Source organism: Sorex fumeus, unplaced genomic scaffold (genome assembly GCF_029834395.1).
Source record: "Sorex fumeus unplaced genomic scaffold, SorFum_2.1 ptg000072l, whole genome shotgun sequence".
NCBI lineage: Eukaryota > Metazoa > Chordata > Mammalia > Eulipotyphla > Soricidae > Sorex > Sorex fumeus.
Window position 1 is genome coordinate 32,207,820 of NW_026606129.1, and position 1,153,433 is coordinate 33,361,252.

Consider the following 1,153,433-nt stretch of genomic DNA (forward strand, 5'->3'; position numbering starts at 1 on the left):
GATCTTGGCCCCTAATATATCCCAAGAATTGCATTGAGTTTCTTTTGTAGTTCTTAAAGTGCCCAATTCATAACTTAAAACAATGACTTTGGAAGATATACCATTTTTTTTCTTGAAGATTTTCAAATAGAATGCTCCTTACAAATGTTTTGTAGTTTACAGAGGCACCCTGACTGATTGTGATGATATGTATGAGACTTTCTCATGTGTCGGGGGGTGGGGGGGGATAATTGAACAATTATGTAAATGCCTGGTTGTATGTGGCTGTTTATTTGCAGTTTTGAAAAACTGGCGATTCAAATTGTTTTCTACATAAGAGAAGGTTGTTTTAGATAAGTGCTCTGTCTAAAGCACTTTTTAAAAATGATGCTATTTCTGTGTTTGAAAATAGTTAAAGTGGGATTCGTGAAAAGCAATGACTATTTCGAGGGACTAAATTCTAAAGAAGGAGCCAGAACACAAAATATCATGCAAAATAAATTCAGCCTTCCAATACCATTCTCTAGAGATTAGATTTGGAGGAGTGAATGGAGAGAGAGTGCGTGGAACATTTCCTCCAATTTGTAATATTGGATCAGACCCATTTTAAACTGTGCTAATTTATTCTTCATTGAACCATGGAGATTAATTAATCCTTTGTTTTGCTGGATTAATGTGTAATCAATATGCCAAAGGGGGGAAGAAAGAGAATGTTTTCCTCTCAAGGGAAAAAAAGAATTCAGGTAGCCATTTTATCTTTTATGTTTATTTTATCTTTCGTGTTTACAAAGCACACCACAAGCTAGATAAAATGTATGGAATTCTTGGAGATTTGAACATTTTAAAATCAAAAACAAACAAACAATGGTCCCTAAGACATCCTGGGATTTGAGTATCAGATGAGATAGGTTAAGAGGACACAGAGCCAACATAATGATTGTTTCTGCAGGTATATTTTTGTGTGGTTTCTGCTCTTTCCATAAAATCCAACCCATTTTCGCTAGTCTTTTGACACTAATCTTAGGATAAGAAGTTTAATTCTCTTAGCAAAACAGATACAAGATAGTACAGTGGGTAGAGCTCTTGCCTTGCACACAGCAGACCAGGCATCAATCCCTAGCACCACATATGGTTCCCCACACCCTGCTAGGAGTGATCCCTGAGCAGAGAGCCAGGAATAAGGCCTGAGCACTGTTCAAAAATAAAATTAAATAAAAAAAACTCAGAAAAGGTTTGTAATGATAGCACAGCGCATAGGGTGTTTGCCTTGTACGCAGTCAACCTGGGTTCGGTTTCCAGCATGTTACATGGTTCCCTGAGCACCGACAGGAGCAATTCCTGAATGCAAAGCCAGGAGTAACCCTGGTGCATTGCCAGGTGTGACCTAAAAAGCAAAGAACTTAAAACTCAGATTACCAGCCCTCAGCATTGCTCAAAAATTGATATAAAAAAAACCCAGAAGTCTCCTTATCACCAAACTGAGAGATACTTCCTAATTTCCATAGCTAAATTGGCCTTCCTTTTTATTATCAAACCAGTCCCGTGCATTCAACTCATTTTATAGCATTTTTTATTATCTGAAATCATCTAATCTATCTTTCTACCTATATATTTTTATTCATTTCTTTTAATCTCACCCTTTTCAAATGTAAGGGAGATTTTCTTTACTATAATGTTCACTGAGTCTAGACCAGAAACTTTTATGCATCTACCAAACAACATCAGTTTAGTGACTGAAAAAAATTGTGATGGAGTAAACTTAATCTGAAGCAATCTTTCTGAGACCACATGATTTGATGAATTTGGTGGGAAATTCTGAAGCAGATATTGTCTTGACATAAGTGGGTCACACTGAGAAAGGTGAAGGTCTTAGGAATTCAGTCTATTCTTGATCTCCAGAATATTGCTGACCTTCTACATTTTCCCATACCATAGAAGTTTTGGTCTCTTCTCTTCTTGCTTACAATAAACATATATGAATTTATTTCAGTGAGATAATGTGTGGTTACTAAAAATGAATATATGGTAGTCATGTCTAGAAGGGTTGCTTCTGTTATCTGAGATAACCAGAGTAGTACAACTCTGGGTCCATTACCACCATGCAATTGCCATTGTGCACTATTAGTTTTTGTAAGATTTCATTTGTAGTCAGAAACTCTTGATTAGCCTTCTATCGTAACAGTCATATTGTACTTTTTATATTTCTAACAGGAAAGACAGTGATTAGTGGGGAAAGCTTATGTTTTACAGCACATAAATGGAATATGTAATTTGCCAAAGGAAATATATCAACATTTTTGATGTGTGTAATATATTTATAGTATTGAATCTTTATATAGAGCTATACAGTTGGTAGACATCAGAACTGGTGAGCAAGCCTATTTTCCAAGTGTACAAATAACGAATAGTCATGAAACATATTTTCAAATAAAAATAAAACATTTCACTTTAGAATGTGAAGTCAAATATCCATCTTTTAAGATTTTAAAAAAAAATGAAGGTAATACACCAGGTAGCATGCTTGCCTTGCATGTGGCTGACTTGAATTTGATCACTGACACCACATATAGTCCCCAGAACACTACCATATGTAATGCTTTAGCACAGAACAAGCTGTAAGGTCTGGACACTATAAGATATGGTTCTAAAACACCATAAACAAATAAGATTTTTTGAATGAGTGGAAATTATTTGAGAATAGTAATCATGATCATGGTGCAAAGACAGATTTTTTTTTTAATCTGGATTTTTAATTTAAGAGTTATCACATACAGAGTCCTTTGGTGACAAGCATTAGAGATTATGTCTGGTTAACTAATAACTGCAATGTATTGAAATGATAGGTAGGTTGGAAAGCCAATGTTCTATTATAGAGAAGCTTAATTTTGGCAGATTAAATATCAGAAGTTAATGAGGTTTATATTCAGGGCTTTCATGAGGTAAGGAAAAAATACTAACTATCTTCCATTCTGGAACCACAAGGAACATAATTGGGGGAAATAAATCTGACTAGCTGAATTGAGTCAGACGCTAAATAATCATTTGAGTAGGAGACCATTTGAAATAAAATTCAGACATACAGAAATAGTGACCCAGGAAATACTTTATTACCAAACAAAAAGAAAATGTTGCTGGACAGGCATAAACACAAATATCTACTACAAATAACTAAGCTAAGACTGTCAGGTTTTTCACATTTTTTTTAAAAAGTGTGGGAAATAGTCACTCAGACTAATCACATCACCTTGAACAATGATTAAAGAATAAATTTAGATTAAAACAGTGTTGATTATGATACAAAATAGCTAAATGTTCAAAAGAAGTATTAATTGATGGTGACAAGGTAAGAGAGTGGAAGGAAATTAATATTTGGAGAGAGCCAAGTACTATGCTAATTGCTTTGCAGGATCCTCTCATTTAATATTCATCATGATTATAGGAGGAAGACAGTCTTACATTGATTTATCTTTTAGGGAAACTGAGGATCAAAGAGATTAAGCAACTTATTTCTTTCAAGGTCACATACCTAACTATGTATAAATGTGGTATAGTATAGGTATACCTCCTTCAAGAATTTGCAAAGGAAAACCAACATGTAATTGTTATCTGCTTTGCTGATGCGACAGTGCTCTCGTTATGGATAATTGCTACACAGCTCCTGTTTTGGACCATCATATTGTCTTGGGACCTAATAAAATATAAGCATTCCTTTTGCTTCTAATGTCATTAATTATAAATTTTATCACTGACTAGTGCTCTCTTTCCTGGAAAAACAAGTTCTTGTCAGTTTTCATATGAAACTGGCAATGCTGCATTTAACCATTTTGGTTCTACTCAGGTTCCCAATGTCAGGGAGATGATTTCCTTATTTACTGTAGAAATGTTTTTCAAAAAACACACCAGTAGAAAAAGTTAAAAGGACATGAGGGGAACAGACTAGGGGGAGAGTGAAGCAAGAGTGCATTCTGTAGAAACAGTGAGCCCTATCCTGTTCTTCAGAAGACTCTGGTGCTAAAATAAAATAATTCTCCTTAAAAAGTGGGGTTCAAGCTAAGTATTATTTTGGGTAGTTATCCAGATATTGCAGGTAGAAAAACTGAGAATTCTGCACTTGATATGCACAGAAGTTGGCCCGTGAGTTTAACCAACATGAGGTTAAAAAGAATCTGATCCTCTCATCAGTATTGTGCCTTCATTTGACAATTAGAGGTTGAATCATTAATAGGGACATTTCAGTGTCAAAGAAAAATAGGATTTGGCTCCCCACGCCCCACCACTTTGCAAAAATGTTATCATGCCTTAGCAAAGTTCCTTTCTAACTGGAAGCTATAACTTATAGATGAGACTGCTGAGTCTGCTGACTTTTGGCAGGGGGGCAGATGGGTGAATACTAAAAACAGTGCTTAGTGATTGGCTGAGTTTGGATTTGCTTTCACAGCTCTGATGTTATAGTGGCTTTGCCTAGAGAAAAGTAGAGTACCATAAATGACATGCAGCTATGATTCATTGCTTTCGTTAGCATACTGGTATTAAGTGATGAAATCTTTTAAGGGAAAAACAGTACTTATTTTTCCTTTTTTTTTGCAGATCTTGACTCCCCATTCATCTCTTACTTTTATAGTGTAGGTAGATGGCGTTTGTTTATGTCTCTATTTCCCTTTTCCTTTTCTGCCCCCTTTGAATTGACTTTTGTGAACTTATACATGTTTGTGATTTACCAAATACCAGGCTATTTAATATTATTTTAGTATGCTACCATGAAGGTATTTTCTAAGTATGAGATTTTATTCAGATAGCATAAGTAGGCATTTAAAAATTTTTGACTTTGATCTTATTTACAAAGACTAGGCAGTTTTTATTTTGCCAAAACAAACCTCTGAGTATACCCTAACTCTTTGACTCTATATTCTCCCCTAGATAAATAAATGTCTTAATACAGATGTCTTAATACAAATGTCTTATCCCTATTTCTCTGGATATTGTGCTAGGTTCCTGGATGCTTGTAAAAAGCAGAACAGTGATTTACAGGAAAGCCAAGAACAGCCAGCCCCTTTAATATAATAATGATTAAAAAAATCAACGCATTGCCACATGAAAATGACATTAAAGAGTTGGAGATTCAGAAACATTCATCCCAATGGAAAGACAAATGTCTCTTGTCTTCACAGAGGGACCCTGATGTTGATAACAGGGCCCGACACACCAGAGAGCCCATTTCTTCCTAGAGCATTTATCCTTGTCTTTTTCACATGAATTTTTGTACCCTCTGACCCCTGCTGAATGTATGAGAAGGTCTGCTACTTTGCCTTCTTACCATGAAGTGTAAGAAACAAAACTGCCTTAGCACAGAGGTCAATGTTTAGTATAGATCAGTTCATTGAGATTCTGGTTCTTTCTAATTCTTCTAGTGTTTCTCAGTGTCATCTTTTCCATACTTCTCAAGGGGTCAGTGCATGGATTACTGCACTGATTTGATAATGGAGGTATTTGGTAATGGAGTATTTGGTAATGGAGGAATCAGTGCATGGATTACTGCACTGATTCCTCCATTACCAAATACTCTCAATACAGTCCCTATATTCTCTTTAATAAACCTAATTTTAACATTTTTCTGTATCTTTCTAAGTTTTTCTGCTCTTATATAAAATTAAATGTATATTTATATATAGTTTAATAGTATAAATTATTTAAAATTTGAATAATGTCATTTTCACTGTTCTTTATGTAAACAAAAGTGAATTATAGATATTCTATCTCTAGAAATACACATAAAGAAACAAATATATACATGCACATACAAGATTATTAAACACATATAATACACATACTTATCTCGTGCCAGTCTGTGGTTTATAACATGCACAATGAAATTATTGCAGATTTGCTAACACATGATATTTTCTTTTTCATTCATTCCCTTTCCCCCTATCTGAGAAAGTCAACCATTTTCATTTCTTTATACTTGCACTCAAATCTCACCTCATCTATAGAGATTCCAGTGGATTTCCTTGCAGTGTTTTTCACTCTTTCTTTTGTAGATCTATGGCACTTGTTATAATATTTGTGCATATTACTAACCTATGATTGTCTGTTTACTATCAGTTACTTGTCAAAGACAATGAGTGCAGGTATATAAATATAAAGGTATGGTTCCCTGAGGTTGAACTGGTTGTTTTCACAATACGTTTGATCTTACAGAAAGCAAAGAAATACTTCCCCTAGCAGAAACCTATAAGGTAGGAGTATTTACAATAAACCAAAGATTCTAGAATGTGTGATTAGTTAAGGGAAGATCTGCTGAGAAATGTTTAATAGAATGAAGGAAGAAGAGTAAAACAAGGTCAAGAAGGGGACAGGCTTTGTTTGAAAGCCTAGCTTCAGCCAGACAACTTTGTATGAGGTAACACATATTGACTAAAAGCAGGCGTTCATGAAACATGTGGCACGCAAACACAAACTTTGTAAAGAAGATCTGGCAGGGGAAGAAACAGCATCTGCTACACAAACTCAAAAATTTGATAGTTATTAGAGGGCAATAGATCTCATTCATTGATAGCTCACTTTTTGCCAAATGTGCTGTACTGTCTTATGAATGTGAACTTGGATCCTTCCAATGTCTGTCTTAGAGTCTATTTAGCTAACTTTCAGCCAGACAACAGATCAAACTGGTGAACCTGGAAAACAAGATCTATTTATTTCATTGAATTCAAGAGACTCTAAATGAAATATTCTACTGTTGTACTAGGAAGGAAAACAAAATGCTTCCAATTAAACTTTAATGTGTTTGTTTCATATTGCTCATTAGTGACACAGTCTACTCTGAAAGATATAAACCAAATTAACTATCCAGGGAGATAGCTCAAATCAGTGGTATGCATGAGGTTGTGAGTAAGATCTCCATTAATTCATAACTTCCCTGAGCACCTCTCTGTATGACTCTTATGTCCTCAGCACTAGTAGTCTGAAAAGTACTAAATTGCTGGTGCCTAGCACTGAATCATCAGATTCAAATTGCTGGGCAGAGTATCCTGGGAATAGCATTGGGACCCTGAAAATTCCCCAGGGAATTTTCTGGGGAGTTTCTAGCACTCAATAAGGACAAGACTTTAGAAATTCATAAGTATCGATAGCTGAGTAGTATGGAGAAGTGAACTTATATTTATAATTATACAGTATTTGATCATGAATTTTGTCTTATTACAAACATGATCATTTCATACATTATCTTAATGTGTTATAGATGAGCTTATTTATTATAGTTAATTATCATTAATTACTCAGTGAATACTATGACTTACTAAATTATACTTATATCATTGATCATAGCATTTTGGGCTTAGTATTTTTCTTGTGCACATAATTTTTCATCTTTGACATGAAATCAGTGGGATCACTGAGAATTTCAAAGTACTTCTGAGTGGGGCCAAATAGCTATCACAGATTCTTCAATACTTTACTAGCGATTCCTGGCTTTGTCACATTTTAAGAGTTAATAAGTGAGGACAACATGAATAACTTGATAAACAGAAAGCTTTTGGTTGCTATCATAAAGCAATCCATTATAGACTGATGAGATTGATGTTTTTCTAACTTTATAATATTATTTTAAATGTAATAATTAATTATTTAGAGTGAAAGTTAGAAATATTAATAGAACATTTTAAAAATGAACATTCTTTGAGCAACAGTAAAATGAAATGAAAGTCATACTCATAAAGATTTGATTCAGTTAGTTAATTGAAATATGTGAGATTTCTTTATTTAGTCCACATTACAAAGAGCTTATTGCCTTAGCCAGCTAGTTGCTATTACCAAAATTAAAAACTATATAAATTATAGAAAGTTATCCACAGAGGATAGCATAAAAATTATTGCCCCTGCTGAGGACAAAATAATGTCTTTGGTTGAATTGCCAGATACAAAATAACAGCGAGAGATAAATTATTTTCTGGACCATTATTAAAGGATTAAAGGTGGGTCCCAAATCTCTCATGACCAGACTAATTTTCAACTCAATGGTTGGTATGTCTTTGCTCTGTTTTGAGTTATTTATTACAAAGGAAATTGCTGCAATATTAAATAAAGCTAAGAGTAGCAAGGATGAGTCTCATTTATTATTTTTGTTGTTATTATTCATGGTTTAGTTTTATTTTCTAATGTCAGTTAGTTTAGAACTATGTTATTTGTCACCAACATTTTTATTTTATTAATGCATATATATACTGATTATAAAAATACTTAAAGGTAATTTTAAATTCACCTGAAATCTTCAATAATGTTGGACTGAAACTTCAAGTTTTCAAACTTGTTTCCTTCTTTTGTGAGGGTAGGAAGTTTGATAACGGGGAAAGAAGCTTTCATTACATAGTTTTGTCTTTAGGTATAAGCTTCAATTTTTTTCCCCAAGAAACAATATCTCAAAAGAAAAGCTAAACAATAATCTTTTAAGAGAATTTGAGAGCCTCTCTCTGCTGGACCATTCAACTTGGCCCATGATGGAATTGTATCATAGAAAAATTGAATAGTTTCAGATGTTATGAAATTGGGTCATTTCCCACCATCATGATTGAACAGAAACTACACTAAAATCAGTGGGAGTGGGGAAAACCCATGGAAGTAACTGCAGAGTGAGGTATGTTTTATTGGAGTTTGATTCAATAATTATTTGAACAGATTTTCACCTTTAGTTGCTCTTTATTTTGAATGCAGAATAAATTTATTTTCTAGCCTAAGATAAAAGTTATTGCATGCTTAGTATTATGTGGTTTTTCCTTTCATAACTTTTTAATAATAAAAATAGTAGAGAATTGTGGATCATTTATAGATGAAAATTAACTTCTCTTTTATTAGGGCCAGAGAAATAGTACAAGGGTTTAAGTGATTCTCTTGCTTGTTGCTGATTGGGGTTCAATTCCTTGTACCTATACAGATCCACAACCATACCAGAACCATCCTAGCAGTGATCCCTGAGACAGGAATAAGCTCTGAGCACCACTAGATGTGGCCCCCAAACAAATAAACAAAACAAAGATTTTTATTTATATTATCATTCATCCTTTAGTTTTTAGTGTTTTGTTCATCCATTAGCTTTTTATATATCAAGTATTCGTCTAAGGAACTGAGATTGTAATAGTAGTACAATAAATATCCCTGCCATCATGTGGCTGACAATTTCAGAAAGAAAGAGAGGTAATACAAAATTAAGGTAAATGAAACTGTGCATTAGAAGTAGATAAATGTAGAAAAGCAAGATGAGATCATTTCAATTTGTCATTCAACAATTGCATTTTGTTTCGAAAGGCCACATTTTTGGGGAACTATAAAATCGGGCCTTCGGAAAGAGTTGGGACCTCTTGATGAGAGAAGAGAGGAAGGGTGTTTTAGAAAGATGGCTGGATTTCTCAAGAAGATGACATTCAAGATTTTAAATGGCGCTGTCTAAAGGAAAAGAATTCTATGCAGTGGGAACAACAGGAATGAAGGGAAGAAAAAGTTTGGTCAGTCTGAGGTGGCCATATATATGGTTGGAGAAGAGTCAGTACAAAGACAGTAGCAATCGATGAAGTTTGAAAACAAATAGAAGAGCATATAAAATGAGTATGATCTTCAGCTACTGGGGGGTTTTGAGCAGTAAGAATCTGGCTTACATTTTTTAAAGGTAACTCTAGCTGCTGCCTAGAAAATAGATGAAGGACTACAGGGTGGGCAGTAATGGAAACCAGGAGAACTAATAGGAGGCTAATGCAATTTTCTAGATGTGAAAAAAATGATTGTTCAGAAATGGTGATATCAGTGCTAGCTAGTGTTTGAATTCTGGACATATTTGGAATAAGGTGTAAATTAAAATTTGCCTCATATAAGTGGAAGAAACTACTCTCTTCTATTTCATACACTTGTCATAATGCAATATACCTTCCGTATTTAGTAGCACTTTTTATGGATTTTTGTGTGGTATTTAAATATTTAGGTTGTAATTTTATATCACCTATTAACATATGATAACATATATATGACACAAGAAAATTTGACATCCTTTCATGCTAGTGAAAATATATTTTAAAATAGATATAGGAGTTGACATAAAGCATTTATTTCCAATATGCAGAATCGAGAATTGGAATGAGTTCAATCAGAATGGTGGTCTGCAGAAGACATTCAGGCCTGCTAGCTCTCCTCTTGTCACTTTAAAGCTTGGGAGATTTGCCAAGGAAATTCTAACCTGACTTTGTGAGACAGCCAAAAATCAGCTGTTCAGGACTCGGTTCCATGCCAGACAAGAGTGCCTCCATGCAGAGTTAGATGTGACCTTGACCCCTCTCTTACCATGTCTAGACTATACTCACCTAACATTGGCCTAGTCAGGCCATTCATTATGGTTTCCAGTGTTTCATGGTCTTTGCAGAGAGACTGACTGGATCTGGATCTGTACCCTTCAGTGCAGTCCTCACGCTGAGAGTGGGTATTGCTAGCATTCCATTTGCATTTATCTAAAATAATATGAGTTATTTGTCCCTCTCCTGTCAGTGTGCATTGGTTGTCTTTTCTTCAACATTGTCTATTTATATGTCAATAGATGAAAATTATTACTGCTCCCTGGTACATATGCATGAGTCCTTGTGTGCCCTTTCCTGATCTCTAATAGAGTCCTTCTCATCTTGGGGGTTATACTAACTTGTTCATATCATCATTTTTCCTAGAAGGGTCTGAAAGTGTCTGTGCATGTGGTGTGTGTGTGTGTGTGTCTCAAATATGACATCATATGGAAACTCCAAATCACACAATAATCTATTTCTTAAGTTACTATAAAAATTGCATTACCTTATTTCCTCATAGCCTTCATATATATATAGTGATTAATGCCATGAAATGCAAATTTTAAGCTGATTAGATTAATTTTAGCAATTAATAAGCTAATAAATTATTTAATTAATTCATATTGTACATTTTATAATGTGTCTCACATATGGTTTTATTACATTTTGTTTGGGAATAAAAATAGTGTTCAGGTTTCAACTTATGCTGCTTATACTGGAAACTGAGGCTTTGCATTAAGAAAATAAATAAATAAAAAGAAAATATTTTATTGACTTACTTGAACTTATTGCTAATTCCAGTGGTTATCATAGAAAAAGATGCCTTTACAGGATTAAATGCTTGACCCTCCTACTGTGATGGTCGTTTAGTGAGAGAAAGACAGCCATCTAAGTTTTCATCATAAAATATCCATACATCTATAAATTAATTCAATACATATGTATGAAATTGTTAGTAAGAAGATAACAAAACTGGTCTAGTATTGAATGCCATTGTAGTTGTCTACCTAAATTAATTCCATTTTAACCTATTTTCTGAAGGGTACAATGTTGGTTTAAGTATGTGTCCTACTTCTTGGTTATGTGACATCGTTTGCTGTAACACAATGATCATTCTAGGCTTAGAAAAATGGCATTAAGTTAGTTTCAGCCAATCATGAGCATTCTATTTCATGAATGATTTAGAAGATAGAATGTGACCAAGTCAGTTCAATGAAAGAAGAAGAGAGAATTTCTGAAGGATAAAACTTCTAGTAAAAGTTTCTTTACAGAAGAAAATAATAGCTCTGCCCAGATGTGAATGGGTGAAAGTCACATGGTTGGAACTGCTACTATAGCCTTGTGATCATGGGGAGAGATCAACACACTGAGGGCGTCTTGCAATGGTTAAATTATCTGACAGCATCACCTACTGATTAAACTTTGCCTTTAACTGCAGAAAGGATTTCCAGAATCCTCACATATGAAGGATGAGTGCTGCCATTCATACAATCATATGTCATCCCACATGCATAAGAGTCAATCTGCAACTGTATAAAAATCATTATAAAGTATTATCATTAAATATTTTATTTTTCCATTAAATTGAATTCCAAAGAAAATGCTCACAGTATGTTGTCAGGAAAAATAAGTGAAAAACAAAGTTTATATAGATCTCACACAAGTGGACAGAGAGCAGAGATATATACAGAGACAGAAAGACATAGAGATACAAAATATTTATAGACCCGTGTGGGAAAGCCAGAAGCAAATAGAATAAACATTAAGGGCAATTACTGCTAGATGATATGATCAGATGGTATCAGATAAGTGAATTTTTAATAAAACTTTTTCATTTAAACATTTTACTGTGAAAAGCATTTTTTAAAAACTTTGGGCAATGTACCCATCAGTGCTTCTGACTTATTTCTGACTGTGTGCTAGGTGGATTCAGGGGGCCATCATGCAAGGCAAGCACTCTACCTGCTATACTGTTGCTCTGGCCCTTGAAAAACTAGAACTTTTATTGTCAAAAATACATTAATTTTTTAACAAAGAAAAAACACCACTGATCTAATATCTCCAGTGTCTTTTCAGATGGTAACCTTAAAACATTAGGGTCCTTTTCAGAGAAAAGTCAGTTTATATTTGCTTCGATCTGGTTGCTGCAGGAGATTTCTGATCTTAGATACATATGGAAGTTTAAAATCTAAGCACCAGTGATTTAAAGAATGTGTGAAAAATTCCTGAAGTCCGCTGGTTAGATACTGTATTTTTCTGTGCATTTCTCTTCAGTAAATCTAAGGCGACAACTTAAGGGTAGCCTGATCCTCTTCTATGGCCTCGAACCCTTGACTTCAAGAAAGGCATAAGCATAGAATGGAGAATGACTTTTGCCAAACTCTGCTCTTTGATCAGGGCACTGCCTATTGATGCCTTATACTGAGGATGGAAGGGACAGATTCTAACGCATAAACAATTTTCTACCCCATGGGTCAAGGCAGTATGAGACTTACACATGCAGATGGCATCACCAAGATTGCTGCATAATCAAATTAGAATTCAAGTCAGCTTGAGTCATACATAGGCTTGGGGCTTCTGAACTAATTTATGGTGACCTGCAGAGACTAAAATGAGACTTTTCCTCTGGTTATAAGAATCTGGAAATGATTCCTGACTCATTGATAAGATAGGCTATTTAGAGAAAATATATTTGGTATATCTGACTACATATCAAGGAATATTGTCAGTCCTCCTTCATATTTCCTGACTTAACATAGCATGCAATCTATACACTTACATACATATGTTTAGTGTACTCTTAGTACATTGCTCTCATAAACAATTTCAGGAAAAGAAAATAAATGCTGGACAACAGGTATATTGTAATTTTATACATGAATACTCTACTGGTATGACTATCAATCAGTATGGTGATGTCACAAGTTGTCAGAATTGGGGATGACCCAAATTCAGAGTTAGAACCACCTGAAAACCTGGGTGCAGAAATTTGGGGGTTGGGGAATAGTTTCTTCTTCAAAGGAAGAATAGGGAGACCAGAAGAAGAAATAATGGTGTGTTATGAAGGTCACTGCTAAAACATTTGCAGAAACATAAAATTTTGAGTGCCAGAGAGAGAATAGAGAGAGAGAGAGAATAGAAAAGTCAAAGCACTTTTCCTGCATATGGCCTATCCTGGTTCAATTTGTGGCACTGCATGTAGTCCCTTGAGTACCGCCAAGAGAGATCTCTTAGCATGAACCAGGAGTAAGCCCTGAGCACAGCCAGGTGTGGCCCAAAAATACCAAAATAATAGCAGTAAGAATAGTAGTAATAATAACTTGAGCATGATCAGTGAAGTTGTTTCATTTCTATGTTCAGAGACAATACAGGGTTTCAACAATTCTCTGTCTGAGGGCTATAGGACAGGATAAGTTCTAATTAGCTCCTGAAATAGGGGTCCAACAACCCTATAAACCATCTCTGTCTAGTGAATGGTTCCAGAACATGTCCTGTGGGTGCACTGCAAGTTGAAACTGCTTACACACAACTGTTATCTAAGGTTGAAGTGGACAAGAGTATATGACAGGGGCCACCAAAATTCCTTGGGTTTGTTCAGATGTGAGTACCTAAAAACATCTTAATATGCAGACCTTATAATTACATCTGGCTAATTAATTTGGTCTGTGTAGAATATAGTTTAATTCATGAATTGAGCAACTAGTATGGTCTGTGTGCTTGGGAAACAGAAATAGGTTAACTTTTAAGTTTCTAGTTTGTCACTGGAGAAAAGTTTGTTACATTTAAATGTGTCGCTTATTCAGATGATATCTCATAATGAGTCCACCTTATTGTTTTTATGCTGACTGAAGAAGACTTTCCTGATGGAATAAAAGTTCAGATAAACTTGCATATGCTTGTATGTATATATTTATATGTGTGCGTGCACTCCTGTGCATTTTTTTCTTTCAGAGTAGAACTGTTTTTTGATTTATATAAGTTATTTATTGTCATTGTAAGCATTCATGTCTAAAAACATTTTGAGATTCATGGAGTGTAAAATGATCCTGCAAAAAATTAGTCTTTGTGAAAGTGTCTTTCTTCAATTTATATTTATGCTTGCATGTTTTTGATTTCCTGGTTGTTACGTTTATCCAAAATTATTGAAAGTGTGAATGAATAATATTCCTCGGTCAGAATTTGTATCTGACCAAAGAAAACCTTTGTACCTGGTGCTAAAATGCATCCACTTTGGGTGAAATGCACCAGCTGTTCCCCAGTATAATGGTGTGACAGGCAGTTGAGTGCTGTGAATGAGGCCTCAGATTCCAGGTAGAAAAAAATTGGTGGGGAAATTTCAAGTTGACAGAATGTAATTACCCAAATTGAAATTAGGCCAGGGGCATATCAGGAGGCCCTTCCCATCTGTTGGGGAAAAGGATCACCAGATATTTAACCAGGGCAAGTGGTCAGAATCTTAGTCTCGGAGGCATTTAAAAGGTAATACTTAAACACAAAAGAAACACTGTGTCTGCTATAAAAATCTCACACCTTCACTGGAGAATAAAGACCACTTAATCTTTGAAGACATTACCTTTCCAGCTCAAGAAGAAAGAAATGATTATGGATGAGGAGTTTAAATATTTCGACATTAGTTCCTCTGAACAAGGACAATGTATAATGAACACCTGGTTATGCCAGAACCGACAAAAAAGGGATTTCCCAAACCAAATATATCAAAGCTGATATATTTATACATGGTTATAATGGATAGAGTCTTCCGTTATAAGCTTATAGAACAACTTGGTATTTTTCTGGTGGCTTTGACATATGTATTGTTTCTTTACTAAGAAAGCAAACTAACTTTTAGTTTGCTGCAAAAATAGTTGCAGTAGGATTGAACAGCAGTACATGCCAGCATGTGGCCATCACATGCTGGTGGCGATTACATGTCAGAGCCTTTGAACCCACAGGCCCATTTTAGCACAGTAATCCCTGCTTGTTTCCCTACTCCTAGCAACACACGTGTCTTTCTCCTAGAAGACAATAGAGCAGTATCTCTTAGCCTCCATATATCCTTGCTATGTACACAAACATTGTCATCATTATCCAATGCCCAGTCAGAGAGAGAAAGATTAAGGTAGCTCCTAAAAGATTTGAGTTAATGGGAGGCCATCCTACTAAGGAACTGGTTTTCATATGTGTCTTTACAATAAATTGCTCTCTGGTAAGACCAAGAACTCTAGGGTTTTCAGCTGAAGAGAAGACTATTAGAGAGGCAGTACAGAGTGCGATGTCACTTTTCCAACTTTTCCTTCTCAAGAGGTGCAATCCCTATCATGGTTCCTAAGGATTTCCTCCTTCACCCTCTCTGCATGGCACCATTTAGGGACAGTCTACTCATCTCCAAAAGTTCTCACATCTCTTTTACAAAAGATTACAGAGCGTAATGAATTAAAATAAGCTGGGGAAAGGGTCTTATTTGCTATTTTAAAATATAAAACTAAACACCAACCTTTGGCTAGGGTGGCTCACTTTCATTTCTCATTGCTTGGATTGCGGCACTGTGATAAGAATCCTGAGAGAATGGTCACTGCTGGAAAAGAGGAAGAAGTTTCTATGTCATATCAAAGCAGCTGTCCACTACGAGAAGGAAAACCCACTGGCAGCCCACCTACACACTGAGATATTTGCATAACATACCATGCCAATGTTGACACATGTTATGTCAACATCTTTGTCATAGTGCAATGAAGATAGCAGTGTAAAGGAATCTGAAAATCCTTCAATCCTCACAACTGGATTTTTCCATCCCTTCAAGGTGGTTCTTCTCAGAAAATTCCCTGTGTTAGAGTTCAGTCTAGGCCATAAATGTTCTTAACTTAGAAGGAGTATAAACATATGATATCACTTGCAAATTCTGATCTGAGTTGTACTACATTTCCATCTAATTGGCCAGAAAAAAATTGTCCTTTCCTCTCTTAGTAAATTGTAATCAAGTTTATCTTTCACAAAATTAAACAGCGAACTTACAGTTAACATTGATGGGAAGTTCAGAGAATGTAAAACCTTGGCATTATTATTTAAAGGTTTAGCTTGTTCTAATTACATCTTGGTTTTAGTGGTACTCTAGAACAAGCTACCTGCTGCAAATGTTAAATGAATACTGGTAGGGAGGATGAATGGGAGTATTGGAGCAAGGAACACACTAGATGCTAAGTTTTATTTCCTCCTAAATAATTTTCAAGATACGTGAATTTTTTAGTAGCTAAATTGACAAAAATGAAGGTTCCAAACTAAGAACAAACCTCCAAGTGACAATTATTTGTCTGTGTTCTTAGCATTTATGAGTCGCAGTAAAGAGTCAGTACATTTATGTTCTCCCCATAACCTTCGGTCATAAACTTCTTTAAAGAAAAATGAATAATTATCTTTCCTGACTGCATAATGGCCATAAACATTCAGAATGCAGAACGTCCTTGTGTGGCACCAGGGGGTTATCTTGTTGTGCATGGATGGAAGTGTTTCAAGGCACTAGCAATCATCAGTCTAACAGGATGGCTGAGACTAATATCCACAGAGGTGTAATCTTTATGAAGCAAATCCTGGTCTGGGGCGTCCAGTCTCACAGATGTTAGAACTGGCCGGCAGTTGCCAAAACCCTTTGACTTAAATGTATCAACTTTGTGCTGTGAGTCTGGGCAGCGAGTCTGCACGAGGGGCCAGCTAATCCTTTATAAAAATATGTTCCTATTTTAGTTTGACAAGTATATCCTGCCATCATCCAATACTGCTATTAGAAAGACTTCTTGAGGCGCAAGAGTTAGAACAGTGGGTAAGGGTCTGCCTCTCATGAGGCTGGTGTTCAATCCCTGGCACTCTATTTGGTCCTTAAGGGACTTAAGGTCCTGTCAGAAGTGATACCAGAACACAAAACCTGGAATAAACTCTAAACACTGACATGTGTAATCCCAAAACAAACAAGAAAGTAAAGGGAAGGTAAAGGGAGGGATGGGCAGGATGGGAGGACAGGGGAGAAAGGGGGATGGAGAAGGATGAGAATAAAGAGGGAAACGAAGTTAAAGAAAGGAGAAGAGAAAAGGGAAGGAGGAGAAGGAAAGGGAAAGAGAAGGGGGGAGGAGGAGGTAAAGAAAGAAAAAGCTCCAAATGACCTAGTCATGAGATTACACAAGCTCCAAACTGGGAATCCATCTCTGCAGGGTAGGACACTCATAGCCAAGAAGCTTACCCATAAAAGCTTTGGTTTGGTAGTCTTAATTTCCTTTCCTGGAGTCAAGAAGGTGGCAGGGTTTAGAGTAAAAAAAAGTGTGAGTTAGGAAAATCTGTTCTTTTGTAGATCACATGGGTTTCATTATTTTTGTGTGTGTGTGTTACAATTAGAAAATGCATCAGTGTACCTGGAAGTATGCAGAGGGAAATACAACCACTGTGCATTTTACAGATCAGCATTTTACAAACTGTACTGGAAGACTTTTTTTTCCCTAACATGCTGCATTGATAATTTTGTAAATGACAGCAGCAATTACTAGAAAAACAAAAAGCAGAAAGAGGACTCCTGAAAGACAAACTTCAATTTTTATCGCTCACTTACAGCCAAATAAATTCTTATGAGAAATTGCTATAAATTTGGTTCCTGTCTATGAGTATCTAGTTATTGAAAGAGAGTTTGCAGATCAGAGTTTGTCTGCAGCCCACATGTTGGGGTAGCACTGCTCTTGATTGCTTATATTTTATGATTTGCCTGGTTCTCTAAATTGGACCTTTCTGATATTGGACATGGATAGCTAGGCATCTGTCACTTTTGTGAAGTTGTTAATTGTATTGAGTAACAATTGATAAGTTTTAAAAAAAAATTCCTCTTATTAAGTATCAGCAGTTTATAACTATAATGAAGACAGCTCCTGCAACCCTATTTGGACTCATATTGGAGACACTGCAGTCTATGTCTTTTATTTTATTTTATTTTTATTTTTTATTTATTTATTTATTTATTTATTGAATCACTGTGGGAAAGATTACAAAGCTTTCAGGTTTAGGTCTCAGTCATGCAAATATCAAACACATTTCCCTTTACCAATACTTATTTTTTAACATGAAGAACCCCAATAAAACCCCACCCCCACCCCTCCCCGTCCCTGTGAGGCAGATGAATTCTAGTTAGCACTCTATCTGCTTTGTTTAGATTCATTGTTTCAATAAAAGATTCACCACTATTATTTAGAGTTTACCCCCCCACCCCCAAATCAGACATGCTGAAAAAGCATTGTGAAGTGATTTGCTTTCTACAGCTGGGTTCAAGAATTAAATGTTGGTTTTGGATTTCTGCTATTTTACCTATTGACCCTGGAAGTATTTCTACTGAAAGTCAGATAGTTAAGAAATTGGTTTCTGTGTTCTGGAGTCATGGCCGTGCTGGAGAGCCGCTCGTGGGGGGCAACTGGTGACCTCGGTAGGGCGTGAAGGATGGACCGGGACGCCCCCCCCTTCCCATGAGGTTCTAGTCACCTCCACACCCCCAGCCCATTCCTGCTGTCCACAAGGCTCCCATGCGGCCACCATCTTTCTTTCCAGAGAGGAGAGGGCAAATGGGGCAACACCCTTTCCCCTCTGGCAGACTTGATGACCTGGATTAACGCATAGTCCTTTCACTTTTCTGCTCCAAGCTGCTGGGTTCTGCATTAAGTCCTTGTGCTTCTGGGGCTGTGGCCATGCTGGAGAGCCGCTCGTGGGGGGCAACTGGTGACCTCGGTAGGGTGTGAAGGATGGACCGGAACGCCCCCCTTCCCATGAGGTTTTAGTCGCCCCCACACCCCCGGCTCATACCTATTGTCCACAAGGCTCCCATGCGGCCGCCATCCTTCTTTCCAGAGAAGAGAGGGCGAATGGGGCAACACCCTTTCCCCTCCAGCAGACTTGATGGCCTGGATTAACGCATAGTCCGTTCACTTTTCTGCTCCAAGCTGCTGGGTTCTGCATTAAGTCCTTGTGTTTCTGGGGCTGTGGCCGTGCTCCAAACTTAACTCTGATTTTCAGGGAGAAAGATTGGGTGGTTTACTTCTCATTGGTCACTTTGTATATAGAGAGATGTCGCGCGGCCGCATAAGAGCAGCTTGGCCGCATAAGCGGCCGTGCGGTTTTGAGAAAAAGTCCTAGTTCCCGCATACTCGAGCTGTGTTTGTAGAATCTTCTGGTCACCGGGGTTCCATCTGGGGGAGGCGGGAGGCGGCACCTACCCCATCTGGAACTTGCCGGTGATCTCGACTCTTTTTGGAACCTGTTTTTTTTTTTTTCCTCCGGGATCTGTGGTTCCCGCACCCTCCATGTGGTCCTTCTCTTAGGCTGAATGCTTCAAAGATGGCGCTGGGGGGCGGGCTGTGGGCGTGACTTCCGGAATCAGAGGTTACCTGGGAGCTGTAGTCCGGCAGATTTGAGAAAAAGTCCTAGTTCCCGCATACTCGAGCTGTGTTTGTAGAATCTTCTGGTCACCGGGGTTCCATCTGGGGGAGGCGGGATGCGGCACCTACCCCATCTGGAACTTGCCGGTGATCTCGGCTCTTTTTGGAACCTGTTTTTTTTTTTTTTTTTCCTCCGGGATCTGTAGTTCCCGCACCCTCCATGTGGTCCTTCTCTTAGGCTGAATGCTTCAAAGATGGCCAGTCTATGTCTTTTAAAGGAAGATTAATTGTGAAAACTTTTTGGTTTATCTAGTTTGACTGTAAAGAGGATTGGACTGCTGTCAACTGCTGTCAATTGCTAATATTTAGTTCTTTCTAGAATAAAATTATTGAGTGACAAGGACAAAGATTTTCAGGCTATATGTTTTGTTATACTCTATTAAAAAGTATGAGAGATATTAGGGATATTTATTGGATCTGTGACAAAGTGCTCATTTCACTTAATTTTCTTCCTGTATTTTTTTATTTTATATAAATTTAACCTGTTATATTTATCAGTGCTTTCCAGAAAAACACAACTTTTGCCACCAGTAAGAGGTGGGTTCACCTATAAACACATGTACATGGATGCAAACTTTATGTGTGCATTTATCTTTCTATGTACACTTATCTATAGGAAATGGAGCAAGGGAGGGAGAAGGGAGGAAGACAGAGAGCAAGCGAGAGAGACACAGAGAGAGAGAGAGAGAGAGAGAGAGAGAGAGAGAGAGAGAATGAGACTTAAGGAATAGGCAGGTTGTCAGGTTGAAGATCCAATATAAGAAAAGCTTATATTTAATTATGAGTCCAAAGGAATCTAGAAACAGAATTCCTTCTGTCTTGAAAAATTTCTCTTTATTAATGAATTAAATGAATTGTGTAAGACTTATCAATGCTATAGAGAGGAATTTGATTTACTAAAAGTCTACTAATTTATATCGTTTTATTTTGGTTTGAGGACCCTACCTGGAAGTGCTTACATATATTTTTACTTTAGCATTATAAAATTATTTATGTATTACAAAAATATGGTCAATTTAAGAATCACTTGATCACTTGACTTCCTGTTAATCGTCAATTTGCTTGAGCGGGTGCCAGTAACGTCTCCATTTGTCCCTGTTGCGTGCTAGTGTAGCCCAATGGCGACTGTTCGCTCTAGGAACAGAAAGAGCCTCAAACCGATCATTCATGATCTTGATGAAGAAGTCTGACTATCTGGTAGGTGGGCAGCCACGCTGTCTTTTGACATCCTGTGGAATCCAGTCGGTAACAACTCTAGTCCAGCGGTCGTCTTTAAATCTCATTACGTGGCCAGCCCATCTGATTTTTGACACCTTGGCAAACGAGACAGCATCCCTGATTCCTGATTGTCGATGGAGGTCAGAACTCCGGATTCTTTCTCTCATTTGAGTGAAACGTGATATTCCAAGCATAGCTCTTTCAATTCCTCTTTGGGAGACCTGAATAGCGTTCTCATTCTGTTTGCGTAGGGTCCAGGTCTCTGAGGCATACATTAATGCAGGAAGAACAGTGGAATCAAAGAGATGTGCCCGGAGCCGGAGGTTCTTCGTCCTCTTAGCTATTTCTTCCACGCTCTTGAAGACATTCCAAGCTGCTCTTTTCCTCCTGTGCAACTCAGGTGCCAGGTCATTTGTCATGTTGACTTCTCGACCTAGGTACACGTAGCTGTTGCATTCAGAGATGGTCGTTCCTTTGACAGCGAATGGGGTGTCAGGAATGAGGCTGTTTCTCATAAACATTGTCTTCGTAAGATTCAGCTGTAGTCCGACCTTTCCTCACTCACGGTCGAAGCATTTGTGCCACTTGGCTAATGTTTGGTGTTATTGAAACAATGTCATCAGCAAAGCAGAGGTGGTGTAGTTGCCGACCATTTATCTTCACTCCCATTTCTTCCCATTCCAGTCATTGCATGATGTTCTCGAGGGTGGCACTGAAGAGTTTCAGTGAAATGGTATCACCCTGCTGAACCCCTCTCTTGACATCAATGATTACTCTTTGTAGAATGGTGAGATCCTGTTAGTGAATCCGTAATACAGCTCATGGAGGATCTTGATGTATTGAGCTTGAATGCCCTAATTGGCTAGGGCTTCAATGACCGCTTCCGTCTCAACAGAATCAAAGGCCTTCTTTATTATTTAATATTTTTTACAAACTGTTATATAAGAACAATAGTAAGACCATTTAATGATGGTTATATTTTTATAGATAAGTATTTTATGAGAAAATAATTATATTTATATTGATATCTCAATTAATTACTGATCATATTATACATATTCAGTAGAAACTTAAAGGAGTTAATAATTCTCATTCTATTAAATTATTCTTGCTTTTCTACATGATTAACTATCTTCAACTATAATCGATTATAATTTTTTTCTGAGGTTTGGAATTTTCTGCTAAAAAGCTAATTTTTATTGCCTTTATATAAGTATCTTTACATTCAATTGTAACTTAAATTTGGACCACACATGCTAGATTGAACCTCCAATATTATTTCTTATTTGTCTCAAAATTTGCAGAAACTATTAATTAAATATTAAAAAAATACCCACTAAACCAACAACAACAAACCTGTAATACTATGTTGACTTATATCTTAATTTAGTTTTTTTTAGTCCACAACCCATGGTGCTCAGGATTACTGAAATTTTGCTCAGGAATCACACCTGGCATAGTCAGGGGGTTCATATGCAGTACTGGGGATTCAACTCAAGTTACTACGTGCAAAGCAAATGCCCTACCCACTGTACTATCAGCCACAGCCCCACTTTAATATTTTTTTAATTTTAAAATTCGTAATAAACCATCTTACCTTTTTTTAATGTAGGAGTACTTGTATTTACTCAACCACTGATTAGGCTGATTGAATTGGGCATACACTCCACTGTACTTTTTATTTTTTCATTTTTTATAATTTTATTTTTTGAATCACCATGAGAACAGTTACAAAGCTTTTGGGTTTAAGTCTCGGTCATACAATGAAACACCCATACCTTCACCAGTGCCCATTCTCCATCACCAAAAACTCCAATACGCCCCCACCCCACACCCTTCCACTACCTGTGAGGCAGATGATTTCCCCATTACTCTCTCTACTTTGATTACATTCAATATTTTGACACCAGACCAACCATTATTATTTGGGATTTTACTCCAAAACTCATAAGTCATACCGAAAAGGCAACAGTAGACAATTTGTTTTCTATTGCTTATGAATTATAGATATTCAGTAGAAACTTAAAGGAGTTAATAATTCTCATTTTATTAAATTATTCTTGCTTTTATACATGATTAACCTATGAATGACCTATGATGAATGACCTATGATGTTGTGCGGCTGCAATAGTGGCTGTGCAAATTTGAAATTCCGAAATTTTAACCATTAAATCTGGAGGGATTTCTGCCAAAACCTGCCGGGTTTCGAGATTTGTTCCTGAGTATCTGGGATCATGGTTGTTAAGCAGCTTGATCAGGAGCCAAAGAGTTCGTCTGTGGGTGGCGACTTGGGGTCTCCTTGAGACAGGGAGGAAAGGGCCGGCTCCACCGTGAGGTCCTGCATGTCTCATTACTGTGGACCCATACCTGACTGTCCAGTGGCCTCTGGAGGATGGCAGCCACTGAGCCGCCTAGGGGGAACAGTCAGAGGGACAGCATGCTTTCCCCTCTGGGGTGGCCCGATGACAGTAACCTACTGCAGGGTCAGGACACATTTTTTGCCAAAAACTGCTGGGTTTCAAGATTTGTTTCTGAGTCTCTGGGATCATGACCATTAAGCAGCTTGATCAGGAGCCAGAGAAGCCGTTTCTGGTGGTGACTCAGGGTCTCTTTGGGGCAGGGAAGAAAGGGTCGGCTCCACCCCCATCCAGTGAGGCTCTGCATGTCTCATCACTGCGGGCCAAACCTGACTCTCCAGTGACCTCTAAAGGATGGCAGCCACCGGGCCGCGAGGGGGAACAGGCCAAGGCATGAAATCTATTCCCACCTGGGGTGGCCTGGCGCCAGTAACCTACTACAGGGACAAAACGCATTTCTGCCAAAAGCATTGGGTTTTGAGATTTGTTTCTGAGTCTCTGGGATCATGGCCATTAAGCAGTTCAATCAGGAACCAGAGAGGCCATGCCTCCAATTATATAGCTGAGCCGGAGGTGGTTTATGGGTGTGTCTCCCACATACCTAACTTTTGGCCGTTTACTCTCTTGGTAAACATTGCCCCAAGTTTTTGGGTCTGGTCAAAGGCACAGCAGACATTTTGGGATATCTGGAAGTCTGAAGGTGCCATCAAGCTGCTGAAGCACTCGTGGCAAACATACACCCACCCTGTCGTATTTTTTTGAAAATCCGTATTTTTATGCATAATGTTCTTTTTGTAACTACTGGAAAGTAAAGTTGAAAGTAAAGTCACAAATTTTAATAAAAGTAATGAGATGTCAAAATTAAGTATGCGTATGTTATGACCATATCATAGATATAGTTCATGAAGGTAGAATAATATATTTGCTTTTGATGATTATGCAATATGATTTACCCCCTACAATTCTACTGTTATTTTGCTTTTGATCAAGGTTTTGTAACTTAATAAATTTCCTAGAGAGGACCCATATATTATTTGAGTGGTTGAGTGAAAAGGAAAGTAGATGAGAGCCTTGATTTCTATCCAGTTGATCTCATTTTAGGACCATCACTTCTTCACCTCCAGATGGTGAGTTTGAGGCATGATTTGAGACCTGTTCATCAACAACTTGTCTTAAATAAGTATCTTTCCAGTAAGCACTGTGAGTCATATAAATCTCTAAGAGATTATGCTCTTTGATGCTGTTTGTTACTTTTTGATACTTAAGAAATGTGTTGCCTAGTTGGCAAATAGACACAGTTGGCTTCTGAGTTACCTCCTACCCTAACTTGATCATTTAAACAGAGAGCACTACTGTTACAACAGAGAAGAAAGAACAATTTAAAAAATACTATTTCTGACAATTAATATCTTGCTTTCTTAATTGCCATGGCTACTGATATCTCTGAGGGGAAAAAAATAGAACACAGGTTTTACAATTCTCACTAGTGGTAAATTCTCTTTGCATTATTTAAGAAAAGCTTTAAATGTTCAATGAATGTTCTTAGGCTAATGACAATTGATGCCCAGAACATAACAATAATCTACTGAAATAGAATAGCATTTTGGAAAGTGGCAATTTGTGAAGAAATTGCTGATAGCATCAGCACATGCTGGGAACTTGACATATAAGTAGGCTAAAGTTTGGCTGTGGAGTTATTTATCTGGCCTTTCATTTGTAAATAAGAAAGTATTTCCTTCCCTTCAAGAAGGATCTAGGGCAGTTATTAATAAAAGGCTACTGATGCCTTTGCCCACATAGAGGCAAAACTGGCATAAGTAATTTAGGACCCTGATCTTATAGATCCAAGAATGTGGAAGAAACTCAACTGGTTATTTAGTAGGACAGTGTTATAAAGTTTGAGATAACCAGACTTTGAGTCAAAGTATTTGGACAGAATCCAGGGTGCACTAGTAGCTGTCACTTTTTTAACTTTCTACTCCAAGTTCTCACCAAAGGTAATATGATTTGACTCCAGGACACTTCTTGAGCCTCAATTTAGAGTTTCTCCTCTGTCCTTGCCTCATCCCAATCTCCCATTTCTTTCAGTCTCAGTGACACCTTCTTGCTGCTCTGCTTTCCGGATTTTCTGTTATGTTTAGGAAGCTTTTTCCCAGATGCAGGCTGATAGTTTTTGAGCAGGTCTCGTGTTCCATGGTATTTTAAAACTTCACATGCTCATAGTACTGAATTACTGCAGAAAATATGTAGAGGGGATTTACATTGGATGTGGGAGGGACCAGAAGCAGCATGATGGTACAGAGCAAGGGTTGGGACCAGGGCACTTTGGGTGGGAGCCACAATTTCACACTGTGGACTTCCACAGACCACAGACCCAGGTATTTGTGAACCATCTTCCTGATTATACTTTTTAATGTAGTGTCCCGATGGAATGTTTCTTTTGGTCAGTTTGGTTTGGTTTCGTTTCTTTTTTTTTTCTTTTTGGGTCACACCCGGTGATGCACGAGGATTACTCCTGGCTTTGCAGTCAGTAATTACTCCTGATGGTGCTCCAAGGACTGTATGAGGTGCTGGGAATTGAACCTGGGTCAGCTGCGTGCAATGCAAATGCCCTACCCACTGTACTATCACTCCAAACCCAATTTAGTATTTCTTAATATCACTAAACACCACCTTATCTTGTACTGCCTTTTCACATGCTTCTTCCTTGGCTTGTCTTCTCCACCAGAACACACACACACACACACACACACACACACACACACACACACACATACACACACACACACACGCACGCACACTCGCGCGCCTTGTGGAGGAAGAACATGACAGGCCTGGGAGGCTGGAGGAAGGCCAGGTTGCTCCTGTGAGGAGTCAGGGTCACGGTCTTTCCATTGTTCATCGATTTGCTCGAGTGGGCCCAGTAATGTCTCCATCGTGAGACTTGTTACTATGTTTGGCATATTGAATATGTCACGGGTAGCTTGCCAGGCTCTCTGAGAGGGGCGGAGGAATCGAACCCAGCTCAGCTGGGCTGGCTGTGTGCAAAGCAAACGCCCTACTGCCATGCTATAGCTCCAGATTATATATATATATATATATATATATATATATATATATACCTTTATGAGGGAAAAACTTTATTCTGATTTGTGGATCACTATCCTCTGCAACCAGAAATGTTCTGGGTGAAGAACATGTGTGGGTTTAGACTTGTACATCATGTTTAAGAGTCTTATTCTTCAAATATTTATGAAGCACTATTTGGTACAGGACTTTATGACAGCTATTAGAAATAAAAGGTGAGCAAGAGTGATAGAGCCTCCTGTTCTTCCAGAGTCAGAGCATCATTGAAGAAAGAAGCCACACAAAGGCAGCTGTAGTAAGACAAGCATTCTGTTTGAGCTAACAAAGGTGCAAGGGGGGAATCAAGGTTTGGAGAAGCCCTCGGAGGAGGCACTCTCAGTACTAACTGCAGAAGCCTGGCGTAAAGAATCTGAAGTGTGGAAATGGGGCTGAGAACACAATTTTGGCAACAATGGTGGGAAAGCTAGAATATGAGAGCTCATTCCAGTCTTGAAAGCAGTTCAAGATGTGAGAGGAACGTAGGAGGGACAGAATGGATGTAGTTGTCTGTAACCGGAAGTTGGGTTTCTACAAGCCAGGATTTTACTGTTTGAGCTGTAAAAGGCCCCAGAGGAATTCTTAAATCCATGTGATTTTTGTTTGGCCTGATTCTGTTCATTACCATTACTACCGAACTTAGCAGTTTCCATTTTCTAGATGGAACAGCTGAGGCTTAGATAAACACGTCTACTCTGCGGGCTTGTTTATTTTTCTAGATACACTGCTGTCAGGGTCTCTAACAAGTCACCTCTCATTTTCTTTCCTTCCTCCTGGTAACTGCTCTTGTCCAACGTCAAACACAAAACTATGTTACTAAGACAATTTACTGATTTTTCATAAGGCGATGCACATGCAGTCATTTGCTGAGCATCCAGTGCCTTGCATCAGTTTCTTCAAGGGGGACTGGGGAACTAGTGTGTTAGAGACAGGACAGACGTGGGACCTGATTTCTCTGTTTGTCTAGACTTAGGGGACTGGATTTGAACCCGAAAGTATTTATTTGACAAGGCAACTCTGAACTGCCTTGACACAGTAGGGAGAGCTTGAGATTGCTCTGCCCACACTTTGGGCATGCATGAGCACTCCCTGCAAAACACAGCTGGCATGGCTAATTTTAGCATTGCCCGCTTAGAAAAAAAAGGGCCCTTTAAGAAAATATTTTTCTCTCAAATAATTTGTATTATAATGTAGCAGCTGATAGACATGTCAGAATATTACTTATTATCAGTAGGGTAAAACTCTGCCAAGTAATTATGATTTTAGTTCTTTGTGTCTTCTTTGTGTGTGTTGTGTGTGTGTGTGTGAGAGAGAGAGAGAGAGAGAGGAAGAGAGAGAGGAAGAGCAAAAGGGAGAGAGAGATCCATTAAGTGATGGAAGCATTCTGAATCAAAATAATCATAAAGAGATTGACAATGACAGAAACAGTGGCTTTTATGTATAAAGAAGCACTACCTAAGGGGATACATCTTTGATTTTTACAAAATGGATGTAATATAAGAATGATTATTGTGCTGTGATAAGTTTGTCATCGGGATCTAATAGTGAATGTTTTGTAAATAATCTGGGAAAAAGACTCTGATGATATGTTTTCAATACTTAGACATACTCCCTTTCTTTCAAGAAGTAAAAGGTTGGTTTCTAAAGTCTCAGGTTCATCTGACTTTAGCGTGTTAACAGGTTTTGAAAGCATTTGGGACACACTTTTTCCATTTTAACCAGCAAGGTTAGTTGTTCTGCCTTTATTTCTTTTTCCTTTCTCTTTCTTCCCCCCTTCATCCTTTCTTCCCTCCCACGGTCTTTCATGTTTTGTTTAGCCATTTGGCTTACCTTGAAACTTGACAATAAAAGAAGGCAGCTCTCATGCCGGGTAGATGGAGGGAAGGATAAATAATCCACCGGCTGCATTCGAGTTCCCTGGGTTCAGTTCTAGAGGCAGCAGCTTTGCTGCAAAAATCGCTTTGCTATTCAAGATAGCCAGCAGAGGGAATCGGAACTTTGCTTGCAGCAGGGGTTGAAGCAGCTTTTTTTTTTCTTCTTCTTGGAGGAAATACTGCAGCCTTCTGGACTGCGTACGCTGCTCCCTGGAGAGGCTCTCTCGGTTCCACCCACCGGCTGGAAGGAGGGGAAGTGAATGAAAGGACAGGACAAGCCCCGAACACCATGTCACTCTGGGAGGGAGACAGCAGCAACTAAGCTGTGCAAGGTTTTTTTTTTTTCCCCTTTTTCTTTTTCCCCTTTCTTTTTCTTTCTTTTACCTTTTTTTCTTCTTTCTTTTCTTCTTTCTTTCTTTTTTCCCCCTCCTTTTCTTTAAGGTGGGGAAAGAGACAAACAGGAGACAGGAAGCTGATCTACCAGGATTCCGAGTTGTGTTTAAAAGGACTTTGATTTTATTTTTTTTTCTTTTACAAACGCTGGCAGTTGACATCACTACAGACAGCCTGGTTAGAGGAAAACTGCCTCATCCCAAGTGGACCCCGGCAGCTGTGGGAAGGCAGGCAAGATCTGGAGAGGCTGTGTGGGATTTTTTTTTTCTCCTACGGATCCCCCTCCTTCTTTTTTATTTTTCCTTCTGGTGTGTTTCTTTTTGAAATTCTTGCTGTGTTGGAACTAGCGAGTGGTTGTGGAAGACGAGGAATCGCTGAAGTCTCATCAGTCATCCGGACTGTCAGGAATAGTGGTTTAAGAGGAAGCTCGGCCTGGGGCACTATACCCTGTCATCCAGTTCCCTGCCTCGGAGATAAAGATTCAGCTACATGGGCAAACGCTTGGATCAGCCACAAATGTACCCCCAGTACACTTACTACTATCCTCATTATCTCCAAACCAAGGTATGGCTTGACCCACTGTCTGGCAATCAGCGTGGTATCCTTCTGCACTTGGGATGGGAAACAGACAGGCATGTGAATTATTACTAAACGCACCCCCCCACCTCCCCCAACCCCCAGCCCTAACTCTTCCTGCTTTTTTGAAATTAGTAACATACCAATGGAGTTAATGAGGCAGAGGAGACTAAGAAGCCAGCCAGCCTGGAATCATGGCTTTCTCTTTAAGGAGAGATAATAGTTTCACTGGAGTTCCTTTGTTGTTATTTGGCAGCATAAATGTTCCTGAAATCCGTAAAGTCCTTTGCAGATGGACAGGGTTGTTAGAAAGGAGGTCACAACAGTGATTATCAGGCATCCTAATACAATTTCAGGGGCTTTTCGAGTGAGCCGTTCTTTGTTTGTGGCTCTGAAAAGGATTTTTTTCAACTGGAGAGGGCACGCTAGTGTGGGGGTGACTCAAACTTTTAATCGCTGAGTATAGAATGAAAGACGGGTGTGAGAATGGAGAGGACAGCTAAGGAAAGTCTGCAAGTTTGTGTTTTCCTTTCTTTCTGCTTCTTCTATTTTTAAAATGTGCCATACACATCTTATTTCATATTTAGCAGTATCATGATTGCGAGAAACTGACTTTCAGAGCCTCACAGTTGATGTTCCTTACTTTTCAAAGCCCGATTTTCTGTTATTGGTTATCTGTTATTCTGTTATTGGAGGCCCGGGTTTTGGAAGAGATGAAATGTAACTGTTATTAGTTGGAATGGAATTGGTTAAATACTTTAGGCTTTATGTGTGTGTTCGGATGATGTGAGGGGGCTGTTGGCAAGCCCATGTAGCTCGGCATTGGGCAGTGCCAATAGTGAACTTTATCCTGCAGTTCAGAAGGAAAAGACTCTCGGGTGTGAAATCACTCTTCCAATTTGTCAGTTAAATTGAACTGGATTTGAGGGTGGGGGCTGGATGTTGCTATGTTGGCAGAGTTACCACTCTGAATCTATAGGTTATATTCTTTAGGAATGAGATTATTTTACATTGCATTAGCCAGACTCTATGATCTTAATAAATATGCTGAGAGTGAACAAGGCGTGCCTAAGTGATCGGTCCTGTCACAAGGACTGGCTGATGTGATTAGGGTTTGATAATTCATGCTGTGGTTATCTTTCATTTATTCCGTCTCATCAAACAATGCCTACTTGTAAACCAGACAAGACAGCCGACTTTTGGTATTATAGTAAAGATTGTTGCTTTTTTTCCTCCTCTTTCTTTTTCAATTGCTCTGTGATTTGCCCTGCCCCTCCAAGGTCGATTCACATTGCCTTTTGCCTTTGTGAGCATTTAGTTTGTGCTGCTGCTGCTGCTTAAATAGACCAGCCCTCCTGCTCCTGTGCCTTGAGTCTTAACTCTTTGGGGGATTGGGTTGAGAGCACTGCCTGTCTTCCTCAAGGAAATGGCAAGGAAAGGACAACTTAAAAAAAAAAACATAACAGAGGAGCACATATAAAGTCATCCTCAAAGGGGAAAAAAAAAACCCAAAACTCAAGGGTTACATGAAAAATATCAGACATTCCATCCCTTTTAGTCATTTGGCAAAATTTTCCCAAATGTTTCAAAAATTAATGCTTTCTTTTATAGATCTTGTTTTTTACCATGAAGTATATTCAGTTAAACTTTAAGTCAAAATGAATGGAGCTATGCTTTTCTGCTTGAGATTTATTTTAACCTATTTCTCAGAGGAAACAATGTCTTGTACATTGTGTGAAAGACACAGGATGCTGGATGAGCTACATAGTTGAAAAGTCTGCGTGTGTGTGCGTGTGTGTGTGTGTGTGTGTGTGTGTGTGTGTGTGTAGGGGGAGAGTGGAAAGAGGAGGAGAGAGGGAGAGACAGACAGACACAGAAAATGCATTAGGATAGAGAATGAAGATGGACCAGCCAGAAAAAAGGAAGAAGAGGACAGCCTGGGAAATATAGAGGAAGTTTTCTTTTATAAAAAAAAATCTGTTTGGGGATCCTATGTAGTTTAGTGTTGTGTAGACAGGCAGCATCTGGATCTAGTTACTTTCAAGCTAGTCAAAGCCATCAAGTTCTGGAACATTTTTAAAGAAGTTAGATCCATTAGGCGATCTAAGCTGATATTTCTGTAATCAGATCAGGGTGGTAGGGAATAAAAGATCAGCCACTTCACCTATCATGGTAGTTTATATTGGTGATTATGTTGTAAGATTTCAACAGTGCTGTGAAGTCATAGAAATTCTTATATCACATCTGAAATGACAGATGTTAATAACTTTGCTGTAAGTTGACTTGAAAATGTACCATGTTTAGAACAGGGGTACACAGAGAAAGGGAGGAAGGTCAATGACCAAACATATTAGAAATGTGCACACTTTGTATAACATTAATTGTATCTGGTGTAGTATTCCCTCAGTAGATACCTCAGTATAACCTGAAAATAACTGCATTAATTCAGTATTACAGTTGACACCATATACTAATAACCTATGATGATTTTAAAGAAAATGCGTGCTACTTACCTGGTAAGCTTAGATGGAATTTATAAAATCCACTGTGCTTTGGAGTTATAACACAATTTAAAAGAATAATTATGATTGGTAAAATTAGAATTCTATGGTTGATAGTACAAATCATATTCTGATTCCACCATTGCTTCCAAACGAAAAGCAGTGTTCTCTTTTAAAATTGCTTCTTGTCATAAATATATCATACCTTGAACTGATCTCTAACTTCAAGTATTTTTAATCAATCTCCAAAATCATTTGCTGATACTAGCTTTGTGTGCAAAATTTTTATGGAATTTTAAGGAACTTGAAAGTGTGTTATTATATTTATTTAGAAATTGCAAAGATGACGTGATTGTACTACTTAAATGCAAGTGTTAGTTATAACTGATATTTTCTCATGAAACAAGAAAAATAATGTAAATGGTTTCCTGCTGCAAGGCATATTAAAGTTTGAGAAAAATGCGGGACCTCTTCCTGCCTTCTTTGCTCCTTCTCTTTCCTATAGGAGAGCCAATGTCTTATTTTTGCTCCTTAGAAAAGGCAAAATATTAAAAATAAGATAGTTTATTCTTTTAAATAATTTTCTAAATGCTTAAATGAATAGATGAGGAAAAATGTCCACAATACATGAAAATCCAGTAGCCAATCTTTAGCTACATTTATAGAAACATAGCTAAAGTTATCTAGATCTCCTAGATATCACAAATAGGAATATTGCTTTTAATTAAAGAGAGTGAAGAAATCTTAGTAATGTGTCTTATTTAAATAAGAGACATAATGCATTTTGTGTTCTATCAGTACAACTTTGCTATTTGGAGGGCCCACGAATCCACTCAACAAGTTTTAGACAAAGGAGACCAAAAAAATAGTTCATCAGCTTGATGATGATATAGATTTTGGTGTTTGATGTAGTCATAATCTAAGATTTCTTAAGAATTTTGTTACAATCTATTCAAAGCAACCGACCTGTTGATATTGTAGAGATTGCATTACTAGAGCCAGGGTGAACTTCAGCCTGGGTCTGAATCAAAGAATCTGAGATACTTTGAAGGATTTTCCTAGAAAAATTAATTAGTTGAATCTACGGTAGCTAAAAAGAATGAAACAATGGTCACAACTTGGTGAATTAATATTTTTCTATTGAGGGATAGCTTTATGTCTCAAATATGATACTTGTAAAACTTTAGTCCTCTTCCTGAAACTTGAAACGTAGCCTAAGAACACATAACAAGTTCATTCCTTCTTCCTTTTCTACCCCCTTACCATTTTGCTGTGTTTCTATCAGTTAATCCTGTGCACTTTCTACTCACATTGATGTTACATCAGTTTATTGCAGAAAGTGTTTCTGACTCTAGGAACCCACAGGTTTTCTCTGGCTGGTGGTACTTAGATTGTACAGAGTCTGGTTTAAAGTTGAGATCAGGTGTACGGAGTAATTTATCAACTACACACTGGCTCCATGCAGTATTTCTAACCATCTGCAGCTTGGATGACCGTCCATCTCTAAAGGTTCTAGCTAGAGCCCAGTTAATTGTGACATAGGGAGAAGGACTACTTAGAAACTTAAGGACTGAAGAGCAGGCAAAGAAATAGAGAGGATCTTTTGGGGTAAAGGGTGCTCTTAAAGCATGAACGTACAGATCTTTCTAAAGCAAAACAAAGCGGCCTCCTTAGTGCACTTCTGTACATGAGAATGTAGAAAATCTTGCAGAGGGAGGGAATGAGTTTAGAATTTCCTTAGTACTTCCTGCCTCAGATTTGCATTGATAGCCAGAGTTGGGAACTTGCCAGTTTTAAAAAGCCTTGAAAACTCCCAAGTTCTGTTTTCCTTTGAATGGCTTAGACATACAAAACTGGTTTTCTAAAAATCTTCCAGCCATAGAATTTTTAGGTATAACTCCAGATATCTCTCTTGCTTCAGGGGGTAATGTGATATCATGAAACTATGATAAATCTTGCTTGTCTCATTTTAGAATTGATATGATTTTAATTGGTTTTAAATAAGAGTAGAAACAAGAAGGACCCCCTGCTCTTTCTTTTTATTCCCTCACCATATCGTTATTATTACTGAAAATGCTTTTCTATAGCATAGTCATTGTTTTTGCAACACTGTGTTTAAGTGAAATAGACAAGTAAAACTTCATGTTTTTCTGACAGAACAATTCCAAACTTAAAGGATATAGTTTGTCTTTTACTTCTAACAGCACCTTTCTAAAACATTTTTCTTTCACTTTCTCTCAATTTGGCTGAATAATAACAGAATTATAATTCAAAATTATTTCCATGAAATAATAAAGTCTACTTGGAGGCAGCTGTAGAGATAATTTACAAGGAGGGAGACAGGAAAAGAAAAGTGTGTGTGTGTGTGTGTGTGTGTGTGTGTGTGTGTAGTGGTGGTTGTGGTGGGGGGGCTGCAAGTTCATTCTAGGTCTTTCTGGCTCCAGGAATTCTGGAAAGCTTTGGTTCTTTGCACTAATATGATTTTTACACAATCCTCTTTGACATTATCAGATTTTTGGCAGAAAGAGGATTCAGTCACAATTATGCCCATGCCAAATTCTAAGAAAACCAGTTTTTTCCTTGAAAAAAAAAAATCTTTTTAGCGTTGGACTTCTTATTCAGAGTAAATGGTTGATGTTTATCCAGAATTGGCTGCAAGTCCTACATTAAAATTGTGTTTTGTAACAGTCTCATAAGGCACAGCTGTATGTGATTAAATAGTGTAATATCAAAAGCATGTGAGAATAGACATTTTTATGCTATAGCTATTGCACAGCAAGAGTGTGCAGGGAGCTGAAAGGAGACCAAGAGCAAAAATGTGTTCATGTGTTGTAATATGTGAGTGGAGTGGAGGATATATGATGCTATTTTTTGCAGAAATGGGAAAACTGCTGTGATATTTGGTATATGATTTAAAAAATAAGCTTTCTGAAATGGAAAATAGATACAATACTATTGTTTTAAAAAGGACAAAGTTCCATTTAATTTGGAAACTTCTTGGTACTGAATGGGCCTGAGACTAATGTGAACAGAACCTATATTCAAACTTTCAAAGAACAAAAATGAATTTTTCACTTCCATCTTGAAATGATAAAAGTTCCCCCCACCTCGGTTTTAGCTTCTTTAATCTTTGACATTATTACTAAAAAGAAAACATGCAAGTCTCTTTATTTCCTAGACAAGGTATGATAGAAAACACAGAGCCACAAGAGAAAAGGAAGAGGGAGAAAGCAACAAATTGGTGGGAGTGTGACTATTTATTAAAGCACATTTGATAGTATGATATTTGACTTTACATTAATATTGCTATTTTATTGACTTAAAAATTATGTACTTATACAAAGAGACACAAGCATGCTTCTATTTCTTTTTTAAGAGATGTAATATTAGAAACCTCTGGTTCTTATCAGATGCTTTAACTACAATAGTTTTAAAAATACTTGTTCATGAAAACTATAATCTCCAGTTTTCTGCACATTAAATATTCATCAGATTACTAATATGAATTGAAAAATAGTACTTATCTCCAGGACAGTGAAAAAGTTTCTAGTGCTAGCTATTAGATTTTATTTTTTAATTTTTATTAATTAATTAATTTTTTTGCGTCACACCCGGCGATGCACAGGGCTCACTCCTGACTCTGCACTCAGGAATTACTCTCTGCGGTGCTCTGGGGACCATATGTGATGCTGGGAATCGAGCCTGGGTCGGCCGCATGCAAGGCAAACACCCTACCTGCTGTGCTCCAGCCCCTAGCTATTAGATTTTAGAGTTTAAACATTCAGAATATCACACTTCAAAAAAGCAAAGCATGAATAGAGATAGTTAAATTAAATTCTGTATATTTTGCTTCTTTCTTTCAAATTAATATTGTCAGGTAAGTTGTTCATATCTTAAACATTTTCATCTTCATGAAAATTTATTGAGCATGGACTAGATAAAATATGGTATCATATAACGATAAATTTTTATACTTCAGAACATAAATCTAATGATATCAAATTTCAAATGTATAAACAATAATAAGAAACAGGCTTCTGTTTTTCTTTGGAGAAATTCTTAAAGTTATATAGCAATGAATTGGTATAGTCCTCTAAAATCTCTTTCAAACGTATCATCTGTAACATTTTTTTAAACATATGCACATTTTTCCTTCCTCATCTATTAGTAAGAGCAGGATATGACTACTGTTTTTTTTTTCTGTGGAGAAGGAGCGGGGTCCCAAATCTATTTAATAGATCAAATCAGATGCTGCTCTACCTGCCAATTTTCTGGTGATTTGACGTGTTTAACTATGAATCTATATAGCCACATCTAAATCCAGTGCACCCAAAGAAACACATTCATTATTTGGGAGTGGGTGGAGAGCAATCCCCAGGGTGGGAAAGGATGACAGGCATCATTTAATCATTATCATTTCCTGCTTTGTTGTTATAGTTCAAATTCTTTGCCTTGAGCAAAGTTAAGACTTAAACCAAACTTTAAAAGTGACATTGCAATACCTTTACTTTTTTCATCATCTGTGCAGGTTGTATTGAGTTGAAAAGTTTTGTATACCAATGGAAGAAAGTAGGGTTGTCTCACATAGATGCTGACAGCACATTTTTAAATGATTCTAATAGCCAGTATAAATATGGAAATAGCAATCAACAAATGATTACTACTATCTTGACTAGAGTTTGCAAAGTAGAAAGCTTCACAGAACAGGCAAAAAGTAAATAGCTATCTATAATTAGCTAATAGTAAATAGCTATCTATAATTTAAAAAGAGGATATTCTCAGGATTTTAAACAAGAACATGTTTTTTTCCTACATTTTTCTAGCTACACTTGTTTCTCCCATTTATTAGAAGCCCCATTAGCCAAATTCCTAAGTAAATAGAATCCTAAATTTTATTTTTATGAAAAATAAACAAAAAATAAACTAGACTTTATACACCGTTAAATTTATAATGGTATTTTTTTCTTCTATTACAGAAAGTAAAGTATTAGAGAATAAAAATAAAATGCCTGATACTCTAAACTTTAGTGGTAATTATTTTAAAAAATTTATATCAATTTGCTTTTTAGAATTACTTTTCCTATCCTATCATTACATCACAGGAATAAGTAGCTGACATATATGTACACATATAGGAGGCATAGATATTTTAATTATATTTCTTATTACCATCAATATTTTTGATGCTGAATATGAATATTGAGAGAATTTAATGAGTAATTTTGAGGATTTTTATTTTTTTCTAGCTTACTACTGCCCTTCTGTTTATTTTAGTTTTGCTGCTGATTGATGAAAATTATGTGTGAAGGAAAATGGAAAACAGAAAGCTGTCTATCTGGTTCTCTGGAATTGGTTAAGATACCTTAAAAGCTTTTCTTATGTACATATTTAAAACTATGATCAATGTTAGGGTTGGAGTGATGGTAGAGAGAGCAGAATGCCTTTCTTGCACACATCCTGAACACAAAGTCTGGGGTAAGTACTGGGCATACTGGATGTGGCGCAAACTTACCCACCTTCCCTAGAAAATAATCTGTTCATTCATTACCAAGTGAATAATAGTACTCTAAATATAAGTTAGAGGCTGATCTGAGTCTGTACAGTGGATAGGGCACATGCCTTGTACACAGTCAATGCAGGTTTGATCCCTGGCACCATATATGGTCAGTTTCTATAGCTCTGACAGGAGTCTAAGGGTATCCCAGAACACAGAGCCAGGCATAAGTCCTGGATACCACTGCACCTGGGTGGCAACCCACCCCATATAATATACATTATATATAATGTGTGGGTCTATCTGTATCTCTCTCTCTCTCTCTCTCTCTCTCTCTCTCTCTATCTCTCTCTCTCTCTCTCATCTATTTATATGTGTGTGCATGTGCATGCACAGACACATGCACACATTTAACATTAAGGTTAAAGTAACAGAAAACTCATCAAATGTACTTTTTAATGCTTCCCAAAATAGTTTTGGGTAGAGCAAGTATTTGAAGAACTATGTAGAAAACTTGGAATCTTTGTGGTGACGGTGGTAATGGTAATATGCCTCTTTATATTTATTTAAAATGTAAGGATTTCCCAGAATGCTATACAAAAAATTATAGATATGTATAATATTATGTTTAACTCTTACTTGACAAATAAGTAAAACACTTTTTGTTTTAAATCTAGTGCTTTTTTCTGGAAATGGTAACCGTTTCTGAATTAGTCTTGGTCTGCATTTCAATCTTTACAGACATCAATTCAGACATTATCTATAGAACTAAGAGTGTTGTGTTTTATTTTAATTTGGTCAAGATATTCCAAAAAGAAAAAAATCAGTTTCTTTCTCGATTTATTCTAAAAATGTCAACTTTTAACTTCTTTAAACATATTTACCTGCCAAGACAACTTGACTTCACGTTAATAGTGAGAAGAATTTCCTTTCTAAACAGTTCTTGTTCTTGTGTTTAACTTTGGTGCTTGATAAGGTAGAAAAATAAGCCAGAGGGAATAGGTCATTGGAAATGGAAGAATTTTTCACTAAGATTAGTGACTTCCTTTTATAATGGGAGAAGTACAGAGTTCCTCTCTTCTGAACTATCAGAGGATCCCATTCCACACCCTAACAAATATGTTATAATGTGTTGAATTCCCATGTCCATTTTGAGTTTTGTAATAAAATGTTTGAAATAATCTCATAATTTTGTTGTTAATCTCTGAATGCGAATAATCTTGTGTATGTTTTCCTTCCATCTTGTGCTATCATCTTAGCTATATAGTTGTTCTTAAAATCTAAGTGACAAGTTTTCTTTTTCCTTTATTGGGTAGGGGTCCCTCAACTGGTGCTCTAGTAAGTCAAAGAGCAAAATCAAAGTCAAAGCCATCCTTCCTGGTGATTTGTGGTTACCAAGGCCAGCAGTTCAGTGCTCAGGCCTGAGGATGTCCTGCTGCTCAGGTTTGAGTATGAGGGACCAGCAGAGCCATCCTGGCCATGCTTGTGTGCCTCCAGGCTGCACCTGGCATGCTTAAGGGCTATTTAATGCCAGAAATTTAACCCTGGGGGACCACATGAGGCATATGCCTTTTCCCTCTACTAACTGTCCAGCCCCGTCCCCAAAAAACTTTGTAAAGCACAAAAGAATTATCAAAAGGCAAAACAGTAAATATATTTGATGGTTTGCCATGTTTTATAGATATGTCAGCCTGCTGTTTTAGTTTGATTTTAATTTTATTTTGGCTTAGATACAATTCATTTTTCTCATCTTTGTAGTGTGATTGTGGGTTTCTAGGAGAGCCAGAGAACCTTAAAATCTGACCAAATCTCTTTCTATTGTGGTATTTTGGCATTTAAGATATCTCAGAGTTGTAGTAATCCAAAATTTCTGGGGTGGGGAACTTGGTAGAATAGCATAACTTGTTGGAAAATGTCATTAACATTCTTTGGCGAAAATATGTTGAAAGCAGACACGCTGGATTGACCTTTGGCAATGAGAGCAACTAAGAGTTCCAGGTCTGGGTGCCAGGTTCACAAACATTTTTTAAAGTCTTCAGTTTGGTAGAGTTATTTACCAATTGGAAAGAAAAAAGAGCTTGAATATGACAGGTGTTTCCCTAGGCTTCCAGCTTGGGCAGGAGTCAAATCAATGGAATAATATTTTATGGCATAATCTTTGTATTTCCTTCTACCTCCACGTGAGGTTCTGGGTTTGTTTAATTGCAACTGCCTTCTCAGGTCAGAGAGAGTACAAGAATTTAGGTGCTTGTCTTGGTCAAAGCCACCACCTAGATTATATCCTAAACACCAAATGTATTTCTCTAAACCTCACCAAGAGTGATGTCTGATAACTGAACCATGATTAAGCTCTGAGCACTGTGCTGTGTAGCCAGAAATACAAAGAAACAAACAAATAAACAAATAAACTACCCTCTCCTCTGATCCTCAGCATCCATGATTACTGAATCTAGGACTGTTCTCTTGTGTTTCAGAAGTTTTTTACAGCTGCTTTAAGAATGTTCATCTCCATAGATGTACAATTTGAGAAGAACCAACATTATTCTAATAGTTAGTTTCTGGAAAATACAGTTTTTCCAGTCATCACCATCCTCCCGTTGTTCATTGATTTGCTCGAGCGGGCCCAGTAATGTCTCCATTTTTGAGACTTTTTGTTACTGTATTTGGCATATTGAATTCGTCACGGGTAGCTTGTCAGGCTCTGCCGTGCGGGCGAGATACTCTCGGTAGCTTGCTGGGCTCTCCGAGTGGGGCAGAGGAATTGAACCCGGCTCTGCCAGGCTGGATGCGTGCAAGGCAAACACCCTACCACTGTGCAATAGCTCCAGCCCATTTTTCCAGTCATAAAATAATCATAATAACTTTTTTTATTTTCGGTTATCTTTATAATACAATAAAATCAGGATACCAAACCCAGACAGCAGTCTTCTCTTACCTGAACAAAGAAGTTGTATTTGTTTTTACTCTGATGTATATTTTCACATCTTAACATTTATTCTCTTCATCAGTCTTGGGGGGAAAATATTTATGATTACCCAGTGTTTTACTTCTCTACTTAGTTTTTCTTTCTAGCCCTCTAATTTGATTTCAATTAATTTCATGGCTTGATCTCTCTCTTATCTCTCTCTCCTGCCCCTTCTGTCTGTCTTTCTCTCTGTCTCTTCCCCCGTGTTTCTCTTTCTTTATTTCAGTCTCTCTGCCTGTCTCGGTCTCGCTGTCTGTCTGTCTGTCTGTCTGTCTGTCTCTCTTTTATAAACACACATATGTACATATACTATGAAACTTTTTGTGTGTGTGTGTGACTCCTGGCAGTGCTTGGGGGATTGGTAGGGTGTCAGAGATCAAATCCTAGGCAGGTGTATGCAAGGAAAGCTCCTTACCTGCTGTGCTAACTCTCTGGCCCCCTTCTGTGGAACTTTAATGCTTATTTCATTGTTTCTGATTTTCTCAGACTAATTAATCACATTTTCCTCTAAATGTTCAGGGGCAAAATAGTCTTAAAACATTTAACAGACAAAAGCATGTTCTTCCATTTTTTTTATAATATGTTTGGCTGCTAGTTGATGGCAAAGACAGAACTGGTTTTCACCTGAATGAGTGTTAATGATTTTCAATTTCTTTTAAAAGAAAATTATCTTCCCATGACAATATATTGATACAGTAGACTAGGTTTGTATTCTACTCTCCTCTGTTTTCCCTGCTATTCTTAATAGCATTAAAAAAATCTCACTGATTGATTCTAATTTATCTCAAATAATTTTATAATAGTTATTTCTACTGTGGAGATTTTAATGACACTCAAAGCTGTTAGTGATGAGACTGTCAACTGCATGGTAGAAAACAAAAATAAAGAGTGACAGTTCACAAATTTAATTTGAGAAGTGACTTATGAAAAGTAACCAAAAGATTTAATCAAAGAGAGGAAAGATAAGGCATGTAGAAAGGCAAGGGTATTAGAAATTAATAGACATTTAGAAACTTATTAAATTTCAAGACTTAATTTTCTTTATAAATGTAAAGGCATGAGTTTGATAAGTAATGGAAGTGTAAAAATTAAAGAACTGAGGGCTGAAGAGATAGTACAGCAGGTAGGGCACTTGCCTGGCATACAGCTGACTTGATTTGATCCCCAACATCCCATATGGTCTTCTGCACCCATCAGGAGTCAAGAGAAACCCTAAGCATTACCAGGTGTTTGTCCCTCTCTACCACCCTCCCAAAAAAGACCCACATTTGTGGGAAAAATTATTGTTTGTAATGAGTTGAATAGTCGATATTTTTATAGTCTCATTAAAAGCAAAAAATTCACAATTCTTATGAGATCAATTTTTTTATAAAATGGTGTATTTTGTCACATGTAAATGCACATAAAACCTTCAGCTCTCAGTAATTTCCAACACTTGCTCTTATAGTTTTCACTTTCTTCATCACTAACTCTTGTTCTTATAGTTTTCACTTCCTCAATCACTAATTCCTAAAATGGATGCAGATAAGAGACTTATAATTGATAGCTTTGATTGGAAACAAGAAAGTTGCTCAGAAGGTCTTTGAAATGGAATTTTAACACATATTTTTCAATTTTATATGATCTGTGTTTATATAAAATCTGTATATATTTAAAAATATAATCACGAGTGATGCTAAGTTGAGAACAAAGGATCTGGCTTTCAGAGGAGAAAAACGACAGCCTGAGTTATAAACCACCAAAACTGCATTGGCATGAAAATCGCATAATGCAGAGTGCTTACCAGACAACAGTAATGTCTGAGGGCCACTGATGTATCTGGGGACCACCAGAATGGTTGAATTAAGGATACACGGGCTATTATGCTTGTGTACGCTAAGATTACAGCACATTCCTCTATCCTAGTTAGAAAAAACTTTTAAAGGAGAATCTAGATTTCTATGTGGTTATTGAGTTTATGTTCATAGAGGTTCATAAAAGGTTATCTAATTTTTGTTGTTTATAATCCACATTTCCTGCCATTTATTTTACTCACATCTCCTTTATTTTACTTAGAAAGACTGTGTGACGGCACCTTATTTTTACGTTGCAACTTCTACATATCCATACCTTTTCCAGATTGTACTTCCTTGGGGACTATGTCTTTCTATGTCATGGTTTTTGCACTCCTACCTTCCTTATTTGCTTTTCTCAGTCTTTAAGCTTGTTGTTGTGGATTTTCCTTATTGTGTCTTTTATTTTAGTAAAAAATAAAAATGATTCCTAAGTTTCCTTTTCTGACCTTTAGTCCCCTGTGGTCTTAATTTTTGTCATCCCTTTAAAAAATTTCTTTCCAAGATAGGGTAGGAATGGGCTACTGCTGCTTCCTCCTCCTCCTCCTCCCCTTCCTTTTCCTCTCCCTCCCCCTCCTTCCCTCCCTTCCCTATCCCTCCCTCCCCTCCCCTCCCTTCCTCCCTCCCTCCCTCCCTCCCTCCCTCCCTCCCTCCCTCCCTCCCTTCCTTCCTTCCTTCCTTCCTTCCTTCCTTCCTTCCTTCCTTCCTTCCTTCCTTCCTTTATTCCTTCTCCCTTCCTCGAAAATTTCTCTTTCTGCACAAGGTCTCAGTCTTGTTCTTGAAGGAGGTAGGATGGGTGGTTAGGTGTGGATGGAGTTGGGTTACTCACTAACTCTAAATACTCAGACAGCAGAGATGAACTTTCAGAAAGCACAACTGAAAATTTTCTCTAAAAAATGGGAAGGCAAAGAGGAAAAAAACTAATAAAAGGGGGAAATGCTACATGATATTGATGATATATTCCAAGAATGCTAGCAAGAGTGTCAAAACCTATGCTATTTGAGAAGTAGTTGTGAATTTCAAAGTCTATTTGAGTAGTCAGCCTTTGGAACGTGATGGGAAGAGTAAGCAAGTATATGAGTCTATATGGTGACAATGATGGTTTGGTGAAATTGGATAGGCAATCACCAAAAGATCAACTTGTTTATTGTGTTTTCCTTTCTTGATACATCAGAAACTGAAATTAGTATAATGAGCTGGGAGATAGACCTAGTGTTAGGGCCAGCATTTTGTCTTTTGAACTTTTTCAAGATATAAGATAATAGTAATCATGCACCAATGCTGTTATACTAAATTAAAAAAATCACTCTGATTTTTAACTAAAAACATTTAAAGGAGAACTCAAAAAAGAATGTAGAAGGAAAATAAATCCCATTTGGAAAAATAACTCATATAGTTTCTCTAGTTATATAGTCATGTTTAAAGTAATGAAAGATGATGTAAGATGTGATATTGATGTAAATCTTAAAAATATACTCAACTAAGAATGTATGGAACATAATCAATCTACTTGTGGCTAAGAGAACAAACTGGATTTTAGGTTTGGATACCTTTTAATTTTTCATGATGGGCTGATTCTTTCAGTTTGTTTCTCTTTTGTATCAAGATTCATATTATCATTTATAGAAAACAGTTTCTATATGATTTCTCAATATTTAATAAATATTATTATTGCCAAATAACCCATACTCATTGTTTCTAGTGAAACAAAACAGGATATATAATGAAAGCCATTAATAATGTTCCTCAACATTCTATACTGTTGTCAAGAATCCTCATAAATAATGAATATTAATAACAAAATCACGTGACCTTCTTCTGCTTCCTTTATCTTTGTATAAATATACCAGAAACTTTTGATGCAAAAGATAATATTGAGGAGTTTATTCTTACTACTTTTTCAGCAAAAAGCATACTGAGTATCTTCAAACCATGTCCTTAAGCACTTCCATTTTTATTCTTTCATCATCATATAAATTGTTCCAAGTATATTTTCACCATATTTTATGCAAACTTTGTCTATCATAGAGCGAGAGTTTTTCCCTAATGTATTTCCATGATTCATACTACATGTTCAATTTTCTCATTTAAATTTTGAAAATTGAATCAGTGTTGTTCTCAGCAGATTAGCTTACTTTTATATGTTTTTTAAAATTTGACGACTTTTTTATTGCCTAAGTTGATGTCTCTGCTTTGATTTCTAACCTCAAGATCCTTTGGCCTGCCAAAGTGATCTGCTCATTTTTGTTTTTATTCTAAGACTTAAAATTTGCTCCTTTCTGATTAGATAACAAAATAACTGATTGAGAGTTAGAACCCCATACATTGGGCTGCAGCAGAAATATTTTGTTCTCTTTGTGAAATGTCTTGTTTTCTTGTCTTCGTTGTTGTCCCCTATCACAGCATCAGGTGATAGGAAACAACAGTGCTATCATTTTCTTGCTTTTTCATGACTTTCATGTGTACTTCACTTGTATTCCAGATAGTTTTTATCTGTTTTCTTATATTTCAGGATAGGACAACAAAGGTAAAGACATTATGCACTATAAATATACCCAACGAACTAGAGTTACTCTGAAGAATTTTGTTTTATAGCAAATATATTGTTCCAAGGACTGGCACCAGGATTTTTAAAAGCATATTATTATTTTTTAAGTTAATGAAAAATTGCATTTTGTGATAACCCTTATCTGCTGGACTTGTTTAACTATCTGACCAATAGTGGAAACATCATTGCATTGCAGTCGTAACTGAAAACGTGACTCTTGAATATCTAAGTGAAATCTGGTTTTATGCCCCACCCCATATTTGCCCTGTTTATCACTTCCATTATCTTAATTAAGAACATGATAATGAGAAGATAAAAGCTTACTAGAAGAAAATGCTCTATTAAGCTGATAGAGAATTATTCACTAGGTTCTTGTGTAGAAAATGATAGATTATGAAACCTCAATACTCATCTCCTCTGTCCAGGATGCATATTTCTAATGATACAATTGTTATTCACTTATTTGCATTCCATAAAATTTACCAGGTACTTTCAGAGTGTTATGACCAATTCCATTCTTTGGAAATTCAGGGACTTTTCTTATGCTGGGACATGCAAAGAAAGATGAAATTTATTTTTTTCTTCTGATGTGTAAGATGGGCTAGGGTACTATTTTGATAAAGTGATACCATATAGCATATTTCTTTTCTCGATAATACTGACCCTTTTTACCCATGTTTTTAAATCACTGGCATATAATTTTTATATACATTTAGTGCAAGTGGAAGTCTGAAAAGTAATTTAATAATCTGAGATGAAAACAGTAGTTGGGGTCAGTGAAAGGTCTCAGAGTATGTTAAGAATGTTTCTGGGAGGTCTTGGGTTTTAAATTCTAGAATATGTTTTAATGTAGTTTCCCTGGGACTTCCTTTCCTTTGTTTTTTATACTTATGTTTCCTGAAATTTCTTCTCATCACAAGAATATTCAGTTATTTGATAAGATGCCTTGACTAGTAGTAATGTGCTTCACTGTTTTACGAAGAATGCATGCCACTATATTAACATGTAATAAAGATGATAAAATATAAATAATAACCATTAACTCCAAGAGATTGTTATTACTGATAATGGAAAAGAGATGATGACTGAAAGCCCTAAAACTGACTTGTACATGGATGTAATAGAGCACAAATCCTTCTGATAGCTTAGATCAATGCTATTCATTGAAACATTTCTTTGCACTTCCATTATATTTCTCCAGCACATATCTCTGCAGTCAGCCAGACTGAAATCATGTGGAGAGATTTTCTTTTCAATATTTATCATACTTTTTACATGAATTTTTTTATTGTTGTTTTGTGTTGGAAAGCAACGTGAATCTGTCTCGACACTCCATGGAAAATTTACCCTCCTGTCTGAAATAGATCTGTTGGGAAATTGTCTGCTTTTTACACTGCGGTATTTCACAATACTTATATTTTCTTCATTTAAGTTCTTCGGGTGCTTTTTCCTCCTAAAGTGACTAAATTAGAGGGAAGAAGGAGAATCATTTTCTTACAGTCACTTTTAGAGTGTTAACTTCTGCTTTCCTAGAACTAACCATTGCATTTTAAAATGTGTTTTGTAAGATCAGCCCTGGCTCTAGGTGTGATGTTGGATTTAAACTAGATAGTTGACCAGGCTATTAGTTGTGGAATGCTGGCACTGAATTTTGTTTCATTTTTTCCCACTTAACTTTGGGCTTTTATTTATCTTTCAGACTTTCATGCCATTTAGCATTACAGAATTTTAATTTGACCTGTGTTCTATCTTGTTTCAACCAAAATAACTACCCTCATCAAACTTTTCATGTTTTCAACCCAGTGGTTATTTAAAAGGTCTTCTAGCTATATTCCCCCCAAACTGTATTCTGGCAGGCAGCCGGTATTAAGGCAGTATCAGCTGACAGAACAAGTGACCTTTTTACATGGAAGTTGCCGTTCTATATCTTGACTAAAAAACTAGTAAATATGATTGGATGATACACTTTAGGCACTGAACTGAGTGTGTGTGTGTGTGTGTGTGTGTGTATGTGTGTGTGTGCGCGTGCGCGGACACACACGTGCACATGTGTGCTTGGGTCACAGCTGACTGTGGTTAGGGCTTCTATGAGTTTCTTCTGCACCCAGAGGTCATTATTGAAAAGCTCTGGGTGATAATATAGGGTAGAATTTTGGTTGACTGCTTGCAAGGCAACCACCATCCCAATTTTACCATCTCTCTAACTCAAGTGAAGTTTATTTTTTTCCCTTTTGGTTTATCTTGTAATACTTAGAAAAAAGACTCCTTACGAGCTTCTTCGTAATGCTCTTGTTATATAATGAATACTCACTTAGTGCTAGTCACTATCTGGATCTCTGGATCTAAGAACTCATGATTTGATTTAATTTTAAATCTCCAGAAAAATTAGAATAAAATAAGACTCCATACAAGGCCTAAAGAGATAAATATGGTGGGTGGGGTATTTGCGTTTCATGTAGCTGACCTAGGTTTGATACTTGACATCTTACATATTCCTCATAAACCAAAAGGTGTAATTCCTGAATGCAGAGTCAGGAGTAACCACAGATTATCACTGTATGTAAACCCAACAAACAATTAAAAAAAATAGACTCCATTCATAGCTGTGCATTGCTTAGACTTTTTTTTATTCATTTTGAATTCCAAAATAATATTTTACGTTCAGATTTGAAGATAATCATGTAAAACAAGGAAAAAGCGCAAAGGTGAAATTCTCATCAAGATGTTTGACTGTTTTTTTTCCTGTGAAGTATTTGCTTTCTTCTTGCTTATTCAACAAGTTTACTCTCAAGTCAATATTGACTTAACAAAGAAATAGGCCTGAAAATATCTGCCTTCTCCTGCACCTTTGTATATGTTTAGTCTGAAGACATTTCAAAAAGGGGGGAAGAAATTCTTCCCTCTTTTCAGTGTTTGTACAATACTGAATTATAATAATTTAGGCTGGTAGAGTGCCCATTTATTTTCTTTTCTATGGTATATTTTGTTGCTTTATTGTTACATTCATTTTCATGCTATGCTATGTTATGTTTCAATGTTATTCTGTTGTATCATGCTATTTTAGGGGTGAGAGTGGCGTTATGGAACTTGATCCATAAGCATTGCTCAAGGGATTCTGAAGCAGTGCTCAGAGGATCTCCAGATGAAACTTGTCCTGGTTGTGCTCACTGGGTGGTTCAGTGCATGAGTAGAGCAGAGTGGAAAGTCACCAGAGCCAGTTTAGTGATACTCATGGTATCCAGAATTTTACCTGGTAGGGCTGTGTGGTGTAAAAGGTCAGATGTTGTACACCCTTACACCATTACACCTTATGCTGCTCCATGAGCTGCTCATTTATTTTATATCCTGTAGTTATTAAAATGTGATCAAAACATTTCAATTTCAAAATATGAAAATGACAATATCTTAATGAAGGTTTGTGGAGGTAAAGGTAAAGGTAAAGGCCCTCCCGTTGATCGTCGATTGCTCGAGCGGGCCCAGTAACGTCTCCATTGGAGACTTTGTTGTTACTGTGTCTGGCATATCGAATACTCTCGGTAGCTTGCCGGGCTCTCCGAGAGGGGCGGAGGAATCGAACTCGGGTCGGCCATGTTGGCCGCTTAGTAAGGCTAACGCCCTACCTGCTGTGCTATCGCTCCAGCCTTCAGATATATGGTTTGAATTTGGACAAGACAATAGGAGTTAAGTCTTGAACTTAAGGGAAAAGACAAGGCTAATTTGAATGGAATAAACATGAAGGAATAAGTAAGGTTGTGTGAGTCCTGATGTGGGCACACAATTGAGATTTGGTCATAGTGGATGGAAGGGTGTTCCTTCAGGAATACAAATGGAAACATAGCATAGACAGAAAGTTATAACTGGGGGCAAAGTTAAGAGAAGAGAAAAACTGGAATAGATAATAATTCAGAGAGACAATAGTTTGGAAAGAAGACAGAAAGCATATAAGGATTTTAATTTGCCAAAGAAAAAAAGTAAGTGATGGTTTAATTTCTGTGCAAAGAGTAGGTTTATAATTTTAATACTAAATTTTCAATTATAAGTGAAAAGGACAATTGATTTGAAGTTCTACACTTTTTATGAAATTCTCATATTTTTACTGGAGGTATATTTATAAATCTTCATCTAACAAATTCCTATCATAATATAAAGAAAAATCAACAAGCACTTTATATTAGACTTTATAACACAGAATCACAAAAGCTTAACATTCTAGCTGCTAAATATGAATCTTCTACTCAGTAAGCAGTAAAGAAAAATAAAGGAATATAAAAATAGAGGGCTGGAGCTATAGCACAGTGGGTAGGGCATTTGCCTTGCATGCAGTTGGCCTGGGTTGGATTCTTCCACCCTCTCGAAGAGCCCGGCAAGCTATGGAGAGTATGGCCTCCAAGGCTAAGCATGTCAAGCTCCCTGTGACGTATTCGATATGCCAGAAACAGTAACAACAAGTCTCACAATTTGTTGTGAGACAATACTGGTGCCCACCTGAGCAAACTGATGAACAACGGGAGGGCAGTGCTACAGTGCTACAAAAATAGGAAGGAAATCATAAATGAGGAACAGATTCTTAAAAAGTACAAAAATTATTTTTAAAAAATGGTGCTACAATATTTGTGATACGCAATTTTTACCTGATAATTAAAAAAATTCTTAACAAGAGTATATTGACATATAGGGAGACAACAATCCACAATTTATACTCATATGATTATAATACATAGGTAAATTTGCAATCACAGTTTGTAATAAGGTATGAAAAACTTAAAGACTGTATATATCTCTCAGTTCAACAAGTCCAATGCTTGGAATATCTGCTAAGGGGTTAAAGTATTCATGCACAATGGTGATTTTTGAACCAATGCTTTTAATGGAGAAAATTATAAGCTACCCAAGTGTCCATCAATAAAGAGTAGATTAAATAATGGATGTTATATCTTTACAAAGAACTACTATGTAGTCATGAAATCAATGAATATGGATATATTGACTATGGGAGTGACATATTGTTAGCTTTTTTAAAAAGCTACTTAACAGTGTTATGACTTTAAACCTACATTTAAAATCTGTGCATGAAGGAAATATCTGAGAACTTTCTTTTTGAAGTTACAGAATGTTTAGACATGTTTAATGTAGTTATGAGGTGATGATCCTTGAGAATATTTAACACTGGAAATAAAGTTTTTCTTTCCCCAAATAAAAGCAGTAATGCAAGGAGGATCCTAGCAAACTTGTAGCCACCTTGTTGCACTTAGTGAAAGGAAACCATTTATATAGAATCTAATTGAGAAAGAAGCAGTGTACAAGAGCAATAAATGCCTTAAATTACTAGTGTTTTCCAATATGAAATGAAGAAAGGTCATGTTTAGAAAGTCAAAATAAAGTTGTCACCATAGACTTGACATCACAAAGCATAAGAGTCATAGAAAAGTTGAATATGATGGCTGTTAAGTCAGAGAGAGATACCTAGTATAACAGGAAAATTAAAAGATGATGACCCAGTTTTAAACATATTGACTTTGACATCACAGTGGACACTTAGATGAATATTTGCTGTAGATAATGAGAAGGAGAACTGAAGCAAGATACTCGCCAAGGCCCAGAGGGACAGGGTTAGCATCTACATGGAGGTGACATTTGAAGTGGCAAGTGTGAAAGAAATTAGTTACTCAAGTTGAGGACAAAGCAACAATTGCAAAAGATGGTAACAAAGAGAATTTTATTCTACTTCCAATCTACCAACAATATGGGTGTCTTATGCTTTAGAAGCATCCCAGGCATGACAATTCTCTTCAAATTAGAAATTAGCAAGAGTAGCTGAGTAAGATAACTCTGATAGTTTAGGAAACATTGGATAGCCGAAGCCTAACCATCTTTGAGTCTGAACATTAAGTCCTACTATTAATTTCAACCTTTCATGAAATTGTACCTTGACATTTGTTTCCTCTTTTGTTCTAGTAATCCTTTGAAATAGCTAAATTACTTAAAAAATTATTTAGAGTGAGACAATTTACTATGTTTGTTAGTCTGCTTACTTAAATGCTGATTTTTATTTTCCTGAATAATTATTTTATGTAATATTTCTTAAGTTGTATTTGTGGGTCAGTTTCTCAAACATTAGCATATAGAAGAATCCTTTGGAAGACTTAAGATACAGGCTTATGTTTGTTTTTGAAATTCTGACCATATATGTGCCATAGAATCCACAAAATGTTCTCATATTGTCTCCTATGTGATGCTGAAACCATTGGGCTTCAGATCACAATTCAAATTACTTTGTTCACTTAAAAAAATAATTTCAAGTTCATATTTTTTAAAAAAATTTATTGAATCGCCATGAGATAGTTACAAGCTTCATGTTTGATTTACGATCACACAATGATCAAACACACATCCCTCCACCAGTGCACATTCCCCACCACCAATGTCCTCGATATATCCCCTCCTTTCCCACCCTCCCCCTGCCTCCATGGCTGACAATATTCCCCATACTCTCTCTCTGCGTTTGGGCATTATGGTTTGCAATACAGACACTGAGAGGTTATCCTGTTTGGGATATGTGTGCTGAAAGTAGATAAAGGATCAAGTTCACATTTTTTAAACAATAGTTTAACCTCTTTTTACAATTACTGGTCTAACCATATTACTACTCTATTGACATGTATTGATGATGTACTTTAAGATTATAGTTATGAACTATCTAGCAATTTATCCAGATTTTGATTCACATTTAAACTGTGAGTGTGTGTGTGTGTGTGTGTGTGTGTGTGTGTGTGTGTGTGTGTGTGATTTACACTCCTGGTCCCGATTCTTCAGACATTCAGAATCTGTTTGAAAGGGATTTCAAGGGGAGCACAATGCAGTTATAGCCATGTTCTTGACAAGAAGAAAAATTTTTTGTCCTCAATTTCAATTATCTCAAAGATACTAAAGTATTCCAATTCAAATATCCAGAGAATAGGGAATAAAAAAGAAACCCCAGAAATCTACCAAAACAGACAAATGATGGGTCAGTGGGATAAGCCAACAGCCATGACTAACTGGAACTCATTTGCTTTGCTGAGTACCTTATCTGTTGTTCATTTGTTCGTTAACTAGGAAACAGAACTAGAGAATTTTATGAAACTGGCAAAACTTTGAAGTTGTCAGGGTCAGTTCATACATTGTGAAGTTGAAACTGTAACATTCTACTCTAATTTGATTGTATCTTTGACCTAGCTCTAACATCATACATAGGTGAGGTTTACTAGTGAGAAATATTATATAACCCAGTAGAGTGTTTCTACTACGTGATTTCTAAGTTTGATGTGTGGCGCTTGGCATTTGGTTCTGGCAACAACTTTAGAATAAGAATCCATCTCAACATCTAGATCTCTTCCTTAGTTTGTTACAAAGTTCAATTTATGTTATAAAGCATGTTTTGCTTTCCTTTAAAAATGCATATCCATTTTATTTAATTGTCCCTTTTAACCTTTATAGCACAGGTTAGTGCCTTGTTTTGTTGATTTCTCATTGGTTTGTAATTTTATGGTGTTTTACGTATTTATCTTATATATCTGTGAGTAAAATAATCACTTTCTGGGACCTGAGAGGTATTAAGGTATTAAAGTAATTGCCTTGCACATGGTTGACCCTTTTTCCATCCCAGGTATCACATATGGTTACCTATGCAGCACCAGGAGATATCCCTAGAACAGAGCCAGGATTTCATGAATACTGCTGGGTGTTGTTCAAAAATCAAAATCAAAATAATAATAATAATCACTCCCCAATTACTTATTTCCAGAGCCAGTCACTGCCAAAGAGTCCTCTCTCTCCACTCATTCCTTCCATCCTCAACTACTTTCTGCCAGTAACAACATGGATTTTGGTTGTTTTATTCCACTTCATTTTGCTTATTCATATCCTGCATATGAGTGAAATTACCTAATACTTTTCTTTCACTTTCTTATTTCATTGAGAAAAATACCCTCAAGATCATCCATATTTTAGAAAAAAGATAATTTTGCATCTTTTAATAAAAGCAATGTTTTACCAAGTATATATGCATATGCATGTATATATGTATATGTATTATATATACCACACTGCTTTATCTTATCTGTTCATGATCATTTCAGTTGATTTCACATTTTGATTATTGTCAATTATGATTTTATGAACCGAAAGGTATAAATATCACTTAGAATTTGTGTTTCTATTCATGACGATGCATAGCCTGGCAAGCTACCCATGGCGTATGCGTTATGTCAAAAACAGTAACAATAACAGGTCTCATTCCCCTGATCCTGAAAGAGCCTCCAATTGTTGGGAAAGAAGATTAAGGAGAGGCTGCTAAAATCTCAGGACTGGGACAAATGGAGACATTACTGGCACCCTCTTGAGTAAATTGATGAACAACAGGATGATAGTGATACAATGATACAGTGACACATGGAAATATGTTGCTTTAGGGGGCAGGGGCAGATTCAGTAGTGTTCAGGTGCTGCTTCTGGCTCTGTGCTCAGAAGAAGCCTCTGTCAGTAGTGGAGGAAACATTTGCAAATCTAGGAATCAAGCCAGTGTTGACAGCATTCTAGCAAGAATCTTACCTTCTCTGCTATCTCTCTAGCTTCAAGATTAGATATCTTGACAAAGACTACGTCATGTTAACGGGAATACATCCTTAGGAACATACAAGTGCAATATGTATTCTTAAGAATGTTCTTAAGAACATAAGCAAACGTGGAAATATACATAAGAATACCACAAAAGCATAATAAATTACATACCTATTACACATATATCACAAGTCATAAATTTAAATATTAATTAAGAGAGAAAAAGAGAAATACTATTTATATTCTTAAGAACTCATGTTTTGGAAAGAAAAGACTATGTCATAAAATTTGATTCTAGGTTCAGGGAAATAGCTCAGCAAGCAGAGTGTGTGCATTTCATGTGAGATGACTGGGTTTGATCCCTGACATTGCATGCTCCCTTAAATGCTTCTGGGGTGACTTCTAACCATGGCCAGGTATGGCCCGAAGTCAGAAATGAACCAAACCAACCAAACCAAACCAAACCAAACCAAACCAAACCAAACCAAACCAAACCAAACCAAACCAAAGAAGTCTTGATTCTTTTAATTTAGTTTCTCCAGCTTTACATTTTGGATTTTCTTCTTTAAAAACATTGATTGTATGGATGAAGTAAATCATACATAACTTATAAAGTATAGGATACTTGAGGGCTGGAGTGAAAGCACAGTGGGTAGGACATTTGCCTTGCATGCGGCCGACATGGCCGACCCGAGTTCAATTCCTTCACCCCTCCCAGAAAGCCCAGCAAACTACTGATAGTTTCTCGCCCACACGGCAAAACCTGGCAAGCTACCTGTGACATATCTGATATGCCAAACACAGTAACAAATCTCACAATGTTACTGGGCCCACTCGAGCAAGATTGCTAACAATGGGAGGACAGTGACAGTGACAGGATACTTGGATACATACTTAATAAGTGGTAGCTATACATGAGAAGTCTCCTTCAACCAATATTTAGAAGAGGTGATAAAATTCTAAATCAAAATGAATTCTGAAGCCTGGTAAAATGAATCTTCACTCCCCACTTTTCAGATCTGCCTCAGTCTTTTTCATCTTTCTAAAATTTGATATCCTGAGATCACAATCCTAAGGGCATCAGATTTTCCAATTTTGATGAAAATAAAGAGGCAATTTCTTCTTTTAATTCATCAGTTGTAAAATTCCCATAATAAACGTCATAATTCATAATGGGAAGTGATCATCTGATCATAAGTAATAGTGATTCCCAGGTATTCCCTTCCAGGATTAGTATAGGTAGCATATTGGTCTTGTATCTTTGTTCAATTGGTTCAATTGCCCTTGTCTCTTAACTCTTAAGCTTAATAGTTATTATTCCTGACATTATTCTTCTTCTTGAACCTTCTTATATTTTATGATGGGACCCTGGATCTCAAGAGATGCACTTGTACAATCCCCTTGTAATTGAAACATATCATTTTGCTATATCCTAGTGACCTGAGTTCTCCCCCTACCCCATGACCCATATTCTCAAGTGTAGATTTTCAGTGATTTTGTTGATTTCTGCTCTCTTTTATTATATATCTTCAGTGATTGCTTCTTGGAACATTAGTTTTTCCCTTTAGGAACTGTCTTTACTACTAACCAACCACCTGGCCTGAGCCCAACTCTATGACTTCATCCACTACTACTCTCACATTATCTCATACTTCCGTCACAATGGCCTTCTTTCTGTTGCTCCAATATGCCAAGAACTTGGCAAAAAGCTATTCTCTCTGCCTTGATTCCTCTCTCCCCCTGTCTAATATTGAACATAAATGGTTTCTTTTTGTATGTTTCTTTTTGTATGTTTCTTTTTCTTTTTGTAACTTTTTAAATTCAAAGTTAAGTGCTTTTGCTTACCACTCTATATAAAAGCATTACCTAATGAAGCCACATTTCTGCACTATATTTTAATTCTCTACAACACATACGGCCCTTATCATAAACTGATTTTTCTATTTTTTATAATTTTTTTTGTTATCTACCTCCCATTAAAATGTAGCTTTTATAAGAACAGACATTTGGGGTTATCTATATATAGTTTTCTGCTGGATTTAACAATACAGAGCATTTAACAATAGTTGGCATATAGTAGACACTCAATAAATACTTTTTAAATGAGTAACCAGCTACTCTCAGGTATCTTTTTTATCTTTATCTGACTTTCCCTAGCTCTTCTGTACAAGTATATTCCAGAATTCTGATTCATTTATCTCTGGTAATAGTAATGAAGGTAATTACTTCGGATATTTTGGCCAACTTTACCTACTTGCTTGCTTTGCCAGGAAGACATTAATAATTGAGAAGCTATGTCATTTGCAGCCCAGAGACACTCCTAGTATTCCAGAAAGTAATATCATGAAATCAAAATGTGTGTCTATTTCAAATCCTTCAAGTTATTTCTGAATGTCTATTCAACTAGCGTTGGGTTGATAGTACCTGAAGGGAATGTCCTACATTCTCTTTAAGTAAAATGACTTTTTATAGGAAATTGTTTAGAGAATGTGTGTTCTTTCACCTGAAGGAAATTGATTATGCTAATCTATGAAGATCCAGATTACCACTACTACTGTGGTGGTACAGTTGTGAACTGTAGGTGGGATCAGATGAAATATTGACCTCTGCAAACTGGGGGACATTCATCAGTTCTATAGACACATGAAGAAACAATGACATATATGCTAGTGTGCACACAGCCATGTTCATTTGTTAATTGGCATTTTCCCCTTTTCCTGACATGGACTATTTTTTTTTGTTATGGGATCGACACCAAGCTGTGCAAAGGGCTTACTCCTGACTCTGAATTTGGGAAATCACTGTAAGTAACTTGGAGAAACCATATTTATTGCCGGGAATTGAACGTACATGTCAAACATGTACAAAGCAAACATTTTACCAGCTGTACTATCTTTCTGGCACTTCACTTATATCTTTAGTAAAAATCTAAAGTTTTCAAGAATGGGGGCTGGAGTGATAGTACAATGGGTAAAGTCTTGTGTACACCCTTGTATGCTGCTGACACTTTTTTTTGAAACCTGTCACTGTGTAAAATCCCTGAAGCCCCATGAGGGGTTACTCCTTACTTAGAGTAAGCAATAATCCCTGTGCCCTGCTGGCGGTGGGCCCCAAATCAACTAATAAACAAAAATAAATTTTCAAGACTTGAGCATTTGAATATGCTATGATTTGCTAGTTTATCCATTCTTTCTTATTTTAAAGGCTTTTCGCTTTTTGCTCAGGGATCACTCCTGTGCTGATCAGGGGGGCATACACAATCTGGGAATCAAATTGGTGTTGACCACATACAAGGCAGGCATGCTAACCACTGTGCTCTACCTCCACGCTAACCACTATGCTCTACCTCCAAGCCTTTTTCAGTTTTCTTATTGTTTTGGGTATGTTTTTCTTAAAAGTGAAGTTCAGGACACAAGGCAGAACTTTAACTCTTTAAGAAAGGTGCAGAGATAAGTAGGTGGCTCAAAGGGACGGGAGTTTATCCTCTTTGTGCTGGCCTCTTGGGTCCAATCCCTGACTTCATACTCTTAAGCAGTGCTAGGAGTGACCTCCAGCACTGAGTAGGAAGTAAGTAACTCCCAAGCACTGCTGGTTGTGCTCTCGACTTCCAAAGCAGTTATACTATTTTTCCCAAGATACGTCTTTTGGGATTTTATTTTTTGGGAGAGGGGTTCTGATTTTGAATTGCTTTTCTGGCTATATCTGATAGTGTGCAGGGATTATTCCTACTCTGTTCAAAGATTATTCTTGGCAGTGCTCAGTGGAGCATATTCAGTGTTAGGTATCAAACTGAACTCAGATAAGCTGTGCACAAAACAGGCATCTAACTCCCTGTACTCTCTCTAGACACATTTTCATTTTTCTCTGTTAACATTAATGTCTAACATTTGCCTATCAACTTTCTCAGATTAGATATGAGAGATTCTCTAATTCCTAAATTCTTAGACATTTAAATTTTTGTATTTGTCTTTTTTTAGTGAGATTTTGGGCTCATTTTAACTTGTTTTGTTTTGGTAAAAAGAACCAAGTACTCCTACTTGATTTAATAAACCACTGTCACCACTGTCCTCCCGTTGTTCATCAATTTGCTCGAGTGGGCCCAGTAATGTGTCCATTGGAGACTTTGTTGTTACTGTGTTTGGCATATCGAATACGTTCACGGGGAGCTTGCCAGGCTCACCGAGAGGGGCGGAGGAATTGAACTCACGTCGGCCATGTTGGCTGCATGCAAGGCAAACGCCCTACCACTGTGCTATCGCTCTAGCCCCAAACAAGAGTAAATCATACTGATTTACCAGGTATTTAATCAATGTGGAATAATAAGATAAAAATTATATCTAGTACTTTTGGGGAAATGCAACAGAGTATTTTTTTTTCTTTTGGCATTTCTGCCACAGAGCTAGCTAACTGGTATGTCAGATATGGTATGAAATAGTAATAACTACTAAAAATATGGAATTTTCCTTAGCAGTGGCATCCCTTCTCTTCATTAAGCTGTGACTCTAGATCCTCAATTTGCTCCTATCACTCTCTCTGTCTGGAATCTCAATCTTCCATGTCTACTTTGCATCCTGCCATATATTCAGAGGTTAAAATATATCTCTTTTAACCCTGTTCTTTTTTTGTTTGTTTGTTTTCTTGTCCTTTGCGAATCTTTATCATTTTATTGGCCATACCATTTATAATAACAGAAGCAGTTCTGTGTCTTGGTTCTAATTTGGGGAGTAATTTATTTACAGCTGATGCTGCATTGGGTTAGAAGTGTGATTTTCTATTTATAAAGTAGCTCCATGTACTTTCTAGAATAACCTGACTTGAAGTGGGTTTATACTCAAAAAGAGGTTCTCTGGAAGTCATAATTGTGCTCAGACAACACAGGAAACCCGGAAGGATTGAGGTGATTCATCAAAGTGCACGGCTTATGTCTCCCAAGATTTTTGTTTTTCAATTTAAAGTTAAAGTCAGATAAAGAACACTATGTAGAGTCATGGATAGATAGTTTTATGGGGAACAAAAAGAGAACTACGTTACCTGTGCTGTCGAAGAATATTATGGGTAATCTTAAAGTAATATTGCTATATAATTTTAAGAATTATGACTGAAAACTAACTTTATAACAACATTCAAGGGTATACAAAATACAAATTTGTACTGATTACTTATTGTTGAGTAATTGATATTAATATCCATTATTCACTATTACATTTTAAACATTTTGCTAAATAGAATTTGTTGAATAAATTAATAAATACAAAATAGTTCCAAATGAACCATTAACATTGCTTTTTTAATTAAAAATTATAACCAACGTTATACTGTTGAGTTAAATTTACTAAAAGTAACAACTACTTTAAAATATATAACTATATATAGGATATCTAAGGTTTGGTTGTAATAATAGCCTTATAAATGCGTAAAGTTCAAGGGCTAGGAAGATTGCTCCATAGTTGGAAGCCCACCTCATGAGCTGGGGAGAAGGCAGCTGAAACAGAGAAGGGATCACTAAGAAAATGATGGTTGGAGGGATCAGTTGGGAAGGGAGATGTGTGCCGAAAGTAGATAAAGGAGCAAACATGATGGCCTCTCAGTATCTGTATTGCAAACTATAAGGCCCCCAAAGTGGAGAGAGAATATGGGGGAAATTGCCTGCCAGGGAGGCAGGGGGAAGATGGGAAAGGGGGGATATACTGGAGAGATTGGTGGTGGGGAATGTGCACTGGTGGAGGGATGAGTGTTTGAAAATTGTATGATTGTAAGTCAAACATGAAAGCTTATAACTATCTCATGGTGATTCAATTACATAAATAAATAAATGTGTAAAGTAGAGCAACTATTAAAAAAATAGGATAATATAATCTGGCGATTGCAATGACTATTTTTGATTGACAATGTTTAGTTAGTTCCTGATAGACCTACTAGTTTCTCACAGAGATTTGGATGAATGATTTTCACCTTACCTTTATTTACTTTTTGAGTGTAGGAACAATATTATCCTACATATGTATATATATATATATACGTATATATATACATATATATTTAACATGTACCAGACACTCAGTTAAATTGAAAGGGTTGGCTCATTGGAGGAGATAGAGTTGTTTAATATTGTATTACCAGAGTCTTTCATAGTGTCTGGTACATAAGCACCATTCAGTCAACACTGAATAAATAACATGAATAAATTATTAAATAAGTCATCAGAGTATAATTTATGAAGGCACTTAAGACATGAAAAGACATGGCTAGTGTGTGATGTAAAATCTGTTCAACCCTATAGCAAGCATTAAATCCTGCCATGAGCAGAATTTAGTGATTATGTTATTCTGAAAGCACTGATAAAAACTTCAGGGGAAATATGTTGTTTGAGATGTAGCTTATGGAAAGTAAAGAATTTTCTGGTAATACCTAAGGAAATGAGTTCGAAGAAGGTCTAAGAAACTGTTATGGATTTAGAAAGTATGTTCAGAAGAAGAATAGAGTGGAAAAGAGTGGTGAGAAATAGGGAGAAACTAAATTGATTGCAAACTGGGTAACCCATGAGTGCTATGGAAGAGAGCTAATACATTTTCATGGAAATTAATGGCTATAATCTTTGGTACAATGGATTTGAATAGATAGTTTTTACTAAACATGTTGAGAATGATCTTGGAGACTGACAATCTAGCTAGAAGTTATGAAATATAACCCAAGTAAGAGAATGTGAAATTGTGACTGTGGAAACGTCTCTTGAAAGTGAATATGCGTTTTAGAAGGAACTTTGGATAGTGACTAGCATTTTAGTCTCAAGGAATATAAAAATTAACCAAGGTGAGCCAAGTTTTTTATGCTGCAATGATTCATTAAATGGGTCTTTTTTACCTGAGAGAGAAAGCAAGGAAAAAGATCAAGTTATGGGTCCGTGATGGTGACTTACGTTTAAACAGAAATTTCAAGGTGTTTATTGGATTGATGAATAGTTGTGTGTGCCCAGAAGCCTATTAGAAGTTTGTTTTGTACTTTATAATAAAGAGTTTGAATAAATATTCCTATTTAATGAAATTAAGAATATACATGGCAGCACTAAGTAGAACTTATTGAGCATTTTTTAAATTGCACTGAGTTCTTAAATTCCTGCAACAACCTATGAGTAGTCACTACAATTCTGATTCTTTTATTAATGTTTTGGGCTGAAATGATAGCACAGTGGTAGGGCATTTGCCTTACATGCAGCTGGCTGGCCGACTCGGGTTCAATTCCTCCGCCCCTCTCGGAGAGCCTGGCAAGCTACTGAGAGTATCTCGCCCGCATGGCAAAGCCTGGCAAGCTACCCGCGATGTATTCAATATGCCAAACACACTAACAACAAGTCTCACAATGGACATGTTACTGGGCCCGCTCGAGCAAATTGATGAACAACGGGAGGCCAGTGCTTTGGAGTAACATCCGATATGTAATAACAAATGAGAGTAAAATGGAAATTTTAGGAAAACCATTAAAATAAAATTAAGCATAAGCTTCTAAGAAATATTAAAAAATCAGCAAATAAAAAATTGGTTATAGAGATGGAAGGAAAAGTATAAATTAGTGAAGGGGATATGAAAAATCATAATCAGAACTATCTAGTGATCTCATATATTGGAAAGAGTTTAAGAAACTGGGGAGTGAATTATAATAAGGTGTATTAAGTAATTAGTTGAGCCTCAGGGAAGGTTTCAGATAGTAGGTAGCTCAAAGTACTTAAAAACTTTAAAAGGAAGTAAGCACATTAGTGTAACCTCCTTTTATTAGAAGTTAGAAGTTAAAGATTTGGAGACGCACCTCTTGCATTATCTATAACAAAAAGTTCAGAAACTACCAGTGCTGATGGGGATGTAGTGAAAAAGAAACCTGTATTCACTGTTTATGCGATGTTATCTAGTTCTGCCTTTATGGGTAAAAAATAAGGCAATTAAAAAAAATAGAACTAATGAATGACCCAGAAATTCCATTCCTTGAAATATATCCCAAGAACACAAAAACACTAATTCTAAAAGATTAATGTACATCCATGGTCATCACAGCACAGTTTAAAATAGCCAAGAATGTACATGGACATTTATTTGTACTGGAAACTGTCCAAAACATGCTCAACTCAAAAAGAATAGATACATATAATTTTTATATGTTTATATAATTATATATATTAAAATATATAATGTATATTCACAATGCCCTACTACTCAGATTTAAGAAAATATAAATTCTTGCTTCTTGTTACAACATGGATCAAAATGGAGTTTATCATACTAAGAAAAATAAATCAGGAAGTTAAAAACAAGTACAGGATTATACCACTTGTGTAGTTTATAAATTAAAACAATCAAGGAAATAGATTATGTCCAGTAAAAACAAACTCCTAGACTCTGATGACAGAACTAAAGCTTCTAAGATGGGGGTAAAAATGTTGAACATAATGGAACCTAGAAAGAAATATTGATACTCTGGTGGTGAGTGTGGCACAATAAGGTTTCATGTCTAAAACATAATCATTAGCACTATTGTAAACCAATTAATAATTGTTTTAGAAAAACAAAAAAGATGTGTAGATACTAATATAATATCATTAATGGAAGGTGTTTCTAAAATATGGTGGCTTGAGCATATTTTAGGGCTCTGTTGAAGCAAAAGTAGGTGTCACTAAAGGACTGGTCCTATAATAAGGAAGGTAGATGAACATTAAATTTATTGAACCAGGGAATAGATATTGATCATATCAGAGGCAGAGGATGGACAGTGGCATTGCCTAATTCACAATAAAGTACTCCAAAAGTGTAAGGAGAGGATAGAAGAGAGAGGATAAAGTAAAGGTTTTGCTGGTATAAAGTGGAAATGGGTCATGTCTGAAAATGTTAATCTTAATAAAGTAGGTCATCTTCTGTGTGTGAGCCAGGAAGGCTGGGGAGAGGTCATATCTAGAGAGGCAAAGGCACGTTTTTCTTTCTAGTAAAATTTTATGCTCTAAAATTCTAAAATCAAGGAACTTTGGAACAGAGGAAGCTACTATTTATTTAAATGCAGAGTAAGTACTTGTATGGAATTGGATCATTTCCAATTTGAAATTCTTAAATGCTACAGAATTCAAATTTATAAGCTGCTATAGTTATTATTAAATTTTTATGAAAAAGAACCTAAAATTACAATTAAAAATAGAAGTCTTATAAATGTAGTTTTATGTGAGCATTGTGATATTTATGAGAAGATTTTCTGTGGAACATGAAACAAAGGAAAATAATGGGAATTATCTCCAGCAGCCTCATCCTCATTCATGATTATTAGGTTAATACTACAGGGGAAGAAGTCACTCAAAATGGACTCCTTGGTGTAAATTGACATGATGAAAAATTACTGTGGCACTTTGGGGAGCAGCATCTGACATATTTATTCATGTTAGTGACTCTGATGCTCATGTGTTATTTTATTTTTCTTACATAGATTAGCTACTGTTTTATCCCCATTGATAATTTTCATTATTAAGAAGAAAATATAAAAGTTTTTAATTTGCATAGCATAACTTCCAGGGACTGCAAATTTATATATTATTCTATAGATCGTTTTGTCACTCCTGAGTGCTATGCCTTTACTATGGGCATTTAATATCAAAACATATCCTTGATACAGGAGATTATGGGAATGCTGACTATGGTCCTGATAAAGAGTTAATAGGCAAAGCTAGATGATCTTTTATTGTATATGCAAGTTTTGGGTATATTGTTAACGTTCTGTTAGTATCTTTAGAGAGCACTGACAGGAGAATATAAATTCCCCAGTCCTCTAAAAGCACTCTTCTCTTAAATGAAATGGTAGCATTTGATCTGTCTGGGTTTGTAGAGTTAAATAATGGTTCCTATAGACTTCTTCAGATCATTACCCAGCTTCAAGGTAGAAAGGACACATCTAGGACAGAAAAATTGGGCTTAAGTATGAGTATTATGAGCACTGACTTCTAGATTGATTGAGGAACAAGGACTTGCTATTCTGAATATATGTCCCTTGTCACAAAAAAACAAAACACCAAAGGAAACTGGTATCATGCCAAGAGGTAAGTGAAGCCAGAAAGTGTTGTTTAATATAGTGTATGTCCTAGGGTATCCTTTGATTCACGTGTTTGGAGAACTTTGAGATTTACTGTGTTAGGCCGGTAGAAGCCACTACATAGAAATAAATATGGGAATACTGCAGTAAAATTTATAGTTTGAAAGATTTGCTTTAGTAGTGCACATATTCTTTGCTAGCAAATGGCAAGGATGGTGGAAATGAATTAGTTTAGAAATTTCTCATATTTTCCTGCAATGTTCTTGTGCAGGAAGGGGCATTTTTTTTTTAAATGAGAGTACTCCTAATTAAGTCAGTCTAGTGGGCTGAATAGAACTTCTGCATTGTTCTGCATTTTGGAGAAGTCAGTACTCACTGATACAGGAAAGTTTCTATCTGTGAAAGTCTGAAGTTAAGAAACCTCTTTGTATTTGATGGAGACAAATAATTTCCTAAACTTTGTGATCACAGACATGTGTAAACTATCTAATTCTTATTAGGTATTCTTACTCTGGGTTCACATTCTAAATTATAAGACAATTAATAAGAATGAAAATTCAAATGCTTCATTATATATTACCCCTGGCATTCTATCTATTTGGTTGGGCATAAGGTAAAGTAATTAACTTGCATTTAGGGTCCATGACTTTTGAGAACATATGTTCTATTTTTAAAAACTTGAGTAGCTTTCAACTTGTCAAGAGATTCTTTTGCATAAAGAACCAAGTATGACCAGGAGAAGGAAATTTTATATTTTACTGTAAAAACTTACCGTCCATTATATATTCATTAATAATATGGTGGCAGACATTGCAAGAGATTAAAAGTGTAAATCACTCTTCTTCTGTGTCCTTAGCTCTTTATAATTATATGGATATTTTTTCTGTCTCTTTCTACATATCTGCATTTGTATCTACTTCTGTTGAAATGGTAATTCTTTATTTCCTCCTATTTTTTCCTTCCTCTGTCCCTGTTTGCAATATCTTCATGCCAGTCCATCTATGCCCATAAAATTGATTTGCTATAAATTAGAAGTTCATGAGTTCTATACCATGACCATTCCAGATGATCCCAAGATCTTTTTCCTTTGATCAATTTGCTATCCTTCCCTTGTTCTTGTGGACTTAGCTGTGCTTTCCCCTGAACTTCACTACCCCTGCACTGCTAGTGTCATCTGCACCATCAATTCAGGACATAAGCAGGTGAGAAATGAGTCCACCCTTACCCTAACCCCTTCTCAAATTGTCTCTGCATTTTTCAGTGCCAATATGGAAGGATTTTCTTACTGCCTGTGGATCATATAATTAATTACTTTTTTGATAGAAAGTTCACCTTTTTTTTAATCTTGCTTGTTATGCACATCATTTTTCAAACTTCGAAATGATGAGTTGGCATTTCAAGTAAGGGTGGTCCTACAAATCAATTGCAGTGTGACTTTGGTTTCATTTCTTTGTTGAGACATCTGGTCTTATTTAGTGCATGACAAAAAAAAAAGATGCAGTAAACGCATAAAGCCTTCACTGCCTTTGGCCCTGATGTCTGTCTCTTTTAGCCATTAGAGTATAAAATGTATTGCCTTCAGTAGAAAAATGAAGTCAATTCCGTAACAGCTAGATTTGCCAAGGCTCATTTTCATATCTGTGGGCATGAAATTCCTGTGTGGCCACTTTTCTAAATTCCAGTCTGGGATTCCTGCCTTGAACATGTAAAGGTTGAGGCATAGGTCACCGATGTCTATTCTGACATAATTTATTTGCCAAAGTGTTGCGTTCAATGCCATTGCAATGAAAAGGGTGATGTGAACCGCTACCTTCTCTAAAATTTGCTAGCCATAAAGCAATGATTTCCCTGTTCAGACATCTTGTATCTGTGGACCAGAGAGAGAATGCAGTGGGTAGGATGCTTTTTTTGTATGTGGTCAATCCAGATTTGATTGCTGGTACCACATATGGTATCCTGAGGCCCACCAGGTGTGATTGTTTAACACAGAACTAGGAGTAATCCCCGAGCATTGCCTGATGTGGCATACACACATATACACAAAAAGAAAAACCAAATCTATCTTCTTCAAATTTTGTAGCATATGGTTAGCCATCCTTTGTTAAAAGCTCAAAAATATTTTGGTAAAGTGGCTTGCTATCCAATGGAAAAATAGGGAAAAGTAAATGGAATGTAACAAGTAAGAGATCGGATTATTCCTGAATAGAGTGCTTACTATAAGCCCAATTCTTTTTAATAGACTCTTTATTGAATGCCATTGTTATAGTCCTATCACCTCCTAGAGTATATTTGTTGTTATTTTCGGGCAAAAACGGTAAAAGTTCATGAAGAGTCGAGAGTAGCCAGTATCACTATCTATAAAATAATATTTTTAAACATGTATATGGAAATAGCCTTACTCTTCTTATCCTCTAGCTTCTAATTTATTGATAAATTTTCTTTCTTTGTTTTTGTCAATTTTTAAGGAGGTAAAGAAATGACTGTGTGGGGTTATGGTAATTATAGAAGCAGTCATAGTGAAAAGAGTTTGCATTATGTACATGACTCACTTCGTGCCCATCATGCCCTGATCTAGATATAATTAATTCACTCCTCATAACAAACTTATGGTGATATCCATGACTCTGTATCCTAAAAATTTTGATAGAATATAATTGACATTTAATTTTAGGACCCTTGGAACTCTAAGCTAACCCATTAACTCTGATCATTTAAATAAGTATCATACAAATATGCATTCTCTTATTTTATAAGACATAGATACACCCTTACAATTAACATATCTTACATTTTACTGTTAGTGTATCCATTTTTATAAATGAGGAGATTGAGTTTCAGAATGTTTAAGAAGTTACTTTAGGATCAGTACACAGGAAGCTTCTGAAGTCAGCATTGCAGCAGAACACATGTTTTTCAAGAACTTTATAGGCTAAAGATAGAAAGTCTATCTAGGGTAGATAGTCAGCAGAAGACCACGGTTCCACCCATAGACTGGTCATGAATACTCTGCTTATTAGCTTTGAATTTTTCACTCAGCTTTATGATAGTAGAAGGAACCAAACCTGGCATGCAAAAATCCTATTGGGCAATCGATTTGTCAAGAGTCCCAACTTTAAACTCAGTTTTTAAGTTTTATCTCCAAACAAGTTTTTTGAAATGGAGGAATTATTTTAATTATTTTACATCTAAACTCAACTATTTAATATGAGTGTTGTGCTCATGTACTTAGTACTCTTCTGCTGAGATTTGTCCTTTTCTAAAGTGCTACAAATAGGTATGCAGCTTTGCATAGTAAAGTGGCACCAAGAGCTGGCATATCAGCTCAAAAAGAAATATGCCAAAAGAACATAAGATTTTACATCTGGATTTGATTTTGGGAAATCCAGGTTTAAAAGAAATTTCAATTTTTTATTAAGTCAGAATTGTGAAGCTTGAATGTTTATGATCTGAAGCTTTTAGATCTAGGAACACGGTGATCAATAAAATCTTAATTCTTTTTAAAATTCGATGATGTTTAGCTTAGAAAAGAACAATAAATAAGATTCTAAAGACATTATTAAAAAAGCAATGTGACAATGTTTCTCAATCTTAAAATGCCTTTAAACTGTTATCTAAGTATACTATACTAGAGTACTAAAAGATACTTTTATGATGTCTTACTAAGGATATCCTGGTTGAGAGGCTAGAGAGTGAGTACAGGGATTAAGGCACTTGCTATACACGTGGCAGCTCTAGTTTTGATTCCCAGCACTGCCCCTGATCTTCTATAGTGCACCTCATAGTGATCCCTGAGCTCAGACACAGGAAAAATTCCAAGCACTTCAACATGTGGCCCACTGTTTCTCATTTTTTAAAAACTCATGTTGAGGGGCCAGAGAGATAGTACAGTGGGTAGAACTTGCAATACAAGATAGTACAGTGAGTAGGGCTTGTACTACATTTGCTCAACCCAGGTTTGACCCCAGGCATTTAATAGGGTTTCCTGAGTCCTAGGCCCTGCCATGAGTGATTCCTAAATGCAGAGCCAGGAGTAATCACTGAGCACTGAGGGTGTGGTCCTCAAAGAAGAGAAAAACAAAAAAAAATTCTTGTTGGAAGGACATCAAGCAGAAAAAAAAAGAATAACATGTCAAAATGTTCCTTTTCATATATCCAAAGTTCAGCAACTCTCTCACCTCCACACTTAGTCATATATTAGAAATATTTAAATATGTGTATCTATAGTGAAATGGTTTTAATAATGCAGTCAATTTATCTACTACCTCTCATAATTATCATTTTTGTGTGTTTGGTTATAATTTTTAGATTGACTGCCAGCAAATTTCAATTAGACATCATCTTCTATTCTGAACTATATACTTTTTGTTTTTTTTCTTTTTTTTAGTTTTTTTCATTTTTATTTTTTATTTATTTATTTTTATTTTTTATTTATTTAATCATTTTTTTATTAGTGAAACACCATGAGGTACATTTATAGACTTATAAATTTTTGTGCTTGGGTTTCAGTTATACAATGATCAAGTACCCATCCCTCCACCAGTGCCCATCCTCCCCCACCACGGGTCCTAGCATCCCTCCCACCCCCCATTCCCCCCCCGCCCCCGGTCCCACCCTGCCGCTGTGGCAGAGCATTCCCCCTTGTTCTCTCTCTCTTCTTTTGGGTACTGTGTTTTGCCAGAGAGGCATTGAGTGGCAATCATGTTTGGTCTATAGACTACTTTTAGCATGTCTCTCCTACCCTGGGAGGGTCTTCACAACACCCTTTATTTGGTGCTCTCTTCTCTATCTGAGCTTCCTTTTCACCTAGCACATGTGGCTGGCCTTCAAGTCATGGAGCAAAATTCCTGGTACTAATCTCAGCCATTCCTGGGTGTTAGCCTCCCGTTTTGTTGCTTTATGTTCCCCAGATGAATGCAATCTTTCTGTGTCTATCCCGCTCTTTCTGACTCATTTCGCTTAACATGAACTATATACTTTTTGGAAGTGAAATTTGTAAAAGTGACTGTGGTTTCCAGTTTATTTTTTTAATTTTTATTTATTTATATATATTTTTTCTTTTTGGGCCACACCCAGCGATTCACAGGGGTTACTCCTGGCTTTGCACTCCTGGCGGTGCTCAGGAGACCATAAGGGATGCTGGGAATTGAACCTGGGTCAGCCGTGTGCAAGGCAAATGCTCTACCACTGTACCATTGCTCCAGATCCCAGTTTCCACTTTAAATTTTAGAAACTCAAGAAATCTTTTAGTAAGAAAATTGCCAATATTGTTTTTATTTACCTATAGAAATTTTAGCAATTCCACTATAAACTATTGTTTTAGATTATTGATATACCAAGATAAAATTTTTGTTCAACCCTTTTATGGTTTGTTTGGGGGACAGACCCAAACAAGGCTTACTTCGGCCTCTGTGATCAGAGGTCACTCATAGTGGTATGGGACCATATTCTAGGTATCATACATGGGTAGGCTATATGCAAGGTAAGTGTCTTTCCTGCTGTACTATCACTCCAGCCCTAGCTACAACTCTAATTCAATTTCCAAAATTATGCTTTTATGCTCTCTTGATATATTAGAATAGCTCTTTCATCTTCTTTCTTTCATAATTATTTTAGAATCCTTAGAAGACTTAGTTCAACATTTGAAAAAAAATCTAAATCAACAAATTATAGGTCTAAAAGAAAACCTATTACTTTGATCTCTGTGACACTTTTTCCTAGAAAGATTTATATGGGTTGATAATTTATTTTTGGCTTAACTAATCTAAGTATGATAAATCTGAGAAACTATACATTGAGAAAGAAAACACAATATGGTGAATGAAAATCTTTAACAATTTTCATCCTTCTATTAATCATATTATATTATATTAAATATACCATGCCCTGGGTTAGAGCAATAGCACAGCAGGTAGGGCGGTTGCCTTGCACGCAGCAACATAGCCGACCCAAGTTCAATTCCTCTGCCCCTCTTGGAGAGCCTGGCAAGCTACTGAGAGGATCTTGTCCACACTGCAAAGCCTGGCAAGCTACCCGTGACGTATTTGCTATGCTAAACACAGTAACAACAAGTCTCGCAATGTTACTGGGCCTGCTCGAGAAAATTGATGAACAATGGGAGGACAGTGATACCATGTCCTGAATGGTATATTTAGAAAAACTATATAGTAGTACACTGAGTCTTGCTTAATCAGTTTCTCTAGTTTTAGGATTTATTAAATCTAGAAACTGTGAATCAATTAGGTAAAAATCTTACCTATTTTTTCTTTAGTGTGAAAAGTCAAGAAACATCTACTGAATCTGCATGTATCTGCAAACTATATTATGTTATTATTAATTTTATAGAGCAATATAAATCATTAAATGTCTAATGTATATAGGATGAAGTACATTAAAACCAACTAAATTAAATATCAATTATTAAGGAACTTAAGAAATCATAAAATGGGAGAAAAAGTATTTATGTACTAAGGATTTAAGAAGACATACTCTTTCCTACTTACTATAAAAGGTCAAAGAATTTAGTGATGTCATATTATTTAAACTACATTGTTCATCTTTCAGAGGTAGCAAGAGGCAGTGTGTTTTACTCACCTTTAGTTTTTGTCTCACAAGACTACACTTGTTCCATCCACTCATGGAAAGAACAGCTTGTCTTATTACCCTCCAGTGAAAATGAGTTATGAGCCTTTTATCTGAAGTTTACAGGGCAGCTTTAACCTCTTTATAGTTGAGTTTCAGCAATGAATGCAGTATCCTATTTCATCTTAGTTATTTTTTTTCAAGAATTCCTTTTCCTGTTCTGATTTGTAGGTACACACAATATAATAATAGGAAAGATCAAATTACCCCATTTTGGATTTTGCTAAATACTTTTTATTGTTCTGTAAGTCTTCAGTGTTAATTTCCTGTATTTTATTCTGTTCACATCAATTTAACTAGAAAAACCGTGCATTTGTGACATTCATAATAATTTGGTGTCTTTACAATATTTCACAAAAATGATTGTGTTTTTATTCAGCACTATCTTAAAACAATCCCTCGTTGTTAATTTGGCTAGCATTTTTCTAGATTTATGAAATATGTTGCGAGGAATATTGCAATCCATGACTTTAAGAATGGAAGGCACTTGGGCATCACTTTTAAGTAGAAATGATACAGAAGAATCTGATCTGGATACTGGAATCAATAGCAAAGAGGAGAAACATAGCTTCATAAGAAAAATATTTTCCTTACATATAAGTATATTTCAAGTAGCTTATATAATTTTCTAAAATTCAAAAAAATACAAAATGTTAATTGTTTTAACTTAAAGTACTTGAGCTTCTTCCCATGAAATACGTTATCCCTGGAGTTAATTAACAATTAGTTCTAACTGATTACTTTTGTTTTATCATATATTTTGTGATTTTTTCCAAAGTGAGAAGCAATAAAGATAATAGAATAGCTCCTTTCTTGTGACATTCTATCAGTTCATTCACATATTCATCATTTACCAAGTGCCAATGTTTGGGCCAGGTATTTTACTATGTAGCAGCAATACAAACGAGTGAGACAAAGTCCCAGACCTTCAGAGGCTTACAGTAAGTAATAAATATGCAAATCTATGATTACATTGTATTTTGTTGGTACTCTAATAGAAGTATAAATAAAATCCTGTGAGAGCATAGGGCTACAGCATCAGACTCTGAGAAAATTCTCTGGAGGAATTTATGTTTAGACTGCATTTTGAAGAGCAAGTGGGATTATTAGTTAAGGAAGAAATGAGACAATATTGTAACCTGTAAAACATCATAGAAGGATGATATAGTACAGGCACTTGAGTAATAGCAAATACTCTAAGGCATATCTTAGGCAATGTGGAAGCTAAGGATAAAATCAGATCCAGAAAGCTTAGAAAATGAAACCAGTAGACACAGTGCCATAGTTTGGAACCAAGCAGTGTAAGTAAGGGCAATAACTTTCTCCGCTCTCTCTGTGGGCTGGAGCGATAGCACAGCGAGTAGGTCAGTTGCCTTGCACACAGCTGATCTGGGTTTGATTCCTCCATCCCTCTCGAGAGCTGGGCAAGCTACCGAGAGTATCCCGCCCACATGGCAAGCTCCCTATGCTATATTCGATATGCCAAAAACAATAATAACAAGTCTCACAATGGAGACATTACTGGTTCTCGCTTGAGCAAATTGATGAACAATGGGAGAACAGTACTACAGTGTTACAGTGCTCTGTCCATAGTATGCCCACTTCATTCATGTTGACTCTTTGTCACTCAGTCATGCAACTTTCTCTTACCTCAATTAATTTCTATGAAGTCTGTGAGATGAGCTTCAAGTAAAGACAGATTTCCTTTCTCTAATTGAAATATAAACACTACTAAAAGAATGTTTTTGTTAGAAAAAAAAAGTGTCATGCCCAGCAGTTCTGGGGTGTCTGGGGTCACTCCCTGAACTATAGCCCCAGTTATGTAGGTTTAATAGTGCAATGCACTTGTCTGATGCTCTCTGGGTTGTGGTGCTCAGGACTACTAGGTTTAAACGGCATTGTGCTTTGAGTCATACAATCTAGGCTTTGAATTTAAGAAACTCATACATGCAAGGCATGAGACTAGCACAGAGTGTCTCCATGGCCTCAAGAACATTTTCTTCTTTATCTTCTTTTGATTTGTATTTCTCTTTTGGAGTCTGCTCATTCTGCTTAATTCTTGTGAATAATTTCCCCTTTATGCAGAGAAAATAAAGCTTTGACTAGTCTGACTGTACATAAGGGACAGAGGTACCTTCAGTAGATATGTAGGAAGTACTGACTCATTCAGTTAGCATCTTTTCCCCATAAGCCCCTGCCTACACTATAACCTACACTAATAGTCTAACAGTCATACAGCACAGAAAATTTACTTTGGGATTCTGGAGACTCTGATTTTAATCTGGCACTTACAACAATTGCTTAAGGTGGTTGAAACTGGGTAAATTCCATGGTTTTCAGATCCTAATTTATAAACTCAACTGACTTAAAGTTGTTTCAAACACAATCCATGTATTTTCTTTTTCGGGGCAAGATATCCATAATCTATCTGCATCAGCTTTGTGCAACAGCTTGTTTACTTTTTGATTACAAATATTTCATCCCATTCTCAGATAGACCATTGTTCACTGTGGAGGGGAAGGGACAGAGGTACAAAATAAGAAAATTTCATTAATCTAGCTATCTGAAAGATTGAGACAACTATCTTTTATTTTAACTCTTAAATATCTAACTCCTTGCAAATGTTTTCAGGCAATTTCATGAAACATGTTCTCTCCAAAATGAATGAAGCTATTCATTATTTAGTAGACTGGATAATCTTTTTATTTTTATTTTTTGGAAAACATTCTAAGGCATATAAATGGTGATATTTAAACCATCAATGAGAAAAAAAACCCTGTAACTATGTAGTCTTTACTTCAGAGATGCTTAATCCCTGGAAGTGGTAAATATTATTAATTTACAGATGGATATTTTTAAAGGACACATTTTTGAACTTGTTGGTTTTTCTGTTTGTGTTACCTACATATCAGCAATGTCCTGGCTTTACTAATCAGATAACTTTGAATCATTGAATGCATTACAGGAACGATTTTCTTTAAAGATTGAATTAAGATTTTGAATAAATAAATGTGGTGTTATTAAGTGGTAAATTACTGAGACGTACTGAAATGCCAGATATACATACTCTTTCTCTGAAGATGAGATAAGTATGGTTAAAATATTGAAAAGAAAAGACTTCAAACTCAGAGAATTCATGATGTAAGCCATGGCTTCAATATTCTTTGTTTCTGAGATCTTTAAAGTCTTTGAGCTGACCTTTATTATGCAATACTGGTATGTTTTGAGAAATAGCTTAAATTTAGATACAAAATACTTAACCAATGACAGTACTGAATGCTTCTTAGATCTCAGATTCATATCATGTGGAAGAAGCTGAAGATAGAATTCCCTAGAGCTTTTCCTTCATTTACAACTTGAATAGCTTGCCAATAGTCATTTGCATTCAGCATTTTATTATACCAGACAATTGTTTCTGAAACTATTTTGTACTAGTGTTTTTAATTGAACTATATTATTGTTGGAACTTACTTGGGAATTAAAAATAAATTTTGGTATTATTTCTATCAAATAAAAAGAAAGTTTTCAAAATTACTTCATGAACAAATGTTGGGTGTTTTTCATTTCCCTAAAAGTTAAATTCTAAAGAATGTTTCTAAAATATAACATAATTTAAAAAGTTATTTAAAGTTTGACAATGAAGATTTAAGTATAAAATGTCTTGTGAAATTTTGTCATTTTATAAATTGTTTCTTAATGGTTAGATAAGGTAATAAGCATTCTCAATTTTTAGTTGTATATATTTTATTATTATTTTCTGTATTTGACTCATACCCAGATTCGATTCCCAGCTTCCCATATGGTCTCCCCAAACACTGCCAGGAGTAACTCCTGAGTGCACGAGCCAGGAGAAACCCCTGTGCATCACTGATCGCAAAAAGAAAGCAAAATGAAAAAAGAAAAAAAAAGAAGAAGAAAAAAAGATTAGGAAAACAACAATGATTTTGTCAGGGACTATGGAGAGTGTTTGTAGACACTGATATAGAATATGCCTTTGTATAAATTTCTCCTCTTTTCCTTCTCCTTTCCTTCCTTCCATTCTGTCTTTCCTAAGGTCTTTCTTCTTTGATTCAGTCATATTCTATGGTAGGTACTGCTACTAAGATTTAGATATTATGCCATGCTCTAAAAATTTGAGAAGTTATATATATTCCCCCCCCCCCCCCCCGGTGTCTTATGGATTTATTTATTTATTTACTGAATCACTGTGGGAAAAGTTACAAATCTTTCAGGTTTAAGTCTCGGTTATGCAATTATCAAACTCATTTCCCTTTACCAATACTTATTTTTCACCACGAAGAACCCCAATAAATCCCCTCCAACCCTCCCAATGCCTGTGAGGCAGATGAATTCTAGTTAACACTCTATCTACTTTGATTAGATTCATTGTTTCGACAAAAAATGCACCATTATTATTTAGAGTTTACACCCCCAAATCAGACATGCTGAAAAGCCATTGTGAAAAAATTTATTTTCTATGGCTGGTCACAAGAATCAAATGATGTTGTGCGGCTGCAATAGCGGCCACACGATTTTGGATTTCTGGTATTTTACTTATTAAGTCTGGAAGTATTTCTGCTGAAAGTCAGATAATTATGAGATTGGTTTCTGTGCTCTGGAGTCATGGCCATGCTGGAGAGCTGCTCGTGGGGGGCAACTCCTAACCTCAGTAGGGCATGAAAGAAGAGCCAGGAATGCCCCTCCCCCCTTCCCATGAGGTTTCAGTTGCCCCATCACGACGGGCTCATACCTGGCTTTCCATAAAGCTCTGAAGCGGCTGCCATCTTTCTTTCAAGAGGGAAAAAGGCGAAGGGAGCAACACCCTTTCCCCTCCAGGCAGGCATGGTGGCACGGATTAATGCATGAGAAGTTATATTTTTTAATCTAGACATTTTTTTTCTGTTTCTTTCTCTTAATTTGCTCAGAAGTTATTTATATATAAATATATGGATTCTAGTCAAGCAGTATTCATGCTACATAGTTTAAAATGCAAAATTATTCTGGAAATTTTTATCACCTAATTTGTCTCCACGTGCCATGGACATGACTAAAAGTTCATTTTTAAAATTTGAATAATTTGATGAATATATTGAGCACATTTTATGAATAGATCTCAGTGTTGCTATTCTTGACTGCAATTCTCTTGTACTACTTAGACCATATCAAGTCAGTTGCCATGCTAATAATTTTCATTTTTCACAAGTGGACAAAAAAAGCCACATTCTAACCACTGGTCTATTTCAGGAAATAGACCTCATATTTCATATGAGGAAAACCCTAGTATGTGCAAAGGATTAGGTAGTTCCTTGGAGTTAATTTTCATGAGCATTAGAAGGTACTTAAACCCCAAGATATGGAGAGGGTTTAGAAATGATTGCTATAAGCTCTTTAGCTACTTAAGTTAAATTGAGTAGCACCCCTTTGCCACTGAATGAATAATATAGTAAAATTTGTGGGGTTCCCTAGAACTCTGGAGAAGCATATTGTTTGAAGATTATGCCTTTGACATTTTTGCTACAAGCTTCTCATTCACATAATAAGTGTTATTTAAGTGCATACAGTGTGCCAAGAACTAGACTTGGCATCTCCACGGAGATCACCAAATTCTAGTCTTATCCTTCAGAACCAATCACAAGCTTCTGCTATTCATGTCAAGAGCAAGTCAAGAAATCCCAAAGCTCAGGCATAATGTCACTTGTAAAATCTCCTTTTTGTGAAGATACTCCCCAGATTGGGTGGAGCGATAGCATAGTGGGTGGGGAGTTTGCCTTGCACGCAGCCAACAGTGGCTGACCTGAGTTCGATTCCTCCACCCCTCTCGGTGAGCCCAGCAAGCTACCAAGAGTATATCGCCCACGCAGCAAAGTCTGGCAAGCTACCCGTGACGTATTCGATATGCCAAACACAGTAACAACAAGTCTCGCAATGGAGACATTATTGGGCCTGCTCGAGAAAATCCATGAACAATGGGAGGACAGTGACAGTGACAATGCTGAAGCTGTGGGTCTGAGCTATTTCTTATACAGTGGTGCCTATGGGATGTGGATGTGCTGCTAGGGTTTTCAGCAGTTTGGGATAGGGGTGGGGGAAGCTTCCCACCTCCACTTGGAGAAGACCCCAAACTTCTCAGCCCATTTGGAGAAAATCCCAGAATTCTCAGCCAAAAACTGGTGTACTGGTATACTCCCCTGATAATCAATATTTTGTGTGTATCAGTGATTTTCAAGATAATGGATATGCGCCTTATATACAAAGTCTAATCTAAATCACTTAATCACTTAATCACTTAATCCCCGTTATTCATCGATTTATTCGAGTGGGTGCCAGTAACGTCTCCATTCATCACGGTTGCGTGCTAGCGTAGCCCAATGGTATCTGTTCGTTTTAGGAACATGTAGAGCCTCAAACCGATCATTTAGGGTCTTGACGAAGAAGTCTGACCATCTTATAGGTGGGCGTCCACGTGATCTTTTGATGTCTCGTGGAATCCAATCAGTAATGGCTCTAGTCCAGCGGTTGTCTGTAAACCTCATTACATGTCCAGCCCATCTGATTTTTGATGTCTTGGCAAATGAGACAGCGTCTCTGATTCTTGAGCGTTGACGAAGATCAGAACTCCGGATTCTATCTCTCATTTGAGTGAATCGTGATATTCCAAGCATAGTTCTTTCGATTCCTCTTTGAGAGACCCGAATAGTGTTCTCATCCTGTTTTCGTAGGGTCCAGGTCTCTGAGGCATATGTTAATGCAGGAAGAATAGTGGAATCAAAGAGATGTGCTCGTAGTTGGAGGTTCTTTGTCCTTTTAGTTATTTCTTCAATGCTCTTGAAGGCATTCCAAGCCGCTCTCTTCCTCCTGCGTAACTCAGGTGCCAGGTCATTCATCATGTTGATTTCTCGACCTAAGTATATATAACTGTTGCATTCGGAGATGGTGGTTCCGTTGAGAGCGAATGGAGCGTCAGGAACAAGGCTGTTTCTCATAAACATTGTCTTCGTAAGATTCAGCTGTAGTCCAACCTTTCTAAATAAAAACAAAAATATTTCACTTTAGTTTTAGCACAGTTTATATAATAGGCATTCATGACACAGATTTATAATAAGTGCAAAATTATCTACAATTACCACAATAAAAAAAACTGTACACTAGCTCATAATATTTGGTTGAACTTTTTAATTTTTGGAAACAGCACTATTTAAAAGTTGGCAAACTTACAACTTGGCAATTAAAGATTAGAAAATGCTAGAATCATTTATAATAGACCAGTGTTTAAGATATCACATATTATTTACATCGTTCTGATCATTTCAAGACCTAAGACGCATACTTACTGGTTGTGAGGGCGAGGGCGTGGGTGCAGTAGTGTTTAGGTTCACATCTGATAGAACCCTGGAGGGATCACTGCTTACTAGGTTCAGCAGACCATGTGTGATTCCTGGGATCGAAACAAGGTCAGCCACATCACATGGCAACTGCCTTACCCACTGTACTATATTTTTTTTGCTCCTAAAACTCATGTCTAATTCTAGCATAAAAAATAAAATTAATGACAAAGAAATAAAAGGGAAGAGGCCAGGAGTAACATATCTATTATGCTTGTTTCTTTTCTTCTTCCTTCTTTTTTACCCTTACTTAGTTTGAAATCTAGAGGAAATTTTCAACTATTTAGGATCACTGAATATCATTCACACCCTTTCTTATCATTTCCCCCATGACTTCCATTTAAGCATAGCAGCAATTTCAGGCATGAAATAAGCTTTTTAAGGCATTATGCTGTTGTAGGCATTTTGGGGAAACACTAATGAAGCCAATAAAATAGCATACCCAGTCAGATAGCACCCTTGTTCAAACATGCTTCTTAAGTGGTGCCTGTTTTCTTAGATTTGCCCACTCGGCATGGAAGTCAATTCCCTGAAAGATAAATCACTATCTTTAACAATACCTACAGATTTTTTAAAATTTTGTTTTTATTTTTAACTCTGGGCTTATATTAAGAGGACAAAGAAACTCAATGGTGTGGGAATAATGTAGATTTTATCGTGCAATGAACTTAAATGCACTTCTGTAAAGCAAGTCAAGAACACTGACTTTAACCTTTCATTTTGCTCAGGAGAGACCTGGCTGGAACTGTCAGTCACTGAGGCTGAACTAAAAGGCAGCGTATTCTGACTTGATCTGGATTCTTTCTTTTTTCCCTCCCTTCCTGTTCTTTGCTATCTGCACTGCTCTTCTGAGCTTCTTGGAGTAAGAGCCTCCTAATCTATTTTTAGATTATGCACAGCTTTGATTAATATGATTAAAATTGGCCTCCAGAGTCTGGTCTTTATATGTAGACTGTTCTTAAACACACACACACACACACACATACACACACACACACACAAGAAAAAAAAAGAAAAAGAAAAAAAAAACATGTGGCTTCCGTCTGGAGGGCTTACTTGCTAGATAACCCAGAAAAACCATGCTTGGGCGCTGTTCGGAGATGTCTGCCTCTATGTGCTGTATTTTTTAACATTGAAGCTCATTTCTCCTGTGTTTCTGGATTAGGTATGATTGTTTACACAGGAAGAGTCACTTCCTTGTTATGTTCTGACTGCATGTAGAGATCCCTGATGATTCTCATGTGTTCTTCCACTAATGTCCCTAACTCCCTGCACTAGAGTTTAATTACTTCCTTTATAAATTTGCAAAAGTCAAAAGTGTTTACTCCGTCTTACAGTTAGTTTCTTCTCTCTTTTATTTCCTTTCCGTTACTTCCCTTCCTTAATCTTTTGTAGCCTCCCTCTCTCCTCCTTCCTCATTTCCTTCTTTCCCTTTCTTGTCACATTTCTTTTCTTTCTCCTACAGTTGTCATTGTTTATTTATTTTCAAATTTTTCTATGAAAGCTAGGTCCCAATTTAGGAATATTTATCTCACAAAACTTTTCACACTGATGAAAGGCTTGCATTGGTGATAATTAATCCCAGCCTATCTGTAATCAGAAAAAATTGCAAGCAATTCCAATGTCTAGCAACTGGGGATGTGCTAAATAAAATACGGTATGTCCATATAATGAATACTATATAATTATAGAAAAGAATCAGAAAGTACCAGTGCCTTAATTTAAAAATATTACCAAGACATTCTTGTTAAATGAAAACTGTGAAGTGCAGGAAAATTTTATTTTGTATTAGAGTGGTGGGAAATAAGATTCTGGTTAGAGTTTGCTCTCAACTAGTTAGTGCACAAAGAAATTTATGTAAGAAGCAAGAGAAACTACTCATGTTGTCAGAAGGTGGGTTGGCTAATGAATAGAGGGAAGAATGAATGATTTTAGTTTTACACATTTTGTATTTATTATATATTTAAAATATATTAATATATCATCTGTGAGTTCAAGTGTGTGACACATTTGGTGTCTGAGTCACCTCAAACCTCTACAGCAGAGAAACAAAGAGATGGGGGATTAACAGATAGATGTAAAATTAGGTCTGTTTCCATGAAGAGCTATTAGCACACTTATAGAACATCTGAGGGGGTTCTAGGTTTAGAACTTCACATAAATGTGATTGATCATTTACAAAGGTAAAGCATTTTGATGGAGACAATTCTTTTGCGGTGGTGGGGGGGGGGGTTTAACATAAGGAGACACTTTGTCTCCCAGGGACTATGCAGAGAGATTCACCCAGGAGCAACAAGCTTTATAGTGATACTCTCTTTTTGTTGCCACTTAATACTTGCAGTTATTTATTTGGATATAGATTCCATATTCGATATAGATTCTAACACTTAGTTCTCTGGGCTCTGAGGGCAAGGAAAGCTTACACTGTAAATCCCAGACTAAGTCCACAGGCCCATTTAGCTTTTTCTTCCCCATGCGGGTCTTGTCTCTTACATCATAACGACTTGCATCAAGTTCATGCTTCTATGCTTTCTAGACCGTTGTGTTTTGATGTTGGGGTGGCTTCACTAGTCACCCCGGGTCCATTCAAGTCCCACGTTGAGAACCCCGCACTTTGGGGGTAGAAACTATGGCAACCAAAACCTGAGTCAAGTAATTATGATGGATGACCAGAAGTAGATACATTTCAAAATTAATCAACTCCCAAATATTCAGAACATAGCATGACTTTCTGTGTTTAAGCGAAGAACATTACTCTATAGTAAATATGAAAAGGGAACTAGGAATGTAAGAGTTCACTACAAATACTAAGTGCAGGGTCACTAGAAGGTTTAATTTATAAAAAAACAAACCTGACTTGGGGAATTGTAACAATTAGAGGTAAAGCACAAAGGAAAGGTCAAAGATAAATTCCGGGGATTAGGGGTGTGCTGTAAGCTAAGAGCACTGTAAGCTTCTCTGGAGGAAGAAAATTCATAGATGAAACCTAAAACACTTAGGGTTAATATTCAGCAATTATCTATTCAAAAATAATGTAAACCTTAGGAATTATAGTAAAAATCAATTGAATTTTACTGTAAAAATGTTGCACATTTAGGACTAAAACAACATGGAAGAAATGAATGTGAAGTATTGACTTGTCTGGTACATTTGTCAAATCTGTTACTCTCCTAACATCTTCTCTTATAGATTGTGCATTGCAAAATCACTATACATGTATGCCAAAAACCGTTATAACTTCATGCATTTAAGTAGAATTTTTTTATCTTGGTTAAGGCATCAAAAATCTCTCACTAGATTTAATGAACTCTTAGACCTTAGGGTTTTTTTTAAATTTCATCTTTCCTCTGTACTGTAGAAAACCTTAGAGTTTTATTTAATTCATTTGCTTGGTTCACCTGAGTAGTGCTGTTGAGGTGTGACTATTCTACCCCTGAATTGCCTTCCCATCCATCTTTATTAACTTTTCACACAGCTTTAGATTAAGTCCTCATAGTCTGCTACAGGGACTATAGTGTCTTTTGAAAAGTTACTGAATTCTGGGCTTTTCTTGTGTATTTAATATGCTCTAACCTACCAAGTGCATTTTTTTAACAATGTAGTTCTAATGATGTTTCCTCTGTGTAAATTAATCATGTATTACTCAAGCTCTCCAGAGATAGAGTACCGAAAAATGTGACAAACACAGACACACACCTCTCTCTCTCTCTCTCTCTCTCTCTCTTTCTCTCCAGACATATTATATATTATATATATGGTATTTATTATATAAATTAAATCTTGTAGTTAAGGATATAAATCTCACAGTAATTTGTCTTTACTTGAGAACTAAGAAAGATAATGATAAAAGTTAGATTCAGATGTCTGAAAATTTGTGGACATAGCCAATGGTATTACTCTATGTCTTAAGAACTAGGCCTGGGGTAATAGAGGTCCCTTATAATGCAAGTAAAGAAGGAAGGAAGGTAGGAGGGCAGGGGGAAGGGATAGTGGGAAAGAAGGGGGAGGGAGGGAGGGAAGGATGAAAATAACATTTTTTTATATTTTTTGTTTTTTAGACTTTAATGGGCTGAATGATATCCAACCATATATGTGAGGATAACTTCCTTCTTTCTTACTTACTTTCTTACTTTCTCAAATGCTTGTCTCTTGCTGAAACAACATAAGAAATACTTCTAGAAATAATATTTCACAAAATCTCTGTTTCCCATACTACAGTAATCAACCATTCCATTTATTTACTGCTTGAAGGATGAATATTGATGAAGTTCTTAGTAAGGGATATAATTCAGTCCCTTTTTCACCCTAGACACTGATACCTTTTTCACACACGTACTGTAGCTTAGGAGTCACTAGGGCCATATTTGGAGGAGCATTGGATACCATGTGGTGTAAAGAGAAAAAAAGTCATAGCATCTCTGTGATCAATTCGTTACCTTCAAATTTTTGTGTATACTCCTGTGCGGCTTAGGGGAGCATATACTGTGTCCGGACCAAACCCAGGAAGGCCTGTACCAAGCAAGCATCCTATTCACAGTACTATCACAACAGCCTAGAATTGTAAAGTTAAGGCCACACCATCGAGAGTATGACCTTACTATAAAGAGCTGAGTCCCCCCCACCAAAAAAATACTTGAAAGTGTTGAATGGACGGAAAATGAGAAGTTTGCCTTTCTTATTTCTCACCCTTCTTTCTATTATTTTTAAATGAATGTTTTTATTCTTAATATTTTTCACTAATTCAGGAAATTAATGGCCTACTAAGTAATCTTTATGAGATGAACTTTTGACTTTGTTGGCTGGAGCAATAGCACAGTGGTAGGGCGTTCGCCTTACAAGCAGCCAACACGGCCAACCCGAGTTCGATTCCTCCGCCCCTCTCAAGAGCCCGGCAAGCTACCGAGAGTATTCGATATGCCAAACACAGTAACAACAAAGTCTCCAATGGAGACGTTACTGGGCCCACTCAAGCAAATCGACGATCAACGGGAGGGCCTTTACCTTTACCTTTAAAAAATATTTAATCATCACCTTGGAGTTACGGCTCATCACAAACTGTGAAATCTTTGTTGATATGTGGATCCTGCTGATGGCATAGTTTCATTATGACATAGTGTTCAGTGTAGAAGAGTTTTACTACAAGGGTGCATCTTAGTTATTTTATTTTTATCTTATCCAAGAATTAGACTTCTTGATTTTTAACTTTACATAGCACTGTAGCACTGTCCTACCATTGTTCATGGATTTGCTTGAGCGGGTACCAGTAACGTCTCCATTGTGAGACTTGTTACTGTTTTTTTGGCATATCAAATAGGCCACAGGGAGCTTGCCCGCCTCTGCCGTGTGGGCGGGATACTCTCAGTAGCTTGCTGAGCTCTCCAAGAGGGACAGAGGAATCAAACCCGTATCAGCTATGTGCAAGGCAAACACCCTAGCCGCTGTGCTATCGCTCTAGCCTGAATTTAACATAAGTTTTTTTTTTTACTTATTTGTGATTCTTTATGGCCTTTATAGTTTCAAAACTACCACCAAATAATTATTATTTTATCACTCTGGAGTACTCGCAGGTGAGAGAGCAATACCAATCCCAGAGTCTTAATTGTTGGAACTTTCCTGTTTTGTTTTTGTTTTAAGCCATAAGTGATTATTGTGACTGAAGAAAGAAAAGAAGATGGCATCACAGGGCAGTATGTTCACTTGTTAAATGTCTTTTCTAGTCTATTACAACATCAGTATGTCTTGTTAATAAAGGGCCACGTGGTGAAACTGCCCTTCCAGTGTTGTCATAGTATTCCTTCATTTAAACAGTAGGACACATTCTCATGGTTTGGCAATACAATAGCATCTTTGGCTTATTGTGTGTCAGATTACAAAAGTGATTATGTTTTCTCTTAAGTAGTACAGAAAAGTGAACATGCCCTTAACTCTTGAAGTGAGAAATTGGAAAACATTGAGATGTTTGTTTGAAATGAGGCATCTATATTCTGTCCTCATTAACAAGCTAAAATGAAAATTTGACATTTTCAAGGTTAAATAGGATATTTAATGCTCTTAACTCATTTAAATTCTACCTATCCCACCATCTGATTTCTAGGCCAGAACTGGGTTGTTATGTAACTGACTATAGGTTCCATGAACAATACAATGATTGAGAATTCAAACAAATATTTGGCTTCCTTTCCCCAATCCTCTAGATAAATTAATTGGGAACTAATTCCTCTAGTGTTTCCTCTTCTAGAGTCTTCTAGAAAGGTTAATATACAATTCTCTTCCTAGTCTCAATTCAGGTCTCCCTTTAAGTCTCTCCCATCCTCCTTGAGGTCATTCCATTCAGTTGCTAAGAATTTTGTCACTTATCTTATTCTATTACAAAAATTCAACTTTACCTTTGCTTTTCATGATAAATTGATTAATCTTCATTGCCTATTAATCCAGAAGCAACCAAACCTGAAAACAGTTCTCATTTTTATCAGCTCTTCGGATAGTGTTTCACAAATAGAATCTAAGCAGTTTTGAAAATTGAAAGACTGTCCAAATATAAAATACTTTAATTTTAAGTGTAGTATAACTTTTGTGATGTCCCTTTAATATTGTGTAATAGTTTTATTTTGGAATTATGTTTGATCAATTTTTCTGAATTTCAGTCATCATATTTCATACTGAAAAGTAAGTCAGTGATGGGACTGGAGAGATATAGTACAGTAGGTATGATATAGGCCTTGGAAAACTGCCAACCTGGGCTTAATCATCAGTAATTCATATGGTCCCCTGAGTCAGCTAGGGGTGATCCTGAGTATAGAGCCAGGAGTTAGCTTTGAACATTTCTTAGTATATCCTAAAACAAACATGTAAAGTAAGTCACTTTTGTGTTTAGTGTTGGTATATATAGGTGACATAGGTAGATGCCCTCCCATTGATCGTCGATTTGCTCGAGCGGGCCCAGTAACGTCTCCATTGGAGACTTTTGTTGTTACTGTGTCTGGCATATGGAATACTCTCGGTAGCTTGCCGGTCTCTCCGAAAGGGGCGGAGGAATCGAACTCGGGTCGGCCATGTTGGCCGCGTGTAAGGCGAACGCCCTACCCGCTGTGCTATGTAGATGACTTCAGTTTTTAAATTCACAACTTATATTTTCCCCTTGCCATTTCCTTAAAATTGTATGTGGGGTGTTACCTCAGATATAACCAAGGTTGGTCTCATGCTGGGTTGTTTATATTTTATTAATTTTAATCCTTTCCTCTTAGAACATTGCAATATCTACATTTATTCATGTTTTAGTTTCAACTGTATGTAGTGTGTGGGTGAGAAAGAGAGAGAGGGAGGGACGGAAGGAGAGAGAGAGGGAGAAGAGAGAGAGAGAGAGAGAGAGAGAGAGAGAGAGAGAGAGAGAGAGAGAGAGAGAGAGAACACCACCAAAAGTGACCCCTAAGCACAGATTTGGTAGTAAAATGAGCATAACTGGATATACTACTAACCTCTACCATTAAAATGAAACAAAAATATATTTGGATATTAGCAGTACGAAACTGGAGAATGTTTAGAGGACTTTCCTATTTTCTGCCTCTCCTTTGTCCAGAGGCCATCACTTTGTTCATATTTTACTGTACCTAAATTCATATTATTAGCATAGTAATAACATGAATTATGTCTGTCACCCAAATAGGTTAGATACCAAACTAATCACAGACCTAGACTGTGAGTCTTAAACTCTTCCCCAACTATCTAATAAGGTTTAAAATATTTCTTGCCGGCCAAATAAATCATGATCGGGTTTGAAAAGTTAGAACCCTTTGTCACATCAGGATACCATAAAAATGTACATAGATTTCCAACTTCTCAAACAATTTGTCTTATATGTCTGTGACAATATTTGTGAAATTAACTCTCTGATCCCCCTAGGTACTATTCCAGAAGAGACCATTGATATTCTGACCTCTGTGTCTCTTTGCCACAGCCGCAAGCAGTACTTAACAAAACATAAATGCAGTATTTGTGATTCTGGCTTATTTGTGCCTCAGATACCTTGAGTTCAGATATATTATTAGGTCTTATTATGGTCTCTATTTCCTTACACAGTGAAAGTCCATCATCCCGGATTCTCCTTGCTCTGTTTGCATAGTGGGTGTTTGTTTATAGGTGTTATCTATGGTTTATAATTCAGTTATGTTTGTCACTCTGAAGTTTCTATATTCAAGCACACTTAAATTGAATGCACTTTGGAATAAGTGATACTTAACAAGTAATATTTTAAATAAAAACTGCTTTACCTAATTTATGAAATCATTTCAGCTGGAAAATACCTACAATGAAGCACATAGCTCATCCACTTTTCTCAAAATGGTGGGATAGATTTTTATTGTCTATAAAATCCATTTGGGGTGGGTATCTATTCTCAGACTTCATTATCCAGTGATAGCAATTCCACAGCCTCCCTTGGCAGTCTTCCCTACTGCTGAACTAGCCTTGCTTATTAGTCCTATAATAATACCTTATGTTCTCTAAATATTGAAGCAGTGCTTAAGTTTCCCTTGCTAACTCATTCCTCCCTGCCCACCCTGCGAAATACTTCTAAAGGGGGAATCATTATGTAAGCACAACACCAAGTTGATGTACTGTGTAGCCTTGTCCTACAGAATTCCACAAGGGGCTTGTTAGGATGGACATTGTCAGTTCATAGAAAATTAAGCTATTAAATCTCTAGCACCAGGGTGCTGATTGAATTGCTTTGTAACTGGGATGAAATTGCTTTGCAGACATATGAATTTCATAGTCAGTAGTGTTCTTCCCTCCTCCTGTATTCTAATTGTAGCATTAGAGTAATGGAATGATTTAGGGCTTTCCTGGTATATTCATGCATGTCAGAGGGAAAGGTCATTATCAGGAAGAATCCTTGAAGGGTATGTTGTTCAGAACTTGCACCAAAAAGGAATTGGTTATGGTGATTGGATAAGAAGCATCCTGGACTATTTTTCATTTTTCAGTGTACTTCCAGTTTGACACTCTACTTACATCTCCTTGAATACCTTTCATCATTTCTGTGCTCTTAGCATGTGGCCTCTAAATGTTTTGCTTGTGCTGGTTAGCATTTGGGAAAAATCTTCAAAGGATGCCCTACGAAATCCCGTGGAGAGTTGAGATGCCTAAGAAGTTTCATATCATCCCTGCTGTGTACGAAATTCCAGGTCTTTGCTGTAAGCTTGGGAAGATTCAAATATGCAACTCATAGTTATACTGTCCCAGTAAAACTATAGTCAAAAACCTCAATTGTTTTAGTAGTTATTCTTGGTTGACCATTGTCTCTTCCTTCTAGCATGCCTTACCATTTTATCCTAATAACATAGTCTCAGTAATAAATTTCCCAGTCCTTCTTTTGTATATTAATATAAAGGATTTGGACTCAAGATGCTGGTCCTTGTTCTAGGTTCTACCTAGAATGTAGCTGTGAGTTATAGCCACAGGAAATAAATAAATTTGTTTCCATGGATTTTTTTTTGTTTTTGCATGAAAACCAATTTGACCACCAGAATCACATAGTTTGGTCCAAAATTGAAAGGAGCTTGCCCAAGACATTGCTTTGAGTTTTCTGAAATTACAGTTTTATTGGTATTTGCTGTCAGAATGCTTGCCCATTTTGTTTTTCTTTTATTTTATTCTAAAAATTTTCTCAGGTACTGAATCTTTCTGTGCTGCTTTGATATTAGCTAGTCATCTAAGTATATATGTAACTGGAGACACTACAAAGTGTCTCCAGTTACATATTTTATCTGTTGCTCAAAGTGAATTGTGTGTTTTTGGACTGTGGGATCTCCTTATCGTTTGCATGATGCTTCTATACCATAGTTGTTCAATCGTTGCTTGCTGCCTTCTACTCATAATAGGATAAACTGATCTTTGTGTTCATTGGAGGCATCCTATAATCTTGCTTCACTTTAATTCACTTGGTTTATTCTTGCATCCATTTTGTACATCTCAGTTTCTGAAATATGGCCAGATTTCTTTCTTTTAATTACATTAAAATTTTATATTCCCAAACCAGTAAACATAAGATTAATCAAGGACCAATCATGGATTGGAAAAAAAGGGATGCATTCAGAGATAAAACAAGAAGAACCAGAAGAATTGGCCATGATCATTCTCTCTCAACTCCTTTGCTATTGCTTTTTCTTATGGGTTACTATCCACACATGAAACTTCTTTTTCCAGTCTATTCTGTCTCCCTCCCTTCACCTGTCCTCATGTTTTTTTTGTCATATACTTTAAGAATATTAAAAGAGGAGCATACTTTCTCCTAGAAATGATTATCTTTCCAAAAATGAAAGCTGACCTGAATATAATGTCAAGTTACCCTAGGGGCACCAAGGACAACTTGCTGGGTTATAAATGTTCCAGAAGCTATTACTAAAATTTAGAGCAGGACATTCATTTTAGTGTAAATGTCTCCTTCAATTCTAAATTCTTAAAACTGAGCACATGAATAATCCAGTTATATGATTTCTAAGCACATCTTACACAGTTTGTACTCCATAAATATTTTTCAACTTAATGTTGTAAGAAGATCAGAATATCATGATTCACTTGTTTCTTAGGAGCACAAAAGCTATTTTCCAAATATATAATTAATGAAACTAAAAAATAAATAAGGACATACTTATGTTGCATTTTCCTGCAATTATTAGACTGGTTTTGAGATGAGAGTTAAAGGTATGATTAAGTAATATCATTGTTCTAGGATGAGTTAGTGTCCTTTTTATAGACCAGCATATAATCTTGCTTGTAATTATTTTTTAACTTCTCTCAAATATGTACAATTTTTAACAAAGGAAAATAATTTCTATATAAATTTATTAATAAGAAAGTCAAATACTTTTCTCAGTGCCCACCTATATTTTTTATTACATTTGTTTGATATGCTCTTAAATAATATGTATGTGTGTGAGTCTATAGTTTAGTGATTCTTATATATGCTGATTTTGTATTAGAGAGATGGAGGACAATTTAATTTTGGCAAATTCTAAAATTGCAACTTGGGGGCTAGAGTGATAGCACAGCGTCTAGGGCATTTGCCTTGCACGCAACCGACCCGGATTCAATTCCCAGCATCCCATATGGTCCCCTGAGCACTACCAGAAGTAATTCCTGAGTACAGAGCCTGGAGTAATCCATGTGCATCGCTGGATGAGACCCAAAAAGATAATAAATAAATAAATAAAATAAAAATAGCAGCTTGGTTTATTGTCAAGTCAGTTATCTTTCTCATTCATGGCTTGGTGCTGGTAGGTTATGTCCCTTATTTATTTTTACCAAGGATGATACAGTTGTGACATTGACATTCAGGACTCTTTCAAGGTTTTCTTCTCAGCAAGCAGTTCTGATAATAGTGTCAGTACATGAATCTTCAGTGCTGGCAAAATGGTTTTAAAAAGCTATGGTTCTATATAAAAATGTATGTTTGGAAAAAATCTGCTACCAGTTACTAGATTTTTAATTATAGAACACAGTGATGGGAAGAGAACCGAGTAAAAGCATCTTCTTTCAGGCGATTTGAAAATTAAGTCCTTAAATGTATAATGAAACTACACTTAAGACAATTTACCAAAAATTTAGTTCCTACCTTTGTTGGCAGTTTATCCTGTAATTGGAATGGGTGGGTCTTAAATATTCAACAGAGTCATGCAAGTTACTAAGTTGTATCTACAGTGCATTGTGTCCAAATTAGACAGAGATATAGAATTGTCTTTGTTATTTTAGTATGTCTAGGCTATGATACTTGGTTCCCTTAACAGTTCTTCATAAGATAGTCTGAGAATTCTAGTGAAGAAAACCCACTGTACATTCCTTATCCTGTCTACCTTCCAGTGAAACAAGGAAGAATAGTAAAATAAGAGTTAAGTGCTCAGTGTCACTGTAGTCAAAAAATCCATATTTGCACTAAGCCCATTGATGCTAACCAAGTTTTAGGGTTTTCCAATTTGTTTAATGGATCAATAAAAGAGGGTTAATATGAGAATAAAAACAAAACCAAGTAGATCTAAAGTACTTAGTACTATGGAACCCAACATCAAGTAGTTACCCTAACAGTGGCATTAATTAATTATACTAATGGCAGAGTTCTAGTTGTTGCAGGTTTTCAAAGACTTTATCTATAATGTAAATTTTTAATTTTTAATTTATAATACTATTAATGGGCTGGAGCGATAGCACAGTGGGTAAGGCATTTGCCTTGCATGCAGCCAACATGGCCAACCCGAGTAGGATTCCTCAGCCCCTCTCGGAGAGCCTGGCAAGCTACCGAGAGTATTTTGCCCGCACAGCAGAGCCTGGCAAGCCACCTGTGACGTACTTGATATGCCAAACACAGTAACAACGAGTCTCACAATGGAGACGTTACTGGGCTGGCTCGAACAAATCAATGAACAATGGGAGGACAGTGACGGTGACAATGCTATTAATAATGGTTTCTTATGGATATAGTTCCATTTTCACCAATGTGAAAATCATCTCCCTGCCCCCAAAGACCCCATTTCCTTTTCCTCTAACCACTCCCCCACAACTCAATTGTGTGAATTGGTTTCCCCATTATGTTGCCTTTAGATTTTTTGTTGTAAACTCACTGTGTCCTTAAGTCCTACATATGAAAGATGTCATTCTGTATCTGTTCCTTTCATTTTGACTGACTTCATTCAGAATGATTGCCTCTAGTTCCATACAGTTACAAACAAATTTCATACTTTGTTCTTTCTTAGTGCTGCATAGTATTTCACTTTATATAATATACAATTATTATTAAAGCTTTATGCAATTCCTATCTGCAATTATTAGAGTGATTATAGTACATATCAGTACTAGAAATAAAAATAGCTTCATGAAGATGTGGATATTAGAAAGCTAGACTGAAGGATACTTTCTAGTCCTAATTTTGATTAGACATTTTTTGAACTATTTGACTTTTTCTATCATTCAAAGAATAATTGTAAAAGCTTCTGTGTCTTTTATTTTTAATAAAATTTAATGTAAAAGTTTTTGTCAGAATAGGTGGATAGAAACTTATAAAACTAGCTTTAAATCTAGTTTGATAGGTTTCTTTCTCTTTTTTTGCAGCTGTGAGACAATAGATGATAAATCAAAAACTAATATTTCCAACAATCTCAAAAATAAGTCTGTTCCAGTCTAAATATGGGCTAAATGAGCCTTATGGATGATTTGTTCTAATTAGATCTAAGGTAAATGTTCCCTCAATTGCAACTTTTATTAAAGTCAGAGCATGTCGTTGTTCAGTCTTTCTTACATTGCCCTCTGAAAAAGGCATCTGAAAATATTTTGGCTCTGCTGTCGCTGAGACAATATGGCTTGGCAGTGTATTGGTAACTTAATAAGCTCACCACATTTGTCATGCAGAAACTGTTCTTTATATGCAAAGCTGTCAGACAGATTGAGTATATAATTCTTTGCATGAAATAATATGATAAAACTCCAGTTATCAAATTGAATGCTGTACTAGCTTGGAATCTTTCATGCATAGGTTGGAATTGTTTTACAACTGAAGCATTGTTTGATGACAAATATTCTTTTTGTAACGTTTATCAGTTACATTTTAATAGCAGGCATTATCCTCCTGACTATAGGCCCACCTCTTTTGCTGTTAACATGCTAGAAAATAAAGCCTGCATCTCAGTTATGTTTGCATTTTTTTCAAATGGTTAACTGCTACAATTAGGTTACACGATCAGTGTCATAGGTATTTTCATTCTTTTTATAAAAGCCTGCAGCTGATTTTGGCAGTTTTGTGATAGAACAAACAATATTTATCTCCCTCCTGGTTTTGATTTAATCTCCTGTGATATTACTTACTAATAGAATAGTTTTAGTCTTAGCTTACCACCTAGGAAGGATCTAAGTGGCATATGCACATATTAAAATGTATGCTGGTGTGACAAGAGGGAGAATCAGCAAAAAATGTGGACAGAGCCTAGATAGCAAATTCTCGAAGGTCTGTCACTTGCATTTTGTTCCTGATGGATATCTTCAAGAATGGACCCACCCTGCCCATGTCAGTTTCAAGAGTCTAAAAGAGAGAGGGAGGAGGGCAGTGGGGAGGAAAAGCTACAAAGACATACCAGGCAAATGTGCTTAGAGCTCTTTGCCAAGCAAGTTCCTGTTACTGAGTGGACCTGTGCCAAAGCTCTTCCAAGCACTCCACTGCTACTTAATGTATTTGGTATGTGGGAGAAACTCGTAACTCTGAGATTGCCTGATGTACAATGTCTGTCACGTCTGAAGTGTGAGCATTCCAAAGCCAAAGCTATGTTGCCATCCCATTCAGAGCCTCAAAGAGGGATGCATTTTTAACAGGGATATTTGAACAAAATAGAAAAAAAAAAGACCAAAAAGTACGTTTGTGAAATCTGTGAGGTTTCTTTTTCTCCTTTACTCCTTCCCTCCCTCCCTCCATGCCTTCTTCCTTTTCTGCCTACCAACTCTCCAACACACACACACACACACACACACACACACACACACACACACACACACACACACCCCACAGTCCCTCCCTCTCTTCCTTTCCCCTCACCCTCTCCGGACCCTTCCACTCTTGTCTCCTCTCTTCCTTTCTTTGATTTTTAAATTTTTCTTACTGTTTTATTTTCAAAGAGGACTCTATTCTATTAAAAAGGCATTAAAAGGGTATAAAATATTCATGGAGATCCATAGGTCTGGGTCTGGCTGACTTTTATTTTTCAGCTGATCAGCCTTTCTGATTTTTCTTAACAAAGGAAAACCAGATCTTTTGCATCCCATAACTTCATAGTGGAGCCTCCATCTGGAATGAATTCGGCATCTTTAACAAATATGTGTTCTCTATTAAAAAACCATCTAAAAATAGTACTCCAACAAGCAAGAAAAAAATATTTTGACATTTTCTTCATGTTTTGTGTAGTAAGCACAGTTTGAAACAGATTTTCTGTTAATTTTCACAGGCTTCAGTCGATGCACTTTTTTTGTGCATATATAGCATATCTTGTTCAGAGAAGCTTTCTGCTCCCAATTATATAATATAGCAATTGTGTTTGCAAGCAAGCCACCTTACTTATCACAAGTCAACCCTTACATCAAATCCTAATGCAAGAATGCAAAATGAAATGATCAAGGTGTTTGGAGACATGCCAGTACTGATGTTTTCTTACATAAGTTTTTATGTGAATCTGTGTTCCTAGCCTGAACTGCAAACAATCCTGGATGACTGTGACTTTATTAGCAAATCAATGGACTGCCTTCTAGGAAAGTTGGTCCTTTCTAGGAACAATAAACCACCCTTATAGTTTATTAAGAACCTACTATGAAAAGTAGGCATCAGAGAGGGACTTCTTAGACATTTCACTTAACCCTATAAATAAAGGTATTTAATAGCATAAACTGAGAAAGCTGAAGCTCATACAATTTTAGCATATTTATAGCAAAGACACAAACTCCATGCCTGATTCTCAATCTGTGTCTTTTTATTCATCTTGGAGGAACATTTAACAAAATCATGATCTTAAATACAAATACGCATTTAACTAAGAAAAAAAACCTTTTCTATGTGCTTTTTCCTTCTTCCTCACTTTGACTATTTGATTTTTAAGTTATAAAATTTTAGAAAACCTGAAACTTTAAGAATATGTATCATCACTTTAACTACAGTCTCACTTAAAATTCTAAAGTCAGCACTGAATTATATATAATTTATAAATATTATTTTATCATTCTTTTCTCCCCAAATCTTACCCTGTTTTATATTGTGGAGAGAATTAGGGAAAATTGCTCAACTTAAGGTTAGTGGATAAGCATTCAATGTTTTTAAATTAATTAAAGCATTGCTGTCACAGGTTTAATTTCAGGTAATTGGGATACTCTAATAATATCTTATTTAAAATGTTGGCAAATCCTTCCAATTAATCAAAATGACTTCTTCTATTAGAGAAATAGCTACTGTGTGGCCCATGTAATCCACAGTAAATAATGTGCTAGGGAAAAGTAACTTTCAAGTTTCCCTGGGGGTTCCAGTGTCCAAGTAGTTTTGTAGAACCAAAGGATTAATGTGATGGTAAAGTCTTTAAAAACTGAAAACACTAATACAAAACAATCTCATACTACATCTTGCTTCTCCGAGCTCTTATTGTTTTCAGGTGCATAGTTGAAGACATGCTGAGCAATTTGATCATTTGGTTTGGGGAAAGAGAAAATTACTTGAAAAAAAAAACAACTCCACAAACTACCTGATAATCATACATGGAAGAACCTTTGGTCACCTATTCCTCCCTACCCATTTTTAAGATAAGAAAATTGAGGAGTAGGAATGTTGAATGACAGGCAAAAGTGTTAAGGTCAGTTAAAAATGGAGAGAGCTGGGACATAACTTGCATGTTCCTGTTGGTGTTTTATCCTCTGTATCAGATTGAGTCTCTCTCTCTTTTTATTATTTAAACAAATTTCACATCTCTTTTGTTTTAGATTTGCACTCATTTGACAGCCATAAAATATCAATTCTAGCATCTTATGTTTCGTAAGTAAAGCTTTGAATGAATTTTATGCTTCATCTGTGAGTATATAGAAAACAAATATAACATTCTATACTTTCTACCTTTTTTTTTCTAGTTTTGGGTCACACCTGGAGTTGCACAGGGGTTACTTCTGGCTCATGTACTCAGGAAATACTCCTGGCGGTATTCGGGAGACCATATGGGATGCTGGAAATCAAACCCGGGTCAGCCACGTGCAAGGCAAACGCCCTACCCGCTGTGCTACTGCTCCAGCCTACCTTATATCTTGATATCAGCTGAGACCTATGACTTGGCCATTAGGTTTTTTTAATAAAAAAAACTGTGATAGAATCTCTCCTGTGAGGATTTGAACAGTGTATCTCAAAGTGTCGTAACTGAACCAGTAACTTTAGCATTATTTGGAAACTTAGCAGACAAGCAAAATCAGGTAAATCTGATTCACACTAATATTTCAGAACTCCTGATCTTGGCCAAGGAGATAGTACAGGGATGAAAGTGCTTGCTTTGAGTGCAATCTACCCAGGTTCTATTCCCAGTACCACAAATGGGCTTCAAGCATTGCAAGGAGTAGCTGCTAAGCACTACCTGTGTGGTTCAAAAATTTCCAAAAAGAACCAGAATCAAAACAAATCTACTTAAAATTCTACTTATTTAACCCACAAAACCTGTTCTACTTAAGATTACACAAATCTAGTGTCCTTCCTTTCTACTTTTCTTCCTACTTTTTCCTCAGTATTATTATAAAGATACTGTAGGCATTTTCTTTCACATAAATGATCTCATACGTATGTTACTATTTCTCTGAAATTCTATAATGCTTTGAACTCAAGTAAGGGAAATATATAGAAGATTTTAAACAATTACAGTCTCTTACACACATACACATACACATATACACATACATACACGTACATACCGTTGCTATGCAACTCTGCTATCAGCCATTATTCTGGACCTTCAATATAATTAAAGCCAATTTTGTCACCACTTTGTGGATGAGTAAACCAGAATCATCAATTCTGATATGATTCTTGGCATGTGTTTTCCTTGCTAATTTCAAATGATTGCCTCTCCTGTTTGTCTCTGCCACTCTTGCTACTAATTGGCATCTTTGTTGGCAGGTCCCACTGAGAGTTCAGCAATTGCAGGCCAGAACCTCCCTGATCCCCTCACTCTTGTTGCACTCTCGCCCTGCCTCCATGTTCCCTCCTGGGCAGGAGGGTGGGGCAGGATGAGTTCCTTGTGAAAGCCTGCTTTCTCTAGGGCTCATGACATAATTCTTCTGAAGATAAGTAAGAAAACCTCATCCCTCAAGCTCTAGTCTTAAATTTCCTTCTCACCAACATTAAATTCATTTCATTATCTTTGTCTGGCTTAAGAAAGACCAAGACAAATTGCATTTGTAGATGAAAAAATTCTTGGGGGCAAAGGCTTACTAGTGTGCTTAATAAGAGATCAGTTGTTCTCCCCATCAGCATTTCCTGTGCTGGTGGGAATGCCTGGAAGTGGCTGAAGGTCCTCACAGATGCTGAATTTCTAATCTGAATTTCTCATCTTTCCTTGTTCAAAAATGACTTGAGAGTGCGATATTGCAGAGCCATTAATCATGATTATTAAGCAACGGGAGAGGAGGCTTGTTCACTCCTAATAGCACTTTGAAGTAGATTGTCCTCAAGTAAACCTTATCTTTTTTTTTTTTTTTTTTGAGAATACAACAGAATGATGCTGCCAGGAAGGGTATAACTCTCTGGCAAGAGGACAGTGTATTAAATAAGTAGTTAACTCATGACTGCATTTTCAAGACATCTAATGAGAATCCCTGTTAAAAATAATGTTCCTGGCAAACCACAGATGCCAGAAATCTCCATTTACAGTCATCATTTTAAGTTAATAAGAAGATCTGAAATGAAAATTTCTTGCAAAGAGATATGATGTCTTGACTCCAGATAACAAAATTGTGGAGTCCTGATTTTATGTAACAGGTAAGGATTAGGGACATTTTCTGTTGGCTGTAAGTAGGAGGAATATTTTAATACCTAAGGAAGTGACCATCAAGGGAAACTGGTATGAAAAAAATGAAATAAAGCATGCAGAAGAGACAAATATTGTGTGATATCATAAATACCATCTGGTATTATTAAGCAACCCAAATCATAGAAGCTGAAATTGGTGATTACCAGAGGTTGAGTGGTTGGAGAATTAGGGAGATATTAAAGGTACAAATTTTAACTAGCACATAGATTCTGGAAAAGTAATGTGCAGTTTCAGACTGTAATCATAGAGACTATATTAACTAATACTGTATTTTCACTGAAAAATCACAGAGACTAGATTTCATTTATTCATGACAATATACATTAAGGTAATTGTATTGCATTATATGAATAGAGCAAATAAACACATTTTATCTTAAGATTTGACAAAAATATATAAAAATTATATCTCAGTAGATGGGATGTACATGGATCTGCCTATTGTCTGTCATCTACAAGTTGTTCACTCGAGTCATCCTAAATAGGATTGGCAGAACACTAGATGAAGGACAACCATGCGAGCAAGCCGGGTTCCGCAAAGGATTCAGCACCATCGACCATATCCACACAATAACCAAGCTCATTGAGGTTTCTCGGGAGTTCAAGATGCTGCTCTGTTTAACATTCATTGATTTAAAGAAGGCCTTTGATTCTGTTGAGATGGAAGCGGTCATTGAAGCCCTAGCCAATCAGGGCATTCAAGCCCAATACATCAGGATCCTCCGTGAGCTGTATTGTGGATTCACTACCAGGATCTCACCATTCTACAAAGAAGTGATCGTTGACGTCAAGAGAGAGGTGCGGCAGGGTGATACCATTTCACCAAAACTCTTCAGTGCCACCCTCGAGAACATCATGCGATGACTGGAATGGGAAGGAATGGGAGTGAAGATAGATGGTCGGCAACTACACCACCTCCGCTTTGCTGATGACATTGTTTTAATAACACCAAACATCAGCCAAGCGGCACAAATGCTGGCCGACTTTGACCGTGAGTGTGGAAAGGTAGGACTACAGCTGAATCTTACAAAGACAATGTTTATGAGAAACAGCCTCGTTCCTGATGCCCCATTCGCTCTCAACGGAACGACCATCTCCGAATGCAACAGCTAAGTGTACCTAGGTCGAGAGGTCAACATGACAAATGACCTGGCACCCGAGCTGCGCAGGAGGAAGAGAGCGGCTTGGAACACCTTCAAGAACGTCGAAGAAATAGCTAAGAGGACGAAGAACCTCCGGCTCCGGGCACATCTCTTTGATTCCACTGTTCTTCCTGCATTAACATATGCCTCAGAGACCTGAGCCCTACGCAAACAAGATGAGAATGCTATTCAGGTCTCCCAAAGAAGAATAGAAAGAGCTCTGCTTGGAATATCACGTTTCACTCAAATGAGAGAAAGAATCCGGAGTTCTGACATCCATCGACGATCAAGAATCAGGGACGCTGTCTCATTTGCCAAGGTGTTGAAAATCAGATGGGCTGGTCACGTAATGAGATTTAAAGACGACCGCTGGACTAGAGCTGTTACTGATTGGATTCTATGGGATGCCAAAAGACCGCGAGGCCGCCCACCTACCAGATGGTCAGACTTCTTAGTCAAGATCATGAATGATCGATTTGAGGCTCTTCATGTTCCCGGAGCAAACAGATGCCATTGGGCTACACTAGCACGTGACAGGGACAAATGGAGATGTTACTGGCACCCGCTCGAGCAAATCGACGACTAACGGGAAGTTAAGTGATTAAGTGATTTAGTTGAGGATTGGTCTATTCTTAAAGATCTTTTCTGTTAAATGGTACCGCCAAGTGATGGGACCAATATTTGATCAAAGAAACCTCAACACTTCTAGGGAGATACTTTTATGGTGTTTATTTCCTTCCTTGGTTGTATAATTTTCAGGGTGTCAGATGTGAAGTCCCTGGTTAAAACATTATTAAGAATTTTGAATATCAGAATGATTGAACCTTGAAAAATGCAATTGGCAATAGTTTCTTGTGAAAGTCTCATGTCCATAAAGATAATAAGATTGTATTTCCCTGACGGGCTGGAGTGATAGCACAGCGGATAGGGCATTTGCCTTGCAAAAAGTCAACGCGGCCCAACTGAGTTCGATTCCTCCGCACTTCTCGGAGAGCCAAGCAAGCTACTGAGAGTATCTTGCCTGCAAGGCAAAGCCTGGCAAGCTCCCGTGAGGTATTCAATATGCCAAACACAGTAACAAGTCTCACATTGGAGATGTTACTGGGCCTGCTCGAGCAAATCGATGAACAACGGGAGGACCATGACCGTGATTTCCCTGACAAGTATTATTCAAAATATTTTTTCTCAAATAGTTTTTACCTTTACTCTTAGCTGGAAGAATTAACTATGCTGTTAGTCTGAGATTATTTATTATAGACAGAATAAAAATTTTATGCCCCTCACAAATACTTGTAACCAGTGTACATGAATGGAGTGATTTCTTATGATGTAATGTGTTTTGTAAAATCTTTATTTAATATTTTATATTAAAATCAATTTTATATGAATATTGGTAGGAGATTTCCTTGAATCCATAGAGGATTTTGAATGGACAAATGCTTTATACAATGGCAAACTGAATTTCAAGTTAAATATGTTTTAAAACATATTTAAGAGTAAAATATATTTAGTCTGTCATCATATTTTTTTTCAAATTTGCCCCCACCACAGGATGAATTAGTATGAGTTAAATCTTTTCCTTTCATGGTAGTTACAAAAATGAAATGTATTCAGTAAAAAAAATCTACCTTTAATTTTATCTAGGACATTAAATATATTTCCTGTAAAATATCCAATGTGTTAGGTGAAATATTTTAGTATATATGAAGGCTTTCATTAGAAAATTTTATCCAGTTGTGACCTGGCTTTAGTTTTCTTCAGACTTAAGGCAGGCTAAGCTATGCTGTTAGATAAGTTAGCTATATTAAATGTGTTTTCAACGTGATATTATCAATTTATGATGGTTTTGTTGAGATGCAAGCCATCATGAATGAATGAAGAGCTATAGTGGAATTTGGCAAAGTGCCAATGCTTTTCTGATGTTAATAACTCAAGAGGAATGCTTTCTGTCTAAATCCATCATATCAAAGGTAAAGCTAGTCTGATCACTTATCTTCTAAAAAGCAATTGTACTGTCTAGGGGATATTAAATATTTTAGTTTTGTCTCTGCACTTTTTTTTTCTTTTTATATTTTACACAAGATGATCACATCAGAGTTTTCTTGATATAGCAAAAATTTTAGTTTAGTGCTTCCATTCTTTTTGGTCATCACTTTCTAGCATGAATTTTATATACATACATATATATACATATATATATGTATTTTGTTTGTTTGCTTGTTTGTTTGGGGAGCCACACCCAACAGTGCTCAAGGATTACTTCTGGTTCTGTGATCTGGTATCACTTCTTGCAGGGTCCAGTTGACCATCTGGCTTTCTGGGGATCCAACTTGGGTGGGCTGAGTGTAAGACAATCACCTTACCCACTGTACTATTTCACTGGCCTCCCACCATAAAAATTTAAAAAAATATATATGTAATAGGATTAATATTACATAAACAAATCAGAAATGGCCATATTTAATGCTTTCTAAACCATATTTATGTTTTATTATAGTACATCCTGTGAAATTTCATTATCAAGATTCATCTTACTTTTTCTTCAGTGAATAGAAGAAAATATTTAAGCTATTTGGTCAGTTTGAAAAAAAAATAAATACCAACTTAGCTAGTTATAGAATGTTTTGAATATGTGCATATATGAAATGTATAAGCAGTGGCATATTCCATCTATAATGTACATGTTAAACTTATGAATGATAATTGCATGAAAACAAAAACCACCAAATCTTTTAGTGTTCTCTTTTTGATAACTCAAGTGGCTTTTATTTCTCTTTGTCAAATAAATAAAGAGATTCAGGAAAGTCCAATTATGTTGCCTAATTTCACAAACTCTTGGTTTTGAACCTGTCTGTATTAATCCAAAAGTCTGTACTCTTACATACTAGCCTGAAGTCTAAATTAAACCATTTTTAATTTTCATATTTTATTCTACTTTTTATATTAGGTAAGTCATTCAATAAATAATTTGAGTAACAAATTTGTTAAAACTTAAGGAGGAATGTTACTTGTTTCAGATTGCTTTGTTTTTGTCAGACACTAGAACATTGAATCTATGACCTCCAGCTCAGTGGTTCTACTATAGTTTCCTTTGGGCCACACCCTTTGGCACTCAGGGGGCTATTCTTGGCTCTGTGTTCAAAAGCAATCCTAACGTGCTCATGGGACCAAATGTGGTGCAAGGGATTCAAACTGGGGTCAGACACCTGAAAAGCAAATGCCTTATCTTGTGTTGTTTTATTTCTTCAATTTAATGTTTTTTGCTCACACCTAATGGCCCTCAGGAGCAATTCCTAGCTCTGTGATTCTGATGCTGATAGTGCTCAGTAGTACTAGAGGGAACCATATATGGTCCTTGGATTCAAACCATTGTCAGAGACATAGGGATATGAAAGTCAAGTGCTTTACCCTCTGTACTATTTCTCCTACCTGTTTGTTCTTATTCCTACATAATGAATTCTCTACTTAGCTTCTCATGTCCTACGATTTATTAAATATAAAATCCCTTCTTCCAAACAATTTATATCCCTTTATAACTTTGCCTATGACCATGTATAGTATTTTTATATTCCATCATTTTTAAATAATAATTGCCCTCAAATAAGAAGAAAAATTATAGTTTTTTTCATTCTGAGAATTGCAAATCTCAGCTCATCATAATTTTAGGGACCATTCCAAACAACCACTAATTGGATTTCATTTAATTGGATTAAAACCAAGAACATACTTTTTTTCTTTCGTCTGTATAACAACACCGCTATTGCTTAATTTTCATAGAATAACATATTCTAGGCAAGATTATATACCCAGGGGAGAATTGGGGTACTTAATGACTCTAGAAAAGTTCAGAAGTAAAAGTAATTCAGGGTATGAGAGTAATAGGTATATTGATAATAATGACCAATAAAATTAAAAAGAAATTTTTTGGATTCCAACTTATTTTCAAGAATGGAGACTTCAAATTTTGGACACAAAGTAGAAAGCAGCTGTTTTTTTTTTCCATAGCTGATAATCTAAGTGAATTTGAGATCTAGTTCTCTATATCTCACACTTTCTCTGAAAATCTGAACAACTATAACTTTGAAAGCAAGTAATATAAAATTGTCTGCCTTTTACTGGCTTAAGCATACTTTTGCCTAGTTGTTGTAATGTGAAAAACTCAATTTAATTATGTGCACCTATTGGTGTTTGCTCTACTGTCTCACTTGTTTGCTGAAGACAATATATGTTTAGAGGCTGGAGAATTGGTATAGGGCTAAGGTAAATGCAGCTGCCAAGACTTTAACACCAACTGTCATCAGATTTATCCCCAAAACTAAGAATAAAATCTTGAGAAAAAAGGATAGAACAGTAGATCATAGAGACTTGATTAATTAACTGTATGTTTAGAATATTATCAAGTGAGTAGCAAAATTACTTTTATAGTTTCAAAATGTACTAGACTTAAACACAAAATGTACTAGACTTAAACACTAAACACTATTTTGACCTAATAAGTATAGGTTAAAAATCTACAAGTTATGGTTTCATTCTTCATACATTATTGAAATAGTTCGTGAATTTGAAGACGAGTCACATAGAGAAACTTAAGTCCTTTCTTACTATAAAAGTATAGAGTGATAATTTCAAGTTTGTAATATAAAAGCATTGAGGAATTGCTAACAACTTTTGACATTTATGTTAGGAAAAATTTGGGTTACTTGCTTGTGTTAAAGTGGAATTAATTAAAACAGGTAATGCATAACATTAATCTGATGATATTTTCAGTTTTCACTTGATTGTTATGTAGCATATATAAAATATAGCTATTTTATTTTAAAATTGGACTGCTTGGAAAGTATTCAGTAGGAGAACAAATTCTGAAATTATCTTAAGTTTCTGAATAGACAAATATGTTTGCACCTGTTCCTGACTAATAAAATAAAATATGTAAAAATAATTCAGTAAAGAGTCCAGTATGAGTTATAGTTTCTGGTATTGTTATTAGGAATATAAACTTTTACAATGGTCTGTAACAAATAGTTTAGTGTGTCAAAGGTGCTATGTTGAGAATTATTTTTCTCTTAGATGTTCTCAGTTACCTGACAAAATCATGTGTTCTACTTAAGTCACATCATACCAATTAATACATTTCCAATTAAAAGAATTGACAATGAAGATCAATGCCATACAAAACTCAAGTATGTTAGTCTGAGTACGTTAGTATAGGAACACTTAAAGTCATTAGTTGGAAAATTATTTTGTATCTCTGTCAAACTATTTCAAAATTTCCCTTAAAAAGAAGTATGTTATTTTCTATAAGTAAGAAAACTAGTTTTTAAAAATGTGATCTAATAGCAGAAAAAGTACCATAGCCTCAAAGAAAAATTGTTTTCCTCACTAAAATACTACCTAGATAATGCTATGGATGTTGGAGAATTCAAAGTACTAGAGAATGCTGATTGTAACTTACTGCCCTTCAAAAATACCTTTTTTTTTAATTGTTCCTTCCCCAAATAAAGAATCAGTGATAGTGATATGAATTTTATTTTTCTGTTGTGTTACAGAATAATTGTATAGCTAACAAACAGCAGAGCCCAGATTGGGCCTGTCCCCAACCTAGTTTTCTAAACTTCTGGATGAAATGGGCTAAACTCAGGTCCGTTATCTCCATTGCTCTTCTTACATACCACAATGATGAGAACTTTAGAACTGTATGGTAAGCAGGAAAGGCCTGGTTCCCATTCTTCTCTTAGAAAATGGAGACTATTTAGTTAAGCTTCTTGCCTCTGTTGAAAACTGAGGGGTGGAGTTTGAGCCCAGATTTCTTTCCAAAATTTATTATTGCTTCTCCTGATTTCAGGAAAAAGAATCACATTTTTCCTCTTCCTCCCTCTATGCTTCTCTCTTTTCCCTATTTATTTCCTTTCCTTCCTTCCATTAAACAAAAGAAATGATAACCTTTCACATTTGTAAAGTTTTTTTTGTAATTTCTATTAATTAACATTATTAATTATTAATAAATTAATGTTCCTATAATTTTAACTTTTTACACATTAATTTTGAAGAGAAGCTGTTATATATATAAGCTATTATGCACATGATATTGCATTAATTATTGCTTGGTTCCTGGAAAGTATCACTGACACTCTCCCAAACAAGGAAAAAACTGTGCTGACTGGTCCTTGGTCCTGCTAGTTGTGGATCTTCTTTGGGGAATTGGTAGTAGAGAGCAAGTTGCTAATCAGAGCTACTGTTTTTAGTTTCATAAAAATGCAGTCCATTAAATGCAGTTTAAAATCAATGAACTATTATGTGTAACTAGGTTAATGATTAGAAAGGTAACTTTTCTTTTTGTTTATACTATAAGTTTTGACATACAAACCACAGGAATAGGGATTGAGGTAGTTACTATACTTTTTGAGAAGAAATTTAGGCAAATAATTTTCATGTGTGACACTTTCTTCTCCAAAAATATCATTTCAATTCTCTAAAACTTAAAGAATTAATTAATAGAATAGAATTAATAGAATAGACAAAATAGATAGAATTAATAAATAATTTTGCAATCTCTCTGCAGACTTTTCTCAAAAAAGAAGATAACTATCCTCGGTTTTGGTTAGAGTTTTCTCTAGCTACTAGTCCAGTACCTGCAGAATTATTTGCAGTAACTATAAATCCAACAAAAGTCTTCCCTCAAATAACTGAACTGTGCAGTTTTTAATTATCAAATGTCATATTTCAACTATCCTTGAAAGCACTACATAGCCATTTGTGGTGGCAGCACTATTGGTCTCATTAAAATCCCTGAAATTAAATTTCTGTTGCAGTCTTCTCCTCCAAGGCTAACTTCTTAGTTATGGTTAAAGTGAGCTATATATGGGGTCTTCCATGCAGATTTCCCTTGTTATTAATGATCTCAAACTAAGAGACTGTATTTTATATTCTTTGCTCAGTGAATTCTACTTAGCATCCCTGGGTAGTATACTTTTCCTAGTGAGAGGGACTGAAAGTCTGAAAAGGACTAAATTTGTCCTTGAAAAGTCATGATTTTATCTATATCTGCTACATAAATAATAAAAATTTCTTTCATTTCTTTTTTGATCTGGAAATTGTCTAATGCCAGCAAGACCCACATTCATTTATTTTAAGGAAGTGGAAAGGTTGTTTTTTTCCTTCTACTAGTTTGTCTTTCACTCCTTTTTTTCGTCTCAGCCTTGCTTTCCCTAAAACCTTGAGTTTTTTTGATTGCTTTTATGGGGATTCCTCTGATAGGCATAAAATGGCTCTCTCCATGGGAAACCCATTGATAGGAGACAGTTCTTTCCATTTGTGCATTTTCGTTGACTTGCATGTGGTTTTTCTCATCCAAATGTGAAGCTTATTACTTTATAATGCAACTATCTAGGCTGTCCCTGAAAATGGATGTTATCAGGTTTATGTATGGGTCTGATATTTTAAGGGAAAGTCAGGCAAGCCATGACTAGAAGAAATCACTAAGGAAATAAGTTTGATTGAAATCCTGACACAAATTTTGAAAGCATAATTAAAATGATTAATTGGGAGTGAGATATAGGTATTTCAGACTTATTAGAAAAATGGTTTTGTCATACACTCAGAATGTTGATGTATGTGGTCAGGAGAAGTTAACTTTTTTATGTAGGCAAAGAGAAAGTGAAGACATTTGTGTAAATGTTGCACTTATCTTTTATCAAGAAGCTTCTACAAAGCTGAAAAAGGTCTATTTTTATTTTGGTGTTTTTGTTTTTTCTTCTTCAAGTCTCTTATCTAAAGCCATGGAGCAAATTTGCTGGTAGGGATTAATGGATATGATTGTGTTCAAGAAACAATACTTTTTTTTTTTGCTTTTTTTTTTTTTTTGCTTTTAGGGTCATACCCAGCAATGCTAAGGGATTATTCCTGGCTCTGCTCTTAGGAATTACTTCTGGCAGTGCTTGAGGGACTATATGAGATGCCAGGGATTGAACTCAGGTTGGCTACATGCAAGGCAAATGCCCTACCCGCTGTACTATTGCTCCGGCCCCAAGAAACAGAATACTTGACCACACTTAGGCTGCCCTGTGTTAATAATAATTAATTTTTAACCTAAAAACCAGATATTTACTTGTTTGCTACTACTTCAGGGAAAATACAAACAGCCCAGTAGAAGATATAGCAGAGCAGGTGCTCTCTGTATTTGTACTGTGACAGTGAGAGCAATAATTTTGATTTAGCAAAATGCCATGCACTTTGGTTCTACTTCATACTTTGGTTTTGCTGGCCAAATTTGCTGCCCTATGAATCCTAATGAAGGCAATTACATCTCATAGATTTAAAATGCCCAGATTATGGATTTGTGAGTGGATTGTTAAGGAGCATTAGCAGAGTCTGATTTTCAGCCTCTTTGCATATACAGCAGCTTATTTTTTTTAACTATTAGAAAAGCTCCTATTTTATACTATGGCGTTGGAGCTCTTAATGCAAAAGGAATATAAAGGATATAAGTTTCTGTGGCTTGCAAACATAACACATCAATAACTGCTGATGTGACTTTCTAACTAAAAAGTACATGTGAAATAAGTTCTTGCCAGATTTTAGTATTTTCTTCTCTTTGTGTTCTTGAAAGTATGGTGGCAGATTTTCAGTTAATGCCTTCAGCTACATAAAAAAAAGGAGTTTTACCAAGAATGTCGGGAATTCCTTTGGTGCTCTAAAAGAAATATGAGGACTTTGGAGACTGATGAGAGAGATGGAAATAGGAGAGTCGTAAATTTTATGCTAATACGTATACTTTATTTTAATATGAGATCTGATATTGAGAACTTTTGTAAAGCATTAACTGTCTAGGCACTTTCAAATTCAATTCATGTTAGTGTAGTTCAAGGGACAGATAATACATAAAAATGCACTCATTCTAGACCGTAATTTTAAAATATATTTAGTAAACAGGTTCCATTTGTTTCATATAAGCATACTGACTGGAATTTATAGGAAAAGGGAGGGTTAGTAATCAGTTTAAGTTAATTTAATAAAGTGAAACACTTTAATAATTTTGTTCAAATTTAGTCTATTTTATAGATTTGTGATAAATAAAGACATTTGCCATTATATGTGTGGTGTGTGAGTGTGTGTGTGTGTGTGTGTGTGTGTGTGTGTGTGTGTGTGTGTTTATGATGAGGAAAATGGACTCTTTGGGAAAATGGCACTTTGACGAATCACAGGAAATAGTAAATTATGTGAATTCCACATATTTCCCAAGGCTAGGACAAAGATTTTACCTCCAATATTCATGAACTAAAATTTCAAGGGAGTTTAGATGGAATTACAATTTAAATGGTTTACTTAGGGAGGAATATAGGGTGGGAACGAATGAAAAACTCAGTGTATTTCTCTAGACAAAACCTGACCTTATAGTTATGCTTAAGTAGAAGAGATACAAACTTTTAAAATAAAATTTCACAACAGGGTGAAACAGAATCATTAGTGATATTAGTAACCTCTTAAATTTTAGGTTGTTACCCACCTTAATAGTTCAAAACATTTTGAGAAAAAAACTTACGTGAACCAAATCAGGTTGGCTATCTACATGAAATGGAAATAAAGTAAACACTCCCAGATACCTGTGTACTCACAATTCAGTGTGTTCCAAGTCTAGAAATAAACTGGAATGTTTTTCCCTCAATATTCTTGCTTTCCTCTCATTTCGTGTCTCTTAGTTGCCTTGTTAATTAAACTAATTTATGCTGAAAATGATTCCCCAAAGGGGATATTGAACTAAAACATTTTAGGCAAAATCATTTCCAAGACCCTTAATCTAATCAGGAAATATTAATAATATGCAAGCACAATTATGCATAAAAAGAATGCTGTAAATGCTACACTGTTCCTGGTGCATACAGTCAGACAAAGCCCTGCATTTATTGTCTACAGAAAATAAAAGTTAATTTATGTAGTCGATCTACAAACTTTATTATAACACTGCATATTTGTGGTAGACCTAACATTTTGGGGACTTTTCACTTTCAACTCTAACCAGGAAAAAGTCAAATTAAAGCAGTCCTCTATTTTAAAATGATGGGCGTTTGCCTTGCACGCAGCCAACATGGCCGACCCGAATTCGATTCCTCCGCCCCTCTCGGAGAGCCCGGCAAGCTACCGAGAGTATCTCGCCCGCATGGCAGAGCCTGGCAAGCTCCCCGTGACGTATTCGATATGCCAAACACAGTAACAACAAAGTCTCCAATGGAGACGTTACTGGGCCCGCTCGAGCAAATTGATGATCAATGGGAGGGCCTTTACTTTAATATAATCAAGGAAATATAGACAATAAAGTCTTCCAAAAGTATTTGGCTAAAAATGAAAAACTTAAATTCTCTGAACTACAATTTCCTCCTAATTAAGTGAGGTCACACACAAGGATTCAGGGTATACTCAAAGTAGCAAATTGACACTGGGTATAGTATCCACAGAACAAGATAAGCAGAACTCTCTGAGACCTTGGACTCCAGGCTCGGCAGACCCAGGGACAGAGCTTCTCTGCTTGCTCCCAACAACCACAGGAGACCCACACTACCCAGATAAATACCCCACTGGCAGACTTCCACTATCGACACTACTCCCACTACCCAGCCGTCGCCACACTCCAGGACGCTTTCCGGGCACATCATAAGACACTAAATACCCATCTTCCGGAATTGTCGTACCGTATTTGATAGGGTTCAAATATGGTAACACCTACAAGGGTGATTAGAGGTCGCCCCAAAAGCCTCTATCCCTCTCGGAAAGACTGGCAAGCTACCGAGAGTATTCCGTCCGCACGGAATCGCCTAGCAAGCTGTCCGTTGTGTATTCGATATGCCAAAACCAGTAACTACAACTGGTCTCATTCACCTGACCCTGAAGGCTTCACCGACATGGCAGCACTGAGAAGGATGAGAAAGGAGAGGCCGACAAAATCTCAAGGCCGACCTAGGCTGCCACAACGAAGGAAGACAAAAATGATCGTCTGTACTTTCAATGCACGTACGCTAGCATCAGATGCATCCATCGAGGACCTGATGGTACAAGTGTGAATGATCAAGTACGACATCATTGGTCTGACCGAGACAAGAAGGCACGAATCTCACCATGCCGTTTTCGACACTGGAGAAGAATTGTTCGTCGGAACATGTGATAAAAGAGGTGTTGGAGGCGTCGGTGTCCTTGTCAACACAAACTTGGCCAAGAGCATTGATTCATTCCAATGCCTAACAACCCGAATCGGACATTTACATTTGAATAGATGTGGCTCACTGCCTGCAGTTTCTATCTTCGTTGTCTATGCACCAACATCTCATAATGATGAAAGAGAAATCGAGAAGTTCTACATGGAGCTAGAGAAGTTCTATAAAGAAGACCACACCTTCTACAAGATCATTGTGGGTGATTTTAATGCCAAGATAGGACCGAGAAGATCAGCTGAAGAACTTCAGATCGGGACCCATGGCCTAGAATGGAACGAACAGGGTGAGAGACTATCTGAGTTCATCATGTCAACCAAGACCATTCATGGTAACTCACAGTTACAGAAGGCAGAATCTAAACGATGAACATGGGAGTCTCCCGGTGGACGATTCCACAACGAAATAGACCACATCATGTTCAATCGACGGTTTTGCCTGACCGATGTGGCTGTTGTCCCAAAATTTCGAACGGGATCGGACCACTGTCTCCTTCGTGCAAAATTCTACTTCACAGAGCGAGGAGAAAGGGCTGCAAAGTTCAAAAAGAGAACTCCCAGAACGACCACCAACTGGGAACTCTTTGGTACTATTGCGGCAACATGGGAAGATGCCATTGTTGGCAACATTGACGAGGAATATGATCAACTGGTTCAGCACCTCCATGAATGTGCGAGGAACGCCAAGAGAGAGATAGCCACAAAAAATCGCCTATCTTCGAAAACTCTTGAGCTAATTCTGCAGCGTGGTTTGGCGCATGCCTCAGGCAACCACAAGCTAACGTCCGAGCTCGCAAAGCAGTGCAGAGATGCGATCAAGGAAGACCTCAAAGAGAGAAGAGCAGAAGTACTGGTAGATGTGGCAGAAGCCGGGAAAAGTATTCATAAAGCCCGCCTGTCCTTCGCCAACTACAAGACCAAGATGACTGCCCTCCGACGTCCTGATGGATCCAACACATCCTCCAGAATGGCAATGGAGAAGATTATCCATGACTTCTACTCAAATCTCTTCGATAGCCATGTCCACTTGCCGACATACCAAATTCCACAGGATGGATATGTCGTTCCCAATGTTCTCCCTTCTGAAATCCAACACGCCATTTCGTCGGTAAAGAAACAAAAGCACCCGGCCCAGACAAGGTCAGACCTGAACACCTGAAGAACCTACCGTCAGTACTCATCAATACACTGGCTCGGCTCTTCACTCGCTACCTGTCTGAATGCAAGGTTCCGTCCCAATGGAAAACCAGCAGGACCGTACTACTGTTCAAGAACGGAGACATCCATGACATTGTCAACTATCGCCTGATCTGCCTGTTGTCTGTCATCTACAAGTTGTTCACTCGAGTCATCCTAAATAGGATTGGCAGAACACTAGATGAAGGACAACCATGCGAGCAAGCCGGGTTATGCAAAGGATTCAGCACCATTGACCATATCCACACGATAACCAAGCTCATTGAGGTTTCTCAGGAGTTCAAGATGCTGCTCTGTTTAAAGTTCATTGATTTAAAGAAGGCCTTTGATTCTGTTGAGATGGAAGCGGTCATTGAAGCCCTAGCCAATCAGGGCATTCAAGCCCAATACATCAGGATCCTCCGTGAGCTGTATTGCGGATTCACTACCAGGATTTCACCATTTTACAAATAAGTGATCGTTGATGTTAAGAGAGGGGGTGCAGCAGGGTGATACCACTCTTCAGTGCCACCCTCGAGAACATCATGTGACGACTGGAATGGGAAGGAATGGGAGTGAAGATAGATGGTCGGCAACTACACCACCTCCGCTTTGCTGATGACATTGTTTTAATAACAACAAACATCAGCCAAGTGGCACAAATGCTGGCCGACTTTGACTGTGAGTGTGGAAAGGTAGGACTACAGCTGAATCTTACAAAGACAATGTTTATGAGAAACAGCCTCGTTCCTGACGCCCCATTCGCTCTCAACGGAACGACCATCTCCGAATGCAACAGCTATGTGTACCTAGGTCGAGAGTTCAACATGACAAATGACCTGGCACCCGAGCTGCGCAGGAGGAAGAGAGCGGCTTGGAACGCCTTCAAGAACGTCGAAGAAATAGCTAAGAGGACGAAGAACCTCCTGCTCCGGGCACATCTCTTTGATTCCACTGTTCTTCCTGCATTAACATACGCCTCAGAGACCTGGGCCCTACGCAAACAAGATGAGAACACTATTCAGGTCTCCCAAAGAAGAATAGAAAGAGCTCTGCTTGGAATATCACGTTTCACTCAAATGAGAGAAAGAATCCGGAGTTCTGACATCCATCGACGATCAAGAATCAGGGACGCTGTCTCATTTGCCAAGGTGTCGAAAATCAGATGGGCTGGTCACGTAATGAGATTTAAAGACTACCGCTGGACTAGAGCTGTTACCGACTGGATTCCACGTGATGTCAAAAGACCGCGTGGCCACCCACCTACCAGATGGTCAGACTTCTTAGTCAAGATCATGAATGATCGGTTTGAGGCCCTTCATGTTCCCGGAGCGAACAGATGCCATTGGGCTACACTAGCACTCAACAGGGACAAATGGAGACGTTACTGGCGCCCGCTTGAGCAAATCGATGACTAACGGGAAGTTAAGTGATTAAGTGATAGTATCCAGGAAGGGAATTCCCTATCTAGTAATCAGTTTTTAATAAAAATATAGATTAAGATTGTGTTCTTTCTTCCAGTTTAAATTGCACACTGGGATTTGGGGTGACTTGAAGGGGTGGGAGAGAAACTGAGAACACTGGTGTTGCGAAATTACATTCATTGAGGGATGGGTGTTGTGACATTGTATGACTGAAACACAATCATGAACAATTGTGTAATGCTCTATATTGTGGTTGTTCAATTTAAAAAAAAAATAACAGCAGAAGGAACTATTTGGGAAAGACAGAAACACTGTGCTTCTTTCCACCATTTCTTTTCTACAGTTCAACTCCCTCCTCAGTTAATTGACTCTTTTCTGCCCCTGTCCAAGTGAGAGGAAGGGAAAAGAAGAGGCACGTGGAGCAGAGCAGTTTTTGCTTGAACTCTAACTTTGAGATGACTTTGCTTTCTCTCTTGTTCCTTCCTGTGGAAACCTGTCCTTGTCCTTCCTGAGAAACTTGGTGAGAATCATCAGTGCCTTCTTCTTGAATGAATGGTGACTGGAAGATATTCTGTGACAAAGATAACACAGTGTTCTCCAGTTGTGCTGTCCTTCCTTACCCCATTCAGTTTAACCTGTTCTTAGCCTCCCAGTGGTTCTCTTTGGCAGGAGACACAGAAGTCACAGGATGATTCTCCTGAGATGGCCAACATCATGTCCTGGGAAGACAACCTTTCTCAGTTCATTCATATTTAACTACAACAGATTCTAAGTGCAGGGGCCAATCTCAATTCAACCACATACTTCACAGTTGCTAGCTTGGTCTCTGTCCTTTTTTTTCCCCTTTTTCTGTTTATCTTTTACTGAATCACAGTGAGATACACAATTACAAAGCTGTTCAAGTTCAGGTTTCAGTCATATAATGTTCCAACATCCATCCCTCCACCACCAATGACCCCAGTCCATCCCCACACCCCAATCCCCATTCTCCCTCTCCCTACCCTTCCTCCCTCCCCCTCTGCTCTCTCTTTCTCTTCCTCTCCCTCTTCCTCCCTCCATTCTTTTGGGCATAATGGTTTACCATACAAATACTGAGAGGTTATTATGTTTGTTTCTTTACCTACTTTCATCTTCAGTTCTTATCTAGCGCTCTAGTGATCATTTCTTACCCTCATTGGCATAGGAGTTCCTTCTCTACCCTAACTCTAGCTCTGTTCTTTAAGTTTTCATTACCAGTAACTTTCCTTTCCCCTATTAACTCAGGAAGATACTGTCAGCTCTGGAGAGATACTTCTGAAAATTATCTCATTTAAATTGAGAAATAAGCACCAAGCAATGTGCTTCTATCAGACCTTTTCTACAACTAAGACACTTAAAAAATATATGCCATGATATAATTTTGGTTAAGAAATACAAGCTTGCTTTTCTTGTTCTCTTATGGTGTTGATTTGTTTTATTTTTTATAGTTTAACAATTAAAAAATCAAAAAGCCAAAACCAAAGCAAAAGAAATCCCAAAAGGTTATGGTTGTCGTAAGACAAAATGATTATTTATGGTGAGTATTAATCAAAAGGACCTATATAAAGTAACTTAGTGTTTCTTAGCTGGTAATTGATCATTTGGAGAAAAAATTTGAAGCATAATTTTAAGTCCACATTTAAGTGTGTTTATAAGTTTTCTATTTAATATTAAGGAATGTGAAAGGGCACACATGGTTTACAATCAACTGAGAATGTTTTCTGAATGAAAATAAATTAGTAAGATAAAATTAAAATATATACACTGTCTGTCAAACACGGTCCTCCTCTTGTTCATCAATTTGCTCAAGCAGGCCCAGTAACATCTCCATTTTGAGACTTGTTGTTACTGTGTTTGGCATATCGATACGTCACAGGTAGCTTGCCAGGTTTTGCTGTGTGGGCAAGATACTCTCAGTAGCTTGCCGGGCTCTCCAAGAGGGGTGGAGGAATTGAACCCAGCTCGCCCAGTCTGGCTGCATACAAGGTAAATGCCCTACTGCTGTGCTATTGCTCCAGCCCAAAATATTATGTACATATCAATAAATTAATTAGATGGAAAATGATGAAATCAAAATCAAAATCTTTCATGTGATCTCTTTCCTCCGTTTTGAGACTATTTACTATGAACAGTTCTTACCTGTACTCTTGGAAAATGTAAAAAAAAAAAATATATATATATATGCATGGTTATCATTACGGATATGCATATTCTATATTTATTTAAATTTGCCCTCTTCTTTATTTCTTTTAATATTCTATTCTTTAATTCTTTTTTGGGTGGTGGGTGGTAGCTGGGTCAAATTAGCTGTGCTCAGGAGTCACTCTTGCAGGCCTTGCTGGAAACTTTTGGGTGCTGTAGATAGAATCCCAATCAGCTGAATACAAGGCTAGCAACCTACTCACTGTTTTCTCTCCAGCTCCAATTATTGTGATTCTTTTGATTTTTCTTTTTTTATTAGTGCTTGAACTCAAGGTCTTGTGCAAGAAATGTGATAAACCACTTGCACTATTTGTATGGCCCCACCTACCTCATTCATTTTAATAATGGTAGTAATTCCCTTATTATTGAGATGTAGTTATCAAATCCATTTGCTTTTATGCTTTCATTACAAAATATAAACGGCTTATTGTCTTTATCATTATCATACACTATGCATCTATAGTTTTTTCTACATATCTATATCTCTATATGTATACATATATACACATATATGTGTGTAAGTGTATATATACATATACTACATTGATGTGTATATATATTTATATATATAGTTTTTTTTGTTTGGGGCCACACTTGGTTATGATCAGGGTCTACTCCACTGCAGTGCGTAGGGAATCATGACTTTATGGGTATTAAAATTGAATTTTTATAAGTCAACTTTGAATGACTTGACCGCTTAGTTATATACTATTTAGTTTTCTTTTCATACTTAATCGTATATCTTAGTATATAGAGAGAAATATATGATTTCTTCCAAGTTTTGAACCATATTTATGCAAAATAATCATATAAGTTAAGATCAATCTTAAATTTTTCTCCTGATACTGTTTTTTTCCATTTTTGTAATATGTTCCTCTAATATGATTATAACATCTAATTCCTTGCAAAAAATAAAATTTTAGAATATTTCAGTCATTTGTTATTATAATATACAGCAGTTTTATTTCAGTGTTAGTCATAATGGTGGCATTTGAGTGTGTGTCTGAGAGTGTGCACATGTGTATATTGATATAAGGAAAGTAGATATTTCTATTATTATGGACTTTATATCAATATTGAACTTGACCTTTTTATATTGTATTTATTAAGTAATTAATATAGATTTATGGAAACACTTATTAAGTACTCACCAGCTTCTTTTTTCATTGTAGCAAGGAGTCTTGTTCTTCTTTTAATTACAGTATTTAAGTTTTTTGGAAGGAAGATTTTGAAATCATTTTATTCTGCCTTCTGAAAAGAGAAGTCCTGGTGGAACTATTTTAATTATTCATCATGGATTCTCTACACAGCAAATCAAATAGAGTTATATGGTTTCACTTGATGATTTTGCTAATAGTATAGTAATATTCACAATTTGAGAAACCCAAATCAGCCAATAATGCTCTAAGCCAATGCAAGTACTGCTTAGAAATTTCTACCAAATTGTATTTGTTTTCAATGAGATATAATTTCAGACCAGAAAAGAGATTAAGACATCTATTGATAGATATGCATATTTTATTATTCACAAATTCTCATTGATAAAGTATGCTGGTTGACTTTAGATGTGAGACAGAATTCTTTTTAGAAGAATTTAAGGTCTTTATCTGAACTCTGCAGCATTTGAAATGATGTTTCCTGACATCAGATCCATAGTTTTGCCAGAATGTCTATTTTCTTTTATAAACATGAGAGATGTGAGAAGGTTTTTTATTTGTTTTGTTTCATTTTTACTTTTATATATAGGTTCATATTCTTATAAAACATTTATAAATATTGTTGTTAGAGCAAGAAATATATAACAGGGAATTAAGGACCTTGCCCTATATGTGACCTACCCTGGTTCAATTCCTGGCACCACATGTATCCTGAATATTGACAGGAGTCACCGCTGAGCACAGAGCCAGGAGTAGCCCCTAATTACTACCAAAAGTAGGACCAAAACCCAAACAATTGTTGTTTTTTCAATTTATTGATTAATCATTAATTTTTTAATTTTAATAGTTATTCTAGCAGAGTTAATAAATATTGTGTTCTCAGTTTAAAGAATTGTGTATGAATTATGAATATATAACATTATCTATGTTTATATGTGAATTTCCACAGGCATTTATACCTACAAATATCCATGTCATAAAATTTTGATCATGTGGTCTGAAGTCTATTTAGAAGATTGTATTCTTGCTTCTGATAGCCCATCATCTCTTTCAGTTTCTGAATTTTGTTCCTTCTAAGTGTGTGTGCATGTATGTTTGTGTGTGTGTGTGTGTGTATGTGTGTGAACTACATAGCACATCAAGTTTTCAGGTACTTTCATGGAGTTAAAATGAAATGAATGAATAACGGTACTATTGAACAGTGTCAGACTCTGCAATCATGATCCATTCATTGCCAGCAGCAGGATACCGGGCAGAATGAATACTGACCAAGAGGAAGTACTTATCCATGACTAGTACTTGTTTAGACAGTATCAGTGTTGACTGATTACTGTACTATCCCTTGTGGCCGCATGTTTCCCTGTTACTAATAATAGCACTCACTCCTTATGAAACTATTCTTAAAACATTTAACATACTCAATCTTTGCAGAACCTTATGAAATAGATGGTATTTTTCCCCCCTAACATTCTGTTTTCTAGTAGGAGATTAAGCCACGCGGCTTTTAAATGTTATACAGGTATAAAGAGAAAAAACAAGATTTGAATCAGTATCATTCTATAAGCTATACTTTCATTCTTCAGCTGTACTATAATTATTCTTTAAATGATGTGGACTCCTCCTAGGCGCCTGGTATCTGAAAAAGGAGACTTGTAGACTTCTCAATAATGGCTACCTCTTACTCCCAGTGTTATATCTGGCATGAATTAGGAGATACAGGACTGCTTTCCTTTTCTAATTTAATTAAAATAAAAGCTTGTTGCTGTAATACCATTTTTTCTTAGATAATTCAAATAAACAAATTTTATCATTAATTTCAAAGAAGACTGATCAAGGAAAGGAAACTATGTTGTTGCTAATGATGCATGCCTCGAAAATATGCCTTATCTAGCCTACTTAATTCACATTTGTCATCAGTGGTCAATGTACATTAGAATTTGTATGACAAATGGTTGCTCTTAACAATATGGAGCTTCTTCCCAATGTCCTACACCCTCTTTGTTTATTTTATTTCATTGTACTTTAGTATTTTATTTTGGGATCCTCCCAATCAGTTCTCAAGGGGACCAGAGTCCCAGACATTCTCAGCCAATGTACCCCAAAGTTCAGTGAAGATGGCCTGAGGCTGTAGTGCTGCTCAGTCTCTGCAGTGCCAGGGAATATCTGGGCCACCCTGGTGTTGCTTCGGGGATTTAGGGAACCTTGAAATACTGGGCATCAAACCACAATAGGTCAGAGCACGTCATTTGCATTAAACCCTATATGATCTCTACAATCTTTATGCATTAGCCCAACATGTTCTCTCTTACTAAAATACATATGTATATGTATATTTATGTCTATAAGTCATGAAAAAAATGAAGCTTGGTCATGTTTTGTTGACATTGTTTAGTCAGTAAACAATTGCAAATTTTTATATCCTCTAAAAAAACCTACTTGTTATAACATTTAATCTGCTACATTATTGACTCTACAGTGTGCTCCTTTGCTAATGCAATCAAAGGCAAAGCTTTGGAAAGATAGCACTTCCTTCCTTCTTAAAGAAAACATCACAATGAAAATTATATGTAATGATTTCAGCTAAAAATACCTTAAGCATATAATTTGATGCTTTTTAATAAAACTGTATATATACCCATAACTTCCACTTCAACCAAGATATAGGATGTTCTTTTTTTCCAGAAATTTTCCATATTTATACTTTAACCAATTTTCTTATTCCCACCCTTCAAAATAGCCAATATGATTTCCACCACAATAGCTTAACTTTTTCTGTTCTAGAATTTAATGTCAGTCTTCTCAAAACTGAAAAGAACTTCAATTTTTATTGTTCATGGTAAGTATTTCATCCAGTATGATGAATGTAATTCAAAACCTGTTGAACCTAAACATGTAAGAGTATTTTCATATAATTTTTTAGAAATAAGTCTCATACTAACATTATTTCTTGCATCTTTTGCCTTGTTTCTTTCTTGGGAAAGAAACTGGTGCTGTGTTTTCATAGGCCTATCAATAAACAGTTATGGAAAAGTACTTTTTACTTTATCTTTTGTTGTCTTAGTGGTAGATTTAATGACACCCAGTTGATTAGATCATAACAAGCCCTCAAGAAAATATTTTCTTAAAGCCAAAGTATCTTTTGAAAAAATACCTTGTTTTCAGGGAACTTGGTTAGCTTCCTTCCTCATAGGTCAATATGTTCATGAATTTTTGACCAGTTATTGCTGAATATGCATATGTAAATATTTTTTCTCAGCGTAATTGAGTCCACTGTCTTTAAGAATAGTATCTCTGTTAAAATGTTGGTAATTTGGGAAGTTAAAGAGAAAGTACAGGCATTATACCCGCTCCCTACCCACATGCTCCATCACCACAAACTCCAGAGCAACCTTGGGTGTATCTCTGGAGGTCTCCAAGTACTGCAGTTCCGCAGATGCTCTGTATCCTCAGTCTCCAGCACTGAGCCACCAGTCAGTTGGCTTAACACAAGGTATGGCCCCCAATGTCCCCCCAAGTAACACTCTTCAAAAATTTTGGCAATGTATACACAATAAGCCTGTGATAAATCTTCAGTTTACACTGTATTTATTGGAAAAATATAGATTTTTAACAAGTATATACATTTGCTCAGACATATAGTACCTTCACTAGGTTAAGATATATCATCCTTCCTTAACTAATAATAGCACTTGTATCAAGTTGCTGAGAAAACCAGAAGAGAAAATACAAGCAAGGCATGTTGACAAATCTTTTAATTTGAAAATTTGTTTTGAAAAGAGAAAAATATAGTTAATTCCAAAATGTTACAATTTGGTTTTTACATTGAAACCTGAAGGGTGTGATGCACAGATGGGTGAAATTATTTTAAAATACAATTTTTACAGTTTTGAGCTTTCATACTATCTTTACAACGTATACTAGAAGGCAACATTATTGTATTCTATTAATTTTGCCTTCGAGTAGGGTCCTATTGGAATGTCATTACAGTATTATTTTTTATTTTTTGAGATCCTATTGTGTGCAAAGGAAAACCAAGTCATTCTCATACTTTTATAGTCTGGTCTACATATAAACTTTTAAATCTTCCCTTAAAGGTAGCCTAGTGTTGATTCATATGTATTTCAAACATATATGGCTTCAGGGTTTAATTCTAAACAATCTTACTTGACAAAGATTTTTTTTTATTAAATTTGGACTTTTTAATTTTCTGGCTTAAATCTAGTATGTCTCTTTCTGATCCTTGAGATAGTATGATATAATTCAGAAAACAGGGGAACAATACATTTAATTTATAAGATACTTGTGCAGAAATAAGTTTTGATAGAATTAAGAATAGATTGCTGCTTTAAAGAGCTTTAATTTTTAAGACAACTACAAGTATCTGAAACAGTGAATTATTGTTAAAATACTTAGCTTTCATAAAACCAGTTATTATCAAGGCACTTAAAAATTTTGTGTAGATAAACGTAAGTAAAATAAGGCATCTTATCTTTCCCGCACGGCAGAGCCTGGCAAGCTACCCGTGATGTATTCTATATGCCAAACACAGTGACAACAAGTCTCACTATGGAGACATTACTGGGCCCGCTCATCTTAATATACTGTAGGAAAACACATATTAAACCCACTAACTTCTAAAAGTGGCCAAATACACTGTTATATATTACATTCTAAAATGACATTTTGCATCCTGGACTTTAATATATAAAGTAATTATATACACAAAACTTTGTGCATTTTCAGGACAAAAATCATTTTCTCAACTTTACTTCATAAAAATGCATTGATAAATCTAGAAAATTATATCATAGTTAACCATAAAACCATGAAATGTATGTGACCTGAGATACATATAACATCTGAGATATCATTCTGCTCCCTGTACTGAAAATTGTGTATACCTAAGAGATTCTTGGTTTAAGATTGATATGAGGAAGTTTTTCATATATATGTAAGAAATGACATCTTATAACTCAGAGCCTCTTTAATATCCAGGTAAAAGTACTATTATGAAATAAATACACAATATCTTGGAGTAGTTATTGTTTTTAGATGAAATTAAGGCTATACTGCATTCAAGACTTGGTAGTTTCTCTGAAGTTTGGCTTTCCATTTTATATACAATAGAAATGAACACTTATATGGTGCATTTCCCTATATTGGAATGCAGGAATGATGTGCTTTTGTCACAAGATAAAATCATACATTTCATTGCTATTTCTTGGTTCCACATTGATAATTTCTTAAGATTGTAAATTATATGATACTCATTATCATGCCTATTCACTGTTACAAAAGCTGCCAAAACACAAGGGAAAATTATTTTCACTCAAAAATTGACATTTGAATGTCACACTCAATGACACAATGCAACAATGCTTAGAGATATATTCTGGTTTACAAGTAAAAGTGGGACAGTAAACTACTGTGTTGAAGACAAAGAACCACAAATAAAATCCCCTGGCTTTGTGTGTCACGTCCATTTCTTTCGTGGCTTGGGAAAGTTCCCAAAGTCTTGGAGCAGACATGGGCAAGTTAGGGTAGTGTTATGTGCTCAGGTCAAATGGCCTGGTAGTGGCCAGAGATTTAGCAACTGTGAATTACTGGCAGTTGCTTAGGTATCACGGACTCAAAAAACTTGATGGTGGCTGAGACACCAGACCTGGGAAATTTAGAAGAAAGCTGTGGTCTCAGCACCAACTGGAATGGAGCACACACTCAAGAGCTATCAGGGAAGCATGTCCAATGAACTGTGGGTTGGCTAGGAAGCACAGAGTGTGATGGAACTCCTTCGTTCACTGCCAATGCTTTGGCCTTATGAGGGATGCTTGCTGGCTCTAGGATATGAATTGCTGGCTAAGAGATGCTTGGGGACTAGTAAATGCAGTCTTGTTTTTCTGCCATGTGAATGCTTTCCTGATAGTTATTTCTCAGAGCTTAGTTTGTTGAGATGTCTGCTGAGGGTGGGTATAGGTCTCCAACAGGATATAGCTTCAGAGTTTAGAGTTAGGAGAATGTCTTCCAATGGGGTTCTACCATGTGATATCAGCAAAATTGTAAGAGGTGGTTAAAATGGTGAAGCCAGGGAAACAGTAAGGGGAAGGTACTTGCCTTGAACATGGCCCTACCCAGTTTGATCTCTGGCAGCATATATGGTCTCTGAAGTTTCATCAGGACTGATCCCTGAGCACAGAACCAGGAGTAAGTCCTGAGCCAAGAGTAGTTGTCACTCAAAAACTAAATAAAGAAAATAGAAGAAGAGGAAGAAAGGGAGGAAAGAAAGGAGGGAGGGAGGGAGGGAGGGAGGGAGGGAGGAAGGAAGGAAATACATTCAAATACCTCATCTCTGTTTTAACCTAGATTTATTTGCTCTCTAGTCTACAAAGAAAAAGAAAAAGAATGAAATAGAAAGAGAAAGAAAGAAACTAAGAAAGACAAAACTTTTAGTAATTCTACCCTGTTTTGACCCTAAATTTACCTGCCCTCTATTCTAGTACTTTGCTGATACCTGGCTGGAGACTGTTCAGATGGCCTTAAATTTCAGGAAAAATTAATCATGAACTTGTTGGAGATTTTCCTAGCTTGTTCTGAACTCACAACTTTTGGAAACAGTAATGGGGTATCTGATGGCTTTTTTCCACTGTGTTGTATCATAGAATCGAAGTGCCATCGTTTTTTTAACGGTTCTGCTCCTAATAAGTTTGGGGTGTTGGACTATATCTATTGGTACTCAGGTACTCTTACTGGCTTTGTACTTAAAAGTGACCTTTGGTGGTTTTTGTGGGATGGTATACATAGTGCTCAGGATGAAACATGAGCCACAGCTCAATGCAAAGAATTATATCTCTGGTCCCTCAAGATAAAGTTTTCTACCTTGAACTAACTCTTTTTGATTGCAGCTTGTTGTTATTGACTTTCAGTGTGATTTATTTCTTTGCAAGAAATTATATACTAAATGCAAAATATCCACATGTTAGGAAACCACTAAATGCACAAAGTAAAGCGTAATTGTTTAAATAAATTGTTTAAGTAAATGAGATGGGTGTATGCATTTGTATGTGAAATATTTACAGTTTTAGATGCAGTGTAGTCCAAAAATCCTCATAAAATGCATATAGAATGATCAAATTATGACTTAAAATAGATTTGTGGTTGTTTCTTTATATACATTTACCATTTCATAGAAACCTTGTCAGTAATCTGGAAAGCAAGTGAGATTCAGGAAAGGAGAATCAAATCACAAAGGTCGAACTTTGAAATTTTAATATATTGCAGACCCCAGTTCTCTATTGTGACTAATCAGTAAAATATCTAGGATTGTAAACCTTATCTAGGTTTCCTTATATGTTGATGAAATATATAAATGATTAATAAGTCCAAATATTTTAATTGGAGATTGCTGGACAATGTTGGCTTTATTTCTGTGGAATATGTGTGCTAGCTGTAAAATAGCATTGGTAGTATCAGGCATGAGTATTTTTCACATATTTGGTATTTTTCCATTAATAAAGGATGCTTTAGAAACAGCAATGAGAGTCCTTTAGGAATAGCCCAGTCTCTGCAGCCTTATTAGATGCACAGACGTGTATTTCTGGTGAGAGTCTCATGCTGTGAAAGTCATTAGAATAATAAATTAAACTTGACTGTATGCTGGCTTTCTAAGCTTCAGGTGCATATTCCTTTTATGCTTTTTCCATTTTTCCATAGCTTCAAGTATTGGAATTGTCAGAGTTTCCCTTCCTCCAATGTTTTGCCCCTATAATGAGTTCATGAAGTCACTGATGCCTAAAATAATTTGTAAGGTTTGGATTGCAGTAACCGTGCACAGTCCTCCTTAGTCTCGATTTCTAAGAACTCAGTAAAAAGATAAGACCTAATTAATGAAAATAGATTCACAGGGACTGAAATTGAAGATAACACAAAATACTTTTTGATCTCTTGTACTACAGTCTGACCCTAGCTCCCATTAATAGTAATATCAAGATCACCCAATAACACTGGCTTATATGTGTGAATACTGCACCTTGAATTAAAATTTCTTTTCAATAATTTATTGACATAACAGTGATCTTTAACACTACATTAGTTTCAGGTATGACTTCTTATAATTTGACATGTGTTTGTGCTACAATATGATCTTTAGCCCAAATCCGCATGCTTAGCCACCACCTTACATTTTGAGCCCCTTATCTAATATTTCTATCCTATATTTCTTTGTCCCCTCTCGTAACCACTTTTTACTTTAATACTCTCAGAGCTATTGGGTTATTTTTTGTTTTGGTATGTAACTATATTTTAATATCTATATATTTATACACACAATATGATCACTATTGAAAGTCTGATTTCCATATACTACCAAGGAATTGCTGAAGCTATAGCACAGCGGGTAAGGCTTTTTCCTTGCATGTGACTGACCTGGGCTCAATTCCTCGACCTCTCGCAGAGAGCCCGGCAAGCTACCAAGAGTATCCCACCACACGGTAAAACCTGGCAATCTACCTGTGAGGTATTCAATATGCCAAAATCAGTAACAAGTCTCACAATGGAGACATTACTAGTGCCTGCATGGAAATTGAAGAGGTAAATTATTCCTTGTAAATTATAATTTGTTAGGCTCTTATTTTCTATTAAATTCATAGAAAATTGGGTTATTTGGGTGATTATTTCATATCAGTACTTTGTAGCTAGGGCTGGAGCGATAGCACAGCGGGTAGGGCATCTGCTTTGCACGCAGCCAACATGGCCGACCCGAGTTCGATTCCTCCGCCCCTCTCGGAGAGCCTGGCAAGCTACCGAGAGTATTCGATATGCCAGACACAGTAACAACAAAGTCTCCAATGGAGACGTTACTGGGCCCGCTCGAGCAAATCGATGATCAACGGGAGGGCCTTTACTTTACTTTGTAGCTATATCTTAACTACACAGATCTATATTAGTATATTTGAGAAATGATTTTTTAAAAGTCAACAAATGCTAAAAGGAATATAAAGAATAAGGAATCCATTGAATGTAAATTTGTTTCCATGGAAAACTGTGTGGAGAATTTTCCAAAAAACTAGAATTAGAATTAACGTATGATTCATTGGTTCTGCACCTAGGTATCTCTCTAAAGAACACAGGACACTAGTGAAAAATTTCATATTCTTATGATCATTGCAGTACTATTAACAATAGATAGGATTTTGAAACAATCCTTGTACCTAGTAACAGATGAGTGGACAAAGATATTTTGATATATATGAAGATATATATTTTAATATGCATTACATATATAATATATGCATATATTATATATAAATTTATATACAATATATAAGTTCTTTTAATATACATTAAAAGAACTCTGGCTTTTACTTACAACTAGATGCTTTTGGGAGTTGTCATTCTGAATGACTTGAATCAAGAAGAAGAAAATGAATACAGTGTTATCTCACTCTGTGTAGCATATCTAGCAACAAAGCAAGAGGACAGACAATTTCTAGTGAAAACAAGTCATTAGGTTTTGATAACAGAATTAAGACTATCCAAGTTTTTGGTAGATAATAAAGTCCTGTAGAATGTAATAGAAGCATATTGGATTTCTGTGGGAACTTTGGGGGCATGAAAGTATACAGGGATTAAATCATTTGCCTTGCTTATGGTTGACCCTGATTCACTCCCCTTGAACCATGTAAGGTCCCTTGAACACACCAAGGAAAAATCCCTGAGCACAGAGCCAGGAATAAACCCTGATCACAAACAGCTGTGGCCCTAAAGCAAAGCAAACTAAAACAACAGCAACAACAAATTAACATTTGCACTTGATAAACCAATGTTATATTTAAAGTATCTAAAATTTGCTTCACGCCCTACCGAAGCCACGAGTTGTCCCCCATGAGCGGCTCTCCGGCATGGCCATGGCCCCAGAGGCACACAAACCAATTTCATAATTATCTGGCTTTTGGCAGAAATCCCTCCAGACTTTACTAGTAAAATATCAGAAATCCAAAGTCATGCACCTGCAATAGCGGTCGTGAGACTTCATAAGGTTTTCATAACCAACAATAGAAAACAAATTATTTCATATTGCCTTTTCAGCAGTTCTGATTGTTGGGGGGAAATTCCAAATAATAATGGTGCATCGTTTGTCAAAATAATGAATGTAATCAAAGTAGAGAGTTAAGTAGAAATCATCTGCCTCACAGGCATCGGGAGGGGTGAGAAGGAGCGTATATTGGGGTTCTTGGTGGTGAGAAATATGGATTGGTGAAGGGATGGGTGTTTGATCATTGTATGACCGAGATTTAAAGCTAAAAGCTTTGTAACTTCTCATAATGATTCATTAAATAAATTAAAAATAAATAAATAAAAATAAGCACTGTAGCACTGTCCTCCCGTCGTTCATTGATTTGCTCGAGTGGGCCCAGTAACGTCTCCATTTTGAGACTTGTTGTTACTGTGTGTGGCATATATATATATGTACCGATAGCACAGCGGTAGGGCGTTTGCCTTGCACGCAGCCAACACGGCTGACCCGAGTTCGATTCCTCCGCCCCTCTAGGAGAGCCCGGCAGGCTACCGAGAGTATCTCACCCACATGGCAAAGCCTGGCAAGCTCTCCGTGACATATTCGATATGCCAAACACAGTAGCAACAAAGTCTTCAATGGAGACATTACTGGGCCTGCTTGAGCACATCGATGAACAACGGGAGGACAGTGACAGTGTGTGTCATATAAATACGTCACGGGTAGCTTGCCAGGCTTTGCCGTGTGGGCGAGATACTCTCGGTAGCTTGCTGGGCTCTCCAAGAGGGGCGGAGGAATCAAACCTGGCTTGGCCAAGCTGGCTGCTTGCAAGGCAAATGCCCTACCACTGTGTTATTGCTTCAGCCTGTGCTCTCTGTGGCAGCACAGATACTAAAAAATAAAAATAAAATATCTAAAATTTCAAATTTAAATTAAAAGTATCTTTCAAGTCTCTAAATTTTAATGAAAGGTATTTCCAAGTATATATTTACAATCCCAACTAGAAAGATGCTGATGTTTGTGAGGACAAAAATTTTCTGAAGCAGGACCAGAGAGATAGTCCAGCAAGTAAGGTGCTTGCCCTGCATGCAATTAACTTCAGTTCAATCCCTGGTATATTGTCCCCTAAACCCTGCCAGGAGTAATCCCTGAGTGCAGAACCTGGAGTAAACCTGAACACCACTGGGTGTACACTCCCAAAAAGACTTTTCTAAACAACCCCAAAGGTAGTTCATCTAGTATAATACAAAAATCAGATTCGTCTCCCTGTATTCTTTTCTCTCTTTTGGGAGGGAGGCACATGCAGTAGTGCTCAGGACTTATGCATGGCTTTGTGCTTAGGAAATATTCCTAGTAGTACTCAGGGGACACATAGGGGGCGCCAAGGATCAAACCCAGGTAAACTGCTTGTGAGTCAAATGTCTGACCCACTGTACTGTTTCTCTCTGGCCCTCTTTTATATAGCTGGTCTGTGTCACCTTCTTTAGAATTCCTTTACCATTATTCCTTTAGTTACAGTTTTGAAAATCAAGAATTGAAAAGCAAAATATTTCACTGAAAAAGCATTTAACTTCTAATCGAATAATTATGCCAGGGTTAAAGATTAATTGGCAATTCAGATTACAGATATCTAAAAATTGAGGATAAATGAATACACACATGTATATAAATATTTAGCAAAATTATATTTGGAGACTTGTAAAAAAGCCAAAAAATAAGTGATTCATGAGTTGACCATATAATATTGTGATTTATAAATTTGCTACAAATTCAATATTATATTTAATTTATGAATAAACATCATGTAAATTCAAAGAAAATTTATTTTTATCAATAATAATTTTAATAGAAAATAATTTCAACTAATTTTAATAATGTATAAACATCCCATTTGTTTTATCTTTCTGATACTTATCTCCACAAAACTTATTTTGAGGAGGGCCATTTAATATTCTGAGAAACAAATATAAAATTTATGTTTTATTAAAATTGATATTATAATATTCAGTGTTTATGTGTGTAAGAGAAAGTTAAGGGAGATGAAATAAGACATAACCACTTAAGTTGATTCAGAAAGGCAGCGTTCCAAAACACTAATACTGTCAGAATCATGTTATTTATTTTTCATAAGACTTCCTCTATTGTTAATTTTGTTTCTAAGCTTTATTGCCTTTGTAATCAGAGAAATACAATAAATATTATTTAATTTACCAACAAAGTATAGAAAAGTTTAAAGGATGTATAATTTTAATGTGGCTTTATTTATTTGACAGGGATATAATTGATTTTTGTTTCTTACTTCCTGTCTTTTTCCAGAAGTAACTTATATTACAGAAGTATATATATTATTATACACGGCAGAGTCTGGCAAACTCCCCGTGGTGTACCCAATATGCCAAATACCAGTAACAATGATGGGTCTCATTCTCCTAAAGAGCCTTGAATATAATCTCAGGGCTAGGATGATGGAGATGCTACTGGGGCCTGCTCGAGGCAATCAACGATTAACAGGATGATTTGTGATTTTGTGATATATTATTATAATTAATATATTATATCATATCATATAAGAAAAGATAAGGCTAATTTTTCCTAAAAGAGGTAAACAATATTTCCCCCCATTATTAGTCAAATATTTCAGTAAACTCAGAATAGTAAAAGACAGTAATGCATTTTCTAAACTAGATTATTATTAATCAGGATGGACAACAGTGTGCTTTAATATGTTTTCTTCCTCTGCTAAACCAAGAAATAAAAGGGAATATTGAGAATGATATGTTCAAACATCCATGCACTTGTGATCAAGATGCCAACTTAGAGGGAAATGAAATTTACTGCTATGTTTTAAAGGAAACAAATTGTGCAAATAATTCATTGGGACCCTAACTAGCTCTTCAAACCCTGCATTACTCAGAGTGAAGAAAGTTTTTTATAGATTTAAAATGCTTATGTTGTTATAAATTTTGTTAACCTTTTTATTAAAGTAGAGAAATTTCAATCAAAACTAGCCTGATAAGAAAAGTTAGAAAGAAGTTTTGCTTTTCTTTGTTGAATAGACCATCAAGGTCCATATGCTAATCTTTACAAGTAAAACTGATTCAGCTCTATGGACTTGAAAACACCATTAGTATTTGGCTTGGTCCACCCAGAGGAGATGTAAATGTCATCAATGAAATGGGATAGCAAAAAGCAGAGCAAGTTGGTCTATTTTGTTGATGTTCTAGCTGCTAAAATATTTCTCAAATACTTTAATTCCAATGTCTACTACACCGTCTGGTAGTTAGTAAGTGCTCAATAAATGCATGAGAATAAATTTATGAGTTTTAAGTTCTAGATATCTTTCATGTCACTTCTAAATTGGAATTCAGAAAAAAAGATGTTGAAAAAGGCAACCATTTTTGTTTCAGTTAAGATAGCAAAAAAAATAAATAAATAAAACTATTTTGAATGTCATCAAATTGACATTCTTAGTTTTTATTAGTTATGTTTTCAGTCTTACAAATGTGTATAGTAGTTCAAAAGAAATTTCTAAAGCTACTATCACACACACAGGCACACACAGACACAGACACAGACACACACACACACACACACACACATACACTGGTTGATGGTTGGGGTGGTGAACAGAATCAGTGAAGAACATTAAGTTAGATTGAATAAGGGACTGTTGAAATTACCTTTTGCTTTATCTTAGCAATTGTATGAGAAGCATCATGGACAGAGGGAATACGATGATGAGCAGTGAAAACTTGCTCCAGGATCAAGAGCTAAGTGATAAGAAAGAGAAATATGGAAAACTGTTCTGATACAGATTCTTAGACCTGGCATTGATTGTAGCTATATTTCTCCCTTTGTCTAGTGAAAGGTCCCAAAATGGTGACAGTGAGAATTGTAAAGGCAATAATTCCTATCACACTTTCCAATTCCAACACTGATTTATAGATATAACTTTGCTCATTGAAAAAAATGCTCTGTGTGAAAATTCAATTCCAAACCTCCAAGGCTCTGTCTTAATTAATCCGAAGATGCAATGCAGGTGCTAGTTTTTCTCCAAATGTCATTTTCTTGAAGATTAAAATTATGTCTCTCTAACAAATAGCCCAGAGAAATTGTTTTGAGCTGTTTTCTTTATTAAGGGATGATGATAGACAGGCTTATGACATAGGCATCTGGGAAGCCTTTTTAATTGACTTGTCTAAAGATGTTAAGAACTTGAAGATCCAAGTTTTCTGCTCAATCCTCTATGGTCTTCTATGGGATTTTTCTCAAGAGAGGACCAATAGACCATGATGTCACTTGTTGATTTAAACTCAAATCTTTTGACCCTGAATCTCATGTCTTAAATTACAATTTAATTACAAGTGTTGTTTGGGTAGAGTATCCATGTTCACATCAGGTAACCTATTTTAGGACCCCTGCTCCTGTTAGATATATTGGTTTTTTTTACTCTCTTAGACTTTTAATATCATGATTTTAGTTTTCTTTGGATCAGCTCGGCCTACTTTTTAAATTTTAGTACTTGACTCCTAATGCCTATTCAGACCAGAACTATTCTCTGAAGTAGTGGTGATAAAAAGCCAGCTCTTTTACGTCACGTGACTCCTAGATTCAGACTGTCTAATAAATCACCAGGGGAGGAATAATTAAAAGCTTTTTTCAGTTCTGTTATTAAATCACCAAGGATGCTTTGACTCTGCGTCAAGATGTTCTGTAATTTATACTATTAGTGTGGATTGTTTGGGTTTTCTAAAAATAATAAATGACCCAGTGAACAGCATTTGGCCAGAGGCATGCAAGAAACAATCCATAGTATATAGATTTGTTCAATGGCATTTAAAAGACCTTGATTAGAATTCAGTTTGGACTGGAGTGGTGAAAATGCTGCTTGCGGATGGCTGTTCGAGGTTGTCTTATGTGGCAGACATGGAAGGGATTCACAAATAGAAACATGTCTTACCTCCAGTCGCTGGACCCAGCTGTCAAAGAGGAGAGGACATTTTAAAAGAGAGCCATCCAAATGTCTAAGTGACATGATTGCTGACAATATTTTTGTGTTTGGTTTTTATCCTACCTTGGATGTTGTGAACTCCATCATGAACCTGGACAGGTTTCCCAGGATGCTGTGTCCTTACAATTTCATGAGAAAAAAACTGGTGTTTTGGCATACATTTCGAGGCACCTTAAATAAAAGTTCACCTATCCCCCAGTTCTTATCAACAAATCTAACAATATTTCAACATACTTAATGCTTTAGAATTCTGATTTACCTGGATGAGGCAGTGAGCAATGGAATCATTTTGGATAGTTTTTCTTTAATACGAGAACACATATTTGACTGGTTTTATCTCTGGGTAGAAGAGCAATCCTAGTACTGAGAGAGCTAAGGTGTGGACATCGGTGTCAGGAATTCATTCACCAGAATTTTATTTTAGTATCTATTTGTGAATTACTTTGAAAACACAGATGTGCTTTATTGAATGAATTAACAGTGGTTGCTGCATTCAGAGAGCTGAGAAATATAAGCACAAATGGCACTTTGAAACACGGGAGTGATGATCAGAATGATAGTACATCAGATAGTCTCTTTTGAGACTCACCTGAGTTTTGTCCTCTGTACCCAATATGGTCTTCTGAAGTCACCAGGAGTGATCATTGAACTCAGAGCCAAGAGTAAACCCTGAGTCTCACTACATGAGACCCCAAGATAAACAAAATAAACAAGCAAAGCAAAACACGGTGGTGAGACAATCTGTTTGTGTGAGTATGTGAATGTTTGTGAGTACGTAGAGAATATGTACTTGTGTGAGTTTTGTGCAAAATAGAGGCATGGATGGCGTAATTAACTTCAAGGGGGGGGGTTAAGAAAAGCTTTATGGTTGGTCTGGGGTTTTCTAGAAGGTGCCAGTGTGAAGTGGAGATAATTTCTGGAGGAGAGAAAAGTCAGGTCAGCAAACTTAACTAATTCAGAATTTGGAGAACCAGGCAGTCATTCGATCAATTTCAAGTACACACGGATGAAAAAGATCTTCTTGATTATTTTCTCATACCTCATCTCCTTTAAAATATTCCTCTGGGTTCAGGAAGATAGGATAGGGGTTAATATGCTTACATTGAACATGCCTGACCTGGTTCAAAATAGCTATACCAGAACAAGCACTGACTTACCCTCATAGAAAGAAATACATGAATATAAACTTATGAGCTCACCTATAGTAATATTATTTTCTTTTAACTATTACTAAACCCAAATGCTAATTTTAAATTCTAGCCGGAAAAAATTCAAAGTTAAGGACAACCGATCTAACAGTTATTCAACATTCTCTGGTTTCTCTTCAGATGGTATAAATCTTTCGCATTTTACTAAAGATTTCAACGTACTTAATGCTTTAAAATTTAAAACACACTTTCTCTTTTTTTAATTTAAAAGAGAAAACTACTTAGAATTACTTTCTCAAGTGATATATAAGATTCCTACTCTTAGCGTTTTCTTTGGAGGCTGCATGTTTGTGGTGTGAATACTGCAAACCACATGTATGTTACTTTGAATTCAGTTTATGTATAAGTACATCGAATCCAATGAGTCCTCAGCACTATCAGGCAGCAAAAGCAGTTTCTGAAATTTGGCAAAAAGGGGTAGGGCAAGTGTAATATTGGGTCATGACAAGGATAATCCTCTCCCTAAAGGAAGTTCTGACTTCCCAGTAATACCAGCTGGATGTTCTCCCTAACCTCTTGGCTGCACATATGTGGTGAATAATTGTGATTTAGCAAAAGAAAGTGAATGGAAATGGAACAAATTGAAGCAATTAACTGAAAGATGTAAAAGGGAAACAAGAACCAATCTTGGCCCTTAAACCTTGTGGGAAGGAAACCCTTGGTGTTGGTAAAAGAAATGGTAATGATCATTTTCCCTGTTTGCAGACTGTTATCAGTGGTTAAGGTCCTTCTAATCTGTGTTAGACACTGGGAAGGAATGCTAACATATGAAACCAAGCAAAGAACTGGCAAGTAATTGACCCTTGAGGGATCCTTTTGGAAAGCATCTCCTCATTTAGAGACTGCACTTTTGATATTCATCTAGTTGGTTTCTGAGTGCCCATTTGCAGGAAATGAAATTCAAAACTTTACTCTTTGAAAAGGATAGGATAGAGGTGTGTGGTGTTCTCAGAAATAATCAAAACCATTTTTAGCATTTAAAACGACTGTGGAATGTTTGGAATTAGAGGCACAATAATGCAAATCAAATACTCTATTTGTATTCTGCCTATTGAATATGGAGGTATTAACATACTGTATATGGGTGAGTGCTTTGTATCAGAGCATTAGATACATTGAGACAAAGCAAAAAAAAAAGCCAAAATACATTGCACATTTGCTGGAAAAGAGGGTTTATATTTAATGTGGGGTGTGGCACAGTACTAGTACAGGGACAGGAGAATGCATATCCATAACCACTTATCAATAACCACTTATCATAACCACTTATCCATAATAATTTTCCCTCTCTCAATCCAATCCAATATGGTGGAGGTGAGCAGGGAAGATATACCCACACTATCAAGGTGAGTAATTTCCAAGAGAAATAAATAACCCTTCACCAAATGTGTGTTGCTTTATAACGTGACTGTATCCACTCAGTTTTATAAGATGGTGTCACACAGATGGTTCTTACCAGGCATTTGTTATCTTTTGCCAAAGTTTGCACTATGGCTTTTAAACAGCCATTATTAAAAATTGCCTTTTAGAAAACTGTCACTAAATTATGCAAAAAAGACAATACTTAAAATTTACCACTTCATAATGATTTTATTTCGTAATGGTTTCGCTACCATCTGTGCTTTTGAAGTTATTTACAAGTTGTAAATAACTTGTTATGGTTTGAGGTTATATTTATATGCTGAAAAAAATGCTGTATACTGGGGTGTTTCTGAGCATTTCACCTCCACTCTACATTCTATGATGTGAGATTGGTAACTTGAAATTAATTTACCATTCACCACTGAGTTGCCCTTATTTTTGCCCTCATTTAAAGCAGCAGTAGAATGATAATTCTGAAGGATTCATAGAAGCTGTTCAAAAACATACAATGTATTAAATACAATGCTGTTTGCTAACATCCACCTGTTTATCAGTCCTGATATTTTAAATGTGTCCGTTGCTTACCAGTTACTGAGCAATTCCTGCTATAATAGCAGCTGGCCACCTACCAGAAACAGAGAACACCAGGGTATTATGAAATGATCATATATGTTAAATAAGAACATACATGTGAGTGCAAATAGGACCAAAAAGTATGGTTCATGAATGTGGTGAGCCCTGAACATTGAAAATCTAAGACTCTACTGTGATGCTATAGGGAGACAAGTTTGAAAACTACTATTCTCAATAAAATAAAGGATATATATGTATGTATATATATACACACACATACACACATATATTATATATTATATATTATATATTATATTATACACATACACACATATATAATATATTATATATACATGTATTATATATAATATCATGTATAATATTATATGTGATATTATATATAATATATGTATATATAATATATTATATATTATACATTATATATACATATATATTATATATACATATATCATTGGGGCTGGAGCGATAGCACAGCGGGTAGGGCGTTCGCCTTACAAGCGGCCAACATGGCCGACCCGAGTTCGATTCCTCCGCCCCTCTCGGAGAGCCCGGCAAGCTACCGAGAGTATTCGATATGCCAAACACAGTAACAACAAAGTCTCCAATGGAGACATTACTGGGCCCGCTCGAGCAAATCGACGATCAACGGGAGGGCCTTTACCTTTACCTTTACATATATCACGATCACAATCATCCTGTTGTTCGTCGATTGCCTCGAGCATGCACCAGTAATGTCTCCTCGTCCTAGCCCTGAGATTCTAAAAAGTGTCACATTCAAGGCTCTTTCAGGGTTAGGAGAATGAGACCTATCATTGTTACTGGTATTTGGCATATTGGGTATGCCACGGGGAGTTTGCCAGTGGGCAAGTTACATTCGGTAGCCTGCCAGGTTGTCCAAAGCAAGAATGAGATAATAAGATGTCGCGTGGCCATGAATGCTGCTGCGTGCTTCCAGGAACTGGGTTTTATAGTCTCTGGGTCTTGGCCGCTGTTGGGATTACACAGCAACAGGGGTCAGTTGGTGGGTGTGACCCATGCCTACTGGAAGATGGAGGATCTGGGTGAAGATACTCAGCCTCATTCCGAGCAGGCTTGAAGTTTGGAGATATATATATATATATACATATATATATACATATATATATATATATATATATATAACTGTCATTGTCCTCCCGTTGTTCATTGATTTGCTTGAGCGGGCATAGTAACGTCTTCATTGTGACCATTGTTTGGCGTATCGAATACGTCACGGGGTAGCTTGCCAGGCTTTGCTGTGCAGGTGAGATACTCTTGGTAGCTTGCCAGGCTCTCTGAGAGGGGCGGAGGAATTGAACTCGGGTCGGCCATGTTGGCCGCTTGCAAGACAAATGCCCTACCCGTTGTGTTATTGCTCCAGCCCATATACATATGTGTGTGCGTGTATATATATATATATATATATATATATATATATATATATATATATAATTTTTCTTTCCACCTTCCTATAGAAAAAAAACAAATCACCTAATCACCTTATATTAACTCCAATGTCCATATAACTGCCCTGTTTCCTCTCTTGGTGATTCTTCCCTCATATTTTGCTGATGGCTTAGTTTCATGATTGATTAATCTTCTGAGCTACTTATCACAGAACCAAAGAGATTCTCTTTCCCACTAATTTCATTTTAGAGCCAAAGAGAGGGACTGGGAAGTTAGCCAAGAACTGGAGTGCTTGCATTGCTTGATGGAGCCTCAGGTTTGGTCCCTTCAGGAGTAACCCTCCCCTGCCACCTCTATTGTATACGCATAGCATAAGATCCCAAAACAAAATTAAATAAAAGCCCAAAGTAGGAATTTAAATGGCCCATCTTTATGCATGGGCATCATCTTCATATCCAATCAGCAAAGAATGTTGCTTTTGCATTGATACCCAACATCATCCAGAAGACAGAGCGGTACATTGGGTTATATGCTAGTTGTTGGAATCAGATATGATCACGTGTCATTGCTCACCATCAGGAAAATCACTGATGGTAGTTTGAAAATTAATACCGGGAAATGGAGAAATAATACAGCAGGTAAGACACCTACATTGGTTTCTTGAACCATGTATGGTGACCCAAGCACAAGTGATCCAAGAATTTTGGCTGGAGTACAATGGGTAGGGCACTTTATTGCATACAGTCAACTCAGATTTGAGCCAAGGCACCCCATATGGTCCCGTGATCTGCAGGAGTCATCCCTGAGCACAGAGCCAGGGTGTAAACTCTGAGCATCACCAAGTGTAGGGTCTCCCCAAGCACCTCTCCTCTAAAAAGAGCAATGCAATAATGACCCCTGAGCACAGCCAGATATGCTCCCCAAACCACATAAATAAATGAACAAATAAGTAAATAAATGAATAACAATAAAACACTAACTGTTTCAAATTTTTTCTTTCAAAAAATACTTTAAATATAAGTGATTCTTACTCCAGGTGTTTCTCTGTCTCTAGAAAAGCATGTATAAGATTAATCTACATTTATATTTTGAATACTATATTATTGGTGTACAGAATTCTTGATGCTTTTTCTTGGCTATGGATTTCTGTACAATGTAAAAAACTAGAGAATCTTGTGATCTTTCATAACTAATATACCTCTATCTAGCTTTGCAAACCCAGCACAAGTCCCTAAACATTTCTCTACCAGTCAGCTGACTTGTCTGTGAAACAGAGATTAAAAGTACTTGTCTTTTTATCTCACAGGGATACTGGAAGGATTAAATGAGATAATGCTGACAAGATAATTTTGAATAGTATATTAACCTACACTTGTGAAATATAAAGGTAATATTATTCATACTTTACTGGCTAGGCAAATGACATTAATGTTATGAACACACACATGCGTATGTTTAGATTATTTTAACAAAAATAAACATTCCATCCTAGTTATATCACTTAGTTATACGTCTTATTTGGTGTTAGATTTTGTATTTTTTAATACAGAATTTTACTTAAATTTTTAAAATACCTTTTATACTTAACATTTAGTTGTTAAGTAGACATCCATTTAATTGTTAAATTGACATCAAAATTAAAACCAAAAATACTATAGGAAAAAGATCTTGCCATTTATAGCATGTGTATGAAATTTGAGGACCTTACAATGAAGTGAAAATAATCAGAGAGAAATAAAATAACTGCATAATATCACTTATATATGTAGTATTAAAAGAAAAAAGGAAAAAATAACTGAATAATCACCTAATGAATACAGAGAACATATTGATAACAACCAGCTGAGGAATGGGTAAAAACTAGAAGGGGTTTGAAAATTACAAACTCCAAACTGTGAAACAAATAAGGACTGGGCATACAATATATAACTTGGTGATAGCAGTAAATAATTATATATTTTTTTATTTTATTTATTTATTTATTTATTTCAAATACCCATCCCTCCACCAGTGCCCATTTCCCACCACCACGGATCCCAGTATCCCTCCCACACCCCATCCTCCCATCCCACCCTGCCTCTGTGGCAGGGCATTCCCCTTTGTTCTCTTTCCTTTTGGGTGTTATGGTTTGCAAAAGAGTCAAGTCTGATTTTCAGGGAGAAACGTTGGATGATTTACTTTCCATTGATCACTTTGTATATAAGGAGATATCTGGAACAAATGTCCTGGTACCCACTTTCAGGCTCATGGTCACCAGGGTTCCATCTGGAGAAGGTGGGATGCAGCACCTACCCCATCTGGGACCTCCTTGTGATATCGGTTCTGTTTGGGACCTGGAGCATTCTCCGGGACCTGTGGGGCTCTCCAGCCGGTTTTCTTCTTTGTTGCTGTGTGCTGTAAGATGGCACTCTTAAATAATTATATTTTATATTTGAAACATGCTAAAATGTTTTTTAGCGTTGTTTTTGGATTTACAGCCTGTAGTACATTGAGCTTACTCTTTTCTGCACTTACGGATCACTCCTTGGTAGACTTAGAAGGCGATATGAGGTAGGAAAAATTGAGCTCAGGTCGCCTGCATGCAAGGCAAATACCCTACCCACTGTACTGTCACTCCAGCCCCACTTAAATTTTGTGCAACAATAAAAATAATTACAAGAATGTGTGATGATAGATTTTAATTTGACTTATTATGGTGACCATTCGCAATATATAAAAATATTAAATCATTATTTCTTTCACCGATGACTAATACAGTGTTCCTTGTTAATTATATCTAAGAAATTTTTAAAGCAAAACAAAAAATGTATAAAAATAATTACAATTTATTTTAAAATAAGCTTAATTATATTTGGAGTAGTCTTTCATTTGATTTTATAGTTCCCTTGAAACAGACTTGCGGTTCAACTTTCTTTTTGCCTTTAGTGTATGATCTCTATGATGTACGCCTAAAGACTTTCCTTCAGGGTCATCTCAAATTTATATCTTTCATTTAGTCTATTGCTCTAAAAATCTCTTATACCGTACTCTGTTTTTGTATGCATTTCCTAAACATCACACATACACATACACCACATTGGTATTGGGCTTCAAATATAGCACTTGCCATATTTTGTATTTGTTCATCTTTTTGGAATTTTAAAATCAGTGATGTTGTCTATCAATTTATTCCCATTTCCCCTAACAGTACTACTCTGTACTTGTAGTTGACTAAGTGTTGAATGAATGAATGAATGAAGTTGGTGAGAAAATGAGTAAAAGGAAGCAAATAGAAAACAATTTTTGAATTTATTTCAGATTAATAGACTAATGCATATGATTAATGCAATGAGTATTTTTTATTTGTAGTTTTTCAGGTGCAAATCTCTGTGAGATTTAGTAGTAAAGTCCACATGTATTAAGTTGATCTACACTGAAGTAGGCAAGCACATTAAATCATAGTTTGAAAATGGACCCTTAACTTTGTGTTGTCAAGGAAGCTTCTTTGAAGAGATAGCCTTTCATTTGAGACCTGAATAGAAGAAATTAGTTTTGCAGAGATCCAGAAGAGGGCACTTGAGCTGAGAGACGAGCAAAACAATATAAAGTATCTTCCCTCAAAGAACCAAAATTTGGGAATATTTGAGTGAGATGAACTTATCTTCTATCAGGTTCTCTCTTGTCAAGAAAAGAAGAAATTGATAGGATTATGAGTAGAGGGGTAGTGTATGTGTGTGTGTGTGTGTGTGTGTGTATGTGTGTACAGAATTGACCTTTTAACAATATCTTATACTTTTCAGAAAAGATCAGCTCCTCATTATCAACATGATTTATTCTGATAATTGGCAAGGGATGCTATTATTTTCTAAACTTTGTTTTAGATTAGGTAAAGGTAAAGGTAAAGGCCCTCCCGTTGATCATCGATTTGCTCGAGCGGGCCCAGTAACGTCTCCATTGGAGACTTTGTTGTTACTGTGTTTGGCATATCGAATACTCTCGGTAGCTTGCCGGGCTCTCCGAGAGGGGCGGAGGAATCGAACTCGGGTCGGCCATGTTGGCCGCTTGTAAGGCCAACGCCCTACCGCTGTGCTATCGCTCCAGCCCAATTACTATGTACATTTTGGGATATAAAATGTATAAAGCCAGATTACTATGGTTTAAATAGGCATTACAGCAATAAAATCTAAAATATCATGGTTCCTATTGGCTAGGTACTATTTTCATCATTTTCATCACTTAATATAGGACTCATTTTAATAACCACAAAAATAACTTGTTTTTGTTACCACACAATGGTAGCACTGCACTGTCCTCCCATTGTTCATCGATTTACTCCAGCAGGCCCAGTAACATGTCCATTGTGAGACTTGTTGTTACTGTGTTTGGCATATTGAATATGTCACGGGTAGCTTGCCAGGCTCTGCCATGGTAGTTTTCCGGGCTCTCCAACAGGGGTGGAAGAATTGAACCCGGGTCGCCGGGTCGGCCACGTGCAAGGCAAATGCCCTACCCTGCTGTGCTATTGCTCCAGCAATTACCTGGACACCAGGGAACAGAGGACTGTTCCCAAGGCAGGCACAATGGATGCCCAAGATGTTTATATATGCAACATGGCAGACATAGCCACCCACACAGAACCTGTAGTCATATGACCCAGTTTAATAGGAAAGCAACAGTTAAATAGAGGCTGAAGAAATGTATTTTCATGCTTTAATGAGTAGGTATTGAGAGGAAGTAGGGTTTTTTTATGACTAGTAAGATGGTACTGGAGCACTGTTCTTAATACTCTAAGGCAAAGGCTAGGTTGAAACACTGCTGACACCAAAAAATGTCTGTTTCCCATGTTCCAAGCTATGGACCCCTGGCATTCAAAATCATTAATCTATATTATTCTTAGAAATGTCAGATTTCCCTAGAAATTGTCCAGTTCCCAAAGAAGTTGAGACCTTGGCATTTTCTACAGGCCTAGCTGCCTCTTGTGGTCAAGGGGTTGGTTTGGGGAGAAATTCAACAATAGTTCATGATGGATTGGGAGGGAACTGGTCTTTCATTTCAGACTGATCCAAAAGCAATGGTTGGAGCCATAATCTTGAGATTGATCTCCTCTCTGGTGTCTTTTGATATCTCTGATACATCATGTGCAAAATGTGTTATTTTTAATTTGCCTCGTGGGATCTCATTTTATTTATTAGCTCTTGCGCTTGTAAAAAAGAAAGTTTGAATTGTGTTCTAGAAGGAGAAAAGATCCTATGACATAGTGTTCTCCATGGATACTGTCAAGTAGCAATTAGTCTTCCATAGTATTATTGTCACCTTCCTGCTACTATTTTTAATTTCCATCATCTCCAAAGATTGTGAACCTATGAGAGCTGGTGATATAAATGCAAAATATTTGTCAGCATTTTCTATGTTCAAGTGGTCTAGGAGTATAAATATGATGCTAGTTGATAACAAATGGTTTATATGCCATTTCTTTATAAAGGCAATGGCAGAACCTTGTGGTACCAACCTGCTAGCATGGGTAAATGGAATTGATCTTAATGACTAGGTGAATTTGCTCAAGCGGGCCCAGTAACGTCTCCATTGGAGACTTTGTTGTTACTGTGTCTGGCATATCGAATACTCTCGGTAGTTTGCCGGGCTCTCTGAGAGGGGTGGAGGAATCGAACTCGGGTCGGCCATGTTGGCTGCGTGCAAGGCAGACGCCCTACCCGCTGTGCTATTGCTCCAGCTAGGTGAATTCCTATAAGGCTATCTCTCTGAAATGGGGTGGAGGATGCTAGACTTTGAAAATAGTGTTAAATAATCTTGTTGTAAATATTATGCCAACAAACAAGTGCCAACAATGTTTACATTGTCTAGAAATATTTATCTTGTAGGTCACTGTTACATACCATGAATTGTTTCTTTTTCACACGATTTAACTGTAGATGTTCTTTTAGTTAGTCCCCAAGTTGATGAATCTCAGGATAACGATACCAGATATGTGATACCTTGGATGAGACTGATTTATTTGCTTATTTTTTGTTGGTGTTGGTAAGTATGCAAGTGTTAAGTTTTATATGCAGGATCATCTTACTTACTCAAAACAAGCAACAAACACTGTCCTCCAATTGTTCATCAATTTGCTCCTGCAGACCCAGTAACGCCTTCATTTGGAGACTTGTTGTTACTGTGTTTGGCATATGAGCGAGATACTCTCGGTAGCTTGCCGGGCTCACTGAGAGGGGCAGAGGAATCAAACCGGACTCAGCCGGGCGGCTGCACACAAGGCAAACGCCCTACTGCTGTGCTATCTCTCCAGCCCATCTTACCTACTCATTCCTGAAATATACAAAATAGTGGCCACAGTCTAATAGAAGATTTATTTATGGTTTTATTCTATCCTCGGTGACTTCCTTCCTTCCTTTGAAGAGTTTGAAAAAAAAAACTGCAGTCAAATAGTAATGAATATCACCTCTAAATGCACATTTTCTTGAAGGTTTGAACAAGCACAAAGCTCTGATAAGGCCATATTGAAAGGTTTACGATTCCCATGAAGATTTTATGCTTCCCTTGACAAGTCATACAGAGAGAGCAATGTGAAATTGGAATAGACATTTAGTTCTCATGTGTTGTCAAAAAATAATGAAAACTTTATTTCAGATAAATCAATAAATGCAGTAGAAGACAAACATTTGCCTTGTGTGAAGCAATAACATTTTTCTTTATGGACTGTAAAAGGAAATAGAAAAATTATTACTCTATGGAAAGCCAATGACATGCATTGGTCTCACACATATAATAATGTATATGTAAAACCATGAAATTGTACTTTATAGGTTTCTTAATATGTCTTCCTGAATTTCAAGGTTGCAAGTATTGCTTTATTATCTAAATTACTCCACCAAAGAAATTTCCCTCAATGTGTGAGAAAGCGTGGAAGATGTATGAAAAACTAATTCTGTAAACTTTTTTTAAAAGTTCTCCTAATTACATTTTGATGTCCTCAAACTCAAACAACTTTTATTGGATAATTGCTGCATTCATTGTGATCCTAAGAAATGAAAAGAGAGTTTTGATCTGAGGAAGCATACCTAAATTTCAGTGTGTTATAATAAAATATCTTCCCAATTTTGATATACACTTTAGATATGTGGTAATCTAGCACTTTTTTTTTCTTTTTGGGTCAGACCTGGCAATGTGCAGGGGTTACTCCTTGCTTTGCACTCAGGAATTACTCCTGCCAGTGCTCAGGTGACCAGATGGGATGCTGGGAATCCAACCCGGGTCAGCCATGTGCAAGGCAAACTCCCTACCCACTGTGCTATTGCTCCAGCCCCTCTAGCACTTTTTGAATAATAGCACCACAATTTGAACAAACACAAAATTATCTTTTCAATGTCAACATAACAATCACTGTCACTGTCACTGTCCTCCCGTAGTTCATAGATTTGTTCGAGACTGCTGAGTATGTGAGACTTGTTACTGTGTTTGGCATATCGAATACTTCACGGCGAGCTTTCCAGACTTTGCCAAGCGGGCAAGATACTCTCGGTAGCTTGCTGGACTCTCCGAGAGGGGCAGAGGAATTGAACTCGGGTCAGCTGTGTTGGCTGAGAATTATATCACTTCCTGTTTTAAAAAAAATCCTATTTAATATAATATGGGGTGGACTAATGCAGGGAAAACTATCACATCTACATTCTTAATCCCATAAATTAGTAATTTTTTCTTTTTATTGTATTTTATTTATTTTTTAAATTTTTATTAGTGAAATACCATGAGGTACAGGTGTAGACTTACACACTTTTGTGTTTGGGTTTCAGTTGTACAATGATCGAGTACCCATCCCTCCACCATTGCCCATTCTCCACCACCAATGATCCCAGTGTCCCTCCCACCCCCCACCGTCCCCATCTCACCCCACCGTTGTGGCAGGGCATTCCCTTTTGTTCTCTCTCTCTCCTCTTGGGTGCTGTGGTTTGCAAAAGAGGCATTGAGTGGCAATCATGTTCGGTCTATAGTCTACTTTCAGCATGCATCTCCCATCCTGGGAGGATCCTCCCAACACTCTTTACTTGGTACTCCATTCTCTATCTGAGCTGCCTTTTCCCCTAGATGTGTGACTGGCCTCCAAGCCATGGAGTGAACCTCCTGGTACTTATCTCAACTATTCTTGGGTGTTAGTCTACTATTTTGTTACTTTATATTCCCCAGATGAATGAAATATTTCTATGTCTGTCCCGCTGTTTCTGATTCATTACACTTAGCATGATACTTTCCATGTAGTACCACTTGTATGTAAATTTCATGACTTCATCTTTTCTAACAGCTGCATAATACTCCATTGTGTAGATGCACCAAAGTTTTTTTAACCAGTCATCTGTTCTTGGGCACTTGGGTTTTTTTCCAGGTTTTGGCTACTGTGAACAGTGCAGAAATGAACATAGAAGTGCAGATGTCATTTCGACTGTACTTTTTTTGCCTCTCCGGGATATATTCCCAGGAGTGGTAGTGCTGGGTCAAATGGGAGCTCAATTTCTAATTTTTTAGAATCATCCACACTGTTTTCCAAAAGGGCTGAACCAAGTGGCATTCCCACCAAGCAGTGAAGAAGAGTCCCTTTCTCGCCACATCCATGCCAACATCTGTTGCTTTTGTTCTTTGGATGTGGTCCAGTCTCTGTGGTGTGAGATGATATCTCATTGATTTTTTGATCTACATCTCCCTGATGATTAGTGATGTGAGCATTTTCTCATGTGCCTTTTACACATTCGGATTTCTTCTTTGAGAAATTGTCTGTTCATTTCATCACCCCATTTTTTTGATGGGGTTGAATGTTTTCATCTTGTGGAGTTCAACCAGTGATTTGTATAAGAATATACAAAAGATATCACCCCTTTATTGGGTGGGTAGTGGGAGAATATCCTTTCCCATTCTGTAGATTGTCTCTGTATTCTGTTCACTGTATCTTTTGAAGTGCAGAAGCTTCTTAATTTAAGATTGTCCCGTTTGTTTATCTGTTTCCACTTGGTTGGTCAGTGGAGTGTCATCTTTGATGGTACTGTTAACGTCAATATCATGGAGGGTTTTGCTGACCTTGTCTTCAATGTACCTTATGGATTTTGGCCTGATGTTGAGATCTTTAATACATTTTGATCTGACTTTTTTGTACGGTGTTTGGTCGAGGTCTAAGCCCATTTTTTTGCATGTGGTTGTCCAGTTATTCCAGCACCATTTGTTGAAGAGGCGTTCCTTCTTCCGCTTCACGTTTCTTGCTCCCTTATCAAAGATTACATGTTCATACATTTGGGGTTGTATGTATAGATATTCCACCCTGTTTCAATGGTCTGCAGCCCTGCCTTTTTTTTCAGTACCATGCTGTTTTAATTAATACATCTTTGTAGTAGAGTTTGAGGTTGGGGAGGGTAATGCCTCCCCACATCTTTTTCCCAAGAATTTGTGGGCCTCTGCTGTTCCATATGAATTTCAGGAGTGCTTGATCCATTTTTTTGAAGAATTTCATGGGTATCCTTATAGGGATCTCATTGAATCTGTATAATTCTTTGGCGATTATTACCATTTTGACAATGTTAATTCTTCCTATCCATGAGCAGGGGACATGTTTCCATTTCCTCATGTCCTCTTTTATTCGTGTAGTAGTTTTGTAGTTTTCATTGTACAGGTTCTTTACCTCTTTAGTTAAGCTGATTCCTAGGTATTTGATTTTCTGGGGCACAATTGTGATCAGGATTGTTTTTTTCATGTCACTCACTTTCCTCTGTCTCATTATTTGTGTAGGAATGCCATGGATTTTTTGGCAGTAATTTTATAGCCTGCAACTTTACTGTACAAGTCTATTGTTTCTAGGAGCTTCTTCGTAGATGATTTAGGATTCTCGAGATGTAGTATCATATCCTCTGCGAATAGTGAGAGCTTTGTTTCTTCCTTTCCAATCTGGATGCATTTAATGTCTTTTTCTTGCCTAATTGCTATCGCAAGTACTTCCAGTACTATATTGAACAGAAGTGGTGATAGTGGGCATCCTTGTCGTGTTCCTGATCTCAGAAGGAAGACCCTTAGTTTTTCCCCATTGAGAATAATGCTTGCCGTGGGTTTGTCGTAGATGGCTTTGACTACCTTGAGGAAAGTTTCTTCAAACCCATTTTGGTGAGAGTTTTTATCATAAACCGGTGCTGGATCTTGTCTAAAGCTTTTTCTGCATCTATTGATATGATAATATGATTTTTATCTTTACTTTGTTGATATGATGGATTATTTTGATTGATTTCTGAATGTTAAACCATCCTTGCATCCCTGGGATGAATCCCACTTGGTCGTGGTATGTGATCTTTTTGATGAGTTGTTGGATTTTATTTGCTAATATTTTGTTGAGGATCTTTGCATCCATGTTCATCAGAGATATGGCCTATAGTTAGTAATTTTTTGATGATAAATAAAAGATGTACTAACTTTCCTTTTTATTTAAGGAACAAAATATGGCTGTTATAGGAAATGGAAATGACTTTCACCTGTACTCAATTCTTGTAGGTTCCATGATCTTCCCTCAGCACTGCAATATCATGATATATATGTCTATATATCTATCAAGTGCAGCCTCTCCAGTCCCCAATACTTTTTTAGGCTGCTGACTATAATAGGGTGCTGATCTTGACCGTGGCCACAGTTATCACCAAAGTCCATAAATAGGCTGGAGAGATAGCACAGAGTAGGACAGTTGTCTTTCACGTGGCTGAACCAAGTGCAGTTCCTCAATACACCATATTGTCCTCCAAGCCCAGCAAGGGTGGTCATTAAGCTAGAGCCAGAAGTAAGCCCTGAGCACTGCCAAATGTGGTACCAAAATGAAAGACAAAACAAAACACAAAATTTTATTGAAAAAGTAAAAACATATTTTAATTAAATTTTAGGATGTTTCGGTAAGAATCGAAAGTTAACTGGAAAAGTTCACTTTTTGGGAGTCACTAAGTCTTCTCTCCCACCTCTGTTTAAACTGTCCTGTTCTATTTTGCCTGCAATGCTGTGGCATATCCTTTGACTTTCAATGTTTACTGATGCTATTTATGTAAGATGCAAAAAGGCTTGCAAGAGGTTATTTCTTTGAGGCTAATCTTTCTTCTACACTATTTGTAAATTGATTTGTAAATAGAAGGAATCCTGTCAGCCATAGAGAATATTTTTGTAAGTCAACACAGGTGGCTAGTTATGCTTATTGTGATCAGACTCAAACCATTTTTTGTGGATATACACTTAAGAATTAAGTGATAGGATGAAATTGTCAGCATAAAATTTTAATTCCATGTTGACTGTGACTAATTTTATATCAGTCTTCTTGATCAACTTTGCTATTCCAGAGATCATGAGTTGATAATGTTTCGTTATCTTTAACTATTAAATGTGACCAATAGTATTACTTCCATCCTAGAATTGTTATAAATATAATAAGATATGCATGAAGAACTTAGCTTAGAGTGAACGACTTATAATTACTGTCTATAAAAGTGGCAGCCTACTGACCAGATTTTAGGGTAAACTATAGCCTCGAGCTAGATGGTAATTATAAATTTATGATAGGAAAGAATCCCTACATGAAAATGAAATCCCGGAACCGCATTCGCGGCAGCGCGACATCTTATTATGACATCTTATTATCTCATTCCTACTTTGGACAAACTGGCAGGCTACCGAGTCTGACAAACTCCCTGTGGTGTACCCAATATGCCAAATACCAGTAACAATGATGGGTCTCATTCTCCTAAAGAGCCTTGAATATGATCTCAGGGCTAGGATGAAGGAGACGTTACTGGGGCCTGCTCGAGGCAATCGACGATTAACAGGATGATTTGTGATTGTGATTTGAAAAGTCAAATCACATGTTCCCAAACAGAGAAGTCAGAAAGACTCCATACATATTAAATAACATCTCACATGATTGGAAGAAGTTGAGAAAAGAAAAAAAAATAAACCACAGCTGTTTATTTCTGGTCTGAACATTTTATTGAACAACCTATATCATAAGACAGGGAAAGAAACTTGCTACTAATGATGACGTCTGATACCTTACCCCTAATGATAAAGCAAGTGTGAGTTGGCAGCCCTCTCTGGAGTCTCAATGAGAAAGGCAAAGAGGAAACTCGGGTATTTCAATAATTTAGAACTGACAAACCAATAGCCCATTACCGACCTTCCTGGGCAACTCTGCAGAAACCATCCTTGCTTTTGAGGGCCTCTCATATTCCCTAGTTTTGTGAACAGAGTGGAGAGAAATGCTTTGTAGTTGGATCCAATTTCCTTATTCGAATTCGAATTAATATAAAAGTATTAGCAAACGATCTTGTTCATTACAACTCCAGGTGTCTAAATCAGTACTGTCGATGCAGAGATATATAACCTTATAACACATAAGGTAAAGGAAAAAGTGTGTTGCAGAACAAAACTCCTTCTCTGTCACAGAACAAAACTCCTTCTGTCCTCCTGGGGACAAGTGAAAGGTAAAGAGTGATGGAGTGATGGGGAATGAACTCCAGTCAGCTGCATGAAAGGCAAGTATCCTACCTTCTGTACTATCATCTAGACTCCACTATCATTATTTTTTGTTTATACCCATTCTCCTCATGTCTCTACATCTTTCCACACTTTCAATGATGCCAGTCCCATCAGCATGCAGACGTTGTAGTTTCTCATCTTAAAAGAGAGCGGAGGGAAAGGAAAAAATCTCAGAATTCATTTCCTTTCAGTTAGTGCCTATTCTCTCTGCTACACTGTCAAATAAAAATTCCCACAGGGTAATTCTTACACGTTCTTCCTACTTGTTCTCTTCTACTTGACTCTCTTAAATCTGCTCCCATCATTTTTGCCACTTGTCAGCATTTCCATGGATCTAATGTTTCCTATGAACCATTTCCATTTATCATTTTCCTTTTATTTTTGACACCATTTGACACTATAGATCAATTCTTCTATTTCACAACTGTGATTGTACCCCATTAGCTCACTACCTGCTGCTTTTTCCATTTTCCAGGCTGATTTTCCCAATTTCAACATTGCAGGACTCCAGTACTTGAATCCCTGAATGATTTATCCACATTTGGTGTCCTTAGTGAGTTCAACCAAATTTTTAGTTTTAAATATTATCTGTATCTAAAAAATTCTCATATTTATATTGTTAAACTTTTCAGGTAAATGACAGACTTCAGAGATAAATAAAAAATCAATTTTTGACATTAAATAAGAATTTCAAGTTAATATGTTTAAAAGAAGTCATTCTACCACCCCATCCTTAAAATTGCTTCAATAATTACAAATTCAGTAAAAGATATATTTGTACTATTTTTGGTGACTCCATTCCTTAAAAATCTAAGGTAAAATTTCCAGTATTTTTTGTCCCCTCCAGTGTCATTTGAAGCTCAAAATTTATGAATTAATATAAATATTCTGCCAAAATATTTGTCACTATTTTCATCTAATTATTTTATGAGTCTCCTGCCACGCGCCTGGCTGTCCTCACCGGAGCCCCTTAGAGGGATGGTGGGTTGAGTTTCCCTCCCAGCCCCAAGCAGAGCCCTGGCAGCTGAAGACCTCTGAAGCCTCATGCATGAAGGAACCTGCAGAGGAACCCAGGTGTGCGGAACCCGGGGCTGAGATCTCCAAGGCTGCTTGGATCAGGACTGGGCCTCCTCCACCCAGATGCCCCATCTTCCAGTAGCTACACAGTTGTGCCCAACAACTGCCATATAATCCCACAAACAACCAAGATCCAGAAACTATAAAACCAAGCTCATGAAAGACCTTTTATTGTCTAGTTTTCACGCTCAGAGAACCTGGCGGGCTACCAAAAGTATCCTTCCCGCATATGTGCCCCCAAAGCCTCCATCCCTCTCAGAGAACTCAGCAAGCTACTGAGAGTATCCTGCCCACATGGCACAGACTAGCAAGCTACCTGTGATGTACCCGATATGCCTAAAATAGTAACAATGATGGTCCTCATTCGCCTGACCCTGAAAGAGCCCCCAGTATGCCATCCGGCTACACTAGCATGTGTCATGGACGAATAGAGACATTATTGACACCCGCTCGAGCAAATCGATGAACAAATGGGAGGACAGTGATACAGTGATCATTTTTATCTCTAAAATACAGACTAACATAACCCCTTGACTTATACTTTATATAATGTAATATTTATATTAAAATTTAAATATTATATACATTGCAAACTCACTTTAATGGAGGGTCATGTATCTCTGCCAGTTATAGTGTATTCTCCATCCTGTAGCCAGAGTAAACCTTCTAAAACATATTTAGGCTTATTAGAAACCAATAAAGTACTTACTGCCATTTTTACGTTCTAAGCCTTCTAAAAGTTTCTAAATCAGAGCAAAAGCATATGTTCAAATCAACATTTATGAGGCCCTTATACTTTCCTCCTTATCTTCCTCTATGCTGGTTAATGCTTCCTTGCCACACATTTTTGTTCCAAATTTTGTGATAAATGGACCTCACTCCCACCCTCTTAAACTTCATCTTTGTTTATCTATTTATTCCTTAATATTTATGATGAAATATTAAACTCATAAGGGAATATGTCCTAATCCAGAATTGTATATATATATATATATATATATATATATATATATATATATATATATTGTCTTTGGGAGGACATGCACTTTTGTGTTTTGTTCATGGCTGGATTTCTTGTACTCAGAAGAGTACAAGATAGACACATTAGCAAAGCAGGTGCACCACATTATTTGTAGAATGAATGATAAATCTCTAAAGTCTAAACTTATATTTGACTATTTTTTCTGGAATGCTGTATTTAAATTTAGTTGTTTTCCAGGAAAGTAAATTCAATGGGCCTTATAATTAGATACATTGGCATTGTGTAAATACTATTCTGTATCTCCTACCTCCTCCTTGGTTTTTGAATCTGCAACATTTTTTCTGCTACAATGAGATGCTGATTTTCCCTTAAGAATGAGATCACAAACAAGTTATCTCTGTCCTCTTAATACAGACACATCATTAGGTAGTTTCCTACAGTTCTGGTCTGAGTATTTGAGAAGAATTGGGTAGGGAAGATTTCACTTAACTAAAAATTCAGTACACTCTTGGCTTTCTTAAAATATAAAGTGTCATTTAATTGAATTTCTTTGGAGAATTATCCTACCATAGGTAACCGATGTAGTAACAGCACAGTTCATTTATCTGTTTTGACAGGAAAAAAAATCCTGAATTTGTTCAGGATTCAGCTCTCACTGTCTTTACTTCCTCTCAGGTTTCCCAGGTATAGTCCTAGTCTATGGGTTCCAATTCCATCTATGCCACTAGCAGTACTTTTATCATTATTTTTAATGTATCAAAACGGTCAACTCTTAACATTGCCCCATCATTATTTCCTATTTCTCATAAAATAACTTTACCAATTCAGCGAGGAAAAAATATATAGGAAAAGGCTATTCCCAGATTTCATTTTTTTTGTTTAATTTTTTAAAAAAATATATTTTATTTTATAAGGTGGTACACAATATTTGATTACAGTTAATATTCAAACACCAATCCCACCACCATTACACCTTCCCACCACCAAATCTGGGATGTTTCCATCCCAAGCCCCAATCTCTGTCCCAAAGCACAACCGAAATAATATATTTTGTATTGTTTGTTATGGAAAATCGCTGAAAATGCTACAAAAAAGTATCCATAGAGTAGACAGTATGAAGATTGCTCTATTTTGACAAGGGCCATTAAGACATTCTTTAGAATATCGCTATCATGTTATTAAAGGTTGAGTGATGTGAACTTTCGTATGTATATCTGAAACTATGTATATATACATGTATATATAGATATATATTTCCCTCTATGATTTGTTGTCTACTATTTGAGCTCCATCAAGTGTGGTGTGGTACTTATGGAGAATGGGTAGGGATTGTCTTATGTTGTGTCGCATGGTCACAAAGGCAGCTGCATGGTCCAGGAATGCATCCTCTCATACGAGAGGCTTGGCCTGAGTGTGTGGGGAGCGGCCTTAAGTGTGGTGGCAATTGGGTTCTGGAGGTTTTGGGCTGCCGGTTCTGGGTCCATTGGAGTGGGGAGGGCTTTCACCTTCCCCCCTCTGGGGCACCTGGAGTGAAACAGCCTGGTGCAGAGTCTGGTGGCATGGCTATGTTGGGCATCATGTTGGCAGCCTTCTTGTCTCTACTGAACTCTCTTTCTTTCAGGCTGGGCTTAGTTGATTACATAGAGTGGGCTGAATTCCCAGATTTCATTTAATCTAAGATGCTCTTTATAAAAATCGAAAACATTGGATTCACTGAAAAATTTTTTGCCAATTAAAGCCATAATATCATTAGTGTCTTCAGGTCAAAGATGATGATTTTGTAAGGAAAAAAATAAAGGTCTAACTCATAATATTGAGTCGGCATCCTCCGCCCCTCTCGGAGAGCCCGGCAAGCTACCGAGAGTATTCGATATGCCAGACACAGTAACAACAAAGTCTCCAATGGAGACGTTACTGGGCCCGCTCGAGCAAATCGACGATCAACGGGAGGGCCTTTACCTTTACCTTACCTTTATCTCGAGTCTAAATTCCACACACTGAGAAGTGATATGTTTAGTGTGTCTTTCTTCATTCTAAAGTTTTTTATGGTGACAGAAACTCTTGGACAAGAACAGTGGATTTTAAACAAAACAAGGACAATAATCTTCTTGATTTGTTGTATGTTTTGGGGGTGGGTGGTGGGGAGGGAGCAGGAGGGTTGGGTTGTAGTCTCTAGTATTGCTCACCAAATAGAGGCCATAGTTTAATTTTATTTTCTAATTTTGGGCATCGCATTGGAGAGACTGAGTATGTTAACTGTTACAGAATGACATATGGTAAAAGTAGAAGTTAGTGGTTACTACTTGGTGGGAGAAGACTCAGGAGACTACGACTGGAAAGGTCCTCTTTACTTACTTGAGATGTCTGGTTAATTTTGATGACACTTAGAAATGCTGATGGAGATTAGAAATTTGAAGGTGCTTCTATGAAAAGATCTTTTGGTATCCTCCAAAAATTTTTTCTATTATCTTTGCATGATACTATATAAAATTTGGCTCTGAATTTATAAGAAAGTGGGAGATATTTTAACAATTCTTTGGGAAATAAAAAGTTGTAATAATCCCTCTCCATTTATGCTTCCTTATACTTGGGGATTTCCAAATTCAGGATGAAATGTCACTGTTAAAAAATAATCAGATTCAGGAAATTTGGTTTTTACACAATATTCCACAAAATACATTCTATTGCCACATATTTATAGATATTTTGTAATCAAAATGTTATTGTTAATTATAGTTGGTATATACTACCTGTTAATAAATTTTATTAAATCTATGATGATTATCATAGAAAAGTAAATTTTCTTTTTAGTTTACAGAGAAAAATTATGCTTATTAAACAGTAATTTTATTTTAGATACATCTTCATAGCCACAAAATAAGTTTTAGGAATAAACGAACATGTATTCAAGTTAATAAATTGCACTAGATAAACAATCTTTTGGGAGAGCAGAATATATATTAAATAGTTTAGCTTCAAATAGGTACTTCAGTGAAACCGTCTACAGATTCAAAATTTCTATTTTAAAGCAGAATTTCCTGGGACATTTGATTAGGTAACTGAGTTCCTGTGACATTCATGTCTTAATAATATCTGTTAAAAATTCTTTTGCAATAATTCATAGGCATTATCCAATATAAGCAAGACCAATATAGATAATATATTGAACTATTTGAAAAAATAGAGAAGAAATGAAATATGTACTTGAAAGAAAACTAATACAATAAATTGGTTAGAACAACTGTTAGGAATACCAAATAATTTTTGAAAACTACTATGAATAAACTGTTGTCTTTGAGTTTTCTAAGTGAACTTTAATAGAAAAAGAAACAGAAAGGAGATAATCCATGGTTGTGATCCGTGAGAATTTTTCAGAGAGACACAATTATAAAAGCTATTTTTGCAATTGACTTGATTTTGGCTTTGTCCACACAAATTTTCTTGGAATGCTATTTAAGTCTGACACACATTATTGACCCAAATTATGTTCATGAAATTTAGGTGGGAAAGGTTGGGGGAGGAAGAGACATAGTTCATATACTTGAAAAAAAGATGTTCTCAAGATCACAGTTATTGCTTCCTCTTCTGTTAAATGAGATAAACAAAATAGAGTAATTAAGTTCTCTTAGAGTGCAAGTATTCAGTAATTTATAAATTTCAGACTGTCATATTTTGTCATGTTGGAATCATAAAGCAGAGACCTCATGAAGTTATTGCTTCAGTGAAATGATAAAAAAGATTTTAAAATTAAAATAAATATTATAGTATACATATACTTTTTAAAAAAAGATTATTGAATCATTGTGAGATATAGTTAGAAGCTTTCATGTTTGAGTTATAATCACACAATGATCAAACACCCATCCCTCCACCAGTGCACATTCCCCACCACCAATCTCCCCAGGATACCCACCCTCACACTGCCTCCATGGGAGACAGTTTCTCTCATAGTCTGTCTCTACTTTTGGGCATTATGGTTTGCAATATACATACTGAGAGGTTAACATGTTTGGTCCTTTGTCTACTTTCAGCACACATTTCCCAATCTGACGGATTCCTCCAACTTTCATTTTCTTAGTGATCCCTTCTCTATTCCAGCTGCCTTCGCTTGCCCCACCCCCACATGAGTCAGGCTACCAACTATGGAGCAATCTTCATGACCCTTGTGTCTACTGTCTTTGGGTATCAGTCTCATGTTATGTTATTTTATATTCCACAGATGAGTGCAGTCCTTCTATACCTGTCCCTCTTTCTGACTCATTTCACTTTGCATGATACTCTCCATGCTTATTCACTTATAAGCAAATTTCATGACTTCATCTCTCCTAATCAATGCATAGTATTCCATTGTGTAGATGTGCCAAAGTTTCTTTAACCAGTCGTCTGTTCTTGGGCACTCAGGTTGTTTCCAGATTTCGGCTATGGTGAACAGTACTGCAATGAACATATAGGTACAGATGTCATTTCTACTGTGCATTTTTGCACCCTCAGGACATATTCCCAGAAGTGGTATTGCAGGGTCATATGGAAAATCAGTTTCTAGTTTTTGAAGGAGTGTCCGTATTGTTTTCAGAAAGGCTGGACCAGTCGGCATTCCCTCCAACAGTGAAAGAGCGTCCCTTCCTCCCCACATCCATGCCAGCACTGGCTGCTTTTGTTCTTTTGAATGTGTGCCAGTCTCTGTGGTGTGAGATGATATCTTATTGTTGTTTTGATTTGCATCTCCCTGATGATTAGTGATGTGGAGCATTTTCTCATGTGCCTTTAGGCCATTTGTATTTTTCTTTTGAAAGTTTTTTGTAGCACTGTAGCACTGTAGCACTGTCCTCTCTTGCTCAAGTGGACCCAGTAATGGCTCCATTGTGAGACTTATTGTTACTGTGTTTGGCATATTGGATACATCACAGGTAGCTTGCCAGGTTTTGCCTGTGAGTGAGATAGTCTTGGAAGCTTGCCAGGCTCTCCAAGAGGGGCAGAGGAATCGAACCCAGGTCGGCCCAGTTGGCCGTGTGCAAGGCAAACGCAGTGCTTCTGTGCTTTCACACCAGCTGAGCTGTTTTATTGTAGTTTTTTGTAGAAAGTAAAATAATAATGTTATACAATTTATAGTAACTAAATAATTCAACTAATGTGAAGTTAAATTTTATAATTTTATGGCACCCATGACTATAGATGTAGATTAATATAAAAAAGAGAAAACCTAGGAAAATATTAAAGTATATCATACATAATCAGATGAAGTATGAATTACCATATATCAGTTTGTTTGAATTTAACAGATTTGATTATTCCTGCTTTATCTGATTGAAGAATATCAATTAGAATAGATTTTGTGTTTTTTCATTTTAGCATCTCAACTTTTAGGTTAACTTTGACCTATAGGTGTCAATTGATACATGCAAAATATTTTTAAAATGAACTGTGATTTTAGTATATATATTTGTGGATAGGCTATAATTTGATCGTATATACACCCTAAAACATTTAAATCTTTACTTAGTAGCTAATATTCTCTGAATGACTTGTTAAAATTACAGGTAAAAATATTTTGAACAACAAATCATGACACTTCTAAATTTAGGTTATGATGCCTATCCATAAATAAGGTGTATAGTAAGGAAAATTAAGGGTCCATCTGAAATTACTAGGGATGAACAAAGAGGAAGTTGAAGAATAAAATGATTCAAGTAAAGATGGTTTAAGTGTTATATAACCCAAATTATATATATTATATAACCCAAATTATATATATACACACACACACACACACACACACACACACATACACACACAGACACACACTCACTGCATATACCGCATTGGGAGAAATGTTGCATTCGCATGTTAATTGCTTGATCTAATTATTATTACATGTATATGTAATGGCAAGGGAGGCAAGTCTGCCTCAACCTTGACTCTAGTGGAAAGGGGCAATATCACCAAGTATTGCTTTACAGTTCTTTCCCATTGCAGCTTTGAAAATTGGCATATTGTCTGTAGAGTAACCGTAAAGGAAAGTTCTCTTTTCCATATTGCAAGTCTCTTCCAAATATTAGGGTCAAATTTTCCCTGATCTCTTTTAGTTTTAAAAGAACGTCAGCTTCCACATTTCTTTAATGATGAGTAAAACTGCTTCTTTGTATGTAAAAATTAAACCACAGGCCAAATGGGATCTTTGAAACTCAATACTTAGATGAAGATAGCATGATGTCTCTGCATTTCTAGGATTGAACCCTCTCCTCACTTTTCCCCCTAAAATTTAGAACTGAAAGCTTCTGATACAATGATGTGAGAATATGTACAAGGGAATGCATGAATTTCTCTGTCACTTGGCATTTTAATGTTACTTCAAAACAGGTGACCCTTTTAAAATATTTTGTTATTAGAGTCTTTATTCATTGATATAAAAGTTGATTTAAAATGTATAAATTTTTGTCATCACAAAATTCACATAATTTTAATAAAATTTTAAATTTTATCTTATAGGATTTAAAAATTTATTGATTTTTTGACTCAGTAAAAGAGACATTTTATATGATTTGTAATGTAATATCTTGTGTGAAGATATTTACATGTTCTATCTTTTAAGATATAGTAAGGAAAAGAAAGGGAATTTAAAACTATTATGAATGAAGAAAGAATTTAGAGAAATATACCTCAAGTTATTTACACACAAAACCTGCAAAGACCTTTGAAAATTATTATTTTTTATCATAGAATGGAAGCTATCAGGATAAGCATAAATCTGAAGGATTGGTGGGTAGTGAGCCCCCATAATACTAAGTTAATATTGTCATATTTAGCAAAGCTAAGTCAGCTATATATAAGAAAACCATCAATGTTACTATGCTAATTTGAGATTTTGCATCAAATCAGGTAACTTCTGTAGTCTACTCCTTTAAATGATTTCTTTGAAACCCTCCATAATATTATCAGCTCTGCTTCACTTTTCTCCAGTCAAAATAGCTTCTGTGCTTGCTCTCACACCTGGTGCTTAGTTATTTTCCACTGTCTATTCCTTCTCTCTTAAATGTTCTTCCCTAGTTGAGTCAAAACTCATTTAAGACTATCTTCGAAGATGTTGCCTATACAGCTACTGTACAATTTAAATTTACCTGTTTCATTTCTGTCCCTTCCACCAATCCTACTTTGCAGCCTCCAAAAGTTAATCTATACAGTTGTATGATGGGCTCAGGGTAAATTCATAAAATAGTACATATTTGAAAATGATCATAACATTTTCTACTTAAAATGTGGAATTCACCAGGAAGCAGGTATTATGTGATCCCACTCCTCTCCACTGAATTGATACCTTGCCATCACTTGTTCCTAGTATCTATTAGAACTATTCCATGGCAAACTTTCTGAATCAAATATTAGTATTTCATTGACAGTGAATCCACAAATATATATCTGAATATGTGTGTGATATTTATTTAGATAAATATATATGGAATTTTGGAAAGACACTGTCAATAATGACAAGAAATAGCTCAAATTGCATCTACAAAATAGAAATTTATTTATTTTTTTACTCAATTCATGGAGTTCTCTCATTAGACAAAAGAAATACAATACACCGTTTTTTAAAAAATTTCAATTGAATTCACATATTTCACTTAGGCATACTACTACGTTAATGTATTTCAAAGTGCTCTTAACACTGAAGAGGAATATGGCATTGCCTATTATTGTCATAATAGCTATGAACATTTAAGTGCTTGCTTATATTTAATTATACTTCAAATTGTTAGAAAATACTTTCAAAAGTACATTAATACTATTATTTTCATTTTCAAAAATATTAACAATGGATTTATGGTAAAACAAATTCAGAGTTCAGTGATTTCTGTGTGCTCAAAATCTAACCAAGATAGTACTCTTTATCAATATTGAGTATATTCTCTGCTCACTTTTTCTGCATAAATAATGAGTCATAATGAATGGGGTGAATTTTTAGAGAATTTTCAATGGAAAGTGATCATACTGAGATCCAAGTAAAGAATCAATAGATGCTAAATCTACGAAGAAAATTTTGATGAACACAGATACTTTCTTAGTATTACAATACTCTTTATGGATTGAAACCAAGGAAAAAAATCAACTCCACATGGAAAAATCAGCCAGTTCTTTGGATGATTTTGATAAATATTACTGAAGAGGAAGATGGACATCATGTACCATGTAAATGCGATTCCCTGAGAAGGACATACTATCACCTATATATGTTCCAGTCACAAATAATGCACAACCAAAATTGAACCACATGGAAATATCAAATGTACCCCAAAATAAATATATTTCTTAATATGAAACAATATAAGTAACATTCAAAATAGGCAATGTCACAAAATGAATAAACAGGAAGTTTAAAGGAATATTTTAAATGAAAGGAGATTAAAGAGACATGACAACTAAATGTACTGTGACTGACCAGTTCCTGTACTGTAAAAGTAAAATTCTATTAATGCTGTGCAGTTAAATAGTAAAATTGAAGCACAGATTATAGATTCAAATATTGACCAAAGCACTGAAGTTTATGAGATTTTTTTAATTTTTAATAAAATTACACTCAATTTATTAGTAATGACAGGCCATGGTTTGTAATTTATTCTTAGATGGTTCAAAATTAGATGTTTGAGATGAATAAGTCAAAGAGTAGGTAAAGAGAGCTAAATTTGGGAGAAAATTGAAGCAAACGGTACAATAGCAACATGGGATAGGTGAATCTCAGGAAAGGAGAGAAATAATCTTGGAAATCTTTGTACTGGTCTTGTAAATTTTTTCTGCATTTGAAGTGATTTACAAATGAAAGATTAAAAAATAATGGATAACTAGGTTACCATTTACTGCAGTGACTGAGACTTCTTAACTCATCTGAAATAGTTTATTTTCTTTACTAAATACCTAGCATAAATTTGGCTAGGGCTTAATCTCTTGGGAAGTTAATATGTTTTGTGCATAAAAATAGCAATACTGAGGTGTTTGATATGTTAATATTTTACTGCATTTTCATTTTTTATTATTTATTATTAATGAAATGCAGTTGTCTTTGAAGCCTGCTGAGTGTTTAATAATGAAATTGTGCAATGTTCATTTTCAAATGTCTGTGTCCCATATGTGTTAGGAAGACAAATTCAATATGCGCTTCAAATCACTTTAGAAAGAGTGAACCTCAGAGTTAACCCACTAGTGCTCTTTAAATGCTTTACTAAATATACAGTAAGTAGACTGACATGGCATGAGTTCATATATAATATGCAAAGTGCCCATTTTCTGAGATTTTGGTTATATGGTCTTAGACTTCTACTTAAGCACTCAAAATAGTAGAGCACATTTTAGTAACATGCTTGTCATGTGCCATAGTTGAATTTACTCACTTTCAAACACTGATCACATTCTGTCTTGATTTCCCAGGGTTCTTTTTATAATTAGTTCCCACTTTGTGGTGATGCTACCACAGGATGGCCTTAGTCTTTCTGGTTATTTATTAAATAGTTCTCCCCAATTCTTACCATTTATAATCTGCATGTATTGGCACAGTGCAATATTTGACCTAGGTTTTCATGAAACAAAAGAGTAAGACGAGATTTAGTTCTGTAGACAAGAAATCATGCACAAGCCATGCCCAGACCCTTTCTATCAGTTGCATCCTTTCTCCACTAATTCTACAGTTCATTATCCACCTCTTCACTCACCACTTCTTTTTCAAGCTTTCCTCCATTTAAACCACAGTTGAACTACAAGCTGGTTATCATATATCCACAGGGTCTTTCTCTGGGATTGGTGACAACATAAATAAAAGACAAGCTTCCATGATGACCAAATTCTTAAACTGTGGTAAGGAAGGAATTATGTGGAGAGACTGATTTTAATCTCCTCATGACTTTTGGGGAATTATATTGAGAACTGTTCTTAGTATTGCTAATAAGAGTGGAAATTCTTTAAACTGAAATGGACCCGAGTTTAAAACCATTCTTCACCACTTATTTGCTTTGTGAGTGCCATAAATTAGCCTTCTAAGCCACAAACTCATCATCTACAAAACGGAAGTAGTGGCCATAATAATTTGGAGGGTTCATAGAGGGATGAAATGAGATAAAAAAAAAAACACACTCCCTCCAATGGTTAGTATCTACTGTTTGGTGTGCCATTTATGTTTTCATTTTAGTCAGCAATTTATTTCTTTAGTTTCAGTCTTGGTATGTTCTCTCTTCAATTGCCAGATAGTCTTTTTAGAGTTTTTTGTAAAGATAGGATTATTTTAGTAAGCAGGATGATGCGATTTGTGTGAGGACACTCAGTCAAAATAGAAAAATCATCTTCCCTTCTTTCTGTTACTAGAGAAGCAGCCTGGTGAGATCTTCATGACTAATGCTTCATTAGTGTGCTTCCTACTACTTTATGCCAGCTATTGGAATGAATAATTTTTTTAACTGATAATAAATAAATGAATAAATTTTTTAAACAGATTTTAGCTTGGTAGAAGCTGGAACTACTTTTATTGTTTGAAAAATACTTCTGAATTAGGGTTTCTCAGATCTTCTCTTTTGGCCTAACGTCAAGCAAGAATGTATGGTACCTACCCGTCATGAAAGTCTGTGACTAGAGCTTTAGGAAATGTCAAGATGAGTAAGCAGTAAAATAGTATTCTTAGGGTTTGAAATATCCCTGTCTTCCAAGAATGTTGTATGCTGCAAATTCAAACCAAGAAATGTTTTTCAAAGCATTACTAAAACCAATAACTGTGAATGTCCTGCAGCCAACTCTTTATAATGTGTCAGCACACAAGAGGACATGAAGGAGAGAATGTGATTTGGGCTTTTGGAACTTAAAAATGAAGATTAAGGTTTTGCTATTTTTTAGAATTTTCTGTTATTCATCTGGAACATGTTGCTTGAGTTTGTAAATCACTTTGTAGATCCACTCAGAAAGTTATCTCCATTGCCTGTGTTCCTGTGTTGCCATGCTAGACTATTTCTGGCTAAGTGCCAGATTCAGAAAATCACTTTTTCTAGATCAAGCCTTCTCTTTTTTCTATCTCACTCCCTTTTCTTGATTCTTGAAAATTTAACTCCATTTCATAAAGTGTAGAACAATCACTTTGCATTATATAGTAAAGTACAATCTTAAACAATGTCAGCACTCTACTCATATGTGTGAATATACAGGGCTGGAGCAATAGCGCAGCGGGTAGGGCGTTCGCCTTACAAGCGGCCAACATGGCCGACCCGAGTTCGATTCCTCCGCCCCTCTCGGAGAGCCCGGCAAGCTACCGAGAGTATTCGATATGCCAGACACAGTAACAACAAAGTCTCCAGTGGAGACGTTACTGGGCCCGCTCGAGCAAATCGACGATCAACGGGAGGGCCTTTACCTTACCTTTACCTATACAAACATGTGTACACATGATGTGTGATATGTATATATAGCACTATAGCACTGTCCTTCCATAGTTCATCGATTTGGGCACCAGTAACATCTCATAACAAATTGTAAGACTTGTTGTTGTTGTTTTTGGCATATCAAATACATCACGGGTAGCTTGCCAGGCTTTGGTGTAAGTATTGCCTTCTTAGCGCAGTAGGCAGCGCGTCAGTCTCATAATCTGAATATACTACACATTTATATAAATTTTTATATAAAAACTTTAAATCAGTAATCACTTTGTCACAAAGAACATGAATTTGAAAATGGTTATAATAATCAATTTCTTGCTTTGTGAATTTACATATAATTTAACTTAGTTTCTTGGCAGCTGGAGAGATAGCACAGTCAGAGGGTGTTTGACTTAAACATGACCAGCAAAGATTCAGTCCCCGGCATACCTCAGAGTTCCCCACAGGCCCACCAGACCTATTCCTGAGTGTGCAGCCAGAAGTGACTCCTGAGCACTGTCAGGTATAGCTCCCCTAAAGTTTTTAAAAATTGTCTTCTTCACTAACAGAAAAGCCATCATCAGAACTTAATTCAAGTTCATTCCGGTCTTGTAAAAAAAAGAAACATAAAAGCAATCTATGAATGAGCATCTGTTCAAAATTTTCAGACACCTACTGCAAGTTATGTTAGTTTTCTGGTGTCAAAATAGCTGCAGAACTTCCAGGCATCATGCCTTCATTGTATCAGTATGTTGTTTACTACAGATGTTTGTGACTCACCAAGCCTCAGAAAAAGAATAAAAGTCAAAGAGGAGCTGCCTGTGGAGTTGGGTGGTTAACATAAAGAGGACAAGTGTCTGTGCAAGGTCAAAGTCTATGGCATACACCAAGTTGTATATTCAGGTTTCAGAGACATGAAGCAAAACAATAGTAAATGTTCTGTGAAACTAGAAGCAGAAAATTTGTTTATCACAAAAATCATTTAGCTAAAGTGATATTTGGATATTTTGTCCCAGCCTGAGAAACAGAAAACTTGTAGATGTATGTATGCAATTATTTTTATATTCTGAAACATTGTTGAAATCATTTTGAGGAAATTTTAAGGAGCCACTTACTAAATTCAAATACTTTGATGCATAGAATTTTTGATAGACCACTGGATGGATAAGCCTTGAAGATGTCATACTTAGTGAAGTAAGTCATACATTATTTAACTTGCTTTCTTTTAGGTACCTGAAGGTTTGGCATATAGTATTAACTAGAAAACCATTCTGAATCTCCAGAACTTATTCATGTTCTAGTACAAATAAGTGTTCTTTAACAAATATTTTCCCTTCCTCACAGCCCATGGTAACATTCATTCAACTAAATTTTTAGGATTTTCACTTATTTTTTGTATTTCTTTTTAAAGATTCTATATGTAAATGTGATAGTTTGATTTAATATTTGTTTTTCTTAGACTTAATTCACTTGGCACAATACTCTAAAATCTATCAAATACCACACACACAGGCACAACCAAACAGAACTTCTATTAGTTTCATAGATTCACAGTATTCCATAGTGTATCTATCTTGGTCATGCTTTTGCTCTTAGTTCACTTAATTTTTCTTATGTCTTCTTATTGTGAGTAATACTTCAATGAATATGAGAATGCAAGTAACTTTGTCATTGATTTCCCCTCAAAATTTACCTGAAGTAAATTTCTGAATAGATAGTTTTCTTTAAAATATTTTCTTGAGGGGGACTCTTTTGGCTCTGTGCTCAAGGACCATGCATGTAATATTGGGCATAGACCTTCATGCATGTGACTTCATGCATGTGATAGGTTTCGTGCATGTGACTCATGAGGTATTTCTTACTCCATAGGTTTGATTTTCATTTATAAATAATAATAAGCATAATGTAATATAATTTATAAAATACATAACTTGCCTAGGAGATAGGTAAAGGCTCTCCCGTTGATCGTCAATTTGCTCGAGCGGGCCCAGTAACGTCTCCATTGGAGACTTTGTTATTACTGTGTCTGGAATATCGAATACTCTCGGTAGCTTGCCGAGTTCTCCGAGAGGGGCGGAGGAATCAAACTCGGGTCGGCCATGTTGGCCGCGTGTAAGGCGAACGCCCTACCCGCTGTGCTATCGCCTAGGAGATGGGCCAAGAGCTGACATTCCTGCCTTATTTGCAAGAGCTCTAAGTTTGATCCACGGCACCATAAGGTTCCCTCAGCACCAATAAGAGTGATCCCAGAGTAATGAGTAAGTCAGCCACTTTCCTAAGAGAATCATGAAGTGTGGTCCTTAATTTTTAAAAACATAATAATAAAAACTGATCATCACTTTATTTTCATATACGGTGGAAATTTCCAAATGAAAATTAGAGATCTGCTTTGCTATTGAATGTTTCTTGTAAGTAGATTGAATGCAATTTCTTTAAACATTGTTTTTTAAAAGAGGATCTACCTCTACAGAAACATGCTTTAGTATGGAAGTGTTTATCCTTCTCAGTGGTCACACAGCTGCAATAGTTATTTTCTATCTCATGGTCGTGGTATGACAGTTAATATTTTTTAATATGCAGGGAGGGATATTGCCTTAAATTAAAGAACCACAGTTTTGAATAAGTTGCCTAAGAGTAAAGCATTTTAAATGTCAAGGACTTTAGCAGTGCTGCCTATATGGTAATTTAGATAACAGCAATGATACTGAGCTGGGGTGTTGTGAAGAAATGTGAAGAAATGTGTTTCTCACTTTCACTGCTTTTTATTTTATGCCAGAATTGACTTCTTTTATTTTGAGAATTACCAAAAGCAAAAACCAACACCAAAACAGAAAACACTAGTATATTGAAGGATACACTTTTGGGTATATTCTTCCCCAAAATAGTAAATATTGGCCCTCCAACCATAAGACTGATGTATAAGAAAATTATCTGATGGCAGAAGGTGCTTATCTATTGTCTTTTGAAACAAGAATTGAAGGTGCAACTAAAGATCCCAGCAGAACTGTATAGATTAGGTGAAATAAAGTGAAATACACAGAAAGTTTAATCACCCAAATTAAAAATTGGTCAAAATAATTTAAAAGATTGTCTTACCTCTATAGTTTCTTCAGAGAGTTTCTGTTCAATTAATGATTAAGCTCTGATGTGAGTGTTCATTATTTTTTATATTTTTCATTTTATTTAAGTTACATGATTTGCAAAGTTATTCATAATACAATTATCTTCGGCGTTCAATGTTCCCCAACACCAGTCTTACCATCAGTGTGACCTTCCTTCCACCGCTAAACTTGCCCCCTGAGTCAACATGTAGTTACTTCATATTACTTGGTACAACAAAAAGGCAAATGGAATTATCAAAAAATAGGTCAATAAAAGTCAATTTGTGATAAGCATATATCAAAATAGCATTACTAAAGTCATTGTGTAAGGATTTACTGAGTTTGATGCTAGCTGAATCTTCTGTGTTATTATTTCTGCTCACTGAACTTGATGGGCTTCTACACCATTTTCCATAAAATTTGCCATTCTTCTATGTGTTTCTCAGTACTGTGAAAATTCGAGGCACTATGGAACTGAGCCATTTATATACCAGAGGATGTCGGGTGTGGGTAGGTGAGGACTGGTGGACCTATCTAACAGGGAAGGGCAGTTGCTTGCCCCCATTTCGAGAAAGCCAAAATTTTCTGCCAGGAGATTGATCAGGTACCTTGCTAAGCCCTGATATAAGTTTTTAAACCACCGGAAGCCCCAGAATATATAGGAATTTTTAGATGAGCTTTAGATATCTTTTTGTTGTTATTTTCTAACAAAGGTAGCAATTAGTTCTTTCCAGGCAAAGTTTGAAAGTATTTTACCATTTGAATTCAAAATACTTTTGAATAGAACTACATATTGTCAAATCTCAGAAGATTTGTGGCCCCTCCTATATACTCTATATTTATCTCAAAATTTTTAATTTTTGATAATTTGGAAATGGGATGAGTTTTCAATGGGAGTGACACATAGTGTCTTACACATACAGTTTACAGAACTTTACATGAGATTATTCAAGCTTGGTCAATAACAATTCACATGATTGACTATGATGTACTTAGATTTATTGGCACAAAGCAACACAGCAATTTTAAAAAGAGGAGCATAAAACACGGTATGTTCTCATGAAATAGCTATCCACTATAAATACTTATTTAATGAGTATTTAATTTTATAGGCCCTGAGACAGTGAGTAAATATATAGGAAGAGCATTTACTGTTTAGAAAAGGAGAACAAAATGTTAATCCACATAAAATATAACACATTTAGGCAATCAAAAAATCAAATCAAGAAACAATATATATATACATATATATGCACATATACACATATATATGCATATATATGTATAATTAGCCAAACTTATCACGGTCCTCCCATTGTTCATCGATTTGCTCGAGCGGGCCCAGTAACGTCTCCATCATGAGACTTGTTGTTACTGTGTTTGGCATATTGAATACATCACGGGTAGCTTGCCAGGCTCTGCCATGCAGGCGAGATACTCTCGGTAGCTTGCCGGGATCTCCAAGAGGGGCGGAGGAATCAAACTCGGGTTGGCCATGTTGGCCGCTTGTAAGGCAAATACCTTACCCGCTGTGCTATCGCTCCAGCCCATATAAACTTTTGTATAATATTTCAAGAGTTGCTGCTATGTGTATTTTTTTTTAATTGTGGCAGGCAGTGCTGCTAATGCCTAAACTGAAGTTTAAGAGGAATAGAATAAGTTCACCAGACAGATGGTTTTCTTTGCCAAAGAACTACTTGTTGTGTCTATTTGAGATGCTTGTTTGCATAGAATCTTTGCATCTGTTGCACCTTATTTGGAGATGTAGTCAAAAAGAAAAAATATTGTGTACTACAACTATCTCAGTGTAGAGCAATGGGAAACACTTGTGTGGAAAATTTTACTATGTTTTCATAACCCTGATTACTTAAATTGAGAGAAAATTAATGAGGGTTGTAGTAATGGCACCTCCCAGCAAATTGTGGTGCTCCTAGGGAGCATCAGACTTGAAGAAGTAATAGGATTTCTAGGAAGACATTCCAGAACTATTGGAAACTTTGTTACACTATTGGACACTGCCAATTTTCTGAAATGCCAATTGTTGAAATGGATAAGAAGTAAGCTGCAATTGAAGTTAGGAGAAAAATAATTTGTAGGTTTATTCTTTTATATTATTTTTAAAATGCCATTTTGAATATGAGATCAAAGCTTAAATGAAATAAAACATATTTTTAACCCTGCTTCCAATTTTGGAAAATGGTAAACAAGTAAATGAAATTGTTAAAGTTGTTTCTGCTTTTCCCCCAACAAATATAAGATCTCTCTCTTAAGCTACTCAGTGATTTTTTTTGTATTCTACACAAAATTCCTTGGTAATAGAAAGTTTTGCTAGCAATGTGCTTATTTCTATTGATTAAGCCTGTCTTTGAGATAAATTTTCCTATCTGCTAGATTATGCAATATCTATATTAGATCAGAGTAAAGAACATGCAGGTATAGTGGACAGATCAGCATCTTGATATTTAAAAAGGATGCCTTCTATCAGTAACATAATCTTCCTAAGATGAAGATGAATTTTTGTTTGTATCCAAGCCATGTCAGACTGATTCTTTTGTACATTATAAACACTTGACTGTAATGATAGTGTCAGACTGGCCTATTTTTTTTAAGTTTTTACTCATAATTTCTATAATTGATCTTTTTGCAAATTAGTTGCAGATTTTAGCCAATCTACATACCCACTTTGGATAACTGATTTAGTAGTGATCTGTTGTTTGAATACAATGATTCTTTTACATTTTAGAAATTTTGCCCCCATTTACAAGATAAAACAGGACCATATGGATACATCAAGTGATTGCTAAAGTCCTGTAATTCCATCATTATCAGTGGTATTTTCTTTTTACTTGTTTGGAGTTATTTGGCATATGTAGGCTACTTTCTCAATGGCCTTTGGGAGTGACTGGTTATAGGAATAAGCATAAATCTATAGATTATATTTTTGGAGTTGTGAATTAATTGTGAACCATTGTCAAGGTGGCAGCTTTTGTCTTATCAGTGACTTTGAGGAATAACAGCAGTGTCTGAATATTTTTGGACTGTCTAGTGACATCTTCCCCTCTCGTGTTCCCCTGCTGTCCCCTGAGTGTTTCAGAAAATATAAGAAGGATGAGTGGGCAGGTCATCCCAGAGTGATAAATCTTCATTTTGTTTCACTAACAGAGGTGTGAATATTGAGTCATAAGTAGGTCAGTTATAAAGATGGAGAAGTATCTGCAAAAATGTGCTCATTATATTTTTATTCTTTTCCCAAACTTGTAATAAAAAAGTATATATCCAAATGATGGCCACAAAAATGTAATGAAAAATTATTCAATATAATATTACCTTAGAGAGGTGTTTTAAACTGAAGTCCTTATAATACGAGTTTGTCCCCTTAGCTTCCTGAACTTTAATGAACAAAAGAATTTAAAAATTGAAGAAACTATTCAAATTAAATTCACAGTGACCAATTTGGTCATTGACTGGCTCAATCATACTGTATCACGGATTTTGTGGAATATATTTTAAATTAAACAATCCAAATTCAATATTTAGTGAATTTTTAAATATTCTTCTTGGAGCCAGGAAGATAGTGCAGATTGTAGGGCACTAACCTCCAGGGATGAGCCAGATTCAATCACTGGTCCCGCCCGCCCTACACATACCACCCTAGAGTGATTCCTGAAAACAGAATTAGGTGTGTGGCCTGAGTACTGCCAATTGTGGTCTCAAAACAAAGCAGTGCACTGTAGCACTGTCCTCCTGTTCATCAATTTGCTCAAAGGGGCACCAATATCATCTCCATTGTGAGACTTTTGAAACTGTTTTTGGCATATCGAATACCCAGGTTCTGCCGTGCGGGTAGGATACTCTTGGGAGCTTGCCAGGCTCTCTGAGAGACCTCAAAGCAAAACAAAATGAAATTAAAGATTCTCTTTAAAGAATTATTACTCATGACTACATTATTAGGAAGTCTCCATGATGTTTCTGAGAATTCACGATTTTAAAATTCTTTGTTTAAGTAAATGGGCATTACAGATAGTTAAAGCTTTGAAATGTTTCCTTCCAAACACTAAGTGTGAGACTGTTTCCATATGAAAAATAGAAAGTTACTTTTTGCATTATGCTTTTACTGTGGCATTGTACTCCTGTTGTTCATCTGTTTGCTTGAGCCAGCACCAGTAATGTCTCCATTGTGAGACTTGTTGTTACTGTTTTTACCATATGGGATACGCCATAGGGAGCTTGCCAGGCTCTGCCCTGTGGGTGGAATACTCTCGGTAGCTTGCTGGGCTCTCCAAGAGGGACAGAGGAATTGAAGCCGGGTTGGCTGCATGCAAGGCAAATGCCCTACCTGCTGTGCTATGACTGGGGTGTAGCTCAGTGGTACAGAGCATGCTTTGAATGTCACTTATATAAGTGGAGAAAATTCAGTTCTTTCAGCTCTGTGATCATCAAGGCATACCTGGTAACATAGTGACTGATGTGGGCAATGTACTTTTTGCCTTGCTTTCCTATTAGAAACTATTCAGAAAAGTGAAACACAGAACTTTTGAATTTATTTCCCTTCTTTAAAGAGGTGACTTAGATTAGATATATTAAAATGGTACTTCAATATCCCCACAAAAATTCTATCTGAAACACAAACATGAATTTTTCCTGGTTTGCGTATAAGTTGTTCAGAGGGAAAGAAAATATATAATTTCTCGATTATCTTCCAAAGACAAGCAAATAAATACCCAGACAATGTTTAACAATCCTTCAAGTTAGATTGTCAGTCACTGTGATGCTTGCCTAGAGGCAAATTAGAGTAAATATCTTTGATGAATTTCTGAAGGAGGCATTCAGCATTATGATCTGTTTCTGATATATTAAACAGTTGTGGTCCACAGTTATGCCATCCTCAAATTCATTCTGCTGAGCCTGACCTTAAGATAATGTAAAAAAGCAATTAGTTTTAAACAGTGGGAGTGCCATCAGTGTGAAAGAAACAAATTACACGGTGGGGTGATATTTTTAGTGATTTTTAAGGAGATTATTAAAAATGAAATCTGCGCTAAAAGCTGTGATTGTAATCTTTAAAACCGACACAGAGCAATGCATTCTTTTCAAAGAGCTAAATGACAATTCAAGTCCTTCTCTGTGAAGCCCTTTTCTAATGAAGGTGGTCTGGCTCATTCCAATTCCTCCTTAATAATCAAACCAAAAATACCCCTTACATGTGATTTGTTGGATTTAATCCCTTTGTTTGCCATTCTATACCTGACATATTTTTATAGTGTATTACATGGGTAAATATTGGGCTTGATATTAGATATTCTTGTTTATAATCCTGAACTGGCCTTTAATTTTATTTTTTGAAAAGTCATATCTATGTACACATAATATACTTTTGTAGTTTAGACTCTTATTTTATTAAGATAATCTTACTTTTGATGACTCTCTTTGATGGCTGTCTACTTTCAATTTGGAAGAGCAAAATGTTACTCTATCAAGATTCTTGAATTTTGTGTAAATTATGTTGCTGTGGTTGAAATCAGAAGGAATTTTTTAATTTAAAGGTCATATTAATTTTATCAAAGAAAAGTCACAAAGCGAAGAATAGTTACCTATACCTAGGTTCTGCTGTTTAAGAAGACATTATATTGATATTTTTAGTACAATTAGTATTTAAAAATTATATTTCTAGACTTGATGCATACTCATAAAATAGAGATGTGAAGCTGTATCTCTTGTATGCAAAAGTTTTCTAGTAAATCCTGTCAAACCAATGTAAAATTGAAAGGATTTCAAAAGTAAATGTATAAACAAGAACAATACAAACTGAAAAATGACAATTTTTTTATTGTGCATTTCTCAGTGCCAGAAACAGCAGTGATTTATATCCCTTCAATACATTCTAATTGCCTTTGGAAGATGATTCTATTGTTATGCATAATTTTCAAAGGATGAAGGCTGAGGCTTATGGAAGTTTAGTAACTTTCCTAAGACCACACATATGTGAAATTTAGCAATTTTAGCGGTCATCATTATTTATTAAGGATGTTCTGTCGCTGAATGCTATGCATAATTTTTCTCATCCATATGCTAATCGTAATTTGATAGAAATACTCATAGTCAAAGAATCCTAGCATAGGGAGACAATAGATAATTATATTTTATTTATGTGAATTTAAAGTCTTTTCAGTTGAGATTGGACTCATTTATAGCTTTGATTTTTAAGTATTTCATGAACTTAAGTAACATATAAGTTCAAGATGTTCAGGACTACCGTCAGTATACTTATATATTAAAAGCACCACTATACATTCTATTTTTTCCTTATGCAATCGACCCCTTTTCACCTTCTTTATACCACCTATATAAATTAACTGACATATTAATATTTCTTCTTTTGGCTAATTTCACTAAGCATAAGTTTTACTTGTCCATACACAGTATTATAAATGGCATTATTTTCTTAAGAAATCACTGAGCAGATTTCCAATTTTATCTAGAAACTAGAAACTTTACCTTGTTTTTACTTTGATGCTTAATTAAAAATTTAAAAGCTGACAGATCTAATATACTTATCTGAGTATAAGAAGTGATATAAACCTAAACAGTTTCATTATGCAAAGATTATTTCAAGGTTTAATCATTTAGTCAAGTGCATAAACATGTAAAACATTTCCTTCTTGGCCTGAGATTTAATTGAGATAGAGGAGTTTCATGCTTAGGAGTCTTACTGAAGTATTTGTCTCTGTTCTGACTTTCAGCACAATTTTCCTTACAATGAGTACAAATCAGTGTGTTGAAACTGATCTGGATGAATCACTATCAGGAAATGATGTTGCTGGCATTTTTGTATATAAATATTCAAATGGGTGATAATGGGATAATTCACACTACTGATAGAAATTAACTTAGCAAAGACAAATTTAAAATCCTTGGCTTGCTCTTAAAGCCCTTAAACACATATCTCACTTGCTTGTCTCTTTCTCTTTGCTTGCTTTTTCCATTCTGGAGAAACTCATGTTCTCTCTTGAGCACATACTTCTCCTCTTTCTCTCCCCTTACATCTTTCCAAGCATTGATCAGTAAAAACTATCTGGCTTCACTGAAAAAACAAACAAAAATCTTTAAGAGATTTTCAAAATGTAATAGGATTGGTATTTAGTTATTGGCCCATGGACTGGTGCAGGTCTGCAGGTATAGAAAAGTTATAAACCATTAGCATACTGTCTCAGTTGTAACTGTCAGTGTGCAGACTAGTATGCAGGACAAAGCTGGTTTACACATATAAAGAGGTTGAAAAATGCTGACTTAGAAGAAAGTTGTCCAAGGAGGTGAATTTCTGGAACTAATTCAATAAAATGTTCCCTTTCCACTTTTGCATTAAAATGACAAAATTTGGGCCCCAAAGATAGTACAGGCATCAATTGTTTGCCTTGCATGCAGCTGATCTCTTCAATCCCTCAGCAAAGTCAGGGGTGAGTCTTGAGCACAGAATGAGGAGTAATCCTTAGATATAGCTGAGCATACCCTCAAATTAAAATAATATTAAAAATTGTCAACTTTAGTTGGTCTTTGATTATTCTCTTAAAAGCTTCATATTTCTTTGAAAACAGAGATATAATACGTTGGGTTAGATGCCTTCCTTTCAAGTGACCAATCTGTGTTAATCCCCAGCACTCATATGATCATCCAAGCCCCAACAGGAGTGATCTTGAGCACAGAGCCAGGATGATGCCCTGAATACCACTCAAGCAAAACATAACAAACAAGTTGTTCCCTATTTTTGACACAATTCTGTAAATATAGAAGAGTTTACAAGGTACACAGGAGTAGGTTCATGGGGGTAAGTGCTGGTATTTCTAAAATTAAGTGATTCTTGATTTCTGTTGAGATTGATCAGACCTGTACAAGGCTGAGCAGAAAAGGATACATTGGAGGGTAGGGTAGGGGTGGTCATCACAATGCTTGCCCAAACAGCTCTTGGCAGCCGCTTGATCCCATAATCCAAAATCACCAATAGCCTCACTGGCTGGAAATTTGGGTATGTGGGTTTTGGGACAAATCTCTGGTCTTTCTCTGTGCCAGGTTGGACTACCTCCCACCACGTCCCTGTATTTCGGGAAGTCCCGGCAGTCATGTCCACACTCCAAAGCCACCACCCAATTAAAAATAGCTACTCCAGGGCTGGAGGGATAGTACATCGGTAAGGCGTTTGCCTTGCATGTGGCCAATCCGGGTTTGATTCCTCTTCCCTTCTCAGAGAGCCTGGCAAGCTACCAAGGGTATCTTGCCCCCACAATAGAGCCTGACAAGCTACCCATGATATATTTGATATGCCAAACACAGTAACAACAAGTCTCACAATGGAGCCATTACTGGGCCCACTTGAGCAAATCGATGAACAGCAGGGAGACAGTGCAGTAATACAATAACTCCAGGTATACCTTCCCAATAAAAATACTGAATGGCCTGAACAAATATGATGGCTTCTTAATACCTGTATTGCAAACCATAATGCACAAAAGGAGGTTGGGGGGGAGAGAGAGAGAGAGAAAAAGAGAGAGAGAGAGGATGAGAGAGAGAGAGAGAGAGAGAGAGAGAGAGAGAGAGAGAGAGAGAGAGAGAGAGAGAGAAGAAAGTGTGGTAGTGTGTGTGGCTGGATGGTGGACTTTAATGGTAGGGAATGTGGTGGGGAATGTACACTGGTGGAGGGATGGGTGTTGGAATATTTCATGACTGAAACCAGCTTTGTGTAGGACAACATTGGTTTGTGGTTGCCACAGGGAGCTTAAGCTTACTGGGTTGCACCCATTCACAGTGCTCCTGAGGCAGTCCCATTCCTCTCTGTTTATCTGTAAACTCACTTTTTTGGTGCTCTGCTTCCCCAGTCAGTCAATCACCTTAACTCCTAATCAGATTCTCTTAATTTGTAAATATTGCTTTCTCTTCTTACATCCTTTGCATAGTTAACTCAGAGCAGTGCCCTTTTTGTATAGACAGGAAGTCAGTTAATGCTATGCTGTTTTTACTTGGGAGTTAATTGACTCTGAATAATATTCACTAATGAGCATCTATTTTCGTGATAGAAATTTTCTCAGTTGCCCTTACGTCCTAGCACCCCAAAGGCAGGATCCCAATGAGGAACTGGATGGACCCAGGGCCAGCTGCGAGCTACAAAATGGGCCCAGCCAAAGCACCAAAATACTTAACTAAAAGTTAAGAGCATAGTCATGAACAAATTCTGTCATGATCCAATAAGTAACAACTAGATTAGGACCCTGCTAGAGTTAGGAAAGATTAATCTGGCCTGAGTGCTATAGTCTGAGATCTGTAGTGAAATGTCCCCAGGAGAGCCACCCTACAAGCTTAATGTATCTCTTATTGTGTCCATACAAAATAACTAATATTAATAAGTAGAATTAAAATGAGGGCTGGAGCGATAGCACAGTGGTCCGGTCTTTGCGCAGCTGACCTGACCGAGCCAGGTTCGATTTCTCAGTCCCTCTTGGAGAGCCTGGAAAGCTACTGAGAGTATCTTGCCCGCGTGCAGCAAAGCCCGGCAAGCTACCCTTGACATATTCAATATGCCAAACACAGTAGCAAGTCTCTCAATGGAGATGTTACTGGGCCCGCTCAAGCAAATTGATGAACAACGGGAGGACAGTGCTACAGTGCTACAGAATTGAAATGAAAGTTTAAATGGTTATTGGATTAAGAAAAGGAGAAAAACCCCTAGGTGGCATTTCACCCTTGAACTGGATCTCCTGCCTGCAGGCAATCAGGAAGGGCTTTTATATGTTGATTGTGCTACCTGACCTAGGTGTGGTTGCTACCCCCAAAGCTGAGAGGTTGGGAGAGCCTAGGTAGGGAGAGACCAATGCCTCGAGTGGGAGTGTAGAGAGATGAGTGAAGGAGACAGGAGGATACTGGCATGAGGAGCTTATTGATATTGGAATCAGTGCATGGGGAATAATGGAATAAACAACTAGGCACTGATTATCAACCAGCCTGGTCCTTGTTGCCTTCTTTGCCATGGCATCGGCCATCCCTAGGGGGGAAGCAACACCGAACGCAGGTGGCGAGTGAGAGCCTCGGGATTCCAGTTTTTTGTTGATTACACAGCTTTGCAAAGGTGTATCTCACAGTGATTCAGTTAAAAAGGAAATCTTATAGGTTAGAAAATAAAAAAAAATATTCATATCTTGGTTTGCTTCTCCATGTGGTTAAATGAAAGATTTTTCTGAAGAAGATTACAAGATCTGGAAAGAGCCCATATAGAGGAGAAGATCAGCTCTGCCACATACCAAATGTGCACTTAACGTCTCTCTGCCTCAGTTCAATGTTTGTGAAATGATTGAAATATTTGTCCAACCATAAGTGCCATAAAACTCTTAGAAAGAAAATGACTCACTTTCAAGAACAATCAGAACATTTTTTCTTAGAACTTAATTGGTGCAGAATAAACAACAGTATTTAAATTACCCTGTAAGCTTAGGAGATGTAAAAATTGTTACAGGTATTTATCTCTCAAATGTCTTTATAACACATGACATTTCTTTCTCTTTCTAAATTGTGGATTAACTCATATTTTTTCTAAATTGTGTCATAACCCAGTTTCTCTTAAATATATTTATTCTGTGTGATGACTATGCTGGGCTGGAGCTATAGATAGCACAGCAGGTAGGGCGTTTGCCTTGCATGCGGCCAACCCGGGTTTGATTCCTCCATCTCTCTTGGAGAGCCTGGCAAGCTACCGAGTGTATCCTGCCCATATGGCAGAGCCTGGCAAGCTCCCCGTGGCAAATTTAATATGCAAAAAACAGTAATAGCAAGTCTCACAATGGAGACGTTACTGGTGCCCGCTCAAGCAAATCAATGAACAAAGGTAGGACAGTGCTACAGTGCAGTGCAGTGATGACTATGCTAATTTTTTCCTTAAAAATATACTCAATACAGAATATAAGAATTATTCATCAAAATACTCAGTTGTGAAACCAGGATTAAAGCTCAACTTATAGATTGCATTTCTAGTATGTGTTAAGACTTGAGTTTCATCACAAATACTGTATGACTCTCACTCCGCATCACTGCTGGGACTGATCCAATTTAAAATAACTCTCAGCTGACTTGTAATATTTTTTATAAAGAATGCTTGCAATCTGGTCTATTTATATTAGACTATGGCCTGCAACTTAACACACACACACACACACACACACACACACGTACACCTTTTAAGATTGAAAGCATGTATAATCAGTTTGCTTTTACAGTAGATTAGTACCAACCTTTATTCTAATTTAATACTAAGTAAATGGAAGAGAACTTGAGGTCATCTAGATGAACTTGCTCATACTGTAGAAGAGAGAACAGCCTCTTATAAAATGTCATACCAAGTTATTTTTCTATTGCATATCAAAGGATAAAAGATGGATTTTACATGTATTTTATAAACATGTTCTTTAAGTGACTATTTCAGCTATGTTTCTTTCATAGTAAGAACCGATAGACAATGATGAGGTCAAAAAATAAATCATCTGTTGAATTGTTCAATTATAGAATAGGATAATATTTTATATTCACTTAGCAAGCCTTCCATTCTATGGATTAGAAGATGTGGTCATTAAATAGCGCCACTCGTCTCAGTGTGGTCAGTGGGAGCACATAAGTTTTCTCTCTCTCTCTTTCTTTTTTTTTTTTTTTGGTTTTTTGGGTCACACACAGCAATGCACAGTGGTTACTCCTGGCTCGTGCACTCAGGGATTGCTCCTGGCAGTTCTCGGGGAACCATATGGGATGCTGGGAATCAAACCTGGGTCGGCGGCATGCAAGCCAAATGCCCTACCCGCTGTGCTATTGCTCCAGCCCCCACAAGTTCATTTTTACCTGGTTTCTTTCACATCCTCCAGGTTGTCTCCATGTAGCTGAGGAGTATTTTGTGACCAAAATGGCATATAACTCTTAATGTAGTCTTCCTTATGTTGAGAACAAATTATTTTACCTAAAGTATACCAGGACAAATCAGCTTTGGGAAGACTATGTCATTGAATTGTTTGCTTATTTATTACGTATAGTATAAGTTCCAAGAAAACGCCTTTTAACAGAAAAATTCTCAATGTGGTAGGCCTATGGACCCTTTGCTTATGTAACACTTGTTAAATATTTCTTGTTCAAAATAAGTCTGATATCCAAAGTAAATACAGGGGAAAAAATTATTTGATTAAGAATTATGGAACAAATTATTTATTTACTTGGGGAGTTCAGTGAGTCTGGATACCAGAATTTATATTCTCATGGTCAAAAGAACAACATATAAGATATATAATGTATATGACACATAGCATGATGCTAATTAGTTAAATTACCATGCTTTGCTTTTTGATACACAGTTGTGAGTGGATAATAGAATTAAAGGACAAGTTAAATTTTTGAGAAAATGATGGCAGTGTTCACACTGGCTCTAACAGCCAGTGTTTTTTTATTGCAGGCTATGATATTTTTGTATAGCCAGAAATCTCTCAACATTTCAGTGTTTAATTATTTAGGCACAAGAAAAGAGTTAATATTTCTAATGTATAGGTTAGAATAAGATAAGGGCAGGTAAATGATATTTGAGAAGTGATTTTCCAGTATAAGAGCAAAACTTCAGGACTGATTGTTTTTTGGGGGTTGGAATTATTCTGACTTGTGCTTAGAGTGAGTTCTGGTAGAGTGTAACTTCAAAGGAATAAACAATTCTACCATTAAGCATCTTCTAACATACGTTACCTCTAAGCATGCACAAATACATGCAAAGAAGAATTATTCATGAAACTGTATTCTCTGTAAGACTTTTTTTTGGACTCACTCAAGTCCTTGATTCACACCTGCATTGCTGACAGCTGAAAATTGCCTCAAAGCTTCAGCAGACTGGCCTAGGTAAGGAAAGCCCATCTGTCAGTGATATCCAACTTGGATCCTCATGTGGGAATATGTCCTTGAGACACTCAGCTGGATGGATTTGTGCCAGTATCTAATAGCACCAACTTGGCTGATTTTATTGACTTTAATAGTTGATCTCTCTCTTTTTTTTTTACTTCACTAGCAAATAACATAGATTAAGACTAAAAATAGGATTTTTTTAAATATTAAAAGCTACATATTTCTTTAAACATAGAAGATGTTATGCGATGACTCCTTTGGGAAATTTACTGCATGCTTTTTAGTACTGTTTGTGTGGTCTGGAGAGATGCATGATTTTAAAGTAGCTGGTGCCTGTCAGCTATTGCTGATAGCCGTTGGAAGGTTTTGCGAAAGCCAAGGAGATGAAGATACTTTAGCAGGCTTTTCTATTAAGGGTGTTTATTGGAAATACCTTCAAGTTTGCTTTTCCTTCTTTTTTTTCCCAATAAACACAAGAAGTTTGTGAAAGAGCTGAAGGGATAGTACAGTGGTTATGCTATTTGACGTGCATTAGCCAACCCCAGCTCATCCCAAGCAGCACAAGTATTCTCCAGAGCACCAGCAGGAGTGATCCCTGAACAGAGAGTCAGAGGTAAGACCTTTGCACAGCCCAAAACACCACACTCCTTTTTCTTTAAATGAAAGCCATTAGATAAAGAAGACTACTTTCCTTTTCGTTGTCAGGGTTATGAGTAGACAAATCTCTTGCCCTAGTCATGTTGAATATTTAAAGAAAAGTTAGTTAAAAATAGCACTGGCAGACTTTTTACATTCATGTGATCTATCAGAACCACTCAATCATTCCTAAACAAATGTAAGGTAAAGGTAAAGGTAAAGGCCCTCCTGTTGATCGTCGATTTGCTCGAGCGGGCCCAGTAATGTCTCCATTGGAGACTTTGTTGTTACTGTGTTTGGCATATCGAATACTCTCGGTAGCTTGCCGGGCGGAGGAATCGAACTCGGGTCGGCCATGTTGGCCGCTTGTAAGGCGAATGCCCTACTGCTGTGCTAAAACAAATGTAGTGAATCATAAATATAATAATGTTCTCACCCCATGGGAAAGAAAATATTAAGAATCAATAACAGTTTAGCAAAATATATAACTTTTTAAAAACTCAAAATGTAAAGATAAATACTTCCTTTTATAAAAAAATGGTTCAAGTTTCTGGCAAACAATTTCTTTAGGTATGTGAAAAATGTAAGCAGGACAGCTTCTGATCATTCTGGCAACTTAATGCCTTATAATCTCATCAGATTAGGACTTATTTTTCATTTTTCAGGAAATCCTCCAAAAGACATACTGTTGTCATTGACAAGCCTTCCAAACTAGTTATTATTTGCTAATAATGTTGTGTTAAAAGTCTGAGCATAGTGCCTTGCCAGAAAGAGAGTAAAACTTTCATGCCCAACGGTGTTTGGATGAGCAAGATAATTATACCCTTGTCCACAGCAGATGCTCTGTTCTTCGCTTTGGCAGTTTCCCTGTTCAGTGTGCAAATAATTTTCTCTACTAAAGTTGGTGGCTATTTGCTACAATTATATTTCTTTTCTAGCAAAGAATGGATCTTTTCCATCACCACTTGCAAATAGCAACTGAATTCATTGGAGTTTTTATTGTTTCAAACACACAGATTAGGATCTGATGTGAATCCAAAAGAAAAGCAGATGCAATCTGCATGTCCATCATAGAATATTATACTGAGAAGATGTTACCAGACAGGAAGCTTTATTGTTAACTGTTTTTTTTTCAGTATCTTTAATTAAAAGTAATATTTTAAAAGTTATGTCTCAAAATTTATCAGCAAATTATATTTTAATTTAAATATACTTCAAGTATAATAGAAATATATTTGCATGATTTGCAAATTTTGCACGAGCACTTTTTCACTAGATTTCTCTAAAATAACATATGTGTATACTGAGAGAGAAATATATATATATACATAGATGTGTAGGACTGTACCAAGCTTGAAAAAAAAGATTGCATTCTATTTTCTCAATGATAAACACTTCACTCACTTTTGGGGGCAGGGGTAATAGATCAACTGCTATATTTGTTTCTGTAAGCAATAGTCTAGCAGATTTTTGGCAGAGAATTTCAGGAGATAAAAAGAAATAACACATATACATATATATGCATATATACATATATATATCCATTCCTCCCTTTTTCTGCTTTTACTATAACCTCTTCTTTCTATCACGAAGGCAAGTATACTTTCCCTTCAGGTAGCCATGCTTTCACAGCCACATAATGCAACATTTAAATAATAAAACTAAGGATATAATTGGGGTTTAGGTTTCTGGATTATCTATGGATCTTCCAAGAATAATCATTGTTGACAAGATTTTTATAGTCAAATTAAGCATCCAACAGATGATTAAGTACCAACTAAAGGATTAATTTTAAGCATGTAAGTTAGTGCAGAGGATCAGAGATGTGTCTCTCTGCGTGCCTATACTCAACTAACTCTCCATCATGCCAGGCTGGAAATAGCTATAAAAGGTGAAACCTGCACAAAATATTTATTACCATCAGAAGCATGAGGAAAATATCCTTTTGAGTCTTAAGCAAAGAGGAGAAAAATTAGCCTGTGATAAAAGTGTCTCAAAAGAGGTGAAATCTGAATCAATAGGTTGTACTACTGGAGAACAAATCTAGTAGAGCAGACTGGATCAGGAGGCAGGAGATTCCTTTTTTGTCAAATACTTTTTATCACGGCATTTGCAAATACACTATTATTAGCCTAGATGATACCCACAAAAGGGGTAGTTGGCCCAGTTTAAACACTAAAATGAGTTTTCTCCTTCTGTTGAAGGATGAGCTAGAGCTAAAAAGAATCAGAGTTACAGTAGAATCTTTACCAAAACAGACTATAATGTGTGTTCATGTCCTAGAAAATATTTAATCAACTGAATGTTTTAAGACATTTTGTGTAATAGTTGTATTGGCATCACTTAAGATATGATTAAAATCATAAAAGATTTGATTAGTCTGGATGCCTTCGTAACAGAATTTTAAGTAAATACAGGATAAAATAGTCACGGTCATGGTCCTCCCATTGTTCATTGATTTGCTTGAGTGGGCCCAGTAACGTCTCCAGCGTGAGACTTGTTGTTACTGTGTTTGGCATATCGAATATGTCACAGGTAGCTTGCCAGGCTCTGCCGCACAGGCGAGATACTCTCGGTAGCTTGCCGGGCTCTCCGAGAGGGCCAGAGGACTAGAACTCAGGTCGGCCATGTTGGCCGCTTGCGAGGCAAACGTCCTGCCGCTGTGCTATCGCTCCAGCCTGAATAAAATAGTATATAGTGAAATTTTTGTGTATATGATACTTAGCAAGATTTTCAAGTCAGTTATCCTTAGGCTGTTCAATGTTGGACATTCATGGAAACAAATGAAAAGAACTGTAGATTCAGACAACATTCCTAGAAATCTATCACTATTCAAGTATTGAATATAAAATTATCAATAATTTGAGGAGTTTCTGTGAAGAATTTATGGCTCCCTTTCCAGTAGAATAAATAATCTCTGCCTTTAGGATCTGGTCCTTTCTCCTTTCACTTATTTGCTACCTTGCTAAGTACCATATACATAAAAATTTCACTATATATTATTTTATATTGCTATTCTATTCTCTCTTCTTCAGTAACATACATCTAGGTATGTGATGCTTTTATACAGTTTTCTGTTTGGAAGTATATATATATTTAAATGGAGTAAATGTGCATGCTATAAATGACCAACTTCAGGTATTATTTTCTCTTTGAGAGAATTCCTTTAAGATTTCAAGATGGTGTATCTCTGTCCTGTGTCCATTTCTTATCATTGTTGAACTATCCCTGAAGTTTCTGGGTTTATTTCTGTTCCTGGCCAAAACAAATAATAAAATTTTGTGAAAGTTAAAAAATAAGTTGTAGTGAAGAGGAATTATGTGGTCAAACAAGTTTTACAATGTATTGCTGAAAAATGTATTCTTCCCATAGGAGACTGCATTTCAGGGAGTACTCACTTTTCTATTAAAGTGAATAATTGAATCTCCATCTCAATGCACTTTTATTTCAATATTTTAACCACCAAGGTCTTTTCAAGGCATGAGGTAGCACCAAAAACAAAGGAACATCATTCTTCCACATATAATTTAATTACTCAAAAATGCTTTTTGGCAAAACATACTTTCTAGCATCTTCCATTTTCCTGCTTTTTATCCATACTCTGAATTACCTCATTCATTAGTTCTGACAAGGGACCGTATTTGTATCATTGCCTGACAGATGCGTTACATGTTCCAGTCTTAATATATTCACTCTGAGCTCAGTGCTGCATACTTGGGAGGCAATGTTAAATCAGCCTCAGCAACGCACTGCTGTCATCATGCCAAATAACTCAGTAGAAAAATGATAAGGGTATAAAGAGATCAATAAGGCAAGAGAACCCGTGCTTTCTAAAGTAAGGCAAAATATGAGAAACACTATCTGTCAAGCATTGGGGTGTAAATAAATCCAGAGTGTGCTGTGTTTGGGACACTCTTACACTTCAGTAAGCCATTATCCTGTGAGTAGTAAATTTCTCTTATGTTTGCCTACCTCCGTTAATACAGGTCATTCTAAAATATAGCCATAAGATTCACTGGCACATTGATCAATCTGGCTTTGCTCTTCCTTCCCTCTTAATAGAAAAAAATGAGGATATGACTGATGAATGCTTATAAACGACAATTTCCAGACCACAAAAAAGTAAGTGGTCATCTTGAGCATTTTCCCTGCTAATTAAGATTTGTCTAATGTACATCTATGTAAATATGAATTATGCGAATGAATTTCTACTCTTTGAGGTAATAGTGCTCAGTAGGGCCCTTATAAGTTACTAGTTGTGGTGTGTATATGTGTGTTTATCTGTGTGTGTGTGTGTGTGTAAAATCTGCATTTTGAAAATGAAGTCTATTATTGAGTAATAGTCACGTGTGTGTGAAAATAGTCATTTCTCTTTATCAGCAAAAAACATTACATTATTTTAAATTTGCAAAAATAAATGCAAATAAATTTCATATCTGACAGTAAAATATATAAACATTTAGAAATAGGGATTTATTTTGTGAACTATTTATTGGTCAAGAGAACTGTGTAAAAGGTCCAGAGTCAGTGTGAATATCAGTCCAATCTTTAGACTGTGAAAAGCCTCCTGGGATTATTTTTAAATATAGGAATTAAATGTAAAATCTAATTTCTCTTTTTCAGAAGATAATCCTTAGCTCTGAGAGCAGACTAGATTGGAGTATTTGGGCCTTGGGAGTGGTAAAAACAGTTTGGAAGATAGTTACATTAATCCATATGTGTGGTGAAGTGCTCCCCAGACAAAAATTGGGTAGAAAAGACAGATGTGAGAGGCACTGAAAGAAAGCATAAGCAGGGTTTGGTGCCTAAATGAGACATGGCCATAGACAAATAGATTTATCCAGCTCTTAGTCACCAATACATAATTGATTTGTGACAAATTACTACATTCCAGTTGAAATGTCAAAACATAAGTGGTCAGACCAGGGGTTAGTACAACAGTTAATGTGCATAACCAATAGACACCCAACCCAGATTGATTCCTGGCACATGGAGGCTATTCCTGGGCCCTTGACATTGAGCCTTCAGCTTGGTAGGCTTATAATCACTGGTGATACTCCATAGTACTGAGCACTACTTGGGAACATGCCACATCCCACCCCCCACCCCCATAGACGTATTCAAGGTGCAATAGAGCAAGAAAATTTTGTTCCATGATCTATTTTAACACTTGAAGGAGGCCTTAGGCCCATTAAGCCATTAATAAAAATGCCCGAATAAGGACTCCAAGAGAAACTAGCTAAAAGCACATCATAAGCAAAACAAAAACAGAAGAAACTAGCAAGGTAAAACATAGAGGTGAAAATAATCACATTTTGTGATTTTAGACTTACCTATAAAAATGGAAATCCCATATTGGTGTGGAAGAAAAGTAGTTAGGTGTCTGGAAAACTAATTGAAATCGATGATAAACAAGGTGCTTAATAAATTAAAACCCAAAGCTCCTCTTATTTTTCAATTGTTTTAAAAATCCTACATCTAATCCTATATTTTCGTTTTGAGTTTTTTCTCCTAACTGATAGTAATCATTCCAATTGTGTTAACATCAGTCCTTCCCAGAAGCTACAGTCTTCCTTTGCTTAACAATGTGTTCTCATGATCATTTATATTTAGAAAAATTGCATAAGATATTTTAATCATGACTAATTAAAATACTTGTCCTTTTACACTTCAGCTTTTTTCCCATTTTGCTTTACTTTTTTCTAAACTCTGGTGGTGGTTGATTGGAATTTAGTTAAGGGGATCTAGGTAGGAGATGCATACTGATATGTGAGTATTTGGACATATGTCTCTATTTAATGAGATATGTGCATATTATCATTAGTTGAATTGAGATTTCCAAAAATATTCAGACTGACTGCTGGAAATGTATCCAGACATTGCAACACAAAGATGCTACTATAAGTTTTGTGGCAATATGGGTGTGGCCCCTGGCACCTAACAATGGAAATGTATGGAATGTAGAAGAAACTACTTCACAAGGTCTAAAGTCAAAGTTATTTATTCCTTAAAAAAAAAAGTCTTCCCATTCCTGATCTTAATTTGCTATTATGATAATATATAAACTATTAATACCGAGTTTAAAACAGACTACACTAAGTTACTAGTAATTATCGTTTTCAGTAAAAAATTGCAATTCTAGAAACTACTCAAGATAGAATTTTCATTTAGTCTGCAAAAAATATAAAATTTCATTGGCGTATGCAGACAAAAAGAAAAAGAAGAAAAATACCTTAGGACTGTATCAGGGAGTTAGTATATTTTACTTTCTGCGGTGTTTCATGTTTGTGTTATATTTTTGCTGATGAATTATAACTTTATAATTATCAATAAATATTCAAAGTATAACTAATTTCATGCCTAAATTGTATCCTTTGATTAACAAATCACCCTAATTACATGTTTTAGGCATAAAATCTGGATCTCCGTCTATGTTGAATGGCCATCTTAATTTTCATAATCAGTGCAGAGTATTCAATTCTGCCTTTACCTGAAGACCATTTTATTTTATTTTTACTTTTTTAAGTTTGTCAGCTTTTATTCATGATGGTGTCATTAAATTATGCTCATTTGAAAATAGTTGTTGTCTTTGATGTAGGAATTTCAAAAATAATTCAGAGTTATAAAAACAACAAAATCACACAGAGATACTGAGTACTTTGCTATGTGCCTGGCACTACTGAAGCATCACATATTAACTTGCTACAGTCTTCTGGAGTCTTTGGGGGTATGTTTACGCTCCTCCATTGTTTCTAAGGTGGACAAAGATTTGGTTATTTGGCCAAGTTACCAAGTGAAAAATTAATTAATGTGGGAATTCTAGAGTCTAATCCTACTCTTGAGATACTCCCTCTATTAAGTTCACTGACTTTCTCTTTTCTCTGAATATTTTATTGTTATTCTCACTATTGTCAGAGATAAATACTGTAGAGAAGTGAAGCTGCTTACTCAGAGTGTCTTTAGAGTTGGTCTGTGCCCACCAAGATGACCCTGGCAGTTAGTGATATGGGTAAGACTTGGATCATTGTGGACAGATGAGAGCTGTGCTCCCCGCCTTTAAACAATCTGAGCATTGAGCAGTGACTGGTTTAACTAGGGTTAAGTTAGCCACCTGTATGATTAACTTGTGTAATCAGCTTTTGATTAAAAAAAAAACTTGAGCAAACAACTCACAAGGAAGTATATATTTTTAAAAATTATGAGGAGAGTGAAGAGGTACTTAAGCAGGGAGAGCACTTGCCTTTCATGTCACTTACCCTTGTCTAATCCCCAGCATGTCATTGGGTGCACTCCGAGCACTTCCAGAAGTGATCCCTGAGCACAGAGCCAGGAGTGAGCGCTGAGCAATACTAATGTGGCCCAAAACAAACCAAAACAAAAGAAAGTGAAGGTAGCGAGAAACCAGAATTCTAATCTTTAGAGCATTGTGTTGGCATTAGTAATTTTATGCCAAGTTTCATGGCTCACTGTTATTTGGCTCTGTTTCCGTTGTTGGGTTATTTTTTTTTAGTTTTATTTCCTCCTTACACTTTATATAAACACTATTTAGAAAGTTTTTATGCAATTTGTCACAGGCATTCTCTTTGCCAACACAAATCCCACTAACATTGCACCTTCCCTCCATTATTATCTTTAATTTTCCCAACCTATAGGCTGCCCCTATAAAAGGCCCTCAATCTTTTTTAAAATTCTGCTTGTTATAATCTGTTAAAAAGTGATAAAATGTTTCTGAATAAAAACTATTTCTATATCCCAAAAAGGTCTTTGATATGTGTCTACTAATAGAACATAACTCATTTGATTAAGAGTCAACATGTCACAGGATAAATAATGTGATTCAATGGCAGAGTACATTCTTCACATGCATGAGCCTTGGTTTCAATCATGGCATTAAAAACCAAACAAATTAACAAAAACTTTTAGATAGTTCTATGTGGTTGAGTCTTGCTATAATTTATCTCTATCATTAAAATTATTTTCTCTAATTTCTCTGATCCAACAGAATAAAAGGTCACACTAATTCCATTTACTCTTTTGAAGAACTATGGTTGTAAAATTTGACCATTCCACAACTCTATTTATTATGATGCATAAAATGTCTACACAGAATACTGGAATCTGTTGTACTTAAAATACCTTGAAGAGTAAAACAAACAATAGAAGAAATATCTATTAGCACAAAAATTACCATCATACAGACACACTCATCGAAGAGAAACTATAAGCCACATTTTGGCACATATCAAGCCTCTCTTTCAGTTGTTTACTCTCTTTGTATTATATATGTACTGAGAACTCCATACTAGATCTGACTGCTTCTTTCTCTATTGTTACATACTTAGAATTTAAAGAAATGATCATTGGTTAAATTTTAAATTTTAAAATATTTTCTCTTAATGACAATTTTCACTATTATTATTGTTGTCACTATCACCCCTTTGTTCACTGATTTGCTCGAGCATGTGCCAGTAACGTCTCCATCCATCCTTGTCATGTGCTAGTATAGCCTGATAGCATATTGGGGCTTTTCAGGGTCAGAAGAATGAGGACCATCATTGTTACTATTTTTGGCATATCGAGTACACCACGGGTAGCTTGCCATGCTCTGCCATGTGGGCAGGATACTCTCGGTAGCTTGCCGGGTTCTCCAAGAGGTATGGAGGCTTTGGGGGCAGCCTCTAATCACCTTTACAGGTGTTTCCAGTCAGGTATATATGTGGGCAAGATGTTCTAGGTAGACTGCTGGGTTCTCTGAGAGCGAGAACTAGACAATAAGAGTTCCTGCTGTGCAAATGCTTCTGGGAACTTGGTTTTATAGTCTCCGGATTTTGGCCATTGATGGGGTTACATGGTAGTTGGTGGGTGTAACTGTCTTGCTACTGGAAGTTGGGGGATCCAGGTGGAGGAGGCCCAGTCCCGAACCAAGCAGGCTTAGAGATGTCAGCCCTGGTTCCCACACACCTGGGTTCCTCTGCCGGCTCCTTCATGCATGAGGCTCGTCCCAGCGTGTGGAGAGTGGGTCTCAGCATGGCTGTGACTGGGCCCCAGAGGTCTTCAGCTGCTGGGGCTCTGATCAGGGCAGAGAGGGAAACTCAACCCGCCACCTTCCAAGGGGCCCTGGTGAGGACAGCCAGGCACGGGAGCAGGAGACCCTGCGTTTGATTTTATAGTCTCTGGATCTTGGCTGTTGAAGGGGTTACATGGTGGCAGTTAGTGGGTGTAACTGTGTATCTACTGGAAGAAGGGTGATCTGGGTTTTTTGGTCATAAAAATGACAGTTATATATTGCTAAATTTATAAAATTAAATATATATATATATATTTTGTTTTCACATATTTGTAGTAAGGATAAAATGTTGTTAGTTACCACAGAGCTATAAGATTGATCTTGGTATAAATTTATTCTAAAGTTCTTTATCAAGATTAGATGGTAGAGAGACAGAGATTCTTTTTGTTTGGTTATTTGTTTTGGGCCCACACCCTATGTTTTAGCCCTGGCTCTGGCCCTCAGGGATCACTCCTGGCAGAGCTAAGAGGGGAACCATATGTAGTACTAGGGATGGAACCCTGGTTAGGCATGGGGAAGGCAAACACCTTACCCACTGCACTCTGTCTTCAATCTGGACAGATGTTCTTAAAACATTTTCAGCAAACTATCTATAGAAAATATGTTTACTTTATGTATAAAACAGTAGTAATTACAAATACGGCCTGAATTTCTTTTTTTTTCTTTTTTCTTTTTATTTATTGAATCACTGTGGGAAAGGTTACAAAGCTTTCAGGTTTTAGGTCTCAGTCATGCAAATATCAAACACATTTCCCTTTACCAATACTTATTTTTTACCATGAAGAACCCCAATAAAACCCCACCCCTCCCCGTCCCTGTGAGGCAGATGAATTCTAGTTAACACTCTATCTGCTTTGATTAGATTCATTGTTTCAATAAAAGATTCACCACTATTATTTAGAGTTTACCCCCCCCCCCCCCCAAATCAGACATGCTGAAAAAGCATTGTGAAGTGATTTGCTTTCTACAGCTGGGTTCAAGAATTAAATGTTGGTTTTGGATTTCTGCTATTTTACCTATTGACCCTGGAAGTATTTCTACTGAAAGTCAGATAGTTAAGAAATTGGTTTCTGTGTTCTGGAGTCGTGGCCGTGCTGGAGAGCCGCTCGTGGGGGCAACTGGTGGCCTCGGTAGGGTGTGAAGGGCGGACCGAAACGCCCCCCTTCCCATGAGGTTTTAGTCGCCCCCACACTCCCGGCTCATACCTGCTGTCCACAAGGCTCCCATGTGGCCGCCATCTTTCTTTCCAGAGAGGAGAGGACGAATGGGGCAACACCCTTTCCCCTCCGGCAGACTTGATGGCCTGGATCAACGCATAGTCCGTTCACTTTTCTGCTCCAAGCTGCCGGGTTCTGCATTAAGTCCTTGTGCTTCTGGGGCCGTGGCTGTGCTGGAGAGCCACTCGCGGGGGGCGACTGGTGACCTCGGTATGGCATGAAGGACGGACCGGAACGCCCCCGACCCATGAGGTTTTAGTCGCCCCCACACCCCCGGCTCATACCTGCTGTCCACAAGGCTCCCATGTGGCCGCCATCTTTCTTTCCAGAGGGAGGAGGGCGGAAGGGAGCAACAACCTTTCCCCTCTGGGCAGAAATGATTGCCTGGATTAACGCATAGTCCTTTCACTTTTCTGCTCCAAGCTGCTGGGTTCTGCATTAAGTCTGTGTGCTTCTGGGGCTGTGGCCGTGCTGGAGAGCCGCTCGTGGGGGGCAACTGGTGACCTCGGTAGGGCGTGAAGGACGGACCAGAACGCCCCCCTTCCCATGAGGTTCTAGTCACCTCCACACCCCCAGCCCATACCTGCTGTCCACAAGGCTCCCATGCGGCCGCCATCTTTCTTTCCAGAGAGGAGAGGGCAAATGGGGCAACACCCTTTCCCCTCCGGCAGACTTGATGGCCTGGATTAACGCATAGTCCTTTCACTTTTCTGCTACAAGCTGCTGGGTTCTGCATTAAGTCCTTGTGCTTCTGGGGCTGTGGCCATGCTGGAGAGCCGCTCGTGGGGGGCAACTGGTGACCTCGGTAGGGCGTGAAGGACGGACCGGAACGCCCCCCTTCCCATGAGGTTTTAGTTGCCCCCACACCCCCGGCTCATACCTGCTGTCCACAAGGCTCCCATGCGGCTGCCATCCTTCTTTCCAGAGAAGAGAGGGCGAATGGGGCAACACCCTTTCCCCTCCAGCAGACTTGATGGCCTGGATTAACGCATAGTCCGTTCACTTTTCTGCTCCAAGCTGCTGGGTTCTGCATTAAATCCTTGTGCTTCTGGGGCTGTGGCCGTGCTGGAGAGCCGCTCGTGGGGGGCAACTGGTGGCCTCGGTAGGGCGTGAAGGACGGACCTGAACACCCCCCTTCCCATGAGGTTTTAGTCGCCCCCACTCCCCCGGCTCATACTTGCTGTCCACAAGGCTCCCATGCAGCCGCCATCTTTCTTTCCAGAGAGGAGAGGGCGAATGGGGCAACACCCTTTCCCCTCCGGACAGACATGATGACGGCCTGAATTTCTATACTTTGCATGCCTTCAAAAATATATTAAAGTGTTTTCAAGCCTAGAAAATGTTTTAAAGGGCTTGGGCTAGTCCCTTACTCATTATCTCCTAAAAATATGGATTAGTACGTTTTTTGTTATAAACATCTTTAGTGATGTAATATAAATGTCTTTATAATTGCATATGTAAGTTAATATGTAACTAGAATTTTTAAAAATATTTAACTCTTCATTTATTCATTGGGCACATTTCCTGAACTAAGGCTATTTGTATATACTAATACTATAATTTCAAGAAGGTAGCTTGAATCCTTACTCTAATAGTAAATCATATACTCTCACACAGTCATGCATTGTGTCTTTGTTTAAGTGTTTGAATTAGCTTGTCTCTTTAGATTTTATTTAACATGTGATCAGATTCAAGTGGTTAATTGTCTGCTTTCAAAGATTTTAAGGTAGACCCTGATTATCACATGAAAATATGACAACAAAATGATATTCTTTGGTATCTATTGGAGAGGGATTTTTTTCAATGACATCTTTCTTCAAGACATTATGTTCCTATTATATTTATATTATATTTACCTATACTCTTCTCAATAATGGACACTAGATCAATCCCCACAGAATGCCCACATAAATCTTTTATTCACTGACCATACTTTCTGTGACTTTCTGTGCTGGAGACAATGAGTCATTTTTATATTCTCTCTTCCAAGGCTGTTTCTTCACTCCTTTTTTTCTTTATACAGTCTATAATGTTGTATCATTGAATAGATATCACCTGTGGTCATATCACATTTTTTATTGGGGTAGAAGGTGTTGAGATCATGTTGTTGGAGCTCACTAACACCCCTTTTGTGAAATGATTGTCAAATTTCCAAAAACTATGTGAGTTGGTTGTTGAAGAGTTTGAAATCTTAAAGAGGCTACTTAGAAATATTTACAGACCAAAATAAAAAAATAATAATAATCAGGACAGCTATGCACTAAGAGTTTTGCTTTGTTTGTTTGTTTCTTTTCCAGTGATCTGGAAACCGTGACTACTAATTCTGTTTTTGTTTTCTGTTTTGATTCCACACACTAACCACTATGTCTTCCTCTGAAAATCAGAATAAGTTACAGGTTTTTGAGGGAAGGCAAATGAATGGCAACAGCTAAACACTTACTGATTATATTTTTTAAAAGACTTTCATCTCCAATAGCGTAAAATTATACAAACTGACAGAAATAAATGAAACAATATCATTTTCTTAAATATTATACATGTATATTAAGTACTTTGGAACGTATAACTGTGTACTATCTCATTTTCATACTATAAATTACTTGCTGCAGTTACTCTAGGGCACATATTATAAACCTTGTTAGAAATTAAAGAGACAATTAAACTGAAACAAACAGCTTAAGAAGTTGTTTACTGACAAAATATTCTTACAATGCAACAACTTTTAAAAACCTAATTATTTTTAGTGTGAAAAGCTATGAAATTATTATAGTTTATTTTTGTAGTAAATGTCCTTTTATCTATGTGCATGGACATTTAGTAGCTACTATGTAATTTTATTAATACACTTTTTCTACTGGCAATAAAATGTCTTATTTTAATAAAGTCTTTCAAATTTTATGTTATTTTCTCAGAGTTTGTATACTCAAAAGTGACTTTCCTCATAAGAGTTTATACTTATCTTTAAAAAATCCTCAAGGATTATTTTGTCTGATGGTTGGTACTAGTAGCTAGAATAGTGCTAGCTTTGTCTGATTTCTCTTTTAAAATGATATTTCGTGATTAATACATTAGAAAATTCAGATTAACAAGAATCAGTATCAGGTTTTTTTGTTTTGTTTTGTTTTATTTTATTTTTGGGTCACACCTAGTGATGCACAGAGGATACTTCTGGCTCATGCACTCAGGAATTACTCCTGGTGGTGCTGGGGGGAATAGTATGGGATGCTAGGAATTGAACCCGGGTCGGCCACGTGCAAGGCAAATGCCCTACACTCTGTGCTATAGCTCCAGCCCCGGATCCAGATTAGTTTTACCTTTGATTTCTAAGATTTGTTAAACCAGGCAAACTGGTGTCTAATATGACATTCAACAGACTAAACAACATAACTATAATTCAAAAGAACAATGTTTATAACAACATTGTAAAAATTATCTCATGTGTATGTGATGATATAATAGAAGCTAGTTACTTTCATATTTTGGTCCTCATGCTTTACATATAGTCATACATTTGAAATATTTAGTAAGTTATTATCAGTCTTTCTAGATGAGATGTTTCTAGATCTGTCTTTTTAGGTGAGTCATTTCTAGATCTATCTTTCTAGACTGTGGTGGTATATCCAGATTACATGGAACTAACTAACAAAGCAGGATTTGTATCTAGATTCTGTGGCTTACTATTTGCCTGGAAATATGCTCTTAGTCATTATTCAATAACATTAACACTTCTTTGGACTTTGGAATGCCAGTCAAAGTTAAATAGCCTTCATATGAAAGTTTCTGGCGACTCCATCACTTATTATAGAAGGATAAGATTCATTTCAAGAAGAAAGCAAAACCAGTTTATTATTATAGTTTAGTCTCTTGATTATGGAGAGCATCACTGGCAAAAAGTGCCACCAGAAGTAACAACATAGAAGGTTCACCAGGGTTTGGCTATGTCAATATTATCTACAATTCAGAGAAATTGACTTAAAGTATACTGGAAATGTATCAGTATGATCACTGTCACTGTCACTATCCTCCCACTGTTCATCAATTTGCTCGAGCGGGCCCAGTAACATTGTGAGATGTGTTACTGTGTTTGGTATATCGAATATGTCACAGGTAGCTTGCCAGGCTTTGCCATGGAGGCGAGATACTCTTGGTAGCTTGCTGGGCTCTCCAAGAGGGACGGAGGAATCAAGCTCTGGTCGGCCATGTCAGCTGCATGCAAGGCAAATACCCTACCTGCTGTGCTGTCGCTCCAGTCCCATCAGAATGATATGAAAATATAATTATGAAGATATAAATTTCAAGCATAATTTCTCATAACTTTCTGATTTAAAATGATAAAAAATTATAATATGAGATGGCTAGTATTATCAAATCTTTTTGAAAAACATTAGTTTATCTCATAGTTAACATCATGGCCCAAAACACAATAAATGTTAAAAATACATTCACAGAAAATTATCTGTGCAAGACCTTCTTCCAATTTTCATAATGAAGCAATTACTTTGCACATATTAATTGGTGTCACAATTTTGATCCATGCAATAACATTGTATTCTTGAGGAAATTACTATGTTTTATGCTCCAAATTTCTTAGATTTAGGACTATAAAAACATAGATTCCGTTCACTTTTAATTTTACTGCATCAATAAAATATGAATGAATTAGTTAATAAAGTAACCCAAGCATTTTATGCCATGGAATGTAGGTTATTGTTTACAAATTATCTGAATAACTATAAGAGTTTTTCAAGAAAGCACTTTTCTTTTCTGACTTGTTCCAGTGTACAAAGAAAACAGATGTTTGAAGGGAGACTTTGTGGGGAGTAGGGGTATTCTTTTGAGATGAGTTGTAAGGAATATGTGTGGAAATGTACGGTGATCTGCAGTCCAAGCTCTAGGTTTGACTGTCAAAAAGAGATATTTATTATAAACCAGTTTATTTCACTTTCAGTGTTTTTTTTAAATTTTTATTTAATGAATCACCGTGGGGTACAGTTACAGACTTACAAACTTCTATGCTTATATTTCAGTCATACAATAATCGAGTACCCATCCCTTCACCAGTGCCCATTCTCCATCATCAATGATCCCAGTATCTCTCCCATCACCACCATTCCAACCCCCCTTGCTCCCCCCACCCCTGGGCAGGGCATTCTCTTTTGCTCTCTCTCTCTTTACTTATGGGTGTTGTGGTTTGCATTAGTGTTTCTATGATGTTTAGCATTTATTATACAGATTACTTTGGTCATAAATTAAAAACAAAGTACAGGGGTTGTAGACATAGTACAGCAAGCAGGGCACTTGCCTTACATGCAGACAAACTGGGTTTGATCTCCAGCACCTTGTATGTTCTCCTGAGCCCCACCAGAAGTTATTCTCGAGCAATGAGTCAGGAGTAATTTTGGGGGAGTGTTGTTTTGGGCACGGTTGAAGTCCATAAAAAAAAATAAAAACATAAGGTGTTTTTTCCACAAAGTTTAAATTTCTTCCTTAAAATCTCCTTTAATAATGTCCACTTTGGAGCACAAGAGAGATGAGTGATGAGGGCAGATGGCTTGTACTTGGCCAACCCAGCATTGTTTCTCAGTAACCCATATGACCCCCCAAGACTGCCAGGGGTGATCCCTGAGCACTGTGGTATGGCCCCCCAAAACAAACAAAAATCATATCCACTTTTGGTCAGAGTAGGGTTTTCTTTTTCTTTCTTTCTTTTTTTTTTTTTTTTTTTTTTTTTGCTTTTTCAGTCACACCCAGAAATGCATAGGGTAAGTTACTTCTGGCTCTGTACTCAGGAATTACTCCTGGTGGTGCTCAGGGGACCATATGGGATGCTGATAATCGAATCCAGGTCAGTTGCATGCAAGGTAAACGCCCTACCCACCGTGCTATTGCTCCAGCCCAGAGTAGGTATTATTGGAAAGAAAGATTTACAAGGATAAATTATATACCTATCTAAAAAGAGACTACAACTTAAGTAGGTCTCTGCTGAAAGAAAAATAATTGTGTTTTGAAAAATATCTATGGAGGTGGATAAATAGTATGGGGTTAGATAGGGTTAGTTAAGGCATTTGCCTTTCAAGTGTCTGTCCCTGGTTTGATCCTTGGAACTGCCAATGCTCCCCCAGACATTGACAGAATAGACCCTGAGTACCAACAACTATCATGCCAAAACAATAGTATACATCTAGATGAAGTGCAGAGATGGAGAATACTTGAGTTATGGTGAAGGGAAGTTAATACTGGTGGTGGGTTTGGAGTAAGAACCCTGAATGCCTTAAACTCTGTCATCCACAGTTTTATCAGTCATAGAGAATTTTAAAAAATAATAACAAAAATTTATATAAGGCAGATAAGATCGTGACTTTTATTGTGCTCAGTACATTTAGGCAATTTAGACGAGTATAATTGAGAAGACAATGCATTTTAATATTAGTATTGTGCTGTATAACTCCTCATGATAATAGATATTTTCTTCTGTTTAATATACAACTATAAAACAAAAATAATTTAATAGCTTGAGTTTAAGCTTTGAATGTTGACGTCTGAGATCAAATTCCTTGCACTAAACAATCCCCTGATCACTGCCGAAAGTGACCCCCAAGCCGATCTTGGAGTAGTCCCAAGTACAGCTGTGGTTTTTAACTGTAAATGTAAATTGTGGGTTAGTGCAACCAAATGACTGAATTTTTTTACTTTATTTAATTTTAATCAATTTTATTTTAAAGTTAGTAGCTACATGTAACCAGTGGCTACTATATTGTACTTTACCTGACTAGAGTTGAATTAGAAGTTAATTAGAACTAACTGCCAAGAGGAAGGCCTTGGAAAATGTTGTAGAAAAATAAAATAAGAAAAAAAAATTTGGAAAGTCACTTAAAGTCCCTAAACTTGGTATTCTGATGTTCAGTATGCAAATAATAGCATTATCTACCTCTATAAGCGCTGAGATATTGAAATAAAACGACATTAAACTCTCCTGGAAGCATGTCTGTCTTACAGCACAAGAAATAACAGTCAATGCTATTATTATGAATTGTTTAATAAGGTTTTCTATTAATATTTTAAGAGTGAGAAGAGATGTAAATGAAAAACTTCTTCTAATTCCTATAGAGCAATCAAGGAGGAAAATGTCTCATTGGGGTCAAACTTAGATATGGTCCTAAATGAATGCAAGATTTAGATAAATAGAAAGTAATTATAGAGACTACATTGAGTAATTTACTTCAGACAGACTTGATTTATACTTTTGTGTCCTGATTTATTAATGTCTTAATTTGCTCTCATACATGGCCCAGTTTAAAAGATTAATTTTAAAGCCATCATAGAATAAAGTATACAAGTGCAATCAAGGTATTTCAAGTTCAAGGAAGAAGAAAAATTAGGTATTGATGGGGATATGACAATGACGGGGCTCAAAAGGTGAATGAGCACAGGAAATAGACATCAACTGAGTTCTCCATAGGCTAGAGAAAGTATTAAGACCCTCTTAGACTCAGATAATGGTATTAGATATGATTGCCCATGTTATGGTGGCTTTATTGTATTGGTTCTGAGTCATCATAGATTTACTTCCAGTAAAAAACAAAATTCTAATTTAATTGAAGAAAATCATTTGGTGTGTCAAATAAACCCTATGCCACTTGGTGCTCTGATTGACTCTTCATTATTGATAGTGATTTTTGCTATACATGACTTAGAACATAATGTTTTATTTCTATCACCCATTAGCTACAAGTAACCAAATCAGGAGCAAGATTTTTTAAATATGAAAATAGTCAATTGAGTGGAAAAATGACTCATTATATTTGTTTTCATTACTGTAAATGAAACAATGCAAGTATTCATTTAGATGCAGCAAAGTGCTAGATCAACATATAGAAAATTTCTGAAGTATTCATTTACTTGCCACAAAGTACTATTTCAACATATAAATGACATATATTGTTCCCCATTCTATTTTGTACAACATATGTAATGGAGCTAGGGAAATTTATTTTCAATATTACCAGCTATCATTTGACCTGCAATGTATATGTTGAAAAATATATAACAAAAGTTGAAAATAGATTATAAGATAAGTACTAAGCTAGAATTTAAGTAAAACATCTTCTAAAGCACATTTACATGAATCAAGTGCAATTGTCTTACTATTTATAATACCCATCTTTGACTCCGGAGCCAGCCACGGCCATGCTGGTACCACTCTCCAAGGGTCCAGACGGGCCTCGTGCATGAAAGAACTGGCAGAGGAACCCATAAATGAGGGTCTCGGGGCTAAGGTCTTCAAGCCTACTCAGATTGGGACTGGGCCTTCTCCAGCTACACCCTCCATCTTCCAGTAGGTAGGCGTCACACCCACCAGCTGCCGCCAGCGCCAGATTGGTCCCATCAATGGCCAAGATGCAGAGACTATAAAACCCAGCTCCCGGAAGTGCGTGGCCACAGTTGCGGCTGCACAACATCTTATTATCTTATTTTCCCTTCGGAGAACTTGGCAGGCTACCAAAAGTATCCTGCCCACATGGCAGAGTCTGGTAGACTTCCCGTGTCGTATTCAATATGCCAAATACCAGTAACAATGATGGGTCTCATTCTCCTAATCCTGAAAGAGCATTGAAATGACTCTTTTAAAATCTCAGGGCTAGGAAGAAGGAGATGTTACTCATGCCTGTTCGAGGAAATTGATGAACAACAGGATGATCGTGATCGTGATCGTGATCTTTGACTCAGATTACATTTTGAATTGACATGATAGCCTTTAGCATCCAAAGATGTCAATGAGGAGTTGATGGTGACCTGTTGTGGATTTTTACTCTTTTCTCTTTAATTCTAGCTTATCTTAAAAAAAAGCAAACGTTTCAGTTGATCTCTGAAGTATTTCCCAGACTAACAGAACTGAAGCCCCAACTGGGGAAGATAGCCACCTTTTATATTTCTGGTGAATTCTAACAGTTACCTTGTAGTGTAACAAATAATACAATATCCATTTGGGGAATAGTCATGTCATTTTTTGCACCAGTAATTAATTATCAATATTGAATTCATAAACTGCATTATTTTCAAGCAGCAGCCTGATTCAAATAAATATCTAAATTTTTAAGTATGCCTTAACTTTGTATTTTTCTTTAAAGAGATAAGGTTAGAGAAAATATTAGAATCTTTGGCATCAGGAAGATTGAGCAATCTTTATGAGAGGCTGCTGTTATCATTTAATGAAGTTTCTTTCTCTTTGTAAAAAACTTATTGAAATTGGTTTCCAGGTGCTTGAAATTAACATTAATTATTCTACTTGTGTTTCCAAGCACCACAAATTTTAAAATATGATTTGATATCTTAATTTTTGAATGAAACTCAGTGAATTTGGATTAACCTGTTTGTAAATAACACTGAGAAATGTTGATTATGTTAAAATTTTTAACAACTAATATTTAGAGTAAAATTGAATCTCATAGAGTTTTCATAAAACTTCAGTAGTGATTTATGAATACCTTGAATTTAAATAACCATTTCATCCACAGAAAAACATTAAAAGTAAAACTTCACAGTAAATGCATTTATCAGTAGTTTTGAATTCTTGATGAAATCGGCAAACCATAGCTCTAATGGCAGTTTATCTCAAGAATAGTGACTCCCATAATTTTAAAAGATTAATGTCCTGACTTGTTTTGTATAGCCTTCTTGACAAATTACTCCACTTTATGAAGTTGAACAAGAAGCGTCCAATTTTAGAGTCATCTTCATGAGGATGTTAATGTAAATGATGAGATAACACACTTGAGTTTTGGCTCCATGTTAGTCTTGGTGCTAAATATTCTATATGTAATTTGCATATTAAAACACATAATAGTTCTATGAGTAGATGATGCTCTTATCTTTATGATTGGGCTTATAAGAGACTTTATGGCAGCAGATCAGAATTCTCAGCAGGCAATCTGGAGCTCTTAAACATCTTATTACTTCTGTTAACAATAGCTATACCTATATCCCTTAACAGGGAATGTGCAAATGATTATCTTTTGTGAGGAGTATTGTTGTTCATTTCTATATCAGAACTGCATGTAAGAAAAGAGAAGTAGGACAGATTTTCACCAAACACCATGACAAAAGATATAATCAAAACAATTGTTTCTTGTAGTCATATTCTAGATAATGGAGAGGCAATTGCCTTACATTAGATTGCAAAGGCATGGTATATATGGTTCACAAATCCATGACTAAAATTGCATGTCTTGCCTCAAATATAAATGTAGCTACCTTTGTTATTGCTTTCATGGACAATATTCATGTTCACCATCTTTTGAGACTATTCTCGGCATTCCAGTGACTGCCACAGTTTTTGCCATGTCTACTCCTTCATGTTGTATTCTCATACCAGATGAGATATCCACAGAAGCAAAGTTATGTGCAAGTTACCCTGTCTGGGCAAGGACTCTAATAGCGTACGGCAGTGTTATCCACCAAGCAATGGATTGTGTGTGTGTATGCAGGCTAAATAATGTATGGTTTAATACAAGAATGTGGTTTGTATTCATTTCGTGATAGTATAAGAGTTGGCATGTCCCTCCCATGGGAGATTTTATCCAGAGCTTTACCCTTGAGTGGATAAAATAGTACAAATTCTACTGCACTGGAGATGAATAAAAACAAATTGGGAAGACCATCAGCAGAACAGACTGCTGCATGATGGAATCCAAGGCTACTCCAAAACCACCAGACCAACTGCTTCAGGATCCTGCCAGCAACCAGATGCTAGGAATAGAATTGACTGCAGTTTGGCATCAAGGGCCTGCGATTCTCAGCCAACAGGAATCGCATGCAAAAAAATATTTAAAATTCTCTTTGTCAAAGAGTTATGTTTTTAGTCAGAGAGAAAAGTATGCTTCAGGCCCATTTCTGCTGAAAATGAAATGTAGTATGTAAGCATCTTAGCTACATAGGATGGAGGTATGAGGAGGTGAAAAGCACCATATGTATGTGGAGATAAAACTCTGCTGAAGTGGCGGGCCTATCAATGAAGTGGTTTCCGGCCTGTTAGATAATAACATTATGCCATGAGGAGTATTATATTGACCTTCAAGAAAAGCAACAAAGGCCTGCATTTGTTTAGTCGTGATTCTCAAGCTGGAGCAATTTCACTCTCTCCAAGGACACTTGGCAATATCTGGACGCATTTTCACTTGCCACAATTATGGGAAGGGAGAGGGATGACTGAATTGTATCTAGTTTTGAGGGATAGGGGTGCCATTAATTATTCTACGATTCAAAAGGTACTATCCAACAAAAATTATCCTCTGTAAAATGTCAGTAGTTCCAAAGTTAAGATTCTTGGCTAAAAATTATCTGGCTTGTTTTTGCCTCTTTCAATCCTGCCTTATACAAGTCTCCATTGAATGTAGGTTGACATTGTTTTTTAATGATGTTTTTTAAAAGATGTTTTTTAATGATTAACTTTACCCTTCACTGATATGTTAACAAGATTTATTGGATCTTACAATCACTTTCTGTTAAAACAAAACCTAAACCAAAAAAAAAAAAAAAAGAAATAACATTTCTCTGCAATGTATTTAAAAAATACAGAAGGGTTAAAAAAAAAACACAATGACACTCCCTCCAAAACCTGCACACACAAACCACACATAGTACAAGAATTTGGGAGGACCCAGTTGATTCACTTTTCAAATTTGAAAAATGAGGCATATTAACAAAGCACATGAAATGAATCAAATGTTTAGGATGATCTATAAGCCAGTTCATTTTCCTGTTATTAAATAACAAACCTTGAATCTTGACAAATGAACTCACTTGTTTGACATTATTTGAAAAACTCATAACAAGCTTGATTCTAATGGCTACTTCACTTTCAGTATTAAATTTTAAGATGCACTTCATTTGAATTCTTATACAAAGAAAGAGCTTGTTAACCTTCTTTTTGATTGTGACCTGTTTATCAATATCATTCTTTTTCTCCTTTTTATATTTGGATACCCTAGAGCTTCTATAAGAATGCAAGCTACCAAGATTCACTACCAGGGGATCCTTTGTGATTGTTTTTTTGTGTGTGCCTATTATTACAAGTGGGAAGTCCATTAACACGAGTTCAATTAGAGTCCAGATATATGAACTTGCTAAGGTCATTTGCCTTTTTTGTGGTTTGTTTTTATCATTTAAAAATAAGAAGACTTGTATGGCTCATTGGAGTATTATTAAGATGATGTATAATATTCTTAGCAAGTATATAGCATTGTCACCTGTAATTATTAGGGTGGTTATTTTACAAATTAAATCTTTTAAAGACCTTCCAAAATGAATCCCAAATCAATTTATTTCCTTCCCTAAAGAGAACATTATTTAGTTGCCCCAACATGTGCATAGGGTTCTTAAACGTCTATTCAGTGATCCCCCTCAAGCCCTACCATAAATATGCAGTGAATAAAACATGAATAAACTATAGTACTGTAGCACTGTCCTCCCATTGTTCATTGTTTTGTTCGAGTGGGCACCAGTAACGACTCCATTGTGAGACTCGTTGCTACTGCTTTTGGCATATCAAATATGCCACGGGTATCATGTTGAGAAAAATCTCTGTACTTGCGAAGCATATGCAGCTTCAACAGTAATCCTCTGTCTCTCTCCTTCAATCAGAGTGCCATCTGAGCTCTCTTCTGAAAATCTGCTTGTTTCTTCTGGTTCAAATCATGCTAACACAGCAATAAATAGCAACTCTTTACCCAGTTAAAGGATCACATTATAGGGCACAGTAACCCCAAACTAAGTCCTCACCATTCCTAAAATGGACTTATAGTGTGACTTTGAGCAATGTAGCAAAGTCAGTTTTATCTGATGGAAAATAAGTTTTCAGTCACAAAAATTACCAAAGGCATGAAGCTACTCTTCATAAGAAAGCAGCTTATGTGACCAATTACCCCTACGTGATTAGAACTCCATTTTATTTTTTCTTCTTTTGTTTAAGATGCTCTACTTAGTCATATGTTTGGCAGCCAGAGCATACAAAATCACATTTGCTATTCAAAAATTAATTTATTTGGGTCTGTGTGTTTATCAGATATTCCAGGAATCTTGTGTTGATTAAAGGATGTATATTTTGAAAATGGATGGATACGGGCTGGAGCAATATCACAGTGGCTAGGGCGTTTGCCTTGTATGCGACCAACCTGGGTTGAATTCCCAGCATCCCATATGGTTCCCTGAGCACTGCCAGGGGTAATTCCTGAGTGCAGAGCCAGAAGTAACCCCAGTGGATTGCCGGATGTGATCCAAAAATCAAAAAAAAAAATAGGTGGATAGGAAGGAATTGATCATCCTTAAAACAAAAGAATGATTTTTTAAAAAATTTTTCCTTTTTTTATTAGTGAAACACCATGAGGTACAGTTGTAGATTTACAATTTTTTGTGCTTGGGTTTGGTTATACAATGATCAGATACCCATCCCTCCACCAGTGCCCATTTTCCACCACCATGGATAATATCCCCCCAACCCCCATCCCCCTATCCCCCCCTGCCTCTGTGGCAGGGCAATCCCCTGTGTTCTCTCTCTCCTTTTGGGTGTTGTGGTCTGCAAAAGAGGCATTGAGTGGCAAACATGTTCAGTCCATAGTCTACTTTTGACATGCATCTCCCCTCCTGGGAGGATCCTCCAAACACCCTTTATTTGGTGTTCCCTTCTCTATCTGAGCTGCCCTTTCCTCTAGAATGCCTGACTGGCCACGAAGCTATGGAGTAATCCTCCTGGTGCTGATCTCAGATATTCTTGAGTATTAATCTCATATTTTGTTACTTTATATCCCCCAGATGAATGCAATCTTTCTATGTCTATCCCTCTCTTTCTGACTCATTTCGCTTAACATGGTACTTTCCATGTTGTACCACTTGTATGTAAATTTCATGACTTCATCTTTTCTAACAGCTACATAGTACTCCATTGTGTAGATGTACCAAAGTTTCTTTAACCAGTCATCTGTTCTTGGGCATTCAGGTTTCTTCCAGTTTCTGGCTATTGTAAAGAGTGCTGCAATGAACAAACAAGTGCAGATGTCACTTCGACTATACATTTTTGCCTCTCTGGGATATATTCCCAGGAGTGGTATTGCTGGGTCAAATGGGAGCTCAATTTCTAATTTTTTGAGAATCGTCCATACTGTTTTCCAGAAGGGCTGAACCAGTGGACATTCCCACCAACAGTGAAGGAGTGTCCCTTTCTCGCCATATCCGCACCAGCATCGGTTGCTTTTGTTCTTTTGAATGTGGGCCAGTCTCTGAGGTGTGAGATGGTATCTCATTGTGGTTTTGATCTGCATCTCCCTGATGATTAATGATGTAGAGCATTTTCTCATGTGCTTTGATGCCATTCAGATTTCTTCTTTGAGAAAGTTTCTGTTCATTTCATTGCCCCATTTTTGGATGGGGTTGGATGTTTTCTTCTTGTGGAGTTTAACCAGTATTTTGTATATCCTGGATATCAACCCCTTGTCAGATGTGTATTTGGCGAATATCTTTTCCCATTCTGTAGACTGTCTTTGTATTTTGGTCACTGTTTCTTTGGAGGTGCAGAAGCTTCTTATTTTAAGATAGTCCCATTTATCTATCTCTGTTTTCACTTGCTCAGTCAGTGGCGTTGCATCTTTGAAGATACCATTAGCTTCAATGTCATGGAGGGTTTTATCAACTTTGTCTTCAATGTACCTTATGGTTTCTGGTTTGATGTTGAGGTCTTTAATCCATTTTGATCTTACTTTTGTACATGGTGTTAGGCAGAGTTCTGAGCCCATTTTTTTGCATGTAGCCAAAAACAAAAGAATGATATACAGTGTGGATGACTACATGGATTATTCTGTGTAACATGAACAGATTAATGAAACATGGAGATTTAGCAAGAGTTTCGGCCCTAGGTCTTAAAATTGGAGGATTGATTAGACCAATTGTACTGAGCAGAGTTTTTAGAATTCACAAAGAAGGCTATACCATAGAAAACCACATTTGTGTATTATTTCAATAAGCTGTGCTCAGGGCTTTCTCCTGACCGTGCACTCAGGGATCACTCATGGCTAGACTTGAGGGTGTCTATGTGTAAGTAGACTTGAGGGTGTCTAGGGTTGAACCTGAGTACAGGGTATTCAGGATTGAACCTCAATTGTCTTTCTTCAGGTAAGCACTTTCCACTGTATTATTGCTTCAGCCCCAGAAAACAGAATCTTAGTACAGAAATCAGTGAAAGAAAAGGAAGAGAAGGAAGGATGTAAAGGAAAGGAAGAAAGGAAAGAAAAGGAAGGATTTTTTTATTTTAACTAGAAACTTTTCACAGTTTTATGTGGTATCAATTTCCCAAAGACAGAAAATGTATTTTTATTTAAATATAATGAGCTGAAAGTTGTCTCCTGTGTAATTCATTTTAAAATCATACATTTAACATCTCTGTCACTGTCACTGTCCTCCCGTTGTTCATCTATTTGCTCGAGCGGGCCCAGTAACGTCTCCATTGGAGACTTTGTTGTTACTGTGTTTGGCATATTGAATACATCACGGGGAGCTTGCCAGGCCCTGCTGTGCGGGCGAGATACTCTTGGTAGCTTGCCGGGCTCTCCGAGAGGGGCGGAGGAATTGAACTCGGGTTGGCCATGTTGGCTGTGTGCAAGGCAAATGCCCTACAACTGTGCTATCGCTCCAGCCCTGGTTAGTACATTTAACATGTTGATAATAAATCAATGCTAGTAAAATGTTTGAGAGAAGTTATTTTAAAGAAGGCAGTTGAAGTCTGTTTTTCTCTCCAGTCATGTAAGCGATCTCATTTCCTTGTAAGGTAAACTAGCCTGAGTGCTCTTGATCAGTTTGTGTTGCATTTGATCATTTGGTTTTATTCTATTTTCTTTCTGTACATCTACCTCTCCCAAATAATAAAATGTTTGAGTAAAAAAAAAACAGAAAAGAAGCTTTAAGGCATTTTTATATGAAGCAGTTTAGACCCTGCCTAGGGAAATAATGGGAATTCAAAAGAGGAGAGGACTCTGGATTCCTCTTATGTTTGACTTTATTTTGAGATTTAAAATTTGGTAAAAGATGGAGCAAGTTAAGTTTTTACCATGTATGCTGGAAAATGCCAGTGACACATGTTAATTAAATAACATGATGAGTTGCCAACAAACTGAGAAATAAGGTAGTAGATACAATGCACTGAATTTAATGTACTGATGCTAAGGCACTTAGAAATATGAACTAGGGGAAAATCTGAAACCCAAGAACCTGTAAAACAGATAATAAGAGAAGGAAACAAAAACTGAATGTTGCTAAAATTTTACCTGGTTTATGTGGGCTAAGTCTTTATTATTTTGTTGTTGTTATTGTTGTATTCAATGTACTCAAATGTTTAATAGGCACTCACTTGCTATAAGTACATACCCCTTGTCCTTTGTAAAAGAGCTATAGTATTCAGGTTAGAAGAAAAATGTTTCCCTACTGGAGCCTTTATGAATGTGTTCATTGTTCCATAGGTAACATTCTGGATCATGGTTGAGAAATCTGCAATCATAATATAGAATAATACCACTGACAAAATTTGTGAACATATATACCCGGCAGATATTACCTTTTGTAGTTTTTACTTTTTTAAACTTTAGCTGCCTGTAATTACTGATTTTTAAGAACAATTTTTATTGTAAATACCCTGTGACATAGTAGAGTATTGTTTCTCATTGTCCTTATATTCATGAGAAAGTTGAGGTTCAAAAAGATTAAAGTAGAATTAAAGTTCACAAGACAATGTAGGACATAGCAGCAACTGAAAACTAGACAGTGTAATTTCAAAATTTTGAAGATATGCCTGTATAATAAAGAAATAATGCAGTGAACAAAAACATCTACTAATTATGCCACACATAATTTGGGAACAAGTAGATTTGGGAACAAGAGAAAGAAGACATATTGGATAGGAGACATAGTGTGGCAGGCAGGGTGTTTATCCAAATTCCAGCCTGGCACAACATATAGATCCCCAAATGTTACCTATACTCACAAAGCCAATGATAAGCCTTGAACACTACCAAGTGTGGTCCAACAGTCCCTAATCCAAAAGAAAAATAAAAAATAAAGAATTAAAAGATATATTCAACCATTTCTATATTCTCATTGATTCACTGAGTCATTTATGAGATTAGAAAAAATGTATTGGAGATTAATGGTAAATGTAAAACGTATATAGAAAGGGTTCTTTGAAGAAAAGGTGATGGCAAAGGAATAGCTACAAATCAAAGATGTCTGGCTATTAAAGGTATGTTGGGGCATACTTTTGGTGCCAAGATTTAACTGAAAAATAGAGATGCCTTGTTGGTCTAAGGAAAATCTTAGTGTGGTCAACAATATACTTAGAAGCCATGTTCTACTTATAACATTTTTCTCTCTTATTTAGCAAATAATGTTCATGGAGTAGTAATGCAAATACTGCTAAATATTATGTGCTTTGTTAGAAAGGCCAATAAGTGTGAATCACTTTCAAGTTGCCTACTGGCTTATGAATTGGTGCTGTTTTTTTTTTCTAATAACAGCCTTTTCTATTTCCAGCAGTCCTATGCACCAGCTCCCCACCCCATGGCTCCTCCCAGCCCCAGCACAAACAGCAGCAGCAACAACAGCAGCAACAACAGCAGCGGGGAACAGTTGAGTAAAACCAACCTATACATTCGAGGCCTTCCACCAGGCACCACTGACCAGGACCTAATCAAGCTATGCCAACCGTAAGTGCCCATTTACTCTCTACATCATTGTTTGTCCCAAATGTTTTCTCATATGGGCTCAGTCTGCATAGCACTCTGGTTTTTAATCAATGTACCCACTGATCAGTGCATCTATTTAGTGGAAAACTCTGCCACATAAAATGAGCTTAAATGTTTGATATTAGTAACTTATTTTTTGCCACAAAATGGTTGTTTTAGAAAATTCAAGGAAATCTTGAGTACACATGCATGGAGGTATTGGCCACATGCATGTATTGACTAAGAAGTTGATGAGTAAACATTGAGTTGGGATCTGAAATCTTTTGCCTGGTAGAATTGATGATGAGTCGCATGATATATAATGCTTTTGTGAGAAGAGCATTCATGAAAGCAATCTCAAGAAACTGAGAAGTAGTCAGTTTCAGGTTGGTTATCCCTGATTTGCAAAGCTTTATAGTTCAATTGTTGGTAAACATTCTGATGGGATCAGATAAGTGTGTAATTATAAGGTTTATTCTCTATTTTCCTTGGAAAGAACTACTTCAAAGTTCTATGAAGTTCTTTACCCCTAGGTCAATAATTGAACTCCCAGGTAATTTTCTTAATTTCCTAGCAAATATATTAGTGTTTAAATGTCCTTCCAAACTGTTTTCATTTAATCTATTATCTACTAGCACTTACACTATTAACTCTCTTTTTTCCTGTGCAAAAGATTAACTGTTTTTAAGTTTTCCCTCCAAAGAATGTAACTAATGAATTGAAATAATTTTCTAATCTGTATTTTTAGATTGTTGTCTGAATAGTTTCAAAGTAATAGTTGCACAGTTATTTGTCATTTGATTGAAACTTAACTGGGTATTTTTGCATTTTGTGAAACTATTACTCAACTGTTCCTTTTTCCCCTCTCTTTTGCAATGCTTTTATAAGATGGTTGAAAAGCTGTTTATCTTGTAAATTTTCCAACCTCTAAAATATTTGAATAGGAAAACAAAGCAAACAGTATTTGTTTGCCTTTGTTCTGGATTTTAAGGTTGGGAGTAAATATCAAAACAACAGGAAGTGACAGATAAACCAAAACACAAATACATAACTATATAGTCAGTTGACAAGTCAATATGTAGATTAGGCAAGAGTTTCTTATGCTGTTCACTGACTGTCTTTATTTATATAGGAGATAAGACAGAACTTCAAACTGTGTTTATTGAAAACTTGTTTACATAACAGAAATGTGCTAGGACTAAGTCATGACCCATAAAATGTTGAGGTTAAATATTGGAAAGTAAATAATTCCACTTTTTCTTACTGTTAGAAAAATACAAACTATAGCACAGCGGGTAGGGCGTTTGCTTTGCACGCAGCCAACATGGCCGACCCGAGTTCGATTCCTCCGCCCCTCTCGGAAAGCCCGGCAAGCTACCGAGAGTATTCGATATGCCAGACACAGTAACAATAAAGTCTCCAATGGAGACGTTACTGGGCCCGCTCGAGCAAATCGATGATCAACGGGAGGGCCTTTACTTTACTTTTTACTTTGAAAAGTAAGGTCTTTGAAAAGATAATGAATTGCTTGTTTTCTGTTAGATGCTTCAGAAGAATCTCCTGTAATGGAAGTAGATTTGGAAAAGCACAGTAGCTATTATCCTGGATTTAGCATATGAATTTCACTCATTAAAAAATGCTGGTGTTATTGCACAAGTACTTTTTTGTTTTATATGGCTCAGAGAACTTGTTTTAACAAAGACTAAATGTAACCTAAGAGTATGTACTACTGTCCCGATTTGTGCTGGTGGGTAATTCTCTTCTCTGCAACAATATAAACACTACCAAGACTTCTAATGCATGGAGTTTATATGAAAGCATTTGATGTTGAATTTTATGGATTAGTACATTTTCAGTGGCTCTGTGATCTTCATGCAAATCACTTTCTTTTGAATTTCATATAAAAATGGGTTAAGGTTGATTATTTCTATTTTTCCCTGAAATATCTATGATGTGCTAGAGCCACCTTGATTAATGGATTAAAACCCATTCTTACCTATTCAGAAATTCTGTAAATTATTTTTTATAAACTTGGATGAGCCTTGGAGGAATATTTCTAATATCACTACACTGTAGCACTGTCCTCCTGTTGTTCATCCATTTGCTTGAGCAGGCGCCAGTAACATCTCATGTCTCCAATGTGAGACTTGTTACTGTTTTTGGCATATCAAATATGCCATGGGAAGCTTTCCAGACTCTGCCATGCAGGCGGGATACTCTCAGTAGCTTGCCAGACTCTCTGAGAGGGACAGAGGAATCTAAAACCCGGGTCAAATGCTCTACCCGCTGTGCTATCACTCCAGCCCAATTTATTTATAGTACAATAATCAATAAGTCCTACAAACCTGAGCACATTATTTTTTTTCTTTTTGGAAAGCTGGTTTATGAATATGTCATTTATGTGACATCATACTATGAATTCTGAGTCATTATCCATTTCTGGGTATGATCTTACCAGAAATCTGTAAAAAGAAAATGTGACCTTATAGCTTATGTTGACATTTTTAACTCAGGAAAGAGATGTGCTCATATAGATACTTAGTTACTGAATAATTGTTTTGTTATTGTTTCCTACATGTATATGACAAGTTTGAAGTATATAGAATGAACTTAGGTTGAGAGATACTTGTTACTATTCTTCTAGCTAGTAAAGCCCAGCCCATGCTACAGGCATTATTAACTTATTGGTGAATTCTCTGGTTCCTATAGTGATCTAAATTTATTACTTAAATTCTTATTTTCTAGACAATCTTACACAATAGTGGAATTAAGTAAACTAAAGGATCTAAATTTCAATCTTGACTGCATTGTTTGAGGCCATAGACACATGACTTACCGACCCCTTCATGATTTCCCCTTTGTATGGAATATTATTTTTGAGCTCCTATTGTTTTAAAACTTATTTTGCTCTAAAACACTTACAGTTCATTGAGGCCCTCATTCTTTGGCACTAAAATCTGTGCTGGATCTCTCTTACAGTTTGAATTGATCCAGTGTGGTTGGAGATATCTTTATTAGCATATCATATAAGTTGATTATAAGATTTTGTTTCCTCTTTTATAAAGTGGGTATTATTGGGGTAAAGAGGAAATTTTCTCCTATTTGTGTTCTCAGACAATCAAATTAATATCAAATAAATTAGATGATTGAAATATATGTGAGAATCTACATATTTGCAATTTCTAAAATCGGTGGGACAAAGTGAGAATATGAACTCTTAGCTAATGCATAGAATGAGGACATGAAGTTTCTAAAGAGAGGATGGGGTACTCATATGATGAAGAGAGCACGATTCATGTGAGGAAGACCATATGCTCTGTAATTAGATGTTTGACTTACCATATGGATAAGTTTCTCCTATAGAAAGGTTATTTCTGGTAAAAGTTTTACTTTTGGGTGATATACTTATTTTCCTTCTTAAAGGTAGTCAAGGAATGAAAAAATATTTTTGTGAGCTATGTGGCCTTGGTTGAACTCATTTGGGGAAAAAAATCCATATACCAAAGCAGTACGTCTTGTGAAGGGCTCCCTGAACATCTTAGCGAGGCCTAGTCTTCAGCTCTTAAGTGCTTATTTTTATTTTATACTAACAGTCTTCAATGTGTTTCAGTGATTTTGTTTTATTATTATATGTACATCACTTTGGGCTGGAGAGATAGCACAGCAGGTAGGGCATTTGCCTTGCATGCAGCTGACCGGGATTCGATTCCTCTGACCTGGATTCAATTCCTCCATCCCTCTCAGAGAGCCTAACAAGCTACCAGGAGTATCCCACCCACACAGCAGAGCCTGGCAAGTTCCCCAAGGCACCTGTGATATGCCAAAATCAATAACAACAAGTCTCACAATGGAAGCATTACTGGTGCCCTCTCGAGCAAATTAATAAACAACGGGAGAACAGTGCTACAGTGCTACATCATTTTAAAATAGTTTCACCAACAAAATTTAACATTTTTCAGTTTGTATGAATTTGCAATCAGGATCCATTTTTATTTCTTGCAAATTTCTAAGTTCTGTTAGAACTACTATTTCCTTTAAGGAAATACAATATTTGCTACTATTCATAGTAATAAAATAAAAAAAAACAGGCCTGCAAAAATGCATAGATATATCAAATTATCTGATATTATAAAACAATATCCAGTTAATTCTATTAAACAGTAAGAAAATGATATTAAAGTCAAGAAATTGCATTGTTTCTCAGTGATAATCTGCAAGCTAATTGTTATTAAGAGATTTCATTCACATTCATCACTGAAGATCATAGGTTTAAACTGCAAGTAGAATCAAACAAAAGAGGACTGACGAACAATAGGAATGAGGAATGATTTTACTCTATAGAAAGGTATGCCTATGTTTGAGATAAATCTACATTGTTTACCTGGTAATAAGTTCTTTAATAAAGACCTTGCAATATAATTTATCTTGAAAAATATCAAGAAATTTGATTTGCGCTCCATTGAAGCTTATTTACAGAACTGCTACAGAATGGCAGATAGTTTGCTAAAGATTGAAGGGTGAGTAAATTTAAACAAAAACTTGCTTATTAGAGCTGTTAACTTGTTGGAATAAATATTAATCAGTTAAATTCTATAAATTTGGTATAAAATAGAAACTATAGGAATAACAATAAAAGAAGATTAGGTATATATAAAAAGTGATAATACCAGGTAGGGTAGAGAATAAAGACATATCTGAGGAACTGACACATTTAATATTAGAGGAGATATAGATTTAACAAAATGAGGAAGAGAGAAGAAAATTCTAGGCAGATTAAGGACAAGAGCCTCAATAAAGTTCAGTGGGTTGATGGCAAAGAGAAAGTTGAAATATGGGGCAAAATGAGCTGCAAGCACCAAGAAAGATAAATTTATATATATATTGGATAATGGGAATGTTTCTTGGGAAGTAGAGGAGATCCTCCACCCCTCCACCTCCAGTTGGGGAGAACATAGCATAGGACGGCTCATTATATAGGTTTTTAATAGAAAAACCAGGTATTTGTGTCACTTGTCAAGAATCTTACAGAGAATGTAATAATTATATAGGGTGGTCTTGCTAGTTCAGGGCCTTTTGCTTTATCTATTTCACCTTGGGTGTTTTGCGTTATCTATTAATGGTCTCAGTCTTGAGAGCCTAAGGTCTGGGGAAGAATCTATGATCTTGGGAAATTGTTAACTTCCCATTTTCAAAAAAAGTTCAGGAATTAAAAGGACTATTTAAAATGTGCAATGGAAGCATCTAAAATGAATGAATAGGTAGGGTGAGATGGGGGGTTGGGGGTGGGAGGGATACTGGGATCCGTGGTGGTGGAGAATGGGCACTGGAAACCCAAGCACAAAAATTTGTAAGTCTACAATTGTACCTCATGGTGTTTCACTAATAAAATTTTTAAAAAACAAAAAATAAAATGAATAAATAGGACTCAGTTTCTCTTTGACAGTTGCTGGAAGCAGCTTCATTTTAATGTAACCCTTTTGCAACTCAGGTTAGGAACTATGTTTTATCCTCTGAGCAACAGAAAGATACAACAATTATGTAGTTGTTGTAATTGTCAGAAACAAAGATAACAGTAGTTTTTTTTTTCAGAATGTAACTCCAGCCGCAGAGTGGATAGAAGGACTCCCTTGTAACAAAGAAATAGAACAGAACTGTTGAAATAAAATCTTAAATATAATTATTTAGAATAGAAAAGTGATGTGAAAATTAATAAATACAATGGTATAACAGGTATTGTGGCTAATAATTTCTTATCCCACATACATCAATTTTTCTAATAAAAAATAAGAACCTGAGAAATGGTCAACTAAAATTATAATGACAGAAATTGGTAAAGTTTTTAGTTAATCTATTATTTTTTCGCCCTTTCTTGAGTGGGTTACCAATATACTACTAAGTATTTAGTACCTGATGTATTAAAAGCACTAAATAAAATCATGATAAAAGTTAGATTTCTGTTTTCTATGTAGTTATACCCATGACAAGTTATCAGTTGGAAAATGGGTGAAATTAATTTTCACTAGGTGAAGCTTCTATATCCTCATCTTGAGATAAACTCAAAGGTACACTTTGAGTTTATCTCAAGATGAGGATATAGAAATGGAAGGAAATTGATTTTTGCTCAATATAAAGTAGAAGCAAGCATTTAAAAATTTTGGACCAAACAAAATACTAGTTGTATAATGATTTTTGATATGTAAAGCTCACTATTTGAGATCATTTATGAAATATCATGTACACACAAACACATGTTAACAATTAAATGCATAATACCTTATAATTATCATTATTATTTATTATTTACCACAGAAATAACTACATCTAGGTTTATAATAGCTACCTAAAAATAAAATTGCTTCTATATTTCAGTTCACAGAAATAACTATGATTTAGATTATGCTGACTCAACAAAGTCAAATATTCCTTTGGGTGGTTATAGATATTCTCTCATTTAAATTATACAAGGGAGAGTTCAAAGAGCTTCAAATTCACTTCCTTTTCTTGCCTGTCACCCTATACATTTATGACCCCTCAAAGCAGCTGCATAATTTTAATCCTACTTGCAGAAAAAAGCTTCTAATAAATTGTCTCCAGTCTTACTAGAAAGAACTTTTAAATCTTCAGTGACATGCTAAGAAAAAACTCAGAAAATTTCCAGTCACATTTTTCTTATTTACTCAGTTACTCTGGAGTGCATGATGACTTGTTTTCTTTTAGTTGTGTCTGAACAGTTTGACAGATTACTGTGACAAGGTTACTTTAAATTGATAAAAGGTTTGATTGTGTCGGTGCATTTGTCAAAACTGTCTGACACCATGTATAATGGACTCAGAGCAGGGATGGTGCTTGATTTTGCTTTCACTATTCAACTTTATGCATATAGCATCACTAGGCATCCACAGCGTTGGTGGAGTAAGTCAAGAGATTTGCTTGGACAGACCCTTAGCACACTCCTACTAGGGTACCCAGGCTTTTCACTGTGATGTTTCCTTCTCTTGTTAAGTGTTAAAGTGACAATCACAGCTTTATTTTAAAGTGAGTGATGCTAGGGTGTCATAGCTTGAGCAAGGAGAACAGTATATAGTGATAAATGAAGGGCAGAATAAGTGACTTCCAGGTGTTCTAATGATGACTGGAAATATGGGGGCACCCACCAAGACTTTCTTCCTTTTCCTTCATTCTGCTTCAACTAGGCTTTGCACAAGCATGTTCTTTTTATAACAGGAAAATTCACTCTGTTATTGCATAAGGTTGTAATTAACTCTAGATTAATTCTGCACATGGAAGCAGGAACAATCTGTAGTGAGGGCTTTCTGAAGGCATTGCATTAATTAAAGTTTATGTCATGATAAAGGGTATTGTAGATGGGAAAATATAAATACACTGATTTTTTCCACATTAAATTCTGTACCCAATGTTAAATTTGTGATTTAATTTTTTTTCATTTTTAAAGTGTCCAATTTTTAAATGCTAGAGTGTTTCTAATATTATTTGATTTAAAACCGAAAGTAACCCTATGAAGTAGGAACACTCATCAGTGGAGTTAAGTAAACTAAGACTCAAACAGTCAAGAGGGGCTTGTCCAAGTTTACAACACCACCAGGATCTAAAACCTGGCTCCAAGTTCAAAGCCCTTATTCATAACCACTAAAATATTCATTTAATCAGAACAGGAGTGACACAAGTTGTGAGTTCCCAAATCCATAGCTGTCCAAGAGAATTCCTTTGAGAAGTTTTAAAAAATATTAATGCTTAGATCTCATCACTCAAGGATTCTTTAACTAGTTTGGAGCCAGTTAGATAATGAAATTTTAAGTGTAAAGTTTAAGAGCCACTGGAGTAAATGATACTAAACAAATTGGGATGTCTTTTTAATCCTGTTTCTTAAACAGGATAGCTTTTAGTTAAAAAACTATTTTTAATATTTTATCTTAATTTTTTAAAATTTTAACTTCTTTTAATAGTTTTTAATTAAAAACTATTTTTAATTGAAGTATCATTGTTTACAATATTATTGACGTTTAAGTTCTCTGTTATAAATTTTCTATAAATTTTGAAATTTCCTCGAAATTTCCAAACTCAACTAGTGGAAGACTTAAAAATTAATTTATTTAGATTAATTTTCGATGCGATAGCACAGCGAGTAGAGTGTTTACCTTGCACGCGGCTGACATGGCCAAGCCGAGTTCAATTCCTCCACACCTCTTGGAGAGCCCGGCAAGCTACTGAGAGTATCTTACCCACATGGCAAAGCCTGGTAAGCTCCCCATGAGGTATTTGATATGCCAAACACAGTAACAAGTATCACAATGTTACTAGGCCTGCTGAGCAAATCGATGAACAATGGGAGGACAGTGAGAGTGACAGACTTTCATAATCAAAAAATGGAATTTTTAAAATGTAGATTCTTGAAAATTCAAGTCCTGTAATGTGTTTCTAATAGTACCTTAATGAATGTGCTTGAGAGTATTTTGCTTTTCTTACTTACTTTATTATCATAAATTTTTTTTAACTAAACCCAGGCGTGCTCAAGGATTATTCTTAGCTTGGTACGTGGGGGTTTCTCCCATAGGTGCTTGGGAGCATGGGAAAGGAAGGAATTAAACCTAGGTTTCCAGTATGCAAAACCTGTAATACAGCCTTTGAACTCTGTCTGCATGTTATTTATATTAGTCAAATGTTTCTTCAACAGAATTTTAAAAATCATCATCATCTTCCTGCATTTTGAGGGGAATCTAAAAATATTCCACTGGTTCATTGATAATTCATTTATTACTGATTTCATTAATTTGGATGAAGATTCTGCTGAGTATCCAAGATTTTCCTGAAAGATATTTATCAAATGACTTGTAGCTTCTAATTCTAAGTTTTGTCTTTATTCTGAAGAAGAATAGAAATATCTAAATATGATGCCATTTGAGAATACACTTAACTTTACTATTTGTGTTAACACAAAGCTGGGGCTGTAAAGAGTAGAATTGGTGTTCTGCGTATGTCAATCCTGGAGCTCTGAGAGATATAAAATTCCTGGCAGATACCTTTCTGAATGCATAGAATTTTAAAATAAGCATGGAGTTTAAAGAGAAAACTCTAGCATTTTGGTTTAAAGTTTGCCCAGACAGCTTTAAGTTGCCAAATTTGGAAACTTCATTTTAGTTCTTATTTTTATTTAATCCCTCTGTATTACCTGATTAGTTGACATTTTTTTTTCAATTTCAAAATTGTCTTCATTCTGGGCTGTTTTACTTTTATTCCCTAGGTACTTTGGATATTTTTCTTTTTAGTTTTTCTTACTCTGGTATGTTTTGGAATTTTCTAGAATTTGAATTGTAGAAATTTTTTACAATTAACTTTTATTTTTTATTAAATAACTTCAGATATTCTGATATTTGCCCATAGCATATAACACATATACATATATTAATATATGGCATTTATATTAATATATCATATATAAGGTCTTTATCTCCAGCCCATATTTATTTATTCCTTGACTGATACCTCACCATTCCCTAGAAAATTTCAAATTTTATAACCTATCAAACTCATAGTTCAAAAGCATTATGCTTAGATTTCTTCCTATTTAGTATCACTATGTTTCTCTGAATGAAACTCATTTCTATCTAGAAAGAAAAAATAAAAAATCTTAGGATTAGGATTTTAGGGATAGCCGATATAGCAGGTATAGCACTTGTCTTACACACCTTACACACAGTTTACCGTTTACCTGCATTTGATCCCCTGACACTTTGTATATTCCCCCCAAGGAACCCCTAAGCAACACCTAACCACAGAGTCAGGAGTAAGTTCTGTACACAGCTGGCTATGGTTCCCAAAACAAACTAAAATATTTTGAGTAAATTCTCTCCTCAGCCTAAAAAGACTTCCAAATTACATACATTTCTAATTTATTGGCATTTAAAATAGACACCTTGTTTGTTATTTCTCTATTGCTATAGTTAATCATTCAGTTCAAACTATCCACTGAACGTCATCTGTACTACACACTGTTGATACATTAAGAACTAATAAATGTCTGCATCGAACTTATATTCAAATGCAAAAAGAGAAAATATTAATGAATAATTAAATAAAAAACATAAGATATATTGTGGGAAGAAAGTTTAAATGCAAGGAGAGGTAATTATATGTAATGGCTGATAAAATAATACTCAGTGACTCTTTGATGTGAACTCAGTTTAAGAAGGAGCAAGCTGAATACTATTCAGGAGAAAACATGTTGCAAATAAACACAAACTTTTCCAAAATTCAAAGATCACAATGAATGCACCAAGTTTCTTGATAGCAAAATTACAGTCATTAAGGTATGAAAATTTTAAGGTAAGAGGGGTAAAAATATACCTGGGTCAAACCAGTAATATAACTCACAAATATGAAGATTATATTTTATTCAGTTTTATTTTTATTAAAAACATATTCTGGATCCTCTATAAGATTAGACCTTACAGTCAAATTAAAGGGAACCAGGAAATCATAATGGATGACCAGTAAGGAGATGTTGATAGATGTGAAAGAGATTGGAGGGCTGAGATAGGGATACATTTTATAGATAATTTTGAAAGACATTATTAAGAAATTAGACATGAATATTAAGGAAAAGAACCATAGAGATAATTCATAACTTTCAGCTCTGGCATCTAGAGAGTATAGAATCATTTAATAAAATGAGATATATTGTAAAGGAGCAATATAGGGTAATGAGGAAAATAGTTTTCCCCCATATTTTTTAGTTTTTAGGTTCTATTAGATACCTGAAACGTGATGCATGATAACAGTTTTGTATGTGACTAGTTTTCAAATTAGAATTTAGAGGAAAAATTTAAAATAGGAGTTATAAGGATCATAAATGACATTTATCCCTACAGTATAGTTGTCCTAACAACATAGTGCCTAATATAATTTAGATATCATACAAAGTATTTTATATTTTATGACTGTATATTGCATATGTTGACTCAGTTCTGTCATAACTACCCTCATCTTTATAAAAGTTCATTGACACAAAGTGATTTCTCCAGGCTACACAGCTGGTATTAGGCAAATTCAGGCTTAAATGTTGAAGAATAGTTTAGGAGTTATTCATTAATGAATAACTTAAGCACAGGGAGTATAGACATCAGCAAAAAAAAGTGGTTAGATATCTACATTCCTAGACTTTGAGAGGAGGGAAAGCCAATAATGGAACTTAGAGGAATCACTGAGATAGAAATATCAGAAAGGCAAGGGGAGTGTGGTATATTAGAAGCTGAGAAGAAAGTATCTCAAGAAGGCAGAATTATTAAGTATGCAAAATGATCTCAGTAAGTTCATGTAATGACACAGGAATAATATTTAGATTTGATGACAGTGAAGTCAGTGTAAAACTTGACTAGGGCAGTCTGTATTATTCAAGATTCACACTGTAGCACTGTAGCACTATCCTCATGTTGTTCATTGATTTGCTCAAGCGGGCACCACTAACATCTCACAACAAATTGTGAGACTTGTTACTGTTTTTGGCATATAAAATATGTCATGGGTAGCTTGCCAAGCTTTGCTGTGTGGGTGAGATACTCTGGGTAGCTTGCCGGGCTCTCTGAGAGGGGTGGAGAAATCGAACTCGGGTTGACTGCATAGCAGGCAAATGCCGTACCTGCCGTGCTGTCACTCCAGCCCACAAGATTTATAAAGGGGTAAAATCTGATAAACATTTAATGACCATTTCTTTAAGGTAATCACTCAATAATGCTTCCAGGAGGAAATGGTCATCTCTCCTCTTTATTTCCTCACACATTCTCTCTATTTCTCTTGTGCCTCTCTATTTTTCTACTGCTTCCTTCCTTTTTCCCTCTTCCATCCTTTTCCATTCTTTCCATTATTACATTTTTTTCTCAAATGTAAGCCCATAAGTAGATTTGCTTTATCTTTTGTACCAACAGTGCCTAGCACAGATCTAGGTATTTGTGTGGTAACTGATAAATATTTAATGGCAGAATAATGTATGAATTGGTAATATAAAAATGATTCTATTGTACTTACACTGTAAAGTTTGTTAGAGTAGAATTTGAGTTTACAGAAGGGTATATAGGAAATTGAGTTTCATTTCATGTTACTTTCAAAGTTGAGCCACTGGAGTAAAGAAGGAAATATGAAGCTCTTTTATTGTGTGGATCCCAAGGAGAGTTTTGGAGAGAAGCCTCAGGATAACTTGAGTCACATGTAGTTAAGGAACCAAATAACGATCAATACTTTGCTTACTCACTCAATATTGCTGCCGAGACAGGAAATAACCATTTATTCTTCCCTGAGCCATTAAGATTCAGCTGTCAAATAAATCATAGTGTGCCGCTGACTGTTAATTCTATATGCAGTGCAAAGTAATTTGGGTTTGTTAAATGGTGTTGCTGATTTTTTTTTTGGTTCTGAATTTTTTTTATAGACTTTTCTTTGCAATCAATGATTTCAGGGAGTAAAATAAAAGTTTATACTGATGAATTTGAAAAACATAAAGTATTTTTATTATATCATTGCAAATAAATTATAGGTAACAGTACTTAAACCTTTTAATTTTGTATTATATTGATTAAATTTACTGCATCTCTAAAATGGTATTTCTTGACAAAAGATTATTCTGTAAAACAAAATTCATTAAACTATTGCTATGCTTGCCATTTTCATTTTAAATCAGCATTATTGAAGGTGAAATTAAATATGCTCATTTTAAGTGTACATTTTTATGAGTTTTGTGAAATACATATATTTACTTGTGATAACCACGACAAGATAGAAAACTTTTTTATTTTATTTTATTTTATTTTTTAATAGTGAGACATCATGAGGTACAGTTGCAGACTTACACATTTTTGTGCTTGGGTTTCAATTATACAATGATCAAACACCCATCTCTCCACCAGTGCGCATTTCCCACCACCACGGATCCCAGTATCCCTCCCACCCCCCAGCCTCCATCCCACCCTGCCTCTGTGGCAGGGCATTTCCCTCTCTCTCCTTTTGGGTGCTGTGGTTTGCAAAAGAGGCATTGAGTGGCAATCATGTTTGGTAGATAGTCTACTTTCAGCATGCTTCTCCCATCCTGGGAGGATCCTCCCAACACCCTTTATTTGGTGTTCCCTTCTGTTTCTGAGCTCCCTTTTCCCCTAACATGTGTGGTTGGCCTCCAGGTCATAGAGTAAAATTCCTGGTACTAATCTCTGCCGTTCTTGGGTGTTAGTTTCCTATTTTGTTACTTTATGTTCCCCAGAATGGTGAAATCCTGGTAGTGAATCCACAATACAGCTCACGGAGGATCTTGATGTATTGGGCTTGAATGCCCTGATTGGCTAGGGCTTCAATGACCGCTTCTATCTCAACAGAATCAAAGGCCTTCTTTAAATCAATGAACGTTAAACAGAGTGGCATCTTGAACTCCTGAGAAACCTCAATGAGTTTGGATATTGTGTGGATATGGTCAATGGTGCTAAATCCTTTGCGGAACCCAGCTTGCTCACATGGTTGTCCTTCATCTAGTGTTCTGCCAATCCTATTTAGGATGACTCGAGTGAACAACTTGTAGATGACAGACAATAGGCAGATGGGGCGATAGTTGCCAATGTCATGGATGTCTCCCTTCTTGAACAGTAGTACGGTCCTGCTGGTTTTCCATTGGGACGGAACCTTGCATTCAGACAGGTAGCGAGTGAAGTGCTGAGCCAGTGTATTGATGAGTACTGACGACAGGTTCTTCAGGTGTTCAGGTCTGACTATGTCTGCGCCGGGCGCTGTTTGTTTCTTTACCGACGAAATGGCGTGTCGGATTTCTGAAGGGAAAACCTTGGGAACGACATATCCATCCTGTGGAATTTGGTATGTCGGAAAGTGGACATGGCTATTGAAGAGATTTGAGTAGAAGTCATGGATAATCTTCTCCATTGCCGTTCTGGAGGATGTGATGGATCCATCAGGACGTCGGAGGGCAGTCATCTTGGTCTTGTAGTTGGCGAAGGACAGGCGGGAGTAACGAATACTTTTCCCAGCTTCTGCCGCATCTACCAGTAGTTCTGCTCTTCTCTCTTTGAGGCCTTCCTTGATCGCATCTCTGCACTGCTTTGCGAGCTCGGATGTTAGCTTGCGGTTGCCTGAGGCATGCGCCAAACCACGCTGGCGAATTAGCTCAAGAGTTTTCGAAGACAGGCGTTTTTTTTGTGGCTATCTCTCTCTTGGCATTCCTCGCACATTCATGGAGGTACTGAACCAGTCGATCGTATTCCTCGTCAATGTTGTCAACAATGGCATCTTCCCATGTTGCCGCAATAGTGCCAAAGAGTTCCCAGTTGGTGGTCGTTCTGGGAGTTCTCTTTTTGAACTTTGCAGCCCTTTCTCCCTGCTCTGTGAAGTAGAATTTTGCACGAAGGAGACAGTGGTCCGATCCCGTTCGAAATTTTGGGACAACAGCGACATCAGTCAGGCAAAACCGTCGATTGAATATGATGTGGTCTATTGTTGTGGAATCATCCACCGGGAGACTCCCATGTCCAACGTTTAGATTCTGACTTCTGGAACTGTGAGTTACCATGGATGGTCTTGGTTGACATGATGAAATCAGACAGTCTCTCACCCTGTTCGTTCCATTCTAGGCCATGGGTCCCGATGTGAAGTTCTTCAGCTGATTTTCTCGGTCCTATCTTGGCATTAAAATCACCCACAATGATCTTGTAGAAGGTGTGGTCTTCTTTATAGAACTTCTCCAGCTCCATGTAGAACTTCTCGATTTCTCTTTCATCATAATGAGATGTTGATGCGTAGACAACGAAGATAGAAACTGCAGGCAGTGAGCCACATCTATTCAAATATAAACGTCCGATTCAGGTTGTTAGGCATTCGAATGAATCAATGCTCTTGGCCAAGTTTGTGTTGACAAGGACACCGACGCCTCCGACACCTCTTTTATCGCATGTTCCGAGGAACAATTTTTCTCCAGTGTCGAAAACGGCATGGTGAGATTCGTGCCTTCTTGTCTTGGTCAGACCAATGATGTCGTACTTGATCATTCGCGCCTTGTACCATCAGGTCCTTGATGGATGCATCTGATGCTAGCGTACGTGCATTGAAAGTACAGACGATCATTTTTGTCTTCCTTTGTTGTGGCAGCCTAGTTCAGCCTTGAGATTTTGTCGGCCTCTCCTTTCTCATCCTTCTCAGTGCTGCCATGTCGTTGAAGCCTTCAGGGTCAGGTGAATGAGACCAGTTGTAGTTACTGGTTTTGGCATATCGAATACACAACGGATAGCTTGCCAGGCTCTTCCATGCAGGCGAAATACTCTCGGTAGCTTGCCAGTCTTTACGAGAGGAATAGAGGCTTTTGGGGCAACCTCTAATCATCGTTGATGTCAGGAGAGGGGTTCGGCAGGGTGATACCATTTCACCGAAACTCTTCAGTGCCACCTTCGAGAACATCATGCGATGACTGGAATGGGAAGGAATGGGAGTGAAGATAGATGGTCGGCAATTACACCACCTCCACTTTGCTGATGACATTGTTTTAATAACACCAAACATCAGCCAAGCGGCACAAATGCTGGCTGACTTTGACCATGAGTGTGGAAAGGTAGGACTACAGCTGAATCTTACGAAGACAATGTTTATGAGAAACAGCCTCATTCCTGACGCCCCATTCGCTCTCAACGGAATGACCATCTCCGAATGCAACAGCTATGTGTACCTAGGTCGAGAGGTCAACATGACAAATGACCTGGCACCCGAGCTGCGCAGGAGGAAGAGATCAGCTTGGAACACCTTCAAGAACGTCAAAGAAATAGCTAAGAGGACGAAGAACCTCGGGCTCCAGGCACATCTCTTTGATTCCACTGTTCTTCCTGCATTAACATATGCCTCAGAGACCTGGGCCCTACACAAACAGGATGAGAATGCTATTCAGTCTCCCAAAGAAGAATAGAAAGAGCTATGCTTGGAATATCACGTTTCACTCAAATGAGAGAAAAAATTCGGAGTTCCCACATCCTTCGACGATCAAGATTCAAGGACGCTGTCTCATTTGCCAAGGTGTCAAAAATCAGATGGGCTGGTCACGTAGTGAGATTTAAAGACGACCGCTGGACTAGAGCTGTTACTGACTGGATTCCAATGGGATGTCAAAAGACCGCGTGGCCGCCCACCTACCAGATGTACAGACCTCTTCGTGAAGACCATGAACGATCGGTTTGAGGCTCTTCATGATCCCAGAGAGAACAGATGCCATTGGGCTACAGTAGCACGCGACAGGTACAAATAGAGACGTTACTGGCACCCGCTCGAGCAAATTGACAACTAATAGGAAGTTAAGTGATTAAGTGATGTTCCCCAGATGAATGCAATCTTTCTATGTCTATCCCTTTCATTCTGAGTCATTTCGCTTCACATGATACTTTCCATGTAGTACCACTTGTATGTAAATTTCATGACTTTGTCTTTTCTAACAGCTACATAGTACTCCATTGTGTAAATGTACCAAAGATGGAAAACTTTTACTTTTTCCAAGAATACTTGAAAAATACAATATGATGTTAAAAAGTTCTGAAATGAAGTTCACTTTACTTGAGGAAGAAAGAGGTTGTCAAGAAGTAGCCTTCAGTAGCACTGGAGAAAGAAAAGAGGAAGGAAGGAAGGAAGGAAGGAAGGAAGGAAGGAAGGAAGGAAGGAAGGAAGGAAGGGAGGGAGGGAGGGAGGAAGAGAGGGAGGGAGGGAGGGAGGGAGGGAGGAAGGGAGGAAGGGAGGGATGAAATAGCAGAATTTTTAAAAAATCACTTTCGGGTTCTCATTAATTACTTTTAGTTGTAAAATCTTGGACATGTTATTAAGACCTGCTGGGTCTATTGGTATTTGACAGGTATTAAAATTCAGTAAATATTAGACATGGTTATTCTATGGTAACCATGTAATATGAAATTTATTATTGTGAAAATTTTTATTACAGTTTGCAATTACATATAGTAGAATTAAATGGAGCGTGCCTGTAATATTAAGAATTTTAAGAATTAAATATTAAAAATGCACATATTTTAATTTTAATATTGTTCCTGTCTTATTTGTCTCCAAGTCACAGTGAATTCTATTATTTTCCTGTTATATTCTTTGTTGCCGTTGTTTTCTGTTGTCTTGTTGCACAAATATATCCACCATTCCAAAAAGTGCATAAAATTTAGGCTTTATAAGACAAATTAAAATATAGATCAAAATGAAAAAATTAGTGTGGGACATACAAGGCAGTGCTCAGGACCTATTTCCATCTCAGTGCTCCGAAGTGACAATTGATGGTGCTCAGGTAACCATTAGTACTGCTAGGATATGAACCATGGCAGGGTCATTGATGCTACAATTTCATGGAAGACAAATAGCTTATTTCCTGTACTATCTGTCTGGTCTGATAAAACAAAATTAAAAGTACATTTCTTTTCATTGAGAAAATATACTATACTATTTTGCTTTAAAATAAAATATCTTTGTTTATGAGATATTTATGTTTATTTCAACAATAACATTCAATTTGGAATCATGAAAACATGTTTAATATGAATTATTAAAATGCTTATTTATAATTATCAAATTTAGTACTTGTTAAACTTGGCTTCATTTGGTTTATTTCTCAGAAAGCAGCAAGTTTGTGATTCCTGTTTGGCTTTATTTTTTGCATCACTATGAGGATCACTCTGAGTTCAATATTTAGTTCTTTCATGTAGTAGCTACATTTCCTTAGATAAGCTATTACTACCTCTCTTTGTATAAAATGAATATTGTAAGTTGGAAAGTTACTAAAATGAGTAGGAAGCTTCCCTTGCATGCATCTAGATTCAGGCTTGATCCCCAGTTCCCTGTATGTTCCCCTGAGCACCACCAGAAGTGATCCCTGAGCTCAGACGTTGGAATAAGCCTTGAACACTACCAAGTGTGGCCCAGAAACAAGAAGCAGGAAAGAAAAACAATTCATAATTGGTATTGAAAAATAAATTATTTCGGTTCTGCTTTGGTTCTGGGTTGGGGTTTGGGATAGAAATATCCAAAATATGGTGGTGGGAAGGTGTAATGGTGGTGAGATTGGTGTTCAAATATTAAATGTAATCAAATATTGTGAACTACTTTATAAAAATAATTTTTTAAAAATAGGTATTGTAGTGGTACTTCCTTTTGAGGATTGTTGAAAGAATTAAATGAGTTTATACCCACGAAGCACTGAAGTAGGGACTGACATGAAATAAGCATCCAGCGACCAGTGTGCTTATAAGACCTTCTCTCTGGAAACTGAAATTAATTTGACTCCCAGTTTCTGCATTCTGTGCAAAATTAATGTCCATTTTATTCCAGTGATTTCTATTCTGCTGCTGTAATTCTGTATCAGAACATGCTATCCCAAGTACTTTCTGGCTCTGGTGTTCTGTGATTCTTTACTTCTAGACTTCATGTCAACACAGTTGCCTTCATTATCCAAGACACAGACCTTTGGTAATTCCTGCACTCCACAAAAGCATTTTTATGGACATTGAGCTGAACATTGAGTTGTTACCTGCAAAATGAAGCCATGTGTATTCTTGTACAAAAATCTTGGGAAAGCAACCAAGTTGAAGATAAGACTGATCTGGTTTCACTGGTTATAGCCCAAGCCAGAGACATAATCTGTAGATCTGCATGTCTCAAGATAGGCTGATGGCACAGCCACTCATGAACTCAATGACCACTGTAGTTCCCTTCACGCTTTCTTGGATAAAGTGACCTTGGGATACTTTCATGACCACAAAGTAGAAAACAGCCATAAGCTGTTCGGGTAAGAACTAGAACTTAGGTGATCAGAGAACTAAATGTAGAAGTTTCCTCCAATTTCAAAGTTTAAAAGAGGAGTCATTTTACACTAATAATGAATGGCACTTCTGCGAGCAGGAAGGGAGACAAATTTCCAGGGAATGCTTTTATGTCTGGATCATTTTTTCTGGGCAGCAAATGATTTGCGGTGGGCCTTTATGTAAACAGTTCTTGGTTCCTTGCCTCTATTTGAGACTGCATTCTCTAATTCTATAGCAAAAGAGTAATATTTTAAAAAGCTCAGTCTAGTAGTGTAGTATGTAGGATGCTGACCTTGCATGTGACCAACCTGGAATGCTGACCAAGGTTTGATCCCCAGCACCTCATCTGACCCTCCCCGAGGCAACCTAGAGTGATCCCTTGGGTAGAGTTAGGACAAAAGCCCTGAGCACCACCAGTGTGGCCCAAAAAACAAAAATCAATCAATCAATAATAAAATTCAAAAGGTTCATGCTAATTCTGTGGGAGATAATGCATTCATCTTAATTACCTGCTTGAATTGCAGTGAAAAGTATAGCAGTTAAAATGAGAGCTGATATTTTTGTGAGTGCTTTGTACTTGGTATTACAAATGCTTTAATTTAGTGTAACTAACACTGTATAAGTTTCCCAAGATTTTCCTAGTTTTCACATGAAAATTTTATATCTCAGGAAACCCACAAATTGGGTAAACTATCATTCTCCTTGGAAGTATTTTTTCATTTAATTATCATCATCTTCCATGCATATTGAGATTCTATTTAACTTCTAGGCAGTCAAAGATTTAATGCACAGAGGGTAAAGTAATTTTCTGAACATTATTTTTCTGCTGACATATCCTAAAACTTGCAAAATGTGAACAGAGACTGGTAGTGAAACCTACACTCTCTTTATCGACCTGCATTTAGCTTTTGCAGTAAAGATGGAAGTTGGATCTTTTCACCAAAATCTGGCACTTTAATCCCATGGATAGGTCCAGAGACAAAGTAAAGGGATTAAGGTGCTTGTCTTGCACACAGTAGATCCTGTTCTATCCCCAATACCACATATGGTCCTCTAAGTACCACAAAGAGTGATTCATGACCCCAGAGCCAGGAGAAAGATCTGAGTATTACCAACGCGATTCCATATATATGGGTCCTATGGATCAATGTGTAGGATTATTCATACGATTTACTGGTGACACCAAACCTTAGTATAAATTGTGTCTCAGAAGTGGTTGTCAATGGACACAAAATAAATGACTTTTCAAGTCACAACAAGAAAATTAACTACTTGTAAAATTCTGTCAAAACAACATACCATTAATGTGCAGGTCATGTAGCACTTTACATAGTAACTACTAAAGAACTAGTGTTAAAGGTCTAGTTTGGGGAATAAACATGTAATTAAAGTGTGTTTGGTTGGTGTCAGTATTCTCTCTTCCCTTTAAGAGTATTGAAAATTCTTTATATTTACTATAATAATAAATGGAATATGAAATATTGTTTCAAATGGAAGTTATTGCTTTCTGATTTATTGATATATAAATTCCCTTTGACACAGTTTTATTTCTTTTATCACTAATGTTCTTAAATTGCCAAATATTCTGAGTACAGGAGAATAATCAAAATTCCCAGACTTTCATATTTATAAATGCAGTAAAATAATATGAGTGTTGCCAACATAGACTTACCAATTTATAATTTTATTAAGCAATGATCCAAAACCAAACACTATTTTTACTACCATGTAGACATGGTAACATAAATTTTCTGTCACTAGCACCATTTAAGAAAAAAAATGCTCACTTTAATGCCAAAAAGCCATCACTTTTGTGTAAGATCAGAAAGTTACCTTTTTTCAAAAGTAGACATTATATCACAAATATATTTTACTATGTAATGGGGATTGTACACTTTTTTTAATATACTGTGTCAGTTTTTGACGCCATGTTCAATGTAACACTCTGCAACTTGGCTCTCAAACTTACCTCTTGATGTCCGTTTTTTCCACAATCATTACAGAATTCCTAGTTCCATATAGATATGATGACTAAGACTGAAACATTATATTTTATGTGATTTCACTCAATCAAAAATACTCTGGAAAATAGAGAAGCTAAGGGACTCTGGTGGCACCAAAGAGCAATGAAGTTGCAGTAGGTTTTGTGTCTACATGGCTTGGTCAGGTGAGGAAGATTCTCAGGTCCGGAGTGCTTATCACTTTAACCTGGAGGGCCCAACTCACCAGTGAGCAGTAGGAAATGTCTTTGAAAGACATAACTGGATACCAGGAAAATGCTACCAAGGGTTATGGCAAGTCCATGGCTGGAAATTTGGAGAACTGAAATTTCTTCTCAACCTTTCACAATGAAGTTCTCCCTGACTGGGGTTAGTCTCCCTTGATATTAAAGAACCTCAGTTGTTGGTGCTGGGAAATGTACGCTGGTGGAGGGATAAGTTTTGGACTATTGTATGACTGAAATCCAATCATAAATGACTTTGCAATGCTCTAATATTTTTAAATATTATTTTATTTTCGACTGTCCTCTGTCCCAGTTCAGACCTAAGAATTTTTTTTTTTTTGCTGCTTATGGGTGTATTTTTCTTCTGAGAATTTAGTAACATAACTATCTTGATTGGCTAGTTCTTTCAGCACTCAATGACCTATTGCGGTTACACAATACTCTGTCATAATAAATTACCCAGTAGCAAGTCAAATTAGAGTGATCATATGCTCTCAGCCCTGAGTTAGTAGCAGATATTAAACACCTAGAAGCAATGTCCAGTTTGGAACTTCCCTGCCATATTTTTTCATAATTTTATTTATTTATTTATTTATTTATTTATTTATTGTCTTATATTTATTTATTGAATCACTGTGGGAAAAGTTACTAATCTTTCAGGTTTAAGTCTCAGTCATACAATGATCAAACACCTTTCCCTTCATCAGTACTCATTTTTCACCACCAAGAACCCCAATATACCCTCCTCCCACCCCTCCCAATGCCTGTGAGGCAGATGATTTCTACTTAACTCTTCTCTACATTGATTACATTCATTATTTTGACAAAAGATGCACCATTATTGTTTAGAATTCCCCCCCCCACCATCAGAATTGCTGAAAAGGCATTGTGAAATACTTTGTTTTCTATAGCTGGTTATGAGAATCATATAATGCCATGTAGCCACAATAGCAACTGTGCGATTTTGGATTTCTGCAAAGAGCCAGATAATTACAGATTGGTTTCTGTGCGTCTGGTGTTATGGCCGTGCCAGAGAGCCTCTCGTGGGGAGCAACTCGTGACTTCGGTAGGGCGTGAAGGATGAGCCGGTACCGCCCCCCTTCCCATGAGACTGTAGTTGCCCTGTCACTGCCGGCTCTTACCTTTCTTTCCTCTAAGCTCTGAGGCTGTGGCCACCTTGCTGCCAGGGGGGAAAAGGCAGAAGGGAGCAACACCCTTTCCCTCCTGGGGAGGCATGGCACTGTAGATTAACGCATGGTCCATTTGCTTTTCTGCCACGAGCTGCCGGGCTCTGGATTAAGTCCTTTTGCTTCTGGAGCCATGGCTGTGCCAGAGAGCTGCTTTTAGGGGGCAACTCGTGACCTCAGTAGGGCGTGAAAGGCGAAATTTTTAAAATTTAAAAGTAAAATAAAATAAAGTACCTCAGCTGCCCCTGTGATTTATGAATTTTCAGACTCCTTTAAATAACATACAGATGTTTTTTGCTAATTATTTTAGAACCTTACTTTCAGCTAGTGAGTAATAAATATTAAAGTGTTAGTTCATCTGCTTTTGTAGATTTCTAATTTTAAAAATAATATTTTATTGTCAGTTTCTAGTGATGGTGGAGCAACCTATATTCAAAGTCTTATGTGACCTAGAAATGACTGTATTGATACTAATTATTTTAATAATTGTGGCAAACATGCTAGTAATCTTTTATTTCTGAGTATATTTTCATAGAGCTCACTTTGGCTGTTGTGTTTGTGTGTGTGCGTGTATTTATTTGTTGTTGTTGTTGTTTTTATTTTGTTTGTATTGCACTAGTGATTTTCAGAGATTACTACTAACTCTACACTTGGGGATTACTCCTAGCTGGGATCAGGGTACTGTGAAGATGTCGGAGATTGAACCCTGAAAAGTCACATGGAAGGCAAGAGCTTTACCTGCTTTTCTGTGTCTCCAGCTCTAATAGTGGTCACTTTGGGACCTAAAGCCTAAACCATGGTGATAAATGAAAACAAAATATCAAAATCATGAATAAAGAAAATATGTGCATAATGTACATAAAAATGAAAAATGTGGGTCATGTACATAATGAATGAAAATAGTGGGTCAAATGGGTAACTTGGCATTTTTTAATGACTTCCTAATGCAAGTATTATGACCAATACTCGTTAGTACTTACTATCCCCACACCCAACACAATGCACAATGAGTCGAATATTACTTATAGTTTTTAATTTGGCAATTACAGTGTCTCTGAGAACAGGGCTAATGTCTTGTCATACTGTACTCCCAAAATATAGTTTATTATTTGCCAACGTGTCAAGTTCCCTTGAGAGCTTGTTTGGAGGTTCTAGCAGGAGAGAGCAGCTACCCGTATACCCTCCACCAAAGACCGGTCCGTCTCTATTCGGGGAAGGCCGTCCTCTTCCACTGAGTGCGCAGCTTCGGGAGGGACGCACATGAAGTGGTGAGGAAGAAAGGGGACACCCGCCTAGCCAGCCAGATCAGCCGAATCAACCCTGGCGATCAATGGGGTGACAGATGTCGCAGCCAGATCGCCCTCACCCTGTGCTGGAGAGATAGCACAGCGGGTAGGGTGTTTGCCTTGCATGCAGTCACCATGGACGACCCAAGTTCGATTCCTCCACCCCTCTCGGAGAGCCTGGCAAGCTACCAAGAGTATTTCGCCCGCACGGCAGAGCCTGGCAAGCTACCTGTGATGTATTCGATATGCCAAACACAGTAACAGTAAGTCTCACGAGGTAGACGTTACTGGGCCCACTCGAGCAAATAGATGAACAGTGGGAGGACCGTGACCGTCAAGTTCCCAATAACAATTTGCGTCATGAAATTTTAACTGTTGAACTGAATTTGTGAACCCTCTAAATATTACTCACTTCTTGGGTTTTTTCCCCTTATAAATGTAAAGAAATAGTCTTCTCTAGAATATTTTTCTGTTAATGGCACTTTGTATATTAAAATTAGTAACAATCTTTCCATAACTACAGAATACTGGGCAAGATTGTTAGAATGATATAGGTGAAGGTATAGAAGGTGAAAAAAGAAAGAAATTCTTGCATAATATTATCTTAAACAATTTAAAGAATAAACTCAGTGCCAGAATGATAGTATAATGGGCAGGGCCTTTGCCTTGCACAGTGCCAACCCAGTTTTTATGCCCCATATCCCATATGGTCCACTGAGCCTGCCAGGAATGATCTCTGAGCCCAGAGACAGGAGTAATCCCTGAACATTGCTCTGTGTCTTCCCCAAAAACACACACACAAAACAAACAAACAAACAAACAAAATAAAAACAAAAAAGAAAGAAAAAATAAGCCCAGTTCTCTTCTCTAGATTTTTAAAAATGAAAATACATTGAAGACAACATTTCAGGACATCAAAAAGAGGGTAGACAGAATTCAAATAAAAAGCAAGAATATTTAAGAAACACTTTCTATATTCTATATAAACATATATTTACTTCTATATTCCACAATATAGAATTAAACAATATTATTTAATCTTGTCCATAGTGTTCCCAGTCTTCTGTTTCTGGAGTGTTTTGTTTTGGTTATTCATTTATTTAAATATTCAAGTGTATTAGGAATCCTCATATTTTTGAGAGGATAGCTTTGTGTGAGGAAATTCCTTTATGTGAGGAAAAAGCTTGTTACCCCCTCCTACTACTCCTATTCCTCCTCCTCTTTCTCCTCCTTCTCCTCTTCCTTCTCCTCCTTATTCTCCTTGTCATCCTTCTTCTCCTCTGTCTTCATCTTTTTTTCTCCAACTATCTCTTTGTTGTTTTGTCAGTTCATTCAAGCCTGCATTGTCTTACTGGAGATGGACAAATAAGTTGGTACCTGAACAACAGCCCATAGTACTATGTGGGTTAGTACTAAATAAACCACAGATATGCATTTCTGCAGTCTGCACTAATGCAAACAAAAGATGAGACCAGGAGCTGATATATTTCCCTTTTGTTTTTTATGGCCCCTATGTGGTTTTAATCATGAACATCCTTATGTAGCTTGCTCTGTGATCTAGAATCAATACTTTCTATAAAATCAATGCTGAAGATAAGATTTATTGAATTGCTAGAAAAAGAAAGCTCTCTAATTCCAAAATGTCAACATGATAAACAATTAAGTCATTTTGACATTTAGTATGCCCATAAGCTAGTATTAGTAACACAGTGGATGAGTAAACTTCAAATGGTATTTGGAATATATTGTGCAACAAATTTAAACCAGTTCGTGAGAATTGGAGAGAAGAAACAAACTAAGGCAATGGAATTAGTTATCATTTATAGTCTAACCAATTCTCTGATTATTTTTTTTGCTTTATTGTATATAGGAGACCTAACCAATGGCTTCCAAAAAATAAGCAGTACACATGCAATAAATTGAAAGCCATATGCATTGACTCTATCCTTCCTGAGTAGATAAAACAAAATATTTTATTTAGAATAAAGAGGTTCGGATGTAAGTCTAGGGTTCTGTATTAGAGTATCGAGGAGTACAAAATTTTGCAAAATTTTGAAAGAATGCTTCAATATACATTTTGGGAGGTAAAATTTTACATTTATATAGCCTTAAAACATATTGATTTCCACACAGTTGATGGAAATTCAAGGTACAGAATTTTGCAAATGGTATGAAGAGTCCCATTGTAGATAGGATATGCATATTTAAAAAATAAAAATAAATTTATTTGCTCAATTAATACAATTCATAGGCAATTATCCAAAGGCTATTAAAATATTAAATGGAAAGATATTTGCACCCCTTTATTACAACATTATCCACATTATCCAAATCAGCCAATGCACATAGCCTAAATGTCCTAAAGGAATACAGAAGTTATAGTATTCAGTGGAACATTTCTATGTCATTATTAACTGTGGAATTTTGTCCTTTGGGGGAAAATGGATGGATTTTGAGATGACTATGTCAAGTAAAAAAACGGCATTTAGCAGATGGTTTTACTCAGATGTGGAATACGGAAGCAAATGAAGTAGCAAAAACAATAAGAACAAATAAACACTATGTCCCTGTCAAAATTATGGTGGTTTCTGAAAGGAAATGGGAGGGTATGAGAGAAATAAGTAGAAGGGTCATTTTGGTAGTGGAATAGCACTAGAACTTTGGTGGGAGTAATGAGCTTTATACATATATGAAGATTTGAAGCTAAATCCAGAAATTTTATGCTATTGTAAACCCAGTCCTAAATCAATTTTTAAAATATAAAACAAAAACAAAAAGATTATGTTCTTTTTAATGGATACTTGATTATTTATTTTGTGACCTGACACACCTATCTTACTACTGATATGTTCATAAATGGGCAAAAGCTACATATTCATGCAATTCTGTGAGTCCCTCCTCTCCCGTTTTATGCTAAGACAGAAGCCTGAGGGGCAATGGCAGCTGCTTCAGTGACACTGAATTTTACTAATCTCAAATGTTTTACTTTAACCATTTGGGAGAGATTTTTTTATTATGTGGTATTCTCTCTCTCTCTCTCTCTCTCTCTCTCTCTCTCTCTCTCTCTCTCTCTCTCTCTCTCTCTCTCTCTCTCTCTTTCTCCCTCTCATTTCCCCTGGAACGATTTTATTCCAATTAGGCAAAGGAACTTAGATTTAAATCTTCCACAGGAAGTAGATCCCCGGTACTGGATTTTAGACAGGAAAGTAAGTGCACTCTTATCTCTGGATTGGCACAACCTGGTGAAAATTGTTGAACTGTAGCATTTTAGACATGGTGCCAACCCAGTGGCTGGATGCCAAGATTGCTATTTGGCGATAAGGAGCCAGACAAGCAGCTGGTTATTGCAGCGAATCCAAGCATACTGTTTAAAACTGTGACTCGAGTGCCAGATCCTCCAACCCAGTTAGCAACTGAACCCTTGAGGGGTTTTTTTGGCTCTAATTTCTTCTCTCTTTCAGATGGGGCTGGGTTCTGGCCAGGGTGGTCTCCACTAGGTTGTCCTAGCAGGTGCTGAACTTAGAATCTGATTCTTATACACCACCTGAAGCTGAGGGAACACTTAGCAACCACGACAGCCCCACTAGGAAGACTAGTCATGGCATGCTTTCACTGGACTTTAGCTGGAAACGGGCAGAATCAATATGAGCTGCTGGCATTCCCTGAGAGCCAGAGGTGGAGAAGTGACAGCCTGCTGGCATCTGCGTTTGGCCCTGCTCACATCTATCTTTGCTGGTCTTGTGGAAAGTGCTAAGACTGAAGGACCTGGTGAGCAAGCTCTTCAAGAGTAAATGAACAGGAGGCGGTGAGGGAAAAGATACTGGCTCAGGAGAGAGAGAAATAATCAATGTGTCTAATGACATTAGAAGCAGGGGGGGCAGGGTCTTATTACATTTCCTCTGTATTTCCAAACTGGAAAACTACTTTAGTCATTGTCACTCCAGTATTCTTCCAGAACTTCTGAACTTTGAGGAGAGTTTGAAGTTAGACTTTTGGAAGAGAGCTTTTTAAGAAAGCTTTTCAAGAAATCCCTCATTCCTTCTAGGTGTTTTTTCCCCTAGGATCTGGCACAGTCTGTGAGTTTGTCACGCTGCTGATGAATTTAAACTGAATTAGCAGGAGTTGGGGCAATATATGGAATGCACTTATCCCTCTTCTAATACTGGGTGGGTTTGGGAAGAAGGTACTTTGGCAAGATTGTTTCTCCACTGTTCTCTAACAGACACCATAATACAGTTTGAACAGAGTGTCCTCTGTGTTTATTTCCTGGAACTCAGAGAGCTATTCAGATCAGTTCAAATTGAAGTCTGACAATTTGAACATAGCCACCGGGTAATTCTCAGCATCTTTCAAAGGATGCCTATAATTTCTCCTGGGGAAGGTTGAAGTCTACTACAATGGTGGATCTATTAGAAATATTGGCACAGAGGAACAAGAACTCCATTGTGCTTAATTGCCAGCATTCCCGCCTCACCACAAGTACTAACAGGATACTTTCTATGAAACTTGTCTTTCAGCCCTGCTGTTTGATCACCTTCTGGAACAAGGTATATGACTTACTTGTGTATCACTTGATGTAGATGAAGTGAATGGAAATGGATTATAGTTTCAACATTTTATACAACTGTGGCTTTCTTTTTTCTTTTTATTTATTTATTGACCAGGTTCGGAGAGCCTGGCAAGCTACCGAGAGTATTCGATATGCCAGACACAGTAACAACAAAGTCTCCAATGGAGACGTTACTGGGCCCGCTCGAGCAAATCGATGATCAATGGGAGGGCCTTTACCTTACTTTACTTTACTATTGACCAGGTATATTTGTCATCTATCATTCAATGACCCTTGGGCTTGTGAGGGTCAAACAAACAAAGAAGATATATATGATAGTATGAGGAATAAATCCATTATTAGTTTACCTAATAAATACCTTACTGAAAAACTTCATAGTACTAGCTAGTAGTGTTTATCATATTTAAATACTATGCCAATTACCAGAGTTCTATGTGGCATTTTTGTATTTGTGTTCATGAAGTTATGACTAGGTAACTTGTCCTTGAGCCTTCATTTACCTCACTTCTTTCTTAATTTGTTGAACTTCCATTCGCACATAAGAAATCAGTGCAATGCATCTTATATCTTGCATTTGATATTCTTCAATTTCCACACTCAGTTGCTAGAATATTCATCTATGTTCCCATTCTACCATATGTATATGCTGATGATCACAGTGCCACCTAATACCGTAGTTCATTGTTGTTTATTCACTAGTCTACCTAGGCTTAGCTCTCTGGTGGAAGAACTGCTTCTAATTCAAATTTTGTTTGCATTTTTATTTCAGTTAAATTACAATATTAAGTAAAATGATCACCATTTACAGAAAGAAGTTTTCTCACCCTCCAAATGCAGCATGGTAGATTTTATTTGTTTCTATTAAAAGTTAATTTAAAAATGCATCTTTCAAATTCATTAATATGATCAAAAACACTATCATTTATGCTTGAACAAAGTTTCTCTAACATACTCATTCTCTCTATTAGACTTTATAAATAAAAAGAAAAAAGATTAGATCTATTAAGTACATTAAATCCATTAAATTAATTTAAATATATTTAAATACAGATTATTATTTATAAAAGAACAGTTCTTGATTTAGATACTTTCAAATTTAAAACTGATATGAAGCCTGGCATTATATGATAACTTCTAAAGTGAATATCAGGAAGTTGTTTAACCTTTACAACGAGTGGTTATTAGAAGAACAAAAGAGATTCCTAAAAGTGGGGATTGGATAAAAGTTATTATCTTATACTATTTTTAGAAAGTTGGTTTATACTATTTTAGGAAGTTTTTTAATGTCTCTAAGAGGAATTATTGAGCGATAACCTAGGTTAAGTTTCACTTACAGTCATGAAACAAACTAGATTTTATTTTACTTGTGAGACAAATGGGTTTGTCAGCTTGGAGAGGAGGGGTTGCAAGAATGGCTTTCATCTGAATTCATTCTATTGCTGCCTTTATATGCTTAGAGAAGCCAGAGTACACCTGAGTAATATGCTGGGTCACTTTAAATGACAAAGTCACCTTAGAAAAATGTAGCACTAAGAGGGTACTTGTCACAAAAAGGATTCTTGTCTACTGTTGGAGAGTTAAAACAAGAAGGTAGGAGCTTTCTTTGTTAAACTTTAGGTAAATATGTGACTCAGGTGACTCAAAAGTTTTAGCTCATTGCACATGTCCTTGAATGACCAGGGAAAGCACTCTATTAGTTTTTTATTTACGAATAAACCTTAGTGGCAAATAAATTCACAAGTACAGAATCTATGAATAGTGAAGGACAGCTATATTATGTACTACTAATATTTAATAAGATGGTTGCCATTTTATTTAAACCAAATTGCAGGTTTGGTGAATGCAGAATCATAAATCTCAGGTTCTGTCGGGTATTTATAAGTAATGATTAGGAAAATTTTGTGTGAAACAGGTTTCATTTTAAAATTATGTGATCTCCAAAGTATTCATTTATTTTGAGTGCTTGATTCAGAAAAGTGAGACACGTAAACACATGTATTTTCCCAAAGTAACTCCACACTTCTTATAATTTACTCTAATCTGGAAATTAATGAAATATTAAGCAAAAGTAAAATATTGAATGCATAAAGGCACATTCTGAGCACAAATATCTGCACAATGGATTTTCAGTAGCAGCAATGAGCTTGACTCAGAATAGAATATAATATGCATGTATTATTTACGATAATTCACTCTGGGGAACTTCCCTCTGCAATTTATCCAATGTACTATGTTCCACTGGATATAATATACACATATTTTTATTCATCCTATGTGGGATTTTGAACAATACCAGAGGATGCATTTATTAGGACTCAAAGAAAAATAATGACCCTTTCACAGTAACAGATATTTTTCTATTAAAAAGAAATGGGTATTGTACTTCCAAGACATTATTCAAGATGTGTTCTTGAGTAATTGTTTGAGGAAACTAAAATATATATATATATATATATATATATATATAAGCAAAATGTTCTGTTTAGAAATCCATTGTGTACAAAGGTGACAGAAGCAAAGCATGACAAGGTAAAAGGAATGATAAAGTTCTGACAATGTAAAAGAAGACATAGAAAAAAATCTCAAAATAAATATATAACTTTCTGACAAATTTTCTGTAGACATTAAATTTATAAGACACAAAACGCTGTGGTAAAGATTTACATTCCAGAAAACAACACAGATAATATGTTTTGAGATGTATTATAAAGAAACAGAGAGAAAACCAGGAACAGCATTCTGAATGGAACAATCAAAAAACAAAAAACAAACACTGTTGTCCTCTTGTTCATCAACTTGCTCGAGTGGGCCCAGTAACATCTCCATTTTAAGACTTGTTGTTATTGTGTTTGGCATATGGGCAAGATACTCTCGGTAGCTTGCCGGGCTCTCGAAAAGGGGCAGAGGAATCAAACCCGTCTTGGCCGGGCTGACTGCACACAAGGCAAACACACTACTGTTGTGCTATCACTCCAGCCCTGAGGGCAATCTGGCTGCAACATCTGTCACCCCATTGGTCGCCAGGGTTGACTCAGCTGATCTGGCTGGCTAGTCGGGTGTCCCCTTCTTTCCTCACCGCTCCATATGCGTCCCTCCCAAAGCAGCACGCTGGGTCAAAGACGACGGCCTTCCCCTAATAGAGACAGACTGGTCTTCCGAGGGTATACGAGTAGCTGCGCTCCCCTGCTAGAACAAACAAGCTGAATGTAACAGCATGACAAATACCCAGATTCACATTTCTTATTTATTTATTTATTTATTTATTTATTTGGAGGCCACTTTCTGGACCATGTGATGCATCATAAGACACTTAATACCCATCTTCCAAGATTGCTGCACAATATTTGATACGGTTTAAATATGGTTTGAACCATGGGAACACCTGCAAGGGCGATTAGAGACCACCCTATCCTTCTCAGAGAGCCTGCCAATCTACCGAGAGTATCCTGCTCATATGGCAAAGCCTGGCAAGCTATCCGTGGCATATTCAATATGCCAAAACCAATAAATACAATGGGTCTCATTCCCCTGACCCTGAAAGAGCCACCAATATGGCAGCATTAAGGATGAGGAAGGAGAGACTGATAAAATCTCAAGGCTGAAGTAGGCTGCCAAAACGAAGGACAAAAGTGACTGTCTGTATTTTTTCAATGCATGTACGCTGGAATTGGATGCATCCATCGAGCACCTGATGGTGCAAACACGAAAGACCAACCACGACACCATTGTTATGCCCAAGATGAGAAGGCGTAAACCACATCACTCCATTTTCAACACTGGAGAAGAACTGTTCCTCAGAATATGCAACAAAAGAGGTCAGTGGTGTCGGTGTCCTTTTCAACACGAACTTGGCCATGAGCATTGATTTATTCGAATGCCTAACAATGCAAATCAGACAATTACACTTGAATAGATGTGGCTCACTGCCAGCAGTTTCTATCTTCATTGTCTACTCAACAACATTCAATTATGATGAAGAAGAAATAGAGAAGTTCTATATGGAGTTGGAGAAGTTCTATAAAGATCACAACTTCTACAAGATGATTGCCTGTGATTTTAATGCCAAGATAGGACCGAGAAGATCAGCTGGAGAACTCCACATCGGGACCCATGGTCGAAATGGAACGAACAGGGTGAGAGACTATCTGAGTTCATCATGTCGACCAAGATTATCCATGGTAACTCACAGTTTCAGAAGGCTGAATCTAAATGTTGGACATGGGAGTCTCCTGGTGGACGGTTCCACAATGAAATTGAGCACATCATATTCAATCGAAGGTTTTGCTTGACTGCTGTCGCTGTTGTCCCAAAATTCTAAACAGAATCGAACCACCATCTCGTTCATACAAAACTACTTCACAGAACACGGAGAAAGGGCTGCGAAGTTTAAGAGGAGAACTCTCAGAACAACCATCAACTGGGAGCTCTTTGGCACTATTGCGTCAACATAGGAAGATGCCGTCATTCACAACATTCACGAGGAATACGGATGACTGGTTCAGCACCTCCATGATTGTGCAAAGAACACTGAGAGAGAGAGAGAGAGAGAGAGAGAGCCACAAAAAGATGCCTGTCTTCAAAAACTCTCGAGCTCATTTGCCAATGTGACTTTGTGCAAGCCTCAGGCAACCACAAGTGAACGTCTCAGCTCGCAAAGCAGTGCAGAGAAGCAGTAAAGGAAGACCTCAAAGAGAGGAGAGCAGCACTGCTAGCAGATGCGGCAGAAGCTGGGAAAACCATTCGTAATGCCGACCTGTCCTTCACCAACTACAAGACCAAGATGACTGCCCTCCGACATCCGGATGGATCTATCATGTCTTCCAAAGGGCAATGGAGAAGATTATCCATGACTTCTACTCGAATTTCTTCGATAACTACTGCACTTGCCCACATACCAAATTCCGAAGGATGGATATGTCGTTCCCAATGTTCTCCCTTCCAAAATCTGACATGCCGTTTCGTCAGTAAAGAAGTGAACAACACCTGACCAAGACAAGGTCAGACCCAAACACCTGAAGAATCTGCCATCAGTACTCATCAATACACTGGCTAGGCTTTTCATACACTACCTGTCTGAATGCAAGGTTCCTTCCCAATGGAAAACCAGCAGGACTGTACTACTGTACAATAAGGGAGACACCCACAACATCCACAATTGACCATATCCACAAGATAACCAAGCTCATTGAGATTCCTCAGGAGTTCAAAATGCCACTCTGTCTAACATCCATTGATTTAAAAAAGGCCTTTGATTCTGTTGAGATTAAAGTGGTCATCAATGCCCTAGCCAAACAAGGCATTCAAACTTGAAACATCAGGATCCTCCATTATCTGTATTATGGATTCACTACCAGGAACTCACCATTCTACTAGGAAATCATCAGCCATGTCAAGAGAGGGGTTTGGCAGGGTGCTACCATTTCACCAAAACTCTTGAGTGCCACCCTCGAGAATGTCATGCAATGACAGGAATGGGAAGGAATGGGAGTGAAGATAGATGGTCCACAACTATACCACCTCCTCTTCGCTGATGACATAGTTCTAATAACACCAAATATTAGCCAAGTGGCAAAATGCTGGCCGACTTCGACCATGAGTGTGGAAAAGGCAAACTGCAGCTGAATCTCATGTTTATGAGACAATGTTTATGAGAAACGGTCTTGTTCCTGACATTCCATTCTCTCTCAATGAAACAAATATCTCCGAATGTAAGTTATGTGTACCTAGGTCAAGAAGTCAGCATGATGAATAACCTGGCACCTGAGATGCATAGGAGGAAGAGAGCAGCTTGGAACACCTTTAAGAAATAGCTAAGAAGACTAAGAACCTCTGGCTCTGGACACATCTCTTCGATTTCACGGTTCTTCCTGTATTAACATACGCCTCAGAGACCTGGGCCCTACGAAAACAGGATGAGTACACTATTTGGGTCTCCCAAAGAGGAATCAAAAGAGCTTTGCTTGTAGTGTCACACTTCACTCAAGTGAGAGAAAGAAACCAGAGTTCCATCCTCCATTGACGATCAAAAATCAGAGACGCTGTCTGGTTTGCCAAAGTGTCGAAAATCAGATGGGTTGTACACGTAATGAGATTTGGAGACGACCACTGGATGATAGCCATTACCGACTGGATTCCACGGGATGTCAAAAGATGGCGTGGCCGCCCACCTACGAGATGGTCAGACTTCTTCATAAAGACCCTGAACAATCGGTTTGAGTCTCTTTGTGTTCCTGAAACAAGCAGATGCCACTGGGCTACACTAGCATGCGACAAAGACAAATGAAGGCATTACTGGCACCCGCTTGAGCAAATCAAGGAGCAACGCAAGATCAAGTGATTAAGTGATTTATTAATTTATTTTTATTAGTGAAGCACCATGAGGTACAGTTGTAGACTTACAAACTTTCATGCGTGGGTTTCAGTTATACAATGATCGAGTACCCATCCCTCCACCCATGCCCATTCTCTACACCAATGAACCCAGTATCCCTCCCACCCCCCACCCCATGCTTCTCACCCCACCCCACCACTGAGGCAGGGCATTTCCTTTTGCTCTCTCCTCCTTTTGGGTGTTGTGCTTTGCAGTAGAGGCATTTAGTGGCCATTGTGTTTGGGCTATAATCTACTTTCAGCATGCAACTCACATCGCAAGCAAATCCTCCAAACACCCTTTACTTTGTGATCCCTTCTCTATCTGAGCTGCCTTTTCCCCCAACATGTGCTGCCAGCTTCCAAGCCATAGAACAGACCTCCCAGTACTTATCTCAACTATTATTGTGTGTTTGTCTCCCATTGTTACTTTATATTCCCCAGATGAGTTCAGTATTTCTATGTCTGTCCCTCTATTTCTGACTCATTTCACTTAGCATGATACTTTTCATGTAGAACCACTTGTTTGCAAATTTCATGATTTCATCATTTCTAATAGCTGCATAGTATTTCATTGTATAGATATACCAAAGTTTCTTTAACCGGTCATCTGTTCTCGGGCACTCGGGTTTTTTCCAGGTTTTGGCTATTGTGAACAGTGCAGCAACGAACTTTTAATTGCAGATGTCATTTCAACTATACTTTTTTGCCTTTCCAGGATATATTCCCAGGAGTGGTATTGCTTGGTCAAATGGGAGCTCAATTTCTAATTTTTTGAAAATCATCCATACTATTTTCCAAAAGGGCTGAACCAGTTGGCATTCCCACCAGCAGTGAAGGAGCGTCCCTTTCTCCCCACATCTGCACCAACACTGATTGCTTTTGTTTTTTTGGATGTGGGCCAGTCTCATTGTTTTGATCTGCATTTCTCTCATGATTAGTGATGTCGAAAATATTCTCATGTGCCTTTCAGACATTCAAATTTCTTCTTTGAGAAAGTTTCTGTTCATTTCATCATCCCATTCTTTGATGGGGTTGGATGTTTTCTTCTTGTTGAGTTCAACCAGTGCTTTGTATATTCTTGATATAAACCCCTTATTGGGTGGATATTGTGTGAATATCCTTTCCCATTCTGTAGATTGTCTTTGTATTTTCATCACTGTATATTTTGTGGTGCAGATTTTTCTTACTTTAATATAGTCCCATTTGTTTATCTTTGTTTCCACTTGGTTGATCAGTGCCATGCCATCTTTGAAGATACCATTAGCTTCAATATCGTGGAGGGTTTTTCCAATCTTGTCTTCAGTGTACCTTACGGATTCCAGTCTGATGTTGAGGACTTTAATCCATTTTGATCTGACTTTTGTGCATGGTGTTAAGTCAAGGTCTAAGACCATTATTTTGCATGTGGTTGTCCAGTTATGCCAGCACCATTTGTTAAAGAGGTTTTTCTTGCTCCACTTCACGTTTCTTGCTCACTTATCAAATATTAGATGTTCATACATTTGGGGTTGTGTATAGGGTTATTCCACCCTGTTCCATTGGTCTGCGACTCTGCCTTCATTCCAGTATCATGATGTTTTAATTGTTACCACTTTGTAGTAGAGTTTGATGTTGGGGAAGGTGATGCCTCCCATCATCTTTTCCCCAAGAATTGTGTTAGCTATTCTTGGCTGGTTTTTGTTCCAAATGAATTTCAGGAGTGCTTGTTCCATTTCTTTGAAGAATTTCATGGGTATCCTTATAGAGATCGCATTGAATCTGCATAGTGCCTTGGGGAGTATTGCCATTTTGACAATGTTGTTTCTTCCTATCCATGAGCAGGGAATATGTTTCCACTTCTTCATGTCCTCTTTTATTTTGTGGAGTAACGTTTTGTAGTTTTCTTTGTAGAAGTCTTTTACTTCCTTAGTTAGGCTGATTCCGAGGTACTTGATTTTCTGGGGCACGATTATGAACAGGATTGATTTTTTCATGTCTCTTTCTTCTGTCTCATTATTTGCATATAGGGAGACCATGGAATTTTGCATATTTAATTTATAGTCTGCGATTTTACTGTACAAGTCTTTTGTTTCTAGGAGTTTCTTGGTAGAGGCTTTTAGGATCCTCTAGATATAGTATCATATCATCTGCGAATAGTGAGAGCTTGGTTTCCCAGATTCACATTTCAGAATGACTAATGTGCATAGAGCACGCAGCTCTCTTTGTCATGAGGTTAGATTGGACTCTCTTACAAGTAATTTGGGAAAGATCCTTAACTTTTTATCTCTCCCTCTAACCATTTTCCAAGTTCTATCATGTTTATCTCTTGAGTTTCTCATCCTTTGCTCTTCATCCTTCATACAACTTTTAGTCTCTTTCCTGCTATCTCTTCCTGACTTTCCACTTCACATCTAGCATAGAACCTTAATCTGTACTCCATATCACAATGCTTACAACTTCACAGTATATGACCTTGATAATAACAATATATATTCTTCAAGTGCTTGCATACCCTAAAGACCATTCAGGATCAGATAGATTCTCCATTTCCTTCTTCGATATCAGGCCTTTTCACATCAAATTATCCCTTCTGTTTCAATATGAATAAGCCCATTTCAAGTCTTTATATTTGGCAGGCAGCTTCTAAACTTTGATGTTGCTACTCTCCCTTCCCTGTTAACTTCTGAGGTAGATGTTTAGGTGTTAATCTACATACATTTGCCCTAGGAATCACTTCCCTATTCCTCTTGATTCAGATGAAGTAAGGGACCCTCTGAATTGCTCATCTAGTGTTCTATACTTAGTCCACAAATTCTTTATACTTAGTCACAATTTCTTTATAATCACATCTTTAAATTTTTGGCCACTTCTCTAGCCTATAAACTCCTTACAGAAAAGAACTGCATATCATTACACTAATTCCCAGTGTAAATCAAATAAGAATAATGCCAAGTTAAATAGGCTAGTGACTTTTGATTGAGTAGAGTGCGAAAAATACATATCCAAAAGCTAGAAAGATAGTAAAGTTGGTGAGGCTCTAGCCTTTAACAATCTGTTGATCCCTAGGCACTATTCCTAAGCCCTGCCAGAAGGGATTCCTGAGCTCACAGCCATAAGTAAGCCCTACACTACTGGATATGGACTCTAAACAAAAGTAGATTAATTAAATAAAAATATGTATTTAAAGTGAATAGTATATCTATAATGAGTAGATAAGTGCACATGATATGCTGCTCATTGTTCTTAATTCTTAAATTATAAGTATAAAGAATATAATAAAAAATCTTGATAAGGCCACCAGAAAATCAAATGCATTAATTTCACCCCAAAAGTATACAAATTGATTATTTCCAGTTACCTATGTCTTTGTGAAGACAGTTTTTTATGTAGTATAAAAACTGAAGAATTTTTAATGTAATAAATTAATTACATACTGACTGCCACCTTATAGATGCTAGGAATAAAATAAAATGCATAAAGGGTGATTAGAAAGAATATACTCTAAGAAATTTGACATCTAATATACCTTTTAGTAAATTTAGAGCTATATATTCATTAATTTCACCTTGTATTGCTTGAGCGGGCCCAGTAACGTCTCCATTGGAGACTTTGTTGTTACTGTGTCTGGCATATCAAGTTATGTAATAAATTAATTTATCTTTTACACCATGATATGAGAAAATCAGGCCACTGAAATTAACTATGTGGCAGGAATCAGGGGAACTTATTCTGACTCTGTTTCACTGAATAAAATAAATTGGACTCTGCTGAAAGAACATCTGGAATGAGATCATCAGGACCTAGTCATTAGTGCCAGTTAATAACATCCTATTATGTGCAAGACACTTTCCACAGTCCACTGATAAATACAAGTAATCTTTTCTTAAATATATTTAGAGAGAGAATTGTCAAGGTTAGTTTACTTGACTTCAGATTTCACCACAAAGCACACCACCATACCCTCCAGTTTTTACTGTCCAGCAGCACAGGTTGGTTAGTAATATTAGTAAAGAGATTATACTTCTCATCAGAACTGTCTACAAGTTATTTTTATTCCCTTGCTACCTGGTGAACAATTACATATAGCAGTCTAAAAATATTTAGTACCATTATTTTTTTATCTGCCTACTGAGGATGCCACAAGTTAGCTATATTCTCATAATAAACATTTCTTTGGATTCTGGGGACAGGTGCTTAAGCTCATGAGAAGTATTCATTCATTTAAGTCCTTCAGCAACTTCTTACTGATTGCCAACTTGGTAGGCCTCCATTGTTAGATGCTGAGAATAAAATGTTTCTAGAGTAAAGTGTCAGCTCAGAAGGACTTTGAAAATCTCTTGTGTGTTGATTGATCTGTGCATGATGTTTAATTTAAAACATGCCTGCCTTAACTCCTTCTCTTTTTGTTGTTTTATTTTTTGGGGATGGGGGCACACCTGAGTGTGTTCAGGGCTTCCTCCTGGCTCTTCACACAGGGATCACTCCTAATGGGTTCAGGGGACCATATGGGTGTCAAGGATTGAACTCTGTTATACTGAATGCAAGGAAAGCACCTTACCTGTTGCATTATCTCAACGTCCACAGAGGACTTTTGAGTAAGTATCATAGGATATTTAGAACAAAAATGTTTATGTGCATACAGAATTGAGAGAACCCAAGAATACAGAATTGAGAAAACCCAAGAATCAGGAGTTGGTTTCAAAATATAAAATCAATCCAGGTTCATTGTTAAAGTTTGAGTATCACTTAAAACCCATATTAGTTAACTCTCTCATGAGAACTTTTTTTATTGAGCAATTCTCCCAGATATCTTTTGATATATTTCATGTCTCTGATGATCAACTCTCATTGTTCATGAAATACTTTCTTGTAGTGAATTAAATACATCTTTCTATATGAGCAACGCTAATTCTTTTTCAGGATAGCAATGCTCCAAGTATGACAAGATAATTGGCAGTGGCCTTGGGTCTTTTCTCCAGGTTAAATAAAATCAATATATTATTGGTAGTTGTCTTTTCATTATCTAAAACTCTTTTCTAAAGGTACACAATAGAATAGTATTTTTGAATATTCCAGTTACAATCAGTAGATTATAAGATCATTCGGCTGAATAATAATTGGAATAGAAAGGAATAAAAAGTGTGATTTTACATAAGCATTGTTTTATAGAGTGTTTGTTTCAAGCATGAATATACATAAACAGAAATGAACTCTTTCTCCATACTTTTGTTCTGTGTATACTGAATCCTAGAGTAGCACTGTTGTTCATCCTCCTGTTGTTCATAGATTTGCTCAAGTGGGCACCAGTAATGTCTCACAACAAATTGTGAGACTTATTGTTACTGTTTTTGGCATATGAAATACGTCACAGGTAGCTTACCAGGCTTTTTCCGAGCGAGCGAGATACTCTTGGTAGCTTGCCAGGCTCTCCGAGAGGGACGGACAAATCGAACTCCGGTCGGCTGTGTTGGCCGCATGCAAGACAAATGCTCTACCTGCTGTGCTATTGCTCCAGCCCAATCCTAGAGTAAAAGTTATTAATAGGAGTCACAATAAATAATATGACATAGAATAAAACAGCAACATGTGCTCGGAGGTGATGCCACAGATATTATGAGCTTCTTGAAATTAGAGTGCACAATAATAGTCCGATGAATTAATTTCAAACAGGTTGTGGGCTGGATTGTTATTGCAGCAGGAAGGACACCTTGCATGTGTTGATCCAGGTTTGATACATGCAACCACTTATGATCCCCAGAGCCCATACCCCATTCTCCACCCCCATGCCCACAAAAACAGATCATCATGTTCCTTTCCTCTCCTTTCAGTTCTCTGAATTAGTGTATGGGACTCTGATGTTATGGATCCAGGAAGCCGACTCAATACCACTGGTTTAATTGACATTTGTCTTAGTGAATACCTGAATATAGACAGGGATGCCAATCTGTAAAGAAACTGTTTAAGATTGTGTTTGTTATGCACAATATGATCCAGACATTTATGCCAAACTAAATAGAAATGAAGAAATTTAATCATTTCTCCTCATAACCCCACATTGGAGATAGATGAAGAATTAGGAATAGTACCTATAGAGAATAGGCTTAGCCATAACGCACGGAGAACTTTTAGTGATTATTTTTTTTAAATGTTCATTTGTAGTTTCTAATCAGAATGGCTCTGGACCATATCAATTTGACTATGAATATTTCTTGACCTGTCATTAATTTGTTCAAAGAGGGTGTTATACTCAGATGTCTTAGCTTTTTTCCCCTTTCTTATTAAGGACACATGCTGCAGGACTGAAGAATGATTATCAGGGATCACTGGGGCCACATCTGGTAGTGTTTGAGGTGCCATTTGATATTTGGGAACAAACACAGGACCTTGAATATACTAATCATGTGCTCTACCACTAGAGCTGTTTCTTTGGTTCTCAATTTAGTTTTATGATCTTATCATTAACTTCCTCTCACTGCTCTTTTGGTCCAAAGTTGATTTTCCTTAACTGATAACCCCAACATGATATTAAAAAGAAATTATACTTTTTTTTGTTCATTTATAGCTGGGTATTCGATATGCCAAACACAGTAACAACAAAGTCTCCAATGGAGACGTTACTGGGCCCGCTCGAGCAAATCGATGATCAACGGGAGGGCCTTTACCTTTACCTTTTACCTTATAGCTGGGCACTTGAATTCTCAAACAGATTTCCTGTCTTGATTTTGTGGTGGTTAGATTTACTGTACTGAGTTTTCTTTACTTCTTTTCCTGCGCTCTGTTATATTTTAAGATTATCCAAAGACTCTGAGGGAAATTTCATTGTATACTATGCTAGTAGTTTGAGGGGGGATTTCCCCACTTACCAAAGCTTTCTTTGTCTCCTAGAGACTTATGTCTTGGCACCATGCTTAATCTTCTCAAGTTATTGACTTCTCAACTCCCTTCTGGAAATCTAAAACCTCATTTGTCTTTTCCTTACTAAGTCTTCACCAGTTATCCTCTCTCCAGGACCCTTCCTTTTTTGTAGATAATAACAGCCTCAAAATATCCCCTATTTCAACAAAACCAACTATTGCGAAAAGAATCTGTGGTATATAGATTGGAAAAATTAAAATCTGTGATACAGCAACATTGTACCAATTAAACTCTTCAATTGTCTATTGAAACAGGAAAGAGTGTCTTACTTCATAATATATTTGTGAATATTTTAAATTTGGGGCTATGGTCACAGGAAGCCTACATTTAGGAAAGTTTAAATAGTTGAATTAAAATCTGCCACTTAATGGATATGTAGTTTTTGGCAAGCAACTTAATTTGTCTCTTTCTTTTCAACAATGATTAAAGAGAATGTTTAGGGCAATATTTAAGCACTGTTGGTGGAAATGTAAAATGACATGGCCCCTGAGGAAAGACAGTATGAATAGTTCTCAAAGAAATAAAATAAAATAAAAATTTAAACAAAGGGACTGAAAAGACAGTACAAGGGGTGAGATTCTTGTCTTTCAATGAAGTCAACCCAGTTTGGATCTGCAATTGGTTCCCCATATATGTTCCCCAAGCCCTGCTAAGAGTGATCTCTGAGCCAAGAGCCAGGAGTAAACCCCGAGCACCCACTAGGCTGGCTGTGGCTCCAAAACAAACTAACACCAACAACTAAAAGCCCTCTTATACTCTGCAGTTATTCCACTTTGGATATTTATCCAAAGAATCTGAAAAACACATTTGGAAATATATATATATATATTTGTGTGTATGTATATATATGCTATATATATATATATATATATATATATATATATATGCTTCCCTACTTAGTTCACTGGAATGTAATTACCACAGCCAAAAATGAAAACAAGTCTATTGGGAGATTACTAAATAAAGATATATTAAATGGAATATTACTTACCTATAAAAATATAAAACCTTATCAGCTGTGATTGCATGAATGGAACTTGAGCAAGTAATGTAAATGAATTAAGTCAGATAAAGAAATATAATCTGATTTAAATGATATATAGAAGATTTAAAAAAACTAAGCAAAGGAAACTAACTAGGCTTCAGACCTTAATAACCAAACATTAGTTACCAACAAGCAAAAAGATGAGTAAAATCAACACAGAATGTAAGTTGTTTGTTGGTTCATTGAAACTAGATTTTCATTGGTAATATAGCATATACAGATGTCAAAATATAGTTTATGAACACAAACTTAGTTTATGAAAACAAAATAGTAATTTCCAGAGGGGAAAGGGGATGAGGATGAACACGTAGGCAAATAGAGTCAAGTTTATGCTGGTAAGTAGAAACTAGATACTTGGTGGGCTCATGATGTATACCGCTTTTTGACTGAGAGTAACTCCTGAGCACTGCTAGTTTGGGCCCCCAGATAAACAAAAGCATAATGGGATGGTTAAAATTCATGAGACTGAGTGATTTAAGCATATGTCTGAAACTATAATTATCTTCACTCTTTAAAGACTCTTTTCTAATTTGACTATTAATCTGATTCTTGAATTATAGCTTCATCTGCGAGGTTAGAACCCATTTCTATTCAGTTCCTCTCTTAGTGATGTTAATTTCCATTTCTGTGCATCCTTAAAGGAGAGACTGTCTTCAGTTTAGGTTTTTTATTTATTCCATCTTGATAGTTCCAAATATTTAGTGTAAATCAGCTTGTACACTATTATATATGACCCATCCTCGTTGGATAGAATAGCATATCAAATAGAATATCATGATAGCATGCTACAGCCTGTGAACTATAGCATTCTCAAGATGCAAATCCATGTGTAGTAGGGGACAAGGTGGGCATGAATCAGCTGGAGGTGGAGATCACCAAGTTTGAGGAGCAAGTGTAGAGTGTTGGCATTACTGCCATCAACAAGATATGTGCAGTCCCTGTAGATAAGATAGTCTATAGCTAGATATAGGTAGATATTTCTGTTATGCACGTAATATTTAGCTTTCTGAGTAGTTCTAAGCCAAATTCTTGGCAGTTATTTGGTTTCAGGCTTGGAGTTGCCTGCATTTCACTTTGCCTGGTTGCTTCTAAAATGACAGTTCTAGAATAATGTCACTTTTCTGTCTTTCCTATTGCTGTTCAAGCTTTAGACTGAGTATAGATATTTCTTTACCTCTCCTGCTCTGGTTAGAGGTAAAATAAAATGATATGGCTGTATCTGTATGACTTTTTGATTGCTTTCACAAAATATATGTTCATAAAGTGATGCCATACCTAGGCTGTTAAGAATGATGAATCCAAAAGCTAGGAGGATAGATTTTTCTGCTGTGGGCTAATGTTACTATTTTTTTCTTTAGAAATACAAATTACTTAAGAAAACTAAGGTTAGAATTGGAAAATTAAACTTACTCTTTCAACTAGTAACAAGTTTTTAGACAATAAGTTACTCATATGACACATTTCCCAGAAAGGTTTATGTGACTGATGCTACATTAGATGTTGAAAGATGATAGATAGGGCCACAATATAGATATGAGGAAATTCTTAGGTATTTTACATCTAATACAGAAAGTTGACTATTAAATTACTACAATCAACAGAAGAAATAATGGATCACTATGTGAGTGTATCTTAATGAGATATCATTTAAAGTGGATAGGAAGGGATACTCAGGGAATGAGTACAAAGTATCACTGCTATGAAAAAGTGATATTTAGGCAATTTGTGACTGCAAGCTCCTATGTACTACTATCAGATGTGTGTCAATAATTAGCTGCCTTTTAGTCAATTTGGGGGTTGTTTTTCAGATATCTAAATTCTTATCAATATGTATGTTGTTTATAGATGTATATATATTTATGTATGCATACATGTTCACTTATGTAGATATAATGCATAACTCTAGAACTCATTACAAGGAAAAATTTTGACTGTGCAAGTTCCCTACAAATTTATTCACTGGGAATAATAATTAAATGTTCAAAATAAATAATTTTTATATATTTAAGTATGTTTGGAATCTTTTAAAAATTATTTTTATTAAAACACCATGGTTTACAAACTTGTTCATAATATAGTTGTTTTAGGTATATAGTGTTCCAATGGCACCAGTGTGACCTCACCTCCTCCAATATCCCCAAATTTCTTCTCAACCCTAGCCTGCCTCCTTAGGCAATAACAAATTTGTTTTAAATTGCTTGCTCCAAAAAAACTTGGTATGACAAATAAAATTATCAGGAAATAAATCAGTAAAAAAATTGTGATCCCTATGTGATTTTAACCAATGTAAATAAGGAAATTAAACCATTTAATACAATATAATAAAATGCCTATTCCCATTTATGTAAGTTTTCAACTCTGGAATCTAAAATGTACTTCATTACATTTTATTTTGCACTTGGATCTTATTATGATAAAAATAATACTTACCTATCATTAATAAAACTTTAAAAATTCTGTGCTAATATATTTTGGTGTTTTCATAAAATAGGCAAGGCGTACACATGTGCTTCTCTGCCTTTTGGCTAAGATCAGGTGTACTATATGTTCTTAACTATTTGGAATCTTTTGAAAAGGTTGTGATTAACGTGTTGGAATCATAGACAATAGACTTATATTCATAGACAATTACTATTTCATCCCAGGTCTAAGAATAACACTCACAATCACTCTTTTGCCAATAATACCTCATCCTAATATTATGGTTCTCTTGGCTTTCTTTCTTTCTTTCTTTCTTTCTTTCTTTCTTTCTTTCTTTCTTTCTTTCTTTCTTTCTTTCTTTCTTTGTCACACCCGGCGATGCTCAGAGGTTACTCCTTGTTCTGCACTCAAGAATTACTCCTGGCGGTGATCAGGGGACCATATGGGATACCGGGGAATTGAAACCCTGTTGGCCGCGTGCAAGGCAAATGCCCTACCCACTGTACTATCAATCTGTTCCCTCTCGTGAGTTTCTTGCTCACAAAATATCATAATCCCACTCATAAAAATATAAAATGCATAGATTTATCTATTCTTTTTAAAAAGTGAAAAAGTAGAAATGTTCTTCATTCAAGGAGGCTCCAGGATACTACCCCATGCTGTGGTAAAAAGGGTATGCAGATTTCCCAGGGCTTAATCCCCAGTACCACATAAATGCTCCACTGAGGTTTCCAGGAATGATCCCTGAGGATAGAGCCTGGAATAGCCCTAGAAATTCTGTGTGTTACCCCTAAAACAAAACAAAACAAAACAAAACAAATGTATTGTAGAGCAATGTGTATGACGTAGACACCTGAAAAAAAATTATCTAAAGTTCGCATTAGACTCTATTGTACAACCTTATTTACTGCCTGACCAATCTCAAAAATTTTACAGTGTTCATTCAACCATTTTGTAGGACTTTGAGAAACAAAATACAAAATTTAGTATGTCCCATTGTCTTATATACTTTTTTAGGACTGGATGCTAACCTCTTCATACATCCAACTAAATGTATACGTTGTTTGTTACCGAGAGCCCACCAGTCTGAGTGGACCTCTTATTTATCAGTGAAATATCTTTTCACATAAAGATCTTTATCGCTTTCAAGGTCTCCTATAACATTTTTTCTTCTTACACATTTGTAGTATTCACATAACTGTGTTCAAAGGGACCACTTTGAGTGGTAAGTTAGCCATGCCCATAACCTTTGATTTTAAAAATTACAGGAAACAAAAGAATAGAAGAAATATAGGAAGATATCTAGGTTAGTCTCTGGTGCAAGTCAGAATGGGAGACAGAAGAGGAAGCCTGAGGGGATTGCTAAACAATAGATGGTTTCTAGGCCTCCTTCAAAGGTGGATGATTGACCAGCTGCAGGGTGTTTGTTTGAATTAAAGACTGTTAAAGCAGGGGCTAGAGAGATAGTATAGACAGTGGTTCTTTCTTTTTTTTATTTCAATAATTTTCTTTTTTACTGAATCACCATGAGATACAGTTATAAAGCTTTCATGTTTGGATTTCAGTCATACAATGATCAAACACCCATCCCTCTACCAATGTACATTTTCCACCTCCAATGTCCCCATTATCCCTCTTCCATCCCCCCTCCCCACCCAACCCCCTCCCTCTCTCTTATGGCACACTATTTCCCTCTTTCTCTCTACTTTTGGGCATTATGGTTTGCAATACAGATACTGAGAGGTCATCATGTTTGATCCTTTATCTACTTTCAGCACACATCTTCCATCCCAAGTGATTCCTCTAACCATCATTGCTTTAGTGATTCCTCTATACCAGCTGCCTTCTCTCCCAGCTCATGAGGCAGGCTTCCAATCATGGAGCAATCTTTCTGGCTTGCCTCTACTATCCTTGGGTTTTAGTCTCATATTATGATATTTTATATTCCACAAATGAGTGCAGTCATTCTATGTCTATCCCTCTCTTTCTAACTCATTTCACTTAACATGATACTCTCCATGTCCCATCCACTTATAAGCATATTTTATGACTTCCTCTTTCCTAACAGCTACATAGTATTCCATTGTGTAGATGTACCAAAGTTTCTTTAATCAGTCTTCTATTCCAGGTATACCTATGATCCCTGCCCATGGCCAGGAGTGATCGCTAAGCATAGAACCAAGAGTCAACCCTGATCTCTGCTCGATGTAGCCCTAAAGAAAGCTGAACAAACAAACAAAAGAGATTGTCAAAGTAGCCACTTTCTACTTTGATACAAGACACTAGAGTGAAGGTCACTGGTCTTTGCTGCTCTGCACCAAGAGTCTCTTCTTTAAAACACCAAATTTAAATCCAAAGAGGATGAGGTTATCAACCTGACTAGGCTTTCAGATAATTTGTTCAAACCCTGATCTAGTTGATCGAGGAACTTTTCATTGCTGGAAGCAATGAAAAGATAAGACTTCATCTTCAACTACCCCCACACCCATATTTTTTTAAAAAATGTATTACTGGCTATACTACTGGACTAAGCTCTCTTAGTGCCTGCCAGATCCATTCAATCAGAGTTTTCTAAACGTTTCCACTCACTGCTTTTTTTTTTAACCAGACCATAGGCAACTCCTTTCAGAGATATCTCAGATTCAGTATGTAGTTGATTATGAATTGATTTTTGAACATTGTGCTTTCAGAAACATTTTTAACTGTTGTCAAAATTTTTGTGGCCTTCCCCATCTTCATTTAATTATGTGAAGTCATAAGGACCAATTTAAGAAGCTAGGCACTAGATGAACATCACAGTTTGAATAGCATATCAGAAAACAAAAACAAACAAAAAAAACCACTATCCTTCCATTGTTCATCGATTTGCTCGAGCAGGCCCAGTAACGTCTCCATTTTGAGGCTTGTTGTTACTGTGTTTGGCATATTGAATATGTCACAGGTAGCTTGCCAGTCTTTGTCGTGGGGGCGAGACACTCTCGGTAGCTTGCTGGGCTCTCTAAGAGGGGCGAAGGAATCAAACCTGGCTCGGCCAGGCTGGCTACATGCAAGGCAAATACCCTACCACTGTGCTACAGCCTCCAGCCCTCAGAAAAGAAAACAACTAAAAAACAAAAGAAAACTTTAGGTGTGGATACATATTTACTTGTTTAAGATTTGAGTTCCTCTGCTCATCTGCCTACCTATCCCAACCTCCCCATATACAAATGTTGACAGCCATCTCTTGCTCTCTTTTAATGCCCCCTTCCTCTGGATTATAATTATAGTCACTCTGTACAACTAAAAACATTATAGGTTGATCTGTTTACCTATCTATGACCCTACATTACTTGGTTAGCACATTGGGGAAAGAACTTTTATTTGATTCATCTTTTTTATTTTCAGAACAATGATTGTAACATAAAAGAATCAGAGTTATATTTATAAAATCTATTAATGAGCAGATAGTTCATTAATATATTTATAAATATATATTAATAAATATTTATTAAATAATAAATATTTATAAATGAGCTGGAGTCATATCACAGCAGTAGGGCATTTGCCTTGCATGCAGCCGGCCTGGCCGACCTAAGTTCGATTCCTCCACCCCTCGCAGAGAGCACAGCAAGGTACCAAGAGTATCGTGCCCACATGGCAAAGGCTGACAAGCTACCTGTGACGTATTGTATATGCCAAACACAGTAACAAGTCTCACAATGGACACGTTACTGGGCCCGCTCGAGCAAATTGATGGACAATGGGAGGACAGTGTTACAGTGCATCTAATGAGCAGTAAATAATAAGCAAGATAATGATAAACAGCTTTATTTAACTCTCCAGCTCAATTTCATTTCTCTAGAACCTGCAGGACTTAGAAAAAGAAATGATAAAAAGTAACACAAAAGGGGATTAAAGGCAGGAAGTAGAAAATGTAAATTTGCTTGCAGCTTTTCTAAAAGCCCAAGAAAAAGTCACGTGGATAAAAGACATAAATGTCAAGAAATAGATTTATTGGTGTTAACAGTGCCAGCTTCTTGTTGTAATGCTTGAGCATTAGTAGTTAGGCAATACATTTTACTGCCTTTTTCTAACATACAAGTGTATATTTAGAGCTGGGAACACTATAGCACTTAGATAATTAATAATAAATAATTAATATGTTCCTCCAGAGAAATGGTTTCTATTATCTCTGTTCTATTGGGTGGTCTCATTCATCTTTTTAAAAAGCTTTATGATTTGGGACTAAAATAGAGAAGAATGTTCATTTCCTTTGAAACAATTTTCTTCCTGCATATCTAGTAGGCCCCCTGAGCCTGGGAGCCTTTTAGAAATACACTTTGTATATATAAGTTCAGGTATTGATATAGTGAAAGTCTCTTTAATTGCAATATTATACTTAAGTTCCTGAGAACATGAATTTTTATAGAACAGAAATCACTGCTTTTCAGAAGATATATTTCCCCATACAAACTAGTTCATACTATTATTATTATTATTTTTAAGGTTAGCTTTTCCTGCAGATTCAGAAATCACTGGAGAGGTACTTTACATATATGCTTTGTTATTCTAATCCTTAAAATTCCATCCTAATTTGGGTCTGGGGCATATTATAGTGGAATTGACTTGCAGAGGAAGATTTGGTCATTCTGGTTTGCTCAGGGCCATCTAAACAGCTGTGTAAGCAGCAGGTCCTGGAAACAGTGGGCTCACGACTTTTGGATATAATTCAAGAATCAGCATGAGTCCACCACAGGACTTTACTCATGGCCTGTAACTGTTCCTTTGTGGTCATTCTGGAAGTCAAAACTCAATATGAATGCCTCTTGAGAAATGCTTTTAATGAACTACAAAAATCAGTAGTCTGAAGAGAAGGCCATTTCTGATTCAGTGATTGCACTCATTTCTGCACACCAATGCCAATTAAGGACTATAGATATATATTAAGGAAACACAACACTATTGCAACCACAGCTGAATTATGGCAACTGACAAAACCCATTGTTGGAAGTGGTAATTTTTCTGTCAAAAGCAAAGTTCATTCAGTCTGTTGCACCTCACACTCCCCTTTCAAGTGCCCTCTCCATGAACTCTTCAAATGCTTTGATTTCAAATAGTTATTTGGAATCCACTGACCTACTGTTTATTTATCTTTTTCCTTTTGGAGGGTCTTTTAGAATGTTAAATATTGAAGACTTTTCTTAGATCATACATTCATACTTTTGTGCAGCTTTTAAATTCTTTTGAAATAAAATTGTTCTTAATGAAACATCTGAAAACATGAACCAACAATGAACAGGCAGAGTTTTCCAGAATAATGATGCTATTGTTAAGTGATTGAATACTGGGAGATTAATATCATGGTGCACTGGCATGTTGGTTAATTCTAGCCATAATTTAACAGTAAAACCTACTAAAGAAAGCTGGAGGCTGAACGGCTTGTCAGACATAAGGCACACATGCATAACACTCCAACATAACAAATTAAGCACTGTTTATATACAGATGTTTGACCTTATTTTTCTTAATCTGTGATTTAGGTAGTAATAATTGCAGTGTAATTTTAACTCTGTGCAGTTTGAATGTGTGCTTAATTGTTTTATTACCATTGTACTTGCTGATACTAATAAAGGGTGCCAGTGAAATTTGGCTCTTTATCTCTAAATTCTTTATTTACATAAGAACAGCATTGATTTGGACTTGATAACACATATCCCATTTCCACTAGATTACTCTAAAATTGTTTGACCAAAGGCTATGGGGACATCTTAGGCCAAGTGAAAACATATAATTAAATTTCTGAAGAGTTCTCACATTCACTAGGCCAGGATTTTCATTTCCTTGAATATTTTAGAGAATTCCCCTGATGAGACCAGAGTGCCTTTGCTCAAATTTGGAAGCCCATGAAACATCTGCATGCATTAACTGTAGGCTATGAAAACTTGTCAACTGAAAGCTGTACAATATCTTACAAAGGAGGAGAAAAGAAAAATTTCCCATAAATTTCACATTTACCTTTCCCTCAGCTTTGGCAAATGAAGCATTTCACTAACTTAAAAAGTTTTTCCAAAGTTTTTAGAACAAAGTCAATTTCATCTAGAGTTGATGTGAAACAAAAATGCAAGGAATTTGATGGCATGTGTGTGTGTTTGTATATGTGTGATAAAAGAGTGTGTTTCTGACAGAGATGTGTGATATCCTCAGAGATCTTGTTAAAATGCAGATTCTAATTCAGTAGATCTGGGTGGTCAGCAGGTTCTGCATTTTTACAAAGTTCAAGATAGTGTCTGTGATATTGCTTTAAATACCGTACTTTAAAAGGCAAGATATGAAAGAATAAAAATCAAACAGCTAGCAACTTTTGCAGCTGAAAAAAATAGGCTTCAAATAATATGTACAGTTATAATATTGCATTACTTACCTGAAGTTTTATTAAAACTTTTATCTCAGGAATCAGTAATGCTTAATTCTGCTTTTTAAAACTTAACCTATCAGGGATGCTATTAGTACCATTAGCTATTTTGTTTATAGACATTAATATGGTTTCATATGTGTAATATAAAAATATGTACAGCAATTAGAGGGACTTCAGAATCAGAAAGATCCCATGAATTTGATGTTTTGTTGCTTTTGTTGAGAAGGAAGATTTTAAAAATTCCAGGAGTCTATCTGCTACATTGTTAATAAGGTAAAAGGTAAAGGCCCTCCCCTTGATCGTTGATTTGCTCGAGCAGGCCCAGTAACGTCTCCATTGGAGACTTTGTTGTTACTGTGTCTGGCATATCGAATACTCAGCTTGCCCAGTTTGCCGGGCTCTCCGAGAGGGGCGGAGGAATTGAACTTGGGTCGGCCATGTAGGCCGCTTGTAAGGCGAACACCCTACCCGCTGTGCTATCGCTCCAGTTGTTAATAATATTCTTAAAAAATTTAAAACTTCAAAAAAGAGTGAACCAAATTATCTGTATGTTCTCTAGGTTTGTGGTGACATCTCCTCTGGAAGGTTTATGGTTTGATAAAAATTAGTCTTGTTTAGATAACTGAACACAGTGCCTCAGTGTAACCTTGAAAAGATCACATTTTTACATAGCCATTGCACTGGAAAATTATCTTGCTGTGTTAACCTAAGTGAAGTATGTGGTTACCCCCGAGTTTTGGGTGGAATATAGTAACTATGTAGGACCTGCATTGGGGTCTTCCAGGTATAGAAAGCTCTATAATAGCTTACATAATGTTGGTGAAATGAATTGAATTATTGGAAATGTTTACTTTAATTCTTAATTTGGTCTCTGTGGAAGCATTAGAAAATAATTTCATGTAAACTGCAAACTACTTGTTATTTGAATTAATTCTCCCTTAACTTGTTTATTTCATCTGAAATTAATTTTCTAAAATAATAGTGTTCTCTCCAGAACTACCATAAACTGCCTCAAATTTGCCAAAATTTTAAAAGGAACAAGTGCTTGGAAACAGTGTTCTCCAGGTCATGTTGTTTTTATTTGTTATTTGTGCCTATATCTTATTTGAAAACTTACACATGCATTCATACACTCACAAAATGGTTGTTATTCCTCATTAAAGCATGATGAATTATAGAGATAGGGTGTCTCTTAGTGTTACAAGCATTTGCCTTTCTAACATTCAGACCAGAGGGCAAAAGAATAAGGGGTAAGACTAACTCTTGTTCCATCTCTGGGACTACATATGGTCACCCCGAGTAATGGCCAGGAGTGATATGAAGCACAGAGAGAGGAGTAATCCATGAGAAACCACCAAACCACCCCCATAAATTTACATAATATACTGAAACTAGTTCATAGTTTAAAAAGTTACTGTATAGCTATTCTCACAAATAGACAGGAGGAAGCCTAATAATGTTGCCTAATTTAGGTTGTCCAAGAAATTTTATTAATGCATTGTTAGCTAACTGGGAAAACTAAGAAAACTAACTATTTCTTACAAAAATGATATTTTGAACTCAGTATTCTTAGAAATTTCAAAGAAGTTGGTAATGTTAAACATTGTCAAGGTCATAATTAAATAATTCAAATAACAAGGTCAAAAACTAGTATTTTGCTGACCATGTACCACTTTAGGAAGCAACATGTATTCTGCATAGCTCAGCAGTTCCCCATGAACATACAATGCAGCCTAGTAAGACTCTCATATCTGCACCAGAAAATATATGTCAAAATAATAAAAATAGATATGATCCTATTGGCAAAAATAAAGAATTATATAATAAACCTAGATGAAAATAGACAAGAATTCTAATTTTAAAAACATGCCTTGTTTTTTAAGGAAACACTACAAGAAAATAAAACCCAAAGGACCACAGTCTTTTGTACTAATATGATTGAATTTTTTATTTAAAATATTTATAAATAACAATAAAGTTCATCAAATATGTAAATATTTGAAATAAAATATGTAAATTATGATTCATATAGATACAGTTTTAACAAAAGTAAGAAACATATCCATATGTATGATTTAGAAGTAGAAAAAAACAAAGAATAGCTTATTACAGGTTGCAGGGTAGCAGTTACTTGTTAGGGCAAGTACAGAAGGTGATTCGAGAAAGATAAAAATCCATAATGGACAGGTACAGAATAATTTCTTTCATATGTGGGATATGAATAAACAGAGTAAAAGGATAACAAATGGCCAAAAGAAATGAACCTTATAAGTGACTGACAGAATTGAGCTTATGCAGGAGCAGGGGGTCGGGAGGGGTAGATGGAGGGGGACTCTGAGATAATGGTGGAGGTAACTGGACACTCCGTTGGAGGTTGTTGTGTTGGAATGTTGCATGCAGGAAACCCTATCATGAACAGTATTGACAATGATGGTGCCTCAAGGGAAAAAAGATAGAAAATGAGAGAGTGAGAGAGAGAGAGGGAAGAAATGAATAGGAAAATATTTACAATTACAACCAAACTGCGATGTGATTTTTTTTTTTTTTTTTTTTTTTTGCTTTTTGGGTCACATCCAGCAATGTTCACGGGTTAGTCCTGGCTCTGCACTCAGGAATTACTCCTAGAGGTACTTGGGGGGAACATATGGGATGCCAGGAATTGAACCCAGATGAACCCAGATGAGCAAAGCAAATGCCCTACCCGCTGTACTATTGCTCCGGCCCTGTGATGTGAATGTAAAAAAAAATTATATGTAATAAGTATATACTTGAAAAAAATAAAATCATGAATTGAATAAGTGAAAATGAATCGAATAAGGTTTCTTCTTTTACAATCCTGAAAGCATACAATATTTAATAATACTGACCAAAATTAATAAATGGTATAAATGTACTAAAATAGTAAAGTAAGTAAAGTAAAGGCCCTCCCGTTGATCGTCGATTTGCTCGAGCGGGCCCAGTAACGTCTCCATTGGAGACTTTGTTGTTACTGTGTCTGGCATATCGAATACTCTCGGTAGCTTGCCGGGCTCTCCGAGAGGGGCGGAGGAATCGAACTCGGGTCGGCCATGTTGGCTGCGTGCAAGGCAGACGCCCTACCGCTGTGCTATCTCTCCAGCCCATACTAAAATAATAATTAGTAAATTGTACTAGTAGTCAGTTGTTGGAGTAACTATTCTTGTTTTTCTGTGTAAACTAAAAGCCACAGAGGAACGATCACTCCTTATCTCATTTTTGCAGTTTTTCTATTTGGTTTATTCTGTTAACACTTCTCTAATAGTACTGACAGACTTTATGGTATATGCTAATTACTGACTTTGGCATGGTTTATACTTAATGTCATATAGAATTCCTTAAAAGTGTTTGTGCTGGCTATAAAATTTTGTGCACAATAGCATCATGTCAGGGGCATAAGAACAGGCATATGTAGAAGTATAAGTGATAACAGATGTTTGGTTAGATTATTATTAGTATCACTTCTAATTTTTTTCTACATTTTCCAAATATGACCCTTTGTGATATATTCCCTCTATAATGAGAAAAAAGTAATCAAATTTTTAGCATGTCTACTCAGGTGATGGAAGGGCTCCAGATTGTTAATAGAATTTAAATTTTATGGCATGAGATGTGGCTTTTCTTTCATATAATTAATGATAAGGAAAGTGGAACCCATTAAGTTCCCATGGCATAGAAAAGTTCATGTCATCTAAATATATCGACTTTTACTTTGGGTTACCAGCAATTAACATTAAGACAATTGAACAAGAGGCCACCTTCTGAGAAGAATATATTACATTTGTTGGTGGGTGAATTTCTATTGTGCAATATACATATTTTACCTAGCAAAATGAAAGAAATGCTAATCCAATTGGGAGAAATCATGTCACTTCAAAAGGAATATACTTGGCAGTGAAATAGGCCTATTTATAAGAAATAAATGTATTCATGGGGATAAATGACTTGTGCTATTTTCTTCTCAAAACCACTGTTTGGTTATAATTAATTTTAAATCAGTGGGGTCTCTATTACTTTTTCTAAAGTACTCTCCTTTGAGATTGGCAAAAGTCTGTTTTTACAATGGAAGACAATATGTTTCTCATAATTTGTTAGCATCTCTAATTTGTGTATTTGTTTGTAAATTTCTTCTTTAGCCTATGACAAATGGTTTTAAGTTAAGGATTTAACAGTGTTTGGGAGGAGAATCAATGACTGAGATTCCTTTGTGCTGTTTGTGTTTGTCCTCTATACTCAAAAATATCATAAAATCCTGTGACCAATGATTTTAGTATTTGGAGGTCTAATCGAAAAAATACTATTTTATATGAAGAAACATTCACTATTCATTAGTGCTCAGCTTCTATCTGATCTTTACAAACTATGCATATTCAGGTAACCAGCAATCAAGCCAGGAAATAGAACATAACCATCAATGCAAGCTACACCTCATAGTCTTCTGCTGCTTCCAAAGATGATCACAGATCTCACACCAATAGCTTATTTATAAAATAAAACAGCATGATATATGGTTTCCATACAGTAGAGTTCACCATTGGAGCTTTCACTTAATCTACACTTTTTTCTAATATAAGTATAGTTTGTTATTTTCATCATGTAGGTTCTATTATTTTAGTAAACTCAAATACATTTACCCACTATATAATGGTTGCATATTGGATAGCTTCCGGTTTTAGGTGAATAAAGTTTTTTTTTGGGGGGGGAGGGACAGCTGTGCTCTGGGTTTACGCCTGACTCTCTACTCAGGGATCACACATGGTTGAGTTTGGGGGTGCCAGAGATTAACCCTAGGTTTGCTACAAACAAGGCAAATTATCTTTTCCACTGTACTATTGTCCTGGCTCTCAAGGATGATGACTATTTTTATGATATATTTTTAATACAAAAAAACAGTTTCTCTTATAATTTTATAAATTATATATCCAAAACTGGGCTGGAGCGATAGCACAGCAGGTAAGGTATTTGCCTTGCACACGGCCAACATGGCCAACCTGGGTTCTATTCCTCCACCCCTCTCGGAGAGCCCGGCAAGCTACCAAGAGTATCTCGCCTGCACGGCAAAAGCCTGGCAAGCTACCTGTGATGTATTCAATATGCCAAACACAGTAACAACAAGTCTCAAAATGGAGATGTTACTGGGCCCGCTTGAGCAAATCAATGAACGACGGGAGGAAGTGTGACATCCTTCAAGTGTGACATATCCAAAACTAAATGAGTTTCAAGGTTTTCAAAACTTATTGTTATCCTGTTCTTGGCGTTGTCTCATTTCATTTTCCTTTTGGGCACACCTGGCTATGCCAGGGTTTACTTCTATCTCTGCATTCAGAGATCATTCCTGGCAGTTTTCAGGGGACTATATGGGGTGCTAGGTGTTACTGTTCTGCTGTAGTTGATCTCTGGCCTGCCCTCGGTGACCAGAGGGTTCGCTGGTACACTCGGGACTGATCACTGTCCCCCTGGCTGGCCAATGGTGACAAACAAAAGAAGGAACAGTAATCAATGGCTGTTTCTTCAAGTCACATAGCATTAATTATAGAGAAATCATGAAGGTTTGGTGATAAAAATTACTCATATGTGTGGTTGAACATTATTCACTGTATCACTGTCATCCTGTTGTTCATTTATTTCCTCAAGAAGGCACCAGTAACTTCTCCTTTGTCCTAGCCCTGAGATTTTAGAAAGGGCCACATTCGAGGCTCTTTCAGGATCAGGAGAATGAGACCCATCGTTGTTACTGGTTTTTGGCATATTGAATATGCCACAGGAAGTTTGCCAGACCCTGCCGTGTGGGCAGGATACTTTTGGTAGCCTGTCAGGTACTCCAGAGTAAGAACTAGATAATAAGATGTTGCGCAGCTGTAAATGCTGCTGCACGCTTCCCGGGAGCGGGGTTTTATAGTCTCTGGATCTTGGCCATTGATGGGATTACATGGCGCCAGGGGCAGTTGGTGGGTGTAATGCCTACATACTGGAAGATGGGGGATCTGGGTGGAGGAGGCCCAGTTCCAATCCAAGCAGGCTTGGAGATCTATGCCCCGGGTCCCGCACACCTGGGTTCCTCTGCCGGTTTCTTCATGTGTGAGGCTTGTCCGAACATGTGGAGAATGGTCTTAAGCATGGCTGTGGTTAGAACAGGAGGTCTTCACCTGCAGGGGATCTGCTCTCGGTGGGAAGGGAAACTCAACCCACCCTCCTCCAAGGGGCCCCGGTGAAGACAGCTAGGTGCCACTTCTTGGGCATATCTTACAGTATATCCCAGACTATCATCTTTGAGCCAGGTTTGTCTTTCCTAATCCCAGCAGGGTCCTTATTTAGTTACCTCTTTTGGGTCATGACAGAGTTTGCTCCAGTACTGTGCTCTGTATTTACACTTCTTTTGGCACTTAGCCCGTCCCTTTTTCAATGTCATGGTAGCTTACAGTTTGCCCTGGGTACATCCATGTCTCTCCCTAGGAACCCCCTTTTAGGGTTGGTTCAGAACTAAGGGCAATTGCGGCTTAAGTCAATTAAACATAATGGAAGCCCAGGCATAGATATTAATCGTAGTCATTTAACTCCAAAAAGTTAACATCCATTTAACTTACAAAAGCATAACATGAACTGTCTTTCTGTGTCTATACAAAAAAGACATCGCACTAAAGTAAACTATGCAAAGGACAGAAAAGAAAGAGAAAAAGCAGTATTTCACTTACATATACAAAGTCCAGAGTCCTCAGAAGAATTTGATTTTCCAAGTTTTGGGGTCTGATTTGAGGATATAAGTGATTAACAGATAAGGGAAGAAGAGCACAAAGGAAAGGTTAATGATAAACACAGAGGATTGGGAGTGTTTGCTAGAATTGGGTGTACCCCAGAGCACTGTTATGGGAGTAACTCAATAAACCTAAATTTTCCATGGTAGCAGAAAGGGCAAACCAATGTTATTCTTAAAATGCTTAGAACTGTAATTCAACACCAGGATTCAAAACTGGGTCAGCTGTATTTAAGGCAAGCACCCTACCCACTTTTCTATTTCTCTAGCTCCTGGATTCAGCAATATTTTAATTGAATATTTATTATCTATTGTCTTCTGTGCAATGATTGAGTGATATGGGAATGCAGTTTCTACATCACTCTCATAAATAAATCTGTATATGTTGTACAGGGAAGCAAGGCTATGGCAGATGTAGCAGTGAGTACCCTGAAAAGAGGAGCTGCTAATTCAGTTGAAATGCAGAGAATGTGGAAGTCTTCCTGGAAAATACAATCAAATTTGTATTAGACACAGGAAGTTGTGAGCAGAAAAATGTAAAGAAAATTTTTGGCCACTATGATTGCATAATAACAAGGGAAAACTACACTTCTAATAATTCTGTTGAAACTTAGAGACTTCCACTGGGAAATTATCAGAATTCAGACCAGAAAAAAAAAACTTTGGACTTCTTTATGAACTAAAGTAAAATACTAAAACATTAAAACATGTAGCATTGTAGCACTGTCCTCCTGTTGCTCGATGACTTGCTCGAGTGTGCACAAAAAATCATTTAAAGCTCACAAATATTCTTGGATTTATTTTATCATATCGGCATTTTAACTGTTGAATAATGTTATACATACAATATGTTAATGATATTTTATTTTTATTTTGCACTAATAGTCTTCAAATATATGTAAATACATAAAATAATCAAGTACACTGCATTTGATAGTGATGAGCATTAATAATTGTCTCCGTAATTGGTGGAGATCCACCTGCAATATTATAGTATATATCTATGCCTAAACATAACACTTAAAGTAACAGATATTTTAGTAAAGTCTAAAACCAAGGCTTTGACTTGGGATGGTAAAGATATTATATTACATGAAGAAAATTGTAAGATTTCTTTTTATGAAAGTAGAAAATATAATACCTTAAACTCAGCTATCAATAACCTTGTGGTGAAAGTTAACCACAGCTCTTGAATAAAAAATAAAATTATATATCCAGAAAAAAATAAAATAAAATAGAAAAAAGAGATAGAAAATATATATTAATCAGTATGAAAAATGAGTTAAAAAACAAGAAACTATAAGAAAAAATTATTATTTCCTAAGACAAATGAGGAAATACTTTAGCTTTACTTGAACTTCCCCTTTAGCCTTTACTTTCCCCATTGGCACAGAAAAAAAAAGTATCTAAGGTAATATCATTGTAATAACAAAATTTTTCCCAAGTGGAATGTAAAGAATGCACTTAGGGGTGTGTATTTGTGTTACCTGCAGTAAGAGTGGGCAGGGTTAAGGCAAATGAACCAGAAATCACTGATATGTGAGATAGCATTGCATGGATTTCGCAATTACAGTCTTAATTGTGTTTTTAAGAATCTGTTTACAACATTATGCTGAATTTTCTGATCATTAGGTAATTGAAAGATTAGACATCTAGAAACTACTGCTTTAGGGTGTCTATTATAAAAAAAAAAACTCTTATTAAGATAGCATGCTTAGTAGGCAACCGCAAGCTAACGTCCGAGCTCGCAAAGCAGTGCAGAGATGCGATTAAGGAAGACCTCAAAGAGAGAAGAGCAGAAGTACTGGTAGATGTGGAAGATGTAACGCCCACCTGTCCTTCACCAACTACAAGACCAAGATGACTGCCCTCCGACGTCCTGATGGATCCATCACATCCTCCAGAACGGCAATGGAGAAGATTATCCATGACTTCTACTCAAATCTCTTCGATAGCCATGTCCACTTGCCAACATACCAAATTCCACAGGATGAATATGTTGTTCCCAATGTTCTCCCTTCCAAAATCCGACACACCATTTCGTCGGTAAACAAACGAACAGCACCTGGCACAGACAAGGTCAGACCTGAACACCTGAAGAACCTGCCGTCAGTACTCATCAATACACTGGCTCGGCTCTTCACTCGCTACCTGTCTGAATGCAAGGTTCCGTCCCAATGAAAAACCAGCAGGACTGTACTACTGTTCAAGAAGGGAGACATCCATGACATTGGCAACTATCGCCGGATCTGCCTATTTTCTGTCATCTACAAGTTGTTCACTCAAGTCATCCTAAATAGGATTGGCAGAACACTAGATGAAGGACAACCATGCGAGCAAGCTGAATTCCACAAAGGATTCAGCACCATTGACCATATCCACATGATAACCAAGCTCATTGAGGTTTCTCAGGGGTTCAAGATGCTGCTCTGTTTAACGTTCATTGATTTAAAGAAGGCCTTTGATTCTGTTGAGATGGAAGCGGTCATTGAAGCCCTAGCCAATCAGGGCATTCAAGCCCAACACATCAGGATCCTCCGTGAGCTGTATTGCGGATTCACTACCAGGATCTCACCATTCTACAAAGAAGTGATCATTGATGTCAAGAGAGGGGTGCGGCAGGGTGATAGATACCATTTCACCGAAACTCTTCAGTGCCACCCTCGAGAACATCATGCGACGACTGGAATAGGAAGGAATGGGAGTGAAGATAGATGGTCGGCAACTACACCACCTCCGCTTTACTGATGACATTGTTTTAATAACACCAAACATCAGCCAAGCGGCACAAATGCTGGCCGACTTTCACCGTGAGTGTGGAAAGGTAGGACTACAGCTGAATCTTACGAAGACAATGTTTATGAGAAACAGCCTCGTTCCTGACGCCCCATTCGCTCTCAATGGAACGGCCATCTCTCAATGCAACAGCTATGTGTACCTAGGTCGAGAGGTCAACATGACAAATGACCTGGCACCTGAGCTGCGCAGGAGGAAGAGAGCGGCTTGGAACGCCTTCAAGAACGTCGAAGAAATAGCTAAGAGGACGAAAAACCTCCGGCTCCGGGCACATCTCTTTGATTCCACTGTTCTTCCTGCATTAACATATGCCTCAGAGACCTGGGCCTTATGCAAACAAGATGAGAACGCTATTCAGGTCTCCCAAAGAAGAATAGAAAGAGCTATGCTTGGAATATCACGTTTCACTCAAATGAGAGAAAAAATTCGGAGTTCCCACATCCTTCGACGATCAAGAATCAGGGATGCTGTCTCATTTGCCACGGTGTCGAAAATCAGATGGGTTGGTCACGTAATGAGATTTAAAGATGACCGCTGGACTAGAGCTGTTACCGACTGGATTCCACGGGATATCAAAAGACCGCGTGGCCGCCCACCTACCAGATGGTCAGACTTCTTCATCAAGATCATGAACGATCGGTTTGAGGCCCTTCATGCTCCCAGAGCGAACAGATGCCATTGGGCTACACTAGCACGCGACAGGGACAACGGTTTGAGGCCCTTCATGCTCCCGGAGCGAACAGATGCCATTGGGCTACACTAGCACACGACAGGGACAAATGGAGACGTTACTGGCACCCGCTCGAGCAAATCGACGACTAACGGGAAGTTAAGTGATTTTAAGTGATACTTAGTAAGCATTTTAAACATTATATCTTATCATTTGCTTACTGTGCAGTATGTGTATTTACACATAATTTTAAGATGTATAGTTATTTTTCTTTATCTTTAAGTATGTATAACACAAAATCTATAAAGGAAGTTGAACTACATCATTGATTTTTCAGTTATTCAGATATACACTGGAGTGGACTACTGGCTACAGTTCAACAGGGCTAAGTCTTTGGGGGTAACACAGAGTACCCTTATACAATAAATGTCTCAAAACATATTGTGAAAGGTCAGAGTGATAGTGCCACTGCTCTCAGCTAAACCCAGTTATATCCCTGTCACCTTACATGGTTCCTCAATTCCCTCCAGGGATGATCCCTGAACAAACCCTGGATAAACCCTGAAACAAACAAACTGAAAATAACCTTATTGGAAGGAGATTGATTTGTTGATTAAAATGCCTGTATGTTGTTGTCAACCTGGCCACTTTTATATATTTTTAATGGAAGCTAGAACGATTATTTAAATTTAAGTTGAATTTGATTTTTTCTTTTCTGATATATTATGAAACTTGTTCTCTACATTACATGGTTTTGTTTCTTTTCTCCATTTTGAATTCTGTTTCTCTTAAATAAAGTGGTGGCATTCTTTTATTACTTAATCATTAAACTGTGTTTTTAAATGTTATGAAGTGCAAAATAATTCCAGACAACTCAAGACTATAATTATTTACTGACAAATCTCCCTGGGAAAAATGTCATTTAGTTCTTAAAATTAGGTTCTTATTCTTACCAATAGTGAAAAGCATATATTCACTTAAAAAGCTTAAAGCAACTGTTGTACTTTATGAAATTCCTACTTTAGTATTTTACATTAATTTTTCCTCAAACGCCTTTGTAGGTTTAAATAATATAATGTAAAAAAAAGCTCTTCACAATAAAGACTTTAAAACTCTTTCCTAGTTTGGCCCATAAATGATATTATACTCATTCTATTTTAAGTAGTAAATGCACTCAACACAGTAGTATAAGTGTTATATTTATTTTCCCTATTTTAAAGTGGAAGACATATATGTGCATACATATATTTGGCTCACATCACCATCCCAGCTGTCTGACAGCCGAATGTCATATTGTGGTATTTTTTTTAATCCAACAAACATGTATTGAGCAAGTTCTGTGTGTAAGTCTTGAAATATAAAATAAAGAAGACCAAAGATATAAAATAAAGAAGTCCAAAACATTGCAGATATGTTCTTGTATTCCTGAAGAACTCATCTGCAGTGTTAGGTTAGTAAAAGATGCAATTTAGTGTGGTGACATAAGTATTGATGAAATATTTTGCCTTATCACTGATGCACTCTTCCACAGAAGAACACTTAATGGCCCATCGAATCATAACTGGAAGAGAGAATGGCTGTGTGGAGAGTGCAAAAATCTGTCAGTTGAGTTTGGAAGAAGACAGGGTAATGAAACTAAGGAACCCATAAAGGGGTTAAGAACTGTGACACAAAGCTTTCTAAGAGTCTGATTATGATATTGGAGGATTTAATACTGGAGGATATTGTGAAAAGTTATGAATGTGCTTTATAAAACTATATTCTGCTATTTCTGAAATATGGTCCTCAAAGTGGTTACACATGCTGCACTTTTAATAGAATTTATTTTTAAATTTATTGGAGCAATAATTTTTTCAGAATCGGAGATTATCTTCTACAAGCAGTTTATGTAACTTCTGCTGAGAATCTGTTTTTTAAAATGTGTTCTGTAGATAGGGCCAGAGTGACAGTACAGCTGATAGGGTGTTTCACTTATACTTGGCTGACCTGGGTTTGATCCCCAGCAGCCTGTACGCTGATAATTGGTAATTGGTAATTACTAAGTGTAATGCCCTGAGCATTGCCAGGTGTGTCCCCAAAACAAAACAAAAAATATGTGTTCAGTTGATGGTAAAATCACAGTTGTGCTAAAATGTACTACATATTGTGGAATCTTGAATTTTTTAAGTATAAGTCTTCATAACTGAATTTTAGCAATTAGCGATTAATAATGCAGCTATTGTATTTTCAATAAATGTTGGTCTTCTGCCTTTTAAGACACAGATATGATTCTTGGCCCCATAACTGGAAAGATGATTAACATTAATCAGACCCATTCACTTTACATTAATGATAGTGCAATATCCAGTAAAATAGGTGTTTTGTAACCAAATGATTTGGAGTTTAAATATTAGCAATATGAAGATATCTGTGTGATCATCTGCAATTTAAACATATAATTAAAACTAACATGTGAATTTTTATTGTTTTATGTGTGTGGTGTTAGGAATCAAACCTAGGACCACACATGTCCAATGCTAGTGCACTATCTATATCCTCAGTCTAGTTTTTTCATCTTTTAAAAATGAGAGTATTTAATACCAACATATTAGTTGGGTGTGAGAACTTGAAATAAAAGATCAGATGCACACTAGTGACTGACTGGTACATAGCATTTGCTCACTTCAAGATATTTAGTATTTGTAAATGTATTTTTCATTAGTAGGTATTTTTGATCTGCAAAACATTCATAGATACATAATATTTACTTTAAGTCAACATATTTTATAGAGATATATGCATATTATTCTATAGTATATGCTTTACAGGTAATTATAGCAGCATAATATTTTATCTAGACTTAAACATCAAGTTCTGTTTGAAGAGACAATCAAAACAAACAGTAAAATACCATAAATATTAAAATAATCATTATTGTAAAGTTCTAAGTCATTTTATGCAGGTGTTGCGGACTATATTCAGATTTGAAATTGCTGACACATCAGGAAGCAAGACATGCAATTTTCCTTTGAAAGACATGAATTATTTAATAAGTGAAGGAGATACTGGAGACTTTAGCCACAGCCTGGTAGTCCTTCATTCTGTCTGCATTATGTAGACTGCATTATACAGCTATATATTTACCTTTATATTGTTGTATATAATGTCTAAAATGACTGCAAAATTTGGGAATTTCCCCCCAAATACAGAATTTTTAAAATGATTTTGGTCACCATGATTTTTTTTTTGTAATATTGTCCATGATAGGGTTGTATTGCTACAGCATTCCATCATACCCCAGCCCCCCAAATCCATTGTACAGTATCTGTTGCCCTTCAGGGTCACCCCTCACTTCATTGCTTTACCTTATCTCCCCTCATCTCACTGCCATGGTAAACCCAGTTCTATACACAAGTACTTACAGTCTGTCACTTTTGGCAATCTGCTATTCCTGTGTTTCACATGAGATTGTTGCGTGAACGTTCATTCAGTAGGAGGCGCTGAGACAAAGACCGCGAAAGAAATTTATATCATGGAGGGCCCAGGTTCTCTCAGACCTGTGACAAAGGTAGAGATCCCCGAAATCTCCTTTTGTTGATCATGGTACCTCTAAAGGGAATAATGCAGTGGTCATCAAAAGAAAGGAGTTACAGAAAGACTGTTGGGCACCAAAATTTACATTGTATCCTTGCCAGTAATTTTGACCTCCTGAAAGAAGATACAAAACCAAAACTGAAACCTTTCTTGGGCTATAAGCATTTGGATTTGCATCCCAAAGACTAGTTTGGTTTGAGCCTGGAATCTACATCCTAAAGATCAGGCCTGGCTAGCACCTGAGATCTGCGTGTCACAGACCAGCCAGATTTCTGTGAGAAAAGGAAAACTTCCCCTTATAATATACTGAAATTATTTACTGAAGGCAGTTTTTTCATTTTTTTCATCATCCTGTTATTCGTCGATTGCCTCGAGCAGGCCCCAGTAATGTCTCTTTCATCCTAGCCCTGAGATTATATTCAAGGCTATTTAGGAGAATGAGACCCATCATTGTTACTGGTATTTGGCATATTTGGTACGCCACGGGGAGTTTGCCAGACTCTGCCCTGTGGGCAGGCTACATTCGATAGCCTGCAAGTTTGTCCAAAATAGGAATGAGACAATAAGATGTCATAAAAAAAAGTTCTGATAAGATGTCGCGCGGCCGCGAATGCGAGTAGGCTTGGAGGTCTCGGCCCCGGAACCTGCGTGGCTTTGTCCCTCTGCCAGTACCTTCATGTGTGCGGAGAGTAGTCTCAGCATGGTGGTGGCTGGTCCTGGAGGTCTTCGGCTGCTGGAACCCTGGTCGGGGCGGGGAGGAAAGCTCAACCCGCTCCCCTCCAAGGGGCTCCGGGAAGGAACACCCAGGCGCGGGGGCAGAAGACTGCACTGTTCTCGTCCGGGATCTGGATTTTATAGTCTCTGAGTCTTGGCCGCTGATGGGATTACACGGTGCCAGGGGGCCAGGTGGTGGGTGTGACCCCCGCCTACTGGAATTTGGAGGATCTGGGTGGAAGATGCTCGACTCCAATTCGAGTAGGCTTGGAGGTCTCGGCCCCGGAACCCGCGTGGCTTTGTCCCTCTGCCAGTACCTTCATGTGTGCGGAGAGTAGTCTCAGCATGGTGGTGGCTGGTCCTGGAGGTCTTCGGCTGCCGGAGCCCTGTTTGGTTTGAGCCAAACCAAACGGAGACTAGTTTGGTTTGAGCCTGGAATCTACATCCCAAAGATCAGGCCTGGCTAGCACCTGAGATCTGCGTGTCACAGACAAGCCAGATTTCTGTGAGAAAAGGAAAACTGCCCCTTATAATATACTGAAATTATTTACTGAAGGCAGTTTAAAGGGGAAAAATGTTCAGCATCATCTAAACTAGTCAGGACACATGAGAAACCTCGCCCATTTTCATGGGTCCTTATGTTCCTGTCCATTGTGTGGTGCAGTCTACATGGGCTCACCCTGACAGATCAGTCCAGCTTCAACATGAGATAAATAATTTTATACAGTTCTCTTTTTTTTTAGCTGATTTTACTTAGCATGGTAATTTCCATTTACATCCTTATAGCAGCAAGTTTTATGATATCATCTTATAGCTGAGTAGTATTCCATTGTGTATATGTACCATAATTTCTTCATCCACTCCTCTATTCTTGGACACTTAGATTGTTCAGATTTTGGATACTGATGAATACTGTTGCAATGAACATAGGGGCACAAATGGCTTTTCTGAATGGAGTTTTAGGGTCAATGGGGTTGATGTCTGAAAGTGAAATTGTTGGGACAAATGGAAACTCAATTCTTAGTTCCTTTGAGGAGTGCCCCATATTATTTTCCAAAAAGATTGAATTATCCTACATCCCCACCACCAATGTTCCCCACAAACACCATCAACACTGGCTGTTGTACATTTTGATCTGTGCCAGTTTCACTCCAAATATCTTTGATGTTAACACTTTCTCATAAAAAATAATGGTAAAATAGTCTCTCCCTGTCTAGTGTGTGTTCTTATTTTTATTTTGGTAATTTTTTTTCTTTTTAAGAAAATTCTTAAATTGATGTAGTTTCATTGGTTTAATGTTGCTTTCATTTCAGAAGCATTGAATCACTGAAGATGCTACTAGAACCTATGGAAGGCACATAACATTTTTATTTTTTACTTTTGAGGCTGAAGCGATAGCACAGTGGAGAAGACGTTTTATCTTGTACGTGGCCGACATGGTCAACCCAGGTTCGATTCCTCTGCCTCTCTCACAGAGCCCAGCAAGCTACGGAGAGTATCTCGCCCACATGGCAAAGCCTGGCAAGCTCCCCATGATGTATTTAATATACCGAAAACAGTAACAACAAGTCTCACCATTTGTTGTGAGATGTTACTGGTGCCTGCTTGAGCAAATCGATGAACTATGGGAGGACAGTGCTACAGTGCCGCAGTTTTGGGGTGACACCTTGTGATTCTCAAGGGCTACTCCTGGCTCTGCAATCAGTAATTAGTACTGGCAGTGCCTGGGAGACCATATGGGATGTCAGGAATCAAACCTGGGTCTGATTCACATGCAGAGCAAGCACCTTTTCCATTGTACTATCTCTCCAGCTCCAAGACAGTTATTTTTAATAGAAACTTCATAGAGCTCTGCACTGTACTAATTAATTTATGTGCTTTTATGTTTTACCTTTTAAATTCTTCAGAGGAATGAATCTATTGTTACTTAATTTTTTAAAAAATAAATCATTGTCCTCCCATTGTTCATCGATTTGCTTGAGCGGGCCCAGTAACGTCTCCATTGTGAGACTTCTTGTTACTGTGTTTGGCATATTGAGTACTCTCGGTAGCTTGCCAGGCTCTCCGAGAGGGGCAGAGGAATCAAAGCCAGCTCATCCGGGCTGCTGCGTGCAAGGCAAATGCCCTACCACTGTGCTATACTGCGCCACTTAATTTTTTTAAGTTTAAAAAATTCTGTGTCAGGATTGTTTAGCAATTTGTCTAAAGTTGGAATAAATGTTCTGTGACCTTTCTTCTGTTTTGTATTTGAAGCCCACACTCTAGTCTGGTGGTCAGTTTTTGCTCCCAGCAATGCAGGTTTTATCTTGCAGTACCGCTGTGAAGAATCACAATAGCACGGTAGGTGGGGCAATTGTCTTGCACCTTGACAATCTGGGAGCATCCCTTATGGTTTCCCCAGCACCACCAGGACTGATCTCTGAACAGAGATAGGAGTAAGCGTGGAGCATCACCAGGTGTGGTCCCCCCAAAGCAAACCTAATAAGACTCTTGTTCCTGACCTCAGATTACAGAAATATAAAACCCACAACTTGGGATCCCAGAGTTACAAAAAGCCATTAAGATGATTCTGTTGCATCCTGTGTTTGAGAAATGCCAGCAATTTTCTTTTTCTTGCTGGTTTTTGAATGACACCTGGTAGTATTCAAGGCTTTCTTCTTGATTTGTGATCACAGATGACTCCTAGATGCATAGGAGCCACCATAGTCTAATTACTAGTTTAATGGGTAAAGATTACATTTGAGAAACATTCACTTTTAAGAATTTGCAGGAGAAAGGGGTAGTATGTAATAAAGATAAAGGAAAATGTGTGTAAGGATTGAGACAGGAACCAGGTCAGTGTAAGCACAAGATTACAAGAAAGAATTTTTCAATGATAATTCTACTTATAGACTTACTTAAGACTAATTTGCCTCTTAAGAAGTAACATTGTCAAGGTTCTGTTCTAATAGACAGAGACCTGTATTTTAAATTTAAGTACAAATTGGAAAATGCTGCTAACAAAGTAGCATGAATAGATCATTCAAGAAATCTGACAGTGAAGAAAAAGAGAGAAATCCAGAGATATTTGGGAAATGATCTCTATGTAAATTTAAGGGTAAGTAAAGGAGAAGTTTCCTTAGAACTGGGGGGAAGGAAAAATAAGTGTGACATAGGAAAACAAGAGCAGATGTGACTGGGATGAGAGGACTTGGAGGGAAGGAAAGAAAAAAAAAGTACTTTCACCTGCTTCCCTACTAGAGATCAGACAGTGAGACTCTCACATTCATGGCATTTAATTTGCTCTCAAGCTTACCTTGGAGAATTTAAAGCCACTGGGTCATCATCTTTGTCCCTGACTTTCTTATTTTAAGGAAAGAAGTGTGAGAGCTGAAAGGCAGCTGATTGAAATGTTACCAGAGAATGTTCTCTCAAGGTAGGGTGTTGGGACTTGATCCTGCTTTTGTTGCTCTCTAGGCTTATGAAACAGCAAAGTTACTTAGATTATCTCTTAGCTATCTCATCTGTAAAATGCAGTTGGTGTTAGTATCTATCCATTGGGGGTGCTGTGGTGAATAATCTCAGATATTATTGAGATCTTACATACGATTGACCCATAGAAATGTTATAAAAGTTTCTACAAAGCAAAATAAATTTAGGGTACCAGAGAGATTTTATTATTGTTTTATTTAGGGGATACACCCAATGCTGCTCAAGTCTTCTCCTGTCTCTGTACTGCTATGCTTGGGGGGCATATGGTGATGTGAATCAAAGCTGGATAGTAAAATGCAAGGCAAGTACTATACTTTATATACTATTGATCCAGCTCCTATTGGAAAAGTTTTAAAAGGAAGATGCAGGACTTTTTGGCAGGATAACTTTGCATTGATAAAAGAAATATTAAGGGGCTAGAGATGGAGTGTAGGGAGTAAGGTGACTGACCCACATTGAATCCTCACCACCCCACATGGTCCTCCAAGATTTCCAGGGGTGCTCCTTCAGCACAAAGCCAAGAATTAGCCATAGGCAACAACAAAAAATAAAGACATACTGCCACAGAGGCAGGGGGTGGGGAGGGGTGGGGGTAGTGCGAGGGACACTGAGAACACTGGTGGTGGAGAATGGGCACTGGTGGAGGGATAGATACTCAAACAACTTTTGATTTAAATGTAATCATGAAAATTGGCAAGTCTATAACTGTGTCTCATGATGATTCATTAAAATGAAAAAAAATAGAGACATATAAAAAAATCTCCAAAATCTCAAGGCCAGTTAAAGAAGAATTTTAGACAGCACAGGATTTGCCTCTTTAAGATAAATGATTCTTGGGATGGAGTTTGGTTAACAATCAACCAGGCATGAATAAACCATGAGTTGACATCAGTAAGAATCAAGAATTCTGAGGTCAAGATACTGTTGATCAAGTACAACTTAACTGATGGCCAGGAAAGAGGAAAATAGAGAATGGGTGGGCCTGAGGCATTGAACTGGAGCAGGCATAACTGTTGGAAGTTAGAGGCAGAAACATGAGAAATGAAGGAAGCACTGAAGTAGTTGATCTGGAGAATGAGCTGAGCAAATAATTAAGCCTTGCTAGGAAACCGAGTTAAAGAACTTTTGATCTGGCTTATATTACAAATGAGAAACTATATGATTGCAAAGTTATATGCTTCTTAGGGAGGTTTCATTGATTACAGCATTACACTGATTACACTATTATAGTGATCAAGAAACTTAGGCTTCAAGGGTTAAGTAGTTCCAAGTCATATGGGTAGCAGAGTTTATATTCAAGTCTTTGTAAATCAATTCTGCAGTCCACTATCTTTCTACATTAACAGAGCAGATGTAAAAGGATGCTACATATATTGAAATATACGTAGTCTACTACAAAAAAAGCCCCAAAGTATGTGATTTTAAACTGTGTTTTTGTGAACTCCCCCTTATAAAAACAAGTTTTTGCTAAGATGGCAGACTTTAATATGTAACGTACATATATAGAATATAAATAAGAGTTTCTAACTCTAAGAACCAGTGATATATTAGTTCTAACACTGTTTGAAGATTTGCATTTATTTTTATTTAAAGAATCAGGAGAGACACTAACCCATTACTAATTATAACCTACCTGACACTGTTCTCACTATACTAACACTATACTCTAATTCATTCAAACAATTAATTAACTACTAGTATCATTTCCTTCCAAGTGGGAAATGCTGGCTCATAGTTCTCACCAGAAATATGTATGTTCTGACCTTGAACTCCCTTTGATGAGGCAAACTGCTTGGTTAAGAGTAAGTTTAGACAGAAATGAAGTAGGAAGTTAGACAGGCCCACAGACAGCTCTTTCAAATCTCCTGTTACAACTGTGAATTTTAAAACAAAAGAATATGAGGCAGAATCTTTTTGCTTTTATGATTCTCTTTGACCAGTTCTTCTTGATTTGTTTGTTTGTTTTGTTTTTTAAATATTTGTTTATTTATTTTTATTTTTCAGTCACACCTTGCAATGCTCAGGGGACCATATGGGATGCCGGGGATCGAACTTCCGTCGGCCACTTGCAAGGCAAACACCCTCCCCGCTGTGCTATTGCTCTGGCCCCTGTCTCTTGGTTTTTGACCTGCTGTGGTCAAATTGGGCTGTAGCGATAGCACAGCAGGGAGGCCGTTTGCCTTGCACGCAGCCGACCTGGGTTCGATTCCTCCATCCCTGTCGGAGAGCCTGGGAAGCTACCAAGAGTATCCTGCTCGCATGGCAGAGCCTGGCAAGCTCCTCATGGTGTATTCGATATGCCAAAAACAGTGACAACAAGTCTCACAATGGAGGCGTTACTGGTGCCTGCTTGAGCAAATCAATGAACAACTGGAGGACAGTGCTACAGTGCTACTAGTATTAAATGAAGGAGGACAGATACATAGAGATACCTGATGTGATGTGGTTTTTTTTTTGGATTCTTTCTGAAACCTGATAAAACAAAACAACTTTATATTGTAAGTTGTCATTAAACTGACTAAATGAAAGGTATTTTTAGGAAAAAATTCTAAAATAAATTGTAGGTCTCCTTTTTTAACATGGGATATCTTTGAAAGCAAATGTTTGAAATCCTAAAAGAAACTCTCCATGTCTATGTATCTTATTCTGAAAACTTGCAAATAGCAAATCATAAGTGTTTTTTTTTTTATTTTTTTATTTGGATACTACACTTGATCTTAGCCAAAAGGCCGAGAAGTGATTTGGATATTGCTTTTAAATTACCGTGAATTACTTGGGATCTTGTTAGCAATACAAATTTTCCATGCCCACATCTGACTGAGTCAGTTTTTCTGGGGATGTAGCTAATCTATTTGTGTTTTAACAAGCCCATCAAGAGATTATACTGTACTTTAAGGTTTAAGAACCATTGCCTTAAGTTGGTCATATTGTATTGGAAGCCCTAATAATAAAATAGGTGTACCTAATTTTGTCATAAAAGCTGCAATAAACAGCACTAAGATACTTACTTAAAATTGAAACATTTTTAGAGTTGTTTTTCTAAATCCTTAAAAAGCATAACAATTAGATTTGATTGTCAAAATACTGCCTTTTATAAAGACACTCTTTCTCAATATTTTCTTTAATTCTACCTTGAGACTCTTACTTTTTTCTTTGTAGTGTGCTTTCTTCTTGTAATGTGCTATGTACAAATTTTACAGTAAATAGACAGCATTTGGATTTATGCCATAAACTTGTGAAAATTACGTGGCATGACACTAGAATGTAAAAATTTGATTCTTTGGGGGAACATAAAGAATGGCCAAGCTATCAGAATCATATTCTAGATTATTAGCTGCCCTCTCTGAAAGATCCTATAATATTTTCTTGGACTAACAGAAAATGGGTGACACAAGAATTACATAAAGGCATGGAGGACTGGTTGCAAAGTTATTTTGAATGAAGATTATATTGAAGAGATAATTATTTTCTATTTATCTTCATAAAATATAAGATACCATTAGTTTAAAGTAGACATGTATGTCGAATAAACAAGTGTGAACAAATATATTTCAGTGAAGATGTCATTTACAAGTATATGATATATGAGATAAAGAATTGACTATTTCTTTATAAAATCATACGCAAATTTTGTAAATTCTCACTTCTGAACCTTTTCCCAAGGCCCATCAAGACTTGGATAAGAAGTCTTAGGGGGCTGCCTATATAGCTTAAAGACTTGAAGACCATGCTTACAGTCCACAACAATACTAGATCTTCAATCCCCAGCATTACATGATACTCCGAGCATGGTTAGGTGTGAACCTGGAGGGCCTGCAGCACCTGGTACGGGCGGGTAAACCTGGTCCAGCACTGCCTGATTTGAGAAGCAGTGTGTCACTTGACCTGAGCAGTTTTAGAATATTAATGGACTGGAGACATCTCTTGTAGAGTAAATCTGACCACTGCTCATCCATCAAAGGAATAGCCCCAGCACATTCCATTGGTTCTTTAAAATAATAGACCTATTAGTATCTTCAAATGCCAAAATAATACATAAGATATATTAAAGTAAGCAAATGACCACATTTGCTAAAAGGATAATGTTTCATCTATTAAATAAATGTGATAACTTTTTCTACTTTGCTCTCAATGTAGAGGCATTTGAAAAATGAGTTAGCTAGGATTTAATTGACTGTGACGACTCTATTTTGAGGCTATGTCTATATTTTTTGAATTACTATATACAGTGGGTGATTCAGCAAAATGATTTAAAAATAAATTCTTTATAGAAAAATTCTATCAATTTGATGTCTTAATAATTCATGAAAAGTAGATCCAAAATAGCTCTATTTTCCCTTTAGTTTTGCAAAATATAAGATACCATTAGTTTAAATTAGACTTACATGTGGAATAATCAAGTGTGTCAACAAATATATTTCAGTGCAGATGCTTTTTATGAGTAAGAATATAGGCCATAAAGAATTTACAATTTTTTCTATAAAATTAGATGTAAAATGGAGTCTATATGCTAGGATTAAAGTATTTTAAAGATTATAGATGACACAAATTTATAAAACCCAATTATGAAAATTCAAAATATAGTATGTATATGATTATAGAATAGCTACTGGACTACTGAGTACTATTAAGAACAAAACAAAAATATCATTTGGAACATAGTTGTCCTTGCAATACAGTATTTGCAGTTTTGCTCATTGTCTAGCAAAGGTACCAAAGACCCACCTGGAGAGAATTATGGCATAAAAGGTATCCACTTAATTTATTTTTCCCTCCACGAAGTTACACCCTCAAGAGAAGCTGACTAAGTACTGTTTTGTCTTTTTTACCTGTAGGAAATAAATACAAAGAGAAGTGAAATGTATCTGACTGAAAAATTTTGAAGTGGGGACACATATGAGACCTGTGCTTAGGTCTTTATTTCCACATACTCTTCAATAGTTGGGTCCCCTATTTGTCTCTAAATCATATTTTTATTCTTCTCATGAATGGTTCTAATATAAATTTTATAAACATTTAAGATCATGATCCTAATCTTAAGAAATAGTGTGAGAATTTATTTTAGGAATGTATTTTGCCTCAAATATTTTTCTTTCAGTACAAAATCCATTCTCAGTACATTAAACAAAACAGAAAGAGATATTTAATATTATTCTTGGTTAGCATGAAACATCGGTAATTCTGGTGTTCCTGATCATTTAAAAACTTGAAAAAGAATTGTCAACTTTACCTACATTGATTGTTGGCTTTGCAGAGCATGGAGAATATAGCACCAACCATGCAGAAAGTAGCTGTTTGTTATCATGAGGGTTCGAACATGAACTTGAACCACTGGCCCATTCAGTACATTCTCTGATTATTTAAAATACTGTAGCTTTGTGAAATTATTGTTAATGCATACTATTGTAACTGAGTGCTATGCAATTCCTTTAATTTAGTATGATTAGAGGGTGAACCAAGTACTCAGTTTTGTCCATTGATTTGTGATTATTAGAAAATCTCAACCAGATTGTAAATAGGAATGGAGAAATCACAAAATTTTTTATTCTGGCTGGAGCAATAGTACAGTAGGGCACTTACCTTGCATGCAGCTGACCTGGGTTCAATTCTCATAATACTTTTTGGAAGATATAGAATATTTTCAAAATATCTTTCTAAAAGAGTCATCAAAGGGTTTTACAAGAAAGTTTTTTACTTTCGGGAAACTATGAAAGTCATAGCCATTTTTTACACCAATTTTATGTAGAGAAGAGTTCCCTATACTACTGAGACAGCAAGACACTACATGTGCATTATGTTAAACTCCCATTGTGAGACATAATTGATTACGAGATAGTCATTTTTAATTTCCTCTTTTTTCCTAATTTCCTCTTTTTCCCCCTAATTTCCTTTTCCCCTAATTCATTTTTAATTTCCTCTTTAAATGACAGGTTAAATTTTAATTTTTAAAGAGCTAAATAAAATTTTCAGGAGTACCTTCAGAAACCCATTAGAAAGAATTTTTTATCTTAAGGGTTTATATGCCTCATGCGAGATGGTTGTAAGTGTGTTAAACAATTTTCTTTCTTTGATTTAATGACTTGCATACTATTTAATGATGCTTTGTATGCAACAAGTGTCAGCTAAGGTTCCCAGATTCCACAAGGACCACTTGGGTGGTGCGTGGGGTCTCACATTGTTGGGACTATAACTCAGGGCCTCATACATGCAAGATATGTGTTCTGCTTGAGCCATATTCCTAGCCTGTAGTATAACATTGGTTTGTTCTTTCTGCCTTGTCACAGGGAGCTTACAGTTATTGGGTTACTCCTATCACAGTGCTCCCATTCCTCTGTGTTTATTTGTAACCTCTTTCTTTGTGTTCTGTTGACTTGTAAATATTGTTTTTCTCATCTTAAGTCCTTTGCATGGTTAATTCAGAGCAATGTCCTTCGAATGGACACAAGAAGACAGTTGATTCTATGCTTTCATAACTTGGAGTTAATTGACTCTGAATGATATTTACCTCCTGGATATCTGTTATTTTGACGTAAGCCTCAGTTGCCCTTACTTTCTAGCACCCCAAAAGCAGGGTCGAGGGACTGGATGGACCCAGGGCAAGCTGTGAGCTATGTGCTTCCCTGACATCGAAATGGGCCTGGCCAAAGTGCCACGATACTTTAAGTTAGAGCATGGTCATGAACAAATTCTGTCATGACCCAAAAAGTAATGACTAGATTCAGACCCTGCTAGGGTTAGGAAAGATTGTTCTGGTCTGAGCACTGTAGTCTGATTCTGTGGCGAGATGTTCCCAGGAGCACCACCCTACAAACTCAATCTATCTCTTACTGTGTCCATTCAAAATAACTCATATTAAGAAGTAGAATTAAGATGTTAATTAAGAGGTTAATTAAGTTATTGGACTGAGGAAAGGAGAAAAACACCTTAAGTGGTATTTTGCCTGTGAGCAAAGGAAGGGATTTCTTATGTTAATTTTGCTACCACTGGACTGGGTATGGTGTCTGTCCCCAGTGCTGGGGAGTTGGAGAGAAATGAGAGAATTGGAGAGAGATGAGAGAGAGAGCAGGGAAGCAAGATGGAGTGCGGAGAGACTAGCAAGGGGGACAGAGGGAGAAGAACGTAAAAGAAGAATACAGGAACAGGCACGTGGAAAGAGAGAGCCCAGGCTACGAGATGGAGCATGGAGAGATGAGCGGGAAAGATAGAAATAGATGGGAATGAGGGGCAGTGTGAGACTAGAATGGGCAGCTTAGTGAGGTTGAAACAGGCATATGGGGAGAATGGAATCAATCTACCAGCATGGACCTTGTTTCCTTCTCCATCTGCCCATAACATTGATCTTCTGGAGCAGGGAAGCGGCCCAAGACCACCCAACCTGGGCTGCAAGGAAAAAAGTCGCTGGGGCCTTCCTTAGCCACCCGGAGTTTATACACAACTCTGGCCCTTTTTGCTTTCTGGTCTAAGATAATTTGGTAATTATTGCTTTGTATAGGTAGTCCAAATCTAGCTCAGTTAAATTTAAGTAGTTTTTCACCATAGTCAACAAAGGTGCCATTCAGACATGAGAATACATTATTGGCAATTTAACTCTAGGAGTAAAAAAGAACTTAGAAAGAGTCTGTAGGTGCATATTTGGAACAGAACATGTGGTGATAGTGGCCTAAGTGATAGTGGAGTGGGTAAGGTTTTTGCCTTGTATGGGGCAGACCCAGGTTCGATCCACAGCATCTCATTTGGTTCTCCCATCACTGCCAGGAGTAATTCCTGAGTTCCTGAGTGAAGTCAGAAGTATCTCCTGCCTCCCCTGCCAAAAAAAAAAAAAAAAAAAAAGAAACATGTGATGAGGAATTTTGAAAGAGGAACTTGTATAGTATCATACATGAGGTAATAAACATTTTGTTAGTAATATAGAACAACAAAAATCATTGAACTAATGGATATTTGTGTGACTAAACACAGTGAGAAGAGAGTTCATGCAATAACAATGTAAACCTTAAATATAAATCATCCTTTGAGGAAAATAACTTACCCTGCCAAATTAGTGGAACATTTTGGCAGTCTAACTAGTAATGTTTTAATCTGTCATTTGGAACAGAATCTTTAGCTCCATTCATCTAGTTCAGTGTATAGCAAGGACTAAAGACATTTTTATATAACATGATTGTAATTGGAAAAGATCTAACATTTAATGAACACTTACTCTATACAAAACTTACCTTAGTACTTTAGGCAAACCTTATTTAAGCCTTGCTTCCACCCTGTAGCACTGTAGCACTGTAGCACTATCCTCCCATTGTTCATCAATTTGCTCAAGCGGGCACCAGTAATGTCGCCATTGTGAGACTTGTTGTTACTGTTTTTGGCATACTGAATATATCATAGGGAGCTTGCCAGGCTTTGCCTTGTGGGCTAGAAACTCTCTGTAGCTTGCTGGGCTCTCCAAGAGGTGCGGAGGAATAAAACTCCAGTCAGCTTGGTTGGCCGCATGCAAGGCAAACACCTTACCCACTGTGCTATCGCTCCAGCCGTGTTCATAATTCACTAATAATATGTTTTATTTTATATTCTCGGAGAGCCCGGCAAGCTACCGAGAGTATCTCGCCCGCATGGCAGAGCCTGGCAAGCCCCCCGTGATGGATTCGATATGCCAGACACAGTAACAACAAAGTCTCCAATGGAGACAGTACTGGGGTGGCTTGAGCATTGTATATATAGATACATATAATTATAAATAAAATAAAATTTAAATGAGCATATGTATGTATTAGTATATGTGATAAATCATGCAAAGAATACATAAGACTTACTTAATCTTCAGACAACTTTATCAACCCTGACTGAACTGAGATATCAAGCATGACAGTTTGCTGCCATGCTATAGTCATCTGACATTTATATTATGTACCCTGGAACCTGCCATTGTATCTGAAAGATAAGGAAATGGATTAAATTAGATATGATAGATTGTGCTTCTCTGTTTTTTTTCTTTATGTAGGAATACTGCTATTTATTCACCCACAGATTAGCTGATTGAATTGCGCATGCACTTCACCTTACTTTTTTTTCATAGTTTTATTTATTTTTTTCTTTCTTATATTTATTTATTGAATCACTGTGGGAAAAGTTACAAAGCTTTCAGGTTTAAGTCTTGGTCATACAATGATCAAATATCTTTCCCTTCACCAGTACTCATTTTTCATCACCAAGAACCCCAATATACCTCCCTCGGACCCCTCCCAATGCCTGTGAGGCAGATGATTTCTACTTAACTCTTCTCTACATTAATTACATTCATTATTTCGATAAAAAATGTGCCATTATTGTTTAGAATTCCCCCCCCCCCCCCCGCCAACAATCAGAAATGCTGAAAAGGCATTGTGAAATACTTTGTTTTCTATAGCTGGTTATGAGAATCATATAATGTCGTGCAAAGGGACAGATAATTATGAGATTGGTTTCTGTGTGTCTGGTGTTATGACTGTGACAGAGAGCCGTTCGTGGGGGTCACAGGTGACCTCGGTAGGGCGTGAATGAGGGGCCAGTACTGCCCCCCTTTCCCATGAGACTGCAGTTACCCCATCACCACCAGCTCATACCTGGTTTTCCAATAAGCTCTGAGGCGGTGGCCACCTTGTTGCTGGGGGAGGGAAGGGGGAGAAGGTGGAAGGGAGCAACAGCCTTTCCCTCCTGGGGAGTCATGGTGCTGTAGTTTAATGCATGGTCCGTTCACTTTTCTGCCGCAAGCTGTTGGGTTCTGGACTAGGTCCTTTTGCCTCTGGAGCCATGGCCGTGCCGGAGAGCTGCTCGTGGGGGTCAACTCGCGACCTCAGTAGGGCGTGAAGGACGAGCCAGTACTGCCCCCCTTCCCATGAGTACTTCTGTGTTTTGAAGACAGTGTGAGCGGCCAACATGGCCGACCCGAGTTCGATTCCTCCGCCCCTCTCGGAGAGCCCGGCAAGCTACCGAGAGTATTCAATATGTCAAACACAGTAACAACAAAGTCTCCAATGGAGACATTACTGGGCCCGCTCGAGCAAATCGACGATCAATGGGAGGGCCTTTACCTTTACCTTTTCCTTACAAACATAAAAATACCTTATTCAAGGCCAGAGACTTAATACAGCAGGCAAGGTGTTTGTCTTGCATGTTGTCATCCCAATTTGGATCTCAAGCACCATATATGGCTCTCTGAACATGACCAGGAGTGAAATCTAAGCACATAGATCCAGGAGTAATACCTGAGCATCACCGGCATTGGTAGAAAAAAAACCAAAATTTATATTCAAACCCCTTCTTGGTCAAGTTTCTGGTCTTTCATATCAGACTTCCTGTATCTGAGTAACAGTAACAGGCACTTTCAGCCGTAGCTCGTTTTAATTTAGTTAAGTTTGGGATATAGTTATAAGGGTTCAGGAACAAACATGGTACCAAATATGCAAATACCTGACATTTCAGTGTGATATTGACAAAACCTGCTCAGTTCTGTACAGATCAGCCCCATCTCTGACATTAACAAGGGAGGAACTTTTAGGTGCCTGATGGGAATTATCATAGACAGCATCATGTTATTATATGTAAAATGTTACTCATCCTATTGTGATCTATCAATAACACAGCTCCATTAAGAATTATTTTCAGGGCTATAGGTGGAATCACTTTCAAAATGACATTAATTTCATCTATTTCTAGAGGTCAGTCCATTTAGGCTCTAATAGCTAAAAAATAAAAAGAAGCAGAGATATTTACTGTAATATGCCATTATAAACACCAGAATTTTACTTGAAGACTATGGCAAGTCTCCAAAGAATAATTGATAATGTGAAAGATGATTGCACATATATACACATGCACAATTGATGGCAAGGAAACTATAAAGATATGGAATCTCTAATATCAACATAAGTATTTACATATTTTCGAGGACTGACATTTTAGGGAACCCCAGTGCTATTTTGAGCTCAGACAATATGGCCAGTGATTCAATGCAAGGATCTGAAGATTTGGTACTGTTTTCTCTGTGCGGTGCTTGGGACACCAGGGCTGAACTACTTGAACACAGAGGGTTCCAAAGTCATACCCTGAAATTCTTTGGGATCTCTAGGGCTGTATTTAGGAATACTTTGGAGACCATGAGGTGCTGAAGTTGATATAACTATTCTCTTATCTCCCAATTCAATACCATATATTTTTATTTGCTTAGGAACACCACTGGAAAAAATATATTGTTTTCAAAATCACTAAATATTTTGTGACTTTGACTCAAATATGAATAGATGTTTTCATAAGCTTGGTTCTTTAATTTGCATGACAAATTCTACTAGTTATTATATTGGTTTGGGAACATCCTCAGAGTCCTAAAGAAAGCCTGGATCTTTGAGTGACCTTCCAATTCATCATTTTATATGTCCAGAAAATGTGGTTCAAAAAGGTTAAGTTCCACTACTCATATTCCCCATCTTTTCAAAAACAAAACCAGACTAAGTCTTCTATAAGATATAATACAATAATTTGTATTTTATAATATGTATAGATATTTATAGTATACAACTTTTTATAGATGAAATACCACTGGGTAGTCTGTATGGTTCATTGATTCACAGTGAGCATTTATCGAACTCTTATTAACTATGATGCCCACTTTTGAAAATACAAATCTCAGCCTTTATCCTGAATTATCATACAGTAATACAGTTTTAATAGCAGCATTTTTTCCTATTTATGTTTAGACGACTGTTAGATACTATCAGCATTTAGTTTAACTCTCTCCCACATTCTAAAAGGTATTATAGTTCTTATTTTTATAGATGAAAAAATGTTGGCTTGGAAATAGTTATGTTAAACTTCTCAGGGTTTCAACACTAAGTGCCAGAGCTGGATACAAGCCCTGTTCAATCTCGCGCCAATGTCTGCGTTGGTTTTCTCTTTTTTTCCCCATGAATCCACAGAGTGCAATTTACTTTGATCACAATCACATGCAATCCCCTTTCAGCCACCTATGACAGCCTGACAGGTTTATATTTGAAGCCTCAACCCAGTGATTACATAGGGAAGCGCATTCTGGAGTTTATAAAGAAGAACCAGTGAAAAGGGATCATCCAGGTGTGAAATGGGAGTTCAGAGCTTGTTTTCTTGGATTGTTGCTGCTCAATTGTGTGTGTACCAATGTTCATTAAGATGTTTTAAGTATCTTCATTGGGCTATAGTAACATTGATCTTTTTTTCTCTTTCTCTCTCAGGTATGGAAAAATTGTATCTACAAAGGCAATTCTTGACAAAAACACAAATCAATGCAAAGGTATGTGTAAGTGCTTCTATATCCTGAGTTCTTTTCTGTGTTGTTACATCGAAGGCTCCTTGATGGCAGAGGTCCAGGCACCAGCTGCACAATGATCACTGTGTACAGTATATGGCAAACCTCTTTAATAATGCCTAGGCTTTGATGAGTTGTATTTCTAGTAACATTGCTCATTAATTTTTTTCATTAGCAAACAAAATGAAAATCACAAATCAGAACAAGTATCAAATTGCTTCAGCATAAAACTAAATTACCTCCTAACAACTTTGGGTTGTCTGATTTGAATGATATCATCAGTGATGCAAATTGATTTCCTATATAAAAATAAGGAACTCTGGGGAAAACTTTCCCATGCAAAACACATTTTAATCTCTCTGTTCTTTAAAGCTTTAGCAACACTGGTTGACTAGAAATGATTTTACTAATGTTCCCATTGTGTAGAAACTTCTGCTATAAGCATCTCACAGAATCTCAAGTTGCTATCATATGAAAGTTTCTTCCTTTCACCCGCCTCCCCACCCCTAAAATATTTCTGAAGTCATTTGACTGTACTTGTAGTTCATGTTTCTTCGTGTCTGGAAATCTTGTAGTCTTTTAAGCATTGCATAAAATTACTTGTGAAATCTATATGGTCTCTCTTGCATGACTAGTTCTTACTGGAAAATTGGAATGTTTCTTATAACATATGTTATTTGTTGTTCTTCTAATCCAGTTTCTGTTACAATACTGAAACCAAGAATTATAGTAAAGTCAAGACTATTCTAAATACTGCCCCTATTTCATAAGCAATTAAATGAGTACAATTTTTAGGTGTGACACTCATATAATCCAAACATATCCTGATCTATTTGGGTAATAGTCATCATTTTTATTTCAGCAATTTAAAGAAGAAAAACACTCATGTCTCCTATAAACTCACACATGTTCTAAAAACTTAAATATTTTAAGACAAAGAATAACAAAATTTTCCTTGGCATGTAATTGTTCAAATAAAATTTTAAAAGGAAACTGTAAAGGACAAGAAAGACTGAGTGTTCCCCCCGCCAAATATCCAGGAAACTAATTTTTATGACTTATTAGTATCCATGTATCAAAATAATGTATTCAAGTGTAATCAGATAATTATAACAACAGTATCCACAAAATATTATAAAAAAATGTCGAGATGCCCCTTTCAACAGAAAGTAAAGTTTTAAAGCAAGGCAGGATGGATGAACTCTAGACAGGTTAGTATTTAGGGGAAAGAATTTCAAAATGTAATATAACAGGCTCACCAAAAAAGGGATAGAAGAATATAGAGGTAAGATCATTTGGTAGAAGGAAGAATAAGCTTTGGAAGATGTAATAAAGTTATTCTGGATATCTTGAACTGTATTTTTCATGGAGATATTAGGGTTTTTGTTTTTTTAATGATCCTATTTCAAAAAACTTAGTTTGAAACAAGTGAATGAAATCAAATTTAAAAAGGGTAGAAAATACAGGTATAAAGAAAACAATGTGTATTTGAAATCAATAGTTTAAGAGGCAAAGATAAAACAACAAATAATTGAGAGCAAAGTGGAATGGGAGACACCATGCAGATTTTCAGAGATATAACTGAATATTAGCCCTTAAGGTGAAAGAAAGCAGTATACACACATTCTCTGTCTCTGTCTGTCTCTGTATCTCTCTCTCTCTCTCTCTCTCAATCTCTCCCTCTCTCACACAAACACACACACTCATACACACACACACATACAAACATAGACAAAATTAACCTGTTGTGATTTTATCACTGAGAAAGGTATCTGAACTACTTACTAAGGTGAGATGTACAGAAGTGTTAAGGATTGGTTTTTAAGGGAGAATGATTAATTGTGTATTGGGCATGCCAAGTTAGAAGTTCTGTTGACAAGAAGCTGTAAGAGAGCTCAGCACTATGAATGGTGAATGAAAATTCAGAGGGTAGGGGCACCAAAATATATCTTGTAGAAAAGGAACGGGGCTTGTATGTTAGGGCAGGCAGCTGCAAGCTGGAAGAAGTCTTGGAGACAAAGGGATAGTCTTCACTCAGCCATTGTAATCAGATAGCACAATAAAAGCATAGAATATTAGAATACTGACTATTGCGTCCAGACATACACTACCTATTTTTTAAATATTTTAATTATATTTATAATATATTTAGTATAACACAGCGGGTAGGGTGTTTGCCTTGCATTCGGCTGACGCGTCCGACCTGGGTTTGATTCCTTCGCCCCTCTCGGAGAGCCCGGCAAGCTACCAAGAGTATCTCTCCTGCACAGCAAAGTCTGGCAAGCTACTCATGATATATTTGATATGCCAAACACAGTAACGACAAGTCTCAAAATGGAGACGTTACTGGGCCCGCTTGAGCAAAATCGATGAACAGGATGACAGTGCTACTACTATAATACATAATATATGTATATAATATGTATATTTATGTGTATGTATATGTATGTGTGAGAAACAAGAGAAAAAGGAGACACTCAGAGTGTGATATGATAGCATCAATTTAGAACGTGAGCACACATGTGCATGCATTATGAGGGTGGGAAGGGACTTCAAAGAAATACTCAAGGGGCTGGCCCATCCCTGAACATACTTAGATATCCTGGTTGGATGGTTCAGTGTTACAACCCAGAGGATATGGGGTTCCTTGGTCCCCCTGTACTACCAGGAACCACATGATCATATCCAGCAGTGTTTGGGACCTCCAGGGCTCTACCTGGTGGTATTTGAGGGCCTTCCATTCACTATTAGAGATTAAACCAGGTTTATCAAGTTTGTATCTAGTTTGCAAAGCCTGTGCCTGACTCCTCTACTATTTGCCTAGTCCCTTCCTCTCTCTCTCTCTGTTTCTCTCTCTCTTAATATATCTATATACATATATATATACATCTATATACATACTTATATACATTTATATATTTATATACACATATATACATATACATATGTATACATGACTAGAGATATATATGTATATATGATATAGATATTTATACATATATATAGACACATGGCTTATAGATATAAAAATGTGCTTAACCAATTTGACAGATGCGTAAGTTTAAGATAACTTTTTTAACTATTGGGTTTCCTGATCAAATACATTTTTGTTAAAATTAATATGGATTTTATAAGAATTTTATAGGTGGTGTTCGAAAGTTATCTATTTAAATCATAATAAACACAGTAAAATAGAGCAGATAGAAAGAAGAGAAGAAAAGAGGGAACAAAAGGTGAGGGCCAAAAACTGCAAGGGAGACTCGTCAAGGGGGTGGAATGAATTTGAGAACCACCCAAGAAAATCATTTAAGAGAAGATGAGCTTGATATGATTTTATTTATTGAAGGAAATTAGATCTATGACTTGTGAAGATGGCAGAATGAGTATGTGGTCATCATATCAAAAAGATCTCCCGTTGCCTTTCCTGGTTTCAACATTTGAAGGCTCTCCATAGCACTCTTGAATTTGAACCTTGCCTTCATCAGGCACATGGAAGGGGTGCCCGGCATAAATACATACACATGGATGGCAAGGTTCCGCTGTCACTTTCGTGTTTGGCATAAATACTACTTTAATAATATTCTGAGTACTATTTGGAACATTGTCTTTCAGGAAAATGGGCCTCATAATGGTTTCAGGTAGTAATGACATGCAATTGGAAAGAGGGAACATGCGTATTTGTATAAAATGGCTACAGGTGTTTATTAACAGTTGCATGTCATCTCAACCCTAAATTAGAAAGAGGGTAGAGAGGTAGAGTTAGGAGTAATAAGAACTCCCCACTAACAGATCCAATTGAAGAAAAGATGATACTGAATAAAAGAGAAGACAAAAAAACACCACTTAAAAAGGCTTCAAGAGAAGTGTCCCCAGGGCGAGTTAAATGATGATGGGAAACATGCATCATAAAGCAATTTGCAGTGGTAGTTTATATCTGCACAAGTGGTAAACATTATAACAGGCAGATTTCCCTGTGTTGGTTAGTGTGAGGCTGGTTTGTCCATTTATCACTAACATGCTACATTAATGTAGCAGTCTTTTAAATTAGTCAATATGAGAAGAGCAATAAAAACATTTTCCAAAATATTTTACTCAAACATTTAAAGATGTATATCCTCATATCGTATATATCCTTTTGTCCTCTATTCAAGAATAAATATAGGAGATGTTATTTAATTTTTAGAACATATACAACTATTACAGGTCCATGGAAATGTTAATTCTGAGAATCAGATTGCTGAATGCTGGAGAATATCTATTGGATGAGATAAATTTATCTTGAATAATATGAAAGTATACTATATATATTTTTGAGAGCCAGTATTGCTTACAGTTTTTACTGTCATGTGGCCAAACTACTCAGTTTGAATACTGTCTCTCTGTTGAGTAGCTATATAACCCACTTTAAAATGTCTCCACATTTTTGAGAACTTGTTTTCACATCTGTAAATTGGTAATAATAGTAGGGAGAGGCCAGAGAGATAGTAAGGGATAAGGAACTTGTCTTGCAGACTACTGACCCTGGTTCAGTCCCTGGCTCTACATATGATCTCCTGAGAACCACCAAGGTGACCCCAGAGCAAAGAGCCAGGAGTGAGCCCTGTCAGATCTGGGTATTGCTTAAGCCACTCTCCCACAATTAGCTGTAAGGAAGATTTGGAATCAAATGAATTAATACATGGATATAGATCCATGGTATCTCTTGTTGATTTTCATATAAACTACAGGTGTTATTGGTAGAAAATGTAGCACTTTAGTACTGTCCTCCTGTTGTTCATCGATTTGCTCCAGCAAGCACCACTAATGTCTCACAACAAATTGTGAGGCTTGTTGTTACTGTTTTTGGCATATCGAATACGTCACGGGTAGCTTGCCAGGCTTTGCCGTGTGGGCGAGATACTCTCGGTAGCTTGCCAGGATGAGAGGGGTGGAGGAATTGAACCCAGGTTGGCTGCGTACAAGGCAAATGCCCTACCCTCTGTGCTATTATTGCTCCAGCTAGCCAGAAAATGGAAGTGTATTTTATTATTATGTTTATATTTCTCCAATTCTGTTTGGTTGTATTTCTAGACAACTCTTGGGGAAAAAATGAACTGGCTTCATTTATAGCTTGATTGAATTTTCTATAAACTGAAGTGGCACATAATTGTCTGTTTTTATACAAAACTGTACAATGACTTATGTAATTATTTTTAATGATAAAACTGGATATTTCTTGTCCATTGCATTATAAAATAAAGACATGGAAATAATTCGGAAATTGAGTTTTCCAAACAAAATCACTCAAATACTAGTATCTGTTGTTATAGAATGAGAATTGTATCTGTTCTTCCTAGAAACACTTGCTTCTGAATCATTTGCAACTTTGCCTCCAGACTAAGACAATTAAGATGAAATTAAGATCAACTATTATAGAGATAAGATTTATTTGCTTCTTAAGTTAGGATAATAATTTAGGTTTTCATGAAATGTTGGAAATCAAGTAATTCTATACATGTTACATTTGAGAAGAATACAGTATTCTTCTCAGAGTAAAATAGGCATCAAAATTAAGCTTGATATATTGATCTACAGATACCTCTCCCCCATGCCATTGTAGCATCCAAAAGAAAAAGGTAAAACATCTAAAAGTTTTTTTCTTTTGTTCCTACATCCCAGCTGTACCCAGAGGCAAGCCAGGTAAACTACATTCTCCTTGTTCTGGAAGGGGTCATAGAGAACTCTTTCAATATAACCTCTCCTTTCAAGACTGTTGTTTCTTGGGTGGTGGATCAACTGGCAGTTTTCATTCTATGTAATATGGCAACTTAAAACAAAACAGTCACCGTTGGGCCAGAATGACCAGAAAATGCTGAACAAAGTGGGCAACAGCTCCAGATGGAGAATAATGAGAAACAGACCACAGTTCATTCAGACACTCAAACACAAGGACAAAATAAAGCTATTATCCAAGTCACAGGGTTTGTACTGCCTTTTTTTTTTTTGGTATTTTTGTTTTTCCATGTGTTTTTTCCTCCTGGTTTCTGTGTATTGGCTAATTTAAAATGGAATGAATGCAGCTATTATAAACGAGGTGTAAATCTTTCTTGCATTGACTTCCTCTTTTTCAGTTTGACTTCCTTTACTGCAGCAAGCTCCCACCCCCACCCCACCATTTCTTCTGACAGGGTGTGTATTTGGAGCACAGGGAATGAGTAATGGATATTCCATACAAAGTTTCCATGCCTAATAGTCATAGGATATGAGAGTAGTTAGCGTGTGCCAAGCATACCAACTTCTAAGAGTTTGAAATATTCCTTTCCGCCTTTGTTGTCACAGGCTGGTTGAATTATATTTATGGAATCTTATGTTGCCTTAAACATTTCATTAGACTCATAAAATCAAAGTTGAATACAAGTCTCCAGAAGTTCTGAAATCATTTGTAGGCTATCATTCCTTCTTTTTTATGTCAAAAAAAAAAAAACATTCAAATTTGGATTTCTTTGATTAAAATAAACAAATATGCATATTATCCTTGTTTCATAAGAGGAAGAGAACCCACCTAGCTTGTTTTACATAGTTCTACCAGTTCTAGATTTATACATGATCTTTTTTTTTTAAGAGTGAGGAGGGGCCTCTCAAGCAGTGCTAAGGGACCGAGGGCCACTCTTGACAATGCTCTTGTCATTCAGACCAGAATGTTCAATCTCAGTGCCTAGTAATATAGTACTGCTAAGACCCTCATTGCATACCAGGGTTACTCTGGTGATGTTTAGGGACCCATACAGCTGTATCTGGCAGTGAGCACAGCCTTGTAGCACTGAGGATTAAACTTTATAGTCTTTTGCTTGCAAGGCATCTGCCTCTTATTCCTGAGATATCTTTCATTTCCTTCCATGGTCTTTTAAGAAAGTATTTCAAGATTACTATGGAGTCAGGCAATTGGAAAACTTTAGAATGAATCAATTGTAATTCTTTTTAAATTTGCTTCTGGGCTCTATCAGCACATTATATAGCGAATCTATTATCCTGCCTATCAGCACATTAAATATTTTAGAGGGTCCTTTATTTTTTATGATTATGTTGGTGATTATTACATCTACTACTATTACTAGTAGGCTGGGTTTACTCTGAAAAGTCCTAGAGATAAATGTAAGACAAAATGTTAAACAATACCAAGGATATTTGTTTAGCAAATGAGAAAAAGTATGAACTTCTGTATTAAATGTTACAAATTTGAAGTAAGAATGAATATTATACTTCATCATGCTTTTAGGTAGTGCCCTTATGTGGTATGGATATCACCCCTGCTCTGTGGATCACTACCAGTAAATCGCAATGACAGCTTCTGGGTGGAATATAGATGTGTGAATGGAATTGTTTGGTTTCAGAAAATAGCAGAGCAATCCTGCATTGCTTGACACAGAAACAAATCATACAAAGGAAGGAGCCTAACATGGAAAGCCCATTTTCTAGTATCTTTATTTCTCAAAATGTATACAAACTTAAAATAAATGTACTATGAAATTTATGAGTCTGAAGAATTACATTCTGAGAGCAATAGATACCTCCCTCAGGTGGGCTCACAGTCTATTGAACAGGAATAAGCTCATGAAGCAAAATGACCTGAAAAGTACATTTATTCAATTTTCAAAATAATAGGATTAGATGGAGAGACCGAGACAGAGAGAAAGGGGAAAGAGACAGAGAGGTGAGAGGGACAGAAAGAAAAACTGGAAAAAAAAAGTTACATATAAACAATTATGTTTGCTCTTTGAAATATAAAGTATGTGATACCTCTCTGGGATTTGGGGGTGAATTTTACACTACTCTTGTCCATTATTCATTTCACCACTATCCTCCAGTGACCACTATCTAAGTCTATCTTGCTTGTTTGCTTCATTTGACATTAGCAGTGACTTTTATTCTTATTTTAGAAAAGAAAATCTTTTGCAGAGTAACTATAGTAGCATTAGTCAGTAGAAAAATTACCCTAGAATTGTCCTGTACATATCTTTTACATGAAATTCTCATCAGGGACTGCTTTTGAGAAAATGTCCACTTTTACAGTCTTAGAGCCAGAATTAAGAAAGAATAACTACTTTAAAGGTTACTGGTTTCCATTTGTTGTCTCCAACTTAGCTAGACAGCTCCAAGCAGACATTTTCCCTGTGAACAATAATAATTCCAAATCTATTATTTCCCATATAAAAACATTAAATATTTTGGAGAGCTCTTTGCTTTTTATGTTGATTATGATTAATATAACTACTAATATTACTTTTTGCTGTTTACTTTGAAATGCTTTAGAGATAAATGTAAAAACTATATTTTTGTCTTGAAAGTCATAAAATTGCAATTTTTCTCTGAAAGTGTTTTATAGCTATATTCATATGGCATTCTTGTGAATCATTGTTAATATACAGATACAAGTAAAATTATCTGTACACATTAAATGTAATAAGAATCATTGCTGTTTTAAGAGTAAATTTATATTTTAAAAAATTAAATTCTATTAAAAATCTTCATGATATTCTTGAACAAATTATCTATTGGAAAAGTTGATTTAGGGATATAAAAATGTCTTAAAAATACAAGCAGCAAGCACAGCTGTAAGGCATTTGCCTTGCACGCAGCCAACAATGGCCGACTCGAGTTCCATTCCTCTGCCCCTCTCGGAGAGCCCGGCAAGCTACCGAGAGTATCTCGCCCGCGTGGCAGAGCCTGGCAAGCTACCCGTGATGTATTCAATATGCCAAACACAGTAACAACAAGTCTCATGATGGAGACATTACTGGGCCCGCTTGAGCAAATCGATGAACAACGGGAGGACCGTGACCGTGACATTCTCCTTTTATCCAGTACTCTTACTACTTGGTGTCTTGTAACTTATACTTCTGTTGGGATATTCTGTTAGCTCTCTTGTCCTCCAATTCCCTGTTTTAAAATTTGACTTATATAAGCACATTAAAAATCTTCTTGCCTTTACTACTCTTTGGTAGCCTTTTTTTAGTAGTCATCTTCTCAAGAAGTCCTCAATATTTTTCATATTGTCCAAACATTTATAACACTACTTCCTTTGAGTACTGTAAAGGTAAAGATCCCATGGTACAGTCTCTCTTAAGCTCTTAGAATTTACATCATTTTCCTAGATTGTAAATTCCTCATAATTCTGGTGATAGTATTTTCTATTACAAAGATATAGATATGTTAGTACAGTAGTTAAAGAGTTTCCAGAAGCTTCCTATATCCCTCTTGATGCAACACTTGTGAAAAGAGTAAAATAGCAAAGTCTAAAGACAGAGATAGACATATATCCTCGATTAGTTCTTCGGATGTAAACTTTTTTTTTTTGTTTTTTTGTGTCACACCCAGCAATGTTCAGAGCTTATTCCTGGCTCTGTACTCAGGAATTATTGCTGGCAGTGCTTGGGGGACCATAAGGGATGTTGGGGATAGAACCAGTTGGGTCGTGTGCAATGCAAACTCCCTACCCACTATAATATCATTCTGGCCCCATGCATATAAAAAATTAAACCAAATTATAAGTTTATAACTTACAAGTTTAGAATTACATATTTTACTGCCTTGAAGTTATTTTCACTATTGATGATTAAACAAATTTTCACAGAATTCTAAATAAAATATTTTTATATAATATGTAGCACTGTAGCACTGTCCTCCCATTGTTCATTGATTTGCTCAAGCAGAATCAGTAACATTGTGAGACTTGTTACTGTGTTTGGCATATCAAATACCTCACAGGTAGCTTGCCAGGCTTTGCCGTGCAGACGAGATACTCTCGGAAGCTTGATGGGCTCTCCGAGAAGGGTGGAGGAATCGAATCTGGGCCAACCGGGTTGGCCATGTGCAAGGCAAATGCCTTACCCGCTGTGCTATACGTATGCATGTTAATTAAAACTTGTGTAACTACAATAACACATAGATCAATGTCCTTTCACATATAGAGTTTCAACAAATATTCATTTTTAAAAAGTGACTTAGTCCTTTTAGGATTTTATAATTGAAGCCTATAACAAGAAACTCTCTTAAGTGATAATCTTAGTTTGGGATGTTACATAACATTCTTTTGTTTTCTTTTTGGGTCACACCCGGCGATGCACAGGAGTTACTCCTGGTTCATGCCATGCACTCAGGAATTAATCCTGGTGGATCCCAGGGGACCATATGGGATGCTGGGAATCAAACCTAGGTTGGCTGTGTGCAAGGCAAACGCCCTACCCACTGTGCTATTGCTCCAGTCCCTACATAACATCCTTAAGCATCGGTTTCTGTAACTGTTAATGAGGTTGTCATGCCTAGGATGAAAAGACTCAGAATTATCTAGAATTATGTGTGTAATATATCTGGCACACATATTAGGTAAAATTCTCTATAGTCTTAAACTTGGATTTCTTCTTAAGAGAGTCATATTTCTAGAACTCCTGCATATCTGATATAATACAATATATTCTGAGTAAATTTAAGTGTTCACAGAATGTGTTTTATGAACTGATGCATATTTATTGGAACTGGCTTTTTAATAGCAAGAAATTTCAGTGTTTGCAGAATATTTATTCCCTACATTTTGGTGTTGGCTATATGATAGTCCTGTGGGATTTAAGGCTGACAAACTCAATGTGTTTGAGGCAAAGTACATTTTGTATCAGTGGCAGGTGGTGGAATTCATTCTATTTGAGTTGGATAGGTTCTAGGGGAAATGATGCTTCTTTGTTCACTCTTTGTTATACTCTATACTCAATAGGTTGTTTTGCATATTTAATGACTTAAATGGTGGTGTGGGTAACAGTGGAGAGAAGGGAAATCAAGATTCTTGCTTCACTTGTTTTTGAAACTATAGTAAACCATATTTTTAAAAAAGACATGGTTGATTGTAACTTGAATTGATACTTGCCATTTTTATCAGATTATTACAGATTCATCATGTTAGTAAAATAGTCATTTTTCTTTTCTTTTCTAAAGAAATGAGTAGTTATGATTATGCCTCAAGAAAACTAGGCATAAGGCTAAAAAAAAAGTACTCTGAAAACTTAAATTGAAATGGAAAGACCAATACATCATTGTTGTGGTCTTGGACATGGCTATAATGGGCTGAAATGTCTCCTTATCCAAATTATTTAAAATGTAATGTATTTTATATGATTACTTAACATATAGAATGGATTTCTCCATATGTTGCAATATAAGAGAGTACCTATCTTTGGTTTTAATTTGTATTACTTATTACGTCTCTTTTTTAAAAATTTTTATTAGTGAAACACCATGAGGTACAGTTGTAGACTAACAAATTTTTATGCTTGGGTTTCAGTTATACAGTGATTGAGTACCTATTCCTCCACCAGTGCCCATTCTCCGTCACCAATGATCCCAGTATCCATCCCACCACCCATCCCCCCATCTCACCCTGCCTCTGTGTCAGTGCATTTCCTTTTGTTCTCTCTCTCCTTTTGGGTGCTGTGGTTTGACTTATTACATCTCTTTTAAAACAAATAGTTCATTTTAATTACTGGCCATTCATATAGACCTATTGACCATTCAGCTTAAATTGCCCAGAATTGAAAGAACCCTATATATTTCGTGTTTTGAAAGAATCCTATTTTAACGAAACATCTTTGAAGTATCTGTTTCTGCTAGTTTTACGAACTCAGTTTATTCCAATAAGAAATAACTTAAAAGCTGGAGTGATAACACAGCAAGAAGGGTACTGCCTTCCATGCAGCTGACCCAGATACTGTCGTTGGCATTCCACCTCGTCCCCAGAGCATTGCCAGCAGTGATGCTTGAGTGCAGAGACAGAAGTAACACCTAAGCATCAATACTGTAGCCCCCAAACCCAGGGGGGCCTGGGGGTAGGAAGAATAAAAAAGATGGAGAAGAAAAAAAGAAACTATTTGCTATTTTTTGGGATTTTTGTTGTTAATATTTGTTTTTTAACTAAATTACCATGAGATGGCTGGAGCGATAGCACAGCGGGTAGGGCATTCGTCTTACAAGCGGCCAACATGGCCGACCCGAGTTCGATTCCTCCGCCCCTCTCGGAGAGCCCGGCAAGCTACCGAGAGTATTCGATATGCCAAACACAGTAACAACAAAGTCTCCAATGGAGACGTTACTGGGCCCGCTCGAGCAAATCGACGATCAACGGGAGGGCCTTTACCTTTTACCTTTACCTTTATCATGAGATACACAGTTAAACAATTTTCATGATTGGATTTCAATCATACAATGTTCCAGCACCCACCCTTTCACCACTGTACATTTCCCATCACCAGTGTCCCCAGTTCCCCTCTAGCCACCCCCCCACACCATAAACTCCCTCTATGGCAGATACCTCCCACCTCTTCTTTTGGGTACTATGGCTTGTACTATAGATATTGAAAGATTATGCACATCTGTTTACTCTATTTACATACTATCAGCATTCAGTTCTTATCCAGAGTGATCATTTCCAACTATTATTGTCATAGTGATCCCTTCTCTATCCTAACTGACCCCCACCCACAGCATACTTGTTATATGCTTTTGACATTTGACCCGTCCTCCTCACCCCTGTTTATTCTGTCCTTGGATATTAGTCTCATACTATGTTTTTATATACCATAATCATTCTGTCATGATTCCAGATTTATCTGGAAATAAATTATTTAAAGCTTAAACTGTAGATATCACCGTTATTCACATTATCAGGATTTGAAAGTACAAGAGCCGAAATAAAAGATGTTAAAAAAAATAACTGTTAGCGTGCTAGGCTTTCTGTTTTAGGTTGACGAGAAAAATGACCATGTTTGAGTTTCAACTGAATAAAACCAAGTGATAAAACTCACTGAGAAATATATATTTTAAGAATCTTTTGAATTCATCTCTTTGGGAGGTATTTATTATAATACAGTAAAAATTTGTAGCTTTATTTGTTAAAATGATGAAAGAAAATTTTTGGAAAACAGGTTTATGTGAGGTAGATTTTGAGGTCATCTTTTTGTCAAAAATATTATTAAAATGTGATAGTTAAAAAAGATTCTCTGGAAAGATAGACAGTACAGGAGTTAAGGTACTTGCCTTATGTTCAGCAGACCCTGGTTCAATAGGAAAAAGTAAGTCCTGAGCACTGAAAAATATGGTCCAAGAACAAACAGATTAAGATAAAATAAAGATCCTCCATGGTTTTCATGATAGTTTGGGAAAAAATAAGAATACTTATAATTTTATATGTAATCTATTGTGTAAATAATGGCTATCACTATACTTAGTAAGGAGAAGCACATGACTGCTTTAGAAATTATTTTATTATGGAAAGCCTTTAAATTTTTTTCAGGGGGCCTGGCATACCAGCCTTTTCTGTGGTCTGTGTTTGTTCCCGACTGCAATCAGCAGTGATCTTGCTGATGCTCAGGTGATCATATGTGGTATTGGGATTTAAACCAGGTTACAATACCCAGAGCTTCATTCATGAAAAGTGCTTTATATCCTGTACTATCTCAATGGTATGAACATATTATTTTAGAATAAATATTTAAGATCCCAAGCACTAGTATGGAATATTGGGTGCTTGTCACATACAGCTGACTTGGGTTGGATTCTTGGTAGCAGATATGATACTCTAAACACTGCTGAATGATCCCTGAACATAGAGCCAAGAGTTGTTTTTGGCTCCCAAACAAAACAAAACAGTAAGTACAATAAAGGTGTATTTATTTAGGGTATTTGTCATTTGTCTTTGTTGTGTTTTACTGGATCATTACTGCTGTCACACTAATTAGCATGTTATCTTCTTCATGGTTCTACTATTGTGTATGTGTGTGATGCGAGGATAAATTAAATTAATTCTCTTAAAGAATTTCCAGTATTCAAAGATGTATTAAGAACTCTAATCATCATCTAGTCATCATACATTAAGTCTCTAGACATTCATTCTGTACCTTTGCCATTTTCTCATTTCCCCCATATTTTACCACTGTGTAAACCTCACAAATCTGTTAATATATATTTCATATATATATATATTCATATATGTGTGTATCTATGTATATGTGTATATATAAATATATATGGCATTTTAGGTTTTGAAAGATATGTGAAATTATAGTAATTTTCTTTCAGAATCTGACTTTTATTTAGCATAATATTCTCCAAATACATCAGTGTTGTTCAAATTGGCAGACTCTCCTTTTGTTAATGATGATTAATATTTTCGTAAATTTATATCACACTTTATTTATCTATTTATTCATCAGTGGATACTTAATATTGTTTACATGGCTTGGCTCTGTGAATAATGCTTCACTGAATGTTTGGTATAGTGATATTTTCTAGGTATTTATTTCATTTTCCTTAGAATAACCAGAAGTGGTATGGTTCTATCATGCCATTGTTTCCCTTTTTGCTTTTGAAGATGTCTATAAAGACCGTATGAAGTTGTATTTTCACCATTTTTCCAAAATTTATTCACATCCTTGTGAGTATTTGTATTTTGTTTGATAAAAACACTGTAATCGGTGTGAGGTGATATCTCACTGGGTTTTGCATCTCCTTGAATGATAGTGAGACTGACTTGTCTTTCTTATACCTTTTAGACATATGCATATTGTCTTTGGAAAATTGTCCACTTAAGACTTTTGTCTATTTCTAATATGGTATACAAAGTGAAAAGAAAAAGTTATATGATAGTCTAAGCAGATGCTGAAGTATCCATTCATAACAAAAATTCTCAATAATATAAGAATCAGAAATTTGTACTTCAAAATATTAACAACCATATACAACAAACTCAACCAAAAATATACTCAATGGTGAAATACAGAAATATTTCCCTCTGGAACTGGACACAAGACAAGAATGTCCACTTTCTCCACTACATTTAATGTTTTGGAAATATTCACCATAACAACCAGGCAAGTAATAGAAATTAAAGACCTTCAGATTGGAAAAGATTATTCTCAGGTTATTCTCAAAAAAAAAAAACATGACAATATGCACAAGAATCCACTATAGAAACTTTAGGGACAATAAAGCAAATATCACATGCTGTAAAATAGCTTCACAAGGTATATTTATTGAAGTGCTGAGTACAATAACCAAGATATGGAAATAACCCAAATGTCTGATGACGAAAATGAATGCAGAAGTTGTGACATACACACAAAATATTTTTTGTAGTTAAAAAAAACGTGATTTACAAAATTATTTATAGATGAGTGTTAGGTATAGAATTTTTTGAAAACCAATCCTATCACCAATGTAAACTTCCTTGCACCAGTACTCCCATATTGCCTCCCCACCCCATCCTCACCCTATTCCTGCCTGTCAACTTGACAGGTACATTACAAAGTTTCAGTGGTTGCAGCTTAGATCTCATGTCTTCAATTTTGTTTAGTATGTGTTTGGGATATATGGTTATACTACTCATCCACATTACCATTATCACTGAACCCCTTGATGTCTGTCCACCCATTACTTCGAGTTATCTTCTTGCTCTCCCTTCCTGCCAATATCTTTCCTTCTCTGTTGTTCTCCTCTCTAAACACTGGGTTCAAGGGTGATCTAGCCATCCACTTTTCACATTTCCTCATCCAGTATTCTAAGAACCACAGATACATGAGGTCATCCTGTAAGTTTGTCTTTCTTCTGGCTTACTTCACTCAATATGATATTTTCCAGTTCCAATCACACTCAGCAAATTGAGTGATATATTATTCCTTAAAGCTGCATAGTATTCCACTATGTATATATACCACGTTTTCATTATTTTTCTGTTGTTGGATCCTTAGGTTGATTTTATATCTTAGTTATTGTACTGAGCGTAGCAATGAATAATGGTGTACGCATGTCCTGGATATCAAACCTTTATCCGATGTGTTGAAGGCAAGTATTTTTCCCCATTCAATTGACTGACTTTTAGTTTCAGCCCATGATTCTTTTTCTATGAAGATGCTCTTTAATTTTATGTAGTCCCATATGTTTATTTTTTATTGTGTTGCCTTTGCCAGTGGTATCAGATCATTGAAGATATCTCCGTGGTACAAATCTTTAAGTGTTCTGTCTATATTTTCCTCAGTGTATTTTTTAATTTCTGGTCACATCTCTAGGTTTTTGATCTACTTTGAATTGACTTTTATGTTAGGTGTAAAATATAGATCCAACTTTAATTTCTTGCATGTAGTTATCCAGTTTTCCCAGCACCATTTGTTGAAGAGACTCTCTTAAATCCATTTCATGTTGTCAGCTCCCTTATTGAAAATTAACTGGAGATATATATATATGTATATATATAATAGTTTTTTCATAAGGTATTTGGTTCTGACTCATTGATCAGAGGGTCTATTTTTATTCCAGTACCATGCAATTTTGATCACTTTAGCTTTATAATGCAGTTCCATATTAGGTACTGAAATTTATTGAATTTCTTATTTTTCAGTATGACTTTGACTATTCATGGTTCTTTTTGATTCCATAAAAACTTTTTCATTGACTTTTCTAGATTCTGAAAGAATGTTGTCTGAATTTTGATGGGGATTGAATCTATATAATAGCTTAGGTAGGGTAGTCATTTTAATAATATTGATTCTTTCAATCCATGAGTATGAGGTATTTTTCCATTTCCTGAGTTCTTTCACTTTTTTTTAAGTGATTTTAACTTATCATGGTATATATCTCCTAGTCTTTTGTTAAACTGATTCCTAGAGACTTGATATTTTTGAATGCTACTTTAAGTGTCATAGACTCCTTGATCATTTCCTCCTCTGATATATTCTTCGCATATAAGAATGCGACTGATTTTTTGTATTAATTTTATAGCCAGTCATTTTGCTGTATTGGTTTCTTACTTCTAGAAGCGTTTTTGTGAACTGTTTAAGGTTTTTTAAGTCTATTACCATGTAATCTGCAATAGTGTTATTTTTAGTTATTCTTTTCTGATTTGGTTTACTTTAATTAGTTTTTCTTGCCTGATTACTGTGTTGAATAGAAGTGGAGAGGGTTTGTCTTGTTCCTGATCTCAGAGGGAATTTTTCAGATTTTCACCATTAAAGATGGCACTGACTGTGTACTTGTTATAGATGGCCAGTATTATCTTGATGATGGCTCTGTCTATCCAGTTTATTTTTTCGAAGAACCAGCTCTTATTTTCATTGATTCTTTGCATTGCTTTCTTGATTTCTGTTGTTGATTTTTGCTTAGTTTTTATGATTTCCTTCCTTCTTGTAGTTTTTAGGTTTGTTGATTTTTCTTTACATTTTTGAGATGTGTGTTTAGGTTATTAATTTGGGCTTTTTCATCTTTTTTAATGAGGCCCTCATTGATATGAATTCCTTCCTTAATACAGATTTTGTTATATCCCACATATCATGTTAACTTGTGTCTTCATAAGGAATTAGTTTTATGGAATCTTTTTATTAGTTTGAAAAGGCAGTTTGTACAGTTTCTATATTTGTAAATCTATATATGGTTGGGTTTTTCCCTAAAATGTAATCTTTCCTGGAAAATTACTATGTGAACTAGAAAAGAATGTGCATTCCTATTTGGATGTGTGTGGGTGGGGGTGAATTGGGGAGAAAGTAGAGCCCTGTATGTATCCAATCCAAAAACCCCAGTTCTTTCAGCTCCTCATTTAGGGCTCTTGTCTCTTTACTAATATTCTGCCTAGTTGATCTGTGTAGTGGGGAAGGTAGTGTGTTGAAGTTTCCCATGATTGTGTTTCCATCAGTGTGTTTCTTTAGGTCTGTGAGCAGAAGCTTTATGAAATTTGCTAAGCCTTTGTTTGGTGCATAAATGTTGATGACAGTATCTCTAGACCTATTGTTCCCTTGACCAATAGGTAGTGTCATCATTGTCTCATTATTTTCTTAACATACAACGAAATTTTGTCTGATATAAGTATGGCTGTCCCAACTAATTTCTTTGATCTTCCATTGGTTTGTATGATTGTTTTACATCCGTTCATTCTAAGTTTGTATTTATTCTGTTTTTAGGTGTGTTTCCTGTAGGCAGCAATTTGGTGGATTTTCTTTTCTGATTTACCTGCTCTATGCCTTTCTATAGAGTAGTAGTTAACAGAAAGGGCTCTGTTGCTGTATGTGTGTGTGTGTGTGTGTGTGTGTGTGTGTGTGTGTCTGTGTGTGTGTGTCTGTGTGATCCAGTTATTTTTACAAGAGTATTGTTTTTATGGGCTGGAGCAATAGCAAAGTGGGTAGGGCATTTGCCTTGCATGCTGCTGACCCATGTTTGATTCCTCCACCCCTCTCAGAGAGCCTGGCAAGCTACTGAGAATATCCCACCCGCACAGCAAAGCCTGGCAAGCTACCAGTGACATATTCAATATGCCAAAAACAGTAACAACAAGTTTCACGATGGAAACTTTACTGGTGCCCACTCGAGCAAATAGATGAACAATGGGAGGACAGTGCTACAGTGCTATTCTTTTTATAATCAGTCTTTCAATAATTCTTGCAGGATAGTTTTAGTTGTTGCAAATGTTGTCAACTCTTGTTTGTTTAAAAAGATTCTTATCCCTTTCTCAAATTTAATCATAGCTTTGCAGGGTAGTGGACTCATACTGGAAGGTTTTGTTTTGTTTTGGTGTCAGTACATCGAATAAGTCCCTTGACTCTTTCCTGGATTATAAGATTGTATGTGGAAGATCTGTTGCGATTCTTTTTTTTTAACGTAGGAGTACTGCTATTTATTCAGCCACTAATTAGACTGATTGAATTGGGCATTAACGCCACCTTACTTTTTTTTTCATTGTTTATAATTTTATTTATTGAATCACCGTGAGAGCAGTTACAAAGCTTTTGGGTTTAAGTTTTGGTCATACATTGATACACCCATACCTTCACCAGTGCCCATTCTCCACCACCAATAACCCCAGTATACCCTCATCCCACACCCTCCCCCTACCTGTGGGGCAGATGATTTCCACATTACTCTCATTCTTTACTTTGATTACATTCAATATTTCGACACCAAAGCCACCATTATTATTTGAGATTTCACCTCAACACTCAGATCTGCCAAAAAGCAACAATAGACAATTTGTTTTCTATCGCTGGTTATGAATAACATGTCATGTCAGTGACTGTAATAGTGGCCGCGTGATTTTGAAATTCTGAAATTTTAACAATTAAATCTGGAGAGATTTCTGTCAAACCTGCTGGGTTCCGAGATTTGTTCCTGAGTCTCTAGGATCATAGCTGTTAAGCAGCTTGATCAGGAGCCAGAGAGGTCATTTGTGGGCGGCAACTTGGGGTCTTGTTGGGACAAGGAGGAAAGGGCTGGCTCCACCCTCATCCCTCCACCCTCATCCCCGCGTGTCTTGTCTCTAAGGGCCCAAATGTGACTGTCCAAGGGCCTCTGGAGGATGGCAGCCACCAAGGCACCAAGGGGGATCAGGCAGAGGGACAGCACCCTATCCCCCCTGGGGTGGCCCGGCAACACAAACCGACTGCAGGGTTTAGACGAATTTCTGCCAAAAGCTGTTGGGTTTCGAGATTTGTTTCTGAGTCTCTGGGATCATGGCCGTTAAGCAGCTTGATCAGGAGCCAGAGAGGCTGTTCATGAGCGGTAACTCGGGTCTTGTTGGGATAGGGAGGAAAGGGTCAATTGCACCCCCATCCCAGGAGGCCCCATGTGTCTTGTCACTGTGGGCCCAAATCAGACTGTCCAGTGGCCTCTGGAGTATAGCGACCACCGGGCCACCAGGGGGAACAGGCTAAGGCATGAAACCTACTCCCAACTGGGGTTGCCTGGCGCCAGTAACCTACTGCAGTGACTTGACCCATTTCTGCCAAAAGCCATTGGGTTTCGAGATTCATTTCTGAGTCTCTGGGATCATGGCCATTAAGCAGTCTGTTCAGGAACCAGAGAGGCCCTGCCTCCAATTATATAGCCTAGCCGCAAGTGGTTTGTGGTTGTGTTTCCCACATACCTAACTTCTGGCTGTTTGCTTTCTTGGTAAACTTTGCCCCAAATTTTTGAGGTTTGACCAAAGGCACAGCAGCAATTTTGGGGTATCTGGAAGTCTGAAGGTGCCATCAGACTGCTGATGCACTCGCCTCATAGGTACAGATTGACCTGCTGGCGGCACCATACCCCCTCTGTTGCTATTCTTATGTTGTTTCCTTTCCATCTGAGGATTTCCTTCTCTCTTGCTGCTTTAAGTGGTCAGTTATTGTCTTTTGATATACCATTTTGATTACTGTATGTCTTGGTTTTCTTTTGTTGGAGTCTATTTTGTTTGTTATGCTTGGGGTTTATTAACTCTCTGCAGAGCCTCCTCAAGACATAAGGAACTTTCTCGGTTATTATTTCTTTGACCTGCAGTTCTTCCTCTTTACCTGTTTCTTCTCCTTGTATTTCCATTATTCAAAGATTATTTCTCTAGCTATTATCTATCAAGTATCTTATGTTCTCTTCCATTCATTTACTTTTCTTTTTAAAATTCATTATTTGTGATGGCTAGTAGTTTGTCTTCAATATCACCAATACATTGATCCTCTGCATGTTGAATTCTGTTGCTGTGATTTGCTATTATATTTTATTAATTCCTTCAATCCAGCTTGTATGGACTCTTTGATACTCTAGATCAGTTCATCTTTAAATTGGTTGAATTTTCCTTCCAGTGATTGCCTTAGTTTCATGGCCATTGTTTGGAACATTGGTTTAAGTTCCTCATCAGTGAATCTTGAGGGTTTATTTGATCTCTGTGATTTTCCAGGACTTGTGTCCCTGACTGCAAGAGCAGGTGAAATCTTCTGTTTTCTATTATTCCTAAAGATTTGTGGATACTATAATTTGAGTTTAAGATGCCAGATATATTAAGTCTATTCTTATTTGTTATTTCTCAGCAACGAGTACTATTTATAATCTATTAGTCTAATAATGTCTGTGTACTTAGTGTGTTACTTTACTGGTGCTATAGTTTGATGTCTAATATATCTCTTTGAATACAAGGGTTAAAAAGGACAGTTAAGGAAATATAAAAGAATCAAGAATCCTTGAAGGAATGGTATTGCCAGTTTTAGATTCAGGAGGTATTTGGGAGGGACTTCTTCTGTCCAAGAAACCATGAAGGCATTGCATAAAATATTGTGCCTCTAAAAGTTGAAATCTTCAATTTGTTGCAACTTGTTTGGAACTAGAGTGAATCATGTAGTGTGAAGTAAGTTAGAGGCAGGAGGAAGAAATTCTAAATTATATCATTATGAAATATACAATATTTAATGATGATAGACTCTTCCCTTTTGATTGCAGAACAGCGAAAACTAAGCAGTGATAAAGATGGGGGGAAGAATATGTGGACAAAGACTGACATAAGAGCAGAGGTGGAGAATATTGGGCATTTTGGTGTTGAAGGTGCAGTAACTATATATTTCAATCCATAAATGTTGACACTATTGCAATCAAGTTTTCTAAACTACAGTTTTTTAGTGTGAAAATCCCCCTATTCTATTTTAATCTCTATGGTTTTTAATCAAATGAGGGGACAGTATCATGCTGAATGAAATGAGTCAGAAAGAAAGGGACAGATATAGAATGACTGCACTCATTTATGGACTATAAAATAATAAAAGATGAGACTTACATCCAAAGACAGTAAAGACTTGAAGCCTGCCTCAGGAGCTGGGAGAGGGGGCAGTTGCAATTGATAAGGGGCTACTAAGTCAATGATGGTTGGAGAGATCACTTGAGATGGGAGATGTGTGTTGAAAGTATAAAAAGGACCGAACATGATGGCCTATCAGTGTCTGTATTGTAAATCATAATGCCCCAAAGTAGAGAGAGAGTAAGAAGAAAACTGCCTGCCATAGAGGCAGGAGGTGGAGTGGATTGTGGGTGGCAGGAGGGATACTGAGGACATTGTTGGTGGGAAAGCTACACTGGTGAGTGATGGGTGTCCAATCGTTGTATGACCAAAACTGAATCATGAAAGCTTTGTAACTCTTATGGTGATTTAATTAAAAAATTGAAAAAAGAAATATAGCTACATATTTATATTTTATAATATATCATTGTTGATGGGCTGGAGCGATAGCACAGTGGTAGGGCGTTCGCCTTACAAGCGGCCAACATGGCCGACCCGAGTTCGATTCCTCCGCCCCTCTCGGAGAGCCCGGCAAGCTACCGAGAGTATTCGATATGCTAAACACAGTAACAACAAAGTCTCCAATGGAGACGTTACTGGGCCTGCTCGAGCAAATCAACAATCAACAGGAGGGCCTTTACCTTTTTACCTTTATCATTGTTGATATATGTATGTCAATAAAAGCATTTCCATATCTATGCATTATTGTTGAATGTATGTTAGTATGAATTTTTAATGTGCATGTTTAATGATTCATAGTCACCCCATTATTCTTGATTTGTTCGAGCGGGCCCAGCAACGTCTCCATCAAGAGACTTGTTACTATATTAGGCATATTGAATATGTCATGGGTAGTTTTCCAGACTTTGTCGTGCAGACAAGATACTCTTGGTAGCTTGCTGGGCTCTCCAAGAGGGGTGGAGAAATCAAACCAATTGCTTGCAAGGCAAATGCCCTACCATTGTGCTATCGCTCCAGCCCGTTTAATGAGTGTAACAATGAAAATATTTGCAATCCTTATAATCTGGGGCTGAAGCGATAGCAGAGAGGGTAGGGCATTTGCCTTGCATGCAGCTGACTCAGGTTTGATTCGTCCATCCCTTTTGGAGAACCCGCAAGCTACCGAAACTATCCCGCCTGCATGGCAGAGCCTGGTAAGCTCCCCATGGCATATTCAATATGCCAAAAACAGTAACAAGTCTCACAATGGAGATATTACTGGTGCCCACTCAAGCATATAGATGAGCAATGGGAGGACAGTGCTACTGTGTTTGTAGTGAGAGGTTTTTAAGTTATTGCATAAAGGTTTATCTAAAAGCTTGCATTATATTTAAATAAATTGCAATTTCTTAAAAGAAGTTTGAAATTGATCCCAACCATCATATATTATCCACCAGGGACCACCCTGAGGACCACTAAGAGTGACCCTTGAACATACAGCCATGACTTGCATTTAAATAATTCTGCATATGGCTCAATTGCCACCCACCCCCCAAAAAATGTTTGAGAAGCTAGGTAGATTACTCAAATGATAAACTGTGCACAGTATGAGTGGGGCCCTTAGTTTGATATCTAATGTCCCATAGCTCTTTGAGGAATGCTAGATATAATTCCAGTAGATCTTCATAACTGTCAGCTATGTTAAGGATCGCAAAAATTCCGGGGAAGTTATTTTGCCTAAGAGAGTTGTCATGTGGTTTTTGGTTTTCCTCTATTGTGAAGGTATAGTATAAAGCAGTTAATGGTGAGTGTTGCACAGGCAACAGTCAAAAGAAATCTTATTCAAGCATTAATGTCTGTATATGTCAAGGGATCTCAGTTCTATCAACTATCTGAATTCATAGAGTATCAGAAGAAAATCCTTCAACTTCGTTTTCAATAATCTACTCACCAACTGATCCTTAAGGACCGAGATAAAAGAAGAAGGAGAAAGAGAAAGAACAAAATTCATGACTGGGGTCATGAGGGTCGGGATTGTATCTTTATTTTATTTTCTCAGAAGAGAAGATATCCATAACATTCTTTGAGGGATAAGTTGGTAATGAGCTGTGAAGTTCTGATAAGTATGATAGGCAGTAGTTATGGTGGAAGGACATATCTGAAATAATGTCCTATATCATGTAAACTCTGTTAAGTACTTGTTTAGCACGCTGTACTTTAGAAGTCTATTAGAAAACTCCTGTCACTTATCTGAAGATCAAATTTGTCTAGCAAAGATTTGTTCTTTGACTACAACATTGCTTAAAGGTATTAAAATGGGAAAGCTTCTTCATGGATCCTAAACTACTCTTATTCCTTGAAATTTGCCCCCATCTCTTATTTGTGTACCTGCTTGAAATCTGCAATCATGCATATCTCCAATATTAAATGTCCATTTACTTGGAATTTTTGTTATCCCCATGTTACTGATGAGGAAACAAACCTAGAGCTGTAAATCACTTGTCAATACGTAGCCAGCCTCCCAACAGAAACATACATGCCACAGCCTACCCCTGACTGTTGGTTCTGTTTCCTTAGAAATAATCCCCATAAGTAAATGATTCCAGATGCTATTCATTACATGTAGACACTATGAGTTTTTTTGTTTTGTTTTTCACTTTGAGTCAAGTATGTCAGGTTGGAGAAAACAGATTAGATCTTACATCCTTACCACTATAAACATTGATTAAGCGTTTTATGTTCTGTTTTGCCACTTAATTCATATTTTTTTAAAAAATACAGATTCAGTCTTAAAATCGAGTGCATTTTATTTTTTTAAAAAATGTCTTTTCTTAGAGTCAATTTTATTTTTTTATATCTTAAGAATGGCTTTCTGCTATCTCCAATTTTGCACATAAGTTATATTGACAAACGTTGAGCCTTCTGACTGTGTTAACTTTAAAGTGACCTGCGGTTTAATCAATTGTAAGTAGAAAAATATCACAGAGTCGTGGACGGTAGTAGGAAGATGAAATGTAATTCTGAATCTTTTTTTCTGGCTTCAGTGAGGCATGTGCTTCCTTACAGAGCCTTTATGGTGGAGTTTCACAGGAAACACCTTCTTTTATCTTATTTAAGTTCTGTTTGGCTTATCTCTCTTATATACTCATGGGGATAAGGTTAAGACCTCTGAAGAGGCCACTCTATTGCAATTACTTAGCCAGGCTCACTTCTTCACTTAAATAGTGTACACTTAGTTGTTGAGAGTTTTGGGGGGGTCATTATCTCCTTGATGGATGAACCCAGGAATAAACAACTCTTTTCTATTTGGATTCTAAAGGTAGGAGAAAGTATAATCAGGGATTCTTCATGTTTTTATTTGCCCATGGATCAGATCTTATAGCAACACACTCAAATGATTGTTAAGATCAGTTTTTCCTTTTTCAATCTGGCTTTTCTCAAAAGTTGCTTCCCTGTCTGCATAATTTCTTGGGTTTTCAAGTTACTTCAAGTCTCTCAATGCAATCCAAAGACTGTCTCATATCTCATTTCTGTCTGTGTTTTAAAGTAACCTTGAGCATCTGTGTTCTGTTCTGTTTTGCTTTATACCAAAAGCTCTATTTAGGCACATGACCTTAATCTAAAATCCCCTGTAAAAGCTTGAATCTGAATTTTTGTCTTATCATGTTTTATTAATTTTACTTAGCCACGGTCAGTGGTTCTTAGGGCTTACTCCAGTGCTGTATTCAGGGGCCACTTTTGAAAGTGCTCAAGGGACTATAATATCAGGGATTAAACCACTGAATATTAATTTTTATACTTTGTAATAACCCCACTTCTTTCTTTTCTAGTCCCTAGGATTTATTGTCCTTAGGCCTAAAAATCTACTATATACCAATTTTATAACTAGATTCTATTTATTAATATTATTGGATGATTTTACTTCTACGCCAGCAATTATAGATTGTTTATTGATAGTCTGTCTATCGGAAATAGAATCATATCAAAATAGTCATTTAATAATTGTAACAGGATCCTATTTTTATTCAGGGTTGAGGGTTCAGGTGGTAGAGCACATGCTTTGCATATGTGAGATCCTGTATTGATCCCTAGAAACACATGTCCCTCTCCCCAGAAACACTTGGATTTCTCCTGCCATCCCCACTCCCCCCCCACACAAAAGTAATTATTAATGCGACATGAATATAGTCTGTCAGATTTTTGATCAAGTTGAAGGTTGTTATGGCAAGTACTATGATATTCCTTTGTATTGGGAACTGTGTGGTATAAAAATCATATTTCCATGGTACATAGAGATCTTTGGGATTGCTAAAGTTCCTTGAATGGTTTTGATTTCTTTCTTTTTTAAGAATAGGCTGGGAAGGGGCTGGGAAGGCTTCAGCTTTAGGATTTTACTCTGAATTAAAGCATTACCTGAAGTTCTGTGTTGCCATTGGTTTCATTTGAGGTTTGCTCTCTGAAAAAATTGTAGAGGGCTATATTCAGAAATTACAACTTTTACTAGCTGACTGCACACTCGTGGAAGCACAGAGCATATGACCTTCAGATCTATTACAAAATACAAACTTGGTCTTTAAACTTTTGAAAGGAAATAGTTCCCTCTCTCTAGTCAGGAATGGAATTGATGTTTTATCCAGGTCACACACACATTTTGGCTGTCCCAGTCAGTAGTGGAAAACTTGACTTCCCGAGTAATCTTGGCATCATTAAATACAACCTTGTCTTTGTTCAGGAACCTGAAGCTCACTTCAAATAAAAAGATCCTTAAGTAGTTTTTTTAAGCTAGAAACATGGACCAAAACAAAGTGGAAATTTTGGGGAACTAGTAAAATTATTGATCATTTGTCAGTGATAAAACAATGAGGGGGGAAAAAGCAAATAATTTAGAAGGTAAGGGATAATGCTATTTTCCTATCAGCTTTATTTAATGCTTACTCTTCAAGTTTTACTAAACTTTTCAATTTTTTGAGTAATTAAGCATAATAATTGCTCCCAAAGTAAACAACAGTTTAGGTATGATTAGCTAAACATGATCCATTTGTTTACTATGTTAACAGTAACTGTTACTGTTACTGTTACTCTGGATACTCTTATTAAAAATTTATAAGTAAATGTACAATAGAGGGAAACAATGAAGCCCTGCTTAAAACAATAATATTTTATTTAATATTGGTTTGGCAGGCACATTCAGAGGTACTCAGGGCCTACTCCTGGCTCTGCCACTGGTGGTACTCAGGGGACCATTTGAACCTACACAAGGCAGATCTGCCTGCAATGTATCTTAACTATAATTCAATAATATGCACAATTTTTCATATTTCATTTAGAATGAGGTTTCCAAAATGTTACTGCTCCAATTTCTTGTAGAATGCAGCCTTTCATGATCTGGCCTGGTCTCTGCCATCTACCACTAGGGCCATTGAAATGGCACTTATTGTACAATGTGAGTCTTGTGAAATTCTATAATGTGCATTATAGTCACATTGTAAACTATTACGTTAGCAGCACTGAGTCATACAATAAACAACTGGGGTGGTTGTACTAACAACCTCAATGAATTCTCATCTCTTACCCATCATTAACCATGCCATCTATCTACATTATGTAAAATTACTTGGTGCCTATTTCTTTTGCTTAAAACATTACAACCCACCCCTGCCCCCATTTATAAATAAAGCATTTACTAAGCTCTTACTTTGTACATAAGTTATGCAAAGTATGTACATCATGACAATGGTTTCCAAATCATTATAAAATTATCTTTTCTATTTTTTTATGTGAGACTCCAAAACAGTAAAATAGGCAAAGTGGGATATAAATTCAGGTCTTTATTCTATAGCTTAAGTACGTAATTGTGTATCAGTTCTCTCTTATGATGCCTTCACGCTCTTCTTTAATTGGCAAGACCACGCTATTCCCTTTCCCATCTTCCTAACCCAAGGTGACTTAGATATCATGCTTCTATAGCACTGTCCTCCCGCTGTTCATCGATTTGCTCGAGCGGCACCAGTAATGTCTCCATTGTGAGACTTGTTGTTACTGTTTTTGGCATACCAAATACACCACGGGGAGCTTGCCAGGCTTTCTGAGAGGGATGGAGGAATTGAACCCAGGTCAGCCACACACAAGGCAAATGCCCGACCTGCTGTGCTGTCCCTAATAAAAGTACTTACTTCCCAAAAGTCTCACCAGCACTTAGCAACTATATATTAAAAAATGATTCTTATTTTTCATATTTCTCTTTAATCACTAGCTTATCAAGAACAAGAATTATGTACTTTAGGAGGAAAAAAAGTCTTATTTTTGTTCAGTTCTCCTCTGCACATGCTTCATACATGAAGTGTATATACAGTATATTTCTGGAAAAATAGAATAATGAATGGATTAACCACATGATGGGACTCATACATAGTTGTAGCACCAAGAATTGTGTATGCATAGGATTTGTATTATGATTACAAACTGGGATAAAATTGAGGCCATTTATCACACAGCCAAAATAAACACAAGTTTTTCTTACAAACAGCTGGATTTGGGGTATGTTTGTCGATTCACTGTCTTCTTTAAGAGCATTTTAATCACGTTCCTTGCATGCTGTGGATATATCTATGAATTATTATTTTATTCCTTATCAAGTCTAAGTCCTTCAGTATGGCTATGAAGGACTTCCATTTATGTGGTTCAACTCATATTGCTTTTTATTCTGTTTCAATGTCACTCCCTTTAATGCTCAGCAGACTGGTCAGTCACTTGACTCTCCCAACATATCATGGTTATACTACCCTTTAGTCTTTTCTCAACCCATACTTTTTCCAAGAATATTCCTTTGGTAGGTTTTCCTTTTTCATTCTGAATCAGTCATATTACTGGAAAAAAAACCTTTTTTTTTCTTATTAGATGAAGACTTATGTAACTACTTTAGCTCTTGGTAAAGTTTCTTTTCTATAAATCATTATAGGCTCTGTCAGGTAACTAGCCAATTCGTGATATTTTTAAATATTTTCAGCAAGGTTTTAGTTGTTCTACATTGCTTTTCCTGCAAAATTATTAACAGATCACATACATTCTTCTTGTTTAAAACCACAAGGTAAGGGTTGGGTGTATAGTTCCATGATACCTTTCTGTGTGTGGCCTTGAGTTCAATTTATATAAAAACTACATTATACTGTACTCCTACTGGGTGTTGCATATTCTGTATATTCTTCAATTATTTTGTTAAGAGAATATTGGAGTATATTTTTTGATTAATGGAAAAGTCAAAAATTTCGCAATGAAGTCTAAAGTTGGTTTTTGAAAATTCTCAACGTTTTCATACTAACAATGTATTGTCTAATGTGAAAACATGACAACATAGAACTGGTCTGTTTGGGGTGATTTTGTGACTTTAATATGTAAACTATAACATGTGAGAACAGATTTTATTCTCTCTTGATGATGCCTTTCTGAGCCTCTATATTTGAGCTCCTGACAACCCAGGCTAAAAGACCTCAGCCCTATATTTAGCCTAACTGACTGCCAATGCCTGCATCGGTCATAAAGCGAAACCTGGAAAAATAGTTTGAATATGTAGGCATTCATATAAAAAATGTGATGGGTTCGATTCAAAGGACCACATATATAAAGATTAGTACCTCTTTTGCCTTTTATTTGGAGAACATTTCTTAATCATTCCACCATTTATAAGAATAATAACAAAATGGGATTTTCCTATTATGACTTTAAAGTTGAGGGGTCCTACTGTGTCTTAGGAAAGAATGAAAACACATGTGTCACAGACTAACTGAAAACAGAAATTTCCTATCTGTTCATGTTCAGAGTCCCTTTGCTGACACTCTGCTCCTGGGCTTGGAATTCCTTGGAGAGCAGAAGTTGGAAAGTAACCCGCAAGCAATTCCAGTAACATTTGGTTTAAATTTACATGTAGTTAAATTTCTTATATTATGGTACTAATATTTTTCTTTTTTAGTTTTAGAAACATTAGACCTTTATGACATACTTAGTAAAAGCCTCTCTTTTCTTATGGTTTTTAACTGTTCATTTAGATTTATTTAAAATGTGAAGCAAGTGAAAGGGAAAATAAATGAACATCGACCCTATGGAAATATTGTTTTCTTTGTGTCTTGTCAGAGAGTAGTTAGGATTGTTTAGCACAAGGGCGATTACTGTGTCATTTATATATTACACTGATTAGTAAATGAATGCATCACCCATTTTAAGGTTTTGCATCTGAAGTTCATTTAAAAGGACTTCAGACAAGGCAGTTTATTCTTTAATTGCAACATATGATGAATACAAATTATGATTTACCTGATATTCTAGTGTTATTAAATCATTATCTACAGAATGTTATGAATTATCTATAAAAAGTCATTATCTATAGAATGCATGAATCCTTCTTAAATTTAGTAATTGAAAATCTGTGAAACTGTCGAGAAACTGTCCATTATTCCAATGTGTTCCAGGAATTAGTAATTTGACAATTTCAAAATTAAAAGGCACAATTGCAATATAAATAAAATTCAATTTATTTAAATTTCCAGCTCTATATCAGATCCAGCCTGCTTTATGGCACTGTTAAGAGACTTAACCAATGACTGAGGGTTAACACTAAGATTCTTGGCAGAAAAAATTAAAAAAAAAAATCAACAAAACACAAAGCCAGAGTGAGAAAAAATATATTTCCTGCTCCAGGTAGATCCATCTTGGACAAAGACTGTCTAATATTTCAAATTCTGTGGCATGTGAACAATGCTACATGCACGAGGCTTCCAACTTTGGCATTTAGGATGCATTTATATGAGCAGAGAAGCATTCTGACAGTCTATCTTTTCTTTATAATCTCTGTAGCAGTTCCAAAAGTCCTTAGCTGGAGGATATATTTGGAAAGTGCCGCTTTTCCACTCTTAACACATTCAGGTAGCCATTCCAAAGCTGCTAAGGTTCCACTTGAGAGGTAACTTGCTATTACCATTTGTGCTGTGTGTCATAAATGGGCCCTATTATTTTCAGCGAGACCCTTTAGCAGCAGTTCCAAAGGAGCAACTCGAGATTTGATTATACGGGTCTCTCTCCTGAACACATCCTTTCACATTTGACATTTACACTGGTTGCGGATTTTTATGTAACTCGTTAGAAAGCAGTCTGAACCTTAAAAAGGTGTTAGTCTTCCTAGAACCCTCTGGCAAAGGAAAGTCTTTTATTGGACTTAAATGTTTTGAGTTGAAACCTGTACTTGTCTGATTGGAAAATGTTTCAGGGAACAGAGTTAGTTATTTTTCTAAGCTCGGCTGCAGGAATTGAGCTGGAGATATCACTGACCAAAATGAATTTTTTTTTCCCTTCAAAGAGCGGAGAACTAAAGGAAATGACTCCAGTGTTTAAAATCCTTTTATTTCCTCTGTGGACAATATCTGTGCAGTTGAGACGAACCATTCCAGTTGGCCCCCACCCAGACTTTATGGGAAGTGAGATTAGGAAGTTCTATAGTCAAAATAGTTATTGTACAAATTTCTTCTAGTTTAAAAACCTCAAAATTCTTGACCAAGCCATAATTTCTTGCCATGTTTTATTCTTTTTCCCCACACATGGTGGCTGTACTGTCGTTCATTAATTTCTCTGCCAAGGATTTCTTCAGCTTTTTTAGTAACTTCTATATTTTGTTTGCTGCTTCTTTCTGCAAAAGAAGATACTTTACAAGAAGAATATGAAGGATGCCTGTAAAATTTTACTTGTGAGACATGCAAGTTTTTTACATTTCCACTGCTTCCCTTCTGAAATGAAATATTGCTGTTATATACATGTTAAAGAATAAATAAGGTTAGAATGATACTATATAGTTATGTTGGGATATATAGAGTTGACAAGATGGGACTTATTATACTCTAAAACTCAGTGATTGTTCTGAATCAAAAACCATATTAAGGCATTGGCAAGAGGCACAATTCTCTTTTATTCAGAAACTATTTAGCTTGTCCCTATATCTTATCCAGTTCCTGGGAAGGTATGCAATAAAAAAGTTAGTTTTTCTTGGCCGGCCATAGTATCACCAACAAAAAGCTCCTGTGGACTTCAATAGATTTAATTGATTCTCAATTATTTGTGGTTTTCTTTCACAAAATCTTTTCATTTTATGGGGGTTGGTCGTATTATCTCATTTAACATATTCATTCTGCTATTAAAATTAGTAGTAGGCTGACATTTGGCAATGAATGGAATTTACATGTACTAGTTGCTATATAGTTTGAGATTATACAATATTTTTCAAATATATATATATACACATATGTATACATATATATATGCATATATATATATATACATAGATGGTTTTCTCAAGTGCTTTTAGACACCCAGGATAAGAAAAATTATAGAGGGACCTGGAGCCCTCTGATCCTACTAGAAATAATTTCTTAGTACAGCATCAGGGGTAACCCTGAGCATGACCAGGTGTAGCAAAAGAAAGGAAAGAAGGGAGGAAGGGAAAAAGAAAGGAAAAAAGAAGGAAAGACAAAGAAAGAGAGCAAGAGAGAGAGAGAGAGAGACAGACAGACAGACAGACAGACAGGAAAATGACAGACCCAGAAGGGTGATCAGTAGTAGAAAACTGGCCTACAGACACAAGACCACATATTCAATCTCTGGTACCACCCCACATATCAAAATAATTGTAATAGCTCTGTTGTGAACCCCACAACCACAACAAAGTATATGATCATCAACAAACCACAACTGTGTGCAAACATCACAACTGTGATAGTACCACAACTAAATGTGTGGCCTAAGACATTGCAACAGCAAAAACAAAGGGATAAGTGGGAGAAAGAAATAGGAAATATTTACTGTCTATATGGAAATGCTGTGAAGATAGGGGAGGCAGAGAAAATTAGAAAGGTAGCTAGAAATATAGATGTATAAATATGTAATTGAAGAGTAATATAAACTTTATTGCTAATAATATGTAATGAACAATGAGCATTTTATACATCATACCATCTAAAGACTCCACATGTCTTTTGTAATTTAATCATCCCAATGACTTAATGAGGTTGTTGTTAAGGTCATTTGTATTTCACAGGTGAAGGGACCTAGGTACTATTCTTAAGATCACCCACATACTAATTTGCATATCCCAAGTCCAGTCAGTTAGAAAACATGTGCTCTAAATTGCTATGCAATTGTGCTACATGTAAAGTGTTCTTTGGCAAAAATGAGAACATGATTCAATTCCCTAAGGTTTAAGGAGGAGAGCTTCAGGGCAGAGATGGCATTTGAGCTTGACTCTAAGCATAAATGTAAATGAATCTAGCAGAGGTGGCAGAGAAAGATGTACCCAGGAAAGAAAAGCACATATCACAACTGCAGAAATTCAAGGAAGTGCATGGCATATTCTGGTGGATTAAAAGTATAGCATATACATGTATGAAAGCAGTACCATGATCCAACCTAAAATGTAATGTCTATTGTTGCTGTGACATATATTGTATAAAAATAATAACTTATTATAAAGACAATAGCAATTAATAAGAGATTTATAGGAAGAGGAAATTATGTTAGAGCTGTATTTTGGGAAGTTAATTTTAATACAAAAAAGGGGCGATGAGAGAGAAAAAGAAAAGCAAGATACAAGGAGATAGATAGGAGGAAGATGAATCTTTTCAGTTTCATTCATTTACTGATAACAGAAAAAAAATATCACAAATGGTTCCTTAAGCAAGTTTTTTCAAAAGTATAAGAAAACTCCTGAAGGCATCCTGGCAATCCAGAAACAATATGGGATGTCATCGTTAGTGTCTTAGAATTCACGCATCCTTGATATGCTTCTGTTTATTCGTGCCCTTAGTCTGTGGTTTTAAATGACTTCTCCATTTAACATTATGTTTGCAATGCAGGAAGAGCAAGAAGGCTTAATGGCAATTGATACATGCAAGCTAAGAGTATTTTCATTCCTCTTATTGGCCCCAAACTTTAATGACTATCATGAGTTCATGATACTAGGGCAAGACTGAAAATTGTAGATGCTATAGCTAAACATATTAACAACAATTAGAAAAATAGGGTACTTGCAGGAAGAAAATTTTTGCAAATGAGGATATTACAATTTTCTGTGTGAAAATTGAAGAATGCCTGGACAGAGGATTTGGGAATTAGAAAAGTAAGTAAACGTAGAAACAACTATTAAAGGTATAAGCAAAAGCTAGAGATGAGATTCATTGAGTTCTGGATACAAGTTAGATGAGGCAGTCTCAGAAAGGAGAGAAATAAAGGAAGGTAGAATAGTTTCTGACTTTAGCAACTTGATCACTGGTACTATTTTTTTTTTTAGCAGTGAAATAAACAGATTTTATTTGTAGGATTTTTAAGATGTGGAGGGGGAGAGAGTGAGAGAGAGTAATGTACTCAAGAGAGAACCCAGGCTTCTCCAAAGGCAGAGAGAGCTTCTACACACATACCAGCATTAGACACGAAAACATGAAAGTACACATCTGAAAAGGAGAGATGCGGGCAACACATGTGCTCAGCCGCCACATGTGCTTGGCCACATGGGCGCAAGCAGCCCATGACCTCGGGCAGCATAAGCGCTCATTGGTACTATTTTTAACTGACTTGGGGAGAATAAAGGAAATTTAGTTTTATGAACACTTTAATGCAATTGATTTAGCATATGTTGAGTTTCATACACTACTAAGGTATTCTTTGAAAAATAAGATTATTATAAACAGATCTTTTAGGTCAGAAGATGATGACATGAGTGTCAGAATCATCTAAACCTTAGTTTCTTACAGGATGGGTTAGGATTACATTTGGATAATTTTTAAAAATAATTTTAAAATAATTTAATGAAATACATAAATTGAGTTGATTTATTAGTAATAATTGTTTGGCTTATTTACTTATTTTATATATCTACATATCTTTGATTCAATAAACTTTTCTCAGGTGTAAAGGGATTACAAGTAGACATAGTACAAGAATCTTGTCTCTGGGGGGTGAGCCACAGCTGGTGGTGCTCTAGGTTGTAGGACATCAAACCAAGGTCAGCATCATGGAGGCAATCCCTGTATTATCATGCAAGATAAACCCTGTATTATCTCTCCAGTCCTGAGAAGCCCTAATATAAACTAAGTAGCTGTTAAGAAATCACTGTAGAAGAGTGTCAACATTGACATAAAGTAGATGATCAAATGAAGACTAATTTTCTATTTGTTAAGAACAATCAGACATCAGAGAAACAGACAGTGAGAAATGTCATAAAAATCTAGGATTCAGGCTGGCAATATTTTAGCAAACTATTGCACATCGTTTGCATGTAGGAGATTCAGGTTTGCTTCCCTGGCACTTCATAATCCCTTGCACATGACCAGGTCTAACCCCTGAGCTCTAAGCTGGGAGTAGTTCTGAGCACTTCTGGGTATATGTGTGTGGCCTCAACTCAGTCTTTGCTTCCCTTTCCTAAAGAAAGTTGGAAGTAACATTTCTCTGAAGAAGTCAACAGAGAACTCTTCAAGAGAAGACCTTGGAACACCAATTAGATCATTATTAGTGTTCAACAAATGCTGAAAACATGCAAGTTTTAACATATAAACATCTAACTTTGTGTGTTCATGAATTTCATATTTTTTCAAGGACTTATAGTAATAAAAGATCTTATAGTAGATTAGGCAATTTTAAATTTAATGAGAGAAAAATGGTAGTTGAGAGGTGTCAAACATCAAGAAAATATTGGCATATTCCATGAGTAATGTTCTAAGGGAAACTATTAAATCTTATAATTTGGTTGAAGATAGCTTTTTCGTTCTACCTATTTTAGTTTATAAAAAATTATAAAACTGTTTTGTGTACATAAGAATAACTTCAATGCCTATTTTTATCATTCTTGACTCATCTCTTCTCTATTTTGACCATAAGATTTTTATTCATGCAGCCACAAATATATATTAAATGAGTAAAAGGAATATGACACTGCTAGAGATAGACCCGTGGGTGAAGTGAGCACCAACTAACAACAAGTACTTAGTCACATTTATTTCGGTTTACTTTTGAGAAGTATTAAAAAAATCCTCAGGTTTCCTATGTGAACCCACAGTCTCTTTGAATGAATAGCGTTTTGAATTTTAAAAATTAAATAGCTATTTTTCATTCATCTAGGTATTGAGTTCAATGTCATAGATCTCCAGGTACCAAACTTCTGTAGCCAACACTTGTTCTAGTATATTAAGTTGCCAATTGCATGCATGAACACACATATAAACAATGAAAATATCTCAGAAAAATATAAAAAGACTTCCTGTTAAATAAATGTGAATTAATATCACAGTTTGACTCCTTTCTTATTAAAAAAAAGCTATCATTAAAGACGCATTTTAAACAGAAACATATATGAAAGTATTTGTATATTTTAGCGACATTTAGCTACTCTTTTTCCCTTGTCAGGAAATATCTAAAGTTTAAGTGACTGTTTTCATATTGTCAACACATTTCATTCTACTTTCTTTGTTCATCTTTAAAGACTGGTTAAACGTACTATGCTTATTCACAGTGTATAATTTGCTAAAAAAAAAAGGCAGGAGTCCACTTATCCACTGTGTTATAAGATGGTATTTTAATTTTGTGTCTCAAATTTTAAGTAACTCTCTCATAAGAAATCTAGTATGGTGTTCATAAGTAAATACCACACTGATGTTGATAGAAGTATCTTTGGAGTATCTTTGAAGAATCTTTGGACTGGACACTAGATATAAATGTGGAAAGGGAGCAATTGCCCACACATAGTTTTCTGTTGTCCCAAAATGGAACAGTCTGCATTAACTATGTTACACTGAAGTTAAATATCTTCTATTGGTAGTTGCATTGTAAATTAGTACAAATCTTTTAGAAAGCAAATTGTTCATAAATTTCAAGGCCCTTAGATATACACTATCTCAGCAGTTACACCACTGGAAACTATTCTTGGGACAGAAAATAATCCCAGAGAAAAGATAGTGATCAGGAATTACAAATGAAAACACATGAATGTCAAGTAAGCAAGGACCATGTGAATGAAGATTTATAATATCCAATAAGTGGTAGAAGATCAGTTTCATCAAGTCAGGTGATGGAAAATTTGGTGGATAATAAGATGAAGAAGAGAGGGCAAGAAAATTTATGGACAGCAAAATTTGGAAGGAACCACAGTGTATTATCTGCTATGGTCAATGTTCTTGTCAAAACTCATGTTAACTTTTACATTTGCCTAAAATATGCTTTCCAAAGAGAGAGGCATTAAGGTTACTCCTTACTTCATTCAGGACTCTGTCAAGTGTCGTTTCTTCAAGAGCCTCTTCCCTGTTGGTATTATCTAAAATAGTTAATAGATAAAACCCTGTCACACTTTCACCCTTACCCATTTCATTTTTCTCATAGCACATTCTATTTTAGTTTATTATCTCCTTTACTATAGTAAATATTTTAGATTAAATAGATGATACATTATTTGCCCCTGATTCCTCCAATAGCAGAAAGTTTCATCTTGGTAAAATTATTTATTGCCATTTCCTTGGAATGGTGGCTAGTTCAGATAAAGATATTGATGCTATGATTTTCTGTTATTCAAAAATATTTAAATTGTTCTTTACCCCTATTGAAGTCACTAAAATATGGTTCCTGAATCTCTGTGCATTCCCTTCTTCATATTTCATTACCACACCATAATAGACAGTGTTGCTGAGAATATGGCATTGACCCATGTTTTCAGAGTACCTGTCCTTGTACACTGCCTTCCTATGAGTAATTCAGTGCCTCATAGTTTAAGCTTTTTTTTTAAGTGGAACTCAAAAAAGTTGAATTGAAATATGTGCTTACACATTTATGTGCTACGTTAAAAAAGAATCAACAAATTATGGAGGGATTGCTTACTGTTGAGTCATGTTTTAGCACTTTATGAAGAATAGCTGATTTATCATCACTTGCAATGTCAGTGCAATTAATATCACTATATTAATTTTTAGATGAAGAAACTGAGGCAAGGAAAAAGTCATAGTCAGTAAATGGACAAATCTGGAATTCAACTCAGAATAGGCTGGCTAGCTCTGGAGCGCTTAGTAATACAGACAGATAAAGCTGATGCAACCAACCTTGCCTATTTACCAGAATAGAACTCCCATTGACCTATTCATTAAAAGTTTAAGAAGGTGAATTATTTATTCTGGTTTGGGCATGCTCTCAGTCTGGAATGTCCTTTATCTCACTCTTAGCATGACCCAGTCTTACCCATTTTACAAGACTTAGCATGCTGTAAAATCAGGGTCTAATCAGGAAAACGGAAATACCTCCAGGCAGTTCATAGAGAGGAATTGTTTGTATAGAGATGGAAGAACTAAGAAGTTAAACACAGGTTAAATGAGCAACCCAAAGGTTTGGTAGCAAGACTCTGTTTGTATGTCTAAGTATAGAAGGATAGATGAAGGAGGTGAGGGTTACAGGAAGCTTCTGGTAAGAATAAGGGGCACTGAGGAGCCTGAGAGATAGTACAGCAAGTATAGTACTTACCAGGTTCTATCCCTGACACCTTATATGTTCCCCCAAGAGTGCCAGGAATGATCCCTGAGTGCAGAGATTACTCCCTGAAGAACTGCCAACTGTGCCCCATTCCAGAGAGAGAGAGAGAGAGAGAGAGAGAGAGAGAGAGAGACAGAAAGATAGACAGAGAGAGAAACAGAGAAAGAGAGAGGGAAGAGAGAAAAAGAGAGAGAGAGAGAGAGAGAGAGAGAGAGAGAGAGAGAGACAATAAGGGGTAATGAGATTAGATGAGGTTATTGTGATCCAGGAATTAGTACTGTCCAATGCAAGTTAAAACTTAGCATTATTGTCTGGTAGGAATTATAACAAGGTGGACACATTGTACTGGAAATAAATTATCTTCTTTTTATTACTGTCCCATTCAGTTACTTTTTTGTGCCTACATTGGTCAATAATAGTAGCATAAAATTTGGAAAAGAAACCTGGAAAAGGCAGTTTCTAAATAAACAGAAAGATGATTCTGTATCCAAACAGATAATTGAGTGATGCAATTTCTAAATAAACAGAAGAATGATTCTGTATACAAACTGCAAATTCAGTGATATGTATGAGATATCCTCGAAATCAAAACCATTACCCTTCTTAGTCTTTTTTTTTTTGCATCATTTGAGAAACTAATAATTAGCACTGTCACAGCAGTCACAGTAGAACATCAGTGTTCTGGTGCTGTTTTTTTTTTTTCTTTCTGAGCCATACCCAGCAGTGCACACAATTAACTCCTGGATCTGTGGTCAACGATCACTCCTGGCAGGTTGAGGGGAAGAAAATGGGATTCTGGGAATTGAATTTGAGTTGTCCTCATGCAAGATAAACACTCTACCCACTGTACTATTGCTCCAACCCTGAATGCTATTCATTTAGTAACATATTTATCCTTACAGTACCCCATTCAAGTAGATATAAATATTATACCCATTTTCTAGGTGAAGGAATTGAAGCACTGCCACTTCCATATAGTGAGTAGTCACAGAACCTGTATTCAAATGCAAGTAATCAAGTGTTGAATAACATTGGTTTGTCCTTGCTCTTTCTGCAAGGAGTTTAGGCTTATTGAATTGCTCCCACAACAGTGCCCCTGAGGCATACCCAATTCCATCAGGCACTAATAATTCTATATTGCTTTTCTCTTTCTTTTATGTCCTTTGCATGATTTATTTAGCAATGTTCTTTTTGTATAAACACAGGAAGACTGTTGATGCTATGCTTTGGGACATGGGAATTAATTGACTCCAGATAGTATTTACTCCTGAGCATCCATCATATTTATTTGACTTAAGCCTCAGTTGCCCTTACTTCCTAACACATCTAAAATGAGGACCCCGATGAAGGGACTAGAGATATAAGGACTAGATGAAGACTAAGAGGATGAGGGAACTATGGTGATTGGGACTACGAACAAAACTATGACTACGGTTGTGCTGTAATGGTAGAGATCAGACTATACTAGAAGTAGAGAGAAACTGACTACCAATAGACCCAGTCCCTGTTTCTCCCATCCCCGGTCATTCATCTGGCTCTCAGCCAACGAACACTCGAGTTGTGCATACCTCCCCACAATTTTCCTTTTGAAACTCACAATCCAGTCAATTCTTCTCATTTTTGAACCATTTTCAATTGAAGATCATTGTTTTTCTAACTCCCTGATCATCAAAAACTTTCTTTTACGTTCTATCAGTGTCTTATATGAGCACTGTATGTTGCAAGTGACCATTAAATGTTCATTTGATGACATGGATATAACTTTAATATTATGTGTAGAATTTAGAGTCTTAAACTTTTATGACCTCATTGGTTTGTTTATAAAATAATTCCCTTGATTTTTCATATTTTTTTAATCTCATCACCAAATGGTTTATTTTCATCTCCATAACTGAATGTGTTTTTGAAATCTTACATGCATAAGGTCAAATATCCAGAGATATAATTTTAAGCCATTTTCAATGTGACCTAGGCAAGTGATATTATAATAAAACCGTGCTGCATTCTTAGGAACTGAAATAACTTGGTTCTTAGAACAGTATTCTTCAACCTTTTTTTACATCTGCAGAGCAGCACTTATCCTACATACTGGTTCATGGACCAACATTTATAACCAATCAACGCAGTAGACCAGTATTTTTCAATCTTTTTACACATGTGGATTTGGACCTATCTGAACTGGTGGTTGAGAAAATGTGTAATAGAAAGTTCATTTTTAAGAACTTCGAGGAAGCCCATGATTTTTTCCAAAAAGTCTGGCCCAGCGGGCATTCTGACCACCCACAACTGAGAGTTTCTTTCTTGCCTCATTCATGCCAGCACTGGTTTTTTTTTTTTTGCTCATTTTGATGTGTGCCATTCTCTGTGATCTGAGATGATATCTCATTGTTGTATTGATTTGCATCTTCCAGATGATGAGTAATGTGAACATTTTCATGTGCCTTTTGGCCATTTGTATTTCTTTGTTAACAAAGTTTCCATTCATTTCTTCTATTTTTTGATAGGATTGGATCTTTTTTCTTGTAATGTTCTACCAGTGCCTTATATATTTTTTCAAATTAATAAGCCCTTGTCACATGCATATTGGGTAAACAATTTTTCCCATTCTTTGGGCTGTCTTTGTATCTTGGATACTGTCTCCTTTGAGTTATAGAAGCTTCTTAATTTAATGAGGTCACATTTGTTTATTGTTACTTCTCCTTGGTGTTTGTCTTTAATCTTTAAAGATGACTTTAGATTCTGTGTCATGGAGGATTCCACCTAGGTTTTCCTCTCTGCACCCTAATACCACACCTAGGAGCCCTCAAACACACTGAAAAAAAAGCCATCTTCACTTTTATGTTCATTGCAGCACTATTCACAATAGCCGGAATCTAGAAATAACCCAACTACCTGAGAACAGATGACTGGCTAAAGAAACATGGTACATCTACATAATGGAAAACTACACAGTCACCAGGAAAAATGAAATAAATTTTCTTATACATAGATGGACAGAGAGAGTATCTTGCTGAGTGAAATGAGTCAGAGGAGAAGGACAGACATAGAACAATTGCACTCCTTTGTAGGATATGAAAAAACAGTATGAAACTAATACGCAAGTATGGTAGAAATGAGGACCAGGAGGAATGGCTCATGATTGGAAGCTTATTACATGTGGGGAGGCAGTGCAGTTAGGACAAAGAAAGGACCACTGTGACAATGATAGTTTTTAATTATCACTCTGAACAAGAACTGAAAGGAAATAAAGGAATATACATGATAACTTTTCAGTCTGTATTGCAAACCATGATGTCCAAAGTAGAGAGAGCCAGAGAGAGCGGGGAGACAGAGAGAAACAGAGAGACAAAGTGACACAGAGACAGAGAGAGACAGAGGGTAAAAGTGTCTGCTGTAGCGATAGAGTTAGTGTTGAGGCGGAAGAGAAACTGGGGACATTGGTGGTATGAAATGTATATTGGTGAAGGAAGGTGTATTGGGACATTGTATGATTGAAACCCAGTCGTGAACAGCTTTGTCATTTTGTGCTTCACAGTGATTCAATTAAAAAATTAGAAGGGAAAAAGAAAATAGTCTTATACCAGTTATGTTCCTATTACTTTACCATTACTAGGAAAGCCATATTAGAAACATTTTTCATGTGATTTCCTATAATTTTCTAAAATAAAATTTTCCAATACACTTATTTGCCTCTTTTATATAAACTATTATTTTTCAAAAAATATCATGCCCAATTTTAAGATGAGAAAATTCAGGCTTCTGTACAACTAAGTGGCAGAAAATATATTTAAACATGTATCTAGCTAAAAAACAAAAATAAAAACATAGCTTTAGTGAAACCCAGTACCAGGCAACAAGAAAGCAAGCAAAGCTGGAGGAAAAGCTTCTATTCCTTATGATGCAAAAGGAGTGATAATGAGCTTTTAGAAATGGACAGAGGATTTCACGAAACATTATGAACATACCAGGGGTCTTTAAAATTCTTAAGGATTTCTTTTGACCATAAGAAAAATATGTAAATGATCGTTGTATGACTGAAACGTACACGGAAGTTTGTAAGTCTGTAACTGCACCTCACAGTGATTCACTAATAAAAAAATTAAAAAAGAAAGAAAACTATGTAAATTACCAATTTCCTTAACTGAATATAATGTCAATAAAATATGTTATAATGTACAAGTAAATTATTTTATAATTTTATGCATTTCTTTATCTACTGTTGAGCTTCTGTATTTTGGTATATGCATGTGCCGTGAGTCTTGTGACCCTAAATATATTTTAAAAAGTATGACTACATAGATAGCAATAAGTAAACAGATCGTTAGTATCATATTTATTCTGACTAGTTACAAGGAATGAGTTTGATTAGATTCTGTATCAAAATAAAATTCTGGAGGCATTCTGAATCTTGGGCCTTTTGTCCATGCTTACTTCCTGTTGACCGAGTGAGAGCCCTTCAGTTGGCCTGCTCTCAAGTTCTTTGCACAGAAAAGGGTATAGTGTTCTCCAGGGCAGCAAAATCTTGCAGCTGATCTAAAGTAGCATGAGATGTAACCAAAAGGCCAATTCTTTTTCTTATTTGGGTTTGAGTCCAAAGGTCAAAAGGAAGACAGAGCTGTTCAGTGTATTGGTTTGGAATTCCACTCCTATAATTCTACTTCATAATTCTGATCTTTGTTACATCAAGGAATTCTCCAACCCTTGACATTGGCCTGTGTGAGCATGCTATTAACTAGTAGAGTCCAATTTCAATATTAGCTTTTGCATTTGATTTCAAACTCCTCACATTTGTCTGTGCTGGGTATGAATCTGAAACTCCTGCCTATTTTCTCTGAGGGTATTTTAGTATCATTATCCTAGTGCTTATGCTATTACCTCACAAGTGTTGTTTTCCAGCTATTTTTCTGCCTCTAAAAAGACAGTGTGGTTTAGCTATTTATCAGAAGCTTTGTATGTGTGGTGTGACTAACAACTTATGATTTTCATTATTTCATTTGTTTTATTCCATGACCAAGTAAATAGTAAACATTTAAAGTAAAAATAGACCCTAAAGAACTTGTCTCTTCTAGATATGCAAAGCTAGTACTACAAAGGAACAATTACGTTTTCACTAGGAGTTTCTTAGGAATACTCAATCTAAGGCTCCTCACCGGATCTGCTGGTCAGGAACTATGTTTTTTTTTTATTTAAAATTGTATTGAGACACTGTGATTTACAAATTTATTCGTAATAGAATTGTTTCAGGCATAGAGTGTTCTAACATGAATCCCTCCACCTGTGTCCCTTCCCAACCATCCCCAGCCTGCCTCCTGGGGCATCATATAACAAATTTACTACAAGGAAACTTAAAGAAATAGAAAATGAAATCATCAAAATATAAACCAATAAAAGTCAATTTGTGATGATTGATTGCTAAGTGATTTTATTTATCCATATAAATAAAATGTTGATTAATAATTAAAAATATATAAAATCCCATAGCAAACATACCTTTCTTAATCTAATAGAGGGCAATCGTATGCACTGTGAGTGAGTCCCACACTCAATGTCTCATGTTGTGGGGAAAAAAGCTACATTTTAATGAACCATTTCATGTTAAAAAGTTTGAAAAGCAATTTGGGTCAATTCATAGTTATAAATGCATTTTCACAAGCATTTCTGAGAGACTCTGCCAACCTCTTTTTGACTTTTTCCAATGCAATGACACCATTTCTGTAAATCTCCTGGTGTCCCTTTCACTTCCAACCCTGATTCTTGTCTCTTGTCTTCAGATAAAATGAGTCTGATATGAGCCTTCTGGTATTTAAAAGCTTCGTATTTGTTTCACTCATCCAATTCTTCCTCCCTCTCTTTCCCTTTCTTTTTATCTCTCATGTTAATTGCAGAGCCAGGAGCAAATCCAGAGCATAGTTGGGCATAGTCCCCAAACTACAATATATGTGTTAGCTTATTTTATATACTACTATATATTTTTATAAACTATAATATCCTGTGCTGGAGCGATAGCACAGCGGGTAGGGCGTTCGCCTTACAAGCGGCCAACATGGCCGACCCGAGTTCGATTCCTCCGCCCCTCTCGGGGAGCCCGGCAAGCTACCGAGAGTATTGGATATGCCAGACACAGTAACAACAAAGCCTCCAATGGAGACGTTACTGGGCCCGCTCGAGCAAATCGATGATCAACGGGAGGGCCTTTACCTTTACCTTTATAATATCCTGTAAACTACCATATTATATACTATATACATATATTGTTATGTTAGTAAATATATCTTATTATACTGTCACTGTCACTGTCCTCCCGTTGTTCATCGATTTGTTCGAGTGGGCCAAGTAACGTCTCCATTGGAGACTTTGTTGTTAAGTGTTTGGCATATCGAATACATCACGGGTAGCTTGCCAAGCTCTGCCGTGCAGGCGAGATACTCTCTATAGCTTGCCGGGCTCTCTGAGAGGGGCAGAGGAATCAAACTCGGGTCAGCCATGTTGGCTGCGTGCAAGGCAAATGCCCTACCGCTGTGCTATTGCTCCATCCTCTTATTATACACCTTTGTAGTTTTTAAATGTAGAACCAATAGCTCTGCTGCTAACTGTGTATTTGAAAACAACCTGCAGTAGGTTATCTGGCCACTGCATCTAGTTGGATTCAGTGAACGACATCTTTTTTTCATGTGGTCATCACATAGAATTAAAAATTAAAAGATGGGAAGTAGCTGCTTAGATGAGGAGTGTGCTTAGTAGTACTCATGTTGCTGTACTAAAAATACATTTTATTTTTTTTATTTCTAGTATCCATACTCCTAAATAAAGTAAAGAATTAATTCTATAATAATTTTTAAATGCTTATAAAATTAGGGGTTGGTGAAATAGTACAGTGGGTAAGACATTTTCTTGGCAAGTGACCAGTGCTGGTTTCATTCTTAACACTACTTATTGTTCCCTCAAGTGCCATCAGGAGTAACCATTGAACAAAGCCAGGAGTAAGTCACAGTACAAATGGGTGTGGCCTCAAACTTCCCAAAATACTTGTGAAAATTAAAAATGTGAAGTGATTATAATAATGAATTTGATATGCTTCTGTGGTCAGGAGTAGTTTAAAACTTACAAATCAGGGCTGGAGTGATCACACAGTGGATAGGGCATTTGCCTTGTATGTTACTGACCCAGGATTGATCCCTAAAATCCCATATGGTCCACCTGTGCACCACCAGGAGTTAATTCCTGAGTGCAGAGCCAGTAGTGACCCCTGAGCATGGCCGGGTATGGCTCCTCACCACCCCCCCCCAAAATAATAAAATACAACAAATGTTTAAAATAAATAAATAAATCTGACAAATCATGGAACTTTGTTACTATAGATCTAACACAAAAAAGTCTAAATTTAGGTCATTCTCTTCAGATCTTATGCATTGCACTGGCATGAATAAATTAAGCAGCACAATCAGGAAAATGTATGAACAGATATTCACAATGGTAAAGGTAAGGTGAAGGTAAAGGCCCTCCCGTTGATCGTCGATTTGCTCGAGTGGGCCCAGTAACATCTCCATTGGAGACTTTGTTGTTACTGTGTCTGGCATATCCAATACTCTCGGTAGCTTGCCAGGCTCTCCGAGAGGGGCGGAGGAATCGAACTCGGGTCGGCCATGTTGGCCGCTTGTAAGGCGAACGCCCTACCCGCTGTGCTATCGCTCCAGCCCATTCACAATGAATCTGTCTAAAATTTTTATCAGTTAATTCAAGAGTAGGTAATTGTGATTTTAGTGTTTGTGAAGAATTTCATAATTTCTAGCTAAAAATCTGGCCTGCAGGCTGTTGCGTATTTTGCACAAATCACCCATCAAGGTGTCCTAGGATGTTATCACCTTTCTTTTTTTTTTAAATTTTTTTATTTATTTATTGAATCACTGTGGGAAAGGTTACAAAGCTTTCAGGTTTAGGTCTCAGACATGCAAATATCAAACACATTTCCCTTTACCAATACTTATTTTTTACCATGAAGAACCCCAATAAACCCCACCTCCACCCCTCCCAGTCCCTGTGAGGCAGATGAATTCTAGTTAACACTCTATCTGCTTTGATTAGATTCATTGTTTCAATAAAAGATTCACCACTATTATTTAGAGTTTACCCCCACCCAAATAAGACATGCTGAAAAAGCATTGTGAAGTGATTTGCTTTCTACAGCTGGGTTCAAGAATTAAATGTTGGTTCTGGATTTCTGCTATTTTACTTATTAACTCTGGAAGTATTTCTACTGAAAGTCAGATAGTTAAGAAATTGGTTTCTGTGCTCTGGAGTCGTGGCCGTGCTGGAGAGCCGCTCGTGGGGGGCAACTGGTGACCTTGGTAGGGCGTGAAGGCGGGCCGAAACGCCCCCCTTCCCATGAGGTTTTAGTCGGCCCCACACCCCCGGCTCATACCTGCTATCCACAAGGCTCCCATGCGGGCAACATCTTTCTTTCCAGAGAGGAGAGGGCGAATGGGGCAACACCCTTTCCCCTCCGGACAGACATGATGGCCTGGATTAACGCATAGTCCTTTCACTTTTCTGCTCCAAGCTGCTGGGTTCTGCATTAAGTCCTTGTGCTTCTGGGGCTGTGGCCGTGCTGGAGAGTCGCTCGTGGGGGGCAACTGGTGACCTCGGTAGGGCATGAAGGACGTACTGGAACGCTCCCCTTCCCATGAGGTTTTAGTCACCCCCGGCTCATACCTGCTGTCCACAAGGCTCCCATGCGGCCGCCATCCTTCTTTCCAGAGAAGAGAGGGCGAATGTGGCAACACCCTTTCCCCTCCGGGCAGACATGATGGCCTGGATTAACTCATAGTCCGTTCACTTTTCTGCTCCAAGCTGCTGGGTTCTGCATTAAGTCCTTGTGTTTCTGGGGCTGTGGCCGTGCTCCAAACTTAACTCTGATTTTCAGGGAGAAACGTTGGGTGGTTTACTTCCCATTGACCACTTTGTATATAGAGAGATGTCAAGCGGCCGCATAAGCGGCCGTGCGGTTTTGAGGAAAAGTCCTAGTTCCCGCATACTCGAGCTGTGCTTGTAGAGGCTTCTGGTCACCGGGGTTCCATCTGGGGGAGGCGGGATGTGGTACCTACCCCATCTGGGACTTCCCAATGATCTCAGCTCTTTTTGGAGCCTGTTTTTTTTTTTTTATAATTTATTTATTTATTGAATCACTGTGGGAAAAGTTACAGAGCTTTCGGGTTTAGGTCTCAGTCATGTAAATATCAAACACATTTCCCTTTACCAATACTTATTTTTAACCCCGAACCCCAATAGACCCCCACCTCCCACCCCTCCCAATTCTTCTGAGGCAGATGAGTTCTAGTTAATACTCTATCTACTTTGACTAGATAGATTGTTTCGATAGAAGATGCACAATTATTGTTTAGAGTTTACGACCCACCCCCCACAATCAGATATGCTGAAACAGCGTTGTGAAATGATTTGCTTTCTACAACTTGGTTTAAGAATAAAATGATGTCGCGTGGCCGCTATCGCGGGCGCGCAGTTTTGGATTTCTGCTATTTTACATATTAACCCTGGAAGAATTTCTATTAAAAGTTAGATAGTTAAGAGATTGGTTTCTGTGCCCTGGAGTCGTGGCCGCGCCGGAGAGCCGCTCGTGGGGGGCAGCTGGCGACCTCGGTGGGGCGTGGGGGACGGCCCACAAAGCCCCCCTTCCCATGAGGTCCCCGCTGCTCCCGCCGAGCCCGGCTCAAACCTGCTGTCCACAAGGCTCCCGTGCGGCCGCCATCTTTCTTTCCAGAGAGGAGCGGGCGGGCCGGTCAACACCCTTTCCCCTCCGGGCAGGCTTGGTGTTGCGGTTTAACACATAGTCCATTTGCTTTTCTACTCCAAGCAGCTGGTTCTCTGTGCTCAGTCCTTGTGCCTCCGGGGCCGTGGCCGTGCCGGAGAGCTGCTCGTGGGGGGCAGCTGGCGACCTCGGTGGGGCGTGGGGGACGGCCCACAAAGCCCCCCTTCCCATGAGGTCCCCGCCGCTCCCGCCGAGCCCAGCTCAAACCTGCTGTCCACAAGGCTCCCGTGCGGCCGCCATCTTTCTTTCCAGAGAGGAGCGGGCGGGCCGGTCAACACCCTTTCCCCTCCGGGCAGGCTTGGTGGTGCGGTTTAACACATAGTCCATTTGCTTTTCTGCTCCAAGCGGCTGGTTCTCTGTGCTCAGTCCTTGTGCCTCTGGGGCCGTGGCCGTGCCGGAGAGCCGCTCGTGGGGGGCAGCTGGCGACCTCGGTGAGGCGTGGGGGACGGCCCACAAAGCCCCCCTTCCCATGAGGTCCCTGCCGCTCCCGCCAAGCCCGGCTCAAACCTGCTGTCCACAAGGTGGAGCCTGTTTTTTTTTTTCCTCCGGGAGCTGTGGATCCCGCCCTCCATGTGGCCCTTCTCTTCAGCTGTATGCTGTAAAGATGGCGCTGGGGGGCGGGCTGTGGGTGTGACTTCCGGAATCAGAGGTTACCTGGGAGCTGTAGTCCCGCATTTTTGAGGAAAAGTCCTAGTTCCCGCATACTCGAGCTGTGCTTGTAGAGGCTTCTGGTCACTGGGGTTCCATCTGGGGGAGGCGGAATGCGGTACCTACTCCATCTGGGACTTCCCGGTGATCTTGGCTCTTTTTGGAACCTGTGTTTTTTTTTTTTCCTCCGGGAGCAGTGGATCCCGCCCTCCATGTGGCCCTTCTCTTCGGCAGTATGCTCTTATCACCTTTCTTAATTGCCATTTATTATCTGACTTTATGTCATCAAAAAATGAAAATTGATGACTTTTTTGAATTAATGTAGAGGCGTTGCCTAACTTATAAATAGAACTTCTATCTAGAAATATTGAGCAGGATCTTTATGTTATATTTCAAAGTCTTTTTGATCTTCTTCTGAAGTATTCTAGTAATGGCAACTGGCTTTTCAATGTTTATTATAAGCTATAATAAGTAGATCTGAACAAGTAATTGCTAATTACTTAACATAGTTACATTTCCATGTAAATAGTTTTAACAAATGTCTTTTTTAAAATATGCACGTTATACTGTATGCTAATATTTCCCCAAACACAGTGACACATATTACTCAAATGTCTGTCCTATGTAAGAGCTTTAGTGAGATATAAAGATTGCATTTTATAAAAGAATGTAAGTTCACAGATTTCTTATTGGTGGACTGGATGCACAATTTATAAAACATGCCGTTTTGAGTTTATGAGATTTTTTATGTAATAGGAATCTATTTCAATGTTGGTAAAATTCAATTAATGCTTCTTAGATGGAGAAGGGTAATTACTAGAAATGAAAAGAAGCAATCTGAAAATAATTGGCATATTAATGGATAGGTGAAGAAACTATTTCATTTGCCAACAACAATGTAATTAGAAAGGATGTTATGTAACACTAAATAGGATTTTCTTTTTAAATTTCATATATTTTATTGTTCTCACATTTTCTTTAACTTTGCTTCTTTTCTTCTATACATACCTTTGGAACCTATTTTTAAAAATCTTTCTTCCTTTAAGCTCATACAAATTAAATCCCAAAGTTGTAATTCATATAGTGCCTATCCCTTTTAGGCAATTTGTTCTGGAGAACAAATGGAAGTGCTTTATTGATTATATAATTAAGAATAAATATACTGTAATTATAAAAAATAATTAAATTGTAATAATAACTTAAAAAACATAATAAAAATTTCCAGAAGAATCATATAGTATGAAGTAAATTCAAATGGAAAAATAAATTCACTTCAAACGTTCAGATGTATCGAGATAATAACCACAAAACAAAACATAGAATGATAAAATTTTTTAAATAAAAATATAATTTAAATACCAATTGAAATCAACTTTCCTAGAAAATAGTGTCAATGAAATGAAAATATTGTGATGTTGTGTTTAGAAAACTCATTAGGGACAAGGGTCATACCACTGAACATGCCAGATCTTGTTTGATCTTGGAAGCTAAGCAGGGCCGGGCCTAGTTAGTAATTGGATGTCAGAAAATTGATTAGCAAAACAAATGGTTAAAAACTGAAAATTTTTTCTTTAAAATCAGGAACAATAATTAAATACGTCTATTCATTCTAAGCATTTCTGTAGCATTTAGTATTAGAGATCATAGCCAAGCAATTGAACAACAAGAAATAAATAAAATACAGATGGAAAAAGAAGTGGAACTATCATTATTTGCAAATGATCGAATGATATATGGAACATCTTAGAAACTTCATTAGGAAGCTATTAGAAACAAATGAGCAAGTACTTATAAGTGGCTGGTTATAAGATCAATCAATCTTCAAATCAATCAATCAAAAATCTCTAACTTAACAGAAAACTGAAAATATATAGAACAGCTTTATTGAATTAAAAGGCATTTTATGCACATGGTTGTCCCTTTTTTTCAAAAGGAATATATATGTTAATGCCCTCCTAACAAAATTATTATCATATTTTTTTAGAAAATAGAACGTGTTTATGTGGAATCAAAATGACTTCAGATAACTAGAGTAATCTTAAGTCAATAAAAAAAATGGTTGCATTATGTTGCCTGATTTCAGCTATACTTTAGAGAGCAGTTAATATACATGGTATCAGAATAAAAACAAGGATGATGCACATTGAAGGGACAGAACTGAAAACCTAGATATAGACCCGAATACTTCCTGATCTTTAATTTATGAAAAGGGAACAATGGAATGGTAGAAGGAAGTGTCCTCAACAAATGGTACAGGGAAACTGATAGCCACATACAAAAGAATGAAACTAGAATACTCCCTAAACCCATACACAAAAACTATTTCAAACTGGATTGATCACTTTAACATAAGAATCTTAATGTAGAGTATATATAAGGTTATGTAGACGTTACCTTCCATAACATCCATGTCCGAATTTTTGGAAAGTAGACCTCAATGGTATGGTGAATGAACGTAAATAATTGAAGCTCCATTGAATTGAAATTATTTTATGAAACAAAAGAAAACATTTTCATATACTAGAGAAATAATTCAGGGACTAAGACACATGCCTTGTGTGTGGTAAAGTCTTGTTTGATTTTTGCCTCCACATAACCTTCCAAGCATCTTCTGACCTAAGAGCCATTGAGCACTGCTCAGGTGCTCTGGTTCATCTCCAGCACCACACTCTAGGACCCTCACAATGAACCCCTAATCTACTTGACCAAGACTACCAAGAGGGGATCGATAGGCCTTCTGAGTAGTGCTTGGGAGCCTCCTTTCCAGGAAAGAAAATATTATCGTATTAAAACAGCATCTTCTGAATGAAGGAAGATAAATTCATAGTCATACATATGCTGAAGAGTTAATATCCCAGCAAACAGAGAACTGAGACATCCTAACAACAAACGAACAACTTGTTCCAAAACTGGAGCAGGAAGTTCGATCAGACAGTTCTTGTGAGTGGACATGTCGTGGCTAATAGGCATATGAAAATATGCTGACCATCACTGGTTATCAGGACAGTATAAATTAAAACCACCCAAGATGTTGGGTGGTTTTATGAAAACCTTTCATTGCACACCTCTGAGAATGAATTAGACAGGAACAACTAGTGATAAAGTGTAAGAGAGAATATGGAGAGAAAGAGACCCTGTTGGTGGGAATATAAATCAATAAAAAAAATCTATTTTGTAAAAGTCTATGGCGGTTCCTCAAGTAGCTAAAGACAGAACCACCGTATGATACATAATCCCACAACTGAATATTTAAACAAAGAAAATAATGACGCTCACATGATAGTTTCTACCCATCCAATGTTTAAATACTTAAATTATGAAACAACCAAAGTTCCTGTTAGCTGACAGAAAATAAGTGGAAATGTGTATATTTCATATACATTTAAATATTTATATATATTATATTGCATAATTATATGTATATCTGTAACATGTTATATATAACACACATATTACATGCATTTTATGTATTAAGATATCCGTATGTATTAGGATAATATTCAGCTATTTAAAAAAGGTAATATTGTTACATATACAGCAAAATAAAAGCTCAAGGGAATAAAGTAAAGCCAAAAAATGTCAGAAGGAAACAGTGTTGGTTTAACCCATGTCAGCAATGCAAGGATATAAAGTTGTTTATAAAAACAGTTATGTGCATTTTGACCAGAGAATTAAGGTTACTCGAAGTAAAATAATTATGGTTGGAACACAAACTAAGGAGAAGGAGAAAGGTTATTTTTTTAAATGGTGGTAATTGTGTTTGTAAAAATTAAATTTGGAGAAAGCACAGTTTGGTAACTAATGCTGACTATCACAGGTTTCAGCTATGAATTTATTTGAGTTTTTATGTCAGTTTACTTAAACTATAGAGTGTCTGGTAATAAGCATACCTTTATGTTTGTACAAAGTGATGCCTCTTGTTCTTCATTTGTTTTATTTTTCCACTTCATTTACAAAGAGACATAAACAATGTAATTTGAGAAGAAAACCTTTTTTAGAGTTGAATGTTGTAGCTAGGATATTTCTAGAATAAGATATGCTGATGTTCCACATATCCTCTTTTGAGGCTTCTGATGTTTTTGTTGTTAATAAGCTCCTGTCCCTTGGTGTTTGTGCATCTGAAGTGTTCTTGCTGAGGAAGCAAGGAAAATGCAATTCTGTGTTCGTGCAGGATGCTGTCCTGGTAATGAATATGATGCAAAGTCTCTATCCCTCTCAGCATTTATCAAATTTGGACACAACTTTCAGAACAGAAATAGCTCTTGGACATGAGCACCATTCTGAGCTACACTCGGCTGGCTGATTTTGTGATCATCGTAAACTTCTATAGTCAGATAGCAAGAACCTAGTAGTCTTCTACTTTTTTTTTTCCTATTACACTCCCCTAGAAATTTGGCCAACTATTTTGATACCTAGTTTAATTCTGCAACAAGAGAAAGAATGCCATTTTGTTCATAAAAAGAAACAGAATTGTTATAATGATTATAAATTTTGTGTTCAATAACTATCGCTTGTTTCACTCTCTTATTATTTATAATTTAATGTATGACTTTAAAGTACCATGTAAGATTTTCATCTTTCATTTATCTCATTTACAAAATAATAATTGGACTGAATTATCATATAATTCCAGTCCCATGGAACTCAGGTTGGTGGGGTGCAAGGCAAACACCCTACCCCAGCCTGGAGAGATAGAACAGCGGGTGGGGCATTTGCCTTGCACGTCGCCGGCCTACGTTCGATTCCTCTGTCCCTCTCGTCCTGAGAAGGTACTGAGAGTATGCCGCCCGCACGGCAGAGCCTGGCAAGCTCCCTGAGACATATTCGATATGCCAAAAACAGTAACAACAAGTCTCACAATGAAGACATTACTGGTGCCCGCTCGAGAAACTTGATGAACAATGGGAGGACAGTGCTACAATGCTACAGTTCCATGGAACTGAAACTTGTTATGCTTTTGAGATTAGTTAAGTTCTAAAGCAAGAGTCTCTTAGATTACCGATATTTTATAGAAATGCCTAATATTATTCAGGGATAATTGAAGGAATAGAATCCCAAAGTCCCTGTCTTTTAACACTGGATCCCTTATACCTCGTATGCTATATGTCTCCTAAAATTTGGATTAAAATTTCCAAAACTAGGAGAGTTGGGTACTCGATCATTGTGTAATTGAAACCAAAGCATGAAAGTTTGTAAGTCTACAACTACCTCATGGCGTTTCACTAATAAAAAAATAAATAAATGCATAAAATTTCCAAAATAAGCATGGAACTGATACTTTGAGAACTAAAAATATTTGATAGTGCAGAGTACATAAAAATCACTCTGGTGAAAGAAAAGAACATACTTAAGTGTATAACCGTCATATTGTGACAAAAATCTGAGAGGCCTAGCTCACAAAAGATACTTTGCATGGACTAAGTCACTGAATACCTGTAAAAATTTCATATCTACTATTTATTTAAAAATATCTCCAATTATTGATGTGATTACTTTTTTCTCAGGAACATTTATTTTGAACTTTTAAATGGTTATAATTTATGCCAATTAATCATAATGATTTTATGAATTCATAATTGATTGGCATGAATTATACAGGCAAGAGCATTAGAACCCATATGTCTAAATTATATAGCCTCATATTAGTTTTATTTTTTAATTCAGTTATTTTTAACCACTATTAACTATGAAATAACTCTTTTGGTTTTATACTTCTGTCCAGTTCTTGCTATGGAGATTAAGAAAATCTACTTCTAATCAATTTGTTTTTCAAAGATTTAAATGCCGAACAAGTATTTACTGTTTCTTGATCAACATTGTAGGTTGCTCTCTAAGTAACTTCTAAATCTGTTGTACTTTAGTATTAATTTCATTGATAAAAATGTAAATCAAAAAGTAATTAGACACCAGGTTCAATTTTAGAGACCAAGCTGATGTCCCTGGAACTGCATGAGTTTAGTTTCCTATTTTTCCTACTATATTACATATTAATCTCACAAAATATTGCCTGTAGATGCAGTGATGTTTCCAAAAATCACAGTTTTTATTTCTCAGTAGTTTGGTGATACAAAATTGTTTCTACCAATATCCTTGGCAAACCTTCATTTACATCTAAGTTTGTTCTACCTTGTATCCCAGTAATAATTAATAGGAAATAGAACATTTGTACAGAGGACAGGACGAAGAAATTCTCCTCAGTTGGGGGTTGGATACTTTGTACAGCATGTAGGGTGCTTATATTGCAGGTGTGTGACTGGGGTTCAATGCCCCTCATTTCATGTAGCCCCCTGACATCGGTATCCCGTTGTTTGACAATTTGCTCCAGCGAGCCCAGTAACGTCTCCATCATGAGACTTCTTGTTACTGTGTTTGGCATATTGAATACTCTCAGTAGCTTGCCAGGCTCTCTGAGAGGGGCAGAGGAATCGAACCCGGCTGGACTGGGTCGGCTGCACGCAAGGCAAACGCCCTACCCACTGTGCTATCGCTCCAGCCCCCTGACATAACCAGGAAAATTCCTGAGTGCAGAGCCAGGAGTAACCTCTGAGCATCTCCTGGTGTGGCCCCAAAACAAAACAAAAAAAGAAGAAATTCTCCTCACTCTTTGAAAGTTGGCAACTAAGACGTGGCTTTTTCCTCATATTTGTCCTGTTTTGGTAAAGCAATTTGGAGGTTTCCCTCATTTAAAAAAACTCATTTCATAATTATATATAAATTCATACTCTTTAATAAGGAAAATTGTCTTTTGCATATTCATGTTATACAGAGAAAATAATCTGTACCTAATAAGAAAATTTTTCTTAAGATTGCTTGCAACTTGAGTTCATCATTAAAAGATTTAATATGACCATATCCATAGATCTTGTTAGAATTATTTTAACCTTTTGGATCAGAAAGACATTTAGCAGTAGGAATTTAGGAGAATTTATTTCAAATCATTTAGATGGTGACAAATTAATTATAGTTAAAACAAGGCTTGATTATACATCAACTTTCAAGGAGGTGCCAAAGATTTCAGCAACATAACTTACATATTATCCAATCATATTAGACATTTCATTTGGAAAGTTGGAGAATTATAACTCTATCACTTATTAATTAGTTAAAAATGTTTGATACATGAGATTATTAATCATATAGATGTATTTAAATAAAATACTGCACAAATTAAAAACATGAAAAAATCCAGTCAAATTTGTAATATCTATTGACAATGGTTTTATGGAAACTGCCAACTAAATACCAAAGGTATATTTTATTCACATGAATAAAATAATCAAGCAATTTAGTGTATAATATAATATAAAAGACAATTTACCTAGTGGCTCTCCATTAAGGTTATTCTATTATCCTACTAAGGTGTTCCTATGCTTTTGCTTAGTTTCCTTAGGGGTTTTCAGTTGCAATCCTAAATTGAAGTAATAAAATGCATTTCCTTTATATATCAAAAATATCTATGTTAGAGATGATGATGATGACTGCATCATAATAAAGATTTTATAATGTACTTAATTATTATTTTTAGTCTTCACAATTTGAGTGATATTGTAAATTCATCATTCTATATCATTTGTTGGATTTTAAGATCATATTCTTTTAAAGGTTTTTCATTATATACCAACATTAAAGTTTTATACCATGGTAAAAGGAGTTAATTGCCATCTCCACTAAGTAATTTTTTGCCTCTAGGGTATTCATTTCTCCTAATTAAAAATTCGACTGTCTGAATGTCTCTGAAGATTTAAGATAATAAATTTGCCTCAATTACAATATCTCAGAGCTGTTGTTTGACAAACTGCTTCTGTATCACAGTTCTTTTCACAAATATCCCTTTGAAAATAAGTCATAAATATATGATAAAGAAGGAGTACTGTGGGTAAGCACTTGTCTTGCAAGTCCCGGGTTTGATTTCTGGCATCACTGGTGTCAGGCTCTGGTCCCTTGAGCCTGGCTAAAAGTGATCCCTGAGCAAAGACCAAGGAGAATTCCCTGAGCACAAGCAGGCAGGCCACAGTCCCCCAGCAATCCCCCGCATACCCCCAAAAGAATTTGTGAGACACATAAAATGAATAACTAATTAGACATAGGAAGAATCTAAAATATGATATAGAAATGATCCTGACAGTCCCCATTTCTTGGGCTCTCCAATAAGAAACAACATCAATAACAACAAAAGTAAACTGCATTTTAGTGTGAGATCAATAGTTGATATCATTACTCTTTAAAATTTCAAATAAATAATTGAATTGCAACTCACCAAGATATACTGTTTGTATTCCATGATTCATTAATACGAGTTCACTTAAATTTCCAACAGTTTAATTATTCTCTTATTAGGAAAGTAATCTACTTCTGTTCTACATAGTTTATTGATTTTATGTAGAAACTGCATTTAATTATATACATTTAAGATTAAGTAACACAGTTGCTTTATTTTTTATTTTTTATCATTTTTAATTTTTATTAATGAAACACCATGAGGTACAGTTGTAGACTTACAAATTTTTGTGCTTGGATTTCAGTTACACAATGATCAAGTACCCATCCCTCCACCAGTGCCGTTCTCCACCACCGATGATCCCAGTAGCCCTCCCACCACCCCATCCCCACCATACTACCCCACCTCTGTGGCAGTGCTTTCCCTTTTGTCCTCTCTCTCCTTTTGGGTGCTGTGGTTTGCAAAAGAGGCATTGAGAGGCAATCATGTTTGGTCTATAGTCTACTTTCAGCATGCATCTCCCATCCTGGGAGAATCCTCCCAACACCCTTTATTTAGTGCTCCCTTCCCTATCCGAGCTGCCTTTTCCCCTAGCATGTGCGACTGGCCTCCAAAACATGGAGTGAACCTTCTGGTACTTATCTTGGCTATTCTTGGGTGTTAGTCTCCTATTTTGTTACTTTATATTCCCCAGATAAATGCAATGTATTTCTGTCCCTCTCTTTCTGATTCATTCCACTTAGTATGATACTTTTCATGTAGTACCACTTGTATGTAAATTTCATGACATCATCTTTTCTAATAGCTGCTTAGTACTCCATTGTGTAGATGTACCAAAGTTTCTTTAACCAGTCATCTGTTCTTGGCACTCGGTTTTTTTCCAGATTTAGGCTATTGTGAACAGTGTAGCTGAATCCTTTGCGGAACCCTGCTTGCTCGCATGGTTGTCCTTCATCTAATGTTCTGCCAATCCTATTCAGGATGACTCGAGTGAACAACTTGTAGATGACAGACAATAGGCAGATCGGGCGATAGTTGCCAATGTCATGGATGTCTCCCTTCTTGAACAGTAGTACGGTCCTGCTGGTTTTCCATTGGGACGGAACCTTGCATTCAGACAGGTAGCGAGTGAAGAGCCGAGCCAGTGTATTGATGAGTACTGACGGCAGGTTCTTCAGGTGTTCAGGTCTGACCTTGTCTGGGCCGGGTGCTGTTTGTTTCTTTACCAACGAAATGGCGTGTCGGATTTCGGAGGGGAGAACGTTGGGAACAACATACCCATCCTGTGGAATTTGGTATGTTGGCAAGTGGACATGGCTTATCCACACGATATCCACACGATATCCACACGATATCCACACGACCATATCCACACGATAACCAAGCTCATTGAGGTTTCTCGGGAGTTCAAGATGCCGCTCTGCTTAACGTTCATTGATTTAAAGAAGGCCTTTTATTCTGTTGAGACGGAAGCGGTCATTGAAGGCCTAGCCAATCAGGGCATTCAAGCCCAATACATCAGGATCCTCCGTGAGCTCTATTGCGGATTCACTACCAGGATCTCACCATTCTACAAAGAAGTGATCGTTGATGTCAAGAGAGGGGTGCGGCAGGGTGATACCATTTCACCGAAACTCTTCAGTGCCACCCTCGAGAACATCATGCGACGACTGGAATGGGAAGGAATGGGAGTGAAGATAGATGGTCGGCAATTACACCACCTCCGCTTTGCTGATGACATTGTTTTAATAACACCAAACATCAGCCAAGCGGCACAAATGCTGGCCGACTTTGACCGTGAGTGTGGAAAGGTAGGACTACAGCTGAATCTTACGAAGACAGTGTTTATGAGAAACAGCCTTGTTCCTGATGCCCCATTCGCTCTCAATGGAACGACCATCTCCGAATGCAACAGCTATGTGTACCTAGGTCGAGAGGTCAACATGACAAATGACCTGGCACCCGAGCTGCGCAGGAGGAAGAGAGCGGCTTGGAACGCCTTCAAGAACGTCGAAGAAATAGCTAAGAGGACGAAGAACCTCCGGCTCCGGGCACATCTCTTTGATTCCACTGTTCTTCCTGCATTAACATATGCCTCAGAGACCTGGGTCCTACGCAAACAAGATGAGAACGCTATTCAGGTCTCCCAAAGAAGAATAGAAAGAGCTATGCTTGGAATATCACGTTTCACTCAAATGAGAGAGAGAATCCGGAGTTCTGACATCCTTTGAGGATCAAGAATCAGGGACGCTGTCTCATTTGCCAAGGTGTCGAAAATCAGATGGGCTGGTCACGTAATGAGATTTAAAGACGACCGTTGGACTAGAGCTGTTACTGATTGGATTCCACGGGATGTCAAAAGACCGCGTGGCCGCCCACCTACCAGATGGTCAGACTTCTTCGTCAAGATCATGAATGATCGGTTTGAGGCCCTTCATGTTCCCGGAGCGAACAGATGCCATTGGGCTACACTAGCACACGACAGGGACAAATGGAGACGTTACTGGCGCCTGCTCGAGCAAATTGACGACTAACGGGAAGTTAAGTGATTAAGTAAGTGAACAGTGTAGCAATGATTATAGAAGTGCAGATGTCATTTCAACTGTACTTTTTTTTTTGCCTCTCCGGGATATATACCCAGGAGTGATATTGCTGGGTCAAATGGGAACTAAATTTCTAAATTTTTTGAGAATCATCCATACTGTTTTCTAAAAGGGCTGAACCAGTCGGCATTCCCAGCAGCAGTGAAGGAGTGTCCCTTTCTCACCAATCCACACCAACATTGGTTGCTTCTGTTCTTTTGGATGTGGGCCATTCTCTGTGATGTGAGATGACATCTCATTGTTGTTTTGATATGCATCTCCCTGATGATTAATGACATAGAGCATTTTCTCATGTGCCTTTTGCCATTTGGATTTCTTCTTTGATAAAGTTTCTGTTCATTTTGTTGTCCCATTTTTTGATGGGGTAGGATGTTTTCTTCTTGTGGAGTTCAACCAGTACTTTGTATATCCTTGATATCAACCCTTTGTCAGATGGGTATTGGGCGAATATTCTTTCCCATTCTGTGGACTGTCTTTGTATTTTGGTCACTGTTTCTTTTGAGGTACTGAAGCTTCTTAGTTTAAGATAGTCTCATTTGTCTATCTCTGTTTTCACTTGCTTGGTCAGTGGTGTGTCATCTTTGAAGATACTGTTTGCTCAGTGTCTTGGAGGGCTTTGCCAATGTACTTTATGGATTCTGGTCTGATGTTGAGGTCTTAAATCCATTTTTATCTTACTTTTGTCCATGGGCAACACATCTTTGCATTAATTAGTCTCCAAAGTATACTAATATTATTGCTGTTTAATCTCACTTGAAGCTTTGAGTCTTTACAGAATTTGTTAGACATACACCATCCTACCAATGAACTAAATCTTCTTAACAGAGTACGATAAAATCATCTAGAAAGTTAGCATGATGAATAGTATCAATGTCTTTCTCATTGGCATTATTTTCCCCAAGATAGAATATCTAGAAAATTTAATATTTAAAATCACTTGATAGTTTTGTATATAATTTATGTGTATAGTTTCATACATACATTCAATTGCAATAATCTCAATAACTAGAGCATGCCAGTTAGGAAAAACAGGTGTGTGAGTGTGTGTGTGTGTGTGTGTGTATAAAACTACTAGTGTTCCTAATGTGCTAAATTCCATTATTTTTATATTTAAACTGGCCAAAGACAAAAAATAAGAAAAGAGTGCTTCCTGGATTAATAAATTATTATTTATATTGCTTTTCCTTATCTTTCTTATCATTTGTGTCATGTCTTGCCTTGGTTTCCTTGTTCTGTGTTTAAGTGTTCTCTTCTGATACAAACTTACTAAATTAGCACATATGCTATGGTAGCTATGCCATGATCTCTGTCATATTTCACCATAATAATATTGCAAGGGCTTAGAAAGACTTGGAAATATGTCAGAAAAATTTCCCTACATCATTTATTAGATGTGCTTCAAAAATGAGCTGCAGATTCCAAGTATTGTGTTGAGTATATTATTTATTTGTCCTCTAGGCAGATCAATTAATTATTTCACTGTGACACCATCCAAAATTATGAGTAGAAAGAGAAAAATTATTTTTATATTCAGTGCCTATCTCATCAATTAGAATGGCAAAAGTATTTCCCCAGCTGAATGCAGGGGAAAACCAAATATTTGAGCATTGGACTGAAATTAAAGTTCCAGTTTGCATTTCCTTAAAGATACTGAAGTAAACGTTTCTTAAGATATAAATTCTGAGAAGTATTGGTCTTTGTCCTTTTGGGTTGCTAAAACAAAAATACCATTAATATGGTATTTAATTTTCTCAAATTTTTAGATACTTAAATTTTAACATCAGGAACAAGCAAATTTGCTGATTGTGATGATCCTCTTCTGGTCTTGCCGATAGCTATCATCAAGCTATATATTTATAAAGATGAAGGAGTTAATTTCAGTCTCTTTCTCTTATAAAGATACCAAATTCTATTACAGAGTGCCACCCTTATGACTTCATCTAGATTTAATTATCTCCCAAAGGTACTAACTCCTAATGCCATCCCAGTGGTAATTAGGGCATTAGCATATAAATTTTAGAGGATGCGCACATAATATGATTATAGAGCAAGAAAAGAAGAAATAAATTCTTATTTCATTCTTATTACATTGTATATTTCCTGCCTTAGAAACATTTTTTAAATCTGCAAATTTATTTTTCCAAATACATTTAGATCGGTTACTATATTAAAAATCTAATAGAAGTTGTTTCTCAATCTTTATCTCACACATAATGGGAGAAGAAAGAAGAAACTGGCACATGGAGTAAAGTGACTGGCTTAAAGGTTTGGTTTTTTCCTGGTAAAAAATTTGAAGATGAGATGGCTATCTTAGTCACCCCTGAATTGCTATCTCTTTAACCTTTGCAAATCATGTTTTACCCCCAATTTAGAAATATATTTATGTTGGCAGATTGTACAACTGCCATGTTCTCATTAGTTCAAGAGGAATTTGAAATGGTTGTCAGACCTTCATTGTGGCCCCAAAAGCCCTTTACTGGGTGAAAGATCTTTTATTTTACTTTTGAATAACAAAATATTTTAATAGAAGAGTCTCGCTTTCAAACCTGACCATTGGCAGCAGCAGTTTCGATTTGCATTAGTGCATACCACAAAATCCTAAGAAGTTACCAAAACACCTTCGTGTAAATTACTTGAATAAAAGTTACTTCAAGAAACACTTTTGCCACCTTTAAAGAAACCTTAGAACTTTTCCTAAGGGAAAAAAAAAGAAATTTTGCCTCTAATATTTTGAGATTGAATTTTCTATTTTATCTTTATGAGTCATAACTGTCCACTATGCATTGCACTAGCAGGTGTTTCAGCCTACTGTTTCCATTTTATATATCAAGTTTTAGAAAAATTGGAAATTTAGGGTTTTTAATTCTATGATAGTGAGAAAATTAGCATCATGTTTTTTGTATGTGTCCCTTTAAATGTAATATATTATTTGCATTCTTGGGAAATTTATCACAAATCACAGAAAAGTCCAATAGATTTACATTGGGCATTACTTGAGAAATAGAGTAAAAAATGTGAATACAGAGATAACAAAATATGGAGCATTTATATTACAATCATGTACATAAACACACTTAGACTTGTTTTGGTTTTCATACAATTTATGGACACTGGTATTCCCCAGAAAGTCTTGAGGTAATTTACAAAAACATATGTTTTATAATGTTTGTATTAAACTTAAACTAGAAATAGAAAACCAAGAGAGCATTGACAGGAAATCAACAAAAATATATGCTGTCATTAAAAGCTAAGCTTCCTGGTAACCCAAACAAGAAGGGTCACAAATAACGAGCATTGTTACGCTTCTTATAAATGAGGAAATTTCTCAAAAGATGCCAGAGGATTTTACTGGCAGAAAAGTTTGAAAGAAATGTTAGGTTGTTTAAGATTTGCTTAGATGCCGGTGGATTTGGACTTACTTATCCTGTGCTTTAAAAAGTACTCTGTGTAGGGGCTGGCATGATAGCACAGCTGGTAGGGCATTTGCGTTGCACGCAGCCAACATGACCAACACAGGTTCGATTCCCAGTGCCCCATATGGTCCCCTGAGCACCGCCAGGAGCAATTCCTGAGTGCATGAACCAGGAGTAACCCCTGAGCATTGCCGGGTGTGACCCAAAAAGCAAAAAAAAAAAAAAAAAATACTCTGTAGATTTATTTCCAAATTGTAGGCTTTGAATTTCTTCAGCATTACTTCTATAAATGTAATTATATAGAAGATAATAACCAGCTAGTGGCTTATTTTCATAGACATATGGTCAATAAAGTATATAACATTCAGGAGATAACATAGTTTGAGTGAAGGCCAAGATTTATAATATATGGTTGTATGTCCTTGGCTAAGGTCAGAGTTCTTTGATCTATAAAATAATACTGTTAAGTTGCATGATTATTAACATTGCATGATAAAATAAAAAAATTACTATCACAGTATTAGCTCAAAACTGAAGATAAGGATGAAAACAATTTCCTTCCCTCCTTGCATGTCAGAGGTCGTGCCCAAAGCTTCACACATATATAGCATGTGCTCTATGCTTGAACTACATCCCCCACCCCATTTTTTAAACACTTAAACTTTCCTCTGAGTCACTAATTTTAGCTTGCATAAAAAAGGAGGAAAATACCCACACAATAATCACACAATTTTTTTCTGTGGTTGGGGTTTTTGACCTAGGACCATTTGACTGTTTGACAACCAGTACTATGGGTGTGGGGGACTTGGAAGAAATGAGTTATGACTACTTGGACTTCCAAAGCTGAGGAATCACACTTTTGGAAAGAGCATATATTGTTTCAAAATATGAAAGATAATTTCATAATGAAAATCCCTAACTGAATTACACCTTACCTGCATTTTAAAAGTAGATGTAATAAATTAAAGTGCTGTAGGCTTTTTATTGTTGTTTTAAGCCAGTTAGGGTGTTCAAGCTATTCTACTCTGATTCAGAGCTAATTCTAGGGTATTTTATGATCATTTGAATGTTTGCCCTGGGCTAGTTGGCCCCAGACTCCTGTGTCCTATTGCTCTTTTAGCTTTTTCTATTTTATTACTGCTCTTGTGAAAGGGTCTTGAAAATCATATAAACAAGCTAATTTTGTTTGTTTGTTTGGTGGCCATATGGGGCCATATGACTATACCCAGTGGTTCTGAGAGCTTACTCCTAGCATGCTCAGAGGACCAGATATGGTGCTAAGGATCAAACTGGAGTCAACTATATTTAAGAAAAGTACCTAAACTGTCCCAAAATTTTGTTTCCTGTGCCAGCCCTGCAGGAAGTTTAATTCAAGGGCTTGAGGCTTTTTAGGGACTCCCTGGGGCTATGCCCTATGATGTTTTATACCTTTAGGGCTACACTAGAAAATCTAAGTGGTGGACTTATGGTGCTAGGGATCAAACCCAGGCTATATTCTTCCTCCCTAGGCCCAAAGCAAGCTAATTTTAAGCATTAAAACTGTGAGTAAAATAAGATTAAATAGAATGTGCTCTTCTAGGTAACAAGTTCCAGGACTTCACTCTGTTTTCTTTTAGTTTAGTGTTCACACCAGACTGTACTTTATGATTACTCCTAGCTCTGTGCTCAGGGACTATTTCTGGTGGGCTCAGGGGATCATTCAGCTGTTTGCAAGTCAAATGCCTTCTTACTGTACTCTCTCTAATCCCAGTTTCCAGATTTTTTTCTGTGAAATCTGTACCATGTTTTTAGTTCTTTACAGAAACTTGTAATTTAATTGCTGATTTTAACTATATTCTGAAAAGGTGAAATGTTATTCTGTGTTCTCCAGGAATGAATAAAAACTGACCTGACATTGGGAGAGCCCCATGTGCACAAAGCTAAAATCACTAAAATTCTGGAATAATTAAATAATCAGTTTTGTTTACTATACAGTCACAATTCTTTGTTGGTATACTTTGAAATTATTCGTAAGCAGTATTTGTTTGTTCCATAAACAGTTAGAAGGAAGCAAAGAAACATTCATCTTCAAAAGGTATGGCCAAAAATGTAGAAACACATAATTCCACCCTTCCATTTGTCTTACCCTGATATCTTTTGTTAACAGTCTATCTTTGTATTTTGGAATTCATTCACTATAAAAATGAAAGACATTCTAAAATAGCCCTAAAAGTGTTTTAAACTAACTATAAAATATCTTTGTTTTATTTATTTTGCTCAATTAGGTTGCCCTTCAGCCATTATTTGTCTAGAGATCATAATACCTCCTAGAACATTGTAAAAGAGAAATTTTTATGTGCCATTTATTTCCTAAAGATTAAGTGACTTTTAACAAGAATGAATGCTTTCTACTGACAAATTGAAAGGAGAAGATAACTTTTCTACATACTCCACTATATATGACTGCAGAATTCGCTCTCTTTAATTTGCTTAAATGTTATTTTTATTGAAGTTTCCCTGAGGCATTTCATTTCTTTTCATTTGACTCTACTTTGTAAGCCCATATTCTGCACAACATTTGCAAGTTATCTTCGATAGCTGCACCAAATCTCTCTGTGGTGTTTGAAACATATTTTGTACTATTTGGAGAGCTTCCAACCAGTCCTGCCTCTAGCAAACACTTATTACCAGTCTACTTTGTTCTGTATTCTGAGGCTATATGTAGGGGGTACGTAGTGGAGCCACCTGGTTGTAGGAAAGGAATCAGCGAAAGTGTATGCAAGTGCCCTATTCTCCTCACGTTTCTGCAACCCTAGAGGAGAGTGTTTACAAACATGGTCTTATCATTGCTCCACAAAACTCTCCAACATAGGGTCTGGAGCGATAATACAGAGGGTAGAGCATTTACCTTGCATATGGACAACCAGGGTTGATTCCTAGCATCCCATACCATCCCCAGAGCACCCCCAGGAGTAATTCCTGAGTGCAGTTCCAGGAATAACCCCATGTGCATCGTCAGGTGTGACCCAAAAAGCAAAAGCAAAAAAAAAAAAGACTCTTCAACATAGGTAAAATTAAAATCCCCACTTTATAGGTGAAGGAAATTTAGTGACCTTAGGAGAGTTAAACAGTTAATGCACTCCTAAACTAGGATTGTACCTACACAAATTCATTTTACCTATTTCTATCATTACCTGTTTTATGCTCCTGACAAAGGGCCATGGGTCTTGGAGCAGAAAATTTCTATTTCCATCCAGAAGAGGCAGAGATGCAGCTGTAAGCTTATCTGCATTTGACACAGAGATCAGTGTCTTCTTCACAATCCTTGATGGATCCCAGAAATGTTGTCTTACTCTGCCAAATTGCCATTATTCTCATGCAAATGCCAGTATCTCATCTCCATTCATTTGCCTTTCCTTGCACTGGCTTTCAGGAAAATGAGCTGAGAAGCAGAGAGAAAGCTTCACAGCCCTCCTGAAACTTGCAGTAATATGAGAATGGCTTGATCAAGTTTAACCTTGGTGTCACTTGTAACTGATTTATATGGGTGGACCTGAACATCGCACACTTAAGCCTTAAATGAACATAAAATATGGCATAATGTAAAATACATTTGTGGAAAAAGTCCCTCAAATGTGTTTCAACCTCCACTCAGTACTCTGTATTTCAGCTTCTCTTAACCCAGCTGCCTGTCATTTATTCTAATGAGGAGGTGGAATTCCTGGTCTAAAATCAAGAATTAACATCCCCAATTTTTTAAGTGGCAAAAGAGGTGACAGTTTTCTCCCCACTAACTACCTCTACCTTTAATAAGGGATGAGCCCTTTCTAGATTCGCTGACAGTTGTAAAGTTTGAATAATTCCCCCAGCCTCCTCTTTTACCTTCCCTGGAGGACATTTGCAACAGACTAGCTTCTATTCTTTCCTTTTGTACAGAGATCATAGAATCTCTTAAATAACCTGTAAGATACTGCACACAAGCCTTTCTTGGTAAAGGTAAAATTTCATCATCCATAAGAGTTTTCGGAAGCAATAAAAATATTTTTTTCTTGACTTAACTTGAAGAGAAAAGATAAAGGACGTTCTCTGTGTGGAATAATCCTCTGGACTGTGTCCCCTCTCAGATTTCCCTGAGTGTAAGTAAAGGACAGAACCTGCCACATTGGGGGAGGCAGATAAACAACTTGAAAATCATGTTTCTCTTTGATCCCTGGAAGATCTGTCAAGTTCTGCATTAGAGGTCAGTGTTACTATCACAAGATAAACCCAAATCCTGCAGCACATATTGGGTAAAGGTTTATATTTCCTGAACTCCATATGAAGTACAACCAGAAAAGAAACACATGAATCCAGAAAATAAAGATGACAAAACCCTCAAGCTTTTGACAGTGTAGACAGTCTTTTATAAAAGCATTTTGTGGAAAATATAAATAAATACACATATAATGTCACAATTCATAGTTACCAAATAAATCAAAGGACTCCTAAATTGTTTCATTCTCTGAATTGACACAGAAAAATCTACAATGTGTTGAAGATGTTTTCTATAGGTAAAGAGCTAACATTTAACTCACAGACGACTTACAGGGTTTGATCCCCAGCACCACAGATATGACACTCTGAGACCAATCAGAAGTGATCCCTGTCAGGAGTGGCCCTAAAGCCCGAAGGAAAAAAAATATGTTCTATAATCTGACTTTCTAAAAAAAAACTCATGTGATAGTGTTATATTTTTGATAGCTATTTCAAGAAATACATAATAAGCTTCAAAATAAAAAATAAATGTAATCACCGGTATCATTGAGATATGTTAAAATTATTATAAAGTGATTGAAATTGTATTGATACTAAATAGTTGTTCTTAATGCTATTGATATTTAATTATTTTATTGTTATTATGGAATAAATACTTTTTGTAGTGTAATAACATTTTTTTAATGCTAAAGGAATAATCGACCAAGTTGCCATGCTAAAGTGACTCAATGCAGCAGGAAGAAAAAGAATATCAGTTATTTAAATGCCTTATGCTCTATTATGAATATTCCAATCACATTTTAAAGTACAGAAAGTTAAAAAGATTGATAATTCAGATTTGGGGGTATTTTCTTCTGGAGCATAACATGACACAAGATGATTGGAATAGTGGGAAGAAAGGAAACTAGAGAAAAGTGAGGGAACAATGTAATGTTGGAGAATGTTTGCTTTCCCTTCAATTTTTAGAGTATTTTTCTATTAATGATAAAATTGAGTTGGTTTTTGCTTTCTTGAGAAATTGTAAGACTTCGCATATGTTGTATTATTTTAGTCAAGCAAAACACTCCCTTTACTTCAAAATATCTGTGCTGAGAAACAAACAGATATACCAGAAAATTCACTAAGCTGTAAGTCCAACTATCTGAGTTTGATGTCCGTGGACCCTACGGGTGGCTCACGTGAGTCAGGAGGAGAGAAAGATGGTCACTCTCTCTCACTCCGCCTCTGCCACCCAAGAGCCCCTGGGTAGGCTAGGACCAGTAAAGTCTGCAGTGAGCACCTGCTCGGCACGGGCCTAAACCCAGCCAGCCCCACAAGGTGGCCATCAAGCCACACCTGAAGTCTGCTTGATCTCGGCACGGGAGTTAATCCCCGCCACCCGATTGCTCCTTGCTCCGGGAGCCACGGACTCGAATTGGGGCGAGAATTTGCTCTTTGCAGGAAAGGAGAGACCAGTTCCAAGCCTTACCCTAGGGTTCTTGTCTTGCTCGCAGAAAAGAATTTCAGGAGTAGACGAGCAGTAAAGTAACAGGTTTTATTTGGAGGCTTTTGGAGAGGGGGAGAGAGAGAGAGAGAGAGAGGTTAGACACAAAAGCATTAAAGTACACATCTCAAGAGGGGAGATGCAGGCGACACATATGCTTGGGCACATGTGCTCTGCCATGTGGGCACAAGCAGCACATGGGCTCAGGCAGCATATGCACGCGCTTCCTTTGTTCAAGGTGGCCTTTATAGGGTTTCTCCAACCTGCCCCCACGTGGGGCTTCTTCCCAAGTAAAAGTCCGTTGCTAAGGAGATTACCATGGTGGTCCAAAAAGAGGAATTTCATGGGGAGGCCTATATCCTCAGGGTCTGCAGATGGTCTTATCAGGCCTTTCTTTTCTGTATCCACAAGGTGGGTCATTCCTAGAATTCCTCTTCCATGAAACTTTGTTTCATTGCAAAGGACCTTTCCCTATCTATCTGCCTACATCAAGTTGATTGCAGCAGTAATTTTAATTATTTGTCTCTCATACTTACCAAATACTAATGCCTGTCTGTAAAATGAAGTGATTAGGCCAACGTTTTAGGTTTTCACTTAAGGTGCAGAGTGCTCTTTAATTACCAGAAAATCTTCAGAAAAGTGTAATCTTAAATGAGGAAGGAGTTAATAACTGGGAGGAACAGAAGATGCATGTCAAGTATTTGACGATGGTCTATCACAAGAAGGGAAGATCTATATATCTGTTAGTGATGAACACTTTTATAAAGGGCCAGATGGTAAATATTTCAATTTTGTGTTGACTGTATGATACTATTTTATTTACAAAGATAGGCAGTATATGGGATTTTTCTCATGCTTGCACATTGATGATCCTTGATTAATACAGACTGATGAAATTATGTTTTTAACTTTCTTAACCTTTTGGGTCCCCAAATTTGTCGTCATATCAAAGAACTCTATGGAAGTTCCTGGTATTTGCCACTTAAAAATATAATTCCTAAGAGATATTTGGATAAATCTGTATAATTTTTATTACAATGATATTTATTTATGACAATAACTATAGGTCAGCTATCTTAAAGTCCATCAATAAAAGATAAATTGTGTATACATTTTAGAAATAATTATAATGCAATGACATAATTCTTCTCTACTAAAACATGTAATGTTTGATTTACACTGGCATGATATAATACCCACAATACTTTGTTAATTATAAAAAAACAAGGAGTAAAATATTAAGCACAGTAACAATTCTCAATTTTATTATTATCTCTGGATTATCTGATTAAAAATTATGTTATTTTCTTAAAATTCTTATAGATTTTTTTCATATAGCACATTGTTTTCACAGATAGGACACAAATAATTTCACTGTTCAGTTTAGTATTTGACCTAGATACTTTTTAATAAATCTTATATCATTCATAAAAATAAAATATCAAGTTACCGTAACAACAAAATGACTTGAGACTAGCAGAGGAATTGTGATTTTGAGCACACAAACTCAGGCAACCCCAGAAATAAGAAAGACTTTCATATTGGAAAGAAGGAAGTTAAAATGGTTGTTTTGAACAAAAGTTTGCTGACAAAAGTGAGCGTTCAGAGTGATGAACTGCCTTCTCATTGGTGAAAACTTGCCATTTCTCATTGACTGAGAAACTCTTTCTTCTTGCTGAAATATCAAAAAAAAAAAGAGCTGTTTCTGCGTTTCTGCTAGAAGCTGCCAGGAGAAGTAGCAGGTGAGAGCAGCCATCATTTTTTCCCCACTCCATTCACATGAAGTTTCATAACCATTTTCATAATGTGTTCCTTTAAATAGTCTAATGCCATTAATTTAGCTTTGTAAGGAAGAGTCAGCCTTTCCCAGCCTTTAAGAAATAAAGATTTGGGCTTTGAATTAAACAGATCCATCAGTGTGCAACTCTTCTGAAAAGGAGACTTGCTGTATTATATGATACAGGCTATTCACAATGTACGTTAAGAGTAAACAAAAACAAATTTTTTTCTTGTGCCTTTAAACCATTGTAAACATTGCCAATTGGAATATTCTTTGATCTTTCTCAGAAAATTTTGTATTAATAAGTTTCGTGTAAGTATAGATTGAAGTCTTCTACAGAGCTTGGAGGACTGACAGAGCTTGGAGGACTGACCAGTTTTAAGATCTATGACCTCCCCTAGTTTTTCTATTTAAATTATAAAATTAATCTATTCATATGAATTTTTCTCTCATTAATCCTGATGATGTCTGCCCCATATTTAGTTTTTAAGAAAAATTTTGTCAAATGGTTAGCAACAGTTCTAGAGGATTTAAATTCACTGGTAAATAGTAACTAGTTTAAAAATATTTATTGTTTAATATGTTTCTATACTTTTTGGTGAATAAATAAGTATATAAATAAAATATTATTTCCTATAGAATATAGACTATAATCTCATGACAACCCTAGAAAATGAGTAGTTATTCATTATTTCATTTTTATAGAGAATAAGGCACAGAGAGGTAAAGACAATTGCTGGAGGGCACAATGATAAAATGTGCAGAGCTAAGATTCAAACTAGGTAGATTGTGATCTAATTATTTCACTCGGTGCCTTACTCACTACACTTGTTATGTTGCCTCCATGACTATCTGACAGTAATTTATGAAATTAGTATGCATGAAAAATGGCAACGAGTCAGTATAGAAAAGTTTATCCTGTATCACTTCTCACTTATATTTAGCACATAGAAACAGAAGCCTTAATGTGCTTGTATTAAGATAAATTGAAATTGTATTGTTTTTCAAGAAGAAATTTCTCATTTCAAAGACCTAAATTAAATTTTTTACAAAATGAATGCATGTTTGGCTAGTCACATAGTGATGACACTCCTCAAGTAGATATTTTGCTAATTTCTAATTGTGTCAGAGTAGGCCTCAAATAATGCTTTTCTTATGAGGCAGACAATGAATGCATCTTTCTCTGGGATAGAGTCTTTCCATTATTAAATGGAAGAGTCCTAGGAAACTTTAATGCCTCTACCTTACCTAAGATAGAGATAATTGATGACATATTTTAAGGCATATTTCTGTCCATATATAGAAATCTTAGAAAATATATTCAAAAACAAAAGCACCTCATTATGTTTTAACATGCTATTGCCTTTTTTTTACTGGCTCAACCTTTATATTTTGCATATGTATTTATAATTTTACATATATGTGTTTACATATATATATGTCTGTGTGTATATGTGTGTATGTGTGTGTTTTACCCAGAATGGCATTCAGTTAATGTGAGTGACAATTTTCAGTATATTGTTGACCATCAAAGATAATGTTGGTAATAAATAACTTGTTCTTTATTTTTAGCAAGGTACTCAGCAGTTGGCCTATTATTTATTTTTTATAAATCTCTTAAAGGTAAATTATAAAATGAAACAATATCATCTTTCATTAGAAAGTTTAGTAAGCAAGAAAATCAAGGAAAAATTACAGTAATACCTTTAATAAGCTTTGACCTTTGATAAGCTATGTAGCTAGATATTTATTTAATTATAACAAAACATGGACAGAAATTTATTTAGTTTATTTTTAAATTTAGATATTTTACTAGACATAACTTTAAGATACAAATGATCAAATGTAGAACAAAATTATAGGATATTTTTGAGAGACCACAACATTCAAGTTCATTCAGACAGCATCTATTCTGAGTACTAACAGTAGACAAGTCTCACTTCTGATAGACTGAAATTTGTCTTTAGAAAGAAAACTAGTCATAATTATTTAATGATGTGGAGGTTCATATAATGGTCTTGGAAGCCTTAAAGTATCAAGAAAATGATTTTAAAGGAAATGGCCAAACAGGCCTCTATAAACTCATTCTCCAGTGTCCTCTGTCACCTTCTAAATTGTTCATATAATATTAAAGCTCCATATGTTCCAGAGCAGGGACCTCTCCCTATTCTTCAGTCCTCAACTCTCCAATCTGTAATCATTTTTGGGAAAACTAGAAATCCATACTTTTCCAAACAAATGCTTAATACAGTGTTTTTACCCACAAAAAAACTAGAAGTCATTTTTGTCAAGCTCTTGAATGTCAGGTATAGGTTAAAATTGAAAATCACTGGTCATTTGTGTTCTACTTTTCATAGCAAACCAAACTCTCATATGAAAAGCTGATGGGCAAGAGTGAAAATCATTTCGATTTTGAGCAGGTCTTTTCTACTAAATTAAAATTGCCTATATAAACTTTGGCTTCTGCTTAGTTGCAAAACAAACTAGACAATTTTCTTTTCTCTATCCCAGACCTTTCTTCCACTATTTTTCCCCCATTGTCATCCATTCTGTCTCTCAAATATAATATTTTAATAGCCTATGCATTGTGAGTTTCCAAAGAAAAAGCATGGGCATGCATGAGACTCTGAGCTTTTGGTGGCTGGGAACCATTTCCCTGGCCCACCCATGGCGACAGAGAGAGGAAGGACTGGTAATGGAGGAATAGAGTCCCAGGCTTGTCGGTAGTCAGTTTATTTCTCTCTCCTCACCAGCATAGTTTTATCTCTCCCTTACAGCATAATCATAGTCATGGTTTTGGTCTTAGTCCCTGTCATCATAGTTCCCTCATCCTTGTCCTCATAATCCTCCTGTTTCTAGTACTCCTTTTTCCCCTACAGCATAGTTATATAAAAATTATTTTTTGTGAAGGGTGAGGGTACACATACGTGAGGTTGAACATTGTATTAACAACAAAGAGAGGTAAATCCACTCTTTCAGGGGAAGTTCTAGATTAACTCAAGGAGAAAATCTCATTTGAGGGTTCAGCACTCTAGATTACTAGGAGGTCTGCTCAAGGGCATGATTTCATCTAGGGTGTATTGCTTTCTCCTTTCCTCAGCTAGTAATCTATTTAAAACATCATAGTGAATTTACTACTTATAATATTTATACTGATTTTGTATGAACACAATAAGATAGTTATTAACTTCCTGGGGACATCTCACTATATATTCCAGACCACAGTCCTCAAGCCAGGTTGGTCTTTCCTAACTGCAGCAGGGTCCTTATTCAGTTTCTTCTTTTTGAGTCATGACAGAATTTGTCCATGAGCATGCTCTTAATTTGTTATACTTCTTATGGCACTTAGTTTGTCCCTTTCTGATGCCAAGGTAGCTTACAGTTTGCCGTGAATCCATCCATCCCTTCGTCGGGCCTCTCCTTTTGGGGATTTAGGAAGTAAATGCAACTGAGGCTTAAGTCAAGTAAATATGATTGATGCCCAGGAGTAAATATTATTTGGAGTCAATTAACTCCCATGTTACAATGCATAGCATCAGCTGTCTTCCTGTGTCTATACAAAAGGGACATTGCTAAATAAACCATGCAAATGACAGAAAGGAAAGAGAAAAGCAATATAGAATCATTAATGCTTGATGGAATTGGGTGTACCTCAGGGGCACTGTTGTGGGAGTAACTCAGTAAAACTAAGCACCCTGTGGTAGAAGCAAGGACAACCCAATCTTATTCAACAATCAATAATTCTTGTATTTCTTTCAGTTTTTCTTTTTTTTTCCTCAGGTATTCTATAGTAAATATGAAAGTGCCTTTTTGGTGGCTCTGGGTTCCAGTTGAAATTTGTTTGCTGTAAGATATATTTGGGGATTAAAAATACAGTCTGATTTATAGAAGACAATGAACTAGAGAAAAAGATTGATTTCAGCCCTCTATTTCTTTTCATTTGGGGTTCAGAGAAACATCAAGGATGTATTTGGATTAAACTTTGTAAAGCTTAACCAGGTGAAATATTTCAAGTGAGCAAGAATATATGAAACACTTTGCAGGTCTGGCAGCTATACCAGGACACAGAGCAAAACAAAATCTAATATATGAACTTCAGGTAGGAAAACCTCATTTCTAGCATTAACTGACCTGACAACCAGGTTCTCTGATAGGTGATTTTATTACCTGCTGCCCCGTTGTCATATTACTTGTTCTGTAGTTGTTCTTATGGTTATTCATTGGCCTGTTTGCCTGTGTATGTGTGTGTGCATGTTTATATATGTGTGTGCTTCAGACTAATCAGTCACTGTGACAGTCCTCCAGTTGTTCATCGATTTGCTCGAGCGGGCCCAGTAACATCTCCATCATGAGACTTGTTGTTACTGTATTTGGCATATCGAATACATCATGGGTAGCTTGCCAGGCTCTGCCGTAGGGGCTAGATACTCTCAGTAGCTTGCTGGGCTCTCCGAGAGGGGCGGAGGAATTGAACTCGGGTCGGCCATGTTGGTCGCTTGTAAGGCGAATGCCCTACTGCTGTGCTGTCGCTCAGATTAATATAAAATGAAATTATTTATTTCTGGTGGCATTGGTTCTCAAAGTGTTCAGTGTGTTTTTCCTCAAAATGTTTCCTTCCCTTTGCTTCAAAGTAAAATTAAAACACCTGCCCAGCCAGTTGAATATGGGCAAGACTCATCTCTCCATTCTATCTTTTTGTTTCACGGTTGCAAGAGTCAGGCTATCATAAGTTTTGCAACTGTAATATTTAGGCCCTTTAAATTTATTCAGGGACCACTTATTTCTTATGAACAGCATTTCAGGTGGATTTACATGTTCTCCAATCTTTATTGAGGTTCACTCCATATTGTGATGTTGAAATCTATAAGGTTATTGGATTTAGCAAATAAAATATAAAATTATCAACCAAATTTGAATTTGTTTCTAATGATAAGTATGTTTTATATGATATTTAGCATATAGATTATACTAATAGAATTTTTATCTGTAGAAAATTTTTACATTTGTCTTTTTTAACCAAGTATCCATGGTCAAGGCATGCATTAAAACTAAACAAAACAAAACACAGTTACCTTTAATAAAAATACTCTCTGAATTATAGAATCTCCCCTGCAGCATTTCTCTGAAAACAACCTGGTTCTCTTTTCGTTGGATTTTTTAAATCCCTAAAGTACAGATGAGCTGTTTTGTTTCTCTTTATAATATACTGAGGATTAAGTTAATTGGTAATAGAGTATAACAATTGTCATCTCTGTGGAAGAAGTGAATTGCAGTTGTATGTCTCTGAAGAGTATTTCTTAGAACCTTTCTTCTTCACAATTTTTATTGGTTATTTTCTGAATAAAATTAAAACATAAAAGTCACATTACTCAAAACTAAAGAGGTTCAGGAACATGCTTATTTTTCAGAGGTTAAGACACCAAATGGGAATGCAAAATCAGCGAGCTCTACATGTTCAGTTTCTTAGAGTCCTGTACACCAGGGAGAGATAGCACATGGTAGTTTGATGCAGTTATGTGCCTCTGAGTTCCAAATTTTGTTCTACAAGTCAATGGCTATGTAACCTTAGAAAGGTTAACTTGTTCCTCTAGGGCTCAGTTTTTCATCTGAAAATCTGTGTGATAGGGAATAGTATCAGCCACATAAGGTTGTTGTGAACATTAAATACATTAATATCAGAAAAATGCTTGTCTCTCTATGTGCTTTGTACATAAGTCTTAGAAAATGTATAAGAATATTGCTTTTATTCCCAAATTACCAAGGGTACCTCACACAAAGTATTTTCCCTATCTGATTATTTCCAGCTTTCCAGCTTGTAGTCATATTTAATTATCAATACTGTCTTAGGTCAAGTTACCTGGGAAACAGCCTATAAATTTGAGAGTTACAGGCAGCAGTTTACTTTGGGATACCTTTGGGATCAACAGTAGTAGTGAATGAAGGAAACAAGACATTGAAAGAGTGCGCTGTCACAACAGACCTTGATGTCACAGAAGTTGAGTATTTGCAGTGAGCCTCCAGGTTGATGTCACACCGAGGCAAGAAAAGACCATGTCTTTATGTATCCTTCATAGTGAGGTGGTGATGAATGCAAAGGGCATGACTAGGCAATATCTAGGGTGAGGGTGTTACCTAAATAAGTACTCAGCATCTAGCAATCATAGCATATAAAAAACAGCAGAAGAATGACTTGCTCAGTGTTGCAGGGGCCATTTAGTGAGCTATCATTACATTCATTACATGTATACGGTCACCGTCACTGTCACTGTCCTCCTGTTGTTCATCGATTTGCTCGAGTGGGACCAGTAACGTCTCCATTGTGAGACTTGTTGTTACTGTCTTTGGCATATTAAATACATCATGGGTAGCTTGCCAGACTTTGCTGTGTGGGAAAGATACTGCCGGACTCTCCGAGAAGGACAGAGGAATCAAACCCGGGTCAGCTAGGTTGGCTGAGTGGAAGGCAAATGCCCTACCCACTGGGCTATTGCTCCAGCCCTACATGTATACATGTAATGTTATTTTGGTTTGTCTTGATTCATTTTAATGTAAATCTTATAAGCTCAGATTGAGATCTAAAATAATTATTTTGTAATATCAAAATTAATTGGATAATTCAATAAAAAAATATCTTAGGGTCTTGCTTTATTACATGGCTCCTGCTCCACTCTGTGAATCTGGATGATAAGTCTGTCATTATTTCAACTTATTTATTTTTTTCTAATTGCAATAACATCCTTCCAATATTCAACAATACTTTTCACAGGCTTATTTGTGGCATGCATATGTTTTAATAACTATTTTTATTTTCACTGTATCATAAACATTTTCGTGCATTTATTTTTTACAATTATAATAGAAGCATATGATTCAATTGAGCTTCTATATGATGAATCATCTACCCATTCTTATTGTTGGATTTTTAGTTTGCTTTTAGTTTTTTTTCCTATCAAAGGATACTATCACTTAATCACTTAATCACTTAACTTCCTGTTAGTCCTCGATTTGCTCGAGCGGGCACCAGTAACGTCTCCATTTGTCCCTGTCGTGTGCTAGTGTAGCCCAATGGCATCTGTTCGCTCCGGGAACATAAAGGGCCTCAAACCGATCGTTCATGATCTTGACGAAGAAGTCTGACCATCTGGTAGGTGGGCGGCCACGCGGTCTTTTGACATCCCGTGGAATCCAGTCGGTAACAGCTCTAGTCCAGCGGTCGTCTTTAAATCTCATTACGTGACCAGCCCATCTGATTTTCGACACCTTGGCAAATGAGACAGCGTCCCTGATTCTTGATCCTCAAAGGATGTCAGAACTCCGGATTCTTTCTCTCATTTGAGTGAAACGTGATATTCCAAGCATAGCTCTTTCTATTCTTTTTTGGGAGACCTGAATAGTGTTCTCATCTTGTTTGCATAGGGCCCAGGTCTCTGAGGCATATGTTAATGCAGGAAGAACAGTGGAATCAAAGAGATGTGCCCGGAGCCGGAGGTTCTTCGTCCTCTTAGCTATTTCTTCGACGTTCTTGAAGGCTTTCCAAGCCGCTTTCTTCCTCCTGCGCAGCTCGGGTGCCAGGTCATTTGTCATGTTGACCTCTCGACCTAGGTACACATAGCAGTTGCATTCGGAGATGGTCGTTCCGTTGAGAGTGAATGGGGCATCAGGAACAAGGCTGTTTCTCATAAACACTGTCTTCGTAAGATTCAGATGTAGTCCTACCTTTCCACACTCACGGTCAAAGTCGGCCAGCATTTGTGCGGCTTGGCTGATGTTTGCTGTTATTAAAACAATGTCATCAGCAAAACGAAGGTGGTTTAGTTGCCGATCATCTATCTTCACTCCCATTCCTTCCTATTCCAGTCGTCGCATGATGTTCTCGAGGGTGGCACTGAAGAGTTTCCGTGAAATGGTATCACCCTGCCGCACCCCTCTCTTGACATCAACAATCACTTCTTTGTAGAATGGTGAGATCCTGGTAGTGAATCCGCAATACAGCTCACGGAGGATCCTGATGTATTGAGCTTGAATGCCCTGATTGGCTAGGGCTTCAATGACCGCTTCCATCTCAACAGAATCAAAGGCCTTCTTTAAATCAATGAACGTTAAACATAGCTGCATCTTGAACTCCCGAGAAACCTCAATGAGCTTGGTTATCGTGTGGATATGGTCGATGGTGCTGAATCCTTTGTGGAACCCTGCTTGCTCGCATGGTTGTCCTTCATCTAGTGTTCTGCCAATCCTATTTAAGATGACTCGAGTGAACAACTTGTAGATGACAGACAATAGGCAGATGGGGCGATAGTTGCCAATGTCATGGATGTCTCCCTTCTTGAACAGTAGTACGGTCCTGCTGGTTTTCCATTGGAACGGAACCTTGCATTCAGACAGGTAGCGAGTGAAGAGCCGAGCCAGTGTATTGATGAGTACTGACGGCAGGTTCTTCAGGTGTTCAAGTCTGACCTTGTCTGGGCCGGGTGCTGTTTGTTTCTTTACCGACAAAATGTCGTGTCAGATTTCGGAAGGGAGAATGTTGGGAACGACACATCCATCCTGTGGAATTTGGTATGTCGTCAAGTGGACATGGCTATCGAAGAGATTTGAGTAGAAGTCATGGATAATCTTCTCCATTGCCGTTCTGGAGGATATGATGGATCCATCAGGACATCAGAGGGCAGTCATCTTGGTCTTGTAGTTGGCGAAGGACAGGCAGGCATTACGAATACTTTTCCCAGCTTCTGCCGCATCTACCAGTACTTCTGCTCTTCTCTCTTTGAGGTCTTCCTTGATCGCATCTCTGCACTGCTTTGCGAGCTCAGACATTAGCTTGCGGTTGCCTGAGGCATGCGCTAAACCACACTGGCGAATTAGCTCAAGAGCTTTCGAAGATAGGCGATTTTTTGTGGCTATCTCTCTCTTGGCGTTCCTCGCACATTCATGGAGGTGCTGAACCAGTCGATCGTATTCCTCGTCAATGTTGTCAACAATTGCATCTTCCCATGTTGCTGCAATAGTACCAAAGAGTTCCCAGTTGGTGGTCATTCTGGGAGTTCTCTTTTTGAACTTTGAAGCCCTTTCTCCCGCTCTGTGAAGTAGAATTTTGCACGAAGGAGACGGTGGTCCTATCCCGTTCGAAATTTTGGGACAAAAGCCACATCGGTCAGGCAAAACCGTTGATTGAATATGATGTGGTCTATTTCGTTGTGGAATCGTCCACCGGGAGACTCCCATGTCCATCGTTTAGATTCTGCCTTCTGGAACTGTGAGTTACCATGAATGGTCTTGGTCGACATGATGAACTCAGACAGTCTCTCACCCTGTTCGTTCCATTCTAGGCCATGGGTCCCGATGTGAAGTTCTTCAGCTGATCTTCTCGGTCCTATCTTGGCATTAAAATCACCCACAATGATCTTGTAGAAGGTGTGGTCTTCTTTATAGAACTTCTCTAGCTCCATGTAGAACTTCTCGATTTCTCTTTCATCATAATGAGATGTTGGTGCGTAGACAACGAAGATAGAAACTGCAGGCAGTGAGCCAAATCTATTCAAATGTAAACGTCCGATTCGGGTTGTTAGGCATTCGAATGAATCATTGCTCTTGGCCAAGTTTCTGTTGACAAGGACACCGATGCCTCCAACACTTCTTTTATCGCATGTTCCGAGGAACAATTCTTCTCCAGTGTCGAAAACGGCATGGTGAGATTCGTGCCTTCTTGTCTCGGTCAGACCAATGATGTCGCACTTGATGATTCGTGCTTGTACCATCAGATCCTCGATGGATGCATCTGATGCTAGCGTGCGTGCATTGAAAGTACAGATGATCATTTTTGTTTTCCTTCGTTGTGGCAGCTTAGGTCGGCCTTGAGATTTTGTCGGCCTCTCCTTTCTCATCCTTCTCAGTGCTGCCATGTCAGTGAAGCCTTCAGGGTCAGGTGAATGAGACCAGTTGTAGTTACTGGTTTTGGCATATCGAATACACAACGGATAGCTTGCCAGGCTCTTCCGTGCTCTTCCGGAAGGATACTATAAATTATAAAATTCTAAACAGCAAGTCATTTTAAGTTAATGAACAGTAGTAGTCAATTCAGGCTTATATTAGAATAAAATACAGATCTAACATTCATAATATATGATCTGTGCCTCAAAAGTACTTATCTGAGTGAGGTTTAGTTGTATAAATGAGCAGCCATATAATACAACAGTGATACGATGAAGCATAGACTGGAGTGATTATTTCTAACTGTGTGGGAGGAAAAGACACAGAGAGGTGAAAATTTTGAACTAGATTTTTCAGGATGTAGTCAAGGAAAAAAGATGATTAGGGAATTTTGAGCCAAAAGAAAAGTAACATCAAAGAAAACTTGAATGTAAAAGCAATTTACAGAGACCTAAATAACGTGGTAAGAATCTCTTGTTTATGAGATGAAGAGGTGATGGAAAAGATCATTCTGGATCATATATTCCAGGAATAAGTCCTCCATATTAAAGACTTTGGACTTTCCTGTTAGTAAAATGATAGTTTGTGCAGAAGAGTATGGTGATTGGCTTGTTCCTTCAGAAGAAAGTCATTGGCATTAGCTGAAGCATGTTTGATTGGGGAGATAGACTGGATACTCATGTCCCACTTAGATAAATATTGCATTAGTTCACAAGTGATGTACTAATTCTTTTATTTTTGCTCTTTGTTCATTTATAATGCTTGATATATAATCATCTTGTAGTGTGTTAGGCCTGGGGATATTAGAATATAGATCAAGATCCATTTAAAACTATTTATCAAAAAAATGGGAATTGAGATCCTACTTCATCCAAAAGAGCTGACTTTGTCTCAACTTTTGATCTTGAGTTCTCAATATGGAATTGGATAATTACAAGCCAACACTTCAGAGGCATGGGCAGAACACTAAAGTTCTTTACCTAGTGACATTCCACAAAAAATAGGAGAGACTCAACAAGACTTTTAATGCAAACTTTTTAAGAAACAGCTTTATTTTTTAAATTTTTTTCTTTATTTTTAATCACAGAATTGAGTACAAAACCTGGAGACCCTAATCCAGCTGGGACAATACAAAAGTCAAATCTAGTTATTTCAGAATGATGAGAAATTAAAATACCTTACACATTTTTATATTTAATTATTGACTTTCTGAGGACCCTCTCAGCAATTAAGGAGAGATCAGGGTTTTGAGACATCATTCTTGAGACATTTGAATACTTTCAGTCCTAGTCAAAAGAGAGATGTTTTTCCTTCTGTCTGCCCCTTCTATTTTTGAGATGCCCTCAAGTTTGAGGGCATTCACAGGATGTCAGGATGTTTGTGACTGCATCACTTAGATTTTATACATATGGATGAACCTCTGCTCTACAGAAAAATGCATTGTTTAAGGAGATGAGACATATTTCCCAGTACCTTTTTTTAGAACTAATGTAATAATAGTAATTAATTCTTATACACTACCTATTACAGCTAAATCAAGTGCTTATTAAAATATGAGAAAGATAAAACTGGATTACATTTGAAATCTATCATTTGTGAAAGCATGTTTTAATTTGAAGATGTGTTGAAAGTGATTAGATACATTAGAGAATACAAAATATGCATTTTATTATTCTACTGCAATCAGAGATAGTCTGTCAGCTAACATAAACTTAAATAAACAACAGGTTATGATCATGTAAAGCACATTCTGCTTTCAGAGGACAAAATTTTATCTCTACACCATTGTTTAATTAAGGTTACTGTTACTTGGTGGTTTCAGGCAGAAGTTAACAATGTTTTTGTTGATGTGTTTTGCTCCCATTACCCTGGAGGGACTAGGTGAATGAAGAAGGGAGAGAGAATTGTAAAAGGCAAAGGTTTTAGATAGAGCAGCGTTTATTAGTTTTTACCCAGATTCCCTTGACTCACTTTTTACACTTTTATCTGTTCTCATACCCCTCCTCTGACCATTCCCAATGTCAAGTATGTGTAACTTTTGTAATTCTACTTGGTAGGTGCAGAGAGATGATAGGTGCCTAGAATTTTATTCCACATTCCTCACATTCTTCCACCAAAAATTCTTGCCCCAGGTCTCTACTCTGTCAGAATATGAAGTCTGGTTTCTCTCCTTGGATTCAAAAAATCTGAGGTGTGATTTATACCCACAATTTTGCCCACAAGTTTAAGCCAAATTCTCCTTCATGAAATTTCCTGAAATCATATCATTGCTTGTTTTTTACCTCTGTTTTCCACTATCATTCCAAAGGAGTATTTCCTGAGAATACTTCTTAAATATTTTATATAAATACTTATTATAGAGAATGTGTCTAGGGAAGCAAAAGGTAAGGTACCTAACTACAGAATTTTTTCCTATATTCCTATAATTAATATTTTGAAGATGTATTATTGATCAATAAATTGCTTAAGCTGTATGCATATATATGTATATACATATATATCTTGAAAAAAGAAAAAAACAGAAAATTTTCCCTGTAAAATAAAATCTGATAGTTTAGAGTCACTGGAATAGCAAACTAGGCTAGCTGTAGAAGCTGTTTTATCTTGTTCTGTATAACAATGTTGTTATATCATATTTAAACAATGACAAAAATTCTAAGATATAGAATAAATTACACTGTAGCACTGTCCTCTGTTGTTCATCGATTTGCTCAAGCGGGCACCAGTAACGACTCCATTGTGCGACTTGTTGTTACTGTTTTTGGCACATCAAATATGCCTGGGGGGCTTGCCAGGCTCTGCTGTGTGGGCAGGATAATCTCGGTAGCTTGCTGGGCTCTCCTAGAGGGATGGAGAAATCGAACCCAGGTCGTCTGCGTGCAAGGCAAACACACTACCCGCTGTAGTATAAATAAATTGTAGAATAAATAAATTGTCCCATGCTCTAACTGGAGGTTTAGTTCCTCAAAGTTACGTTCTCTAAATAGGAAATTAGAAAGAGAAATAGGAGCAGGCTTTCTGAGAACTGAGGATTTTAATATTTTTAGTTTCAGAGATCCTGATGAGCAACAGCAGAGGGGTGAACAAGCCACAATTTCCCAGATGTCCATACCAGCAATTCACTGGACACTGACATTGTCCAACTACAGTCCAGCTAGAGATCTGACTAAAATTTTAACCTGTATATATTGAAATAATAATAGAAGGGCAAGGGACATCTTCTAGCTATAAATGCAAATTCTTATTTCTCTCCTTAATGGGGAGTAAGTAGAAAATAATAACCTACATGGGCCGAAAAGCTAGTAGACCAGGTTGGGTGCTTGCCTTCCTTGCACAAGGCTGATGCAATTTGATACCAGTACCAGTACCAGTACCAGTACCAGTACCAGTACCAGTACCAGTACCAGTGCCTCTCCAGGACTGATCCCTGAACACAGAGCCAGCAGTAAACCCTGGGAAGCACTGGGTATGGCCCCCAAACAAACTAAAATAATAAACTACAGTAGCTATATCATGGTAAAAATAAATGAAAAGGAATGGAATCCTGGAGATGAGCGGAAGAACAGACCTCTGAACACTATTTATAGTAGGAAACAGAAAAAATTTAGAAGACTGTTTGTCATTCTTAATCTGATTTAAGAAGACATTGCCTTTGGTAAACAGGAAAAGAAAGCCACAAAATAGAATAAGCTGAGATGAAGGGACAACAGGATGAGATGAAATAGGACAGGATGTGAGGCCAAGGCAACAAGCTGGGATGAAATGGGAGCTCAGTGAGATAAAGGAGGAGCATGAGGAGCCAAGAACAATGATTTCAGAATTAAAATCATGCCACTGTTAATCCCTCTTCACATACACACATTTCCCATAACAGCACATAGGAAAACAGGAGACAATGATATTCACTGACATGAACAATACCCTGGACAAATGAAGGTTATATAAACACTTTGAATTAAAGTGTTCTTAGAGGGAAAGTAGATTAATCTGAGCAGAAGTAATAATTTAAGACACTTTGAAAAACTTTATCTAAATCTAGGGGGAGCTCAGAGATGAGGAACCAGACATACACATTGCAGGAATTTTCTATGATCCAGTCACAACTATTTAAAGGAAAAGTAGAGGAATATCGTGATAGTATTTTTAAACTATAGGGGAAAAAGACTGAAAAGAATCTGGGAAGAAAACTACAGATAATCACTGAAGGGTCTAATATAATTTGGCTCCATAAAATTAATTATACTATAAAATTGCAAAGGATGATTAAATAAGTTTAGATAATATATTATTTAGCTCATATAGTATAGTAATGCAACAGTGTAAATGATTGCAAACTGAAATTATCTGTGTATTGAATTTAAGCCTATTTACAACAACAACAAAAACAAAAGAGTAGTTGACTATAAAAATTACTTGTAAAGACTTAAATAAAGATATAATCACCAAAAGTGTGCATATACTGCATTCTACACTGTTTATACACTGGAATTTTATATTCTGTTTATACACTGGAATGTCATATTCTCTGAGTCTGGGGTAAATCCCAAGAACTTGTACTTCTAAGAAATTCCTAGTAATGCCAATGTTGGTCCAAGAAACACATTTAAAAACCACTGTCATTTGAGAAGGAAAATAACTTAAATATTCAACTGCATTGAAATGGGTACATAATTATAGTTTCAGAAAAGAATGTTTCTGAATAATATTTAATGCAATAGCTAAAACATAGTGTTGCAGAATTGCACACATAAACAGACACAATTAAATAGAGATAGAGCAAACAAAGGCCGTCAGGAACTCGAAAATTAGTTTGTAGTAATAATCTATATGAAATCTTTAATAATTAATTTTGTTTTTATCTTTATAGTCTTCTGTATTTTCTTAATAAACATACATTAATTTTATGTTAAGAAAAAAGAAAAGAATCCCCTCCCCCCAAATAGTTCAAATGTTGTCTCCTTAGGGAAATTCCTCACACTTCCTACACCATTAAACCAAAGGTCATCTATGAAATTTTCTATTATACCATGGAAGGATTCATCACATTTTATATAACTTATTAAAACTGATATGCACATTATTATTTTAAAGGCACTCAAAAATCTTAGTACTAAGACTTGTTTAATCTTACTGTATTATTTTTTCCACTTAATTATCAAAAACAATGGAGCTCTAAAGAACAAGTGTTCTACTCAGTGTCACTCTTTCAGTTTTATTAATAAATTAATGGATGAAAGAATTAAAAGAATTATTGGCTTGTACATGGTGGATGCAAATGTGTTAACACTTTTCCTATTGGTGAACCTAATATAGAGCTTCATTTAAAAGCTCATTGAAAGTACTTGTTTATATGTCCTTAAACTTTCCATTCCCAAATTGTTTGACTCTTTTACAATGTGCCTTCGGGTTGCAAGATGCTCTGTGATGTTCAGGGCATTTCACGTTATACATTAGATTTAAACCCCATATTATTTCACTTTTGCTATCTTTTCCCATCTTTAAATACATTTCAGTCACTTTTCATAAATGTCTGCATATCAGTATAATCATTATTTACATTTAACTGAAGGAGAACTTCATTCAATATCTGCCCCTGCACCTAGCTGTTCCTCGCCAGGGCCCCTTGGAGGGGAGCGGGTTGAGCTTTCCTCCCCGCCCTGACCAGGGCTCCGACAGCCGAAGACCTCCAGGACCAGTCATGACCATGCTGAGACCACTCTCCGCACACATGAAGGTACTGGCAGAGGGACAAAGCCACGCGGGTTCTGGGGCCGAGATCTCCAAGCCTACTCAGATTGGAGTCGAGCATCCTCCACCCAGATCCTCCAAATTCCAGTAGGCGGGGGTCACACCCACCACCTGGCCCCCTGACGCCATGTAATCCCATCAACGGCCAAGACTCAGAGACTATAAAATCCAGCTCCCGGAACCGTGCGGCTGCGCGACATCTTATCAGGACATCTTTTTATGACATCTTATTATCTCATTCCTACTTTGGACAAACTTGCAGGCTATCGAATGTAGCCTGCCCACACGGCAGAGTCTGGCAAACTCCCCGTGGCGTACCAAATATGCCAAATACCAGTAACAATGATGGGTCTCATTCTCCTAAAGAGCCTTGAATATAATCTCAGGGCTAGGACGAAAGAGATGTTACCGGGGCCTGCTCGAGGCAATCGACGAATAACAGGATGATGAAAAAAAAAATGGGTGAAAACAATCAAACAATCAGAGAAACCAGGCATCCTCTTGCATGAAAGTGAAAATACCAGATGGCACTTCCTACCTTTTGAAAGTTGATGACACTGTATTTCCAAACAGATATTGTATGCCAAATATAAGAACCATCTGCAGTTTTATAATTAATTATTTTCTCTGCCAAAGAATCCTTTTCATACTGCAGAGCTACTTCTATCCATTACTCTCTTCGTTCATAGGATTTATTATGACCCTTAATGTTTTGTTAATTGTATGAACCATATAAAGGTACGCAAAGATGTTCAGAAATGGTTGGTAACATAGCAATGAAAGTAGTATGTAATTTTCTCATAGAATGTAAACTTATCAGCATAGATACATAACCAAAAGTAAAAAATAGAAGAAAGAAAGAAACATAAGTCTCTCTAATAGAGTTCATTGATAACAGTTTAAGTTGTCTTTTCTAAATGTGAAGAATGCAAAGTGCTCTCTCTTAATGCTACATTTAGAGTTAGTGTAGGAACTTTCAAGAGAATTTACAGTTATGTTGCTGAAACATAAGAAGGACATATAAGTGTTGAATTAAAGACAGCTTTTTATTGCATTAAGTTTTTCAAATGTCTGAATGAGTACAGACACTATCCCCACAATGAAATGATATAAAACAAATATATAAATACAAGCCACCACTTTAAAAGACTGTAACACTTTAAAAATATTACTATCTTTTGAGGGCTGGAGCGATAGCACAGCGGTAGGGCGTTCGCCTTACAAGCGGCCAACATGGCCGACCCGAGTTCGATTCCTCTGCCCCTCTTGGAGAGCCCGGCAAGCTACCGAGAGTATTCGATATGCCAGACACAGTAACAACAAAGTCTCCAATAGAGACGTTACTGGGCCCGCTCGAGCAAATCGACGATCAACGGGAGGGCCTTTACTTTACTTTACTATCTTTTGAAAAAATAAACATATAGAAAATGAAAACAGGCCACCTTAAATTTAAAATGAAGATAGAGATCATTCAGTTTATTATAAAAGAATAAAATAGAATTTTTTTTGTACATAAAACCTGCATTTGGCAACTTGATGTTTTATAAACCACAAGGTAACTCCTACCATTTTCTAAGTGATAATAAAAAATGTTTTTAATCAAAAATATTTGATTTTCCTTAGTGAAAAAAACATTTATTTGTAAGTATAGTGCTTAGCAATGGGATTGTACCAGTCTCTCATAAATCATAATAGTTTCATGTAATTATTTTATCTACACCATTGTATGAGTATAAATAGGTCCTACCATTAGCTAAATTTTCCAGTTGCCAATTTGACAATTTTATTCTTTTTAAAAAAAAAAATGTTATTGGGGCTGGAGCGATAGTACAGCAGGTAGGGCGTTTCCCTTGCATGAGGCCAACCCGATTTCAATTCCCAGCGTCCCATGTGGTCCCCTGAGCACCACCGGGAGTAATTCCTGAGTGCAAAGCCAAGAATAACCACTGTGTATTGCCGGGTGTGACCCAAAAAGCCAAAAATTAAAATAAATAAATACATAAATCTACAATGTTATTGTAGATTTTGTATAATATTTATAATAGTGTTAACATTTATGATTTTGGTGTGCAAAGAGCTATACCTTTCACCTGTATCTTTGATTATCTTATAATACTTTATTTTCAGAGCTGAGCCATTAGAACATTGTAAATATATAGCACTGTCCTCCCATTGTTCTTTGATTTTCTGGGTCCAGTAACATCTTCATTGTGAGACTTGTTACTGTGTTTAACATACTGAATAGTCACAGGTAACTTGCCAGGCTTTGCTGTGCGGGGGAGATACTCTCAGTAGCTTGCCGGGCTCTCCAAGAGGGGTGGAGGAATGGAACCTGGCTCAGCTGGGCCGGCTGCACACAAGGCAAATGCCCTACTGCTGTGCTATCGCCCCACCCATTAGAACATTAGAAAGTCAATTTTTCAATTATATTTATTTGTTTACAATGACCAGGGTAATTCCAGGAAAGAAGCTGAATTCCAGGAAAGACAGGTTCCATTTTTGTTTTTCTTGAATTTAAATTTTGGCGTCTATATGGGCCATGCTTAGGTATTCTTAGGGATGTTCCTAGCTCTGTGCTCAAGGTTTACTCCTGGCAATGCTCAAGAGACCTTGTGGAGCATTGGTGAATAACCCAGGTGGATCACATGCAAGGCAAAACTTCTTACTCACTGTCTCTACAGTTCTGACAATTCCTGTTTAAATCATCAGGATGGCAGTAGGCCTTCTGATAAGTTACCTGCTTAAGCAGACTGCTCTATAGCATATGTCTTAATATTGACATATGAATTATATATATATATAAATGTATAAAATAAGATAAATTCTAATAGGCACAAAGATGAAATCCACATATATATTCCAACAAAAATACTTACCAAGAACATGGAAAATGAGTAACTTGTAATAAAGAGGAACCTCTGTATATCTTTTTCTTCTTAAATTTAATTTGATTATCTTATAATTCTTCATGTTCAGGGCTGAGCTATTAGAACTTTAGAAAGTCAGTTTTTCAATTATTTATTTTTTATTTCAAATAACCAGGATAATTCCAGGAAAGACGTTGAATTCTGTGACTAAATGGGCACTCTGGCTCACTGATGCCCTCATAAAAAAGAATTCAACAGTCCCTACTCCGGGAAGGTTGGCTATTTCACACAAACCCATCCTTGCTCAATCTTTTGATTGTTAAAGAGAAGCTGAAGATCTGAATCATATATGAGTTTTCTAAAATTTGCAAATGTGTTTCAGTGAAGGAATTGAATTTAAAAACAGTCAATTCAAAGACACCATCTGTGGGCTGGTTCTGCTCTCCCAGACACTGCTATAGCTGCTATAGGAGAAAGCCATGATGTTGACATCCTGTGTAAACTGAAGAGTTGTTCCCTCAGAGAGTTGAAGAAAGCTCAACTGAATCATTTGCTCTTTACAACTGAGGGAGGGGCTATTTATCTTTCAACCCTCCTTAAACTACTTAATGTTTTCTTGTATATGGAATTCCAAATTGCAACACATTTTGGGGATCTACTCTTAAGTATTAATTTTTTGAGAGGAGGATCCACCATTATCTCCATTTCCCTCATTTTATAACACAGTTTCATACTCCTCAATTCTCCTCAATGCCTAGTCATTAGTAGTATAGCCAGCCTTTGAGGAAAACACCAAATCAAAAAATTATTTTTGTTTGTTTTGGGGACACACCTGACAATGCTCAGAGGTTGTCCTGGCTCTTCACTCCTAAGTACTCCTGGCAGTGCTTGGAGGACCATATAAGATGTTAAGGATTGAACATTTGTTGCATGCAAGGCAAGTACCCCACGAGCTATACTATCTCTGGGACCCAACATCAATTTTATGAAAATAAAATTGTATATAAAGAATAGTGTTCCTTCCTGCTGGAGAAATAGTTTAGGGGTTATGACACTGGTCTTGCACAAAGATGACCCCACAATTGGTAGCTGGCATTAAGTATAGTCTCCCAAGCACTCCCCGTAGTGATCTCTGAGCACAAAACCATGAGTTAGTCTGAACATAGGCGAGTCTGACCCAAACCATCTCCACAAAATTGTTCCTTTAGAAGAACCCACACTTTAACTGTCAGCAACCTATCTAGGTAGTTTTGTTTTTGTTTTTGCCTTATCTACAATATGTTTTCAAGAACTGAATAAGAAAGAACAAAGTTCCTCCCTCCTTCCCTCCCTTTTTTCCTCCCTCTCTTCCTCCCTCCCAGTGGAAACCCCAAGTTTTCTGTTGCAGAACTGAAGAAAGCAATAGAAAACAAAAGAAACTATGAAGGGGAGTTTATGCACTCATCACTAGCAGTTTGTGGAAGGTCATTTAAATTATGTTCCAATTTATTTACCTTGTATAATGTATTTGTTAAATGATTTTTTAGAGGAGTTTGTTTACAGTGAATGGAAATCTTTTAGAGATGATAGAAAGCAAGGTTAATGTGGTATTGCTATGTCAGAAAGAACAGTAGTTTCTGTCACTGTTTGTGAGTGTTTCTGTGCTGGTAAAAGGGCTTCCAAGGTCAGGTTTCTAGGAGCAGAACTAAAAACAGTGTTTTTACTACCTTTGCAATTATCCTATTTCACTATGGAGTTCTGGCATTCCCTAAACTGTACTTCTTTGTGAACATCCTTGATCTTGGTATTTTTTGTTCCTTCAAGATGAGCCATCAGCTCACCTTTTTTCTTCTTCTTTTTTTAATCTGTTGAACAATATTGTTCCTGGGCCCTTTTGTTAAGCCACAATAAACTAGGCAGGAAACCAGCAGGCCCTTGACACAAAGTCATTTATTGATCTGAAAACAACTCCGTGTTGACCTCACCTTAAACCTCAGAGAATGAAATTCTGGTTTCTCAAAACAGTGTCAACACCAAAGTAATTGACACCTTACTTTCAGTACACATTTAAAACATATTAAATGTTTAATTAAATACATCTTGAATATGGTAGCTTTTACATCCAACATTTTACAAGTTTCTGGAAGTTAAATATTTCACCTTTTTTGTGCACAAAATAATGTTTAAACATAGATCAGGCCACGACCACACTGGCTAATGCTGCAAACCCCTTTTAAAGACCTTTTGTAGCTCCTTAACTTGTGTAATAATTAAAGGGCATTTTGAAGAAGTAAAATGAGGACATATTTAACAAAAGAGAGTTATCTATGTTATAATGTCTGAAATTATATGTCTGACTGCATAATACCAGAGATTTTAATTTTTGTGGATTTTTATTCATTCACTTATTCTTTTAGTGACTAATAGTAGCTCATAAGTATAACCTATTCTGGTGAATATATCTCCATTGAACAAAGCCATGGTATTGTTCATTATTCAGCCAATGATCATTTGTTGAGGCAAAACACAGTAATTTTATAAATGAGAATACTGTTCTACAGACTATGTTGCATGCACAGAGGACATGAGTGGCATATGGTGACGGAGGCTGATGGAGAGTTAATATTCAGTGGGTATATTGTCTCGGACTGAGGATTGCAGTCCAGGGAAATAGCAGGGACAAGAGTACCAGAGTCTAGAGAGCGTGCAGGGAGGAGTTGGCATAGCTGCATAGGAAGGGCTCACTGGTTCGGTATAACTCAGATTCAAGCTCTTTGTCCCATCTGATTTCATGCCACACATTTCCCACTCTCCTATTGTGTCCACTAGTTGTCCCTGTTAGATTCTTGAACTCTCTCTGGAATTACTTGTCTCTAAATCTTGGTTCAAACTAGTTTACTATTCCCCTCTCATTTCTGCACATTATCAAAATTCTGTGCAAAAATGAGTGAGCAGTGCAAGGAAAAAAAAAGACAAAAGGGGAGAATTTTGTAGTTACATTGATATGATTTTAAAATGGGGAAAACTCACCCAGGATAATAGGATAAAAAGACGGTTGCTTGTGGGAGCCTAGAAGTTGGGGCAACTCTAACGGGGTATCAAGAAACAGTGTGAAGTGAGGTGAGTGTTCATGTCTTGACTGTTACAGAGGTTACACTGAATATATTTGTCAAAAGTCATCAATATCACTACTGAAGTGGGCTTTTATTCAGATAGAAATCACTCATCCATACAGGGCTGGAGCAATAGTATAGCGGGTTGGATGCTTGCCTTGCACATGGCTGACCAGAGTTTGATCCTGGGCACCCCATCTGGTAGCCTGATCAGACCCAAGTGTTACACTGACCACCATCAGGTGTGGCCGAATAGTGAAATAAAATAAAATGTACCCTTTTGTAAAGTTTATTTGGAAGTTATAAAATGCCTGATCATTGTCATGTGTGGTCCTACAGGGCTTCATGACACTGGGGCCTCAGCAACACAAGATGACTGACCAGGGCACTGAAGTGACCAGTAAAATTGACCAAATTTCTTCAGCAGGTCACTCACAGACCCTGTAAATGGGGGGAGCCTTTTCCCAAGGTTACACAATGAGAACTCAGGGAGATAGTTCAAAGCAGTGTAGTGAATGCTGAGTGTATGTGAGGCTGAGATTTCCACCCCTTGACATTATAGGATGAGTCTCTCAGCCTACTGCCCAGCTCTGTTGGGAGAGGTGTATTGTTTTTTTCTCTAAAAGGTGATAATATATGACAAAAGAACATTTTTGAAAGCATAGATGCATCTTTTCTGTTATCAGAAACCAGATTTTCTTCTAATGTTGGAGGTTTTGGCACTTGTGACAAGTACACCAGGCACAGCTTTTCAGAAAAGCTGTGGTGTTAAATCGTTTCTCCATTAGCTTGCATATTCCTTCAGAGATAATATATGTCTCATTTGTCTTTTTCATCCTCCATAGCACCTACCTCAAGCTTATAAAAGGACTTCACTAAGCAATTGTTAGATCAATAACACCATTTTCATATTTATATCCTGTTTTGTTCCATAAAAGGATGAACAGGAAATAAAATTGATTTCCAAGGGATGATAAATGAATAGACTCATCAAGGCCACTGGTGCCACATTCTGGATCCATGTGTGAAATCTGGGCACAATGTAGTATTTTAACCTACCTTTCTCACACCCATGCTTGCTTATTGATTTAACTGAATGCTTATGATGGTTTCCCTGCTCTCCTATAGGTAGGAGCCGTGCAGACCCTCTGCATTATACTCCTTAATGGTCCATTATTTCTCTAGTAGAGTCCACTGGTAAAATCAGCATTGGCAAGCCTCACAGAGCTGGATAGTACAGTGTAATAGGAAGGGAGCTATTATGTCCCATTATTACATCAAGTGAAGGAAAATCGAAGGAGCATAGTGGTCTATTGCATAACTGCCACTCTTGGGTTGTTACTGGGGAAAGCACTGTAAATCAACCCTCCTGTGATTTTCCTTGAGAAGACTTTTCCCTTCTCCGGTCTTTCCTCTTCCTATGCAAATTTCAGTGTGCTCAACTGGCCAATTATCTAAAATATTTGCTTTTCAAAATATGACACAGAAGTTCACCAATTCCTTCCAATTCATAACACTTTAAAATTGCAACTCCAAATTATTCCTGTAAAAATAGCTGATCTTTGTGACTCCTTCGGGAATTCTTATTTTAATCTGAATCCTTTAGAAATGGTTTGGTTTTGTGGAAATGACGGGGGGACTGTCTGTTCTTAACAGCTTTTTTTTCCCTTCAAGGACAAATCAACCTCTGTGCTTTCTAACTCTAATTTTTCAAGGGTTATGAGACTTTAATTTGATTCTTTATCCAGTGTGCATAAAATGTTCACTGGAATTTGCATAATACATTTATTGTATAATCACTCTTCACATTGGTTACCTTCTCCCTCAAATGAACATTACTTTTTTAAGGGGATATATTAATGTCAGGCCAATTTGAACTTTGGTACTAAACAGAATTAGGTATATCTCTGAAGGACAAACATAACCGGAGAGCAAGAGTAAGAGGGCATGTACTTGTTCTGAAAGTGGCTAGTATGTATAAATAGCTCCAATCCTCTATTTTCAAATGTTCATTTTACACATATAAGCAGAGGGAGAATTGCTGTCTTTAAAAATAAAAGATTTGTTATGAGCCGAGGGAGATGCACTTGTCTGCCCTGTCTTTTATAAGATATTTAAGACAAGTAGATTAAATGAGGGTGTCGGATTTTATCACCTTCACAGATGAGGGAAAGAGGGTGTCTTAGGCATTAGTCCAGGTGCTTTAAGGCATTTCAATTTATTCAATGCTTAGAACCATTATATAGTTAAAGTAATATTATTCCCTTTTATTTTTGTTAAGTGTCCAGTGCTTATGCATTCATTATCAAATAGCAAAACTCATATATGAATCAAAACTATGATGCCAATATCTTTGGCCTTCAGCAGCACAAGTTTTCGAATAAATGCACTTGTCTATTGTGAATTTCATTTAGTGACCATGTGTTCCCTTGAATTCTCTCTAAGTGAAGTATGGGACTGTAGCATTTGACAAACAAACTAGAGGGAGATTCACAGGTCACATATAGGTTGGATGAAATGGGTGTTTAAAATCTCAGTTTTCTCTACATTTTTTGAGATTTATAAATAACAACAATAACAGAAAATCCATAAGATACAGCAACTACAGTTCTAAATATTTACCCAAACTGCCCAAAAAACATATTTTGAATAATGTATACAACTCCATGATCACTGCATTAATTTCAGTAGCCAATATTTAGAAACATACTAAGTGTCCAGTGAACTAAAATATGTGTTTTGTATAGTTAGACATCACTTAAAATGTTTTAAATCCAGACTCTACATATCAGACAGTGGTTATCATAATATCATCTTACAACTTTTATTTGTATTAGACCACAGCATCTAAGTTTATGTAATGATAATCTAAGATTTTTGCTTGATTAGCACAGCGGTAGGGCACTTGCCTTGGGCACAGCCAGCCCGGCCAAGCCCGGTTCGATTCCTCTGCCCCTACCAGAGAGCCAGCTAAGCTACTGAGAATATCTCACCTGCATGGCAAAGCCTGGCAAACTACCCGTGACGTATTCAATATGCCAAAAGCAGTAACAACAAGTCTCAAAATGAAGACATTACTGGGCCCGCTCGAGCAAATCAATGAATAATGGGAGGACAGTATTTGTTTGACAGATGAAATCACCTAATGATACATTTCTCAGACTTTTAAGCAATGCAGAAATGTCTGCATGATGAAATGCCACTCCTCTGTATTTTTAAAAGATTAAATATTATTGTAATATGAACAGATCTATATGGCATTATAAGTGAGTAAATTAAGTCAGACTGAAAGAGACAAATACTATTTTATTTCACTCATGAGGAAGACAAAAACAATTTCCTAGAATATGTTAAAAAAAACAGTGATGACCCAAAGAGAAAGGAGGTGGAAGGGTAGACAGGGTAAAATGGATAAATACTTCACGAACACTACTGTAACCATGAGAATCAAACTTAAAAATGTGCCTGTCAAGGAAGTCAGCTAGGCATGGAAGAAAACTTGAGGGTTCTATGGAGGGAAGTGGACAGAGGTGGTAGGATTGTGCTGGGGAATTTTAGGCCTAAAACTAAAAATGAATAACTTCATAAATCATAATAATGCATATACAGATATTTAATTTTCATTAAATATAATTTTATTTTCCTTAGAATTTTGGAAAATATCTTTATGTTTACAATTATTGGCATTATAGTTGTTCAATACATTGTATAGGTTTCAAATATACAAAGTCACATTTTAGCATCTCTATATACTACATTGTTATGATCACTACTAAAGCAATCTAGGTTCCATCCCTCTCAATTTTATGACAATAGTCAACTTAATTCTGATGTAGTGAGTAACTAGGGCATATGGTTCTATAATGGACATGCAAGCACTTGGAGAGCTTCTTATGTAGAGTGTGATTCAGTACACAGAATACGTTTCTGAGATCCTGAATTCTCTCTAGCTCCTATGTGATGCTGTCCTTGGCGGTCCTCCACAGGTCACACATAGAGTAACAAAGAGGAGATCTCTCAGGTGAAGCCCTTGTGGTCTCTGTTTGCACAGTCATTTCCTCAGTTATCCAGGTTCTGACCCTCGTTATGACAATTGCACATTAACATCTGGATTGGAGTTCCCTCCACCACATCTCACAGAGCATGTCCTAGGGTCTTGAAAACCTAATATCTTTAGAGAACTGTAATTTTTAAAGCAAACCTTGCCTGTAAGAGAAGAAACTTCACCTGCTAGTTATGTGTCGTCCTTTAGAAAATGGACAGGATAAGATGATTCTATCAACTAACACTCCAATTTACAAATAAAGAGTAAAATTTCCTCAGGGAAAAGATCTTTGTTGAAAAAATTTTCTATTTTCATTTTAGACATAATGTATAAGCATGAAATTAATAGCACTGTATTTAAACTTATATCCCATATGAATCACAGTTCTGCATTTTTGTCACACAAGAGCCTGTCCTTTGAGATGAATATAATTCAGTTGAAATGAGAAGAAATATGACTTGCTCCCTGTCCCCTGTATTTTCAGAATTTTTGAATTTCATTTAACTGATTTCAGTATCTTTGTTTTTCAATACATAAGTGAATATGATCAAATCAAAATTGAAATAAAAATATAAAGCATACAGAAACAGACTCTAAGGTTTAGTAGGGTTTTAATTTTTCTCTATATAATGCCTATTTTATTAATTTTTAAAATTTTTAAAATCTTTCAAAATGTTGGTATAAAAATTACACTGCAAGCTAACATTTGGCTGAAGCATAAAAATAGAGCACAGAAATCTTACAGCAATCAAACAATTGGAATGCTGCAAGTTATAGATTGACAGGATTATAGAGATTCATATTTATTGACTAAGAGAGGTAGCCACTTGTGATATTAAGAGAAAAGGTAGAATGGTATCATAATCTGATTCCATTTGAGTTAAAAATAAAGACTAATTTATCTACATAGTCACTGAATTTTTATAATTACAGTTATGTAGGGTTGGAGCGATAGCACAGCGGGTAAGGTGTTTGCCTTGCACACAGCCAACATGGCTGACCTGAGTTCTATTCCTCTGCCCCTCTCAGAGATCCCGGCAAGCTACCGAGAGTGTCTTGCCTGCACAGCAAAGCCTAGCAAGCTACCCGTGATGTATTCGATATACCAAACACAGTAACAAGTGTCACAATGGAGACGTTACTAGGCTCGCTCGAGTAAAATCAATGAACAATGGGAGGACAGTGACAGTGACAGTGACAGTTATGTAACTTAAAAGGGAAAGACAAATATTTATATTTGGGGGTAATGCATAACGGAAGATTCACACAAAATTTTAACTAAGAGGATGATTTTATTTTAGAGTTTTTGGTAGCGTAAAATAAATTTTTATTCCTCTGTAAATATTTCTACTACATGTAAAAGAAAGGTTTTCTAAAATCTTAAAAGAATCAAATCTTTTGAAAAATTCCTTCTGAAATAATTTGAGATGGTGGATTAGAAAGTCTAAATAGAAAGAAAGCTTCCATCACATGAATTCTATTTTATTTACTTTATTTACATTTTTATTTTACTTTTTCAGATGCATGTATTACTTTTAGTTGTCCACATAAACACTTAATTTTATTTTTTAAATTTTAATGCAGAAGTGGAATTGTATTTGGAGCGAAGTAATTTGAGATTCAAGAAAATGCAAAACTGCCTCATTTAACTATAGGTACAGTACTTATGATATTTGTTAAATAGCTTCAATAATCCCTACAGACATAATGCTTAACACATGAATCCATTAAAACATGAATATAAATTAAGAAATGCACAATTTTAGTTAAAACATAGTTTCCCAGAATGTCCTGAACTGAGATTTGCCAAAGATTTGGAAGCAGGGAATCACAGAAGACTTTCCTAGGAAAATGATGTTATTCAAAGGGACAAATTTCTTTATATGGAAATGTAGATGATATGACAAGTCAACAGAGTATAACAAAAACTGACTCACAAGTAAGTAAGTAAGTAAAGTAAGTAAAGGCCCTCCCAATGATCATCGATTTGCTTGAGCGGGCCCAGTAACGTCTCCATTGGAGACTTTGTTGTTACTGTGTCTGGCATATCGAATACTCTTGGTAGCTTGCCGGGCTCTCCGAGAGGGGCGGAGGAATCGAACTCGGGTGGGCCATGTCGGCTGCATGCAAGGCAGACGCCCTACCTGCTGTGCTATTGCTCCAGCCCTCACAAGTAATGCATACTTATTTAAAAACAAACAAACAAACAACTTGACCTGAACAATATAGAGTTTACTTTTTCTTCTTTCCTTGTTGCACTATTACCTGTTACCACTCTGTGAATATCTTCCCATTCCTACTACAATGTCCATGTTCTAGAGTTAAGTGAACACTGGAAAGAGATGCTCTGCTTTACAAAGATGTGTAAGCATATAAACATGCTTCACAGGCCGTCAGCTGCAGCTTTTGAGCGAATGTGACTTGAAAACATCTGGGGGTAAATGAAAGTGATGGAAGGAGATTATTCCTTCATTGATCCTCATACACTGAAGTCATAATATCTACTAATCTGGTGGAGGAATAGTTGTCAGTTTTGTCCTCATAAGTTTCAGTGTAAGGAGAGGGAGGAAAGAATTGATAGCCAGGAATGCAATCATAGTTAATTTCTCCTACCCTACTGTGTGCTGTAATTGTAAAGCTATAATTACAGTGTGCAATTATAGCTTGCTTTATACCATAGTGACAAACTCAGTAGAACTGTTTTTTCAATATTTGGTTTCTCCTGTAGTCACCATTGTACAGTTGAAACTCTCACTGTTGTTAATGGTAGAGAACACAGACCAAAATTTCAGACAAGAAATGCATTCTATTTGTATCTTACACCACTGCCTGTTAGCAGAGGAAAGCTTTGCATGATGATTCATAGAGGTTAATCTGTCTATTTACAGCCAAGTCAACTACTCCCCGAATCTCTGCAACATTATAATAAAATATTGGTTTGCCTAGTGGAAGCCTTTGGCAAATCAGTGAATTTCTTTAATCTCAATAGAGCATAGGGATCTCTGTAAGCCTATAAATAATGATCCTGATCCTAATTTTGACTTGATTTAACATAAAGAAGCCGTTTTTCTCATTTAAGAATCAATTGAATGAGGTAAAAAGGGAAGTGAGTTTTGGGATTTTGAATTTGTGTTTGGTTTAATAAGACTTTTTGTGTAGCATAAATGGAATGACAAAGTGTCCCATTTTCATGTGGCATACTACTAAGTACTCTGCTCCCTAAATTCATCTGCCTTTGTAATTGTATTCAGCTGGGAAATGCTATTTGGAAATCAATTTCTTTTCCCAAGTCACTTTTGCACAAAACATAGCAAGTATTAGTCTACCTGGTAGAAATGTTCACCACTGTTTAATGCTTGTGACTTCTTTTCACCTTTTATGTGGTACAAATGTATCTCAAAACATTGTATATTTATTGTTTCATTTCTGTATGCATAACTGACAGAATTACAAAAGCAAATAAATAGGCATAAATTTTGCATGTGGATAATTTTCCATTAGGCATCTCCATCCTTTCCAGTGAAGAGAGAAGTGATTCAAGTATTCAGCACTGATAAACAAACTCTATAAACAAAATAATGCATTCAACACTATGAGAAAGTATGCCAATTTGTGTATGTTCACTAATCCAATGATAAGAAAGGATTTGTGGCAATTACAATAGTTTAGGAACGCAAGAACAATCAGGCTTAGACCCAGAGGCATGGAAGCAGCCTTGAGCCAGTGAACTTCCAAGAAGACTGCAAACTGCGCCTCCCTTCCAGAGGCTACCTTAGTCTCTGCAGCTCAGTGTTCTCTCCTGAACAAAGGCAGCGACTCTAGCATACTGTTTAAACTAAATAGATGAGGGAGGATGTATGGGATTGGGCAATTTTTAAACTGTAGTCAACTGTTAAATTTGAATAGAACTTCAGTTGAACACATAATTCCTAGACAAAGTTTCATATAGTCTGTTCAGAAATTACATTTGACTCACAGCTGGATTGCCTTTGAAAAAAGTTGGGTGTTACATCAAACCATCTGTGTTTCAAGTGGGCTTTTATGAGAGCCATTTTGAAGAGGAAGAGCCATGCAAATGTTGTGAAATTGGGTCTGCAGTTGTACTTTGAAAGCAAATCTCTGTCTGCCTCCATACCACTGCAAATTTGAAGCAGGAGTCCTGATTTTGTTATTCCCGCACCCCAAATAAGGAACGTACCAGATGTTAACAAATAAGTAAACATCAGGTTAGATAGAAAAATTAAGGGATCAGGAAAAAGTCAGATTTATGAAACAGACCACTGAACATGGTCTATTACTTCACAAAGAAGCTGCTGGCAAGTGCAGTAAAGAGACAAAGCTAGAACCCTTGGTAGTTCCATTATTGGTGTTCTGTGTCCATTTATAGGAATATGTAGATTACACACATACACACTCATGCACACATGCACGCGAGTGCACATTTTTTATTTTATAAGGTTACCAGGCATGTAGTGCAATAAAAATAGCAGAACTTGAAGTGAACACACAAAGTTTAAAGCATTTCAGGAAAACATTGATTATATCTGCCAATGGACTCGGCACTTTGGCGAATGACCTAATTAGCCTGGAGTTGGTTCTTTCTCACTGCTCTGCTTCCCGCTAATTGCAGAACTGCTGGCCTGCTACCCCTGACAAGGAAGAAAAACAAGGACAGGGGTGTGTGGAGAAAACAGTGACATTCAGTTTGAATTCATTTGAACCTGCTGCCAAGCTTAATTATGTAATTGAGGGAGGGAGAACTGGAGGGCTTGCTGCCTCTTGGGCTGGGGTTCTGATGGTTCCAGTGCAGCAGTGTTTTATCAAGGATTCTAGCAGTTACCATAAAGTATTATTAGCTGGAGCTGAACTAATCTCCCTGTCCTGCCTCTCACCAGATGTATGTACAGAGGTTTTTGTTCCCAGATTTGATTATTTGTCATTAAGGAAAGCAAATTGAAACCAAATTGAAGTTGCTTTATTTCATAATAAATGCATCATTATTCTTTAGGGGATGTTTGTATTTCATTTTTGTTTTCTTGTGATAGTGATGTAATATTATGCCTCCACATAAAACTTAGAAATGCAAAGTTTACCTGCAGAATCAAGGGTTTTTTTAGTGCTACTGGCAATATTTTTATCCCTAAATTTATATTACTATGGGTAGATGTGTATGTAAAATGCATGATATGGTGAAATACTTAAGATCTAGTGACTTTTTCTTTTTTTGAAGGCGGAGGTCACAACTAGTAATACTCAGGGGTTACTACTGGCTCTGCTGTCAGGAATTACCTCTTGCAGTCCTCAGAGAACCAGATGTGATACTGGAGATTGAACCTGGGTCAGCCTCATGCAAGGCAAATAGTGCCTTACTTGCTGTGCTGCTTCTCCAGCCCCAGAACTGGTGACTTTTTCTTTATGGATGGCTTTTTTTTTTTTCACAAGGTCTTGGGTTCCCTGGAGCATGGAACGTTTATTGGAGGAGATATTTCTTATGGACTCGCACTTACCGCTCTCTCTTCCTGCCTTCATCTAGATCTTTAGAAGTACACTCTTCAGTTTGTACATAGCATGTTGCTTTGGAGAATGCACAGGATGTCAGTCTTTCATGAAAATTATTTAGTTTATATTAGAGTTCCACACTGAAGACCAGAATGATGATTTTATTTCATAGGTTCTCTTAACTGAGAGGGGTAGAAAAATAGGGCGGATGAAGCCATAGAGAAGAAGCCATACTGAACTAGAATCTGAAAGCCATGGAATCAGAGATCACATTACCATGTGGGCAGGGCTACGTTGGAAGCATGGTTGCTTGGCATTTATATTATATTGTTGTTTTTAATAGTAAAAAATGGATTTGTTAATTATTTTGTCCGTTAACTCCCATTGCAATCTTGTGAAATAAGTTAGCCTCCTTGCAACATAAAAAAATGTTTCAGGCGTGCTCTGGATCATCCTTAAACTTCTAGTTTTCCTCAATGTTTTTCTTTTTAAATTTTTGTTCTTGAGTCATTTCTGGTGGTGCTCAGGACTTGCTCATGATCCCATGATCAGGGATGTTTCCTGACAGGTCAGGGGACCCTGTGGGGTACTGGGGATCAAACAACATCAGCTGTGTACAAGGCTGTCACCCTACCCATTTTACTATTGCTCTGGCTCCTTATTTTTCCTATTAATTATTCTTTGCCCTCCTAAATTTTTAATCTTTTTCTTTGAGTTTAATTTTAGTTTTTGAGTCCCAGAGTAGTTGCAAACAAATATTATTTAATAGCTTGAATGGATATTCAGTAATTTCTGATTCACACTGAAATAAAAAGGGAAATAGACAAGCAGACACAACTGGGTGACATTCTGAGATGATGATTTAATTTTCCTAGGGGTAGCACAGCGGTAGGGCGTTTTCCTTGCACGCCGCCTGAGCAGGGTCCGGTTCCTCCACCCCTCTCAGAGAGCCAGGCAAGTTACTGAGAGTATCTTGCCCGCATGGCAAAGGCTGGCAAGCTACCTATGACATATTCAATATGCCAAAAACAGAAACAACAAGTCTCACAATGCAGATGTTACTGGGCCCACTTGAGGAAATCTATGAACAATGGGAAGACAGTGCTACAGTGCTACAGGGGTGAATTGTGGAAGCTCTATCTTTCTCCCTGTTTTTATCTCTCTCTCTCTCTCTCTCTCTCTCTCTCCATCTCCCTCCTCTCTATCTCTCTCTGTCTCTGTCTCCTCCTCTGCCTCTGTCTCTGCCTCTGTCTCTCTGTCTCTGTCTCTCTCTATCTCTCTGTCTCGCTGTCCCTCTGTTTCTCTCTCTGTTTCTCTCTCTGTTTCTCTCTCTCTCTCTCTCTCTGCCCAATCCAAAGGGATTTAACATGGAGCTATAGTTAAATCAACATTATTTTATATATTAAAGCAGGCCCACACAACACCATGGACCTCATATTCCCCTCTAGCTACATTGTCTCTTAATCTTTTATCCCAGCCAAGATGGTGGCAGTGAAGGCTATAAACTCCCGTTTCCTTTCTCTTCTTTCTTTTGCTCTTCATCTACTCAAGCTTCAATCCCAGTCATTTCCTAAAGGCATTTATGCTAATAACATTCATGCACCAAAATACACTGGGTGTTTTCTTTCTCAGTAGAATCCAACACAGTTAATCTTTCTTTATTCTTGAAACATTTTTCTACCTTGTCTTGGAAACACTGTTTCTCTTCCTCTCTGATGCTACTTCAGGCTCTGCTGCAATTTGATTTTCTAGGCTCTTTGTTTCTACTACCAGAGGCAGTTTTGTCTGTTTAACCTCTGTAAATACCATCTTTAGGCTGCTCATCTCATAATTTATATTTCTAATCCTGCCCACTATTCTGAGCACCAGCCTAATATATCCAAGTGCTGCTTGACAGTTTTACTCAGATGCCAACAGGTATTTCTGATTCTGCATGTCTCAAATAGATATTTTCTAATTTTCCCACTCCTCTGATAGATCCAACTTCCTTCCTCCAGGCTTTCATTTTCATAAATCACATCTCCACCCACCTGGTGGGTATTCCCCCACAGCAGTACTAATCCTTGTCTTCTCAGTTTCCTTTACTTACAGCCCAGTCAATCCATCACCAAGTTCTATTAATTCTGTTTCCAAAGTATAGTTTAAATCATCCCTTCCCTCTCATCTATCTTCTTGCCAGTTGCCATTTGTCTGGATTGTTGTAATAGCCCCTAAGTCATATCCTGATTCCAGTTGTACTGTCCACCTCCCCTACCATCAATTCGATCTTCAGCAAATTCTGCTGGAGTGATCTGAGTGATATTTTAAGAAATACAGTTTATCTCATGTAACTTCTTCCTTAAGATGTTTAACGATAGACAATATTTCTAGATTGCATAATCTAGTTTTTAAAGAAAGCAGGCCACTTGGTAATTCTAGATTTATTTTATTGGTTATTTGCTTGGTTTCTACCTCTCAATACAAATGTAAGATGCATGAAGTTAGAAACTGGCACTATTTTTTTTCTATAGCATGTTCCTTGTGTCTAGCTTTGCACTTCATTACTGACTGAAAGAAGTGTGTGAATGAATAGGAAAGACTGAGGTGGAAAGGAGTGTCTTATAAAACCTCATTTAATTCTGCTGGGAACTCAATTATTCCGTTGGGGGGAAAAATGCACTGAGTGTTTAGGAAGAATTGGATCCTTTTATAGAATTCCTTTATTCCATGTCTAAGTTCAAAATCCAAAGTTTTTTTTTTCTTTTTGGGTCATACTCAGCGATTTTCAGAGGTTACTCCTGGATCTGTACTCAGGAATTACGCCTGGCGATGCTATGGGAACCACATGGGATGCCAGGGATTGAACCCAAATCTGCTTCATGCAAGGCAAATACCCTACCCACTGTACTACCACTTGGGGCTCCAGCAAAGAAATTTTAACAATAATAGAAACAATTAGAAATAAAAATTATAAAATAGGTATATAATGCAGTTCATTATATGCATGTCTGGAAAGGGCATATGCAGACCACCCTTCAAAAACCAGATCTAATATTTAAGTAGGGTTTGACCAGGTATCAATAGACGAACCATTCATTACAGTTTCTGACACATGGCAGATAATGTCTAAAATTTAGTTTTATTTTCTGCTCCCCTAACACTTTTTAATTTATTTTGTTCTGTTTTCCATTTTTGTTTCATCTTTATTTCCCTATTTTACTCAGCTTAGTGGGTGGTAATACTCATATTATCCACATAGCTTGAATTTCATGGGAAGGGAAGAATTAGCAATACTTACAAGGCAGGCTTCCTTTTGTATTAGAAAGAGAAACTTCACAGCTTCTTTGCCCAGCTTTTCAAGTGCATTTCATGGTACACTGCTGTGTAACAAGTTCATTTTAGGATAACATGCTGGGAGGGAGAAAAGAAGAAGGGATTTGAGAGGAGAAAATTAAAAAGTTAATTAAAAGAAACAAGTTGGTAATTGAATTCCCTTCCACTATTCTTTGGTTATTGGGATGGAATGGGGTGATGGTATACCAGTAGATGATTAGTAGGTTTGTTTAAGTTGCCCACCTCAAAACTTTAAATGAGACAAGAATGAGCACAGAGAAAACAGCTAAGATACATATGATAGGCGATTTAGGTATAGAAAAGAAAGCCCCTGATTCTTTAGTATTTGTATTTTAAGATACTTCTAATTTACACTATATTTGTCAGACAAATATATGCACTTTCTGTAGACTAATATCAAATAGTTTATTGGCATTGACAATTCTCTTTACACTGGTTAAATTTTACTAGCTACTTTTACAACCTAAAATTTCCACATTGGTACACAAAATCAGAGACCCTGACTCATTATGGAAAGGTGGGGGGGTCGGATTTTCACTAACAGAACACTTGTTTTGCCTATGTAAGCTTCTCTTTTGATCTTTAATCTCTTGCATAAGGAAAACAAAATGTGTGTGTGTGTATGTGTGTGTGTGTGTGTGTGTGTGTGTGAGAGAGAGAGAGAGAGAGAGAGAGAGAGAGAGAGAGAGAACCAGTAAGACAAGTCACTTTTCTACTGCACTTTTGAAATTGTACACCTGTAACTTATGTCATGTGGGTATTTGATTATTCTTAAAATATCTTGGATATTTGTCTATTTGTTCACTTATTATCACAGATCTTTTGAGGCAATAGTTTTAAATATTATTTTGAGCAAAAGAAGATTATATGTTATTTTCATTGACTTAGGAATTAAGTTCTCACTCATTTACAACCTTTATGTATAAAGTTCAGTCAACATGTATTTATTGAATGCTCACTGTGACCCTGTTATTATTGAGATTATTTATAATACGTTTAAATAAACCCTATAGGGTTTTTATTAATACCATGTTATAATTACCATGTAATTGTTTTGAAATATTACTTTAGGGACAGAATTAAAAATATTTTTCAACATTTTGTTCTCTTTTTAGCTTGCAACATTTAACAAATATAAAATTTGTTGAAGAAATATTGCCTTACTCAGTAAATCAGTCTAAATCATGGATAATGGTTGCATATCTGACTTGCAAATGAGTTTTAAAAATAAAAAGAATGATTTTTATTTTTTTAATATTTTGTAATATTTTAAATTCTTTACAGTATTTGAAAAGATTGCAGTAAAATACCTAATATGTTAAGGACTATAGATTGAGAGCCTTTTTTTTGTCTAAGGTAATGAATGCAACCTAACAGCAAATACATATTTCTCTTTACTCTGGAATATGAAAATCTGTGTGAGTACTAACGGATTTTTTTATTTCCACAGGTTATGGTTTTGTAGATTTTGATAGTCCTGCAGCTGCACAGAAAGCAGTAGCATCACTCAAGGCAAATGGGGTGCAGGCACAGATGGCCAAGGTAAGACTGGTATTGGCTTTTATTTTTTTTCCTCTGTAACTATCCTCTATTGCTGTGACTTAATTCTGAATTGCTTTCAACATTTTTATCTTATTTGCTTGTTAAGGAAAATAAATTTCACAATTGATGGTAGATTGGATGAATCTCTCTGTTTTATTTCATTGTTTCTGTTGTATGCTTAATAAAGTACTTTCACTATGGCATTCTTGTTCCTGATTTGAGAGTGCTTAAGAAGTGCTGTCTTTTCACCTAGAAAGTTAGTATGCATGTGGGTGTATGTGTCTATAGCTGTAGAACTTTTACTGGTAAACAGATTTGAATAGTACATTCTTAGGACTCTGTCTTTGATAAATTGTGTGCTAAAAAATAGCTCGCTTTCATAGTAAGAGGTGCTGATCACTGCGTGATGAAGTTGTCAGATCTGTGCAAGGAGATGAGTTTAACTGAAGTGTGAGTTGTATCTATTGTTGGAATTTTCTTTTGGATTGTATAGTTTTCCTGACAAGAATTCCCTAAGTAATGATAGTTTTTAATATTTTGTATGCAGAGTACATTTGTTGTTGGTCTTCTTGGGGACTATCTGGGGTGTGGGGATCATAGCTAGATCATACAAGACAAATTAAGCATACAAGACAAATACCCTACCTGCTGTACTATTGCTCTAGTCCCCTAGTCTGAATCTTTATCTGAAATTATAGTGCATCTTTATATTCAAGAAAATACAATCAGTGAAAGTGCTTTGTATCCTGACCGTATTCATAGTTTTAAGAATCAATGACTGTGGTAAAACTAGGAGCCCCAGGTTTGATCCCTGACTCCACTTGGTCCTCTGAGTACCAGGAATTATCCCAAGGAATAAGGTAGAGAGTAGCCCCTAAACCATGCAGAAAGTGTCGCCTTTAAACTAAAAAACCAACAATAACTAAACTTTAAAGTTAATTTGTAAAATGTGAATACTTCATATATTGACACTGTAGTAACTGTCGTCCCCTTTTTATCAATTTGCTCGAGCGGGCCCTGTAATGCCTCCATTGTGAGACTTGTTATTACTGTGTTTGGCATATCAGATACATCACGGGGAGCTTGCCAGGGTTTACCGTGAAGGCGAGATACTCTCAGTAGCTTGCCGGGCTCTCTGAGAGGGGCAGAGGAATCGAATCCTGGTTGGTGGGCTAGGTTGTTCGCGTGCAAGGTAAACACCCTACCTGTTGTACTATTGCTCCAGCCTTCATATAAATTTGGCTTAAAATAAAAATTAATTTGAAAATATTTCTAATCACTATTATTCAATAAAAGGGTTCTCCAAGGTTAGGAATAAGTACCAACAAATCTGGGCGAGAGTGATAGCAGAATGGGTAGGACACTTGCCTTGTAAGCAAGCAACCCAGCTTCCATCCCTGGCACCCCATATGGACTACTCCCTTTGGGTAGTGATCCTTTTTTAAAAAAATTTTTATCTGTGAAACACCAAGAGGTACAGTTGTAGACTTACAAATTTTTGTGTTTGGGTTTTAATTATACAATGATCAAATACCCATCCCTCCACCAGTGCCCATTTTCCACCACCATGGATCCCAGTATCCCTCCCACCCCCATCACCCCATTCCACCCTGCCTCTGTGGCAGTGCATTCCCTTTTGTTCTCTCTCCTTTTGGGTGCTGTGATTTGCTAAAGAGGCATTGAGTGGCAATCATGTTTGGTCTATAGTCTACTTTCAGCATGCTTCTCCCATCCTGGGAGGATCCTCCCAACACCCTTTAATTGGTGCACTCTAGTCTATCTGTACTGCCTTTTCTCCTAGTATGTGTGGCTGGCCTCCAAGCCATGGAGTAAACCTCCTGGTACTTATCGAGGAGTGATCCTTGAGTGCAAACCCAGGAGTAAGCATTGAGCATGCCCAGTATGACCCCCAAACAAAAACATAACAAAGCAAAACAAAAAACACTTTAAATGCTGATCTAATATATCTCTGCCACGTTTTACATACTTTTTAATTATTAGTGTAAGGTTGAGGGCTATAATCACAGTCATTGAATTTTTGTCTTTTGGATTTTATGATTTCTAACATTTATTGATAATATTTTGCAAGTTTATATACAGATAACTAGGAGATGACTAGATTTGGTTTTCTTCATTGTCAGTTGTCTACTAGCATGCTGATACCACCCGTATTTATTTTTTAACCTTTTGCTGTGGGTCAGTTCCCATATAGATTACTTTGGTATACTCATTGCCCTTTATGCATCATTAATTGTTTTTCAAGGCATTATAAATTAGAATTTGAATTTTTCAACTGTGTAATGTATTCCTCATCAGAATTGTGCCTGGAAGCTTTGAATTTGGTCATGAACTAAGATTGATGAAGTTAATATTTGTAATTAATAAGGAAATTACATACATGTCTTGGTTTAAAGGTTACTTGGCAAACAGTCAATGAGAACTGAAGTAGAAAATTTTTATACCCAGGGAATAAATTTATAATATATAATTAAGAATTTACAAAATAAAATCATGAACTTAGTTAGGATAAGGAAGTATTTATTGTCAAGAAAATTATCATTAAAATGTTTAATCAAAACCTTCATTTGAAATTATCTTTTGGTTTAAATCTGCTAATAAACAACCAAATTTTGGAAAGTGCTAGACTCGAGTAGTTTATTTATTCAGTTATTGGGCCACCCCAGATGATGTTAATGCTTACTTCTGGCTCTGTGCTCAGAAATCAATCCTGTGCTCAGGGTACTCTATGGGGTGCTGGGGATTGAATCTAGGTTAGTCACTTTCCTTTTTTTTTTAATGTAGGATTACTGCTATTTATTCAGTCACTGATTAAGCTGACTGAATAGAGCATGAACTCCACTCAGCCACTTTCAAGGCAAATGCCCTATCTGCTATACTAGGATCAGTTCCCAGTAGTTTAGAAACAGTAAACATAATGTGTATAATATCCACTGCCAGTTTTTCAGGGGATGTGTATAGAACCACTACCAACTTGCACAATAGACAAAGAAAGGAAACACCTATTTTGTAGTTACAAAGGTTTCATTATGAATATTTTGCTCTTGTTTCTAAATTTTGTATGCAAGGATTATTGGTTTCTCTGTCTCTCATATGCCCATACATACACATTTACATACACATACATAAACCACACACATAAAAATCGCCGATATCTTACCAGTTAGGAAATTATCAAATGAAAAGTATTTTCATAGAAGGTGTCTTTTGAACATTGGTGCAGGGAAGTGGGCTCTCTTTGGTAGAACAGTGTATATATGAACCTACTATCTACATTATTATAAATAATTGTATCTCAATAAAATGGTAAAATAGAATAATAAAATATGTATATTATAATCAGAATTTGACCCTTAGACCATGTCCAGTGAACACAGAAAGGAGAGTCCAACCAGAATGTTTAAGGGTAGTTACCTTATTTTTAGAATTTCTGTACCAGTTATGCTGTTGGAAAAGTAAATTCTTACTCCTTTTCTTCTTACAAACTTTAAGTTTAAAGCCCAAAGGTTTTTACATCTACCTACCAGAAAACTTTGAACAGTAAATGACTGTGTAATTTATACCCAGAAGCAAATAAATAGCCTCCCTTTCACAAAGAAATGGAGCAAGTCTGACCACCTGTATTAGCAGATTTCTCACTGCGCTATTGGATTTCATGACATTTTTTCCTTTGTCCTGGTGATAACTATTATTTATTATCATATAAACCTGCAGTCTGCAGGATATGTGAAACTTGCCCTATACTTTTTTGCCATTTAAGTATCTACTGAATCTCCTTCTGCATCCATGTTCTTATCAATATCCAACTATGCAGGTTGCTGGTCCACATTTTAATGACTCTGAGACTTTAAAGTACAAATGCTACAAATAATCTATGCTCCTAATAGTAACCTGGAGTGAACATGATACTCTCTCTATGTGAATCCCTTCATTTAGCTTGTTCTATGAGTGCATATGAAAAATTCAGCTGATTTGTCAACTAAATGGAATTAAGCAATAAATCATCTAGTAAGTGGTAATTGATTAATAATGTATAGCCATTAACACAGACTAACATTTTCTGTACACTTACTAGTCTGCCAAAAACTGTTTTTATGGATCAAAAATATGGTTCTTTTAAGAAAACAGATTTAGCCTATTTTAGTAATACAGATTAGTTAAGAACATAAGATCATAAGTTTGAAGGGAAATGAACTTGGCCTTGGAGCATAGCCTTGGTACCCCTGCTTGTGTGACTTTGGCAAGTTGTATAAATAGATTTAAAATTAACTAATAATGATACTTAGGCTATAAGAGTGTTATGAAATTAATTCAAAATGCATAAAGAATTTATCAAAGTATAATCCAATGTTTGGATTATAATAATAATGACAACAAATTAGCAAGTTAATGAATGTCATTATGCTTTGCATTCAAATTTGTTACTGAATCTTATGTAAATCCTAATGATGTTGAATTTAAGTGTATTGTTATTAACGAATAGTTTCTTGAGAAATGTAATAAACAACATAAATTGACCAATATTTTTGCTTGTCTGCCAAGTGTGAACATTGTGCTAAGCATTGGAGAAATCAAATTGAATTAAACATTTTTCTTATTCTGAATTTTATTTAGTCACCCTGCCAGGTGAATATTGGCTTTTGTAATTCTTATTAACTCTATTTTTTCTTTCTTTTTCTTTTTCTTTTTTTTATTGAATCACCGTGAGATACAGTTACAAAGTTTTCATGTTTGAGTTTTGGTCATAGAATGATCAAACACCTATCCCTTCACCAGTGCACATTTTCTGCCACCAAAATCCCCGTATCCCCACCATCCCAACCCTTCCCCTGCCTGTGTGGTAGACAATTTCCATAATATTCTCTCTCTACTTTGATTACATTCAATATTTTAATACCAGCCCCACCATTATTATTTGGAATCTTTTTTTGATTCACCAATTGCCATTTATTCCATTCTCCCCACGTGTCTGCCCCAGTCTCTCTGGGCCTCCCATTCTAGTCTCACAAATCTCCTCATTCCCGTCTCTTTCTGTCTCTCCTGCTCTTCTCTCCACGCTCCATCTTGCAACCTGGGCTCTCTCCCTCTCCACGTGCCTGCTCCTGTATACCTCTATATTCTTCTCCCTCTGTCCCCCTTGTTAGTCTCTGGGCACTCCATCTTGCTGCCCTGCTCTTTCTCACTCTCTCCAACTCTCTCCCTCTCTCCAGCTCTCCTGTCACTCCAACTCTCCAGCACTCTGGGCCAACACTGCACCCAATTAGGTAGCCAAATCAACATAAGGCCCACCAGGTTCAAAGAAAACACCTAGAAGGCATTCCAAAGCCCCTTCTGACTGCCTCGGGCAAAATACCTCTTGAGTTGTTTTTCTCCTTTCCTCAATCCAAAAACTCAATCAACACCTTAATACTGGTTATTTTTGTATGGACACAGTAAGAGATACATTGAGACTTGTAGGGTAGCTCTCCTGGCAACATCTTGCCAGAGACTCAGACTACAGTACTCAGGCCAAATTAATCATTCCTAACCCTAGCAGGGTCCAAATCTAGTTACTACTTTTTGGATCATGACAGCATTTGTCCATGACCAAGCTCTTAACTTATAGTTAGGCACTATGGCACTTCGGCCAGGCCCATCTCGATTCCAGTGTAGCACATAGATTACCAGTTGCTCTGGTTCCATTGAGTCCTTTTTGGGGACCCTGCCTTGGGGGATGCTAGGACGTTTGCCTTGCACCCGGCCGACCTGGCTGACCTAGGTTTTATTCCTCTGCCCCTCTCAGAGAGCCTGGCAAACTACCAAGAGTATCTCGCCCACACGGCAAATCCTGGCAAGCTACCCGTGACATATTTGATATGCCAAACACATTAACTAGTGTCACGATAGAGACGTTACTGAGTTTGCTCAAGCAAAAATAGATGAACTTCAGGAGGACAGTGACAGTGACAGTGACAGGAAGTAAGGGCAGCTGAGGCTTAGGTCTAGAGAACAGATGCCCAGGAGGAAAATAACTGAAAGTCGCATTACAAAAGCATAGCATACACTGTCTTCTTTTGTCCATACAAAAAGGGCATTGCTCTGAATAAACTATGCAATGGACTTAGGGAGAAGAGAAAAACAATATTTACAAGTCAACAGAACACAACATTTACAAATAAACACAGAGGGATGGGATTACTGTGATGGGAGCAACCCAATAAACCTAAGCTACCTGCTTTGGGTTCAGTGTTGGACTGAAATCTTAGTACAACTAATGAGACTGTTTTGTGTTTGAAATTTTTCCTGTTTCAAATTTTGTGTTTTTGTAAAACTCTGAAATATTTAGAAAGACAGACATTGGTCAATAAACTTGCCTCTTTTTTTTTCTTTTTGGGTCACACCCAGCAATGCTCAGGGGTTACTCCTAACTCTGCACTCAGGAATTACTCCTGGTGCTGCTTGGGAGACCATATGGAATGCCAGGGATCATACCCAGGTTGGCTGCATGCAAGGCAAATGCCTTGCCCCCTGTACTATCACTCTGGCCCCTAACTTGCCTCTTTAAGTATGAAAGGATACATGGTTAAATACATGGTGTGGAATGTATTCCATCATACTGTGGAATACTACTTGGCAGTTATGTTAACAAACTAGTGATGCAACCTGTATGGATCCTTAGGAAATAAACTACCTGGGAAGGAGGAAAAGTCAATCCAAAAGGTTATATACCATATGTTTCCATGTATGCAGGACTCTGAAAATGTCAAAATGATAGAAATGAAGAAATTAGTAATTACCAGGTGCTAAAAGTTGAAAAAAAAAGTGCAGCATAGAAAGAAAATAGACACGGGATATAAAAGGGAGCATGAGAGGTCCTTGGAAAAGTTTTTTATTTTCACTGTTGCAGTCATGGTCACGGTCCTCCCGTTGTTCATCAATTTGCTCCAGCGGGCCCAGTAACATCTCCATCGTGAGACTTGTTGTTACTGTGTTTGGCATATTGAATATGTCACGGGTAGCTTGCCAGGCTTTGCCATGAGGGTGAGATACTCTTGGTAGCTTGCCAGGCTTTCCGAGAGGGGTGGAGGAATCGAACTTGGGTCGGCCTTGTTGGCTGCTTGCAAGGCAAACACCCTACTTCTGTGATGACAGTAATACAAATCTACATAGATGATAAGATCACATAGGAATAAACCGTACACATACACATTCCATAATGAAGTGCATGCTAAAATCTGAATAAAGTTAAAGACGTTTACCATATCAGGATCCTCATTTTCATGTATTGGGATAGACTGGAAGATGTATGTGGAGTTCTGTATATACATCTTACAACTGATGGTAAGTCTCAATGATCATAAAATGAAAATCTTTTAAAATGAAAATCTTTTAAAAGTGGGTGAATTAAAGAAAAGAAATGAGATAAAAGCTAAGAATAAATTTATATTGTTGCTATTACACTCCTTTTTAAAATCTATAGTCAGTGATATGGAAGTACTTTGGTTTACCATCAAAGATCCATGCTTTGAGTGACTTGTAAAATGCTTTGTCTTTTGTATTTAAGTTTATTTTTTTCACTAGTTAATCTTGCTCTTTTTGTTGTCACTATTGGCAGAATCTGTTGTTAACAACGAGGTTCACATGTCCTGGGGTGTGGGGCTCACTAGGGGTTACACATGAGGTAGTGTTGCTCACACACTCAACTGCAATTCTTGTGGAGGTTTGCACTCCTTTATTTGCAGCACACACACAGACACTCACTAGGATCATGTTCTATTGTTGAATACTTCAGCTGTGCATGCTGAAGTTTGCTGTGGTGCTAAAACAGGTGAATTTGGTGCTTCCACATCTTTTCCATTTTGCTGCTTCCCTATCTCTGGCTACAATACAGTGAGAAATCACTAGTAGTGCCAGGTGCTACAGACAATAGAGCTATCAGGATCATATCAGTACATGTGGTGATTGCTAAGATTCTAATTTATATCCATAAACTTTAAGGTAGTCATTCTAAGCCACTACATTCTGCCTCTGCTTGCTTTAAAAGGATTTTCTATCAAGACATTAATATGTTTGGGGCTGGAGCTCTAGTATAGTGGGTAGGTTGTTTGCCTTGCATGAAGCTGACCCAGGTTCGATTCCCATAATGGTTCCCTGAGCACCACCAGGAGTAATTTCTGAGTGCAGGCCCAGGAGTATCCCTGAACACCACAAGGTGTGACCCAAAAAGAAAATAAAAAAGGCAGAGAGAAGGACATTAACATGTTTGTTAATGTCTTTACACTAACTTTACATTAACAACTCCAGCTATTACTCTTTTGAGCTAGGTGAAAGAAATAGCAATAATTTCAAAGGATCAGTATTACTGATTTTGTCCAGGAACAACACCAGGAACTTCCCACAGGCAAACCTGGCAGTGCTTGAAGACCTCTAGGGTCACAACTTGTGGTTCTCAAAGGCCTCCAGGGCTACCCTGTGTTGCTCAGTGGACTGATTTGAGTTGAATATATGTGCATCCCCATCTTCTACTGGTCTTGATTTGTTTTCTTTTGAAAATATTTTGCAACCATAATGCCCAAAAGTAGAGAGAGAGTATAGGGGGGAATTGTCTGTCATGAAGGCAGGGGGCGTGGGAAAGGGGATATATTGAGGAAACTGGTGGTGGGGAGTGCCTACTGGTGGAGGGATGGGTGTTTGATCATTGTATGCATGTAACTCAAGCATGAAAGCTTGTAACTGTACCTCATGGTGATTCAATTAAAAAAAATTAAAAGTAATTTTTTTCAGTCATAATTCAGGAAATTGTGTTTATATCTCAATGGGTAAAACTCAGCTATAGGTGCAAAAGAGTCTGGAATAGTGCATATTAACTGCTTTTCTCTAGTAAAGAGAATTAAAAATAATTTATTTGGCTTGTTGCAATGTATGACACATCATTATTACCATTACCCTGTGGTACCATGCCTTCCTCCAAGAAAGTCTATCTCAAAACTTTCTCCTAAGCTCAGATAGAGAAGAGAGCACCAAATAAAGGGTGTTGTGAAGACCCTCCCAGGGTGGGAGAGACATGCTAAAAGTAGTCTATAGACCAAACATGATTGCCACTCAATGCCTCTCTGGCAAAACACAGTACCCAAAAGAAGAGAGAGAGAACAAGGGGGAATGCCCTGCCACAGCGGCAGGGTGGGACGGGGGGGGGGGGGGAGGGGGATGGGGGGGAGGGATGCTAGGACCCGTGGTGGGGGAGGATGGGCACTGGTGGAGGGATGGGTACTTGATCATTGTATAACTGAAACCCAAGCACAAAAATTTATAAATCTATAAGTGTACTTCATGGTGTTTCACTAATAAAAAAAATGATAAAAAAAATAAACTCCTAAGATTCCACAAAAAAAATAAAATAAAACTATTAGTGAAAGCATTTTTAATAAATCATATTTATTAATTAATAAAAAAAACTTTCTCCTACCATCACATCTAATGATATTGTCATCTCCAAAGAGCTCAGACATAGCTCCAGCTCCAGGCTTTGCGATTCTTTATTTTAAAAGAAATAATCCCTCTAAATTTCTGCAATATAAAGAACACAAGAAACAGCAGGAGAAAGTAGACTATAGACCAAACATGATTGCCACTCAATGTTTCTTTTGCAAACCACAACAACCAAAAGGAGAGAGAGAGAACAGAGGGGAATGCCCTGCTACAGAGACAGGGTGGATGGGGGGGTGGAGGGTGGGAGGGACACTGGGATCCATGGTGGTGGGAAATGGGCACTGGTGGAGGGATGGGTATCTGATCATTGTATAATTGAAACCCAAACACAAAAATGTGTAAGTCTGCAACTGTACCTCATGATGTCTCACTATTAAAAAAATTTTTAATAAAAAAATACTAAAAAAAAAAAAAAGAAACAGCAGGGTACATGAAACAAAAGGAAGAACTACCACTTATGACAAGAGAGAATGGGAGTAAACAGAAACCACTAATCACTACTATAGATAAAATCTTCTGAGCAGGAATAGAGATCTTGCTTGTCAGTGCTTTTATATGGTTAACCTATAATATAGTGCTTATATGCCAACCAGAGGAATCTTCCTTGCACTTTCTTTTCTGTGTTCTCACTGAGTCCTTACTGGAGGGATGCTCAGCTTTAATAAATTTACAATTGCTTGTTGTAAATGTAGGGACTTTTGAACGGCTGTACATATTGAGCAGGCAACCCATAGCACGAGTCAAGATGAATTACCTTGTGCTGAACCGGCTTCTTTGTTTTGTCAATTTCAAACATGAGTAAACACAACACCTGTTTACGTGAAAGGCCTGAAAAAGGAGTCCTCCTCCTCAGGGTACTGAGATATGGCTTTATCAGATCTACTACTAGGACTGCCATTCCAATTACCAAAGGTGAGTTCATCCCACTGTAGGATATGGAGCATAAATCAGAGCTAAGTGATCGCCAAAGAGGCCAAGTGTCCAAATGGATGTCAGGCACATCAGGGATAATTTAAAAATACTGTGCCAACCATGGAGATAACATAAAAATACACTGTCACCTGTAACAGAGAACCAGGTGAGTAGCAGAATAAAGGAATTCTCACCTATAAATCAATTACCAAAATACTAGTTGTCTCTAGGAAAAGAATCAAGAGATGCAGTTCTCTGACCCACTGGAGATGTAAAGAGATAAAACAATCAGTGAGTGTAAAAAAATAAATTAGATATGTTCAAATATGCATGGGCATGCTTCTCATATAAATTATAACTATCATCCTCAGGAGAGCCAAGGCACTTATATATTCCAGGGGGAGAATTTTAATGAATAAGAACTTTTAAATAAAATATTCCATTTTGTTTTAATTCTGATAGCCTCAGAATATGAATTTTTCTGTCTACCAAAGAAACTCTTCTACAGGCAGAGGCATGTGCCAATCTTAATCAATCAGATTCCAGTTTTCTAAGCTAGGAGTAGCAGTCTCTACTTTTGCCTTATTATGGTCAAATAAACAGTCTCTTTGGTGGCCATGAATCACAAGAATGACTGGAGCCCACTGATAATTCAGTCCACTAAGCATGCTTCTCAAAATCTTTTATATAGGAAGGGAATAGGCGCTGTTCAAGGAGAAGTTCAATGGGCTATAGGGGAAATGTTGCTGCGTAAGAGGGATGGGACTGTCAATTAATAAAATGATGGGCAAGTACCACCTGGGGATGCTAATATCTCAGTACCGACCTTGTCTTTTTTATTTGGTAATCAAATTAAAGTCTCTCTCTCTCTCTCTCTCTCTCTCTCTCTCTCCCTCCATCCTTCACACAGACACAGACACAGACACAGACACATACACACACACACACACACACACACACATACACACATTTCACCACAGTATTTTACTCAGGGCTATAAGGCACTGGCCTAGAATTAGGTAGGAATTCTTTTCATTTCTTTAGTTAAATTAATGCATTAATATCTGATGTCTACTATGAACCAATATTATTCTACATGCTAAAGACATAGCATTAAAAAAATAAAGACATAGCATTGAGTCAAAAATTTATAAAAATCACATTCTATTAGTGCTGCCACTAATAAATAAATAGAAAATAAATAGAGAAAATAAATAGATAACAATTTAGCAATATTTGGTTTAAAGACAATTTGAAAAGTTTAGAGAAATGGAATGGGTTATGATTCATGTTTCACATAGTAAAAGCAAAGAAAGATACTCTGGTTATAGAATGTGCCACAGTTAAATGTAATTCTAATGAATGGCAGTCTATTGTTGGATTTCACTCAATTCTACAGTGTCTTGCTTTTAAATAACTAATCCTATGCAATGTTAAACTTGCTCTTTTCTTGTAAGGTGAATGTTTATGTCACAGGCACCCATGGAAAATGTTTTTAACTAAAGACAATCTAACAAATTTCAAGCATTCTTTCCTTATGACATAATTTGGAAATTTTCTCTGAAATAAATACTAGTGGTTCATCTTTTCTATTTGAAAAATATATGTCACTGCCAGTTTTGTTGGCTATATCAACTTGGTTTAGTTCATCCCCTTCTAACTCTAATGTTGAAGACAGTGATTTAAAATCCAATATTTAAATTGTCAGGATTTATCTTAAGCCTATTTGTTAATTATTTGGAGTTTTTGAAGCAGAAACCACTGAATTCAAATATTTATGTTATTTTCTACCATGTGATTTGCATAATCTGCCTGAGGTGTTGCAATATGCTACTGCAAGGATTCCACTCTATCCTCTTAGCACAACACTGAGAATGTGCTCTTTCTGAATTTTCTGTTTTCCTATAGCATGTAATGAAGATTCACTTTTATTGTCACAAGTCATAATTTTCATTGTGATATATTAATACTGTTTAATGTATATACATATATATACATACATATATGTGTATGTATCTCTATTCATTCATCTATAAGTGGACATTTAGATTTTTTTCATGTTGCAATAGATATAGTGAAAATTGTTGCAATAAACATGGTAATATAGATAGTTCTTTGCCAATCTGTTTATTTTTCCTCAAGATATATATTCAGAAATAAATCTGCAGGGTCATAGGGCAGTTGTATTTTACCTATTTATTTTTTAGGAGTCAGCATAGTGTCTGTACCAGTTCACAATTTATAATTATACTAGCAGTGCACAAAACTTTCCATTTTCTACATAAGTACCAGCACCAACCTCTTGGCTTTATGATGGAAGTCATACCAACAAGTTTGAGATAATAGCTAACAGTGATCTTAATTTGTTTTTCCTTCATAATTATAGATGCCAATCATTTCTGTGCATACATTGATCATCAAAGGTGTACTCCAGAAAAAATATTTTATTATTTAATCAAATCATTTTGTTTTTGCAATTGAGTTGCCTATATTTACTTATATTAGCTCCCTTTTAGAGAGATAAATTGCAAATATCAGCTACATAATTAAATGAGTTGTCTTTTTAGTTATTTGATTTATTTGTGTGTGCATGTGGCAAAGAACTTTCCAATTTGATGTAGTTATTTTTACTTTTTCTGCTTGTGCTTTTGGGATCAATTTTAAAAAATGCTTTCAAGAACCATGTCAGGAAGTTTTTTATTTATTTTTTCTTCAAAGAGTTTTATGGTTTGGGGGACTTTAATTTAAGTCTAATACATTTGAATTTAATTTTCATTTGAAGAGTAAAATGTAACTTGAATTCAATTCTATTTATGACTATTTGATACCTTTAATTATAGATTATTATTTTCAAATGTATATTTATTAAATGTTTTATGGTAAATTACTAGATTTGTTTAAGTTCTAGATTTTTATTTCATTGATCTATACATCTATATATTTTGCTTTTTATTATTTTTAAATATTTAATTGTTTATTGCTTTTTATTTTGGGCCCATTACTGGTAGTGCTCAGGGCTTATTCCTGGCTCTGAGTTCAGGGAACCACATGGGGTGCAAGGGATCAAACATCAGTCAGCTGAGTGCTAGGCAAGTGTTGTACTCCCTGTACTATTTTTTGGTGCCCCTACTAGGATTATCTTTTAACAATTTAGCTTATTTAAGATTAAAGTGGTGTTAAAGTATATGGTACTGATATAAGTTATTTTTAAATATTTGAAACTTTATTGAAACTATAATTTGCAAACTTATTCAAATACAGTTGCTTCAGGTATTCAATATTCCAATACCAATACCACTGCCATTATGACCTTCCCTTCACTTTTGTCACCACTTAGCCACATGCCCCAATCTTCCTCATTAGCAGGTACACAATAATTTACTTTGTGTTGCTTCTTACAACATATATTTTATAATATTTTTATTAAAATCATTGCCAGGACTTACTGAACTGTTAGGTGTTGATTGAACATTCTGTGTTATTATTTTCATTTATTGAGTTTAGTAGGCTTCTATGAAACTTTTTCTTCTACTGGGAAAGTTGTACTTTTCTGTGCTCCTACTGGGTTCTCAATACTGTCAGGTTTAGAGATGTTATGCAGCTGGACACAAAAATAAGGCCGTATGCTCCAGGACCTGTGGACCTGGATGAATCAGCAATGTGACATCTCAGTTGGGCCTTTTATATGCCAGTGGAACTCAGGTGTGTGTGGATCACTGAGCCTTTTGGTAAGGTGAAACGTTGTTTTAATGCCAGCACTATATGGCTTTGTTTTATTTGGTCTGGGGTTCCATTCATGATTCTCATTCAACCAGATGAGTGGTTCAAATTAAGATCTGTATAAGCAGTACTCTAATCTTATAGTGTCAAAGACACCTAGCCAACCCCAGCAGTGTTGAGAGCATCCAGGGCATACCTGGTGCTACTCAGGGGACCAGACAATATCAGAAGTCAAACCTGATTGGGCGCATATACTACCTGACAGCTGTACTATATAGAACTGCCTCAGTTCTATACTGTATGGATTATAGCTTTGTTATATAACTTGAGATCAGTAAACATGATCCTGTTAGATTTGTTTTTCTTTCTTAATATTGCTTTAGATTCTGTCCTTCAACATATATTTTTTTATGTTTGTAATACTTCTGTGAGAAAATTTCATTGAAAGTTTGGTAGGCATTGTGTTGACTCTGTAATATCTCTGGTACATTCTAACAATATCACTTCCTTTACACCCTGAACACAAGATTTTACAAGTCTCTTTCATCTAAGTTTCATACTTTTCCATATCTATAGAGCCTTCCTTTCCTTGGATATATTTATAAATAAGTATTTTATGCTATTATAAATAGAATTGTGAATATTCTAAATAAGATTTTTTATTTCTTTGTAAATAATCCATTACTGGCATGTAAAAAAGCAATCATTTTTATGTATGTTGATTTTGTATCCTACTTTTGCCTCATTAAATATATTTAGGCATGTTATATATCCATGTTTATTTCAAGATATTTTATTTCTTGAATTTACGTTAATATTTTATTTTGAATTTTTTCATTCCATTGTTATTCTGGAGAGAGTTGTTTAGTTTTCACGCATTTGTTAACTTCCCAGTTTTTCTCTTCTTAATGATGCCTAGTTTCATAACATTGTGGTGAAAGAAAATATTGGTCTGGTTTAAATCTTTACAAATTTGTATAGACCTATTTTATAGCCTATGTTTTGATCTCTCTTGTAACATGTCATACGTATATTTGAGAATAATGTGGTTTCTTCAGATAGATAATTTGCCTGGTTCAGTAGGTCTAAGATATAGTTTAAACTCACTTTTTAATAGATTTTCTTTGTGAATGATTATGCATTATTGAAAGTAGGTTAATACAATGCTGTACTAGTATATTATATATTTTTCTACCATCAGATATGATACTGTTCAATAAATATATCTGTTTAATAAATATATCCAGTGCTGGGTACATATGTGATTATGACTGAGGCATCTTGATGAATTGACCCCTTTATTGGTATTACCTTTCCTGATTGTTTTGTTTGGGGGCCATACCCAGCAATGCTAAAGCTTACTCCTGGCTGTGCACTCAGGGTTTACTCCTGTCAGGCTCAGGTGACCATATAAAATGCCAGGGATGAAACCAAGATCAGCCACATAAAAGGCAAGAACACTACCCATTGTACTATCACGCAGTTCTACTTTTGACTATTTTTTTTATCATATTTGACTTAAAAGTATATTATGTCTCATAGACATATAGTTGAACCTCTCTTTTATTAATTTTGGGGTGTTCTTTCACAGTCAACATTTTGTGCCCTTAGCAGTTAGGTGAGTCTATGGAGCCAGAATGACAGTACATTGTGTAAGGTACTTTCCTTGCAAGTGGCATCTGCAACCCTTGAGCCCACAGGAGTGATCCCTGAGTGTAGAGCCAGGAGTATACCCTGAGTACAGCCAGGTATGGCCCCAAAACAAAATGAAACAAACAAACAAAAAGTTAGGAGAGTCTCTTGCAGGCAGCATTGTAGATACTCAGCCATTTTCTGTCTTTGTGAAATTTAAACTATTTCCTTTTTAGTAGTATTCGTCTGTTCCATTTGTCCTACCTCACTACCCTCTTTTGTCAACTAATGGTTATTTCTACCAATATGTCTAGACCCATACCCTTTGTCCTTTTTCTATCTATCCTAGGTTTTCCTATTGCCTCAATTTTGTGACTTTCAATATAGATAGAAAACAAGTTTTTTTTTAAGTGAGACAACACTACAGGCTTGTTCCTTACACTAATAAATCATTTTATTTCTTTTTTAAAAAGTTCTGAAAGATTTTAGGTTTTTATGATCCATGTAGGAATTATGTTTATGTCTAAAACAAACTGTCTTTCGTAGTGTTCACACTTTTCATATCTTAAGAGAACTTTTTTATATCCTTAATGCAGAATGCGTTTTTCATAAAGATAGTTTCTAATTCAAAGACAACTTGTTAGTAAAGTGACTGCTATTACTGAAACATCATCTTTTAAAAATACAATTCACATTCTGTGAGAAGAATGGCATTCTTATGTTGCTAGGGGCACCAACACACATGAATATTCCTAGAATTCAATTGTAGAAGCAATCCTTGTCAGATATCATTGTCACTACTTTTTAATAATACAACTGATATCAAAATGAGTTTTTATTATATTGGAGTATGTTGAATATAGTACATGAAAATCTATAAAAGGAAATAGAGCTATTGGTAGTTGGGGTTTTTGTTTTAGCTATTTTATCGCTAAATGAAGCTGTGCTCAGATTTACTCTGAAATCTTGGTGGTACTGTCTTTTCAGCTCCTGCTTTTTTATTTTAATAGTTAATACTGAAAACTGAAATATTCTGACATCAACCGACAGCTTAGTCCTTAGATTGTAGTTAGAAAAAGAAAACAAAAGTAGAACCAGAAAGGTACTACAAGGTCCAAGGATCTTGTTTTAGATGCAGCCATCCCTGGTTCAATTCTAGGCATTGCATATTGTCACCCAAGAACCCCAGAAATGAATCCTGGTTATGGATTTGAAAGTAGCCTCTGAGCATCATCAGTCATAATCCAACCCCCCCTCATAAATGAAACCAAAAACATTATCTTTTAATAAATGCACTATAGGATTGAAAACCAAAAGAAAATAGAGAAGTGATTGCTGATTTGTAAAGGCATGACCAGAAATTTGAATGCTCAGTCACTTAAGTGAAAAAATACAAAAACTATCTAAAATGTAAAAATTTAATCTTACTATATGTAGAGTCTGCCTTATTTGGTGCATATGCTAAAATCTAAATATATGAAAGGATGTAATCTGAGAAATCACAGATGAAAAAATATGCCAGTATTGATCAATAACTATATATCATAATAAATATAATTTGCTAAAAATACAAGCAAAAACAAGGCTATGTTCTACTAGAAAATCCCTCTGATAAAAATAAATAAAAGTCTGATATATTGGCAAAGTTTCTGATGAATTATTGAAATGTGAACAGTTTGAATTTTCTGGGAATTGTTTTGTTGACTTTTAATTATCAACTTATTTTTTGTTTTAAAAAAAGATCATGTGCTGCCAAGATGTATTATCACTCAATTTATAAGTATGAAATTTAAGTAGCACTGTCCTACCGTTGTTCATTGATTTGCTCGAGCGGGCCCAGTAACATTGTGAGGCTTATTACTATGTTTGTTATATCAAATATGACACGGGTAGCTTGCCAGGCTTTGCCATGTGGTAGAGATACTTTTAGTAGCTTTCCGGGCTCTCTGAGAGAGGCGGAGAAATGAAACTAGGGTTGGCTGGGTCGGCCGCATGCAAGGCAAAATATAAGTACCATCATATAATAAAGAGTGACCCTGGTAGACATATTCTATGTAGAGTAGTGTTTTAATAGGCTATGGTAAAGACATAAAACATAAGCACTAAATTGGTGTTTTCTGAAGTATATCAAACTTGAGAAAAATGTTTTTGTAAATATAAATTACCTGGTAAAGAGATGCAAAGTAATTATATCATACCATGTTTACTTTTTAAATCTCTTTTTCATGGAAAAAAAGATTGCATAAAGTAATGATATCCCATTAAATAAAACTTTAAAAAAGGAAAAATGTAAAGATATAAATTTAAATTTTAATGATGGCTATCTTCAGATCCAGTACATTGACAATTTTTAAATGTCTTAAATTAGTGTATGTGTGTTTGTTTCATTTCTCTAGAATAACTATTGCATACATATGACAGCCCTCCCGTTGATCATCGATTTGCTTGAGCGGGCCCAGTAACATCTCCATTGGAGCCTTTGTTGTTACTGTGTTTGGCATATCGAATACGTCACGGGGAGCTTGCCAGGCTCTGCCGTGCGGGCGAGATACTCTCGGGCTGGAGCGATAACACAGCAGTAGGACGTTTGCCTTACAAGCGGCCAACATGGCCTGACCCGAGTTCAATTCCTCCGCCCCTCTCGGGGAGCACGGCAAGCTACTGAGAGTATCTCGCCCACATGGCAGAGCCTGGCAAGCTACCCGTGACGTATTCGATATGCCAAACACAGTAACAACAAGTCTCATGATGGAGATGTTACTGGGCCTGCTCGAGCAAATCGATGAACAACGGGAGGACCATGACCGTTTTAAATAACTCATAGCAGTGCTCAGTGCCTATGCCTGATGGTTCTCAGAGGACCTTGTGCAGTGTCAGGATCAAAAAACGGGTCAGCTATTTGCAAGGCATATGCCTTGACACCTGTATTATCTCTGGTCCCAGAGACACATGTGACAGCATCTAACAAAAATGTTCACAATATTATTTACAATAATTCCCCTGATTATGTCAGTGAACAAATACTAGCTTAATGGATGGACAGAACATTAAGAGTAAGGCAAACTCTCTAGATCAAGTAGTAAATAACAATCTCACTTAATGAAAACCTAATTATGACATCTGAACCTGGTCTAATAGCAGTATATTAACACAAATTATCTATTAATATATTAAGCTATAATAAAAAGTTAACAAATATGTAAACACATAATTATATGAAATCATTTTACACAGCACTTTAGGAGTGCTCCAGGGCTATTCCTGTTCTTTCCTCAGTGTGACACCTGCCAGTCTTTGGGGACCAGAAGTGGTGCCAGAGCTTCAAACCAGGGTTGCCCACATGCAAGGCAAGCACCTTTCCTTCTGGGCTCTCTGCAGCACACATGGTATTTTATACCATTACACAGGGTTGGAGCGATAGCACAGAGGGTAGAGCATTTGCCTTGCGTGTGGCCAACCTGGGTTTAATTCCTCCATCCCTCTCAAAAAGCCCAGCAAGGTACCGAGAGTATCCTGCCCGCACAGCAGAGCATGGCAAGCTACCTGTGGTGTATTCAATATGCCAAAAACAGTAACAAGTCTCACAATGGAGACGTTACTAGTGCCCACTTGAGCAAATCGATGAACAATGGGAGGACAGTGCTACAGTGCAACACAGGGTTAATATATCACTGAGGGGATAAAATTCTAATGTTTATAAATAATTATAAAATTGAGTTGTAAAAGGTAATTCTTTATAGTGTTTTACCATCATAAAATACATACATCATTGATATTATTAAATGAAGCCATCCTATTGTAATATATTCAATAAATTATTAAGTCAAAAGTGTGAAATAAAATTATTTAACTAAGTTTGAAATTCATAAAACAATATATATAGACAGATTTTTTTAGTTTGAAGAAACTATAGTTTCCAGAAATATTCAGAATTATGAAATGATATGCCAAGGTTACATATTAAATCATCTATGCAAAAAAATTGAAGAAGTATTTACTTTAGTAAAATACTGTTGATAATGTTCACAGTATTAAAAGTCAGGTTACCTCCCTATTATGCTGTTCAAATTTTTCATTGTGAAATAATTTGAATTGTAAACAAAGTTATAATACTCTCCTGAATATTAAGTAAATCAGTAATTAGAATACCAAAAGCAGAAGTTAATAAAGCTCTCACTTGTTTAATTTAGAAATTCCATCTTCATTATCTAGAGGTCCACTTAAAAAATCTTAAATAGAGTTAAAAAACATCAAGGTATCCCTTTAATATGTCAGGAATCTTCCTAGGGAAAATAAAAGAAAACATAAATTCAGGGAAAAGATGACAATGGTATTCATTTTGGCACACTCTGAATTCTAAGGAAAAACGTAAATTTTTCCGGGATCTTTTTTTTTATCCCCCTTTTCTCTCTATTGCTCTAGCTGTATCCACTGTGTTCCAAAATTTTAATAGTTTTGCCTCAGTAATTATACTAGTACTAGTACACTGCTAGCTTTTCTTTCCACTATTTCCCTTTGCTTGAACTTACTTGCCTTTACTCATGTATTTGACAAAAGAACTACAGTTCAAGACTGTTATTATATCTTAGATGCAGGAAATGGTCCCTGGATTAATGTCTGAAATGTGTAATCTTGGCAATCAAAGTACACCCCAGAGTTTGCTGGGACACAGGAAACCAGCTAATGGCTGATAATGTCCAGGAAATTAGAAACTTGTGCATATGGTAAATGCTCCATTCCCCGCCAAATGATTTGTTTAACTGATGACTGGAGATCTCATAGGGACATTGGAATAGTAGGGCTTTATTAACCAGACTATGCATTACCTTTGCTGTTTGCTGACTGAAGAATTTAACATATAAATAATATGTCGGAAAATCATATATCCATAAAGTCAAGAGGTTAAAAGCACCAATATTCTATATTGTAAAAGGATCTGTTTATTCTGCATTTATCATAGATTTTATAGCATTATCCTTTTATTAAGTTTAGAATTCTTAGAATTAATTGTGACTATATTTTACTTGTGATAAAAGATACTGAAGATACTGTTAAAAGTCACTTTGCTAATGCCCTTACTCCTATTAATTTATCAGTATCTATATTGATTATAATTTTAATTTTCTAGATGTAGATTTTTTCATGTGTTTTGAACTCGAGAGAAAAGAACTTTACATTTTAATTCCACTTGTTTTTCCAGTTCTCCCAATACCGCTTGTTGAAGAGTCTGTCTTTAGTCGACTTTAGGCTCTCAGCTCCTTTGTCAAAATTAGCTGAGTTAAAAAAAAATTAGCTGAGTACATATAATGGGGATTTTCCCTTGGGTACTATTCTGACCCACTGGTTGGAGAATCTGCATTCATATCTCACATCCTTAACCAAAAGTCAATCAAAGTGGGTAAAAGATCTTAAGAGACTGAAAGCTTTAAAATACACTAAAGAAAATATAGGCAGAACACTCCAAGATTTGCTCCTTAAAGGTATCTTTAATGATATGATGCCACTGGCAAAGTAAACAATAAAGAATAAATGAGACTACAGTTTAACTCCAATTTTACAAAATTTATGCTTACCCTTGTACTTGGTATATGATTGTTTAAATTTACTATTCAGCATACTAAAATATACAAAAATTAACTGAGTAATACATTAGAATCTATTCCTTATAAATTTCAAATTATTTTTCTTGTATTATATTAATTCTACACTACTGGCTTTATGAAAAGTAAACTCTGTGGTACAAAATGTATTTTTTCCTTTGATAAAAGCTCAACCACACACAAAAGCAGAAAAAATAGTGTAATACGTTTATAATAGACAGATCTTCACCATGTACATCTCTTGTTTTCAATATTTGTCTGATTGTCAGTTTTGTTTTATATAAACAGTCAATTTTTCCTCATAGGATTATAACATATCACAGACACCTACTTTTATCATTAAATATTTCACAATTTATATTTAAAAATTATAGATTGTGTGATTCTGTAGAGATTTTGATATTCCTTATGCTAAGATTTACATGTGTAAAAATCTTAGTGCTATGTGGGTGTCCTATGAAGTACCAGAGATGAAACTGGCAAACACCTTAATCTCTGTATTTTCTCTCAGGCCCTAAGATAGTGCAAGTAGTTTTAACTCTTTCAAAAATATTTAACAAATTTTAGCACCACATTAAAGTCAAATTTTAAATTTTGAAATAAATTAATTGAGAAACACCTGGGGGTAAAAAAAACCTCAAAACTAGGAATAATTGTACCAAAGAGAAACTGATATTTAAGGAGAATGCATATTCTTTTTTTGGGGGGGGGGTCACGCCCAGAGATGCTCAAGGGTTATTCCTGGCTCTGCATTCAGGAATTACTTCTAATGGTGCTTGTGAGACTATATGGGAAGCCGGGGATCGGCTGGTTCTTCAGTCCATATGTTGCAGAATTGGTTTTTGTTTTTGTTTTTAGATGTGCTGTGGACAGATAATTTTGTGAAATACAGTGTCATCATAAAAGTCAAAAAGTGCAAGTGTGGGTCAGAGAGATAGTACAGGAAGTAAGACATGTAAAGGTATATATGCAATGCCTGTTCAGTCCCCAGCACTGGCATGGTCTTTGGGCACCACCAAAGTCTCACTTGAGCACAGAGCCAGGAAATGCTTCTGAAACCCACCAAAGATGGCCCCCTTAAAACAAACAAACACATAACTTTAAAAAAGAGGGAGAGAAATAAACTAGAGATACTTTGTATTATTAGTTTTAATAGACATGGATATAGTTATTCAAAATGCTACATTCCTAAAATGATTTCTCTATATTTTTATTATTTCTGGCAGTTCTGTACATATTGTGATGGACTGGATTGATGACTGGAATGCTGGGGTGACATTCAATTGCCAGTCATCTCGGCACTGCCACTGTCCAGTAAACCCAAATCTCAAAAAACTGGAGAGAGAAGGACCTGAATGACCCATATATGTACTTGATTTTAACTGGATTATGAGGCTTTTCTAGGGAACTTAAAGGAGGAGTCAGAGTAAAAAGGGATTCTGGATGACAATTTGGGATAATGAGGTGGTGGCTAGGTCAGAAACTTTGCTGGAAGTAAATAGAATATTTCAATATTAATAATCAGTCACTGTCACTGTCACTGTCCTCCCATTGTTCATCGATTTGCTCAAGCGGGTACCAGTAATGTCTCACAACAAATTGTGAGACTTGTTGTTACTATGTTTGGCATATTGAATACATCACAGGTAGCTTGCCAGGCTCTGCCATGCAGGCGAGATCAGTATATACAAAAAAAAAAAAATACCAGTGGTTGTGGGAAAAATGGCAATGCATTGTAACTCACCTCTGTAGATTCTAGATGACAAAGCGTTTGTTTTCTCTGTATCTAGCACTTAATGGGATTTATTCAGTTAAAGCATAACTGTTTAAGTGAGTTTTTCAGAAGCAACACTATTCTCTTAAAGTTTGTCTTAAGCCACCATAAGTCAGATGTTGAAATAAAATCTGTTTCTGCCAAATCAAATATGTACAGAACTTTCTTTCTCATCACTACGAAGGCCTAAGAGTACTCACACACAAGGAAAAGGAAAGCAAATTACCCATAAACCCATGCACAAATAAAAAAAATTGAGTTTAGGTGTATTTGCTTTAAACTGCACATGCAGCTTTCTCTTTACTTGACCTATTTTTATTTGCATGTTTGCAACTAGGATGGTTTTATCTCTCTACTAAGTCACAATGATTTATTTTTTTAATCAAATATACATGAGATCTATTCTAAAAGAAACCCTTTTTAAAACTTTCTTTTTAATATTTACTAGATGTTTTGGGCTGGAGCAATAGCACAGCGGGTAGGGCATTTGCCTTGCATACAGCTGATCCAAGTTCGATTCCTCTGCCCCTCTCGGAGAGCCTGGCAAGCTACAGTGAGTATCTCGCCTGCACGGCAAAGCCTAGCAAGCTACCCATGACGTATTCGATATGCCAAAAACAGTTAACAACAAGTCTCACAATTTGTTGTGAGATATTACTGGTGCCCACTCGAGCAAATCTATGAACAATGGGAAGAAAGTGCTGCAGTGCTACTAGATGATTTATTTTCTTCCCCTGTAGACAGCACCTGGAGGATCTGAAAAATTAGCTGATAAAAGTGGATATAAGGTGTCCGTGGACTCAGTCACTAATACATGTAGAGTTTAGAATGAATATGACACATTAATTCCTACACATAAGCTGGAGAACAAAGACAAAATAATATAAGGTCAACCGATCACAAGAAATGAATTTTGTACAATGGTCACCATAATATATCATGTTTTTTTTTCTGAGTCCAGGATTATTCAAGATTCTCGCTCATCGTACCATTACCCAGGTTGGTGAAGTAATACAAAACCATTTTTTCAGCTCTTTGTAGAAATGGCACTTCTCTCAAGACACTTTTAGGGTCAGTCCTTTACTATTTTTTTAAATTTTTAAATTTTAAAAATTTTAATTTTTTAGTTATTGATATTTAATAATATATGAGCACTGCTATTTATTCAGCCATTGATTAAGCTGATTGAATTGAGCATGAACTCCACATTACCTTTATTTATTTTTTATTCAGAATGCTAATTAAATTTTATTATTATTATTTTTATCCCCATGAGATAAGTTATAAAGCTTTCCTATTTGAGTTTCAATCATACAATGATTGATCACCCAACCTTCCACCAGTGTACATCTCCCACCAGTAAGGTCCCCAGTATTCCCCCCACATCCCACCCTTCCCCCTGTCTCTATGGCAGACAGTCTCCTCTATACTCTCTTTTGTATTCCTTATTATAAATAGCATAAGATGCCATGGCCGTGCTCTCCTGGAATTCTAAAATTTTAGATGATTAGGGTCTGGAGAAATCTCTGCACTGAGCTGTCCGGTTCAGAGATTCTTTTGTGTCTCTCTGAATCATGGCTGTTTAAGTAGCAACCTGAGGCAGTTTGTAGGTGTGACTATGGGGACGCGGAGATGGGAAGGCCGAGCCCATCCCCTTTCTCTTGAGGACTGGAGTTTGCCATCACTGAGCCCGTGTACCTGCACTTCTCATTGGGTTCTGCTAGTTGGTGGCCACTGGGGTTCTTCTAGAGGGCAGGAAGGCCGAGCCCATCCCCTTTCTCTTGAGGACTGGAGTTTGCCATCACTGAGCCCGTGTACCTGCACTTCTCATTGGGTTCTGCTAGTTGGTGGCCACTGGGGTTCTTAGAGGGCAGGTGGAGGGACAATGCCTTCCCCTGTCTAAGGCACCCGGGTGAAGTTGGCCTGGCTTAAAGTTTGGAGGAATCTCTGTAGCTAGCTGTTCGGTTCAGAAATTCTTTTGTATGTCTCTGGATCATAGCCATTAAGGAGCTTAAATAACACTTGAGGCAGTTTGTCAGTGTGATCTCCAAGGCTCGATGGAGATGGAGGGATGAGGCCCATCCTCTATCCCTTGAGGCCTTGAGTTTGCCACCACTGGACCTGCGTACTTCCCACGTACCTGCACTTCTCATTGGGTTCTGGAAGTTGGTGGTCATCGGAGTTTTTAGGGGCAGGTGGAGGGATGATGGTTGTCCCCAACTGAGGCACCAGTGAAGTCAGCCTGGCTTTAAGTCTGGAGGCATCTCTGGAGTGAGCTGCTCTGTTTGTAGATTTTTTTGTGTATCTCTGGATCCGTTAAGGAGCTTTAGTAGCAGCTGGAGGCAGTTTGTGGGGTATGGAGCCACCAGCAGGACAATCTGTACCTCCCGGGTGAGTGAATCAGCAGCCTGATGGTGCCATCATACTTCCTGATACCCCAAAATTGTTGCTTTGCCTTTGGCCGGATCCCAACGACTTGGGTTCAAGTTTACCAATAAATTAAATGGACAAAAGTTAGGTATGTGGGAGCCACACCCACAAACCACCTCTGGCTCATCTATACAAGCTCATTTATTGGTCTAATTTAGGAGACCCGTAAATGCCAAAAGAGCTCAAAAGCTGTAGTTAAGGCTGGCAGCAAGGTGTGCTGTGGACAAGCAGGCATGTCCTTCAGGGCATAAGCCAATAGTTTATTTCTCTGGAAAAGATGGAAACAAGGGCCATGATCCACAGACACACAAAAGAATCTTCAAACTGAGCAGCTCACTGCGGAGATATCTCCAGACTTTAAGCCAAACTGAGGGTGCCTCAGATGGGGACAGGCATCCTCTCTCCCCCAAGAACCCCAGCGGCTGCCATCTTCCAGAACCCAATGAAAAGTGCAGGTATGTAGGTCCAGTGATGGCAAACTCCAGGTCTCAAGAGATAGGGGATGGGCGGTCCCTCTCATCCCTCTCTCCCCATTATTCCTTTACTGTACTGCCTGCACTGTCCTCCCGTTGTTCATCAGTTTGCTCGAGCGGACCCAGTAATGTCTCCATTGTGAGACTTGTTGTTACTGTGTTTGGCATATCAGATACGTCATGGGTAGCTTGCCAGGCTTTGTCGTGCAGGCGAGATTCTCTCAGTAGCTTGCTGGGCTCTTCGAGAGGGGTGGAGGATCACACCCGGGTCAGCTGGGTCAGCCACGTGCACGTGCACGGCAAACGTCCTTCCGCTATGCTATAGCTCCAAACTAGTCCTTTACTATCATTCAAGTAAATGTTGCTTCCTCCAATCTTTCTACCTTCTAGTAATTATTCTGTCAATTGTGTGACCCCAAAACTAAAAAAAATTAAAATAAATATTTTGACATTTGCTTTTCATTTCTGGTTTCCTCCATACTGTGAATCCTATGTCTGTCATGCAGGAGCACTAGAAATATAATCTAACTGATAAAATAAATATTAAATTATGATTTAACTAATGAACTATATCAGAAAGTATATGACCTTATTTTAATTTCTTAAAGAAACACTTTTAGCTGCCACACTTATCTACACTACTGAGAATAGCTATAGTTATCAAATTTCAGAAGTAGAAAAAAATTCTTTAAAGGATTTAACATTTTGAGATAATATAAGAAGTATTATTTCCATGAACATGTCACCCACTCTATATCCCTTAACTTTATCCCTTTTGTGGGTTAAAAATAAACTTTTCTCCTTTTGCCATTTTTAATGGGATTTGTCAAGTCTTGGTACAGACATGTTTTATTTTCTTAGTAATGAGATACTTCTTTTTGTGGTAGGGCATCCTGTCCTACTCTGAATGAGATATGCCAAACCTGAACTGGAATACTAAATATTATGTCTGTGTGTTTGTCAGTTTGTGATCTATTTCTGAAAACCCCAATGCAGTGCAATGACATATTTTACTATTTGTGAACTTTACCTTCTATTAATATGATTGAAGCAACTGGAAATGGAAATTGTCAGGGCAATTTAACAAAGAAACCCTGTAAAACTTATTATAGTCAAGGTAGTAAAAATCCATTTAGAAGGCATATTCTTCAAATCTGCCTTTTATTTGGTAAAACATGTTGGTGCCTGACCTTTCAACAAATATACCAAAAGGAGTCCTTAAGAGGTCCCTGTCTTAAATTATAAGCAGCATCCAGATCAAATTCAGCTGTAGTTTTCTTACAGCATATGACAGAATGCATAAGAATGTTGAAAAGACGGCTAACTGACTGGATATTTGGATGAGTTTGATGTATATATTTTCACGAAATCTTATCTTCTTAAAGCAGTAAAATATCAATTTGACATGCCTAAAGAATTGAAGTACTGGTTAAATGAAAGATCTTTCTAAATGTGTAATTCAAGTAAATCTTTCAACAATGAGACCTACAGAAGACAGGAGCTCAACTGGCACAGAAAACTTTTAATTTTCTGCATGTGAAATTTCAGGAAAACTGGAAAATATTGTACAATCTGTATTGCACATATTGAACCATAAAGCAATTTTAAGAAATTTATCTTAATATGTTTTAAATATGTAAAAGGAAAGTTTTTAAAAGTATCAAATACAGTGTTTATTTTTCATTGTATCTCAGAGATGATCACGCTAACAGGGCCCATAGAAAAATCCTAACACTTCTGTACCAGTCCTTAGGGCTGAATAATAGTACAGGGGTTGTAAATGCTTGCTGGCCTCGAGTTTTAATTCTGACCCCCACCCGGAAAAGTTTCAGCTTGAACATGTCATCATCCTTTCTGCTCCTATTTTTTTCTCATTATCTCAACATTAATAATAGAAATACCAGTGACTCACGTAACTATAGCAACAATGCGATACTGAAGTCTATCTAATGGAGATCCAGGACCCTTAAGTATAAAATAGTGAAAATTTATTCCCCAGTGTAATTTTGAACCTAATAACCAGGCACATACCTTCTTCCAAAGGAACTACTAAAATACTTAAGTATGTCAACTTTTAAAATTTTTCACTTTTTTGTTTGTTTGTTTGTTTGTTTGGGGGCCACACCCAGTGATACTCATTGCTTACTTCTGTCTCAGAAGTAAAGCATTACTTCTGAAAGGGATCAGGGGGCCATATGGGGTATGAGGGACTAAACTCAGGCCAGCCACATACAAAGAAAGTGCTTTACCTACTATATTATCTCTCTGAACCCAAGATGTCAACTTTTCTTAGAGTTACAAAATCATTGCTGTATGTATCAAAATCCTTAAATAAAAGTACTATTTTTGTTTTTAAAATTAGTTACTGATATTTTTGTACTTAATATCCATTTAGACTAAAGTGAGGATATATGTAAATATTTAGATGCAGACTTTTCCCATTCATACAACATACCTGTAGATACAGGAATTGCAACTTGTTTCATGATGTATATCTTGGGCACATAATGGTCTAAAGTACAAGAAAAGTTTACTCAAAATCATATAAAATTTTATTCTATGAGTATACCATCCCCATTATGATTTTTTAATGAATTTTTTGGATGTTTGTCCAATTTAGTGCTATAAAAATATTGTGATTTTTTATATATAATTGTTATTATTTGTAAAATATACATGAATTCTATATGTGTAAGAGAGACATATAGAGTTGTGCTCAGGATGTATACATTTTGGAGATGAATATTTAGTGACAAATACACTATACAACTTTTGTGAGTTTCTTCAAGTAAAATAAAGAAAATGATATGTACAGAAAATGTTTTGAATACTCACTAGGTTATAATGTTAAATTAGGAAATTAAAACATTGAGCTATCAAGAGAGTGTGACATCCTAAGCATCTTAGGTGTTGCCATGGTGACTCCCAGCACTAATGGTGAGTATCCCCCTGAAAAATAAACTGCACTGAAGCACTGTCCTCCCGTTGTTCATCGATTTGCTCGAGTGGGCACCAGTAACATCCCCATTGTGAGACTTGTTACTGTTTTTTGGCATATTGAATATGCCACAGGGAGCTTGCCAGGCTCTGCCTTGCAAGTGGGATATTCTCGGTAGCTTTCTGGGCTCTCCAAGAGGGACGGAGAAATCGAACCTGGGCCAGCTACATGCAAGGCAAACGCCCTACCTGCTGTGCTAAAATAGATACACCCCAAAATAAACAACAACAACAACAATAAATAGTATCCAAAATATTTCAAGATTTGGAAATATTGTACAGTGGTTAAGGTACTTGTCTTGCACTTGACCAACCCTGGTTCAATCTCAACCATCTATGGTATACTCATCATTTCTAGAAGTGATCCCTGAGCATATACCCAAACATACAACCTGAACTAAATCCAGGTGTGGCCCAAAATTTAAAAACTAAAAAGAAATTTTTGTTTAAAAAAAAAACACCAAATAAGATAAGCCACCTCAGAATTCAGGAATCTGGTATGGTGGGTTGTATTTGACAATTCTATTTCTGTGACCTGTAGACACATATTATAAATAAACCCAAGCCAATGTGAAAATTAATATTCCAAATTTGCAGCTTTATGAATTAAAGAAAAAAATATAGCAAATAACTTTTAAGCTGAATATAGTATTTCAGAAATTATATAGAAAAGTGATCAAGTTTGTTTTAGGATAGGTACTATAACTTAAAGAGGATTGGACTTTTCAATTGCATTTTTTCTCACTTACTCTTGCATTATTCGTGCTAAAGTCAGATTAAGACTATGTGACCTGTATAATCGAATAGAATTGTACCTGAAAGATCACATTTTTACCTGATTGAAACTCTGCTATTCCTATTTTCCAATCCTTAATGACTTTTTTTAAGATTCCTTTGTGTTCATTCTGTACTAGTTGTCACAGATTATATAATCAGTCTTGACTGTCAATAAGTAAATTTCCTTCTAATTAATGCTGCTCAAATCTATTGAAACAAATCAGTATATTTGTTATTATGTGTATTCAATCATCTATTGGGACATACCTCATATTATGCTCATGTCTTATTTCTGAGAAGATGACATAACTTAAATATCAGCAAAAGTGTGAAAAATAATTAAGAGAATTTGACATATTCATCTCAAAATTTGTTTCTATATAATATTTTTGCATTTATAGAGATGAATATTCCAGAAGGATATATAGCTATATAACAAAAATGTTACAGAAAATATTATTTTCCCACCTAAAATGTTAGGCCAAAGGAAAGTTTCTCATTTTATGCTGATGATACAAATTTTAATGCACTAATTGTCAGGTAACACCTGTTTAAAAATAGTACTGATACTCTTAAAACTTTAATGAGTGAACCAATGTTGTAGCACATTATTTAAATTGAGTCAGCTTTGTTACCTTCTTCTTTCCCTTTAGCATGGGCTTTCCTCCACATTTTATAAAATGGTTCTTACTGGAGGCGATTGCCACCATACATTTCATGACATATCTCTTCTAACTTGCATACAATATAAAACAATTAAAGATGGATTTTCCCAAACAGCTGTGAAAGATAAGAGCTTCTCAAATTCTGGAATTAAAACACTTGACTTCAAAGCTTAGAAACCTATGACTCTGATCCTTTAGGGCTTCTCTGAGCTTAATATTCCTGACTTTAAAATAAATATAATAAAAAAAACTGATGTCATAACTTTACTTAAGACTACATGACATTGTCCACTTTAAGGTCCTCATGTTTTATCCAACTAATACTCAAACAAGTACTTAAAACTATTTGAAACAACTACTAAAAATTATTTTTGAAATTTACTTGAAAAAACTCCATAATGCATCACATACTTCACTTATCAGTACATCAAAATATTTTAAATTATATTTTATATTTTAATAATATGACATAAATGTGTGGTTATCAGAATTGAAAATATTTAAAATATTATAAACTTCTAGCCTCATCATTATGTATGCACAGTACTTATATATTTTGATTAACTGTGTTCAAACATGAAAACATGAGTCACTTTAAATTAGTCTGTTGTTTATAGAATGCACATAACATTAACTTCTGTGCACAAACTATTATATAACAAATATGACCTAGAATTGTTAGACAAAGCATCTATAATTTGGAATTGCAGTTTTTGTTTTAGAATGCTTCTTTTGAAATAGAGGAAAAGATACTATAGATCATTTATTCCAGGGTCTTTATTTGTAAGTTGTGGATGAGTCCCAGAGTAGTTGTTCAAGTGTCTGCATTGGAGGATCGCTCATGAAGGTAAGACAATTTTTATTCAAAAATCAAAGCATGGTTGTAAATAAGTATATGAGTTGCATATGACTGATTGTTCTCCTTAACAATGAGCATAAACTTCTCTCAGTTCTATTTCCTATGAAACCCAGATATATTCAATAAAAAATAAATGGCAGATCTCATAAGAACCAATCTCAATTTTTGTTGTCCTTTTTATAAATGAAAGTTAGAAAATTATTTCTATTAATGAAAAGTCCTAGTTCTTTACATTTGGCTTGTTTTCATTTGAAAAGTCTCAGAATGATGAAAGGAAAATATAATTCTCAAATGGGGCAATAGAAACAGTTCCTTGGGGAGTTTATAAGGAAGGACTTCGGGAATTGAAATAGCTTTGTCTGGGTCAGGGAAAAACTGAGCAGTTGAAAGAGGTGTGGATCCTCTCAGGAGACAGTGCAGGAGGAAAAGAGATGAATAAGGAAGGGAATAGAGTGACCAAGCCATTTCTCTTTTATTCCAGGGTTTTCGTTGTTGTTGTTAACTTACAGAAATATGATTTATGTTCAACAAGCTGCCTATTTTGAAAATTTGCAGAGCAATGTACTTGACAGGTGTGTCGAGCTGTGAGAACACCAACGCACACAGGACTTTTCTCTCACTCCCAGATGTGTCTTTGGCTTCTTCTGCAACCATTTTTTTTCTCCTTCATATGCTGCAGCTGCAGATTAGGACTTGACCTTACAGCTTAATAATATCTCTTCTGATATCCCAAAATAAGTTGAGATGTTGTTTCCCTAAAGAAACTTTGCAAATATCATTTAATTGCTTTGTTTTCCAAAGGAAATAAATTGGATCTATTTTGTATTTAATTTGACCAACTTTTTTCAGTAAATACAAACAATTCTATAGAATTGTCATTTACACTTTAAAATTTTCTATGGATGGTAAAACTGAAACACTAGATTTACCATTCAAAAATCCAAATAATAATACAGAAGTAGAGGTGCTTGTGTTACATGTGACCAATCTACGTTTGATCCAAGGCCCAGCATATAGACCTTCAACAACCTTCTGGAGTGATTTCTGAGCACAGAGACAGGGCTAAGACCTGAGCACCACTGGATGTGGCCCACAAACAAAACCAAGTTGAGGTATAAAAGAAATAGACAGGTAATATAGCCCTCCCTCCGCCACCCCCTCCCCCCAGGAAGGGCAATTTTTGTGAGTTTTGTTTTGATTCTTTTTTTTTCATGCCACAGCCAATGGAGCTGAGTGAAAATCTCAGGTCTTATGCTTGGCTCTGCCCTCAGAAATCACTCCTGGAGGTCCTCCGTGAACCATATGGAGTGTTAGGGATTGAACCTGGGTTGACCATGTGCAACAAAAGTGACTTAGTCACTCTTCTGTCTTTCTGGCCACAAGAATAACTTTCAAAATTGTAACTTAAGTATCCTTGCAGATCTTTCAGAAGTGAAAATCATATCATTCTTATGCTAGTAAGTGGTGATGAGAAAGTAATAACAAAATGTACAGAAAATTGGGTAGATAGTTGTATCACTGTATCACTGTCATCCCGTTGGTCTTTGATTTACTCCAGAGGGCGCAAGTAACATCTCTATTCCTCCCAGCCCTGAGATTTTAGCAGTCTCTTCTTACTCTTTTCCAAACGACTATAAGCTCTTTCAGGGTCAGGGGAATGAGATCTATTGTCATTACTGTATTTGGCATATCAAATCCGCTATGGGGAGTTTGCCAAGCTCTGCCCATGTGGGCAGGATACTCTTGGTAGCTTGCCAGGCTCTCTGAGAGGCATAAATGGGTATAAAGTGTCCTATAATGTGTCAGGACACTTGCCTGGAGCATGGCAGTGGTTGGGCAGTGGAGGTCAGCTGCTGGGGCTGGGTCCTTTGGGGTGGGGAGGGCTCTCACCTGCCCCACAGCCTGGCACAGAGTCCGGTGGCATGGTTCTGGGGGTCGTCTTTTATACTTATGTCTTGGAAGAGCATCCGTGAGTTGTGGAGGGCGGCCGGTGAGATTATCTGGTGCTGGCAGGATGTGGCATATGGGTGTGATCCCTGAGTTACTGGAGACTGAGGGAAGCAGGTAGAGGATCTCTGTTCTGGGTCCGGTTGAGTACAGAGTCCAAGGTCACAAAGTTTTGCATTATCTGGGTTCTGTGGGACTTCATTCATACATGAGGCTCGGCCTGAGCATCTGGAAAGCAGCCTGGAGCATGGCAGGACTCCACACCAGGCTGTGGGATGAGTGAGAGCCCTCCCCACCCAAAGGGACCCAGCCTCAGTAGCCAACCTCCACTGCCCAACAGCTGCCATGCTCCAGATATTTGAAAGGAGGAAAAAGATATAAAGGGAGGGGGTGACTATATCAAGGACACTCATTGATAATTCTAAAGTGTGAGGAACAGGAAGAGAAAGAATATACCCTAGAAATGTTAAGATACAGATTGGAAGACCAGCTCTAACATTAATACTGTGACATAGTGTTTCCCTGAACCCTGTTGAATTCCATCTTTATGATTTATAAACTGAGATTAATATTATTGGTGTTGCAGAGTAATTTTGATATTTAAATATGATCACAAATATTAAGACGCTAGTACAAGAGGCCAGCTACAAGACAGACATATACATGCTGAATGGATTTATAGGAAGATCAAAAATGTTGAAACTAAACTGTGGACAAAATTCAGTGTAGTTTTAGTGTATGTATGTACGTGTAACGATGTATATGTTTATATCTATGCTCATTAATCAGTACAAAATGTCTTTTGTGTTTTATGCAAAGCAAATGAACAGACTTTGAGAGAAAGTAGAACTACCTTGTCAGTCTTCAATGCCCAGCATCACCTGTTCCCCGAGTTTCTCCTAGAACAGCTCAGGAAAACCTTATTACTGCCAGGATGCTGTGGGCAATCCCTAGTACTGTAGGATTAGTACTCATTTCTTTAGGCACTTACATTAGAACGCAGACTCAAATCACTGGTGGGGACCCCAGGACCCCTTAAGTGTCAATTGGAAGCCTTAAGCAAGAACATCGTCATGTTTCCATATATGACTGTAACAATTATTCCATAGACATATTTTTGGATAAATACACTTGTTAACTATTAAGATCCAACATAAGAGAGATGAGGGTAGAGGATCTCTCACAAAATACTTCGTAAAACTTCTTAGTTTTCTAAGAATATTAGGGTATGAGCTATTTAGGAAAGCAAATAATTTAATATCAAACCCAAGTTCCTCTACCTGTCATTTCTCCATTGACCTAATCCTTAGTTATTAAGGACTTGGTAATGGCATAATAATAAAGCATTCAAGATATTTTAGTTTGAAAAACAACTGCTGGGCATAAAAAGGGTTTATGTTTCTTGTGTTCCATAATTTTATTAAAAAAAAGTATTTGGGTTTCTAGGGAATTCTCTGAGGAATGTCAGGTATCTCAATGATAATTTTTAAATATCACAACTGTTTTAGCAAATACCAACCATCCCATTCCATAGCAAGCAGGTGAAGACTGCTATAATTTGCTTTCTTTCCCAATCCCAGGAGGAACAATAAAGTTGTCAACAACAGCAAAAGTTTAACTTGGAATAGGATCTGCAAGAAGGGTGGTGATTTTTTTCAAAATCTAAAAATATTGCATAGGGAAATAAATATGAGGAGTAAATATTTTTGTGACGTTATAAATGCTTTGAGAAGTATGTGTGAGAAAAATGCACATATAATTTTTTTCATTTTACATAGAAAGTGCTGGGCAAAGATTTTGAAAACACAGTGCAGTATTGAGGGGAATGAAGTATTTATTAGAACTAAGAATAGTTATTAATTTCTTAGGCTCACAGTCATAGATGTGATTTTGTCACTTGTTAATGGAGAGGACCATGTTGTATATTTTCTTTGCACCTTTTGTTGCATGGATAGATGCATATGACTGGGATTTGAGTCACATACATGACAATAGAGAAAGTGAAAGGGAGAGAAGGTAACTACTGTCCTCTGAGTTTGAACTGTCTTCATTCTTACCATATATTGTGTGCATTCATATCACTTTGCTCCAAGAAAGCTTCTGCTTGTTAAGTAAATCTCCTTTAACTCAGTTCAGTCTTCAAGTATTTTGTGCTGAAGGGTTTGGTAAAAAGGAATCACTGTTCCTGGACTTATTATTAATTAAGCAAGGCTTATCATTTGATGCAACCTGTAACAAACCCTCTTGAACAGGCGGTTAGTAATATCCATGCTGAATGTAGTACTCTATGATGTATTGAAGTTCATTTTGTATAAACAGCTACTTATTCTTATCTATTGGATAGTTCCCAGGAAACTGTGGCATGCTGTTGTATGTACTAATATCTGTGAATCCTTAATCCTGGAAAATGAGAAGAAAGAATAAGAAATTTAACTTATCAATGTGTTGCACTGCACTGTAGCACTGTCCTCCCATTGTTCATTGATTTGCTCGAGTGGGCCCAAATACATCTCCATTGTAAGACTTGTTGTTACTGTGTTTGGCATATCAGATACATCACGGATAGCTTGCCAGGCTTTGCCTTGCAGGCAAGGTACTCTCAGTAGCTTGCCAGGCTCTCCAAGAGGGGTGGAGGAATCAAACCCGGCTCACCTGGGTTGGCCACGTGCAAGGCAAATGCCCTACCCCCTGTGCTATCTACTACTAGTTAAAATACAGGTGAACAATCGTGAGGCAATACTACTTAGTAGATCCAGAAAACATGAGAAGTTTATGGAATTCTAATAATAAGAGTGAATTAAATAAGCTTATTGAAACTCATATACATGCATATATATCTGCATATATAGGGGTATATATACATATATACATATATGTTATATGTGTATATATACATATATACATATATGTGTATATATATGTGTGTGTATATATATATATATATATATATATATATATATATATATATATACTGGGACCACACCCAGAAGTGCTCAGGGCTTACTTCAAGGTTCACTTCTTGTGGGCTTTGGTGAACATACAGGCAGTCATAGATTGAACCCGGGTCGACTGCATGAAAAACAAATGCCTTACTAGCTGTACTATCACTATGGCATCCTTAAGTTGATATTTTGTATATATTCTGGGTTACATAGCCTATATGCAGTCTTTTAATGACTATTTTCTGTGACTTTTGAAAATCCTCACTTTCTTTAGTGATATTACTTCATATGTTCACTTTCTGTTGATGTATTCATTTCCAGTCTTCTTAAATGATATCTGGAAGAATCTCAGAGGCTATAATTAGTATAAAGGTCATGTGACATAGGCTATCATCTTACTGCCTTCTGTATAAGTGGCTTACTAAAGTCAATTAGAAGAAAAATATGTGAGTATATTATTTTATGTGCACTTTTTTAATATCTGCATTTTAAAGCATAGTGTTGCTTAACTGAAATTTTCTTTTAAAAATTTTCTAAATTGACTTGTTTTTATCAATCTGCTTTTACTTAGGGATACAAAAGGTACTTAATTAACTTTCTCTAGAGTGTTTTTTTAACAAAATGTCACAGGAACTGGTCCTAGGCTATTTTGAACTTATTTTAAGTAATCTTATAACTCATTTGCCCTTCTGAAAGGTTATCACTTAGGGAATTAAATTAGGTGGCTTTATTCATTCAAACACTGAAGTTCTGTGATTAATTATTTTTAATTATTTTAGAATTAGGATAAACACATATATCAATTATAATAATATTTATATATTCATTATACCTAAAGATCTAATATCGCTTATTTTTTAATTGTGTTCCCTGCATGCCTGTGAAACATGCTGAGGGGACCCATAGCTATTATAAACTGCTAGAAAATTCTGGTCCATATGAAAATTAATACAATATGAAGTTGCTTAAATGTTGATCCTTATCCTGTTTCTTGTTATGTTCATGTCTCCTTGATCCAAGTGCCTGTTTCATTATGCTTCTACTGGTTGAAAGAGAACATAATAGTTTTACTTATTTAATTGGAACAAATATAATAAATAATATAATAAAACTTCAGACTTTAATCTATTTCTTAAACTTTACAGGGTCTGGAATGGCAACTTTTGAAACATCCTCCATTTAAGGAGAATGGTCAGTGATTAGTGAGATGATATAATGAATTCTGGTCTTGTCATTGCCTTCAACTTGATGCCTCTGTCTTTGTGTGACTTTTTCTATAATAAATAAAAAATGAACATGAAGTTTTCTCTTCAGTATAAAGAATAGAGTTCATCTTCCTTTAATTGGTAAGAACAAATTGCATCTTATCCAAAACTTTCCTGGCAATTTAATATCAAGTTCTGGATTGAAAATAAAATGGCCTCACAGTATTTGGTTTGGCTAAAAGTAAGTTTGCCTTGTCCAATTATTTTACTTTGTTGTGAGAGTAAAAAGTATGGACAGTGCAGTTTTTTAAAAAAGCAAGAAAATCACATAGCAGGAGGAATCCCTGATTTAAATGATAGTGTACAATCAGAGAAAAAATGGAAAACATGTTTAATGGAATTGACTAGAATCTTGACATCAGAATTCTTGATCGAGCCTCAGTTTCATCATAGTAAAATCAAGTATAGTTTTAGATAACTATCATGTATAAGGTACTTTATAATATGCCAAATATTAAAGCTAACACTTTAAACTTTGATTTATTCAGTTATTTATGTAGGTGTTTTATATTATACAATACAGGCATATTATTGATTTATGTAGCTCCTTGGCTCTGAACTGGAATAGTCTGATAAACTTTAAACTCTTTCCAGTTCTAGTATTCATTGGATAAAATTGATGATATGTTCATGTATTTTCTCTACCAATATTTTGATGATGTAGAAACAGCATTGTGGCATTTAGTGAGCTATCATGAACATGTGAAGAAGAAATAAATTTTCTTATTTGAAGAATTGAAGGTGGAGTCAAAAAAATACAAGCAACTAGGTTGACGAGACAGTACAATAATAGGTAATGCACTTGCCTTGAACACAGCTGACCTGAATTTAATCCCTAGAACCCCATGTGTTTCCCGAATCCCTCAGGAATGATTTATTGAGAGTAGAACCTGGAGTAAACCCTGAACACTCTTGCATGTGGCCCTGAAACAAACAGAAGTACAAGTAGTGAAATGTAATTTTATACAATGATAATTCACCGAAGAAATAGGAATAAACAGATGATAGGATAGAGCCTGATAGAGTTGTGTGTCTTAAAAGAATAAGGCTCAGTAAGAGAAATAAGATTGTTGAAAGTATGCAATGTGTTTGAATAAGGTAAATCTAAACACTTCAGAACATAGATGCGTCAAGATATATTGTGAGGTAGCTTTAACCATTGTGGTTCCAAGTATCATCCAGTAGAATAATCTTCAGTTAAACTGATTATAGAATACAGTTAACTTGTTAGCCTCTTGGTCTCTGAATGTGAAAATTTCCAAGGTTTACAAAAGTAATTAAATGGCTAGGAGGGACATCAAAGTAATGCTAATTATGTAGAATTAATGAGTAATTATGTAGAGTCCAAATTGTGGTGCTATAAAACTCAAGTTTACATTTTAGCTCTATCATGATACATGAATATATAGGTAATACTTCCTGACAATGTACCTCAGTGTCCTCATCTATGAAATCATATTAAAAATAGCCCCTATTTAGAAGTAAATGATAGTGTAAGAGAGCAGGGTTTTTTTTTTTGCCTATAGGTGGCCATGCTTTGACATACTGTATTTCAGAAAGCATTTTTCTTTTGTGTTTTACTAAAAGTTTTATTGAAAGAAACGTACTTAGAGAAGTATGAGGGGTGAGAATGAGAGGCCTATGTGTTCAAGAGAGAACATGGGCTTCTCCAGAGGACTGTTTAGGGTGCTTTTAAGATTTACAAGTAGTGATGTTTCTTAAAAGCACTTTAATTAAGGGAAATAATTCATTCAGGAGTTATGGAATAGATATTCACCTTGGCTCCCAAGAGCAACTTAACTCCTGGGCAGAAATATTGAACACTATGATGGGTCATTTAGTAAAGACGGGGCATGAGGAGTCAAGGGATGAGTCTTGGTGCTGAATATATACCTTCATGTGAAAACTTGAGCTACAAAGAGAACTAAAAGAAAGAATATTTTGCTTTAGAGTTGGAAAGAGAATTGTTAGAGTCCAGGAAGCAGTTTTCAACTATTCTGATATTGAATCTCAAACTAATCTTAGTCACTAGTATATCCCTTGGTCAAATACTATAAGAATGTTTTCTCAAATTGGACAAAAAGAAAACAACTAAATTTTATAAAGTAAAAAACTTAGAAAACTTTATATAATCAAAAATCCACTGATCCAAATACATTTACTATTTCCTCTGCATTTCAGTTAGAAATTCTGATTATGTTGACAATGTTTATGATCCTAGAAATAGGGTCTATAAATATCTGTTTAGCCTCTTTACCAGATTTGCTTTCTTTTCCTCTAAATATGTTTTAATATTATTTTGTACTCTTTTTCTGACTACTATAAAGAGGAAGAGAGTAAGAGGAAACAACCATAAAAGGCATTAGTAAACCCAGAGGACTGCAATCTATTTTTGTGCAAAATAGTTGTATAACTCTTATCTTCATAAAAAAAATCTAAAAGATTAAAAGAGCACTTATATACCCATAAAGAAACATCAAAGTCTTGATATCTAAAAAATATTCTGAGAATGATGATAGCTTGGGTTAAAAAAAAAAAGATTCGACCTTGCCACCCAGTTTTTTCCCTTGGCTAAGAATATTACGGTTCTGACTACAAATTATCGAAATTTTTTAGTCTTAAGAACAACTGTGGCACTACTGAAAATAGTTGTGTTTTATATTTCTATAATGTTAGTTTAACACATTCAATGGAACCAAGATAAAACAAGTGTAATCAAAACCTTTGATCCATATGAAAGGCATTTGATGCAAAGTGTCTTTTGTTGGTGAGGCTTTCATGAACTAACCATTTATTAGCTTTGACAGCTTTCTGTGATTTATTGCCAATAATCTTTGCTCAATCTACAAAATACAAACATTTCCAGAACTGCAAATGTGATGCCCAGGTGTTAAGATGGTCAACAAACCAGTTCATGTATTGAGATATAATAACAGTGATCCTGCGAATATATGTCACCACACCCGAAGTCATGGGGGACAAAATCCCTGTAAAAACATAAAAGCACTATGAATTGGGTACCCACAGAGAGGGTTGATTAAATACACAAATATTTGACTATTATAGGAAAGGACAGCTTAAGTGGTTACTTTCTTGGCATGGAAAAAAAAGATGAATGTCTTGATGTGATTCAGTTTAACCAATGTGAAGTGTTATCATTTAATAAGTCCTTGATTTTGGATAATTCTCTTAAATCTATATTTTAGAATTAATTCTAAAATGGGAAGATGGATTTTGTCATCCTCTTTTTTAAAATTTAGTATACAATTCAAAAGAGAAAGGTTTGGGAAGAAAAATCACATAGGACTACATATAAATCAGGAGTTTTCCTTAAAAGTAAAAGCCTAGACATGTTGATCAAAAGTGATCTCTCTATTCTAATCATTATTAGCTATTCTAGTTCATAGGAAATAGAATTTAATAACAAGTATTTAAATAAAAGGACATTGAGTTGCTTACATCTAAAATTTCAGTACAATAATTATCTAAAATTGTGACCAAGCAGAATTATTTTTAGAACTTGCATATCATTGAAATATAATTCTATAATTTATTTAATAATTGTTGCAAATTAGTCAATCATTAACTTCAAATTTAATTATTTAATTAAAATATTTAATTGTTAAAACATTATTTAATTCATAATAGTAGTACTATGCTTAGAGAATTTTCTAAATATCATGTTTAAATTTTTTTTATTAAGTCACCAGGATTTACTAAGTTATTTATAGCTGAGTTCCAGACATACAAAATGATGGTCCAAGTTTCCCTCCCACCCCACAGCTTGCCTCCTTGAAAAGTTTGGAACTGTAGCATGAAGATTTTCTGACCACCAATTTCAGTGATCTTTAAGATGAGAACATATAACATCATGTTAGCTATATCTACTATTTTATTTGAGATATACCAGCGGTAGGGTGTTTGCCTTACAAGCGGCCAACATGGTCAACCCGAGTTCGATTCCTCTGCCCCTCTCGGAGAGCTCAGCAAGCTACCGAGAGTATCTTGCCCGCACGGCAGAGCCTGGCAAGCTCCCCGTGACATACTCGATATGCCAAACACAGTAACAGCAAGTCTCATGACGGAGACGTTACTGGGCCCGCTCGAGCAAATCGATGAACAACGGGAGGACCGTAAACCGTGATCCGTGATAAAATTATATATATTACATTTAATGGGGCTGGAGCGATAGTACAGTGGGTAGGGCGTTTGCCTTGCATACGACTGACCTGGGTTCGATTCCTTGATCCCTCTCGGAGAGCCTGGCAAGCTACCAAGGGCATCCCGCTGACATGATAGAGCCTGGCAAGCTCCCCATGACATATTTGATATGCCAAAAACAGTAAGTCTCACAATGGAGACATTACTGGTGCCCACTCGAGCAAATCGATGAACCGCGGGAGGACAGTGCTACAGTGCTACATTTAATGCCAAAATATTTTATGTAAATATTAAAGTATCAAAAATATCATATAGGGAGTTGTACAAAAGTGTTCTGAAATTCCATGCTTCAACAAAGAAGCCTGGGTACATGAAACCCTAGCTCCATCACTTATTAAATTGACGATGATGCCACATACTTTTCTTTGTTCATGCATCTAAGTAAAAGACACAAATGAGTAAGTTTGTCAAGACATTCAAAGTGCAATAAAACAACTACTAATGCACAAGAGAGTTGACTGTAAATACTGCCATTTTTTTGAGTATTAGGGAAAATGGTAATAAAGATATTTACAACTCTCATTATAGAAAGATTTAATGGAATCATTTGTCCTCTGTTGAATTGTTGTTTTCAAGAACTGTTCTAGTGTCAACAAGTTTTTAAAAACTACTGCAGTACCTTTCATTAAAGTTCTGACTAGAATGTTAACCACCTCTTTCCCCATACATGCCCCACCTGTTTAGCACATGGAATTACACACATATACTCACAATCATGCACCTTTTTCTCTGGCCAACACTAAAGCAGTGTTTTTTGTTTTTGTTTTTTTGTTTTTTTTTTTTTTTTTTTTTTTACTTTTTGGGTCACAACTGGTGATGCTTAGGGTTTACTCCTAGCTCGTGCACTCAGGAATTACTCCTGGCGGTGCTCGGAGGACCATATGCGTTGCTGAGAATTGAACCTGGGTAGACCACCTGAAGGCAAACACCCTACCCCCTGTGCTATCACTCCAATCCCTTAAAGCAGTGTTTCTTAACCTAAGCCATATTACTAACATCTTTGGCTGAATTATTTTCTATTGTGCGAATTTATCGTATACATTGTAATATGTGTAGCATTACCCTTACCTTCTGCCCAATATATGCCAATTGTAAATCGTCCCCTTGATCCTGTCTCAATTATAAAAAAAAGTCTAACTTTTTTTTCAAGCCTGTGTTCTCTCTTGAAAATATATTTCTGTTTCTCTCCACTGCCTCTTACATATGGGGCAGTTTGTGTTTTCTCTTTCTCTCCATTCACACTACTCTAAGCAAATTTCTTTCAATAAGACCTACTTTTGCTTCACAGAAAAAATAAAGAAAAATATCTCCAGACATTGTTGCTTTTCTCATGTGGAATGAAATCACACCCATTGAGAACCACTGCTTTAAAACATTTTAAAAGCTAGTTCCTCTAGGAAAATATATCTGAGAAACCCAAAGACATCCGTTGCCTCTCCAATAGCCCTGAATATACATTTCCAGGAATCGTTTACCTTGTAAGCAAAATAACCTGTTCAACTCCACTGTGCACTTTAAGTTTACTATTGTCAGGTAGTAGCATAACATTATTTCTCACATTGTTGATACTCTGTGCCGACAGGAAGAAAGGAAGGAAGGAAGGAAGGAAGGAAGGAAGGAAGGAAGGAAGGAAGGAAGGAAGGAAGGAAGGAAGGATGGATATTGGAATTGCTTGATATTGTTTGTATTAAAACTATAGATATTCTAATGGACATAATATATCAGGCAGGGCACTTACTTTGCATGCAACCCACCTGGGTTTGATCCCTGGTATCGCATATGGTATCCCAAGAACTACTAGGAGTAATTCCTGAGCATGAAGTAAAGAGTAATCCAAGAACACCACTGGGTGTGACCCCAAAACAAAACAAAATAAATGGATAATATGACCATGGCACAGGCTGTTTCTGTTTTGTCACTAGGAAATGAAACCTAATCCTTTCAAATTGTATAACACCCTGTTATAAATTTTTCAGGGCACTTTGATTTGCCAAAGATCCAGAGGTAACTAGGTTCCCAAGGTGTCAATGTTCTGGTCACCACTTACTTCTGGGAAATAACTTCTGAGTTCTTATCCATTGTTTGTAAGAACATCAATCCTAATATTCTACATTGAAATCTGAGCAGGCAATTAGGAACAGAAAAAAAAACTGGAGCTAACCCATTTTCTGAATAATACTGAGGGAGTAATACATTTTATGAGCAGGGATGCCCTACATAGCTCAACTATAGTTGGCTAATTAAAGTTCACTAGCAAAATGAAATGGAGTTGCTGCCTAGGCCATTCTGTGACTTCATGTTTCTGTCAAAACAAAAGGGAAAAAAATAGGTTTAGGTCAGTAGTGAATGTCAATTCCATTGGAACATTTTTCTCTGAGAAAGGGAGAGATAGAGTTTTTCATTACATGGAACTGAATATGTCAACGATGCTCTTTTAAAGGTAGATTTTCCGGCTACATTTAGAATATACTTTAATAGGAGTGACTTTGAGAGTGGCCCTGAAGTATCGAGGAGGCTGATGTTGTCAAATTCCAACCATCAGAGGAAACCAAGAGCTTAAACAAGTACATGAGTATCGTCCCCTAAATTATCTGCGTTTAAGAACCCCAACGGTTTAGTTGCTGCGTTTGAAGGGGGAGATTGAGCAAACTGGGAGATCTCTTGGACTGTTTCTGGCTCTGTGCTCAGGCATCAATATTGATAATGTTTGGGGACGATCCACAGTACCAGGGATCACATTTCCTTGTGCAAGTAAGTACCTCACCCCCATACCATCTATCCATCTCTAAATATTGTCCTTTACCTTATCTAATAAAAATTTTATTTTACATAGCATAGGGACTAAAAGATGGTAACCAGCTAGTAATACTTGTTAGCTGGTAACACTATCTTATAGCAGAATAATTTGTATAGTTCATTTAAGCACAAATATTGATCTTAAAATTCCCCCTTTTTCATCTATATAAAAGAAAGCATGAGTAAGTTGAACTGTTAAAGTATTTCTAAACAATTTGTATAATCAGCTTTATGTCAAACAGCTGGATAATTGAGAATGATCATTTTCATGGTTCTCTCCTGAGTGTACATCCCTACATTCGTCAACCACATCATCACACAGCATTGCTTAGAAGGGTGCTCACTGATGTCTCTCTCGGCGTTTCATCTCAGTTACCACCAGTTTTGAAGTTGATATGCAGGAAATAATGATTGTGTCCTGTTTGTAGCTAGCTGACAGCTACTTTAACAACCAGTCTAATTTCAGAGCCATTAAAAAGTGGGAGAAATGCGCATTTTGGAATTGATGAAATAAGTAATTCACACCGTAATGATGAAACTCTCCTTGCTACTTTAAAGATTCAAGAAATTTCAGAGATAAAAATATGTAGATTGAGAACCAGACTGGACTGAGTTCATAATCTTCTATATGCTATTTTAATGAAGGCAAGTTACTTAACTCCTCTGAGTTTCAGCTTCCTCCTCTGTAAGACCTATATTAAATTAAAGGATTAGGTGGTAATAAATATGGATAGCCATCTTTGTTCTAAGTAGTTAAAGCAAATACATATTCTCTTTTTGGAAAATAATACCTTAGTTTGAACTGGTCTCTGCATTTGAAAATTTTACATGTGATAATTACAGATTGAGAATACTAAAATTGGCTAAATTATCTTGGTAATAAATTAGTTTCTACTGAAAAAACTTTCAGATAACTCTGTTTTTGATGATTTCTCCTAATAAAGAAGCTATTACTGGGTTGTCAACTTTTTCCGATTGCTCCTATCAAGAATTTGAATTTTGACTGAGGTCAAACTATGAATCAATAGTAGGTCAAAGAATTGATTTGTATCATGACTCCCACACCTCTCCTTATCCATTTTTTTCACAAATGTTAACTCAGAAACTAAATCGTAGCTTAGAATATAGTTGACCTGACAAGACCATTATCTACTTTTGACTAACATATATCTCCCTGTGCAAGCGTTAATAACTTCCAGTGAAAGTCTTGAAAATTTAAATCAAATGATTAGCATTACCATTTCTGTATTCTTTCTGTATTAAAATCTTAGTGGATCAAAAGAAATCACCATTTTCTCATGTTACAAAATTTAAAAGATAAAAAGGCAGAAATGAAAGTCAGAATATGATTTCCCAGGAGGTGACTAAAGTGTGGTAACCAATGGATATACTTAGTGTTTTTATTTTTCTTTACGATTATTAGTTTCTTTGCCTAGAAACCCAGAAGAATCTGAACAAAGGGTCTCATTTTCCACAAAGTAAGAACCAGGTTCTAATCCTTTTCACAAAATGTAAAGTTATATGTATTTGGTCTGTCTCTTAGACTAGAACAGATGGTGAATATTATTGACCTCTGCACTAATGACACCCTTAAGTTGGGGAATTTTGGAGAAATGTATGTTATCACCATTGATTTATATTCATTGTACTATTAGAAATTACTATCATTCCAATAATAGGCAATGGATATGTTGCTTATCGTAGTACTTTTTGTACAGTGCCCACAGTGTTTCGACTGTTCAATAAACTTCTTGATGGTCAAGAAAATTAGAAGACTGGAAGCAAAATTGAAATGAAAAGAAATTAGCTGTTTATAAAAATTATTTAAATTCCTTCTGACTCATACAAGTAAACAACACCACTGGGATTCAGTATATGAATCAGTAGTACAGCATTTATGGTTTATTTTAAATTGTATTTCCTGATTCTTAATTCTCACCTTAGGTTTACTAAATCCAGTTCTGAAGATCAAGGATTGGAAATATTTAGTTATAATTTTTCCTTTGAATAATTCTATGTTCAGCTGTATTTAAGAAAAGAATGAGGCAATAGTGCATTTTTGAATGTTTAAATTATTAAATATTAGTGATAATTCATTTTGGAGCAAACATTGGGATAACAAAAAGTAGTTATAGGCAGCAAAATTTTTGGGAATGTTTCTTGCTTTACACTTGGTTTTAAAACTGTCATTTTGCTCTTTTTCCAGAACTCTCTACTGCTTGTCCATTAGGCAGCAGAAACACATTCCACTTTATCTTAATCTGCAAAGCTAGAATTCTCCGATGCTCAGGAAACTGATAATTTTTTTAAGGTGTGAAGTTGGTATTGACTCAAAGGAGTGATTCTGAGACTTTTTCTATCTATATCAATTGCTATTTAAATAAGTTTCCTGTAAAGATGCTAAATGATGGGAAATTATTGTTAAAGGCCCTCCCGTTGATCATCGATTTGCTTGAACGGGCCCAGTAACGTCTCCATTGGAGACTTTGTTGTTACTGTGTTTGGCATATCGAATACGTCACTGGGAGCTTGCCAGGCTCTGCCGTGCGGGTGAGATACTCTCGGTAGCTTGCTGGGCTCTCTGAGAGGGGCAGAGGAATCGAACTCAGGTCGGCCATGTTGGCTGCGTGCAAGGCAAACGCCCTACCGCTGTGCTATCAGTCCAGCCCATTACTATGTAAAATTTTTGTTAAATAATATAAATGCATTTTATTATATTAAAGGCTCTACTTTTACATATACTTGTGTTGAAGTATGACAAAGAGATGCAAAATCACCTTGCCAAGATATATTTTCAAAATTTTGCAAAATTGTTCTATATTGAAACATAAAATGTCAATTACATTCTTTAATTACTAGTCACTTATCCTTATTATGAGGGTCTAGATCAAATAGAGCATTATAAATAATAAATCTTATTGAGTTTCAATAATATTTCTCAGTCCTGGAGGAAATAAGGGATTCAAATACTCATGTAAGATTTTGATTAACAAATGCTATTTATAATGTTCAGTAGTTTCATAATATTGTAACTTGTGTTAGTAAGTCATGTTGTTACAACATAAGTCAAATACCAGATCTCACTCAAACAAAAGTTTACTATAACCAAGATAATCACACATTTTCTTTTTTTGTGTCTCATTGATCTATTTATAATGAGATTTTCTGCAATGAATAGCCCGATCTAATCATGTTTTTCCTATTCTATGTGAATCACTATTTGTCTGTCTGAAAACCTATTTTGTTCTGTTTGCAGAGCACCTTTCCCTTGCTAATGATCTGTGCAAATTAAACAGTAAAGGGGAGGAGAGGCAAGGTTAACTTTTCAAAACTTCTTTCCTCTGGGTGAGTAGTAAGCAAGAAGCAATTACTCTGACTTCCCTCCCTACCCACTACCAGTGTTCCCACTGCTTCTTCAGGGAAATTTCCCAGCCTCAGAGAACAAGAGATACTTAAGCTGTATTTACCTGCCACCCCAAAAAAACAAAATAGTTTGAAAGGAAAGTCTGGTCATAATACCCAAAATGTATGGAGAGTAATTAAGCTAAATGCATTCTATGTTCTGGATGGACTGTCATCTGTATCTCTGTAGATTTACTCAGTCCAGAAACTGGTTATCTGCTTTGAGAAGATTTTCCCCACTATAATTCCAGGAGAGTAGAGGAAATCTCATAAAGATATTAGTACTGAAAATTCAAAGAATAAGCAACTTTTCCAAGACCATTGTTGCAACGCACAGTGTGAGAAATTAAAACAATATTTGTATGAAGTCATGTCTGTTGTGTATGACTACTATAGTTTTCTTATTTGCAAATTCCTTATTTGTTTTGGTAGGAAAAGTAACTAAGAAACAATAGAGAGAGTATAATATTTATAACTGAAGATCCTCATAGTTCTCCACCATTTAATGGTTTGTGATTACTTTTAATTTTTTAACTGACATACTGCAAATTTTTATCATTTTATCTTTTATTCTAAATTCGAGATTAAGCCAAACACTTGTACCTTCAAGTGTCTGGGAATTTGGGGATGTTCTCTTTTGTTTAAGGGGGCCAGTGCTTTTTTTTTTTTTTTTTTTTTTTTTTTTTTTTGCTTTTTGGGTCACACCCCGCAATACACAGGGGTTACTTCTGGCTCTGCATTCAGGAATTACTCCTGGCGGTGCTCAGGTGACCATATGGGATGCTGGGAATCGAACCCAGGTTGGCCGTGTGCAAGGCAAATGCCCTACCCGCTGTTCTATCCTCCAGCTCTGAATCTTTTTTTTTCTTTTTGGGAGCACTTTTTATAATGATTAAAAAGAGCATCTTGTGGTGATGTTGAAAATGTTCAATATTGTAAATAGCGTATTGCTGTCCAAAAGTCAGGGGAAATGAATAAATGGATCTTTGCACATTTTAAAGGCACTAAAGGGTAACTTCTCAAAAATGATATTTATAAGTATATAAAACTTAATAAGCAGAAAAGTTTATCTTTATGCACAATCTTTCCAACATTGAATTTAGGAGGTTTTCTCTGGACAGTTTAATGGCAAAGTCGTATATTTCTTTGTTCCTCCTTAGCTAAGTTCTCAATACCTGTTGGTTCCCACTATCACTTTTTATGTTCTTATAAATAACTGGTATTGTGTATTCCAATGAGGGTTACTGTATACTAATGGCATCTTAAAAGAATTGGCAACCAAATCTGGGAGGATCTCTGTAATTCCAATTTAGGTTGTACTAGGGAAAAAGTTATGAGCTTGCACTTTGCTCTTACTGCTGAAGCATCTCTACTTATTTCCTTTGCTAAATTTTATATGTCTGTTTCTTCACAACTACTGTTTGGTTCATTTGACTGACATGATCTGGGTGGTTTATAATAGATAAAAATTTATTTTTGTGTGTTCTGAAGGCTTGGGATTTCAAGACCAATGGGCCAACATGATCACATTTTGATGAGGTCCTTCTGAACGGTTCATAGCCAATATTTTTCAGGTGGGTCAAGGAAATCTCTTGAATCTCTTTAATAAGAGCATCAATATCACTTATGAATGGTATGTTTTCATGAGCTAAATATGTTCTTTAAGATCCTGTGCTCTCCTATATTGTTAGAGAGGGCATGAGAATTTCAGTACAGAAATTAGTATGGAAATCAGTAGTGCCTTTAAAATGTGCAAAGATCCATTTATGAGTTAGAGCAAGGTAAGGGCACAAGCATTGAGAACAGTTAGTGGCTACTTTTACCTTCACAGATTATATTAATATTCAGGAATGAGGTAAAGTGAATGAAACATGTATTGGACTACATAAAATTTAGGACATCGGAGATGGAAAAAAATGAGAGACAACTTTTTGTTTAAAATTTGTGAAAAATTTAATGATGTATCTTGTTTCTAGTTGTCTGTTTTACCAACAGACAATGTTGTATGGAAAAGAATGCAGTTGGCCAATAGCAAAAAAATATATAATAATAAATTAGCAAAAATATAATCTAGACATAAGGCATTATGTCTTTATCTCTTTATGTTTTTTTTGTTGTTGTTTGTTTGTTTGGGGGCCACACCCACCACTGCTTAAGGCTTCCTTCTGGCTTTGTGCTCTAGGATAATTCTTGCCAGTGCTGGACGGGGGATTGGAACAATATGGGGTACCAGGAACTGAACCCATGTAGGCTGCGTGGAAGGCAACAACCCTACCAGCTGTACTACCCACTCAGCCCCTTTTCTTCTCTATTCTACATAACATTATTAGATTTTTAGATAACCTTATTTTTGTAGTTGATTCTATTTGCACTATGTAGTTGATCATATATTTTAAAATTAAGAATCTTTGTGTAACAATAATAGCATTAAATAGGAAGCTCTGTATAATACCTATTTTATATAATACTGTTTCTTTATAACATCATCTAGCATCCAAAATAAAAGCTAGCATTAAAACAAGCTTATTTTCTCTTTTATTTTGCCTGCTTTTTGTTTTGTTTGTTTTCTTTTGGGTCTAAACCCAGTAGTGCACAAGACTAGCCCTGGATCATCATTCAGATGTTGATCCCAGGGAGTAACATGCATTGTCCTGGTGGTTGAGACTGGGTTTCTCTCAGGCTTAGTTTACTAACATTTGGGGCATCTGCATCCCAGTCTATGAGTTCTTCTTAGTGTAAACAACCAAATAGCTTTTTATTTTATGCAAAAATATATTTTCTTAAGCAGTTGCTTATTTGTGCAATGGAAGAAACCAAATTTTTATATGAAATCTATGCCCTGAATCACAGTCTCCCCTTGCCTGAAATGCAAGTAGAATAAAACCTTTTTTTGTTTGCTTTTTGGGTCAGCACAGGGGTAAATCCTAGCTTTGCACTCAGAAATTATTCCTGGTGGTGCTTGGGGAACCATATGGGATGCTGGGAATCAAACCCGGGTTGGCTGCATGCAAGGCAAACTCCCTACCTGCTGTGCTATCGCTTCAGCTCCTCAAGTAGAAAAACAATTTTATAGTCTCAAATTCCCCAAGGTAAAATTAGAGCAATGAATATTCAAAATCCCTGCCATGTTTCCATGTTCTTTTTGTAATTAGACAAAAAGAAGTCCAGTTTGTACTTTGGGTTGTATTGAGATTAGATATAATAGTTTCTGACTCCCAATTCACACTTATCTACTGAATAGTAATTGTTCTGAGTATTCAAAGACTAAATTTAAATGGTTCAGCTCAATTATCTCTTTAATCTTTCTGAAAGAGCATTGGGCAAAACGAAGACAACTTTCCTACTAATATCTTATGAATACATTTTAAATAATTTTAATTTCTGAAATATTATTTCCTCTAATACAAAGATCAATTTACATATATACAATTCTCTAAAATTGAAAGGTCCAATAGGTCTTCATTGTATTGTAATAGCATTTTTGTATTGACATATGTATTGTGGGGAGATAGAAGGACAAGGATATGTTCTTTTCTTGATGTAGTTCCTGCTTGAGGAGACATCTTTGCATTACTAAAGCACCTGGATATGATACTGTTTTGTCCCACTTGTGGAATCCTCTAATATGCTGAGACACATAATATGGAATAGCCTGTGCTTGCATGGACACATTTCTCATGCAGAAGAAATAGCATGTATTATTTTTATAAACCGCATCTTCCTTTGTCTATAATTGAGTGACCTAGTAGACAGTCATGCATTATCTTGTACATTAAAGGCAGTTCTCGGGGCTGGAGCAATAGCACAGCAGGTAGGGCGTTTGCCTTGCACGCGGCAGACCTGGGTTCAATTCCCAGCATCCCATATGGTCCCCTGAGCACCACAAGGGGTAATTCCTGAGCACAGAGCCAGGAGTAACCCCTGTGTATCGCCAGGTGTGATTCAAAAAGCAAAAAAAATAAAAAAGGCAGTTCTCTAAAAGCACCCAGACTCTAACTGCGCATTTTGTGTCTGCAATTAGTAGAAACTAATGATAAAGAACAGCTATATAAATATGCCCTCCTTCTTTTGGATATAACTTGTGGGTATGTATTTTATGATGAATATTAGCTGTCACAAAATTCTTATGGGGCAAGGCACACTTGAGAGTGCTCTTTGTATTAACTTGTTTCCTTCCATGACTTATTGCCTTCTTCATCTAATATTTCCTGGTATCTTTTCTCAAATAATTTGCTCACTTTTAAACCCTTTATACAAAATCTGTTTCTGAGGAAATCCTAGCAAAATGCTAACCTTTTCTAATGAAACTTATTTACTTCTTCTCTCTGACAAGTAAGATTCTTCAAGGATGTCATCATTTCTCCTCTATGTTTAGTACTCAGTTCATCACTAATACCCACATACTGAATTCCATTATACGAAGTCTGTGTCTCTTCTATGTATGTGAGAAATTCTGCAGCAGTATCTTTAACCAATTTTTATACTTTAGCTTGTTTACTTCTCAGATAATCTAATAAGCCATTGCCAGGAAAGTTTACTAAGCATTTACTTGTTCTGTGATGCTTGAGCATAAAGACTCATATTTCTACACTCACTAATGCAATATTATCTGAATTCATGGTTTTAAAAATCTGTATCATCCAATGATTATATATCATAATCAAAAATTTCTCTTAAATTATAATTTTTAGATACCACTGCCTACTTGTTATCTATACTCAGATGGATATATATGAGAAATGTCACATTCAGATGGTAAAGATGAACCCTAATTTCTCCCTTACAAAATAGAATTGATGATAATCTTATTTTTCTTCTGGTTTAGACTTAAAACTTTGGAGGTATCCACTATTACACTTTCCCCCACATACAATCAACCTCCAATTCATTATAAAATGCTCATACTCCTAACTTCAAAATATATGTTTTCTAATACCTTCTCATACACTTCACTGGTTAAAAAAAAATGGCATAAACCAACATTATTATCAACCTGAATTGCTGAACTTCTTAGTTGTTCTCCTTAATTTTCACTATATCTTCTTCTGTCTATTCTCAATACGTAACATGTGTAGCTCTTTTAAAACTGTTGGGTAAGATCACAGTTCTCTTCATTAAAAAGCCATGCAATGGACTTTCCAGTCTAGCCTGATTATCATTCTTTCAAGGACTCCTAAGAACTACCTAAACAGGCTCCTCACATCACTCACCCTCACCTTTCTCACAGATGCTCCAAAGCCATTTTAATTAACAATGTATTACTGACTTCACAGATATTTCTGCAGTTTTGGTCTGTGTCAGCTATGTTCCATGCTTTGGGGTATCACCAGTTTCAAATAAGACAGACTTGAATCTTATCAATATACTGGAGTCTAGCTTGGAGTCTAATGGCTTTTAAGGTATAAGAGTTTCAAGTTGTAATTCTAGTCATAATACTTCTCAGTTCTTTTCCCTTGGGATTTCATGTCTCCAACCTCCTCTCTATGCTCTAGACAGACGATAAAAATAAAAAGTTAGCAAAGAAAAAGCAATGCCTGTAGCTATAAATAAAAGAAAACCCCTTAGAAAAAATTCTGGAACCAGTTGGTTTACTTCTCATTGATCTAACGATATTGTTTGTCACTCTAGCTGCAAGGGATGCTGGGAAATACAAATGTTTAGAAGGGTTTGTTGTTACTAGGCAACAACTCAGGCTGATTTTTGTTTTTGGTCAGTTAGGAAGCGGAAGTATAATATACTATGTTGCTAAGTAGCAGTTTCTGACATAGCTGGTGTAAAATTACCTGTGGTTTACACTGAGTCTGGATCTTGCCTACTTCTGAGCATTTTAATCAGAAAAGCATTACTATAGTCACTTGTTTTTATATTATAATGAGGGCTATTTATTACCATCAGCTCAGGAAATGACCCTGTGTGGCCTTGTAAGACAGAATTAATTTGCAGTAACTCAAACTGAAAGTTGGTTGCCTTTTAACTTAATAACTTGAGAACTGTCTATATCCTTTGAAGTTAATGATAGTTGTAAAGTGCAAATAAAAATTTTTCTAAAGGAAATCAAACTCACTAGGACTAGTAAATGAATGTTTTTTTTTACTAGAGCTATTAATGTGCATGTGAGAAGGACAGAATGGGAAAGTGTTTAAGATATCATTGTTGTTTTTTCTTGTTATGTATTATAGAATGTTCTATAAGTTTTCTTGGGGATAGAAATGTAAAATAGTGACTGAATTTTATTGTTTTTGGTTAGAGTGTTAGACACACAATGTTTTTTGTGAGAATTTATGATGAAAATAGTTGAAATGTGAGTTTCGCCTCTAGCATAGGTGTATTTGTATGAAAAAACTTCCAAATAGCCAATGAATGCACTGTCATTTTCTATGGGAAGTGATTCTATAAATAGGTCAGCAATCTTCCCCCTCCACAATTTTATTTATCTTTTATTTTATTAGTGAGTAAAATAATTGAGCGAACCAAGTATATACCATGTATTAATGTAGAATTAGCAGGCCACTCTGTATCCACGCTATGCGAAATATCAAATGGATGATTTCAAGAAGGCATCAGGCAACGTGTCATGTGTGCATTAAATATACCTGTTTCTAATTTCAATCTCAGGTTATTAGCAGAATGGAAGCTCCTAATGAGACTGGAGAAAATATCTCACCTGGGAGTATCTTGGGCTTTCATTTACAATGATGCCACTCAAAGTTGGTTGCAGAAGGAAGCAGCCCTTTTGATTTTTATTTTCTTGTTGCTCATCTGTAGGTTTATGTTGACTTAATTTGCTGATGCTAAAATATGCCATATTGACGTCCCTGGAGACTGAGTTTCCTGTTGTTGCCTGTGCAAGTGAAAGATGCATGTGGGAGCTCTGTCTTTTCTGGGTTTCTTGGTGATTTTAGGTTTCCAGAAGCAGAACTTTAAAATTTTCTGAAACTTCAGTGGGTCTGCTTTGCTCACCTCCACTAGTGCCAAAGGATCAATGGTCAAGTTAATTTGATGAAAGTTGGTGTAGGAAAATTGGAAGGGCTTTTTATCTTGCTGCCTTTTACAAATACTACCTTTCAGCATGCCATAACCTGCCTATAATAACTCAGTGCTTCTGAAATTGCCTAATTGTAAGAGATGTGCTTTGTAAAAACAAAGGTTTTAAGGTTCTGCTCATGGAGACCTCTATAATGCCCATACGTCTGTATTTTTAACAAGAATTTTAGATTCTTAGTAAGCAAGTTGAAGGACTTCTCTAGCTACGAAAGGGAACTGGATGGATGGCAGACTAGCAAAGCACTACATTATGTTCTATCGTGAAAGGTTTCTTGTTTCTTCATTGTGCAATATTATTTTTTCTGGAATTAACATTTACTACTTATATCAACATTGCACTTCAGACTTACATTTAAGTATCAGTATCTTATTAAAGATATGTCTTAAAATACAAGAACAGGAACATATAGAGTGATTGCACAGCAGGTAGAGTTTTCCTTACACACGCTGCATACGCTGCTTACCAGGGTTCAATCCCCAGCATCTCTCTCTTTTTTTTTAAATTTATTGAATCACCATGGGAAAGGTTACAAAGCTTTCAGGTTTAGGTCTCAGTCATGCAAATATCAAGCACATTTCCCTTTACCAAAACTTATTTTTTACCATGAAGAACCCCAATAAAACCCCACCCCCCACCCCTCCCAGTCCCTGTGGGGCAGATGAATTCTAGTTAACACTCTATCTGCTTTGATTAGATTCATTGTTTCAATAAAAGATTCACCACTATTATTTAGAGTTTACCCCCCCCCCAAATCAGACATGCTGAAAAAGCATTGTGAAGTGATTTGCTTTCTACAGCTGGGTTCAAGAATTAAATGTTGGTTTTGGATTTCTGCTATTTTACTTATTGACCCTGGAAGTATTTATACTGAAAGTCAGATAGTTAAGAAATTGGTTTCTGTGCTCTGGAGTCGTGGCCGTGCTGGAGAGCCGCTAGTGGGGGGCAACTGGTGGCCTCGGTAGGGCGTGAAGGGCGGACCAAAACGCCCCCCTTCCCATGAAGTTTTAGTCGCCCCCACTCCCCCGGCTCATACCTGCTGTCCACAAGGCTCCCATGCGGCCGCCATCTTTCTTTCCAGAGAGGAGAAGGCGGCTGGGGCAACACCCTTTCCCCTCCGGACAGACCTGATGGCCTGGATTAACGCATAGTCCGTTCACTTTTCTGCTCCAAGCTGCTGGGTTCTGCATTAAGTCCCTGTGCTTCTGGGGCTGTGGCCGTGCTGGAGAGCCGCTCGCGGGGGGCAACTGGTGACCTCGGTAGGGTGTGAAGGACGGACCGGAACGCCCCGCTTCCCATGAGGTTTTAGTCGCCCCCACACCCCCGGCTCATACCTGCTGTCCACAAGGCTCCCATGTGGCCGCCACCTTTCTTTCCAGAGGGAGGAGGGCGGAAGGGACCAACACCCTTTCCCCTCCGGGCAGACATGATGGCCTGGATTAACGCATAGTCCTTTCACTTTTCTGCTCCAAGCTGCTGGGTTCTGCATTAAGTCCCTGTGCTTCTGGGGCTGTGGCTGTGCTGGAGAGCCGCTCGTGGGGGGCGACTGGTGACCTCGGTAGGGCGTGAAGGACGGACCGGAACGCCCCCCTTCCCATGAAGTTTTAGTCGCCCCCGCTCCCCCGGCTCATGCCTGCTGTCCACAAGGCTCCCATGTGGCTGCCATCTTTCTTTCCAGAGAGGATAGGGCACCCAGCATCTCTTATGGTCACCTGAGAACAAGCAGGAGTAATTCCTGAGTTCAAAGTCAGGACTAGCCTCTGAGTATTGTCAGGTGTGGCCAAAACCATATATATGTATATGTATATGTATATGTATATGTATATGTATATGTATATTATGTGTGTATGTGTGTATTTCATGAGAGAGCAAGCCACTTATATCTTCACAGAATGGAAGTAAAAGTTCAAAGAGCAATTCAGAAATAAATACAAAAAATCTCTAAATATTTAAAGATACTGATTGTGTCGGTTTTGGTGCTTAAATATGGTCTTCTTTGTGCTTTGCTACTAGAAAAATAAGAAGAAAGCAGAACTATTTTATTTTCTTAAATAGTCCACACCGCTTATTGTATTGAGGAATATGGAAAGATACATTTTATTAAATAAATTGGCCTATTTTTAATAGGTCATATGGGTAAAGCTTCATATATGTGTACTAAGCAGTTTTGCAGTGTGTTCTTGGAAATACCAGGAAGATAAAATAGCTTTCCCCTTGAAAAGCAAGATAGCACAGCTTAACCAGAATTTTAGAATATTATGGAAAAAATGCTGATGAATATTATAGTAGTGGTTTTCTGCATCTTGAAAAACTTGCCAGTACAGAATCACAAGGCATTTTGGAATGATACCATGTCTTGAAATTCAATTCAAGTCAAGAGATTATGAACCTATCTTATGAGTAGGTAATGGATACAGATGTAAAATCATTAATCCATCAAGATTATAACTCATAACTTTTGATGCTCTGGAATTATTCTCAGACTTTTATTTAATCTCCCTGGATAATGTGATTTACAAGATTTTTTCCCTCACAGATGCAGAATTAGTTGATAGTTTATCTGTCATCATGAAAATGTTACCCAACATAGATCAGAAACTGTTGATGGTGTCTCTTAGTCACTTTTGGAACATAATTCCCAATTCTTTCCTCATCTTGGAACCACTAAAAGATAGCATCAATTCATAGATATCCAGTTGCCTTTCAAGTAAATGATTTGTGAAACATTTTAAAACTGCAAGGAATAGACACATTTATAGTTTCTTCTACTCTGAAATTTCACTGTAGACATGTTTTACTTGAAATATGATAGGAAAATGTGCTATTCTTTAGATATTACCAAATTTGGTTGTCTTAGTCTAGACAGTTTAGCTTATTACGTCTCATTTGTTGCTTTCTTGGTATTGAATCAAAGTTAATTTTTTTAAATGTGTATCAGAATTAATTTCTATTTTTAATATAAGAAAAAAATTCAATATTATTTTTCAGCTTTTGCAAACAGTTGTAAATGACCTTCTTACCTAGGAGAAAAGCAATTATCATATACAGGAAAGGTAATTTGATGTATATGTTCAAAGATTCCCAGAATTGAGGAGATTGTAAAGAAATTACCTTGCATAAGGCTGCTTTAGCCATGACCCTGGTTCAAATCCCCAGCACCACACATTTTCAACTGAGCACACCAGAATTCACTTCTGTACATAGAGACGAGAATGACCTTTCAGCACCTCCAGATGTGACCTGAATTCCCCCAATCACATATTCATGTTCCTAGGCCAGAGAGATAGTATATGCATTAAGGCACTTGTCTTGCATGCTGTTGAGCCCTGTACCACATAGTCCCTGAGCACTACCAGAAATGATCCCCAAGCATCACTGTCAACCCTATACCACAGTACCGATTCCTAGAGCCTATTCCAAACCTGCCAAATAAAAATACAGAAAGGGAAATTTTTTAAAAAATGTCATTGTTAATAAACCCACCATCCAGTAATTCTCATTCTCCAAATTTTGGAATCAGTACACTATGGCATGTGTAGGCTATAATTTTATTTCACTATTATATTCTGCTTCTCCAAAATAGTAATAAAATGAAATATTCACGATAAAAAATGAGAAAATATAAATCTATAAAACCCATGCGGTATTATAAGAGTGCAGCAGTATAAATAAGAAATGTAATTGTAAAACCTGACCTCAAATGTCCTATTTTACCTTAGGGAAGAAATATCTAGATACAAATGGTGAAAGTCAGTGTCTGCTAGAAAAAAATGGGTAGTGCCAAGCAGTTGATAAGTTCTTTATTTACACACACCTGTATGCAAATATGCACTCACACATAAACATCACTGAGAGAGACATACAGAACAAATTTTAAAAAGTAGAAAAATTTTCTCTGCATACAGAGGTGAAATTCATTCTTCTACTGTTATATTGTTTCCTTTCTTTGGCTATAAGTCATCTTCATAAGTGACTAAACATAGGGGAGATGAGGAGAATTTTCATTTTTTTCCAGCAAAAAAATTGTTCAAGATTTATAGAAAGCAAGTCAAGTCTTTGATATAGCTTAAAATTCTATCGTACTAAGAACTTTGTGACATAAGTATCATTTTAGAAAGGTCTTTCTCGGTTTATCTCCCATAAATAAGACCCTGAAAAGCTAAAAAATCTACAAAAAATCTAAGGTTACAGTCACTAAACCAAATGGTGTGTATTTAATGTGTATTTGATGCTTGTGTATTATTTATTTCCAAATTGCCTTCCAGAAAAGTTATGCCAATTATACTATCTAATAGCATGTACAAATCTCTTTAAATATAATCACGATCATGATCACGATCATCCTGTTGTTTGTCGATTGCCTCAAGCAGGCACCAGTAACGTCTCCTTCGTCCTAGCCCTTACATTCTAAAAAGTGCCACATTCAAGGCTCTTTCAGGGTAAGGAGAATGAGACCCATCATTGTTACTGGTATTTGGCATATTTGGTATGCCACGGGGAGTTTGCCAGACTCTGCCATGTGGGCAGGTTACATTGGTAGCCTGCCAGGTTGTCCAAAGCAAGAATGAGATAATAAGAGCTGGGTTTTATAGTTTCTGGGTCTTGGCCATTGATGGGATTACACGGTGCTGGGGAGCCGTTGGTGGGTGTGACCCCTGCCTACTGAAAGATGGAGGATCTGGGTGGAGGATGCTCAGCCCTGATCCAAACAGGCTTGGAGATCTCAGCCCGGGGACCCACATGCCTTTGTCCCTCTGCCGGTACCTTCATGCTTGTGGAGAGTGGTCTCAGCATGGTTGTGGCTGGTTCTGGAGGTCTTCGGCTGCTGTGACTCTGCTCAGGGCAGGGAGGAAAACTAAACCCGCCCCCCTCCAATGGGCCTCGGTAAGGAGAGCCAGGCCTGGGGGCAGGAGACTCTTTAAACAGTAGATACATATTTTTGTTTCCCCCAGAGCATTGGCCTTTAATACTTTTTGCATAATGCGTTGAGATTTTTGTTTGTTTGCTTTCTTAAAAATTTTATTGAGTATCCATGAGAGAGACAATTAAAAAGCTGTTCATGATTGGGTTTCAGTCATACAATGATCCATCCCTCCACCAGTGTGCATTTCCCACCATCAATGTCTCCCATTTCCCTCCCTTCATCCCCGAACCCCACTCCCCCAAGCCTGTCTCTATGGAAGGCATTTTTCTTCTTTCTCTCTCTCCTTCTGTGCATTATAGTTCACAACACAGGTACTAAGAGGTCATCGTATTTGTTCAGGGTTTTCAGTATTTTTATTGGGAAGGTAAGGCTGGAGCAGCTTTTTTAACTGAATGTTAACTTTGGGGTGTGGATGTGACTGCTAAAGCTTCTGGAAGTACAGGCCTGGCGGGCGGGGGTGGGGGGGTAGCCCATTCAGACCACAAGAAAGCTTAGAGATTTTAGTCATGAAATCCACATAAGCAAATTTTCAGCAGATTATATCTCAGTGAGCTACATTAGGAGATGGTAGAGTCCGGCCTGGGGCACAGCAGTGATTTGGGATTGTGGGAGCAAGGGCCTCTGCTTGGGAAGGCACTAGGCTGACCTGCCCCCAAACCCTCCAATTTACCCTACCTGTTCAGCCTTGCATGGCTCTGAGATTTACTATGGTTTTTTGATCTTTTCCAAGATTCATTCATAGGTCTCTGAAGCAAGGCTGATACACGAACTTGTATAGCTGAGCTGGAGGTGTGGCTCCCACATAACTTTTGGCCACTTACTGTCTCTTACTGGCTGGAGTGATAGCACAGTGGGTAGGGCGTTCGCCTTACAAGCGGCTAACATAGCTGACCCGAGTTTGATTCCTCCGCCCCTCTCGGAGAGCCCGGCAAGCTACCGAGAGTATTCGATATGCCAGACACAGTAACAACAAAGTCTCCAATGGAGACGTTACTGGGCCCGCTCGAGCAAATCGACGATCAACGGGAGGGCCTTTACCTTTACCTTTTACTGTCTCAAGTAACTTGTTCCTGAGTTTTTGGGGTCCAGCCAGAGGCACTGCAGCAATTGGCAGTATCAGGAAGCATGAAGGTAACCTCATGCTGCTGGACCCACAGGTACAAGTTGATCTTCTGGTGGCACTGCACCCAGTATATTGGGGTTATTTTTAAATGGGTCAATTTTTTACTTATATAATACATAAATAATAGAACTGTTAAAAGATTATTGGATAGCCTCTTCATTGGTCACATTTACTGAAGTGAATATCTGTTGACCACCTACTGAAGGGAAGTGTATTGCTTAAAGAAGAGTGTTAGACTTGGACATTAATAGTCAGTGGTCTCACTGACTTCCTGAGTCTAATTCAAAAAGTATAGAGGCCCAATGGCAATTGTATGCTTTTGGGGTTAAGAATTTACAGACTAAAATTCAGTAGCCAAAGGATCTCTTAGAGCTGAACTATACTTCTACCAAATAAAGAAAAGCCAATAAAAGAAAATAAAACAAAATAAGATAGAAAGAAAGGAAAAGTAATGTTTGACAAGTCTCACTCAAAATGATCATGGATCATGGTCCTCCCGTTGTTCATCGATTTGCTCGAGCGGGCCCAGTAAAGTCTCCGTCATGAGACTTGTTGTTACTGTGTTTGGCATATCAAATACGTCACGGGTAGCTTGCCAGGCTCTGCCATGCAGGCGAGATACTCTCGGTAGCTTGCTGGGCTCTCCGAGAGGGGCGGAGGAATCGAACTCGGGTCAGCCATGTTGGCCGCTTGTAAGGCAAATGCCCTACCGCTGTGCTATTGCTCCAGCCCACTCCAGTCTCACTCAAAAGAAACTGATATTTCTTCAACTTTTTTTCCCAGAGCAAAGGTGGTTTGGTTACTCCTATTCAAAACAACTGCTTTCATTTGTTTAACAGGCACATGTAGACAGGTTCACTGCTAATATTTTACCTGTATTATACCTATGATCAAATTAATTATAATGCACAGGTTTGCCAGCGAAGTGCATTAATTTGCTTTTATTAACCGAAAATCTGGATGTACCATTAAATCTGATTCTAAGCTCCTCTTCCATGCTCAGCTCCACCCAGAACTCTCAACAAGGAGTCATGGGTACATTGTGAATATTCCATATCGGCAGGATTACATTAATTTATATTCTTTTTTAAAAGATCTATTTTAGTGTATGTTTATTCCTGGTCCATTTTTTCTTGTTATCTTTGCGATAACTGGGAGTTGCACACACTTAAATATAGTACGCACACTCCTTAGTTGCAGTGTTCATATACTCTCGATTGTAATAAGCTAGAGATCACACACCTCATTGTGGCTCAGTAATCCCAACAATACCTTTGGGATAGCACTCAGGCACATGTGCACTACAGTGCCAATGACTGACTATAATCTCCCCCTGCAAGGCAGGGACTTTGTTACTAACTATCTCAAGCATCTGAAGAGTTCTTCAAAACAAAAACTTTATATCTACCATAAAGAGTGAATGAGTAATATTTACCACATACAAATAAAATATGTATAATATAGGCATTCACTGGGCTTGAGCGATAGCAGAGCAGGTAGGGTGTTTGCCTTGCACCCGGTCGACCTGGGTTTAATTCTTCCAGCCAGCAAGCTTCAGAGAGTATTCCACCTGCACTGCAAAGCCTGGCAAGCTCCCCGTGATATATTCGATATGCCAAAAACAGTCATGAACTTTGCTTATAAATGGATAGACATGGAGAGTATCATGCTCAGTGAAATGAGTCAGAAAGAGAGGGACAGACATAGAAGGACTGCACTCATTTGTGGAGTATAAAAACAACATAACATGAGGCTGACACCTAAGAATACTAGATACAGGGGACAAGTAGATTGCTCCATAGCTGGAAGCCTGCCTCATGAGCAAAGGGAAGAAGGCAGATGGAATAGAGAAGGGATCACTAAGAAAAAGATGGCTGGAGGAATTGGTCAGGATGAGAGATGTGTGCAGAAAGTAAAGGACCAAACATGATAACCTCTTGGTGTTTGTATTGAAAACCACAATGCCCAAAAGTAGAAAGAGATTATGGGGAATCATGTCTGCCGTGGAGACAAGGGGGAGGGTGGGAATGAGGGGATATACCGAGGATATTGGTGGTAGGGAAGGTGCACTGGTGGAGGGATGGGTGTTTGATCATTGTGTGATTGTAACTCAAACATGAAAGTCTGTAACTATCTCATGGTGATTCAATAAAATTTTAAAAAAATGAAAAACAGGACAGGTAAATTGCTCCATAGCTGGAAGCCTGCCTCATGAGCAAAGGGGAGAAGGCAGCTGGAATAGAGAAGGGATCACTAAGAAAAAGATGGCTGGAGGAATCGGTCAGGATGGAAAATGTGTGCAGAAAGTAGATAAAGGACCAAATATGATAAACTTTCAGTGTCTGTATTGCAAACCATAATGCCCAAAAGTAGAAAGAGATTATGGGGAATCATGTCTGCCATGGAGACAGGGGGAGGGTGAGAAAGGGGGGATATACTGGGGATATTGGTGGTGGGGCGTGTGCACTGGTGGAGGAATGGGTGTTTGATAATTGTGTGATTGTAACCCAAACATGAAAGTCTGTAACTATCTCACGGTGATTCAATAAAATTAAAAACAAAAAAGTAATAACCAGTCTCACAGTGGAGATGTTACTGGTGCCCACTCAAGAAATCAATGATAGACATTCATGTGTTTGTGTACCTTAACCTGTGAATTCTCGTATACCAAAACATGTGTTACTTTACCCAAAGCTACCCACTCTTGCCAAGAAAAAACTATTCCATTTGAGAAAACATTGCTCAAGAACTTGTCTTTCTGTCAAGGAAAAAAAATGCAGCCAATAGCAATTGCAGAACAATTCTGGAAAGTCTATGAGGACCCTTGTGCTGTCCTCCAGTTGGTTTCTTTGCTCTCATTTCACCCAGTTTGGTCATTACCAGTATGTGCAGAGACAGCTTGAGCAGTCAGAAGGTTGCTTCTGCTTGCCTCAGAGGGAAAGAATAACCTCCAGAGATTCCGGGGATGCTCAGAGAATTCACACAATCTATCATATTTAACTTCATTTGAACGGCAAAGGGTTAGTGATTTCGAGCATTAAATTGGAACCACGGGCTTTTTGTCTGAGCAATTCCAGCATATCTTTGCACCATTTGATCCCAGCGAAGGCTGGCCAAGCCTCGTGATTTCCATTTACCCAACAGTCATGAAGCTTGACTGGCCATGCTTTGTCTGGTACTATTTTCTTAATCCAATATAATGACAGTTTGAATAGACTTTTGAGTCCATAGAACATTTCTCATGTTTTATTATTGAGAGGAAAAAATAGGCACTTTGATTCTTGGAACAATTTAAAAAACAAAAAAGTCCTGACCGTGTCAGCCTTTGTTTGTTATTGTGGGACATGACAGTTATCTGAAGTGAAGCAGTCAAATTTAATCTGACAGCCACAGTCAGAGAAGAGTGCTACCAATCTAATTATCTAGTAATCTAGTCAAAATGGGAGTAATTCTAGGCCTTTCTCAGGCTGCTAATCACATTTCCTGTACATTAGCCGCTCTACATGGGGAGCTTTTGGGAACAAGGCCCACAGTGGTAAGTAGTATGTTTTTTGTTGTTGTTGACTTTCCCCTATGTGAGATTTTCAGAAGTGTGTGTGTGCATGTGTGTGTGTGTATGTGTTCATGTGTGTGCACACACACTTCTTCTGTTCCCTACATTTTGCTGTCATTGCTAAGACGGTCTGAGTTCAGCTTCCACTTCCAACATTGACATGCTATTTCTCCTTCCATTCAGAATGCAGCAAAAGATGAAGGATGGATTCAAATAAAATCTCAAATTCATTTGCTTATTTTCTTGGGTGGAGTTAACTTAGAAAAGTGCTGTGAAATCTGCAGGAGAGAGCAAGGGAGAAAGAAAAATGAGTTGTACATTCATCAGGAAATCACAGTTATTTTTGAGCCATTTTACATATCATTTCTCTATCATTGTAGATGGTTTTAGAGAAAAATTTTATAGAGGGAAAACAAGGAAAAGACTGTTTACAACCTAGCCTTGGTGTTTTTGAATGTCATACAGCATTATAGATTATGTATATTTCAGTACTTACAATTTAATGGAGAAAATAATACTTAATCAAACGAAGGATAAAACCACCTCTGGTAAAAGGAAAATTATCATTGCCATATTAATTCCTCCCCTGTCATGCTTGGTTTCCATCCCCAACCCACCAGAAACCCTTGTTTAAGTTCATTTCAAAGTAATTCATTAAAGCTGAATTTTTACAAAATGTATTGGTTTCACTCCAAAGTTGAAGTATCTCGAAAAGTTATTAGACAAGTGCTCATCCTCTTACAGTGCAATTTCTTCATCATTGCTCCATCATTTCATAATCATTGCTTGGTCATTCTGAACCCAAACATTAGATTTTAATAGAGGGAAATTCCATCACTAGTGACTCCATAGCTAGTAAAAAGCTTACAAAGTAATTTCTCCTGAACATATATATAATTAATGGGATTCCCAAATAGCTTCTAGCAATCATAACACAACACATTAGGTAAAGCACTGTGTAAATGAGGAAATGTGAGAATGTATTTGGTTGTTTTGAAAATTTGAATGGCTTACAACAACAATTTGTATCCCCTCAACTAAAGTTTTTCTGTGTATTAAAATTTATTTCTCGGGGCTGGAGAGATACCACAGTGGGTAGGGCATTTGCCTTGCACGCGGCCAACCCAGGTTCTATTCCCAGCATCCCATATGGTCCCCTGAGCACCGCCAGGAGTAACTCCTGAGTGCAGAACCAGGAGTAACCACTGTGCATTGCCAGGTGTGACCAAAAAGCAAAAAAATAAATAAATAAAACAAATAAAATTTATTTTTTATTTTATGTAATTGTAAAAGGTATATGTCCCTAGTAGTTACATTGTTTGGGTGTGCCAATATGGACACCCAAAACACTTGCTAATCACAAATGTTTTTGAGCATATAGTCTGAGCATGTGAATCTGTAGGTACATATCTCTGGAATGGAGCATAGCTGGATTTCAGTAGTCATCCTTCTGCTTTAAATTATGCTCTCTAATGAACTCAAATTTCACAAAAACTATCAAAGTGTGTTTATCTAAGAGATACAATAAAATGCTAAATAAGCCCAATGTTGGAAAAATGCTCAATATAATATACACATTTTAGTATCTTATTGAAAGCAGTGTAATTGTTTTACTCTCAAGTACAGATGAAATTAGGGTCACATCTGAAAAATAGCTTACACCAAGAGTCTTTATCAGTGCTTCGGTAAATCATAATGTTTATTTCCACAGAGAAGAAATGTATTCTCTAGGTCACTAATTGAAACATTTGCCCAATAGAAATTATATTTAAACATGTCAGCCAAACATTTTATATAGCAACTTTCATCTGAGAAATATTCATGGGAAATTAAAGCTATGGTGGTTAATCCCTACAGAAATGTTGCTCAACCACGGCTCAGTTTTTAACAGAATCAAAATTAGAGGGGAAATATGTTATAGTGGTGGTTGTAATGATCCCAAATCTTTTAGTATATAATTGGCAGAAATAAAAAGAGCATTACTTCTTGCATTTCTCAAGACTTTTACAATACAAGTTAAAATGATTCAGGAATGCTACAGATGTACAAAGGAGACGGCATATTAAGAGCTTATGTCAGCAATTAAACCTCTAGGTATTTGCAAATGTGGCACTATTTTCTTGCTTAAAACCCTAGATCTTGAATTACGAAAGCAATTATGATCACAAATCAGTATACATTGTTGATTCTTCTGTTAAATTAACATCTGCTGAATGAGTTGGGCTTTTAAAGTTCAGCTTTGTGCCTTATTCGTTCTTTGCCAGGGTGTCTGATGTTGTCCAAGGAATGTCTTAGGACAAAAGGGTCTTTATACAAAGAACAATAATAAATTACATTATTGTCATATATGAATTATTAGCCTGCCTTCCAACAGTTAGTTTCTATTCAAAGTGTGTAATCGACTTTGAACTTTAGTTAAATCAAGTTGGAGCAATGATTCCAAGTTTTTATCACATAAACGGTGTGTTTTCCATTTTAAGATATCATCATTATTATTCATATCCCTTTGTCCCATCACTTCTAGGGCTTTTTTAATCAATTTGTTCAGTTTTGAGACAGTCTACTTTAGACTTTTAATAGTTTTTCTTACATGAACAAAAATTCCCAAGGGGATAGTTATTGTATTGTGATCAGTATACTTCCCATATTGGTATTGTTCAGATTTCCTCAAAATGCTAAAATAATTTGCAGAAGGGGTGAATTTTTACTGACACTTTTCCAGTCCTTCTCATCTCTAGCACAGTCTTTTAAAATTATAGTGTCTTTTGTGTGCATTCACTTATAATGACCTACATTCAGGAATTTTTACAATATCCTATATTGCTTATAGTCTGGTTAGGCAATCTTGCTGGGAATTCATGGATGTTTTATATTAGTAACATGCAATCTTGCTTCCCATTGCATCGTTTCTTTAAGTCTGCCTTAGCCAATACTATGACCATTTCCACATGTACCTGTTAAATGGAAATTTAATCAATTATTTAATGAAATACAATCAATTTATTTAATTATTTAAAATTGTAAGTTTTTATTGATGATCTAGTCATATTTCAAATATTCCATAGTTACATTGAAGTTGTGGCTTCCAATTGGACAACACAAGTCTAGAATATTTTTCATCACAGAAAATACATGTGTGTAGCACTGCCTTGAATGCTTGATCAACTCTTTGGAAAGAGTATCTACCTTAACTTACAGGGAGAGAACAGTTGTGGTCATGCAATCACAGGTTCAAAACCAGAAACATAAAAATCAATGAAAGTGACTAAAACTCTGAGAAGCCACACATTTGTAATGAACTCTCCTCATGAGTTTTCATTGCAATAGAGTGAAATCATTCAAATAATTTTATTAAACTTTTAAAAGGTATAGGTAAGCAATCACTAGATAGCTATGTCTTTTTATGTCACTGCTCTTAGTACATTGAATAATGGCTCTTACAAATGTGTCCACTATTGTATACACATTTAATTTTCACAGCATATATTTCATACAGAATCATATTTGTACCTTTCCATTCAATATTCATTTCTCCTCTTCTCTTCCTCATCATTTTTGTTTTTTCCCTCTCCTCTTTTCTCTCTTTCCTTTATGTTCCTCTTCCCCTATTCCTGCAGTTCTGTCTGAATGAGCTAAAACTGTTAGAGAGTGAAAGTGAGAAAAAAGATGTATTCCTTTAAGTACATACTAGTTTGGAAATGTTCCACTTAGTTTAGGTTAAACTAAAGACTCTTTGGGGACAAGTCAGTCATCTTTCAGATTTATCTTTCTCCTTTGAATGTGTGTATGTGTATACCTTTGCAGGCATCTATCATGCTTCTAAATTATTTGGAGGCATCTATCATGCTTCTAAAGTATCCTTCCTTTTTTCCTAGTGCAGAAAAAAAATGGCCATGAGATTGGTGTGACCCTTGCCAGAAAGTGCTCTCACTCTCTGCAGATACTTCTCCTTGCAAGTTAGGAATGATCAAATTGAAAACAAACAATCAAACAAACAAAAAAAAGTCTACAATTTCACATCTTTCCACAAGATACTATCAAGGAGGAAACTAAAGTGTACCATCATGTGTCAAAACAAAAGTAAAATTTGTAGGAAATATTCTCGAATTTGTATTTATGTCAGTATAGTTCCATGTGGAAACAAACACACATTAGTGTCTTTAAACCATGAGATCTTTAACTTCTTAGGTATTTAAGAACTCTAAATAATTAGAGTATATTATACTTCTCCCAGTTTGTGTTAACACCAAAGGTAACCTATTTCAAAATTATATGTGGACAAAACTAAAAGTGTAATATCCATAGATTTTATAAGGTGTAGAGATATCTAATTTTTAACTGAAATCTTTCTGTAATTTTATGTTGATCACCTCAACTTAAAGACATAGAAATGATTAATATACACTTTTCCTCAATATATTTATAAAGTTTGTTGCTTAATTGTTATTTTGAGTTTTTTGTTTGTTTGGGGGCTGGAGTGATAGCAGAGCAGGTAGGACATTTGCCTTACATGCTGCCAAATGGGCTTACCCGGGTTCGATTCCTCCACCCCTCTTGCAGAGCCTGGCAAGATACCGAGAGTATCTCGCCTGCACAGCAAAGCTTGGCGAGCTCCCTATGAGGTATTTGATATGCAAAACAGTAACAAGTGTCATAGTGGGAATGTTACTGGGCCCGCTAAAGCAAATCCATGAACAATGGGAAGACAGTGCTACAGTGGGAGCTTATAACAGTGATACTCAAGATTTACTTCTAACTCTGTACTCAGGATTCACTCCTGACAGGGCTTGGAAGTTCTAGGGAGTTCCGGGGATCAAAGTCACATGCAAAGTAAGTGCCCTACCTGCTGTACCATCTATCTCTCCAGCCCCTTAGCTTTACTATTTTATCTTCTACCATGACCCATAGTCACCTACATTTCAGCAATATCTAATATACTTCAGTTTTTAAAGTGAGCTATGTTCATGCTTTTTCCTGAAATTATAATGTACTCACACCCATCAATAATTTTGAGTAAGGGTGTTCCAACTTTTCTCAGTGGCTCCTTGTGTAGTGAATCATGCCCTATCTCCTATGTATTAGCTATCTGTGGTTAAATAACAAGTTTCACCAAGGTTTAGTGACTTAAAGCAATTTATTATTATAGATAAATTAGGTCCTCTCACAAAGCTTGACTAAAGTATGGGTTAAGAGTGTATCCTGGAAGGATCTAATGCCAAATTTATTCACAAGGTTGTTGGGATTTAGTTCCTCATGAGGCAATGGACTGTGACCTCAGATCTTTTAACATGATCTTCTGTACAGGGCAGCTCACAAGTCTCAATGCATTTTATCACTGGGAGTGTGGATAAATGAAGAGAATATAATGAAGATAGAAAGCATGGGTTTGTATGACATACTCATGGAATATGAGTATGTCACTAACACTTGCTTAGCATTCTAAAAATTGTAGAAGTATCCAGATGCAATTATGCTAACAGGGAAGAATTACACAAGGATGGGGCTATCAGGAAGGAGGGATCTTTGGTAGTTACTTTGAAAACTTATCTACCCTGTTTTTGATATGCCAAACGTGTTTGATATGCCAAACACAGTTAACAACAAGTCTCAAAATGGAGACATTACTGGGCCCGCTCGAGCAAATCGATGAACAACGGGAGGACCGTGACCGTGACCTACCCCGTTACTAAAGAGAATAGAGGTGTGGTGTCTTCATGTTACGTATTACTGTACTTCTATAAATTACTAACGCTGTCTTCTTTCTATTGATAATATTTTTATCTCATCACATTGTGTACTTGAGAGTAATATCTAGATGTTGGCAGAATATAAATAAGTGAGTTAAACATTATTAGTGAGGATTTGCTTAGGGTGGCTAAAATTCATTGAGATAAACTTAAATAGAAAAACTGTTGGAGGTATTTCTGTCATGACTTTGTGTATGAGTTCCTGAAAGTCTTGGTATTCTGAAAAATCATACACTAAAAATGATTATCCTATGAAAATTAAGGTAAGATTGCAATAAAGCTATGAAAATTTGTTGCTTATGTCCTTACAAATATTTTAGCAATGCAAGCTTGGGATGAGTATTTGCTCCCTCCGGATACATAAGTTGAAGGGCATTCAGTTTTCCTGGATACTCTGTATTAATATTTTAAAAATCATATTAGCTTCCTTTTTATTATTCTATTGTTTTAGCTTGGTAGAAATGTTTTTACAGCTCTCTTTGACCTACACTCTCAGCTTTGACAGATGAATGAACCTAGTAGTAAACAGAGAGGAGGTTTATAAATTTCAGGTCATTGACATTAAAGAAAAAAATTGTGAAAATTTTTAGTTTGTTTCTCAGAATTGTTTCCCTTCCTTCCTTCCTTCCTTCCTTCCTTCCTTCCTTCCTTCCTTCCTTCCTTCCTTCCTTCCTTCCCTCCTCTCTTTCTCTTTCTTTTTTTACTTCTTTCTTCTTGATTTGTAGAAAGTTAGACCTAAGAGGAAACAATAAGAACTCCATGACTCCATGTTGTCATTAGATCATCTCTCTCTCTCTCTCTTTCTCTCTCTCTCTCTTTCTCTCTCTGCAGGGAGGCACACCTTGCAGTATTCAAGGCTTATTCTTGACTCTTCATTCAGAAATTACTTCTGGTGGTACTTTGGGAGTGATTTGGGGTGGAGGTATGGGATTCTTGGAATCTAACCTGGGCTGAGCACATGTGAGGCAAGTGCCCTATCCACCATACTATTGCTCCAGTCCCCACTCTCTTATTTTTAAAATTGGATATGAAATAAATCATTTTTCTTAAATACTCAATGCAGAACAAACTGTCTCATTTCTTTCATCTTTAATGGAATCACCTATAAACCTCCAAAGTATTACCAACTGTTAAGAAAAAATTGTCCTCTGTGACCTTTTGTCTAACATGGATACATTGTCATTAATACCAATGCTAGAATAAATTGTGATGGTTATCCAGCATAGATTCTTTGATCGAAAACTCTCAAAATTTTTTATTCATTTATTCACTTGCCGTACTATAGACAGTACAGTTTACCTTATTATTTTCTCCTTCCTTTGAATTTTTAATTTATGTTATATTTACTTTTAATAGATAATGGACTGGAGCTATAGCACAGCGGTAGGGCGTTTGCCTTGCACACAGCCAACATGACTGACCCAAGTTCGACTCCTCCGCCCCTCTCGGAGAGCCCAGCAAGCTACTAGGAGCATCTCCCCCACACGGCAAAGCCTGGCAAGCTACCCGTGACATATTTGATATGCCAAACACAGTAACAAGTTTCACAATGTTACTGGGCCTGCTCGAGCAAATCAATGAACAACGGGAAGACAGTGACAGTGACAGTGTTTATATGACAGTAGATGTGAAGTTTTCTTATCTCTTCATCATTAAGGCAAATTTTCTCTTAAGACTCAGAGAATCTTGCATTATATCTCATGGGAAATAATTCCCATTTTCAGCTTTCTACATGCATGTGAATTTAAGAATGCATCATCCAATATTAAAAGATGTTATGTTTTAGTTGATGCAAAGATATTCTTATTTTAGCTAACTATGCAAGGTAAATAAGTGAAGTAAATATTTGATTTGTGGAACTGTGAAGGTGTCTATTACTTAGGTTCTTACAAATTATAAGGAAAATAATGTCACATTTGGTAGGTGTTTATTATAAATATAAATGTTAGTTGAGGAAGCATAATGAATATTCTGGGCAGTTACACATAACTCTGGTATCAGTTTTCCATTGTGAATTTATTAAGTTTACTGGGGAAGTGAACATGACACACTGATGTTCATAATGCAAGAATGACTCCGCACATGTTTTCTTATATTCCACCCAGATGATTTTTTTCTACTATTCTATAAGCATTCATTTACTCCTAAAAGATAATATTTTAAGTTTAGCAGTGAGAACACAATGTGTAAAGACTCTGGGTGGTGTTGAGTCTAAACTCATCATGCTGTATACCTCCGGATCCAAGGCATACCATGAACTCCAATTTAAATTCTGTCCCTAAACATTCTCATCAGGGACAGAGCTGCGTGTGCAAAGTACAGATCTCTTTTTCTGAAACCTTGATTCTCTAGGACCAGTTTCCTAAGAAAGGACTTTGATGGATGAGACAGGTACATAATTATTATAAAACTGTTTAGAAAAAGCAGGGAGACGGAAAAATTGATTTATGTTTAGTTTGTACCATCACATGCTTACAACTTAATTTTATTTTACAAGTTTGTTAGAGAGAAAAAAAGGAAAAAATGTATTGTTGTTGTTTGGGTGGTGTGGGGGAAGTCATACCTAGCTGCATTCTGGGCTCACTCCTGACTCTGTGCTCGAGGAATACTCCTGTCATGCTTGAGGGAGTCATGCTTTGAGGTCATGCTTGGCACAACATATGTGGTGTCAGGGATTGAACTTGGAGAGGCCATGTGCAAGGGAAGCTCCTTACTTGCTGTACTATCTCTCTGACTTATGAAAAAACATATTTTCTATATGTATTTTTTTGTATTTTGCTTTTTGGTTACATCTACTGATGCTCGGAGCTTACTCCTGACCCTACTCTCAGGGATCAGTCCTAGAAGGGCTCTGGGAACCATGTATGGTGTCAGGGATCAAAAATGGACCTGTCACATGCAAAGCAAGTGCCTTATGCACTGTCCTATCAAGCCAGTGTCTATTTTCTAATTTACAAATAGGAAAGCAAACATCTAGAAAAAAACAAATAATATATGTGTACCCATTCTCAAATAAGTCTAAAAACACAAAATCAAGAAAAACAGCTATCCTCTTGCTTTTTCTATTTGATAAGAAAGTTCCAGTTTGTCAAATTATCAATTAAATGTTTTTTTTACCTTTTTGTGCATTTTGACTTTTGAGTGATATTCAGCAGTGCTCAGGGCTTATTCCTATTGCTGGTCTCAGCAATCACTTCTGGTGATGCTCAGAGGTCAAATGTGATTCCAGGGATCAAATAAGATCAGTCATGTGTAGGGCAAGACCCTTAGCCCCTGTATTATGTTTCATCCCCTCAATTAAATGTAGTGTTTTACAGAGTACTTACTCAGAGGACAAATGAATAGAATTATATAACACAATTTATTTAACGAGTGACTCCTTCCATTATTAAAAATAAAGCACTGCTAACATTGTTATTCATGCCTGTAAGTTGAAAGTGTTCATTTTATTAAAGCTACACGCTTTTAAAAATTTCTAGTAATTTAGAAATGCATTTATTTAGAAAATCTTGTGGACATAACCATATTTTACAAATGTACTTAATATCATATTGTGACTAGGAATGCAGGTTTATTTACCAAGGTTAAAACAAAATTATCTTGTGGATGTGGATATGGTTGACTGTGCTGAATCCTTTTTGGAACCAGGCTTGCTTGCATGGTTGTCCTTCATCTAGTGTTCTGCCAATCTTATTCAGGATGACTCAAGTGAAGAGCTTGTAGATGACAAACAATAGGCAGATTGGGCGATAGTTGCCAATGTCGTGGATGTCTCCCTTCTTGTACAGTAGTACAGTCCTGCTGGTTTTCCATTGGGACAGAACCTTGCATTCAGACAGGTAGTATGTGAAGAGCTGAACCAGTGTATTGATGAGAATTGACGGCAGGTTCTTCAGGTGTTCAGGTCTGATCTTTTCTGGGCCGGGTGCTGTTTGCTTCTTAACCAACGCAACGGTGTGTTGGATATTGGAAGGGAGAATGTTGGGAATGACATATCCATCCTACAGAATTTGGTATGTGGGCAGGTGGACATGGCTATCGAAGAGATCCGAGTAGAAGTCATGGATAATCTTCTCCATTGCCCTTCTGGAAGATGTGATAGATCCATCAGGATGTCGAAGGGCAGTCATCTTAGTCTTGTAGTTAGCGAAGGACAGGCAGGTGTTCCCAATGCTTTTCCTGGCTTCTGCCGCATCTGCCAGCACTGCTGCTCTTCTCTCTTTGAGGTCTTCGTTTATCACTTCTCTGTACTGCTTTGTGAGCTCGGACATTCACTTGTGGTTGCCTGAGGCTTGCGCCAAGCTACATTGGCAAAAGAGCTTGAGAGTTTTCAAGACAGGCATCTTTTTGTGGCTATCTCTCTCTTGGCGTTCTTCGCACAATCATGGAGATGCGGAACCAGTTTATCATATTCTTTGTCAATGTTGTCAATGAGGACATCTTCCCATGTTGCCACAATAGTGCCAAAGAGCTCCCAGTTGGTGGTCATTCTGGGAGATTTCTTTTTAAATTTTTCAGCCCTTTCTCCCCATTTTGTAAAGTAGAAATTTGCATAAAGTAGATGGTGGTTCAATCCTGTTTGGAATTTTAGGACAACAGTGACATCGGTCAGGCAAGATCATCGATTGAATATGATGGGGTCACTTTCGTTGTGGAACCATCCACCCAAGTCCAACGTTTAGATTTGGCCTTCTGGAACTGAGAGCTACCATGGATGGTCTTGGTCGACATGATGAACTCACATAGTCTCTCACACTGTTCGTTCCATTCTAGGCCATGGGTCCTGATGTGGAGTTCTTCAGCTGATCTTCTTGTTCATATCTTGGCATTAAAATCACCAACAATGATCTTGTAGAAGGTGTGGTCTTCTTTATAGGACTTCTCCAGCTCCATGTAGGACTTCTCAATTTCTTCTTCATCATAATTGGATGTTGGTGCGTAGACAATGAAGATAGAAACTGCTGGCAGTGAGTCATATCTATTTAAGTGTAACTGTCTGATTCAGGTTGTCAGGCATTCAAATAAATCAATGCTCATGGCCAAGTTTGTGTTGACAAGGACACCGACACCACCAACCTCTTTTGTTGCATATTCCGAGGAACAATTCTTCTCCAGTGTCGAAAATAGAGTGATGTGGTTGATGCCTTCTTGTCTCGGTCAGACCAATGATGTCATGCTTGATCTTTCACACTTACACCATCAGGTCCTCAATGGAGGCATTCGATGCCAGCATACGTGCATTGAAAATACAGAGTCACTTCTGTTCTTCTTCGTTTTGGTAGCCTAGTTCGGCCTTGAGATTTTATCAGCCTCTCCTTTCTCATCCTTCTTAATGCTGCTGTATTGGTGGCTTTTTCAGGGTCAGGAGACTGAGACCCACTGTATTTACTGGTTTTGGCATATCAAATATACCACAGATAGCTTGCCAGGCTCTTCTGTGCTGGTGAGACAATCTCGGTAGCTTGCAAGACTCTCCGAGAGGGATAGAGGCTTTTAGGGTGGACTCTAATTGCCCTTGCAGGTGTTCCTATGGTTCAAACCATATTTGAGCCCCATCAAATATGGTGCGGTAATCTTGGAAGATGTTATTAAGTGTTTTATTATGTGTCGGCTGCACGGTCTGGAAAGTGGCCTGGAGCATGACGGCAGCTGTGTAGTGGAGGTAGTGGACGTCTGCAGATGAGGTATTTATCTGGCACCATTAGGGTGGGGCTTCTGGGTATGATCCTTGGGTTGCTGGAGATTGGTGGGAGCAGGCAGAGGATCTCTGTTTCCGGGTTCCATTGAGCCTGGAGTCCAAGGTCACAGAGTTTCGCTTACCTGGTTCTGTGGGGTTTCACTCGTGTGGGAGTCTTAGACCGAGCACCTGGAAAGCGGCCTGGAAAGTGGCGGCTGTATAGTGGAGGTACTGGAGGACCATATCCACACTATAACCAAGCTCATTGAGGTTTCTTTGGAGTTCAAGATGCTGCTCTGTCTAATGTTCATTGATTTAAAGAAGGCCTTTGATTCTGTTGAGACTGAAGTGGTCATCGAAGCCCTAGCCAAACAGGGCATTCAAACTCAATACATCAGGATCCTCTGTGAGCTGTATTACAGATTCACTACCAGGATATAATCATTCTACAAGGAAGTGATCATCCATTTCAAGAGAGGTGTTCAGCAGGGTGATACAATTTCCCCCAAACTCTTCAGTGCCGCCATCGAGAATGTCATGCAATGACTGGTATGGGAAAGAATAGGAGTGAAAATAGACAGTCAGCAACTACACCACCTCTGCTTCGCTGATGACATCATTCTAATAGCACCAAACATTAGCCAAGTGGCACAAATGCTGGCCAACTTCGACCGTGAGTGTGGAAAGATCAGACTATAGCTGAATCTCATGAATTCAATGTTTATGAGAAATGGTCTCATTCCTGACATTCCATTTGCACTCAATGGAATGGACATCTCCAAATGCAACAGTTATGTTTACCTAGACGAGAAGTCTGCATGATGAATGACCTGGCACCTGAGTTGTGCAGGAGAAGAGTGTGGCTTGGAATGCCTTCAAGAACATCGAAGTAATAGCTAAGAGGACGAAGACCTTTTATCAGTTCTGGGCACATCTCTTTGACTCCACAGTTCTTCCTGCATTAACATATGCCTCAGAGATCTGGGCCCTATGAAAACAGGATGAGAACGCTATTCGGGTCTCCCAAAGAGGAATCGAAAGAGCTATGCTTGGAGTATCATGCTTCACTCAAATGAGAGAAAGAATCGGGAGTTCCAACCTCCATCAACGCTCAAGAATCAGAGATGCTGTCTCATTTGCCAAGGCATTGAAAATCAGATGGGCTGGACACATAATACGATTTGGAGACAATAACTGTACTAGAGCTGTTACCGACTGAATTCCAGGGTATTTCAAAAGATCGCATGACCGCCCACCTACGAGGTGGTCAGACTTCTTCGTCAAGACTCTGAACAATCTATTTGAGGCTCTTCATGCTCCGGGAGTGAGCAGACACCATTAGGCTATACTAGTACTCGACAGGGATAAATGGAGATGTTTTTGGCACCCACTCGAGCAAATCGATGAATAATGTGATGTCAAATGATCAAGTGATCAAGTGACCAAAACAAAATTTGTTTTATAGAATCTGAAGCCTTGATGTAGTTCATAACGCACATGCATTCCAGTCGACTTGTTTATTTATTTTGCCAGGGCTTTTAAAAAGATTAAAAACATACTTATTACCTCATCAAACCAATTAGCTATTAATTTATCACAGAAAAGTTTCTCAAGCTAACTCAATAACTATCACTTTTTGATCAGCCAATTCTTTCCCAGGACTGGAGCAATAGCACAGTGGATAGGGCATTTGCCTTGCATGTGGCCAACTCTGTCTGATTCCCAGCATCCCATATGGTCCCCTGAGCACCTCCAGGAGTAATTCCTGAATATAGAGCCAGGAGTCAGCCCTGAACATTGCCGGGTGTGACCCAAAAAAAGCAAAAAAAAAAAAGTACTTTCCCTACTTATAGATAGTACTGCTTCCAGGATATGGAAAATAGAGGACTCTGTCTAACTAAGGTAATTAATTCCTATGAAATGAAATATATAGTCTTCCTTAATTAGAAAAAATATAACTTTGTGATAAAATTTTAAAGGAAATTCAAAATATATTTTTTACCAGTGAGTTGAGAACTAGAGGTGTTGAGTATGAATTATTATTTTTGCAGTAGGTGAAAAATGGCAGAATCTTGCACAATTGAAGAAATTTCTCTTTTTCTTTTGATAGTAAATTTAGAATTGATATATCCGCAATATTTAGTGGATATTCAGAAATTCAACCAATCAAATACAGTGTTTAACAAAGTAATCCTCAGAGGACAAGTGAATAGAATTGTATAAAGCAATTTAGTTAAAGTTTCGATCCATGTATTAACTTTCTAAATAAGGAAACACAGGTATGCACATAAAACATTCATGTACAAATTTGGAGTGAAAGTTGATCCATTGTTAATTGCTATTAGTGATAAAATGGTAAAATCCTGCATCATCCTAAATTTGGGCCTCTTTAGGCATAATGTCTACCCATAACTTCCATGACGTTACTCCAATGAAGACTACTTTATTGCTTTTTTCAATACAAAAGGCTAAATAATTCCAGATCATAGCAAAGGCAAAGGTTATATGTAATTTAGTAAAATGTTCTTAATAAAGTCCTACTTAGGAGTTATCATGTCTCATAATGTCATTTTAAATGCATTCTAGGAATGTAATTCCACTTCAAATACTATAGTTGTTTCATCATTTGCAAATACTAGTATTTGCTCTCTTTTTCTCAGTCAATTTAGAAAAACAATTAACTTTGTTTCTGCTAGTGATCTTGTAGTTGTCTGTTTGTGATGTTTATAGAGCTGATAAGAGTATGTGGCAGTAGGTTTTAGCAGATTTTTATAGAATAAGAAAACCGAAATGTCTCACAGAAAGTTCTTTCTGCAAGTATCTAGACCAAAGCATACAAAAATACATAAAGAAAATAAGTGTTAATGATGTTTGAATAGGAGAAATATTTAGGATTTTGTTTTTCAAATATTTCTAGTTTATTTTGACTGAAACATTCTAACCTCAGAAGTCCCCAGAGAATATCTTTATCAGGATACATGCTCTCATGTGAATTTCTCAACTTTGTATGAGTGTAAACTTACTAATTTTCTTCTCTTAGAGCTGACCTCTGAATTTCAAAGCCTTTTTTTTTCTCTTTGGACAGAATAAGCATGAATTTTAGAAGAAAGAATTCTGGAAAAGCATGTGAATAATAGCAGCAGGGTTTGGGTAAATTGGGTAAAATGTGAAACAGAAATAAGCTTTTATACTCAAATTCCATGAAGGAATATATTTAAGACTATGACAGTGGCTAGACTTTTTTTTTTATTTGTAAAATGGGGGGTAAATATATTCACATGATATGGTCGTTTCAAGACTAAACACTGAGTATACAGGTTTATTAATACCTGGCAAAGGTTAAGTTCTGATTGGAAGAGGCAGAACATAATCAATTCTAATTATACCCATTATACAGGTGATAAAACTCATTTCACAGATGAGATTCAGTCAGGGAGAAATTTTGTGATTTGCTCCATAAGATAGCACTGTAGCACTGTCCTCCCGTTGTTCATTGATTTGCTCTAGTGGGCACCAGTAACATCTCCATTGTGAGACTTGTTGTTACTGTTTTTGGCATATCAAATACGTCACGGGGAGTTTGCCAGACTATGCCGTGTGGGCATAATCCTCTCTGTAGCTTGCTGGGCTCTCCGAGTAGGACGGAGGAATCAATCCTGGATCGGCCTGGGTAGGCTGCATGCAGGGCAAACGACCTACCTGCTGTGCTATTGCTCTAGCCCATATGATATATAGTAAATTTAGGGCTATTCAAATTCCTTTAGGGCTACCAGAAGTTATTGGCAACACAACAAATTGTACTGTGTAAGTTTGGAAGTAGGAGAATACTACTGTGGCTATGAAGCTTTCTCAGATGCAGAATTTAGGCTGGTTAGGTTTGCATCTGATTTTCCAGCAGAAGCCACACAAAATGCATGGCTGTGTGTGTGTGTGTGTGTGTGTGTGTGTGTGTGTGTGATTTTAAACATTGGCATTTTTTTAAAGCTGTTATATCAAAGGAAAACTCATCTAATGGTTTGGTGACTTCAGACTATTTGGGTTTTGCCTCCCAAAAGTACATGTTTTATTTTATTTATATGGCAATTAAACTGCAGTCTTTTGCTTTATACTCAGTAGTCTTTTCTTCAATGCTCTTTCTTCCTCAGTGTCTTCATCTGTGTAATAGGGATAAGAGCATTTTTTGAGTTTTTTTTCTTTTGCCTCCAAAAGATCAAGGATCATGGTGCATGTGAAGATTAATGAGGTCATTTGGTTAAGTGCTTCTTGCTGGGTAGAAGAAATATAGCTTATGAATACTAATAGCATTTGACTCATGTGAGCTTTCAGGGAAAGAGAGTTGGACCATTTAACTCCCCCTCTGCAGGGAGTTATAAAAGAGGAAACTAGGGAGGAAGAAGCTGAAAATATTTCTTTGTGACTATCTCCTGTGGCGAACAATGAAGAGGCATTGGGAATTCAGTTTGTTTGCATGATTCTGTAGACAGTTTGCTATGTGATTTGGAGAGAGAAAAACCACATGGTCTGAGCTTTTATCCATCCGAGAAAGGTAAGCAGATTTTCAAGGTAAATAACATGAATTACCTACTTAAGGTTTTATCTCACATTGTTTTTGGAGTGGGGTGCCACACCAGGTGATGCAGGGGTCACACTTCGCTCTGTGCTCAGGAAACCAAATGTAGTCCCATATTCAAACCAGAGTCATGGGCTCATTCTGGGCAATTGCCTTAACCTTTGTACTATCGCCCCAGTGCATCTCACAGACTTTATTTTTATGTACTAATCAAATAATCTATTTATCACTGGACTCTTACCTTATTTAATACAATAGTTAGGATAGGCAAACTACTGAATCATTTATCAACATTTGCTTATATTAACCCCATGACAGTTTATTTCTTTCACATACAGTCCTAGAAGAAAATGGCATTTTACGTCCAGGTATCCTCATCATTTTCTGTAGAATTGGTTAAAAATAAAATAAATTCTATGGAAAAATTTTATGAGGCTTGTCTGCAAACATTACATGCCCTTTTAGCTCACTTTCCCTGAACTAGAACTCATCCACTTTTCCACATATGAGAGAGACGAGAAAGGAGTCAAGATTATCCTAAAGGAGAAAAATGTGTTGATCATATGACAATCACTGTCAAAGCAAAAATCTATTCTTCCATTTCATTATCTGCCAGATATATAGTTCATTCCATTAACACAAGATGCTGGAGATAAACTTTATTCTCTTTATTCTGTGGCAGCTCTACAGATGGTATGCCACCTCCTTGGTTAAATATTTTTATACTTGTATCACTGGTCGTCCTGTTGTTAGATTTGCTCGAGCGGACACCAGTAATGTCTTCATTCATCTCAATTCATCATGTGATATTATAGCCCAATGACATATTGGGGGGTTCTTTCAGGATCAGGGGAATGAGATTTGTTATTTTTACTGTTTTTGGTATATCGAATATTCCACGGGTAGCTTGCCAGGCTCTGCTGTGATTTTTATACATCTTTTCTTAAAATTTTGTTTCACCTTTCTGTTCTCAGCATAAACTACATTCTCTGTCTTATTCAAGGAGTTTTCTTCTCCATTGAGGAAGTATTGATTATAACTAACACAAGCATCTTGAGTTGCTTATTCCCTGAGCTATGGTTTTGAATGAAGATTATCGGCTCCTCGGTACAAATTCAGAAATATATTTGCTATGTTTTTTATTCTGAGAAAGTCCTGAAGAGAGCTAGGTTCCTTCTGAACATATATAATGAAAAATAAAACAATTAAATATTGTGGAATTTTACCCTGCCCTTGATTTTAGTCAGGACTTATCAGTGCATACAAAGCAGCAATACAAATATTCATGCGTTTTGTCTCCTCCCACTCCCACCCCCAAATTTCTTGCTTCTTTCACAAAACTTATTTTATAGGATTGTAATTAATTGTTGATAAAAGATTCAGGACAGTTGATAGATACTGTTCATCCAAGCTGATGCTTGTCATGAGGATTGGCAATTTGAATATCTACACAAAACTTAGACTTACTTAAACTTTTACAAAGCTTCTGTTAAAAAAAATAATCCTGAGTACAGAGCCAAGAGTAACCCCTGAGCATTGCTGGATGTAATCCAAAAAGCAAAAATAAATAAATAAAAATTTAAAAATTTTTAAAAGTTCCCAGCTCCCAGACATCTTATTATGACATCTTATTATCTCATTCCTACTTTGGACAAACTGGCAGGCTACCGAATGTAGCCTGCCCACACGGCAGAGTCTGGCAAACTCCCCGTGGTGTACCCAGTATGCCAAATACCAGTAACAATGATGGGTCTCATTCTCCTAAAGAGCCTTGAATATAATCTCAGGGCTAGAATGAAGGAGACGTTACTGGGGCCTGCTCGAAGCAATCGACGAATAACATGATGATTTGTGATTTGTGATTGTGATTTTAAAAGTTTAAAAAATTTAAAAAATTTAAAAAATAAAAAATAATCCATGCCAAAGGAAAAGTAAGCTTCAAAGAAAGTTTAAGTAATTATTGGCACAGAAGATATTGTGCAATAGACTGAGTGTATGCTTTGCATTGGGGGGGTCCTTGGGTTTGAGTCCTGGCATTGCATTCTCCCTTCCAGCAACACCTTGAGTAACCCTCAATAGAGAGCTGGAAATAGCACTGTTGTGCATGGGCCAACAACAACAAACAAAATAAATACTAAATAATCATCATCTATCTATTGATAGTAGACTTTAGTTGCTTACTAATTCTATAAAAGATACTGAGAGGCTATCACATTTGGTCCTTTATCTACTTTCAGCATACATCTCCCATTCCAAATTATCCCTCCAACCATCATTGAGTTAGTGACTCTTCTATTCCAGCTGCCTTCTCCCCCAGCTCATGAGGCAGCTACCAGTTGGTCTTCTTTATAAATATTCTTTAATTCCTTTATTTCTTTAAATAGTCTATCTTCATAATAATTAAATTCTATACTGGAACATTTTAGCTGGGTTTTGAAGAATTTGTAAAGGTTTGAATTCCTGTTTTTCCTTATAGCATTGCATCTGTCTTCTTCTATATTTCCACAATAAATGGCACAATGTCTATAATTCAGAGGGGTGGATGAGAAAACTCCCAGCATTTAGGAAGAAACCTAAAGCCTCTGCATGACAAAAATGTTAGCCCCCTACTTCCTTGTCACACTAATCGGTAGTCATTTTGTATAAATATTTTGGATTTCAAATATTTTGAAAACATTTTAGTAATTCTTTGGCTTTTTGGGTCACAACCAGCAATGCTCAGGGGATACTCCTGGTTCTGCACTCAGAAATTACTCATGGCTTTTCCTGGGGGACCATATGGGATGCCGGGAATTGAACTTGGGTGGGCCACATGCAAGGAAAAGGCCCTACTCACTGTACTATCACTTCAGTCCCACGTTTTAGTATTTGAAACTTCAAAACCAATAGTTCTATTTATCATTTTACACATTTATCAATAAAGTGATGAACACCTCCTAAGAGCATTTGTATTTCCATTCCTTTGGTAACATTTATATACATAAGGAAGTTATAACAGGACTTTGTATTAAAGATACATAAGCCCTCCAGTAATAGTCCTCTTATTTGCAAACACAATTGATGATAATATAAGCAGATGTTTTTGAATAAGTAGCCATCAAGGTTTTCCAAAGCTTCTTTTTTATAATTTATAATGGACTTAAAGCCTATATTAACTTGAAAACAACATGTTGATAATCAGTATAATTAGTTTAAAAATAATTTGAGTTCTTTTTCATTTCAGATTTTTTGTTGTGTTCAAAGAAGAAAAATTAGTTATCACTCATATTTGGAACTTGGTAAAGGAATCATGTAAAACTTTCCAAGTGTGTAGTACAGATAAAGTTTCTAATCTTAATTAAACACCAGTACCATTATCTGAAAGTAACAATTCACATCTAATGTTTAATAAAATTTCCTTCAGTTGCTCTCTGTATCACTCAGTAAAAGCCAGCCTAGAGAATAATCTCCAAGGCCTTCAAATATTACAGGTCTAAAAGACATGAACAGAAATTTCCTCAAAGAAGATATACAAATGGCCAAAAGTCACATGGAAAAATGCTGTGCATCCTTATTCATCAAAGAAATGCAAATCAGAAAAACAATGAAATATCACCTCCCACTAGAAAGACTGACACACACCAAAAATAACAAAACCCTGTGAATGGTAGTGAGGAGGGACCCTCATTTCCTGCTAGAGAGAATGCCAACTGGTAAAGACTTTTTGGAAAACAATATAGACAAGCCTCAGAAAAACTAAGATATGAACTTCCATATGACCCAACAATTCTGTTTCTTGGAATATACCACAAGGGTCCCAAAATAAAATGCAGAAAATACATTTTCACTCCTATGTTCACTGAAGCACTATTCACAATAACTAAAACATGGAAACAACCCAAGTGCAAGAACAGATGACTAGATAAATAAACATTGGTTCACTTACACAATAAAATATTATTAGGTCATTAGAAAAGATGAAATCATGCAATCTGCTGCTACATGGATATCCAGTATCCATGTAGGCTAAGTGAAATTAGAGGAAAAGGGAAAGTCACAGAATGACCTCTCATATGCAGGATATAAAGAAACGTATCAGAGGAATAATAAGCTCTAAAGGCAATAGAATTGAAGAACAGGAGAACTGATACTTAGTTAGTTGCCACCTTGTGTGTATGTGTTGGGGGATGAGCAGGATGAACATGGAAGAGAAAACCCTCACGATAATGGATACAGGTGGTTATTTGAGGAGGACAAGGAGATACAGAACAGTGGTAAAGTGTTATGCATCAACCCTCCTTGATAAGAGCACTGTAAACCACAGTGCGCAAAATGAATTTTAAAAAGTGAGGCCGGAGTGATAGCACAGTGTGTATGGCATTTGCCTTGTATGGGACCCACCTGAGTTTGATTCCCGGCATCCCATATCATCTCTTGCGCACCGCCTGGAGTAATTCCTGAGTGCAAAATTAGGAGTAATCCCTGAGCATAGCCGAGTGTGACCCAAAAAGTGGGGAAAAAAGCTGTGGTCATAGAGACAGGATGGTGGAAGGGAGGGAAATTGGGAACATTGGTGGAGAAAAGTGAACACTGGTGAAAAAATTGGTATTGGAACATTTTATGCCTGAATCAAATCATGAATAACTCTGTGATTCAAGGGTTATTTAATAAATATATAAATAAATAAGAGATAATATTACAGCTTTACATAAATTCTCTCTTCATCCTTTTCCCCTTGTGCTTCACCTTCTCTGTCACGTGTGTCCTGAGTTCTCTGTGATTCAGGACTCCACAGGCATACTCTTGCACTAGAGGCTGTGCATGTGCATTTCCTTTTCCTGTGGCAGTGCTCTTTCAGATAAAGATTTTCTTTCCCCATTTCTTTCAAGTGTTTGTTAAAATTTCACCATATCAGTAATGAATTCACCGACTATAGTGTTGAAAATGATAACACCCTTTCTCCAGTAATTTCTATTCTTGCTTCCACTACTTTTCCCCACAGCTTTTATACCATGTTAGTTTAATTTTTAAATGGTCTATTTCTGTCCATTTGTCTGAAACCTCACTGACAACAGGGCTCTTTGGCTGGTTGTCACTGCTCTCTACCCCCCAGCAATAAACAGAACTTGGCACCTACTGAGAATTCAGTATTGTGTTTATATACCTGCTTATTCAATGAATTAACGCGTTTTGCCATATTTTGTTTTCAGAGTGTTTCTGAACTTTTTACTCTATTTGTAAAAATGTGTAGCTTTTGGTTCTAAAATCTAATGTGACAAGCTGAAGGAGTAAAAGAAAAGTTGACTTCTTTAATACTTTAGTGGCGTGTGAGATAAGTGACAGACTTAAGGTACTTGCCTTGCATGTGGCTGATCTGATTTGCATCCTCAACACCACATATAGTGCCAGGAGTCCTACTAGGAATGATGATCCTTGAACACAGAGTTAGGAGTAAGCCCTAAGAGTCACTGGGTGTGGCCCCTAAAATTAAAAAAAAAAATAGGGAAGATACTTGAATAGAGAGAAATGACATGCAGCCAACTCTATGATTGTATAAATCCAATAGTACGTATTAATCACTTTCTATTAGTTGAATATTAGTTTATTTGAAAATAATGTTCTTTACCTCACTGTCATTAATTTTAATTCTTTACTGTAGCACTGTAGCACCTTCTTCCCGTTGTTCATCAGTTTGCTTGAGCGGGCCCAGTAACATTGTGAGACTTGTTACTGTGTTTGGCATATCTAATAAGACACTGGGAGCTTGCCAGGCTCTGTCGTGTGACCGAGTTACTCTCAGTAGCTTGCCGGGCTCTCCTAGAGAGGTGGAGGAATAGAACTTAGGTTGGCCAGGTCATCCGTGTGCAAAACAAACACCTATCCACTGTGCTATCGCTAAAGCCCAATTATTTATTATAACTAAATAATCTGGCTACAAGTAACATCTATTTTTTAAATTAAATTATAGAAATAATTTTAGTTTTTCATACAAATAGACATTAGCCTTGTTAATTATTATTATATCTCAAACCATTGCTTCGTCTTTTATGTAAGGTCTTTTATGTAAGTTCAGTCTTTTATGTAAGGGCTACTTACCTATTCAATATATGGTCTACCAAGATCAGCTAGTGCTGAACTTGGAAAAATTTTTAATTGAAAAAGAATGTAAATTTTCTGCTATCCTATATTGTTCTAATGAACCAACTGTTCAAATTACCTTAAAATCTAACCAAATAATTTAATATTTAACCAAATAATTATCCTGGTTCAAATTATCTGAAGATAATAAATATGCTTTCCTTCGTGCAAGGAATCTGAACAAATAACAAATAGAAAACATAACAGATAATTGGATAAGTTCTGGCCATTGTATGTGATAGAATATAGTTCTGAAGACTAGAACTCCCTACTATTTTTCGGTAAGATACAGACATAGGTTGGAAAAATGTATATTTTATTTGAATTTCAATCTATCACTTTGCTAAATTTAGCTCTCAGAATTTTCTATAATCTATTCCATTAGTTCTTAACATGCGTTTCCTTGGCTTAAACCATTATTTTTGACTGCAAACTTATTTGAAATATAAACTCTCAGACCTTTTCCAAACCCTAAATTAGAAACTCAGAGAGGGGTATTCAATCACTCAAAATCAGTTTGCTCATTTATTCATTTGTTTTGTTTTTATAGCAAGTTTTGAGGTGATAATAGTAGAGCTACTTTGCTAAATAAAAATTTATATTACTCAGCAAGGTTGTGTTAAGAGTGTTGAATATAATCTCAGGGCTAGGATGAAGGAGACGTTACTGGGGCCTGCTCGAGGCAATTGACGATTAACAGGATGATTTGTGATTGATTGTGATGGTTTGCCATCTTCAGAGGATTTTCTGTTTATTTTACACACTTACCTTTAATTAGTGAAATTTAAATTTATACTTACATATTTCTATAAATAAAAAGCAATAAAATCCAAACTCCCAAATCATGTCAATGATGGTATTCCATCAATGACGCTAATGTGTTGGCAGAGTGCCTCTTCAGAGTACTGTATTTCAGAGTCTTGCCAGTCAAAACCTTCAGTACAAGTTTTTCTATAAGAGCAAACTGTGTCTAATACAACTATAAAAGATTCATATACATAGGAATTCACTCATGGGCAATATTCATTTCGGACAACAGTGCTAAATAAGATGCACATTCTAAAGTTTGCTAGAATCTAATGCTAGTGAGATCTCCAAGGGCCAGGGTGGAGAAATATACTTACACTTTCCATTCTTCTTATCTGTTTGTCTCCCACTAGTACCTTTCATTGGCACACCAAACCAGAAGTCAAGGGAGAAATTGCAGAAATGTCATATTCAGAGTTCTAATAACAAAGGAAAGGAAACAAAAGTGAAAGGAGGGAAAACAACTAGCACAGACATGAGGATACATCTTGAAACACTTGAAACTTACAGAATCATAGAATTTCAGAGCTTCATTGATTCTTGCATTCTACTGCTGATTTCTCCCCCAAACACTTGTCCATTACAGGATAAGTGTTGAAAGGAAATTTGAGGAATAAAAGCACTATAAGAACATGAGTGATGTGTCAGAAAGTGAGGATTTGAAATTCAACCTTATCGATAGTAGTTTTTGTGGGGATACAATTGCAGCTCATTTATTTCAGTTTGCTAGATTAGTATACCCCTCTCCTGACTGCTAGTGTGGGTTGCAAATAGCTTCTCACTGTCTTATTTTCTGGAGAAGTGCTTGTGCCTGAAAGAGTTCCTCTTGAGGAGATTGCTGTAATGACCAGTATGGGTGTGTAAAAAGGCATCCTTGTTGTTTCGAGACAAAGCCAGTCTATGGTATGCAGTATGCAATATACTCCACAGACCTTCTTGCAAAAGACTGAGTCTGGACTTCATCTGTGCTCACATCTTTGCTTGGCTTTTCCCTACCCCCACCCCTGCTTCAGTATGTGTGAAACATGCATATTGTCAATAAAACATGTGCCCGCTGGACTTGTATATAGCTTCTAGGAAGACCAACATGTAACACTGCCCAGGCTCAAGCCCTCATTTCTGAAGCTCATGTGATTTGTCCCATTATAATCTGAACAAAATTGAATCATTGATTTTTGTTTGGTTTGGTTTTGGTGGCTACAGTTGGCAATGCTCAGCCCTCACTTCTGGCTTCTGAGCTCAGGGATCTTTCCTGGTGTTGCTCTAGGAACATATGCAGTACCGGGACTGGGACCAGGGTTGGCCACATGCAAGGCAAATGCTTTACCTGTTATTCTGTCTCTCTAGCCCTAAAACCGAATCACTGAAAGCCATTTAAGTGCCTCTTCCAAATTATTTTGCTTTTTTGGGAATAAACCAATTGTTCTGACCTCAAAACTTCTATGACCGACCCTAATAATCACTACTCCCAGAACACTACTTTCAGTAAAATAAAGAAAATTCAAGAGCATTTTCATAATCTTTTTAATTCCTCTCATGACTGCTAAAGATGGAGTCACAGCACCTACGACATGAAATTAAGCAATTCAAGAACAGAAATGTCAGGTCAAAAGTTAGTCAACAAGCTAGAGTACTTGCTTTACATACAGGCCTGCAGGAACCACAGGCTCATTTCCTCAAGCACTGAGCTGGAAGTAGCCCCTGCATGCTGCAAGTTATAGCTCAAAAAAATAATAATAATAAATCTCTATAAGTTATTAAATTATTGATCCCTAGACCATTTTGTGGAAGCTGTGGGTGATTTCCCTGATCAGATTTTTGAATTCTTCCCTTATTCCATTTTTGTTGTTTCTTTTTATCTCTTCCATGCCAAATGCTCCTGTATTTGGTTTGTTTTTATTTGTTAAGCTCCCCAAGCCAAAGGAAATACTGAATTTATAGGAGAAGTGACGAAATATACTTTATTCATCTAGAGAGTTCAACTTTGACTCCATTGGAAAGTGCTCTTGGATAAAATCATGTTTGACTATCTTTCTGGTTACATCTACATTCGTGTCCTTTGCTGTTGTTACAGAGAATTCTATACATCCGTTTCTCCAGAAATTTGTCTGGAGTTAGGTTTTCTTTTCTTTTTCTAACTTCTGATTGTTTCTGACAGAATAGTCAGACAGTCATTGCTTGTCATTGGCCAATGGTGTCTGGTGATAAACTCTGATTTCTGCACAAAATATATAAAATGAAATCATTTTGCCATTTGCTTCAATATGGATGCAACTGGCAGGGATTGTGTTAAGTGAGAGAAGTCAGAGGGAGAAGAAAAATCATACCAATTCTTTGGAATAGAGAGAGGTGAAACAAGTGGAATGGCATTATCAAATAATGACCACCCCTTAGCCACATACTAGAAAATGTATTAACAAATTGTCCCAGGTAATGCGGAACTTTGTGACCTTGGACTCTGGGCTCAATGGGGCTTGGGAACAGAGATCCTTTGCCTGCTTCTCTGAGTCTCTGGTGACCCAGGGGTCACACTATAAGCTACCTTCTGCCGGTGCCAGATAATTTCCTCATCAACCACTCTCCAGAACTCATGGTTTCTTCTCCTAGAAGAGAACATAAAATGAGACCCCCAATAACCATGCCACCAGACTCTGCACCAGGCTGTTTTCACTCGGGGTGTCCCTGAGGTGGGCAGGTGAGAGCCCTCCTCGCCCCAAGTGACCCAGCCCGGCAGCTGATCTCTACTACCCAAGCACCGCCATGCTCCAGGCCACTTTCCACATGCTCAGGTCGAACCTTACATATGAGTAAACATATTCCTGGACACATCATAAGACACTCCCTACCCATTTTCCATAATTACCACACCTTATTTGATGGAGTTCAGACAGTAGACAACAAATCATAAAGTGAAACATATATATATATATATATATATATATATATATATCAGAGAGCCCGGCAAGCTACCAAGAATATCTACCCCATACGGCAGAGCCTGGCAAGCTACCTGTGGCATATTCGATATGCCAAAAACAGTAACAATAACAGGTCTTATTCCCCTGACCCTGAAAGAGCCTCCAATCATTGGGAAAGACAAGTAAGGAGAGGCTGCTAAAATCTCAGGGCTGGGATGAATGGAAATGTTACTATCATCTGCTCTAGTGAATTGATGAACAACATGATGACAGTGATACAGTGATTAACAAATAGTGAGAGAGTTTTGGGGTGTGGATGTGAAGAGAGACTAGAGGTGACACAAGAACAGTGATGGAGGGTGATAGGTGCTGTGGTGGTAGTTATGTGTGAAGGAATTTTGTGGATCAATACTATAAATATTAGCACTATTGTAAATGTATTACCTAAATTATGATAAATCATTAACTTAAGGCCCTCCCGTTGATCATCAATTTGCTCGAGCGGGCCCAGTAACGTCTCCATTGGAGACTTTGTTGTTACTGTGTCTGGCATATCGAATACTCTCGGTAGCTTGCCGGGCTCTCCGAGAGGGGCAGAGGAATCGAACTCGGGTCGGCCATGTTGGCTGCATGCAAGGCAGACGCCCTAAATTTAAGCCTCAGAATGGAAGTCTTGACAGTTTGGAATTTGGCCTGTCTGGTACACACAAGTTCTATGGCACTGGTTAGTCCACCAGCATTTTTCTGTTTCTATTTCATTACCATGTTTACAGTATTTTTTTGTGAAAATTAAGTTAATAACCTACCCAAAGAGTAAATTTCATATAAACTATCACTACAAGTATAAGCTATTAATATCTTACTTATTTAAAAGCAACCTCAGGGCTAAACAAAGATCAGTTCATGCAGGGACGAAGACTTTGCTAGAGCTATGTTAAGTATCTTTTTCTCATTCCTCAGCTGCTGCCAATATATGATTCATCACAACTTTCCTTGATAGTAAATTTCTTCTTGGATTCGTAGGGTGGGAGCAAGAAATTTAAAGACAAGAAATTTAAGTAATCTATCAGATGAAACTTGCCTCGGCTACTACTTACACTACCATACACTCAACTTGAAGAGCATTCAAAGGAGGGAAGCCACCAATTTTCATTAGGACTGAGGAAGGCATCCTTCTACTACACACTACAAAATGCAGATAGTATTCTGCTTAGAGAAGAAAAGTCAAAGGGGAAATTTCATATTTTACTACTTGTGATACAACTGAGTCTTTGTCTCCAGTGAGAGAACGAATGAAAATAAGCCTTAAATTTTATTGATACTAATATGCAGACAGTAAAATTAGGGTTGGGCTTCCTTGAAGGAATGGGCTTCCAGTTTATGAGATGAGGGCCTGGAAATAAAAACTTGATTTCCTGACCTGTAAGGCTTTGCATTACCTCAAGGATTGACGCCATGATTTCTACCATTTAAAATTTATTTCATTAGATAACAAATTGTTCTGCCACCCATAGAGTGTTATATTAATTAAAAGTTTGAGTATATAAACGAAAATGATAATCTCCTTTCCCCCACTCACCAATTTGACACATCAGAAAGATTACAGGGTACTGGGTTTTTGAAAAAGAGGAAATGTATGTGACTGCAGATGAAAAACACTTGACATGTAGTTTCTGTACCCATACACCTTTTTTTTTATTTTATTGTGATCAACCCTCAATAGGAGCAATGCACCACTGTCTGGCTGTTGAATGAGATGATGAAGTCACTTTGGTGGTATCTTTAAAATCCAGACAAATGATTTATGACTATCTTACATGACTTCCTGACAACCATTTCTTCTTGCAAGCACACAACAAAAAGTTTTGGACAAACCCTGCTTCAAGTGATCCTCTGATTACTTCATCAGCATCCCCTGAGAGATTGTTAGAAATACAAAATCCCTAGGCACCAATCAAACCTTCTCACTCCAGTCTTTGGGGGAGGAGTTCCAGGAAACTATGTCTTAGTAAGAACACAGAAAAGTGTTCTGTATTCTAGTTTAGAAACAGATTTCTAATACATATGGCTTGAAAACCATTGATTTTAGTTGTTCTTTACCAGTTAAAAGTGTATATAGGCATTGTTTATTTTTGCCTCTTGAACAAATATGCCCACCTGAAAACAACTTCAAAGCAAGAAAATATATTTCTTTGCCAGTTTCTTCCCATTTTTTTCTACTTGTCAGCAAACCCTTTAATAGTATTTATTAGAGTACATTTTGCCATAGAATAGATTGCCAAGATCATGATTAAGAAGCTTATTCAAATGTATTTAAAATGTTTAAATAGAAACAACCTGGAGATGTAATTGCCAAAATTTAATCAAGGATTTAATTTGTAGCTCAGACCAGCCAAATGGATTTTCTCATTTTTCAGTTCACTGTTTGTACAAGGAAATTAAAAAGTGTGGAATCACAGGCTGAGCAGTGAACCTTTGAAGCATATTGCAGTATGTTCACTTATTCTCATTAACCACATTGTATCATTCTGTTGCTAGGTACTTATAGTTTCTAAATCTATACCAGAGCAAGTGAAGAAGGAAAATTAGGAAGATATATGGATATATACATATATATATATATATATATATATATATATAGGGTTGGAGTGATAGCACAGCGGTAGAGTGTTCGCCTTACAAGCGGCCAACATGGCTGACCCGAGTTCGATTCCTCTGCCCCTCTCGGAGAGCCCGGCAAGCTACCGAGAGTATTCGATATGCCAGACACAGTAACAACAAAGTCTACAATGGAGACGTTACTGGGCCCACTCGAGCAAATCGACGATCAACGGGAGGGCCTTTACCTCTCTCTCTCTCTCTCTCTCTCTCTCTCTCTATATATATATATATATATATATATATATATTCATGCTCACATGCTTTTGCTAAATGTTATACTGTATTATCAAGTAATATTAACTGTTATGAGAATTAGAAGAATAGGTTAAATTTCCTGTTCTTAATTCCACCCGCTGAAAAATGACCTTGTGTTAGTGTTTTAGCTGAACTCAGACCAGTATGAAAGAAGTATGATTGAGAACCAAAACACATTTCATGAGAATTTGTTGATGGCTATCTATGTTGCCTATACCATCCTACCATTGATAAAGTGTTTTTACAGAGTTCTTTGTAGTTGTTCCTAAAACCAATCTTTGAATATTTTATGCTTTACAACTTCAATTGCTTAGACTTGGAAATTCTAGTGTGGATTTGAATGGAGCAGTAGTTTACAATCACAATTTAACAAGTCAGTGTTAATGTATGTGAACTCTTGAGACGAAAATGAACAAGTAGGGCTGTGATGTTGTAATCAAAGTGAACAAGCATATTTTAATAGTGTTTACAGTTGAGTTATGCTTTGTCTGACAAAAGTTTTGGGTACATTAGGAGGGGCCTCTCACATTTTCTGAATATGAGAATGATAGAGTATAGGTAATATAGTATCTTTTTTTCAGTCTTGCTAAGTTGGTAAAACAGTATGTCTTGATGAAGAAAGCCAAGACATTGAAGGAACAGATCATTTTGTTTATTTTGTTATATCCATTTTACAAATGATAGGTGAAATATTCTTTCTTTCATTTAGCAAGAAGGAGGATAGCTAGGTCTCAGGCATTTTACACTCACAGAAAAAGATAATAAATCTCATGTTCCCTCAAAATATTTTACTTTTTTATTCCAAATGAACAGAAAAGCAAAAATATACAGTAAATTTCTAGACTCTATATTATTTTATCATACACTTTTTAAGAATTATTGATTTGGGGGCAGACTCAGTTGTGTATAGGGCTCACTGCTGGCTGTATGTTCCAGTGATCACTCCTGATTGGCACAGGGGGACCATATGTGATGCCAGACATCCAGTCCAGGTTAGCTTCATGCAAAGCAAGCCCACTGTATTATCTACCTGGCCTTACTATGTTTCCTTATTATACATTCTTATCACTCTATACATCAAGCAACATCTTTTTAAAAAATTAGAAGAAGACATCAGTTACAGACTGAATACTTTGTCATTCTCCTTTTGCTTATTTTTTGGGGAGTGGGGGAGGTCACATCAATGGTATTCAAAGTCTACTCTTCTCTCTTTGTGCTTAAATTTACTACACAGTCCCAGTGCTCAGGAGGCCATGCCAGATGGTGTCAGAGCACGAACATGAGCCTCCCACATGAAGTATGTCCTCAGTTCACTGAGCAATCTCTCTGATTTCCAGAATATTTCACTACTAAACACTCAAAATTAAATATTTTTTCACTTGCTTTCATTTAAAATGAAATAATAAAATGCATTATGATTCCATGAGCTTTCCAGATGTATTCATCCGTATAAGTTAAAGTCCAAATAAGGATCATTGTTACTATTAACCTAGCACAGTGCGTAGGATGTTTGCCTTGCATGCAGCAAACCTTGGTTCAATGCCTGGCATATCAGTTTGTCCCTAGAGCTCACCAAGACTGATCCCAAAGTACAGAGTCAGAAGTAAGCCTGGAGTACAGCTGGATGTGTCCCAACTCTTCACCAAAATAGTTACAAAATAATTTAATCAGTGCCTGAATTAATGTATATGCACTTGTAGAGTTCTGATGCATGTTTTTGGAATGTGCACCCAGAAATTCTCTACCCACCAGGCTGGTGGTTCAGTGAAAGGACTTGAGAATGTAGTGCTGAATGGGCCATGCTGGGAACTTCCCAGACCACTCAATGTGGTGCTGAGAGGCCTCCCAGGTCATACCTGGCCAGTGCTCAGTGACTTCCAGGGCTGCACCCTGTGAGGTTCAGGGAGCATGTATTGCCAGGTATCAAACCAGATAGTCTGAATGCAAGGCATATTCTTTGTACCTGATGCTTTTACTTTAATAACGGACCTTTTCTAGGATGTTTCATAGCAACTGTGGAAACTAACAGTTTCCTTCATTCTGCTATCTTTCTTTACTCTCTTACTAATTGAAAATGGCATCATGTTCAGCCTAATTGCCATCTTACACATCCTGTACTTTCTCACGTTTTCTTAAGTTTCCTGTTCCTCCATCAAAATATGTGGAAGAATGCAAAGATACGTAAAGTGAGACTTAATCATCTTCCTCTTGTCATGACTTGCTCCAATAATAGTAACTCATTTGGTGCCTACTCGGCCACATATTTTCCCACACTCATTCATCTTTAAGGAGGGTGGTTAGATGCAGATGCACGAAGGCAATTGAAAGTTAAGTTGTTAACTGACATGTTTCACTGATCATAGTTGGGAACTGCTACAGTGCTGTGTGAGGGCAGAGCCTGAAGGTTATGACATATTTCTTGAGAAGGTCCAACACATACTTTGTACAGGTCAAAGCTAGGTCTAAGCAAAAGCATGTTTGCTTTCTCTTTTATATCCTAGATTTTAGTGAGATCTGTCACTGTTCCATGTGGTTATCATATCATCAAAAAACATTTGCAGATGGAGCTAGACATCTGAAAAGGGAAGCAGGGCCTTGAATTCACCCTCTGAAATAAGTCTGACCTAGTCACACTTGTATCTTACTAAAAACTTAATATTTATTTGTAATAATTCTACCCACAAAAGGGGGTTTTAAAAGGAGGAGGGAGTTTGAAGAGCCTGGCAGGAAGAAAGGAGAAAAAGGGGTTGGGGTTGGGGGGCAGAGAGACAAAGACTGATATCCTTTTTCTAGGAATAAAAATGTGTCACTATATGCCGGAGGCAGGTCTATTCCTGGAATTACCCTTCCTATGCAATGTGTAAAGTTCTAAGTAGTTAAATATTTGAACCACTGCCACTGTGGGATAAAACCCCCAGTTCAACTTTACTGATTTTCTGAAGAAGCAAACACATACTTGGTCAGTCAAAGATTATTCTTAGCACGTGGGTGGGGGAGGGAGGCACAGGATGGTGGGGGTGAAGAATCAAGCTTCGCTTTCATCTTTTTACTAGCAAGCTTTATTTATAACACTTCAGCAGATGTCAAGACGATTTGTTTTGTTCCTCCTAGCCTCTGTGTGATCTCTCTTTTCACTGCAGTGTTCCCCAAGTGTGAGCTGCTTGGCTCAGGATCATTTTCAAAGACTCAATTTTCAAAGCAAACACACACGCAAGTCAGTAGTATTTTCAAAAACAAAGGTTATCACATTTTTCCAAGGGGGATAGAGGAGAGACGGGAGGATGTGAGTTTATTTCTCATGGCAGGTTGTATCCAGACTGCATCTGTAAATGTGCTGCCAAAAAACAACAGCAGAAGGGAAGACATGGAACGAACCTGTGTGTGTGTGTGTGTGTGTGTGTGTGTGTGTGTGTGTGTGTGTGTTGGGGGGTGGGGGCGGGTGAATTGAGGACTCAGAGAAGGGTCCAGGGAAGGAACAAATTTCACTGGTATGAAGTGTATTGTAGAAGAGATTTTCTTACCAAGTGTCAAGTTCACTCTTCAGAAATATAGGGGGATGAAGGGGAGGTAGGGCATGCAAGGAGAGAAAAGCATGCACAGACCCCAGCTCTTTGACTTCTTGAAGGGAGAACTTTTTCATTTCATCAGGATTGCTGGGAATGTTGAAGCTGATAAGGACACCAAAAATATTTCTGGGAGTGTACTTTCAGAACTTGGGAACAGAGACAGTCTGTCTGAACTCAGCTCAACTTTTCTTTCTTATCATTTTTTGAAAGCATGTTATCTTTAAGAGTCAAATTAACATTTCATGATATGGTTTCTCAGCAGCTGATACTTGGACATCACAGGGCTAGACAGGAATGACTAAGCACTTTGTAAAATGACTATCTCCAAAGCTACTGGTTTAAAAGTTTGGATGTCAATCATATATTGAGGCCATTTGTTCCTCCAGAGATTTATGTGACTCTCAAAGAAGAAAACTTCTTGTTCCAGGAAAGGTGTGAATAACGTAATAAACGAAAGGAGCCACAAAGTATATTCTTACAGGAACCAATTAATTATTTCATAATGATGTTTTGAAAGTATGGTGCATTTTCTGCTTTGAAAATTGGTTGCCATAGAATTTCCTCAATACTTTTGGCAGTATACTTAGCTATATCCCAGCAGCAATTTTCATACTATGGTCCTCTGCTGGGCTGTATACCAATTATAATTTAAAAAAGAACTAAACATTTCATTCCTCTTTCCTGATGAGTCCCCAAAATGTAAAATTTAACTTTGATATTTTTCTGTTATTCTCTGGCACTGAACAATAGAGTGTCATGTATTAAATATCCATGGATGTTTTGGGAGGTTTATTAAATATAACACTGTGAGGCCAGAGCAGTACTACAGTGGATAGGGTACTTGACTTGCACTCAATGACCAGGGTTCACTTCCTGCCTCACTCTTGAGCACAAAGCCAGGAGTAGTCCTTAAGCACCTCAGGGCTTGGATGGCCCAAATCCTCCATCCCCACCAATAAAAGGACAGGTCTATGAGATTAGAATAATTACATCACCACCCTTTTGTCAGTATTTGATAAAACCAAGAAGAATTCTTTTTTGGTTTATTTTGCATGCTTTATTTTTATAGACATCATTTGGTGTGTACGTGCGTGTTTGTGTGTGTGTGTGTGTGTGTGTGTGTGTGTGTGTGTGTGTGTGTGTGAGGGAGAGAGAGAGAGAAGGAGAAAGAGAAAGAGAGAGAGATACATAAAATACTCAGACCACTGCTCAATCTCTATTTCGAGTCAACTTTTCTTGTTTCCAGGGAGTTTATACAAACAAAACTCAGGTCATAATTTCATTCTTTAAAAAAGTAAGAGATTACTTGCAACCAGTTTTTAGTAAGTATTATATGGCAAAAAGGAAGAACTGGTGGTCACTGTCCCTCAGCCATGGATATAAACAGATGAAAGGCAAAGAAATTGTGCTTTATAAGTGTACTTAAGACATTATCTTAGTGTTATCTTAGCATCCACTTAGACTTTACTTGCATGCCACTTGACAAAGAACTTCAGTGACTTTTTAATTTTTTATTATACCTGGGCTATACCCAGCTTTGCTTATTTCTGGCTCTGTGCTCAGGGGTCAGTCCTGGAAGTACTTGAGGGATCATATGTAGCATCTGGGATTGAACTTTGGTAATTCACATAAAAGGCAAGTGCCTTAACCTGTGTACTGCTTCTTTGGTCCTTCCAGTGACTCTTCTGACAGTCTTATATGGGTATTTCATGGCATGGTTACTCCCAGCATCACTGTTACCACCACCATAATCCTACTTGTGTTTAAATCAATCAGAAAGATACTGAATGTGGATTTTTTATTATCGGTTTCATCAATAATCCTTCCAAAAGGGCTTCGTGGATCTCAATGGTATGGAAGCAGTCTTCCTATCTAGAGCTTCATTAGTGAGGTGTAGGCAGATTCTTTTGACCTCTACCAGGCAGTCCTGGAAGGTAGGTAGCAAGTAACCCATTCAGGAGAGCTACCTAATTCCTGGCTTTTCTGTGACTTCTCATGCAGACCAGGGTGTTTCTATTTGGAATCTTTGCTTTATCTTGGCAAAATGCTTATTTCAGAATACGATTTTAAGACCTGAGAAATAGTACAACAGGTAAGGCATTTGCCTTGCACTTGGTCAACCGAGGTTTGATCCCCAGTCCACCATATGGTTCTCTAAGCCCACCAAGAGTGATCTGAAGCACAGAGCTAACTGTAAGTCCTGAGTACTACCTAATGTGAGCCAAATTAAAAAAGATTTATATATAGTATATATGTTATATATAGTATATATGTATATATGCATATATAGATATATACATATGTGTGTATATATTTTATATCTATCCATATATGTATATATTACTATGGTATATATACACAATTGTAGTTTAATTATTTGTACATCTAGCAAAGAAAACATGTCCTATCTGATTCCCTTCATGACAAGCACAATTTTATTCCATCTTTGTAAGGTGTGTCAGTGAAGCAGCTAATATTCTATCTACTATAGTCATTGTCAGACAGAATGTCATAGACTATTCAACTCTATATAAAGAAAAAATGTGAAGGTTACAAATTAGATATAAGAACCAGCAATTGCTTATATTTGCATACATGCGTTCATTTTTATGTTACATGGTTAACTTCTTATAATACAGATTACAATATAAGCTATAGCTTTAGTGACTCACTTTAAAAATATTTTTCCTTGAACATATGTATACAATAAAATCTGCATATTCCAGGAAAATTAATTCATTCTTTCATGTAAGGAGACAAGGATCACAATCCTTAGTCAACATGCCATGCTCTTTCTTTGAGAAAGAGTGACGGCCATTGCTTAGATATTTCGTGCTATAAAATATATAGGATTAGTTTTGTTTTGCATTCAAAATATATCAGAAGAGAATAAGGTCATGTATTTTGAAAGTACAGTGTATTTTGTGGATTTTCTTTATGTATGATTTATTTTTGAGTTGGGTCCTTTTCTCTTTCCTTTTCAGGTTTCACTTTGCTTTACTGCAGAAACTTGTAAATGTGTGTCAAGTGAGGACATAGTTACAGATAGTATAAATGATTTAAAAGTGACCAAACATAAAGAGATTTTTTTTAAGTCCCAAGAACAGCTAGCTTTCTGTCTAATTCAGTCCCTTTAGAATGTCACGTGTCCCTTATACTGAAAGCCATACGCTCAGCTATAATAATCAAAAGGATAGAATCTTCAAAGAATCACATCCATAGGCAACATACATTATGTTAGTTAGTTTTGACAAAGTCATTTAGAAATTTGAACAGTTATCTACAGCATTTCCTTTTCCCTTAGCACAAAGAGATTTTGTTCTGATTTATGGAGCACAGAATGTCTTTTTCCTATTTGACATCAAGTATCTCAATTTATTCCCCATTTTTCTTCATTATTCAGTCACTGAGCTAGTTATTTTTTGTGAAATAAATGATAAATAGTAACTGATAATTAGGCATAAGTCTTTTGAGGTATGCTGTGTTGAGACACATCGGAAAATGTTCCTTTTTAAATGTGAACATGTTGTAGAGTAAAAGACATTGGTTTAAAAATTATAAAGGCTATCAGTCAAACATTGCATTTGTACTTTTCAGGTTTTTAGAAAGATAATTTACACAATGCATTTTGAAAAAAGAATCAAATTGTATCTTTTCTATTTGATAGCAATGGCACCTAGCTTTTTTTTAAAAAAAAAGGGATCGGGGACACATTCAGCAATGCTAAGGGGTTTTCGTAACTCCACATTTAAGAATTAACTTTTGGCACTGCTCAGGGGATCAAGTGGGATACTGGGGTCAAACCTGAGTTGGCCATGTGCAAGGCAAGTTTCCTTCCTGCTGTACTAGCTCTGTGACCCCAACAACTAGTTTTTTTTTAATTGAATCACTGTGAGCTACAGTTACAAAGCTTTCATGTATGAGTTTCAGTCATACAATGATCGAACACCCCTGAACACCCCTCCCTCTACCAGTGCACATTTCCATTACCAATGCCCCCCCATAGCCACATGAACTGAAGCTAAATGTATGTAGTAGTTATATATATGAGAGTATTTCAAAGTTACAGGTTGCATTGTTGCCAAAAAAAAATCAAATAATTATTTAACGGTACCTAAGGAAAATGCATAGAGAATAAAAGAATCGTTACTACCACCTTTATATAACAGACCAAAAACTGATTTTGTTTTCACTAAATTCCACTTTTCCTGTGAATACTTTTACCAGAGGAGGACTAACTTAGTGTTTAAAGAGGTGGCTTCTTTAGCCTTCACTTGACGTTTTTCTTCTCTTCTTATACCTTATTATATTTAGGCAGTACTACATTCTCAAGAAATCACCTTTTTAACAATTCTAAGTCATTGCTTTTTTCCCCCCGCATTGTTTTTATTTATTTATTTATTTCCTAAGAATGGTGAGAAAATTTTCTTCATCACCAGTTGGCTCACATTCTTATCGTAAGATGAAGGACTTAACACATTCTTATTAGTGATAGTTCTCTGGGAAGTTTAGAAGAGGACAAAGAAACATCTTCGTATCCACATAATAAGATGCATTTATTTATTTTATTTCTCATTTATTTCTCTTTAAATTTCTCATCTCCAAAATGCATTTAAAGACTTCCTTCATACCATCTACCTCTGTTTGGGATACTATATTTTCCCATACTTTAAATCTGACCTTTAACTGAATATATTACAATGTTTCTATATTGATTAATGAATATATGTTAGGCACAGAAAAAGCACAGAATGTTTTATGATGGAGATTAATGGTGAGCTTTTCAAAGGAAAAACAGAGATCAACATTTTTGAAAAAATTATGGTTCAACCTGTGCATGAGATAGCTTCAGAAGCTCTGTAATCTATTAATTATATATCAAAATTCCTAGCGCTAATCTTTTTATTAATTATAATGATGTCCTACGCCCTTTATAACTTATGAATATGGCCCAAGTAAATTTTAAAGAATGATTGCTCTAGAAAATTAAACCTATTAGAAAGCCTCTTGAATATTCTTGTGTTCAAATGGAACAAATATATATTAAAGAAGATCTCCATCTTCTTCCTGTTGTTGCTTCTGTGATTATAGAGAAGGATTTAAATGCAAGTTGTGTAGTGTTATTTTTTTCTTAAAATGTTTTTAAATACACAAATTAACTTATGAGAAAAATGTAGCCTTAAGCTTAATTTTATGACCCATACATTCTGAATATTTAAAATTGGGCCAATAAAAAACAAAGCAGGAGATATTCTCAGGGGGCTAATTTTCCTCATATGGCAAGAATTGATGGCTTGTGAATTTTACAACATTTCATTAGGAAAATTTTACCAGGGAAGCAGATTGTAATATCATATATATATATATATATATATATATATATGTACAAGGTTTATCCTAAACTAGCAAATGGAGCTCTCAATAGAGTTTGTTTACACATTCTGATTAACTTGAATGCTTACCTTGTGAGAGAACATTATGCAAATAATTTTATTTTCTGAGTTATTAGTCCAAGATTGAAATATAAAGTAAGTTTTATTACAGAGTGATCATTTCTTCGCATCCAAACCTTGTATCTTCAGAAGAATCTTTTAAAAGGAAAGCATTGCAAACTGTGTGTGTGTGTTAAATAATCTATCCATTAACTATTCAAAAGTAAAGAGATACATTGCATAAGATATTGGTGTGTGTAACATTGGCGATGACACGGGATATAAAATCAATTCCTTGCCTCTCTTATAGTACATATAAAAATAGAAATGATATAAGATTCTGATGCTTGATCAGAGACATAGCACAGAGAGGTTAAGATGTTGAACTTGTACACGCAGCCAACCCCTTTTGATTCTCAGCACTACATATGGTTTCCTGAATACTGCCAAAATGATTCCTTAGCACAGAGCCAGGAGCAAGCTCTGAGTAACACAGGATATGATAGAGAAGTACAAAAACAAACAAACAAACAAAACAAAACAGGCATTGATGCTCAAGAAAGCATGAAATATTTTTTTATTTTTTATTTTTTTATTTTTATTTATTTTTTTTTATTAGTGAAAAACCATGAGGTACAGTTATAGGCTTACAAATTTTGTGCTTGGGATTCAGTTATACAATGATCAAGTCCCCATACCTCCACCAGTGCCTGTCATCCATCCCCATGGGTCCCAGCATCCCCCCCACCCTCATCCCCCTCCCCCCCGTCCCATCCTGCCTCTGTGGCAGGGTATTCCCCCTTGTTCTCTCTCTCTTCTTTTGGGTACTGTGTTTTGCAAGAGAGGCTTTGAGTGGCAATCATGTTTGGTCTATCGACTACTTTTAGCATGCTTCTCCCACCCTGGGAGGGCCCTCACAACACCCTTCATTTGGTACTCTCTTCTCTATCTGAGCTTCCTTTTCACCTAGAGCCTGTGGCTGGCCTTCCATTCATGGAGCAAAATTCCTGGTACTAATCTCAGCCATTCCTGTGTGTCACTCTCCCTTTTTGTTGCTTTATGTTCCCCAGATGAATGCAATCTTTCTGTGTCTATCCCGCTCTTTCTGACTCATTTCGCTTAACATGATACTTTCCATGTAGTACCACTTGTATATAAATTTCATAACTTCATCTTTTCTAACAGCTACATAGTACTCCATTGTGTAAATGTACCAAAGTTTCTTTAACCAGTCATCTGTTCTTGGGCACTCAGGTTTTTTCCAGATTCTGGCTATTGTAAAGAGTGCTGCAATGAACAAACAATTGCAGATGTCACTTCGACTATACCTTTTTGCCTCTCTGGGATATATTCCCAGGAGTGCTATAGCTGGGTCAAATGGCAGATCAAATTCTAATTTTTTGAGAGTCGTCCATACTGTTTTCCAAAAGGGTTGGACCAGCCGGCATTCCCACCAGCAGTGAAGGAGGGTCCCTTTCTCGCCACATCCGCGCCAGCACCGGTTGCTTTTGTTCTTGTGGATGTGGGCCAGTCTCTGTGGTGTGAAATGATATCTCATTGTGGTTTTGATCTGCATCTCTCTGATGATTAGTGATGTAGAGCATTTTCTCATGTGCCTTTTTGCCATTCGAATTTCTTCTTTGCGAAAGTTTCTGTTCATTTCCTCACCCCATTTTTTGATGGGGTTGGGTGATTTCTTCTTGTGGAGTTTAACCAGTACCTTGTATATCCTTGATATCAACCCCTTGTTGGATGTGTACTTGGTGAATATCCTTTCCCATTCTGTAGGCTGTCTTTGTATTTTGGTCACTGTTTCTTTGGAGGTGCAGAAGCTTCTTAGTTTAAGATAGTCCCATTTGTCTATCTCTGTTTTCACTTGCTCGGCCAGTGGTGTGACATCTTTGAAGATACCATTAGCTTCAATATCATGGAGAGTTTTGCCGACTTTGTCTTCAATAAACATTATGGATTCTGGTCTGATGTTGAGGTCATAAATCCATTTTGATCTTACTTTTGTGCATGGTGTTAGGCAGAGATCTGAGCCCACTTTTTTGCATGTAGCCGTCCAATTTTGCCAGCACAGTTTGTTGAAGAGGCTTTCCCTGCTCCATTTCACTTTTCTTGCCCCCTTATCAAAAATTAGATGATTATATGTTTGGGAGGAAATGTCAGTATATTCAACTCTGTTCCATTGGTCTGCAGCTCTGCTTTTGTTCCAGTACCATGCTGTTTTAATTATTACTGCCTTGTAGTAGAGTTTGAAGTTAGGGAGGTTGATTCCTCCCATTTTCTTTTTCCCAAGAATTGCTTTAGCTATTCGTGGGGGCTTATTGTTCCATATAAATTTCAGGAGTGTTTGCTCCATTTCTTTGAAGAATGTCATGGGTATCCTTATAGGGATTGCATTGAATTTGTACAGTGCTTTGGGAAGTATTGCCATTTTGATGATGTTGATTCTCCCCATCCATGAACAGGGGATATTTTTCCATTTCCTCGTGTCCTCTTTTATTTCCTGAAGTAGCGTTTTGTAGTTTTCCTTGTACAGGTCCTTTACTTCCTTAGTTAAGCTGATTCCTAGATACTTGATTTTCTAGGGCACAATTGTGAATGGGATGCTATTTTTTATTTTTTTATTGAATCACCGTGAGATACAGTTACAAAGCTTTAATGTTTGAGTTTCAGTCATACAATGATTGAATATCCATCCCTCCACCAGTACACATTTTCCACCACCAATGTCCCCAGTATGGAGAGGTAGATAGATGGATACATAGACAGACAGACAAATGCATAGATACATGAATAAGCAGCACAAAATGTAATCTCTCAGAGGGAATTCTTTTATCTCTCAGTTTGAAAGGCAAGTTAACTCTACGGAATTGCTGGCAGGGAAAGATATTATACAAATATGTCCATCATATTTTGACATCTAGTCTTATATTGACACTCCCATCAAAATGTGAAAGAATAGAGCTTTAATCTTGTATAAATTCCTGTAAGTATTATACAGTTTTCTCATACTTATACTAAGCACTCTAGGTCACAAAATCACCAGGAAAAAATAGGCTAAATGGTGAGTGGTTCTGTACTTCCTCCCAAAAACGCTTGCCCTTGACCTGAGAATAAGTTTCTTAACCAATAAGAATGACCCAAACTTTGCCTTGAAGGTTCATTGTCTGTTTACTCTCCTATTATGAAGTAAAGGCGCTTTTCTTCTTCCTTCTCTTCTAAAGACTTTGTGGGTTTCTGGGAACACCGATTAAATAGGTCCATATGAGAGCCAATCATTTGTTTACTGACTTCTTCATTTCCAGTTATCAAAGGAATAAAAGTCAAAAAGTCTCACACAAAGACCCAAAGGAAAAAGAAAAAAAGGAAATAAAATGACTTAATTCTTGACATGTGTGGTTTACTGAGTCTCCTTTCAAATTTTTGTTGTTGTTCTGCTTTTTCTGAGATACTCATACTTATGCCCTAGAGTTAAATCTAATGGGAAAGACACTGAAATTAAATAGCACGCTTTTTTCAATCTGTTGAAATTATCTTCTTTCTGACACAAAACAATGTGGATTTTCTACTAGGAGTTTCAGTGAATGACTATTAAACACTGGACAAAGCCAATTGAAAATAAATATATATATACATACATATGTCTTTTGTTTCTTTACTATATTCTAAAATGACCCCATTTTCCATTTTTATTTTATCTTATAACTAACAATCCAGCCAAGCTTGATCTTGCTAAATCTTAAAATAAGTATCATTTTTAAATTGGTTACTTCAGGCCAGTATTCATTGCCAGGAGCTCTGTTGGCAATGAGGTGTGGTCACAACATTGAAAAGCTTTAAATAGTTAAATCTGAATATGTTTAGCTGACTTAGACTTAGTGACTTTAACAGGGAGTAAAAAACAGGATCAAGGTATTATTGGTGTATAATCTCCATACACTAAAAGAGTTTTTATTTGGGTTCAGAGAGGTAGTTTAAAGGATTTTGCATACAGAAGTTCTAGGTTCAATACCTAACACTGAATGGCCAAAAGTAGTTCTTGAGCACAGTCAAGGATATACCAAAAGCCAACAAAATAAATAAACAAATTTCCAAAGAACTTACTTTGTCACTTATTAATCAAATACCTGACTATTTTTTTTAAACAAATAGATCGTATTTGGAGGATTTTTAGGTGTGAAGAGCGAGAGAGTGAGAGAGTAACATACTCAAGAGAAAACACGGGCTTCTCCAAGGGTGGAGAGAGCCCCTACACACATTCTAGCATTAGACACAAAAGCATGAAAGTATATCATCTCAAGAGGAGAGATGCGGGTGACACATGTGCTCAGCCCACATGTGCTCGGCCACATGGGCGCAAGTAGCACATGAGCTCAGGCAGCATATGCACCAATACCTGACTATTTTTATGCCCCAGGCAGGAGTGATAGCACAGCTGTAGGGCGTTCGCCTTACAAGCAGCCAACATGGCCGACCCGAGTTCGATTCCTCCGCCCCTCTTGGAGAGCCCGGCAAGCTAACGAGAGTATTCGATATGCCAAACACAGTAACAACAAAGTCTCCAATGGAGACGTTACTGGGCCCGCTCGAGCAAATCGACGATCAACGGGAAGGCCTTTACCTTTACCTTTACCTTCATTGTTTCTTAAATTTTGATCAGTTTAATCAATGCCCTGCTTTTCAGGCATTATCTCAGTGAGAGAACAAGAGGAAAGAAGTTGGTTATAGTAGTATCCACACAAAACAATAATATTTCTCCAGAGCAAGTATACATGGGAATAGTCATACTACTTCTATGTACTAGTATCCAATATACTGGGGACGGTAAAGAGAATGAATGTGAAGATAGAACTTTTACAAAGCGAATATAATAATAATAATAATAATAATAATAATAATAGCAAATATACTCTCTTCTCTGGGACTGGAGCAATAGCACAGCTGATAGGTCATTTGCCTTGCACGTGACCGACCCGGATTCAATTCCCAGCATCCTATATGGTCCCCCGAGCACCACCAGGAGTAATTCCTGAGAGCATAAGCCAGGAGTAACCACTGTGCATTGCCAGGTGTGGATCCTGCCCCCCCCCCCAAATAAAGCAAATACACTCTTTTCTTTAAGTCAAAAGAATAGTATTCCAGCTCAGTACTTATATGTGCTTTATAAAGTGTGCACTGTGGATTAGAGTATATTCTTTACATAGTGGAGACTCTGAGTTATTCCTTGGCACCACATAGTCCCTAAGCAACACAAGATCTGACTCAAAAATGTATTTGGAGGTTGGATATATAATACAGGATGTAGGCCTTGAGTCTTGCATGTGACCCACCTGGGTTCAATATTCAGCACTCCATATGGCTCCTGAACTTGCCAGGTGAACACCATGAGCAGAGCCAGGTATATTCCTACAAATATCAAACAGTATTTGTATATATATATTTGTTTGTTTGGGGGCAAACCCAACTGTTATCCGGGCTTATTCCCAATTCTGTGATCAGGGATCATTCCTGACAAAGCTGGGGGGAATAACATGTGGTATAGGAGATTGAACCTAGATTGGCCTCTATATTCTTTAACTCAAAATTTTAAACAGAGACTGAATGCATATGTGTTTGGAAACTTCAGATGTGATCCCTGGCACAAAATGGGCTGTCTTTCACTAACAGGGTATGTTACCCTCCCGAGAAACAAACAAAAAAAGTGCATTTTGCTTTTATATATATTTTTTAAATATTTCTTTATAAGATCATTTTGTCCACTATATTTTAAATCAGTTACTAGACATCACCATTTACATGTGTATTTCCATATGTACACATCATTACTCATTCTGTTTAATGACTAAGGCATTTCTGCATGATCATCTTGAAACTAAAATGATGTTCTCTTGAGACATGTTCCTCGATGATGAATCAACATAATGTTATCTAATAAAAAATACAAGTACCTACCTTTCTTTCCTCTTAAATTTGGAATGAATTAAAGTATATACTCAATAGGAAACACTCATTAAGAAGGTGTGATGATGATATTTAAATCTACAAATGGAAAATTTAGACTAAGGCATAGATTGTAGATTCAGAAAATAATTTGTTGTTAATAGATATTTTAAGGTAATTTGTGTCTAGGAAATATATTATTGATTTTATCTACATGCATACAAGGTACATGAATGACATATAGGGATTTCTACATTTGTGTAGCTTTTTAGGAAGAGTACAAATGTTTTATCTTAGATGATCACATTATTTGAGGTCATTTACTCAGAGAAGCGTAGACATATTTTTGTTGTTTCAAAAGCATATTCTACTTTTAATTTACTTGAATTAAGTAAAATATATAGTTATTCATCAACCCCCAATGGCTGGAGCATTCATCCCTTATCTATAATCATATATAATATATATATCTACTGCTTGTTGTTACTATACCTAATGGATAGCCCAACTCATAAGCAAATAGGCATCTGATAATGAGGGTGGAAGACAAGAAAAGAACACTAATTTATTTCCCCTGAGTTATTTATTACTGTAATCTTGGACAAATGACTTCATTTTCTTGGTCTCTGTTTTCTTATTTGTAAAATAAATCATGTTGTTTCATAAGATTATAATGAGGATTAATTATTGCACATGATTTTATTATTTCTTGCTGGCTTTCAATCTGACCTCCTTCTGGGTTCCTATTTATCCTGCCACAAAATGAATCATGTGGCTGGAAGGCATGATAAACCACTTTTCAATTATGCCCTAATTCCTGTCTGCTGGTAGATGCTTCCAGAGAACTGTGTTGAGAAGATGATGGAGGGTTGGTGGGAAAGAAGGCTGGGATAGATTAGTAATGTCTGCTGTGGGCACAGGAAGGAAAATATCATAAGACACTAAATACCCATCTTCCAGAATTGTCGTACCATATATGATAGGGCTCAAATATGGTAACACCTACAAGAGTGATTAGAGGTCGCCCCAAAAGCCTCTATCCCTCTCGGAAAGACTGGCAAGCTACCGAGAGTATTCTGCCTGCACGGAAGAGCCTGGCAAGCTATCCATTCTGTATTCGATATGCCCAAACCAGTAACTACAACTGGTCTCATTCACCTGACCCTGAAGGCTTCATTGACATGGCAGCACTGAGAAAAATGAGAAAGGAGAGGCCGACAAAATCTCAAGGCTGAACTAGGCTGACACAACGAAGGAAGACAAAAATGATCGTCTGTACTTTCAATGCACGTACGCTAGCATCAGATGCATCCATCAAGGACCTGATGGTACAAGCGCGAATGATTAAGTAAGACATCATTGGACTGACCAAGACAAAAAGGCACGAATCTCACCATGCCGTTTTTGACACTGGAGAAGAATTGTTCCTCAGAACATGCGATAAAAGAGGTGTCGGAGGCGTCTGTGTCCTTGTCAACACAAACTTGGCCAAGAGCATTGATTCATTCAAATGCCTAACAAGCCGAATCGGACTTTTACATTTGAATAGATGTGGCTCACTGCCTGCAGTTTCTATCTTCGTTGTCTACGCACCAACATCTCATTATGATGAAAGAGAAATCGAGAAGTTCTACATGGAGCTGGAGAAGTTCTATAAAGAAGAACACACCTTCTACAAGATCATTGTGGGTGATTTTAATGTCAAGATAGGACCGAGAAGATCAGCTGAAGAACTTCACATTGGGACCCATGGCCTAGAATGGAACGAACAGGGTGAGAGACTGTCTGAGTTCATCATGTCGATCAAGAACATCCATGGTAACTCACAGTTCCAGAAGGCAGAATCTAAACGATGGACATGGGAATCTCCCAGTGGACGATTTCACAATGAAATAGACCACATCATATTCAATCGACGATTTTGCCTGACCGATGTCGCTGTGTCCCAAAATTTCGAACGGGATCAGACCACCGTCTCCTTCGTGCAAAATTCTACTTCACAGAGCGGGGAGAAAGGGCTGCAAAGTTCAAAAAGAGAACTCCCAGAACGACCACCAACTGGGAACTGTTTGGTACTATTGCGGCAACATGGGAAGATGCCATTGTTGACAACATTGACAAGGAATACGATCGACTGGTTCAGCACCTCCATGAATGTGCGAGGACCGCCAAGAGAGAGATAGCCACAAAAAATCGCCTATCTTCGAAAACTCTTGAGCTAATTCACCAGCGTGGTTTGGCGCATGCCTCAGGCAACCGCAAGCTAACGTCCGAGCTCACAAAGCAGTGCAGAGATGCGATCAAGGAAGACCTCAAAGAGAGAAGAGCAGAAGTACTGGTAGATGCGGCAGAAGCCGGGAAAATTATTCGTAATGCCTGCCTGTCCTTCGCCAACTACAAGACCAAGATGACTGCCCTCCAACGTCCTGATGGATCCATCACATCCTCCAGAACGGCAATGGAGAAGATTATCCATGACTTCTACTCAAATCTCTTCTATACCCATGTCCACTTGCCGACATACCAAATTCCACAGGATGGATATGTCGTTCCCAACGTTCTCCCTTCCGAAATCCGACACGCCATTTCGTTGGTAAAGAAACAAACAGCACCCGGCCCAGACAAGGTCAGACTTGAACACCTGAAGAACCTGCCGTCAGTACTCATCAATACACTGGCTCAGCTCTTCACTCGCTACCTGTCTGAATGCAAGGTTCCATCCCAATGGAAAACCAGCAGGACTGTACTACTGTTCAAGAAGGAAGACATCCATGACTTTGGCAACTATCGCCCGATCTGCCTATTGTCTGTCATCTACAAGTTGTTCACTCGAGTCATCCTAAATAGGATTGGCAGAACACTAGATGAAGGACAACCATGCGAGCAAGCCGGGTTCTGCAAAGCATTCAGCACGATCGACCATATCCACACGAAAACCAAGCTCATTGAGGTTTCTCGGGAGTTCAAGATGCCCCTCTGTTTAACGTTCATTGATTTAAGGAAGGCCTTTGATTCTGTTGAGACGGAAGCGGTCATTGAAGCCCTAGCCAATCAGGGCATTCAAGCCCAATACATCAGGATCCTCCGTGAGCTGTATTGCGGATTCACTACCAGGATCTCACCATTCTACAAAGAAGTGATCATTGATTTCAAGAGAGGGGTGCAGCAGGGTGATACCATTTCACGGAAACTCTTCAGTGCCACCCTCGAGAACATCATGCGACGACTGGAATGGGAAGGAATGGGAGTGAAGATAGATGGTCAGCAACTACACCACCTCCGCTGCTGATGACATTGTTTTAATAACACCAAACATCAGCCAAGCGGCACAAATGCTGGCCGACTTTGACTGTGAGTGTGGAAAGGTAGGACTACAGCTGAATCTTACGAAAACAATGTTTATGAGAAACAGCCTCGTTCCTGACGCCCCATTCGCTCTCAACGGAACGACCACCTCCGAATGCAACAGCTATGTACACCTAGGTCGAGAGGTCAACATGACAAATGACCTAGCACCCGAGCTGCACAGGAGGATGAGAGCGGCTTGGAACGCCTTCAAGAGCGTTGAAGAAATAGCTAAGAGGACGAAGAACCTCTGGCTCTGGGCACATCTCTTTGATTCCACTGTTCTTTCTGCATTAACATATGCCTCAGAGACCTGGGCCCTACGCAAACAAGATGAGAACGTTATTCAGGTCTCCCAAAGAAGAATAGAAAGAACTATGCTTGGGATATCACGTTTCACTCAAATGAGAGAAAAAATCCAGAGTTCTGACATCCGTCGACGATCAAGAATCAGGGACGCTGTCTCATTTGCCAAGGTGTCAAAAATCAGATGGGCTGGTCACGTAATGAGATTTAAAGATGACCGTTGGACTAGAGCTGTTACCGACTGGATTCCATGGGATGTCAAAAGACCGCCGTGGCCGCCCACCTACAGATGGTCAGACTTCTTCGTCAAGATCATGAACGATCGGTTTGAGGCTCTTCATGTTCCCAGAGCGAACAGATGCCATTGGGCTACAATAGCACGTGGCAGGGACAAATGGAGACATTACTGGTGCCTGCTCGAGCAAATCGACCACTAACAGGAAGTTAAGTGATTAAGTGATTAAGTGATTTTATTATTGTTATTTTTATTATAATTTTGCAATGCCAGGATTGAACCTAGATCTCATGCATGCCACACACACACTTTTTGCCACTAAACCACACCTCTGGCATTAATTAACATAAATATGTATGAAATTCTAACATACTTCACTATTTAGTTTTTAAAGTTGTAAATTCTTGAGGGTGAAAATGATGATATAAGTGGATTTAGGTCAACCAAGACAACTATTTAGCAAGGAATTCTCCAGAGTCTGTCGGGTTTCATAGTCTAATCACCTCTGCTTTTCATACCTAGTTTCCACTAAATTTGGATAAATGATGTCATATTTGTCATGTCACACTCAAATGTCAAACTATAGTTCTTTTTATATTCCAATTTCCATTCCAAGAATGAACTCATTTTCATTCCAAGAACTAAGCCCGTTTTATAATTTCTCTACAATTTTAGGTAAACCACTCCATTCCATAGAAAGGAAAATCTCTTATTACTGTTAATCCTTGAAAAATAAATCTACTTAAAGTATAATTTATAGGCCTGATAGTTAATTTTATTTAAAGATATTATTGCAAGGCTAGTTGTAGAAGTATTCTTGATTAATTTGGCTTGAAAAGGCTAAAAATTTGTCTCTAAATTTGCTTATAAATGTAAGTAACTACACCATCTTCCAGCGTGAACTTTTACATTTAGTTAAATAGGTGGTTTCTGAATTTCTAGGCAATAAATTATTTGCAAAATATTAAAGTTTAACTATATTTCAAACTCATTTTAAAATAATTATTATAGTTAAGGTTATATGTTTATCGTAGTGTTGACATTCATAGTCTTTGTGTACATAGACACCTCACCTTACCATAACCTAAGTGACCCACTAATGCCTTTGTGTCACCTGCAGTCCACTTCATCATTCCCCTCTTACTCTCCCCCCTTAACCTGGTTATTTGCAAGTTTTGAAATGCTGTTCATAGTATTTGTTATCACATGCTATTTCCTGTGCCCCTTTTGTTTCTTTATATATCACAGATGAGTAACATCATCTGTATATGTCTACCTTCCTCTAACTTATTTTGCTTGGCATGGTTCCTCTGATTCCATTTAAATTGCAATAGTTCCTCCGATTCCATATAAGTTGCAGCAAGCTACATGATTTTATTTTCTTCTTATGGTTTCATGGTATTCTGTGATTATCCCCATGTACTACAACCTTCTATCCACTCATCTATCATTGAACATTTGGATTGTTCACATATACTGGCTGTTGTACCAAACTCCTCTTGTACTCACATTGATGCATTAAGTTTTGAAGCTACAGGGGAGAATGCATCCAACCCTCTGAACCTATCCCCCTAAAAAATACCCCTTTCTACTCACCCACTCTGAACTAAAAAATCCAGTGAAGCTAAAAGGATCCATATAAATCAATAGAAGAGCAAGACAGTTGAGTTCATATTCATTAAACAATTGTGGAGAACAGAATATATGGATTAGTCATCTGATGTGAGGATTATTCAGAACCTAAGCCTGCTTACTTATCACTGTGTTTTAAAATGGTGGAGTTTCTCTGGTCACTCACTTCTACATTTTGAGAATGAGTTGGCATTTCTGTTGTGGTCTATTATTGTTGTTGTTTGAAGCATACCTTTGCTTAAAGGACACTAAAAATACTCATGTTCTACAAAGTTAGAATTTATTCATATTAGAATCTCATAGATTGCATAGAAGGAAGCAATCCTTTCTCTAGTTTTAAAAAATGTTAAAATAATAATGAGTAAATAAAACAAACTCATAGAAATTGTAATACTGTGGCTTCAGATATTAGATATGTGACTGATGTGTTACCAAAACGATGATTAATTATATAGGGATTATTACATTTTCAAATCGACTGCATGAAATAATGTGGCAATTGTGTGTTAAATGAAATAACATGTAGGCTTCCATAAATGTAAGTTCTCTTCTTACTCCTTAGATTTCTGTTGACTATGAATTGTATTAACTATACTATACCATTCTTTAACAACAAGTCTCACAATGGAGATGTTACTGGTGCCCACGTGAGCAAATCGATGAACAATGGCAGGACAGTGCTATGCTATACTATACCATTCTTACCTTTATTTTTTAAGGAGAGAAACTTTTAACTCTATAGTATATTCTCTTAATGAAAGTTTGGACTCAATAATTTTAATCTTTGCAAGCATTATTCAGTTTAATTCCTAATATTCCTTTCTCCTTCCCTTCCTTCCATCTTCCAGGTAAAATTTTAAGTAGAATAATAGGTAGAACTTGTATGTGATAAATTAATCAGGATGAACTATCAAAATAATTTTAAGACGTGATTAAACTTCACTAACATTTACTGACAATGATTTTTTTTAATTGTAAGAAGCACAAATTGCTGGTATACACTGCCAACTCTTGCTTAATTTAGTTCTACAAAGAGTATCAAACTCACTTTCTGCAGAAATATAGGCAGGTTCTCATAACAAGCGTTTTACTAAATTTCCAATTTGATTTTACTTCCTTTTCTATGTCTCTGTAAATAGATATTGTTGACTTGAGCATCAAAATGGCAACAAGACAAATGGGAGAGTCCAGGGTGCACTGAGTACTGTTACCTAAATTAGCCTTTCCTTAGATGGCCGACCCGAGTTCGATTCCTCCGCCCCTCTCGGAGAGCCCGGCAAGCTACCGAGAGTATTCCATATGCCAAACACAGTAACAACAAAGTCTCCAATGGAGACGTTACTGGGCCCGCTCGAGCAAATCGACGATCAACGGGAGGGCCTTTACCTTTACCTTTACCTAGATAGCTGATAATTCTACACCTGGAGCTGAAACATAAGGGAAGAACAGGCATAGGCTGGTGTGCCCAATAGTAGCCCCTTTCTCTCTGTCCACTAAAAAAAGGTGGATTTCAAGGGGTTGGGGTAGGGCAGTGAAAGGACTAAGTAATTTTTTTTTCCCTGAAAAGGCGGGTATAGTCCTCATCACTATGGGAGCTACTGCCCAAACCATGACTAGCCTATAGGATTTCATTAATTTTTTTTCCTTAGGAAAAAGATTTCTTACTTTTATATTGGGGCTGGAGCAATAGCACACTGGGTAGGGCGTTTGCCTTGCAAGTGGCCAATATGGCCCACCCGAGTTCAATTCCTTCACTACTCTTGGAGAGCCCGGCAAGCTACCAAGAGTATCTCGCCTGCATGGCAAAGCCTGGCAAGCTACCTGTGACGTATTCGATATGCCAAACACAGTAAAAACTGTCACAGTGGAGACATTACTAGGCCCACTCAAGCAAATCGATGAACAATAGGAAGACAGTGACAGTGTCAGTGACTTTTATATTGGGAGGTTTGCATCCCACTTGTGCTGAGGCTACTGCTGGCCTCGTGCTTGGGAGTCACTCCTGGTGCAGCAGCCTGTGTTGAGGGTCAAATGGGATCCTCCTGCATGCAAAGCATGGGCTCAGCCTGCTGAACTCTTTTTCATATATCTGGATAAATGTATCTTTAGGCACTGACTTATGTATGTGTTTATTTTATTTTTTGTCTGTTTTATTTTGGGAGACTGCTGTCCTCTGAGCCATCTCCGTGGATCTAAACATTGATTTAAAAAAATTGGTGGGGGCCCACACCATTAGCGGTCAGTGGCCCAGAGATTCATAATCTCTCAGCAGTGCCCAGGGAACCCATTGGTGCTAGGGATTTGTATGCCTCTTCCGTACAAAGCATGTGCTCAAGTCCAGTTGAATTATCTCTCCAGTCCTTAGCACTGACTTTGAAGAAATATTCTTCGTCCTCTGTTAAACAATCCTCTTCAGGTCTACCTTCATGATGAATAATGACACTTGATAGAAGATTGCAGACTTCAAATAGTCCTGGCTCTGTCCCTTGTTGCACCTACTAGTAATATGCCATGTGAGTTAGCATGAAAACTTTTCTCTAGTTTCACAGATAAGATAAATGCACCTCACACACTGCATGCAATATACAAGTCTTGGGTAAGTGACACTTTACCCAATTTCAAGCTTATTAAGGGTGATCATTTAAACTACTTGACAATTAGGCCATCATTGCTGAAAAGTTATTAAGAAACAATGTTAAAGATGAGATATGGGAAGGAAGGATGTTTTATTGTCTGAACCACACTTCAAGGCAGTTGCTGGCTCCTCCTTTCTGAGAAGTGACCTGCAGAAGATGGAAATTCACCTGCTTATAAAACCATTTCATATGTAAAAGTTGGAAGCTGCTACATACTATATTTGTGTTGACTCTACAAGAAGCAAACCCTGAGATTAAGACTTCAGAATAGGTGGTTTATCTGGATCAGAAGGAAAGGAAACTTCTGTGGTGGAAGGAAGAAGTGTAGCAAGTACGAGTGAATTACTGACCCAGCTATCACTGTGGGTAACTGGAACTAAATCCCACTGGCATCTTGCAGGGTGAGTGTAGATTATATACCACAAAGTTTGTTCATTTAAAGGACAGGGCAGCTGGGGTAGTTATATATATCCAGTAGATAAGAGTTGCCTTAGTGGTATGTTAGGTTTTCTAGCATATATTTTCGCTTTGCTTTGTTTTGTGGCCACACCTGTGGTGCACAGGACTTATTCCTGCCTCTATGTTCAGAGATCACTTCCACTGAGCTTAGGAGACCATATGAGGTACCAGGAATTGAGCTCATGTCGGCTGCAAGCAAGGCAAGTACTCAGGTTCTGTCTAGAATATCCTGATTGCAAAAAACAAGAGGTAGACAAAGCTCTGGCCAGCCAGAGAAATCTTTACAGAATGAAGTGTTAGAGTCTATATGCACTGTGGTGAGAAAAACCTGGAGCATTAAGTTCGTCTGTCTCAATTACTTAGGCAGAAATATTGATATGAGTTTGGGGACATGTTAGGAATCTGCCTCAACATATATTCTCAAGGATATACTTGTTTATATTGGAATTTGATAATGAGACATATGTACTTGTAGAAGAGAAAAGACACCTTCCTGCAAGCTATTAATCTTGGTACACTTGCTTCTTAATGAGCCTATTAAACAGGCAGCTTTATGCCTTTTATTCCAGGAACTTGTTGCTCTCAGAAACTCCTGGGGACAGAGGAGGTATATGGCCTGACCTTCACCCATATGCCGTTCCTGTCCTTTTTTTCCTGTCTTTCCTTTTTTAGTCTCCTTTCTGATTTTCCTTTTTTTTTCTTTAAAATTACCCATCTGAACTACTCTGCATATCAATATGTAGCATATCAATATGTTATCTATAAAGTGACAGGCAAGTTCATTTTAACCTATTATTCTGCTTCACAAAGGAGGAAACTTATATACTAAAAATGTAGATAAGGACTAAGTTACCTGATCTGCTTAGTTCATTCACTTGCTGATTCCACCAGCTTCTGTTCTGTTAATGTAGCTGATAATTGTTATTCCTCTGACATGCTTCAGGTGAACCTCAGTCTTAATCACTCAGGGGGGAAAACAATGCAGAAATCTCCATACCTGGTGCTTCATTTTATGTGGGCTCCCTGAAGGGACAGACTGGTGGCTTTTCCTACATTCCTGTGAAATTAATGTTCCTACTTCTGACTCCTGTTATTCTATATATAGCCACAGGGCATCAGTTTTTATAAGTGTCCAGAAAGTTCTGAGTAATGCACAGAATTCTACATGCACAGCAAATGCAAGCCTGGCAAAAAGCGATCCCTGGTGAGAGAAGAAAACAGAGAATCAACAATCCGTTGCTTTTATTGGAATAATAAAATTGGAGCAGTTTGGGTCTGAAAACTCGTAAACCAGATTCCAACCCCCGCCCCCTAAACTCCATGTAAATTCTAGAACCAGAATATAAAAGCTACTGTCATGCATTTGGTAAATGGAACATTATAGATTTTGGAGAAAATTTGACTCTTCTTCATTATTCTTTGTGTGACTTTTCATTCATTCATTCAGATGTGACTTTTTGATAACTCCTTGGTTCTGATGTGAACTTAACTAAAACAGTAGCTTTTTTATGAGCATATGAAGAATTTGTGTTTCCCTACTAACGTATTAAGGAAAATGAGTGTCATTATTTACTATTACCATCTCCTAAATCTTCCCATTCCCTTTTTTTTAAGCATTGTAAAAGAAATCTAAATGCACTATGCAACTTGTCACATTTATTAAGGAGGAAGCATTTTACTTAATATACAGAGTCTACTTCCAATTACTAACTGAAATGGATACACATGTTTGTTCTAGGAGAAATATATAAACTTATAACACCATATTAAATAATATTATAAAAATTTCTAAAGTGGTACTGTATTTGAATTGGGGCTAATTAGTGGTATTGTTAGAATTTTATGAGAATATATAAAGGGATAAAACCCCATAACTATAATGTAATGATCATAACATATCCATGGATACCACAAATCAAAGGAATAAGCTCCAGAGAAATGCATATGATTCCTTGAATCTTCGTTCACTGATGACCTATATAGCTCAGCTGTCTGTGCTCTAGTAGACTTTCAAATAAAGTTTAAGGTTTTATTAGAAACTGCTTAAATCTCTCTATCCCTATTTATGTTTCTTTTTATTCTCTGTGCATCATAACATAGATAGTTTAGAATTTCTTATAATTATATCAATAAGCCTTTAAATCAAACTATTCCTTATGAAACAATAAAATGAAAAAATGACATTCCATTGTTAACAAAGTTGATTTAAAATTGGCAATTATATAACACTTACAAGAAGACCCCGGAAAGGGACCTGGGTGTTAATTTAAGAAATAACATTTATAACAGCATGAACATTTGTTATACTCTTTGTTATAAACCATATTCAAGATACTCATTATTTCAGTCCTAATTAACCCTAGTGAATATCTTCATCCAGTAGCATTTGCCAAAACAAGTGTACCTGAAGAAACTGTTTTTACATCTTACACTAGTTGTTAAATAACATTTAATCTATATTTTAAACTCTCTTTTTTATTTTAATCATATGGCTAAAAGTTATTGTTTTACTTTTCTGTATTCTGATAATAATCTTTTACAATCATTTCATTACCATTTTAGTCATTATATATTTATGTACTTGTCTATATTTTTATGTTTTTTTCTAAGTGTTCTTATAAATGTCAGGTATTTATAAACATTTACAGGGCAGTTATAATGGAAATCCTTGTTCCAATAATTATTTATTGTCAATCTTATACCTTCTATAGTACCACTCACACTTTTTCTTTAAAATTATTTTGAAAAAAGAAAAAAATTATGTTGAACAATATATTGTGTATCATTATGCTTATTATGGGCTGGACTGATAACACAGTGGATAGGGCATTTGCTTTGCACATGGCTGACCCGGGTTCGATTCCTCTGCCCTTCTCGGAGAGCCCAGCAAGCTACCGAGAGTATCCCACCCATAAAGCAGAACCTGGCAAGCTTCCTATGGTGTATTTGGTATGCCAAGAACAGTAACAACAAGTCTCACCATGGAGATGTTAATGGTGCCCACTTAAGCAAATTTATGAACATCAGGAGGACAGTGGTAAAGTGCTATGTTTATTGTAAAATTTTAAATATTTCTCTAAAACAATGGATTTTTATCTTGAAAATGAAAATACAAAGCTTAGCACCAAAGACAAAAGTAAAGTCTAAATTAATAACTCACTAATATAGTTTATTGTTCATTCAGTGTTTAGATTTTCTTAGAAGAAAAGTTTCAAATTTTCGAAATCAGGATTCTAATCATGTTCTTGTGATTTGGTAGAAATAGCTCCTAAATCGTGTTTGTTTTTTTTTTTATGCACTATTTCTTCCTCTCTACCAGAGTCCAGATTTGTATTTGAAAGGGGGTATTTAAGCGACACCTGACAGGATTCAGGGACTATTCCTTGCTTTGCACTTAGAAGTGATGCTTGGTAGTTCTCATAGGACAATATATGGTTTTAGTGTTTGAACTGAGGTTGGCTGCGTGCAAGGCAAGCATCTTATACCTGTACTATCTCTTCTGTCCTGAGTTTTCTTTGTATGATGCATTTCACTGCTACAATTGTCACAAATTCTGTAACTTTATTTTGCAAAAAAAGTAGTTTGACCATTATGTAGCAGTATTCAGAAAAAAATGACTTGGTATTATTTAAAAACAGGATATGAAGATTATTTGTTGAATTATAGTAAACAGTAAAGTTATTTATAGAGCTTTTTGTAATTTGACTTTTGCTTGGAATATCCACAGTTTTATTTAATATGCTCTTCTGATCCTGTTTCTTGAGAATGAATAAGGATATTGTGAGGTGGGAAAGATAACTGCACAGACTGACTACCCATATTTATTAGGACAGATTTAATGTCTGGCTGTCTACATTTTTTGTTATGCAGTAATCTTTGTTGATTAATCAAAGACCTGTTAATCTATTAAGTAGTGGTAGAATGGTGGTGTTCTAATACCTTATTTAATAACATATACTTATATAAAGAAACTACAACTTTTGAACTAGTGACTCTATTACAGAGAAGAGATGTCAGATAAATTCCTAATTCTATCCCTTTGTTATCATATGTAATTTATTTCCATAACATTTGTAAAGGTGACTATTTAAGGTTCTTTAGGTTATGTTTGTTTTATTTTGCTGGAAAAATCCTTTTGAATGCATGGAAATAATTCTGTTTATTATGTTTCAATCAACTATTGTTACATCTTTTTATTGATGCTGAAATTATCATACTAATGGAGGTCAGTGGGAACCTCTTCAGATTGGTTGTGAGTCATTAATGAAGTCTGCTCAGACTCTCCGCAGAAAATATCATAATCTGGATGGGTTAAATAACACGTGCCCTCATCATTTTAGGGCTGAGAGTATGAGATCAGGATACTGATATAATTGTGGTGAGAACTCTTTTGCTGGATTGTAGATAACTACCATTCTCTACAGACTATCCTCAGACAACTGAGAGGAGGAGTGGAAGCTCTCAGGCATCTTATAAAAAAATCATTTTATCATGAAGGCCCGTCCTCAGGTCTTCATCTAAATCTAATTACCTCTAGGACCTTTCTTTAAATATTGTCACACTTGGGAAGGGGTGGTAACAGGATAATGTTTCAAGATATTGATTGGTTGGCCCAGAGAATGTTAATGAAGGGACACAATTGAGTCCATGACAATGATTGTTTTTCTTGTATGAAATCTAATATGTTTTCATTGTATTTTGAAACAGTGAGGCTATACATATGTATGTATTATGTTTTATACGGGCTGGAGCGATAGCACAGCGGTAGGGCATTTGCCTTGCACGCAGCCAACATGGCTGACCCGAGTTCTATTTCTCCGCCCCTCTCGGAGAGCCCAGCAAGCTACCAAGAGTATCTCTCCCGCACAGCAAAGCCTGGCAAGCTCCCCGTGATGTATTGGATATGCCAAACACAGTAACAAGTGTCACAGTGGAGATGTTACTGGGCCCGCTTGAGCAAATCGATGAACAATGGGAGGACAGTGACAGTGACAATGATGTTTTATACATATATATGAATATATGTAAAATATGTATGTGTATATGTAATATATATACATATATATGTAATAAGGTGGCATTAGTTTACAAGAGTATAATTGTGTATTTATTGTCTGTTTTAAGGGTACAATAATTCCATACAATCTATCAATCATTTTGATACACTTTAAAAAGTTTCAGTTTCTTTATTTTTAGGTATAGAAAGATATTTTAAGTTCATTTTGAATCATTCCTGTCCCACATAGGAATCACTTATTTTTCAAAAAGTTTTAGTTCTTTTTAAGAGAAATGGTAATTAGAAACTAAAATTGGGAACTTAGATTGCTCATTTTACTTTTGGTTTAGGCATTGTTTCTAGGCAATTTCAATAGACAGAAACAGGACTTCTTAGATTAAAAAATAATTATTTAATAAATACACTTTTAATTCATACTCAGAACCTCATTCATCTGATATCAAAGAAAAAAGTACTTTGGTTGTGTGTGTGTGTGTGCATGTGTGTGTGTGTATTTAAAGGATACTATCAGTCTAGTACCTTTTGTGAATCACTTGTCCTACCACCAAGTGAAAGTTTAAGATATTTTTGTAGGTTTCTTTCTTTTGACATGTATCCCAAAGAGATTTGTAACCTAATTACTGCATATTAAAAGCACTTTGTGTATTTATTTTATATGTGCTTATGTCACCAGCTGTATGATAATATAACCCTTTGAGTTTATTTCACTTTCTTTTTTGTGACACTAAACATTCAATTCAATCTTTGTATAGTGACAAAATTTATTAATATGAATTCAAAGTAAAAATTATAAAGAAAACTATTACAACAAGTCTTATTTGCATACCTTTTGTCTTCACCCTATATATCTTCCTTCCAAGCATAAACATTTTAACTTGTTTAGCCTTTATTTTTAATATAAACCACACATGTGAGCATCTTTATATTCCCTTCCCATTTTTATATAAATTTTTGCATTATTTTCTCTATTGAGGTTTTTTCATATAACAATACATCCTGGTGTTCCATTTCAGTGACCTATGTAAATATTCCTCTTTCACATTTGACATATCCATTTAATTATATTTTGTGAATATATTACAGTGTATTGTTTGTGACTACCTTACAGTTTAATATATGTTTCTACTTTATGGACAATTGTCTTATTGCATTGTTATGCTCCAAGAAAGAACCTTAGACTAAAAATAAAGAATCTTTCACTAAGAAACTTTTGATTCCAAATGTGAACCATTTTCTTATGACTGCACTTTTAAATATTTGAGATAAAAATGAAAATCATCTATAATCTTACCACTAAGAAATCACTGTCATCCTATTGTTCATTGATTGCCTCGAGCAGGCCCCAGTAACGTCTCCTTCATCCTAGCCCTAAGATTCTAAAAAGTGCCACATTCAAGACTCTTTCAGGGTCAGGAGAATGAGATCCATTGTTGTTACTGGTTTTTGGCATATTGAATACACCACGGGGAGTTTTCCAGACTCTGCCTTGTGGGCAGGATACTTTTGGTAGCCTGCCAGGTTCTCCAGAGTAAGAACTAGATAATAAGATGCCGCTTCCAGGAGCAGGGTTTTATAGTCTCTGGGTCTTGGCCATTCATGGAATTACATGGTGCCAGGGGCAGTTGGTGACATAACACCTACATTCTGGAAGATGGGGGATCTGGGTGGAGGAGGTCCCAGTCCCAATCTGAGCAGGCTTGGAGATCTACGCCCCGGGCCCTGCACACCTGGGTTCCACTGCTGGTTTCTTCATGCGTGAGGTTCATCCGAATGTGTGGAGAGTGGTCTTAAGCATGGCTGTGGCTGGAACAGGAGGTCTTTAGCTGCTGGGGCTCTGCTCGAGGTGGGGAGGGAAACTCAACCCACCCTCCTCCAAGGGGCCCTGGTGAGGACAACCAGGCGTGGAGGCAGGAGACTCTGCACTGTTCTCTTCCGGGAGCAGAGTTTTATAGTCTCTGGGTCTTGGACGTTGAGGGGATTACAAAGTGCCGCCGGGGGGGAGGGGCAGTTGGTGGGTGTCTTAGTCTTCCCAGCTTTTGATCTATTTGCACACACCCACAACTATAAAGGCATAGGAGAGTAAGATGTATTTAGATTCCTATAGAATTTCTTAAAATCCCATTTAACATTGGGATTTAAGTATTACCTACAGGCACTCTCTCTGTCACTGTCCTCCTGCTGTTCATCAATTTTTCTCGAGCGGGCACCAGTAACATCTCACAACAAATTGTGAGACTTGTTGTTACTGTTTTTGGCATACTGAATATGTCACAGATAGCTTACCAGGCTTTGCCTACATCAAAATTAAATTTTCTATAAACATTATCTTAATATATACACAGTATAATTATATTATCTTTAACTTAACTCTGCCCCCATTACAGCAGATATATCACATCTCCTGGTATATATTGTTTTATTGAAAATAAGATTAAATATTATGATTTTACCTGGTTTTTGGTTGAGGGACCACATTCAGAGGTTCTCAGGGGTTGCTCCTAGCTCTGTCTTCAGGGCTTGCTTTTGGCAGTGCTCCAGGACCATGCAGTGCTCCAGACCATGCAGTGCTGGAATTGAAACTAGGCCTACTGTGTGCCCTCAGTCCATTGAGCTATACCTCCCAGACCCATGATTTTTGCTCTAAATAATTATGATTTGATACTTCTGGGGCTGGACCTGAGATTTTATATTTCTGTCATATGCCTAAGTGAGCCAATGCCGTTGATTCTTAAATAGTACTTCAAACACCAAGCATATGAAAAATGATAGTAACCCAACATTTTATTTTACTTCCTGCAAGACTGAACAAGGAGGCTGAACTGAGCTTGGCAAGAATATTTCAATTAAACGCAAAGACACCCTAGTACTAACATTTACTGAGACAAGAGGCTTTTTAAGAGAAAAACTCAGTCAAGGCTATTTTATCCACATTCTAAATAAAGTCACAGAACTGCACAATGACCTCTGAATATCCTTTCTTCCCTCTGAGTCCTTTGATCCCAGGGATACTTCTTCAGACTTTTCAGTAACTGCCCTTAGGCCTACTATAGATGTGTTACAGTTAAACATCAAAATAATGTAGTTCCTTTCCTGTGCTAACCTAGAGTAATTTCTTGGTGAAGACAAGAACAGTAAGGACTACTTTCTCATTCTGTGCCTGATGTTGCTCAATTAACCCCAAGCTGGGCTGCCCTTAAAGTCCTTCAAGGAATGAGACCTAGTAAGGTTCCTAAATTTCTCTGGAATAACTCTTATAGCTATTGAAATCCCCTGCTTCCAAACATTATATGATACAAGTATTCACCTGGTTTGGGGAGGAATACAGCATTGGGTATCTCCAAATTATACTTGTTCTCAAGAATCTCAGAGTTTAGTGGGTTGGGCAGAAAAGAAAATTGGTTATTATAGAACTTTATGTATACTAAATGCTGTAGTAATGTCTGAGTAGGTATGAAGGAAAGATTCATAGCTCAATAATTTAGACATTTTTTTTTCCAGGAGAAGTGAAAGAGAAAGTATAATTAGTCAAGGGATAAAAGAAGTGTGGATTCTGACAAGAAAAAATACATTGTATAATGGTTTAGGTGTTTATTATTTTTTTTTTTAAAGAAAGAAAATACAAATTGGAGGACTGCAAGCAATCTCTTAAAGTGGAGGTTTTAATAATAGCCTGAACTCTGATGCTGGTGCATTTGTCCACCAGGATAAAAAAGGTTAAAATTCACTGAGAGGATACAGAAGAGGGGTGTGTGTGTGTGTGTGTGTGTGTGTGTGTGTGTGTGTGTGTGTGTTAAGAAGGGCAAAGTCCTTACAGAGGTAATGCAGGGACAAATGCTAAGACCTAGACAGCTAGACTTTTTGAATTTAAATCCTTTGGCATTGAAATTCTGACTGGGGGGGTGGGGGTGGGGGGAGGGAATGTGTAGAGAATGTGATTTGCTCTTGCAAACAAACAAATGAAAAGCAGAAGTGAAACTTCAGTCAGTTCAACTTGGAGACTGAATTGATAAGTGACGTACATGCAGACTAAAAATTTTGATTAAAATTCTAGGGACTGGAGCAATAGCACAGCGGGTAGGGCATTTGCCTTGCATGCGGCCGGCAGACCCGGGTTCTCCATCATGAGACTTGTTACTGTGTTTGGCATATCGAATACGTCACGGGGAGCTTGCCAGGCTCTGCCGTGTGGGCGAGATACTCTCGGTAGCTTGCCGGGCTCTCCGAGAGGGGCGGAGGAATCGAACTCGGGTCGGCCATGTTGGCTGCATGCTAGGCAAACGCCCTACCGCTGTGCTATCACTCCAGCCCACTATGTTTTATAAAAAATAATCTTATTTTCATAGAGTTGTTCACAGTAATTGATTACATTCAAGATTTCGACACCAAATCCACCACCATTACACCTTTCCACAACCAGTATTTTGAATTTTCCCACCACCACTCAAGTCTGCCCCAAAGGCAGATGTTAAATAATTTATTTTGTATTTCTTGTTATGAATATTAAACTTAAAAAATCCAAAAAGGTTTCCTTAGAGAAAAGTGTGTGAAAATTGTTGTATCTCATCTTGGAGCCACTAAGCCCTTGTATTAGAGGTCACTAACATGTTGGATGGTGATTTTGGGGTCTAGGGGCATCTCTACAGCATGAATCTCTCTTCTGAGATTTATTTGTGAATCTCTGGATCATGGCCATTAATGTGCTTAAATGGTGCCCAGAGGCAGTTTGTGGGTGTGACTGCCAGGAAATGGAAAGCACAGGGAAATAGGAGGAAGGGTCCATTCTTGACTCCTGATGAGTCTGGTGATTTCAATCACAAGTCCCACAAACCTGGGTTTTTCAGCAGATTCAATCTCTTGAGTTGGGGGCTGGGGGCAAGCCTGTGAAGGTTGGCTGTGAGCATGGTGGGGATTGGATTCTGAAGATTTGTATCTGCAACTGCTGGGGTTATTTTGGGGCAGGTGGAGGGACAAACTTCACCCCCCACCGAGTTGCCCAAATGAAATCAGCCTGGTACAAGGTGGCAAAACATTTCTGCGGCATGTTGCTCTCTTCTGAAATTCACTTGTGAGTCTTAAAAAGAATGATTTTTTTAAGGAGTACTCCCATACCTTCTTCCTTAGAACTTGCACCAGTTTACATTCTCACCAACAGTGTGCCAAAGAAACTGTTGTTTTACTTTGAAGACAGTGTGGTACTTAAGCACAAAGAATGAAACATAAGACTTTGGACATAATAAGCACAAAAATTGGAATTTAATTAGAAGAAAGAGAGATAGCTCAATGAGCTGGAGCACATTCTCTGCATGCAGGAGGCCTATGCAGCTTCAATACCCAGCACAGCATGGTCCCCTGAGCAATTCCAGAAGAGAATTTCTGTCAGGAACATCCCCTGAACACCACCAGACTCGATTCAAAAATAAAATAATTTTAAAAAATTGAATTTGTGTAGAATTTCACCTGTATATTCATCTTCAAAACAATTGTAGATCATTTATTTATTTATTTATTTTCATTTGGGTATGGTGTGTTACTGGACCACATTCTTCAGTGCTCTGGGCTTACTCCTGGTTCTGTGCAGAGGGATCACTCCTAGTGGTTCTCACGGGATTATATGTGGTTCCCCAAGGATCAAACCGGGGTCATCAGCATGTAAGGTGAGTGCCTTAGCTCCTATACTATCTCTCCAGTCCCTACTATTTAATTGTTTTACTTTCGCATTTTCTTTAGACATTCTTTATGTTGATTCAATGCCACATCTTCCACTCATTTCCGTTTATGTGTTAACACTGTAGCACTGTAGCACTGTCCTTCCATCGTTCATTGATTTGCTCGAGCAGGCCCAGTTACGTCTCCATTGTGAGACTTGTTGTTACTGTGTTTGGCATATTGAATACATCATGGGTAGCTTGCCAGGCTTTGACATGTGAGCGAGATACTCTCGGTAGCTTGCCGGGCTCTCCCAGAGGGGCAGAGGAATTGAACAGGCTGGGCCAGCGGCTTGCAAGGCAAATGCACTACCACTGTGCTATCACTCCACCCCTGTGCTATCGCTCTGTAATTCTGAGTGAAGCATAATCACAGCAAAATCATATACAAGTTTAAAATGTGGAACTACTGAATTTCAAAAAGTCATATGGTATTCAGTGTCGACAAACAAGGCTCCTGCTACCTCCACACTGTTGATATTATCATTCGGGTAAGGATATGGCGGTGATTTCAGGTTTGTTTTCTGCCTGAAATAAGAGAGTGAGGGTTACTGGCAGAGTTTTCACTCATTCTTTAACAAAACAGCAGGTGTACCAGCATGGGTTCTGCCTTCCCTTCCATAGCTGTCATTCATATCAAGCTTGTTCTAGCAATTGTGAGTCACTGAAGCTCCAAGGACATGATGTCACCTGCTGAAGGCTTCCAGTCTATTGTGACAGAATAATTGGTCCCCAGTACAAAGAAAGTATGTGCAGTTAACTGTAAGAACTCCGCCACTTGTTGTCAGGAAGCAAAATCATAAACAGTTGTGAATTCGTGTATATGCCTGATGTGTATGACAATTTTGTGTATGCCTAAAATTGTCATGAAAATCCCAGCCTTAGAAATACGTTAGTCTTGACATTTTTAATTACTAGCTTTCTGTCAGATAATCCCAGTGTTATGATTTCCTGGAAAGTTTCTTATGGCCCCTCCATTTCTAATAAAACCTCTGGAAATATTAAAGGATCTAAACCCTGTGATGCCTTCTTGTGCCAAGGAGGCTGTGATATTGTCATGACATTAATCAAGAGTGACATGTAATGAAGACTTCCGGTCTGAACAGGCTCAGTTGCTCTGCATCATTGTCTCACAGGCAGCATAGGGGTGGAGGGTGAAGGGGGAGCTGTCTACAAAAGACATCTCCAAGGATGCCTGTGAGTGAAGCTCAAACTCAGGATTTGGCAGAACTTACATGATTTGAAAACACATACTATCTAGAGCTTTCTCCCACAAGAAACTTTGCACTCAAAACAATCAGTGACATCTGAAGCATTTACAGGTCTCTGGAGATTAGAGAATAGAAGTTTTATTTAATAGAAGTGAATAGAACTTTTTACAAGATCAGTCACTCATTTACATGCTTTGCATTGGGCAGAAGAAAAACTTAGTGAAAACACAGCGGCTCATGTATTTTTCTAAAAATGTCATGCACAAAGTATTTTTATTATTGCTTTACCCAATGTCTCTGAAAATACAAAATGGGTTTTTTTGAGGTTGAGAGGTTGATATCCAAGTGTTAACTCAAGAAAAATCAGATGCACGTTTTTTTAAAAGATGCTTTGTTTTTAATCTGATTTTGACATAATCCTGAAGCCCCAGGGAGGTCACTATCATATCCTTTTAATATAGTGAACAAATAGTAGGACATAAATTGTGTACTTTTAAAATCCACTGGGAATGGGGGTTGTTGTTCAAATTATTTCTATCTTAGTGCAGGTAGAAAACAGTAAGAGACAGGAATAAACTGTTTGGATAGCTTTTTCTTCTGAACCTATTTATTTTAGAAATATAGTTAAAAATTTAGCACTACCTGTGTTATGAAAATTATTTTTAAGTGAAAATGTGCTCATCATTACTTTTTCCACTATAAAAAGCAAAAGTACATATACACAAACTAAAAAAGAAAACCCATTAATCATTTACTAATCACAAACAAAAACTAACAGGTTTCTTCTTTTCCCCATAAAAAAGTGTGTGTGTGAGTGAGTGTGTGTATATGTGTGTGTGTGTGTGTGTGTGTGTGTGTGTGTGTGTGTTTGGAGAGGATGTTTATTCACTCAAAGTCATGAAAGGTCAAACTAAACACAATTATATTTTTATAAAAATCAAAATCAAATATATTTTTATTTTGATGTTCCTTATCATTTTTCTTCACTCTTTTGCTTCTGTTTTGTTGTTTTTGGGGACATGCCAGCAATGCTCAGGGTTTATACATGGCTCTGCACTCAGATATCACACCTGGAGGTTCTTGGGGGATCATATTTTGTGCCAGGATTGAACCCAGGCAAGCACCTTATCTGATTTCTTTCTGATCCCAAATTCTTACAATAGTTCTTGCCTAGTGAGAGTAGGAATGGTAGTTTCAAATTCTAGTAGTTCTATTTGAGAAAAGATGAGTCAAGGTTTTTCATTTTGGAAAGACTACAAAATACAAAACTGCTTATAGTCCTATACTTGCAGTCAGCATATATTGTTCATGTGTTTTACAGTAAAGTTCCAGTGAACTCGGCGTGCTTGTTCCATCCAATGGAATGGCCCTCAAAATGACAATGTCAGGTATACTTAGGGAAAATCAGCCTTTGTAGTCAAAAGCAGAACGAAACCCTTATAGACTGCTAGTATCATATGGCAATTTTGCTTTAAATTCTTTAGCACTTGAATTCTTAAATGGTACTTTATGCAAGAGGAAATTCTGAAGGAACTTTCTCTTAGAATTTAAAAATTAAGAGAGGAGATTAAAGGTGACTTTCACTACTGATCATCTCTACTTTCCATTTAAATGGCAGATGGAAAATTTTGAAGTCTGTTGATTATATTGTTGAAGAGCCACTGACCTAAGACTTGAGAGTTCAAGTAGTTCCCTCTTCAGAGCCCTGGATTTTTAAGAGTCTAAATATAGAGGAGAATATTAAGAATTTCCCCAAAATTGTTGACAATAAGATGTATTCTCTTGGAGTGTATATTAAAATAATAAATAGTGCATCCCCCATGGAGTTGGAATTAGATCTTGGAAAGAAATGAATGATATTTCATCTACCATATTAAAAAGCTGTGCAAATTTAATTTCTTCTCCATTGTCATTATCTAGATTTGATACTCTCACTGAGATGTCGAGATAAATCACAGGGAATGGGGGTGATTACCACCAGTCGCTGTCTTGTCATTGGTGGATCTAAGTCAGCACCCTCTAAAGGAAACAGAAACTGTGTATGGGGTTTCTGTACCATATCAACTAGAGCCAGTAGGAATAAAAACGAAACTAACTGACTGACTAACCTTGGAAATATTGAAGGACATGATGCCTCAACCACAGCTAGTTCTATTGATATTCAGCCTTCAATACTAGCTCATAATGGGGATTGTTTACCTCTCAGAACGCCACTGCCTGTCTGGATCAAATCCTAGGACTTATTGAAATTATTAGTGCTTTATCATATCTGCCCAAATCACAAATGAAGACCTTTTTAGATCCAGAATCAACTTATGGCCAGTGAAGGCTGGCTTGCATCACAGTTCACTTTTACTCTCTGTCCACTCCTGCTTTCTTACATTCACTGCCGTAGAGATGATTTCCAAACTCCCCAGCACACAATGAATCCAGGACTCTAGGGTCAGCTTCCCAGGGAACCAAACCAACAGTAAACCAACATATAACCAGATGAATTAAAAATTCTTTACTGGATATATTACAATTACAGTTGCCTGTGGCATTGTAGGTTGTAATCTTGGTTTATGTGTGATATTTGTTGTTAGCAAAGCAACTGGGCAACTAGCATTTAAAGGATAGAAATATTATGTGGCTGAGTTGATGAAAGGAGCCAAGCTTTTATCATTACATCCAAGATCATGTGTCAGTTCTTGATTAAATTGGAGAAATCAAAAGCTATGTACAGTTCTTTGAGCTATATATTGTCTTTAGTATATGTCGAAGGTTTTTACAGTTTTGAGTTATGCACATGGCCCTTTGAATTTTCAACTTTTAAAAAAACTTCTAACCTTTTAAGATTTTAAAGAATTATTGCCTTCATTATCATGACTTGCTGATACTGCCAATTCAATTATCTACAATGGAGAACAGTGGTGGCCAAGACAAACTAAAACAGTGAATTATCCAAAGTCATTTCAGTTTTTCCCTGAGTACATTTCCCCTCACATTTGAATACAAATGCCTTATATAATGCACACTTAAAAATATAACTTTTAAATAAACTGCCTCTGGATAATTGAACAAAGTCTATATATTAGTCTTTCTAAGGAAGTAATAATAATAGAAAACATAAAGATAAAACATGATCTTGCATAGAATTCTTATTTGTGGTTGTTTTATCTACCACAAAGGCAACTGAATGGTAGTAGAGAGAATATGATGTTATAAATGTAGTAATTATTATATTTATTTTATAAAAAAGTCTAGTGTTTTAAAATATGCAAATTATCATTTACCCCATCTAGTTTAATCCTTTCCCCCTCAAATGTTGTAGTAAACCTGTTTGACTCTACTGATAACAGCAATTATAAAAGACCAAGAAATACATAAATTCTATTTTTTTTAATATTTCCCAAATTCCGCATCATTCTTCTCAGCATATTAGTTCAACAGCCAGTTCTGCAAAGAACCAACCCAATTCTGTCCAAACTTCAGTGACATCCTCGCTATTGATTGGCTCTGGATTGGCGTCATGACCTCAGCTCTATCATTCTGACGTCTAATTTTGGCCCTTTGTTGAATGTTTCCTGTACACTGTTCCTGGAAATGATTTTCCACACATTTGTTGGCTCTCTCATTTGCCCTAAACATGTTTGGGAAGAGTTTTGATGTTTTGGGTCTGTGGATTTGGCTTGAGTGTGACTATCTGGGTCATGTTCCTGGCCTCAGAGGAACTTGGAGCCTGGCCTAAGAGGTTGTCTGATGAATAGTCAGGGAACTGGAACAGGAAAAGACCTTAGAGACCACCTAATCCAACCATTTCAAACAGATGCAGGAACTTTAGAGCCAAGTGGGGTCAAAATGAGTAACCCACGGTCACAGAATGAGCTCGCTTATGGCAAAAGCCAAGCCAAAATCCAATTATTTCCTCCAAGGTCCCCCTCTTCCCATGGCTCAGTACACATGCTCAGAGCTTTGGCATGCCCCCTTTTAACCTAATAAATAGGATGGATGGTTATGAACTTTGGACAGTTTTTAAATGAGGATTAGTTATCATCTTTTATGATCATACAAATGTCTGGCTCAACTCTAGTAACTGAAGAAAAGGAAAGTAATAAAGCAAACCAACTACGTTTTTACCCATGTAAAATCTAATGCTAACATAAATATTAAGGGGGTTAAACATTCAACAGATGTCATTTATCTTCGGATGCTCATAAATAACATAGTAACTGTGTTGCTGGGTGACCAATGAACTGTTCATTTTCTTCTTTGTGTGACTAATGTGATAGAAACATTCCCACTTCTCCACATCCTCAATTGAATATACAGCATAGAGAAGCAAAAACTACCCCTTCCATTTAGTTTCATGGTTCATTATATAGAGAAAGGGCCATTTTCTGTTTTTCCCAAAGGAAATTTAAAGTTTAAATCTCATTCTCTATGAGACTATGACTCGGGTAATATTATTTCATGACCTTTATAATACCTGACTGCTATTACATTTATTAGATTATATTGAATATTTTGAATGCTGTAGTTCATACCCCTTTTATGTGACATATTATATAAGCCTTCTAAAATCAGACTTTAGAAAAATTATCAGTTGCATGGCATTTCTAGTCTCATCGATCTCAATGCCATGGTTTGGAAGAATCTTTTCACCATCTTGTGGTTCTAGGTGTCCACCTTCCCACGGCATATTTAAGGCAAAAAATAACATCACTGAGATGTTATAATAAACTGGTTCACATGGAAAAGATGTGGAATTGGAAAAGACACTGTGCTCTTCTCCTAGGCTAACTGTCCTGAAGTCAAAGAGAACAGTTTGCCATGGAACTCAACAGCATCCTAGTTCTTGGAGAAAAGTAATTTCCCATGTCCTTTCCCCTCCCTGGATTCTATGGTCATCTGCCTGACCAGTCACCACCTATACTCAATCTTTTTAACAAAAGGGACTAGTTACTTCTGAATAATAAAAAGAGAAAGTATATTTTTAGTTTCTGAACTTGGAAACTTCTCTAGTCCCCATTTCTCTTGCTTACCATAGACATGAGTAAGAATATGTTCCCTACCTTAACCTGTGTTTACTTCAGCATCTTTACTTCCCCAACATATATTTTATATTAACAGCAGTGAAACCAGCTACTGTTTCAAACACTTTGTTAAAACCCTTTACTTTCTTTTATCAAATTTTTCAAATGCATCTCCAAGTCAGAATCTATTTTAGATGCCAAGTCCATATCAATGAACAAAGCAAGCAAACACCCTACATCATAGAGCTATCATTTTCATGAGGGAAAAAGAATAAAAACTAGAGTGTCTATCTTGCCATGTTAGTTTGGGCAAAGCAAGCACTGTAAATGAATGTGTGTGCATTTCTAACATAATAAGGGGTTGGCCTCCCTCTGAGATCTCGTAGAGGAGTTAGGAAAAGGTATGTGTGGTTTTCTTGGAAAAGATCACTTTAAACAGAGTCGGTATCAGGTGTTGAAGCCCTCACTGAGAAACAGCAAGGAACCCTGCATAATTAGAGTGGAGAGTGGGGTAAGAGAGGGGAAACTAATAGGAAATAAAGTCATAGAAGAAACAAAAGACCAGGGTCATGTGCATCATATCATTAAAGTTTATTTTCTTATGCATGGAATGGGAAGATATTTAAATATTAGAAAGGACAGGGATAGAAACTCCTTTAGAACTTTGAAAGGACTGCTTAAAATGATAGCTGGCTACTTTGAGATGTGAGCAAGAGTGGAGAAAATGGAAGGTGATTTAGGAGACTACTGAAATAAACCAGTATAGAAGTATGGTGGATTGGATCGCCGGACAGTTTAAGAGTGAAGTGACTAACTTTTTAATAATTTTGAAGGTAGAATTTACAGGATTTAATGACTGAATATAAAAGAAAGAAAGAGTCAAGGATGAGTTTCAATTATGTGATTTGAACCATTGAAGAGAGGTTATCATTTATCAGATAGAGAGAACTGGAAAGGAACACAGTGAGGTGGGGAAAACTGTCTATGGAAGACTTAAGTGTAAATTTTGAGTAGGCAGCTAAGCATATTAATCTGAAGACAAAAGGAAAATCACTAGAGACATAAGTTAAAGATGGAATTTAAACTCTTAGGATTTGAGAAGATTTACTGCCGCGTGACCTCTTATTGCCTAATTCTCGCTCTCGGAGAACCCGGCAGGCTACCAAGAGTATCCTGCCCACACGGGAGAGTCTGGCAAGCTCCCCGTGGCGTATTCAATATGCCAAAACCCAGTAACAATGATCAATCGCATTCCCCTAACCCTGAAAGAGCCTCCAATGTAGCACTTGCTAAAATCTCAGGGCTAGGACGAATAGAGACATTACTGGTGCCTGCTCGAGGAGAGGAAATCGATGAACAACAGGATGACAGTGATACAGTGAACTTCAATGTGATCACCTGTAAGGGAGGAAACACAAGATTTAGAGAGTATGAATAGGTAGCTCTCCTCTTCCTAGGAGAACAACGGTATAATAAGATACCTGTATTTCCTGCATGACATTTTTGGTAGGATTAAGTTGCGTGAAGTAAGTTTTGATTTAGGCATGCATGTACTTGCATACATTAAAGTAATAGCTCTGAAGAAATTGGGGCAACACTGAATGGGCTTTTTTGAAACTTGGTCCCTGATGAATATAATTGCAATTGCAGACCTGGAGGCAAATCTTTTTTTTTTTTTTGGGGGTGGGGGGCTAAGTCTGCTTATTTGAACAGTGCAACTGTATGTTTTCCCTATTACAAAGCACAAGGGATCTTATGTTCTTTCATCACCAACAGATAATAGAGTATTACATTAACCTTTTGGGAAAGAGAAATAAAAGTAGAAATTTCTTGGAGAGATTTCCATTTCTTTGTTTCCCTCCCTCCTACTGTCCAAAATAGTGGTTTTGTTAGAAACTTTGGTTTTAAGAATATTTTCCTGAAGATGTCTTTTCTATCCCTTGTGAATTTTAAAATAATTTCCTTCTGTAGAGTAAGATTTCTTTCTCTAATGAACCTGTGTATAATCCAAAAGCTGTCTGAGATGTGCTTGTGTATGCCAAACACTGTACAAGGCATTTCATAAGTTTCCTCACTTAATTTGCCTAGGAAACAGCTGAGATGTTAATAAAGTGAGTTTCATTTATGGGTGAGAAAAACAAGATTTAGAGAAAGTAAGCAACCAGTCAGATTTGTAAAGTAAGTTTTTGTAACTCAAACCCTGAGGTCATTAAATACATTTGATACATTTGGTGCTTTTTAAAAACTCAGCCTTTCCATGCTTCTAGAAATTTCTATATACAATTGAAACCAAACAAATTTTCTTAGTTATGTCTAGCTGCTGTGGCTTCCCATCATGTGACTAAACATCCATATAAATAGTGAATTTTCTTGGCAGAATCTTCTTTATAAAATCTCCCTGAATGTTGAATGTACAGCGCCCCATTCCTCATTGGCCATCAGTCTTCTGTTTCTATCATTAGATTGATTTCATCAACTTGGTATTAAAATGTAAAATTCTGATTTTAGGTCAGATACAAAACACCGAGTCTAATTCTCTCTTAACAAATAATTTCTTTGGAGGATGTTCTGTTCTATCTGCTGGGTTATTCTAATTTTTGCTGAAGAAGTTGCTCAATTTAATGCCTCCAAATACTTTATCATAGTTGTAGACAATTTTTCAACATATGCTCAAGTGTTTGCCACTAATCCCAAACCTGTCTGATTGTCGTTTAATGCTTTTTCATCTTTTTTATGTCTTATTATTCTTGAGAAGTACACACACATACACACACACACATTAAAATATAGCATTTAAATTCAATGATTCTAAGTAGGAAGCATATGCAGCCACAAAATTCAGAAAGTAATTTGAGAAAAAATTTTAAATCAGTAATTATAGTAATGAAAAAAATAGAAATTTTAGATACTGTGGCAGAGGCATACATTGTTATAACATTTGTATAAGTTATAAGCCTAAACATATTAAATTTGTATTCTCTTTCACATGTATCCTCTACATATACTCATACAGTTACCAAAATCAATATAGCTGCACAGATAAGACACAGCCAAAATATTTACTTAGTTTACTATTACTAAAAATTCAAGAGCTCCCCTATTTTCTGAAAACAAATATATATATACATAAATATATACATATATATGAACATATATAAGCATCTGAATGATAATATCTCTCATTTTTGTAATGTAATATGCGTTATTCTTTTTATTCTCAAATTTTAAAGCCAGAACTTACTCTTATACTAAATTCCTCCCTAGTTGGGGAGTTTTTTTCTCCCCTTTCCCTTCTACTTTTCAATAATTTAAGAAACAATTAAAATTAGTGTAATGTAAGAAGGAAAAAGAAAACGCATCCTAACACAAGTATTCAGAAATAGCCATTAGCAAACCATTTACATGTTTTTTTTTTCTAGTCCTTTTCTGTATAAATGTGTTAGGTGCCAGCATGAGATTTTTTTCCCCCTGTTTTTCCCACAACCCTTTGTCAAAGGGAATTTTTTTTGTCAAAATTGCCTCTAGTCATCTATTGTGGCCATCAGATTTCCATTATACCATAATACAGTAAGTTAAATGTTCCTATTTAATTACTTATTGTGTAGGATATTGTTTCTCATTTTTGTTTTTTTTGGGGGGGAGGGAAGGATGTGGGGTGGGTAATGTGGACACCTGGCAGTGCTCAGGGATTCCTCTTGGCTATGTGCTCACAGATCTCTTCTGGTAGAACTAAGGGATCATATGGAATGTGGAGCATTGCATCCAGATTATCTGCAAGCAAGACAAGTCCCTGCCTACTGTGCTGTCTCTCCAGTCCCAAGTTATTTCCAGTTTTGCCTTCATTGAAGTGATGGTAGCAGGCCACAAAGCATATATGGGTTCCTACTGTACTGGTTCATTTCTTTGTCTCCAGTAATCAGACAGAATCTGTTTCTGTGGAATTTTGATTAAATTGAGTCTGTCTGAGTATTCTCTAGTTCATTTATCTCTCAGAAAATCACTTTTATGATTGGTTTGATAAGTCAAGATACTATAATCAATATCACTGTATCACTGTATCACTGCCATTCCGTCATTCATTGATTTACTCAAGCAGGCGCCAGTAACGTGTCCATTTGTCCCAGCCCTGAGATTTCAGCAGCCTCTTCGTACTCATCTTTCTCAATGCTGCTGTATTGGAGGCTCTTTCAGGATCAGGGAAATGATGCCTGTTATTGTTACTGTTTTAGGCATAATGGATACACAATGGGTAGCTTGCCAGGCTCTGCCATGCGGGCATGATATTCTTGGTAGCTTGCCAGGCTCTTCGAGAGGGATGGAGAATACAAGCAAGTATGTTAAAACCAAACATGTGTGCTGCTTTAGGTCCATCAGTGGGCTAGATTGTAAGAGATTGTGCTGCCCCGAATGCAGCTGTGTGCTCTAGGAAATACTGCAGTGCTCTCTTCCAGGAGCTTTGTTTTATAGTCTCTGGATCTTGGCTGCTGATGAGATTACATGATGCTGGGGACAGTTTGTGGGTGAGACTGCCAAACTACTGCAAAATGGGGGATCTGAAGGAGAAGGCCCAGTCCCGATCTGAGCAGGCGTGTAGCTCTCAGCCATGGACCCACATACCTGGGTTCCTCTACCAGTTCTTTCATGTGTGAGACTTGTTCAAGAGTGTGGAGAGAGGTCTTGAGCATGGTTGTGGCTGGTTCTGGAGGTTTTTGGCTGCTGGGGTTCTGCTTAAGGTGGGGAGGGAAATTCAACCCGCATCCCTCCAAAGGGCCCAAATAAAGTTATTCTGGCACGGAGGCAGGGAGTTCTGCTTCCTGATTATATATAATCAATATATTGATATATATTCATATTATGTTACATATAGCACATTTTTCTTTTCAATCATAGCAATTTTTTTATTGAATCACCGTGAGATACAAAGTTTTCATGTTTGAACTTTAGCCATACAATGACTGGACACCCATCCCTCCACCAGTGTACAGTTTCCACCAGCAGTGTCCCCAGTATCAACCCCCACCCCCATCCCCAGTCCTCACCCTGCCTCTATGGCAGACAATTTCCCCAGTACTTTCTCTCTCTACTTTTGGGCATTATAATTTGCTCGAATGTTCCCACCACCATTCAAGTTTGCCTGCCAGGGGAAGAAGCTAGATAATTTATTTTCTATTGCTACTTTGAATATCATGAGAGATCATGTGGCCAAGAAAGCAGCTGCGTGCTTCTGTAATTCTAATACTGTAAATTATTGGGATCTAGAGACATCTCTGTAGGGTGCTAGTCCACTTTGGGATTCAATTGGGAGTCTCTGAACCAAGATAGTTGGTGCACTGAGATGATGCCTGAAGGCAAATTGTGGGTGTGACATCCAGGATGCTGAGTGGGCAGCAAGCCAGGAAGGGACAGCCTGAATCCTCTGCCAGTGCCGTGTGGTCTGGAGTCTTAGTCCTGGAACTCGCATACGTGGGCCTTGCTTCTGGAAGCTTGTGGTCGTCAGGGTTCCATCTGGAGTAGATTGGGAGAGCATACTTGCTTCATCTGAGGTGCCCCAGTGAAATTGACTTGGTACGGGTCCAGAGAGATCTACAGCGATGTGGTGTTTTCTGGGACTCGCTGTTATCATAGCATTTAATTTTAATGCAGTTATGGAGATGGCATGTTATATTATTAATATGAGAATAGTAATATGATAACTTTTAGGAGCTAGATCTATGGAGTCACCAGTCATAATTTGAATCTTGACTCAAAACTGATTTTATGTAGAACACTTATACACTTGGAGCTTACATTTTCTCATCTGTAAAATCATTCCGATGATAATTGATAATATCCAATATGAAATCTAAATCTAGCTTCTAAGTATAATGCAGATAGTATTCAATACATAATGGGTACTTAATAAAAAGCATTGATATTGTTGTTGCTTGTTTAATATTCACATTATTCCTTTGATTTTGCTGTAGTTTTGGTTCAGATTTTATTTTTCTTTGGTTTCACTTTCTCTTCACTTCTAGCTCATAACTGTTTCCTCAACTGTATGTTTTATTAAGTCTGTGTCTCTGTTTCTATGACAGTCACATTTTTCTTTCTCTTTTCTTCCTTTTTCTAACTACTGCTAAACCCAAATAAGATAATTATGACAAAATTGTGAATTTCAGAGGTTTTGTTTTTTCATGTATATGTTGGAATTGCTTTAAAAGAAAAGGAAAACTTTACTTCTGCCTCACAAAAAAATCTAGCTTTCTATGATTGCTTTGGGTGATTAGCCAAAGGAACCAAAGCCCAAATCTTCAATTGAGACCTTTGATTCTTCTGTGTCTGGGGCTGCAGCACAAGGAGGGCACAGTCTTGGTGCCTGTGGCCCCGGGGCTAAGAAGAACTTGACTTTTTCAGCAATTGGGACGTGTACTCACTCTCCACAGACTAAGTCAGGATTTGGTTGTACTACCAATGACAGAATGAGGTATGGAGACAACAGTTGGGTAGCAAGTCGGTAGAGGCAACATTCCTGAGCTCCTCCAGAAAGCAAGAATGGAGAGTTTCTCTGTGATGTCAAGTACCTCTGGACTAAGAGTCTGCACATTCAACCCCATGCTGGATGGTCAGCTCAGACAAAGAGGAGAGGTTCAGTCTTTAGCAGTGCTGGCTCCCACTTTGTCTTCAATCTTCATCAGTAGCACAGTGCTCAAGATTTCAGTGGTGGCCCTGGAGATTTTCATGATTAAGCCTATAGCCTGGAAAAAGGAGTTTTACTCAAGTCCCAGACCTGTATTTGAGGCTGAAACAGTGACCTCATGAGGGGGGCAATGCACATGCCTGGACAGTGGCCTGCGCTTTATTGGTCAGCACCATATCCCTGGTCTCAGTCAGATCCTCCTTGTGAACACAACCTCATGCTTCCCCAGACATATGGCAACAGTTTCTCCAGTGCTGGGGTGTTCACTTCATGCCCTCAGGTGGCCTTGTGCAGCCTGGTGTTCTTACCCATCAGCACTGTAGCCTTCCCACAGAGGACTATTTGGATCTACTGCATCTGTTTGGAGTCCACATTATTTGTTCCCACAGTAAAGCATATTGAATGATCTTTCAAAATTTGGATAATCTTAAGGAAGTAGTTGGACTTCCAAGTCACTGTGTCTTCCCAGAGCATCATGACACCACCTCAAGGATTGCTATATGGAGTTTAAAGATAATATTGCTCACAGAAAGATGCCCAGAGAGAGCTATGTCAGAATCTTTTACATCAGAACTACTGTCCCTTGATCACTGCTGGGTGTAGTTCAGGCCCCTGCATGTGCTATTTTGCAAGCACGTAAAAAAATTTTTTTTAATGTCTCTAAAAGCACACTTCCAATGTACATGGTAATAAGTCTGTTAACCCATTAGGACAGCAAAGATAGGTGAGAATTGAAATTATACAATTTCCTCACTTATTTCCTAAGCAATAAACTTTGATTTTAGTGATTCTAGTGAAGACTTCCAAAAGTAGGAGAATCAGTAAAATTCTGTAGTTGCTTAGCAAGTGGGTAATAATGCACTTCAATTCATTTGTTATGCCTCACATTTTTTTTTATGGATCCTTTGCTTTAGATTTTGCTGTGGGCAGTTTGCATTCCTCAAACAAAGGAGTCATGATGAGCCAAACTTTTTGAAAAGAACCATTGTCATTATCTGTCAAATCCTCATGGGAAATGGAAGTCTTATAGAGGCAATCTAAATGACAATTTTTCTATGTAATTTTATCCTCACTGACTTTGATTTCTATTCTTCAAGATAGAAACAAGAAGGACTTCTGGTATTATAAATACACCCTTTTTTAAAGATTATAAATTTTAATAAACAATGTAATAATAAGAACAATCATAATGATAATTCAGGTGACTGAAGTAAAAATCTCTTATAAATTTCCCCTAATACATACTTTATAATGTTTATATTTAAACCTAAGCTTTCTTTGTGTTTGTGTGTTTATTTATAAAACATCTATATCATATCCACTCCTTATTTAACATTAGGTTTTTCTCCCCAAGAACACTCTGAAATGAAAAAAAATTTACATATTTAGATTATCTAGAAAATGATCCTTGAAAATAGTAGTAAAGGAATTAACAAATGAAATAGGGATGAGGAAAGACTTCGACATGTGTTCGAATAATCAGTTTTGTCAGCGAGCAATTGAGGTTCCTTTGTGCTGGGGGAACCCTGAGAATTCTCACATTGATGTGGTTAGCCAGGTTGGGGCAAGATCTTCAGGTGCAGACCTCTGACCTCCTGAGCACTGCATGGATCTCCCCTAAAGAAAAATAAATAAATGCCAGAGAATTGGGCACAGACAGCTCTGGAGGCCATTTTTTGTGCAGTGATTTAGGGGTTGAGAGGGAAACTGACAGAGCAAGTCAGGGGCTGTGTCCTCTCTCTGCCAATGGATAGAGTGAGTGGGCCCTGGGACAGCAGAGAAAGGTTTATGGGAAACATGGAGAGGAGGCTATTATGTAGCAAAGAGCATCTGAATTTTCAGGTGTATTTTAAGGAGATGCTTCTAAGGAATTTGAAGATCAGATAGTGATCTATCATGCATACATATTGAGCCAGTATATGCACATTTTATTTTTTTTTATATATTTTTTGAAGTAAAGTGGTTTATGTGAAAAAATTTGCTTAGAGAAATGTGAAGGGAGAAGCATAGAGCTAATATGTTCAAAAGATAGCATGGGCTGCTCGAGAGTAGGAAAAAAAGGTAACATTTTATTTTTAATAGCGGTATTCCTTCCTGAATATTATTGTGGAATAACTAATTGTTTAGCTGAGAACAATGCCAAGTTTTGTCCTTATTTTACTGTGAACCCAGAATTATACTAAATAATATTCCCTTAAACCATGAGAAGTTTATCTTATCCTTAAACAATGCTTCTGACGCTCTTATGAGCATGAACTGTCTGAGAGTCTGATGAATATATATATATATATATATATATATAGTGATATTGATTTAGGAACTCTAGAGTATGACCTGAGAATATTCATTTTAATGAATTCCCAAGTATTGCTGATATGCAAACCAGGCTTTGAGTTCAAGTTTCTACAACTAAAGAGTGTGAAGGGAAATTTCACATTGTTAAAAGAATCTTTATGAGGATTTAGAATTTTTTCATAGAGGTATACATATTGAACTGAAAGCCAGAAAAATCAATGTCCAGCTACAACTTGATTTATGTGCTAGGACAAGTTTTTTCTATTCCCTCAGAGAAAGTTTAACATGGTTATCATTCAGATACATTGATTCTAATTTAGTTTTATGGATAAGTATGTGGAATTATTTTTCTTGCAAAGAGAATATCTTTTATTTTTGCTTGTTTGGGGGTCACACCTGGCATTGTTCAGGGCTTACTCCTGGCTGTGTTCTCAGGAACCACTCCTGATAGTGCTCAGGGCCTCTATGCAGTCCCAAGGATCTAATTCCAGCTGCCTCCACGCAAAGCAAGCACACTACCCAATGTACTATCTTTCCCTCTTGAGAAAATTTCTTTGCAAATGGTCACTTAGTTCTCTTAATCTGTTGCTTGGCTGAGTCAGTTTATGAAAATGCATATAGAATATTCAAAAGATCCTGGATAAACAGATCCCCACTCTTAATAATGAGTGAGATTAGGAATGATTGATCAAAATAAAGTATCTTAAAGGGAGTTCTAGATTACTCCCTTCAAGTTTAGTCTTGTCTTCTGTCATAATCACTGTCACTGTCATCCCGTTAATCATCATTACTCGAGCGGGCACCAGTAATGTCTCCATTTGTCTGAGTCCTGAGATTTTAGCATCGTAAACTTTATGTTTTCTCTCCACGGAGGTGACACGCCAGCTGGATGTCCTTGGGCATTCCCCATTAGGTGACGCACCTAATGGGGAATGCGTAGAGGTGGGTGTCCTCCAAGATCCCCACCAGGTAGGCCTTGCAAACCTGCAACACCATGACAGCCCAGCTCTGGGAGCACAGATCGGCCTTGCAATCCTACGCAATCTCACGCACCAGCCACTGAAACAGCAGCTGGAGGATCTCGCATAGCGCCATGGTGTTGGCTTGTAGCAGTGCGGCTTCTTCATGCCACCCATGGCTGGTGCACTCTTACAGGCCACCTTAGGGGCCAGCTGCTTGCGTGGTGCCTTTCTGCCCGTTGACTTGTGTGCCGTCTGTTTAGTACGAGCCCTCTTGTTCTTCCCAACTCAGCTGGAAACTCCTTCAGGGTTACGGCAATGAGACCCATTTTAGCTACTGTTGTTGGCATATTTGTTACGTCACGGGTGGCTTGCCAGGCTCTGCTATGCAGGCTGAGTACCCTCAGTAGCTTGCTAGGCTTTCCAGGGGAAGATGGAGACTTTTGGGGTGATCTCTAATTGACCCTGCAGGTGTTCCCAGTCTACTGAATGTAAGCTCCTGGTGATCGGACTGCTGTAGCAATTTGCACACTGACAACACGAACCTGCCTGCATCTCTGGGCAGCGTCTGCAGCATCTGCAGCATCTACAGCCTGAGGTTGATCTCCTTGAGGTGGGTGGAGTGTGCTGGAGGTTGTTGAATGGCTGGCAGAGCAAGACCCCATGGCATAGGGTCTGTGTCAGGTTGAACACCTGTGCCAAGTCCCAAGTCACTTGGTGTTTGGTGGAAAGTGTCCTGCAGTGGACAAATCATTGCTTGGGCTACTGTCGCTGTGCCATGCTCAATGGTGTTGTTACTCAGCCCAGCTGGAGAAGGCGGTGATGCTGAGGCTGCCCCCAAGGTCTGTCCTCATCCTGCAGATGCCATTCTGTCTTAATCCCGTAAAGCAGCTGGTGATGTCCAGCAGAAATCACACGCAGAGTTCCAGCAGGGATCACACGCAGAACTCCATGCTCAACATGCTGAGTCATGCACCATCCAGAGTGAGATGGCGAGCCGGGTTCGGGACAGCGTGAGGGGTTCAACTGACGTCGATGGCTGTCATAGTACATAATAATAATTTGTGTGCAGTTATAAATGTCAGCACTCTGATCATCTATGAACCTTCCTTACTCAGATCCTTCACATGCAAGCTGTTAGAAAGTTTATAAAATAGACTTTTTAACTTGCCTTTTGCTACCATCATCTCCACTGCTATATTCATAATCACTCTCCTGATCTACAGTTTTGTGTTTAATGGTAGCACTGCTCATTTCTTAGTAGTACATTCTCTTACAAATTTGCTTTCTAGACAGTATGGAGACTTCCCAGAAATTTCAGACTAGAGTTTCTGTACTGTTCAGCAATTTAAATCTTGTCATCTACCCAAAGAGCACATGAAACATAAATTCGGAAAATTATTCTCACTTCTGTGCTTATTGCAGTAATATTTGCAGTAAATAAGATTTGGAAACAACCAGAGTGCCCAACAACAGATTATTGGATAAAGAAATTGTAGTATATATTGAATAATATTCAGTCATGAGAAAAGATGAAACCTTGTAGTTTCCTGCAAGGAACTGGGAGTCATCATTATGCTAAGTGGAGTCAAAGGAAGAAGGGAAAATGTCAACAATCTCAATCATATGTGAAATACAAAGAGAAATATTATAAGGGAATTAACAGTGATCAGTGATAGGAGGTCCTAAGAGTGTCCTATATAACCGAGTTTGCTAAGTAAGGGGGTTGTGAGAGGGAACCTAGAGACAGTGATAAAGGGATAGGGCACTCTGGTGGCTGGCAAGGGTGTGATATAGAAATTTGTATCCTAATCATTACTGTTACTGTGATTATCATTCTTGTAAATCATGGTGCCTAAATAAAAGCAAATAAACAAATTTGTTTTTTCAACAAATCAGAACTTAAATTCTCCCATTTACATTTTTCTGTGCGTTTTCCCTTCCCTTTGAACACAGTCTCAGTTCTCAGTGAGTGGCCAAGCTTGGCCAACAGGGGCTGTCTTCAATGTCATTACAGCTGCTGCTTCCTACATTCTGTCTGTTTTCACTTGTACACAGGAACTGCTGCTTCCTGTCTGAGGGACTTGTCTTTGCTTCTGCCTGGGATTGAATTATATGAATTTTGTGGTGTCTCTCCTTCCAGATCACCGGAAATTCCTCAACATTTTAACTATGCAAATTTGATCACATCCATTCAGCCATCACAAGTTTTTACCTTACACTTTTTTATGATCCAGAAGGAAATAAAGACTGAGAGGAAAATAAACAAGAAGCTGCAGTTTTCTGTCCTCACAGTTCTTCCAGTTGTCTTTGATATCTGCCTTTCTCTCCTTTTCACAGAATAGCTAATAACTTAAATTCTATCACCTCTACACAGATACATTTCAGTTTAGTGGTTTTCTTAATGTAAGCTTCTGAAATTGAGGCAGTTACGGATTCCCTCAAGTACTTAATTTTATTTTGCTTCTCATTTACTTGAGAAGTAGAGGTATGCATCAAGCGAATGCAACAGTTTAAGACAAATGGCATAAATATTAACTTCTGCACAGTGCTTTTTTTCCCTCGCAGTACCCCTAGATGCATGTAAGATAGTGGTGTGCTTATCATATACGTACAGGTATACATCTTTAATTGAAGTAATGTTGCATGAAATAACATTATGTGCATGTCGGGGGTGTGTAAAAATACTTAAACATTTCTGTATATCACGTTAACTTTACCACTGTCCTTTTCAATGATAAAGAGACAAAAACAGAAGGCATACTCATTTGTTCAGAATAAAGGAACATTTGAGAAGATGGTGGGAAGCAGGTGGAAGTGCTTTTAGATTTGAAACCAGGTTAGTCAAAGATCTGGTGTTATTCCCTGGTTGTGAAAAATGCTGGATACTTCATTTCCCCTGGAATCCCTGGAAATATTTTTTTTCATACCCAGTGGTGCTCAGAGCCACTCATAGTTTGATGCTAGGGATTGTTCAAAGAGATGCTGGGAGTTCATGCAGTCATGCAGTGCAACATTAGGTTCAAGGTCTGGCATGCGTGAGACATGTGTTCCATCTGTTGAGCTATCTCACCAACCCCTGAAAATATAATTTTTATTGGTTTAGAAGGCCAAATGTTGTCCATGGTTTACTTTTTTCTGGTGGTGCTCAAGGGACCATATGTGGCTTGCAAAGCAAATGACAGGTGACTACACACTGTCTCTCTGACTTCTAGAAATATATTCTTAATGCTACATGAGTCTCTTGTGAGAAGTCATGTGAGGTTTTCTACTCTATGATAAGTTTATGTTAGGATTAAAAGTTATGAAAGCGTTTGAAGATCATTCAGGTGACCAATTGGTATCATTGCCTGTTTCTGCATTTACTCATACAATCACATTGGATGTGCCATAGAGACCTTTGTCATTTTCTGGGCCTCATGAGGAAAGAATGAGACAGACTTCATAAGTAAATGGTGCTTTTAAGCCAAATGAAAGCTGTTAGTTTGGCAAGCTCGGCTCAGATGAGGCTTTCATAGTAATTCAAATAGAGAAAAGTAATGGGAGAATTGGACTGTCACATGATGAAAACAATATATCTTGTGAATTTCAAAACTACTTGGTGTTGTAGCAGTCATTAGCATAGTCACTTGTGCAAGCAGCAACTTATATTTGGTGAAGCAACATCATCCATGTTATTAAATTAATGTTTTAATTAAACTGTATTGGTTATGCAACTTTGCTTTTATGCAACTTTAAAGTGTATTTGGCTTAATAGCTGCGTTTGAGCTGTAAACAGAGATATTTATACCTCATTAATTAAATGTTTACACATACTTATGGTCCCCAGCAAAAATAATCAAACCCACACAGGCAGTCTATTTATTTTTATAAAATATAACAATTATTATATAGTGATATATTTATAACAGTTTATTTTTTTCTTATTAAAAGAGTTAAAATCAGAACCAGAGTATCTCAACTTAGGTATGGCCTATAAACTTTTTTGTTTGATTTTAGGTCACACCCTGAAGGGCTCTATGCTCAGACATCACTCACTCCTAGCAATGCTCAAGGGACTGTATATAATGCTAGGGATCAAACACAGGTTGACTATGTACAAGGCAGGAATCTTACCTGCTGTCCTATCTCTCTTGCACCAATGCATCTACTTTCTTTCTCATTAAATGCTTTGTTGCAGGGGACTTTCTATGTTGTGGTATACTAGTCAAAGTCTGTAGTTCTGACCCCAAATAAAAAACAACAACAATAAAAAACTGCTGGTGGATATTGCTCAGTGTTCCTGGAAGGGCAAAATTAATCAGTTTCAGAATCAATGATACTCGAGCGGGCCCAGTAACGTCTCCATTGGAGACTTTGTTGTTACTGTGTCTGGCATATCCAATACTCTCGGTAGCTTGCCAGGCTCTCCGAGAGGGGCGGAGGAATCGAACTCGGGTCGGCCATGTTGGCCGCGTGTAAGGCGAACGCCCTACCCGCTGTGCTATCAATGATACATCTTCATTCAAATGCATCAACCAGTGCCATATCCAATTAGTGGTTTAGTTAACAAACTCCCAGAAGCACAAACTTAGTTTTCAAAGAAGGAAATGATCTTGTGATTTCACAATTAGACCACGTTAGAAGGAGAATATCTCTCAGGTAACAAAAATCACAGTGTCTTGGAAATCATTTTTTCTAAACTTAAAAAGAATTTGTCTGAATTTTTATTTTAAGTGCCTATTTTAATTGTATAAATTACATATGAAATTTGTGTTGGGAAGCTACAAGACAAGTGGATCTATGTACCTCCCTTCTATATCTTAGAAGGATTTTATTATATTTTTGGAGGTGGACTCTTGAGGGTGGGGATGTTCCCCATTAGTGCTTGGGCCTAGTTTGGTGCTTGGGTCAAGCAAATGGTGCTGTTCACACATAATAGTGCTGTCATCTACCATGTATACAGTCAACTGTGCTACTGGTTCTAAGGTGTCAGGAATTGAACTCAAGGTCTCACACTTGCAAGACATGCTCTCCAGATCTTTGAGCTATCTGCCCGGCACCAACACTTAGTAAATATTTGGGTCCTCATAGATCTGGGGGAACATCTTTGTGATATTCAGGAAGTCTAGAGACCCTATTGAGATTCTCAGCCAACTGGGCCAGAGGTTCATTGTCAGCACCCAAGGATGCAATGATGCTTAGGTCCTACAGTGTCAGGTGTTACCTGGGTCATTCCAGGGAGAAGAAGGCAGTGGGGAAGAGGGGGAGGCACGCAGGGTGGTGGTATCTAGGGTTGCAATCAGCGGTGCTTAAAGGACCACATGGTGCCCAGAATCAAACCCAGATTATGTTTGTCTTAAACCCTAATTTCTGCACTATCTCCTGGCTCCTTTGGGTTATCTTATTGGTTAGGTGCCACATCTGACAGTTCTGAGGGATCACTTCCTGACAGGGATCAAACCCTGCTCAGTTGCAAGTGCAAGTAGCTTATCCAAGTACTGTCTCTTGACCCTCTCTTTTTCTTATTACATATGATTCCTTTCTTAAAATCCAGTCTGAAACTCCATCTTCATTCACATTTTGATTACCTGAGTAGATATTATACTAGAAATTAGTTGGCTGAGAATCTCAGTGGGGTCTCTATTCTTCCTGAATATCACTTAGAAATTATAATAGAAATTGGAGGAGAACACACACTACTAATGCACAAATGAAGCAAACTAGTGTACACTGTCCAAAACGTTATTGAGTATGATAATTGTATTGGAGTAGAGAAAATTAATGCTGAATAAATACTGTTTTTATCTTTCTGTCTTGAGTCTCTGTAGTTTAGTTTTGCTTAGTTTTGTTCTATTTTGTTTCAAGATGGTGTGTAGCCACTCCCTGCAGTGCTTCAGTGTTATCTCTGGCTCAGTTCTCAGGAAGCACTGCTGGCAGTGCTCAGGGAACCATATGTGGTGTCAGAGAACGAACCCCAGCATTTTGCATGCTACGCAAAGTAATGCAGTTCATTGAGTATTTACTCTAATTCAGGAAGTTCAGTTCAAATGCAAGAATGCAAGAAAAAGAATGTATTCTCTTATGTCTCTCTTATGATAAATATTTATTTACTTAGAATTTTAGCTATCAGAACTAATATTTTTATCTGCTCTTTTGCAGTTGTTTTAACACTTTGTGGTAGTTTTTCTGTTTTTATCTTGACATCTTTGAAGAATCTAAGCTAAGTATTTTATCTGGTACTCTAGGTTAGATCCGATGTTTTTCAAAGAGTAGATTCCAGTGATGCTTCACAGGAAGGGACAATACAGAACTAAGTCATCCTTCTCAGTGCATTATAGTGGAAAACATATGGCATCTGCTCCATCTAATTCAAGAAGTGACTTTGTTTATTAAAGCTATTATTTGCTAAGTTTCTCTATAGTAAAGTTAGTCTCTGGCTCTTGTAATTGATAAATCTTCAGAGAAAAATTTTTGAGAGGCAGTGCCTTGAGATTTTATTAATTTCCAGCTTCTTATAAAACTTCACTCACTTGTTTTGACATATACAGGCTATTCTTGCTTTAGTGAATCACAATTATTATGATCATTACCAAGTGGAAATTTTGTATTTCCAACATCCCTTCTACATTTATTAGTTTTCATTCTACTTTAAGAAATCCCTCACAGAGATGGTGATTGAAGTTGCAGAGAAATGGTACCATGGATAGGGCACTAGTCTTGCATGAGAACAACCAGATTTGATCCTCTGACATTCCAAATGGTCCCCCAAGTACCACCAGAAGTAATTCCTGAGTGGAGAACCAGGAATAACCCCTGAGCATCTCCAGGTATGACCCTAAAACAAAACAAAACAAAACAACAAAAGAAATCCTTTACATATGAAATTTGTGTTGGGAAGCCACAAGGCAAGTGGATCTAGGTCTTTTGTGCTCTGCATGAAGAAGACCCATGTTTAGTTCTCAGCACTGCATGGTCCCCTGAGCACAGAGATGGGAGTGACCCCAAATTTGTAGCCCTCAACACCTCTCCCTCAAAATGAAAGAGATACTTTATATATTTATTCACTTATATGATGAAAGATTTACAAAGATTCTTAACTCCAACTTTGTTATTCAAAGTCATGAATAACGTTTTGTACATTTATGCACAAATGTTTTGAATAAAGCTCTAACAAGGTAAAGATAAATGGCAGGTAAATGAGGCATTCCTTTTTCCGTCCTTAGTGTAGCATAATATCTAATTTTGCTGTCCTATTCAGCTAGTGGGTAAGTCAGCACTAACCTCTGTTGTCTCAGAGGTACAGTGCCAGTTCTGCTTCAGTGAGTCATTGAAGTAGAGCTGCAGGAGTGGAAGTCGCTCACTCCTTGCAAGTAAGGGCATTTTATTGTTTTTAACTGTGCTGAGAATGCCAATGACTCTAAAGCTAGGGGAAAAAAAACTCTTAATGAGTTTCAGCATTTTAATGTACTGCAGGTTCCCAATTGTATGAATTTAAGAAGCTTAGTAATTCAGTATCTTCTGAATAATAGCATTTATTTTATACTCTAAATACTCCTGGGGAAATCTGAATAACATTGTAACTTCTTTGGTGTAATAGCTTTGGTGGGCTAATTGACTTGAAGAGTGGAATTGCTCCTTAAAAAAAAAAGAAAGAAAAACAACACTTTTGATTAATGAGCCCAGTAATAAATCATTAATCTTTTTAGCTCATAAATGATAGGAAGCACTCTATTCACCACCCTTCCTATGATATATTTCTATAGTCTCTTGCTGATACAGTGGACACCTTTTAAAGAATCTTGTCATCAGTTTAATATGTCCACCTCCATGTAATTTAACATGAACTCTATTAAGTTTGTAGTGATGGGAAACTCAACAGAATGTTTCTAAATAACCATGATTGTTTTCTTACAAACAAGATGTACATTGAGTTAATCATTGTCCTTTTCGATATACTAAATTTAATTACTTATAAGATTTAATGATAATTACTCAATGGAGTTCCTGAGCTTCTATGTATCTGACACTACTAATTTTTTAAATATGTGATCGTTGAATTCTTAGAATATCCACAATAATGAGGTTATTTGTTCCTTATTTCCATTTTATGACTTTAGACATTTGCTGAGGAATATTCGTGATTAATGTCTTACAAATACTTGATGGTAGAGCCATCAGATTGTTGTTTTTTCACAGATTATTCTTATCCAATTTTTCTGGAGAATACTGAGTAAATTATCTTTGTCGACATTGTAATGAATAGTTATAAGTATATAGTCAAACTAAAATTTATAGTTGTTTCAGGGCTTAATAAATTTGAGGGGGTTTAAAGTTCAAGAATTACTTTTCATGTGCATCTTATGGCCATGAAACTATTTAAAAATACTCCATATAATCTAATCACCATTTCAAGATAAATAGAATTTCAAAATATGGAGTTAAATGCATACAGAAGGCAGATGTTTGCATTCTTGGCTGCCCTAATGTGTCAGCAAAGAAAAACAGTGATTTTTAAATACTGAAACTAATCATAAACTAAAGTGAATACTAGGCTAAGTTCTGTAAAGCAAGCAAGGAATTCTGGCCTATTGTATTTTTATCTCTACAATTTAGCTCAATGTCTGGAATATACTAGGAAATTAAATTGTTAATGAGTGAGTGAATGAATTGTCTACAGGAGTAAAGTAAAAAAAAAATAATTGGATGATCCATTTAGTAAAGTGCTTTGAGTCAAGATATGTAAATCAACAAGTGGTTTGATTCAAATGAGTGCTGTGACCCTAAGGGCCTCCAGCCCTTCTGTGCTCATTTATAGAGCCACAGGACTCTATAGAAGGAACTGAATGGAAAACTAAGATGCAGGACTTCCCTTTCGTTTGATCTCTTAAGAAGTCTTGGTGAAATCATTTAGCTCAAAAAGGGTGATATCTCTTTCCCACTGTTAATTTTGGAGAGCATTTTAATTAACTAAATAAAAGCCAAAAAAATCTGGCAATTATGTGGAATTTGCTCTCAAAAGGCAAAGCAACTTTTTTTTAATATGGAGAACTTCACCCCACTGTGAGGACAGCAACAGGTGCTTGGAGACCAAACACGAAGGAATTTACAAATGCCCCAAACATCCCAAAATACTGGATGAGTTTAGTAAATGGGGAAGAATATACCTTACAGGAATAGGAGGTTGCTAGAGAGCAGATTAACTGCCCGCAGTGGTCAGTAGTGATAGCTGTTACTCCCTTTTGTGCTAGAAAGGTAAAATAAGTGTTTCAAGTGGTTGATTGTAGTTTTCTTTCTCTGGAAAACTTAACCTATACCTAAAATTATGTTTCCACCTCCTTATCTTTCCTTTTATGATCCACTCATATATATCAAGGTGATTTTAGGGTGGTACATTTAGTTTGAAGAGAAGGGGATCTGGGGCTATCAGCTTCAAGGTGCTAATTTTATTGCGGATGAAGGGTTAGGGCTTTCAACTTCATGGAAGACACGAGTTGAAGCCTTCATCTATCAGCCCTCTTGTCGGTTGATATTTTAATCAGAGATAGGAGAGAGATTGAGGCCTCTCTGTACCTAGATGTTTCATTGCCTTTTATTCATCAATTTTTAAATTTTTTTTGTTTGTTTTTTTGGGTCACACCCGGAGATGCACAGGGGTTACTCCTGGCTCTTCACTCAGGAATTACTCCTGGCAGTGCTTGGGGGATCATATGGGATGCTGGGAATCGAACCTGGGTCGGCCGCGTGCAAGTCAAACACCCTACCCACTGTGCTATCCTCCAGCCCCAGTTTCATTGCCTTTTTAGAAGGACAAGACTCTTCTAGGCAATGAAATAGTTTTTCTTTTCTTTTCATATTTGTCCTTGTTAACATTGTTGTAACTTCTTGCTTTGCTGTTTCTCTCCAGAGGTCAAAATGTTATTCTATGAATAGGAAATAAGGAGCCAGAAAAGTAATCTCGGAAGTAATGTGATTGTCTCTAATTTAGCCAGCTCTAGCTTTAAAAAACAGCACTTCCTGTGGTCCCCTGATCCCTGCCAAGAATATCTACTCAGTTTGCTGGGTGTGGTCCAAACTCTAACACCCCCCCCACAAGTAAATAGAGTAAACAATAAATAAATCTTTATTATGAGAGTCATACACACAAACAAATTTAAACAAAAAGCGTGCACGCACACACACACTCACTCACAACTTCTTTTTTTTTTTTCTTAAGTTGATGTTAAGGATCATAGACCAGCAGATGTTTCGCATATTCAGCCTGTCTTGAAAAGACTGGATTAAATAAACCTAGGTACATGCCATCCTCACTTAAGCGGACAGAATTTAAATTTAGATATAATTTTTATTCATTTATTTTAAATGCTGTTTTAGCAATGACTGCTTTTTCTTCCTATGTCGGGTAAAGTGTTCATGACTTTATAAAGCCAGTTTCCTTGAAATTGATACTGGATGATCTAGGAATAAAAGTAGATTCAAACAGATCAGCAACACAGCAACAACATTTTGACACCAATTTTTACTGTAGGTTTCTCTCTCTCTCTCTCTCTCCACACACACACACACACACACACACACACGCATATGTCACAGTCACTGTCCTCCCATTGTTCATCGATTTGCTCAAGTGAGCAACATTTTGAGACTTATATATAATATCTGTGACATATTTTTACAAAATTTCCCTCAGTAATTAAGATATGAAGAAAATTATCTAGCCATGATTTTCTTCATCATGAATTCTTAAATTTTCTAATCTTGAAAATAAACTTTAACTTAGATTCCCTTTGTCTAAATCCACTCCCTCAATCAGATGCTACTTTAATTCTAATTTAAAAAAATAAATTGTGATAAGAAGTATTTTCACACATTGAGAACCTATAGGGATACATTCAATGGCTTCTCTTTCATTTTGATATCTGGAAAAAAGCTGTGAGCCATCCAATGAATATACTATGATTGTGCTGAAAATCTTATATATCTGGTTCAAAAACACATTGGGATTTGAAGTCTTAAATTGGGATTTGAATTCTTAAAGCTAGGTAACTTTGGATAATCATATAAGATCTTTTAATGTCCGTATGAAATGAATGCAAACATTAACTATAACTTACTTATGGATTACTTTAAGGTTATTACAAAACAATGGTATATTTAAATAAACTAACTATAGAACTGAACACATAATAAACTTCAAATAAAATATATTTTACTACAAAATAAAAGTGAGTCCTACTGACAACAAATTTAAATATAAACATATATACATATACGCATACATATATTTTATATATGCATATGAAACATGATAGTGCTTATTTAAATCTAACAGGGCATCCAGTACATTATCAGGAGTCTCCGATTTCATTGAATATAGTATTTACCACATGAGGTCTATTGTGCAAGGCAGAGTCACCATTTTCGTTATGCTCTGCAAGTGTTTTTACAGAGATATAATGAAAATGATTTCCATGAAGTGGAATTCGGTGTCTCTAAATCCAGTGATGCATTTATGTGAGATATCCAATATGACTGTGAGCCTCAGTAAGTCTAAACTTTCATAAAATAGTCAGAATTTTTCCAGAAAAAAAAGTGGTTTGGTCTCTGTGTGGGGGTAATTTTTCCTGAAGAAATTTCAAAGATGCCACAGTGTTATGGCTATTCTCATGCCTTTCTTGTAATTCGTTATTTTGAAGGATTATTATCATTATCAACAACTTAGTTGCCTGTACTATCCCAGAGTTCACAGAAAATTGATCAAATAGGCATTCCTGAAGAGCCTCTTCAGATAGGTGACAGTGACCATGACAAATTGTGCCATATTTGTTTACAATATTGAGTAGTTCTCTATAGTTTTGTTTCCTGTTCTCATTTTTGACTGTCAGGACCCTGAGTAAAAAATCATATATACTTGTGATATATTAATATATTATAATAAAACTATAGAGAGATCTCAATATTGTAAAATGTTAATTTAGCATTTTCTCACAGGAGAAATCATCACAACAGGGCTGATAACTGGTGAGACTGAGCTCGAGTTCATGAGGTGCATGTGGAGGGAGAATTCAAGGAAAGCAGAAATCCTATCTGGCCACCTGTTCCAGGACCACAGGTAATTCCAACTCGGTCATAAACACTCAAGGTTCATTTAGTCATTCACTGCTCATCACCACTTGAAGTTGCTTGATTCATCTGAAAACAGAGCCAGTCCCACCCTTAAAAAAATGAACATAGGACTGACAGCGTAGGTCATTCTAAGCATCAGGCACAGTTTTACAGGAGGCACCGCTGCATTTGTTACCCAGAATTAAAATCTCTGGTTGAACTTGAGAACCTGAATGCCAATCGCCAATGATAAGTTTACATTAAATCTGAAATATTTGATTGTGTCTATGAAAGCATGTGTTCCTTAGAGAAATTGTCCTTATTAGTCCTTATTTTAGGAAAGGGTTGGAGCGATAGCACAGCATTTGGGAGTTTGCCTTGCATGCTGCAGACCTGGCCGACCTGGGATTGATTCCTTCACCCTTTTTGGAGAGCCCAGCAAACTACTGAGAGCATCTCACCTGCATGGTAAAGCATGGCAAGCTACCTGTGATGTATTTGATACGCCAAACACAGTAGCAACAAATCTCACAATGGAGACGTTACTGGGCCTGCTGGAGCAAATCAATGAACAACGGGAAGACAGTGCTACAGTGCTATTTAAGGAAAATTTGTCATTTTCATGACAGAGTAGAAAAAAATTTGTAGTCACCTTTGTCAAACTGCATCCACATGTGAAACTAGGGCAAGGGGAAATCATCTTTTGTTTTGTTTTTAGTGAAAGATGACAGTTGAAAATCAGGTATAACTTAGAAAAGTAGAAGACATGTTTAGATAGTGAAAGGATACCAGTTAGAAGAGAAAGGCTATGTCTTGGCTATCCCTTACTTTCCGTGATCCTCCTTGTACTATATTATATTTCCATAGAGTTGCTTCTGGAACATCTCTCAGGTAAAGGCTATGCCTTTCTCTTATTTGTAAAAGGAGGCCTTTTAACTTGAAAACACAGTAGGCCTAGTGTGAAGGTGGCATTGAGTTTGTCCCCTTATCTTTTTATGGAATACAGAGTTGACAAAATTACTGGTATTAGTTAAATCTCTATACAGAAATAGTTATCTGTTTATATCTGAGTTCATCAATATCTTGGTGAGAGAGACAGAGATAGAGACAAAGAGACAGAGAAAGAGAGAAATTATCTGCAATCTTCTCACAGTTATGAGTGCTGACATGTAAAAAAATCTATTTTGAGAAGCTACAATGTACTCCATAAGTGAGGAATTTGGAAATAGATTGAATTAGGACAAATGAGTGCATAACTACTTTAAATGGTTTTTAAAAACTCATAATTTTGGATCACGGAATTGGTTGCTTGCAGTTATTTAAAGTGATCAAGGACAAGAGTTTTCAGAAGGTAAGCAAATTCTAACACATTCTCAGGACTGCAGTCATATGTCTTACAGAACATAAGCAGGTTTAGGCATAGGATCCTGAAATCACATCATAATAAAACTGTTTTATTTTCTTTATTCTATTTCAATTTTGATTTTTTCCAGTGTGTGTGTGGGGGGGGGGGGAAGGCTCCATGTGGTACTGGTAAGCTTCTCACAGCTTCCTTAATTATGAATTGTCTTTGAAACTAAGAAAGTCACCTAAGAGGGTCACTGTCTTCAAACCCTACCAAGCAATGACATTGATTCATTTCCTATACTCACAGTCATTAATTTATGCAAAGTAATAGTGGCTTATTAGTTATGGAACAACATAAATTTATATTTTTAAAATTACTTAAGTCCAAAGGTGTGCTGATTTAGAAAAAAAATTAAAAGTACATAAAATGATCCTACTTTGCTGGCAAGAAAAATTCTAAGATAATTTATAGATGATTGACACTTGGGAAACTTTGGGAAGGTGCATAGTACACTGAGCTGGGTAATCAGAAACTTAGTACATAATGCTAATTCTAATCCTGTCACTTCTTATCAGATTGTCTTTAGATAGATGATGAATATTTCATGCCTTCATTCTTCATCATCCAATAAATATAATGATATGTGACAATGTGAAGATTAAAATCAAATGAGGGATAGTAAAATACTATAAAATTTGAAAGTTGCATGTATGGAAGTTTTACTATGTATCTGAAATACCAATTTTGCTTTTTCTCATCTAAAATCAATATTGCTACCATTTAAGAAAGGACGGGCTGGAGCGATAGCACAGCGGGTAGGGCGTTCGCCTTACAAGGGGCCAACATGGCCGACCCGAGTTCGATTCCTCCGCCCCTCTCAGAGAGCCCGGCAAGCTCCCCGTGATGTGTTCGATATGCCAAACACAGTAACAACAAAGTCTCCAATGGAGACGTTACTGGGCCCGCTTGAGCAAATCCACGATCAACGGGAGGGCCTTTACCTTTACCTTTACCTTTTAAGAAAGGACAATGTTATCTGTGTCTCCATAGGATCATGTAAGTTATCAATGATGTGTATTTGTGTGCATGTGTATGAGAGAGAATACCATTTGCAGATTCTCTATTCCTTCTTCTAAATACTGCTGCTGTGTTTATATATTAAATACTATACCCTCAATTCTAAAGCTAATAGATTATATGTTTTTTCTCTTTCTTTTCTCTGGTGATTTAATAAAAAAAAGAGAACTAAATTATGCTTAGAAAATAAATAACTTAATAGATCTGGTGTGAGTGTTCCTGTAAAGATAGCAGTGGTTTGGCGGCAAGTGCCAGAGCTGGCGGAAGGACAGCAGTTCTCAGTGCTCTGAACAGTTAACGGGGCTATAAAATTTCTGAATGTGGGTGCACGCCCCATGGATATTCTGTATCAGGAAGAGCGCCATTAATCGAAAGTGGCCAGTTGTCAGCTATAGAGTGCTGGAAGTGCTGGACTGGAGTGGGACTCCTGAGAATAGTAGCAGCACAGCTGCCAGCTGGCGGAGCTATTGCAACTCCTGGCACTATGGGTGGCAGCAGAGTTTTAACTTGTCTGAATAGAGTTCTTTGAGTCCAAATGGATCATGGGTTCTGGAGTTGAGAGGGCACCCTAGATTCCCACCATGGCAGTTCACCACCAACTGGGCAGCTCTGCCACTGTTTCTTCCCTAGATCAGCTCTGGCCACCAGCAGGATATTACCTAAGCGCCAACTATCTGGAGACTATCAGGTTGGGGGCAGGTGCCCTCTGGTCAGACTCTGCTGGACAGGTGACTGTGGCCCACCCAGAGTGTCTGAGCCCTGGCCACTGCTACCCTTAGGGCCCAGGGAGCATGGTGCTGTCAGCAGGTCAACCTGCACCCACTGGTCAAATGCATCAGCAGTCAGATGGTGCCTTCAGGCTTTCTGATGCATGGAATATTGCCCCTGTGCCTCTGTCCAGACCCTAACACTCAGGACCAAGTTTCCAGAGAAATTAAACTGCCAAAAGTTAGGTATATGGGATCCACACTCACAAACCACCTCTGGTTCAGCCATAGAAGCTCAGTTATTGTCCTTGCTTCGAAGATCCATAAATAAATCTCAAAAGAGATCAAAAGACACAGATAATCTCAGACCCGGCAAGGCTGAACAGACTGGGATACATCAGAAGAGTCGGGTTAACCCAGTCCTGCCCAAACAGAACCCCTGGTTTTCACTTGCTCCCACAATCCAGAATTGCCACCATACCTCCTCAGCCATACTCGTGTCTCACTGAGATATTAATCTGCTGAAAATTCGGGTATGCAGTTTTCATGACAAAATCTCCGGGCTTTCTTGGGTCATGATGGGCTATCTCCCCCTACCTCCTTATACTTCCGGAAGTCCCAGCAATCACATCCACACTGCAAAGCTATCACCCAGCTAAAAAAAGCTACTCCAGCTACATCTTCTCAATAAAATTACTGAATACCCTAAACCAACAGAGACCACTTAGTACCTGTATTGCAAACCATCATGCACAAAAGGAGAGAGAGAGAGAGAGAGACAGAGACAGAGACAGAGACAGAGACAGAGACAGAGACAGAGACAGAGAGAGGTGCCTGTCATAGAGGCAGGTTGGGGATGGAAGTAGGGTAGTGAGAGAGAAACTGGGAAGACTGGTGATAGGAAATGTACACTGGTGGTGGGATGGGTGTTCGAACATTGGATGACTGAAACCCAATCATGAACAGCTTTGTGATGGTCTATCTCATGGTGATTCAATAAAAAAAAAGAAATAGATAAAGAAAGATTACCAAAAAGGGGAGAAAAAATGAGTTTGAATGGTGTGATTCTTTTAGACAAACCTCCTTTCTTTTTCTGATGTATCTCCCCTTTAAACAATCCTTGATTTTGCTAAAGTTCCTTTCTCCCCTTTTCTTTAGATGGAAGTTACTATAATGATGCAGTATAGGTCCAAGCTAAATAAAATAATCCACTTCTTTGAAAAAAATAGGAGTTATTCATCTCAGTGCTGAATAAAAGCATAATTTGTCTATTTAGGGATATTAAAAATAATGAAGTATACATTCAAATCCAAATTATTTCTTGATCCAAACTTTTACATGAAAATCTTACTGTAATTTTTCATTGTTCTTAAAAACTCAGATTTTCAACAGACTATGATACCATCTCTTCACCATATATATTTTACTATTACACAGTGTCCTCTTCTATAGACTGACATTTATTTCCTCTTCCAATTTAGTCTCTTGCTTATCCTTGAAAGAAAGTTGTTTTGGTTAAAGTATCGTGGTTCAAGGGGGTTAAAGATATGGCTCAGTACATTAGCTGTCTTGCCTGAGTGTGGTATGAAGGTTGATCTCCTGTTCTCAAATGAAAAAATATATATATAATTGTTCATTAAAATTTTGTATCTATTTTATATGAATAATTAATTTATCGGATGTATGTTCATTTGTGAAATAAAGAATAATCATGTACAGAGAAATAATGTAGTAATTGTGGTTTGATTTCCCATTCTATTAAGCAAGATTTATTTAAATAATTGCTGCTGGTTTAGAAAATGATAGCCATAATAATCTCATGGTATGTAATTATTTGTGTAATTATAGTCTAGGTTAGCAATTCTCAAACTTGAACTGTCATCAAAATTATCTAGAGGGTTTGTTAAAGAATAGGTTTCCTGATCCACTCTCAGCCTGATTCAAAAGTTCTGGGATAGGCCTATAGAACTGCATTTCTAGCCTCTTGTTGATGTGAGGCTGATGCTGCTATTCTGGGATTACAGCCAGAGAACTGTGGATTTAGTTGAAGGCAGGATAACCAAACAGTGGAAGCACTGACTGGTGAGAGCTCCAGATTTCAACCCTGCCTTTGATACTAGCTCTATCATTTAGACAAAGTAGAGATCAATTGCATAATCTGTAAAATGGTAAACCCTTATATTTGTTAGAATATTAAATGAATGCTTATTAAGTCTTTACAACCATTCCTACTATGCAATGAGAGCTTACTAAATTCAACATTAACTGGTGGTTATGATAGTTAACATGGCATTAGAAGTAATAGTGATAATAGAGAAAAGTAATGTTTACCTTTAGTTCCATTGCAGTAATACCTTTCTAGGGAAGTTTTGACAGAGAGCCTGGCTTTCACAGATAACTTTGTTTCTGTAAGAAACATTCTGCACAGAAAAAAAATACATAGTAGAGAAAGGTCCTGGCTGTGAAGAAGAACTTTGAACAATGTGTTAGATTTGCCAGGGATACAGTTCCACAATAGATTACTGGCCTTGCATATGTGAAGCACTAAATTCAGTCTTCAGCAGTGCCAAAAAAATCTTTATATTCAAATATGAATTGTAATTTAATAAAAATGTTTATCATTTTTTAAATAAGATTCGCAATATTCAGAACTTACGGTATGTGTTACTTTCCTTCCCTTAGCAACAAGAACAAGACCCAACAAACCTCTACATCTCAAATCTCCCCATTTCTATGGATGAGCAGGAGCTTGAGAACATGCTGAAACCCTTTGGACATGTCATTTCCACAAGAATACTGAGAGATGCTAATGGTGTCAGCAGAGGTGTTGGCTTTGCCAGGTAAAACACTTGCTCCATGTATTATTACTTGTCTTTTATTGTTTCCTTTAAAATCCATGTCTTCCTAGTACTAAGACACAAGGCAATAGAATGTTCCCAAAACAGAAAGTAGCCAACCAAACTGACTCTATCTTTTTGGGTCCAAGCAAAGACCTCAGTGTAATTATAAATGTATTTTGCTTCCTAAACTATGTACATAAAAAGTTTCTATGTTTTTCTGGTCGGAGTGTTATGCATGCCCCAAAACCAACCCTCCCTATGTTGATTAACAAAATCAGCTGCTGTTGATTTCTGCTTGGGGTAATAAAGTCCCTATACCCCAAAGCTAAAGAAGAGTGGTTATCATTTTAAAGTTAGAGCATTGTTTATAAAGGAGGAGCTTAGCCAGAAACGGAGTTAAAATACTTGTGCCTGCTGTACTTTTGGGGAAAACAAAGCTATAGAAACAAAAGAGAAAAAAATAGAAACTGCTTACTAACAAAGAAACAAAGTAAAAACAATGTCATCCTTACTTGGTGCCTTTATGTATCTACTGCTGACTTAATATGAATAAAGGGATAGATGTTAGTGTCACCTGAGAGTTAGTTTAGTCTATTGTAGACCCACCTGTGTGTCTACCTATGATGAAATTCTGACCTCACTTAGAAAACCCCTCCAAAACAATGTCTGTTAGTCCACTTAAACAAATCATGATGTAATCTGTTAAGAGATCTCTAATGGCCTCATAGAAGTGATGGACCAGGTCTTAAAATTCTTATTATTCTCTGCAGTCCCCTACATACAGTACACCAGGCTTGAGGACTTGAGGAAAAAGAAGCAGAATTAAGGAAATAGCCATGACTTGATTGTACGCATGAGGCATTCACATTTTCTAAAAAAAAAAAAATCTTAACTCCGGGTATTCATGGTCAAAACAGAACTAACACACCGCCTGGGACTCTGAATTTTTGGCACTGTCTTCATTCTTAGATATTAGGACAATGTGCTCAGGGGCTCACAAGAGTGACTGCTGGGCTTCCTTTTATAACAAAATCTTTCGAAAGAAATTTCTTAGAGAGAGGGTTTTTGTTTTTCTCTTTTACTTGTACTCCTGCTGAGAAACGAGCAGATTTAAAATTCATAGAGAGAGCACATTTTCTCAAAATATCTATGATATTTTGTTTTGATCTGTTTCTAAAAATGGATAGCATACAATTATATTTGTTCCTAAGACCATCGTGACCCATAGACTTAGAGAACGAAAATGTACAACCTCACAATTCCGCTGGTTTGAAATAAGATATTAGGGTAGTTGCTTTAGTTTCTATTTGAGATCTCTTTGTCTTGTGCCCCTATTGTGGTGTCTGGGTCTAAATTTTCTCCTCTTACAAAGACAGTCTGATTACCCAGTGGTCCAGCCAGATAATATCATGTAATTTAACTACCACATTAAGGGCTCTACTTCAAATACAGTCATATTCTGAAGAATAACTGCATTAGGATTTTGCAGTGTATATAATTCAGCTCATAACAGAAATATTGAGCTATTCACTTTTCTCACCTTTGTCTTTTCTGTTTACTTTTAATGTTTGCTTTGAAATATCAAAATGAGGGACTAAAGAGTAGTTGGAAGGCACTTGTTTTACACTTGGTTGACCTGTTTGATCCCAGCACCCAAGTCTGTCAGAAGTGTTTCCTGACTGCAGAGTCACGAGTGTTCCTTGAGCATTTCCAGTTGTGCCCCCAAACCAAAAAATGAACAAATAAATAAAATGTTAACATAAACCCAGGGGAATAAGGGGAGAGGTAGAGTGTCTAGTTTTGCATGATACTGGATATTGCTTAGGGTATCTATCTGGTTCTGAGCTCAGGAGTTATTCCTAATGGTCCTCGGGGGATGGGAATTGAAACTAGGGTCAGCTGCATGCAAGGAAGCACCTTACCTGATATATTAAAGTTCCTTTCCAAAGACTATTTTTGAGAAACATAGAGCATATCCACATTTTAGGATAGGAAGAGGCAATGATATTGTCTTGGAGTATGCTGTTGTGAAAGAGTAAATCTTACCAAGCCGTTTTTACTTTATATATGAGGGAGAATGGACATTTAAATGATCATTCTATGTACACTCTGAATGTAAGCTCTACCTCTTTCTGTGAATTTCACATAGATAAGCCACACTTGCTATTTTTTAAAAAAATATTCAACTTGGAGTGGGTCTTGAACAGGGTCAAGTGTGGCCCCAAAACTAATCAGACAAATGAATGGTCAGCCACTTTGTCAGGAGTCTGCTTCTACTCCTCTTTACTTCGCTGATTACTGACCTGACCTCCCCAACATCTCCTCATCATGGTCCTTGACACCATTCACTTTCTTGTCATCTGAATAGCTACCTCACAACCTAAGTACAACCTGTCTTTTTTGATACTCACAATAATTTTCACTGAGAGCTAGAGAGAGAGACTACAGCAGTAAGGCACTCTCCTTTCATGTGGCTTCCCTGGGTTCAATCCCTGGCACCAAATATAGCCTCCTGAGCCCTTCAGGAGTGAGCCTGATGACAAGAAAACTCTATCTCTGTGTAACAGTTCTTGTTACCTATTCACCTCTCAGGTTTTGATTTAAATACCTTCAATAAACCCCTCAGCAGCGACTTCCAACTCCACATAAGGTGAGGTGCCCTTGTCATGGCTCACATCAAAGCTTTGGGGGTTTCCTCCCCCAAAATAAAATTTAGCACAGTTACTCTGCACTTATTATTTAATTTCTGTTTTTTCCCCACTAGATTTCATATTTCCTTAGAATATTTTTCTTGCATTGCTGGATGGCTATAAGAAATTTAGATTATGTAACTACCCTTTCTGCTCAGTTTCTGAATGACTGAATTCTGGGCAATGGTCTATTAAAACTGTGAGCATTGGTTGAATTCTGTCTCATTTCAAAACTAAAACTGAGATCTCTCCACTCTAAATCATAAGTTTTCCACTTTCAGAAGGTGGCACTTCGGAAGGAAAGCATTGGTTGAAGTCATGGCAATGGTTTCTTTTATTTTTTTAATTGATTGAGATCCTGTGGTTTACTATACTGTTAATGATGGCTTCCCATGCACATAATTCCAAAAGCACACTCATTACCAGTTGTGCCCACCTCCTTCCCCAAAGGACCCCAGCACCTCCTCTTTCAACATGTCTATACAGCTAATGATTTACTTTCCGTAAGGAATCAAAAGAAAACAAGTCAGATTCTCTTGCAAGAAGACAGGAAATTGACACAGAACAAGTGCTTTATCAAACACCATGTGTCTTAAACATGAAATTCCAAAGAGCAGGATCATGTACAATTTATCTAATTTGATGCTGAAGTGAGAAATAATTCAATCTATTCTATATGTAAATAGCTCTGCCCAAAGTCCTACTTCCTCACAGTTTAGCATTCACTCTGCATTTTCTCAAACAAGATAATTTAACTATTACCTTATCTAACTCAGTGGCTCACAAATCAACTCTTATATAGCTTTGCCTCCTTTAAAAAAATATTATTTTCCCACTCAACCTTTTCATCCAGAATTCCTCCTCTGAACAAAGCTACAATTTATCTAATTCACTATTTTCTCAAGTCTTCTAATGATAGAATGGTGGAACATGGATAACAAAAAGTTAAAGGTTTACATGCAAGAGTCTGTAGAATAGTGATTCTTAGTGTATAGCTTCAAAAATAAGTAGGTTTACTGGTGGTGGGGTATTTGTTACAAGTGCAAAATTGCTGGCTCCACTCCAGACTTAATAAATCAGCAACGGGTATGGATAAAGCAAACTGTATATTTAAGTACTTTTTTAAAAAATATTTTATTTTGTTTTGGGGGTCACACCTGCTAGTGCTTAAAGGCTACTCCCAGTTTGTTGCTTTAGAGGTAGCTTCCAGTAACACTTAAGGGACAATATAGCTAACATAGGCCTCCTAAGTATAAAGGATACACACTAGACCTTTGAGTTTATTTAGCAGTCCCCATATTCATAAGCACTTTGGGTGGATTAATTGCTCTCCAGATTTTGGAATCAGTGCTTATTAGTATTAGATTTCAGAATTTAGAAGGCCTCTTAAAACTTAGATTTGTAAGTCTTATTCCTAGATGTTTTACCAGATAGAGCTAATTCCTTTCAGTGTCATTCTCAACCTCAACCACTTTTTCCAAAATTTTCTAAAATATACTCATCATGAATTGATCTCCTCTTTTATTCCTTTACTAGGTATTCTTCTCCATCTCATTAATAACATCTAGAATCTTTTCTAAGAAATAATTGATCTGAAAATTTGATGAATTAATGAGATCATTCAGCCTTTTTGCTTTGCTGTTTGCATGACTTGAACAATAGAAATATGCAGTGGGATAGTATTTGATAATAATAAGTCAGTTCTAAAATGGGTGTCCTATATTATTGGAGAAAATTATAGCAGTGTCAGCACAGGGATTATTGTTATGCAAATGATTTCTTTCTCAAAAATTTTAGTGTCACCAGCATTATTAAAACAAATGCTTAGCTCATGGAAAAAGGGCCAGTCTATATTTGTGCCTAAAAATTTCTACAGATCTGCATTTCTACCTATCTCAATCCACAAAGCACTGGAATGATAGCACAGTGGGTTGGGTGTTTGCCTTGCAAGCAACTGACTTCGAGGAAGCAACGGAGTTCAATTTCTCTGCCCCTCTCAGACAGCCCAGCAAACTACAGAGAGTATCTTACCCTCATGACAAAGCCAGGCAAGCTACCCATGACATATTCGATATGCTAAAAGCAGTTACAACAGGTCTCGCATTGGAGACATTACTGGGCCCAGCAAATCGATAAACAATGGGAGGACAGTGATACAGTGTTAAATATGATTCTCAGCAGGCTTTGTTTTGAATACTACCTGTAGTCATTTCTAACAACCAGATTTGGTCCTGGATTCAAGTGCAGAAGATTCTAAAATTTGATGAGAAAGAAAACTCCCCATTATTATTTTATTCTAAAGCTAGACATTAATCTTCTTTGATACTAGGTCTTCAAAGTCAAGGTAGTATCTTCATTTGATATTTAAAACACTGAACTTTAAAGCATTGATTTGCATGCCAGTGGGGTGCCCAGACAGCCCAATTATAGGCTTTCTAAACTCCCAGTAGCAGCACTAGATAGGATTTGAAATCACAGATGCTTTATTTCATTATATTTTATTTTACCCCTTGTAACTTAAAACAATCTTGAAGACCCGTCCTCCCACCCTTCCTCCAGGCAGCATTTTAATAGGCGAGTCACAAACCAAGGAGAGGAGAACAGAAGTTTATGGAGAGTGTTGAGAATAAGATCCATCTACTGCAGAGCTAGGGGGTGCCAACAGACTACCTTGCCTGGGAGGCCTGGGAAGGCAAAGTACACAGCATAAAACAGCTGGAGTCTAGAGGGACAGGATTCTGTGTTCATGTTATCCATTTCCCATTCCCAGAAACATGAAACTATTTGTCTAACAAAAATCACATTGAATAAGTGTTATGAGAGGCCAGTAAAAGACTGACCCAGAGTGGAGAAGGGCTGGGGATAAGCATTCACAATTAATCCAGCTTCCACATCTGGGAACACAGACCCTCTAAGAAATGCATTTACTGTCCCCTGGTGAGCTAAAGAGCGTGAGAGACTGTTGAGCAGAGACCTTTGTATTCTGTAGTATTTTACACCCCTCTTTAGGACTCTTAATTTGATTCTCATGGAGTTTTGTTTGAATGACTTTTACCATGTGGGCATCCTGTGTTCTACTTCTGCCCACAGGAAAGCAAGTTTTCCGAATAAATAACTTCATTTCTTTTTACTTTTCGCTAAGTTTATTTTTTTATTGTGGGTATAGGCAGACATTTACTGCCCTGACTTTTTTAAGTGGCATAAATGACAGATTAAAATATTGTTTTATATTATTTAATAACTCTGAATATCACTAACATTTTATCAGTTTATTTACTACTGCCTGAGCCTTCTTGCTTCTTTCTCCTATCTTCTGAAATATAGAAAAAATACTGACACAGAATAAACAGAATCTAAATAGAGGGACTAGAAAGTTATTAAGGAAATATCCATGTTTTCTTTGTAGACAACTTTATGAGCCTTTAAAAATGATCATAAACTTATCATGATTTGTTTTATTGTTTAAAATGTGTTCTAGCCATATCTTTTTGGAGTCCATCTTTTTTGTAAATAATACCTCCCTTTTTTTTTTGGCAAATCTTTTGCCACTACTATCTCAAACATGTGGAATCAGGAAATCAAATGTGAGCAAAGAAAATTTCTAGAATGTAAACCTAGTGATTAGCAATCTCAAAACTACAGCTGTGTTTGCACAGAAATAGGTTACAATTGTGTCTGCTGAGACTGAAGAAAATAAAGATTGTTATTCCTTTTGGTGATTTTAATTTTTCTTCTAATGGTCTACAGATGTGACCCATTGGACAGTAAACTCCTGATCTAGCCTCTACTATTCTTGTTTTATATGCATATTTTTTTGAATATTTTATTAGTGAATCACCGTGGGGTTCAGTTACAGACTTAAAAACTTTTGTGGTTGCATTTCAGTCATATAATGGTCGAGTCCCCATCCCTCCACAGTGCCCATTTTCCACCACCAATGGTCCCAGAATCCCTCCCACCACCCCCACTCTGTCCCCTCCACTCCACCCCGCCTCTGTGGCAGGGCATTTCCTTTTGTTCTCTCTCTTCTTTGGAGTGTTGTGGTTTGCAGTAGAGGTATTGAGTGGCCACCATGTTCGGTCTGTAGTCTACTTTCAGTCCGCATCTCCCATCCCGAGTGGACCCTCCTAGCACTCTTTACTTGGTGGTCAATTCTCTATCTGAGCTGCCTTTTCCTCCAGCATGTGAGGTCAGCTTCTCAGCTGTGCAGTATCCTCCTGGTATTTATCTCTACTGTTCTTCGGTGATAGTCTCCCATTCTGTTACTTTATATTCCACAAATGAGTGCAATCTTTCTATGTCTGTCCCTCTTTTTCTGACTCATTTCACTTAACACGATACTTTCCATGTTGATCCACCTATGTGCAAATTTCAGGATTTCATCTTTTCTAACAGCTGCATAGTATTCCATCATGTAGATGTACCAACTTTTCTTTAAACAGTCATCTGTTCTCAAGCACTTGGTTTTTTTCCAGATTCTGGCTATTGTAAACAGTTATATGCATTTTTATTGACGCTCATCCATTCCTTCATGTTCAACCTCTTTTTCTTTTTTCAAAAAGTCACAATCATGGTAAGAAAAGGAAAAAACATCTATTATCATTTCAGCATAGACTAAATATGGTTTTTAAAACCCAAAGCAGCTAACCTACCAAATATCAAATAATTTTTTTTGCTTTTTGGGTCACACCTGGCAATGCACAGGGGTTACTCCTGGATCATACACTCAGGAATTATTCCTGGGGGAACATATGTGATGCTGGGAATCAAACCCAGGTTAGCCGCGTGCAAGGCAAATTGCCCTACCTGCTGTTCTGTCGCTCCATACACTCAAATAAATTACTTAAGCTGAATCAAATAGTCTCTTATTCTGAGATCTTCTGGACTCAAATTTGTATGTATACCTTTATGAAAGTTTAGGGGAGGAAGACACGCAGTTTATTGTTATTATTATAGAGTACAGAAGGTTGGATTCCAAAGAATATATTGGATAGAGGGGGAGGGGTTCTAAAATATATCATTTTCCTCATGAAACTGAAGTTGAATAACTTTTAATCTCAAAATTATAAATAATATATAATCAACGTGCTTACGGTCCATAAAATCTGTTTGTCTTCTACCTGTTTTAAGCATAAATCATGACATGGGTTCTTGGTCATGTAATAACCCAAGAGCTTTGAATAGAGTGTCTATATTCAGCAATTAAAGAAGAAAATCTTGGAAATATTATTGAACTATAGGCGTAGACATGTTTATTTGGAATTCTACATGCACAGGATTTTGTGACTTGATACAACTTGTGTATTTACTATATCTATATGGTTATGAGTATGCTTTATTAGTCAGAATTAAATGACAATTCCCTTATTTTTTTCCTCATATTTAAAATTATTTCTGTTTTTATTCATTAAGTTATCTAATTAATTTATGTCTTGGATTTGCCAATGTGACAATAATTTATCTAGATGCAACAATTTAAAGAGTTAGACAAAAGAAAGATATCTGTTTTCATGGGTTGACATTCTGCTGGACTCAAGATAGTAAGCAAATAATAAGGCAAAATACAAAATATCAAATGAATTAGTTTTTGAAAAATGAACCATAGAGCTGAAGTCAAGGATTCTGACAAGAATTTGAGGATAAAGGTTAGGACAGAAAATCTCTGTGAAGAAATAGCACTGAAATGCAAATAATTATTAAATACTAAAAAGCTGAGAATATCTCTGTGGGTTTAGAGAAGGAAGAGAACAACTTTGATAAAGGGAAAAGGGAGTAGAAAATTTAAGGTAGGGCTGACTTTGTCATGTTTCTGTATCAGAACAAAGTCAATTCTGCTGAATTATAGAAAAGAGAAAGGAGCTGTAGTAACTAGTAATTTGTAGAAATGAAACATATGGCTGCAGTTCAAAAAGATTGACAACAAGTGATAATTCACTCTAATATATTTAATGACAGAAACTTTTTTAAATTTATTTTAATTTTTATTAGAGAGACACCATGAGGTACAGTTGTAGACTTACAAATTTTTGTGTTTGGGTTTCGATTATACAATGATCGAGTACCCATCTCTCCACCAGTGCCCATTTTCCATCACCACTTATCCCAGTATCCCTCTGACCCCCATACTCCCATACCCCCCTGCCTCTGTGGCAGGGCAATCCCTTTTGTTCTCTCTCTCCTTTTGTGTTCTTGGTTTGTAAAAGAGACATTGAATGGCAATCATGTTCGGTCTATAGTCTACTTTCAGCATGCATCTCCCATCCTGGGAGTATCCTCCCAACACCCTTTATTTGGTGTTCCCTTCTCTATCTGAGTTGCCTTTTCCCCAAGTATATGTGGCTGGCTTTCAAGCTATGGAGTAAACCTCCTGGTACTTATCTCGGCTGTTGTTGGGTGTTAGTCTCCTATTTTGTTACTTTATGTTCTCCAGATGAATGCAATCTTTCTATGTCTGTCCCTCTCTTTTTGACTCATTTCACTTAGCTTGATACTTTCCATGTAGTACCACTTGCATGTAAATTTCATGACTTCAGCTTTTCTAACAGCTATGTAGTATTCCCTTGTGTAGATATACCAAAGTTTCTTCAACCAATCATCTGTTCTCGGGCACTCAGGTTTTTTCCAGATTCTGACTATTGTAAACAGTGCTGCAATGAACAAACAAATGCAGATGTCACTTCAACTATACTTTTTTTGCCTCTCTGGGATATTTTCCCAGGAGTGGTATTGCTGGGTTAAATGGGAGCTCAATTTCTAATTTTTTGAGAATCATCTATACTGTTTTCCAAATGGGCTGAACCAGTCGACATTCCCACCAGTGAAGGAGAGTTCCTTTCTCGCCACATCTACACCAACATCAGTTGCTTTTGTTCTTTTGGATGTGGGCCAGTCTCTGTGGTGTGAGATGATATCTCATTGTTCTTTTGATCTGCATCTCCCTGATGATTAATGATGTAGAGCATTTTCTCATGTGCCTTTTTGCCATTAGGATTTCTTCTTTGAGAAAGTTTCTGTTCATTTCTTCATCCCATTTTTGATGGGGTTGGTTGGATATTTTCTTCTTGTGGAGTTCAACCAGTACTTTGTATGTCCTTGATATCAACCCCTTGAATGACAGAACTTTTAAATGTTTTTTCTTGGAAGTGGAGAGGTAGTACAGAAATAGTCCAGCTAGTAAGGTGCTCGACTTATAGAGCGTCGACTTGAGTTTGATCCCTGGCATCACATTTGGTCCTTGGAGCACCTAGTGGATTCCAGAACTCAGAGCCAGAAGTAAACCCTGAGTACAATAAAATATGGTCCCTAAAACAAACAAACAAAAGCAAACCAAGGAGCCAGAGGATAGTACAGTAGGGAGGCTTATATTGCGGTCCAAGTCACTTCAGATGGTTCAATCCAAGGCGCTTCATATGGTTCCACCAGAAGTGATCCCTGAGAGGAGAGCCAGGAATAAGCCCTGAGCACCACTGAGTATGGTCCCCAAAGAAAAACAAATAATCAAACAAAAAAACCCAAACCAAAACAAAGAAACCTAAGTTTAATTGTAACTAATAAAGACAAAAACCTTTAACAATATTTTCATTATATTACACATATATTGGACTGAAGCAATAGCACAGCAGGTAGGGCATTTGCCTTGCATGCGACCTCCATGCCTCTTACTGAGCTGGCAAGCTATCAAGAGTATCTCGCCCACACGGCAAAGTCTGGCAAGCTCCCCGTAGCATATTCGATATGCCAAAACAGTAACAAGTCTCATAATTTGTTGTGAGACATTACTGGTGCCTGCTCGAGCAAATCGATCAACAATGGGAGGACAGTGCTATAGTGCTGCACATATATTGTTGATATTCAGTGTGCAGTTATGTACATCATTTTTTAAATTAAGCACCAACAATACAGCCTCATAAAATAAAGCCAGTATTAATTTGAAAGGCTAATAATAATGTCTATATTTTAGGCAAAAATATTTTTTGATCATGGATAAATATCTAAATTAAGACAGAAACAAAAAATAATATTGATGACAATGTGGTAATCATTAGTACCACGTTGCAGTAGCCGAAATTGACATGAAAAAGAAAGTTTGCTGAATCACTTTTGCAATATGGATTTACTTTTACTAATCATGCTAATGTGGGAAAATTTGTGCTTAATTTGTGATAAAATTTAACTGTAGAGAGCATGAAGCAAGCCAAGCTAAAGTGACATATTAATGCTAAGGATACAGCACAGAGATAGGAATATTTGGAACAGCTTTTAATATCTTCAAGCTAAGAAAAACAGTGTTTTAGGAAATTTGCTTCTGCCAATGAAATATATTTACTGGCATTTCATGAAAATTTTTATTTAATTGGAAAAACTAAAAATCTCTACTCAATAGGAAAAGATCTCATTGCCTATTGCTATTAAAATCTCAGAAATAAATCATACGTAAAGTATAGGGATGAAATTTTTTAAATTAATTTATCAGATGATAATGTTTCCTAAAGAATTTTTTAAATCAACCACAACCACTTCCAGCAATTTATTACCTGGTTAATTTTGAAAAATTTTGAGTTTTATTCAATTAGGTCAGATAGCTGATATTTTAACATGGCACAGTTCTTACTTAATGTAAGATATGCTTATGCAGGAAGCTTACATAAGGAATTATTTTTGTTGCCCTTTCAGAGGGCACATAAGAGGAGAAGGTAGATATTTTACAGTTGATCAATATTTTCACAAATGAAGATTTACAGTAGAAAATTGCGTTGGAGTTTGTACAGATAGTGGACACAAATGGTAAGTGAGAATATTGAATTTGTAGAAAAAACTTACTTGGGTGATATGTTATTACTTTTTATCACCTCATGATACATTGGGATTCAAAAACAAAGAAAAAATACAAGAATTAGATGTACTTCATCATGCTATAAGATTCATTAACTTCATTAAAAGAATTATTGTTATGAGTTGTTTGATTTCAAATTTTTACAAAGACAAATTTAGATTTAAAAAACATATTGCTCTCAGCAGAAACAAGGTGACTCTCAAAAGGGTCAATTTTTTACAGACTATTTAAAGGATAGAATTGTCATATTTTGACTTGATAGAAATCTTATTTTATTCATTTTCTTAATAATAATTATGGTTTTCAAAACCCTGTTGTCAGATATTTGTGAAAAATGAAACATGTTGCTTTAAGAAATATTGGTACCATTTATCTTAAAATATAAAAATGAAAGTTTGACTTGAAAAGTTAGCATGTGGAAGAATAGGGTGGAAAATGTCTCTTTAAAATGTTTATAACAATAAATGATTTTGTAATTTAAAATATCCATCTCAAAGATATGTTTGTAAGAGCTGTAATCGATCATCTAGAGTGTCCGAAGACAGGTTCAGAAATACTTTCCTTCACATTTTGGTTACAAAAACTTCAGTTGGGTTCTAAATCACACCCAGTTGAAATAAAAAGTGTCAGTCATCTACCATTAAAAATTCAAAAAGAATTTACTGAATTATCAAGTGACATAGGTTTAAAACTTCCATTTCCTAAGAAAAAAGAAAAGTTGTTAAGTGAATTTTGATTGAGGATAAAGGTAAAATTCCCAACTATTTCTGAAATGGCCATAAATATATGTACTATAAATATATGCAAAGAGTAATTTCAGCATAGACAATTTAAAAAGAAAAATATTGATCTGAAAACTTTTGAAGCAGCTCAACATCTTTCATTATCAAATATTCAGCCAATATTTCTTTCTATATGAAAAGATAACAAGCACAATTGTCTCATTAGTGTATAATTTACTTTTGTCTTTAGTAAATGATAAAATTATATGTATAATAGATAATTATTTTAAATAATTTTTGATGATTTGTTATCAATAAAAAATGCTCAGCTACTATACCTAATTTATAGACTTATATGCATGTGGTCATGTAAAAATTTCCCATGTGTATTGAGTAAGAAAAGCAACTAGCAAAGGGACTTCCTCTAGAACTCCTGAACTAAGAATCAAGAATCCCTTTCATATTCATTGACTAAAGCTTTTAGGGAAGCCAATCAGAAATCTCCTCCAAGTATTAGTTTCTTTATCTCTTTAATGCAAATTGTTTTCATCCAAGTTTATTTTTAGTTTTGAAAATGTATGCTTTAAACTCTGGGGTGAATCTTCATTAGTTTAGCCTTGCTGCAACTGTGTTTCCTAAGAGGAGTGTACAATAATGCACCAAGAACACTTTACAAATATCTCCATGACCGCAAAGAGAGAGGGCAGAGAGACCACTCTGCTCGGCCAGTTTACATTTGTTCTAAGAATGTAAAACACCTGGCAGGAAGAAAATGAATTGCAGAAAAGAAGAAAATTCAACTCATTTGCTCATCTTTGTTGCCAGGACTCACTATTCCTTCTTATATAATATAGTCAGAAATCAATGACATAATTTGTTTTTGAACCGTTAGAAAAACACACATTTTAGTACTTTAAAAAAAATCGTTAAATGTTGGTCCTTTGTGTAAATCTTACCGGAAATAAGGATGACGGCTTTGCATCATCGGTTACTCTAAATTGCCAATATTTTGTACAAAGTCTATGATTGCAAAACCACAAAAATTTCACAAGATTGGAAAAATCTAATTAAGCATAATAAATGACAGGTTTATTTTAAGAACATGCTTAATAATGCTATTGCTTTAAGATCATAAATTGAAAGAGTCTTTATGAAAGGGAAATAAAGTAACTGCAAGTGCATAAAGGGACTGCAAGTGATTTTGCTAAATACCTTTCTACCACCCTACTTTAAGTTTGACCTAGAACATTCTACAAGTATTGGATCAGATTCTCAAGTGATGTAATTTTCCTGTGAGAATTATATTGACTGTGAAACTAGCTCCTCATACTAGCTGGGGGCGGGAGGGGGGGGGAGGAAGAAAGACAGAAAAAAGAAAATCACAATTCTGTGGTGTGTTTCGAATGACTGAAGCCAAGTTCCTAGGCACTGTGACAAGAAAGAATGTCAAACGGTACCTTTAATGTGTGTTTATATTTAAACACCAGACCTAACAGAAAACCTCGAAGCCTTATACAATGATTGGAGACTTGTAAGAATCTAAGTATCATTGGGTAAATGGTTGGCCTGGCACGCGAGCTGTTCTAAGGGACGTGAGGGGGTTCAGATACTGCCTAAAAAGAATAGATGCACTTGTAGTGATTCCTCGGTCCAGCTGAAAGGGCCATGTAAAGTCAGCTTTGTCTAGCGTGCCGCCTTTTCAGACCCACTTGATAATGCTAGTGTCAATTTCAACTGAAGCGTGTGCCAGATTATAGATAGCTGGCTCTGGCATTTCAAAGTGGTTAATTGTGAAACTTGAGTAGAAAATGGGCATATTCTTTCAAAGGCGGCTATTCAAATGCAGTCCCTTACCCCTTCCACTCCATAGGTCACACTTTTGTCCAAGCCCCACCTAAAATGTATAAAGAACCTTAAGCCTTGCCCCGTGTCAGCTCCCCTGTTGCTGTCTTTGCTGGGACAGCACTGCCTTATTAAAATGTACCTCGTGTATTAAAATGAAATTGTCACTGCTGGGAGGTGCAGCCTAACGTGGTTTGACACTAAGTGCCGGCAGCTACAGAAAACAGACTTTTATTGCATTTATTCTTTTAGAACAAGAGTCTCTAAAGTCTCACTGCAGACGTTCACTTAGTTAAATCAGAATGAAGCCAAAGAACCGTCTAGGCTGCTGTTTCTGTGTTGTGGCTTGAAATGACTATAAAACAGTCTTAAAATAATCATACTTTGAATTCAAAAGGAAAGACTTGGGGTTTTTACACCAGAACAAAAATAGTTGAGGTGAGTGCAGTGGGTAGGTCAGTTGATTTTAGCTTCCCAAAACATTATGTATAATCAACATGCACACACACACACACACACACACACACACACACACACACACACACACCCTCATCTATTGTTAGTCTTAATTTAGAATTCTATGTCATTTTAAGAAAAGAGAAAAGATTTGATTTGTGGGACTCTTGCAAGCAAGCTTTAGATTCTTAACTGCCTTTTATCTAGATGAGTACCCAGAGAGAGATTGAAAAGGGACTGGGCTCTGGGGCATAAGCTTTTCATTCTGTAGCTCTCCTGGAATAAAAATTCCATAAAGTAACATCTGTAGTAATTAAGGGCTTACATTTCCTTTCCCATTCATTTCTCTGCTAGAAGGGAAGGTTATTTTCCCTAAGAGACAATAGATAGTAGATCCTATGGGAAGAGAGAAAGAACAGAATTAGAATTCTTTTGTTCCTAGAAGTGGAAGTTTCCCCCTTCAAAATAAATAAATAAAGATAAATAACAAGTTGGAAGACTTGCAGTAAAAGGTCCCACTGAAAAAAATGCTTGAGTTAAGAAAATTGTATACATAGCTGCTCCTACATATTTGAAATGAGAATATCATCATTTTAACTTTCTAATCCAGATGCATCCTAGGTTTTGAGGAATTTGTGACTAAATGGTTAGCAAAATGCTATCTATCTTCATTTTTATTTACTAAAAGGTCATGTTATTTAATTCAACTTAAAAATGGATATAAAATGGATGAATTCTTTAGATGTTCTTTCAAATTATGCTTACATACAAATGTTGGAATATCTTAGAAATGAAAATTGACCTATCCATGTCAAATTATTTTCTACATTTTCTTTTCAGGACCACCTATGAAATATAGGGTACTCATGAAAGATGAGTAAGTGCAAGACATACCCATTATCAGAAATTATTATTATTTTATTTTATTGGTTTGGGTGCCATACCTAGCTGTGCTCAGGGCTTACTCTTGGCTCTGAGCTCAGAGGGCAGCCCTGAATGGCTTGAGATGTCTAATGAGGTGCCGGAGATTGAATCCAGGTTGGTCACTTATGAGGCAAGTGCCCTGCTCATTGCACTATCTTTCCAGCCCTGAGAAAATATTGAGAATTTCAAACCTGTACTCCACAATTAGTCACAGAGACAAGTGCAAGGGAATCATCCCAGGTAGGCCAGGCCTCCAAACCCAGGTGTCTGGAAACTTTTCAGGAAGGGGCCAGGCCAAACCCCCGCCTGCCTGTAGGCCCAGTGCTCCACCTACACCTTACTTTCACCAGCATATAAACTGTTCAGCAGAGATACCATGCAGCTGAATCCTCCCAATTCTAAAGATCCTGGAGTGCAGATGCAGCATGCGACATCTCCAAATTTCACAGTGATCACAGCCCAGTGGGAGCACAGAAAATTAAATGGGAAAGTTATGGAGAAACCCACCAAGCTCAATGAATGAAAACAATAACACAACTAGCACCTAACTGCTTGGTAGATTCTCAGAGAGTATCTTTAGTTATACCATTATCATAAGTATGTTATAGCAAGAAATATAAAGTACATTATTTTGTGCGTAAGGGGGCAGGCTTGGTGTTGGGTATGTAACTGGGAACATTGGGAAATGGCAGGTTACAACAGTGTCAGAATGGATGTTGGAACATTAAATACCTGAAGCAGCTGTATTGAACAGCTTTGTAAATTATGTTGTTTAAATAAAGTTTCAAAGATATTTAAAAAATTCAAATCTTATTTTATTTATTTATTTATTTTTTATTAGTGAAACATCATGAGGTACAGTTATAGACTTACAAATTTTTGTGCTTGGGTTTCAGTTATACAATGATCAAGTACCCATCCCTCAGCCAGTGCCCATTTTCCATCACCACGGGTTCCAGTATCCCTCCCATCCCCCCAACCCCCCATCCCACCCTGCCTCTGTGGCAGGGCATTCCCTTTTGTTCTCTCTCTCTAAATAAAATAAAATAAATCTTAATTTAGAGTACTCGTAAAAATAAATTTAATGACTAAAGTGGAACTAAAGAACTTTTACATAGCAAAAGAAAGAGCACAATGAAAGAAACAACATGCAACCATATTTTAAAGCCATATATTAGTTAGAGGTAATTATTGAAAAATATATGAGAAACTCATACAACTCAGTGGCATAGTAACAAATAATCCAATTAAAATGAGTGCAGGACCTGAATTAACAATCTTTCATGATAAGCAAATAGACCACAAACACATAAAAAGGTGTTCAACATTACTAATCATTACGGTAATCTAAAAAGAAAACTACAATAAATAGCATTTAATGATTAATGAATGACTATTAGGAAAAGGCACTAGATAACAAAAACTAGTGAGTATGCAGTGAAAAATCCAAATATATTGGTGTTGGGATTGTAAACCTATAGAGTCACTATGAAAAATATTTTGAAGGTTACTCAAAGTTTTAAAAATAGAACTATTGTGATGTAAATAAACATAGTATGAGACTAATACCCAAGGAAAGTAGAAACAAGGACCCATGGTTGGAAGCCTGCCTCAAGTGCTCAGGAAGAAGGCAGTTAGGGATAGAAAAAGAGCCAATATGACAAAAAAGTTGGAAATGATCGCTCTGGATAGAACTTTGTACTGAAAATAGGCAAAGCGACAAACGTGGTAACCCCTCAGTATCTGTATTGTAATCAATAATGCCCAAAAAGTGACAGGGGAAAAGAGAGTAAGAAAGAGAGAGAGAAGAGATAGAGAGAGAGACATTAGTGGTGAAAAATGTATACTGATGGAGGGATGGGTATTGAAACACTGTATGAGTGAAACCTCACCAAGAACAGCTTTGTAACAGTGTTTCTCATGGTAATTCAATTAAATTTTTTTACAAAAAAAACCCTGAACTATCATGTGATCCATTGCAATCTCTTGTATTCTATACAGAAAAATTGAGAGTAAATCCTGAATTCTCACCTCATCGAAACAAATTGTTTTTTTTTCCATTTTTATTATATGAAATAATGAATATTAGCTAAATTTATTGTGGTAATTATTTCACAACATACATTAGTCAAGTCATTATGCTATATAAGTAAATTATGTCAAATACATCTTAATAAAACTAGAAAAATAGTGAAACAAACAACTTTTTTTTAATGTTTCAATATATTGGAAAGAGCACTTGAAACCAAATTTTAATATAATTTTAAAAGTGGTGCCTTCGCGTATCCTCTCTGGAAAGAAAGATGCGCATGGGAGCCTGGTGGAGAGCAGGTATGAGCTGGGGGTGGGGCGCGACTGAAACCTCATGGGACGGGGGGCGCCCGACTGAGGTCACCAGTTGCCCCCCACGAGCGGCTCTCTGGCACGGCCACGGCCCCTGAAGCACAGAGACCAATCTCTTAATTATCTGACTCTCAGTAGAAATACTTGCAGGGTTAATAAATAAAATAGCAGAAATCCAAAACCGCGAGGCCGCGATAGCGGCCGCGCGACATCATTTAATTCTTGAACCCAGCTGTAGAAAGCAGATCATTTCACAATGCTTTTTCAGCATGGCTGAGTTTGTGGGGGGGGGGGGGTAAAGTCTAAATAATAATGGTGCAACTTTTATCAAAACAATGAAGCTAGTCAAAGTAGACAGAGTGTTAACTAGAATTCATCTACCCCACAGACATTGGGGAGGTTGGGGGGTGGGGGTTTATTGGGGTTCTTCGTGGTGAAAAATAAGTATTGGTAAAGGGAATTGTGATTGATATTTGCATGACTGAGACCTAAACTTGAAAGCTTTGTAATTTTTCCCACAGCGATTCAATAAATAAATAAATTAATTAAAAAAAAAAAAGTGGTGCCTTCGTGGCCAACTTGGTCGACCTGAGTTCAATTCCTCCGCCCCTCTAGGAGAGCCCGGCAAGCTACCAAGAGTGTCTTGCCCGCATGGCAAAGCCTGGCAAGCTACCCGTGACATATTTGATGTGCCAAACACAGTAACAAGTCACACAATGGAGACGTTACTGGGCCCGCTTGAGTAAATCAATGAACAACGGGAAGACAGTGCTACAGTGCTACAGTGCTACAACCTTCGAATAAGGGAAGATAGTAAGATTCCTTGTTGAACCATCTATCCAATAATGGAATACTTTCTGTGGTTTTCCTGCCTCGCCCTTAACATTAATTGAGAGAAAATTAATCTCTTTGCAATATAACTTGCTCTCTAATGGAATACCTTTTCAGAAAGTTCTGATTTATGTTACATTGAAATCTGGTGTACTGAAAGTTTGCTTCATTAATTTGAACTCATTAGAAGCAACAAAACTAGGTTCTGCCTTATGTTAATTCTTTTGGTTAATCTGGTATCATCAACCATTATTATAAGGACTTGATAAAATTACTGTGATATATTCAGCTCCTGTATGTTTGCTGATGAAATTTGTTTTGATGTCATCTTCAAATTCCTTTGAAGTCTCTCCTCAAATCCCTTAAAATACCACCAAGTAAATTTAAATGCTCTTCTCTCCATTAATTTACTCATCTCCAAGTTTCCCACTAGCCTTTCACTCCTGTCCCCTGGCCCACTCACTCTACCCATCTACAGGGGGAGGACACAGCCCCTCAGACTTGTTCTGCTCAATGACCCCATCCCCCAAATCACTGCACTAAAGGCATTCTGAGATTTTTTTATTAGGAGTCACACCCAGAGGTACTCAGGGGTTACTCCTGACTCTGTTCTCAGGAATCACTCCTGGCCATATGCTTACGGATCATAAAGGATACTGGGAAGCAAACCTGAGTTGGCCAAATCTAAGACAAGCATCTTAACTGCTGTATTGTCTCTCTGGACCCATTTCTGGCATTTTTTGTGCTCACTTCTCTGTCTTTTTTAAACATCTGGTGTTCCTCTCACATTTGAATTCCTTTAAGTATCACTGTCACTGTCACTGTCCTCCCATTGTTCATCAATTTGCTTGAGCGGGCCCAGTAACATTGTGAGACTTGTTACTATGTTTGGCATATTGAATATGTCACAGGTAGCTTGCCAGGTTTTGCCATGTGGGCAAGATACTCTCGGTAGCTTGCCGGGCTCTCCAAGAGGGGCAGAGGAATTGAACTCGGATTGGCTGAGTCGGCCGCGTGCAAGGAAAATGCCCTACCCACTGTGCTATCGATCCAGGCCCTGGTAGCTCGCCGTGATTGTATAGTGGTTAGTACTCCTTTAAGTATAATAAAATATAATTCTCCAGGCACTTGTTAACATACTTCTCTTTGTATTCTTTGCATGTAAAATTGTCATGTAATAAGCTCCTGAAAATAATTATAAAATTTTAATTAAAATATATTTTTATTTTTTATGAAAAATCTATTCTAAGAAGCTCATATTAAAAACATGACAAAATCCAGACTTGACCTTTGTCTTTTAGACCAAGGCTTCTTAAGCTTTCCATCTGAGACTCCTTTTTGCCTGAGACAAATTTATGTACCACCTGGTAAATAGATAAGTAAAACAGATACACAAATCAAGAGTATAGTATATATCATAAAGAAATTTATTTAAAAGCAAGTATTATAATTTTCATGAGCCTCTCATTCAACTACATGACCCTACATGGGGCCTGACAAACAGTTAAAGAGTCTGGTTTTAGTGAGAGCTTTTGAAAATTTTCTGGGTTTGCCTAAGAAATGTAGCATGGACCAAAACTATAACTTTAGTACACATTTGATTTTAAATTTATTTTTGGTCATTTCATATTGAGAAACATTTACTTTGCCGATTTTTTTGTAACCCTACATTCAGTTAGGTGATCCTATAATGGGATCACTGTCCAGTTCAAGAAGTTATGATTTAAACAATTTTTCCTCATTTAATATATATTATTTCATGCATATGTGTGATGTTTCATAAATGTATTTTTCCTCTAGTGTAGTTTTATGGGATTATATATGACCGACCCGAGTTCGATTCCTCTGCCCCTCTCAGAGAGCTGGGCAAGCTACTGAGAGTATTTCGCCTGCACGGCAGAGCCTGGCAAGCTACCCGTGACATACTCGATATGCCAAACACAGTAACAAGTCTCATGATGGAGACGTTACTGGGTCCACTCGAGCAAATCGATGAACAACGGGAGGACCGTGACCGGACCATGATACTATTATATTATTCACGTTAAAATGGTATGGTTCATAATGTTTATTTTGCTTTGTTCTGTTTTGCTTTGCTTTGTTTGATTGCTTTGGGAAGGAGTTTAGGCTATACTTGACATTACCTAAACCTGATCCTAGCATTGCTCTTGGGTCACTCGCAGTGGTGATTAAGGGACCAATTAGATAGTACCAGAGATTGAACTTCCCATATGCTAACCATGCAAATGGTAGCATGCTTTGAGCCACCATACTGCCTCTTCTTTAGTTTGTATGTGATGTGCCAATATTTAGCAAAATAAGAATAGTGTGTTAGAATATTGATATTTCATGAAAAATAGAGGATTGTCCATAATTCATAATTTAGAAAGATCATCACTGAGATTTGCATTTTTATATTTTTTCCACATTTAGAAGCCCAAATACCTCTTTTAAATCTTTCAACTGTCAGTATGTTGATGGCACAGTACTGTATTATTACGCTGAGTGTATTAATCACTCCTGCAAGCAATAGAAATGAAGCACACCTCAACCTGTTTTATAGAATTCCTAGACAACATGTCCAAGTAGTTACAGCCTAAGTTTCTTAACTGAAATGTAATAGGTTAAATAATTAATGCAACCCTTTATTGGTGAGATAGTACATTTCTCTATACCTTATATTGAGATATATAATTTATTCGACAGAAAATTATGCATTTTTCAATTATGTCACGTCACATCCCTTCCGTTGTTCATCGATTTGCTCGAGCGGGCCCAGTAACATCTCCATCATGAGACTTGTTGTTACTGTATTTGGCATATCGAGTGTGTCACGGGTGGCTTGCCAGGCTCTGCCGTGCGGGCGAGATACTCTCGGTAGCTTGCCCGGCACTCCGAGAGGGCCAGAGGAATCAAACTCAGATCAGCCATGTTGGCTGCATGCAAGGCAAACGCCCCACCGCTGTGCTATCACTTCAGCCTGCATTTTTCAATTGCCATGCATTATTTTTAAGTATTAAAGGTAAAGGTAAAGGCCCTCCCGTTGATCGTCGATTTGCTTGAGCGGGCCCAGTAACGTCTCCATTGGAGACTTTGTTGTTACTGTGTCTGGCATATCGAATACTCTCGGTAGCTTGCCGGGCTCTCCGAGAGGGGCGGAGGAATCGAACTCGGGTCGGCCATGTTGGGTCGGCCATGTTGGCCGCGTGTAAGGCGAACGCCCTACCTGCTGTGCTATCGCTCCAGCTCTAGATTAAATTCAATAAATTCTCAATATTACCCATGGGTGAGGACCAGTCTTTTGCACAGGCAACACTCAACAGGCTAAACCCAAATTTAGAAAGTGATAAGTTTATGATATTGTATTGATCTGTTGCTGGTAATCGTGGCAATATAGTTGACAATTCTGGTAAAATTCTCAAGTCAAGATTTTCCATGACTTACAATCCTTTTCATTTTATTTACCCTTGAATATATATAGAATTCTGTGAAAACTTATGACCCTTTGTTTATCCCTATTCCCAGAATGGAGTCTACTGAAAAATGTGAAGTGGTTATTCAACACTTTAATGGAAAATACCTGAAAACACCACCAGGCATCCCAGGTAAGAAGTATCATTAAGTATAATCAATAGTGCTTAGACTTATTGTTACTCTTAGGATGAATGTGTGATGAGTCCTTTGTTTGGTCACCAGGAGGGAAATGAATGCTTCTATACATGTGTGTTTTAAAGTTTTAATATTTTGGCTTGTTATCTCCCAAGCAGTATTCTGGGTACCCAGGAGCCGTGTCTTGTGACTCTTGGCCAATAGGGCTAGACCACAGGTTCAATGATGGGGCTCAAGAATGTGTTGCTCTTTGAGCCCTGTGATTCAGGTCCTTACTTAGGCACACCAAACTTCCTTGTATACCAGTAGTGTTGAGGGGCCCCAGGACTGCAGTGGTGGTGCTTGGGAAATGATGCGATGCTGTAGGTCTAATCAGAGTTGGCAGCATGCAAGGCATGTACTTAAACCCTGTCCTATCTCCTTAAACATTAAACATAATTTCTTAACTACATAGTGATTCATATTCCTCTTAATTACAAAACTTTCTTCCTAATCCTACTTTGCCCTTTCTTTTTATGTCTTTTATCAATTTCCTAAAGTGAATTAGAAAGGACATCCAGCAAAAATAATTAAATATTTATTTAAACTAAGTTTATGACTCATGTCATTAATATTTGTATTGTTACTTCTAATTTGGAAAGTATATAAACATGAGAATTACAGTGGAATCTATAGTTTGATGCCAGATCCAAACATTTCTTCTATGACAAGAGTACCAGGAATGAAAGCAAACATTTAGATACTTTGATAGCAAGTTGATATCATCATAAGAGCTGCATCTCTAATTTCAGATGCTACTGAAGTATCAGTTATTGACACATAAAAAAACAAACTTAAATTGATCGGCGATAGTCTGAAAATCACCAATATATACTTTTCCTTGGTCTTTTACTTTCAAAAGAGAAATGTCCTAACATTTTTCTGTACACCTTTTTATGCTATAAAATATTACATTTAACACGAAAAAGTTGAATAAATCATGTGTATCTCAGTGTAAGCTAGAAATGTCTTAACTTTATATCAATCTGCTAGTAATAGAAATTATTCAATTTAGGTGTATAAATTTAAAGATTTTTTGATATTAATAAAGATATTAAAGATGAAATAATGTGCTACAAAGAAATTTCCACAGTTGTCAAGAAAATATTGATCTAGTAGTATGTGTTAGTTTATGTGTTGTTTTTTAGTTTTCAGTAAATTCTCAGGAAAAATATGACTTCATCCATTTTAGAATATTTTCTTAAAGTTTTAAGCCTGAGTTCCGTAACTGATTGCTATGTAATGTGTCTTCTGAAAACCAATGATTAGAGGATTCAGGAATTTAACATCTTGATTCCTTAAGATATTTTGAAAGAGGAAGTCGGAAAAATAGTGAAATATATTTGTAGAGGGGTGAGGAGTCTTTTGTGATTCACTTGATTTAAGGAGGCTATTGGGAAAGGAAAGAAGGTCAGACTGACTTTGGGTTGATTGGCGAAGTCCCGAGTAGCATCACTGGTTAATCAAGTAGTCAACAGTGAAGCCTGTGCTACTGATTGGTTAGCTTCCACTTGGAACATTCCCTTGAGAACTGACTGTGTTGTGATCCAATTGGAGACATATGGTGTTGTTCAAAAATGAGTTAGCAGTTTTCATCTCAGCATGTGAGTTGCCCCTGCATTTTAGAATATTTTTTTCTTTTAGCATAAAAGTCATTTTAAGGAAATCTGCTTAGACCCATCATTGGATAAAGGAGTTGCACTGTTTGAACATTCTCTCTTCACCCTTGTGGTTCAACAGATGCCTGTCTCAAAAGAAGGAAGTTAAATTAGGTTTTATTAATGTAGTTAAATGAAAAATTCCAGAATCAACAAATTATGTTGAAATAACTTTTTTTAACGCTTCAACACAGGTTTTGTTTGTTTTATTTCATTTTAAAAAATGATACTGAAATCCTTAACCTGACTTATTTGAAACTGTTTTATTTGACTTAACCCATATACCCATATACAGCTAATATGATTTAAAGTTAAAGACAAAGAAAACCACTATAAATCTCCAAATGTCTAGGCATCCTTTCTGAAAACGCAGACTGTGATATTAACCTATCTAAATATCATAGCTACACCCAATGGAAACATTGTGAATAGCAAGAACTTGGTTATGAGTTTCTCAATCACTTTCATCTCTTGGGTTCAAAATGATTATGCTCAGTTGTAAAACTTTAAGAGATAGCTCTTGGGCCTCTGAGAGTTTTTACTCAAAGTATTAGAATTAAATATGTAATTTTAATCATCATCAATATTTGAATTTCCTTATTTTTGTATTAATTTATAAATAAAACAATTCAATAGAGTCTCATAATGGAGGATATTTAATTGTTAATTTAAATTTGATGTTATATGAGAGGGGACATATGTAAGCTGTGGGTATTTTAAAAGGTAAAGTGAGAAACAATCTCTGGGTTTTTGTACTGAATCATAACAAGAATAATCAAATTTGCACATGTGTTGTTTGCCTTTATTTGTCCTCATTGTTTATTTGTTGCATTTTTAAATTTATTTTTAATTAAATCACAATTTGTTGCATTTTTTAAAAATCTTGTTCCAAAAATTAATGTTGATAGCCACACAAAATATACACATGTGCACACACATACACACATACCTGTGTATATACAAATAAATTTTACATACACGTCTCCAATATTCTGTTCCATCCTAAAATCTATGTGGAATATCACTATGTGGCCTAATATCAGGTTGAAAGCAAATCCACTGATATTATTAAAAATAGTGGCCAGCAATACTTGATCTGATCTGTCGGTAATTAAAACAGCATTTTAAATATTCTACTAATCTCAAAGTTCACATTATCAAGATTTGGCATCCTTAAACTCGAAAATTTGTGGTATCATAAAACTGCACATTTATGGTTTCAGTGCAATGTTTTAAGGTTGTATGAATAAAAGATCCATAAGGATCCAAAAGTTAATTGAGATCTTCAGGCCTTAATAAAACTATTGAAAGATTAAATGTTAAGTCAACTGTCCTCTCTTACTAGAGCCCCACTTTAACCTTACCCTAAGCAAGAAGAAAACAATTAGTACAATATTCACACCCTTTACTTCTTCATTTAGAGAAGATATAGAAATGTTCACCATGCCTTTGGGCCTAATTATTCATGCTCAATAAAATGCCAAGTTAATCATTTTCCTTAGGTGATCATCTGATTTTCCAGTCCACCATTGTGGCTTTTCTATGAAATGAGAAAAAACAATCTGTCAGTCCCAAATTTGACATTGCTATAAATTTCAAAATTTTTAAAGATTATAGTTAATATTAGTTGGAAAGACATATAGTACTGATCCTTATGCACTGTTTCATTTTGATTTGAATCATTCTAGGGAAAAATTACATAAATTATTCATAAAGTATTAATTACACATTTAATAACTCATGTTGGTATTTCATTTTAATTCCTAATAGAATCAGTGAGTTGGAAGGAAACTGTAGATATTTTCTCTTGGATCATGCTTCCTCTCTTTGGGCTCTTCCTATTTGTTCATAAAAGATTAAGTTTTAATGAATACATCATGGATCATTGATGCCTATTAGAGTCTCACAGCACTGCTGACGTTCCTTTGGATTATAATGTTATCCCAGATTTTGGCTGCCTGGATCAATGAAACTAAATATACATGCTGGCAATCAAATTAGTTGAAGTCTGGTATATGTGATATATGGAGCTAACAAAGATCAGACAGCTGTGTTGCTGCTAGCAGGTGGGAAGAAAAGGCCAAAGACATGTGTTAAATAGCGTCAATCATTGTAGCCATCCACAGACAGAGATCATCTGCTATTTTCTCCCTCCCCTAGAGGGAAAAGAAAGCACAGTGTTCCATAAATGTTGCATGTCCTACATATCGATCTTGATGTTTTCTGGCCAAAATGAAGGATCATTAGCTGCTTGCCTGCCTAACCCCAGACATTTCTTTGTCCCATAATGAATTGCACAGCAATGTTGTGTCACCCCAAAGCATTCTATTTTCAAACCTTCGGCAAAAGCAAAGGGTAAGTTCCCAGACACTTCAGGAATCTGCAGGGCATAAACTTGAAAGACTCACTTTCAAAGAGCCCCAGAGCAGAGTGATGCACCATGCAGAAAAAGCTTGCACATGTAAGGACATGTATTGATGAACAGAACATACAGACTAGTTTGTAGAAAAATAAATCATGTTTTGCTCTGCCTGTAAGCACATGTTTCTATCAGCAGAGCACTCATGCTGGAAAGAAATAAAGTGGGAAGCTCACTTTTAATATGACTTTTGTACTCTTTAGATATTTTTATTTTTGAATCCTAGCTGAACTCAAAGAAGTAGAGGAGGGTTGAGAAAATACTTTAGAGAAAAATTATTTTCACATAAAAATAAATTGTGTATCTTCTTAATGATTTTGTATATAATTTTAATCTAGTGTGTTTATATAAATAAGAAAGATGTGTGATTATGGATTGATATGTTTAATTAATGGAGTATAGGAGGAAAATATTTAAAGTCCAATATGACTTTGAAAGAAAAATCATAGGGAAGGGAAAAAAAAGGTTATTTGTTTTTAATTAAAACTCTTCCCAAAGTAAAAATTGGAAATGCAATTAAATTATATATTTGTGCGTGTATATATACACGCACAAATACATACTTCAAAATTTTGAGTAACTGAGCAAAAGATTTACAAATTTTGGCCAGGCAAGCACCCTAACTCAGTACTATTTCACCAGCCCATCTTCCCTTTTCTCTTTTTATTACATCTGCTCCCTGACCTCAGCTTCCAATTAAAATGTTTTGTTCTAATCTCATTTGAAAAAATTCAATTAAGGTGGAATATTCTAGGAAGTGTAATTGTGAATTTCTTCTTTAATTAAAAGTTCTAGCCATAGAAGATCAAATCATTCCATGTGGTGAAGTATATTCAACATGGACCAAATATATTGTTTAGATAACTTTTTTTACTTAAAAGATAAAAACCACACATTAGGTATGATTAAAATTAGTATTACCTCTTCTCAACAGAGGGAAGTCAAGATTCTAATTTATTTATTTTGGGGAAAAGTGGGGAGTTTGGGCCACACCTGGGTAAATTCAAGACTTATTCCTGGCTCTGTGCCCAGGGATCACATCTCCCTTTGATAGGGTGACCATATGTGTCACTGGGGATGTAGCCCAGGTCAGTTATGTACCAGGCAAGCACCTTACTTGTGGTGCTATCTCTGCAGTCCCAAGACTCAAATTTACAAGAGAAGTATGGAAGATGATGAGGACAAAATGCCACTTATGACATGACTGAACACAGAACAATTTAAGGCATCAAAACAAAGTTTATCAGTGAAGGAATTTGGTACTTGAGAAATGCCACAAACTCAATCAGGTGAAGTGAGTGATAGCCATAGAAAATTGAAAGGTGGGGGTAAAGAGATAGTACAGCAGGTAGAGAGCTTGCTTAATATGCAGCTCTCTCTCTGATTTGAGCCCCTGCATGCCATATGGTCCCTTTAGCCTGCCAGGAGTGATTCCTGAACACAGATCCAAATGTAAGTCCTGAGTATTATAGTGTGACCCCAAAACAAAAACAACAAAAAAAGAAAATTGGTTGTCCTAGAGAAAGGGATTGATCATAAGATAAGCAGAGTGGCAGAGTTTGATAAGGAAGTCCAGTATGTGATGGCATGTAGTTGGCTTACTTAAAACGGTCTTTAGGGGAAGAATTTAAGGTATCATAAAATGTTGGAAAATTTTCCACAATACTCTATATTTTCTTACTTAATTTCACACTTCCTTTGATTTTCTCTTGAAGTTTTAATCATCATAGGAATAGGTTCCTGAGGTTATTTTGTTTATTTATTTAATTCCAACTTTACAGAACAACACCCCCCAAAAATACCTCCCTGTTTTGTTTTGTTTTTTTTTTAGTTGAAAAATATTCTAGATTTTTTTTTAAATTCTAATTTTTCTGCATTTCAAGTCTGTTCAAAGTTTGTTGTCTTCTTCTTTGAAAGAACTCATCCTTGTACTGTGCAGTGTTGGGTTTTGTTTTCTGGCATGGCAAATTTACCTAATTTGTTTTGAAATAATGTTTGCATGCTAATTCTTGTCACTGGCTCTAGTTAAGCACTATTACTGTGTTGCACTTTCACCTTTTTTTCTCCCCTCCACAAACAAAATGAGTAGCATGAGAATGATAGAAAACAGTTGCTTGGCCTTTGCTTTTGTGATCCTTTTGGCATAATTTTGCTTATCCCTATCTCAGAGGAAGTATCATTTGCTTTGTTGACCATATATTTTTCATGATCTTGTGGAAGCATCAATGAATATAGTGGTATTTGTTCGAAATCACCTTTTGCTGCTAGAATCTGAGATCTTAAAACATAACTCCATGAAACAGAAAAAAAGTATATTCTTCTTTGCATCTTTAGAATTATATGGCCCCTTCCTCTAATATTTCTAAAATAGTTACTCCATTTATATTTTCAAAGTTTTCTGTATTAAAGTTTTCACAGTTAGAAACTTACAAAATAAATGATAAAAACCTTAATTTTATTTCTAAGACAATGTTGCTCTTTGCCTTCTGTCAGCATTACTAATGAGTAGTTAAACCATTTAGTGTCTGTGTGAATGAGTCCTATTAGCAAGCAAAGAGGGTTGAGTGGCTTAAGACCAATTAAGACACAAGCCATAGAAACCAAGCTTTGAATAATTGAGTGCTTAGTGCATTTCCAGATCTAGAATCTCATTTAATAGGATTGATTTAAAAACACATTCTAACTAATTTTTGGATAAATAGATTGCATCCTGAATTAACTACTTGCAGCTTTCTCCCCAATAACCATCAAAAGGCCTTCATGCACAAACCTCATTATTTATTGTCTAATTTTTAGAATGAAAAGTCTGAAAATGTTAAAATATTTTGAAGACATATAAATTAAAAAATTTAGTAAGGAGCTTTTTGTTTATCTTATAATTGTTTCCTCCAAGTTCTTTCCTATTTGAGACTACAAGTAATGAATGAACCACTTTGTCCACTATCATTTTTCAGATAAAAAAACTTTTTTATAGGGAAGTGGCATATCTGTGGCTTTTTCTTTTCAAAGTTTTAATATATTTAAAAAAACATTTGTCTCATTAGTGAATATTTTTCTAAGGAAAGATTTTAATGTTTATTAAATATTCTTATCATTAGAAATTAGCCTATAAAACAATTAACTTTAAGTATTGTACCTTACTTTTTTTCCTTTTCAAGCACCTAACTGTCTGGAATAAATAGTGTCTGGCATGAACAGACTAATAGTTATTTGTTAAATTAGTAAATATCTGCTTTTATCTGTTTGTGGTAAGTAGAATGATGATCCTCCTCCTCCAGAGATCTCTAAATTCTAACTCCTACGAGCTGTGAATTTATTAAATTACATGGTAAAAAGGAATTAAATAGCAGTTATAATTAAGATTGCTAATAAACATCCCTTTAAGAAGAGAAATTATTCTGGATTATCTGGTGAGCCCAATATAAGCACAAGAGTTCTTAAAGGTGGAAGAGCAGAGCAGAGGAGATCAGAGTGATCAAACAAAAGCTTTAGATAGGAAGCTCTGAATAATTAAGTGAAACATTAGAGAACTTGATCCACCATTTCTGATCTTAATACAGCAAAAGGGACAGCCTCTAGAAGTGGAAAAGGAACTGGAACTGAGTACCATTCAGAAATCTCCAAAAAGGACCTCATTGCTGTGACATTTTGATTTTAGCACATAAGGCTTTGTGGAACTTCTAATTTACGCAGCTGTAACTTAGTGAATCTCTGATCTTGAATAGTTGTTGTTAACTTATTATAGCACAAACAGAAAAATAAAAAACATCTAGAACTTGTTTTGACTAAATATCATTTGAGCTAATTTTAAATTACTAAACAGCCTCTAGAGAACTTTCTTACTTTCCTCTCTTTCTGGTCTTAGTATCATTTGGGTTACTTGTGTATCAAGGAGGGAAAAACTACCTTCTTAATTATTTTGACTTTTCAACTTTATTACACTGTACACTGTATCTATTCTTCCTTTCACATAAGGATGTATTAGAATGAATGGCCATTAAACACTTGGAATGTGTCTTTGGCAGCTGGTTCTATATATCTCAGAGATTATCTTTTTCTTTGGGGTTGGAGGGAAGGGAGAGCATACCCTGTGGTATTTAGGTCTCGTTTTTTTTGACTTTGCCTCAAAGGATCACTTCTAATGTAGCTCAGAGGACCATAAAGGAGTGATGGGGATGGAGCTCAGGTCAACTATGTGCAAGGAAAGCACCCTACTCACTGTACTATTTCTCTGGTCCCAGAAAGTAGATCATCTTAACCCAAATACATCAAATATCAGTTTATATTTTCTGGTATCATAAACTTTTACCAGAGAAGTATACCGATTATGAATATAAATTTAAGTAATATGTGTCTATAAAGTCTCAAATTAAATACTTCCTTTCAATAATTTATGTTATTGAAAAATCATTAAGGCTCAGAAAGCTTATAGTGGTTATATAGTTGATATTAGATTTGTTTCCAATGATTATAGATAAAGCAGAGGTGATGTTCCCACTCCAACACATCTTTACAATTTCCTATAGTTGCTAAGGGTTAATATACCCTTAGATTCAAAGTGTATTTTTATAATTTCACTAAAGGTTACTTTAAATCATGTAAATAATGGAAATTTCTTAACATAATAAGCATATAACACTGCCTTTGGTTTTAAATATGTATCACAAAACTAAATTTTCAACTAGTAGACAAACATGCAGTTTTTTTCAAATGCTGAGGTGATTATTCTTCTGATTTTTGTTGCATTTTTATTTATTAGTAAATTGATAGAATATGTGAAAGAATAAGAATAAACAGCATTATTAACCAATTGTGGCTAACAATTATTATGGAAATGGAAGTGTACTCTTTATGAGTGGGATATAAGTCAACAGAATTTCAGGAGAATTTACAACTAGTATTAAAGAACCATTAAGTTAACTACAAGTATGTATGAGAGTTCTGTTACTATCATGAGAACCATTTCTTTTGGTTACTGCTAATTTGATATATGCTTATCTCAAAGCTAAACTGCGTCATGGAGATAGCATGTGGGACACATCATAAATTGTGACTTAATTAGAATAGATACAATTATTCTAAAAATTTTTAACAATTTGGTTAATATGCTATGACATTCAGACAAAAACATGGTTTTCAATTTTCAAGAATGGCTAAGCTTCTATTGTGGAAACCCATAATCATGATTTCTCTAACACTAATATGAAATGTCTCTAAGGAAGCTTATTCTTTATTCATCTTTAATAGCTGTGATAATTTTAACCAAACAAATATGTGCAATATGAGAACAGATTATTACAGATACGCCAAATACAGTAATGAAGACAGGTCTCATTCCCCTGACCCTGAAAGAACCTCCAGTCATTGGGAAAAGATGAGTAAGGAAAGGCTGCTAAAATTTCAGGGCTAGGAGGAATAGAGATGTTACTGGCGCCCGTGCGAGTAAATCGAAGATCAACGGGATGACAGTGATACAGTGATACAGTGATGAGAACAGATTAAAGATAAATGGGTCCCATAAATTGAAAAGATGAAGAATAATATTTATTTCTTTTGAATAGTCCCTTCATTATTCTCATCCCTAGGATGTTTTCCTGTTAAAGAATAGATCAGCATCCTTCTGGCTTATGGTAAGATTTCAGTGAGAAACTCATGACTAGGATTCTTTTTTTTCCTTCATGAATTTTATTAATGGGAGGACATATATTTTAATAATACTGCCTTCCCTTGGAGGCAGATGGAACTTGGTTCTGACCGACTTCTTGACTTTTTTACCTTGTATAGGCCAAATGCCTCCTGCTAGGTTCCTCAGGATGCCTAATTTGATGATACCTATTAGATGTTATAACATCTAATGGATGTTTTCTCCTTTAGAAAAGTTACCTGAATTAACTGAGATATTCTGTGCAACTCCACAAAAGTTTTATCATAAGTAGCAGGTATTAACATTATTTTCATAATGTAGTAGCATTTTGAGAATCATCTCCTCAATGTTCCATCTCTAGTCTAAAACTATACTTTCATGGTTGATGTCAACGAGCCACAATTCTAAATAAGCATTATTTGTTGCAATAACTATATTAGTACATTTCCTTTATAACCAGGCAAGGGGTATCTTTTGGTTTTAAACTCTATGTGCACAGTTGTTATATCTCCTCTAGAATTTTGTCTAAATCAAAGTGTTCAAGAACTCAACAGTTCTAGGAAGAGTTAAAAGAGCATCAGATAAGTATTCTGCTGATATTTGTGATGATATTCCCATCTTCCTAACCACTGATCACTCTTTTAAGACCAAGATGCTATAGTATATGCAGAGAGCCATTATTTGCAGGGAAAACAACAGAAATATGTGTGATCTCAAACTTCTTATAGTGCATTTGATATACAGGGGGCTTTTAGATGAGAGAATTACACCCAACACTGCTCAGGGATGACTCCTGCATGCAAAGTAGGTGCACTAGCTTTCGAGCTATATCCTGGACCTTGTAATGTTTTTATAGTACAACTTTGCACCTCATCTGAGAAGGTCTAGAATCCTCTTAAATTACCCTCATGCCCCAGGACATTTTGCAAAAGTAGAAATGCAGCACTTTTTTTTCCCTGAAAACTTTCCTGCTTTTCAAAGGACCTGCTTTTAAATCTTACTGCACTGTTATGTTGTTTTCTTCTATATTGGTTGTCCTTATAAGCGATGTATCCTCAAATGACATGTCTCTGAACTTCCCTTATCCTCTTGGATGCAGAATATGCCTTTTTCATACTTTATATCTCCTCCAAGTCTAGCATTTGAACAAAGGAAAATGTTTTTTCTGTGTTTTTGTTTTGTTTAGGGCCACCACCCCTGCAGTTTTCTGCACTCAGAGTGCTGGAAGGAATCTGAGGACAATATGGGGTGCTAGGGATTAAACCTGGGTTTACTGTGCTCAAGACAAGTGCCCTTCCCACTGTATTATATATCACCCCAGCCCCTGAATAAAGGAGAATTTTTTTTTTTGTTTAGACTCAGTGAACTGAGTTTAAATAGTTGAACACATTATTCCATAGTACTTTCTGTCCCCTCAACTCTCTCCCTCTGTTGCTGTTGCTGTGATTGAGAATCTCCACTTGGTTGTGGTACTTGCAGTCACAGTGCTCACTAGGGGTCACACACTTATAGCGGTGTGCTGACACACACTTGATTACAGTGTGTTGGAGTTCCCACTCCCTTGTTGTGGCACTAGTGCTCACAATAGTGGGGAGTCTGGAATTGAACAGGACATATGGGGCAATGTCAGGGATTAAATTTATAGTCTCATATAACCAGTAAAGCAGGGCTTTGAGCTATGAGAGCTCCTGAATTTTTTAATACTCTCTTAACTCACTCTTAATAATGCATTCAATTAGTAAATGCACTTTACAAAGAGAATGTAAAAAACAACCATTTAATGATTCCACATAGAGATATTTGCATAATCCTCTGTAAATTTTAAAATATATAAACCTCAAAGGCTTCCTTTGGAATCATAACAGTGTTCAAAGGCATAAGAACCCATTCCTTTTCCATAAATGTTAGATTATCTCTCCTTTCTGCTACCAGATTTCCATTTCTCTTTTGTTGGGATTTAGAACAAATTAAAAAATAAAAAAATCAATGGCCTATGCAATGGAAATTAAAAGAAACAAGAAATATGAAAAAAATGTGTTAGCTCAGCAAACATCTTGTTGATTGTTAACAATTAATTCTAGCAATTAGACACTTTTTCTAATTAAAATGTTTGTGAGCACCAATTCTAGTCTCTCTCACATTTCTCTTTCCCTAAAGCTTCCAGTAGCTTCTGTCCTTGTAGCATGTCAGGACTCTAGTGTCATTGTTATTTGCAGAATGGATTCATTAAGATTTACATTGATTTGAAGTGTCATTCGAAAATTTACACCCTTGCTCTCTGATGACTTAATGAAGTCCTTTATCAATAGTACCAAGAGCTTCTCCCTTTGACCTTTATCACCTGTTCATTCTGAAAATTTTCATTGAGTTGTTTTATTTACATTGTGATTCTCACTTCTTTAGTCATGTTTAGCCCAGAAACATACTAAATCTGAATTCATGGAGTAAATTTACACTTTTGGGTTCTGTAGAGAAGAAAATGTCTGGGTTTCCTGTTTCCACCGTATTTAAATGTTTATATTTTCTACATATTTGTCTTTCAATTATTTTGTTAACCTCAGAAAATTTTTCTTGGTCTTCTCTCAATGTGATTACTTCAATTTCATTTTTAATTTCCATATCTTCTAAATGACACCATTTGAGAAAGTGTTAATAAATATTCAATGTCATGGGGGTGACCATTTCACAATTTACACATGCATCAAATCAAAACTCCTAACCTCAAATTTGCACAGGACATATCAACTTTATCTCAGTAAAGCTAGACTAAGGAAGAAGAGAATCAGTCAGAGCCAGGAAACATCGCTGTTCCCCAGTTCCCAAGCCCTGTCAATGAACACATGTTTTGTGCTGAGAAAAGAAGAGATCACTACTGTCTGTCAAACACCTGTGCTTAGTACTATAAGCATTTTCTATCCCGTTCTTTTCCTGAGGGTCTTTAAAATACCTTCAGATAAAAAGCAGTTTCACTTTGCAGATGAAACAGCCTTACAAAATTTATGTAAATTGCTCTGACACAGACATAATAGGTAAACTGATTGATTCCAGGGTTCTATCACTTAAAAACTATGTAACTTGGGCAGATTACTTAATCTCTCTGTGTCTCAATTTTCTCATTTGCAAATAGAAACAATCATAATTCCTTTGTATGCTAGTTTTATGAAGGTGGCTATGGATTAAATCATACTATATAAAATTCTTGCAGTGATTATAGTGAATATCAAGTGTATCTTTCTATCTAAATTGTACTTTTTTGTACTAACTCATGGAGACTTATTGGATAGAAAAGAGAAAAAGTCAAGAAGAAAACAATCAGCAAGGAATCCAGTAACATTCTCCTTAGAAATACTTTCCTTCTATTTTTCAAACTTTAAGTCTCCCCTAGTTTTGCTAAATAGAATGAGAATTAATATCCAGTATTGGGGTAAATTGCTTGATATTTTTAGCCCACTCAAAGAATTCCTCCTGGAAAGTCAGTTGCTTATTACAATACTACTATGTTTCAATCTAGTATGACAAATATTTGTCCATCGCTTTCAGCAAACCACTTATTTGTTTTTATACTAGTGTTTAATAAGTGGGTCTTTATTTTTAAAAAAAGGAAATGTAGCCTTTTCATAGAAATCTCTTTTAGAGAAAGAATATTTCTTAACAAAAAAGAAAAAGCTATGAAATGACTTTTTGTTCTGTTTTGAATACTATATGTTTGAGACTTAGGCTCAGAAGGGGAACAAAGGACATTACTACAAAGGCAAAATTAGAAAAATTGTAGACCTGTATTTTTCTCCCTCTGTATGGTACTCTTTCATTGTATGGACCAAAGAAGCCATGGAAACTAAGTGGGACCTGATAATGCTTTATTCCTCACATTCCTGAGATGTTGAAGAGAAAATGCCTAGCTGTGAGATTGTTTTTAAATCTGGAAAGTACCACTTAGAAAAATAATTATTGAATGTACCTGACTCAAAAGAACTGAACAGAGTTTTTATGGTTTCAAAAGGACCAAAAAATCTCAAAGTTTTAAAAAACTGAAATGAAAATGACTCCAACAATAGTAAATTAAGATCAGTGGAAGAAATAATCAACTTTACCAACAAGACATTTTTGAAAAATATTCTGGAAGAGATGAAATCATGAAATCTGCATATAAGTGGATGGACATGGAGAGTATCATTGTCCTGTCCTGTCCTGTCCTGTCCTCCCATTGTTCATCGATTTGCTCGAGCAGGCCCAGTAACGTCTCCATTGGAGACTTGTTGTTACTATGTTTGGCATATTGAATATATCACGGGTAGCTTGCCAGGCTCTGTCATGCAGGCGAGATACTCTCGGTAGCTTGCCGGGCTCTCCAAGAGGGGCGGAGGAATCAAACTTGGGTGGGCCATGTTGGCTGCATGCAAGGCAAACGACCTACCACTGTGCTATCGCTCCAGAGAATATCATGCTAAGTGAAATTAGTCAGAAAGAGCGAAACAGACATAGAATGACTGCACTCATTTGTGGAATATAAAGTAGCATAATATGAGACTAACACCTAAAGACAGTAGAGATAAGGGCCAGGCGGGTCGCGCCCTGGTTTGGAAGCCAGTCTCACGTGCTGGATAAAAAGGCAGTTAGAATAGAGAAGGGACCACTAAGTAAAGGATGATTGGAGGGATAGCTCGGGATGGGAGATATGTGCTGAAAGTAGATAAAGGACCAAACATGATGGCTTCTTAGTACTTGTCTTGCAAATCATAATGTCTAAAATTAGAGAGTAAGAAGGAAAGTACCTACCCCAGAGACGGGGTTGGATGGGGTGGAGATGGCGGGAGGGATACCGGGAATAATGGAGGTGGAAAATGTGTACAGGTGGAGGGATGGTTGTTCTATCATTGTATGACTGAAATGTAATCATGAAAGTTTGTAACTATCTCACAGTGATCCAATAAAATTTACTAAAAAAAAGTATTCTATAGTAGAGTTTCTTAAATATTTTTAATCTACTGTACCATATTACCTGAGGAATTTTTATATTACCCTAGATATATTGGTATAGAATATGGGTATGCAAATCAAACATTGATAATAAATTGACTTATAATTGAATGATATGCCCTTTGAGGAGAACCAGATGGAGTTGGTTTGTTTCTTGGAGAACATTCTTTTTATTTTTTATTTACTTAGTGGCTTTTTGGGTCACACCAGTGATGCTCAGGGGTTACTCCTGGCTCTGCACTCAGAAATTACTCCTGGTGGTGCTCAGGGAGCTATATGGGATGCTGATGATTGAACCCAGTTCGGCCTTGTGCAAGGCAAATGCCCTACCTGCTTGCTGTCCTATCACTCCAGCCCCTTGGAGATAATTTTTAAGTACTTGGGTTAAAGTTCTTTTCCAGAAATTATATTTTGAAAAAACAAATTTCCAATGATGATTGCCTTTATTGAATGCTTTATATTTTGAGCACTTATCAATGATATTTTCACATTTTCTCCTTCTTTCTCCTTCTATTTATAATAGAAAAATGATAACTTTTTGTGAAATTATTTTCCCATTGTAAAATTAAAAATCACTGTATCTTTTTGTCCACATTGAGTTCTTTACAATTAATATTAAATAAATATTAGATTAATTATTTAATGAGGGAGCTAACAAAAAGTATCCCATTTCTTTCATTGTATGATATCACCTCTCCCTGTATTAATTTAATTATGTGTGGTATATGTACTTGCTTTGTATAAGAATCACACCAGTGTGTTATATTTACTTGCTTTGTATAAGAATCATACCAATCCATCTATCAAGTCATTATGATATATTTTATTTCATAGAACTAATACCTGTTCTAAGTTTTACTCTATTTTAATTTTAAAAAATTCTACTTTAAGATTACGTTGTCATCCTTTCTCCATAAATTAAATAATATTTTTAAGATATGATATCAATATACACAATAGTTTCTCTTTTTTAAAAAATCAAGGCACTGTAATATACAAACTTACTCATAGTGGATTTTTAGGCATGCTATGTTCCAGTCCCACCACCAGTGTCAACTTCCCTCCACTAATGGCCTCAAGTTCTCCATCATCAGCCTGACCCCACAGTCTGGCTCTTCAACAAACACATTTTAAACTTTGTTTGTGGTTGGATCTCCATTTTTCATTGTTATTGACCCTGGGGTTTGAATATATAGCTATATCACTCCTCTATACCATCCACACACTCAAGACCCTTGACTCTTGTCCACCCTACCCTGTTACTCCACTTTGCATCCCCCTCTTCTTCCTCCCCAATATCTTTCCTTCTATATCCATCTTTTATACTCTGAAGTCAGAAATTATCAAAGAATCCCCATTCTTTAAACTCACATTCATCATCATCACTTTGTGATTAAAGCCATTCAGCTATATCATTGCTAACCACAGCATTGTTTTCAGTTCCTATATTTTCACTTCTCAGAAAGTTAAATGAAATGTTTTAGTCTTCTGAATTATTTTTTCTTCACTTAGCTTAAGGCACATAAAATTTCCCCATAGGAACTAAAGAGATAAGTGGGCAAGGCACTTTCCTTGAACACAGCTGACCTCAGTTTCATCCCCAGCACCACGTATGAGCTCCACCAGAAGTGATATCCGAGCACCGCCAGTTGTGTTCCCAAAACAAAGAGAAACATAAAATTCACCCATGTTACATATATCATTAGTTTATTCCTTTTTTATTGCTGTGTGTTATTTCATTGAGTATTTGAATCACGTTTTATTTCCTAAGATTATTTAGATAGCTATCAGTTTTGAAAACTGAATATGATTAAGCCCTCATTTTAAATTACAAATCATTATCTTCTAAATTTTGCTATTACTAATTGGAAGCACATTCTGATTTGTCTATAATGGAGATAATCATTATCTAAGTTTCAATTCCATGCTATTTTGTACCTAAAATTTAAAATACTAATCAGGGGGCTAGAGCGATAGCACAGTGGGTAGGACGTTTGCCTTGCATGCGGCTGACCCGAGTTTGATTCCCAGCATCCCATATGGTCCCCTGAGCACCACCAGGAGTAATTTCTGAGTGCAGAACCAGGAGTAACCCCTGAGCATTGACAGGTGTGACCCCAAAACCAAAATAAATAAAATAAAATAAAATAAAATACTAATCAGTTTGTGTTTGAGTATTTTATATGATATATTCATACTTGGAAGGTTGGGACCACTTCCATTTGATAGGTACAGGCTTACACTTTCTTTTTACTGTTTTAAATTTAACTTTACTTTACTATGGTTGCTAATACTATTAACACAGTGCAAAATCACTAACTACACCCTTCCCCTGAATAATAGGCTTATAATTTGTCTTTTCCAATTCAAAAATATAAATACAAAAGGTCTTACAACCTATTAAATGTTTGATATTTTCAGTTATTATTTTAAAAAGTAATCACTGCTGGAGAGTGGGAAAATTTTATTTTGCAGAGTTTAAGCATCGAAATTCCTGAAGCATGCAGCAACTGATAGAGGGTTCTGATTAGTTGTCCATGTACAAAGTGGGTTCCAGTTTGTGTGCACTACAAATAGGCTGGCAGTTCTATATCCAGGTAACTTTAACATCTAACTTATGGAAGCATTTTTCAGTAATATAATAATTGTTAATATCCTGGCTGAATAAGGAAATACCTATTTTGAAGTCAGGGTAGAGGCCATTCTAACTGTGAATAAATGCATACTATGGGCCTGAGAGATTTTATTTAGGTGAACATTTACTTACTTGGCTCTTTGGCCCAGGATAAAAAGCTATTCTGATAGATCCTTTTCTTATTTTAGGGACAGAGCAATAATACAGTGGGTAGGGCATTTTCAATAGTAACAACAGGGTAGGAACACATTGAGGTCTGAGTCCAGATAGTATGGGAACTATGGCTTCTGCCTTGCAAGTGACTCATCTCTTTTTAGTCCTAGCACTACATATGGGCACCTAAGCACCACCAGGAATGAGCCCTGAGCACAGTGCTAGGAGTAATTCCTGAGTACTCTCCTGTGTGGCCCCTTCCCTAAATCCCAAAAGCAAAACAGAAACTGTGCAGGCCCAAATCCCAAAAGCAAAACAGAAACTGTGCAGTTCTTCAGAGTAGATAAGGAGGCTCTATTTCATTTCACTCTGAGGCTCTCTTTAAATCCCTGAAAAGGCATACTCTCTGTACCTCAAATTATAATTTTTTCCCACATAGCTGATTTGGCTAATAGAACTCTATAGATAGAAAAAAAAGATAAATAGATTATATAACACGTATTGTATATAAATATATAATATTTAAGAAAGAATTGGTATAGAATTCTTTCAAATTAAAATTTCCACTAGGGAAAGAAAAGCGGAGGAAAAGCATTGAATGAAAATTTGAGATATATTTTGGGGACAGGCTTTTGTAAATTTTTGCAAGGATGGGGGCCCACATCCAATGATACTCCTGGTTTGTATTCAGGAACTATTCCTGGCCGTGCTTAGGGGACTAAATGAGATGCTGGAAATCAAGCCTAGGTTAGACTTTGCAAGGAAAATGCCGGACCTACTGTATTATTGCTCCACCCCCTAAAAATATATAGCACAGTGGGTAGGACGTTTGCCTTGCACGCTGCGGACACAGGTTTGATTCCTCTACCCCTCTCAGAGAGCCCGGCAAGCTACTGAGAGTATCTTGCCTGCATGGCAAAGCCTGGCAAGCTCCCTGTGGTATATTCAATATGCCAAAAACAGTACCAACAAGTCTCACAATGGAGACGTTACTGGTGACTGTTCGAGCAAATTGATGAACAATGGGTGTCTGCCCATACTCTCAATTGTGTTGGAAAGGTTAGAACATTTAAATAATAAAAATATTTGTGTTGTTACATTCATTTTTTGTGAATATTAGACTTTGTATATTAGACTTTATTAGGACAGAATTCCATAATGTTTGTTTTGTTGTGTTTTTGTTGTTGTTGTTGTTGTTGTTGTTTGTTTTGGTTCTGGAGTTATGCTTTTCTCTATGCTTGAGGGTTGTTCTCAGCAGTGCTTGGTTGATCACATTGTTACCAGTGTTAGACTCTACTCACCAGGAGCAGAGGAGTAGGATTTCTCCATCCTGGTAGCTTATGTGAAGTAGGGAATAGAAAGGCAGGCAAATTATACCAAAAGAGAGAGGAAATCTATTGCTTCCTTCTATATGCACCTCAGTCACCTGAGGGAACACCCTGGGAAATTTAGGGCTGATGAAAGCCTGTGGTGAACCCCTGCAAGGCACAGACACTCTTGTCCTGCCAGGCCCATGAGGCAGCATTCAAGTACCTGAAGTCCACTCATTCTGCCCAGCATGGGAGATGACCGCTGCCACCCAATTTCTCAGGGAGCATTGGTCTCAGGCTGAAGAGAAGTGCACTTTGCCTAAAAAGTAAAGTCAATCCTAAAACTCACCCAGACTCTTTAGATCCATCATCACCTTTTCCTGAGAAAACAATTTTAGGAGGAGATGAACAGAGAAATAAAACAAGTTTATTGGAGGAAATAAAGGGAGAGATGTACTCCAGAAAGAATGAGGGCTTCTCTAGAATGGAGAAAAAGACCAGAGTAGCATTGTGAGTAGGTGATGTGTGGATATTTTCAATAATGCCATTGTCCCAAATTGTTCACAGAAGTAGGAGTTAATAGGGCTTTTCTTAGAAGAAAACACAGGCCTTGTGGTGGTCTATTTTTGAGTTCCTGCTGCAGCTTTTGTATCAGCATTTCTGTTAGGTCTTCTTTCAGGGATCCATCAGTACTCAGGTCTGAAATTTTGTATCTTTATAGTTTTCCCAGCTCTTGATATGGGTCTTTTCTTTCAAAGGCCTTCAGGCCTCAAACACTTTTTCATAAATAAATTACCAGGACACTCCCACCCTCTTGCCTGCAACAATATGACACTGGAGATAGGTGCTTGGCATCCACTTGCAAAACATATGCTTGGTCATTGAGTGCTCTCTCCAGTTCAGAGTCCTATAATTTGTATTAATTTACTGTAGGTGACAAATATAAAAGTACTTTTTGAAATTTAGGTCTGCGCATTTCCTAGAAGTATGATTCATTCGTGACTAATTTGTAATCCATAATCCTTGTCTTTAGAACATCCTGCTCAATGATATTTCTTTGGATATCATCAAAGCTCCCCAAAATATGCCTCTGTGATTTATTCTGCACAAATGTGGGATATTCTCCCTCCACCTTTTCTTTTTCTGATATTAGGTTTGACAAGTGGTCTACGGAAAGAGATTAAGATTTTGGGGAAATTACTTAATGTTCAGAAAGACTGTTTTTTCTTTGTTTGCTTTGTTTTCTTGCTTTTTGAGTTCGTTTGCAGGGAGTTTGAAAGAAAATACTGAAACGCTGTAGAGAAGAGTTTCCCAAAATTATTTGGCAAGGCTGACCACAAGCTTTTCAGAAAAATAGATCATACCGTGCGCCTCTTGAAAACCACCTTGTTTAAGCAAAAGAAAACAAAAGAAAACAAAAAACCAGGAAAGACTTCTCAATTGAACCTGACAGTACTACCATCCGGGGACCTGGGTGATTCCAGAGCTGCCACCTCCGGTCCGATTTGAGTGCTAATGCCTACTTTGGGGAACACTGCTTTAAGCCTCAATAGTAAACAATTTCTACATTGAAACTGAGAGAATTTTTCCAAATTGTGTGATGCTTGAAATGCAAATTTGATTTACATTTATTGTTCAAAGATTTTCATTCTTTTTGGTGAATATCCCCTGAATATCCAGTGAACTCTGGAGACTCTTTCTGATTGTGTAGCTTGTTCTCCCTTTTCCCCCAAGTCATAGAAATGGGCAGGAGATTCAGAAAACACTCTCACCCTAGCCCCCAGCCGAATGTACCTCTGATTCCTCTATTATCTGTGTTTGTGAGACAGTGTAAGAAATTCTGCTTTTAGAAGTTCTTCTATTTTTGGTTTTTCAAAGCCACTTGTACATAAGTGAGGTGAGTAGGTGAATAATATTGATTTCCTTCAAAGAAGGGTGTTATGTAAATGCTGCCTAGTGGAATTGCATTTCCATTTCCTGCATTGATCTCATGTTAAAGCCTTGAAGTCAGTCCTATTTTTTATGTATTGCTGTTTTAATAGAAGTTTTATGTTGCAAAATGAAAGCGACTGACCAAAGATGTTCAAATGATGCTTAAAAACCTCTTATCTATCATGTTTGGAATTTCCAGATTTCATTAAAGAGATGATCAAAAGAAAAAATTGTTATGTACTTTAACTGACATCATTATTCAAATAACTCCTCATGAGTGTTTTTTTTTTTCCATTCCTCCTAGAAAATCTATTTTTGGAAGAGAAACAGGTTTTACTTTTTTTTATTGAGAAAAGAGGAGTTCTTTTTCTTTTAATATTCGTTTGTTTGTTTATAAATACACCTGGCAGTGTAGATTGGGCTTACTCTGGGGTTTGTACCAGGGATCTCTTCTGGCCGTGCAAAGGGAACCATATGTGATGCCTTGTTTGACCTGGTTGACTCTGTGCAAGGCAAATGCTTTAACCCCTGTACTATCTCTCTGTTACCCAAGAAAAAAGAATTTTCCTACTGCAGTGATTGAGGTTGAACTCAGCATAAGTGACTATAGTTCTCTAGTACCAACGTTCATCTGTTTAGCTAGAAGACAGAAATATTCTTTTCTCCTAAGACAGCTTAATTTGTGTCTTGTTTGTCCAAAGTTTGTCCATGCATAGCACACTAGATATTTCCATCAACAAAGCTGTGAAAGATCTGTCAATGCATTTTCCTTTTACATCACCACATTTGGGGCACATAATAAGAAACTTGAATTGACATGTGCATGCAACAGTTACTACACTTTATCATTATGACCATTTTTCCCCTAGTAGACTAGGTTCTACTTTTTAATTAAAGATAATGATGCATTTTAATCTCTAAGGTTGCTTTCAATCATGTTGTAGTTTATTAAATGTATTCTTTTAGCCAGAAACATCACCAAGCCCTAACTTTTTAATTAGACCTATTCAAATAAAGTCTTGTGAATTGACTAGCTATTTACTTCAAAATGCTGTTAGTTCTCCTTCATGGTACTGGAATTTTCAGCTGAAAAGTGATGGAGAATTAGAGAGGAGTGAAAATGAATATAAATCATTATCCATCCTTAGTTTCCTGCTTCAATCCATGATTATCATTAGATTTTTAGAATCTTGATTCCAGTTTTTGCTATATGAAATACTAACTGCATTTGACTTCTTGCCAACGTGTCCAGGTAAGTTTCATTGTTTCTTTTTTCAAATGTTGGCTTCATTATGTTTTAACTTCTATCTTTGACACCTAACAGATTATTAGCCTTGCCTAATACCAACATGTGACTATAATCTTTAGTTATTTTAACAATTATGCCATATTAATATATCCTGAAATCAGACTGCTGATATCAAAATCCCAGCTCTCTCACCTACTACCTTCACTACTTAGGGCAAATAAGTTAAAAGCTTTAGGGATTGTTTTGTCATCCTTATTATATAAAAAATATCGGTGCCTACTTATAGGATTATTAAAAAACGGATTTATATATGTTCTTAATATAGAATCACTATTTAGTACTGGGCTGGAGTGAAAGCACAGCTGGTAGGGCGTTTGTTTTGCATGCAGCTGACCCGGGTTCAATTCCTCCACCCCTCTCAGAGAGCCCGGCAAGCTACCAAGATTATCTTGCCCACACAGCAAAGCCTGGCAAGCTACCCATGATGTATTTGATATGCCAAACACAGTAACAACAAGTCTCACAAAGGAGACGTTACTGGGCCTGCTCGAGCAAATCAACAAACAACAGGAGGACAGTGCTATATCTAGTACTAGCTAAATATTTGATATCGTAATTATATTTGTTATTATTATACCACATATAGAACCACAAATAGAAATAATTATTATTTAGTGACTTCCACTTCTCTTTAGTACATCCCAAACCTATCCATCAAAAGTTTTCTAGTAGGAAATCACTATTGTTGGTAGTAACCTAATTGATGGGGAAAAAAATAGAAGAAGGACAAACACAGGATGGTATCATTTATATGTGATGTTTAGAGTAACTGGATGAAGAAATGCTATGGTTTAAAGGGGGGATGCCTATATCACCCTTAGCCTCAGAGTTTAGGGAAGAGAAAGAAAGAAAGAGAGTGAAAGGGAGGGAAGAAGAGAAAGATGAGAAGCAATGGGCAGCAGGGACCAAGGGGACTCAGATACATGGATGGTTTCAAGGAATGATAGAGCTAAATATTCAAACCATAGAGTCAACAACATTGAAATAGCAAAACCCAAATTTTAAATAACCAGACTTAAAAGATGCCTGTTAAGATGGCAGACTAGGGATGAGGTGAGGGAGAAGGAGAGAGAATCTAGAAACACTGATGGAGGGAAGTTGACAGTAGTGATGGGATTGATGATGGAATATTGTATGCAAAAAAACCTAACTATGATTAACTTTGTAGTTCATTACAATAACTTTGGAACTCCGTGCCAGGCTGTGGGGCAGGTGAGAGCCCTCCCCACCCCAAGGAACCCATGCCCCAGCAGCCAACCTCCACTTGCCCAATCACCGCCACACTCCAGGCCGCTTTCCAGATGCTCAAACCAAGCCTCACGCAACAATGAAGTCCCATGGAACCCAGATAAGGCCAAACTTTGTGACCTTGGACTCTGGACTCAACTGGACTGCTTCCTGCAGTCTCCCATGACTCAGGGATCACACCCATAAGACACACCCTGACAGCACCAGATAATCTCCTCATCAGCCACCCTCCAGAACTCACAGACAGGAGTATAAAAGGAGGCTCCCAGAACCATGCCATAGGATTCCACACCAGGCTATGGGGCGGGTGAGAGCCCTCCCCACCCCAAGGGACCCAACCCCAGTAGCCGACCTCCACTGCCCATTCACCGTCACGCTCCAGGCTGCTTTGTGGATCACAGGGCCACATTATTAGAAATTTCCTACTCATTTATGCCTCTCAGAGAGCCCGGCAAGCTACCGAGAGTATCCCCCTGCACAGGCAGAGCCTGGCAAGCTCTCCGTGTCATATTCGATATGCCAAATACAGTAAAGGTCTTATTCCTCTGACTCTGAAAGAGCCTCCAGTAATTGGGAAAAGATGAGTAAGAAGAGGCTGCTAAAATCCCTGGGCTGGGAGGAACAGAGACGTTACTGGTGCCAGCTCGAGTAATTTGATGACCAATGGGATAACAGTGATACAATAACTTTGTAATAACTAAATAACTTTGTAACAAAAATTATTGGAAGAAAATATTAGAAAAAGATATTTAGGAATATTACTTGAGTGAAACTATCTGTTCATATATAGTTTATTCCTATATTCTGAAAATATTCCTTTAGTTCTGCCATTAACAGAGCAGTACAAAACTCCAAAATATGGTGACCAGGCAAAATAGTTACTATACTTAATTCATGATGGATAGGAGATGGTTCATAACCAAATAATCCCAAAGTTATCATAAGATAATTTAGGGATCGTATAAAAAAAACACAGTGTTTGTATAAACAAAATATTTGTATAAACAATGAGAAAACAAAATGTGACATAATTTAGTGATCAATAAGAGCTTTTGGTTTTTTCCATTTTGACAGGAAACCCACAGAGTTGAATAGTGGAATGAAGAAGAACTTTAATTTAGAAGGGAGAGACTGCAGGGACAGGAGAGAGTAGACATGTTGTGCGTAAAGACAATTTATGTGCCTAGAGGACAAGGAGCAAGACTGTGGGGTTCATTTATAGGGCTTGGAAAAGAGATGAGATGGAATAACCAGGGCCTTACACACCTCACTAAACGTCTCACTGGAATTTGTACACTGGAGCATTTTTAAAGGGGTAGAGGATGTAGTACAATAAATATCTCTAAATGCTAGTTCAAGTGTAGAAGCTGGATGATCAATGAATAGAACTGGGTGATCATAACAATAATCATTACAGGTTATTGTGAAGAGCAAAGAGGAAATTTAGCAGACAGTCATTATGGATGCAGGCCAAATTATATTAACGTGTAGCTAATGGCATCTGTTGTTACCTCTTGGGGTTGAAATGAAAGAATCTGGTGAGCAATTGCATTCTAATTTTAGGGGAAATGAAGGTGCCCAGAATGACTCTCAGGTGTCTCTCAGATTAACTATGTATATAATGTTATAGCTGTTACTTACTTTACAGATGGATGGCTTCCTCATCTATTTAAGACAGAAAAGATGAAGAATATTTTCAAGAGAACTCAGGAGTCTTATATGCATTTCTGGTTGGGTTTCAACATAGACATGTGCTGAGGTTTAAATAAAATAATCCGTATGAGGAAGCAGGAAATAGCCCTACTGGGAAATGATCGGCAAAACATGTTACTTCCTTCTCAGATTAGGATTTGGAACTTGCATGCTGCATAGGACAGAAAGAAGGGCCTGTTGGCACCAGAAACTTTCCTTTGTTTGTTTTGTGGTTTGATGGGATGCTCTGCTTCCCTAACAGAGATGAAAGTCCTGGTTTGTTGTGACTGTCCTTTAGAGCCGGCCACATTGCTCTGCTGACATAACAGTACACAGAGATCAGAAAGCAGGGAGGGAAATACTCCCCTGCACATTGATGTTTGAAGATTCTCTGTCTCTCTTTCTCTGGATACATGCAAGCGAGTATTTCTATCACTGTCTTGCCACTGATGTTTGGAGCTCTTGTCTGTAACAGACAACGTGCTACCCTCCAGAGGCTGATACCCGGTGCTCTCTTGAATGCTCGACTTGTCTTATGGTCTCCAGAACTTTGCTGCCTGCAAAGTTTTCTTTGAAAAATGTTCCTACTACCATATGGGAAGCAAGTTTATTTCTTATATCCCTGAAGGATACTTTCTTTTAAAACAGATTGAAGAGAATTATCTGGAGAGAACATTTATTCTATTAAATGACAAAGAAATATGAAATGTTATTGGGCGTCGGGGGCACCGACCCACAGCAGTGCTGAGAATTTACTCCTGGGTCTGTTTACTCTTAAGTCTGTGCTCAGGGATTATTACTAGTAGGGCTCAGGGGATCAAAGGTGGAATTCAAATCCAGATCCATCTTATGCAACACAAGCACCCTGCCTGCTGTAATAGTGCTCTGGTCCCTATAAACATGTTTTTACTTCAAATATTTTGAATTATTTTTAAGAGATGAGGGTGATGAAGAATGTATTATCTGAACTAGGAGCAACAGTACAGTGAGTACGGCATTTGGCTTGCACACAGTTAACCCGGATTCAATCCTTAGCAACCTATATGGTCCCCTGATCACCACCAGGAGTAATTCCTGAGTGCAGAACCAGGAGTCAACCCTGAGTATTACTAGGTGTGACCCAAAAAGCAGGAAAAAAAAAAGAATGTATTATCTTTCCAAGGATGATGATCAAGTGCTGTGTAGAGAAGAACTACTTAGAAAATAATAATAAATCAATACCACCTATACTCCTCCAAGCACTTTTTACGGTGCCATGACCAGGATTATGAGTGTTCTATCTTGGTCATTTTTCTCAAACAGGATCCATGCCACTAAGATGTTTATGGGAAACCCGATGAACTTGCTCTGTGGACTGTAGTTTAGTCATTCCTGCACTCACTCTATCACAGTGAGGCAGATGGATTTCCAGCAGAAGTCTGGGCTTTGAAATAAAGGGTTCTCTCTAGGAGCAAAAAAAAAGGCCTGTATGAATTTGAACATGGCTTTGAATCCCAGCTGCAGCTGTGATTATTTTTCTTCTTTCAATGGGCACCACAATGGCAATATCTTGTCAGGAGCTTGAACAAATGCAATTAAAAAAATATTCCTCTTTATTTTTTTGGTCTGTGATTCTAGGTAATGATTGAGAGAAAGTAGAAATACAGCTTATTTTTCTGTGTGATATTTCCTTCCATAATTAAATTATCACTTATACCTCATCCACCTTGAAATTATCAAAGACATATTTGAGTTTGCTTTGTCATCAATAAAACAGAATATGCAAATAAAGGAGCCAAAGCAGAGCAATAGAGAGTAATAATAAAAAGGAGGAATATGAAATTTATCAGAGTATGAAAATGACATATAAGACCTGACATGGACTATATGTGAGCTTTCTGGAAACAAAAAAGAAAAAAGATGCAACAAGTTATATAACTCAGTTTAAAGTTTTAGGTTTTTTATTTGTTTCTTTTTGTGGAAGGTGGGAAGAGGGGAGACAAGAATCATAGAGTTTTTCAATGTTGCATACTAATAATGTGAATGATTCTTGGCAAATAATTGGTGTTCTTGTTGAATGAACCATTAAATCAGTGACTGAATAATATGAAACATGTCACATTTCTGTTCTAATAAAATCATGTATACAGCAGTCACTTCTTCAAGTCAGATATTCTCTCATTTAGATAGATAATGATGCCCTAGCTAACTTTAGAAATGTCTTCTATTATGAAGTGCATAATACAAATAATCTCAGCTCATTGTAAATTCAGTCAATTCAACTGTCTTTAGCCAGTTACAGCTTCCACTAAAATGATTATCAAATGAGAAAGACAAACACCTTGCATTCTAAGAAGCAGTTTCACTAATGTAACTTACATGTGAGGTCAAAGACATTTGGTCATTTTTGTTTTTTCCTAGTGTGTGGAATTTCACTGAGACTTCAGATGTTATTGAAAGATCACTCCTATTTAGATAATTCCTTTTGACTATCCCTTAAACTTCATCCATGGAGGAGCATCTTAATACCATATGCTCTGATGTGGAATCCTAGATGTAAGTATATTTTCAGGCACAGAACTTGGAAAACACGAAGCCCTAAGCAAATCATGAGCCTAGGGAGCAGTGGTCTGTCCCTGAAGAGATTGTTTTACTTTTTTAATACACTTTAGGAAATTCCTCATGTGATGGTATCCAGGGCTGTGTACTTGGCATACAACCATCCACATGTGATAATGATAGGTTGTAGAGTAAAAAAAAATGCAGAAATGAACAGAGAAAAAAAGATCTATTTAATTTTTTCCCCAAAATGAATAGATCTTTTTTTCTCCCAGAACTCCCTTTAAAAAATGCACGTGCTTTTGTAGTTTAACTCTGTGCTTTCCCTACTCAGCAAGTGAATGTGATTCATGTGAGACTGCAGTTAGTTTGTTGACATGAGAAATTTAAATGTTGTTATTACTGGACCCCATTGAATCCCCCAGACTGCACATAGAAAATATTTCTCCACTTAACTATTTCATAATGTTTAGCTATTGTTTGTTGGGGTTTAGAAAAGGACAGAAAAGGGTAGTAAACGAAATGACATTTGCTGTTAAGTTTCTTTGTCTTTACTGTGATTTTAAGTGCCTGCCAACAAACCAAGGATTTCCTAGGAGATGAAAAGAAGATAGATGAAAACATAAGCTCTTCAAAAAGTGGGAGGGAACTTTTAACTCAGTGAAATTCAACCTCTATCTTGGGAGTCCATCAGAGTTATGTTACATGTCAAGGCTAGATACTTACTTAAAAATGTATCTTTATATTCTTTTGGTCTACTACATACATGGCAGGCAAGAGAAATCATGTATTTTTTCTGTCATAAAAATATCATTTTATAGAAAATTATTGTTTGCTAATTCATTACTCCATACTGGAATATCAACTATTTTATGTGTCTACAAAATGTATGACTAATATAAACTTAATAAATGCTTTCACAATTAATTGATAGATACATGGTAGCAGGGCTGGAGCAATAGCACAGCAGGTAGGGCGTTTGCCTTGCACTTGGCTGACATGGCCAACCCGAGTTCGATACCTTGGCCCCTCTCAGAGAGCCTGGCAAGCTATTGATAGTATCTCGCCTGCACAACAAAGCCTGGCAAGCTACCCGTGATGTATTCAATATGCCAAACACAATAACAAGCCTTACAATGTTACAGGGTCCACTCAAGCAATCCAATGAACAAGGGGAGGGACAGTGACAGTGACAGTGACATGGTACTAGAATTTGATTAAGTCCATGATATATGATATATCATTGATCACTTGACTTCCTGTTAATCATCAATTTGCTTGAGCGAGCTCCAGTAATGTCTCCATCTGTCCCTGTCTCATGCTAGTGTAGCCCAATGGTGTCTGTTCGTTCTAGGAACACGAAGAGCCTCAACCCGATCGTTCAGGGTCTTGACAAAGAAGTCTGACCAACTGGTAGGTGGGCTGCCATGCGGTCTTTTGACGTCCCGTGAAATCCAGTCAGTAATGGCTCTAGTCCAGCGGTCATCTCCAAATTGCGTGATGTGCCCGGCCAATCTGATTTTCGATGCCTTGGCAAAAGAGACAGCACCCCTGATTCTTGACCATAGATGGAGATCGGAACTCCGGATTCTTTCTCTCATTTGAGTGAAACGTGATATTATAAGCATAGCTCTTTCCATTCCTCTTTGGGAGACCCAAATAGCGTTCTCATCTTGTTTTTGTAGGGCCCAGGTCTCTGAGGTGTATGTTAATGCAGGAAGAACAGTGGATATATCATTACAGAGTTATATAATCTTAGCTACATTTCCTCCTCCTCCTCCTCCTCCTCCTCCTCCTCCTCCTCCTCCTCCTCCTCTTCCTCCTCCTTCCCCTCCTCCTTCTTCTTCTTCTTTTCTTTTTGGGTCACACCTGGAGATGCACAGGGCTTACTCCTGGCTCTGCACTCAGAAATTACCCTGGTAGTGCTCAGGGGACCATATGGGATGCTGGGAATCAAACCTGGGTCGGCCGCATGCAAGGCAAACGCCTTACCAGCTGTGCTATTGCTCCAGCCCCTGTCTTCTTTTTTTTTTTTAACAGAAATTTTTTATTAGAAAGTAGAATTAAAAGTTTCCTCCCAGTCCCAGGAGGAATATAGTATAGGACTAAATTAAATATAACTCTCCTATGTGTGTGTGTGTGTGTGTGTGTGTGTGTGTGTGTGTGTGTTTAAATTTAATAGGAGAACAGGGCCTTTGTGTTACTTATCAAGTGACAAGAATGTTTGCAGAAAATGCAAGGATTATACAGGTTGGGGTGTTTTCTGCCTACCTTCAGGCCTTTTGGATAATCTTTTTGACTACCTTTGGGGTTATCTATTTGACCTCTTAGTCACTGTAAGCCTAAATACTGGGAAGAATCTATGATCTTGGGGAATCATTATTTTACTTAAGATCTCCTGGACTCATCCTTTTCTCTTGTAAACTGGGAAGGAGGTGAATAAGAGAGATAGTAAGTTCTATGTCAGTCCCTTTCAATTCTAGTATTCCCTTCATGTTTCCTATCAGCAAGAAAATAGACTGGGAAGTCCTACTATTTTATTGATTACTAAATTTAAAAGAACATAATGAAATTCCCCAGAAAGAATTAAAATTTATTTAGCAATTACTTAATGCTAATCTAATTTGAAAAGAAAATTAAGTTCCTATGTTGGTCAATTTCAAAGAATCAGGAAATGTATATAAACATAAGAGATAAAGATGACCACAGTACTATGAAAAGTTTAGGAGGACTTAGAGTACTAAAAATGAGTCAAGACTAAGGCATACATGTTTTGTGGTGAGACAGTTTGAATGAAATTAGAGATGCAAGATGGGTTTCAGATGTGATGAAGTGTTAGCAGATATTAAGCTAGAATTTGGACTTTATCCTGTTGGGTATAATCCTCTAATAAAATGCTATCACTCTACTGGAAAAAAAGGCAAAGTCTAAAAAAGTTATAGTAACTTGATACAGGCCACACCTCCTGAATATGGTGAGGTAACAGGGGAAATTTCTCACCCTTCTGGGTACTTTTTGAGCCTAACAAGTGATAAAAACAGCATTAGACCAGCTAACAAAGGCAAAATTACTTGAACACCAATGCAATGAAGCTATACATGATAGGTAAATATAAAGAAACTATAGTTTACCTGGAATGTTTATCTTATACTAAGGGATGTGGGGTGAGAAAACAGATTACACTTATGTTATCCTTTAAAATAAATAGCATATATTTTTTTGAAACTTTAGGGCCACAGCGATAGTACAGCGGTAGGGCATTTGCCTTGCACACAGCCAACATGGCCGACCCGAGTTCGATTCCTCTGCCCCTCTCAGAGAGCCCGGCAAGCTACCGAGAGTATCTCGCCCTCATGGCAGAGCCTGGCAAGCTCCCAGTGACGTATTCGATATGCCAAACACAGTAACAACAAAGTCTCTAATGGAGACGTTACTGGGCCCGCTCGAGCAAATCGATGATCAACGGGAGGGCATTTACTTTTTTACTTAGGGCCACACCAGACAGTACAAAGGGGCGGTTCATTGACTAAAAAAAACTGATTGTAGAAGAGGATGTTCAAAGCTGGAGGAGTGAATATAGAAATGGGGTGGCATTGGAGGGTACAGTAAGTTTGGTTCAAATGAAAGTTTCGATGTAAACTTGGTCTTTTGGTTAGAGTAGTTTATGTAGAATCCAATTGGAACTTTAGATTTTTAGTTTTCATTTGGAGCTTTAGAACAAAGAAGGGAAGAAAGGGAGAAAGATAAAGAAGAAGGGAGAAGGAAGAAAAATAGTCAATATTGCCTAAAAGTCAGTTTAATATCTTATCCAATTGTCAACCAAAACTCATAATACAACATGAAGTACTTCTCTGAAATTTGAAGTATGCAAATATTTCTGTGAATCTTACTAGCTTTAGGTTCTTATGAACAGTGGGTAAGATTAAAAACTGTACCCCCAAATATCCTTGGTATTCTAGTTTCTTATTTATAGTGCATATAGGTATAATGTCTCTGAATTGACTCCAGTAGAATCATAAGCAACAGCACTCAGGGATACAATCGGAGTCCAATAACAGGAACCTCCATATTTACCATTCTACAGAGACTAGAGCATATAGATAGAGATAGATATATAGACATCTCTCTCTTTCTCTCTCTCTCTCTCTCTCTCTCTCTCTCTATATATATATATATATATATATATATATATGGGCTGGAGCGATAGCACAGTGGTAGGGCATTTGCCTTGCACGCAGCCAATATGGCCGACCCGTGTTCGATTCCCCCGCCCCTCTCAGAGAGCCAGGCAAGCTACCGAGAGTATCTTGCCCGCACAGGCAGAACCTGGCAAGCTACCCGTGATGTATTCAATATGCCAAACACAGTAACAAGTGTCACAATGGAGATGTTACTGGGCCCATTCGAGCAAACTGATGAACAACAGGAGGACCGTGATATATATATATAGTATCCTTTGGCTTTAGCTGGTATCCCTGCCCCTTATCTGTTTCTGCTGACTGATTATACCTTATGTAAGTGTAATTTTGTGGAAGTAACCAGTTGGATCATATACATAAATGAGAGACCAGTAGGAGGTTTTATCTGGCCCCTCCTTCCTCACTTCCTCAATAACACAAATATTTGCTTGCTACAGATAACAAAAATATTCAGCAAACCAGTTAAAGACAGTTCCTGAATCTTAGCCTCTCAAAGCTAAATTAATCACTTGACAGAAAGGAAAATTAGCATCTATGATATTATTAGTGTATAACATCAAATATTCTGCAATAGTGAAGTTTGTGGTAACTATAAAACAGATTAGTTAATCATCTGATCTTTGAAATTATTTGTTAAATACAAGTCAATCATAGCAATAAAGTATACTAATATGTATCCTTTGTTTTCTTATCACTTTGAAATATATGATTCTTCAGTTTGAGGATTTTATTATTAGCTTCTTTGATAACCTTTTAAAAATAGTTTTAAAATATTTTACAACTTTTTCTTAGGATTATGTCATTGATATACCAATGAACACAATATGTTCTCATTAAAAAATAATATTGATGCATCTTAGATGTCATATGTTTAATATTGTTAATCTATGCTTCAAAATTGAGACACCTCTGAAAGAATTCTGAACATAACTGGCCATAGCTATTTAACTATATATGATTTACTTCCCTCCATCAAATTATAAAATTTTACACTACCAAGATGTTTCCATATTTCTAAGTTATCAGAGTTACAGTATTTAGATAAATTTTCACATATCCAATACTCATCTTTCAATGGAGTTCTTATACTCACAATGGGTAATCCTCCTACATTTACACTGAATAAATATCCCCTGCAACTTTCCTAGCCCATCAAGGACTATGTTAATACTATCCAACTTAATGCAATCAAAGAAATTCTGGAAGGAAAGCCTCTCTTACTCCAAGTAAATTTGAAACTTCTTATTCATTTTAAATATTTCATTGCATTAATATTTCAAAGCAACAAAACAAACATTCATCAAGTGAAACTAAGCATGACCCCCTCAGATGGGTACATCTGTTGCTCTCCTGCTGTGCCCTTGAATAATTCATTTTAATACATTTAAAGTATACACTTCATTAAAATGAGCTACTTTTGTTTACAAAGTTTACATTGATGGCAACAAAAGTAAAAGCTATTAGAAAGCTGACCATGCAACAAACTTCCTTTCTCTTTGTGATTTTTATCTGGTTTTCTGTGTCCTTTTGCCCCTACAAGAAAGATGAAGAGGCCTTTCCAGACCCAGGAGCTCAGTGAGAGCTTGAGTTATGCCAGCAAATATGTGGAGTGTTTGGGTACCTTTGTCCTACGATGTGAGTTCCTCACCAACACTTTAACAACATTTGTAGTCACTGCTTGTCTCTCTTAGCTCCTGCTGCTCGCATCACACAGTACATGCGTCAAATATACTGAATGGCATCTAGGAATAGAAGCCAGCATAGTGAATACTAAACAGTTTTAACTTCTCAGAAATTAATCAATGTGAACTCATCCCATGCAGTGCAGGAAAAATAGTTCTATTTACTCCCTATCATTTTGAGCTCTATGAACTGATGATCTGACTGGCTTTGAAAGGGATGATAATATTTTTCATTATCACAGCATTTTCTTTCCTCCCTTCCCTATAGTTATGTCGTAAGTCTAGAAATGTTTAGGTCAGAAACACAAAAGAAATTTTAGTATTTAAAAATAGCATATAGTCTCTTCTGGCAAGGAATTTGCTTCCTATAATTTTTTTAAAATTATCTGCTATTTTGGGAAATCTCCGATGATCTAATATCCACTGAATAAAATAATTGAAAAGATATTTACTGTGTATCTTTATCACAACATGGCAATTTCCACTGTTCTTACTTATTTGAAGAGAGATTCTAAATCATAAAATCATCTCAAAGATATATTCTGTAAGTACTAGTTGATATGGGCTGGAGCAATAGCACAGGGGTAGGGTGTTTGCCTTGCACGCAGCCAATATGGCCGACCTGAGTTTGATTCCTCCACCCCTCTCGGAGAGCCTGGCAAGCTACTGAGAGTATCTCGCCCGCACGGCAGAGCCTGGCAAGCTACCCATGGCTGACAAGCTACCTGTGACGTATTCAATATGCCAAACACAGTAACAACAAGTCTCACAATGGAGATGTTACTGGGCCCGCTCGAGCAAATCAATAAATAATGGGAGGACCGTGACCGTGACTAGTTGATATGGTATAAAATTTAACTTGTAAACCTACATTTTCCCCTATACCACAATTTTTTTTTTCATTTCATCATCCTGTTATTCCTCGATTGCCTCGAGCAGGCCCCAGTAACGTCTCTTTCATCCTAGCCCTGAGATTATATTCAAGGCTCTTTAGGAGAATGAGACCCATCATTGTTACTGTTATTTGGCATATTTGGTATGCCACGGGGAGTTTGCCAGACTCTGCCCTGTGGGCAGGCTACATTCTATAGCCTGCAAGATTGTCCAAAGTAGGAATGAGATAATAGGATGTCATAAAAAGATGTTCTGATAAGATGCTGCGCGGCCACGAATGCAGCCGCGCAGTTCCGGGAGTTGGATTTTATAGTCTCTGAGTCTTGGCCGTTGATGGGAATTACACGGCGCCAGGGGGCCAGGTGGTGCGTGTGACCCCCACCTACTGGAATTCGGAGGATCTGGGTGGAGGATGCTCGACTCCAATCCGAGTAGGCTTGGAGATCTCGGCCCCGGAACCCGCATGGATTTGTCCCTCTGCCAGTACCTTCATGTGTGCGGAGAGTGGTCTCAGCATGGTGGTGGCTGGTCCTGAAGGTCTTCGGCTGCCGGAGCCCTGGTTGGGGCGGGGAGGAAAGCTCAACCCGCTCCCCTACAAGGGGCCCCGGCGAGGAACAGCCAGGCGCAGGGGCAGGAGACTGCACTGTTCTCGTCCGGGAGCTGGATTTTATAGTCTCTGAGTCTTGGCCGTTGATGGGATTATACCACAATATTTTGATTATAAGTTTTTTCAGTTTCCAAGTTTAATAATGTTTCCAAGTGGCAAATACTAACCATGGTGTTGGAGAACTGGAATGATCCAAGGGGCTGTTAATACTTAGTATTGGGTAGAGTTGTTGGGTGCATTCTGTTTCTTCACTTAAAGCAGGCACATTTCCAAGAGACACTGGATAATTCCTTTTCTAAAACAGGGTGGTAAATATGATGGCCTTTCAGTATCTGTATTGAAAACCAAATGCCCAAAAAGGGGGAGGGGAAAGGGAGGGGGAGAGAGAGAGAGAGAGAGAGAGAGAGAGAGAGAGAGAGAGAGAGAGAGAGAGAGAGAAGAGAGAAGAGAGAAGAGAGAAGAGAGAAGAGAGAGAAGAAAAGAAGAAAGGAAGTAAGGGAGGAAGGAAGGAAGGAAGGAAGGAAGGAAGGAAGGAAGGAAGGAAGGAAGGAAGGAAAGAAGGAAGGAAGGAAGGAAGGAAGGAAGGAAGGAAGATGCCTTCCAGCTGTGGAGGAGGGTGATGGGGTGGGGAAGATGGCAAGAGAGTTAGTGGGGACATTGGTGGTGGGAAATGTACATTGGTGAGGGATGGATATTGGAACATTTGTATGACTAAAGCATGATCATGAAAGCTTTGTAACTGTGTTTCTTACCAGTGATTCAATAAATAAATAAAACAGGTGATAGGACAAAAAAATTATGAACATCTGACCTAACAAACCAATCCCAATTACTTACTCCATTGTTTATTTCCTCTCCCTCCCTCATTTCCCCCACAACCTCTCTCCACATACTTCTATAACCAGAGGAAGGTAATCAATAAGCAGTATCATTTTTCTATTTAAAAATTTTCAATTAGCAAATACATTAATGATAAAATCAAATTCTATATTATTTCTTTTATATCAAATAAAAACCCAAATCGAACAGCAATGAAGGTCACAAAATCACTAGGGGGAATCCCACTGTGGCTTATTTGCAGATTATGTACTAAAATTATAGCATTGCTATAATTTTAACCTCCTGGTTTGGTAAAGAAAATACTATATCACCATGCACACACATTTTACATGCCCTTTCTAAGACACATTTGTATGATGCATTTCAGCCTTAAAAGAGAAACGTGTTCTAAGGCTTCACATCATTTAGATTTTATGATGAATAAAGTATGTTGTGTAAATGTGTGCTGCAATAACAAATTGCTATTGATGAAGAGGTTTAAATAACAGTTATTTGTTACTATTCAGAAGGCTGCGGGCCCTCTTTCTGGTTTGTAAAAGACCATTTTCTCAATGTTTGTGTATATGGCAGAGGGCAGAGAGTGTTCTTGCTTTTTCTAATAAGGGTGCCAGTCTCATATGGATACCGTCCTCATAACCTCCACCTTCTGGCCTCCTTTACAAATGTCTTCATATTGGAGACCAACGTGAATTTTGAGGGGAAATAAGCATAGAACTCATAATATAATGCCTTCTTAGAATTTTGGCTCCTTTTTCATGTCTTGAAAAACAACTGGACTGATTCTTAGATCTTAAAACAGTCTCATCTAGGTTCAATTATTACTTATTCTATTCACCAGCTCTATCACCTATAAAATCAGGTCATTTAAACCTACCATTTTGTGTTGTAAAAATTAAGGAACATATTTTCATTTAATAAAATTAATTTACTATGATTTAAGCTGTCTGCCTTTTCCAAGGTCTCTGCCCTTTTTATCTCTCAAACAGCAGAGCTCCCATTTGATTTTATACAAGATAATACATAGCATTATATGCAAGTGCAATAATTAATATAATAAATGTCTAGGTCTTTTAAAGTTTTGGTTGCTTTTTTCATAGTATCTTTCTATCCTGCACACTCTTGCACAACTAATATAATCTTAGACGAAGCTAAGTGTAGACCATAAGCAGTTACAGAACATCTAATTTGGCATAGGTATCTAGTTTATGGACCATCTACTCAACTGCTGCTATTTATTGATCTGACTTAGCAGTAGCAAGTTGACTTCACAACCATAGATTTTCTTCTTTGGAATCCTAGCTGACTTTCAATATTCTTCTTATGTTGCGTTAACAGCAAAAGTGACCTTTAGACAAATGTTATTGATAAATGCCTCCATTTTTCAGAGCAGAAAGAAATTATACGTGATTCTTTAATTATTTTGGCAATGAGACTTTAAATGTTCTATACTGATACAATAGTTACTGAAATATAATTTGTTGCTCTCTCTCTATATATATGTAAACAATACAATGACCCATTGTCTGTCAAATGCTATTTGTACACATGTCAACAATGTGAATTAAGTTAATTGAGCTTATATCCACAATCTATTTGTCCACACTCTGTTTGTCATGTGTTACCTATTTACATTTAATCTACTGCCTTACATGTCAGTTGTTGAGTTAGAAGAGAGATTGGTTGACGATTCCATTCTAACAAAAATGCAGTTTATTGGCCACCAGGTAGAGTTATGAAAGATGACATAATAGAGTGACAACTAGAATTCAGGGAGATTTCAGTATTTGTCAAGTAAGGATGTGTATGTTAATGAAGTTGTCTTCAGTATTAGGCACTTTCTGCTTGTAAGATCTGGCACTCTGATAGTAGGAACTGAAAAAACATTTTTCATATTTGATATGTAAATAAATGAAAGCAATTTCTGACAGAGGAGATGTATAGATTAATTCAGTCTGTAAATCAGCGATTTAGAATCTGTTTTTGACTTGATTAGGGAAATTAACAGAAAAGAAGATCACAAAATAAGCCTGAATAATTTATAAACTTTACAATATATAGACATATTCTATTTATGTTAATGATTTTTGAATGTGTGCCAAGTAAACCAAAGACAACCTAGAACTTCATAAATGTTAAAAGAGAAGTCTGTCTATGTTGTAAGATTGTCCACAGAATCTTTACACCTTATACAAACCATACACTAACAATTGGAAGTCAACTATACTCTTAAAACATCTATGAGACAAAGACTACACTTCTAGCTCTGTAAGCTTTATATGCTGTTTTTTGTTTGTTTGTTTGTTTGTTTGTTTTTAACAGCACCTTTTTGTACTGTTCATTTTTGGGAACTGAACATTGTTTGTGGATGGTCTTTATTTCCTTTATGCCTGTCAAAAGTGTTCACTTTTAGAGCATGGAATTAAAACTCAAGTTGTCTTAAGCGTTTAAGAGTTAATGAAATAAACTTGAGTTTTTTTTTTTTATGTATGAATGAAGATGCCAATGCTTCAGTTCATCCAAATAGCAAGTCTTTTACAAGTATCAATATTTCTTGTAAAATATGAATTGTATATGTATGTGTGTGCATATGTATGTATTATTTGTGACAAATTTCTAGCAGTACCTACTACTACAATTTGATTCTCTGTTCTCAATCTACCAAAGAATGTTAAATTATTTTTATCTGATTTGTAAATGGATTGTTGGATTTTTAAGTACATTAAAAAAGAAAAATTTTAGTAGATTACTATTCCTTCTGTGTATTTGATTAGCTGAATATTCATTTCGTTGTTTCTTTAACTACCCTCATATATGACTAAAACACTAACTTAGTGGTAGGGCGTTTGCCTTGCATGCAGTCAGCCAGGCCGAGCCAGGTTGGATTCCTCCGCCCCTCTCGGAGAGCCCGGCAAGCTACCGAGAGTACCTTGCCCACACAGCAGAGCCTGGCAAGCTACCCGTGACATATTCCATATGCCAAAAACAGTAACAACAAGTCTCAAAATGGAGACGTTACTGGGCCCGCTCGAGCAAATCGATGAACAACGGGAGGACAGTGTGCAAAATCTTCAAAATGTATGTGAAATCAGAATGACTTTGAGAAATAACCTGTTCGTTTTCATTTCAGCATATACAATTTTTTAGATTACTGTTTTAATCCACAAACTATATTCTCCCCTCAGAAAACTGAAAACAAACATACAATTCCACCACCCCCAAACAAATCCAGGCAAAGGAATAGCATCGTACTTTAAAAAAGCAAAGTTCATCCTTCCTTCCTTCCTTCCTTCCTTCCTTCCTTCCTTCCTTCCTTCCTTCCTTCCTTCTTCTCTCTTATTTTCCTGATATTTAGTGTCTACTTGGTGGTTCCTGAGAAAACTTTAAAATACATTTACTTATCCCAGTGAGCTATCTTTCTGATCTCTGGAATTTTTAAAAAACACGTGTCTTGATTTTTTTTAATCTGTGGTATTTGTTTTTTGCAATTGTGCAAGTACTTAAAACCAAGCAAATTTCAAAATGTTTCATCCATATACTCACCTCTTCATAATTAATGAAAGAGAGGACTATTCAACTATTTTGACAGATAATCTAAAGTTACAGCAAAATTGTGATTAATAATGGTGTTTTATGAGAATTTCTCTGCAAATTTAGGCTCGTTTTTCACTTCCTACTGACCCTGCTACCTAGCAGCTTTTAGATAGGTAATGAAGGAGGAAGCCAACCTAGTTTTAAACCTGCTTGAGCAATTCCCAAGCTCACACAGTGTTACAGAGAGTCCATTTGTAAATCTGAAATTTCTCAAAGAGGCTAGAGAACTCATGATTGCTTAGTATTTCTACCATGTGTGTTTGTAGAATCCAGCCTAGTGTATTGTGGATTATTAATATTTATTTAAAGATAATATAAGATTTCTGGACCCTGGTGCATTTGGTCTGTCAGTACTTTATCATGAATTCTGCTTTTCTTTTAGGATATAATGATTGATCTTTGCTGAATGGTACATATTGATGAAGGTTCTATGCTTTTATGTCCTATTGCTTTTCATAAACTGTTTACAGTTGCTTTTGCTTTTTCAAAAGGAATTTGGATTTTTTTTTGCAATGCTATTGAAGTGGATTTGTTGTTCTAATTTTATAAATACCCAAATTCTAAACATCTGTATTCACTTTCAAATGTCAAATTTCATCTATTTTGACTATATGCATTAAGAGGCTGTAAATTGGGTATTTGTGGGTATGTATGCGTTAATTTGCAAACTGGCAATTAGACAGAAAACCTTTAGAAGTTGGAAAATGGTTGCCATGTCTTTCTTGTTTAAAAATGACAGGAGTGTTCAAAGGGCCAGAGATCCACAAATACTTATAATAAAATAAAGAGAACATAAATATGCTAGCATTGAGATTGCCTTTGCATATTGCAGCATGGCAAAAATGTCACTGCAACACTATGTCACTGTCTTTTCCTACTTTCTCCATAAAATCTAGTCAAGTTTTCTTAAATCATTTTTAGAATGAAGCAGGGATCCCGATATGTTAATAATTTAATCAGACAAAAATATATTACGTGAGCACTGCCAGACATAAAATCTTATTAGCAGGTTCCTTTGAAATCAGTATTAAAATGTAAAATACAGACAATCTAATGATACTGAAATCCTATATGTAGAGCTAGAGCTCTGTGCCACAGAAATAACAGCATTTGCACTTACAAATGTTTATACAAAAATATTCCTTAGAGCATTGTTGGCAATATGCAAAAATTAATATTGCAACTCAAATGTCTGTCAATAAGAAAATGATTTTTAAAAATTCACAGTGTGTGATCGAACACTAGGCAGACATTTAAAATAAAGAATATGTTGGCAACAATAACTTGGAAATTCCACCACATATGATTATAAACAGATAACATTATGTAAACAGATTACATGTTACTATGTGCCTCTCAAACCCACTGTAGAGATAAAATTATATGTGAAGAAGTTTGTGTGTGCATGCACGCTTTCTAAGTATATTTGTTTGGGCAATGGTAACAATAATATTTTTCCTTTTAAAAATTGTGGATTTTCATTCCAACTTTTTTAAAACTAACTCTCTTTTTGCTAAACCAAATGCTGTTTTTCCAAATTAGTGTCACTAAAACTTAAGTTCAAGATATTATAACCCACGGACCGCATTGATCTTATTTTAAAATATGGATGGATTAGTTGCTCCAACGCTAGTGAGTGTACTGTTGAATATATGAATCCAAAGTTATTTAATTCTCACTGGTTATTTAAACATAATTAAGAGGTCACCACTTAGTTATCACCATGTGTCAGGATCTCATGCTAGTTGGGGTCTTTTTGTTATTCATTCCTTTTGTTAGCTATGCCAGTAGATAATATTCATATTTTAATATCTCTGTAGCTGAGCATCAAAGCTTCATAACTTCTTCAGCCTTTCTCCTTCCTGCCACTTGCTCACTGACCTTTTACAAATTTAATTATTTATACCCAATTTGACTTCTTCTCTCTTTCTTTTTGCCTGCTAATATATCGAATGTGGAATTGATATTGTCAACCATGTAGTGGAATGTGCTTCAAGAAACCTCTTGCTTCCTAAAACTGAGTGACAAATGAAGAGGAAAATATCATTGGATTTTGCAATTTGAAACCTGGTGTGGTAAAATAAGAAAACATTGCTGAAGTTATGGTGGAACACATTCATTTCCACCCTGCAGGGAAAGTTTTACATAATGCCTGGAGCAGATCATCTGATCAGTTATTTAATAAAGCACCTAAACTTTAGACAGTTACTAATCCAGCATCACATTAAAAAATTGATGTCTGGGGGATGGAGATGTAGGACACGAGGCAGAGCACTTTCCTTGCACATAGCTGATTTTGGTTAGTCCCTGGCTCTCTATATGATCCCCTAAGCCCACCAGGATTTATCCCTGGCAAAGCCAGGAGTAAGCCCTGAGCATCACTGGGTGTGGCACTGAAAATAACAAAATAACAACAGAAATACTATCTGAATGTTCTCATTTCTTTAGTAGGATAGAACACTGGTTTATAACATTACATATATACTGTATATATACACATATATAACATTACACACATACTATATATGCACATATATAGCCCGGCAAGCTACCGAGAGTACTCGATATGCCAGACACAGTAACAACAAAGTCTCCAATGGAGACGTTACTGGGCCCGCTCGAGCAAATCGACGATCAATGGGAGGGCCTTTACCTTTACCTTTTTATAGCATATATATAAATATATGTATATGTGTGTATATACACACAATATATACATATACATACACACATGCATACATATATACATGTAAATATTTTAGACATGTTGAGATACATATATATATATTTATGGGGGTGGTGGGGAAAGGGCCATATTAGACATCTTCTGGCTTGGTGTTCAGAAATTTATTCTGCACTGCTTGGGGGCTTTTTGGTGCTGAAGACTGAACCCAGATATATATGCAAAGTGTGTACCAGTTCATATTCTATTATTTGTGAAGAATTAATTCATAAATACCAAAAGAATTTGGAAAACCTGAAAACTGGAAAGGTTTGGTATATTAATAACATGGTTTAAAAAAACAAGTGTGATGCCAATAGCAATTCTATTACTTAAATGAAGTTATAACTGGTTTTTAAAGTAATGTTTTAAATCCCTATTGAATTATATTTAATGAAAAATGGTGAAAGGAAGAAGTATAGATCTCAAATGTGATTTTTTAAGGCAGTAAAAATAGTGAATCCGGAATGAACCTAAACATGGAATTGCCCTGTTTTTTTTTTCTAATTATTAAATCAACAGCAGACCTAATCAACACTGAATTGGTATATTTTCTAATAACCACTAGAAAAGAAAGAAAAACTAGGGTCAGAAAATGAAAATTTAGAAAGGTATCAGGTTTCAGAGATTTAATAACACAGAAGAGCAAAGAGGGGGAAAGATTCAAATATCATTGTTGCACCAATGGAAGAAATGGTGACTTTGCATTAAAATCCTCATTAAAACTGAAGTGATAATTAAGGGGCCAGAGCAAAAGTACAGCTGTTAGGGTGTTTGCTTTGCATGTGGCTGCCCCAGGATAAATCCATGGTATTCCACATGGTCCACTGAGCAACAACAGGTATAATTCCAGGAGAAATTCAAGAGTAACCCATGAACATCACCAGATACACCCCCCCAAAACCATAAATAAATAAATAAATAAATAAAATTGAAGTGATATTTAGAAATGTACTAACCTTAAGATTTTGAGGTCATGGCAAGTATAAGATAAAAAATTCTACATTTTTTTCTTGTTTACACAAATAAGTTTAGAATTAGGGAAAGAACTCAGTGGGCTGGAGCACATGTTGTATGTACAAGACCCCTGGGTTGGATCCAAACTTAGTGTCCTAAGCCTTTTGAGTGACACCCACAAGGACTGATCCAAGACTAGAGTCTCCTGACTTCAAACCACTGCTTTGGAAAAGAAAGAGAGAGAGAGAGAGAGAGAGAGAGAGAGAGAGAGAGAGAGAGAGAGAGAGAGGAGAGAAGAGAGAAAAAAGAGAAAAAGGAAGGAAGGAAGGAAGGAAGGAAGGAAGGAAGGAAGGAAGGAAGGAAGGAAGGAAGGAAGGAAGATGGCAGTGATATATTTCAATTTCTATATTCTATCTTTGGTGATTTTTTTCTCTTGATCACTTGATACCCTGTTACTCATCGATCTACTCTAGCAGGTGCCAGTAACATCTCCATTCATCCCTGTTGCATGCTAGCATAGACCAGTGGCATCTGCTCATTCTAGGAACATTCAGAGCCTCAAACCGATCATTTAGGGTCTTGACGAAGAAGTCTGACCATCTTGTAGGTGGGCATCCACTCGATCTTTTGACGTCCCGTGGAATCCAGTCAGTAATGGCTCTAGTCCAGCGGTCGTCATTAAACCTCATTACGTGTCTAGTTCATCTGATTTTTGATGCCTTGGCAAATGAGACAGCGTCCCTGATTCTGGAGCATTGACGGAGATCGGAACGCCGGATTCTATCTCTCATTTGAGTGAAGCGTGAAACTCCAAGCATAGCTCTTTCAATTCCTCTTTGAGAGACCCAAATAGCGTTTTTATCCTGTTTTCATAGGGCCCAGGTCTCTGAGGCATATGTTACTGCAGGAAGAACAGTGGAATTGAAGAGATGTGCTCAGAGCTGGAGGTTCTTTGTACTCTTAGTTATTTATTCAACGCTTTTGAAGGCATTCCAAGCCGCTCTCTTCCTCTTGCATAACTCAGGTGCCAGGTCATTCATCATGTTGATTTCTTGACCTAGGTTTATATAACTGTTGCATTCGGAAATGGTGGTTCCATTCAGAGTGAATGTAACATCAGGAACAAGACTCTTTCTCGTGAACATTGTCTTTGTGAGATTCAGTTGTAATCTGATCTTTCCACACTCAAGGTTGAAGTCGGTTAGCATTTGTGCCTCTTGGCTGATGTTTGGTGTTATTAGAACCATGTCATCAGCAAAGCGGAGGTGGTGTAGTTGCCAACCATCTATCTTCACTCCCATTCCTTTCCATTCCAGTCGTCGCATGATGTTCTCGAGGGTGGCACTGAAGAGTTTTGGTGAAATGGTATCAACCTGCCAAACCCCTCTCTTGACATGGATGATTACTTCTTTGTAGAATGATGAGATCCTGGTAGTGAATCCGTAATAGAGCTCACGGAGGATCCTGATGTATTGAGTTTGTATGCCCCGGTTGGCTAGGGCTTCTATGACCGCTTCCGTCTCAACAGAATCAAAGGCCTTCTTTAAATCAATGAACATTAGACAGAGAGGCATCTTGAACTCCTGAGAAACCTCAATGAGCTTGGTTATCGTGTGGATATGGTCGATGGTGCTGAATCCTTTTTGGAACCCTGCTTGTTCGCATGGTTGTCCTTCATCTAATGTTCTGCCAATCCTATTTAGGATGACTCGAGTGAACAGTTTGTAGATGACAGACAATAGGCATATTGGGCGATAGTTGCCAATATCATGAAAGTCTCCCTTCTTGTATAGTAGTACAGTGCTGCTGGTTTTCCATTGGGATGGAACCTTGCATTCAGACATGTAGCATGTGAAGAGCCGAGCCAATGTATTGATGAGTACTGACGGTAAGTTCTTCAGGTGTTCAGGTCTGACCTTGTCTGGGCCAGGTGCTCTTTGTTTCTGTACCAACGAGATGGCGTGTTGGATTTTGGAAGGGAGAACACTGGGAATGACATATCCATCCTGCGGAATTTGGTATGTGGGCAAGTGGAGGTGGCTATTAAAGAGATATGAGTAGAAGTCATTTTTTTTCTTATGCTTTAAAATATGAAATGGCCAGGAAAATTGGTATTTGAGGCTAAATAAAGCAATACTAAGTATACATTTTGGTATGTGCTTAGACGCTTTTTAAAAAATACTGGGTTTTTTTGCCATTAGTGAGATTCATTCTTGTCATGTTACATATCTGCATCTTTAATAGGAATATCTTTTAAATGAGCATGTGTTAAATTTATTTTTTATCACAAATATACACTATGTTTTTACACATTGTGTCAGCTTGGCACCTGTATACACCATTATGTTCATAATATTTTTACTGTAATATAAGACAACAAATCCTTATCTTTTTAAAATATTTAGTAGTACAAATCCCAAACTATGTTAATACAATGGTCCATTTTCACTGCTAACTTTATAGTGTCTCATATGTGATTGTTTTTTCTTTTCTGTTTTTCTTTAATAAAAGCTTCAGAGAAGCAATTTATTTCAGAGCTTACATCTTTAATCTTTCCAGTGTATTTTCATCCTCTCACAGCCTTTTTTTAATTTTAATTGAGAGGGAGTGCCTAATATTTTTTCTTGATAGACATCTTTAAGGCTTGATGACTATAATGATTAATACAATTGACTGACAATTTCCTGTGAAAACATAATGTGAGGGTGAAATGCCTTCTGGTAAATAAAGAAAGGAAATTTTGTCTCAGGAATTTGTGAGAGGTAATAAGGAGCATAAACCACACCTGTTTTGAATAAAAGTTCTATCACTACTATCACACCCCCCTTGGTTCCACAGCCTCCCCCACCCCATGGGCTAACCAGCTTGAGGTTTTCTTTTATTTATGTACTTTTAATATTTACAAACTGCATTAAGTAATTTGTGTGCATCATATCTATAAAATAATTCTCCATTTGTGAGAGTCAAATGGGATACTTTGGTTAGAGAAATAGTAAGGAGAGAGATCCTTGGTTATATAGTATAAAATTAATTGATTGAATTACTTGCTATATGTGGTGTAAGGGCTGGAGCGATAGCACAGTGGTAGAGCATTTGCCTTGCAGGCAGCCAGCCTGGCCGAGCCAGGTTCAATTCCTCCACCCCTCTCGGAGAACCCGGCAAGCTACCGAGAGTATCTCGCCCGCATGGCAGAGCCTGGCAAGCTACCCATGACGTATTCAGTATGCCAAACACAGTAACAACAAGTCTCAAAATGGAGATGTTACTGGGCCCGCTTGAGCAAATCAATGAACAATGGGAGGACAGTGACAGTGACAGATGTGGTGTAAGAATAACTTATTCTTGGATGAGAAAATAATGAAAACTAAAATTAAGTAATATTTCTTTTGAATTGCTAAAAGTTTTGTTTCTCCCAAACATCAATCAAGTTATACTGAAACTTTGGGGGGCGGAGGGTATCACTTTTTTTTTCTGTTTTTTGGTCCACTATCTTTTTTGGAAGATAGTGTTCTTTTAAACAAAAGCATGTAGATTTCTCAGTCTCTACTTTGACTTTTCTTATCAACAAAATGCCTTTCTCCTGGTAGAGTACATTTCACAGATCAATGGGTGATCTTCTTGGGGTGGGGGAATATCGAAGAGACTTTTCACTTTCTATCATATTTTAGCTTAAAATTGTCAATATGCCTGGGTGCCATTTGTGCCATGAACCCTATCTATAGCTATTCAGATGGAAAATAAGTGGGATTTAGATGACCTTCCATCTCTGACAATGGAAGTACAGGAAAAATGGTTCTAAGATGGTTATCCATATCTTAAATACAAGTCTTTACAACTAATTGTAAACATGAGGCAGTCGAATAGAAAAATATTGTTGAAAAGATTACTTGGGAGGAAGATTGCACTGTTATGAATTTTAACTTCTTGTCTGCTTCTTACTCTGCTTTGGAAAATGCATAGAATCCAGCTTCTGATTTAAAAACAAATGGGTGAACTTTAAGGAAATCTCTTGTAGAGTTTTGAAATGTGTGTTTCACTGTTGTAAGACTGTGTGCTGGTGTGGGCACTGAGGCTCAAAAAGCAAAAGCCAAGAGATCTATACACTATACAAGAGTGGATTTCCTCTACCAGTCCCCACAGAATTAGCCAAAGTAAATGTCAACTAATTGTTTGCAGGATGAGAAGGTCGATTTTCTTATGGGATGCATCCTACTTATCCAAAATTTTCGATTGGAGGCATATTTAAAGCGGCTATTTCAAGGTTTTGACTATCATTGGGCCCTTTTTTAATATTTGAAATCCCGAAATTAAAGTATTTTTCATTTGCAAAACTGAAGAAGTAATTGAAGAAGTGGTTTTCTATTTTCTATGTCACCAGCAAGCCAAATACCCTGTGAGTTTCCAAAGAAAAGTGTGGGCACTTGAGAGACTCAAGCATTTGGTGGCCGAGAACCATTCCCCGGGCCAATCCTTGGCAAAGGGTGGACGAAGGACTATGGGAATGGAGAAATTGGGCCCCAGGCTTGTTGGTAGTCAGTTTGTTTCTTCCTGCTCTCCAACATAGTTTGATCTCTCCCTTTTTGGTGCACTTGTAGTCGTAGTTTTGTTTGTAGTCCCAGTCATCATAGTTTCATCATCCTAGTCTCCTCATAGAACTCAAAGTCCTCTACCATGTTACATTTTCTTCCTCATCTCGTTGTAGTCTCATAGTCCTCTACTTCCAGTCATCGTCATCATCTAGTCCTTCTTCTAGTCCCCGCAGACCCTCTAGTCCTCAAAGACCACAAAGTCTCAAAGTCCCGAACTTTCAGTTCTCATTTTCCCCCTCTTTCCCCTTACAGCATACTTATATATGAATCATGAAGGGTGGTGGTGAATCACCCCCATAGGTGGGGGTGAACATTGTCATAACAACAAATATAGGTAAAGTCACTCCTTTAAGAGATTAACTAAGGATAAAATCTCATCTGAGGGTACAATACTCTAGATTGCTAGGAGATCCTCTCAAGGGTGGGATTCCATCCAGGGTGTATTGCTTTACCTTTTCCTTAGCTGGTATTCCATTTAAACAATCATATTAAATTTACTTTTTATAATATTTCCAGTCATTTTTCCTGAACACGGTAAGAGATATGTTAAGTTTAAAAAGCTCCCCCTGGGGACATCTCCCTATGTAGTCCAGATCCTAGTCCTCAGGCCAGGTTAGTCTTTTCTAACCCCAGCCGGGTCCTTATTCAGTCACTTCTTTTTGAATCATGACAGAGTTTGTCTCATGACTGTGTTCTTAACTTCTTATACTTATGGCACTTAGCTTGTCTTCTTTTAATGCCGGGGTTTCTTACAGCTTGCCCTAGGTCATCCAAACCCTTTGTTTGGACCCTGCTTGAGTGGTAGGAAATAAAGGCAACTGAGGTTTAAGTCAGGTAAATATGATGGATGCCCAGGAGGAAATATTCTTTCAGAGTCAATAAACTCCCATTTTGCAAAACCATAGCATCAACTATCTTTCTGTGTCCATACAAAAAGAATATTGCAAAATAAACAATGCAGATGACATAAAGGAAAGAAAAAAGCAATGTTGGATTATAGTGCTTGATGGAACTGTGTATGCTTCAGGGGCACTGTTGTGGGAATAACCAATAAACCTAAGCTCCCTGTGGGGGGAGTAAGAACAACCCTATGTTATTCAACAGAAAACTATTCAGTTTGCTTAGGAATTTTTCTAGAATGGTGAAGAAATCCAACCTTCACTTCATAAATGAAGTTTAAAGTAGAGTGGAACAGGGATATAGAGAGTTCAAAAGACTGGGATGCCCACTTTGTGTGCCATGCCTAGCTTTGATTCCTGGAAGTAAATGAAGTGATCTGACCAAGTGTGAGAAGAAAGAAAAAGAAAGAGGGAGGGAGAAAAGGAGAGACAGAGGGAGGGAGAAAAGGAGAGACAGAGGGAGGGAGAAAAGGAGAGAGGGAGGGAGGGACGGTGGGAGGGAAGGAAGGAAGGTAGGAAGGAAGGAAGGAAGGAAGGAAGGAAGGAAGGAAGGAAGGAAAGGGAAGGAGGGAGGGAGGGAGGAAGGGAGAAAGGGAGAGAGGAAGTAATTTTCATTATAATTTAAGTCCTCATTTTTTATTTCACCAAGGATATGTGCAAATAACAGATATGCACACATACATACATATACATTTATTTATGTATAAAATGGTTTTATAGAGTTTAGATTTTTGTATAATCTGCTATTTTCCCAAAGGGGTCTATCCTGAATTTTAAACATACAAATGTGTCTCTCACTATGGGTGGTATGGGGGTCCTGGGGACAGGGACAGGTATTCAACAGGAGTCAATGGTGTGCGATGCCTTAACCCCTGTACCTTCTCTCTGTCCCCTAAATATACCTTTTGCTGGTGTCATTTATTGTAATATTTAACTAATCCTCTATGAAAATGAATTCAGTTTCCAGTTTTCAAGCTTATGAATAATACTGTAATGGGCTTATTTAAAACTCAACCTTTCAACAGTTACTCAATTATTTCCCCAGTACAAATTAAACAGTAATTCTTTGCTTTTAATAACTTTAATCGATAATCATAGATAGATATCTTGTTTAAAATGGTATTCTACAAACCTTATTTATGTTGAGAAAATAAAACCTGTATTTTCGAAGACTTTGGTAAAACAGGGGAAAAGTGTGTGTTTGGAACATCCTTCTAGAAAATTTTGATCCTTCATAAAATAGTTTTGCTATACAGAGATTTGAAACTGTTTACTCATTGTCAACCCTTCATGCTGCATTTTCTCATAAATCATGAGAGCTAAGAAGAGAATGGATGTTTGCAAGAAGACATCTTTTATACACAGCCTTCTCCTCTAAAAACCTCCTTATAGAAGATAAAGTTTCTAAAGTGATTCCTTGAAAATTCCAAGTCTGGGGACTGGAGAGATAGTATAATTAGGTTAGGATGGCCATTTGCCTCACACGCAGCCAAACCTGTCTAGTCCTTTCACTCTATATGGTCACCTGGGCCCATCAGGAGTGATTCTGAGCACAGAGAGAGGAGTAAGCCCTGAGTACCTCCAGGTGTAGCCCTGAAAACAAAATAAAAGGAAAAAGAAAAACATTCCAACTTCTCTATGTCTACTTGCCCGCTTAAGATGAATACTGAATGATCATAGGGCTTTGGAAATAAAAGTCCTAGCATTCCTGTTTTGTTACCCTTATTGTTGCTGTTTTTCGCATATCGAATACGCAATAGGTAGCTTGCCAGGCTCTCCAGGCAAGTTAACAATAAAAAATTAATTCAGTTATTATTTGCTTTTGCTTTGGGAGGTCCAAACTTGGTGCCCAAAGGCTATTCCCAAGCATGGGGCCTGGTGATAGGCGGTGCTGAGGAAAGTGGTGCCTGGTCCCCTGACCTTGAAATAGCCACCAATACAGCAGCTTTGGCAAAGACAGTAAGGAGAGGCTGCTAAAATCTCATGCTGGGATGAATGAAGATGTTACTGGTGCCCCCTCGAGTAAATCAATGAACAACGGGATGGCAGTGATATAGCGACAGTGATTCCTGTTTTAAAAGTTTTGAATATTTTGTGTTTAAACATTATCTTCTATTTATGTAAATCTCATTGTAAAGTAAGTAAAGTAAAGGCCCTCCCATTGATCGTCGATTTGCTCGAGTGGGCCCAGTAACGTCTCCATTGGAGACTTTGTTGTTACTGTGTCTGGCATATCGAATACTCTCGATAGCTTGCCGGGCTCTCCGAGAGGGGCGGAGGAATCGAACTCGGGTCGGCCATGTTGGCTGCTTGTAAAGCGAATGCCCTACCACTGTGCTATCACTCCAGCCCAAATCTCATTGTAAATCTTTAAATTTCTCAGAAGTATATGGAGTGAAATATATGTCCAATGATGAGATATTCTCATGAGAAACTGAACACATATACCTGAGCTATAAGTCTTTTTGACAGCTTGAAGTTTGATAATATTTATGACTTAGACCCAACACATTCATTTAAATGGTTTCATGGTATTTAGTTTCATGAATATACCATCCCTTAATCATTTTTATTTTACTATAATGAATTTTTAATTTTAAACCTAGAATGTGGACTGGAGCAATAGCACAGCAGGTAGTGCATTTGTATTTGTATACGGCCGATCAATCCCTCTCAGAGACCCCAGCAAGCTACTAAGAGTATCTAACCCTCACAGCAAAACCTGGAAAGCTACCTGTGACATATTTGATATGGCAAAAACAGTAACAACAAATCTCACCATTTGTTATGAGACGTTACTGGTGCCTGCTCGAGAAAATTGATGAATAACGGGAGGACAGTGCAACAGTGCTACAGTGCTTATGAGAACTAAATTTCATTGCATATATGTAATCATATTTAAGCTATATAGCAACTCTAGAAAAAAAGAAAACTACTATCATGCTTCAAAAATTCCTTATTAAAGCATGATAGTTTTTACTGAATGTTTAGAAAGATGTTAGGGCAGGTTGGGAGTGAGAAGTACCTGTTCAGGAGTGAACATAGGCTTCTTCGGAGGGCAAAAAGCAGAGAAACAGAGATAACCAAGTGAGATTTGTATTGAAGAGAGAACAAAAGCTAAAGAGCAATCCAGAAAAAATGTGCTTTAAATGACATCTTTACATACCATGATGACAATGCTGATGATATATCTATCTTTCATCTTGGTGACTGGAGTAGTAAATGAATTTAACTTGCAGATAGGTTGTATAGGTTTGTCTTTTCAATATGCAGAAAATTTAAAACTATAATATTTCATTTTAGAGAAGTTATTTAAAGATGAATAAACTCTTGAATTTTTTAGATTCTTTTCATTGCTAGCAATACAATTCTAAAAGAAGCCTTCAGCTTTGGTGCTTCCCAGTGTACTAAAATCAGTTTCAACACATTGGATCTCCTTGGCAAACAGTGCATCACTGGGAGTCAGAGAGATAGAACAGCAGGTAAGGCACTTGCCTTGCTCACTACCAAACCCAGTTTTATCCCCAGCAACTTTCATGCCAGGAATGATCTCTGCATAGAGCCAGTAATAATCTACCAGGAGTGATTTCTGTGCAATAGAGCCAGGAATCAGCCCTGTGTGCCACTTTGAGTGTTCCCAAAACAAACACACAAAAAAAATTTTTAACTATGAAATAATGGATTACAATGTCTAATAGCATAGGTTTTTGTGTGGCCTCTGTTAGATACTAAAGGCAATTTATTTAATCTTTATATTTAGATTATTCTTTATTGTAATAGGGTCAAACTTAAATAAAAATATGATGTGATGATTAAACCAGAAAGACTTAGCTGTTACTGCACCCTTATTAATTTTTGCTGTACCTCATACACAGCAAGTTATGATTATTTCATTGTCCACTGTGGTTAGGGTGAACACAGTTTGTGATATAATCCAGCCTGCATTCTAAAATCCAGGCTCTAATATTTTATGATCTCTTGGTCCTCTGCTGTATCTTCATTTTTCCAGGTAAAAGGTATTGGAAGGGAGAAAATTTAGGAAATTCCTTGAATAACAAAACTCAAAGTTTTGTACATCCCTCCAACACACATTTCATTCACCAGAATTCTTTCTATGACCCAAACCCCTAAACACAGGGAAGCAGGGAAATGTAATCTGTTTTATATGCCCAGGAGTAAGAGAACACAGATGTTGGTGAACATTTCAACAAAGCTCTACTGTGATTATCATTTGATTATAAATATCAACATATTTTTGTTAATTGGCACAACCTCTAAGCATTCCTTTGATGGTTATTTGCTTTGTTGAAGTTTACTACAGCCAAGCCCAGAAATCAAAGTACTGACTGACAATGACTGGAATGAATTTAATACAAACAAATCATTATGAACAATCATCATTTATAACTTTTAAAATTTATTCATAAAGTTCTCCTTTAAAAGTAGACATTTTTATACCCCCAGATATTTTGTGGTCAATCAGCACAGAGTATATAAATTATGTTTTATTCTCACTGTCACCTTAACAGATAGATTGCAAAGACAAAAGTAAATGGAAAATGAAGCAGATGTCAAATATCTCATTTTAATTACCTGTCATATTGCTTTTTTAATTTTACAAATATTATGAATTCTAAAATTTTAAGAGCACATTTTGAATCACACAAAGTAAATTTAATTGTAAGTGTATCCTCTTAAATATTATTTGTGAAAGAATCTGAGAGCAAATGTCAGAATCCATTTGGAAAAGAAAACATCATATATAATAAATGCTTTGAGCCATCATGCTTTCTACAGAAATGTAGGTTAATTAATGGCTTCCATTTGGAAGATAGAATATATTGTGAGAACAATGTCTGTATGGGCCTGTAAGCAAAATTAATAAAATGTTTGAATATTTTAAAAGCAATGGAGTAGGGGTTGGAGCAATAGCACAGCGGGTAGGGCGTTCACCTTGCACGCGGCTGACCTGGGTTCAATCCCCAGCATCCCATGTGGTCTCCTGAGCACCACCAGAGGTAATTCCTGAGTGCAGAGCCAGGAGTAATCCCTGTGCATCTCCAGGTGTGACCCAAAAAAACAAACAAATAAATAAATGAATAAATAAATAAATAAATAAAAACAATGGAGTAGTAAGTTTTCATAGACTCAACAATCTACCTTATTTCTGCTCCTAATATCAGCATATTGCTGAAACACCCAAATTGCTCTTCATCATTCATTCAGTCCCTATGTAGCAAGTATTTATTGTATACCTGTTATAAGTTACACTTGATCTTAGGCCATATTTTTTATAGTACGTTTTCCTTAAAGCCAACTTCAGTGTTTTGGCAACTTTCTGATTTAGGTCAGCACATATAAATCACTGTCACTGTAACACTGTCATCCCATTGTTCATCGAGTTGCTTGAGCATGTGCCAGTAATGTCTCCATTCATCCTAGACCTGAGATTTTAGCAGCCTCTCTTTACTCGTCCTTCCCAATGGTGCCACATTGGAGGTTATTTCAGAGTCAGGGGAATGAGACCCATTATTGTTACTTTTTTGGCATATTGAATATACCATGGGGAATTTGCCATGCTCTGCCATGTGGGCAGGATACTCTCGGTAGCTTGCCAGGTTCTCCAAGAGGGAGAACTAGACTATAAGAGGTTGTGTGGCCGCATTCTGGGAGCTTTGTTTTATAGTCTCTGGATCTTGGCCATTGAAGGTATTGCATGGCGCTGGGGGCAGTTTGTGGGTGTGACTGCCTAGCTACTGGAAAATGGGGCATCTGGATGGAGGAGGCCCAGTTCAAATCCGAGTAGGCTTGGAGATCTCAGTCCCGGGTACTGCACACCTGGGTTCCTCTACTGGTTCCTTCATGTGTGAAGCTCATCCAAGTGTATGGAGAGTGGCCTTGAGCATGGCTGTGGCTGGGTTCCAGAGATCTTCGGCTGCTGGGGTTCTGCTCAGGGATGAGAGGGAAACTCAACCCACTCCCCCTCTGAGGGCCCCTGGTGAAGACAGCCAGGTGCAGGGGCAGGACACTCTGCCAACACATATAAAATATGTAAAAAATAAAGATATATATTGAAAAAGGCATAATTAATCAATATATTAAATATTGTGCTGTGCTTTTTAAAAAATTACTTGTTATGAATTTCAAGGTTACAAAGTTATTGAAGATTGAATTTCATAGTGTTCTTATACCAGTCCCTTCAGCAGTGACCAATGTTCCTGGGTTTTCTCTTGCCCCCTCCATCCTGCCTATGGGACAAGTACTTTATACTTTCAGCTTTTTGCCTCATCCAGAGTTACCATTTCCCTCCACCATTGTCATATTTTCCCCTTCTCTGATCTATTTCCTCTCTCTCTCTCTCTTATTGAATCACCATGAGATATTTACAAGCTACAAACTTTCATGTCTGGGTTACAATCACACAATGATCAAACACCCATCCCTCCAAAAGTGCACATTCCCCACCACCAGTGTCCCTAGTATACCCCCCTTTCCCACCCTCCCCCTGCCTCCATGGCACACAATATTCTCATACTCTCTCTCTACTTTTGGGCATTATGGTTTGCAATGCAGATACTGAGAAGTTATCATGTTTGGTCCATTATCTACTTTCAGCACACATCTCCCATCCTGACTGGTTCCTTAAGCCATCCTTTTCTTAGTGATCCCTTCTCTCTGACCTATTCTCATCTCCAAAACCTCGTACCAAACTCTCTGCTAGAAACCAGTTCTCTTGCTTATTGTTTTTAGTGCTTTGAGCATTCGTTATTCCTCTCAAAATTTCTTTATATCCTGCATATGAAAGATTCCTATTTAGGATGACTCGAATGAACAACTTGTAGATGACAGACAATAGGCAGATCGGGCGATAGTTGCCAATGTCATGGATGTCTCCCTTCTTGAACAGTAGTACGGTCCTGCTGGTTTTCCATTGGGACGGAACCTTGCATTCAGACAGGTAGCAAGTGAAGAGCCGAGCCAGTGTATTGATGAGTACTGATGGCAGGTTCTTCAGGTGTTCAGGTCTGACTTTGTCTGGACCAGGTGCTGTTTGTTTCTTTACCGACGAAATGGCATGTCGGATTTCAGAAGGGAGAACGTTGGGAACGACATATCCATCCTGTGGAATTTGGTATGTTGGCAAGTGGACATGGCTATCAAAGAGATTTGAGTAGAAGTCATGGATAATCTTCTCTATTGCCGTTCTGGAGGATGTGATGGATCCATCAGGACGTTGGAGGGCAGTCATCTTGGTCTTGTAGTTGGCGAAGGACAGGTGAGCGCAACGAATACTTTTCCCAGCTTCTGCCGCATCTACCAGTACTTCTGCTTTTCTCTCTTTGAGGTCTTCCATGATCGCATCTCTGCACTGCTTTGCAAGCTCGGAAGTTCGCTTGCGGTTGCCTGAGGCATGCGCCAAACCACGCTGGCGAATTAGCTCAAGAGTTTTCGAAGATAGGCGATTTTTTGTGGCTATCTCTCTCTTGGCATTCCTTGCACATTCATGGAGGTGCTGAACCAGTCGATCATATTCCTCGTCAATGTTGTCAACAATGGCATCTTCCCATGTTGCCACAATAGTGCCAAAGAGTTCCCAGTTGGTGGTCGTTCTGGGAGTTCTCTTTTTGAACTTTGCAGCCCTTTCTCCCTGCTCTGTGAAGTAGAATTTTGCACAAAGGAGATGGTGGTCCGATCCCATTCGAAATTTTGGGACAATAGCGACATCAGTCAGGCAAAACCTTCGATTGAATATGATGTGGTCTATTTTGTTGTGGAATCGTCCACCGGGAGACTCCCATGTCCAATGTTTAGATTTTGCCTTCTGGAACTGTGAGTTACCATGGATGGTCTTGGTCGACATGATGAACTCAGACAGTCTCTCACTCTGTTCGTTCCATTCTAGGCCATGGGTCCCGATGTGAAGTTCTTCAGCTGATCTTCTCGGTCCTATCTTGGCATTAAAATCACCCACGATGATCTTGTAGAAGGTGTGGTCTTCTTTATAGAACTTCTCCAGCTCCATGTAGAATTTCTCGATTTCTCTTTCATCATAATGAGATGTTGGTGCGTAGACAACGAAGATAGAAACTGTAGGCAGTGAGCCACATCTATTCAAATGTAAACATCAGATTTGGGTTGTTAGGCATATGAATGAATCAATGCTCTTGGCCAAGTTTGTGTTGACAAGGACACCGATGCCTCTGACACCTCTTTTATCGCATGTTCTGAGGAATAATTCTTCTCCAGTGTCGAAAACGGCATGGTGAGATTCGTGCCTTCTTGTCTCCGTCAGACCAATGATGTCGTACTTGATCATTCGCGCTTGTACCATCAGGTCCTCGATGGATGTATCTGATGATAGCGTACGTGCATTGAAAGTACAGATGATCATTTTTGTCTTCCTTCATTGTGGCAGCCTAGTTCGGCCTTGAGATTTTGTCGGCCTCTCCTTTCTCATCCTTCTCAGTGCTTCCATGTCGGTGAAGCCTTCAGGGTCAGGTGAATGAGACCAGTTGTAGTTACCGGTTTTGGCATATCAAATACACAACGGATAGCTTGCCAGGTCTTCCGTGCGGGCAGAATACTCTCGGTAGCTTGCCAGTCTTTCCCAGAGGGATAGAGGCTTTTGGGGCGACCTCTAATCACCCTTGTAATTGTTACCATATTTGAACCCTATCAAATATGGTACAACAATTCCGGAAGATGGGTATTTAGTGTCTTATGATGTGTCGGCCGCGTGGGTCCGGAGAGCGTCCTGGAGGGTGGCGATGGCTGGGTAGTGGAGGTAGTGTCGATAGTGGAAGTCGGCCAGTGGGGTATTTATCTGGGTAGGGTGGGTCTTCTGTGTGCAATTCGATCCCTGGGTGGTTGATGGAAGCAGACAGGGCAGGGTACGGTGGGGTTCCTGATTAGAATCCCTTTGTCACCTGTGGTTGGTGGGAGCAAGCAGAGAAACTCTGTCCCTGGGTCCGCGGAGCTGGAGTCCAAGGTCCAATCCTAAATAGGATTGGCAGAACACTAGATGAAGGACAACCACGCAAGCAAGCCGGGTTCCGCAAAGGATTCAGCACCATCGACCATATCCACACAATAACCAAACTCATTGAGGTTTCTCGGGAGTTCAAGATGCCGCTCTGTTTAACGTTCATTGATTTAAAGAAGGCCTTTGATTCTGTTGAGATGGAAGCGGTCATTGAAGCCCTAGCCAATCAGGGCATTCAAGCCCAATACATCAAGATCCTCCGTGAGTTGTATTGCGGATTCACTACCAGGATCTCACCATTCTACAAAGAAGTGATCATTGATGTCAAGAGAGGGGTGCGGCAGGGTGACAACATTTCACTGAAACTCTTCAGTGCCACCCTCGAGAACATCATGCGATGACTGGAATGGGAAGGAATGGGAGTGAAGATAGATGGTTGGCAATTATACCACCTCCGCCTTGCTGATGACATTGTTTTAATAACACCAAACATCAGCCAAGCGGCACAAATGCTGGCCGACTTTGACCGTGAGTGTGGAAAGGTAGGACTACAGCTGAATCTTACGAATACAATGTTTATGAGAAACAGCCTCGTTCCTGATGCCCCGTTCGCTCTCAACGGAACAACCATCTCCGAATGCAACAGCTATGTGTACCTAGGTCGAGAAGTCAACATGACAAATGACCTGGCACCCGAGCTGCGCAGGAGGAAGAGAGCGGCTTGGAATGCCTTCAAGAGCATTGAAGAAATAGCTAAGAGGACTAAGAACCTCTGGCTCCGGGCACATCTCTTTGATTCCACTGTTCTTCCTGCATTAACATATGCCTCAGAGACCTGGGCCCTATGCAAACCGGATGAGAACGCTATTCAGGTCTCCCAAAGAAGAATAGAAAGAGCTATGCTTAGAATATCACGTTTCACTTAAATGAGAGAAAACGTCTGGAGTTCCGACATCCGTTGACGATCAAGAATCAGGGATGCTGTCTCATTTGCCAAGGTGTCAAAAATCAGATGGGCTGGTCAAGTAATGAGATTTAAAGATGACCGCTGGACTAAAGCTGTTACTGACTGGATTCCACCGGATGTCAAAAGACCGCGTGGCCGCCCACCTACCAGATAGTCAGACTTCTTCGTGAAGATCATGATTGATCGGTTTGAGGCTCTTCATGTTCCCAAAGCGAACAGATGACATTGGGCTACACTAGCACGTGACAGGGACAAATGGAGATGTTACTGGCGCCTGCTCGAGCAAATTGACGACTAACGGGAATTTAAGTGATTAAGTGATATGAAAGAAATCGTTCTGTGTCTGTCTCTTGCCCTCTAACTAACTTCACTCAGTGTGATCCTCTCCAGACTTACCATGTAGATGCAATGTGCATGACTTTTGGGGTACTTGGGGTACCCAAGAACAGATATGGGTTATTGTGAATAGTACTGCAATGAATTTAGGAGAGCAGGTGTCTTTTCCGCATTGTGCTTTTGGGATCCTGGAGTCTGTTCCAAGGATTGGAAGAGTTGGGTCCTACGAAGCTGAAATCCTAGATTTTTTGAGAAATGGCCATATTGTTTTCAAAATAGGTGATATGTGTTGTCTAAGTTTGAGAAGCTTATTAGATATTTATTTATTTTTTTATTTATTTATTTTATTAGTGAGACATCATGAGGTACAATTGCAGACTTACAAATTTTTGTGCTTGGGTTTCAATTATACAATGATCAAATACTCATCCCTCTACCAGTGCCCATTTTCCACCACCAAAAATCCCAGTATCCCTCCCAACCCCCATATCCCCCCATCCCACCCTGCCTCTGTGGCAGGGCATTCCCTTTTGTTCTCTCTCTCTTATTGGTTGTTGTGGTTTGCAAAAGAGGCAATGGGTGACAATCATGTTCGGTCTATAGTCTACTTTCAGCATGCTTCTTCCATCCTGGGAGGATCCTACCAACACCTTTATTTGATGTTCCCTTCTCTATCTGAGCTCCCTTTTCCATTAGCATGTGTGGTTGGCCTCTAAGCCATGGAGTAAAATTCCTTGTACTAATCTCGGCCATTCTTGGGTGTTAGTCTCCTATTTTGTTACTTTATGTTCCCCAGATGAATGCAATCTTTCTATGTCTATCCCTTTATTTCTGAGTCATTTCTCTTAACATGATACTTTCCATGTAGTACCACTTGTATGTAAATTTCATGACTTCATCTTTTCTAACAGCTACATAGTACTCCATTGTGTAAATGTACCAAAGTTTCTTTAAAAAATCATCTGTTCTTGGGAACTCAGGTTTGTTTCCAGATTCTGGCTATTATAAAAAGTGCTGCAATGAACAAACAATTGCAGATGTCACTTCGACTATACTTTTTTGCCTCTCTGGGATATATTCCCAGGAGTGGTATTGCTGGATCAAATGGGAGCTCAATTTCTAGTTTTTTGAGAATCGTCCATACTGTTTTCCAAAAGGGCTGAACCAGTCAGCATTCCCACCAACAGTGAACGAGTGTCCCTTTCTCGCCACATCCGTGCCAGCATCGGTTGCTTTTGTTCTTGTGCATATGGGCCAGTCTCTGTGGTGTGAAATGATATCTCATTGTGGTTTTGATCTGCATCTCCCTGATGATTAATTATGTGGAGCATTTTCTCATGTGCCTTTTAGCCATTTGGATTTCTTCTTTGTGAAAGTTTCTATTCATTTCATCTCCCCATTTTTTGATGGGGTTGGATGTTTTCTTTTTATGGAGTTTAACCAGTACTTTGTATATCCTTGATATCAATCCTTAACGGATGTGTATTTGGCGAATATCCTTTCCCATTCTGTGACTGTCTTTGTATTTTGGTCACCGTTTCTTTTGAGATGCAGAAGCTTGAGAAGCTTATTAGATATTTAAGTTCAGAATATTTCTCTTTTGTTTATGTTGTTACATATCAATCTCATTCATTGATTCTGTATAAGATATTTTATCTAATATCCTAAATTTTATTATTGGACAGACCTAATGGTGCTCCTGGCAATGCTCAGAAATCCGTATGTGTTTCCAGGGATTAAACTGAAGTCGGTGGCATGCATTCACTGCATGTGGTCTTTTTTTGGTGGGGAGGAGAGGGTTAGGACCACATCTGGTTGTACTTGAGGGATGCTCCTAACTCTGTACTCACTTCTGGTGGTACTCAGGGAACAGTGATGGAGGGGAATGGAGAGGTAGGGGGCAGCCTCATGCAAGGTAAATGCCTTGGATCCTATTATGTCTCTCTGACTCCATTTATTTGATGTTTTGTGGAACAACATTAATATGGTCTCTAGTTTTATTTTTTTATTATTTTTTAATGTAGGAGTACTGCTTTTTATTCAGCCACTGATTAGGCTGATTGAATTGGGCATGAACTCCACCTTACTTTTTTTCATTTTTTATAATTTTATTTATTGAATCACTGTGAGAGCAGTTACAAAGCTTTTGGGTTTAAGTCTCGGTCATACAATGAAACACCCGTACCTTCACCAGTGCCCATTCTCTACCACCAAAAACCTCAGTACACCCCCATCCCACACCCTCCCCTTACCTGTGGGGCAGATGATTTCCACATTATTCTCCCTCTACTTTGATTACATTCAATAGTTTGACACCCGACCCACCATTATTATTTGGGATTTTACTCCAACACTCAGGATCTGCCGAAAAGGCAACAGTAGACAATTTATTTTCATTGCCGGTTATGAATAACATATGATGTTGCGCCCTGTAGTAGTAGCTGTGCGATTTTGAAATTCCAAAATTTTAACAATTAAATCTGGAGGGATTTTTGCCAAAACCTGCTGGATTCCTAGATTTGTTCCTGAGTCTCTGGGATCATGGCTGTTTAGCAGCTTGATCAGTAGCCAGAGAGGCCATTCGTGGGCAGCGACTCGGGGTCTTGTTGGGATGGGGAGGAAAGGAATGGCTCCACCCCCATCCCATGAGGCCCCATGTGTCTCGTCACTGAGGGCCCAAACCTGACTGTCCAATCACCTCTGGAGGATGGCGGCCACTGAGCCACCAAGCGGGAGCAGGAGAAGGGACAACACCCTTTCCCCCCTGGGGCGGCCCAGCGGCAGTAACCTACTGCAGGGTCCGCACGAATTTCTGCCAAAAGCCACTGGGTTTCAAGATTTGTTTCTGAGTTCTCTGGGATCATGGCTGTTTAGCAGCTTGACGAGGAGCCAGAGAGGCCGTTCGTGGGTGGCAACTAGAAGTCTTATTGGGATGGGGAGGAAAGGGCTGGCTCCACCCCCATCCTGTGAGGCCCCATGTGTCTCATCACTGCTGATCCAAACCTGACTTGTCCAGTGGCCTCTAGAGGATGGCGGCCTGGTCTCTAGTTTTAAACTGCTGGTGTTAGTATTGCCTTGATCATCCTTCAACTCCTCCCTTTCCATATACAAAAAAGATTTCTTGGTTTAATATTGATTTTCAGAGGACTTATTACTGTTTCTGAATTAGCAGCTCAAAGGATTTTTTCTGATAGATGAAAATTGTGTGTAAAGATAGATATTAGCAAACTTTTCTGGTGAATCTGCACAAATTTAAAGAGTCAAGCCAGAATTCAAATTTCTGCCATTCTTAATTCCTACACCTCTTACATTAAAATTAGATAAAGAATTTGATGAATATAAATGTAATGTATGGACTATGTATTATCTTTAATCATCATGTTATCAGAACATGAGACTTTTTTTTTTTTTTTGCTTTTTGGGTCACACCCGGCAATGCACAGGAGTTACTCTTGACTCTGCACTCAGGAATTACACTGGTGGTGCTCCAGGGACCATATGGGATGCTGGGAATTGAACCCGGGTTGGCCGTGTGCAAAGCAAACGCCCGACCCGCTGTGCTTTCACTCCAACCTCTGAGACTTGCTTTTAAAGGCAGACATTTCTATCCTTTCTAGCTGAAAACTACAAACCATACTGAAATAAGAGTTTGATTGTTTTCATGATTTTTTTCCAGTTGTTCAAGCAAGGATCATTCTATTTTGGACCATTCTTAATTTAATTTCTTATCCTAGTTTCAAATAACTGAAATTGTTCTATTTTAATCAAAATATATTTTTTCTAAAAGAAGACAAATTTTCCTTTTGCCCTGATGTTTTCTGTCAGCAATAATATTTTGATCTTCAAAATGATATAATTTCAAGGGTTTTGATTATAATTGAATATACTATCATTGAATAGTCAGTCAGAAAATTAATGCATATTTTTCTAAAATAAAAAAATATTAGAAGAATATATAATATTAACAATGTCATCTCCCCCCAACTATTTCTTTTCTGAGGAGGCAACCAGGGTTATCAGAGTTTTAAATCCTCTTTCAGAAATATTCACTGTCTACAATAGTGATATTTTATGATTGGAATAATTTGTACTTCCCATACAGTTATGAGAGAAAAATGCATGCTAATCTATTCCTTTCTTTATTTTCTGCTAAAATGAAATTCTAATTATATAGTTCAGTATAGAAAATTCTAATTTTGATCATTGAGCTGCTTTTAGAGTTACTCGTCATGAAATATAATATCTAGTCGTGATTTTATCTTTGTTATTTTCTTTAAATTTTGTTAATGTAATGAAGAATTAATTTATTCCTTTTCCACAATTATTGCTACTTTAAATTGTCCTATGATTTTATATCTATCTCTAATTAATAAGCCTTAAATAAGAACCTGGGACTCATCTTTATTTCAGTTTATATTTCAAATTTGTTTCTATGCATAAAAATTCTTTATAAAATTTTTGGAAAATTATTAATCTTGTTTAACTCCAATATAATAGATAACAGTTGTTATTCAGGGACTGAATTTACAAAGCAAAATTTAAAACCATAGCCTTAGAAAAAAAAACATATGCATTCAGGCACCATTTGTGCTTTCAACTGACACATGATTTTATAACCACATGATAAGCAAAGTACCTGCAAAATACCGTCCCTGCAACATATTTTATCTCATGGAGCCAGGATGCTATAAAGACTTTCATAAAATAATTCTCTGGAAAGTATATCACAACAGTTTTCATGAGAAGGTCTGAGCAATAAGAACAATGACATTTTACTACATGAGACATCGAAGAATACACTAAAAAAGCAGATACTAGACTGACATTTTTGACATTAAAGTCACAGAAGATAACACATCTGTGATGTTTGTAGCTCAACTCTTGTCTCTTATTACCACCCCTTCTTGCTCATGGCTTCTCACCATAGGTTTCTCTTTTTATTGTCTTTAAAATAGAAACCAGAAATACAAACTGGGAAAACAGTAATCAGGAATAGAATTTACCTGTGGAGTTTCTTTTTTAAACACTGAACTATAGTCTGACACCTCGAGAATATTTCCCCTTGATTTGATGCCCGTTTATTGTTCCAAATGAATTATGTGGTTGTTATACTACAAGGACAATACTGGGACTTTCAGCTTTCTCATGTGCATTTTTCAGACTGGTGATGCTGTCTTCCACATTTGCTCACATGCTTCAATCATCAGGGTTTTCCATGCCATTTGTCTCTTCTTAAGTCTGAGTATATGACTGCATGTATTTGAGAGTTTTATTCTCCTTTCCTTTAGACTAGTGGATGCCTAATTTTAAATGAGCTATTTCTGCCAGTTTTCCAGTTTAATCCCTGTTGCCATGATTAAGTAGTCCAAAACATTCTTCAATGACGTCTGAGGCTTTGGAATTTAAAAGTAAATTGCTTCTGGGAAAAACAAATCAAACTTGCATTGCAGACCTACAGAAAGTGCATTAAAACATATTACGCTGCACTTTCTTGGTGGAATAAATTGAGAGTCACAGTAATGTTTCTTCTAGCAATGTCAGATTCTGAGACACTTCGATTAATTTTGGCTTTAGATTGAGTTTCTCTCCAACACTCCACTCTCTATTTGATGTGTCTACATTTTTCAATGTATCCAATGACAATTTATGCCATAAATTATGGGCTTAGGGCCCAAAACTCTGAGTAAAAAGGTAAAGCAATAAACTAGAGAGCGTGCATGGAAAAGATATGGATTTGATTTGATTTTCCATTACTGATTTGCTATATGACACTTGGTAAATGATGAAACTTTAGAAGGCCTTCATTTATATCACCATTCCTGTCTACCTGTGAATATATTGTCATGGACATTGCATTTCAAAGGTCTTCTGGAACAAGGTGCTGGAGACAGTAGTGAGAAATACTCAAAAATTCTGCAGTTTCCCGATAGTACCTCGTATGCTCAATTTGAAAGAATGGAAAAAAGAATAAAACAAAACAACTTGGTAAAGTTTATCTGGTAAAATCTGGAGAAAACCATTGTCTTATTTTTTTTAATTTAGGAATTTTTTAGACACTTCACTTTTTCTAAATGAAGAATAATTATAGTTAAAAATGTATGTTTAACCCAAGGATAGTAGCTATAAGGGTCAGGAGGATCACTCCATGGCTTGGAAGCTGGCCTCACATGCTAGGGGAAAAGGCAGCTGAGATAGAGAAGGGACACCAAGTAAATGATGGTTAGAGGGCTTGCACAGGATGTGTGTTGAAAGTAGACTATGGACCAAACATGATGGTCACTTAGTACTCATATTGCTAACCATAACACCCCAAAGGAGAGAGAGTGAAAGGGAATGTGCCTGCCACAGAGACGGGGGGAGAAGGGCGGGAGGGATACTGGGAACATTGGTGGTGGAGAATGGGCACTGGTGGAGGGATGGCTACTAGATCATTGCCTGATTGAAACATAATAACGAAAGTTTGTAAATCTGTAACTATCTCATGGTGATTCATTTAAAAAAATTTTAAATTTTTTTTAAAATTTAAGTGCAATTGAAAAGAAAAAATAATAAAAATTGCATAAATATAAAAAATTCAAGTTTAAAAATCAAGTGTGACAACTTAATTTATAAAATGTTTTCTATGAAGAATAATTTATGTATTAAAATGTACATAATATAAAGAGATAGCTTGCTCCAGTTCCACTTATTGAATATAAACACTATAACAAACTCTCACATCATAGAGTAAAATGTTCTTCAAATGACCCTTTATTACTTCTCTCTGTCACTACCTTTCCACCTGCCAGGGATGACCACTATCTTTCAATAAAGTCGATGAGGTTTTCTTTTTTTCTGGTCTGTGTTTAAGGGGAGCACATTTGGCAGTCTTCAGAGGCTCTGTACTTAGGAGCATCTCTTTATAGTAGCTCAGGAAAGTCTTTAGTTGGAACCTGATCTCCGTCATACAAAGCATGTGCTCAACCCATTGAGTTGTCGTCTAGGCCCTTAAACTTACTTGAATGTATACATTATGTAAGTGGGAACTTATTGTCAGTAGTCTTTTTTGGTCTGACATTCTAATAAAAATAATTGTGCAATTCATCTGCACAATTATCTGTAAAGATTATTTATTATGATAGGTTGTATAGAGTATCCTTTGTTTAATGATGTCACAAGTTATCCTTTGTAAAATCCACACAGAGTTAGCTAGTAAAAACTTTTTGTCCATTATTAACAATCACACTGTGAACACTACTGTACAGTCACATAGAACTCTGTAAAGTTATAGAATGTGGTATACTATCCAATATGATAGTCCCTAGCCTACTGCAATTATTAACCTCTGAAATATGATCAGTGTGATTAAGAAAAAAAAACTCTTGGGGCTGGAGCAACAGCATGGCAGGTAGGGCATTTGCCTTGCATGCGGCTGACCCGGGTTCGATTCCAAGCATTCCATATGGTCCCTTGAGCACCGTCAGGAGTAATTCCTGAGTGCAGAGCCAGAAGTAATCCCTGTACATTGCCTGATGTGACCCAAAAAGCAAAAAATAAAAATATAAAAACTAACTCCTAATTTTAATTCCTTTACATTTAAATAACATCTTTTGGGCTGGAGCGATAGCACAGCGGTAGGGCATTTGCCTTGCACACAGCCAACCCCACTAAACCAAGTTTGATTCCTCTGCCCCTCTTGGAGAGAATGGCAGCTACTTAGAGTATTCTGCCCGCAGGGCAAAGTCTGGCAAGCTACCTGTGATGTATTTGATGTGCCAAACACAGTAACAAGAAGTCTCACAATGGAGACGTTACTGGGCCCGCTCGAGCAAATCAATGAACAACGGAAGGACAATGCTACAGTGCTACAGTGCTTTGTTAATGCCAATGATTTCATATATCATGAAAATAAGACATGCACATATACTTATTTTTTTGAGTGTTATTTATGTTATACTTGTGAGTGAAACTACGTTGTATTCTGGTAGGCAAAATCTCAGTTTTGTGCACAAATGCACCATGCATAGAAAAATAGATGTTACTAAACAGTTTTCTCTAATAGTTTTCAGTTGGGTCCATTTACAGTCCCACCAGCAATGTATGGGAATTTTCCTTTCCCCACATTTTTAAGGATGGGTTGCATTTGTGCAGGGGCTCAAATTCAGGGCCTCAAACATTCAAAGCATGAACTCTAACATTGAATCACATTTCTGTTTTTTCCAGGATTTCATAATATTTTGCATGTTTTATATTAAAAATTGGTAATGAGGACCAGGGATCATGACTCAGTGGTAGAACTTCTGCCTTGCTAGCCTCAAGTTTTGAATTTAAGCTTTGGTGCCATCATGTACACCAAGTATGATGCCTGGTCTACATCAAAGTATACAAACTCTAATGCCCACAACCAACTATGGGCAAGCACAGCAACTACTGAATGAAGACAATCCCTGGAGAACACATCTTCTAAAAGTGAAAGTATGGGACTCCCAAAAACCCATCAGTCATTAGAACACCAAAATAATACCAAAAATTTTAAAAGGGAAGATGAAAAATATCTTAACAAGAAATGATTTTTCAAACTGTTCAACTTTTGTAGGTTCCTCCATTGTCTCTCAATTCCTGATTCCTTCCAAACCAGTCTTTGTAGTAGTGTCAAACTCATAAAAGACCACAAAAAAAACACAAGAAATGAACATTTTTACTTTTAGTCATTTAACAATATTCTACTATCTTTCCAATTGAAGCCCCATTCTTATTAGGTAATATGCAGTTTTGCCTATTCAGTATTATATGCTGCATAGCTTCCTCTAAATCCATTATAGTCTAACTGTGAGCTCTGTAGTTCATCAAACATTCTAGTCTCTCTTTTGCTTTTTGATCTCTGCTACATAAGCCTAAAATGTTATTTTTATTTTCTTTTCTCAGCTTTTTCTGCCTCTTTCCTTGCCTACCATGCACATGAACACCAATCTCCAGAGTTTAGTCTCAGTTTAATTGACACTTAATTTAAATGATGCCTGGACAATCAACTTCTTACCCTTTCAAGTTCTAACAGTTTGTTTATTTTATTCTTGTCTTAACAGTTATCACTACCTAGAATTATTCATCTGGCTATTTATTTGCTTATCTTTTCTTTATTATTTCCACCTGTCCCCACTAGAATGTAACCTCTATTATGGTAAGGATACTTCTCTTCTGTTCACTACTATGATATGCAAAGCAAAACTCTCTTTGCAAAGATTTCCAAGTTCTAATTGTCATGTTATATAAGGGGTGAAGGGGAATTAGGGTTATACATAGAATTAAGGTTCCTAACTAGCTGACATGAAATCAGTAAATTATCTTGGATTATTTGGGGCAGTTCAATGTAATTACAAAAGTTCAGAATTTTTTTAAGAAGGCAAAAGAGGCTATCAAAAATGATGCATTGCTAAAAGGACATGACGCAGTTTTGCTAGTTTAGAAGGGAAGGAACTGGGACAAAAGTCAAGGGAAATAGGTGACTTCTAGAAAAGAAAACACACAAGGAGATATATGCTATCTAGTGACCACAAAAAAGAATATAATCCTGGAGAAACTTGTTGTTATTCCAGTAAGACCTATAACAAACTTCTAACCTGTAGATTATATTAATAAATTTATGTTGTTATCAGACATCAAGTTTATGGTAATTTTATACCAACTGAAATTTAATATAATACCTCACTAGAAAAAGTCAATTTTAAATGACATGAGTGTTACATACAAAATGAGAAAAGAGATACTATTAAATGAAATAAGCAGAGAAATTTTCATCAAAGGGGAATATTTGGTGTAGATGAGGTGGACTTAGTTGAATAGAGATGCATAGTGTGAACCTTTCAGGTCACTAATTGGACAAAATAATATGGGAGACATTAAAGTAAAAAACAATAGGAATCTCAGGACTTGTGATGGCAGAAGTTTCAGCCAGCATTTTAATTATCATTGTAAATTAAAATATCTTAAGTAATAACTACAGCTCATCATTGCAAGAATCTGATCTCCTGAGACCAATGCTATCAATAGCTTAATAAGCCAATTGGAACATGAGTAACTAATTGTAACTATCCAAATTGATGGATACTAAAATGAAAATGGAACATTTATTTTTCAAATATATGGCTGAATAATTCAAGTTCTTGTCATCTCCCAAATATAAAAATATTAATTTTAAAATGACATTAATGCTTATATTCAATGTAGTGCTTAGTACAATAGCATGGAAGTTGGTGGAAACAAGCCAACTTCTGAATAAAGAAGTTGACATATGTGATATGTAAAGTATTATGTATAACATATGTGCATAGTATTGCATAATTCAGTGAATAGTATTATCTAATACTATTTAGTTATTATATAATATTGTTTATCATTATATTCATATCTGTGTCACATAATGTGCATATATATAGTATCAGCTATCATACTATTCACATTATATATACACATCATGCTATGTGGCTATAAGAAAAAGATGGAACTATGAGGTTCACTGCAAGTGGATAAAACTGGAAGGTATCATGTTAAGGAAAATAAGTCAGAGGGAGAAGGACAAATACCAGATGATCTCACTCATATGTAAATTATAGAGAGACAAAAACCGGGGAATAAACAGAATGGAACAATGAAAAATTCTCGGCCTTGGATTAGAAAACTGAGTATCAAGAAGTGGGGGAAGCAGTAAGGTGATGAAGACTGGACTAGAGGTCACTGGACTGCAGCACTTTGGTCCTGATTGGGTATAGTAAATTGTATAGCAATACAACACTACTGTAAATATGTTGCCTAAATTATAATATTAATAAAAATATTTCAAGAGACTAAGGAGTCAGTTCAAAGGGATTGATCTCTTGCTTTGCCTGCAGGAATCCCAACTTGGTCTTTAGCAATCCATAAGCTTCTGAGCACTGCTCAGAGTGACCCTCCAAAATAAAAATAAACAATACAAAAAATCAATTAAAATCCTAGAGCAAGAGGAATAAGAATAATATGAAATTAAGAAAGTGAGGCATAGTGCTTTTCTATGCAATGTTATGTATATTTAAAGCTCCATCAATCAACTAAAATAGTAGTTAATCTTGCAGTAGTCAAGCAAATGACCTTATGTTTTGAAGGTAGTAAGAAATAGAACTGGGAGTTAAATTGATGATATATGATCTTAGAAGGCAAATTCTTTTTTAATTTTATTTATTTATTTTAATTTTATTAAATCACCATGAGTTAGTCACAAGCTTTTATGTTTGGGTTACAATCACACAATGATCAAACATTCATCCCTCTACCAGTGCACATTCCCTACCACCAATATCCCCGGTATATCACCCCTTTCCCACTCTCCCTCTGCCTCCATGAGAGACATGATTCCCCGTAATCTCTCTCTAGTTTTGGTCATTTTGGTTTGCAATACAGACCCTGAGAGGTTATCATGTTTGGTCCTTTATCTACTTTCTGCTCACATCTTCCATCCCGACTGATTCCTCCAGTCATCTTTTTCTTAGTGATTCAGAAGGCAAATTCTCTTTTTTTTCTTTTTGGGTCACACCTGGCGATGTACAGGACTGACTCCTGGCTCTGCACTCAGGAGTTACTCCTGGCGGTGCTCAGGGGACAATATGGGGTGCTGGGAATTGAACCCAGATCGGCTGCATGCAAGGCAAATGCCCTACCCGCTGTGCTATTTCTTCAGCCCCAGAAGGCAAATTCTTAACCAATTAGTTTTTCTCTTTTACACAAAGAATTAAAAAGTAAATGTGGATGCAATTTATATTAATTTTAAAAAGCATCTTGAAGACTCCAGGGCAATAAATAATATCACAGATTACTATCTTCTAGTTGAGTTATATTAAACAAAGTAGGTTTGTTTCATATTTCTTTGGATTACATGTTAAGAAAATTAGTAATGTAAAGGAACATTTTGCTTCCATCACAATGGGAAATAAAAAGATTGAGATTCTAGGACTTTCATATGTCAGAAGCATTTTCCCAGATCTAATCATGCTTCCAGATTGTATATTTTAACTAGATTTTTCCAAGTTCATTTCATGTTTTCAAATTTGTTGAAAGTTTCAACCTCATATAAAATAACATAAAATGAGGCTGACACACAAGGACAGTAGAAACAAGGGCCAGGAATATTACCATGGTTGGAAGCCTGCCTCATGAGCTGGGGAAGCGGGCAGCTGGATTAGAGAAGAGAACACTCACTCTTCTCTGATGTTGGAGGGATCGTTTGGGATGGAAGATGTGTGCTCAAAGTATTTAAAGGACCAAATATGATAGCCTATTAGTATCTGTATTGCAAATCATAATGCCCCAAAGTAGAGACAGTAATTGGTAGAAATTGTCTGCCATAGAGGCAGAAAGAGGGTGGGGATAGAGGAGGGATACTGTGGACATTGGTGGTGGACACTGGTGGAGGAATGGTTGTTCAATCATTGTATGACTGAATCTCAAACATAAAAGCTTTGTAACTGCTTCTCACGTGATTCAATAAATTAAATTTTTTTAAAAAATAAAGCTTCATCCTCAGAGATCAACATCAGATCTCAAGACAATGTTATTAATGGAAAAATTAGAGGAATCTTTAAAATTCTGTGTTTTTAAGATAACTGGGAAAAAAGCCTCTGGAAGAGTGAGATCATTTCCCAAATTGCCCACTTGCTGTTTGGTCCTTTACCTATGGTCAGCAGATATCGTCCATCCCAAACAATCCCTCCAACATCATTGACTTAGTGATCTCTTTTCTAGTCCATCTGCCTTCTCCCCCAATTTCTCTCTGTGCTCTGAGACAGCTACAAAAGTTAGGCACAGGTTGTTGGTAAGACCTTCTGTTGCTGTTCATCCTGAGAGGTTATCCCTTTCAAAATAGGGTTAGATATCAGATAGTGTTGCTTTTCCCTATAAGATTAGGGATAGCTAGTACATTAAGTGAGGCACCTGCCTTACATTCAGCTGATCCTGGTTTGAAGCCCCCTGCTCCACAGAGGGTTCCCTGAGTACTAGCAGGGGTCACTCCTAGGTACAGAGTCAGTAGAAAAAGATGCTGAGCATCAGTGGTTATCGCCCAACTATCCTCTCTTGCTCCTCCTACCCAAACTTCTTTTCCTAATGACCCCTAGGATGGACTGTAAGAAGACATAGCCAAACCCCTAATTAGAGCATACTGATACCCACACTGCGATCCCCATTATTAGCTAGACATCTCACCTACTAGACTTTGCTGATGCTGCAGCTCATGTCTATGCCTTTCTTCTATGAATTAACTTTAGCTTCAGGAAACTACCTTCCCCAGAAATTTCTGGAAGATGATTTCTTTTTCATAGGGGTGGCCAATAGTCAATGACTGAGTTGCACATGTTACAAAAGACCAGCCCTCTTTCTATCAGGGATAACTGATGATACCATTTCTGTTCCCTAGCTATCCATGGGTTTACATTTAAGCTAAACTTCAATCTAAAATATCATTCTTGCTTCACGTCTTCCTACTCTATTCAACTTCCCTCATTCTTTATAGGGTTCTCTTGGAGGGAACTCACCAACTCTCTTCCTAACCCCACCCACCAAATCAATATATTTTTGCTATTTTCTGTATTATCTCCAAACAAAACTTTTTTTGCAACAAGTATTTGGTTTTCTTACCCCTCCCCACCCACCCCCATATCAAGAGAAGTGTACTGTTATATTTCTAAATGTCACTCTTTGGAAATAACACACTCTAGATTATATCAAATCATAAAAAACACTATAAAAGCCACTTTGCCACAGATATATCTGAAGACTGAAGAATTATGAAGAGGAGTTGGATCAATGGTTTTATGGCTCCTGGCCCAACTCTGTCCTCAGGATATGCTCTGATTCCCTGTGAGATGTTCTTAGGATTTAGTGTGATTCTCAGCATGTCTTTGAGTCAAATTGTTTACATAGTAAGAAAGATTATTGGTAAATTGTTCCTAAATTTTCAAACATGTTACAGGAAGCAGAAAAATCTATCTATTAAACACTGTCCTCATAGGAAATGAAAATAGTGGAAATGGAAATAGTTCACAAGCAAATTTATGTTGCAATATTGTGATTTTTTTCTTCAGGGAGGTGCGTTGGTAAGAGTAAATGAGAAATAATACAGCTACCCTTCTTGAAAGAATGGATAAATTAACAAATAAGTGACTGGATGGCTGAATGACCTAATGAATCAATAGAAGAATGAGTGATTGAATAAACTTACTTCAGTGTCCTTGAGGAATAAGTTCGTTGCTTTTGTCTGTTCTTCAATTATAAAAAGACATTCCTAAACCTCTAACTATAACATATAAGAAAAAAGCAATTTCATTTTTCTGTTGCTTGACTTCCTTACCTTCTTGCTATAAAAAAGAAAATATATATTACTTGGGACATTCAGTGAAGAAACTATGCTGGGACTCATTCTTTTATCAAAATACCTAATAACTCCTAAAAATTTCAAAGCAATTGTTTTCAGAGTCAATATTTCTAATCCTTGGGAGAGACAATATTTTTAAAATTTAAAAATTTCTTTGAGAAGAAATCAACTTTTAAACTTTACCGATGTATTTGAGAAGTATGTTATTGAAAAGTGGTATGAGTTAAAAGTATTCAGCTATTTATAAGTATGTTGGAGAGAGAACAATGACAATGAAAAACTATGGCAATAGATGGGGCTTTCACACTACATTTGAAGTAATTAATATGCCAAGAAACCAGTAGTACCTTTTAAATATGACATTATTAAATGAGTTACTTTTGAATAGGATATTATTATTAATTGTATCAGAGTAGACTAAGTAAAAGTACACATTTAGAGAAAATTTATTTAGAAAACAATGGAACACTTATATTTTGCAGAATATTTTAAAATGTATTCTTTGTATAATCTTCATACTATGGTGAGCACTCAAAATTTGTCCTCGACTAAAGGGACAAGTTGAAAATATTTTAAATTATTGAGTTGGAGAACTGATTAAATAAGCATTAAGACACAGACTGAAATATCGCTGTGGTAAAATAACTTTAAAGTAATCAAATATTTATATAAAATTTAAATCATAAAAGGAAATGGCTTTAATTAAAAGATATAGAGTGTGAAGAAACTTCTTGGTAAACACACTTCCTTGATTATGTTGTGTAGAACATTATTCTCTATAGCAGCATAGCTCTCATGAGTTTTAAAGGCAAGCACTGTCTAAGGAAATAACTAGATCTCCTAATAGGAGTCTCATGGGGACCTTCAATTCATATATGCTGTGATCTTGTCCCTAGTTACTGGAATTAAACAACCAGGTTTTAATGGTCTGCTCCATTGGCAAATAATAATGCAAAGTTATCTCATTACTTCTTTTTATATGAGATGAAATAAATGATCTGATTCTAACCCTTTCATTTATCTTTAATTTAAATCACTAGGGCTGGAGCGATAGCATAGCGGGTAGGGCGTTCGCCTTACAAGCGGCCAACATGGCCGACCCAAGTTCGATTCCTCCGCCCCTCTCGGAGAGCCTGGCAAGGTACCGAGAGTATTCGATATGCCAGACACAGTAACAACAAAGTCTCCAATGGAGACGTTACTGGTCCCACTCGAGCAAATCGACGATCAACGGGAGGGCCTTTACCTTTTACCTTTAAATCACTACTTTGGGATGTTCTACCAGTTATTTCTCTAGTCAATGATATACCTATTTAAAACATGATGTTTGATAATATGGGGCAAAATACCTTTTTCTCAGACTCAGTATATCAGGTTCTATGGAAATGTATTGATATAAAAATTAGCAGAGTGGGTAAATGAAAATTAATACAAGTATACTTCTATAATTAAATTTTGTAAGAGCCTAAGTTTTAATAATATGTCTTGTTAAAAATTTATCACACACCATTGGACTACACTAGCACATGACAGGGACAAATGGAGACATTACTGGCACCCACTTGAGCAAGTCAATGAGCAATGGTATGACAAGTGATACAAGTGAAAATTCATCACATATTATTTGAATCAATAAACATATCTGTAAAAACAATTATAGCATTGTCTTTAAACTATTTTCTTCTTATTTGTTGTCTGAACTACATATTCTAGGAATTCATTACAGAAAAGTAGAATTGGAACCTATTTTCAAATTTGCCCTCATACAGCATTTGTCATAGATGTAGTGTTATCAATACAACTAGAGATGGTATTTCTGCTGCTGAAGTCAGTGTGTCTTTAACAGTGTGTCTTTAACAAGAAAACAAGGACTTGGCAGAGTTCTTGGAATGTTTCCATGTTACCCATTTGTATAGCTTGCTTGTACTTCCTTGGATCCTTATGAGTAGGCAAAACTTTTAGTGCTATGAAATTACTTTTTTCGATACAGTGCAATAAGAGACAACCACAAGGATAAGAGTTTGTTGGGTAAAGTAATAAATAATAAAGTTTATCTTTAAAATTATATGCTGTTCTTCAGAGTTTGAGCTAGCCTACACATTTTTGGTTCTAGAAAAGCTTCAAAGAAATAAATAATCTAGAAATAAAGGTAATTCTATTAGACTTATTCTCTAGTCTAATATATACATTCCAACAAATAAGAAATTATGCATATTTATGAGAGTTTAGATGCCTGGTCTAAGCTATACCTCTGTTCTGTATTTATAGGACTAGTAGCTTCATAATTATGATAATGATGGTGATGATGATGATGATGATGATGATGATGATGTCTTTGGACCACACTCACCTGTGCTAAGAGTCTTACTACCGACTTAACACTCAGGGATCACTACTGGAAGGCTCAGAGGATTAAATGGGATGCGGAGGATCAAACCTGGGTCAGCTGAGTTCAAGACAGACTCCTTACTCACTCTTCAGTCTCTCAGCCCCGTAGTTCTATTTTGATTGCTAAAGAAACGTTCAGAAAAGTGGTCTCAGAAGTCTCTTGTATACTTTGAAGACTTTTGTAGATACACTCCAATTTAAATTGTCTTAAGTTAACAATTTGTATGTTGTGAAACTACGATGCTAATAGAATCTGTGGATTCAGTGGTGCTCTCAAGCCATATTATGGGATGATTCCTTCAGTGTCTGTTGTCAGTATCTTCGTTGTCATCATTTGTGTCTGATATTCTTTTGCAGATTCATTGCTTTGAGTAAATATTCTAATCTAAGTATTGGATCTTTGAGGTTCTTATGATTTCTTTCATCTCTTCCCTTAATTTTTAAACTTTGGCACCAAGAAGACTTCCAAGTTCTCTAGATCACATCTCCCTTGTAACTCAGTCAGGGATAAAATTAACAATTCTTACTTTCAGAACCATTCTCTCAGTACATACTCTTATCTCTTTTGAAATAATCCAGACAATGTTCTTAAAGCCAGATACATAGATGTTGCATTGTTTTAATATCATATTTCATCTTATACACAGCTGGGATGAAATATATTGCCTAAGTTAATGTATGGATTAAATGTCAACCTATGCACTAAAGAAATTTAGTGAATGGGAAGAAAAAAGACAAATGAAATAATAGAAAAATTACACGGGGGACAGAGACCTAGTACAGATATAAGGTACTTGCTCCGCATGTGGCAGAACCCAGTTGAAATCCCCAAAACCGTATGTAGTTCCCCAAGCACTGCCAGTGGTCACATCAAAGCACAGAAACAAAAATAGTCCCTCACCCAAAAGACATAAGGAAACGGAGTAATTAGTATCTCTTATTATCTTTGTTAAATCAATAAAAGGAAGTACCTTGTAGAATGGGAAACTTGCAACTCCAGAAACTCATTTTTCTCTTTTCCTTTAACTATTATCCATACTCTCCTAGAATCACTTACTAGTTACATGAAATTTCACTGTTCATATATAGCAAGAAGCCTTGACCAACTGCTGTCCTTAATGGTCCGATGGAAGCTCTTTGCCTGACTTTAATTTAACTTGCTGTGATTTTTGTTCTTTGAACACAGACTATTTGAAAACATTTGATGAGACTTCTTGGTTAAATGAAGTACATTTGCTTTTATGAAAGGTGTTTAACACTAAGTAACTTGGAACAGGAAATAATAACCCGACCTCAAGAGCTTCTGTCATTTTTCCCCAAATGCTAAGTGAAACAGAGAATAAGATGCACAGATTCCTTTCATTAAATTAGCAGATTGCCCCAAATATGACCTAGTCTTTTAGAGAAAAATATATACTTTAAACTATATATAATACTTTAACCTATATATAACTATAGAAGGAGTTAAAGTTATGACTTTCACATTTCTCTACACAACTAAATATAACAATGCCTGGAAGAGTATAGATTAACAAAGGTAACAGATGTTGATTTGGGGAAACTGCATTGTCTAGAGGAAGAAAATTAATTTATGAAAAAGCATCATCTTTTTTCCCCTTGCGTGTACTTTTAATGGCCTTAGCAAGCAGAATGGAAATATTTGCATTCTCTGCAATCAATTTACATACTTGAGCATTTGTTATTCTTCCCATCCTAAACATAACTGTCTATTCACTAATAACTGACATAATGAAAAGAAGGGTAAAGAGAAGCTGTGTGTCTTTGGTATCAACCTGCCACTGGCAGGCATTACTTCATGTACAATGCTCATTTGAAGTTTCTTTTCTCATTTCTTGATGCAGAACTTGCTGAATATTCATCCAGTTAAGATATAATGCATATGTTTCCCACTATCTTGCAGAATTTTTTCTTTCTCTGTCACTTGACTCAAATCTATCATTTTGCTCCACCAGAGATGCCAACGCAAAAGTATTCTTTTATCTTTCATATTTTTTGAGCATAGTGAAGATAGCCAAAGCAGAATGAAAGTGGCGACAGTGAGGAATAATAAGAAACTGCTTTAACCAAGCATTGAGCAAGTTACTTTTTCTTCTTTTTAAAATGTTTTTCGTCTGCTAACTGATCCTTGTAGTTTGGAAATGCAGTTGTATTTAAACCCATTTACAACAGATTTCAATAAAATTCTCATTATGTCTTCTATTTCAATAGCAGGCGTTAACACAAATGGAGATATGAGAATGGTTTCCAAAGGAGTCCTAGCATAACACCAAGTGAAAGAAACATTAAGAAGACACAATGTCTGTTAAGAGGCATTTTCTATTTACACTGCATTCCAGTTTCATTTCTCCTATTCAGATCTCTAGCATATTTGTTTAGAACACAGAGAATTAAAATGGAGCTTTTTGTCTCTATGTCCCTCTTCACTACTTTAATCCAGGGAATTAATTTTTTTCTGAAATGATGCTTTGTTTTTGATCTGCTCATGAAAGTCTTATCTTAGTTAACTAGAAGTCTATTTTGTTAACAAGCTGTGCTATTTCTTTGGGCTACGTTTATTTATGCATATCAACTAATTATATAGTGCAGATAATTTTAGCAAGTGACAGTCCTTTTTTCTCCTTTATTTCTTTTCTCTTGGGATATTTTTGAGAATACTTTACTGGGGGCAAATTGAAATGGATTGCTTTTCTATTCAAAGTTTGTCTTAAAAACTTTAAAATTTAACAATTGGCCTAAATGTAATGGTACCAATAAAGTCAAGGATTTAATCCAAGAATGAAGAATAAATTTTGAACTTCTCTCCTCCTTACCCACTCCATTTTCCCAGTTGTTGATGTTGTTTGCATGCCCTGGGGTCTCACACATGCTTTGTTGTGATACTTAGATTTTAGATTGTATTGTTCACAGGGGCTACACTCCTTTAGTTTCAGTGCTTGGTTGAGACCCATTTTCTCAGTGTTTTCTGGGGGTTACCCTGGCTGTGGTGCTCACACCTCTATTTAGTTGCAGCTTTAGAGTTACATCCTGTAGTTGTGGTGCTTAGATACACCTGACTGTGGTGTGACCAGCGGTCAATTATTTTGGTACTAAAGATGGCAGACAGTGAAATTTCTGGGTCTGAATCACAGGCCTACTTGGTACATATCTCTGGCCCTGTAAACTGAACACTTAGTTTCATGGTTGTAAGGGAAGCACTTTAACTACACCAAACCATCTCCCAGTTCAACATTTTGTTTTGTTTTGTTTCATTTACTTTTTATTTTATAAAGTACTTCACAATATTTTATACATTTAATATTCCAAAACCAATCCCACTACCATTACACCTTCTCACCATCATATTTTGGATGTTTCCATCCCGAACCCAAATCCCTGCCCCAAAGTAGAATCGACATAACATACTTTGTACTGTTTGTTATAAAAAAAAAAACTGCTACAAATAGCATCCTTAGAGGAAAGAGTGTGGAGATTGTTGTATTTCACCCAGAGGCCATTAAGCTCTTCTGTAAGAGATCATTAACATGTTCTTAAAGGGTAAGTCATATGTGCTTTATACAGTGATGTATGTGTCCAAAACAGCATGTAATCAAAGAACTGAAGAACATATATATAGATATAGATATATAAAGCACATAATAACATGTTAATGGTGTGTATATATATGTAAAAAGAATGCATATTTCCCTCTAATATTGGTTGTCTCCAACTTTGAACCCTATTAAATATGGTGCGGTTATCTTGGAGTATGGGTAGGATGTGTGGTTGAAAGTGTTCAGGAGTAGATTCACTGATGGATGATGCTTGCCCCGAGCGTGTGGAGAGCATGGTGACGGCTGGGTTCTGGAGGTTTTTTACTGCCAGGGAAATGGGTCCCTTGGGATGGGGAGGGCTCTCACACACTCTCCCTCGGGGGCTCCCCAAGTGAAAGCCTCATGTGGTGTCAAGTAACATGGTTATGGTGAGAAAATGTCATGCTCCCTTCCAGGAAAAACACCCAACATTTTTCTTTATGCAAAGAATAAATTTTGTATTAGAGCTAATATTAAGTAACCAACCCACTCACAAACCATCTTCAGTTCTTTGATTACATGCTGTTTTGGGCACTTATCTCACAAATATGTCCAAGAGAATACTAATAATTATAGAGAAGATACAGGGTCAATTGTTGTTATTACCTCTAACAAAAAAATTTCGAAACATAAGATCTTCTGATTATTGCCAGTCAATAGGCTACTTTATTTATAAAGCTTTGAAAAATCATAACAGAGTGTTTGTGTATGCAAAGTACCTATGGGTCCCCTGGAAAATGTTTCTTGCTGAGAAAATCAGTGCTTACCTAAAAAGTGTAGCATTTGAATTTTGTTCATTATTATTTTCCAGTGAGTGATTCAAATATGCAAGCAACTGTTTGGTTGCCATGCTGTACTTTAAACTCTTTGTTACTTGTATATTCATTTCCAGCTATGTTTGCTGTACTATTTGATCTTAAACACCCAACAGAAAATAGAGGCACAGAGCGCAAGAATATTGCCTTCAATAAGCATAGACAAGCAAGAATTAAATTGACCTTCAACTTCAGATTTCTCTGTCCTTCTTTAAAGAAGGGACATACAGAGGTGCTAAGTTGATTTATGTTAAGACCATTTCAGTAAAGCAATGGCCCTGTACCAATAAATGTTTAAGTATCTAGTTCTTCAGGGATCTGTGAAAAAAATGCTGTTCTTAAAATAACTTAGATGTTCGTGGAAGCTTTGGACTGCCAGAGTATTTACTTAGAGTGCATTTTAAACAAGCTTCATATATGAAGACGCTAAAACATGCCTTCTAGATCCTTTTACACTTCTTTATTTATAAATCTAGCAATGCCAAATAAAGATGAATAATTAAAAGTAGTTATTGGCAAACAAGATACATTTGTTTGCTTAAGCAAATATTCTCAAATAATCTTCCTTATGAGAACAGAAAGAAGTGAGGAAAGTGGATTAGGTCCTGGTTCCACTTTGCTTCTAAAAATAATTTTGGTCTCTGTATCTCACCATGAAACTTCTCTGTGCCTCAGTGTTTGTGGCTAAAAATTTGTAGTAGAGGAAAACTGATGTGAATGGTCTTTGCAAGTACTAAAAATTTGAATTTATATTTTCAACTGGGCTCAAGCTATAGCACAGTGGTTAGGGCATTTACCTTGCATGCGGCCAACCTGGATTCCATTCTTCTGCCCCTCTCAGAGAGCCCAGCAAGCTACCAAGAGTATTTCACCCTCACGGCAAAGCCTGGGAAGCTACCCGTGACATATTCAATATGCCAAAAACAGTAACAACAAGTCTCACAATGGGGACGTTACTGGCCCGCATGAGCAAATCGATGACCAGTGGGAGGGCAGTGACAGTGACAGTGATATATTCAATTATTTTATTAAAGCACCAAGATTTATAAATTAATTTACAGTTGGAGTTTAGACATATAATGTTCCAGCACTGATCCCAACACCAGTGTCAACTTCCCTCCATCAATGTTCCCAGGTTTTCTTCCATACTCCCTCAACCTCCCAGTCTGCCATCTTGACAGGCACCTTTTAAAGTTAAGTCGTTAAAGTTTGGGTGTCATGATTTCTGTGTTGTTGACTCTGTATTTTGGATGTGTATCTTTAGTATTCCTTAACATCACCAGTGTACTTGAATTTCCTTGACCCTTACCTCTCCCCATTGCTTCTTATCTCTCTTTTCTCTTTCCTCCCCAATCTTTTTCTTTCCTTCTCCTCTCTAGACCCTAGGGTTAAGAGTGATCTAAGCACCACCCCCAAACCATTGCATTCCCTCCTTCAGCTATTCTAAGCATAGCTATTCTAAACACCACATGTAAATAATATCATCCTGCCTTATTCGTTTTCTTCTGGCTCATTTCACTTAACATGTTATCTTCCACTCCATTCATGTGGCCACGATTTTCACAATTTAATAATTTTTTTATAGCTGAGTAGTATTTCATTGTGAATATATACCACATCTTCATGATCCACTTATCTGTCAGGTATCTGACATCCAGGTTGCTTTCAGATATTAGCTATTGTATTGAGTACTATAGTTAATAATGGTGTGCCTAGAAGCCTTTGTATGAATGTTTACAGTAATTCTATCCCCAGAATAGACAAACCATTCAGAAGGATGTATCCATTTTTTGTAAGTGATCCATAACTTAGAAGACCCATAAATTGAAGTCTTTGGTATAGGTAATTTAAATCATAGAAAAGGCATGTTAATTAAACATATGGATAATGTTAGAGCTATCCAATTACCATAATAATGATACAATTATAAAACAATGAAATCAAAACTTGATAGATGATAAAATAAATATTTTATAATTCCTCATATTCTTTTACTCAAACAAACAGAAATTTAGAGAAAAACTCTTAGAGGAAAATTATTCAAAAATCATGTAGAAAAACTTGAAAGTAACACAATGGGAGAACACATACCTCACATGTATAAAGTCCTGGTTGTGATCCTATAGAAGCTTTTGATTTAACTGATTTGCCAAATGCTGATTACTTGATTGCTTTTCTCTTGATGTTTCAGGAAGCAAACTGATAGTTTGTTAAGAGGATGGCAGTTTTCAATTTAACCTGAAAGTATGCAGTCACCTTAATTAATGAACTGAGGTAAAAGAATTGGCATGATTTGATATAGTATCTTATATCTGATGATTTACCCAAGTCAGCTTTGAAGAAGATGATAAGCCTCTGGTTTGGCTGTTGTTCTAAATTTTATAGTATGGGTTTATTGGTGCCACAGAAAAGCCCAATCCATCAGGATTTTCACATTTGGTGTATGTTTTTCCCAGAAACCTACCTTAGGTTTTTTCCTTACAATGATCAATGTAAAGTAAACATGTGTATAATGTTCATTTCCCATCCATGTTCCTATATTGTTCATCCTCAGAGTTGTTTGCTTACATTTCTAATTAATCCCTAAATGCAAAGCTTCCCAATCCTAAAAACACTTTATTTTCTACCTTCACTCACTGTCTGCTACCAACCTGCAAATTTATAAAATTTAAATTCACTTCTGCTCCAGGAAAGTATCTTTTTTTATTAGTGAATCACCATGAGGTACAGTTACATACTTACAAACTTTCATACTTGCTTTTCAGTCATACAATGATGGAGTACCCATCCCTCCACCAGTGCCCATTCTCCACCACCAATGATCCTAGTATCTCTCCCACCACCCCCATCCCATCCCCCACTCCCCACACTGCCTCTGTGACAGGGCATTCTCTTTTGTTCTCTCTTTCCTTTTGGGTGTCGTAGTTGGCAATAGAGGCATTGAATTAGCCATTGTGTCCGATCTATAGTCTACATTTGGCACACATCTCCCAACCCGAAAGGGTCCTCCAAGCACCCTTTACTTTGGTGTTCCCTTCTCTTTCTGAGCTGCCTTTTCCCCCCAGCCTTTGAGCTTCCAAGCCATAGAGTAAACCACCTGGTCCAGGGAAGTATCTTAATGGGCTCTGAAAATGTTTCAGAGGGTTGGAGTACAAGCCTGGCTTATAAGGCTCTGGGTTCCATCCTTGCCACCACAATGATTTCCTTTGCACCTCTGGGTATCAGCCTACTATAAGCGCTGCTTGGGAGCACTCACGTCTTTCCACCCCTCAAATAAATTCATCCAACCTTGGTGATTTCTGTTTATTCTCCCTGGTAGTAAATGTCAGGCTTTTCTCGTGTGACTTTTGAGTTATTGATCCTTCATTCCTACAAAATATCAAAGACCACCCTCTCCACCTACCATAATCTGGCCTCCAGATAATTCATTCTTGTCACTGCAGATCTTTGGCATCTGGCTAAGTGTCTCTAGCACAGTTTCTGTTATCACCTGAGTGTGTTCAGCAACTGTTTATTACATTTCGCCATCCTGGATTAAATTGGTGTGGTGACTGCCCCACAGCAGAATCTCCCTCTGTCTTCACTTCATTATTTGCAGCAATTACCTTTCCAGTTTCTCTTCAGTCACTCATTCTCAGAGGTAAGTGCAATGTCACAAGAAGTAACGGAACTTCACTTTCTCTTAAAATAAAGTCAACTTTTAACTCACCCTGTGGCATTCTTCTTTTCACCTTATTCACTTATGATCTTCCTCAAATGTGTTATGGATCTCCATTCCCCTGGCCTCTCTTTCCATGTTATGTCCACTAACTCTGACTTATCATCCTGGATGGTGCAAATCTGATTAAAAATCAACTTTGGATGTGCTCATTTGCCTGCTTCCTTTGTGTGCCTCTATAAAACAGATGAGGACAAAACCAAACCAAACACAAAAACAAATAGAATAGTACATTATGATCACCAACCTCAATGGTGTTTCTGGAAAACTTCTAATCACCTCCTGCTTTCCTGGATGAGCTCATTCACCAGTTCTAAACAGCTATTGAAAACATCTTTACTCATTTTGCAAATAATATCAAATGCATTCCAGGGACTCAGCAAATGACATCTATCTTTATTTAATTTACAAGTTAGCAATGATGAGTAGGAGACCCATCAACCACCACTATTAAATTTACAACTCTTATCAGAAAACAGCTGTCTCCTTCTCTTCTGCTCCCTTCTATGCTAGCAGTTTTTGTTATCTCTTGACATTCACTCTTCCCTCTTCTCCATAACAGTCATTAATGAATATCTCTTTTATCACCGGTTACTTTTCTTTATTGGATCTTTCTCTTCTGCCTCTATATTGGACCAGTTTTCTTTAATTAAAACTGAAGTAGAACAAAGAAAACAAAACATCACTCAGTCTTACTTTGTTCTACTACATTTCTTATGTAGCAAATCATCTTTTATACTGTCAAGATAAATCCAAGCATCCAAATCCACTGTCTTCTAGGTTTTCAAGATTCACTTATCTCTTTTGTAGGAGGAGAGTGATGCATCCATATAAGCATATATTTTCTGATTTCATCAAATGAAATGCAAATGCAGATATTTCATTTGCTGCAAATCAGAATATATATTATTAAAATATGCCCCAAAGCATATATGTCTCTGTTAAAACCTCTAATCAATCTGACACAGCCCAATGAAGCTTTTGAAATAGGGAGATATGAAAGATACGAGTTACCCAACAGTTGGAGAGGAAAATCTAGTAATTCTGAGTATAATAGAATGTAGAAAAAATGTTTTTTTCACTCAAAAGACGAATGTGTCTATGTAAATAGTACTCATGGGTGAAAGTTAGTAATACTGTAAGCATTATTCTCTCTCCATAACACAGATATGTTACAGAAATGTAAAAGAAGAGTTTCTGTCCTCATATCTCTAGTTCCACAAGCCACATACACAGACATCTGGTCAGAAATATGCCTTGCTGTTTGCCTGATTGCTACCTTGGGGTCATACTACACTCTTTGTCTGGTTTCTCTTATACTGTTCACCTTATAAATAATCATATCTCTATAAGTTAACCCTAAGGGTACTTTCTCCCTCTATCATAAGCTATTTTGTTTTTCTGGTTCTTTATATGTTAAAAATTAGGATATGAAAAGTTATAAGCTGATTTTTAGAAATATATAGAGGAAACATAGATTTAGTTAAGGGATCAGTGTTAACTTTATCCAGTACCATGCTAAATCCTTACATTGCAAATATGTTCATTTCTTAATAGATTCTGATACAGTTTACTTGATATTGTTTTTTGCTTTTTTGGGGGGACATCAACCAGCGATGTTCAGGGGTTACTCCTGGCTCTGCACTCAGGAATTACTCCTGGTACTGCTTAGCGGACCATATGGAATGCTGGGGATAGAATCTGGGTCGGCCGTGTGCAAGGCAAATGCCGTACCTGTTGTACTATCGCTCCGGCCCTGTTCATTTAATTTTTGTGAAGTACAGTAATCATTACTACATTTGAAATAAATTTAGCATTCTGATTTGTAAGTTACTCACTGTCACTGTCTCTGTCCTGCCATTGTTCATCGATTTGCTTGAGTTGGCCCAGTAACATCTCCATTGTGACACTTGTTCCTGTATTTGGCATACCGAATACATCACAAGTAGCTTACCAGGCTTTGCCAGGTGGGCAAGATACTCTCAGTAGTTTGCTAGGCTCTCTGAGTGGGGTAGAGGAATCAAACATGAGTCAGCCAGGCCAGCGGGGATCAAGGCAAACACCCTACCTGCTGTGCTATTGCCCCATTAATCTCTTCCATCCTCAGTTTTCCTGTGTGTAAAATGGGAAAACGTGTAGAAGTTTCCCAACTATTTTCATTCTCACTTCTCATCCACTACTTTGCTTTCTTTTATTAATATTCAGCAATAGCACAGCTGTAGGGTGTTTGCCTTACAAGAGGCCAGCAAGGCCAACCCGATTTCGATTCCTCCGCCCCTCTCGGAGAGCCTGGCAAGCTACCCATGACGTATTTGATATGCCAAACACAGTAACAAGAAATCTCACGATGGAGACGTTACTGGACCCGCTTGAGCATATCAATGAACAACGGGAGGACTGTGACCGTGATCTCTCAGCTTAATATCATTATGAGATATATTTATTTGTGTTTATTAATATTCAGGTTAATGCCCTTCAATGAATGCATTTTTCAAAAACAGTGAAGCAAGAATTAAAGGACAAAGTAGAGAAATAGATGAGAAATACTTATCTTTACTTATCTAAATAATATTAACACTGAAAATGACTACTGCAAAGCAGTATGTTTGTTTGATGTGAAACCTGTTAATATACTTCACTGCAAAACAATCTGATGAGAAGATCAGATTCTACAGGTAGTCAGACTTCTATTATACTGATGGGATCCTACTCCTACTGATCGCAAGATCTTATCTAACAACAGTTTCAGTTTCCACTATTGTACAATGGGGATAATATTAAGATATTCCTTATAAGAGGGTGAAGGAGAAAGTTCAAATGACTGGAACTGGAGCAGCTGCTTTAAATGCAAAAATATTAAGGTTGGACTCAACACTTCATGGTCTTCCCAGCTTTTCAGGATGCCACTGTGGAAGTACCAAACTAGGAGTGGTTCCATGATCACTGTAAAGTGTGCCCCACAAATATAAATACATAAATATGTATATCTATCTATCTATCTATCTATCTATCTATCTATCTAAACAACTAGCCCCAAGCTTTGCCTGAGTGCATCCCAAAAACATAATGTAACAAAAAGATATTGGTAAAGATTAAGTGAGATACTACACAATGCATGGGTTGAAGCAATAGCACAGTGGGTAGGGCTTTTGCCTTGCAACCGGATTCAATTCCACCGTCCCTCTTGGAGAGCCTAGCAAGCTACCAAGAGTATCTCGCCCATGCAGCAGAGCCTGGCAAGCTCCCTGTGGTGTATTTGATATGCTAAATCTGTATCTGTTGTTAGTGTTAACAACAAGCCTCACAATGGAGATGTTACTGGTGCCTGCTCCAGCAAAGAGCAAATCGATGAACAATGGGAGGATCATGCTATAGACAGTGCTAGTACACAATGCATTATTAAAACTATGATATGTAGAGGTTCTCAATAAATGCCATCAGTAAGGAAAGGGTGAGGAGATTGATAAAATAAAAAAAAATCACGATAAATTTGTTTTGTGATACAAGTTATTTTTTTTACACTAGATTTATAGTCAAACAATAAATCTATTCAACTACAATTAACTTACATAGTATGAATAACTAGACTATAATTTTGTTTTGGGGAGGACCATGCCTGGTGATGCTCAGGAATTAATCCTGGCTTTGCACTCAGGAATTACTCCTAGCTGCAGTCAGTGGGACCATATGGGATGCTGAAGATCAAAACAGATCGGTTGCATGCAAAGCAAGTACCCACCATACTATCTCCCCAGCACTTGTTTGTAATTTTTTACCTCAACATTTGTTTGGTCTCTGTATCCTCAAACTCACTCCAGATGATGGTGACTTTGATATAGAAGAGTTATAGAGGCAAGAAAAAGAATCTTTCAAGTCTATACTTTCTTTAATGCCTAATCCTTGGGCAGTACTGCCAGCAAATGACTTTCATTACATTGAAACATTGGACTAATCATTATGGATGCCAATATCTTTAGTAATTTTTCATCTTTATATTATAATACTATGACATAGGGGGCTTTTCTAAAACCTTTATAACTTTTTTTAAAATAAAATCTCTAATCTCAAGAACATAGAGTAGCATTTTTATTAGCTCTTCTTATGATTTTCCTGTTTTTCACACTTCTCAAACCTTTGTAGTTATTGTGATTTTATTGTGGATTTGTATGTACTATGTTAGGAATGTAAAGACTTCCTTTAATCTTTTTCTTGCAATTTAAGTATAATTAGTATACATTTGGAGCATTACGCTTCGGTTTTTGTTTTATTCACAAGAGTTCATCTAACTTGCCAAGATTTTTAGCCCTCTAATCTACTTACATATAGAATTGAATCAATATCTAAATCAAAATTGGATAAAATGTCATATTCTTTCCCCGATCTGTTGTGAGCTGCTTATGCATTTAATGAATTCCATTAATGAATATTATTTTGTTCCAAGGAAGAAAAACTCTGTAACAGAGATTCTTGTGTTCATATTTTATGAGGAATATGTAATAGTTATTTAATTTCTTGGTCATCAGAGTTTTTTCCCTATAGCTTAGATCAACAAAGAAGTGTATGTTTAGTTTTAAGGAATTATGAATCTGAAGCCAAGATGACAGTGATGTTAGATACCAAAGATCAAATTAGCATTTTTTGTGAGTCCTGCTGAGGAATGTGACTTGATTCATTGGTTTTGTATCTCAATGGTCCGGATGTGCCTGCTGGCTAGATCTGGTGAGTCATTATCTGCTAAATGTCCTCCTGCATTCTTTCATTTGCCAGAGGTCTTCCAAGTTATAAATACAGGAAAGAATCATAGAGCTCTGATGAAAGCAGCTTCCCACAGGTTTTCCAGTGATTTGGAAGAGGTGCCAAATGATCATTTTATAGGCTTATGTCACTGAGCAGGCTTTTAATAGTCTTCAGCCTAATCCTTCCTTCTGAGGACTTAAATATTGAAATAGGTCACTCTGTAAAAATAGAAAAAGCACTTTATATGACAAATTTATGCCTCATCCATGAATTACTTATATTTTGAGTATAGTGAGGCCACTTGACTCTTAAATAACAATGTTTTCTTCAATATTTTATTGACATTTAGTTCCACCTGAATAGGATATTTCAAACAAAATTGATTTAACCAGTACATATATGAGAAACCATAGGGAGTATAACTGATAAGAATAAGATAGAATCATTGTCAAATTCTCTATGACTTTTTTTTGAAATGTTTTTATTTACTTTGTATCACAGACCCATATATTTGTCCACACCATGTTAATGCATCTTGACATAGGTGTTTTTTAAAGGCTGATCAAAACCTCAAGTTGACAATTTATTAGTCTCAGTTTTAGTCAATAATTAAATCAATTAACTGCAAGGACTAAATGTAAGTACTTGTGTCCATTAATGTCAAGATTATATTTCTATTGTTATGTAGAATGCTGTGGTTCAGCACACAGCAATCTAATAAAAAACTAAGTTCTTAAATTCTGTGAGGTTTGGTTTCCCATTAGAGAGCCTTCTGAATATAGCTATAATCATAGACGAGTATATCACATGAAATTCATCAGTTTGTATTAATGGATATTTATAAAATGGCTGCCCATTGACAGCTTTAATTGGAATTAACTATCATGAGCCCTTCTCATTAGAAAGTAAGGTCTTACTAAAATGAATAATTATCCTTCATTTTAGAACTACAATGTCAACTGTAATGAATAGATTTGTTAATACCTCCTTGCAGGTAGCCCAAGTCCTTCATCTGTAGCCATTAATTGGGTGACAGTCAATAATTATTTTAACTAGCCCCTGATGTGGAAATGCACAGATGGCTTTCTTCCTGTATGATGAGGAGAACCATTCTAAATTTCTGAGTTTTCTGTCACTTCCCAAAGAATTTCTTGTTAGCAATGACATTTGGCTTCATCATATATTCTCTATTTCAAGGTCTCTCTGCAGTGGCTCTGGTACTCAGAGAAGCTTCTGTTGTCTCAGATCCACAGAAAACATCATCTGCTGCCTGCATTTTCTTAAAATGCCCTAACTTCTCTGTAAAAACAAGACTCCTCCTCCTTTAGGTTTCTCTCCTGTAAATAATACCAAATTCCTCAGGAATTTTATAGGGATACAAAACCGCAATTTATTAAGAAAACAAAAATTCATGTATAATTGAGTAAAACATTGAGAATGTTTTTAAAATGTTACCTCATGTTTAATAAAAGTAAAATAATTCTTCTTTCCTAAATATAATGGGAAAGCACTCAGAGAATATCTGGCAAAATGATAACTATCATTGTGGTATTACAGATTTCTTTTTGTTCTATATTTGGCCAATGCCATGAAATACTTATTTTTAGGAAAAAAGCTTTAATGGGTAAGAAAAAAATTTCAAATATTTCTGCCATAATGTTAGGATATCTTTTTTTTCTTATAGTTCAGACCAGTTACCTATCACTATCCAATCAATTATCATTGAAATATGGGTAGGAATACTCTACTTCTATGTAGCTTTCATTTTTCCTTATGTGAGTTTTCCTTCTTTATCTACTTCTTTTATTTCTCTCTTATGTAGCTATAAATATGTATGTGTAAAGGAAAGAGTACTGTTTTGAGGTCTCTATTAGAAGACAGAATGTTGGTCTTCTTAAGTGGTTCTCAAACTTTATGGTCAAAGGTTCCTTTATATTCTTACAACTTATCAAGAATTCCAAAAGCTTTTTATTTGTGATGGTTATTTCTATCAAAAATTGCAAACTAGAAATTAAAACAGAAATTTCTAATCCAACTCAACTTCTAATCCTACTCAATCCAATTTCTAATTGATAATTATGTCACTAAAGTCATGCTCTAAACTTTTATAAAAGTAATGAAATGTTACAAACAGAAAAAGCTAAGAATAAAATAATTTTACATAATTGATATATCTAGATGAAATATCTAGATGAATTTTAAAAACTGTTTCTGCATTTTCCACATTGCCCATCACATAGTCTCCCTCCCAATACTGGTTTGAATCCCCAGCACCACAGACATACCAAGAATACAACCAGGGATCACTCCTGATCCAGGAATAGCCCCCTAAGCAAAGCAAGTATAGAAAAAAACAAATTAAAAAAATTAAAAGAAAACAAAAATCATAGGGGAACGGATGTTACACTTTTTACTACTCTTAAAATTACAAAATGTTAGCATTTGCTTAAGTTGTGATTTTCCTCTTTAGTAATAAGTTTAGGTATTTTTGCTACATATTGTCAATATTTCTTTTAACTTGTACTACAGTTGCCCTCTTTTTCTTCATTTTTTTCTTGAATTACTCCTTTTTACACATTGTTAGTGGTCTCTGTTTCTGCATACTAAACAAATTAACACTCAATGTGTTGTATGCCTAATAACTATGTTTCAAATAAATATATTCAGGATTTTAAACAAACCTTTATCAATCTGTTGATTTGAAATACCAGTGCTGTCCAAATTTAGTCGAGGCTGCCCACCCCGCATGTCTTTATGTTTTCCTGTTTTCTGTTCTTCTTCTTCTACTAATTTTTATTTTATTTTATTTTGTTTTGTTTTGTGGGAGGGAGCTTCTAGTTCAGACATTAATTAAATACTACCTGGGAATTTACTGGGTACTTTCTGTATAAATCATGAGTGCATTGAATTCTTTGAAAACTACTTTGTAGTTTCAAAAAGTTCATCAGGAAATGATATTCTATGACTGGAGTAATGTATCAAAATTGATGGTTTCCAAAATTAAATAATTCCTGAAATTGTCCAGAGGCAAGATTTGTTCTATTTTCATAAGTGTTCTTTCCATTTTCTTGTTAGAAAGAAGAGACACAATCTGAAATTCAACTCTAATTTTCCCCTAAGCATAAAAGAGAAGACCTTAGTAATTACTTGTCTTTTTCATCCAACCACTTAATGTCTTCTTATTTTTGCCAACTTTGAAAAAAGGAAAATGAAGATTCCAATAAGGGAAGAATTTTCTCATACAATGCATGTTTTTAAGACTTTGGTTTCATTTTTACTTTTGACTCTGTGATATTTTAGATTTTTTCATAATAAGCATATGTTCCTCACTTAAAACTTTTTTCTTGTTACTATCCATTTTTTATTACTGAATGCACACCGAAATCAAATCTAACAAAAATATTCTCTTGCATTCTGAAAGAACTAAATAAATAAAAATATATTTTAAGATAATATTGAAATTTTAGAGTATGGATATTCCCATATTGGTGTTGAATATAGTTAGACTGTAAACTAGGCTATATAACTAGCATAGTTAAATTAGGTTTATCACTTTACAGTGTATATATAAAGTACCAGATTTTATTTGATAAGATTTAATGAATCAATATGTATTTAGCAATTAAGTAATATTTACTTCATTTCCTTTTCTAACCCCTCTACCTTTTCCTACCTTTACTATTAAACCATTATTTGAAAATCTTTCATCCTTTCTTATTTTTCTTTCTTTTCAAGAAGGCTGAAAAATTCCAGAGGTATCCATAGTCCCAATCCCTAAAATGTATAAAAATATTATTTTGCTGAGTAACCCCAGGGATACACATAGTCCCAACATCTGGGGTCTATAAAAATATTACTTGACCTGATAAAAGAGTTTTGCAGATGTGATAAGTTAAATATCTAGAGGTGGGGAGATGGTTTTGAAATTTTCTCATAGGTTCAAAGTCAACACAGTTTTTCAGTATGGACGCTTCTCAAAAAATTAGAAATGGAGCTCCCATTTGACCCAGCAATACCACTCCTGGGAATATATTCCAGAAAGGCAAAAAAGTATAGTTGAAATGACATCTGCACTCATATGTTCATTGCAGCACTGTTTACAATAGCCAGAATTTGGAAAAAACCCAAGTGCCCAAGAACAGATGACTGGTTAAAGAAACTTTGGTACATCTACACAATGGAATACCATGCAGCTGTTAGAAAAGATAAACTCATGAACATTGTGTATAAGTGGATCAACATGGAAAGTATGCTAAGTGAAGTGAGTCAAAAAGAGAGAGACAGACATAGAAAGATTGTACTCATCCGTAGAATATAAAGTAACAGAATGGGTACTATTCTAGCACCCCAGAATAGTAGAGAAGCTGGCCTCACATGCTAAAGGGAAAAGGCAGCTCAGATAGAGAAGGGAACACCAAGTAAAATGTGGTTGGAGGACCTGCTTGGGATGGGAGATGCATGCTGAAAGTAGACTATAGATTGAATATGATGGCCACTCAATACCCCTACTGCAAACCACAACACCCAAAAGAAGAGAGAGAACAAAAGGGAATGCCCTGCCAGAAAGGTGGGGTGGGGTGGGGGTGATGGGGTATGGAGGTGGGAGGGATACTTGGATCATTGGTGGTGGAGAATAGGCATTGTTGGATGGATGGGTACTCGAGCATTGTATGACTGAAACATAAGCACGAAAGTTTGTAAGTCCATAACTGTACCTCACAGTGATTCACTAAGGTAAAGGTAAAAGGTAAAGGCCCTCCCATTGATCGTCGATTTGCTCGAGCGGGCCCAGTAACGTCTCCATTGGAGACTTTGTTGTTACTGTGTCTGGCATATTGAATACTCTCGGTAGCTTGCCGGGCTCTCCGAGAGGGGCGGTGGAATCGAACTCGGGTCGGCCATGTTGGCCGCTTGTAAGGCGAATGCCCTACCCGCTGTGCTATCGCTCCAGCCCTAATAAAACATTTTTTAAAAAGTGATCACAGTTTTTATTAAAGTGAGGTAGGAGACCTACAATATTGGGTGATCTGACAATGGAAACAAGAGCAATGTAAGGAAAGGACCAAAACCCAAGTTAGGCAAATCACTTCTAAAAGGTAAAAAGATAAAAAAAACTCTGCTTCCCTGAAACATCAGGAAGGACAGAGCTCTGCTGACCCCTTGCATTTAGAGTTCTGAATCACCAAAACTGAAAGAGCAAATGTTATTGCTTTAAGCCACCACGCTTGTCGAAGTTTGTTATAGCAGCAATAAAAACACAATATAATATTTTCACTTTCATTAATTTTTCTTTGACTATATTTCATGCATTAGATGTTTCCTGTAGAACTATGCATCTATAGTAGTTGCCTAATATTTAGATTGTATGATTTAAAGAGCTCATGTTTAAATTCAATCCCTTTGTCACAGTTGATCTGCTTATACAATTTGTACAGTGAGTGTCCCTAGAACTTGTATCAGCTCAAAGGATTTCTCTGCTTGTATTGCGTGCATATAAATGCATGCAAAGAAAAAAATGTGTTACCCTTTATTGAGAAAAAAAAGGTTATCCTGACCTTTGTACTTTCAGAGAATATTTTTATTGAAAAGTAATATTAAATTGATTTTAAAATTTGAAGATTAATGGTCATGTATAAACATTTTTAAATCAGTGATTTTTATATTACCTGCCTCAATGTAGTCTTAAGAAATTGAAGTTATTGAAACAATATGTGCAGGCACATATTTAAATATTTGTTTAAAATCCACTGAAGTATAATTCATTGTTTATAATATTTAACCAAAATCATTTTGCTATGAAGAAGAATTTCCATGGCAGAGCCTGACAAGCTACCTGTGACATATTTGATATGCCAAAAACAGTAACAATAATGGGTCTCATTCCCCTGACCCTGAAAGAGCCCCCGATACACCATTGTGCTATGCTAGCACGTGACAGGGACGAATGGAGATGTAACTGGCTCCTGCTCAAGCAAATCAATGATCAACGGGATGACAAGTGATAGCAGTTGTACAAATGATGATGAAGAATTTATAAAACTTATGGAAGTTGACTACATTTTTGTTCCTTTTTTAATGGAAAACAAATTTAGTCTGCTTTTGTTGACCTTATGTATGTTGGACTATGAAGAACCAATGTTGATCTGAAGAGGTGAACATAGCAAAGGTGCTTATTTTGCAAGTGACTGATCCCAATTTGATTCCCAGCACTGTGTATGGACCTACTGTATATGAACTCCAGAAATGATTCCTGAGCACAAAGCCGGGCCTAAGTCCTGAATGACACCAGATGTGATCCCACAACTAAAGAAAAAGAACCAAACATTTAAGTTGTCACAGAAAGTATAATTTATAACAGCAATGTGGAGTAAGCTATTGACTGAAGCAATTAACTGTGTTGCTTTTTAGTTAACCTTAAAAATTTCATTTTATATTTTCTGTTTTTAGTAGTAATTCTGAGCTGGAGCGATAGCACAGCAGTAGGGTGTTTGCCTTGCACGCAGCCAACATGGCCGACCCAAGTTTGATTCCTCCGCTACCTAGAGTATCTTGCCTGCACGGCAGAGCCTGGCAAGCTACCTGTGATGTATTCGATATGCCAAACATAGTAACAACAAAGTCTCTAATGGAGACGTTACTGGGCCCACTAGAACAAATCGATGAACAACTGGAGGACAGTGACAGTGACAGTGACAGTAGTAATTCTATTATATCACGAAGAAATCAAATACATGTGGTAAAAATGCCTTGGTTACATAATATTGTTCAAATTGCTAAGTAACTGATAATTTTATGAGATGGGATGAAACTACTTACATTGATTTGCCAACAATTGATCACCCTAGGGATTTAAACAATCCATATATTCTGAGAAAATGGAGAACAATAGAGAAGTTACAAATTACAAAGCTATTATGATTGACTGGTCAAAAATATTAAAATTAATTATTAGACTATTATTTTTAGGGTTTACCAGAAAATACTGAGTAGAATAACATTGCCACAACCATATTTCTTTGTGAGACAACATGACAATTATTTTTGCTTTTTCGGTCACACCCAGCAATGCACAGGGGTTACTCCTGGCTCTGCACTCTGGAATTACTCCTGGCAGTGCTCAGGGGACCAATGGGATGCTGGAAATCGAACCCGGCTAGGTCACGTGCAAGGCAAATGCCCTATGTGCTGTGCTCGCTCCATCCCCAACAATTTGACTTTTAGCTGTCCCTTAATTCAAACTTTCTGTAGGAAGTTTTTCAGTAGAAGACAATGTGAACAATAACACCATTGAATTAGTAAAATCACTTCCTTCCTCCACCAAAATGAATTTCACTGATGCGATTGAATACAGTTTGCAGTGGAAAGTTTAGATTTTAGATTTAAATATCTCGTATTTTCATCCATTTACTAATACAATGATTTGGTTTGATTACTATGTTATTAAGATTTATTTACATACTCCATTAAATATATTTGATGTTTTTGATATTTTTATCATTTAGTGATTATTTTAGTTATTGAATAAGATGAAATATTGCATAGAAATTTATTCAATCAGTATATATTATATAGTGATAAATATTCTACAAGAGAGAATTATTCCTTGTTTATATAAGGGTAGGGAATCTATGAAGCACATAGTTATCCAAAGAGCATAGGAAAAAAACATCCACATTAGCAGTAGAAGATACAGTTTCCAAGAACACAATACCAGGGCATCACAAAGGAGGCACACCAGCCCTGAAGCCTTGACTCACAAGTGATTCTTTATTATTTTCTGGGCCCAAAGACATAGACACATAAAATTGTCTGGGAACATGAATATATATCATTATCTAGCATCTAAAACACTGTATATCTGGGATATAATTTGATTGACTTGGGTACCAGATAAGTAGGTAGCAGTGAAATGCTTGCCTCACATGTAGTCAATCCAGGTTGGATCCCAGACATAGTCCTTCAGGTGCCTTCAGTAGTGATCCCTGAGCACAGTCAGGATCTAAAAACCACTGGGTAGGCCCCAAACAAAACAAAAGCAGAACAAAACAAAAAAATCAGTAGCTCAGTAAATGTTACTATCTTTGTCATCATCATAGTCATCATTGTGATTATTTCAGAGATACATGCTTATAGTTAAGAATCCACCAATTCCTTAACATTGGAGACACTTTTAAACTTTATGAACTTATGTTTCTTCCACCATAAAGTTGATTTACCAAGTCAAATAGTTGTAGGGACAAAGTGAAATAAAAGTGCTGCCATGTAGCACACTCTCCAAATAGATGGCGGCTTTCTCATTCTAACACATTTTAATTAATTCATTCTGAAGGGTCTTCAGAATGATGATAGAAGGCCCTGGGGACACTCCCAGCAATTATCAGCCAAAAGGACTGGTAATGCAGTAGGAGGACCGAGGACTCAGTGTTGTTAAGGCCCTGTGGTGCTGCTCAGTCTCTGCAATGCTGAAGATTACTAGGGCCACCCCAGTGGTACTCAGGGCCTCTATTGGATGGGATAGGCGGGATAGGTGTGGTAAAGGAAATCAAGCAGTCTGCAAGGCACAAACCTTAACCCAGGAACTCTCTTTCAAGCCCTATGATATATTCTTGTTATCTCTTTGTTTTAAAACCAACTTCATGTGTATGTCTTTAATATAAAAGTGCTAATATTTCTTGACTCATGTGAGCATTTTGAACAAATAAAATATTGGCCTTTCCATTGTGCAGGTACATTTAATTTCTAATCATTCACTCAACTCCTATTTATTATTTTTTATTATTTTAAATCCTTTTTTAACTTTTTTTCTTTTCTTTTTTGCTTTTTTTTCAACTCTTGTTTATTATGTATTTCTGCATTCTGGAAGCTGAATAAGCAAGACAGGGGAAAAAAAATTAAGATTTTCACTTTATTGCATTGAATTCTGAGTAATGAAGAGGCTAACAGGAAATAATTAAACAAGCTAATCAAAAATAATTAAGCAAATATAAACTGTGTGAGTTTAGATCATGTTGACTTCTAGGAATTCCCTAGGTTAGGAAACTTTGGTAAAGATTGATGAACATTTCCACTTATATGGTCAAATATAGCCTCTTTGGAGTAGCAGCATTTTAGCTGAAAAGGGTTTGGTTGGAGACTCCACCTGGCAGAATTCCAAGTTGAAAAAGCTCCTAAAAAGATTGACCTTGGCTCATCAGATGTAATTAGAACAGTGTAAACAATAGGCAAAATGAACAAAAATATGACCACAGTGTAAAGAAAGTAAGACATTTTATCTACAAAAGGAGTTGGATATTTTTGTTTGATGAGAGTCTCAGATATTTTAAAGGAGAGAACCTAATATTTTCTTTTGAAAAATAACCAACTATGGGGCTGGAGCAATAGTACAATGGGTAGGGCATTAGCCTTGCACGCGGCTGACCCGGGTTCGATTTCCAGCATCCCATATGGTCTCCTGAGCACCGCCAGGGGTAATTCCTGAATGACGAGCCAGGAGTAATCCCTGTGCATCACCAGGTTATTAATAATTATTAATATAATCACCAGGTGTGACCTAAAAAAAAAACAAGCCACAAACAACTGAACAGTTTATGGAAAAAAAATAATACAGGCCATTATTAAAACTAATAATCCTGCTCAATTTATACTGAGCAGGCACACAATGCCCTGATTCAAGAATGCCCCATAAAGAGATGGTGGTAGTTTAAAACAAATTAGTTGGTTGGAAAAATATTTAAAAAATGGAAATATCTGGGCTATAATTTGAAAGTATAGATAGTGGTGTGGAGATTAAGAATGAAAGATCATAGATTTGGGGGATTAAGCAATTGGGTGGATCTTACTAAAGAACACTGGGGAAAAAAAATCATTGGTTATGGGATAAAAAGAGTCACACTTTGGACTTGTAAGGTTTGAGATGCCTCTTAGATGACTGTTTTTTTATGCAAATTGTCTCTTTTCAATCTATGTTAATTTAGAATTGTACTTATTTTTGGATATCTATTATGAATGCAATTTGGTAATGAGATAAATATTGTGCTATTGTGCTCTGTTGCAAGAAAGTTTAAATTTTAACTTAGTTTAGAAATTCATAAAAGGCCTCGGAGGAAATAGCTGATGGAGTTTTAAAAGATAGATTATTAATCCAGGGAAATATATTTTACTTGAGGGCCCAAACCATAACATTTCTTTTCAAGTGAGCATTCACTGGGGGCCCATATAAATTGATTAGCCTGGAAGAATGAGTAGTTTTCACTCATAATAACATTCTCATTTTAAAAGAACAATGTTCTACTTTTTCCCCTAATGAAAGTGAATATTAGAATGGACTTTCTAGTCAAGTAAGTGGTTTTCTGTAACCACCCACTTTCATGTCATCTGATGCAGTATGAGAAAGACTGGAAAGATAGGAGAGGCCACCCCATCTGACATTCATGATAACACATCACACAGAGTAAATGCATGTGTCCTTTCAGGGAAGTTTTGCCCTGATCCAGTCTTGTTTTGGAGTGATAAATGGGTGAAACCATTTTGGATGATGGATTAAACCTGCCTTTTATCTCTTCTCAATAAAACAGTTTATACTGAGCAGGAATACAATGCCCTGATCTAAGAGACACTGTAAAAGATCCTCCTTGAGCAGACAGATAATCATATTCATGTTTGTATACAAGTAACTCCTGCAAGTTCTAGAATCATTTTCTGTGAAGATGACTTTTTATCTGAGGATCAGACTTCCCATTTTAGCACACAATGCCCTTGCCTTTGGCAGCTCAAGACCTGTTATTATGGGCTAAGATTAAAATTGCCCTGTGCCAAGATCTATAATTTTCTATATTAATTCTTGTGCCAGTGTCATAATGCTAGTAAAGTGAGGTATTAGTGACTCATTAAAAATGTGATTTTTTTATCCCAATTAGACTAATAATTCTGTAAATTTCAGCATACAAATTAAATCTGGACCACTGTAGCTTATTTTATTTATTTATTTTAAGTATATTTATTGAATCACCGTGGGATACAGCATTACAAAACTGTGCGTGGTTGGGTTTCAGTCATAGAAAGTTCTAACACTCATCCCTCCACCAGTGTAATTTCCCAGCACCAATATCCCAAGTGTAGCTTGTTTTAAATACAGTATGACAAATCCATGACGTACCTTAAGGAATTCCTTTCATAGCTTATGAAAAAAAAAAGGGGCATCTGTTGAAACAATAACACCAAGTCAACTCTGTGCTCACCTTTTCCTCGATCTCTCCCTAAATCAATAATAAATCAAGCTGCAGATATTGGGAGTGAAAGAAAGAAGAAAAGGATAGATCAACAAAATCTCTTTTCCCAAAAAAGCAGCTTTGTGGGACTTAGACTACAGAGAGACAGACAGAGACCTTTCTACATTGTGCATGATTTTTTCACACCCTACTTTATGGACCATGTCATAACTCATTGTTCTAGTGATGCCCTACTCTGCTGCAATTCATATTTCATAGATGTCCATAGATGTCTACTTTGACTTTTCTATGAATTTTCTATGAATATTGTTATGAAGCTTATGAATAGTATTACAAGGTGCTTTAATTTAATGTTGAGATTACTAAAAGTTCTGACTTTCGGATATTATGGTTTTGGGTCACACCAGGCCAGCTCTCTGGATTATAAGCATACTCCTGGCTCTGCACACAGATTTCAATCCTAACAGGACTCACGAGCCATGTGGAGTGTTGGAGATCGAACCTAGGTCTGGGTCAACAGCTTGCAAAGCAAGTACACACTCACAGTATTATCACTCTAACCCATGAGATTAACACATGCGTTATTATATTAAAACAGTTGAACTTGGAAAGTCTGACAAATTCTAAAGAAAAGGCCCTTCTCGGGCTCTAAGAACTAATCTAAGACTTTCATGCGAATGCCTGCGTGCGTGTTCTGTACCTGAATATACACCAGGTCAAAAAGAGGGCAGGGGTTGTTGATAGTAATTAGATACAGCAATCATGGTATACTATGAATAATTATTGAAATTCTGCAAAGGGAAACTGAGGATTAAGTATACTAGTTTCTCTATTTTGTGTTTGAAATTTTCCATAAAGAAGCTATCATTATCATCATCGTCATCTCGTTAATCATCAATTTACAATCGAGCAGGTGTCAGTAGCATCTCCATTTGTCCCAGCCCTGAGACTTCAGTATGGTAAACTTTATGCCCTCTCTCCGTGGATGTGGCATGCAAGCTGGATGTCCTTGGGCATAATGGTGACGTGCTTGGCGGGGAATGCACAGAGGTTGTTGTCCTCGAACAGCCCCATCAGGTAGGCCTCGCAAGCCTCCTGCAGCTCCGAGCTCTGGAGCACAGGTCGGTCTTGAAGTACTGTGCGGTCTCGTGCACCAGTCACTGGAAGAGCAGCTGGCGGATCTCGCATAGCACCACGGTATTGGGTCGGTAGCAGTGTGGCTTCTTCATGCCACCCATGGCTGGCGAGCTCTAGCAGGCCGCCTTGGTGGCCAGCTGCTTACAGAGCACCTTTCTGCCCATTGACTTGGGCGCCGTTTGCTTAGTACGAGCCCTCGTTCTTCCCAACTCACCTGGAGACTCTTTCAGGGTTAGGGAAACAAGACCTATTTTAGCTACTGTTGTTGGCATATTTGGTACGTCACATGTGGCTTGCCAGACTTTGCTGTGCGGGCTGGATACCCTAGGTAGCTTGCCGGACTTTCTGAGAGGAAGATGGAGGCTTTGGGGGCGATCTCTAATCATCTCTGCAGATGTTCCCAGTCTATCGAATGTAAACTCCTGGTGACAGGCCTGCTGTAACAGTTTGCACACTGACTACACGCACCTGCCTGCATCTCCGGGCAGTGTCTGGGGCATCTGCGGTCTCAAGTTGATCTCCTTGAGGTGGATGGAGTGCGCCCAGAGGTGGTTGAATGGCTGGCAGAGCAAAACCCCATCGCATAGGGTCTGGTGGTTGTTTGTGGATGTGAACTGCCAAACTGTCGCTGAGTCCCAAGTCACTCGGTGGTTGGCGAGCAGCATCCTGCAATGGACAAGTCATTGGGCAGGCTGCTCTCACTGTTTTATGCTCAATGGTGTTGTGACTCGGCCCAGCTGGGGGAGGCAGTGATGCTGCCATGGCCAGCGTGGTTTTTCAAAAGAGGCAACATGTGGCCAAAGGCAGTTGAACCCCTCACTCTCTTTAAATGTAAAGAAACTATGTTTAAAGATAATTTAAATTAAAAGATACATAAGGATACTTGAGTAATTTTGGTGCTTTTTAAAAACATAAATGCTTGAGATGTTTTAGTTCACTAATGCTAAAGTACAAAAATGCATGATAATAATCTGAAATCTAGATGGTGAGTAGAGGGAAAATGCCATAATTTTGCAACATGTTTCAATTTCACATTGTGAGTGATGGGATTTACTCCTTTCAGTATAATGGGAATCATTCTTATTTGTGAAAAAAATATATCACCTCTTTGGGGATTTAGAAATATATTTGTAGTCCTATGGATATAATTTGACAATTTGGCATCCTTTCATTTAGTAATAAAGATCTACATTGATGTGAAATATACTTATTTATTCCTTTGTAAAAATGATATTTTCACACATATGTATGCATTCACACACACAGCTCTTAAAATTCCTTTCATCCTTGCCATTAATTGAATATGTTTATGTGGAGGTGTGTATGTATATGTTTCACATTTAAAAGAAAGCAACTTAAACAATTATCTTATGGTATTTGAGTTAATCAGGTAATACTTGGGATTTTTTCTTCAAATTCAGATGTTTGTATGTGACATTGCTATATTATTATTGTTATTATCATCATTATTATTTTGCTTTTTGGGTCACATCTGGCAATGCACAGGAGTTACTGCTGGCTCATGTGCTCAGGAATACTCTTGGCAGTGCTCAGGGGACCATATGGAATGCTGGGAATCGAACCCGGGTCAGCTGTGTGCAAGGCAAATGCCCTACCGACTGTGCTATCGCTCCAGCCCCAACATTGCTATATTATTATAGAACTTAGGAAGTTTTAATTATATTAGAAAGGAAAGAAAAATCACCAACCCCCATAACAAACATGCATTTATATTAAAATATTTTTTAAGAGCAGAAAGCAACAATGTACAGTGCATTTCTATTTTGACAAAAGAGTTGTTATTGCGTGAATCCCAACTATTTAATAGAATTTTAAAATTTTCATTTTTATTTCAAGAATCTAGAAGTAGCAACTCAAGTGACAGCAGGGATAATTGATAAACATACTAATTACTTGAGGAAAAAAATACTGAGAGCCTCAGTATTTGCAGTCTTTATTCCCTTCCTTCTCCCCCTTCTTGTCATTGTTCTGTTAAAGATAATGGGTAGGCAAATCTAAAGATTTGGAAGAAGCTGAGACAGGCTGGAACATCCCATTTTGGAAAAGTACTGCAAAAAATAAGATTAAATCCTAGATAATACAGGAAGGGTATAAAGATAGAAATTGGAATATTGAGAAATCCTAGGACACATGCATTGCTCGGAGAAAACTAAAAACATGTGAGATGTGAGACTTTAAAAATAGCTTTGATTGCTATTTAATGCCTTTAATTGTTTTCCTTTGCACTTGAGACTAGATTATGAAGGAAGCGAGCTTTATTCATGTTACATAATCATCTTGAAAATCAAATATTTGATCTACTTTCTTGGTTAATATTCATTGGTCCAAGAATGAAAGTCCATGAAGGAAGCTGTTTTATTTTCCTGTTTCTGTCCTCTCTTCTATTGCAACTCTATTTCCTTTGAGATTATTTTATTGCTACTTTTTCATCTACTTTGAGCCTTGCGAAAGGAAAATTGTATCCTCCCTTCCCTCTGTCACTGGAGAATTGGGAGTGAGATAAAATAAGGATGACTTTCAGTGACTTCTAGAATAGTTTAGATAACCTCTCCTCCAACACTCTTATCTAAATATAAAAACATTTATTTTGGAGTGGAATGGCTGTCTCAAAAGAGAAAAGAAAAAAAACAAAGTCTTTAGGTTTGACAGTGAAGGTCTGCATATACTAGAAATATCCAGTCTCTGAAGCTTGATTTTTGATTTTTGTTTTAGGATTAGCATCTACCCTTTGATAATCCTTTTCTTTCACCATGCACAGCTCTGGAGATACCAAATTCCCCCTTATTCTACATAAAGGGCTCAAGATGAGAAGCCTAGTAGTTCTCTACTTTCCTCACCCTCAGTCTCTACCTCCCAACATGGGTTCCACATGACATCATTGTCATGTTTCCAAAGAACCATGCACACACTGTCTCAGGGAACCTATTCTCCGCTCCCTTTCTGGCAACTCTTTTTGTCTGTGTATTTCCAGATCTTTACTCTCCCTTTCATGGGGTCTTTACCTATATCTTTCAGATTATTGTATCTAAACTATTACTCTCTCCTCTCTCACTCTTAGTCCCTTTTGGACCATTTGTTTTTTAGCATTTACCACAATTTAAGGATTTGGATGTTTACTCATCTCTTTTTCACTTCACCGTATTCTCTGTGACAGTGTGCTCTTTCTTTATAATTCCTTAATCTAGTTCTGCAGGACCTAGATTAAAGCCTGACACATAATAAGTGCTGAACAAGTAATTGGTGAATGAACAAATGTCCTTCGTGTCCTCTCAGTGTCTAGAAAAGATAGTAATTATTAAAGTTTGTTATAAGAACTAAAAAGATGATAACCTAATACCAAAAATAATATGGAATAAGCTATAGAATATCAAAGACTGAGAATTAAATTCTGATTCTGGTATTTCACTGTGGATATTAGAACAATTGTCCTAAACTGAAAATAATTTTTGAGAAATCATTGTGATTATATTTTGCAGAAACTCACACAACTGCATTAAAAAAAATAGTGACTGGGACAGTGAGATAGCATACCAATTAGGGAGATAATATACTAGCAACACCCAACCAGTGTTTGATTCCCATGATCCTCTGAACATCGTCTCTGTTGCCCCAGAAAACCCTCGTGCTTCAGGGTAGTCCAGGAAATCCCTGACACTAGAGGGCCGAGTATCTTCAGGCCCTTGCATTGAATCGCTAGTGCAGTTGCCCAAGGCGAGGCCATGAAATCTTTTGGAAAACACTTGAGAACGCCCAAAATAAATTCTTTTTGAAATGTTGAGTAAATCACCCTACAGAAAGTCATGTTGCTCAAAATGTGCAATTCATTTAAATCTTAAATTCCCATTTACTTTCCACTTTTATGCCTAACAAATAATTCTCTATGTCTCTTCTCATTAAATATATGTATATATTTTTATTTATTCCTTGATACTCCATCCTGATCATCTAAACTCATTTCTTAACACCAACTTTTCATATGAGAGCCAGATGATTTTTATTTTAGAAATGATATTCTACTTAAAAACAACTTCCCATGTGTAAAACCGTATGACGTATTCTAGATAAAAGGCCTCTTTCAATTCCTCTAAAGGTCTTTTATTTTATTTTATTTTATAAAGTTGTTCACAATATTTCATTACAGATAATATTCAAACACCAATTCCACCACTGTGCACCTTCCCACCACCATAAAAGAAAAGTGCGTGAAGATTTTTATATTTAATTCTGGAGCCATTTAAACCCTTGCATAAGAGATTACGAGCATGTATGTTAAACCCAAACTAATGTGTGCCTCTTTTGGTACATCAATGGGCTAGAGTATAAGAGGTTACTCAGCCGCATTACACATTCTGTGCCGCTGTCTTCTGGAAGCTTTATTTTATAGTCTCTGGATCATTGATGAGATTATATGGCACTGCAGATTGTTTGTGGGTGTGAACTGCCAAGCTACTGGAAAACTGGGGAGCTTGGGGGAGAAAACCCAGTCCCATTCCAAACAAGCTTGGAGATCTCAGTTACGGATCCCACATACCTGGGTTTTTCTGCAGTTTCCCTTGTAGGTAAGGTTAGTCTGAGCCCATGGAGAGAGACTTTGAGCATGGCTGTGTGGTTGGGCTCTGGAGTCCTCTAAAGATTTTAAAGTGCTAGATAAGGAGCTACTGAGTTCCCAGTTTCTAAATCTTTTTTTATCTCCATTGTGAATATTGACTTTATTTTTGAAAAAACCTACTCTGAGTTTTATCATTTTACTAAGGTCATTAGGCCAATAAGAATACACTGTGATATGCCTGACATCAAGACTGGACCTGTTCACCAAGTTTATGAAAAGATTATTTCATTTAATTTATATAAAGGGAGTAAGAGAAGTGTTAGTTCAATATCAGCTAGCTTTCCCTAAGAGCATCCAAAATGGAAAAACTAAAGAATGGTAACTGTTCTTCATTTATTTTATTGGACAAATTTGACAGCATCTCCCATAGTGGAAAAAGTGAAGCAATGCAAAGTATTTTATAGTAATGTAACAGACTTCGGTCCTTTCACAAAATCAGCCCTGGTGATACAGATCATAATCCTTACAAAGAAAAAGAAAGGTTTCCTTCTTAGCACTTTAAGTTTTATGGTCTAAAATAGAACCTTTGAACTCTCATCACTTCTGAAATTCATCACTGTGATGCCTGCTGAGTTTTAGAACTACATCTATTTCCAATTGATTGTACTATTCTTATGGTGGCAATAAAAATGTGAAGCACAGTTCTAGGAAAATGGTTTGAAAAGTAATACTTTTTCTATGTTTCCAATAATATTAATAATGCCAAACACTGGTTTTGTGAGATCCGTAGTTCTTAAAAGCTTTCCCTTGCTAGCTTATGTAATGGTCATATAATTACTGCAAAATATTCAATCATTCAACAAATATATGTATGAGATGTTACTATACATCAGGTTTGTGGTTAAATGTTGAATAAATGTCCTGTGGTATTAAATTAGGACAGTAACAGTTTATAAGTAACTCCAGAAATTTTAAGTGATAGGTCCAAAAGTTTACAATAAATCAATAAAACTCATTATCAGCAAAAGAGTGCTATAAATCACATCTCAAAGTATCCTCAATTAACAAGAACTATATCAAACATGCATTTATTTTTATAAAAATATTTTAGTTCCTTATTTGTAATTGCCTCTACCTATTTTATTTAATTTTTAATTTTTTAATTGAATCACCAGGAGATACAGTTACAAAGCTTTCATGCTTGAGTTTCAGTTGTGCAATGATTGAAAGCACCCATAGCAGTGCTCATTTTCCACCACCAATATTCCCAGTATCCCTCCCATATCCCAATCCTCCCCCTGCCTCTATGGCAGACAATTTCCCCCATACACTCTCTACTTTTTCCTATCTAGTTTAAATATAGTATTATTGCTTGGAAATATATACTGTATTAAATATAATTTTTACATGATTTTGTTTCAAGTGAAAATGAATGTATTTCCAAACTTCAATTACTTAGAAAAAATCCAAAGTATGGTTAGCTAAAAGTGTGGTCTTTAGGAGACAAGGAAAAGGCTTCCAGTGCCTGTTTTAGTAAGTCTTTTTTTTTTTTTGCATGTTTTGGTCACACCCAGCAATACATAGGGGTTACTCCTGGCTTTGTACTCAGGAATTACTCCTGGCAGTGCTCAGAGGGCCATATGAGATGCTGGGAATTGAACCAGGTCAGCCGTGTGCAAGGCAAAAGCCCTGCCTGTTGTACTATCGTTCCAGTCCCCAGAAAGTCTTCTTTATAGACTTATTAATAATGAAGTAAATGATCACAAAATCTAAAGACTTCTATTGTATAGAAATGTGTGTGAACTTGACAGATTTCACTCCCAGACTGGATTAAAGTGAAGTCTTGGACTTATCTGGCTCATTCAGGTGATGTAGAGAACCTTCAAAGGAATGTTCTTCTGTTTTAAACAGTAGAACTGTTTTCAGCTGTCTGATTGCCTAGGAGAATAAAAAGGTTTATTTGCTAAAATTGTTAGGACTGGAGAGATAGTACAGTGCGCAGACACTTGTCTTGTATTTAGCCAACCCATGTTATATCCCCAGCAAGCCATATTGTTCTAGAGCCCTTCCAGGTATGATCCCTGAGCACAGTCAGGGATGGTACAAAAAAGACAAAAAATTTAAAAAGAGGACAGAAAGAAAGAAAGAAAGAAAGAAAGAAAGAAAGAAAGACAAAAAGAAAGAAAAAGAGAGAAAGAAAGAAAGAAAGAAAGAAAGAAAGAAAGAAAGAAAGAGAAAAGAGAAAAAAGATATTAATTTTGTGTATGAAGGGAAAAAATATGTATATAAAATCTACTGCGATCCAGAAACGAAAGTGTACTTTAAGAACACATAAATGAACAATTTGGAGAGCCTAACCTCCTTAAGAAGTTTTTTTTAATTCATTGGGGAAAAAAAAGACAAGCAATTAAAATGCTTATACACATGCTCTTAAATATTCTCATGGACACATAAAAAACATTAGCTTGAATTGTAATTTTTAACATCTGCTTTGCTTTCAGAAAAAAAATTACTTAAGGATTAGGATGGGATGTTCCATTGTATTCATTGCTCAGTCTTGGTGGGTGAGGGCATGCCTAGTTGTAGCACTATGTTTCTAGTTTAACTTTCAATGAATTTTAGGCCAGAGAAAGTAATTAAATGGAAGTGACTTTTTAAAAGTTAACTGATCATAAGTTACTACTATAGAAACTTGAGGAATAGATAAAGAAGGAAAGGCAGGGTAAGTGTAAAAGGAACGCAATCCTTGTGATGTTATTAAGAATTTGGGGTCTAGAGCAAGAGCACAGAGGGTAGGGTGTTTGCCTTGCATGCGGCAACCTGGGTTCAATTCCCAGTATCCCATGTGGCCCCCTCAAGCACTGCCAGGAGTAATTCCTGAATGCATGAGCCAGGTGTAACCCCTGTGCATTGCCGGGTGTGACCCAAAAAGCCAAAAATAAATAAATAAAAGAAAGAATCTGCATCTTATCCTATATTGGAACTCTGGGAAATTAATATGATAAAATCAGCATTTTAAGAATATATGTGACACTGTAAAAAAATTTTTAAAAAAGAATATATGTAGCACTGTAGCACTGTCCTCCCATTGTTCATCAATTTGCTTGAGCGGGCACCATTAATGTCTCATTTGTGAGACTTGTTGTTACTGTTTTTGGCATATTGAATATGCCACACGGAGCTTGCCAGGCTCTGCCATGGGGGCGGGATACTCTCAGTAGCTTGCTAGGCTCTCCGAGAGGGACCTCTGTATTGAACAGGGGTTGGGAACATGCAAGCAAATGCCCTACCTACTGTGCTATCGCTCCAGCCCAAGAACATATCAAAAATACATGTAAGCAGTAAAAATCTAGATAAAATTTCTTATGTGAGATACTTCAAATATTGGTATCTATGCAAAATAGTTTGGACATTTATTCAAACTTCCCCCAAAGTCATCTAGCCCAAAGTAGCGTTCTTCCTTTGTTTCTATAGTAGGAACAAATAGATACATTATGCCCGCTCCTAGCACCATCTTGCAGCACACAGGAGTGAAGAAACCTTGCTGGTGGGCTCCACAACTCCCGGAGAATTCTCCAGGCTCCAAACTGAGCTGATATCACCAGGAGGTCCCAGATGGGGTAGATGCTGTCTCCCCGCCTTCTCCAGATGGAATCCCGGTGACCCTGAGCTTCTACAAGCATGGCTCTGGTATGCGGGCATCAGGACTATTCTTCTGAACTGTGCGGCTGCTTACGCAATCACGCAACCTTTCCTGATATGCAAAGTGAACAATGGAAAGTAAATGATCTAACGTCTGTCCCTGGACGGCAGGCTTGAATGGTGGTAAAAAATTTTGAGCAAAATATAATGCCCAACTGAAATGCATCTGGACTATGCACTAAACTATGGTGCTATGCTGCCCTGGGAGAGGAAGAGTGTTTGTCCCTTGCCTGCCCCCCTTTGTGGCGGTGGCAAGTTGGCCTCCATCTTTTAGAGCCTAATGGACAGCCAGGTATGATACTGCATTGGCAAGGTACACGGGGCCTCGTGGGATGAGGGGTGGAACTGGCCCTGCTCCCTGCCTTAACAATGCCCCAGTTTTGCGGGGGGCCCCCACCAGACGAATCCTCTGTCCCACGGAGGTGGCCCTAGGGTCCATAGGTGCAAGTAGGGACCGAACGAATGAACACGAGACATAAGAGACAGAGTGCAGCTTAGAAACAGAGAGAAAAAGGGACAGACTTTATTGGGGGCAATCAGGGTATATATCCATTAGTAAGACAGCTACACAAAAGGTCATGCCCATATATGGTTAGGAAAGTTACACTGTCTGTATGTTTCACATACCAGGCATTACAAAGGTTATACGTTTCACATACCAGGCACAAGGCAGTTACACAAAGGGTCATGACCATATATGACTAGGAAAGTTACAAAGTCTATATGTTTCACATACCAGGCATTACAAAGTCTATATGTTTCACATGCCAGGCACGAGGTAGTTACACAAAGGGTCATGTACGTATATGATTTACAAAGTTTATACTTTCACATACCAGGTTAATCACTGTCAGTTACTTCTTGTTATTACTGACAGCCATGACAGATGTTTTCTCAAGATAACCATATATAGCACAGGATTTTCCTGCCTCGAGTCACATAGGTCAAGATGACCATATATAGCAGAGGCACGTAGGCCCTTGGTCAGTTAAAGGGCCAGCTTCCCACACAGTTTGCCTCCCACAAACGCCTCCTTCAGCTCCTGAACAACCATGACCCGAGAGGCACACAAACCAATCTCAGAACCCAGGGGCTTTTGGCAGTAATCCCTCTAGGCTTATTACTAAAATATCTGAAATCCAAAATCGCGTAGCCACTATTCCAGCCACACGGGATCATATGCTCTTCATAATCAGCAATAGAAAACAAATTATCTAATGATGTCTTTTTGTCAGGTCTGAATGTTGGGGGAAATTCCAAATAATAATGTTGGCTCTTTTGTCTTAATATTGAATGTGATCAACATAGTGAGAGTAAAGTGGAAATCTGCCACACAGGCGAGGGTGGGGGGGTGGTAAAAGGAGTATAATGGGGTTCTTGGTGGTAGAAAATGTGCACTGGCGAAGGGACAGGTGTTTGATCACTGTATGACCGACCGAGACTTGAACTAAAAGGCTTTGTGACTGTTCTCACAGTGATTCAATAAATAAAACTTAAAAAAAAAACAACAAAATAAAATCTATAAAAAAGAGAAGGTATTTATGGTAATATTATTGGAAAAATCCACAAATAATATTAAAAAACAAATAGATATAGTGTAAAGGTATTTTATGCATTATTTTTACGATAATCGCCTCCATAGATAGTATGCCATATTGCTTATTTATTTATGAGTCAGAATGTTTCTCCATAGCTATTTGCTACACTGCATGTAAGATTTTTAACATCTCTGAAAAAAATATTTTTTTGGTTTAAATTTATTTATTATCAAGTAGTAAGTGATTGAGGCTACATGAGTGCGTGCAGTAGTCAAATTATCAGTTTCAGTACATTGACTCTTAAATGGAAAAATCTTGTCCCAAGCCATTGCCCCTTAAATCCTTCACCAACTGAAAGTGAGTTTCTTGTCCTGACTGATCTTTCTAGCTGATACCTACAACATAATATACAACATTCATTTTGCAACTGGAATTATATTTATTTCCACTAACTCAGTTCACTGCATTTTGTGAATGCACTCAGCACAGAAACTATATGCTTAAGAATATAAATATATGGATAAGAACGTGTGTGTGTGTGTGTGTGTGTGTGTGTGTGTGAGTGTGTGTGTGCGTGTGCATGAGAGCATTTCTTTTGTTTTTTAAACTTGAGTTCAGTTTGGGAGGTACATGTATGTCTGTCTCCTTTAGGAGGATTGTAGCACTGTCACTGTAGCACTGTCATCCTGTTGTTCATCAATTTGCTTGAGTGGGCCCAGTAACGTCTCCATTGTGAGACTTGTTGTTACTATGTTTGGCATGTTGAGTACATCACGGGTTGCTTGCCAGGCTTTTCCTTGAGGGCGAGATACTCTTGGTTAGCTTGCCAGGCTCTCCGAGAGGGACAGAGGAATCGAACCTGGCTCGACCAGGCCAGCCGAGCACAAGGCAAACGCCCTACCACTGTGCTATCGCTCCAGCCCGAGGATAGAAGGATAGTAAATATAAACAGAAGATTTTTTTCTTATTTTATCATTCCTCCTCTCTATCCCTCTCCATATTTTTTCAGGGCAAATTAACGTGATTTTTCACATAAAATTAGTATTATGCTAATTTTACGTGAAAAAACTGGGAATAAGAATTAGAGTTCCCTTTTTTTGCTTTATAATAGGCTGGTTCTTTATATCTAAATATGAAAATATGGGGCTGTGTGTTCTTTAATAAAAGGACAAGGTCTTACGCTTGCCATAATACTTAAAAGTTTCATAAATATTAAAAAAAAGCTTCAAGAATATATGTTGTCTGTTTGCATTTAATCTTTTGATCAACAGATAATGGAATGTCTATTAGCCTCAGTCACTTTTGTGAGCATTCAGAAGTGGGACCTGGGCAAAGGTGAATAAGGTCCCACTCCTACTTCACACAAATCAATAAGGGATAAAAAAGATAATGGGGATGCATTATGGAAATATTGAGATTGAGCTAGTTCCTATTGAAGGACGTTTATAAATTCTAGTACATCCTAATTATGCTGAGCAGCACTTCAAATGGGTGATATGTGCTAATAAGAAAAGTTCTCAAATATTACTAAGATAAACAAATAATAAAATCAGCATTCTGAGTAATAGTGCCTCTTTGGAATTAAACAAAACAAGAACAGGATAAATAAATTAGTGATCTATATACATTTTCTTGAAAATAACAACAAGGGAGAAAAGGGAATTGTAAAGCGATCTGGCACTTTTTACTTATATTAATTCAATTATTTATTTTGATTTTTAGGCAACATCTAGTGATGCTCAGGTCTTACTCCTGGCAAGACTCAGGGTGACCAAAGTGGTTCCAGGGATCCTTAGACATAACAATGCAAATAACCTACCTGCTGTACTATCTCTCTGTCCTTTGCACTTTTTATTTTTAACCTTGTATTAGTTTGAAGTTGATATATATACATATGTTTCTTCCTTTCATATATTTATTCCTTTATATATTAAGATGTATGTGTATGATATTTAAATGGTCCTTTTTCTGTGTTGTACCTTTTTCTAGTAAAAGGTACCATGCTATATTGAATAAACAGTTATCCCTTAAATACATCTACAAAGAGCTCAACTAAAGGCAAACAGTCCTTTGTGGCAATATAAAAGAAGGTGAAAAGGAGTCAAGATGGTCTAGGTATAGTATAACTGGGTCAATAAATTAGATTCTTTTGAGACAAAGAGAGAGTATGGGGTAAGGCACTTACCTTGAATGCAGGTTCTATTTCTGGCACAATCAGGACTGATCTCTGAGCACAGAAAATGGAGTAAGCCCTGAGTACAACTTGTGTGTCTCTTCCAAGGTCCACCCAGTTTTTTCTTTTTTTTTTTTTTAGATTTTCTTATGGTTTAAATATCTTACCATAAGAATTTTTTTGGATTATGTTTTGCTTTCCAATAAGAAAAACATATTTAGTCTGTAGTTTTATAGTTATAAGAAAATCTGTTGATGCTCTTTGGGAGTGCTGCTATTATTCTTTGTTTAGTACCAATAATAATTTAGTTGTAACCCCATAAAACAAACTATATCTAACCTTCAACACATCAATTTCTTCCCATCAACTTGAAACATTAACTTTCTCAATCATGATATTCCCCATATGGGGTTTGGTTTCTCTTCTGAAAATAATATCCAACGTGAAACAGTGCATAGAATCACAATCTCCTTCAATGTGAAATATTGTATGAAATGCTGCAAAATATTTTAAATGATGATGTTTTAATTTATAAATCATAGCGGTAAAATTTAAAATAATTACTTTAGACTATAATAGTATTTATCGAAAAGTGATTTCTCTGTGTCTTGTTTCTGGCAAAAAGATGTTCTCTTTCTGCTTTTAGTACCACCATGGGGCATTTTCTTTCCTGCAGACTGTTTCCTGTAGTAGACAATTATATTTGAAACTAAATATAGACATTAATCCATTACTGATGGGTAAAGTTGGAAATATACATGCAAATTATAATTTCTTTGAAGTGTGTTATTAAATTTTAATTTATTTCCAATTTTTGGGTTTAGATTCTTTTGCTCATTTAAGTCTAAATGATAGGAGTAAACATGTGTCTGACATTTGTAAATATAACCCGTGTAATTTGTTTATTCTGTTAAAACAAACTGTTATTAGAGTGGCAGTGTAAATCATCTTCAGAGAACTCTTTGGTTACTTGTTTTCAGTTTTGATTCTAACCTGTGGGCATAAAACCACTGCAATTATACATTAATGGATTTTCAGTCTTTTCATTCCAATATTATGGAATCAGTCACAAAAACTGCTTAAAATGCATTTCTTTCTTTCTTGTTTTTCTTTATTTTTTTCTTTTTCTGTTTTTTTAACCTCAGATGGTTAGGAAAGTAGAAAGCAAACAACTGGAGAGAGCATTTTAATAGAAATCCAGAAAACACAGTCTGGGTATGACTTTGCCACCAGCTACTATAAAATAGCTGGCAATTCACTAAGCTTTTATTTTCCTTATTGACAAAATTAAGGATTTGAATGAAATGCATTTTAGCATTACATGGCAGAATCTAATGTCATTCAGGACAAAAGATTTTTACAAGTAAGAACCACTCAAATAACAGTATCTCATCTATTATAGTGTACACAACATAATTCAATAGCAAACAAGATGCTAGGAGCCTAAAAGAAATGTGTCCAAAGTGGCACTGATATTACGTACAAAAATGTTCTAGCTCCAACTAATTTTTAAATGAGGTAGTTGGGAGAATATAACTCTGTCAATCCAAAATTTCATGTAGAATTTTTGACTCCCCAGCTTTGTTGGGCAGAAGACAGCTCAGAAACATGCAGTGTTTAGCATATGGAAACCCCAAGTCCCATCTCTAGCACAACAGTCCTCTGAGTAACATGAGGAGTGACGCACAGAAATAATCCCTGAGAACTGCTTAGTATTACCACAAAACAAAACAAAACAAAACAAAACAAAAAGCAATTTTAAAAACCCTAGAAACATTACTAATAGACTTCTATTGACAGGGCAGCTTATTGACAATATAAACATTAATGTAGTTTCTATGTCATACTTTTTGCATATTGTAGTGTTACATTAAAGTAACCCAAAGAAAAGAACATGTTAATAAATAAAACATGAGGAAAATGTATTTATAGTACTGTCTTGTATTTATAGATGCCATAAATTCATGTTGAGAGTTTATAAGAAAATAGGCGTGTTACTGAACATTCACAGTTCAAACCGATAGTGTTGACTTTATAATTAATCTGTGTTGTAAACATCAAATGATTTTTGTCATTTTTATCAGTTACAGTTTTAATTTAGAACTTACTTTCTCTCTATATATATTAGATGAGTATGTATATGCATATTCCTATCTGTACCACATCTATGCTATATACATCTATATCTGTCATTATATACACATAAATTTATGTATAAAATCATATTTAGAGCCTATGTGGAAACAAAATGACAGATCATTTGCACACAGGTCAGAGGATTTTGTGAAAATTTCTTTGATATAATACAGAAACAAGTGTTTTAAAATGCCAGAAAAAAATGAAGACATGATTCTAACATAGTTGGCTAGAAATAAATACTATTTTTCAGATCATTATTTTTTTCTTTAAAAGATGTATCGACTATTCCTGTCTGTATATGGAAGGGATTGAAGGATGCTAATAAAGTATAAGATTGTAGAAAGCATGGAACTGTGGAGAATTTGTATAGTAACTGAAAGGAATTCAAATTCATTACTCTAAAGTAGCACAGTTTTCAATTTAAGGTCTGAAAGTAGTTGAACAAAGTCTGATCATTGTGTCCACCTCATTCATTCTTATTTCCATTCAACAAACATTTGAGATAAAATCTGTTTTTAGCCCATTTAATTTACCCTTTGTATTCTAGTTTTCCCTGTGCCCCTTTGTTATCTGGCAAGTTGGCATGATGCACACAAACTAAGATGCTTTCAAGTTCTTTTGATATTTATTCCATGGGATTACTGAGCAATATACAGAATGGTCCATGACTAGAGTTCATGTTTGGCATACATTTTCATGTTCCCTCAAATTCCTATTTATATTTCTATTAGCACATTCATTTCATTCTATTAGAGTTTTCCTTTCACTGGTTGTGACTGTAACCATTCTGTCATATCCAGCGTAATGTTCTGGCAATATCTAAAAGGGTTAGTGTGCCTGTTTTGTGTGCTGGAAGACTGACAGGGTTCAATCCCTGTCATCAAGTGGTTTCCTGAGCAACCCCAAGGACTGAACCAGGAGTAGCTCTAGAGCTCTATTAAAGTAGCACCCACCAAAATATAGAAAATATAAAACACAAGGTAGTGAAGAATATTTCATGAATTAAGTATATTTGAGACTTTATATTTTTCTTTATTTGTCATTGGATTTTTTTAAATTGAATCACAGTGAGATACATAGTTACAAAGTTGATCATGATTGGGTTTCAGTGATACAATGTTCCAACACCTGTCCCTTCACCAGTGTACATTTCCCACACCAAGTTACCAGTTTTCCTCCTGCAGATCCCTACACCTTCCTATTTGTCAGGCATGTTTCTTCTCTTTCTCTCTCTCTCAGTCACTCACTCTTACTCTCTTTCCTCTTGGGCCTTATGGTTTGCAATACAGATATTGAAAATTTATTAGGTATACCCACCTTTCTCTATGCTCTATGGCAAGCACCTCTCTCTCTCTCTCTCTCTCTCTCTCTCTTTCTCTCTCTCTCTCTCTCTCCCTCTCTCTCTCTCTCTCCTCTCTCCTCTCTCCTTCTTCTTTTGGGCCTTAGAGTTTGCAACATGCATACTGAAAGGTTATTAAGTATGTTTCTTTACCTACTTTCAAAACTCAGTTCCTGTACAAAATGATTACTTCCAACTATTATTATCATACTGATTCCTTCTCTATCCTAACTTCCCTTCTTTCCCCAAAGATTCTTGTGGCAAGCTACCAACCATTGACCAATCCTGCTAGCCACATTTTTCCTTGTTTTTGAATATTAACACTGTAGCACTGTCGTCTCGTTGTTCATCGATTTGCTTGAGCAGGCCCAGTAATGATTAGTCTTATAATCTTTATATTCCATAAATGAATGCTATCATTCCATATATGCCCTTCTTCTGACTCACTTCACTCAGCATAATACTCTCCATGTCCATCCACTTATAAGTAAATTTCATTATTCCATTTTTTATAACAGCTGTGAAATATTCCATTGTGTAGATATACTATAGCTTCTTTATCCAGTCATCTGCTCTCAAGCAGTCGTGTTGTTTCCAGATTCTGACTATTGTAAATAGTGCTGCAATGAACATAGAAGTGCAGATGACATTTCTGCTGTGTGGTTTTGGCCCCCCACGGTATATCCCCAGAAGTGATATTACTGGATCAAATGGGAACTCAATTTCCAGTTTTTTGGGGAATGTCCATTTTGTTTCCCAAAAAGGCTGAACCAGTCGGCATTCTCACCAACAAAGCAGAGTTCCTTTCTCCACATATCCATGCCAGCACTGGTTGCTCTTGTTCTTCTGGATGTGTGCCAGTCTTTGTGGTGTGAAATGAAAACACATTGTTGTTTTGATTAGCATCTCCCTGATTTTTAGTGATGTAGAGCATTTATGTGCCTTTTTACCATTTCAGTGTCTTTTTTGAGGAAATTTTTGTTCATTTCCTCTGCCAATTTTTTGATGGGGTTGGATGTCTTTTTCTTGTAAAGTTCTACCACTGCCTTATCTAGCTTTGACATTAACTCTTTATCAGATGGGTGTTGGGTAAACACTTTTTCTCATTCCGTGGACTTTCTTTATATCTTGTTCACCATTTCTTTTGAGGTGCAGAAGCTTCTTAGTTTAATGTTCCATTTGTTTATCTTTGCTTCTACTTACTTGATCAGTGGTGTTTCATCTTTGAAGATCCCTTTATTTCAATCATGAAGGTACTGTTTACTTCCATGTAACATATGAATTCTTTATAGTGTATCACTTTTATCACTTGTCATCTCGTTGCTCATTGATTTGCTTGAGCAGGAGCCAGTAATGTCTCCATTCATCCCTGTCCCGTGCTAATGTAGCCCAATAGTGTCTGCTCACTCCAGGAACACAAAGAGCAACAAACTGTTCATTCAGGGTATTGACGATTTGTTAGGTGGGTGACCAGGCGTTCTTTTGACGTCCTATGGAATCCAGTTGGTAATGGCTCTAGTTCAGCGGTCGTCTGTAAATCAAAAACAGTAACAATAATAGGCTTTTATAGTGTAAAAAATATAAAAGACTTTACATTTGTTAAATGAGTGAATGCATTAGAAATGTTTTTGGAGTTCAGTTAAACTCAAATATTATCAATTTAAAAATTCATTATTCTAAGAAGCATTAAATATGTAAGTCACCTTGATATCACAACAATATATTTTTAATTTCTTTAATTTTTTTACTGTAAACAAATCCATAATTTTTATCTTCTTTCATATAAGTTCTTGGCATTTATTTTTGTAATTCTTTTATCTCATCTCTTCATTGTCATCTGAAAATTTAGAGGGGGAGGTGCTCTCAGTGGTTCCTAGGAAACTGTATGGTTTCAGGGATAGAATGTAGGGATCCCACATGCCAAACTTTTCTTCTTTCCAGCCTTTTGAACTATCTTCATGGTATTTCATCACAAGGGTTTTATAAGTTTATTCCCCATAAACTTTTATTGTTATGAATTTATCTATCTGAGGTGGGAAATTTTTTTAATTCTGCTATTCTTGTACATTAACTGAACTTTGTGTTATTATCGACTTGTGTAGTGTGTGGTATCAAATATTCTTAATGTCTCATAAAACTAAATGTGCATAACTTTTTAACAAAAAACAAAAGCAAAATGTTTGCATTAATTTTGCTAAGCAAAATCTTTTATTTTTTATTTTTTGCTTTATTAGCTTGCTTAAGACAGAAAGTTCTGCAAACTATTAGATTATCTTATCAGTTTACACAATGGATAGTTCATGTTTAATACCAACTTAAGAAGACTAGAAATACTCCTCCAAACAAGCAGGCAGTAATTACTCCTTCATAATTACCAGGCAACTTTATTGCCTTGCATTGTTATAATTATATTTTAAATACTCCCCATTTACATGATAGACCATAATGTTTTCTAGCACATTAAAATCTGTGGCTTATAACAACATCTCACTTCCACAAAGGCCTCTTCTTCATTTAGTCTGTATTTTAACTACTGTTAAAAGAGACTAAACAAAATTAATTGGCATCGTCATACTGCAATAAGGAAATTGTAGACAATTCTGAAATCATCTCATTATTCAGAAGGTTCGAGTTTAACTTCTAAGATGTATTCCTCCTTCAGTGAAAGAGCCAGTTATAATCAATCAGTTCTTCTCAATCTTTAGTGCACATATAAATCACTCAGGGATATAGTTTAAAACAAAATTTTGATTCAGTGGGTTTGGGAAGAGACAAAAGATTCTCCATTTCTAACAAGCTCCCTGATGTTAGTCCTTGCCCAACCAAACTTTGAATAGAAACACTTACAAGAGTCATGTGAGTCTTTGTGCAAAATGCTATAGACAGTATACACACAAAAGCACATCATTTTTAACTGGATCTCTTTTATAATCACTTTCTTACCTCAGACCGGCCTGGACATCACTACTTTGATAGGTAGTTTTTACATAAATGAAATTAATATTCAGTCTGTAAAAGCTAGCTAATTGAGTACTAGGTAAATTCACTCTGGAATGAGGAGAGATAGAGTCAAAGAAGACTCCTCAAAAAGGTCATATTTGAGGAAGGCCAGAGAAATAGTACAACAGGTAGGGAGCTTGCCTTTCATGTAGCAGATCCAGGTTCAATCCCTTGTACCCCATATGATTCCCAGAACACACCAGGCATGATTGCTAAGTGCAGAGTCAGGAGTAAGTCCTGAGCACAAGTTGGTACACCCCCAGACCCCAAACAAAAAACAAAGATGATATTTGAGCTGTATTCTGGAGGATGTTTTTTTCGAATTCCCAAATGGAAATGTGTGTATGAAAGCCAAGAAAGGAAATCCCAGGCAGGAAGCAAAGCATAAAGAAATGTAGGAATATAAACCACTTAGCATAAAGATGGAGGGGGGAGATTTATGAAAGATAAAAATACAAAACCATTTCTACCTACTAGTCTAGGAGTTAGGCTTTTATCTTGCAGGCATTTAAGAATAACTTAAAAATAGATTTCATAAAGCTTAACTTATCGAATTTACTAATGTTTTCTTTTCAGTAATATTTCATTGATTTTTACAATGAAATATTTCTCCATGCAACCCCAAGAAAGTCACCATCAGAATAACTTGCCCAACATTCAATGATAAGTTTATTAATGTTTCTTCTTTTTAATGAAACACTTCAAAATTTGGTTTTGGGTTTTACTCTTTTAACTCACTTAGTAAAACATGGAGTTGTATCTACTTTCACATAATAATCGTTCAAATTAATAAAATGTGAACAAAGCTGGTGAACATTCACCTATTTGCTTATTTTGGATTCAAAACCCAACACAGTGCTGACAATATTTCAACTTTCAACATCATTAAATGTAAGTAGAACATTACCAACGTACATGACTTATGATGATCTTTGAATAGTGGGATGACTAAATTTTGGGGCATCTGAAACTATTTCAAGCACAATTTGCAAACCTATCTCAGCTGAAATAAAGTCTTATTTTATGACTTTTAAAATTTCTCTTAGTGTTTAAAATAATACCTTGAAAGTGATTTTTCCATAATGATAGTCTTCAAAATAGGTCTTGTAAAAATCTAAAGTATTAGAATAAAATCAAAGATATAATGCCTTTACTAAACAAACTGTGAACTGAGAAGTACCTAATCTAGCAAGATTTTGGGTTTTGTTTTTTTGGCAAGGGGTTGTCCAAAAAGAAACACTTTTATAGACAGGAAGCTGGAGCGATAGCACAGCGGGTAGGGCGTTCGCCTTACACGCGGCCAACATGGCCGACCCGAGTTCGATTCCTCCGCCCCTCTCGGAGAGCCCGGCGAGCTACCGAGAGTATTCGATATGCCAGACACAGTAACAACAAAGTTTCCAATGGAGACGTTACTGGGCCCGCTCGAGCAAATCGACGATCAACGGGAGGGCCTTTACCTTTACCTTTTACCTGCACCAAGTAAAGAAAGAAGATTTCAAACTGAGTTGCTTCCTTCAGCTCTTATCATGCAGATGATCTTACATTCACTAACCAGAAAACTTCAGATTGGTTAGCTTTGAGGTCCGCATTAGGAAGAAAAGGAAACTGCATTCCTGTAAGTAAGGTAAGGTAAAGGCCCTCCCGTTGATCATTGATTTGCTTGAGCGGGCCCAGTAACGTCTCCATTGGAGACTTTGTTGTTACTGTGTCTGGCATATCCAATACTCTCGGTAGCTTGCCAGGCTCTCCGAGAGGGGCAGAGGAATCGAACTCGGGTTGGCTATGTTGGCCGCGTGTAAGGCAGACGCCCTACCCGCTGTGCTATCGCTCCAGCCCTTCCTGTAAGTAGTGATGCAGAAACTGTGACTGTGAAGTCTCTGTGTTCCTCCATGTTCTTCAGTGAAGAACCTCCAGGCTCTTCAATATTTTTAAGAATAAAAATTTGAATAATATTGATACATTAAAGAGTTAGAAGATCAAAAAGTGTGTTATTAAGCAGAAGTAAAAGAAACTTTCCATCTGAGGAGGAACTTAGTATAGGACAAAGTATGACTCACATTAGTGGGTTGTTTGTTATTTTAATAGAAAAACTCTGTCTTGGTGATACAAGAGTGACAAGGATGTTACAGAAAGTGCAAGTGTTGTACAGGGCTACAGATAGTGTAGCACTGTAGCATCATTTGCTCCAGCGGGCACAGTAACGCTTCCATTGTGAGACTTCTGTTACTGTATTTGGCGTATTGAATAGGTCACCGGTAGCTTGCCAGGCTTTGCCATGCGGGTGAGATTATCTCGGTAGCTTGCTGGGCTCTCCGAGAGGGGTGGAGGAATCAAACCGGGCTTGACCAGACTGGCTATGCGCAAATCAAACACTCTACCACTGTGCTATCTGGCTGCAACAGTGCAAGGATTATATATCCACTCCCCACCCCACTCCTCTGTGGGGTGGATCTGGGGACAAGAGGGTCTGTCTTCTGTGTTCTCAGACAGGTGGATCTGGTATTGAAATTGGTGGCTCCCACGGGATGCTTATGTGAAGGGGGGGATAGGTCATTTTCTCCCGAATCTGCCACTGCCGCAAGGGGAATAGCGGACTGATCAAGTTTGTGATGAGCCCCCGTTCTACATGGTCCAGAGCCCTGCTAGCCCCTTCAGGTAACTGTCAAGCCACACCTGACATCTGCTTTGTTTTCTTGGCAGGGGAGTTAATCCCTGCCACCAGATTCCTTCAGGAACCATAGGTTGGAATGCAGAATTGCTCTCTGCAGGAAAGGAAAGTGAGGCCTAGGCCTTGCCCAGGGTTACAGAGTTCTTGCCTAGCCTTGCTAACCAGGTAGGGTCTTTGACTGTTTGTAGCCTTGGGGCTATTGCTTTTATTACGTCCCAGGAATTCCATTGCCATGAGGGCCCTTGCCTGTCTACCTGCTGACATGAGAATAATTTAAATATGCATATGTGTGAGTATTTGGGTACATGTACACTATATCAGTTCCTGTATTTAAGTAAATAGGAATAACATGTAATTTTTAATATTTTGATAAATATACCTCTACTACAGCAATAAGATAATTGGAGAAGACTTTTCCCTTTTTGATATGCAATTGTAATCATGTGATTTTTCCATAAATAACAAAGTAAAAGTGGAAAGGATCTCTTTCATTGGTTCGGAAGGAAAGGAGACACCCACTCCTCACCCCACTTCTCTGTTTTCTTCCTGGATCGCTGGATCAATTAAATTAATGTTGTTATTGCAGGCACAGGTTCTTGTCCTCAGACAGTCGAGATTAAAAGAAAGGGACTAGAGACTGAATGGCCAAATTCAGAATATATTTTATTTAAGAGAAGGGAATGGAAGAGAAGAGAATGTAGGAAAGCTCTCAGATTATGGTATGGGGATATTAGAAAAAGGAGAATCTTTTCCCCTTTTATACTTTCATGCTTTGTTTTTTAAAATTCATTTTATTTTATTTTTTATTTGGGGGCCATACCCAGCCATGCTCAGGGACTACTGCTAGCTATACATTCAGGAATTACCCTTGGCAGTGCTTTGGGGATCATGTAAGATGCTGGGGATTGAACCCCAATGACCTCCTATAACCCCAGTTGACCCTACCTGCTTCACTATCTCTCCAGCCCTCCCTTTTGATACATTTTTAACCATTTTTAACCATTCAGATGGATGGGTGAGTGAGCATTTATTTTTACTGTTTGCCAAAAAAGTGGACCATTTAAACAGGGGTGAGGATGCTGGGATGATTACCTTCTGATATATGGTTAAGTCTTCTAGATTATTTAGGTTATTCAGCAAAGCCTAAATCTTTTGGGTTTTTTTCTGATAGAAAGGTTATTGCTTGCAAAAAAATCCTAATTCTGTATATATATCTTAATTTTCGTTCTTCTCTGTAACTAAGTTCTTTTTGAGCTGCAAGTTTCTATTGAGCTGCAGAGCCTGCACTGACTTCATCTCAAAATAATTCACATGCCATAGTGGCATGTCTTGGGAAGCCCTGGACCTATTGGGGGAAGCCTATTCATCATTTTCTCGGGAAATACATTTACATAAATTGCCTAGAATACATTTCCCCTCAATGCATGCTTTGTTAGGATCATTTCCTTTGACTATATTTTATTATGTGTTCATTTAATATTCTAATAATTGCTGTTCTTGAGATTCTGACTAGATTTTACTGGAATGAAAGGCTTGGGTGGATGATCAACTTCCAGTTTTTTTGAAATTACAAGAGAATTAATGAGAAGAGAGAACTAATTTGGTTGCAATTTGCAGTTAGTGAAATTGCTTTTCTATTTTTTTTTCTTTAGCAAAAGCTCCTAAGTATCTCTCTCCAAAATAATATCCTATAGCTTCTTCAGTGAAAACATAGCTGCTTTCAGTGAGGAATGTTTATCCACACGTACAGAGTATATTTATAACGTAACTGGAAAGGGTTGATACTTGCCTCTTTACTTCTAAGGCAAGCTCACATTCTGCTTCCACTGATTATTTTTTCAATATTATTTTCTATATTCTTTTATGGTCTGCCAGTACTTTTTAAAGGCTAGTTAGTTAGAACAGCAGCCAACGGAGCTGAGACTAAAGGGGGGCCAAATATCTCTTCAGAAGCAAGACTACTTCAAAAGCTATGCATTACAAAGCACTACTGTGACTCAAAAAAATCACTTATTTGTAAAGGGGATTTGCTAATGTGGAATTGGTTTCTTATCTTTCTAGCCCCTAGTGAGCCTTTACTGTGCAAATTTGCTGATGGAGGACAAAAGAAGAGACAGAATCAAAGCAAATATACCCAGAATGGAAGGCCTTGGCCCAGGGAAGGAGAGGTGAGTCCTGAGTAATTTTGCCTCAGAAATTTGTAAACACACATTGCTCAGAAGCACCACAAGACAACCATTTGGGGATATTATGAAATTCTGTGGAAAACCAAATAACTTCAAATAGGCAGACCTATGTTAATGTTTTCAGGATAAAATTGTTTGAGAAGATATATAGAACTTCAAAATTGACCTCAGTTTTGCCCTACAGCAACTCTTCTGAATCTGAGCCTGAAAAGACACCCCTGAAAGAGGAATCCACAAAAACTATTTTATCTGTTTAATTGTACAACAAAATTAGTGCATGACAGCATAAAATTTTGTCAGTGAAACAATACTGAGAATTGAATGGCATTTTGAAAAGAAAAAATCAAACAGCAAGTAAATTTATTTTATACTACTCTTGAAATGCTCTCCTTACAGAGATGTGGCAATGAAGATGCTTCTGTGTTTGGCATTAATACATGTTTTTTTTTTAAAAAAAAATCTGAGCATATATGAGTAAAAGATGGCATTTTCTGTTGGTCAAGAAGGAAAAAGAAAGTTGATCTACATAAGTTTCTGCTTTGTCCAGCAATGACAAAAAATATGTAGTTATTATCCATGTACTTATAACAGAGACCCATAGAAAAGCAAGCTTATGGATGCAGTTCCATTTGGGAATTTTTGGTTATTTTTGTTCTAAGAGGACAAGAAAAATGTGCTTGGGATTCTAAGAGGTGTATTTTTTTTCTTGGAGAAAAGGAATGGAATTATTTGAATGACTTGAATAAATGCCATTTTTGTGTCAAGACCACAATTTTAACTGAAGAGCTTTATTTAAGATTTCTTTTCAAAGTACCTACTTCATCTATTTGTCATTTAATAGGCTTCCTACATCATGCAGCATTTTTTATAACTTCAATAGTCAGAGAACAGTTGTAAGAGAAGAAAGGAGGGTAGAAGGTTTCTTAGCAAAAAGTGTTATCCACTTTCTGTTTCTAAGACAATTGTCTACTTTTGCAGTTTGCAGATCTTCTCATAAAGTGTGTAGTTATGTCCACGCATGGCATAATTCTATCTTATTAATTTAAAACACAGAAAAGTGAACCATCACTGTGCACCTGTTTCAGTACTATCATGCTCAGAAAGGCCATCTGTGTTATGTTCAAAGATGAACAAGGGAACACAAATTGACTTCTTGCTTTTGGTATGCAGTTTAAGTGTTCAGCATATATCCCACTGCCCTCAAAAGAGTTGATTTTTGTGCAGCACTCCTTACTACATAGATCATATACCAAAATTCATGATCTAGAAAGGTTCATCTGCTCTTTTAAAGTTTGGTTTGTTCCAATGGCTATTATTGGAAAGACTTCTTCATCACATTTCTTCAGGCCTTAACCAATAAGCCTCAGACAACAGTAATGGTTAAAACTTTGGTTCATATTTCTGAAGAATTTACTGGAATGGACATTTTCTCCTCATTATTGTACATTCACCTGTGTCTTTTTAGTTTAGAAAACCAATAAAACAAAAGAGAAATGTAAAGTGAACACCCTTCTGCTTTGTACAGAATCTAGGTAGGGTTTGAAATTTAAACAACAAACAACGTGTGCATTATTGGGGAAAAATAGCATGGTGGATTCAAGTTTTGGACCCAGAGCACCTTATAAATAAATGAAGTTTTTATTTATATGTTATTCATTTGGACAAACTTGCAGGCTGTCGAATGTAGCCTGCCCACAGGGCAGAGTCTGGCAAACTCCCCGTGGCCTACCAAATATGCCAAATACCAGTAACAATGATGGGTCTCATTCTCCTAAAGAGCCCTGAATATAATCTCAGGGCTAGGATGAAAGAGACGTTACTGGGGCCTGCTCGAGGCAATCGACGATTAACAGGATGATGAAATGAAATGAAAATTCATTTGAAGCTGGAGCGATAGCACAGCAGTAAAGCATTTGCCTTGCACGCAGTCAGCCCGGTTGAGCCCGGTTCGATTCCTTCGTCCCTCTCTGAGAGCCCGGCTAGCAGCCGAAAGAGTATTTTGCCCGCATGGTAAAGCCGGCAAGCTACCCATGACGTACTCAATATGCCAAACACATTATCAACAAGTCTCAAAAAAAACGGAGACGTTACTGGGCACGCTCCAGCAAATTGATGAACAACGGGAGGACAGAGACAGTGATGTTTTGGGGACACAACTAATCACGCTCCTGACTCTGCACTCAGATTAATCCTGGCAGGACTCAGGGAGACCAAATGAGGTGCCAGGTCAGCTGCAAGCAAGGCAATAGCCCTACCTGTTACACTGCAGCTCCTGCTCCTACATGTAGTTTTTTTAGTTTATTTTTAATTGAATCATAGTGAACTACAAGTTTCCAGAGTTTTTCATTATTGGATTTCAGTTCATATCATGTTCCAACACCCATCCCTTCACCAGTGTACATTTCCCATCACCAATATCTCCTAAATGTTGTTTTAAAAGAATATTCCTAATATCTGATTTAGAAATCTTGTGTTTTAAGAATTAGTATATATTAAACTATGAAAATCTAGGGTCCTTAATAAGTGTATCTGTGGTCAATAAGAATGTATTTCAGGAGCCAGAAAGAGGGCTCCAATGGCCAGAGCACATGCTTTGTATTGATAAAGAGGTCCAGTTCAATTTATTCCCCAACTTCCCATCCCGACTCCAGCACCGTATGGACACTGAACACTACAGGGTTTGCCATCCCCTAACAAAATTCAAATGTAAAAATATTTAGAAGAAAGGAAAAAAATGGTATGTGCTAAAATATATATCTGAGTCATGAGCAAATATAAAATATCTTGATTTTGAGATAAGCCGTTAACTTTTACAACTTAATTATGGTTTTAGAAGTAAATACTCCTAGAATGTTGGTCAAAGTGGTGTGTCCATTATCATATTTTTTGCTTTTGCTTTACTAGTGAAATAAACAGATTTTATTAAAATATGTGTTTGTTCTTGATAAAATAGGATAATGCAAAATAAATCCTACAACTACAGGATTTAACTTTCCTATACTAGATTTTAATCACTCCATTTTATTGTGTCTAAGACTAATTTTTGGGATGGCTCATTTACCTTTTATAACTTCTGAAATTGCATCTCCTTTTATAATCAATGTCATTATTATAAGACAATTTGCATTTGCTTTTGCTAGTCACCTAGGGGCAACACCTACATTCTTTGCTTAAGGTCTTTGACCTCACTGATTGCATGCATTGAAATTGTAATCAAGTTCTGGTGGGTGGTTTGTTTTTCTTTTGCCTTTAAACTGGTCATTCAGCACTTTGACATTCAAATTTTACCAGCTGGTAATGGGTGTTTGTTTTGCTTTCTTCTTTGTTTTATGTGCCTTGCAATCATTGTTACCTTCTATGAAATGAAAGATGATAATTTCTGCTGCTTGAGAATTTGAAAGTGAGATTGTGGCAGAAGTTTAATTTTTCTCTTAAAGATGAGGTAAAAATATAATGTGAAATAATTCTGATGGAATGCACAAGATATAAAGTCAGTGGATTGCTTAGAAGTTTCATAAACTTAAAAATATAGGCTAATTATTTATTTTGTAAATTCAGGATATCACCTTTATAAATTATTTTAGCAATGCTTGGTGAAATTCTTAACTTTATAAAAAATCTAAATCTAAAAACTTATGTTCATAAATTAGTTTAAATTAGCAAGATTTTGAAATATCAGATAATGCCAGTAGACATACCTATGTCATTCTTAAACTTTATAGACATAATTACTTCCATTAAAATTAATAATAGAGTTGGCAGAAGGATAATGAGTGGATAAGACATTCAATTCTCAGCAAACTAGATAGTCTTCCAATCCCTGCCAAAAGTGATCCCTGAGGAAGTAGTAAGCCCAGAGCACTTTTGAGTGTGGCCCCAAAACAAACACACAAAAAATAATAGATTCATCACATGTTAAGAAAAAACAGTTTTTGGTTCTTTGGTCACTTGCTCTGAGCTCAGAATTCATTCCCAGAAATGCTCAGGTGACCATGTAGTATCCGGGATCAAATCTGGGCTTTCCACATGCAAAGAGTACATTAGTTCATTGAGAAATTTTTCCAATTCAAAAAATAGTGCATTTTCATGGAACATAAGCTCTCTCTCTCTGTCTCTCTGTCTCTGTCTCTGTTTCTGTCTCTGTCTCTGTCTCTGTCTCTCTCTCTCTCTCTCTCTCTCTCTCTCTCTCTCTCTCCACACCACACCACACACACACACACACACACACACACACACGGTTGGGGGGAGAGAAAGAAAGAGAACTTTTCTTAGAAGAATGGCACTGTGTTTTCATAGTTTTGCAAATCAACTTAATGTCTTGCTTAGTAAAATGTCACCAGATTTGCATATTTATTTCGCCTACAAAATATTGCAACATTCTCTTTGGTTTAAGCATATAAAGAAAAAAATTTCTATATAGTCATGCTTGAAAAAGACTGAAAAATAGAGGACTTTATGGATCTCAGAACTCTCAGATATTTATAGGCTATACTGTGAGAATAAGTCTCCATATTCCCAGAGAACCGGGTAGCTTGTTAAAATACTAAAATATGCCTATATTCTTTGCTAAAGAGCCACTATCACTACTCCATCAGTACTACTCTCTGCCTCTTTTCCTCTGGGTCATCCTCTAGGATGATGTCTGATGTTTCTAAGGAGGGCCTCTATAGATCCCTGCTGACCCCCCCCCCCGAATATTATAAGGGATCTATTGGTGATAAATCATTGAAATGGGGAAGTCATGCATAATTTGAGAGAAGGGGACACATAGGAAGGAAACAGGCTTGAAAAGGTGCCAGGGTTGAAAAAAGTTCGTGAAACACTACTCTAGGAACTTTCTTAATATGTCACAAGAAGATTAGGGTACCACCTAGCACAGCAAGAGTTCCCTAGGGTTCTACCCCAGCATTGATATTCTGATAGAGTCATGCATATGCCATATCAGTATGGTAAATGTGATGTAACTACTTTTAATGTAACCCACAGTGGTAGGGTGTTCGCCTTACAAGCAGCTAACATGGCCGACCCGAGTTCGATTCCTCCGCCCCTCTCGGAGAGCCCGGCAAGCTACCTAGAGTATCTCGCCCGCACAGCAGGGCCTGGCAAGCTCCCCGTGAGGTATTCGATATGCCAAACACAGTAACAACAAAGTCTCCAATGGAGATGTTACTGGGCCCGCTCGAGCAAATCAACGATCAACGGGAGGGCTTACTCTTACTCTCTAACTTTAAAATTATCTCTTTTGGTCTCTTGAACTTCTTGACATTATATTGACCATTTGTTACATTAACTCTGAACCTATATGCTCAGGTTGGACAGTATGTTTAATATTGCCTAAAATAGTTGTTGAGGTCCCAAGTGATTAATCTGAAAACAAAAATATCTCTAATCAGGCCAAAAAATGTCAATAACATGAAGAATTTCTATTATTTTTTTCTGTATTTCTGAAGACTGTATTTCCAATGACTATTAGAATGTCAATAATTTTTTTTTTGGAGGGGGGCATGCCTGGTGATGCACAGGGGTCACTCCTGACTCACCACTCCTTGGCGGTGCTCAGGGAACCATATGGAATGCTGGGAATTGAACCTAGGTCGGCCACATGCAAGGCAAATGCCCTACTTGCTGTGCTATCACTCCATCCCAAGAATGTCAATAAATTTAATTGAACACCACAGCTGAATAAAACTTACAGCTGACCCAAAAAAAAGTTTCTTACGTTTGATGATAATTGGACCAAATCGAAGAATGGATTACGTCACTAATAAAATGTCTCAAATATTGAATTCACATTATGATGATTTTTGTTTCATTGTTCTTGTAGGTCTCCTTAAGAATTTTCAAATATATATAATAATTATATATAATAGCACAGCGGTAGGGCGTTCGCCTTACAAGCGGCCAACATGGCCGACCCGAGTTCGATTCCTCCGCCCCTCTCAGAGAGCCCGGCAAGCTACCGAGAGTATTCGATATGCCAGACACAGTAACAACAAAGTCTCCAATGGAGACGTTACTGGGCCCGCTCGAGCAAATCGATGATCAACGGGAGGGCCTTTACCTTTACCTTTACCATAATAAATTTAAAATCATGGAAGGGTGGTGTTATTTTATTAAATTTATGCTGAGGTATTTTTATTGTACAAAATCTGTAGACAATTTCTCATAAACTTTAAAATTCTTATCTACTTTTCACAAAATTTTCCCAAAACCAAAACTAGGTGACTTGATAAATGTCAATTACAATGATTGCTTTGAAAATTATACTTTGGAAATTATAAGCCAAGAAATAAAGCTTTCACCATAGCCATAGTTAAGAAGCATGACAATTGAACAAGAAGTAAAACCCTACAAAGTACTAAGATGTCTAGTTTTAAAAAATTTCAACATATTATTATGAAATTAAAAAGCAATAAAGAGACTTTTTTTCTTATACTCATGGTTCTTGGCTAGTCAACTTCAAAGAATTATACAATTATACAATAACAAATCACTGCTATTTAATGCTCTGAAAACATTTTTCTTGTTATGGAAATATTTAATGAAATTATTTCCACATATGTAAATGAATTAATGAACTAATTTGTTAACAATCTTACTGAGAATTCCAGGAATAGTTTATGCATAATGTTGATGAGTAAAGCAACAGCTTTTGTGCACAGAGATTCTAGGAATACTAAAGGTTTGCTTTTTTCTTAACTACACCTAGTTAAATAATACATTTTAGGAGATACATGATAATATATTATTTCTTGAAGACATTTTATTTAAGTTTGGTTTTAATTGTGTAAGAAACAAGCCTTAGGTTACAAAGTGCAGCAGAGGAGGCTATTCATTGAAACTACACTTAAATGGTAACTGCTTCGCTCCTATTATATTATACATTACTCTTGCCTTTGAAAATCTTTAAGAGATGGAAAAAACTGACAGAGTGTACTTTATATTTTTTTTAATTAGTAAGTTCCATTAATGGAACCAGAAAATCTACTATATGTGTGCTATTGTGAAAAGTAAGATTATCAGTTTTGTCACAAGAAACTCAAACTGAATAATTTGTTTTGACCTAAAACTTAGACAATATATTATTTATTGATGCACACTCAGAGGTGCTCAGGGCTACTCCTGGCTCTGTGTTTAGTGATCACTCCTGGTCAGTTCAGAGGACTAAATGGGTTGCTGAAAATTGAACCTGGCCGACCATGTGCAAGGAAAACACCCTACCCACTGTACTGGGTAGTTGGTTATTATCAAATGTGCCTTTATCACTATCATCATTAATACTCATTATGATAAGTATTCGTTGCTTCCACTACTAAAAATTTGACTGTATCCTGAAGATACAATGATGGCCCTGCCATGCATGTGTATTAGAAATACACACACGATGAGAAATTTACTTGTCTTTTCCATTCTCTCTTATGTTTTCTTGGCGTTTGAATACTTTTGCAGAAAAGTTCAATTTCAAAGAATTATGTTTGAAAAAGCAGCTTAAAGAAAATGTGTGGTGTCTATACACACTTTCTGTCTATTGGTGCGGGTGGAATACCATGGAAATGTTGTGAATACAAACCAATACTCTATTTTCTTGGAACCTGAAAAAGCTAAGATTATGTGGGTAGCAGGATGTTGGGGTCCTGGCCAGTTGACCCTGCCCGCCAAACTGGAGTACAAAGCCCCGAAGTCACTGGACTTACTCCTTACAGGATAGGGAGTGGGTAGGGGAGAAGCCTCTACCTTGGCCTTCTGTGCACCATGGGATTCCTGGGTTTCTGACCCTGCTGTCTCCACCACCAAGAAAGAAAGTCACAGGGGGGTGGGGGGGGGGGTGGAAATCTGGTGATCAAGCAGTTCTCCTTTTTTTGGCCCCTAGCCAGGTGTTCTTTATCCCACACTCACTAGGGTTCCCTAGTGCAGCACATTTCTCAGGCTTCTCAGGTAGGGCTCACAGATGTCAGTTAATGATTGACATATCCTGCTTTTAGGGCCTAGTTAACAATATGGGTAGGTGGGCACAGTCATGTACCTGCCCTTGGGGAGTGCTTGAGCGGGCCCCCTGGGTCTTTGTAAACAGGGCCTTCTCTTGCTTCCAGGGGTAGGGGATTTGGCCAAAGTCTCAAGCTAGCTGCTGAGACCCAAACAGCAGGAGATCAATGGTAGAATAGAATATAATTTATGGTTTAGAAATAAAATCACTAAATATAAATGTCTTTAGATCTAGGTAACAGTAAAAGAAAACCAAAGCCAAAATAGTAGCATGAAAACAGTAGCCACAGGATTATTAGTTCATATGTTTCTTTACTTATCACTTACTGTGTATTTTTTAACCATAGGTAGCACAATTTGATTAATATCAATATTTTTATATTAGTAGTCATAATTTTCCTCCAAAAGTTGTAAAACTCTGTCATTAAAAGGATTGAGCCTCCTGTACCCTTGATATTATATAGCCCAGATAAAATAATATTCAGAGAAACACCTTGAATTGAATTTATTTGGGGCTGGAGTGCAGCAGGGAGGGCATTTGCCTGACACGCGTTCAACCCAGGTTTGGTCCCTGGCATCCCAGTGTTCTTTGAGTACTGCCAGGGAGTAATTCCTGAGTGCAGAGACAGGAGTCAGCCTGGAACTTCACTGGGCGTGACCCAAAAAAGCAAAAAAAAAAAAAGTTATTTAAAAAGTTATTTAATAAATTTTAAATTCCTTTTTTAACACATCATTTGAGAATACTAATTCCTTGTACATGTTAAGAAATCATGTGCCAACATCTGTGCTGCACTCTGTATTCTTTGCCTTTCTTCATAATTTCCTAGACTTTTTCATGATTAAAGAAATAAACTCTAGACTTTATTTTATTTATTTGTTTATTTTTGTTTGTTTGGGAGCATAGCTGGCAGGGTTTAGAGGTTACGCCTGACTGCTCTTAGGAATCACTCCTGATAGGCTTGCAGTACATTATGGTATGCTAGGGATTTAACCAGATTGTCCATATGCAAGTCAAGTGCCTTATCTGCTGTATTATCACTCTGAACCCTCAAACTTTAGACACAAACTCACAAGTTATAAATTGTGCATGTTTTTAGCCTTTAAGTTTCAGTTTTTTCATCAGTAAACTGAGAACAATTAAAAAGTACATATTTGGAAGTTGAATAGGTTACTATATTTTTCTTTTTGGGTCACACCCGGTAATGCACAGGGGTCACTCCTGGCTCCACACTCACAAATTATTCCTGGCTGTGCTAAGGGGACCATGTAGGATGCTGGGAATCGAACCTGGGTCCTCCGCGTGCAAGGCAAACACCCTATCCGCTGTGCTATCACTCCAGCCCCAGAAGTTGGATAGGTTAAAGTATAAGATAAAGTTAAACAATGAACTATTACTGCACAGATATTACTACTATAAATGATCTATCACTAACACAACTTGGGAATTTTAAACCTGAAAACTAAGCTTTGCTATGTGTCTCTTGTGACTATAATATTTAATTCCTTGGTTTCCAATTTTAGGTCATGTCAATTAACATACCAAGTAACAGTTACTTTTAATGATGTAACATTGACTTGAAAGAAAATTTGCTGCCAATGTAACTTTCCAACTGAAATCTGGACTTATATTATGAAATTAAAAGTCAAAATTAATTTATTTTAACTTTGAGTCATATCTTATTGATATTTTAAGACCATATTTTAAATCATAAAGGATTACTTAACAGTGAAATGTTAGGTGGTTTCAGATTTCTAGCCAGTTTTCTCTTGAAGTTCATGTAATTATGAAAACTCAGAACTGGCAAGAAAATGAGGTCTTGACTGGACAGGATAAAATAAAAATAAAATTAAAATTAAAGGAAAAGCATGAACTATTTGTATATCTTAAGATAAGCATTGGACCCTTATTAGAACTGATAAATTGCATGATTGATATCTAAAGGTAAAGACTATTCTGGCAACTAATAACAATTTTAGACACCAAAGATGCTAATGTAGCCTCTATGACTATGAAAAGGATTCCTCATGCTCAAGTACTTTCCCATATCCTTCAAAGTAATTATAATTAACCTTGACTGAGAAACATTCTAGTGCCATGTTTTGATAACTTATTGGATTTAATATGGAACTGGGAATAGAAATTTTCTTTCACATGAATTATGGTTCACAATGATATACTCTTTTTTATGACTGTATTCTTTCTCTTCTTTCTCTCTTTCTCTCCCTCCTTTCCTCCCTTCCTCTCTCTATCTTTCTTTCTTTCTCTCTCTTTCTCTTTCTTTCTTTCTTTCTTTCTTTCTTTCTCTTTCTTTTTTTCTTTCTTTTTTCCTCTCTCCATTTCTCTCCCTCCCTCCCTTCCTCCCTTCCTCCCTCCCTCCCTCCCTCCCTCCCTTCTTCCCTCCCTCCCTCCCTCCCTTCCTCCCTCCCTGCTTCCCTTCCCCTCCCTCCCTCCCTTCCTTCCTTCCTTCCTTCCTTCCTTCCTTCCTTCCTTCCTTCCTTCCTTCCTTCTTTCTTTCTCTCTTTTTCTCTTTCTTTCTTTCTTCCTTCTGTCCTTCTTTCTCTTTATTTTCATTAGTTGCATTCAAGGCAAGTGCCTTACCCACTGTGGGATTTCGCTAGCTCTCATGAAGAGTTTTGTCTATGTTTTCTTCAATTATTTTTGAGATTTGGATATAACATCTGAGTCTTTAATCTTGTGAGTTAAATTTTGCAGATGATGTGATAATGACTCACCTTAATTTTTTTTTTTTTGCATATTGTTAAAGAGACTTCTCCATTTAGTGCTCTAGGCTGCTTAATCATAAACTTACTGTTCTTATTTTTAAAGACTTGTTTCTGGGCTCTTAATTCTATCCAGTTGTCCTGACTGATTTTGTTCTAAAATCAACTATTTTTCATTACTATAGCCTTTTTTTTGTTTTTGTTTTTGTGCAACACCATGCTATGTTCAAGATTATTTTTGTTTGTTTTGTTTTGTTTTGTTTTGTTTTTTGTTCTTAACCATTTACAATGCTGGGGATTAAAGTCAGGTTGACTGCCTTCAAGGTAATTACCCTACCCACTGTACTGTCCCTCCATCCCCATGATTAGTATTATTGTATAACTTTAAGGTCTTTAAGAAAATAAGTCAAATATTACTAAATTTTGTATGAGATCCTAAAATTACTGAGTAAACAAAGAAAACTTTAAAATGGTGGAAGGCATCACATATCCTGACTGAGAGACAGTACAGTAGGTAGGGTACTTGCCTTGCAGGAAGTCAACACGACTTTGATGCCCAGCACTGTGGAATTTTGAATGGGATTGCATTGAGTCTTGTATAATGCTTTAGAAAGGACAATAACTTTAACATTGTTAATTATTACAATCCATGAATAGCTTTTTATAGTGCAAGTTTTAGGATTTATCATGTATATAATCATCTTCAAGTAGTGGCAGATTTGCTTCTTTTTCTCCCCAACATGTATCCCTTTAATATTTTTCTTTCCTAATTTTTCTATGCTTAGGACTTTCAACATCACATTGAATAATACCAAAAGTGAGCATCCTTATGTTACTCCTCATCTTAGAGGAGAAGTATTAAGTATTTTGTCATTGAATATTATAACACAAAAACTTTCTTGGTTGTATTCTTAACCAAAAGCTGTTGGACCCAATATTTACTAACCTTGATCTCTAAGGGAACAAAATAAATCTTTTAAGTTTTAGTAATAGTGTAATTTGGATATAATGTGATTGATGATGATCTCCTATCTCCTACCTAATCTCCATTCTCAAATAATAGGATGACAATATTTATGTTCCTCTGGCAAGATTAAGGTAAGAGATAAGAATATATTAAGAGACAAGAATAAATTTCAGACTGATTATTAAAGCAAGCAATTTAAAAAGGAAAAAGGATAATAGGTGATTTCCATGTTGTACTGTTCTATTTTTTCAGTTTTCATGGATACTATCAATTAAATGAGCCATCAGCCAACTGAGATATTCTAGGATTGTTGGCATTGTCCTGACAATGTTAATCTGTTACTGGACTCAGAATTATCCTCAATAATATTTAGCTGAATGCTAAAGCTTCTAGGTAACATTAAAAACTGAAAGGCAAATGGAATTATCAAAAAATAAATCAATTAAAGTGAATTTGTGATGATTGATTGCTAAGTGACTTTAACCAATATAGATCTGACATTAATTCACTCTTGAAAATGTATAAAATCCCTTAGCAAAGTAGGAAAAAATTGACCGTTCTTAATCTTAGTAGAGGACAAAAATATGCACATAGAGAATGCCATATTCAATGCCACATGTTGGGAAGTTTTTCCAGTATAGAAGCTACTTTAACACTTCTTGCAAAACTGTTTTCAGGCCTATGAATTCCCTCAGCTGTTGCCTATCATAAAGCTCTTGTTCTGTTCTTTCACTATTGTTCCTTCAATCCTGAATGATAATCTAGCTGAAGCTGTTGGATTTTTTCTTTTATTTACTTATGTTTTGTTTTTTTGGGGGGGGGTCACACCCAGTGGTGCTTAGAGGTTACACGTGGCTCTCTGCTCAGTAATTACTCCTACTGGTGCTCAGGGAACCATACAGGATACTAGGGATAACCAGGTTGGCTGCACGCAAGGCAAGTGCAATACCTGCTGTACTACTGCTCCAGTCCCAATTGCTGAGTTTTTATACTGCATCCCTCCATACTATTCCAGCTTGTGGAGTTTAATTTAATGAACTGCTATACATTTTATAGGGCCTTCTTTAGTATGTAACTTCCATTTTTGATCTTGCTGCAATCAGTATTTTATTTCTATCCATGGATTTTTTTCATTTTGAGTACAATATATCTTGGAGATTTCCTAGTTTGGTCTATTTTTGCAGGGATTTTTGGGTCTTTTAGAACTTGGTGACTAATTCTCAATTCTGGGAAATTCTTATTGATGAATTTTTTAACTATTATTTAATCACATTTGCCTTCCTGTTCTTCAGGGACTCCAGTGATGCTTAGATTATTCAGCTTGAACTCATTCCATAGTTCTCTGGTATGCTGTTCATTTCTTTTCAAACTAGATTCAACATTATGCTATTTTCTAGCAGCTTTCTCTGTCTCATCTTGGAGCTCCATGATTTTTTGCTCAGCTTCTATTAATACTGTATATATACAACTTCTATTAACTTTTTTGGTATCACTTACCATGTTCTTCACTTTGGTCATTTCTGACTGTAGTGGTGTTTATCATTTCGACTGCTGTACTTTCTTGTGCTTTGCTGACTACCCGTGCTATAATTTCTTTGAATTCATTAACATCCACATTATGTTGTCTCTAAAAATATTGAGGATTTACTGGTACTGCTTACTATGTCAGGCTGGAACGATAGCACAGTGGGTAGGGCGTTTGCTTTTCACATGGCCGACCTGGGTTCGATTCCTCTGCCCCTCTCAGAGAGCCCGGCAAGCTACTGAGAGTATCCCGGCTGGACGGCAGAGCCTGGCAAGCTCCACATGGCGTATTCAATATGCCAAAAAACAGTAATGACAAGTTTCACAATCGAGATGTTACTGGTGCCCCATCTAGCAAATCCATGAACAATGGTAGAGCTACAGTGCTACAGTGCTTATCATGTCATTGGTGATATTGTTTTCACTCATTGAGCTTGGTGGGACTCAATACGTTTTCCCCATCGGCTGTCTGATATTCTTGCTGTTCTGGCAGGTGAGTCTTTGTAGTTAGATTCCATGGAACATGCTGAGGGTTTAGGCTGGGTTTGCTCTTTCTTCTCTGCCTGTCTTCACCAAATGACAGAAAGAATAAGCAGCATGTAATTTGTTGAATAGATCTGTTGCTGCCATTTAAATGACCTCACACTTCAGGAACTTTGTTGTGGGCCTTCCTCCCTCCCTCCCTCCCTCCCTCCCTCCCTCCCTCCCTCCCTTCCTTCCTTCTCTCCCTCCCTCCCTTCCTTCCCTCCTTCCTTCCCATCTTCCCCCCTCCCTCCCTCCCTCCCTTCCTTCCTTCTCTCCCTCCCTCCCTTCCTTCCCTCCTTCCTTCCCATCTTCCCCCCTCCCTCCCTCCTTTCTTCCTTCCTTCCCCCCTTCTTTCCCTTCCTCCCAACCTCCCTCCCTTCCTCCCTCCCTCCCTTCTTCCTCCCTTCCTCCCTTTAAGCCTCCCTCCTTCCCTTTCAGCCTCCCTCCCTCCCTCCCTCCCTCCCTCCCTCCCTCCCTCCCACCCAAACTCCCTCCCAAACTCCTTCCCTTCTTTCCTCCCTCCCTCCCTCCCTTCCTTCCTTCCTTCCTTCCTTCCTTCCTTCCTTCCTTCCTTCCTTCTCTCCTCCCTCCTTTCCTCCCTTCCTCCCTCCATCCCTTCCTTCCTTTTTACCTCCCTCCCTCCCTTCCCAACCTCTCTCCCTCCCAACCTCCGTCCCTCCCTCCTTCCCTTCCTCCCTCCCTCCTTCCCTCCCTCCCACCCTTCCTGTCTCCCCGTGGTCCCCGTGCACTCCCAAGGAGTGAGTGACTCAAGAGTACTGAGTCAGAAAACCCCAGTACCACCCAGTACCCCGTATCCCTCAAAAGTGTCAAGGTCTGAGAAGATAGTTGATATGACTCCTATCTTGATTTTTTTTTTGAGAATTGTTTTATGAGCCCTTTGGTTTATATTGGAGATTGTCATCTGGTTTATATTGTGGGGAGTATCTCCCCAGTAGATACTCCGGTTTTGGAGGATGGAGGCTACTATATATGTTCACAAGACCAATCTCTTACCATTTCTTCTTTCAAGGGTTAATGTTTGCTTATTGAGTTTTGCCTAGGTGATCTGTCCAGTGGTGATAAAGGAGAGTTAAAATCTCCTATTACTATTGTGTTGCTGTCAATAGTTTCCATTATCTATTAGCATTTCAAATTTTTGAATGTCCATCACTAGGTGCATAAATTTTGAGTGTAAGTTCTTTTTCCTGTTTTGATCATCTTGTCATTAAGAAATTACCATACTGTCTTTATTACCTTTTAAAATTGAAGTCTTTATTGAAGCCTATGTGTGTTCACATTGTCTTTTTAAGGGAATCATTTGCTTGTAGATTTAGTCTTTGACTCTGACTCTGAGCCTCTGTTTACCCTAACTGTTCAGATGTGTTTCTTGGAGGCAGTCAAAATTTGGTTTAGTTGTATGATCTATACTGTCTGTCTGTGTATCTTGATTGGTGAATTCAAGCCATTGGCATTGAGTGAGATTATTGAGGTTAAGGAATATGTTTCAGTATTCAGTTATTAGCAGTATTTTAAAACATCGTGCCTAAAATAAAATTTAAAATTCTGCATCTTTGTGTGTAATTCTGATTACAATGTGTCTTATTTTTATAATTGAGTATTTCCATTGGAATCTTTTGGGTCTCTTGGATCTGGATACATAAACCCTTCATCTATAGGAAATTATCTTTGGTTAATTTAATAAGATATTGAATTGTATTCCTATTCCTTAGGGACTCTGTTGATTCCTATATTTTTTCTCTTGAAGTCATCCCATACGTGGTGTCTGTGCTCTCAATTCAGTACTTTTCAGACTGTTTCCATCTTCTGTTGTTTGCTAGTGACTTCCTGCAACTAGTCTCGTAGATAAATTTTTTTGTTCTCATCTGCTGTTATTCAGCTGTTGAGACATTCCATTGCATTGAAAAAAAATGACTTTGCATACACTTTGGTTGTGTCTCTTCTGATTTTAGCTTTCTCATTCCTGCGCTAAGACTTTCTTGTGCTTATTAGCAATCTGAACCATCATATCATTTAGCTCATTAAACTTCCTCATCATGGCATCATTATAGTTATTATTTGAGAGGTTAGAGAGTTAGATACTGCTTGAGCCTTCTCTCAGTGCCACAATCTTTACTCATTGAGCTCTTGGGCTTCTGTAAAGCTTCCCCTTGTGACAGCTCTAAGGGTGAATCTTCATAGTTAGTATACATCTACTTGCAGTACATACTTGGCCCTATCTCTCCTCTGACTGCAAATTCTTAAAACCACCACTGCCTAGTGAGGGCTTCTCTGTGGGATGAGTAGATGGAACAAGGACAAGGGGGCAATAGGAAAACTCTTCAGTAGCAACCAGAATTACCCACAAGTATGAGGGTTCACACAGGCACAATATGTGTGGTAATGTGAGGTGTGATGAGTAGAGCTGTCTCTATGCATAAGCAGCCACATAATTGAGGTACAAGCAGTGACAAGTGGAATTATGGGCACAGGGTGTAGATGTGGACCTACAAAAGAGTGTGGAGGCTGCTACCCAAGTGGAAGGAAAAGCAATCTGCTTCCTCTTCTGAAAAGACTTTGGGGATATCCTTTGGGATGTGAACTTCACCTAAAGAATGAATGAGTACCCTAAATTTTACTTGCCTGATGTCTAAAAGACCTTGACATGTCAATTTTTTTCTTTTTTCCTCCCACTCTTAGTCAAACATTTCAGAAAAGGCACTTCCAGGATTTTTTTTACTGATTCTAATTATCCTCTCTACTCATAACCACTCCTGATTTAAGGTTTCTGCTCCTAAGTGAGATCAGGTACTCTAGCTATTTGCTGTGGTAGTAAAGAGCTTTGATAATCTGTTTACCACTAACTTTACTATAGCATTGTAGCACTGTTCTCTTCTTGTTCATTGATTTGCTCGAGCGGGCCCAGTAATGTCTCCATTTTAAGACTTGTTGTTACTGTGTTTGGCATATCAAATACACCACAGGTAGCTTGCCAGGCTTTGCTGTGTGGGCTAGATATTCTCGGCAGCTTGCCGGGCTCTCCTAGAGGGGCAGAGGAATTGAACCTGGCTCAGCTGGGTCAGCCACATGCAAGGCAAACGCCCTACTGCTGTGCTATCTCTCCAGCCCACAACTTTACTAACAAAGTCTAAAATATTTTACCTAGAAGTTCATTTGCATTCAGTTGAAAAAAATTTTTTGTGTGTTTTTTTCTTTGCTTTTTAGGTCACACCCAGTGATGCTCAGGGGTTACTCCTGGCTGTGCTTGGGAGATTGAACCCAGGTCAGCTGTGTGCAATGCAGATGCCCTGCCCGCTATACTATGTCTCCAGACTCCGATATTTTTTGGTTTTGAGAGGCATACTATTTGTTTGTTTTGTTGCTGAGCATTTAAACTCAGGGATTTTATGCATGAAACATTAAACTACCACTGATTGATATTCCCTGTTACTTGTGTAAACATTAAAAAGGAAATTTTACAAATAAAATAAGGAAAAACATAATACATTCATATTCCATTTCAAATATAAATTTCACTGAAGTCACCTGACTGTGCTAGATCATTTCATGGAAAAACCAACAACTGTTAGAAACCCAAATTCACAAGTTTAGAGAGGAAATTGACCTTCTGAACCAGCTCATGAGTTGGGAAACATCTGTATAGCATTACACAAGTTAAGACTGCTTAGGTAAGTTAACACAAAATGGAAAGTTTATATGCAAGTGCAAACATCAGGAAAGATGATAGAACAAGGTTATTAGCAAGAGAAAATGTTATTGCTGGTAAAGCCATCTTTTCTCAGGGGAATGCAGGGAGGTCATGGAAATGAATTCACAGGTGTTCATTTGGGAAACTTATATTGATTGATTAATTTAATATCACATCACCGTCAGCATCCCCCCCCCCCCCCCCCCGCACACACACCACCACCACCACCACAATCCGTCTCCCAGCAAGATGCTAAAATTGTTATTGCTGTTAGGCTAGGCTTAACATGCCAGAGGAGGCAAACATGGATGACTCTCTTTGGAAGTGGCCTGTTTGTATTATTTTATTTTGGAAAATTCTTGGGAATGACTGTAGTTCATTATCTCACCTCTTTCAGTAAGTGCTCAAATAACTTGCCTTCAATTTGCCCCAAACACAATGTTGCTTAGGATCATCCCTATCAAAGATTTAAAACTCTTTATTGGCCAAAAGGTTTACTCACTATTGATGGCCTTGTAGTTTTCTGCTGATTTTTATTGGCTCATAATTCTTGATATCCACATTTCATTATCACAAGTGAAATTCTTCATCTGTAGGCCAATACGGGCACTTTGTTCCATGAACTTTTACACAATTTTACTACTATAAATACTATATTGAATCCCTATATAATTTTTTGAGAGATAGGGCATACCTGGTGATGCTCAGGGCTTACACCTAGCTCTACACTCAGGGATCACTCATGATGGGCTCAGGGAACCATATGGCATACCAGGGATCAAAACTGGCTCGTCCTCATACAAAGCAAATGTCCTACTCACTGTATTCTTGCTCTCGTTCCACAAATTTTTAAGTTTTCTGACTTCATTTTTTTCTTCATGCCCATTCTCAAATTGACCCATATTATTTTAGTAATCCAAATTTCATCTCACTTCTTTATCCTACCAAGCAGGCAAAGCTTTTTAATGTTTTCAGACTGGTCTGAATCATGCATAGAAACTATACTACATTTGCAAATTATGCTTCCTTCCCCATATTAGTATTTTAAATAAAGTCATAGAGGATGGAATATACTTTGCTTAATAATAGTTTTCCCCCATTATAAAAGCCATTCTCATTATATATTACTTCAAATGTTACATAAAATGAAAGCAAAACATTATGATAGTTATATAGTCATAGTATTTTGACATTTGAAATCATTGACGTTATTTTTATTTCTAGTCAGAAATTGTTTAAATTTTATTTCTTGATGTTTATTACATGCATGATTTAATATTATGACTTATTTTCCCAAAACATTTTTTTTTGCTATAAAGAAATAATAATGTATAAAAATGAAGTTAGGTGATGTTTCAGGACAATGGTAATACCTAAATATTTATAACTATAATTTTCAAACCTTTATCTCTATATTATCTTTTAAATTATTACATTTTACTTCTGTCTTTTTAGCTATAACCAGCTAACCAATGTAAAAAAATTTTTTTTGTCTTTTTGGATCACACCTCGTGATCAGGGTTTACTCCTAGCTTTGAACTCGGGAATTACTCCTAGCACTGCACAAGGGACCAAATGGGATGCCAGGGATCAAACCTAGGATGGCCCCATGTAAGGCAAATGTCATACCATTATACTATTGCTCCAGCCCTGCAAATATTTTTAAAATTAATTGCAAGAACTAAAGGTAAATGTAAAAAAGGCAAAGGCCCTCCCGTTGTTCGTCGATTTGCTTGAGCGGGCCCAGTAACGTCTCCATTGGAGACTTTGTTGTTACTGTGTTTGGCATATCGAAGACGTCATGGGGAGCTTGCCAGGCTCTGCCGTGCGGGCAAAATACTCTCGGTAGCTTGCCGGGCTCTCCGAGAGGGGCGGAAGAATCGAACTCGGGTCAGCCATGTTGGCTGCGTGCAAGGCAAACTCCCTACCGCTGTGCTATCGCTCCAGCCCATTGCAAGAACTAAGCTCCCTAAATATAACATTCAGAGAATATATATTCTTTTTTTCTTTGGCTTTCTAAATTCCTCGATGTTAGTACAAAATGTTCACTAAAATTATCAATATTTAGCACATATTTAATAAAATATAGGGCTAGAGCAATAGCACAGTGGGTAAGGCATTTGCCTTGCATGTGGCCGACCTGGTCTGCCCAGGTTCGATTCCTCTGCCTCTCTCGAAGCACCAGGCAAGCTACCGAGAGTATCTCGCCCACATGGCAAATCCTGGCAAGCTACCCATGACGTATTCGATATGCCAACCACAGTAACAACAAGTCTCACAACGGAAACGTTACTGGGCCCGCTCGAGCAAATCAATGAACAACGGGAGGACAGTGCTACTACAGTGATAATAAAATATGGCTTTAGAATTTACTGTAGAAGGTAGGGAAAACCTTGTGATCATTTGTAATTTAACTTCTAATTTAATTTTGTCATTCTCAGAGTAGAATATAGAAAAAGAAATGGTAGATTAACCTGTTAATTGTAATTTTATAATTTTTAGTAGGAATTTATTCCATGAGGCTTACTGCCTCATTCTTTTCACTTTTATAAAATAAAACAATTATTTCAAAGTGGTTTAGTAGGCCAAAATCCGCCTTCCCATCCCCACCCCCTCTCACCTCACCCCCACCATGAACCATACCCTGGTGCTTAAGGAACCAACCAAATCCAGAAGGATTCAATCTAGGACTTAGGCATGCAAAGCTGGTGCTCAGTCCTCTGTGCTATCTACCAGAATCCAAGACATCACAGTTTTAACATTCCATCATTTGATTGACTTTGGTTTAGTCAACAGTCCTCTGCTTCTCAGATAAAACCAAGCATTACTATCTCAAAGAGCTTTCTGAAGTGTCAGTGCCCTTTTTCTAATTTTGGCTTTAAGCAGTAGTCCCATAATTTTTATCTTATCAGTTAACCTATTATTTAAAGCTTAAAATGCCAAATACCTATCTACTAAATCAAACTGATGTATCCCAACGAATCTCTTTTACACAGAATAATTCTGACATCACGGTGACTGCAATAAACCCTTTTAAATTTACTTCTAAAATATTTATCTTTAATAGTATTTGCGCTGTCTAAAAGTATTAGGAATACCTTATTATGGTTGAAATTCTAAGCCATAATTCAGTTGTTGCTGGAAAATGACAAAAGTGTGCCTCTTTTTGTTTAAATAAATTATAAATGCCTTCAATGCACAAATAACATAAACTTGAAAAATGGGAAATATTTGTGAATTTCACTAGCCTTTTTAAAAGAGTAACAGTATTAAATATAACGTTTCTACATATGGGCTATGACATATGCCTTTTGTTCCAAGTTATTTTGCTTTTCTGTGTGACTCTGGAGTTTGCAAACATAAAATTTCATAATTACATAATGATAATTTCATGGTTCTACTTTGTCTAAAGGTGGCTAGACAGAGCAGTAAAATCAATTTTCTTTTACCTTTGTGAAAAGAAACAAAAGGAAATTGAATGCAAAATCCACATTACTAACATATTAGAATAATAACTCAACAATCTGTTACACATGAAATGAAAACCAGGTGCAGCCAAGTGTTAGTCATGGTGCGTGATACTCAGCCTTTGGGTTAAGTTCAAACAACCATTGGTTTAATCCATGCCTTGTTGTGTCACCCACAGTGTTCCAAATGCATGTTACCTGACACTATCTCCTGTTGTTTCCTCTTGCCAAAGGTACTCAGAGGCAGGACTACCCCTAGGCAAAATTATGAAGTAGGTGAAACTTGTATTCATTCCTTACCCTTTGCAATGACAATCTCACCGTAGATTATATTCACCTCCCTGTCCCTAAGTGCCTACTCCAGTTGCTCATTGCGTTGGATTGATTTGCCCTCATATTCCAGGGGACTCGTGCTGTTTCTTATTGCCCAATCCCTCTTTGATTGCAAAAAACAAAACAAAACAAAACAAAAAACTTATTCAGTGGCTTCATAAGAGGAGCCAGATAATCAAGACCCAGCCTCCCTTCCTATTATTTCCCACTGTTCCCTTCCAATGTGCTACTGCAAGTGGATCACCCACCTTGCCCTTTTTTTTTAATTTAGACACCTTTTTCATATTATTTCTTTTGCCTCTGCAGGCCTTTACCACTCATCTCCATCCATAGAAATCCTAAACATCTTTCAGCTGTAACTCCTTCCCATGCCTTTCCCAACCATCCCCAGTCAATCTCCTGTATACCTCATCCATACCATCATAAAGCACATATGACACATGTTGCTTTGTATTATAATATTTATGTATGTGTCTTGTCTCCAGGCACTGTGCTGGGCGCTTTACAAACGTAATCTCATTTAAATTTCACAACAATCTGATGAGGTAGGTATTACTATACCGTAACAGTTGAGGATATTGAGGCACAAATAGGTTAAATTATTTGCCCAAAGTCACACTAATAGAAAATGGCAGAGCTAGACTTAAGCCCAGTTCAAAATATATTTTGTTTCTTTTCAATCATATTGCTATCTATTCATTTCTTTTCCAGCATCTGAAAGATAGAGGGAGGTTTAAGATGGAAGAAGAGTTCAACATAAACTCTCTATTCATCAAATATGTATTTGACAAAGAGATTGTATATGTTGGTAATTACTCTGTTTGTATCTTAAACTGATTGGTTAACTATAATCCATGGAGAAAATTTTCTTAAATTTTCCAAAACAAATATATATAGAGAGAATATTAAGAGAATATTTAAGGCAATTTATAATTCAAGAAATGCTAGATAGCATTGGCCTCTGAACATAATTGCAAAACATGTATTTGAGGAAAAAAACGTGAGATTGACTAACAAAGAGTTCCTATTAAGCCCCTAAGACTTTAACTATTTGAGGTGGTTAAGTGGCTAAAAATGATTATCAAATTAAGTCTTGGGAACTAATGCTATCTCAAGTGAATATAAAGTTCTAACCTTATGCATTTTGCCTCTGCTATAGCATTCAAGATAAATTAAAGGAGAGATACTTAGTGAGTCTCAAAGGTCCATCTCATCCCAAATCACTGCTTTTACAGTTTCCCTTTCTGGTACGCAGGACCCAAGAGATTCATTCAGCTCAGCCCTGGAGAGCTCCATTTTGGGAAGCTTCAGTCTTGGTTAATCTTTCTGCAGACATTCATATCCTCTGAAAGAACTTAGATATAGGACCTCTACCTATTTTGACAACACTGCCTTCTCTCCCAAGGTCTGAGCCAAAAATCTGCCATCATTCTGTTCTTTTATTCTCATTTCAACTCCTAGCTCCTCAGCTTCCCACTATCAGTGTTTATTTCTGTAATGTGAGTGAGATGCAGTACCCTTGAACATATTCTTAGTACCCCTCTATAAGCCAGTGATTAGTTATCTCACTTTGTTTGCAAACTTTCTTTCAAGTAATGTATGCTTCCTGCACACTAATCTTAATCATATATGAATCTACACTTTGTTCCTTATACCAATTTTAAAATGATAACTTAGGGAGCATAATACAATTGAAGATTAAATGTAAAGACATTCTGCACTTTAAGCTTTAAGATAGGAAGCTTGAGATTTTTTTAATTTCATTTATGTGCTAAGTCTACAGAGTTCAACCAACCCAACAAGAAAACCACCTTTATCCATTATAAAAAGTACTCATGCACACAAAAGCTTCTTTTATCTTTTCTTTCAACTTTTAAATATTTTAAAATTCTACAATAGACCTCAGAAGTCAGTCACTTTTATTTTCTAAGTTTTAATTTTGAAATAATTTTAGGTTTACAGAGAAGTAAAAAAGATATGTATGTTGAGACCCTATACACTCTCCATTTCTCCCAGCTTTCTATGCCATCTCATCAAAACCAATAATTGACACTAGTCACATTCCCTTTAAAATATTAAAGAAGAAAAACATCCAACCAAAAGATAATTTGTTAGTCTTAATTTTGTGCTATGTTTTGTTTCTGTTCGCTAGTTAAACAGGCTGGCTAACATGAAACAAAGGGTGGTGTACCAATCCAAGCCCAAAGAAGTCCCCCTTTCACCCTCCATTTTTCAAGATAATTCTAAATCAGTGTCATAGCAGAGTGGTGGTTGGGAAACCATGGGTTAGAATCTAGTTCTGCCATCAAATGTTTGACCTTGAGCAAAGTCACTTGACCTGTTTAGGCTTCAGTCTCTTCATAAAGTGGAGAAAAATATTTCTTCAAACTACTTCCGAAGGTTGTTGTGAGGATCAAATTGATGATGTGTTGGAAAGAAGAAACTAGGTTGGCAATGAAATATCTCAATGGATATATGCTTTTCTGATAACATTGCCAGTTACAGAATGGAATTGATTAAAGGTGATTTTAGGATTAGAAAAGAACAAACCACCTCCTTCTTTGCTACAGGTCTGGAATCCCTAGCTCTGTCAAGGATCTCCCTTTCTATCACTGTTAGTTTGACAGGTACAACAATGTCTTATCAAATAAGTGTTCTGTGACTCATAAGGCACATACCCCTTAGCATGCAATCTATTTTTAAAATATTTTTGAACATTTTGTTCCAAAAAGTCAAATGCATTTAAAATAGATTTTATTTTTTTCCTGACCACAGGATTCATTTTTACTTTTTCTTTGCCATGAATTCATGCCACAATAAAGGTGCTTTTGACACTTGCAGGGAATTAGAAGAATACTAGATTAGATAGCAGATGGTTAGATGGTTTACAAAGTAGAAATGGAAGTGATCCAAGCTGCATTGTTCCGTGGTTTGTCTGAATATATAACATAAACTCCTTAACTCACTGGTAGAACCTGGTGTGTGGGTAGTAAAAATGCTAGTCTTGGCAGTAAGGGTGGAAAAATAGCTAGGAGAAAGTAAACTTAATTTTGAAAGCACGAGTCAAAGTCTTTATGGACTGACTGAATGTTTAGGGCATCACAATAAAAAAAATTAAGATTTTTTTCTCCTTTTTCATTATATGCAGGCTGGCATGGCCCTGACCTATGACCCCAGTGCTGCCATTCAGAATGGGTAAGTAGACCATCTTTTCCCTATTTTTAATGCTAAAGATATCTTTGATCTCTGAAATTGCCATGGGAGAAAAAATGCTCAAATATGTTTGTCTTTACTTTAAATATGTAAACAGAAAAGTTAAACCAAACACTTCTCACCATCTTCCTATTTCTCTCCTGTGAGTGCCTTTGCCCTAACAGCATGTCCCATGTTACTATTCTTACATCTCTGCCCACAATGAGCTTTTTTGTATGTCACTTTTCTCTCTTCCCCTTCCCCTCTCCTTTTTCATCTTTTTTGGCTATTCTTCTCCCCTATTACTCCTTCTCTTTCTTCTCCTCTTTCTCTTCCCTTTCTTGAACCTCCTCTTCCCCTCCTCTTTCTCTTTCTCATTCTATTTGAGCAAGAGAAAGTAATATAATACAAAGAGAAAATATGAAAAAGCTACACTCAGAAGCACCTGTATGCCTCTAGGAACAAAGCGTTGCCCTCTAATAAATCATAATACTAGAGATTTGCTTTCAATAGTTTCAGCATTTTTTAAATTTATTTCTATACAAAAATGTATTTACTATTTGTTTCTGTTGCTCAGGAGATGGAATGAATAGAATTCATTCCTGACTTGGTTTTTGTGTCATTACTCTTCATTTTAATAAGTATCTTAAATTTGTAACTTCTTGAAACAAGTCACAAAGTCTAAATTTCTTTTCTGTTAAACAGGATTTAAATGGCAAAATATGGTCTCTACATAAACTGTAATTCCTAATATGCTTGCTTCTCACAAATCACAAATCACAAATCATCCTGTTATTCGTCGATTGCCTCGAGCAGGCCCCAGTAACGTCTCCTTCATCCTAGCCCTGAGATTATATTCAAGGCCCTTTAGGAGAATGAGACCCATCATTGTTACTGGTATTTGGCATATTGGGTACTCCACGGGGAGTTTGCCAGACTCTGCCATGTAGGCAGGCTACATTCGGTAGCCTGCCAGTTTGTCAAAGTAGGAATGAGATGTTATAATAAGATGTCACGTGGCCGCAAATGCGGCCGCGCGGTTCTGGGAGCTGGTTTTTATAGTCTCTGAGTCCTGGCCGCTGATGGGATTACATGGCGCCAGGGGGCCAGCTAGTGGGTGTGACCCCCGCCTACTGGAATTTGGAGGATCTGGGTGGAGGATGCTCGACTCCAATCCGAGTAGGCTTGGAGATCTCGGCCCCGGAACCCATGTGGCTTTGTCCCTCTGCCGGTACCTTCAGGTGTGTGGAGAGTAGTCTCAGCATGGTGGTGGCTGGTCCTGGAGGTCTTCGGCTGCCGGCACCCTGGTCAGGGCGGGAAGGATAGCTCAACCCGTTCCCCTCCAAGGGGCCCCGGCGAGGAATAGCCAGGCGCGGGGCCAGGAGACTGCACTGTTCTCCTCCGGGAGCTAGTTTTTATAGTCTCTGAGTCTTGGCCGCTGATGGGATTACACGGTGCCAGGGGGCCAGTTGCTTCTCACTTTGCAATATTTGTTCTGTGGGGCTGGGAAGATAGTACAGTGAGTAAGGCACTTGCCTTGCACGTGGCTGACCCCGTTTTGATCCCTGAAACTCGAGCCCATCCAAAAGAGATCCCTGACACAGAACTAGGAGAAGCTCTGAGCATTACCAGATGTGGCCCCCAAACAAAACAAAGCAGTATTCAGTCTTTATTTTGGCTGTTCTGCGGTGGACACTAATTATTCTCTGGTTGGTTGCTTATTTTTGTTTTAATAGATCTTTTTCTTTGGATTTTTCCCTGACTCTAAGCTGTCTCTTAATGTCATTAAATAATTACTCAAAATAAATTTCTCATTTGGGATCAACATGGATTTAGAACAGAAGAACTTAAACTCCATTTTCTATCTAGTCAGATGCTTTAAGGAAAATTTATTGAAGTGTTTGAATCGTTATCTCTTATTCTCATGAATTCTTATTCATGTAGGCAGTCATTTATTCAGTCATCATTAAACATACAAAGAGTCTGCCAAGTCTAGTGCTGTATTGTATAAATTTGAAAAATATTGTAAGATGCAAACCCTTTGCCCTAAAGAAGCTCATTTACCTCTGTAGAAAAGATTAAAAGTAGCTTTTAGACTATCATAGAAATCTAGTCATTTGTGCCCCATTGATGGAAATCTTCTAGGAGAGAAAATTAAGCATCTATCTAATAAGAATTTACTTTTGCCTACAAGGCACTCTATACTTAATGGGCAGAAAATAGTAATGATATGAGGAAAATGTCCTCTAAAATCCTATTGTGCTGCTGGAAGATGAAGAAGTTTACTCAAGAAGTGAAAAATTAGCCATTATAATCTCATATAATAGTGCTGAAAATAATGTTCTAACAAAAGGAAATGTTCTTTTTTAATGTATACTATGTACCAAATAAATTTCCTTTGTTATTTAATGATACATGATTTCAGAATTAAATACATCTAAAAATGTCTTATAATTGCAATTAGGAATTTAAAGATGCAGGAAAATAGAAACATTGAATGATTACTTTTATACTCACTAATTAGATTCAGCAAATGTTAATGTTTGTATATGCATATATGTCTCTATGTATGTACATGTATGTGTGCCTATCTGTTATATCTATCTATCTATCTATCTATCTATCTATCTATCTATCTATCTATAGATATTTCAAATTGTTATAATATGTTTTGCTCAAGGCTCTATGTCAAGAAAATTGGAGATTAAATGGTGACCTATGCCTGAATTGGAGTGAGATAATAGTTCCTTCTTAATCCATATTTCGATTAGTATCTCTTCAATACATAACTTAAAAATCTAAATTTCTTGTCCAAGATCCTTGACCAATGCCCTTGTGTTTTGGCCAGTCAGCCTACATACCACCCTCTCCTCTTTTTCCTTGGCATTATCATTTCTGCAGAGTTGACTTTTTAATGGAAAAGTTATTAATTTTAGTCATTATCTCAACTTTTACCTACCCTCTAGCTACTGCTAATGGCCTTTCTACTTTCTGTTTTTATAAGTTGACTTACTTTTTTTTTAATGTTATATGTAAGATCTTATGGTATCTGCTTTTCATTGTCTACTTACTCTTAATGTCCTTCAAGTTCACCCACGTAAGGCAAATGGCAGGATTCCCCATTTTTTGAAGGCTGAATAATATTATATTGTTTTTGTGTGTTGAAATAAAATATATACAATATTCTCTGGAGTTCATATGTGCACTCCCACCCCTATTTTTAAATCTGTTTATCTCTGGACACTTAGGTTATTCTCATACCTTGATTATTATAAATAAAATTGCAGTTAACTTTGAAGTACAAAAATTAAACCTGAATTTATTTCTAAAGATGTACTTTTCCAAGTAATCAACATGATTATTTACAAATACAAGGGAAAAATGGAACTTCAGGCCCCAATCTGAGTAAACCAAAAATGGATTTTGGGTGCTTCCATATTAAAGGCATTAACAACCATGAAATTGTCTCTCTGAGTTGTGACTTCATCTATGTCTTACATTAGCACATAACATTATGTCTTACAAGGTATTTTTTAAAATTGTTTGAGCACACGTGAGACTGGTTCATCTTCTTTCATTGTCTCCTTAGATCTTGAGTGCTATAAATATTTTCCATGTAACTCAATTTTGGTTAAGTTGTCAAGCTTATGCCCAACAAGTTCTTGATTTTATCTATCTGTGTATGTGAGAGAAATGTATTTCATCAAGAAGTCCTGCAGTCCTTTTCACAACAGCCTATTATTTGCTGAATATTTTTTTAAATTTGTAATATTCTCAGCTCTCCCATCTATAAAGCCAATAAAAAACAAACAATCCTTTTCTCCAATGAGATCATTTTCAGTCATCAAATTTTGTTAGCATTATTTTCATTGGTAACAAACTTTTATCGTCTATGCATACTTCTTTCTAGTATTCTTATGTAATTAAGCATATTAAAATAGGAAGTTCTATCTCGTTTTACTGGAAATTTCCTTATTGACTCCTCAGTAATCTTTGTATATGTCAGTAATAGCAGACATATTTTTAGATTTTTCATTATTTGAAGTCCTCCTCATTTGACATTTTGTTTAGCCACTTACACCTTTTTTTAAAGGTCTTATCCATTGAATTTCTCAGTTCCATCCTTCTAAGATCCTTGTCACGTACCAGTCTTAGAATTCATACAGTTAATTAACCAGATTCCATTTTTGCCCTCTTTTGCAAGTATTTCCCAGGATTCAATCTTTTTTTTCTCCTTTACTCTGTCGTCTTTCTCCTTGAACTCATCCTTCTCTCTTGAATTTAGAAACAGAAAACTACAAAGTCTACACTTCAATTATATAAAAGATCCTAAACACTAGCAATGGTGGTTTTCACTGCTTTTTGTTCTTTTTTTAATGAATTACAATTATCTTTGTATATAGATAATTAAGGTCTTTATCCTACACATTTTCATAATACAGATCAAAAATCCAAATAAAAACTAACAACAAATTACTTTCCCTTTGAAATAGTTCGTGCTAAGAGTCATTCATTATAGAAACTTGATTTCTCTGGGATCTCTTTTTCAACATTCTTCATGAAGTGAAAGATCTTTAAGACCAGCTCTTATCCTGATAATTTTTAAGTTATTTAAGTCATCACCATCTATCTTTACTTAGTGTCTACCTACCTCTTAGTTACTTCTTCTCAAGCTGTTTTCTTATTGATATTTGAATATTTTAAAAGCCAAATTATATCCCAATGAGACCCCGAGTTGCCACCCACGAATGGCTTCTCTGGCTCCTCATCAAGTTGCTTAATGGCTATAATCCCAGAGACTCAGAAACAAATCTTGAAACCCAGCACCTTTTGGCAGAAATGTGTCCGGACCCCACAGTAGGTTACTGTCGCCGAGCCAACCCAGAGGGGAAAGGGTGCTGTCCCTCTGCCTGTTCCCCCTTGATGGCTCAGTGGCCGCTATCCGCCAGAGGCCATTGGGCAGTCAGATTTGGGTCCTCAGTGATGAGACATGCGGGGCCTCACGGGATGGGGGTGGAGCCGGCCCTTTCCTCCCCATCCCAACGAGACTGTGAGTCACCACTCACAAATGGCCTCTCTGGCTCCTGATCAAGCTGCTTAATTTAATGGCCATGATCCTAGAGACTCAGGAACAAATCTCAGAACCTAGCAGGTTTTGGCAAGAAATCCCTCTAGATTTAATTGTTGAAATTTCGGAATTTCAAAATCGCGCAGCCACTACTGTAGCCACACAGCATCATATGTTATTCATAACCAGTAATAGAAAACAAATTGTCTACTGTTGCCTTTTCAGCAGATCTGAGTGTTGGGGTAAAATCCCAAATAATAATGGTGGGTGTGGTGTCAAAATGTTGAGTGTAATCAAAGTACAGAGAGAGTAATTGTAAATCATCTGCCCCATAGGTAAGGGGAGGGTATGGGAGGGGATATACTGGGGATTTTGGTGGTGAATAGTGGGCACTGGTGAAGGTACAGGTGTTTCATTGTATGACCAAGACTTAAACTCGAAAGCTTTGTAACTGCTCTTACGGTGATTCAATAAGTAAAATTATAAAAAGTGGGGGAAAAAAGGAAGGCGGAGTTCATGCACAATTCAATCAGCCTAATCAGTGGCTGAATAAATAGCAGTACTCCTACATTAAAAAAGGAAAAAAGCCAAATTATAATCCTAGAAATCATCTACCTTCCAGGTTCAAAGTGTTAGGTGGACATTACTAATTATAGAACAAATCTACCATGAAAGAGACAAAAAGAAATCCATGATTTATTTTCTTCAAGTATAATGAATCTTTTGTGCTTTTCATAATTTTCCATGCTACTCTGTACTTTTATCTTGTTACTCAAGGAATCCACTGTTTCATGTTCAGACATGGTAATATTCCTTGACACGCCACCCTTTTTTTTTCTTTTTCTTTCTTTCTTTTTTTTTTTTTTTTTGGTGGGTCATAACCAGCCGATGCTCAGGGGTTATTCCTTGCTCTGCACTCAGGAATCACTCCTGGCTCTGCTTGGGGGACCATATGGGATGCTGGGAATCGAACCCAGGCTGGCCGTGTGCAAGGCAAATGCCCTACCCGCTGTGCTATTGCTCTAGCCCAACACTCCACCCCTTTAAAAAAAAAAAGTTCTGCTCTCATTTAAAGATAACTTTTAAATTATATCAGGAAATCTAGGTACACAATAAGTCATAAGAGATAAAATAGTATTAATAATACTTAAGAGCACCGATTTTTAATTGCATCCAGATTGTTATTCACCCGATGTGGGCAGATTGTTTATATTTTAATTTCACTCTCTGAAATGGAGATGATAGTCATAGTATATCTTGATAAGATTGTGTAAGGAAAAAAGGAAGCCTATCCTGTACAATGTATTCTTGAATATGAATGCTCATAAAAATATAAATATTGTATATTAATGAAATGAAAAGAAATAAGTAACCTCTAGGTAATTCCTCTTATTTTTGATCCTCTTATTTTCTTTTTGTTTTGGGTGGGTTCATGCCTCTTGATGCTCAGGGCTACTCCTGGCCCTGCACTCAAGGATCACTTCTGGTGCAGTTTGGGGTACCATATGTTGTGCCAAGGATTAAACCTGGGTCTCCTGTGTGCAAGCCAACATCTTTTCCCTGTACAATTGATCTGACTCAAAATATATGTTCATGTACTGGTTGTGTTTTTAAAAATGTTTTATTCAACTTTTGGCTTTTTTTCTCCTACATGGTGTCATTTGAATAACAGGAAAGTATCAGAACAACCACTACTATCTAATGTAATACGTTGAAATAGTCACACATACTTTCTCCACATACTCTCCCTTGAACTAACACTAACATGTACCTCTTAGAGGTGTAAAAGCTAATTTTTTTTAACACTCAAGATTTTTACCTAGGGTTTTACATAGACAATTCAAATGTTCTACTGTTGAGCTTCTGCCCTTACCTAGAAACTGATATAGATAATTCACTCAGTATAGTAGGGATTTGCTGCAGGTTGATTTTAGATTGACCTTGTGGCCACGCACTGCTTTCTGACCATTTTCAGGCTGCAACGATAGCACCGCAGGTAGGGCATTTACCTTGCATGCGGCTCACCTGGGTTCAATTCCTCCGTCCCTCTTCGAGAGCCCGGCAAGAAATGGAGAGTATCCTGCCTGCTCTGCAGAGCCTGGAAAACTACATGTGATGTATGGATATGCCAAAAACAGTAACAACAAGTCTCACAATGGAGACATTACTAGTGCCCACTGGAGCAAATTGATGAACAACAGGACTGTGCTACAATAGGGATTTAATGTAAAAAATCCAGTATAAAAATAGCAATTCCCTAATTGTTCCATTGTTTACAGTTTAGTAGTCAAACCTAACTCAGCAGTAAGTGAACAGAGAAATATTGTAGCAAAGAAGAAAATGGTCCTGTTTTACATGGCTTCCAAAGACATAGATGCAACTATATCCATTCATTATTCTGTATTATTTAGTGCTGACTCAATTTATTTCAACAAACTGTTTCTTTTGAGATGTTTCATAATTTTTAATAAGTTTGCTGATATAAATTCAGAAAAGAAAGTTTTCATATCATAATGGAAAGCACACAATTCTTGTAAGAAATATGACGCAAAGAATATTGTGCTGACACAAAGTAATTATACACACACACACACACAGAGAAATATGTAGCATTTCTAAGTACATAAGAATGAATCACGAATTCTCTGAGAAATGCCCACATAGCTGCCGTAAGAAATGGGGTTGAGACTTTCACTATTTAAGTTTTTGTATTGTTTTGTAAAGAAAAAAAAATTGGTAGCAGGACTATAACTGAGAGACAGTTGCATATTATTGCAGGCATAGGAAGGCTTTCTGATGGATCACTAGTAAAGTAAAGTAAAGGCCCACCCGTTGATCATCGATTTGCTCGAGTGGGCCCAGTAACGTCTCCATTGGAGACTTTGTTGTTACTGTGTTTGGCATATCGAATACGTCATGGGGAGCTTGCTAGGCTCTGCCGTGCGGGCAAGATACTCTCGGTAGCTTGCTGGGCTCTCCGAGAGGGGCGGAAGAATCGAACTCGGGTTGGCCATGTTGGCTGCGTGTAAAGCAAATGCCCTACCGCTGTGCTATCACTTCCTCTTGGAGATGTCACATGTTATAGCTGAAGAATATGATCATTTTATGATCATTACTAATCCATGGGATTGCCTGTGTGTCACAATGGAATATGTGCTGAGTCCTAGCTAGTAACTCAAACTATGTAAAGACTTAAATACTCTGAATTTTATAATCTCCACATTAATACAACATTAAGTTGGAAAAAATGCTTCCAAAGCTAGACTTCCAGTTAATAGGGAACATTTTGTTAACACCACGGTGAATAAATTCATTTGCATTTAGGTAAATTATTATTTAAAAGGAGTTGGAGCGATAGCACAGCGGGTAAGGTGTTTGCCTTGCACTCGATCGACCTGGCCAACCCAGGTTCGATTTCTCCGCTCCTCTCGGAGAGCCCAGCAAGCTACCCAGAGTATCTCGTCTGCTCAGCAAAGCCTGGCAAGCTACCCGTGACAAATTCGATATGCCAAATACAGTAACAAGTGTCACAATGGAGATGTTACTGGGCCCACTCAAGCAAATCAATGAGCAACAGGAGGACAGTGACAGTGATTATTTAAAAAGTAAGTTCAGGGGGAAAAAAAAGTTCAGGGCCTGGAGCTACAATACAATAGATAAAAATCTTGGCTTATGTGCAACTGACTGAAGTTAGAACTGCATATGTTCTCTTGATCACTACCAGAAGTGATCTCTGAGCACAGAGCCAGCAGTAAGTCTTGAGCACAGACAGGTGTTGCCTCAAAGCAAATTAATGTTAAGTTCAATGCACATCTATCCAAGGATTTGAAGGTTAAGCTAAAGAAGTGTCTAGGTAACACTGGGAAAGTAAAAAGTAAAGTTTTTTTTTTTCCTATAAGCTAACCACCAAGAATAAAAATGTCCATTCTCCCTTCAGAGCTCTCTAGCCTAACTCTATAATTTGTTATTACTTATGCCTTATTGCATTTTTAGAAGCCCAATATGAAATTCCATCACTTTCAAATATGAGTAGGGGAGGTGGGAAATAATCCCTTCCCATATTCTAAATCTCATCTTTCCTATGTGCCCTTTTCACTAAGGCCTGCAATCTAACTGCCTCTCGGATTGTTTTATTTGAATAAAATTCATTCTTAGAAGAGATGTGAAACTGACTGTTTTCTATAGCATTGGTTTGCCAGCTATTTTATATGGGCATTTGATATTAAGTGACACAGAAACCTTATCTTTTTATACTAGAAAGGAAATCTAATGTGAAGGATATGTTGGTATTACAATAAAAATGACCAATAACTTATTAATCTTGTGCTATTGTGTTACCCTGAGGATAGTATTCATGGTTCTGACTCTAATGATATTGCCCGTGGACATGAAAGACTAGCCAGGACTGTTTATTTCAGCCTGCAAATAGGATTTTGTGCGGGTTTTCTACAATAAAAAATATTCTACCCTGGGGTTATTGATATATTCATGTTATTTTTATTGTCAGTGAAATAAGATTTTACCATATTACTACTGACAGCCAAATCCCCTGAAGATGACTTTACTGCAGGCAAAATCATGTCCTATTAATGACCTAGACCTGTGGTTTTTGGACTTCTGCAGGCCACTTGCTTTAAATACCAGAGAATCAAGTAACTCCTTGCATTCTTTAAAAATACCAACTTTTAAAAATACCAGCTCTGAGTTTTATAGATAGAATTTACTTAGCTTCTCTTAGCTACTTTGGCATTTGGTATTATTTTTTAAAAAATGTGTCATGAAATAACTAATTCATCTTCCTAAGTTGCTGTTTTTTAGCTTCAATCAGATAATATTTTTAATTTGGATCAGATAAATTTTTATGTGGGAGTTTTTATTTGTGTGTGTTACAAGACATTTAGTAACATCTCACATCCCTATCCACTAGATACAAGTAGCACCCAGTTGTGATCCAGAATTATCTCTAGGGTTTATGCGGAGAACAAACTTCTAGTTTAGAATTGCTAGGGAAAGAATAAAGAGAATAATCACTGTGCACACAATGCTCTATAAATCTTAGCAAAGAAAATCTCATAAGGGAGCTGGAGTGACAGCACAGCGGGTAGGGCATTTGCCTTGAAAGTGACCAACCCGGGTTTGACTCCCAGCATCCCATATGGTCCCCTGAGCACCGCCAGGAATAATTCCTGAGTGCAGAACCACGAGTATCCCCTGTGTATCGCCGGGTGTGACCCAAAAAGCAAAAAACAAAACAAACAAAAAAAAAAGAAAATCTCTTAAGAGACTGAATTATTCCCAAGAAAATGGTTTAGTAGGAAATTCATTCCCAGTCTTCTCTAATAGCGTTTTTAAGGCAGAGAACATATATTATCAATTATAGAAATATAAAATTACAGGTTTAGAATTACTTTAGTTTTGTGATCAGAACTAAAAAAGTTTGATCAATTCTCTCTGGTTTCACCCTGGGTGTAGCTTCATTTGCTTTTTCTCTCTGTGTTTTGTATTTTTTTAATAATGGTTTCAGAAGAGTGGGTTTTAATTAATTATTGTTTATGAGTTTTGGACTCCACCCAGCAGTACCCAGTGGTCTGTACTCTGGTATCACTCCTAGAGGTGCTCAGAGGATCACATTTGGTGCTGAGGACCATATAAAGTGTAAGGGATCAAACCGGAGCTTGACACTATACCAGACTAACCCTAACCCTTCTACATCTCTCCAGCTCCAAGTGAAAGTGGTTTAAGTTTCAGATTAAGCAAGGACCAAATGCAAAGAACTGGAGAACTGCTGTAGCATTCACTTGCAGTCTGCTTAGTGTGTTTTCTTTAGATGGATCCTTTCAAATCTCAGATTCAATAGCGGCCTCTCATGACGGTTCAGCAAGGGTTTCCTGTAAATTCATCTGGTTTATGTGTGGACTAGGGAAGAGCTTTCTTTAGAGCACCCGAATTAGGGGATCAAGGTGCTGTGCCGAGTGCATTCTTCCCAGTATATTTCCTGTTCTAAATGACTCATTGACAAGTGGCAGTATTGTCTCACTGATAAGTGGCAGTATTAGAACTTGCTGGGAAGTATGAAATACCATTTTTGTTTGATGGATAGGATTAGAGAAGATAGAACAAAAATGCATTAAATTTCCCCCCTAGGGTTCCCTTTGTTAGTATCAGTTTACGTGGCTGGTTTCTTTATGTTTCTGCTTTCTGTTTTCCCCATGGATTTCTCCTGTAAACTCCGCCTGTCAATCCAAGTCTTATTGCTTTCATTTTTAATACTCCAATTGGTACATTTCAGAAAATAAACCAGCTACACTAAATGTGATGTGTGATTCTCTCTGTCAGCCTGAGAAGCTGTACCTGGGTTTCTGGCAGAAGTTAAAACATTGCATATTGAATGAGAAGAGCTGTTTATGATGTGGCCATGGGTGTACCATTATGTGCCCCAAATACATTTTTATGTTTACTATTCACTTTATTATAAAAAAAAAGTTGTGTCAAAGACCTCGAGGAAATTTAGAAAATGCAAGCTCTAATTTTTATAGAAGGGATTTTTTATTTTTCAATTAATTTTTTAGACAGAGATTTACAATACTGTCATAACATGGTAAGATTTTATACATACAGCATTCCAACCATTGTGTCCAAGAAAGACTGGGATTCTTTATTTTTAAGGTTTTTGTTTTGTTTTGTTTTGCTTTGCTTTAGTTACTAACATCTTTCCATTCTTAGATAGCAGGCATTAGATTTCCATTGAACAGTTACAGATAATAACTAATAGTGATGTTGGTCTACCTTTCCTGGGCTTTTATTTCTCACTTTTCTACTAACTTTGGGACCCATCTATATTTCTGATGTCATGCATTGTAATACTGTTTGTAATCATTTGCTACTTATTTTCTCTGCTGTTCTTTCATTATTTTTTCTTTTTGGGTCACACCCAGAGATGCTCAGGGGTTACTCCTGGCTTTGCACTCAGGAATCACTTCTGGTGTGCTCAGGGGACAATATGGGATGCTGGGAATCGAACCCAGATTGGTAGCATGCAAAGCAAATGCCCTACCCGCTGTGCTATTGCTCCAGTCCCTCATTTTTTTTTAAATGAATCTAAATTCTTTATCTATCATGTCTCAGGCTCTTTTCTAAGCAACACAGCCAATGTGATCTCAGCTTTTCCAGCTGATATTTTAGAGAAAAAAGCAGTAAGAATATACATTGTATTAGCCACCTGTAATGAAGTAACAAAATACCACTAAAGGGGTGAATTTAATAGAAATTTAGAAATAATAGAAATTTTTTGTCCTACTTACCTCTTCCTTTTTCTCTCCTCCATTCATTTCACTTCCCGGTCTGTCTGAAACTATCAGGGACACCTTTGTAAATCACAGTGCCTAAATTAAAAAAAATTAAATTGAAAAAAAGAAACATTTTATCATAGTGTTGGGGGCTAGAAGTCAACATCAAGTTAAGGCTAGTAAGAATTCTCTTCCTGACTTCTAGATAGATGATATTTTATTATGTCCTCACATGGTATTTCCTTCAATTTAAGTGAAGAAGCAGAAATGGGGTGGGGAGAAGGAGAGGGAATGGGAGGAAAAAAGGGAGAGAGGAGGAAAGAAAGAAGAGGGGTGGGGAGGAGGAGCTGAGGGTAAGGATAGAGCTCTTTAGTGTCTCTTTCCATTAGGACACTAATCTCAGATCAATATTGCACCCTATGGCCTGATTTCACTCCAAATACAGTCACACTGTTCATCCAGTACTACATGAATTTTGCAAGTACACATATTCAGTATATAGTATATTCATTTTATGATATATATATATATAGATAGATAGATATACAGAGATATACATCAAGAATTGTTTAAAATTACTACTTTGAACAGTGATAATCACAACAGGATAAACATAAGGAAGGAACAAGATACAACCGGGGCAATGTGGTTGTTGCTACTTTCCCCATGGCCTCTCTGAAGAAATGAGCTGAGTGAGACCAAAAGTGAGAGTTAACCTAGTGGGTGTTTGGAGACATGAATATTTTAAGCAGAGGGAAGTTCAAGTACAGTGAAAGAAGATAAGAGTGAGAATGGCAAGATAGTGTGAGAGAGGACCAGTTTGGTTAGATCCTAGTTGACTGTGGGCTGAAAGGTAAGAGGAAATATGAGAACTTTTAATCTAATTGTTCTACTCATTACCTGGAGTTTAAAATTTGTTCTTATTTCAATGGAAAGTCATTGGAGGGTTGCCATCTCATTGAAGTTCAAATAATACACAATTCACTGGGTCTACAGAGAAATCGATGGAATTGGCAATATTTATAGTCATACCTATTTTTGACAAACATTGCAAATGCTTGGTATTTTTATAGGTGGATGGGAAAATTCTTTCCAGTAACTGATATTTCAAATCACTTACATCTATGTAGTAACATTCATATTGAGTAATTATGGGCTCACTCTCTTCAGCACAGTACAATTCTGAGTTCCAACACGTGCAGCTATGGGACTACATAGTTAACACAAGATAATCCAACTGCATCATATCCCCAAATGCCCTTAATGACCCTCTGTAAATAACTCCTTTTTCCAACTTCAGTCTTTGGTATAGACAATTTTTTAAATGTTATTTGCATTTTCTATAATGTAACATAAACTGAGTTGCAGGATATATGGCTTTGAGAATGACTGCTTTTTTAGCATATCTCACTTGATCGAGCGGGCCCAGTAACGTCTCCATTGGAGACTTTGTTGTTACTGTGTCTGGCATATCCAATACTCTCGGTAGCTTGCCGGGGTCTCCTTGTCAATATATTAGGAGTTCTTCCTTTTTTTTCTAAACTGAATCCCATTGTCAAAATATATTGGTTTATCCACTCACTTAAAGGACATGTAGGTAGTTTCATTTTTGGAGGGGGGGTTGAAAGTATCAATAAACCTGCAGTAATCATCACATTAAGGTTCCTGTGTAATTACAAGATGCTTTTATCTTCATTTAATATAATATAAACCAGGGGAACTGTTGAATTGCATGTGTATGTTTAACTTTATATGAAAAGTGCCAAACTCTTTTCCAAAAATGGCTATACTATTTTACATTTTTCTAACAGCAAGGATTGAGAATTCATTTTCTCTGAATATTTACCAGTACTACTACTATCAAATAAAAATTCTTGATTCATTCTAATAGTTATTAGTCAATGTAGTTTCTTTAAAGACATACTATAAATTCTAATATTTGAAGGCTATGTGTAGAAAAGATTCAGTGTACAACAGAATCATACCTTCAGTCTCACTTTTTAAAACAAAATAAGAATGGAATTATACTTCTTTATGAGAGCCAGATATAATAAATCCTAGTTCCCAGGTCCTTGCTTGTAAATTTTCATAGAATCTAAGTTAAAAGAATTTCCCCCTTTAATCTTTTAATCCTGAAACTCAACCCTCCTGCATTCACTGTGAATTTTGTGAAAGACTTCTATAGAAAGGTAACTTATGTGATTCTCTAGTCAAACTATTGGTGACCTAGAAAGATAATGAAAAATTTGTCTCACCAAATTCCACCCCATTGAGTCACATTGTTATTTTATTAAAATTAAAAGTTGTGGTCAGAAAGATAGTACATTGTGTAAGGTTCTCTCTCTCTCTTTCTCTCCCTCTCTCTCAGACTCTCTATTGCACAAAGCCAACCTTGGTTTCATTCCCAGCACTACATATTGTCCCCCAAGCATTACCAAGTATGACATCCCTAAAATGCAAAAAATTAAAAATATTAAGGTAGTAGTTGACTTTAGCTAAAGGAATAGCAAAATGGAATAAGTGTGTGCATTTTCTCAATCTTTTCTCACACCATTGAATACTCTATTAATGCAACTGAGTATATCTCTTCTTTGGCTACCCACTCTTTCCTTGCACTTACTCATGGAGAAGTAGGATTTAAAATTTTGGTGAATAATTCAGATATTAATTAACTCGTGGATTCTATGTTACAGACTAAGCAGAGATAGACAAATGTTCCTTCTGCTAGAAACCAACTTATAATAGATCTCCAGAAGAATTTTCCTTTTTCTGGAGTGCAATGCCCTTATCTTGTTCATAGCTTTCCCCTTATCATTATACAAATGGTCAATGAAAAAACCCAGACTAGGCAATTCTGTTTCTTATGTGCACTCCAGGAGTATAAAGCATAAGTCCAGAGTCTCAACCAATGGCTTAACTGAGTCAAAAACACAATACTATTATCTAAAATTATCCACTGTCTTTTCTGTTTATGAAAAAATGATTTTAGTTTCTATGGGAGAATGTCAACTCATTCCTAGTAAAAATTATCCAAAACTATTTCCTGAATGAGAAGATAACTGCAATTTACATGTATGTAATATCAGTTTCTTTTATAAAACTTAGTGTTATTATTTTGCCATTATCTCCAAGAGCTTTGGAACAGTATTGGCGTTGCATTTTTAGAATATATGTTCCTTAGCTTTTCTCCCCATTGCTTAAACATACTGTTCCACTCATCTGGCATAAGAGAGAGTTTATGCAGCCAATTTTATGGCTTAAATTTGTCATTTTATTCAGAAAAAATTATTTCTCTTTGTGGAATCAAAGCCTATAAATCTCCTTCATATCCTGGTAACAGTTGGTGGCAAAACAATAGGGCGAAACTCTGTCTTTCCCAGAAGTGCGTGGTAACGTTATATTAGCAGTTAGACATGCAGTGGTTTCACAAATCTTCTTTTTGTTCTGTTTGTTTTCTGTTTGCAGATTTTATTCTTCACCGTACAGTATTGCAACCAACCGCATGATTCCACAGACATCTATCACGCCATTCATTGCTGCTTCCCCTGTCTCTACATACCAGGTATGTCTGATTTACCTGCATCTCAGAAGATGTCTTTCTTGCCAAAAATAGACATGTTATATAAAGGCAAAAGGGACACAGTTAATTTTTTTAATTGTCCTCATAATTTTAATCACAATCTTAATGTCATGATACTCAAACTATCAATTACACTGCAATTTCAAGAATTTTTTTTGCATTTATTTCACTGAATAATAAAATTCACCATGCTTTACATTCTTCTCGCTGAGTTTCCATGTTTATGCTACTTAACAGCCAATATTAGTGCAACTTTCTTGCCACTGGGAAATTATTTTGTTTGTTGTATATTATTTTGCTTGTCATATTATTTATTGTGTATGTTCTAAAATCATGCTTTAATATTCCCTCACTCACTCCAGTAATTTTTTTGTTGTCATCTCATTTTGTTAGAGTCCTGTGTATCTGTGTAATACTACATGGATACATGTTGTTAGACCATTTCCCCCAAGAAATGGGGAAGCTTACTGAAGTGGTAAAAAGTCAGTCCTACTCCTTGCTCTTACTTCATTCTTAGTTCCAAAGAGGCTAACAGACCTCAGGGGTTTCATGTGTTGAAACATAAGAAATTCTGAGACTCAATGTGTGTCCTGGACAGATGTAGTTGGTTAATTCTAAGTGAATGGGTAAATTAAAATTGTTGATTCTCTCTCACAAAAGATTCCTTGTCTTAGTTCTTTGAGTTATCAAACACACAGTATTTCTCTCTGCTTCTCTTTACCTCATATTGTTCTTCCGACACATCTTGTGATTAGAGAATGTGGGTAAATCCTAAGTTTCCAGTGTCATTTTTCAAAACTTTGGAGAGAGAAAGACAGAGTGAGAGAGAGAGTGCAAGAGTGTGCATGCTTGTGTTTCTCTTCATTTTGCAGACTGCTGGGTGGATGTTTTACATTGGGTAAAACTGTAATGTTGCTGATGCTGCTAATTCAGTGAAGTTTCACCTTGTTAAGCCACTACATACTTCTTTTCAAGATGTCTTAGTTGTCAGAGCAATGAATTTGAGACTACGTGCATTTTTCCTAAACGATCCCCCTGAAGCAGATTATTTTCATTCTTTTTCTGCACTTAGATTCTTGAGACATGTCAGTGGGCAGATGGAATACCCTTTAATGTAAATTGTATTATAGGGTCTCAGATTCCCTGATTTCTTAATTACCTTTTCTTGGTACCCATGAGGCTAGATGCAGGTGCAGTTCAGTCTTTGTTCTTCCTGCAGGACTGCCTGCCACTTTTTTTTCCTTCAGAATCTTGGCCTCTGTTTCAGCCAAGACCACCCATTGAGCCCCAGTGTAGAGCAATTTGGTGAAATGACTAAAATATCCACAAAAAAAAGTGATTTCACTTGGGAGGGATCCTAAGTGGAATTTAACTCCAGTTCCCTTTTCTCAAAAAGAGAATTAGAGCAATTTCCTATGTTGTTGATTTTCACTTTTCAACAATTTTTTAAAATGTAAAGTGCATTAGCAATTTTATTGGTGGAAATACACCGAAAACAAAATCTTCAAGTTTCTGTATGTGACAGTCAGCTGTTATAAGCTGACTTTCTCATTTGGCTGATGAAAGGAGCATTTTATAATATTTAGCTGGCAGAAATAGTAATTTCTATTTCTCATACCCATTGACACAAGAGGAAAAAGTTAGGGACTTTCTGAATATGGGTATAACCCAAAGCATTCTCCCAAATTTCTGGTTAATTTATAATTCTAACAGAGTCGCTTAAGAATTTGAAATTAGAACTAAAGACATTAAAGTAAGTCTTTGTGTCAACTCCTAACTCCTTAATTATTTGCCAGGGTATCCCAGGGAGTTGTGCTCTAGAAAGAAGATATCTGAGGCCTTCTGATACTTTGGTCTTTAATATCAGCCTTATAATATGCTTCCATACCCAGTATGATCCATGTGGGTACTGCAACTAGCCTCAGAGAAGTAAGATTTTGCTTTATCTATTAGCATAATTCAGAGACTGAATTAATTAGGTCCAAGAATCCTAGTGCTCTAGTTGAGCACTAATTAGCTGCAAAGTCAGATGGACTCCACTTTCTTATGACCTAGTGTGACTCCACTGAACTCAAGAACCAAGTTCTCTCTGTGATTGCTTTGTGCTAATAAATGCTGTTTGATGCATAGGTCCAGAGTACTTCATGGATGCCTCATCCGCCATACGTTATGCAACCAACAGTAAGTGTTCTCAGTCACCTGAGGCTAAATATTTCTATTATCCAAGTGAAAGCTTTGTAATGCATAGAAGCTTTGGGGTAAAGTTTTTGTTTTATTCAGTACCTCTTCAGGCAGCCATAGTTTTCAGATGCAAAGCTGTTCCTGAAATTCTACAAAAGCATGTACTTTAGATCTAGAAGGAAAATCTATAAGAGTGAGAGAGAGCAAGAGCGAGTGAGCGAGCAAGCGAGCGAGAGAGAGAGAGAGAGAGAAAGAGAGAACCACATGGAAGAAATAACCTTCAATCTTCCGAGTTGATTTCTCTACCATTTGTTATGAGTGGGACATTTCTTCAGGCAGGAGCTCAGCATTCTGGACGATTAAATCCATTACAAGAGGAAAGACACACTGTTTTTCTTCTCCCGTTATGCTTTGTTTTCACTAATGTATTTTGGTGTGCTTTGGGGGAAGTTTTGAGTATCATAGCCAAATGTTGACACAAAGCAATGTTTTTGAAATATGGAAGTAGTTGGCTACTAATAGAAAGATCTATAGAAAGATTGCAAAGTGGATATATATTCTCTCTGTTAATGGATTAGAGCTATAATCTTCAGTAGTGAATTTTTTTCCAAAATATTTGAACTTTTACCTAGTTACTACTTTTTGCATTTTGTGGTACAATATTACATAGACTACAGTAAAAAATAAACTACATATTCTGTTAGACTTTAGATTGAAGGATGATGGTTCTGTTTATTTTTGACTTGGTCTTCCCAGTTTTCTACCTGTATAGTAATAGAAGGTCTGGGGGTTTAAATAGAGTTACACTCTTAAATACCTGAGTAGAGAGAAGAACCTAGCTGAAAGTTGTTTGACAAGGTTCAGGATACCCAATCTTCTGACTATGCACATATTTGTACCTTTATTATTTTTCCTGTCTAAATTATTGTTATTTTTGATTTGCGGGGCACACCCAGCATTGATCAGAGCTTGTTATTCTTGCTTTTGTACTACAATCAGGAATCACTCCTGATAGAACCATATAGGTTGCCGGGGATAGAATCTAGGTTGGCCAAATGTAAGGCAAGCACTTTATTAGTTGTGCTATCTCTCAGGTACATCTGTCAATTTTTCAAAAGTACTTTGGGGAAGATCAGTTAAGAACTTCCATGAATATATTTTTTAATTATGGTATATTACACATTGCTATTTTTATTATTATTGAATATTTTAGTTTAACAAGGAAAGAATAATATTTTGTTTGTACCCTTCAAAATTAACTATCTATAAGGGTATCATGTGTTAAAAATCAGGAAGCTAAATACTCAGAAACTACTTCTGGGATTCAAAGGATCACCACACCTGGTTTTCATATTTGAGTATTATCTATTTTTTAAAGGACCATCCCAAATTCCTTCTAATGCAATATGGTTTGTTTTTAAGGAATAAAATATTGGTAGTTTGCTGCGACAGAACTTTTTACCACATTTTGCAACCTCCTCTACTTTCTATTATTTACATACCTAGAGGTCTTCCTGAGTTCATCTGGTATATGTTCTTTAAATCGAATCAACATACAAGAAATCCAGGTTATATTTTTCTGTCCAGAGCATAAGATAGAATTCAATAGATGCTTCTAAGCCAATGTACAGTATACATTAAGTCAACAGCCTAAGCTGGGAATGTAGAGGTCTTGCCAAGTTCTGATGATGAGAATTTCTAGAAGGCAATGGCTACTTTTACAAAAATAATACTGTGTTCATCCCTAGAGTAGGAATACTAGCTCATAGCCAAAAGGAATGCACAACTGGTAAAATCTGAGCCGTTTTCCAGATGTTAAACTAAGACTCTGCTGCACCTTCAGAGCAGTAAAGAGAGGGGAAGATGTGTTTTTAAGCGTCTTTATCTTACTTAGGAACTTAGTATTTCATGACTTCTTCCTCCACCCTTTCATATCTTTAGGCCCATTTATAGGTAATTTGTATCTCTTCTGTATCCCTTTAGCAACAGTGTGTGTGTGTGTGTGTGTGTGTGTGTGTGTGTGTGTGTGTGTGTGTGTGTGAATTTGTTCCATTGAATCTTACTTGCTGTAGTGACTGCTTGCTGGTATTTTATCACTTCCCATAACTAGATGAGCATCATGTTTAAGCTTTGATAGTTTAATTTAAAATGTAATGTTTGTGATTGGGGAAGATTCCAGGGAACTGAAGTGGCTGGGCCACCCAGAACCTTGTTGTCTTTAACATGGAAACAAATGACTAACTAAACACTGTTATGGAAACCCAGAGTTTTTACCATCAATTTTTTGCCCTCTAACTTGATTGTATTCACATAAAGTTTGACCCAGCTGAGTAAGGCTTAACTCATCACTCTATGAGAATAAAAAGCAGACATGCTTAAGCATATGAAGGCAAGGAAACCAAATATTTTGATCTAAAAAGAGTTAATAAATGGCCAGATGACTAATCGTATGGATTTTAGCTTAGAATCTTTTGAAAAGAAAATAATTCCTAACTATTGAACTTTAGTTAATTTTCTTTAGGTTGTTAAATATCTGAGCTGCAATGTCCTCATTTGTAATACTGACAAAACAATGCTGAAATAATTGTGCATCTTTTACAATAAAGTAAATATACGGTACTTCAGTGATAGTACAGTGGAGATATATTTGCCTTATACACGGCCAACCCATGTTTAGACCCTAGCACTTCCTGTGATTCTCCCAAGACCTCCTAGTGATCCATCCTCAGTCAGGAGTAAGCCCTGAACACTACCAGGTGTAGAACAAAAAAAAAAAGAAAATCTGAAATATAGTAAAAGATAAAATTTTATTTTTATTATTTAGTTATGTGTAGGGGCCCGCTCGAACAAATTGATGAACAACGGGAGGACAGTGTAGTACAGGGCAGTTATGTGTAGACTACGTTATACTTTAGAGAAGCCCAATGATATAAAATAGCACTGTAGCACTGTCCTCCCATTGTTCATTGATTTGCTTGAGTGGGCACCAGTAACATCTCACAACAAATTGTGAGACTTGTTACTGTTTTTAGCAAATCAAGTACGTCACGGGTAGCTTGCCAGGCTTTGCCATGGGGGTGAGATACTCTAGGTAGCTTGCCGTCTTTCCAAGAGGGACAGAAAAATTGAACCTGGGTCGGCCGGGTGCAAGGAAGAACACCTTGCCCGCTATGCTATTGCTTCAGCCCATATAATATAAGCTGATAAAGTTGAGACAAAGTAATAATCACCTCTTTCTGCACTTCCATATTGTTTTTTTTAATTTAGTATGCTAATGAGTTTAGTGGAAATGACCTTTGCAATTATAAATAAGACAAATTGCTTAGGTTGTACTTTTTTTTCACTTATTAAATTATTTGACACCCAATACTTTATAAATGGCCATGGTGGATTGGAAAGATATCTCAAAAGGTAGGGGGGAAAGCTTCAGTGCTAGGTTTCTCCTTGCTGAATGTGTGGGAGATTTTGAGTCAATCCTAAAACATGGTCCCTGTTCCCCAGAACTTCTGGCTCTAATCCTGGAGACCCCTTAGTCCATGGAATTGACTCTAGGTCCACAAGCATCACTGGATGTTTCCCCCTACAAAAATTTAATTAGATTTTTTAATTTAAGCACCTCCTTTTCTTTTAAAGTCAGAAATTTAAAACTACCACACATATAAATACAGTGTCAGAATCTGCATATCTCAAATATATTTCACTAATTCTTATTGTTTGCAATTTTTCCTGACTCTCATATCTTTTCCTCAGTTGGGTTATAACTATAATGATAATGTTTGTGTAACAAAATGGTCTCTTGTAAGCTCTGAGATATTGGTATGTTAGTGGGTCCCCTCAAAAATTGTCATAAATTACTTAGTAAGTGACATTACTTTTGTTTATCCTTTATTACTCCTCACCTGAACAGACATTAAAGAGAGAGCACCATTAGACTAAATTAAGAATTCAGTTTTTTGCTGCAAGAAAGTAAAATTGCTGACTATGTAAATATAAATGGTTATCTTTGCTGCTTCTCAGCTCAGACTTCTGTACTATATTCTGAAATCCCAGCATTACACTGACAGAATTTTAATAGATGATGGATTGCACCAAATATCTACTCTACATAAGCAGCACGTCACATTAGAATCTCAGATGAATGCACAATTGAAATACCTATGCTTCAATACAATTAATATTTTGCAAACCTGTGCTGACAAAGAGAAAAAATCATAGTTCAGAAGTAACATTGTTCCATTTCCTGAAATTTTACTTAGGCTCATTTGAATCATAAATAATTTTTTGGCTTTTGTGTCACACCCGGCTATGCTCAGGTTACTCTGGGCTCTGCACTCAGAAATCACTCCTGGCAGTTCTCAGGGGACCATATGGGATGCCAAGTATAGAACCTGGGTCGGCCGCATGCAGGGCAAATGCCCTACCCACTGTGCTTTTGCTCCGACCCCCATAAATATTATTTTCTTCGTGTGGTTAGCTTTATTTCATTTTAAGGTAAAATATTGACTTGCTTTTTACTTAATTGAAAATTGATGATCTAATTATTATGATATAAGAAACACACGAGACCCTTATTGAACTCTTGGGTGATTGGTTGTGATACATAGCAAAATCTTCACTTTAATGATTAATACGCCTCAGGTGTACATCCTAAGAGCAAATATAAACTTGTTCTCTACAATAAGGTTGTTTAAGTAAGCTTCAGAGTATTGAGCTTGGCCATTTTTTACTTACAGAGATATGACTTACACATAATTTTTGATGTTCCAGCATTAAAGCATGCAGTTCTGTATGTAAAAGGCACACCACCAAATTTGGAAAAAATATTTAAATTATTAGGATTTTATTTAGAATGCAATTTTTTTTTTTTTGCTTTTTGGGTCACACCCGGCGATGCTCAGGGGTTACTCCTGGCTCATGCACTCAGGAATTGCTCGGGGGACCATATGGGATGCTGGGAATTGAACCTGGGTCGGCCATGTTGACTGCGTGTAAGGCAAACGCCCTACCTGCTGTGCTATAGCTCCAGCCCCTAGAATGCAAGATTTTATGATTCTTTGACGCTAACCAGAGTTGGGAAGAGATTATAATCCAAAATTTTATTATCAAAAATCAAAGTGAATATTTTTAATGTCTAAGTAGTCTACTTAACAAATACATGTCTAGCAGTAAATGTTTTTAAGGTAAATAGATAAAAACAAAACAGCATCAACTCACATTCCTAGAGTTTGCAACTCTTTCTATACTTCTAGAAGAGAATACCAATGAGTGTGAAAATTTAGCAGAAACCTCTCTCTCTCTCTCTCTCTCTCTCTCTCTCTCTCTCTCGCATGTGCGCCATACCCAACAGTGCTTGAAACTTACTCATGGCTCTGTGCTCAGGTGATGGTCCTTGGGGAACCTATATCGTGTCGGTTGTGGTACATTATCTTTCTGGCCATCTGGAGCAGCATCTCTTTTAAGTGTTGTCTTCTTTTAAATACATTTCTGTTGTGGTGGGGCAGAAACCTAGTACAGGGATGAACGTGCTTTTCTTGTACATCATTGATTCTATTTTGATGTCTGGCATTGCATATGGTCTGCTGAACACAGCCAGGAGTGATTCCTGAGTGCTGAGCCAGAGTAAACCCTGACGGCTAGGTGTGGCTCAAATCATGCTCCACTATCCCCAATAAACTTACTGCTTGGGATAAAGCAAATATGTACAAAGTCAAATAAGTAAAAACCTTATAAATATCCAACTACCATAAAAATCTGTGCGGGCTTTTTGTTATGTAGCACTGTAGCACTGTCCTCCCGTTGTTCATGAATTTGCTTAAGCAGGCCCAGTAACGTCTCACAACAAATTGTGAGACTTGCTGTTACTGTTTTTGGCATATAGAATATGTCACAGAGAGCTTGCCAGGCTTTGCCATGTGGGTGGAATACTCTCGGTAGCTTGCCGTGCTCTCGAGAGAGGCAGAGGAATCGAACCCCAGTCAGCCACGTGCAAGATAAATGTCTTACCTGCTGTTCTATCGCTCCAGCCCTTTTGTTCTGTATAGTTTAAAATTCTAAAATAATTTTTTCAAAAATTATGTACTTTTATTTTGGATAAAAAGAACCAGTGAAATTAAGAGTCATAATTCAAAGAACTTATAACATAAAAGAATTTTTAGTAAACCTCCGTTTACTCATCATTTCTACTTTCCTGGAGTAAACTGTGCAAGCAAATGTGTATGTCACTCTCTAGTCAGTTACTATTATGCAAAATAATGTGCAAAAATATATTTGTGCATGTGCATAAGTGTATAATTTTAACACACATAAGATCAATCTATAAATCTTGTATTTCAATTTGCTTTAGATGTTCCTAGCAAAAGGAAGTCCTCATTCATATTAAATATTAATCATATATTAATCTAGATTGTTACAACATTTTATATTATACCATTATACAAATTCATCAAAAGGTATTTAAACAATTTACTATTTATTTCATTTCTTATTCATGCTTTTAATCAAAGACTGTGGCATTGACCATATGTGATAAATTACCTGTAGGCTGAATTGCTGATGCCAGGATAATTTTGTTTTAAAATATGTTATTATTAAATTGTTGTTAAGAGTGTTAATTTTAAAATATGTTATTATTAAATTGTTGTTAAGAGTGTAATGACCTCAGCACTGGATAAGGACAGTTTTCCAATAATAAGTTAATTTGGTAGCAGGTTAATGGTATCTCATTGACATTTATTTTTCTAAGGCCTAGAGAAGTTGAATTATTTTGTTTCTGGACTAATTTTATTTTTTTTGTCTGAGTTCTAAGTTTGTCTATTCCCACCCCAGCCATGCCCCCCCGCACACACTTTTTTTTTGGTGGGACATACCAAAACTTACTCCTGGCTTTGCACTCAGAAATCACTTCTGTTAGGGCTTGGGGGACCATCTGAAGTGGTGGGGATCAAAGCCAGGTTGATTATACACAGGGCAACCACCCTACCTGCTATAATATCTCTCTAACATACCCATTTATCTTTTAGGTAAAGATCTTTTCTTAACAAGGTTTATTACAAATGTATTATTTTATACTTAAAGTTTCTGCATAATGTTAAAATTATAAGCATAAAATTTATGGAGCTTATTTCCATACATTTTTTTTCTTGTTCAGGGGTCACAGCTAGTGGTACTTAGGGATTACTCCAGATTCAGTGCTTGTCAATAACTCTTGGTAGTATTCAGGGGACTATGCAGTGTTGAGATCAAACCTAGACACTCTATATTAAAGACATTCACTCTAGCCCAGTGAGTTATCTCTGTGGCCCTAAAAAATATTTTTCATGTTCTCAACTGTCACTTTCTCTTTCTTTTTAAAAACTGAGGCAATATCAGTTTGTAAGACTTTTTTAAGGTGCATTTTAACATATTATAACAATATACCCTCCACCTGTCACTGTCACTGTCCTGTCACTCTCCTCCCGTTGTTAATCGATTTGCTCAAGCGGGCCCAGTAACATCTCCATTGGAGGCTTATTCTTACTGTGTTTGGCATATCGAATACGTCACGGGGAGCTTGCCAGGCTCTGCCGTGCGGGCGAGATACTCTCGGTAGCTTGCTGGGCTCTCCGAGAGGGGCGGAGGAATCAAACTCCAGTCGGCCATAAAGGCTGCGTGCCAGGCAAATGCCCTACCGCTGTGCTATCACTCCAGCCCACCCTCCATCAAAATATTCCTTTCTCTTGTGCCATTTTTCTTCTCTGGTAATCTGAGCTTTCAGTCAGAACTCAAGGGTTTGTTTTCTTTTGGTAATTATCTGGTCCCTTGTATTGCTTCTCTGAATCCTATATATGGGTAAAATCACTTTGTGTATTTGTTTTTCTCCTGATTTATTTGACTTAGCATGGAAGTTACCAGTTCCGCCCTTGTTTGGGGGCCACACCTGGCTTTGCTCAAAAGTATTTCTGACTTTGTGTTCAGGGGTTGCTCTGGGCAGTGCTTAGGAGGGCCATATGTGGAGCTGGGGATCAAATCCAGGTCAGCCACAGGTGTGGCAAGCTCCTTGCCCACTGTATACTTGCTCCAGCCCTATATATCCTTGTTTTCATAAAAGGAAAGATTTAATCTTCTCTGATAGTTGAACAATATTCCAAGTAAAGTGTTATTTCTTATTTATTTTGAACACTTTTGAAAAAATTCAATCACCATGAGATGCAGTTACAAAGTTGTTCATGATTGGATTTGGGTAATACAATGTTCCAGCACTCATTCTTTCACCAGTATACACTTCCCAACACCAATGTCCACAGTTTTTCTCCTTTTACTCTCCACCCCCAATCTGCCTCTACAATAGGTACTTCACTTCTCTCTCTCTCTTCTTCTCTCTCTCTTTCTCTCTCTTCCTCTCTCTCTTTCTCTCCCTTTCTCTCACCATTTCCTTTTGAGCATTATGGTTTGCAACACAGGTACTTAACTAATATTAAAATTAAAATGTAATAAAATTGGAAATCAAACATAAAAAGAATGTTGGAAACTGTTATTTGGGATTCACTGTGTTTTATGTTTTCTGAGTACTTAGTTACTAAGTATAAGTCACAACACTAACATAAGAATGTACTCACTAAAACTTTATAATTCTATGATGTAGTCGCAACTCATCCGAAACTGAAGAACAACAAGCTCTATTTCCTTGTCATAAATTGTATATAATCTCAAAAGCATGAATTTCATTTTTGATTTCTACCTTTAAAGGTAGAAGATAATTTAAAGGCATTTTCTACCTTTAAAGCCAGGAAAAAGTAATAGAAAAATAGAGAAAACCTCAAATTCAAGGACAATATACAACATGCTACTGATTAGTTATTTGTGCAATGAAAAAAAATCAATGTGAAATTTATGCATTGTTGAAACCAAGAATGATATACTAGCTATCAGAGCAAATATAACATTGCAAATTGAGCACTACTAGACATCTACAGCAATATAGGTTTACATTAGGAAACTTTAAACAAATGATATACTTGCACATCTTTAAACAAATGGTCTACTTGCACAGCTAAAAGAAGTAGAAAAATAAGACTATAGATCTCAAAAGAAAATAAATGAATCCTAGGTTTTTAAGAAAGTTAAAAAATCAAATCATTACTGAGGATTCCCAAGAAAAAAAGAGAGAGAAAACCCTTATAAGGGTATCAGAAATAAGAAGGAAGGAAGAAGCCACAATAGATGCTATAGAAATAAAACAGATCATAAGAGAAGAGGATACTACAAAGTACTGACTCCACTGACTTGGAGAACCTAGAAGAATTGAAAAATTCTTAGCATCTTGCAATCTTCCAAGAGTAAATGAGAAGGAAATTATAAAACTGAGTAGACCTATTGCAAACAAAGAAACTTAAAAAACAGTAATTAAAAATTCTCCCCCAAAGAAAAATATCAGAACCAAATGATTTTACTAGTTAATTATACCAAAACATCAAAGCTGACCAATCATCTTCTTTCTCAGTCTTCTCTAAAAAAATGAAGAGAAAGACATTCTTCAAAACACTAAGTAGAAGTCATTTTATGGAGTCAGAAGTACCTATTACCCTGCTAATTAAAGCAGGCAAAATACCACAACGTATAAAGGAAGAAAGATAAAACAAGAAAATGGCTGGAACAATAGCACAGCGGTAGGGCGTTCGCCTTACAAGCGGCCAAGATGGCCGATGCGAGTTCGATTCCTCTGCCCCTCTCGGAGAGCCCGGCAAGCTACTGAGAGTATTCGATATGCCAAACACAGTAACAACAAAAGTCTCCAATGGAGACGTTACTGGGCCGGCTCGAGCAAATCGACGATCAACGGGAGGGCCTTTACCTTTACCTTTAGGTGAAAGAATCAAGAAAAATGAAAGCAATAGAGACTCAAAAAAGTAAGGACAGAGGTAGGTAAGGAAAGATATAAGGAAAGAAAAGTTAGCAAAGCGGAAAGGAAAGAAGAAAAATTAAAGAAGCAAGCAAAGGAAGGAAGGAGGATGGCAAGATGGAAGGAAAGAATATAAGAAATCAATATCCTTAATGAATGAAAAAGCCTTCAACTAACTTTAATGAACCAAATTCAACAAATACATTAAAATAATATAACATGAATAAGTGTGATTAACTATAGGGAGCCAAGATGGCCTACCATAACAAGCAAATTAATACAATATGCCACCTACCCCACATAAACTAAAGGAAGGTTAAAACTATATGATTGTATTAACAGCCAAATAGACAACTTTGAAAAGAATGTCATCCGTTTGTGATTTAAAAGAAATGACAAAATTGGGATAGAAGAAACACAATTCAACAAATAAAAACCACATATGGCAGATTCATAGTAAATATATTCAATGTAGGAAAAACTTACAGCTTTTCTCAAAAGATTAGGTATGTATGTCTACAAGACAAGGATATTCATTCTTATCTGCTATTATTCAAGATAGAACTCTGGTTCCTAACCATATCAATTATGCAAGGATAATTTGAAAAGATTCAGACTAGAAAAAATATTTTAATATAGTGATTGCAGATGAAATTATTATATACATATAAAATTATGAAGATTCAAAAAAATCGATTTGTAATAAAAGTCCAAAACAATTAGATGGTAGACAAACACTGTCATACAAATGTTGCATTTTCATTTACAAACATCAATCTAGAAGAGACAAGCATCAAGAAAACAACTCCATTTACAACTGCTTTTAAGATAATGGAGTACCTGGAAATCTACTTAACAACAAAGAAATGAATGGAAGTCATCCTCTGAATGGAAGAAAATATTTATACATAAAAATAAATGTCACAGTTAGAGGAATAGAAGTTACAATTGAATATAAAGATTTTTTTGTGGATTGAAATATGTAACTTTGTTAAAATGATAATCCAACTCAAAATCATTATACAGATACATTTCACTGCAGTCTCTACCAAAATTCCAATGACGTTCTTCAAGGGAGTTTTTAAAAGTACTGAAATATGAATTAAACTATAAAAAACCTAAATAGCCAAAATAATCCCGAGGCAAAAGATGCACTGAAGCATCATACTCCCCAATATTAAACTATAAAATTACAACATAAAAATAATTAAAGCATCATGGTGCTGGAATAAAATTTAAAAAAAAGAAGATCAGCGGGTAGGATTGAGTGCACAGAACTAAGTTCTCACATATAGAGAGAGTTAATTTATGGTAAAGTAGCCAAAAGCATTAAAGAGGAAAATGAATTTCTTTACTACCTTGTACTGAGAAAACTATGAGCAAAATAATAAATTTGGATTATGATCTCACATCATGAATAAAAGTTTATTGAAAATGGATTAAAGATTGGGATGCGAGACCCATAACAATAAAATGCACTGAAGAAACCATAGGCAAAAAGACTTCATGATATTGGCTTCCCCGATGTTTGGTGGTATTGAGCTCTAATGACAACAATACCAGAAATAAACAAATGTGATTGCATCAAACTAAACGTCTTCACAATTGGAGAAACTGGACTGAAGTTCCAGTACAATAGGTAAAGCACCTGTGCACAGAGCACAGAGAGGTGTTGCCCCCAAACCTAAGAAACAAACAAACCAAACAAAAAATCTGTAACAAAAAACAAAAAGTAAACACACACACACACACACACACACACGTACACACACACACAAAAAAAAAACCCTAGAATGTTTATGATGTTTAGAAAATTTTATTAAAGTACAGATATCTCATTGTTGGGATTTAACTAAATAGAAAACTATTTCATTTAAATTGTTTATTAAGTGATATATTGTGTGATTCAGAATACTGTTAACAATGATTTCCTGTGTTTATAATCCCAACACCACATCCTTCATCAGTGTACACATCTCCCTCACCCAAGAATTCCAATATCTCCCGTAAAGCCCTCTGTCCAAATTCAGTTGTATAAATTAGTTTTCTCATTTTATTGCGTTTGGCTCTTTGCTACCTTGCTGTGGATCTTTATGTGTGGCATTCTGAGAGATCATTCTGCATCTATCCCTTCTGACTGAGTGTATCGATCATAATGTTCTTTAGTTCCACTCACGTTTTGACAAACGGCATGATTTTGTTTCTGCTTAGAACATAGTTACCATTACGTGTATATGCCACAAATTCTCGATCCATTCATTCATGGTTGGGTTTTTGAGTTGTTTCCATATCTTCCCTATTGTACTAAGTGCTGTTATGAACATAGGTGTGCATATATCCTTTTGAATTAATGTTTTTTGTTTTCAGGGTATAGATATCAAGTGGTATCAATGTTGATATGGAAGTTCTAATCTTATTATTTTGAGAGATCTCCATATTGGTTTCCAAAGACTGAAACTGATCAAATTTCCACTTATCATGTGTGAGGACTAGTTTCTCACCACTACCCAGCCAACACTGTGTACAGATTTTTGGTACGTGCATTATCAATTGCATGAGAGATATCTCTTTGTTGCTATGATTGATTTGTATTTCCCTAATCATGAGTGACAATGAACACTTTTTCATATTCCTGATTGCCATCTGTATTTTTTTGAGAAACTGTTCTGTTTTCTTTACTTCATATTTGGATGCATTCCAAAATGCACTCATTGGTTTTTGTTGTTGAGTTTTGTGAATCTCCATAGATCTTGGATATCAGCACTTTATCTGATCTATTTTGTGCAAGTATTTTCTCCAATGGGCTGGAACAATAGCACAACGGGTAGGGCTTTTGCCTTGAACACAGTCAACCCAGCCAACCTGAGTTCGATTCCTCCACCCCTGTTGGAGAGCCGAGCTACCGAGAGTATCTCACCCACACTTCAAAGCCTGGCAAGCTACCCATGACGTATTAAATATGCCAAACACAGTAACAACAAGTCTCACAATGGAAGCGTTACTGGGCCCGCTCGAGCAAATCAATGAACAATGGGAGGACAGTGCTTCAGTACACAGTGCTATTTTCTCCCATTCAGTTGAGTGCTCTTTATTAAATATGATGTTTCTTTTGCTTTGTAGATATATTTTTAATATAATGTAGACTCATTTGTTTATCATTTTTGTGTCTTGGTCCACATGGTTATCTTGTTGAAGTCACCTCTGCAGTCAATATACTAGAGAGTTCTCCTGAATTTTTTTTCATTGTATTCTATGAATTCTGATGTAATTTTGAGGTCTTATGACTGCTTTGCTATTTTGGGAAGTTTAAAGGTTCTATAAAAATGTTGGTAGACCTTATTCCAAGTATTTGAAAAATGTTATTCAAATTTTAATGTGTTTTGCATTGGATCTATATAATACTTTGAGAAAGATGGTTATTTTGACTATACTGATTCTTCTAATTCACAAATAATAATTGCCTTTACATTTTCTGGTGACCTCTATTTCTTTTAGCAGTGATTTATAGTTTTTTTTTCTGTATAAATCTTTCTCTTTTCTTGGTAAGTTGCTTCTAGGTATTTGATTTTTGGTGAACTATTTTGAAGGGATAGTTTTTTTTAAAAAAATTGATTTTATTTTTTGTATACAGGCATGAGGCAGGTATTTGTGTTTTAATTTTGTGACCTTCAGCCTTAGTACATTGGTTTCTTATTCTAAGAATACTTTGGTGTAGTCTTTAGGGTTTTCATCGTGTAGTATCATGTGTCTGAAAGTAGCAATAGTATGACTTCATTATTTACTTGATCACTTGATCACTTGACATCCCATTACTCATTGATTTGCTTAATTGGGTGCCAGTAACGTCTCCATTCGTCCTTGTCATGTTCTAGTGTAGCCAAATGGCGTCTGCTAGCTCCAGGAACACGAAGCACCTCAAATCATTTGTTCAGAGTCTTGATGAAGAAGTCTGACCATCTTGTAGGTGGGCAGTCACGTGATCTTTTGACTCCCATGGAATCCAATGGAATCCGTGGAATTCCGGTGATATACCATTTCACCAAAACTCTTCAGTGCCATCCTCAAGAACGTTATGCAACTTCTGGAATGGGAGGGAATGGGAGTGAAGATAGATGGTCAGCATCAACACCACCTCCACTTCGCTGATGACATTGTTCTAATAACACCAAATATTGGCCAAGCAGCACAAATGCTGGCCGACTTTGACGGTGAGTGTGGAAAGGTCAAACTGCAGCGGAATCTCACAAAGACAATGTTTATGAAAAACCAGACTCTTTCTTAACATTCCATTCGCTCTCAACGGAATGAACATCTCTGAATGCAGCAGTTATGTGTACCTAGGTCAAAAACTCAACATGCCGAACGACCTGGCACCTGAGTTGCGTAGGAGGAAGAGAGCTGCTTGGAATGCCTTCAAGAGCATTGAAGAAATAGCTAAGAGGATGAAGAACCTCCGGCTCTGGGCACATCTCTTCAACTCCACTGTTCTTTCTGCATTAACATATGCCTCAGAAAAGTTGGAGCTATGAAAACAGGATGAGAACGCTATTCGGATCACCCAAAGAGGAATGGAAAGAGGTATGCTTGGAGTATCACATTTCACTCAAGTGAGAGAAGGAATCCAAAGTTCTGACCTCCATTGACAATTGAAAATCAGGGATGCTGTCTCGTTTGCCAAGACGTCAAAAATCGGATGAGCTGGACATGTAATTTGAATTTGAGATGACTGCTGGACTAGAACCATTACCAACTGGATTTCACAGGACATCAATATTTACAATTATAATTAATTTGATACATAGCACAGTGGTAGGACGTTTTCCTTGCAAGCGGCCAACATGGCTGACCCGAGTTCGATTCCTCTGCCCCTCTCGGAGAGCCCGGCAAGCTACCGAGAGTATCTCGCCCACACGGCAGAGCCTGGCAAGCTCCCCGTGACGTATTCGATATGCCAGACACAGTAACAACAAAGTCTCCAATGGAGACATTACTGGGCCCGCTCGAGCAAATCGATGATCAACGGGAGGGCCTTTACTTTACTTACTTTACCTCTTTCTTGTTGCTTGCTGTGGCAAAGACTTTCAAAACTATATTGTGTAAAAGTGGTGACAGTGGACATCATTGCCCTGTGTTTTATTTCAGGGGAAAGGCTTCCAGTTTTTCACTATTGAGTATGATATTGACTGAGTTTGATGAAAAAAATATAATATATATATATATTCTTGACATATGCTCGTTTTGATGTTGGTGAGCTTATATGTGAGGCAAGGAGGAGAGAGATGGTCACTTTCTCCCAATCTGTTTCTGCCTCCTGGGACCCCGTGTTACTGGGTTCTTGTCTCACCTCACAGAAAAGAATTTCAGGAGTAGACAAGCAGTGTAGTAAAATAGATTTCATTTGGAGGTTTTCAGGAAGGGGAAGAAAGGGAGTGTGTGAGAATGGAGAGTAACACACTCAAGAGAGAATGTGGGCTTCTCCAAGGGCGTAGAGAATCCTTACACACATCCCAGCAATTGGTAGAAAAGTATACATCTCAAGACGGTTGATATGGTTGCCACATGTGCTAGGCCACGTGGGCACAAGGACCACATGGTCTGGGGCAGCATATGTATGTTTTTCCTTGGTTCAAGATGGTTTTCATACGGTTTCTTCAACCTCTACTTGTTTTCCAATTTGCCTGTTCATTTTCTAGTTTCTTTATCTGAGAGGTTATATAGTTGACTTGCAGAGTCTGGCAAACTCCCTGTGGCGCACCCAATATGCCAAATACCAGTAACAATGATGGGTCTCATTCTCCTAAAGAGCCTTGAATATAACCTCAGGGCCAGGATGAAGGAGACGTTACTGGGGCCTGCTCGAGGCAATCGACGAATAACAGGATGATCTGTGATCTGTGATCTGAGTCCTTTATTCCTGCTGTATACTTGATTAACTTGAGTAGCTATATACTTTTCTGTTAGTATAGCTTTTACTGTGTGCCATAGGGTCCAGTATATGGTGTTTTCATTCTCATTTGTTTTTGCAAATTACTTTGATTTTTTTTAATTTCCTTTTTGATCCACTTTTAAAAATTTAGCAACATATTGTTTAGTTTCTAGGTATTTAATTTCTTTACACTTTCTTGTAATGATTGGTTTCGGTCTGCATGAGAAGATATTTGATATAATTTCTACTTTTTTGATGTGGATGTTTGAGTTTTGACCTAGCATGTGATCTATCCCATTTGTCATGGAGAAGACTGTGTAATCATTTTTTTTTCTTTTGGTGAGGGAAAGGGCAGAGGGCCCTTATTATGTCTATTAAACCCAGTTCTTTTAGGTCCTTACTTAGAGCTGTTCTTTCTTTATTGATGTTTTGTCTGGTTGATTTAATATGTTTTGTGCAGTTTTTTTTTTTTTTGCTGGGGTGGGTCAGGATTTTCTCTGATTGGCACTCTTTTTATACATGCTCCCATCTTATTCTTCAGTTTGGGGACATTCTTCCCATTTATTTCAACTAGTCTTTCTTCTCCTCTTCCTCTTTCATCTGCTCCTGGATTTCCTGTGATTCTGAAATTGTTCCTCTTGGTATTGTCAATAATGTCCCATATATACTTCTCTTTTTTTCTCTTCTTTTTCACCTCACATTTTTTGCTGTAGTTTTGAGTGTACCAATTTTTTGTGTACTTTTGGCTTTTTCACTTCACCCATACTATTTCTAAGACTTTCTTCTGCATTCTTAGATTTCATTATTTCTATCTTAACAGGTTTTTATTTTTTCCACCAGGGTTTTTTCAAGTATATTGATTCCTTACTCAAAACATATTTTCAGATAATTGAGCATTGGTATGATTGTGGTCCAAAGGTTTCTTCAGGTAGATTACAGAGGTTTAGTGTCATTGGTGATCCTTTCTAGTTTTATTGTTGTAGACTGCATCTCTGTATTCTTCATTTTTCTATTATCTTAGATGTACATTCAGCATTGATGAGTGTTAGATGGCATCAGTCTATTTTATGATGCTACTCATGTTCAGATTGTTATTCTTTGATTTGGTGCTGAGAGTAGGCAGATGTCTGAAAGATTTTAGAACATTTACTGTCACAGAAGGTGTGCTTTATTCCATGGTTTAATGGTACTAGAGTGTAGTTGTTCTTTCCCATTCGCCAGCAGTCCAGAAATAATTAATCTTCTACTCGCTAGATTTTTTTTTCCTTTGGGAGAGCTAAGACTCAGTCAGTGGGACAAAGCAAAAACGGAGGAAGTCCCATTAACTTACTAGTCTTCTTCATGCTATTGTTCTTTTCTTATTTTAAAAACATCTTGTAATAATTAGTAAGCTACTATTATCAATAATAAACTAGACAAATAGCACAGCAGGTAAAGTGTTTGCCTTGCATGCAGCCGACCCAGGTTCAATTATTCCGTTCCTCTTGGAAAGCCCAGCAAACTACTGAGAATATCCTGCCCGCACAGCGGAGCCTGGCAAGCTCCCTGTGACGTATTCGATAGGCCAAAAACAGTAACAACAAGTCTCACAATGGAGACAATACTGGTATCTGCTCAAGCAAATCGATGAACAATGGGAGGACAGTGCTACTTTCAATTTAAATGTATAGGTTTTATTGAATGATTTTATATTTAGTGCAAGATTTTAGCATTTATCATATATTTCATATATGAAAAGATTCATCATTTATTTTTTTTTGGTAAAGAACCAAATAAGAAAGATTTTCAGTTTTGTAAGATATGTTTTCTCTCTTGCTATCTTAGTTTTGTGATTGTAGTAAAGCAGTAAAGTGAATTACAATGTCTTAAGTATTATAGACACATATGAGGACCACATTGGCTCTCAGGTTATTTTATTTATTTATTTATTTATTTTCAAGTACTGTTGTGAAACATCTGTCTTTTGTGTGAAATGCTTTATTGGCTATTAGATTTAAAATCCTATGTTGAGTCAGAGAAATAGCTCAATGGGTTGAATGTATGTTTTGCATGCAGAAAGTCCAGGTTTGATCCCTGGCACTACATGGTCATCTGAGCTACCAGGAGTGATCCTGAACACTGAGCCAGGAGTGGTGCTAAAGCATTGCTGAATGTGGCCCAAAATTAAAAAAAAATTTGCTAATTGCTTTTCTTCACTTCATGCTTTTGGGTTTTTGGTGTGTGTGTTCTTAACAACTTAAAGCTGAAATATAATTGACTTATAACTTCATAAATAATATATTTTTGTGCAGTTTAAGTTAATTTTAATTTAACCTAAAAGTATTTTGTAGTGAATTTTGTAATATGAAAATAAAATTGAAGCCCTACTGGACGTATGTAAAAATATACATAACAACTTATATTTGCTAATTATCTATACTTTTTTCCCTGATAAAAATTTTATGCAAATCTTTATCAGAGAACAAATCTTATAATATTCTTATATAATTCTGATTTACTCTGTTGATAAAATTTGACCATTGTTCTACCATCTTAATTGCTATCACTTTAGAATCCCACATATACATTATAGGATTTGATTTGCTCCCATCATTATTATTCTTATTTCTCAGCATTGTTTTAGCTCTTTTACTTTCTGAAGTATCTTTTGTCTTGCTCTTTTTTTTTAAAGTTATAGTCACATCTGGAAGTATACCTTGACTCTTTCTGACTCTTGTTCACTGCAGACAGTGCTCAGGGGAACATCTACAGTGCCAGGAATCAAACTGGGATTGGTTGCTTACAGGGCAAATGCTTTACCTGGCCTATATTTTACATTTTCATATTAACACTAACAGTAAGTTACCAATTTAATAAACTTACTAAAATTTTTTGCTAGAGAGATAATTCAGCAAGTCCTGTGTTTGCCCTGCCTGTAGCTGACCTGATTTTGATCCTTAGCATTACAGGTGGCTTAAATCCTACCAGGAATTAGCCATGATCACAGTCATTTGTAAGCCCTGAATACCACTTGGTATGGCAGAAAACCAATCAAACAGAAAAACTTACCAAAAGTTTATTTCAAATAAATTGAATATACATAATTTATAGAAACCCTACAATATATTTAGAACACAGTTTTTTTCTAACTATGACAAATCTATTCAATGTTGGTGCCCTTTTAAACATATTTACTGAGGTATAAATGACAAAACTAAAAGTGTAAGATACCTAAAATGTACATTTTAGTGATTATATACATATGAAAGATTGCCATTATTTAAGTCATTAAAAGACCATAATCTCATATATTTATTTTTTATTTTTCTGATGAAACATTTCTACTCTTAGCAAAATTTAATTGTGTAAAATTTTCATTAATTATGTCCAACATGATTTAAATTATATCTGGAGACCTTATTCATTATAGTTGATAGTTTGTACTCTTTTACTTGTGCACCCAACATCACCTTATTTTTCCAACACTTTCTGGCAAGCAGTCTTATCCTCTATATCTGAGTCTTATTAAGAAAAATATTCCATATCTAAATGATATTAGATATTATGTGTCTTTTTCTATTATGTGTCAATTTCACTTATCATTGAGTTCCCAAGATCTTCACAAAAGTCTCATGGTTGAATAATATTTCATTGTAAAGACTTAAAATATCTTTATTATTTATTTAACCATATATACACTTAGTTATGTCTGTATCTCAAATGTTGTGCATAATGCTGCAATGAACACAGGAGTGTAGATGCATCTTTAATCTCACCCAAAAGCATCATTATTTGATCATATCGTTCCATTTAAATTGTTTGAAGAATCTAATGTAATCCTATCATGTATACACCAATTTATGTTTGCCACCAACATTGTACAAGAGTTTCTTTTTCTCCACATCTTACAAAAGCATGTTATCTCTTCTCTTTCTTATTCATTCTAACTTATGAGTCATATTATTATAGTTTTTCTGTGCATTTGTCTGATGATTACCATCGTTTCATATACTCTGTTAACCATTAATATGTACTCTCTGGAAAAATATTCAGTTTCTCTGTCCAATTATTTTATTAAAGTAATTTTTATGGTTGTTCTTTTGCTTTGGTTTTTGGACTACACCAGTGGTACTTGTGGTCACTCTTGACTTGGTGCTCAGTGGCACTTCCAGCGGTACTCAGCAAACATGCAATATTGGGGTTTGAATCTGGACTTCCTGCATGCAAAATATGCTCTCCAACATACTGAGATTTCTCTGGTTTTCTCTGCCAATTTATAACATGGATTGTTGTGTTGTATGAGTTCTTTGTATATTTTATCTATTAACCACTTATCAAACATGTGATTTTTTGATATTTTCTCCTATTCTGTGCATTTTATTTTTATTTTTTGAGATACGGGACTTTTTTGTTTTGGAGTCCTTAACCACCAGTGCTCAGTGCTTAGTCCTGACTCTGAGCTATGGCTTACTCCTGGCAGTGCTTGGAGGACCTTATAGGGTGTTAGGAGATTGAACCCAGAACTACAGCTTGCAAGGCAAATGTCCTACCTGTCCCTCAATTTAATTTTTTTATTTTTTCTTTGTCTTTAATGTCAAATTAAAACAGAAAACACTACCAAAAGCCATGCCAACAAGCTTTCCCTATGGGCATCTTGTACTTTGTAGTTTTAGGTTTTGTATTCAAATCCTTAATTTATTTTGAGTTGATTTTAGTGTATGATATAAAATAGGAATTCATTATTTTTTTTCTTTTTACTCTCTCTCCCCCTTTTTTTGGCTTGTGACTGGATTTTTGGGGACTTTCTTTAAGACCTTTCAAAAATGAAGTTAATTAATCATATAAGCATGAATTTATTTCCAGGCTCTAAATTCTGGGGTCTATTAATATATTTGTATTTTTTTGTTATTAGTTTGTTGTCAGTTTTTACTGATAGCATTCTATCTTTATTATGATGGCTCTATTACAATTTGAAATTAAGACATAGATGTCTTCAGTTTTGTCCTTTTCAAGACTGCTTTATATATTTAGGATATTTTAGTTTTTTCAATTTCTGTCAAAAATGCCATGAGAACTTGAACAATCGCATTGAATCTGTAAATTATTTTGGGTAATATTGACTATTTTATTCGATATTATCTCAATCCATAGACCCCTTATTGTCTAGTTCTCGCTCTCAGAGAACCCGACAGGCTACCGAGAGTATCTTGCCCGCATTTATGCCTGACTCGGAACACCTGTAAAGGTGATTAGAGGCTGCCCCCAAAACCTCCATCCCTCTCAGAGAGCCCAGCCAGCTACCGAAAGTATTCCACCTGCACAGCAGAGCCTGGCAAGCTACCCATGGTGTACTCGATATGCCAAAAACAGTAATAATGATGATCCTCATTCCCCTTACCCTGAAAGAGCCCCAATAATGCCATCGGGCTACAATAGCATGTGACAGGGACGAATGGAGATATTACCCGTGCCCGCTCGAGCAAATCAATGAACAACGGGGTGATAGTGATAGTGATGGATAGATTATTTTTTAATTTATTTCTTCTTTCTGTAAGTTTTCATTTAAAAGAAGGCCACTAACATTGGTGCTTGAAGGATCCTTATAGTCGTCTATTCAGTAATCAGTTCCACAGTGCTCCAGGCCTTTAACAACTATTTGACTCCCCTCTATAATTTAATTTTTATATAGTGCCATATTCTGATTTTGATATTAGGATGATGCTGACTCATATGTAGTTTTGGAAGTGTTTTTTTCTTTTATATTTTTGGAAAAGTTTGGGAAATATTTCTATTAAATAAATATGTGGAGTTTAACATTGCAGCCTTCTGGTCTGAACTTTTGTTAAGATGTTTGGTTATGAATTCGGTATCCTTAATAAATAAGTGCTCTATTAAGACCTCTTATTTCTTTAAAAAATAAATATTTGGTATAGATATATTTTAGGTTTCTAATAATTTGTTCATATCTTCTAGGTTGTCTAATTTTAGGAAGTGTAAGAATGGTTCTGAGTAGTCTCTAATATTCATTTCTATTCATGTGATATTAGTTCTAGACACTTTTTACTTAGACTTTTATTTAAGTTTCCTAGGTTTTTTTCTTGGTAAGTTTAATTCAAAATTTATCAGTTTATTTTTTATAAGTTCTTGGTTTCACTAATCTTTACTCTTACATTTTTAAGTCTCAATTTCTTTGCTCTCACCTTGATGTTCTATCCTTCTAGATAATTTATTCTTCTTTTCTGCTTCTTTGTTGTATAAAGCTAGGTTATTTATTTGAGTTCTTTCTTTTTTTTAATGTAGGTTTTTATCTCTCTCTGAACTTTCCTCTTAGAACTGCTTTTGCTGCATCCCCTAAGTTTGGGTATGTTGTATTTCTACTTTCATTTGTCAAGATATTTTTAAAAACTTTTCTTCCTTGACTCATTCATTGCTAGTACCAAATTATTTAATAAAAGATTTATGCCCTTCTATTTAAAAAAGAACAGTTTATAACAAAATACTAATTTATAATAGAATATGTCTTGGTTGAGTATCTTAATAAAAAACTATTATTTCTTCCATATACAACATTTCATTTATTAGTTTTAGTTAAGATCTTATTACTTTTGTTATTGAGATTCTTTTATTATCCTCCTCATATTGATCATTTTGATATATAAATTATATATTTTTCTATACATGCATTATATTTATAAATAAAATCAATTATACAGGAACACTGTTAAAATTCAGAATATATGCATGAATGAAAAGTATTTAAAACATAAAAAGTTTTTACCCCAAATTAGTCACATAATATTTAAAAATCAGTTTTCCCAAATCTTTTTGTGTCATTATCTTCACATACTCATTGACTATATTTCCTACACACATATCTCATACAGTGTAATCTCTCACCAAAATGAGATCACAGTACATGCCATTTAAAAACTATGTTCACTTAACAATAGATATTTGCTAAGAAATTTACAATAAAATTTTCTACTCAAATAGCAGGATATTCTACCTAAATAAATTTACTACCTAAATAGTAAAATATTTTACTTAGTTGTTTATCTTAGTTACTTATCTTTTAAGATGCTATTAATATGGCCCATTTTTTGTTTGTGTTGCTCTTATGTATGTTTTTTATAAGTTGTCTTAGAGAGTGCCCCTGCCTTAATACTACTGTCTGACTATAACCTCATAATGCTGTTTATCTGTTCTTCTAGTCTTTGAAATTCTTTTACGACATTTTTCTCTTATTATTTCCCAAATATATTTTATTGATTACCAGATTTCTTAGGGTCTGTAAGCAATCTAATTTCCAGATTATTAGACTCATTCATATGTATATTTTTTGCCCAGTCACTATGAAGTATACTCTGATTTATTCCATATATTTTAATGAGTTATTTCTAAGATAAATTCAATGCAATCCCTATAAGGATACCCATGACATTCTTCAAAGAAATGGAGCAAACACTCCTGAAATTTATATGGAACAATAAGCCCCCACGAATAGCTAAAGCAATTCTTGGGAAAAAGAAAATGGGAGGAATCAACCTCCCTAACTTCAAACTCTACTACAAAGCAGTAATAATTAAAACAGCATGGTACTGGAACAAAGGCAGAACTGCAGACCAATGGAACAGGGTTGAATACACTGACATCTCCCCTCAATCATATGATCATCTAATCTTTGATAAAGGTGCAAGTAATGTGAAGTGGAGTAAGGAAAATCTCTTTAACAAATTGTGCTGGCATCACTGGACGGCTACATGCAAAAAAATGGGCTCAGAACTCTGCCTAATACCATGTACAAAAGTAAGATCAAAATGGATTAAAGACCTCAACATCAGACCAGAAACCATATGGTAAATTGAAGACAAAGTTGGCAAAACCCTCCATGACATTGAAGCTAATGGTATCTTCAAAGATGCCACGCCACTGTCTGAGCAAGTGAAAACAGAGATAGATAAATGGGACAATCTTAAACTAAGAAGCTTCTGCACCTCCAAAGAAACAGTGACCAAAATACAAAGACAGTCTACAGAATGGGAAAGGATATTCGCCGAATACACATCTGACAAGGGTTGATATCCAGGATATACAAAATACTGGTTAAACTCCACAAGAAGAAAACATCCAACCCCATCCAAAAATGGGGCAATGAAATGAACAGAAACTTTCTCAAAGAAGAAATCCGAATGGCAAAAAAGCACATGAGAAAATGCTCTACATCATTAATCATCAGGGAGATGCAGATCAAAACCACAATGAGATACCATCTCACACCTCAGAGACTGGCCCACATTTAAAAGAACAAAAGCAACCAATGCTGGCGCGGATGTGGCGAGAAAGGGACACTCCTTCACTGTTGGTGGGAATGTCGACTGGTTCAGTCCTTCTGGAAAACAGTATGGACGATTCTCAAAAAATTAGAAATTGAGCTCCCATTTGACCCAGCAATACCACTCCTGGGAATATATCCCAGAGAGGCAAAAATGTATAGTCGAAGTGACATCTGCACTTGTTTGTTCATTGCAGCACTCTTTACAATAGCCAGAAACTGGAAGAAACCTGAATGCCCAAGAACAGATGACTAGTTAAACAAACTTTGGTACATCTACACAATGGAGTACTATGTAGCTGTTAGAAAAGATGAAGTCATGAAATCTACATACAAATGGTACAACATGGAAAGTATCATGCTAAGCGAAATGAGTCAGAAAGAGAGGGATAGACATAGAAAGATTGCATTCATCTGGGGGATATAAAGTAACAAAATATGAGATTAATACCCAAGAATAGCTGAGATCAGCACCAGGAGGATTACTCCATAGCTTAGTGGCCAGTCGAGCATTCTAGAGGAAAGGGCAGCTCGGATAGAGAAGGGAACACCAAATAAAGGGTGTTTGGAGGATCCTCCCAGGAGAGGAGATGCATGTCGAAAGTAGACTATGGACTGAACATGTTTGCCACTCAATGCCTCTTTTGCAGACCACAACACCCAAAAGGAGAGAGAGAACACAGGGGATTGCCCTGCCACAGAGACAGGGGGGAATGGGAGGATGAGGTTGGGGGGCATATTATCCATGGTGGTGGAAAATGGGCACTGGTGGAGAGATGGGTATCTGATTATTGTATAATCAAACCCAAGCACAAAAAATTGTAAATCTACAACTGTACCTCATGGTGTTTCACTAATAAAAAAAAATTTAAAAAAAATAAAGTTAAAAAAACATGAATATTATATTTAATTATTTATTTTGATAAACATATTTAAATTTTATTTTATTTTGTTAGCACATCTATATTTGACTATATTATAATTAATTTCATAATATACTTCTTAAGGTGGAATTATTCTATAATGTTTACCTTTTGGTAATAATAGCCTTAATATCTTACTTCTTAATTGTATTAATTTAAAAATTCTCTGTTTATTAGTTGGCATCAGTCATTATTAATGAAAATTTAGTTGTTCTCTTAAAGGACATTTGAATATCATTATAAGGTCATTTTGAAAAGAATTTGAGATGATTACTTTGCCTAAATTCTAGACTTTGTTTTTGAAGTTTTATAAGACTTCATATATAAAACAATTTTAATTTTTAGGAATATAGATGCTTTAAAAATCCAAACCCAGTTTTAAAAATAATTTTTTACATTTGGATATGTTCTTGGTAGGCCAAAAGCTTATAATGTATTGGAGGACTTGTGAACATCATGAATGTTACCTCGAGATATTCCATAATTAGTCATGGGCAGATGGGACTTAAATTAAATATTGTAACATATAAAAACAATACATAACTAACTATATAAAAACAACTTTTGAGGGGTCAAGGAGATAGTGCAGTGTTTTAAGGTGTTTGCATTGCATTTGATTCTCGGAACTGTCTCTGGTTCCCTGAGCACAGAACCAAGACTAATCCCTGAGTAGAGCCGTATGTGGCCACAAAACAAACAAACAACCAAACTGAACAAAAAGAAATTGTTATATATTGTCAAGTTATAAATCAATAAACAAAGTTTTTCAGATTTAGGGAGTTTTATCTGACTTTATTGTGATAAAGTTTGAGCAATACTTCACTGAAATATTTATAAGATATTATTTTTGTAGTCCTTCTTTATAACATTGATTTTGATTTTAGGAAAATAAGAACCTTGTTCTAAATAAAAAATATGATCAGCAAATAAGTGTTCTTGAGCATTATAAATATCTTCATATATATGTGTGTAATATTCTAGGTAGAATTGGGATTAGGGAAGAAATAAAATAAACTGCAATCTTGGCATTAAAAACTATTAGTGGAAGTAATTTTTTTATGTTTGGAGTGACCTAATTTAAAATCAATAAGAGTGAATATATCAAGTATATAACTTGTAATGAGAATGTGCTTTAGTTCTGGAAAATTTTCTTGATTTATTTTTTATTAATCTCTTAACTCCTTCTCTCTTTTTGAAAACATTATTTAAAGGATGGACATTTTTGATTATTTTCATATTTACTGTTCTTTCTGGGAGATTTCCTAATCTTTTTTTCTGACTTATCTATCTAGTTTCCATTTTCTATCACCAATTTGGTTTACTTCCCAAAAAACCTTTTTTCACATTTTGACATAGTTTGTATTAAAAGTTTTGAAGAAGTTTATTTTTTCAATTGAGAGTGATATCTATGAACATGTAAAAATCCCTGTGGAACAAATATATAAACATGATCTTAAAGGATGAGAGTTATTTATAGCATTACAGAAAAACAAATGATACTTGAAGACAAAAATAAACCTTAAAAAGTAAGTAATCTAAAAGCATTTCAGAATGTAGAGAGGAAAGTCACATGCATTAACTGAAATGTTTGTTTTAGCAACTAAAAGAAAAACTTTGTTGAAAAGGTAAAGTTTTGTTCGTAAAATCTGGCATTATTTTTGCACATTTTTAATTAACTTGATGGATTCACTGTCATTGTCTAGAATTTAGAATGTCTTTAGAAAATGTATGACAAAACCCCAAACTATGTCAGTGATGAGTGGGAAGAAGTCATAATTTCCAGGGGAGAGTGGATGGCTCAATTATGAATGAAAAAATTAATTATGCCACATTATGAAAATGTCTTTATGTGAATCTTCTGTATATAACATTATTTAATATCTCTTTAGTATTCCTGGGAAAATGTTTATATTTAGAGTGGACCATTTCAGAAAGAACATTTTGAAGTCTGAGATTTCTGCTTCCTAAGCACAATAGTGGCTAAAATAAAGGGAATTTGGAATATTTTGAAATTCAAATATAAGCATGTAACCCACCTTTTGGTAAAAATTATTATTATTATTATTATTATACTATAGCATTGCACTGTAGCACTGTCCTTTTCTTGTTCATTGATTTGCTCGAGTGGGCACCAGTAATGTCTCCATTGTGAGACTTGTTGTTACTGTTTTTGGCATATTGAATACGTCACGGGGAGCTTGCTAGACTCTGCTGTGCGGGCAGGATACTCTCAGTAGCTTACTGGGCTCTCAGAGAAGGACGGAGGAATCGAACCAGGGTTGGTCGCCTGCAAGGCAAACGCCCTACCCGCTGTGCTATAGCTCCACCCACAAGATTCGTATTGCAAAATAAAAAAACATGCTTCAGGAATGATTAATTATATATATGGGGATTTGGCCACAGCCCTGCTCGGGAGCCCCCCTGGCAGTGCTCACGCCTTGTACAGTGCTTTGAAGTGAGAACTAGTATTGGTTACACACAGGCAAACATCTAAGCCCATTGCACTGGTTATGATTTGTTTTTACATTTTTCAGACACAACATTCTAAACATGATACTGACACATGTGCCAAGAAATAAGACCCAGTTTTCCATGCTCTTCAATATGTCCTTAGTTAATACTTAGAATTTCTTCATCACTGAATCAGTAAACCAGAACATGCCAGTTCCTTTGTAAAGATGTTGGCAACTTACGTTCTTAACAACTATGTAGCTTATTAAAATAATTGAATATAAATACAGTCTTAACCAATCAATCTATTAAAGACTTGTATTTTATGGATTATCGCTTGAGGAAAGCAATATGCAACAAATACTAAATGCATGCCAGACATTCTAAACCCCAGCAAGTTGCCCAGGGTAACACATTCATATATAGTTCGGGTAAATCTTTTATTTTTCAAATGTTGCCAGGACAACAGAAACTACTTATGGATTCACTGGAGGATTGAGGGATAAGGCTAAGGAAGTGCCTGAACCTATTTTTTTTCTTAACACGTTGAAATAAAATGTCCATTTGTACCTAAACATTTCATATTCACATAATGGATGTAGGTATTTATAAAGAGTCTTGAGAAGGTTCAAATAGAGTATTTCTAGTATTAAAATGTATTATATACTATTTCTTGCCTTTCCAAACTTTACTGGGATACTTCATTTTGCTTTAAAGATTAACTTTAGTTAGGCTATCTAAGAGAAGCATAGTTCTTTATACATACGTTTTTTTTTCAATTCTGTATCATGGTTCAGAGTATTGATAAGCTTAGGTTCCCACCTCCCATTTCACAAACTACCTCCCCCACTCTACACACACTCTTCAGTTCTCTCTGCTGTTGCTGTGGTTTGTTGGTATTGATTGGCTGGGTGGTCACACACACACACACACACACACACACACTTGCTTGTATGCTTACATATTTGGTTGTGGTGCACCTGTACCTGGCCCCTGTGCTCAAGGTGAGTTGCTCACTACGTTTGTGGTTTCTGCATATGCTCACTGGACATTGTACTTTAGTGGTGGTTCTCATACAGTTTCTGATCATAATACTCTCTGGAGTTCCTTATTACTGCTCATACATGCTCACTGGGGTGACAGCCCAAGACATGGCGTTAGGACATCTTTAGTTGTGATACTCATTGGCATTTGCTCACTTTATTCACATGGTACTTGCATATACCTAGCTATAGTGCATCAGAGATCACACGCTGGGGTATCCCAGACTGCAGAGCCTCTCAGTCCACACTCAACTAATATGACCCATAAATGGGGATTGAACTTTGGGCCTTAATCCTTCAAGACTTTTAAAGATTTTCAAGACTGCTTTTTTTCTGCTGAGTGGCCCCCAGGCAACCAAATTTAGATTTTGTTAGATAGTCAGTTAGGATGTACTAGTGTGCATGTGTGTGTGAGAGAGATTTTATTTATCCATATATACTTACATATGTACATATACACGATATTCATTGTTTAGTACTTAAAATTTATATTAAACATTATTAAACCTACATTTCACACTTAAATAATTTAGAGTAAAAGTTTCCAAAATATAATAAAAAGGTATATCTTCAATATTGCTAAAGAGAAATATTTACAAAGGAAAAAGATTTAAGTTTACACATTATCCCCTCTTAAAAACAGTTTGCTTTCATTTTGACTAAAATTCCTTTCAGAAAACAAATATTTATAGTATATGCAACTATGACTATGGCTATAAGATATTCTTATACACTGACTATAGTAATCTTAAAAGGAGGGAGTTACTCATTGTAACAGGTAATGGAAAACTACCTAATCTTTAGAAAAGGAGTAACTCCTGAATTAATTTTGGAAAATAAAAGAGTTTTTAAGTATATGGATGTTAGATATCAGACAAATGAGGTGTTTTAATTAAGCAAACACTGGTTTATGACTGAGGTTTTGGTTTATATGCATACCTACTATTTAGGTGAGCATCTTCTGTAGGGCAAGTCATTTCTCCTCCAGGCAAACAGGTATCTCTAACACTGAGATAAAACATAGTATTTTTGTGCTATTGGACAAATTTAAATAGCTAGATGGCAGACTTTATATGTGAGAGACCCAGGTGCAACTCCTGCACTGTTTGTACCCCAGGCACTGATCTGGGAATACTCTCCCCTCCTCCAGCTCAGTCAGGTTCTGGCCACCAATTCAAACCACACCTAACCAAAACAAAACAATTATGTCACAAAAAGTGTCATTGAATCATGAATTTGGTTTTGCATTCCCTCATTCCATTCAACGTGGCATCTTCAAGAGAGACACGCTCACAGCTCTCAGCTAAGTAGTTTCACTAATCCTAGTTATGTGCTCCATCAGCTCTCTACTGAGAGCTAAGGGAAATGCACAGGTATTATTTTTACTGTCACTGCAATTTATACAATAATTTTTATAATTGCTGTACTGGGTAAGTTGAATCCAGTTTTCTGAGCACCCCAGCTTGGAGGATATTTACTGCTTTACCACCTAATTGTCATCGTATGCTTCATTTTAAAGTTATTCCAACTAAATTAAGAGAAATAACACTCTATTAAAAAATCAAGAACATGTATATTTGAGGCTGCAACAAACTTTCCAATGAGTAACTTTCCAACAAGCTTATTTTAGAACAGACAATTCTTAAAATGTTCTCTTTAGGAATCATTTTCAGAGCTGATTTATTATTCAAACAAGTAAACAAGTTAATCAGGTTGCAGTATGTCATAGATAAATGGACGGGGGGTGATGAATAGACAGATAGAAAAACAAATACATAGATACCATGACTATTCTTTCCTAATTCCAGCATCTTTTAATGACTTTACCATTTACCATATATGATCCGTGACTTTCCCCTTTCATTTTATTTATTACAAAGAGCATATATTAAATAAATAATCACTTTAGGTCATGCTTCATAGATTGTTTTTGTATCGTCAAACACTTTCCTATTCCAAGAATTCATGTACTATTAGGCAAATATACTTATATGGATCTCTGAGAAATTCAAAATGTTCATTTTTCATGGGTCTAAACTCAGCATCTTTAGGAACTTGTTGCTGAAATCAAATTTGCCTTATTATGTACATATAAACATAAATTTTTCTCATCACTTATCGAAGATTTGTTTAAAACTGATGAAAAGTTCTCTTGCATTAATAATGTATAATTCTAAAAACTTCAGTTTCTGATAAAATTATATGAGTTTAAGCTATTATTTTGATATATGAGAAAGTGTTAGGTGGTTATTTAAGAGTGAAATGTAGGTTTAATAATAATTTCCTTTCTACTTGTTAGCTACTATTATTTTCACTCTGAAAAGTGACATAGGAAAGCTCTCATTTCAAACCAAATAGATGAATATATTTAGAAAACTTGTAAAATCTGATACCTCATCGTTTGGCTCTTCTACTTCCTGTTGTATCGTTTTGCTATTAGTGAATCAATCTCTCTCTCTCTCTCTCTTTCTCCTTTGTTTTGCTTATGCTTTTGTGCACACTAGATGTGTGGATTACTCCCAGCTCTGCACTCAACATCACTCCTTGCGGGGCTTGAGGAATATATGCAGTATCGGGGATAAATCCCGGGTCAACTGCGTGAAGACAAGTGCCTTACCCACTCTGCTATTTCACTGATCCGAATATCTCTTGATATTGATACTCATTTGAATTAAGGGAATAATCATGCCCTTCAAACAAAAATTTGAAGTACTAATACATTCCAGTAGATTTAGAGCTATTGCGTTGCCAAGATGACTCAGATGTAAAATATTATCATTGATAGTAAACTAAATCAATAAAGTAGAGCCAGTCGGACTGGAGAGATAGTATGGTGGTGAAGGTACATGCCTTGTATGCAGCTCACCCTTGTCCCTGCATCCATAGTTCCCAAACATTGCTGGGTGCAGCACTGTATGCCTCTGAGCACCAATGGATATAGCCCTGGAAGATCCCAGAGCACTGCTGGGGTGACCTGGATTCTGGCCTTAGAATCCCAGCAGTATCTGTCATTGAACTGCAGATCTAGTTGGCTGAGAATTATCAGGAGGGACTCCTGGGTCTTCTCATGTAATTGTATCTTTCAGTAATTGTTCAAATTTAAATAACTTTGAAAGTTGCATTGAAAAAGTGACCATATTATCAACAGAGAAGTGAAAAGTGACCTTCCTGTTGATTCTATCAGGAACACATACAAATATTTTTTCTGGCAAGATATGTAAAATGTTTTTAAAATTTGGATGCTTCTTGTCATTTTAATATGACTTAATATAAGTAAAACTTCATTGTATGTAATGTAAACAGGGACCAAAGGAGAAGATAGAAAATAATTTTCAAGAAACAGGATTAATCGTCATGCATGCTTAAAGAAATATTGGATTTGTGGCTTTTAATTCTTATTCAACACATAGGAAATAAGTCTAATTATCAATATAAGTGGTGAAAAATAATCTAAAAAAATTCTGCTTAGAAGATTGACTTTTGATCTGAGACTAATCGTAAAATGTTTTTTAATCAATACCCATTAGAACCATTTCTGCATAACAATGTTGTAATATTAAAAGTCAATTCTTACTTCCTATAAAGCCTTTTATCTTTTTCGTCTTGTGTCTTAGTATTTTCAGTCAATATTGAAAACTCATTATGATGTCAAGTTTTTCTATATTTTACACATATAAATCCTTAGATTTTAATGTCACACTGTCTATTTTGTGCTGCACACGCAGAATTTATCTCAAGGCACAGGAATATATGAACATGGAAAAATGGATTAGATGTGTGGATTGGTCCCATGTACACATTTATGTCAATATATGCTAATACTCCCTGTAGATATTATCTAACCCAAACACCTACTTATAGAATAATGAAATATATTTCTAAAAGAATATTTAGTGTCACTTGTATGGTTAATAAAAGACTAGACACTACTGAGATTCAAGGTATAAATTAGAATGAGAGACAGACACTAGTTAATTGGAGATGAGAGAGAAAATCTAAGAGTGAGAGAAAAGATATGTGGCATACAGATCAAAACGGACAGATTTTAGCATAGATGACTAAGTTGACGGTAGTGCTACAAACTGAATTAGTATGTGTAAGAGGAAAAGTAAGTTCAAAATGGGGAATATAGAGATTAGTTTTGAGCAAGCTGAATTTCTGGAACTAGCTATATAATTTTTAATATAGATATTATACACTTTTGTCCTACAAAGCTAAAGGTGATGGGATTCATAGTCATTTATTCCCATTGGACTAAATAGGACTTCCAGCAATCCATTTACTCCTTTCTATGTATTACATAATAATAAATGCAATAATTCTTATACATAGGAATATGGAAAATATTTATGATAATTTATTAAATGTATTTGTCTTAGGTATACTATGCCAAATCCTTGCTTGTAATTCATGCAAATTTATTAAGCAACCTAATTATACTTTTATTGACATATATAAATTAAATGATAAACATGTAATGTATTACACATGCCTTTTTGAGGCATGCACATAAGAAATTGAATATAGTAATAACTTGAAAAATAGAAATAGGTACTTTAAATTAGAAGAAATGTTTGAGATCATTGTATCCAACCCCTGTTAAAGTTTAGGAGTTGACATAAAGGGCTATAATGGCCATATATATTCATGAAAACTTGTTTCATTTTAGTCTTGTATTATATTTCACAAATACATCTTTTCATTAAATATCCTGCCTCTTTCTAGCTACCAATTCAGGTAAGAGGAGATCAGCAAAATTTGGAAAACATCAGCAGTATCCTGCTTGGTACAAACCTAGAGAGAAATCAGCAATTTTTTCAAGCCTATAGGAATATGCTAAGAGACTGTATATACTTAAATTTATTTAACTTGTCACCATACTATTAAATTGACCTTACCACTTGTGGGAAATGATTGTCTTTTATTTATTTTTTTTAATTTTTAAAAATGTTTTTATTGACAATGATTATCTTAGTCATTTCTGGATTATTCTATTTGATCCCTGGCAATGGGTACTTTCGATGATAGATATTTTTTCCTTGAAAGTTATAGTTGCTGTTGGTAATGAGAACCACTTTTACTGATCATGAAAGTATGAGCTCAGAGTGACTCAATAATTCCAGTGCTTCAGATGACCAACTTAAAAAAAAAAGGCTGCTTAAGTAGAATTTGAGAACTAACTTACTGTGGAACATCATATTTTCCTGTGGGGTTTTTTCCTTTCTCTGAGGAACTTATTCTTCCATTTCTGTGCTGTGTTCTCTCCTTCCTTTTGACATTTTCAGAAAGAAAAGTTTAAAGTACGCATCTTAAGAATTTCTAAGAGTATGTTATATCTGTAGCAAGTGTGTTTTCAAATCAAGTTGTGGCTCAAAGATTTAACTTTGTGTCTTATTCTCAAATTAAGTTTTAATCTAATTGACAAGAATATTCATTGGCAGGCAATTAGCAGGAGGGCTTATTAGTAGGGTATTATTTATAATATAGAATTAAATACTTCTAATGTTATCCTTTAAATCATACCTTGTGGTTTTTACAACTGAACCAGTATCTTGAAATTTGTAGATTTTTGTATAGCATTCTCCACCACAACAAGTAAAAGATTCTTCATTCTATACCTGGAACAAACTTCTAATGAAAGAGCACATAGCTTCAGCCTTTTCTCTAGAGATGGACCAGGAAGTGTTCCAGTACTTTATGATTCTGATTTGCCATGGTTTAGCAGGGCTGCCAGATTAGTAGCTATCACCCTTGCTTATTAAGTTATGTAGACAGTCCCATGTAAATCAGACTAGTCCAATAATTCGTTTGTGTCCACTTCTATTACACATGGCCAAGCATATGATGAAAAATGTTCTGGCTGACACAATTTCTTCTTACAACTGTCCTAGAAAACGAAATAAATTGTTACAGCATTGATTTCCTAGTGGAGTCAAGAGGATGCAAAAAAAGAGAAGCTCTTCTATTTTTACTTATATTCCTATACTCTGAAAGATTTTTCACTCCTTTCTCTTTTAGATGTATACAGATTAATTTTATTCAATGTATACATTCTACGTATCACCACAGTTTTTGTTTAAGGTGTATCTTCTCTTTTTGATTTTGTTATGTTTAATAATCTCCAAGGCATGTCTATTAGAAGGTACATAGTCTTTTCATTTTCATTTTGAATTAATTAGCTATTTAGAAATCATCATTTTAAGTCCTTCAAAAGTGGTTGAGTGTTCCTTGAATTGCTTCCATTAGAAAACTAATTTTTATAGGAGCACAGGTTTGTCCTCAAGTAGGCTTTGATTAAAAATACCCTAGCCAAAATTTTTACAAAATACTACAAGTGTAAATGAATCATAAGCATGTGGGTTTTATTTCAATGCAGATATATGTGCATATGAAAATTAGAAAATGCCTTAGGGGAAGAAAATATGTTTTAAATTTTATTAATCTCAAAGTATTTAAGAATACTCCAAAGGAAAATTCTATGACTTCGAATTATAATAATTATTGTATAATTAACTAACTCTTGGAATATTTCCAGTTTAATCAAGAATATTTTTATTGCATATATCTTAGAAGAATGAGAACAATGAAAAAAGTTTTTTTAATCCAGTCTTCTCATTATAACAAAACTGGTAAAATGCAGTAAACTTATTGGAAATTAAATTAGTTTTTTAATCATTTGACAAACATACACCAGTTATCTTTTGCTATTTCCAGGTGCTATTCAAGGTACTAGGAACTCAAAACTGAACATAACCAAGTTCCTCCCTTTATGCAACTTTCATTAACGGGGGTAAATTAATGAAATAATAATAGTAATAAAAATATAAACCAAGTTAACTATTTGAGACTAGTTTTTGGTGAAATTTTCAAAGAGGCGGTGTTACTTGTGTGAGAACCTCTCTATATTTTCAGCATTCTTCCTTCCAATTCTCTTTGATGACTGTGTGTATCTCGTCAAACCTCTTGTGAAGAATTTGATCTGGTCATTAACAGTTTAGTGTCTTTAAATGAAGTTGCCAGTGAGAGAGGATATTCCTTAACCTAGAGAATTCCAAGCATTAACAATCAGGGTATTAGCACTTCAGGTTTACAAATTTTCTGCCCTGTAGAATAATGCCTTACTGATTCATGTCTTATCAGCCTTTGGTTCTGTATTTTTATGAAGTTTTGATAATATTATACATGCTAGCATAAAGAACAAGCCTGAATATGATTAAAGTCAAGTTTTTTATACTTAAGAGAAGTGAGGCTCAGTAGGTTAATTGACTTTTCTGATTCATACAAACTGGTGGCAGAGCTAAGGGAGGTGTGCTTTAATACAGTTATCACCAATCATATTTAATTATAGTTGACTTGATTCTTCATTATGTTTTTTAAATTTCAGCTTATATAATTTAACTCAGAGTAAGCCAAGTTGCCAGATTAATGAAACTAATTATGACTGGATCCTTCTGTACATAGAACACAAATATTAAGTTATTCAAGTACATTGATGCCAATTAGGTTATCATATGTAGCGAGATAGTTTTCATCTTTGAGTAATTACATCATATTTTAAGTGGATATAAGTTCATCTGATTTAGTTTAAAGTATTGATTTTGATAACATATTTAATCTAAATAGTATAATTTTATTCTACTTAATCTTAAAATTATATAATACTGAATGAAATGTATGAGGTAAACATGCCTCATTTTAATCTGCATATTTATTGTATATGATGTATGTTAGCATTATAAATATTGTAGAAATATTTCAGCTTTTATTTAACAGTGCTTTTTGCATTGTGTTGTAAAGAAGTTTAATTAAAGCACATAAAAATGACAAGGAGAAAATTTTAAGATAGTATAAAAGCATATAATGTGTTTTCTTTAAGTATTTTAATTATATTCTAAAATACTTTGCAATTCATTCACAGATTTGATAGCTTATTATAGTGGCCTGAAAGTAATTTGATAATTGAATAATAGTTTTTATTTAATTTTGTCTTAATGACTAGACTCTAACTTCTTTCAAACCCTTATGCATTAAATGGAAAAGATCAAAAACTGAAAGTAGAGTCCAAAGAGACAGATAAAAGAATTGGAGCATATGCTTTACATGTGGGAGGCCTAGGTTTGATTTCTTAACACCCCAATTAGTGACTTCCTGAGTACCACTAGGTGTGACCTAAACACTCCCACCAAGGAAAACGAAATAAGACAAAAACATAAAATTGAAGTTTCACCTCATGTAGTATTTTATTAATTGCCCTATATTTCTATTTTATAAATTAAATAAATCAGTTATTAAATCAAAATAGAAAATATACAATATACCTTTATTCTATATTTGAATAGATCTATTTATTTTTATAAGAAAATACTTATTAAAATGAAATATTTCCTAATTGTTTTCTTAGTGTCTTTTTCCCAATTAATTTTTACCGCTACCTGGGAAACCCTGTTTAAAATCCTATAATAATATAACGACATTGAGAATAATTTTCCAAACATACTAATTAGCTAATAAGTTAGTTAACTAATTAACTAATAATTTTTGTACCGCAGAAAGAAATCCCATGGATTTCATTGACTTTAGTCTGACTCACTGAAAAAATTAAAGATGTCTACCAGCCTACTCTTTTTGGAATATAAAACTGATATTGGATTTGCATGAATGACAGCAACAACTCTTCAAAAAATCATAGGTAGAAAGGTAAAATAAAGAATCAGTGAAAGTTTCTTAGAGAAGGAAAAAGGAGGATGGCAGTTGTCTGAACTATCTGGCTTCTTATTCAGTTTATGCAAACTGTCACCTAGTGAAAGGAAACCCTGTTTAAAGCAGTTTTTGAAGCCAATCATGTGGAGTAATCACTGTTACTATGTTGGGAGGCCTGTAGGTTTGTTTTCTAATGCTTTCTCTACATTCTCCATGTGTCTGGCTCTTAATAGTTCTGATCAAGATACAGGGAATTTTTTTGAGAATATTCTCTTGGATAAAATTTATTTTAATTCTTTGAATGCCTTTGGAGCAGACTTAGGGCATGCCTCCTAGAGCTACAGATACTAGATAGCTGTAGGACACGTTTCCCTGGGAAATAGAATTTCAGCTACCTAAAGTTGTTTTCTAAATCAACTGCTCTTTCTTTCTTTCTTTCTTTTTTTTCTTTCTTTCTTTCTTTCTTTCTTTCTTTCTTTCTTTCTTTCTTTCTTTCTTTCTTTCTTCTTTCTTTCTTTCTTTCTTTCTTTTTGTTGTTATTGTTGTTTTTGGGTCACACCCGGCGATGCACAGGGGTTACTCCTGGCTTTGCACTCAGGAATTACTCCTGGTGGTGCTTGGGGACCATATGGGATGCTGGGAATCAAAACCAGCTTGGTCGCATGCAAGGCAAATGCCCTATCCGCTGTACTATCACTCTAGCCCCTCTTCCTTCCTTCCTTCCTTCCTTCCTTCCTTCCTTCCTTCCTTCCTTCCTTCCTTCCTTCCTTTGTCTTTTTCTTTTTCTTTCCTTTCTCTCTCTTTCCTTCATCTTCCTTCCTTCCTTCCTTCCTTCCTTCCTTCCTTCCTTCCTTCCTTCCTTCCTTCCTTTGTCTTTTTCTTTTTCTTTCCTTTCTCTCTCTTTCCTTCATCTTCCTTCCTTCCTTCCTTCCTTCCTTCCTTCCTTCCTTCCTTCCTTCCTTCCTTCCTGTTTCTTTCCTGTTTTATTTCATTCTTTCGTCTTTCTTAATCTCTTCTTTCCTTTCCTTCTTTCTTTCCCCCTCCCTCCCTCTCTCTCTTTCTCTCTTTCTTTCATGCTCAAGGCTTACTCCTGGCTCTGTGCTCATGGATTACTCCTGGTAGAGTTCTGGGGACCATATGGTGTGCCAGAGATCGAACTAGGATCAGACACACACAAGGCAAATGCCTTACCGTCTGTAATATCTCTCCAGTACCTGCTCTGTTCTGTAAACTATATACAACTCCAGTGTTTGGCCACAACGTTCAAGTACTTTGTTCCCACACTTTTTCATCCCATTTTCTTCTTACTTCCCTCACTCAAAGTTATAAAAAAATAAATATATTCATTATCATTTTTGTGTGTTATCCCCAAAACGTATAAAGCCTAATTGTTCCATTATTAAGTTCTATGAAGTTTTTAATGTATGTAGATTAAAAATTTCCACTTTCCAGGTTATAGCAATAGTATAAAGGGGTAGGGCTCTTGCTTTGCATGTGGGAAACAAGATTTGGTCTCCACCACCACATATAATTCACAGAGCCAGCCCACCAAATGTTGCCACTGTGTAGAACCAGAAATAAGGCCTGGGCATGCTGAATGTAGCCCATATGCTCCCGTCCCCTTCCCCCCACCATCCCCACCCCTGCCGCCAATTCCCACTATCTCTAGAGGCCAGATACATGACTTGAGTTATGAAAAGCAGAATACAAGGCAAATTCCTTATACTGGAGTAAAACTGATCCAGAAATGTCAATGATAAAAATGAAATTTCATTGTCATTCATTTTTGCCTGTAAGTTTTGACATTTTTAACAGAACATATTTCTTACTCCTCTTTGACTGCCATCCTTCACAGTTTAGATGTTAAGGAAATGTAGAATTAAGCATTACATTTGGCATTTAATTTTTTTTGTATGTCAGGGAGGATTTGGGCTAACTCCAGCAGTGCCAGGACCAAAGAAAGTCAGGTGCATGCAGGGAAGCACTGTCCAAAGTGATCCCTGAACACAGCCAGAAATGGGCAAAAAACAAAACACAGAAAACAAAAACGTTACTTAGCTTTTAAAATAATTACTTCATACTTCATTCTTGTACTCAACCTTTGTCTTTAAAATATCTTAAAAAGATAATTTTACCTATCCATATCTATAATCTTATTCCAGCTACCAAAGGGTGAAGTTGTGGTTTCATGTATGGATACCTTCTTAGAATATAGCTTTGATTTTGAACTTTAATTATTGATTTCTAGATTCATGAAATCTTTCTGATGAAAGTTTGTAAAATAAATGATTAATTAAAAACCCAACACTATTATAAATCTATCATTTTATTTTTTAATTGTTTAAATTTTATACACTGTAGAGAAATAATTTTCAAAATAGGTTTTATAACAAGACCATTGGATATTAATATATGTTAGGTCTATTCTGAAGGAAATGATAGAATTTTAAATTAGAAATTTGGTTCTTAGAATTTTAGAAACACTAACACATGTCAGAATATTAAGCACTTAGAATATATGAGTTAACTCTTTTTGCTATCACAATTCTGTGTAATACAAAAATTTTAAATTGAGCAATTGTTTCTGCAGTATAGGCAAAATTTTTAGTAGGAATTACACAATAAAATAGAATTAATCAGAGAACAAGTGTGTTGATAATCAGCATTAGGAAAGAACTCAGTGGAAGAGAAATTCTCCTCATAAGTGGACCATGATTGAGAACAAAAATGAAAATATCTGTAATTACTGTTTACTCTTCTCCAGAGATAGGCATTCTTTTCCAGGAACATAAGGACCTGGGACTCCAAAGGCATTTTTGATCCTGAAAACCAAGATAACTATTGGGCTACTTTTTTAAAAGTTATTTAATCAATTAAGTAAAAAACAACAACAACAATAATCTAAGGTGTGTCCAAGATACATTTCTTCTTCATTTAAAATATATATTTCCTTTTCACATTCTATTTTAAGTGCCTCAGACTAGAGAGTACCAAAAGTCTTCTTTTAGAATAAATCATCCAGACTTATTCAACCTAGATAATCCCTTGCCATATTGGAGGAAGCACAATCATGGGCTTTGTCTGTAACTCAAGAAGTCAAATGTCAGTAACGAAGAGCCAAAGTTGAGTAGGATATATGGCACAGTATTGCCATTAAAGTTCACTTCTGTGGAAATAAATGAATGCAGTGATCACTTTATGCATAGTATGCCTTGAAACTTTTAAAAATCTTATTTAACTTCAAGACAGTTATTACATTTATTTAAATTCAAGACAGTAAATACTTTCAGGGTAGACTGCAATGCACACACAGTATGCATTAATGGATAAGTTAATTTGCCCATGTTCTTAATCATGAACTCTACACATTACTCAAAATATCTTATAGAAAATAAGAGGTAAAGAGAAATGATTTAGTGCCTTAGCATGCCTGTCTCGCAAGCATAGGGTCATGAGTTCAAATCCTCATTGTTGTTCATGTCCTGAGCATAATCCTAGCAACATTATGATAGAAACTGGTAGCTCTGCTATCCCAGTATCACAAGCTATTTCTAAGTGCACAATAGTCAGGTGAGTGCAAAATCCCTGTCCAGTACCTGCGTGAGCACCTCTCTGGCCTCCCAAAACCACTGTAACCATAAATTTCGTGACTAATAGCACACCCACTGGTTAACATGTGTGGAAACTTCACAACTAAAGCATTTTAAACTTATGGAGCACTTAAGCCAAGTGGGAGCACCTCCACTAGTACCTGATACAGTCCGCCCCAGTAAGCACTACACCTAAACCTGTTTAAGCACCATAGCCAGGTGTGTATAGTACAAGCCCTGGTCATTCACCTCAAAGCCACCAATAACAAAAGAGAAAGATAGGGAAGAAAGAATAAAATTCTGGGTAGTAATAATAATAAAATGTAAAAAGAAAGTTTTTAGAGTTCTAACATTACAACTTGGCATTTGTAATTATTCAAGCAGCCAGCCCCTCAAGCATCAGGAAGTGAAGTGATTCTTATTAAGAAAAGTTTTACCTGAATGTTAAATAAGTGAATTTTAAAGAGGTGAATTTTAAACAAGCTGAGATAGAATTCTTAAATAAGCAGCTTAATTTGTGTTCCTAAAATATATTTTCTAGTGTAAGGACCTCAAATCCAAGTCAATTGCTATCCTCTAAGAAATGTTTTATAGTCGCTTCACAGTATTTCAAAGAACTGGATAAGTTGGTGGTGTAAACATTTCCTCGTGGGAACTTCATGCAATCAAAAGAAAAGAAATGATTGACGGATACATGCCCCGGCTAATTGATGTAATTCTGAGTCAGCCAGATGTTTCCAGCTGAATTCTGCCCGCAGATGCTATTGCTTCATTATTCCTTAATCTAGGGATTACCCCAATTGGCTAGCTTGGTGACATTTGAGTGTTTCAAGTAAACTTGCCTCTCTTTTGTTACATACTTTGTAAAGAGCTCTTGTCTAAAGTGGGTCTACCTCCTGCCCTGGAAATGTTGGCAAGGAAGTTATCAGGACTGTTTGTTTTTCCTGCTCTTGGATGTGGTCTTTGGTGAGGTCAGAAGAATGGAATGAGTGTGGCCACAGATGACACTGGAGCTATTTCCACAGCTGGCTGCAAAGAGTGGGCTGTCCCTTACAGATGAGCTAACATGTGGAGGTAGATGATATAAAACATCTGTCAAAATGAGGATAAGCAAAAACAATGTCCCTTTGAAGATTGCCTTTTAATGATGAGGTAGGGGGGTTGTGTCTCCATAATGGGAATGAAGGATGTAGTTCTTGGCGGGCAGATGGTTTCAGGCTTGTTCTTGCGTGAAATAAAGCAAAAGTATATGTTGAAAATCTCGGATGCTAGCCAAATCGACTGATTTTGCTGAACATTCATTTCCCCGCCTATCACACATATAATCTATGGAAAAGAAAGGTTGTGTGAAGAGAAAAAAGCGGGAGGAAAAACTCTGAGGAAAATGGATTCTGATTATTTTTCTCTTGAATAGCTTGAATACAATAGTTTAATTTCAGTGGATGGTTGAAAGGTTAGAAAAAAACATTTTTGCCTTAAGTTTAATATTTTGCAACTCCATATTTTTTACAGAAGTTTTAAGAGGTATTATAAAAGTAGCATATCATTAAGGCCACATCATGCTAAACATCTCGCCTTTTGACTATCACTCAATAGATTAAAAAAAATACTTGTGTAGGACCAGAGAGAGCTAGAATAGCAGGTTATACTTTTGCTTTGCACAAGGCAAATCGACTAGGGTTGATTCCCAGTATGATATATGGTCCATGGAGTCTCACCAGGAAAGATCAGAGCACAGAGTCAGGAGTAAGCATTGAGCACTGCTCGTGTGTTCAAAAGCAAAAAATTAAATTAAATTAAAGAACATGTTTAAAGAATATTTGTTCAATATTCAAAATCAGTCAAAAATATTGTAATAGAATAATTTTAGTAGGATAAAATTGGCTTTGTAGACCCATTTATCTTCAAAACTGAAACAAAAATTAGCATGAATTTTATCTCATATAAAGATTTGTTACAGAAAAATAAATTTTAATAATAAATAATAAATAAATGCAGAATATTAATAGGAAACATCTAGAGTTCCTATTACATCGCCCAAATTGGGACTGCTGTTTATGCTCAAATCACACTGCTTTGCTCAGGGGCAGAAAGTTCTGTAAGCATAGAGTGGCATTGCTTTCACAAACACCATGAAGCCACATGTGTCTCAAACATCTTCCAATTAGCAACCTTGCAGAGGCTTCTGGTTAGCAAGTCACATGTCTATAATTAATAAGGTATTGAAGTATATGTTTTTTTCTTACAATTTTCACTGTCACTGTCCTCCCATTGTTCATCGATTTGCTCGAGCGGGCCCAGTAACGTCTCCATTGGAGACTTTTGATGTTACTATGTTTGACATCGAATACATCACAGGTAACTTGCCAGGCTCTGCCGTGGGGGCGAGATAGTCTTGGTAGCTTGCCGGGCTCTCCGAGAGGGGCCGTTGGAAAGAAAACAGAATTTACATCTGGGAACCAATAACTATGGCGAGATTATTTTTTAAAAAAGTGAATATACCCATGGCTAAGAGAAGTAGGCCACAGAAGTACTTGGATGGATCCATGTGAGATATGGTGGCACATTCACTCGTCAGTAGTATTAGAAAGGAAGTGAGATGATTTAGAGACATGTATGATGTAGTTCTTAAAAAGCTTGACTACAGATTTATTATAGATGAATAAGAGAGAAGGAAAAGGCAAGCATGACCTAATTTTTTATGGTATTCCTAGAATTAATCTGATGAAAAGAACATGCTCTGGGGATGAAAGAGAGAGAGAAAAATATTAGAGCAGGACATGGTTATTTTGAGGCACAGATTCTAGATTTTTTTTAAAAAAATGGGAAATTTGGGTTAAACAGTCAAGAAAAAGTTCAATATGACTAAGAACGTTTAAGAACTTAAATTTTGGAATTAACTTTTAATTAATTTTACCAGGACCAAGTACTCAAAAATATTTGGAAAGTTTACTTCTAGCATCTTACTAGTCATCTTATATTTATGGTACGTATATAGAGATATCCAGAAGATTTAGATGCTGAATCATCCTAGATGACAAAGCATAACATATCTTTTAACACTTGGTTGTAGTAACTCATTTCTTTTAACTGGTGAATTAAAATATATTAATTTAAATAAATAAAATATATTAATATTTAATATGTTAAATATAAAGTTTAAAGAATATTGGTTTTAGTCTGAAGATTGCCATAAAAATGTGTCATAGGAAGTGAAAGAAATGTTTTGTTTTGTTTTTTTGCTAATAAGGTTTATTTTTTGGATAAAGATAGTATATTTATGGAAGCAATTGAAGAACTTAACTACAATACTGGCTGTGGAGTATTGTAGGCATATTCATGATATTACTATGATTATCTGAGTTACAAGATCCTCAAACAATTTGAAACATCCTCAAATGATTGTCCCAGATCTTTAAGAATCAAACTAATAGTCTCCATGGGAGCACTGCAACAGAAAACTAAACCATGGGACACATAAGAAACAGATTAAAGCTTCTCAAACTTGACCATAACCATGGTTCAACTAGGATTGGTTTGTCTTTTAAATGCATACTGCACCAAGATTCTGTATTAAGTCTCTGATCTCCAATCAGACAAAGTTCTCAAGATTTTAGAGTCATTTTATTAACACTGAGAAAGAGTCAAAAGACTGACATAATTTGTTGTATAAGAGAAAGAGCAAAAATGTTTAAATTTAACACAAGATCTAAGTAAGTTTGACACAAATTCTGCAGCCAGCCTAAAGAACAGAAATATAAAGCTACCTTTAATATCACCTATTTGGCCATTTTAGCATATTAATTGACATCTTCAAGTCACAAAATATGTTTGATTGGATTCTTATGCATAAAATCTCAGTATTATCTCACCATCAGGTTACCAAATACTGCATCAAGAGAGAACATAGTGAATTTGAGACATAGTAGTGACAAAGGCACTAAGAGAAAGTATATTTTAAGAGAATAAGATAGTTTGTTAATAGAGTTGTGCCTTTACACCTGTATCTCAATGTTGCGAGTTTAAACAGGCAAATTTCTAAAAATGTCTTGAAGGAGAAAACAAATAGTGCAGAAATATCCTCTGAGGGGCTACAAAATAAAGTGCATTTTGTAGCAAATTTCAGGATAAGGAATAGCTATTCCCCTTAGTAATACTAAGAATAAAAGTGCCTAGTGACATATTTAAGCAATTTACTTCATAAACAATGGTGATAATTCTGATCATGGGCAGCTTTTCTTCTTGATCACCCCTGTAGTTTGAAGAATTATTTCCCCATTACCTACACCAATACAATCCTGCAGGACCTTGAACATGATTTGCAGTTGTTGTTTTTTCCCTCCTATTTGTATTAAGAAGAAAATTTTAATGAGAAACTTTATGAAAATTCACAGTTTAGAGTGCTAGTTATAGTGAGATAAACATTTTATTATACAAAAGTGCTGCCCATAAATTTGAGACATCTGCTTTATCTTTTAGAAGAAGACTAATTCAGAGCTAGCATTCAAACTTTCTCTACATTGAACTACTAAATAAAAAGTAATTCCTGTAAAAGTGAATAATGTGGGTTTTTTTAATATGGCAAGATTTGCCAAGAATCTATGGCATATGTATGCCTAATAATATAGTTTATGGCAGAGTGATCCTAATAAATAAGTTGTAGCATTGTAGCAGTTGTCTCCACTGTGATATCTAAACAAAAACATTGTCGCATTTAGTAAGGTATTCATGATCCTTTCATAGAGGAAAATCCTGTAGTGAACCCTCACACTAAAGTTTCTTGAGTAATGAGTGGCTCTTAGAAGTCTGGACTTCCCACAGATTAAAACACGAGACTGACAAGCTGGCAGTGGTCAAGGAACAGCATCTTAAGTGGAAAGCAAAGCAATTGATGCATTGATTTCAAAGATCATTCCTTTGTCCAACAATCAAGAGAGTTCTATATTTCCTGTGAACATTTTTTCCAATTTGTGCATAGAATTGTTTTTATTATTTTGCATTATTTAAAGTCACAGAAGCCTGACTGATGAGTAAATGCCACTTACTCATACCACCATTGTCACAACCTGTGTTATGACAAACCTTGTACTAGACTTTAATATCATTAGGAAATAAATAGAAATCGTGAATGTGAAAAAGAGAAGACAGGAGTAAGAACCTGAGTTAGTGATGGAAACCGTTGATTCATAATGATAGTGATGGCAACCTTTGATAAAAGTATTGGTGTGTGCTCACAAACCTGCTATTGATCCCAGCAATCCAAGGGAAACATCAAGAGTGAGAGAGTAAGATGGGTCAGAAAAAGATGAGTCATTCAATATGGTGTACAGAAAAGCTTCAAGTGGATAGCCATGGGAATTTGGATTGGAATGGAAAACTGAAAGTCAGTAGAATTTTATAGAACCCCATGCAATATGCCAAAAAAGTCTTCCCCAGACCTTTCACTGTGGGAACTTTCTAGACAGAGGTAAAGTGGGAATAGAGTAGGAATAAGGACTTCTGATTAGAGAAAATTGCATCAAAAATACGTTGACCCCAGTTTTGAATTGTCCTATTTTCCCTTAAACTCCTCCAACATAGTAAAATACAACAGTCATTGATTGTATTTACAGTTCATAAATACAATCATTGTCTTAATATGTAACATTTTCATGATAGAATGATACTTTAAAAATGCTAACTTAGTTATAAAAGTGTATTTCATGCTTTGATAGATAATCTAATTTAATGCAGCTTCACTTATGTTCCCTGTTAGAATAATAGGGGCATAAAAAGGAAAATAAGTTCTGTTTATTGTGAAAGATATGATATAAATATATTATTGTTTATAACTGTTTACATGGCAAAATTGTACGATGGTAGCTCTTTTTTTTTACCTCAATATAATTATCTACTATGCCAAGTATTTAGTGAGGCTTCCCTGTAGTTTCAAAAATAATAAAGGTAGTATAATTTATTTTTGTTAACTCATTTTTTATTTTTTGGTTTTCTTCAAATTTCTCTAAACTGTGAGCTATACATAGACAGTATAGCTGTCAAGGAGATAAATATTACAGTTACTCTGTAAAATGAACTAAGAGTCAAATACATCTTTTGTTTTCCAGATAGTGTGATCCCTTCATGTGATGCCATAGCAACATGGATTTTTATGGCACCCATATTTATGTGTGGTAGATCCCCTTATCAGAGAGCCACATTTTGATTATGTGATTTAAATGAGAGGCTGATAAATATGAATTCACTGTTCATTGCTGACATTATTACAGATGTACTGAAGAAGCCCTAAAATCCTCCTATGAACACTTAATATTTGCATTAGGTCAGCAACTGTTATCTTTTTAAACAGAAAGATGAAAGTAAATAATAGAATAACCTGCTTTTGAATCAAAATCCATTTAATAAGTTTAGTCAAGTATGCAGATTTAAAACTGATAGTTTCATTACATTCTGTCACGAAACCATTTGACCATAAGGCCCCCAAATCTTCAAATTTTCAACTCTCTCTCAATAATGCAACATATTTGAATGTTATTCTAGTCTACTGTAATTCTGAAGAAACTCATTGATAATATCAAAAGTCACTGGTAAACAAGTTTATTTAATTTTGAGCATAAGTTCTAAAACAAAGTGCCTAGATTTATTTGAGCTATTAAAGACTTTTCAGAAAGAAAAGTACTTGATGGCCCCAGTTGCACCAAAGAATATTACAACCCCCAACCTCTGCACCAGTGACTAGATTATCTTTGACAAACACTGTTCTAAAGGATTAAAGAAGTATTATTGTGAATCCTAATTGTCTATTTACCTTCTTTGTTAAGAAATACTTCAATGTGACACATTTACTTTATATTCTTGTTCAAAATGACATTCTTGAATACATAGGTACTTAACCAATAATTGAGACCATTATTCACAGTTGAATACACATAGTATGTAATTAGGATTCTTTTAAAGGGGTCTCCATGGATAAAGCTAATTGGGTTGTAGTGATTTATAATATTATGTACTTGTAAAACCATTTTCAAGTAATGGTAACTGAATCAAAAAGCAACCCAAATTAAGAATGTTTAAGGGTAAATGAGAAAAAGAAGCTTAATATTTGCAGTTAAACTCTATTCTTTTATTAGAAAACTGCATATAAATTCTAAATTTATCACATAGCAATGGAAAATGTCCTTCTAAATGTCATGCTGGAGCGATAGCACAGCGGGTAGGGCGTTCGCCTTACAAGCGGCCAACATGGCCGACCCGAGTTCGATTCCTCCGCCCCTCTCGGAGAGCCCGGCAAGCTACCGAGAGTATTCGATATGCCAGACACAGTAACAACAAAGTCTCCAATGGAGACGTTACTGGGCCCGCTCGAGCTCGAGCTCGAGCAAATGTCATGCTAGAGTGCATAACCTGACATCTCTATCTAGTAGTCCAACCAGTTTGCTTGCTGAACATAGGAAAGAGAAAGCAAACTCTGAAGAGTTATGTTTCAAACAAAATTGTAATACAAATTTGAACTAAAAACATATAGCTTTTGGAAGTAACAAAATTGATTTCCTTCATGGCTGAGTTAAGGAATTTATATCTTAGGTCTTTAAGAAACTGACTATATAATACATATGATGTCAGCATAGAATCTAAGATTTGTTCTCAACTCTTCAGAGCAGTATGTTTACTCTTCCATATCACAGCGAGTGCATGACAAAGTGTTCCATTTTCCAGTAGCTGCAGGGCTGGAGTGATAGCACAGAGGGTAGGGCGTTCGCCTTACAAGCGGCCAACATGGCCGACCCAAGTTCGATTCCTCTGCCCCTCTCGGAGAGCCTGGCAAGCTACCGAGAGTATTCGATATGCCAGACACAGTAACAACAAAGTCTCCAATGGAGACGTTACTGTGCCAGACACAGTAACAACAAAGTCTCCAATGGAGACGTTACTGGGCCCGCTCGAGCAAATCGACGATCAATGGGAGGGCCTTTACCTTTACCTTTACCACATTTTATATTAATATCACTGGTAAATATATCTATGTACAGATTTAGGTTTCTCAACCCCTGCACTAATGGATAATTCTTTGTTGTAGGGAGCAGTTCTGCATATTTTATTATATTCATCAACATCCATAGCCCTTATCCAATTGGACAACCAAAACTGTCATTGGACATGATCCAAAGTTCTTTTCAAACATTGTAAAATTAATCCTAGTTAAACACTTTGTATATGGACATCCACACATATTTTTAATTTCAATAATATCTAAAACATGCTATTTTAACATTAGAACAACTTTTTACATCAAATGAATTTTTGATCTCATTAAGGAAATGGTCAAAGTTAAAAATAAATATAGATATATGCGTGTTGAAGAACAATTTTTCTTAAAATTTTTAGAATGCTCCCTTTGAGTAATAATTTCAAAACAACATTTGTAAGAAATTTTTGTTTGAAATTTTAATTATTTTGTTTGAAAAATATTTATTAAGCAACTAACTGCCTTGTGCTATATAGGTAGCAGTAAGACTGAGAATAATGATAACTAAAAATAAATAATTTCAAATCTTTTAGTAAAAATACTCTGAATTTGAAATGTTGGCATATGTTACTCAGATATGTTCGTGTATGTATATGTATGTGTACATATGAAAGGACATATATGTTTTTGTAGCATACTCTACGGTGCTCGGGGTTACTCCTGACTGTTCTCTGGAATTATTCCTGGCAGTTCTCAGGGATCATATGGGTTGCAGGTGATCAAACCCAAGTTCTCTGCTTGCAAGGCAAGCACCTTACCAGCTGTACTCTCTCTCTGACCCCGTGTTACTCATTTTCAAGTGAATAAATTGTGGTAGTGATTTTTGAAATTAATTCACAAAACTGTTTTGAGTGTCTACTGCATGCAATTCCTTTTTATTGAAATTATAAAAGATATGTAAATATAACCTTTTCCCTCTTGAAAGGCATACTATTGAAAGAAGCAGCAGAAGAATAATAAAGGTTCAAAGGGACTAAGGGCTACAATGGAATTGTGGAAGTATGGCAGGAATGTGGCATCTGCTTACTGTGATAATTCCTCTTTCTCCTATATCTCCAGTATTTATTTGTGGTCATCCTAAAATTATTCCAAAGTTAAAGTCAGACTTTAGCAACTTTGCCACAACTTTCAAAATTCAAACATAGTATTTTGGAAAGTCAAACTGCCCTTCCAAGTTGGTTGGATATTTATCAAGAAAGTTGAAGGTTAATGGTTAAGTATAAGTATAGGGACTGTTCTCCTCTCTTTGTTGTTATTGTTGCACCATTCCCAGGTGCATGCCTGATTGTGGTGTTCCAGAAATTGTATTCTTATAGTTGCCAGGGTCACACTAGCAACATGAGGCAATGCCAAGATCATACATGGAGCCTCAAGTTTGTAAAGTAGGTGTACTCCATTGAGTCACTTTCCTAAGTCCCCATTCTGCTCTGGTTTTTCTCTCCCACTTGTTTTTGGAACACACCTTGAGGTGCTCAGGATGTATTCCTGGCTCTGAACTCACAAATGACTCTTGGTGGTGCTGCATGATCATTGGTGATGCCAGTGATCAAACAGTGCAACACAAGGGCCCCATTCACTGTACTGTCTCTCCAACCCTAAGATTTTAAGTAGGATTCTCAAATGTGCTATAGCTGAACACATAGAAACATATCACACTTAGACCTTAAATATTCAGAAAACCCTGAAACAGACAGTGCTCAGAGAGCTGGAGCACATGCTTTACATGCTTTACACACAAGAGGTTAGGCTGATGAAGATGGTTGGTTTCTTTGTAATAAGGTGATAATTATAAAAATGTACATGCCCTAATACATAACTTGTTTAAAGTGTATGGTCAAAAAAATCACTTGCTTATTTTATAGGTAAATAAAGATAATTATTTTTAAAAACTGAAATATTGGCTAATATAATAGCAGTTTACAGGCAAATCACACTTCTGAATTTTATGCTTTTTTGGTCACACACACCCAGTGATGCTCAGGGGTTACTCCTGGCTTTGCACTCAGGAATTACTCCTGGAAGTACTTAGGGGACCATATGGGATGCTAGGAATCGAACTTGGGTCGGCCGAGTACAAGGCAAATTCCCTACCCTCTGTGCTATCGCTTCAGCCCAGACACTTCTGAATCTTAAAATGCATTAGAGTCATTTGGAGAGCAGGTTAAAACATTGATTCCAAATCCCCGGACCACAGAGTTGTCTAATGCTTGGACTATCACTAGCCTAGAATACTGACAATAATAGGAATATTATTACTGATGATCACAGGAATATTATTATATGTGATTCTTCTCACTCACGGCAGAGCCTGGCAAGTTCCTGTGGCATATTTGATATGCCAAAACAGTAACAAAGATTTGTCTCATTCCCCTGACCCTCAAAGAGCCTCCAATGCAGCACCGTTGGGAAGATGACTAAGGAGAGGCTGCTAAAATCTCAGGGCTAGAAAGAATTCAGATGTTACTGGTGCCCACTCGAGCAAATCAATGAATAATGGGATGACAGTGATCCAGTGACAGTGATACAGTGATTCTTCTCACTATCTGCATTAAAATAAGTTATCTATATATGCTCAAGATAAGAGAGTGCATACATATTTTCTTTTTTTAACCGTCGTTGTATTGGAAAATTAAAGTATTAACAAAGTCTCAAAGATTTGAAATCCCTTCTAAATATTGGTAGTTGGGCTAGAGGAATGGTTCAAGCTACCAAAGCATAGGCCTTGAGTGTGGGAGGCCAGATTAAATTCCTGGACCCCTAAGCACCAAGTCTGGAGTAGCATCTGAGCACTGCCAGATGTTCATGCAAAACGAAAAGAATATCCAAACAGTGCAATATTGGCAGAAGGTTAAAGAGTCAGATGATGTCTTGTCCTTTGGTCAAATATATTTATTCCACATTGCTGATCTTCTGAAACTTTCCTAAATTCCTATTGATAACAGATATTTTAGAATCAGGGTGACCAGATTCAAACTACATATCTTAAGTGGAAGCAGCACTTTTTTTTAAAGGCAGTGGCTAAAGTAGAACAGACTTCCTATCAGCTGTTTGGTCATCGTCCCTTTTAGTAGAATTATAGCATGTTATAGTATTTTTCACTACGGCTTAAACATTGAGCAAACCCAGACATCCGGAGATGCTAAAATGAAAAATCTGTTTCCTCTTGCTTTGCCATTTGCCAAGTGAGCTCCAGCAGACAGAATGTTCTATACATTTGCAGTAAATGAAATTACCCTTAATGTGTTGGCAACATCTGTCAAAAAACACTCCTCAGGATATGGCTTAAATGCATTGGATAGGAATGAATTTGACAGCATACTTAATGAAGCATGATCTTGGTTGAGGGTAAGTTTTGCCTTAACAACTGCAAGTTTGTGCTGTGCTTTTTTGTTTTCTTTCCTTTTTTCTTATCTCTTGCACGTGTGTGTGACAGAGAGAGAGAAAGAGAGAATGTGTCTTATACCAAATAAAAGATTCTATAGTCTACATTGAGCAAAGCAACGAAAAAGTACCATCCTTCGTGTTACTTTAATCTCTAAATTCTTTCCCTAAAGATATTCTCAGAAATATTTGTTTCTTCAAGAACTTCCAATCCACTACTTCCAACTTATGATTTAAATTTTTTTCATCTCTTGATACTACAAAAGAGTTTGTGTTCTTAAGAATTTGTGACAATTCCTTATTCATTGACCATTTTTCACAGAATGTGAATCAGACTATATGCTTTTACATATTCTCTCTCCCAAATCCTTATTCTGTTGCTCACTTATTTGCAATAATTGGTCTATTTAGGAGAGAGATGTTTTTTCTTATATTGTTTTGCACTCCATGCCCCGTACTGCTATTTACAATCCCAAATTATAACAAATCCCTTCCCACTCTTCCTTTTGATTTTCAGGTTTCTGTTTTATACACAAAAGCAGTCAGTTGGTCACATCTGTAATCAAATGAGTCCCCAAACACTTTTCCTGAAAGGATTCTCTAAAGAGCTCAGATAATTCATCCCAAATTAATTCCAAATGCAGGCATTCAATCCTCCTCTTCTTATCATGCATGAATTTTGCCTCATCTGTCACATTCTCACATATCTCATTTGCATATTGCCTCCCAAACAAGGACTGAAGTCTACCTCTCCCACCCACCACGGATGAGGTCACCTCTAGGACACTGAAGAGAAAATATCTATATCAATGAAAATTTGGTCTTTATCTCTGATTTATGAAGAATGAGGTTTTATGTGTCTCCAGGAGGTTTTTAGAACCCGAGGAGTTTCTAAGATGGTGACAGTTTGACTGTGTGTTGGAATTTCTAAGGGCTAACATTCTAGAAGAGAAGCTAAATCTCAAGTTCAAGAAGAACATTGATGTCTTGCACCTGTGAAGGTTTAGAATGTCATGAAAGTGCCATTTTGGTGGAAAAATCTGGTTTTACTCTGCAGAAATTCTATAGTTTATTTCTCAGTAATTTAAGAACAGTCTTGTTACTTCAAGTATTTAATTCTGGTCTGGCAAAACACATACCAAAAATAAAGACCATTATTGTTTTTTAAGACAAAGGGAAAAGGATTGTTTTGTTTAAGAAATGCAGAACTGGAGAGATGGTGAGAAGTTAGGTTGACCATTTTAGACCTTCTAGTATTAAGGGCATCACAGAACCAAACAGGTCTGCATCCTCAGGCCTTGCAGGGAGACAGAAGCACTGCTTGGGATCCCCACCCATTCCTCCAACCTTGATTTCAAGCAGCAGGAAGAAAGTGTGAATTATAATTGAATGAAAGCTTATATTATCATATTTCACATTTAAAAAGCATACTTCAATTTATAGATGCATCAAGAAATTTCAACTATGCAAATGTACAATTCTGGGTATTTGCAAGACCTATAGAATGAAGTACATATATTTTTTAATTGTTTTTCGTGCTTAAGTTCTAATGTCTTTATGAACAAAGCTGGTTCTGTATATTAAGCATTTAATTTTCTGTTCATGCTAATGGGGATGAGTCAATGAGGAGGGCTGAGTGGTGATCTCATCTTTTAACAGCCAGGAAGTTGGATTCTGAATGCAAAAACAACTTTAGAAACATTTCCTTGTGGTTAGAATGACTATTCAAATTGCTTTACCAACCTAAATCTGTCCTTTTACTTTATCAGGATATTTACTTATTGGAAAACAATCATATAGTGAGAAAAATAATTTTTTCAGAAAAAAATACCATTCAAATATATAATCTTTTTGTGATCACTAAACACTTAAATCATTATTGCATCATCAGTTGCTCTATTATCATTTTTCAAATAAAAGATTGGTGATTTGGGAATATAACTCAGCAGTGAACAACTTGCTTTTCATATGCAAGAGCCTACCTTCAGTACTGGCACTTTCAAAATAAAATAAAGCACTGGAGTTGTATAATCTCAATGCTTTTACTCGACCCTAGATTTTTCGAACTAAGCAAACAAAACAAGACAAAAGCAAATCCTTAGATTCTCACCAACAAAATCTTAGTTTTATTAGGAGAAAAGGAATTCGGGTCGTAGTAAATAGGGATCTGGTAAATTGTCCCTGAGCAACTCTGGGATAGCCCTGCTAGTCCTCAACTCTGTGCATTTCTTCAGATGCACAACATCCTCAGCCTAGTATTACCCTGAGGATCTGATTAGCAAAGTATCACAAAGAGTGACTCCAAGGACACCCTGAGCACTATGTGAGAAGACTTCTCCCAGAATAAGAAAAAAAAGTATACTGTTCCTTTTATTAAGATAATCAATTTAGATATCACAGTAGGAGAGAGGACCTGGAAGAACAAAATAATATGTACCTCACTAGCCAATGGGAACTTTGTATATGGACAGAAAGGTTTTTTTTTTTTTTAAATATCTATTTCTTGCTTTCCTAACCATTAAAATAAAGCAAAAGGCAAGTTCTACAAGACAGTCTTTATTTCCACCTATTTAAAGAGTTGACACTTACTTAAATAGATTTTAAGTTTGCTTCTGTCATGTAAAACACATAAAACATAGATCAAAAGGTTAGAAAATAAAACATGGGAAATTGGCTGATTTTTATATCAAGTGTTTTGTATTTAAATGGTATTCAGAGTCAAAAACCCATTCAGGCCAGTATTTTTTTACTGCCCTGGTGATAGGTTATATTGATGTAATTAAGAATTATCTTTATAAAACATGAATGAATGCCATAAATTGCAAGTCTGATTACAGATCAAAATAAGCTAGAGAATATTCCTAGTATTAATATGTTTACAGTCAGAGAAACTTGTATGTAGAATAATGGGAAAATACGTACAATATCTGGAATACACTATTAAATCACAAATGACAGGCATTTTGGACATATTAATGATAAATTACATCAGTGGAAAGAATATTGCTAATTGTATAAATTTATTAAAGTGCAAAATGATATTGATCGATATACAAAACATACATGATTGACTTTGGTCTAAGTAAAAATGAATAATTTTGATCTTGACCTCATTTACTATTTTTTTTTTAATTTGCCTTTCTTTTGGAGCCTCTTCTCATGTGGTCATTATGTGATTTTAGGGTGCTGTGATCACACCGACAATGGATCATCCTATGTCAATGCAGCCAGCAAACATGATGGGCCCCCTGACACAACAGATGAATCATCTTTCATTGGGCACAACAGGAACGGTAAGTTGTAGAATTTGTTTTGCGTTGCTGTCTTGACCTTTTTCAATAAGATGCAATACTCTCTGTCTTCACTGCATTATTAGCAAAACATTATTAGCAAAACTGATTTTATGCTATTGATTAACTCTTTTCATGTTCCAGAAGAAATAAACTTCCTTAAGCATGCATGTTCGATTTCAGGACTCATTTATTCCCATTGAAAATGCTGAAGGTTCTTCTGAATTGCATTCAAATTGGAGACACTCTTTGTTTTTCATAATGCTTGCACCAGATATTGTCTCCTTTGGAAAGGTGCCATTATGTATGTATCTGTATATCTCCACCTTGCAGCTTAATACGTCGATGCCGGTTTTTTCCCCCAGCTATTTATCACCTCAGCAAATATGGTATTCCAGATAATTCACGAGTGGGAGGCCAACATTGACTATAACTGCAGGACTTTTTATTTACTTCAATCATTATATCAGTAAAAGGGTTAATGAGAATCTAATATTCTCACTAACTGAGGTCTTTTTTTAAATGTTTTTTATTTGAATATGTCAAATAAACACTTAGATGCTATTTAAGAAAAGATGGGGGGAAGGAATCCACAATAATTGATTTTTTATTATAGATTGAAATATTTTTGAGTACTCACTAATTCTCCTTAAGGGGTGAATGTTGAAAAACAACTATTGCTGCCTTACTTTGTTATCAGCAAAGTATTTGAAATCATTAACAGAATGCATGTTTGTTTAAAAAACAATCTACAAAAAGACAATCCCTTAAATGGTCAGAGGCTAATTGTTTAGAGCAACTTAGAATAGTGTAACTTTGTCCCTTATCATCATAGAGAGCAATGAGGAATCATAGAGTCTATGCCTTATGGGGCTCCATTGGCAATTTTTCAGTTTTTATAGATAGTTAGAAATATAATTTTGTCATTGTTAAAGGCATAGAAAGAAAAATGTACATTCTCCTGACAGAGGCAGCTTTAACATGACATAAAGGACATCAGATTTGATGTCAAAAATCTAATCTTGAATGAGTTGATTTTAGCTGTTACTGGGATTATTTTCTGGTCCTTATTTCCCTTCCTGTCTGTTGAAGTATTGAATGTGTTCATCTATGGGCCTCTTTGACTCTATGCCTCAGTGTCTTTAAGCCTTTATGTCTCATAGTGATCATTTTTGTGATTCTTCATAATTACGCTGCTTTGTTTCCAAATATCTATGTACACTCTGTAAATCAGTTGTATGAGACATTCCACCTTAAACCTTGCTTGCTTGCCATATACATGTGTTCACTCGTAGGCCTTTTGTAATCTAGACTTTTCTAAGAAGTCCGTTGAGGCCTTAATAATCTACTTTAACAAAAAGACGCATATTGTTTCCATAAAGATATATGGTTTTAGTAACACAAAGAATATATCACCAACGCCTTAGTTACTGAGCCTAAAAAAAACATTTGTTGGTACTTTACCAATCTAAAATCGTGAACTGGATGAAATGATCTCTCAGACCTCTGACCTAGACTTTTGAAAATCATAAATAAGTGTACAAAGAACTTTACTTCAGGGTGAAGCTAATTTTTATCAGGGAGATAGAATTTGAAGATAATATTTTGACAGCAGTTACTAACAAAGTGAAACCCAAGAACAATACTTGAAGACTTGAACTCTCATTATCCCACTATTGATTTCCCTTGATGTCCACCTTTCTCTCCTTAAATGATCATAAATTCCAAATGAGTGAAGTAATGCAATCTTGCAGTATTTTATGACAATTCTGAAGTTTGGAAAAACTGGAGTTTGAATGAAAAGAATGAAAATAAATGCTTGTTAAGTCACACTCATTTGAATCAAAAGCAAAGCCATCTGATTAAGATCAAAATTTCAAACTAGAAAAGCATTTAAGTATGAGGTTAAATAAGAATGTGATTTAATCCTTGTGGGAATTGAAAAATCAGCTATAACACATAGAACAGATTTAGAATTACAATAGTCATTGATTCAGTAATATATTTTGATTATAATTATTGTCATAGTATCTAAAATTTGAGCATTTTCAACAAAAATACATTTACACAAAAATTTTCACTCAACTGGTAATAGCCAAATTATTCAATAATGATAATTCTCTTATAGAAAGCAAAACATTTAAGCAATGTGCTTTTATTTTTAACATCAGTTTTTCCTCTACTTTTTTTTTTAACATTTTAAAAACATCCTCCTTTATATCTGTATCAAATAATCTTTCAGATAGATTGCAAGTTTGATGTAAATGGATGTTCTTCAGATGTTTAGATTTTCATTAATTTTTTATGCAAAAGGCAGAGAGAAAACTATGATTTTGTTGATTTATTAAGCAAAATATCAGTAATATAATGGTGACCAGAATATTATATTTTTCTTAAATAATCACTTTTATACTTTGATGGATTATCATTGATTTTACTTTATTTGAAATTTTTATTAGCATTTGGAGTGACTGTTATACAATTGAGTTTAATTCTTTCTATCCAATTTCTGCACTTACTGCATCTTTTCAACATACTTCTTCATTACTGATTGCAACCTCATGTTAGAAAAGTGGGCATTGGAATCCAATTTGGGTACAAAGCCTTTGCCCTTTATTAGCTATGCATATATAAGATTATTTAACTTCTTCAGGTTTTATTTCCTTTTTACAAAGTGTGATGACAGTATTTATATTCAAGGTTTTTGTGAGTGTTAATGAAAGATATATATACATATGTGTATATATATAATATCTGATAGAATATAGCTCCCATACCATTGGAACCGCTAATGGAAATTTAGTTCAGGTTGCCAGAAAGGACGTAAGTCACTATCAAGTTCATGGTTCAAATCATTGTCCTGTGTCATGTGACTTAACACTTCCCTTTAAGTTTCCACTTCCTTAGTTCCTAACATACTTTTATAAGGCTATAGATCCCAAATTCCACTGAGACTGGCAAGTTCATGCTAATGAATGATATTGACTAAGTTCAAGAAAACAAATCCTAGAAATATGTCATGAAATTTATTCTACTTTGGTTGCTTGCCAGCATTTGTTCTATATGTAAAATTTTGTAGGTCTAATAATCTAAGCATTCATAATATTGGAGATTATGTTTTTAATGCAATAGTGTTAGAAAAATCTATATCTGAATATTGGATGGACAATTGGAACAAGCCGTGCCTTTGGCTATCTGGATCAGAGTCTCCTTATTTAAGGAGGTCAGGCATGACTCAAGTCCATCTAGGTAGAGCATCTATAGATCCATGATTGCCTCAACATCCAGTTTCTCAAGATAAGAAAAGTATTCAGATTTTAATGGGAAATTTCTATACAATTTAATATCGGACCCCATTTGTCCTAAGGAATCTTTGTGATTACTCCCCAACATTTGCCAGGTTCTCCAATCTCTCTGGCAATTGCTTCTTTCCTTTCATCTTCTGCTAAACCAGGATTTCCTTTTTTTATTTTTTAAGTTTGCATTCATCCATGATTTCCTTAAGCACTCTCCTCCACTTTTGCGGTTTAAAATGCTAAGAGAGTTTTCCTAATTCAGAATTCACAATACTGACCTCATCTTAGAGTTCTACATTCATTTATCTAATTACTTAATATAAAAGTCACAAACATATCCCTCAAACATCTCAAAGTCAGCATGATCCAAACTAATCTGATGAGTTTCCACTTCTTACTGAACTCCCATTCCCATGTATGATCCAGTTCCTAATTTCCTTTCAGGCTAATTCCATGACTGTATTCTGCAGGTTCCTTATATGCAATTCTGTCTGTGTTTTTCAAATCACTGGTGATTCGTGACATCATTTGACTCAGTCTAGACTCTCCTCTCACAGTACGAAATGCTCTTCATGTTATACTAAATTTGTGTCATTAGACATTTGTCATGTATTTCCCATTCTCCCCATTTCAAGAATCTCCACCCTAGACCACATTTGGGTAACTGATGTTCTTCTAACTTCTCGTTTTTTCTTTCAGTGTCAATGTGTTTCAGTTCATTTTTTATCATGTTGCCAGGGCTGGCAAATCAAAATTACTTGAGCACATCTCTCTCCTACTTGTAACTTTTCAGAAACTTTCAAACATTTGAGTTCACTGAAATTCTGAAAATAAATAAATAGTACAAAAAGTGGGACCCAAACAACATACAGCGGGTAGGGTATTTGCCTTGCACAAGGCCAACTGGGATTCAATCCCAGACATCCCATCTGGTCCCTTTAGACCGCCAGGACTGATCCCTGAGCACTAATCCAGAAATAAGCCCTGGAACTGCTGGGGTGTGGCCCCAAAACAAAGTTCAAGAGAAGTATAAGAAGTGACCAATCAAGTTAGAAATCTCAGTTTTACAAACATATCCCAAGAGCATAGCTAAAAGAGATCCGGTTAATGACTCAAAGGCAGTGATGAACATGGACCTAGGCTAGAATTTTTTTATTTTTTTAGACAGGACTGGAGACCACAGATCCTGTCCTGTTTTCCTTTTTAAAAGTCCTGGGCAAAGGGGAAGTCTATTGAAGCAAAGCTTCTTTTTCATTTTCATCATATTAGCTACACTTGTTCTCACATAACCTCGAATTTTGAAATGGATGTCCTGTAGTTTAATTAACTTTTTGCTATTTTTTTTCTTCTCTCATATTTATTGTTCAATTCTCCACCTATTTTTCGATTGGATTGATTCTTGTAGCCTTTAATAAATGAATTCAATGCAAGCAGCATGCCTGTTTTCTTCCAGGGCTCTGCTGACCTTAAAGAATTTTCGAGTCTCTTTGCTATTGTTTATTTATTATTTATTTATTTTTGTTACAAGATTCCCTCAGTAAGATTAAAGCTGCTACCAAAAATTTCTTACCACTTTTTTGTAAGCATTAACAGAAACCACTAAGGATTTTACTGTTGTGAGAATCTCCAAATCACAAGACAATCTTGTTTTACAAGTTTCTTATCTCCTTTTCATTTGTTTAGTTGGTGGTCAACAGTGGCTTACAATGTCACCAGAATTTGCTGAAAGGAATAAAATATTTCTGTTCTGCAGGCTCCTTATCTGCAATTCTGTTTGTGTTGTCCAAACCACTGGTGATTTGTGACATCATTAGATTTCCATGGTGTAACCATAGCCACTCACAAAGATAATCTTGTAATTGTATTTCATTTGTTCACCATAGTTCTTTAGTGTTGTCAGTCATGTATTCTTCCCTAATTACTTTATGGTTCTGATTATCTCATGTGAAATTCTTGAATTCTCATCTTGCTTAGAGATTACTTTGTTCCTTATTATGAGGTATGAATATAAGGTTTTGAAAAAGCAATGCAGAACATAAAATGGAAACAACAAAAATTCACAAATAATGGTATATATCCTTAAATATTTGTGCAGAAAAATGTATTAATTTATTTAAAATGGACAAAATAAGAAATAGAATACAGATAAAAAGAAAATTAGTTTTTTAAATGTTTAAAAATTGTGTGTAGTTAGTGTAGAATAAAAGAACCTTAAAGGTAATGATATAAATAAACAAATATTCATTAAGTTAAAAACTACTATTATAAAATGGTTTATATATAAATATGTATATTTATACTTTAGTACTTTAAACTTTAGTATATTCAAGTATAAATTTTGTGTTCAAATGAAATATTATCATATAGTTAATTAAAGAGGGACTAGAATGCCAAAAACATATAAAAAGGATCAAATAAATTATAAAGTATAATTGTAGTGAGGTAGACAGACACATGCACATATTAATATATTCCATAAAGTTGTCAAAATAAAATGCATTGTTGATGAAGTTATAGGGAAATATTCCTTATCACTGGTGGTATGATAATAATAACCTATGTTTGTAAACGTGTCAGAAGTAATATGGCAGTAAACACTTTTCAAAAACTCTATATTTTCTATAACTTAAAAGCCATTAAAATTTTTGAGAAACTCATCTATGAGAATATTTTAAATGATAGGAAAAAGCTTTATACCTCCAGAAATGTTTGCTCGTGTTCATGTTATAATTCTATTGAAGAATGATTAAGTAAGCCATAATCTATAATTCTATAATATACATTGAAGTTGTAACATGAATTTAATATAATTAGGAAAAGAGTTAACATTACATCAAGGAACAGTATATAAATTTGCACATGTTGAACATAGCATCAGTGATGAAATATTTGAAATAATATTGCAAGAATTGTAAAACTAGTGTGTTTTCCTGGTTATGGGATTAAAGATAGTTTCTTTTGCAGACATTATACTTTTCTATCCTCTAAGCATTCAATAGTGGACATGATTTATTTTATTTTTAAGTGTTATTAATATATTTTTGGAAAATGACTAGTGGAACAGTTCTAAAATCAAGGGAATTTTTGGTTGTTGTTGTTTGTAGTAATGCGTAGTTGCAACTTTTAAAAAGTACTAGGAATTGTTACCATTATTGATAATGCATTTAAAGACCCTTTATACATGAATCTCCTGTTCTAGATTTGGAATTATAATCAACTCAGTAGTTTACTTACCTGTTGCAAGAAACAAATCATGCTTAAGATTTATTTACATTTGAATCTTTGATCAATGTTTGCTTTTGCCAAAATGGCATGCACTGGTCAAGTTTGTATCTGTCTTCTTACATGTCATTTATTCATGAGCAACTAGCATTGTTCTGTTGTTGCAAAGAGATGAAATGGAGAAATCTGTGGTTATCCAAATTAATTTATCAAACAGGTAGAAAATTAAAGCTTGATTTTTTAAAATGGAATCAAGTTCAAAGAAATAAAATGAGTATCACCAAAAAAAAATCTAAATGTTTGATAGATTTTTCAAATGTCAACAACATCTGGTTCCTTTTGGACTTTACCCCTCTAAGTAGAATTGGAGCTAGATAAGAATTTACTCTTTTTATAGAAGAGGGGCTTCAGGTCATAAGCCATGTTCTACTTTTTAAGAGTCCAGATTAAATTGTATTTTACTCAAGAATTCATCAGCTTTTAAAATGTTTTTTGATTTTTTGTTTCACATAAGCCCCAATTTTTAAATAAATGACATGTAATTTAAAAAACTTTTCTCTATCATTTCCCACCTCCAAAGTTGTGACACTTGGAAAACAACAACCTTCATCTGTCAAATAGTCTTAGTTCCATTGTTCTCTGCTCTCACAATTTGAGCAAACGAAGATTTTTGGCCTTCATTGACACAACCTGGATCAGAACCAGAGCTAAGTGATTAATAACGAAACTCCAGCTTCAAAATGTGTTAACTTCCATGTACTATGGGGACACACAATTTTTTCATTTATCTCTGTAATTTTTTTTTGATTTTTTTTTGTTCTCTAGGACTTTGTCTCATATTTATGTTCTAGGTCCGTTCTATGTAGGCTACTTTATAGAACTTTTGTGTCAGCCTGAAAGGGGAATAATTTCACATTAATTCCACTAGGGAAGGGACCAAAATTATGACAGAGAAAGATGATAATGTTCTGGGACAGAAAATACTGTTCTAGAAAGTTAAGTGGGGCCTAACAACATGAAGATTGTGGTGGTAATTGGGACCATTGTGTCAAGTGTTAACTAGAGGCATTTGTGCCTTACCTGTTGAAAGACCTAGGGCTTAGATAACCAAATGACATTTAATGGGCACTTCCAAGTTTTAGAGCTAAGATTCTATTTTATTTTCTTTTGTACTTCATTGCATTCTTTCTCATGCTCTTTTCATTCAAAGATTCAGTCCCAAGACAGGATTATGATACTCCACCAGCTGTTGTGTCAGGTAGGAAAATTCTAATTCCTTTAAGACTTGATTGAAGGGGAGAGATGAAGATTGCCTGTTTTTCTCCATAACTCTTTAAAGCAGTGATTCTCAACAGGACGAGGTATGGGGAATTTGAATTTCTATTTTGGGATGGGGAAGTAGCAGATCTAGTTCTCAAAAAGAGTATATTTAATATCTCCTGCTTTATGTTTGGAAAATAAATATGTTGTTTTTGAGACAAAAAGTAAAATCTCACATACTTTCAATGTGAATGATACACAGAGCATAAAACCTATGCTCCATGTATCAGTGAATCTCAGTGTTAGAAAGATTCACCAGAATTTCTGGGAAGTAGAAGTATGGTAATTCTGATGGTACAAATGAATAAAAAATAGTTTGAGAACCACTGCTTTAGAGACCAGAATTCTTCTGAATTAGAAAATCATCCCATTTTGCTTGGTCAGAAACAAAGATAGTATCTGACACATAGTAAGTGCTCAATATAATTGTTCGTTGAATGAATCAAAACTTCAAATTTATTCTAAAAATCATTGTTTCGGATATTGAAAGAGAAGTTACTAATGTCCCCCTGTAAAACAACATGGCAGAGTTTAATTTGAGAATATGTGAGAATTTTAATTAGCAATATGATTTGTTTTGTAAAATTTGGTGGTGCAGTTTACAATACTGAATATAAATGTGAAATGGTGAATTTTTATCTTGAACTGCATAGTACTTGTGCTCTCACTTTAGTTTTGAATTTTGGTACCTTACAAACAGGAAATTGGGCACTATTTTCATTTTCTGTAGATATTTGAATACCTACAAATAAATAAAATACTGGTAGCCTGAAGAGTTTTGCACTCTTTTGTCTGCATTTATGTCAGATGAGAGCATAAAAACTGAACCAAAAGGGCACTAGAGAAGCAGAGCTGGAGATAAGATCACAGTAATGTAGATAAGGCTACAGGACAGTTGGGTCAGCAACTAAAAGTTGTTTTCAAGCAGAGACCATGTTGGTTTTCACCACTCTACTTGCTTGGTCCAGTATCTGAAGAGGAATCATTTGTCTTGTCTTATGGATCTCTTTAATTATGCTCATGGCTGAAGTTTAATGAGAAATTTAATGAGAAACATTAAACCAGTTTTTTCAAGTTGTGAAACCAAGTTGTCCTCTTGAGGATCTCTACATATTACCATTATATTAACCCCAAATGGAAGATCTATATTATGTTAACATATCAATTACATTTTGAATATAGAAACCCTTAGAATATACTTTGTTTAATATATTTGAAATCCTTAACAAGAGGTATCTTCTCTAGATAATTCACCAATATTAATCATGAATGACACAATCTTAAATTTCCTTTCAGCTAGGTGTCCTAAATTTACTTTATATAAATAAATACACAATGAAAAAAATCAATCATGATATCAAAAACATTTACTATACATCAGTTTTTTATAAACCAATAAATGGAAAACAAATGACCGCAAGTTCAGTAAATTCAGTCTTGGAGTTCCCAACTGATTTTATAGACATAGGCCACCTAAAATTCTGGAATACAGAAATTATTGGTCAAAGTAGTGCTTGAAGAACCAAATCTAGCAGTTCTATAGCACTGTAGCACTGTCTTTCTGTTGTTCATCTATTTGCTCAAGCGGGCACCAGTAACATCTCCATTGTGAGACTTGTTGTTACTGTTTTTGGCATATCAAATATGTCACAAGTATCTTGCCAGGCTTTGTCCAGTGGGAGTACTCTCGGTAACATGCGGGGCTCTACGGAAGGGGTGAAGGAATCGAACCCGGGTCAGCTGAATACCCCCTACCCACTATGCTATCGCTTTGGCCCCTAATGAGATAATAGCAGTTCTAGATGTTCATAAAAATAGTAAACAGAGGGACCTGGAGAGATGATACTGAGAGCTGGATGTTTGCCTTGCATGTAGCTGACCTGGGTTGATCCCCAACACCCCACAACCTATATGGCTCCTCAAGATCCACCAGGAATGATCTCTGAACATATAGCAAGGAGTATGTGCCAATAACTAAATAAACAAATAAAAACAGGAACTCAAGAAATAAATACAAACAATAGAATGGTTTAAATACACTGATGTACAACCATTAGATTAAAAAAAAAAGGTAAGTTTCTGGTATTGGAGTACAATGGAAAAGAATAATATTTAGTGATAGGTAAAAAACAATTTGGTGATTCTTTGCAGTTTTTTTTTATAAAATTGGATAGATAGTTTGGCATTTTAAAATTTAGACTATGTTACCTTCTTTGCTCTATGTCTAAGTGAAAATATATTTTTCTTCATAAAATCTTTGTTAATTATTTGGTGGACATAACTTGATTTTGGAAAAAAGAAAATATCCTTTGCCCAACTTATTATCACCTCAAAAAAATGAAATTGGTAAAGATATTAAAATAGCTCATTTCCATATCTCTCAATATGGTTATGGTCACATTGGATAACTTAAATAGCTAATAATGATTTACCAATATAAAATCCAACCAAATGCCATCATGTGTTATATTTTAAGATTTAAAATCAGTATTTATAGAGATATAACCTGAATTTAATGCATTAACTCTATCAGTCACTCATTGTGCATTTTTTTGAATATCACATACAACTACTGAGGATAAAAAGATGAAAAATGCACCTTTTGTCAATTCATCATCATCTCATTTAATGTTGTTGCTGTGGTATTTATAAACCTGAAATATACAAAGTATCAAATACTAAAATCCAGAATGTGAAAAGATCAGAAAACTTTGGAAGTAGTAAATTATAAATTAAATTGGGAGTGATGAATAAGAGTTCACCAGGTAGTTAAGAGTGGGGAACCAACCACTCTGGGAATATCAGATTTAAGGACAAGTTATATATAAATTCTTTCAATTAAGAAATAGAGGAAAAGGAATGATAGCAAGTAATTTTTTTGTTTGTTTTTATTTACTTTGTGTCATAGCCATTGGTGCTCTGGTCTTGCTTCTGGATCTGTTTAGGGATCATTTTTGGCAGGGCTGAGGGGGCCACATAGAGTGTCAGAGATTGAATCCAGTCAGATGTAGGCAAGGCAAACACCCTGCCTACTGTACTATCTCTTCAACCTGCTTTGTTTATTTTTAAGAACGCAGAACTACTAGATTTTTAAAGTACTGTGTTGACCAAGTAATTTCCTTGTTCCAGAACTTTCAGGTGGTTCATGTTTATGAAACCAAGTAGAAACTCCAAATCTATACTTGTAGTCATATGTTTTCTTCCTAGTAATTAAAAAGAAATCCAAATATCAGAACATAGAATGTTGGAGGGGCAGTACAAGAGATTCATTGGAAGTTCTAAGCAAGGAATTTTATGACACCAATCTGTGAAATTGTAAGGTTTTCCACAGTAGTGTCAAGAAAGGCAAACTGATGGTTCCACTCAGGGCTAAGATTTTACTGAGTGGAGTGGAAATAGGGCAATATATGCTGACAATGTTGGTAAGAAAGTGATTGAGTAACTAAACTATATTCCAGTGTAGCTAGATAGAGAAGAGTGAAAAATATAGAATGAGAAAAATCAGGAAAGATTTAAACTAGAATTCTAGGGAAACACAAAAATGCTCAGAAAGTGATTGTTCTTGGACTTATAATTTTGATTAATGAATCATTTCTCATCAAAGTCCAGGTACTAGGAGCAAGTGGTGCTTATAGAGGACAAGAAAGAAAATGTTCTGAGAAGTGATGTCAGACATGAATATTTTGTAATGTCTGAGTTTGCTTTCTTTCATTTATTTGGATTTTACTATAAATAACTTTGGCCTTAGAATCAAGAAAAATGTCCCAAATATAGGCAATAACCATAGTACACTACTTCTGGGACTTGTTGCAAAGACACTGAAGACTTTCAGAATTTTAAAGAATAATTTTTCCCAAACATTTAAAATACATTCATAATTAAAATAGAACTGCATGTCTGGTCAGTGCTTCTCTGAGTACAATTTGTGTGTTCCTGTGATTCTTAATTCAGTAGTACAGAAACCAAGATGTTTGATTTTTACCTTAGTTACTATAGTTTATATCAGTGTGAATTTGAGCAGCAGTAAGTTTATCAAACATAATTTGAGAGACACTTTTCACAGGAAATGTCTAGGATAAACACTTGTTAACAGAGACTTTATTTTAAAAATAATTTAGCCTCAACAGTCAATTTCCTGGAGATTTCTGCTGATGTTTTCTTCAATGCATTTTATGGATTCTAGCCTAATCTTGAGATTGTAATCTGCTTTGAGTTTACTTTTGTCAATAATATGAGGTACAGTTCTAATTCCTTACCAAAAATATGGATGCCTTCCTCAGGACTCTCAATTCTGTTCTGTTGGTGTATCTTTAGTTCAGTACAATATAGTTTTGATTATCATAGATTTGTCATGTAATTCAAAGATGGGAAATGTAAAACCTCCCATCTTCTTTTGTTGTCCTAGGATTACTTTGTCTATTTGGGCAATTTTATGGTTCCATATAAATTTTAGGAGTTTCATGAGGTGAAGGGGGTCATTGAGAAGGAGGGGTATTAGGGTCCTTAGGAGAGGGAAGGGTGAGAGGTATGATGTTGGAATTATTTGCATGAGAAATAACTAATAGCATTGTAAATGACAAAATCAATAAATATATTAGAATAATGAGTAAAATAGAAATTATTCAGTTATCAAATAGATAGTACAGGGTTCTTGTCTTGTATGCAGCTAGCTGACTTCCATTTAATCTCTAGCATCACATAAAGTCCTCAGAGTACCACCAACGGTCACTTTTGAGTACAAAGTCATGAACAATGTCTGACCACAACTGGATGCCACAACTGGACTGAGTACCAAGTCCCTCAAATTAAATTTAATAATAATTCAGAAAGAGTAGAACTTAGACAATAGTGGTGACACCCCAAAAGAAAGTGACACCTGCCTTAAGTTTGGGAAACAAAAATCTGATTTATGTTACTGGTGTCAATTCTCCATGTCAAAGTTTCCTTTATGCCTTATCCAGCACAATTCTTTTTTTGTGATTTTTTTAAATTTTATTGAATCATCGTGAGATAGTTAGAAACTTTCATGTTTGGGTTACAATCACACAATGATGAAACACCCATCCCTCCACCAGTGCACATTCCCTACCACCAATATCCCTGGTATACCCCCCTTTCCCATCCTCCCCCTGTCTCCATGGCAGACAATATTCCGTATACTCTCTCTCTGCTTTGGGGCATTGTGGTTTGCAACACAGACACTGAGAGGTTATCATGTTTGGTTCTTTATCTACTTTCAGCACTCATCTCCCATCCCGACCAGTTCCTCAAGCCATCATTTTCTTAGTGATCCCTTCTCTATTCCAGCTTCCTTCTCCCCTTTTTCTCATGAGGCAGGCTTCTAGCTATGTAGCAATCTACCTGTCCTGTGTATCTAATATCCTTAGGTGTCAGCCTCATGTTATGTTGTTTTATACTCCAGAAATGACTGCAGTCTTTCTTTGCCTATCCCTGTCTTTCTAACTCATTTCACTTAGCATGATACTCTCCAGGTCTATCCATTTATAAGCAATTTTCATGACTTCATCGCTCCTAACAGCTGCATAATATTCCATTGTGTAGATGTTCCAAAGTTTCTTTAACCAGTCATCTGTTCTAGGGCACTTGGATTGTTTCCAGATTTTGGCTATTGTGAATAGTGCTGCAATGAACATATAGGTACAGATGTCATTTCTACTGTGCTTTTTTGCATCCTCAAAATGTATTCCCAGAAGTGGTATTGCAGGGTTATATGAAACTCAATTTCTAAGTTTTGAAGGACTGTCCATATTGTTTTCCGAAAGGCTGGACTAGAGAACATTCCCACCAACAGTGAAAAGAGTGTCCCCTTTCCCCCACATCCACGCCAGCACTGGTTGCTTTTGTTCTTTTGAATGTGTGCCAGTCCCTGTGGTGTGAGATGATCTCTCATTGTTGTTTTGATTTGCATCTCCCTGATGGCTAGTGATGTGGAGCATTTTTTCATGTGTCGTTTGGCCGTCTGCATTTCTTTTTTGAGGAAACTTCTGTTCATTTCTTCTGCCCATTTTTTGATGGGGATGGAGGTTTTTTTTTTTTGTACAATTGTACTAGTGTCTTATATATCCTGGATATTAATCCCTTATCAGATGGGTATTGGGTAAATATTCTTTCCCATTCTGTGGGCTCTTTCTGTATTTTGGTCACTGTTTCTTTTGAAGTGCAGAAACTTCTTAGGTTGATGTAGTCCCATTTGTTTATGTTTGCCTCCACTTGCATGGTCAGTGCTGCTTCATCCTTAAAGATTTTAGATTCAATGCTGTGAAGAGTTCTGCCTACATTTTCCTCTATGTACCTTATGGATTCATGTCTGATATTGAGGTCTTTAATCCACTTTGATCTGATAAGAACCATAAATTACCCTTCTAATTGAAACTTTTACTAGCTTAGCTTAACCACGAGAAACACATTAGCCAATAATTCATTAAGGCTATCTCAATTAATACTGCATCATAAGAAGAATAGTAACAGTGAGCGTGAAGGGCTAAACCACACAAGTCATAAATGGTAAAACAATGCAAAAGCCCACCAAGCTTACTTATTGAAGAGACTAGCCCAGAATACCTCAACAGTAATGAGGTGCTAAACAACTTGGAATGGAATTTAGAAGGGACATGGAATTTAGAAGGGAGCTATGGAAGATGCTTAGGGAGCTAAAAGAAACAATGGAAAGCAATGCCAATAAAAGACAAGAGGATTTGAAGGTAGAAATGCAGAAAATGCAAACAAAATTACAAACGGAAACGTCAGACTTGAAAAACCTGGTAGACGATTTGAAAAACTCAGTGGAAAGTCTCAGCAGCAGAGTATCAGCTTCTGAGAACAGAATTGGTGAGCTCGAAGATGAAGTCCAGTGACTCTCCAGGAAAGAGCAGAAAATGGAAAAGAGACTCACAATCCGGCAACAGATGGCAAGAGAAGATTGTGATGAAGCCAAGAGGAATAACATAAGAATTATTGGAGTCCCAGAGGTACAGGAAGAAAACCCTGATGAAGAAGAAACTGTCAAAGACATCATTGCTACAACGTTCCCAGAGCTGAAGAAAACATGCTACCACATTCAGGAGGTCTGAAAGGTACCAGCTAGAAGAAATTAGAATAAAAATACCCCAAGACACATCCTGATAAAAATGATCAAAACCTTTGATAGAGACAAAATTCTGAAAGCAGCAAGATCAAAGAAAGAAATTGCCTATAAAAGAGCATTCTTAAGATTCACAGCCGATTTGTCTGATGAAACCCTCACAGCCCAAAAACAGTGGTGAGATATAGTGAAAAAACTCAATGAAATAAATGCCTCACTAAAAATACTTTACCCAGTGAGACTCTCATTCGTAACAGAAGGAACAACACACAGTTTCACAGACAAACAACAGCTCAGGAACTTCATAGTCTCAAAACCATGATTACAAGAACAACTAAATGGGCTACTTTAATACAAGACAGGCCCCGCAAATAAACCAAATTTCAACAGAAGCCTGTCTTTAACAGGGACCTCTTTTACGGGGCTACTTACTTTCTATAAGTGTCCCATATCTTGGGGAATTGAGAAAGAAAGTTACTTCCAAGAACAAAACCATTTCCAAGCTCTAAACACTTATTTTCATGGACACCAGGAGCTAATTACAAATGATTTCCATCTCTTAATTAAAAATTAGGTTCATTAGTACCTCCAATTAGCAACAATTACCATTAAATTGTATTTACTGTAAAAGACCTACACAAGGTTACAAGTGTTCCCATAAGCCACTGAAGAGAATCAGTTTCTCTGTACTCAAAAAAAAAAAATGTGCATATTCTTTGCTACAAAGCTGCATTTGTTTAAATGTACTCATTGATTTTTTTCTTCTCAAGACATTCTGGTAAGTGAGTCTGTTCTATTTATTATTCATTTGTTCAACTAGTATTCATTAAACTCTTATATTTCTGTAAAGGAACCACATCTAGATTGTGTGGAATAGAGATGCATTGCTTGCCCTCAAAGATCATAGATCTAACACCAATGAACAGTATTATTAGAAACCACAGCATAATATAGCATATGTCAGATACAAAAAGAGCAGTTTTCAGAATGGGAATTTGTACATGATATTTGTACAATTGTTTGACAAATAGGCAAGTGCGTACTGAGCTATTATGTTCCTGCTGGCACATTTATATTGTTCACTAAGTTACAAAGCCAGAATTTTAAATACTTTCTATGGCACTGTAGTTTTTATTGCTCTATTCTAGTAACTGATAACTAAAGGGAATTTAAGTAAATATAACTTTCCTGATATATAAGCATCACTGATTTTAGCCCAACTGGAAAGGATAGAGGAATAGTTGGGATAAGAACATATAAAACCCTATATTGTGTGCTAACAAGCTTTTTAAATTTAAGCTGAGATAGTAAATATTTTAAGCTTTGACAGCTGTCCATAATGACCCAGTTCTGCTTCAGAAGGTGAAGGCATTTACAGGCAATTTGTAAATGTCTGAGCAGAACAGAGCTCTGTTGCAATAGAGGTTTTTTTTGGATATTTTTTTTTCAAAAAATAAGCAGCATTTTGGATTAGATTGTTGGGCAGGGCAAGCAAAGTTAGAAAAAATTAAGATAGTGTTTGAGAGCATGTTTGAAGGGATTTTAAATAGCTTAACAAATCAAATACTGCATAATTAAATATTTAAATGTGTTTATGTATATCTCCCATTTATATGACTAACTGGTTATTTGGAACTTAGACTTATACACTAATAATAGACTCTTAGCCAGGAAAGTCAACACATTTTGGGTTTAATATCCTCTTGCTAACTTTTAAAAATTTAAGGAAGACATCAAGGATACCTCATCCCAACAGCTTCCTAGTAAAATTGCATCTTTTTTGTATTCTCTGAGCTGCTTTTCTTGTTGCTTTGTGGTTGATTCTTGTCTGTTGACAGCAGAGTGAACTTCCACTCAGTGATGCAGTACACATATCAAATGGAAAGGCAGCATCCTCATTGCTCTCTCTTTATGGGAGAACTTTTCCATGAGTGGCGGCAATGGGCTTAGTGAAAACCACAGCAGTACACGGTGTCACCCAGAGCTTCAGTAGTCTGTAACAGGACAATGTCTATAGAAAAGCAGCAGAAGAATAAAGCACTTTCAAGACAACAGATTTTAAAAGAAGCTAATTGCATGTGCAAGAATCAGTACATCTGGTACTTAAAGCACATGGTTCCCTTTTTAATCAATAGCTTAAAGTGGGCACTTGAGGTTGCTGTCAGAGAAGCCAACCATGAATTGACTATGATTCAGCACTTGCCAGCGGCATGCTTGAGACATCTGATACTGGAAAGCTGCTGTCTGACAGATATGCAAACATTTCTCTAGACTCCTATTAAATTAGTTTATCAGAAAGCAAAATACCTGAACCATAGGATTGTATTTCTCCACAGAAATGTTTCCTCAGAGTTAAAATGTAATGTTTTAACCTATTCTTTCTTAGAAGAGTGATATATGACACAACCTTTAAACAACATTGCTGGCTTCTTTGAGACACCACAATGGAAGTAATTGTCCATTATTTTTCCCAGTGTCCCTTACAGAAGTAAGTGATAAATTGCTCCTTAAGTTCAGGTGTCTGCGCAAGTATCTCTCTCCAGATGAACGATATACTTCTTTCAAACTGTTCATCTAAAGTATATAAATACAACAAAAAAATGTGTCTATTTCCCTTTTTAGCCTTGGGATCATAACAGCTGTTGTCTGATGTAGTATCTTGCAAATGTTCCTAGAATCATGAGCTTTCCTATTGCCTTGTAAAACAATTTTTATTGTTTTTTTTGCTAATGTAGTTGGGTTTTGTTTGTTTGTTTGTTTGTCTTGTTGGTTGGTTTGGGGGGCCAACCCAGCAGTGCTCATGGTTTGCTTCTGACTCTGCTTTTAGGAATCACTGCTGACTGGGATTGGGGGACCAAAACGGGTGCCAAGAGATCTCGGTTGGCAGAGTGCTTGACAAGCACCCCAACCACTCTATGCACCCCATGTCTCTTTTACCAGAATTTGCTGAAGTTGTTTATTGCACCTTTTCAAATGTGGGAATTTGTAATTTAAAAAATAAAATAAAACCCCCAGATCATGACAATCCACTGGGTAAAACAACTTTAGCTTAATTTAGACGATGGACCTAAGCAGGAAACATGCTGCCAGAATAGAATAGATTACCATGACTGCATTTAAGGTACTTGCTGATTGTTTGGCCTGGAGCAAGAGCACAGCTGGTAGAGCGTTTGTCTTGCATGCGGCCTACCCAGGTTTGATTCCTCCGTTTTTCTTGGAGAGCCCAGAAAGCTACCAAGAGTATCCCACCCACATGGCAGAGCCTGGCAAGCTACCCGTGGTATATTCGATATGCCAAAAACAGTAACAACAAGTCTCAAATTGGAGACTTACTGGTGCCTGCTCAAGCAAATTGATAACCAACAGGAGGACAGTGATATACAGTGCTGATTGTTTATCACCCTAAGGCCATAGCAACATAAATATTCCAGCCTTTGTACTGTATGCTGACTCTTTAGCTGCTTAGCTGTTTCAGACTCTTTGACTTTCTTAAATTAAAAATAAAAAAATCCTGCCATTTTGCTTAGCAATTAGCTGCCTCCCCATTAGGTGAAGATAGACAGCCTGACTGACTTGATCTCTCACAAAAATTTACTTCAAATCAAATGTCTTCTTTTTCATCTTCGTCTCTTCCTACCCTCCAGTATTCATACCCACCTCTATCAAGCCATAATTTGATAGTTTGATAATTTGATCTCTGTCTCTCTCTCTGTTTCTCTTTCTGCCTCTGCCTCTCTCTCTCTCTTTCTCTCTCTCTCTCTCTCTCTCTCTCTCTCTCTCTCTCTCTCTCTCTTTACGTCTGTCTCTCTCCCTTCACCCCCCCTTTTGGGGTCAAATCTTTCCTATTCTCAGTTACAGCTAGATTCATTTTTGTTTGTTTTGGGGAGGGTCCACACCCAGTGGTGCTCAGAGATTACTTCCAGCAGAGCTTGGGAGACCATTTGGGATGCTGGGAATTGAACCTGGCTCAGCTGACCGTGTGTAAAGCAAGTGCCTTATCCACTATACTATCTTTGAAGCCTCTTGCCATTTTTCAAATAGTCTTACAGTACAGTTTTTCTATTCTACACGCACTTTCCTCACTATAATTTTATCATTGCTACATATTTTCTATCCAACCTTGTTTTGCAAGGTACTGGTCTGAAGACATTTGGCCTTGGACCTATTTGGAGCTTGTCTTCTTCCTGTGGTCCACCTGTTCTACCAATTTCACCCAGTCCTTTGCTGTTCCCTCTTCCCGTTTATGTAATTTTTAACTGTGGTCCCACGGGGAATATTCTGTATGATCCCCGGTTGAGAAACACTGATATAATTAGTTGTAAATGACAAATAGCTTTGCTTTTACTATCCTATGTTCTGAGTTGCAAAACAATATTTCTAAATACTATTTCTGAGATGTTTTCCTTTGTTTCCATCACTCATGGGTGAGGAATGTTCAGATTTTATATTAACCATTTAAGTCTCAATTTTTTCTCTCAATTCATGTTCTACAAATTTTTGAGTTTTCAAACAAAATATTAGAAATTTGTTTGTTCATTTTGGTTTTGGAGCCTTGCTTAGTAGTTACTCCCAATTCAGGAGTTACTCCCCATTCAGTGCTTAGCAGTCATTTTCAGTAGTGTTTAGGGCACCATGTTTGGGGTTGATCCTTATACATGGAAAACATGCACTTCAACCTTTTATTTCCCCAGTTCATTAGTAAAATATTTTGAAAAGTAACGTAGCTATGAGTTTAGAATTGTTTGACAGTAGCTTTGACAGCAGCTTCAATTCAACTTCTTCTTTGATGATAGCTATATTATTTTCTATTTATTTAAGCTTGAAATGACGTAAAAATAAATATATGGACCATTTTTTTTCTCTTAAGCAACTGTTATTAAAACCTCAGTGATTTGTTACTTCACTCTATCCAACATGCAAATTTTGCAAGTTTCTTTCTTTCTTTCTTTCTTTCTTTCTTTCTTTCTTTCTTTTTTCTTTTTGTTTTTCTTTTTTGGGTTACACCCAGCAATGCACAGGGGTTACTCATGGTGGTGCTCAGGGGACCATGTGGGATGCTGGGATTCGAAACGTCCTACCCATTGTGCTATCGCTGCAGCCCAAGTTTTCTTTTTAATGGAAATTCTATTTACACAATATTCTTTGCTATTTCCTGCCCAGATCATTCCCAATTCAAGTTGAATCCTTGTTATCTTTTCATTTTATCATTGCATTGTTCCTAGTGTCCATACTGATTCTTGACTTTACTTAGTATTCCCATTAAAGCCTGAGTAAAATTTGAAATTAACAGTTTATAAAAAACTTTAGCAGCAAAGATGAAATATAACAATTGGGAGTTACCTTTGTAGATAACTCTGATTATTGATAAAGAAAGAGTTCTCTGATCTAAAATCTTCTATTGTAATGTCAGTGTTTTAAGCTTGTTACAAATATATGCCAGAAAATACTATATATGCTCTAAAAATTTGTATTTATTATATATCCCCTTTTCCTTCCTTTTTGATAATGCTACCATAACTGAGTTCAGAGCTGCTTGTGGTATTTTGGGGAACTCTTTTGAATTTGGTTGCAGTATTAAGACACATATGTTCATTAAGTAGTTTTCACTCTTTACTTGTGGTGCTTGGATACATTTTGCTTGCAGTGGTCCAGAGCTCATAGACTTTGTTTTGGGATACCAGGGATCCCAAGGGTTAATGCCACTGGGATTGTACTCAGCACACCTGCAGAAGTACTGGGGATTAAACTCACAAGGTAATGCTTTCAAGGCAGGTATTTTGTTTCTGAGCTCTCCTTGTGCTTCAGAAATGCTGTGTATGACTTATAGAGGTTTTTCTACTATGAGGTGGCTGTTTCAACTCTTTCAAGCTGAAGAATGCTTGCTCACTGGTCAGTGTTTGAAAGCATGCTTAAAATTATTCTAGAAAAAAAATAGTCTATCTTTCTTAGCACTAGAGAAGGGTTTATTTTGGCTGAACTAGATGTGTTCTCTTAAATTTTCCTCAGCTTCTTAAATTTGACACTATCCAATGCCAAGTTCAACTCATGGTTAAAATACAGAAGCTAAGAAAAATTTATTCCAAGTCTTTGTAAGTAATTATAATAACTGCAAAGTCACTGCCTCTGATAACTTTTAGAACAGTGGCTAAGAAAAACCTTATATTTTGGGAGAAACAAACTGGTAATATGCAGTGCAGTTATTTGTTCTAAATTATCACCCTTTATTAAGCTGAAAAAGGTGTATTACCCAAGTGATGGTGCCCTTCTGACACTCTGAAAAACATCTTTTCTTGAAGATGCATTGGCACAATATCCTCCACTCATGTTAGAAGGACCCTATACTAATTTGCTTTTCTTAATTTAAAGTTGTCCATCTGATTGTCCTGTATCTGCTCCTTTCACAACCATGGAAGAATGTCTCTTTTGCCTTCAGACTTGTCTTATTCTGTTGTGCCTCTTTTTTAATTTTTATGTAACAAACAGTGAAATGTTTAATTTATTGCTAACTAACTCTGATAAACTTTAATTGCATTTATCCCATTACCCTGCTGATATCATTTTTCTCCTCAGTGCCTTTTTTCAAATTCTTATTTGATATTGCAGCACTTCATAAAACTTTGGAAACTGCCTCAAATCCTTTTTGGAAGCAAGATGAATTATAACTAAATAAATACTATTAAGGGAGACTTTTAATTTATTATTGTTCTAATCAAAAGTCACAGCTATATCAAGACTTGTCAGCCTTATATACTTAAGCCTACAACGATACAAGTTTCCACTTGTTTACAAAGCCTCCAGATTTTGTTGTTGTTTTTATTATCTATTTCTATGGTTGTACTTTCACTCATCACAGCTGTTCATAGAATATGTTTGGGTACAAAAAGTTTCTTGCCTGTGCTCACTATAGTTTTCCACCTGCAATTTCTTTCTTAACAAAACTGCAGTTTTTGCTCATAAAATCTTACCTATCTTAATGGTCTACCACTTCTATGAATCTTTTCTTGATATCCAAAGAGAGATTGGATATCAATTTGCTTTGAAAGTAATCAAATTCCTCTGAGAATAACTTATTCTACACCTGTTACTGTATGTACTTGTACATGTTTTTCCAGATTTTCTCTCCACCTTATTTTAAAGACCCCTGGAGGTTTGAAGACTGAGAATTGGACTGTTCCCTTTATCCTTTGTGTTGGTGAATCTTGGTGATTTTAGGAAATTCAGGGCTTTGAGTAAAGACTCATTCTCAATGGAAGAGTTTAATATGGACTTTAACTCCAAATAAATGTGGAACTAAACTTAAAACATGCCTGTATTTTTTAAAGGACCCAGAATTTAAGACTCTTGCCATTTAGATTAAGACTTTTACCACTATAGGTAACTGTCATTCCATTGACAAGATTACATAGATGCCTCTCTGACAGGTCTTGCTGACTAAAAAATTAACACATCTCTTCCATTCTCAGTATAGCCACAACAAATATAACCAGATTCAGACCTTTCTATCATCCTCACTCCTCACCTCTGCTCTAAGACCCTTCATGATTGTGGGGCCATTGTTTCCTCAGACTCATTCCTTAGTACTTCCTTGTTCAGACAAGGAATGAACCATTCTCAGTTCTCAGGACATACCAAACCTCCAAGGTCTTTGCATAAGTGTGGCTATGATAACTGCAAGCAGTCACTTCTAGAATGACTTTCCTCTATTTCCCAACTAGCTAATGCTGGTTTCTTTGCAGGAATTGTCTAGATGTGTTCTTTTCCTTGGAAACCCTCTCTTCTTCTTCTTGCTCCTCTCTCATTTCAGAGTTAACTATTTTTTTTCTTATACTGATAGCCCCTGGGAGTGTCTTCATCACTCCTTTTTTGTATACCATATCATCATTTTCTGTTATTCTTTCCCTCTAAAGTCAATTAACTCTCTTGTAGCAGATTTTCTACTCTTTACATCATTTTCCTGTTAGTCAACAGTATCCGGTAGTTAATAAGTATTTGTCAAATAGATGCTACCCACAAATAAGAATATTTACTTGCTAGATAAACCTTCCATTTGATCCCAATATTGTTTTAAAAAGATTAAAAGACAAGAAATAAATATGAAAAATTTCTTAAAGTTAAAAAATTTGCACAAAGAACAGAAAGATTTCAATATTATTATAATTGATTCCCAGAGTCACCTTCATTCCCCAGTTTTCATTGACCTAAATGAAGGTGAGGAGGTGAGGATGATAGAAAGGTCTGAAGCTGGTTATATTTGTTGTGGCTATACTGAGAATGGAATTGATTCCCAGAGTCACCTTCATTCCCCAGTTTTCTCGTAGAACTGTTATTCTTGTAGATTAACAGTTTTCATTGGTTCTTCTTCTATACACCTCTTGTCCCTATCAAGCACATTTGTCCCTATCCATCTTTGCCTCATTTTTTTGGAAATCAGTTCCTCAGTGGCTTTTGCCATTACTTTTGCAGATTTCCTCTAGAAGACAGGCATTCATGTGCCCCAACCATCTCTGTGAATAGTAATCAGGACAAGTAATGGCTTTAGCTATTTTTCCTTAATGAAATGAAAAGCACCATACCCAATCCATTAGTGATTTGCTGTTGTCTTGAGAATTAACTGAAGAAAGACTGTCAGCCAATGGACAGAGGGGCAGTTTCCCTTAAACAGGATTTTCAACCATGATCAAACAGGAAGCCCTTTCATCTAGCAGGAATGCTTATAGTTCTTCCTTTCTTCCTCTCTCATTATGTTTTGTCCTACCTTACCCCAAAAGTACATAAGGAATTTAACTAATGCTTTCTAAATGACATTGAACATTCTTGTAGATTAACAAGGATAGGGATAAAATATCAATTAGTCTTTTGTAAAACTTTCTGTTTGATTATTTTTGTCTGTGGACTTTAGTTTCTTGAATTGCTTACTCTCAGATATATTTCCCCTTGATTTTTCTCATTAGAAAACTGGATATAAATGTAAAATAAGCAGTCATTCTGTTGGGATTTTTATTATTATTCTTTTAGCATTCATGCAGATAAAACTCCCCTGTTATTTTCATTCCTTTAGGAAATTATGTTTGATTGATGGTCTTGAATTTGGCTAGTTCAGGCAAGACTAGAGGGTTTTTTAATCCCCTAAACTCAATTGAATTATTTTGCCTTTAGTTTACACTTCATAAGTTGTCTACTTGCTTTAAAATTCACACTGCTGGCATTTGTATTTATCACCAAAACTGTTTAAGTTTTAAGTTTATTTATTTGAAAAGCCAATTCTATATGATTCTAAAGTGCATAGTATAGACATGTGGGCTCAGTTCCCAAAATACCTTTCTTCAGGAATCTCATCAAGAGCAGAATGCAACCACTCAGCCGAAGAAAGCACATCAGCTTCACAGGACTTTTCCTATAAGAGCTCATTTCTGCTTTTAAAATTTTTTAAAACATGATAACAAGTAATGAAATCCACCCATTTTAATGAATGCCTGGGGATATAGGGTTTTGTTGCAAATTTAGGGTTTACTTCTGCAGTGGATTTTCTTCATCACCTCTCCACCAACGCTCACTGTCAGTGAGTAGGTCGAAGGAAGGAATGATAATTTGACAGCCGAATAGAAGTACTGCATCTCTTTCCTATGTCTGGCAGACAGTACACAAGCTTTATAGAATAGCAACAAGCTTTTAATACAAGCATTTAGAATAGCAACATTTACATTCCAACTCCTCATGTACTTTCTGATATCTCTAGAACTGTTTGCTCATTAAAAATGAAAATTATAATACCTAATTGCCCTACACTGGGAAATATGTCTGAGGTTCAAAAATAATCATAATAGGGTCATAGTAAGGGCCTGGAAGATATTATAGGAGATAAATCACTTGCCTTATTGAAGCTTCACCTACTGTAAACCTTGGTTTAAATATCCCTACATGGTCCCCTATGCACTGTCAGGGGTCACTTCAGAATACAGAGACAGATTAGTCTCCTGAGCACCAATGGGTGTGCACCCTAAATAAAATAGTCATAATACTCAGTTTTATGTACATCTAGTATTTCAAGTTTCTGACAACATTTTCAATGTTCTATGTCATTAGTCCTCCAAAAAAAAAAGTGGTCTTATACAAGAAACACCAGAACCTCCTGAAAATTTGTTAGAAGAACAGTTCTCAGGCCCTGTACCAGACTTATTAAAAACAAAACTGGAAATAAACTGAAATATATATTATTTCTAATGATTCTCAAGGCTGAGAAGCATTGCTCTTATTGCATTGCCAGTCACAGAAATGTGTGTGAATTGGGGGAGGGGAATTAAAACAATTCAAACAATGAAGAGATTTAAACAAATAGTGAAATTCAAATATGGTAATTCCTTGTGGTAAATTGTAGAGAGGCCTCAGAAACTGCAATTTCAAACAAATCGTCAGTGGAATGAATGCAGGTTCATCAATAGGGTCATCTTGTAATAGTATTTTTTTCACAATTGTTTTGTTATATTGTTGAGGAAAACGCAGTTTTGGATGACATTAGACATAATGTTGTTCTAGAATCTGCTGTATAGTGTAAATTATCTTTTATTACTTAAATTTGTTTCTTTCATGATTCTACTACAGGTTTTTGTTAGTTTGTATTATGATATTTGTTTAAAGACTGACAAAGTTTGGTGATTTAATTGAAATTTGTGTACATTGGAATTCTTGGGAAAAAGTAGATAGATTTCCATTTGAATTTTTGTGTTATACTCAAAACTCTGAATATATAAGTCCATATGTATTTAGGATTCCCTGGGTAAAGAAAATCACGTGATTTGGATCTTGACATTAAGTGATTGTGATCATGTATGGTTAAATACCAAGAGATACTTTTAGACTTATAACAACTGTGTATAAGAACGAAATCTCATCTCGGTTCTTCTCTTGAATTTTGGAGAGACAGAAGTAATTGTTTACAAGTTTTAACAGTAGAAATACATAAAAGTTCATATGTCTGAGGTTCAAAAATATTTATTTCAGGAAGTTATTACCAATATCACAGGCTACAACTTAACTTTTAAATAGACCAAACCACACATGGACATAGCACTATGTCCACAACCATCTGTCTCTCTAGAACTTTCCTTTGATTTTCTCATAATTAGGAGGGTGACTAAGTCTACTCCTTAATTTTTATACTGGTATCAAACGTAGCAAAGCACCGTGCTTGAATGTGAAGGTTTATTTTTTTAACTGGCAGCAACTAGTTCTGATTTTTCACTGTTTGCTGCATTTTCAAACATTTCTAAAACTAGAAACAAAGCATTCAGTTGAGGGGCTGGAGCAATAGCACAGCAGGTAGGGTGTTTGCCTTGCACGAGGCCAACCCGGGTTTGATTCCCAGCATCCCATGTGGTCCCCCGAGCATTTCCAGGAATAATTCCTAAGTGCAGAGCCAGGAGTAACCCCTGTGCATCGCTGGGTGTGACCCAAAAAGCAAAAGCAAACAAACAAAAAACAAGCAAACAAAAAAACAAAGCATTCAATCGAGTACACAATTTTATAACCAATTTGACCTTCCTTGTCTAGAATCATTGACCATGCCTAGAAATGCTTTGCTAGTGAGTAGTTTTCCTTTTCTCTCTTCATGAACCATTCCATCACTCCCTCCACACAATCTAATCACCAACCGCTGCATCCATTTACTAGTGCTCATAGAAAGAATTTTATGTAGAATTAGAAAGTTAACTTTTCATTTTTCCCATTCATTTTGGGTTTTTGATTTTTCTATTTTACTTCTCCGTTCTTAATACAGAATAAAACTAAGAAATAAAAATTCAGAATACTCAATATAAATCCATTTACTTAAATAAAATTAGTTTATGATCATTTACATATTTTCATAGATTGAAATGGAAATGTATCTACTTTTTCCCAAGAGTCTCAGTGTATACATATTTTAATTAAGTCACCCAACTTTGTCAATACAGCACATTCAGGAAATATATGTACAAGACATTCTTAGAGATGCTTATAGATTTGCAATAAATATTTACATATTAAAGACTAAGAAGTCCTATAAAGAGATGAAGGGGAGAGAACAGAAAATATAAGAATGAACAGTGGAACAAGAGAGAAATTAATTTTTATTCTCAAGAAGAAAAAAATAACTGCTTAGCTTGGTTCAATCCAACATTTTATAAAATGTGTTCACTCAGAGATAATTTTATATGTGGAACTCCTGTAAAACGTTCATTAAAATAATCATGAAAAAATTGTGATGCTACTGATTAAAAGATATTCACAGTAAAGTCTTATCTTGCTTTAATTAATAAGAATAGTTATACTCAGTCTTTGCTTTTCCAATTTGTCATTTGATATTTAAAATTATTGTTGACAAAATACACTGAAAAAATGTGGTGATTAAAGAAAAGTGAAGGGGTGAGAAATAAGGGTAATAAGATCATTTTCTATGCACTACATATTGATTGTATGTACTGTCACTCTCACTGTCTTCCCATTGCTCATTGACTTGCTCAAGCAGGCCCAGTAACATTGTGAGACTTGTTACTGTGTTTGGCATATCAAATATGCCATGGGTAGCTTGCCAGGCTTTGCTCTGCGGGAGAGTTACTCTTAGTAGCTTGCTGGGCTCTCCAAGAGGGGTGGAGGAATCAAACTTGGGTCGGCAGTGTCTGCCACATGCAAGGCAAACACCCTATATACTGAGAGGTGTAAAATTGTATTCCAAAAATTTTAATGTATAGTAAACCAATAGAGATATCATTAAAATTTGATTTAAAAGTATAAATAGCTCAGTGTGCTGGACCAATGCTTTAATGCAGGAGATCTAACATTAATCCTTAGCTCTGAACTAAGAGTAGTCTTTGAACACTGCTGGGTGGAGCCCCAAAGCCCCAAACACATACATATATACATGTGTGCACATACATGCATGCATACATAACATATTTAGAATAATCAAATAAATAAATTGGCATGGAGTTAAAAAATTATGCCAGAAAAAAATTATCTGATAGAAATAGGATACTTAGTACAAAAGACTATATGAAATTTAGCTTAAGATAGTCAGTCTCCCCAAAATAAGGGAGAAAAGAATTACATCAAGTGGATAAAAACAATGATAACATTGGAAAGGAATGGAAATCCAAACAAGTATAAAAATGAAGTGATGTGAAGTTTGAGAGTACTTTTAAGGATACATTAGATAGAGAATTATGGGCACATACAGGGTCAATACAAAGAAAATAATAGTTTGCGACTATTGAATACTTTCTATGCACTTATGCTCTAGTTTGTATTCTCTTCTAGGTTTTTTCTAAAAGCACTCTCAGAATTTTATGTCTCTGGGGTCTATCCAATCAATTCTAATATTTTAGCTTCCCCTATGTTATATACAAACTAACCTACAACATTACCGACTATTTGAAGACCAATTGCAAGGTATAAACTAACTTCTGAATGTGTCACATTTAACCTTGATGATGTAACTTCAGAAGTGGCTGATTGTGTCCATGTTAATTACAAAGCAGACAGAGAGTGATGCTGGTCATTCTTCATTTGAGTTTCCTAGGTGATTAAAAACAATGCTAACTCTAATAGAGTTTCCTAATTAGGAAAAGTTCTTGGGATGCTGTAAACAGTAATGAAAATATTTAAAGTAATTAGATTGAATTAGTCATTTGAAAGGGACAGCCAACTATCCATGTAAGAGAAGGGTCCCTCAGTTATCAAGTTTCTTGACAGGGTAAGAGAAGATTAAGTGCTTTGCAGGCAAGGTAACAGAGTCCTGCATTACTCCTGCTATGCAATATTTTGGGCCAGTTCTGTCAAAACTGACAGCGTTGTGTATTTTTCAAAATTCAAATTTTCTTGTCAGCCTAGTTTCGACCTTCAATTTCATATGATCTCTGCAACAACAAGGAATAATTAATGACCCTGTTAAAAATGGTTGAAAGGAGAATTTATTGATTTATGAACCTGAGAAGTCATGTTCATGATGTCACTAACGACCCATTTTCCTCATTTAGTTGAGTGTCCTCCTCACCTCTCAGCTTCACATCTGCTAAACATGAGACTCTCCCTTCTCCATGTCATAGTCATGCAGAAGCTATTTGAGCAGTGACTTTCAAGGTTTATACTAGTCAATGCAAAAGGAAGGCAACATTTCTAGAAGGCTTCACTAAAATCATAGATTGTTTTTCTATCCAAAATTTCCAAACAAGCATTTTCTTTAAGCTTATTCACTGGTTCTGTTAGAATTGTTTTCATCCATTTCCAAATGAGAAATCAGGATATGCTTACTGTAGATTCATTCACACACTTGTTAAATGTTTAATGAAGGGAGACATAGGATTCTCAAATAAAGCATAGGTCAGTTTTAAGAAAGTTCCCTTTCTTAGACTCTGAGTGAGTGAAAAGAAAATTTGCTATTCTTGCCCTCCTCAGCCTTATAATCTACACTCACTTTTATTTTGAATTTTAAGTCACAGTTTAAGCCTTTATTACTCTTTTGAAATTTTACTTCCTGTTTATTAAGCATTCTTCACATGGAAATGAAAATTTTAGAAGAACATCAACACCATTTATTTGAATTTTCTATGAATGTTTATGAAACACATTCCTTTAATCAAATAAAAGATGAAAACAGGAATGAAACCAAAGAAAAAGTATAATTGAGGTTCAATAAAAACTGCCGTAGGTAGGCTGAGTGAGGAAAGTAGTAACTTTAATATTTAATGAGAATTCTAAAATCTTATAATATATATGATTCGAGGAAAGAGGATACAGTCAGACTAAGGAAAATTAGAGAATACAAATTAAGAATATTGCAATATTTCTATTGGTTTTCCTTTGACTTCTGAAGCCTTATTTTCTCTATACCACTGTTTCTCCTTTGGGGAATAAATAACCCTTGTCATTCCCCCATTTTATGTCAAGGGATTCAAAGGCAAAAACCGAATAAATAAGAGGCCCCATTAGGAAAGTAAGGGGCCAAGTGTAGAACTGGAGGCCACAAAAAAGGAAACAAGGTTGGAGTTTTCTACAGTCTGAAAAAGATTAAGAAACACAGCTCTAAATCACTGATGAAGAAAGTACATTTCTGTCCTTTTGATTTTTTTATTCCTATGCATTTGAATTTGTTTTGTTTTATTTTTTGGCTTCGAGGACTCACCTGATGATAGTCAGGCCTTACTCCTGACTCTGTGCTCAGGGATCACACTTGGCAGGGCTCAGGGCCATACATGGGGTGCTGGAAATCAAACCCAGATCTGCCACATGCAAGACATTTGTCACCTGTACTTTGTATCTGGCCCCATGTGATGTTGTTTTGGAGTGCTTCTGAGCGCAGTTGGTGCTCAAATTCTTTGACTTATTTTTTCTAATTGTTTGGGAGTGATAGCACAGCGGTAGGGCATTTGCCTTTCGCATAGCCAGCTGTGCCGAACCGGGTTCGATTTCTCCGACCCTCTCCAAGAGCCCGGGAAGCTACTGAAAGTATCTCCCCCTCTCAACAAAGCCTGGCAAGCTATCTGTGATGTATTCAATATGCCAAACACAGTAACAACAAGTCACAAAATGGAGGCACTACTGGGCCCTCTCGAGCAAATCGATGACCAACAGGAGGACAGTGGACAGTGGACAGTGTGCATAATTTTTATAAAAATCTTTGCATTAATTTTATCTCATCTTAATTTAAGAAACTTGTCAGATGCAACTGGATACTCTAATAATCCAAAACCAGCTAAGATCTACAGGAATTCCCAATATCAAGTTCTTTTAAAAATTTAAAGTTTTGTGCAATGTGTATTTTAGTTTTTGAGGACACTATAGTCACCTGTGTCTACATTCTCTCTGCCACTTGGTGTTGATTTGGTGGTGGTATTCGCCCTTTTTTCAGTTTTCCCCACAAAATTATTACTCAGAGTGACATTAGTGGACATTTGGGGAATATTGACACATATGAACATTTAAACAATTTTTCAAATCGACTATGAACATGCTCCCTCTGCTTATAATATCTGTGGGCAGCCTCCCACTGTGATATTCCATCAGCTTTCCCTGTGCTTAGGCTCATACCTCTCTTAGGTATCTCTTTCTTCCAGTTCTTCAGGTTTTTCTCTTCCACTTTCTCAGAAACACAAGTTTCACCCATTGCCCCTTTCAAAATCATTTCTATATGTAATGTGTCTGTCACGCGTGCCTTTATTTTTTTTTCCTTTTTTTTTTTAATTTTTTTTTATTTATTGAATCACCTTGGGAAAGGTTACAAAGCTTTCAGGTTTAGGTCTCAGTCATGCAAATATCAAACACATTTCCCTTTACCAATACTTTTTTTTTACCATGAAGAACCCCAATAAAACCCCACCCCCCACCCCTCCCAGTCCCTGTGGGGCAGATGAATTCTAGTTAACACTCTATCTGCTTTGATTAGATTCATTGTTTCAATAAAAGATTCACCACTATAATTTAGAGTTTACCCCCCCCCCCAAATCAGACATGCTGAAAAAGCATTGTGACGTGATTTGCTTTCTACAGCTGGGTTCAAGAATTAAATGTTGGTTTTGGATTTCTACTATTTTACTTATTGACCCTGGAAGTATTTCTACTGAAAGTCAGATAGTTAAGAAATTGGTTTCTGTGCTCTGGAGTCGTGGCCGTGCTGGAGAGCCGCTAGTGGGGGGCAACCGGTGGCCTCGGTAGGGCGTGAAGGGCGGACCGAAACGCCCCCTTCCCATGAGGTTTTAGTCGCCCCCCACTCCCCCGGCTCATACCTGCTGTCCACAAGGCTCCCATGCGGCCGCCATCTTTCTTTCCAGAGAGGAGAAGGCGACTGGGGCAACACCCTTTCCCCTCCGGACAGACATGATGGCCTGGATTAACGCATAGTCCTTTCACTTTTCTGCTCCAAGCTGCCGGGTTCTGCATTAAGTCCCTGTGCTTCTGGGGCTGTGGCCGTGCTGGAGAGCCGCTCGCGGGGGGCAACTGGTGACCTCGGTAGGGCGTGAAGGACGGACCGGAACGCCCCCCTTCCCATGAGGTTTTAGTCGCCCCCACACCCCCGCCCGGCTCATACCTGCTGTCCACAAGGCTCCCATGTGGCCGCCATCTTTCTTTCCAGAGGGAGGAGGGCGGAAGGGACCAACACCCTTTCCCCTCCGGGCAGACATGATGGCCTGGATTAACGCATAGTCCTTTCACTTTTCTGCTCCAAGCTGCTGGGTTCTGCATTAAGTCCTTGTGCTTCTGGGGCTGTGGCCGTGCTGGAGAGCCATTCATGGGGGGCAACTGGTGATCTCGGTAGGGCGCGAAGGACGGACCGGAACGCCCCCCTTCCCATGAGGTTTTAGTCGCCCCCACACCCCCGGCTCATGCCTGCTGTCCACAAGGCTCCCATGCGGCCGCCATCCTTCTTTCCAGAGAAGAGAGGGCGAATGGGGCAACACCCTTTCCCCTCTGGCAGACTTGATGGCCTGGATTAACGCATAGTCCGTTCACTTTTCTGCTCCAAGCTGCTGGGTTCTGCATTAAGTCCTTGTGCTTCTGGGGCTGTGGCCGTGCTGGAGAGCCGCTCGTGGGGGGCAACTGGTGGCCTCGGTAGGGTGTGAAGGACGGACCGGAACGCCCCCCTTCCCATGAGGTTTTAGTCACCCCCGCTCCCCCGGCTCATGCCTGCTGTCCACAAGGCTCCCATGTGGCCGCCATCTTTCTTTCCAGAGAGGAGAGGGCGAATGGGGCAACACCCTTTCCCCTCCAGCAGATTTGATGGCCTGGATTAACGCATAGTCCGTTCACTTTTCTGCTCCAAGCTGTTGGGTTCTGCATTAAATCCTTGTGTTTCTGGGGCTGTGGCCGTGCTGGAGAGCCACTCGTGGGGGGCAACTGGTGTCCTCGGTAGGGTGTGAAGGACGGACCGGAACGCCCCCCTTCCCATGAGGTTTTAGTCGCCCCCACACCCCTGGCTCATACCTGCTGTCCACAAGGCTCCCATGTGGCCGCCACCTTTCTTTCCAGAGGGAGGAGGGCGGAAGGGACCAACACCCTTTCCCCTCCGGGCAGACATGATGGCCTGGATTAACGCATAGTCCTTTCACTTTTCTGCTCCAAGCTGCTGGGTTCTGCATTAAGTCCTTGTGCTTCTGGGGCTGTGGCCGTGCTGGAGAGCCGTTCATGGGGGGCAACTGGTGACCTCGGTAGGGCGTGAAGGACGGACCGGAACGCCCCCCTTCCCATGAGGTTTTAGTCGCCCCCACACCCCCGGCTCATACCTGCTGTCCACAAGGCTCCCATGCGGCTGCCATCCTTCTTTCCAGAGAAGAGAGGGCGAATGGGGCAACACCCTTTCCCCTCCAGCAGACTTGATGGCCTGGATTAACGCATAGTCCGTTCACTTTTCTGCTCCAAGCTGTTGGGTTCTGCATTAAATCCTTGTGTTTCTGGGGCTGTGGCCGTGCTGGAGAGCCACTCGTGGGGGGCAACTGGTGGCCTCGGTAGGGTGTGAAGGACGGACCGGAACGCCCCCCTTCCCATGAGGTTTTAGTCGCCCCCGCTCATGCCTGCTGTCCACAAGGCTCCCATGTGGCCGCCATCTTTCTTTCCAGAGAGGAGAGGGCGAATGGGGCAACACCCTTTCCCCTCCAGCAGATTTGATGGCCTGGATTAACGCATAGTCCGTTCACTTTTCTGCTCCAAGCTGTTGGGTTCTGCATTAAGTCCTTGTGCTTCTGGGGCTGTGGCCATGCTGGAGAGCCGCTCGCGGGGGGCAACTGGTGACCTCGGTAGGGCGTGAAGGACGGACCGGAACGCCCCCCTTCCCATGAGGTTTTAGTCGCCCCCACACCCCCGGCTCATACCTGCTGTCCACAAGGCTCCCATGTGGCCGCCACCTTTCTTTCCAGAGGGGGGAGGGCGGAAGGGACCAACACCCTTTCCCCTCTGGCAGACTTGATGGCCTGGGTTAACACATAACCCGTTCACTTTTCTGCTCCAAGCTGCTGGGTTATGCATTAAGTCCTTGTGTTTCTGGGGCTGTGGCCGTGCTCAAAGCTTAACTATGATTTTCAGAGAGAAACGTTAGGTGGTTTACTTCCCATGGATCACTTTGTATATAGAGAGATATACGCGGCCGCGCGGTTTTGAGGAAAAGTCCTAGTTCCCGCATACTCGAGCTGTGCTTGTAGAGGTTTCTGGTCATCGGGGTTCCATCTGGGGGAGGCGGGATGCGGTACCTACCCCATCTGGGACTTCCCGTTGATCTCGGCTCTTTTTGGAACCTGTTTTTTTTTTTTTCCCTTCGGGATCTGTGGATCCCGCCCTCCATGTTGTCCTTCTCTTCGGCTCCACGCGTGCCTTTAAGACCTCACTGTTCCCCAGTTGTCCTATCAAGAAAATATTTGATAATTTTTTGCCTGCACTGATTTCTTATCCAACAACACTTTTAAGATAATGGAATTTTTATCTTTTAAAAGATAATGCTGCTAATGGAAATAAAACCAATCATAGTGGCAGTCCCATTTTAAAAGTTATTTATATGTACCCAGGACTGTGCTAAGAACTTGTTTGCATCATTTCACAAGTATGTGTTGAATCCTCTTGAAAATATGAATTGCCATATTCTACTTTTTTATCAGAAAGTAAAAATTTATAAATCTGAACTGAGATCTTAAAAACCATGATAACCTCATCAATGTAGACATATTTTCTAATTTTATTAGCTGATAGAAAAACTTTAATTTGATTACAGATTTTCTAAAAAATCTTCAATAGGAAGTTACTTCCAAACCATTGTTGTTAAATAGATAATGGTTATTTAGGGGAAAATGTATTGAAACTTATGTAGTCATTGCAAGTGTTCCAAATGAGAAATTCTCTCATAATATGAATCAACAATCCTTATAAAGAATGAGGCTTTCAGTTTTTAAGCTATTTCTATAATATATTAACAAAGCTTTTTGAAGCAGAGTACCAGACTAATTCTTTACTGTTCTTAAAACTAATGCAATAGATCACAAATCATCCCAAATCAGCATCTAGATAGCAGAAAACAAAACAAACTAAAAGTGTTCACAAAATCAAGGTATATTTATATGGTAAATTAAAGATCACAAAAGCTACCTTGGTATACCTTGATTTTCAGATCATTCTAGTAGGTTTACATAACCCCAAGTATAGAAATATATAAATAAACTATAACAATAAAATTAATGAATAAAAACAAAACAAGAAGAGAATGATTTCTTTTGCTGCTAGATGATTTTATGGATGGAATGTTTGGGTATGTTTCAGCGAAGCTTTTGTGATTACTCAACAATAAGATAAGTCATTATTAGATAGTTCTTCTTCCCCATCATTAAAATAAATGTGGATTTATGAGTGAGACAAGTATATTAATACCAAAAGTGGTTTTTGAAAAGCATTTTTCTATATCTGTCCATTTAGTGAAGTCCCATAAATGAGCATTTGCTGAAGTATATATTAAATTTGCATTCAAATATATAGTTTGCCTTTCTGTTCTAAAGAGTGAAAGACTTCTAGTAGTAAGGGTACGGGGGAAAGAAGAAAGGGTATTTATAACCTCAATCAATAAAGTTCTGACATTACTCACAGAGATTTTTTGTACTAGGGTTGTGAGAACATCTGAGAACTCATCGCCTATTACTTAATAGATAAGCAAATGCCAACTGGCCTCTTACCCTCCTCTCCCAAGTATCTCTTGTGATTCCATTCTACTTGGAATTCTACTTTCCTACAATCTTTATTTTCAAGACATTCTGTCTGCTCACCCAGTTAGGCACTCACATAGTATCAACCTCTTATATCTTTTCCTCTAAAATACACTTTGATTCCAGAAATTAGTATTCCTCCATCCTGTTGTTTTTGGAAGGTTGGGCAGAAAGTGGAGGCAGGGTTGCTTGGAATTTGGGCTATACCCAGCTGAGCTCAGGGCTTCCTTACTCCTGTCTCTGTGCTCAGTCATCACTGCACACAGAGCCAGAGATTGAACCATGGTTGGCCATGCGCAAGGCAAACACCTTAATCTCTGTACTTTTTTCTCTGGCCCCTTATTTTAATAATGACACTGGGCTGAATGAGTTTTCCCCTCTTTTTTGTCATATATAGATCTTGTTAATCTCTATAGTCAATAAAGTCTTGGTACTCTTCATAGTCAATAAAGCCTTTTTGTCATTATTTTCCCACCTGGCTAAATAATACTACAATGACAACACTTAATGACCTCATTGTTTCCAATAGCCTTTCCTTTTCTCAGATATCAATCCCCAAAACAAGTTTGGACCCAGAATCACACTTGCTCTATCAGATTTTAATTCTTGAATTTCTCCTTTTCTACTGCATATTGTTTTTTCCATTTTCTCATCTAGAATAGAATGAGTGTCCCTTCAACTGTCCTCTTGGTGTCACCCTTACTTCCTTTGATAATAATGCTCAGAGGACTTGAAATTCTTTCATTTATCCTGAATCAGATTAACTCTTTTGCTTTCCAGTGAGATAATCCTAAATAATCACATTTCAACTAATTCTGGTGAAAATTTCTAGCACTCATCTCTCTGGTCACAAAACTACACCTCTCCTAGACAGCGAAATTTTCAAGATTTTATCAGAGAAAATTAAGAATATCACATATGATATTACATTATTTTTAATCTACCATTGATGATCATGGCAACCTTACTTTATATTCATTAATTACAAAGAAATCAGTGAACTTCCCATATTAAACCGTCTCCTCTATTCTGATCCTGCACTCATTATTTTTATAATATTGTTTCTTTTCTTCTTTTCTTTTGTTGCTTTTGTTGCTTTGGGCCCAATTTCTGTGGTTATTGGGGAATCTCCAGGAGGTACTGGAGGTAGGACTGTGGGTGGAGGCAACACTAATTGGGGGGATAAAGTGGGATGTACCTCCTGGCGTCTGCTATTTCAATATTATTTCATTATTTCAAAATCATATAAATTCATTACCATCAATCACACTCTTGGTCTCGCCTACAGGATACTTTTTAAGAGAACATGTCACAACTTCTACCTATGTTTCTGTTATCCAGTATAGGCAAGAGTCTTTTGTGAGAGAATATCTTTGACTTTTAGTGCCTGCATTCTTTTGTTCCTGTTATGGTTAGGTTTTTTAAAAAATACTTGGAGTTGTTTTATAATTAGATCACCTCAAATACTTGTGGAATATTAAAAAAATCTTTTTATGGTTCTAAGTTCGCTTCATTTTAAACTTGAATTTTTTATTGCCTCTAATTATGCAGTTTTAAAAAAAAGACCTGCTTTCTTAAGACTTTATTCCCCGCAAAACTGTTTTTCTCAAAAACTCCGATGGTTTTTCATTCATATACTATATCTCTGCTTGATGAAAGGTAGGTATTGTCTCCAACTCCAGAAGTGATTTTTACTGTTTAAATTTCTGATTGATCCTGACAGTGATTTTTCTTACTAACTTAATGATCCCAGTATTTGAATTCCCACATAAATGTAATGAAATATTTTTTAATTACTTTTGGTGCATCTTAGAAAATTTTTCTTCCACCATGCTACTTTGTTGCCTTCTTTTTATTTATTTACTTTTTCTGTTTGGATCACAGCTCACAGTGCTAGTGGCAACCTGTTACACAAGGGATCAAATCTATAATAACTTTATTGCTTTTCTTTTACTTTATTATGTGCTTCCAAAGATATGCCAAATCACTAAAAATACCCAATAGTGACATTTTCCTACTAAATACCCTATAGCATAAGCATTTTATTAATCAAGGTTTTAAAGAGAAGCAAGAACTAGTTAGATATATATGGATTTATAAATATAAATATGTATATACTTATAGAAATCAGTTCACTATGGAAGCTGAGAAAGACAACCAACAAATTGCTGTCTACAAACTGAAGAACCAGGGAAATCAGTGATATAAGTTAGTTTAATTTCAATGACTGACAACCTCTGAAGGCAGTGAGTGATGTCACTCCCACTTTGAGGTCTGAAAGAGTGAAAATCATGAACCCCAGAATCTGAAAGTTTGAAAATCAGGAGCTCAGTTGTTTAACTGCAGGAGAAGATAGATATCCTAGCTCAAGAAGGAAGAAAAGAGAGTTTATTCTCCTGCACTTAATGTTCTTTTCAAGTCCTCTGTGGTTTGTATGATTCTAACCAAAATTGGGGAAGGTAATCTTCTTTATACAGTGTACCTATTCAAATGCTAATCTCTTCTTGAGAAACCCTCACCCTCTCTCAGAAATAATATTTTGCATCCCTGAGGCCAGTCAAGTTGATATATGAAATTATCCATCATAGCATCAAGATGAAAACAAAGGATTGGGATTTCTCCTAAGAGCTATACAGCTTGAGTTTTTCATAGAGACTGCTTAATTATTATTCATGTTTTCACCCATCCATTCATTCAGTAAATGCATATTAAGTGCCAACCTTAATGAATCAGGCATGATCCTTCCAGGGGCTTTCATGATTTGGCAGCTAAGAAATGTAACAGAAATACAGAGAAAGGGCTGTTTGATATCTGAGGAGAGAATTATCATTTCAACATGGAGACTTAAGCAAGGCAAGTAATTTTGTATTTAGATACAGTTTAAAAAGCAAGATTTAGATGCATGGAGTAGTTGGATAGAGGGTTTTAATACAATGGAAATAAAAAGGCAAAATGTTACAAAGGAAGTACTCTTCACAAGGATGGGGTGAATGTGTGAGATGATGAAAATCATAGTGATTCCAAGAAATCCTTGTAATTGAATTCAAAATTACCCCAAGAAAACATCATTTGCGTCTCAATTGTTAGACAGATGTCATTGAAGAATTTTTTTTAAATTATTGTGCCAAGTAGGGTAAGCTCAGCTCTGGCATAAGACCTATTTCCAAACAGCCCTCTTGCTATTTTTTTGCCATTTACTTTGAATTTTTCATATACCTGAAGGCTAGAATAATATTACCTGTTGAATGGCAGAAATTCCCTCTTTGTGATCTATATAGTCAAAGACATAGAGCACTATAGCTTATATCTATCAATCCCCCATCCACACTCTCCATCTCTTAAGAGATCTATTTCCCGGAACCTTATTATTTTTTCTTTTTTTGGGTCACACCTGGCAATGCTCAGGGATGCACTCAGGAATTACTGGCTATGCACTCGGGGACTATATGGGATACTGAGGATCAAACCTGAGTCGGTTGCATGAAAGGCGAACACCCTACTGCTGTCCCACCATTTTTAAAACATAATAATATGCCCTGTTTGGGGAGTTTCCACTTGCTGTTATTTTTATTCATCTCTTCACTTTTTCTTAATGTTTCTTATTTTTCGTTCCCTCTGTTTTCTCTCTGATTGCATTCTTTTGCTCCCAACCCACCCTGTGGTACTTCTGACTCTGTGCTCAAGAATATTCCTGGTGGGCTCATGGGGTCATATGGGGTGCCAGGGATGAAACCTGGGTCTGCAGTGTGCAAGGCATGCACCCCATTCATTGGACTATTTCTCTGGTCACTATATTTATCTTCAATGTACATATTCTTACCAGTTGTGTAGGTCAAGTTCCATTTATTGTTAAAAAAAAGTTAAATATGTTTGTTAATTCTAATAGAAACCAAATTCAGTTTTTAAGGGTATTTTAGGGCTACCCTCAACAGTTCCTCTTGTTGTGTCAAATACCAGTCCACTGGGATTGGCATTCACAGTGTGTGGGCTGAAGATGGTTGGGAGGAAATGTTTTTATGTGGAAATGTAATTTACTCTGTGTGTGGCAGTCTGGATGAATTCCCTTTCACTTTGGCTGAAATCTCTTTACCTACTCTAATTTAATGCTTTCGTCAGACTGTAGTAGAAAATAACAAATCTTCCAGGCATATTTGGGACTTCTTTGTCCACTCATCAATCTTCACAACAAAATCTTTCAGTTCTTTCATTTTTCAACATTGAAAAGCAAACTTGGTCCACTAGAGAAAAGATCAAATGAGCCCAAAAAAGCTGAGGACATTCATTATTGAGCTATATATTCTCACAAGTTTTGGAGAACTTTCCAGATAATAGAGCAGTCAGGACATTTCTTAAAGTGATTTGGTCTTGATATATTAAGTTTAGGGACTGATTTAAACGTTCTTTTTATCTCAAAAACCTCTTTCATTTGAAGAGGTCTCCTCTGAAGGGATTGTAACTGCTCAAACCCAGATCCACTGAGTCGAAAAGGTGAGGTGGTAAAAAAATTGACAGGAGAGCAAGGCAGTTTAGATCAGAACAAAGCAATCTTATTAAAAGAGAAAACATTGGTCAGATTGGCACAGTAGAGTCCTCCAGAGAAACCCAAGGACAACACAGCTGATTTCCTAGCAGGAAGGTCTCAGATCATCATGTCTTTACGTTTAGGAGTAAAGGTAGACATGTTTATTGATTTTGTTTTTTGTCTTTTTTTGACCACACTGGTAGTTCTCAAGGCTCTGTACTCAGGAATCACTCCTGGCAGTGCTCAGCGGATCATATAGGTGCCTGAGATTGAACACAGATGGGAATTTTGCAAGGAAAAGCACCCTCTCTCCAGATCCAGCTGGACAGCATTTTTAGAGGGCTTATGCTAAGCTACCTCAATCAATTTTCAGAATTTTTAATTATTTAACATTAATATAATATACTAATATAAAAATTATAAAGGATATTAAGAAAAATGGAATAAATAAATGGGAAATTCAACTTCAAAATTTTAAGAAAACAAAAGAAAGTAGTAATAATAAAAAGATCACCTTGAAAAAATTTTATTAGCTGCCCCACACTTGAGAACTGTGGTAAATATAAGCTTAGCAATAGTGAATAACAAATGAAATTAAAGAGCTATATATAGATATGTGCACATATATTCAAATATCTGTCACTGTCACTCCCGCTGTTCATCGATTTGCTTGAGCAGGCCCAGTAACGTCTCCATTTTAAGACTTGTTGTTACTGTGTTTGGCATATTGAATACGTCACGGGTAGCTTGCCAGGCTTTGTCATGTGAGCGAGATACTCTCTGTAGCTTGCTGGGCTCTCTGAGAGGGGTGGAGGAATCGAACCAGGCTCGGCCGGACTGGCTGCGCGCAAGGCAAACGCCCTACCTGCTGTGCTATCGCTCCAGCCCATTCAAATATACAAAACTTAAAATTATAATCACACCAGAGAAACAAATTTTACAATACCAAATGGACTGGTAACAAATTTTTTTCTTCTCATTGCTTATCAGTTGCTCTTGACCAACCCATGTTTAATGATATTGTACATGCATAGTATGTGGCAAATAGTAAGGTATTAATAAATTTTATTAAATGCTGCTTTGTTAGAATTGAATGATAGAGCACTTTGGCCACCAGTTTTCTGAGTACCTTATTTATGGTGATTTTTTCTCTCCATAATCTTAGAATTTACTATCAGGAACCACTTTACCAGCTCAAAATCTCAATTTCAAACACTCACTCAACTTTAAACAAGCTCCTTTTTGAATATTGTTTTCTTACTTTTACATGCTTTATTAGAACACTTTTTTTACACCATTAGGCTTGCCACTTTTATTGACCTCCTTTTAATACAGTGCCAGTTTTGATGTTCATTGACTTATGTTCATGTTTAATTTAGATTCTATAGAAGAGCAATATAATCTCCTTCCTCACCTCTCCCAATGCATTTTATCACTAGTTTTTTACTCTTAATCCATTGTTCTTTTGGTGAAACTGATGAGTGATGGAATCCAGTATTATATCTGATCCACTTTTTTTCTGCAATAGCTGGAAGTGACCGTAAAATGTTACCATGATGACAAGTCTCACATTAATTTTGTGACCACCCAATTTAAATGGGCTTCAGTGCTGCTGCAAACTCTTACTACATAATCCTGATCTAGTAACACTTCAAAACAGTCAACCACTCTCACAGACTCCCAAATCCACCATCTCTCACATGCATCACATAATCTCTCCTCAAAAACTAGAATCAAATTTTACAAGTCTTGCCAGAGCACATCTGTCTCCAATCACTCCACCTTTTTTTTTCAGTAGATAATCTGTCCCTGTTCTCCTCAAAGGTCAATGATTCCCTGTCACTGGTGGCTTAATTTTTAAATTTTATAAGCTCTTTCATTGGAGTATAACATATGTACAAAAGAGTGCACAATTCATTAGATTATTTCAATTTAGTAAATTTTCTTCAGTGTAAGAATTCATGTACCTACCATAGACATAAAGATAAAAGAGTCCCTGTTACGACAAAAACTTCTTTTTCATTTCTGCCCTTTCATTATTTACCCACACAAAAGTACCCACAATTCTGATTTCCCTTACCATAGATTTGTTTTAATTTTTTAAAGTTTTAAATATGCAGAATAATATAGTATGAATTCTTTCATGTCTGTGTTAAAAAAATTTAACACTATGTCTATGAAATTAATTTACTCATAATTTGAAACAGTATTTCATTTTTTTACCTATTGCATAACATAAATACATTCACTGTATCACTGTCATCCTGTTGGTCATTGATTGCCTCGAGCAGGCCCCAGTAATGTCTCCTTCATCCTAGTCCTGAGATTTTAAAAAGTGCCACATTCGAGGCTCTTTCAGGGTCAGGAGAATGAGACCCATCACTGTTACTGGGTTTTGGCATATTGAATACGCCACGGGGAGTTTGCCAGACTCTGCCATGTGGGCAGGTTACTTCTGGTAGCCTGCCAGGTTCACCAGAGTAAAACCTAGATAATAAGAAGCTGCGTGGCCTTGAATGCTTCCCGGAGCAGGGTTTTATAGTCTCTGGATCTTGGCCGTTGATGGGATTACACGGCGCAGGGGGCAGTTGGTGGGTGTAACACCTGGAAGGTGGGAGATCTGGGTGGAGGAGACCCCAGTCCCAATCCGAGCAGGCTTGGAGATCTACACCCCAGGTCCCGCACACCTGGGTTCCTCTGCTGGTCATTTCCCAAAACAAAACAAACAAAAAACCCCACCCTCAGTCCTCTGAACCTCCTCTTCAACCCAGCTTTCCCTGTTTTAGGGTTGGTTTGAGTTTTGGTGATCACGCTCAGCAGAGCCCAGGCAGTATTAGGGCTGGAGCAGCTGCGTGCATGGTGCCCGTCTCTCCCACCGTGCTAAGATTTGGAGCATGTCTTCCGTATATATTGCTCACTCTTTGCCAAACACACAGTTCTTCTTTTCTTTTATTTTTGGAGCCCCACCTGGCAATACTCAGTACTTCTGGCTCTGTGCTCAGGGATCACTACTGGTGGGCTCCAGAGAGTGAGATTGGGGGGCTCGAACCTGGGTTGTTCTATGTTCCTGGAGGAGGAAATAGCAATGCTACAGCTCGGAGGGTGCCTGCCTATAAATACATTGAAATTTATTTTATTCTTGTTTTGTATTTTTTAATAAAGTTGTTCATGATATTACATTCAATAGTCCAACCCCAATCCCACCACCATTGCACCTTCCCACCACTATAATTTCCTATTTTCCCAACCACCACCCCTCAAGCCTGCCCCAATTTCAGGCCATATATAATATATTTTATTTTATATTGTTTGTAATAAATAATTCACTAAAAATGATCAAAAATATTTCCTTAGAAGAAAGTGTGTGAATATTGTTGTTTCTCACCATGGTTTCATTAAGAGATTGTATAAGAGATTAGTAACATGTTGTTACAGATTATGACTTGTGTGTTTATATTTTCTTAATCAAACTTGGTTGCCTTCTACCTTAATCCACTTCAGTGTTGTGTACTATTTTATCAGTGGTTTATCAGTGGTGTAGACTTTGAGATATTGTATGGCCACGTCCCAAAAATTCAAAAATTTTGAATGGGAATATACAGTTTAGAGTTAAATTTTTAACTGAATGTTGACTGCATGCCCCAGATGACAGAGCCTGACATGACTTTGGAAGTATCTCTCTGCAACATGTTGATCTTTTTAGAGATTTATTTATGAGTCTCTAGATCATGGCTTTTTAATGAGCTTATTTGTCACCAGAGGCAGTTCATGGGCATGATTGCCAGGCTTCCAGAAGAATAGGTAGATGGGGGAGTTAGCCTATCTCTCACTCAGTTAAAGTCTGGAGAGTTCAGTCACAAAACCCGCAAACTTGAGTTTTTCAACAAATTAATTTCTGGATGAGGATCCTCCTGAGCAGTGGAGTCCAGCCATGAGCATGGAGGCAATTGCGGAGTGTGGAGATTATTGGCTGCCAGGGCTCTGTTTGGACAGGTGGTAGGCTTACCAACCCCCTTGGGGTGCCCTGTGTGACTCAGCCTGTCATGGGATCCTGAGACATCTCTGCCAATTAATTTTATTCTTAATAAAATATTTCAATTATTTTCAGCTTGGCATAATATATATAATACTTTAAAAATATTTTACAAATACCTCTTAATATATTATATATGAAAATATATGTATGTATATTTATTTGTCGTATACTATTGTTTAAAAGAGTTTCTCAGAATCAGAGATACATAGCCATACATACAAATAAAATTTATATGACATAAACATATATGATATAATAAAATTGATCAGGTTTATATTAAATTGTCATATAAATAAAATAAAATTCATAAATAAAAAGGAATGCTCTAATTTATAAATATATTCTATCTCTTACTCTGTCACTCATTTATTTTGGTTTTACTTAATTCCTCTCATCAATGCATCCTAATCTTAAGCAGCAGTTGTCATGGATTTTTCTATTATTTTTATGATATTTGATATTTGCTTTCCATTCAATATTGATTTCTATTCTATTTTCTATTGCTGATATACAGACATATATTTTCACTAATTTATATCATTTGACTTGCAAATTTTGTTATTGTCATAATAATTTAGATTTATATTCTTTTGAATATCTTTATCACTTAGGTTCTCTGCACAATAACAACTTAATTTCTTTAATCAAACTGCCTTCTATTTCTTTATCTCATACTATTGCATTGTTTAAAAGACAGTTTCCCAGAATCAGAGATACTCCCCCATGGGGGATGCTGGAAAGATCCCTGGGGGGGGAGGCGGGGAGGCAGTAATATCTTTAGGTGCAATTGTTGGACCATTCTGTTTCTTCTCTAATAAAGATAGGTTTGTAGGGTTTGCTGCTAAATTGGTTGTTTGGTTTTTCTTCTTTGTTTTTTTCTGAAAAGGGGACTATAGACCAAATTAATTTGGGAACATCTAAAATAACATTAGAAGAGTCAACATAAGCATCTTTGTATTATTAAAAATATTCAAATAGATCAGAGGCCTGAGTGAGTACAGCACTCCAGATTTGATCTGCAGCACCACATTTGGTCCCTTAAGTTCACCAGGAATGATCCCTGAATGAAGAGCCAGGTGTGATCCCTTTGCACAGCTGGATATGCCCCCCCCAAAAAAAACCCAAAAATCAAAATAAACAGTCTTCATTATATCACCTCTAAATACTATTTGTTTTCTGTAAATAAATTTATATTCCTTTTTTCTATTTCTAAAATGCTCAGACATTTTCTCATTTACTTTAGATGTTAGCCTTTATCAAGCACTTCTGATACTTTTGAATAATTTTTCATGTGGTTAATTATGTTGACTGACTTAAATATCAAAATATGCAATTTTGAAATAGAAACTTCTTGACATCATATCATTAGATAAATAATTGAATTCACTGGATAATTTTTTTTAAATCTTTGAATGAATGTGGAATATGCTGAGTTTTTTCTTATAATGTCCATATTAAATTTTTGTATTAAGATCTTGCTAATTGCATAAAGACAGTTGAGAGTTTTGCATTATAATTCCTTAGAAAATTTTATATAAAATTGAAATTATTTATTCTTTAAATATTTGAAATTCACCAGAGGAATCTAATGAGCTGAAATTTTATTTTGCTAAAGTTTTATGCTATGAATTTAATTTCTTACTCTATAAATTATCAAGAATTTTTTTCTTTTTGAGTGAATTATTTAACTATGACATTAAAGAAATTTATTTTATCCAAGTTGTCAAATTTATTGATATAATTGTTTGTGATAGCCTTTTAATATTTTTCTCACCTCCCAATCTCCTTAAAATATGATCAGTTTTTTATTGACTCTCCCCTAATTACACATCCTCAGCTGTCTTAATTCTGCAACCTGGTGTACCATTGGTTCTGTTTTTATCTCATTTACTTATCTTCATTCTTTAATGGTCTTGTGGTCCACTGGAATTATCTTCTGCCCTTTCTGTCTCTAAATTTCATAACAGCAATCACGAAAAGAGTGAGGCTAAAGAGGAGAGAATTCAAAATAATGTCTCTACAAAGTTATCTCAAGTACAGATTTTAAGACATAATTTTTAAATTAGCCACAGTAGCATAAGATGATATTTTATTTGTCATTGTTACTGCAGAGAACTATGCATATTTTTGAACCTACTGAGTTTTTCTCTCTAATATATTTATGAAAATGACTTTCTGTGTAAACAGTGAAGACCTCCATAGTTTCTGATCACCTGGGACTATGTTTCACTGTTTTTCAGGGAAAAATTTTTTTTATAAATTTCCAAGCTGAGAGCCACCACAGAGATTCATTTTAGGATGATGGAGGGTTGGGTTTGGGGGTCACACACAGAGGTGCTCAGGAGACACTCCCACTTGGTGTCAGAGCTTACTCCTTGGTAGCTCTCAAAGAAACTACATGCCCCAAGATTGAATTTAGTCCTCCTGCATGTAAAGCATTTTCTATAGCCATTCTTTTTATTCTCTGTGCAGTATATTACCATCAAACGGCTTTTATCCTAGAATACAATGGCAATTGGTATTTTGTAATTAATAGTTTAATGCTCACCTCTTTGTGCATTATATTTAGTACTATTCCAGAAGAGCTGGTTGGAATAATATAGGGTATAAAAGCCTAAAAATCCTGAGTCTGCCATTTTTGTGAAACATTCTAACCTCCTTTTCCCTTTCAAGTGCTTTTATTCCTAGTATCTAAATTATAGGGTGCTAACTATATCAATATCATCTGCTCTTTAGGGATATTTTGTTGTTCACAATTGTCTACTTTGTTATTTCTGTATTAGTATCTTCAAAAATAGTCTACTTTATGAACAAATGCCAACATAAGATATGAAAGTATATGCAATTATCTTTCTAGATTGAATTTCATCTCTCAATATTTCATTGGCAGAAATAGAAAGGATATAAAACGAGCTGAGCAGTTGCATTCCAGCCTTCTCATGCCCTACTGAGAGTGAATTTATTTAAAAATCTCTTTAGTTATTTTCTCTATGAATGTTCTCTCAAATATTGAGTGACATGAAGATTTAGAATTACATTGCAGGAAGCTATTGCTACTTACCCGAAGCAAGCAAGTGAAATTATACTAATTTGCCACCCCAAGTATGAGGTAATAGAAATATACACATCCAAAAAATATGCCCTTTAGCCCCAGAATATCACTCTCTGAGCTAAGACTGTTGCTTTCTCTGTGAAGCTTCCTTTTCTAGGCTGTGTTCTTACAACTTCTGGTATCCTTTTCATTTACCTCACCAACTTTATGGATTTCATAGGATCCAGACAACATTCCTTGCTGAAATTTGATAAACAGCTTTACCATTTTGATAGCCAAGACTAGAAATATTGATCAAAAATATAAACAGTATAATGAAAATTCAAAATAAAGTTGATCAAATGTGTCAGAAAATTCCAAAAATTGAAATAAAATATCTTGAAGTGAGAAAACTTTCTTGCTACTCCTTTGCACCACAGATAAATAAAATGAAAACATTTATATGTCTCTTTTGTTTTACTTTAGTGATAAAAGGAAAGTAAATTCAGATCTAAAAATTGTAGATTTTCTTTCTGCTTTCTTAGAAATATTCAGTGATTCCACAGTAACAGTTTGCCCTGATATAAACAGGCAAAAATACAATTCCTCTCCAATTTCAGCATTTTTTTTCTCTCCTGGTATAACAAACTTGGTGATGCAGTGTCTAGACTTCTTGGAAGAGTTATGGAGTATGGAATTTATTCTTTGAGTTTTAAAAATGGCTTTTCAGATGTACACGGTTACATGTAAAAATACAGTGCTTTTAGAACATGTGAAAATAATCAAATTATTTTTCCATTAATTCAAACATTTTGAATTATTTTCAACAGGAAAGTACCATATAGATATTTTATATCTAGTTTCTCTATGTGAAATTACTTTCAAAAGCTGTTGTGTCCTTGCATTGGTCAGTGTGGTTGGTCAAGAATAACCAGGAAATGAGGCTGGAGCAATAGCACAGCTGGTAGGGCGTTTGCCTTGCACGCAGCCGACCTAGGTTCGATTCCCAGCATTCCATATGGTCCCCTGAGCACCGCCAAGAGTAATTCCTGAGTGCATGAATCAGGTGTAACTCCTGTGCATTGCCAGGTGTGACCTAAAAAGCAAAAAAAAAAAGGAAAGGCCCCCAGAACCATCTTAGCATTGTCTAGGAGATCACTTATTTGCAATCAAAAAGTGGAAGGGAAATTATAGGATTATTACTTAAAAGCAGATCACTTTATCTTGATATAACTTGATATAACTTTAACTCTAATTATTAGAACCTACTAATTTTTAAAAGTCCCTTTCTATATTACATAGAAATGGAAGAAGTAAAGCTCTTAGGCTGTATTTATTTAATCTGAATGGTGATGAAGTCTATTGAAAAATGTGCCAAATCATGAATCTAAAGAACTGGAGCTCATTCTCATCATATCTGGGTCTTAATTCCTCAAGTCAATGAAATCGGGGAACCACTTCTCTCCTGAAGAGAAGCTGAATTTGAATTAGACCATAAGCAGTTCAGTTTGGGGCACATTCTCAATTTCAGTGAATGTCAAAAATGTGAAGAATTAGTGATTCAGTTTTACTGAACAAAACACAGGTGAGGTTTTGAATAACTGAGAATCATTTGAAAAAGCATAGCGAAGAGAATAGTTAATTACATTAACTACACTGCCTGATTTGTCAAGGGAGATCCTAAATGAGTTAGATGCACGTATGAACTCTAATGTCTCCAGGTCATGTCCCTAAATTTTATTCACAAACATGTCTTTTTAGACTATAAACAGTGTAAAAGGGAAGAATCATAGCAGTGTCTTTCAAATAGGAAACCATAATCTATTTTTCATGCAGAGAACACATACATTCACTGTTAGGCTTACTTGCAAGGTTTGAAACTACTAACTCTGAAATAGAAAATACCCCCAACAATGAGGAATTTACAAATTACAAATCCTAGAAAACTAAAGGAAACTTAAAACAGGAGCTTTGTATTTAGATAAATAGTGGTGAAGGAGATACTCCCGTTTGCTAAAAATCTACAAGAATTCTCAATTGAATAAAACATTTCCAAAATATGTTCCTTAGAAATTAGTTTTAGAGAAAATAAAATGTAACACATGCACACAAAACATTTTAGAAATGCTAATTTACTCACCTTTATATAGAATTCAATTAAACATGATCTCTCAAAGTTTTTATTTTGTGTCATTTCCAAGCTTATAATAAGACATATTTTACAGCATTATTCAAATGAATTAAAATTGAAAATTTTTTTTCACTTAAACTAGCATTCATAAAATAACACCTACGCAGTAGCAAATAATGAAGGCTATTTAAAACCTATGTAGTCTAGATAAACCAACAACTGCCTTAGAGTCCAGGAGAATGTTATTGATGGGTCCAGAATTATTAATGACTCTGTGACATGCAAGATTTATCGTTGAAAATAAAGGTGTCCTTCTTGTGTCTTTTGTCAATTATTGAACAATTATTTAAGGGTCAAACCATGTTATACAGAGATGAGTAAGACTTTAAACCTGCTTTCAATGATATTATAATCTGGATAATATTAGTAGAAGAGAGAGAGAAAGGTCTGTTTTAGAGGGCACACAGTAGAGGTCACAGAAATACGATGATTTTTATTATTGTAAAGTAAATTCAGTATTATCACCAGAATTTGCAAGCAGTTGCTCTTGGTCCAAATTACAAGACTGTATTATAGAGTTGTGAATTGCACTCGGTGGTTATTTATAATAATACATATATTATAAACAGCAGTCGATTTGTTTAATTTAGTGCTTTTCATTAAGCCTTGTATATTTTTAGCAAATAGAAGCAGTAATATAGTACTGAGTTTAGAATAAAGATGCATTTATCCCAGTCCTTTTTTATTGCTGTAATACTCCATGAATATTTAACAACTGATGAACTGGTCTCCCTTCAGTTATTCCCCTTCTAGTCAGATATTTCCCTTAATTCAAAATTATCATGTATTTATATTTGAAAATAACAAGATACAAAAAACATAATAATTTAGATATTCCATATGTGTATGTTGCCTTAATATTTATATTTAAACACGGCAATTAGAAGAATAAGAAAAAAACAGAAGCTTAGCTAGGGAGATGACTCAAGGTCTGGAACACATGTTTTGCATGTGAAAGCTTTGGTTTCTATCTCAGGTACTGCATGATCTCTTGAGCAATTCCAAGTGTGTCCCCTCCCCTCAAAAAGAACTTGCAATTCTTTTCATAAAAACTATTCCTCTAATCTTTGTGAATTGAGAATCCTTATTTTCATTAGCAGATTCTGATTCTGCAGTTTATGTTGTTGACCAAATGTTTAAAAACTCAGACATGTAGTTCATTCCATAGAAAATTCCAATTTCAAAGAGTAGAACTTTAAATTTACAGGAGAGACTATATAGGGAATGTGTGGCATAAATAGAAATATGGGTCATGTTCTTTATACTATGTAGCTGAGCATGTAATTTTGGGTGGCTTCCTTCTAGAGTCTAAAAAGCATATTGGTTCTAATACTTATTTTACTGTACTGAATACTACAGCTTAGTGAAGAATTATTTGGCTGCCTCATTATTCCTCCAACTAAAATAAATTTAAAGAATTTTAAAAAATGGAAAAGAAATATTACAGTATAGAATAGGGTGGGAGAAGGGGACAATAAGGACTATATAAATTCTAATATATAAGACATGATGCGAAAAATAATAAAGTGATGTGGAATTTACCTATTCTGAGTATTGAGTATTGATGCAATAATTATTCCGTGAATTATTTCTCTATGTTTTATTAAGCTAGAAGGGAAATTATTGCTGAGAATATGATGATTCATTCACGAAATGTGTTATGAGCCTGCTATGTGAGAGATACTAGCATTAAATTGGAGAAGATCCAATACAAAACAACCCAACATTATCCCTGCCTTCACAGTTTATAGGTTAGTTACGAAAGTGAAATGTTTGAGATCTAATGGAGAAGACAAAAAAAAAGTGAGGAAATGGAAGTGAATTAACTTATATTTTGGAGGTGGGCTGCTCTCGGTAGTGAATCAGCAAGCAACGTTTCTTCAATACTAATTTTAAAAAATGCTTTATTTGAGGTCTAAATCAAGTGTAACTTTATGCACTGCCATGGGCCTCACATCCTAAGCAGCCTCATGTGGTATCTACGTTTCTAGACACCCCAAGTTCACCTGTGTTTTTCTTTGATTTCCTCTAGTATATGACTGCTGCCGCTCCTATGCAAGGGACCTACATTCCCCAATACACGCCTGTGCCTCCGACAGCTGTTTCTATTGAAGTAAGTCTGTCTGCCTTATAGAAAGAGATTTGAGGAAATATACTACAATCACATAAACTATGGGTCCCCGGAATCCTTATGTGTGATTTGTTTATACTGATCCAGAATTGAAAGTTGTAAACTCAACAAATGACAGTAGCTGCCTTTACTTGGACTTGCCTATGTTTTGCGTTGTGATTGAATAAAGCTAAATTGCTAGAGTTGTATGAAGATAATGTCCTTTTATATGGAGAGAAAACATCAGGGACCAAGTCACTACCCCACTGAATATTAACCACAAATATTCATAAATAGGGAGGGATTAGAGGATTGCATCGAGGGCCAGGAAGATAGCTAAACGGGCTAATGCATAGGCTTTGCATGCTGGAAGCCTGAATTTCATCCATGGTACCACATGATCTTCTGAATATAATTAGGAGCAACCCCTAGGCATTTTGCCAGGAGTCCCCCTGGAGAACTGCTAGTGTTACCCCAAAACAAAGCATCAAAAAGCCATGTTGCAATAGTGTAGATAAACTTGTTCTCTAGTGCCTTTTTACTCAATGTGTGGTTGGTCCTTACACCACTAACAGCAGCAGCAGCAGCAGCAGCATCGCCTGGGAGTTCCTTAAAAGGAAGGGATTTTTCAGACACCATACAGACTAAATCTGAATTTGCCTTTAACAAGTGTCCTCAGCAATCTAGGTGCACATTAAAGTTAGAAAACTACTGGACTAGTGCTCTCATCCTCAAACTTTTCAGCACATGGAAATAATTTCAAGAGTTTAAAAAATGAGTGATGGCTGTGTTCTATTCTGAGAGATTTTGATTTAGTCTGAACTATGGACTGGGTGTCAGAGTTTAGATTTTTTTTTTAAGATGTAGGTGATTCTATGATATACCAGATTAAGAGCTAACTGTCCTGCAGATAAATTGGTCATAGTTCTGACACATATCAGGAAAGAGAAAGTTGACAATGACAGAGTCTTTTGTCATTAAAGGAAACTTTTGTTTCTTCTCCTTAGCATAGGACATTCCTCTATGCACCATTTTATCGGACCTAGCGAACAAACAATAGTAAAGGGGAAAGAGTGTTGTGGCTAGTGGAAAAACAGTTAAACATGTATGTTTTTCATGGCTCTAGCCATTATTTTTCTTCCCATTTTCTAGCTTGCATTTACCATTAAATAACAATGAATTCTGTCCCTTCTTGCTGGGTCTCTTCTGGAGTCCATGATCTTGCTACACCATTAGTTGGTCAGCATCTAACATGTACTGTCACTCCACATAAAAGCCAACAGGACTCACAACCCCCAGAGCTATTGAGTTTGGAAGAGTTCTTTAGGAACCAAATTGCATCCTCTAAGCTATTTGTGATTTGTTTTGTTTTGGTGTTTGATAAAGGTTTGCTAGCATCAAGGTTGGGAAGTTGAAGAAGACATTATTATATTGTTTAGAAAACCCAGGGAGATGCATTAAAATGTTTTTCATGTGTCCTGACATATGGCACCAAAGAATGTATTGATATCAAACAACTTTTAATTTCTTTTTGGAACTTTTAGAATATGGGTTTAAAATGAATGTTCTTTGGTATATTTAGCAATCAAAAAGAAAATTATAAATATGTACATTTGGCACTTTCATCTCTTGGCACTTTAAGCATACAAGTGTGCTACATATTTTTACTTCTCTCTGTCTACACCAAATGTGTATGCTCATCTACAGAATGTAAACATTTTGATGACTGTAAAATGAGACACATCTGACAGTGTGGTTTATTGGAAACAGTCTAGTTATTGTTATGTATGGAATTTTTAAAAAAGCCTTTCTTTAAGGGAAATTAAAGCATAAAGTTACATATTGCCTTGAATTTGTGCTTATACAAAAAAGCACTGATTAGTATTTTGTATTTAAAGAAATTAAATTGATAAATTACAATATGAATGCAAATAACTATTGATTGGTGAGAGGTTCAGAAAATTGCATAATTTTATGAAGCAAATAGTATATTGGTGGGGGTGGAATTAATACAGAGAGAACAGTAAATTCTGAAGATAATTAAATTGATCATTAGTTGAAACAATGCCTAACCATGAACATTTGAGAGCAGACATCACTGTAGGCATTTAAGGCTATAAATAAAATTATAAGGATATTTTTATATAGATGTCTTTCTGGCAAGTTACCCATGAAGTATTTGATATGCCAAACACAGTAACAACTAGTCTCACAATGGAGATGTTACTGGGCCCGCTCAAGCAAATAGATGAATGGGAGGACAGTGCTACAATGCTACTTCAGCCTTCCTTCAGTCTATTAACTGCCAATACATCCACCCATGCCTCTCTGAGGCCTAGCATATGTCTCTAATGTTGACCTCTAGAAATCTATTCTTGTTGACATCTATAAAACACAAAAGATAGTGAAGATGAGATGATGATCATTGAAAATTAAGAATTTGGGGGGAGGGGAGGATGGAGAGTTAGCACAGAGATAAATGTGATTGTCTGGCACATAGTCAACCAAAGTTCAATCTCTGGCACTATATTTGGTTCCCAGGGCACCTCTAGGAGCAGCCCGAAAGCCCTCCTCTAATCAAGAAAATTCGAAATGAATTTTAGCGTATGCTGTGGAAAATGAAACAAAGGGATATAAATCTAATTTGTGAATTTGATACCATTTACTTGATGGTATCATTTAAGAGGATTCTAATCACTAATGTAGATTTTGGTTAAGGTACATTATTCTATCAAATCAAATTGACGTGCCAGTGTGTACCTCTGCAGAAAAATGGTTGAATATACACACTTTATAATTAATAATTATGGATTTTATAATTAATAAGTAATTATCTTCTGAAAAACATACAGCTTTGTCTTAAAAGTACTAAATATAGCAACATGCTTTTCATTAGACTGTTCCACGTTTCTTTGATAACTTTCTCATATCATCCAAATATGGTTTGTGGTTTTTCTTTAAGCACCTATTATGACTTTATATAACCAAATACAATCGGTTATGTAAAATGCAATTGGTTATATACACAATCCTAACATAAGAAGAGATAATCACTCTGTTCCATCTAGAATGGAAACTTTTCTGAGACCAATAATAATTTTATACTCTTATTTGCCTTTTTAGGGTGTTGTTGCCGATACCTCTCCTCAGACAGTGGCACCTTCATCCCAGGACACCAGTGGTCAGCCGCAACAGATAGCAGTGGACACATCCAATGAACATGCACCTGCATATTCTTACCAACAATCTAAGTAAGTTCAGCCTGTTCTAAACCATTTTCCTCGGGATCAACCATATCACATCACACTCCTATATTCTGTTAGACTTTGCTATCCTCCAGACCACCACAAGCTTAGCAACAGCATTTGCTGATTTCATGATGGGATACATTTGCTAATATGACTGACTTCAAGTGGATGACTCTTCTGGTCTTCACTGGATTTGCTTAAACATATGGTGAAACTGGCCATCTAGTTTTGTGATATCTATTCTGGATTTTGGTTACCTGTTGGATGAGTAATGAAAGCAGTTACTCCTTATTTTGGGGTCATTCAGTAGACTTACTCTCAGTGAAGTCTCAGAATTCAGAGACCAGCATAAAGGAAGCCTCAATTCTCCATTTGACTCATTTTCTCCTTCCCCAATACTGCATAAATGCAAGAATAGTCTGCCTAAAGACTGGCATAAAATGAGAGAAATTACAGACATTTTTACAGAAAATTTTTTAAACCCACCATACATTGTTTTGAGAAGACATCCATATTTCCACTTGGAAACACAATTATGAGCCTATACTTTTGGAGTTTGTTTCTTCACTCAGATAAAGATTTTAACACTTGCCTTGCAGGGTTGCTTTGGATACCTAGTAAAACAGTAAATGAAAAGTATTGTAAAATATAGAATCACAGAGCCTTATGTAGGAGTTAAATAGCAAAGCAGAAATTAAATAGAATTACTCTTGACAATCCTTACATAACATTTAAAATACAGTTTTCATTATGTTGAGTAATTATGCAGACTAACATGAGTTTTGATTGAAACAAAAAGGATTAACAAAAGCTGAATCTATACCAATGTGCCTTGATATACAAGTTATCTCACTTTATGGATAACAAAATAAATAGCGAATGCTCCTTTTTTATCCTCATCCCCCTTTAACTCCAATACACATTTAGGATTATTTTTCCATATCATGAATCATAATATGGAATCTTTCATAAACATGTAGCTTGGCTTCTAAAGTCAATCCTAAAAACCCAATGTCCTCAAATCATGATTTAGTCCTATAAATATAAGGTATTATTATTGCTGTTATTACTATCATGTAATTACTTTCTGAAAGATCAATAGTCAAGACATTTTGCTTAGTTTTTTTTGTTTTAAAATTTTCTACAGCCTGTTTGAATTGAATCACCTTTATGTAAACTAAAAAAAAAGTGTAAATTCTGTCACTTTATACCAATCCCATTGAAATTTATTTTTTATTTTGATCAGTAAATTAGATCTGAAAAAGGAGCAGAGATTTGCTATGTGGAAGAATAGTGGGAGACAGTGGTGGGAATGAGTAATACTAAGTTTGCCAGAAATACATTTCAAGGCTTAGTAGGTAGGTAATACTTGTTTTGGCTATTTGAAAGCATAATGAAGAAGCAAATGATCCTAAACACTATCTCCTAATGGCTTAATAATCCCTATATAAATAAAACATTTGCTTTCACCCTTTTGATCAATGATTGTTGAATTAGTGCCTTCTATGGAACATGTCATTCATAAGATGCTGGAGAGCAGCCAATGAAAAGAGATAGATTCCCCTTCCACTTTCTTAGAATTGAATTTCTACTGAAATTTTCCAGACCTATGTTTTGGACAAGCATCTGTTGGACCTGGAACATTTTTCCCCCTCTAAGATAAAGTTGGTTCAACTAAAGAATCAATGAACAAATATTCATTTTTAAATTAAATTTTGAAGGATTCTTATGTTAAAATAAATGGCTACATGACTAAGAATTGGTGGAGATCTCACTTAATAACCTAAATCTAGTGACTAAAACTGAATCTTACATCTATTTTGAGAGAAAACTAAAACCTTCTTAGATAGAGAAATTAAGGTCAAAGTTTCAGAAATGGTGGAAACTGAAGATGGAGTGTGGTATCCTGAGAAAAAGAGGCAGAAGATGAAGGCAAGTAGGCTTTTAAATTATGTTTTATTTATGTATTTTTAAAGAAAGTCTTCAGTGCTTAGAATCTGGTCTTTATGTAGAACAACTATTCTCTATTTTATTCTAAGGACTGAAAACTGTTAGTTGGTTTGACTTTTTTTTTTATAGCATTTCATGTCACTCCTTCCAATACAATGTGGAAGTGTAGAGATTTATTTCTAGTGATACTTTCAGGATGTGAATCTTGAAACTGTCTAGAGTTATTTACTCTCCCTACCCTATTAAGTCAGCTTTAATTGCCCCTACTTCTCAGCTCACAATAAGATACTATCTCTCTGATTTTTTTTCATGATACTAGGGATAGAACCCAAAGGCACATACATACAATACAAGTGTTCTACTGCTGAACTACATCTCCTGCCCTAAGATGCTATCTTCTTTTTAGCAGGGTCCCCTTCCTCTGCTTTCCATGGTCATTTTGAAATGTAGAAGAGACAGTACTCTGCCTGAGCATCTTTGCCCTTCAGAAATGACAGTAAGGATTTCCCATCAACTTCCACACCAGATCCAATTTCTCCTGTAGTACCCGTCAGGCAAGTTTTATGCTAGGACATAGGATCCTGCCCTCAAAGACTTACAGTCTAATAGGGGAGTTAGACATAAACAGAGACAAATGTCTATTTTGCAAAAAGAAAATTAATAGACCTTTAAAATATGCAACACTAATAAGATAATATACTTAGATTTCTGGGCTGGAGCAATAGCACAGCGGATAGGGTGTTTGCCTTGCACGCAGCTGACCCGGGTTCGATTCCTCCGCCCCTCTTGGAGAGCCCAGCAAACTATTGAGAGTATCTCGCCCACATGGCAAAGCCTTGCAAGCTACCCATGACATATTTGATATGCCAAAAACAGTAAAATCACATCACAATTTATTGTGAGATGTTACTGGTGCCCATTAGAGCAAATAGATGAACAACAGGAGGACAGCACTACAGTGCTACTTAGCTTTCTAGTAGCTACTTTAGCTTCAGTGTAGGTCATGACAGTTGCAACTGCCTCATATAAGAAAGAAAAATGTCCTTGTTCCAATAGCAGCTGGACCAAAACATAAGTCTGGAAAAGTTCATAGTTTGTTGAGCAGATTGTGGCTTCAAAGTAACAGAATAATGTAAAAGGGTTACCTGAGTCTAGATTCTAAGATCAGGAACCCTGCTTCCAACCTTTACTTTATTTTAGCTGAAGTCAAAAGTAATTTGGAAATAGTGGAAACAAATGGTCCTATTATGGTAATGGCTCAGGCAAGAAGAAACAATTGTCTGCAGTAAGATTGTGGCAAAAGCCATAGATTGGGTGTCAGTTAAAATAAGAAACAAAGGAAAACAGCACTTTGAAACTTCAAGCAAAACTATGAAGTTATTGATTTCCCTAACATAGGAAGATATAATAAAAGCCATGAAGAGCTTCATTTGTAGAGAAAGATAAGTACTGTAGCACTGTCGCACTGTCCTCCAGTTGTTCATTGATTTGCTCGAGTGGGCACTAGTAATGTCTCCATTGTGAGATTTGTTACTGTTTTTGGCATATCAAATATGTCATGGGTAGCTTGCCAGGCTCTACCATGTGGGCGGGATACTCTCAGTAGCTTGCTGGGCTGAGAGGGATGGAGGAATCGAATCTGGGTCAGCCACACGCAAGGCAAATGCCCTACCTGCTGTGCTATTGCTCCAGTAAATAATTCTTTTTAGATTCAATCAAAGATGTTACATGTATTAAAATATTGAAAAAATATTTTAGTGTTTAAAAGTGTTTTAAATGATGGTAACATCATGGTGATCTGCCAAAATCCTAGATTCTTATGGTTAATAATGATGAGCTTTCTGAAGATATTAACTACTGAGGAAAGAAATCCTTCATCTCTTGTCCTCATGATAAAATTATAGTAAAGCCTTCCTGATTTGAAAGAATTTTCTTTTGCACATTTTTGGGAATGTATGTTACAGGATGTTTCACAGGGTGTGTGCCTCGCTGCAACATGTGAAAATATTCAGGACCAAGGACATCTCAAATGTATGACATGTGGAAAGCGCTTATATTGTCTTGCAAACATTTCTTTAAACCTGGAGAACATTTTTTATAAGGTCCTGTTTACATTCTCTACTTCCTCTTTACATGCTGAAGTCATAGGAGCTTTTGCTTTGAAACGTCAAAAAGAAAATATTGAAATAAAGAAAATATTGAATTAAATCCCAAACAGTATCTCACATTAATAAATTGATAGGTGACAGTCATTTATGAAATTATAAAAGTGAAAGAAGTTCATGTGTGATGTGAACCTATCGAGTTTTCATTAAGTTCAGCTAAGAAAAGCTAACTGTATCATGGTACAACATTGGGTTTTTCAGAACTATTCAAGGAAGAGACTAGGAAAGGTATTAAATACCTGTACCAATACATGAGGAGGTTTTTATATAACCGTCACTGGGGAGAGTGGGTCATGCAAGAGTACCCAGAGATGTATTTATTAAAGAACTATTCACTAGAAAGCAGGCATACAACAATAGTTAAAGATTGCACTGTAGAGTTAACAAAGTCCCAACTTAAGTCTCAGAGTGTAACTCAATGATAGAATGTTTGCCTTGCCTAGATGAGTCCCGGTGTTTGATCCCCCATGTACAAATAAAATAAAATAAAATAATAACACCCTAAATCTTTTCTTTCATCTGAACAAAACTACATGGAAAATTAATTCAGGTAAGATCTGACCATTTTCTAACTGTAGAAAAGCCATGTAATCCTTATAGAGGCCAACAGAAATTCTGTTGACAGTCTTGAGATCAGTTCTCAAACACTAACTCTAAGTTTAGAGGTGAAAAATTTCTCTACTTTCTTTTTATATCTTTCTTGTTTATATATAGTAGATAATACCTTTAGAAGAGTAGGCACCAATCCACATTATCTTAAATGTTCTAAAATTCACAAATGGCAGCTCATTTCTAGCATCATTATGTTAATTAACATGCCACTACTTTCATTAGGCAACCAATTTCTAACAATCATTATGCTAATTGAGATATGGATAGTTTAAAATACTTGTAAGGTACCTTTGGCCTTTCTCATTAAATGAGAACTGACCTCCTGTGGGGTGTGAAATTATGATTAGGGTAGTTGAGTGCCCCTGAAGAGTAGTTTAACATACTCCACATACATTTACCAACATGGTATCTATATCAAAGATATTTTAAGTAAAATAAAATCAAAATGATAAAATTTTGCTGGGCAAAATTTAAGAAATACAAAAAAAAATTCTGTGAATAAAGGGTTGTATTTGTTACCATTTCAGCAAATATTTTAATATGCTAAATTCACATTTCTAATCTAAACAATAGTTATTTACAATTTGCATTCATGTTCCCTGCACTCCCATTTAAAATAGAAGACATTACTATAAAAAGGGCCATGGAATCTTATTTTAGAATGCAAGCTATGTTTCATTTTGGGAGTTCTAAGAAAATTTCAAATCTGTCTAAGATGATAACAGTTTTTGCTTCTGCTATTAGGAAACCACAAAAATAACTAGGATTATACATATGTACATATATACTCATATATAATTATATGTAGTCTTATACATTTGAGTTTCAAATAAAGTTACATTCTAATATTTAAAACCAGAATTTCTTGGTTCAAATTTCCCTTTTGCCCCATCCTAGTTGTCACTTGCATTCTTTGGATTCTCTTTTGGAATCTCTTTTATGAAGAAAGAGATCACGTCAAGAGATCTCCACAGAGGGGCTGGAGCAATAGCACAACGGGTAGGGCATTTATTTGCCTTGCACGTGGCCAACCAGGGTTTGATTCCCAGCATTCCATATGGTCCCCTGACAACCGCCAGGAGTAATTCCTGAGTGCAGAGCCAGGAGTAACCCCTGTGTATCTCCAGGGTGACCCAAAAAGAAAAAAAAAAAAGAGTTCTCCACAGAGCACAAGTTCTGTCTCAGATATTGAGGGAGAACAGGATTTACTATTATTCCCAGGAGCAGGGGTGTGACCAGGTGGCCAAAAGTTGTGCTGGGAAACATCGTTTAACCTAAATAAAATGCCTTATTGGGGCTGGAGCAACAGCACAGCAAGTAGGGCTTCTGCTTTGCACGTGGCCTACCCGGGTTCGATTCCCAGCATCCTATATGGTCCCCTGACCACCGCCAGGGGTAATTCATGAGTGCAGCACCAGGAGTAACCCCTGTGTACCACTGGGTGTGACCCAAAAAGCAAAAAAATAAAGAAAAAAGAAAAAAATAAATGCCTTCTTTATGTAAGTTCACTTTCTTTTTTTTTTAAGGCATTAAAATGTTCATGATCATACCTCTTAGAGGGTCATATAAATACTTAAAATATTCTATTTTCTGAAAGAATAAAATGAAAGCAGCTTTCCTTTGCAACTGTTAAGAGGTTTTTAAGATATAATTAAATTATTAAGAAACAAAATTTTGATTGTCAGCATGTTGGTGCTTTTGATATTAGTAGAAGAGTTATACATTATTTTAAAAACCATCTGATTTATCTTTGTAACCTTCTTTCTTGCTTTCTTAATCACATGCTTAGTTTACTGAGTAATCCAGTAGTGGTAGAAGCATGATAGGAGCCACAGAATCACTCTTTTCATTTAGCATCAAACGAAACTGATTCATCAGGAATAATATAGGAGAATTTTCTATCATTAGATACCGTTTTGTTGCTATAATTGTTTTCACTTTTTGGATTTTTTTTTTGGTGGGGGGATGAGGTACATATGACTCACTCTGCTCACAGTCCTGGCTGTGTTGGGGGAACATGTGTCATGCCTGGGATCCAACCTGGATAGGCTGCGTGCCAGGCAAGCACTTTACCAGCTATAACATCTCTTTGCTGCCTCAACAGATAATCTTAAAACTTCTTCAAGCTCTAAAACTCTGGGATTCTAAGATTGTATGTTGTTGCCTCCCAATATATTCATTCTGTTTTTAAAAAGAAGGGTAGGGAGTGGGGTAGAGGATAAGAGTCAAAATAACTCTCAGTTCTCAAACTCTCAGTGCTCAGTTCAAACTCCTCATCTTTGGACATTCACGCTAATCTTGACCTGAGTTTTACAAGGTTTCTTTATTCTTCATATCTTTTCTAGCTAATTGAACTAACACCAATTTGTTATGCACTGTCAGAACATTAATGATGTGCAAATTAGCTTCTTTATTACCCTCCTTATATGTCCTTTTGAGCTTGTGAGTATGAATACACTATTTAGATGCTTTATAGTTTATAAATGGTTTTCATACTAATTATCTCATTCACATAAATTCCTCTTGTTAAGTTAAAACCATTTTACCCATAAAACTGTCTCAGTGTCCTACTTACAACAATTTTGCCGTAAAGGTCACAACCTTAAAAATTTAGAAACCTGCTTCTATGACTGTCAATGCAATTAATAAGCATTCATGAAAATATGTGTTTTCACTCTCATCTAGAACAGACAAGGTTGGCAAGAGTGAATTCAGTTGCATTAAATAGATGCACCTTTTCTCTTCAAACTTAGCAGCAGATATAAAAATGTAAAGAAAGTCCAGTCATTTATTTCTCATTTGTTTTCATGTAGTAATGAGATCACTTGACAGATCAAAAAAAACCAACAGAAGAGGCCTAATGGAAACACTTACAAAAAGTTATGAAACTAGAAAATAGTTACAACCTAACTCACAATGTTTCTTTGCGTCTACTGCATGTAATATAGCTAAGCAGTGAGGGTACTCTATGTCAGTATACCCCAAAAAATAAGACACTATTGAGATTCATCAGATTCTAGACAATTTCTGCTCAATGCCTAATAATACCAAGTGGAAAATGAAATAGAATAAAAGATTAAATAAATAGCAAAATGCAATGCCAATAAAAACATTTATTACCATAGCTTGATTTTTAGAAATAAATGTAGTAACTCTACATTTTGCAAAGGTTTATAGAAAGATCAAATATTTGCTATGATTCCCATAAATACTATATATTTTACTGATATTATGATCATTTTAATTTTATTATTTTAGAGAATAAGAGTTGATGCTGGGACTCAAATCCTTAATTGCATACACACAAACATGTTTTCTACCATTGAGATACATACCAATCATAAATTGCATTTCTTCTAAAGAGAAATATCACTATCTCATATCATACAGGAGAATGTACTTTTGAAGTAAAACTACTGGTTAAAAATGGAAAATTTGATCTTTCTACTAATTGCTTATCTTATGTGATTTTAGGAACAAATTAATCAGATTTCTGAAGATAATAGCTGACTTATCTGAGATGGAGATCTTGTTGATAATTCTATTTTCAAAGAAAAGAACCACAACACCCCCCATCCTGCCTACACACACACACACACACACACACACACACACACACACACACACAAAACACATGTATCCCAGGATCCTGTGCAGTTACAAACATTACTGTGAACTTTTAAAAAAAAGTTAATAAAGACTTTTTGCTCAGGCCTGAATACACCAAAATTTATAGTTACGGAGAACAGACTGCCTGCTGTAACTTTGTTTTTCTGCACAAAATCTACCATGCGTCTTTTATAATGACCAACTTGAACAACAGCAACCCTCAGGTTTATTTACTAAATTAAGCAAATGAGCTTCAGAAAAATCTGCAAAGTACTGAATAATGTGACTTTCAACTAAATAGAGCCTTCGGGTTACTGGAAACATCTTCTCAGAGGATACCCTGAAATTTTTTAACAGAACTTAAATTTATGGATGTAAAACATGAGTAAACATCAATTTATTAGAACACATTGGTGGGGCATCATTACAAAACATGATTTGGACTAGACTAGGGAAAGTGGCATTTATTAAGAATGGCAAGTGTCTAATTAAATCCCAATTATAAGCATACCACTCTGCCAGATTTTTGGAGAGCAAAGAGTAGAAGTAAACTACAGTTAATGCTCTCAAAAATTTAAAATCTTCTTTTGATATACAAGGAGAAAAGATAAATGAACACACTTTCACTGCCCTCTTAAGTATCTTATTTAGTGGTCTAAGAAGGTCTATATGAATATCCTTGGTGAAATCAACACTGTAATGTACAAACATTTTCTCTAACTTGGTTTCATAGTATAGACTCCAATATTTGTTGGCTGAGGTAGTAATGAAACCCATGGGAGTTTGGAAGGGACAAAACTATATAAAAAAATTGTTTTGAGTGGTTACACTTGCACCTTCACTTAAATACAACTTCTATACACATAAGGAATATTGCCTATGTAGCATAACGTTTCTTTAGAATGTAAAGAAACTCTTAGTCTTTTATCTTTGATACGCAATATCAAAAATCTCACTGGATCAAATACATATTTGTGAGAAAATGGCAGAATTGAATACCTTCATATCCCTAATATAACTTCCTATGTTGGAAAACTTGGTATCTTTTAAAAAGATCTCCCTGGAAAAGAACACATAAGAGATTCCAAAATTACGTGGATTTAATGATTATTACTTTTTTTTCACAGACCATAAACAAGACTGAAGAATGTCTGTTTGAAACTTTGCCTTGAATGAAGAAACTTCACTGAACAAGAAGTTGGCTTCCAGTTTGCACAGACGTCAATGGAAAGCTTTTTTTTTTTAATTTTTACTTTACCCAGTGAAAACTAAATGTTTTTTATGTGCTGTGCAAATGGTTCCTTCATATGGTCTGACAGTTCATTTTTGCCTTTTTTTTAATTAAAGAAAAAAATATCCGAGAAGAGGAAAAAAACAGCAAAACAAAGGATGAGGGTTGATATTTTATCTGGAAGAACATTTGACTTCAGAAGTTACCTGAAGGTGTAGATAAATTTGTTTCTTTCCTTTTTTTAACAGAAAATCTGATGTCAAGAAGTAGGCAAAAAGGAAACAAATTGTCTTCCTTAGTAATTAAAGTACTCTTCCTTTTTCCTTCTTGTTTAAATCTAGTGGATTTCTTTTTCTTAGAAATATTTAGGTAAGGTTTATCTTGAATCTTAATTGCCTTAATTTTAAGGACGTCAAAGCTCTCTAGGCAAGCTGTCAACGTCTTGTTTAAAAAGAAATATCAAGAAAGAATTGAAATATTGTGCCGGCTTTAACTGGTACAGAAGTTTAAGACTATGCGTTTTTAGGGTGAAAAAAAACTGTACAGTCTAAAAGAAAATGTTTTTCTTCATTTGAAGAAAATTTGTTGATAAAAGAAACCATGGAAACTGCAAGAATTGAGAAAATGCTGGGACTTTTCATGAACTTTGTCTTAAGTGTTGAATCATTCTAGAAGGCTAAAACATTTTATGGTAAAGTTATTAATGTTGGTTTTAAAACAACTGCATTAGAAATAATGCGTGTTTGGGGGACAGAATGCAGAATTTTTTAATTTACAAAGCGTGATCGATCGCTAGCAAAAGCATTAGTGCTTTTTATCTGCAGTCTTTTTTATGAGCTTTACAAAGTTTTTAGTCAGCTTTGCTTGTCACATTGCAAAACTTAGCTTAAGAGCATTAAAAAAAAACTTAGGTAGATAGGAGCTTATGGTCAAAAAGTGCAAAAAAAAAAAACAAAAAAAAACAAACAAAAAAAGAGCAATAGATAGAGAAATTGTTGACAATTTCTGTAGTCTTTCCTAGTTGTGATCAAATTCAGCCTATGGATGGCCTATTTTATACCAAAGATAAAGTGGTACCCTATTGCAGTCCAGAAGATGAGGTTGTTTTTCTTTTCTTCTCACTTCTTTTAAAAATTTTATTTGATCTACATGGCCGGACCAGTTCTTACATTGTTGTTTGTTTAAACTTCCTTCCACTGGTGTTTTGCATACTGCAGAAAAAATAGAGTTGCTTTTAAATGAACATTTGTTCATAACGGTAGCTTGCATCTGCTGTGTTCAGCAGTTTCAGTATGAAGAATTCTGGATATCAATGGAGAGTCAAATGACGCATTCTGTGAGTTTGTCTGGTTCCTTGCTTGCTCTCTTGTATCGTGAAAACCGCATTGAAGGCCATCAATAAGCTGAGACTCTTGTTTAACAGGTTGAAATTTCTTTATGTGAATTTTTTACTCAAGACACTTCCTGAACCTGGTCTGAAAGGTCACTTGTCAACAAAACTTAGTGATACTCATTAAGTGGTGAGTGGTTTCCTAAAAAGGTCTCATTGTATTTGTAAGATAGTCTTCTTTCTAAATTTCAACCTCTTAGTTCTGTCTCTCCACCTCAGTCTTTGTCATGATTCACCATAAAGAGCAATTTTGATTTTAATTAGGTAGAGTATATCTTCCTTTTTTTGCCTTTTTTCATATCATCTTCATATTCTTGTGTTGTCAGAAGATAAATTATGCCTTTTTTTACACTTAAGTTTAACTCTCTGAGGCAAATATGATCAATAAAATTGAGAGTTTTATTAGTGGAATTTAGGTAAGCTTTTAAAATGCTTGGTGACAATCAAAAAATTACATCATTTATGTTAATAAGAACCAAAATAATTAGGTTGGTCAATCATTAAACACCAAAGGAGATATAATTGCTTTGAAGATGGATGCAGCACTTTGAAATGAATGAAATTGACTTGACAAACATCTTCATATTTGATTCATGAAACCCATGTTGCATCTATACAGTTTTACCTGAAATTAAGGGCAATGAAACTCTATTAATTGAACCATACCCAAGAATTTCTTTCTAGATGACTCATGGAGTTGAGTTGGTGAACATCTCTTCATATAATAATCACAGAACCCTGTCTGTCCAGAAGGAAGAGGAGAATACATTAAGTACACTGTAAAAGAAAAAGGGGTAGGTTTTAAAAAAGGTTAAAAGGTAAATGATATTCCCATTTGGACATCAATAAAGAGTTTGACTCAGATGCAATTGTTAATATTCCACTATTATGGCCTTAAATAAAGGCCCAGCGTTCAAATAGACTCAATTCTCTTATTTGATATTGAGAATTTCAAATCTAGAAGAAGCTACATCTGTATAGTTTATAAGAGACAAATTTGTATCCAAGAAAATGTGGGATGTGCTACAGAGAAATTCAAATTGGTCATATCCATCCTCATGGTTTTTTGTACTTTAGGAAGAATTCTAGCTTTATACTTTCTTCTGTTTCATCCTTCAGTTTCTTATGTGTTTTAAGGATGGTTAGTTAAGTTCTATCTTTGAGAAGTCAGCCCCTAAGTTAATGGGGAAAGGTATGAGCGTGTGTGGAAACTTTATTTTCTGTTTCTCTTTTTCATCTCTGAACTCTTTGTATAAATAAGGATTATCCTGGGCATAATTCATTTGAATATGAAATCAACATGCCTTTTTTTGTTTCTGTAAAAAATTTAATGTGATACAAAGAAAGTCTCATTTATACAGTCAAAAATGAGGCTAAGAGGTAGCTACCATGTGGCTGTTGAGTGTGCCTAGGTAACTTCCTTTTTTTCTAATCAAAACTACTGCTTTATTTATACATTCAGGAACATTTTTTTCAACTATAAAATTTCAATGTTCTAAATTTTTTTAAGCCAATGAAGGCAAAACAAATTTATTCAGCCTGTCATTTTATGTGTGTTTGTGTGCTTTGTGTTTGCATTTTTATATTATGTCATTCTATAAAATATTTTTTAACCAAAAAAGAAAAAAAAGGAAAGATGGCACATCAAAATTTGCTCCCTTTTATGTCATCCTACTTTAAAAACAATGTGTGTGTTTTTTTCTCAGTCAAGTCTGAGCTGGGTAGGGGAAGGGGATTCACAAATAAAGCAACATATTGTCTGAAAATGAAGCAAATCAAATTACCTGTCCATTACATGCAAACAGGCATATATTGATATACAGACATCAGAATTTCAACTTAATCAGCAATATGTGACACAGTGGGTGATTTTAATCCTATTTAGGACGATAATCATTAAAAAAAGTATTTGTGGTTTACCGGGCTGTCAAATTTTTATTCAGATGTCTTAAAGTTGTCTTTCAACTTTGATTGCCAAGACTTAGCTTCGCAATTAAACAAACAAAAACCACAATTCCAATGTGATAAACACTCTCTTACCCATACTCTAGTTATAGCATTAGGACAGGAGTCGTGTTTTCTTTTAATAGTGGCAAACTGTTATCAGGTGAGTGAGTCAAACCTGGTACATGAACTACCCAGGTTCAATCCAAGAACGCATGCATTCGTATTGTTCTCAGTGTCGGTGGCCCTGTCTTCTTCTGAAGACATCAAGTGAACGGAAGGCAATGCTAGCAGAGACATATTGGTGACTGTCCTTAATATTGGAATGTCTTGAATATTGCAGGTGACATTTTTCTGGGAAAATAAGTAAAGACCACCATCTCAAAAACTCAACAAATGTTCTCCCTGACTCAAGTTTCACCAGGGTTATTGTATTTACTGGATAGACTTCAGTCGCTCACATATTGTTTTTGTCCTTCATCCGAATCAATTCTTCCTGTGACCTTAAGAGATATGCAACATTTGACAGCATATAAAATTCACTTCCTTGCCCCATGCCCTCTTCATGGAAACTCCATGGTCATCAAAGTACTCAGACAGGAAAGGCAGGCGAAGAGCCAGAGACCTGATGGAGCAGGTTTTTCACTGCACTGCAGAGTACATTGATGCTTGTAAAACTTCAAAAAAAAATCATGTTAAATGATTTATCATCCCCCTCAAAAATATATCTGTACCCCAGTATTTATTTAAATAATAGGGATGTCTATTACATACACATGCATTTTTTCACAGTAACCTAAAAATCAAGTCCCTTCTATGAAAAGAGAGATTTTATTTAAGTAAAACCTTTGCAGTTTTCATTACTGATAGGTTTCAAGGGGCTGTCTAGACAGATTATAATGCTAGTTGAAGACTAAAAGTACATCAAATGATTCAGTCTCATTTTTAATTTCAATGCACAAACCTCTGCAGGTGAGCTGATAAGCAGAGAGAAAATTTTAAATGGGTTTTAGTGAAGTGTCTTTATATGATTTTAAATCAAGTGAAAGGACATTTATGTACATGTGAAATAACCACCAGTGTGTGAGAAATCATACTTCATAGAACCTAGTCTACATTATCTTGTCCATAGTTCAAATTTAAGAATAATATCTTGTTTTTTATGTGTTATTATAGCTAACATGCTTTGAAATTCTTACGTTGCTGGTTCTGACAGATTCTCACTCTAATCTGAAAGATTGATCAAATTTAAACAGATTCATTGATTCTGCGCATTATGACAAATTAAATAATGGCATTTCATTAATAAACCTTTATTCACAAATGACATCCACTATGACTATGGATGATAGTTGAATCTTACTTAAATCAAGAATTTCTTGAAAAATATTCTTAAATATAAAATTGGTCCCTTAGTCTGAATTTCCTTGATAATAAATGTTCTGTGTGGATTAGATAAAAGCCAGCTAAATATAAAAGCCAAATAGGAAATATCACTGAGTAGTTTCCCATATTTGTGATGTCTTTCTCCCTTCCTCTGGTTTTATAATCCAATACATTCTCATCCTCCCTTCTCTCTCTCTCTCTTTCTCTCTCTCTCAATCTCTCTCTGTGTTTCTGTCTCTCTATCTCTGTATCTCTCTGACTCTCTCTGTCTCTCTCTCTCTTCCCCTCTCACACTCTCATACACATGCACATAAAGGATGACTTATTTCTGGAAAAGAAAATTATGTTTCAAGAGAAGCTTCCTTCACTTGGGAAGCTATAAAGCTGACACAGAGCAGAGACAACACTTAGAATTTGCGGGAAGAACCACTAGGCCATTGAGTCTCATTTTTCTTGTGTTGTAATCATCCCAGTTAGTAACTGCCCAGATTACTGATATTTTACTCTCAATGTTTTAAGGGCTAATGATCTTTTTTGTGTGTATTTGTTTTGTCTTTTATTCTCAACTATCAGGTCTTAGGTCCTGATTACTTGTATTAGCACTTCAATCTAAGACTAGGCAAAGATTATGAAAAATAAAATTCATGCCGTTTTCTTATTTTTATTAAGTTTAAAACCATTTGAGTAATTGAAACAGCTGGTAAAATTAATGTCTGTATTATGTACCATGACTTCTATAATCCATAGTGTTCCTTTCCTATACATCACCAACAATTGAGAGTTAGCCATACTCTTGCAGAATTTAAAAGAAAAAAATACTGTATAAGAATTTGGCTCCCCTCAAAAAAACTGTTTTGGTTTCATACACTACTGAAATTTGAACCAGTAGAATGAGAACTCAGAACTGAGGTAGGAGAATATGCTCTCAGCTCTTGCTTTAATATCACTCATTCCTATTTTTAAAATTTGACCAAAAATAATTGTTGTTATTTTAAATTTTGTTACCATATTGATACTGAATTTTTTTTACTGTATGAAGACTGAATAGATTTATGATCCTTTCACATGCAAATCAATTGACCAACATATAATTATTTTGTCATTTAGACCCTTTGATGATAGTTTTAAGATGGATATCTTCCTTCCAAAACATGATATCTTCACATATATATAAAAAAGTTATCCCATGCTTTTCAGACCCCATAGAATCAACTGTTAAAAGACTTCAAAAAGACTAGCATTTTGGAAATTTATCATTGAATTTATTTACAAAGAAGAAGAATATAATTGGAGTAGCACTGTAGCACTGTCCTCCCATTGTTCATCGATTTGCTCGAGTGGGCCCAGTAACATCTCCATTGTGAATATGTGGGAAAATGTACCTGGTTTAAAATATATAGTTTGGGGGCGGGAGCAACAGTAAAGTAGGTAAGTAGATAGCACACTTGCCTGGTGCATGAACTACCCAGGTTCAATCCTTGGCATCATTAAGACCTGCCCGGAGTGATCCCTAAGCAGAGAGCATGGAGTAAGTAAGCCGTTAGTATTACCAGGTGTGATCCACAAACAAGAAAAATAAATAAATAAAACACATAATTTCTTAAAAGAAATTTTAAAAGGCAGGGGGATGGGGGGACACAGCTTCTTTTAAAACCATTTTTTCAGGCCATATTCAACTTTGTGGACCTTCTAAACATGTTGAATTTTCAATTTTATTTAAGATATTTTGTATTGCTGTCTAGACTGTCATAGAAAGTTCTGTAATTCTATGGTGTTTCTGGTTTTAATTTCAAATTTTTCATCTGTACCACAGTCAAATTGCTACCATTTCCCACATTCCTTGGGCTTTCTGTAGATCAGTGGATGTTAGGTTTAAACTTCTGTTTTCTTTGATGAAGCTTTCAATAAAAAACGAGAATAAAATCAAGTAGGATCATTGTACTTTCTTTATTCTTTGTAGAGTGTTTGGGGGCTGGTTGTAATGATTGGTGTCATATTTAATTGAGTATACTGCTAACTTCTTACAGAATTTCTCAAAGAAACAATTATTCCTAGTAACAAAAAAATGAGACCAAAGGTAAAATTCTATGTATAAAGAGGCCTGCTAAAGTCACTGGAACATTGTGAGGCATAAAATATTTAAAACTTGTTATGACCTCATACATTCTTTCCACTTTTTAAGCTTAGGGAATTAGAGATTGACTCTTATCTCCAAACATGCCTAACATCTTGTCTGAAAGGAAGATGTTACCAAGTTATATGTAAAATTTTCATTAAAAAATATTTTTAAACTTGTTTTTCCTATTGAAAATATTAAACTGTGGTCAATCAAAAAATAAGTGCTCATTCCTCAGCATGGATGACAGGGGTCAGCAGACAAGCACAAATTTTATTTCTTTGCTCAAAAACCATCTAGAAGAATTTAGAGCTTGTAATCAAGACTAACAAGTCTATGCTATCCCATGCTGTATTGTTCAAGAATGTTCAATTCTTCTATAGAAGGTAGAAAAACAAATCCAATGAATGACATCCAAATGTTATGTTAAATGCAACAAGTATGCAATCTTTAAAATATAAGGTAAGTACAGTCTTTAAGTGGGCATATAATTAGAAAACTAAAAGACCAAGAAAACTCTATTTACTGTATATTAAATATACTGTCACTATCACTGTCACTGTCCTCCTGTTGTTCATCAATTTGCTCAAGCAGGCACCAGTAACATCTCCATTGTGAGTCTTGTTGTTACTGTTTTTGTCATATCGAATACGTCATGGGTAGCTTGCCAGGCTTTCCCGTACAGGCAGGATATTCTCGATAGTTTGCCAGGCTCTCCGAGAGGGGTAGAAGAATTGAACCCAGGTCTACCTGGGTCGGCCACGTGCAAAGCAAAAGCCCTACCCACTATTTTTTTGCCAGCCCATTAAATATACTTGAAGCATATGCTCTTAATACATATACATGAGAAATAGGAGATGCTCAATATTTTTGAGGTCCTAACTTGATAGTTCTTTGGCACTCTTAGAAACATCAGGCTAAATGGTCAGTTTTAATAACTTGTTTTTGGTTGTCTTAGAGGGAGCAAACATGTTTTATGCTTTCTTCCTTCTATTACCTACCTTGCTCAAGCCCAATCTTGTGACATATCAGTGAAGAAGAATGATGTGGCAGAGAGAGACACCGAGAGAGACAGAGAGAGATAGAACACATGAATAGTGTAGAACATTTAATTCATGTGATTCAGCTACTCCTCTTGGAACTTACCTTTCTTGATGGCTTTCCCTGGTCTTTTGATGAAGGTTTACAATAGATTTAACAAGACCCTTACTTTCAGCATCTTTAGTCACTGAACCTTTCTATTCTAAGTCTTCTAATTTGCATGATAGTGTACTTGCAGTCTGCCATGACATCAAGGTAATTTTCCACATGGCATCTTCATGCTCTAAAATTTAAGCAACTAAGACAAGTTGTAGAGAAAATTAACCAATCAGTGTTAAGGTCTAATGGTGTATTGTACGTAATTCTTTTCCTCTATGTTCCCATTCACATTATACTGCTTGGCAGCAGAGAAAACTGGAAGAGAAAGCTAACAAATTAATAGCATTGAAAATACAATTGGGTAAAAAACATAAACTGTTTATATTCAATCATAATCTTAGAAGCAATATATTAGTTTTTCATGAATAATAACTTTTAAAAAAGATCATTATTCCATAGCACAGGAGCTGGTGCGATAGCACAGCAGGTAGGGCATTTACCTTGCACACAGCTGACCCAGGTTCAACTCCTTCATCCCTCTCGGAGAGCCCAGCAAGCTACCAAGAGTATCCCGCCCACACGACAGAGCCTGGCAAGCTCCCCGGTGTATTCAAAATGCCAAACACAGTAACAACAAGTCTCACAATGGAGACATTATTGGTGCCCACTCGAGCAAATTCATGAACAAAAGGAGGACTGTGCTACATCCATATGCACTTTTTTGTTTGCTTCCAACTGCAAGGTACTTGGGAACTCCCTGAAATATTCCCATAAGTTTCTGGTGAAGAATACCTGGTTTCAAGCTATAAAATAAGAAAAGGACCAGCAAATGAAGATTTATAATGATGTTTCTTGTATTTAAAATAATCAATTTTGTGGCCCCAAAACAAAAACCAAATACCCCTTCATAAAAAATGAAAAACCCTTTAGATACTTTGTGAACAGTGCAGCAAAAATTAATACAGCTCAAAATTAATCTCAGATAATTTGATTCTAGATTTTCTGAAAAGGAATGACATTTATAACAATGAAAAAGTTCTTAATATATGGAAAATTGTCTCCTACCCTTAGGAATTTATGGGTTACTCTTATAATAAAGTGATTGCCACATTGTGCTACAGCATTAGTCTCCATTGGATTTTAAACTCAAATCCCATTAGGGTAGGGCGTCTGCCTTGCACGCAGCCAACATGGCCGACCCGAATTCGATTCCTCCGCCCCTCTCGGAGAGCCCGGCAAGCTACCGAGAGTATTCGATATGCCAGACACAGTAACAACAAAGTCTCCAATGGAGACGTTACTGGGCCCGCTCGAGCAAATCGATGATCAACGGGAGGGCCTTTACCTTTACCCATTATTTCTAGACAGAATCAGTAATGTGAGACATCACAATAATGAAAGGTTGTTATAAATTGAGTCCTCTCAGAGTGCCAGCAACTGTTTCATGTGTCCCTAACACTCTGCTCACATAATCTTGAGTGTTTTGGGTTGGATACTATAATTGTCTCTGTTTTCCAGAGAAGTCATAGAAAGTTTCAGATCCTTATCCAAGGATCTACATTGAAGAAAAAACAAAAATGAATATGATTTTAACACTAGATCCAAAATTTCAGTCCTTGTATTTTAAGATTTCCTCCTCAGTAAAATGCCTCTGTGGGAGGCAACATTTAGAAACAAATGTTTTCCCCCAAATCTTTTCTCATTTGGCCTTAGCCTTATGGCTTCTGTAAAAGAGGGATTTGTTTTTTTGTTCTAACCTACTTGATCACAGAAACCAAACACAATTCACTTTTTTTCTTTTATTTATTCCAGAAATAACTTGCTGTTTTCAATCTTTGTGATTTGTTCTAGAAGGAAAGTTCCTATATCCTAAATAGACAGGCATAACTTTTCATTTACTTATTCATTTAACCCGGCCTAGCACATGGACTGTCATAAATATTGTAATGGTGTCAATATATGTCGACATAGTCTTGCTTACAAGGATGTCATATTCCTTTAAGCATTGTTTTCTGACAAAATTTTAGCATGAAATGAGATTGGGGAATTTTGTAAACAATATATCGGATCTTGATTTTGATGCGAAGTAGTTCTTTTAAAAATTGCCTGGTCCATGTGCAGTCATCTTTTACTCAAAACTCAGGAGAATTTCGCAGCCCTGTCCCATTGTTGGTAGCTAGATATTTTACTCACTATTCATTCGAAACTTTCCAGATTATTTATTCTCTTTACAGCAGAGAGTAAAATCTGATGTGTTAAGTCAGCCATGACTCAGTAGCAGGTATTATGTATTAGTTCTTATTACATTTTTATATTATGTCAGTTAAGTGCTGACCATATTTCGAACATGAGATATTGGGATTTCAAATAGTCATATATGACTAAGCAGTGTTTTCATGGTACAGACAGGATCCAAGTTTAGCATCAGATAAATAAAAAAACCAAAGACTTTCCTCTGATGTAGTGTTTTACCATGCAATAGGTAAAGGTAAAGGTAAAGGCCCTCCCGTTGGTCGTCAGTTTGCTCAAGCGGGCCCAGTAACGTCTCCATTGGAGACTTTTGTTGTTACTCTGTCTGGCATATCGAATACTCTCGGTAGCTTGCCGGGCTCTCCGAGAGGGGCGGAGGAATCGAACTCAGGTCGGCCATGTTGGCCGCTTGTAAGGCGAACGCCCTACCTGCTGTGCTATCGCTCCAGCCAAGGGAAATTATTTTTTCAAGACAATTATTTGTATTACCGGAAATTTCACCATTGTCATTTTTTTCTTATAGGTAGATTACAAAGTACAACAATGAAAATATCTTGGAGTTGGATTTGGTACTCTACAAAACCTTTTTTCCTGTCTTATAGGAAATGCTTTGCATAACTTTAACCTTCAGAGCTGAAGTTCTTTAATGCTAATGAAGTTCTTTTTATACTATCAAAGCAACTCTGGAGAACTAAATGCAAGCTGAGTGCCTAAGATGGAAAGAAGCAAGAATACAATGGCAGAGTAAGGTAGCCCCAACAACTTTGCAGTTTTGCCAAGATCCTGAAGGACACTAAAACTAGTTTTCAAATATTTCCCACTCAATCCCTTGTACCTCATATGCCAGGGGTCACTCCTGCAGAATTAGGACTAGTTCCTGGGCAACTGGCACATTCCCAAACACTCCTAAATAATAACAAAATAAAAATGTTCACTCCCAAGGTAGAAGAACAATAGGACAGAAACTTAGTTGCTAATTGAACTAAAATCCTGTTACAATGTCAAATACCACTGTCCATTTAACAAATGCTTCCTGCCTTCTTGAAACATCAATACAGTGGAGTACAGTCTCATTATACTTACTGATGGGGAGATAGTACAGAGCTTAAGTCCCCAAGGTTAAGTCTCCTTGCTTTGGGACCCACCAGGACAAACTCCTAAGTACAGTAAGTCAATAAAACTGCTCAGTAATACCAGTCCAATGTGTTCCAAATTCTACTTATCCTTATTTTTTTTACTTTTTTTAAAAAACTTTTTTATTTATTTATTTTTTAAATTTTATTGAATCACCATGAGATAGTTATAAGCTTTCATGTTTGTGTTACAATCACACAATGATCAAACACCAATCCCCCCTCCACCAGTGCACATTCCCTACCACCAATATCCCCGGTATACCCCTCCCCCCTTAATTTTGTAGATACTTAATAACAGTTTCTATATTTTATATTTTATTTTTTTTCCTTTTTATTAGTGAAACTCCATGAGGTACAGTTATAGGCTTACAAATTTTGTGCTTGGGTTTCAGTTATACAATGATCAAGTGCCCATCCCTCCACCAGTGCCCGTCATTCATCACCACGGTTCCCAGCATCCCCCCCACCCCCATCCCTCCCATTCCATCCTGCCTCTGTGGCAGGATATTCCCCCTTGTTCTCTCTCTCTTATTTTGGGTACTGTGTTTTGCTAGAGAGGCACTGAGTGGCAATCATGTTTGGTCTACAGACTACTTTTAACATGCTTCTCCCACCCTGGGAGGGTCCTCACAACACCCTTCATTTGGTGCTTCCTTTTCACCTAGAATGCGTGGCTGGCCTTCCATTTATGAAGCAAAATTCCTGGTACTAATCTCAGCCATTCCTGGGTGTTAGTCTCCCTTTTTGTTGCTTTATGTTCCCCAGATGAATGCAATCTTTCTGTGTCTATCCCGCTCTTTCTGACTCATTTCGCTTAACATGATACTTTCCATGTAGTACCACTTGTATGTAAATTTCATAACTTCATCTTTTCTAACAGCTACATAGTACTCCATCGTGTAAATGTACCAAAGTTTCTTTAACCAGTCATCTGTTCTTGGGCACTCAGGTTTTTTCCAGATTCTGGCTATTGTAGAGTGTTGCAATGAACAAACAATTGCAGATGTCATTTCGACTATACCTTTTTGCCTCTCTGGGATATATTCCCAGGAATGCTATAGCTGGGTCAAATGGCAGATCAAATTCTAATTTTTCGAGAGTCGTCCATACTGATTTCCAAAAGGGTTGGACCAGCCGGCATTCCCACCAGCAGTAAAGGAGGGTCCCTTTCTTGCCACATCCGCACCAGCATTGGTTGCTTTTGTTCTTGTGGATGTGGGCCAGTCTCTGTGGTGTGAAATGATATCTCATTGTGGTTTTGATCTGCATCTCTCTGATGATTAGCGATGTAGAGCATTTTCTCATGTGCCTTTTTGCCATTCGAATTTCTTCTTTGCGAAAGTTTCTGTTCATTTCCTCACCCCATTTTTTGATGGGGTTGGGTGATTTCTTCTTGTGGAGTTTAACCAGTACCTTGTATATCCTTGATATCAACCCCTTGTCAGATGTGTACTTGGTGAATATCCTTTCCCTTTCTGTAGGCTGTCTTTGTAGTTTGGTCACTGTTTCTTTTGAGGTGCAGAAGCTTCTTAGTTTAAGATAGTCCCATTTGTCTATCTCTGTTTTCACTTGCTCGGCCAGTGGTGTGACATCTTTGAAGATACCATTAGCTTCAATATCATGGAGAGTTTTGCCGACTTTGTCTTCAATAAACATTATGGATTCTGGTCTGATGTTGAGGTCATAAATCCATTTTAATCTTACTTTTGTGCATGGTGTTAGGCAGAGATATGAGCCCACTTTTTTGCATGTAGCCATCCAATTTTGCCAGCACAGTTTATTGAAGAGGATTTCCCTGCTCCATTTCACTTTCTTGCCCCCTTATCAAAGATTAGGTGATTATATGTTTGGGAGGAAATGTCAATATATTCAACTCTGTTCCATTGGTCTGCAGCTCTGCTTTTGTTCCAGTACCATGCTGTTTTAATTATTACTGCCTTGTAGTAGAGTTTGAAGTTAGGGAGGTTGATTTCTCCCATTTTCTTTTTCCCAAGAATTGCTTTAGCTATTCGTGGGGGCTTTTTGTTCCATATAAACTTCAGGAGTGTTTGCTCCATTTCTTTGAAGAATGTCATGGGTATCCTTATAGGGATTGTATTGAATTTGTACAGTGCTTTGGGAAGTATTGCCATTTTGATGATGTTGATTCTCCCCATCCATGAACAGGGGATATTTTTCCATTTCCTCGTGTCCTCTTTATTTCCTGAAGTAGCGTTTTGTAGTTTTCTTTGTACAGGTCCTTTACTTCCTTAGTTAAGCTGATTCCTAGATACTTGATTTTCTGGGGCACAATTGTGAATGGGATTGTTTTCTTGATGTCACTTTCTTCTCTTTCACTATTTGCATATAGGAATGCCATGGATTTTTGGGTATTGATTTTATAGCCTGCCACTTTACTATACAAGCCTATTGTTTCTAGGAGTTTCTTGGTAGAGGTTTTAGGGTTCTCTAAGTATAGTATCATGTCATCTGCGAATAGTGAGAGCTTAATTTCTTCTTTCCCTATCTGGATGCCCTTAATATCTTTTTCTTGCCTAATCGCTATTGCAAGTACTTCCAGTACTATATTGAACAGTAGTGGAGAGAGTGGGCATCCTTGTCTCGTCCCTGACCTTAGGGGGAAGGGTCTCAGATTTTCCCCATTGAGGATGATGTTTGCTGTAGGTTTGTGGTAGATGGCTTTAACTATATTGAGGAAAGTCCCCTCTATCCCCATTTTGGCAAGGGTTTTCATCATGAATGGGTGCTGGATCTTGTCAAAAGCTTTCTCTGCGTCTATTGATATGATCATATGATTTTTATCTTTTCTTTTGTTGATATGATGGATTATGTTGATTGATTTCTGAATGTTGAACCATCCTTGCATCCCTGGGATGAATCCCACTTGATCATGATGTATGATCTTTTTGATGAGTTGTTGTATTCTATTGGCTAGTATTTTGTTGAGAATCTTCGCATCCGTGTTCATCAGGGATATTGGCCTGTAGTTTTCTTTTCTTGAGGTGTCTTTGTTTCCTTTTGGTATTAGAGAGATATGGGCTTCATAGAAGCTGTTTGGGAGAGTTTCTGTTTTTTTCAATTTCCTGAAAAAGCTTGAGAAGAATTGGCAATAGGTCCTCTTTAAATGTCTGGAAAAATTCGCTAGTAAATCCATCTGGACCTGGGCTTTTGTTTTTGGGAAAACTTTTGATTACAGTTTCAATTTCCTTGATGTGAATAGGTCTATTCAGGTACTCTATATCTTCTTGATTCAGCTTTGGGAGATGGTAGGAATCCAGGAATTTATCCATTTCTTCCAGGTTCTCGTGTTTCGTGGCATACAGACTTTCAAAGTAGTCTCTGATAATCTCTTGAATTTCTTTAGTTTCTGTTGTGATATCCCCATTCTTATTTCTGATTAGATTTATTAGTGTTCTCTCTCTCTGTTTCTTTGTGAGTGTTGCTAGTGGTTTATCTATCTTATTTATTTTCTCGAAGAACCAGCTCTTGGTTTCACTGATCTTTCGGATTGTTTCTTTGTTTTCCATGTCGTTGATTTCTGCTCTAAGTTTTATGATCTCTTTCCTTCTGCCCGATTTAGACTCTTTCTGTTGATCCTTTTCTAAAGTTTTGAGCTGTGAGGTCAAATTGTTTATGTGCATCGTTTCTATCGACTTAAGATATGCTTGCAGAGCTATAAATTTTCCCCTTAATACAGCTTTTGCTGCATCCCATAAGTTCTGGTAGTTTGTGTCTTCATTCTCATTTGTTTCCAGGTATCTTTTGATTTCATCCTTGACTTCGTTCCTGACCCACTCATTGTTCAGCATCGAGTTGTTTAATTTCCAGGAGTTTGATTTGGTTCTCCGTGTCTTTGTGTGATTCACTTCTATCCTCAGTGCATCATGGTCTGAAAAGATGGATGATACTATTTTTATCTTCTTGATTCTGTTGAGGTATGTTTTGTGTCCTTGCACATGGCCTATTTTGGAAAATGTTTCGTGCGCGCTGGAGAAGAATGTGTATTCTTTCTTTTTGGGGGTGTAAAGCCCTGTATAAGTCCATAAGCCCTTTCTCTTATATTACTTCTTTCAAAGCCAATAATTCCTTGCTGGGTTTTGTTCTTGTTGATCTATCCAGAGGTGATAAGGCGATGTTGAAGTCTCCAAGTACTATTGTGTTGGTAGTGATATCCTCCTTAAAATCTGTTAGCAGTTGTTTTAAATATTTAGCTGTTCCCTCATTAGGTGCGTATACATTTAAGAGTGTGATTTCTTCCTGTTGTACGTATCCCTTGATGAAGAGAAAATAGCTTTCACTGTCCCTTCTAATCTTTTTCAAGGTGAAATTAATGTTGTCGGATACTAGTATGGCCATCCCAGCTTTTTTGAGGGAGTTGTGTGCTTGCAGGATTGTTTTCCATCCTTTGACTTTGAGTCTGTGTTTGCTCTGGCTGTTGAGGTGAGTTTCTTGTAGGCAGCAGAATGTTGGGTTCTGTCTCTGTATCCATTTTGCCACTCTGTGTCTCTTAACTGGTGAATTTAGACCGTTGACATTGAGAGAGAGAATGGTTATGGGGTTTTGTGTCATCTTTCTGTGCGGGTGTGTTGTGGTTGTAGGGTTTGTCTTTTCTTATAGTAGCCCCTTTAGGCCTTGCTTTAGGTTTGGTTTTGAGTCTATGAAGTTCCCGAGCTGCTGTTTATCTATAAAATGGTGTACCGTTCCTTCAATTTTGAGGGAGAGTTTAGCCGGATAGAGTATTCTTGGTGAAGCATTCATTTCCGTGAGTTTTTTGACTATATCTCGCCACTGCCTTCGGGCTTGTAGGGTTTCCTCTGATAGGTCTGCTGTGAATCTAAGGGATGCTCCTTTGTATGTGATTTCCTTCTTTGCTCTTGCTGCTTGCAGTATTGTGTCTCTATCGGCATCTACTTATCCTTATTCCCCCACTAGGAAAAAAAAAGACCCAAAGTTGTTACTGATGGAAAAGAAACAGGTTTTTTTTTTTGCTTGTTTTGTGTTTGAGCCACACCTGGGGGTGATCAGGTGTTACTTCTGGCTCTTCAGTCATGAATTACTCCTAGCAGACTAGAGGGACCATATGGGATGCCCAGGGCTAAGCTCTGGTTGGCAGTGTGCGAGGCAAGCTTACTATCAGTCATATTATCATTCTGGTCTCTAGGAAACATATCTTTATAATTAGCTATGACTAATATACATGTGAACTGCAAAAATTAGTTGTGGGGGAGGGGTTCTCGTAGACCACTAATTCATAAGGCACATTTATCCCAGGAAGTATATGAGATGGAGATAATTACACCAATTAGCAAAGGACATCAAAAATAAACATTTATAATGCAAGTGATTGGTCTTAGACATATGAAAAGAAGGTCTGGTTTTTAAAGAGCTTGAATATAGTAAACAAAATAATAGATTAAATGTCACCTGTCTTCTCATTGTTCATTGATTTGCTCAAGTGGGCCTAGTAACATCGTGAGACTTGTTACTGTGTTTGGCATATCGAATATGTCACGGGTAGCTTGCCAGGCTTTGCTGTGCTGGCAAGCTACTCTCAGTAGCTTGCTGGGCTCTCTGAGAGGGACAGAGGAATAGAACTCGGGTCGGCCATGTTGGCCACGTACAAAGCAAACGCCCCGCCTGCTGTGCTATAGCTCCAGTCCAGTAGATTAAATACCTATCATAAACAGTCTAATTATTTTCACAACCAAGTACAGAAGTACAACCAAGAAACAGAAAATTATCTGTACCCAAAACAACACTGCCCTCTAAGGTGCTCTTCAAATTACTAGCTTATCCCTACCACCTATGTGAGTTTAACTTTATTTTGAACTTCAGCAACCAAGTACAATTCTTCCTATATTTTCCTTTATATAAATATTAGTTGTCTTGGGTTTTGAGAATTTGTGACACATGAAGAGATAAATCTGTCATTTTTGATTGTGCTTAGAATCCCAAGGTATCTATTTTCCCCTAAACTCTACACATATGGCAATATATAGCATGCATACTTTAAAGGTGGTCAGTCTCAAAGATTTCATTAATTATTTTGCAACTTCTTTCTGTGTTTTACATCTAGTACAGTTAGCTATAAGGCAAAAGCCCTAAAAGTCCTAAAAGTCCTAAATGTTCTTGAGGAAGAGGCATATCCTTAATGGCTAAATCTTCAGGAAATACCAGTTCCAAGGCTGCATCGAAGGTCAGATTGTGTACTATTCATCATCTGTTCCTTCATTGTGTTTCAATTTAAGCAGTATATTACACTGAATTGTCAGTGGAGTCACAACTCCTACTATGACACACACACATCTTTTATACTTATGGTACTTATGGTGGTTCCCTGAACACTGCTTGGAAAGCCTTTGCCCCCAGAGTACTTGGAGTTTTTTTTTCCCCCACAGAAGCTTTGTTCTTACCTCCTTGCTTTCCTATTGCTTATGAATCTCTCACCAGTGGAAAACAACTCACTTTCTTTACAATAATTCCCAGGTGTGTTCTGTGGGATTTGTGTAGCATTTGAGTAGAACAATTGCCATATGCAGCATTCTTTCACCACTGCCATCCTAGAACGGAGAATCAAAGCCTTTGGGAACACACGTTTGTGAAGCCAAAGAAGTTTCTATTAAATTGTTCGTTCTGTTTCCAATGGTTTTTCAAGGGGAGTTCTCTGATGTTCTGACTTAGCCAAGTCTGAATCCCAACGATGTGACTTTCACATGCTTCTGTCTCTTTCCTGCTGTGATGCTGGTTCTGGTACAGATGACTGCCTTTCCCTGAGAGTAGTACTTCTCATTTAAATCTCAGTTTAGTTTTTTTTTTTTTCTCCCTATTCTCTCTGCCTGGCTGCAAAGGGATTCCATAAGTGCCCAATGGTTATGGCTTTGATTTGCAATTCTGAATAGATTTAGGTCAGAATTTTTTGCTCTCTTTTTTTCCACAGAGAAAACTTTAACAGAGACTTTAGCTACCTCCCCCCTTCCCCTGTCAAGACACAAAAGGTGGATTTTGCTCAGGATTTTCCTCCTTCTTTCATGAAGCGACTTCTAGGAAGAAAAATGTCCAAGAAGATATAGTTCCCTTATATTTGCTGCTCCATGTGCTCTCATTCACCGTGGGTGGTCTGTAGAAGCTCACTGTCACTGTCCTCCCATTGTTCATTGATTTGCTTGAGCAGGCCCAGTAATGTCCCCATTGTGACAATTGTTACTGTGTTTGGCATATCGAATATGTTATGGGTAGCTTGCCAGGCTTTGCCGTGCGGGCAAGATACTCTCAGTAGTTTGCTGGGCTCTCCGAGAGGGGTGGAGGAATCGAACTCGGGTCGGCCATGTTGGCCGCTTGCAAGGCAAACGCCCTACCCGCTGTGCTATTGCTCCAGCCCAGAAGCTCATTGAGAATGAATTTATTTTTGCTGGACTTATATGGGTATTGTGCTGTAACAAAGTTCCAATAATGATTAAATATATATATATATATATATATATATATATATATATATATATATGCTCAGCTCCTCTCTCCCAGAACCTGGCATCTATGATTATTTTACCTTTCACTTCAAAACCTCAAAATCTTCAAAGGGGATATGTTACCCAAAGGGAAGTTAAGGAAAACAACAGAGTGAAGACCTTGGCTCCTTCCTTTAAGTAGCAATTTTTGTCTTTCTCCATCACTGCCCTCCAGTCTCTCCATACCTGAGGTGGGATAACTGAGAGATGCACATATCACACTCCTAATTGTCAGATGTGAGCACTGATGAAGCCAAAGGTCCATAATGGTTGAGATTGATCTGGGGAGGCCTGTAACAATGATTCTAATGGTGAATGGTGTGTCTTGAAATGATTTTCTTGTTTCATTTATTACATTGGGAGTCAAAGTTCCAGTGGGAAAAAAATCAAAGAAAAAAGCCCATTATTAATTAGCTTCAGTTCTTTTCAACTGTAATAAGGATATACTCCCATTTGTCTACTCTAGACCCACCTATACTCAAAGACTTATACCTATCATTTTGAATTTTGTTTATCTTCAATATTTTTGATATTTTTAGTTTCATTGTTTTTGATTCTCAATAAAATTACTACTAAAGAAAATCTAAACTACAGATTCTGACAAATTAAAACAAACCTCAACCAAATAATCACTCATGCATCTATATTTATGAATGCTACCCTATTCAATTTCTTAAAGGAAATTCATCTGGAAACATGATGTAGGGCAGCTGGTGAGTGAGAATGTTGCAGAAACTGAGTAGGTAATCACTACTTTAAGGTCAGTATTCAAGAGACAAGAGTTGTTCCAAGTAAAATTAGTTTATTCAGGGACTATCAGACTCATATTTCCCTTCAAAACATCTTACTCTCAGGTTAGGGCTAGGAGTTTTGTTTGAGACTGGTTTGGGGGAAAGGTTTTTAAAAAATCAGGTTAAGTTCAGAGCAGAAGTTCTGTCTGAGACCATTCATTCTGGCATCAGTGGTTAATGAATCTCTGCACTTTGGATGTCTGGTCTTTTTAATAGGGTTGGGCAAACATCCTGTTTTCAGGTCTGCACAATAACTTTAAGAATACTTCCAAAGGACTGTTGTCTTCTCCAGGGGAGAAAGGTATTCCAGCGCATGATAAGCCACAGTGGTATTCTCAAAGGGTCTGTTTTCTCTTTCTCCTCCTCCATCCACAATTGGACATGGTTCAACATTAAATGAACAGAGTATTAGAGTGTCTCTTAGAAATACAAGTCAAAACCAAAGTGGGAGAGAAAGATTAAAATAATGTAAATGAGAGGTAAGAGAGGGTACAGTGGGTAAGGAAGGCACTTGCCTTGCACAAACATAACCCTGGGGTTAGATCTCTAGTATTGCATTTGGTCCTGAGCAATGTCAGGAGTGATATCTGAGCACAGAGTCAGGAGTAAGTCCTAAGTGTGGCTGAAAATTAAAATATTAAAAGATGAATAGGAAAGAGCTTATATGAAGAGCAAAATGGAATTCTTGATCCTGCTCACTTAAAAGAATCACTTGTTCTGAAGCCCAAACCCACCCTTATAACTTTCTCTACCACAGCAGCAACTCAGGAAATTTAGGGGCTTTCTGGTCAGATAGCTTGTATTTTAATCCATTTTACCTCATCTGCAAAAAAATAATTAAAATATTAATATTTCTCTCCTTTTATGTAGTCTTTACATTTTAGACAGCATAATTTACAATACTGTTAATGACAGGTTTAATATTTGGCAGGGGGGGGTACAATAGTGGTGCTCAAGGATTAATCCTGCCTTTGCTCAGGGATCACTCCTTGTAAATCACAGGAAACCATATGTGATGCCAGGGATCTAACCTGGATTGGCCGCATGCAAGGCAAGCACCTTACCCATTGTACTATTGCTTCAATTAATGATAGGTTTTAATGCATTCATACAATTTTCTAACTCCACATCCCCCGCCATGATAAGGTCAGTTCTATGTACTAGTTATCAGGCTCCATTGCCTTTGACCACATGTTCCCTTATAATGTTTCCTTACAACCCACATATGAAATATTAATAAATGATTTTAAAACATCAAAAAGTGACCAGATGAAGTGATCAGCAAAAATTGAATGCCATTTTATTAGTGATAATATGGCTGTTTATGTATGTTCCTTATATAGAAAACCTCTGAGACAGTCCTGATCATTTCCAACCCAATTCAGACCTAGTCTGGGAATCTCTGTGTTGTTGACAAACAGGTCCAATAATGATGCTTGCCTACTGCCACCCAGAGCAAAGCAGAATTCTCTGTGGATGCTTCCCAGTATTTGCTTTAGGCATTTGGAGTCAGACTCAGCTGCTAAACAAGTATTCTTTTTTTTGTGTGTGCCACATAGTGAAGCTGAGTGGTATTTAGAGGACCATATCCATTTCTAGTGATCCAACACTTGCTTCCTTAATGCAAAGCCTGGGATTAGTTCAATGAACTGTCTTTTCAGCATCTACAAATTTGCTTTATAAATGAGCTTTTTTTATTATTAGTTTCTTTGTTCTTCTACCTATATTTATGTTATAAAACCACTGTTAAATTTTTTCTCTACTACCTTTTAATTTCCATCTCTTTGGCACTGTTTCAATTTTTGTTAATTTTATTTTTTCTTGAGAGCTTGTTTGGAGGTTCTAGCAGGGGAGCACAGCTACTAGTATACCCTGGACCAAAGACCAGTCAGGCTCTGTTTGGGGAAGGCCATCCACTTCGACTGAGTATGCAGCTTCGGGAGGGATGCACACGGAGCGGAGGGGGAGGTAGGGGGCTGGAGTTAAAGCACAGTGGGTGGGGCGTTTGCCTTGCAGAGGACCGACCCAGGTTTGATTCCTCCGTCCCTCTCAGAGAGGCCGGCAGGCTACCAAGAGTATCCCGCCTGAATGGCAGAGCCTGGCAAGCTACCCATGGAGTATTCAATATGCCAAAACAGTAACAAGAAGTCTCACATTGGAGACATTACTGGTGCCCACTGGAGCAAATCAATGAACAATGGGAGGACAGTGCTACAGTGCATATTTTCTTATTCTGCTTGATCAAGGTTGTTGTGATTTGGAAAAATGTAAACCCACTTAAAAGGGGAAATAAAACCTACCATAATTTCACAGTGGAGAAATTAATTTTCTCTCTTATTTTCTACATGCAATTATAAACATAAATGTAGGTGTATATGATGCAATTCTGTATTATTCTTCCCTTTACACTATGAGCAACATCACTGTTATTTCAAGTAGACTAATTTCAACATTTAATTAACTATCCTTCTATAATCCATCTCTGGATTATAATTAATAAAAAAAGAATGATGCTGTAAGCTATAATACTGAGCGACCATGGACAATTTACATTGGAGAAGCAGAAATTTAAACTACTTTAGTCAAAGACTCAGTCCATTAGCAATACACTGATCTTGTATTATTTACTTTAGCTGCCTACATTGATTGGCCATTGTACTCAGATTCATGTTGAAGATTTAGGCCATTAAAATTAAAAAAAGGTAAGTATTGGGATAGCACATGACGAAGAAAACTAGGTTTCTGAAATTTTGTTTTGATTGCAATTTTATTTTTTGTAAATGTGGGAGGAAAGATGACATTTAATGTCAAGGCATTCTTACCCTGTGAATAGTCATTTAAATCAATGGCAGATGATTATTACTTAATAGAATTAAAGAAGGTGCAGAGCACTGCATGATATGTCTCAAGTTGACCTGATGAAAGGAATTTCAGGGGCTGGAGCGATAGCACAAAGGGTAAGGCGTTTGTCTTGCACGCAGCCAACATGGCCCACACAGGTTCAATTCCCAGCATCCCATATGGTCCCCCGAGCACCGCCAGGAGCAATTCCTGAGTGCATGAACCAGGAGTAACCCCTGAGCATCGCCTGGTGTGACCCAAAAAGCAAAAAAAAAAAAAAAAGAAAAAGAAAAAAAGAAAGTTCAGTGTCTATGTATGAGAACGTGTGTTTGCAATTGTCCCTTTACATTTACACCCTCCAATACCCATATGCATGATAAACTTGTAGAAGAAGGAATGTCTCTGGAATTACTCACAAGAATCGCTTTATTCAACAGGAGGAAATTATTTTCTAAGGAGACATTTCATTATACACTGTTCCCATCTTCTGCATTTCTTATTCTGTCAATATGTTACCTTTGCAAAAGAAAACTAAATAAAAACCATTAATGAAAAATTTTAATACAAGAATGAAGTTAGTATTTTGACAAAGCTAGATATCTTGGTTTTGAGCTCTCCAATTCTCCTTGTAATTAATTGGACAAACTGTCAAGAAAGTAGCATTAATCAGGGTCATTAATTTTAAGAGTATTGGAGAAGGGGAGGTGGAGAGATAGTATAGTAGGTAGGATTGCTTACCTTGTACACACTCAACCTCAGTTCAATCCTCAGCACTCCATATGGTCCTGAAGCCTACCAGAAGTAATTCCTGAGTGCTGTGTCAGGAGTAAGTCCAAGTGCTTGCCTGGAATGGTCCTAAAACCAAAACTCAAAGAAGGTGAGATAAATTGTGATATAATTGAGGTACTTTTAACATTTGTTAATGCCTTTTTAGAAAATATTTTTAGAAACTTATAAAATACACACAAAAATTCATTTATGTTGGAAAACAAAAAAAATTAAATATTTTAGTATAGAAAATAGGAGATTAATACCCAAGAATAGCTGAGATAAGTACCAGGAGGATTACTCCATGGCTTAGAGGGAGCCGGGCATGCTAGTGGAAAAGGCAGCTCAGATAGAGAAGGGAGCACCAAATAAAGGGTGTTTGGAGGATCCTCTCAGGATGGGAGATGCATGTTAAAAGTAGACTATAGACCGAACATGATGATTGTCACTCAATGCCATTTTTGCAGACCACAACACCCAAAGGGAGAGAGAGAACAAAAGGGAATGCCCCCCCACGGAGGGGGGGATGGCGGTGGGAGGGATACTGGAATCCATGGTGATGGAAAATGGGCACTGATGGAAGGATGGGTATTTGATCATTGTATAATCGAAACCCGGGCTGGAGCGATAGCACAGCGGGTAGGGTGTTCGCCTTATAAGCGGCCAACATGGCCAACCCGAGTTCGATTCCTCCGCCCCTCTCGGAGAGCCCGGCAAGCTACCGAGAGTATTCGATATGCCAGACACAGTAACAACAAAGTCTCCAATGGAGATGTTACTGGGCCCGCTCGAGCAAATCGACGATCAACGGGAGGGCCTTTTATAATCGAAACCCAAGCACAAAAATTTGTAAGTCTACAACTGTACCTCATGGTGTTTCACTAATAAAAATAAAAAATATATATTTTGGTATAGAAACGTACGAGTTTCTTTATTAATGCTATAAACTAGACTTAAAGACAATTGACCTGCAAAATCTCAAAATGCAACCATAGTAGTGTGAGATACGGAATTATTTATAGTTTTCTGTAGGTGATGCTGTATCTCTAGTAGTAGTGTGGCTTGTTGCATCTAATCATAATGCCTCCATTTGTCCTAGTCTTGAGATTTTATCAAGTGCCAAGTTTGAATAATCATGTTGAATAAACACTAAGGGCTATGATGAATCACTGTGTAAATACAAAAAGAGCAGGCAAGGAGACAGCAGCGGTCTATCTCTCCCGCAGCCCACATTTGGCAGTCTTAGGCCATTTCCCCACTCCAGGGAGGTTGATGGTGATGGTCAGGTGAAGAAAGGAAAAGAGGGCCTGGCAGGTTGTTCTTAGTAGCAGTTTGTTACATGGAAGAAATTTATGTCATGGAGGGCCCAAGATCTCTCAAGCACGTGCTCTTTTGTTCTCTCAGCTTCTGTCCCCATTCTCTCAGACCTGTCTCTTTCGTTCTCTCAGCACATCATCAATCCCCAGAGAGCCCTGAAATCTCCCTTATATAGATCATGGTACCTCTAAAGGGCGCAATACAGTGATGTCATCAAAAGGAGTTACAGAAAGAATATTGAGGCAGCAAAACATATATTATTTCTTTACATCAGCAGGCCAGTAATTTTGGCCTCCAGAAAGGATACAAAACCAAGACTAAAACCTTTCACAAGTACTTTGACAAGCTACAAGCACTTGGATTTGCATCCCAAAGACCAGTCTGTTAGAGCTTGGAATCTACATCCCAAAGACAAATATCTGTGCTTTGCATTCCAAAGACTAGACTGGCTAGAGCCAGGAATATACATCCCAGAGATCAGCCTGGCTAGCACCTGAGATCTGCATATCTAAGACCAGCTAGATTTTCGTGAGAAAAGGGAAACTGCCTCTTACAATATACTGAAATTATTTACTGAAGGCAGTTTGAAGGGGAGAAATGTTCAGCCTCTTCCAAACTAGTCAGGACAAACGGGAAAGCAGCTTCTAGGGCAGATTGTCATATAACAGATCGACTCACCCTAGAACAGAATCCTGGGGTGGGTTTCTCCTCTCCTTGTCCACCAAACATATAAGCATACATAATATAAATCATTTTGTATGGACACAGTAAGAAATACCTTAAGCTTATAGAATTGCTCTCCTAGGGCCATCTTGACCTCAGACTACAATGCTCAGGCCAGATAGTCTTTCCTATCCCTAGCAGGGTCCTAGTCTCGTCGTTACTTTTGATCATGACAGCATTTGCCTATGATCAAACTCTTAACTGTAGTTAAGAATCATGTCACCTAGATCTGGCCCACCTCGATGCCAGGGTAGCAGTGGTTACAGATAAACAAAGGAATGGAAGTGACTTGGGAGCACTGCAATGGGTGTAACCTGATAAACCTAAGTTCCTTGTATTCCAACAAATCACTAAGGGACTCAAAAGACTGAGGGACTCCAAAGACACAACTGAAGCAACACTTGAACTTGATCATAAAGGACAAGAATGTAGTTGCAAGATGAGTAATGAAAAAAAAAAGGAATGTTGCAGGAAACAGAATCAAGAAGTGAACAATAATAAAGAATATGAAAGCTCATGTGTTATATTGTGACATAGGAAATACCTTATAGAAATAGATCATTCAGGTGATTGAAATATGTTTCTCATTTTATCCAATCTCCATGAACAATCCCTGGTTCACAGCACACAAAAGCCTCGTGATTTCTTAAGTGCTCAGAGTGTTAAAGGTGTCTCTTGTTAGGTTAATGAAGGTCACTGTCACTGTCACCTTCCTCCCATTGTTCATCGATTTGCTCGAGTGGGCCCAGTAACGTCTCCATTGTGAGAATTGTTACTGTGTTTGGCATATCGAATATGTCAGGGGTAGCTTGCCAGGCTTTGCCGTGTGGGCGAGATACTCTTGGTAGCTTCCGGGCTCTGGAAAATACTTTCAGAGGAGTTAGCTCCTTGAGAAACAAACACAAATAATTCCTTGCCTTTTTCCCCCCTTTAATGTCCTCTTTCTCCTGACAGTACTTGAGTTCTTCTCTTTGGAAACAGTTGGTTTTTTTGTTTTTTGCTTTTTTGGGTCATACCCAACGACACACAGGAGTTACTCCTGTGGCTCATGCACTCAGGAATTACTCCTGGCAGTGCTTGGGGGACTATATGGGTTGCTGGAAATCGAACCCGGGTCAGCTGCATGCAAGGCAAACTCCCTACTGGCTGTGCTATTGCTCCAGCCCCTCTTTGGAATAAGTTTGGTACTGGTTTGTAACAGCTGTTCTGAGTTCTGTGAATTGTTCTAGTATTTAAATGAGCCTGAGAAAGGTATCCCAAGAGCCTCTGCTCTACAACACATAGGCAGTGATCTGAGCTTGCAATGTGGTATTGAAGTCTGAAGAAAACTTCACGGGAGCTTCCAATCTAAAACACATTTAACAGAAACACAGGTAAATTCTTTTTGAATATCTGGGCTTATTGAAACTGGCATTTAAAGTGGACAATATTAGAAACTGAGAATTTTTTCTTGTGGAATCTGATCCTCTTGACAAAAGGTATTGGAATTGAATTACATTGGGTTGAATTGCTTTGAATTTTCATGTATCCTATGGGAGTCTGAGAACTGATTATCGGTGTGGGAAAGCCTCTCCACACTCATATTGGAATTGGGTCCCTGTTAGGGCACAGATCAAAATCTCCCTTTAACGACAAAGAGACTCAAGAGACTGCAAACAGTAAGCAGGGTTTATTGTAAGACTGGCTAGTCAGGGTCCCACCACCTACACAGACACGCAGGACTGGCAGGTTGGGTAAAGACCCCGAGCTTCTCCAAAGGAGATCTTATATAGGCCTTCACCAACCATTACAGCAGAGCCCGCGCATTTCATAGCCAATAGATTTGTAATAACCCATACCTTTCTGACCAATCCAATTAAGGGTACATCACTTCTTAGCCTATAGTTTAAAGATCAACATTTTGCGTCAGTGCTTAGGAACTGACAGGTTTTTAGGGCAGTCCTGGGTCTTGCAACATGGGTCTTGTGAGAGACATCCGGTTATCTGGTCTGACCCCCACCCTTCGAGTATCTGTATCTGAATTCCTTGCTCAGGGGCAGAAAAACCAGTTATTTTGCAGCACAGGCTCCTGTAAAGCGAATCTGAAAAAGCTTATCTAGACCTAGGTAAAAAAGGTAAAGGCCCTCCCGTTGTTCATCGATTTGCTTGAGCGGGCCCAGTAACGTCTCCATTGGAGACTTTGTTGTTACTGTGTTTGGCAATCGAATACATCACGGGGAGCTTGCCAGGCTCTGTCGTGCGGGCAAGATACTCTCGGTAGCTTGCCGGGCTCTCCGGGAGGGGCGGAGGAATCGAACTCGGGTCGGCCATGTTGGCTGCGTGCAAGGCAAACGCCCTACCGCTGTGCTATCACTCCAGCCCTATTCCTTGAAAAACCAGTTATTTTGCAATGCAGGTTCCTATTAAGCTAAGTTAAATTTAATTCTGGTGGTGGTCCATTTTGGCTTGTCCCCCACAGTCCCATGGACACCAAAAAAGTACTGTGAAATTGTAGTACACAGAGGAATTATACATACTGTTCCTTAAGTACAAAGTCAAGAAGGCAGTTTGGGGAAGGAAGAGATGTTGGAGAACCACAGCAAGGGTATACGTGAGATAATCTTGTACATAATGCGGAGGAGGTTGATTTTATCCCTAAACTATGGGGAACACTGAAGATCTGTAGAGTGGAAATAGTTTCTTATTGCATGCTCTGGCTGCATTGTTGGTGATTGGTCTGAAGTGGCAGGAGAGAGAGGAATGAGTTTTGAAATCTTAACAGGGATAATAAGTAATCACTGTCACTGTCACTGTCCTCCTCTTGTTCATCGATTTGCTCGAGTGGGCCCAGTAATGTCTCCATTGTGACAATCGTTACTGTGTTTGGCATATCAAATACATCACGAAGAGCTTGCCAGGCTTTGCCGTGCGGGAAAGATACTTTTGGTAGCTTGCCCGGCTCTCTGAGAGGGGCGGAAGAATTAAACTCGGGTCAGCCATGTTGGCCGCTTGCAAGGCAAATGCCCTATCGCTGTGCTGTTGCTCCAGCCCAATAAGTAATAAAATAATTATTTTTTCAAAGAGTGGGAAGAAAGATTAAAATTGAAAATGATTAATTTGCCCTAGATTGAACCAGTATTGCCTAATTTGGCAAGCTCTGTCTGCTTTGAAAACATATACCCATAGAATTTGTCATGTGATCTTCTGGGACATTTTTCAACGTTTGCCGTTAGCCTTAGTGATGTGATTTTCTTTGACATTAGTGGACTTGTTATCAACAGGGATGATAGTGCAATTTACCAAGTTTCAATCACCTTGAAACATTTGAGACCTCATGGCCCCAGAAGCACAAGGACTTAATGCAGAACCCAGCAGCTTGGAGCAGAAAAGTGAACGGACTATGCGTTGATCCAGCCCATCAAGTCTGCCGGAGGGGAAAGGGTGTTGCCCCATTCGCCCTCTCCTCTCTGGAAAGAAAGATGGCGGCCACATGGGAGCCTTGTGGACAGCAGGTATGAGCCGGGAGTGTGGGGGCGACTAAAACCTCATGGGAAGGGGGGCGTTTCGCTCCGCCCTTCACGCCCTACCGAGGCCACCGGTTGCCCCCCGCGAGCAGCTCTCCAGCACGGCTACGACTCCAGAACACAGAAACCAGTTTCTTAACTATCTGACTTTCAGTAGAAATACTCCCAGGGTCAATAGGTAAAATAGCAGAAATCCAAAACCAACATTTAATTCTTTAACCCAGCTGTAGAAAGCAAATCACTTCACAATGCTTTTTCAGCATGTCTGATTTTGGGGGGGGGGGGTAAACTCTAAATAATAGTGGTGAATCTTTTATTGAAACAATGAATCTAATCAAAGCAGATAGAGTGTTAACTAGAATTCATCTGCCTCACAGGGACGGGGAGGGGTGGGGGGTGGGGTTTTATTGGGGTTCTTCATGGTAAAAAATAAGTATTGGTAAAGGGAAATGTGTTTGATATTTGCATTACTGAGACATAAACCTGAAAGCTTTGTAACCTTTCCCACAGTGATTCAATAAATAAATTAAAAAAAAAAAAAGAAACATTTGAGGCCTCTAGTTCCAGGATGATGAAAGACATGAGACGCACACCTGTATATCATCTTCAATATGAAGCCAACTCTAATTGCTTTGCAGGGTGAAGCAAAGCCTCCGTACTAAATCCAACACAGATCAGTGAATTCAGTGTCTGAACATTCTTAGAAATGATTGTGGATAGATATCACTGAAGTTTTTCATGCTGCTTGTTATTTATGATGAGTAGAGATAGCAAATTAGAAAGATTCAGCAACTGACTGAATAAAAACTATACGAGATTCTCCAGATTACAATTAATGTAACTAATAGAGACAAAAGCATACTAGATACAAAGCTAAAACTCTTTCTAGTGAAACAGTTTTATGGACAAACTTGTTGAGGTGACTAGAAGACACTTTGTTGAAATTCATTGTGGACCGTAAAGATGAGACATTTAGTAGAGATATGTAGATAGCTGAAAGTTTGAGAATATATCAAGGTTGAAGTTAGAACACTCATTACAGTGAGTAGCTAATAACTTGAGAGCAAATAAGATGGTTCAGGGAGAGGATTAATAACAAACACAAAAGTTAACAAAGAAGAACAGTGGTCATTCAAGAAGGATCCAGTAAGAGATTCTAAGATGAAATTATTTGTAATAAGAGAAATGGACTATTATGAAAAATAAGAAAGTAATGATTTTGAGATGGAACCTTGCATTCAGACAGGTAGTGAGTGAAGAGCCGAGCCAGTGTATTGATGAGTACTGACGGCAGGTTCTTCAGGTGTTCAGGTCTGACCTTGTCTGGGCTGGGTGCTGTTTGCTTCTTTACTGACGAAATGGCGTGTCGGATTTCGGAGGGAGAACGTTGGGAACGACATACCCATCCTGTGGAATTTGGTATGTCGGCAAGTGGACATGGGTATAGAAGAGATTTGAGTAGAAGTCATGGATAATCTTCTCCATTGCCGTTCTGGAGGATGTGATGGATCCATCAGGACGTCGGAGGGCAGTCATCTTGGTCTTATAGTTGGCGAAGGACAGGCGGGCGTTACGAATACTTTTCCCGGCTTCTGCCGCATCTACCAGTACTTCTGCTCTTCTCTCTTTGAGGTCTTCCTTGATCGCATCTCTGCACTGCTTTGCAAGCTCGGACGTTAGCTTGCGGTTGCCTGAGGCATGCGCCAAACCACGCTGGCGAATTAGCTCAAGAGTTTTCGAAGATAGGCGACTTTTTGTGGCTATCTCTCTCTTGGCGTTCCTCGCACATTCATGGAGGTGCTGAACCAGTCGATCGTATTCCTCGTCAATGTTGTCAACAATGGCATCTTCCCATGTTGCCGCAATAGTACCAAAGAGTTCCCAGTTGGTGGTCGTTCTGGGAGTTCTCTTTTTGAACTTTGCAGCCCTTTCTCCCCGCTCTGTGAAGTAGAATTTTGCACGAAGGAGACGGTGGTCCGATCCCGTTCGAAATTTTGGGACAACAGCAACATCAGTCAGGCAAAACCGTCGATTGAATATGATGTGGTCTATTTCGTTGTGGAATCGTCCACCGGGAGACTCCCATGTCCATCGTTTAGATTCTGCCTTCTGGAACTGTGAGTTACCATGAATGGTCTTGGTCGACATGATGAACTCAGACAGTCTCTCACCCTGTTCGTTCCATTCTAGGCCATGGGTCCCGATGTGAAGTTCTTCAGCTGATCTTCTCGGTCCTATCTTGGCATTAAAATCACCCACAATGATCTTGTAGAAGGTGTGGTCTTCTTTATAGAACTTCTCTAGCTCCATGTAGAACTTCTCGATTTCTCTTTCATCATAATGAGATGTTGGTACGTAGACAACGAAGATAGAAACTGCAGGCAGTGAGCCACATCTATTCAAATGTAAACGTCCGATTCGGGTTGTTAGGCATTCGAATGAATCAATGCTCTTGGCCAAGTTTGTGTTGACAAGGACACCGACGCCTCCAACACCTCTTTTATTGCATGTTCCGAGGAACAATTCTTCTCCAGTGTCGAAAACGGCATGGTGAGATTCGTGTCTTCTTGTCTTGGTCAGACCAATGATGTCGTACTTGATCATTCGCGCTTGTACCATCAGGTCCTCGATGGATGCATCTGATGCTAGCGTACGTGCATTGAAAGTACAGACGATCATTTTTGTCTTCCTTCGTTGTGGCAGCCTAGGTCGGCCTTGAGATTTTGTCGGCCTCTCCTTTCTCAATGGAAAACCAGCAGGACCGTACTACTGTTCAAGAAGGGAGACATCCATGACATTGGCAACTATCGCCCGATCTGCCTATTGTCTGTCATCTACAAGTTGTTCACTCGAGTCATCCTGAATAGGATTGGCAGAACCCTAGATGAAGGACAACCATGTGAGCAAGCAGGGTTCCGCAAAGGATTCAGCACCATCGACCATATCCACACGATAACCAAACTCATTGAGGTTTCTCGGGAGTTCAAGATGCCGCTCTGCTTAACGTTCATTGATTTAAAGAAGGCCTTTGATTCTGTTGAGACGGAAGCGGTCATTGAAGCCCTAGCCAATCAGGGCATTCAAGCCCAATACATCAGGATCCTCCGTGAGCTGTATTGCGGATTCACTACCAGGATCTCACCATTCTACAAAGAAGTGATCGTTGATGTCAAGAGAGGGGTGCGGCAGGGTGATACCATTTCACCAAAACTCTTCAGTGCCACCCTCGAGAACATCATGCGACGACTGGAATGGGAAGGAATGGGAGTGAAGATAGATGGTCGGCAACTACACCACCTCCGCTTTGCTGATGACATTGTTTTAATAACACCAAACATCAGCCAAGCGGCACAAATGCTGGCCGACTTTGACCGTGAGTGTGGAAAGGTAGGACTACAGCTGAATCTTACGAAGACAATGTTTATGAGAAACAGCCTTGTTCCTGACGCCCCATTCGCTCTCAATGGAACGACCATCTCCGAATGCAACAGCTATGTGTACCTAGGTCGAGAGGTCAACATGAGAAATGACCTGGCACCCGAGCTGCGCAGGAGGAAGAGAGCGGCTTGGAACGCCTTCAAGAACGTCGAAGAAATAGCTAAGAGGACGAAGAACCTCCGGCTCCGGGCACATCTCTTTGATTCCACTGTTCTTCCTGCATTAACATATGCCTCAGAGACCTGGGCCCTACGCAAACAAGATGAGAACGCCATTCAGGTCTCCCAAAGAAGAATAGAAAGAGCTATGCTTGGAATATCACGTTTCACTCAAATGAGAGAACGAATCCGGAGTTCTGACATCCGTCGACGATCAAGGATCAGGGACGCTGTCTCATATGCTAATGTGTCGAAAATCAGATGGGCTGGTCACGTAATGAGATTTAAAGACGACCGTTGGACTAGAGCTGTTACTGATTGGATTCCACGGGATGTCAAGAGACCGCGTGGCCGCCCACCTACCAGATGGTCAGACTTCTTTGTCAAGGTCATGAACGATCGGTTTGAGGCCCTCCATGTTCCCGGAGCGAAGAGATGCCATTGGGCTACACTAGCATGCAACAGGGACAAATGGAGACGTTACTGGCGCCCGCTCGAGCAAATCGACGACTAACGGGAAGTTAAGTGATTAAGTGATTAATGATTTTAAAGAAGTAATAGAAAATTTTGGATAATAGTTTAATAGATTGATGTAGAATCTAGATTATAAGTATATGAGTAGTGAATTTGAGAGGAAAACCCTATTTGTTTCAGAAATTTATCTTTAGTATTCTGCATTAGAGGCCACACTAAAAGCCTCTATCCCTCTCAGAGAGCCTGGCAAGCTACCAAGAGTATCCTGCCTTCATGGCAGAGCCTGGCAAGCTATCTGTGGCATATTCAATATGGCAAAACCAGTAAATAGAATAGGTCTCATTCCCCTAACTCTGAAAGAGCCACCAATATGACAGCGTTAAGAAGGATGAGGAAGGAGAGGCTGATCAAATCTCAAGGCTGAACTAGCTGCCAAAATGACGGACGAAAATGACTGTCTTTACTTTCAATGCATGTACGCTGGCATCAGATGCATCCATTGAGGACCTGATGGTGCAAGTGCGAATGATCAAGTATGACATCATTGGTCTGACAGAGACGAGACGGCATCAATCACAACACACCGTTTTCGACACTGGAGAAGAACTGTTCCTCAGAATATGTGACAAAAGAGGCATTGGTGGTGTCAATGTCCTTGTCAACATGAACTTGGCCATAAGCATTGATTCATTCAAAATGAAAGAATCCATATTAGGGCATCAAATTTTTGTGTGCTTCAGCTAACTTGCAACATTGCTTTCTGTAAAACTGCTTGGCTGCTTTGCACCTGGGGGAGAGGGGACTTGGAAAGTGAACAGGGCATAACTTCTTTCTAAACCAAGTGTGACAGGATTCAGGTGTATTTACTGTTCCTGAAATGTATTGTCTCAGTAAAGCACCCTGCAGATTTGGGTAAAGGATAACTCAGGATGCCAGTGGTTGGGGGAAATTGCCCTTTCCTGGAATGTATTGTCTCACTAAAGCACCCTGCAGACTTGGGTAACTCAAAACGAGGATGGTCAAGGGAGATTACCTAAGGCTTAATGATTCCAGCTATAACCTTGCTTGTGCTGACAATCGATGTACGTAAATGCTGATCTTTGAATCTATAGGCTAAGGAGTGAGGTACTTTTAAATGGATTGGTTAAGAAAGTATATGTTGTTACAAATCTATTGGCTATGAAATGCGCGGGCTTTGCTGTAACGGCAAGTGAAGGCCTATATAAGATCCCCTTTGAAGAAGTTTGGGGCTCTCAGCCACTGCCCAATTTTGGGGTATGCTGCGGAGCCCCAGCATGCTGGTCTAAATAAACCCCTTTTTTACTCCTGCAGGAATTGTGTCTATCTGGTCTCTCCGCGCCTCCCAGGGCTAGGGAACTCCCGATCCCAACATTTGGAGGTCCCACCGAGATCACCGAGGACCCTGCCCCAGGGACGCCGGATTGAGCCGCGGGGTAAGTTAAGGCGCCTCTTTCTTTCTCTTTGTTTCTCCGGTACCGTTTTAACCGATCGGTGGCACAAGCACAGTGGTGTGCAGCACAGTGACAGTGGTGTGCAGCACACTGGTGTGTGTGTGAGCCTTGTGTCTGACAGACGTGTCGGGAATAGACACGGGCGCAGCCCTGGGGGATTCTCCGGAGGTGGATGAGGGCCAGGGACGCCTGGAGGCCTCTTTTGTGGTAGCCTCGGAGAGGCTACATCTGGTGTGTCAGGAATCATTGGCCGCTCTATTACTTCTCTATTCTTCTTTCCTCTCCAAAAGGCCTTGCGCTTGTGTCATTCTTTTTTGTAGGTTGGATCACGCTCGTCCTTTTTCTCTACCGAGACACCGTCTTTGGAACCATGGGACAATCTCCGTCCACTCCTCTCACTCACTCTCTCCCACTGGTCAGAGGTTTGCTCTCGCGCTCAGAATCTTTTTCTGATTGTTAAAAAGCCTAAATGGCAGACCTTTTGCTCTGCAGGATGGCCAACGTTCCAGGTTGGTTGGCCCCCCGAGGGATCGTTCACTTGCCGCTTATCTTCCAGGTCAAGGGAGTCATCTACCAGCCTGCTCCCCGGGGGTACCTGGACCAGGAGACTTAGGCAGGAGTCCCGGGCTGGGGAGAGAAGGGGCCCCCACTTACTCTGCTCCTCCTCTGCCCCTGAACCCCGAACTCTCTATTGCCACTCCCAGGCCAGCACTGGCCTTTCCCTACTTCCGATCTCTTCACTTGGAAGAACTAAACCCTCTGGAGGTGAAAAATCATGTGCATGCCCTTTGGGCATATTTGGGAGTCCCAGGGTGACTGGTGAGTGTGGTGCACACCCGTGTGAAAGAGTGGACCGGTCCGAGTGAGTGCCTAAGTGTGATCTGTGCGTGTATCTATAGTGTGTGTATTTATTACCTTTCTCCTAATTCTGTTTATTAAGATTGTTTAATACGGGTCAGAATTGATCACTTCTCTGAGATCCACAGGAAAGCTCAGGATCTGGGCTTGATGATCAAGAAAGGTAAATTTGACACTTATTGTTCATCAGAATGGCCTTCCTTCGGTGTGGATTGGCCCCCAGGAGGTTCCTTCTCTCCAAACCTTGTGGCTCAGATAAAGGAGGTAATCTGTGGAAGATCTGCTGTGAAGGTATGCTCCCTTGGAAATCTCTAGGGGGACTGGGGGAGGAATGTGATAACCTCTGTGTGAATGCTTGTGTGTATGAGCACCCTGATAGGTCCTCCTATAGGGCGTCACAATGCTGAACCACTAAGGCTAAGTTCTCAGCCAGGCAAGCATCTGAATGGTCTCTGCAAAGAGGCACCCCTCCTTTGTCTTGCGTCACCATGTACTATGGGGGGGACAGGAGGAAAGCCCACTAGTGAGAAGATTCTGGGAAACTAAGGCAGATCAATTTACAGGCAGAAAATCCTTTTCCCCACCCAGTCTCAGCTAGAGGTCAATTCAAATGCTAATGAAGGCAGTCCAGATGTAAGGCAGAAAGAAAAAAAAAGGGGGGTAAAAGGCAGGTAAGAAGCCTAAGAAAAGCAGCAAGCCAGCAAAAGCAGGGAAGATGTAGCAAGCTGAGAGAAGGCAGAACTGTTTTTTTAAGGAGCAGAGTTTTTAAGACCACAGCACTAAGTTCGGCTCAGGCACACAGCTGTGGGTCTGCCCAAAGCCAGGCCCACCCAGGTGGAGATGAGCCTCTGAATAAAGGCCAATTTAAGGGACCTTAGAGTCCCCTTAGGAGAGGCAAAAGTGATAGACCTGGAGAAAAGTTTTGCCAAGGAACCATCCCTTTTCATAGACTATTGCTTGCAATTAGGAAATCATCTGAGGAGCTTCCAACTAGGTAGTTTTAGATAAGGAGATCTTATTGACCTCTGTAACACCATGTGGCCTGAGTATATTGGGGAAAGATAGCCAGTGAATGGCAGTTTGCATTACCAGATCATTTTGCAGTCAGATCTTTGCAGGTAACAAAAGAAATAGGAGAGTATCAAAGCAGAGGAGGCAGGAAAATGCAAGATCTTATGATTAACTGTTTGACATCAGAAACAAAGAAGCCTATCCCCATGTCTGATAGGAAGGTACTAGTTCCCTGCCTCAGAATTAGCCTTGGCGAAAATACGGTGACATCTTTGTCATAGTTTATTTTGCCGGCTTATATCAACAAAAGCGCTTTCTTGACCCATTTTTAACAAGTGGGAGACTGACTGGTTAGGCTGGGAAATGAGGAGCAGAGTTCCCAATCAGCCGCCCTGGGAACTGTCCCTTCCTTTCTCAGTCCATCAGTTTCTCCCTGCCATTTTTTTGAAGGGTCAGATTGATCGATCAACTACAGATATGTGCACATGTACGTGTGGTGTTTTCGTCAGTTCACTGTCTGTCTGTCTGTGTCCGTCTGTCTGTGTCTGACTGTCTGTCTGTCTGTGTGTCTGTTTGGAACACTCGAGTGTTGGAACCAGGCTGAAATCAGAAGTAGAAATTTTAGAGAAGATAGTGACATGCAACCCAGTGATTTAAGAAATGCAGTTGTTTTAGGAACCTGTTAGACAAGGGTTAATCCTTATCAGAAGGTTGAGCCTACAGAGAAAGCAGAATTCTCAATCTAAATTTCTTGTTAGAAGAACATTGATGATTATATTATTAACAGTTGAAATCCTTTTTGAACTTAAGAATCTCGAATCTCGTACTATCTAGAAGAGCTATGGAACTAGAGCCTGAAACTAAAGTGAAATAAGAGTTCAGAGAAAGCAAGAACTTATCTTACAAGCCTCAGCTAACTTTTATGAAAAATTTGTAAGAGGCAGTTCCCCTTTTCTCACAGAACCTAGCAGGTCTTAGATACGGAGATCTCAGGTGCTAGCCAGGCCTGATCTTTGGGTTGTAGATTCCCAGCTCTAGGCAGGCTAGTCTTTGGTATGAGAGTGGAGAGAGGATTGGAATAAACTGCAACTAAGATCAAGCAGCCTGGCCATAAGGTTTCCTTCCTTTTCCTGCCCATCTCCATCTACCTCCCTGGAGTGGGGGAAACTACAGAACGCTGGCGGTGGGAAAGATAGATTGTTGCCATCCTTTTTGTGCTCACACAACAATTCAAATATTTTCTTATGCTGATATCAAAGTTTGGTTAAAAAAAAAAATCCAAAGGGCTTTTTCTGTGTCTGAAAGCATGTTTGTATTCTTGTAGAATTGTTAAAAGTACCTGTTGTAGAAAGCTCATGATTTTAAATAAGGTACAAGAACTATTGAAATTAAGCCAAAGGTTTTATCATGTTTTATATTAATTGGTGGTTCAAGGGTTTTATGCTGTTATATCAATGTATATATTTGTATCTGCATTGTATTAGAATATTTGACCTAGAATATCTTGTGAGTTGAAATAATGTGGCACATAAAAACAGGTTCATGTTTATTTTAAAATATGAGTTTCTAGAGTTATAAAGTTGGTTGCAAAACTTATCCTACCAGTGGTTTTATTTGATCTCTGAGATTTTTGGTAACTAAAATTTCTAGAGGTACTTAGCAAAAATTATAATTGATCTCAGATGTGAGCATTGTGCCTTGGTAAAAATTTGAGATATGAATGGAGAATTTCATGGAAAATGTGGGAACTTTTACTATTAATCAGCCTGTCCAGTATATGAAAATGTATGCTATTATGATAACTGCAAAGCTTTGTCTCCAGGTATCAACCTAGTCCTGACCTTCAGAGACCTTTGTCCTCAAGTGTGAAATCCTTTGTTTCATGGTAATCTATGAGTGTTTTAATCTTTATATCTGTGTTTTCCTAGAAATCAGAATTCTAAGATGTCTCTTGGTTAATTTCTAATGTAAAGTAAACTTTTGCCCATTAAATATATGTTGTAAGAACTTTAGTTGTGAGCATCTCTAAAGCCTTTTAAGTATAGAACTGATGCTTTTGGAATGGTACTGCAGAGTACAGTTTTGTCATGTTAAGTGAGATTATTGGAAGCTGTGTCTAAACTTGGGAGATCCTGTTGCACTAATATGGATGTATGTCATAAGTCAGAAAGATAATGGATGGAAATATCAGAGGGGGAAAAAAGGAAAGGAATTCTGTTAAAGTGAAGTTGATTTTTAAATGAATGAAAGTCACAGAATGTATGTAAAGGAATGTGTAGAAGGTTTGAGGTTGTTTTAAAGAAAAGGAACTGGTCAAATTGTTTATAAAAAAAACTTCTTAAATCACATGCAGAATTCTTCTAGCACCTTTGTGGTAAGATCTATGGAGAAGATGATGAATGGATTATCTGGACTCCTGTTACAGTGCTCTTAAGATCATTGAATTTTTCAAAAGTTGCAGGAAATCAAGGGTTTTGACATGGGATTAAAAACATGTTAAACAGTATGCTTTATCTCTACAGATTTTAGCTTCTCTGACTAGGACCCACAGCAAACAGGTGTATTACATCTCTGTGAGTAAAGTGAAATACTTGCTTTTCTCTTCTTTTGTACCTTCAGTATGTTTTTTGATGTTTCATGGCACTATGTTGGTTTGCATAAATCCAGATAAGTCTTTCCTCTCTGTAATAGGGTCTACCCCTCATGCAGACAGGAAAAACCAGCCATGGGACCCCAAAGCCCTCTTCCAGGGAAACAGTCAGGGGATCTGTCTAAATGACAGGAGCAGGGATTTAACAGGTACTGTTCCAAGTACCCTACAAACCTCAGGGCGACCCTAGAGGCAGGCTGGTTCGAGAAAAGACTGGAAACCATCACTGCTATGGAGAATGAGGAATCTAGGACTCTGCAATGACTAACTCAGTCTGGGCCTACTCTCAGCGTCAAGGAAAAACCTGGAAACCAGGATTTCTCCCAGCCCTGAAGAAGGGATGGGATGGATTCCATTCTGCCAGGACATCTCTGTGGAAAACGAGGACCAAAGCCACAACCCGAAGGCTCGAGGCCATCCATACAATTCATCGCGGGACATCTTCTGGCCAGGCCTGGGTAGCTCTGACGTGCCAGATAAGATTAATGCCACTATTGTTGTGTCTCCTGTCTTTAGCTGATCCCCAGGACTTCTCAGTAAATAATTGGGTATCCCAAATGGAGAGTTCTCTAATCTTACTGTGTTTATGCAAAAGAACAAGCCAGGTTTGTTAAACTATCTTGCAACGTTTTAAAATGAAGGTGGAGAGAAAAACATGTTTCTGTAACTTGCTTTTTGTAAGAATCAGATTCTAATTCTACAGAGGTGATTGAATAAATGTATTCTAATCTTGATCTAAAACGTACCCCCTTTGGGGAAATTTAGATAAAACTTAGTTTACTGTCTGTAGGTAAAACAGCCTAATCTGTAAAGGAACTCAATATTATACATGCTGTCACTAGTCTGATACAAGCATTGAAAGCCAGAGCTTTACTAGGGTGAAGCTCATCTCAAAGTGCAGAATTGCTTTCCCCCGGTCTGAATTGGCCAAAGTGTCGAGAAAGGCATCTAAATTAGTTAAATTAGAGTAGATTAATATCTAGTTCTAAAATACTGTGAATTTTCTTTCTATACTTTATTGCATCTCATTTTCTGTGAACAGTCATTTGGAGAGAACAAGAATATTATCAGCTCTTAATTTCTGTTGCATCATGGGATTAACAACTCCTGGACCAATGCAATGGAATATTATTAAAGGGTTATGTTTTAACACTAGTGAGAACCATCTTCTGTGGGGAGGAACTGAACAGCAAGTAAGATAGAAGTAATTCAGAACTGTGCTTTCTGTGCCATTAATGAACCTAGTGGAAATCCTGAGCCTCCTTTCCTAACACCTGTTCAGCATCAAGGAACTTAGAGGTGAATTGGCAGCTTGACCTTATACAAATGATCAAATGTTCATATGTTCAAGGTATAAATATCTGTTGGTTCTCATTGATAGCTTCAGTGTATGGGCAGAAGCTTTACCAATCTGTACTGAGAAAGCCAGAGAATGGCTTGGTGTTTCTGTGACCATTAGAAAAATCTGAACACAGGAAGTTATATTATCAACCAAACCTGTTTGTAGAGTTAATCCTTTTCATTGTTTTAATGATAGAGATGGGTATGGCATTATGTTGCTTTGGTTTCTGTTGCTTTAACTCTTTTTAAGACCTCATCGAGAAATCTCTCACATCCCTGTTCGAGATAGTCTCCCAAAACCTGAGAGGACTCGACCTTCGACCTGTTGTTCCTCAAGAACAGAGGGCTTTGCTCTGATCTGGTGGAGGGATGCTGTTTCTACACAGACCACACTGAGGTTGTCAGAGACTCTATAGCCAAGCTACAGGAAGGCCTTGAACGACGTCGGAGAAGCCTGGGAGAATTGGTTTGAGTCTTGAAGATCCTCCTAATTCTGAGCAACAATACCGGACTCTACCCACTGAGGAAAGCTACTCTTAACCACGGGTCCTTGAATTGGACCCCAACCCCCCCCACGATCTCTAGGATTAGAGATGCTCATTAAAAGAAGTGGGGAATGAAAGAATCCATAATAGGGCATCAAATTTTTGTGTGCTTCAGCTAACTTGCAACATTGCTTTCTGTAAAACTGCTTGGCTGCTTTGCACCTGGGGGAGAGGGGACTTGGAAAGTGAACAGGGCATAACTTCTTTCTAAACCAAGTGTGACAGGATTCAGGTGTATTTACTGCTCCTGAAATGTATTGTCTCAGTAAAGCACCCTGCAGATTTGGGTAAAGGATAACTCAGGATGCCAGTGGTTGGGGGAAATTGCCCTTTCCTGGAATGTATTGTCTCACTAAAGCACCCTGCAGACTTGGGTAACTCAAAACGAGGATGGTCAAGGGAGATTACCTAAGGCTTAATGATTCCAGCTATAACCTTGCTTGTGCTGACAATCGATGTACGTAAATGCTGATCTTTGAATCTATAGGCTAAGGAGTGAGGTACTTTTAAATGGATTGGTTAAGAAAGTATATGTTGTTACAAATCTATTGGCTATGAAATGCGCGGGCTTTGCTGTAACGGCAAGTGAAGGCCTATATAAGATCCCCTTTGAAGAAGTTTGGGGCTCTCAGCCACTGCCCAATTTTGGGGTATGCTGCGGAGCCCCAGCATGCTGGTCTAAATAAACCCCTTTTTTACTCCTGCAGGAATTGTGTCTATCTGGTCTCTCCGCGCCTCCCAGGGCTAGGGAACTCCCGATCCCAACAAAATGACTAAAACCCAAATTGGAAAATTACACTTGAATAGATGAGGCTCACTGCTGGCAGTTTCTATCTTCATTGTCTGTGCACCAACATCCAATTATGATGAAGAAGAAATTGAGAAGTTATACATGGAGCTGAAGAAGTTCTATAAAGAAGACCACACCTTCTACAAGATCACTGTCGGTGATTTTAACGCCAAGATAGGACCGAGAAGATGAGCTGAAGAACTCCACATTGGACCCATGGCCTAGAATGGAACGAACAGGGTGAGAGACTGTCTGAGTTCATCATGTCAACCAAGACCATCCATGGTAACTCACAGTTCCAGAAAGCCGAATCTAAACACTGGACATGGGAGTCTCCCAGTGGACTGTTTCACAATGAAATTGACCACATCTCATTCAATCCATGGTTTTGGCTTACCGATGTCGCTGTTGTCCCAAAATTCCAAATGGGATCAGACCACAGTCTCCTTTGTGCAAAATTCTACTTCACAGAGTAGGGAGAAAGGGCTGCAAAGTTTAAGAAGAGAACTCCCAGAACAATTACCAGCTGGGAGCTCTTTGGCACTATTGCGGCAACATGGGAAGATGCCGTCATTGACAACATTGACAAAGAATATGATCGACTGGTTCTGTAAAAATCTATGCATGCTGAAAGGTTGTGTGTTCATGGGCTCTCTGGACGGCTCTGTCTCACTGCCCATGTTCGGTGCTCTTGAGCTGCTGTATGTGGCCTGGATCGAGATGGCTGTTGGCCAAGGCAGATGAAGGAAGAGACAAGGGGCAGGCTGGTTGATCTTAGTAGCAGTTTATTACAAGGAAGTTTATCCCATAGAAGAAATTTATGTTATGCAGGGCCCGGGTTCTCTCAAGCACGTGTTCTCTCTTGCTAGCCTCTCCCTGGTCCACCTTGCCGCCCTGCACTCCTCTCTCTCCCCAGCTCTCTTGCCTCTCCAACTCCCCCCCCCCCCCCCACTGCACCCAGTCAGGTAGCAAAATCAACATAAGAAAGCTCTTCCTGAGGGCCCACCTTAAAGGTATTCTAAAGCCCTTCCTGACTGCCCAAGGGCAAAATACCTCCTAAGGTGTTTTTCTCTTTCCCTCAGTCCAATAACTATCAACATATCAATATTAGCTATTTTTGTATGGACACAGTAAGAGATAACATTGAGACTTCTGGACTGCACTCCTGGGAACATCTTGCCACAGACTCAGAATACAGAACTCAGGCCATATTAATCTTTCCTAACCCTAGCAGGGTCCAAATCTAGTTAATACTTTTTGGATCATGACAGCATTTGTCCATGACCAAGCTCTTAGCTTATAGTTAAGCAGTATGGCGCTTTGGCCAGGCCCATCTCGATGCCAGAGTAGCACATAGCTTACCACTTGCCCTGGTCCCATCCAGTCCCTTTTCGGGACCCTGCTTTGGGGGCTGTTAGGAAGTAAAGGCAGCTGAGGCTTAGGTGAGAGAACAGATGCTCAAGAAGAAAATATCACTGAAAGTCACATTACAAAAGCATGTCTTCTTGTGTCCATACAAAAAGGAGATTGCTCTGAATAGACAATGCAAAGGACTTCGAGAGAAGAGAAAAACAATATTTACAAGTCAACAAAGCACCAAAAAAGAAGTTACAAGTAAACACAGAAGAATGGGAGCACCGTGATGGGAGCAACCCAATAAACCTAAACTATTTGAGGCTATGCAGGAATGACTAAACAGTGTTATTCTACATGATTCAGCTCCTCCATGATTGTGCGAGGAAAGCTGAGAGAGACATAGCCACAAAAATACACCTGTCCTTTAAAACTCTTGAGCTTATTCATCAACGAGGCTTGGTACAAGCCTCAGGCAACTACAAGGGAACGTCCGAGCTCACAAAGCAGTACAGAGAAGCGATAAAGGAAGACCTCAAAGAGAGAAGAGCAGCAGTGCTGGCAGATGTGACAGAAGCCAGGAAAAGCATTTGCAATGCCTGCCTGTCCTTCGCCAACTACAAGACCAAGATGGCTGCCCTCCGATGTCCTGTTGGAACTATTACATCTTTCAGAAGGGCAGTGGAGAAGATTATCCATGACTTCTACTCGGGTCTCTTCGATAGCCACGTCTACCTGCCTACTATACCAGATTAGATCTGTCATTCCCAACGGTCTCCCTTCCGAAATCTGACACACCATTTCATCAGCAAAGAAGCAAACAGCACCCGGCCCAGACAAGGTCAGTCCTGAACACCTGAAGAACCTGCCATCAGTATGTATCAATACACTGGCTCGGTTCTTCACACGCCACCTGTCTGAATGCAAGTTTCTGTCCCAGTGAAAACCAGCAGGACTGTACAAGAAGGGAGACATCCACGTCATTGGGAGACATCCACAATCTGCCTATTGTCTGTCATCTATAAGCTGTTCACTCGAGTCATTCTAAATAGGATGTGCAGGACACCTGATGAAGGACAACCATACGAGCAAGCCGGGTTCCAAAAAGGATTTAGCACGATCGACCATATCACATGATAACAAAGCTCATTGAGGTTTCTTGGGACTTCAAGATGCTGCTCTTTCTAATGTTCATTGATTTAAAGAAGGCCTTTGTTTCTGTTGAGACTGAAGCGGTCATCAAAGCCCTTACCAAACAGGGCGTTCCAACTCAATACATCAGGATTCTCCGTGAGCTGTATTAGGATTTGCAGAACACCTGCAAATGCTCGCCTAATTAGACAATGTTCTAATAACACCAAACATTAGCCAAGCGGCACAAATGCTGGCTGACTTCGACCGTGAGTGTGGAAATTTCAGATTACCAGCTGAATCTCACAAACACAATGTTTATGAGAAACGGTCTCATTCCTAATATTCCATTTGCTCTCAATGAAACAAACATCTCTGAATGCAGCGGTTATGTGTACCTAGGTTGAGAAGTCAACATGACGAATGACCTGTCACCTGAGTTGCACAGAAGAGAACAGCTTGGAACACCATCAAGAGCATCAAAAAAACTAGCTAAGAGGATGAAGAACCTCCGGCTCTGGGCATATCTCCTCAATTCCACTGTTCTTTCTGCATTAACATACTCCTCAGAGACCTGGGCTCTACGAAAACAGGATGAGAACACTATTCGGGTTTCCCAAAGAGGAATCGAAAAACGTATACTTGGAGTATCATGCTTCACTCAAGTGCGAGAAAGAATCCGAAGTTCTGACCTCCATCGACGATCAAGAATTAGGGACGCTGTCTCATTTGCCAAGGCGTCGAAAATCAGATGGGCTGGACACGTAATGCAATTTGGAGATGACTGATGGACTAGAGTCATTACTGACTGGATTCTATGGGACGTCAAAAGACTGCGTGGCCGCCCACTATAACATGGTCAAACTTCTTCAAGACCTTGAACGATCGGATTGAGGTTCTTTATGTGCCTGGAGCAAGCAGACGCCATTAGACTATACTAGCACACAACAGGGATGAATGGAGAAGTTACTGGCACCCTCTCGAGCAAATCAGTGAGTAACGGGATGTCAAACAATCTAGTGATTCTGCATTTATCTTTAACAATCATGCATCACAACTAAGAGCAGGCGTTTATGCAGGGAAGTAGAGGGGTTTTGTGGGGTGAGCACATCCAGCAGTGTTCAGGGTGTACCCTTAACTCTGTCTGCATTCAGAAATCACTCCTGGAAGTGTTTGAGGGACCATATGGGATTCCAAGGATTGAACCCCAGTTGGCTCTCTGCAAGCAAAGCACTCTATTTGCTGTATTTTGCTCTAGTCCTGGAGTAGCACATTTAATGGAGATTAGTTTCCTCTATTAAGGTCCATTTATCATTTTAAAATAAAATCTTACAGATTCTGATAAAATTCATAAATGAAATAGTTTCAGTCCTGAGATTCTTTCATACCTAAATCTAATTCTAAAAAAAATCTGAGAGTAAAATTAGCTAATGAAATGGCATTCTAATTTGCACTTCAAATTTGGCATCAAATCCCATCATTCCTTAGCTATCTAACAGCATATTGGTAATGGCTACAAAGTGGAATATCAATTACTGTGAGTGTGTTTCCTTGTCTTAGTATCTAATGAACCCATTTGATTTATGAGAACTATTTAGGATATTATTAAAGGCAGACAAAACCATCTTGGCAGTAACTATCTTTTATTACATCCGTTAAGCAGAAATTTAGGTTATATAGGCTCCAGGTATAGCAAAACATGTTTCTAACTCTGTTTGAAACCTTATTATTCTTTGCTTAAATGTTTAAAGATATTATGTCCTGGTAACATTGGATTTAATTGAAAGCTCTCTCTAATAAAATGAATTTAGTCAGAAGCAATTTGTAAAAGTTATTGAGGTCCTGTGGTGTTTGTGTTTACAAATACCACAATTTTGACAGTGAATTCAGAGTAGAGAAGGAGTACGGAGTCAAGGGTAGGGAAAAGAATGTTTTCATATTTTCCCTAATAACTTTATGACTATGATAAACATTTTTGTTTTATTGCCACCACTCAATAAACATTAGTTCTAGCATCTTGGGAAGTGTATGTAGTTTTCTTTGCAGAGGCACACCTGATGTAGCAGCACACCTGATGATACTTAGGGGTCATTCTTACAGGTACTTTGGGAACATGTAGTACCAGGGACCTAATTTGGCATTTTATCATAAAAAAACATGTGCTCCAGCCCATTGAGATATCTCCCTGGACCTCAATGTTATATATTAGCGTATATCCATCGTTCTTTCTGCTTTTTTTAATTTTTTTTGTTTGCTTTTTGGGTCACACCCGGCAATAAACAAGGATTACTCCTGGCTCTGCACTCAGGAATCACTCCTGGCAGTGCTCAGAGGACCATATGGGATGCTGGGAATCAAACCTGGGTCAGCCGCGTGCAAGGCAAATGCCCTACCTGCTCTTCTATTGCTCCAGCCCCTCTACTTTTTTAATTTTTGGAGCTATAACAATAGTACAGTGGGTAGGTCATTTGCCTTACACACAGTTGACCCAGGCTTGATCCCTGTCTCTCCAGATGGTCCGAGAAGCCTGCCAAGTATAATCTCTGAGTACACATCCACTAGTAAACCTGACCAGCACCAGTAATGGCCCAAAATTTTCTGATTTCTGAATTTTAGTATAAAGCAATTTTTATACAATGTTTAGCGTTTTTTTGTGCTAAAATCCTTTGCAAAGTAACATTTTTGGGGGTTACACTCAGAAAATGGAGGGCTACTCCCACAGTACTTGGAAGTCGATGTGAGACCAGAGATCTAGCACAGGGATGGTATTGATGAGCATATACTTCAGCTCATTCAGTTTCCTCCCATGTCCAACAGTTCTCTATTTTTCAAAGAATATTCTGTTGCAAATAACACTGCTATAAAATGCAAGCAAGGATCATTATCTTAAAAGATAAAGTACAAAGACTTTAGAAAATTCCAAGTTTTAGTTACTGCTATGCTTAATTGAGATTAAATTACTCTGTCAAATTACTGTACTTTTTTTGAATATATCTTCCTGGGGCTGGAGTGACAGCACAGCAGGTAGGGTACTTGTCTTGCATGTGACCAATCAGGATTATATCCCTGGTTGTATCCCATATGGCTCTCCAAGTTCTGCCAGGAGTAATCCTGAGCATGAAGCCAGGAGTAATCCCTAAGCATCACCAGCTATGGCCTAGAAACAAAACAAGAGTGGGTTCTCAATATTTATGCATTTTTATGATAGGACAATATTAAAATATTTAAATCATCTTTTAACTGTACTCATTTTGAATAGACTCCTTAACACCATGTATGATTTTGTGACCAATATAAACTACTCCATAGTTCTTACATCCAGACATTTTTCTCACTCAGTGGTTTTATCTTATTTACTTCTTGCTGGTTTGAGGCAACAAAAACTTTGCAAGGAACAGAACAGAGAAATCAATTATCTAAGCTGGCCTCTACTAAACTAAAGATTGGCAAAGTATGAGATTCATTTATAGAAATGTACCAAGTGATATACAGAAATTTGCACAAAGTGTAAAATAGTACTTTAGTGAAGAAAGTCATAATAAAAAGCTGTCAAAACATAAGAATAGCTTCCAGTTTTCAAAATCAGAAATGAAGAGTTAATATCATTATTCTATGACCAGATTGAGCTTCCTGTCCCATAAAATATTTGTATCAGATCATTATTTTCCAAACTGGAGACATACAATACTGATAACAAGTTTATGGTATTTAGTAAGATGCAGATAAATTACTTTTGTTTATGAATACATAAAAATCAAACTCAGAATTAAAACTCTGACATTAAATTCTCGTATTTTATCAGTTAAGAGAAAATAATTAGTTGTTATTTGTAGATGGCTCTATAGAAATCATTCAGGAAGGACTCTGGAGTAAACAGAATTTGAGTTCCTATATTGGAAAATGTTATTTCCGGTAATCATTATGGAAAATTGTATAAATCAGAGAAAGACTCTGGGCCCTGGGAAACTACAGAAAAGAGTGGGTGACTGGGATTACTGTTGTAAAACGGTCCACCTCAAAATTAAATTTGAAATGGTTTTTATTATAATAAAGATCAACTTAATATAGGTCATGAATTCAGGAGCATAGCTTGCATAAATAGGTGGTCTCTGTTTTTCCACTCTCTGGTATTTTATGCAGTAAGACTATGCACCTGAGCTAAGGCATTTGAAGAGCAGGAGTTAGCAGGAGATCTTGATAAAATACAGTCTGTGCATATTGTGGATCTGTAGGTTCATGTGGGAGGTGGGTTGAGGGTGACTTGAGACTGAAAATGTTGCTGCAGGTCCTAGGACCATATTTGAGGTACTGCTAGTAACACTGTAGCACTGTTCTTCCCATCGATTTGCTTGAGTAGATCCAGTAACGTCTCCATTGTGAGACTTTGTTGTTACTGTGTTTGGCATATAGAATACCTCACAGGTAGCTTGCCAGGCTTTACCGTGGGGGGACAAGATACTCTCAGTAGCTTGCTGGGCTCTCCGAGAGGGCGGAGAAATTGAACTCGGGTCAGCCGGGCAGGTCACACGCACGGCAAATGCCCTACCACTGTGCTATCGCTCCAGGAATTCACAATTTGTGGGAATTTTAAAAATAGCCTTTAAAAATAATGAGCTAGGAGCTGGAGCGAATCACAGCGGGTAGGGCATTTGCCTTGCACGCAGCCAACTAGGGTTCGATTCCCACCATCCTGTATGGTCCTCCGAGCACTGCCAGGGATAATTCCTGAGTGCAGAGCCAGTGAGTAACCTCTGAGCCTCGCTGGATGTGACCCAAAAAGAAAAAAAAATAATGAGCTTTATAAAATGCTTCTCTACATAAATACTGCGTCAAACGATTGCTATAACCCAATTCAAACAAATGTATGATCAAATAGAAATCATCTTTAGCTTTTTATAGAAACACAGCAATGGTTATCATTATTTGAGAGAGACCATATGGATATGAGATAAACGAAGTGAATAAGATTCAGAAATATTATTAGTATTTTAAAATATTTTAGTAGCCCATTTGAAGTTGTAGTTTTGAGTTCATTTGTTTTGGGGGCCTTACACAGCAATGCTCAGGGGTCACTTCTGGCTCTATACTCAGGGATCAAAACTGGAGGTACACAGGGAACCATATGGGTTGCAGGCAATCAAACTGGGGTGGCATTGAAGGCAAACACTCTACTTGCTGTGCTGTCTCTCTGGCCCTTGCAGTTTTAAATTTAATGCAAGACTGGTCAAGTGATTTTTCCCTTCTTCTTCTATTTCTTCGTCCTCCTCCTAACTTGGCAGTGCTCCTGATTTCATGCTCATACATCACTACTGGCTGTGCTCTGGAATCATATCCAGTGCTGGGAATGGAACCAGTATTAGCAAGTAAGGCAAGTGACTCAAGTCCTATACTATCGCTCCAGCTCCTAAACTGTCTTTTCTTTATATTCTGGCTGGAATACTCTTAATCTCACCATCAGAGACAAACGGAGCATCCAGAGCATCCAACTACCCATGCAAATGAACACACATTGAAGATAAATTTGCTTCTAGCTGCTGCATCCCTCTAAGTGTATAAGAAGTAACCATTTTAGACATTTCTCTCAGAGTTTGAGCCCTTTACTAGTTTTAAGCTTTGAGCAGAAAAGAAAAGGCAAGCTGTATGCAATTAGAGAAATCTATGTTTTACATATTAACAAGCAATGAAATGCAACCCACAGAGGGGAGAGTGAAATTGTGGCCAGCTAATAAGTGTCTGTACTTATTAAGGCTAAAGAAACAACCTATGAAACAAATCTAAGCCTTTCCCAAACAATGCAGGGCAATTATATTTGGCATAAGTTCCACAGGGAAGATGTAGCTTTCAAAACAGAGAACTGAGAAATGAGGGAAAGAGAGCCAGCTACAGATACAAGTAAAACATTTTTCAGATCTAAATCACAGGCAAGGGAAAAGATAATGGTGAGAAAAAGAAGACACAGAGGGCCATGGGGAAAGGGAGAAAAATAAAATATGCCTTTTTAACCTCTACTTCACTCTAGAAGATGATGGAAAAATTTAAATTTCAAAGTCATCATAAGAACTTGAAGAATAACCTTGATGGAAAATTTCTAGTATGACTATAGAGCCTTTTAATGCCCCAAATCAAAAGAGACAGATGAGCAATCCCTTGAAGAATGTAATCCTATCCTGATGGCACCTTTGTTAAACACTGACTCTTTTACTAGAAGTAATGAAACAAATATCTCTTCTGCTTTTGAAAAGTTTCTGTGAAATGGAAAGTCTACACAACCACAAAGACACTCACTCTAGCATTCAGGTGTGCAAGTTCAGAACATGCTGAGTTCAGATCACAGATAGTAGACATTCACTTCATCACTTCTAATGAAAATTCTCATATCCCAGTGGTCAAGGAGTTCCCTGATTGCGCTAAATCTTCTTCCCCTAATAACAGAGATATCCTGGGCATAAAGCAAAGAATGTGCTACACATACTTGGGTTAAGTTACTAAGAGCGAGATAAGTTAAATTTTATATGAAACTATGCTAAAGCATGCTCGAGCGGGCCCAGTAACGTCTCCATTGGAGACTTTGTTGTTACTGTGTCTGGCATATCAAATACTCTCGGTAGCTTGCCGGGCTCTCCGAGAGGGGCGGAAGAATCGAATTCGGGTCGGCCATGTTGGCTGCATGCAAGGCAGATGCCCTACCCGCTGTGCTATTGCTCCAGCCCGAGTTAAAGGCCCTCCCGTTGATCGTCGATTTGCTCGAGCGGGCCCAGTAACGTCTCCATTGGAGACTTTGTTGTTACTGTGTTTGGCATATCGAATACTCTCGGTAGCTTGCCGGGCTCTCCGAGAGGGGCAGAGGAATCGAATTCGGGTTGGCCATGTTGGCCGCTTGTAAGGCAAATGCCCTACCCGCTGTGCTATCGCTCCAGCTATTGTCTATAAATGCACAAGATCAACATTAAAAATAGGGGCTTTACTGGCAAGAAAACAACTTACATGGCAGCATGTCTAATAATCCTAAACTTTAAAGTATCTTATGCCTAGCATAAAATTATGGTGACTGTCTATATATATATACATATATATGATAACTTTTAAGAAGTTCTGTAGGTATATGAGGGGAAAGATGTACATGTGCAGCTGAAGAATATTCAATGAACAGATATACTCCTATAGAAAATAGAATAATGATGTTTGTAATAAGGCAATGCAAAGAATGGTGACTATTGGTCATGGAGGGCTCTATTTCAAAGTATCCACTGACCAGTAATGTTCACCTAATGGTCCAGGGGCCTTATATGTACAAAGGATTTAATAAAGTTCTATTTTAGATTCTGAAGTTCTATAGATGAATATTTTTTAGCTTTGCAGCTAAAGTAAAAAGCGAGACTAAATGGAAGGGAATGGAAGAGATATAAGAGAAATCATATATTGAGTCTCATTTTAACAAACTATTGAAACATATTGTACTTATTTATGGCATACATAGACAAATGAGACTATCTCAAATTAGAATTTCCACATGGTAAAAGTAATGCAGACCAAAACTAAAAGACAGTTCAGTGGGACAAAATATTTGCATTCAACACATCAGATAAAGTATCGATATACAGGACATATAAATATTCACAAAGGTTAACAAATATATCCAAAACCTCCATCCAAAAAATGGGGAGTAGAAATGAACAGGAACTTCTCTGAAGACCAATGCATGGTCAACAGGCTCATGAAAAATTTTCATCATCACGTAAAAGAGAAATAGACATCAAGATGAAAATGAGATACCATTTCACACTAGTGAGAATGGATCACATAAAAATACCGGGAACAATATGTATTGGCAGTGGTGTGATCAAAAAGAAACTGTCATCAATGCTTGTGGGAATGTTATGGAGATAGTAAAGTAAACTAAAAATTGAGCTGCTATATGATCCATCAATTCCACTTCTGGAGATCTACCTAAAGCACTCAGAAACATTCAGAAGGACATATGCACACTATTATACATTCTAGAACTTAGTACAATAGCTAAGAATGGGATAAACCCAGGTGTCCAGCAACTGATAAGTGGATCATAAAGGTATGGTATATGTACACAAAGTGAAATACTATGCAGCTGTCAGGAATGATAAAATCATTCAATTTACTGCAACATCAATGGAACAGGAATCATGAATCACGACCATCCTGTTATTCGTCGATTGCCTTGAGCAGGCCCCAGTAACGTCTCCTTCGTCCTAGCCTTGAGATTTTTTAAAAAGTGCCATATTCAAGGCTCTTTCAGAGTTAGGAGAATGAGACCCATCATTGTTACTGGTATTTGGCATATTGGATACGTCATGGGGAGTTTGCCAGACTCTGCCACGTGGGCATGTTACATTTGGTAGCCTGCCAGTTTGTCCAAAGTAGGAATGAGATAATAAGATGTCACGCAGCCGCGAATGTGGCCGCACGCTTCCAGGAGCTGGGTTTTATAGTCTCAATGGAACAGGAAGAGATGCTAAATGAAGTAAGCTAGAGAAGAGGGACAAACACAGAATGATATCACTTATGTGTGATACCATAGAGAAGAGGATGAAGGAATGCAATGTTTTCAAGGGGAAAAAGCCTAGATCACCTTTGGCTTCAGAGTATATCGGGGAGAATGACAGAAATGAAAAGAAATTGAGGGGTAAAGAGGAGAAAATAGTAAGCACTGGGGAGCAGGGGTCAAAGAGATCCATTGGTGGTATAGAGGAGTAGTAGAGCAAAATATCCAAGCCCAGAGTCAACACTAAAAACAAGAGATTCAAACTCAAACAACCAAACATAAATATTTGTCTGTTAAGATGGTTGGCTGAGATTCTTTTTTCTTCAAAAAAGAAGGGTGAGATTGGAGGTGTAGGAACCCTGGTAGAGCAAAGGAAACATCGGTGGTCAGACTGGTGCTGGGGCACAGTATGTCTAAAACTCAACTATGAAAAACTTTATAAATCATGGTGCTTTAATAAAATTAAAGAATAAAATCATCACTCTTCTCTCAAACCATATCACTTATTTCTTTAGTTAGTGCTAGTTCTGTTTAACCTACTCTAATCTGATACAATAGCTGATACTCTGTTATAGACTCAGAAAGTAGAATGAGACCAAGGGAAAGGGCAACTGCCCTATACTTCAGTTTTCACATGATAGAAGTACTTACAGAGATGCACTATGAAAATGGTAGTACACCATTATAAACATTTTGTCTTTGAATTATGCACTTAAAACGGTAAGGATCACCAGTTTTAGGGATGTCAGATAAATCATATAGGGGCTAAGGTGTTTGCCTTGCACATGGCTGGCCCCAATGGGATGCCTATTACTGCTAGAAGTGATCCTTGAGAAACAGAGTAGTAGTCCCTGAGCACTGCTGGTTATAGCTGCAAACCACCCTTCAGAAAAGAAGAGGATTGGCTTACTCTACAGGGCTTGCTCTACAGTATTCTCCCTTGAACAAGCATCTCACTTGCTTATCTCTATGCTTGTTTACTTACCTATTTCCACTCTGGAAAAGCATGTGTTCTCTCTTCACACATTTCTCCCTTTTTCTCCCCTGACATCTTTCTAAATTAGCACAGTTAGGACAGAGAGGGAGTCCTAATGGTAGTTGGAAATGATCACTCTGGACACACTGAATGCTGAAAGGAGGTAAGTGATATGCAAGATACCGTTTCAGTAGCCATATTGCAAGCCATAGTGCTTAAAAGGAAGAGAGAGAAGTGTCAGTCATAGAAAGCGGCTGCAAAGTGGTGTGGAGTAGGGAGAGGTGAGCAGAAGGGAAACTTAGGGACATTTGTGGTAGGAAACTTGTACTGATTAAGAGACAGGTGTTGGAACTTTGTATGACTGAGACACGATCATAAACAACTCTAACTCAATGAGATGCAATTATTTTTAAGAAAAACTCTTGCTTCATTAAAAATAGCACTGTAGCACTGTCCTCCTGTTGTTCTTCAATTTGCTCGAATGGGCCCAATAATGTCTCCATTGTGAGACTTGTTGTTACTGTGTTTGGCATATCAAATACTTCATGGGAAGCTTGCCAGGCTTTGCCTGCAGGTGAGATACTCTCCGGAGATACTCTCCGAGAGGGCAGAGGAATCGAACCTGGTCAGCCCGGTCAGCCACGTGCAAGGCAAACGTCCTACCCGCTAGGTTATTGCTCCGTCCCTCACTAAAAATAAAAATACTTTAACATGACAGGATCAATTTTATTTTTTATCCCCAAAATGAAAGAATAAAGTGAAGGATGGGACAGGAATGGAAAAATAGTAAACAAATGTTATTTTTCTTGATGAAATAGGTGAAAAAATCTTTTCAAAAACAGAGGAAAATTACTGTTAATGGGTTATATGTGGGAGTCAAAGATTTAAAATTTATCACTTAAATTTTTTGTAATTGGTATTTTAGGAAGTTAAAGGAGTTTCTTGTTATGTAATTATCCTATATTTCTACAGGATATTTTATTTCTGAATTTATAATTTATAAGCTTGTTCACCTTATACCCCTTCAATATCAAACCTCCAAGGAAGACTTTTCCTTGAGCTACAAAAATAGCACTTTCCTTTAACAATTTATTCTTATGAGACAAAGACCTAGAAATGGGAAGAGTCTACCTGTTTAACTGTTCCTAGTATATTCTTATCATTTCTGTGAAATGTCTGTTTATCTCTTTATCCTGACACAGAGAGATATTTCTCTGTAAAGTAAAGATTGCATTTAATATAAATTAATTTAATTTTTTATTGAATCACTGTGAGATGCAGTTACAGACTTACATACTTTCATGATTACGTTTCACTAATACAATGATTGAGCACCCATAACTCCACCAGTGCCCATTCTCCACCACCAATGTTCCCAATATCCCTCTCTCTACCCCCACCTCTTCTCACCTCCTGCCTCTGTGGCAGGGACATTCCCTCTTACTCTCACTCTCCTTTTTGGGTGTTATGGTTTGCAATACAGGTACTAAGAGACCATCATGTTTGGTTAATTACTATCAGCACACATCTCCCATCCTGAGCAGTTCCTCCAACCATCATTAGTTAGTGGTCCCTTTCTTTATCCCAGCTTCCTCCCCCCCGCCCCCCCAGCATGTGAGGTCAGTTTCCAAGCCATGGTGCAATCGTCCTGGCACTTATCTCTGTTGTCCTTAGGTGTTAGTCTCATATTATGTTACTTTATATTCCACAAATGAATACAGTCATCCCCTATTTGTCCCTCTCTTTTTGACTCATTTTTCTTATCATGAGACTCTCCATGTCCATCTACTTATAGGAAAATTTCATGATTTCATCTTTTCTAACAGCTGCATAGTATTCAATTGTGTAGATATACCAAAGTTTCTTTAACCAGTCATTTGTTCTTGGGCACTTAGGTATTTTCCAGATTCTGGCTATTGTAAATAGTGGCGCAATAAAAATACAGTGCAGATGTCATTTATGCTGTATTTTTTGCATCTTCAGGATATATCCCAAGAAGTGGTATTGCTGAGTCATATGGGAGCTCAATTTCTAGATCTTGGAGGAATGTCCATATTGTTTTCAAAAAAGGAGGGGCCAGTTGGCATTCCCACCAAAAATGAATGAGAGCAGGGGGTGGATGTGTCTCCATTTCATAGTGTCCTCTTTTATTTCTTGAAGTAGTGTTTTATAGTTTTCTTTGTATAAGACTTTCACCTCTTTACATAAGCTGATTTCAAGTTACTTGATTTTTCTGAGGCATTATTGTGAACATGATTGTTTATTTTAAATATCTTTCTTCTCTTTCATTATTTGTATATAGGAAAGCCATGGACTTTTGGGTATTGATTTTGTAATCTGCCACTTTACTCTGCAAGCCTATTGTTTCTAGGAGCTTCTTGGGCATTAGGGTTCTTTAAGTATAGTATCATGTCATCTGCAAATAGTGAAAGCTTGATTTCTTCCTTTTGTGTCTAGATACCCTCAGTATCTTTTTCTTGTCTAACTGCTATGGAAAGTACTTCCAGTGCTATATTGAATAGAAGTGGTGAGAGTGGGTAATCTTATGTCAAGACACACTCATCTTGGTTGGATATAAGATTGCTTGTTTCATGTGCCTGGACCACAAGATAAACAATTAGATTGACTCAAATAGCAAGTCTGCCAGCATGTCTAATGCTAACATGCAGCTCAGAGTTCAAGCATAGGGCCAGAGAGACAGTAGATTTGGCTATTGCCTTTTATGCGGCCTACTGAGGATTGTTCCCTGAGCATTGAAGGACTGATTCCTGATCACAGAACCAAGAATAAGCCCTGAGAACCACCAGAAGTGGCCTTAACACACCCTCAGGTCTCAGGAGGGAGAAAAAAAAAGAGTTTGAGCACACTCACCAAATCAAATATGGCCAATTTTTGGCCTCTTTGAGAAAAAAAATTGAAGTGAGAAGTATTTAAACTGTGATATTAAACCTGAATTCTGGTTCCACGGTGGACTTTCCATTAAGAGAAATTGCCTAAGATATTTTGCTTCTCTAAATCTCAAATATTGGTATCCGATAAAAAAAAAAAAATGGTGTGTGTGGTTTTTTTTCCCCCATGCTCTTGATTGAACCCAATCCCTCACAGATGAAAGACACTTGCTTTATCATTGAGTCTCAAAAAACATTGAATCACTTTGGCCTCAGAAGACAACTTTTGATTTTTCTTTTAAATGGGGGAATTTTATTATCAACACCTTTGCTTTGTGAGACAAAGGGTTTGTGTGTGTGTTTAAGCTATTGATTCCAAGTGCTTCCTATGTTAAACTTTCTTATTGTTGTCATATTCTCAGAGACATATTTCACACATTTTTGATGTTATTCAGGATGTGATATTCTGTTGAATTCTTTCTGATAAGATTCAAAAATTTTGCAAAGTAGATGATTTTATCTCAAGTTAAAAATCACAAAAGGGTATGTATTTTAAACATGTTTATTCCATGCAAAGGAATGGCTAATGTTCAATCAAGGAAGGATGAACAGAGGAAGGAAGAAGAGAGAAAAATAAGAAAGTGGCTCTATTTGGTGAAGAAATGAGTCTCCCCCACCTCCCACCGACCAACGCATATATTTGTTCCATTTTAAAAAAAGAAAAGAAATAAGTGTTATTTCTGTAACGGAATCTATACCTGAAATCGTTGTGAAAATGAACCAAAGGGCTATAAATCAAGGCAGAAAAATATCATAGTTGGTTATGAGTGTATTGTCATCTTATATCACTTTCTATTATTTCACTTATTTCTTTAATTGATAGTAAAATTGAGAATGTAATTAAAGCACCAAAGAAACATAAGACTCATTTACTAGAGACTTCTTATAAAACTATGGTATTTGGCATTATGTGAAGTTTTGTAAAGAATCTTTGGCACAAGGTGGGCATGTGTTTTAGCACTCGACCTATCTCCCTGCTTCTGAATTCATTTTTTGTTTGTTTTTAATTGAATGTGAGACACATGGCTACAAGGTTGGTTTCAGTCATACAATAGTTCAACACCCCTCCCTTCATCAGCGTAGTTTTATCACCACCAAAGTCCCAAGTTTCCCACCCATCACCTCCCTGAGTCTGCCTCTGTAGCAGGCACTTTTCTTCTTTCTTTCTCTCCCTCACTCTTTCTTTCCTTTTGGACATTATGGTTTGCAATACAGGTACCTAAAGGTCATCATGTTTATCCCTGTACCTACTTTCAGCACTCCTGAAGTCATGAAATTTGCTTATAAATAAATGGACATGGAGAATATCATGTTGAGTGAAAGGATTCAGAGGGAGAGGGACACAGAATGATAGTACTCATTTGTAGTATATAAAAAAAAATATTGTATGAAAACAACCAAAGACAGTAGAAACAAGGACTAGGAGGACTGGTCCATGATTGGAAACTTGCTACAAGTGGTAGAGTGGAGAGGGCAGATAGGATAGAGACTCCACTATGACAGTGATAGCTGGAAGTGATCACTCTGAATTCATTTTAATGTAATAAAAAAGGGAGGTATCTCAAAAATCTGTCTATGCAAGTTTCAAAATCTGTCTGTGCAAATCTCAAAAATATATTTATGATAGAGTAACATAGTTTCTATACACTAAACAATACAAAATGACCCCCCCCCCAAAAAAATCCCTCAAACTTTCTCCCAGAAGTATTTCTGCATTTGAAGAGAAGGCTGTGTGAACTAAATCTCGATCTCTTTGAAAGGTGACATTTGATATTAAGAATTAGGGGTACACGATATGGATTTCACTCCACCAGAGGGCACCATAGACTATAGTCTGGCAAACATGCATGTGGTCTGGGTATACACTCAACAAATCTAAAGCTGTTTCTTAGATTTTATATTTTTTGTACCAGGATAAGTTTTTTAAAATGAATAAACAGGAATTATTGAGTTTTAATATAGTAGTATGTATATTAAATACATTTTACCCAATTAAATTGACTTTATAACTTTTAGACATATTAACCCTCTAGATGAGAAAAAAAAAGCAACACAAAATACTCCAAACTCACCCCCACCCCTAAAATACACAAAAAGACCCCTCAAGATGAAAACAGAGACTTGATCATATCATATGTTTATTTCTCTATTGGGTTATTTATTTTAAAATTGACCAATGCAAAGCTGCTTAAAAAAAAAGAAACTTATGAAATCCATCTACAATTTTGTCCACAGACATTCATATGGAAATTTATGAGATCTGTGGAATTGTCATGTTTTGGGTTCAAATTTCTGAGGAAACTGCATGGAAGCAACACCCCATTCTCCAGATCTTTCTTTGGTTCTAGCAAATATATGTGTCCTTTCTTTTCCAACCTGGTGGTGCATTGGGTAGTTCTTCCCTCGCTCAGCACAGAGGATGTCCCCACTTACTATCTATTGAAAATCCAAGCTTTGCCTGGATTGTCTTTGACAATCAAATGCTGGCAAGACCTCCTTTAATTTGCTTCAAATACTGGGCCTGTAAAGACAGATTTACTTGTACTCCTTTTGTACTCTAGCGGCAAATTTTATGAGCTGAAGCGGCTTGCAGTCTCCTGTGAGTGTTCAATAAGCCACAGAGCTTGTGAAGTATAACCCCCATGGCTGCGTTCTCAGGGCTGATTAGGACTAAAATAGTGCATTTGAAAATGTAGTGCCATTTGAAATTCATGGGCTGACAAGGGATCACAGCTGATCATAATTTCTCATGTGAAAATGTGATTTCTCTCCCCCTGTTTCCTCTTGTTAGGCAGTTGAGGAGTATTAAGTGAGTTTCCTAGCCTGTGACATGGAACTTCTGTGCTATTGGGTGCCTTGGAGAGGCACAATTAAGAATAACAAAGGCATCAGCTTTCTAGACTCTGACTTCTTAGACTTCGCAACATGACTTTTAGGCTTATGAAATGACTCCTACATGGGAAAAAAGCAAATGTTCCTAAGTAGTTAAAGCCATACCCCAGTCTTAATAACATTTTTGCCATCCCTTTGGATGATAAAATGAATTTCCATCTGACAAACATTTTATAGGGATCATAAAATTTAAGGCTGAATATCTGAGACCTCAGTATCACTACAAACTTGCCTGAAGACTCTGGATAATGACTGTAGTTGTTTTTATTCTCACAGAGCAATTATTATAAAGCTACTAAGACCTTTACAAGTGTAACTACACAGATACTCTACACAATAGGGGTTTTTTGGTTTGTAAACATATTTTTTCTTGTTTCCCCTTCACATCTCCGTAAAAGTCATATTTTCCTTATTCTAATCCGTGATGATTTTATGTCCTTTACAAAGTCTTGAAGAATTTGATTATGAGAATTCATAAGTCACACATTGGGACAATTTAATGGGAAATATGGGGACTCCAGTTCAGCATTAATAATAAGGAGGGTTGGCAGGTTTTCAATCAGTACTTTAAAACTCTTGACTAGAATTAGAATTAAATCAACCCTGTGTGGTTTCATTGATCAGAATCTATTCGGCAATAAAATAGTCCTGACAAATAAAAAAAAAGGAAACTAAAAATAAGGAAATAAAATAATTGCTGAATAAGCATGTGGAATTTTCCATTATCCATGCTTCCTTCTTTACTTCTTTTTCTTTTATTTGAAATGTTTGAGGAATGCTTCATACTCTATACTATTATTTATGCTTCTTACTATATACTATTATTTATGCTTCTTATTACCCTTATCTCTTCAACCATAATTACTGTTTGCTGTTTTCAAATTCATTGAAGTCGCTAGTGTTAAATCTTTCCATGAGTTTATGTTTGCCAAGGTCAATTTCAGGCTCATGTCCTTATTAGTCTTTTTCTTTCCTCATTAGTATATGTCCAGTTCCATAAGATTTTCTTTCTGTGATTCTTTTGATTCCATTTCTCTGGTCAAATCCTCTCTGCTGGTATTGGTGTATTTTTTTAGATTTTATCTTGTGTGCATATGTATGGGGAAACTCACCAAACAGTGCTCAGTGGGACTGTTTGGATTTCATTTTTGTATTTTCTTTCCCAAAATATAAATATCTTCACCCAGATGTTCACTAACATTTCCATAATGACATTCCATAATGACACTCCACTCTGGTTCAGTCTTTGGAGATTCAGTTTCACGTTTCATTCTCTTGAATTTCCCCATCTGGCATTAGGGGAAAAAAAACGCCCATTTCTACAAAGCTATCCCTCTCTTTTCACATTTTACAAGAAATATTTTGCGAGCTTTACCTGCAGTTATGTGAGGACATGTGATATACTTATGATCAATAAAATCTGGGTAGAATTGGCACACATCATTTCCATTTTGAGTCTCTGTAATGCCTTACTTTTTTCTTACCTAATAACACTAAACAACAATTGTAGGATATGGCTGTTCTGTCCTTCCTGCATAGCCTCAGGAATAGTTGATAGTTTATTGGACAGAGGAAAAGAGAAAAACACCTTAAGGAGGTATTTTGCCTGGGGCAGTCAGGAAGGGCTTTAGATATAGATAGATAGATAGATAGATAGATAGATAGAGCCTTCTGGAGAGCCAGCGAACACACAACCTTCAGTGTGCCTAGTTTTTTTTACCGCTGTCCTCCCTTGGGCGGGCTCGAGCTACCAACTAAAGGTAAGAATTGCGTTTGGTGCCCTAGAGCCGCTGTGTGTGGCCTGGATCCGGACGGCTGTTGGCCAAGGGCAGACGAAGGAAGAGACAAGGGCCAGGCCAGTTGATCTCAGTAGCAGTTTATTACAAGGAAGTTTATCCCATACAAGAAATTTATGTTATGGAGGGCCTAGGTTCTCTCAAGCACTTGTTCCCCTGGCTAGTCTCTCCGTGGTCCATCTTGCAGCCCTGCTTTCTCTCTCCAGCTCCCTTGTCTCTCCAACACCCTTGCAGTCTGGGCTGACACTACACCCAGTCAGGTAGCCAAATCAACATAAGAAAGCCCTTCCTGAGGGCCCAAAAGGTATTCTAAAGCCCTTCCTGACTGCCCCAGGCAAAATACCTCCTTAAGGTGTTTTTCTCTTTTCCTCTGTCCAATAGACTCTCAACTATTCCTGAGGCTATGCAGGAAGGACAGAACAGTGTTATCCTACAAACAATATTGGCACAAAATTCACTATCCAAGAACATTCATGCCACAATTTTTGGGAAAGAATAAAGCTATTCAGACCATTGAGAATTGGGGCTAACTACAGTTTGACTCTCCATATCATCATGGTGCAATAAAGGACTGGTTCTCACTAAAACAAAACTCATTTTGCTTTGTAAGACAAATTTTTTTCTATCCCTGGGGTTGGAGCGATAGCACAGCAGTAGGGCATTTGCCTTGCATGCAGCCAACATGGCCGACCCGAATTCCATTCCTCTGCCCCTCTCGGAGAGCCTGGCAAGCTATGGAGAGTATCTAGCCCACACGGCAGAGTCTGGCAAGCTACCCATGGCATATTCGATATGCCAAACACAGTTACAACAAAGTCTCCAATGGAGACGTTACTGGACCCACTTGAGCAAACCGATGAACAACGGGAGGACAGTGACAGTGACAGTGGGTTGGAAACAAACTCACACAAACCAGAAATTCAAAAGATTCTCAAAATGATTCTTTAAAAGACCTCAAAATGGTCTCTATCCTTATTTCCATATTCAGTTTCTTACAATCCTAGGTTAACTTGACCTTCAATGTTTCCACAAACTCTCAAGTTCAGATCCTCCTGGCTTTTGGCATGCACAATACCAACTCCTATTTCTTTGTCTCCTTTTCAGTCCATTATTCACATCCTGGAAAGGATGATCTTGTTCCTCAGAGTTATTTTTTATCTTAAAGTTAATAACACCAATTTTTGCTAAGAAGCGTTATGTATTAGGAAATGTGGAAAATTTAGATAAGATTGCAACTGATATTTTAATTAAATAAACTTATTATGCCAATACAAAAATTCAAAAATATTTAATATTCTACACAGTATGTATTGGTATTGATATATTAAATTATTACTTCTAGATTATAAGTCTATTAAGTATTAAATATCCTGTGCTATAATTATGTTTGCATATATAATTATATGCTATATCTTATATTAAATCTTTATATTTTTATTAGATTTTATTTGAAATTGTTTAATTAAAATTTTATTTTTTTGCATACACGTATAATTTTGTTTTTGCTGGAGCTACTCAGTAGTGCTCATAGGTTAGGGCCAGTTCAGGCAATAGTAGGCTCAGCAGTTTTGAGACTAGACTAGGTACTGCCTGAGCTTGGTGGTACAAGGGGCCACCAGGAGCTCCAATGGAGGTACTAGGGAGCCTCCAGTCCCAGGTCCTGCAATACTTTGTGGTCACTGTAGTGTCCAAGATTAAATTTAGGACTTTGTCAATGCCAGGCATATTCTCTACCTCTTGGAACTATTTATATAGTCTCTGCATGTAAAATTTTAAAGTTTCTTACTAGTACTATGTACAGAGACAGACCATGTATATGCTAGTTAAATATGCATATACATAGCTTCTGTTTCATGATTTCTCTTAAGCTCCAATTCCACCTTTATTTAAAAAAATATTTTAACTAGTTTTGTTTTTTAATGTTTTTTTCTATAGGCAAATTAGATATTTCTGTTGCTATTCCTTGATTTTTAATTATATGTGCTACCTACTAACATATTATACACCTCCAGAAAAAATTTACATTTGACATAAAAATATATCACCTTTTCTGGTTGGCAGAGTCTCCTGACCCTGTGCCTGGCTGTCCTCGCCGGGGGCCCCTTGAAGGGGTGTGGGTTGAGTTTCCCTCCCCACCCCGAGCAGAGCTCTGGCAGCCGAAGACCTCCAGAACTAGCCACAACCATGCTGAGACCACTCTCCACATGCATGAAGGCACCTGCAGAGGAACAAAGGCATGCGGATCCTGGGGCTGAGATCTCCAAGCCTGCTCGGATCGGGATTGAGCATCCTCCAGCCAGATTCTCCATCTTCCAGTAGGCATCTTCCAGTTGGTGGGCACACCCACCAACTGGCCCCCAGTGCCGAGTAATCCCATCAATGGCCAAGACCCAGAGACTATAAAACCCAGCTCTTATTATCTCATTCTTGCTTTGGATAACCTGGCAGTCTACTGAATATAACCTGCCCACACAGCAGAGTCTGGCAAACTCCCCGAGGCATATCCAATATGCCAAATACCAATAACAATGATGGGTCTCATTCTCCTAACCCTGAAAGAGCCTTGAATATGGCACTTTTTAAATTCTCAGGGCTAGGACGAAGGAGACATTACTGGTGCCTGCTCGGGGCAATTGACAAACAACAGGAGGATCATGATTGTGACCTTCTCTGGTTAAGTCAATACAACACAACAACACTGTCCTCCCGTTGTTTATTGATTTCTTAAGCGGGCCCAGTAACATCTCCATTTTGAGATTTGTTACTGTGTTTGGCATATTGAGTACATCACAGGTAGCTTGCCAGGCTCTGCTGTGCTAGCATGATACTTTTGGTAGCTTGCCGGGCTCTCTGAGAAGTCTGGAGGAATCAAACCCTAGTAGGCTGCGTGCAAGGCAAATGCCCTACCCACTGTGCTATTGCTCCAGCCTCTGGTAAATCTGGTTAAATCAATAATCGATTGCCTCTGGTTAAATCAATAATGGTATTTTAATTCTTACTCTTTGAATATTAAAATTAATTTTATATAATAGCACTGTACTGTAGCACTGTACTCCTGCTGTTTATTGATTTGCCCGAGCAGGCACCAGCAACATCTCCATTGTGAGACTTCTTGTTACTGTATTTGGCATATCGAATACTTCACGGGAAGCTTGCCAGGCTCTGCCGTGCTGGCGGGATACTCTTGGTAGCTGGCCGGGCTCTCTGAGAAGGATGGAGGAATCAAACCTGAGTAGGCTGCGTGCAAGGCAAATGCCCTACCCACTGTGCTATCTCTCCAGCCTCTGGTAAAATTCAAAATTGTAGTTGTGGAGTTTATTAGGTAGGGATACTCAGGGGAGTTTATATGCTCACTTTTTTTTTTTTAAATTACAGTCACATGCTAAGTGACATCTGGTGGCCTCCAGGCCAGGACCATACTTAAAAGTAAAGGTAAAGGCCCTCCTGTTGATCGTCGATTTGCTCGAGCGGGCCCAGTAACGTCTCCATTGGAGACTTTGTTGTTACTGTGTCTGGCATATCGAATACTCTCGGTAGCTTGTCTGGCTCTCCGAGAGGGGCGGAGGAATCGAACTCGGGTCGGCCATCTTGGCCGCTTGTAAGGCGAACGCCCTACTGCTGTGCTATCGCTCCAGCCAGGACCATACTTATTGGGGAAATACATCGTACCAGGGATTCAGGGCTGGCATGTGCCAGGTCCATGCTCTACCATTTGAGATCTCTTTCATTCATCATAGTTTCTTTGAATCACCATGACAACTACATTGTGTTATATCTCATTATATCTGAAAAATTTGGATTAAGATAAGTTATAGGAGAGCACACAAAAATGGCATAATTTTTGTGTATGCAGTAATTTTCTTACTTCATTGGTTTTAGGGTCCTCTTTGAAAGGATTCTCCAGAGGAAGGATCAGAAAAATAATGGTATTTTTCAGAACAGAAATAAAAGGTCAAATCACTAGGATTTTTCTCCTCTTCCCTACTTCTCTGAGAGATGAGAGGTACCTGTGTTTGAATGAAATTTTCAGAATAATTATCCTGATTTGATCTGTGGCTATAGAGCTTTTCATTTTGACTCAAGGGAATGTCATGCCTGAAAGTACACAAAACAGCAATTAAAGTAGTTTAACTATGTCATTATGACAAGAAAACATTTTCAGAAAAATTCATCCCTCTGTAACCCTGAATCTGGCAGGTTTGTGTAAAAGTTTTCCCAGATTTGCACCAGCTTTAATGTTGCAAGATTTAGGTTGCTAATTAAACTCAGGTACTCTGCCAGTGATGCGGATTACCAGAAATTCAAATTCTGTTCTGATGCTTCCACATGTTTCATTTTGGATTAAGCACATATCTGCAGCATACTTTCGATATTTTCCATTATAATGATGAACATACCTCAGCAGACACACAAAATAAAACATTCTATGTCAGACATCAGAGCCCATTTAAAACTCTGAGTTGTTTGTCCACCGATTAAAGAAAATATGTAGAGTTCTGCAGTGAAGGCAATGAACTGAAAATTAGGGTTTTAGAATTCACTCCCAGTTTTACTAATGTACTGTCTGGTGGTGTGGCAGTAACCCCAAATCTCTCAGCTTTACATTCTAAAATGTTAAAAGCTTTAGAATACTCACAGGGGCATAGTAAGACTTACTAAATGTTTAGAAATTCCCACTAATAAGCTGCCTTTCTTCCAAAACTTTCAAGATATGAAAACTAATTAGGTGTTATCTACTTATTAAGTACTGCATGATGAATGTTTTTACTGAGTTTTGAAATTCTGGGGAAGAAATTGTGAGGCATAATTATCATTGGCAGTGAATAGTATACATGATGAATAGCATTTTAGAAAACCTTTAAAGTCATTACACTCGCAGATTTTTAGCTATTTCACTGGTGGGCCTGAAAAAAGGTAGCATCTATGACTCAAGATGTGGAGTACAAGCTTTGCATGTACTAGGCACTGAGGTTTTTCCCCAGAATCTTGTGTTCCCCATCCTCAGCACTATCTGATGTAATCCTGGTGGCATCTAAGCATTGCCAGGAATATCTAGTATTAAAGAAACAAAAAGGTATAATTGAAAAGATGCAACTAAAACTAAGTAAACATTAATATGTCTGAACATTTAGGATGAAACTTCATCAGACTATGGATTGAGAGACTACAGAGAGTGATTTTTGGGGGGAAAGGGAGGAATCACACCTGGTGATGCTCAGAGCTTACTACTGGCTCTGCACTCAGGAATTATTCCTGGCGGTGCTTGAGGGACCATATGGGATACTGGGAATCAAACCAGGTTTGGCCGCATGCGAGGCAAACGCCCTACCCGCTGTGCTATCGATTCAGCCCCAAGTGATGTTTCTTTATTACTAAAATTTACGTTTAGGAAAGTCAGTGTCTAAGAGCATAATCAGTCTGAAATGTTTTGGCATCTCAGGAAGAGATATGTGGAAGTGGTTTAGGATTGGGAAGAGAAAGAATCACTACACACATGATTTCAAAATGTCACTCTCCCGTAATTTCTAGAATTACTGCCTAGGGTCAGCCGTCAAAACATGGGAATGTCATTCCAGGTGCTTTCTGTGAAGGCTATTTTGGCACCATTATGTCTCAGTCCTGAGCCTGACCACATTACTCCCTGTGCCCCATCCCAAAAACTCTGAAACTTTTGGAGATTTTTTCCTTTCTTACATAAACATGGGTTTAAACCAAAACCTATCTAATCCATATTAGTTTGCAACTTTAGTAGCACTGTATTACTGTCCTCCCATTGTTCATTGATTTGCTCAAGCGGGCACCAGTAATGTCTCACAACAAATTGTGAGACTTCTTGTTACTGTTTTTTTTTGTCATATTGAATAGTTCTTGAAAAAAAGAAATATCCTTTAGTGATTGACTTTAACTTGTAGGTAAACCAAATGATGATTATCTTGTGTAAATTGCTTAGCATTTAGAAAGTGTTTTTATACTTGGCTGATTTCCAAATCATGGAAAATGAGTGATTTTTTAAATATCAATTTTCCCAGGTACTTGTATATCTGTTTCTTTCAAAGTGCCATTTATTTGCTGAGAACTGTCTAGATCTTGTTTCAGATTCACTTAAAACGTTTAGAAACGTAGAATCAAGACAACTTGAAGCTTTGAGACCTGTGTTTTTCTTTAAATTTGAATAGAATGAAAGTCAATTTTTAATGGCTTAAGCTCAAAGGCAGAAGTGTATTTGGTGAATACAGCTGCAGGCAGGGCAAGGAAGTGACTGAGCTCAGAAACATCTGGAACAAGGATTTTGAATGTTAAAGGCACTTTTCCTCTGCCTCTCATTTTTGCTTCTCTTTGCATTCCAGTTTTGTTCTCTTTCCTCTTATACCACTGTTAATGCTGCACCAAATTATGTCATCTCTGATGCCTACTTTAAAAAAAGATGGAAGAAAACTTTCATATGGCTACATGGTGGGAACTGAAGGAAATAAGAGTAAGAAAACTTGGCTCTTCTTTAAGAATCAACAATTACAGAATGGAGGAGTGTAGCTTGCCATGAAAGATAATGCTTCAGAGGAAAGAATATTTAAGAAATACTAAAAAGAGGGTTTCATGTTAATCCAATTGAATTATTTAACATTTACCATTTACAAAAAAAGAAAAAAAAAATTTAAATGAGGCGACAACTTGTTCAAGACTATGCAGGAACTAAGTAAGAGAGCTGTAACTTGAACTGCAGCTCACCCAGATCCTTCTCTAAAATATCAGAAAATATTGAAGTTATTTAGCCTATTGGTTGACAGCATAAAGCTTGGCATAACAGGTGATTCAGTGATAGCTCAAAGATTTCTTGAGAAGTTGTATTAAAGTTTTGTATTGTCAGATTGAATGTTAGCCTCACAAGGCCTTTTTAGCACTAAGTACTTTCCCTGAATCAACGTGAATTTCTTCAGCATCTTCTCTATCATTGTATTAAGCTTTTTTCCAATGTTTTTTTTTGTTTGTTTGCTTTTTGCTTTTGGGTCACACCTGGTGGTGCATAGGGCTTACTCTTGGCTTTGTGTCCAGGGATTACTCCTTTAAGTGCTGGGAGGACAGTGTGCATGTTTGGGGATTGAACCAGGGTGAGCCATGTACAAGGCAAGTTCCCTACTTGCTGTACTATCCCTTAGCACAATATTAAGCTTTGTAAAAATGATTTATATTAAACTAACATTGGTTTACAAGAGTACAAATATTTTTGTTTTAGGGGTACAATATTACCATATTGCACCCACCGCCTACTTCTAGTATTCCTCCACCACTTCCCACTGGGCTCTTTTTTGCTATATCCCTTCCTCCTAGCTCACCCTCCACTTTGGTATCTTCAGTTTTATCAGTCTAAGGTATGCTGTGTGTGTGTGTGTGTGTGTGTGTGTGTGTGTGTGGTATGTGTGCATACCATGCCTAGCTGTGCTCAGGCCTGACTCTTATCTCTTCACTCAGGGATCACTCCTGGCAGAGCTCTGAGTACACTGGCCTCTGAAAGGCAAACATCCTACCTGCTGTACTGTTGCTCTGGACCCTAAGGATATGCTTTTTATCAGACATTGTTTGTTCCCTACTTTTGTTCTATATACCATATAGGAGTAAGATCATCTGGTACTTAATGTTTCTTTTGACTTATTTCACTTACCATGACTCCCGACAATTCCACTTGTATAGTAAAAGGTCAGGTTTATTGCATTCTCACATTCCAGTATGTGTGTCTGGGGGAAAGGGGTATTTTCTTTCATTGTCATTGGACGTGGGTTATTTCTAGCTCTAAATTATTGGAAAAAATAGCTGCAGTGGATAAAGGTGTGTATATATCTTTTTTAAATTAATCCTTTATGTTTTTTGATAGATATTTAAGAATGGAATTCCTGGGTCATAGGATATTTTTATTTGTACTTTTTTGAGAAATCTCCATAACGCTTTTCATAAAGGCTTCCTTTATGTTTCTACAAAAAGTGGATGAAATCCTTTTTGTCCATATCCATGTTGCTCGTCTTTTTGATATAGGCTATTCTTGCCACTGAACAATAAGGCAATACCTTACTGTACCTTTGGTTTGTATTTCTCTCATAATCAGTAATATAATTTTTTTTCCATAAATCTACTGACCATCTGTATGTCTTCTTTGGAAAGTATTCAGGTCTTCCCACTCCTTTATTTTGATGAGTTGTTTTCTTGTTGAGTTGAACAATATTTTATTTTATTTTATTTCTCTTTTTTTTATTATTAGTGAGACACCATGAGGTACAGTTGTAGATTTACAATTTCTTGTGCTTGGGTTTCGATTATACAATGATCAAATACCCATCCCTCCACCAGTGCCCATTTTCCACCACCATGGATAATATTCCCCCCACCCCCATCCACCCCATCCCACCCTGCCTCTGTGGCAGGGCAATCCCTTGTGTTCTCTCTCTCCTTTTGGGTGTTGTGGTCTGCAAAAGAGGCATTGAGTGGCAAACATGTTCAGTCCATAGTCTACTTTCGACATGCATCTCCCCTCCTGGGAGGATCCTCCAAACACCCTTTATTTGGTGCTCCCTTCTCTATCTGAGCTGCCCTTTCCCCTAGAATGCCCGGCTGGCCTCTAAGTTATGGAATAATCCTCCTGGTGCTGATCTCAGCTATTCTTGGGTATTAATCTCATATTTTGTTACTTTATATCCCCCAGATGAATGCAATCTTTCTATGTCTATCCCTCTCTTTCTATCTCATTTCGCTTAGCATGATACTTTCCATGTTGTACCACTTGTATGTAAATTTCATGACTTCATCTTTTCTAACAGCTACATAGTACTCCATTGTGTAGATGTACCAAAGTTTCTTTAACCAGTCATCAAGAACAATATTTTAAATTTTGCTCTATTTAAGTTGCTTGTCTTATTAGTTGTATTTGATATTATGAACAAGAATTACTCTAAAGGAATTCTTTACAATGATATTTTCTGGATTTCCATCCAAGTTTATAGATTTCTTTTTTTTTTTTGACTTTTTGGGTCATACGTACCTGGTAATGATTAGAAATTACTCCTGACTCTGAACTCATAAATTACTCCTGGCAGTGCTGGGGGTACCATATGGGATGCCAGGGATCAAACCTGGAGCATCCACATTCAAGGCAAATGACCTAATTGCTGTTTTATCTATCCGGCCCTGGATTTGTCTTCCAATCTTTGCATGTTTATTTTACTGAAAATCTACTTACATATGCAGTGATATATAGAAAAAATATGATTTTTATTTTGAGATATCTTTATAAAGTAATACATGTTTTTCTCACTGAATTGATAGTACCATTGCCATTAACTTTCCATATTTATTTGTGCTTGTATATTTTTATTCTAATTTGTCTTTTATTGACTGTATACCATTTTAGAATCATATTTGTGGCATAGTTAAATATCCAATAGAGACAATCACTTCTCTTTATTCTCCTTTTATTTAAGATTAACCAATTGCCTGGTGAATATTTGTTTAGTCCATGTAATTTTCAGAGTAATTATAAGGTATTCCTTTATATAAATTCCTTTATGATTCATAAAATAATAAATCACTGAAATGTATTACACTGAATTTAAAAGCTGAATTAAATATAATTGACATTCTTATAATATTTAATCATCTTATCCAAAGGTAAATACTAGCACTTTCCTTTCTCCAATTATATTCTACAATGCTTTACTTGATATTTATATAATACTTTAATATTTTGCAATATTTATTTTAAAATATTTAAACTTTTCATTTAACTGTTGTGTGCATATTTTTATCTTATGAAAACTTGGAGAAACTTTTTATTGGATTGAACAATTACTGTTGTCTGTTTCAAGATAAGTAACACTTCTGTGAATAATATAATTTTTATTTCTCTAGTGTCAGAATTACTCTTATTTTCTTCACTTTAGAAATTTGTCTAGAAATTTGAACCCATTATATCTCTGATTGATTCCTTTCTAATGTTCTCATGCACTTAAATTGTCCAGGTCATTCTGCCCCCGTATGACTCCTCAAACTTGCCAGGCACACTCTTACTTCAATGTTTTGATATTTGCAGTTTCTTCTGCCTAAAAAAAAAACTTTCTTCAGATACAAAACTACCTTGCTTCCTTGCCAACTTCAAGCTTTACACCATGTTTTGCATTCTGCATTCCCACTATTCATATATATATATATATAGAATTGTAATTCATCCATTATAAGCATTTCCCATACCTTTTTATATATATATACCTATACATATGAAAATAATTTTTAATATTTTCTGTTTTTGATGCACTGAGCATCATGCACTTAGTGATTAGGAAAAATGGATTTGGGTTCTATTCAATTCTTGGAACAAAACATTCACCCAGAACACACCTTTAAAATACAAACTAATCTTGACATGAGAAGAATATTAAAACTGGTAGGACACTTGTTTTAAACAGAGCTCACCTGGGTTTGATCCGTGGACATCCATGTGGTCCCCAAATTCTCACAAGAAGTGATTCTCACAAGAACTTCATCACAGAGTTAGAAGTAAACCCCAAGCATCAAAGTGCAGTTCTCAAACAAGCAAAAAATAGAATACAAACTAATCAGTCAAGAACACATAGATACAACAATCTCCTTTATCAAACTTACACATCAAGATAGTGTTTTTGTCCCCTATATCAACCGAAGGATAAGTACTAGATAATCAGTGAGAGTTCCTGTACACAAACTCTACTCGAATTATTCAGAATAGTCAGTCTTACATTATTTGTCCACCTGGTTGGCCATGAAGATCTTGATAATGTCTATGGCCTATGACTTCTTTTTGTTCCTTCTGATTTCTGACTGACCTAGATCCTTTCTCAACATAACCACTTGTAGTGTGCTGTGTCTGCTTCCTCTAGGGTTCTAAGAATATGTGCTCATTCATCATGGCAATAATGACCATGTCTATGTGTCTTACAATATCTGATCAAAGCAAATCCCAGACATAGATTTTAGAAACTTTATTAAATCTTATCATTTACCACACAAATTTAATAAGTCATAATTTATTATGCAGTATACTTGGGCCTGCTCAAGCAAATCCATGAACAACGGGAGGACACTGACAGTGACATTGACAGTGATATTTGATAATATAAGTTTTTCACAAAAGAATGACAGTTCAGTAAAGCAAAAATTTATTTTGGCTGTGAGTGCCTTCTCCCCACCCTCATCCCCCAATCACACACACTTTTCTATCTTCATTATCTAAAGCAGTCCTTAGCAAAAACTGGATCCTCAATAAATATTCATGAAATAAGTGAGTGTGACATTAATGAGTAAATGGAATCCATAATTTTCCTTTTTAGAGTTGGTTCCAGAATTACATAGAAAAAATGTAGACACATTTTTTCTATCGCTTATTTTAGGATTTGTTATTTACAGCTGACTTCATGTACCTGTTTAACAATGAGCATCTGAAGGTTTGTTGAACAACTGCATAGTTTGTGCCAGAAACATGCTAGGCATTGGACAGATAGGGCGAACATAAAATGAACTCTGTTCACTAACTACAGTTAGTTATCAGTCTTCATTAAAAAATAAATAAATAAATCTGTTTAATATTTGAACATTTTTCCTTGTTATAAAACAAATTGTCCAAAAGTTAATTTTAATGACTACGCAGGAGAGGATTAAAAGCAATCTTCCAACTTGTATATTGAGCAAGCAGATTGACTTTGTTTATAAACCACCATTCCAATGAATTGCCTGTAATTTAACCATTGAGTGATTTAACATTAAATATTCCTGATTCCCAATTGCTCTAGAAATTCTAGTAAGGGGATTCCTCATCCCTAAAATAAGATTAACTGATAGAAACAACTGTCAACATTTGATTTAGATAGAATATTGGTTTATGAGGAGACTTTTTTCATCTCCTTTCTTTACTTATTTATATTAATTGAGTGGCCTCAACTAATCATGAATTTGTGACCTCCATTTATAATATTACAGCATATATATCATTTTCTTATCTCTTTCCTCAAAGTCAAAGTTGTGCAATTGCTACGTGTTTTTTGTGTTATAAAAAATGAACAAATTTCTGCATATATATGTATCAAACTCTTAGGGTAAAGCTCTAAAATAAGGAAACTACAAAGTTACATATTTTATTTGCTTTTAAAAGAATTTACCTTAAAAGAATATAGTTTGTTATTCTCAATTATGTGAGAGGATGCACATTTTACTTCAGAATGTTTTGATCTATAGTAAACTAAGAAAAATTGTATTTTAATTTGGATATTTTTGATTACACCTGAGATTAAAGAGCTTCTACATTTTATTGGCATTTGTGCAACATTATTTGCAATCTACTTTTATCTTAATTTGTTATACATTGGCCTTTTGCATAAGCTTTCTATAAATTAAATTATTTCCTCACTATCTGTTGTAAATATTTGATTTGCTTTTTAAACTTTGGGCTTTCTTAAATAAGTTTTACTTTTTAATATTCAAGTTAAAGATATTAATATTTATTTCTTTTTTTAAGTTTACCATAATTAAAATTTTATGTTTAATATTTAATCTTTTTATTAAGAAACATGTTCATGACAATTAATTGTGATGACTATGTGGATTGAAAGAAAGAGTTCTAGGTATATAGTTAATTGGGAATTCTCAAATATATAATATAGTATTTATGTATCTGTTTGATCTTTGTTTTCCCTCTGCGTTGAAGATATATTTTTTATACTATCATTATTATAAAGCCCAATATTTTTTCTATTTCAAAAATTACAATTTTTAATTCTCTCAGGTAAAGGTAAAGGCCCTCCCGTTGATCATCGATTTGCTCAAGCGGGCCCAGTAACGTCTCCATTGGAGACTTTGTTGTTACTGTGTTTGGCATATCGAATACTCTCGGTAGCTTGCCGGGCTCTCCGAGAGGGGTGGAGGAATCGAACTCGGGTCGGCCATGTTGCTCGCTTGCAAGGCAAACGCCCTACCGCTGTGCTATCGCTTCAGCCCCATAGCACAGCCATAGGGCGTTCGCCTCACAAGCGGCCAACATGGCCGATCCAAGTTCGAATCCTCCGCCCCTCTTGGAGAGCCCGGCAAGCTACCGAGAGTATTCGATATGCCAAACACAGTAACAACAAAGTCTCCAATGGAGACGTTACTGGGCCCGCTCGAGCAAATTCTCTCAGAATTATCAGAAAAACACTTAAAATACTAATGATATTATACATCTTTAACTTTATTGCATTTTTAATAGAAACATTTTCCACTTCTCATCTTTAGGTATGATATCGCCTATTGATTTAACTACAAATTCATCAAGTGAGTAAGTATTCTTATCTTTCTATTTATTGTTATGTATTGAATTGAAGTTTGTCTACAACTTTCCTAACTCTTAGTAGTTGTCATTTAAAAATTTTATAATTTATTACTGTTTTTAAATAATTAATATGTCCTTGAAGTTTTGTAGTACATAAGTCTGCATGCATTTTCATGTATGTGATTCATGGTTTTCTTTTCAAACTTTTTTTTTAGTTTCAGAGTTAAATTAGAAGTACATTTTCAGTATCTTTTTGGTTCTCTATCAGATGGCTTTATTAAGAAGATTCGCAGCTAAATTCATGGGAGGAAACCATGAAGGTGGAGGGAAGAACTAGTGAGTACCCCTGATTTTATAAGTTTTTTCAATTAGGCAATCATGAAGTTAGAAACAGGAATTGGAAAAGTGTTGAACTATCAACTCTGCCCTCGAGTCTGACAATGTAAGTTTATTCTTCTATTTTAGTAAGGAAACTAAAAAGAGAGATAAACATTTAGTTTTAGGAGAACATAACATTTTTTTTTTTTTGCTTTTTGGGTCATACCAGCAATGATGCTCAGGCTGGCTCTGCACTCAGGAGTCACTCCTGGTGGTACTCAGGGACCATATGGGATGCAGGGCCCGAACCCAGGTCGGCGGTATGCCCCTGCCTGCTGTACTATCACTCTGGCCCCATAACAATGTTTTCTAACCTATTCTTTAGGCAACATCTGAAAAGCACTCCTTCCAGAGAAATCATTTCATATTCAGAAGATAAGGAAGAATTATGCAGGTGAAGGAGGGAGATCTGTGTAGGCATACCATATGTACAGTTTTAACATGAGTAAATAAGAGATTGAATTGATAAGAGATTGAATGAACAAACTAGGAAGAACCAACTCAAGTTGTATCATTCAGGCAGTTTATTCTCTCAAAAATACCTGTGCAAAGACTTTTAAGGTAGGAATAAAAGTTTGCCATACTTTGTTTTAGAAAAGTGACTCGCATGAAAATGATAGTGAGTTTGAATAGAGCAAATTTAAAGAAAGGAGGATAAGATTATTGATGCTGATCAGTCCATGACAAAATCAGGAAGAGAAGAGCATGGTAAATAAACTTTAGTTGTTTCATAATGACAATGAAAGTGGTGATGGATTGAGAAGAAAGTGCTTAAAGTTGAAGAAAGATTCTAAATTTCTAGACTGTATTATTAGGTAAAAAGTTGATTTCTAAGATAATATCTTGTATAAGAAATGGTAGAAAATGAATGGATTGGGGAAGATGAAACAGAAAATAAGCATATTCACCAAGGCCTTAATGTAAATGAAAGAACTGGATTCAATAACAAACTCCTAAATGATGTGTGTTGTGTCTCTTTGTGTTTGTGTTTTGTAGAGATATGTTTTAATTCATTTTCCCATGAAAAATGTACATTTTCACAATACATTGAATGTGAGAGCCTGTTTTGTTTTGTACTTGATACCTAATATGTGTATACGTATTTCTCATAAATTCTAAATATATCCAGAGGGCTTGTTACATTAATTGAATTTCCTGAGGCATAACTCATTTCCATGTGGTGCTAATAATCAGATAACTTCGGGTCTTAAATGCTAAAAATATTAGTGAGAGCAGCTACATAGCTTCTTAAAGAGTCTATTTGTCATATTTGCCTTTTAACTTTTGATAGAATATCAATTTTTTTCATTAACCCCTATCCTAGGCCTTCCTGTGTTTGGAAGATTTTCTCAGTGAGTTTTTGATGCAGTTTCATGCACAAGAAAAAAAAAACTATCATATCTAAAAGGGGCACCTCTATTACTTTACTTCTAGTAGAAGAAAGTTTGTCCTTGATTTCTAAGAGAAGGGTAAATGAAAATAGAAGGTGTTTGTGTTCTAACTCATTGGCCTCTCTGCCAGGCTCTTCTATAAGCCTTCCCACTGAATGGAATAGGTACTTTTCACAGTTAGTCATCTATTAATGACAGGATATGGTTTGAGAGATGCATAGTTAGACAATGTCATTGTCATGCAAATGTTAGGGGGTCTAATTGCTCAAATATAGACAGTATAACATTCTACGCAGCACCTAGGCATGACAGTCTAACCTATTGGGATTACTGTCAGAGTGATGCAGTCTTTGTTGACCTACCATCCTGAAAAGATTTGTGACTGTGAGCTCTCAGATGTGACAGAACTAGCAGTCTCTCTCATGTGGGAGCAGGCTGGGGAGGATGGTGAAACTGCAATTCAGCACTATGAGGATAAACTGTCTCAGGAAGGGGCAGGGAATGATGCTAGAGGGACCTTCTGGAGCCAAGGAAGGGAGGATGTTTTGGAAAATGGCACGTAGGATCAACCTGACGGAATTTTGGAAGGAATTTCAGAAATATGGAATATGATTGATGAAAAAAACTATTCAGTCTGGGTCTAAGAACAGAGTGCTCTGACAAAACACAAACTGGGTCACTCTTGGATATGTGCAAATATCTGGGGAATATTTAATGTGGTTTGTTTTTTAAATGTTATACAAGCTGCAAGGGTTTTCTGCCAGAGAGTCTCATGTATTTGTATTTAACATGAGATTGTTCCAGATCCATTCTAGTGGATTTTTGTGTTTCTGTCATTGTTATATAGCATCATTTCTTTTTGAATAATGTTTGATGATAAAAAAATTTAAAAATTAGAAAATACCAGCACATGAAAATAGAAAAAGTTGGATGAGAATAGTAGCTTCTACTGAGAGTTCACATCATCAGGAACTGATTAATTCTCATTAGAACACTGGAAGGTAGTGTTCCCTTACCAGGCTGCCCCAAGATGGACAAAAATAGCACAATTGATGAATGAATGATACTCTAAAACGTCCTTTCTTTTAAAAGCAGGAATTTTCTCTGACCTTTCACGTCTCTTTTTCCAATGAAAGCAGGAAATAAATCTCTAGTAAAAAGTACCCTCCCTTTACAGAGAGAGACACCCTTATCATCAGCGACAGGAAGCTGTGTAAACAAGCTCTGTTTAGCTCACTAAATTAGTTGTCCAAATCAAAACGTACAAGAATTTCTTTGTCCTGTCTACTCCTCACAGATTTATTGCTTCTCTGCCTAAAAGATACATAAACTTGCTGTTTTTGTCACTCACTTGCTTCCTCATTATATAGAATTTCATGTGCATAAAATTAAATTAGTCTTTTCTCCTGTTATCTTTCTTGGACCCAATTTATTTTTAGGTCAAGGAAAGGATCAAAATAAGTTAAGGGTAGAACCCTCAAAAATTTACCCTTCATAGGTTTGGTTAAAACAGTTTTTGCAAGTTGGAACACCGAATTGATAGAAGTTCAAAGATGTCCAAATATTACGTAATTATAATATAAAAGTACTGATGCTATCATTTATCATTTGACTAAATTTATTTGATTTGTCTTTGTGCCTTATCTTCCAAAAGGACAAATTTGAGAGATTTGAAAAGTTTATGATAAAGCACACATCAAAAAAATGGGAACAAGGAAGAGCATTTTCTTTGCATTTCTGGGATCCTGGGTTTGAACTTCAGCACTGCAAAAACAAGCAATCAAACAAGAAAACAAACCTAAAATACAAGAAGTGAAACTCACCTTTGAACTTCTTCTAGGGTGTGGGTAGCCTACATGTGAAAATGTTCAGATACAGCATCATGCTGTTTAAAATGCAGCTTACTCAACATGGGAAACAATGTCATTTTGGGGTCAGACATGTGTACTGAGTTTTGTATATGAAAGTGAAGTCATTGTGTTTGTTTGTTTGTTTGTTTGTTTGAGTGTCAATATTTTTAGAGTTTGTGAACTGATACAAATATTGTGGCAGCTGGAAAAATAAAATATCAAATCCTTAGATCTCCACTAAAAGTCAAAGTGAATTTTATTAGCCATAGAATCTAAGAAAATGGTCTTAAGGTCTGGAAACGTCAGAGATGATTCTTTTAAATAAAAAATACAGATCAGGGCCAGATCAAGACACATGTCAATCCTGAACATATTGGCACTACAGTGCCCCTAAAAACCCATATTTTTATCTGATAGCAAGTATCTATAAATGGGTATATAGCTGTCCCTGTGTGGGGGAAGGAGGTACGCTAATCAGTGCTCAGGAAGGGTCTTAGCCTTTCTCAAATTCCAATTTGTGTACTCCTAGCAGTTAAAAGTACTTTGCCCTTCATGCTGCTTTTCTGGCTAGGAAGCTGTTCAATAATCAGAAAGGTTTCTTGTGGGTTCAGCCCCTACTCCAAGAAGCTCAGAGAGCTTTGAGTAGCATTCCACCCTTTTCTCTCCTGCCTTAATCATCCAATTATTTATTATTGATGTAATTGTATTTGTATTGTTTACAACAATTCTAGAGAATAGAACTCTTCACTGAAGGGGACCATCCTGTTATATTCGCCAATTGCCTCGAGCAGGCCCCAGTAATGTCTCCTTCGTCCTAGCCCTGAGATTTTTAAAAAAGTGCCATATTCAAGGCTCTTTCAGAGTTAGGAGAATGAGACCCTTCATTTTTACTGGTATTTAGCATATTGGGTAAGCCATGGGGAGTTTGCCAGACTCTGCGTGTGGGCAGGTTACATTTGGTAGCCTGCCAGTTTGTTCAAAGTAGGAATGAGATGATAAGATGTTGTGCGGCCTCGAATGTAGCCATGTGCTTCCGGGAGCTGGGTTTTATAGTCTCTGAGTCTTGGACGTTCATGGGATTACTTGGCGCCAGGGGGCCAGTTGTTGGGTGTGAACCCCGCCTACTGGAATTTGGAGTATCTGGGTGGAGGATGCTTAGCCCCGATCTGAGTAGGCTTGGAGATCTCAGCCCCGGGACCCGCAAGCCTTTGTTCCTCTGCCGGTACCTTCATGTGTGTGGAGAGTGGTCTCAGCATGGTGGTGACTGGTTCTGGAGGTCTTCGGCTGCCGGAGCCCTGGTCGGGGCGGGGAGGAAAACTCAACCCGCTCCCCTCCAAGGGGCCCTGGCGAGGACAGTCAGGCACAGGGGCAGGAGGCTCTGTGCTGTTCTCTTCCGGGAGCTGGGTTTTATGGACCGTACTAAACATTATTTCCTCTTTTCTTCTCTTTTGGTACTACGTACTGTAGTTATCAGTGGCCACTCTTGACTTGATACTCAGGGGTTCGGCTCTTTCAGCAATTTTCCTAGCCTATAAGTGCTGCTTCCTTTTTCATGTTTCCTTTGATATTTTTGTTTCATACCCACCCTGCAATCCACCACTCATCTAAATGACATGTCTTTGAAGGAAACAATCTGTGCTTCCCCTGACTGTTTGCCACCTGCCTATAATTGGAAGCATGTACTGATGAAACTATCTTTGTCTTTCCTCATTTGGAGCAAGTTTATCTGGAAGTGAGCTGGACTGTAAGGCCAATGTTAAGCCCATTGTTAAGCCCATTTTAACAATACTAAGACCTGAGATCCTGGAACAGATGTCCAAAATTATTGGCGCTTGGGATCTGAGATGACACTCACTATATTGGCATGTGGATCGAAAAAGAATTCAAAACACATCAGGAAAAAAAGGATCATGCCAAGGAAGTGGGTAGTCTTGTCTTTACCCTTTTAGCTATTCCACGCAAAGGAAAAGTCTCTGCAGAGACTTATGATTTCTAGCTTCCAAGTCAAAGCTAGTCAAAGAAGCAAATGATCAAATTATTTCTGGGGTCAGAGAAAGAGTACAGCTGGTAGGGCATTTGCCTTGCACGCAGCTCACCCGGATTTGATCCTGATACCCTATATGGTCCCCAGATCCCATCAAGAGTGATCACTGAACACAGAGTCAAAAGTAAGCAGTGTCAGGCTATAAAATCAATACCCAAAAGTCCATGGCTTTCCTATATGTAAATAATGAGACAGAAGAAATTGTTATGAAAAAAAGCAACCCCAAGAGCTGGAGTGATAGCACAGTAGGTAGGGCGTATGCCTTGCACACAGCCGACCAGGGTTCGATTCCCAGCATCCCATATGGTTTCCTGAGCACCGCCAGGAGGAATTCCTGAGTGTGTGCAGAGCCAGGAGTAACCCCTGTGCATTGCCAGGTGTGACCCAAAAAGAAAAAAAAAAGAAAAAAGGAATCCCATTTACAACAGTGCCCCAGAAAATCAAGTACCTTGGAGTCAGTTTAACTAAGGAGGTAAAGGACCTCTACAAAGAAAACTACTCCGAGAAATAAAAGAGGACACGAGGAAATGGAAACATATTCCTTGCTTATGGATTGAGAGAATTAACATTATCAAAATGGCAATACTCCCCAAAGCATTAAACAGATTCAGTCAATCCCTATAAGTATACCCAAGGGATTCTTCAAAGAAAAAGATCAAACACTCCTGAAATTCATATGGAATAACAACCCCCCACGGATAGTGAAACCAATTCTTGGGAAAAAGAAGATGGGAGGCATCATCCTCCCCAACTTCAAACTCTACTACAAAGCAGTAACAATTAAAAAAGCATCATACTGGAATAAAGGCAGAGCTGCAGACCAATGGAACAGGGTGGAATATTCTTATACACAACCACAAATTTATGAACATCTAGTCTTTGATAAGGGAACAAGGAATGTGAAGTGGTGGAGCAAGGAAAGTCTCTTTAACAAATGGTGCTGGCATAACTGGACAACCACATGCAAAAGAATGGGCTTAAACCTCAACTTAACACCATGCACAAAAGTCAGATAAAAATGGATTAAAAACCTCAACATCAGACCAGAATCCATAAGGTACATAGAAGACAAGTTTGGCAAAACCCTCCACAATATTGAAGCTAAAGTTAAAGGTATCTTCAAAGATGTAAAACCACTGACCAACCAAGTGGAAACAGAGATAAACAAATGGAACTATATTAAACTAAGAAACTTCTGCACCTCAAAAAAGACAGTGACCAAAATACAAAGATAATCGCGTCGGCCCCTCACCTCCAGGTGGGTAGGGGGCGTCCAGCCGGGAAGTGCTCCTGCCCCCCAGCCGCGCCTCAGATTCCCGCCTGAAGCCCAGTGGGGAAAGTGCCAGTCCAGACTCGCGGGACCGCCCACCAGTCCGTCGGCCCTTCCCCTCCAGGTGGGTAGGGGGCGCCCAGCCGGGAAGTGCTCCTGCCCCCCAGCCACGCCTCAGATCCCTGCCTGAAGCCCAGTGGGAAAGTGACTGTCCACTACCCTTCCTTCATTCCAGGATCCTAAGTGGGAGTCGCCTGGGACAGGATAGGGGCGTGGCCACCAGGAAAGGGGCGTGGCCTCTTAAAAGTGGGCGTGGCCTTCTCCTCAGTGGGCAGCTGCTAACCCGGCCGCAGTTATATCACTCACATCAAGCACTCAGGACTGTCATCCCACAACTTGCCGCCTAATACCAACCAAAAATTTCCCACCTCTTCTACAACAATCCAACAACAGCCCACTCGCCTACTCAATTTGCAACAAAGACCTCTTGGGAAATAGCTGTAGAAGCTCAGTACCAAATAGAAGCTCCTCCAAAAGTTTCACTCAATGTCAGTTATAAAACAAAGTATAACGCCTGACTGAGAAGAAGGTCAAACTCAGAAACGTAGAAGGGTGCCTACCATCGACAAAACCTTATCCAAAATTGTTTCCCACTATACGAGGGAATAGTATAATCTGTGCTAGACGGGAACCGAGGCCCATTGTTCGGCTATAAAACTGAACGGCTCCTGGCAGTCTCTCCTCATTCAACCAGGTACAGCCTGCCCACGGCTTGAGACTTCCCCAGGGAATGCGCAGCTAGCTCGATCGCCTATTATTGCGGATTGTCTCCCTTGACCTGCGCGGGACGGGAACTGAGGCAACATCACATCCCACAGCAACAAAGCTGAACGGATCCGGGAACTCTCTCCTCACTCAACCAGAATAGTAACAGTGAACGTGAAGGACTAAAGCCCACTGGTCACAATAGTAAAGCAACGCAAAAGCCCACCAAACTTTCTTATTGAAGAGGTTAGCCCAGAAGACACCAACAGTATTGTAGTGTTAGACAACCTCTCTGACAAGGAATTCAGAAGGGAGCTACTTAGGATGCTTAGGGAACTAAAAGAAACAATGGAAAGCAATGCCAATAAAAGACAAGAGGATTTGAAGGCAGAAATGAGGAAAATGCAATCGGAAATGTCGGACCTGAAAACCCTGGTAGGCAAATTGAAAACCTCAGTGGAAGGCCTCAGAAGCAGAGTAACAGCGGCTGAGAACAGAATCAGTGAGCTCGAAGATGAAGTTCAGAGACTCGCCAGAAAAGAGCAGAAAATGGAAAAGAAACTCACAGTTCGGGAACAGATGGCAAGAGAAGATCGTGATGAAGCTAAGAGGGGTAACATAAGAATTATTGGAGACCCAGAGGGACAGGAAGAGAACCCTGATGAAGAAGAAACTGTCAAAGACATCATTGCTACAACATTTCCAGAGCTGAAGAAAACTTGTGACCACATTCAGGAGGCCCGAAGGGTACCAGCTAGAAGAAATCCGAACAAAAATACCCCAAGACACATCCTGATCAAAATGACCAAAACTTTAGACAGAGACAAAATTCTGAAAGCAGCAAGATCGAAGAAAGAAATCTCTTACAAAGGAGCATCCTTAAAATTCACAGCTGATTTTTCTGATGAAACCCTCAGGGCCCGAAAACAGTGGTGGGACATAGTAAAAAAAACTCAATGAAATAAATGCCTCTCCAAAATTACTTTACCCAGCGAGACTCTCATTCATAATAGAAGGAACAACACACAGTTTCACAGACAAACAACAGCTCAGGAACTTCATAGACTCAAGACCATGGTTACAAGTACAACTAAATGGGCTACTTTAAGACAGGACAGGCCCCTCAAATATACCTAATTTCAACAGAACAATGGGACAAAATTCCATAACAATAATCTCTCTCAATGTCAATGGGCTAAACGCACCAATTAAAAGACACAGAGTGGCAGGTTGGATTAGAAAATTGAACCAAACATTCTGCTGCCTGCAAGAAACACACCTTAATAGTCAAAACAAACACAGACTCAGAGTCAAAGGCTGGAAAACAATCCTACAGGCAAACAGCTCCCATAAAAAAGCTGGGGTAGCCACCTTAATATCAGACCACATCGATTTCAGAGTGAAGAAGGTCATAAGAGACAGTGAAGGCCATTTCTTAGTGATCAAAGGATCTGTACAACAGGAAGAACTTACAGTAATAAATGTATATGCACCTAGTGAGAGACCAGCAAAGTACTTAAAACAACTACTCATAGATTTGGAAAAAGACATCAATAGTAACACAATACTAGTGGGAGACTTCAACACTGCTTTGTCACCTGTGGATAGATCAACCAGACTCAAGCTTAGCAAGGACATACTTCATCTGAGTGAAACAATGGAAGAAAAGGACTTAGTAGATATATACAGGACACTTCATCCTCAAAAGGCTGAATACACATTCTTCTCAAGCTTACATGGAACATTCAACAAGATAGACCACATGCTGAGCCACAAAACATACCTCCATAAAATTAAGAAGATAGAGATTGTATCAACAATCTTCTCAGATCACAATGTGCTAAAATTAGAAGTAAATCACACACAAAAACAGAAAACTAAATCAAACACCTGGAAATTAAACAGTGCGCTATTGAACATTGAGTGGCTTAGACAGGAAATCAAAGAGGAAATCAAAAGATTCCTAGAAACGAATGAAAATGAGGACATGAGTTACCAAAACTTATGGGACACAGCAAAAGCTGTCTTAAGAGGAAAGTTTATAGCTCTACAAGCATTCCTCAGAAAGGAGGACCGGGCCCACATAAATAAACTAACCTCACAGCTCAAGAGCTTGGAGAAGGACCAACAAAAGGAGCACAACCCGAACAGGAGGAAGGAAATTATAAAACTCAGAGCAGAGATTAACGAGATGGAAACACAAAAAACAATCTGAAAGATTAATGAAACCAAGAGCTGGTTCTTTGAGAAAATTAACAAGATCGATAAGCCCCTAACAAAACTCACAAAGAAGGGAAGAGAGAAAACCCTAATAAACCGAATCAGAAATGAAAAGGGGGTCATCACAACAGAAACTACAGAAATTCAGAGGATCCTCAGGGAATACTTTGAGAAGGTTTATGCCACGCAACATCAAAACCTCTCGGAAATGGATAAATTCCTAGACTCCTACAGACTCCCAAGGCTGAACCAAGAAGACCTGGAATACCAGAACAGACCTATCACCATCAAGGAAATTGAAATGGTAATAAAAAGTCTCCCCAAGCACAAAAGCCCTGGCCCGGATGGATTCACTAGTGAATTCTTCCAAATCTTTAAAGAAGACTTACTCCCAATCCTCTTTTAGCTTTTCCACGAAATTGAAATATCAAAAACACTTCCGAATAGTTTCTACGAAGCGAATATCACACTGATACCAAAAGCAGACAGAGATAATACAAAGAAAGAGAATTACAGGTCGATATCCCTGATGAACACAGATGCAAAGATCCTTAACAAACTACTAGCAAATAGAATCCAACTACTCATCAAAAAGATCATACACCATGACCAAGTAGGATTCATCCCAGGGATGCAAGGATGGTGCAACATTCAGAAATCAATCAACATAATCCATCATATCAACAAAAGAAAAGATAAAAAGCATATGATCATATAAATAGATGCAGAGAAAGCATTTGACAAGATTCAGCACCCCTTTATGATGAAAACCCTAGCCAAAATGTGTATAGAGGGGACTTTCCTCAGCATAGTTAAAGCCATCTACCACAAGCCTACAGCAAGCATCATCCTCAATGGGGAAAAACTGAGAGCCTTCCCTCTAAGATCAGGGACGAGACAAGGATGCCCACTCTCTCCACTGCTGTTCAATATAGTACTGGAAGTACTTGCAATAGCAATTAGGCAAGAAAAAGATATTAAGGGCATTCAGGTAGGAAAGGAAGAAATCAAGCTCTCACTATTCGCAGATGATATGTGACTATACTTAGAGAACCCAATAACCTCCACCAAAAAACCCCTAGAAACAAAAGACTCGTATAGTAAATTTGCAGTCTATAAAATCAATACCCAAAAGTCCATGGCTTTCCTATATGAAAACAGTGAGAGAGAAGAAAGCGACATGAAAAAAATAATCCCGTTCACAATTGTGCCCCAGAAAATCAAGTACCTAGGCATCAGCTTAACTACGAAAGTAAAGGACCTGTACAAAGAAAACTACAAAACGCTACTTCAGGAAATAAAAGAGGACATGTTGAAATGGAAAGATATCCCCTGCTCATGGGTCAGGAGACTTAACATTGTCAAAATGGCAATACTACCAAAAGCATTGTTTAAATTCAATTCAATGCCTATAAGGATACCCATGACATTCTTCAAAGAAATGGAGCAAACACTCCTGAAATTTATATGGAACAATAAGCCCCCACGAATAGCTAAAGCAATTCTTGGGAAAAAGAAAATGGGAGAAATCAACCTCCCTAACTTCAAACTCTACTAAAAAGCAGTAAGAATTAAAACAGCGTGGTACTGGAACCAAGGCAGAACTGCAGACCAATGGAATAGGGTTGAATACACTGACATCTCCCCTCAATCATATGATCATCTAATCTTTGATAAAGGTGCAAGAAATGTGAAGTGGAGTAAGGAAAGCCTCTTTAACAAATTGTGCTGACACCACTGGACGGCTACATGCAAAAAAATGGGCTCAGAACTCTGCCTAACACCATGCACAAAGGTAAGATCAAAATGGATTAAAGACCTCAACATCAGACCAGACACCATAAGGTACATTGAAGACAAAGTTGGCAAAACCCTCCATGACACTGAGGCTAATGGTATCCTCAAAGATGCCACGCCACTGCCCGAGCAAGTGAAAACAGAGATAGATAAATGGGACTATCTTAAACTAAGAAGCTTCTGCACCTCCAAAGAAACAGTGACCAAAATACAAAGACAGTCTACAGAATGGGAAAGGATATTCACCGAATACACATCTGACATGGGGTTGATAACAAGGATATACAAAATACTGGTGGAACTCCACAGGAAGAAAACATCCAACCCCATCAAAAAATGGGGCAATGAAATGAACAGAAACTTTCTCAAAGAAGAAATCTGAATGGCAAAAAAGCACATGAGAAAATGCTCTACATCATTAATCATCAGGGAGATGCAGATCAAAACTACAATGAGATACCATCTCACACCTCAGAGTCTGGCCCACATTCAAAAGAATAAAAGCAACTGATGCTGGCGCGGATGTGGCGAGAAGGGGACACTCCTTCACTGTTGGTGGGAATGCCGACTAGTTCAGCCCTTTTGGAAAACAGTGTGGACATTTCTCAAAAAATTAGAAATTGAGCTCCCATTTTACCCAGCGATATCACTCCTGGGAATATACCCCAGAGAGGCAAAAATGTGTAGTCGAAGTGACATCTGCACTTGTTTGTTCATTGCAGCACTCTTTACAATAGCCAGAAACTGGAAGAAACCTGAGTGCCCAAGAACAGATGACTGGTTAAAGAAACTTTGGTACATCTATACAATGGAGTACTATGTAGCTCTTAGAAAAGATGAAGTCATGAAATTTACATACAAGTGGTACAATATGGAAAGTATCATGCTAAGCGAAATGAGTCAGAAAGAGAGGGATAGACATAGAAAAATTGCATTCATCTGGGGGATATAAATCAACAAAATATGAGATCAATACCTAAGAATAGCTGAGATCAGCACCAGGAGGATTTCTCCATAAATTAGAGGCCAGCTGGATATTCTAGGGGAAAGGGCAGTTCAGATAGAGAAGGGAACACCAAATGAAAGGTGTTTGGAGGATCCTCCCAGGAGGGGAAATGCCTGTTGAAAGTAGACTATGGACTGAACATGATTGCCACTCAATGCCTCTTTTGCAGATCACAACACCCAAAAGGAGAGAGAGAACAAAGGTGAATGCCCTTCCACAGAGGCAGGGTGGGAGGGCAGTGGGGGGAGGATATTATCCATGGTGGTGGAAAATGGGCACTGGTGGAGGGATGGGTATTTGATCATTGTATGACCGAAACCCAAGCACAAAGATTTGTAAATCTACAACTGTACCTCATGGTGCTTCACTACTAAACTTAAAAAAAAAGTTAATTTAGTTGCTTTAAAATATGACATTATATTAAATAAAAATGTTAATACTCAAAATGAAATTGAAAACTAACAAATACTTGTAAAAGTTTAATAGGTTATCCTATGCTAAAATTTTTTGTCAAAAATATATGAATAAAACTTATATTTTATATTAAAAAAAGATAATCTACAGAGTGGGAAAGGATATTCACCCAATGTCCATCTGATAAGAGGTCGATATCAAGGCACTAGCTCAACTCTACAAGAAGAAAACATCCAACCCCATCAGAAAATGGGGCGATGAAATGAACATAAACTTTCTCAAGGAAGAAATATGAATGGCCTAAAGACACATGAAAAAATACTCTTCATCACTTATCACAAGGGAGATGCAGATCAAAATAACTATGAGATATCACCTCACACACAGAGAATGGCCCAAATCCAAAAGAACAAATGCAACCGATGTTGGCGTGGATGTGGGGAGAGATGGACTCTCCTTTACTGCTGGTGGTAATTCTGACTGCTTGCCCTTTTGGAAGACAATATGGACGCTTCGCAAAAAATTAGAAATTGAGCTCCCATTTGACCCAGCAATACCACTTCTGGGAATATATCCCAGAGATTCAAAAAAGTATAGTCAAAATGACATCTGAACTTGTATGTTCATTGCAGCACTGTTTATAACAGCCATAATCTGGAAAAAAAAAAACCCTTGTGCCCGAGAACAAATTACTGGTTAAAGAAACTTTGGTACATCTACACAATGGAATACTATGCAGCTGTTAGTCATGAACTTTGCATATAAATGGATCAACATGGAAAGTATCATGCTAAGTGAAATGAGTCAGAAAGAGAGGGACAGACATAGAAAGATTGCACTCATCTGTGGAATATAAAGTAACATAATGGGAGACTAACACCCAAGAATAGTTGAGATAAGTACCAGGAGGTTTGCTTCATGGCTTGGAAGCCGACCACACATGCTGGGGGGAAAGACAGCTCAGAGAGAGAAAGGAACAGCAAGCAAAGGGTGTTTGGAGGACCTTCTTGGGAGATGTCTTCTGAAAGCAGACTCTAGACCGAAAATGATGGTCACTCACTCAATACCTCTATTACCAACCACAACACCCAAACGGAGAGAAAGAGAACAAAAGGGAATGTCCTGCACAGAGGCAGGGTGGGGGTGGAGGGAGGGATACTGGTATCATTGGTGGTGGAGAACGGGCACTGGTGGAGGGATGGGTATTCTATCATTGTATAACTGAAACGCAAGCACGAAAGTTTGCAAGTCTACAACTGTACCTCATGGTGATTCACTAATAAAAATTGTTTAAAAAGTAAGAGCAGAACATTGCTGGGCGTGGCCCCCAAATAAAAACAAACAAAAAGCAAATTATTTCTCTAATCCTCATTCTCTATCTTATGACAGCTGAGAAAAGTCCAGAGCCAGAGAAGATAGTACCGGACTTAGGCATTTGCTTTGCATGTGACTAACCCTGGTTCTCTTAATGCACCACTTTCCCCAACCACTGCTGGAAGTATTTCCCGAGCACAGATCCAGAAGTTAGCCCCCAGAACTCACAGCTGTGACCTCAAATCTCCAATATCTCCAAATTGCAAAATCCTTTATAACTAGATATCATAGGATTAAGGTGCTTGCATTTCACATAACTGTTCCTGTTTCAATTCATTGTACTATTTTTCATGCCCTGAGCACAATTTGGTGGTTATCCTCAAAGCAAAAAAACCCAAATCTTATCTAAATCCCAGTGCAACATATATGGTCTCTTGAGTTCTGCCAAGGAATGATCACTGATCACAGAGTCAAAAGTAAGCCCTAAAATCACTTAGACGTAATTCCACCCCCCACTTCCCAAGTTTTCATGCTTATAACTGTTACAAGAATACAACAGAAATTTACAACTCTGATGGGGAAAAAGGAAAAGTTTATTAATATACTGAGAAACTTTAATGAGTAAAGAAGATAAACATTCTTAAGTCAGGAAGAAAGGAAGGCTGGTGGTGGGCAGCACTGCTTTTCACTGAATAGAACTGCCTTCCTGGATACTCACTGAAAACTAAGATTCATCCATGGAAGCAACATTCAGTTGCACAGTGGATTTTTAATATTATATTTTTCTGAATACTATACAGGGCTAATTAATATCATCATCACTTACTGCATGAAATTCAAGTTTAACTGGGCTTTCTGTATTTTTGTTTGCCAATTTCAGGCAACCCTACCAGTTGAAAAAGTTTTGAATGACTTACCTTGACAGTTAAAAGACAGTGGAAGGGATTTGAGTCACCTGTGATGGGAAATTGCAGAGAGCCAATAAATAATCTGACTGAGAAACCCCAACAAATCCCCCACAGACAATAAATAAATGGGTGAAATAAAGCTTAGTGGCTTTAACCCACTAAGATCCATGAGTTATTTGTTGTTATGGCATATTCTCACTTGTCATAGGTATGTGGACTCAACCATGTGATTATGGTTGAGTCCATAAATAAAGATTAAAGTTGGAAAAATAAACATATATATACTTTGTATTGCAAATATCCAGATCCTCCAAATTTCAGTAGGCGGGGGTCACACCCACCAACTGGCCCCCTGGCACTGTGTAATCCCATCAACGACCAAGAATCAGAGACTATAAAACTCAGCTCCAGGAAGAGAACAGCATAGAGTCTCCTGCCCCCATGCCTGGCTGTCCTTGCCGGGGCTCCTTGGAGGGGAGCGGGTTGAGTTTCCCTCCCCGCCTCGACCAGGGCTCCGGCAGCTGAAGACCTACAGAACCAGACACCACCATGCTGAGACCACTCTCCGCACACATGAAGGTACTGGCAGAGGAACAAAGGCATGCGGGTTCTGGGACTGAGATTCCCAAGCCTACTCAGATCGGGGCTGAGCATCCTCCACCCAGATCCTCCAAATTCTAGTAGGTGGGGGTCACACCTACCAACTGGCCCCCTGGCGCTGTGTCACTGTCACTGTCACTGTCCTTCAGTTGTTCATCGATTTGCTCGAGTGGGCCCAGTAACGTCTCCATTGGAGACTTTGTTGTTACTGTGCTTGGCATATCAAATACGTCATGGATACCTTGCCAGGCTCTGCTGTGCGGGTGAGATACTCTCAGTAGCTTGCCAGGCTCTCTGAGAGGGGCAGAGGAATCGAACTCGGGTCAGCCATGTTGACTGCGTGCAAGGCAAACACCCTGTGCTATTGCTCTGGCGCTGTGTAATCCCATCAATGGCCAAGACCCACAGACTATAAAACCCAGCTCCCAAAAGCGCACAATGCGGCCGTGCAACATCTTATTATCTCATTCCTACTTTGGACAAACTGGCAGGCTACCTAATGTAATCTGCCCACATGGCAGAGTCTGGCAAACTCCCCGTGGTGTACCCAATATGCCAAATATCAGTAACAATGATGGGTCTCATTCTCCTAACTCTGATAGAGCCTTGGATATGGCACTTTTCTAAAAATCTCAGGACTAAGATGAAGGAGACGTTACTGGGGTCTGCTCGAGGCAATCAACAAATAACAGGATGGTCGTGATCGTGATCATGCAAATATCCACATGCAACTTTCACCTGAACTAATAATACACATTTCACTAAAGGTTTACAAGTGGTACAATCCAACTAAAAATTTAGATGTAAGGGAAATCAGTAATTTGGATAACAATATATCTACACAAAGTACATCTATATAGCAGGAAACAAAAATTTTCCAAATGACAGTATTTAAAAACTGATAGTAATTGTAAAAATCTAAATGTTGGTACCATTGTACCATCAGGTCCATTAAGTGATTAAGTGATTAAGTGTTAAAACAATAAATAATTCTTAAAATTAGAAGACAAAGGCTCATTATCTTCAATAGGACAAAATATTTTTTTTTAAGTTGGAGCCAAAACTACTGGTGCCCAATCAGCACCCATTGTTCTCTTATTATTTGAAATAGTTTTACTTTCTCAATTACTTTGTTTTGAGGCTGTACTGGGAGGCAATGTGCACATCTAATTTTCTTTCTCACACTCCTTTTCTGACAAGAATAGTTCTGTGACATAATTAAGACCAATAACAAGTTAAAGACACTTAGGAGTACCCCAAAGAGAATGGAGAAAACTAACTAGGTACAAACTTTAATTTTTGTCTTTTTCTGAACTAGAGCACATATACAACGTTGGAGATGGCATAGTTATTTATGACATAGGACATATGTAAAGCACTAAAAGCTATATGCAAAGGAACGATGAAGAATACAGTTGGGCACTGGGTGTGGACTGCCTTTCCTATGGCAAGCTGTTTTTGCTAAAGGCACTGAATAGTCCATAATCCTTTAAAAGAAAGTATAATTCTTTACAGATATACCACCAAATAGAAATAAATCTAAGATGCCAAGTTAAAACGGAGGAAATGGGGTCGGAGCAATAGCACAGCAGGTAAGGTGTTTGCCTTGCACGCGGCTGACTTGGGTTCGATCCCTAGCATCCCATGTGGTCCCCCAAGCACCACCAGGAGTAATTTCCTGAGTGTAAAGCCAGGAGTAACCTCTGAGCATTGCTGGGTGTGACCCCCCAAAAAATAAATTAAATAAATTGGATTCTTTAAAAAATGAAAATCACTTAATCACTTAGTCACTTAACTTCCAGTTAGTCATTGATTTACTCGAGCGGGCGCCAGTAATGTCTCCATTTGTTCCTGTCGTGTGCTAGTGTAGCCCAATGGCATCTGTTCGCTCTAGGAACATGAAGAGCCTCAAACCGATCGTTCATGATCTTGACGAAGAAGTCTGACCATCTGGTAGGTGGGCAGCCACGCGGTCTTTTGACATCCCGTGGAATCCAGTTGGTAACAGCTCTCATCCAGTGGTCGTCGTTAAATTTCATTACGTGACCAGCCCATCTGATTTTTTTTTTTAGCATGCACCCACACTTTTTTTTTTAACAGTTGTAGATATACAATTTTTTGTGCTTGGGTTTCGATTATACAATGATCAGATACCCATCCCTCCACCAGTGCCCATTTTGCACCACCATGGATAATATCCCCCCACCCCCATCCCCCCATCCCCCCCTGCCTCTGTGGCAGGGCAATCCCCTGTGTTCTCTCTCTCCTTTTGGGTGTTGTGGTCTGCAAAAGAGGCATTGAGTGGCAAACATGTTCAGTCCATAGTCTACTTTCGACATGCATCTCCCCTCCTGGGAAGATCCTCCAAACACCCTTTGTTTGGTGCTCCCTTCTCTATCTGAACTGCCCTTTCCTCTAGGATACCTGGCTGGCCTCTAAGTTATGGAGTAATCCTCCTGGTGCTGATCTCAGCTATTCTTGGGTATTAATCTCATACTTTGTTACTTTATATCCCCCAGATGAATGCAATCTTTCTATGTCTATCCCTCTCTTTCTGACTCATTTCGCTTAGCATGATACTTTCCATATTGTACCACTTGTATGTAAATTTCATGACTTCATCTTTTCTAACAGCTACATAGTACTCCATTGTGTAGATGTACCAAAGTTTCTTTAACCAGTCATCTGTTCTTGGGCATTCAGGTTTCTTCCAGTTTCTGGCTATTGTAAAGAGTGCTGCAATGAACAAACAAGTGCAGATGTCACTTCGACTATACATTTTTGCCTCTCTGGGATATATTCCCAGGAGTGGTATTGCTGGGTCAAATGGGAGCTCAATTTCTAATTTTTTGAGAATCGTCCATATTGTTTTCCAGAAGGGCTGAACCAGTCGGTATTCCCACCAACAGTGAAGGAGTGTCCCTTTCTCGCCACATCCATGCAAGCATCGGTTGCTTTTGCTCTTTTGAATGTGGGCCAGTCTCTGAGGTGTGAAATGGTATCTCATTGTGGTTTTGATCTGCATCTCCCTGATGATTAATGATGTAGAGCATTTTCTCATGTGCTTTTTTGCCATTCGGATTTCTTCTTTGAGAAAGTTTCTGTTCATTTCATTGCCCCATTTTTGGATGGGGTTGGATGTTTTCATCTTGTGGAGTTTAACCAGTATTTTGTATATCCTTGTTATCAACCCCTTTTCAGATGTGTATTCGGTGAATATCCTTTCCCATTCTGTAGACTGTCTTTGTATTTTGGTCACTGTTTCTTTGGAGGTGCAGACGCTTCTTTTTGACACCTTGGCAAATGAGACAGCGTCCCTGATTCTTGATCGCCGACGGATGTCGGTACTCTGGATTCGTTCTCTCATTTGAGTGAAACGTGATATTCCAAGCATAGCTCTTTCAATTTTTCTTTGGGAGACCTGAACAGCGTTCTCATCCTGTTTGCGTAGGAAAATAAAAAATGAAAATAAAATATAAAATAAAATGAAGGAAGTATGTAACAGGAAAGCTTGCCTCCGCAAAGTCAAATTAAAATTCATAATAAAACCAAAAATACTTAAAGGGGGCATGATGTTTTGGAATTTTAGTTGTTTTATAGTAAAAATATGTTTGTTTCAATGTTGGTGGAGAATACACAGAGTTTATTCCAATGTACTTAAGTTTATAGCAAGGAATTCCACTTCTAGAAATTTATTATAGAAATGTTCAAGGTACATGTGAATGAATGTTCTGAAGATTTTTGTTAAATAATTAGAACTTCAAACACATTGGCCAAAAGTAGGTTTGTTAAATTAGAATCATTTTATTAATTATAATTTATGCTGTAATCTTACATAAAAATTTAATAAGAGACTGTGGATTTGGCTCAGTGATAAAGTGATTGTCTTGTATGCAGTCTATCTGGGTTCAATGCCCAGAATGGCAAAAGTTAAAATTAAGCAAATGAATAGATGTATAAATTAAACAACCATTAGCACAGGGGGTAAGGCGTTTGCCTTGCAAGCAGCCAACATGGCTACCCGAGTTCAATTCTTCTGCCCCTCTCAGAGAGCCCGGCAAACTACCGAGAGTCTCTTGCCCGCATGGCAAAGCCTGGTAAGCTCCCTGTGATGTATTTGATATGCCAAACACAGTAACAAGTGTCACAATGGAGATGTTGCTGGGCCCGCTTGAGCAAATCAATGAAGAACAGGAGGATAGTGACAGTGATATTACTGAATTACTATATGATGAATATATAGGTGATATGTTTTACTGATAATTCGTATACATACATATGAATTATAAACCTTATACTCTTTCACACAGGGAAATGCCCCTACTTTGCATCATTTGTCTTGCTTGTGTGTATGTGTGACTTGGGCCTTCCATTTTCTCACATGCTTAGTTGTGAGCTTGCCATGAGTAGCACACTATAGTTGCAGCATTCTCACAAACTTGGTTATGAAGAACCCTAATTATCATACTTTGTTGTGGCATCAGGGATCCCACAGAGCAGAACTTCTATGACTATGTACGGTTGATGCTGGGATCTAATTTAAGGTGGTATTGGCCTCCCGCTGGCAAAGAGGTGCTTTTGCTTCTGAACTATCTCTGGTCCTCTGAATATAGAATTCCACAGTGGTTCATATTACTAACTAATCTGTGCTTTTTTAAAAAATATACTTGGTGCTGTTACACTTAATTTTCTTTGTTCATTCCCATCTGGAGGTTCAACATATACCTATACTATGTTCTTTAAAAAAATAGTTTAATTTTTGACTCTTAATCTTTTTTTCTCTTATAAAATGTAAGCATTTTATAAGATGTAAGGCAGCTCAGATAGAGAAAGGAGCACCAAATAAAGGGTGTTGGGAGGATCCTCCCAAGATGGGAGAAGCATGCTGAAAGTACACTATAGACCGAACATGATTGCCACTCAATGCTTCTTTTGCAAACCACAGCAACCAAAAGGAGAGAGAGAACAAAAGGGAATGCCCTGCCACAGAGGTGGGGTGGGATGCAGGGGGTGGGAGGGTAGGAGGGATACTAGGATCATTGGTGGTGGAGAATGGGCACTGGTGTAGGGATGGGTACTTGATCATTGTATAACTGAAACCCAAGCACAAAAATTTATAAGTCTACAACTGTACCTCATGGTGTTTCACTAATAAAAATTAAAAAAATATATATATGGTAGTGGGAAAGTGTAAAAGTGGTGGGATTGTGCTGAAATATTAAATGTAATAAACTATTGCGAGCAACTTTATAAAAATAAGATTAACTTTAAAAAAATGTAAGCATGATGCAAGATGACAACCTACTAGCACACTTCTTTGTACTATTTATTAAATAATTTTATGGTGCAAAATTTCTTTAAATAGGCCTGCCAAAATATCCATATTTCTAGATATTTCTTAGAAATCTGAATAATCAAATTTTCCAATGTTTTTCCTGGGCAACTTTAGGCAGTTAAAAAGTTGGTGAAGATCTTCAGTTATACAATATAAAATAATAAACAACTCTTGCTTTTTTCCCTTCTCTCTTGTCACTGTTCTATGTGATAGAGCACTAAATAACTGAATTTGACTAGAACTGTCAAAAAAAACTAGTGGATATCTTATTTGAACATTTCAAATTGTGGGAAGATTTCCTGCCTCTCCATAACTACCTTCCCTAAGTCCATTCTAAAGCCCAAGGGATACATTAGAAACATTGATGGAAAATAACTAAAGAATAAAGAGCAAGGGAAGATAGGCTGGGGAGAAAATAAAGACATATTCCCAAGGATATCTTTGATCTGTAAGAAGCTTAAGTGCCTTTGGATAAGAGAACTGCAGGAAAAGACTCTGAGAAATAGAAGCCAGGCACACCAGCTACCACTATTGGGAGACCCACCAGACTATTCCAGGTATACTCAGAGAGGCTGTAGTTATTATTCAGAAATCATTCTCAACTGAAAATTGGTGGTATTCTCACCTTCATTTTTCTATTCATTGCCAACCTCCTAAGTCTTAACTTTTGACTCCTGGGTAGCCACAATTCTCTCTCCAGCCATGGAGGTCACCCACACGAGCCTGAGGTGACATGAAGAGATACCATTTAGAAGTCGTCTTTCTAATTGAGAGACCTGCCAGAGTCCCAGGAAGCTCTGGCATCACAGGGTGTGAGGGAAGAGCTGCTTTTGAAGTGGCTGAAAGGTTATTTCTTCCCAGACAAGGCTTTTGGAAATGATAGCCTGGGAGGAAAATGGCTCTGTGCCAATTCTAATACATGCTCAAGCTCAAGGTCCTGAAGATAGAAAGAAAATGCCTTTGATGACGGTTCTTTTCTTTTCCTTTTTGCCTTATTATTTTCTTCTTCTTGGGAACTGAAAAGATTTTTTTACAAAGAACCAGGAAGCAAATGGTGAATATATAGCGTTGCCATTGCTTTCACTGGGAATATTGATTTTGCTAACTTCAAGTTTAAATTATTAACCTTTAGATAAACCAAAAATAACTAAGTAATTACATTTGAAGCTTGCAGACTTTGTTTTTGGGTTCTAAATTTCAGTTCAATTGCTATTTACTTATTTTTGACACTACATATGGCCAAGTAATGTACCTGGAGGAAGAAGTTAATAAGATGCAGTTTGTTCCACTCAAATATTTCAGTATGACAAAATAAGAGAAGATCATTCAGTTGGGTATTTTCTATTTAGTTAAATGTAAATGTTCCTTTGTATTAAAATCTGCTACTGTACTTAAACTAATAATAACATGGGCTAAGCCTCCCCACGTTAGAGAGTTAAAAGACAATTTCTGAGGGGGTTATAAATGAGGAAAGTAAGAAATCAGTTATTCCAGTGCTTGGAAAATGGATTATTTCTTTAAAAGTTAAACTACAACCCATAAGATATAAAAACATATATAAAACTGAAATGGGCTTAATCATAGTAATCAATTAATCATTGGAACACTAGATGATTTGTATAAACTTATGTTAATGTAAGAAATGAAGACATAAATGGCTCCATGCTCCAAAGCAGACAAATATGGCTCCATGAATATGAAATTCTAAGGCCCTCCCGTTGATCGTCGATTTGCTCGAGCAGGCCCAGTAACGTCTCCATTGGAGACTTTGTTGTTACTGTGTCTGGCATATCGAATACTCTCGGTAGCTTGCTTGGCTCTCCGAGAGGGGCGGAGGAATCGAACTCGGGTCGGCCATGTTGGCCGCTTGTAAGGCGAACGCCCTACCCGCTGTGCTATAATTGTAAAGACAGAAGGGCATTAGTATTCACTGAGGTCAAGGCATTGGGATAAGTAGCTTGGAAATTAATTGCCAGGGGGTGTCTGGTAATAGTCTGGTAATAGTGAAATAGTCTATACCTTGATTGTGGTAGTGCTTGTAAGGTAGATTACTATAAGCTTCAAATAGGTACATTTTGTTGTATGTAAAATATATTTAAATAAAATTATCATTAACAAAAAGTGAGTTTGGACCCAAAAGAAGAAAAAAAGGTTAAGACAGGAGGAAAGAATGGGAACTGAAAGAGGGATGAATACTAGACCATTGTATGACTGAAATGTAATCACTTAACTGTGTAAGTCTGTAATTGTATCTCACCGTGTTTCATTAAATGTGGAAAAAAAAAGAATAAAAAAATTTTAAAACAAAATGATCAAAAACAGAGGCAGGAATAAAGGAAAGAAGACAGAAGGTAGGAGGTGGAGGGAGAAAAAGAAATAGAGAGTAAGAAAAAGAAGGAAAGAAGTGCTAAAAGATTCAGTTTGAGCAATATTAGTTACCCCAACTGTGTAAGAAATAAAAAGAATAAAAATTCACTAGGAATTTGGAAAAGAAAAAAATTATTTAAAGAAATTTGTTCCAGAGAAAGGAAAGAGAAGTCTTTTCTTCTTATCATATGTAATCAGGGTCTTTTAAGTGCACTCATGTAATCTGAAATTGCAGAATACAAGGACTATTATCCTTTATTCCCATAAGCTTAAAATATATTTTTATTTATTTTTGCTGTCTTTAATTTCTTTTGAAATATTTTATAGTTTTCAGTGCAAATTTTATTATGGTAAATTTCTAAATATTTTATTCTTTAAAAATATTATTATAAAAGGAATTGTCAACTCTTTCTGAAAGTTTGTTTTCAAAATATTTTTTATTTATTATTATTTTTTTATTATTAGTGAAACACCATGAGGTACAGTTGTAGATTTACAAATTTTTGTACTTGGATTTCAGTCATACCATGCTCAAATACTCATCCCTCAACCACTGCCCATTTTCCACAACCAGGATAATATCCCTCACCCCCCATCCCCCCTACCCTCCCAACCCCCCCTACCACTGTGGCAGGGTATTCCCTTTTGTTCTCTCTCTCCTTTTGGGTGTTGTGATCAGCAAAAGAGGCATTGAGTGGCAAACATGCTCAGTCCAGTCTACTTTCAACCTGCATCTCCCCTCCAAGAAGGATCCTCCAAACACCCTCCATTTGGTGACCCCTTCTCCATCTGAACTGTCCTTTCCCCTAGAATACCCGGCTGGCCTCTAAGCTATGGAGTAATCCTCCTGGTGTTGATCTCAGCTATTCTTGGGTATTAATCTCATATTTTTTTATTTTATATCCCCCAGATGAATGCAATCTTTCTATGTCTATCCCTCTCTTTCTGACTCATTTCGCTTAGCATGATACTTTCCATATTGTACCACTTCTATGTAAAGTTCATGACTTCATCTTTTCTAAGAGCTACATAGTACTCCATTGTGTAGATGTACCAAAGTTTCTTTAACCAGTCATCTGTTCTTGGGCATTCAGGTTTCTTCCAGTTTCTGGCTATTGTAAAGAGTGCTGCAATGAACAAAGAAGTGCAGATGTCACTTCGGCTACACATTTTTGCCTCTCTGGGATATATTCCCAGGAGTGGTATCGCTGGGTCAAATGGGAGCTCAATTTCTAATTTTTTGAGGAACGTCCATACTGTTTTCCAGAAGGGCTGAACAAGTCGGCATTCCCACCAACAGTGAAGGAGTGTCCCTTTCTCGCCACATCCGTGCCAGCAACGGTTGCTTTTGTTCTTTTAAATGTAGGCCAGTCTCTGAGGTGTGAGATGGTATCTCATTGTGGTTTTGATCTGCATCTCCCTGATGATTAATGATGTAGAGCATTTTCTCATGTGCTTTTTTGCCATTCAGATTTCTTCTTTGAGAAAGTTTCTGTTCATTTCATTGCCCCATTTTTGGATGGGGTTGGATGTTTTCTTCTTGTGGAGTTCAACCAGTATTTTGTATATCCTTGATATCAACCCCTTGTCAGATGTGTATTCGGCGAATATTCTTTCCCATTCTGTAGACTGTCTTTGTATTTTGGTCACTGTTCTTTGGAGGTACAGAAGCTTCTTAGTTTAAGATAGTCCCATTTATCTATCTCTGTTTTCACTTGCTCGGGCAGTGGCGTGGCATCTTTGAGGATACCATTAGCCTCAGTGTCATGGAGGGTTTTGCCAACTTTGTCTTCAATGTACCTTATGGTGTCTGGTCTGATGTTGAGGTCTTTAATCCATTTTGATCTTACCTTTGTACATGGTGTTAGGCAGAGTTCTGAGCCCATTTTTTTGCATGTAGCCGTCCAGTGATGCCAGCACAATTTGTTAAAGAGGCTTTCCTTACTCCACTTCACATTTCTTGCACCTTTATCAAAGATTAGATGATCATATGATTGAGGGGAGATGTCAGTGTATTCAACGCTGTTCCATTGGTCTGCAGTTCTGCCTTTGTTCCAGTACCATGCTGTTTTGACTATTACCGCTTTGTGGTAAAGTTTGAAGTTAGGGAGGTTGATTCCTCCCATTTTCTTTTTCCCAAGAATTGCTTTAGCTATTTGTGGGGGCTTATTGTTCCATATAAATTTCAGGAGTGTTTGCTCCATTTCTTTGAAGAATGTCATGGGTATCCTTATAGGAATTGCATTGAATTTATACAGTGCTTTCGGTAGTATTGCCATTTTGACAATGTTAAGTCTCCCGACCCATGAGCAGGGGATGTCTTTTAATTTCCTCATGTCCTCTTTTATTTCCTGAAGTAGCGTTTTGTAGTTTTCTTTGTACAAGTCCTTTACTTCCTAAGTTAAGCTGATTCCTAGGTACTTGATTTTCTGGGGCACAATTGTGAACGGGATTGATTTTTTCATATAGCTTTCCTCTCTCTCCCTGTTTGCGTATAGGAAAGCCATGGACTTTTGGGTATTGATTTTATAGCCTGCAACTTTACTATACAAGTCTATTGTTTCTAGGAGTTTTTTGGTGGAGGTTATTGGGTTCTCTAAGTATAGTATCATATCATCTGCGAATAGTGAGAGCTTGGTTTCTTCCTTTCCTACCTGAATGCCCTTAATATCTTTTTCTTGCCTAATTGCTATTGCAAGTACTTTCAGTACTATATTGAACAGCAGTGGAGAGAGTGGGCATCCTTGTCTCGTCCCTGATCTTAGAGGGAAGGCTCTCAGTTTTTCCCCATTTAGGATGATGCTTGCTGTAGGCTTGTGGTAGATGGCTTTAACTATGTTGAGGAAAGTCCCCTCTATACACATTTTGGCTAGGGTTTTCATCATAAAGGGGTGCTGGATCTTATCAAATGCTTTCTCTGCATCTATTGATATGATCATATGCTTTTTATCTTTTCTTTTGTTGATATGATGGATTATGTTGATTGATTTCCGAATGTTGCACCATCGTTGCATCCCTGGGATGAATCCTACTTGGTCATGGTGTATGATCTTTTTGATGAGTAGTTGGATTCTATTTGCTAGTAGTTTGTTGAGGATCTTTGCATCTGTGTTCATCAGGGATATCGGCCTGTAGTTCTCTTTCTTTGTGTTATCTCTGTCTGCTTTTGGTATCAGTGTGATATTTGCTTCATAGAAAATGTTTGGAAGTGCATTTGATATTTCAATTTCATGGAAAAGCTTAAAGAGGATTGGGAGTAAGTCTTCTTTAAAGATTTGGAAGAATTCACTGGTGAATCCATTCGGGTCAGGGCTTTTGTGCTTGGGGAGACTTTTTATTACCATTTCAATTTCCTTGATGGTGATAGGTCTGTTCTGGTATTCCAGGTCTTCTTGGTTCAGCCTTGGGAGTCTGTAGGAGTCTAGGAATTTATCCATTTCCTCGAGGTTTTGATGTTCTGTGGCATAAAGCTTTTCAAAGTATTCTCTGAGGATCCTTTGAATTTCTGTAGTTTCTGTTGTAATGACCCCCTTTTCATTTCTGATTCAGTTTATTAGGGTTTTCTCTCTCCCTTTCTTTGTGAGTTTTGCTAGGAGCTTATCGATTTTGTTAATTTTCTCAAAGAACCAGCTCTTGGTTTCATTGATATTTTGGATTGTTTTCTGGGTTTCCATCTCGTTAATCTCTGCTCTGAGTTTTATTATTTCCTTCCTCCTGTTAGGGTTGTGCTCCTTTTGTTGGTCCTTCTCCAAGTTCTTAAGCTGTGAGGTTAGTTTATTTATGTGGGCTTGCTCCTCCTTTCTGAGGAATGCTTGTAGAGTTATAAACTTTCCTCTTACGACCGCTTTTGCTGTGTCCCATAAGTTTTGTAACTCGTGTCCTCATTTTCATTCATTTCTAGGAATCTTTTGATTTCCTCTTTAATTTCCTGTCTAAGCCACTCGTTGTTCAATAGCGCACTGTTTAATTACCAGGTGTTTGATTTAGTTTTCTGTTTTTGTGTGTGATTTACTTCTAATTTCAGCGCATTATGGTCTGAGAAGATTGTTGATATAATCTCTATCTTCTTAATTTTATGGAGGCATGTTTTGTGGCTCAACATGTGGTCTATCTTGGAGAACGTTCCATGTACGCTTGAGAAGAATGTGTATTCAGCTTTTTGTGGATGAAGTGTCCTGTATATATTTACTAAGTCCCTTTCTTTCATTGTTTCCCTCAGATGAAGTATGTCCTTGCTAAGCTTGAGTCTGGTTGATCTATCAAGAGGTGTCAAAGCAGTGTTGAAGTCTCCCACTAGTATTGTGTTGCTATTGATGTCTTTTTCCAAATCTATGAGTAGTTGTTTTAAGTACTTTGCTGGTCTCTCATTAGGTGCATATACATTTATTATTGTAAGTTCTTCCTGTTGTACAGATCCTTTGATCACTAAGAAATGGCCTTCACTGTCTCTTATGACCTTCTTCACTCTGAAATCCATGTGGTCTGATATTAAGGTGGCTACCCCAGCTTTTTTCTGGGAGCTGTTTGCCTGTAGGATTCTTTTCCAGGCTTTGACTCTGAGTCTGCGTTTGCTTTGACTATTGAGATGTGTTTATTGCAGGCAGCAGAATGTTGGGTTCAATTTTCTAATCCATCCTGCCACTCTATGTCTTTTATTTGGTGCGTTTAGCCCATTGACATTGAGAGAGATTATTGTTATGGGATTTTGTCTCATTGTTCTGTTGAAATTTGGTGTATTTGAGAGGCCTGTCTTGCCTTAAAGTACCCCATTTAGTTGTACTTGTAACCACAATTTTGAGTCTATGAAGTTCCTGAGCTGTTGTTTGTCTGTGAAACTGTGTGTTTTTCCTTCTATTATGAATGAGAGTCTCGCTGGATAAAGTATTTTTTGAGAAGCATTTATTTCATTGAGTTTTTTCACTATGTCCCACCACTGTTTTCGGGCCCTGAGGGTTTCATCAGAAAAATCAGCTGTGAATTTTAAGGATGCTCCTTTGTAAGAGATTTCTTTCTTCGATCTTGCTGCTTTCAGAATTTTGTCTCTGTCTAAGGTTTTGGTCATTTTGATCAGGATGTGTCTTGGGGTATTTTTATTCAGATTTCTTCTAGCTGGTACCCTTCGGGCCTCCTGGATGTGGTCACAATTTTTCTTCAGCTCTGGAAACGTTTTAGCAATGATTTCTTTGACAGTTTCTTCTTCATCAAGGTTTTCTTCCTGTCCCTCTGGGACTCCAATTATCCTTATGTTACTCCTCTTGGCTTCATCACGATCTTCTCTTGCCATCTGTTCTCGAACTGTGAGTCTCTTTTCCATTTTCTGCTCTTTTCTGACAAGTCTCTCAACTTGATCTTTGAGCTCACTGATTCTGTTCTCAGCCGCTGTTACTCTGCTGCTGAGGCCTTCCACTGAGTTTTTCAATTCGGCTACCAGGTTTTTTAGGTCCAACATTTCCGATTGCATTTTCCTCATTTCTGCCTTCAAATCCTCTTGTCTTTTATTGGCATTGGTTTCCATTGTTTCTTTTAGTTCCCTAAGCATCCTAAGTAGCTCCATTCTGAATTCCTTGTCAGAGAGGTTGTCTAACGCTATAGTACTGTTTGTGTCTTCTGGGGTAGCCTCGTGAATAAGAAAGTTTGGTGGGCTTTTGCGTTGCTTTACCATTGTGACCAGTGTGGTTTGGTCCTTCACACTCGCTGTTACTCTTCTGGTTGAGTGAGGAGAGACTGCCAGGAGCCGTTCAGCTTTGTTGCTGATAGATGGGCCTCTTCTACCTTTCAGAGTCTGGCCTTCTTCTCAATCAGGCATTATTCTTTGTTTTATAACTGACATTGACTGAAACTTTTGGAGGAGATGCTATTTACTACTGAGCTTGTATAGCTATTTTCAAACAGGAATTTTGTTGGAAATGGAGTAGGCGAGTGGGATTTTGTTGAATTGTAGTAGAAGAGGTGAGAAATTTTTGGTTGGTATTAGGTAACAAATTGATGAAAAGGATGAAAGGATGAAGGTCCAAATTGCTTGGAGGGAGTGATATACCTGCGGCCGCCAGGTAGCAGGCCACGCCCACTCTTAGGAGGCCACGCCCCCTTCTTAGAGGCCACGCCCCTATCCAGTCCCAGGCCACTCCCTCCCAGGATCCTGGATGTGGGGGGGGCGGTGGACTGCTGGGCACGCCGGTCCCGGAGCTGGACGCTCGCTGGTGTCCGCGCTGTCCTACGGCGGGGCTCGGGGGGCGGGCGACGCTTCTGGGGTCAGGGGCGGGCCTCCGCTGGGCTCCTCCAACCCACCTGGATAGTGGGGCCGGTGGACTGCTGGCGCGCCGGTCCCGGGGCTGGACGCGCGCTGGGGTCCGTGCTGTCCTCTGGTGGGGGGCTCAAAATATTTTTTATTTAAATAATAATAATTTATAAAGTTATTGATACTTAATTTTTAGGCATATGCTTCAGCACCAATCCCTCCACCAGTGTCACTTTCCTCCACCAGTGTTCCCATACCAAATCCCCACCTCTGCCTCCACACCTCCCTTCTACCTGCTGCTTTGAGGTCCTGTGTTTACAGTTTAGATCACTTGTGTTTACATTGCTGAATCTGCTTTGGATATACCAAAATATATATTTTGAGAGAGCTATAGCACTCTCTCATATTGCCATAATAACTGAAGCTCCAAATCCTATTGGCCCATTAATTTTTTTCCTTGTCTTCTTTCCCCAACCCCCACCCCTGATTTCTTTCCTTCTCTGTCCTTCTCCTCCCTAAACTCCGAGGTCAAGGATGATTTAGACATCCTCCCTTTACTACATTACATTTCCTCTTCTAGTTATTCTATGCCCATAGATAAATGAGATCATCCTGTGTTTGACTTTCTTCTTATAGATTAGTTCACTCACCTTGATATCCTCCAGTTCCAATCAGGTTTCAGCAAATTGCGTGATTTCACTATACCAAGCAGCTGCATAGTATTCCACTGTGCATAGTGCATATAGATAGATAGTTAGATAGATAGATAGATAGATAGATAGATAGATAGATAGATAGATAGAGATATATATCACGTCTTAATAATCTGTTCTTCTATTGTTGGATGCCTAGGTAGATTCCATATGTCAGTTATTTTACTAAGTACAGCAATGGATAATGATGCTTTCTCAAAAGAACAGTTACCTTATCATGTATTAGTTTCAGAGGATGAGTAGAATATCTTCTAGAACTACAGAATAAAGAAGTAGGAATGTTCTGTGAAGGGTTTGAACTCAGGATTTGATGATTAAAAATAATGTGCTTATTTTCTTAATGCCATATGAAGACCATACAGAAGAGAAAAGAGTTGGGGTGTCTCAAATAACTCTGTTCATCAGAACCTGCTAGAGGATAGGGTCACTAGAAGGATAGGGTCATTGACTGAGAAGAAGGATAGTATGAAGAAGTCATCTGAGAAAAGACGAGATAAATAGAAGATGTGAGAGCTCTGAGATCTAGGAGCCTTTGCAATTGCCCTAAAAAAAAGTTAGAATTAGACTGATTTCTTTGAAAGAGCATGAGATTGCAAATGTATCTTATGTGTAAGATGTTTCAGTTCCTTACATCTTTCATCAGTCCTGGAAAATGCTAAAGAGCCAAGAATGAACCAATGAGAAGAATAAAAGAATGAGCTAGGACGCTGAGAGCCTTCCCCACTCTCAGAGGGGGAGCAAAAGCTGGTGGAATTTTAAATTAAATAATAAATTACAGCTTTGGGGTTGGGGTCATAGTACAGTGAGTAGGCTGTTAGCTCTGCATGTGGCTGACCTTTGTTCTATCCCCACACTATATATATGGTTCCCTGAGCCCACCAGGAGTAAGCCCTAAGTAGCCCCATTAAAGAAAAAAGAAAAATAAATTGAAACTTTGACATGAGAAAACACAGGGCATTTAAAAAATTTCTTTAAAAATGAATTTTATATAAAATAACATCTGAAAAAACTAATATACCAGCTCCCTACAATAGTTGAAAATATTGAGTTCAGAAAATAAGTACTGGGGGAAAAACATTTACTTTATAATTGCATCTTCAGGTCTTGATCATTGACTAAATTGTTTAAAGCATAATTTCAATACAGTAACAAATATTAAAATTAATATAGAATACAATGTCATGTAGTTATAAATGTAAGCATTTCTATATTTGAGCTTAATGCTACTTTTTATAATATTATAAGGACTCAGTCTTGGTAGATGAGAGCAACAATACAGCATATAAATCAACAGAGGAAAAAAACATGAATCTGAGCATCCTAACCAGCTGAATAGTAGCAAGTATCCAGTAGTAGTTTTGGAGTTTGCTTTGGAAAGATTTTAATGTAAACATAGCCATTTCTGGAATTATTTTTTCTCTAGGTAGTAACACCTTTTAGAAAGTAATAATTGCTAACTTATAATGTTAAAAAAATACTATGGATTTATCTCCCTGTACCCTGATTTGAAAAAGTTGAAATAGTCAAGTCTTTCTGGGAAAACACCACTCATCCATGAAACTGAAGGAAATTCATAACCAAACTCAACTACTCCTGGTCCATTCCAATTGTTGTCATCACCTGAATAAGCTAAAGGATCCACTATGAGTAGAAAGTTATTGAAGATATGTAAGAAATCTTAGAAAATGTGAGAGGTAAGGAAGTTGAGGAAAGAAAAATTGAGCCAATTGAAGAAAACCACTTGAGCCTAAGGGTAGCAGATAATGTTGGTATCCTTTCCTTGTTCCCTCTATACTTGTCATTTCTATGAACACCCACTTATCAATTTTTCCCAAAGAGTTTCTCAGGTCACTTTTGCAGATACAATGCATGTGTAGAACATACACATGTTTGATTTGCAAACACACATCATTAGATGAGACAGGGAGGTAACAATTACGTGGACCAATAATCAAAGACTCAAATCATCTCAACAAGTACCCCAGCTCTATCTTCTCCTGGTTAAGACTAGCTGAGGAATAGTCTCATTCACATTCATGCCCCAAATTCCAGTCTTCAGTATTCTCTAGAAACCCACTAAGTAAATATACCCTTATTGCCTTTTTTTTTAAGTTTTCAGTCTAATTTCCATATTCTTCAACTGGTGGTTCTTCAGATCACAGTCATGAGGGAATTGTTCATCCTACTCATTAGCTTGGCATAATTTCATTGATACTGGTAAAAGACACAGGCTCTTGGATCAGTCTAAAAAGAGCTCCATTACAACAATATCAGAAAAGAGAGCATTGCTATGAACTAATTACCCCAATCCCAAGCTCCAAGTGTGGGTTGTTGCTATAGGAGACAAACTCTGAATTTCACAGTATGGATAGTAGATCTGCCTGATTTTTGCCTAAAGTGACACATGTCTTGTGTTTGTTTTTAAATGCTGGATGATTAAAAACAAAAGAATAAAGCTCTTTATCTATGGTCACAGACTTGTTTTCTAAAATTGTTTATATAATAAAGAAAAGAAATTCCAGAACAAATATGGATAGTCTTCTCACATGATGTGAGAGGAAATAAGACCCATTGAGAGATATAGTCTAATAATCATTTTTCAAATAAGTTACTGTCTTAAATGCTCTCTCAGATTATGCTTCCGGGAAATTCTAAGAAAAAATAGAGCTGGAAGTACATTTTTGATATCTTATAAACTGCACAATGATGATGAAGAAAATGATTTTATTGTTATTATTTATAATAAATAACAAAATATTAGTGAGTAGAGTGAAGTATTGCATATTGATCTAGTAGAAAATCATTATTTTGAGCAGCATTTTGCTCCCAAGAGTAAAACTTAAATCCTAGAATCTTAGGACTTAAATCTTTCCAAAAAATCTTTCAAAGATTTTTTTCTTTGGTAGTTTTACAGAAATTACCTCACTTGAATTCCAATGACAAAACAGGATTTTTTTTTTTTTTTGGCTAAAATTGGAAAATGAGTCAAATGCAAACTCTATCTCTGCCCTTTCAGAACAGCCACTGTTGATTAAATGTCACCTCTGTCTATTGTTCTCCCACTCCTGCCCTAGCCAAAGTCAGGGCACACTGGTTGGTGCCATCTGCTGGTTTCTATATGGTTACTAAGCTGTAAGATGAAGCCTGGATTCCTGCTGACACCATAGTGGAAGTCATTCAGAGCACAGGACACTTCCTCCTGCCAGCTGTGAAAGCTTGTCAAGGCTGGGTAGAACAAACCACTTTAGGAGGTAGACAATGAAATCAATATATCAACAGTTCCCTGCCTTCCTCCATCTGCTGTTAAGAGCTCTTGTCAGCAGCACCACGCTCTGCGCAGAAGGTCACAGGGTTCACCCTAAACTCACTTCTCTTTTTGCACTCAAGGTCTTTGCTGTAGAAGTTGAAGTTCAGAGAGATAACATTACTATCTATTCTCTTTTTTTTTCCCCTTCCCTCCCTCTGTTCCTCCCTCCCTGTCAAGTGTGCTTGTGTATGATAGTAATAACTATGCAAATGGGGGAAAATGACTTTGGCAGAGATAACACAAACACTCACAAACACACATAATATAGAGCAAGCCAGAATTTATGTATTTCCATATAAATAAAAGTAGTTAGTCTACCTAAATTTACATATGATATAAACAACACATTTTGCTATTATCTATTCCATTATTTATATAGAAATGTGAGCAGCAAAGGCTGTCCTGTCCAAGATAACCAGCATTGACTTTCCAAGATACGTTGTTTTGACATATAGACTATTTTGAGCTAAGATAAACAAAGGCTGTATGAAACAAATTGTTACCACTACCCAGAAGAATGAAGATTGGGGGTATAGATTTATGATTATCTCCAAAAACACTTTTTTTTTTATCAGACATAGCTATATGTTAGGCAGGGCTCGTTATAGAGTATCTGATTTTTGTCATATGAATCATACGGCTTTTTTGAGGACCAGGTGCTGGTCCTATCCCGTAATTTAGGAATAAAATTCTCTGATTTGTTTTATTTACTTTTGAATTTAAAGGTAAGTAGATGTTCCAAAAGTGTGTAATTATGAGTTCTTTCCCTTTTCCTAACAACTCTGATATTAATTTGATTTCTTGTCATGTGCAACCAAATCCCAAAAGGCTATTGGAATATTTTGCTCTATTCTATATAATTAGTGAATGTATCACTGCAGCACTGTCCTCCATTGTTCATCAATTTGCTTGGGCGGGCCCAGTAACATCTTCATTGTGAGACTTGTTGTTACTGTTTGGATATGCCATGGGTAGCTTGCCAAGCTTTGCCATGCAGGCGGAATACTCTCGGTAGCTTGCCAGGCTCTCTCAGAGTGGGGGATGGAATTGAACTCGGGTCCGCCTCGTGCAAGGCAAATGCCCAACCTGCAGTGCTATTGCTCCAGTCCAATTAACGAATGTACAAATTGTATATGGCTTGTCACTCTTTTTTAAGACTAAATTTTAAACTTAAATTTTAAACATTTTAATGTTTTCATGTGATCATGTATTTTTTCTTGTATTTTATAAATTTGGGGTATTAAATTATTTTTTTCCATCCTACAGAAGAACTTATTGAGAGTTTATTATTTATTTTACATACTTATAAATTCTATTTGCTCACATCTCTTTTATAATTTTTGTGTCTATTTAGGCAGAACCAGGTGAAATTGCTGTTTGTACTTCACAGTCTAATACCTGCCTTTTTATATAGATCTATCTAATATAATGTAATCCCATCAATGGCCAAGACCTAGAGACTATAAAACCCAGCTCCCGGAAGAGAACAGTGCAGTCTCCTGCCCCTGCACCTGGCTGAAGGCTGAAGGTACTGCAGAGGAACAAAGGCATGGGGATCCCAGGGCTGAGATCTCCAAGCCTGCTTGGATCGGGGCTGAGCATCCTCCACCCAGATCCTCCATCTTCCAGTAGGCAGGGGTCACACCCACCAACTGGCCTCCTGGGGCCATGTAATCCTGTCAACAGCCAAGACCCAGAGACTATAAGACCCAGCTCCTGGAAGCGCGGGCATCTTATTATCTTATTCTTACTTTGGACTACCTGGCAGGCTACCGAATGTAACCTGCCCACATGGCAGAGTCTGGCAAACTCCCCGTGGTGTACCCAATATGCCAAATACCAGTAACAATGATGGGTCACATTCTCCTAACCCTGAAAGAGCCTTGAATATGACACTTTTTAAAATCTCAGGCCTAGGGTGAAGGAGGCGTTTCTGGGGCCTGCTCGACGCAATCAACGAACAACAGGATGATCGTGATCGTGGATCTAATATACTTGTATATGGGACTGCTTATAATTTCCTTGTTTGGAATTTGTGGGGATTAAAGTTACCCAGGATCCACAAGATGAATAGGAAATTGTATATTTCTATCATTAGTAATTCTTATGTAATATGGTAATTATTTTACTTTACATTTTAATTATATTTGTAAAGGTGATATATAGTATAAAGTTTTGGTAATATACCATGCTTGAATTATAAAAATTAATTTACCCTCCCCTATGACAAACAACTTCTATCAGAATCACATGTCTTTGTTTATGTATTTATTTCCAAGAGATAATTAGATAGACAAAAATGCAAGGAACTCCAACACGCTCACTGTTTGTCACTTAAGACTTCTTAACAATAGTTCATTTTTGATAAGTGCCATCTGGTCTGCCAACTAGTGCTTAGAAACCCGTAAGTCACTTGTAGTCATATTTGGCCTCAATAGAACTCAGACCCAGGAATGCTGGAACTATTCAGGTCAATCTGGTGGTTCTCCATAATGCAAGGAGTCAAACCCATGGCCCTCCTGCATGTAAAATAGGTACTCCAGACACTAGATCCATTTTCCCACCCCAAGCCAATATTTCTTGTATACCAAATGACTCTACTTATTTTAATACCTGTATCATATTTCTATATCTAGATGTAACAAAAATGATTTGACTAGTGCTTTATTGGTAAAAATGTGTTTTCTTTCCAAATTCTTTCTGTTGCTTCAATATAGTATTTAATATCTTTGTTAAAATGGCATTGATACCAATATACAGATGGTACATTGAGAGAATATTTGACAAATTCACAGGAGTAGAATGACTATATCATTGTACATGGGAATTTTAAATGTAAAATAGCTACTTAAGCTAGATCTGGGCTCAGAATTTATATCTTCAGATTATTTCTACAGTGCTACTTCTGAACTGAAAAATAGATTATTCTCAAAATTAGACTTGTCTGTCACAAGAAATTAAGGAATTTATATTCCTGAGGTTGGGAAATCTTTTCAAGCAAACTCTTTTCCCTCTCACAGAATAGTGAAATTAAGGTTGAAAGCCCGGATCACTGAACAAGATGTTCAAATTGAGGATTGTAGGGTTAGACAGAGAAGCTCTATTTAATTTTAATATCAAAACTTAAATTTATGTGAAAGGGGTTAGAATTTTTTGTGAGGATGACTGCTTGTGTCTAATGAAAGGGATCACTTTCAGAAAGTTCAGAGCAGAATAAAGGACCAGGAAAACCAACATTAATTATGGAAGGTTTCCCCGAGTTCAAACCCAATAACAGAAGAAACAAGAAAAAGAGTTCTCCTTTGTGTTATTTTTATCTTCATTCATGTCTCTCTTCCCTCTAAGTATTACCAGTGTTTCAGCTCTAAGTGCAAATATTTCTAATGAGACCAGACAGAGACATCTCTTTCTTGAAGTGTTTATGTAAAAGACCACTCTTCTTACACATTATCCCTCAGTATAAGCAAATACATTTTACATTTTCTCTGCCACAACTTCTGTTATTGGGCTAATAACAGAACAAACTGCTACTTTGAACAAACTGCTAGATAATGTTTTTCCTTTTTCTTTTTCTCTCTTCTTTGTTTTCCCCTAGCAGTGCAGCAATAATCTTAATGTGCTACTGTGTTTTGATAGTCAATTTGGTCTGACTATTAAAATAAAATAATGCTGTATAAAACTACTGCATAGATGAGCACCCTCCAAATGGTAGACACTAAGGAGATGGTGTTATTTTGAAAAGAAAACATAGGACATAGTTTGAAAGAGGAGGGCAGATACTCTACCTATACCATCACCTTAAATTCTGTTTGTTGTTTTCCTTTCATGCTGGTTTATGTTTTCTAAGTTCGAATGTTAAGAAAAAATTAACATGTGAAGATATACATTACAGAATCCTATTCAAAATGAATGTCATAGGAATACTGCAGGTGTGAAGAGAGACAGTTAATTTTCATTAAAACAAAGACAGTGGAATTTTAAGGTCAAGAACGGTGAGCAGTGGTCATTTGATGGAAAATTACCAATAGAAAATATTGAGATTTACTAAGATTTTCTGATAGACTTCCCTAGTAGGATTCCTGCTTAAAGACAGACCCCCACAGTTGACTTGAGTATGAAAAGAGATAATAGCCTCCAGAGAGCATTCTATTGCTTTTCTCTGATTATTCACTTTGGTCACCTGGAAAAAGGCCCAGAGGGTTTGGATTGACAAAGTCTTCCACAAGCACCTACACAAAGTGTTCATCAGCTCCATACATTGGTTTTCAATGGAGTCAGACCTGGTATTCATGGAGTGGGAACTGATGCTTCTCATGTGATTTCTCAGGGAGCTGAGGACACAGAGTGGGTGAGGAATTGTTCTTTGCAGGAAAAGGAAACTTGTCCTACTTCTGTCCAGTTTTTTTCTTCTCTAGTCCAATCACCTATCCTCACAAGAAAAGATTTCAACAATATAAATAATTTATAAATATATAAATAAGAAATTAATATGGGCACATTTACAAAATATGAGGGGGAAGAGAGTTATATGCTCAAGATGGTCTTCTCCAGAATGTGGAGAGTCAATTGCACAACCCAGATTGAAGTGTGTGCAAATCCCCAAGATGATGTAGATGCATCATGAAATAAAATAATCACATATTTGAAATGGAGATTCAGGTGACTTCAAATTGAGGAAATATGCAAGAATACACATCTCAGACAAAGTAAGGAAAACCTCCCCAGAATGGGGAGATTGGCTAGAGTGTACATCTCAGCAGTAAGGAAGATACTCCCTGCTCCCTGCACCCCACCACACGGAAGATGTGTGCCTTTTCCTCTGCTAAGATACCTTTTTTACAGTTTTCCCAAATTCTCCAGATGCCTCTAAAGTTTGTTACTAGGATGGTGTTACAAAGGGGAAAGCTAAGAACTATTAATTGTGAATATTCTTATTGTACTCCTTGTTCCAGTTTTGAAAGTTACTCTTCTCAGGGGTTCCAGGAGCCAATAGTCAGAGTTTGGTACCTCAAAGACTTCGTCAGCTCCTTAGATGGGCCCTGTATTTCAAAGACCTTCATGCCTTTGGGCTGGTTCCATATAGTGTCTTTTTCCCAATCTATATTATGAAGATCTCCCTATCTGTCTACCTGCAAAAAGACTAAGGATTTAAAACTCAAAATGGGGAATCATGAGGCTGACAGGATATCAAAGGTAATAGGATACAGAGTGGAGCATGACCATGCAAGATTCTATGCTAAAACTATACTGGACCGGCAAGGGACAGGATGGTTTCCAAGTTTAGGTTTACTTGGAATGATTGCAGAGAGTATGACCAAAGATTGATCAAAGGAAGTCTTTTGCATTGGGTGCAATACTAAATGACACGCTGAAATTGTGTTACCTGATAGCAAGTCTGTATTTCAAGCATGTCTTGTCCAGAAATAATTGAAAAAAATTTTATGGGGAATCTTTGGGTTTGGTATGTGACTAAGCAAAGTCCCAGAGAGTTGACACAGACCTAATAGAAACATCCTCTCTCACTGATGCTTTTAGGAACTCAAGTATAAACCCTACTTTTAGTGGGGTAGACTCTAATTTCTTTCTTCTCTGATTCATCAATTGTGTATAAGAATGCAACCGAGTTTTTGTGTATTGACTTTGTAGTTGGCCACTCTGCTGTATTGATTTATTGTTTCTGGGGGCTGGACTAGAGTGAACTCTTTAGGGTCTTCAATGTATATCATCATGTCATCTGCAAATAGAGATGAAATGGCTTCATATTTCTCAATTTATTTCCCTTTTATTTCCTTTTCTTGCCTGATTACCATTGCTAGGACCTCTAATTTAATGCCGAATAAGAATAGGGACAGTAGATATCCTTGTCTTGTGCCTGATGTTAGTGGGAATGCTTTCAGTTTTTCACCATTAGGAATAATATTCACTATGAGCATTTTATATATATTTGTTAGTTGTGGAATATTCCTTCCACCCATATTTTATTGAGGGGTTTTCCCCACATCTTTAAATTAAAGCACTGTGACTTACAAAGTTACTCATAGTTTTTTTCTCTAATAATTATGATACATATTGCACATAATTTTCTTGTGATAAGCCTTGAACCACAAGACATAGCCAATAGAATATATGGCAATTTCCTGAGGGAAACAGCTTAGATTTGGAACGAGAGAGGTATTTTTTGTTTCATATCATATAGGATTTTGCCTACTCTTTGAATTGATAAAATTTATCCTAACCTTAGAAACCTGACGTTTGTCTCAGTGACAGGAGAATTATACCCCCAGAAAGGACCATTTTATTCCTCCACCCTTTTTCTACCTCTCTAAATCTTTGTATAGGCAATACTATTCAAGTTATTGAAAATAGGAACCTGGGATGTAGAAGACAAATTCACACCTGTCAAGTCTGAAATTAGGTGCCTGGAGTCTTTTTTATTATAAAGACCTTTCCCCCTGAGTTTTAATCAGCAAGTTTTTTAATCAGTTTTTATTCCTGAACTTCATCCTGATTCAAGACTTTGCCTTGAGTAATTCAATTACCCAGCTTTAACAGAGCTTCATTAGAGCTTATGTGTGGACCTATGTTCACTTTAAAAGGCTATGTTTATGTTCCATGAATAAATGCTAACTACAAGTCTTAAAAAAAGGTACAGCTACTAAGGTACAGGTTACGATGTGTGAAGTTTATCTCCTAATATTTTTGCCTCCTTTTAGAAATTGAAAGCATTCTAACTTGATCTTCCTGCACCTCCTCGGACAAGTGCGGTTTCTCAACCCACTTTCTATAAATAGTTCTTTGTCTGCTATGGTTCCTTTGAGAATAGAGAACATAACAGTTCAACATGAGGTGAGAAAAAGCTGAAAATGCCAGTATTAGAGTTACAGTGAACAAGAGAACTGAAAAGCAGCCCAGGAGGTTTCAACTAGCTAATGGTGATACCTGCAATGACTCAAATGGGCTGTAGATAATTCCTGTTGTTTACAAAAGGCATGTTGTTGCTTCTCCACCAAACCACAAGTGAGGAAGAGTTAACTCCATGTGGATTGGTTTTAAATTTTGACATCCTGATGGGATTTGTAAACCTAAGATATAGGATCTGGTTTCTCCTACACAAAATATTATCCATGCTCTCCTGAGAGAGTTAGCACTTAGCTAAATAATTGCTTTCAGACTGTGCTTTGTTTCCTTTAATCACAATAAGATGGAAATTGTGGAAAAACAAAAGCAGAGGGCAGTCCAAGGCATTCCCATGGCTTTCATTTCCTACCAAATGCAATGAGAAGCAATATCCATATAATAGTCTGCCTCTGGCACTTGACTTCAATGGGCTCTTCAATTCTCCATGTGGTCCTAAAGCCCAGGGCAGGCACTTCCTGCTCGGTGATGAGGAACAAATACCAAGGGACTGTGCCCAAAGCAGATTCCAGAATTCTTGCAGTCATCATTCCAGCAAAGAGAGGACCTGTTTCTACTAGAAATGATACGAATTAGAGCAAAGTAGAATTACAACTTCCCTGTCAGTATGTAAATATTCTTCTGTCATTTCTCAAAAAGTTTGAACAAATAGGAGTCTTATGCAGGTGGATTTTTTAAGCAGCATATTTGAAGATATTATACAACCTCCTTCTAAAATGATCTCCAGACTGTAATTCAAAGTGCGGCACGTTGACAGTGGTATAACTCACATTAAGACCAGGAAGAACATTCTTAACTCCATCTTACCATGAGGAAAAGACATTTACCTGGAGGTTCCAGAGATTTCTCTACACTCACATATGTTAAAGAAAAAAATTATTGAGTCTAGTCTGGATTTAGATTTGTAGAGATTATGTGGAAAAGTATAGACAATAATAAATGAAAGATTAGTGGAACAAAAACTATAAACTTATAAGCAATGTTTTAAGTTATTATGGTTTTATAATTTTAAGAGATTTTATTCTTTATATCTAAATTTTGCTAGGAAGGAGTTACAGATCTATATAGTAGTGATTTTGGAACTAGAGGAGATCAGTTTAAAAAAACAGGACACTAAGTACTAGCACATTCCAGAGTTAATCTTTGTGAGATAAATATTAAGGAAATATAGTCAGTAAAAACAAAAGATTAGATGTAGTTATTATTACTGAGAGTTAACTCATGAATCTTTAGGTTTTTGCATGTTTGGGGCCATACCCAGAAATGCTTAGGGGTTATTCCTGACTCTGCACTAAGGAATCACTCCTGGAAGTGCTTGGGGGACCATATGAGGTGCTGGGGATCAAACATAGGTCAACTGCGTGCAACAAAGCAACTTATTCGTTGTTCTCTCTTCAGCCCCCTCATGATCTCTAGGTTTTTACCTTTTGAAATAAATGTAGTCATTCTCTCTATCTCTGGCATGATGAACTGAAGAGGCATTTACTTCTCCAATAGCAGGCACATAAATGATGATGAGAAAAATGTTTAATGAACTTCTCCCAGAGGGCTGTAGCGATAGCACAGCAGTAAGGCTTTTGCTTTGCAGGCAGCCGGCCTGGCCGACCCAGTTTTGATTCCTCTGCCCCACTCAGAGAGCCCAACAAGCTACAGAGAGTATCTCGCCTACACAGCAAAGCCTGGCAAGCTACCCGTGAGGTACTCAATATGCCAAACACAGTAACAACAAGTCTCACAATGGAGACGTTACTGGGTCCACTTGAGGAAATCGATGAACAACAGGAGGACAGTGCTACAGTACTACAGTGCTCCTAGAGGTCATTTGATTAGAGATAAAATTAAACAGGAAGAATATGAGTTATATCTTCTACAGGAAGGTAAGATAGTTGCTGAATTGGGACATCTCCAAGGCTCAAGGATGCAAAAGAGTAGCAATTTATAGGAAAGAATTATTTCAATATTCAGGCCAAGGATATGGTCTTTACTCTCCCATTACTATTGGTGACATTCCATGTGAATTTGCCCTCATTTCTGAGTTTCATGAACTATGAGTGGGCAGTTAGAACTTATGCTTTGCCTGTCCATCGGCCCTGGAATTCCTACTTGATCACTTGACATCCCATTATTCATTGATTCGCTTGAGCGGGTGCCAGTAATGTCTGCATTTGTCCCTGTTGCGTGCTAGTGTAGCCCAATGGCATCTGCTCTGTCTAGGAACATGAAGAGCCTCAATTGAATCTTTCAGGTCTTGACAAAGAAGTCTGACCATCTCGTGGTGGGTGACCATGCAATCTTTTGTGGAATCCAGTCAGTAATGGTTCTAGTCCAGTAGTCATCTCCAAATCACATTATGTGTTCAGCCCATCTGATCTTCGACACCTTGGCAAACGAGACAGCATCCTTGATTCTTGACCGTCGATGGAGGTCAGAACTCCAGATTCGTTCCCTCATTTGAGTGAAGCATGATACTCCAAGCATAGTTCTTTTGATTCCTTTTTGGGAGACCCAAATAGCGTTCTCATCCTGTTTTGTAGGGCCCAGTTCTCTGATGTGTATGTTAATGCAGAAAGAACAGTAGAATCAAAGAGAAGTGCTCATAGCCAGAGGATCTTCATCCTCTTAGCTATTTCTTTGATGCTCTTGAAGGCCTTCCAAGCCTCTCTCTTCCTCCTGCGCAACTCAGGTGCCAGGTCATTTGTCATGTTGACTTCTCAACCTAGGTACGCATAACTGTTGCATTTAGAGATGTTCGTTCTGTTGAGAGTGAACGGGACATTAGGAAAGAGACCGTTTCTCATAAACATTGTCTTCATGAGATTCAGCTGTAGTCTAACCTTTCCACACTCACAGTCGAAGTCAACCAGCATTTGTGCCACTCTGCTAATGTTTAGTGTTATAGAACAATGTCATCAGCAAAACAGAGGTGGTGTAGTTGCCAACCGTCTGTCTTCACTCCAATTCCTTCCCATTCCAGTTGTCGCATGATGTTCTTGAGCATGGCACTGAAGAGTTTCGGTGAAATGGTATCACCCTGCCGAACCCCTCTCTTCACATGGATGATCACTTCCTTGTAGAATGGTGAGATCCTGGTAGTGAAACCGTAATACAGCTCACGGAGGAACCACATGTATTGAGTTTGAATGCCCTGTTTGGCTAAGGCGTCGATGACTGCTTCAGTCTCAACAGAATCAAAGGCCTTCTTTAAATTAATGAACATTAGACAGAGCAGCATCTTGAAGTCCCGAGAAACCTCAATGAGCTTGTTTATCTTGTGGATATGGTCGATGGTGCTGAATCCTTTGTAGAACCCAGCTTGCTTGCATGGTTGTCCTTCATCTACTGTTCTGCCAATCCTATTCAGGATGACTCGAGTGAACAGCTTGTAGATGACAGACAATAGGCAGATCGGGGGATAGTTGCCAATGTCGTGGATGTCTCCCTTCTTGTATAGTAGTAATACCTACTGATACCAGATAAATACCTCATTGGCAGACCACCACTGCCTCCACTACCCAGCTGCTGCCACTCTCCAGGACACTTTCTGGATGCTCAGGCCGAAACTCACACATGAGTGAAGGCCCACAGGACTAGGTAAGCGGAACTCTTGGACTCCAGGCTCAACAGACCTGGGAATTCCTAAATTATTTGGAAAGTCAACACTATGTCAGCTTGAAGGACTTCATTTCTTAATTTTATTATAGACCTCAACTTTAACCCTGATCGGGGTCTTACCCTCATTATATTCAGGCTTCAGAGTCTATTCTTTTTTGTTTTTAATTTCCCAAACTTCTGGGACCAGAGAGATAGTACAGCTGGTAGAGACCTTGCATTCTCTATGGCTCTTGAACCCTCCAAGAGGGATCCCTGAGAATAGATCTATTAGAAAGCACTGAAAACTGGACATACCTCCCAAACCAACAAGTCACTAAAATTATAAATAGATAATCTCCAAAGGTCCTGATACAATTCATCTCTTTCTCAAGCAATTTCATAGGGTTGCCTACTACCAAGTGCTTTGTCTTTGACACACTATGTTTCTTACACATTTCTAAAGATGGTGCCTTGTGATCATAATAATGATACCTTACTTTTAACAGATCTTAAAGCATAAAACACTTTCCTGAGGGGGGAATAAACTTCGGTACCATGATTTACAATCCGTTCATGGTTAGTTTTCTTTTGTAAATCATTCCAGCACCACATTTTCCACCAGAATGTCTGCATCCTGGCAACCATGGTCCTACTGTCTCCTCAAAGCACCCCTTCCCCTGTGGCAAGCTTCCTACTGAAGACTCATTCTCAGTTTGTGTTGCCTTTGGGCATTTCCATCCCCATACACTACCTTTTATACTCTGGTAATGAGAGAAATCATTCTGTCTGTCCCTCTGCTTCTAACTTCACTCAGCATGTTACTGTTCAGATCCATCCTTGTAGCAGTAAATACATGATTTCTTCTTTCCCTATAGCCAGGTAGTATTCCACTGTGTATATGTACCATGAATTCAGTCACCCATTCTTGGACACTTGAATTTTTCCAAATTTTGGCTATTGTGAATAGTGATGCAAGGAACACAGGCATATAGCCATCTTTTCAGAAGTTTCTGGACCCTTGACTAATGGCCAAGAAATGAAATTGTGGTGTCATATGAGAGCACAATCCTAGAGTTTTGATAAGTATTCAAATTGCTTTCTACAAAGCTGAAGAAGTCAACATTTCTACTAACAGTGAATAAGGGCCACTTTCTCCCCCCATTCCCACCAACGCTGGTTGTTTTTGTTCTTTGTGTTGTGTGCCAATCTCAAAGGTGTGAGATGATATCTCATCGGGTATATTCTATTTGTATTTTCCTAATTATAAATGATGCTGAACATTTTATATAATAAACCTTTTGGTCAGCATATGTCTTTTTTGGAGGATGTTCTATTCATCTCTTTCTGGAAAAAAATCTTGAACCATTTTATGAAGAGACAAATTCATGGGTTTTTATAACTTCTGAGTGACTTAAGTATTCTGTAAGGAAAAAATATCCCATGCTTTACAAAATGGATGATTTAGGAGATCATCTTTTTTAGTAACAGAGAGAAAATCTTTTTCCCTGAACCAAAATACTGTGTAACATATCAACTCTGTTCAACAGAAAATAGAATTCACTTCAGATGGTTCAAGTGAAAACCACTAGTGAAATGGCAACTTACGAAAGTGGAAGTGTAGACATATTTAAAATAAAATCAAATAAATGATGGGATTAATAAACAGAAAACTGTTAGCATCACCAGATTGGAAATACAAAGAGAGAAAATAGTTTTCTAGAGTCCAGCTGGAGCATACAGAGAGTGCCTAATTAGTGAGCTGCAGTTCAACACCCAAACTTTACTTCCCCAAGCCTTTCTGCCATTCTGTCAGACTCTTTATCTTATCACTGTATCTCATTGTTGAAACCCACCAGAGACAGTTTCTTGCATTAAGCCAGGGCACAAAACAAGGATGAGTAATAATCAGCACCAGTGGCTAATTCAACAATGGAAAAATAAATTACTTGTTGCAGGTCATTATGCTACATCAATTACAATTTTGTGAGTACTTTACATGCAAGGCTTGGTATCAAGCATTGCAGGAAAATGCTTCTATTGTTAAAAAACTGGTGGCCATTGGACATAGTGAAGAACATACAATTTTATACAAGAAATGTTCATTATTTCATATTCCTTTAAGCAAATACAAATTCTACAAATGTTGAAGCAAGAAGAAAATTGGCTTTTGCTTAATGGGAATGCAGATACTTTTAATGGTGACAAATAGTTTTAACAGACTTGGGGGAAAAGTATTGCTGAAACAGGTTGAGAAAAGCATGTCTGGGAAATACCAAACGCCCTTTAATAAAGATATAAACATGAGATAAGCCAGGGAGGATAAGTTTTTGTTGGGATTAACAAAATGTTTTGAATCTTGAATTGCATTATCATTTCTGTTCCGTGCTTCTTTCTGGTGAGGTTGGAACATATAACACATTTGAGTCTCCTCCATCTACTATATAAAATGGGAGGAAAATCACATGCTTTAGGACTTCGGTAAATGTGTTTATAAATAAAGTAGCTACACTATACATGTTAATTTGCACTTATTACTCTTATTTTTTTCTATTTTAAAGGCTAAAACAAAGCTATATGAATATAACGATGTAGTACTATTTCCTTCATAAATGAACATTATAAGGGTAGTTACAGTTAGAAGAGGAAATATATGAACTAGGAATGTGAGACTATGCCAAATTAAAGTATGACTGTTTTCAACAGCTTGTGAAATACTGCTGGCTCAGTCGATCACACCTTCTTGGTGTCTCAATGATGTAAAAGCTACTGAGCTTCTTCATCTGGTATAGAGTGAAAATCTACCAATTAGCTCAGATAATTAAGACTTCTAATGCTTGCTGAAAAAAAAAGCAGTACTCCTGGTACTTGTGTTTTTGTTATTGCAGCAGCTTAACAAAATTTCTTAATTTGAAGAAAAAATATTTAATGAGTAGACTTTGAAAACTCAGAAAAATATACCTGAGAAAATACATAAGTAAAAATAAAATGGAACTGATTCTTTTAAGTGGCTCCCGCAAATATACCAGCAATGGTCAAGAGTTACACCTGGCTTTGTACTTGGGGATTCCTTCTGGCAGGCCTCAAGGAACAATATGCTGGTATTTAAACCTGTGTCAGCCGTGTTAAGACAAGTGGCCAATGTACTATCACTCCATTCCATCAAATTAACCCAGTTACCGAAACAATAAAACTCTAAAATCTATGCTTCCAATAACCCTCACCCTGTGAACTACCCTTTCACCTTGTATTTTCTATTCGGTTTGCATGGTTCAGTATTTCACTATTTTCTCTCAACCCACAGTCCCTCAGTAATTACCACACATCCCACCATTCCACTTGAGTTCTGAGATTAATGAGGGATATTTCTGGTGGGTCCTCCTCACCAAATTTCCTACATGTTCTTTACTTTTGGGCATGACACCTCAGTCTATTCAATGTAACTCCACGTTCTTTTCTTTTAACATAAAAATAATGAACCTCCCACGAATAGTTAATTATTTCATTATGAACTCAGGCCATGCATTTCTTTATTATTTTTTTAGTTCATTAACAATACATGCATTTGCTGTGGGTCAAAATATCTAATATGTACCAAACATTAAGAATAAAGCCCTGGCCCTTGTGGTGCTTAAGAATTGAATAGTGTGTGTGTGTGTGTGTGTGTGTGTGTGTGTGTGTGTGTGTGCGCACATGCATGAGGATATTTTTAGATAATTAGCATAGAATTAAGCAGATACAAACAAATGTCAGACTTTTCCTTGAATGTGCTAAAGGAAGGACAGGGCAAAAAGAAAGTTCTTAATTCAAACAAATAAAAAATATATCACTAAAGAACAAATTTCCAGTGTTCAGAACTATAGTGGTTTGTAACCTTACTTAATTTTCTTAACAAAGATCAAAACAAAGGAACATAAAAAAGAATATAAAAAATGAACTTTTAAAATCAGCAAGAATAGCATTAGTGTTTAGAATGTTATTCAAGAACAGAACTATATACATTATAAAAGAAGTATATTTTATAAATTAGATTTCAAGAATCTCCTGTAGTAGAATTTATATTTCAAAATTAGCTATCAATATCACCCATATTTACACCCTTTCTACACTGTAACCCTTGACATTCCTTAAATTAAATAGTTGGATTTGTGGATCCAAAATTACAGTTTGATCACATCTCTGCCCATAAAATTAAATAGGTACTTGTTATATAGCCTTGGAAAATAATGCATGTGACTTCTAATGTTATCTCACAGAAATATTACATACCTTCTTGTAATTGTCTCTGGTTGCTCACTATTCGAACCCAACAACAATGTTGTTAAGAAATCTGTATAGATTTCATATGTGGAAAATAATAGAACTCTCCAAATCATAGTCCAGCTAAGTATATCCAGGTAATAATTTACTGTACTAGTCACATAGTGGGACATCTTGAAAGTGAATCTACCCACATCCCTTGCTCATGGATAAAATGGATTAACATTATCAAAATGGCAGTACTCCACAAAGCACTATACAGATTTAATGTGGTCCTATAATGATACCCATGAAATTCTTCAAGGAAATTGACAAAACACTCCTGAAATTCATATGCAACAATAAACCTCCACGAATAGCTAAAGCAATCCTCAGGAAAAAGATGGGTCTCATAACCTTCCCCAACTTCAAACTGTACTACAAGCAGTAGGAATTAAAACAGCATGGAATTGAACTATAAACAGATTCACAGACCAATGGAACAGAGTTGAATATTCTGTCACAGACTCTCAAATATTTTATTACTTAATTTTAATAAAGAAGCAAGATATGTGAAGTGAAAGAAGAAAAGCCTCTTCAACAAGTGGTGTTGGGAAAACTAGACACCTATCTGAAAAAAAATGAACTCTGACCTCTGCCTAACACCAGGCACAAAAGTCAGATCAAAGTGGATTAAAAACCTCAATATCAGACATGAATCCATAAGGTACATGGAGGAAAATGTAGGCAGAACTCTCCACAACATTGAAGCCAGAGCATCTTTAACCACTGATCAAGCAAGTGGAAACAAATGGGACCACATTAAACTAAGAAGCTTTTGCACCTCAAAAGAAACAGCAACCAAAATACAGAGAGAGCCCACAGAATGGGAAAAAAATATTTATCCAATACCCATCTGATAAGGGGTTAAAATCCAGGATATACAAGACACTAGAAGAACTGTTCAAGAAAAAAATCTCCAACCCCATCAAAAAATGGGGAAAAGAAATGAACAGAAGCTTCCTCGAGAAATAAATACAAATGGTCAAAAGGAACTTGAAAAAAAGCCTCTATCACTAATCATTAGGGAGATACAAATAAAAACAATGAGATCTCATCTCATACCACAGAGACTGGCACATATCCAAAATAACAAGAAAAACTAGTACAGGTGTGGATGTGGGGAGAAAAAGACTCTCATTGTTGGTGTCAATGACAGCTGGTCCAGCATTTTGGGAAAACATTAAGGGCATTCCTTAAAAAACTAGACCCCATATGACCTCACAATACCACTTCTGAGAATATATACTGAGGGTGCAAAAAATCACAGTAAAAAAGACATCTGCACTGTATGTTGATCGCAGCAGTGTTCACAATAGCCAGAATCTGGAAATAACTTGAGTGCCTGAGAACAGAAGACTAGTTAAAGAAACTTTGGTACATCTACACTATGGAATACTATGCAGCTGTTAGGAAAGATTTAAGTCATGAAATTTGCTTATAAGTGGATGGACGTGGAGAGTATCATGCTACATGAACTGCATCAGAAAGAGAGAGACAGACATAGAATTACAGCACTCATTTGTGAAATATAAAATAACATAATATGAGACTGACACCCAAGGACATAGAGATAAAGGCCAGGGACATTGCTCCATGGTTGGAAGCCTGCCTCATGAGCTGGGGCAGAAGGAAGCTGGAGTAGAGAAGTGATCACTAAGTCATTGATGGTTGGAGAAATCGTTCAGGATGAGATGTGTGCTGAAAGTAGGTAAAAGTCCTAAAGTGATAGCCTCTTAGTATCTACATTGCAAACCATAATACTCCAAAGTAGAGAGACAGTATGGAGGAAATTGCCATAGAGGCAGGGGGAGAGTTGGGGGGAGTTTATTGGGGACATTGTTGGTGGAGAGTGTGTACCGGTGTAGGGATAGGTGTTTGTTCATTGTATAGCTGAAACTCAAACATGAAAGGTTTGTAACTGTATCTCATGTTGATTGAATTAAAAAACAATTAAAAATAAAGTGGATCTCCCAACTTCTGCACACTTCATTACAGTCCATGCCAACCCTTCACACAGTAATGGCAGAAAGAATGGAAAATAAGACTGACACTTCCATAATACTATACTGGTTAAAGCAAATATACTACTGGGTCCATATAAATAGTTCTGGGGAAAGACTTTCAGATAACCTTAGTGACTGGTAATTAATCACAGTTGGAGTGAATTTCCATAAATGGAATAGTTCAATCACAGTGATTAACTGGAAGTTTTAATTTGTTAGAAAGAAGTATTTTTACAACTTCTGAAAAAATAAAACAGCAGAGCACCAAATCGCTATAAATTGACTAGTGTTCCTTTAAAAATCCATGTCTACCTAAAATCTAGGGCTGTGACCTTATTTAGAAATAGAACTCTTGCAAATGTGATCAAGATTAAGTGAGTCTGGATTAAGGTGGAACATAAGCTAAAGATTGGTGTACCTTTTAAAGGGAAATTTAGATATAAGACATGGAGAAAGGAGAAAGTGAAAAATACAGAAAATGAGAGTAGAATGTCCTGGAAAGAAAACTATAGCACTTGCAGTGATACGTTGACAATCCAAGAAATACCAAGGACTGCTATAACACTCAACCAGAATCTAGGAGAAAGTTCTAAAATAGATTCTCCCTTAAAATTTTCCAAAATGATCAACCTTTCAAACACCTTGATTTCATTTTAGACATCTTGCTCCCAGAATTGCAGAATGTGAACTTTCCATTCATCACATTAAATACCCTGTCCCTGGTATTTTTTTCTAACAGCTCTAGAAACTAAACATAATGTACAGAATTACCAAGATATAAAAAAAGACCCTCAACCATAAAATATTGAGCCTTAAAATATGTTATTCTAGGCTCCCAAGAATAGCCGAGATAAGTACCAGGATGTTTACTCCATGGCTTTGAGGCCAGCCGCACACGCTAGGGGAAATGGCAGCTCAGATAGAGAAGGGAGCACCAAATGAAGGGTGTTGGGAGGATCCTCCCAGGATGGGAGATGAATGCTGAAAGTGATAGACCGAACATGATTGCCACTCAGTGCCTATTTTGCAAACCATAGCACCCAAAAGGAGAGAGAGAAGAGAGAGAACAAAAGGGAATGCCCTGCCACAGAGGCAGGGGGGATGGGAGGTTGGAGGGTGGGAGGGATACTGAGATCAGTGGTGGTGGAGAATAGGCACTGGTGGAGGGATGGGTACTCGATCATTGTATAACTGAAAGCCAAGCACAAAAAATTGTAAGTCTACAACTGTACCTCATGGTGTTTCACTAATAAAAATTTTTAAAAATAAATAAAATGCTAGTCATGATTAAACAGAAAGTGGTACTTTTTGCAAATAAATTAAATTGCAGCATGCTTTTGTCTGAGGAATTATATTTAAGTGAATAGGACATGGAACAAAATGTTTAAATTTGAGCCATCCTCTGGTCTTTCACTTTTTCAGTGAATCAGTCAAATCATGTACCAAGATTGGTCATTTCTTAAATGAAAATTATACTGAATTTTCCACCACTAATATTATCTAACTATAGCCTCTCATTTCTGGACAATGATAACTCCCCAAAGCTGCCATAGGAGACTTCCTAATGTTGAAAAGACCAAGTTTCTAATACTGTTTCTTTAAGAAAAAATTGACAAGAGGGTGGCAATTCCACTTCTTTACATTTAGTCCGCGGACCCAAAAACCCAATTCTGTAGAGTCATTTACACTTCTGTGTTCATCACTGCAGTTGACAAATAGCCCAAATCTGCAAACAACCCAAGTTTTCAAGAACGGATGACTGGATAAAGAAACTATGGAACTTATTATACACAATGGAATATTATTTGGCTATAGGAATAGATGAGATCATAGAATCTGCTGCTATGTAGATGGATCTGGAGACTATTATGCTGAGTTAAGTTAACCAAAAGGAGAAAAAAAAAACACAAGATGGTTTCTGTAAAAAGTGGGATATACCAGAAACAATCATGGTCATGGTCCTCCCATTGTTCATCGATTTGTTCGAGCAGGCCCAGTAACATCTCCATCGTGAGACTTGTTGTTACTGTGTTTAGCATATCGAATACATTATGGGTAGCTTGCCAGGCTTTGCCGTGCGGGCAAGATACTCTCGGTAGCTTGCCGGGCTCTCTGAGAGGGGCGGAGGAATCGAATTCGGGTTGGCCATGTTGGCTGCGTGCAAGGCAAATGCCCTATCCGCTGTGCTATCGCTCCAGCCCACCAGAAACAATAGAAGAATAAAAAGTGGCCAAAGACAAAAGAACCTGAAATCTGGTGTGGTATTTAGCAGGAGGCTTACCATGCTAGGTTTGGGGGAGGGGGGCAGTCCCCAAGAGCAAGGATAGGGTTGAGTGTGTGGGAGATATACTGAGGCAGTAATGGAGGAATGGTGACACTCTAGTGTATAGTGTTGTGCTGTAATGTTCTATGAATGAAACTTAATAGTAATATAAATCACAATACCTAATATTAAAAACCATATTTTAAAAAGTTAGTTGATGGTTTGTGATAAACTCATGATCATGAGAAATGAGAACCTTTGGGATTGAGCTTATGTGCACTGTTTCTGGGTCTAATTGCCACCTCTTACCTGTTACACATTAGGAATAGGTGACTTACGTAAATTCTTCTTACAAATTCCCCTCAATCTGCCTTTGCGAATTATTGTTGGTGTATCTTTCATCCGTCTATCCCTGACTGACTAAATTCTATCAAAATCAATATCCAATTCAGGCTCCATATTCATACCTCTTTTTTGATCTTACTTAATTTAACATTTTCACTTCATTTCATTTTAGAATTTTTCTACTGTCTTATTGTACTTTTTCTATTTACTACTTTATTCAGAATATGTACTCATTAAATATCCATGGTATCTTTTGTCTCTAACAATTATTATACAACAATTGTTGTTGAATAAATTGTTAAACTTTTACTTTTAAATTGTTAAACTTTTACATAAAATAAACTTTTATTCTGGGATAGTAAATTTAAAGATGATTATACCTCTGTACTATTTCTGGACTGGTTGTTTCAGTCATTGCTATTGTTTTTATTTATGATATTTAGTTTTTTACAAACTAGTAGAACATATATTTCTTTTTTGTTTTTTTGCTTTTTGGGTCACACCCAGCAATACTCAGGGTTTACTTCTTGCTCTGCACTAGGAATTACTCCAGGCAGTGCTTGGGAGATCATATGGATGCCGGGAATTGAACCCGGGTCAGGCACATGCAAGGAAAACACCCTACCCACTGTACTTTCTCTCTGGCTCTAATTTTTTTTCAAGCATAAGACTGAATTGTATATATGATTTCAATTTCTGTGGAAAAGCTAAGTAAAAGAATGTGATAAAATATAATTTATACTTTTCAAGTTTTAACTAAGGAATGTATTTATTGTTAGTGTAACACAAGCTTTAGCTATTTGTGTTATAATTGTGCTTTTTAAGTGATTTATACTTTACATATTTTTGTGAATTTATAAAATAATTCTTATTTCCACATTAGACCATGAAATATGTAACATTTCTGATTTTTTTTTTTACAGAGTTTGATGTTTAGTTTGTGTTCTGCCCCCTTGATGTTTTGTTATTGTGTTCATATGACATGGGTTCAAAATATGGTAAAATTAATGTTCTTTTTGAAAAATATTTTACAGTGATTTTGATCCTTTCCAAACTTTCCATAACTGCTTTATCAATGGTTAGAATTTATATTTTCTTCCCTTGAAATTGATTCTGTATGGCCATCTCAATAAATAGAATAGGGATGATTATGATTCTGTGATACTTACAAAATGTCATACAGTTCCCATCTGGTATATTCTCTTGGGATGAGATTTAGAAATTAAGTATCAGGAACCCCAGAACAGACCGGGATGGAAATTTAGGAAAGAACAGTATCCGTGCCTCAGCTCTGCTTATTGTTCAACTATCGCTAACAACTAGTTGGTCAACTGTCCTGGGAAATTTTCCCTAACTTTTATTTAAGCCATCCCAAGGTGTAAAATCTTATGCACACTGAAGATTGTGTGTTCTCGGGCTCTCTGGACAGCTCTGTCTCATCACCCGTGTTCGGTGCTCTTGAGCCGCTGTATGTGGCCTGGATCAGGACGGCTGTTGGCCAAGGGCATAAGAAGGAAGAAACGAGGACCAGGCTGGTCGATTTCAATTGTAGTTTATTCCAATTCTCTTCACTCCTGTTTCTTCTCTGCCTCCTTCTCTCCTGAGCCCCAATCTGGAACCTTTCTCTTTCTGACTCTGGATCTCTGGAGTCTGAGCTCTCTCACTTCTGACTCTGCTCTCTCTCCCAGCTTACATTCATAGTTTATATAGCAGTCACATAGGGTGGTGACACAAAGGTGGGTTGAAGATTGACAAATCAACAAAGAGAGGTAAAACCACTCCTTAAAGAGATTACTCCAGATTACTAGGAGATCCACTCAAGGGTGGGATCCTAACAAGGGTGAGTTCTTTCCTCAGCTAGTAATCTACTTAAATAGTTATAGTAAATATAGTTCTAATAATTCTAGCAATGTCATTCTGTGTGAGCACAGTAAGATATATAAACATCTCATTATACATTTCGTAGTCCTCAGGCCAGGTTAGTCTTCCTAGCCCCAGCAGGGTCTTAGTCTCATCATTACTTACTTTGGATCATGACAGCATTTGTCCATGATCATGCCCTCAACTTATACTTGAGTATAGTGGTGATTTGGCCTGGCCCATTTCGATACCAGGGTAGCTCACAGCTTGCCCTGGGTCCATTCAGTTCCTCATTGGGACCCTGCTTTTGGGGTGCTAGGAACTAAGGGCAACTGAGTCAAGAAAACAGATGCCCAGGAGTAAATATTATTTGGAGTCAATCAACTCCCAAGTTACAAAGCATAATATTAACTGTTTTCCTGTGTCCATACAAAAAGGACCTTGCTTTAAGATAAACTATTTAAAAAACATAAGGAAGGAGAAAGGCAATATTAACTTATAATACAAGTTCAGTGCCCTGGGATGGTGTGACCAAATAAACATAAGCTACCTGAGGAAGAACAAAATAGTGTTATCCTACACCAAGGAATGCTGTATAGACTAGAGATGAGCCTCTTCATTTAGGTGTTCCCAGATTAAAGATTTTTGAATAAAATAAATGATGGTTTTTGTTTTAAGACATTAAATTTTGTTTTGTTTTTATTTTGGGGCCACACCTGGTGTCTTTCAGGGCTTACTTCTGTCTCTGCACTCAGAGATAATTTCTGGCATTGTTTTGGGACAATATATAATTCCAAAATTAAACTTGTGTTGGCTGTGTGCTAGGTCAGCACCCCATTGACTATACTATTTCTCCAGCCCAGAGTCATTAATTTTTATTTGTAATCTTTTGTTAGGGCTGGAGCGATAGCACAGTGGTAGGGCGTTTGCCTTGCAGGCAGCCAACATGGCCAACCTGAGTTCGATTCCTTCGCCCCTCTCCGAGAGCCCAGCAAGCTACCGAGAGTATCTCGCCCACACGGCAGAGCCTGGCAAGCTCCCCATGACGTATTTAATATGCCAGACACAGTAACAACAAAGTCTCCAATGGAGATGTTACTGGGCCCTCTCAAGCAAATCGATGATCAACGGGAGGGCCTTTACTTTACTTTACTTAGTCTTTTGTTACAAAGCAAAAGATACGAAATTTTTGTAAATAAAAATAATAGGTAGTCTTTAAAAACCATTGGGCTGGAGCGATAGCACAGCGGTAGGGCGTTCGCCTTACAAGCAGCCAACATGGTCGACCCGAGTTCAATTCTTCCGCCCCTCTCGGAGAGCCCGGCAAGCTACCGAGAGTATTCGATATGCCAGACACAGTAACAACAAAGTCTCCAATGGAGACGTTACTGGGCCCGCTCAAGCAAATCGACGATCAACGGGAGGGCCTTTACCTTTACCTTTAAAAACCATCAATGTAGGATACACACTAAATACAGCTAGCATATGAAGCATGTGAAAGCCTCAGAAATGTCAGTGTCTAATATAGATCAAACACGATGGCCACTCAATATCTCTATTGCAAACCACAACACCCAAAGGGAGAGAGAGAACAAAAGGGAATACCCTGCCGCAGAAGTGGGCTGGGTTGGGGGTGGGTGGGAGGGATGCTGGTATCATTGGTGGTAGAGAATGGGCACTGGTGGAACGATGGGTACTTGAGCATTGTATGACTGAATCACAAGCATGAAAATATGTAAATCTGTAACTGTACCTCATGGAGATTCACTAAAAATAAAAAAAAAAGTCAGTGTCTAAGCAATATCTTTATTTATTTATTTATTTTATTAGTGAAACACCTTGAGATACAGTCGTAGACTTACAAATTTTTGTGCTTGGGTTTCAATGATCGAGTACCCATCCTTCCACCAATGTCCAACCTCCACCACCACTGATCCCAGTACCCCTCCCACTCCCTATCCCCCTCCATCCTACCCTGCCTTTGTGGCAGGGCATTTCTCTTTGTTCTCTCTCTACTTTTGGGTGCTGTGGTTTAAGCAATATCTTTAATGGCTCACACTGAAAAACATTTTTTTTAAATAATAGTATCTTAGGATGAAGAGATACTATAGCAGGTAGGGCACTTGCCTGGCCTCTGGTTGACATAGGTTTGATCTTCCCTGAGCCTCTCAAGGAATTATTCCTTAGTAAAGAGTCAAGTAAAACCTGAACACTGCCAGGTGTGGCCAAAAACAACAACAACAAGAACAAAATATTAAAGTCTTATGTCCTGTAAATGTGCATAATTTATGTGTATATGTGTATATCTGTATATAACATATTTATTATATATGCTTGAAGAAGACTCCATACATTTATCAAAAGCCTATATCTACATATGACCCAGAAGATCAACTTCAGTTTGAAAGTCTGAGTTAGGTGTATCATTATAGTGAAAAGCCTTTGACCATTTGAGAAGACTCTTTATATCTGATGCAACCCTTTGTAGTATCTTAGAGTGTTCAACTGACTGCCTTAGAGGCCGCATCACATCCACTGGCTGCTTTAGTATGTAAAGTTGTGTTGGAATACATCCTATGTGTTCACTTAATTCCTGTCTATGGCCACTTCACACGAACATGACTATCCTGATATATTACGGAGGAGAGAGTGCTATTTACAAAGCTGAACTGCTTTTTATTCAATGCTTTATAGAAAGTTTTCTTGGCTTCTGTATTAGATGAATAATTAGGAGGCTCTATAGAAAGCTGGCAGCAGGTTTCTATGAAGAGAGCTCATATCCATATCAAAAAATTTGCCACAAATTAATAGCTAGTATATGGAAACAACCCAAATACCTAATGACAGATGAATGAAGAATTTGTGGTATATAGACACAATGGAATGTTTTTCAGCTCTATAATCTGATGAAATAATTCAGTATTCTGCAACTTGGAAATGGAAAGTATCATGTTGAACAGGGGGAAAAGGAAAAATACCAGTGGACCGCACTCATTTATGTTTTACAGAGGAACAAAACAAAAGGATAAACAGTTTTGAACAATGACAAACTCTTGACCTTGGATTAGAAAACTGAGATTACCAAGCAAAGGGCAGGAAATGGATCTAAGAGACTAGAAATGGCTTAGTACAGTGGTAGAGGGTATTTGTGAATTGGTGATGGTGAGATACAATAACAATATATCATAATCATACACACTGAAACTGTAGCACTGTAGCACTGTCCTCCCATTATTCATCAATTGTTCAAGCGGTCACCAGTAGCATCTCACAACAAGTTGTGAGATTTCTTGTTAATGTTTTTGGCATATTGAATACGTCACGGGTAGGTTGCCAGGCTTTGCCGTGCAGGTGAGATACTCTTGGTAGCTTGCCAGGCTCTCCAAAAGGGGCAGAGGAATTGAACCAAGGTCGGCCAAGTGCAAGGCAAACGCCCTACCTGCTGTGATATCGCTCCAGCCCATTGTGCCTGAGTTATAGTACAGTGGGTAGAGAGCTTGTCTTGCAAGTCGCTAACCAGATATGAATCCTGGCAACCAGTATGACCCCTTGAGCCCATCAAAAAATAAGTTCTGAACACTACACAGTGTGAATTAAAAACAAAGAACTCCTCTCAAAAATTTTTTGCTTCAGATCTCAGGCTTTAGTAAGCTTTGTTTCTGAATAGTTTCCTGTGCCTTGATGGAGGTGAATGTCAGGAAAAGTAAATGAATGTTATGCTTGAATATCTAATTTACTGGGCAAGTTAGCAAGTTAATAAATGACATTTCTCAGAATGTTCATTAGAAAAACAGTTGTAAGCAATAAAAATCTTAATTTAAATACTTAGGGGTGTACTTTTCTATAAAGTCGAGATTGAAACAGAGATTCAAATAATTTCACACATCTACTGTTTCTTTCCTATGTCCTGCTTTATTCTGAGCTGATATCATTCTAAATATCCCCAAGTATCTCTAAAATACTGTCATAACATTTATCGTTACACAGAGTAATTATCAGTGGCTCAAGTTTCACCAAGACTAGAGATATATCCATTGGTAGAGCTAGTATCACATGTTTCTCACTGAGTAATCACTCCTGAATTTTCTGTATTGACTATGTCCAGTCATTGGCTGACTATGATAGTAATAAATCAGAAATATCTCACTCAAAAAATACTGGGCAATTGTTTTTGTTTTTCTATATTGCATATGTCTTTTGGTCAAGGCTTAGCCTTGTCAAATACAGCATAGTTAATTAAAATTGAATTTCAGATAGGAAAAATTACAAGTAAAGTTTTACTATTGATATGTCCCCAATACTACGTGGAGATTTATTTATGTAGGGCATTTGCCTTGAATGTGGCTGGCTGGCCAACCCGGTTCAATTCCTCCCCCCCTCTTGGACAGCCTGGCAAGCTACCGAGAGTATCTTGCCTGCACCTCAAAGCCTGGCAAGCTACCTGTGACGTATTCGATATGCCAAGCACAGTAACAAGTGTCACAATGGAGACGTTACTGGGCCTGCTCAAGCAAATCAATGAACAACGGGAGAAAAGTGCTACAGTGCAGTTTGTATCCTATATTTTCATTGTCTATCTACAATTTTGTTTTCTCAAAGATAATGCTATTAACCAACTCAAAGTTTCTTTTTAGGGATAGAGGTGTAGTTCAGTGGTTCAATACATATTTTTTTAAAATAACAGTTTGTGGTTTCAGTTTTCAGAATCAGTACAAGAGTGTCTTTAAATTCTCTTCATTAATTTTGTGCTAATTTCACTGGTCTAGAGCAAGATCACAAGGTTATGTTAAAAATAAATCAAAATAATAGTGAAAAAATCATTAGCAAATTATAAAGTGCTATAGAGCCATAAGAAATTGTTTGTCAGTATGGACGATTCTCAAAGAATCAGAAATTGAACTTCTATTTGACCCAGCAATACCACTTGTGGGAATATATCCTGGAGAGGCAAAAAAGTATAGTAGAAATGACATCTGCACTTGTATGGTCATTGCTGCACTGTTTACAATAGCCAAAATCTGGAAAAACCCAAGTACCCAAGAACAGATGACTGGTTATAGAAACTTTGGCACATCTACACAATGAAATACTATGCAGCTGTTAGAAAAGATAAAGTCATGACATTTTCATATAAGTGGATCAGCATGGAAAGTATTGTGTTAAGTGAAATGAGTCAGAAAGTGAGGGACAGACATAGAAAGATTGTACTCATCTGTGGAATATAAAGTAACAGAATAGGAGACTAACACCCAAGAATAGTAAAGATAAGGTCCAGGAGGTTTTCCCCATGACTTGGAAGCTGCCCTCACATGCTTGGGGAAAAGGCAGCTCAGATAGAGAAGGGAACACCAAGTAAAGGGTGTTGGGAGGACCCTCTCAGTTGGGAGATTTGAGCAGAAAGTAGATTATAGACCAAACATGATGGCCACCCAATACCTCTATTACAAACCACAACACCCCAAATGAGAGAGAGAACAAAAGAAAATGCCTTGCCACAGAGGTGGAATGGGGTTGGGGGGATAGAATGGGGGTGGTGGGAGAGTTCCTGGGATCACTGGTGGTGGAGAATGGTCACTGGTGGAGGGACGGGTACTCAATCATTGTATGACTGCAACACAAACACAAAAGTTTTTAAGTATGTAACTGCACCTCACAGTGATTCACTAATAAAAAAAATTAAAAATAAAAAAATTGTTTGTGTCTTTTCTTAGTTTTCTAGAATGCAATTCCAAGGCATTGTCATGTTTTTGTTTCTTTTGCAGATTAATCATATACCATGGTCAAACATTTTAAACTGAAAGGCATTTCTTTCCCTGACAACTAAGGAGATAAATGGTGTTGAACATTCATGTGTGTTTTTAAATAATAATAAGTAAAACATTAATGTGTGTTTTTAAATAATAATAACTAAAATTATCTTTTCTTAGTAAAATAAAGCACCAACATTTCTCAAAAACACTCATAATTCTTTAGTAATTTTGAAGAGAATATAGTGCAGTTTGAACGATTTACAATTTATAGTGACTCTTAAATGGCTTTAAACTTTTTCTAAAGACTGCCCATAATTCTGCTATAGAGTTTTAAAAGTCTGCTTGTTTCCCTGCTGCCAAGTTTTAATTACTTCCTACAGGAGATTCTTCTGTTAGTCCCCGAGATTATTTGCCAGAAGACATCTGTTTGCTGCTAATCTGAAATGCTGCTTCCATCTACCATTTTTTTCCTCCTTTAATTTTTTTCCTGCTCAACTGACAACAAATGAAATATGTTTTCTTCAAAGAGACCCTGATCTTTCATTTGAACAAAATCAACCCCAACCCCCTTACCTAGTTTTAATTCCTAAAAGGATTTTTTGCTATTCACAAAGAAAATCGAGCAGAGTGGGGAGTGTTCATCTCCATACAATGGCCAAGGTTAATTAGCTAAAGCCTTATGGGCTAGATTTCCCTTTCAGAAAACTGAGAAAATGGCATATTTTCCTACTTGGATCAGTTAAAGGGTAATAGACGACTGTAATAGAAAAGATAATTAAACTGGAAATATACTATTTTCACCCCACCAGTATACACAAATATGACAAAGTATTAAATAGTTCTCTTAGGCAATTAAGAACATGACACTTCATAATGTGTTATGGAAGAAAAGTGAGTATAAGTCATCCTAGAGTTAGAATTTAAAGAACATGGAGCGGAGGGACTTAATATGTTAGAAATGGCTCTGACAAGTTCCTTCCTAAAATCCTGTGGCTCAGTCTACTTATTACTAGAGGCATGGTTTGATGATTACTTTCAAGCTGGTTGCAGAAATAAGTGATACACAGTCTTTGATGCACTTTGAAAACTGCCCAGTAACACAGCAGATCTGAGCTCTGGATTGTTTATAGTTCTCCATTTCTATTTGCTTTTGATTCTTTCTCTTCTATCAAAGACTTTGTTCAAAGTTATTTTTGTCATTCTTACTTAAGAGCCAGGCCCTAAAAACTGTTTGAAAACCCTATATACAGGGATGGACTTCAAAACAAGGTGATTGCTAGAGGCCCAGGTTTTGGCTGACAGACACACAAACATCATCTGAAAGTCTTTGCTTAGGGATCTCTGTTTTTCCAAGAAATCACTCCAACCTCCTGCCTTAATGAGAGATGGGAGGTGATGTATGTCTGGCAGTTACTGATACTGGCTCAGGACACTTAATCCTCAGAGCTTTTAGTTTTATGTTCCACATCCATCCTCAGTTCTTCCATGTATCTCAACTCAAGAGAATCTCTAATTCAGCTGCTCCAGAGAATAAATTCAAGGTCTCCTTTGGAGGGAGCAGAGAAGAATAACATGATTAACTAGGGTCAAGAGGAATTCAGAGGTTACAATGATTGATATGAGTGTTAAACAATGAGTTGTTGCATTTTGTAATTGTGCATACCATTAGCTTGATTTCATACATGGAAGATGCGACAGTTATCATTTTCCCTCATAGTTACCATTTTAGCACAATAGTCACTTACATTTTTATAATTTCATGTCTCTTTTAGAGTTTGATATTTTTGTTACAGAGAAGATAGAGGAAGCATTCCAAATATCTATAACAAATAAAGAGAAAAATCAGAAACATATGTGGAACTTTGAAGAATATTTTTACTTTAGACCAGAGATGAAATATTAAGTAAACAAACTCTCAAGCACCTCATTTTTTATCATGGAGAGATAGTTCTTGATAACTTTTCTTAATTTGACTCACTTATGTACCGCTGTGGTTTTATTTGACTAAACATCTTTGATAAGATGTCCAGTAAGACGTGGGGTCCAGAATCTGGAGAGACAGTACAGTATATTAGGTACTTGCCTTGCATGCAGCCAACTGGGGTTCAATTCTCAGCACCTGATAGGGTCTTCAGTGTCTTTCCAGGAGTGAGCCTTGAGTGCAGAGACAGGAATTAACCCTGAGTACTACCATATGTGCCCCCCCACCCCCAAAATAAAGGGAATATGATTCCTATATCTTGAATGAAATATCGCATTTATAATGATAATCAGAACGTTTCCTACCACACACATAAGAGAAGAGATGGAACTCAAGTGATTACAGAGGCTAGATTTTAAATGGTAATACTAGCTGTGCCTAACTCACTTTTTCTTTGAGACATGCGGATATATAGAGTTAAAATGTCTAGTAAGAAACCCAACTACCAGGAGCTAGCCAGTGAGAGAGAACACATGATGAAACTAGAGCTAGAGATGGTAAAAGAGCCCCAGTTCATCTAATCTCCAATTGCATTTATCTGACCTGTTCAGGTACTAGAGAAAAGCTTTCAAGATGATACCATCACCCATCATTTTGTGACAAAAGGGGACCTAAGTGAGCCTCACCAAACTCTATGACTATGAAAAAGTAGTGTTGATAAGCAATTGTGGTTGTTTTAGCCTATCATTAAGTTTAGATTATTTTGTTGTTAGGTGTGGGAGAGGAAGCACTTGAGTGTTTGTCCTAGAGCTCAACTGTGAAAATGGCATATACATGCCAAACAGTTCTCCCTAAAGAAGGCTCTAAATTTTTATCTAGAAATCTTAAAATAGATATGTAAACAAACTACAAGCTCAGATATCTCATTTACAAACTGTGATACCTAGTGATGAGAATTTTGGTGAAGATTAAATGATAAAATATAGCCTAGGAAACACTCTAGATATTAAGTACAACAGACATTTTGAAATGTTACTGACTTTTTTTTCTTACTGAGGGACACTTGGCACGAGTGGGTTTGCTGAGGACTTTCCAATCACTTGGCCCAAGCTGTCTTTATTGTGCAACTGAGACTTGGGGAAAGAGATGAGACTTTTGTTTGTGTAATAAGTTATTTTATTACATATGCATTTTGATTGATAAGAAAACCACAACAGCAATATGATCATATCTTCCCCATATGCAGGAAATTATCAGAAATACTTATAATCAAGAAGCACAGGAAGCATGCAGTTATAATAATATGCTAGCAAAAAGTTGTAGTTGAAGATTAGTTATGTATACCATGAAAGTTAGCATTACATCATTGTGTTATGTATTTCTAATGATAAGGTAACTCTTATTTACTCTCATATTCAGACGTTGTTATTTAATTTTGTTGTTGGTTTGCTTCTGTGTTTTATTGTAGCAAGAAGTGATGAGTATGCAATTATTTAATGACAATTTTCAGGGTTCAGCTGATAATAATCAGTGAATACGAAGGCAATGTTGTGTGGCAGAGTCACTCAATCCAAAGAATTAACTATCCCAGAAGATACATTTATTTTTATCCAACTCAACTGAATTTTAATTTGATTATCCATCCTGCCTTGCACAGGATGGTAGAAAGTTAATCATAGTCGATCTGTGCTTTGCTCTTCTCAGGATTACATTTGATTTCTGTATTACTGCTGGAATAATAAAATAATGGGAAAGTAATATATTCCTTTATCTCATCTGTGATAGATAAACCACATCCCCCACTTTCGGAAGGTGACATTCATGCCTCAAATGGAGTGATTCTTAAGCTTGAGCAAGCATCAGCTTCTACTGGAGGTTTGATTAAACAAAGAATAATGGCTCCTATCCCAAGTTTCTGATTGGATAAATCAGGGACAGGAAATGGGAATGTGCCATTTAAACCTGGTTCCAGGAGTTGCTGATGGTAGTGGACCATATGAAGCACTGGGATTTTGTTCTGGAAGTCAAATCTGCATCTTTACTTGAGAGCCTAGTTAGCTTAGCTGAAGTAAACACTTGCCCACTGCCTACACTACATTGTTTCAGTCCATTTTCTCTGTGGCAAATGCACCCAAATGAAAAAATGTATCAGAGTGCTTTGCGAAGGAGGGTATTTCAGGATTCCAGCTTTAATTTACCTCTTGACTCAACTTATTTATTTGCTGATTTAAAAGTCTGTTTCCAAAGCTATCAAATAGATCAATATAAGGATTAGGAGGAGAGAAAAAATTTGGTTTTCCCTTTCACTATCTGCCTACTTTATCACAGCCCAGATCATATAAGATTGTCTATATCTATACACTCATAGTTCAAATCAGTCACAAAATATTTACATGTGTCAATGATTTGAAGAAATTCAATTTGTCTCATTGATACAGTGTTGTCATGTTTCTTTATATCTAAAAATGCCCTACCCGGCACATAGGGCGTTTGCCTTGTGCACAGCCAGCCCGGCCAAGCCAGGTTCGATTCCTCTGGCTCTCTCTGAGAGTCCGGCAAGCTACTGAGAGTATCTCACCCACACGGCATAGCCTGCAAGCTATATATTCAATATGCCAAACACAGTAACAACAATTCTCGAAATGGAGACCTTACTGGGCCTGCTCGAGCAAAATCAATGAACAATGGGAGGACAGTATCTAAAAATGCCAGGGATCTTTTTTAAATAACCAAGGTACAAATATTTGCTTTTATAAATTGTCCATACTCTGGGAACTTTACTTCCTTGGAGACAATGAACACTGGCCATCCAGCCCCTCTCTCTCCAGTTTACAGGCTGCTGTGTTTAAAATTCCTTTGTGCAGACTCACCTTCCCTTTTAGGCTAAGTTTCTATAAAATTACAGTTCGGGGTTATGAAATACACTCTTCTTAGAGTTATTAAGTTCAAAAATCTAACAAAAGATGGATCAGCACTAGAACTGCTCGACAATTAAAATTAAAATATATATATTTGAAACACACTCGAACGCAGAACCATAAGAGTTCCTCATTGCTCAATTCTAGATTTTCTATATGGGCTCATTTTGGAATTAATGAATGATATTTGTCATATGATTTTATTTTTAAAAAATCACAATATGTCTTAAATCCTCTTGTTCTTGAATAAAATTGGTTGATAAAGCAGAGCACAAGTTCACAATCTGTCTATGCCACATTCAAATTGTGAGAACTTGGACAAATCAGAGTCTACCTAGCCTATGTGATGTGCATCTTGGTTTTTGTAAAGTGAGGGTGCTGGGAATGATAATTTCTATTTCCCAGGTGTGGGTATTTGTGATGTAGATAAAAGACTTAGCACAATATCCACACAAAGTTGGCAAAAATCATAGTTGTTCTGTTGTCCTTTGCCCTCCATCCTGCCATCTACCATTTCCAGGGAAATGTAGCACTATAGCACTGTCCTCCCATTGTTGATTTGCTCGTGCGGGCCCAGTAACGTCTCCATCATGAGGCTTGTTGTTACGTGTGTTTGGCATATCTAATATGTCACGGGGAGCTTGCCAGTCTTTGTCCTGCAGGTGAGATACTCTAGGTAGCTTGCCAGGCTGTCTGAAAGGGAAGAAGGAATCGAACCCCGTTCGGCCAGGCTGGCCTCATGCAATGCTAACGCCCTACCGCTATGCTATTGCTCGCAGGGAAATAAAATGCTTAAAATGTTGGCCGCTAGGTGGGGAAAGCAAGCCTGCTATAGTTGAATTAAATACAAGGGCCAAATGATTCTGACCTAAATACTACAGATATTTAGGTGGGAGAATTGGCTTTTCTTCCTCTTTAGAACTTCAGAAGGCATGAACAAGAAACTGGATAGATGTTAGGGGAATTATTGAAAAGTTCACTATGAAAGTGTTTGAGTTTTGAGGTTGGGTCTGCCTTGAGGCACTAGCTTGCTCTCAGGAATGGTCCTAGATCAATGATGAAGTTCAAAGTTTCCAGTACTTCCTCATTTCCACTGCCTCCCCCAGGGCCCCCCTCCCCACTTTTCTCACCTGCATTTTAAGCAGGAGTCTCTATCCCTTTATTTCTGAAGTATCATAGAATTCAAATCCCAGAGATTTGAATTTTAACAGTGATGTTCTTGGTATTTTCTTTAAACTGTAATATAGTAGTACGAGTCTATTAAATAACATTTACAGAGTTATTAGGCTCATTTTAGTAAAATGTGGGCTATCACTTTATGAACTTTAAGCTTCATTAAAAACGTGTAGAGTATAAATGTCCTCCTTTTAGGAATCCAAATAAGAAAAAATCAAAAGATTGTCAAGAAAAGGATTTGGATCACCTGGGAGGAAAGCATGTGACGGAAGCTTGGGTGTTAAAGAACACTCTTAGTCCAAAGGGGGAAAGGTGAATATTTAGTCCCTTTGCTTTAATTTCAGAAAGTGATTGTGAAGATCTTCTATGTTTAGCACTACCCTGGTTCATGATAAAAAAAAAAAAATCATTGCATTATGCTCCTTGTTTCTCCTCATCTGGTGTAGTTTCTTTTATTTTGTGGTGCATGTGTGTGTGTGTGTGTGTGTGTGTGTGTGTGTGTGTGTTGTGTAATGTGTAAGGGGCGACTCCCATTTTGGTGTTTAGGGGTCATGCATGGTAGTATTTGAGGGAATCATGCAGTACTTTGAATGGAATCCAGGGGTCCTGTTTAAAATTCTGTGTTCCAATCAGTTGAGCATCTCTGCAGCTATGTTTACCTGCCCAATATTGACTTCAGAAATGGGACTGTAAATGTAGTACAGTGATAAGTTTCATGCTTTGTAAGTATGAGGCTCTGTGTTTGGTCTCCAACATAATCCAAATTAAAATAAGAGTTCCCAAACAAGTAAACATATTCATTCACTACTACTTGTAAAGTATCTCTATTCTATTGATTTCTATATCCCAAGAATTATCTCATTGGGCTGGAGTGATAGCACAGAGGGTAGGGCATTTGCCTTGCATGCGGCTGACCCGGGTTCAATTCCCAGCATCACATATGGTCCCCTGAGCACCTCCAGGAATAATTTCTAAGTACAGAACCAAGAGTTACCCTGTGCATTGCCAGGGTGACCCGCCCCTCCTCCAAAAAAAGAATTATCTCATTAACTGCATAACTGAAGATTATCAATTACATCCTAATTCAATGGTAATTCTTATTATTGGGGCCCCATGAATTGTGGTAGAAAGCTATTAACACATTGATGGTAGGTGCAGTGTGGTAGCAAAATTTTATATGTATACATATATATATATGTACATATATACATATATGTGTACATATATATAAATTTTATGTGTAGAACTGGACCCTGAAAACCTAGGAAGTCATGCAAATGAATGCCACTATAACTTTTAAAGTGTATATTATTCCAGCAAGTGCTTCATGATCCCATTTATTTAACAATGTTCATATAGGAGATAGCCACTTTTTTATTCACTTTTTTCATAATTCACTTAAAATGCAAAATATTCTTCTGAAAGAAAAGTTGTGAATAATTTTTCAATCTGCAATTTATGTAATTTAATTGGAACCTAGTCATTTACTATTTTAAAAATAGTCATCCTGTTCCTTTCTTTGAGTGCTTTTCACAGGTCCTTTTGCTGTTTTTATTTTTCTATTATTAATTAAAGGAGGAAAGGACTGTGGGTAAGTTCTAGTTTATGTTCAATAAACTTTCAGAATAAAACCTGAATAAAAGTTTGCACAGGCAATTAAGAGCATGGCCTGAGTCTTAGAATGTTATTCTCTTGACATGTAGTTTGAAATAGCACACTTATTTTCACTGAATATACTTTCAATATCTTGTATACAATGAATACTTTTGTATAATATGTGCATACATATAAAATTCGTGACAAATTTTGAATAAAATAGAAATGTAAATTTTGCATTTTGTAAAATGAAATTTTTATTTTTGCTTTATAACCTTTTGATTGTCAATTTATAGTATCAATTTATAATCACCACCTTACATCCATAAAACAATTTAGAATGTTAAATAATATATGAGTGTCTTTTACCCAAACAATTTTAGATTTTAATGCAAATAGTTTATGAAGATCTAAAAAAAAATCCTAAGAGGCAAGTTGCAGGGATTAAATGACAAGAAACAGTTAATAAACTTATATCATAAACTGGTTCCAGTTGGGACAACTGAAGTTTCATTCTTTGGTGAATCTGCAAATCATGCAAAAAATACTCTTCAGCATTATATAGTGAACATTGAGCAAACTGGGGTATTAATGGTACTGCATAGTTCAGTTTCGTTAAGGTCTGCTGGGGATGTGACAACGTACTAAAAAATGATAACTATTAATCTCTTTTGCAACTAAGATTAAAAACACCCTCAACAAAATGTAAAGGTAAAGGTAAAGGCCCTCCCGTTGATCGTCGATTTGCTCGAGCGGGCCCAGTAACGTCTCCATTGGAGACTTTGTTGTTACTGTGTTTGGCATATCGAATACTCTCGGTAGCTTGCCGGGCTCTCCGAGAGGGGCAGAGGAATCGAACTCGGGTCGGCCATGTTGGCCGCTTGTAAGGTGAACGCCCTACCCGCTGTGCTATCGCTCTGTAAAATAAATCAAACAATGAACAATAGAGAAAATTTATATTACTTCCAAGTGAAACTTATTCTGGATATGTAAAAATTGGCTCTCTATCTGAAAATCAATCAGTGCGACCCATGATATCAATAGTCTAATAAGAGAAATCCTATAATCGGGGCTGGAGCAATAGTACAGCAGATAGGGTGTTTGCCTTGCATGCAGTCGACCCAGGTTTGATTCCCAGCATCCCATATCATCCCCCCCCACCCCGAGCACCGCCAGGAATAATTCTTGAGTGCAAAGCCAGGAGTAACCCCCTGTGCATCGCCATCCATCAATAGAGAAAAGGAATTTGACAAAGTCTAACATGCATAAATGATTAAATGCTCAACAGCAACAACAGCAACAATAACAAACCTCTTAGCAAGTTATAGATAGGAGAAATTAACTTTATAAAGAGTATATCCAAAACCTATATGGTTATAATCATGTGAAATAATGAAAGACTGAATTGAATGCATTCCCCAAAGATCCTGATAAGACTATGATCTTTCTTCTCATCATTTAGTTTAACACAATGCAGAAAGTTATAGCCACAGAGAATAAAATTTATGAATACCATATAGATTGAAAAGGGAAAATAAATCTACATATGATAGGATTGTCTACACAATTGTAAAATATATAATCCCCAAACTCTATAATTAAAATTGAGTTTAGTAAGACTGTCAAAAGACAAAATTCAATTGTTCAATGTACTTAATATGACAGTGCAGAAATTGAATCTAAAATATGATTCTGTTATAATGTTCACAGTCCTTAGGACTTAAGTCCAGGTTCCTTATGCTGAACAATACAAAATGTTAAAGAGAACATTTCTTTGAAACCTAAGAACGGAACTGCTATATGAGCCTGAATATTACTCCTAGGTTTTGTCCAAAAAATATAAAAACACTAATTAAAAAAATTGAAAGTGATTAGCTAAATTAAATAAAAATAATGGTGAAGGACTTTTAGTGGGATGATAGCATAATATATACACAGATTCAGTTTTAATTATGTTCATTAGGATCTTGTATGTTATGTCATGAATTAAAAATGAGAAAAGGATGAATATATAATAAGATTTTCTCTCTAGGTACAGTTAAAATCATTGAAAATTTATACGAAAATAATATCCTAAAATAAAATAAAATAACAAAAGTTGTAAGATATTACTCTACCTGATTGCAAAGTCTTCTATGCAGTCTGAAATCACAATTGTGTGGTTTTACTAGAGAAATAGATCTATAAATCTATACAATAGGATATAAAACAGATCCAAGTAAAAATATTCAACTAATTTTTAATACAAATAAAAGAACAATTAGGAAGAAGAATTTCCCTTTCAACAATTTTTCAGAAGCAGTTGGACAATCATAGGGAAAAAATATAGACACTGTGAAAATGCAAAATCTTTGACTTCCCTATTTTAACAGCAAGAAATACCTGTATTACATTTTTTCGACTCCTATATGGATATAAAGAAAGTTATATATGTGTGATATAGAGAGAAGTGTAATTAAAAAATAGCAAATAGACAGAAGCAACAGTACCTGAGAGCTGGTCTATAGGACAGAGCAGTAGTGGGCAGGGTCTACGGGACAGACTGTGGGACACACTGATGGAGTGAAATGGATTGTGGGTGTGGTATTGGAACACAATATGATTTAAATAGCAATGACAGTATTGTTAATTGGAACAAAAAAATGGGGAAACTTGTTCCTATTTCATATTGTGTAACTAAAGCGTATTACTTCCCTGTATCTTGACAAAATTTAATTTGATCTCCTATCCTTTGAGAAGCAAGATAAAAGTCAAGAATAAGTGCAGGTTTTGGACTACAAATACTTGAATTTATATTGTGGCCTTTTCTCTCATGAGCTCTGTGACTCTGAATGTGTTTCATAGTCCTCTGACCATCAGATTCCTAATTTGTGAATAGAAATAATTATAGCATATCCAAACTCCAAGAGAAATAGGATTAATGTAATCAGCATGGAAGCCTATACAGAGTTCCAGGAAGCCTGTGTTCTTTCTGGTCCTATTAAATTTTGTACACAGTACATTATCAGCATTCTTTAAATGTTAGCTGTTAACTGCTTTATAATTTTGAATATTTTCTTACATTATCTGCTAAAAAGATGTCTTTCAAATGTGCCTGTTAAAGTTCTATTGATCAAAATAAATACACCCACATTTTGATTAATGTAAATAGACCCACAATTTGATCAACGCAGAATCTCCTGCCCCTGCGCCAGGCTTTCTTCCCTGGGGACCCACAAGGGGGGTGGGTTGAGTTTCCCTCCCTGCCCCAAGCAGAGCCCTGGCAGCTGAAAACCTCCAGAACTCAGTCACAGCCATGCTCAAGGCCACTTTCCACACGCTTGAATGAGCCTCACATGTGAAAGAACCGGCAGAAGAACCCAGGTATGTGGGACTCGGGACTGAGATCTCCAGGCCTTCTCAGATCAGGACTGGGCCTCCTCCACCCAGATCCCCCATTTTTCAGTAGCTTGGCACTCACACCCACAAACTGCCCCTGGCACCATGTAATCCCACTAATGGCCAAGATCCAGAGACTGCAAAAAAAAGTTCCCGGAAGCATGCGGGCCACGGACCTCTTACAGTCTAGCCCACTGATGTACCTAAACAGCACACATGTGTTTGGTTTTAACATACTTGCTTGTGTTCTCTCATATATCTTCTGTCCCTCTTAGAGAGCCTGGCAAGCTACCAAGAGTATCCCACTTGCATAGCAGAGCCTGGCAAGCTTCCCGGGGTGTATTCGATATGCTGAAAACAGTAACAATCACTTAATCACTTAATCTCACCTCCAATACAGTACTGTTGGAAAGGACAAGTAAGGAGAAAATCTCAGGGCGGGGACAAATGGAGATGTTACTGGAATCCACTTGAGCAAATCAATTAACAATGGGATGACAGTGACAGTATACAGTGATACATATAAGCTAGTTGGATGTTTGCTTTTTTAATAAAAGGAAGGGATTTTTCAATCTTATTTTACCCATGATATAATATATTTGGCTTTTTAAAGAAAACAATAAATATTCATTTGGGGTTGGTTTGGTAAAAGAGATTTGGTTCACCACAGATATCAGTGTGAACAGATACAGTGAGTAAAAATTGACTAGATAAAATATATTAAAAAATACTCAACAAAAGATAAGATAATGATGCACGATGATGAGAATAATACTAACAACAGCACTTTATAGATTTTCCCATCATAGTGAAATTCATTTCTAAAGCTATAATCATTCTTGAAAGTTAGTTCCAATATAAAATACATTCTTCCGGGTCCTATAAAATTTTATTTTTAAACTAGGTATATTTTCTTAAATAACCTATTCTTTTCAGTATCCACTAAAATCTGAGAGAAAAAAATCTAATGTATTCTCATCACATTTTTGTTCAGTCAAGACATTTAAGAAGGTTATTTTACCTTTTCTTTGGCATCTATCTAGTCAAAATACATGCCTGATTTTTGTGCATTCTGAGGCTAAATATCTATATATTTTGGATACTTCAATGTAGTATCTGGATTTGGTCTTTTGGTATCAGTATAGTATTTCTTTTTTCAAATATGCTGACAGACTTCAAAATTATCTGAATGTTTCTAGTTTATAAGCCTTTCATTCTACTCATTTAAACTTAGTAACATTGCTTGATAAGAATAAGACTTTGAAAAAGATAAAACAGAATGTAAGTACCTGCCTTGCCAATGTATGTCCTTGGTTCAAATCACTAATACCATATATGGTTTCCTGAGCACTAGTAGGGATATCTCCTGAGTACAGAGCTAGGAAAAGCCCCTGAACACTGCTGGGTATATTCAAAAATCTCTCCCACACCAACAAATTTTTAAAATAGAATAAGACTTCCATGTATTTTTAGTTTGTTCTCTTATATATGTGTTATTTTGTTTCTTATAGACATTTTAGAGTTGACTCATTTAACACTGCTTGATTAGGCTTTGATTCTGTTGCAATTTCAAAACCGAGATAAACTGTTAGCTTGACTTCCTTCTCCCCTTTTATTTGTAACTGTGAGGTACAGTTACAAAGCTTTCATTTTTTTTTTTTACTTTTTGGGTCACACCAGCAATTCTCAGGGGTTGCTCCTGGCTCTGTACTCAGGAATCACTTCTGGTGGTGCTCAGGGGCCTATATGGGATGCTGGGGATTGAACCTGGGTGGACCACGTGCAAGGCAAACACCCTACCCACTGTCCTGTCCCTCTGGCCCCAAACTTTCATGTTTGAGACTCGATCATACAATCATCAAATACCCATCTCTTCACTAGTGCACATTTTCCACCACCAAAATCCTCAGTATCCTTCCCCATTCCACCCCTTCCCCTGCCTGTGTGGCAGACAATTTGTACTACACACTCTCTCTACTTTGGTTACATTTAATAGTTTGACACCAATCAATATTTTGACACCAGTCTCATCAGGGCCGGGGGAGTCAGTTTGATTATATCATACTTTCATCATTACTACCACGGGTCAGGAAATTTATTGCCCCAAAATGTTCTTCAGGATTGCCGATTAAAGAAGTCATCATCACTGAAAACCTGCCAAAAAGGCAGTGCTAGGCAATTTGTTTTGTATTGCTTATTATGAATAAAATACAATCTTGAGGAATTTTAGAATTTTAATAATTAGGGTCTGGCTAGATCTCTGCAGGGAGCTGCTCTGTTTCGAGATTTATGTGTGTGTGTGTCTCTGGATCATGGTTGTGTGGGAGCCTCAGTAGCCCATGACAGTTCGTGGGCATCATCTCAGTGTCCCACTGGGGCCAAGGGAAGTCAATTTGATTATATCATACTTTCACCATTACTACTTAGGGACAGGAAATGTATTGCTCCAAAATTTTTTTCAGGATTGCCAAATGAAGAAGTCACAACTGGTTTGAAATAAGTTTGAAGATTGGGAAGAGAATGTAACCTATGTCTATGATGCCTTCCCTGCTGTGTTCTAGTGGAGTGAATAAAGGCATTCTACTAAAGTCCCTAGCTTCTGACCAACAGCCTGCTTTAGTCCATCAGGATTGTTTGAATAAAATACCATAAGAAATATAAGAAAAACATTTATTACTTATTACTTACAGCTATGTTGGAAATCCAATAAGGTACTGGTGTCTGCTGTGTATCAACTTCCTGGTTCATGGTACCCATTTTTCTCCCATTGTTTTCACATGACAGAAGGGACTGGAGAAATCTCAGGAGTTTCTTTTATAATAGCACCAGTTGTGTTCATGATTCTTCTATCCTTGGATCCCTAAATACCATTATGTTGATACTTCAGCATGTGATTTTCTTGGAGTGAAGCACAAGCATTTCGTTCATAGCATATCATAACTGTGATTACAAAACTTTCTCTTGCTCCCTTTGATAATAGTTTTCTATTGCTATTAGTCTTGTCATTCAAGTCTTGCTACTAGAATATGTTTACCTTGTATATACCTTTGACTTATAAAGTTAGGGATTTAAGTAGTTTCCAAATGTGCAGTCAAATGAAAGGGTAGACTCATCTGCGACCTATGTGAAATAGTCACATGCACTATGGCATTGCAGTCATGCAGAGCATGGTTGAGCAAAAGCCCTTGACACATTTACAGTTCATTAGATGGCTACATTTCTTCAGAATAAAATATATGCAAGACATTATCTAAGCCTAAGGGTACAGGGGATATAGAGGGGATTGATAAAATTTTTAAAACTACATGTGTGCTTCTAAGGTCTTTAAAAATTTAGAGGTTGATAAATATGCATGTACAGAATAAAACATGTATGGGATAATACAAAGAATAAATGTGGAACAATGGGACTGCAGTACTTGGGAAAGTACATAGGAACTACTGAATATGTATCAAGTCTGAGTGACAATTGTTTCATATTAGGGACTGTAGGATGTTAACCCTAAATGTTTTAGGCTTCATCAGTGAATTGCCCCTTTTGTTTCTCCCAGAGAAGCTTACAGTTCTCTTATGAGCTCCTCTAATCCCCTGAGATTATCTTTAACCTTTCCTTTGTGCTTTACAATTCCCCAAATCAGGCTTGGTTACTTAGGTGACTCTAGACTTTGTCTTTAAAGTGGATTACTTGCTTTCCTATTTCCCCTATAATCTTTTCATATTTTACTATATAGTAGTGTTCTTTACTTAAGCACAGAAAGACCATTAATGATTTAATTCTAATATTTGAGAACTGACTGACTCAGAAATATATCTACCCCAGCTATCCACATAATTACTTGACTCAGACTTTCGTTGCAGTACTTCCAAATAACAGCCCCAAAAAAGGGATCCTGCTGTGGGTCTTGGATGGACCCGGGAAGAGCAGAAAAGCTACCTTGGCATTAAAACGGGACAGTCTATAAAAGCATGGTCTTGATACTAGCCGTTATGACTAAAGAGAGAGGATCCCCTTGGGGAAGGACAAGCTGAATCAGCCTGAGGACTTTGTGTAGGATTTACAGTGGAAGCCTTGCTGCTCTTGGAGTCCAGAGAACTAAGTTTTGAAACCTCTATTTCTTACTGTGTTTATCCAAATAATTGCAAGAATTAAGAAGAAGTCAACTTTATTATTTAATATGTACAATTAAAGGAAAGAGAAAAAGCAATATAGATGTTCCTGGGAGACAGAGTGTCTCCTTAAGTTAATTCCGCCAAGAGAATTGCCTCAGTCAAGACACTTTACCTCTGTAAATGATCAATCACACCTACTTGCAGTCCTATACCTCAAACCCTTTCACTTATTGTATACGTATGCCAACAGCTCTGCATTAAAAGGGCCATTTTTTACCATCTATCCATGAATCCCCCATCTCCTTTTTCCTCTGCTGGGAAGGTGTGGGGAGGCGGCACTTGGTTACTAAATAAACTTATCATGTACTCACTCCTGAGGGGTCATTTCAGAATACTGTGTGAATAGTATGGGTGGTACCTAATATGACAGTAAAGCAGTGAAGTATGAAACATACTAATTATAAAAAAAGATTTTTTAAAAAAAAATTGAAGTAACATTGCAGCATATAACTATATAAGTTTTAGGTGTGCATAACTTAACATCTGGAGCGATAGCACAGCGGTAGGGCGTTTGCCTTACAAGCGGCCAACATGGCCAACCCGAGTTCGATTCCTCCGCCCCTCTCGGAGAGCCCGGCAAGCTACCGAGAGTATTCGATATGCCAGACACAGTAACAACAAAGTCTCCAATGGAGACGTTACTGGGCCCGCTCGAGCAACTTAACATCTACCTCTATGACACTATCTTCAGCTACCACTAAATGCCTAGTTTGATTCTTCACCTCACGTTGTATGATGAGTACTGCTTTACCCAGATCTTTCCCCTCATTCTAGAATGGGAAATTCCATTTATGAACTTGACTCCTATGATCCCTTTCACAAAGTTTAGGTCAAAGATAGAAATGGTATAAGTGTTCAAGTTCTAAGTACCTAGGGTACTTAGGGACGGAGAAGTGAGGAAAAGACAGGACGGCAAGATCATTCATTTATATTATTTACAAAAATCAACAGGGCTGGAGTGATAGCACAGTAGGTAAGACCTTTGTCTTGCATGCGGCTGATCTGGGTTCGATTCCTTTGTCCCTCTCGGAGAGCCCAGCAAGCTACTGAGAGTATCCCACTGACTCAGCAGAGCCTGGCAAGCTCCCTGTGACATATTCAATATGCCAAAAACAGTAACAAGTCTCACAATGGAGACGTTATGGTGCCCTCTCAATCAAATCGATGAACAACGGGAAGACACTGCTGCAAAGGCAGTGCTACAGTGCTACAAAAATCAATTGCTACAGAAATTTTCTTCTGAAATACAAAACTTGGGTCCAGAATGATAGTATAGGAAGTAAGATGCTTGTGTAGCTTATGACCAACCCTGGTTTGATTTTCAATACCACATGGTCTCTCAAGCATCATGGGGTGCAGTTCTGTAGGATCACAAGTACCAAAAATGTGGCTCTAGTGGCTCCCAAGCACCAAAGGGAGGAGCCAGATAATCCTCAGTACCACAGAAGCAAAGTAGCATGCATCCTTGACCCTTTGCCTTGATCTACCATCAAGGTTGACCAAAATTCTCGAGGACAGGTTCCTTGACCTTTCTCCGTTCCCTGAAAGCAACTTGAATACCTCTTAGAAGAACCCCTCTCTGCAAACAGGGGGAAATAAAATATCATACAGGCAATTACTATAGGAGGAAAAAAATTCAAATTCTTCTTATCCCTCTTAACACATTTCCCTGATTTACTCCTTGATACCTCATTTCCCTCCTGATGATTACTTGTTTTATTCTTCCCCTCTCTGGTCCATCTAGTTGAATAAATTTTCTTTTTCCTAAAGTTTAACTAATACTATTATTTTTATTCAGTTAGGTAGCTGCCTGTTTTATGTATTATAAATATCTTGTTTTCCATTTCTAATATATCCTATTCCCTTCCAGAATAGAATATTTCTTTAACTCTGTTCTGTTCTGTCCCAGGATCCTCAATTAAGTTGATTCTCTTATTATTTAACAAACTTAACTAGTTATATTCCAAATACTGTCACAGGTACTGGAAATAGAGTATGTAAGAGTACAGAAATAAGTAAATTAAGCAAGATCATTTTAGAAAGTGATAAATTGAAGAAAATAAGCAGGCTGATGCCATAGGGGTAACAAGCTGGCATACTGGTGCTGATTTAGATGAGCTTCGGGAGAGTTCCTTGAGTAGGTATAATTTGGACTGACTTCTAAACAGTAAGGAATCTGTCTTTTGAAAATCTGGATGAAAAGTTTTCCAAACAGAGTATGTCTTATATTCAGAAAGGGAGGACTCATAAAATATACTCAAAGTCACAGCTCATGAGAGAACCTGGATATAAAATCAAGTATTGGCTTTCTACTACCTGTACTCTTGTATCTTTTCCTGCATATTGAGATATAAATAATTACTAAAGAGATGCACTTTTTTCACTTTGACCTTCAACTCCCACTAATACCTACTAAAGGATTTTGTTTCAATTACCTTTTGCTTTGCAAATATGTTTCCCTGGTAACCTAAGACAGAGGCTAGTCTCTCTGTTACATATTGTCATCTTGGAATTTGATTTTTGCTTCTCGTGGGAGTTGATTGGAACTACGGTGATGCATGCACCTGGCCAGTGTCTAGATGGACATTTAGAAGAAGTTCTGTAGGAATCCCCAATTTTATAACTTCTTATCAACTCCGTATCTTCCTTACTTTTCAAATAACAGGAAAGCTTATGTCATTGAATAAGATAATACAGACCTTTAAGAGAGAAGTCAGACTGGCTCTCTAAATTTGCTCTTAACTCTGTTTTCTCTGGATAATACATTCCCATTCTCTCCTTTTTGAGCGTTTGCATCCTGAGACATGTGCCTACATCAGATGTTATTTTAAAATGCATTGGTTTTACCTTTCAACCAAGAGAAAGGTAAAGTCAATTACATTAAGAGGGGAAAAAAGTATTTCAGGAAAACACAGGAGTCCAGAGCATCAGTTGCCAAGAAATATGAACCAGAATAGCCTGCACTTTTGATCTCTGCCTGCTGATTAAGCTGGAAGCCCAAAATAGCCTGTCTTAATACCATCTGTGACCTCCTGAATCCCTTAGCTTATTTTTTTCACTCAGACCATGCTACTCAAAATTTCTCCTTGAAGATCATTAGTGACAAATGACCTTTTAGTTAACAATGTCCAATGGTCATTTAACAATCTCATCACCAATCCTCCAGCAGCTTTTGATGCTATTCTCTGCCCTTGGTCATTTACAATTCTGTTATTTTCATGCAGCAATTAGTATTATCCAATTTGACTTATATCCAAGAATTCTCCTTTTATGTCTCCTTCACTTATTCTTCTTTAACCCCTAACCCCATTCACTTGTGGGTACATCTTTTTCTGTATATCATTATAAGTGAGGTATATCATAAGTGATGTCAACTCGTACCTCAATGAGAATGACCCCAAGTATAACTCCATAACCTTAAATATTCTCTAATAAACCATCACTATATTGTGGTTTGTTTGCTGTCATTTTCTCGAAGAGATTTCAGCTTTTGAGCATAGGTCTGTAAGCCCCCATTGTGACAAATATCCAGAGACCCTTGTGAGAGCTGTGTCTCTGTCTTCAGTCCAGATTTTCACCGACATTTTGCTTTTCACAAGCTTGGCTTCTTGGTTTGTTTGGTTTCCAACATCTGTTTAATGTACTGATCTGTTGTTTCTTCCTCTAGCTCCTTTTGTTTATAGAATCCTGCTTATCACTCTAATTTTACTTTAGGTGGGAAATTTTACTGCAAGTTTTATTGGTAATTGTTCCAGTTTACTGAACTCTTTTCAGCACCCAAATGGAAACATTTATCTCTGTTAAAAGGATCCGGGCATTAATGAACATGTTTAAATATGACATTATTACCTTATCTCAAACTCAACTGAATGCTTACATTTCTCATTCTCTCCAAGGTATATGTATTCCCATTACCGAAGTGCATAACCTAATCAATCTTTGACTTCTCCTTTAACTTCTTATAAGCATAAACTCTCAGAAGATTTATGTTAGATAAATCCTGTCATGTTTCTAATTAATTTATCTTCTCTCCCCACATAAAACTATGAAATTCCCTAAATATTGATTTTATTGACCACTTATGCCACTTCAGCCCTTTGAATAATTAAAATCAGAATTTGGTGTATTCTGACTGCAAACACACAGGATTCCCTGCAATCCTACATTTTTGCTTCTTGAAACCCAATTAGATTATTAGCTTTCTAAGTTCAAAAGGACACAGCGAATTATATGAGCTTCCTCTTCTTTTCAATATTGTTAACCTATGAAATAGAGTCTAATGAGACATTATAAAGCAATTACTTTAAACAGTAATATATAGTCTTCATTATGTAGGACTTCCATTAAACAAAAAATAAGACTGTCTGTGTTGAACAGAAAGTGATTCAATTATTAAGAATGAGGTTGAGTCAAAACTTTGTAGACAAGCTCTGCCATGGATAAAATATTTCCTAGTGCAATAATGTGGAATTAGTTCACTAGGGCAGCTGTAATTTCTATGAAGAGCCACTAATGGAAGTGTGAGTTCAAAAACAAAGCAGGTTAACTTTCTTCCAGGGATCAAGCAACCCTGTCAGATCACTGGAGCTGTGTCTTACACACTAGATATTCCCTGAGGAGAACGTGGATGCCTCCCACAATGTTTCTGCAATCACTGTAAAGACTGAGTCTTGAGCTGGTGAGATAGTACGAGGCAGGCTTTGCCTGTGGCCTACCCCAGTTTGATACCCAGAAACACGACCAAAGAATGATGCTTGAGCTCAGAGCCCACAGAGCCAGGAATAAGCCCGGAACACAGCCAGATGTGGCCCCAAAATAAAACAACAAAAGACAGTGACTAGTCAGCACGTTTTGTAGAAAAACAAAATACAAAAATAAACAAAAAATCGAACACAAGATTCCAACAATATCTGTCTTCTATTCTGCTGTTTGTATTCCAAGTCTCACAAACATAAATATGAGCGATAGCAACAGCGGTAGGGCATTTGCCCTGCACGCAGCCAACATGACCGACCCGAGTTGGATTCCTCTGCCCCTCTCGGAGAGCCCGGCAAGCTACCAAGAGTATCTCGCTCGCATGGCAGAGCCTGGCAAGCTCCCCGTGACATATTCGATATGCCAAACATAGTAACAACAAAGTCTCCAATGGAGACGTCACTGGGCCCTCTCGAGCAAATCGATGATAAAGGAACTAGAAAAAAATTAGAGAAAAAATGTGGAACTCATGGTAAATTAACTAGAAAAAAAATCAGTTAATTTAAGGTTCTGTAGTACATTGGGTCATGAAGAAGAATATGGTGAACTGATTTTCAGTTTCAACAAGAAATTGAAATTCATCATAACCACATGTACCTGGTTAGAATCAACATTTAGGGAGGATTTTTTTTAATGACTACAAAATTAATGATCATGAGGGGGCCAAGAAGATAGTACAGTGGGTAAGTCACTTCCATTGCATGTAGCACACTTGGATTCATTCCCAGAATTTCTATGGTCCTTTGATCTACATCAAGGTGATTTCTGACAGAAGAGTAGGATTAACTCTTAGTATTTCCACTTATGTCCCACCCAAAAAAGAAAATTTTATTAAATAATGATAAACAAAATGTATTGAAATTAAATATCTTATACAGAAAATTTCTCTGTTTGCTTGGGGGCCACAAGAGTTACCCTCAGCTCTGTTCTCAGGGGTCATTTCCAGCGATACCCAGGGGGTCATGTAGTATCAGGAATAAATCCTGGGCAATCTAGCATAAGGTTCACCCCTTGAACTGTCTCTTCAATCCTACACAGAGAACAGAATGAATATTTTCAAGGTAGAATTTTTCAAAAATACTTTCACTGAAGGATCTTACATTATCTTTGTTTTAAAGACATTTGGTATTTGGAGAATTCTAATATGAAAAAAATATTTCAGTGCCCCTTTCAATTAATATATATTCTACTAAAAACTGAGAAAAATCAAATTTTAGTTTAGTATCTCTGGATATAAACCAGGGAAATAATAGTCACATGATCTTCAATTTTTAAACTGTTATCAACAGTGTTCACACTCTGGGATTGCTCCTGGTTATTTTTGGATGCTAATGGCAGTGCTCAAGAGACCACTTAGTGCTGGGAATCGAACCAAGAACACCTGCATAGAAAATATGAACTTTAGTTCTTTGGCCCATCTTCCTGGGAAAAATTGGCATTTTATTAATTTGTATTAAGTATAGGTTATATAATAGAGTTACACTAGAGTTCAAGTTTATGGTAGTCATGTAAAGTTTGTTGCACATCCCCACCAATGAAGTGTCCATGACATTATCCGCCATCTCATCTGTTTTTTCATATTGACCTTGATTTCTTTCTCTGTATACCATAGGTGAGCACTACCAACCTGTATCAAATAGTCATTTTCCAGTGGATTAGGTTCATCATCTAATACTCTCCTTTACGTTGAACTTTGCAAAATGTTTCAAAATATGTATTAAATAATCAAATGTATTATATATTTTAATGATTAGAAATAGATATTGATAATAAATAGCTCTAGTTATTGAAAACAACAGGTCTATTTCCTAAAGGATACATCATTTACTTTTTTTAAAAAAATTAAAATGATTGAAACTGGAGTTCAAGAAACTCATAATAATCAAAGCCAAGCTCTTAATTTTTGATTGACATTACCAAATTGTTATAAGTATCATTGAAAGCAAATGTTTCCTGTATCACCAGCATGGAAAATAATTTGTTTGAAGAACCTAGTTTGAATCAATCTCTGCTACAATCAATTTAAAAATTTGATCTTAATTGAAATGCTTGAACAATAGAACATTCACTAGTTTTCTAAACTATATGGGTAGAAAGGTAGAGTCGAGTGAGAAAGAAAAATCTCTGATGTTTCTTAAATGACCTATCTTCCCCAGAAATTAAATTTGTCATTAACATTTTCAAACAATACTTGATTTTCCAAAGTAGAAGGTAGTGAATTGGGTTCTATGTTTACAGATAGGGCCTTTGAAGCCTTTCCCAAAGTGGTCGATACTATCATCTGGGGGAGGGATTGTTAAGGTGGACTCTGGAACAATCCAGAAGGTGTAATACTAGTTTCAAGTGCAATTCAGTTGAGGGTGGTGGTTTCTCTTTGTTTTTAAATAACGTATATTTCCAGGGGGTACAGAAAAAAATTTTTTCTGACAAAAGGGCAGTAGGCTAAGTAAATTTGGGTTTCTTGTCTTAAGTTAAATGAGGTGGTTATGGTAGGCATGAAACCAATCTAACGTCATTATAAGAAGTGATAGGACATGCAGAAAGAAATACTTCAAAGCTTGTGCACAGCATAAGGTGAGAGAGGGCACAGTCAGGAAACAAACTTATTCTCAGAAATAACCAAACTCCTAACATTTTAATCTGGGCCATCCATGCTCTGAAAACTGTCAAACACTGTCCTCCCGTTGTTCATTGATTTGCTCAAGCGGGCCCAGTAACATCTCTATTTTGAGATTTGTCGTCTGGAAACTATGAGGGATAAATTCCAGTTGTGGCCACTTAACCCACTCATTGTTGTGGTGTTGTCTTTTTAAATTATGGAAGCTCTATCAAGCCAGTATAGTGAGTAAAGTAAAGTAAAGGCCCTCCCGTTGATCATCGATTTGCTCGAGCGGGCCCAGTAACGTCTCCACTGGAGACTTTGTTGTTACTGTGTCTGGCATATCGAATACCTCACAGGGAGCTTGCCAGGCTCTGCCGTGCGGGCGAGATACTCTCGTTAGCTTGCCGGGCTCTCCGAGAGGGGCGGAGGAATCGAACTCGGGTCAGCCATGTTGGCTGTGTGCAAGGCAAACGCCCTACCGCTGTGCTATTGCTCCAAAGAAGTAAAATTGTGAAACGGGGGCAATAATTTAGGCTTAAAGTACTTCCCTCACAAACGCAGGCTCATAATTCCCAGGCTCAGTGTTCATACACACTGCATAAGAGCTCAGTCTTGATCCTTTTTACCAAAGTGATTTCTAGCTGCACTGCAGCCAGACGTGTCTATGTACCATAAAAGGGCTGTATCCCTGCAAATACTGAACTTGAGAATATGTGTGAGGAGTGTGGTGGTGGGAAGGAAAATGGGGTTATTGGTGGAGGAAAATGTACATGGTGGAGGGATGGGTGTTGGAACATCCTAAGATTGAAATCCAACTGTGAAAAGCTTTGTCACTGTGTATCTCACAGAGACTCAATAAGAAAATAAAAAAGCATATTTTTAAAGAATATATGTGAGGAATATCTTTGACAAGACTTGAGACCCTAAATGGTGAGCACTACAGCAACCCCTCAGGAAGTATACAGGTATGACATACCTCAACTAAAGAGTATGACCCCCAGGGAGCTCATGTGTAAGTATCAAAACTTAAAGGAGTTTCGCCTGTAAACCTTGCTGATATGGTAACCCATATCAACCCATGTACAACCTTTTAGCTGAGAATATCACAGTTGGCGTGTTGAGCACCAGAGCCAAATATACAACTCTTAGTCATCACAACAGCATCCAACAACAAAGGTCAGTGGAAGGAAAGGGAATAAAACAGGTATAATTTATAAAGTTTCAAATAAGTGTGATGCTTTTCTTGCCAGAGAAGATCTCAAGTAAATGCATTTTTTTTCTTCAAGGGCATTGGGTAATGCCTAGAGACATGCTGATTAGCAATTGGATATAGGGGATATAGGGGAGGGAAGTAATTTCTGCTGAAAAACAGTGAATAGAGGCCATGAATCATACCATTCTTATTATGAGAAGAATAATACCCCTCCTCAAGAATGAAACAATTATTCATCCCCAAATTCCACAGTGTTGAGATTCAGAAGCTTGATTGTAGTAAGAATTTGTCTGACAGGTTTGGTCATATAGGAAGCTTTAATATTTTTTCCTCAATGGTTAAGCTTCCAAAGGCATTTCTACAACAGTTCATTATTTTGTTACAGACATTTTTAACAGTTAGTTAGGGATGCTTCCTCTAATGATCTCCATCAAGCCATTTGGCCCTACCTGTGAACATACTGAGCTGGGGATCTTTCCATTTTACAATTAACAAAAAGGAAACATTTCTTCTATTTTTGGTTTCATAAAACACAGAAGGCAGAAATGAATTTTGTATGTCAAATATATCTCCCTTTAAAGATGTAGAAAAAGATCGATCCATTCCTTTTTCACAACAATGTACTGAACATAAATATTTTATGCCAAATATTCATGAAATCACAATTTTAAATGCTTGATTCAGGGACAAGGAAAATTAAAACTAAGATAAGATAGTTTTTTTCTTTTTTAAGACAGTGTCACATTAGTGTATTTAGTGGAAACTAAATGTCTATCATTTGTTTCACCTGATATTTTTCTTTTGTCTTTCCCCTTTCTTTTCATCTAATATATAGTCACTAAGGAAGGACAAGAACTATAATGTTGAAACAGGGGAAGGTCAATTAATGCAAGGGGATGTTCTATCCCTCCCTAGGTGAAGTTGGACCTCTGCACCAAGATGGGCAAGGAAATAACAGATAAAAGCAAGACTATTCTCTGATTAAAGTTTGAAGACAGCTCAGGACCAAGCAGACTTAAAATAGCATTTTCTCTAAAGAGGGATATAGCTCAAAGGACTGAATCATTAGCCTAGTAAGGAAGAGACCCCAAATTTTATTCCCAGCACAATATGCCCTGTCTTCCACCACCACTGATAATACCCTAAATACTGAACTGTCCAGTCTGTATGAATGACCAGACATTGTTAGGATTGACCTATGAACAACCTGAGCCCTTTTGCAGTGACCCTCCCATTCTCCCAAAATAACCAAAAAACAAACTGCCTTCCAATTGAATAATTGATCATAATCCATTACATGGCAATTCTTTGGCTGCCTCTGCTATAGAACTCAACAGATAAAGGTGTAAAGTTTGAAACTTTTGAGCTTGGGGATGATCACTTATTTGCTCTCCCATAATGGAAATAAGAACTCACAAAGCTATTCACTCCAGGTTTTATATCCTTCCCGATGTATGAAACTGGTTTTTAAGAAGATGAGGATTAAATGTTATACTTGAGAAAGTGAGATGGTTCTAAGCCTGAAGTAGATAGACATGATTTACTCTCATTCTCTGGGAAAAATTTAGTATTCTTGATAAATGTTTAAGTAAATTTCTGAGATTAATGTAATTAAGATTTCTTCTAGTAAGTCAGTTACTCATTCAGATAGTAAACTGTTAGAAACTAATATTTAAGCATTTTTTGTTTGGTTTTGTCCACAATCTCAGATGTTCAGGCTTACTTATGGCTCTGTGCTCAGAGACTGATTAGTCTTGGGGGTATTCAGGGGATGTCATGTAATGCCAGGGATCACACCCAGGTGTGTGCTACGTGCAAGGCAAATGCTTTATCACTATACTGTCTCTGTCCCTACCTAGATATTTTTAACTACTGATTTTTATAAACCCTAAAAACATCTTTTTTTCTCACAATATTATAAGAGTTCAAAGGTTATTTGTTATTAATATTTTTAGACTATTTTATTATAGTATTACACTACAATGGAAGAGGTTTATCTTCTCATAATTTGGAAAGAAGGTACCATGATCTATAATGCTATCAAATACTTGCCAATATTCCAAAGGAAACTCAGGGAGATTTCTACTTCCAGACATGATGAAATAAATGATCTTTCCATAAATAATGCAAATATTTTGAAGGAATGGGGTGTAAATAGATGCTTTCAGATAGTGAAAAATAGACAAACTAGAGTTCCTTAGTAAAGAGAAAGAAATGATGGGAAATCCATATTTTCTCTGATTCTGTGAGGAGAGACACTTTCTGGAAAAATGATACAGAAAAGATTAAATAAAAAGAACATTTGAATACCTACTGGAATGCAGAGGTAGAGAACAGAGTGAGCAGAATTTAACTTAAATTGAGCTTGTGGAGACAGGTTACTAAAGAGGTGAGTTTTTCAAAACAGCATTTCAGAAGTTGACCTAGGGTCTTATGTGCGGCTGAATGTCTAACTTTGCATGGATGAAGAAAAATTCCACAAAGTAGGAGTAATCTCTAAGATGATAAATCTCTAGAACTCAGAAACAAACAAAAAAAAAAACAGATGCAAGAATCTAAATGACCTATGGGACACCATCAAATACCTTAACATGAAAATAGAAGTCAAATAAGATGAGAGAGAGAGAGAAAGAGAGAGAGACAGAGACAGAGACAGAGAGAGACAGAGAGACAGCAAAAAATATTTGGAGATATTTGTCTGAAAGTTTTAAAGTTTTGTAAAAGATAGTGATGCTTGCATATAAGATACACAAAGATGTGCAATAGTTAAAAGATGAACACTTAGAAATATAATAAAGTGTTGCAAATCAAGAACAAAGATACAATATTAAAACAGCAAGACAGAAGCAACTTAACACAACAATCTTCAGTATGATAAACAGTTGACTGCTCATTATAAATCTTAAGTATAGAATGCAAAGGGAACAAAGTGATGCATATTTAAAAAATCATATGAGACTGTCAATGGAGAATTCTACATTCAGCAATACTGTGCCTCATAAAGAGAAGAAAATATTACCATGTGCTCAAATAATTAAAACATACATGTGCTAAAATAATTAAAACATAGAATTCATAGCTAAATAGCCCTAGGAGATATAGTAAAGGAAATCTTTCAAGATTAAAATTTCATTAGAAATTAGCTTTAATCAACACAGAGCAACAATAAATGTCAGAACATTGCTGACTAGAAAAGATAAAATGTATATATATATATATGTATATATATATATATATATACACACACACACACACATTTGGAATTTTTTTCTCTCTTGACAGATTGAAAAGGGGATTGATTAAACCAATCCTTATAAAACAATATTGATAGGCCTCAAGTGTATAGAGACATGTGTATTGTAATAATAGCACTGTAGCATTGTTCATTGATTTGTTCGAGTGTGCACCAGTAACATCTCCATTGTGAGACTTGTTACTGTTTTTGGCATATTGAATACATCACGCATAGCTTGCCAGGCTCTGCTATGTAGGCGCGATACTCTCGGTAGCTTGCTGGACTCTCTGAGAAACACAAAGAAATTAGAAAAATTATGTATTTTGTAAAGTTTTAAATTTTATTGAAGTTATGTTCCTATTAATTTGAAGTAGATCACTATAGATGGACATTATTATTTTCAGGTTAACTACAAGTAGGTGAAATTTATATTAAAAGTAGCAAAAGGGTAATTACAATGATACATAATAAAATATCTATATAATATAAATACCAGAAATGAATGATTAGAGGAACAAAAGATATAAAACATAGATGACAAACTGATACTATAAAAAGAAGGGCATTTGCCTTACACAGGGCCAACCTGGATTTTATCCTCCCATACTCCCTGTAGTCTCCTGAGATCAGAGCCAGAAGTAAGCCCTTAGCACTGCTGGGTGTGCCCCTCACCCACACAAAAAAGGATATAAAACATGAAAAAACAGTAGACATAAATCTAAGTATTCACATCAAAAGACACAGATCAATATGACAAATTAAAACAACAAAAATAGCAACCAATTATATGGGAATTATACTAAATTCAGACACAAGCTAAAATATGAAAAAATGAGGAAAGATATGAAATATCTAACAGATTTTATCAATTGCTATAAAAATAGACATTTATGAAAAAATGTTATTACACAAGGGACACCTAAAAATGTTGAAAGGGTCTCTGTGTTAGAATAACAAGTAAATAAAACACTTATGCATCCAATAAAAGAGCTCCAAAATATATGAGGCAAAAACTGATAGAACTGAAGAGAGACATGAGCAATTCACCTATAATATTTAAAGTCAATTACCTCACAAAATGGACAAGTTGGTAGAAAATCAATAAAGAAATAAAAGGGAATGCAACACAGTAAATGTCTGCATAAGACACCACCCACAATACAACAGTTTTTCTCTTATTCAGTGAATATAGAACACTATCCTGTAAGATTATAAATATGATTATAAAGAAATAAAAACAGTTTTATGAAATTTTAAATCACATTGTGTTCTGTTCCAACAGAAGCAGAACAAAACTAAAAATTAATAATGAAAAGTAACTTGAAGAATTTACCAATAAGTAAAAATTAGACAATAATAACTGTATAACTGTAGCACTGTCTTCCTGTTGTTCATCGATTTGTTTGAGCAGACACCAGTAATGTCTCCATTGTGAGACTTGTTGTTACTGTTTTTGGCATATCAAATACATCACGAGTAACTTGCCAGCCTTTGCCGTGCGGGCAGGATACTCTCAGTAGCTTGCTGGGCTTTCCAATAGGGACAGATGAATCGAACCCGGGCCAGCTGCATGCAAGGCAAACGCCCTACCCGCTTTGCTATAACTCATCCATGAAAATCAGTTTTAGGGGAAGTAATATAATTCTCTGAGTGTAAAATGAATACAACATACTGAAATACGTGAACTATAAGTAAGTCAATGCTTTAGTCATAAATTAAAATTTCTACATTAGATGAGTGATATAAAAACAAAAACAAACTTTTACCTTAAACTGTAGAGAAGGACAAAAGAAACACAAAGATTAATGAGTATTCTCTACTCATATTACAAATGAGTAGAGAATAAAAAATGATGGGAAAATATTATAAAACAAAAATATTTCTGCAGGTCAACAAAATTGACAAACATCTGAAATGCTGAAAACTAATGAAATTAAGAATTAAACATTGATCCTATTAAGAGTTTTATACAGGTAAGTAGGGTTGTAATGGATTATAACAATTTTATGCAAAATTAGGCAGCCTAGATAAATGAATATATCAAGAGGAAAACATTAAACTACTAAAATTTTGATTCAAAAGAGCAATATTCCTTCTGGGGTGGGGTATTTTAAAACTGGAAGCCTTAAAATGCATATTTATTTATTTATACTCTATTTAAACACTGTGGTTTACAAAGATGTTTATAATACAATTGTTTTTGGCATTCAATGTTCCATCAACAATCCCACCATCAGTGACATTCACTCCACCATTGTCTCCAGTCTCCCATCTGTGACCCAAGTCTGCCTCCTTGTCAGGCACGAAGTAATTGGTTTTATATTGCTTTCTACAACAAAATAGTAAAAGAATTATCAAAAAATAGTTTAGTAAAAGAAAATTTGTGAAAATTGTTATATCTCACAATGGGATTATTAAAGTCATTGTCTGAGTATTTACTGAGCTTTTTGTTGCTAGTTAAGCCTTTTGTGCTACTATTTTTGCTTCTTGATTTTAGTTGGCTTCTTTTGCTACTTTCCCAACTGATTTACTGTGCTCCTACTAGGCTGTCAGAATTTTGGAATATGGATGTGTCACTTCAGGAGCTCTAGGCTTTGGAGAACTGGGATGATTCTTGATCCACATACCTGAGTTTTCAGCTGGAAGACCAGTGCACATGTGTGTTACACTGACTCACTTGCATGAAATCAGATATGAAGCTTGAAACTGGAGCATTGCTTACTTGGCAGCAACTGTGAGGTGTGGTTGTATGGTTACTGGGGTTTCTGGAAGTATGGGGGTTAGAGGGAGATTGTCCACCCCCACTCCATGGTGACCCAGAGTCTTCACCCTGAAAACTGGTATAGCTGGGAGTTTCTGAATTTGGCTCTCTGCAGATTCACTGTAAATCAGTGCATTTGAGCTGTTTCTATGATAGGGGCTATGGGTTGTGGGTGTGGCTGTTGGAGCTTCAGCAGGGCAGGGACCAAGTCTATTCTCCTTTTGAAGGTGCCTCAGAGTTTTCTGCCTGAAGGCCAGTGTAACTGTGAGTTCCATTGGTCTGGCTTGCATTTCTTCCAAGATTAGTCATGAAGCTGGGTTGTCATTTACATGACAGTGACTGTGTGATGTCCACAAAATTTATTTTAATAATTAATGGTATATCTAAAACAGTTTGTTAGATGCTTGCTGTAAACTAAGCCAATTTTCAGTATAAATTCTACTTTATGACATTTAGATTTAAATATCTAATGCAAAGTATATAATAAAATTATGTCCATTTGAAATCTTGATCTGCCATTTTCTATGTGAGATTGTGGCAATTTACCTAACTTCTCTATTCCTCTGTTTTCTTTTGTGGTAAAAAAAGAATTATTAAAATATCCACTTCATAAAGTACTTGAATACTAAAAGATGTAAAGTTCTTAGCAACCATGCCTGAGATAGTTTGAGGTAGAGTTTGGTAAAAAGTTTCTCATTATTGGTTGCACGATTGCTAGATAGTCAAGGTGGGATATAAAACCCCATGTGGTAGACCTGAAAAGGCATAACTCATGATTCACTTTAAGGAAGGAATTGCTTTTCACCTGCAAAGAATGGATTCAATAGAATCCTCCAACTGACACTAGCGTCCGAGTCTCCCCATGTTGCTGAGAGCTGTTCTTCACAAGCTCACATAACGCGCTGGACAATCCTAGATTCATCATCTGGGTGGCATAGGATATAAGAATTTAGCAGTGTTGCCCATATGAGAGCTTTGGTGGGTGATATTTATTTATAAGTTTCTTGCCTGGTCAGTAAACACTTTGCCTTGCAATTTTCATTAAAGTTAATCTTTATTAACAATCAACTGTTCACTCCTAGTAATAGTGTTTGCCACTGAAACCATGCTTCACATCTTCTTCAGATGTGTGGATCACATTAACATAACATTTAGAAATCACACATGGAAAGAAGTAAACTGACATGAGACTAAGACTATTTTGAAATGGAATAAGTGGGCAGACACTAGTATTATTGAACTATCATTATATGCAGTTATGTGCAATAGCACTTTTTTAATTATTAAAAAACAGCTTACTATCATAACATCATCACTGGAATATGGAGAAGTTTACTATTTGCCCAATTCTCCATAGCCAATAAGTGACCTAAGTGGATAAATGACCAGACAATTTGACTTTGAAGCTCATGCTCTTGGAATGTATTATGCTACATTTGAATACCTCTTAAACAATTACATAGCAAATAAATTTTGATGCAATAAATTAAACAATAAATTTGTGTTAGTTCAAGTATGAATGTCCTCATAATAATCCTGATGACTGACGACTTAAGTCTGCTTGCCAAGAACTTGGTAAAAATGTGCAGCAAAATGCTATAGTATTTACTGATTTTGGTTGACAGACATAGAGTCAAGTAGGAACAATTTGTGCTTCCTTTTGTTCTACAAAGATTATTCTGTTGAAATTATTTTAAAAGAGCTGGATAGATAACCAAGTGGGTAAGGCAATTACCTTGCACACAGCCAACCATGTTTGATCCCCTAAACCTCATCTGGTCCCCCAAACTCCTTTAAGTGTGATTCCTAAATGCATAACCAGGAGTAAATCTGAGCATTGCTGGGTATGGCACCACTTAAAAAAACAAACACACACACACACACACACACACACACACACACAAAATGGGTGGAACGCTGGGAACAATGGTGGTGGAAGATGTGCACTTGTGAAGGGATAGGTGCTTAAACATTGTGTGACTGAAACATAATCATGTAAGTTTGTAACTGTATCTCAGTGTGATCCAATAAAACTTCTTAAAAATAAAAAGAAAGAAATGAAAAGGAAAGAAATTAGGGCGTTTGCCATGCACGCAGCCAACATGACCGACCCAAGTTCGATTCCTCCGCCCCTCTCGGAGAGCCGGGCAAGCTACCGAGAGTATCTTGCCCGCACAGCAGAGCCTGGCAAGCTTCCTGTGACGTATTCGATATGCCAAACACAGTAACAACAAAGTCTCCAATGGAGACGTTACTGGGCCCGCTCGAGCAAATCGATGATCAACAGGAGGGCCTTTACTTTACTTTACTTTTAAGAAAACAGAAAATTTTGAGAGAAAATTTTATTGGTTAATATGGTTCAATTAAAATCTTGGCACTGCCTATTAACTTTATCATTCAACAGGTTCATGAGTGAGGATCTCACTAAATGCTAAGTAGTAGATAGGAACTACCATAGAACTTTTGATTCAGTAGTTCTGGGAATTAGTCTTAGATTCTACATTGGAGGGGGACAAAGAATGCCCAACTGGTACACAATGGCTCAGGACCTCTTTTGCAGATTCACTGCCAAACATGGCTGCATGGTGGAACTCTAGGGCCTGAAGATACAGTTCCGGTCTGGCCCTGTGGTACTCAAGACCACCAGGGCAAGACTAGATGCTTGGGGGTCTTCAAAGCTATATCTGGCAGTAATTGGAGGAGGGCAAATTGTAGGTAATAGGCATAAAATCTGGGTCCCATCAAAGCAAGTTTATCACCTCTTACGTGCGCCCTATCACCTAATGCCTGAACTGTTTTCCTGGTCCCAGAGTTTATGCTATTTTTTTTCCTCCTGCATTATTTTATACTGGAGCGATAGCACAGTGGTAGGGCATTTGCCTTGCATGCAGCCAACATGGCCGACCTGAGTTTGATTCCTCTACCCCTCTTGGAGAGTCCGGCAAGCTACCGAGAGTACCTTACCCGCACGGCAAAGCCTGGCAAGCTCCCTGTGACATATTCGATATGCCAAACACAGTAACAAGTCTCAGGATGGAGATGTTACTGGGCCCGCTCGAGCAAATCGATGAATAATGGGAGGACCGTGACCGTGGAACATTTGGGGGAAATCTGTTTTTACTTCTTAATTGCACAGCGGGTAGGGCATTTGCCTTGCATGCGGCCGACCTGGGTTTGATTCCTCCGGCCCTCTCAGAGATCCCGGCAAGATACCGAGAGTATCCCACTTGAACGGGAGCCTGACAAACTTCTCATGGTGTATTTGATATGCCAAAAACAGTAACAACAAGTCTCACAATGGAGATGTTAACTGGTGCCTGCTTGAGCAAATCGATGAACAACGGGATGACAGTGCTACAGTGCAGTGCTATTTGGTTAAAAAAATTAATTTACAAAGTCCCTGGTAGTTGAATTTTAGGCATATAATATTCCACCAATTCCTCCACCAGTGTTAACTTCACTCCAGCATTGTTCCTTTGTTCCCTTCTATACCCCAGCCTGTTAACTTGGCAGGCACATTTTAAAGTTTGGTAGTTGTAGTTTGGATCTCAAGGTATTAGTGTTGAGTTTTTGCTTTGGATATAGAGCAGGATCACTCCCCTACATTACCAGTATACTCAAGACCCCTGACACCAATTTCCCTTCCCCCTCTATAGCTTCCCGTTCTCATCTTCTTCCTGTGATTTTACATTTTAAACAAACTCTCTGGCAAAATTGATGAGCTTGGTTCAGAACCCATCCTTAGAGAAAACTCCCTGTTCCCATCTATTTTTAATAATTCACTGATGATCTAATTATATTACTCCTTATGCCTCCACATTTCCCACTTTAGTTATTATAAGTAATCTTCATGATTCTTGGCTAAAGAAACCAAGTGCAACATTAAGTCTGAAAATAATTTGGTATAAAAATAAATATTGAGTGGATAAATAAATGAATATAGGAGCAAGAATCTAGGAATTTGCTTAATATGTTTTGCTGTAGTAGTTTTTTGTTATTATTTTTGCAAGTATCAACACTGAATTATGGAACTATAGTGGTTAAGTGTATTTCGGGATATTGTGATTGCTTTTTTCTGGAATGAACCAGGTAATTTTCATATTCTAAGAGTAAGCAAAGAAGATAACAAACACCTGACTAAGAGTTCTTCAGGTTAATATTTAAATATATATACTAAATGTAAATATACTTAATATATAATAAACAAAACAAACAACATTGTCCTCCCGTTCTTCATCAATTTACTCGAGTGGGCCCAGTAACATCTCCATTTTTGAGACTTGTTGTTACTGTGTTTGGCATATTCAATACGTCACGGGTAGCTTGCCAGACTTTGGCGTGCGGGCAAGATACTCTTGGTAGCTTGCCAGGCTCTCTGAGAGGGGCGGAGGAAACGAACCCGGCTCAGCCGGGCTGGCTGCACACAAGGCAAACACCCTACCGCTGTGCTACTGCTCCTCCTTATTATAACCCAGTTAATTCCTAATTATATAATATAGTATATAATATAAATAATATTTTATATTATATATTATCTTATACATATAATTATATTTATATAATTATATATAATATATAGTATAATATATTATATATATTGTGGGCTGAGTGATAGCACAGTGGTTAGGCATTTGCCTTGCCTGCGGCCGACCCGGCCAACTTGAGTTCGATTCCTCTGCCCCTCTGGGAGAGCCCAGCAAGCTACCAAGAGTATCTCACCTGCACGGCAAAGCCTGGCAAGCTCCCCATAACATATTCGATATGCCAAACACAGTAACAACAAGTCTCACTATGGAGATGTTACTGGGCCTACTGGAGCAAATCGATGAACAATGGGAAGACAGTGCTACAGTGCTATATATATTGTAGCATCGTCCTCCCATTGTTCATCGTTTTGCTCGAGCAGGCACCTGCCGAGCCTCATGCATGAGTGAAGTCCCATGGAACCCAGGTAATACTTCCCAGGAGCAGAGATCCTCTACCTGCAGTCTATCTACTCAGTCTCCAGTGATCCATGGGTCACACCTAAGAGCCACCTCCTCCCTGTGCCAGATAATCTCCTCATCGGTCACCCTCCTAAACTCATGGCTGCTTCTCCTGGAAGGGAACATAAAATGAGGCCCCCATAACCATGCCACCAGACTCCACACCAGGCTGTTTTGACTTGGGACATCCCAGAGGGGGTCGAGTAAGAGCCCTCCCCACCCCAAGGGACCAAGCACCTGCAGCCAACCTCCACTACCCAACCACTGCCACGCTCCAGGCTGGCTGAGTCTCACATATGAGTGAACATATTTCTGGAGACATCATAAGACACTCTGTACCCCTTTTCCATAATTACCACACCATATTTGATGTTGATGGGGTTCAGACAGTAGGCAAAAAATCATAGGAGCAAGAATATAAGAACATATATATATATATAAGAACATATATATTTGTGTATATGTGTGTGTGTGTATGCCTATAGAGATATACCTTGGAGAGCCTGGCAAGCTACCTAGAATATTTCGCCCACACAGCAGAGCCTGGCTAGCTACCCGTGGCATATTCGATATGCCAAAAACAGTAACAATAACGGGTCTCATTCCCCTGACCCTGAAAGAGCCTCCAGTATGGCAGTGTTGGGAAAGACAAGTAAAGAGAGGCTGCTAAAATCTCAGGGCTGGGACAAATGGAGATGTTACTGGTGCCCGCTTGAGTAAATTGATGAACAATGGGATAACAGTGATACAGTGATTTATATATATATATATATATATATATATATATGCATACATGTATACATATATATATTTGTGGAGATCAAAGGTGCACATAGCAAAGAAAACCTCAGCAAACGCATTAAACACAGTAATTACAATTTCCCTTCAGTTTCTGACTTTGAATTCATATTACTTAGATGCCTTCAATGATGAGGGAACCTGAGGATCACTTCTTCTGTTAGCTCTGTTTAGCTAAGTGTTGGCCTAAATCTAAACTTTAAGACACACTATTCATCAAGATTTCTCTGTGAGTGAATCATAAATTGGACAGATTAGGTTTTATATATCTTTAGCTCTAAAATCATCCTTTATGAGTCTCGCTCTAGGATGCAGAGTGATAAGAGAAATATGGGGACCAGGGTGAGATAATCTCATTTGAATTAGACAAATGAGGCCCTGCTGGAAAGGAATACCCAGTGTCTCTGGACAAATTTATGAAGTCAAAACAAAAAATAATTACAGTGTAGAAATAGCTGGTGCTGGATGAACCTGTTTCATTCCTAATGTTGGTTGGCAGCCCTTCATCCTGATTATTCCATCTGGAGATAATTGTGTGATATCATCCATAAAATTAAATCATAAATCAACTCAACTGGTGAACAGGCCAGCAAGCTGCTGAGAAAGCCACACTTAGTGAAGGCAAGACAGCTCATCATAATGAGAGATCTGAGAGTGAAATTAAGAGAAGGCGACATGTAGGGGGTGACCCTCTGCATGTTCACAGATTCAGTTGCTGACAGCAGTCACCAAAGTCTGTGTCCCAAGAGATTCAGGACAGTGCACATATTGCTTGGATTACCCATATGCTGATGAAAATTGTCCTGTTCATGAATGGATTTCTGGTTTGAACTCTGGAAGTTCAAAATGAAAGCTTTATTTCTTTCCTGAAATGTTTATGGTCATAGAAATCCTGTAATTTCAAGAAAATTCTTCTCTAAGAATAATTTGATCAAACATCCTCTCTAGGCTTAGGCTTTCAAGATTGATCTTAAAAACATGCAGTGATCTTTGGCTTGTTAGTATGTGAGCTGTGGTCAATTTGCAAGTTAGGTTTGGAAAGAATTTTTAAAGAAAATCTTTGCATAGAAGAGTAGAGTAATTAAGATAAATGTGTCATTTAAGTGGCTACTATTGATTTCCATAAGGGCATGGCACCAGCCAAAAAGTTGGAGGGGAATGAAAGTCAATGGTCATCTCTGACTTCCTTATAACCCAGGCTGGAGCAAATAGCCAAAAGGAATATACTTCTTGGAATAGTATAATTTTGTTGATAAACCTCATTGGTTTTGGAAATTCCATTTGTGATCATAATAAGCACAAAGTCCAGCTGTACATTCAGTGTCTGAATTTTCAAAGTGGTAACAGTAGCAGATGTTGTGACGCTGGTAGTTTGTGAACATCTGTGGAAGGAAGGGCATTGGCACTCAGTAAACACAAGTAGAAAAACAATGAAGATAAATTTTTCCTTGCTCCCCCCACCTCTCAATAATGCTAGAAAAAGAAGCATAAAAAAGTCACAAGCTCTGGAAATTTTGTATTCTTTTACTTTGTTCTCAGTTGTGTAGAGTACATGTAATGAATATATTTGCACCCTATATATAGTCAGATATAGTTGTCTAGTTGATTTCAGAAAGTTATGAACTAGAGCAAAACAGGAAGTAAAGAACCATGGGCTGGAGTGATATCACAGCGGGTAGGGCATTTGCTCTGCACATGGCCAACATGGGTTCAATTCCCAGCATCCCATATGGTACCCTGAGTACCTCCAGGAGTAATTTCTGAGTGCATGAGCAAGGAGTAACCTCAGTGCATGCATCGCTGGGTATTACCTCCCCCCAAAAGTAAATAACCGTAATAGAAATGTGTTTTTACCTGTTTTAAATGCTCTCATTCCTTCCTCTCCTGTCCTCCACACTCATATGTTCTCTACATTTCATTTTGGACAAACACAATGAGAAACCAGAAAACTGTAAATTCATGGCAAATGCTAGAACTGTTCATTTTATCACATTTATTTTAGTCAGGAGTTTTATATTTGCAAACCTAACCCTTTATGTTATATGTATTAATATTGCAATGATTCTGATCACTTGATCACTTGACATCCCATTACTTACCGATTTGCTCGAGTGGGCACCAGTAACATCTCCATTCGTCCCTGTCTCATGCTACTATAACCCAATGGCATCTGCTCACTCCAGAAACATGAAGAGTCTCAAACCATTTGTTCAGGGTCTTGATGAAGAAGTCTGACCATCTCATAAGTAGGCAGCCAGACGATCTTTTGATGTCCAGTGTAATACAGTTGGTATGGCTCTAGTCCAACAGTCCTCTCCAAATTGCATTATGTGTCCAGCCCCTCTGATTTTCAACGCCTTGGCAAATGAGACAGCATCCTTGATTCTCGACCGTCAATGGAGGTCCGAACTTCGGATTCCTTCTCTCACTTGAGTGAAGTGTGATATTCCAAGCATAGCTCTTTCAGTTTCTCTTTGGGAGACCCAAAGAGCATTCTAATCCAGTTTTTGTAGGACTCAGGTCTCTGAGGCATATTTTAATGTAGGAAGAACAGTGTTGTCAAAGAGATGTGTCTAGAGCTGGAGGTTCTTCGTCCTCTTAGCTATTTCTTCGACGCTCTTGAAGTTGTTCCATGCAGCTCTCTTCCTCCTGCACAACTCAGGTGCCAGGATGTTCGTTACATTGAATTCTCAACCTAGGTACAAATAACTGTTGCATTTGAAGATGTTTGTTCCGTTGAGAATGAATGGAACGTCAGGAACAAGTCCATTTCTAATAAACATTGTCTTTGTGAGATTCAGCTGCATCTGACCTTTTCACACTCACAGTCAAAGTTGACCAGTGTGTGTTTTCAAAAGGCCTGCAGAGCTCTATCTCTCCCGCTGTCTGTGTTCGGTAGTCTCGTCTGCATTCGATAGTCTGGAGCCATTTCCCCCACCCCGGGGAGGTCAATGGCTATGGTCAAACGAAGGAACAAAGACCAGGCTGGTCAGTATCAACTGTAGTTTATTCCAATCTTCACTCCCCTTCTGCTTCTCTCTTTCAAGCCTGAGCCCCTCTCACCTCTGACTCTTCCCTCTGCAGCCCGAGCTGAGCCTGAGCCTGAGCCTAAGCCTGAGCCTGAGCCTGAGCCTAAACCTGAGCCTGAGCCTGAGCATCAGTCTCCACCTGCGCCTCAGCCTTACAGTCTTAGTTTATATAGCAATCATGTAGGGTGGTGACACAAAGGTAGGTTGAACATTAACAAATCAACAAAGAGAGGTAAGACTACTCTACTCCTCCAGGAGATTAACTCAAGGATAAAATCTCATCTAAAGAGATTATTCCAGATTATTAGAAGATCTGATTGAGGGCTGGAGCGATAGCACAGCGGGTAGGGCGTTCGCCTTACAAGCGGCCAACATGGCCGACCCGAGTTCGATTCCTCCGCCCCTCTCGGAGAGCCCGGCAAGCTACCGAGAGTATTCGATATGCCAGACACAGTAACAACAAAGTCTCCAATGGAGACGTTACTGGGCCCGCTCGAGCAAATCGACGATCAACGGGAGGGCCTTTACCTTTACCTTTACCTGATTGAGGGGTGGGATCCCAAAGAGGGTTTGTTCTTCCCTCAGCTAGTAATCTACTTAAATAGTTGTAGTAAATCTACTTCCAATAATTCTAGCAATGCCATTCTGTATGAGCACAGTAAGAGATATAAACTTACAGTTTTGTTCTTCCTGAGGACATCTCACTATATATTCCACAGTCCTCAGGCCAGGTTAGTCTTCCTAGCCCCAGCAGGGTCTTAGTCTCATCGTTACTTACTTTTGGATCATGACAGCATTTGTCCACGATCATGCCCTCAACTTATAGGTGAGCATCATGGTGCTTTGGTCTAGCCCATTTCAATGCCAGAGTAGCTCACAGCTTGTCCTGGCTTCATTAAGTCCCTCATTGGGACCCTGCTTTTGGGGTGCTAGGAACTAAGGGCAACTGAGTCAAGAAAGCAGATGCCCAGGAGTAAATATTAATCGAAGTTAATCAACTCCCAAGTTACAAACCATAATATTAACTGTCTTCCTGTGTCCATACAGAAAGGACATTGCTTTAAGGTAAACTATCCAGAAGACATAATTTACAATACAAGTTCAGTGTCCTTAGAAGGATCTGATCTTACAAGCTAACAAAATCTGATTAGGGAGAAAAGGTGATTAACTGGCTGGGAAGGAGATCACAGAGAAGAGTTTACAGATAAACAGAGGAATGGGAGCACTGTGATGGGTGTAACCCTATAAAAACCTAAGTTCCCTGTGGCAAGGGAGAAAGACAAACCAATGTTATCCTACAGGCCAGCATTTGTGCCTCTTGGCTAATGTTTGGTGTTATTAGAACAATGTGATCATGAAAGTTGTACTTTCAATGCACATACACTGGTGTAGAAGCATCCATTGAGGACCTGATTGTGCAAGGGTGAAGATCAAGTACAACATCATTGGTCTGAACAAGACGACAAGGCATTGATCACATCATGCCATTTTTGACACTGGAGAAGAACTGTTCTTCAGAACATTCGAAAAAAGAGGCATCAGTGGTGTAGGTGTACTTGTCAACACAAACTTGGCCATGAGTATTGATTCATTCAAATGTCAACTCAAATCAGACAATTACACTTGAATAGATGTGGCTCAATGCTGGCAGTTTCTATCTTTGTTGTCTGTACACCAACACCTAATAATGATGAAGAAGAAATTGAGAAGTTCTACATAGAGCTGGAGAAGTTCTACAAAGAAGACCATATCTTCTACAAGATCATTGTTGGTGATTTTAATGACAAGATAGGACCAAGAAGATCAACCGAAGAACTCCACATTGGCACCCATGGCCTAGAATGGAATGAACAGGGTGAGAGACTGTCTGAGTTCATCATGTCAACCAACACCATCCATGGTAACTCACAGTTCCAGAAGGCTGAATCTAAATGTTAGACATAGGAGGCTCCCAGTGGACAATTCCGCAATGAAATTGACCAAGGGTTTTGCCTGACTGATGTTGCTATTATCCCAAAATTCCAAACGAGATTGGACCACCATCTCCCTCGTGCAAAATTCTACTTCACAGAGTGCAGAGAAAGGACTGCAAAGTTTAATAAGAGAACTCCGAGAACAACTACCAACTGGGATCTCTTTGGTACTATTGCGGCAACATGGGAAGATGCTGTTATTGACAACATTGACAAAGAATATGGTCGACTGGTTCAGCACCTCCATGATTGAGTGAGTTACACCGAGAGAGAGAATGTCACCAAAAGACGCCTGTCTATCATTTGCCAACGTGGCTGGGTGCAAGCCTCAGGAAACCACAGGCTAATGTCCAAGCTCTCAAAGGAGTTCAGAGAAGCAATAAAGGAAGACCTTAAGGAGAGAAGAGCAGCAGTGCTGGCCAATGCATCAGAGGCTGGGAAAAGCATGCACAACACCCACCTGTCCTGCTTCAACTATAAGACCAAGATGACTGCCTTCAGACATTCTGATGAATCTATCACATTTTCCAGAAGGGTGATGGAGAAGATTATCCATGACACTTGTATCTCTTAGATAGCCACGTCCACGTGCCCGTATGCCAAATTCCACAGGATGGATATGTCATTCCCAACGTTCTCTCTTCCAAAATCTGACACGTCATTTTGTTGATAAAGAAGCAAACAGCACCGGGCTCAGACACAGTCAGGCCCGAATACCTGAAGAATCTGCCATCAGTACTCATCAATACACTGGCACAGCTCTTCACACGCTACCTGTCTGAATGCAAGGTTCCGTCCCAAAGGAAAACTAGCAGGACTGTACTACTGTACAAGAAAGGAGACTTCCACAACATTGGCAGTTATTGCCCAATCTGCCAGTTGTCTGTCGTCTACAAGCTGTTCACTCAAGTCATCCTGAATAGAATTGCAGAACACTAACTAGAAGAAGGACAACAATGGGAGCAAGTTGGGTTCTGAAAAGGATTCAGCACAGTCGACCATATCCACATGATAACCATGCTCATTGAGGTTTCTTGGGAGTTCAAGATACCACTCTGTCTAATGTTCATTGATTTAAAGAAGGCCTTTGATTCTGTTGAGATGGAAGCAGTCGTCAAAGCCCTAACCAAACAGGGCGTTCAAACTCAATCCAAACAGGGCGTTCAAACTCAATACATCAGGATCCTCCATGAGCTGTATTATTGATTTTCTACTAGGATCTCACCATTCTACAAGGAAGTGATCATCTATGTAATGAGAGGGGTTTATCAGGGTCATACCATTTCACCAAAACTCTTCCGTGCCACCCTCAAGAATGTCATGCAATGACTGGAATGGGAAAGAATGGGAGTGTAGATAGACGGTCAGCAACTACACCACCTTTGCTTCACTGATGATTCTGATAGAAGGGAATATTATATGTGTTGATGTTATAATGGCCTGGACTGGTGGAGAGGAGAGAGAAATATAGAAATGTGGGGGAGTTTTAGATGTTGATATCAATTTAAGTAAACCATTTATTTATGAAGACACTAATACACAGAGATGCCAAAAAGAAAGACAGATAAAGAACACTTTAAAATTCACATTTAGTTCTGATAGAACCTCTCTGAAAGCAGAGGCATATCATGGACTCCATACTCCTAATATCCTGAAACCTTCAGAGCATGGAGAGAGTCACTTGGGACTATTGCTAGTAGAAATGACCAATCCCCCTCCCCCAAACAAACATTGTAAGGAACTTTCCATGTCTAAGCATTGCCTGCTGCAAGCCAGGTTCCTGAGCTGAGTCTCACTTTGCTGCTCATGACCCTCCCCTCTCCCACTGGCAGGTGAATTGTATGCTTATATTGTAGAGTAATGTGCTTTCCCATCCATAAATCATATTGCAATTATGTGTGATAGGTTTGATTCATCAGTGCAAACATTCTACCAGATGATTAGCACTGTGTAGATATCCAAACTACCGTATATATTACAGTTTCATTACATTCAGACCAGATAAATTGCATTTTGGGCCACATTTAAGATTGGAATTAGTATAATTTTTTTAGGATGGGTGCCATATGTTCAATCTGTTGGGCTAATACTGCTAAGAATATAGCAGTGTAGTACAGTTCTCCTGTTGTTCATTGATTTTCTCGACTGGGCACCAGTAATGTCTCCATTGTGAGACTTGTTGTTACTGTTTTGGGCATATTGAATACATCATGGGTAGCTTGCCAGGCTTTGCCATGCAGGCAGAATACTTTCGGTAGCTTGCTGGGCTCTCCAAGAGGAGCGGAGGGATTGAACCCAGGTTGGCTGCATGCAAGGCAAAAGCCCTACCCACTATGCTATCACTCCGGCCCAAGAATATGAAAGGTTTAAATATTTCTTCCCAGAATTAATAACTCAGAGAACAGATTTTATAAATATGTTTTCTCCAAATGTTGTATACTTTGACATAAGGATTTTTTATAAATGTGTGTCTATTGAAGCTTGATTTTAACAATTTCCCAGAAGAGGACTCTTGTTAGTGTATAGGACATGTTTGTGTACTATTAACCTTCTCTCTTGGTTAACCCAACTTGCTTCCCACCTCTGCCTTGAGTTCCCAGTGGAGACCATCCCTCTGCTAGGGGATTCATCCTGTATAAATATGACCTAAACCCGGGACCAAAAGCTCAGTCTTTAAAGGCAACTTCACTGGGCTGAACCTTGTGCTAAATAAATTCATTTGTCTTTCCTTGTTCTTTGAGTGTCAGTGTTTGTCTTTTCCCTTGCTGGGCTATTCTACAACAGTGTAACTAAGTTTATGTTTGCTGTAGTGTGTAGTCTCAAGAAGGGCAGGCAAGGAAGACTATGAGTGTGAACAAAAAGTTTACAAAAAATGTATGCCCAGCTATAATTTGGCAATATAGTTTTAAATATTAAATTGAAATGCTATTTACATTACTGAGATATTTGGGCAGCTTCTATATTTTTCCAAAGACACAAAGATTGTGTCTTAACTAGCCCAAGTTTTAGTCAAATATTAGCTCTGGCATGTGCACAGAAGGAGGACTAAGGGTAGGGATATTTAGGCAAATGGTTTGGGGGAGCTAGACTTATGTTCAGAGTGTTTCTGGACACAGGGACAAATATGGAACATCATATTTGAAATTAACCTTAAACACACTGGTATGTTTATGACTAGCTTGACAGATTTCCAAGCTCAAAAATGTTCTATTCATTTTTTTTTATGAAAAGTGCTAATGAAAAGAAAAAAATTCATTAAATAAGAATTTGAATCTATGTTTTTGTTTTGTTTTTAGATTTGGTAAACCATTAATTTCAGTGTAGCTTCTCCTATTCTTCAATTTGGAATAAGCAAATTGCTGCAATTTTATCTTCAATTTCACTCATTCTTACATCCACAATCACTTTTATTTTCATCATGGTTTTTAGCACAGCGGTAGGGCGTTTGCCTTGCACGCAGCCAACATGGCCGACCAGAGTTCGATTCCTCCGCCCCTCTCGGAGAGCCCGGCAAGCTATCAAGAGTATCTCGCCCGCACAGCAGAGCCTGGCAAGCTCCCCATGACGTATTCGATATGACAGACACAGTAACAACAAAGTCTCCAATGGAGACGTTACTGAGCAAATCGATGATCAATGGGAGGGCCTTTACTTTTACTTTTACTTTTATTATGATTTTCTTAACCAGTGGTTATGGAATTCTCTTTTTTTTAATTTCTTTGTAACTTCAGTTTGGTGGGAATGTTCTCACTTCCTGCATTTCCTTTCTTATTGCATTGTTTCATTCTCTGTTAGTGTGTACTATGTCTTCTGTTGGCTACCTTCACAATTGTTATCTATATTTATTGTCGGTTAAATTCTCTATTTGCATGTCATTCTTATTTATTTCTGAACATTTCTTCCTCATCCATTGTCTTTAGATTTAACCTTTTTGGCATTCTACTGGAAGGTACTATAGTTCTTGGGATGATTATTTTGTTTTCATACTCCCAGGTATGTGGAAGGTGATGAGAGACCATTCAATTTATCCAGACTTTCCTTTTCTGGTCATCCTGGGTAGGAAGGACCAAGAAGGATATTAAATTTCCCTTTGTGCACTCCTTCTGTGATTAGATCTGTTGTTGGGTCTTAACAGATCATTCCTTTAGACCCAAAAGGCATCTAGTGCTATCAGTGGTGTGCTATGATGACAGAGTTGCCTGGATTTCGAATAAAGCAAAGAGGAAGATGTCATTTCAGTTTTCCAAGCTTTGACAGATATCCCTCTGAGCTACAGGCGTCTGAGCTACAGGTTGAGTTTTAATAGCCAAAGACTGATGGTTGCAGAGGGAGGAGGCATCTTCTGCTAGATAATACCTACTGAAATTACTGGTACTATTTTTAGCCATAGATTTTTGACTTAGTAGTCATGTGGCTCCTAATCTCTATGTAAGAGTCTGTGAGTATCTCTCTAAAAGTGTGAACACACATACTTTCCCTCCTTGGATGTTCCCGTACATACTGCACCAATATAGCTGCAACAACATCGCTTGACTGGATCAGGAAATGTAGCCCTAATCTCTGCATAGGTGCTGGTAGGTGGTATTCTCCAGAATGAGTGTCAACTATTTCTATAAATTTTAAAAAACAGCACTGATACATAACTAAAGATTAATACCTAAACTTAAGAAAAATATTGAGATTTAGAACCGATGGATGTGCATGTGGGAGCTTTGCTTATAACATTATGTCTGCTGAAATTCCATTGTTGAGATACCAATCATAACAATCTGCCTAGAGAATCCAAGAGGGTTTTTTCCTCCATGTAATCCTGCTGTGTTTGGCATATTGAATACATCACTGGTAGCTTGACAGGCTTTCCTGTGTGGTAGAGATACTCTCAGTAGCTTGCCAGGATCTCCGAGAGGGGCAGAAGAATTGAATCAGGCTCAGCTGGGCTCGCTGCTTGCAAGGCAAATGCCCTACTGCTGTGCTATCGCTATCTGCTACCTCTGAGAGAGCCCGGCAAGCTTCTGAGAGTATCTCGCCCACATGGCAAAGCCTGGCAAGTTACCCATGACATATTCAATATGTCAAACACAGTAACAACAAGTCTCACAATGGAGACGTTACTGGGCCTGCTCGAGCAAATCGATGAACAATGGGAGGACAGTGCTAGAGTAATCCTGCTGCTGGAGTCCTAGAACAATGAGAGTCCCCAAAGTCTTACCCTTTCTCCTTCTAGGTCTGGAGTTCATAAGGTCAATCAATCCTCTTTCTAGGCAGCAATAGGAACTACAATTTTTCTATTTCCTGGTGCCTCCAGTTATTTTATCATTTATTTATTTATTTATCTTTCCTAGTTTCTATTTATTTTATTATTATTTCTTTGTTATTAATAAGACAAGGCAAATGCAAAGGCAAAGGCACCCAAGTTCCTGATGACTAACTATTGCATCTAGAAGTAGAGAAAGGAATATGAAAGGAAAGTAGGATTCACAAATAAATTCTTAGAAAAGTATGAACTTATAAAGCATAAAATAAAATTAGAATATTTCCATAATATTTCTCAGGTCAATAAAGGAAATTTTAGTATTCATTTTTAACTCATAAACTTTATTTTCTGGGTAAAAGATAAAATGCAATAAAAAGAGTGAACCAATACACGTTCCATTCTCTTGGAGCAGGGACTGAGATATATTCATACTGAGATATATTCTATTTCTGAAATATAACTTCCTATAAATGTTTTTTGGCTTTACCACCATGGCTAAGATCAGGTTCTTCTCTTCTTACTTCAATCTGTGTGTGTGTGGGAGGGCAGGGGAGGGAGTCATTTGCAGCCACATTCAGTGGTACTCAGGACTTTCTTCTGACTCTATGGTCAGAAATGGCCTCTTGTGTTGTAGAGGGGATGCATTGTTTGGAATTGGAACAGAGTTACCTGCATGCAAAGCAAGTGTCTGACCCCTACGATCCCTCTCTCTCTGGACAAATTTTCTTGCTTCTTATATCTCTCACATTCTTTGTCCTCTTTTGCCATACTTTTCAGATTATAGGTGACTCATATTAGAAAAGATTAAGAAAAATTAAGCAATGGTTTTTGGAAGGATTTTAATAATAATATCTAATCTGAACTATACTTGAGGACTATATAGGTAGACATTTTCAAGTCATATTTAAATTTGTTACTTTTATAAATCTGAACATGGCTTTTGGGAGAAATTCGAGGTCAAGTTCTAAGCAGAACAGTTTTCTTTTTAGCCTTTCTACTCAAGCTGCTCAAGAATGTATGTTTCTAGAAATATGCAAAAAAAGCACATTTAGATGATTGCTGCTATTTACTATATTTACCACATTAAGCTTTACTCTTATAGAAGTCCATCTGGACCTACACATGAATCTTATTTATGAATACTTCCATTTGGCTTTTCAATCACTGTTAGTGAATCCCTTTGGCAGACATCCAGGATTGTCCTACCACATATTAAATTCCATTTTTTTTGTCTTTTTTTTTATTAGTGAAGCACCATGAGGTACAGTTGTAGATTTACAAATCTTTGTGCTTGGGTTTCGGTCATACAATGATCAAATACCCATCCCTCCACCAGTGCCCATTTTCCACCACCATGGATAATATCCCCCCCCCCCCCACCCTGCCTCTGTGGCAGGGCATTCCCTTTTGTTCTCTCTCTCCTTTTGGGTGTTGTGGTCTGCAAAAGAGGCATTGACTGGCAAACATGTTCAGTCCATAGTCTACTTTCAACATGCATTTCCCCTCCTGGGAGGATCCTCCAAACACCCTTTATTTGGTGTTCCCTTCTCTATCTGAACTGCCCTTTCCCCTAGAATACCTGGCTGGCCTCTAAGCTATGGAGTAATATTCCTGGTGTTGATCTCAGCTATTCTTAGGTATTAATCTCATATTTTGTTGCTTTATAGCCCCCAGATGAATGCAATCTTTCTATGTCTATCCCTCTCTTTCTGACTCATTTCGCTTAGCATGATATTTTCCATATTGTACCACATGTATGTAAATTTCATGACTTCATCTTTTCTAAGAGCTACATAGTACTCCATTGTGTAGATGTACCAAAGTTTCTTTAACCAGTCATCTGTTCTTGGGCACTCAGGTTTCTTCCAGTTTCTGGCTATTGTAAAGAGTGCTGCAATGAACAAACAAGTGCAGATGTCATGTCGACTACACATTGTAGCCTCTCTGGGGTATATTCCCAGGAGTGGTATCGCTGGGTCAAATGGGAACTCAATTTCTAATTTTTTGAGAACCGTCCATACTGTTTTCCAGAAGGGCTGAACCAGTCGGCATTCCCACCAACAGTGAAGGAGTGTCCCTTTCTCGCCACATCCACGCCAGTATCGGTTGCTTTTGTTCTTTTGGATGTGGGCCAGTCTCTGAGGTGTGAGATGGTATCTCATTGTGGTTTTGATGTGCATCTCCCTGATGATTAATGATGTAGAGCATTTTCTCATGTGCTTTTTTTGCTATTCGGATTTCTTCTTTGAGAAAGTTTCTGTTTATTTCATTGCCCCATTTTTTGATGGGGTTGGATGTTTTCTTCCTGTGGAGTTCAACCAGTACTTTGTATATCCTTGATATCAACCCCTTGTCGGACGTGTATTTGGTGAATATCCTTTCCCATTCTGTAGACTGTCTTTGTATTTTGATCACTGTTTCTTTGGAGGTGCAGAAGCTTCTTAGTTTAAGATAGTCCCATTTATCTATCTCTGTTTTTACTTGCTTGGCCAGTGGCGTGGCATCTTTGAAAGTACCATTAGCCTCAATGTCATGGAGGGTTTTGCCAACTTTGTCTTCAATGTACCTTATAGTATCTGGTCTGATGTTGAGGTTTTTAATCCATTTTTTTATTAGTGAAACACCATGAGGTACAGTTGTAGATTTACAATTTTTTTGTGCTTGGGTTTGATTATACAATGATCAGATACCCATCCCTCCACCAGTGCCCGTTTTCCACCACCATGGATAATATTCTCCCCACCCCCATCCCCTCATCCCCCCTGCCTCTGTGGCAGGGCAATCCCCTGTGTTCTCTCTCTCCTCTTGGGTGTTGTGGTCTGCAAAAGAGGCATTGAGTGGCAAACATGTTCAGTCCATAGTCCACTTTCGACATGCATCTCCCCTCCTGGGAGGATCCTCCAAACACCCTTTATTTGGTGCTCCCTTCTCTATCTGAGCTGCCCTTTCCTCTAGAATGCCCGACTGGCCACTAAGCTATGCAGTAATCCTCCTTGTGCTGATCTCAGCTATTGTTGGGTATTAATCCCATATTTTGTTACTTTATGTCCCCCAGATGAATGCAATCATCCTATGTCTATCCCTCTCTTTCTGACTCATTTTGCTTAGCATGATACTTTCCATGTTGTACCAATTGTATGTAAATTTCATGACTTCATCTTTTCTAACAGCTACATAGTACTCCATTGTGTAGATGTACCAAAGTTTCTTTAACCAGTCATCTGTTCTTGGGCATTCAGGTTTCTTCCAGTTTCTGGCTATTGTAAAGAGTGCTGCAATGAACAAACAAGTGCAGATATCACTTCGACTATACATTTTTGCCTCTCTGGGATATATTCCCAGGAGTGGTATTGCTGGGTCAAATGGGAGCTCAATTTCTAATTTTTTGAGACTCGTCCATACTGTTTTCCAGAAAGGCTGAACCAGTCGACATTCCCACCAACAGTGAAGGAGTGTCCCTTTCACGCCACATCCGCGACAGTATTGGTTGCTTTTGTTCTTTTGAATGTGGGCCAGTCTCTGAGGTGTGAGATGGTATCTCATTGTGGTTTTGATCTGCAACTCCCTGATGATTAATGATGTAGAGCATTTTCTCATGTGCTTTTTGCCATTCGGATTTCTTCTTTGAGAAAGTTTCTGTTCATTTCATTGCCCCATTTTTGGATGGGGTTGGATGTTTTCTTCTTGTGGAGTGTAACCAGTATTTTGTGTATCCTGGATATCAACCCCTTGTCAGATGTGTATTTGGCGAATATCCGTTCCCATTCTGTAGACTGTCTTTGTATTTTGGTCACTGTTTCTTTGGAGGTGCAGAAGCTTCTTAGTTTACGATAGTCCCATTTATCTATCTCTGTTTTCACTTGCTCAAACAGTGGCGTGGCATCTTTGAAGATACCATTAGCTTCAATGTCATGGAGGGTTTTGCCAACTTTGTCTTCAATGTACCTTATGGTTTCTGGTCTGATGTTGAGGTCTTTAATCCATTTTGATCTTACTTTTTTACATGGTATTAGGCAGAGTTCTGAGCCCATTTTTTTGCATGTAGCCGTCCAGTGATGCCAGCACGATTTGTTAAAGAGGCTATCCTTACTCCACTTCACATTTCTTGCACCTTTATCAAAGATTAGATGATCATATGATTGAGGGGAGATGTCAGTGTATTCAACCCTGTTCCATTGGTCTGCAGTTCTGCTTTTGTTCCAGTATCATGCTGTTTTAATTCTTACTGCTTTTTAGTAGAGTTTGAAGTTAGGGTGGTTGATTTCTCCCATTTTCTTTTTCCCAAGAATTGCTTTAGCTATTTGTGGGGGCTTACTGTTCCATATAAATTTCAGGAATATTTGCTCCATTTCTTTGAAGAATGTCATGGGTATCCTTATAGGGATTGCAGTGAATTTATACAATGCTTTCGGTAGTATTGCCATTTTGACAATGTTAAGTCTCCCGACCCATGAGCAGGGGATATCTTTCCATTTCCTCATGTCCTCTTTTATTTCCTGAAGTAGCGTTTTGTAGTTTTCTTTGTACAGATCCTTTACTTCCTTAGTTAAGCTGATTCCTATGTACTTGATTTTCTGGGGCACAATTGTGAACAGGATTGTTTTTTTCATGTTGCTTTCTTCTCTCTCACTGTTTGCATATAGGAAAGCCATGGACTTTTGGGTATTGATTTTATAGCCTGCAACTTTACTATACGAGTCTATTGTTTCTAGGGGTTTAATGGTGGAGGTTATTGGGTTCTCTAAGTATAGTAACATATCATCTGCGAATAGTGAGAGCTTGATTTCTTCCTTTCCTACCTGAATCCCCTTTATATCTTTTCTTGCCTAATCGCTATTGCAAGTACTTCCAGTACTATATTGAACAGAAGTGGAGAGAGTGGGCATCCTTGTCTCGTCCCTGATCTTAGAGGGAAGGCTCTCAGTTTTTCCTCATTGAGGATGATGCTTGCTGTAGGCTTGTGGTAGATGGCTTTAACTATGTTGAGGAAAGTCCCCTCTATACCCATTTTGGCTAGGGTTTTCTCATAAAGGGGTGCTGGATCTTATCAAATGCTTTCTCTGCATCTATTGATATGATCATATGCTTTTTATCTTTTCTTTTGTTGATATGGTGGATTATGTTGATTGCTTTCCGAATGTTAAACCATCCTTGCATCCCTGGGATGAATCCTACTTGGTCATGGTGTATGATCTTTTTGATGAGTAGTTGGATTCTATTTGCTAGTAGTTTGTTGAGGATCTTTGCATCTGTGTTCATCAGGGATATCGGCCTGTAATTCACTTTCTTTGTGGTATCTCTGTCTGCTTTTCATATCAGTGTGATATTCACTTCGTAGAAACTATTCGGAAGTGTTTTTGATATTTCAATTTTGTGGAAAAGCTTAAAGAGGATTGGGAGTAAGTCTTCTTTAAAGATTCGGAAGAATTCACTAGTGAATCCATCCGGGCCAGGGCTTTTGTGCTTGCGGAGACTTTTTATTACCATTTCAATTTCCTTGATGGTGATAGGTCTATTCAGGTATTCCAGGTCTTCTTGGTTCAGCCTTGGGAGTCTGTAGGAGTCTAGGAATTTAACCATTTCCTCGAGGTTTTGATGTTCCGAGGCATCTGATTCTGTTCTCAAAGTACTCCCTGAGGATCCTTTGAATTACTGTAGTTTCTGTTGTAATGACCTCCTTTTCATTTCTGATTCGGTTTATTAGGGTTTTCTCTCTCCCTTTCTTTGTGAGTTTTGCTAGAGGCTTATCAATCTTGTTAATTTTCTCGAAGAACCAGCTCTTGGTTTCATTGATCTTTCGGATTGTTTTTTGGGTTTCCATCTCGTTAATCTCTGCTCTGAGTTTTATTATTTCCTTCCTCCTGTTCGGGTTGTGCTCTTTTTGTTGGTCCTTCTCCAAGCTCTTAAGCTGTGAGGTTAGTTTATTTATGTGGGCTCGCTCCTCCTTTCTGAGGATTGCCTGTAGAGCTATAAACTTTCTTCTTAAGACAGCTTTTGCTGTGTCCCATAAGTTTTGGTAACTCGTGTCCTCATTTTCATTCGTTTCTAGGAATCTTTTGATTTCCTCTTTGATTTCCTGTCTAAGTCACTCGTTGTTCAATAGCGCACTGTTTAATTTCCAGGTTTTTGATTTAGTTTTCTGTTTTTGTGTGTGATTTACTTCTAATTTATGCGCATTGTGGTCTGAGAAGATTGTTGATACAATCTCTATCTTCTTAATTTTATGGAGGTATGTTTTGTTGCTCAGCATGTGGTCTATCTTGGAGAATGTTCCATGTATGCTTGAGAAGAATGTGTATTCAGCCTTTTGGGGATGAAGTGTCCTGTAAATATCTACTAAGTCCCTTTCTTCCATTGTTTCCCTCAGATTCAATATGTCCTTGCTAAGTTTGAGTCTGGCTGATCTATCCAGAGGTGACAAAGTGGTGTTGAAGTCTCCCACTAGTATTGTGTTTCTATTGATGTCTTTTACCAAATCTATGAGTAGTTGTTTTAAGTACTTTGCTGGTCTCTCACTACGTGCATATACATTTATTATTGTAAGTTCTTCCTGTTGTACAGATCCTTTGATCACTAAGAAATTGCCTTCACTGTCTCTTATGACCTTCTTCACTCTGAAATCCATGTGGTCTGATATTAAGGTGGCTACCCCAGCTTTTTTATGGGAGCTATTTGCCTGTAGGATTGTTTTCCAGCCTTTGACTCTGAGTCTGTGTTTGCTTTGACTATTAAGGTGTGTTTCTTACAGGCAGCAGAATGTTGGGTTCAATTTTCTAATCCATCCTGCGACTCTGTGTCTTTTAATTGGTGCGTTTAGCCCATTAACATTGAGAGAGATTATTCTTATGGGATTTTGTCCCATTGTTCTGTTGAAATTAGGTGTATTTGAGGGGCCTGTCCTGTCTTAAAGTAGCCCATTTAGTTGTACTTGTAACCATGGTCTTGAGTCTACGAAGTTCCTGAGCTGTTGTTTGTCTGTGACACTGTGTGTTGTTCCTTCTATTATGAATGAGAGTCTCGCTGGATAAAGTAATTTTGGAGAGGCATTTATTTCATTGAGTTTTTTCACTATGTCCCATCATTGTTTTCGGGCCCTGAGGGTTTCATCAGAAAAATCAGCTGTGAATTTTAAGGATGCTCCTTTGTAAGAGATTTCTTTCTTCGATCTTGCTGCTTTCAGAATTTTGTCTCTGTCTAAAGTTTTGGTCATTTTGATCAGGATGTGTCTTGGGGTATTTTTGTTCAGATTTCTTCTAGCTGGTACCCTTCGGGCCTCCTGAATGTGGTCACAAGTTTTCTTCAGCTCTGGAAATGTTGTAGCAATGATGTCTTTGACAGTTTCTTCTTCATCAGGTTTTTCTTCCTGTCTCTCTGGGTCTCCAATAATTCTTATGTTACCCCTCTTGGCTTCATCACGATCTTCTCTTGCCATCTGTTCCCAAAATGTGAGTCTCTTTTCCATTTTCTATTCTTTTCTGGCAAGTCTCTGAACTTCATCTTCGAGCTCACTGATTCTGTTCTCAGCAGCTGTTACTCTGCTTCTGAGGCCTTCCACTGAGGTTTTCAATTCGCCTACCAGGGTTTTCAGGTCCGACATTTCCGATTGCATTTTCCTCATTTCTGCCTTCAAATCCTCTTGTCTTTTATTGGCATTGCTTTCCATTGTTTCTTTTAGTTCCCTAAGCATCCTAAGTAGCTCCCTTCTGAATTCCTTGTCAGATAGGTTGTCTAATACTACAATACTGTTGGTGTCTTCTGGGCTAGCCTCTTCAATAAGAAAGTTTGGTGGGCTTTTGCGTTGCTTTACCATTGTGACCAGTGTGCTTTAGTCCTTCACGTTCACTGTTACTATTCTGGTTGAGTGAGGAGAGAGTTCCCGGATCTGTTCAGCTTTGTTGCCGCAGGATCTGATGTTGCCTCAGTTCCTGTCCCACACAGATCAAGGGAGAAAAGTGGCAATTCTAGGGGATCGAGCTAGCTGCGCATTCCCTGGGGGAGTCCCAAGCCATGGGGCAGGCTGTACCTGGTTGAATGAGGAGAGACTGCCAGGAGCCGTTCAGTTTTGTTGCCAAACAATGGGCCTCGGTTCCCGTCTGGCACAGATTATACTATTCCCTCTTATAGTGGGAAAGGATTATGGATAAGTTTTTGTCAATGGTAGGCACCCTTCTACGTTTCTGAGTATGACGTTCTTCTCAGTCAGCCGTTATTCTTTGTTTTATAACTGACATTGAGTGAAACTTTTGGAGGAGGTGCTATTTGGTACTGAGGTTATACAGCTGTTTTCAAAAAGGTCTTTGTTGGAACTTGAGTAGGCGAGTGGGCTGTTGTTGGATTATGGTAGAAGAGGTGGGAAATTTTTGGTTGGTATTAGGCGGCAAGTTGTGGAATGAGAGTCCTGAGTGCTTGATGTGAGTGATACAACTGCGGCCATGTTAGCAGCCGCCCACTGAGGAGAAGGCCACGCCCACTTTTAAGAGGCCACGCCCCTTTCCTGGTGGTCACACCCCTAGCCTGTCCCAGGCGACTCTCACCCAGGATCCTGGAATGGAGGAAGTGTGGTCTACAGTCTCCCCACTGGGCTTCAGGCAGGAATCTGAGGCGCGGCTGGGGGGGCAGGAGCACTTCCCGGCTGGACGCTCCCTACCCACCTGGAGGGGAGGGGCGGACGGACTGGTGGTTGGTTCCCTGGAGCTGGACGGGCACTTTCTCCACTGGGCTTCAGGCAGGAGTCTGAGGCGCGGCTGGGGGGGCAGGAGCACTTCCCGGCTGGACGCTCCCTACCCACCTGGAGGGGAGGGGCGGACGGACTGGTGGTTGGTTCCCTGGAGCTGGACGGGCACTTTCCCCACTGGGCTTCAGGCAGGAGTCTGAGGCGCGGCTGGGGGGGCAGGAGCACTTCCCGGCTGGACACCCCCTACCTGCCTCTAAATTCCATTTTTTAATGAATTATATTACAGTGATTGATATTAGCATACAATGCTACAATTACAAAAAAATTCTATTAGATAAAAATGAGGAAAAAGTAGTTGTCCTTCAAAAATTAAAATATGAGCAGCAGAATTGCACAGAAGTGAAAAAGAGTTAAAATTGATCATCCTGTAATATTGGGCATGTTCATATTTCATTCTCATCTGTAAAATGGGAAAATATTTATTTGCTTTATAGGGCTATCATTCTTTTTTTTTTTGGATCACTATGAGATAGAGCATTATAAAATTGTTCGTGATTGTTTCACTCATATAATGTTTCAGCCCGCCACCCCTGTAATTTCCCAGCACCAGTGTCCCCAGTTTTCCTTCAAGCCACCCTCTACCCCTACCGGCTTCTATGACAGACACTTTCTCTCTCTCTCTCTCTCTCTCTCTCTCTCTCTCTCTCTCTCTCTCTCTGTCCGTCTGTTTGTCTGCCTCTCTTGCTGATAGGTTATCATGTATATTTCTTTACCCACATTCAACACTCAGTTCTTGTCCAGAGTGAGGACTATCATTCTTATAGTGTTGTTTAGTGTTATTTGGGGGCTATATCTAGCAGTGGTCAGGACATAGTCCTGAGCATTCCAGCCAGTGCTCAGGGAAACATATGTGGAGTCAGGGACCACATCAGGGATGACTGCTTGCAAGGAAAGAACCTTAACCCTTGTACCACCTCTGGTCTATGATTCTTAAATACATTTAAGTGGTGTTTTTATGGTGCAAAAAAACCCCAAAGCTACTCACATGGTGGCAATTGATATTATTATTAAATACAATGCATTGGTTTTAATTTGAGACAAATTGGTGACATTTTGGTAGGATAACACTGTTTTGTCCTTCCTAAGGTAGCTTACATTTATCCGGTCACACCCATCCCAGGGCACTGAACTTGTATTATAAGTTAATACTGCCTTTCTCCTCTCCTTATGTCTTTTGAATAGTTTACCTTAAAGCAATGTTCTTTTTGTATGGACACAGGAAGACAGTTAATATTATGCTTTGTAACTTGGGAGTTGATTGACTCCAAATAATATTTACTCCTGGGCATCTGCTTTCTTGACTCAGTTGCCCTTAGTTCCTAGCGCCCCAAAAGCAGGGTCCCAACGAGGGACTGAATGGACCCAGGGCAAGCTGTGAGCTACACTGGCATAGAAATGGGCCAGGCCAAAGCACCATGATACTCAACTATAAGTTGAGGGCATGATCATGGACAAATGCTGTCATGATCCAAAGTAAGTAACGATGAGACTAGGACCCTGCTGGGGCAAGGAAGACTAACCTGGCCTGAGGACTGCAGAATGTATAATGAGATGCTTATATATCTTACTGTGCTCATACAGAATGACATTTGCTAGAAATATTAGAAGTAGATCTAGCTGAGGAAAGAACACACCCTTGTTAGGATCCTATCCTTGAGCGGATCTCCTAGTAATCTGGAGTGATCTCTTTAGATAAGATTTTATCCTTGAGTTAATCTCGTGGAGGAGTGGTCTTACCTCTCTTGTTGATTTGTCCTTGTTCAACCCACCTTTGTGTCACCACCCTACATGATTGCTATATAAACTAACAATGAAAGCTTGGAGAGAGCAGAGTCAGAATTGAGAGAGCTCGGACTCCAGAGATCCAGAGTCAGAATGAGAAAGGTTCCAGATTGGGGCCCAGGAGAGAAGGAGGCAGAGGAGAAACAGGAGTGAAGAGAATTGGAATAAACTACAATTGATATCCACCAGCTTGGCCCTCATTTCTTCCTTTGTCTGCCCTTGGCCAACAGCCATCCTGATCCAGGCCACACACAGCGGCTCAAGAGCACTGAACGCAGGCGGTGAGATAGAGCCATCCAGAGAGCCTGTGAACACACAACCTTCAGCGTGCTAAGATTTTACAGTGACATTTTACTCTGAAAAAGTCAGATTTTCAACACTGTAGCACTGTCTTTCGTTGTTCATCGATTTGCTGGAGCAGGCCCAGTAATGTTTCCATTGTGAGATTTTGTTGTTACTGTGTTTGGCATATTGAATACATCACAGGTAGCTTGCAAGGTTTTGCTGTGCGGGCGAGATACTCTTGGTAGCTTGGTAGCTTGCTCTCTTTGAGATACTCTTTGAGAAGGGCGGAGGAATTGAACTTGGGTCGGCCAGGTCAGCCACGTGCAAAGCAAATGCCCTACTGGCTATGCTATCACTCTAGATTTTCAGAGAAAAACATAATTTAATTGATCAACATTACCTAAAAAAATGGCTATTCCAGGTAGAGTTTGCTAGCTATAGTAGCATAGAATGAGAATATCAGTAAAATTCTGGCAGCAAATTTCTCTCTGCAGTAGAAAGGAAAAGCAGGTCTTAATCAAACTCAGATATTTCTGAGTTGTTTTTAAAGTATCATAAACTGGTTTCTTCTAAGGATCATAAACTGAAGCCGATTAGCATCTCTCTTAATCTTAAAAAACTTAAGATTTTGAAAAATCAGAATTTCTATTCAATGTCTATTCATTACAATAACCTGAGAAGCTTTAACAAAATTTATGTTTGCATCACTTTGCCCAAAGATTTTGAGTTGTTTTTTCCAAAGTCTATATATTCATATTTTATAAAATAAAATCCCAGGAAAATCAGAGTTATATCCTCTGTTATAATTACTCTTATTCTAATTTGGTGTTTGTCAGCCATCCCTTTGATTCTTCTTCACATCAGCAAAATCTGTTACCAAAAGAATTTTTAAATATTTCCAGACTCTTTCAGGCTATTTTCCAGAATGATCACCAAAGTGTTGTTTGATCATGATTTTATTTTCCCCTGAAATTTGAAAGCAAAAATGCATTTCTGATAATTGTACCATAACGTTTTACCAGCTTTTTACTGGGAGTCAATAAATCAAGTTTTGTGACTCTTTTATTTATTTATTTATTTATTTATTGCTTTTTTGGGTCACACCTGACAATGCACAGGGCTTACTCCTGGCTCTGCACTCAGGAGTTACTTTTGCTGGTGCTCAGGGGACCATATGGGATTCTGGGAATCGAACCTGGGTTGGCCTCTTGCAAGGCAAATGCCCTACCCGCTGTGCTCTCTCTCCAGGTCCGAGTTCCATTTTTTTACATAAGTCAGTTCCCTGAGAACTGATCACTTCAATAATAAAGCATTTTTACCCCTTTTCCTTTACATTCTAGATTTTTTCCTTTTACTTGCTTTAAAAATGTTTCCTCTTGAATAATTTTTTTATTTAATCATTTTTTTTTATTAGTGAAACACCATGAGGTACATTTATAGACTTATAAATTTTTGTGCTTGGGTTTCAGTTATACAATGATCAAGTACCCATCCCTCCACAAGTGCCCATCCTCCCCCACCACGGGTCCTAGCATCCCTCCCACCCCCCATTCTCCCCCCCCCCCCGTCCCACCCTGCCGCTGTGGCAGGGCATTCCCCCTTGTTCTCTCTCTCTTCTTTTGGGCACTGTGTTTTGCCTGAGAGGCATTGAGTGGCAATCATGTTGGTCTATAGACAACTTTTAGCATGTCTCTCCCACCCTGGGAGGGTCTTCACAACACCCTTTATTTGGTGCTCTCTTCTCTATCTGAGCTTCCTTTTCACCTAGCACATGTGGCTGGCCTTCAAGTCATGGAGCAAAATTCCTGGTACTAATCTGAGCCATTCCTGGGTGTTAGTCTCCTGTTTTGTTGCTTTATGTTCCCCAGATGAATGCAATCTTTCTGTGTCTATCCCGCTCTTTCTGACTCATTTCGCTTAACATGATACTTTCCATGTAGTACCACTTGTATGTAAATTTCATAACTTCATCTTTTCTAACAGCTACATAGTACTCCGTTGTGTAAATGTACCAAAGTTTCTTTAACCAGTCATCTGTTTTCGGGCACTCAGGTTTTTTCCAAATTCTGGCTATTGTAAAGAGTGAGTGCTGCAATGAACAAACAATTGCAGATGTCACTTCGACTATACCTTTTTGCCTCTCTGGGATATATTCCCAGGAGTGCTATAGCTGGGTCAAATGGGAGATCAAATTCTAATTTTTGGAGAATCGTCCATACTGTTTTCCAAAAGGGTTGGACCAGCCTGCATTTTTTATGAGCAAACAAGCAAATTTCTTATTCTGTGTGTGTGTGTGTGTGTGCGTGTGTGCATGTATGCCATTTTGTGCATTTGTGTGTGTTAGGTATGTATGCAGGTCCAGGTGTGAGGACAAGACATGGGGGCTCAAGCGCAGTAAGAACATTCATACTGGCTGCAAAGTGGAATAACCTGGTGGAGATTACAGTTTTCATAAGGAGTTTGGAAGATTTTTTTTTTTTTTTTGCTTCTTTGGGTCACACCTGACAATGCACAGGGGTTACGCCTGGCTTTGCACTCAGAAATTACCCCTGGCTGTGCTCAGGGAACCATAGGGAATGCTGGGAATCGAACCTGGGTCGCCCATGTGCAAGGCAAACACCCTACTCACTGTGCTATCCCTCTAGCCCCGAGGAGTTTGGAGAGTGTGCACAAACATAGGGAGAGAGGGAATTCAGTCAAAGCAAGGTGATTAGGAGAGCAGGTAGGATAAGGAGGACACCTCATGAATTATGCAAGATGTCAGAACCCAGATAGGAAACGAATTTACTAGGTACAGAACCTAGCAAGTAGTTTCTAAGTCTGAGCAGGATAAGAAAGGTACTATGCTGGAGTGGGAATGAGTGGCAAGAGATCACTGGGGTCTGATATCTTAAGTAAAGGTATTAAAGATAATGGAAGCTAGTATCACTGTTGGAGAACAAAGCTAAGAATGGAAAGGAGAAAACTATAGTGATTATTATGGGGTTAATTTGGAATTAAAATACTTAATGGTTTAATGAACAAATAGGAGATATGTGCATGCACACACACTCACTCACACACATACACTACACACATATACTACTCACAAAAATCACGGTCACGGTCACAGTCCTCCCGTTGTTCATCGATTTCCTCGAGCGGGCCCAGTAACGTCTCCATCGTGAGACTTGTTACTGTGTTTGGCATACGAATACATCACGGGTAGCTTGCCAGGCTCTGCCAAGCAGGCGAGATACTCTCGGTAGCTTGCCGGGCTCTCCGAGAGGGGCAGAGGAATCTAACTCAGGTCGGCCATATTGGCTATATGCAAGGCAAACGCCCTACCGCTGTGCTATCGCTCCAGCCCACTCACAAAAATACACACTTTTTTTTTAGCTCTGTCAACTAGGAATATAAACAATTAAAGTGCAAAGAATATCAGAGTGTCTAGGTATTGGTTTCTAAAGATTCTCTATTAGAAGAAAAATGACTGATTTCAAAAGGAGGGCATGAAAAATATTAGTTAAGAGTGTTCTATGCTAGAAAATACGGGATAGCTCAGAGTGATGGCTTTGTGAATAGGAACAGAAAAACCAAATTATAGGGTTTTCTTCTTAAGTCATTAAAACTTGTTTTCTCTTTATAACAGAAACTTTGAGTTCATAAGAATGCATATAACCAAATAAATTAAAAGCTTGGTAAGGAATAAGATATTTATACAAAATTTATTTTAAATAATAATTACAACAAAATTTTAAAACCTTTATAACTGAGTATATAAACGTTATTACATTAATGAAATGATCAAAGGGCACAAACTGAGTTTAATCAAAAGAAAACAACAGATAAATACAAATGAAAAGAACAGTCCATGAAAGAGCATTCCTTTAATCATTCAAATGATCAAAGAAAAACTGAAAGTGTATTCATAGGGACAATAAAAAGGCAAATTCAGGGCTGGAGAGATAGCACAGCGGGTAGGGCGTTTGCCTTGCACGTGGCTGACCAGTGTTCGATTCCCAGCATCCCGTATGGTGCCCTGAGCACCGCCAGGAGTAACTCCTGAGTGCAGAGCCAGGAGTAACCCCTGTGCATTGACCAGTATGACCCAAAAAGAAAAAAAAAAAGGCAAATTCAGTAACCATTTGGTTCTGACAATAGAAGTCTTTTTGGGGACAACTGGCAAAATTTGACTGGTTTACAAATTAGAAGATAAAGATAGAATTTCATTGGTGATTTTCTGATCTATCTGATAAGACAGAATCTTATTTGTATACAAATAAATATATACAAGTATATATGTATACTTATATGTGCATATAAATATATACAAGTATATACAAATCTTATTTGTATATACTCTAACTTGGTGGTGTTGGGTAAGGGGAGATAATTTCAGGTTCCCAAGTTACCTCAAATACTTTACATACTTTCTTCACAATGTCTTTGCACACTTTTGTGATTAGTGGTTGTTTAGCAGCAAGACCCTTCTGTCTTCTGATTCTGCAAGATAATTCTTAATGGGTAATCTCTATCTTCAGCCACTTTTCTCTTGAAAGAAACTACCATTTGAATATTTGAATTACCAATAGAATAGGAGCCATAGCACAGCGGGTAGGGCGTTTGCCTTACATGCAGCCAACACCTGACCGACCCAGGTCTGATTTCTCCACGCCTCTCAGAGAGCAGGAAGCTACTGAGAATATCTCACCTGCACGGCAAAGCCTGGCAAGCTACCCGGGATGTATTCGATATGCCAAACACAGTAGCAACAAATCTCACAATGGAGACATTACTTGTCCCGTTCAAGCTAATCGATGAACAACAGGCGGACAGTGCTTCAGTGCTATGGTTCTCTCTGTTAACTCCCTCCTAACTCCTAAATTGAAAAACAAGATTCTGGGTTATTTACTTCGCTGACATTGTTTCTTGAGATTCAGTAGTGTTTCTCCACATGTAAACTGGAAATAACATAATGCATTTTATCAAAAATCTTTGAGTCACTTAAATTCTAAATCAAAATTTACATTTTTGGTGTTTAATTGTTTTATGTTCAAATATTTGAGAGGAAAATCATAGTGCAATAGGCTTAAAGGTGAAATAAGATCTTATTTGAAGCACAATAGATGTTCACTGAGAGTTTATCTTTTAGTAATGAATCTATGGAAGAGTGGTTATCACCAAATATAGGTATTCAATCAATGTCTGTTGAATGAGTGAAAGAATTAACTTAGTATTTCTTGTTATCTTTGGGGGACTATGAAACTAGAATTAACTTCTCTTAAAACCGTTTCTGGCATTTATTTCAACAAATTCTATCTAACTTATTAACAATAATTCATTAGATTGTATTATTTATAAATTAAAATTTTGGTGAGGATAGAACATCTATGAAATTATAAAAATATGCTTATGAATTATAACAAAAGTTAAAAATACCTATAACTGAGTATATGTACACTTAGTATTTCTAAATATCAACTCTTTTGATAGGAGTAAATTAGAGTACATGGTCTGTCAAATCATTGTTTCTCTAAAATATCATAATTTATCACTTATTTTAGAGTTTCTATTACCTGGCCAGTTATTATGCTTGTCTATATAATAATTTGAGATTTTACTCAGAATACTAAAACTGTCCATCTCCTTTCGTTTTCAGTCTCTTGACTATAAAACTTTAATGAATTATTGTTAATAAATTTGATGCAATCTATTGAAATAAATGCCAGAATTGGTTTTAAGAGAAGCTAATTCTAGTTTCACAGTTCCCCAAATATAACAAGTTGTATTTTAAAAAGTCTAAACTGAATTTCGCTGAGGATTTTTTAGTATAGAGCATTTTAGAATTATTTTTCTCTTCTAGACTTTAAAGTCTGTGATGTTTTGGATATATAGGGCTGATGTGTGTACCCAAATTACCTCATCATTAAGACTATTTAAAACTAAATTGTTTCATTATTAAGACTATTTAAAGGAAGAACTGAAGAATATACAAAGTGATGGAAAATTGCTGCAAAATAACTATTTGGAGAAAATAGCATTTAATTTCTCAGTAAAAAAAAAGTGGCATATAGTACTTTTAGAATTGTAAAAGTAATTATATCAGAGTAGAATTCACTGATTTTTATTATATCTAAAATACTGGAACGGGTACAGAGTAATTAAGCCACGGGGGTAGCAATAGTATTAGAATAAGATGGTACGAAAATAGTTGTTACATGAACCAGTTATGAACTTTCTGCCTACAAAATTAGCAGAAGACTTTACAATGCTAGAAATGAAGAACTCTGGACTGAAGACTAAAACTATTTTAAAATAATTTCGATAAAAGGTCTGTTTTAGGACTAAAAATAGCTGACCTTCTTATGTTTTCACTGCATCACTAGTCCAAGTTATACAAATGAGAATATCATCAATAGCCTAGCTATACTAGCCACTGCTTTTTTTTTTTTAAAGTCTTTTAATTTTATTTGAGTTTTTAAAGTACCAATGCATAGGACAAGAACTGGATATCAACACTATTTAGAAAGTGTTTCTACAAAGTTCTTGTACCTATGTACCATTCAAACATGGAATCATTTGTGTTTTTTGTTTTTTGGGTTTTTTGGGTGTAAGTGACTTCAGAAACTAGTACATAAAGAATACATTTATTTTGGGAGATATTTCAATGAGGCATAGTGTATCCCTTGTATGCAAAATCCCATAGTAGGCTTCCTAATGCCATGTAGTCCTCTAAGCACAGAAAGTTTGCCCTGAAAGTCCCCAGTATTCCAGGGGTAAACATCACATACATTGCTGCATCAATCAGGAAACCATCAGGTCTTTATCACCTAGTGTACCCTCAGGCACCTATTTACAGCTGGGATACAAGGCTTTCCTGGAAAAAAGTTAAAAAGCATGGGGCTAGGGGTGGTAGGAGGGCGAGCTAACTGATCATTCTGATTTTCCTAGTTCTCTAAGGATGCTTACTTTTAGAACCCAGGATTTATAATGTGAAGGGTCCCAGAGAGAAATTATATCTGATACCAGGAAGTGTTCCAGTTATTAGACCCAGTTGAGAACCCAACCACATCCCACAAGCACTACTACCATTCAATTTTTTTTAAATATGATATTCATACTGGTGTGAGATGATATCTCATTCTTGCTTTGATTTGCATTTTCCTCTGATAAGTAATGGTTAACCTTTTGTCCTGTACTTACTGGCTGAGAAATTCTATTGAATATAAATATTCTTTGTGCTTTTTTTTCATATGCCTATTGGCTATGTATCCTCCTCAGGAAGTGTGTGATCACCTTCCCTCTGTAATATCCTGTAGATTGTATTATTCCAACTGGAGCCATTTAGATTTCCTTTCTTTTACATGGCATTAATTTAACATCTTTGGTAGAGTGGTAGTTGTTTGGAATGTTTGATTTAAATTTTATTCAATTTACATTTCACTGTAAAAGGACAAGAGGTTCATGATTATAACCCGCCACTCTGACATCAACTTCCAAATGAAAAAGGTCTTTAATAGAAGAAAAAATGAAAAGAAGAAAAAAATACTATCCTAAAATGCGACTGCCTTATCGTTTGTATTTCCCCTGGAAGCTTGGGGAGGGCACTGTAGCACTGTAGCACTGTCCTCCCATTGTTCATCGATTTTCTGGAGCAGGCCCAGTGACGTCTCCATCGTGAGACTTGGAGTTACTGTGTTTGGCCTATCAAATACGTCACAGGTAGCTTGCCAGGCTTTGCCGTGCAGGTGAGATACTCTCGATAGCTTGCCAGTTTCTCTGAGAGGGGCAGAGGAATTGAACTCAGGTTGGCTGCATGGGCTGCATGCAACGCAAACGCCCTACCCACTGTGCTATAGCTCCAGCCCTTTGGGGAGGGCATAGAATGGTAAATATATTAGTCATTCAAAGGATTTTGTCTTCAGAGATTCTAATTTTGTAGCTGAACTCTGCTCACTTTAATGTGTCAATAATTTCATGCTATAAGTGTAAAACTGAGTTTAAATTCAAAATGATATTTATTTATTCACATTATCATAGTTTGAATTCAACATCTCTTATATAGAGCTGATAATTTTCAGTAAAGAATTTCAGGGAAATTCCCTCCTAGTGGTAAGTGCCAACATCTCTTTAAGTCATTAATACAAAGATAATATTAATTTCATAATTTTATCAATTAATTAATATTAATTTGATGATTTTATCACTTTTGCTATAGAGTATACCATTCTACAGTAAAACTGTGAAACTGTCAGCTTCCTTGCTCAGAAAATAATGATGTGCTGAGTTGAATAGAGAAATAAACTTTTAAAATGTGCACACAAATGAAATTTAATTGAAATAAAAAATTCCTTTAGGAAGTTGACTATCTTAAGAGAAGAAAGTAACCATATGCAGAGAGGTATAAGCAAGATCCTAGTTTAATCACACATGGGTGGAACCCAGCACTTAGAGTACAAGTAACGTTTCATTATCACCCTGTATTTTGAAATTCTTCTCTAAAAATAAAGCCTTAGCTTCTTGTAGAGTCTATGTATACAGTATGTCTTGATATTTTATAGTGTTGTATATTTTTTATCTGGTTTACTAGTAGGAACAGAAAGCAAGGAGATTCTTGAATCACTCCCTTTCTTGTTTACTAAACTGCTTCTTGTACACAATATTTAACTGTTGACTCCCTACTGTAGGATAGTGATTAAGAAAATTGTGTAGCTTTATAAATATCCAACTACAAAATATCTTGAGAGTATTAGCTATATAACAATTATTTTTATTATGGATTTAGAGCATGCCTGACCTTCTCTGTATATAATAACATCCAATGTTGCTATTATTACTATACCTATCTTTTCACACAAACCTAAGAATTTCATTGAATATAAAGCAGAGGTTACCAAAAAGGGGGGAGAGGAGAGAGAGAGAGAGAGAGAGAGAGAGAGAGAGAGAGACTAGAAGTGACTTTAAGTACAATGGTAGAGGATCTTGGGTGCTTTGGTGGTGGTAGCTTTATACATCAAAATCATAAATGTTAACACTGTAACGACATTGTAACTATGTTCCCTAACCTATAAGAAGAATTTTTTAAAGAAAGGAACAGGTGTTGAGAGTCTAAAGGTCATGCTAAAGTTCACAGAGATGGAGGACATCTTTAAATTTAAAGTAGCCTGACTTTTCAGACAGCTCTCATGAACAGAAAAGCATCTACCTTGCAGTTGAAGGACTCTATGGTCACAATATATGGGTATAACTGGGCATTCCTGATGGGAATCTTAAGTTACTTAAATGAGATGACCTAAGCAAAGAGCTGATCAGAGGTCTTGATCTTGATAAATTGACCATAATAAATAAATCTCAGTAAATGCTGAGTGCCATTATTATTTTCAGAATAATGGTGAGAGAATGATAATCCTGGAGATATTAGTAGGGACACTGCAGAAATAATAATCCTACAGGTGATTGTAAAACAGTAGAGGGCACCATGTGGTATAAAGGACATAGCTTTAGTATCAGAGCACCGCTGTTTCGCTTTCTAATTGGTCTTTGGCAAATCACTTAAACTTCTCGAATCTGTTCCTACAACTTCATGATGGAAACAGTAATTGCTACTTTTCAAAATTTGTAGGAATGACCTGTGGAAAGTGCCCTTAAAATGTCTGTGATATTATTGAAAACTCACAGAGCTTAAATTCCTTCCCAAGAATCTCTGCAACTCTGGACTAACGGATGGAATTGTGATCAAGCAGAGAAAGTTTTTTTGTGGTCCAACAACCATTATCTGAATGGTTTCCTGAAGAGAAAGTGCTGACTCATAGAGTATGTTGACTAAAGTTTTCAGAGGAAGAAGGGGTCCAGTGTATTGTTTGATACCATTCTTTAGCATGGAAACAAGAACATATTTACAGAGTCTTAGATATTCCCTCACAGTCTTTTCAGCCTTAAGAATTTTTAATAAATCTGTGAATCCTTTCCCTATGTAAACACAATAGGACAGCAGCAGTCTATATCTCCCACTGCTGGCATTCGATAGTTTCAGGCCGTTTCCCCCACTCCAGCGAGGTTGATAGCGATGGGCAGGCTAAGGAAGGAAACGAGGGCCAGGCTGGTTGATCTTAGTTGCAGTTTATTCCAATCCTCTCTCCATTCACTCCTGTGTCTCCTCTGCCTCCCCCAACCCACTCTTACAGTCTCATTATATCCCATAAAAGAAATTTATGTCATGAAGTGTCCAGGCTCTCTCGGACCTGTGACCCCAGGTTTCTCAGACCTGTCACCCTGGAGAGAGCCCCAAATCTCCTTTTATTAATCATGGTACCTCTAAAGGGCACAATGCAAGGACATCATCAAAAGGAGTTAAAAAAAGAACATTGAGGCAGCAAAACAAACATTGTTTCTTTACATCTACAGGCCAGTAAATTTGGCCTCCAGAAAGAAGATACAAAACCAAAACTGAAACTTTTCTTGGGTTACAAGCACTTGGATTTGCATCCCAAAGGCTAGTCTGCTAGAGTTTGGAATCTACATCCCAAAGGCAAGTACCTGAGCTTTGCACCCAAAGATCAGGCCTGGCTAGCATCTGAGATCTGCATGTCTAAGACCAGCCAGGTTTCTGTGAGAAAAGGAAAACTGCCCCTTACAACATACTGAAATTATTTACTGAAGGAAGTTTGAAGGGGAAAAATGTTCAATCTCGTCCAAACTAGTCAGGACACAGAAAAAAATCTCGCCCATTTTTATGGGTTCCCATGTTCCTGCTGATTATGCGGTGTAGTCTACGTGGGCTCACCCTGACAGTTCAGTCCAGTCCTAACAGGTTGGGGTAACAATTACACATAGGTGTGGCCACAATCTATAGGGGTAGAGGGAGTAGTAGAGGGGGTAGAGGGGTAGATCCCTAGAACGGAATCCTCTGGGTGTGTTTCTCCTCTCCTTCTCCAACAAACATATAAGCATACATAACATAAATCATTTTGAATTGACACAATAAGAAATACTTTAAGCTTACAGAATTGCTCTCCTAGGGCTCTCTTGATCTCAGACTACAGTGCTCAGGCCAGATAGTCTTTCCTATCCCTAGCAGGGTCCTAGTTACTGTTGGATCATAACAGCATTTGTCTATGATCAAACTCCTAACTTATAGTTAAGAATTGTGGCACTTTGGCCTGGCCCATCTCGATGCCAGGTTTGCACATAACTTACTGCTTTCCTTGGTTCCATCCAGTCCCTTGTCAGGACCTTGCTTTTGTGGGCACTAGGAAGTGAGGGCAACTGAGGCTTAAGTTGAGAAAGCAGATGTCCAGGAATGAATAACATTCAAAGCCAATTAAATCCTAAATTACAAAGCATAATATTAATTGTCTTCCTGTATCTATACAAAAAGGACATTGCATTAAAGTAAACTATTCAAAAGTCATAAGGAGAAGAAAAAGGCAATATTAACTTACAATACAAGTTCAGTGTCCTAGAAGGATCTGACCTTACAAATTAACAGATTCTGATTAGGGGAAAAGCTGATCAACTGATTGGGAAAGAGAGCATAAAAGTGATTACAGATAAACAAAGGAATGAGAGTGACTCGGGAGCACTGTGATGTGTGTGACTCAATGAACCTAAGCTCCTTGTGGCAAGGGACAAAGGACAAATCAATTGTTATCCTACATTTCCCCTTATCTACAACAGACATTGACAAAGACTTATCAATATCTGACTCATCACATACTTAAATGTCCTCATCCTTAGATCTGCTTCTGACTGTCTTTATAAAGCCCAAGTGTTGTTCCTCTGTAATTTGGGGTAACATTGGTTTGTGCAGTTTTTTTTAGAGACAGACTCAAAGATAATTGTTTGCTTTGCCCCAGACTCCAGTTAAAAAAAAAAGGTGATGTGGAGGAGAAAGAGAAAAGGGAAATAGACTCTTCCTAGAGTCCAAAGGGGTCCAAAGCCTGCACATTAGTCAATCATATCAGCAACAAGCAACAGTCAGCATTCCATAAGGAATTTAATCAGTTTCTTTTGTTTAATTATTTTATTTTATTTTTCTTTTTGGGTCACACTACTCAGCGATGCACAGAGGTTACTCCTGGCTCAAGCACTCAGGAATTACTCCTGGCTGTGCTCAGGGGACCCTATGGGATGATGAGAATCGAACCAGGGTAGCCAAGTGCAAGGCAAAAGGCCCTACCAGCTATGCTATTGCTCCAGCCCCAGAAATAAATCAGTTCTACCAATATGCATTTCACTTTTGAGACAGTGAGCACAATGATCTGGGAGAGTAAATGCAGGTCCCTTTGTATATGATCCTGGGAATTCCTGACCATTAATGGGGGATAGCCTCAGGGACACTCCTTTGATTAGCTTTTTTTTTTTTTTTTTTTTTAGGCTAGAGTTTGATTAAGGTTACCCTTACAAAACATGAACTTGTGGTTATTTCAATCACTCCTGATTCTGGAGCTGCCAGTTTAAACCTTCCACAAATATAAATACATTTGAGAGTTTCCCTGCTAAGGTCATAGTTCCAGGTCTCTCAATGATTAGAAAGTGTTGCCATGTTAACCCAGTCAGAGGTGAAGACAGAGAGACCCAGAGAGATATTAAGAAATTGATTCAACTATACTCCTACTCTCAGTGGGGTCCAGGTGAGTGAAATCTGCAACTTCAGATTTCCTGGCTTATAATTGTGCACTCTCTAGGTGTAAGAAATGCTGTCTCAAGATAAACCCCATTATTTCAAACAGTATATTATTTGCTCTCATATTTATGAAACCTAGTAGAGGAAGATGGTTCTCTGTGGTGCTTTTTTAGAGTCTTATTTCAGCCCAGCCCATCACTGACTGCACACTGTTTCTGCCTACTTCCCAGAGCAAGGGGCTTAGAGAGAAAGTGATTAATGATTGAAAAGGACTTTAGAATCCGAGATGAAAGTGCCGGGTGAGCCTGAAGTGCTGCTCCTTGAAGGATTACCTCTGTTTGTGCTTTGGCTGCCACTCGTTGGTGTTTAAGGGAAAGGCTGATTTCAGAAAATGATCTCCTTACCCTGTAAGCAAACCAAAGTGGGCAGAACTGAAAAAGGATTTGAAACTGCTGCAGGCGGTTTTGTTATGGAGGTCTGTTATCACGCTAGCATGGGGACAGTATCCATCCGAGGTTTGACTGGCTTGGAACAGCTAATGAAGACTACTATAGAGTCACCTAAATCTGTTTACTGCTACAGCTCATCCACTTGAAAGTGGATGAGAGAGATGAGCTCTAGAGAAGCGAAGAAAAAGGGCAATTGCTCAGAACCCCCCAACATTGCCTTTGATCAGTTGTTTTCAAGCTTATGACAGTCAAGCAGTGGGTACTCCCGCCATGGGGCTCAGACCCATCTGATGGAGACTGGCGTGAGATGGATGGGGTTGGCTGGGCAATGGAGGAGGAGGTGGATAGCAGAGAGATGCATGAAAACTCTTGGTCTCTGTTCAGACACCATGTCTTCCTTTCAGATGGAGATGGCCAGAGGGTCTACTACCTCTTTCTTCCTCTTATTCTTGCCCTTGTCTTACACTGACTTTCTTGGTTTGGTTGCTTTTCTTATGATCTTTATTTCTTCATCCTTATGTCTCAAGCAAAGCTGAGATTGTGAGAACCTGAAGGGTATTCAGTGGTCTATTCAAATCTCTCCTCTTAGATAAGGGAAAATGAAGAGTTAGTGACAGATGAAAAAGAAAAAGAATAATGGGTATGGTAACATATTTTGAAGAAGTGTGAAATCGCATCTCTAAAATATATAATCTTGTAAGCCAAGTTTTTCTCTATCTCTAATATATATGTATATATATATGCTCTTTTTATTTTGTATTGCTTGTTATGAATAATCTGCTAAATTTATATTTAAAAAGAAAACAACTCCAAAGGAGTGATTCATCCTGATTCTCCAACACCCCCTGACCCCATACCCAATATTTACTAACTAATCTAGCTGCAATTTTATTGTCTTCCAAACTGAGAACTTAAACCAGTTCATCTGAAATTCTGTCTGTGAGATCATGTTAAACCAAGAGTTTTCCTCAGTACTTGAGGGAACATGACTTTGTCTAAAATAAGCTCTTTTTTCTTATATTACAAACTTTGCCCCATTCTTTTTGACTATAAAAACCATCCTATCCGCAGCAGAGAAAAAGAAAACTGGCTGGAGGCCTCCACAACTCCTGGAGAAATCTCTGGGCCCCGTACAGAGCCGATATCACTGGGAGGTCCCAGATGGGGTAGGTGCTGTCTCCCTGCCTTCTCCAGATGGAATTCCAGTGAACATGAGTTCCTACAAGCATGGCTCTGGCATACGGGTACCAGGGCTATTTTCCGAACCGCACGGCATTTCCTGATATGCAAAGTGATCAATGGAAAGTAAATGATCTAGCATTTGTCCCTGAAAAGCAGGTTTGAATGGTGATTGGAAAATCTGAGCAAAATATAATGCCCAAACGAAGTGCATCTGGACTGAGTATTTAACTATGGTGCTATGCCACCCTGGGAGGGGAAGGGTGTCTGTCCCTCTGGCTGTTCCCCTTCGCGGCAGTGGCATGGTGGCCTGTATCTTTTAGAGCCTAATGAACAGCCAGGTATGAGACTGCATTGACGTGGCATGTGGGGCTTCATAGGATAGGGGGTGGAATCAGCCCTGCTCCTTGCCATGACAATGCTCCGGGTTGCCACCCACAAATGCTTCCTCTGGCTTCTGACCAACCATGAACCCAGAGGTACACATACCAAACTCAGAACCCAGGGGCTTCTGACAGTAATCCCTCTAGGTTTATTACTAAAATACCAGAAATACAAATTCACGTGGCCTCTATTGTGGCCACACGACATCATATGTTCCTCATAATCAGCAATAGAGAAAACAAATTATCGAATGATGTCTTTGTGGCAGGTCTGAATGTTAAGGAAAATTCTAAATAACAATGTTGGGTCTTTTATCGTAATATTGAATGTGATCAACGTAGAGAGAGAAAGAGTAAAGTGGAAATCTGCCACACAGGCAGGGGGTGGGAGGGAGGGAGAGTATACTGGGGTTCTTGGTGGTGGAAAATGTGCACTGGTGAAGGGATGGATGTTTGATCATTGTATGACCAACCGAGACTTGAACTGAAAGGCTTTGTGACTGTTCTCACAGCGATTCAATTAAAAAAAAATCCTATCTTTAGAGTTCTTTGTAGTGCTTTTCTGCTTGCTAAATGGGATGCTTCCTAATTCATACTTCAATAAGGTAGATTAAATTTCTAAATTTATTCAGATGGATTCAGTGGTGGTGGTGGGACATTTATAAAGTTGGTGAAGGAATAGGGAACAAGTATTTAGTTACTTATTTTTGGTTAGGGAGTCGACAGCTAACAAAGCTCAGGGTCAGGTGTTCAGGAAACCATATGGACCTGGGGTCAAACTCCGTGCACCTCATGCAAAGCATGTGCTCAGATCATAGAACTATCTTTTTGCCCCCAAAGCAGAACACTTTTGATATTTTAACTTCTCTGTAGGGATCTTCATTTACTAAAATATCACGATCACGATCACGACCACCCTGTTGTTCGTCGATTGCCTCGAGCAGGTGCCAGTAACGTCTTCTTCGTCCTAGCCCTGAGATTTTTTTTAAAAGTGCCATATTCAAGGCTTTTTCAGGGTTAGGAGAATGAGACCCATCATTGTTACTGGTATTTGGCATATTGGGTATACCACGGGGAGTTTGCCAGACTCTGCCATGTGGGCAGGTTACATTTGGTAGCCTGCCAGTTTGACCAAATTAGGAATGAGATGATAAGATGTCGCGCGGCCGCAAATATATATATATATATGTTTTGTTTTTGGCCTTATCTGACTGTGCTAAGGTGCTACTCCCAGCTTTTAGCTTGTGGGTTGCTCCAGGCGATGTTCAGGGAACACTATGAGGGATAGAACTTTGGGCTTCTACATGCAAAATATTCACTCAACCTATTAAAATGCTATTTCTCTGGCCCTCTCTAGGGCTCTTTATAGATACCCCACTGCCTGCTTCCTTCTAACCTCTCTTCTCCAAGTCCTCTTTCTCTACTTTATTCCCTGTATAATGGTGTCAGAAAATAGACCATCTCTTACCAAACATTTGACTTGCTAAAATTTCTTAAAATGAACAAAATTGGATCTTCAGTTTGTCTATTTCTAAACTGAAATAACAAATGAAAGGATCTCAGACACAATGGTGATTACACTGTTCACCAAATTCTGTGCATTTTCCCTCGGGGTATATCGGGGATCTGTATTTTCCAACATCTATGCTGTGATTTCAGACTAGATGATTGAATCTAGAGCAGTGGAAGGATCAAATATGATCCATCTCTCTTCTAGAATTAGTAATTGTCAATCTCCTGAGTTTCTTCTTATAGTCACACGTAGAAGCTGACAGTATTATCTAGTGAAAAAATTGTGGACTATCATGCTCCCTCAGCTCCAAGCCCACTCACCTATGTGCCCCTTCTTCACATCTACTCTCTGGACCATGACATGAAAATACTAACCCTTAAAGATGCTTCAGTTGTCCCATTTCTATGTAAGGAATAAAAAAAAGTAAAGTAAAGGCCCTTCCTTTGTTCATCGATTTGCTCGAGCGGGCCCAGTAACGTCTCCATTGGAGATTTTGTTGTTACTGTGTTTGGCATATCGAATACATCACGGGTGGCTCGCCAGGCTCTGCCGTGCGGGCGAGATACTCTCGGTAGCTTGCCGGGCTCTCTGAGAGGGGCGGAAGAATCGAACTCGGGTCGGCCATGTTGGCTGCGTGCAAGGCAAACGCCCTACCGCTGTGCTATCGCTCCGGCTATCGCTCTGTAAGGAATACACTGCCAAATACCAAGGTATTCCTGAAACTGATACAAAGACTGACAGCCATGTCTATTGTGTTTTTGCATATATAAATAGACCATTCACTTCTAAATTAGATACATTAAAAGATTAGTAGCAGCTCCTAATAAAATAGGACAATTGTAACAACACACTGTAATAAAAATTATGTGGAATCTGATACTTTTATTCACAATACCTTACTGAATTTGCCATTTTCAGACACTGGTTAACTTAGTAACACTAAGTTACTAGTAGAAAGCAGGTCTGTCAATAAAACAAGAACTGTTTATGCTAAGAATTTGGAATTGTCAGTTGCAATAGATAATTTTTACCCTGTTTAAAATAGGAGCTATTTGTAACAATGTACTAAAATTTTGCTAATTAGTGCTTATTTTTTGTTCTTTATTTAACATTGATTAAGCTCCCGCACAGGATAAGAAACTGTGTGGCAATAGAGTGTGTCATTTCTATCAAGAGAACCCTATCCCATATTTAGTTCAAACCTGATTAGAGGTGAGATTCAGTGTACAGGACATAATGTGCTTCCAGTGTCTTTTTCGTTTTTTACCCACCTCAGTGATAAAGAAATTACTGGAAGGACCGGCTTTCAATGGCTTTCAAAGTACCAGCATCATTCTAAGAAAGTTTAAAAGGCAATTACTAAGGGCCAAGAGATCAAGTTACAAAGGCATGAGAGGTAGAGTGGTTTCAAATTATGGTACTGGTAGGGTCTTGTTGAAATGATTCAGCAATATCCTCTCCGGAGGGCTAGACTATGTGACCCCATTTAGAAATACCTGTACTGGAACTTTCCTGTTCCTTTGAAAATATCTTTAAATCAGGCCTGTGGACAAGCACTATCTATTCTTATTAGAACTGTCAGTTCCCTACTGACCGTGGTGCCCACTCCCACTCTCAAATTCTATAGGTGCATTTTTCTTCCCAGCATTGCCGCTGAGCACACCCATCTGGCCAGTGAAAGAATATAATAGAGCATATTTTCAGCATGACCAATTAGATGTGCAACTCCCATTAACAATAACAGGACTTACGCTCCAGATTCTCCCTCTATAAATCTGGCCTTTCCTCTTATGAGCAACAGATGGGTTTTCCACAATGGCTCATTACCTTCTGGCTCAGCTCTGCTGCCAGAAGTGAAATATAAAGTTATTTATGGATGGAGAAAGATGCATAAGTCACAGTGGATTATTTTCTGCTATCCCTTTTCGTTTATTTAGTTAGAGTTTTCTATCGCTCAAGATGAGCACGTTAGAGAAGATGGCGGTGTTCCCACTGGGAATGGAGATGGATGTCCCTTCAGTCTAGTTACTTTTCCTGATGGCCACAGATCTCTGGGGCTAAGACTGAATTTCCCTGCAAGAATTGGTAATTGGAATATTTTCATAGGGAACATACCCATTCCTCAAAAGATTATCTAGCTTCTGACAGGCCATCTTTGTGAAATTTGGTCAGCAGGGGCACAAGTCAGGGCCATTTAACTGCACTTGATACATCTGAGAGAAGAAAACAAATTGGTTCTTTAAGGAATGCCAATATTTTTCAGTGCTTGACATCTCAGGCAGATAGAGATTATTCCTCTGTCAATTGGAGGAGGACAACAGAGAAGCAGGCAAAAAAAGACTGTCGTATTATACCTTTTGTGAAAAATCTACAAAAAAAGTAGAGGAGAAATTTCAAAAAGAGTTGGTAAAATAGCACTGAATATAATGTTCTCAGACTTTGGGGATACTAAGCAAGCTGTGGTAAGTCAATACTATTTATATAGAGAAAGATAAATATATATTATCTATCTTTATATATAGATACTAGAGATATTTAATTACATATGTATAAATATCTGATTATATATAAAATTTTGTTGCAGTAATTCAAGACAACAGTGAATATTAATTGCTTTATTTTCATATATATGACAACAAATTGTTGGGAATTTCTTACTCTACACGTATTATATCATAATAAGATAACATCCATTCAAGGTCTTTATTAGGCATTTTTAGAAATGACAAAGTATGGACAGTTTATCTTTTAAGAGTAAAAGCATAAGTTATAAATCTGATGCCTCTAGAAGCCATGTGACATAAACAAAAAGTTTTTTTTCTCAAAATTATATGACATATTTTTGTTTTTCTATTCCTGAAATGAAAACAGCATACTTGCACAAATTGGATTTTTGCCATTCACAATAGCAACAAAACTTACAGAGAAAATGAAACAATTGTTACTTGAAAGAATCCACCTTCCCCCTCTCCCCCTCTTCAATATGTGCCAGAGAAGAGAGAGAGAAAAATAGGTAGAAACGTGGGGTAGAAGAGAGGGAGAGAAAACTAGAAGAATGAAAAGAGAGAAGTAGATGCATATATATGCAGTGAAGAGGGTAGAGACAGAAAAAGAGAGAGAATGATAGGGTCTGGGGTCTGGGTAAGGTGTTGGATCATTTTAAAATAACACTAAAAAGATATCATCTTAGATGTATGTCTATAGCCATAACATGCAACTCAAAGACTCACAGAATTTCAACTTCAAAAATTTTATCAGACAGACATTAAAGGAATATTTCAGTAAAATCTGGGCATTTCACTTATAAATTTTTATAAACATATCCTTCGTTATAGATCCAGAGATGTTGCTCCAACTTCAAAATAAGTAAAAATATTTTTATCAACATTTATAAATGAACTATGGTATTATTTTATTAGATATCAATAGTATAAACTTTGCAAATTCCTAAGCATGAAGAAACCTTTCCTTCTGGTGTGGTCAGTAGCTCTAATGATGATGAGAATTGTTCTTTATCCTGAAGCAAGGCTGACAACAAAGTATTTCCTCATTACTCCTATCTTTCTCCTCTACAGAACTTTTATTTTCCTTTATCATACTCATAAAAAAAACATACTACTAGAAAAGTTTGTGTTTACTCCTTTATCTTTACTTCCTTGGATAAGCACCTCTAGCAGAAATAGTACATTAAATTATGAGGTAAACTTGAGAATATTTAACAATCAAGAGGAGATGAGGGAAAAATATTTTTTAAAGACTTATTAAGCCCTTAGAGCAATAATTAATTGTGTTAACATTGGTTAGAGTATAAAAGAGGTATTAAAAAGGTAGCATAGGCCTGGGTTATCCTTTCAGCAGAAAGAGTAAGCTGCAGCAATTAGGATTCTGAATCTGATAACCCCTGACTTTTCCAGCTACTAAACCAAGATCTGGTGAGTGAGGCATATTAAACTTCATCTTTTCTAGACTATTCTTCACTGGAATTGACAAAGAATTCTATGCTAAATGACATCCTGTGGTTGGCAAATGAAGTTTTTATTAAAATAAATATTGTGAAACATCTATTGAAATAGCACCTCTGTAGTATTGGGGTTGTGGTTAGTGGAAGAACACTTGCCTTGCCTGTGAGGCCTTTGATTTTATGAGAGAGAGAGAGAGAGAGAGAGAGAGAGAGAGAGAGAGAGACAGAGAGAGACAGAGAGAGATAGAGAGACAGAGAGAGACAGAGAAAGACAGAATACATTACTTTTACATTTACAAATGAATAGAACATATTTTTATAACTTCATTGCACTCATTGCCCACAAAAGATATATTAAAGAATAGGAGGTGGAAAATTCCTCCCTATGTAAGATTTTGTCTGTTTGGTTCTATAAATCTGATTCTAGTCAAGCCTTGATTTCTCTTTAGAGAGCAGGAGTAATAAAACAACTCTAACTTATCTTTTAAAAAAATTAGGTCCAGTAATTCCAACACGCCTTAGTGGGATCTTTAAAAATAAAATGAAGGAATAAGTAAAATGACAATTACCAGAAATTATTACATTTCAAAAACAGACATACTGTCTTTTAAATAGTGCCACTATAGGAAGTTCCACTAGACATTCAAGAAGTCTATTTATAATTTTTTCAAGTCATTTTGAAATACATAATTCTTTTCACCTACATAATACATAATTCATAATTATGTATAATACATAATACATAATTTTTTCATTCTTTTCATAACCTGTCAAAGGTTAACTTTTGACATTCTGTTTAAATGATGAAAATAACTTTAAAGATGAGAGTACAGGAAAACTATGTACCAAATTATATTGGCTTCTCTATTGTGTACACTTGAACATTGCTACAAAAGTCTGTTTAGAATACAATTACATATTATTGTACATCTATATCAAGGGTTAAGTAAGGACACTAGAATGCTCTGAAAGGGGGTGGAGAAACTGAAACTCTAATGCTTGAGGAAATTTTTATGTAACATGATTTATGTAACATGTTTTAAGGTATATAACAAAGTATACAGCATACATTATGAAAAAAATTTTGACAGGATTTTGCGAACTTCTTTATAAACCCAGAGAAGCCACTCCAACTTCAAATTTCATAACAAGCCGGTTTATCAGCACTTATATATTAATTCTAGGTATTTTATTCATAGTCACCTAAATTGAAACTGATGTACAAATTCAATGTACATTAGCTGCAGAAAGGTTAAAGTATGGTTACCTTCCTGGATAAACACTGGACTCAATACTAAGGAAAATCGCTAACTTGCAACAACATGGACAACTTTTATACATATTTTTTCTTAGTTAAGACAGACAAAAAACTAAATATTCAATGGTCCTATTTATTTAACAGCCTAGAAAAGGCAACACCAGAGAAGACACCAGTGAATTGAATGACCTGGAATGATGAAGAATTAAAGATTTTGAGTGAAGTTATTTCAAGAAAATTTGTGGGTGTTGGAAATGCTTTATGTATTATGGGCAAGATTTCACTCTATGATCTTTGAAATAGTGGAATATAAAGTCTAAAATGAGTGAATAATATTATTACGGAAATTATGTTTTAATAAACCTTCATGAAAAATATACTTCCCTCCAAAATTCAACACCTTAAAAATACTGCTTGTTTTTAAGAGCTGTCTGTGGGTTGGTTGTATGAAAACGGAACACAGTTCAAATAATTTTGCTTCTTGCTGAAGGTCTACATATAGTAGTCTCACTACAAATATTTCATCATTTCATCCTCCTTGTATTTGCAGGACAACTGGGACATAATCTGCTCATGGAGTAGAAGCACAACAGCAAGTCCAATGACAGAAGAATACCTCAAATATTTGCTTCCATTCCAAGTGTTAAAATCCCCTTGGCAAAGGAAATCTTCTGACTTAGTTTAAATTCAAAGGGTTGGAAAGAATCCCTAATGGAAAGAACTGCTGGGCCAAAGGGGGAAAAATGTTTGAACAATAATCCAACTTCATAGAAGGCTCTTTTGTAGCATGCCCTTACACGTCTTTAAGGACGAGAATAATTTTTATGTGAAAATTCATCTTATTTTTTTTGGATGTAGTCATTTTAGCAGATTTGTTTATATCCCTGTGTTCCAAGTCTAAGGATAACACTAGAGATTCTTGTTTAGAATTTAGACCAGCAAAAGCAGTATATTTGCGTAGATCAGACAATGAAAACTCAATGATTCAATGAGAACTCAGTGATCTTGATTTCTTTTTATGTTTCCAGCCAGACACCCCAAAATAGTTGCATTGCTTAAATGGAACAGTCATAATATTCCCGGTTCTTTAAAATGATTGTACTTACTCTTCATGATCATTAACTCTATTAAAAATATTTACATGTATTTACCTAATTTTCTTGATGCTCTATTGTAAGATTTAGAAATATATATTTAAAATAGGCCAAAATACAAAAATAAAAAATGATAATAGAAAGATATAGTAGATAAGAAGACAGAATATACTATAATTATTTCCTTAGAATATATACGTGACCTTTGTAAATCTCTTGATCTTTCTATGCCTTGATTTCTTAATCATAAAGCTAATTATTTCTCTCTCTACTTACTTTTCGACATAATAGAGAAAACATGTGAAATTACAATGTGTTTTTTTGCACACAATTACCCTTTGGTTATAAGCTGTTTTCATTAAGTGAATACACAGATGTGACTTTGGCCCTAGAGGAAGCCCATATTGTTCTATAAATGGAACAAAAGCCTCTCCTTGATTTCTTGCAGCGGTTGTGCCTGCCTTGTAGTTTAGGGGATTTGTAATAAGCAGAAGGCAGAACTTCAGCTCACTTGTGGTTTCCAACCTATAAGAAGGATGACAGTTCTTCAGTTGCTGACAGTCGCAAAATGAGCTGGTGGTCTCAGGGTGATTTTAAGTAGAAAGCTTGCCACAGTCCTGGTAAGATTCTAAGGGATTTACAGTGTCAAAGCCAAGGCTGAATGAAGTGCAGGAATAAAGGCGCTTGACTGGCCCCAGAGGGGTAGCTTCTAGGTCAGAGTGTCATTGAAACCATATTTCTGACAATCCATTGGTGAGAATGCAGTGAGGAAACTCCAGGAGGAATGTAATTAGTGTTTTGACCTATTTGTACTCCCACTCCTGACTCACAGTGTAACACTGGACACATGTCAAAACTTTTTTAGTCATATTTTTTCATCTTAAAAAGCAAGAAGGGAACTTAAATTTACTGCAATTTAGGATTTGTAAAAAGCCACATGATTTGTAATTTATGAGAACCAGGACTACGTATTTTATTTTCTCCATGTTTATAAAACTCAGATGTTTTCAGAAGCCTTGAGTAAGTGCACAATTGCTGCTTCAAGCTAGGTAGAAAACAAGGCCAAAGGCTCTTCTCTCTGGGAGACTGATACTTAGGAAAATACTGTTCTTTCCCTGGCAGTCAATGTGTTAATAGAGACATATGCAGAGTTTGTAAAAGCAAGCTATGGCAGAATTACCTAAATTACAAATTAAAGTGCTAGCTTGCTGGGGGATCCTATAGATACCTTGAATTTGAATTAAAAGGGTCCCTCCTGGTATTTTTATTTTAACCAGTTTCACTACTATTATTTGAATGATAGCATGAGAACAAAAGAATTTAAACAAGGTCTACCTTACCTATGATTCATAGACATAGGTTCTTATTTTGCAGCTACCTACAAACACAAAATACACATGGTGCTCTACCCAACTTTTTATTCATTAAAAAAATTATTTAAATTTTATACTATTGAAAAGATTTGCTTTAAAATAGGAATTTGAAGGAGTAACACGATTTTTTTTTTCAGGTAAAAATAAGAACCTACCAAAGCTCTTTGAAGGAATCAGTTTTGGGGAGTTTTCCATAGTTTCTTTTTCACTTTTCACTGCTTTTAAAAGTGTTTGTTTGGAAAGTTTAAAAGACATAGAGGAAAATGGTGAAGAAAAACTAAGAAAGTCTTTGTTTGCCTTCTTATTCACTCTGTGCACTTTTATGGCACAAGCATTCCGTAGAAGATTTCTGGAAAATACAGCACAAAGTTCTTTGTTTTTGTTTGATTTTGATATTTTTGCCACACCTGGTGGATTTCTGAGCTCTGTATTTAGGGATCACTCTTGGCAGAATTCGGGGGAATTTATGGGGTGCCCTTGATCAAACTTCTCACGTCAGTGCAAGGTAAAACCCTACCTGCTGTATGTGTTACTATTCTGACCCCAGCACAAGACTCTTCTGAAAAGTCAGAACCACACCTTGAGTATGAAGGGAAGGGGGCAGGATGGGGAACTCTAGCGAAAGAAAAATCAATTCTGGCTGTGGGGAGAACAGAAAGGAAGCGGAAGTTTCTTTTGCTCAGGTTCCATGTAGAAAACAGTTTGAGCTGGGCTGTAAGAGATTGATGGGGTTTGAAACATCAGGGATGGGAAGAATGTTGTGGACTGGAAAACCGGATATAAGCAAACAGGTAACAGAGGCTGTAAATTTCAATCTTAGTGAAGCTTCATCTTAAAATGTCCCCTGCTTCACCTGTTTTAACAATATATGAATGAAAATATATAGATGAGATTTTGTTAGCGTAGTTAAAACAAGAATCGTGCAATTTGTGACATGGGCCATATTTTGAAAAAAAAAAGTTCCAATTTTCCTTTCTGTTCTCCAGCTTTGTTATGTTTTTTGTAGTTTATTTTCAATACTCAAATATAACTCAAGCAATGTTTATTTGTTAGCTTAATTGAGGCAGGCATATTTATCAATTGAAATGTTTACATGTGAAAAATGAACTGCAGGGATGGGTAGGTAACACTTAAATGCTCTATTCAGAAACCTATTTTTGACGGACTACTGTTAGCAACTAGTTTTGTTCAATTTCATGTAGATTGAGTTCTGTTAGTTTGCTAAATGAATGTAAGAAATTATCTTTTATCAGTGAAATGATGATATTCTAAATATATGAATGCATTAGAAGCACGCTTGCCTACTCAGCTTCCATGGATCTCTTTAATCATACTTGATAGCTCTACAGATCTGGTCATATGCGTTACTATTCAGGGAAAATTCTATTCCCCAAACAGATCAATATTAGTCAAGTCCATCTATGAAAATTCTATTGCAATTAATTCATAGAAAAATGCTTGTCAAATGGCGGAAGGAGAATAGAGAACCTGGAGCTTTAGAGAGTTTTAACAAGATCTATGTGAACACTTAATTTCACTATCCTTTAAATGTTCACATGCTTACATAATTAAGTATCAAAATTAGGTATTGCCAATTTTTTATCATACCACTTGGTGATGAAATCAGCATTTACCTCTGATTACTGGAGACTACAAGTATTTTAACAAAAACCACATAAAGTTCTGAAAAAATAAAAACCTTAATGTGGAATTAACCAAATGGGTTTGCATCATTGTATATGCAAGAACCTTCTTTCTTTGATGTAAATATTCTTTTTCTATGTTCTTATTTCTTTGCATATGTACCTTTAATAATTTATAATTATTCTTACCTATTTCCTCATCTTGAAAATGAATATCTTAATGATGCAAAATGATCCACTCAAATTCATAGGTGAACATGTTTGATGTTATTGCTTGTATATAAAGCTAAATATCTCAAATCTGATGAGACTTAGCTACACAGTCTTCCTCATCTTTATATAAATTGTTGCATTAGCTCAAACAAATCTTCTTATCTTTATTGGTGTTTTATCCCCTAGCATTAAGCGTTATCTCAATTGAGACATTTGTGAATTATGAAAAAGACATGATATTATCATTCTTTTATCAGACATCTGGCAATTCAAACTATCTATTTTCACATATTAGGGGTTGATACATAGTATTATCATTTAAGCTAAAGGTTACTCAACACAGGGTGTCTCTATATTCTATATACATAAAGCTGGGAAATGTTTCTAAACTGCCAATGCTTTGATAGTAACAATGCACATTTTAAAAGTTTTGGTTTATGTAAACATAGAAGTTATTCTAGTTAATAATTATATTTCATTCATAATAGATCATTAGATTGACCTACTCTCAGAGCAACCACAAAATAAACACTCCTTCTCCTCTCCCTCCCTTCCTTACCCTGCTCCTCCCTGTCACTCCCATTTCCTTTTCCCTACCTCTTTCCTTTACTCCTCCCTTCCCCTTATATCTACTAGATTTCCTTGTCCCATTCTCTATGCCCTCTTCTCCTTCCTCCTTCTTTCTTTTTTACCTTCCCCTTCCCTTTTCTCCCCTTCATTCCTCAAGTCTTCTCTTTCCTTGCCTTCATTTTTTTGTTGATGTTCTTGCAGCTCTGATTGGGGGCAGGGGGTTGTTGTACACTCAATTCTGGAGCTCAAAAATTTGGTTGTCATGTTCTCTGTAAATCAGAGATTTTAGATGTAGGGTTACCATACTCTAGGTTTGGGGTCTTGTTTGTTTTTTGTGGCACATCTGCCGATGCTCAGGTCTTACTTCTGGCTCAACACTCTGCAGTACTTGGAGGACTATATAGATGTCAGGGATCAAACCTGGGTCAACTACATGCAAGGTAAGTGTTTTATACACTGTACTATCTCTCTAGCCCCTGCATACACTTAAATGTATTGGTTGTGATGTACAGGCCATGCCATTAAAATTACAGTCAACATGTATGATGGTGCTGTGTAGACAGACTTGTGGGTTCGTTCCTGAAAAGCAGATAATCAATAATTGAATTATCACTGTATGCAATCTGTACTTAGGTCATAGGATTATGGTATTTCTCTTCAGAGATGATTGTTTTCTATGTCAAGCTTTTTTTCAAGGCAATTATACATATCTTGAATCTGCTTATAGAGATGATAAGTAATTGGATTTAAAGTGCCCTGCAATATCACACAACAGGTACCCATTCTCTAATTGTTAAATTAATAGATGACTTTGTGAGTAAATAAATGAATCAGTGAAATAATTTAATCCTCTCTGCTACCTTGTGAGATACTGGTCTTGGCTTATAGATGATAAAGCTGACATCTGAAGAAGGTAAATAAATTACTCAAGATTTTCCTCTTACAGAAAAACTAGTATTATAACCAGATTATAACATCTGCCAAGTTTTATTCTTCCTTTAGTGCTAGTTTACTTCCCAAATTACAGGAATATAAAACCTCATGACATGTTTGAGAAATGTAAAATATTATATGCAGTACAATATTCAACAATGAGAATGATGAAAATAATATGGAAATATTAATATAATTTATCTGAGAGTCCTTTAATTTATAGGTAGTGGATGTTTGAACACAGACTTTTATTTATTTAGTAAATTGATATCTTAGTTGACATCTTAATGTCAATTATGTTTTGATAAAATAGATCTAGAACTAGATTTTAAAATAATTTAAATTTGGGAGGAAACAAAGAGAATTCAAGAAAAAATAAAATAATAAAAGAGTGGGGAAAAGTAGATGAGAGAAAAACAACTATACTTCAATGAACCAAGTTTTATGATAGGTGCCCTGTGGGATTATAAGACAGGAGAAAAAAAAAGAAGTTAGATGTCTGGATCTCTGCAAACATAAATATACGTAGTGATTCATAAGAATGAAAACTGTCTTTGAGGGAAAACAGTTCCTCAAATTGATACCAGAATGATGCCATCAGTAATTGTTTAACTTCCTGCTCAAAACCACGTGTTTCAGTGTTCTTTGCTTAGGGTCCCAGCTTTCATATCACTGAATTGAATAGCTGCCAATAAGAGAGCACACCTGTTGTGGACTCTCAAATGTATAATTTTGCAATTACTCCCCCCCCACAATTACACAAATCAATATTGAGTGTATGACAACATTTTAATGAGGGAATCAGCATGTGACAAAATCAGTTTAAAGACAGAAGAGGAAATGAAAGCTTTTTCATGTGTTACTTGAGAAGGAAAAGGAGAGTTACTGAATAAAGGAAAACTGCTTTAGTTAGTATAGCTATGTGACACACAAAGTTGATTAATATTCCACAGTCCAATAAAACAAGTTCTGTGGTTAAAACTCTTCTAACAAATTAAAATGATTTGCATTGCTAACAGGGGAAGAAAACTCTTTTGCATATCTAGGAGAAAATAATTTGCTCTCACTTTCTAATACTAAACTCTTGCAGAATTGTAACATTACAGAGTTATAATATATCTCTTTCATAAGTAGGAATTAGTAGTAATAGACCCTTTTTATTGTGGAATTAGATCACCATCTGACAAGAATGACATCAGCATCAGAGTGGCCTTTTTGTTTTATTCCCAAACTATGCATAATTTTTTTATGAGACACATAACTGATTAGCTTGCAGTCATATTTTCTTTTTTTCTGAACTCCCTCTTGTTTTTAACTCTGTCACCTGATTCTGCACAGATAAGTATGTTACAAAGCACAGATGCATCCTCCAACCCTCATAGCCTTGACCACAGAGTGCAGGAATGACAAAAGAGAGGGCAGAAGAGAGAACCAGAAGCAAGGGATGATGGCTTTCCAATTTCTCTCGCAGCATCCAAATTTGCCAAATTGAGTGAAATCCTATTAATGGGGTTCTTTTCGGTGTTACAAATTAACAGTTTGCAAGGCTTGTATTCTTGTAGTGATTGTATAAAAATAAGAATTATGAATATAGTAGCTAATCAATCTCTAGTCTATTGAATATAAACATATGATTCAGGAACGTTGTGTCAAAAGATCCTATGAAAAATAGATATATTATGAAATACATTTTAACATTGAAACTGTTTTACCTTCAACTATAATTGACACAATTTTTGTTTTTCTATACAAAGATGTAAGGTACTTAATATTTCTTGGGATTTTCCTTTATCCCCTGATGATGCCCTAATCCAAAAAATATGTAAATGTGTTTTTGAGTGTGTGTTATTATAGGGATGGAGGATACAGATGTTTTTGTTTGCTTCAATTTTTCTACTTTTTTTTACCAAGAAAAACATAAGTAGGCAACTTTTATTTTTCTTACCAAGAAAAACATATATATGAGGGACTGAAGTGGTAGCACACTGGGTAGGACATTTGCTTTGCACGCGGCCTACCCGGGTTGATTCCCAACATCCCATCCCAACATCCCCCAAGCACCACCAGGAGTAATTCCTGAGTGCATGAGCCAGGAGTAACACCTGTGCATCACTGGATCACTGGGTATGACACCCCCCCCCCCCAGAAAAAAGGAAAGGAAAAATATATGAGGCAAACATTTGCTTGTTTGTTTTGTTTGTTTATTTAGAGATCAGCTTTCTTACTCAAGAAAGTTCTGGACATTTTACTGGAAAACCTCAGGGACAAAAGCCACACTAGCATTCCTATTGTTCTGTGTCTAGTTCCAAACTTTGTACATTTGCACTTTTTTTTCTGTACAGCATGTAGGTTATTTTACTTGGATTGAACTAACACACACACACACACACACACACACACACACACAAAAGAAACAAAAATCCTATATAAGACAAAATCAAGAAAAAACTATAGAAAACCAAACTTAATATATAGAATAAAATATCAGTTAAATCTGAATTCCAACTGTTGCAAACAGGGCATAGTTAGTGTTCTTGATTATGAAAGTTCCTTCTAGAATGTAAGGATCTTGGTGGTAAAGAGTTTCATGATTGCAACTGAGAATATAGTTGTTTATCAGAAAGTTCTTTCTTTTGGCCAATGTTTCATTAAACATCACAAATGTTTGTATCTCTGTACCTTCTATGAAGCACATTGTTAAAAGAATCCCTATTTTTTAAAAATCACACAGCTATGTTTTTAAAGGACACTTCCCCTTCTGGCAGAGTTTTCTATAACTGGAGATGGTTTCACCTCTTCAAGAAACCTTTATTATAATTCTACTCTTACCTATAAGACTCAATGCTAACTTGAATATAAGTTAATATTTTATTTAATGTCTTAGATTATTTTCTAAAGAAACATCACTTCCATTTATCCTCCAGTATCTATAAGGCAGCATTCTCCTTTTCAAGTTTCAGAGTTTGGGGACAGAGATAGTATAGTTAGTAAAGGCCCTCCCGTTGATCGTCGATTTGCTCGAGCGGGCCCAGTAACGTCTCCATTGGAGACTTTGTTGTTACTGTGTCTGGCATATCGAATACTCTCGGTAGCTTGCCGGGCTCTCCGAGAGGGGCGGAGGAATCGAACTCGGGTCGGCCATGTTGGCCGCTTGTAAGGCGAACGCCCTACCCGCTGTGCTATCGCTCCAGCCCCATAGTTAGTAAGGTATTTATTTTACACATGGCTCACTTTCATTTAATCTCCAGCACCCTTCTGGTTCCTCAAGTACCATCAAGAGTGATCTTGGAGCCAGGAGTGAGCCCTGAACATTTTCAAGTGTTTCCAAAAAAACAAAACAAATTTAAATTATAAGAATATAAAACAAACCCCAAACAAAACAGCAACATCAAAGTTATAGAGAAAAATTGTACTTTATTTCATAAATGACTATATTATTCATTATGTATATTTATTTCCTCTATGACTGCATGTTTGTAAGCCTCCCTCCCGACCCCACTGCCAATCCCCCACCAAATTGGGTGGAAGCACTAATCTCTGTTGTGATGTTATTGAGATGTTGGACCTTTGGGTAGCAATTAGATTTGGATAGTATCAAGAGGGTCCAGCTCCTATGGCAGGTTTAACATCCTAGTAAGAGGAGTGGAGCTTAGAATATATTCTGTTTAACATTCTTCTCTAAGGAGATTATAAATAAAAACCAGAAAGCAGGTTCTCAATTTAATCCAACCATTCTGTGCTCAGGGTTGGGACTTCTTATGCACAAAATGTTGAGAAATACATTTCTGTTCCTTGAGCCATCCCATGTGTAATTTGCTATAGTAGTTCACAGTGTCTCTTGTTCTTGGCTCTCAGTCTATGTAAAGGCGTTTTTTAATAATATTTGATAGCACAATCATTTGTCTCATATTTTATTTTGAGCATTGATTTTGTTCTATTAGTGGGTGGGGGGGAGCCCACATCCAGCAGTGCTCAGTGATATTCTGGTTCAGTACTCAGAGATCACTCCTGGCAGGGGACAGTATGTAGTGTTGGTAATCAAATCCAGGTGCAAGGCAATTGCCTTACCCACTATACTATTGCTTCAGCCTGCTTTTAAGAATCATATTTATCCCTAAATATTAATGTTTCTTGTGTCAGTTTTGAATTTGCAAAAACTTACTTGTGTTCTTTCAGGTTTACTTTTCCAAAAGTAAATTTTGAGACAGAATAAAAGTGAAATTTGGGGTTCGTAAAAGTGTAACTTTATGCTTTTTACCCTTTTGGAACTAGCTCAGGTTCCAAATTAAAAGTAACACTGTTACTATTTTAAATATTCCAAGAGGTAAATTCATGTAAATTTTGAAACATAATAACCCTACTCATGGTAAATTAGATCATGTAAAATTGCCAAATTTCCATTATAAATGCTCTGACCTATATTAAAGTAGAATTTCACATAAGGTATAGTCTAATTTTTTCACATAGAGGAATCAATTCTTTGATTTGATTTGGGGGGCCACACCCAGCTGTGCTCACATCTTACTCCTGGTTCTTTTCCTTAAAGGGTCACTTCTGCCAGTCCTAGGCAAGAGTGTCCCCTTGCTGGACTATCCAGTCCTGGCTGAAATTGTTTTTTGTTTGTTTGTTTTTTTTAAATTTTTGTCTTAAAATGGCGAACAACTAAAAGGAAACCATTTGTAACTCTTATTATCCTCTTAACTGTTTAAAGATTGAATAAAAAATATTCAATAAAAAATCTGAGTTCCTGACAAAAAATTATGAGGAGAAGATTCTGTTCCACTTAGATGAGAAAATTGTAACATTTTTAACTAATTGTCAGAAATTGAAGAGTTCTAAAACAACCTCTAATCTAGTCCACTGTTTAATTTTGCAAATAAATTTCATTGGAATAAAAGAACATTTATTAGCATACATATTGCATACACTTTCTTGATAAAAAACAGAACCTATTATCTACAATATAAAATACTCTTTCACTGAACAGAAAATGTTTGCTAGTTTACTCTAAAGAAAGAGATTTTAGATAGACAAGCACTATTAGTGAAAAAGTATAGATATAAAGTTAATGAAACTTCAGACAAAAATTGGAAGTACTTATTGTTTTACTTAGATATATCAGCAATTCAACCTTCTCTGTATAGATTTTGGGAAGAAATTGGGCTGGAGCGATAGCACAGCGGGTAAGGCTTTGCAATTGGCCAACATGGCCGACCTGAGTTCAATTCCTCTGCCCCTCTTGGAGAGCCCTGCAAGCTACCAAGAGTATCTCGCCGTGTGGCAAACCCTGGCAAGCTACCCGTGACGTATTCGATATGCCAAATACAGTAACAACAAGTCTCACAAAGGAGACGTTACTGGGCTTACTCGAGCAAATGGATGAACAGTGGGAGGACAGTGACAGTGCAGGTGTTGGTTAGCTCTAAATAGCCCATGTTCCAGGGAATTACTTGATCCTATGCAATTTGTAGGTATTTAGTCCCCATGGTATATACAATAGTCAATGTTAAGTCATAAAAAGCAGAGATCAGAAACTAGAGAAAAATTCAAGTCCAGTTTCTAAATGAGATCACACAGGAAAATTTGAAATCACTATCATAAAAATCTTAATGGTGACTTTGACTAAAGAAATAAGTAGAGTTTCTTTAATCAATATTCAGTTCAACTCTGGGAGACAAAACAAAAAGCACTGTAGCACTGTCCTCCCATTGTTCATCGATTTTCTCTAGTGGGCATCAGTAACGTCTCCATTGTGAGATTTGTTGTCACTGTTTTTGTCATATTAAATACGCCATGGGCAGCTTGCCAGGCTCTGCCGTGAGGGCAGGATACTCTCAGTAGCTTGCTGGGCTCTCCAAGAGGGACAGAGGAATCAAACCCAGGTCGGCCGCGTGCAAGGCAAATGCCCTACACACTGTGCTATTGCTCCAGCCCATTTTTTTCTATAGTATGTAAAACTAAAAGAGTGACTAAAATTTTATTTCTCTCAAATATTGACATAGGTGCGATGCGATGCAAATTGTTCCCATTTTGCATGGCAGCTCAATGATAATGAGAGACCGACCTGCAAACAAATTGCTTTACTTTCCTCAAAATTAAGCCACTGCCTTCAGTATCAGAAAGCTAATTAAACTCAGCATGGTGGGGTTTGGGGTGGGGGTTGGGGTTGGAGTTGGGGTTAGGCTTGGGGATAGGGTTAGGGTTAGGGTTGGGGAAAGGGTAAGGGCTGGGGTAGGGGTTAGGGTAGAGTTAGGGTTGGGGTTAGGGTCAGAGTCAGGGATAGGCATTGGGGATGAGGATGGGTTTGGGGATGGTTTTGGGGCAAGGGCAGGGGCAGGGCATGGCAGGGCAAGGACAAGAGGCAAGGCAAAATATAAAATAAATAATATTTAAAAGAATTGAAGAACAATAATGCATAGGCCCGCTTGAGCAAATCTTCGAACAATGGGAGGACAGGAGAGTGCTACAGTGAAAAACAATAAAAACTTAAAAATTCAGATTTTTTTAAATTTTTAAAATTATTTTCTTAAATTTGTAAATTTTTAAAAAATTTTTAACTGTTTAATTTATTTTATTTTATTTTTTGCATTCATTTGTTTTTTTAAATTTTTAAAAATATTTTAATTACTTTTTAAATTTTCTTTTAATATTTATTAGTGAAACACCATGAGGTACAGTTGTAGACTTACAAGTTTTTGTGCTTGGGTTCCAGGTATACAATGATTGAGTACCCATCCCTTCACCAGTGCCCATTCTTCGCCACCAATGATCCCAGTATCCCTCCCACCCCCCATTCCCCCTATCCCACAACGCCTCTGTGGCAGTGCATTTCCTTTTGTTCTCTCTCTCCTTTTGTGTGCTATAGTTTGCAAAAGAGGTATTGAGTGGCAATCATGTTTGGGCTATAGTCTACTTTTAGTATAAAACTCCCATCCTGTGAGGATCCTCCCAACCCCCTTTACTTGGTGCTCCCTTCTGTATCTGAGCTGCATTTTCCCCTAGCATGTGCGGCTGGCCTCCAAGCCATAAAGTGAACCTCCTAGTACTTATCTTGGCTATTCTTGCCAAATCGCCATTGCAAGTACTTCCAGTACTATATTGAACAAAAGTGGTGATAGTGGGCATCCTTGTCTTTTCCCTGATCTTAGAGGGAACGCCTTTAGTTTTTCCCCATTGAAGATAATGCTTTCCATAGGTTTGTAGTAGATGGCTTTGACTATCTTGAGGAAAGTTCCTTCACAACCCATTTTGGTGAGAGTTTTCATAATAAACAGGTGCTGGGTCTTGTTAAAAGCTTTCTCTGAGTCTATTGATATGATCATATGGTTTTTATCTTTTCTTTTGTTGATATGATAGATTATGTTGATTGATGTCCTAATGATAAACCATCCTTGCATCCCCAGGATGAATCCTACTTGGTCGTAGTATATAATCTTTTTGATGATTTGTTGGATTCTATTTGCTAATATTTTGTTGAGGATCTTCACATCCGTGTTCATCAGAAATATTGTCCTATTGTTTTCTTTGTTGGTGGTGTCTTTTCTTTTGGTATTAGGGAGATATGTACCTCATAGAAGCTGTTTGGGAGAGTCCCTGTTTTTTAAATCTCCTGAAAAAGCTTAAGTAGAACTGGCTACCGGTCTTCTTTAAATGTTTGTAAGAATTCACTGGTGAATCCATCTGGGTCTGGGCTTTTGTTTTTGGGAAGACTTTAGATTACAGTTTCAATTACCTTGACATGAATGGGTCTATTCAGGTATCCCGAGTCTTCTTGATTCAAACTTAGGAGATTTTAGGAATCCAGGAATTTATCCATTTTTTTTTCTTGTTTTTAATATTTTTTTATTTTATCTTATTTTTTAAGGGCTGGAGCGATAGCACAGCGGTAGGGTGTTCGCCTTACAAGCGGCCAACATGGCCGACCCGAGTTCGATTCCTCCGCCCCTCTCAGAGAGCCCGGCACGCTACCGAGAGTATTCGATATGCCAGACACAGTAACAACAAAGTCTCCAATGGAGATGTTACTGGGCCCGCTCGAGCAAATCGACGATCAACGGGAGGGCCTTTACCTTTACCTTTATCTTATTTTTTTTTATTAGTGTAACACCATGAGGTACAATTGTAGATTTACAATTTTTGTGCTTGGGTTTAGATTATACAATGATCAGATACCCATCCCTCCACCAGTGCCCATTTTCCACCACCATGGATAAAACCCCCCCCACCCACATCCCCCCATCCCCCCCTGCGTCTGTGGCAGGGCAATCCCCTGTGTTCTCTCTCTCCTTTTGGGTGTTGTGGTCTGCAAAAGAGGCATTGAGTGGCAAACATGTTCAGTCCATAGTCTACTTTCGACATGCATCTCCCCTCCTGGGAAGATCCTCCAAACATCCTTTATTTGGTGCTCCCTTCTCTATCTGAGCTGCACTTTCCTCTAGAATGCCTGGCTGGCCACTAAGCTATGGAGTAATCCTCCTGGTGCTGATCTCAGCTATTCTTGGGTATTAATCTCATATTTTGTAACTTTATATCCCCCAGATGAATGCAATCTTTCTATGTCTATCCCTCTCTTTCTGACTCATTTCGCTTAGCATGATACTTTCCATGTTGTACCACTTGTATGTAAATTTCATGACTTCATCTTTTCTAACAGCTACATAGTACTCCATTGCATAGATGTACCAAAGTTTCTTTAACCAGTCATCTGTTCTTGGGCATTCAGGTTTCTTCCAGTTTCTGGCTATTGTAAAGAGTGCTGCAATGAACAAACAAGTGCAGATGTCACTTCGACTATACATTTTTGCCTCTCTGGGATATATTCCCAGGAGTGGTATTGCTGGGTCAAATGGGAGCTCAATTTCTAATTTTTTGAGAATCGTCCATACTGTTTTCCAGAAGGGCTGAACCAGTGGACATTCCCACCAACAGTGAAGGAGTGTCCCCTTCTCTCCACATCCGCGCCAGCATCAGTTGCTTTTGTTCTTTTGAATGTGGGCCAGTCTCTGAGGTGTGAGATGGTATCTCATTGTGGTTTTGATCTGCATCTCCCTGATGATTAATGATGTAGAGCATTTTCTCATGTGCTTTTTTGCCATTCGGATTTCTTCTTTGAGAAAGTTTCTGTTCATTTCATTGCCCCATTTTTGGATGGGGTTGGATGTTTTCTTCTTGTGGAGTTTAACCAGTATTTTGTATATCCTGGATATCAACCCCTTGTCAGATGTGTATTCGGCGAATAACCTTTCCCATTCTGTAGGCAGTCTTTGTATTTTGGTCACTGTTTCTTTGGAGGTGCAGAAGCTTCTTAGTTTAAGATAGTCCCATTTATCTATCTCTGTTTTTAGTTGCTCGGCCAGTGGCGTGGCATCTTTGAGGATACCATTAGCTTCAATGTCATGAAAGGTTTTGCCAACTTTGTCTTCAATGTACCTTATGGTTTCTGGTCTGATGTTGAGGTCTTTAATCCATTTTGATCTTTCTTTTGTACATGGTGTTAGGCAGAGTTCTGAGCCCATTTTTTTGCATGTAGCCGTCTAGTGATGCCAGCACAATTTGTTAAAGAGACTTTCCTTACTCCACTTCACATTACTTGTACCTTTATCAAAGATTAGATGATCATATGATTGAGGGGAGATGTCAGTGTATTCAACCCTGTTCCATTGGTCTGCAGTTCTGCCTTTGTTCCAGTACCATGCTGTTTTAATTATTACTGCTTTGTAGTACGGTTTGAAGTTCGGGAGGTTGATTCCTCCCATTTTCTTTTTCCCAAGAATTGGTTTAGGTGTTTGTGGGGGCTTATTATTCCATATAAATTTCAGGAGTGTTTGCTCCATTTCTTTGAAGAATGTCATGGGTATCCTTATAGGCAGTGCATTGAATTTATACAATGCTTTCGGTAGTATTGCGATTTTGACAATGTTAAGTCTCCCGACCCATGAGCAGGGGATATCCTTCCATTTCTTCATGTCCTCTTTTATTTCCTGAAGTAGCGTTTTGTAGTTTTCTTTGTACAAGTCCTTTACTTCCTTAGTTAAGCTGATTCCTAGGTACTTGATTTTCTGGGGCACAATTGTGAACGGAATTGATTTTTTCATGTTGCTTTCTTCTCTCTCACTGCTTGCGTATAGAAAAGCCATGTACTTTTGGGTATTGATTTTATAGCCTGCAACTTTACTATACAAGTCTATTGTTTCTAGGTGTTTTTGGTGGAGGTTATTGGGTTCTCTAAGTATAGTAGCATATCATCTGTGAATAGTGAGAGCTTGATTTCTTCCTTTTCTACCTGAATGCCCTTAATATATTTTTCTTGCCTAATCGCTATTGCAAGTAATTCCAGTACTATATTGAACAGCAGTGGAGATAGTGGGCATCCTTGTCTCATCCCTGATCTTAGAGGAAAACTCTCAGTTTTTCCCCATTGAGGATGATGCTTGCTGTAGGCTTGTGGTAGATGGCTTTAATTATGTTGAGGAAGTTCCCCTCTATACCCATTTTGGCTAGGGTTTGCTGGATCTTGTCAAATGCTTTCTCTGCATCTATTTATATGATCATATGCTTTTTATCTTTTCTTTTGTTGATATGATGGATTATGTTGACTGATTTCCAAATGTTAAACCATCCTTGCATCCCTGTGATGAATCCTACTTGGTCATGGTGTATGATCTTTTTGATGAGTAGTTGGATTCTATTTGCTAGTAGTTTGTTGAGGATCTTTGCATCTGTGTTCATCAGGGATATTGGTCTGTAATTCTCTTTCTTTGTGGTATCTCTGTCTGCTTTTGGTATCAGTGTGATATTTGCTTCGTAGAAACTGTTCGGAAGTGTTTTTGATATTTCATTTTCATGGAAAAGCTTAAAGAGGATTGGGAGTAAGTCCTCTTTAAAGATTTGGAAGAATTCACTAGTGAATCCATCCGGGCCAGAACTTTTGAGCTTGGGGAGACTTTTTATTACCATTTCAATTTCCTTGATGGTGATAGGTCTGTTCATGTCTTCTTGGTTCAGCCTTGGGAGTCTGTAGGAGTCTAGGAATTTATCCATTTCCTCGAGGTTTTGATGTTCCGTGGCATAAAGCTTCTCAAGGTACTCCCTGAGGATCCTTTGAATTTCTGTAGTTTCTGTTGTAATGACCCCCTTTTCATTTCTGATTCGGTTTATTAGGGTTTTTTCTCTCCCTTTCTTTGCAAGTTTTGCTAGAGGCTTATCAATCTTGTTAATTTTCTCGAAGAACCAGCTCTTGGTTTCATTGATCTTTCGGTTTGTTTTTTGGGTTTCCATCTCGTTAATCTCTGCTCTGAGTTTTATTATTTCCTTCCTCCAGTTCGGGTTGTGCTCCTTTTTTTGGTCCTTCTCTAAGCTCTTAAGCTGTGTGGTTAGGTTACTTATGTGTGCTCGCTCCTCCTTCCTGAGGAATGCTTGTAGAGCTATAAACTTTCCTCTTAACACAGCCTTTGCTGTGTCCCATAAATTTTGGTAACTTATGTTCTCATTTTCATTCGTTTCTAGGAATCTTTTGATTTCCTCTTTGATTTCCTGTCTAATCCACTCGTTGTTCAATAGCGCACTGTTTGATTTCCAGGTGTTTGATTTAGTTTTCTGTTTTTGTGTGTGATTTACTTCTAATTTCAGCACATTATGGTCTGAGAAGATTGTTGATACAATCTCTATCTTCTTAATTTTATGGAGGCATTTTTGTGGCTCAGCATCTGGTCTATCTTGGAGAATGTTCCATTTATGCTTGAGAAGAATGTGTATTCAGCTTTTTGTGGATGAAGTGTCCTGTATATATCTACTAAGTCCCTTTCTTCCATTGTTTCACTCAGATGAAGTATGTCCTTGCTAAGCTTGAGTCTGGTTGATCTATCAAGAGGTGACAAAGCAGTGTTGAAGTCTCCCACTAGTATTGTGTTGCTATTGATGTCTTTTTCCAAATCTATGAGTAGTTGTTTTAAGTACTTTGCTGGTCTCTCATTAGGTGCATATACATTTATTATTGTAAGTTCTTCCTGTTTTACAGATCCTTTGATCAATAAGAAATGGCCTTCACTGTCTCTTATGACCTTCTTCACTCTGAAATCCATGTGGTCTGATATTAGGATGGATACCACAGCTTTTTTATGGGAGCTGTTTGCCTGTAGGATTGTTTTCCAGCCTTTGACTCTGAGTCTGTGTTTGCTTTGACTATCGAGATGTGTTTCTTGCAGGCAGCAGAATGTTGGGTTCAATTTTCTAATCTATCCTGCCACTCTATGTCTTTTAATTGTTGTGTTTAGCCCATTGACATTGAGAGAGATTATTCTTATGGGATTTTGTCTCATTGTTCTGTTGAAATTTGGTGTATTTGAGAGGCCTGTCTTGCCTTAAAGTAGCCCATTTAGCTGTTCTTGTAACCATGATTTTGAGTCTATGAAGTTCCTGAGCTGTCGTTTGTCTGTGAAACTGTGTGTTGTTCCTTCTATTATGAATGAGAGTCTTGCTGGGTAAAGTATTTTTGGGGAGGCATTTATTTCATTGAGTTTTTTCACCATGTCCCACCACTGTTTTCGGGCCATGAGGTTTTCATCAGAAAAATCAGCTGTGAATTTTAAGGATGCTCCTTTGTAAGAGATTTCTTTCTTCGATCTTGCTGCTTTCAGAATTTTGTCTCTGTCTAAAGTTTTGGTCATTTTGATCAGGATGTGTCTTGGGGTACTTTTGTTCGGATTTCTTCTAGCTGGTACCCTTCAGGCCTCCTGAATGTGGTCACAAGTTTTCTTCAGCTCTGGAAATGTTGTAGCAATGATGTCTTTGACAGTTTCTTCTTCATCAGGGTTTTCTTCCTGTCCCTCTGGGTCTCCAATAATTCTTATGTTACCCCTCTTGGCTTCATCACGATCTTCTCTTGCCATCTGTTCCCGAACTGTGAGTCTCTTTTCCATTTTCTTCTTTTTTCTGGCGAGTCTCTGAACTTCATCTTCGAGCTCACTGATTTTGTTCTCAGCAGCTCTTACTCTGCTGCTGAGGCCTTCCACTGAGTTTTTCAATTCGCCTACGAGATTTTTCAGGACTGACATTTCCGATTGCATTTTCCTCATTTCTGCCTTCAAATCCTCTTGTCTTCTATTGGCATTGCTTTCCATTGTTTCTTTTAGTTCCCTAAGCATCCTAAGTAGCTTCCTTCTGAATTCCTTGTCAGAGAGGTTGTCTAACACTAAACTACTGTTGGTGTCATCTGGGCTAGACTCTTCAATAAGAAAGTTTGGTGGGCTTTTGCGCTGCTTTACCATTGTGACAAGTGTGGTTTAGTCCTTCACGTTCACTGTTACTGTTCTGCTTGATATGCAGTGTGAGTTAAGATAGGATTATGAGTTATTGGCTACTGTGTTTCTAGTGTCTGAGCTAAACTAGAGAAGTTTCCATCTAAGAAGTTAGCTTATGGTTCCTATGGCATATGTAATGGGAAAATATTTCGCGGCCGCTAATGTGGCCTCGGCTCCAGAAAGAGTCCCTGGCACTGGGCGAGGAGTTGGGAATGTCTCCTGGTTGGAATGAGGAGACGTTCAGCTTGGTTGCCCAGAGCTGGGTCTTCGTGCCCATCCCGCGCAGATCAGGGGAGAAAAACGGCTTTCTAGGAGATGGAGCTAGCTGCGCATGCCCAGAGAGGGTCCTAGGCCCTTGGGGGTGGGCTGTACTAGGAGATGGAGCTAACTGCGCATGCCCAGAGAGGGTTCCAGGCCCTTGGGGGTGGGCTGTACCTGGTTGGAATAGGAGCCGTTCAGCTTTGTTCCCCAGAGTTGGGCCTCCGTGCCCGTCCCACGCAGATCAGGGGAGAAAACCGGCTTTCTAGGAGCCCATTTCTTGTAAGTTCTCTTTAATTGCATACAGACTCTCAAAGTAGTCTCTGATGATCTTTTGAATTTCATTGGTTTCTGTTGTGATGTCCCCTTTTTTTATTTCTGATTAGGTTTATTAGGATTCTCTCTCTCCTTCTTTGTGAGTCTTGCTAGTGGTTTATTAATCTTGTTTATTTTCTCAAAGAACAAGCTCTTGGTTTCATTGATCTTTCGGATTATTTTTTTTGGGGGTTTCGTTGGTGTTAATTTCTGCCTTAAATTTTATTTTTTCTTTCCTTTGGCCAAGTTTTGGTTCCTTTTGTTTGTCTTTTTTACCCTGCAACCCCCTCTTGACATGAATGATCACTTCCTTGTAGAATGGTGAGATCCTGGTAGTGAATCAGTAATACAGCTCATGGAGGATCCTGATGTATTGAGTTTGAACACCCTGTTTGGTTAGGGTCGATGACCCCTTCATTCTCAACAGAATAATAGGCCTTCTTTAAATCAATGAACATTAATCAGAGTGGCATCTTGAACAGTGTATTGATGAGTACTGACGGCAGGTTCTTCAGGTGTTCAGGTCTGACCTTGTCTGGGCTGGGTGCTGTTCCCTTCTTTACCAGTGCAATGGCGTGTCAGATTTCGGAAGGGAGAATGTTGGGAACAACATAACCATCCAACTGGGAGCTCTTTGGCACTATTGGAATTTGGTATGTGGGCATGTGGACGTGCCTATCAAAGAGATCCGAGTAGAAGTCATGGATAATCTTCTCCATTGCCCTTCTGGAAGATGTGATAGATCCATCAGAACATTGGAAAGCAGTCATCTTGGTCTTGTAGTTGGCAAAGGACAGGTGGGCATTGTAAATGCTTTTCCTGGCTTCTGCTGCATCTGCCAACACTGTGGCTCTTTTCTCTTTGAGGTCTTCCTTGATTGCTTCTCTGCACTGCTTTGAGAGCTCGGACATTCGCTTGTGGTTGACTGAGGCTTGTGCAAGTCATGTTGGCGAATGAGCTTGAGAGTTTATGAAGACAGGTGTCTTTGTGGCTATCTCTCTCTCAGCATTCCTCGCACAAATAATGGAGGTGCTGAACCAGTTGATTGTATTCCTCGTCAATGTTGTCAGTGATGGCAGATTCCCATGTTGTTCCAATAGTGCCAAAGAACTCCCAGTTGGTGGTCGTTCTGGGAGTTCTCCTCTTAAACTTTGCAGCCTATTCTTCCCGCTCCTTGAAGTAGAATTTTGCACGAAGGGGACGGTGGTCCAATCATGTTTGGAATTTTGGGATAACAGTGACATGGGTCAGTTAAAACCATTGATTGAATACGATGTGGTCAATTTCATTGTGTAACCGTCCACCGGGAGACTCCCATGCCCAACGTTTAGATTTGGTCTTCTGGAACTGTGAGTTACCATGGATGGTCATGGTCTATATGATGAACTCAGACAGTCTCTCACCCTATCTTGTTCCATTCTAGGCCATGGGTCCCCATGCGGAATTCTTTGGCTGACCTTCTCGGGCCTATCTTGGCATTAAAATCACCGACAATGATCATGTAGAAGGTGTGGTCTTCTTTACAGAACTTCTCCAGCTCCATGTAGAACCTCTCTATTTCACCTTCATCATAATTGGATGTTGGTCATAGACAATGAAGATAGAAACTGCCTGCAGTGAGCCACATCTATTTAAGTGTAATTGTCCGATTCGGGTTGTTAGGCATTCAAATGAATCAATGCTCGTGGCCAAGTTTGTGTTGACAAGGACACTGACACCACCGATGCCTCTTTTGTCACATGTCCTGAGGAACAGTTCTTCTCCAGTTTTGAAAACGGCGTGATGTGATTGATGCCTTCTTGTCTTGGTCACACCAATGATGTCGTACTTTATCTTTCGCACTGGTACCATCAGGTTCTCGATGGATGCATCAGATGCCAGTGTACATGCATTGAAAGACAGTCACTTTTGTTCTTCTTCGTTTTGGTAGCCTAGTTCGGCCTTGAGATTTACCAGCTTCTCCTTCCTTGTCTGTCTTAACGCTGCCATATTGGTGGCACTTTCAATGTCAGGGGAATGAGACCCATTGTATTTACTGGTTTTGGCATATCAAATACACCACAAATAAAAATAAAAATATTTTTAAAATATTTTTAAAAAGACTTAAACATATTTTTAAAAAAAAAACTAAAAACCTACCCCTGATCCGCGTGGGACGGGCACAGAGGCCCAGCTCTGGGCAACAAAGCTGAACGGCTCCAATTCCAACAGGTACAGCCCGCCCCCAAGGGCCTGGGTTCGTCTCTGGGCACACGCAGCTAGAAACAGCCCCTAGACAGCCGGTTTTCAACCCCTGATCTGCGTGGGATGGGCACAGAGGCCCAGCTCTGGGCAACAAAGCTGAACGGCTCCAATTCCAACAGGTACAGCCCGCCCCCAAGGGCCTGGGTTCCTCTCTGGGCACGCGCAGCTAGAAACAGCCCCTAGACAGCCGGTTTTCAACCCCTGATCTGCGTGGGATGGGCACAGAGGCCCAGCTCTGGGCAACAAAGCTGAACGGCTCCAATTCCAACAGGTACAGCCCGCCCCCAAGGGCCTGGGTTCCTCTCTGGGCACGCGCAGCTAGAAACAGCCCCTAGACAGCCGGTTTTCAACCCCTGATCTGCGTGGGACGGGCACAGAGGCCCAGCTCTGGGCAACAAAGCTGAACGGCTCCAATTCCAACAGGTACAGCCCGCCCCCAAGGGCCTGGGTTCCTCTCTGGGCACGCGCAGCTAGAAACAGCCCCTAGACAGCCGGTTTTCAACCCCTGATCCGCGTGGGACGGGCACAGAGGCCCAGCTCTGGGCAACGAAGCTGAACGGCTCCAATTCCAACAGGTACAGCCCGCCCCCAAGGGCCTGGGTTCCTCTCTGGGCACGCGCAGCTAGAAACACCCCTAGACAGCCAGTTTTCAACCCCTGATCTGCGTGGGACGGGCACAGAGGCGCAGATCTGGGCAACAAAGCTGAACGGCTCCAATTCCAAACAGGAGACATTCCCAACTCCTCGCCCAGTGCCAGGGACTCTTTCTGGAGCCGAGGCCACATTAGCGGCCGCGAAATATTTTCCCACTACATATGCCATAGGAACCATAAGCTAACTTCTTAGATGGAAACTTCTCTATTTTAGCTCAGCCACTAGAAACACAGTTGCCAATAACTCATAAGCCTATCTTAACTCACACTGCATATCAAGCAGAATAGTAACACTGAACGTGAAGGACTAAACCACACCTCTCAAAATGGTAAAGCAACGCAAAAGCCCACCAAACATTCACATTGAAGAGTCTAGCCCAGATGACACCAACAGTACTGTAGTGTTAGACAACCTCTCTGACAAGGAATTCAGAAGGGAGCTACTTAGGATGCTTAGGGAATTAAAAGAAACAATGGAAAGCAATGCCAATAGAAGACAAGAGGATCTGAAGGCAGAAATGAGGAAAATGCAATCAGAAATGTCAGACCTGAAAAATCTCGTAGGCGAATTGAAAAGCTCAGTGGAAGGCCTCAGCAGCAGAGTAAGAGCAGCTGAGAACAGAATCAGTGAGCTCGAAGATGAAGTTCAGAGACTCTCCAGAAAAGAGCAGAAAATGGAAAAGAGACTCACAATTCGGGAACAGATGGCAAGAGAAGATCGTGATGAAGCCAAGAGGGGTAACATAAGAATTATTGGAGTCCCAGAGGGACAGGAAGAAAACCTCGATGAAGAAGAAACTGTCAAAGACATCATTGCTACAACATTTCCAGAGCTGAAGAAAACTTGTGACCACATTCAGGAGGCCCGAAGGGTACCAGCTAGAAGAAATCCGAATAAAAATACCCCAAGACACATTCTGATCAAAATGACCAAAACCTTAGACAGAGACAAAATTCTGAAAGCAGCAAGATCGAAGAAAGAAATCTCTTACAAAGGAGCATCCTTAAAATTCACAGCTGATTTTTCTGATGAAACCCTCATGGCCCGAAAACAGTGGTGGGACATAGTAAAAAAACTCAATGAAATAAATGCCTCCCCCAAAATACTTTTCCCAGCAAGACTCTCATTCATAATAGAAGGAACAACACACAGTTTCACAGACAAACAACAGCTCAGGAACTTCATAGACTCAAAACCATGGTTACAAGAACAACTAAATGGGCTACTTTAAGGCAAGAAAGGCCCCTCAAATACACCAAATTTTAACATAACAATGGGGCAAAATCCCATAACAATAATCTCTCTCAATGTCAATGGGCTAAACGCACCAATTAAAAGACATAGAGTGGCAGGATGGATTACAAAATTGAACCCAACATTCTGCTGCCTGCAAGAAACGCATCTCAATAGTCAAAGCAAACACAGACTCAGAGTCAAAGGCTGGAAAACAATCCTACAGGCAAACAGCTCCCATAAAAAAGCTGGGATAGCCATCCTTATATCAGACCACATCAATTTCAGAGTGAGGAAGGTCATAAGAGACAGTGAAGGCCATTTCTTATTGATCAGAGGATCTGTACAACAGGAAGAACTTACAATAATAAATGTATATGCACCTAATGAGAGACCAGCAAAGTACTTAAAACAACTACTCATAGATTTGGAAAAAGACATCAATAGCAACACAATACTAGTGGGAGACTTCAACACTGCTTTGTCACCTCTTGATAGATCAACCAGACTCAAGCTTAGCAAGGACATACTTAATTTGAGGGAAACAATGGAAGAAAGGGACTTAGTAGATATATACAGGACACTTCATCCACAAAAAGCTGAATACACATTCTTCTCAAGCGTACATGGAACATTCTCCAAGATAGACCACATGCTGAGCCACAAAACATGCCTCCATAAAATTAAGAAGGTAGAGATTGTATCAACAATCTTCTCAGACCATAATGCGCTGAAATTAGAAGTAAATCACACACAAAAACAGAAAACTAAATCAAACACCTGGAAATTAAACAGTGCACTATTGAACAACGAGTGGATTAGACAGGAAATCAAAGAGGAAATCAAAAGATTCCTAGAAACGAATGAAAATGAGAACATAAGTTACCAAAATTTATGGGACACAGCAAAGGCTGTGTTAAGAGGAAAGTTTATAGCTCTACAAGCATTCCTCAGGAAGGAGGAGCGAGCACACATAAGTAACCTAACCTCACAGCTTAAGAGCTTGGAGAAGGACCAAAAAAAGGAGCACAACCCGAACAGGAGAAAGGAAATAATAAAACTCAGAGCAGAGATTAACGAGATGGAAACCCAAAAAACAATCCGAAAGATCAATGAAACCAAGAGCTGGTTCTTCGAGAAAATTAACAAGATCGATAAGCCTCTAGCAAAACTCACAAAGAAAGGGAGAGAGAAAACCCTAATAAACCGAATCAGAAATGAAAAGGGGGTCATTACAACAGAAACCACAGAAATTCAGAGGATCCTCAGGGAGTACTTTGAGAAGCTTTATGCCACGGAACGTCAAAACCTCGAGGAAATGGATAAATTCCTAGACTCCTACAGATTCCCAAGGCTGAACCAAGAAGACCTGGAATACCTGAACAGACCTATCACCATCGAGGAAATTGAAATGGTAATAAAAAGTCTCCCCAAGCACAAAAGTCCTGGCCCGGATGGATTCACTAGTGAATTCTTCCAAATCTTTAAAGAGGACTTACTCCCAATGCTCTTTAAGCTTTTCCACGAAATTGAAATATCAAAAACACTTCCAAACAGTTTCTACGAAGCAAATATCACACTGATACCAAAAGCAGACAGAGATACCACAAAAAAAGAGAATTACAGGCCGATATCCCTGATGAACACAGATGCAAAGATCCTCAACAAACTACTAGCAAATCGAATCCAACTACTCATTAAAAAGATCATACACCATGACCAAGTAGGATTCATCCCAGGGATGCAAGGATGGTTTAACATTCGGAAATCAATCAACATAATCCACCATATCAACAAAAGAAAAGATAAAAAGCATATGATCATATCAATAGATGCAGAGAAAGCATTTGATAAGATCCAGCACCCCTTTATGATGAAAACCCTAGCCAAAATGGGTATAGAGGGGACCTTCCTCAACATAATTAAAGCCATCTACCACAAGCCTACAGCAAGCATCATCCTCAATGGGGAAAAACTGAGAGCCTTCCCTCTAAGATCAGGGACGAGACAGGGATGCCCACTCTCTCCACTGCTGTTCAATATAGTACTGGAAGTACTTGCAATAGCGATTAGGCAGGAAAAAGATATTAAGGGCATTCAGGTAGGAAAGGAAGAAATCAAGCTCTCACTATTCGCAGATGATATGATACTCTACTTAGAGAACCCAATAACTTCCACCAAAAAACTCCTAGAAACAATAGACTCGTATAGTAAAGTTGCAGGTTATAAAATCAATACCCAAAAGTCCATGGCTTTCCTATACGCAAACAGTGAGAGAGAAGAAAGCAACATGAAAAAAACAATCCCATTCACAATTGTGCCCCAGAAAATCAACTACCTAGGAATCAGCTTAACTAAGGAAGTAAAGGACCTGTACAAAGAAAACTACAAAACGCTACTTCAGGAAATAAAAGAGGACATGAGGAAATGGAAAGATATCCCCTGCTCATGGGTCGGGAGACTTAACATTGTCAAAATGGCAATACTACCGAAAGCATTGTATAAATTCAATGCAATGCCTATTAGGATACCCATGACATTCTTCAAAGAAATGGAACAAACACTCTTGAAATTTATATGGAACAATAAGCCGCCACGAATAGCTAAAGCAATTCTTGGGAAAAAGAAAATGGGAGGAATCAACCTCCCGAACTTCAAACTGTACTACAAAGCAGTAATAATTAAAACAGCATGGTACTGGAACAAAGGCAGAACTGCAGACCAATGGAACAGGGTTGAATACACTGACATCTCTCCTCAATCATATGCTCATCTAATCTTTGATAAAGGTGCAAGTAATGTGAAGTGGAGTAAGGAAAGCCTCTTTAATAAATTGTGTTGGCATCACTGGATGGCTACATGCAAAAATATAGGCTCAGAACTCTGCCTAACACCATGTACAAAAGTAAGATCAAAATGGATTAAAGACCTCAACATCAGACCAGAAGGTACATTGAAGATAAAGTTGGCAAAACCCTCCATGACATTGAAGCTAATGGTATCTTCAAAGATGCCACGCCACTGGCCGAGCAAGTGAAAACAGAGATAGATAAATGGGACTATCTTAAACTAAGAAGCTTCTGCACCTCCAAAGAAACAGTGACCAAAATACAAAGACAGTCTACAGAATGGGAAAGGATATTCACCGAATACACATCTGACAAGGGGTTGATATCCAGGATATACAAAATACTGGTTAAACTCCACAAGAAGAAAACATCCAACCCCATTCAAAAATGGGGCAATGAAATGAACAGAAAATTTCTCAAAGAAGAAATCCGAATGGCAAAAAAGCACATGAGAAAATGCTCTACATCATTAATCATCAGGGAGATGCAGATCAAAACCACAATGAGATACCATCTCACACCTCAGAGACTGGCCCACATTCAAAAGAACAAAAGCAACCGATGCTGGCGTGGATGTGGCGAGAAAGGGACACTCCTTCACTGTTGGTGGGAATGTCCACTGGTTCAGCCCTTCTGGAAAACAGTATGGACGATTCTCAAAAAATTAGAAATTGAGCTCCCATTTGACCCAGCAATACTACTCCTGGGAATATATCCCAGAGAGGCAAAAATGTATAGTCGAAGTGACATCTGCACTTGTTTGTTCATTGCAGCACTCTTTACAATAGCCAGAAACTGGAAGAAACCTGAATGCCCAAGAACAGATGACTGGTTAAAGAAACTTTGGTACATCTACACAATGGAGTACTATGTAGCTCTTAGAAAAGATGAAGTCATGAAATTTACATACAAGTGGTACAATATGGAAAGTATCATGCTAAGCGAAATGAGTCAGAAAGAGAGGGATAGACATAGAAAGATTGCATTCATCTGGGGGATATAAAGTAACAAAGTATGAGATTAATACCCAAGAATAGCTGAGATCAGCACCAGGAGGATTACTCCATAACTTAGAGGCCAGCCGGGTATCCTAGAGGAAAGGGCTGTTCAGATAGAGAAGGGAGCACCAAATAAAGGATGTTTGGAGGATCCTCCCAGGAGGGGAGATGCATGTAGAAAGTAGACTATGGACTGAACATGTTTGCCACTCAATGCCTCTTTTGCAGACCACAACACCCAAAAGGCGAGAGAGAACACAGGGGATTGCCCTGCCACAGAGACAGGGGTATGGGGGGATGGGGGTGGGAGGGATATTATCCATGGTGGTGGAAAATGGGCACTGGTGGAGGGATGGGTATCTGATCATTGTATAATTGAAACCAAAGCACAAAAAATTGTAAATCTACAACTTTAAAAAAAATAAAATAAAATAAAGGGAAAAAAAAAACAAACTAAAAACCTTAAAAATATAAACATTTAAATTTCAATAAAATAATAAATAAATAAAATTTAAATTATAATAGTTAAAATTTTAAAACAAAATAAAAATTTAAATAGAAAAAATACATTTAAAATAATTTTAAAAATAAAAATATTTTTAAAAATTTTAAAAATAAAACAATTTAAAAATAGTAGTCATAAAATTTAAAAGCAACAAAAAAAATTAGAAGTACAATCAAACGTAGAAAAGGATGAAACACCTTTGACCAAACAAGTGGAAACAAACATAAACAAATGGGACTACAACAAACTAAGAAGCTTCTTCACTTCAAAAGAAACAGTGACCAAAATACAGAGAGAGCCCACAGAATGGGAATAAATATTTACCCAATACCCATCTGATTAGAGATTAATTTCCAGCATACACAATACACTAGCACAATTATATAGGAAAAAGTCCTCCAACCCCATCAAAAATGGGGAGAAGAAATGAACAGAAGCTTCCTCTAAAAAGAAATACAAATGGCCAAAAGGCACATAAAAAATAATTAAAAAAATTAAAATAAGGTTCACTCCATGGCTTGGAGGCCAGCTGTACATGCTAAGGGAAAAAGCAGTGCAGATAGAGAAGGGAGCACCAAATAAAGGGTGTTGGGAGGATCCTCCTAGAATGGAAGTTGCATGCTGAAAGTAGACTATAGACCAAACATGATTGCCACTCAATGCTTCTTTTGCAAACCTCAGCACCCAAAAGGAGAGAGAAAACAAAGGGGAATGCCCTGCCACAGAGACCGGGTAGGATGGGAGTATAAGGGGGTGGGAGGGATACTGGGATCATTGGTGGTGGAGTATGGGCACTGGTGGAGGGATGGGTACTCGATCATTGTATAACTGAAACCCAAGCACAAAAACTTGTAAGTCTACAGCTGTACCTCATGGTGTCTCACTAATAAAAATTAAGAAAAAAATTAATTGTAAATAGTTAAGGATGCTTGTTGATTTTCATAATAAATCTAGGGGGATTGTATTATTCTTAAAAACAAATTCTAATATTTTCTCAAAGTGGTTTTAGTTTGATTTTGAGTCATTATGGTGATACAATTCTGATCTGGTTATTTCACAGTTCTATTATCTATTTATCTATCATCTAGTATCCAGCTATCATCTATTTGTGTATAAAGTAATAATAGTGAAACTTTCAAGTGATATTAAATATTAAAATATAAAAAACTAAATTAATTTAAAATTTTTAATTAAAAATTTCAATAAATTAAAAATATAAAATTAAATGCTTTAATTTTTAAATTTTTTAAATTAAAAATAAATATTAAAGTAAAAGTAAAGTAAAGGCCCTCCCGTTGATCATCAATTTGCTCGAGCGGGCCCAGTAACATCTCCATTGGAGACTTTGTTGTTACTGTGTTTGGCATATTGAATACATCACAGGGAGCTTGCCAGGCTCTACCGTGTGGGCGAGATACTCTTGGTAGCTTGCCGGGTTCTCCGAGAGGGAAGGAGGAATTGAACTTGGGTCAGCCATGTTGGCTGCGTGCAGGGCAAACGCCCTACCGCTGTGCTATCACTCCACTGGTGGTGCGGCTTAGCCCGAGCTGCCTCAGAACGGGCTCCGGGGCTTATTAGGCCTCTTGGCCAGAGCATCCTGTGGGGGAGACCCCAGAAACTCGAAGGCGGCATTGCCCGTGTGTGTGTGTGTGTGCACGCGCGCGTGCACTTTGCAAAACTCTGGTTTGTGGGGCAGCCGGGCGGGTGGGGTGAGGTGGGTGGGGGATCCAACTTTATTGGCAACTTAAGAGGAGGGCGGTGACCGTGTGGCGGAGACGGGGCTCAGTTGCAGCAAGTATTGTTTGGAAACTTCGAAACTGTTAAGAGAGGAGATGAATGTTCTTCTAAGGAAGGCTCGTGATGGCTTCATAGCGTTTGAAAAATAAATATTAATAAAAATAAAAGATTAATTAAAATAATAGAATATTCAAATTTATAAATATCTTTACAAAAGATATTTAAAGATATTCAAATTTATAAATATCTTTACAAAATTTAAAAATATTTTAAGTGTTTTTAAAAATTTAAAAATGCAATAAAATTCAAAAATTTAATAAAATTAACATATATTGAAAATAAAATTTAAAACATTAAACAAAATTTAAATAATAATAAGTTTTCTCTCTCTATGGCAATTTCTCTCTTACTCTCTACTTTGGTCGTTATGATTTGCCATACAGATTCTGAGAAGCCATCATGTTTGTTTCTTCTTCTACTTTCAGCACACATCTCCCATATTGAGTGATCCCTCCAAACATCATTGACTTAGTGATTCCTTCTCTATCCCAGCTCCTTCTACCTCGCTCATAAGGCAGGCTTCCAACCATGAAGCAATATTCCTTGTCTCTACTGTCTTTGGGTGTCAGTCTCATTTTATATTCCACAGATGAGTGCAGTCATTCTATGTCTGATCCTCTCTTTCTGACTCATCTTGGCATGATACTCTCCATGTCCATCCACTTATAAGCAAATTTCATGACTTCATTTTTCCTAACAGCTGCATAGTATTCCATTGTGTAGATATACCAAGTTTCTTTAACCAGTCTTCTGTTCTCTGGCACTTGGGTTGTTTCCAGATTCTGGCTATTGTGAACAGTTCTGCAATGTGCAGATGTCATTTCTACTCTGCTTTTTTGCAATCCTTGGATATATTCCCAGAAGTGGCATTCCTGGGTCATAAGGAAACTCAATTTCTAGTTTTTTGAGAAATGCCCATATTGTTTTCCAGAGAGTCTGGACCAGTTGGCTTTTCCACCAACAATGAGAGTCCCTTTCTGTCCACGTGCACACCAGCACTGTTTGCTCTTGTTCTTTTAGATGTGTGCCAGACTCTGTGGTCTGAGATGATAACTCATTGTTGTTTTGATTTGCATCTCTTTGATGATTAGTGATGCAGAGCATTTTTTCATGTATTTTTTAGCCATTTGTATTACTTTTCTGAGGGCATTTTTTCTCCCCATTTTTTGATGGGGTTGGAGGTTTTTCTTTTGTACAGTTCTACTAATATCTTGTATATACTGGACAGTAACCCCTTATTTGATGGGTATTAGGTAAATAATTTTTCCTATTCAGTGGACTCTATCTTTATTTTGGTCACTGTTTCTTCTGAAGTCCAGAAACTTTTTAGTTTAATGTGGTTCCATTTATTTATGTTTGTTTCCACTTGCTTGGTCAGTGGTGTTTCATCCTTAAAGATGACTTTAGCTTCAATGTCCTGGAAGATTCTGGCTACATTTTACTCCATGTATCTATGGATTCACGTCTGATATTGAGGTCTTTAATCAACTTTGATCTGATTTTTGTCCCTGGTGTTAGAGGTCTGAGTTCTTTTTTTTTTTTTTTGTGCAAGTAGCTGTCCAGTTTTCCCAGCACCAATCGTTTAAGAGATTTTTCTTGTTCCACTTCACATTTCCTCCTCCTTTATCAAAGATTAAGTGATCATATATTTGAGAGTCTGTGATGGAACATTCAACTCTCTTCCATTGGTCTGTGGGTCTGTGTCTATTCCAATACCATGCTGTTTTAATTACACTACTTTTTAGTATACAGTTTGAAGTTGGGGAAAGTTATGTCACCCATCTTCTTTTTTTGCCAAAGATTGCTCTAGCTATTTGTAGGGGTTTATTGTTTCAGATGAATTTCAGAAGTTTTTTATATATTTATTTGAAGAATGTCATGGGTATCCTTATAGGAACCACATTGAATTTGTATAATGCTTTGGGGAATATTACCATTTTGACAATGATAATCATCCTGATCCAGTAGCAGGGATATGTGTCCATTTCCTAGTGTCCCTTTGATTTCTTGAGGTAGTTTTTTGTAATTTTCTTTGTATACGTCCCTCACCTCTGTAGTAGCTGATTCTGAGGTACTTGATTTTCTGAGGAACTATTGTCTTAACTGTGTCTTTTACCCAGGATAGTACAGGAGAAAGAGACTCAACCAGAGTTCAGTTTTCAAGGAAAAATAGTTCAATATGAAGTGGATTCGTCAGATTCACATAGACCAAAACATATTTAAGGCTAAAAAGAAACACACACACACACACACACACACACACACACACAAACAAATCCCCTTTCTCTGCCTAGGTCCTGAGAGAACAAAAAGCTGGCATGTAAAAGATGTGCAGAAAGAATAGCTTTTTGGGTGATTTCTGCTGTGAATAAAAATTGACAGCTGAGAATGCTCTCAGGAGAGGCCTGTTCTTAAGGAACTTTGAGACCAATTTATAGTCTTGGTAAATGTGGATTAAGTCAAGTCCCTTTCAGACTCTTTAGGGCTTCATCATGATTATATTTTTACATTTACAGAGCATTTTCCCCCTCAAAAGGCCTTCAGGCATTTTCTCAGCTATGAGAGAAAGAGAAAGAAAAAGAGAAAAATGAGTTTCTGTAAAAATAATATAAGTATAAGTCCATTTGGGTTGCCATTACAAAATACCACAGACTGAATAGCTTAAGCAGCAGAAATGTATCCTCTCACAATTCTGGATTTTAGAAGTCTATGATTATGGTGCTTTATGGGGCTACTTGGTTTCTCCTAAGGCATCTCTCTTTGACAAGCAGACAATTGGGTCATGTCATGATCTTTCCTCTGTGTATTTATACATCTAGTGTCTCTTCCTCTGCTGAAACATTCCTAAAACCTCACTAAAACTTAATTATCTCTATAAAGACACTATCTCACCTCTTTAAAGTTATCTACACCATAACTCTGCCTATTTTGTAGCTCTTAAGGAGAAGAAAATTCAGTCCACAATAATTAAATCTTTACAGAATTTTCTAGAAAAATAGCAAGGTATCAAATAAAGAGAGTAAAATTTAAAAAGTCTCTTTTCTATCACTCACAAACAGCATTTTGTAAAAGTAGAATCTAAATCTTAATTTAGCAGGACCACACCTATTCTGATTTTTTAAAAAATGCCGGAAAGAAGAGCCTTTTTTATATTGGCTTTTTATATTGGAATTCTGTAATAATTCTCTAAGTTCATTAGGTATTGGTTTAATAGAATTATATATTGTCTTTTGTACATTTCATGATGAATTTATTCTAAGGATAGGAGAAAAATCTCAAGTGTTACAAGACACATTGAAAATTTATGATCGATAAATCTTAAAAACAGAGCATTTTTTTTAAAAAGCATCTTAAACTTTTCCTGCATTTTTACTAAAGAAATCAAACAGGTTAGCACTGTCAGAAATACCTCAGATTCATTCCATATTTAACTTTGAATTCATTTTGAATCTGTTTTGGGGAGGTACATAGAAACCTTTTACTGTTGCCCAAATCTCTCTTGGGGTCAGAACAATAGTACAGCATATTTAGAGCTTGTCTTTAATGCTTGCCAACTGGTGCTCAATCCTCAGGGCCCTATGGTGCTCAATCCTCAGGGCCCTATTTGGTCTCTTGAGTCCCTCTAGGAGTGGTCTCTCAACACAAAGTCAGAAGCAAGCCCTGAGCACAACTGATGGTATCCCAGAAAACAAACAAGTAAAAACCACAAAACTTTTGCATCCCTTACATTCAGTTATGCAATCCCATTTGGGTTAATGAGAGGCTAAATCCTAAAATATTTAGTCTCTGTTTTATAATTTTTAAAGTTTTTGACAGCAAATGAACCCTTAGATTTTTAAAAATATTATTATTTTATATTCCTTGTTAAAAATATTAAGCAGTGCTCATATAGGCCTCCTAAGTCTTCTCAGCATTTTAATTTTTAATGTATATATGTATGTGCACACACAAGTTTATGCAGTAAGAATTACATTTGTGTTTCTGTTCTATGATCACAATTCCTTTTGTATTCTGGTTCTATTTCTCTGCAAATATAACCTTCATTATCAATCTTTTTTATTCATTGGCCTTTCCAAGTATTACTTTTTAAAACCTTAGTTATTGGGAACTCACAAATTACTTTCATACTATACAGAATTTGGGATTATCATATACCTCTATTTCTTGCATGTTAAAAAAATGTATGTGACTTTTGTTCTGCAATGAAAACTTAATTGTACATAGTATTCCAGGGGCACATTTTATTTTCTTCTCAGAATTGTACAGACTTTTCTTTGTATGCTAGTTCTGATTGTAGAAATGGGGAAGCTTAATATCAGACTAACATCCTCTATAACCCCTTTGCTGTCTGAATGCCTGAAGAATTCCTTTTGTTCAATAAACTTTAAAAGCTTAGTCAGTATATATGTGAGTGTCAATCACTCTGAATCTTTTTTCATCTAAAACAAATTGCTTTTCAACTTGCAAATCAAGTTCTCCTCACTTCTCAAGGCACTTTGTTGAAGACATTTCTGTTTCATTTTTATGTTCCTCAGTATTTTAGGAACACCCAGGATAGAAATATTCCTTATGTTGAATCAGTCTCTCTTTTGACAAGATTTCTTCCTAAGGTTTGATACATCTTCATGGTCAGACAATTGTGTTTGTAATGAAAACATTTTCCTCTACATTTATTGCTTGAACTCTTTATTTTATTTTGTTCCATTGCCTCATGAAAATCTTTGTTGACTTAATGTTATTATTTTGTAAGTCACATAATATTCGTAGAAAATACATTTGTTCTTTGGATATTTTTTTCTCACAGAATAGCTGCTTCATTCCTTTGCAGTAAGATGCCATTTATTCTTCCATTTATATCTCTTTTCTTTCTTTCAATGTCTGTTAAATAAGAGGGTTGCTATAAGATTCATTTTTTTCTTGTTGCTGATTAATGCAGGCTCTACTTTCTAGTTATTTAATGTGTTTTTACAGAGTCTGGCAGGAATTTCTCGGCCTTCCACTCTTACCTTATCCAAGCAAGATATGTTTGCTTTTCTTTTTACTCAATAGTTCAAAGGTTGACCTTTAGGTTTGATATTTCACATTATATGAACTCCAGATCATCTAAAACTGGTCTCTAACAATACCTTACTAATTTTCTAGCTAGTAGTATTGGTGGTAGAAGTAAATGATCTCTTACTTCCATGGTTGATAGTTCTCTTAAGTTTTTTAAATGATCACACCAACTGAGCACAGAATTGTGTAGTTTGTACTTACTGGCTTCAGTTTAATTTTTAAAATTGTTTTATAAAGTTATTCTCTACACTTATGGTTGATATTGCCACATTTTAACCATTTCCCATACCACAATAGGGAAAAATACATAGTTATTGCCTTACACAGCCATCATTTCTGATTTTTGGGAATTATTATTAGTTTAAAGAATTGTCTGGCTCATTAGTATTATATTGAGTGAATGTTATGGGTATTGAATTACTTTAGAACCTTTTCTTTGGAAAAACTTTATAATATAATATAATGTGATAGTGGTTATAAATTTTCTCCTCTTAAAATTTATTTTTATTAACTTTATTGGGATAATTTGGGGTGATAGATATCTCTGATCTTACCTTAATCTGCCATAAGTGCCAATAAGATGTCAGAATTATACTTTCATTCCTCCGGGGTTGGTGACTGATTATTTTGTTATTTAACTCACATTTTCTGTGTTTTGGTACCAAATACTGACAAAACTTGTTTTGTGTTTGGGTGATAGTACATCACAAGGTGAAGTGAGCTCCATAAGGAGTGATGTCTGAACATAGAGCCACAAGTAAACCCTAAGCATCACTAAGTATGACTGCAAAACAAAAACCAACCCCAACAATTTATTTTTAAAAGACTATCCATGTATGTAATCAAGTGGTAAATAAATATAAAAATATAATGAATTGTTGAATTGTTTGGTAAAACACTCAACACACTCCCCAAGGCCCCCTTGATCCTTGGGCACAGAGTCAAGAGTAAAGTAAGCCCTGTGCAACCTCAGGTATGGCCAAAAACAAAAACTCTCAACACAGAACTTCAGAACTCCAACATGATTCAACCAGTTTCTATAGTAATTAAAAATACTGACAATTAAGAGGGACTATCAAAATATTCCAGAGGCACTGTCAGTGGGTATTACCCATTTCTTCATATAGGAAGGCAGATATTTATTCACTATCTTGCTCAGTCAAATACGGATATTGTCAACATTTGAGTTCTAGTAAGAACTATGTACTATGTCATTTAAATGTTCCTTAGATTGAAAATAATATATTAAATAGCAGCCAAGGGTCATGATATAGTACACTGTTAGAGGGCATGCTTAGAACTCACCTAGTTAAGTTGAATTCTTGGCACCACGTGTTCCCTGAGCATCAAAGGGTGCATCCCAAGTATACAGAAAGCCACAAGCACCAGGGCATGACCTGGGCAATTCTCAAGCACCAGGGTGTGATCTGGGTAATTTTCATCACAAAAGTACCTAGACAGAATGAAATCCACAAGCACATGTTTTGAACCCCCAGATCAGTTGGCAGAGAATTATCAGTGGAGGTCTAAGGCATCATGAGCACCCCCCGCCACACACACACAAAGGAACAAGAAAATAAGTCACACTTTGCTTCTGTTAAACATTGGGCAGGGAAACCCCTGTAGAGACCCATGACCCAGCACCTACCTATCTAACACTGAGTTATCAGTCTTACATGGGTGGTCAAACACTAGTGTGCACAGAGGTGTGGACACTTCTTTTCCTGGTTCTGTTAACTAACACATTCTCATCTTTCACTGGGGAATTATACTGGCTTCAAAGAGCCAGATTTGTGTCTCTTAAAAAATTCACTTTGTACTCGCTGCTATTAAAGCAGAAACCCAATTGATGCTTAACTCACAAATACTAATAGTTGATTGAAAACATCCCAAACATTTGCTCTAAATGTTCAACTGTATCACATGGAGGTGAAGAAGAAGGGTAAGGAAGGAGTGTCCTAGCCATCCTTCACAGTGGTTAGAAAAAACCCTCTTTTATTCATCCTAAGGAAAACCCACCAGAATAGAATGAATGAAGGCCTGCCACGACTTCCTTCTCTTTTTTGCATTCTTCTCAAAATTGTGACCTGGAAAAACCAACTGCTAAAGGAATGTTAAAACCTTTAAATATCACAATACATTTTCTTTAGTCCAACGGGATGTTTTAATGATAAGAATTTAGATACCCTTTAATAAGCAAATGAGGCAATTAAAGAAATGAATGGTGGGGCGAGAGAGATAACTCAACAGTCTGGAATATATGCTTTGTCAGCAGGTTTGGTCCCAGTACCTTACCATAGGACCTTAGCAGTGCCAAGGGAGAGGAGACCAAAAGTACTGAACTGGGAGTGGACTCTAAGTTCTATTAGGTGTGGTCCCAACCCCAAAATAAATAAATATCGTGGCAAAAAGAACAATCCTTTTCCCAAGATATTCATACCTTAATTCTCAAATTTGTGACTATTTGTTTCATTTTTAATGCCAAAGACATCTTTCTGATGTTATTAGCTAACAAACTTGAGGAGGGAACAGTAGTCTGAATTGTCTAGGTGAATTGAATATAATCAATTCTTATTACAGAGTTCTTATACAGGAAAGAGAAGTGGGAAGATCTGAATAAAAGAAAGATGCCAGAACAGAAGCATAGGTTAGAGGGAATTTAGGATGCTAAATTGCTGGTTTGAAAATAAAAGAAGGGAACATGGGCCAGGGAATACAGACAACCTCTCAAAACAGAAAATATTAAACAGGACCTTATCTATTCCCAGAGGATAGGAGTCTTGATAATGACATATGCCAAGATTCTGAGTTCCTGAACTGAATATTACTAAATTGGTATTTTTTTGGTATAATGTATTAAAGTAAAGCCCGGCAAGCTACCGAGAGTATTCGATATGCCAGACACAGTAACAACAAAGTCTCCAATGGAGACGTTACTGGGCCCGCTCGAGCAAATCGACGATCAACGGGAGGGCCTTTACCTTTACCTTTACCTTAATGTATTAAAAAGTCATGCTAACATATACCTTTGTGATTGAATAGTTGACATGGTGGTTTCAGAGTAATAAAGCATGTCTCCCAAAGACACTCTGATGTGACTAGATCTGGTACTTGCTATAAAAATCCATGGTCCTATAGAAATTATTACAGAAAAGAGGACTTTGAGTTTAGGGAGATAGATCAAAGGGTTTTAGTTCATGCTTGGTGTGCAAAGGACTTCAGGTTTTATCTCCATGACTATGTATCTTTATGCCACACATAGCCCTGGTCCTCTCTAGCACTGCTGGGGAGCCTCTGCCCCCAAAATACACAAATAATACTTTTCCTAGTTATGAATCATTAAGTTAACAGTTCTGAAAAGAGCAGGACTTCTCATTTTTTATGTGCCTATATCACTTTTCAAGGGCCTATAGAGCACAAAGATGAGGGATGCAGGAAGGAATGACCATTTCCTTCAAGGCACTATTGAAACAGACTTACTTCATACTAAAGGACCACTGTTCAGTATTGCATGAGCAAGTGTCCACTGAACTTTTGAGACTTTGGACAGAAAACAATCCCCAGTTAATGTTTCTGCCGGTACTTGTGTTTTTCCTCACTCTGTGGAAAAGACTGTTTTAAAGTACTGCATTACCATTTATAAACTAGGGAGAACATAATTTTATTATAGCACAGATAAATAAACATCTTTGTTCTTCAAAGAGGCTTCTATCAGTCTTGATGAGGAATTTGGGGATTCTCTGTGCATTTATCTTGCTTCCCTAAAAAAGCAGCGAGATTAACAGGCACTGATTGGATATTACTGGTTTTAATACCAGCCTCCACTGTCTGAACAGCCTGTATATTGTTGTCTTTGCTGTTTATACCATTGGGTACTTCCACTGGCTCCTTTACTGTTGCATCAGACTCTTATGCTTGGCCTAGAACTTCTTTAAAAACAGTATCACAGAGCAGCATTTACCTACTGCAGAGAATCTTCTATTTATGGAATTTTGGTTCAGTCAATACCAACTTATAATTTCATTTTGTCACAGAAATGATATTTTACAAGGTATGAAGATGCCTAAAGCAGCCCCCCAAAATACAATAATTTAGACTATTTTAATGGTACTCATTCTTTTCACAAGAGCAGCCCTTTCACTATCATTAATAAATATTAGCATGAGTTCAAACTTGACTTGCTAAATAAGATTGCTTCTTGAGGATTAGGGGTAATACTAAAAACAAATTTATGAATCCGATCTTAATTTTTCTAAATAAAAGGGAATTTCGAAGAATACCTCCCTCCTATCAATAATTGGCTAACCATAACCTCATAGTTGTAAGATGAAAACCTGAGTTTAATTTTAATTTAGATGGGTAAAACAGATCTTTTTTTAAATAGAGTATAACTTAAGATTATACCAAAAACACAAATAAGAGGCTGTTATATAAATTATTAAATGTGTTATTAAGAAATAGAGAACTCTTAATTTGGAGCCAGCACCACCACCACACATACATGCACGCACATGTGCACACACACATAGTCAGGGTATATGTATAATGGCTCTTACATAGCCAAGTTAGCAACTAATTACAGGTGACACTTTTATATGACTTTTGCTCACAAGGCTCTCTTCACTGATTCCATCTTTCCTTTGCATTTGGTTAGGATTTGTTTTTCTCCTAGGTTGTAGAGTACGTGACTGTAGAGCTGCCACTTAAACCATTGTCTCTACATCTCTATATTCTGCCCATGATTCCCTCTCGTGTAACTCTGGCACACAATTATTACTCCACAAACCCACCACTATTTTCTCCTCAAGAAAACAACATCCTTCTCTTTGGAGACCTCCAGTTTTTTCTCTTTCTCTTGCCTTTTACCACTATATTATCAAAGGGGACCGGCTAATATGCATTTCTATGTTCACAATACATGACACTTGATTCTAATGGAAAGGTCTGGTACTCCCCCATACTCTCCACCACAATGATAAACCTATAAATCAATCTCTCCAAAAGATGCCAAACCTGTTTTCCTTCTTGGTCACAATCTGGAAAAATTTGTAAGTTGTCAGAGAATTGACAGAGTCTACCTTTTTAGCAGAAAAAGAAAATCTGTATTAGGAAAAACCTGAGAAGCAGAGAAAAAAATAGAAGTGATAAATTAGGGATGATAGTGATTTTTGTGGTCTACTTTAACCTTCTGAAGGTATAGCTAAAAAAATCCAGTCTCTTGATTGTGTAGTCTCCAGGAGGCTAGGGAGATTCCCGCCGGCTCTTCCTCTCGCTGCCTGGGTTTGGTGGACTCGGACCGCTTTCCCACTTAGGACAGCTGATGCCATGGGCGGACAGAGGAGGAAATGAGGCTGCCGAGTTGGTTGGTGATCAGATGCCATTTATTCCATTCTCCCCACGTGCCTGTTCCAGTCTCACTGAGCTCCCCATTCTAGTCTCACACTGCCCCTCATTCCTATCTCCTCCTGTCTCTCCCACTCATCTCTCTGTGCTCCATCTCACAGCCGCATCTCCTGCCTCTCCATGAACCTGCTCCTGCATTCTTCCCTTACATTCTTCTTCCTCTGTCCCCCTTGCCAATCTCTCAGTGCTCCGTCTTGCTGCCCTGGTCTCTCTTTTCCTCCTCTCCAAATTTGCATTAGGAGTAGACACCACACTTTATCTGGTAGCGCAATCAACATATCAAAAGCCCTTCTGCTCAAGAGCAAAATACCACTTAGGGGTGTTTCTGCTCTCCTTAGTCCAATAATGTAATTAACATCTTAATTCTACTTCTTAATATTAGTTATTTTTTATGGACACAGTAAGAGATACATTGAGTTTTTAGGATGGCTCTCCTGGGGACATCTCACCACAGACTCAGACTACAGTGCTCAGGCCATATTCATCATTTCTAACCCTAGTAGGGTTTGAAACTAGTTATTACCTTTTGGATTATGACAGAATTTGTCAATGACCATGTTCTTAACTTATAGTTAAGTATTATGGCACTTTGGCCAGGTGCATTTTGATGTCAGGGTAGCTCACCACTTGTCCTGGGTCCATCCATCCAGTCCTTCATCGGGACCACTTTGGGTGCTAGGAAGTAAGAAAAACTGAGACTTAGGTCAAGAGAACAGATGCCCTGAGGTAATATTATCTGGAGTCAATTAACTCCCAAGTTACAAAAGCATAGCATTAAATGTCTTCCTGTGTCTTTACAAAAAGGTCATTGCTCTGAATTAACTGTGCTTTACTTAAGGAGAAGAGAAAAACAATATTTACAAGTTAACAGAGCACAAAAAAAGAGGTTACAAATAAACACAGAGGAATGGGAGCACTGTGATGAGAGTAACCCAATAAACCTAAACTTCCTGTGGCAAGGCTGAAAGGATAAATCAATGTTATCCTACACTTGATAATTTAGATTTGAGTGATTGTCACCTCCAATCAAGATCCCTGACATCTTCTAGTTCCTCTTCACAGACCAGAAAATTTTAAGATGAATGCCGTCAGTTGATATCATTCCTATATTACCCTCATCATCTAATGTCTTTATTTGCATGGGATCTTGTTCCAAATTAAATTTCATGACTAGGCAACAAATAGCCTAACTCAAATTTATTGAAAGTGCTTATCAATTGCATTGGAGAAAACGTAGAGAATATTTGGTAGTTGATTAAAGGAAGACTTTCCTTTGAGACCTTCCTAAACAAAAATGTTACATGTTTATCAGACATTAGTAAATAATTCTGCTTAGTATCTATAAAAATAATGTAAAAGTGGGGCAAAATGATTGCACAGCACATTGGGAATTTGTTTTTCATGTGGTTGGCCAGACTTTGATCCCCATCATTCTATATGGTCCCCAAAGTCCATCAGGACTAATTCATGAGCATAGAGCCAGAAGTAACACCTGAGCAGCACTGGGTGTGGCCCAAGAAAAATATGTCAAAATTAATAGATTCCAGTATTTTCCCCTTTGTTTCAAATACTTTACCTTTTGACATATAATTTCTCCTTTATTTTACAAAGGGAAAATAACATAATGAGGCTTGGGGTTGAAAGGTAAATAAATCAAACTTTAAATTAAACCGAAAACTTATTAATCACATTTTTTATAAAAAGTGCTGAGTAAGTACACCTTCAGGTATAGCTGAAAATGGATAGACAAGAAATACCAATCTCTTTTTTCTCTAGTTTTTCCTCCTATGATGACTTATTTATTATAAGTACCCAAATGACAAAAAGTCACATATATGACTTACTATGAAATTTGTTCCTGTTTTATCTCATGTGACTGATAAAGTCAGATTTCTCTAAAAGTACTTTGTGTGTAGAAAATAGCCAACAGACTATTAGCAGTTGTTATTAAGTAACCAATCAGAAATCTGGTTGCTGTACAAAATACCTTTTAGTATTTGAGAACTAGCTTGTGACTAAATACTAGCATCAAACATGTAGTAAATAATTTCTTGGACAGATTTACTAAAATTAAGATTTTAAGTCTTATAAAGACTTGGACACATAGTTCTTTGAAATGAAAAAAAAATCATTTTAACCAGAGGAATTCAGTGCCCTAGGAATAACATATTAGTAAGGGTCTTGCCAATACTGGTTTAGTAAGATTTGCGTCAAGATTAACTTTAGATAATGGCACATAAACAGTGCCAAAGCACAAGGATTATGTGTTTTTGTCTTTCATCATTCCAGACCAGAGAGGGGAAGAATCATCTCCTTTTCTCTCTCTCTCAGATCAAGATCAAGGGCATTAGAAAGAATCATGCTATATTAGTGCATGCAAAGTAGAAAATTTTGTAGAGTCAAGACCATCAAGTTTCTGGGATTTATTTCATTGTTAGAAAGAGAACTCCTTAAGTTTGATTGAAACTATCAAAAACTGTAGCGATTGCTTTCTTCTCCACTTAATCGCTCACATAGGAACTTGTTGTTCTTATCAGGGTTATAGATAGTGTATGAGACTTGTTTTATCTTGAGGAAGGAGTGGGAAGTGGGTTAGACATGTTTGTTTACCTCACACAAATTCTATTTCTGTGAGGTTTATGTTTCGGATTCTCTTATGAAGAAATATATCTGACTAGTCTAAGACAGTGGAGGAAATTAAGGAGAATGGAGAATTACTGTAGAATAGATTTACCCCCAAGGCTTTTTGGACAGTATCAGCATAAATATAAAACATGAATGCATTATACTCAAGAAATGTCTTTTGCTATTTTCTTTCCCTAAAAGTGTTTGTTCTTGCCCTATGATAGGTTTGACTCTAGAATCTCCATTAAAAATGCCACTTCTCAAACTGAAAGACTTTTCAAATTTCACCTGTGAAGAGTTTCCTCCTCTAAGTGGTCTCTGGGAACCAGAATTAGTTCCATTTTTGGAGAATCACTCTGCTTCGGGAAACTGTCAGGATTTAGCTTCTATTGTGGTGAACAGAAAATTCTTTTGTTCATGTGTACTTCCAATTTTTTATAAGTGCATTTGACAAATATAATATGAGTTTTAAAAGTTTAAACACTACGAAAAGGATGAGGTTTTCTCCAGCCACTTTTTATCAAGTATGTTGTAGTCTTATTAACTTGATTAAAATGGTCATACAGATGAACAATGTCCTATTGAAAGTAATCCCTATTACTAAGTACACATTCCATCTGTCTTCCTAACCTTGTCTGTTTCAATAGATATCGATATCACTGTCAGTAATAGCATCTTCTCACATAAAGAACACATAAAGCTAAATACTTATCTTTGTCCTTTTTTGGTTATGCATTTCAATTTTTCCATTTTTTGTCATATTAATTACAAAGATCTCTTTTTATTTTACTCCAGATCTAAATTCTATCTTAAAAATCACATCTTCCTGTTGGGGACAAAGGTAAGATGACTTCTTTACTAGCTGGGACTGACTTTTCAAAGTCCACTCTTGTTCAGTTCTAGGTAGTAGTCTCGTACCCACATGCCTAAAGCGGACTTAAAGTGAGATATTTTCTTTATTCTAAGGTAGTGTTTTTTCTCACTGAAAGAACATTGGAATTACCTCAGAGACTAAAATTAAGCCAACAGTTAACAATAACAATTTGAACAATAAACCCTGCCTAGGTAACATCTCACATTCTTATCTTGAAGACTGAGCACACAATAGCTAAAACCCACAGTTTTATACGGTCACAAATCACAGGGATGTTTTAAATTCTGGTTTATCTCATGAGAAAAATAAGCATAGACAATAGACAATCTTTAAAATCTCAGCATGATATACAAAAGCAGTGGTTTCTACCAGAGAAACTCTACTGCTGACAATTATGGAGAGTTGATGAAAATATTGGCTGTTATGAGAGGACAGATTACTATTCTCACATAGTGTAGAGATCCTGAACAGTCTGCAATGCACAGGACAACCAATTATAAGAAAGAATTTTCTGGTCCAAATTACCAGTAATCTTGATTGAAAGGAACTAAGATGATTATCCTCATTGGAAAACTGATCCTCTGTATTTTTTAGGACTCTGTCACGAAAATAAAATTCAGTCCATTGCCCCTCCCCCACAATCCTCATGAAAGTTGCATAGTTCGTTTTTCCTTAGAATGATTAGTAAGGATCACTGTTTATTTTCATCATCATCGTTTTCTTTTTGGTGGGGGGGAGGCACATTCAGTGGTGCTCAGGCTTACTCCTGACTCTGTGCTCAGGGATTACTCCTCAGTGGACCAGATGGACTCAAGAAACCATATCAAGTGCTAGAGATTGAACCCAGGTCAACTGCATGCAAACTAGTACCTTATATTCTATATGACTGCTCTAGTTCAGGTCACTGCTTATTTTTGTAAAATATTCTCAAATTCTCCTTCACTCTAAGAAGAGATGCTTTTAGCAAAGCTGAGGATGGTATAGATTTTCTTAAATATATTTTTTGGTTGACTAATTGAAAATAAGTTTCTCCAAACACCAGTATAAAGATACTGCATGACCAGTTTGGGGTTTTCAGACATATAAAGAATTGTAGAATTTAAAATTTACACCTATCAGCAGTATTGACAATGATAATATACACCCAAATATATTCTTAAAAGAAATTAGAAAACTATTTAACTCATTAATATCAAATTTAACCACTTAAAATGAAATTACTTGGTGACCCGAGTTCGATTCCTCCGCCCCTCTCGGAGAGCCCGGCAAGCTACCGAGAGTATTTGATATGCCAGACACAGTAACGACAAAGTCTCCAATGGAGACGTTACTGGGCCCGCTCAAGCAAATCGATGATCAACGGGAGGGCCTTTACTTTATTTTTCCAAATGAAACTAAAAATGATCAGTTTAATGAATTAGTAGTTTTACCTATATGAAGAGATGGGCAAGTTTTATTCTTGGCCTGATAATGTACATCATATTTCACAAAGATTGATCTCATCTGCATGGGTTTTTTTTTCCCCAACAAGATGAAAGTGACACTTTTCACAGAGAGACTGTCTATCTTCTCCCTTTGAACCTGTAGAGTTCATATCAGTTGCCTTTTCCAGATTATAATGTAAGTGATTTGTATGACCTCAAAGGTACTTCATGAAAAGTCCATGTATTTCTCTCCTTTATATTCTTGGAAGTTCTCTCTTAGAAGAGACCCCTTACGCTACAAAAGAAAGCTAAGCAGTCATGCACCACCTGCAATCATTCTAGTCAGAAACTGTAACTGCTATTATGGTAGACAGTCAACCACCAGCTGTCAGACACGTTAGTGAATTTGTTCCCATAAATCAAATCCCCTCCAGCATTGATGCAGTTCTAGCAACTACCACATAGAACACAGATAGTCCTTGCTGACTTCTAAGTTGCAAAATTTTGGCTAAAATAAATGATTATTGATGTTAAAAAAACATTAAATCTGTAGTATTTTTTCTTCTTGGTAGTAGATAATTGATAAACCTGATACAAATAAGTTTTTGAATTATAAAATCCTGGTCATACTATTTTGTTTTACAGGTTTTGAATAATTATTTAATAGTCGACTCTACTACATATTCACAAAAAAAGTTTTAGCTCTGGTTGACAAGTGTTTTAAAACCTATAATAATTTTCATTAATGAATGAACACTCTGTATTACATCAGATTTTATAAACAAGCTGAGCGAACTTCTCAAACATAACTCTGTTGTCAATTACTGAGTATATTAGACTTTAGAAACTAAAAGTTTTAGAAACTAAAGCATCATTAATGTAAATGATGTTAATATTTTAGTGCATGCTAGGGAGTATCTTCTCCCTAATCCATACATAATAGTAGCATTGATCACGATCACGATCACGACCACCCTGTTGTTCGTCGATTGCCTCGAGCAGGTGCCAGTAACGTCTTCTTCGTCCTAGCCCTGAGATTTTTTTTTTTTTAAAGTGCCATATTCAAGGCTTTTTCAGGGTTAGGAGAATGAGACCCATCATTGTTACTGGTATTTGGCATATTGGGTATACCACGGGGAGTTTGCCAGACTCTGCCGTGTGGGCATGTTACATTTGGTAGCCTGCCAGTTTGACCGAATTAGGAATGAGATGATAAGATGTCGCGCGGCCGCTGAGTGTGATAATCTCTGGATCCTGGCCGTTGTTGGAGTTACACGGCAGTTGGTGGGTGTAACTGTCTAGTTACTGGCAGGTCCAGTCCCAAACTGTACAGGCTTGGAGATCTCAGCCCCAGGTCCCACACACCTGGGTTCCTCTGTCAGTTCTTTTATGCGTGAGGCTCATCCAAGTGTGTGGAGAGTGCTCTCAGCATGGCCTTGGCTGGGCCTCGGTGGTCTTCAGCTGTTGGGCCCTGGTGGAGACAGTCAGGCATAGGGTAGGAGACTCTGTCTTGTTCTCTCCCAGGAGCTGAGTGTGATGATCTCTGGATCCTGGCCGTTGTTGGAGTTACACGGCAGTTGGTGGGTGTAACTGTCTAGTTACTGGCAGGTCCAGTCCCAAACTGTGCAGGCTTGGAGATCTCAGCCCCGGGTCCCACACACCTGGGTTCCTCTGTCAGTTCTTTTATGCGTGAGGCTCATCCAAGTGTGTGGAGAGTGCTCCCAGCAAGGCCTTGGCTGGGCCTCGGTGGTCTTCAGCTGTTGGGCCCTGGTGGAGACAGTCAGGCATAGGGTAGGAGACTCATTGATAAAGCATTGATACTTTAAGAAAAAAACCTTATAAGATGTGAGGATGTGAGAAAGTACTTGTCATATAAAATATAATTGATGAGTCAGAGAGATAGCTCAAGTGACTGACCGCCATGCTTTGCATATGGAAGGGTTAGATGTAGACCCTGAACACTTCCAGCAGTAACTGCCAATCACAGAGTCAGCAGTATCCTGAGCATAGCATATGCTTTGTGGTTAACAATTTAAAAACCCTAAAAGTAATAAGAAAAAGATAAAAATGATCAAAACAATATAGAACAATTATTTCAAAGAAGCAAAAGCAAAACTACGCAGGAGCCACAAAAACAAGACCCTAAATGTTTTCAGTAATCAAAAATGCTAAGCTAAATCCAGAAAAATACACCAAATTAAATCATTTAATTGATAAACACAAAGTCTAATTATATCATGTATTGACAAAAAATTGAGCCAATGAGAAATAAGTGTAGACTGATAGTTGGAGAGTAAATAAGGAATATTATGTAATATAATATCACAAATTTGAACATATGCATATCATATAACTCTAGCAATTTGTCCTCTAGAGATAGTAACTTGACACACTTTACGATGAGAGATATAAAAATATGCATAATGGCATTACTTATGACAAAAACTGAAAGCAATGTAAATCTCTATAGATTTTAGTATGAATAAATGCATTGTAATTTATAGACTATTGTGGAGCAATGGAAATAAAGGAGCTATAGCTATACATATCAATGCAAATAAATCTCTAATATGTAACACTGGAAAAACAAGGAAGAATACATTACTGTGATTTAATGCTTAAAAACTTTAAAACATAAAATGAAATGATATACTGTTTATAGGTACCTCTGTAGATAAAAAACAATGAAAAACACAAGTGCATTTAATGATTAATTCTGATTATTAATTAGCTATTATTTTAGGAATTCAGAGAAAGATGGTAGAAGGAACCAATCAATTGTAAATACACAGAAATCTTTAATATTCTTTCATTAAGTCAGTAATTGTGCCACGGTATTTATTGTATCATTAATCTTTAAATTATACATATAGACTTATCTCAGTGATATGTTTCAAAGTATAAAAAACGCACTCATGTACTATTTCATAGAAAATTTCACTTTATATCAGAACTTTCTGATGTCTTTGTGAACTAGAAAACCAACAGGATTGATTAAGTTTCATTTGTATGTGACATTCAGAGTTAATATCTCCGTATTAATAATAAATAAGGTGCTTGATTCCAGTTATCCAGGCTTGAAATAGATCTTTTCAGATAATTCTGAGTGAATAATGCCCAATGGTAGGTCTATTTATTCCCTTGGTGTTTGCCCTTTAAGCATAACCTAATCCTGAACACTAGAGGGTAAATTCTTAATCAAACTGTTCCCACACATTCAAGTGACTGTCTAACACCCATTTACATAGCTAGACATCATGACTATTGATTTCTCATGACTAGCCTTCAACTTATGTTGTTGTTATCCTAATTTGGGTCCTTGACTAGACAGAATGAAAATGAAAATGAAAATTGAGCTTCAATTTTTTACTTGGTCAATATGAATCCTCTGAAGCAACAGCTCCGAATCTTCTGTGAACACATTAAAATGTTATTCCTATGTGAGATCATTTACTCAGAGACCATTTTTTATTTATTTTTATTGAATCACTGGGAGATACAGTTAAAAAGCTTTCATGATTGAGTTTCAGTCATACAATGGTCGAACATCCATCCCTCCACCAAAGCTTTCATGATTGAGTTTCAGTCATACAATGGTCGAACATCCATCCCTCCACCAGTGCACACCAATGTTCCCAGTATCCCTCCCGCCACTACCACCTCATCCCATCATTCTGTGACAGGAACCTTCCTTCTTACTTTCTAATTTTGGACATTATGGTTTGCAATACAGATACTGAGAGGCCATCGTGTTTGGTCCTTAGTCTAGTTTCAGCATGCATCTCCCAGAGTGATCCCTCTAACTATCATTGTCTTAGTGGTCCCATCTTGTTCCCAACTACCTTCTCCCCCAGCACATGAGGCAGGCTTCCAAACCACGAAGCTATTCCCCTGGTTCTTTTCAGATACCACTTTTGATATAACTACATCAATTAGTCAAAAATGGCCCATCCCCTTGACTGTGGGGACTTTTGAAGTACAAAATACATCATGTATATATATGTATGTATATATACAAATACACTTATATATGAAAATATATATTTACATATATGTATGTATATATAAATACAAATACATTTCACATCACTGTCTTCCATAGTATAACAAAGAGTAATAATTTTGCACAGAGTAGCTGCTTTGCCCATGACAGTTGAAGGACAAGAGATCTAAACAGGACTGATGGATGAAATTTCATTGTAAATGGGAGAGCACTGATACACTACTGAGATATGATAACCTAAGCGGAATACAGAGGCTTATCTGTTGTTCTTTTCTCCTTAGATTGTAGCACTGTAGCACTGTCCTCCTGTTGTTCATCGATTTGCTCAAGAGGGCCCAGTAACGTCTCCATTGTGAGACTTGTTACTGTGTTTGGCATATCGAATAAGTCATGGGTAGCTTGCCAGATTTTGCCTTATGGGTGAAATACTCTTGGTAGCTTGCCGGGCTCTCTGAGAGGGGCAGAGGAATTGAACCTGGCTCGACTGGGCTGGCTGCTTGCAAGGCAAAAACACCCTACTGCTGTGCTATCACTCCAGCCCTCCTTAGATTATAGGTATTCAATCAGAGGCCGTGTGTTTGCATTTAAAAGAAATATAAATTTATTATTTTTGTCGTTGTAATTTTTTTTCTTGATTTTTTAATCAGGGGGAGGCATACCCAGTGGAGCGCAGGGCTAACTTCTGGCTCTGCACTTAGAGATCATTCCTGCCAGATTCAGAAGATCATATGGAGTGGCAAGGATCTAATCTGGGTCAGTTGCATGCAAGGCAAGACCCACCTGCCTATCTCTCTGTCTCAGACAGCTTTAATATTTTTACCAGTGGAATCAATGTCCAGTTGAACTCACATTTACCAGTGGCCGAAATTTTAAATTTAGTCAGTTTGATGAATTTCATAGTTCAATGATATGTTTCATTTATTCACCCACACCCACATCTATTTATTCAAACTTAGTTTTATGTATAATTACCATAAAACATTTTTGAATATATTGTCTATATTTGAATAGAATAACAGTTTCAAATAGGGTGAGTCTTGTCTTCAGTTGTCATCTATGCTGACTCCTCCTAAGATTTGTGCTTTTCCCTTCAGTTTCCAACTGTCAGCTCACACAGCTAACTGCACCCTCAGTACATCATCCACCAGATGTTGCAGAACTATGACTCTCAATGCCACATCTTATCCATGGACAATGTTACATTTCTCTCAATTCTCTTCTGAGACTAGCTGTCTCAGAAGGTCGGCTTCAGAACCCTGCAAGGCATGTCAAGAATATATTGCTCATCTTCACTTCCAAACTGTGTAGGAAGATGTGACACTTTCTAGGGTTCTGCTGTTTCCTTAGTCTCTCCACTGCCATCAATTCCCATACTTACTAGAAGTATTCTTACTTTGGACAAGATCTAAGAGATTGGTCTTCAGACTGAAATAATTCTTCCTCTCTGCAAATAAAAGTTGGATTATTATACTTGTCATTCAAAATTTCTTCTTCCCTTTACAGGCTAAGAGAAATCTTTACTCTTTTTTTCAATTTACTTCAGCTTCTGGTCTACAGTAGTTTCCATTTGTATTATGTTATAAAATACATTGGATATCAGTGTTGAATTTTTCAAAATATTATCTAACAGTTCTTAATATAGTAAAAGTAGGCACATTTTAGCACTCTGTGATTGAAATAAACCACTATGAAGGATGTAGATGAATTCAGAAAGACAAATTCAAGAAGAAAATTTGTAGGTCTTTGAGATCACTTACGTAGTTTAAAGTGGGCTTCCAAGGTAGGTAACTGACTAGAACAGAGTCAAGTTCACTCAGTTTAGAAATGGCTTTCAGGGAGAGGTTTGGAGTATGTGTAGATTTTTGTTCATTTTGACACATTTTTGTTTGTTAAACAACTTGTTTGCTGAGATGAGACTCTTATTTCTGAAAAATTAATCAGTGAGAATTTCCTCCAGCAAACAGTGAGGTTATTATTTTACAGTTTTATCTTTTCTAAGCAAATTATTCCTAGAAAATAAACAACTCTGCAAAGTCATATCAACTGCGGTGATCAAAAATTTAATGCAAGTTTCACATTGGCATACTAGTATTTTAATCTCACACTAAATTTTTCACTTACACTAAATTAAAAACTATTCTTTGAAAGTTAGATACCTTAAATATAAGAACTTTCCAGGAAATAATTCTGTGAATGGGGTATCAAAGAACTATTTTTATGGGAGATGATATATTAATGTGATCTTGAAAAATGAACATAATATACAAAAACATTTGCAAGTGAAATGCAATTTTAAAAAAAGGTGCTTATGAGTACAAGCATGGGCTGGAGCGGTAGCACAGCGGTAGGGCGTTTGCCTTGCATTCAGCAAGCCCGGCTGAGCCAGGTTTGATTCCTCCACCCCCTCAGAGAACCTGGCAAGCTGCCGAGAGTACCTTGCCTGCATGGTAAAGCCTGGCAAGCTACCCGTGACACAGTAACAACAACAACAACAAGTCTCACAATGGAGACGTTACTGGGCCCGCTCAAGCAAATTGATGAACAACGGGAGGACAGAGAACAGAGAACAGAGAGTATAAGCATGAATTGTGATATTTTTGAGTAACACTAAGAAAAAGATTATATTCACTAGTATAATTCTTGTTTTGGGTGAGTAGGTTAGTCAGTGTGCTGGGTAGAGTATATGTAATTCAAAGTGTCATTATATTTTTATTTACCTGTTGATCATTAGTATTTCCCCAGAACATCTAAGTTCATTGAATCTTATGACTTCTAAGTTTTCAAACGCATCTCATATTAAAATGAGGAGTGTTATTTAAAAAGAAAAGCAGTAAACACATCACACTTAACATAGCTTGTTTAAATAGCAGATACTCAGTGAACAGTGGTTGACATTGTTACTAAATAGCATTAAGAGTTAAGAGTTTTTACTGTGTTATATCAGACATTCAAAAATGGTTTTGAATCCTTTTGAAGTTCATGTGGACCCATGAACTTTAGTGAAATAAGTCATAACTTTACTAATACCCATCTATATATACTTTATGCACCAATAGCAAGGTTGTATGTTTATTTATACAACCATTTTTATTGAGGTACCAGATTTACAATACTTTCAATTATACATTTCATAAATAAATCACCCAACACCACACCCATCTCAGAGAGCTCACTTCACACCAAGAGTATTAAATACTGTACTCAGATACCCACTCATATATAAATTCAGTTCTACAGACAAGTTATCACTGGACTATTTGATATCCCTGTACTAAGTTTCCTAAGCCTACATGCTCCTATTCCGTTCTCTGTACAAATTAACTTGAAATGGTGGTAAGGGGCTGGGATTATATTGCTGGTATTTTTCAAGAAATGTGGAATCTCTACTTTTTCATTCTATCTCTATCTTCTTTTTTTGGGGATTCCTAACAAAGTTATATCCACATTGAATAATACAAGAAAAGAAACCAAGCTTAAAGTAAATTAAGTTCTTACATATCTATTTTCACTAATAGATATGATCGTGGAAAACTCTATATTAAAGTCTGAATTGACACGTACACTTTAGGATAAAAGTCTGACCTTTTCTAAAAATATAGGGCTAAGGTGCTTATTTTGCATGTGGCCAACCCTGATTTGATCTCTGACACCCCATGCAGTCCCATGAGCACCACCAGGAGTGATCTCTGAGCACCACTGCTACTCAGTCCCTCCACCCCCACCCAAATAAAGAATTAGATATGGTTTGTATCATCATACAGTTGATAGAAATTAAATATATGAGAATGGGATGGGCAGATCTACATTAAATATCTGACTTAAAATTCAGCACATATCCATACACCCTAAGTGGGCAGAAAACATCCTACATTTTCAGAATCTATTAAAAATATTTTTTTCTATTTTCTTTGAGTTTTTATTTTTGCTTATTTGGGGGCCACATCTAGTGGTGCTCAGGGGTTATTCCTGTTTCTGAACTCAGACATCACACCAGAAGGGCTGAGGGAATCAGGATGAGTGCCAGGGATTGAAGCCAGGTCAGCTGCATGGAAGGTGAGTGCTTTATCCAATGTGCTATCCAGCCTGGTCCCTCTGTTTCCTTTAGATGTCATGCCCTCTATCATTGTAAGCACTAAATGAGTATACTAGTAATTCTTCTCCCTTTGAAAGAAACTAGGAGATAAGTGAGCAATGAAGTCAGAGAAGAATTGAAATGTCTTTTACTCTCTACCAGAGTTCAGGCATTTGCTTAGAAAGGCAGAAGAAGATCTATGAGGTAGATAGCTATTGAGCCTGTTTTTGGCATCACTATACATACAGAATTATTTTTTGTCATTTCTTTACCTGGCCAGCTCTAGGCTATTAGACACCTAATGGAGTCATTACATCAGCTGGCCAACCTTAAGACTTAGGAGGAAGGACATTGCAAGTTTAACCTCTGCATCCACAGAACTCTACCTGTAGTTTTTCAAATTCTAACATAGTACTTCATAAATATTTGGTTAATTTAATGGATAAATGTTAATCTATAGGTACTTTTCATTCTTTAAGACTACACAGAAAGGATCGCATGTGCCTCTTTTCATCCCAGGCACTGAACGTAAGAGTCATTCTCACAAGGTAGTAAATGTTGCAGGTTTCCTAAAAATACTCTTTCTCCTTGTCACGTTTTATTTAATGCTCAATCTACCCATCCTTAAGGGAGGCCTTCTCACTCAATTCTCATCAGTGAAAGGTAGAGAAGAAATCTCTCTCATGTCTCTCAGAAGTTTTTACTCTGTAATAGAAAAGACATAGCACAGCGGGTAGGGCGTCTGCCTTGCACGCAGCCAACATGGCCGACCGGAGTTCGATTCCTCCGCCCCTCTCGGAGAGCCCGGCAAGCTACCGAGAGTATTCGATATGCCAGACACAGTAACAACAAAGTCTCCAATGGAGACGTTACTGGGCCCGCTCGAGCAAATCGATGATCAACGGGAGGGCCTTTACTTTTACTTTACTTTACTTTTAATAGAAAAGACAGACAAAAGTCATACTAGCCTTCCCCTTTCTTCCCAAGATGAATGTAAACATAGCTCCAAATTTGGGGCAGCCCTCTTAGTCCCAGATTTGAAGACAACGCTGAGAATGTTGCCAATTTCATCATGGACACCTTCAACCCATTAAGAAGATGGCAGAATTTTCCTACATCTCTCCTTATTGATACATGAAAAAAAGAACAAAAACAAAACAAAACAAAATAAGACAAAAAAAACCCCACCAAAGTACCTTCAGCTGATAGGTGTTTTCAGTTACATTCTCATAGTCATTAACATTCTTGACTCAGAATTTATCTGGTAGGGAAACAGAAGAAATCTTGGAACTAAATTGCCCAGATAAAAATTCACATCTGAGTTGAAAGATCATCACCATTTTTCTTTCTTGCAATATCAACATTCATAATCTGTGTGACACTTTCCCAGGTGCACAGGACGTGGAAGATGAAAAGGCTGTTTCGATGTTTTCCTTGTGAGCTCAGGAACAAATTTAGAAAAATGATTCTCCACTGAGTAGAAAAATCCAGGATTCAAATTTCACGTGTCTAACTTTACTCTGTTTCTGGTGCCCCAGACTTGAAGCTGGACCCCTCACTCAGGTTTCATAGGCCCAGATGTCTTGAGTTTAAAAAGCTCTTTGTATTGCAACAATGGGGACTGTGCGCTGCTGCATTTCTTTTATGCATTTAAATTCCTATATGTGCTTTTCTTGAGAATACAGCAGTGTCTAAAAGAAATATATTAACAAAATAATTTATCTTTGGAGTTATGGTTTAGCCTAAGATAGGTAGGTGTAGGATTAATTTTTTTTTGTAGTTCTTTAGATCATTGTTTCAGGATACAGTTACATATTTGAGTCAACTCAGAAAACTCTAGAAGCTATGTCAAAGTTGAAGCTGAATCCTCGTTCTACCATTTATAGAGGTATGAGTCACTTGCAGCTAGTGCACTGGTTACCTATTAAGATAATAACTTTAGACAAATAATGAAGACTATCAGAATCTCCATTTTCTCTACTGGAAAATAAATTACTAGTATCTGTCATCGAGATTGTGGGAAGAGGTGGAGAAATAAGCTTGCTGTATTGTATCAGTTGCTATCATTATTAACTGACATCCGCAAAATAAATTTCCTCTTTCTGCACTGTATTTTACAGGAACTTCCCACAGAGACCCCCCCCCCCTTTTTTTTTTCTGAGAGGAAGCAGGAGAAGATAGTGATAGACCGAATCACTACTCCAGATCCTCAGTACATGCTCCTTAGCATTCCTGGACGAGAGCAATGTAGAAAGCAATCAGGTTCATCTGAATAAAGATGGGTTTTGTTCCTATCTCTCTGGGCTCAAAGGGATTGTGGAGGTTAAAAGTCAGAGGCAAAAGGGAGGTCAAAAGTAGTCCCTTTGGGATCATAGTGTTAAGGCTTCATTGGAACAAGTACGTGTTCAGGAGTTCCCAAAAGACGCCCAGTTCTGAGAGACAGCGAAGAAAAGCAGATGTTTACTCATTCTCCCCCTGCGAGTCTAGCTGCTCTGCTCCTCAGCAGATTAATGGCTCAAGCATCTGTGCTCTTTGTTGGTTTATTGATCTTGAGTAAAGGAATTCTAGACAAGTCACTTATGCAGTATAGCTTGACCAAGATATGTAGAGTATGTCATAAAAGAGTTTCTATCAGATCGTGTAGTTTAATTAAAAATCAAGTTTATTTAGTATACTGTATTATATTATAATATTATAAGGTAAAAGGTAAAGGCCCTCCCGTTGATCGTCGATTTGCTCGAGCGGGCCCAGTAACGTCTCCATTGGAGACTTTGTTGTTACTGTGTCTGGCATATCGAATACTCTCTGTAGCTTGCCGGGCTCTCCGAGAGGGGCGGAGGAATCGAACTCGGGTCGGCCATATTGGCTGCTTGTAAGGCGAACGCACTACCCGCTGTGCTACCGCTCCAGCCCTATAATATTATATATTTATTATATAGGTAGTTTTGAGTATGTGTTACCTATGGTGATGAATGGTAAATGTGAGAGTTTGTGAACTACAAAGATGAAGATAGATAGATAGATAGATAGATAGATAGATAGATAGATAGGTAGACAGACATATATTGATTTCATTAAATGGGAAAATTGGGACTTAGTGGTTTTCCTGAATCTAAGGCTTACTCATAATGAGTTAGTGTGAACTTGGGTCAGATGTCAATTATATATATTATGGGATCTGCTATTCATGGTCCCCTAGGAGATCACGAACATTTTGAGATCTCTATTTTATCTGTAAAATAAATTCATCTGGATTGTTATCATCAAGGACATCACAACCAAAAGGAAATATTATAATTCTTATTTTAATTTACTTTATTTTACTATTTTGGTCACACCCAGTGATACTAAGGGATTGCTCCTGGCTGCAGAGTCAGGGAGCGATAGCACAGCGGGTAACATGGCATGCAGCCAACATGGCCAACCCGAGTTCGATTCCTCCACCCCTCAGGGAGAGCCTGGCAAGCTACTGAGAGTATCTTGCCTGCACGGCAAAGCCTGGCAAGCTACCTGTGATGTATTCGATATGCCAAACACAGTAACAACAAGTCTCATGATGGAGATGTTACTGGGCCGGCTCGAGCAAAATAACGGGAGGACTGTGACTGACTGACTGACTGACTGACTGACACATATGGATCATATAGGATGATGGGGATCAAACCCGAGTCAGCCGCATGCAAGGCAAATGCCTTACCCACTGTGTTATCACTATGACCCTGCTATTATTCTTTTTACTAAAGATGGTAGCACTGTAGCACTGTCCTTCAGTTGTTCAATGATTTGCTCAAACGGGCACTTGTAATGTCTCCATTGTGAGACTTGTTGTTACTGTTTTCTGCATAGCGGCTACACCACGGGGAGCTTGCCAGGCTCTGCCATGCGGGCCGAGAGGGATCCAGGAATCGAACCCAGGTCGGCCGTGTGCAAGGCAAACGCCCTACCCACTGTGCTATTAAAAATGGTAGCATTACAAATTTGGAATTTGAATGAGTTATCAGATTTATTAGTTTCAGGGCTTTTCCTGGTCTCCAGCATAGCATGTGTGGAATCAGATTATACATTTCTAAAATGGGATGATGACTTTTCATGTACACAGATTTTTCCCTTTAATATCCCCAAGCAAATATAAGAGTTAAACTTTTCCTTTTGTACATTCTTGTGAGAGAGTAGTAACTGTCTTCTCCATATTCAGATTCATTTGCAAGCATCTAACATGTTATACCATTTGATGGGCTATAAGGCTATTCACTCGGACTCTGTATTTCAAACTGAAGAACCACAGAAGCATAAATAGTCTATTACCATTAAAAAGCAGAAAAGTCAGTTGACTAAAGACTTATATTGACACAGACCTACAGCGCCACCTCTTGGCTTGTGGAATAATAACATCTACAGAGTTCTTTATCTTTGAAGTGTTTTTCTTCAAAATGAATAGGCCAGGTATGAGACGATCAAATTAAAATTAAACTCACACATGTTGAAAAGTAAAAATATGCCCAAAGACAGTTTGTGATTCAACTTAATTCTGGATGTCTCTTCTATAATATCTGACATTCACCTTATTTTAATAAAACACTAAATAAACTGAAATTATAGAAAGATGGGATTCCAGAACTGTGTAGTCTTCATATAAAAGCATAACCATTTTTTATATGCATATAAAATTCAAAATCACAGTACATTTTATATTCTAGAACTCTCTTTTTCCAATGTTCAGTTAGTCCAACTTTTTGGTTTTTTTGGATAGCTTTCTTTAATACAAGAATATTAAGAGCTCTTTGTTTTCACTATTTTTATTAGAAAGCTATTGAAAATCAGTGATAGTTCTCACACTATCACTGAAAGTTGTATTATTGAAGAAAAAATCAATTTTATTAATAATCCATACTTTATGCAGTCTGTGAAAAATTAAATAACTTACGATGCTTACAGAATCTAAACTTGACAAAGAGCCTTTTTTTATTTCCTTTGTCATTTATCTAAGAAATGTATTTACTTTTTTCATGTGATAAAATTTCTCATCTGTGAAAAGATGTGATTTCCTTGAGACATATAACACCTGCATTGTCCTCCCCTAAAAGTGGTAGGACATGCGGGCCAAGAGGGATGCAGGAATCGAACCCGGGTCGGCCGTGTGCAAGACAAACACCCTACCCACTGTGCTATTGCTCCAGAAGAGACATACAGATTGTTTTGGGGCTGAAGTGATAGCACAGTGGGTAGGCACTTGCCTTGCATGCGGCCGAGCCGGGTTCAATTCCCAGCACCCCATATTGTCCCCCAAACACTGTCAGAAGTAAATTCCTGAGTGCAGAGCCAGGAGTTATCCCTGAGCATCGCTGGGTATGATCCAAAAAGAAAAAAAAAAGGCAATTGTTCATTGAAACAGCTTAGAGCAAGTGTAGAGACATCTTTAAGCCCAACCAAAGAGGATAGGAACTCAACTGGGCTTCCCTCAGATGGTCTAAGTATCACCCCCGGAGCAGAAGTAAAGTGTTTTAAGTGAACAAACTTGAAACAGCCTTTTTTGATGATAGAGAAAGTCACAAGACTTCAATAAGGTTCACAAGCATGGTCTTGAACAACAGTCAGAAAATTATCTACTTAGGACAATATTCTTGATAACTTTTGGCATTTTCCAAAATTAAAGAATCTTACCTCTATCTTTGTTTTTAAAAAATGCTGTGGAAGAATATATTAAAGAAAAATTACTTTTATAGTCTCCTCTTGAAAGTTAACAGGAAAAAAATTTAGAAGACTGGATCTTACTTTCTAGTGAATTTTGAGAGTGCATGGGGGATAAGTATTGGAAGTTTTGAGGAGGAAAACAGTTCAAAACAGTTTTTAAAAATACCTTTTTACCTGCAAAAATGTTTTAGTGTATTGAACACCTGTAAAAATCCCTAACCCATTTTTCATATCAGTCCATTGCCCAGACTGGAATATAGGGTTATGTATAATTCTCCCTGTTCTTCAACTCTATCCAGTGTACCACTTCCCAAATCGCAGAATCTCTTTCTTCCCACAATCACTCCTTTGCACAAGTGACTTATATCACCAAAAGAGTTCCTAACCAATTTCTTACTATCTTGATCCATTTTTCTTTCGATTACCAGCTTTCTCTCTCTGAAAATGCAAATTAAATCATGTGATTTCCCTGCTAGAAATTATGAAGCCAGAGCAAAATCCAAGTCTTTTAACAAAGTATTTAAGGCTTTCCAATTTGACTGAAATTCCTGTCCAGCCTATTTCCTGCTTTACCACCTCCATTCCTCCTAAATATAGGCTCTCTTTTGCCACATATTATTTTGGGTTTGGTATCTGTTTACGTTTTACAGTCGATTCTTTCTATTTATCATGTTCTTTGCTTCCATTGCTGGGAAAGGTTTCTTTTTTAATTTAAGGTCCATTTTCAATATTACTGCCTCAAAGGAGCCTTCTTTAAAGTTCCAGGGAGTTGAAAAAGTTCTTCTTTGCCTTGTGTACTGTACTCTACATTTTTTTTTGGTTTAGGTTACTTATTTATTTTATAGCTAGAAGATTATTGCTTCATGACTTTTCTAGCATATTAGTCTTCCTTCCATAAACCATGAGCTTCATAATACAAAGATCTTGACAGATATTTTTCTGGATCACAATCTTATCATGCACTGTTCCACAAATGTTTGCTGAAGATTAAGCATGAATCTATCACTGTGTTAGATACTAGTGATTCAAAGATTAGCTTTAAATAATGCCTATAGTAATCTCACTCAAGGTCTGTCTCTTCTGCATTCGGAATATTCAAACAGATCAGAGAAATAAGATAAGAACTTTATGTGCTCTACACTGACTGAATTCCATTGGCATATGGTAAAACTCCAAATTTGGTACCCCAGAGTGAATGGTAAAAGTATATTTTCTTTAATAGGTGAAACTGCACTTTTACCCTATGGTCTCGTTGCTAGCTACAACAGATGCCATCACCTACATCATCATCTTGATTATCATCTGTAGTGATTTAGATTTTTTTTTTAATTTTGAATGTACTATCTTATGTGTTTTATACATACTCTCCATCAAGACCTAACAAGCACTGGTCTTGATTCTTAGTGTCTGTGGAATAAGTAATCATGGGATGGACTTAGCATTTAAAATAGAATTTTTGTTCTTTATGTTTTGGGCCACTCCCAGAAGTACTCCAGGGCTGCTCCCAGCTGTGTACTCAGGAGACCATACAGTCCTAGGAATCAACTCAAGTCTCCTGCATGCAAAGCGTGTGCTAATCCCATTGAGCTATGTCTCCAGTGGCTGAAATGAAAATTTTAAGATAAATACTTTTATGAAATCAACATCATCTTTTTATTCTGTGCAGTTTGCTGTCATACAATTAGGCATAAAGACCCAAAATTACATTTCTCAGTTATCATTGATATTGTGAGACAGAGTCCCCCAGTGAAAGCACTTGCATGATATTTAAAACCAGAAGAGAATGAAAAGTCATTATTATCCACGGGTATCCTGTGAATATAATATTCGGTGTGCATGTGCAATGGCCAGTGTGCTGGGAATGAAATCACTAACAGAGAGCACTATCACTCGTCAAGGCACACTTCCCTCTGATAGCCTTTCCTGCCTCCATGTTGTATGACTCTCTCCCATGTACATTACATGTGCTTGTGTATGGCTGCATTTGGGGGGAAACACTCTTTTTAATTCTAGACTCCAAACACTAGATCTGTACCTTTTGACCTCTGAGTATACTTTGTTTCATTTTAATCTCTTGTGCACTCTGCTTGGGGAGGAACTTTGGACCCTTCCTTCCTCTCTGTCTCTGTTCCCTCTGAACTTTGGTTTTTGGATTTCTCTTGGGTTCTTTTAGCTCTTCCTTTATTGTCTCCTGCATTAGCAGAACTCAGACCTCATCAATGTGAGCCTCTCCACTTCCTCCAATGAAACTACTTTCTTTCTTTTTTGTTTGTTTCTTGTTATTGTCTTTTCTCCCTTCAAGATTATTTCACCAATAGAACTAAAAGAACTTTGATTGTTTGGTATGTGATTGCATGCTCCCATGCTTTCCTCCAATATAAAAGTAAATAAATAAATAAATAAATAAATAAAAATAAAACGGAAGCAAAATTGCCTCAATTTTCTACTTACATGTTATAATGTAATATTCTGTAATATGTATTTTCACACCCTGCTGGTAGGAATAAAAATATTTGTTGAAACACTTGGAAGAAGAAATTTCAGGATTTAGTAAATATACACTAGATTCTAATACACACTACTGTTCAATTCACATTAGACTCTGTATGAGAATGACCAAGACAGCAATTCTTGCAAAAATTCCAAGTAGGAAACTACCTAAATGCCTATCACTAATAGAATAGATATGATAATTGTGTTTTTTCCGCGCAATAGACTAAAGTGAATTTCAGCTATGAATATGAACAAATATGATTGTCTTGGGAAAAATGTTGAAAAAAGAATCAAGGCACAAAAGAATGCTTACAATATAATTAGATTCATATAAATTTCAAAATGAACTAAATTAAACATATTGTTAGGATACACTTGGTTGGTAAACTGTGGCAAACAAAAAAGTAATTAATGTGAATTTAGAACAGAGTTTTTTCTTCAAGGCGAAGGTGAGGGAGTTGAGTTGTAGATTTTCTGATTCTGATAATGTTCTTCCAGCCGTTGACATGGGAACTTGCTTTAGAAATTTATTGAATTTTTTATTTGTGGTGTGCTTTTTATTTAAATTTTATTGAATCACCAAGAGATAGTTGCAAGCTTTCATGTTTGGGTTACAATCACACAATGATCAAACACCATCCCGCCACAAGTGCACATTCCCCACCACCAATATCCCCAGTATACCTTCCCTTTCCCACCTTCCCCTTGCCTCCATGACAGACAATATTCCCCATACTCTCTCTCTTCTTTTGGGCATTATCATTTGCAATACAGATACTGAGAGGTTATCATGTTTGGTCCATTCTACTTTCAGCACACATCTCCCATCCCAACTGATTCCTCCAGTCATCATTTTCTTAGTGATCCCTTCTCTATTTTAGCTACCTGCTCCCCTTTGCTCTTGAGGCAGGCTTCCAGCTGTGGAGCAATATTCCTGGGCCTTATATCTACTGTCTTTCGGTGTCAGCCTCATGTTATGTTGTTTTATACTCAATAAATGAGTGCAGTCCTTCTATGTCTATCCCTCTGTGACTCATTTCACTTAGCATGATACTCTCCATGTCTATCCATTTATAAGGAAATTTTATGACTTCATCTTTCCTAATAGCTGCATAGTATTCGATTGTGTATATATGCCAAAGTTTTTTTAATCAGTCATCTGTTCTAGGGCACTTGGGTTATTTCCAGATTTTGGCTATTGTGAACAGTGCTGCAATGAACTTATAGGTACAGATGTCATTTCTATTGAACTTTCTTGTGTTCTTGGGATATATTCCCAGAAGTGGTATGGTGGGGTCATATGGAAGCTCAATTTCTAGTTTTTGAAGGATTGTCCATATTGTTTTCTAGAAAGGCTGGAATTGTGGGCATTCCCACCAAGAGTGAAAGAGCATCCCTTTCCCCCCACATCCACGCCAGCTATGGTTGCTTTTGTTCTTTTGAATGTGTGCCAGTCTCTGTGGTGTGAGATGATATTTTGTCATTGTCTTGATTTGAATCTCCCTGATGTCAAGCAATGTGCAGCATTTTTTCATGTGCCTTTTGGTCATTTGTATTTCTTTTTTGAGGAAACTTCTGTTCATTTCTTCTCACAATTTTTTGATGAGGTTGAAGGTTTTTTTTTCTGTACAATTCTACTCGTGTCTTATATATCCTGAATATTAATCCCTTATCAGATGGGTATTAGGTAAATATTCTTTCCCATTCTGTGGGCTCTTTCTGTATTTTGCTCATTGTTTCTTTTGAAGTGCAGAAGCTTCAGACCAATGGAACAGAGTTGAAAATTCTGTCACAGACTCCCATATATATGACCACTTAATCTTTGACAAAGGTACAAGAAATGTGAAGTGGAACAAGGAAAGCCTCTTCAACAGGTGGTGCTGGGAAAACAGGAAAGCTACCTGCAAAAAAATGAACTCTGACCTATGTCTAATGCCAGGCACAAAAGTCAGATCAAAGTGGATTAAAGACCTCAATATCAGACATAAATCCATAAGATACATAGAGGAAAATATGGGCAGAACTCTCCATGACATTGAAGCTAAAATCATCTTTAAGGATAAAACAGCATCGACCATGAAAGTGGAAGCAAACATAAATAAATCTTACTATATCAAACTAAGAAGCTTTGGTGTGCTTTTTGGCCCCAATTTTATTTTCTTAAAGCACCAGTGTTTAAAATGTTGTTCATCAGTATGTTTTAGACATACACTGTTCCATCACAAATCCCTCGACTAGTGTTTGATTCACCTCACCAGTGTTCCAGGTACCCTGTTCAGATCCATCACAGCCATCTCAATAAGCACCTTTTAAAATTTTGTTATCCAAGTTTGGTTCTCATGATTTCAGTGTTGTTGACTCTGTGGTTTGTATATTTAGCACTATTATTCCTTAACATCAGTGATTCACATTAGCCCGGGTTCCTATTGCTTTTCATCTGATTTTTCTCCCCACACCTTCTGCTACCTCTTTTTCCTACTCCTCTCTATACTTTGGAACCAAGGGTGATCTAGACATCACCCCTTTATATCATTGCCTTTCCTTACCCAGTTACTCTAAATACCATGTATATGTGATATCATCCTGTGTTTGTTCTTCTGGAATTCTTCATTAAAACTTCCCAGTTCCATCCACATTGCAGCAAATTGTGTGATTTCATCTTTCTTTCCAGCTGTGTAGTATTCCATTCTGTATGTATTACCACATCTTTATCCACTGATCTGTTATACATCTAAGTTGATTCCAAATCATAGTACTGAGTGCTGCAATGAATAATAGTGTGTAGCACTCTAGCACTGTCCTCCCGTTGTTCATAGATTTGCTTGAGCGGGCACCAATAATGTCTCCATTGCGAGACTAGTTGTTACTATTTTTGACATATCAAATACGTCATGGGTAGTTTGTCAGGCTTTGCCGTGTGGGCGGGATACTCTCAGTAGCTTGCTGGGCTCTCCGAGAGGTGCAGAGGAATTGAACCTGGGTTGGCCTAGTGCAAGGCAAATGCCCTACCTGCTGTGCTCCAATAATAGTGTGTAGACATCCTTTTGAATAAGTTTTTCTGTCCTAGGATATGAATTTTTTCCCCACAGATTTGTTTTGTAACAATATAAAACACATTATGCTTCTCATAAGAATGTGATCCTTTTGAAGGAGTTTGATTTGGGGACCCTACTTGGCAATGCTCAGGGAATACTCCTCAATATGTGCTCAGGGAATCACTTGTGGTAGTGCTCTAGAGACTATTTGATGATAATGTTCAAATTAACATAAGAAAGCCCTTCCTGAGGGCCAACCTAAAAGGTATTCTAACGCCCTTCCTGACTGCCCAAGGGCAAAATACCTCCTAAAGTGTTTTATTCTTTTCCTCAGTCCAAGAGCTATCAACATATTAATACTAGCTATTTTTGTATGGACACAGTAAGAGATAACATTGAGACTTGTAGGGCAGCTCTCCTGGGAACATCTTGCCACAGACACAGACTACAGTGCTCAGGCCAGATTAATCTTTCCTAACCGTAGCAGGGTCTGAATCTTTTTGGATCATGACAGCATTTGTCGATGACCAAGCTCTTGCCTGATATTTAAGCATTATGGCGCTTTAGCCAGGCCCATCTTGAAGCCAGGGTAGCACATAGCTTACCACTTGCCCTGGTTCCATCCAGTCCTTCGTTGGGACCCTGCTTTTGGGGGTGCTAGGAAGTAAAGGCAGCTGAGGCTTAGGTGAGAGAACAGATGCCCAGAGTCACATTGCAAAAGCATGTCTCCTTGTATCTTTACAAAAAGGACATTGGTCTGAATAAACTATTCAAAGGACTTAGAGAGAAGTGAAAAACAATATTTACAAGTCAACAGAGCACAAAGAAAGAAGTTACAAATAAACACAGTGGAATGGGAGCACTGTGATGGGAGCAACCCAACATACCTAAATTACCCGAGGCTCTGTGGGAAGGACAAAACAGTGTTATCCTACAGAAGAAGAGGAAGAGGTGGATGAGGGAGAGGAGGAGGAAAAGGAGGAAGAGGAGGAAGAGGATGAAGAAGAAAGAAGGAAGAAGAAAGAAGAAGGAAGAAGAGGAAGGAGAAGGAGAAGGAGGAGGAGAAGGAGGAAGAGAAGGAGAAGGAAGAAGGAAGAAGGAAGAAGAAGGAGGAGGAGGAGGAGGAGGGGAGGAGGAGGAGGAGGAGGAGGAGGAGAAGGAGGAGGGAGGAGGAGGAGGAGGAGGAGAAGGAGGAGGAGGAGGAGAATAAGAAGAAGAAGGAGGAGGAGGAGAAGGAGGAGGAGGAGGAGGAGGAGGAGGAGGAGGAGGAGGAGGAGGAGGAGGAGGAGGAGGAGGAAGAAAGAAGAAAGAAAAAGACAGAAGAAATTGCTTGCCATAGAGGCAGGCTGTGGCTGGAGGGGGATGTGGGAGATACTGGGAGGGAAAATGGGGACACTGGTAATGGAAAATATACACTGGTGGAGGGATGGGTGTTAAAATACTGTATGACTAAAACCTACTAAAATAAATGAAAAACAAAACAAAAATATGTTATAAAAGATGTGCTTTAATGTATCGTGCTACAATTTATTTGTATAATTACTAAAATCAACATTTTAAAAGGCTTTCCTTTTCTGTTTCTCTTATAATCACAATGAACATCTCTCTATATAAATTTTTACTTCATCTATTTACTTAAGATAGCATATCATATATGCAACACTTAAGTCAAATTCTGGGGCTGGAGCGATAGCACAGCGGTAGGGCATTTGCCTTGCATGCAGCCAACATGGCCGACCCGAGTTCGATTCCTCTGCCCCTCTCGGAGAGCCCAGCAAGCTACCGAGAGTATCTCGCCTGTGCGGCAGAGTCTGGCAAGCTACCCGTGATGTACTCATGTACTCGGTATGCCAAACACAGTAACAACAAGTCTCATGATGGAGATGTTACTGGGCCCGCTCAAGCAAATCGATGAACAACAGGAGGACCGTGACCGTGAAGTCAAATTCTATGCAATTTGTAATGAGGAAAACAAGTGCCAAAATTAAATTTTCCTCCTGAAATCTTCTGCTAAGTACCCTTAGCCAGATATTTAACATATAGAATTTTCATTCTCTCACTAGCATTGACTAGTAAATGCTTTTTTGATAATTTAGCAAGTAATTAATATTAAGATATATGAAGCTGGAGACTTTTAAATATCTCACTGATTTCTATCTTGCCCACACTAAATGCTCAAAAATGTTTATTAAAGAATTGTATAAACCATATTTGAATTGACATGCAGTGCTGAAATTTCACTTTAATAGCATTACTGTAAATTGGTTTCTTGATGGGAGTTTCTGTTCTCTTTCCCATATATTTTTACAAATGACAAATATTATTATTTATTATTCAGAGAAAACTCATATTTCATTTGTTTTCTGGGTATTTTGTCCTAGATAATACTTTCTGTAGTGTTCACTGAAAAGAGAGAGCATACTTATTTATTTGGTAAGAATAATCATTTTCAAACTGGAACCTCACTGATCACTTAGATTATGTGTCACAGATTAAGCATTCTACTAGTAGCTAATAGTCACTATAAAATATAATCAGATAATGCCACAAAGAAATGTTCACAACATCTATATGTGTGTGCATATACATGTATATGATTCTATGTAGAATAGATATCCCTAGTGTATAGTTTTTTGTATAATACATCTTCCAGTTCTTAGGTGAATCTTGCTCTATATGTACAGGAATTGAGAAATGATAGAACAATAGACATGATATATAAAATAGTATCTTTTTAATATATTTTCCAAAAGTTATATAAACTTATGAATAATAGGAAAGGTATTAAAATTTATATTCCTTTATGTTTTTTAAAAATTAAGTAAGTTTCCACATTTAAAACTGAGTTTCAAGAAGTTAACTTTTTTCCTATGAAGGTAAAATGGTTCTGGCAGCATACTTCAATGAATGAGATAGAGTTCCTAAGCTGAATAGTTGGAAAGAATGCAACAATGTGATAGGTTTAAAGAGTTGATGCAATTTTACCAACATCTAAATACATATTCACTATTACTATCACTATCACCCTGTCGTTCATTGATTTGCTCAAACAGGCGCCAGTAACGTCTCCATTCGTCCCTGTCACATGCTAGTGTAGCCCAATGACATACTAGGGCTCTTTCAGGGTCAGGGGAATGAGGACCATCATTGTTACTGTTTTTGGCATATCGAGTACGCCACAGGTAGCTTGCCAGACTCTGCCATGCTGGCGGGATACTCTCAGTAGTTGCCGGGCTCTCTAAGAGGTATGGAGGCTTTTGGAGCAGCCTCTAATCACCTTTACAGGTGTTCCCAGTCAGGCATATATGTGGGCATGATACTCTCCGTAGCCTGTCAGGTTCTCTGACAGCGAGAACTAGAGAACAGGAGGTCAGGCTGCATGCTTTCGGGAACTTGGTTTTATAGTCTCTGGATCCTGGCCATTGATGCGGTTATAGGGCAGTTGGTGGGTGTAACTGTCTAGCTACTGGAAGATGAAGGAATCTGAGTGGAGGAGGCCCAGTCCCAAACCGAGAAGGCTTAGAGATCTCAACCCCGGGTCCTGCACACCTGGGCTCCTCTGCCGGTTCCTTCATGAGTGAGGCTCGTCCAAGAGTGTGGAGAGTGGTCTCAGCATGGCTGTGGCTGGGTCTCGGAGGTCTTCAGCTGTTGGAGCTCTGCTCAGGGCGGAGAGGGAAGCTCAAACCGCCCTCTTCCAAAATACATATTAAATTTAAAAATCTTTTACAGGAGACAGAAAAATAGTACAAAGGATAGGGTTCTTGCCTTGAACACATCCAACCAGAGTTCAGTCACAGGCACCCCATATGGACCCCTGAGCCCTTCAGAAATGGTACCTTAGCGTAGAACCAGGAGTAAGCCCTGAGAAGAACCAAGTGTGACTCAAAAATAAACAAACAAAAACAAAAAAATATTTAATCCTTATATATGCATGTATTTTCACTAGAAGGAGATTCACATTAAAAGCCAACTGCTTTGTTAACCAGGTTACACAAAGTTCAGTTGTTCAGATAGTTCACTACAATTTTTATTACTTGCCAAATCTGTTCTGTATTGAATATTTAACCAATAAATATTTGATTTAAAAAAAGTTCTCATGTTTAATCTTATTTGAACTCTCTGTAACCTACAAATTGTTGACTGCTTCTTTGAGCTATTTAAAGATTCTGCCCTTAGTTTTCTTGGGTGTACATTCTGTTTTTATTATATTTTTTAGCCACTCACCCTATTTTTAAATTATTCTCCAAGCATCTTCTGTATTTGTTCCTGAAGCATTATTTTTAGCTTTCTTTTTTTTCAGTTCTTATCTATTTCAACCAAATATCCTTTCCCTTTTAGTGCTGTATTTTTAACCATCACCTATAATTTCTATTCTTAATTTTTTCCCTCTAATTAATAAATTTCCTGTGAAGACATCATCAATCTGAAAACTTTCTTTTTTCTTGTTTTTGTTATCTTAAATAAGTCAATATCATTATTTCAGTCACACATGTTGAAATATAGACACAAATCATTTTCAACTATTCTCTAACTTTTAACCATTTTGATACTTTCTTGGGGTAGCTTTTCACTATTTTTGACAGAACTGAAGGTATTTCCTTAGCAAGTCCTTTGCTTCACCCTACTTCTGAATTATACCCAGAGTACTGTGCAGCATAAATTTGATACAATATCTTATTTAATTGAAAATCTTTGGTGGAGTCTTATGTCAGATTCAATCTTTTATGATCTTGCCTCTTTCTTTTTCCACCACACACACACACTCACACACCACTACACTCTCTCTCTCTCTTCTCTCTCTCTCTCTCTCTCTCTCTCTCTCTCTCTCTCTATGTAGCATACCTTAATGGGTGATTTCCAAACTTCATCATTGTCCCACATTATTTCATATTTCTGTATTTTACATGACTTGTTCATATATTTCTTCCTAGACTGTTCTTTCTCCCTCATCTCTAGCTGATAAACTTCTTTAAGAATTATTTTCCAACTGCATATTAATCACTCATCTTATAACAGTGCCTGACACATGTTGCATGAAACATTATATTGTGATTTATTTGTTATGTACCTAATGTCCATAAAACAAACATCCTTGAGAAAGGGGACTATTTCTCAATCTTCTAGGGCTCAATCCACAGATCCACTTAAGTACCAAAACAAATAGATGAGTGAATGAATGGATTTCCAAAATATAGGTATAAAAGACCTATATTTCTAGGTTACCTAGGTGGCTTATTCATGTTTTATCCTAACTCTTATAACTAATGTTCAAGATAGTGTTAAAATGGTATTTCAGTTAGTTTAGGAAAATTAGAGACAAGACTCTTTTTGATAAATTGCTGTGTCTGAAATCACTTGACAGCTGTATAGCATTATGCAAGTCACCTAATTAGTCCAGCTTTCTCATCTGTAAAATGAAAATCATAATAGCTAAGTTGGTATAAAGTGCTCACTCAAATATGACTTAAATATGATATATATTAATTTACCTCTCATAACATTCTTGACGTGAGCAGCCTTCACTAATCATGCTCCACATAGTCATTCTTTCACGCAATTTCCTTTATCTTATTAGTATGCCATCCCATTGACTAGTGTCCTTGTTCACTTGGTGCATTATGGATATCACTGCTATGTTGGTAAAAATCTAAAGCAAGAGACTAGAAAAATAGTACAGGTACTAAGGTACGTGGTTTACATGTGACTGACCTGGTTCAGTTCCAGGCATTGTATGGACCCATGAACATTGCTAGGTGTTAACTAACCACCTCCACCCCCACCCAAACTCACACAATGCCAAATATTAAGAATGAAACTAAAAAAAGATATCATACTTCAAAACTCTATTGCAGATTATTATTTCACACATTATTTAATCTCTTATTTCTTTAAAGGGAACTTACTTACATGACCATCTAGTTCTGGAAAGAAGACTAGGAGATGGAACCCTGAAAGTACATATACCCATTTAAAACTTAACTATGGAGAAAATAAAAGGAGACAATATTGGGTGGGGAACTGGAAGTTTTCCCCAGTGCTTCATAATGCTGTTAGGAAGATTTAGAGTGAACATCTGTGAAATAATTTAAAAGTGCCTGTCACACAGTGTGCACTCCATAAATATTATCTATTAATATTATTTTTATAGTAAAGGAAATTGAGATTTAGGGAGGTTAAATAACTTGCCTTGAGGACCCACACTGAGTAATTGGCAGAATAAGTATCTAAGTATAAAGATTTCCAGCCTTCCTTTCTTACATCCTAAAATATGCTTTCCACTTAATGGAGTTTGGAGAAGAGAAAACTGTTCTGTTTTGTATTCTGTAATTGCATTTGTTTTGCTGAATTAATCCTCTGTGTTCTTTAAATAGCTTATAATGCCAATAGGCTTCATGGAGACTCAAGGCTTTTCCTTTTAATTGTCTCAGAAATTACATTGAATATAGTTTTGATTTTGACAATGTCTCCTAAATAAGATCACCAGAGTACCTGGGAAAGGATTTTATATACTCATTTAGAGAAAGCCGGAGGTTTTCTGGCGTGTTTGTGTTTTGAATACTCTGTCTATAGTATCTAAAAGAAGTTTAAGAAACTCCAATCTACTTTTAAGGCATTGTTGTTGTTGATGGTGTTGTTGTTTTGCCAAGTGTTGTGGGTTGAACAAAACCTACGAATGTGACCTTGCTTGGAAACAATCTTTGAAGAAACAATTAAGGATTTTAACATGGAAACATTCTGGACTAAAGAGTAGACCTTAAATCAAAGGGCTAGTGTTCTAATAAGAGCCAGAAGTAATGAAAACATAGAGAAAGAGAGAAATGAAAACAGTTGATTTACACAACCAGAAGGCATGGAAGCTACCAGAAGTGTGAGGAGGCTAGGAATAGATTTCCGCAAAGGTTCCAGATGAATAACATCAGTCCATCCTGATGACACTTTGTTTTGAATCTTGATTTCCAGAACTGTCAAAGAATCAATATCTTTTTTAAGTTTTCAGTTTGTGGTAATTCTATGGAAATCCTTGAAATTGAATATACCTAGGGAAGATAGATACCTAGGTAGATACCTAACCTATAAAGTTCTAAATGTAAGAGGCAAGGTGTTGTACTCCAACAGCATCTGAAGACTAGGAAAGAGTGAAAAACAATGAGAGAAAATTGACAGACTGAGTTGAAAATTGAGTTCATAGAGTATCGAAGTGAGAAACTCTTGTTTTGTAAGAGACTCTCAGAGACAACCAGATAAAAAGAGCCAGGGGAGATGTGTATATGGTTCCAGGGACCTCATTACAAAGCTGCAGGATAATCCTCAGAAATAATTCTGGCTTGAAAACTCTCACCACTAACTGTCCTATGATATTTGTCAATGACCTGTCAGTAATCTAAATCACAAATGATATTTGTGTTTAATTAAGCAGAAATAATGTCAACTTTCATCATTTAGAAGAGACTAGACTTACATCTACAGAGCCCCATCTATATGATTTGTCTCTAGAGGGAGCAAAAATGATCATGAATGTCACTGCATAAATATCTGGCTAATGTGACTTCCCCAGTGAAAGAGATGTTCTCTACTCATTTTATGCCAAAGCCTTATATGTATTCGTTCTGTCAATAATTGTAATTATTGGTACCCTTGACCTCCCAAGGTGTTATTACTATTGTTAAACTTCCACATCAGTTGTCTGGTTTGATCTTGACAGTAGTCTTGTGTGGTAGACAGGGTAGACTGTTATGATCTTTAGTATTTTTTTTTGTTTTTTTAACCTAAATTTTATTTATTTTTGTTTAGATTCTATTGAGCTATTAATGATTTAGCAGACTATAAATGTTTGTAAATTTTAGAGGTACAATATTACCACAGCACACCTACTTCCAAAATGCCAATATTCCTACACCATTGTTCATAATGGATCCCAATTTTTAAAATGAAGAAACTGGAAATTCTGTGACTTCCTCCAAGTTATAAAGGCAGTTATAATGCAGTTATTGTTAAAGTAGCAGGACCACTGATTCCCTCTTTCGGGATTATTTCTATGTTCATCAACTTATTTACCATTTACTTTAGTTACAAGCCAACATTTGCTGAGTATCAATATGCCTGATGCTATACTTATTGCACTACAGAAAAGGGATAAAAGATTTAAGGGGAAATCCCTGATCTCAAAAATATCCTAGTTTTCTCAGAAACACAAAAATACAATAATATAAGCAACTGTTGTGAGAAAATGAAATTTATATATCAAAAGCCTATGACAATATTAATAACAAGAATATGTTTTCTCTGTATTAGGGATCAAACCCAGGGTCAGGGATCTACACATTTAGGTCCTTTATCACTAAGTTATTTTCTCAGTCTATAGCAAGAGTTTTTATGTGATGTAATATAGGTAATTAAATCTTTTCTTCAGGATCTACCTATTCTTATATGTGGTGTGTGAAAGAGTAAAAATAAGGAAACTGGAAAAGCTAAGTAGGGAATTGATTTGGAAAAATAATGCAAGGAACTAAAGAATATTTTGAGGGGTTGTAGTATTCCTCTCACTGTCCTAGTTGTTTCATACAGCTACAAGACCTAAAATAGTGCCAGTTGATATTTAAACCAAAACATAGGGCCACATGGACTGGCACACAGGATTAGGAAAGATTAATTTTTGGTTTATAGGGCACGTGCAGCTGTGATCAGGGTAAACTCCTGGCTCTGTATTCAAGCATGACGCCTGGCAGGCTTGGAGAACAGTATGGGGTGTCAGGGATCAAAACAGGAATGACTGCTTACAATGTATACTACTGTTAATGCCAGAAATTCCCATTACAACAGCAATTACAAGTATTTCCATTTAAATATTTTAATAAAAGTAACTCAAATAAATGGCACTTGATATATTCTAGAAATATAACTGCAAGGTATTTTCATATATATGGAGGTATATGTTTCTCTAGAAACAGTCAAACTAGAGGTAAAAGTGATGAAATGTGATTGTTTTCTTTTTTTTTTTTTTTTGACAGGCACCCCAGCCTTCTGCCTTGACAGACACATTTTTTTTTAAAATTAATTAATTTATTTTTTAATAGTGAGGCACCATGAGGTACAGTTGTAGACTTACACATTTTTGTGCTTGGGTTTCGATTATACAATGATCAAACACCCATCCCTCCACCAGTGCGCATTTCCCACCACCACAGATCCCAGCATCCCCTCCCCCGCCAGCCCCTATCCCACCCTGCCTCTGTGATAGGGCATTTCCCTCTCTCTCCTTTTGAGTGCCATGGTCGGCAAAAGAGGCATTGAGTGGCAATCATGCTTGGTCGACAGTCTACCCTCAGCATGCTCTCCCAACATGGGCGGATCCTCCCAATACCCTTTATTTGGTGTACCCTTCTCTTTCTGAGCTCCCCCTTCCCCTAACATGTGTGGTTGTCCTCCGGGTCATTGAGTAAAATTCCTGGTACTAATCTCTGCCATACTTGGGTGTTAGCTTCCTATTTTGTTACTTTATGTTCCCCAGATGAATGCAATCTTTCTATGTCTATCCCTTTCTGAGTCATTTCGCTTAACATGATACTTTCCATGTAGTACCACTTGTATGTAAACTTCATGACTTTCTCTTTTCTAACAGCTACATAGTACTCCATTGTGTAAATGTGCCAGAGTTTCTTCAACCAGCCATCTGTTCTCGGGCACTCAGGTTTTTTCCAGATTCTGGCTATTGTAAAGAGTGCTGCAATAAACAGACAATTGCAGATGTCACTTTGGCTATACTTTTTTTGCTGGGTCAAATGGGAGCTCAATTTCTAGTTTTTTGAGAATCATCCATACTGTTTTCCAGAAGGGCTGAACCAGTCGGCATTCCCACCAATAGTGAAGGAGTGTCCCTTTCTCACCACGTCCGCGCCAGCACCGGTTGCTTTTGTTCTTGTGGATATGGGCCAGTCTCTGTGGTGTGAGGTGGTACCTCATTGTGGCTTTGATCTGCATCTCCCTGATGATTAATGATGTGGAACATTTTCTCATGTGTGTTTTAGCCATTCGGATTTCTTCTTTGTCAAAGTTTCTATTCATTTCATCTCCCCATTTTTTGATGGGGTTGAATGTTTTCTTTTTGTGGATTTGAACCAGTATTTTATATATCCTTGAAATTAACCCCTTATCAGATGTGTAAAGTAAGTAAAGTAAAGGCCCTCCCGTTGATCATCGATTTGCTCGAGCGGGCCCAATAACGTCTCCATTGGAGACTATCAGATGTGTAGTTGGCGAATATCCTTTCCCATTCAGTTGACTGTCTTTGTATTTTGGTCACTGTTTCTTTTGAGGTGCAGAAGCTTCTTAGTTTAAGATAGTCCCATTTATCTATCTCTGTTTTCACTTGCTTGGCCAGCAGTGTGACATCTTTGAAGACACTATTAGCTTCTATGTCATGAAGGGTTTTGCCAACATTTTCCTCAATGTATCTTATAGATTCCGGTCTGATGTTGAGGTCTTTAATCCACTTAGATCTTGTTATTGTTTTCTTATGAAGTTTGTTCCTCGATGTCAGGAAGCCAAAATAGATCTTATCTGTATTTGAAATCAGTTACACTATTTCATTTATTTGAAAATTAGGAATACTCTCATGTTTCTTTAAATGCAAACCCATGTCAATCAATATTTTTTCCAGTCTATTCATAATCAGGTCGTATGTGCAAGCCTGTTTTGGTCCATGAAAGTAGCACTGCAGCACTGCCCTCCCACGGTTCATCAATTTGCTCGATTGGTCACCAGTAACATCTCCATTGTGAGACTTCTTGTTACTGTTTTTGGCATATTGAGTATGCCACAGGGAGCTTGCCAGGCTCTGCCATGCGGGCAGGATACTCAGGTACTTGCCGGGCTCTCCAAGATGAACAGAGGAATTGGACCTGGGTCGGCCATGTGCAAGGCAAACGCCCTATCAGCTGTGCTATCGCTCCAGAGAAAGAAAGAAAGAAAGAAAGAAAGAAAGAAAGAAAGAAAGAAAGAAAGAAAGAAAGAAAGAGAGATAAATCAAGATATGAAACACTGATAACAGTTATAGATGGCAGTTGTTTGGGCAGAAGACCAAAGCTTCCTTCCATAGGTACTCAAACTTCAGTTGGTCATAAACGTAGTGTTAATTTGCTCTGTAACCACTATATGCTATTTTTCAGTGGCTAATTTGAGATTTGCCTTGAACTTGGAAAAATAGATGTTTAATAAATAGCTAATAAATGTCCCTGTCACTGTCCTCCTGTTGTTCATCGATTTTCTTGAGCAGGCCCAGTAACATCTCCATAGTGAAACTTTGTTGTTACTGTGTTTGGCATATAGAATCCATCACGGGTAGCTTGCCAGGCTTTGCCGTGCGGGCGAGATACTCTCGGTAGCTTGCCGGGCTCTCCGAGAGGGGCGGAGGAATCGAACTCGGGTCGGCCATGTTGGCTGCATGCAAGGTAAACGCCTTACCTGCTGTGCTTCCGCTCCAGCCCGCTAATAAATGAGTGAATAAAAATAATATAAATATGTGAATGGTAAATTTTTGAATAGTAAAGTAGTTCTGGGAAAAGTAAATTTTACAAAGTTCTTATTATGTAAAATCTCATTTATTTATCTTCTCAGAAAAAAATCTTTGTGAATAGAACAAAAATGTTTTCATTTAGCCACCAATGAAGCTAATCCTCATTAATGGGAGAAATGACAATAGGTCCAAGGTCACCTAATATCAGCAAATGAAACATATACTTTTTTTAAAAATATAATGTCTCTGTATGCTCATTTGACTGTATCATATCATTTCCTGTCTGAGCTAAGATCACAAATACAACTTGACAGTTTAAAATAGAAACATCTGATTCTTTTGACTGAATATCAATAGTTTATAGCCAGTGCATATGAGACCACAGACTGTGTTGGAAGCCTTATCCAGCTGGCTGTTGAACTGCGTCATTTGCTGAGCCTGAGATGATCATGTTGGAAATTTTAGGTGCAAGCACAAAACTATTAATTAAATGCATCTTAGATTTTTGAATGTATTTCAGTGCTACATGATGACACCATATTTTTGATACACAATGGTACCATAGATACACACTGGCACCATATTTTCTGGCTATTTTCTTAGCCTTCCAATATGTCTTGGCAAATTATCAGTGCTCAAAAGAAACATTTGAAAATGGAAGGGATGCTTCAAGTGCAATAATGAGGGTTTAAGGAATCTGAAATAGCAGCCACAAAGAAAATTCTTCTGATAGTTTTTGAAGTTCTTTAATTCTTTAGCAAAAGATCCCTCTTGTAGTCTTTGAGAGACTTAAAGGAGTATTAAAATCAAAGAGGCGTCCTTGATGTTTGATAGGAATTTATATAAAATGTGGTTTTAGAATGATGATGGTGGACTTTTATGGTAAATCAAAGAAAATGAAATACTCCAGTGTCAAGTGAGAAGCTGGGAAGAGACGAGTTGGCAGAAAACTCATTCTTAGACATTTTTTTTAATAAGTCAGTCTTACACTAAGTTAGAGGGGCAAAACTAGTGGCAAAATTTCCAGAGGGTCTTAATATCCTCAGGTTATCCTTTCCTCATCTTCTATCTTCCTAAATATTTCAAGAGATGCTTATATCCCATATCTCATGTACCTCT

General features: G+C 37.1%; 1 protein-coding gene and 1 pseudogene across 8 annotated transcripts; one reads left to right on the top strand and one right to left on the bottom strand.

The window, feature by feature from the left end:
- Positions 1–28,625: 28,625 nt before the first annotated feature.
- On the top strand, positions 28,626–863,143 carry RBMS3 (RNA binding motif single stranded interacting protein 3). Of its 8 annotated transcripts, none has more exons than XM_056129462.1 (15): positions 28,626–29,276; positions 204,247–204,419; positions 285,884–285,942; positions 392,170–392,261; positions 553,890–554,047; positions 576,214–576,293; positions 700,298–700,404; positions 724,797–724,843; positions 740,660–740,756; positions 742,905–742,955; positions 798,363–798,473; positions 806,199–806,246; positions 849,925–850,005; positions 853,126–853,253; positions 862,714–863,143. In XM_056129462.1, the coding sequence occupies exons 1-15, from the start codon at positions 29,202–29,204 to the stop codon at positions 862,718–862,720; spliced, it is 1,314 nt and encodes a 437-aa protein (XP_055985437.1). In that variant the 5' UTR covers positions 28,626–29,201; the 3' UTR covers positions 862,721–863,143. The 8 variants fall into 8 exon arrangements, with proteins under 8 accessions (XP_055985437.1, XP_055985439.1, XP_055985442.1 ...); XM_056129464.1 differs by having other exon boundaries at positions 204,250–204,419; XM_056129467.1 differs by lacking the exon at positions 806,199–806,246.
- Positions 276,320–276,388, bottom strand: LOC130038008 (uncharacterized; annotated as a pseudogene).
- Positions 863,144–1,153,433: the final 290,290 nt, after the last annotated feature.

Coding starts and splice junctions, on each gene's coding strand:
- RBMS3 (XM_056129462.1), top strand. CDS start 29,202: ATGGGCAAACGCTTGGATCAGCCACAAATGTACCCCCAGTACACTTAC. Junction 576,294..700,297: donor AACACCACCAGGCATCCCAG/GTAAGAAGTATC, acceptor TTATCTTTCTAG/CCCCTAGTGAGCCTTTACTG. Junction 700,405..724,796: donor CTTGGCCCAGGGAAGGAGAG/GTGAGTCCTGAG, acceptor CATTATATGCAG/GCTGGCATGGCCCTGACCTA.